The sequence below is a fragment of the Podarcis muralis genome, chromosome 1 (assembly GCF_964188315.1).
Source record: "Podarcis muralis chromosome 1, rPodMur119.hap1.1, whole genome shotgun sequence".
In the NCBI taxonomy this organism is placed as follows: domain Eukaryota; kingdom Metazoa; phylum Chordata; class Lepidosauria; order Squamata; family Lacertidae; genus Podarcis; species Podarcis muralis.
The window spans coordinates 105065811-106040076 of NC_135655.1; the positions used below are offsets into that span (position 1 = coordinate 105065811).

At 41.6% G+C, this 974266-nt stretch overlaps 11 protein-coding genes, 1 long non-coding RNA gene and 1 other non-coding gene across 71 annotated transcripts; 7 read left to right on the forward strand and 6 right to left on the reverse strand.

Annotated features, from left to right (window-relative positions):
* Positions 1 to 3784: 3784 nt before the first annotated feature.
* UPP2 (uridine phosphorylase 2) lies at positions 3785 to 30829 on the forward strand. 4 transcript variants are annotated; one of them, XM_028746276.2, is made up of 8 exons: positions 3785 to 4092; positions 4187 to 4292; positions 12238 to 12355; positions 15483 to 15641; positions 20901 to 21015; positions 22424 to 22633; positions 26922 to 27068; positions 29581 to 30829. In XM_028746276.2, exons 2-8 carry the CDS (start codon positions 4240 to 4242, stop codon positions 29748 to 29750), a joined length of 972 nt encoding a protein of 323 aa, XP_028602109.2. In that variant the 5' UTR covers positions 3785 to 4092; positions 4187 to 4239; the 3' UTR covers positions 29751 to 30829. The 4 variants fall into 4 exon arrangements, with proteins under 4 accessions (XP_028602109.2, XP_077792492.1, XP_077792507.1 ...); XM_077936366.1 differs by having other exon boundaries at positions 3785 to 4292; XM_077936381.1 differs by lacking the exon at positions 12238 to 12355 and having other exon boundaries at positions 3787 to 4092.
* Positions 30830 to 37236: 6407 nt separating this feature from the next.
* Positions 37237 to 135863, reverse strand: CCDC148 (coiled-coil domain containing 148). The gene is made up of 15 exons (XM_077936382.1): positions 133805 to 135863; positions 109216 to 109278; positions 107743 to 107864; positions 102563 to 102666; positions 100771 to 100844; positions 99579 to 99733; positions 99101 to 99196; positions 98824 to 99005; positions 83561 to 83699; positions 77021 to 77227; positions 61390 to 61530; positions 56309 to 56427; positions 47313 to 47430; positions 39718 to 39858; positions 37237 to 38886 (listed from the first exon to the last, which is right to left on the reverse strand). The coding sequence occupies exons 2-15, from the start codon at positions 109268 to 109270 to the stop codon at positions 38734 to 38736; spliced, it is 1806 nt and encodes a 601-aa protein (XP_077792508.1). The 5' UTR covers positions 109271 to 109278; positions 133805 to 135863; the 3' UTR covers positions 37237 to 38733.
* A 2676-nt stretch (positions 135864 to 138539) lies between these two features.
* PKP4 (plakophilin 4) lies at positions 138540 to 238919 on the forward strand. Of its 8 annotated transcripts, none has more exons than XM_028746396.2 (22): positions 138540 to 138775; positions 165143 to 165273; positions 184573 to 184685; positions 198469 to 198503; positions 201835 to 201966; positions 202046 to 202260; positions 203451 to 204009; positions 208542 to 208733; positions 210304 to 210523; positions 210782 to 210914; positions 211814 to 212027; positions 221198 to 221381; positions 224941 to 225058; positions 225578 to 225769; positions 225899 to 226072; positions 228569 to 228719; positions 231498 to 231693; positions 233291 to 233375; positions 233506 to 233623; positions 234630 to 234761; positions 235486 to 235559; positions 237857 to 238919. In XM_028746396.2, exons 2-22 carry the CDS (start codon positions 165148 to 165150, stop codon positions 238103 to 238105), a joined length of 3612 nt encoding a protein of 1203 aa, XP_028602229.2. In that variant the 5' UTR covers positions 138540 to 138775; positions 165143 to 165147; the 3' UTR covers positions 238106 to 238919. The 8 variants fall into 8 exon arrangements, with proteins under 8 accessions (XP_028602229.2, XP_028602187.2, XP_028602198.2 ...); XM_028746354.2 differs by having other exon boundaries at positions 138540 to 138765; positions 234630 to 234728; XM_028746329.2 differs by having other exon boundaries at positions 138541 to 138765.
* A 54710-nt stretch (positions 238920 to 293629) lies between these two features.
* DAPL1 (death associated protein like 1) lies at positions 293630 to 312026 on the forward strand. Its single transcript, XM_028746484.2, has 4 exons — positions 293630 to 293792; positions 297821 to 297908; positions 306603 to 306663; positions 310737 to 312026. The coding sequence occupies exons 1-4, from the start codon at positions 293732 to 293734 to the stop codon at positions 310848 to 310850; spliced, it is 324 nt and encodes a 107-aa protein (XP_028602317.2). The 5' UTR covers positions 293630 to 293731; the 3' UTR covers positions 310851 to 312026.
* Positions 312027 to 331205: 19179 nt separating this feature from the next.
* TANC1 (tetratricopeptide repeat, ankyrin repeat and coiled-coil containing 1) lies at positions 331206 to 458540 on the forward strand. 4 transcript variants are annotated; one of them, XM_028746495.2, is made up of 26 exons: positions 331206 to 331589; positions 379195 to 379276; positions 397339 to 397539; positions 414047 to 414151; positions 423053 to 423183; positions 424397 to 424586; positions 427274 to 427534; positions 430724 to 430849; positions 431976 to 432260; positions 433705 to 433853; positions 436380 to 436611; positions 437501 to 437667; positions 438739 to 439346; positions 442138 to 442246; positions 442800 to 442922; positions 444084 to 444320; positions 444723 to 444905; positions 447140 to 447218; positions 449717 to 449850; positions 450382 to 450505; positions 450757 to 450932; positions 452576 to 452708; positions 453463 to 453554; positions 454798 to 454944; positions 455277 to 455377; positions 455946 to 458540. In XM_028746495.2, exons 2-26 carry the CDS (start codon positions 379216 to 379218, stop codon positions 457366 to 457368), a joined length of 5577 nt encoding a protein of 1858 aa, XP_028602328.2. In that variant the 5' UTR covers positions 331206 to 331589; positions 379195 to 379215; the 3' UTR covers positions 457369 to 458540. The 4 variants fall into 4 exon arrangements, with proteins under 4 accessions (XP_028602328.2, XP_028602348.2, XP_028602367.2 ...); XM_028746534.2 differs by lacking the exon at positions 331206 to 331589 and adding an exon at positions 331845 to 332122; XM_028746515.2 differs by lacking the exon at positions 379195 to 379276 and having other exon boundaries at positions 331207 to 331589.
* On the reverse strand, positions 458021 to 486083 carry WDSUB1 (WD repeat, sterile alpha motif and U-box domain containing 1). 5 transcript variants are annotated; one of them, XM_028746547.2, is made up of 12 exons: positions 485873 to 486082; positions 483936 to 484052; positions 481964 to 482379; positions 480323 to 480507; positions 475342 to 475434; positions 473019 to 473112; positions 471299 to 471332; positions 469528 to 469568; positions 469156 to 469262; positions 468093 to 468272; positions 463293 to 463433; positions 458021 to 459872 (listed from the first exon to the last, which is right to left on the reverse strand). In XM_028746547.2, exons 3-12 carry the CDS (start codon positions 482359 to 482361, stop codon positions 459694 to 459696), a joined length of 1452 nt encoding a protein of 483 aa, XP_028602380.2. In that variant the 5' UTR covers positions 482362 to 482379; positions 483936 to 484052; positions 485873 to 486082; the 3' UTR covers positions 458021 to 459693. The 5 variants fall into 5 exon arrangements, with proteins under 5 accessions (XP_028602380.2, XP_028602415.2, XP_028602389.2 ...); XM_028746582.2 differs by lacking the exon at positions 485873 to 486082 and adding an exon at positions 485521 to 485743; XM_028746556.2 differs by lacking the exon at positions 485873 to 486082 and adding an exon at positions 485393 to 485509.
* A 5632-nt stretch (positions 486084 to 491715) lies between these two features.
* Positions 491716 to 682206, reverse strand: BAZ2B (bromodomain adjacent to zinc finger domain 2B). Of its 22 annotated transcripts, none has more exons than XM_077936461.1 (39): positions 681809 to 682202; positions 631839 to 631881; positions 602856 to 602929; positions 573239 to 573349; positions 566183 to 566371; positions 561886 to 562047; positions 559948 to 560141; positions 557685 to 557903; positions 555711 to 556106; positions 551692 to 552316; positions 550185 to 550484; positions 548109 to 548169; positions 545929 to 546037; positions 545542 to 545643; positions 540044 to 540254; positions 536087 to 536179; positions 535897 to 535958; positions 534005 to 534070; positions 532425 to 532490; positions 531394 to 531438; positions 531090 to 531122; positions 529770 to 529835; positions 520898 to 521038; positions 519749 to 520003; positions 517507 to 517721; positions 516697 to 516771; positions 512848 to 513091; positions 511228 to 511290; positions 509049 to 509193; positions 506719 to 507392; positions 505248 to 505512; positions 504912 to 505067; positions 504340 to 504500; positions 503165 to 503475; positions 502637 to 502772; positions 499942 to 500088; positions 496105 to 496370; positions 494381 to 494524; positions 491716 to 493177 (listed from the first exon to the last, which is right to left on the reverse strand). In XM_077936461.1, exons 4-39 carry the CDS (start codon positions 573345 to 573347, stop codon positions 493024 to 493026), a joined length of 6660 nt encoding a protein of 2219 aa, XP_077792587.1. In that variant the 5' UTR covers positions 573348 to 573349; positions 602856 to 602929; positions 631839 to 631881; positions 681809 to 682202; the 3' UTR covers positions 491716 to 493023. The 22 variants fall into 22 exon arrangements, with proteins under 22 accessions (XP_077792587.1, XP_077792578.1, XP_077792585.1 ...); XM_077936452.1 differs by having other exon boundaries at positions 573188 to 573349; XM_077936459.1 differs by lacking the exon at positions 602856 to 602929.
* LOC144329235 (uncharacterized) lies at positions 681017 to 686990 on the forward strand. Its single transcript, XR_013394722.1, has 2 exons — positions 681017 to 681346; positions 685490 to 686990. It is a non-coding gene; the product is annotated as an uncharacterized LOC144329235 (long non-coding RNA).
* A 13051-nt stretch (positions 686991 to 700041) lies between these two features.
* Positions 700042 to 700114, forward strand: TRNAR-UCU (transfer RNA arginine (anticodon UCU)). Its single transcript has one exon. It is a non-coding gene; the product is annotated as a tRNA-Arg (tRNA).
* Positions 700115 to 724319: 24205 nt separating this feature from the next.
* Positions 724320 to 750579, forward strand: MARCHF7 (membrane associated ring-CH-type finger 7). Of its 11 annotated transcripts, none has more exons than XM_028746777.2 (13): positions 724320 to 724582; positions 725232 to 725311; positions 731465 to 731620; positions 735278 to 735436; positions 737912 to 738086; positions 738540 to 738704; positions 739809 to 740916; positions 741423 to 741592; positions 742963 to 743072; positions 744746 to 744859; positions 747185 to 747233; positions 748584 to 748731; positions 749715 to 750579. In XM_028746777.2, exons 3-13 carry the CDS (start codon positions 731468 to 731470, stop codon positions 749722 to 749724), a joined length of 2361 nt encoding a protein of 786 aa, XP_028602610.2. In that variant the 5' UTR covers positions 724320 to 724582; positions 725232 to 725311; positions 731465 to 731467; the 3' UTR covers positions 749725 to 750579. The 11 variants fall into 11 exon arrangements, 9 of the variants coding, with proteins under 9 accessions (XP_028602610.2, XP_028602602.2, XP_077792708.1 ...); XM_028746769.2 differs by having other exon boundaries at positions 725258 to 725311; XM_028746764.2 differs by lacking the exon at positions 725232 to 725311 and having other exon boundaries at positions 724321 to 724582.
* Positions 750580 to 752620: 2041 nt separating this feature from the next.
* Positions 752621 to 819653, reverse strand: LY75 (lymphocyte antigen 75). 6 transcript variants are annotated; one of them, XM_077936524.1, is made up of 39 exons: positions 819287 to 819649; positions 811748 to 812119; positions 804285 to 804458; positions 803755 to 803919; positions 803057 to 803167; positions 802683 to 802826; positions 802032 to 802217; positions 801258 to 801415; positions 798676 to 798783; positions 798289 to 798374; positions 797916 to 798085; positions 797619 to 797815; positions 796158 to 796300; positions 795297 to 795378; positions 794337 to 794405; positions 793279 to 793402; positions 792072 to 792107; positions 789985 to 790160; positions 789241 to 789305; positions 788808 to 788884; positions 788170 to 788306; positions 787771 to 787876; positions 786402 to 786562; positions 785707 to 785836; positions 784223 to 784449; positions 782479 to 782647; positions 781709 to 781873; positions 779445 to 779567; positions 777380 to 777574; positions 777036 to 777256; positions 776621 to 776795; positions 775869 to 776033; positions 775561 to 775677; positions 774369 to 774536; positions 757885 to 757992; positions 756713 to 756835; positions 755620 to 755795; positions 754912 to 754945; positions 752621 to 753811 (listed from the first exon to the last, which is right to left on the reverse strand). In XM_077936524.1, the coding sequence occupies exons 1-39, from the start codon at positions 819405 to 819407 to the stop codon at positions 753618 to 753620; spliced, it is 5658 nt and encodes a 1885-aa protein (XP_077792650.1). In that variant the 5' UTR covers positions 819408 to 819649; the 3' UTR covers positions 752621 to 753617. The 6 variants fall into 6 exon arrangements, with proteins under 6 accessions (XP_077792650.1, XP_077792644.1, XP_077792660.1 ...); XM_077936518.1 differs by having other exon boundaries at positions 802032 to 802220; XM_077936534.1 differs by having other exon boundaries at positions 754912 to 754938; positions 755625 to 755795; positions 802032 to 802220; positions 819287 to 819647.
* A 9154-nt stretch (positions 819654 to 828807) lies between these two features.
* Positions 828808 to 890887, reverse strand: PLA2R1 (phospholipase A2 receptor 1). Of its 4 annotated transcripts, XM_028746821.2 has the most exons (30): positions 890250 to 890886; positions 887353 to 887736; positions 885189 to 885362; positions 883465 to 883638; positions 881764 to 881877; positions 880506 to 880649; positions 877361 to 877549; positions 876097 to 876254; positions 874961 to 875068; positions 866597 to 866706; positions 862075 to 862244; positions 859225 to 859442; positions 858302 to 858447; positions 857447 to 857531; positions 855759 to 855891; positions 854358 to 854393; positions 853755 to 853912; positions 852060 to 852124; positions 850968 to 851071; positions 847922 to 848064; positions 845319 to 845436; positions 842630 to 842760; positions 841241 to 841385; positions 838340 to 838578; positions 837562 to 837730; positions 836816 to 836956; positions 835077 to 835193; positions 833265 to 833441; positions 832126 to 832158; positions 828808 to 832015 (listed from the first exon to the last, which is right to left on the reverse strand). In XM_028746821.2, the coding sequence occupies exons 1-30, from the start codon at positions 890368 to 890370 to the stop codon at positions 831795 to 831797; spliced, it is 4425 nt and encodes a 1474-aa protein (XP_028602654.2). In that variant the 5' UTR covers positions 890371 to 890886; the 3' UTR covers positions 828808 to 831794. The 4 variants fall into 4 exon arrangements, with proteins under 4 accessions (XP_028602654.2, XP_028602663.2, XP_028602668.2 ...); XM_028746830.2 differs by lacking the exon at positions 836816 to 836956 and having other exon boundaries at positions 890250 to 890887; XM_028746835.2 differs by lacking the exon at positions 877361 to 877549.
* Positions 890888 to 898796: 7909 nt separating this feature from the next.
* On the reverse strand, positions 898797 to 965545 carry ITGB6 (integrin subunit beta 6). Of its 3 annotated transcripts, none has more exons than XM_077936610.1 (18): positions 965201 to 965545; positions 962297 to 962435; positions 937003 to 937074; positions 936446 to 936522; positions 935667 to 935746; positions 930201 to 930405; positions 927160 to 927406; positions 924320 to 924485; positions 923195 to 923356; positions 922174 to 922269; positions 916399 to 916488; positions 911856 to 911990; positions 910230 to 910650; positions 909118 to 909340; positions 906268 to 906365; positions 903004 to 903123; positions 901830 to 901996; positions 898797 to 900376 (listed from the first exon to the last, which is right to left on the reverse strand). In XM_077936610.1, the coding sequence occupies exons 4-18, from the start codon at positions 936504 to 936506 to the stop codon at positions 900278 to 900280; spliced, it is 2370 nt and encodes a 789-aa protein (XP_077792736.1). In that variant the 5' UTR covers positions 936507 to 936522; positions 937003 to 937074; positions 962297 to 962435; positions 965201 to 965545; the 3' UTR covers positions 898797 to 900277. The 3 variants fall into 3 exon arrangements, with proteins under 3 accessions (XP_077792736.1, XP_028602694.1, XP_028602688.1); XM_028746861.2 differs by lacking the exon at positions 965201 to 965545 and adding an exon at positions 964456 to 964474; XM_028746855.2 differs by lacking the exon at positions 965201 to 965545 and adding an exon at positions 962543 to 962670.
* Between the last annotated feature and the right edge of the window lie 8721 nt (positions 965546 to 974266).

Consider the following 974266-nt stretch of genomic DNA (forward strand, 5'->3'; position numbering starts at 1 on the left):
AACTAGTCAGTCATTTTTCACGAGGACTGAGTAGAGCAAGACAAGTTTGTAAGTGAAAATAACTGGCACACAGTGCTGTAACATTTATCTTGCAGGAACAACAAGTAGGACTTAGATTTAGGTCTCAAAGGCAACTGTCATCATTTAACACAAAGTTACCATAACTGTGGTGGCTTAAATCTATGAACCTCAGCTTGGAATCCTCCTTGCTTTATGCTGGAGGAGGATGCCGTCAACTGTCTTAAGTTGCCTGGTTGACCAATACATCTGTGCTATATATACACACAATGCCTCTCTATTTTATTATTATTTGCTAGAAAGATTTGACAATGCAAACCATAAGAAGGCTACTGAGGATGAATATACACCACCAGTTGCCAAGCAGTAATTTAGCATGATGTGCCGTTGAAAGTGCTGAGTACAAGAGCTGAGACTTAAGTTTATTGCTAAAAACATCAGAGCGTGGAGATGATTTTCCCCTTTGAGAAAGGTTGAGGAATTCAAGCAAACTTTGCCAGATGGTAAGCTAAGATGGTGTTCACTTAACAAGGGCGTCGTCTAAGAGCACATAGCAGTAATCTCATAATATTAGAATCTGGAGTCATCTAATGAAGATCAACGAACTACCAAAAAAGGAAGCATTTATTCACCCAGTACATAATTAAACTATTGAATTCACTACTGCAGGTTGCAGTGATGGCCACCAATAACAAATAGACCTTTTTATGGGGGATAAGACTATCAATGGCTATATTACCTTCAGTATGCCTCAGAATATCAGTTGATGGGGAATATGAGCAGGAGAGTGCTGCCTATGACCTTCTCACACGGTACAAAAAGAGGATTCCTGGATTCCAAGATCCAGGTTTTGGATCCAAACCCCAGCAGAAATTTAAAATTGCGAAATACGCAGCAAAGTCAAGCATGGAGATATAGGCTGTTAAGACTTTTAAAAGATTCCCTTCTAAGTTCCTTCCATAGAAGAAGACTACACGTTTGGTAAGTTAAAAATGTTTTACTTACAAACTCTTCTCTCAAAGGTGCGCCAAGCCTGGCAGGACAGCTTACTTTATCCAGCATTTCTCAGCCTTTGGGTCCCCAGATGTTGTTGAACTACAACTCCCATCATCCCTGAGCCTTGCTAGCTAGGGGTGATGGGAGTTATAGTCTGGGGACCTACAGGTTGAGAAAGGCTGCTTTATGCAATAATTGGACTTAAGCATGTTGGTTATATGAGGCTGGTTATCCTACACCATAGATATCTCATTGGCAACTGTAGGAACAGAATGCTGTACTAGATGGACCTCCAGCAGGTCTCTTCTTGTGTTCTTCGTAGGTCTAGGTCTGGTCCATGCCTGGATGGGAAACTTACCTGGAGTCATGATGCCAGAGTCCATCAGTGACTGTCAGAATCAAAGGCTGCAGACACCCCAATTAAGAAGCCAGATAAGGTTCCTCAGATTGATGCTGGTCATCAGGGGCAAGCAGAAGCCTATGCCAGGGAACCATAGAACCACAACTGGCACCCTCATGGGCACCTTCTGCAGGCCAGAGGGTTGGGCATTTAAGGACTGTTGTTCTCAAAAGTGGGAGGAAACCTGAGAGAAATGGACTGTAGGCAGAGGCTCAAAGGGCCTTAGTTCATCTGTGGTTTTGGTTGGAGGAATTTGCTTACTCCAATATGCCCTCTGCAAGACCAGAACAGGACACCATTATGCCACCTCTATCCATGATGATAGAAAAGGTAGAATATAAGTGTATGGAATATATATATAAACCACTTCATAAACTGGTCATCAAGTGGTTAGGAGAGTGTTATCACACCCCTGGATTTCTGATAAGGTGGAGAATTGTGCTAAGCTTTTTCTTCCGAAGACTGGGTGAATGCAAAAGACAGTTTCTCAAGCAGTAAACATCTGGTGGCCTGTACCGTCCTACTTGAAAGGAAGCCTTTGCCACACTACCTAATGTGTTTCGCTGTAATGAGGTTGAATCAGGGGAATCAATCCTTTCTGAGGTCACACACAGATACTGCTTGCTTCTGAAATTGTCACCTTCCTTCAGTTCTGGTCACTGCTACACCTATACACATAATTAGCAGTACTAGAAAGTCTTAAGACCTTAGCCCCCCGATGCAAACAGCATGCTTGCTGAGTCACTGAGTGGAAAGAATTGTTGAATAAAGACGCCTGGAAGAAGAAAGGAATGGTTGTGAACAAAATAACACTCTAGGAAAGAGGGCAAGGTTACAACTGTACCTTGTTACTTTCCCACAAATGCAAAGTTTTAATTGAACATGTCACAGGCTGCCCCCATTTTTCAAAAAGGAGTGGAAAGCCCCCATTTATGCACTGTTTACCCACATGAGAAGAGATAAAAAATAAAAGCACGGTTAAAACTAATTCGTAAAAAAGCAATAAGGAGCACAAGCATCCATTAAAGAAAAGAAAATCTTCAAACAGGCTTGTTCACACAGACTTGGATCTAAAAGTCTGACAGGGAGATTGGTAGATAAATGTAGCGATGGAAGCCAGCAATATAAAATAAGTAGCTGGTCTGTTCTATCTGCACACTTGTAATTTCTTTTTCTTCCAGTTTCATGGTGTGTGTTTTTTTACTGGCCTGTTTACTTTCGTCTTAAAAGGCCACCAGGGATCACAGAAACCCTGCTACAAATCTTTTGGTTTTCATTCTCCTAGTACATTTTTGAACTAAGAACTGCATTGCAACATTTGGATAAGGGCAAAGTCAGAAGAAAAGTGATGTTGGGATCCACACACTAGTCCAGGAGGTGCATATCAGGTGTGCAACCCTACTCTGAGACAATATCTAGCCAGAGTCCTAGACTTGACAAAGGAGAGTTAATAAACTAGAATATTCTGGTGATGTATTTCCATGGAAGCAAATTGTTAGATCTTCCGTAAGTCTTCTGAATGGAGCAGAAGCAGACCTTCCCTCCAGTCTGTTAAAGATTAGGTAAGCTAGGTGTATTGAAAGCAGAGTTATTTACTAATTTATTTACAATGCTGTATACCACATATCAGTGAAGTCTCCTGGGAAGTCTACAAAAGGTTACGAAACAATAAAATACAAAAATACAGTCAAATAATATATTTAAAATAAAGGGGCAGGCCTCATTTTTGAAAAGGCAGTAAAGTCAGGCTAAGGTAAGGTCTGCTTTAGAATGTCACTATTTTGCGAGAGGGAATTTAGGTTTGTTCAATTAAAGTGGATTAATTAAAGATCAATTAAAGTATGGCTCTCTTGCACACACACACACACACACCACTTCCAAAATAAAAGCTGACTTCTGGCAAAAAGGAAAATGATGAGAAAATGCATTAGAAAGTGTGGGGAAGCGTGACTTATTTTACATCTGAGTAAGAAAATATTTTACTCTGATATGGGAAAGTGAATTACACCCTTATAATTGTATGATTGTCCAAAGGCAAATCTGAAATTATGGGTGTTATTGAAAATCATTAGGAAGTGTTCTGATTCAACATAAAATCTCAGAGACAATATAGTATTCTTCAACCTTCTCTTGATCTTTTGCCCTTTTTTTAGCGCAATCCTCAAATCAGCAGTGACTGAAAGTTCATGCGGAGGCCTTGGTTTTGTTTACGCACAAGAAATGGAAACCAACGCGAGTTAAAATCTAACTCAATGTTTGTATAAAGCTCAGACGTTTAGCCACTGATGCTTGCTCAGTTAATCCCACCTAATGTACCTTTTAAACCTTGTTTATCACATCTACCTTATATATTTTTCTCACGTGGAACATGCTCACGTTTTAAGAAAAAACAGGCCGAACCCTTCAGGGTGCCTCCTGCAGGGATGGCTGCCAAACTGTAGATGTGGGGCTCTGGCCAAGGAGAATTGGACATCAGTAGCAGAAGGTTAACCAGCCATGGCCTGTTTGTCTTGCTAAGCCTGGTAATGCAAGTCCAGGGAAAGTCCAGGGAAAATGCCACACCTTCAAAAACAGCCAATCTGAGGCTATGGGCGATCCAGGCATAACTTGCAGCTGGAAGAGACACACTATTCTACACCTGGTGCATCGGAGAACAAACAGTGACTGGGACCATTCCTGTAAATCATTTGGAAGTAACAGATAACAATATATCATTCATATATCTTAGATAGCTGCTGCAAATACTTTGTGTGCTATCTTGTGTTTTCACAGGATAGCCTTTCCTTTGTGTCTGCTTCGGAGTTGTCCTGGGAAAATTGGAAACTATGACATTTCTTTTAGCTGGAGCCAGCAAGACTGAAATGAACAGTTACAATGGGTAAGTAATTTACACACCCAGTTCCTAAATAATCTCCCCAGGTTTGTCTGTCTGTGTGAGATACCAGTGTATTATGACTGTAAACGGGCAAAGTGTTGTGTTTTGCTGTATTGTGTAGATCCAGTCCTTCCACAGCTCTTATGAGCTACTCCATACAGATTATTCAGACCCATAGGGCAGTCTTTAAGTGAACAGTTATATTGTGTAATGACTTTTAGCTGTGCAATGTAATTCCCCCCCTCCCCATGTGCCCCCTAAATCTGCTACAGAGAATGGGAAGGGGGACAATGGAACACATTTAGTGGATCTATGGAGGGAATGGTAGAAAAGGATGGGAAAGTTACATTGTACAGCTAAAGGTTGGTGCACTAGTGTAACCATTTAGTTGAATACCACTCATTATTTTTTTTACAAATTGTTCTGATGCATTAGATTTTGTTTTGATAACTAAACATGGACTTGCATTCCTATGTAGTCAGCCCTTTCCATTTGCAATTATGATTGGAGAAAGGATGCAATCAAAAGCTCTTGCGTCTTTTGAATATCATTTTAATTTAAATGTAGATTGAAACACAGGCTTTAATCAAAGTGACGGGGCAAAAAAATATTACAATAATTATAAAAGAGGCAGTCCAAACTAGGTTCAGTCTAATAAACAAAACATATGAATGTGCTTGCCTTTGCTAAGTTTAGCAGGAAGCAATGATTTTAGGAGGAAGGCCTGAAGCAATAATTAGCAATTCATGAATGGGTAGAATGATCTATTGATTGATTTGCTATCACAAATTGAAAGATTGAAACTATGGGGTTTAAATTAAACTTTAAATGGATCCTACCCTGTGCAAAGCCTGCCGTGCTGAAAATATTACTCAGCCAACGAACATTCCTTGTTTCAAACAATGGATGTGATCCAGAAATGTACCTACCTAATCCACATTTGCTTTTGGGTTTTTGAAGTTGCATTTCCTCAAATAGCTCTTCAAACTGAGCCACCCAAATTAGTTTTTATTTGGTACTTACTTTTTTGGCATTTATTTTTACCCCGAATTTATTCCATGAGGGAATCTCAAGGTAACCCTCAAGAATCTTATGCATATCCCATCTCCTCTATAAAATCCTCTTCTAGAAACTAGGGGGGCACTGAGAAAGGAACAAATTGTTTAAGGTTCATGTGTTGTTGCTTCAGTGTGCATGTAACATATCTGTACATTTGGTGTCATGGGCCCAAGCCTGAGACTAGACAGGTACTGTCCTTGTTGAGCTTTAGGCACACGACTAAGGGGCTTGTCCACACTGGATCTTGACAGCCGCCCCACCCCAGACCCTCCAAGGGTCCCTATTTTCCAGGGGCATCCCTGATTTTGAAAAGCCGTCCCGGTTTCTGATCTGATCCCGGAATGTCCCATTTTCCCTTAGAGTGTCCCTTTTTTCATGTTGGAGGGTATGGAGCTATTCGACCCCCCAGCCGTCTGAAGGAATCCTGTATAGGGAAGTTGTTGTTTTTAATGTTTCATGTTTTTTTATTATTATATATATGTTAGAAGCTGCTCAGAATAGCTGAGGCAACCCAGTAAGATGTATGGGGTATAAATAGTAAAATTATCATTATGAAATGGGATGTCCCTATTTTCATTGGAGAAATGTTGGAGGGTATGCCATCCCAATGTTGTCCTGGACCTTTCCCCCTTAAATGCAAGGTTTCTCAATCCAGGCCAAGGATTGAAAACTCCCACATTTAAAGAGGGAAAGATCTGGGACAATACTGGACCAGTCAGACCAGTGCAAATCCACATTTTGCTCTGCCATGGACACTTTCTTGCCATGGACACTTTTTTGTTCCATCAGGCATTTTAAGATAGTGTTTGGTTTTATAATTAATTTTTATTGTTTCATTTGTGGTATGGTTTATTTTAATGCACACTGCTTAGAAATGCCATTGATTAAGTAATCTATAAATGTCTTCAATAAAGCATGTGGACAACAACAAAAAACAACCCTCCTTGTGCTCTTTTGCCAAGGAGAATAATATTCTTTACCCACCAATTCTTCAAATACAACCTCAAATCTACTTCCAGTATAAAAATGTTGTAATATTAAATTTGTTCATGATCTGGCCAAAGTAAAGAACATAAATTTAAACGGAAGAGGTTTAAACACATGTTTTAACTCTCTGAAATCAATAGGATGTGGAAGTGGTTAACTTTGCTGGATAGTGACAAATCAGTTGCTTGGTTGAAAGGAAGCTGATTAATTAAACTACAAATCTTAAACTAATTGGCAACCCTAATATAATATATGCATCTTTTAGAATTTAGAGTAATGCAGTGGAGATAACCTTAAGTATTTGGGTCTCAGTCCAACACATTTATGCACCTTGGCTTGTGCTATCCACTTTGGAGTAATTTATACTTTTGATTATCCTAAAGCTGTGAGCTAACTGAGATTGCAGTCTCATATACACACTTACCCAGGAGTAGGTTTCACTGATTTTAATGAGACTTACGTCTGAGTAGAAATATATAGGATTGTACTTAAGTCCATCCCATCATTATACTCTGCAATGTCAGGTTTACTATTTGAAGATTGATTCTTGGCACTACAACAGCAAATGAAAGATAAACACAACCTTAAAATGCTTAAAAGAACCCTGTGGAAATAAATTTGCAAAAATGGAGCTGGGTGAGGAGAGTCAAAACATGTGAAATAAGCAGTGTTCAATGAGCTCCAGTACGTACTACAAGCATTACAAAATTTCATCAGATTAGAACAGGCGTAGGCAAACTCCGGCCCTCCAGATGTTTGGGACTACAATTCTCATCATCCCTGACCACTGGTCCTGTTAGCTAGGGATGATGGGAATTGTAGTCCCAAACATCTGGAGGGCCAGAGTTTGCCTATGCCTGGATTAGAATGTAAGAGAAACTCTCCAGGATCTGACCTCTCGAGCTCAGCATCCCATCTCCCACTGTGACCAACCGCTGGGAAACCCACAAACAAGTCACGGGGAGGGCGGTAGCAAGAAGTGACTCAACCAATGGGCTGGAGCCACAACACTAGCTCCATACCAGCTGCTGCTTTCTGGGAAAGTGTGTCCGTGCCCCTCTGCACAGCTCCAACTTCCCTGCTACCTCATCTCTGCCCCTTGCTGGCAAGTGGCAGCAACACTGCTGCTAGAAAGCTAGAATTGTGACTCCACTCCTCCAGGCTGGTATTCAGAGATATAGGGACTCTGTCAATGAAGTTGGCATATAGTTATCATGATTTATAACCACTGATAGCCTATGTAAATTTGTCTGACTCCCCCCTTTTAAAGCTATCTAAGTTGGTGGATATCACCTCACCTTGCGGTAGCAAGTTCCAGAGCTTAACTACACTCTACATTAAAACTACGTGGGTGGTGCTGTGGGTAAAAGCCTCAGCGCCTAGGGCTTGCCGATCGAAAGGTCGGCGGTTCGAATCCCCGCGGCGGGGTGCGCTCCCGTTGCTCGGTCCCAGCGCCTGCCAACCTAGCAGTTCGAAAGCACCCCCGGGTGCAAGTAGATAAATAGGGACCGCTTACTGGCGGGAAGGTAAACGGCGTTCCGTGTGCTGCGCTGGCTCGCCAGATGCAGCTTGTCACGCTAGCCACGTGACCCGGAAGTGTCTCCGGACAGCAGTGGCCCCTGGCCTCTTAAGTGAGATGGGCGCACAACCCCAGAGTCTGTCAAGACTGGCCCGTACGGGCAGGGGTACCTTTACCTTTACCTTTTTACATTAAAACTACATTAAAAGGGAAGTGCTTGATTGTGCTTCTCCTGAATCACCCATCATTCAGCTTCCTTGTAGAACCCCCAGGACTCTAGTATTATGAAAGATGAAGGGGGCGGGAAAGCTTATTTCTATTTCCCCCACACCCTATCTAGTTCTATAAACCTCTGTCATGGCCTCCTTCCCTCAGATTTTGCACTTGCTTGCTTTGGACCCCACTTGCCATTTTTGGAAACAAGTGGTGCAACAGTAGACATGCAAAGTCCGCCTGCTGAATTATTTGGAAACAAGAAGCTTGTGGGGGGGAAGGCAGCTGCAGAAGGACCCAAGAGAGGCAGCAGAAAGTTCTGGCAGCAAAATAGAGACAGGTGCTGGCATGGCAGCCAAACCAGAATGAATCACAAGGGCCAGAAGAGCTGGGAGGGAAAGGCTGGTGTTTGTGGGTGGATTTAGGGTCAACAGTACAAATGCCTCTTGAACAAACGGACTATGGAAACAATGGAATCCCAGCTAACAATCTTTTACCTCCTACTTTGCCATTCACTGGTATGTTTTCGGCCTGTTTGTTTCCTGTTGTCTGATGCCACTTGGTTTGTTTTATGCGATCAGCTTGCTTCTGTCAGTTCCAACGGAATATTTTCCTTTTTGTGTAAGCTCCTCAAAGCAAGGACCTGCCGCTTGCACTCTGCATGGCACCATGCACACTGAGAGTGGTATACACATATGGATAAATAAATGAATAAACAAATAAATCTTATTTGACCTGTCACCAAGGTTCTCCCCTCCTTTTCTTGCCATTCTCATTATTGTGACAGTAAAACTCCATCCCTTCTGTTTTTATTCTCTCTGGATCCATCACCTCTCTCTCCTTTCTGTTTCTCCCTTCTTCCCATTTCCTAGCCTATACTCACATGTGCACCCTCTCTCAAACACCAAACAATGACACCTTTCTCCTTCCACATTCTCAGCCAAATAGTCACCCCATTTCTCCTTTTCCAAAACACCTGCACCTTCCATTCCAGTTCTGCTTTCCCAGACAGCTTACCGTATTTTTCGCTCTATAAGACGCACCAGACCACAAGACGCACCTAGTTTTTGGAGGAAGAAAACAAGAAAAAAAATATTCTGAATCTCAGAAGCCAGAACAGCAAGAGGGATTGCTGCGCAGTGAAAGCAGCAATCCCTCTTGCTGTTCTGGCTTCTGGGATAGCTGTGCAGCCTGCATTCGCTCCATAAGACGCACACACATTTCCCCTTACTTTTTAGGAGGGAAAAAGTGAGTCTTATAGAGCAAAAAATACGGTATTTCCCAGGGGCTGGATTGAAAATTCCCCAGCCTTTCAAGAGGCCACATTACAATGGCGGGTAGGGCAAAAATGGTTGAGGCAAAACACCCACCCTCAAAAAAATAAAATGCACCCCACCCCTTGTTCCAGACACATATCCCTCTCTCCCTGTCCCACACATATACACACACACACCAGGCAAGGAAGCAGCCAGGCAGGCTCACACACATAACCAGCATTTCCACTTTTCTCCACTCCAGCACTGAGGTGTGGGTGGTTGGAAATATGCCTCTGCCTGATCTTTAGAGAGGCTTTCTAAAAAGGCAGAGGGATTTTACCTCCCCAGCTCAGTGCTAAGCACCACAGTTCTGAGATCAGAGACAAACCTCTGTCTCTTCAGAAAGAACAGGCAGAGAGCTTACCTCTTATGTTAGCACTGTGGGCTTCTCTCTTATCTTAATGCTGTGGTCTTTAGATTGGAGACAAGCGGTCCCTTTAACTACCTTACGATGTAAGGTGGTTGTCAGCAGGTAGACATGGTTTGCCCAAAACAGCCTGGTGGACCAAATGGGGAAGCCTGGCAGGCTTAAATAGGCTGTCCTACTCCCAAGTAAGCATACTCAGGATTAGATTCAAAGCTGCACATGTACTGAATAGCTCAAATGCCACAGTATGCAAATGTTTTGAAAGTGGGAATCGGAACTGGCTTGATCACATAAGAAACCCAAATATTTCCTTAAGACAATAATATCTTTAGGATTGCCAGGGAAACAGCAGGAGGTCCAAAAGGGGGCACCCCAAGGGCCTTTCATGCCAACACCCTCTGCAATATGATTAAGATCCCAAAGGTGCAAATAACTTTCCATCCAGCCATTTGAGGCAAGTCCTGATGTTATTAGGAGCAATTAATCTGACAAGGGCGTCCGTATATTTAAAGGTCAAGTGAAAGCCTCATTTCAGTGAACAGATTAATCCAGTGATGTGCTGCTCACTTGAAGAGCTCTCCTCCATTGTGAAAGCTAATCCATGACTGCCATTAAAAAAAAAAAAAAAAACCACCCCAAGCTATTCATTTGCAGCTGCCACTAAATATTATATATAGCTCAACAGAACCATAATATGCAGAGAAAGTATGCCATTGGATCCAAGTTGCTGGCTGACAACAGCAGAGGAGGAATTCCATGCTCAGCTTGTGGGCTTATGATTGGCTAGATGTGAGAAATAGGATATTGTTATGTACTGAAGTTCTCACCCTGGGCCAGCAGGGGGATACTGTAGATAGTTATGCAAATGAAGGATCGAAAGTGACATTCAGTGATTGGATAGTTTTAGAAAGTTGCTACAGTTACGTTGTTCTGGAGCTCTATACAGTGGTGCCTCGCAAGACGAAATTAATTCGTTCCGCGAGTTTTTTCGTCTTGCGATTTTTTCGTCTTGCGAAGCACGGTGTCGGGAAAGTTTTGGAAAAGCTTCAAAAATCACCAAAGTCTTTAAAAACCTCAAAAAAGGCTACCACACTGCGTGCTATGAGTTGCTCCTCGAAGTCAAGTCGCAACTGTATTAACGGTGTTAAGAAAAAGGAAACAAACTTGCAAGACGTTTCCGTCTTGCGAAGCAAGCCCATAGGGAAAATCGTCTTGCGAAGCAGCTCAAAAAACAAAAAACCGTTTCGTCTAGCGAGTTTTTTGTCTTGCGAGGCATTCGTCTTGCGAGGTACCACTGTATAAGCAGGCTGACTGATCTCTTCAGTTCAGTTCTGTTCCAGCTTACAAATAAAGAGCTGCTTTGGAAGAATCACTCTGTCGTCTGATATGTTCACCCACAACTTAACAGATATAGAGCCATGGTCTGATCCAGCAGGGCTCTTCTTAGGTTCTTACGAGATAATTTTGAAATACTGCAGGAAAGGCACTGCCACAGAGAACTTCCATTTTATGGAATTAAGGAAATCAAAGGCATAACGTTAAGAAGACTGGGCGGGTGACCCAGACACCCCAGATCTCCCTCTCTGCCAATGAAGTCCAGCCATGGAGTCACATGCAACAAAGTTGTCCTGTTAGCACAAGGGCTTCTGCTTACACAATAGAACTTGCTCTTTCTCACTGGTTGCAGCTTTTAGTGAATGAACTCTCAGTAGTGCAACATCATGTCATGTGTTATACAGTACTAGGTGCTACAAGGGAAGCGGAAGATAGGAGCGAGTGTTTTTAGCAGCCTCCATAAATCCTCCATATTTATGGCCAGATACTTTCATATAATGGGAACTTCTTTATACTAGGGGCTCTATTTTCAAAAAACAGTTGAAACTATTGGATAGTATCCAACAGAATAGTTCCCCTTATTTTCCTCTCCCTATAATTCTCCCCCGCCCCCCGCCCCCGACCGCCGCTATGCCTCCCCAAATCTGCTCCAAAGGGAAACCCAGAACTGAAATTAAACTTGGAAAAATGAGAAACCAAGAGAAATAAAAAATAACAGATCCACCCACCCTTAGTCACAAAGGGGTCTATGGCAGCCACACAACTTCATTCCAGAGGGCAATCAGAGTAGCAACACAATTTATCTGGGAGTGTACGTGTAGGGTGAAATCATATTTTCTGAAGTACGAAGTATAGTGTTGGAAAACACTGAGAATTAGAACCTTCAGGGAAGAGGTCTGCAGTCAGCATACCAAACGGAGAACAAATGCACATTTTCTGTACAAAAAAAATCAATCATCTGGAAAGAGCCTGGCTTAGACCCAAGTCCTCTTTCTTTCTCTTCGGGCCTCAGCATTATTAATATATAACGAGGCAATCTAACAACTTGCATGAAATTTAGGGTGGTTGTATCTTATTTCACAGTTTCCTCTTTTGTGCTTCTTTCATTGGAGTGTTTTTTTCCTCTCTCTCTCTTTCTTTTTTCCTCCCTAGGAATGGACTTGTTTATGTTATGAACCCTCACTTGGATTTAATGGATGAAGATATCCTTTATCACTTAGACTTAGGGACCAAAACGCACAATCTGCCAGCCATGTTTGGCGACACGAAGGTAAAAAATAATAATAACACAGCTGCAGCATTTCTAAACATCTTTCATCCCTGCTGCTACTTCTCTTCCACGTCTTTTGCAGTTTCCTTTTATCATAGTGGCTTCCTAGTTCTAGCTACAGAGATGACTTAAAGGTCCCACAGGAACAGAGTCAGTGCCATTCTGCAAAGCAACTCAGAAAGTCCGCTGCAGCTACGGTTATGGGCAATTACCCTTTCCTCCTCAGTAAAATAAGTAGACTGGGGAAACTAAACCTGTTTCTGGTATGATGAGCTAAATTCTTCCCTGGGGTAGTTGCACAGACTCCAGTTCAGAAACAATTCATTGAGGAATTTGGCTCGTCATTTTATCATTTCAAAGTTCGTGCAATTTATTACGAGGAAGGGAAAGGGTGTTGCTGTAGCATCTCAGCTGCAAAAGCTCTTAAGAGCTGTGCTGGAAAAAGAGCAACCTTCATCAAGAACCAGACTTTATCAACTACCAGACTTTTAGAAGACATCTGAAGGCAGCCCTGTTTAGAGAAGCTTTTAATGTTTGATGTATTACAGTATTTTAATATTTTTTTGGAAGCTGCCCAGAGTGGCTGGGGAAGCACAGCCATATGGGCGGGGTATAAATAAATAAATAAATAAATTATTATTATTATTATTATTATTATTATTATTATTATTATTAGTGCATTTGCTCACATGCAGAGGTCCTGCAAGCAAAACTTGGGGTTTAAATTCAGAAGTGATGAATTCACAAATAAAGGGAAGTGTTAGAACAAAGAAGGCTGCCTTCTGCCAAGTCCGTTATCTGTCCATCTAGCCCAGTATTCTCTACCCTGACTGGCAACAGCTCTCCTGGGCCTCTGGATCTTTTATAACACATGCTACTTAATTTTATTTTTTAATAGAGATGCTGGGGATTGAATGCGGAACCTTCCTCATGGGCAGCAAGTGCTCTTCGTCTAAGCTATGGTTCTCTTTGCATATTGGCTGCTATGAAAATTAAAGGTGAACACTGCAAGGCTGCTCATTAGCCAAATTTTAATTGGAAATTTGCCCCTCAGAACTGACTGCCCCAGTAGTCTGGAGTGGGCAAAAAATACAAATAATTCATTCCATTTATCTTTGGAACTGTGAAGCCAATGTTAAGCACTTTAAATCCCGCTGATTTCACAGGGAGAGTTAAAACATGCTGAAATGTTGTATTTCACTTTGGCCACAGCATGCCTTAGTTAGTTTCAGCTTTAACCAAAATACTGGCATCAAGCTGCAAAACTCTTTCTAACATTTAGAGCAAAATGCAAAGATGAAGTAACTCGGGAACCTTGTAACTAAGGAGGCGAGCCTTTTCTTTATTGGACATGATTCTCTGGGGTACCTACAGTGAGTTGCACTAAGCACTTGGGATTCTTAATACTGTGTATGATTAGTGTGCATTTATGAATTAAGTTATTTGCGAATCAGGCATTTAATTTCTGAGCCCTGTGGAAAAGATGGCTGTTACATTCATTGCCTTTTTCAGATTCAGAAGCGGATTTTATTTCTATTTTATTTTAAATGTGGTTCCGTATTTTTGCTCACATTTGTAGTTCCTGGTGTTATCTCTATAATTCTGTGCAATTCTTGTCGTTTTAGTTGATGCTGTTGAATAAGCAATTAGACCACACGCTATTTCAGCATCTGGTTCTACTTTGTTTTCAGAAGAAACAAGCACTAACAGTTTATATTCAGTGCCCACATTAAAACGACAGTCAGCCGGATTTACTTTTAGCTGAAAGTTACGGTCGCTTCGTATGAGGTATTTGGCTGGGACGAGCCTCAATTACAAAATGTATATATTAAACACCAGATAGGAAATACCAAGACATGGGTTTTGGTGATAATTCTTGTGTGTCCCCCCCCCCCTTTATCCCTTTAAAATACAGGCAAAATTTCATGGACACTAGACATTTATGGCAGACCCAGATATATGAAAGTTTTTTTTTTAAAATCTTACATCTGCCTCTCCTCTCTCTCTCTGGTAACCATCTGATAGAACCAGAAACATGACACAATGCCGTCATTCCCATGCTCACATTTCATTGGCTACCACTTGCAGAGGCAGGGAAATTGGAAGGGTGATAATGTCGGGTCACACATTATGATCTACTGGCTGTTCCTAGACAAAAAGGAGGAAGAGGGGGAGCTGATACTGCTCAGTGTTGTATTTCACTTTGGCCACAGCATGCCTTAGTTACCGTATTTTTCGCTCTATAGGACGCACTTTCCCCCCTCCAAAAATGAAGGGGAAATGTGTATGCGTCCTATGGAGCGAATGCAGGCTCCTTGGTTTCAGCGATAGCAATGCGAAGCCTCCGAAGCACAGAGGGAGAGCTCTCCCCGCGCTCCGGAGGCTTCGCGTTGCTTTCGCTGAAGCCGCCTGAAGCCCCTGGAGCGCAGGGAACTACTGCTGTGCTCCGGGGGCTTCAGGCAGCTATCCGCAAGCCTTTGGAGCGCAGCAGGAGTTCCCGCTGCGCTCTGAAGGCTTGCGGATAGCCGCCTGAAGAGCGAGAGGGGTCGGTGCACACCGATCACTCTTGCTCTCCAGGCTTCGCTTCGCTGGAGAGGCACTGCACAGTTTCCCCTCTCTGCGCAGCGCCCCTTCAGCGAAGGGGGAGGAGAAATGGAAGGGGCTCCGTTTCTCCTGCCGCTTTGCTGAAGGGGCGCTGAGCAGAGAGGGGGAGAATCCCCCCCCCCTGTTCTCCCCCTCCTATGGTCCAGTGTGTCCCATAGAGTGAAAAATACAGTAGTTTCAGCTTTAACCAAAACACTGGCACCAAAGAACCATGCATCTCATAACATCATCCACCTCATTTCATGACAAATAAATAAGGACAGAGGAAACTGAACAACTTGTTCTCCTAAAATAAAATATGCCGGCATATTTTAAATCCGCAAGATTTCCTGTGATAACCGAGATAAAACCCACTTCCATAGTGCTCCTTGCATGCAGTCTTGCATAAATGGGCCAGGCAGTCTACGTATTTACCCTTCTTTTCCAGGCGTACCCCACTTTGGCTATAAAACCGTATCTTATCGCCAGCGCATGCCAAGTCTCTGTTGTTGCTATGGCTGATAATCTGATGATTTATTTCCAGTTTGTCTGCGTGGGTGGGAGCCCCAACAGAATGAAAGCTTTTGCTCAGTTCATGCATAAAGAACTTGGACTCGAAGGAGATGGCAAAGACATAAAAGATATTTGTGCCGGGACGGACCGATACTGCATGTACAAAGTCGGGCCGGTGCTCTCCATCAGTGTAAGTACGTTACAGGGCACCCAAAACACTTCCATTAACGGCACAGCAGTAACTGATGACTTTAGCACATTGTTCACATCTCTTATTTAATATTTAATGTGGATCTAGCAGTTGCGAGAGGCACTGCAATGAAAGGCTTTATAATCAAGGGACTTCGCAAGAAGCCAAAATACAACTGCTACAGCTTTTCAGGAATCACCCTTATTACACTTGCCCAGCCAGTGACTTAGCCTTGACTGGCAGGCAGCTTTTTGATGAGCAAGAGGCTCTTTCCGTCTTTATGCTTTCCACTATTTCTACTGGCTCTGCCAAGAACGCCTGAGGCCACATCCTGTAATCTCTTTACATCCCTTGAGTGTTAAACCAGAAATATGGGAAGCTGAACAAAGTGGTTACCTTGAAAATGCAGAGTCTCTGCTTCGCAGGCTTGCAGATCAGCTCCTAGTATGTGGATTGCACGGCCCACGCTGGTCCTTGAATGGTCACTGTTCGCAGTATGAAGGAGGAATGGGGTGAAGTCGCAGGCGCATATGTGATGGCGGGGTTGGATGTGCTCTAGAGCAGGGGAAGCCAGCAAGGAGCCCTTCAGATGTTATTGGATCCCATCATTCCTGACTATTTGCCATGCCGGCTGAGGTGGATAGGAAATAGTACAACAACATTTGCATGGTACCATGTTGGCTACCCCTGCACTAGAGATTCATGCATGCTTCTTCAAAGCCAGTAAATAGATAAGCCCTGAGATGCAGGCAGAAAACCAGGAATGAGCAAAAATGGCCTCTCAAAATTTTCCATGCTAGTTGTGGGCAACCAAACACTCTCTCTCTCTCTCTCTCTCTCTCTCTCTCTCTGTGTGTGTGTGTGTGTGTCTGTCTGTGTGTGTGTGTGTGTGTGTGTGTGTGGCATGGGTAATTTAGGAAGGGGAGAGGTGAACTTTTGGAGAGAGGGGGACCTCTTCTAAGAAATTTTGGTAAATTTGGTGTTGAATGGAACTCGATGAGCTATAAGAATGAGACTTGGAAAGGGTATGGGCCTTTTGTTTTCTTCAGCAATGTTAGCGTAGTATTAAATACGAAATGCCGTTTCACCCAGCATTCATGAATAGAACTGGGGCACCCATTTCACCAAATCTTCTGCAAGGAAATTCTCCACTAGTTTAGTAGGAGCTCAAAGACAACAAAACCAAACCAAATCTTCACAGGAGGATTGGGGAGAAAGCCAGAACAGATTTAGGAGATGCCCAGGGTGGAGGGGAACCACTGTGAATACAACCCTAAGGTTTATATTCAACTAAGTCTTACTCAGAGTAGACCCACTGAAATCAACGAACTTGTGTTAGTCAAGTCTCTTAACTTCAATGGGTCTACTCTCAGTATGACTAGCATGCTTATTTACTATATGCTGGGTTGGTAAATAAAGGCATTTGTCACTGCCATCATACTACATTTGCAGTGTAGGCATGTAAACACTAGTCCCTATGAAGCCTCCCAAAATGTAAGGTAACCATTTGTCCTTCCAAATAAAAATATGCAGAAGTAGTTGTCTAATCCCTTTAAAAGCTGTCTGAGGTGGTGGCATTCAGCACATCCTGTAAAAGCAAATCCTATAACTTTACTATGTACTGTGTGAAGAAATACTGTACCTCCTGTTGTCTGACCTGTACTTTCCACCTCAGTTCACTGTATCGCCCTGGGTGCTAATGTTATTTGGGGGGGGGGGATTCTCTCTAACCACTTTCCCCACACAACCCACTATCATATCTGCCCTTATTCACCAATGTGTTCAGTGAGGTGTACTCTCTAGTAAATGCGCTTAAAATTTCAATCATCATGTCCCCGTAAAATAGGTCAGAATCCAAGGCCTAGTATTGTTAAACTGTCACCCAAATTACCCGTTTCTTGAAATTCTAGCAAATTTCTCATTTCTGAGTGGGTACGTTCCATTTTATAACTAATTTAGCAGCAATATCTCTTTCATTCCCTTCAGACACTTCTCGAGCAGTTATTTCCAATCCGATCTTTCAGGCATTCGAAAACGCTACATGTTTTAAACTTTAATATGCTGAGTGAAAAATTGCTGTGGCTTGTTCTTGCTGTTTCTATAAATTATTTCCCTGTTCTTTGGATACATGGAATGTAACAGATGTACAGGCCTGCCTAGGAAATTCCCTACCTACATCTTTGCTAGACAAGTGAGACTTAAGATTAATAGGCTGGGAGCACAAAATTCACTTCCCATGCAAGTCAAAGGGGGTGTTTTTGTTGTGGCATTGAACAGAAGCTGGATCAGTTTCAATGACTATGATTTATCCTACCCTTCTGTCTGAATCATGTTGTATGTCTTGGGATGCCACCGCATATTGACTTTGAAAGGCCCTTGCGCTACCTTATTAACAGAGGAAGCACACATTTTTGTTAAGGCCAGCAGTCTTTAAGGTGAAGTCTTAGGGTCACTTCCTGCGGAACGCAGGTGGTGGTATTTGGAGGAAAACACTGTGCCAAGCATGTACGTGCCCCGGGTTGCAATCCACAAGTGACTTGGGATGTCAGAAGCTCGCAGTGAAACCAGCTTGAGAATGTCACTTAAGTTCTGTACAAGTCAACCCGATTTTATAGCTCTGGGAAATATAGTTTACTGACTTAGGCTATGTACACATGAGTGGCTGAAAATGCAGGAAGGTTGCCCACCCCCCACCCCCATGCTGTGTTTCAGGTTGCATTTGCACTTGCTGTACACACCGCAAGTGCAAATGTACACTGTACATTACCGGATTTGTTTCTCTGAGCCGGTAACCCCCAGTGAAGCTGCCTGTGCATGTGCTGCCATCTGTGCATGTGCAATGGTTGTCTGAACTGTGCACACCTCAGCTTTACCGCAGCTTGCATTTTCAAATCAGATGCAACCTGGTTTGAGACGTGTTTCTCAAGAAACTGCAGGATACATTAGGCTAACAGTGGTGGGAGTGCACTGGAGAGGAGAAAACAGTAATGATTACGCAGGCAATGTGTACATGCTTGCCTCCTGCACTTATTTAGATGTGCAGTAGCTTCTAGTGGCACCTATTGTAACAGAGGTGGGGAGCCTCCCCCTGCCTGCAGATGCTAATGATGAACTACAACACGCATCATTCCTGACCTCTTGCCATGCTGGCTAGGGTTGGTGGGGTCCATATTCCCCACTCTTGCACTGCAACATTCTCCATCATCTACTCTGCACATGGCACACTTCAGCTTTTTCCTAAGGAACAGCCTTTGAACCAGAGCTGAGGGGAAGGAAAAGCTGCTGGACTCAGGAGAGCTTCAGTTGCAACTGAGTGGCCCAACAAATCAGTGTCCTGAGAGGAGAAGCAGCACAAAAGTGTGTGCAGGTGGGCAAGGGAATGGAAAAGCAAGGCTCCCAGAAAGCTTCTTTGGCACCCTGGTTTTTTGTGAGTGCAGGATTGCACCATTAAGACTGCGAGCTGGCAGGCAGGCAGGCAGGCAGATCCTGGTTTAAATCTTGCCTTGGGCTCATGTTGTGACTTTCCACAATCCACTTTGCTTTCCACCTCAGCTCCTCATCTGCAATACTGGGGAAATAATACTGACCTATGTTGCAAAAACTATTAAATAATCCATGGGAAATGTGCTGAACATTTTAATCTATGCACACACACACTCTCTTAATTATTGGTAGTAATCTAAGCAAGGTTACTATGTTTACATGAGGAGATCTGTCCCACTGAAAGATACAATTATGCAGAACCCTTACAAAACGATGAATTTGCAGCAGAGCAACTCAGTGGTAAGGCAACTGTTTTGCATGCAGAGGGTCCCAAGTTCAATCACTGGCATCCCAGCATCAGGCTGAAAAAGTGTCGGTTTCAAAATTGTGGGGAGCCATTTCCTGTCAGTGTAGATAATGCTAAGCTAGACAGACCAGCAGACTGAATCAGTACAAGGCAGCTTCCTATCTTCCTATGATGATGATGGGACAAAAAGAGCCAGAGCTTTTGATGGATTTGAAAGCGAACTTCAGATTTGCACCATGTTAATTTGAATTAAGACTGATGGGATACATCCATACGATACAAACTCTAAGTTGTGCAGTGTTGCTGTTTGATGGTTTGAAAAAGCACTATGTGATTTAGTTTATAAAACCAAAAACTGTCGGAATCAGCACATTTCAGAGCCAATGCAAAGTGACATTCGAGTGCAGTGCAGAATCCGCTTGTAAGCAAACATGAAACATTTAAGGCCCATCCAAACAAACATAAACACATTTCAGTAATGTTTCAGTAATGTGAGAATTGTGTTTAGCTCTGAAAATGAGACTTCAATGTGCTTTACTTTGGTTAGATTTGCCTCCAGCCCTCCCCCCCCCCCCACCATTTCTTTTAGAAATAAGATAACCCTGTGTGGGTATTATTCCTGTTTCAGTGTCTAGTTAATGGAATGTATTGGAAAGCTATATTTAGTTATTGCAGTGTTTTGCACTCACAAGTCATATTGGGTTATATCCAATTTTGATGCAGCAGGAAGAATCTACTGTGGAAGTGGGGGCGGGGAAAGCAGTTTGTGTCCATTCCTCCTCTTCCCTACAGAGCCCAGTGCTCCCCCAAAATCTCACCACCAACCCCCGAAGTGACTTGGGGGTGCTGGGAACTACAGAAGAAAGGGAACTGGCAAAAATTGCTTCCCTTTGCTTGTTAGCAGATGACTCCCACAAGATCACCAGCGCTAGAACACTGAGGACACTCAGGACAGTGAGGTCCAGCGCCGAGGGCCTTCTGGCGGTTCCCTCATTGCGAGAAGTGAGGTTACAGGGAACCAGACAGAGGGCCTTCTCGGTAATGGCGCCCACCCTGTGGAACGCCCTCCCTTCAGATGTGAAGGAAATAAGCAGCTATCTTCTCTTTAAAAGACATCTGAAGGCAGCCCTGTTTAGGGAAGTTTTTAATATTTAATGCTGTATTGTTTTTAACACTCGATTGGAAGCCACCCAGAGTGGCTGGGAAAACTCAGCCAGATGGGCGGGGTATAAATAATATATTATTATTATTATTAGAATGGCCAACTGGATACTAGCCATTGCTTTCAATGGGGGATAGCAAAGTTAAATGCCCTTTCCCTTGGCTGGACCACTCCCCACATATCCACTGGCATAGGCTTCTATTGTGCACCAGTACTTTTATGCTTAAGGTTATCATTTTGATTTTATTAAAATCAGTTTGGCTTAGAATGTATAAAGTTATATTGCTTCTCTTTTTTTTCTTAACAGCATGGGATGGGTGTTCCATCCATTTCTATCATGCTTCATGAGCTAATCAAATTGCTACACCATGCAAAATGCCGTGATGTTACCATTATACGCATCGGTACTTCAGGGGGATTAGGTGAGCAAAGAGTTTTGCTGCTACCAGGCGCAGGAGATGGAAATGAAAGACATCTCAAGAAAAGGTCATGTCTTTATGAGATTTTTGTACTTAAAAAAAAAAATCAAGTCAACAAATATCAACCTGCTAAGATATATGAAAGATCACAAATATGTATTTTTCTAATGTAGCATCAGCTTGAAAACACAGGACTTGATGTTCTTTTTAAAGTCATTTGGATTTGATTTCCCCCTAACTGACCCAAATACCAACACATATGAGTGACTGATAAAAACACACACACACACACCATGTTATCCATATTGTGAAAATGCTTTCCTCCAATGACCAAAAAAATGTTCTAAAAATTTAGACTCCTGCTTTTTTAAAATAAGGATTTTCCATAGAATTAAGAGGCAAATACTGTAAGAATCTTAATGAGAAAAGAAAGTCCCATTGCAAACACCAAATGATAAACTCCCTCTTGAAATGAGTTTGTACAATGAGCATAGCTGACTGGACAATTCTGTCTAGGTACAAAGTAACTGACGGCCCTTTCACCCACTGAAAGTTATCTGAATGAGATCCAGAATTATATGTCACTTTTAAAGACCTGATAGATGGCAATCACTGTCATGGCCCAGAATGCCCTATATACACTTGATAACTGGGGTGGTACACATGAGTAACATTTTGTGTAAATGGCTGTGTGTATGCCATACATTTAAAGCACACACAAAGAATCCTTGGAACTGTAGTTTGTTAAGGATGTGAGGCAGCAACAAACTACAGTTCTCAGAATTCTTTGAGTAGAAGCAAGGGGAAACAAGTAGTATAAAAGGTAAAGGGACCCCTGACCATTAGGTCCAGTTGTGGCCGACTCTGGGGTTGCGGTGCTCATCTCGCTTTATTGGCCGGGGGAGCCGGCGTACAGCTTCCGGGTCATGTGGCCAGCATGACTAAGCCGCTTCTGGCAAACCAGAGCAGCGCACGGAAACACCGTTTACCTTCCCGCTGGAGTGGTACCTATTTATCTACTTGCACTTCGAGGTGCTTTCGAACTGCTAGGTTGGCAGGAGCAGGGACCGAGCAAAGGGGGCTCATCCCGTCACGGGGATTCGAACCGCCGACCTTCTGATCAGCAAGTCCTAGGCTGATCACCCACAGCGCCACCCGCGTCCCTTAACAAGTAGTATAAGTGCGTTTTAAGTGTAAGGTGTGGATGTATCCAATTCCACCTCTATGAAAATTCAATCACTTCCCTCCCACATGGCATGTAACCTCATGCCAGTCTATTTCTTGCAGAAACTTAGCTGACTAGCCAAATGTTTTGTTATGTCCATGATCACCGAGATCAAGCTTCCTATAATGTATAATTGTGGGCTTATTTAATGCAGTCTTTTAACTTTATCCCCATTTCTGTTTTCAGGGATTGAGCCTGGCTCTGTTGTAATAACAGACACGGCTGTTGATTCTTTTTTTAAGCCGCAGTTTGAGCAGGTGATATTGGACAATGTGGTAACGCGAAGCACGGAACTTGATCGAGACCTTGCTGAGGAACTACTTGAATGTAGCACACAGATTAAGGATTTCCCATCCCTCATTGGCCATACAATGTGCACTGATGATTTTTATGAGGGTGAGTGGGAACTGCTTTATACACTTAATGATTCATTCTTTTAATCCCAAACTTAAAAGTGGGAGGTTAGGATATGAAAACATTATAAAGGTCATGACACGGCTTTGCCAGGTTTTGTCTGGTGCTGTCTACGGGCTTATGGTTACTTTTATGGGCTTATGGTTACTTTTATCCTTGTGTCTTTTAGATAACTTAAAGAGCAACCCCATACATGTGTACTCAGAAGTAAGTACCATTGCACCCAATGGGACTTACTTCTAGGATAAGATAAGAGCCTTAAATGTTGTAGAACAAACAGAAATGAACAACAGTGCAGTCTTAAAAACATTTAGGACAGAAGCAATTTCCATTGAATTCAACAGTTAGGCTTACTCCTGTGTAAGTGTGCATGGGATTGCTTCCACTGACTGTACAGTGGTACCTCGGGTTACATTCACTTCAGGTTACATACACTTCAGGTTACAGACTCCGCTAACCCAGAAATAGTGCTTCAGGTTAAGAACTTTGCTTCAGGATAAGAACAGAAATCAGGCTCCGGCGGCGCGGCAGCAGCAGGAGGCCCCATTAGCTAAAGTGGTGCTTCAGGTTAAGAACAGTTTCAGGTTAAGAACAGACCTCCGGAACGAATTAAGTACTTAACCTGAGGTACCACTGTAATCCTATGTACACTTACCTGAGAATAAGCTTCACTGAACACACTTGGACTTATAGAGCAATTCTATGCATGTTTATGCAGAACTAACTTTCTTTACCTACTTTCCTAACCCACTAGAATAAACTGCAGTAATTTTTACCTTTGAAAACATTTGAGAGGAGCATTCTGCCTCTCCTGTTTTTACAGAATATTTCTTGAAAGAATTGTTTTGAAGGGAAATGAGGCAACAGTTATCTTTAATTCTTCTATGGTTACTTATTATTTTAGATGTGTCATAATGTGGTGAAATCAAATTCAACCACGAACATTTATCAGATAAATAAATGAATACTGAATTTTTCACCATATCTGGAGGTAGCTGTTTGAACAAGTGCCCACAGACTGTATATTTTTTGGTTACTACATAATGTGGAGTCTCATCTGCAAGTGAAAAGAGATCTAAAGGGAAAGTATTACATAGTTGTTAAAAGGAGTTTAAGGTGGCGTACATGGCTCTCTCCATCCTCACTTAATCTTCATTAACAACCCTGTGAGATAGGTTAGGCTGAGAGGCAGGGACTGGCCCAAGGTCACCCAGTGGGCTTCATGGATGAGTGGAAAATTGAATTCTGGTCTCCCAATTCCTAGACCGACACTCTGACCGCTACACCACAGTGGGTCTAAAGTGCCAAGCATATTAGAATCAAGTTTATAAGTTTTCAGTAATGTAACATACTTTCCAAACAATAGCCTGGTTCTCATTTCACATTAAACCATGGTCCACTTGCCCACCATGGACAAAATAAGCCAGAGTCTGGCTTGTTGAGTCATCCAAACCTGGCCTTGTTTGCTTTGCCCCAAGCAACCCAACAAGCAATAACCAAGGTCTGTTCTTGGCTCATCGTTCATAGTTAGTTTGGGGAAAACAGCAAGCCAACCCCCTTAAAGAAAATCAGCTGAGGCCTTTCAGCATGTGTCTCCCCACCATCAGGGGTGATGCCGATATCCATAGGGCAGAGGTCTTTTCAGCTGTGGCCTCACCTGACAATGACACTCCCCACCCCCCTGTAGACACCGGGGGGGGGGCTTTTATATGGTAAAGTTTTTGGCAGCTGCTGCTGTTTTTTCTGCTGTTTTACATTGTGGTTTTCTCATAACGTATTTTCTTTTTCTTAATCTTTATTTTTTTAAATCTCTCTCTCACCACACACACACCATGACAGTGAATCCAACTTTCCATTTCTTCCTTAGAAAAATCTAAGGTTCCCTTGATAACAATTGCCCATCCATCCCTCATCCTCAACAACTTGTACAAATTCATTGTCATTCTGTAAGAAACGACCATATCGTATTAAACAGTTAAAGTAAAATAGCCCCTTGTCAATAATCATAACATCATGTTAGCAGCTGGATTACACTCTAGTTACTTCCTGTGACAGGATTATAGCTTCCAAAATTACTTTACAGAAGAAAAATGTCAAGAAGTGTGGCATTTATGTAAATAACCATTAGCGCCTCTGTGCTACCTTAGAACCTTTTCTTTGGAGGCAATTAAATGCTGTTTGCAAAGTGGATGAAACAGAATAAATGGAGAATTAATAATCTGAGGCCTATTTATAAACTGTTGGATCTGTTTGCAAGCACAGCCATCTGTGGTTTTGCTCAAGGCCACATTTTATCAAAGCCATTTCAGAGGATTAATGCAGAAATGAAAACACAATGAAATGGTTTGCCCAGGTTTAGTACAAGATGAAGGTATGTGCTTGGCATATTCAAAAGTATTACTTACAATTAAAATAAGCACAGCTTATTATGCTTCTCATTAACAAGAAGCCTAACTAGATAGTGTGCTGTTGGTGGGATCGCCAATCACAGAGTCTGTTATAAACATTAAATGGCAGGTGTAGGGGGAGGGGACATTATTGTTGGTGGCACTGGAAGGAAGGCTTACGTAAAAAATCATCTGCCCCACACAGAAATTAGCAAGGGGGGGGGGCAGAATCTCCCACAACATGGCTGCTAAGAAAGCCACTATTGCAATGTGTAGCCAGGCCCTTAGATTCCAGCTTCTACTTAAAACAATAATTGGCAATGCAATCTTATGGATAGCTACACAGAACGCAGACTATAAAATGTGTAGAGTACAAATGAGGCAATTGTCGTGCTATTACGATACTTCCATTACACTTGACCCTACTGGCCATGCTGGCTGGGTCTGACAGGTGCAGAGGTCCAAAAACATCTGGAGGGCCACAGATTCCAAATTCATCACATATAAGAATGAAGCAGAATGAGATCCCTTGCACTATCCTTTATTTTTATGAGGAACTAATATTTGGTGTAGTGATATATGGAAGTGAGATAGTGATGTATGGAAGTGAGTGGAAGTGAGAGCTGGACCATAACGAAGGCTGATCGCCGAAGAATTATGGTGCTGGAGGAGACTCTTGAGAGTCCCATGGACTGCAAGAAGATCAAACCTTTCCATTCTTAAGGAAATCAGCCCTGAGTGCTCACTGGAAGGACAGATCGTGAAGCTGAGGCTCCAATACTTTGGTCACCTCATGAGAAGAGAAGACTCCCTCCTCCTGATGTTGGGAAAGATGGAGGGCACAAGGAGAAGGGGACGACAGAGGACGAGATGGTTGGACAGTGTTCTCGCAGCTACCAGCATGAGTTTGACCAAACTGTGGAAGGCAGTGGAAGACAGGAGTGCCTGGCGTGCTCTGGTCCATGGGGTCACAAAGAGTCGGACACGACTAAACGACTAAACAACAACAAAGATTTGGTGGCACTAATTAAAGAAACTACTTCCCAGAGCATTTAATAATATTTCTTTCCATGCATATGTAAACATTTTATACTATTTGAGCTTAAAACTTTGCATTTCAATACAGATGTTCCCACCTTCCCTACACCATAGCTTGGTGCTGTATTTTCCTCCCTGCAGGGTTAAAAAGCAGCAGGAGATTGGGGCATATAATGCAAGGGCACGCAGTGCACCACCTCCTGGCTCAATAAGTGTGAAAATATGTGCTGCTCCAGTTAGGAACGTTAAAAGTCATGCTGGCGAACATTACCAGATCAAACCACCTGCTAGCCAGTACATACTAGCTAAGTGGCACATACATCTCAGATCAGGTGGGTGGCTATACAACCACCAAATTTCTGTCTCCCCCACCCGTGAAATGTCAGCCAATAAACAGTTCACTGCCTTAAAGCAGAACAGTGGTAAAACAAATAGAGATTGTGTTTTGTGGGCTCCCCAGCACTGGATACAATGCTATTGTCTTCTAGTGTACTGGTGCTACTGTTGTTTCATTACTGTTTTGTGCTGCTTTCCTCTGCACGGGATAACAGAGCGCATTATCCTTAATTTATTGAATCTTCGCCATAGTAATACAATGTTTTCAGACTCCGCATTTTTATATGCCTCTTTTGCGCTGTTTTGTTGGAATGTTAAAAAATACATGGCAGATAAGGTATTAATATTTCAACGCGCACGCTATTAAAATAAAAAATTCCTGAGGTTTTCGTTTAAGCAGAACGTTGGCAAACTGGGTTTTCTGAAGAAAGCATTCTTTGAGACTGCAGTCAGCTCTGCCAACACATGGAAGTATAAAATACTTACATTTCCTTTTCTTTCCTTCTAAGGTCAGGGACGATTAGATGGAGCGTTGTGTTCCTTCTCCCATGAAAAAAAGCTGGAGTACTTAAAAAGAGCTTACAATGCTGGAGTTAGAAACATAGAAATGGAGTCTACTGTATTTGCTGCTATGTGCAGGCTTTGTGGCCTTAAAGGTAAGACAGAGGGTAGATCTGGCTTTAAATTTGTCTCCCTCCTTTGCTGATGCTTCCTCCTTGCAACCCTCTTCTCTGAGAAGCACAAAGCGCTTTTCACCGCACTGTGACTGTCCACCATCTTTAGCTAAAGTGAATAATTAAGGCCCTGCCTTCACTGACACAGTGTACTTGTGTCTGATTGAGGGATGGAAGCGTCCGTCATTTTGAGTTCTCTCCGTTTCTCATTTTCTAATCTTAAATTCAGTTCTCCACATTTTGCACCAATTTGCAATTTTTAAAAAAAAAAAAATCCTCAAGAAAATTCACCAGGATAATAAACACATTTTTGTGTATGCAGTTTTGGCTGACATACACATTTTTGCAAGCAATTTTCCTACACAGAAATATCTTCACTAATATCTTCCTTATCATGCATCCTTCCCAATGATATATGGAACGTTTGTAAACATTTTATAGAGAACTGCATTACAGAACTTGGAATAACAGGATGGCTGTGTTTCTGTGTGCATATTATTTCAGAAAACACAAATCTGATAGATTTGACTTGGAATATGTATTACAGTGAATTTCTTTGCCATACGACATCTGAATGATACTATTTCTTACTGAAAATGGAGGTTCGTATGACTGAATGCTCCTTCTCTTCCCCCCTCAAAAAATTATCTGTACACAAAATCACAAAATTTTGTTCTTATTTTATTGGCAGGGAGAAAATTAGGCTAGAATCGCTTCCCTCAAGCTCTTAGCACCCTCAGGCAGCTGTTGAGACCTCAGTTCAAATAAGCAGCTGCATCACAGCAACTGAACTCATAAATCCTCTACCCTTTTCTGGAATCTGATCCATAGATCCAAGGACTAATACTGAGAATTTATTCGAAACCATCATTTCCCCAAAGGAAAATCTGGTCCTGGCTTTTCAGATTTTATAAATCGATTATATGAGATTGATTGGGATGCATTGTACCCAAGGGGGAGTGGATTAATGATGTTAGAAAAACCAAAACATTTCAAGCCAGCTTGTGAAAATTTTCTAAGACTTTCATGTCAGAGTGTGTGTGTGTTGTTTCATTTTATAGTGGCTGCAAAGGTCACTGAGTTCCTCCTGACATTCTGGGGGTTGCATCCACTGTTTTTATTCAAGCTATTTTTAAAAGCTGAAGATATAAAGATCCACTGGTCAGAGCTTACATTTGAACTACTAACAAGAGCATTTCAGGAAGAATTTCTTTGTGCTATGCATTCCCTTCCATACCTCTCTTGGAATCACAACCCTCGTTGGATTTTTATTATGGGGTTTTCTTATGCGGCTGTATAAGGGCAACCGAGGAAAATAGGTTTATAATCGTTTACAGGTCACACTGATGACCTCTACCAATTATAACTGAACTGCAGCTATGAAGGCTGCCAGTTTCTTTAATAAGAGTAGTGGCATGGTAAGGAATGCCAAATAAGGGTGAAGTTTTTACATTACAGTCAATAGCTAGGGTGGCAATGTGTGCAACTTTGCAGAGGACCATCTTCTATTTGAAGGATTTAATTTAAAGATGAACAGCAATAAGAAGGGAGAGCAGGGACCTTGGTGCTACCTGTTACCAGTTAGCAAACTTGGACTGCAGAACAGTATTAAATTTTTTTTAATTAGCTCTAAATTTCCATTGATGATGTAAATTAGCATATGCAAATCTGTCTTTTTTAAAAAGATGCATCCCCTCCCCCTCCACTGATTTTCCACAGTACCTCCCCTCACCAAGAAAAACAGCACCTTATGGGAGCAACTTTTACCTACCCTCACTGATTTATTTCAGTGTGCTTAAGAACTGGAAGGTCCAATCTCAGAGCGATAGATGAATGCTCCATCAATAACTAAGTTTGCCTTGAAGATTTTTTTTAAAAAAATCATTTGACAATGTTTGAAAAGCCCAAATGGTTAAACTTTTCTTCCTGTTGGTCCTCCACTCATTTTCCCAGAAGTAAAAAAATGCCTTATGCTTGGGAAGGAGTTAATGGGTACCGGAAAGCCCCTTTCACACATGAGAGGATCTCATTGGTTTCTGCAAGGAAATATGGTCAATGGTTCCCAGCTGAGAAATGATGCTCTGCACAGCATTTGCAGTGCATGGGCACAGAAAGGATTGGGGGGGGGCTTTTGTTAAAGAGGGGCAGAACCTCAGTCAGCTATGTATTTTTATTGAGGGGCAGCTGCCCCTCTCTGCCCCCCCCCCCCGGTGATGCCCATGGCCACATGGAGCCACTTGTTTGTAAAAGAGACCTTTGTTGCCAACTGTTACCCGCTCCCCCTTTCTCAAGTTAAAGCTTTTCCTTTTCCTTCTGGGAGATGTAGGGGAGGCTAGTAGCAAAGACAAGTTGGTTGTAAACAAACGGGCTGCAAACAAATAAAATTAGATTCCAGTCACCATCTCTGGGAAGATTGCGTTTGGTCTATGTATCTGATATAAAAAAACAAGCCTGAACCTCTTGTTTTCCCTTCTCCTGTTCACCTGGCTTCTAGCTGCAGTCGTCTGTGTGACTCTGCTTAATCGGCTTGAAGGAGACCAAATCACAGCACCTCACGAAGTTCTTCTGGATTACCAGCAACGACCTCAGCAGCTGATTTCATTGTTCATCAGAAAATGCCTTGGATTATGGAACCCTAATGGATTATCAGAAGATGTCATCTAGAACAGATACGAAATTGGATATTCTCTCTCTCTCTCTCTCTCTCTCTCTCTCTCTCTCTGAGTCTCTCTCACACAGATTGTCTTTTAAGTCTCAACATCTAGACCAGCCTGCTGCCCTCCATATATTGTTGAACTACAACTCCCATCATTCCCTGGCCATGCTGGCTGGAACTGATAGGAGTCCAAGAATATTTGGAGGGCCACAAGTCAGTCTTCTCTGCTATAATCTACTGACAAGCCTTCAATCCAAAAGTCATGAGGAAGTTCCTTTTCATTGCACAAATATCTGAACGGAGCTCTCTCATGCCATGCATCTGACAATGCTTTGCCCATGGGTGTCAGCTAAAGCAGCCAGTGAAAGGTATCTTTAGTTATCATTAAGGGCTGTTTATAATAGCGAGCCAAGCTAACTCTTGTACCTCAGAGATTACTTCCCAGTTGGCTCAAAAGCGAATCTACTACTCTTGTGTGTTACTGTTGTTCAGCACACCTGTGAAGAAAGGCTAGAATATTATCCTACAACACAGTGGGGTAACATTTCATTTTAGACATCTGTCAGAAATTGATCAAACAGCCTGGAAATGTTTAGACAGAACATGTCAATGTATAGCAGCTCCACAGCAGCACAGAAAAATGTTCCTGGTTGATTATACTGTGATCCTAGCTGAATATGTAGCACTTTAATGTTGATTTCTACCTGAGCTTTTCAGTAAATACCAGGTGATGAGCTGCATGATGACAGAGGAACCCAAAAAATGGAAGGCAAAAGGCATTATGAATTCAGAAAATATGATCAGAAATTACTACCGACAAGTACTGTATTCATATTTGCTTACTTATCAGAATTCACATGAGGAATTGTCTTCTTTTTCTAAATGTAAAAAGTGTACCTTGTGCCGGCTTAGGAGTCCAATTCTTTCCATAACCTATTTGCTTTTTAAACTGCTGTGTGCAATTGCATTTGAGATTGTGCTGCTTTGTAATAAGCTTAAGTTATTTATATACTTCATTGTTTAATATATCACATTACATCTGTTTAACACTTCTGCAAAATTGGTTAATAAAGACTTTAAAAGAGAATGAGGAAAGACTGTTGGGGGTGGGGAGTGATCATTTATCTAATAAATATTCATGAAATCTTTAATATAGTATGTTTTAAAAGACAGAGTGGGGCACAGAATCATATTACGGCATTTGCAAAAAAGATGTTTATATATATGTATATTCTAGAGTTTTATTCTCTCCTTTACTTTAATTTCCTTTGTTTGACAAGCAGTAACAAGTATCGGGTTCAAATCCTCAATTGCTGGACTCTTGGAGAAAGTGGGTTTGTTGTGCAAAAGCACCACATCAGTTTCTATTGTGCAACCTGAATTTGTTGGTATGTGATTGAATCCCACCCGAAAATAGCAACAGTCTGGAACCACCAGCAAAACAAGTTTCTAACTACACATATAGGTTTAATAGCTTTGGTGAAACAGGAGTCCAAATTTTTCATGACATCTCTTTTATCAAGTTGTACCCTGAAGACACTTCTTCCTATGAATCAAGGCCAGACGGTATTTTTAAATCATGACATCAGCCCCAAAGTAGCCCAGTTGCCTCAGAGCAGTGGTGTCACACAAAAAAAGACTGTTTTCTTGGGTTAATGCATTCTTCTACAGTAAGAGATACGCCTCACTTAGGCTGCATTCAGAAGGTGAATTTTGGCACTCTGTTCATTTATTTTAACGATTTCTTAGCCCACCCTTCATCATTAAATGATTATAGGCTGGTATACATAGAAAAGTATGACTAGAATTAGCTATGCAGGGAGTGGCAGAAATGTGATGGAAAGGGCAGGTACCTTTTTCTTGGAATATTGATTATATTATACAAGAGACTAAGGCCCTGCGGGACTTGACATCTTTCCGCAGGGCCTGCAAGACAGAGCTGTTCCACCAGGCCTTTGGCCAAGGCACAGTCTGACCCCCTCCTTTTGTAATTCTTCACAGAACTCTAGCCCAATGGTTGCCATCAATTTGATTTGAACTGATTTTATAATGAATTGATTTTAGAATGCTGTATTATTTTACTGTTGTTAGCCGCTCTGAGCCCGGCTTCCGCTGGGGAGGGCGGGATATTATTATTATTATTATTATTATTAATAATAATAATAATAATAATAATAATATATACCCCAAAGTACACGTACCAAACAGCATGCTGTTGTCTACTCTCTGTCAGACCCTTGAAATGATGACGGCCAACAGACACTGAAGCATTCTACAGGTCTAAACAGGCAGGAGATGGAGAAACCTAGTAGCACTGAAACAACGTCATCAATCATTGCTCATGGCTGTAACTCAGGGGTGGGGAACCTGGCACCCAGGGGCCAAATGTGCCCTTCCAGGCCCCTCTGTCCAAGCATCAGGACTCTCCCTGAGCCATGCACAAGGTCAAACCACCATTGCTCCTGCTCCATGCCCTCCTGAAGTGCTTGTGTGTGTGCACAGAAGGCTGTGACTTTTGACTGGAATGTAGGCTGCTGTAGAAGAGAGTCACAGCCGTTACTTTGCCAATTTTGGCACAACCCACTATTGGCATATGACCCCCCCCCCCCAGGAGGTTGTCCAGAAGGGAATGTAGCCCTTGGGCTGAAGAGTGTTCCCCACCACTGGTCTAGCTGGAAGCAGCTTATGCAGTAGTCATTTGAATGTCACCCAGCAGGGAAGTAGTGGCTGTTGATAATTCCTTCTCTCAGTAAACATGGTTTTCTATCCCTAACGCTGAACTAGATTGCTTTAAGAGCTAAGACCACTAGGGGCACAGAGAGAGGGAATAATCAAGGGCTACTAGTTACCTGTTGTGTAGTACAGTACGTTCCTTCCTTTTCATTTCCAGAGTTTTAGAATAATGAACTTGATCACTGCTGATATCTCCACCTCTCTAAATTGGTTTTATGATTCAGTGCTTTCCCCATTGCAAAATATCCAGGAAGCATGTTTAGGCCATTTGTTTGGGGGCAGCTATGGAAAAGTCCACAGGTGCAGATCTTTTAATTCTAGATCAGTGGGTAAAATGGGAGTGCTATATTTTAGGAACAGAAATAAAACTTTTTCCCCCCTTATTTGAAATCTGAACTAGACCTCAGAGCCTACACTGCAGAAGTCAGAGATTATTGCAGTAATCAACTGTGCCATGCTGCAATGAAAGCTGTAATTTCTGTACAGTGAATTGCAAAGAACAAAGCATCCATCACAATTCACAGAGTGCATGAACTAAGAGCTTTCTCCCAAGGTTTGGGGGAGTACGCTGTACTTTTAAAAAAATAACCCCCACACTTTGTCATTAACTCGCCAGTGCCAGTGAAAAACTAATTCCTCCCTACGTTGTCTTCTTTTTGGCACACCTCACCTAGCAATCGGGACAAGGTGGCAGCAGCAGTACCATATGGAATTATGTCATGGTGAAGAGAATGTTAAGGTTCAGCAGATAAGCCAAAAGGAAATGGGGGGGGGCAATGACATATTTTGCAAAAAGAAGAATGTATGGGTTCCGATAATATGCTTTGTCTGATGGTGCGATACTTTAGCGATTTTGTAGTTAATAGGTTATAGATTTAAACTATGTCCTTGTCAAATTCACTATCACTGGGCTGACCATGACGAAAAATGCTCTTAGATTGTTACAAAGTACATTTACAACCTCCCTAAAGCCTTTTTACCTGCTTTATTGAAGCAATTGTGCACTAAACAAAACAAAAAACAAGTGTGGCTAAATGAAGGTCGTCAAAATGGATTCCATGTCACTGGAATGCTTGACCTTTTGGATCTTCGTCAACAATTAATGTCTCCTGGCTGGTTAATTTGTTTACACCTTAAAGCTTAAATACTTTTGACTCTGATGTTCATATTGCAGTCTCTGACTGCAGGGCATATGACGCTATTGCCAAACCGCTGGATTACTGATGTGTGCCAGGGATGTTTCATATGATAAAGCATAACAGCAGCTATTTCCAGTAGAGACACATGCTGCAGTTTATGACCAGAGAATTCATATATAGGGAAAGTAAATTTTAATGGACTTTCCTATCTTCTCTATTCCTATATGATTTAACAGATGGGAAGAACTTCAGTGCCTTGATCCATGAAGCCGATCTTTGAAGAAGGCTGGTCTGTGTGTTGTCTTAGCGTCTAAGAGTATTTTTCATGTCCAGATCTTTACAGCAAGCATACAGGACATGGGGGTGGGGGAGAGGAGGCAAAGCAGCCCCACAAGAGCTGCAAGTGAACATTGAAAAATGCCTTGTACCAATTCAGACCATTATCTAGCTAAGTATTGTCCCACAATGACTGGCAGCAGATCTCCAAGGTTTCAGAGCAGTTGCTTTATCAATGAAGCCTGTGATGGGACAGAAACCTTCAATTCCTCCACCTCATCACCCCTAACAGGCTCCACCTTTTTCTTGAGAAGTGGGAGGTCTTAAGCAACAGGCCTCTAGCTTGGAATCTATCATCCATCCTCCTTTTAGAAATAACCCCAATTTTCACCCAGGCTCCCTTCATCTCCTCCAGCCCGTAATTAATTGCACTTCTCTTGTAGCCAACTTCAGAGGACACACAATATTTCCCTAAAAGAAAACCCAACACACCAGAACAACAACACTGGCCTACACTTCAGGATGTAATGCTCTATTTTCCACCAGCCCCTGCAAGATGGATATAAACCAGGTTACCACGCAGGGCTAATGTATTCCACACACTCTTGGCCATAGCCCCACCCCCCTGTAAATTGGTATAGTAATGACCTGTATCTGCATTGTAGTGCAATTTTTAAAACGCTTACAAGCTAGGGTAAGGCTGGTAGAGGGAATATGACATTTTTTTGGTAAAAGAAAGACCTGAGTTGGAAAGTTCATAAGTTTCCATCTTTGCTGTTACCTTTGTCATTTTTGAGCTGACACTCAATCACAAAAGTCTTGATACTTGAACTGATTCTTATGGGGCAACAATCACCTTTCCACCAGAAAAAACCTGCAGAAAAGGCAGGGTCAAGACAATTAGTGCTCCACTCTAGCCTTCTTTTTGTTGCAATTGGCTTTCCAAAATGTTAATCATTCTGTGACTTCATTCATTGGCTAAAACCACTGAAAGACAGGAGCAAGCTAGTGCTATAGAAAACAAATGAGAATAGCTGCTATGTCTTTTGTCTCATCTCTTGGGTTCTGTAAATGCCACAAGTCACTTTTTAAAAATGGGAACCTGGGAATAGCTTCCCCCCACCCTTGCTCCATGCTCACAGACACCGCTACATCTCCACTACTGCTAGCACCTCAATTACTGCTGTCCCAAAGCCTACACACATAGAATGAACGGGCACAATCATCTTGAGAGCTGCAGCTAGATAGTTGCAGAGATAGAATAAAAAACTGATCAGAAGATTATGAATAGATAGAAAGAACAAGAACAAAGGTTTTACAAATTCTCACATTTGCCTTTGAACTCCAACGCCAACCTCTCACAATTACACATTAGTTTTGCTCGGCCTCATTATACAGCACCCTTTACATTTCGTGATGCTACCAAGAACCAAGTTAAGGTTTATATTTAGGATATTGTCCATGGTGACAGCCGCTGAAGAATTATTACTATATTAAGTGCCACGTGAAATCAGCACTTAAGTCCACTAAAGAGTCATGCTGTTGTGTGGTCAGCCCCGTTTTGGTATCTGAGGCAAATGACAAGATGGCATCCCCTTCTTGTTCCATGTACAGAAACTGACTAGACAAGTAAATGGTTAGCAGCAGGCTGGTTTAGGGGGTCCAGGACAGTTCTGTCCTCCAACACAGGGGCATGGTCAGGGGGGTTAGGAGGACTAGCTAGGGGTTTGCCTAATCATAGGGTTGTCTCTGATATTGTGGAAATGGCCTTTCTTTAAAGGACATAGAAACATGTGGCAAGAATGGTAGCCAGTCCTGGTACGTCCCCCCCCCCCCCATGCACACACATACAAACACACATACACATTCTATCTATCTATCTTTCCCGACTGAAAGAATTGTAGTTCCTCATCAGAATCCTGGATTTGCCTGAAGCGACGGTGGGGGAAGGGAACAAAAGGGAAGGCATGTTTGAAAGCGGCCATTTTAAATAACAGCAGAAGTCTGAATAAAGCATGACTAGAGGGACGCAGAGAAGCTGTGAGGTTTTGAAGGAGCCATGAGGGGCTGCAGGAGCTTAAGCGACCTGTGAAGGCACAGAGGCGGACTGTGTGAAGTGTAAAGGGAGGGGTGTGGGAGTTAGCAAGGGCATTGGGGTAATGTGAGCAGGGGCGGCAGCCCCTAGTACCGTACTTATATACATAGAGCTTGAACCATGCACCCATTATGATCTTAAGGACATGTATACACATACTTTGCATGTACCCGTCAAAATATATCCTGAAAACCAGCACAAATGTGATTCAAAATCTTCTGAGTAACTCAGCTGCAGAAAGTCCACCATCTGTAGTTTTGCATCAACCCTGTTCAAGAAAATTATATGCAAATTATGTTAATTGCATGCAGCTCAACCATGCAAATCAGCTCCAGGCCTCCAGATTATGACATATTCAATGTTGTTACCTTCCACCGTCCTAGAAAATCTTTGTGGAAAGGCAGAATCCTTATATACCAAGTGGTTGCCACATTCATTGAAGGGAGAAAAGGAATTCAACAAGATGGGAACAAACCAGAAGGAAAATAGCTGAGGAAGCTATTTTAATTGGACCCAGCAAGCTACCTCTTCCAAACCCCTTTCCTGAGCTCCAGGGACTGTTCTTCTGTCCTACTCAGAATTACAGCGACAGATTCCTAAATGATGGTGACTGGGAACATTCTGTCTGTGTTTATTCACTGCTTCCGGGCATTATCATTGCTATGAGTCACTACCGTTGCCCAGGCCTAACCTAACACAGCAGTTGCTTTAAAATTCACATTCCACCTCAGATAGGATTAACTAGAATAATAGTTAGTAGACCATATATTTGGGGCTGCTGAAATAGGAAGAGGGCTGTTTACTTCGTCAGAGTTTGCACTGCATGTACTTCAACAGAAATCGACACAAGCAAAACTGGGTATATGACAAGCTCAGCAGTCATTCCTGCTCTGAAATATTCTCTCATCGGATTCATGCACACTTTCCATTTTACATGGACACAAAGCACTGAGAAAGCTTAAGAAGGTTCATGAAATTATACCCAGGACCATAAGAGATGTGTGTTTATATAAGTGTGTGTGTGTGTGTGTGTGTGTGTGTGTGTGTGTGTGTGTGTGTAAAATGGTGGTATTTTTCTCTGCAGGCTGGATAACTCTAACAGAGAAGCTTCCTCCTCACGGTAGAGTTCTTCCCAAAATTCCCCGTAGGGCTTTTCTATACAGTGGAGAACTAGCAAGTCAGAAAATGACTGTGAACAACTGAGTTAAGGACTTGGCTGTCAGCACAAACCAGGACAAATCGTGTTCAGTCATCAAGTCTGTTTAACTATGATTAAGCCCTGCTGGGACCTGCAGGGCTGTGCCTCTCGGCTACAATTGAATCCTCTGAGAAAATGGTAGGGCTGGGACTGACATTTGAAATGTGCCTGCACTGAGCTCTACAATTTATTTTCCCAGTCCCTTAAGTGAGGCTGCAAAATTTAGAAACACTGCATCAAAAAGATAGCTGTCACACAGAGCCTTATAAAATACATTGTTGCATGGCATTTGTGTGAGTGTATACATACACACACAAACACACAACTTGCCAAGACGGAACCTGCATCCAGTTCTTAATCCCAGAAATAAATTGTTTGAACTGTGGCTAATTGGCAGGCTACAGATTTTATGCACCTTGTTTACATATCTTTCATATGCATGCTGCATAAGGTCTGGGAATGCTTTTAGTGTTATAAAATGAAATGAATTATCAAGTTCACTTTCATCTAGCAGAACAAACAGGGTTCTTTGCTGTGCCATAATAAAGACCCCCATAGCTGAAATGTTCTTTCTAATTTTGTAATTTATTCTCAAGGGCTAATTTGCAAAATGAAATTGTTTGGATGATTGGTTTGCAGTAAACATGATGAATCAAATTGTCTGCCACAAGTGGAGAATAAGCTTATATTTCCATTTATAATAATAATCAAGCAAGAATAGTGCATATTAATAAAACTAGAATATTCTCTTTTTGAAAAATACAAAATCACGTTATGCAACATGCAGTGGAAGTGATGTGGGATACTACTGAGCGGGTGCTGCAAACCATTTTAGATTTTATGTGCAAGGTTTAATAAGCAAGCAAACCCAATCTGGAGGAAATATGCCCCACTAAAGACCTAACTACATTCTGCTGTCCCTGTATTGCGGAATGTTCTACATGCAAGACGAAAAAGGACATGGCATTTGCATCTCCATAGATTCCTATTGGCTGGAAAGTTACTTCAAGGATAAAGGAGACATATGAGGGAGAAGTCAAAGGCTGCATACAGATGTATAACCCAGACTTTTCTGGTTCAAGTCCAACACTCTACTCCAGGAGTAGCCAACGTGCTACTCTCCAGATATTGTTGGACTTTCGCTTCCATTGTCCTTGACTGACATGTGGTCCATTACCATGCGGAAGGCTCTACGCTGGCTACCCCGATGCAAATAATTCGGTTCATTCCTACGTGGATGTGTGTCTCCAGCAGTTTTGCTTTGCAGATTTTCATCTAAAAGAATGATTTCACCTGAAATAATTAGACTTGAAGCTTCAGTAAACTGTGTTGCCAAGAATGTGCTGTCAACAGAGCAGTGCTCAAGATTGTCGGGGAGTGTTAAAACGGTCTAATGAGCACTTCTTGGCAATACATTTTCACCAACATGACTCAGCCACAGTAACAGAACCCTTCACGACTTAGTATCCAACTTATTTCCTGAATTAAAATAGTTTATTCAAGGATTCTTAATAGACTATTTCAAAAGATTCTGAATCTTTGATTAGTGCCTAGTTGTACATTTTAAAGACTACGGACTCCATGTCTTTCCTTGGAAGTTTGGGTGGAGGGATTTTAGGCAAAAGCTCCTGAGCGTAAAGTGTTTTATGTAGTCCAGCTTCTCGTAGAGCTAGCTCCACACGAACCCGGGTGTCAGAAATGATCTGTTAAAAAAAGGGAAAAAATAGGATGCTTATATATATGAATCTGTAGGTATCGATTTTGAGCGAGTCATCTTGAAAGGAGCAGCATTGATTGCAATGCCATTTAATAAAAAGGCAACATATAACATACTAGCCTATTTGGTATTAGCCAGACGTGTATGGATAGTTTTGGATTACAGAAACATATACAGTAGAATCTCCACCTGACACATATGCCTAGATACTTCTGGGGAGTAGGACATGCACCTATTGAACAGCTATTGAACACACAGGTACAGAATACAGTGCATGGTAACATGCATGCAACTGTAGGTGCGAATTCAGGGCACTTAAATCCCAAATCTGCCTTCCAATATCTTATTACAATATTGTAATGTGCTTGTATAGACAAATGGCTACTGCAGAGTAAAAATATTGGCTGCTGCAGACTAAAAATATTGCAGCAGGCAGGCAACAATGGTGGTCAGAAGGAACTGATAACAGGGCAAAAAGTAAGCAAGAGCCGCAGTAGAGAAAGGTAGTACATAGAGAAGTGCCTCCTTGATTTGAATTTGGGTGTTCAGACATCCTTAAACAAACAGGAGACTCCAAGCACAGCATAAATGCAGCTCTAGGGCTGAGCAAAACTGGCCTCATGCAAAAGGGTTGACACTCTACCCTGTAACCCAATGAAGACTCCTAAAAATCGGGGGGGGGGGGTCTTTACGTTTCAGATACCTATATCTCCCACCTCCAGTGGTTTCCCACACAAAGCATAATTACTCCCTGCATTTAACCTTTTTGCTGTTGGTGTGGATGCGCACACACACATCAGGCAGGATGGGCAACTACCTGGTCATTAGTGAATGTATGCAACTCAAACAGAGGCTTTAGCAGAACAAATTCTTCTTCTGTTCCAATGCCCATCCGAGCTTTAGATGCCACTGTGTCGGCCATCATTCTCGCAGGGTCAAACTCTGCAACAACAGCAACCTAAGAGAGATGTGGAAATCGTCAGCAGTGCAAATATTTTGTGCGACCCAACCTTAAGATCACACCTTCCTGTTTCCATGCAGTAGGTCCAGCAGACAAAGGACGCACCATTTGATCTTTTTCGTCATTCTTTCCACCTAGTTAGGAAGGTCTGAGAGAAAACATGTTAAGGCAGAAAAGGAGGAAGACAGTATGTTTGAAGAATGAAAGTTATGGAATTGATAAGGAAGTTCTTTCTTCTAGAAATGCCATTGCTTGTCAGAATAAATCAACCAATGATTCCATACCAACAATGTTCAAGTGTCCCCAAAGCCACATCCAGTTGGTCCAGAAGAATACCATACTTGAGGGTACTGAAAGCTGCTAAGAGGTCCAGAAAAACAAACAGGAATAAACTCTTCCGGTTCAACTACCTAGTGTAGATAGTCTTCCTGGGTCAACAAGGCTATCTCAGTCCTGAATATGTGCTGGAAACCAAACTGAAATGCATATAAGTAATAAGTATTATCCAGAAACTTTTGCAGTTGAGGAACCACCACACTCATAAGCACCTTATCCTAAAAAAGAGACTAGCTGGAAATTATCCAGCACAGTTAGATATAAAGGGATTTAACAAGGGCTTTTAGATACGAGGTCTCATCATGATTAGCATTAAACCCACTGAAACTTCATTCTCTTTCAAGGAAGCATTTACCACATATTGTACCTATTAGCCAGGCCTCCTCTGACTTCACCTTTAGGCGCCTGGAGGAGCAAGAATGAAGTACACAAGTGATTGGCTTCACTCTTCCACACCCTTGCACCTCACAAATTGCAAATTATACATAAAAAGCAGCTGCCAATAAAACTATCACCATTGTAGCATATGTGGGATAACGAGTCTCATATAACCAACATGCTGAAGTGTAATTAATGCATGAAGGGGTTAAGACCATAGAGTAAGCTGTCCTACCAGGCTTAGCATGGGTTACTCCCCTCACCTTGGAAGGAACGTATTGTTGTATCTTAGTCTACCTGATGAACTCAGTGGGCAAAGAGGCTAAGTTGGTTGCTGCAGCTTAGTCACATGACTCTCACAAATCATTCTTGTGCTCCTATACCATTAATGTAGGAACCTTCACCACTTTGGAACTAAACAAAGTTTTATTGTGACTTTACTGACTGATGTATGGAAAAGCACACGAACCTGACCTTTGGAGACTTTGCAAATAAATGAATTTTTAAATTACTAAACATGTGGTATTTTCCTACGCTGGGGGAAGAGGGAAGTTTTGGGACTGACAAGGGCATATTTTTAAAGGTCTAACAGCCTGTATTTTCATGCTTTACTTTGCTGCATATTTTGTGATTTTAAATCTCTGTTGAGGTTCTCTCACCAAAGAGTACTTGCCCCAAGCTTGGATCTTGGTATCCAAGGAATTCTCTTTTTATACCTATTTTTTCCTTGAACCAACAGCATCACGGCTGGAATGGATGGAAGCAATATTATATACAAAGTACTATTTTGATCATGAAATAGGAGGACACGGATTGTACCACTTGGTGATATACAATTTTAATGACTTTCTATTGGGGAGGGGTGGGGTTATGCTGCTCCTCTCCACAGATTTAAATAACAGAAGAAGGTCACAAGTGTGCTACCTTTGTCACTGCTGAACCCAGTGGCCACAATCTTCCATAATCCATGCACTCAAGAGTGTGTTAGAAGGGGCTCTATGTGCATATTGATGTACTCGCATAGGTTTCCTCCATGTGGGGTGGGATCCTGGACCACTCCTCATGTGTAAGAGGACTATGAACACACATTGGCTAGACACATCAGTGGTAGAGACCAGAGGCGGATTTAGGGCAGCATGACTGGTTCAGTTACACTGGGCATGGAGCCTCAAGAGTGCCATAACTATTAATTAAAATGGAGCTTGAAAGGCAGGGAGACCAAATTTTGGCATCGCACAGGACACAGCTGAAATTTGAGACCCCAATGCCCACCAACTGCAGGGACAAGGCTAGTCCACACAGTCCCATGAGTCCATCAAGCCTTATTTCAGTGCACTGAAATAATCTTCTGAACTTTCTCAGTAGTAATGGCCCTTTGGCCATTTCTGGAAAAAGAAGTCTTTGAACTAATTGAACTAATGAAATAATGTAACATAAAGGAAGCCTCATATATCAAACACAAAGAAAAGAAATCCAGAACTACCTAGGCAAGCTTTTAAAAGCCAGCTCTTGCAGATTCAGGCACATAGCCAGGAGTCATCCATCAAAAATGGCGTCCAGCTGGAATTTTTGGAAGTTGGTTAAAATTAACTGCACCCACTGGAAAACCCAATCCTTAGCCATTTCAACTGTGGGGTCTACCAAGAACTGATACTAGCTGTTCTTTCTGTGTCCTTGGCATTCCAAAGTAAACATGAGCTTCATATAGTAAAACATAGCTTCCTTTACCTCAGATGGTTCCTCTATTCAGATATTTCAGTTATTCATACAACACTAAGGGTGAACAGGGACCAGCTTTCTGTAAAAGCCCTTTCATCGAATAAAAGTGAACAGGAAAGCAGACCGATGGCAGCTGGTAACTTCCCTTTTATGTATGGTTTTATTTGATGAGTCACTTTAGAGGTTCATAGGATTGAGCATTCACCACAGGAAGGCTGGGGGGAAAGCTAACAAGCAGACTGGCTTAACTCTTTAGCTAAGGCAGCCTTTACCAATCTGCTGTCTTCCTAATGTTTTGAGCTACAACTCCTATCAGCCCCAGCCAGCGTGGTGGCATTGGGTGGGGCTGATGGGAGTTGTAGTTCATAGCATCTGGTGGACACCAAGTTGGCAAAGGCCAAGCTAAGGTTTTTGCCCATTTCATATCCCTTCCTTCCACATTTGTGTTTTTTGATGGTCATTGGACACAGAACTAAAGAAATTCTGAATATTAAACGGTAGATAAGCACCTGAAATAAAAGTACCAGAAGGCTTGCATGATTCTCGCTCACTGCTGCCATACAAACTCACTTCTGCAGCACAAGTCTGCAACAAATTATTGTTTGTTAGTTTAAAAACGACTTGTTCCCTTCGCATTGTATCCCAAACACTCCTGCAATAATGCCACATCTGAAAGGAGCTACATTGAATATAGAGTAATTTAAAAGATGAGTTGTGGATCTTTTATATGCCTCTGGAACCTGAAAAATAACCTTTTACAAAATCACACCACTTGAGAGGGGTCTTTTATAGTTGCTGTGTGGAGACTACCATCATATAATTTCAACATGCAAACTGACCCTGGATTTGCTAGCCTCAAAACACTTGTTCTGCCTCTCTCCTCGTGATACACTATGCGCCAAGTTGCTAAGACAGTTTTTTAAGGCTGCAGAATGTGTTGTCATTCAGTATATGTAGACATAGGCTAATGGTGTTTTGAGGGGAAGAGGACCCAGCAAGAGCCCTGAGTATAAATCAATCTGAAGTAGAGCACAGTTGCTGACATATCTAATCAAGTGACTAATGCAAGAAAAAATACTGAGGAGCAAGCCAGGGAGTAGTTTGGATGTGGCTTTTTTTCCAGAAACAGATCCTGTTTGTATCAGTTTGAAGTCACAGATAAGAGGATGGCATCATGGGGACCAAAACATAGATCAATACTGTAAAGCCTGCCAATTGCAAGGGGACAAGAGCAGTAAAGGCACAATTCAGTTATGACAAAAACCGCAAGTCAGTTAACTGGTGAGAATAATAACTGTAGGTTTAAAATGTGGGTTCTTATTGAAGTAGTGTCTTGTGAAAGGATGCTTAGCAGGAAAAGAGTTCATTTAAAATTGTCTGTGGTGGTTGTTTCTTTTTATCTAAGCGATGCAGTCAAGCTTGAAGCAATTTGTTATGCTTTTGTGAGATAAATTGTAGTTATGTTTGTTAAAGGTAAAGGTACCCCTGCCCGTACGGGCCAGTCTTGACAGACTCTAGGGTTGTGCGCCCATCTCACTTAAGAAGCCAGGGGCCAGCGCTGTCCGGAGACACTTCCGGGTCACGTGGCCAGCGTGACATCGCTGCTCTGGCGAGCCAGAGCCGCACACGGAAACGCCGTTTACCTTCCCGCTAGTAAGCGGTCCCTATTTATCTACTTGCACCCGGGAGTGCTTTAGAACTGCTAGGTTGGCAGGCGCTGGGACTGAGCAACGGGAGCGCACCCCGCCGCGGGGATTCGAACCGCCGACCATGCGATCGGCAAGTCCTAGGCGCGGAGGTTTTACCCACAGCGCCACCCGCATCCCAGTTATGTTTGTTAGTTGCCATTTAAAATATCACCTGCAGTAAGATACTGCAAATTACCATATTTTTCCGTATATAAGACACCCAAATGTATAAGATTCCCCCTATTTGGTGGGACTCCAAATTAATAAAACATTCAATGTATAAGACGAGCCCCAATTTTAAACCTAATTTTTTTGGTAAAAAACAACAACCCTAGTCTTATACACAGAAAAATACGGTAATTTTAAAAACAAATGGTTCTGTTGGACCACTAGCTTATTAACCAGTGCAACCGATCTAGCAGTGGCATAAGAAGACCCTCCCCTGCCCCTCCGATCTGGCCCTAGAACCTAAGATTCTTCCTAGTACTGCTGCACCTGCAGCAGCCATAGCTGCTGCTGCGCCTGCACATATTCCCTGCCCAAGCATAGTTCAGATGTGCCATGCAAAATTTTAATAACGTGGTCAGAATGGAGGCTGAGCAGTTATCTATTTGGAGGGCAGGACTGCTATCAGTTCTACCCACGGGATCCCACAGGGCCTTAGCCAGAACACTCTTTGCCTCTCAGCAAGAAAATGGCACTCATAACTACAGCTAGATCAGTATTTAGATAATCAACCACATCCTGCAACTTCAAAAGGCAAACCTCATGGGGGGGGGGGGGAATCAAAGTCACGCCAATGCTTTTGGCAAATTAATATTTTGATGCAACTTGAGCACTTGGTTAGTTTCCCCCTATGAGTGGGCTAGGGCCTGATGAATAAACACCTTCCAAAACTAAGAAATAGTGTAATATTTTAAAAGTGAAAAGCAATTTCAAGCCAAAGTCCATTGATTTCCCACCCTGCCCCACACAAGACATATTGCAGACCTGGGACAATGTGGTGACTCCAGCTGAAAACAGAAATTGAGTCATGATGTGAAAGGAGTAACACCAAGAAACATAATTACACTCCAGCAGATTCATAAAAAGGCTGGAAAAAACCCAAACAAGCTCTACTTTAACTTCTTGTTTGAAAAAAAGATCAGGAAAATACTCCTGGCAAATGCAAAAAGAATGCAGTCATCTTAGGTCAGGAAAGAAGAAACTAGGCACTGCATGCTGTTATACACTCACGTGGCTGGAATGAATCTTAAATTCTCCATCCAGCTTTTGAAATATTACAGGGATGTGCCTTTTGTCTGGCTTATTTACAAAAACATTTGTGGTCAAAACAGCATTCAATGAGCCTGGCCCATTCAGCTCAAAGTAATTTAAGCGACCGACACTTTCCCAGGTATAAGTACCCGTGAGTTCACATATAGAAGTGGGATTTATAATAGCTTTGGTACTGATTTATGCTTGTTGAGTTCAGCCTCCATAGTCATATAAACAGGAATGCTGGACAAAGCCCTTTCTAGGCTCTCTGTATTCCCAGCCATATGTTCTGTTCAACACAGAAATTGTAGCACATTTTCCTGCATCTTCTCGCTTGGTTCACACAGTCACAAGTGAAGTGAGAGGCAACTTCTGTCTATTCCTAACCAGTCTCCTACCAATCAGCAACATTATTTTGGCTTTATTTCAATGAACGCTTCCTTGAGAGTAAGTTTCATTGACCACAATGGAACTTACTTCTAAGTAAACATTCATAGAATTGTGCTCTTGGGCATTTAATTCTGACACAGTTCAAGTAACTGGTTTACTGGAAGAATGAAGGAATAAGTTTCTTGCAGAGAAGTTAAGCATTCTCCTTTTTCAGAAACTATAAATGCTGCCAACCCAAAATATTAAATTCAAGAACTAACCAAAACTATTAATTGTGTGTTTTAATGCCATTTTCATCTCCACACATCATTCAAGCAGTCTGTAGTGACTACAACAAGCTTTCAAACTGTTGGGGTGGAGACTCATTCTGGTTTGCAAACGCTCTAGATTGAAAACCACACCCAAGCAAATCCTGGGGAACATGTCTGAATCATGCTGGTGACAGCTGAGTATAAAGGATGTATAAAATCCATTATGTCAGACTTTCATTTTAGGTGAGAGGAGGGGAAGATGCGGAAGTTAATAGGAAATCACAAAATTATTTCCCACCCATTCAAATGGTTCCCTTAAAAATGCATAATGCAAGAATATAGGAAGCTGACCCCTTTCATTGGACCAATCTGTGCTGCTGAAAGTTTATGCACATTTTAAAGTTACCTATCAGCCTTCATTCTATTTCCCACTTTCAAAGCTGTAAGACTTGGTCCATTAGATGAGATGGATGGATGGATGATCAGGCAGGCACCTGCTATGCTCTCAGACACGACATCTCCCCGCTTTGTGCCCATATGCCCAACCCCAATTCAATTTCAGACCCAGGTGGGGGGGAATGATTAAAGCCCTCTACCAACCCATTCAAGGCTCCCAATCCATATAAAGGCCCCTTCACTGGCAATTTGTGTAAAAATTCCTAGCACTTAAAGGCATAGATAAAGAGATAATCTGGATTGGTTGAAGGTAGAAGAACATGGTACAAAACATTCCCTGTCCATTTTATCAAGGTACCGTATTTTTTCGTGTATAACGCCCCCGTGTATAAGACGCCCCCTATTTTTGGGGACTCAACATTTTGAAAATGGGGGGAGATTGCCTCTGTGCATACGACTAGCCCCCTTTTTAAACATTTTTTTTAGTAAAAAAAAACCTAGTCTTATACACGGAAAAGTACGGTGCTTTCCACTTTATGAGTAGATACTTATCTACTGCTGCTCTTTCTCATATTAACAAAATGAAACTGAAAATGTGGGGTGATCATAGTGTGTGGAAATTATCTTCTAGAAAAGCCTATTAGATCCATACACGTTGCGGAGGGGGGCACACTATCGGTGGAATTCACCTAGTGAACCTCATCAACAGGCTGCCTGAATGACCTGTGGGAACCCCCAGAACAGTACATGGGGTGAGGGGAGGGGGTATCAATCTATCTGGACAAGCTGTTCTGCTTGCACAGATACGATGTCTGTAATGGCGCGGTGCTGAATTCTACCCCAAGACTATTTTTAGATTTCACTGTTAACAGCGTCTGCTGCATGCATTAATCTAGCAATGATCATGCACAGATACAAACCAAACTACAATTGATGAAACATACTAAAAAGATTGAGGAGCCCTTTTTTATGTCTTGAGAGACTGCTACCTCAAATTGCACATAAAAAGACTCAGGTTATACAATTAAAAAGATACCTGTTGCCTGAGAGCATCAAGACGTCTCTTCCTTTCTTCTTCTTCATGGGCTTCTTTGAGTATTGCTTCTCTTTTCTCCATCAAGCGCTGTTCCAAAAGCTTTTGTCTAAACTGAACTCTTTGAACAGGAAAACATGAAGTCAATGATCTGTCTTCTAATACTATTTAATAGTTTTATGTAGGGATGGGAGGGGGAGAAATTCAATTCAGTTCACATTTAAAGGAGAACATATCAAATCTGCACTTTTTGAAAAAATATGAGAAGCAAAATATGACACAGACATCCTTCAAAATTAATTTACTTGAATTTTGTGATGTAGTTCTCCAACTAAATCATGTTCACAAGGGGCAATTGCTTGCAAAAATTTGTACATTAGTCAAAATTGGAAAAAAAATATGTGTATTAGAATTTCTATGCTGACGAATTTCTACAATTTAAAAAAATCGCCCCAGAAATGGAGAGAAATGAATTTAAGATTTAAAAAATGAGAAATTGGAAGAACCAAGATTGACAGATCCTTCCAGATCCCTAATTAGGAACAATTAAGATTTTATTCAGAAGCAACAATTGAATCAATACTTTTCTTAGATTTGGGTGTGTAGAGTGAATGTTCTAAATTTGGTAAAAGGTTCAAAATCACATATGGATGCTGACAATCCCAGATAAATTGTGTGAATGTCAAAATAAATAGCTGATTATCCTATTTGGGCAGCTTTCAACAATCACAGATACATTTCTTAGTTTTTGGAGTGATTAGTATTCATTGACCTTGCATCACTGTACTAAATTCACTAAATATTTGCAGAAGAGCTGAAAGAATGACGGCTGCATCTTCTCAATATTTTTCACATTCTTAATAGCCATTCTTATTGTTTTCTGTTCTAATCTACTTGGTTAGCAATGTCCTGTTTGGAAATAAATCTTGAGACTGATGGAAGTAATGTCTGAAGGATCTTTTTTTTTTTAAGATTAACTCTTGACATCTGTAGATCATTACAAAAGCAAGAAACTGACTGTGTACAAATGATTGCTTTTCAGATACATGGAGGCAATATTTGGACTCCTATCATAGACTCAGGGCTGGCTCATAGCAATAATGTGGACCAAGTTGTAATGTGATGAAATGGGAGAGCATCTCTGGGCCACCAGAAGTACAGGATTGTGTGACAAAAGTTACCAGAAGTTCATGGTTGCGTAATGGTCCTAAACAAATGCCCTTCACACCAGGGAAGCTGCTATTTGCATTTAAAAGGAAGCTGTCATTGGTGCTTCATAGCTTTGGGAAGGTGGGTTTTGTTAAAACCATAGCAGGGAAAGAGTAAGTATTCATACAATTAACATCACATCTACTTTGGCTCTGGCTCACTCCAACAGCATCTACATTTAAGGGGGTGTGGGGCTGACCAGTGAGCAGCAAAGCCTGGTGTTAATATAATGAAGTTACCAGAAAGTGGGAGGGAAATTAGATGAATATATGAAAATTCTTCTAGGGAGACAAGACACAAGGGCAATCTAAGGACTGCAAACATGTCAGTTGTGTAGGTGTGCCTTATACACCTGGAGGAACATCATAATGGCATTGCTTAACACACTTTTTCATATGGTCTACAGAGGTTTTCTTATACCCTGAAATAATGTTGTTCCTTCTGCTTCAAAGAAATCTCCTAGTGTGAGAGTGAAGCATAATCAGACCTTTCCTTCCCCCCATGCCAGTTTTAACTAAGTATTGTGGTTAAGTAACATTTTAAAAAAACAACCAAGTTGAATAATGAGCTTAGTTTACTGGTTTCAGTAATGCCACCTTTTGAAGCACTGTGAATACACATTCATTTAATTTCCGATAAGCATAATTTCATTAAAATGGCTTACAGAATGTGTCTCATACATATTTAACAGGAAATTTTGGGACCATGTTTATTGTAAGAGCTTTAAAAGATCATTATGGACACGTTTATAATATGTACAATATTTCACCAAGAAAGCTCTTCCCTATTTTGACTCAAATAAATATTCATAGAGGTACAGCAAAAGGGAAACTATGATATCAGACAAAGAGAAAATGAGAGATTCAAGAAAGCTTTTCCATTGCCATCGCTGATCATTCTGCTTCTGTGGAATGTTTGAGTATTTGGATCAAATGATTAAGACTCCAGTTTTGCATACCTACCTTGGGTAACCTTTTCTGTTGAGGGCTGTATTTCTTCAACAGAAATACAGAAATGCATGCTGGTAATAGGTAGTGCTGAAACCAGCAGTGGGCTGGGGCAGAGCCAAAAAGTGGGCAAAGGCTAGAAGAGTCTGCCATCACTGAGAAGAGACTATGTGGAAGCAGTAGAGTCTAGTCCATTAGGGCAAGCTAAACACCTCAGTCTTGATTCCTCCAAACCCACCCTCTTGCTTTTTAACAGCCCTTGTAGAAATCAGCAGGGAGGAGGTTAGGGACAAAAGCTAGCCCTACCTGCCAATGACTCTAGCTCCACCTACTGTTGACCTCCTTGCCTTTCACTCCACCAGTCCCAATGGGCACCAGCCAGCATTGTGCGGGAAGGAAGATCAGAGACTCTTACTAGCAAGAGACAGAAGGAATGGCGAGGTCTGCAGCTGCTGGAGTTTGCACCACATATGTGTGCAGCTGCCAAACTGGGTAAGAGTGCCCAGCATGAGCAATGATGTCAGTTTCCACTGCTGCCTCATATCTACTACATATATGAAATCCATTCCACCACTGCTCAATAGCAGTGGTGACTTCTTCCTGCCCCTTGAATACCACCTTCCCAGCTGCTGCTAAGTTTAGCCTCTGCTCCTACCTATTACGATTCATTGTTTTCGAAACTAGATTTTGAAAAATAACCTATTAAATACGTCTGAAATCTCCCCAAAGCAATACATGGGATTACTTAGAACTGTAGTCAATAGTGCCTATTTATGGCTTTATAGCTTCTAACACTTTCCTATACTCTTCAATTTGTTAAGAATGTTTGGCAAGTGCATACATCAAAAGGCTGGCGCTTGATGTGATACTATAAGCTGCAGCAATGAAAGAGACTTTGATTTTCTTTGCCTGGAGAGCACTCCCCAGACACAAGGAACAGGGCATTTAGCCCTATTCAGCTTCCTAAAGCAACATCAGACGCTTAGCATCTACAACCTTGCTTGGCTAGCAATTAGCCCATACTCCAAGCTACTTCATACTCCAAATCAATTAAGCCTTTACTCTAAAGGAACAATTCTGTGTCAGAATCATTACGAACAGACCCAGTATGTTATTCACACATGTGCATATACTGCATACTACATTACCATTTACCAGCACAGAAATGTTATGCTTCCTAAGCGGATACCACTATCCCAGTTATCATAGCCACCCTACTTACAGAATCAACAGTAACCACTTCCTCTGTGCCATCTGGTAACATTATGAATGCAAGGATAGGTTGACACAAGCCCATTTTGCGTGGAGGCTACTCTGATTTTTGAACAAACCACATAACTTGATTCAACAGTGGATGAGATTAGAAAAACCTACTAATGCAACAACCACTTACAATTAGGGTTTTTTTAATTCAGTTTTATTCTGTATATTCGGGTCCTTTACAGTTTGAACCCCTATTTGCCATTGGCTCATTACTTCTTTCTTAGGTAAAAGTTATCTAGGCCAGAGCAACATCCTTTATCCAATTTTATAACACTTCTTAGAACTAATATATATATATTTTAAACCCATAAAAGCAGCAACGGAGCTCAAAATATGATTGGAAGAGCAGAGCTGTGGGAGATCTTTAACTGCTTCTCATATGTATTTCTTCATCTAAATCATACATACCCACAGATGTTGTCCATCCTTCTCAGGGAAATAATTCCCTTGCAGAACTAATAGTAGCATCTCCACCCCACCCTACCACTGCTTAAGTAAAAACAAAACCACTGGGAAATCCGATTATTGATCTTCCCAACAACATATCTTGCATGATAGGCTGTTGCCATGTATGGCATAATAAATATTTTAAAATATTATGGATTGAATTTTTAACATAATTGTTTTGGTAAATTAAAGATTACAGAACCGCTTGTGCTCCTGTCATGGAGAAAAAGAAGATCACAACTGAGATATATCCAAAGCACTGATTCAAACCTTGTAACTTGATTTGTGAATTTATCATTTCTCACAAACACAAACGCTCAGACTCAGTGAGATCAGGCAGCTACTTGTTCCCTATCTGATTTACAGCCAGCCAGCCGACTAGGGTTGCATAACAATGGAATAATCTCTTTAAATCATCGTGCTTTCTACTGGTCCTGAGTCACAGTAACTTCTTGCGCACCTTAGACACAACTGAACATTTAGTTATGGAAAATAAAAGTTACATCTCACTTTCTTAAACCTGGCTATTAAATGCTAGTCCAAACAGGGTATTCTTACAGGTATTTGGGGTAAGACTTTGGGGGGGGGCCCTTAGGGGAGAAATTATTCTCACCATTGTGGGCAGCCCTTGAGATGACTACTCAAATTGGTGCATGCTTAATAAAGTTCAAGCACTCATGGGTAACTTCAAAGTCCATGATGGAACAAAGAAAAGAAAGAAACTTTAGCCTACATCACACTCACCCTGGTATAGGTTTTATGGGTCAAAACTGGCACCTGGAATTGTGTCTAGAAGACAGCATGGAACCACTGAGGCACTAGTGAGATGTTCTCTTTGCATATTATCCAGCTGAGGAAACATTTCACAATGGAAGTGTCTGGGCAAGTGTCATGGGTTTATCTAGCTTACCACTGCCGATACTAACTGGAAGAGGTTCTCCAAGGTTTCAGGCAGGAGTCTCCCCACCCCCATCTCAAGAGCAACCAGGGATTGATCCTGTGATCTTCTGCATGCAAAACACAGACTCTATGACAAAGCTATGGCCCTTTCTCAAAGTCCATGGTGCACACACAGAGGGCTTGAAGAGAGGAAGGGTCCTGACTCACTTGTTGTGCAGGGTATCAAGAAGGTAACAAACAATGAGAGCTTCCCCACTGCTTAGGAGGGGAAATGGCAAAGGAAGTTCAACCTGCCCAAAAACTGCTGTGGAAATTAAGAGCGGAATTCAGTGCTGTGCTGTTATATATGCTCTTATTTACTGAAGAAGATATATGACTATATGACTAATGGATGCTTGGCCCAGACTGAATAGAATGGGTGAGAGCCAGTTCTCAAAATATGGAAATTTGCTACAATCGCACAAACTTACTGATCAAGAAACACTTTAAGGCTGAAAAATGAAAAACTAGCCGTGGTTGAACACCATCTGTTATTATTATTTCTACCCACCGCCACTGATTTACTTTTATTTTGCTGTACAGCCAGAAAAAAGGCTTCCAATAAAGCTTATAGCTGACATTGATAAGACAGTCCCTGTCCTCAGGTTTATAATCTAAAAAGGAAAGGAAAGAGGACTGGAAGGTGGGAGGGAGGGAAGTAAAAAAAACCCCCAAACGTAGGCACTATTTGTTATGTCACAGAGTTCCTGTAACAACCAGCTGGAATGGAAAGAATTCAAGAAGAGGAGTAGTCCCAAGTTGATGGTCTTTCAGGAGAGCTAATGGAGAGGACCTATAGTCCCATTTCTTTCCTTTTTCTGAAGCCATATGGAGTGATTGTTACAAGAGCAAACAACCAGCAGTACCCTCCGTCCTGTCAGGGTGTAAATTCAGTCACTTATCTGCATCTGGTTCCCCACTGTGGCCAGAACTCCAAGCTAGACCCGTATGAAATAAGGAAGCAGAAGTGGCTGTCACTAGCACATCGATTCCTCCAAAAGACAAACCTCTGCACAATATCGCCTATTCGGGCAGCTTCAGGCAGAAGGCAAGACTGGACTTGTAGCACTCCATAAGAGCAGTCTTATTAATGCTTGCCAGGTCTTGCAGCTGAGTTGCCAACACTTCATCAGCAGGCCATCGTTGTTCCTAGGTGAAGATCATTCCTCAAGGCAACCGGTGCAGTCTTGGTTTCATGGTCAGATCAAAATTCAGATAGGAAAGCCTCTAGAAAACTGATCTGGAGAGTATGAAGCTAGAAGTCCCACTCAATAGCATTCTCTAAATATGAAAGGCTTGAAACAGGAAATCACATTAAATATGTATGGTATAGTGTATATGGGGAGAGTTAGTGTGATGGCATGGGTCCCACAATTAACAACATAACCCTGTCCTGAACCCTTCTCACCCAGTGCTAATAAGCTGGGATAACAAGGACCCAGCTGCTCCAAATGGTATCCTACCAGACTTGAAGAACAAGGGATTCTCTTTATCCAATGGATTCCTCGTTACTTATTTGCATCATTAATGTTATTAACTGCAGACAGGATTTAGTCTTAAGCAACATTAATCTAACTTTGTGATATTAACAATCTCATGAGTGAGTTCAATGGGATTTACTCCCAGATAAGTATGCATAGGATCACAGCCTAGATCTTAGCCCAGAGATAATGCTGACATAGCCTTGCTTTGGCTTATGCGTGGACAGAGAGCAAATCCTTTTAACTGAATCTCACATTCCATTTCCTAACTTATGTGATGGAGTTCCAAAATGGGGAGTTGGCTCTTGGCTTATACTTTCATACATGTACTTTTAAAATGAAATTTGCAGGGTGGGGTGGGAGAGGAGCTTGTTTTCAATATGGCCTGTGTTTCTTTTACAATTCCCAAATAATTAGCTTCTCAAAACTCTGTAGAAAATCTCCTACCAAGGATCTCATTATATCTTCAAGGCTAGGTTTCATTTTGAAGCTGTGTGGATCCTACACATTCCCCCAGAAACCTGACAAAAGCATAGTTCTGGGTTAAATTCACAGAATTTGTTAATTTAGGGTGCCCATGAAGAGCTTATATGGGGATTGTAGGTACCAAGTGCAGAATTCACATCCATCTCTCATCTGACACTTAAAACATGAATATGAACCAAATCCTCAGATCATGGCAATGTGTGCTTTCCATGTCAGGAGGGAAATGCTTTGACAAGTGAATACTTTAAGCAGAACTGATGCCTCAGAGTAAAGGTTATATAATGAATGGAGCTCAAAGGCAGATCAATGAAGATAAGTTGCCCTGAAGATTCAACATACTTCAAATTTGGAGCTGGGAAGAACTGCAGGTGAATTCTGCAGGTGAATTGCTGAGGGGAAAGTGAATCAAATCTGTCACACTTTAAAAAAAAGAAAATAGAGAGAGAGAGAAAGAAATGAAAGGAATGAAAAGACTCAAAAAGAGAGAGAGAGAGGTAGAGACTTCAAGAAAAAATAGTTTTAAATAGGCATGAAGGGGGCAAATTGGCATTACAATAATGTACAGAACAGGCCCTTCCCAACATCATTTATATTGTGAAATCCTGATTATTTGTGCTCATTTTGAGGCAGTCATGCTGCTTCATATCCTGCAACTTCCTTTTGAAATCTCGAAGGGCAGCTAGAAGGTGATGGTGTGGAGGCAGCTAGGGGGAGCAGGTGTGGTAGACACCAATGAAAATTAATGTAGACTGGCTGCCCTGGATGTGTGAGGAAAGGGAAGCAGCAAACCTAAGAGTGCCTCCTTATGCATATCTACTCAGAAGTAGATACGAGTTCAATCACCACATAGGTGGGTAGAGGATTGCAGGCTTCAACACCATTCACAACCCATAAATGCCTCCTTGTTGTAACCTGCTTAAATTACAGCAATTTAACACATTTATATTAATCAATGACATTAATTCTCAGGCACTGATCACAGCCTGAAGCCTTTGAACTCTGGATCATTAGGCAAGTATTTCACTCAATTGAAGGGATTACTGAAGACATCTTTTCCCATTCAACATCTAAGTATGAACTGCTGTCATCGCTGTGGTTCTTAGTTTTTATTTTATTTTATGATCACTACAGAAAACATTTAGGCAGCGTGCCTGACCCTTTACTGGCCTTGGGCAAAACCTGCAGATAAAAGTCTCTCAGTCCCCAAATGGATTGACAGCCGCAATGAAGGGAAAAAACCACAAGGCATAGTCTAAAGAAAGGGCAAATTATTTCTATAACAAGCAGCTCAGCAACATGCAACAGAGGTGGGTTACTATCCAGCATTGCCTTCCAAATAGAGACATTTAATGTTCCTTGCTTGCTGTAAGAATTGTAATAATAAAAAAGAGTTTCAGAAAAGGAGCTAGGCTGCCTTATCAGAGCCACAGGGAAGCTGCAGGGTATCCCTTCCTTTGAATGGAAGCTGACAGAATTTGAAAGCTGATCTCTGCATAGCCTACAATCATGTGGATGCTGTGAGCCAAAAGCTACAGGATAGTTATTGCAGAAGGGAAAAAGGTCTCCTGATTCTGAAGAGAGCTACAGCCAGTTTTCATACTTAGAAAAGGCACTAGAACAGAGGTGTGGAACCTGTGGCCACACCAGATGTCATTGGAACCTGAGAGTCCCCCAACTCTCTAAGCAGTGCTTAGAGATCATGAGAGTTGTACTCCAATGATCTTTGGAGAGCCACAGGTTCTCCACCTCTGGGCCAGATGAAGCAATGGTCTAATGCATTCACAGGAGGGCAGGAAAAACAAATCAAAATATAAATCATTGCATGGAAAATATGCATGATGGTTGTTTACTTGACAGGAATCCCTACATCATGAGAAGACCTAGCATTGACTTGTCTCAGGTTCATAGCAACAGAAGAAGGGAAAAGTACAAAAGCGAAGAACTACTAACATCACTGCCCTGAGCCCCATTGAGTTCAGGAGAGCTTACCCCAGGTAAATGTATATTGGGGTGAAAGCTAAAAGTGTTTATATTGGGGAGCCATGCTAAATAAAAATAATAAACAGTATTAAAAGGGGGGAAATCAGTAAATAAAACTAAAAAGTATTGCTTTGAGGCTGTTGTTTTATCTTTTATAAATTTTATGAAATAAACAAAACAAAAATTTAAAAATTGCTCTCCAACCATGAGTCAATAATCCGCATGAGGATTCTGTTTATAACTTTACCTTTTCTTATCTTTAATGACTTGTTGAGCCAATAATTTCTTGAATTCTGCCAAACGCAGAAGATCTTTTGCTTCCAGTTCCTTCCACCTGCGCTGCTTTTCAGCCCAGTACCTTTTCACCTAAGGTTTGAAAGAACACAAAAGGAAATTTGAAAAGGAGGAGGCTTCTATCACTGTGAAAAGGCAATTTTGGTTTCAATAATAACGGTTTTATTTGCCCATAGCAAGATAGCAATTTAAGTGTCCATTCCACATTCTCAAACAGAAGAGGGGGGAAACTGGCTTGAGAAATTGCTAGGTATGGCAGTGTTTGCTATAGCATTCTGCTCTTCCATCCTTTTTAGGGGCAGGCATTACAGACGGCTTTATCCCTGCAAACATCAAGAAGGAAGCAGGTTATCTTTGATCTAAGAGTTTCATTCCACACATCCAGAAAAGAGCAATATTTAAATAGCAGTAAAACACCCGGAGGTATACATGCTAGATATGAGCATGTGAATGAAAGAGACCAGAAAAGGCAACAAATGCAATGATGGTCCATTGGATTTTTTTGCTTTTCTCTTAAACACACACACACACACACACACACACACACCCCAGAATAATTGGAAGCAGATGTCAAAGGAAGCAGAATAAGAGAAACTGGCAGCATTTGAACTATCCGATCAAAACTAGCACCAATGAAAGCAAGAGCCAGTACTATAATATGAGAAGATATATAGAAAACAACTCTACCATATTTCATAGCTGGTAATTTGGCTGTGATGTTTATAGAATGACATTCAACAACTATGGATGTTTGCTCTGAGCAAAGGCTAATTAATAGGACAAGTGCCGCCTCTGCTGTGAAAAAAAAATCAGTCTACACAGAGATAAACCAAAGCTTAATTAAATTGAAAGAACCGATTTTTCTCTTGAATAAACTCAAAGGGGAGGGGGTGTCCAATTTCCCCTGCTCTTTAAAACTCTTCATTTCTTTGAAGCAAAGAAATAGCAATCACCCCAACTTTGTTTCTCCATCTCTGGACAGTCATGGTCTCAATTAAAATACAATTATTAAACAACAATGTGGTGCATTTTCCACATTTAAATGAAAGCAATACCAAAGTACAGGCCAAATTATAGGATATTAGGTCTCCTGGGTCAGTGACTAGAAATGGGCATATATTCCTTTGGATTTTAGAGGAGGAATTGGCTTCTCTGAGAAGGCAATAGATGGAAAGTATGGGATTCTTGGAAGCAATACTTCTTTTAGTGTACAATGTCCACTTGAATGCCCCACCACATCTGTTCACTAATTCACACGTTTTTCGGTGGGTTGGGAGGTGTATTTAGGAGAAAATGAGGATAGATGAATTTTCTGATTGTAGAATATGAATTGCAAAGGCTGTTCCCAATTGAGGTTCAATGAGCAATTTCAACTGATGTCAAGAGATTACTGCATCTGTGTGACTCAACCCTTGGGCGAGTGATAACAGCAGAGCTCAGTGCCTCCTCCAATTGATTTTAGTTTTGTGAAGCCAAGAGGTGCTCAACGCTTGTTGGACAACTGATCTACATGACCAAAATATACCGATGTGGTACAGTTTTCCTGGTCATTGTTAAGACGAGAACTAGTCCTCTACCGATCCAGACCAGACTCTCTGCACATGGGAAATGGGCCAAAACGCTAAACTGTATTTTATATAATTGACTCTTTATTTCGATTCTTTGTATATCGTATTGTTGTTTTATTGCTATGGCTGACGCAAATAAAGATTCATTCATTCATGAAAAATGGGAATGACAAGGTGAATTGGCAGAAAAATGGGGTCTTCTCAAGTAATTATTACCAGGAAGAAACAGCAACTTTGTCAGAATCCTGGGCTCTCACATAAGGTAAAGGACCTTTAGGGCTGGGCTCTCACATAAGGTAAAGGACCCTTTATATATATGCATGCATTTAATATTCTTAAGAGAAGCAAAACTGTGATTAACTCAAAAAGCATATGATTTACAATATTTACCCTGTAAAAGGAACAGAAGATGCATCATTCAGTTAAAATTAAGATGGCAAATATACATCAATAATTTACAGCCAACAAAATTAATAGCTTCATTAAAGAACACACACACACAAATGAATCCAAATGAATGTGTTAAATGTCTAGGGTGAATTTTAAGTACATAAATAATTCCTTGGTTTTCCCTAGTGTTTTATGAGATCCTAAACAACATGAACATTTCTATCATGTCCATTTTACTGTGAGCCCAGTGGTTGGAGGACTTAACTATATATTCTGAGGGTTTTCAAAGTCACTCTGACTTACACTAGATGGCAGTCTCCACTCTAACTGGGTATCTACTAAATCTACTGGGCTGATTAAATAAAAGTAGGATAAAATGCTGGCCTCAGCGTTTCCTTGATGTGGAAGTCAGAGTGCCATCTTACACCATTTTTATGGGTTGATAGGTCCTGTGGCAAGCCTCTGGTGCTAACTTACATTTCAGAGCTGCACATCTCACTAGATTTAATACTTATCCAGCACCCCATGAGTTTTGTGGCCACTTTCAAATGAAAGCAGGAGACAGTCAACCTCCTTGCAACCTTTGATCTCTACAAAACTGATGAATCTACAACCTTGTTTAGGAGCTCTGCTTAACACCTTCAGAGTCATGGAGCATCTAAATTATATCTTCATGCCTCTTTAAATCCTTCCAAGACAGCTATCTTCAGTAGATTAATTCCAGTGAAGCTACTGGAACTACCCAGAACTAGTGGCTTGACAAACAAATTCAGAGACTTTTTTGTACAATTACAGCTTGCATAAGAAAACCTAGCTTGCAGCATTGTTTTAGCTTGCCCAAAGTGTTTGCTGTTATGTGCAATTGCTTCCAAAGCTATCACTTTAAATGCACTTATTTCAATAGATCAAGTCAAATCTATCAGGCAAGCATTTTCTGAAACGCTGATAGTTTCAGCAGATTAGCATTTACCAAACAGGGTTGAAATCTAATATAGATTAATTTTAAGTAGCGTTTTATTTAAGCTATTTTATAGGCATATTAGGATGATAGCAGCAACTTGGTATCTCTGATTACTACCACAGTTCTGCTAAATATCACTGGACATGTTTATGCCTTATAATAAAATCTGTCCTATTGTATTAATTGCCTTGTTTTATGCTGTATTGTCCAATACATAAATCACACTCTCTCATAAAATGTTGGTAGGGTCAACAGTCTTTTTGGAATAAACCTGAATAATAATAATAATAAAACTCTGGTCAGCATTATATATATTACTACTCCAAACTGTAGCAGCACACCAGCTGTATGGAGCAACATACCCTAATGGTTTTTAATAGATTTTTACGTATTTTTATTGGGCCTACTTAGTTTCCCAAAATGATACATTCTAGACATAATCTGAAAGCATTTCGTGGTAACCTAGTATGGTTTGCTGACTTATGGAGTTGTTGCTGTTGACATCCGTTTGTCTCGAAAGACAATGGAGTGTGCTTCCAGAGGTGAAGTCAAACTGCTGGCGGAATCACAGCACCTGCTGTGGCTGTTGAGACCAGTAACTCATAACTGCTGCCTCTTGTGTTATTTTTCCTGTGTTAACAGCACTGAAGTGACCTCTATGGGGCACAAGCTGGGGCATTGTGTTTGGAGGTCCTAGGCTGCCCAGACGACAAATCCCCCCCTCTTCATTGCTGATGTGGTCCAAAGGAAAGCATAACAATAGATCTGGCGATCTGGCACCAGCTTGGCTGCAGGAATTGCTGGAAGGATATCATAAAACACTAGTAATAGTAATAGTAGTAATGGTTGTAGTAGTAGCAGGGTGCAGGGTGGGGGGAAGAAATAAAGCAAAACAAGGATATCCCAGAATGCACACACAGAAGTGCTTGTCCAATGCCTTTGGATCCTAGCCAGGGGGAAATCATATTTCAAGTTCTGTTTGCTAATATACTCTGCCTCTAAAACAGTGGATTTAGAAATGTAAATAAAACAACAGGAGACAGCCCTTGCTAGTCTTCCTCTTGTCACATATTTCAAAATGCCTAAAACAAATGAGCTTTACTGAACGGGGGCAACACTTTCCTGTGAAATAATTAGATTTGCCTTGCTTTTCCTCGATAGCCAAATACATTTGTACAGGAACAAATCATTTGCATGCAGCAAAATGCAGGAGTGATAACATCCATGCAGACCTCGGGAGTAGTGATAAAGGTGCTTCTTGTTTGAATGCAGTTACTCTTTTTATTTGTATAAAACACCCGAATAGTACAAGATTGAGCTCTATGTTTTGCCTGCTTATGTTGCTTATGAGGGACTAGGAAAGAAATACATTAAGCTGTACGGTTAAAACCTGGAAAGCCAAGCTAAAGGGCTGCTATTACAAAGTTGTCCCTTTTCAAAAGGTTGCCCCCCCCCCCATAATGAACAGGATACTGCTTTGTGAAAACAACTTTTACTTAGTAGCTACAATGCTGGAAATGGAATCCAGATAAGAAGCAGAACATATACTTCCTATGGTACTCCCCCCTTTTTTTTTCTCCTCCCCCAGTGTTCAGCAAAATGAATGCTAATTCAGATATATGGAGTAATATCCACTTTTCTTCTCTCCCTTACTACAGGCATTGGGCATCAGGCCCGCTGTTCACTGAAGCTGTCTCTGTGATGCTCCAATTGCAGTGTGCAGACATTACATTGTGATGCTTATTTGGTGCATTGCAGCATACCTTGCTGCAGCACTGGGAACCACAGTGGTCTTTGCCACATTAGCTCCTGACAGCAAAACCTGCCAGACATTATTTCCTCTCTGTGACAGTGTAGGAGACACATGCATATGCCTGGAACTGTGCTATTAATAAGAATGCCAATTAAACAAACTTGGTATGATCACAGTAAAAATGGCATGGAGTTTTCAAGCTACAACAAGCCCTGGCAGATCTCCACTAAGCACTCATTAATCTCTGTAATAATGTTAGGGACTGTTTACAAGGGTATAAAGTATCAAGATCAATTAACGCTTTAAATGTATTTAACCGTTTAACACATGCCACATACACACACACCACACACTTTGCGTACTTTTTCTTTGTCCTCTGCTCTCTGAAGCATTTCTTTCTCTTTGTGAAACTTCTCTTTTTCATCTTCTTCTTTCTTTCTCCTGGCAGCGATAGCAGCTTCCAGTCGGGTAGCCTCTTCCTGCTGTACACGCCACTGGAGGACCTAAAGAAAGATGAAGATTCTGTTCCAGTTCAGTTAACAACAGGTTAAAAAACAGTAACACCAAGACAGCAGAGTTTTCTTTTTTTTAAAAATGGATTGGCTTCAGAAATAGCAAATGGCCAGCACTAGGAAATGAAGAGGAAGCGGACTAGAGTCAGCATTTGTTTATGTATTTGATTCTATCCCATCATTTGATCCAGAAGGATCCCCAAGGTGGCTTACACAAAATAATACAACAAAGCAGCTTGCGGGCTTCTTCTAACTCCTCTGACACATAACATTGCTCCAAAGTCCTTCTCTGCCTGGGATGGAGAGGGGAGGATTGGGGCATGATACTTAATGGACTAAAGACTTCCTCCTATCAAACCTGACTATTGGCCTTGCTGGCTGGGACTGTTGGGAGCTGGAGTTCAAAATCATCTGGAGGGCCACAGGTTCTCCATCCCTGGTTTAGGGAAACAAGCTAACCTTCAACTGTGGTATGAAGTTGGCTTGTTTCCCTGTACTGTGGTTATGATTAGCTACAGTTTAGGGTTTGGATGTAATGCTAAACTGCGGTTAGTTGAAAACAGGAGCAAAAATCTGAAATCCCTTCATGACAGATGAGAAGAGGTTTAGTGTTACATCTGAAGCTGGTCAGTGTTGCATCTTGAAACAATACAAAAGCATGCAAAACCAAACAGTGTTGGGAGTACACAACAAGAAAGCCTTCCTTTCAAGCCTCCTTCAGCTGAGCAAACAAGAATCTGTCTCTAGCCCAAGGTCATATTCATATGCAGGGGTTTAAATCGGTACGTGATGCAAATGTAAGACCTTCCTTGAATAGAAAACACATTCCAATTTCTCTACTGCATTCTGTCCTTCCTGTAACATTCACATACAACACAAATGTGGAGTTGTATTCTCATTCTTTGTAAAGTGCCACAAACGTGGATAGTGCTATATTGTTGGCGTCTGTCTGTCTCAAGAGATAATGGAGTGTGCCTGTGGGGTGAAGTTAAACTGCTGGAGAATCACAGCGCCTGCTGTGGCTGCTGAGACCAGTAACTCGTAACTGCTGCCTCCTAGTGGCATAGCGTGGGGGGAATGGGGAAGCCATCGCCCCGGGTGCATCTTCAGGAGAGGGGGGGGACCAGGTGCCCCCACAACAGGATCCAATTGGAGCATGGCTCTGGTATGCAAGGGAGCTGGTGAGGCAAGCTTCCTTGCATCCAGCTGCGGCTCTGCTCCCAGGTCAGGTCTGACCCGGGGGTGGAGTTGGCAGAGAGCTACTGCCCCTCTCCTTGGCTGGGCTGCAGCATGCACAGCTCCGCTGCAGCAGAGAGAGGCTGTGATGCGCGCCATGACCGGCCACAGCTACTACATACCCAAGTCAAGCGTGACCTGGGGGAGGAAAGAGGCTGCAGAAATGCAAGGCGCCTAGCTGCAGCTACTGGGTCAGGTCAGGGATGGAGAGAGGCTGCTACTGCTTCCTCGCGGCCAGCCCAGCAGCTCTGGCAGAGAGAGGAGAGTGGGGGATAACACTGCTGCCCACTCTCCTGTACTGGGGTGCATGAGTGCGCCCCCGCACTGCTTTGCAAGGTGAACCACAGCAGGCTCCTTCCCATTCTACAATTCAGACATGTAAACAAGACCCAAGACTGAAAAGCCAAGTGTCCTCAGGAAGCAACCTACCCATTCAATCAATAAAACTATATTTAATTAAAAGCATGTAGGTATTTAATCCTCCAATTTTGTTTAGCACACCTTTTACTCTAGTCCCCACGACCCTGTTTTAACAATAAAATGCCAACTGAAAACGTAAATAGGCTCATAGACGGCATGAATCTTTCTTTGTGTTTATTTACCGTTTATAGCTCTGAGTAAATAATATGGAAAATAAGCTGAAGGTCATCAGCAGGATCCTTCATGCAGAACCACCTCTCCGCTAACTTGTAAGATTCAGAGGCAAGCTGCCAGAAACCACTGATAGGAATTTTGCATACCACTTCCCTGACCCAAAAAGTTCCTTTAAGGTACACAGAAGCTTAATACTGCATTGTAATAAGCTTCCTGCCTGCCTTCAAGGACTTCCTTAAGCGCTCCAAAAATGCGCACACAGAGCTAACACCTCCATTGAGCTGAATGGGGAAGCCAGGCGTGTGCAGAAGGGCTATGCACATACCACAGGGCACACCATACTCTGGATTGTTGGAGAAATCAGATTCTATATTCTCTCACTGCTCCCAATGTTTTATGTTTAGATACATGGTAATTATTTTCAAGCATCCTTGGCGGTGATCCTCATGCAGCTCTCTCTGCTGAAGCGTTAGACATATATTTAGATCAACTTACAGAAGAACTGCTTCTTAAAAGTGTTTATAAAAATGAGATACATGTGGCCTTCTGCCTGTGGAAAAGCACTCTGTTGAAAAAATCTACAATAATTGCTTAGTTACTGTGCAATAAAAGTGTACCAGAGGCTAAGCTGTATTTTTTGGAATATATTGAGTTCTTAAACAACTTAGGCAGTAATAAACAATGGCATATTAACATAAATAATCATTAGATGGAATTAGTACACTACTAAAAAAAAATACCCTTCACCTATTCCAAATAATAATTTCCGTTTCTAAAATTGGGAAGTATTATTTATTCCATTTGATTACGCACTGCATACTAATCATTCGCCAGCAAAATAGATTACTGAATGTAACGCCTGCCAATCACAAACTCCCAGAGGAGTAAAGGAATCGAGGAACGCTACAGCAAGACTGATCTTTATTACAATGCGGAGGTTGTAATGGAAACTACAATATAGACAGTGAAATTGCTGCTAAGGATCAATAATCTTTGAAGTTTATTTATAAAAGTATCTTATCTCTCTCACACCCCCATGCAGTGTGCATTTACATTCCACCAATGATATACAAACATAGGCATTGTGCAATGTCCAAAGGTAACTTTTTAAAGGATCAGAGGTTATTTTAAAAGAAGGGTGTTTTTTTTATCAGATATGTATACACTAAATCTCCCAGCTTCATTCACAAGCCAGTTAAAAATCAACAGAAATGCAGCCCGGTTCTATTCATAATTATTGGGAAGTTAAGTCCCACTGTGTTTAGAATGACAGAGTCCTGAGTGTGTGTGTAGAACGACAACCTGGCAGCAAGCCCAAGTACACTTACCAGGAAGGAAGTCCCCTGAATTTAGTGGGAATCATTTTCAAGTAAACATGCTTAGAATCAAGCTCCAAATCAGCTTATGGGCATTATGGATAAGATTACTACTATTGTGTTGTCTCAATAATTCTTCTATGAAAGACTTTGTATTGCCAGAATTCAGGCATGTAATACAGAGCAGCAAGGTATGAGCTTGAGCTATTTAATGCACATACAACCCACTAAGGAAGCCCTTGTGCCATCCTGCATTTCGTATTTCTGAGGTTCATGAGAATACAATAACCTGTATGTAGGAAGCAAAAATCATTAGGAAAATGAAGCCATTGTATAAAGTGTAGAGGCTTTCCATGAGAAATGTCAGCGCAAGGGAATAAGTGGCTAGAAGTAGTTTTGCTGTTTTTTCTGCCAAGGAGATATTGTAATCACCTATTTAAAGCAGATCATCTGCAATGAAGTGTGGAATGATAATAACGAAGGAACCAGAATCAAGTGCTATCATTACAGGGAAACAGCACAAGTTAACAAAATGTGTCAGAATTTCATTACGATATCCTATATTCAAGGACAGCTATAATACCCTGATGTTTTTCTAAGTCTCTCTCAGTATAGATTTTTAATACAAATCTTTTGCTTTCTGGGTTTCTAAACAGAATTTGATATTAAAGCAGCTAGTTTGGCCATTTGTAACCTTGAAAAAGCTAGCAAACTCCGGCTTCCATTCAGTCCTGGAATGTATAAACAAGCATCAATGCACAGTCTTTTTATGCAAACATCTCCAGAACGAACACAATGTGCAGGGCTCTTTAGCTGAACTTTGAGGATGCAGCAACAACAGTCAAAAAAAGGACATGAACGGAACACAGAGGAACATATACAAAGTGTGACCGGAAAGTTCGGTGAATGGTCACAGAAATCGGACAGTGAGAAATATTCTAACATACATACCTTACAGGCCTTCAAAGTAGGCCCCCTCTGATACAACGCACTGTTGACAACGTTCATAGAACTGTTGGAAACTTCTGGAGAAGTCCTCTTTTCATACTGCTTTCAGTTCCGTCACAGCAGCTTGGACATGTGAAATGTTGGAAAATCTGTGCCCTTTCAGTGCATATTTCAGTTTTGGAAAAAGAAAGAAATCTGGTGGGGCCAGAATATGGAAGGTGGGACAACTCGGTAACCTCAGTAATGATTTCACACAGAATATGCAATTCTTCTGCCATCATTCAGACAGACAAACACTGATCCTGCATCAATAACTCAAGAACTCTGTAGACCTGTGCTGCCGTTCTGCTCGTCGACAGTCTGCCAGACCGAGGGTAATCTTCGATGGTTTGCCGCCCTTTACAAAAATGCTTAAACCACTCATACACTGTCTTTCGAGTTACAGCTTCATCTCCATACACAACTGTGAGCATTTTGTGGGTTTCCAATGCCAATTTACCCAATTTTAAAAAGAATTTCATATTGACTCTCTGCTCATTTTCAATCACAACACACTGCACTATTAACAGCTACTAAACGCTACCGCATGAATGTAGGCCTGTCAACAAATGCCAAGACACGTGCACATATGCTAGCTGAGATACGGACGAACGCCTCCCACGTGTCTCCACAAACCCGGCAGTTCCCATTATCGCATACGGGGGTGATTCACCCTACTTTCCGGTCACACCTTGTACAATCAGCCAATGAGAGCTCTGGATGGCAAGACTGATGCCATGACAAGCTCCAGGGCACCATCAAAGATGAAGTCAAGCTACTGACCAGACCAAAGGAGGCACCTGGAGATGGGAGGAAATGCTATACTCAAAAAAGGCTGGCAAAACCATACCCATGTATTTGTGGGTACCTTTGTATCTACCAGGTTTGACTTTGTGTCATGCCAACCAGCTCACAGCACTGCACTTTTCCTGTTTTTGAAAAACATTCCTTTTCAATTTAAGTTATATGCTCCTAAATACATGCAGAATATTGAATCAACTCGACTGTTAAGAAAAACTGAATAGATTGTCTAATAAGTCATTTCCCCAGTCTAAATTCCATGAGTTCCAAATATATTCATTTTCTTTCCCTAGCTTGTGACAAAAATCAAGTTTGCTGCCAAGATTTCTCCCTTCTTCCCCGCCCCAATTGAATAATTTTTTTTAAAAAAAACCTCTTATTGACACAGGTTCTTATCAAAAACAGCATGATTCGTCTTCTAAAAACGCACTTGCTCGTGAAGAATAGAGCCACAATTCTATGGGAACTGAATGTAATCAGAAAACCTGGTGCTGATGATAGCAAAAACGCATCTTACATTTTAAAGCCCTTAGCGTGAAGGCTGAGGATGTGGAGGTCTTTTAGCATACCTTGCTGCCATTGAACAAAAATGATTTAGTCAAGCCAGAAGACAAAGGGTTGTGGTGGCAAGATAATAAGAGTAATAATGATACAGAGTGTAATTGTAGTGCTAGAATTGTAATATTACATCTCTATAATTACAATTATGCTTCTCAGGGAGGCAAAATATCACAGGCTGGCAGAGGTTACGCAAGAAATGAAAGCCTGAGTGCTTTCTTCTAATTTTGAGGAATGATTAAATAAAGTTTCAAAAGCTGAACTCCTTGGACTTTGCATTCGCAACTGGAGAGGAATTTCACAGCTGAAGTAGAAATATCCCCCTTCAACATACATGACGGGAGGAAGGAATATCAGGAGTCGTGGGCTCAGCAGCACAGATGGCCCCCTGAAAGATGAAATGGCCAGGCTGGCGATGTCACAGCATGACTGGAGTGGCAGAAACCTGACACTAGCCCTAACCCCGTAAAAGTGCTGCTGCACAGGCTAGGGCAATGGCAAAAGCAGGCAGGACACTCCCTGGAGTGGCTGAGGAGAGAGCAGAACGTGTCTTTGAGCTCCTGCTGGGGAGCAAGAAGACCCCACTTGCCCATGGCTACTCCTCTCCAGCCTGTACCTGACAAGGGCTGGGTGACAGCCACAAACCTCCCAACCGTGACCAGCCAGAAGCTATGCTGTTTGACAGGGGTCAACAGATGTCAAAGGAGGCTGGTTTGAGGTTAGTCCAGATTTGGGAGGCAAAAAAGAGCAGTAACTTCTGGATGACACAGACTGACAGAATGAATGGATGACTGCAGTCAATGGCAAAGCCTCTCATCTCCACCCTTTGGCCTCAGGAGGTGGTACCACTGCCTAGTGGTGATATAATGGGTTCCACCTCCTGAGGCCTATATTTCTACTTCTGACAAGTCACGTCTAATGTTAGACAAGAGCGCTAATGGGAATAAAATGAAAAACATTTCCTGAAGAAAATAAGCTGTAGAATTAAATATTTGGTGTGGCTTTTTTATATTAAAAAAAAAGAATCATACCTGTGTTTTTATAATAAATGAACCACAATCACTTTAAAACCAACAGTTTGTTTCCAGTTTGTAGCTGGACTTGTTACTTTAATTATTGGTGTACCCTGCCTTGAAATCATTGGGTAGGAGGTGGGTTATAGATATTCTAATACTGTAAATTATAAAACATTTCCATAATCAGTTTTCTGAGAGCTGTTAACCCTACTAGTAAAATGAAAGCTCAAAGTGGAATGTGTATATACACACATACTGTATGTACATATCGCTAAGGTGAACATTCCACTAGCGCAAGGATTTCTTCTTGAACCATGGTGTGTTCTCCCGCTATGCACCTTCTAAATCTGTTCTCTGTCCCACTATGTACATATATGTACATGCACACACCCCCACCATGGTATGGACTGCAAGTTTTTACTCTTTCTGATGCAGTATCAGGAAATGGGCTTTACTGTGTAAACATTAAGCGTGCTGTTTCAGTATTAAACAATTCTGATTGTTAAGCTAATATTAAAGCAGTAGGGAAACTGGCTCCCCCACAGCCTGTTTCACAAATGAGATCACATTTTAGCAAGGCGGCGACTGCCAGGAGCAATAAGCTTTGAATGCCAGTTGTAATTAAAAACTTTACTTTCAAATATATTTCACAGTTTATACATGGTGAAAGGAGGATTTGCAGACTGCACACAGATTGCTTTGCTACACAGAGGGGATACTTCTTCATAGTCAGTTAATTATCTGACTAGTGTACACTGCAAGGATGCAAAGTGCACTAAGCATGACTAATTAAGGCAACAAATTGTATGTTATGGCCCAAAATTTTTCATCCCTTTCCAGTTGTGAACAGAAATTCCCCCTATCGTCCATATGCACAATGAAATAAAAATGCTGTTACACCAATGAGGAAAATGAGTTCAGAAAGATTACAGTTTCCTCCTTTGTGCTGTGACTCTGATGAGCAGAGAAAATATGGCAAAACGGTGGAATAACACTACTTCAGAAATGTGACTGCTCACCAACTTTCTCATAGCAGGTGAAGTTAACCTTCCTCTACTTCCTCTAGCCCGAAAGTATGATTTACAGGCCAGTTCACACACCTCCTCTGTAATCAATCACTTTCCCCTATGCATTGCAAATGAGTCATCTGAACCAAAGGTCCCAAGCATAAGATACGTTTTTCAAAGTTTTCATTTCACCCATGTTTCACCAAAGCAGAGACTGCTGCCAGTAACCGATGGGGAGAGGACTGAGGCGGCAGGGGGTTGCTGCAGTGTGGGTGCAGCAGCAGAGCCAATCTGACGCTTTTGCCATTGCACCAACACCACACCAACCTTCTTCTCAGTTACCAGCAGTGACCACAGCATTGGAATACCAGGCAAGCAATGCCACCTCAGCCCACCAGCTGCTAATGCCCTTCAACACTTCCTCTGGCCCTTTCACTACAAAGAAGGATGATCTCCCTTCCCTCACCCATGAACTTAACAGTCTGTTGGTCACCTTTCCTCAGCATGCAGGGGATTGCTGACACCGGGCAAGCTGTGGCGTTGAGGTTCATCTGAAAGTCAACTCAGGGCCACAAGTAGTCCTTGGCTCACCATTAGATAAATGCTAATCTATAGTTGAGGGCAGTTTTTTAAAAAAATTACTTAAACATTTCATTTTATATTCTACATTTCAACGCTAACAATTCTATAAGCCGTTCAAAATAATAAAAATGCAGGTGATATTGCCTTCACAAAAGAATCAAAACTATTATTGATGGGATGAAACTAATATACCATTGATTTCCATGGGACTAAAAAGGGACTAATGTCATCTGGATCTAAGTCTATAACTCTAAAATAAGCTTATTCCACAAACAAGCTTATTTCTTAGTATTGAAGGAACTTAGTACAAGAAAACACAACACAGGATAATTTTAGACAACAGCCAGATTGTATCCACTGAAGTGGTCTAGTTTTTGAGTCTTTACATTAACTTTTCCTTACCAAAGAGTAAATATTTGCCTGTTGCAAAGATAATTATTTGTCCTTGACACGTTTACAACTCCTCTAAACAGACAACCACAAACCACAAGCCTCTCTCCATATCATAAAAACCAAATGCATCTGCACAAAAATGTAAACCTGATAATGGCTTCTCTTATTTACAATGAAAGTTCAGAGCCAAATGCATACTGTACATATTTGTTGAAAGGGGGCAGCCCCAGAGGCTCTTGACATCTAAATATCATATAAATTTTGTCTCATCTGTAAGCCTTAGTCTATTCTGTGCTTTAACATACGCAGGAAGAAGTGGGTCACAAATCAATCACTATCCATTTAATATTTTCCAAAAGAGTCAAATGAGATTATGTCTGCCTCCAGCAAACACAGTAGAGGGACTATGGTCAATATGCTTTAACGCTCATCTGATGGTTAAAGCTAGGGCACAACTAGGTTTTAGAACTAGGATTTTTTAATCCAATGGCAAATGTGGTTTAAAATCCCTCTTACTTTTAGCTTTTCCTTGAAGTAATACAAATCAAGCGACTACTGTTGTTCAACATGAGCCTGCCTAGAAGAAGAGACCTTTGTCTGAGATCCCTTATCAAGTCCCTTTGCAACCCAAAGCAAGGTGAGAGGTGATGGGGTACATGAAGAAAAAAGGCCCTTGTCTTTGGAATAACCTCTCCAGGGAAGATTGCCTGGAGCAGACTCCAGTTGCCTTTGACTTGTCTGGTCTTTTAATCTTGCTCGGCTCTGGCTTTAACTGCCCTTATGCTGAAACCTCACCCTCTTTGGTGGCCCTGAAACCAGAAGAGTTATTTCTGCAAGTTTTTGGGGGGAGGGGAGTGGGGTTCACAAATTGTTTTGAGGGCAGGGTTGCCACACCAGGCAACTCATTTAAAAAAGAAAAAGGAAAGGATGGGGAGCCAAGCACATGCTCTTTTCTACCCTTGCATTCTAGGAAAAAGTGCTGCTAGAGATCCCACCCGCTGATGGCAACTACAGCAGGATTTCCCCCGCCCTCCTTCTCATAAAAATGGCAGCCAGCAGCAGCTTGCAGCACAGAGATAATGGGTGGGTGTGGGGTCATCTATGTTTGTTCTGCTGCTTTTTATGTTGATATTTGTTCTGGTTTTATCTGTTTGCTTGCTATCTGCTATGGGGATCTTATGGAGGGTAGGATAGTAATGTATAAACACATAAATAAAAAGCAGCTTGTTCTACCTTCAAGAAGATAATTTGCTTTTAATTGGGTTTTAAAAGGTCTGCATATAATTAATCGTATTTTAAAAGTCACCTACTGGATAGCAACCAATTAGGGGGGAAATATGCTGCTCATTCTTGGGCTAGTTATATATTCACATGGTGTATGTGGACATTTTGCAATCAGCAACACGTCACAGGTAAACGCCTCCATTATTTCAGAGGTACACCACCGCCTTGCTTGTACTACCTGTGAAGTGTCTGAATCTATTATGTGTAAAGTCTAACACAATCAAAATGAAATAAATATGCATTTTGCTATTTCTTAAAGTACCAATAAGATCTGATTCCATGTTAAGCATTACTTACACGTTCCAATTTGGTTGAAATAGAAAGGAAAAATATCTGTCCTTTAGGCATTATCCATCTATGTAATGCAACTATAAGAAATCTGAGTGTCTTTTTTGGCCTTCCAATTTAATTAGAAGCAGAGAACAATAAGAAATAACAAGACACCACAGGAGAGAACTGAGGAGCAAAAGAACAGAAGCAACAGATAAAAGAAGAGGGAAAGTGGTAATGAGAGATTTCTATAATGAAGCCAGGTCATTTACCATAGTTCTATTTTATTTTTTTAAAAATGTAAACTATAACTTGGAACAATAAAAGAGAAGAAAAAGCTGAGACTTAATACAGAAAGTTGGTCTTTGGAACATGCAAGTAGAAAAGGATTTTTCTTGTGAGACGCATATATGGTTCTCTTAGGTATATGCATGTGCAGGCGAATGAACATAACTTTAAAAATATTCCTAAGAAGAAATCACTTGCTAGAAAAATGGATGTAAAAGTTAAGATTTTGCATTTTGCCAAGCAAAGGGTGGGATTCAACTAAGTTGTTGCATTTGTGGAACAAGGATTGCTTGTACAATGGGACTTCCTGCCTATCCTTCCCCTGCATGCCCCCTAAATCTGGTCTGGAAGGTTGGGGGAACTCCCAAAGTAGGTTTAAGGGGGAACAGAAGAGAGGAACAGAGGCAGAGGGAGAAGAGACAAGGGGGGGGGAGTCCCATTGTGCAAGTCAACTATGTACGCCATAGTGCTGTCAGGAGGTCCTACACATGACTAGGAGTCCAGCAGAGACACATGCCTGACTGGCATGTTCTCTCCCTCCTGGTCGGTCATTCAGGAGATTCAAAAGCTTTCTCCAGCGACTGATACCAAGAGGGATCAACATACTTCAGGATCAGCAGAGTATAGGCAGTCAGTGTTCAGATTCAGTAGCGCAGCAATTTGGCTAAACTACATTTATTTACATATATACACTTGGAGCATCATAACTCAGCTCCTTCCTCTTCAGCATTAGACAGCAAAGAGAAAGAGCAAAGGACAAAAATCCTACATCACAGAAACACAGTAATAAAAACATCCTGTCTCCATCACTTCCCACAATGTGGAATGAAAACATACACCGTCATGTGATAAAAACAATCCCATGACTGCAACACGGGAAAAGAATCCTAACAAGTGCGACACTGAATTCCACTCCAAGATTCTACTGCTCTTAACTTTGTCCCCACAGACACTGTCATATTTCAATCATCATGTATCAGTCATCTCCACCAGCCCCGACTATTGACTACACCAGGGTTGCAATTGTAATGTTTGTTTATAAAAGAATAAAATGGTTTAAAAGCAACAACAACAACAAAAAGGCTTCTGAGTTTGTGGAAGGAAGCAGCTGTAAGGGAAAGGGGTGACTGGAGAAAATCAACTCCCAGCTTCGACTTTTCCACTAATGGAATGAGCCCTTCCATTTGCAGAAGGGACACTTGATCTTACTCCCAATGCAAGACTTTTAAGTTAAACCATTGGACAATTGGGACAAAGAGGCAAAGTCTGAATTATTAATAGTGCAGAGACAACTCTGACTTTTCCAAGTGCTTTATTACAACTAATTCAAAACTCATGCAGGAGAGGGCTATCAATGGCTACTAGCCATGATTGCTATGCTCTATCTCCATATTTGGAGGCAGCAATGCTTCTGAATACCAGTCGCCGGAAACCATGGGAGGGGAGAGTGATCTTGTGCTCAAATCCTGCTCACTGGTTTCTCACAGGCATCTGGTTGGCCACTGTGATAACAGGATACTGGATTAAATGGGCCACTGGCCTAATCCAGCAGGCTGTTCTTAAGAAAGCTGGGGCATCTTGATGGAAATCACAACAGCAGCTCAGAAAAGCCACACTCTCTAGTCTTCAGTGTGTGGTGGTGGATGGTAGTAATTGTGGAAGAAACTTTACTCTTTCCTAAGGCCCAAGCTATGTCTCTCTTACCAAAAACAGCATGAACTAAGTTCTGAGCAGCCCTTCAGATCAGAGGACAGATTGGAGTGTCTACAGCCACTATCTTGTTGGCAGATGAAGTAATGGGATAGCGTTGGCTGCCTCTCACAGATTATCAACTCTGTGGTTGAAGGAGAGAACAAGGCAATGTTTTTGTTTGCCAGCACTGGAGTGGGGAAGAAAGTTGACTTGCTCCCTAGTTACAGGCCCCACAACAACAACAACAAAAAGGAAGACAGACAGTAAAGTCCCAATTTTGTGAAGACTGAATGCGCTTGGGAATGAAAGGGTTACCCAATCCTTACTATGAAGCTGAGCCCTGAAGTTCTTCCAGCTCATTGAGAGAACACATCCAGATGTAACAAAATACATTTAAAAAATGTTTCATAGACAAGATTAAAAGGAGGGGGGAGAGATCAAGGATTTCATAAGCAGATGGGGCATCATATGGGCTGAATCAGGAGGTGACTTTGGCAAGGAAGATGTTTTCCAGATCCTGGGAGCAGGAGGCACTAAGGGAGAGTTGTGGCGTTTGCCCCCCTAGGTGTGTGACATCATACTGGGTTCATAAGGAAAGGGTTAACTAAGTGTAAAATGACTAACCTATAGGAACCCAAGGGGAGGAGTTAGAGTAAGAGTTGTTAAGAAGTCAGTCTGGAGTTAGAGAAGAGAGAGGGAGGATAAGTCTATGGGTTGAGCTAGTCTGATGTGAGAGAGTGAGAGAATCTGTTAAGAGGAGTCAGTCAAACAGTTGAGATAATCAGTCAGAAGGTATTAGAAAGGTATAGGCCGGTAAAGAAACTAAGGTTAAGAAACTGACAAGAAAATTATCTGAGAAACCATAAACTTGTTAATGCTTATAAAATAAACTTGTTTATTTGGTTTAATTTTAACAACTGTCTGGACTCAGTGTGTACCCGAGAGTAACAGGTTGGTGGCAGCGGGGAAGCAATCACAGTGGTGGCACAGGGATCAATAGACTGTCAAACGTCCAGAGACCCTGTGTGATCACCACAAGAGTCTTTACAGGAATATCACAATGTTCTCGGGGAGCGAGACAGTTTCTGACAACATGAGTATCTCAACAATTCTATTCTCATTTGCCTTCCTACTTGCCAAATGTGTTGGTTTGGGGAAAACTGCCATGTTGCACAATATAACAGATAGTTTGTTTATAAAGATATCCCAGTTTCCCATTGGTGCAATCCAGAAGAAAGCAGCCATATGGTTCTGTTGATTTACCCTATTCGGCTTCTCAAGATGCTCCAAGGATTTGTCCTTGGAGGAATTCAGTTTCGTTTTAAAGCTCTTGCTGATTTTGATGGAATTAAAAATTCATCTAATAATTTGTTCATGTTAAAATCAATTAAAATGTTCCTTTTTAAAAAGTTATTCACTCTTTCACATTCCATGCTCTGTGGGGCAAAGCATGGGTATTTAGCAATACAATATCTTATTATTCATTTATTATGAATTGTTCTACAACAAGTGTAAGGAATCAGTGGCCCTCCTGATGCTGCTGAACCCCAACTCCCATCATCCCCAGCCAGCATGGCCAATGGACAGGCATACTGGGAATGGCAGTCCAACAGAATCTGGGAGGCCACAGGTTTCCCATCCCTGTTTTATGAGTTATTGTTCCATCTTGGTCTTTGCCTGCCATCACTTTGCCAATCATCTTCAACCCCTCTAGTGCCGAACTTGTGTGGTAGTGTGCCTGCCAGTTTGGAAACAAAACAGGACTATCCAAAGGCAAGTTAGTGGTTTCTACTTTCTCTGGAGACCAGGTTTTGCCCTCACTGGACCCCCATTCTCTCCAATCAGGTTTTGACCCAATCTGCACAATTGCCTAGAGGAAAAGCACAAGGGAAGTACAATATGCTGCTCCATCTCCTCAATCTTGTCATTGCTAGCAAGTTCAAAGAGGCTGCAGAGCTTGGCCAGCCAAGTTCAGGGAACACACATCTCCCTTGCTTCAAAGGGTTGCAAGTTTTCCTGAGCTGTGTCCTATCTTAGCTCACTGGAGACTCTGTTTTGGAGTGGGGTGGGGAGCCATTAGGGCTTTCAAATCGTTCTGATATGAATTAAAAAGAAGGAAATTTTGAGGAGCAGTTGAAAACATACTGATAAATGGAGAGGCCAGGAAAGGGAGCAAGGAGATGAAGGGAATGTATTATTTTTCATCCCTCCCTCTCAATTCCTTGCAGGGGTCCACACCTTCCTGTGTGTAAGATGTATAGGGAAACCATTAAGTTTTCTTCACATTTTATTCATTTTCTTCTGCCATGGAACCCAAAGGTAGTGTAAATGTGTTTCTTCCCAGGGGGTCTTATCCAGGTAATGGACAGATCCAGACCTGCTTACCTTCAGCCAGGTGAAGTGCCTTCAAACCTTGCCCTGGATCCTTTCATTATCAATTTTATTACAGCAGTAACCAAATTAGTAGACACTCTGATGATGTATTGAAAACACAGCATTCAGATGAATGCAGGCGAAATGTCAATAAATCAGAACAAAAGCACCCAGGAATTTTGGCAGAGCGGAAGATGTTTATTGCTAACTATCGATTCTGGCTAATCGCGCAGTTGGCAATTGCTAGACTCCCCTTCTTCTAGACATAGGTCAGATTTCCAAATTAATGTTTGTGTCTAACATTTTTACATTTCATTTCTCTTTTCATTACTTGTCACCAACTTTACTGCTCTGACTATTTGTTCTCTATGGTTATTTCAGTTCTTCACAGGGAGTCTGGAAGCAGGAACTACCTTTTGTGATGACATCTTTGCTTCTTTTAGAAGACTGCAAAGCAGCCATGGTTTGGCTAAAATCAGGGGTGGGTGGGAAATCCCCCTATTCTGTCACTGGGCTACTTTTTTCATCTAGAAATTAAACAATTTCTAGGACAGGCACACATCAAATGTAATGTCTCTTATTACACCTGATTTTAGCTAAAAGACAGAGAAACCTTTTCTCCCGTTGAAACCTTCAGGCATGCCTGTTACTAGGGGGACTTAGCCAACACACTGCTATACCAATATACCAACACAGGACATGATAAATGAAATTAGCAAAACGAAAACCCATTTATGCGCATGATTCCATAGGCGTGAGTGCAGCTGAAGCAAAACAGATCCATTAATATAAAGCCTCAAGAGCAGAAAAGAAATTAAAAACAAATTGTACACAAATGTTCTAGGAAAAACAAATCAAGATGCACCCCCACCCCCCAATGCTCAAGAGGGATGCAATAAAAAAGTGCAGCCCTGAAGAATAGCTAGACTAGTAACTGTGAGTGTGGAGTAATCTATCTCCATTTTAAGAGGTGGGGGGAAGAGTCCATATTATAGCTGCTGCAACATTTTTTCCTTAAGCAAATATTGAACAATCCAGGATACAAGGCAACATAAATGTAATTGGCGGTTGTGTAATAGTCTACCTTTTCTTTGAGATCCGCACATATTTCCTGTTGTTTTCTTCTATTATTAGCCAACATAATTTCTGTCTCATGAGCAGCACAAGCTTCTGCAAGAGTCATTACTGCCTTCAGTAAAAAAGCTTTCCTTGCCTCGGCCCAGTTGAACATCAAAGCTCTCCACTGATTCCTAGTAAAATGGTAGTGGTCCCAAGCTCTTTCGTGAGCAACCTAGAAATAATAATAAAGGGAAGTCAGGATTATTTTCACCCATATGATATAAATCTTTACACTGAGGTAACTTCAAACAATCATTACAAATGAAAGTATTAGAAGCAAGAATGAAAATTATCTGCCATTGAAAACAGCAGAGTACCCTGTCAGGAGTTTCAAGTATTTGTAGGACTGGCTGATTTGGGCTGACCAGGGCTGTGCTAAGGAAACTAGCAGCCCAAAGATACGTTTAATAAAAGGTTCCATTCTCAAGTTGGCAAAGGGATGAGAACAGAGTTACGCACAGAGAACGGAGAGAAAGAATCACCAAAAGACCTCACAATAAGCACTTCTCTTCCCAGAGTAATCTCAGGGACCAATACAATTAGTCGTAAAAAAAACTATAAACACAAACTGTGTCACTTTGTAAGAGGAAAAAGCTCAGGCAAAATGCAGCAACAATGTAATGTGACAGCAACTGGTTCGGGAGTAAAAGAGGCCTTAGATGGCACTGTCATTCTCTTGGGTTGTCTTGAAGGGGAGGTATTATGTGAACATTTCATTGTTCAGAAATGACTTGATGCTGTTGTGATTTGCTATGAGCTCACAGAGAGAGTTAGGATATAAATCAAAGTCCATGCACATAAATTAAGTACCACCTATAATTACAAGGGTCGTAAAATAGCCTTGCTGGTAGAAATGGAGTCTTATTCTACAATTAAGTCATATTATAAATCAGATCTTAATGAAACAAATGGCTATTATGCTGGGCAATTCATATTTCTAAATTTGCTAAAATCCCACTAGACCTAGGATGGGGAAACTGTGGTTCTTCAGGTGCTGAACTACAAATCCCATCAGCCCTGTCCATTGGCTATGCTGCTTGGGCCTGAAGGAGAGCCACAAGTTCCCTATTCCTGTAACATATGATGGTTAAGCTCTATAGTGCCAGGCAGAGAGCAGGATGTTCAAAGGATTCCTTTCTGATTGCAAGCCCCTGTGCTCCTCCTCATCCTGGAAGTTGGGTGATGCAATGCAAAGATCTGCAGATGGACAAGGACATTGTGGGAGTCCCAATGCATATGGGGAAGTTTTATAGCCAGTGTGCTAGGAAGGGGAAAGCTAGGAGAGCCTGTTTATCCCCTTCCATGAACAACCGCCTTCAAGTAGGCAAGTTGCATCTTAGAACTATCCAGTAGTCATTGCCACCACCACCCCTCTCAGCCCCAGGTGGGAAGGAATCCTGCGCAAGTTCTGTATTTTTTGCTCTATAAGACTCACTTTTTCCCTCCTAAAAAGTAAGGGGAAATGTGTGTGCGTCTTATGGAGCGAATGCAGGCTGCGCAGCTATCCCAGAAGCCAGAACAGCAAGAGGGATTGCTGCTTTCACTGCACAGCGATCCCTCTTGCTGTTCTGGCTTCTGAGATTCAGAATATTTTTTTTCTTGTTTTCCTCCTCCAAAAACTAGGTGCGTCTTGTGGTCTGGTGCGTCTTATAGAGCGAAAAATACGGTACTAAAGGAAGTACTAAAAAAAAGGACCTCAAGATCACACTGGGTTTCCTTGGCCCTCCTGGGGGTGCAAGAAACTTGCTTTTCTCCACCAAGATTCCTAAGTTTACAAGGGCTAGCTAGTTATTATAATCCCACCCCAAGTATCTTCTCATTATCTTAAATATTACAAGTAGTCCATCTTCACATTAAGCCAGCAGCACTGCCCTGCGTTGGCCCTGTTTCATTAAATGTTACTTCTTTGTCATTTTTAATTCACAGAAAATGTTACATCAATACCTATTCAGCAAAAGGGGTGTGGGAGTGAGTGTACTGAAAACCATGCACGCAAATTCATCATCTTATATGACAAGGACAAATCATGCCTGCAGATTATATCACAAAAGTTGTGGGAAAGGGCTACACAAGCAATTAAAATCAAAAGTAAAAGAGATGCAGGGGAAGCTGAAGATGCTTTTAAGATGGGATATCATCTGGCCTACAGCTGGAAAAGGCAACCAGAACAGGCCCACTGACTCATTGGATCCCAGACTTTGAGTATACAAGCTTCTTCAGATCCTAGCTCAACAAAGAATCTTCAATTCTTGATCATGGATGGAGGACTTGACCTGGCATGTGTAACAGAGACTTGGTTGGATGAAGCAGATGGGCCTGTCCTTGCCGCTGCTTGTCCACCAGGTTTCTCTTACGCACAGCAACCCAGGTCATGTGGGCGGGGAGGGGGGGTTGCAGTGATTTTTAGGAAGTTATTAGTTTGCACCAGGCGTCCTATTGGGAAGACCCAGTTTTCTGAGTGCATGTTCTGGAAGTTGGGCAATAGGGGCAGTACAGGATTCCTTTTGGTGTACCGACCTCCCTGCTGCACCAAGGATTCCCTGCCCGAGCTGCTTCAGGTCGTGGCGGATGTTCTCCTGGAGACACCTAGCTTGGTCGTCCTAGGGGATTTTAACATCCATGCCGACACGACCTTACAAGGGGCCGCTCGGGACTTCGTGGAAAGCATGGCCTCCATGGGGCTGTCCCTGAATAAGTCTGGCCCAACCCATAGCCATGGACATGCCTTGGACCTGGTGTTTACCTCTATGGATGTTGGTGATCTGACACTAAGTAAAAGCGAAACGAAAGAAGTGCCATGGTCAGATCACTTCCTGGTGCAACTGGACTTCTCTGCGACCCATCCCCTCTGCAGGGAGGTGGGACCAATTCGGATGGTCCGCCCCCGCCACTTAATGGATCCAAATGGTTTCCAGAGAGTAGTAGGGGATGCTTTATCCCATGTTGATGGCCTTTCAGCTGATTCCCTGGTGGCCCGCTGGAATGTGGAGTTAACCAGGGCTATTGACTGTTTGGCTCCGAAGCGCCCTCTCCGATTGCATGGAGCCCAGACAGCCCCGTGGTTTTCCACGGAGCTGAGGGCAATGAAACAATCGTTGAGACGGCTAGAGCGCCGGTGGCGGATAACTCACTCCGAATCTGACCGGACACAGGTTAGAGCTCAACGTCGAGCCTACCAAGTGGCGATAGCGACGGCGAAGAAGAATTTCTTCACCGCCTCTATTGCATCTGCAAAAAACAGCAGCAGGAGACTTTTTCAGGTGGTTCACAATTTAGCGGAACCACCTGCAACATCGGGGCCCAGTACGGGCCACATGTTCTCCTGCAATGATTTTGCAAAGTTTTTTGCAGATAAAATCGCTCAGATTCGGGAAGAAGTAGACTCCACCGTGGGAGCAGGGCCGGGGCGGGAGAGTGCTAGAGTTCTGTCTAGTCAAGTTGAGTGGGATCAATTCCAACCTGTTACCTCCGAGGATGTGGACAGGCTGCTTGGACGAGTGAAACCAACCACCTGTCTCCTGGATCCTTGCCCATCCTGGCTTATAAAAGCTAGCCGGGAAGGACTGGGCGATGGGCTTCGTGGGGTGGTGAATGCTTCCCTCCGTGAGGGAGCCTTCCCAGACCCGCTGAAAGAGGCGGTTATTAAACCGCTTCTTAAAAAACCATCTTTAGATGCGGCCACGATGGACAACTATCGCCCAGTCTCAAATCTTCCATTCTTGGGCAAGGTGATTGAGCGAGCGGTTGCCGAACAACTCCAGGCACGCCTGGAAGAAGCGGACCATTTGGATCCCTTCCAGTCGGGATTCAGGCCTCATCATGGGACTGAAACTGCCTTGGTCGCACTGGTTGATGATCTCCGGCGGGCTAGGGACAAAGGTGAGAGCTGTTTCCTAGTTCTGCTGGATCTCTCAGCGGCGTTTGATACCATCGACCATAACATCCTTCTGGACCGTCTTCAGGGGCTGGGAGCTGGAGGCACTGTTATACAGTGGTTCCGCTCCTTCCTCCTGGGCCGGGTTCAGAAAGTGGTGGTGGGGGATGAGTGTTCAGACCCCTGGGCCCTCACTTGTGGGGTGCCTCAGGGTTCGGTCCTCTCCCCCATGCTTTTCAACATCTACATGAAGCCGCTGGGAGAGATCATCAGGGGATTTGGGCTGGGTGTTCATCAGTATGCAGATGATACCCAGCTCTACCTCTCTTTTAAATCAGAACCAGTGAAGGCAGTGAAGGTCCTGTGTGAGTGCCTGGAGGCGGTTGGAGGTTGGATGGCGGCTAACAGATTGAGGTTGAATCCTGACAAGACAGAAGTACTGTTTTTGGGGGACAGGACGCGGGCAGGTGTGGAGGATTCCCTGGTCCTGAATGGGGTAACTGTGCCCCTGAAGGACCAGGTGCGCAGCCTGGGAGTCATTCTGGACTCACAGCTGTCCATGGAGGCACAGGTCAAATCTGTGTCCAGGGCAGCTGTTTACCAGCTCCATCTGGTACGTAGGCTGAGACCCTATCTGCCTGCAGACTGTCTCACCAGAGTGGTACATGCTCTGGTTATCTCCCGCTTGGACTACTGCAATGCGCTCTACGTGGGGCTACCTTTGAAGGTGACTCGGAAATTACAACTAATCCAGAATGCGGCAGCTAGACTGGTGACTGGGGGCGGCCGCCGAGACCATATAACACCGGTCTTGAAGGACCTACATTGGCTCCCAGTACGTTTCCGAGCACAATTCAAAGTGTTGGTGCTGACCTTTAAAGCCCTAAACGGCCTCGGTCCAGTATACCTGAAGGAGCGTCTCCACCCCCATCATTCTGCCCGGACGCTGAGGTCCAGCGCCGAGGGCCTTCTGGCGGTTCCCTCATTGCGAGAAGCAAAGCTACAGGGAACCAGGCAGAGGGTAGTGCGCCCGCCCTGTGGAACGCCCTTCCAGCAGATGTCAAAGCGATAAACAACTACCTGACATTCAGAAGACATCTTAAGGCAGCCCTGTTCAGGGAAGTTTTTAACGGGTGATATTTTACTGTATTTGTGGTTTTTATGGAAGCCGCCCAGAGTGGCTGGGGAGGCCCAGCCAGATGGGCGGGGTATAAATAATAAATTATTATTATTATTATTATTATTATTATTATTATTATTATTATTATTATTATCATTACAGTAACCTTGCAGCATTCATTCATTCAATTTCATAAAATTATATACATAGGTTTTCTGTGTGCTCACTATGTTGAAAGATTATGGATGGTCACAGTACATGGGAAATTAGGACACCCTATGTAGGTTGCAAAATATTTACAGTGACAATCCAAGATATTAACACAGTTAAATAGCCATTATGTGACTTTGGGTGCCACATTTTATGCCACCAGAATGGCAGTTGTTGTCTAGTATATAAGTTTACTAGGCTATTTTTATCAGACATATACAAAAATCCACCTCCACAGAAAACATGCTAAATCAAACACTCATTACAATACTGAACTAATTACAGATAGGTAGCCGTGTTGGTCTGCCATAGTCAAAACAAAAGAAAAATTCCTTCCAGTAGCACCTTAAAGACCAACTAAGTTAGTTCTTGGTATGAGCTTTCGTGTGCATGCACACTTCTTCAGATACACTGAAACAGAAGTTGCCAGATCCTTCTATATAGTGAGAAGGTGGGGAGGGGTATTACTCAGAAGGGTGGTGGGAATGGGTGATTGGCAGATAGCTGTGATGAGCCTGTTGACGAACTAAGTTGCTGAACTAAGTTGCTGAACTAAGTTGCTGAACTAATACTGAACTAAGTTGCTTACCGGGGCAAGACAATTTGAGCATATAACATCAATCTTGGTCTGACTGCACTGGCTGCCAAATTGGTTCCTGGGCCCTATTCAAAGTGCTGGTTTTGACCTATAAATTGTTCAGGACCACAATAACTCAAGGACCACCTCTCCTCATATGAGCCAACCCAGACCCTGAATTTATCATCTGAGGCCCATCTTCATGTAACTTCTCTACGAGATGTCCGAAGGGTAACAACACGAGAACGGGCCTTTTCTGCAGTGGCTCCCCCGCTTGTGGAATGCTCTCCACAGAGACGCCTGCTTGGTACCTTCATTACATGTATTTAGGGGCCTGGCAAAAACTTTCCTCTATAACCAGGTCTTTGGCCTTTAAACCTCTGTGGTCTTTTAGAAGTGAGTGGGATGTTTTTAATGTTGTGAACTGCCCTGAGACCTATAGATAAAAGGTGGTATGCAAATTAATTAAATAAATATATATATATTAAACACACATATATACACATACATACAAACATATATACACACACACACTTCTCTTTTCTTTTGGTTTTAATGCATCTATGTGGGGTACATTGTTTGTTTGTTTGTTTGTTTGTTTGTTTGTTTGTTTGTTTGCAAGTTGCTATGGGTTGCCCTGGGCAAGATTATGCTACTAACACATTTAATTAACAACAACAACAACAACAACAACAACAACTAAACAATCAGTGCTACCACTTACGAGATCTTGCCTAGATTTGTGAGGTAGATGTTTCTGCAGCATATCCAAGTAAAGAGTTCTTCTGCCTTGCATGTCACTAGGGTATTGACTAATAATCACCTGATAAACCCAAAGATCCTCCTCACTCCACTGGAAATTGCTGTGAATGAGAAGAGAACGAAATCAAGCACAATCTTAGCTTTCCGCTGAAAGACAGGTCAAGATTGAAACAACAATGCTTCTTTTATACCAGATGAAGATCCTAATCCTGACATGAACCTGAATGCTATGTATGTCAGTACACTTCAGTTTGAAGTGACTGGTACAAATGCATTCTGGACTGGGACATGGATCTTTGTAAGTGAAACATACTTAACATTTCAAGAGCAGTGGTGAAAATTTGAAAGTAGGTCCCACTCCGCTCAATACAAGCACAGCTTTATCTGTTCTGGGGCAAGCTCTGGGGGGCCGGTTCTGCAAGTATTTCATGTGGTGGTTTGAAAAGCTAGGTGTGGAGAGTGCCTATTGGTTAGTGCCTCTGTTATCACCAACACCCATTCTTCCTCCTCCAACCCTGGTGCAGCTTTATTTTTAAAGGAGATGATGAATAGCCCACCTGAAGCCTGCGGGGAGGGACAAGACCTAAAGCTGTGCCAGCGTGACAAAGTTCACCCCACACAGGAGATGGACCCACTATGGCCTCTGCTAAGTAACATCAAAACAAGAGGGGTTCTTTTAGCACTGAGATCTGGGCTTCCTTATTTTTTAAGGATCACAGAAACATAAGCTCTCAACAGTGCTTACTATTCAACCATAAAAGCAGAGTTCAACAACAAAACAAACTTTCATGGCCAAACTGCCCTAACACATACTAGCTCAGAGGAAAACAAGCACTGATATAACAAAGGAAACAGCCTGCAGCCAAACAAAACAAAGAATGCTGTATCTAGGAAGGCCTCTGGATACAGAGAGCATCCGCTTTCCCCTGCCATTCCAGGAATTATTGCAAGAGTTACACCCCTTGCAAATAAGTCTGTTGCATGAAAGCAAGCAGGAACAGCAAAACAAAATGGAACGCACAGCATGATGAACATTGGCTTTATTTTTATTAAACCTGTCCAAGCTTTAGAGACATTTGCTTTTTTTTTTCAAATCAACTTTTAATTTTTGGGTCAGTGAACAGAAGCTGATTACCCAGTGCAACTGCCCCACCTCTGGCATCATTCCATACCCTTAGGGGTGACTGGAACTTATAGACAGAATGTAGACCTGATCCATATGGTTTTTAAATCGATTATAAAAACTAAGGATGTACAAGATCAGGCCTTTGAGTACTGAACTCTATGTGTAAGTCCTATTTGCATTTTCCACTTAACATGTGATTTCAAGAAAAGCCCAGAGGCAGAGCCATCTGGGCACAATCCTGCTCATAAACCATGCACAGCCTCCACACAATTTGAGGCAGGCTTGGTTAAAGTGATCAGGTTTTACTAGAACCTTCCTAGTCTGCTGATGGAAGATGAATGCACATTCCAAGCAATTTCCCAGAACCTCTTGCTATGACAGTCCATTCTTCAATCTGGAAGAAAACACCAATGGAATGAATGGTTTACTTCCACTAATAGCCATTTCAGATCAGGGTGTGAGTTAAGCTCCCAGTTTTCACACAGCGTCTCATCTTAGTCCACCCTATTTTTGTGACTGGAGACTACAATATTCTAGCTTGCATACTATCTATTGGTGATATCTTCTAACTTCTCATTGGAAGAAGTCTAGATGTGGACCATTTTACAATGATGGCAGCCCAAACTGCTCTCCCCAAAGCCACTTCCTCTTTTATTTCCAACTTCTGGAAATCAGTAATCCTTATAATAGTGGGAGCCATCATTTACAGAAAGTGAAAAGATTTTCAGTAAGGAGGGGGGGGGGAATTGAGCTGGAAAGCTGAAGTAGGCACAAAACGAAGGACTTCAAATCCAGCCACAGCACGCAAGTTATTCAGAGCCTGATCCTATGCAAGATTGGACAAAACGAAGTCCAGCTGTGTTCAATGAGGCTTATTTTCAGGCAAGCACAGAGAGGACTGCAGCCTGAGGGGGTAGAACACAGAAGCATAAAGATGCGAAGACAGCATTCAGATTAAATGTAAAACAATGGAGCAAACATGACACAAGGAAGCAATTATGATGGTAGGAAAGTTGCCAGAACAGTGTTCAGTTTATATGAATCACTTTATATAACAAAAACTTATATATATAAGTTTATATAACAAAAACCGAACAAAAACTTAAGCTTTGTTTCATACTAGGAAAGAAGCACTTAAAAATATATAGGTCCTTATGTAGACTGACAACCTATGTTCAATTAAAGCAACAGCAGCAGGCACATATTATGCTGATACTGTGCGGTTAATGGGGTCACAGATATCCAAGGGTTATGGATAACTTTCCTCCACTTGCCTTTAATTGTTCTCTACATTAGGGACTTTATGGGCCTTTTCAGGCACTGTGCTAACCTCTTGTTTAGCATTATATGAACAAGCTTTGGGCTTGCAGGCTCCCCACTCCTCTAATACAGCTGCAAAGGGAGATTGGAACTTTCCACTTCTGCTTTGAAACTAACCAGGCACCTGTATGCACAAGCTCAGGGAACTCTGAAGGTGGGGAGGTGCTAGATTGGGATCTACTGGTAGAAAACAAATTTCTTTGCTCAGAAGCACCTGGGTACTTGATTCTAAGTGTACAGAAGACACACACACACATACATACACACACACACACACACCACACCACACACTTTCCTAGTTCCCAGTTCTGACTGGTGGATCTCAAGATTCTAGTAAAAAACAAAGTATGAAGTCTGGTTTGTGAACAAGATAGTAACATAACTCCTAGCTTGATCCTGGCTTGTTTGAACTAACCAGCGTTTCTCAAATTTCAGATGTAACAGGAACCCCAGGGTTGTTTAAAAGCACAAGTGAAAGCTTCCAATCTCTTCCTTACAGTTGCACAGGGACGGGGAGAGCACATGACCCCAAGGCTCATTTTGTTTATGAATACAGTGTTAAACCATGTGTTAGTCTCTGAACTGGCCTTGCATTGTGTAGCTCTGGATCCAACTGTATTCTTTTTGTTGGCCTGAAGCATCTAGATACATAATAGAACATCAAACATATAAAGAGTCTTATTGAGAGTTGAATCACAAAAATAGCCTTGTCACCTTTCTAGCATATAGCAGAATACCTAACACAGATTAATTTCTGCAATGTGCAATGATAATTATCCAAAATCTTTTAGGATAATGTGAATTTCTAATCTGTTGGATATTGAGTTTGGAGAAGTTACAAATGTAACTTTATAAAGAACATACAGTGGTACCTCGGGATACAGACACTTCAGGTTATGCTTCAGATTACAGACTCCGCTGACCCAGAAATATTACCTCGGGTTAAGAACTTTGCTTCAGGATGAGAACAGAAATCGTGCTCTGGTGGCGCGGCGGCAGCAGCAGGAGGCCCCATTAGCTAAAGTGGTGCTTCAGGTTAAGAACAGTTTCAGGTTAAGAACAGACCTCCAGAACGAATTAAGTTCTTAACTCGAGGTACCACTGTACACCAATGCCTAGATAAGGTAAAAAGTAAAGGACCCCTGGACGGCTAAAGCCAGTCAAATGTGACTATGGGGTACAGTGCTCATCTCGCTTTCAGCCCGAGGGAGCCAGCATTTGTCCACAGACAGCTTTCCAAATCATGTGGCCAGCATGACTAAACTGCTTCTGGTAAATGGAGGACTGTGACAAATGCCAGAGCACACAGAAACGCCCTTTACCTTCCTGCCGCAGCGGTACCTATTTATCTACTTGCTTTTGAACTGCTAGGTTGGCAGGAGCTGGGAGAAAGCAACAAGAGCTCACCCCGTCACGTGGATTTGAACTGCTGACCTTCCAATTGGCAAGCTGAAGAGGCCCAGTGGTTTAGACCACAGCGCCACCGGCATCCCCAGCCACCAGTGCCTAGGCAGCCATAGCACTGTAGTACATCATGAGAGAATGATGCAATATAAATGAAAATCAATTATCCCTAGAATCATTTCTATCCTAAGGTACAATCCTTTTTTATTTTAAGCTAGGTATTTGATGTCTGGATTTTGTCTTTTTTTTTTTATAATAAATTTTTATTAGTTTTCCATAAATAAAGAATAAACAAAACAAAAACATAGACATAAACAAATAAAAACATGACTTCCCCATACCACCCCTTTCCTGCATTCTTGTTTCAAGATTTTTTAGCAACCCTCTGATCTTAACTTAAATATATTTCATATATTTAACTTCAGTTAATTATTAATACAACTGTAGTTCTTTATCTCTTATAACTCTGAGCCCCTAATTTTCCAAATTACAACAGTTTTTAAGATAAACTTTGAATTTGTTCCAGTCTTCATCCACCGCCTCTTTCCCCCGGTCTCGAATTCTGCCAGTCATCTCTGCCATTCCCATATAGTCGATCACCTTCGTCTGCCATTCTTCCAACGTGGGTAAATCTTGCGTCTTCCAATACTTTGCTAGAAGAATTCTTGCTGCTGTAGTGGCATACATAAAAAATGTCCTATCCTTCTTTGGCACCATTTGGCCCACCATACCCAAGAGAAAGGCCTCTGGTTTTTTAACAAACGTTCTCTTCAGAACTTTTTTTATTTCATTATAGATCATTTCCCAGAAATCCAGATGTCTGGATTTTGTCAGGGAACAAAACAAAAGAAAAAAGAGTAAGGAAAGGCTGTTCTTCATTACTGATCCAGCTAAAAGGATTTGATAACAAATTATCTTCCAAATATTAAGTATTAGATGGTGCTCAGACATAAGACAACAACACGTACAATGACTGTACAATGATTGAGAAACGGTATGTCCTTATAGGCTATTGTCTTAGAATTTGTTTATAGTGACTAGAATGCCTGCTCTGATTAGAACCATTTTTTCTCCAGAGGTTTCCATTAAAGAGAAAATGTGCGATCCTCCCTCCCATTTCCAGCATGCACAGCACTTCTCTGTCTCTGACCTTATGAGTGCATTATTGTTGGTAAGATGCACAGCTTTCCCTTTGTAAAGGTTTGGCAAGTCATTGCTGCTGTCACCTCGGCCCTCAGTCTACACAGTTGTCTGCTGTGTTTGCTACCAATGGGCAATGTAAGAATCCAGTGGTGGCCTATTTGTTTTCTGCTTTGCAAAAGTAATGCCACGTTGGCGAAGAAGTTCTTTCTTTCTTTCTTTCTTTCTCTCTTTCTTTCTTTCTTTCTTTCTTTCTTTCTTTCTTAACCATCAAATGAAACACCAGAGAAAGGGGGGGAGGCCACAAAAGGAGTCAATCAATTAGAACACAAAGGTGACGCCATTGGAGCGGAGCAGCCCTTAAAGAATAAAAATAGAGTTTCTGTTTTCTGTTCAGAGAGCCGTCAAAAGACATACACTTAAGTTCAACTCCCTTCAGTCTAGATTCATTTTCTTCACAAAGTATTCAATACACAAAGAGACCAAATGGAACAGGCCATGGGCCAGGGCTAACTTCAAGACAACAAAATACAATCCATCCAAAAGACAGGCTAAAACCAGTTCCTACAGAACTCAAGACATTTTAATGACTAGAACCACAGTTCCATGCCCCCAACAAGGCCTGTCTTCAACAGCAGGAAAGAGGGGTACATAAGATAGGGGTACATAAATGGAGCACAGTGGTAGACCTCCTACTTGCATGCAGGAGGACCCTGGCTTAATCTCCAGATAGAGCTGGAAAAGACCTGCCATAAAGTATTGAGAGGCTCTTCCAGGCAAAGTAATTGATAAGAACTAGATGGATCAATGGTCCGACTCAGTTTAAATCAGCTTCTTAAATAGGCTGACATAATAGAGGGCACAGAATATCTAGAAAGTGTATCATTAGCCAAGGAACTAACCAGAGCACACTTATTCAGAAGGAATACAAGGAACCACAACAAAGGTAGGGCAGTCAAAAGGGAGGAGAAAGCAAAGTACTTATCTACTATGAAAACTGACTGACAATGCCATCCTAACCCCCGATTAGTGCACTGCTGGAGGTGAGAGGAATATCCCTCCATTGGACTTCATTGGGCTCCATTCTGCTATGCCTACTGAAAGTACACGTGGTTGAGAAGCTGCCACCAGGATTTCCACCAGCTGTAGTGTGCACAGGACCCCAAAATGGGTCATTACAGGAGGAGGGTGGAGCAGAGCCAGCCATGGATCTGCTGTATCCAAAGCTGCTCTATTCTGCTTGTGAGAAGCTTGATCTGGGCCCCTTTGCTGAACCATCTTCCATCTTGGCTGGCCTGAGTGGTAAGGCTTCAGATGCAATAGTGGCCTTGCTCCGCTGTTCTCCAGCCCCATTTAGGACTCCTGTCTGTCTGTTTTTGCTCAAAGGCTTTTAATAGTTGGAATGGCTACTTAACCTGCCAACATGTTTACTCTCTCATTCAAGGGAAAACATACAAGCAAAATAATTGCATCTATCTAGAGCATGGCTAGATGCGGGATCTTGAGACGATGTAACCAAGTATGACTTGTGCACAGCAAATGAAGAAACAGTCTGAACTGTACTATCCTGGGCCAGTTCTCCAGGGAGAACTACATGTTACACTTGACATGGATCTCCTGTCAAAACAGCAGCCCTGGATCAGATCCCTCTTCCCATATTATTCTGCTATTTCCATACTTCGACCAGTGATAACCAATGATGCAGAGTAGGGATAGAGAAATGCAAAACATAGTGTCAAGAGACAGGGCTGCAATTTTTAGCAGTAGCCACATGTATCTAACTCTGGAATCACTAGTATTGATGTCCCAAATGCAAGCGCTTGTTTTCAGTTTTCAACCTTCAAAATTTGCACTTCTCCAAATTTTGCAATGTAGTTCTCCACTCAAGTAATGTACAGAAAAATGTATATATTAAAGTGTGCATAGAAATGCATATATCTGTGGATATGCATACAAAACGTGTTACGCAAGGAAAACAGAAATATATGGGGAAATATGCTTTGTGCGTATTATACAAAATTACATACAAAATGTGCATATTAAGAGAAATTTGTCCTAAAATGCTGACAAATTTTCATGAGAACTTTTAAAAATGCTAACATGCAGAAAGGTGGAGGAATGAACTTAAGATTGGAAATTAGAGAAACTGAAATTGAGAAATTGGCCCAAACCTAGTGGTGATAGAGCATATTTGACATCCCTAAGTCTAATTTTTAAATAAAAAGCCTAAAAATATTTAAAATAGAATAAACATACAAATGTCAGGTGCACAGCTTTTTTAAAATACTTGGAAAATCAAAGCTCACATTCAAGAGTAGCTGAAAGGAATAGGAAAATATTCTGCTATGGCAGTTTTCACATACTCTCACTTTAAAACTGAACGTATCAACCTAAAGGGCAGGCCTAATGGCTCTCTAAAGCGAGAGGCTTTACAGGAGCTTCTTTTCAGATCATAATACCAGAAAGCAATATATCTTCCTGGACATAAAGTGCATCGAGAATCATAGCAGTTTCTTTAATTACATTTTAATATATCAAGTGACAGTATTAATTGGGAGCAGATTTAGTGTCAACGTTGAAATGTAATTTGGATCCATACACAATTATAGCTCAACGTAAATTTTTTAAAAGCATGCATCTCAAACCACTGCCAACCCTTTGCTGTCCTCCTTGGTTTTAGAGCTTTTCTATTCCAAGGAGTCATTTGCATAGCCATTGAATGGTGCAGATTGTTAATCATTTTTTTCAGTATTTTTTATCTAGCCTAAAACATAGGTCTACTCTTAATGGTGTTGGAGCAGGCTCAGTATTACACTTCAGAAAAGTGTAATACCCACTTCTCATCCTTGCTGGAGAGGGGACATGTCAGGGTGAAGGTTGGTGGTGAGAGCGACTTTCACCAGGGCTTCCTCAAACCTGGTACAGGCCCCAACAGTGAGGTAAGTAGAGAAACAGTTCAGTCTGAAACTAGGTTCTCTACATCCAACCTAGATCACATTACAAAGCTAAACACAGTACTCCCAGACACTTGCTAAAGGAAGAATTGCTATTCTCCTCTACAAAGGCCTTCAAGGCTGCTTTAAACCTATGTGCATGGATGCACGCATGCACACACTCCTCCCCCATTGATTTTTTCTTACAAGCGCCCCTCATCCTTTACCATCTTGGCCATGGGTAGGCAAACGAAGGCCCAGGGGCCGGATGCGGCTCAATCACCTTCTAAATCTAGCCTGCGGACAGTCCGGGAATCAGCGTTTTATTTATTTATTTATTTGCTCAACAGGCAACAAAAAAGGACAAAATAACCATAGTGAAAATATCATCAGTCGTGCCATACATAGAGAATTAATATAAATTTCAGCGTGTTTTTACATGAGTAGAATGTGCCCTTTTATATAAAATGCATTTCTGGGTTATTTGTGGAGCATAGGAATTCATAGGAATTCATTCATTTTTTTCTTCAAAATATAGTCCGGCCCCCAACAAGGTCTGAGGGACAGTGGACCGGCCCCCTGCTGAAAATGTTTGCTGACCCCTGATCTTGGCAAATACAGGTTTGGGAGCTCAGTTTTGCCACGTAACAAGGAGTTTTGCCTAGGCATAGGTAGATGTTGCTTCCCATGTGTCCATTCCCAAGCCCAATCTATTCCCTTTTCATATTAATCTGAATTATTTTTTCTCTCTCTTAAAAACACACATTTAAGCAGGTATTTTCTTACATTTGCTGAATTACAACCAACATCATTCCCGGTCATTGGACAGGCCTGCTGGGGCATATGGGAGTTATTATTCAGCAACATCTGGGAGTTCTCCACTCCCGGTTTATTTGGTAGCCTTGCACAACTTGCTGTCTCTCGGTCACTACCCTGAGCTACTTGGCTAAGGGGAAAGATCCAAAAGAAAGAAATGTAGTGTAAAGCTATCATAGAGGTGTTAGTAAGGCGTTCTTTTCACATCCATCTTTAGGGAATCTATGCCTTGTTTATAAATGCTGATCTTCTATATGCTGACTGCAAACTGTCCTGAATCAGGCTAATCCCCATTAAGAATCAAAACGAGAAAGTGCTACCTTAAATAACATGATCTATGTACACACATTAGGAGTGAACCAAAACACCACCACACCAAAAATGTGTTTCAAATATGAAACTTGGCACTTACTTAGAACATAGCTCTCATTTTTCCATTACGGAAAAAAATAATCTACCACCATTATTTGGTTTCAGAACTGAAGCTTGGCAGTGCGCCTATACACAAACACCCGCAGGCAGCTGCTTTATATTTCCTCTGAATCAGATTTACCCCAAGCTAATCCCTGGCTTTACACCCTCTAAAGAACATAAAAACCTCCTATGGGAAGTGACCCTCCCCAGACTGTAATCCCCTGCTACCCTCTATAATAGGTAGGACAATGTATATTTGATGAACCGTTTCAATGAATTTGCAGCCAGACAAACTGCAACAATAACTCCAACTGAGATGTCAGCTTCCCCATATGTCAACCGTGTCATTGTTGATTGCTGTACCAGAAACAGCTAGTTACTGAGCTGGTACAGTAGAATTCCTTGACACAGCCCTGAGTTCAAAGTACTTTAGAAGAGGTATGAATAACTTGGAAGCAGTTTAGATACCAGAGACATCCCTTATTACAATGGTTTTTTCTCCCCCCAGAACAGTGATGTCAACAGTGGGCTGATTCAAATGATCGTATCTCAGCTAAATAAGCACTGATATGAATGTGCCTAATGAGGGGCATGTTGCCTCTTTGCTCCTCCTTTTGTGGTGGAAGTAAACAAACCAGGATTTTTTTCATTAACTATAGTTTCCCATTTCTTTGGAACCAGCTTTGGAACCAGCCAGGATATTTAGCTATGGTTTGAAGTTGACTTAATATTTTGGTTTGTTTGGAAACCATTAACCATAGTTTCCTGGTTTGGGCAAATGGGAAACTATAGTTAATGGCAGGCTTCTGGGCTTGCTTGTTTACATACTCACACCAAAAGAAGAACAAGAGGCTGTGTGTGCAGCCAAAAGGCTCATTCCTATCTCAGCATATTAAGCCAAGATATGATCATCCAAACACAGCCATCTGTTGACATAGGTTAGTTGCCAATGAAAATTTGGCTTCAGGAGCGTAGTCAGTAGCATACTACAAAAATGTTGGTCTCATCCTATGCTCGGCTGTATCTCATTGTTTTGCCGTGGCATTATGATCTAGGCCCACTCTGCTTTGGAGGAAGAGTAGCTGCAGCAGCACTATTGCAATAATGCTGTGAAGAAGCCCTAGCAGAAGGTACTTACATGATTTGGGAAACTCATGGGAAGAAGTGGAGGCAGGGCTGGGCAAGGACTTTGTAGAGAACTGTCAATTGCTGCCCCGAAAAACCACATGCTCAGCACTCTTTTGTGTGTGTGCGCATGTTGCCCCACTCCAGAAAAGAGAATTTGTTTCTGTTGTCTTTTCTGTCTGCAAGGTTTAATGGTGATGCACTATGTCTATTACTTACATTTGGCTGTAAATGCAGGATGTTTGATCAAATTGCAAGCCTAGAGGTACCAGAAGGCAGAACACCTCAGGCAAAAGGTTTTTATCACCCAAAAGGTTTTATTATATTTTTACTACCATGGGGACACCAGTTGCGTTTTCTCCTCCAAGTCATGAAAATGTCTTCAGCCTTCTGTACTGTAGTGTATAAATGACAAGAGCCCTTCATTTTTGCTACTTTTTGTAATCGGCAACTCTCTGAAAATCATAGGACATCTCTTGTGGACAGAAAGGAGAATCTAAGTAGTCACCCACCCTAAGACCTAGATTTTTAAAAGTCTAAAGTGCTATTCAGTCCTACTCAAGCTTTTGTTCTCAGGGTTAAATAATCAAGCTAGAGGGGAAAGAAATTATGAGAATATGAACCCTGCCCTGTCACCTGACATTAAAGTAAAGGACCCCTGGATGGTTAAAGTCCAGTCAAAGGTGACTATGGGGTGCAGTGCTCATCTTGCTTTTCAGGCCGAGGGAGCCGGCGTTTGTCCACAGACAGCTTTCCAGGTCGTGTGGCCAGCATTACTAAACCTCTTCTGGCACAACGGAACACTGTGACGGAAGCCAGAGAGCATGGAAATGTCGTTTGCCTTCCTGTTGCAGGGGTACCTATTTATCTACTTGCACTGGTATGATTTCAAACTACTAGGTTGGCAGGAGCTGGGACAGAACAACAAGAGCTAACCCTGTTGCACGGATTTGAACTGCCAACCTTCTGATTGGCAAGCCCAAGAGGCTCAGTGGTTTTGACCACAGCACCACCCGCTTCATCCCCATCATCACTCACTGGAGTTGGGATGACAACTACCTACAGTGAGCAGCTTGCTCTGGTCTTGTAGGTTTCCAACATGGTCAGATTCCTGGTTTCCTAAATCATGTCTGGAACTTACACAGGGACAGCAAGTTTCCCTCTGCAGACACACTCCATCTCATGGAAGGCAACAGAGATAGTGACAGGGGCAAAGCTAGTAACCCCCACTCTTACCCTCCCTCCCTTAATCCAGGGAGGACTGTGTTGCACATTATAAGAAGCAGCAAAAATGGTGTGTGGGTGTGTGCATGCTGAAGTTTCAACTTTTTGCCTCTTATTGTAATGGGTAAAGCACCTCTGTCTCCTACACAGTTTTATTCCATTAGGATATTTTAAAAATACTAATGAAATCACAGTTGAGTGGCTTTTCTACCAGATTAGACTTGGTGCTTTTTATGTCTGACACAGCTTCTCTCTGATTGCAACAGCATCAATTACTCTAAGTAGAATATCATACTCCTTAGCACTATATACTGCTGGTCTTAATGTTATTATCATTACTATTTTGCATTGATGTCCATGCGAAATGTCTACCAACATTGCCATCCTATTTACTTTGAAATATATCCTGTCAATTTCAACTGAACTTCCTCTATTTAAGTTGAGGCAGCAATCCTATACACACTTAGTTGGGGGGTAAGCTCCATTGGAATAGACATGTATAGGTTTGAACTGCAAGGCTGTAATCCGAAACATACTTTCCATGGAGCAAGCCCCTTCATACAAAGTGAGACTTATTTCCAAGTAATGTACAGGACTGCACTTTTTTTATGTGATGCAATACATAACAGTGCTTTTGTTGTTGTTGTTACAGTACTTAAAAAAAGGAGTACACACAGTGCTTTCGTCAGGGGGTACTCAATGGTACACAGTATGGCACCTCTTTTTGTTGTTAAAAAGTGTGGCACTTGCTTTAACAACTTTATGGTGAGTACCGGCACCTATTTTTCTTTTTTTAAAGTGCTGAATACACCCCCAAAAATCCATCCCCTCTATTTGGTATTTTTTTTTCTGAAGAAAAGTACAGAATGTACTGGAAACCCAGCCAGATGGGCGGGGTATAAATAATAAAATTGTTGTTGTTGTTGTTTAAAAGTTTAGCTTAGAATATAAAAACCCAAGTCAGACTGGAGATCATCAGGAGCTGCTTTTACAAGCTAATCTATGATGACTTCATAATCAGATACTGTAGATACGGTTTTAATTTTGTTTGGCGCTTAACAACTTCCTATGCTTGTTCAAAATCTTCTTAGGTTTTTTTTAAGGTTTACTCTGGCTTTTACAAAATGTATGGCTGGGAGGAAAAACAGATATGAAACAGTTTTTTCAGGAAAAGGTTTAGCATATTTTAAAAACCCATTAAGCGAACACTGCCCTGTGTCTGGTGTTTCTTTTTCTTTTTCCACAGCTCCTGTTCACTAACATTTGAAGCAATGCTCCCCCCCAATTCCCAAAATATATTTCTTTTTCTTGCGGCAGCTTTCCTTCTGGCAACTTTCAACAGTGACAGAAGTAATGGAATTTCTACATGAAAGCTTTAGTGGTGTTTTTTCCATTGTGCGGATAGCGCCATTAGTAGCTATATGGCACTGGACTTCATGGCATCTGAGTGGAGTCAAGGAGTTTTCTGTGCGCTTTTGGTTCCTGTTTGAGAGCGACAATATTGGTTTTGTCAAGCTTCTTAACTGGTGCATCCTCTATGTCAGCAGTGGGTAATCTGTGATCTTCCAGTTGCTGCGGGCCCACTCTTCCCCACCAGGCCTCCAGAACTGCTTCTTCTTATGCAGTGTGTGTGTGTGTCACAGAGAGGTAGAGGTGGAACAGAGGGTGATGTGACTGCAATACAGTGAGCCTGGGGGGTTGGGGGACCTAGCAGTGAAGCTCAGAAGGAGAAACCCAGGGATGGGGGCATCAGCAGGGGGAGGAAACTGAAATGGATGGAACCGAAAATGAACAGAATTATGAAAAGGGGAAAGAATTTTTTTAAATGAAAAGAGAGGGACAGGCCTCCACAAGTGATCAGATCTAACCTGTGCTGATGGAGGGAGTCAAAACAGAGATGGGAGTGAAGTGTGTGTGTGTGTTGTGCAATTCTGCAATGCTGCGCACTCTCCCAATGTTTAGCTCTGATCCTCTCCACCACTAGCATACAGCCCCTGGCAGATTGTCCTGGAGGGAATGGGACCCTTAGGAAAAGAAAGCTTTCCCTGCCCTTGCTCTAAGACTTCCACGACACCAGGGACATTCACAGCCCAGTCCTCTGCTCCACCGTGCAGTGACAGCGGCACGTGAAGTGACATAATGGTTCCAGCACTTACACAAGGAGACAATGCCTTCCCTTGTTGCGTTTCTGGGATGCGACAGTAACAAACATGCAGTTTTTTATATCCCGGTTTTGTGTGTGATACAGCCAAGGCGTCATTTGTAGGAAAGGAATTTAAAGTGGAATAAGAGAGGTTAAGGAAGGGGTGTGAACACATACAAAGAGGGTAAGCACATGAAGCTGTCTTATACAGGCAGACCACTAGCTCACCAAGCGTCCCCAGTCTGATGCATTCCAGAGCTTCTGGCCTACAACTCACATCAGCCCAGCCAATGTGGCTAGCAGCCAGGGATTATGGGAACTGTACTCCACAATATTTAGAGGGCCCCATGTTGGAGAAGTCTAGTTGATTCCAAAGGTCTATGATTGCATAAAAGAACAAACCAGAGGCCATATATATATGACTTTGAGGTCAAGCATTATGACTGTGGTGAAAGATGTCAAGCATATTACACTGATTATTGAACACACCAAATATTTAGATAGTAAACTGAAAGGGCTTGGACATTTACTGCCATATCATGAAGAAATATTGGAATGTTCTAGGCACTTACTTGAAGACTAAGTGTTCTTCTTAGGACCCTTTTATGGATACAGCCAAGCAGAAATTGTTAATGTCACAATTGCCCTCTTGTCTAAGTGGATATAAAATGCTTTAGTACACAAAAGGCACATGGGCTGCATGACTAGAGGCTTTGGTGATGCTCCTAAGATAGTATAAAGACTCTTTTTAGGTGCAAGCCAGCATGCTTTAATTGTTCCAGCAGTCAACTGGTATGCATGTAGGCTAAGAAAATAAACATATTAGAAAATGGGATTTCAAGCTGTTTATTCAATTCATTCTTCATGTTGGGGATTAGCAAATGCCACCATTCAAAAGGCCACAGAAGTACTCCTGTTTGTACAACATTAATATAAAAATGTACTCGCAGTTCATATTTGTATTCCAGAAATAGGAGGCTGGGGTAGTAGAAATGACAAACTTGCCTAACATTAAAAAGTCTTTTGAACTATTATGGTTCAAGTCCCTGAATTTGTGACAGCAACTAAATCACACCACATTGGATTAGGCTTTTCCCATCATGCCTGCCTATCTGCATATAAACACAGGATTGTAAAAACTGAGAAGACTGCACTTCTTAGTGAAATGGCGCAAAGGTGTAGATTTAATAGTTGTACGAGCAACTGATCAAGATTTCTTCAAGTAAAATAAAAATAATAATTTCAGTATGAATTAGCATAATTACAAAATGGGGTGTGGAATGAAAGGACTGCATCCATAGCAAACACAAAGGCATTTACCACAGACCATACTTCTGGTGATTTAACCCTCTTGAATATTTCGCTTATTGTTTGAGACAAGGCACTTTAGAAAGAGACCGTTCTCTCAGCTGTGCAAACAGTTACTGACTATTTAATCCCCTAGAGCTGGGCAGAAAGTCAACTATGCCACTGTGTTGAACAAAAGAGATGCAATGTAAATCCAACCCCCCTATCAGAAGACTTCAATACCCAAACGTTTTGCCTAGCCCTTGAAGAAACATGACATCAGATTCTATTACCTTGATATGACTTTTAAGTCTTGATCAATCTCTTGGAACTTCAACCAATATTCATCTGCCAGTTTGTGAAATTCTGTCAACACTGAAGCCTTCAAATCAGGATATGGGCATTCCAAGGCCAATAACTGTGGTGGAATCTCACAAAAAAGTGCAGGCCTCTCTCCTGAAGAACATGCCAGTGCCTACAATAAAAATCAGAAGTCGTTAACCTGTAAATTCAGTAGAGTTCTTGTTCATGCAATTAAATTCAAACAAATGAATGTCTTCATATTCTTACTTCATTGGTGCACTCTTCAAGCTCTCGTTCCAAAGCTTCTTTCTCCAGATTAAGTTTTTCCAAAACTACTTTCTGTTGTTCCTTCACAAATGCAACCTGATTTTGTGAAATATTGTGATATAAAAGCATCATTGTGGCTGGCATTTCTCACTACTTCATACATTGCATTTTTATTCTCCCTCCAACCCACTTCAATAAGCTCAGGAAGCTTCTCCCCACCAGCTTTAGCCTCACCGTGAGGATCAGCCTCACTCGCAATTCAGATCAGGCTGTGTGTGACTGGCCCAAGGTCAACCACTGAGCTTTCTGGCAGCATGGGGACCTGAAGCTGGCCCTCCCAAGGCCCTAGGCCAACATTCTAGCCACCATCCAGACTGGCTCTCCCCAATGGCATAATTCTGTTTAACAGGTTCTGCATTCCTATCTGCAGAACAAGAAAATATGGGTACAGGTGACTGACACAAGCAAACAAACCAACCTGTTCCAACACTGCATCTGGGTTAAATTGATATTCTGGGCATTGGTAGTTGGCCTGCCATTCCAATAGGCGGTACCTCAAATCTTCCCTAAGCTGCCAGATAGGTTGTACTGTGTTTGCTTGGAATGTTTCCAGTTCCTTTGATAACTGATACTCTATAATAAATTAAATACAAATTAGGATCGTTGCTTGGGTTTAAGAAAAGACAATTAATTATTAGTGTGCCTTTTCCAGCAAATTAATTCTCTTAATTAAACAACAACAACAGGCTTGTCAAAGAATAAAACAGAGTGAGCACAGTATTCCTGCCTATCCATCTCCTTTTGGTAATCTTGTGGATGGCCATTGGAGGAGGGCTCCATCACTCAAGGCTTGTCCAAGTCTCTGTTTGCCACACTGCTTTTCCCCAGGAAAACCCATGGTTCGACTGATGAATTGAACCAAATGGCAACTGGGTTTTTCGCAGGTTGCGGTTTGTTCTGCTTCAGCAGTAAAGAGAGTTTTTTCTAGGGGCATGCTGTGGGGCAAACACAAAACCACTTGGACCCGTGCTTTCTAGGCATGGGATAAGTAGAAGCGTGGACAAGCCCTCAGTTCATTCTTTCGAGCTGTTCCAAAGACTTGCTTGTGGGCCCGAACCAATGGCTTCAAGTTACAAGAAAGGAGATTCTGACTAAACATCAGGAAGACCTTTGACGGAGGAACAGATTTCCTTGGAAAGTGGTGGACTCTCCGTCACTGGAGGTTTTTAAGCAGAGATTGGATGGCCACCTGTCATGGATGCTTTAGTGAGATTTCTGGATTGTAGGAGGTTGGACTAGATAACCCTCAGGGTCCCTTCCAACTCTACCTCTACCTACCTCTGTGCCTATGAGAAACAGCACTAGATTTCCCTTCTCACCCTCTCAACTCCACACTTATGAGTAACCCAGCCAGATGGGCGGGGTATGAATTATTATTATTATTATTATTATTATTATTGAAAGACTCCTCATCACAGCCAGGGTTTGTTTTCTTCTGTCCAAGCAAAAGCACCCAGGATGACAAATTGAATGGGTTTGGAGGTGACAAAACCTTCCATCTCATAATATTAAGTTACATTATTCATGTGCAATTTTACTTTGAATCCATCAGCATATAAATATTTATAAAGACCTGGTTTAATCAAGAAATAATATGAGAAAGTACTTACTGAAGCCCCACAAGTCCAAAAGCCATTCACTTCCTTCATCAAAGAAGTTTTGTAGTTCAGATTCTAGTTTTTTCCTAAAATGAAGAATTTTGGTTCAGACATACTCATTTCTTTCATATCCACAGACCAAACAGAAGAGAAAAAAAGCCAAGGCTAGTCATTCACTTAAATGCAACTTCATTTCATGATCCATGGAATATTGTATGTCTTTCTTAACATCCTTTTCTTGCGGCAACAAAGTGAACTGAAATCTTCACCAATGGATTCCCAGAAACTAGAATAGTATTTCTCAAGTGAAACAGTTCATTTAGTCCACCTAAATTTTTTTCAGCATTTCCAGTGCCGATACCACTTTTTGTACACTGCATCCACCCACAACGTTCTCTTTCTCCCTTATTCTTCGAATTGCTTTGGGGTGGGGGCTGATTTATTCCTAGGCTTTGTGCCTTGGCCTGACTGCCCATAATGATTATGCTTCTTCTGTATTCACTCCCCATTTTGCTATGCCTTTCCTACACCAGAATCCTGGTACAAAATGCAACAAACCCATATTTGACTCAATCTGGTCCGCTATTGCCAGGTGCACATCTATATTCCATCCTAGTATATCACTCCTAACTTCTCACATCTAGTATCTTCACTTTCAGCTACCCAGCTTCAACCTCCTGGCTGAAATTGAAGAACATTACCACCTTCTCTGCATCCTCTAGCACCTCCTTTCTTGCCTCGGTATTGCATTAGGCCATCCACAGATTCAATCTAGGTTGTGAAAAGCCTTGTCTGTGCTCGAGTTCCTGTACATGACTTCTCAAAAGATGTGTAGGAGCAGTTATAGGGCTGCAATGTCAAGGATCCTCACTCTCTCCTGAACAATATGTTTTGGGAGGAATACAAACTTCTGGCTTATGATCACTTTCTAGCCTTTTCTGCTCCCCTTCCCACCATGGAAGCCATCATAAATCAGCTTTGTTCTCTATAAGTCTCTTCAGGTGGGAAATCTATCTATAGCCTACTACTATGAACTGCAAGAAGTCTCACTTCCTAGTTCTCAGAATTACCTCGGCCAGCCCAATGTGCTGTTGCAATTACCAGCACCAACCTGTGCTCAAGTCCATTCTCATATACTGGTGACCCTGTCCTTCAGAAGCATAACCTGCTACCCAGGTCCCTCCTTCTCTAAAAGTCATTTCCACTTTTCTGGCTCCTCACAATATCACAGGAACATCCCTGTGGTTGCAGCACTCTATTGCTCTCAACTGTGGTAGACTATTTGCTACAGCAGCCATCCTGTCTCCGTACCCCAGTAAGTACAGTGGTACCTCGGGTTAAGTACTTAATTCGTTCTGGAGGTCCATTCTTAACCTGAAACTCTTCTTAACCTGAAGCACCACTTTAGCTAATGGGGCCTCCTGATGCTGCTGCGCCGCCAATGCACAATTTCTGTTCTCATCCAGAAGCAAAGTTCTTAACCTGAGGTACTATTTCTGGGTCAGTGGAGTCTGTAACCTGAAGCGTATGTAACCTGAAGCGTATGTAACCCGAGGTACCACTGTAGTGTCAATCCATTCACTGTCCAGAAGTGGTATGCAAATCAGATCTTCCATCTCCCCTCCCCGACTAATTCTGACATGACACAGATATTTCCATTTGGTATGTTTTCAGAAGGCTAAAATTCACCAACCATTATATGCTCAATTATCTTTTAACAGATATCTGTTAAGCTATGCCTGCTGCACCTTACCCTTGTACTATCAATTTCTGAATTGCTTGATCAAACTTTCCCACTTCTTACCGGCTTCTGTGCAGTCTTTTGTGCTCTGACCACCACACTTGATTATGCCGCTTCTGCAGCATTTGTTCTTTGTTGATTTTTGAAGCGTGTTCAGTCTTTTTAATCTAGGTAGAAGATTATTTTTTTTAAAAAGTAAGTATAATAAATTTATAATTTTATATAAATATAAGATGAGTTCTGTGGGCCTCTAAAATTGTTTCTTCAAAGACAAGGCTCTGGTTGCTCCTGTAGGTCAATGGCTCATGAATAATCAGAACCACAGTTAAATTAAAAGGAAATTTGTTCTAGAAACAAAGGCCATTTATACACTGCCCCAATCTACCTCATGCTGTACCAGCTGCTGCTCTCAGCTTTGCACATCCAGCCACCAGCTGCCATTCAAGTGTAACACAAAACTCACAAATGTCAGTAATCTAGTCCACTATTTATGTGTAGAAACCAAGAAAGTAATAATAAGTTACCTGTTCACTCACAACCAATTTATGTCTATTTCAAAGAAAGCCAAATATTATTTTTAACGTGCCTATAAATATACCAACATGGTATATGTCTTCCAACCAAACACTTAGAACAGTGTAACAAAACAAAACCCGCTATATAAAGCAAGTAACCAATAACTAAGTTTTTGTTGGTTATACCAGCCTTCTCCAACCTTGTGCATTCCAAAGGTTTTGGACTACAGCTCCCATCATCCCTGACGATTGGTCATGATGCCTGGGGCTGATGGGAGTTTTAAGGCCAACATCATCTTTGGGCACCAGGTTGGGGAAAGCTGGCTTAAATATTTCCAGCTTTTCTTTTGACTCAAATCAAAACTATAAATCAGGATCCCATCTATAAATGTGCACTTTGACATTTGCTGCATGGTAATGGTGTATGTGTGATTCTGCTGTTCAAACCAAAACCATTGCTTATAATTATTATTATTTAGTTACCTATTATTTTCCTCTCTTCCTTGGAAATTTATTTCAAGATATTTTATTTTTAAATCAGTTAATTACAGTTATATCCCACGTTTCCTCCAAAGAGCTTAAGATGGTACACATGCTTCTCCCTCTCTTAATGATAGTCCTGGTCCAAGATCACCCAGCAGGCTTCAGGGCTGAGTGGTGATTTGAACCCTGGTCTCCAAGGTCCTAGTTCAGCACGTTAACCACTGTACCACACTCTGCAGAAACAGGACTTATCTTTCCTCCCCTGAATGCCTCCAAAATCAGAAGGGTTGGAGTGTCCTCTGGAATGAATTAGGATGGAGGGGCAAGAGGAAGAATGGGAATTCTGTCACATCCAGTGGTGCGATATTGGATCTTACCATAGTATTTCATTGTTCAAAGTTTTATCGAGTGCACAGAGAACGACGATATTGGGTGGAATTGTATAAAGTTAATAATAAAATATATGAAAGGGTTCCCGTGGAGAAACAGCAATATGTAAAGGCAAAGGTAAAGGGAACCCTGACCATTAGGTCCAGTCGCGGATGACTCTGGGGTTGTCATTTCGCTTTACTGGCCGAGGGAGCCGGCGTACAGCTTCCGGGTCATGTGGCTAGCATGACTAAGCTGCTTCTGGTGAACCAGAGCAGCGCACGGAAATGCTGTTTACCTTCCCACCGGAGCAGCACCTATTTATCTACTTGCACTTTGATGTGCTTTTGAACTGCTAGGTTGGCAGGAGCAGGGACCGAGCAACAGGAGCTCACTCCGTTACGGGGGATCTGGAATCATAGGCAAAGCCAAGTCTATAGGTTTTTTGCACTCCTTTTATCGCATACTGATGTAATTACTATCATTACCACATCCATTCCAGAAGAAGTCGACAGTAAGAAGTAACCTTAGTGACACCAGCTCTTTTGAATGGGAGAAAGCAAAACATTATCCAAAACATTAAGTGCACACACACTTGAACATATTATGACAGCAGCTTTCCACTTGGAAACATCATGTGGAAGTGTGTTACTCGGGAAAGATGTGGTAATGCATTTGGCATTCAGACCTGTCTATGGGGTGGGAAGCACCATGTAGAGATTGTGCAAAGCTCCCCAAACCATTGCCTTCTACCCAGGAACTTCCTGCAGTGCTGATTTGGCAATTCAGCTGTAAAGCAGAAACACAACTCCTCTGCTGGGATCTTTGTGTCCATGCTTAAAAGTACGTTCTGCTTTGGCACAAGGATTCTCAGTGTGCTGACGCTGCTGATCTTTCATGCAGACTGTAATGTCTCTGTCTGTAGAGCCGGCAGGGAGGGGATCAGTGACAACTTGCAAGGGAAACAGCATGAACTGGCGTGAGTACTAGAGCTAATTGCAGCAGCCATTGGGAGATGCTTATGGGGACAGTGAAAACACATCCAATCCTGGCAGGATATATGCACTCTACAGCTTAAGCAACAAACAGAGCATCTGCAGAAATGACACATTCCAGTTCCAACAAAAGTACAGTGTGATGTCATTATTTTCCCCATGGGGGGAAATGCTTAGAGCTCTCCATTATCACTGTGACTACTGCTCTCTCTCTCTCTCTCTCTTTTCTATTGCTCTCTCTCTCTCCTATCTATACTTCCAGTGTTGCTTTAAAAATGACACACTCCTTAAAAAACAACCAGGCATATTCTTTTTCTACAGCACCTGATCCTAGGACTAGCTTTCTGTCCTCACACTGGCTGACTAGATGCCTATGGGAAATTCACAAGCAGGATTTGAGCGCAATAGTTCTCTCCCACTCGTGATTCATGGCAACTCGTACTCAGAGGTACACAATCTTGGGACACAGTCACATGACTGGCAAATGCCAAGAACTATGAATGGAAACAGGAAAATAATGTCTAATTTGAAGTGTGTCCCTTACCCTGGCTCATTCTCTCACCCCCTTGGCTAATGCAGAATAAAAACGGAAAAGCCTAGAAATATGGGGATATTCCTAAAAAGCCTTCCTAAAGAACCATATATCTGGACACAAATGTTGCTTCCAGCTCCTTCTCTTTTCTTGCTTGTATAAATCAAAAATAATATGTACTTTGCCCCTACAAGCACAAAACCAACAGAACCAGCAAATTAAAGTTTCCAGGAATAATGGCTTTAGTACACTTACAAAAAAACGAACAGCACTGATGGGGTCAGCGCCATGAAGCACGGTTGCCCATGATGTGCCAGAGACATTTTGGGAGAGACACCATGTGTTTGTTTACTTATTTCAAAAAGCTTTTGATAAAGCCCCTCACCAAAAACTCCAGAGTAAGCTTAGCAGCCATATAATAAGAGGACAGTTACTGATTAAAGAACAGAAAGAGGAGAATGGGAATAAATTGTCAGTTCTCAAAATGGAAGGATGGAAAGCCTCTGCTTTTTAACTTGTTCATACATTATCTGGAGTTGGGGCAAGAAGTGAGGTGGCCATGTATGCTGGTGTTAGGGTAGCAAGAACAAAAAAAATGTGAGGATTTCCAAATGGATCTCTTCATACTGAGTGAATGGGTATTATGCTCAATCGAAACAAGTGAAAAGTGATTCAGATTGGGGCAAAAAAATCCTAACTTCATATACACACTTCTGTGGTCTGAAGTGGCAGTGACTGACCAGGGAAGAGATTTTGGAATCATGGCAGATCATCCAATGAAAATGTCAGCCAGTGTGCAGCAGCTGTGAAAATGGCACATTCCAGAGTAGGGATCAGTAGCAAAGGGATTGAAAATAAAACTGCCAATAGCATAATACTGTTATACCAACATATTGTGCATTTGGAATACTGTTTACAGATCTGGCTGCCACACTTCAGAAAGGCTTTTGCAGATCTAGAAAAAGTTAAGAAATCAGAATGGTTCTGAGGCAGAAACAAATCAGCAACTGGGGCTTAGTTTACAGAAACAGTCAGCAGGTGTAAAGGATTATGCATCGTGTGCAGAAAATGGACAGAGAAAGTTTTCCTCCCTCTCTCATAATATGAGAACCAAGGAACAACTAATGAAGCTGAATGGTGCGAAATTCAGAACAGGCAAAAGAGTACTTTTTCAGAAAGCACATGGAATTTCCCCCCACCAGTTGTCGTTATAGCCACCAATTTGATGGCTTTAAAATATGATTAGACAAAGTCACAGAAGAGAATGGTATCAATAGCTACTAACTATGAACAGTGTTTGAAACTCCCATTGTTCCCTGTTTAGGGAAGCTTTTAATGTTTAACAGACTATTGCATTTTAATATTTTGTTGGAAGCCGTCCAGAGCGGCTGGGGAAACCCAGCCAGAGGGGCAGGGTATGTATGTATGTATGTATGAATGAATGAATGAATGAATGAATGAATGAATGAATAAATAAATAAATAAATAGGTGCAGCTTGCGACAACGAATTTCATTAGCGCGAGCAGTTTCTGAGGTCTGGGTGCAGTATTGTGCCTAAGATTTCAGATTAAAACTGCAGAGTGAAAGGAAAGGAGGACCTGTGTCTGCCTCCCCACTTCCAGCTACTCTCTGAAGACTGGAGAAGAGACCCTCTTAAGAATATTAGTGGGGTGGGCAGGGGAAGAACTAGACCATGTGAAAAATGAACATAATGTTTTAGCTGCAGTTCATTCATTTTCAGCTTTGTATTCTTGTTATTTAAAAAAAGTGTCTAGACATTCCGTTGTTGTGCCCATAACCTAGGTTTAAGGTGCAATTTAGCTCCTAGCTTTTATATCTCAGTTTCTAACACTGGCTATGAAACCTATGTACTGCCTTCAGTATCAGAGTAAGTTTGACTCTATATCCCGCTTGCTGAGGAACACAAGTGGGGAGAGGGCTGTTGCACTCAGGTCCTGTTTGCAGTCTTCCCATAAGTAGCTGGTTGGCCAGTTTGAGAACAGGATGCTGGACTAGGTAGGCCTCTTCTTATGTTCATATTTCTATCAATTATTTTTGCTCTACGACTCAAAAAGTCTTTTCCTGCTCTAATAGGTAACATAGCACCCTCTTAGCAAATGTAAACAAGCCATGAGAAGTAAACTTGGCCCCTTTGCAGTTAGTCATTTAACAGTTAATTCTGTTACCCAATATCTAGCCATCATCACTCACTTTATATATTTTTTCAGTACCTTTACTTATGGACAGCAGAATCTCCTTGTGCATACATCAACCACCAGCTCCTATGACACTTTCGCCCTCAACATCTAAAGTTGCATTCTACATCCATCCGAAATCACAACACTTACCTTTAATAGAATGTTAGCAGATTCCAATTTCTTGGCTTCAGTCATTGCAAGTAGCTGCTCATAGTCAACAGGTTTATACTTGGAGCTCTTAAGGCCATTTTTCATACGAACCACCAAGCTTTCTAGTTGAAGCATGAAACAAATCAAACATGAATAAAGTCTCCAGCCATTATATGTTTTGAAACACAATGAGAACAAAAGAACTTTCTCTTTTAAAAACAAAGTTACTCCATCGCAATTATAACAAAACATGAATAGGAAAGACAACACATGACGCTTTTGGTTTTTTCCTGAAAAATACAAAAAAATATTTCATGCAAGCCACTGTCTCAGCGACCCAACACTTGAACTGAAGTGCCAGGCCTGTGAAGCTAGAGAAATATCAATAATCACCTAAGCAATGAACTGTTGCATATTATAGTGCCTATCAGTTCAAGCTTGCAGGCTCAGTATGGACCTCTGCTTGCAAGAAGGAAAAAGGTAACCGCCATTTGGGTCACTGAGACAGTGGCTTGCATGGCACTTAACTATCTGCTAATTAGAATGTAAAGAACATAGGCAGCTGCCTTATGCTGAATCAGATCATTGATCCATCTAGCTCACTACTGTCTACACTGACTAGCAGGGACGCAGGTAGCGCTGTAGTCTAAACCATTGAACCTCTTGGGCTTGCGGATTGGAAGGTTGGCAGTTTAAATCCCCGCAACGGAGTGAGCTCCCATTGCTCTGTCCCAGCTCCCGCCAACCTAGCAGTTCGAAAGCAGGCCAGTGCAAGTAGATAAGTAGGTACTGCTGTGGCAGGAAGGTAAACAGTGTTTCCATGCATTCTGGCTTCCGTCATGGTGTTCCGTTGAGCCAGAAGCTGTTTAGTCATGCTGGCCACATGACCCAAAAAGCTGTCTGTGGACAAACACCGTCTGCCTCAGCCTGAAAGCGAGATGAGCACCGCACCCCATAGCCGCCTTTGCCTGGACTGAACCGTCCAGGGTTCCTTTACCTTTACCATTCCTTTTCCTTTACCATTTCACTGACTAGCAATGACTTTTTCGGATTTCAGGTATGGTTCTCTCCCAACCCTACTTGTAGATGCTGGGGATGGAACTTGGGACCTTCTGCATGCAAAGCAGATGCTGTACACCTAAACTATGGTCCTTCCCCTGCTAAATGTTGCAAGAGCAGGACTCCTGCCAAACCCCATGATGCCTCTGTCCATCACAGAGAGAGGCTGACTGCTGCCACTGTGGGAAGCAAATACCCACCCACAAAAGTAGAAACAACTTCATCAAGCAATGTCGGCTAAATTTCCTAGAAGCCAGAGCATAGAATTATAGGATAAATCTCATAAATCATGAACTCCACATAAACTCTATGTAATAATCTCTGTGTAACTAATACAGCTGGCTAATACTGAGCAAGGCAAGCTGTGACACAAACACTGGAAATGGAACATTGAAATGGGTTTTAAAAGTCTACCTATATCGCTACTCCTGGGAGATGTAGTAAATCCTCGAAGGTCCCTTCCACTCATCTTAACACCTGTTGAACAAAAAAGCAAATTATTTATAAGACTGGGACAATACTTTAGAAAGAGAGAGTCACATTCATGTGTTTTTTGTATAGGGGCTTCTTTGTCTAGTGTGTACCCTGTTCATAGAATTTCACATTGCTCATCATATGAAACGGATTCTAAGGACAAGTATTACAGCAGCCATGTATATTTTACTGCGATTTTTTTTTTAAGGATAAAGCTTATAAACATGCAATCAAAGGTAATGCTATACTTGCATAATTTAGAACTGTTTGTTTTAAAATGACTTTCAGTTTGATTCTACTAATATTTCCTGGGCCACAACTCCCACTGAATCCAGAAAGCCTTACTCCCAAGTACATGTGCATACATTCACAACCCTAGAAACCATGTGGGAATCAAATACTGTGAAGCACAGTAATTTGCACTGACGTTACAATCCAATGCTAAATAAAAGCTATAAAGCTACTTGCACTTGCAAGGAAGCAAGAATGTAAACAAAAGTTTCTCATATCCCATGCTACTAAGGTTATACCACCAACCAGAGACTACTTTCTATTTGTGGATTTATGAATCTGGGTTTTCTTCAGTTGGATCTGTAGGCGAAACAATGGGTCAAATAATGGTCTGGATGTGGGCTAATAAACTGAGCCTTAATCCAGACCAAACAGATACACACCTGGTCAGGAGAGATATTGATTTAACTGAGATTCAGCTGGTTTTGGATGAGGGAGCACTCCTCTTGAAAATCAGTTTGGGAGTGCTCCTGAATCGGGCTTTGCCTCTGGATGTCCAGAGAGTAGCTGTGGCCAAGGGTGTCTATGCAGCTTAGGCTGGTCGTGTACCAGCTATTCCCATTCCTGATAAGATAGATCTAGACAGAGTAACACATGCATTCACTACATCCAGATTGTATTACTACACCCTGCCTTTGAAGAGTCTTCAGAACCTTCAGTTTGTACAAAATGCAGCAGCAATGATGCTAGTAGGCATTTGACCATGGGAACATATTGGTCCTCTTCTGTAACAATTTGTTTGCGGATACAATTCTAAGTACTGAAGATTAACCTGTGAAGCCCTATAGGAATTGCATCAGGGCTACCTGGAGACAGTCTTCCTGTCTACCAGCCTGTTCACTCCCTGAGTTCTACCAGAGAACCCCATCACTAAGTCCTGCCCAGGGCTTAGGCACAATTGGCTGGAAGAAGAGAGAGGGCATCCTCAGATTGTAGAATACCTTATCCCTTGGGCCCCCTTTCTTACTCCCTCTCAACCTATTAGTTTAAAATTCCAGGATATGGCAAGCATGTAGACGAGTCAGGCAGACTTTGTTTTATGTGCCAAGTCCATTTCCATTTTTAAGATCTTTTGTTTTTAATTGTTGTAGCTACCCTCAAGCAATGCAAACATAATGGAATGGTGGGGTGTATATTTCCTAAAATAAGCCATGCATTCACTTGTCTATGATTAACTGAAATCAGTGGGGCTTACTGCACTATAGGACTGTACTATAAATGCCATACGTTTTGGAATTGAAACTTGAATCAATGCATTTAAAGAGTATGGTCACAATAAACCTCAAACATGTTTTATCTAAATTGCTGGCTTTTGTACATAATATTCTCTAATAACTACCTCTGACCACACCTACTTTTTTTAAAAAAAATCTCAAGTAGATAGTGCCAATGTAAAACAAAGAGAAAGTGACAACTCTCCCACTTGCTACAAGTAAAACCCTTATTTGCTAACAGCAAGCCTGCCAACTCTCCTAAAAGGAACAAGATCATATCTCATCTGCATTTGCTAATATATTTAAATAAGCTTTATAGCAAATTCCTCATTGCCAAGGATAGAGACCGAACTAAAATTAATTAGCTGGATTTAGGAAAAAAAAATCTTTGGTTAGGCTGGTTTAAAGCTGTCCAGATGGCAAACGGGAGCCATTATAATTCTGCAAGTTTAAAGGTTGAGCCAATGAAACAGATGTTCTGTGCTGCTCTATAGTAGGTCATCCTTTATATGCTAATAAGAATATTCAAATATAAAATCTGTGCAATAATTAAATCTTAACTCTACTCAAAACCAACTTTAAATCCCATTTGGATGGGAAAGAGCACAAAGCGACCTCAGAATTCCTTAGAAAGATTAGATGTGAAACGTGTCACACACTCACGTCTTTCTGCTGCTTTGCTAGTTGGCAAGCTCCTCACCGACAATGTAACAAGGGATGGCTTGCTGTTGACTTGTGTAGATACATTATCCAGTCCTTAGCTGGCGGCAGAAAGAGGAAATTCCAACAGGAAACCTTAAAGGAGTGCTTCCTCACAGGAGTGTTGACCAAATTCAGAGTAATTTTTAAATTGCACAAGTATTTTGTATAAAGAATGTGGGTTTTGCTTTCACAGAGAGCTGTGTCAGAGTAACCTCTATGCTTACAGCAGCATGGGTAGCTGAGATTCAACAATTCAGACAGCAAGAAAAGCAGTTCACATTCTTATTAAGTCATGTGACAAAACCAATGGACAGTATGTAATGAAGTTGTTCCGTTTGCAAAAAGACTTCTGGCTGGTGGCTGCGCAACAGAACTTTCCCTCCTTTGCCTCCCCCAGCACACTCCCTGAAGGTGTTCTAGGGATTTTGCCAAGTCTCCGGAGCAGATTTGGGGATGGCATGGGGAAGCGCAGGAAGAGGGAAAGTAGGGGGAAGGTCTATGAGCACAAGGACTTCTGTTTGTGCAATGGAACTACTCTGACGGTGAACAGTTTCAATGGTTTTTAAAATTAGAGTCCCTATTAGCAGGGCTTTTTTTCAGCCAGAACTTACCAGAACTCAGTTCTGGCACCTCTCAGAGTGGCACCATTACCATAAGGGAACAAGGGAGGTGTTCATGGTGAGCACCTCTTTTTCTAGATAAATAGCACTATTAGGAACAAGTTATCATTATATCAGAACTACATGATATGGAGGATTCATGGATGCTACTAGAAACACTAGCCCCTGTCTACTTCCCTTCCCTTATAACATCTAATACTGCATAACACATGACATGACAGCACCACTGAGAGTTCACCCACGAAAAGCTGCAACCACTGAGAAAGTTGAAAGAGCAACAAGCAGCGTAATGTAACCATGTCATGCATTTCGGACAGGACAGAGGAAGTAGTACTACAGGGTGTTGTTTCTGGCAGAAGCCAACATAAAAGGAAAATATTGTATGACTAAAACATGGTCTCTCACTGTGAGCTGCAATCATGACACGGTGCTGTAAGATAAATAAAGCTGTTTAAGAGGACCATCACTGAAATGCAGCTGGCCAATTTAATCTGGAATTTTGTAAGCATGTGCTTGTGATTCTCTCAGTAGTATAAGTCTGTATAATTCTGGCTGGATTAAAGAATAAATATGCAATACAGTGGAACCTCGGTTTTCGAACATAATCCGTTCCAGAAGACCATTTGACTTCTGCAACGTTCGAAAACCGAGGTGCAAAGGGCAGTCTGCAAATTTACAGAGAAAATTGAGAAAAATACGGTGGTACCACAGCGGAAGCCATTCGAGTTCCGAAACGTTCATCAATGGAGACATTCAAAAACCGAGGTACCACTGTATAGGAAATAGAATAATACAAGTGGGACTTGCAACATAAAGTGACAGTGTGGTGTGGTTCTGCTTATGATTCCAACTGCCAAGCCATGCCTTCTATCGGGATATTTCCTTTTAGTTCCTTCAACCCAGTTTTGCCATGTATTTCCCTGTTCCTCCTATAAAAGACACATTCTGGGGCCAAGGAGCATGCTTAGTTTGCACTTATCTATTTTTAGATTTTTGCCCTCATAGAACTCTTCGATTTTATCTACTTCTGAAAACCCTGGGTTTCCCCCAAGAATGCTGACACTTCCCATTTGCTTCTCATTGGTCCCATTTTGGTTATATAGCCATCAAAACTCAGCATCTCTGTTTCCACTTACTGCACAAGGGCTATCAACCTAGCACCCATGAAGGCCTTCATAGGTGGCCCCAGACTCTGAGCTTTACTTTTTTTAAAAAAAAAAGTCTCTAACTCTATAAAGGTAAAAAAGGTAAAGAACCCCTGGATGGTTAAGTCCAGTCAAAGGTGACGATGCGGTGCGGTGCGGTGTTCATCTCGCTTTCAGGCCAAGGGAGCCAGTGTTTGCCAACAAACAACTTTCTGGGTCATGTGGCCAGCATGACTAAAACACTTTGGGTGCAACATGAAACCAAAGCGCATGGAAATGCCATTTACCTTCCCGCCGCAGTGGTACCCATTTATCTACTTGAACTGGCATGCTTTCAAACTGTGAGGTTGGCAGGAGCAGGGACCGAGCAACGGGAGCTCACCCCGTTGCAGGGATTCGAACCACTGACCTTCTGATTGGCAAGCCCAAGAGGCTCAGTGGTTTAGACCACGCCGCAACCCGTGTCCCGCATTACTCTATAAAGTTATTCTATGATTCTATGAAGCAAAATGTGCAGATACTCTTCTAAGTAATTTATGTGAAATAAGCCAGTATGGTTGCTCCTTCCTGTCTGTGTTTTTAGCCAAAATCTTAAGTGAGAGCTATGACTGATGAGAGAGTTGTTTGGACATGAGGCAATGGGTCTCCCTCCCCTTTAATGCATTTTTCCTGCTTCTGTCTTATTTTCTAGACAAAAATTAAACAGGTTAAGGCCTTTCTCACATTGTTATAGGGAAAGTTTCACCATGACTGCCCTCTCTCTCATTTTGCTGTATGCCACACTCCCCCAATGGCAGCCATTTTGTGTCATGTCACACTCCCAGCACTTCTCTCTCTCTAGAGAGAGAAAAGTTTAATTGTTGGATTTTAATTAGTGCTATCATAATACATTTTGTATTTCAATGATCAGAGAAAACAATTTTGTTTGAAACTTTGGCTGCTGGCTTTGAATTTAGTTATTTCAACTCGTGTGTACGTGCAGCTTTAAACACCGTATGCACACATATTGGAACCCAGATTGGAACAGAGTTCCCAAACGTATGTACATCTGGCTATGCCAATCCTCATTTTACTTATTTGCTGGAGGAAACAGCAGAACAGAACTGGAGTGCATGCAGCAGATATTTTTGTCACAATAAATGTGGAACTGAGCAAATACTTTGAGGAAATCACCTAAAACATTTTCCTTCCACAAAACAGTTCTTGGTACTGGCAGTGAATGGATTTCCCCCATAAACTTGTGACAGTAATAACATCTATATGAATTTTAGTTTTTCCAATTAAGCAACATTGAGTGGTTGATGGCAAAGCCAACCAAATACAACAATAATTCACACAGTCTCTCAATATATAACATGTAAACCCATTTTTAATAATAAGCCTCCTCACCCTCCACTATAACACGTATAATCTTAATTGTAATTACAGTCATATAAGCATGGGATCATGTTTATAAATGACTTCTGTGCTTTGGGAAATGTCACCTTTTATTTTGTAATTTATCTCAAAGCTTGAAGAGACCTTTCCACACATAATGCTTAACTGAGATGTTTAGAACATAAAGAATCTCCCTAATTTCTTATGAAAGAAACAGAGTTGCAGCACGTTTTACTTCTTTAGGTATTTTAAACCCATTGTAAAGAGTTAATTTATACCCAGTTCACCAACAGGACTGAATTCTCTGTTTTAGTCTCAACATGTTTGGTAATAGCTTTAAAGTACCCTTTGGCCCAGCATTAACATACTTTGTTCTTAAACTGTACTTATCTCTCTTCTTTGCAAGATATACTTGAAAGACCATTTTGCTCATAGTCCTAGTAATTTCTCCATTTATGGTACCAAATGTATTTTGCAATTTAATCCTTAAGCAATTCCTTGTAAAGCCCACACTGGCCGCAACTTCATTGCAAAGAGTACTTCAGAGGAATTAACTTTTGGTCTGATACCATCTTAAGTAATGATGATTTCATTTAGAATTCACTAGCCTTAGCAAAGAGGCTATAATCATTATCACCAGAGTTCCATCCTACAGAAAACTCAAAACTGAATGAAATTTCATACTTAGCTTCTTTGGTTAGGTTAATCAGTATTAGAATTATTGGCTCTGGTTTTGTATTTTTAATAGACTACTGAAAATCTCACTGCTATACAAAAATGGTAGAAATGAAGGTCTGATAACAAAAATCTGATCCATTGTTATTATGATATAAATTTGTACAAAAACTTGTTACCAATGCAATGAAAAAGTGCAATACAATCTCTTCTGGAATGCTAACAAGTTCTTACCTACCAAATGTATTTGTTAGGCTACCTTTACACATTAAATCTATCGGTATATTCTCATATCACTTTAGTTAGGTGCCTCATAATACGCTACCCTGTTCATCTGCAATCAAGAGGAGTAAAAAGATGGATTTTCATTGTATGCTTAGCATGATTTAAAGGTGACTGTAGTGCCTAGGAGAAGCTTTCAGATTCAAATCTAGTGCTGAAGGAGTTCTGAGCCAAATCCCTCTGACTCAAACAGTTGTCATAGGGCAAATAGAGGTTAAGTGAGCCCTCCTCCGACGCCAAGTCCCTTCTCCCTTACAGACACTTTATTTTTTTATTATTATTATTAAAAATGCAGTAAAATGGCTACAATTTTACATTAAGTAAAAATGAATATAATAGTGGAAATAACTTAAAAATGCATTACAGCAGGATAACATGGTGGCAAAATGTGTTACATCAGTCAAAACTACATACAAAAATATGTTTATTAGTTTACCCCAAAATGCAAAAGAATTTTCTTGAGAATTTTTTAAAAAGAAAAATCTTTTTTTGTAGGAATGTGGAATTTAAGACTGGAAAAATGAGATGACGAGAGAACTGAAATTGACAGATTCTTCTGTCCCTAGAGTAGGCTCAGGATGCTGGGTAAAGGTAAAGGTAAAGGGGCCCCTGACCATTAGGTCCAGTCATGGACGACTCTGGGGTTGCAGCGCTCATCTCGCTTTATTGGCCGAGGAGCCGGCGTACAGCTTCCTGGTCATGTGGCCAGCTTCTGGCGAACCACAGCAGAGCACGGAAACGCTGTTTACCTTCCCGCCTGAGCAGTACCTATTTATCTACTTGCACTTTGACATACTTTCAAACTGCTAGGTTGGCAGGAGCAGGGACCAAGCAAAGGGAGCTCACCCCATCACAGGGATTCGAACTAGGGATTGGCAAGCCCTAGGCTCTGTGGTTTAACTACACAAATACTTGAACTGCTGGTGCAGTAGCTTATAAGGCATGAACATGGGGTTTAAAAACAAAAACCCAGTTTTAAAAAGGAACCTGTCCTATGAATAAGGCGCCCAGTTCCCTCACATTCTGTTGTCTTAAAAGCAACAGAGTTCATGCAATCCAGTCGGAACTGTGCAATTAAGAACTCGCAGGTCAGAAAAGAAGCTAAATTTAAAAGACACCAACAATCCACATACGCTCATATGTATAATATATGCATAGCGATGGCATTGTTGTAATTATTACTTTTCCCCTCAGAAATGACAGCCATAAAAGAGCAGGGCAGGACACTGTGCTGCACATTGTCACTCTTGTATAAATTACAGCAACCTCATAAGCATGGTGGGATATTAGACTGACATACTGTACTACACATGAGTAACTTTGCATGCGTGACCAAGTCCAATTAGCTAAAAGAAGATCGCCTCTGTTGAAAAAGACAAGCTGAGCTGTGAGTGGGCTACTTCATAGCTTGCTTTTTTTTCCTTTTTTTTTCTTTTTGCTGCAGTCTCTAAGCAATAAAACCCAACATTTAAAGAGTAAATAAGACTCATTTAAAACTTTTTCCAGCTACATCTAACAGACGAAAAGGAAGCAAGACCACTTATACAGTGCCCTGGATCAGGAATGAAGTAGACATAAACGTAACACTTCAGTTAGAGCATATGGCCAATGTTGCTATAAAGTTAAAAAGTAGCTGCAGATGTTGGCCTCCCCAAGGATACTCAAAAACAGGCGAGGTAGGTGGAGGGAAGTGAGGGCGGGAAATGTGACTGTAAATGTGTAGAGATCCCATGCATTGCTCTCAGCTGTGTTATTGTTCTCTTTATGCTTAGAAACAAGAGGTTTCTACCTCATATGAAAGCTGCGACCTTAATAAGGACCTTGGGAGTGAGTGGCGTCTTTCCATCAGCTGAGTTTGCAGTAATAGGCACTGGAAACGACACAGAATAAGGGATAAAGCCGGTTTTACTTCCCATTCAGAGATTAAAAACTCCCAATAAAAAGACAGGGTTTTACGCAGGTGAAAGGATGGGGGCGAAAATGGAGGATGCAGGGAAGGAAGGGGAGATTCCTATTTATTGTTTTACTGTGGAATCACCATCTCTGCAACAGAAACAGCTGCTGCTTTCCTTTCTAAGGAAAAGTAGCAGTACTTAAAGCATGCTTTTTAAAAAGGGTGCTCAATGCGCTTCTTAGCTTGACCCACAGTAGACTGGCAATTGTGCGAGAAATAATTCTCCCCCTTTGTCTTAATCTGGGGAGCTATCTCAACAAAAGTTTCCGTGCAGGTGTCGGTGGGTGCGCATGCGTACGCATGCACACACAATATTTATTTAGATCCAGTATAAACTGTAATATTGACCTAACCAGAGAAACCCCTGGAAGCTTCAGAGAAAAAGCCTACTACATAGTCAGCAAAGTGTAGTATGTGGCTCTTACTGAACTATACCACTTCAGATTCACAGCCAAACACTTCACTTCTGTTTTAATATGATGGGTTTCGTTGTTATATGTGGATTGCTGTAGTGCTATCCTAAGACACTCTGAGAACAGAAACACTGAAAAGGTGGGATGCAAATTCATAAATAAAGAGCACAGTATTCTGCACATATTGTATGTGGGAGAAGGTTTCAAGCTAGGGAGGGTTTTTTTAAAAAAAAAGTATATACAGTGGGACCTTGGTTTAAGAACAGCTTAGTTTATGAACAACTTGGATTAAGAATGCTGCGAATCCGGAAGTAGGTGTTTTGGTTTGTGAACTTTGCCTTGGAATAAGAACATGTTTCGCTTCCTGTTGAGTGTGTTCCATTTGTAAATTGAGTCCCCCGCTGCTATGGGAAAGCACGCCTTGGTTTAAGAACACTTTGGTTTAAGAACGGACTTCCAGAACGGATTAAGTTCATAAACCAAGGTACCACTGTATACACAACTCTCCCCCCTCACCTGATGTGTGGAGTGTTACAGCCCAGCAAGATCTGTATTATGTGACTCTGCTGGCTGTTTAGTCGTGCTATTTTCTGAATCACGATTTGCTTACCATTTGCCACTATCATACAATTATGGGGGGGGGGGGCGGTCCAGCAGTATGATCATAAGCAATTCTCTTAGTGAGTGATGAATAGATCTGCATATTGCAAATGCATCTCTACTTCAAAATGTCAAAACACATTTAATATACTTTCATTCACTTAATCCCAGGCTTCCTTTTTACAAGTTCCAGGGAGAATAGACATTTTAGCTAGCTGGAAGAAAGAAAAAAAGTATAAGCATGTCTCATGGCACTTTAAAGGCTAATATAGTGTGCCATCAGCTTTCATGGGTCAGAGCTTATACTACAATATTGACACTCAATCCACATTTCAGGGCAGTGAAAAGTTTCAAGGGGCAGCACTTCCTGGGTGTGTAATATTTTATTTTTTTTAATTTACAAGCAGAGCATAGTAGAAACAAATATATACTACAACAGATCACATACAGTATTCACTACCTCTCAATCAGAGTGCCAGAAACAGCTCCAATGCTTAACAGTATCCAACCTAGGGTGATTCACATCTCCAGACTCTGTCCCTCAATTTCATTCCCCCTAAAGTCAAACTTGGCTATAAACTATTTCTCTGTGTCCCCCACCCGCATCTCTGGTGGCCACCACGTTCAAAAGGCTAGAAACAAAAAAGAAACATTGAGGTTCTTTTGTCAAATCCCTAATCCCCACCAGACAATATTTTAGCAAAACCAAAGTGACAGACTCATTCATCATAATCAGAGATGGGCTGAGCTCAAAACAAGTTATCTGTTAGTCTTTAAAGAGCTGCAAAACACTTAGTTGTTTTTGCTTGTCAGAACAAAGAACAAACCTGAGGTGGAGGTAAAATGGTTGTAAATGCAGTTTAGCATGCCAATTGTCTTTGGCAATTTTGGGATTATTGTTTAAGATTAAGGTATACCTGCACCCCAGCCCTACCAATTCCTTTGCCTACAGCAAAACTGGTGCTTTGTCACATCTTTTAGCTAAATGCAACATTAAAACTTCACTAAAGTATTAAAGCATTATGAGATTCTCCAAAGAAGTGTTAACAAATAGTTTGTCCTTGACTAAGCTCCTAGTTAATCTTCAATAATTAGAAAGTGTAACATACCCAATGGTGAACGAAGCAAAATCAATCTGATTTCTATTTTCAGGTTGATATACATCTAAAAAAAGAATACTGTGATGGTGTTCAGAGTCCCAACTTGAAGGTTTTATTTCTAACTCAAGGGGCGGAAGCAACTTATAATAAAAATGTCACCCATTTAGGTAATGAGCCTCCCTGTAACCCAGCATAGTGAACTTCTGGTCCAAGGGGCTCAGGCTTTTTAAAAGGCCCACCAGCCCCCAATTTACTAGCGCCAGCAATGATGGTATCAGAGGAGCAGATCAGAGCATTCATGAAACAGCAAGAAGCACCCCAAGCTGCTCTGATGTTTCCTCAAGTGCTAGCAAAAGCCAAATACTTAGGAAGCATGACAGCAGACTTGAATGGTCCTTCCTGTTTCCTGACAACGCCCATTTCCTGAGTTGAGAGGTTTAAACTTCTCTCTATCCAGCCCAATGCCATGATTGGAAGGATACCCAGTACCCAACTCCTGCTCTTCTAGTGATCTACACAAATCAGCAAAGAAGTGGGAGGAGCTTCTGTCTGTCATGTGGTGTGTGTGTGTGTGTGTGTGCTGAAATGCATCCCTGAAGCATTCGGACCAATGTACATTAGCTGTTCCTGCTGCAACCCAATGCAGAATCTAGAATTTTAATGCAGATCTGAAAAGAGTCCACCTTCCACATTCTGAAAGGTGGAATTCAGGAGGGTGTGTTCTGAAGTACTTGAGAAAGAGAGTAAAAACGTAAAGGGATAGCTAAAATGATTTGGAATTAACTACTCACTTTCCTCTTAACTAGTCACTCTCCTAATAATTATTTATACACCTGACACAGCCTCTTTTATGCCTTTGGAGTATAAGAATTCTTTCTGGGTACTTGAAGCCGAGGGAGAAAAAGAATCTTGGCAATTGATAGCCACCTGGGAGGGACAGCTTACAAGTACAAAGGATAAAAATAAAACCAGACACTGAACAGGAGAGGAGAACACAGAAACGTATGTGCTGCCAAATTAACCATATTGATTCTCATTGTGACCATGTTTTTTCTAGGGACAGTAAGAATATCGTTACCTCACAGCTGAATTTATTTAGGGTGTGTTTTTATTTTATTTTCATCTATTTAATATATGTTTATCCTGCCTTTCTACTGTATGTGTACAATGTGGATTACAGCAGAGAAATTTTAAAAACAAAACATTAAAATAATTATAGATTTTTTTTAAAGCAACAACCTTTAAGTAGCCACAGTTATTTAAAAAGTCATGAAACTAGCAGATGGTGATAACATCAGAGGGAAGCTCAGAAAAATAAATATAGTATTTGCCTGGATAAAAAAGTAGGAAGGTCTGTGAGTATTTCTAGGGAACGAGTTCCAGAAAAAGCATGCTATCACAGGAAAGGCTCTGTCCCACCCAGACTGTTGCCAGCCTAGCTCTGCATGTGGAGGCAGGTGAAAAAACTTCCCAAGAATACATAAGTGACCAGCCAGGTTCGCCTGGAAGAAGATATCCTGGTCCCAGGCCATTTAGAACTTTATAGGGGAAGAAACTCCAACAAATTGGAAGCCAATGCAAATCCTTAAGTGTGCATTGCAGTGCCTCCCTGCTGATAAACTAGTCACCATATGTCATGTCACTTGAAGTTTCCAAACCTTTTCCAGAGACAGTCCCACATATAATGAATTCATGATTACTGTAACCAGTACATGGATAGTAATGATGAAGTCATCCTTTTCCAAGAAAGGGCAGAGCTCCTGTACCAGGCAAAATTAGTAAGAAGGCCCTTTTTGCAACAGGTGCCCCTCAGGCAACCATTATAAAGGCTGAACCTAAAAGTACCTTGAGCATATTGCACCCAGAGCATTCTTGAATTAATCTCAGCACCAAGTCTGTGTGTAATAATGTTTCTGTCTGAGTTGGCATGTGTCCTCATCTTTTTTTTATATAGACATTTCCTGCTGGTTATACAAGTGCAAGCTTGTACATGTTTTACAGGCTTCCTGAAAGTGTGTGTGCCTGCTGCTAAAACTATGCTAAAATTCCATCGCTATTTTTCATTCTTTAGTCTTTCCAGCTCAGTCCTAATCACAGATTATCAGAAAGATGACCCCCTGATTTCAATAGGTCATACTAAGAAGTAGACCTTAAATGGGTCTTCAGGTGAGGCCATTACACATTAATGGTGGCTATGTTTTTAAAAGGTATGGTTTGTTTGTTTTTAATAGCTGGAATCAACAATACAATTTGGGAGTATATTCTCATGATATATGCAGAATACACATAAAGATGCAAAAGGCACATACAAGTCAAATACGCAATGAACTGTTTACTTTCAAACTATGGATGGAATTTAACATGACACTATTCGGAATGTTCCATTTGTGCAAGCCTAACAGCTTGATAGACAGAATGACCCCCGCCTCTGCCGCCTTCTGCGTCCTGTTCTGCGGGTCCTCCAAACTCTACCTGTGGTGCAATGGATTCATGCATAAGGTTGGTGATTCGAGCCCACCCAGGGACAGCTGTGGGCAGGATCCCTGCACTGCAGGGTGTTGGATTAAATGACACTTAAGGAGTCCCTTCCAACTCTCTGATTCTATTATTCAAATCTGAGTCAATTTTTTTTGAAGGGGGTGGGGAGGGTTGTATGTGGAAAACCCTGTTGTGCAATAGAATTAATAGGTTGAATTTTGCCCTATAATTTTGGCATGTGGGGGGGTGGTAGAGCCTTATCTTCAATTGCTCTTTGAACATTCCCTACAGGATACTGTGGCCAATACTGAGTTCTTTGGACTAAACCAAGTACAAATGAATTAATTCATATCTGTAATCTGAAGTAAGAACTGCTAAAGTGTTTTGCTGTTTTCAATCTAAAACTTGCTAGACCAACTTGCTGGAAGGTGGTGGAAGAAGAGATAAGGGAAAACAAAAACAGAAGCAGCACAGTTCTTGGTCAAAACTTAAGCACAGCCTTTAACCTTCAGTTCCTTTTGGTTCCAAAGGCAGAAGCCTGAACTGGGCTAAACTGGATAGATTCCTTATAGGGTTTTAAAATTATGCAATACACTTTGCCTGTGAGCATGATCAAGCAATCTCTGAAATAAAAAAGGAATCTTTCACATTAGCTTGTGGGGGTGAGAATGGGATCAGATTACCCAGTTTTCAATCACTGTATGCCAGATTTCCATGGCAATACATTAAAGGAAAGAGTGACCTCACTGCAAGTTGTCTCTTTGACTGAATAATATGCCATTCTAAAATATCACTTTAGGGCTAAACAGGAATTAAACTGGGGTTGGGAATAGAAGGCAAGTAGTTTTAAATATCCTTTAATATAATGTTTAATTTGATAGCTTATTATACTTAACAGAAAATGAAAAGCATGTATAATATTAAAAGTGTAATTTGTAAAGGAGGGGTGATACTAATCCTAATATCACATTTATTTAATACTGTGAATCTGTTAAAGTTGCAAGCCACTGCTACTATGAATCTGATCTACATAATACTGTATGGCCATTATTAGACCACTTGACCAACTACTTAGTAGGTCAGCCCCACATCTTCACCCTATTGTTTACCCACAGGCATTTGATGTTGCATGGTGAGCAGTAACTTTTTCATAGGGCCTGAGTAAAAGTCAGATCCAGTAGATTAAAATGAATTCTCTTGAAGTTGCACGATTCTAAATCCCCCCCATAACAACAATATCAAAATAAAGCTTACTTTGGCAGACTACGCAAAAAAATCAAAGATCCCATGCATGCAAACACCACAAAAACATTTATCGAAGGCATGAATCCTCACGGGCACAGGATGGCCATAAAAAGGATAACAAAACTACCAACAAATTGCAGAGCATCTATGTGGACAAAGAGATGAACTGTGACGTGATTGGGATGTGAGAATCCACAGCAGAAATTATGAAAATTCATACAAATCCGTGTTTTTGTACCATGGCAGGGCTGAAAACACCAGATTCGACAGTCAAGTCAATGGAGACAGATGTGATCTGTGATTTGATGGTGTGCATGGGAAAATGAAGAAATTTCCAGAGGATATGTTTTACTGGATCCAAGATGTGTGTGTACATGCAACCCTCCCCTCTCTTTCAGACTCTCCATTCTTCCTGTCACAAACCACTTCATTTTTCTCCCCCCTCAATTCTCTCCAGAGAATCTCTCTTCTCACTTCCTCTTTCACCTCTACATGATTTACAAGGCTCAGAGTGGCAGCTCAGTTGGGTATCGATCATGCCTTGAGAATCTCATAGATCTGAAGGAGGTAATAGGCAGTTGCTCTTTCAACTCCAAAAGGGGAGACGGTTCTCACTCTCACCACCTCATGAGAAAGGAAGTAGTGTGTAGTGGTTGAATATCATGAAGATAAGTGCTCAAGGATGCCAAGAAGCAACCAAGAAGCACCATACCAGCAACCCCAGGGTGATACCATCAGGACCATATACCACTCAACAAGCATCATCTTAACTGGCTACAAGTACTGTAGATGTCTGGGCCCAATTCAATTCATTAGACTTAATGGAGTAGATCTCACTGTCTCAGGAAACATCTCTTCCCATTTGAGTTTGTATGCCTATCAGGGTCAACTGGAGAGACTGTGCTGTAAATCACCATACCAAATGAGGGATAACTATGATCTAGACATAGCACATAAGAACAGGAACATAAGCACTGCTTCGTAGTTACATACATTCATCAGTCTTCGCCATCTGTGGACCACTGCATTGTCTCTCATTTCATTTAAGCAGAAAACCATTATTAAATCCTTGAATATGAGGCTGTGTCAAAAAGCTCTATTTTCTTTTGATTTTTTTTAATTGGTAGCATTTGCTTAGGTTCTTACTAAATATAGGTTCATGCTAGCTATTAAAATAGAGTATAACTTTGCTATATAATTAAATGGCAACACTGCTATGCTTATTTTTAATCCTTCAAAGACTAAATATCATATTAGTTGGTCATCTATACAAAATTCAAAAGAAACAAAGCCCACTAGTGTTCTTACTAGTTTAGACGATTAATTAAAAGGTCTGTTGCTTAACATTTCTGCATTACACTTAAGACATCCAATGTCGTCTGTTCCTTTTGTTCTGGTTTAAGGGTCTGTTAATTGGTCTACCCATTAAAAGAATGGAAATGTAAATATATAGATGCAGTGCTCTTGTTATGTTAATTTAAAAGATAATAGTACTGTATGAGCACAGGATGCTGTGAGCAAGGACCAAAGCAATATATCACTCATAAGCTGCAAAAATGTACTTCTATCTATTGGACCACCTACACAAGGCCAGCTTTAGGTCCAGAACCATTATACAGTGGTACCTCGGGTTACAAATGCTTTGGGTTACAAACTCTGCTAATCCGGAAGTTGTTGCTCCGAGTTGCAAACTTTGCCCCATAATGTGAACGGAAATCACGCGCTGGCAGCAGGAGGCCCCATTAGCAAAAGTGCGCCTCAGGTTAAGAACGGTTTCGAGTTAAGAACGGACCTCCAGAACGAATTAAGTTCATAACCCGAGGTACCACTGTACACTTCTGCTGAAGCTCAGATACATACTCCAGTGTCAAAACATTTATCATAGAAGTCCTTGTGGAGGATAAGGCTTTCCATAGCCACTAGTCATATTCATAACTGCAAGATTATCTCCAGGAGCAGAAGCAGTTCTGAGGACCATTGCGTGGGAACAGGTTCTTACACTCATATTCTGCTTGTGGGTTTCCCATAGACTTCAGCTTGTCCACTGTGCAAACAGAATGTTGGACTAGATTGGCCTTTGGACTGATCTAACAGAAGTATTTTTAGGCTCTTATGTCCTGAATCTAGACACTGCATCTGACATTTATAGCCTTCAAATATCGGAAGCTGCCCTTTGGTCTCTACTCATCTGTTTACTTTTGAATTCAATAGAATCTAACACAATGTGGAATTATGACATCCAGTCAGCATTTAAATCCAACCAACTTAATATTTATGGAATTCTTTCTGATAGTATGAATAAGAATTAGTTCATCTCTTTTATGAAATAATAGCACATTATCATGAAATTGGGGGTTCTCACAAGGTTTCTCCAGCAAATCCTCGTATGGTTCCTTTAGCAAAAAGGAGAACATTTGAAATAAGTAACATTTGGTGCAATGAACTTTGAAACACCCCCTCCAAAAAATAAAAAAGTCTAAATGTCCATTGATAAGAGGAAAGGTTTGAAAGGGAGTATGCGAAAGCAGGAACTGAAGTCACCCATGTCTGCCAAGCTAACTTGAATCAAGCAATTCAGCTGGGGTTTTGTCTTTTTTATAAAACCCCTATACAAACCATTTCTGCTGACCAAATGCATGCATTTCAGAGTTAGACAGCAGCAGACAGTAAGCTTGTCCTTTTCAAAGGGCTTAATTCAGAAAAAGAGAGGAGAAGGATTTTAAATTTCAGGCTGCAATACAGTGCACCATTACTTGGAAGCAACCCCCACCAAACATAAATGGCATAGGACTAGAATGTCTTTTCTTTGGTATTATATATGTATCATCAGAGAGGAGAGAGGAAGAGGCAATCAATAAACAACCTCCGAGCTGGAAGCAGGGTGCTTGATCCTTGCTCTTAATCAGATGGACCAACCATGAAGTCAACCTTCAGGGAATTGATCACACCTTGTAACATACTCCCAAAACAGAGCATAAGTTCCCAACTATCAGTTGCTGGAGCAACACAAGAAGCTTTCACTACTTCTTTGGCCAAGGGACGGTACAGTTACCATCCTATGCACTTTGTGAAGTGTGATTGAAATCTGTGCCAAAACTCTGACCACCAATCATGTATTGTGTCCTGTCAGATGCTTTTTTTTTTTTTTTTTTTGCAATTCCAGACAGGAAGGGACAGGAATGACATCCTGCTGTACAAGAAGTGTGCTGAAACTCTGTAAGCTTGCCATAATGTAATTTGGTGCCTTTCATTCGGTTTGGGGTGGGAGTGGGGGGTCACAACAGGTGTAGTCTTGGTGCAAAGGAGAAGCTCAACAGCAAGACTCATCAAGTAAACATAAATGGCTTTTTGCCAAGATCTTGAATTTTTACAGTGGTAATTTTCACAACTTTCTCCACCAATAGAATTCAGTTTGGCCAACCTGTTAGCTCCACTTCCTAGTCAGAAAGCAAAAGCACTGATCCCAGTGACACCTATAATGCTGATCACCCACATGTGGATCTTTCTCACACTCTTTACACCACTGAAATTTTAACTGCCTTTTCAAAAGAAAGCAAACCAAGTTTTGACTTGTTTCCCCCCCCCCCCAATATATGTAACCTGACCTTCAGCTGACTGATTCAAAACATAACTTTCCTTGTTCCCTACTGCAGAGAGGAGGCACTTTCCAATAATGGTAGGGTGAACAACTATCACTCTTCTGCATTGGCATCCATCAGATAAAATGATTAAATCTACATCAGTCACTAAATGTATAAGAAATAAAGTCACTGTAACAGAAGCCTGCTGTAAAAGTGCAATGCTTCTTGCATGACAAAAGAGTCCCTTGACTGTGCCTCAGAATTTGTTTTTGATAAATGGAAAGCAATGCCAAGATGTTTATCTAGCAGCAGCAAGACTATTACCCAGTGCCAATATTATATTCTGCTAACATCATCTGTTAAATTCTATTATCTGTTGCAGACTCTCATTTTGGCCCTAAGTGCTTTGGCTAAGATTCTCAGCATAAATAAATTCCATCTAAGTCTGTAGGACCAACATCTATGCAGCCAGCAGTGGAAACAGGTTTTCCCATAGTGATCTCCTGTAGATCCATAATCTCCTGTGCAGCCAAAACCAATACACAGAGAAAGATAATGGGGTCTTCTCCCTTTTTTTATCTTTCTGTGACAGTGGTGGTGCATCGCCACACACATACACCAGACACTCCATAGTGTGACAGGTGATTTTTGCGTGCATCCTGGGTCTGTGTCCCTGGCAGAAGCTGGTTTCACCAACCCCGATGTACAGACGCTACTCCACTGTGATAAACTTTGGGGTTTTGACAAGTAAAAAATAATAATAATTCAATTCTTCCTAAAACTCAGTGGAGCAGAACCAGGTGCACCTGCCCACGTTTACTTTATGCAAGATTGGCGGCCATTAATAGAATAGTTGGAAGATGCACATTTTACATACATATAGCCAAGCATATAAAAGAGTGCATACAAACAGGATGTTTTTATCCTGTGATTGTTATGAAAATACTTTACTAGACTGAGCAGTGGAGCAGGAAGGAAGTGGTTTTGTATTTTTGTTAAATATATAGAGAAGCAAAGAAGCATATTGGATGTTGTATTATTTTCAGGGAGATATGGGTGAAGTCTAAATCAGGAAGAGCGATTTGAGGGGGAACTGATCTAAACATTCAGCCTACTATTCAGAGACATCATTCTGCAGAGAGGAAAAAGAATTACAACCATTTTGCCATTCAGTGCAGTAAAGCCAGTGCCTTCAATATTAAGAGAGCGAGCAGCATAGTTCCATTATGAAACACAAAGAAGACATGAATCTAAATTAACACAAAATACTACTGAAGCATCTATGCAATACATTGCTAGGAAACAGTTTTATCTAGACACAGGATTATTTATATATATTTGTGTCATAGTCACAATATTATATTTTGTATCATTTATTTTTCCGTACATTTAGTACTAAAAGCCTTCCCCAAATATATTATTTCTTCAGCACAAATATGCCTGTATAGGAAGGAGAGGGAGAGATGAGCCGAGGATACATTTAGGAGATGTTAAGATGGAGAAGAGAAAATTAAAAGAGCATAATTGGGAATAGGAACATTATCACACAGAGCCCTTCAGAACAAGACTACCTTGATTCTGCAGTGGCGCTTAATTAGCAACAGTTTGCAACTAGAGGGAAATTAGTACTTGGCATAGTTTAACTCAGTCCTGATTGTGCATATAGTAGATATTTTGGAAGCTCAAGTGGTTTACTTTTCAAAAGAGGTTCTTCTATAGTGCTGGATTTGATCGGAGGCAGGCAGAGATGCTCTCCCTGTCTCTTTGCAACAGTGAAATCCACTTTATGGCTCCGTTCCAGGCCAAACTAGAAGATACAATTAATGTGTGAACACATTTCATATATGTTTTAAACAAATAATAGCAGTGTGAGGGGGGCAGGGGGCAAACCTGATTGGGAATGGGGCATGTGAAAAGGGGTGGGGTCGGGGGCTAAACATTTTCCCTGTACCATGGTCCCAATTTCCAAGCTGCTATTTGTCACAAGAGGAAAACTACCATTGTTACCAATGCCAGCTTCATCCCCAAGGCAAATAGTTGTTTGAGGGGCAATTTTTTCATCAGGACCATGATGTGGGAGAAATAGCTAATCCTTCCCCATGCACCAAGGTTCTAATCAGTTTCCTACTGTGCTGCTATTTAATTCTTTTTTAAAGAAACAGACCTGTGGAGAACATCTACACGTCATCTAGTTTGGTCCTTAGGCAATCCATGAAACTGTGGTTTGGAAGATCAGAATGACTTGTGGGCTTCTGCACACTCATCTCCCTTCTTGAACACTGGTTTGCAGTGTTCCAATTCTGGTTTGAACAGAAAGCACTAACCATAGTTTTGGGTGCCATAACAAACTAACACAAAATAGCAAACTAAAAGTGTAACTCTATGCAAGAAACACTTATTTCCAATTATCCAAACTATAGGAGCTGGTGCTTTAGTTACTGGTTCTTTTTTCCTTTTACTGATAAATACTACTACTTCGCTGTTTTTTAAAAGGGGGGGGGGGATTGGGGTAGGAACCGACTAAGGGATCATTCATCACTAATGCTATGCAATGTCTAAACAAACCAATTAGTGACAGAAGTCCACAAGAAAGCAGCTTTGCAGGGAACCTTTGCTGAAAAGGACTTCCTCATAAGTAAACATTATAGAAGGCTCTGTCGTCATGTAACAAACACTATTAAGTGCTGCATGGACTCATCATTTTAATTCTACTTCTGGCTGATTACAGAAAAACACTGTCTCAGCAGTGCTAAAAGGTCCTAGTGTAAAAACAACCACTGATTTCAACTGATTTCAAAGCAGATCAGGCTCTATTGGTAGATCTCTCTGGGTGATGACTGACTCCAAGTTTTTTAGCAACAAAATAAATTCTTTACACATACACAATTATTCTGTTGAAATGAAGAAGAAAACCAGTAGTAGTGGTGCCTGGGTGCAGGGGTGGGTAACCAAGAGTGAATTTTTGTATGGAAGAAATGTGAGCCCAGTTCAGTTCTGGCACTCAGACTTATTTAGCTCAGAATTCTTTAATTCTAAGGGGATATTTTGCACGTGATTCTGGTCAGTGGATCTTGGGGTCCTAGTAAAAAACCAAAGCAAACCTTAAGTCTGCCAAACCCTGGACTAGAGGAAACAAAGTTTACATTGCAACGTTCTTTCTGTATGCATGGTGTATACAGATTTGTATCTCCAAGGATCCCTAGATTTTCAGCTCCTTTCTTATATGGCTCACCTCCTTAGTATTCTATTAATATTCTCAGTGTACCTTTGAGGCACAGCATTAACAGGCAGGTAGGCTGCTTGGTAGGCACACTAATTGCCATCAGAAAGGGTTGCTGTGGACTGTGATTGTTATAATGCTTATCTCCTGCTGCTGATTGAAGCTGGCAATAATGTTAAGTAGGAATTACTTTTCTTGGATCTGAGATGAGAATTAAGAGTTTGATTCCTGCCACCTCCATAAATACACCCACCTTTGGGTGCAGCTGGAACCCTGCATTGTGAAACTGTTGATCTTTAAACTAAAATATGCAACATCACCAAAAACAGCCTCTTTAGTACTGAGCGATTGGCAGGCAGCCAACGTAACTTCAAGTTAAAAAAACTAGATCCAGGAAATTATAGACCTGTCAGCCTTAATTCTGTTTCGTCAGAGTTGTTGAAGAGCATTATTAAGGCTAGAAGTGGAATCCTATACATATCTGCTCAAAAATAAGTTGAGGAATTCCATGGAATTTCTCACAGAAAGGGGGGTGCTGGAGCATATCGAAAACAAACCGGGGGGGGGGGCTCTTATCTCATTCAAAGCAATCACTGCAAGGCAGGAAGGATAGTAGATAGTTGAGGCAGCCCCAACTTGAGCAATATATCCTGTACAATTATACGTGCAGTTGCCTGTGGGTTCCAGGGGTGGGGTACTCAGGCTTCCATACCCCAATAGATTCAGTTCTCAGGTGAACACTTGGCAGAGGCAAGTTTGTTCATGAATAGCTTCCCTTTTATTAGAAATAAGCTAACACACACAAAATACAGACATCTCGTAGCAAGGCAGAGCAGCTCATAAACATTTCCTTCCCCTCCAGCGTAGGTATACAGAGACATACAACAAATGAGACACACCCAGCAGGACTCAATCACCTCAGGCAAGTAGCCGAGGTTTCATTACAGGCCCCTTAAAGCAGGGAGGAGGAACCTGTGGCCTCACAGATGTAGCTGGGCTCCAGCTTCTATCAGCCCCAGCCAGAATGGCCAATGGTCAGGAGTAACGAGAGTTGGGATTCAGCAAAGTCGGGAACTGCAGACTTCTCACCCCTGCCTTAAAGATAGTGCAATGAAGGTTGCACGTCACCCCGAATCTCTGCCGAGTGGCAGCAAGATTGTAGGGGGTTCCAGGTGCTCGCCCAGGGTTCTGTTTCTGTTGGGGAAATTGAGGTGTGGAGGAAACTAGTGTCTTTAAGAAATATGGTTTATTTCACACATATTTACACCTAAAGTCTTCAGCGGAGAGGGCACAGAACATTATATGTGAAGTGTGTCTCTCACTGCCCCTCTCATAGTGTCAGCAAGCTCAGATCAAAAGCAACAATCAACTTTTTGTTCCCAGAACACTTTTACAGTGGTACCTCAGGTTACATACGCTTCAGGTTACAGACTCCGCTAACCCAGAAATAGTGCATCAGGTTAAGAACTTTGCTTCAGGATGAGAACAGAAATCGTGCTCCGGCGGCACAGCGGCAGCAGGAGGCCCCATTAGCTAAAGTGGTGCTTCAGGTTAAAAACAGTTTCAGGTTAAGTACGGACCTCCGGAACGAATTAAGTACTTAACCCGAGGTACCACTGTACAAGACAGAGGACATTCATTTGCTGCGTACATGATGTGGAAGTTATAGTGGACACCTTAAAGGCCAATTTCTATGCTTCTTGGTGCATTAGTCAGTGTAAGTTAGTAAGCCTCAACTCCTCTTAGATGGAGTTAATAATAACTTAATAATAATAATAATAACGTAATAATAGGAACTTGGGTGTGTGCACAAAAAAATGTTAACTTCATTAGAGCTCTAAAAAAGAAGTTTTATATTTCACTTTAATATACATGTGGTTTTTTTAAACTGGTTATCTCAGAAATCAGTTTACATCCATCCTGCAGAGCAGGCTGTTTTTATTGTTATACCTATATTATACCTATATTATTAGATTGTCTCTATGGATCAGGAAGTGTACTAGGCATACAATATAGTCCATTACTGTTACCCCAACATGTTGCCCTGTGAGAGAATACTAAAGCTGAGACAAAGTTGCGTATAACAACCCCAGAATGCAATCAAATGTTATCACAGGCTTCAAATCAAAAGACCACAGCAGAGATCTCAAAGAGATGAGCAGCAGATCATTAGAGAAAGCGAGCCATACCAAAGTCTACAATTCCAAGTGAAATTGTGGCAGCTCCTCTCTCATAAAAATGTACACATGCACTAGCACATCCCATGCAAGCAACACGTATAGCATCTCTCCCTTCCCACTTACTGCCTTCCACTGCAGCTGTCTTCTAACTCTGGCGACAGCCTTTTTTTCCCTTTTGGGAAGCAGCTTCCATCTGGGAAGTGTCAGTCTGACAATTAGCATGTGCTGAGTAACTTGCTCTTAAATTAAATGACTGACTAAACTGGGAACTATGAAGCCTCACAACTTCAGGAATACTGAATGGATTTTCATCAAGCCAACGATTCCTGTGTTTAGATATCAAGTTTAGATATCATCATAATTTCCTGAAGTATGACCAGAGAACAGATTTTCTCTTGCAAATGTAACATACTGATTTGATGATGGAACAGAATTTTATAATGATGCTGGAAAAACCTGCTGCCTCAGTTATGCACCCACTCCCACAGATGTGAGAGCTACATGTCATATAGCACCTATGCACATCAGAATTCAAATATTTGTAATGGAAAATGTATGAAGGTAAGGCTACTACGCCAGGATGCACAGGTTATCTTGCTCACATAACACACTTTCCACTGTGTACCCATGTGGATGCCATTATTATTATTATTATTATTATTATTATTATTATTATTATTATTATCCATTCTTCACTCTAAGGTCCCAGGATTTCACAGCTGCTTAGTTTTAATTCTGCTGATTGTATTCATTTTATTGTTCGGTTTTTTTATGCCGTTTTAATTTGTGACTGCTATGAAATTCTGGATACACATAAGTATATAAATATTTTAAAATAAGTAAATAATAAATAAGTCTGAACAAAGCCTATGAGTACTTAAATAAAGCAGCAACAATAAAACCAACCACATCTATTGCCTTGTTTATTTGTTTTTATTTGTGGGGCAGAACATCTTCCAAATCAGAACTTTCCCCCTAGTGCCTTTTCTCCCCTGTGAAAAATTTTCCTACCCATAAGTTCATTAGTAACAGTGAATGGATGCCAACTGCAAATACAGTACTAAGCAAGTAAAGTAAGCATGCTAAATTAGATCAGTCTCTTGGGCACTAGAAAAATTTCTGATGCAAACTGAAAATTATACTATGCAAATTACCCCAGTTCAAAAATTTTCAGGAAACCTACATCACTGACCACCACAGAAAAATTACAAGGGTTGAGAAATGTCCATCTGTTGAACATGCTGAACATTTGGAGCAAGAAACTGTTGCATCAAATATAAATTACAGTCCAAATCTTACTCTTTATTTGCTCAGATACAGTGAAGAAGCAGCCATTTTATCACAACCCACCAACCCAAAATCATTCTGTTCTTATTTTTAAATCAAACTGCAAAATTATGAACACCTAACACACATTTAAACAGAATTTTCACTGATTTAAAACAAACTTACTTCCATGAGGAAATACTGTATGTTCATTCCACTTACAGTATTCAAGGCGCCTTCAAAAGAAATATCTGTTACAATTTAATTTAGAAGTTTAAACATTTTTGAACTTTCCATAAGCTTTGTTGAAACAACTATGGAATATTCTGCAATATGCTGACAGATAACTGCCCACTGCAAACTGGCATAGGATCTTTACAAGTGACTGTATGCTGCCTTGGTTATTATATTCATACTTTTACATAAAAGTTAGCTTAGCTTCACACCCAAAAGAAGATGTTTCTAATCATGTAACAAGCTTTTATTTGTGTGCAATAGTATCAGCCCAGGGCATGAGCACAATAGTGTATTATACAAAAATTGGACTCAATCCAGAAGTGGTTACACATTAAAGCTGTAATTAGGCCTGAAGGTCTTTAGCTGGAAGTTTACGATGTAACATCAGCAGCACTAAATGAAATTATAGCCAACCAACAAAATTGAGGATGGAGACCCAGGGGAGTCGGGAAGGGAGGAATCCTATCACATTAACACTCTTATCCTAAAATCATTAATTGCAAGCTAGCCCAATTTATTTCAATAGGACTTAGTTCCATATAATATGTTTAGGGCTGGGTATTAGACGCAGAGTCCACTATAAAAATTTCAATGCAGAAGTCTGAGTCGCCTACAATAGTTATGAATGGGAAAAGTGATAACCATGTGAAACTTTTCTAAAGTTATCACACTTATACTAGAACATTAATCAGCTATAAAGCCAAGCTCCTTATTCTGAGAACAGGAAGCCAATCCATGCTTTTTGTATATTGCATCTCTAAACAAACCCCAATAATAGTTCTTTTTTCTTAATCACCTACAGCACAATATTTCAGAAACTCTTGGAAATGGATGTGCCACAGAAAGTGAAGCTTCACAGAGCTTCTACGTTATCAAATTCCATTTTGCTCCTAGATGGTCTTGTGGTATGTAATCTTAAAGACTGTCAGCAATCCAGGAACTGATTTTTTTTTTGTTCTGTTCTTGCCCTCAGAAACTGTGAGAGAAAAGTTTCACAAGCTGTGTTTAGTGTTAAAGTAGCCATTTGGAATGTCTCCTAAGGAAAATTACAGAGCAGTCCTACACTTCCATTACGCCCGGGGTGGTATATATGCCTCTACGCCTGCAAAACGATGACCACATTCTTATACATGATTAGCACAGGCATGGAGAGGAACACACATAAAATACAAAAATGTTTTTTTAAAGAAGACCAGCAGGCATCCATCATCACTGGAAACACCACCAGTGTCTAACAATCATGCCCACATGCAGAGGGATGCAATGAACTCACCTCTGGGACATGCTCCCAGCACACACACACATCCCACCACAACATACAGAACAATACCAAAGCAAACCCAACCCATCAGCACAGGCAACATTGGCAAAGCTAGGCTCCAGGGATCCCTACAGGTTGCAGCTTGAATCCCCTTGTAGTACTCACAACCACTGTTTTGGAGTACAAAATGCAAAGGGGAAGGGGGGGGAACCCTGCAGTTCAGCAACCACATAGCTCCTAGGATAGGATGCCTCCAGAAAGCACACAGAGCACTCCTGGGAAAAAGGTTCAAGGGCCACCGAGGAAAGGGGGAAAAATATATATTTTGCCAACCAGATAAGAGGATGAGCCAGGACATGCTGAAGTCAATGGGGATTTTTGAGTGAGGTCGTGGACTGAAGGATTATAGAATATGGCATAAGCATTCTCCTGTCCTGTGCCCATGACTCTACTCCAGATCAGCCATTCTGCCAATGTCTTCAATGGTGGATTGGCTCCACCAGCAGCATGTTCAACCAGTGTTCCTGTGGTATTCAGTCAGCAGATCTATCATGGCGGCAGTGGTTTGGTCATCCTCCAGTGTGGAAGGATTTTCACCAAATCACACAACCCCAGATCTCAAGTACAGGACTACACCATTATTTAGGGCTGCCATACACCTGGAATGGGATTTCAAAGGCAGAAGTGATGTCCGGGGAGACTATCTGGAAGGTGGTGGTTTGTTCTGGATCGAAAAATTGTTCATCAACTTTGTCTAAAAAAAAAAAAAAAAAAAGCTCAACAACTTTTGAGGTGTCATGAAATATGGCAACCCTACTCATTGGCAGTTTCTTACAATGGCATCTTACTCTCTTCCAACTTTTCAGTATCAGCGCTGATCACAGCTGCAACACAAATCTGAAGTTCTTAAGGCACTTTTATCAAATATTTAGGCAAGCAGGTGCCTGGGATTCTTCCAGCCTGGAGTGGTTAGTGCATAACAATTACATTACTGCAGGAGAAAGGCATAAGTGCCAAGTTAAAACCCTGTGCCATAAACACACAGCGTGGCCTCCAACATTCCAGAAATGAGAAGTGGGACATTATTGTATACTTGTAACACACCCTATTCTGACACAAGCTCTCCTCCCTATTGCACATTGCTGAAGGCTCTTTCTTGTCTCCTGCATTTCCGTTTTTAAAGCTTGTGAATGTTTAATGTTTAATCTCACAATGGATGTGGTTCTATTTAGTATAGCATAGCTGTACCTCAATCACAACTAGCAACAGCTAGTATCTCAATAGGATTGAAGGGAAGAATCATCAAGAGGATTGAAAGAAAGCAGTACACTGGCATTTTGTATTTAGACAATCAAGAAAGAATCAGCATTGCTGCAGTCTGGAGGCAATCATATGATTTAAAAACAAAGAGGATGTTATATGAGAATAATAACTGCTCTATAACAACTACTAAATATTTTGGGAAGTTGTTTGTTCACGATACATTTAGACATTTCTTAAGATAGATAACTAAGTTTTACACGATGGTTCTTGAGTTCAAGGAGCAGATTTTAGTCTATGTTTTTATACAAATGGATGTCATTTTGAATCAAGATGGCAGACTGAAGCTTTCAAAACTGCACTGATTTTTTGGTTTCTTGGAATTCTCAAGAAACACTGGGTATGAAGCTGCTAGTGTTATCCTAGGCTCCCCTGTTCGGTCAACATGGCCTCAAAGGGAACAGAAGCTATGTCAGTTGTGGTGGAGTGTCGTAATTCCCCTCCCACTGGAGTCAAGGAGAAGGAAAATGAAAAAAAACCCTGCCACCCTGCCCCACTGTCACCACAACTATAAAGGCGGTGGTTTCTCCACCATGGAATATTCTGCGCCACCAATATTGGTTCTACACCCTACTCACTTATTAGCTTTAGACATGAGGAGAAGACGGTAACTGTAAAAACAGCATTTCCTCCACTGTATGAATAGGTAAAGGGACCCCTGACCATTCGGTCCAGTCGTGACTGACTCTGGGGTTGCGCACTCATCTCACTCTATAGGCCGAGGGAGCCGGCATTTGTCCACAGACAGCTTCCTGGTCATGTGGTCAGCATTACTAAGCCGCTTCTGGCAAACCAGAGCAGCACATGGAGCGGTACCTATTTACCTTCCTGCCGGAGCGGTACCTATTTATCTACTTGCACTTTGACGTGCTTTCGAACTGCTAGGTTGGCAGGAGCAGGGACCGAGCAACAGGAGCTCACCCCATCACAGGGATTCGAACCGCTGACCTTCTGATCAGCAAGTCCTAGGCTCTGTGGTTTAACCCCTACTGTATGAATACATTAACATTAACATTATTTAATGGCATTCCCAAAACCTCCACCACAACCCCTCCAAAAATAAAATGAAGACAGCAATTAATCAGGAACAGGAAATACAATAGGAACTGTCTCAAGCAATAGGCACAATATGATGTGGGAATTCTACATAACATTCTTTGTATTATCTCCTCTGGAATAGCTACCCACCCTTTAGTTCCATAGCCATAGAGAAGAACCTCTGCTTCACTCAGAAATATAAATGGAGAAGCCTGAGTTTGGGATGGGAAATCCACCATTTTACCACAAGATTGAAAAAGAGTACCCAATGTGACACACCTGATTAGAAGTTCAGTGTCCGAAGCAAGCACCCCCTCCATTCAGATTACAAAGCAGCCATGCAAAGGTCACGTTATGGGGAAAGTCCAGAAAATGAAATTTAATTACCACCTTCTTTGTCCCCCATCCCCTTCCCCCCACTCATCCTGCATGCATTGCAAGGGGTTGCCCTAGATGACCTTTGGGGTCCCTACAGTTCTAACAATCGTTCTTTTTAAAAAAAAAACACACACACACACTTAAAAGGTGGAGCCTTTTCTGGCGGGAAATGAGGAGCCCACACGTGCGTGTGCTTGCGCGCCCGCGCAGAAAGAACAGCGCAAGGGTTGCCATCCTATGATCATGCGCTGCGTCTTGAGGGCGATCCCCACAGTCACCAGTGGCCACAGGATCCGCCTGCGCGTTTACTCCTTCCTCATCCAGTTTTTATTTTATTTTTATCACGGCTATCCTTCCTGGTACCACATAATAATTCCACTTCCACGACCACCACCCCGGGAAGTCCCAACAGTTATACACACCCTGCGGCCGCCCCCCCCCCCCGCAAAACGCCCGCCTGGCCTGAAGGAACCGCAGCCTCCCCTTCTTCCACTCCGCCGGGTCTCCTCACAGCATCAGTAACCTTAGCAACCTCAGGCCTCCCTTCCATTGGCCAGTTTGACGCGAGCCGGCGGCCAATGGCGACCCCTCCCGAGGCTCGCTACTCCAATCGGGGCGAGGCGCAGGGCAGGGCGCCTTGTTGACGTCTAGCTCCGAGAAGGGAGGAGGAGAAGCGAAGGGGCGGGAAGAAGCGGGAGCAGAGAGCCTGCGAGGAGGGAGGAGGAGGAGGAGGAAGAGGAGGAGGAGGAGGACTCCTCTGTGCTGCTCGGCGGTGGCACATTAGCAGCACGATCATGGACACCCCGGGGTAGGGGCCCTTCCCGGCGGGGTGGCTGCGGCCCCTCCGCGCAAGCCGAGACTCAGCGCCGGCGGGGCGCCCCCCTCCCAGCCCAGCCCGCTCCGTCTGAACGCGGTGAGTGGAGGTATCTCAGCCGCTCTGTCTCCGAGGGAAGGAGGGAGGGAGGCAAGGCAGCTCAGCACCCAGCGCTGCGGCGGGTGCAGGAAAAGAGGGGCACAGAAAGGAGCAACCTGTGTTGGGGGGGGGATCTTCCTGGGTTGGATGAAGGGAGCGAGGAAGGAAATCTCCACTCCCCCGGACCTTTCCCCCAGCCACCTTCCCCTTGTTCTTCTTAAGCTTCTTTCAAAACTCTCCCTCCTTCGCCTCTTCCCTGGCTTACCTGCTTCCTCTCCAGCCTGCCTGAGCTCAGATCTCCTGCTCGAAAATGGTTTTTGCTCTGCTTTTTTTTTTTTTTTTTTGGCCTCCTGCTCGCCTCCCCATCTTACTCTGTCCCCTTTACGAAGATCTGCTTCTTGTTTTTGTTTTTTATTCCCCCCCCCAGCACCCCCTCTCTCACACACACCAGATTTGCCAAGCTCCATAATTAGTCCCTCCCTTGGTAAAAATGTGTTTCCTCTGCTTTGTTTGGCTCTGCTTAAACTGCCTATCCCTTCCTTGCTTATTCAGCCCCTTTAATGTCCTTAAAAACATCGCTGCTGCTCAGTTTTTCTCCTTTCCTTCATAGCCTCCTCCAAAGATCCACTCATTTACCCTCTAAGTAACCTTTCCCGTTGGTTCTCATCCTTTCTCTCTGAACACCTCTGCCCTGCTTGTGGTTCCATCCTAAAACATGAGTCTTTCGATTACTCTTCCCTCCTCCTGTCCCCAGAGTCTCCTTTTCTTTCTCCCCATCAGTTTCCCTTCCTCCTCAACCGACTCCACCTAAATACCTTGCTTTCTCATGTTAACAACTTCCCTTATGGAAATTCCTTCCTCTTTATTACTGATCTCCTTTGCCCTTCCTTGCATAATTAGGCTTCCCATGAATCTACCTTCCTGTATGGTTCCACATTAATATCTACCCCCTCAAATACCTATCCCCATCAAGTGTCTTTTGCTTAATCTCAGTTTTACCCCTTTGCCCTGAGAATGTTTTTCCCCTCCAGTATCGCAAAATATCCCCTAAAAACACTCTCAGTACATTCTTATTCCCTTTTCTTAACCTCATTTCTTGCTTTCTAAACCTTTGCATTTCCCTCATTAATAGATGATCATTTCCTTAAATAGCTTCCCTTTTTAGTTCTGGCCTCTTCTCAGAGTGAACGTCCTCTGGTTCCTATAAAGCTTTTTATACTCTATTTTACAAGTAATACTGCTTTTCAGTATTTCCCCCCCTCCCCTGTACTTTTTCATTCACTGAGCCCCAGTAAAACCCCACGCCCTTGTCTGCCAGAGTATAAGCCCCTTCAATCCTCCCCTGCCTTTTGCATGTCCTTTAAACCCTTACAATTCCCTGCCTATTCCCTCATCTTTGCCGGAATTCCCCATGTTCTCTTGGTATAAATTTCTTCCTGCTTCTTCAGCCTGTCTTTACAAGCGGGGAGGGACAACAACGTCCTATCCCCTTCCTCTTGTTTCCCTGGTTAACCAGCTGCTTCCAACCCCCTTTCTCTTCCTGGCCCTCTAAATCCTTCCCTCTTAACCTGCAGTCTCCCCTCACTCGACCTCGCCCCCATCTTGTATTTTCTCCCGTCTGCTTGTTAGAGCCACATGCAACCAGGCTCGAGTAGCGAAGCCAGAAAATGTCTGTGGCTCTCGTGCTTTCTCTTTCTCTCTCTTTCCCTTTGCCCTGGGTTTCCTCAGTAGGGGACCCCCAACTACTGTCCCTCTGCAGTCAGCCTGTAGGGAGAGAGAGGGAGGGGGCAGCGGCAGCAGTGACTGCTTGGTTTTGGCTGCATGTTTGAGGAGTGCGACAGACGGTGGTGGTGTGTGGACGGAAGCTGCTGGCGCTCTGGGCGAATGAGAAGGCAGGTGTGTGCCTGTGTGTGGGAGGGGGACACGTTGTTTGTTCCTGGAGCTTTTAGATAGTGCAGGAATGCATGGAATGCCTCGGAAGCCCGCTGCAACAGATCGCTTCTTGCCCAGCTCTCTGAACAGCCAAAGGTCACTGGACCATCTCTGGAACAGCAAAAAGGAAAAAGCCCGTTCCTGCCGCCTTGCTGCAGAGAGAGAAGAAGCAGTAGCTGTGCTGCATGCTTTGAGCATGGCATTACACAGGATCAGAGTCTAGTCAGATTCCTCCCCTTGAAGGCTACTTTTGATGGCCCTTCTAATGACTGTTGGTCTGACCTATCCCTGTCGAGCAAGGCAAGGGCTTGCCTTACCCCCTCTCTTTCAAACGTATTTTGTGCCAGGTTATGATTCAGACGTCATTCAGTTCAGTACTGTAGCATTTTGGTACATGACTCAAAGCAGAGCTATGGAAACTGAGGGAAGCCCTGCAGAAAACCGGGAGAGGACCAGAGAAAAAAATGTATTAAAGCTGTGTGGCATTATAGGAAGAGTTTTGCAACATATTCCACTCCCCATTATATTCAGTGCATGAAACTATAATCTAGAGATGTTTTCATATGGAGCATTAGAGGGATAACTGTTTCTTATCAATAGTGAGCTTCATGTACACCCCTATAATGCCAATCAGATTAAAGAACAGAGAGGCAAGTGTTTTACTAGAGATGGGGCAGAGAGGACTGTCTGGTACTGTTAAATTACTGGGCGTGTCAATTACCATTTGGAACAACACAGAATGGCAGCAGGGCATAACAATTGCCAGCATGTCTTTCCCCAGATTTATGTCTCGTAGTACCATGTATTAGGTCTATTCATCTATTGAAGCTGCCAAAACCGTTTAACTTGATATTTGTGAGGAGGGGGCTTGGGGTGGGGTGGGGGTGGGGAAGGGAGACAAAACAACATGTCGAAAAGTTTGGGGCACAATGGTTCAGCCATAGGTAAAAGGGAATAATGTACGTGTCTGAACACGATCTAAAAGTAGTTGTTTTCTGTTTCATTTTTCCCCCTCTGCCAGATGAAAGGAAATAATTACCAACCTTAGGTTAAGAAGAAATTGTAGTGGTAGCTGCCAAAGCAAGTCCCAGAGCATTTCACATAGTTGGCTGTTCTGACATGTTTGGGGCAGTTATTCAAAATAAGAGATGGTGGCTTGGCTATTACTTTTAATTGAAAGGTGCCTGCACAAGAGCATTTTAAAAACTGTAATATACCTTGCTTCAAAACAGATATTGCTGTTGCCCTGATGAAATGCTTCATATTCAAAGGCGTCTGCCGTCTTGTATGCTGAATGCTATTTTATGAGTGATGATGTGTGCTTTTTTAACTGTAAAACATACTTTTGAGTTTCAGTGAAATTTAAAACACACACACACCTCTGATGTATTTATTGTAAGCAGCATCCTGACTGTCACTTGTTCTGTCCCCACTACTGCTCTGTATTGAGCCCATTAAATAAAGCAATGTGTACATTCAAAACTGGAGTGCTCTTGGGAGAGTCCTAGGCACCTAATGCTTTATATGGTTTGCATTGACATTGTGCTTCTGAAGGATTGCTTGAATTACCCTGTTTGGATGGAGTTTTGTAATCGTTACATAGAATTATTGTGAACCGAATGACTTATCAGACAGCACAGTTTTCCTTTCTGAATAAAGGAAGCTGGGTGATATTAAAATAGGATAAAATGCATTTTGAAGATTTCTTATGCAACAGTAATTACCAGTCTACTTAAGCACTGTAACTGCTTGATAAATACCTATATTCGTATCCCCAACTCACTCCCAAATGATATTGGCTCTTCTGAACTTCCTTTACTCATTCTCTGGTGCTTCAACAATTTCAGAGCCAGCAAATTTCAAGCTCCCTCCCAAACTTGCTCATCTGCAACCATTCCTGGAATCATCAGAACCCGCTATGTCTCCACCCATTCTCACTGTCTGATTTTGGCACTAGAGTAGCCTCAAATTCTTTCCCCCATCCCTTCCACCTCAGTGCTTTGGTGACACCAGCTGTTTTCTCACAACTACCAGCTTTACCTTTTTCTAGATGTTACTCCTTTTGCCACCAACCTATTTCACAGCTATAGAGGATATTTCACCAGGGTGTTTCATTTTAAGTGGCAATCTCTCTCTTTTGTTTAGGTACTGTGTTTCAGATAATAAAGTGAATTCCTGATCTCATGACATATAAAGTATAGCATCTCCTCAAGAATGATTGAATGAAGTGATTTCATATTGTAAGAGCAATCCAATAAGATATTTTCTGCACTGAGAGGTGAAACACATTCTGAGGGAATTGCTGTAGAAGTCTGTGGTGTGAGAAGCCATTCTCTTTATTTTAAATGTCTTAATTATCATAATAGATCTTCATACTTATAGGCTTAATAAACCCAATAGCCATCACTAAGGTTTTTGTCCTGCCAGGATATCCTTGTTCGCATATTCTGAGTGTAGTGCAACCAGCTATTGAATCAAAGGGCAAAAGTGTTCATGGGGTGGAGGGGCGGGGGGGGGGGGGTTAGGAGACTGGAAAGGACAAAACATAATATAAACAACCCACTTCTCTTTTGTTTGACCTCTTGCCAGTATTACAGAACTTTTAAAAAGATAACTGCTACCTGGATTATTTGTAATGCAGTAGGCCTGCGATTTATGCACATTTAACTGTGTGCATTCAGCTTTACGCACTTGGCAATATATATATATATATAGAGAGAGAGAGAGAGAGAGAGAAGGGGCAGGCATCTGGGAAAAAAGACTTTGGCAGTCCCACCTGCCATTGAACTCAATGTGCTTTAGCTTTAGGTGCAATTCCTGGAATGTAACCCCTGTAAATTGCGGGATTGCTGTATTGATTTTTTAAATATTATATATACTGAAATAACTGCTGTGCCATTTTTCTTTTTTAAAAAGGGTACAATTTCATATGCAGACAAGTTGATCCAATGCATTTTTACTAGGTGGTCTAACGCAAGGATATGGATTCTTACCCATCTCTGCAGAATCTTGACCTCATTTTCAGCCTCTCAGGAAAAATAAGGCAAATCTTGTCAATAGCTAGATTTGCCCTACTTAATACATTTGTAGACTTGCTGCTCAAGAGTGGCCTTTCTGGAGGTACATGCAGTGACGGCTGTTCCTTCAAGACTCTGAGGGATATGATCTACACCTCCAGTTTGGACACTTGGCAACAGGTTGCAATAGCTTCCCAAGAACAGTTGTGATGTGGCTAACAACTTCAAACAATTATTAGTAATAAATAAATGTTTATGGCCCTTTCCAGCATATTTGTGGAACCATCTAAGGCCTGCCCAAAAACCATGAAAGGTGGAAGTGGGGATGGGAGAAGATCTGGATTATTTCTCTGGCTTCAGAGGCACAGAATAGATTCATGCCAGTGTTTCTAGCCCGGTGCAGGCAGCCACAGTATAATGCACATTCCATTCCTGGGAGCTAAGAGGCAAGGAGTGGGCTGTTTCCACTGAATTTGGTGAGGAATAAGGATGGATGGGGCAGAGGGAGACCAAAATGGAACAAAAATAGAGGATAAAGAAATGGGAGGGGGGAAACCAGTAACAGCTAAGGGTACAGAAAAATATGTACTGGTGCAGAGAGGGAAAGGGGATAAAATTGGATATTGATAGACTTATAGGGTGGTGAAAGAAGGGAGAAATAAGTGAGAGTTGGTAAATTCAGATAAATCTATGGAATGGGGAAATGGATACAGAGGGAAAAGGAGATATTAGCTTGAGAAGTAGGGATGCAGAGGCACCAGAAAAATGGGGGGTATGCAGAGATCTTTAAGTAAGCCCTGGACTTTGGTTTGTGATAGCTTGTGTTACTTTACAAACTGAGACACACACATACCCGTTAGTGTGTCCTCCTTACATGCTGGTGTGTGGCGTGTAATGGACCAAAACTATGCATAGATTAATTTTTAAATTTTGGTTCTTGGCAGGGCAGTTTTCTTCAGAAGCAGTTAAAAAGCCAGCCACTGACAAGAGCTTCTCCTCCTGAACTGCATTAATAATATTTATGATTAATAATAATCAATTATTAATAGCATTTTCTATTCAGGGATTGCCTCAGCCAAAATTCAGCAGAAGGAGTACTGTTTTCAGTCATTTGAGGCCCTTGGCATGTGCTTGGTTTGTCCGTCAGCAAATGCAGTAGCCAGCTGAGGATGGGGACAACAGAAATGAGGGCGCACAGGTACCTGGGGTAATACAGGAAGATTGCTATGGAAAAAGAGTAGGTTGCTGAGAAGTGGGGCTTTAGGGAACCCTCTAGGTCAGCCTTTCTCAACTGTGGGTCCCCAGATGTTGTTGAACTACAACTCCCATCATCGCTGACCATTGGCCCTGCTCGCTAGGAATGATGGAAGTTGTAGGCCCAAAACATCTGGGGACCCAAGGTTGAGAAAGGTTGCTCTAGGTAGACAACAGTAAAAAAAACCTGGTTGCTAAGAGTGGGGACACAGAACTGGTGGTGAGAGAGAGCATGGAAAGGAGGGTGAGTTCTTAGCTCTTCAGAGAGATGTGCAGCTGTGTAAAGAAAGAAGAAAGCAGGCTGTGAGACACAGAGAAAATTAGGGTGTTAGGGAAAATAGCTTTAAGAAGCTATAAGTGTGTTTCTGCATACACTTGTTGGAATAAAAGCCTATGCTTTTCAGTGGTTAATGCAGTGATACTGTCCTATTAGCAGGGGAAATATAACTTTGCCCTGAAGGTAATATGAATTGTGTACTTCTGTACCAGAGGGATGTTCTAAGGCAGTTGACAGTGTTAAATTCCTAATGTCTTTTAAAAATAATTACGTCTTTTGAGGACTGTGTATAACACATACATACCACTTTGTTACAATGGAAAGCTTCAGCCACCTAACACAGGGTAAGGAACTTGTGGCCCCCGCAGAAGTTACTGAATTGCATCTTCCATCATCCCTGAACATTGACCCTAACGCCTGGTGATGATGGCAGCTGTACCCTCCAGATGGTTTAGCCTACTAGCTTGGGGAAGATTGGTCTAGATCCTGACCAAGAAACGGTCATTTGTTACTGTACCATTGTGGCATGGCAGCCCTAAGGGGAAAATAGGTCAAGAATATGTCTGTTATTCCAGATATTGGCTTGAACTAACCAGCCAATTACTTGGCCACAGGTTTCTAGTCTCTTTTGGATTGTTGCCAGCAAGGTGGAATACCAAAAAAGGTGGAATACCAGACAAATATGAGAATATACAGAAGGAACTGAGTAGTTCCTTCTGTATACAGTGGTATCTTGGTTGTCAAATTTAATCCATTCCAGAAGACCGTTTGACTTCCGAAACATTCGACAACCGAGGTACCACTGTATATACATAATGTCTGTAACTGAAAATGCAGTAATATTCCTACCTCCTTAATAAGTCCCATTGTGTTAAATGGGACTTACTCACAAATAAGAAGGTATCGGATTGTGGCATCTGACTTCTATTGTTGACAGTGTTTTAGCTGTTGAGTTGGAAAACCCTTAACAATAGAAACAGTTACCCTAGCCAGCAAATAACCGGCAGACATTTTGGCAATTTCGTAGTCCAAATTTTAACTTCTTCCTCTGCTTACACTTAAAGTTGGTTCTTATGCCATCCTGGGGGAGTGTTTGCCACTTTCATGTAGTGAATTTTCACACAGCTTCAATAATGCATGTAATAATAAGATCATTGGGAGGGGTGGAGGGGACGACTTCTCACCACAACATGCCACTCCTCCCAAGGCTCTGTACAATTTCAGCATTACCTAAGTTATTGGTGCAGCATGGGAGCTATCTTGCAGGAACAAGCATATCATTAAAGTAATGTAAGAGCCATCCCTATGTCCGCTGCCCTGTGCAGAATGTTTACATTGCAAAGACTGAAGGATCATAAATTCTAGATCAGGTATATTACTCTGATTACATAGCAAAGCATTCGTGACATTCATATATGCACTCATGTGGTTGCTGTACAATCTCAAATTTTCCTTTTTATTGGACAAATTGTGTGTATGCACTACTGAAATAAGATACCGAAGTTTAGAGTTGCATAGAAGGCTTTTTCATGTTTGACTAATAAGGGCAGATCCGATATAGTAACCCTTGTAAAATGTAGACTGAAATTGTGTTTACATATAGTTTCAATATGAGAAAGTTTGTTGGAAAACTTTTTGGGTAAATCTTAACACACAAGCTTCATTGAAATAAGAGGGAAGTGGCTCAGAGTAAGTGTCAATTCCAAGTTCAGTACCCCCTTTTCAGCAACTGGTCCCATTGCCACTGAAATGATCTTCCTTCCAGTCCCAGCTGAAAATTAGAATTTGCATTCTGCTGCTAGGAATGTTTTGTAGCCATCAGTAGAACTTCTTTCGTTCTCCTCTCCTCTGAATACATAGGGGTTGTGTGGTTATCCAAAGCTTAAAGTAAATGTCTATGCGCATGCACGCGCACATATAGTAATGAAATAATACTTGTATGGATTAGCTGCATAGTATCTTCTAAAAATATCAAGTCACTTTCCCTCTAAAATTTAAGTGATTTCCTCAGAAAAGCTTTGACAACTTTGAATACTATATGTGGGCCAAATTACACAAGAACCAAGAGATCTAGATCACTGGACATTGTAATTTCCTTTTTTACAGCAGGCTGGGGTGCATGGATCTGATTTTGGTGATGAAAGCAATGGTACTGAGGGATGAGTATTTAACCTTGCTCTGTTTTCCACTGCACAGTGTTAGCAGTTTCAGGGTAGGAGATGGAAGGGAAAACCCTATGAGCAGAAGGGTTTAGAAACCTCCTTAGTGCTGCTGCTTTGATCAGAACCAGAAACTCCCACAGTTACAAAGTAAAATTGCCATGCAATCCCATCACTGATTTCCTGTATCTTACAAAATTTAGCCATAACAATCCAATTGATTATAATTAGGTTTCAAGTGAATAAGAGTGTGACTGCAGCCTTGCTTTCTTGGTACAGGTTATGAATGTGTTTTATGAGCAGCTCTGTGGGATGACTTTTCTGAAATTAAAGAAGAATGTACAGTGGTACCTCGGGTTACATACGCTTCAGGTTACACACTCCGCTAACCCAGAAATAGTACCTCGGGTTAAGAACTTTGCTTCAGGATGAGAACAGAAATCGTGCTCCGGTGGCACGGCAGCAGCAGGAGGCCCCATTAGCTAAAGTGGTGCTTCAGGTTAAGAACAGTTTCAGGTTAAGAACAGACCTCCGGAACGAATTAAGTACTTAACCTGAGGTACCACTGTATTTTGTCAATCCAGTTTTAGGAAAAGGTTTGCTTTTTTTCAGGTTAGAGTTTTGTTTGTTGCTCTTGGAGCAAATACATTTTCCTAGGTTCATTGATTTAGTAAGAAGTTGTTTGCAGATGAAAATATAGAATTCTGCCTGTAGCCAAATTCGGTTAAGCTGACTACAAGTTGAAGAATCTATTTTAATCTAATTCAGCCAAATTTGACTTAAGTGAAAAATGGTTCTGCATCAGTGGTAACATCCTAGGATCACACCGTCTTCGCTGGGCAGGACACTCTGGTCTGGTCTGAACAGAACAGTTCAATAGTAGAAGGGAAGGAGAAATAAAATTTGCCAGCCATAAGTGTTGCCAATGGCATACTCTGGGTCATTCAAAAAATTCACCATGTGGCTTTGCCAGACTAGCATCTCTAATCTCTTAACCATGGTTAAATTACTGGGCATAGGGCACAAGACTATATACTTCCACAATTGCCAATTTCCTTTCTGATGTGAATTTCCTGTGCCATTTTAACCATGGTTAAGCATGACACAAGTACCGTATTTTCCCCTCTATAACACGCAGATTTTTTCTCCTAAAAAGGAAGGGGAAATGTCTGTGCGTGTTATGGAGCGAATGTGTGGTCCCTGGAGCCAAAAAATCAAGCAAAAGTCAAATCGCGAGTCACAGAGAAGGGAAACCTGAAAAGAGGAAGTGGCAGCTTTCCTGTATTCTGCCTCAGGGTCTTACTGCCCACCCTCCTCTGTTTCGTTGCTGTGATTGCTGAAACGGAACAAAGAGCAGGGAAAGCCCCTCCCCTCCAGGCAAGCAGAGGGGAAAGTGTCGTCTCTGTGCTCCGGTACTGCTGGGGGAGAGGGAGAGAGAGTGGGAGAGGGAGAGGGGGGGAGGGAGAGAGAGAGAGGGAGAGAGAGAGAGAGAGATGGCTGGCTTGGGGGGGAACTTTTGCCTCCCACCCGTTAAATCCCTCTCCAGCATTCTTAGCCAGCTGCTTCTCTGCACACCCCTCTCATGTCCCTTCTTTGTTTTTCCTTCGCTCCCCACTTAAAATGTGGTTACAAAGCATAGATCAACATGGATCCTCAGGATCTTTGCATTGGGTCACCCCAAATTCACCATCAGATCACATAGCATGTCCATGGCTACAGCCTGCACCAAAAAAATCACGCACCCACTGTTGCCTGGGGCTGCAATGGTGCAAAAACGTGGTTAAAAAGCATGGATCCACATGGATCCTCAGGATCTTTGCATTGGGTCACCCCAAATTCACCATCAGATCACATAGCATGTCCATGGCTACAGCCTGCCCCCCAAAAATCACACACCCACTGTTGCCTGGGGCTGCAATGGTGCAAAAACGTGGTTAAAAAGCATGGATCCACATGGATCCTCAGGATCTTTGCATTGGGTCACCCCAAATTCACCATCAGATCACATAGCATGTCCATGGCTACAGCCTGCCCCCCAAAAATCACACACCCACTGTTGCCTGGGGCTGCAATGGTGCAAAAACGTGGTTAAAAAGCATGGATCCACATGGATCCTCAGGATCTTTGCATTGGGTCACCCCAAATTCACCATCAGATCACATAGCATGTCCATGGCTACAGCCTGCACCAAAAAAATCACGCACCCACTGTTGCCTGGGGCTGCAATGGTGCAAAAACGTGGTTAAAAAGCATGGATCCACATGGATCCTCAGGATCTTTGCATTGGGTCACCCCAAATTCACCATCAGATCACATAGCATGTCCATGGCTACAGCCTGCACCAAAAAAATCACGCACCCACTGTTGCCTGGGGCTGCAATGGTGCAAAAACGTGGTTAAAAAGCATGGATCCACATGGATCCTCAGGATCTTTGCATTGGGTCACCCCAAATTCACCATCAGATCACATAGCATGTCCATGGCTACAGCCTGCACCAAAAAAATCACGCACCCACTGTTGCCTGGGGCTGCAATGGTGCAAACACGTGGTTAAAAAGCATGGATCCACATGGATCCTCAGGATCTTTGCATTGGGTCACCCCAAATTCACCATCAGATCACATAGCATGTCCATGGCTACAGCCTGCACCAAAAAAAGCACGCACCCACTGTTGCCTGGGGCTGCAATGGTGCAAAAACGTGGTTACAAAGCATGGATCCACAGGGATTCTCAGGATCTTTGCATTGGGTCACCCCAAATTCACCATCAGATCACATGTCTGTGGCCACAGCATGAAGCACAAAAATGATACATCCACTGTTTCATTCAGAATGTTTTTTCCCTTGTTTTCCTCCTCTAAAAACGATGTGCGTGTTATGGTCAGGTGCGTGTTATAGAGCGAAAAATACGGTAGTTAACATTAATTTGGGTTCCCTCTTAACCCAACCCTGGTTTTTAGCCATGGTTAAGATAAAATCCAAAGTAGTGTTAACTACTGTTGCCATGCTTAGCTTTTGTTGACATTGGTGTTAATATCAACCTAGAAATTAGTTAGAACTTAGAACCTGCAGAAGACTTGTGCCATGTAGGAGAGAAACTTGCTTACAATGTCTTAACTGTAGGTAAAACTCACGTGTTACATCCGCACAAGCTGTATGTCTCAAAAGACATCTGTTTGAGGTCACTGAGGATTTTCTTGTTTATTCAACTCTCCAAAAGAATGACAGTGCTACAGTACTTATTCCTAACAGTCTAGAACACTTTTCATTTTCATATATGTTCTCTGCAATAATTAATCAATTGCTGCTTTCTTTGTTCAAAAAAGACAGTAGTTCTTTGAGAGGGTAGTATTTGTCCAGATGTCAAGTGAAAAAAGCTGTGACAAGCAGTTGACCTTCTGCCTCCACCTCTATGCTCATGCATTAACTAACATTTAAACGTTGTGCTTGACATAAACACTGAATCTTTGCTGCCACTTCCTAGCTCAACTGCCTTCCCAAACAGAGCCTCACATAAGAAAATGCTCTAAATGCTACAACCAAGAAGTGGCCTGATTGGCATTGGCTCCTAGCTTTTCTTCGGTTTTTTATATGCATATAATTTTGATGGCTGTGCAAGTTGACAACCTCGGGATAATACTGATAATATGAAAGACTTAAAGTGCTAGGGAACACTTTCTAGACTGCATGTATGCTTTGAGTCTTTTGCAGACATCATATTGCAGACTTTCTAAATATGACTTCAGAACGGTGTTGGAAAGTCAGATATATAAGCTAGGGGCCAAATGGCTCCTTAAACCAAGGTTGCAGTTGACAAAACGGAATGCCTAATTGCCATTTTGGGGCAAGACGGTTCTAAAGTCTTATTTTTCAAATGATGGAATGATTGTGATTGATTACCGGTTAAACTTCTGGCTAGTTCAGATGACAACCTTGAGCTAGGTTAAGAATGTTGGGAACTTAAAGAAGAAAAGTCTCTTGATCCAGGGAAAGTCCACAAATACAGTGGCCTATTCCTGCTTCTTTTTCTTAATGGTGAACGGACCATTCATAACCTAAGAATATTCTTCACAACTGTGAGCAGGGCAGCGTGGTGGGGTAAGTGAAGACAAGCTACAACAGTTGACTGTAATGTTGTTCACTGCTCCTGCTCAGGCTGCACCAAAAAAAAAAAAAGGTTCCTGAAATTCATTCTGATTGTTCAGATAAAATATAACTGATATAATTCTACAGGATTTGGTGTCAGTGTGTGAAAACAGTCCAGATCCAATGATCCTCAGGCATGTACCTCCAGTTGGTGAAGATATCAGACACCATCCTGGCACCCTGGCATCTTTACATGGTCGCAAGTGGCCAATAAAGGTAAAGGTAAAGGTACCCCTGCCCGTACGGGCCAGTCTTGACAGACTCTAGGGTTGTGCGCCCATCTCACTTAAGAGGCTGGGGGCCAGCGCTGTCCGGAGACACTTCCGGGTCACGTGGCCAGCGGGACAAAGCCGCATCTGGCGAGCCAGCGCAGCACACGGAAACGCCGTTTACCTTCCCGCCAGTAAGTGGTCCCTATTTATCTACTTGCACCCGGAGGTGCTTTCGAACTGCTAGGTTGGCAGGCGCTGGGACCGAGCAACGGGAGCGCACCCCGCTGCGGGGATTCGAACCGCCGACCTTTCGATCGGCAAGCCCTAGGCGCTGAGGCTTTTACCTACAGCGCCACCCGCGTCCCTAAGTGGCCAATAGCCAGGTGCAAAATGTGCCCGGTGCCTGGCTAATTTTGAACACTGCTTCAGAATCAACAAGGCCTAGAAGAGCACTTGGAGCAGGTTTGATGAAAGCTGAGATTCCTAGGAATGAGAGAGAGTAACTGTACACCACACTTGCGCTAGTATAGTCCTGGCTCTCAAACTTTGAGTGCTCTATGTTAGAAGACTCACTTTGACTTAAAGTTTAAGTCTCTCATTCTAAGCCTAGTGGCTTGTAAATCCCGTTACATTTCTAGGTAAATATGTCGAAGGTGTATTACAATTCTCAGTGCAAGTAAGAAAACCCATTAAGAGAGCATTGGAGGTAGGTGCTTATGTTGGAAAGGACACACTTCTATGGTTGATTGGTATGAGTCCTCTTACACGTTTTCAGAAAAAGACAGAGCGTTTTAAGTTCCATTGAATCTAATAGTGCAATCTTGTGTGTGCTTGCTCAGCAGTCAGTCTCACCAAGTTGAATGGGACTTGCTATGTAGTGTTCATGGAATTGCAGCCCAAGTAGGTTCTGTCTGTAAATGTATCTTATAAAACTAATAATGCCACTTCAGAGCATTATTGAAGATAGGAACTAAGTATAAGCTCTCTACAATAAGCCTTCCTAGCAGTCATGTTCCCTTTAACTGCTTTCGTTAGACTTTTTGTTTTCTTTATTACATATGTTCGTCTTTTTAGATAATTAAGATTCTTTGGATTAGAATTCTTATGTGGGCTCTGTTTCATACGGAGATTTTGTTTGTACTTAACCTGTATAGATGTGATGCTTAGTAACAGATTTTGCAGTTCTGCTGCTGTATTTAGAGAGAGACTGGTTGCTTAGTTACCTTTTTTCTTATGTGGAAAGCCGCCCAACAACAAAAATACAGATTCGGTTAAAACTGTAAGTACTCAGTATTTATCTGTATCACAAAAGTACCCTGAGATATCACATGTATTTTTCTAGCTTCAGGTATTAGCTAGACATGTACTAAATGGCAGTCTTGTGTTGCAATTAGAAAGGCAAGTTTTAGCTGATTGTGGAGAGAGGATACCAATATCTGTGAGGGTAAGAGTGCCACAGATGGAATGAAGCATTTCAAAGGTGATTAAAAAAAACTTGTGAAATGCTTCATTTTGGCTACCTGGTTGCCAGCAATATAGATGTTACAGATCCAATAGATCTATTTGCCAGTTCAGGGAGTATGACTTGCCAATATAAGCCAATAGTCATTTATCAGTCTAGATTATGTTCTGTATTTGAGCCTTTAATTTTATTGTGTTAAGGGTTTGAATAGCTATTACAAATCAGAGCATTCCACTCCTGTGATTTAGTGTGTTGTGTAAATTATCTTTTGCATTGTTACCATGACATGAAACGTGCCAGACTGGATGACTGGATTTTATTAGCAGAATTTCCACACTGAGCTGTAACAAAACTATACTACCATTGAAGGTGTGGCTAAAAGAGCGTATTAAAATGGATTACCTTTTCAGTATTTTTACATGATAGCTTCTAAAATGTACTTTTCCATATTTTTTTACCAACATTGATTAACTTCAATAAATAAATTGCAAATCTGGAATAATGTGTGCTTCAGTTCCATAAATCAGGAGTTGCCAACCTGTGGCCCACGAAGGCCTTCATTGGTACCTTATTTTAAGCCTCTCCCCCTCCTAGAAGGAAGGGTACAAAACAAAATGTGCAGGTACCCTTCTAAGCAATTTCTGTGATAAAAGTCAGAATGTTGGAGCCTTCTACCAGTGTTTTTAGTCAATGAATGAAGCCAGAGCTGTGATTGATGAGTGGAGGGAGTTTTTTGGACACCAGTGAGTACAAGATGTCAGCATAGAGTTGTATTGGGAATAAAAGGGTTGCTGGCTGTATGGCAGGCAGAAATTCAACAGAATTGCAGAAGCTTTTTCTGTTATGGAAATGCAGTTATGGGGAAAGCTTCACCATGACAGAACCCTTCTCTAATTTTGTGCTATGCCATGCCTCTTATGACAGCCATGTTGTGACTGGTGCACACAACACTCTCAAAATTAAAAATGTGCCTACTGGTCCAAAGTGGTTGATGACCCTTGCCATACATGGAGACCACTTTTTTAAACAAGTTTTGTTCTCTTCTTTTGTAGAACGCTAGTCTATATAGGTAGTCATTTTTAACCCCAACAAGTGTTTCCTCGGTTTCTGCAAATCAGTGCTAGTTCTGTGAGCATAGACAAGCTCACCCAAGAATATAATGGAAGACTAATTAACAACTTCTCTATAGGTTGAAGTTCTAGTGTTTCCTAAACTCAGTAGACCAGGCATGGCCAAATTGGCCCCCCCAGCTGTTTTGGGACTACAGTTCCCATCATCCCTGACCACTGGTCCTGTTAGCTAGGGGTGATGGGAGTTGTAGTCCCAAAACAGTTGGAGGGGCCAAGTTTGACCATGCCTGCAGTAGACAGAACTGACTGCTGCCAACCGCTATTAAACAAAAATCTGGTTGTGTCCCCCATTCTTATGAGGGTTTACTGAGTAAAAATTTCCAAAGCATCTTTATACTATCCATAGTAAGTGTATTAACCAGAAAAAATAAGATTAAAAAGGACTATTTATTATTTAGTTGTGTGCCAAACTACCATAGAAAGAAAAGTTGCATTGTTAAACCATATTTATTCCTAAATCTTGTGTGGTGGGAATGAACCTGTTGAATTGGGCTACAGCCACCACTTCATCAGAGTGAATTCAGGAAGAAAGGAAAGGATGGTATTTAAGGACACATATTCCTTCCCTCTTAGATTTGATGCTAATGTTTGTTAACTTACACAGCAAGTGAGCTATAAGGGGCTAAATCTTCAGAGGAACAAGGATGTCCTATTTCTAAAACAGATCATAATCAATGTGCAATGAAGCACAATATATCCTTGCTACCCCCCTCCCCTGCCCAAAAGCAAACATTAGGTTGTGAATATCTCGTGTTGTACAAAAGAATTTTAATGGACAACTTAATTTTCCTTGGCTGTAAAAATGAATCTGATACTAAATTAAATCCAAACATCTTGCATGTTTTGCTTCAGTAGTTTAAGATAGAAGTTATTTTGAGTTATTCTTGAGTACCTACTAACACTTGGAAAGTATGATAAATAACACCACTCGGGTATTATAATAAATAACAGTATTAGATTTCAACTCTAGTCTGCAGTTTTAAGATCTCATGCAAGGTTTTGTGTTTTTTCCATTAATATAAAAGTGCAGACTCCTTACTTGTCTGATTGTTCTTATTTATTGTAATAATTCTAATCATAACAGTAAAGAGAGAAAAACAAATCTTTATGCAATTATCACCAGAATTTGTGTCATATATTGCATATTATTTTGCTCAGGCAGGTAGTAGTGATAAGACTAGAACAGATCACGATGAAAATGATAAATATTTTCTCCTTATTACTCCCAACAATAAGGTAGTGTGTCATGTACATTATTTCAGTATGTTGTTTTTTTTAAGTGCTCCATTTTTCACAATTGTCTACCTGTCTTCCTTCTCTGACTCTTTATTATGTTTGTGAGTCTGGTCACATGCCCCAAGTTCTCATAAGCCATTCACTCAATGGAGAAAGTATTATTATTAATTCAGTTCATTACCTTCTAGTTTACTTTCGCTGAAAACATAGTGAAGCGGCCAGATACACCTCTGTGGGGAGGGTGTCCCTACGGAAAACTCTGAATGGAGTGGAACACCCAAGAGGTCTCCCTCTGCTGATCTTGGTACCCACATTGAAGATCTGTAGGGAAGGAGGCAGTCTTTTGGGTATTTGGGGCTTAAAGTTGTTTAGGGTGTTGAACACTAACACGAGCACCTTGAATTGGGCCCAGAAACAAACCGGCAAGCACTGCAGCTGTTCTAACACAAGGGTTATATAAGATATAAATGGAGCTCCAGCCAGTAATCTGGTCGCTGCATTTTAGACCAGTTGAAGTTTCCGAGTCCTCTTCAAGGGCAGCCCACATAAAGCACATACAATAATACAATCTGGATCAGCATGGAGTGCATTGGTTCTGTCCAAAGGGGGCCTTCAATGACGAACCAGCCAGAACTGCGAAAAGGTACTTGGAGCCACCTGAGCCTCTATTGACAGTATTGAATCCAGGCTGATGACCTCCTGTTTCCAGGGGAGTACGGCCTCAACCAGAACAGGCTTTCTTCCCACCTCCTCAACATGGGAACTCGGGACACACAACATAATTAATAGCTTTCCCATCAGAAGCTTATAACCATACACAGTGGTACCTCGGGTTACATACGCTTCAGGTTACAGACTCCGCTAACCCAGAAATTGTGCTTCAGGTTAAGAACTTTGCTTCAGGATGAGAACAGAAATCGTGCTCCTGCGGCATGGCAGCAGCAGGAGGCCCCATTAGCTAAAGTGGTGCTTCAGGTTAAGTACAGTTTCAGGTTAAGTACGGACCTCCGGAACGAATTAAGTACTTAACCCGAGGTACCACTGTACACTGCAGTCAGTAGATGAATAATAATTTTAAATTCTCAAACAAAACTGTGTTTGACATAACGTAATTAAAAACTGGGTCATGGTGGTATCATATAATCCTGTTGAGGCCAGCTAGAGTCATAGGCTATAGATCAATTGAAAAATGCATGTGCATAAAGGCCGCAAGTTTTACCGTATTTTTCGCTCTATAAGACGCACCAGACCATAAGACGCACCTAGTTTTTGGAGGAGGAAAACAAGAAAAAAAATATTCTGAATCTCAGAAGCCAGAACAGCAAGAGGGATCACTATGCAGTGAAAGCAGCGATCCCTCTTGCTGTTCTGGCTTCTGGGATCGCTGCGCAGCCTGCATTCACTCCATAAGACGCACACACATTTCCCCTTACTTTTTAGGTGGGAAAAAGTGAGTCTTATAGAGCAAAAAATAGGGTAAATTGGTTTGCTAGCCAGCTTTTGTTTGTGGCTGACCCTTCTACCAAGTCCTGTAGCATGTGCACATGTGTAGCATGTGCAGAGAACTTTGTGCTACCACTGTGCAGGCCTTACACCTAGAAAAGGGTTGTGGGGCAACAACTCTTTTTTGCCTTTGCGCTAGACTTTTTGAAGAGGGTGCTAGTAGTGCCTGCCAGTGCCTAGCTAAAAAGCTAAGTGGAAAAGGATAGTTTTTACACACAAAAACACACACTCACTGTGTTTTGTATATTTCCTGGAGGAAGTACATTTTCCTCTCCCTGAGCATGCCATCCCTAAACCTATTTGCAATTCACATAAAGCAAGTGGAACATATGTTCCAGGAAATACAGTTCTTCTTATGAGAACAAGAGATCTAATATTTTAAACAATACTTTAATATTATAAAAGGGTGGGGAAAGCTGTAGCTTTTAAAAAAGTACATTAGAGCTCAGAGGGAAAGACGTGAAAGGAAGGGAGATAGTAACTTCTATAATTTATGAACAGTCTTTTGTGCCTACACTGATAAAATTGCTACCACCTACACAAGAAGACAGGAAATCGCTGATCATATGAAAGCAGCTGTATAGTCTAGTCTTATTGTGACTAAGGCAGTAGAAATGCCCAACCTACATTCTCTTATTACATGAAAGTACAGAAATAGTTTCATCATACTATCTTCAAGACTCTCTTCTCTTTCTGATTTCTAATGGGAATATTACCATAGAACTTGCTCTCCAGCTTTCTTTCCTTTTTCTCTTCCCTCCCTGCCTTTCTCAAACCCTAAGTACCCATTGCTGGAAGCTTGGGGGCATAGGAAGGCATGAATAAATTTTCATGTTATTTCCCCAAGTTTCTCAGAGTGTACATCACAATGAAAACCAAGTTGGCCTAATTTCAAGATGGAGGTGGTGGCGTAGGAAGAGACAGCATTGGACAGAAGTGACAGGGTTTGAAAGGGAAGCTGAAGAGTTCGGTAATCAATTGAAGCTGTATATATGTGGTGAGAAATCATGTGGATTTTGGATTATCAGGACAGGGATGCTCAGTTGGGCTTCTATATGAAATATAGCAATTCAAGAAAGACAGAGGGCCTTCTCGGTAGTGGCGCCCAGCCTGTGGAGTGCCTTCCCATCACATGTCAAGGAGATAAATGGCTATACAACTTTTAAAAGACATCTGAAGGCAGCCCTGTATAGGGATATTTTAAATGTTTGATGTTTTATTATGCTTTTATATTTGTTGGAAGCCACCCAGAGTGGGTAGGGTATTATTATTATTATTATTATTATTATTATTAGGGGAAATATGACTTCATAAAAAGAAACATTGTACCTTATAGCATAGTATTTGATCCTACAAAGCACAATCCTGATATTTTTCATCGTAACATCATTACTTTCACTGCTCATGTAAAACAGGTCATCAGCACCTATTCTTTTTTTCAGTTGTTCATCTAGGAGAGGGGTCAGCAGACTTTTACAGCAGGGGGCCGGTCCACTGTCCCTCAGACCTTGTGGGGGGCCGGACTATATTTGGGGGGGGGTGAATGAATTCCTATGCCCCACAAATAACCCAGAGATGTGTTTTAAATAAAAGGACACATTCTACTCATGTAAAAACATGCTGATTCCCAGACTGTATGCGGGCCGAATTTAGAAAGCCATTGGGCCGGATCCAGCCCCCGGGCCTTAGTTTGCCTACCCATGATCTAGGACAGTGGTGTCCAAACATTTTTCAAAGAGGGCCAGATTTAATGAAGTGAAGGGCCATGAGGGCTGGGATTTTATCCCAGGAAATAAACTGCCACAGGAGCCGGTCTTTTTCCTAGCATGTTCATGTGGTTCCTGCTACAGATGTGTGTACCTTAGGAGGAGCAGAGATGTTCTTTCTCAGCTTTCGTTAATGTAGTTAGTCAGTATGCTAATAATTGCTTAAGGTATGCTCTTTTAAAAGTGTGTTTTAATCCCTTCTTGCGTACTTGTTCTCCTACCCTGTCATGTGCTTTCTTGCCACTCGTTTACTCTTCAGACCAAAATCCATAAGCCATCAGGTTGTATTATACAGTGGAACAGCGACATTTACTTAGAGCCACAGATGAATGGATGTTTGTCACTGCATAATTTTATCTGTTACTTAGCTTCTATTTAGAGCATGCAGTAGTAAGCGGTAAATCGCGTCCACCTGAGCATGAGTCAAAAATATTCTATGTGCATTCCAGCTGCAAAAGGCTGTTCCTTCAGTTTAGTATTTGGGCAGAGCTTGTTATCTAAAATGACTTGCTTTCCAAAAAAATTTTTTTTTGTCATTTTTAATATGAATCACGAACATCCTGATCCAGAGCTTTTGCACTTGTGTAATTTATGGTTTGTAGCGATGCACTATTTTTGTTTTTTAAAACAACATTGCAATAGATACATTTATTTTTTTCATAATTTACTGGCACTATAAATCACTTCAGCAGTGAATTAGAGAAAGTACAATAATCAGAACAAGCAGGCTATAATTATCACATGTCAACTCAACTACCAATGTTATATGGAACAAATGAAGGTGAAATTTTCTTACTAAAACAAGCCTCAGTAAGCCTTAAGGCATGCAGGGCCTTACATCACCCCTTGCCAGAAAGTGCTCTTTTTTTCTTCTTCTCTAACTATTCATGCATTGCAGAATGTGAATGTGATAAGCTGAAAGTCACCTTTTCGATTAGTCCATTGGGGCACTTGTAAAAAATTAGTAATGCTACAGGGACGGAAAGACATTTCATGTAGGCTGTACATTTTGGCCTACATCTTAACTAGAAGACATGCTCTCGAGAGCTTGCCAATAGAGAGAAACTTACTTAATAGTAATAGTAATTCAGCCACTTTGTTATATTTTGTACAAGGGAGCATAATTACCCTAATGCACTTCATGTATGTTGCTATTTAAAATAAAAATGGTTCTGTTTAAAACAGTGATCTTCTGTGAACAGTTTTAAGCTCTGATAGAATATTATTACTATTTATTGAATTTATAACAGAATGACAGAAATATAGAGTTGGAAGGGACCACAGGGGTCATTTAGTCCAACCCCCCAGTGACGCAGGAGCCTTTTGCCCAGGGGTCAGCAAACTTTTTCAACGGGGGGCCGGTCCACTGTCCGTCAGACTTTGTGAGCGGCCGGACTATTTTTTGAAGAGAAAAAAAAATGAACAAATTCCTATGCCCCACAAATAACCCAGAGATGCGTTTTAAATAAAAGGAGATGTGTTTTAAATAAAAGGACACATTCTACTCATGTAAAAACACGCTGATTCCCGGACCGTCCATGGGCCGGATTTAGAAGGCGATTGGGCTGGATCCAGCCCCCAGGCCTTAGTTTGCCTACCCATGCTTTTGCCCTTCATGGGACTTGAACCCACAACCCTGAGGTTAACAGTCTCATGCTTTGCTGACTGATGCTTTAAACAAAACACAGCTCTCACAACATCTAGCACATTTTCCAGCTGCTAGCTTTACGCTGCAGTCTTATGCACACTTATTAGGGAGTAAGCCTCATTGAACTGCTTCCCAGAACGCCTCCACGCAACCACTTGGCTCACTGGCCATGCTTAAAGTGCAAGTGAGAACACTTTAAAATCGCAGAAGCCGTAAGACAAATTAAGATTTTGAGATAAATATCACGGGGGGGGGATTCGAAAAAGCAATCACATTTATGACATCAATGAAAGCTTTTTTAACGTCTGCCATCTGATCTGCATGGCAGAAGTAGATCCCTTCCAAATTCAGAGGAAGGTTTGCATGTAGAGTACAGTGGTACCTCAGGTTACATACGCTTCAGGTTACATATGCTTCAGGTTACAGACTTCACTAACCCAGAAATAGTGCTTCAGGTTAAGAACTTTGTTTCAGGATGAGAACAGAAATCATGCTCCGGCGGCACGGCGGCAGCAGGAGGCCCCATTAGCTAAAGTGGAGCTTCAGGTTAAGAACAGTTTCAGGTTAAGTACGGACCTCCAGAACGAATTAAGTACTTAACCCGAGGTACCACTGTAGGTTCTCCAACAGCAGGAGACAGGACTGAAATGCAGTCCAGATAAATTATTTGCATTTCCTCATTGAGGATATGAATGGATGAAACACAAAAATTAAAAACTGAAAAGTAAAGCACATGCTTCCCTTAGTCAAGCCTATTGAGTCACAGATTTGTATTCTGCTGCAACATTTAGCACTCATGTGGCCTATGAAAGTAGAAATCAATTGCAGTTATTCTGCATTGGAGGATTAGTCTCCCGTACCCTACTTCTGTATAAGGCATTATGAGGCCCTTTCCTTTCTGAATATCCATTTTTTAATGACTTAAAGTGCATAGACAAAGGATAGCATTTCAAATTAAGCAGTAAGCCGAATTAAGACAGTTTTCAAATGGGAATCTGAAAATGTGAGTCCAAAGCAATGCTTTCCAAAGAATCTATAACGACTGGGATGATATCATGGTCATCTTCTTGTGTCTCAGCTTGTTGTAGCTGTCTGGCGAAAGATTGTTACCAAGATGCTTGTGACGAAGAAGAAGGTTGTTCATGTCTTGCCTGAAAGTCTTGATCTACATCAAATCAAGTTAGTACTTGCTGTGGTTGGAACAACAATAACACCACCACCTTGTTTGGAAAGAAGGTCTCCGCAAAGGTTCTCCTTTCCAAGTTTATTTTTTCAGGGACATAGCTAGCTTCCTCTCATTAGTACTGTGCCTGTGGAAGTACTAGACTAGAGGAGACTACTAGAAGCAGTAGCTTTCCCAGATACTGCTGTGCAGGCCAAAGAGCTGTTGAGATGCTGCTCCTTATTGTTAAATCTAGTTAGTGCTCTCAAATAATTAATCCATAGACAAAGGAAGTGGTCTTCTGACTTTTGTTTGGGAGCTTCGCACCACCAGGTGGGTATTGTATAGGTCCACCCGCTTGAAGAGGCAGAAAATGGCGTCCTTTCTCCAGATTTGGGCTTCTAGAGGGCAGTCCCATTTTCTGCCTTGCTTGAACATAATTTTCGACGGCTCCTCTGGCTCAGCAAAATTAAAGTAGGGGAAAAACAGCACACTGCATTCAAAGTAGTAGAGTAGAGGGCACTTAGCTTTTTTTTTGTGGCTAACCACTTAAATAAAATATAGCACTATCTTCTCTCACTGGTTACATTTAGACATAAAAATAATGCATTAAAACCACTCTGGGATTAGCACATCTGTTGGATCTCCGGATTTTCAGAATGGCTGGGAGGTGTCAGCTCAAGGATGCATAAAGTTATTCCGGTTATGGAAGGGAACACTTTTTCATGGATATGCATGTTTTTGGCTAGTCCTGTGGTTTTAATTTTGGTATTCCAAGTGTGGAAAATCTGTGTTGTGTCCCAAACAGGGAATGAAGTTTTCAAAAGTACTGAATCAGTTTTCTGCAAAGGGTCTGAACAGCAAAGCGCCAAAGCTTCTGACAAGCTTAGCATCAAAAGATTCACACATGTAGTCCTTAAAATGGCAAGTAAAATTTATTGTTGAGAAGTGCAGAATTACCGTATTTTTCACTCTATAGGATGCACTTTTTCCCCTCCAAAAATGAAGGGGGAAAGTGTGCGCGTCCTATGGAGCGAATGCAGGCTTTCGCTGAAGCCTGGAGAGCGAGAGGGGTCGGTGCGCACCAACCCCTCTCGCGTTCTAAGCTTCAGGACTCCGCAGGCTTGCGGATAGCTGCCTGAAGCCCGAAGCCCAGGGAGTGCGGTACTGTGCACCCCGGGCTTCGGGCAGCTCTCCGCAAGCCCCTACTGCATTTGGTTCTTAAAGTTAGCTGCTGCTTTTCAAGGCATTCTTAGAATACTTTGGTTCCTGAAAATATTCATTCAGTGCTTTATACTCGTCAAAAGGCAAACAAAATTTACGGATCATTAAGAACTGCATTTAAGCTAATAGGTTTATATAGCAGAAATGATTCAAACATACATTGTGTGCCTTATGCTGGTCGTGTCACTACTTTGTGCAAGCTGTGTGACCTTACTGGGGAAAGTATGAAGAAAGGTAGCAAAGGTTAATTGACTTGTTGAATGCCTTCCATAAAAAGGTATACTAAACAGATGACGATTGGGAGCTTGGAAAATACATAGCTTGGGGCATATGATAAAAGATGGTATTTAGAAGTAATCCAGGTGTTCTTACAGGCTTACAAGTCACCACTCGCCTGGTAGTCTGTAGAAATAAACTCTTATGGGCACTGAAGGGGTTTTTGGGGTGTTTTATTTTTTGTAAATAGTGTGTAGTGTGAGAGCCAGTGTGATGTAGTGGTTAAGAGCGATAGACTCATAATCTGGGGAACCGGGTTCGCGTCTCCGCTCCTCCACATGCAGCTGCTGGGTGACCTTGGGCTAGTCACACTTCTCTGAAGACTCTCAGCCCCACTCACCTCACAGAGTGTTTGTTGTGGGGGAGGAAGGGAAAGGAGAATGTTAGCCGCTTTGAGACTCCTTCGGGTAGTGATAAAGCGGGATATCAAATCCAAACTACTACTCCTCCTCCTCTTCTTCTTCTTCTTCTTGGACTATAGACATGTAAAAGAGGTGCATATGGTTTAGATGTATGGATTAGTTGCCTTTGTGAACAGTGTTTGAAATTCGCCGGTCACCAGTCACATTTTGCGACTTGGCAACCGGGCATTTGCAACTGGATGGATGTGTCCAGGTGCTACCCTTGGCACCCAGTGTTTCCACCTGCCTTGCTGCAGTCGTGCTACCCTGCAGACTGCTTGATTCACCCAGTAGCAAAAAGAATGTGTGTGTGTGTATTGCTGCTGGTCTGGTAGCGGGGCAGCAGCAAAAAAACTAAAAAGTGCCTTGACATTTTGTTTTGGTGCCCACAACCTAGGTCCCAGGAGCCACATGGCTCCTAGCATTCCTATTGCAGTTTCTAACACTATTGTCCTTACAAGATTAATGTGTTGCAAAACGTATCTGCTAGTAATCACATGGTGATCAAATGTGCAAAATGTGAAAAGTGGTTCCTATTTGGAAGGAAGGCATATGCTCCCCCTTTCTGCTTCCTTTCTTCGCCAAGCCTTTATCAGGCATTACAAATATAGACCATCATAAAACATCCACGTATAAAAATTTTAAATATATACAAATAAACAACCTTTTAAGAATATGTAATAACGAGGATTTTCATTGGAATTTCTTCCCGCGAAATAGTGCCATTCACCACTCTTAAGAGATACTGTTGATAACAGCTCAGCCACCCTTGCAGATACTTCCGGGTTAATTTCAGACAGGTAGAATGGCACGATGAAAATATCAGATTCTGTTTCTATGTGAGTTAAAAAAACTTGTTTGAAAAGTAAAGCAAGAAGGGATCTTCTTACAGCGATCCCTCATCTCCTGTCTACTTTCCTTTTTTGTATGGTTCATAGAATCATACAATTGTAGAGTTGGAAGGGACCAGAGGGTCATCTACTCCAACCCCCTGCTCTATGGTTTCTACACATGATAATTCCAAAACACATTACCAGCTGACAGTACAAAGACTGCCTGGGTATGTCTATACAAAACAGATACTCCTGGTGTAATTTAAAAATGTCACAAGCAGATGATATAGATGCAGCGGGTTAGCAGAACGGATTCCTAGTCTCAAGTAAGTACTATCAGCCACTCTAAAAGTAGAGGGCAGAGAAAGATCTGACATAGCTGAGATACAGATTTTAATGGGGAAATCATTTTAACGATTATCACCATGTTATTGGTTATTTGGCCAATTGAGTTACAGCCAAATACAGCTGTACAGTTACAGTTTTACATTTTTCTAAAATGTTTTGTTATGTACGTAACTTACCTGTTTGTCTTTAAAGAAGAGGCATGCTTAAGGGTAGAACATTATTTTCAAGACCACATCTTCCCTGTAAGCCGCTCTCCCTAGTTCTTTGATACTACTTTAGGGGAGACGTATCTCCCAGAAATTTTAGGTATATGTCATGTTTTAGTGTAGAAGCGGCAATGAGTGAATTGAACAGATAACCATCAAATGTCAAACTGTTTTTCCCCCCCCAGACAATATGCCGGCTCCTGAGCAGACTTCTTTGGAAGAAGGACTGCAACAGACCACCCAGGAACCTTCTACAAGTCCGGGCATGGAGACAGAGGCTACTGCCACCACTATTCTAGCTTCTGTAAAAGAACAGGTATTGGTTTTTTGTGGTTTTTTAAAGAAATCTGTATATATATCTGAGGCTTCGTATATGGATGGGTTTGAGTTTCCCAAGCCCAGATATTAAATATTAAGCACAATGGGCTGTCTTGCTGCCACTTCGAGATATAATGATTGCTTTTTTTCCTCAGGCTGAGCAAGATTTCGCTTTGTCCCATTGCAGGGTGGATTTCATTTAAATCAAATCGATTTAAATCTTGATTTAAATCACTAGTCAGTAAGACTTGATTTAAATCATATTTTTTTACATAAAGACTCATTCTTGCTGGTATAATCTTAATATTTACAACCACAGGAAGGTTTCGTTTTTGGAATAATAAATTTTCAGAGTAGTTTTTGCAGTTATATAAAAAATTACTGATTTGGTTATACTATCAGAAATACATAGACAGATAATTATGAAATTATGGTGAGGTTTAATAAGTTAACTGTTTATATTTGGACAACTTTTCTGCTGTACTTTATTGGAAGGAGGAAAATAATCATTTCCTTAATAACAATTTTAAACAATTTATTTAACTAAAACAATAACAGTATAGCATATGTATCCATGTTTGTTAATTGATGTGGTTAAACGGGTTGTTTTTTTTTAAAAAAAACTTAGACTGAGTTTTAGCACACATGAAAAACTTAAATCCTTATCTCCTGATGAATAGCCTTTGGACTATAATGTAACTTAAATAGAAAACTACCTTTAGAAAGATTTTTCCTCCGAAAGCATTTTATTTTAAATATCCAATTTAAATTTTTTTAAAATCCAATTTAAAATTTAAAAATCTGATTTTTTAAATAAAAAAAATCATTGATTTTTATCTACCCCGTCCCATTGTAATAATTTTCACTGGAAAATATTTTGTACTGTAGTAGTAGCAGCAGACTGTGCTGGGCATTGGCACGTGAGATTCAGGTTGAGACTCCCAATAAAGCTTTTAAGTTTGCTTGATGACCTTGGATGAGACTCTCAGGCCAACTGAAGTGTTGTCATGAAAGATAATTGGAAAGTACTTTGCATAATGCAAATTCCTATACAAATGATTTCATAAGATGCTTGAGTGGTACTTGCCAGTGCAAGACATAGTCAAAAAAAAAAAAAAGAAAAGAAAGAAAAGGGGGCGAAAAGGATAGTGGAGTCCAGGGACAATAAAATCTAGTATTGCTGTTGTAATATGAACTATCTCAAGGTTCCGCTCCATTCTTCTGAATGAAACGTCTCTTTCTGAGAATGAACAACTCTACACTGAACCAGCTCAAACATAGTCAGTGTAGTATAGTGGTTATTGTTGGGCTAGGACATAGGTTGGGCTGAAAGGCCTATCTGACAGGGCTGCTGTGAAGATATGATGAAGCAGGAGACCCATGATATGCTACCTTGGAGGAAAAGCAGGATATGAACGTGGTATAGGAATAAAAAGCTAACAGGACCAGTGGTCAGGGATGATGGGAGTTGTAGTCCCAAAACATCTGGAGGGCCGAGTTTGCCTATGCCTGTAATAGATATCCCTAAGGACCAAGTCAGGATATGAACCTGCAGACTTATTTACATATAAGAGAAAGGAATCAAAGTCTCTTTTCTGCACTGAAAAGTAAACTTTTCTACCTTTTAGGTACATCTACAAAGCTTTGTTCAGTACAATTTGGTTATGGGAGCCTCATTTCCTTAAAGGATATTAAAGCTTTTTGAGCCAGAAGTCATCATTCTAGTTATGTGATTTGCTACCAGAACAAGAGTATTGTTGCCATCTAGTTTCTCAGTCTTTGGCACAGAACAGGCGTGAAGCACCTTTGGCCCAGGGGCTGGATGTGGCCCTCCAGGCCTTTGTATCAGGTCCTTGAATCTGTCCAGGCTCTGCCCCTCCCCAAGCCACACCCCTTTCCAGTCCTGCTCCACACTCCCCCTGAGAATGCTTTTGTATGCCTGGACTGTTTCCTTGAACTGTGATCATGCCTCTTGCTTGCATGGCTGGAGTGATGAATGGGGTGCTTCTCTGTGTAGAAAAAGCTGATTTCTGCATGACTGGACTGTAGTCTACTGAGCAGTTGTATTACATTCCTCTGGCCCTGCCTGCAATGCCCTATGTTGTTGTTTAGTCGTTTAGTCGTGTCCGACTCTTCGTGACCCCATGGACCAGAGCATGCCAGGCACTCCTGTCTTCCACCGCCTCCCGCAGTTTGGTCAGGCTCATGTTTGTAGCTTCGAGAACACTATCCAATGCCCTATGCTGCCCCCCAAAGGTTGCCGAGCCGGGAATGTGGCCATTTGGCTGAAGAAGGTTCCCCACTCTATGACAGAGCTCTCTCTGTGTGTTTTCATGTGCTCCTCCTCCCAAAATTAAATATTGTTCAGCATTGCTGCAGTTAATATACCAGAAATTATCTAGTTATATCAAAGCTGCAGTGAGTTTCAACGATGTCGTGTAGAACTTGGCTACCTGATCCTTACAGACTTCTGCTGCCTACAGCTCAGAGTCACACCACTCACAAAAGGAGTGAGTTTGCGTTAGACTAGAGTTTCAGTGCAAAGCATGTTGAAATTCCCACGAGGTGCTAGAAACCACAAGGAGAGATTTAGAAATACTTTATAAAATCAAAAAGAAAGCTACAGGATGTTTAGAATAGTTTGACAGAATTGATTTGGAGAAGTCAGAAGGATTCCGTGCCTACTTTGTGTCCTGCCTTTACAACAGAGGAAAGCTGCCAGGGCTTTTGGAAATATTGATGGGGATGAAAAAGCATGTCAGGATGACGCTAGAGCATGCCAGTAAATCTAAGCACAATGTGAGGTGGTGTCAGCAGGACTTGACAATCATGCAAGGATCCTGAAGTTTAGAGTATCTTCCTCTTACACATGAAAACTTGAGTGAAAAAGCCTTATTTCCTTATCATTCTGAAACAAATCTGTTAGTTAGGCTTCCCTGTCTAAGAAGGTAGTGGCAGACATAATAGAACCTCCTAGGTGCTTACAGATTAGTTGACAATTGATTTTCAGTCATCAGTAGTTATGTATTAGGGGTAATCATGAGAGAGCAACATGGTTTTCTTTCATGCTAATGCATTCTGGAAGGCAGGAATGCAGTTAATGTATTTATTATCTGCAAGGCTTTTGACCTAGTTGAATATGACGTTTGAGGAATGTGCAGTAGAAAAAACTTCCATATGATGGACATGCAGTTGATTGTAAAAAGGCATTATGGAAGATTTTGATATTTATTAGTTACTATTATACCAAACTCTTCCTCTAAAGAGCTTTGAAGTGGCTTAAATATATGACTCTCAAGATTCCTAATCTGCAGTAAAACTTTACAACATCTGGTGGTTGTAAGGGTGAAAAGTTCAGTAATCATCTTAGTATCTTGAATGGTCTACATGCTATACCAACTATTCTTATTTGTGTTATAATGGCATGGCTGAACATGCCTCTTATGACACTGCTTAATGCAGGAATGGTGATCAGCACTACCTTTTCTTACCTGTGTCCCACAAGAATGTATTAGAATCACTTCGTGTCTTCCCCTTCCCTTGGTACAATTTCTTTGTATGCCTAGTTATGGCAAGTCCGGTTTTCCCAGGTTTCACTAAATCCTTGCTCTGTAATATTTATTATTTGTATAGAACATAGATGGGCAACTATTTTGCCCTGAAGGACCAAATGGATTGGTGGGTGAATGGTCAGGGCCACATGCTAGAAGCATGACTGGAGGCAGTAGAGCATAGCTTCAGCCTCTTCTCCTCAATTGTTGGATCAGATGAATGATCTGGGAGCAGGGTGGTTGCCTTCCGTGCGCATCAGGATGTAAGTTGCGTTGCATTGCCTTGGTGAGAAAAGCAACCAATGAATTGAATAAATAATAATGATATCAATAATAATAAGCAGGCCTAGGACAACAACAGGTCCCCCTCACCATCCTGACCTGATGGTTCCTAGCTGCTGGCAGTGATGGTTCTCCCAAAGTGCCTCTGACCTTGGCCTCCTCCCGCTGTCTGGCATCACAGCAGCTCCCTGCCATGACTCACTGTTCAGGTAATGCTCTCTTCACTTCCCTCCATCATCATTGCCTCTACCAGTCTTCAATGTGCAGCCTCCCCCTCTTGTGCAATTCTGGCATCTTGTGAGCGTGCACCCTAGAAAGTTGTGACAGCCCCAGCTGCATGCTACCTCTCTACTTACAGAGCCCTTAGTTGCTGGGCAGAGAATCACCACCTGGTTCTTGGCTTCATTGGTTCCAATGACTTTTGATTGGCTTCAGGTGGTAGTGAGTTATGTTCTTTCAATCCTGAGGACCCCCAGTGGCCGCTGGTGCCCTCCTCGTCCTGCCAGTCCTGGCGCCCCCTGCCACGCCACAACATTCAGTCCCTTATGAAATGGGAGCATACTTTTATACCAGCCAGCAAGCATGTAGCAGTGGTTTTCCCTCTCATGCCCCCTAAGGCCAGCCCTACATTAGAAGACACGAGGCCTTCACCTCCCTGTACTGGGATAGTGTAACAGATGGAAATTTAGCAGTGGGTTGACACAGGTGTGGTTGGTAAAGAAAGCAGCCTTTCAATGATGGAAAAAATCATCAACTAGGAATATCTGGGACCTGCTGACCTGCGTTGTATTAATTGCCTCTTGGAACAGATTTCACAGTAAAAGCAAGCGCCACCTCTGCCTGTTGCTGATATCAGAGCACCATCAGTACCACTCATTAGTAAGGAACCTGAAGGTGCAGACTAGATTGGTATTTTATTCCTAAATCTCACATCCTTGTTGGATATTTTTCCTTGACAATCAAACTATTGATTTTTGACACTCAAATGTACCCCACTTTGGCTATGATCCTAGCTTCACTTATCTGGGAGCAGGTCCCACTGAATCCAATAGAGTCTACTTCAGAGTAGACATAGGATCATGCTGTTGGTCATGTTCAGCCTGATCCTGTTAACGTTAACTTGGAAGTAAATCACTCCATTCACTCAGTAGGGCTCTTCCCACGTAGGTGTGCATAATCCACATGTCTATTCAGAAACAAGCCCCATTGAATTCAATATGAATTCAATGGGGCTTGTTCAATATCGGTCCAGTATACCTGAAGGAGCGTCTCCACCCCCACCGTTCAGCCCGGACACTGAGATCCAGCGCCGAGGGCCTTCTGGCGGTTCCCTCATTGCGAGAAGTAAGGTTACAGGGAACCAGGCAGAGGGCCTTCTCGGTAGTGGCGCCTGCCCTGTGGAACGCCCTCCCAGCAGATGTCAAAGCAATAAACAACTATTTTACTTTTAAAAGTCATCTGAAGGCAGCCCTCTTTAGGGAAGTTTTTAATGTTTGATGCTGTACTGTTTTTAATATTCAGTTGGAAGCCGCCCAGAGTGGCTGGGGAAACCCAGCCAGATGGGCAGGGTATAAATAATAAATTATTATTATATAAATTATGATGATGATGATGATGACGATGATGATTATTATTATTATTATTATGACTTATTCCCAGGATTGGATTGCAGCCTAAGATGTAAAACAATTGCTTCTTATTAACCTGTTGAGAGGAGCCTATTGGGTTCACCAGGAGCAGTGTAATTGCTTTGAAAAGAGTTTAGGTAGTTGAAAGTACTGGTAGATACTGGCTATTATCGAATGCTTTGGTTTTTTTAAGATTAGTGTTAAAACCTGTCCTTGGTATAAAGACTATCATCTTGAATAGATGTATTTTAACTGAGTCACTGGGAAGTGGCACTGTTCTCCATTTATAATGCAAGTTTCAAAATAGTAGTCAGTAGTCCCAGATTGTGCACTTGAGGCACATGAGTAAGTAAAAAAGATAAATGGGGATCCTTGTCTCTTCCTTGGAAGGGAAAGAATCAAGGGCATTAAGAAATTGCATGCAGTTTTTGAATATTCAGTCTTCTATTGATATTGCTATGCCAGTGTTGGTAATTAAACACTCTTCCTGTATGGCAGAGAGCCCAGAGCTGAATGTTTTCCAATATAATTATGTACTTTTTATTCAGCTCAAACTGAGGCTTCAGTGTTGTTTGTGCTTGCCTCTTGAACTTCCCTTTATTGCAGTTAATAATTCTTATTTACAGTGGACTTCTATTTGCAAAATAATTAAGGCTGCCACACCTTAACTATTTAAACCAACTTTAAAGGTGTTCATGTCAAATTTTTTTTTTAATTCTAAGCACAGTTGTTGGTTTTTTTGTTTTTTAAATGAGTATGGTGGAGCAGGGAGAATGGAGATGCAAATTGAACCTGAGAATAAAATTCTAAAATAAGACCTGGAATTGCTTCAGGGTAGATATATGAAATCCACCTTTCTCTTGCCACACAATAAGTCTAGCTCTTGTCTTAATCAAAGTGAGCTTATAGGAGAGGGGCTTAAAGCAATATATTTTTTGGTTTGGTTTCTTTGTTTACCTTGAATGTAATAAGGCTGTCAGCCGGCATGCAACAGGATAACTACAAAATAATTCCAGGATAAAAGCCAAGTTTAGCCAATGAAAGAAGAAACAAAAGTCCTGTGGCATCATGAAGACTGAGAATGTCATTATGGCATGAATTTTCATGAAGCAGTTCTCTTACTTTATAAGATGCATGAAGACAATGGCAAAGAATATTTATGCAACACACCCATGCCCACTACTCGTTCCTAATGGACATGGATGGCGGTTTAACTATTTTGGCTTTGTATTTAAATGAGTATATTTTTGTATGAAAAACTTGCACCTCTTATGAGCAGGATAGTTGATATAGCTGCAATAATGACTTTCAGGATTATAATTTTGTTTTTGAAATAGACAGCTAGGAATTGCTGCTGGGAATGAAATTATAGATCTGTGGGATGACTGCTTCTATGCATATGTAAATACTACGGTATCAGCAAATGAGCTGTTGAATTGGCAAGCTGAAATGAACGATGCCTGTTGGGGCATTGTGTTCCTGTTTATAATAAAGGAAAAGCTTTGCTCTGACTATAGCAGCTTTTTCTGAATGCAAAAACAAAAAAACCCCAATACATCTTTTTTCAAGGTTTTTTTGGGCACTGAAGAAAAATCCCAGCCTCCTCTGATTCATTCTCATTCTCTCTGTGTGGGGGTAGGGGTGAGTATGTAGAAAGGTATTATGAGCGTACTAAGTTGCTAGCTCTGTAGCTTCATGAACAATGACTATCAAGTTTTGTTTCCTGATAACTTTGAATGCATCTTTACTATACTACTGTTGATAGGAAAAGGGTGGTTGCTTATTAAATACTTCAGTTGGTGTTGTAGGACAGATTCGCACTCAGGACTGGAGGAGAGAGCCTGCAGAAGGTTCCAGGCTGTGATCTCAAAAGAATGGTACCAGACCATTATCATTTCCCATTATGTGCCCTACACAACTACCTCTTCGTGAATAATAATTCGTAAATCAAACTTAACTTCATGCACCAATGTCAGTATATTAATATTAAGGTAAAGGTACCCCTGCCCGAAGGCCAGTCGTGACCGACTCTAGGGTTGCGTGCTCATCTCGCTCTAGAGGCCGGGAGCCGGCTCTGTCCGAAGACACTTCCGGGTCACGTGGCCAGCGTGACGAAGCTGCGTCTGGCGAGCCAGCACCAGCGCCGCACACGGAAACGCCGTTACCTTCCCGCTATAAAGCGGTCCCTATTTATCTACTTGCACTTAGGGGTGCTTTCGAACTGCTAGGTTGGCAGGAGCCGGGACCGAACGACGGGAGCTCACCCCGCTGCAGGGATTCGAACCGCCGACCTTACAATCGGCAAGTCCTAGGCACTGAGGTTTTACCCACAGCGCCACCCGCGTCCCATATTAATATTAACACACTACTATTAATGTATTGATTTGCTTTTGGTTATGCTTGCTATAATTAATGAAAAATAGCTCAATGTTGATTGGAGTGCTTGATATAAAGTTCTATAGGATTTTGAATAATTAATAAAAAACCTTTTGCATTATGGCCACCATAATGTGTAAACATGGGCCATGTCTGGTGGGCGTCAACTGCTGGGTCACGGGTTGCTTTGCTTATTTTGCTTAGCTCCGTTGAAAGCACTCTTTTGACTAGGAAGCACGGATATAGAATTCCCTGGTATTGGCTGTTTCCCAAGCAAGAGATCCTTTTTGCTTTGGTGCCTCGAGACAGAAATTTCATAGTGTTGTGACGGTGTATATTGGCGTTGTATATTAACAACTACAGCTAGGAGAAAAGTAGTATATCGAACACTCAGTTATTTAAATATTGATCCAGGTAACAGCTCTGAACAAAATGGCACTTGTAGCCATTCCACAGTTTCAGTAGGAGAGATGAGAAGCAGGGCTCATTCCATCAGCTTTGCCGAAAGACCAGCTCCATAAGGCACCTCCTTTCCCTGAACTGTCACCATTAAGAAAAAGAGGTAGGAATAGGTCAATATATATATGTGAACTATCTCTGGGTAAAGTGACTTTTCTTCTTTAAGTTCTCAACATTCTTAACCTAGCTCAAGGTTGTCATCTGAACTAGCCAGATGTTTAACTGATAATCAATCTCAGTCAGTGCATCATTTGAAAAATAGGACTTCAGGGCCATCTTGCCCCAAAATGGCAACTAAACATTCTGTTTGGCAACTGCAACCTTGGTTTAAGGAGCCATTTGGTGCCTAGCTTATATATCAGATTTTCTAACACTGAAACCAGGGCTTCATCGTCAAGCTGTCTCCAGACTGATTATGATAGCAGCATGGCAGTAAAAAAGGACTGGGGAGGAGGAAAATGGCTGCAAGCTCATCTCCTAGGGCCTTCATATTAGCACTAAGCCAAAGTTTGGCTTAGTGTGATGTGCAAAGAACACCATAGTTTTGTAAAACTATTTCAACAAACAATAGTTATAATGAACCATGGTTTGTCTTCATTAGGGTGTCAAAACAAGCAGTGGTTAATTTGAACAGAAGAACAATTGGCAAACTTTGGTAATCCCACCAATTCTAATCCCATGGAATGTGCCCTCGAAGATGTACAAACTGTTTTCAATTTATATAAGGAATCAGTCAAATAAACTTCGTTAGAGATCCCTTGGTTCCCTCCCCCCCCCCCCATAATAAAACTGATAACTGTCCCTGGGAAATTAAATATTCAGAAAATACCATACTTTTCCGTGTATAAGACTAGGGTTTTTTTTACTCTAAAATAATGTTTAAAAAATGGGAGTTGTCTTATACACGGAGGTCATCTTCCCCCATTTTCATAAATTTGAGTCCCCAAAAATAGGGGTCGTGTTATACATGGGGGGTGTTATACACGGAAAAATACAGTTTGTTAATAAAAGGATCTGGCAAACCTGCTTAGAGGAATCTGCAGAAAGTTACCCCTGCCCTTTGTCAGTCTCAGTTAAAAGGAAATAATTCCGAACTATTATTGAAGTTTCCTTCTGTTGGTAAGAGAGACGAATATTCAGTCTATTGATATTTGGAATCATATGAATTAGATTAGCACCCTTCAAAATTGTAACAAAGATCAGATTGTAAGTGTAATTGTACAGGTCAGAAGAACAGTGGAAGGGTATTTTTTAAGACATTGCAGGCTTCCTAGATCAATCTGAGTACTTGGTTATTTCCTCTTAGATTATAGCAGGATGAGCAAAAAAGAAGAGGCTATCGATCCTGAATTTATTTCCTATGTGAAACCATTTGACTTATTTTGCTTACCAGAAACTTGGCTTATAAATATTTATACTGCCCATGTGTGAGGTTTTAGGATACTGTCTCTCTCAGCTTTTAAAGTACCCAAGTGTAGTTGTGGGAGAGGCTGTTCTCATTTCTGCAGATATTCAGATATACTGTAGACAAAATACTTTAAAATTAACAAATGATGGGCATAAATAAACTGTTAGGGAAAAATACTTCAAGAATTTATTGATTTCCCTTAAATCAATAAAGCACCAAGTTAAGGAGGTTTTAAGCAAGTAATATTGTATATTGAGAAAGCATACTGTCAGGGCTGCCTCAGGTCCCAGCTGGGACCTGAGGCAGCCCTGACACATACAAAGACCAGATATTTTGTTGTTTGGGGATTTTAATGTGTAGGGATAATGAATGAATGAGTAACCACAATCCTTTTGGTACAAATGGTGTAAATTTCTTAGGGTAGATTTGTGAATAAATAACTGGTGAATTCTGCATTTCACTACATATAACAGGAGTGGAGAACCTCAACCCTGGGTCTGGATGTGACCCTCCAGTCCACTGTGTCTGGCCCTTGTGACTCTCTACAGGACACAACTCTTGCTGATCCTGCTCTGTGCCCTCCTTGAGTACTTTTCATGAGTAGAATGTGCCTTTGGACCATGATGATAACCTCTTATTGCCTGGATGGAGACACAGGTGCGAATGGAAACCTACAGGCATCTGCTACATCACTTAGATGGATTTTTTAAAAAGCCAATTTTGTAGATTTCTCCAACAACAGGAGCGGAGTCGACTACATTCTTGTTTGTTCAGCATTGTTTCTGAGGTAAAAAATTTAAGGGTCAAGTTCCTAGTGATCATCTTTCACAGAGGTACGGACTTGGGCTTCAGATTGACGTCACTCGGGCCATCATGTGCGCGCAATGTGAGATGATGTCATGCGTGCGCTACTTGCCTGCCGCCACCCACTGCTTTGCCTCTACTTGCTCTCTGGCACTGCCACAGAGACTATTGGAGCTCGGTGTAGCCGTGGATGTGTCCTGTGGAGCTGGTGCTTATGCTGCACCATGTGATGTCACACATGTGACACGTTGGGTCACCTGGCTGGGCACCCACAGTGGAAATTTTGTGGGTGCTGAGAGACACCCACTCCCCCCCCCCCCCGACCGAGATGGTGCCCATTATCTTTCACTAGGATGCACAAGGAGCAGCAACAGGTGAGCACCCATTGCTGTGTCCCAGCTCCTGCCAACATAGCAGTTCGAAAGCACGCCAATGCGAGTCGATAAATAGGTACTGCTGCGGTGGGAAGGTAAATGGCGTTTCCGTGCACTCTGGCTTCTGTCACAGTGTCCTGCTGCTCCAGTAGCAGTTTAGTCATGCTGGCCACATGACCCAGAAAACTGTCTGTGGACAAACTCCGGCTCCCTCATCCTGAAAAGCAAGGTGAGCGCCGCACCCCATAGTCAAATTCTACTGGACTTAACCGTCCAGGGGTCCTTTACCTTTTACCTTTATATTGAGGAAAGCTATACTGCATGGATATCATCAGTGCAAGGTGATGGGTTTAAGAGATGACTTTATAAATAATGGCCCATTTAACCTAGCATATTAAAACCATACTTAAAACAACCTGTGATTTAGTGTGAATGAGCAGCATGCTGGTGTGCACTGCTCAAAAGTTTGCACTTCACTCCTTCCCTGTTCCTGCTGCATCGGGGAGGAACTAGACTAGGGAGATTCTGGTTTGTCATTATGTACAAACCTGGGCTTATGGCTTGTTTTTTTGTTTCTGCTTGTGGCTTGTATGGAGAAAAACAAACCATGAGCCCAGGTTTGCATACAGTAACATCCTGCGTGACGTGGGAGAAGTGAGACATGGTATTTTGAGCAGTGTGCACCAACATACGAAGGGGGGGTGGGGGGGTTGTGTGGGGAAAAGGCTCATGTATATCCAGACTTAATAAACTTGAGATCATCTGAACAACAGCATACTGGTTACTTGCAGAAAGAGGTGCATCATACTCTTGAATGATATGAGCTTGACCTGTAAATATTTATGCCAACATACTGTAGCAAGCAACATTTGTCTGAGTATAATTATTGTAAGTGTACATTAGTGAAAAGGCTTTTAAAACCCATTTAACTCTAATTTGCTTGTTATCCTAATTATTCCTAGGGTTCTGATTAGTTAGGGATGTTTTAGTGTGGGATGTCTTTACTGCTGCTTTCAAATTCATGAGATTTGAGTTATGTTCTTATCCTGTTGTCTTATAGGTAAGTTGCTTTGATCACTTTCTCCTCCATTAATATGCAACTTTCCTTAGGAGACGAGCCACATTTTTGAACAGAGATCTTGAATTCAAGTAGCATCTCTTCGCAGAGTTTTAAAAACGTTTTACTAGTACTGCAACTGCTACTGATTACTTATATGCAACCCAGTGACAACTTTTTTTAAGGATGAGGAAGTGAGGCAGAAGCTGATAGAATCACTTTTGATTTGCACAGGCTAATAGAGGCCAATCTGTTCTCTCCGTGTTGTGCACATTCTTATAATCAAATTTTCTGCCATAGTGATAGATGTGAGCTTGTGCATGCCTATCTGGTGTACAGTGTGCCATAGACACATTAGAATATCAGTGGTACAGCAGGGAGGAAAGCATTGCCATGAACACTGAAACAAATACTGGCTTTCAGGCTTCATGAAGTGATAAACACTGCTGTCCTTCCAGCTGGTGCAAATATTAGTTCTGTAAGTAAAGGTAAATTAAGTGTGCTGTAGATTTAGCAATCTTGTTTCGAATTCACAGCTCCTGAAAGACCAAGCTAAGCAATATACAGTGGTGCCTCGCAAGACGAAATTAATTCGTTCCGCAAGTCTCTTCGTCTTGCGGTTTTTTCGTCTTGCGATGCACGGTTTCCCATAGGAATGCATTGAAAATCAATTAATGCGTTCCTAGGGAAACCGCCTTCAGACCAGGTCCGGGGACAGTCTGTCCCCGGACCTCTTCTGAAGGCTGGGGGGGGGGGACAAGGGCTTTTCTTCCCACCCCCAGCATTTTAAAAAACCCCGGGACAGCGGAGGACTTCTCCGCTCTCCGAGGTGATTTAAAAGCCCCTGGGAAGGCAGGCAGGGGGGACAAAGACTTTCGCCCCCCGCCCGCCTTCAGAAGGTGTTCCCGCCCCCGCCCCCGCCCCGCTTCGGAACAGCTTTCCGAAGTGGGGCGGCTGGGGCAGGTGTCCCCGCCCCCCCTCCCCACTTCGGAACAGCTTTCCAAAGTGGGGCGGCTGGGGCAGATGTCCCCGCCCCCCCTCCCCACTTCGGAACAGCTTTCCGAAGTGGGGCGGCTGGGGCAGATGTCCCCGTCCCCCCTCCCCACTTCGGAACAGCTTTCCAAAGTGGGGCGGCTGGGGCAGATGTCCCCGCCCCCCCTCCCCACTTCGGAACAGCTTTCCGAAGTGGGGCGGCTGGGGCAGATGTCCCCGCCCCCCCTCCCCACTTCGGAACAGCTTTCCGAAGTGGGGCGGCTGGGGCAGATGTCCCCGCCCCCCCTCCCCGCTTCGGAACAGCTTTCCGAAGTGGGGCGGCTGGGGCAGGTGTCCCCGCCCCCCCTCCCCGCTTCGGAACAGCTTTCCGAAGTGGGGCGGCTGGGGCAGATGTCCCCGCCCCCCTCCCCGCTTCGGAACAGCTTTCCGAAGTGGGGCGGCTGGGGCAGGTGTCCCCGCCCCCCCTCCCCGCTTCGGAACAGCTTTCCGAAGTGGGGCGGCTGGGGCAGGTGTCCCCGTCCCCCCTCCCCGCTTCGGAACAGCTTTCCGAAGTGGGGCGGCTGGGGCAGATGTCCCCGTCCCCCCTCCCCGCTTCGGAACAGCTTTCCGAAGTGGGGCGGCTGGGGCAGATGTCCCCGCCCCCCCTCCCCGCTTCGGAACAGCTTTCCGAAGTGGGGCGGCTGGGGCAGGTGTCCCCGCCCCCCCTCCCCGCTTCGGAACAGCTTTCCGAAGTGGGGCGGCTGGGGCAGGTGTCCCCGCCCCCCCTCCCCGCTTCGGAACAGCTTTCCGAAGTGGGGCGGCTGGGGCAGGTGTCCCCGCCCCCCCTCCCCGCTTCGGAACAGCTTTCCGAAGTGGGGCGGCTGGGGCAGGTGTCCCCGCCCCCCCTCCCCGCTTCGGAACAGCTTTCCGAAGCGGGGAGGGGGGGCGGGGACACCTGCCCCCCCTCCCCACTTCGGAACAGCTTTCCAAAGTGGGGCGGCTGGGGCAGATGTCCCCGCCCCCCCTCCCCACTTCGGAACAGCTTTCCGAAGTGGGGCGGCTGGGGCAGATGTCCCCGTCCCCCCTCCCCACTTCGGAACAGCTTTCCAAAGTGGGGCGGCTGGGGCAGATGTCCCCGCCCCCCCTCCCCGCTTCGGAACAGCTTTCCGAAGTGGGGCGGCTGGGGCAGATGTCCCCGCCCCCCCTCCCCGCTTCGGAACAGCTTTCCGAAGTGGGGCGGCTGGGGCAGATGTCCCCGCCCCCCCTCCCCGCTTCGGAACAGCTTTCCGAAGTGGGGCGGCTGGGGCAGGTGTCCCCGCCCCCCCTCCCCGCTTCGGAACAGCTTTCCGAAGTGGGGCGGCTGGGGCAGATGTCCCCGCCCCCCCTCCCCGCTTCGGAACAGCTTTCCGAAGTGGGGCGGCTGGGGCAGGTGTCCCCGCCCCCCCTCCCCACTTCGGAACAGCTTTCCGAAGTGGGGCGGCTGGGGCAGGTGTCCCCGCCCCCCCTCCCCACTTCGGAACAGCTTTCCGAAGTGGGGCGGCTGGGGCAGGTGTCCCCGCCCCCCCTCCCCACTTCGGAACAGCTTTCCGAAGTGGGGCGGCTGGGGCAGATGTCCCCGCCCCCCCTCCCCGCTTCGGAACAGCTTTCCGAAGTGGGGCGGCTGGGGCAGGTGTCCCCGCCCCCCCTCCCCGCTTCGGAACAGCTTTCCGAAGTGGGGCGGCTGGGGCAGGTGTCCCCGCCCCCCCTCCCCGCTTCGGAACAGCTTTCCGAAGTGGGGCGGCTGGGGCAGGTGTCCCCGCCCCCCCTCCCCGCTTCGGAACAGCTTTCCGAAGTGGGGCGGCTGGGGCAGATGTCCCCGCCCCCCCTCCCCACTTCGGAACAGCTTTCCGAAGTGGGGCGGCTGGGGCAGATGTCCCCGCCCCCCCTCCCCACTTCGGAACAGCTTTCCGAAGTGGGGCGGCTGGGGCAGATGTCCCCACCCCCCCCTTCGGAACAGCGTTTTAAAATGCTGGGGGTCGGGAGCGAAGCGCTGCCGACCCCCAGCATTTTAAAATCTCCCCGTGTCCCGGGAAGATTTTAAAATGCTGGGGGTCGGGCTGCCGACCCCCAGCATTTTAAAACCTTCCCGGTACACGGGGAGATTTTAAAATGCAGGGGGTCGGCAGCGCTTCGCTCCCGACCCCCAGCATTTTAAAACCTTCCCGGGACACGGGGAGATTTTAAAATGCAGGGGGTCGGCAGCGCTTCGCTCCCGACCCCCAGCATTTTAAAACCTCCCTGGGACACGGGGAGATTTTAAAATGCTGGGGGTCGGCAGCGCTTCGCTCCCGACCCCCAGCATTTTAAAACCTTCCCGGGACACGGGGAGATTTTAAAATGCTGGGGGTCGGCAGCGCTTCGCTCCCGACCCCCAGCATTTTAAAACCTCCCCGGGACAGAGACTTCTCTGCTGTCCCTTGGAGATTTTAAAATGCTGGGGGTCGGCAGCGAACGCTTCGCTCCCGCCCGCCAGCATTTTAAGATCGCCCCGGCAGGCGGGGGGAAGGCAGGCGGGGGGGAGCAAAGACTTTTGCCCCCCGCCGGCCTTCAGAAGAGGTCCTCTTCTGAAGGCCGGCTGTGGGCGAAAGTCTTTGCTCCCGACCGCCAGCATTTCCCTATGGGCTTTCGTCTTGCGATGCAAGCCCATAGGGAAATTCGTCTTGCGAAGCGCCTCCAAAACAGAAAACCCTTTCGTCTTGCGGGTTTTCCGTCTTGCGAGGCATTCGTCTTGCGGGGTACCACTGTATAGGGGAAACGAAACATTGGCTTCCTACATTTTAAATGTGGATGCTAGAAAGTTGTGCAGATACCCCTTAAGTATGTATTTTTTATTTTTTATTTATTTATTTATTTTTCAGTTTTAAATTTAACAATGATAATCTATACCTTTACCTTTTATCTTCCTTTATATTTGTATCCTTCATTTTGACTTCCCTCTACTCCTTCTCTGGTTACATAGAGAAACCGTTTAATTAAACTGCACCTCCCCCCTTGACATCTTTTTATTATTATAATTCTATCTACTCCACCCCCACCCCCACCCCCACAAAATCACCTTTTAACTGCTTGGTTTTATATTAATCCTGCTAATGCATTTAATTGTTTACAATAGTTCTTTAAATCAATGAAACTTGCCCATTCTTCAATGCCTGGAAAAATCTGGACATATGGCAACCCATATCAGAAGTGTTGATTTTGGCGATTTTGGGGGGAAGGAGCTCTAAAACTTCTTTTTGTGATTTCGCAAAATAAAACTCCCAACAAGTTTGGCCAAAAAAAGCTCAACAACTTGAATACATGGCTACTGTATTTTAGAGACCAGGGGCTTATGCACAGTCTTCAAGTAATCATCATTTTAATGGCTGACATTCTAACATCCATTAAATTTATTTTATGGATGGCTGTTACATGATGTATAATGGATGTTTGTTTGTTCTGAAGTCTGACCTTGTCTATAAATGCCAGTAAAAAGATTTAAACCCTTCAACACAAATGATATACTCAACACCATTTTATTGTGCGTGTACGAAGCTTATTAGAGGATTAATTGGAACCATTAACATTCATTTTCCTTCTGATGGAAGTTTGCAGCCAGATAACTTTACTGTCATATGTTAATAACACTGAACTTTACTTATGTGAATCTGTCAATTTTCTAAAAAGATAGGAGATGGAGATATTTCATCTGGGCTCATTTAGATGCCTGGTAGAAATGTTTAGAAACCAAAATATTCCTGGAAGCCAACAAAAACTTTCTAGGTTTTTGGACAATTAGATGTCTTGAATTTTTCTAGCCTTGGGGGCTATTTCTTGTGGAAGAAAAGGGGGTGGGGAGTATTTTACCATTGGATCAAAGAATAATTGTCTGTTCTGTTTGTGTCAAGCAAATAACATATGTAGCTGCATGAACTCTTTTGGTTCAACACACTTTGCTCTAACACAAGGCCAAACAGATCTCATTCTTATAATAATCACCACACCTTTAGGTTGCCCAGGTCTGTGAAGGCTGTTGGGAATTAACCAGCTGTGAAGAGTACAATTGACTGTCATATTGACTTTTCTAAACTTGGGTGGCTTTTACAGCCTCCTTCTTACACCTCTCCTCAACTTTTGAAATAAAATGATGTGGTTTAAGCTTAATAAACAACCGAGGAGCAAGTGAACTAATAAGCAGATTTATCCTAGAAATCAGAACAGAAACGTGACTGGACTAAAAAGGCAGACGAAAGGACATTCTAACCAATACTGACTTGGCACAGATATTGAATTGCCAGATGGACTTGGCTTCCAAATGTTGATTCTCAGCTGGCATAGACTGTTGGCAACATGCATCTAAGTTGGCCAGTCCAAACAAGACACATACCTCTGTTAGAAAAACTTAGGTATAGGCTTTTTAAATACATGGTAATCGATAGCAGAAGGCAAGCTGGGGCAACAGCACTCACCTGCCCTCCAGTCAGTTGCGTCCCTGCTGCTTACCACTGCAAAAACATTGTGATGACCTCCCCTTCTACCTCCCGGTAAGCAGCAACAGTGAAAGGATGGGAGGTTAGGTGAGCACTTCTGCCACACTTCTGAGGATAGTATTACAGTCCACGTGTGACAGAAGAGCTACCTCTACAGCTAGGCTGGGAAACCTGTGGGTCTTAGATGTTGCTGGAATACATACAACTTCCTTAATCCCTGACCTTTGGCCAAGCTGGCTAGGGATGATGGGAACTGGAGCCCAACATTATCTAGATGACTGCAGGTTAGCACTCCTGCTCCAGAATTTGTTTGAAGTTGTAATTAAAAGGTGATTTGTAGAAAGGGTTCAGTACTGAATGTGATCCAGGGAAGGAAGTTCTATTAGCAGTGTTGGCCAGTGGAACATCTGATGGAACTCAAAGCGAAACACACGGCAGCAGGGCAGGGGCTATAAAAGAATGGACTCAGAACCTGCTTGGCCATGTACAACTTTTCTAATAATTAAGTAATTGCCCCGCAATTTTTTGGGAATCTTCTGCTTTTGATTATGGCCTTTGTTTCCACACTACTTCTATAAAGTGTAAAGAGCAAACACCCAAAGCGACAAAACATTTGCGAATGGAGTTCAGTATTATATGCAGAGTTGTTGGTTTTTTTAAAAAAATGCAATGACTTTTTCTAATATTACCTCAAAATAGATTTGTAGCAGCAGGAACTGGTGGTGTAATTTTATGGGAGAAAAATGTATAGTCGCACAATTTTCGGTTGCATTGAGGTATGTTCTTGATAGCATCTAGGGTAAAGACAACCCCAAAAGGTCCTAATTAATTTATTGAGCTCCACAAGAGAGAGGGGGGAGAGAAAAAGAGAGGTAGTTGAGTGGCACATAGTAACTGCATTTGCAAACACTGATTCCTGAGATGGATGGATGATGGAAGTCTTCTCATCTTGGGAAACAGGAATGAGCAGCTGATGTACATATAAGGAGAATGCTTTTTCCAAAACCTCTACCGTTGACACCGTTCAGCAGCCTATGACTTGGCCTGCACGGAGGTGAACAATTGAAGGCTATTCAGCCCTTGCTTATTATTTCAAAGTATGACCCTTATTTAAGGAACTAGTTGCCAACTTGGCCTGTGAACCTTTTGCACAGAGGCTGCCATATTTCTTCCCTTGTAAAACACCTCACTCCAGTGATTATGGTAGTGAATCATAAACTGCTTTCAAGCCATAAAAACTTAGTATGTGTACCTTGGCACATTCAGCTGTATGCTAAAGTGACATTAATCCTACTAGGCCATATTTGAGCCAGTGTGGTGTAGTGGTTAAGAGCGGTAGTCTCGTAATCTGGGGAACCGGGTTCGCGTCTCCGCTCCTCCACATGCAGCTGCTGGGTGACCTTGGGCCAGTCACACTTCTTTGAAGTCTCTCAGCCCCACTCACCTCACAGAGTGTTTGTTGTGGGGGAGGAAGGGAAAGGAGAATGTTAGCCGCTTTGAGACTCCTGAAGGGGAGTGAAAGGTGGGGTATCAAATCCAAACTCCTCCTCTTCTTCTTCTTCTTCTTCTTCTTCTTCTTCTTCTTCTTCTTCTTCTTCTTCTATTTTTCGGTAACTAAGCACCCTCAAGCTAACTTTTGAGGAGCCTTTAAGGGGTGGTAAGCAAGTCCTTGCTCATGGATATGTACTGATTTTTCAGATGACTTACTAATAGGAAAAGGGGTTTTGTTCCTTATTTTTAGTTCACTTTAATTCCTTTATTTGCTTTGAGATGTGTGGACCAATATATTTATTTTATCCTACCCTCCTACCCACAGCACTTTTAAATATATATATATATATATATATATATATTATTTTTTTATTATTTTTTTTATTACAGGAGCTCCAGTTTCAAAGGCTCACCAGAGAGCTTGAGGTGGAAAGGCAGATTGTTGCCAGTCAGTTAGAGAGATGCAGGCTTGGAGCAGAATCACCGAGTATTGCAAGCACAAGGTACACATCCCAGAGTCTTTTATTTCCAAACTCCCATTTATGTACTTATAACAAACATTTATTTCATCGCACTTTGTGCAATCTCAGATTCTCAATGTGTGAGCATTGTATTTGTCACTGATTGATGTTACAGTTATTTTTGCGAATGGCTACTTGAGATTCTTGGATTTTATCAGTGCTTTTTCCCCCCCTTTAAAAATGTTTAGGGTTCTCTCATTTTCCTATTCATATTGAAATACTGCCCCTCAATGAGGCCAAACTTAGATTCACACAGTGTTTAGGGGTATGCGTCCTGTCCCCCCCCAGAAAAAAAGCACTGGATTTTATAGTTTAGGACTTTTGGTTGCTTGATTGCTCCCCAGATGGTCAACCCAACAAACAATGAATGTATGCTTGGGTGGCTGCAGTTAACCATTTATGGAGAAGTAACTTTCCGCTGTGTGCAGGTTCCCGTTTAGTAAGCTGATCATTTTACATGTGAGAATTTTACCATTCCTCTCCTTCCCTAGATTTCTGATTTATAGGATCCGATACATTAGTAAAATACCTTTTGATACTTTTCTGGGTGTCCCTTGGTGAAGAGAACTATGATACTGTCTCTGTGTTTACACCACAGCAACCTTGGTGTCACCTCACCCCTTTCCCTCCTGGTAAGCACCCTGCCCCACTAACAACTATTTTGCAATTTGCAAATTCCTTACTGCCTTCCTCTGCTTTTCTCCTCCCATCTCCTTTGGAGTAAGGACCCCCAAACTGCAGGCAGCATCCCAGCATGAGCAAGAGGCTTATGAAGTAGAACACGCCTGCCTCAATGGCTCCTTGCCCCTCCTCAGATACACCGGGGCTATCACTTACATGGATTTCATTTATGTGATTGAAGCTTTATGTGGACTACTGAAAAATAAACGAAAAGGAAGAAAGAGGCAGGAGAGCCTTGCTTGCTAGGCTCTGGAGGTTCTCGTGAAATCTCGCAGGGCCATCGGAGATCTCACAGGAACCTACCAGAACATGGTAAGCAGGCCAAGGGCTTAAAATATCTTTCCACATAGAGTTTTCCCAGCACGAAAATAGCTTTTAGGCCCTCCTTGTTTGCTGGGCTCTGTGATGGCACATGAGTTTTTGCAAGATCTGGGATGGCAGGGGCAGTTCCAGTTCCGGAAGTTGTTCTGATTTTGCATGGGATCTAAAGCATTTGCACGTGATCTCACCTTTGCAAATGATCTTTGCAAGAGATTTTGTGAACTTATGGGTCATCTGGCTGACAAAATTTGAAATTATAATGTTGGACTGGATCGACCTCTTTTTTTCATCCAAAAGGCAGTTCAAGTTTGGTTTGGGCCTGGAATTAAAATGTGTCAGTTGTTATTCTCCTGGAGAACAGAAGCGGTACAGATGCCTCTTAGACTCCACTTACCCGGAGAAGGGGCAATGCCTTAAAGTGTTCTGTTCTGTTATATCCACAATTTAAACAATAAGAAATAAACCAGTTTAAGAGTGGTTGGGGAAACACAGCCAGATCAGCGGGGTACAAATATAATAATGATGATGATGATGATGATGATGATGATGTATGACAAATGTGGGGGGGGGGGAAATAGAGCTAGTTCTCAAAAGCAGTTCTGGATTGCTTAATGAATGGATGATACAGTATTTTGAAAGTGTGCAGATTCCTTTTCATCCTTGGAAAGAATAAATTCCAATGCATGGAAGATCAATACTGGGTAGCTTAGACAAAGAGAAGGTTTTTTCAGTGGTTGTGCTAGTGTCCCTTCTTTGGTATAGCTGCTTCTGCTTCAGAGAGGTCCTGCTGGCATTGGTGTTATCTTTCAGGTGTCATATTTTGCCTTCGCTACTTGCTTTATTCTGTTGTGTTAAGATCCTTAAAACTGGTGTGTTGGCTTTTTGTTTTTTAATGTGAGCCACCTTGAGCAACTTATTTGAGAAGACCAGATAGAAATACGTAGGTAAAATAAAAATAAACAAATAATCAATTATAGAACCATACCCGGAAGTGCTGGATGGTAATTTCTGCCTGGAGGTCATAGAATCATAGAGTTGGAAGGAACCCTGGGGATCATCTAGTCCATCCCGCTTGCAATGCATGAATATGCAGCTGTCCCATACCAGGATTGAACCTGCAACCTTGGCTTTATCAGCACCAACCAAGCTATCCGCATGCACCTCTGCCTTCAGTCAGCCAAAACATGCTTCGCAGCCAAAGTGTGGAGTTTACACTACTTCATACTAGCTTCACACCATCGCAAGATTACTGCTGTAACCAAGTCAGAAAGACAAGTCCACAACCAAGTTTTGTGGAGGTTGTCCTGTATAAACTGGAGGGAGGGGCAGGGGAGGCACAGCAAAATAGGACCTCAAATAGTCAGAACACTACACTGAAGCTAAAATAGATGGAATAAACAAAAGCAACTTGGGTTCTCATGAGTTAGAATGTACTTATTGCTTTCTTGGTGCTTTCCATGTATTCCTGTTGTTCCTATAACGCAATATTACACTCTATACCTATCAACATCTGTAACAAACAAGTGATACTGATTATTCTTGTTTAATAGGTGGCTGTCCAGATAATTAAGGTAATAGAGGCTTAGGAAAAATCATTAGCAGGAAAATTAAATCAATTTTTCATGCATGTATTTTATGTAAGCTGTCAAAAATTCAGAAGCAGCTATTTTTCTAGCCAAGCACCTAGCTGCTCACCTAGTGGCAAGATTTCCATAATCACTGGAAAGAGTGGCACAATGTAGAGGGGTTAAAAGAAGAAATGAAGGGCTGAAATGTTCAGGTTTAGGTTTGATAACTGAGCGGCTGGCATAGACCCAAAATAGCCCAATGTTCACAAGTCCCTTACGCATGTGATCTCTTTGAGTTTTCAATCAATGGAGTTACTAAGTGTGCAAGAGATTGAAAAGCATCTTAGAATGATGTCAACACACACACAGGACAGATGATAAATATGCATATACAACACCATATTTTGTTCAGTTGTATTGCATGTGAAATTAGTGGATGACATTTGGATGATCACCTTGGTGCTTAATAAGCAGGGAAATGAATGAGCCTTTTTACCTACACATGCAGTCCCTTCATCCCTCCTTTTCTGTGAGCTGCAGTTATAACAATATGTTTCTAATTGGTTGCAGTTTCTTGCTTCATACAAACTGGGAAACTATGGTTACCAGCTCCAGAATAAGCCAGGATGTCAAATCATGTTCTAAATTTGATTTAATATTAAACCAACTTCAATTAATGGCTTCATATCCTAGCTTGCTCCAGAGCAGATAATTATAGTTTCCTGGTTCAGACAAAATAAGAAATTATAGTTAGAGGCTTCCTGGTTTAATTGCAATTTACATGAATAGTCTGTTGGAATGGGCAAAACACTTGTTTATCTCTAAACTTATTAAGCCCAAATAATCACCTGAACTGGGTCACTGTCCATTAATTTTTGTCTCCTTGTTAGCATATTTCATGTCTTCTACACCATTTGACGGCATTAATCTGTAAGAGCGTTTGAAAAATCACCTGTCGATTTGTGAATATTTTCCTAAAATACAGTAAGTAATGGAAGGAACAGACCGGAGGGAAACCGTTAAGTGAGATGTATCTTGGAAATTTGTCAGCAGCAATTTGGCTCTAAATCTTGTTGGTCAACATTTTCTCCAGGATGAGTGCTTGCTAGGCTGTATACATCTAATATACCGTATTTTTCGCTCTATAACATGCACCAGACCATAACATGCACATAGTTTTAAGAGGAGGAAAACAAAAAAAATACCCTAAACGAAATAGTGGATATATGATTTTTGTGGTTCATGCTGTGGCCACAGACATGTGATCTGACAGTGAGTTTGGAGTAGCCCAATGCAAAAATCCTGAGGATCCATGTGGATCCATGCTTTGTAACCACGGAGGAGGGAAGGAAGGGGAACCATGGATCCTCTGCTCACGACTGCAGCAGATCCCCCCCGCCACCCGCAGGCATTCGCTCTATAACACGCACAGACATTTCCCCTTACTTTCTAGGAGGAAAAAAGTGAGTGTTATAATGCAAAAAATACGGTATTTTCTAGCTCTGGCGCATCTTTTGGATGGGGGGGGGAATGACTCGCTACCACATAGTTTGAGATTTATATTTCGAGGAAAATGAATAAATAACACGAAGGGTTCTTTTACTATTTCAAATGCATACTGTGGATTGGACAGTTCCTTAAATGTTCTCATCCCCACCAAATCAGTCCTAAACACTTAGAACAGTTACCTACAAAAAGAAACAGCATGTCTTGGTTAGAAGCGTATCTGCGGGGCCTTCAGGGCCAGATGTCTCCAGAAGCTGGAATCTGCTGGAGCAAATGCCTCCTTAGTTACAATTTGAAGCTAAACACAGCATCACAATGCAATCAAACGGTACGTCTCATAAAGTAGCCTGTAGGAGGTATGAATGGTGACCAAGATGTATAACTTTAAAAGAGGATTGGACAGGTGGAGGATAAGGCTATGTTATTCCTCCAGCGTCCGAGGTAGTATGCTGGAAATCACAAGTGCGGGAGCGTTCTGTTGCACTTATTTCCTGCTTGGAGCTTTTCCATAGGCACCTGGTTACAGCATACTGGAATAACTGGGCTTTTAATCCAACCCCGCAGAGTTCTTATTTCGTTCTTAGTAAGCAGCATGGCAAATTGTGCTACATGCTCTTTGCAAACTGCTTAACTGATTCACAACACCTATTCTGTTCGGTAGGCCTCACTCTCAATGATGTATATAATTTTTTTCAAAAAAAATTGTATACCACCCTTCATCCAAAACACAGAAACATTTTAATTACTCCCATGGAACCTGTGTTTAAGACATTTAGTGGTATGCTTGAAATCAAAGGCAGATTTGATGAACAACTATCAGGGAACTCATTCTTTGCTACATTGCCTTTTAAATATGTTCAAATGACAGTTAGTTTTCTGGGTGTGAATAGATGCTGTACAGCAGCCTTCCCCAACCTGGTGACCTCCAGATGGTCTGACTGGCAACTCCCATCATCCCTGACCAAGATGGGTGCAGCTGATGGAGGTTGTAGTACAGCCACTGATAGAGGAAGGCTGCTCTAAATAGTATCATACAGTGGTAGAAACAACATTTGAGATCGGCTGTGTATAAAGGTAATTAGGTAACACAACAGGTTGCAGTGAAGAACCAGAGAATCCGTATTCTTCTTTGCCAGCTAGCATTAAACATCGCTTCTGAAATGTCTCAACTTATGGCTCAGACATTTGACTCATTCTTCCATTACAGTCACCCGAGCCTCTAATTCTCCCCCAGTGAATTACGCAAGTGCTGGCAGTGTCCAAAGGCACCCTTTGCACCTCATCAGCCACAGGTCTAAATAATTAGGGAGTGTGAGATTGCAGCACTAGTTTTTAAACTCCTATTGTAGCCCTCGTTCAGTCACTAAACATGTTTTTATTGTAATGCACTTCTAAAATAGATATAGTCAGGTTTCCTCAAACTTGGCCCTCCAGATGTTTTTGGCCTACAACTCCCATGATCCCTAGCTAGCAGGACCAGTGGTCAGGGATGATGGGAATTGTAGTCTCGAAACATCTGGAGGGCCAAGTTTGAGGAAGCCTGGATATAGTCACAAGAGCTTTGGTTATACCTTTGCTCGGTTTCTGATGCACTCCCCCCGCCCCCTGTGCATCTCTCAGATCTTGAATTTGGCAGCTAAGCAGGTGTCCAGGCATCTGCTTACAAAAGGCCAGTGTCCTAGCAAGAAGAGACACTTCACAGCTCACATCCCCTTCCCCTGGCTTTCACTCTGCTGTGGTATGGAGGAGTCAAGAAACAGTAGGCATTTTGCCTTCTTTGAACCTCAGCAGAAGCAAGAGACCCTATTGCGCCTTTTACATGTGCCAGAGGGAAAGGGATGGGCAGCAAGTCCTGGATACTAAGCCAAGCAAATTTCTGTGGACTATTGCTTTTCCTGAGTTGCTTCATATTTTATACATGTGAATCGTATATGAATCTTATATAAATTAATATTTCAGCAGCTGTATTTGAACTTCAGCTCCTGAAAGTTATTGTACTTTAACTCTTGAAGATAGTGACCATAGCTATTTGCTGCTGTATGCATCAAGCATACACAATATGTACAAACAGATACAAAGCAGGCGTCCAGGGACTGTTCTTGTTCATCAGTGCTTACGTTGCATATACACATACTAGGAGTGGAAGAATCCGAACATACAAACTTTTGACTAAAGGCTAGACTTTTGCTTAAAGCCTGAATGCTACCTGTGCTGCAGCCTCTGGGGCCGATAAATAGTAGGCTCGCTTCCAAACACCCTGTTACAGCCAGGTTTGAGCATGATGATTGCTCTTCTTATCACCCAGTTACCCTTTCCTTGAAACTAATATCCAGTGTCGTTCTGTATGTGGATGTTCAATTTTTAGTCCTTTAGTCCCACAAAATGTCTCCAATTCCCCCTTTACAGCTGTCTATGGTCTGTTGCATGCATCAACAAAGAACCGCTCACTCACAAATAGTGAGGTCTGGAAAAACCCTAGGCGGTTTAGGTCTTAGTGAAGTAGTTTATTATGTGTGTCGTCGTCGTCCCCCCCCCCCCCCCCACTATTCTCTTCCACCTCTGAGCGTTCCTCAGAGAAGCCCCTTCGTGACCTTTCTTGGACGATGCCATGCTTTATTGAATTCCATCGAGCCCAATGAAGCCATTTCACTTCCCTTTTCTGTATCTTGTGATTTAATGTCACCCTGTCCTCCGCGCATGCTATCCTTTCCCTGAATTCAAGTCTCCCAGCAACCCCAGATTTGTAAAGGAGTAGTTAGATTGGTTTTGGAGCCAGCTTTCAAGCCTTCCATCTCTGAAACTTCCCCATGTTTCATCGATGGTTGGATTGAAATGAAATGTAATGGCCTATATGCTCATTTACGCAAAGACACAATAAATGTTCTTAGCTAATATCAGAAAAGGGTTGTTTCTTAAGCCAAGTGTGATGGTCACAGATTGAAATATACAGTGGTACCTCAGGTTACATACGCTTCAGGTTACAGACTCCGCTAACCCAGAAATAGTGCTTCAGGATGAGAACAGAAATTGTGCTTCAGCGGCGCGGCGGCAGCAGGAGGCCCCATTAGCTAGAGTGCTGCTTCAGGTTAAGAACAGTTTCAGGTTAAGAACGGACCTCCGGAACGAATTAAGTACTTAACCAGAGGTACCACTGTAAAGTCTTGTATGAAAGCTTATAGGTTTTTTAAAAATTATTATTATTATTATTATTATTATTATTATTATTATTATTATGCTTGCTTTAAAAGAGGAAGTATAGGAAGAGTACAGTAAACAGCCGGCCAGTTCCAGCCAGTGAATACTGGAGAAGTACATCTCTAGAAGTGCAGTTTATTTGGAGCAGTTCAGTGAAGCAGAGCTCTTGAAGCAGCCATTTTTAATTACTTCTACTCATTGCCATTCTGTTCACAAACATTTTATGCCACAAGTCAATTTCCTCTGGGATGTAAAAATCCAAATTGTAATGGTCCCCACCAGCTGGAATTAAAAATGTATATCTAAATCTCCTGTAGAGCATTTATGCTTTAGGTAATTTACCCAGTGTTCCTATTAAACTGAAGCATTCAAGCTGGCTGCAACAAACCTAATACTGTGGCATTATGAAGAATTCAGACTGAATAGCTTCCAAAACTAGTGGGGTAGTTTATTTTGTTATTTGTAGCCGATCATTTCTTGTTCCACACCAATAAAAACAGAACATTATTTTGATTTATATTGGAAGTAAAGAACTCCTGCAGTAGGCCAGTGAAGTGTTAAACTCAATAAATTGAGTACTGTATTTGGAAAGTTCCAAAAACTGAATACCTCAGCTGTCTCTGTGTGTATTGGTTGAAAAAATTCTAGCCAGACATTCAGCATATTAGCTGAATGCTTGACATACCTGAATGTATACCTTAATGTAGTAGGGTTTGGTCCAGTGAATATACCCATCATCTGAATATCTTCATCCTGCTGAAAAGCATTTTGTTAATGTGTTATGTTATTGGGAAATTATTGTTGTTTGCTTGCTTGCTTGTTTGTTTGTTTGTTTGTTACTGTTATTTATTAAATTTGTATACCACCCTTCATCTGAACATGACAGAGAGGTTCACAACACAAAAATACAAAATGAAAGCTACAATATAATAAAAAACCAATAACCCTTATGCCCCTAAAAACAGATTTAAAAGGCCATAGATGGTTTAATCAGCCAAAGGCCTGGTTATGGACAAATGTTTTTGTCTGGCGCCTAAAGACATGGGATGAAAAGGCCAAATCATGAAGGCTTTTTAGACAGTCTAATGCATATCACAATATATAGGTCCTATGCTTCTATAAATCTGCATAAAGAACTTCCCCACATCACAGGGCCTCTATATTGAGCTGTGCATCATGGACCAGGGTTGCATAGATTTATTGATTTGAAATGCTTCTAGCCCAGCCTTCATCTATAAAGATTCCAGAGCAGTGTGCATATACTAAAATAAAATTTAAAAATATAATGCAATTAAATCAAAAAATACCATCATTATAAAACAACAACAACAACAACAACCTAGATGAACAAAGCAGAACAAAGAACAAAATCTCAAATGTTAAAATGCCTGGGTGAATAAGAGAATTTTGACATGGCACCAAAATGAATGTAATGCTTTGCACCAGTTGTGCCATTACAAGGAAGGTTGTCCAAAGACAGGACACCACCACAGAGAAGGTTGTGCCACCACAGAGGAGGTTCTATCCTTCATTGATGCATAACAAACTTCACCCAGAGACACAGAAAGGTAGTATAGGGCGAGGTGCTCCTTCAAGTATTTGGGTGCCAAGTCATTTAAGGCTTCGAAGGTAAGCTACCAGAAACTTGAATGGACTTGGAAGCAAACAGACTCCTTAGTAAGGAGGAGCATCCTGTACCAGCCCAATGGGGAATCCCCTTAAGGGATCTTAAAGGGCAACACTTTCTGTACAGCAGCCCAGTCAGGGGCTGGTAGCCAAAACTTGTAGCTTGGAGTTGTACTGGATTCAGCATTGTCACTGAATGCTTAGGGGAACTCAGTGGCATGGAGTGCCTTTCAACCAGCTTCAGCAGCTACAACCATTTCTGGGTAGTCTTGCCACAGTTATCCGCAGTCTATTAACTTCCCAAAGGGATTGCTGTGGGGCTACCCTTGAAGACAACCTAAAAGCTTCAATTAGTGCAAAATGTGGCAGTAGGACATTAAGTGATATAGTTGGAAGGAATCATAACATCAGTTCCGAAAGATCTACATGGCAGCCCCAAGTGAGTTGGAAGGGTACAGGAGCAGACAGAAATGACGACATACACAAACTGGTGTTGGATTAAATTAGGCCACAATTTTATTGATCACAGTGCAAAAGGTTTGGCACAGGCATTGGCCATGACTCCACACAATCAACAACCAGCACACCTGCTGGTTGATGACTGTAGTTTGACAGCCGGGGTTGACCATTGTTGAGGTTCACCATGGCGTGAACTGCTTGTGGCAGAGCTTATCCAGTCACTGGTGAGAGGCATTGTGGTTTGATGCCCAAGCATACCTTCCTTTTCAACAGACACATTGAACCATCCAAATGATTCCAGCCCCTCCTTTCCATACAGTGGTACCTCTGGTTATGAACTTAATTCGTTCCGTAGGTCTGTTCTTAACCTGAGGCGCCCTTTCGCTAATGGGGCCTCCTGCTGCTGCCACATGATTTCTGTTCTCATCCTGAGGTAAAGTTCTTAACCCGAGGTACTACTTCTGAGTTAGCGGAGTCTGTAACCTGAAGTGTTTGTAACCTAGGTTTTTGTAACCCAAGGTACCACTGTATTTCTTTTCTGACTGAGTCATTGTTCTGTGGCTACTGAACATGCTCAACCCTCTCTGGGCTGTTTTTGGATCCCCCCCCCTTAGGGATTTTTGGGGCCATTTTTTTATTTCTATTTCTGCAAACCTTTGCCCTCCCCCGCAGGCTGCAGTGCCTTACTCTTGGTTGTGAATTGTGCCATTTTAGACAGCACTTACCCTTGAACTTTGCAAATAGAGGAAGTGATATTCATTCATACTCCATCGTGTAGTAACAATAAAAATTACTTTCCCTATCAATTCAGCAATCTAGATACCATGTAAGTGAGTATTAAGGTAATTTCGAAAAGCAGTGTGTATACATCCTTTGGAAGTTCTCTTTTTAATATGTCTATTAAAATATTTTTGCCGATTTTCAGAATTAATTGGTTGTGTCTTTAGTATTAAATGGGTTGTGTTTGGCTAAGAAATTTTGTTCATTTTCTAAAGGTTAATGAGGTGTTCTTTATTATATATGCCTTCCCCACTGTCATTCCAGCCCCGAAGCCTGCCATTGTACTATAATCCATCTAAATGTATTTTAGCATACACATCCCATTTGTTTTATACAGTATTCATTAAGTGACTGTTGCATTTATTACATTTTTATATGAATTACATAAGCTGTTTTTTCCAATCTGTGAGTTTTATGGGGCGGAAGAGGAAGAAAGGGGCAGCTGTTAGCCTTCAAAATAGGCTTGTTTTTATCATCAGGGACAAGCATCTGATGGGCTGCCTAAGCAAACATTACAGCTTTGGTTTTCAGTTTATGGGTCAGGACCTACAAGGGGTTGTGTCATGACCTAACATTGTACCATTCCACTAGTTCTGAAGTGGAGTTGGAAATCATGTAGTGTGTGCCCCCCTGACATGTTGGTAGAATCCAGCTACATTGGTCACAGTCCAACATGGCCAATGATCAGTTCCCCATCCCTTTTTTAAAAGGGCCTTTTTTCAGAGAAGAATGGGAGATGAGGTTAAAGGAGACAACGTGAAAAACAATGGACACATTATTATTATTTTAAATAAAGAGGATCTCATGTTGTAACTGGGGGTGAACTGTGTTCCTGGATTTGAAAATGACTGTTTTATATAGCAAATGAGTCAGCAAATGAAGTGACCTGGCCCATCTTCCCTTTGCCTCTGTATTTAATATGGCAACCTTTCAGAAATAAATCTTATAGGAACACTTTTTGTGATGCAACTGCTAGAAATTCTGTCACACTGTGCAATGATAGAAGGTCATGCTTTACTCAGTTAACAAGACCCATCTGGGGTGTAGGTGTTGATGGGCTTAGAGCAGAACTACACAGTTAAAAGAAAAAAACCTTGAATATTCCCACAGTACAAAATCAAAACTAGCAGTCCCATGTTTGTCTGCTATATAGGTAATAAACTGTTTTTTTCCCCCTTCACTTTAGCTGGGCATAGCTTGGGTTGACTGCTCTTGTCTGCTGAATGGGTTAGTAAATATACCAGCAAATAAATGCTTGCACACCTTTTAATAAAAACCGTGCCAATCCATCCCTGTTGAGTTGCACAGAGTCTCAGACCTTTTGATGCATCACTGCCTCCTTATGTGGCAGTCATACCCCATGCACACAATGAGTGAAAAATACTGTTATGACACATGGCAATCAATTTCTGATATCTGGTTGCCTTTCCTTAGTAGTTGGGATACCTGTGGACTTGCTAGTCATAGGGGTAGTAGGAGATGTGCACCTTTCTCCCACCCACCCCCAGTTTATGCTGGAAACATATCACCCTGCATCTAATTTTAAGATACATCTTCTCTTGTGTAAACAAGATGACACCACTTCAGCTATGGCAGTGGTCCTTCTTTCTCACATTCTCCCCCTCTCTCATAATTGTGCATATTCAACTTCCCAATTTATTTATAAATGAAGAGCAAGAAAACAGGAAATCTGAGAGGAAGGAGAGGGTGATAAGCCATCAGAGGGACATCTTTGCTGGAAATGTAACAGTTTAGCATCGCTTTGGCCCATTCCTTGCGTACCTGAAATCCTTTGGCTGCTCCTTCAGACACCACACATCTTCCTGAATTTGATCTGTAACTATACAGGGTAATTTGTTCAGCATCAATGGCTGTGTTTGAAAGACAAAAGGCCTCAGTTAATGAGAGCTTTTTTGTGTGTGTGTGTTCGTTCATTTTGGGTGCATGTAATTAAGCTACAGGTGCCACATTTCAGTTAGCAGCTAGTATTGCAATTGTAATAGCATTCTTATTCAGAAATGCATCTTCTCATAAGATCATTAGATCTCTCAGATATTGGTTAAGTCCATCAAAAATATTTGAGTAGGGAGTGATGAAGATTCATATCTATAGGTATTATCGATCTGCTGGAGAGGCTGTGACCATTCTTTCTCGTTAGTTGCCTTGACAATTCCAGAAATGCCCTGGGTGGAAGTGATAATTTAGACTGAAAGTGCTGAAATGCTGTGCCAAAGAATTCTCCCAGTAAATGTTACCAAGGCATTTATATCAGGCACAGTTAACTTTTATATTGGAGATTTGACTCCTAATCTTAATGCAGTTAACAGAAGTGAGCAGAAACTCTCCACATTGCCTTTCATTCTGTTCTTATTAGTGCCTTCCTTGTGGAAAGTTTGGTATTGAATGTATATAAAAGGGGAGCACATTTGTATGGATTTATGCATGAGAAAGTGCGGCACCAAAATATTTTCTTGCACTGACTGCCAGTCTGTAAATAAAGTCAAAATAAATTAAGCGGTTTTCTTTCTAATTTTACTTTGACATGTAAATAGATCTAAACATTTAATGTGATTATTTTCTTCGGTGTATGTTATGTATGTAGTTTGATACATATTGTCATCTGAGCGAAACTGATTTTGAAATTGGATTCTTTAAAAGCATCATTGTAGTAACGAAAGGTTCTAGTATAAAGAGTAAACACATTTACATAAATGAATCACATTCGTGCAGTGAAAATTTTTATTACATAAATTGTTTTAAATTATTCAGCATGCCAGAGAGAAGGAATACTGCTTTTTAAATAAAAAATAAAAAAAAATAGCTGATGAAAACTATGGTTGTAATCTGCCTTAAATTGAAACTGAAAGAACTTTAAATGTACTTAACTTTAGAATGATGGTTTATAATTTATTACTGCATTCCTAACACTGTGTTAATTTCACACAAACAATTAATATAAGTGATACAGCTGATGACACACCAGACCTGTTGTTCTGCACATGTTTGAGTGTGCATCTAGAGCTGTGGGTGGGCAGGTGTCTTCCTTTGCTTCATTGGAGATTTCTTCACCATATGCACAACAAGGTTCTCATGATTTTGTCATCCGCTGTTCTTAATGGAGAATCCCTTTCAACCAAGGTTGCGTCTTCTACATTTCCCTTGATTACAAAGGATTGCAGGTTTGAGTGACTGGCTGTGTGGAATCAGTTCTGTTTCGTATTATGCACCCATGTGGAGAGGCATCCCCCAAAGCCCTGTAAAGTTCAACGTATGCAGGCAATGTAGTGGATAATTTTGGAGATGGAATGGGAGGTCATTGTGGGCCTGTCATACATACATCCAGTCATCTCACTTATTAGTTACTGTGTGTAGGGGGTGTCTCACAATATGACTGAGTGAAAGAGAAGAACTGAATGCAGATATGGGAGGTGCCATTCCCCAGCCGCCCTGAAGCACTTATCAGTGAGCATATACCAAGGATGTAGAAGGGAGAAATCGTACTCTGTTGAACTCTAGTGGGAGCCATCCACCAATAGGTTGCTGGTTGTGCTATATGTTTATAAAACAAAAGGGGCGGGGAAAACATTTGAAAGGAATTGAAGATATTGTGTTTCTTTTCTTTTCTATAGCTCTACTGAAAAGTCGTTTCCCTGGAGATCTGCAGGTACAGTTGCCTTGTATGTTTGGTGTACCCTGTACAAATGCTACATATTTCATGAGTTTCCCTTCAAACTTGGCAGTTGTTCCAAAGCAAACTGATCTATGTTGTGCTAAATGCAAAAACATATATATATCCATATCGGAATTTTTTTTAGAATATAAACTACTTTTAAAAATTCAAAACTACCTTTTGCCAAAAATGATGTTCTTCTGATATATCTTGCAGTGACATACTTGCAAGGCTTACTTTTTACAGATTTTCTTGCAGTGTATATTCATTAAAGTGATCACAGTTTATTGTTCCGCTCACAGTTTGCTAACGTGTGGGCCATTTCATGTGACCTCTTATTCTTACAGTTGTCTTGTGTAGAGGGAAAAAAAACCATTCACCCAGTATACACCATCATCTGCAATGACTGCTTAGGTGTCTGTTTCATTGTTTGTAAATTTGTAAATTTACAATTTGTAAATGTGAACGCAAGAATATAGGATAGCCTGAGCATTTTTGTTGCTACGTCAGTTAAATTAAACGGTGTTCTTCTTGTATGGTACATCTGCCTACAAACATTCTATTATTGAACTATCATTCTAAGTATATTTATAATGCAGTGATTTTCAAACTGTATTCCTAGAAAATCAGTAATGGAAGACAAGCTACATGAAAAGCATTATGCCAATATTGAATATTCTGCAGTGTGTGTCATATTCATGGTTTCATAGCGCACTCTTAGCTTGTGGGGCTAAGAGCGTGATTGGTACCACTCAACAACTTAGTGTGTGCAACAGAACGTGCCCCAGAATCCTGTGAAACATGCAGGAGTTCCTTTGTAGACATACCAGTGCAGAAATGATACCTTGTGGGGTAGGATGCTTAAAAGCCACAGTTGTAACATTATAGATCAGTAGCCTGGGCTACCTTATTGTCTTACTCTGTTTCTGATATTTTTTTACTTCTGATGTTTTTCATTTGTCCCTTACTACTTTTTGTTCATTTTTCTTCAATTTAATTGGTTTTCCTTGCACTTTTATTATTTCTGTTTTTAGCCACCTTACACTGCGCAAAGAAATATAGGATATAAGTGTTTTTGATAAATAAAAATAAGTGCTGTAATAAAACTTTTTGCTAGTATGTGGAAAGGATTTATCTGGCTTCACCAAAACCCTTATACAGTATAATGTTTTCCAGCTAAACAAAATTGTGGTTATTGTAGCACACCTAAGACTTCTGATTGTTTTTCTCCCTTTTAAATAGTCGTGTCCTACTACAAATACGGTAGTTGTTGAGAGACACTTCACAAATGGTTTTCTATGCAGTGTGGGGTACTGCTGGCCTGGAAAACACAAGTGGAAAGTTTACTTGGAATGGGTCTTTAAAATTAGTTATATGGTACTTTTATTTGGAAGGCACATTTTGAGCTAATTCACAGGGTGAGCATGCTTTATTTTAAAATGTATTAAATTAAAATGCTCTTCCTTCATGGATCTAAATGTTATTGGCTCTTCCTCCTTAGTAGCTGGACTTATTAGGTCAAAACTATAATCCTAGTGCACATCTTCAGGATTATTTGACATTGACGTACAACTGAGATGCCCCTAACTTTGCATTCTCCATTCATTGTAAGGGAATATTTGCTGGCTATCTTGCCCCCTTTTCATGTTTTTAAACTCCAAAACTAATTAAAATTAGTTGCACCAAGCTGTGCAATTATGGGAACTCTCTAGCAACAACAAAGAAGCCCACCCCAAAACTCTAATCCACTTTAACTCCATTCTCATTCATTTTCATGGCTCCCTGGTGCAGAAGTCTTCAAATGCCTTTCATGTAAGAGACCTGGAAGGCTTCCAGTTCTTGGTTTCTTCCTCCAGCCCTGATAAATTACCTTTAGAATTAGGCTTTTAAGGAACTGAAAAGCTATTATTTCTTTAGTTCAGAGATAGGCAGGAAGCATGTTGGGATCTGTTGGAAGATCACGGTTATTTGCAGTAGACCAGCAAGAACTTCTGCCTCCCAGTTGTATGCATATATGTATTCACCTCGTTTAATAATCACAACAACCTTGTATGGCAGGTTAGGTTGAGAGACCGTGACTGGCCCAAGGCTGCCCAGTGAATATTTGAACCATAAGTGGAAGTTTGAAGATCTTGTCCTCCTTGCCAAGCTGCAAATTTAATATTAAATTTCTGAGTCGCAGCTGCCCCATCTCAGATTCCCTAAATCATCCATCAACTGTGGAAATAAAGTGAAGAGAAGCCCTCATGTGAAGATGTAGCAAGTAGGAAGGATTTCTCAGTGGTTTCATGCTCCTCAGTCGTGGCACATTTTTGTTTAAAAGAACTGCACAAATTCTGTTTTGAAAAGGCCTGGCTTGAAAAGGCAATTCACCCTGAAACCCTTTAAGTAAATTACAGCTGTACCTTGGATCTCAAACGTCTTGGCTCCCGAACAAATCAGCTCCCAAACGATTGAAACCTGGAAGTGAGTGTTCCGGTTTTCGAACAATTTTCAGAAGTCGAAAATCTGGCGCAGCTTCCGCGGCTTCTGGCTGGCTGCAGAATGCTCCTGCAGCTAAACGGAAGCTGCGCCTTGGTTTTCAGCTGGTTCCAGGAGTTGAACAGATTCCTGGAACGCATTCTGTTTGAGAACCAAGGTACGACTGTAAAAGAAATTAAGGGCTGTATAGCCTTGTGCATCAGCCTTGCCTACAGAATGTCTCAGATTCAATCTCCAGCATCTCCATGCAGGGCTGGGAGAAACCTCTGCCTAAAATTCTGGAGAGCTGGTGTTTTATCAGGGAAGACAGTTCTAAACTAGATGGACCAATGGTCTGAGTCCTTATAGGGCAGCTTCCTATGTTCCTAAGTTACTGGATGGGATTTGGCAGCAAGATAGGCTAATTCATATAGGAATCAGTTCCTGAATGTAAATTTGATCCCTTCTGGTATCTTTTCAATCATGCTTTGTCTTTCAAGCCACAGATTTCTTTTTTTTTAATAAAAAAAAGTATATTTGTTTTATGCTTAAAGTTCAAGAATGAATATCACAGCTGACAATATGTTCTTCAGTTAACAGCTTCAGAATTTTCCTCCTTTGGAAGTGTGTACTGTTGAGCTTTCAAAACTGACAAGAAAACACCACCTCCACAAATGGTCTTTTCTTTTATGTCTTTCTCAGAATTGAATGTTCATATACAAAGCTATTGCTCTTGCACAATTGTCTAAAATTGCTCTGCAGATGGTATGTAGAATAGAACTGAGCAGAAATGGTGAAGCTGTACCAGGTTGCAGATGCGTATAGATGTAGATATTATTATTGACTAACAAAACTCTGCTTTCAGATTTGCCAAACACAGGTGTAAATAAACTCAGAGCATCTGAGAGTGTTCATATTGCTTCTTACCATGTTGGAACAGAGCCAGAACAAGGGAATCTCTACTCCCCAGAGCAAACATCGCTCCATGAAAGTGAGGGTCTGTTATATACATTTTAAATAAACTGAGATTTATCAATCTGGTCTTGTTTTTATTCATAACCGTGTAATAACTTCAGGTTTGTTGTGCTTTTTATCTTTAGGATCAGTGGGTAACTCTAGGAGTTCGACACAAATGAATTCTTATTCTGACAGTGGATACCAGGAAGTAAGCAGTTTTCACAACAGCCAGAACCTGATAAAGGGAGAGAACAGACAGCAACATTCCTTTATCGGAGCAAATAATAACCATTTGGTGAGAAGCTCAAGGGCTGAAGGACAGGCTTTGGTTCAGGTACATGTAGCTCCAAAAATATATTCAAGAAAAGCTGGTGAAATAAATAAATATACTAATATAGATATGGTGTAAAAGTAATATAAATATGAATGTAATACCCAATACAATAATTTACTTACCTTGATAAATCATTTGTATTCTACATCTTCAACCACAACAGTTCTCTGACTGGCTTAAAATTATATAAGACTAAATAAAACACTATTTAATTTTGTTTCATTTCTATATCACCTTTATCTTCCAAGGATCTCATCAAAACAGTGGGGGGAGGGGAGTAAAAGAAAACACCAATTAAATGGCATAAGACAATATAAACTAAATAATGGAGCAAAGCTTCAAGGTCATACTTCCCTTCTAAACATTTGTGGTTGAGGGACGGGTCACCAGTATTTAGTTCCACTTTCCAGGAATCCTTGGTTGCCATTACATGTCATTACTGGTTCATATGCCAGGATTTTTAGAAAGGTGAACTAAATGCTAGCAACATTCTCTGAGTTACACAGGAGGAGAGAATGGGAGGGCATGGAAGCCCAAGACTTTGTTCAGCCTAATTCCAGCTTTTGTAGAATGACATTGGGCTGTGCAGTGTTAATGGTAACTTATTTATTAGGCTTATTAATAGGTCATGAAAAGGGCAAAGACTAAATGGAGAAAATAGTTCTATAGGATTTTGGTGACACATTTGCTGCAAAAAAGGGGGGGAGTGGAACATTAAGATTAAAGCTACATCTGTACTACAACATTTAAGCCCAATCCAAAGGATGTTACTCTTTTGGCCCCTCTCAAGGAACTCTGGAAATTAATAGTTTCGCTTGGTTGCGGATGCCAAACAGGATTCTTGTTGTTCTTTAAGAATGCATCCTTGATGGAAGTTACAATAGATAAACTTACTTTAAAACATTTTAGGCGCAATCCAGAAAACATTAAGCTTTTTAAGTCCCACTGATTTCAGTTCAGAGACTGAGAAGTGCAATTCTGTACATATCTGTTCAACGAGTCTTACTCCCAGATAAATGTGTAGAGAATTGAAACCCTTAAAACATGAGCTTAACTCCCCGTTTTAAAACAAAAGAGACTGAACTCTAGTGCAAATGCGCCTGCAAAGGAATTTTCAAGCGAAAATGTTGATCTTTTACACTGGCTGATGGCTTTGTGCACCAAAATGATACGTGGTTCCTTTTGAACAGGCATCCTCAAACATAGCTGCCAACCGAGCCATGAGACGCGTAAGTTCTGTTCCATCGAGGGCCCAGTCTCCCTCATATGTGACCACCGCAGGCATTTCTCCTTCAAGGGGATCACTCAGAACTTCTTTAGGGAGTGGCTATGGCTCGCCATCCGTTACTGAGTCGCGATCTCTTAATTCTAATGTGTTTTCATCTACAACATTGCCTGTACAACGAGCAGCATCTCCGTTTACCACACAGAGGCCAGCTTCGCCTATCGCAGTGCGCAGAGTTGGCTCGGTAACATCCAGGCAGTCGACCAACCCCAATGGAGGAACTCCCCAGTACCAGCCCGCTGTCAGAGTTGGGTCACCTCTTACGCTCAATGACACACAGACAAGAGTGGCCTCTCCACCCCAAACCCAAGTTGGATCTTCATCGCCAAAACGTTCTGGGATGACCGCCGTTCCACAACACCTGGGGACGACGTTACAACGGACGCTTCATGATATCGAGCAATACGCACAGCAGTACGATATATATGAAAAAATGGTCCCACCCCGTCCAGATAGCCTTACAGGTTAGTAAAAAGGTAAAGACACAACTTAAAACTTTGCGCAAACCTGTAAATACAATGAATTGCATTGTTGGCAAGAGGAGCTGTAATATGCCATTACTGATGCTTGAAATGCTGTTATAGGCACAGTGCCTGCACATGAGGAATCTGCACAGGACCAACAACACAATGCAGGATTTTATGACTCCATTTTAAACCGGGGTATTTTTTCAAAGGGTAGGAATCGGATGTTAGGTGTCGCTGAAAAGCTTATTGAAAGGAAGACTGAAGTTGCTGCATTGAATGTGTTTGTAGTTCCACAGACTTGTTTCAGTAGATATTTTCGGAATTAATCGCTTCATTTCTCATCACAAAGAATGAAATGTTATACTGTGGAGGCTTAGCAGTTTTGTTTTATTTTTAATTTGTTTCTGTTGAAAGATTTTCATGGATAAACAAATGAACCTATAGAGTCTCTGTTTTCAATTCATAGAGTCCTTTCTACAGGTCAGCTACATTTGGTGTGAAACGCTGCCGTCATAGCCATTTTGAGGTTGAGGGGGAGAGCGAAGTGTGGAGAGGGGGGAAGAAAGAAGGGGGGGGATAATGATCTTTCATTCTTTTGCATAGTGTATGTGCAGAGTTTTATGTCAGTGTCAAGTGGGTAGGTTATTTGTTTGGTTGGTTGCATTCAGTTGATTGCCATGAGCTTGGTTTGTGTGTGAGGGACATTCTTCAGATGAAAACAATGAGCTTCCGTTATTCCGTATTTTCTACAAACAGTTTTTAAATGCACAGAAAAAATATACTTAATGCCTTAATAAAATGATTGCTTATGGGCACAAGTGCTCTACTGTATACACGATAATTTCAGCTGCCTGCAAGATCTTCATTTGTATGGAGGGATCCAGTTCATCCCCATAGGAGTGGGTGTGCACATTCGGCCACTCCACCCAGATGACTGATGAAGACAGGATGTACAAGTGCATTATGCGTATCTGAGCACATGCAGATCGTTGGGTGGGGATTTTGGAAGTATTCACCACTTTGTTTAGCCTGCAGGGGTCTAAACATGCACAACTTGCATTAGATTGTGACCTGCAAATAATAAGTACAAATAAAATACCACCATGGATTGTCATTCTTTCATTTTAAAATTTGTTCCCATATGAATGAATTTAAGCTACCTCTATTCAACTTGGAGGCATACAGTGCCATGAATATCCCTGTCAAAAATGTTCTTGCATTTGAAAAAAGCAGGTATCGGGCCTGAAATATATGAAAACTACCTATACTGTTGATATGCACTGCATAATTAACTGCAATTTATGTGTTCCTGACTCCCTCTGTGCAATACTTGAAGGGATTTGTATTTCCTTATTACTTCTGGGCACACAAGCAATGAATCATCAAACAATCCAGAGACAGACCTCAGTATAGGTATCAGGTTTTCATATACCACGTAATCTGTAACTGACCACATATAATATGGAAAAAAATAGGAAGCAAGCAAGAGAAACACACTTTGTTTAATGACAGGAAGTGCAAGCAATGACTGCTTGCTTGAAATTTAGTTCTCACTTTTGTCAAATGTAGCTAGTGCATTTCAAAATATGAAAAAAAAACCTCATGCATTGTGCCAATGATTTCGAAGTAGAACAATGCTGCCTGTATATTACTCATATAGCAAAGTCCTAATGCCCTGATTAAAAGTGCCTTAGCAAATATTTAGATGCCAATCTACTTGAAAGGGTGCTGAAAGCCTTGACTTAATATGTTTAAGAATGCTGCGCCAAGCAGCTAAATATGAATGACTTTTTAATCAGTCTTTTGATATCACAGTCCTGAATCTTCTAGTTATTTCATAGTGAAGATGTAGTAGTATAATTTTTCAAGCCTTTCAAAACACAAAGCCTTTTAAATTATTCTTAGAAAGATTTTGCTAGATTCCATTTCTTAAATACTGTTAATCTTCACACAATATCCATAACCTCAGTGGTTGCCACTGTAGTCCTAAACCCTTGCACCAGCGTAATGACTTGTGAATCTGCCATATGATGTTTTTATGACATTGCACTGGTGTTGAAATCAGTCCTGACAAAACCAGGAGCAAGCAAGCAAGCAAGCAAGCAAGCAAGAAAGAAAGAAAGAAAGAAAGAAAGAAAGAAAGAAAGAAAGAAAGAAAGAAAGAAAGAAAGAATAATTGTATTACTTAATAGGACCAACAGATGGAAGGCTGAAGGTTTAACAACACATCTGAACCAGTTGTTACCACATTACGATTCAGCAAAGAACAAATATTGACATTTGCAAATATTATGGCTAGTAGCTCAATCAGGTTGTCTTCTCACACATTGCATTAGTTTTTTTTTAAAAAAATACTTCTTTCATCTGCCTATACAGTAGTACCTCGGGTAAGTACTTAATTCGTTCCGGAGGTCCGTCTTAACCTGAAACTGTTCTTAACCTGAAGACCACTTTAGCTAATGGGGCCTCCTGCTGCCACCGCGCCACCGGAGCACGATTTCTGTTCTCATCCTGAAGCAAAGTTCTTAACCTGAAGCACTATTTCTGGGTTAGCGGAGTCTGTAACCTGAAGCGTATGTAACCTGAGGTACCACGTCTGATTATGAACTTAATTCGTTCCGGAGGTCCATTCTTAACCTGAAACCATTCTTAACCTGACGTACCACTTTAGCTAATGGGGCCTCCCGCTGCCACCGCACCACCAGCGCACGATTTCTGTTCTCATCCTGAGGTAAAGTTCTTAACCCAAGGTACTACTTCCGGGTTAGCATAGAGTCTGTAACCCGAAGTGTTTGCAACCAGAGGTACCACTGTATAGCAAATTTAACTAGAACAGATTCTTCGCTATAATGACTGTTGTGATTTTTAAGAGCCAATGCAGCTTTGTATTTTATAATAGAAAGAATGAAATCCTTAAAAATAAGGTTTTGCATAGCCTCAGACCAGAGGGACAGCAAAGCAGGTTCTTATGTCATAGGGTTGATATGTTGTACAGGTGCTGATATTTCTTGAAACATGCACTGACAGAATACTTGAATCACTGGACATCCCCACTAAATCCTCATTTTTAATTAGCAGCAGGTTACCAATCACTGTGTTATTTGGAAGCTGAAGGCTAGTGTGTGTGTGCATATAAGCTGACTTGTACATGACCTTGCCTTTTGGCTAGTTCAGATCTATAGGACAGGGTGAATACCGCTTCTGTAGATTCCCGGTATCTCCATCATTTTGGATTAGAAGAGAGGATTGATGACACTGTGAATCTCTTGATCTCTCCCAGTACTTTCAGGTGTCTTCAGTATAAGTGATTTTAGCCCCTAAAAGGCACGTGTCCCTGTAGTTCAGTTCCTCCTACACTATAGGGTCGCTTAAGCTGCAAGGTAGATTGTTTCATCACACATTAAAGAAAGGACGATTTTGTTGCTGGAGGCTAAGCTAGTACAACCCCCTCACTGTTTAAATAATTGACAGCTGACTGACAGGCTGTGCTCTTGCCAGATGAATCTACATTAAATGAAATAAAAAATCAAGACTATTATGGCTTTTCCATTGTTCATGGGTGGTACAAAATGACCATTATGGGCCTGACCCAAAACTTTTGCAGCATCCACAACATTCCCCAGAGCACAGTAAATAAGGTGTAAGGGACCAAGGCCTTCTGCAAATTTTCTTCCATTGTCGCATGTTTTTAAAATGGTTGTTGCCATTATACAAACTATAGCACAGAGGCTTTAAAATACCATAATCTTCTGTCACCTTGAACAATGTGTGCAGTTCTAGCTGCCACTTTTCAACAAAGAAACTATAGAGCTGGTAAAAGGCAAGAAATAAGAGTACAAAAATCATTAGGCTTGTAGATAAGCTACAAGGAGAGGTTTAAATTGGAATTTTTCACTTTAGATGGAAAATAAAAGATAGGATAACTGAAAGAGGAAGATAAAGATCCTAAATCATGCATAAAAACGGAACAGGAAACGTGGATGCTCTGTTCAAAAACATGTGACTGAGTGGGCCTGGAGTGAAATTATTGTAAGACTTACAAAGGCATCTTGAAGCACATTTTGATTTTCCCCACTCACTTTCTTATGCACAGAATGATTTCGTTGGAGGCCTTGTTAGGAACAGGTGAGACCAGGCCTGAACTAGCCATCTGGCAGTTCTGGTAAAGGCCAGAGGGACCAATGCGCTCAAAAGTCGAAGGGATCTTTGTGAAAACAAAACACAAACCAATAACCCTTTCCCTGCCTGCTTTCCTCCCCCCCCCCCCCTTTGCTCTTGCACGGGACAGGGAGAACGGCAAAAGATATAGGTGCCACCTATCTCTGAAGAGATCTGTTTTGAAATACAGATTAACATATATATTAATTTCTTCCTTGATAGAATTTTAGGCTGCGATTAGAAGATGAGATATGCATATGTGTGGGAGAGTCACATGCGTAGTTGGAGCCTAAAAGATTGCAATATGAAAATGGGGATCTGTTTGTGAAGATTGCAATTGCCACACACTCACATTTCCCTTTTCCGCCTAGGCTTGAGGAGTTCATATGCTAGTCAGCACAGCCAACTTGGGCAAGAGCTGCGTTCGACGGTGTCTCCTGATCTGCACATCACCCCTATATATGAAGGTAGAACCTATTACAGTCCGGTGTACCACAGTCCAAATCATGGAACAGCTGATCTACCCCAGGGATCCCAAACAGCGTTATATCGAACTGGATCTGGTAAGTGTGAAATCCCTGTTGTCCCCAAATCTAAATTGGCTACAAGAGTATGGGGAACTATTTTATCACCCCATGTTCGTTGGAGAATAATACTGAAATAATATGACAGCGTGTACTTGAAACCATAAAGTTTAGAAAAAGGAAACCCCAATTCATAAACTTTCCTTCCCCCACAGATTTGGTGTGGGTGTGTGTGTGCTAAAGGACACAGATATCTTCCTGCCTTCTCTATCTGGAAGGAAGTTGGGTAGGTCCAGAAGTGCATAGATGCTTGAAGGAGCATCTGGCTAGAAGGGAATGTTGCACTCATAGAGGGAGCAATCAGCACACACACCGCCTGCCACTGTAAAGGGGCCATAAGACTTACCTCTGCTATAGGCAATCTTTTAAAAATAGCCTTGAACATCACATACCATCCAATTCGGCCTACCCTCCCTTAGAGGAGGTTACAGGACTATTAATTTTCAAGATCCTTAGTTTTGGCAGCATTAAAAAAGCATTAAAAACAATATTTTTAAAAAATGCTTTTAAATGTGCCATCCATTTAGCTGCTCTATATTATTTGTCACCTTTATAACTGACCCCATCAGTTCAGAATTGAGTAATAACGCATTGAAATAAGAAATTGAAAATCCCATCACCATTCAAATCATGGCCAAATTCCATCAGCATTCAAATTAAGCTATCAAAGTTACGTACAGTGAAACTGCTAAAATTAAAACACTAGGGTTTGGATCCTAGCTAACTTAATTCAAGGAGGGGAAAATTCCCCAGTCCCTCTTTGTCCCTGCGGCCACTTGTGCTGCTTGAAAGGCCTCTCTGGAGGGTAGCCCCCCCCCCCAATGGACAATATGCAATGGGACATGGCTAGCTGCTGCAGGGAGGGGAAATAGCCCAAAGGACTTAAGCCCAAAATGGGACTCCTAAAAGTCTTGTGTGCCGCATCCCACCCCCAAGATATAGACTCTTAAAGGGCACAAGTGGCTGCCATTATGGAAGAAGCAATGCGCAGCTTCACTTCTTTGAACTTCCTTAAATAATGGTATCTTAGATCCAAGCCAATCTAAACCCCAGTCTGTCTGTCCCCCACCATGCCAGCTTATTCCATTGCTTCCAAAAGGTTTTGTTGAGTTTCAAAAGAAAGATCAGATAATAAATCTCTGTGTCTGTGTGTCTGTCTGCATATTTCTTCTTCTTCTTTGGCAATCCACACATCCTTCCACAGTGGGGACATTGGTTTCCGGGCAGGACTTGATCACGGTGTGGATTTGCCAAGTGTGCCTTCCTCTTAGCACGTTTCTCCTTTGCGTCCTGAGTTCGAGTGTCTTCAAAGCCCATGACACCTTTGGTAAAGGCTGTTCTCCAACTGGAGCGCTCGCAGGCCAGTGTTTCCTAGTTGTCAGTGTTTATACTACATCTTTTAAGATTTGCCTTGAGACAGTCTTTAAACCTCTTTTGTTGACCACCAGCATTGTGCTTTCCATTTTCAAGTTCGGAATAGAGTAGTTCCTTTGGAAGGCGATCATCATACAGACACAACAACAATCTTGATATTTGCTTTATGTTCCAGGTGTTGGAAATCTACAAAGGTCATCCAGTCAGCGTAGCACTCTTACATACCAAAGAAATAATTATGCTCTGAACACAACAGCTACCTACGCAGAACCCTACAGGTCGCTTCATTATCGGCTCTCTGAGTCCAGCTACAACAGGATGCAGCAACATGCGCCTCCTGCTGATGATGGCACCACAAGATCTCCATCCATAGACAGCATCCAGAAAGATCCCAGGCAAGCATACCTCATACTTGTAACAAATCGCCCATAGTTGCCATAGCGAAATAATTCTAAATCGATTCCTTGTTACTTAGACTTTCCATAGCTAATCTTTGAGATTGTGTTTAGTTCACCATTGGAAATTTAGTTATACACAAATCTTTGTAAAATGTTGTCAGTGGGTGGACTGGGTTAACTCATTGCAGGCTGCAAATGTTATATATAACACACACGAATTCACACTTTCCTTTGAACTCTGCTTATCCAATGAAGAGAATTTGCATGGCGGGATCCAGAATTACCTGAGGTCATCCACATGCTTCAGCATCAGTTCCCATCAGTTCAAGCCAACGCTGCGGCCTACCTACAGCACCTGTGTTTTGGAGATAACAAAATAAAAACCGAGGTACGCTATAGATGCCTTATTGAAAAAACCCCCAGTGAAGAGCATTGTAGAGCGATGTTTAATGTTGAAGTTTCCGTCAAATTGGTAACTATTGATAAACTTACACTGCAAACTCAGGTTCATGCTTCTAGGGTTTTACTGTACTGACAGTGAAAATGCTGGGTCATCTTTTTGACTGCTTCCTTTAAATTTTGATTTCTGTGCACACTTGCTTGGAAGCAAGGCCCTTTGAACTCAGCGGGACTTAATTCTGAGTAAATATCTGGATATGTGGGACAATAAACAGAAGCTGAATCCTGAAAATTCAAAGGTGTAATTGTGACCCAAGTTCTCATGTCTTGGAGGTGGGGGCCCCTTTTTGACAGAGACGTTATGTTTCAATTATTGTAAACCAACCTGGGATCTTGGAGAAGGAGGAGAAATTATAACCTAAGGCCTAGCTAATGGCTTTTTAAAAATCATTTTATTCTGCAGCTATTTAAAAAAACAATGTTTCTGTCTAACAAGCAATTAGTAGAAAAAACACTACCTGAATATTTATTATCTTTTCCAATAAACTTTGCATATGTGAAACGGAGGGGAACAGTGCTTAATGACTTGAATTTTGGGGAGTCTGCTTCCCTGTATTACTGGTCACCTTATTGTTGTCTGTGAAGAGTAGCTATGTTTTCCATTGTTACTGAGTAGATCTATCACTTTGTTTACATTTCTCCTGTAGTCAGTTATATTCTGTACTTTAAGAACCTAAGGGTCATATCCAACACTGCTATTCTGCTAGCCCATCAGACTCTCTCCTGCACAACAGAACGTTATCCTTTCCTCTCCCCTGAAGCCCACCGCACACCCTCAGAATCTGCTCTCTTTGTGTATTAATGGAATCCGGTCCACATATTTTCTAGGTATGTAGGTTAGGAGGAATCAAACATCTGGTTGACCTGTTGGACCACAGAGTCATTGAAGTTCAAAAAAACGCTTGCGGTGCATTGCGGAATCTGGTGTACGGAAAGTCGACAGATGAAAATAAAATAGCAATGAAAAACGTCGGAGGCATCCCTGCACTTTTACGATTGCTAAGAAAATCCATTGATGCAGAAGTAAGAGAACTTGTCACAGGTAAAGTTTCAATAGATAGGAAATAAATGGCATTTAGTCAGGTGAAATGTTTCTGTGTGCCAGAAGAGGTTTTACTTTGAAATAACTTAGTTGAAAAGGTATCTAGTTGCATGAACCTTTGCATGTCTGTTCAGAAGGATGTCACATTTATTTATGTGAGACCTACTGTGGTCAGTGTGTCTAGGACAGGAGCCTTAGAACCTTCATGCAGGCATTTGGGGTTGCAGCTACACACACACACACACACACACACTCCAATAGACTTTTTGTTACAGAATTTATTTTGTCACCTGCAGAGTAGTCCTGTCTCATAGCTTTTTTCAAATAACAACTGGTCCTGGGCAGAATATTTGGTTTGGTTTGGGGACATTTTACTACTTCAAGGTACATTGAAATTCAGCTTGAGATGGAAAAACGTAGTCCTCCAAAATCATTTTTGTGAGGGCTTTTAAAAAATGTGTCTGGGTAAGTGCATCCTCCACACACACACACACACACACACAGAGAGAGAGAGAGAGAGAGAGAGAGAGAGAGAGAGAGAGAGAGAACAACTTATATTACCATATATTGCCACATTGGCAATATAAGTTGTTCAGTACATCTGACAATCCAGTTGTTCTGAGAAATTTATTTGAATGTCTTCTGCAAGAGTGGATAAATTAATCTGTAGTACTCTTAGCTCCCATAGTTTGTTTTAAAGATTATTTTGGACCCTCAGGCAGTTAATACTTTCACATTTAGAACTCTCATTCATAAGGATTCATTATATTATTGAGTCTCACAGTAGCAGTGTAATATTAGGATTCTATTGTGAATGACTTTATAAGTCATTTCATGGTGATATAACAGTTTTCATAATTAGATTTTTAAAAATTTTCATCAAATGATTTCCTGAAGAATGTAGTCACCTTGACTAAAAAGAAAAAGAAAACTACAGTTCCGTAGTGTTGCACATGACCGTAGGGGGAAGGCCAGCTCCCTGAATTCAACAGTATTTCTGCTAATTGAATTTTGCTGTGTGCTTTGAGTCCAGTGATATTCCACATTCCAGAGGCACATCTTTCTTGACTCACTTTAGATGCCGCTGTTGCTCAAAGACTATGTTGACTATGACTTTATATAAATATGATCCCCTCTGAATTGGAAAAAAAATCTCGTTGACTTCTCATGCACACACACACGTATGTCATTGGATAATGTTGTGATCAACAAGTTTCAGAAAACTGCAACTGTTCCAAGTGTTAGAAAGTGTTCAGCACATACGACAAAGTGTGAATCACACATTAGGCATTTAGCCAAATGAACTGCTGGGATGTTTCAGTAACTAAATTGTAAGGCGCGGGGGCTGTGAACGCAAGTAGTAAATAAGACCAGACTTTCCTCCCTTTGTCTCTCCTCCACCCACATCACTGCGAAATACCTCTGCCTGCTGCCTCTGCAGAGACAGCTCCTAGTTCAGTGGGTACTGGTACTTCTAGTCTCATCAACATGGAGACAAGCTTGTGAAGGGATCCAGCAAGTTCTTCCACAGTTTACAGGCTTGGTGGGCTGGCAGCTGCTGTGGCTCAGCAGACTAGCAGCTTCCTTCTCTGAACAGAAGGCAGAGACCAAGATCAAGAGAGCTTTGCTTAGGGTAGGAAGCACGCTAAAAGTCATCTGTGCCTGGCAGGTAGTCCTGAATATATTTTTTTAGGGCTGTGATGAAAGCCAAGCAGATGCTGTTTGCATCTTTCATCCCAGCCTAACGTATCTGACCTGTCAGCTGCAGTCATCTCAGAGGTTGCTCATTCATGCTTAGCCTCTAAAGTTTGCCAATGTGCCCACCACCCCTCCATATTTCTTGCAAGGCTCAAGCACTCTAGAGGTTTCTTCCTGGGCAACCCATTACCTTAGAGCAAGGTTTTCCAAACTTGGGTCTCCAGCTGTTTTTGGACTACAATTCCCATTATCCCTGACCACTGGTCCTACCAGCTAGGGGTGATGGGAGTTGTAGTCCAAAAACAGTTGAAGACCCAAGTTTGGGAAACAATTCCCATCATCCCTGACCACTGGTCCTACCAGCTAGGGGTGATGGGAGTTGTAGTCCAAAAACAGTTGAAGACCCAAGTTTGGAAAACCGTGCCTTAGGGCACAGTGCTGCTTATTTCTTCCCAGGCCTTTTTCCTTTTTTGTGAAAGTACGCAAACATTCTTTTCAGTTAGCCCAGCAAGATAATCAAATCACAGCCTATACTGATAAATAAGTGCCATGTTGGTTATTTGCTTAAAATGCTGTGATTTAAACCCAGTTCAGATATTTCAGGCATAGCATAGGGCTGTTGGACCAGTGTGGCTGGCAGTTTATTATGTATGGCGTGCAAACTTCACAGGAGAAAAAAGCTGTATCTTGTCACCTCATGGGGTGTGTGCTGTTTTATTACCATTTCCCCCTTTCATTTATATCCCACCTTTCTATTGTTATGCAACCCCAGATGGTATACATGTAGTTCCCAGCTGATGGCCCAGCCACACAATGACCAAACCGAGGCCTCTGTAGCTTCAGCTTCATGTGCCTACAGACCGTATCCTGGGATCGCCAGAGCTTCTGCACTTGTGTACCACCAAACGAAAGGTTACAGCTGCTAACTCCAAGAGCCCAAATCACATGGGGGGGTGGTTCTAGACACTACCACCTTTTAAAGGTGTTTCTCTCACTATGCACATAAAATAAAAACAACTGCACCATTGTGCAGCCTATAGTTTTTTTGCCCATGTCATTTCCTGTTAGGGAAGTTCTCACTCAACTTGCTTTGGTATCTGAAACAATCATGAGGGGGAAATAGATACACAATACTAGTTCCGAGGAAGAGATGGCCATTGCCTTGCTACTAAGAGTCTTGCAATACTCAGGTGTTTCTCAAAGCTGCTTATCTGTAATTGTCACTTTCACATTACTTTTAGCTGTAAGTGCTCTTTGTGTCAGAAATCCATACTGCAGAAAGATGTTATTTGACTAAACGTTTTAATATTTTAGGTCTTGCCTATAATCTCTGCTGCAGAATCACAAAGTTAGTGCATAGTCTTGGTTTCTGCGTTGCTGACATGGAAGAATAACCCGTACATTTCTCCACTTCCTCAAACAGCTTTATTCTGCCTAAGGGTGTTTTGTGTTTATTTCTTTGGAATCTCATTTTTCATGAGTTATACTCTCCATCACTAAAACCTGGTGTGATTTATTACTTTTGAAATTACAGAGGCAGTTAACGGACCTTATCTTAGAGTATGTTGGACACAAACACTTTATATTCATTCTTAGTACTTCTACATACATTTAAATTCTTAATTCCCCATACGTTACATTTGGGGTGGTGCAATCTAAAGCAAGTTATGCATGCCCAAGGCATGGAATCAGTTCTTAGCTGTGCTTGGGTAACACTGATTTCACAGAGAATTAGGTATGCTTCACTTTTCTCTGGATTGCACCTATGGCCCGTTCCCCCCCACCTTCATGTAATATAAACCAAGCACCGTTGCTAGAGAATATCAAGAAAGCACACAGCATGCATGCAACAATTATGCATAGGGAGAGTAGGCAGAGGAGGAACCGCTGATTCAAATTCTGATGCCACCGCTAAATGGCTTGTTAAAATGGCTCCAGGATGCTTTGGGCCTTTGGTAGCTTGGTAAAACAGTCTCTGAAAAACAGGTTAAAATTGCTGCCAGGAATCTTTTTGTATTGTGCCATTTGTTTCACCAGGGCGTTTTTGAAGTAGCAAGAAAAAGAAAAAAGAAAAGAAAGCATCTAATTTTGTATCGATATCATTGTGTTTAACTGAACATAGAGGGAGGAGTATTATGAGTATTCCGCCATTGCAAGCATTTCTGCTTGAAAGATGGAATGATTCCCCACTTTCCTCCTGACCCCACATCCCAAGTGGAATCGGGGAATGCTTGTGGGAAGGGAGAAAGCCCCATTGTGCTAGTAGGAGCCTGTACACAGGCTTTCACTAGCACACTGGATTTGCTGAATTTGGCCCACAGTTACAGCTAAGCATCAGTTTGCCATCCTTACTTCAGGGGGAAAGAACCAGGATATACCGTATTTTTCGCCCCATAGGACGCACAGGCCCATAGGACGCATCAATTTTTTTTGGGGGGGGGGTAAATAAAGGGGAAAAAAATATTTTCCCCCCAGGCGCTTGTGGGGCCGGCAGTGGGGAGAAGCGCTCTTCTCCCCGCAGCCCGCCTTCAGACCAGGTCCGGGGACAGCGGGAAGACGCACTGCGCCTCCCAGCTGTCCCCGGAGCTTGTGGGGCAGGCAGCGGGGAGAAGCGCTCTTCTCCCCGCCGCCCGCCTTGAGATCAGGTCCGGGGACAGCGGGGAGACGCGCTGCGCCTCCCCGCTGTCCCCAGAGCTTGCGGGGCAGGCAGCGGGGAGAAGCGCTCTTCTCCCCGCCGCCCGCCTTCAGATCAGGTCCGGGGACAGCAGGAAGACGCGCTGCGCCTCCCAGCTGTCCCCGGAGCTTGCAGGGCTGGCGGCGGGGTCTCCCCGCCGTCATTCTCCAAACCACTTCGGGGGACAGCGGGATGGCGGCATTCCGCCTCCCTCTGTCCCCCGACCTTGTGGGGCTGGCGCTGGGGCTCTCCTGAAGCCTGGAGAGCGAGAGGGGTCGGTGCGCACCAACCCCTCTCACTCTCCAGGCTTTAGTGAAAGCCGGCATTCGCCCCATAGGACGCACACACATTTCCCCTTCATTTTTGGAGGGGAAAAAGTGCGTCCTATAGGGTGAAAAATACGGTAAACAAATTTATATATATATCAATGAAAAGAGAGCCCAGAGAGCGTTCTAAATAATTTTTGTATATAATTACTGTCTTGATTCTCAACTTCGTAATAGCACCTAAGACACATACCTTATCCAGAGAAGGAGATCTAGCACAACTGTCTGGTCCCACAGTATTAGTTGATAAATGACATAATTGCAAATTCTGTCACTGATGTTTTGGTTCGTGTTGATAGTTCTGAGCCTGTTGTGAATGGTATAAGAAGATCTTCCTCATCTAATAAAATGCTCAAAGTGCAGGTATGCTGGTCAATCCATTCTAGCCACATTACTGGTTTGTGTTAAATGCACAGTAATAAATTGCCCCAGTAGAGAGATTACACAAAAGTAAATGGGTCAAATATTCACCTTTGTGTAATTATTCATCATCCACGGTCAGTTGTGAGTACAGTAGGTGACACCCTAGTTACTACTGTCAGAGGTCAATAAGTAGTTGTAACTATGCCTTCTCAAATCTGATAAGGCAACTTTTCCTGTCCGTAAGTCAGCTCAGCTGCTGATCAGTTGACAAAAACACCTTTTAAATAATAAACAGTCTAAAACTAATGTTTATTTGGCTACCAGGAGGGGTGTAGAGGGACTCGCAAACAACTTCTGAGTAACACTGTGAAGTAGATTTGTTGCCACGCCTAGCATTGTTTAAATACAGCATTGCTTTGAGGGAAGAACAACTTAACATAAAAGCGAACATTTCATTACTATGTTCAGAACTGAAGTGCATTCTTTGTGGATTCCCCCCCACCAAAAATCTGTATTCAAAATGCCTAGTGGCCAATAAATGCCTGCACTTAATTGTGGAGAAAAGATATATGATGTTCTCAAGCATTATCTTCAAATCTTGGAAATTAATTTTTCATCTTCTGGAGTTGCAATCACACAATATTACTGACGGGGTTTTTTGTGGGGGGGGGGGAGGTTATATCCTACATGCTTTTATTTTATCTGATTTATGTGCTGCTATTACTTTGTTACCTAAGCTGAGTCCTAGAGATGGACTAGAATGCTATATGTTAAACAGCAGAATGCCAAATCTTGGAAGAGATGCTATAGAGCATTTACCATAACATAAAGAGATGAATGAGGTGTCAAATTAGAAACCAGAATAGCGGCTTTACTAGTTCACCAAAAATAAAATATTTATAGAAACTGAAACAGTTAAAAAGAAATAAGGTATGTCTATAAGTGTCCATCTTTTAAACTGCTCTTGCTGTCGGTTGTAAGCGCTCTTGTTTCTTCATTGAAATGAACCCCATTCTTCTCCCTGGCAGCTATTGGCTGAATTGTAATGTCGTGAAATGCTTCTAAACTTTCTAATGCAAAGATGGTAAATCTATGTCCCTCCATCAGCCCCAGCCAATGTGGCCAACGGTCAAAGGTTCCCCATCCCTGTTCTACTGATAAGAAATTAAACTGTCAGTACACGAAAAGTTACAGTTTTGGAGCACTTAATATAACATCTTACTGATGAAATTGGGTGCAGTTCTCATCTCAAGCCATGTGTACTCACTTTGGATGTGTTTTTTCACAACTCCAGATGATAGATGCTTGGTTGCTGAATGCAAGATCTGTATCTGGTGTGTAATCTGTCATTTAAAGCTGGACTAGATGTACCCAGCAAGTCTTCACTGTTTGCATTTTAAAGGGGGGGGGGAAATATGTTCGCATTATTGATTTTTTCTACACTAATACATCCATTGTTGAAATCCCAAATAGCATTTTCTATGCGCACAAGAATTGCATGTGGCACACCTTGTATTGTGGTGTGGAAACCTGGCAGTTGTATTTCTTGTTTCGAAAGCAGTTCGGAAGCACGTCAAAGTGCAAGTAGATAAATTGGTACCGCTCCGGCGGGAAGGTAAACGGCGTTCCCGTGTGCTGCTTTGGTTTGCCAGAAGCAGCTTAGTCATGCTGGCCACATGACCCGGAAGTTGTCTGTGGACAAACGCCGGCTCCCTCGGCCTATAGAGCGAGATGAGCGCGCAACCCCAGAGTCGGTCACGACTGGACCTAATGGTCAGGGGTCCCTTTACCCTTTACCTAGTAGTACTAATTGAAAAGAAGCCTCCAGATTCCTGTGTTTTGAATGTGCAGGAGTTGATTGAGTAGACTGTGTATGCTTGTCATTAGCAAATTGGGACACATTTTCTTAACTTCTAGGTGATGAAAGGGCTTTTCTTTCCCTAACAAACAAAAAGTCTGTTCCCTCAAAATAGTAACAAAAATATGCCAGTATTTTAGTAGGCAAATAAGCAAATTGGGAGAGACTGGACTGGAATGAATTTGTACATACTGAATTTGCCACGCAGAGGTTTCGAGCAGGCATAGGCAAACTTGGCCCTCCAGATGTTTTGGGACTACAACTCCCATGATCCCTAGCTAATAGGACCAGTGGTCAGGGATGATGGGAATTGTAATCCTAAAACATCTGGAGGGTCGAGTTTACCTATGCCTGGCTTGGAGGATCAGAAGCAACCCATGTGCTTCCAAGGGCCTTCATTCCTCTAAAATACAGCTCACCTCTCTATTGCCTTTTTAGCGTTAAACATAGGTTGCCATGACATCTAAATAGTCAAGCCGTGTTCAGCCATAAATGAAGGTCTTGTTTTTGCTCGGTTTTTGTTTCTGTTCTGTTCATTTGTATTTTGTGTGGTCCCCTACTCAGGTCTAAGGAGGGGTTAACATGCAGGTGAAAGTGATGGTTAGTTGATGAAGGACCCTGTGTGAGAGGCAGGGAAGGGAAGATCTTCTAGGGTGGGAGGGTGGGAGAAGAAAGAGAAGCTCCCAGGTGAGAGCTGGAAGGCATCACCTTCCTCTGTGTGGGACAAGTTAAGATTTACCTGTGAAAGAGGACTTCATATGCTTTCTCTTCTCTCTCTCTCTCTCCTTCTTCTCTTTGTATTTGTTTAGCTTAGTTGTTTATTATTATTATTATTATTATTATTATTATTATTATTATTATTATGAAAAGTCTTAATAAACCACAAGCCGAGTTCCACTTTCAGAACTGGGCTTTTCCAGTTCCTCCTTCACTCTGTTTTCACTAAAACATGCTCCTGAGAATTGGAATCATCCAGACATCTGATGATACAGTGTGCCGCTTCAGGGGAGAAACATCTCTTGCATAAGCTTTAAATGCATTAGATAGGAACTACAGGCAGTGTTCACCTAACTAGCTGCTCCTTTTCCTTACCAGGGAAGAATTGTTCATTCTTTCTCTTCTTGATGAGTTGAGGGACATAATTTCAGTGTACTCGTTTTTTTGCAACAGTATTTCTGTAACCTCATGCAAGATGAATCCGTTATGATTATTATATGCCCAATTATTTGGAAGGTAGCAAGTTCAACACAACTCAGAGTCTCTTGCTAATAAAATATTCGGAATCAGAAATGCCTCATAGTTTGTGAGCCTCTCTATATGTATTGTGTATTTCAGTTATGGTGGCAAGTTACTGCTGATCTCACACACTTTAGAATGTAAATACAAGATTGTAGAATAAACCATCCTAGCTTGTCTCGATATGTATAATGTAGACTTCATTTTGCTTGAAGTTTAAGGTGCGCAGTACATTGGGATCTGGTTGGATTTTACTTGTTAACTGTAACAGTGCAATCCTACAGCTGCCCACTCAGAAGTAAAATAGAGTAAAGTAGGTTAAATGGAAGGGACGCGGGTGGCGCTGTGGGTCAAACAACAGAGCCCAGGATTTGCTGATCAGAAGGTCAGCGGTTCGAATCCCCGTGACGGGGTGAGCTCCCGTTGCTTGGTCCCTGCTCCTGCCAACCTAGTAGTTTGAAAGCACGTCAAAGTGCAAGTAGATAAATAGGTACCACTCCAGCGGGAAGGTAAACGGCGTTTCCGTGCGCCTCTCTGGTTTGCCAGAAGCGGTTTAGTCATGCTGGCCACATGACTAGGTTAAATGGAGCTTTCTCTCAGGTCAGTGGGAATAAGATTGCAGCTGAAGTTTCATCACACAAATGGTCTGGTCTGCTGTCTGTCTGCTACCTTTCAAAGTACTGCTTTTGTTTTATAAACGTGTCAGTGACCTTGCCCCTTCCTACTAGGGATACTTATTCCTCCCTTATGTTCTGTCATGATAACTTAAGGTCTATGTGCTAAGCTAAAAAATGAGAGAGAGAGAGAGAGAGAGAGAGAGAGAGAGAGAGAGAGAGAGAGAGATGTTGCTTCTCATACTGTTGTCTTTTATGCTATGGAGTATTTGGTTTTTATTTCTTTTAAATGTGCTGTGTTTTAACTTGCTGTTACCACAACTATATGGTAAAGTTTGCAAGTTGAACCTAATGGTTCTAGCCATAAAATAATACTTGATGGATCTTTTCCCGCTCCACAGGCGTTCTCTGGAACTTGTCTTCATGCGATGCAGTAAAGATGACAATCATTCGAGATGCGCTTTCAACGCTAACAAACACTGTGATAGTTCCTCATTCTGGTTGGAATAATTCTTCCTTTGATGATGATCATAAAATTAAATTCCAGACTTCTCTAGTTCTACGCAATACAACAGGATGCCTGAGGTAAATTGCTGTGTTTGTAGTAGTAATCTTAAAACAGCAATTTCTTATGCGGCCTTTGTAAACTAATCATTTCTTCCATCCAAGCTAATATGCTTTGCTTTTGCATAATGAAAAGAAGCAGACATGCAGATTTATATCCAAGGGCATGTTGTTTTATGATTGTGTGCTCTCTGTGTTTGTATTAAATGCTAATTATAGGGTTAAGTTGCGAGTTGCTTTGATGCCAAGTCATTTCTAGCAATTTAATCTTTAAGTTATTAACTGGTCACTACTGTGGTTCAGGCCATTCTATTAGTGTAAGCTTGGAAGAATTATTGCAGACTACACACATCAAAATCATCTAATGATAATTGCTGGTATTGAAGGAGTTACCAAAGGCCCAATTGGGTTGCTTCCCTTTTTCTTTAATCAGCAGAATCTTCCTCCTGTGCCCTATCCTGAGATGCTTTTTATAAGTCCCATCAGTTTCAGGTGCAATTTGTCACATGGTGTTAAGGGCTGCTGTTCAAGAAGCACAATTCTAAAGCCCTCTTAGGCCCCAGAACTAGTTGATTGGTTCTTTGATTTTGGCCACTCTGATTGAAGTCCAAATGAAGTTCAACAAATGACCAGAGCAACTCACTTAAAAACAAAAGACCAAGCTGAAACAGCCCATTCCATTTCACTGCTCAATCTTTGGGAGATTTCTCGTAAGTTTGTTGAGGAAGTGGGAGCGTTCAAGGGTTGTGACACACATCTGCCCTATTGGGAGAGCTCTTTTCAGTGGTCATTTCCCCTCATGAGATGTCCTAGAGAGGGCATTGTTCCAGTGAGTGCTGGCCTCCATTCTTTCCACCAAGAGTGCCTTACAGTAATGTAACATTGGGGCATTCTGGAGGAGAAATTTGTGGCTGCCAGGTAAGAGGAGCTCCACTGCTTTAAAAAAACCAATTGTGGATACACAATTAAGAGTTCCACTACAACCTTCCATCTAATCCCCTCCAAATATTTGTGCCTTTTTCCATTAAACTAAGGAAGCTTAACAGTGATGTTGTAATTGACAATTTGCCAACAAACCAGTATCAGAAATCATGATTTGGAGCAACCATAATTGGTGTGATCACAAAACCATGGTTATTGCTCTGTCCCCAGAAGCCACTGTTTCAAGAGATTAGAGTGCTGAGCAGACATAAAAATGAAAGCAGCGAAGCAGCTTTAAACCAGGGTTTGCCTCTAATTTTGGAAGGTAATACCATGGTTTGGTTCTAAACAATGATTAGCACAAACTTTGATTTGGTGTGGTGTCCAAATTGAATCATAGATTTATTGAAATGATCCTGGAAATTAGTTTTTAAAGTAGCTCATGATTTCAAAAGGGCTCTGTTCTGTTCTGAAAGGGTTGAGTTCTGCTTTTGGTCAGACTTGGATTGCAGGCATTCAAGGTTAGGGTCAGCAGTAAGGAACTCAGCAAAGCAGTATGATCCATGAATGACCAATATAGCCAGCTGATGAAGTCATCGGCTCAGTAAGGGAAATGTCAAAAAGGATATTGTGGCCAGGATGCAAGCCAGGATAAACCATGAAGCCTTGTTTATCAAGTCGTAGTAGAATCAGTGGCTAGAAAGGAACGGAGAGCATCACCAGGTCATGTCGCATTTCTGACAACATCTGGAGCTGCAGGGTGCATATATTAAGTTATGTAATAGGACAATTGTTGAAAATGGGGACGACCTGGAACAGGGTTTGATGGATTGCACCTTTTAATGGATACATTTAGATCTTTTTCACTTTTTATGCAGAGGCAAACCTGGATTTGTCACCAAGTTTACTCAGGAGCCCATCATGGCTCTGTGAGAAATGCAACTGTATAATGTACATACTGGCAAACGTGCATTTCTCACATTCACATCTTATTTAAGTGTCCATTTATAACATGTCGGCTAAAAATGTAGTGACCTTTTAAACCACAATATGCAACCAGGAATATGTTGGTTGGCAAGTGTGAAGAATAAGCAGACTAGTCAGGGATTGCAAGGACAGAAGGCAGGATTTGAATTCAAAATGGCCATGTTAGATTAGGTCTGAAAACAAAATAGATTCATAAAGATGTGGAGGTAGATCCAGAACAGCCTTCCCAAGCCTGGTGCCCTCCACAACATTCGGACGGCAGTCTTATCATCAGTCGCAGCAAGTCTGTGGGAGTTGTATTCCAAATCATCTGGTGGTCACCAAATTGGGGAGGCAAACCTAGATTAAATCACTTCACCAGAAAGCAAGATAAATTGAAGAGCAGCCAAGAGCTCATAAAAGCACCGTTTAATTAAAAAAATAGCCCATGGTTTTAGAAATACAAAATATACATTCTCTTGTGTATACATTGGGTTGTTTCATACAATGATGTCTCTTTCGTGCAAAGACATCTGCATAACTAACAGGACCACTGCATAACAGGACCATATAATCCAATGCCTTTCCAGATGTTCCTCCTTCAACAACTACTTGCTGCTACTCCAACAACTTTAACTTGCATCCTAGTCTGTGCTGCTTCACCATGCTTCCCGCTGTATTTCTTCACAAACCCCATTTCCTTGTTTAAGATGTTCACACAGTCTGTGAGCCAATAACAGCAAAAAAATAAAAAAAATAAAAATAAACATCACCCAAAGAATAGTCTAGTTTTGCATACATTTTAAAAACATAGACAACAAAAGGAGTGTCTTTTGATTTATTTATTTTCAGGAGGTAGAATCGGGGAGAACTTGCTCAATGTTAGTGTTTTAGCTTCCTTGGCCTTGGGAGGGTTGTAAAGATGCAAGAATCTTTTTGGCAGCAGCCGTTCAGTGTGGCCTGGACCCATCCCAGATTAGACCACACTATGCAGACATTGCCAAATGGATTGGCGTTAAGCAGCAACAAGTAGGGTTTTTTTGCAGGCTTTAGTGCAGCATGTGGATCATTTATTGTCAACCACATATCTGGGTAAGAAATTTTGCTGAGCAATAAGGATTGACTGAGAACTGCTATAGGCAGTGCTTCCCCCCCCCCCTTTTTTTCTTTAACCCAGGGTTATTTTTTAGTCACTGAGTGGTCTGGGGAAATGAATCATTGAGGGCCCCACTCAGATTTCTGTCTTTAGCCCTAACAAGTACAGATAGAGGTATATATTTAATCTGCAGAGAAAACTGGCCACATTTTTTAAAGCAAGCAGTAGGTTATAGAGTGGGGAAAATAGATTTCTCTATCATAATCCTGATATCTTTTGGATCCTCTCTCTCAACAATCTATTCTTTATAGCAACGAATATACAGTAATGAGGGGCATTCTGCTCCAACACTGTTTTCATAGCTGCCCTGTTAACTGAAAATGTCATTATAAAACACACACGCACAGTATTATCTGGAATACACTGAGTTGAACTCTGACATGTGTTTGCACTTCATCAGCAAATGATACCATCGTCATATCTAAGCAGCTTTCCGTATGCAGACAATCGGCTGCATGTCTCTGATAATAAGAATACTAAAACACATAGTGTTTATTAATATGCATCACCATTCTGATTCTGGTTTTTATGCCTTAGGAATCTAAGCTCTGCAGGAGAAGAGGCACGGAAACAAATGAGATCTTGTGAAGGGCTGGTTGATTCATTGTTATATGTGATCCATACATGTGTGAATACTTCAGATTATGACAGCAAGGTGTGTAGATCTTTTAACAACATTTTCTCTTTGTTATCAGGAGAGTTGTCTGGTTTGGGCTGTAATTTGTTTATACCATTGCAGTCACAGAGTTGTTACGCTTTTGTGCCACTGAATGTTGAAGCATGCAAATTAAAGCTGCCTTTCTAAACAGAACCTGGAACTGTGAAATGATGAAAACAAGGATGGGTTTTATCTTCCAGATCTTTCTAGTTTCTTCCCCCTCCCTTGTAGTATTTCTGAAGGTTCAGTGTTTAAGTTGTTGCTCTCTTACTCAATCTTGGGTGGGCACAATTCTCGTTGACTTGGAGAGGTTCACTGTGACAAAGTTTGATAACCTTTACACTGGACCAACATATAGCGGGATTACTAAAAGGACTCATCATGGTTAAAATTTAGCTGATTCCTATTTCCCCCAATATCCCTTCAAAAGTTTAATTCATCCTTTAAATGTATATTCCCAAATCACTTCTGCGCTATGTATTTCACTACACAATCTCTCCTGTGTTTGGCTTACAGACAGTGGAAAACTGTGTGTGCACACTAAGAAACCTTTCCTACCGTCTCGAGCTTGAAGTGCCTCAGGCCCGCCTTCTGGGTATAAATGAGTTGGATGACTTTTTGGGGAAGGAATCGCCTAGCAAAGATTCAGAGCCAAGCTGCTGGGGGAAAAAGAAGAAGAAGAAGAAGAAAACTTCACAGGAGGACCAGGTTGGTTCCTCCTCATTCCCCATGGCTTATCTCTTATGGGAACCAATTAGCAGGATGTTTTAAACAATCCTGTTTGGATTTGGACTAAAAGACTGAGCTCACATATAATAAGTGCGTTATCTTTCACAGTGGGATGGAGTTGGCCCAATACCAGGATTGTCAAAGTCTCCTAAAGGTGTGGAAATGCTGTGGCATCCTTCTGTAGTGAAACCGTATCTAACTCTTCTAGCTGAAAGCTCCAACCCGGCTACTTTGGAAGGTTCTGCAGGATCTCTCCAGAATCTTTCTGCGGGCAACTGGAAGGTATTGTATGAAACTTGAAGCTGTTGCTCCTTCACCCTTGCAGGGTTTTTTTGCAAAAACACTGATGCTCTAGCGGAGAGCCAGTGGCAACATCCCGTATCCAACATTTTGCAGGCTGTTTTATCCAGGAAATTTACTTCAGGTCACAGGATCTCATATGAACTATATGTAAAGTTGACCAATTTAAAAAAAAAAAAAAAGTAAGATGGTATTCAACCATAGTTTAGACCCATTGAAATTAATGGACAAAGGTTGGCTATGTTCATTCATTTCAGCAGTGGTAAAGGTAAAGGGACCCCTGACCATTAGGTCCAGTCATGACTGACTCTGGGGTTGCGGTGCTCATCTCGCTTTACTGGCCGAGGGAGACAGCGTACAGCTTCTGGGTCATGTGGCCAGCATGACTAAACCGCTTCTGGCGAACCAGAGCAGCGCACGTAAACACCGTTTACCTTCCCGCTGGAGCGATACCTATTTATCTACTTGCACTTTGACGTGCTTTCGAACTGCTAGGTTGGCAGGAGCAGGGACCGAGCAACGGGAGCTCACCCCGTCGCAGGGATTCAAACCGCCAACCTTCTGATCGGCAAGTCCTAGGCTCTGTGGTTTAACCCACAGCGCCACCGGAGTCCCTTCAGCAGTGTTACTTTGAGTCAAACTTAGTGGAATGCTGCCCATAATTCATGCATATGGACAAGTGAATATTACTCTGCCCATCAAACAGAAGATAAAGTGCATTTGGTCCTGACTCATTACATGCGCAGACATCTCAACAATACCTTAGAATTATGTGGCACAATAATTCTTTTATGTATGGAGTCTAGGAACAGTGTGCCCAGGCCATCCTTGCTGATAGTGGCGTGTGCAAGGGAGGTGGAACATAACTCTTCATAGTATTCTACCTGATGCAGCTGTACAAATATATTTTCCCATTCTATTTGAAGACAATGACTGCATTCGGACACAATGTTAAGTCATGTTTCAGTGTTATACAAGAATGAGCCGTCTCAAGCCAGCGAGCTCCATTGTTCTTTGTCCACCTATGGCACAGAAGCCAGTTTCACAGACTATAAGGTTTGAAACTGGTCTGCTACAACAAACTACACTTAAAGCTACTCATTTGTCCAGGATTAGCTATCATGACAAGCTAATCTGAAATGTTAGGATGATGCTGACATTACTTTGTGTTGTTTGCTGTAATGTTAGCCTCTCTGTGCTAACAGAGCAAGACATAAAGAAGAGTAAAATAAGAAATAAAATGAAAGGAAAAGCTTCCATACTGCACAAGCGTGAGAGGGCAGACAATCACACTGTATTTTTTTATTGAAGAAGAATATTTTTTTTCTACCTTGAATGTGGAATAAAAATTTCCAGGGAAAATGTAGGGGAAAGTTAAGAATGTTAAGGGTGGGAATCAATTAAATAGTCTTGCTAACTGAGGGACTTCTGCTAGTGCAGTGGGGCTCTCCCCCCCCCCCCCCATCTCCCCAGTTGGCAGGGCGTCATGAAAACCCTCATAACAGCATGTGGGAAGAGGAGATGGAGGGTTTTTCCATCTGGCAAACAGAAAAGCTTGCACTAACAGAATGATTGTCATAGCCCTACATTGAATTCCTCCCTTGCTATTGTATGAAGTAATGGCATTTTTAATATTTAACTTGAGCTCTGCTCCCCCAGTTCGTACATCTATTCACCTTACAGCCACAGTAGCACAAAGTGGAATGCTTTTGGGGAAGAACATTACCAACATGCTACTGTTAAAAGCACTGAGGGTTTCTTACCAGTGCATAACTGGGGTGGGGTAAGGAGCAAAATTCTTAGCCTCACTTTTTTAAAAAAGATATTGTTCAGTACAAAATCTCCAAATATTCTAAATCCAGCATTTTCTGCTGGATTTAGCTGTGCAAAGAAAGGTCACAGCTTAATTAAATTAGCTGAAGCACAGATAGGTTTATCAGCAAATAGGAGATTAATTGCTGTTCACAAATAGGTTTTATCGCTATACACTCCTGCTTACTATATGCACAGCTGGTATACTGTAAAAGCACCACCCTGCATACCTTAAATCGCTTTTCTTTATTCACCAAAGGGATAATAATAAAAAAAAACCCCTCAAATTTCTTAAAGTGACATACTGCCTTAGAAGTTCCAGCAGGTGATTTCCTTTTAAAGGAACCAAACATTTTGTCGTTCCCCACCATAAAATGTTACTGCGTATTTAATAGCTATTAAAGCAGTTATAATACCATTTAACATATTTAGTCGAATTCATCTCTTTCTGTGGCCCATAATGAAAACTCTTCAAATGTGAGGTTGATGCCAAACCCACACTTAAGTTAATGCAAGTAGGGTACATAGCTCCATTTTGTGGTTTGGACAGCACCCTCTAATTTGTATTAAAATTCGTACATGGTGAAAGAAAAGGTTGGCTATATTGGTTTTTTAAAATAAAAAAAATGTACATGTTTTAAAGCAATTTTGCATTTCTGTCGGTAGTTTGCGGCCTATATTCGAGCTGCTGTCAGAAAAGAGAAAGGGCTTCCGATTCTCGTGGAACTGCTGAGAATGGACAATGACAGAGTTGTTTCTTCTGTGGCAACAGCTTTGAGAAATATGGCATTAGATGTCCGCAACAAGGAGCTTATTGGTAAGTAATGAGGGACACCTAACTATGCAGGATGTCCATATGAGAAACACTGTATATTTTTTAAAAAATAGTTTTGGAGTTTCCTGTAGCCATATCCAGCCCTGCAGCTCAGCCATCACAGGGGATCTCAGTGAGCGAAAGACCTCTAGTCAGGAGTGTGTGGAGGGCAGGGGGTGGAAGTAGAAGTCCCATTGCACCAGCGTAACACCACTGGTACTGCCCTGGAAACAACCCTCTGTCTCAATAGCAAGCAGTCGCTGGAAAATGGAACTGTTTCGGACAGGAAGTTATATCTGCAAAGCTTGATTGAAAATGAAATTCTTCATCTGTGGTGTAAAGTCATAACCTTCTCAAGATTCATTATGCTGGTGATGAGTTCTGACAGCCTCCAAACATATTCTTCCCTTGGAGATCAAGAGTGTTTTCAATTTTATTTTTAGAACCTTTTCCCCCCTCCTGCCATAATGTATGTTTCTGTCAAAATGTTGATATGGATAGGTAGGTGTTTATATAGATGACATGGCCAATTTCCTGCAGATGATTAATTCGGCAGCCCTCTTTCCTCCATCTGGGTTTTCTGTTGTAAAAGTCAGAGTAATATTGATGGGTGTAGCCTAGACCATTGGTTCTAAAACTCTGTGCACAGGCACCGGGAAAAGAGCTGTAATAGTCACTCAGAATAACTCCCTGTTTGAGCACCTTGTGGCAAACCGTTTCCAGATCTGCTATCAGAAAGCAGTTCCCAAGCATTAAAAGTATAAGGCTTGAGCCTTTCTGAAGTTCACTTTCATGGGCCAACACAGCAGTATAATATGCCAAGGAAACAAAAAGTTGTAAGAGGCATTCAAAGCAATGATTATTTGGGCTTTATGTATAAACCCAGACCCACTTGCACAGACTTCAGGACCCACACTGTCCTAGCGTATGCTATCAGGGCCAAGCTACACGTGATCTGAATTGGATTGGATCAGTATTATCCCTGTTGTGAAGGCACCCCTGCTCCAATCAAAATTCTCTGTGAGCGCTTTTTAAAGCATTTTAAAAATTCCATCAGGAGACCATCTATATCATGTGTGATTCAGTCCTCTGTTCAACCAGGACTACACTGCAGTAAAAGAAAGAAAAAAGGGCTTGATTAACATCTAGGTGAATTTTGCAAACTCACAAACCAGCTACAGAATTCTCTGCAATCTCCAGGGGTTCCTCAGCAGACAAATGAAAGGGGAAATGGTTCCCCGAAGATGCCTTTGTGTTTCCTGTGTTTTATCATCTGGCCTCAGCTACATATCTGTTTCTAAGAGTCTAGAGAGGTGTTGAAGTTATTGAGATTATTTTAATCTAACAAAATCAGTGCATTCAGAGATCTATATCTCAGAAGCCGATGGTCCAAAACCAAAGTTATTACACAATGTTTTGCAAAGGGGAGTTGCAATCCATGTCACAAACTGTGACATTCAGAAATATTCAGAAATGAATATTCCTGGCTGCAGAAGTGAATGGGCCATTTCCTTGCTTATGCACCGTTGCACTTGTATTTATACAAAATGTTTTTAAATTGTACATTGCTACAAGTTTGCAATGGAGTAGCATTTCTTCTTTGGTTATGAATCAGAATTTGTCTGCAGGTGCTCAGCTAGAGCAGAGAATTAATGCCTTCCTCATATTACTTACCTGCTAGCTATCATTTATATACAAATACACTTCCAGTTTTTGTGTTACGGGGCCACTGAATTATCACCGTAGCCCAAACCAGGGCATTTAGTGTACCTTAGCTTTAGGATACTTTTTCTTTGTTTTACTGTGCAGTTTGTTAAATTTCACTGGACACCAATCCCACCATCTTGGGAACTGATTTTTCTCTCCTATAACAATTATACTTCATATGCATATTTCCTGCTTCCGTACATACTAGATACTGGCCACATTCTCATACAATGCTAAACCATGATTTAGCTCTACCTAAACGACTCTGCTTAGTTCAACAAGACAACTTCATGACCCTCCAGTTTGAAGCCGGCTGCTAATTAAAGCTACCAGAGTCAGGCTTTTAACACAGCAAGGTAGAATTCTCTGAAAGTAAAACATCAACTCTGCTGGTTCTTCTTCCACCCCCATGGGAGGAAAAGGAGAGAAGCATTTAAGCCCAGCTCTTCACTTGTGCTCATTCATGTAGCCCTAAATTATGGCTTAGCATCTTACTCAAATGCAGCCTCTAACTTCTCACATTCCATTGGTTCAAAGTTCTGCTAGAAAGAAAGAAAGAAAGAAAGAAAGAAAGGGGGGATCTGTGTGCCTTGGTGAAATATTTATTGTGTTTTTATAAACCACAGATTGCTAGAAACCAGAGCAATTAATTTGATTGTGTTGTGTTCTCTCTCTCTCTCTCTCTCTCTCTCTCTCTCTCTTTTACTATAAAATGGCTCAGCTAAAACAAGCTTATCTGAAATAAATACATAGATTTGTGTATGTCTGTGTACTTTGGCATGTTGCCACAATCATTTTAATCACTTTTTGTTCTAATCCAGCAAAAGAAGGCAATATATTTTTAATTTGAAAAATGACACTGCAGTACCTTGCTGCCACTCTGCATAGCAAAGGGATTTCTTTTTTTTATGAAGTTGTATTAAATAATAATAATAATCCTCCCCACACACCCCAGAGTGCTTCTGGATTTGTAAGTCTCCTTGTAGTGTTTCTATGCAGTGTGTTTTTCTATGTGATGCTAAAAATACCTTAGAACAGTGCAAAGTTCCTGTATGGGCTTCTTTTCCTCCCCAGGTAAATACGCTATGCGAGACCTGGTAAATCGCCTTCCCGGAGGCAATGGGCCAAACATTCTCTCTGATGAAACTGTGGCAGCAATCTGCTGTGCTTTGCATGAGGTCACCAGCAAAAACATGGAGAATGCCAAAGCCCTGGCTGACACAGGAGGAATAGAAAAACTGGTGAACATAACAAAAGGAAGAGGTGACAGGCAAGTGGAACATTAGAAAGTCTCAAGTGAAAAATCTCTTGATAAGAAGAACTTAAGAAAATTTGTGGTCTACACAAAGTATTTATTTATGCATTCTTGTCTTACTTAATAAGCTGACCAGCCTCATACATTTGCAATCTGTTCAGCACGGGAGGAGAGACCTTGGCATTTATTCTGTGTGATTTTTCTAAAATCCACACTGTGCCTGCCAGTTTCCTTATTATGTATAATTTGTGTGTGTGTGCGAATTTCTGCAAACCATCCCTAGACTAAAATCTTTGTGAATTTAGAGGAAATGTCATAAAACTAAGGTGTCCTTATAGATTAGATCAGGCATAGACAAACTCCGGCCCTCTAGATGTTTGGTACTACAATTCCCATCATCCCTGACCACTGGTCCTGTTAACTAGGGATGATGGGAATTGTAGTCCCAAACATCTGGAGGGCTGGAGTTTGCCTATGCCTGGATTAGATCTACCTACACAGATGCTGCTGGACTAGATAGACCTTTGGCCTGATCTATCAATTTTTTAAAAATGTTCTTAACAATTACAAGAATAAGGAAAACAGCAGATAAATTAATGGTGCCATGTCCAAGCTCCAAAGCATTTAGGTAAAACCAAACAAAATGAAATGAATAGGTCTTTACAAAGAGAAAATATTACTTCAAGGGAAGAAATTTCAGAGTTTAAGGGGGTCACTACCCGCCCCAAAAGCCCTGTGCCTCATATATAACAATCTAATCTCAAGTTTATCAGGATTGACTCCGCTTTTCAACATCTTAATGTTCAGCGGGTTCATAGAGAAGGAAGTGCTTCCCTTAAGATTCTTAGAATGTAGTGAGTGCCTTGAATTTGGGCACATTTACAAACTGGTAAAACTATAGAGGTTTTAAAGCAGGTATAAAACATAATCAGAAGTGTACTTCTGCTAACAAATGTTCACTCACACTTTGTACCATTTTACATTTCCGAGCCAGCTTTCAAGGGCAGCTCCACAGTAATGAGCATTTCAGTAATCTAATATAGAAAAATACCCAAAGTATGGATGTCTTTTAGCAGCAGGCCCATTTCACATGGCTATCTGTGTTGTTAAAAAGCATTCCAAAAGCTATCTGTGTTGATAAAAAGCACATCCAGGAATGGTGCTGAGTTCACGGGTACTCCCAGACTGTGAACCTAATCCTTATGGGGGAATGTAAAGCCAGCCCCCTCCAAACGCATATTTTCATCCATCTGGGCAACTAAATGAGCCACCATCATCACATATCTCTTTGCCTGCAACAAATTTGCTAATTCGTCCTAATCCAGTCCATCACTGATTTTGAGCACTCATTCAGAGAGATCACCATCACACCTGGATCCAAGAAAAAGAACAAACAAAACTGGGTGTCATCAATATATCAGTGACACCAGGCTCCAAATACCCAGATTACTTCACCCAGTAGTTTAATGTAAATGTTAAATAGCATGGTAAATAATACTCAAAGCTGTGGAACCCTACAAAATAATTCTCATGAGAAGAAGCAATTCTATTTGTGTAGTATGTGCATGTCTAGTAATATTGTACACTAAACGTAAACTTTTTTTCTTCTCAGGTCATCACTGAAGGTTGTCAAGGCAGCAGCTCAGGTGCTGAACACATTATGGCAATATCGTGATCTCCGCAGCATTTACAAGAAGGTAACACATAAAAGCTGTTCATACAAAAATTAGTATTCGTCGAGATGCAATTCCACAATGAAATCTAAACTAGTTCTTCTAATGAAATGTTATTCATTTTTCATATGACCTCCTTTTTCTTGTTCCACAGGATGGTTGGAATCAAAATCATTTTATTACCCCAGTGTCAACACTTGAGCGTGACAGATTCAAGTCACATCCCTCCTTGTCTACAACAAATCAACAAATGTCGCCTATCATTCAGTCCGGTCAGTTAATAAACCTTTCCCTTCGTATGTGGCCAGATTAGATGTTAATTTCCCCAATCAGCTCTTCTTCACTCCTTTTAAAAACCTTGGGAGGCTCATTCTCAGTTTTTTACTTCAAGCATATTCTTCTCATATATAGTTGAAGCCATCAGACTGGTTTTTGGTATGACAGAATTCAACAAACAGTCTATACATTTTTAACCAGATATTCCACCCTCCACAGCACTTAGGCACCCTGCCTCTGTGATGTACAAAGAGACGATATTTACAACCAGGCCTAAACAGTATTAATTTAAGAAGATAGGGTCTTCCATGGAAAGCTGCGGCTACTGTAGTTCATGGTGAGGAAAAAGGTTCCCTGCGTGCTAGCTGAGCAAACCCCCTTGCCCCCTCTGGCTCTCTTGGGGGAAGATCCTCTTCTGGCTCTGGGGTAGGTCTCCTCCCGAACCAGGAGGACTCTCCAGGGTGTTGTGGTTTAGTCTTGTCCAACTCTTCATGACCCCATGGACCAGAGCACGCCAGGCACTTCTGTCTTCCACTGCCTCCCACAGTTTGGTACAAACTCTCCAGGGTACTCCCAATTTACTCCCAATTTACACGATTTCGTGTATGTGCATTTGGGCCCGGAACCTCAGTGTAAATGGTTATGCTACGTGCATATCACGTAGGGTGGGGGGTAGGAAGAGAATAATAGGCTCATATAGCTACTGTATTCTAAAAACATAGATTTGTACACATTGCCTGACTCTCCACAATCTTGGCCAAACACTCTAATGAACATTGACTCCCAACTTTAAGGTGTTGCAGCTCTTTCTTCTAGAGATTCTATATGAATATTTTAAGGAATTACATTTATTGCCGCTTTTTCTACATGTCTGAAAGCCTATTATTATAAAGCATTTCCGAAGAACCCTCTACTTTTTCCTGACCCTTTTGCCTGGCACTGATTTTCTCTCTCCCCGTCTCTTTCCCTCTCCTTTCTTCTCTTTCACCTTCTTTTCCCCAGTTGGAAGCACATCTTCATCACCAGCGCTATTAGGAATTAGAGACCCTCGTTCCGAATATGATAGGACCCAAACTTCTATGCAGTATTACAATAGCCAAGGTGATGGGATTGCACATAAAGATATGTATACTGGTAAGGGACCAGTGAGATGGAAAATGAAAGCTTGGTACATAATTTTTAAACTTCTCACTTACCAAAAAAAAAGCATGTTCTGAATGAGAAAAAAACAACATGTCATGCAGCGAAAGCAAAGAGGGTCAGATAATATTCATAGTAGCAATAGAATAACATCAAAAAGTAATGAGTGTTATTCAAGCACATATTTAAACCTGTCTGTAAAATATTTTATTGCATACTACTTTTCAGGATACACACACTTATCTTATGAATGCTGGCAAAAACATTTCACTGCATCACAGGTTATAACCCAAATTCAGCAGCAAGCAATTCTCGCTAAGGGACTCTCTGCCTCCTTCCTTTCATCTTCCTTCTGTCATGAAGCATAGCATCATTATACAGCTGAGATGTCTGAGGAGGGGGTAGAACCTGCAAGTCAGGTTTCGGCAGAGAGAAGCACAAATTATATGCATCCAAGTAAACCACTGACGTCAAATGTGCCCCCCCCCCCAGCTCCATAAGGCTGGATATCCAGGTGTCTGTTTCTAGAGGTGGTTGTTGTGGTCAGAACCTGACCTTGCTCTTGTAGCCTCCCCCCAAGGTGGGAAATACTGTGATCCTTTATTGATATGTATCATACAGTTCTGTTCCTCTTTCACCGAAGTGTGAAAGTCAGCCCAGCATGACACCTGAGCAAATCAAATATTGCTTTTAATACTCTGTTGCCGTTTTCCCACAGGGTCCAGCAAGCCTTCGCCAATTTATATCAGTTCCTATTCTTCACCAGCAAGAGACCAAAATAGGCGTCTGCAGGTAAAAGCTGAAATCTTAATTTAAAAAATGACCATATTGATCACCAGGAGAGAGTGCATTTTCCTTTAACCTAATGGCTCTTAAACCATTTTCATTGATGGATTCCTGCTGCCTAAAGTAACTTTCTAACTTCAGGCAATGCTCTCAGAATGCTACAGTGCCTGGATTATGGTTCTCAACACTGCAACTGCAGTGCAGTAGTAAAGCAAGGCTCCATCGTATCCCATTCCATACAAATCTTCTTTTGGAATATTATTTTTCTTGTTTTTTATGAAATAAAACTGCAGTGTATTACACAGCCTTCCGCATTTCCCTTTTAATATATCCTTTTGGATCACCCTTTCTCCACCACAGGCCTGTACAACTTGTAACCTATTAAGCTGCTGAACCCAGCAGCCCACCACCAGATTCAATAAACTTCCTATTTTGCTGCATGAACAACCTGGGGGAATGTCAGGTACCTGTCAAATGTGGCTAGTGAGCTCTGTTCATCTTGGTGGGTCACCAGTTGTGCAGCCCTGCTGTCTCCCACTTGTCTTCAGTGTCTAGTGGCCACGTGGGCTTTGCTGGTTTGTTTGCACAAAATTCTTTGAAATACCCAAACTCAGCAGATTTACGGTAGATTCCAATCTCATCCTCTTGCACTTGCAGAAGAGCTTTTCATCCTACAGAGGCAACTGCTAACAAAAGAGGAAGGGAGGCCATTTTTGCCAGTTTTCCCTCTCCCCTGCATCCCCTAGCAGCCCCTGAAAATCAGCTCTAGAGAGTTGGGGATTCACTAGAACAAAGTGAAAAGTGGCAATAGGGAAGGGGAACTTGGCAAATATAGAGATAGATACATAGAGATAGAGAGATAGATTAGATATATCTCCCCTCCTCTTCTGTTAGCAGGCACTTCTACTGGATCAAAAGCATTTCAAAAAGTGCAAAGACCCCAGTTGGATTCTTCCCTGAGATTCCAGACTGCTCACCAATTTATGGCTTTATTGATTTCAGTACAGTGGTACCTCGGGTTAAGAACTTAATTCGTTCTGCAGGTCCGTTCTTAACCTAAAACTGTTCTTAACCTGAAGTACCACTTTGGCTAATGGGGCCTCCCGCTGCCGCCGTGCAATTTCTGTTCTCATCCTGAAGCAAAGTTCTTAACTTAAGGTACTATTTCTGGGTTAGCGGAGTCTGTAACCTGAAGCGTCTGTAACCTGAGGTACCACTGTATTAGGATTTTTCAAGAGATAAGCACAAAGGATTGGGCAACTGATGCAAGAAAACATTGAGAAGTCAAAGTTATATTCCTGAAGCTTTTTGGGGTTTTTTGTTTAAAGAACTATCCAGAAAAATGAAAAATGTTAAGTGAACATTTGTGTCAAGGATCTATAACAAGTGTTAGACAGGAACTGAACAAAGGACACAGGGTTACACCATAGTGGCATGCAAAACATCTTCAGACTGTAAATCTATAAGCAACATTTGCAAATTATGTGCTGTGATAAATGCAAATGAATCGTTTCCTCACTCAGGAATAACTAATTATGCATTCTTAAAGAAGTGCAAGTGTTTAGGGGTGTAAAATTAGAAAGTCAACAGCACAACAAGAATTACAATTAGGGAAGAATGAAAAAAGGCCAAAAAAATAAACAACAGTATAAGTATCTTCTACCAAGAGGAGGCTGATGAAGTGCCACAGCAGCAAGGGCCCCTGATGTAAGAGCTGGGGAAACAACGGAACAGCTTGATTGGGAGTCCTTTACTTTACACCTGTCTTCACTCCTAAAAGTTTGTTCAGACGTTGACATAATATTTGTAAGAACTGGGAAGACTCAGAGGACAGAATAGGAAAAGAGCAAGTCAGATTCTAAAAGATACCTTGGGCATAATCAGAATTGCAGAAAGATCAAATTGTACCAAGAAATGGAAATTCATCCTCTTATACATGTGACATAGGCCATACTAGTTGTAATACAATTGGTGATTGTACAACGGAGCCTGCAACAAAATGTTGCAATGTGGTATTTTCCTTTCCTGGAGGCCAGAAACCTAGATAGCCATGTCCTTTTCCAGACTACTACATTTATTTCCTATCCCCCCTCCCACTCACACACACATCCCCCCCCCCCCATGGAAATATGGGTCTGAAAGAAATTAATGAAGTTTGAGAATGATTTTACAAAAGGCTTTCTTTCTATGTGCAAAAATGTTGCCCCACACCTCACGTTCATGTGAATCGACAAATTGCTACTACAACTATACATAGATCAACTGAGGTATTTTTCCTTCCCTTCTTTTTGCTTTTTCAACAGCATCAGCAGTTGTACTACAGTCAAGATGATTCCAACAGAAAGAACTATGATGCATACAGGTTATATTTGCAGTCTCCACATAGCTATGAGGACCCATATTTTGATGACCGAGTTCACTTCCCATCTGCAACAGATTACACAACACAGTATGGACTGAAATCAGCCACAAACTATGTAGACTTTTATTCCACCAGACGACCTTCCTATAGAGCAGAACAATACCCTGGGTCACCCGACTCTTGGGTGTAGCATTAGAAAATCACGAACAGAAACATATCTTTCTAACTTTTTTTGAAAAGCGATTGAGTTATGGGTTTGCTGTTTTGAGGGGAAAATGTGGAAGTGAATTGCAAAGAAGGAAACAAGGAAGAGGTTGTTTTTTCCCCCCTAAAGGGGATTATCTTTGAAGATGGGAGAAAATTTGGAAGAGGAAATTGGAAAGGGAGAACTTTTGCTCTGTTTAGATGTTAGATCTAATTACTTGTAGTTCCTATAGTCTGGTGAAGGTGTGGGCAATGTGACGAAAGGTTTGAGAATTGAGGGGAAACGGCTTTGGGAAATGTGTAGGTCAGAACAAATTACAGATATGATTTTTTTTTTAAAAAAAAGAAAATGTGAATAAAAGTCTTGTTCTCATAGTTTGTACAGGAAAAAAAATATGGATGCCCTTCTTGTTTTACTGCTGTTACTAAATGTCAAGATTATATGCTATCATGTCTTGTAAATTTCTTTTCGGTTGGTGTAAATATGGAAACGCCACATTGGTTGGAAGTGCCATCATTTGTAATGCCGTGCGTCATTTTAAAACTGATTTCAAAAGCTGACATCTTTTAAAGAGAGAGAGGAGGGGGGAAAGGAAGAGAGATCATACAAGGAAATGTTATAAATAAATATCATTTTGTTTTTAAAAATGAACGGTGTAATTTTGAAGCACAAACCTCTGGTCCAGTATATCTGCACTTTTCTTATCCCCTGCCTCATTCACAGAGTACTTCACTGCCATTTTTTATGCCTATGGGGGGGAGGGGAAATAAATGTGGACGTCTCATCCATGGAAAGTAGATCCCTGCTCATTCTTCTTTCTTTTCTGTGTTTACTGTTAAGGAACAAATACAACAGAAGTGTATGCTCATTGTGAGTTGTAGAATCAGGTTAAATATATATCTATACATATATATATATTTCCAAGCATTTCTACCATTTTCTTATTTTTGTGAAGTTCATCTATTTCTTATTTGTCAAGCTGGCATACCAAAACATAAAATTATGCACTTTCTCATGTACTCATGAAGCCAGTACCTTTCACGGTTTATATTCCCTTTGGGGGGGAAATGAAAAGACGCAGAATAAAGTAGATATAAATTCCTTTTACAGAATATTTTTGTAAGTAATCTGTCCAGCTGGCTCACATCCCTCTTGATTTATTGTGCTTTCATAACCGAGCGTTAATTAATTGCATTCATTTTCCTCCTGGCCCATTAATAATTGCTAAATATTTAGACCACAATACTCATTAACTTGGGTGTATTTATATTGCTTTGCCTGCATCTGTTTGTTAGTGTTATTCCATAGGTGGAACCCATTGAAGCCTTTAAAAGCGCAGAGGGGGTGCACCAAGAGATAAAACGTATCTTATTTTCAGGCTTGCAAGCGGTAATTATCAGCTCTCCACCTATTCTTATTTATTTATTAACAATACTTGTATTCTTCCCCATAATCTCTGAGACATTATTGTTGTACAGCACACCAATCTTTGAGACAAGTAGAAAACAGCAAATTCAGTTTATATTACACCTTAATTACATTGGAACTCAAAATGGCATACATAGGTGCCACTGGCAGTTTCCCACCCAAATACTGACCACACCTAGACCTCCAATAGCATCAGCAGGTTACCTCACCCTGTGTCTTCAGGCCAAGCCTTTTGTATCCGTTTTTGGCATGACAAAGGCACCTTTCTGCGGAATGCTTTGCTCCAAAGGTTGATTATTTCAGAGGATAACTCCACATATACATCAGTGCTGTTTTTTTCGGGATACTAGCTTCTTGAATTGCTGCCTTCCGTATGAAGGTCCAAGATAAAACCTCTCACTCTGCCACGTGTGTTGCTTCACCTCCAAAAGATGCACCTCCTATATTGCTAGACGGCTGTTTCATTTTTTGACCTGGCCAACAATAACACGATTCTCAGTGTTAATGCCATTTACCAGAGAGCAGCCAGAGGTATTGTATGTGCTTGCAGGCTGGGGCATTATGGAACATAGGAAACTGCCTTATACTGAATCATACCAGTGGTCCATCTAGGTCAGTATTTTCAGCACTGCCTGGCAAGGTCCCTCGGGTTCTCAGGCAAGGCTCTCCCCCAGCCCTACCTGAAGATGCCAGAGGTTGAACCTGAGACCTGAAGTGTACAAAGCAGCACTCTCCCTCTGCATCTGATACACTGAGCTAGTGTTTCTCAAACTTGGTCCCCAGCTGTTGTTGGACCACAACTCCCATCATCCATAGCTAGCAGGTCAGGGCTGATGGGAGTTGTAGTCCAACAACAGCTGGGGACCAAAGTTTGAGAAACACTGCATTGAGCTATGGTCCTTCCTGAGTTCAGAATATGAGAATCTCTGAGACACTTCAAAGTTTGAGAAAAACATGGTAAATTACAAATTCTAGGAGAATGTTTTGGGGGAAATTGAATTCTGGCCAGAGCTGATGGGGGTTACAGTTGAAAAAGTCCGGATGATGTCAGGTTGCCAATAAGAAATGAGCTGAAGGGTGCTAGGGCATTTTATTCATTTATAATACAGTAGCATTAAATATCCTTACGCTTCTCGACACAAATCTAATGTTTACACTTATTCATGGGGTACTTTTAAGACTAGGGTTTTGCAAGTGTCAAGAACACTGAACCAACATCTCTTAACACCTATAAGCCATGTGGAGGCTGCCAATTACCATTTTGATCACACTAGGCTAGCATCATCAGCAAAAGTGATGCTGCCAAAATCAATGAGTTGCTTGTAACCCTCATATAGCTTGATTGGTGGGGGGAGGGGAAACAGCCTTATAGATTCGGCATGCTGTTCCATCAGGGAGCCTCTCCAGAGATTTCTCCTTTTTTGGTGCAAAAACTGCTTGGCCTGTTGCCCTCAAGCTGTTCTGTCGTGTTTCAGCATTTGCTTACTTTGTGTGCGTCTGTCTTCTCTTTTTTTCCGCTTGGTCTCATAATTTATGCACTTTCTAGATTATGGAGCTTTAATTATGCAAATGAAATGTAATGGCGAGTTTCCATTTATTCCTGTTTGGCATGTTTTATCCCCCCCCCCCCTCTTTTCTTTCTTTTTAATTAATGCAGGATTAATGTCAGGTCAGCAAGTTAAGCTTGCAAGTGTAAGTTGACCTCGCCAGTGGGAACAATTACACTGATGAAAAGGAGTTGCTTGAGCTTGACAGCCTTTGGAGTGGAGAGACGCTCTTCTGGAAATTAGGATGTTAGGATGGTAAAAGGGAAGCAATTTTGTGCATTCACAGTGAAATTATGTGGTGGAAATATGGTGCAGGGGTGTGTGAATTAGCCAACATTTGGAGGCTTCCAAAGGAAGGAGCTTTCACAGCTGCAAGAAGACCTTTCTCTGTAACCTCATGACGTAGACTTAATAGACAAACTGTTATAGACAAACATTCTCTCTTACACAACTCTCTGTCTGCTGTAAGCCATAGCCACGCTGAATTAAAATATTTGCCTGCCCTGAATTGCACTGAAAAGATTTGATTGCATAATCCTCTGTTGCTATGGAAGGTCAGAACTACACATCGTTGGAGAAACATGGTTGTTTCCAAGAAACATAGGCTCCGTGTTTCCTCTCCTTTCCCTTGCTAATACTTCTTTGTAAAATATATACCCCACCCATCATTAAACAATCATAGGACAGGTCACAATGATCAAAGATACAAGAACCCAAACATTAAATATTAAAACAAAAAAAAAATACAATTCCATCTGCCACCACGGTATAGACCAAGGGTCACCAACTTGGCACCTATGGGTGCCATGGTGCCTGTGAAGGCTTTCATTGGTACCCCACGCAGGGCTCCCAGACTCAAAGCTTGCTCTTTCTTTCTTTCTTTCTTTCTTTCTTTCTTTCTTTCTTTCTTGTAAGCATCTCTGGTCCTCCTAGGAGAAAAGTCATGACACAAAATTTGTACCCTTCTAAACCATTTATGCTCCTGCCAACCTAGCAGTTCAAAAGCATGTCAAAGTGCAAGTAGATAAATAGGTACTGCTCCAGTGGGAAGGTAAACGGTGTTTCCGTGCGCTGCTCTGGTTCGCCAGAAGCGCCTTAGTCATGCTGGCCACATGACCCGGAAGCTGTACGCTGGCTCCCTCGGCCAGTAAAGCGAGATGAGCGCCGCAACCCCAGAGTCGGCCACGACGGGACCTAATGGTCAGGGGTCCCTTTACCTTTTAAACCATTTATGTGAGATGAAAAAGCCTGTCTGCTCCTGCCTATCGTTTTTAAAACAATGAATGAAGTTGGAGCTGTGATTGATAAGTTTGGATACTGGCAATAGGAATTTCTGGGGTCCTGAAGAGCTATTGTTTCTCCCTCCCCTTTTCCTGCTTCTGTCTTATTTTTTAGACCTTGGATACACCCATTTTCTGCTGTGTGTGTGTGTGTGTGTGTGTGTGTGTGTGTGTAGCAGTGTGTACCTACTTGAGAGGCTTTTAAAAAAAGTGTGTGTTGGAGCGGGGAGAAATTCAAGCAGGTATCACATTCTCCTGAAGCAACACTATCTAGCAACACTATCTAGATACCCTTCCCAGATCCTCCTTTGGTCTGGGCGGAAGCTATTCTTGCTTCTCTAAATATGTTGGGTGATACCCAGTGGTGGTTTCCCACTTGTACCAGTCATACTTCCCCTTCTGCTCTTTCCCTCCGGGAGCCCCACACCCCCCCAAAAAAAAATCTGCTCTGGTGTGTGCTGCAGCGGGGCGGAACAAAAGGGCAAATCCCATTGTGTGAACATTGAGATGACCTTAGATCTTGCCCATTGCATTTGCCTTGCACTGACTTTATTTGCATGGTTCATCTATATATGCTCAGTAATCGTACGTTTTTGTTTTGATGGGGAGCACCTACAGTTCAAAGATCTAGAGGACACTTTTTAGAGCCAGCAGTATAAAAGCTGAAGGATTTTTCCATGTAATGTAATCTCGCTCTCTCAGTTTTAATACATCTCTGGTTTGTTAGCAGGAGTCTCTAGCAGCCAGCTAAATGTAAACACCTGCCAAGTCATGAATACTTTCAAATAATGTTAAAAGTATCTTCTGTATTTTTATCTGAGCAAAACTTATTCAGTTTCATTAAAGTCCCTGGAAGTTTTCCAAGCCTGCCAAGCTCAGTCGGTTTTCTGTACTAGGTTGTTTGGGTCATGTTTTAAAAAGAAATAGAAGAAAGAAAAGAGGCTGCTGTTTCACGGAAATAAATGAAGGTTGCACTATTGCTAATATAATGGAGAACGCCGAACTAATAAAAAGAACAGCATTCTTATATAAAATGTAGGCCTTGATTAGCAAACTACTTTTTCATTATGGCCAGCATTTAAAGGTTTTACAACATCAACAAGTAATCACTTGTTCTTCAGGAAAACATCACAAACTGAATAGAGAGCATTGGCAAAGGTCTCAAACTTTGCACCACACTGCAGTTATTATGTGAGCTTTCATGCAGTCTTGAGAATTGGCCTAGGTCTTTTGACCTGGGTGTTAAAAATGGAAGAGTGGGCATTTTGTGCATTGTAATATTGTACAACACATAGAGGCTGGGTCGGAAGAGTTGACAAAGGACCAAAGTTAACATACTGTACATAGGGACAATTGCAACTAGAAGTAATTGTGAGATATTGGAGTCAAGTGGGAAGATCAGAGGCTGCAACTCACAGTGAGAATGAGCAGGTGTGTCTATAAGGTGGAGCTATGTTATGTGCTGATTTTATCAGCTTGCTGTTTGCTTGCAGTGAAGGCTGCTTCGCACAAACTTGCACCTCACATCTACATAGGAACAAACACAGGAAGCTTCGTTGTACTTGCATTCTCCCTAACACACATCACAAATAAATTTGATTATTGTTCTGTTTAGAAGCATGAAGTCAGATGGCATTAGCAAAACTCACCTTGCCATTACCTGACAAGGGGAGCAATTATGAGAGCCAAAATCTGTCCACATAAAGCTGATAACATTCCTATTGTTGGCCTGGAATCAAAGGCCACTTCAGGCAGATAGAACCATATCCCTGTCCACCCCCCAAATTAAAAAAAAGGAAATTTGATCAGTCTATTTTTTATTAAATAGGATGTGTTATACAGTGCAAGAATATAAAGAAACTCTCGCCAAAATTGTATGGAATAAGCTTTTATTTTAAAAATAAAATCCATCTAGCCCAGTGTTGTCTACTCTGGCACCAGCTCTCCAGAACTTCCAGCAAGCTATTCTACTTTGGTCTGATCCTAGAGACTGGATCTAGACCTTGTGCATGCAAGGCTTGTGCCTTGTCTAACCTGCTTGTGGAAACATGTTTCAGCACAAAGAAACCAAAAGCATTGGGGACTGAAAGCATTGGTACATGGGGGGTACACATTGCATTCAGTAATGCATGCAAAACAAAAACAAAACCCCCCTATGGTACCAGTGGTTTTCTCTGGGGGAACTCAAGGGTACATAATACCAACACACAAACCCCAAATGTTAAAAGCATGGCGCTTACTGTAGCATCTTGAGGGTGAGTACCAATGCCTTTTTTCTTTTTTTAAAGCACTGATGGTACGCTTAAGACTTTACCTATTGTGTACAAAATGGTCAGTTTTCTTTAGGATGCTTACAGCAAGACGGTAAGAATTTTCACTCTTCAGCTATTATATTGCTAAGTGTTCTCCAACGTATTATAAAGTAGAAATATGTGAATGTAAGAATAAATCAAGTTGATTTCTTTCCCAATAACTACAAAAACCAGATGAGAGTAGATTTATCGAGGGGACGTTCAGGCTTCTGACAGTGCTTTAATTACAGATTCTATGTCCATTAATCAGGGATTGACTGAAAGACTCTGGAAGTATATACACCGTTAAGAATGTCCTTCTACAAAATATCTAAACTTACTACTTAAATCAAGCAAATCCCTTGTGGGCAGATAAGAATGAAACAAGTTCAGGATAAAGATTTCCCTGCCAAAGCTACTAAACGTATTTTCATTTATCTCTTATGTTCAGAGGGGTCAACTTCAAGGGCTTTGTTGTTCTGTATTTTAAGCTGAAAGAACCACCATGGATTTGTAGTAGAAAGTTTAAGCCGAAGGGATGGGATGTATACACACACACATAAATATACAGTTTAAGTTCTATTGTGAGTTAGGACTATGCTAAAGAAAAAGCTATTTATATGCGTTGTATCTGCGATATAACACTGTGCCACCAGATGGCGATGTGGAGTCTCATTTCCTTAGGCGCCATGTGGGGGATGCTCTCATTTCCGCATTATGTAATCAGTTCCTAGGTCAAGAGGAAGTCCCGGAAGAGGGAACTTCCTGTAGGGGTGAGAGGGAAGAGGAAGCCAGATTGTGGCAAAACCACAATCCCTGCTTACAAGGCCAATGAGGCAGAAGTGGGAGATGCCATAGTAAGTCTGCTTAAGATTCTTGTGCACCCATTTTCAAAATATAGCTGCTTACATAAAGAACTGCTTGGCTAGGGGGGGTTGTGTTTTTCACGGCACGGGTTGGGTTCCACACATACACACACAGTGGGACCCCACACGTTATTTTATGCTGTGAACCGCCCTGGGATCCACTGATAAAAGGCATGCAAATTTAATCAATAATGGCAACAGTGCTCTCAAAAATATTTTCTGGTCTCCCAACCCTCTGGGAGCAAATTTTGCAGGTGTGCTCTCTCAAAGACTTCTAGCTTTTGCTCCTGTGCTTTTAACAGCAGCACGACACCCAGAAATTTAACAAAGAAATTTAGATTGGTGGTAGCTTTTCTTGCTTAATTTCATTCTGCTTTTGGTGCTATTGTGCTCTGAAGGAGAGGCCTTCAAGAGAAGGAGGGGCACTTCTCAAGAGCTGGTGCTCCAGTACTAGAGGTTCCCCCCCAGAGAATTTTCCGGGGCGTCTCCCCATATTGTCTTTCTGATACCAAGCAAAATACCTTTTTTATTTTCCCTGCTGACTATTTTATGGTGCATCTGTAATGGTGCCGCTTTTAGCTTCCCTCTCTCCCCTTCACCAATATTTACATTTGATTTCTTTTATTCTTTTAGTCAGTTGTTCCGAGAATATAATTAAAAAGCAATGCAAGCATATTTATAGTAAGTCAATGTAAATTAATGAATAGTACATAAATGCCAGACTGCTGTGAAAAGGCCCAGAAGCAGGGCCAGATTTTTTTTTAATAACAAAAAACATGGCCGCCTCACTTGTTGCTGACAGTCTTGTTTTCCTCCCTTTGCCCTTTGACAAGATTGGTTCTGCTGTTCTTTTGACTGTTTCCAGAGATAGTTGAAGTTGGTCGAGGGAGCAGTTGCACTGTTGCTGGTGGCTGAGCCATTTACATTAGCTAATTGCACACAATCAAATGATGAAACCTCAGCAGAATAAAACGAGCTTTCATTTTAAAGTAGCAGCAGCTTTGGTTAAGCTGTCGGGAGCGGAGGAAGGTGGGGGGAGTCTCTCTAATTGTGCCTTTGCTCTATTTAGTGATGGTTGCTAATTGGGAGACCGAGTGACCAGGTAGAGCTTTGTAACAACAATTTTGCTGTTTCTCCTTAGGCAAAATATGGATATTATACTGTTTTTATTTAGCCTCACTTGGCATCTGGAAAAGCAGTACAAGCAGGAGTAAAGTTCTTTATATGCTTTCTTAGGAGAAAGTGCCACTGAAACAGATGGGGCTACTTCTGAGTATGGATTGGGGGGGGGGATTCAATTTGCAGTTATAGGAGAGCCTATCTAATTCACACTTTCTGAAAAAAGATATGAACTGAAATACACAGACATGCTTTGAAATCCACACGCCTCCCAGTTTTGCAATATGCCTTGTCAGCTAAGTAAAAAATGCTATCAGTGAAAGTAGCAAATTATATTAGGGAAAATTGCTTTGTAAAATGTGCTTATTAGAGGAAATTTCATACCAAAATGTGTTTATTAGGGTAAATTTGCACTGAAATATTTATTATTATTATTGCAAACTGATGTGAAAATGTGGATAACTGAACTTAAGAGTGGGAAAATGAGAAACTCTGAGAAACCAGAACTGACGGATCAACTCACCGCTACTTCTGAGCAAATGTTCATGTGATTGAGCTGTCAGTCCCTCTCACAACTCCAATGAAGGCAAGTGGGGAAGGCCTTTAGGTCTGTGGTAGAGCACATGCTTTGCATGCAGATCGTAGAATTGGAGGGATCCTGAGGGTCATCTAGTCCAACCCCCACAATGCAAGAATCCTGCCCACAGCCATCCCTGGGTGAGCTCAAACCACCAAACCTCTGGTTAACAACCAGATGCACTTTCCCATTGCTCTACCTTAGCATCTCCAGATAGGGCTGAGAAGAAAGGCTCCCAGTCCCACCTAAATAAATCCTAGAAAGCCCCTGTCAGTCAGTGTAGCCCAGGGGTGGGGAACACATGGCCCTCCAGATATTGTTGAATTCCATCTCCAATGTTGCAGCCAACATGGCCATGAATCATGAATGATGAGAGCAACATCTGGAATGCTACACATTCCCCATCACTGGTTTAGACAGTGTAGTACCAATGTGTTAATATTGTCAACAAAGCAATAAAACATTATTAATCAGTTTATTATATATTCATAAAGCTGGTTGATTAAGACTTATGGTGTTATGTAATCTCTCACAAAAGAGAACTCTGAGGGTACATCAGTACCACAAACATAAAATGGTTTTCTAGTCATTCCCTCTGGCCATATGGACAGTAACTCTGTCAGCATCCTCAACTATAATTCCAAGGATCATGCCAGTTAGACAAATAGAAAGTCAATATAAGTTTGTTGCCTACATATCTCCTAAGAGGTCATGTTTATGTCAGACTCAGTAAATATTGCTCATGACATTAATAGTAACACTATCACTGTCATTCAGCCACAGGGCTTTGGAGATTTCAAGTTCCTCTGGTGCTGCTAAAGGTAAAGGTAAAGGGACCCTGACCATTAGGTCCAGTCGTGGCCGACTCTGGGGTTGCAGCACTCATCTCACTTTATTGGCCGAGGGAGCCAGCGTACAGCTTCTGGGTCATGTGAGCAGCATTACTAAGCCACTTCTGGCAAACCAGAGCAGTGCACGGAAACACCATTTACCTTCCCGCCGGAGTGGTACCTATTTAGCTACTTGACTTTGACTTGCTTTTGAACTGCTAGGTTGGCAGGAGCACGGACTGAGCAACGGGAGCTCACCCCGTCGCGGGGATTTGAACCGCCAACCTTCTGATCGGCAAGTCCTAGGCTCTGTGGTTTAACCCACAATGCTTTCTCTCAGACCTCTGAGGCAGAGCTGGGAACGTAAGTCCTTGGTCTAGAATAGATTTTTGTTGGACTACATCTCCCATCTAACCAAGCCATCATGCCAGTGAATGGGAATGATGGGAGCTGTTGTCCAACTTTCTTTAGTGGGCCAGAGCTTGCCTACCCTGTCTTAAAGGCTCTGAATCTTCTGCATGGATGCAACATTGTGCCAACATGTGGAAGAATAAGAGGAGTTCATCCTTTTTTCTTAACCACCATGAGGCAGTTATTTGTTTGCACTACAGCAGCTAAAAACAGCCCTTTTCAGCTCCAAATGCCAATAAGTCTGACTCATTTGGCCTTTTTCCTGGCTACAACCATTTCAAGAAGTGGGTTTTTGAAACAACCACAGGCTTGGGCTTACATAGTTACTATGGCCAAGATCCAAAGAAAAGATGGGCAGGAAGGAAAAGAGAATGGAATGCACAGCTGAAAGTTTGCTTGCGGCTTTCACTGCAACAAGCCACTTACTAGACTGTACTAAGATTGTGTCTTCGGCATAAGAACCCATGTAGAGATGTCTACAGCAAAACAAAACACACAAACAGAGAAAGAGGAGAAACATGTTATCTTGTTTAGGTGTGATAAATGTTTTAATAAAGAATTACAAACCTTTGAAGAGAATTTTACACAGAACGCACATGAAAGGGGAGGGAAGCTGGAAATCAAATAAAAATATTGAAAAAATAAAGTAAGACACAAGCTATGCAACCTGGTAAACTTAACAGAATGCAAATGCAGCATAATTACTAAGAAATTTAATCACATATGGTGAAAGATGAGAAGTAGTTCATTTGTCTCTCGAACTATGAAGCAGAACATAATAAAATTAGAGGGAATTGGCAAATCAAGAAGCTGTAATAAAACAATTACAGGAAACAGGAAGAATTATCTGGCTTCCAATGATGCTTAACTGAACTCAAGAATGAGAGTAGTCCTATTTGCTCGGGGGGGGGGGGCAGGGAGGGCACTGTATTTCAGTCCACAGAATGCTTGTGGCTTTCAGTGGTCCCAGCTCAAAAGGTGGTGAGAGCAATCCTTATTTTTTTCTTCAGCAAAATTTATATACCGTTTGACTGCATGGAAACCCCTGAGCAGTTTACAAAAATGTAAAATAAAACACATTTAAAAAACAACAACAGGTATTTAAGATGATTTTGATCATCTTAAATACCTGTTGTTGTTTTTTTGAACAGTGGCTAAAATGAAAAACAAAAAAACATGTAACCTCTGAATCTGTGGATAGACTTTCCTGGGCAAAATTGTTTTAAGCAAGCATTGAAAAGAGTACAGCCAAAGTACCTGCCTGGCATCAATAAGAAGGGTGTTCTAAAGTATAGGTGCTGCCACACTAAAAGATTTATATCTTACAAATGCGGAATGGGTATTATGTGGCACCTATAACAGTACCAGTCCTCCAAAGGGAAGTGGACCTTGGTAGCTCAGTCAGTAGAGCATGAGACTCTTCATCTTAGGGTCGCAGGTTCAAGCCTCACGTTGGGCAAAAGATTCCTGCATTGCAGGTGGTTGGACTAATTGGCCCTTGTGGTATGATTCTATAAGTGGGCCAATGTGGAACAAGGTGATCTCACAAATAAACTGGTCTCAAGTTGTTATTTCTCCCTCTTTCATTGTTGTTGATGGGGAGGAAATGACTTAGCACCAGTCCCCAACCGAGTGTTTGAGACCATGTCTGTAAAATGAGAGGAGTTAAGATCTGACATAGGAAGATAGGGAGCTGCCTTTATATCGAGTTAGACCACTGTATTGTCTACATTGACCAGAAGCAGCTTTCCAGCGGTTTAGACAGGGATTTTTTTCCCCCTAGCTCTACTTGGAAATGCCTGTTAGCATATGGAGTTTATGTGCAACTGCGGACATTAACTTTATTGGAGCACACCTCTAATTAGAAAGGATTCAGACTGAGTCCTGGTGTAAAATGAGAAGGCTGATGTTTATTAAGGGAAGGAAGGAGTTTTATAGTCCTGACTAAGTAGCTGGGGAATCAAAGTAGCCATGCTTGCCCCTTTGTTCTCAGAAGATAAATTCAAGATAGCCTCATGAGGTCCAGAAAAAGTGTGAGGAGAAAGTTGTAAACAGGATGCACTCTAAGATGTATCAGTCTAAACTTTGAAGGATAGGGAAATCAACATAGAGGTGAAAAGTACAAGGATAATCTCTGGGAATCTGGGGGTCTCGTACTTATCTGTTTATACCTCATGCAAACACCCTTCTGTATTTTCAGTAGCGATGGCAGATCTGCAGTCATTGGTGTAAGAAGCCTTATATTTCAACCTAATTCTCATCTTATTATTGTTCATTATATATCACTTAACCCCCAACATAGACTTCTAAACTAAAACCAATCAGACAAGTCTTAAAATATACACATTAAGAATTACAACACCCAATAAAACAATCCCTTTAAATATAAATATAAAATATAAATAGCCGTAATTAAAGTATGAAATAAAACGATCCCTAATGCACCTCAGTCAGAAAAATTGTGAGTATACATTTGCACTGGCAATAAATGAATATTCTGTTAACAGGAGTTCTGGAGAAATAATGTGATCAAGACTTGGTTCTTTATTTAAAAAGAAAATGATAATATTTTTGTAGACAAGTAAAGGATTGTTTAAGGGACGCGGGTGGCACTGTGGGTAAAAGCCTCAACGCCTAGGGCTTGCCGATCGAAAGGTCGGCGGTTCGAATCCCCGCGGCGGGGTGCGCTCCCGTTGTTCGGTCCCAGCACCTGCCAACCTAGCAGTTTGAAAGCACCCCCGGGTGCAAGTAGATAAATAGGGACCGCTTATTAGCGGGAAGGTAAACGGCGTTTCCGTGTGCGGCTCTGGCTCGCCAGAGCAGCGATGTCACGCTGGCCACGTGACCCGGAAGTGTCTGTGGACAGCGCTGGCCCCCGGCCTCTTGAGTGAGATGGGCGCACAACCCTAGAGTCTGTCAAGACTGGCCCGAAGGGCAGGGGTACCTTTACCTTTACCTTAAAGCAGTGTTTTTCAACCACTGTTCCGTGGCACACTAGTGTGCCGCGAGATGTTGCTTGGTGTGCCGTGGGAAAAATTGAAAAATTCGAAATATTTAAAAATAAAGTATTTTATAATTTTTCATATTTCTGTTTACTTACTATTTCATAATAAAGTAATTATAAACTACTTTCTTTGTGTTTATTTGATTCCTATTCAAGAGAATTACTTTATATATAGTCAATATAGGCACAGAGTTAAATTTTTTAACATTTTCTAATGGTGGTGTGCCGCGTGATTTTTTTCATGAAACAAGTGTGCCTTTGCCCAAAAAAGGTTGAAAAACACTGCCTTAAAGGATTGTTTACTAGGGAGATGAAACAACCCTTTAATGTCAATATCGTCTACGTCTGAAGGAAGACTCTTCATGGAGATCACTTTGTACATTTTATAAGTACCAGAATATAGTAACTAGCATGCTACCATACAGAGAACTGGGACAAAATTTGGAATCAGAAGGGAAAGGACTCCAAAGTGATTTTATACTCGCTGAAATATTGTGTAAAATATATTATGTAAATGTCATCCTATTTACATAAGAGAGAAGAAAATTAAATAAAAATGGGGAATGCCTTTTAAATTTAATGTATTTATAATGGGTCACTGTGCATAATAGTGGCTCATCTTGCCCAGCATTCTGTTCTCACAGTGGCTGAACAGGTTCCTGTGGAAAACCAGCAAGCAGGATTCCACACATGCACGGAAGGAGCCAATAAACTTGTGATAATGGGGGGAAACCTCCAGCACACATCCGTACATCATACACACATGACATAGAAAATGATGCCACCACTTCCCTGCTCCATTAACCCCAGTAGCACAGGCAGCGACTAATCTGACAGATTAGCTCAAAACCGTCAGCTAAAATCTCATTTACACACTTTGTAAGGCTGAAAAACTAATGTGCAAAGCCTTTTGGCAATTGGTTAGCAAGAGTTTCATTTACAGCAGTTGCTAGAAATCTTTTCAGAATAAAAGGGGCCCCCTAAGGCTGCAATTATAAGCAAACTGATGCTCCAGTCTTAATCATTCTTTCACTTTAGAGAGGGACTTGCTTCTGAGAAGGCCTGAACATAGAGTGGGACTTACTATTTCGGAGTATACCTGCCTATGAATTAAAGCAGCTTAAAACAGAAAAATATTGCCATCTGTGCATATATAAAGAGTTATGAGAGCTGAGATCTGCAAGAGAATAATTGTGTGCTCCTTTCGCTTCAATTCAATAGAAAGGGAATACCAAGAGGCAGCTAAGGCGTTCAGAACACAGAGATATTTCAGCATTGATTTTAAACTTGCAGTAAATACTACTGGAGAAGCATCTACACCAGTCAATATTAGGGCTCTCTAAAGTTGTGCTAATGACATCTTCTAAGAATAGAGCCAATAGGCTACCTTTAAACCAGTAAATGCCACTGTCTGCTATTCAGATTGGAACAGGATGTGATCATTAAGTGGGCCTCTTTTTGTTTTTGTTTTAAGTAGACTAGTTGTCAGTGGTCGTTGAATGGCAAACACTAAAATCTAAGCATGCCTCTGTGTGGGGATAACCCAAGCCTCCTGTTTTCTAAAGCAAAAATCTAACTGATTAAGTTTACTCGAGAAATGTAATTTTCAGTATGATGAGTTCATAAAAATATTGACTTCTTAGAATAGAATAGAATAGAATAGAATAGATTCTTTATTGTCATTACACAAGTGCAACATTGCACAAGTGCAACGAAATTGGATGCCATCCCTTAAAAACAACAAAAGCAAAACAACAACAACAACCAAACAAACCACATTCCAGCCACACCCACACCAACACCCATCAAACTCCCAGGTCACACTATCGAGTTACAGCATTCAAAAAGGCCACAGCTCTTGGATAGAAACTGTTTTTCAGTCTATTTGTCCTTGACTTGATGTTTCTATATCTCCTGCCAGAAGGCAGTAGTGCAAACAGACTGTGTCCCGGGTGAGATGAATCCTGCAGGATGTTGTTTGCTTTCCTAAGACAACGGGAACCGTACAGTTCTTCCAAAGATGGGAGAGGATGACCAATAATCCTTTGGGCTGTGGTTATGACCTTCTTGTACCAATTATGGGAATACAAATGATAGAAACAAGGCTTGAAATACTTTGTTGATTAATTTATAAAACTTACAAAAAATGCAAGAAAATAGAATACAGTAATGGAGTAGAGGGCTATTTTAAGTGAATGTCTTGACTTCTGTCTGAATACTAACCCAAAGGCCTAAAAAATGTGTGTTGTGTTATTTTCCACAGTCACAAAGCCAGATAAATATGTTTGATTTATGACCGCAGCATATCGTTTTGCAAATGGGCTAACTGAATTTGAAAATTGCTTCGTTAAAAATATGTATTTAAAAAGCACATGGATAGTTGCTTTTGCACTTGACCTAAAATATGTTGACCTTTATCCCAATCCTGTTGTTTAACCCAGTATGTCTCAAAATATGAAATATGGCTACTGCTTCTTATCTTCTGCAACATAAAGTCAACAACTGGTTAAAGCTATTGAGTTGGTGCATCTCTTGCCATGGCACTGTAGCAGCTGTATTATTTGAGCTGTATTATTTCTGATTCCTCAAAAGCACAAATGTGTTAAGGGATTACCTCCTCCCCACATTCCCCGTAGCTACCAGAATTTATGATTAACATTTTATTTTTGTGTGCAACACATTTGGAGTTGAGAGTGCAGTCACATATTTCAGCACAGTGAAATTCCCACATTTTGACTGTTGGTTGAATGCTAATTTAGATAATATTTTCATAATCCTTGTCTTATGATTTACTACTTTCCATCAAGCCGTTTGCTTATTATAAAACAACCTCCAAAATAGTAACGAATAGTCTGGGAATATCAGCATACCAAGTGCATACCTTCTGGGAGACATGTTTAACTTCTTAGCAATGTAAACATGTGTTTGTTTATAATATTAATAGGGAGCTATTCCGTTACTTTACATTTTATACTTAGGAGAAAATGATTGGTTTGCAGTTTTGTTCCCCCAAGCATTAAGATATTTATTTTTGCAATACTGAAAAACCTTTTGTCACTAAAGAAAACATTATTCTGGATATGTCATATATACCCGGTGCTCCAGAGCGCAGTTCCAGCACCTCTCAGGTGGGCACCATTGCAGGCTAACGCTTTCCCCTCCCGCTTCTTGCCTTTATGTACTTCTGAGAAACCCAAAACGAACTTTTCTCAAAATGAAAGTTAGCCAATGTGTGTGTGTGTGTCTACTCTGGTTTTTTCAGAACTATGACTCCACCTAGCTCCTAGCCACTCCTAGCCACAATTGGTTAAAGCTACGGGGCAGGGCCAATACGTATTTCCTTTTTTTCGATTCGTCTCCTGTGTAGCGGCAGCAGGCTTTAAGCTGTCCAGCCAGGTATAAGGGCCCTTCCGAGTTCCCCTAGCCACAAGCCAAAATCTAATAGAACAAGGGAGGTGGGGGCGTATTTATTTGACCTGCACCAGAACCAGAGGAGACCCCCAAACCAGCTAGGGAGACATCTTGTGGCGGTTTTTAGCACCTCTGTGGGGGGTGAACGTGGCTGTTGTCGGGGGAAATTTTGCAAAATGTCAGGGAAAACCCGGATATATGGCAGCGCAATGGAAAAAGCAGTGGGAGCAGCTTTTTGAAATTTACTTTTTACTTTTTTACAGCAACTCTAGAAAACAACAGTTGTTGGGGGAAGAAGCTTGATATTATTGTCTATTTTAGCAGGATGAAAATTTTTCAGTCTCTTCCTACATTTCCTACAAAGGGTTCTTAATTAAGTTTTTAAATAGCTTGCATGATTTTGATTGATCTCATTTTTACCCCTATAAGAGGATTCAAGAATTTCCAGCAACCATTAATTTGTTCTCAAGGTAAGCTTAGCATTTGGCTTTGTCTTTCCACCGGTTGCTTGGGATATTATGTGCACGGATTTGCTTATCTCTGCGCGATTAGATAAATACATATGTTCTCTATGGCAATGGGCCAGCCGAGAGGGAGTAACTGCTTAGCTGACCACTTCAGCAATGGGGAATGGAACAAAATGCGTGTTCTTTAGAGCTGTCTGTGTGGAGGGCATGCCTGGTTTTCATCAGAGAAGTGAAAAGGGGGGAGAAGCATTTGTTGCTCTTAAAACCACAGTGAAAGGAACTGCAGTGGAGCTACTGCAGTGTGCTCTGTGAGCAAGGTGAGGAGATGACTCTTGGAATCACTATTCCATCACTGGGCCATCTTGTCTGTGAGTTCTGGAAGACCTGCTCCCTCCCTTGCAGGCCTTTCCCCACCTGGCTGACTCCAACTGCAAAAGCTGCAGCTTCTAAAGAGAATATTGGGCTGGGGTATTAGGGTTTTTTGTTGCTGCTGTTGTTTTTTTGTATTTCGTATTTTGGATCTTATGATCTATGTGGAAATTGTTCATTTGGTTCTGTATTTTTTGATGTTTTGTTTATTGTTTATGACCACATTTGTTATGTTTGCAGTTAAGGTTTTTTATATATTGTAAGCCGTCTTTAGCATGGTTTCAACCTTGGAAAGGCAGCATGCAAATAAAATGATTTATTAATTGATTGACTGCTCCATGGAAAGGAAGCCATTTTCACACAACAACTATCCTATCTCTGTGGTGCTGAGCATGATACGCTAGGGAGAGGAGGGGGTTGGAAGTCTTTAAAGGTTTCTGAGCAGGACACAAAGGTACATGTCAAATGTCTGAGAAGCCTTGAAGAAGAGGAAACAAAGAAGGCGGAATGTGACAACAGTGTAGAAATATGTGGAAGTCTGGGTATTATTCAATCCAGACAAGTTCCTGGATATTTTCACAGAACTGAAAATTGTGGGGGCAGGACTCAAGCCTTCTGCATTGCTAGAAGCCCTACGACTCCAGCCAGCTAGACAATTGTTTTCTTTCTGCTTGAACGTATCAAGCTCCTGATTTCCTTTTGTACAACAATACTTCCTTACCCCAGTGTTCAACCCGCACCCTACCCAAATCGTAGAATCTTAAGAGTTGGAAGGGACCCCGAGGATCATCTAGTCCAAATCTCCTCTTAAAGGGTTGGGGAAAGTTGAAATCCCTAGAACAGATTTAAGATGCGCACAGGCGGGGGGGGGGGGGAGACCTGTTGAGCAAGGGGAAATTCTTGCACTGACTGGACCATGGTTTTGCTCTGCTTAGCAGATACAACACGACAGATGCAAAGCACACTTAAACCATTTTAATATTCACTGCTTCCCCCAAAGAATCCTAGGAACTGCCATTTATTGATGGGAGTTGTTAGGAGACTCTTAAACTATAGTCCTCAGGATTATTTGGGGGAAGCCATCATGGTTAATGTGTTAAAAGAGTCCTTTAAATGTACATTGTGGATGTGACACCAGAGCTACACCAGTGGGAAAAATCTCCCCAGTGGGATTGTTCCACAGCATCTTCATTATTATGCAAAATATTGTGCAGACCTTAAGCTAGTTTAAGGATCTTGAGAGCCTTTTGCGAACAGAAGCGCCTCTGAATTTCAGTTCTCTTTTTCTCCGCACATGAAGGTAAAGTCAGAATACGCCGTTCTGCATGAGGAAAAGGTCTTCCACTCACCAAAGGGCATCTCTGTCTCCAATCCTGTTATGTTTCATTTGAATCTTAGTCTTTTCACTGCCTGCTGTTCTGTATACTTCTGGATGCAGAAAGTGTTCTTCCATTGATCTTTATCTGTATGTTAAAACAAGGAAGGTTAATTAACACCTTCCATTATCTGTGTTACTTTTTAATTGCCCAATTAATCAGTGATGTATCAAACACAATACAACAGAGATTTTCAAGTGCCACAAGACTCTTAACACATTGATTGTGCCATAAGCTTTCTTGGGATTAAAGTCAACTTCATCAGATACACAATAAAGGTGTGAGGAACCTTTTTCAGTCTGGGGAGCACATTCCCTTCTAGGCAGTTTTCCCAGGGCCAAATGCCAGGGGTGGGCAGGGCCAGAGGCAAATGTGGACAGAGAAAATAATTTTACCTCTGTACAATAGGCTCTTTTCTACATAGAGGATAGACAGGGGTGTGTGAGCCTAAGCCAAAGTTATCATCAGAGTTCAAGGGCACATTCCACTGGAGGAGGGGAAACAGTCAAGGAGTGTGTGAAGATGGACCAGTGATGTGTGGACATGGGAGGTGATATGGCCTGGGGAAAGGCCTGAGGGCCAGATGAAGAGACCTGAAGGGCCATTTACGTGCAGATGGTGGTAGGGCGGGATTGTAAGCAGTGAAATCCTAAAGATATGCAATGCAGAGAGTTATCAACAGGGACAACTACTTTAAAGTTTAATGGTAGCCATTCACAAAACTGTGGGGGCCAAAGCCAAGGTTTTTGTGTTAATCCCCAGCGCTGCTTGGCTGATGATCACCGCTGAGCTGTAATGTAAATGCCACTGTCTCCTCTACATTTTTTGCATTCAATTTCCCTCTGACCTCACTGTTTCTTGCACCGACTATGGCTCACAAAAACTTGTGCCACAATAAATTTGTTACAGTCTTTTAAGATGCCACAAGACTCTTTGATGGTTTTGCTGCATCTAACATGACCATAATGCAAGTCTCTTGGCAAAGCTTTGCAAAACAAAACAACGGTTTCAACAAAGTCCAGAGAAGCTATTTTTAAAATTCCCTTACAACAGCCGTGATACGTTCTGGTGCCCAGAGGAGTGGCAAGACCATGTCATTACTTGCCTTTATTTTTCTGACTCCATGGAATAAAGGCAACTAACTGCTGTTACACCAAATGAGGCATTGAACCTAAAAAAGCGTTAGGCACCAGACACTGAGTATTCTAAAGATAAACAAACCACTTGAAATTGCCAGGGGACTTGTTGTTAAGTGTCATTCTTTATTCCAATCACCATCACCACATAATTAGTATCAGTTTGTGAAGAGGTGCCAAACTGCATTGAGCAAGTACTATTTGTGTGTTACTGTGTGCATTATAAGAATGCATGAACCTATATTAAAAGTATGGTATGTGGTTTTTTAAAAAAAGGTCCAGCAAAACACTTGGAATCAGTTCCATAGCTGCCCTCCATCAGTGCTGGATATACGTATAAGCTAAACAAGCTATAGCTTAGGGCTCCACTCTCTTGGGGGCCCCAAAAAAATTTGAAGAAAAAAACTGGATGTACATTTCCAAAATATAAGATAAAACACAAATAAAATAAAACCTACATACAGCAACAGTGTTTTGTGTTGTGTAGGCTCCTATGATGTAAGTAATGGGCTCCGCCTGCTAGCCTGCTCCCTAAAATATTACTGGTTTGCTTATTTCTATATATAGGGTGCCTACATTCTGCATGTGCAAATGGCTTTAGATACCTATTAGGTCCATAAATTACCATATTGGATATATTCAACACAAAAAACAGCGACAATTTGTTGTTGACAAAGGACAGCTGGACTTATAAAGGGCCTCATCAAACCTAAATCCGGCCCTGCCCTCCATACATCTAGGAGTTGGCGGAACAGACTGGAGGTTTAAGCACTCTCTCTGTTTTTATATAGAGATTTCTATCCTGTCCTTCTAGTACCTGTGTGCTATGATGCAGCTCTTCCTTTCACTGCTGACCCAGAACATAAAAGCCATGTCGTGGCAAGGAGACAGCTGCCCATTATTCAGAAAAGGGCTGAGAGCAACTGAACTTTCGCACACAGGCCAACAAGCAGACCCCAGCCAGTGACAGCCAGCTTTTGAACACTACCCACCTTGCCTAGTCCAAGGTGAATTTATAATCTTCTTTGCCATCTGTATTCGAGATGCTTTTCATTGTGAGGAGCTAAATCTTTTTCCTTTTTTCTTTTTTCTCTGTACAGCTTTTCTGTGTGTTTGCTTTTGGCAAAACGGATCCTTGCTTCCTTTCAACATCCAGAGTTTAGAAAGCAACAGGACACTAAATTAAATATATGCTTAAAGCTTCGTCCTAGGCATGTTTACTCAGAAGCAAGTCCCATTGTGTTCAGTGGAGCTTATTCTCTAGTGTATTTTTTTTTTAAGATTGCAGCCTTTAAAACAGTTTTTAAAAATCATAAAATTATACATATGCTACCTTTGGGCACCTAAGGTGATTCACAATATCATAAAAACCAAATAGGCAGCACATTAACAGCTATTAAAAAGGTAAGCTAAGAAAACCAGGTTGGGGAAGCACTTATTTAACAAAAAAGTGGATTTTTAAAAGCTGTTTAAATATTATACCCTCTTCTGAGATGAGGGTGTTAGACATTTTGGGAGCCACCACAGAAAAGTCTCTTCATTGAACCTGCCAATCAGTTTGACCACATAGGTGGGCACATGAGCAAGGTCTTCACGCTGGGCAGGTTCTTAAAAGTGCAGGTAATCATTTAAATAACCCTTTTAGCTTCTGTGTTCCCTGGAGTACACTTACTTTTTGTCCCTATGTGCTGCAGTACAGGAAATTATCTTTTACATAGATAACCCTTCCATGCAGAAAAACTCTCTGTACTCCCAGCATTCACTTCTGTCTGTGACAACTGTAAAGGACTTTGGGCTTGCGGTGCTCATCTCGCTTTATTGGCCGAGGGAGCCGGCGTACAGCTTCCAGGGCTTGCGGCGCTCATCTCGCTTTATTGGCCGAGGGAGTCGGCGTACAGCTTCCAGGTCATGTGGCCAGCATGACTAAGCCGCTTCTGGCAGACCAGAGCAGCGCACAGAAATGCCGTTTACCTTCCCGCTGGAGCGGTACCTATTTATCTACTTGCACTTTGACGTGCTTTGACTGCTAGGTTGGCAGGAGCAGGGACTGAGCAACGGGAGCTCACCCCGTTGTAGGGATTCGAACCGGTGACCTTCTGATCGGCAAGTCCTAGGCTCTGTGGTTTAACCCACAGCGCCACCCATGTGTCCCGTGACAACTGTACATATGTCAATTTTGTTTTGTATATATGTAAGGTGACACCGTGCTAGGAGCCAGATTCCTGTTACATGTACATATTTTGAAACAGACAATACATACATTAGTTGCATGCTAGAGTTTAGGTGTTATTTATTCCAGAGGAAACCAAATTTCCATGTTAAAAAAACCTTGGTCGTACAAAGCAGGCCAGTTTATCACTTGGCCTTCTCATGTTAACAACGCTCTAGATCACATTTTTATTTATTGGGGGTCATTACCCGAGAGGTAACAAGGCAGAGGTTTATCTAACATTAATTTATATGTGCTTCCATTTACTGAGAACTGATTTCTTTAAATATAATGTTCCTGGCATAGTTTGCCAGAAGGGGTGGCAGTGAAGGGGATAATAGAAACAGAGACAGATAACTCCTAATTAAATGTAAAGACCTTGCTGGCAGCTCCCTTTCCTGCGCTTCTGTTTTTATCCTGTGCATGAGGCAAAACATAACATATTGCATAAGAGAGAGAGAGGTGGTACTGTAGTATTGTTCTTATTCCTGCCCCTTATACCTTCATTGTGTGCTACCTATAGGTAATCATGTAGCATTCAGGGGAAACTGATTTTGCTGGCTCCTACTGTTCCTACATAGCCATGGTCTCTTGTGAAAATGCTGCAAAATATTCCATGAGTACATGAAGGGAAACATGCTTCTAGGGAAGATCAACAGAGAATCAAATTACTGTAGAGATAATAGCCATTTTGACATCAGTTGAGAGGTGCACAGTGCTAAGATTGTTCATTAAAAAAATAGTTTGATTTCAATAGCTCACATTCAATAGCTTAAGCACATTATTTCATACTTGATATATTGAAGAGCACTGTTCCATCAGATCTAAATTCGTTCCGATAGAAAATAAGCAATATCCAAGTTTCTGAAAACCCCATACTGACTGGGTTCTTCCCACAGCTCTTATACCTCATAATTTTTAATCACCAAAATCTTCCACTTTCATTGATCAGTCTTCCTGTTCTTAACGTGTCATCCCAAAATATTCATGTCTCTTCTTATTTGGTACTTTACCTGTCCCAAAAACATTGTGATGAGATTTGTTTGTAGTTCAGCTCCCATAACTTCTTTAATAATTTGATTAATCTTTTTTCCAAAATTCTTTAATCAGACTATAGTCCCACCATATATAAACATAGCACATTTAGAGCTGTTGCTTGTTCAGTATCTCTCCAATATTTTAGGAAACATTTTTTTAACCACTTGACTGTTGTATAATACCTCCTTTGAATTATTTTATAGAAACTCCCCTTCAGTTTTATACTTATTACATTGCTTGTCCCTGGTACACATAAAGAATTCCAAGTTTCATATGATACGGTGAGATTGAATTTCTTATCTCAGTTATGTTGTGTAAAGCAAATACAGTACTGACATTATCTGCGTCTAAGCTCTTGTAAAACTTAAGAGAACAGACCTTTTAGTTATCCAAAGGATAATAATTTTTCAACCATGTAGGATTCTTAATTATAGCTACCCCACTGATGCAGAAGCCTCAACTGGAAGGAGCTCTTCAGTGCACCTGTTAAACTGCCAGAAGTGGCGGTCGCCAACATAAACACCCAGAACGGGGGTTATACTCCCCACCACCTTCCTCATCTTTTAATAGGCAGACTGTCCCACCCCTTCCAGTGTCCAGTTCAGATTTACCAGGTCTCAGAACAGGTCTTGGAATTTGCTGCCAAGGAGTGTGGTGGAGTCTCCTTCTTTGGAGGTCTTTAAGCAGAGGCTTGACAACCATATGTCAGGAGTGCTCTGATGGTGTTTCCTGCTTGGCAGGGGGTTGGACTCGGTGGCCCTTGTGGTCTATTCCAACTCTATGATTCTATGAGTCTGTTTTCAAAACCAAAGCCCATGTCCTGGACTATGCAAGCTAAAGTAACTCTAAATATATATGCAGGGTGCCTTTCCTTACTCACTTACCAGCTGTGTTTCCCCAGAGTTAGAATTCAGATGCACTTTGCATCCAATCTCATCCTTGACACAGGGTTTTCAAGGTAACCAGTCAGTCCACAGACCTTTCTCTCCAGAAATAATCCATTCCTGCTTCCTCTCCCCTTCCTTGTTCTAACATGACAATTGACAAAATAAAGATACCCCACAATTTAAATAACTACTGCAACTTCTCAACCCAGTAGGAAACTTTCAGTTTTCAATATTCATCTTTTCACTGGACCTGTTAAGTCCCTTCAAAGAGAGCTTATTCAGTTCTTAGTATTATTATTACTACTAGTTACTATTGGCTGGCCTGGCAAAGTCGTACGTACAGCCATCTGTGTCCTATGGAAATAAAGCAAGAGGGGAAACCTCTAATCTGGGGCCCAAATGCAACCCTCCAAAGGTTTCTCTGTTTGGCTTTAGGGACTGTCTCCAAGCCACACGCCTCACCAGCCCTGCTTCTCTGGTTCTTTTGCCTGGCTAGAAAAGGTCCTTGAATTATGATACTGCCTCTTGCTTACCTTGATGTGGGTATGTTTGTGTGAACGTGTATATGTAAATTTCTGGGTTTCGCATGGCTGGAATGTAGCCTATTGTATAGAGATCAGAGTCGACTCAGTTGCCCTGCACACATTTTGGCCTTTGGGCTTGCCCACTACTGGCATTGGCCCCTGGAAAGTTGTTCATGAGGGAATTCGCCCCTTGGGCTGAATAAGTTTCCCCAACCCTGAACCCCCAGAATCATAGAATTGTAGAGTTGGGAGGGACCACCAGGGTCATCTAGTCCATCCCCCTGCAATTCAGGAATCTTCTGCCTTATGTGGGGCTCAAACCCATGACCCCAAGAAAATGCAACCTTGTTTTTGTTGCCTCCCAGCTTCCTGCATGACACTTGCATGCTTAAGGGAGCACGAAACCTGGGTGTGCAGCTGCTTCCTGTACGCCAGAGAGAGCCTGAAGCTCAGTCACAAGGTAAACAAAACAGAAGCGGCCCTAGCCCTGAGGGCTTTGGAATGATGAGAGGACAACCTGAAGCTTTCTTTTATCTTCTCACAGAGAAGATTATGGGTTAGCTGTTTAACTCAACCGTATAGGAAGATTGGCAGTGAAACCTCAACAGGCTGCAACAGGCCACCCACCCAGCAGTTGTTTAAAAAAGCATTTTGACGTTTAGAGGCGATGTAATTGAGAGGGTAGGGAGAAAGTGCAACATAATGTTCTCTGTGGTGCTGGCAGTTTAATAGCAGAAGAAGGAAGGAGAATGCATTTGTCTTTGTGTTGGTTTATCTTCCTGCTTGATCTATTCACCAGATGCTGCCCTTTCACTGAAAATTGCTTAAATGAGATCCCTTTGAAAGGAGAGGTTAAAAGCAATGCAAGCAGAAAGGTAGAAAGGTGCTGCCCTTTCCTTTGCCATTTGAATACCTAATTCTCCCTGCACTGTTTCCCCCCCCTCAAGCGTTCAGTGCATCCCTATATGTGTCTACTCAGAAGTAAGGGAAAAGTGGGTATAACAGGGATAGGGACCCTCTGGCCCTGCGGATGTTGAACTTCAACTCCCATCCACCCGGACTAGCACAAGGGATGATGGGAGTTTTAGCCTAGCAAAATATATTTTGTCTTTTTTCCAATACGGCATTTTTCAAAGCACCATTTTCCCTAATCTAGAAGACTGTCCAGAGGAGGTGATGAGGGAATCGCCTCATTTAGAACATTTTTCAAAGCCCAAGCAAATGCCTAGCAAGTGAACTCCCAGCAGGTATGCTGTTGTTATAAGTATTTCAGTTAATTATATGCTCCTTTTATCTTACTCTTGCATATTGGAACAGTTGCTGGACTGAAGGCACATTTCAGATTCTTCTCTTCTTCCATTTAGACAGGCACCGAAGACGCGTCTATTTCAGCAGGGTGTTTTGGCTCTTTAATTGTTGCTGCATTTAATCATTCAGTTTTATAAATGTTGTTTCTATGAGTACTATTATGTACGCTTTAATTGTGATACTTTCTTGCTTTGCATATTTATGGCTTTTTGCCATGCCTATAGCTGTTGTGAGTTATAAATAGTTGTAAATAGGAACACAGAAATCTGCCTTATAACAGATGTGACTTTTTGTTCATGCATACATATATTTTTTGGTATGCCACTTTTCCACAGTTCAAAACATGCTCAAGGTGGCTTACCACATGAAAAAAATACAATGTGACAAAAGTAGTCATAAACAATAAATAAAACAATTAAAACACACAACCAAACTGAACAATTTTCACATAAATAGCAAGAATATCTAAAATAAAGATACAAAAACACAATAGCAGCAACAGCAGCAACAATCCCCAAATAACAACCCAGGCCAAGAGTCTGTTCCACAGCCTCAGCTTTTGCAGCTGGACTCAGTCAGGGCCCCAGGGCCAAGTGGGAAACAGCTGCAAGGCAGGGAGCAGGTCTTCCACGACTCACAGCCAAGATGGGCTCTAGCACCATCAACTTTGACTGGCAGCAGTTCTCCAGCAACTTAGACTGAAGCCTTTTCTGGCACTAAGCATGTAGGAAGACTCAGTTTTAAATGGGTTTAGCCATGGCCTTTGGTGGTTCTGATCCAATCAAGCGTCACTAACATCAGAATGCCTCCTATAGCAAGCACCCACTTATGTTAGCACCACTTTTGCACTGGCAGTATATTATTGTTTTCAAAAAGCATGACTAATTATATACAAACATATGTGGAAAAGGTATATAATACATAAGGGCCAAGCCCCATGCTGAACTCTATTTTTGCAAAATAATTTTATAAGTATCCTATTTTATATCATGGTACCTTGGCTTACAAACACCTCAGGTTACAAACACTTCGGGTTACAGACTCTGCTAACCTGGAAGTAGTACCTTGGGTTAAGAACTCTGCTCCAGGATGAGAGCAGAAATCGTGTGCCGGCCGCACGGCAGCAGTGGAAGGCCCCATTAGCTAAAGTGGTACCTTAGGTTAAGAACGGTTTCAGGTTAAGAATGGACCTCCGGAACGAATTAAGTTCGTAACCAGAGGTACCACTGTACTGTTATATGCAATGTTGTATATCTTTTTATATGCTGGTTGCTTTAGGAAACAGGAGTGTATATGCATATCACATGTTATGTCTAATAATGAATATAATAATGAATATAATGTTATTAGCAGAAATGGGTGCGGGGGACTTCCTTGTCAACATTAGGGAGTGAGACAGGAATTGGGGGGGGGGGAATCTGTGTGTGTTTCAGCTCAACATTGAGATATGCAGGAAATTATATCCCTGTACATCAAATTTTTCAGGAATTGAACCCAGGATCTTCTGCTTGCACAGCATGAGCTGTACCATTGAACGGTGGCCTCCAGTATATGTGTTTTGAATGCAATCTACAGAAAAAGAGAATACAAATTCACTGAAACAAACTTTCTCATTTCTTTTTACTGTTTTGAGTTGTGAGCTGTTCGCTTGGGTTTTTAGCATTGTTGTGAGCTGTGAATCCTTCCCATTCACATGGAACTTTCTTCAGCATAAATATACATAGGCCTGGGCAGATGGTCAGCAAAAAATGCCTCCTAAAATGTTGACAAATCATTATCAGACACCATTCTAGCTGACAGCATAGAGCTGGGCTTTCCTTTCAAACTGCTGGCCGGCCCAATACTGTGGCTCACTAGAAATGATCACAAACCATAACTAACTTTCACAGGCTTTCCCTGTTCCAAAAAGCAGTATTTCTTCCTTTTATGCAAACACTGACTGCTGACATGATTGATTGTGCACTGTAAATGCCAGAGGCCTTGGTCACAGGGAAAGCAAAGCCGCAGGATGCTCTTTAGACCTTAGTGTAATAAAGAGAAAAAGACAGTAAGTCAAAAGGTCTGCAAAACTACTGTGAGTTTCATCAGAGCTTTGATGGATGTTTTAAAAAGTGTTCAAATTGCTTCTGAGCAGAACATGACCAAGTGTGAAGAAGAACACCCTGGGAATGGATTGTGTCTGTGAGCAAGTGGTGGAAGTTGTTTGACTTGCACCATTATGGTGGAAGCTATTGGTTATTGTGTCAGTTGTTTTGTATGATACCTGTGGATGTTGGAAGGTGGGTAGGACAGGGATGGGGACCCTCGGGCCCAGGGACCACATGCAGCCCTCCAGGCCTCATAATTTCCTCTTGCCGGCCCCGCTTCACATCCTAAGTGTTCTTGCCTGGCTGAAATGTTTCCTTGAACTCTTCTAATGATTCATGCTTGTCTGGATGGAGGGGAGAGAGTGGAGGTGAGTGCGTGTAGAAACTAGCCTACTGTACAGAGGTAGAATTCACACTCATTGCTCCTCCCACTTTGGCCTTGAACACACATGACTGCACACACGCTGGGTAGCCTACACATTTATGATTAATTGCCATAGTAGTCCTTTGTCATTATGTTGAGTCTGATTGTGAATATGGGCTAGGGAAGTGCCATTACCAAGGAGAGAACTCTAGCAGTGCGTTGTTGTTGTTGTTTTTAAAGAAGTTTTAAAGACTCATGGAGAACAATGAAAACCTGCCAGTTCCCAGCAGAAACCTTTCCCCAGGAAATTAAATACCAGATCTCTCAAGGAAGCTGTCAGCAAGATAACCTCCAGTGCATGTGGAGCGGAAAAGTCAAATGTTTGCTCTTCAGCTAGGAGGTTCTGGAAATGTTTTAAATGGTCCCCCCTTCTCCTAAAGCAAAGAGAGATTTAGTAAGTATTTTTTTTAAAAGGCAATGCAAGCATGTTCTCAGGGCGGTGAGTATCTGGAGAACAGTCTCGGAAAGATTGCTTGTTGAGTGGTCCAGTTGACAGAGGACCAGTTCCTCTGTTGCTTGATCTTGATCATCTTCCCAGTCTTCTCCCTCTTCTCCCAGTGACCACTCATTGTTGTCCTACCACCACTCCCTGGGCTCTGAGCTTTCTTCCCTTGGTGGTTTCCCAGCTGATTCCTCCCACCATCCCTCTGTGTCCAACCAGCTCATGACAGCCACAGAGCTCACTGGTGCTGCTCCAGCCTCTCTCCGAGTTCTTTTGCCTGGCTGGATCAGTGCTTATGCAGACTAGATTCAAACACCATGTTGGAAACGTAGGGAGCTGCCTTCCACAAGGTCAAGCCAAATTAGGCATGGTTTCTTCTGGGTCTCAGGCAGCAGTCTTTCCCAGCCTAATCTGGAGAGAACAGGGCTTGAACCTGGGATCTTTTGCATGCAAAGTCATGTACTCTACCACCGAGCTATGGCCTTTCCCCCATAGTCTTTTCTAATCCATGTTTTATCGAAGCAGTGAAACATATGTTTGAAAGATAGTATTGGGCTGAGAAAGTTACACATCTACATCTATTGCTTCAGCAAGGTTGAAGAGCCCATGAAGAGCTCCCGAGAGATTCAGTGGTAAAAGTCAACTGCAACCATGTGGCACAGCTTTGTGCCAATGTAGAACTGTGTGGGTGGCATGCAGTTCCCCCCAGCAGCCTATTTGAATGTTTCTCTTGCTGTTCTAGCAGCTAGTCACATAAATTGAGACTGTAATTGCATTGTTAACCCAAATGAGACCACCACAAACGAGAATGTGGAGAGAGGAAAAACAGTGTCGCCTCCTTGGGGGGATGAGGCTATGGCCAACGCTGGATGAGACATTCCAAGGAAAGGGATGTCATTGCACAATTACTATAATAAGAGAGAGAATTAAGTGCTTCATTTAAAGATCATGCTGTGCTGAAATGTCCTGCCTCTGCTTCATTAGTAAGGCATCAAAGCTCTCATTTCCCAAGTGATAGATTTTAGTTTACCCCAAGATGTGTAGATATATAGCCATTTCCCTGCCCTTTTCATTTTCACAGGAGTTGAAGGCAGCAATGGCATGATACATTTGGAAGCATGGTAACTGTATACTTAATTTCATCCCTCAACAGTGCCTTTTCTGCCCATGGTCTGGTTGCAGTTGATAAATCCATTAATTGCTAGGTGAAGCTACTTAAGTCAGTTTCCACATACAGTACTTTGTTTTATCTAGTACACTACCTAAAATGAATCTCCAGCTTTGCTAATGTAAAAATTGCTGTGTTTCTATTTTACTGCTGCTCCACAAGGAACCTATGTGCCGCATGGCTTTATAAAATATATTTTTAAAAATAGGGAATCAGCCTATGACCTGGTTCGCAGATAACACTAAGCCAATGTATGAGTTTGAAGTTTTCCAGAGAGCCAATTATGACTGGTTTGCTCTCTCTCCAGTCCTGCTGCTGTTGTGCTGCTGTGAGCTAAGCCATGGTTTGGTTTAGCATGTTGTCCAATTCAGACTTAACTGTCTAGGGGTCACTTACCTTTAGTATTACCTATGTTAAGTGAATTGCTAATTGTGTGTTATATTATAATGTACAGCAATTACTGTGATATTGTAATGTCTTTCATATATTTATGTACTCTTATTGTAGACTTTAGGGACGCGGGTGGCGCTGTGGGTAAAAGCCTCAGCGCCTAGGGCTTGCTGATCGAAAGGTCGGTGGTTCGAATCCCCGCAGCGGGGTGCGCTCCCATTGTTCGGTCCCAGCGCCTGCCAACCTAGCAGTTCGAAAGCACTCCCGGGTGCAAGTAGATAAATAGGGACTGCTTACTAGCGGGAAGGTAAACGGCGTTTCCGTGTGCGGCTCTGGCTCGCCAGAGCAGCGATGTCACGCTGGCCACGTGACCCGGAAGTGTCTCTGGACAGCGCTGGCCCCTGGCCTCTTGAGTGAGATGGGCGCACAACCCTAGAGTCTGTCAAGACTGGCCCGTACGGGCAGGGGTTCCTTTACCTTTACCTTATTGTAGACTTTGCTTTGAACTGTTTTGAGCACAGATGTTTTTGTGGAAAACGTGGTGTATAAATAAATTAACTACGACTATTGTTTTAGTCATTGATAGAATCTACATGGTATCTAAATTCTAGAAACTACCAGAGCCGTGCAAGACTGCCCCCTCCATCATGGCACTGTGGGATAGATAAGGAGTGGTATATTCAACCTTGGACTGAGGAGGGTCTTCCTATCTTTCAGTAGCAACCACTATGAATGGCTTTGGTGTTGACAGACCTTCTTAATCAACAGGAGCAAGTGGGGTCTTAAAGACAGGAGAGTTGCACTGATTATGGGGAACCTAATGGCTGTAAATTTCAAAAGCATGTAAACATATTGGAGCCCATAGAGTACAGTATGGATAGACTATCGGGAGGAACCACACTGATAGAATGGATGTCTAGTCGTGTAACCTATATAGTTTTGATGATCAGCAATGACTCCTCTGTATCATTGGAAGATAACCCTTTTTATCTCTCTTTCAAAAACTGATAACAAACAAACAAGAGGCTTGTGTTCATCCCCTCCCCATTGAAATACCTGCTCTGAGAGTTGAGCATGAGCATTCTTAAGCTAAGCCATCTCTGTTTTATTTATCTTAGTTGCACTTGCTCAACCCATTTCCCCTCCTTGAACTTGCAAAGGCTCACTATGACAGAACTAATTTCCCTTGTACACAGGCTATTTGCACACATGAGAAAAGGGGATTGATCTCAATTAGACTGAAGTGCAAAGACATCACACTACTTCTAAAAGGCTTATAATCAGGTTGTTTGAGAAGAGTGCAATTATTCATTGACTGGTCTCCTGAAATGATTCAGAAAATAAACGAGCACCAGAATTGGCCCCTGTGTGGTCCCAGAGACGCAGGCAGGATTAAGATAATCTTCTAGTGTGAGAGTCTGAATTATTCTTAACATAAAGGGGGGTGGAAATCAATCCTATCATGAGTGGTTGACATGGGAGCAAAATGCATATTCCTCTTTATTCAGCTGTAAATCCACTCCCCCTGGTAGTCTTATTGATCCTGAGCCTATTTGAAACTGTCAATCACTTTCAGATAGGTAACTGAGTTGTCCTAGCAGGTGAGGATTTATTTAATTCCAGATTTTGTAGTTATAATTGCCTGCAATGAAATAACCACTGGGTCATTTATCTGCTGTCAGAAATTCACATAGGACTTAATCTGTCTAGTTTTCTAATGACACAGAAAAACAGTGCATTGTTAATTTATTTTGGCAGATGTCCTGGGTATACTTACCTGGGAGTAAGCTCCATTAAACTCAGTGACTCAGTAGACCAGCATAGGACTCTGCTATCATTCACTGATATATTTGTTCTATCTTTGTCCCACTTTTAATAAGCATTAGAAATTCCAATTTGCCACAAATTGTATTTCACCTTTAGGTTGAAGATAGCTAAACTCAGCCTTTCTCTAAAAGTAAGAACAGTTAGAAAATTTGAAGAAACTGAGTTCATCTATTTTGTGAAGTGAAAGATTGGTATGATTATTTATTTATTTATTTATTTATTTATTTATTTATTTATTTAAAGAATGCTCTAAAGGTGCAAGAAGATTGTAAGAGCATTTTGTCCCAGGGTAGAATGTTGAAAGTAAAAACAGAAGTCTGGATTGAAATTAGAAGATTCTTTTTCCAGCTTGGTACAACACATCGCTTATAAGCATGTTCATTTATTATCATGATCTAGTTTTTCAGTGAGAGCTGGCCACTTGCTACATTGTTTTGAGCTTTCTCTCTGATTTCTGTGACTCAGTCTGTGGTTTTCCTGAAAATGTTGCCCTATTGCAGTCCAGAATCTGATGCTGGATCAAGAAAGTTAATGTCCTCCTTAATGACTTCACCCTGTCCCTTAGTGAGGTTTGAGCGAGTGCTTGTCAGGTGTGTGTGAAAGTTGAGATAGCAGTTTTTGCCATTTTGAATCCAGAAATAGGGAGATAGGAAGAGCTGCGGGTTGGCTGTTTGCCTCCAGCTAACACGCCACTTCTTTGCAAATAAATCAAATACTACAAAAACACTTTGAAACTCCAGTGCTCACTTGTCCAAAGAGAACCCTGCCCAGTGGTGCTGCCCTGGGGACTTCTCATGAAAGTGGTGAGAGTGTGATAGTATTTTCTTTTCATGACATTTCTTTATAATTGGCTTATAATTAGTGTAAGATGCTCTTCCTTTCTTTAAATGTAGAGATGTTCTATCCTCTGAAAATAGAAATAAATGAACTTGTTAATTGGGGGGCAGGGGGAGAAGTGTTACAGTATTTCCATTATTCCCAAGATTTATCACAGCACACATTGATTAGTATCTAATGTTTGTAAATAGCTTCCCCTAAAAATTAGGGAACGGGATCTGTAAGCTCATTGGTGGAGCATCTGCTTTTCATACAGAAGGTCCCAAATTCAATCCCTGATATCTGTTTATTCCTATACCTATTTATTCCTGCATTGCAGGGGGCTTGGACTAGATGACCCTTGGGGTCCTTTCCAACTCTACTATTCTGGGGTATGACTGGGGAAAAGCTCCCATCAAACATCCCAGAGAGCCTTTCCCAGTCATTGCAGACACTAGTGAGCTTGATGAATCAATGGCCTGGCAGACTATAAAGCAGCTTTCTGTGTTCCTAAACATTTTCCAGCATCTAAAGGGGGAAATGTTTATTTGTTTATCCTTTTTTTCTATTTGAGGAATATGTATGAATTCAAGCCATCTGAAATCTTCTCCCAGTTTAGTAGAGGGAGGTGATATTACATACCTCCCTTGAAGGGGTTTTCTGGGGAATATTCAGTCTGGCCCATATAATGTGCTGCATTTTTTATCTGCAAAAAGTTGGCGCAGAAACATCAGACTTCAGTTTTCATTGGCGAAAAGCTCCTCTGTGTAACAATGCGTCTCTTTGCAGAGAATATTAATGCTCAGTCAGGAATGGGATAGTGTTAATACTATATAAAATATACATAAACATATCATTTGCCTAAGAAGGATTAATACAGTTGAAATGCAGAGATCCGCTGGTCGTCAAAGGGCACAGCTCACCTAATAGTTCTGATTTGGTTGAATAGTCAGATGTGTTTGGTGGATTTGTCCCCAAAACCAGAAGAAATAGTGGAGTGTCTTTTGTCATTTGCAGCCCCTTGGGAACCACTTGTACCTATCACAAATGATTACTCTGTCGTGCATGTTATTTCTCTCCAAGGCTCATGATTAAGCACTGTCATTGAGTTGTAGGCAATCCCATGCCCTCTAGTGGCAAACCACAGTTTAGAAAAATCAGCTGTTCAGTTGTTGTCTTTAATGAGGCAAGGCATTAACCCTCAGCATAATTATTACAGCACCCAAGTCTCACATCTGGGAGTTTCATCGTGGTGCTTTGCACCGCTCTCACTCCATCCCATGCTTACTCATGAATGCATGTAATTGAGTGCCTGCTCGACTGCTCTGGGGCTTTTCCCATAGTGCCTTCATGTGTTTAGCCGGTGCTAAGTATTAGTGACAGGGCATATCTGCATGTAATGTAAAATTCTGGGCTTCTTTGTTGCTTCAGCTGAAAAGCCGTGCTTCAAATGTACAGCCCTCAAGGATTCTTCTTCCTTGACGTTTATTTTTCTTAGCTATGGATCATTTGGCATGATCCTGGGCAATGTCACATTACTTACATGTCAGGAAACTAGTTTCCTTCTGTAGTAAGTTATTTTAATACAGCGACCCAGTCTGTGTATCACATTGAAATACAGCATGCCAAGTTGATGTGTAAGCTATGCCTAATTGTGGAAAGTTTTAATTTTTTAACACAAAAAATGTGAACAAAGTGGAGAGGGTAAAAATGGCCTATCGGTGCTATTTGCTGCTGGTTTCCAGTATGCATTTTCTACCTATGGAACAGTGAAGGGTGATCAACTTTATTTTCGTTTCAGAGGTCAAAGCACCTAATGAGGAGGATGTTGCTCCCAGGAGTCCCATTGATACCAAAGTGTGAGGGCAGTATTCAAATAAATGATTGCACCTAGTGCAAGAATAAGTGCTAGCAGGAGAGGACTTCCCGTTCACATGTGGAACCCCCAAAACAGATTAGAGGGCAGGAGTTTTTAAGAATACTAAGGACTGCTGCCCCTGTTTGTTCCCCTCACCAAAAACCACCTTTAGAGCTCCCCCAAACCAACACCGTCTCCTTACAGTGTGCCTAACTCCCCCAACACTTAGAACTTAACCAAAAGCCTTTTACAGTCCCACCTCCCTGGCCATGTCAGAGAAGGGCAGGGAGGATCACAAAGGCTTAGACCTTCTTGTGCTGCCACAGCTGCCCAGCCAATTGGGATGAAAAATCGGTCCAGCAGGAGGAGGCGCACAGGAAGAAGAAAGGCTGCCGGAAACATTGGCCCAATTGGCCTGGGCATCAGCAACTACAGCAGTGCGTTACCCGGCTGCTTAGCCCCTGCTTCTGACTGCCTTTCTCATTCCTGTGCTCCTCTTCCTCCTGCCTGCCTGGCTTTTCATCCTAATCAGTCAGCTGGCGGCAGCAGCAGCAGCCAGGCAGGAGGAGGAAGGTGGCCAGTAGCACCAACGGCTGGCCTGAGGATCTGAATCATCTGATGTTCAGAGAATTAGTGCAGGGCAGGCATTGTAAGCCTTCCCACGCTCCACCTGTATCCACCATAGCTGCATTTTAAAAATGCAGACTTCTTTCTTGGACTTCCCACAACAGCAGTGATGCTGGCAGCAGGGGCAGTGAAGGAGAAGAAGCAGCTTCCTTACCCTCTTCATTCTTCTCCCCTATGCCAGTGGCAGCAGCCACGGGAGAGTGGAGGTGGGGACATTGGAAGGCTTACAATTCTCATTCTTTCAACCTTGGACTCTTCCTACCTCATGCTGCTGCTATGGATCCAGAGGCTGGCTGGCCACCTCTTCTGGGTGCCTTCCCTTGTCTGCTTCCACCTTATGCTGCTGCCGCTGCTGGCTGGCCACCTTTGGGTGTCAGTATTTTCATCCCTCCCATTGCAAGGGTCACCAGATCATGTTTGTTTTACAGTGGTACCTCAGGTTAAGTACTTAATTCGTTCCGGAGGTCTGTTCTTAACCTGAAACTGTTCTTAACCTGAAGCACCACTTTAGCTAATGGGGCCTCCCGCTGCCGCTGCGCCGCTGGAGCATGATTTCTGTTCTCATCCTGAAGCAAAGTTCTTAACCTGAAGCACTATTTCTGGGTTAGCAGAGTCTGTAACCTGAAGCGTATGTAACCTTAAGCGTATGTAACCCGAGGTACCACTGTACTTTCTGTCTGTGAGAAAGGAGGGGGCGGAAGCCACTCTTCAGACTTCCGTCTCCAGTACTGTGAGGTTTTTTCTTTGATCTGTCTAGAGACAGAATGGCAGTATGAGAGCTGTTTCTCTCGTACATGTTTGTTATGTTCTTTTATTTGTTTAATCAGTAGAAATAAATTAGGCATGCTACAAAACCTCCACGGCTTTGCTTCCGTTACTTTGCTGCATTTGAGGTGCTCACAATGAGCAAATGTGAGTCCACGGCACCAGGACCTATTCCTTGGGAATGCTGTGTTGCTGTTCCTGCATTCCTGTGATTGGAAGGTCGGTGAAGGTGCTCCCATCACCCAGACCATGCAGGCGCAGCTGAAGACGTGGGCTGAACATGGGTGCACGGAACCTGGGTGCCTTCCTTGTCTGCTTCCACCTTTTGCAGAGCCCAAGGTCAGCCGCTGCAGTAGCAGCAGAAGTAGTGAATCCTCAGACTGGCTGGGGAGGAAGAAGGTAGCCAGCCACAATGCTGGTTGGCTTGGGGTTCTGGATCCTGGAGGCAAGGACCCTGTGGTTGGCAGGCTGAGGAGCCAGCAGAGCTGGGTGCTGCTGCAACCCATCCTCAACTCACCTGGGTTCTCCCTCCACCACTTCGTGTCACACTATAGTTTGCAGTGCCACCTGTCTGTGGCCAAGCAAACTGCAGCATGGTGACAGTGTTATATTTTTATTGTATAGTAAGATAATATATAGCTAAGTGGTTATTAACTATTATGGTGACAGCACAGCATTTTTAAGACAAACAAACACACACACCAGACAGAACTAAATTATAACATGTTCTGTGAAAGGAAACAAGCTATCAGCTCATCAAGAGTGAGCTTTGTCAAATCTCTATAATGACATGTAGTTCCCTTTACATCCCTCCTACACTGATGAATAGCTCAGCACTGGTTCCATTGGGAGATGTATCACCTGACACTTAAGAAAACAGTAATGAGAGTTCACTTTTAAAGTGTCAGACAACAGCCTCAAAAGCAGCAATGTAGGATTGAGAGTTAAGGGGTGTGTGAAAGACATATCACTACTTGTGGTGTAACAATCATCCCACTTTTTGCCTCTGGCAAACACATCTTTCAGGTTTATGTATTGTTTCAATAACCTGCAAACTATGTTTGACCAGAGGCAATACTGGGTAAAAAAAAAAGTGTGTGCACACTCTCAAGTTTTCTTTAAACCTATTGTCTTATAGCTAGGACAGGAATCCTGAAACAAGATTGTGAAAGTTACAGTCCAGATGAAAATGTATGGGTTTGTGGAGGGAGAGACTATTGCTTTGCTTATACCTTGGAAAAAAGCAGATAAGATCCTGTGATGAGTCCCATTGAATAGGAAGTTCCTGCTTAAGGTACAGGTCTATCTATCATCTAATTCTTATTGATGAGACCATACAAATGTGTATAGCAGCACACAATTATATTTAATAATGTAGGATGTGTAAAATAATAATATAAATACAACTTTAGTATTTCTAAGGCCACATCATCTGTCAGTAATATTTTTCTACAAATCCTAAAGAAAGGAGGAGGAGGAGAAAGTAATAAGCCTTTTCCAGATTACTTTACTATTTCATCCACATTCCCTACTTTTAAACTTCCCCTAACAAATAGTATTACATTTTGTGGTTCCACATCAATTTTTTAAAGGTGTTGTTAGGGTGGGAGACATCACGTGTTTAGCTTCTGCTTGCACTAGAGGAAACTGACACATCAGCTGTGTCATTGACAGGAAGTCTCTTGGAGTATTTCCCGTGAAAAGCTAAAGACTTAAGATCACCTCCTATGATAATATCACCCATGACCACATGGCCCAGTCTGTTCCAACACAATTGACAAGGCTGATTTCAGCTTGTTGTGAGATGCCCAGATCACATCCCTGTGTGTGTAGAAACCTCTGGATTTTGTATGGCTGAAATATAGCCTACTGAACAAAGATAAGAATCACACCAACTTTTTCCTTGTGGCCCCACCCACCCTTGGCCTGCAATCCCAAAAAGGAAGGTTGCCCTGTTTCTGAGAAAACTTTACCCATTCCTGGTTTAAGCTAATCAAAATGGTGAACATGCTGAGGAAGGGAAGAGCCAAGGTAAGGGAAGTCTGTGTGGTCCTGATGCTGGTTCCAGCTGCTAAACTCTGCTTTGGCAAGCCAGGAAATACATGAATCGGACTATTGCAGCTAGTGCATTAGTCAAAATAATTGCTTTTGGGTTCGTATTCTGAAAGCACCCTTTGTCTTCTGCATGCTATCCTAAGGCCCAACACTACATGTTACATTAACAACATGATTAGCAATTATGTCACAGGTTGGGTTTTTTTTAATAGCAGACCAGGGTGTTCTGAGTGGTCAGCAGCATATAGGGAGTTAATGACTAAAATTGCTCCTGTCCCTGTTCAGCAGTTATCTTTAGGGAAACATTGATGCTATTCCCACACTGGTACGAATGAGAGTGTTTTGATTGCTGTGAAGGGCAGGATTTACCAAGATCCAGCTTGGGGGAGTCTGGAACAGTTTTAAAAGGCTTTGATCAAGTTTTAACTATGTTAAAAAACACATGCACTATGACTCCCCTACAACAAAGCTTTGGATTATTTATTTATTTATTTATTTATTTTATTTTATTTTAAACCCAATTTCCTTAGATTTTACACACACAATTAATTCTTGAGAATTCTGATTCCATCTTATTTTCATGCATGTCTCTAGTCCTAGTCTCATTAGAGAGGGAAATGAAAAGGTGGCTCATTGCTCCACAGAACTAACAGTGTGTTCCAAACTCCTAGGTAAAGTGCAAAGCACTGCAAACAACCAACCAAAACGAACAAGTAGTTTGAGCAGAAACTACTATGGGCAAGGATGGCTCTACAATATTGCCTCCAAGTTTTTGAAAAGCAAATTGTATATGCACAGTTTCATTCTGTTAGAAACCTGCTCCCCTAACTTGGTTTTTTCTTTAAAGCCACTGGTAACGTGCTCTAAATAATGTGCCCATTTATCAATTTACTGGTGTCATTTGCTTGCTAGTAAGCATTTGTCACTTCCCACAACTTTACGTTGATAAGCAGTTTGAGTTTTCCACAGGCTTGCAATTTATTTAGTTATGTTGCTGAAGTAATGAGATCTCTTTAGCCCTAAACAAGTAGTATATAGCACTGGAAGGGAATGCAAGGAGCAAAAAGAGAGGTTTGTCTGTGCAGCATGAAACTGACAAGAATATTGACAGCTGCAATTTTATTGGATAAAACCAATTACAAGTAAACAAACGGGCTTATTCTGAGCTGCTAGCAGTGTAACAAAGATATCTATAAGGTTGTTCTGGTTTGAAAAGGAAACGCGAAATTGGGAAAAAAAGGAAGCACTGGCCCATGTTATTGCAATTTGATTCTATTTTGGTTAAGTGGAGTTTTGGTGGAGGTGGTATAGATGAAAATATCCACTTGTTGTTCAAGAAAAAACTGATTAGATTCTTATTTGATTGTCTGGTGTGCACACATATTCTTGTTGATAATGTTTAAAACATGCATTGTTTACACATGAAAACTGCAATGGTCTTATTTTCTATGACATTCCTATTTCTCCTCTACCCCAACCAAATATTCCTTCATTCAGTACCAAGTGTTAAATCCCAAGTGTTACATGCCACCCCAATCTCTGCCAAGCAGAAACAAGATTCCAGGGGTGTGTGGCATTTACCCAGGGGCTTGTTTACTTTGTGAATTCAGGGCACAACAGAGGTTGCAGCTTTTGAAGATACATGTTTTATTTTACACCTATATACACCTGGATCTGCATGGAGAGGAAGAGAGTTCACAGCATTACATTTCCAGAGTGTCTCTCCTTGCTTCTCTCCTAGCTTCAGCCAGCTTGAGTCCAGAGCAGCCAGCCATGGTCCCCAATCTCTGGGTTGCAGTTCTTCAGTCAGCAGCCAATATGGTTTCAACCGCATGGCTTTCCCAGAACCCCTCTGCTCCAAGCAACTCTCCTACCCCAAGCCTAGTTTCTTAGAGGCACATTTTTCCTGTGAGCGCAGCCTGCCCTCTCCTGTCACATTGACAACCCCTGTTTGCCCAGATCCAAGGATTCCTCTTTGATGTGGGTCACCAACACCTCTTTCCCAAGTGAGATCCTTGCTTGGAAATGAAGCTTAGTCTATTTTTCCACTGGCCTGGAATCTTCCCTTCAATCCTCCAAATATTAGGTGGAGTCTGACATTCATTAATTTATTCTGCCTCCCAAAAAACTTATAAGAATATCCACAAATTACCGTATGTGCAGCCTGATCCTATGCATTTTTCTAAGAAGTGGGTCCCAGTAGGATTTCCTGCCAAGCAACTGTGCATAACACTGTGTATTATCTTAGTGAAACATGAAACCAGAACTTCCACAACTTTCTTGGTATCTTGAACTGATTGTTTTTGATGATGGTTGACTATTGATGCTTTAATGCAGGCTTTAATGTCAAGTTGTGTTTAGTTTTGTAAGTAGCTTTGTGTCTCCATGGACAGAGAAGCAGGACAAAAATAATAAATAATATTAAATGTGTGCAAGATACATCCCACTGAAGTCACTTGCAAAACTATTCGATTTAATGAGTCTTGCACTGCACTTTTATATATCAATTGGATAATAATAAAGTGACTCAATTACCAAGTCTGTATTGTAAACTTTTATTAAGCTTTTATTGAATTAAATTCATTACGTTCCTTGCCTTTCTTATGAGATCTGCCGTACTGTTAATGTGCGAGATAATTATGTGGCTGGAAGCGTAATAGAGCCAAAGGAAATAATCGATAATAAGCATGAAGTGTGAACTATTAGATGGAATGTTGCTGGCATAAGTCACCCTTCCAAATGTACTAGGATTCTCAAAGCTCTCTGTAGTTTAAGAGTAATAATCTCATTTATCTCCATCAACCCATGCACAATTAAAGCATAATTGAGCCAAGTGGGGCTCTTTGCTCTGTACCTGTGTAATACTATTTTTGGAGGGAGGGATATTTTTGCAACTTTAGCCTATCACAACAGGCACCGATCACACCGTAAAGTGTCTAGTGAGAGAGATTTTACAACCTCGACAATTAAGCAGCTTGAGCATATGGTTAAATATAATTGCATAGACTCCAACCTGCATATCCTTTTTGAACAGCAGTCTGATCCACATTCATTGCTGCCATGCAGATGGATTGGTGTAAGCAGGTTTGGCTATGGTGATTTGGATGAACTAAAAAGAGAGACATTGTTAGAAATAATAGCCTTGTTCAGATAACATGCTAAACAGCTTATAAGCAGCTTGGAGGAGCTTCAAGGTTAGGAGAACTATCAGCTGAGCACTGAGCGTGCTCTTGAGCACATAATACTATGCGGGGGGGGGGGGGACAAAACCTGGGGGAGGAAGAGTGGAATGGAGCACGGCTGGCTGGTTGGAATCCTGAACAGGAGCACTTCATACAGCAACATTTTTGTAGGTCCCACATACTTTGGTTACGTTGCAGAAGTGCTCCCATGAGTGAAAACAGTGGCATTGGAAGTAGTTCTCACATAATTTATCGATGCTACTGTTGTACGCAAATAAATTGTGCTGCAGTTCAGGTTCCAGAAGAGACACTTTTAAAAGTCTACCTTCCTATTAAAATCACTCAGAACATTTCAAGACCTTTCACATTTGCCAGCTTCAGTGTCTCACCTCTGCTGACGCAGTGGTATTTTTTTGAAGAATGAACAGAAGCAGAATTGTCACATCAAACCTGTTTGTGCTGACCTTTCTGAAAGGGCCTTGTGACCCCTCTTTCCACAGTTCTCTAGCTGAAAGAGCTAAAGTGTGAATTATGAAATCTGACTGTTGAAGTGCGACACTTTTTTACTGCCTTTGTAAAGATTTGTAAATTAGTCTTTAAAAGCATGAATGTTCTCTTTCTCCCAAAAGCACCTCAAAAGCAATACGCAGTGGTATCAGTTCATACATCCAGCGATCATCAACTCGTGCTTATCTGAACTAGGCCTTTGCTATATTTGGATCTCAAGACAGATTAAGATACAGTATACATGTTGATCCTGCAGCTCTGTTTAAATCAGGCACAGGGAAACTCAGCCCCCCAGATGTTTTGGGACTACAACTCTCATGGTCCCTAGGTAACAGGACCAGTACTCAGGGATGATGAGACTTGTAGTCCCAAAACATCTGGAGGGCCAAGTTTGCCTATGCCTGGTTTAAATGCTGCAAAACTAAAGAACACAGTGCTATAATTCTTCTTTACTATTGTAAAAGTGCTCCTCCAAAATAACCTTGTTCCTGTGGGGACCTTTTTTATTCAAGCCACTTCTTTTACAGGCACTTCTCACCTGAATCTTCACTTGACGCATATCTACAGTTGTAATTAAATTAAAAGTTTACATGGTGCTGACTCAGCACATGTTTGAAATAAGTTTGAAATGTTTGAAATAAGTTTGAAATAAGTTTGAAATGTTTGAAATAAGTTTGAAATAAGTTTGAAATGAAATATGTTTGAAATGCAGACTTAAAGGATCAAGTAGGATATTGGGCCATTGTTTTAGCCATATATATGGCTATGAAGTAAGGGAGCAAGATAAGAGATGTTAGGTGTGGATGTGTATCATCCTCCCAATAACTATTTAAAACCAGAAGTACTGCTTGCTTCCTGAATGGTGATTAGGTGGTGAGAAGTGGTGGGAACAGAGGTTCCCCCCTTCCTTCATGCAGTTTTACTGCTCTCTCTCTTTCTCTTTCTCTCTCTCTCTCTCTCTCACACACACACACACACCCCACCTGAGTGGTTTTATTTCCCTAATTTCAGATGCCACTCATTTGGAACTTTGTATGCAGGACACGTGCTTGAGGAGCACTGAAACTGAAAACAAGGACAGGGTCAGGTACCACTTCTGAAATCCAGATAGTCCCTCTAGAAGTGGCTTTTCAGATTTAATAAGGGCCAGACACACACGTGTAGAACATCTAGTTCGGCCTTCAACTGAGAGGATACTTTTTCTATTCCATTAACCATGAAATCTAACTCTGTTGAAGGCCAACACTTTCTATTGCCTTTGTAAGGATTGCCTTTGTACATTAGTCTTAAAAAACATATGCGGTCTTGAAAAAATCTCTCTCTCTCTCTCTCTCTCTCTCTCTCTCTCTCTCTCTCTCTCTCACACACACACACACACACACACACACACACACACACACACATTACTTCTGATGGAAATAGTCACTGTCTACTTTTAGATTATGCAGTGTACAAATAGGATAAAAAGAGCTACACAAGTCTTTCCAAGTCACAGTGAAATTTGAAAGGTTGCCCATCTGATAGTTGGTTCATACATGCCTGTTCATATAACACAGGGAAAGGAAACCTGTTGCTGAACTACAACTCTTATCTTTCCTGACCATTCACCATGTTGGCTAGGGCAGATGAGAGTTTCTCCCATCTCAACTCCCAGCCCAAGTCAGCATGACTAAGCATCAGGATAGTTGAGTATAGATAACAATATAATCCACACTTGCTGGATAGCTCAGTTGGTTAGAGTATGGTGCTGATAATGCCAAGGTTGCAGGTTCGATCCCTGTATGGGGCAGCTGCTTATTCCTGCATTGCAAAAGGTTGGACTAGATCAGGGACGTCCAACTCCCAATAGACTGTGATCTACTCACAGTGGGAAGGAGATTGCTGAGGAGCCAGAGATCTACCAGGAACACCCCATGATCTACCAGTAGATCGCAATCTACCTGTTGGACATGCCTGTACCAGATGATCCTTGGGGTCCCTTCCAACTCTATAATTCTATTATTCTAGGTTATAATGGAGCACAGAAATGCCCATATTTCACAGCGATATTTTATATAATGGCATGTCAACTCACTGCCTCTGAATGTGCATTCTCATTTCTATGTATTTTATAATGTGATTGTGATTCTCACCTAATTAATCATAATATATGTAAAATACTCTCCTCCCCTCCCAGCTCCCGGCTCAAAACAATAGACTTTTCAATGTATGAAATGGTTACTGTCAAAATTGGGGAAATACTGCTGCTGAATTCATCATTATGCAAGCAGGTATGATTCTAAACTGGTTATTATTAATGTTCAGCTGTCCAAACAAAGTGAACTAGAGAAACTGTTCTTAACTATTTTTTCTATTTTTTTACTCTGATTGCTTGCAATATAGGAGACTGAGACTGCATTATAAATTGCTCTGTAGTAAAGCAATAACAGGACGCGGGCGGTGCTATGGTCTAAACCACAGAGCCTAGGGCTTGCCGATCAGAAGATCGTCAGTTTGAATCCCTGCAGTGGGATGAGCTCCCGTTGCTCGGTCCCAGCTCCTGCCAACCTAGCTGTTTGATAGCACGTCAAGTGCAAGTAGGTAAAAAGGTACCACTCCGGCAGGAAGATAAACGGCGTTTCCATGCGCTGCTCTGGTTCGCCAGAAGCGGCTTAGTCATGCTGGCCACATGACCCGGAAGCTGTCTGAGGACAAACACTGGCTCCCTCAGCCTATAGAGCGAGATGAGCGCGCAACCCTAGAGTCATCTGCAACTAGACCTAATGGTCAGGTGTACCTTTACCTTTAAAGCAATAACAACTGAGTAAAGCATTGACCGTGTAAATTGGAAATCCCAAAGATCCAGAAAAGTCTGCATCAACAGGACTTTTGAGTCTTTGGCTATGTTCACATTACCATTTACTCTGGCTCCAGCGCACTCCCATGGCTGGTGTTTTAAGCCAAAGCACACATGGCATTAGCCACAATCCATAGGTATCCTGTAGTTTCTTGAGAACTGATGCATTTCCCCTCAAACCAGCTTCCATCTGATTTGAAAATGTAATCTGTGGTTAAGTTGAGGTGCGCTGATGGCAGCTACTGAATAGGAGTTTGGGGCGGGTGGGAAACAAATCCGGTAGCATCAGGCGAAGACATTGGTGCCCCCTCTGGGGTGTGTGACTTGAAACATGACAAGGAAAAACAACCTCACCACATTTTAAGCGGGAACTGTGTACGTGGTCTTTCTTTCTGATATGCTTCCGTCCTCCCCAGCCACAACCTCTGTAAACCATTTTTTAAACTGCAAAAATGATTTGTATTGCCACTTCTGCTGGATTGCAAAGCTCTATGGGTTGTGATGAGGGCCTGTTCTTATAAACATTTAGCAGGGCACAATATCCAGGATCCAACCCAATTGATTGGAGCAGCTGAATTCAAAGTAAAGACCTGCAACGTGAGTGTGTTTGGCTTTGTATAATTTTCAGCCCTTTCCCTTGTCTTGTGGAATAAGTAGAAGGAGCCAGTATCAGGAAAACTATTGAGTAGAGAACACTTCCCCTTCTCCTAAAATTAATGTCCACTGTTTCCATTTTTTTTATAACATTCACCTAGAGTAAAGTAGCTTAAATGTGCTTTCTTAATATCTCTCATTTTAACAAGGAATCAAATAATTATGGGAAGGATTTATGCTTTTATATAAGGTACCAAGCCAATGTTGAGGACAGAATCTATAGCTAATGTCCTGTTTAAAATAAAATTTTCTGCCTTTTTACACCGATAGGGTCTTCTCAACATTACCTGGGTGTAAGCGCAACTGAATTCACCAGCAGTGCTGTAATGCTAAATTCTGAAGAGCAAGGCCTTATCATAACAGCAAGTGCTGTGCTGGCTTCTCCCCATAGCTAATGGGGGGGGGGGGGACCTGCCCCCTGCTAAACCAATAACAAACAAACAAAAATACTTAACTGAGGTTGACACCCTCCCCCCCCCCCCATAAATCCTGGCTACACCCTTGCTTCTCCACTTGCTCCTCTTAAAGCTCTGGCAATTAGGACTGGAGAGACCTGTGTTCAAATCTATGAAGCTCACTGGCTAACAGCCTAACCTACCTTAAAATGTTGTGAAGAGACAAGGAGGGGGCAGAATGCTGACATGAGTTCCTTATTTTTAAATGCAATAAAATAAATAAGCATCCCATGTTAGTAGCTTGGGATAGCTCAGTTGGGAGAGTATGAGACTCTTAATTTCAGGGTCGTGGGTTTGAGCCCCACTTTGGCCAAAAAAGATTCCTGCATTGCAGGGGGCTGGACTAGATGACCCTTGTGGTCCCTTCCAGCTCTACAGTTCTGTGATTCTATAACTAAGATGGTGAAGGCTCTCTGCCCACTATTTCCCTGGAGTATCTATAGCCCTGTCTCTTAGCCAATGTTATCTTAGCTTCCTCCTTGAGTTCCCCAGGCTGGCAGATGAGGGAGTCATTTATGCTCCACTGAGGGAGGGAAGGCGGATGGGATGGTTGGGCCACTCACAAGTGGAAATCCACAGTGCCAGAGTCCTGGTCTAGTCATGTAAATATCTGGCAGAGCAGCAACAGCTGTAGAAGAAACCTGAAGCAGTCTAACACCTGACAGCTTCCATTGTGGAACTTTCGGTGGGGCAGACTTGGCTTTCTTCCTCGCTGATGGATTTGTTGAGTTGTTGAGTCCCTGTCAGGGAAAAGGGTGGGATATAAATATGAAATATACAAGCTCAGTACATAACAAAATAATATATTGCTATTATTAAAGTGGTACCTCAGGTTACAGAGGCTTCAGGTTACATAGGCTTCAGGTTACAGACTCCGCTAACCCAGAAATAGTACCTCAGGTTAAGAACTTTGCTTCAGGATGAGAACAGAAATCGCGCGGAGGCGGGAGGCCCCATTAGCTAAAGTGGTACCTCAGGTTAAGAACAGTTTCAGGTTAAGAACCGACCTCCAGAACAAATTAAGTTCTTAACCCGAGGTACCACTGTATTTATTTATTTTAGGTGGCAAGGTGCTGTTGAACGTGGTAGACTTTTTCACAGGGCCTTTGGGGATGTGTTACAAGCAACTCCTCATTTACATGGGGGTTATGTTCCGAGTCACTGCACATTTAATATTGGAAACACCATTGAAAATGCCTGCAAACACCACAATTGCTCCCTCCAAACCTCCTTGCTCAAACTCAAACTCTCCACAAGCCTCAAAGGTCGGTGCAAGGGCTCATGGGATTGCTAGATGCTGTTTTCACACAGTTTTGCAGTTTTTGCCCCTTTTTGTGTTACTTCGGGTTTGTAGCAATACATGTGTGCGCGGTTATCCATGCTTTGAACACACTTGAATGGGGAGTTGCCTGTAAATAGTTTTAGGCTGTGATTCTATACAGTCTTATGTAGGAGAAAGTACCACTGAACTCCATAGGGCTTACTTATGAGGAGACATGTCTTACTGTTTATTCTGTGTGGTGATTGTAGGATTATGTCCTTTTAATGTTTCATTTGGATGTAAGTCACCTTGAAAATCATTTAATGGAAAGATGTTTTTATAAAAAGTAAAAACATACTCAGCAGTGATTCATTCTATTCAGGTCCCCAAAACCTAGGAACCTAGATGCTTTTAAGAATCCTTGCTTCTTCCTTCCAGAAGATAATTGTAGATTTGTTTACTTGACAGGAACACAGAGATACTTTTCTAGCTGTGACATGATGTAAAACCTAGGCAATTAATAGAGAAGTAACTGTATCTGGTTAAATTAACAAAATAACTCAACCTAGATAGCCTGAAGCTTAAATGAGAACAAACTCTTTGGACCAAGACTGAGGCAATAAATAATGTGCGGGTGGAACATTTATGTCATATCTAAATGAAGACTAAGGATAATTTGTCTAAATTAATGGGACATGTCCAACCGGCATATCATTTAGTTACTAAAAAGTAAACAAATTCTCCCACTTATTCAGGGAAATTAATATTTTTGCATCTTATTCCTGCACAAGCATAACTACCGGTATTTACATTTTAAGCAAGGAAAAACTCTATTCCATAGAATCATAGAATGGCAGAGTTGGAAGAGACCCTAAGGGTCATCTAGTCCAACCCCCTGAAATGCAGGAATCAAAATCCATCAGAATCATTTCACCAAATGTCACTTTTGTAGCATGGGGTTTTGTGGATACATACTAACAGAAAACAAAAAAAAATTCTGAGTGTATATATATTAATGTAGCCAAAATAACATGTACACCAGAGCTTTCCCAACTGTGTCGCGACACGTTAGTGTGTCAGCTGCAGTGTGTTGCGCAAACACTCCCCGCACTCCTCCTAGCGCTGGAAAGGGGTTATTTTAACCTCCGGTTTGCTAGTAAAACTGAAAGGCTGTGCTGCAAAATGATGCATGTCTAAAAAGCGTGTCACCAACATGAAAAGTTTGGAAAGCTCTGGTGTACATATAAGACTTGCAGGCTTGTTGAACCCCCCAAGTTTCCCTTCTGCCCTACCTTCAGATGGCCAAATACCAGTGGTGGGCAGGGCTGAAATGTAGTCTTAACTACAGTTCAGAGGGTTCTCAGGAGGGAAGCTTTGGCTGTTAAAGTGGTATAAGAGTGTTTTAAATGTATGGTGTGGATGTGACCATGCTTTGTGAGAAGGAAGAGTCATTAACACTGAGAATGCTTGATTCTATGTTGCTCTCGACTTTTCATTATCTTGACAAGCTTAAGGCACTGTAGTCACATGTCTGTTTGCTAACTTTAATAAAGGAGGACAGTAATAGAATCCTAGCCCAAAGGCACCTGGTGCAATATTAAAAACCCACAGTCCAAACACATCGCAGTAGGGGAAGAAAAATAAAAACAGAAACCTCTAAAACTATTTTTTTTAAAAAATACCAAAACAGAATAATAACAACAACAAGCACTAGTTCACCAAAGTGGACACACTAAAACCAACCATGAACACAGACAATAAAATCACTAATACCAACAATAAATGATAAAAAATTAGTACCACAATTAAAGCAGGAAACAATTTTTGCAACTCTGCATATAACTAGCATATTCTGTAATATTAACCACCAATAAATGAGTTCCGAAATTTTATACACACACACACACACACACACACACACACACACACACACTGACATGCTTTGATCAAATGATGAAATATGGAGGAGAGTTTGAGGAAAGTGTTAATTCCTCTATAAGTTGGAAATAATATTCTTCCCTAATGTGCAGCTGCAAAGTGCTCATAATTCCTTATCACTGTTGCTATGCAGCCTGGCACGTAGAGCTGGCCTATGTAAGAGGGCCCACATTTCATCATTCCTTCTGGAGACAAAACATGAGGACAAAGAGTGGAGAAACTGCTGGAGAGAAATAATTGGAGATAAGTTAAAAATTGAAGACAGTTGGAGAACTGGACTTAAAGAATTGTGGAGTTTGGCAAATGGACTTTGTACTTGCTTTGTGGACTTTGTTCAAAGAAGGACTCTGAGCTCAGTTGGTAGAGCATGAGACTCTTAATCTCATGGTTGTGTGTTGGAGCTCCACATTGGGCAAAACACTCCTGCATTGCAGGGGGCTGGACTAGATGACCCTTGTAGTCCCTTCCAGCTCTATGATTCTATGAATTTGGCTATGAAAGCTAAATCCTTCTCTGGGCTCAGTGTGGGTATAGAGTATTTTGTATTCACTAAGTTAAGCAATTTCTGCTAAAGCAAACTTAATTGTTTGACTGAACTTCTGTGGGCATACACAACACCGAACAGAGAGCCTCACCCTGCTATCTCAGGGATTGAGGAACACCATATAGAAAGAGATGTTTTCTGAAACAAGAGAATACTTGGATAACTGTTTACAGTCCAATACTTTCTGGACATTTTGTAAAAAGAAAAAAGCAAAAAGCAAAATGACAGTCTTTTGGTCCAAAAAATTCTCTATTGCTTTTAAGCAATTGAACATATGCAGGCTAACTTGACACAGATTAGATATGGCTTCACAAGGGAGTATGCACTCTTACTTTGTAAATTTAAATCATACCAGTGGACCATAGAGATTTGGGTAAAAGAAAAAAGTAGGCCATAGTAGACTGAAGTTAATCCACCCCAAAAATATGTGTATTTACAGAAGAGCTGGCATCATCATCTGGTATCCGTGGGCAGCTGCCAGGGCCATAGCACACAGGCAGAACCTACTGATGCCCGCCCCAACCCCACTTTTAAATTTGTTCCTCTGGGCCTAGTGGCTATTTTACTTCCCCCAATCCCCTCCCCCAATGTAGTTCCAGGGCATTGTGGAAAAGGCAAATGACAGACAAGGCCCAAGGTACCTGGACCTTGCTCCTCACCATTACTGACAGGTAAGGCTAGCAAAGCTTATCAACAAAGGAGGGGGACCAGGAACTGGCCCTGTTTTGGAGAGAGAAGGAAAGACAAGCAGCATATACACTTCAATGAGGCTCTTAGCTCCAATAAATTGTTTTCCCCTGACAGCCACAGAGTCTCTTGAGTTGGTCCCTTGGTCATGAGGATGGTTACTTCTCTCAAAAAGTATATAAAGCAGAAGGAGGAAGGGGAGGAGAAGAGTGACACACTCCTTTATCTCTACTATATGTGCTTTTCAGAGCTCTGGTTTTACTAGAGGCAACTTTTTGCCCAGATTCCTTGGAAAAGTGAAGTGTGTGAGAGAGAAAAAGACACAGAGATAGAGAGCCCTCTTTCTGTTTCTCAGGGGTTATAATTGCAGTCTCCAAGGAAGAATAAAGACCCAGTGAATTAGCATGGACAGGATTAACTTTAAAATAATACAAACAAAAGTTTTCAATCAATAGATTTTGCTAAAATATTAACCTTCCAATACTACATAAAACTTACATGGTAATAAGTCTTACAGATTTACACTTACATGGAAATAGATCTCCTTGATTTCAATTGAATTTATTTTTTCCAAATTACCGGTATTATTATTATTATTTATTCAATTTATATACCGCCCTTCATTACAAGATCTCAGGGCAGTTTACCTCAAGATAAAATACAAGGTAAAAACAGAAGTAAATAGATAAAAGCAAAGCAACAAGGCTATAACCCACTAGTTATTTAAATAATGTCTCAACTATGTACAGTGGAAGGGGAAGGAAGAGAACCTATAAATTGCACATGTGTACACTACAAACACACACACAAGCCTTCTTTGCCTTTTCTTGCATTCCTATGGTGCTTAATGCCTGCCGCTGTATAACTTTTCAGAATTAGGATAGACTACCGCACTCACTGGACAGGTACTGACACGACAAAAACGCATTGAGATTCCTCTTGCTAGGTTAAATTATTAAGGCTCTTCCTCAAACAAGAATTACTGGATAATCCTAAAACAATCTCTCAACTAGCCATTTGCTTGCAAAATTGGCAGAAAGCCAGGGCGTCAGTAACCATAAAATGCTGTCCTTTAATTAAGATAACAATTACAGGGGGAGGGAATTGTTTCAGCATGAACATTATTTGTTCCCTGGCTATAAAAGGATTGTAGTAACTTTAAGCTATTATTTATTATCCTAAATCCCATTTTCACATACCTTAACGCACCAATTCCACATTACCCCCAATGTGTTTGGTGAGCCAAGCACCCGCAGGCTGTGTCGATGTGAGTTATCTTTGTCTGTGGGGTGGGGTGCAAAGCAGGTTGTATCCTGCTTTGCCATCTTGCATTAGACTTATATTTATAAAGGCACATGAAGGATCTTAGGTTCCTTAATCAAACCAGTGGGAGAGAGAAAATTTTCTTTTTATAAGTAGGAATATACAATTAAAGCTGCAACTCTGTACACACTAACCTCAGAGTAAACCCCATTGAACTGAATGGGGCTTACTTCTGAGTAGACATATATAGGATTGCACCTTAAAGCTGAATTCCCATACAAGATATACCTGGGATTAAGTCCCACTGAACCCAGTAGAACTTGCTTTTTACTTAAAATTTGTACGAATGTGCTTTACAAGGCCTTACACTTTTAAAAAATTAAGAATGCTGAATCTCATAGCAGACCTAGTTGTGCTTATTATAAAATATCTGCCACTCAAACACACTCAGCAATTGTTACGGTACTTTCTCGATGGCAGTTATGCAGGGGGTGTGCATTGTATTTCTGAAGCATTCCCAAAAGTCCCCAAAGGAGAGAGCAGTCATTCACCGGGGGAAACCCCCAATTAATTAGTAACAGCAGCTGGAGCATATGAGTGGCACATAGTTCTTCCATTTTTTTAGGACAGCTTGCATTTGGATCCATGTGAGACTCCATATCGTTGCTTTGCTTGGAAAAGTTCTGAGGGATCTGGGAGAGAGAGAGTATGCATAACTTGACTCTCTTCTCCAAATAAGTCCCATGAAATACAAATTACAAAAGAATTGCATAGAGGCTCTGGGGGGAGAAATGAGAAAAAAGAGAAAAATACCAGAGAAAGAAAAACAAATGAAAGGAAATTGCTTGAATATAAACGAGGACCCAAGAACGAAGTAGGATATGAGACAACAGACAAACTATTTCAACCAATTTCCATATAATTCTAAACCAAACCATATTTCAAAAAGTTGTTGAGCAAGAACGATAATGCTGACATGGACACTGCTTGCAGCTGCAGTATTCAGTATGTATCCAGACATATGGCAACCCTAACAGAGAGCCAGTGTGGAGTACTGATTTGAGTGTTGGACTAGGACCTGGGAGATGAGAGTTCACATCACCACTCAGCTATTGAAGCTCATTAGATGACCTTGGGCTAGTCACCGTCACATACAGACATAAGTTTATTTGTATGCTGCCTTTCCATAGTTCAAACCATGCTCAAGGTGGCTCACAACATGATTACAACATAACAAACATAAATAAAATGCACAACCAAACTGAGCAATTTCCACATTAATCATAGTGAGATCCAAAATAAAGATAACAAAAAATTAACAGCAATAACAGCAACATCTCTCTCACACCAGCAAAACTCCCCAGCCCTACAGTCTGTTCAGCAGCCTCAGCTTTTGTAGCCAGAGTCAGTCAGGGTCCCACTGTCCCTGACCAGGTGGGAAAGGCCTGCAAGGCAGGGGGCAAATATTCCAGGACTCTCGACCTAACCTACCTCACAGGGTTGTTGTGGGGATTAGAACCATACACGAAACCTTGAGCTCCTTGGAGAAAAGGAGGGCGAGCCTGTCTGGATCTCAGCCTCTTGAAACAAATAAGCACTTCCCCCTATTCCAAATACTGTATTGTGGTTCTCAATGCAGTAAGAAAACTGTGTAACAGGTATGACTGTTTTCCAAGCAGTTCTCTTGACAATGGCATCTTGCCTACAAAATCTGTTCTAAAATATAGAAGAACTTTATCAATTGCACAACTGAATGCACAGCCTCAAGTCCTTGGGAGTCATTTCAAGAGAACTCCATTCTGAAGTTTTGTGTGTGTGGATCACAATACTAAAACATTGGCTCACTTTTTAAAGATATTTGCATGAAGAGTTAATTCTTGTTATTTCCCCATTATTGCTACTTCATCCAGAGCATCCAGGTGATTATTAGGTGACTTTTCCCCCTTTCATTTCTATGCTGCTTTATATTTTTAAGAAAAAAACAACCTCAAAGCGATTTACAGCCTTTATTAAAACATCAAGTAAAACATTTGAGAATAAAACATTACTCAAGAAAGTATACATTTAAAGCAACATAATAAACAGGAAACTGGAATATTATCGTAAAGATTTCAAAACAAAAGGTCAGCTACAGAATGCACATTTACTGCAGCAAAGTTAGCAACAATAAAAACTTCAGGGATGGGGGAGCAAAATAAACTGGTAACAGCAAATACAGCAAAATTTCTAGTGGCTGCCATTAAAATAAGGGCCACAGTGATGCTACCGAATTTTCATTTATACAATTTCCTATTTATTTTGGCTATTTTGTCTGCTTAGCAAAAACATTTTAAGATCACACTTATAGCAATGTACACAATCAGAGTAACACACCTCCAGGACCTTCGCCCTTCAGCCGCTGGAGAGTTGGCAGTAAAGAGAAACTCTTTGCCCACATGGTTCAAAGTAAAATGTTTTATTGCCTTGAGTCACAAGACAATTATTCACACTACATACATGAATGTAGAGATGCTCATGCATCATAAGCTATACACTAATAACGAACCTGGTCTTAGGAGGTTGTAATCAAAATCATGGACGTAGCCAGGTTTTATGTTGGGGGGGCACAGAACTGAGTTATTTGTGGTGCAATTGGTTAGTTAGTTATTTCTATTTGTTTACTTGATTTAGGGCAGGGGTTGGCAAGGTTTACCTTGCCTGGGCCGGTTCACTCCAGCAGAGAGCCCTCTGTGGGCTGGATCGCACGCACGATTTCTGGCATCTGTGCAGACGCTATTTCTGGCGCCACGGAAGCGAGTCCTCACGCTGCACTGCGCTGGTTTGGCGAAGTGTGTGGGGACTCACCGAGCGGGTGGCTCGGTTCAGAGGCAGCTCATGGGCCGGTTAAACGACCCTCGTGGGCTGCTTGTGACCCATGGGCCTTAGGTTGCCGACCCAATTTAGGGGGTGCAGCTGCACCCCCCTGGCTAGGCCCATGATCAAAATGGTAAGAGAGACTCAAACTGAAGACTTTTCTTCCCCGATGTTTATTTTTGGGGGGGAATAAATTCACACAAGACTGCTGTTTTATGGTTATCTTTTGTAGGTTATCTTGAAAATCTAAATTAATAAAATTATTTTTTGTGTTGTTTTTTTTAACCAACTGCTGGATGCTGGTGGCTATTTATCTGTATACACACATACACATTTCTCTGAGAAAGTGTGGGAATGAGTCATGCCAGAAGCCTGTGGCCTTGAACTGGCCCACCACAGCTGGCATTCCAACTCTGAACAGAAATCAGGAGGGAGGGAAGCACAACTTGGAGAGACAAACCCAAGTACAAATAATACAATTAACACCAATACTTCAATTACACTGACACTTAAGCTGCCTTGATACGTTTGTGCTTCTCTATTTTTTCCTTTGTGAGGGGAGATGCATGACGCACACGCGCCTTTATGTCTCTCAGAGCTTGCGCGCTACCAACTGGCTGTGGATTTAGAGCCCTTCGAGGCCAAACTCAGAGCAACCCCAGCGCCTTTTTCTCTTGGTTTTTTTTTCTTCCAGCCGCTAGGCTAGAAGCTGGCAAAAGTTTTTCTAGCTCTCCCTCCCCTTCCCCGCCCCTTTCCACCGCTGGCAGCAACGCCCCTCCTCTTCGCACTGCCTCCTCCCCATAAAGGAGGAGCCGTCGACCGAGTGAGCAGGACGCAGTTCGTAGTCCGTAGCATCGCCCGCTTGCTTCGCAGTGCGTGTTTTGCTTAGCCATCATGACCAAGCCTGAAATGCCCGCGCCGGCCTCCCCGTTGAAAGTGGGGCGCTCCCCTGCAGGTAAGCAGGCAGGGCGGGAAGCTTAGCTGCGAGCTGGCGGGGACCTGTCTGTGGCTGGAGAGCCGTATAGCAACCACGCTTACTCGGGAGGGGGCTAGTGAATGCATTCGGGTTTGCAGGGCTAAGACTAGTGCGCTTCAGCACAAAATCCCGCCCTCTTTGGAGATGTTTGTTCCCTCAACAACAACCGTAGTTTTCTTGAACCAATAGCTAGTCATGAGGCAGGGTATTACTGGCTCCTAATCTTTTGTGTGTCGCCTAACTGGAATTTATTTCCCCCCCCCCCAAAAAAAAATGAATGTCGGAGAAGAAAAGATGAGAGCCTCGAGGTTGTAAACAGTGGCGCAATAATGCTCCTTCTCTCCGCCCACCTTGGTGGGCGTGTGCTTCTCTCGCTGCCCTGGAAGTGTAGCTGTTATGTCAGCCTGTGGTAAAAGCTTTCTTCCCCGCCTCCCCAGATGCGTACGAGGGCCGAACTGCGCACGAGGCTAAGTGGGTCGTTAGAAACTACGGCAGGTCCCCTCCCCCTCTGGGCTGAGTGGGAGGCGGCGCGCAATGCGCCTAGGCGGAGGCGAGTTTCATGGAAAGCTCGGCCTCTGCGAAAAAAAGAGGCGGCTCTCCCACTGAGTGTCATTTAAAGAGCGCTTAAACTAGCAAGCCTTAACAGGACCGTGCACGCGTGGTGTTCTCTCAGTAAAGGCAGTTCTGCATTTCTAGGGCTGCTCCCATTTGGAAGATCGGTTGTAACAGAGTTTGTTTACCCCTCAAAAGAGTTGCTTCAAACTTCAGACGTCTTCTCTAACACGTAGAAACCTTCAGGCTTCCGAGTTATTGGCCTGTTGTTTGTAGTTAACAAACTTGTACTGTAGTTATTCCCAGGGCTTTTCAAGGGGAACTTACCGGAACTCAGTTCCGGCACCCCTCAAGTGGGTTCTGGCAGCTCTCAGGTGGGTGCCATTGGTATTCAGGGTGAATTCTGGCACCTCTTTTTCCAGAAAAAGAGCACTGGTTATTCCTGGTTAGTGTAGTGGACACAGCAGTGACTCCTGAAATTTGTTGCTTCCCTGTAACAGTGATTAGTTACAGTGGTACCTCGGGTTACATACGCTTCAGGTTAAGAACTTTGCTTCAGGATAAGAACAGAAATCGGGGTCCGGTGGCGCGGCAGCAGCAGGAGGCCCCATTAGCTAAAGTGGTGCTTCAGGTTAAGAACAGTTTCAGGTTAAGAACGGACCTCCAGAACGAATTAAGTACTTAACCTGAGGTACCACTGTAATGGTATTGCGACTTGTTGATGAGGTGTTTGAAAATCAAGGTGGTTAACAAAAACGTCCTAGATAAAAATATGAAAGCGAGGCTGCCCAGTCATCACTTTGCCCTGTGTGTAAAAACCAGTGTTTCCTCTAGCTAAGAATCAAAGCACTAAGCAGTTCAAAAGTCTTAAGTGTTTTTACTTTTCTTGGTTCCCACCAATTAGAGGTGAGCCAGGTTGCTCCCTGGAGCAAGACAGTTTGAGCATATTACACCAATCTTGGTTTGACTGCACTGGCTACCAATTAGTTTCCAGGCCCAATTCAGAGTGCTGGTTTTGACCTATAAAGCCTTAAATGGCTCAGGTCTTCAATACCTGAAAGACCACCTCTTTCCACATGAATCTACCAGGACCCTGAGATCATCTTCTGAGGCCCTCCTTCGTGTGGCACCTCCTCAAGAGTCTGGAGGGTGGCAACACAAGAACGGGCCTTCTCTGCAGTGGCTCCCCGTCTGTGGAATGCTCTCCCCAGGGAAGTTCGCCTGGTGCCTTCATTATACACCTTTAGGCGACAGGCAAAAATGTTCCTTTTTAACCCAACCTTTGGTTGATTTGATTGACATCCTATGCGCTTTTAGAATGTGGGGGTTTGTGGGGGGGGGTTAGTGGGTTGTTATTTATTTTGATTATGTGGTTTGTGGTTTTATATTTAGATTTTATTCTGTGAACCACCCTGAGACCTCGGGGTATAGGGCAGTATATCAGTTCAATAAATAATAAATTAATAATAATAATAGGGCTGTGATTGAAAACGAGCGTGAGATTGTGGTGGTGAAGAAGACTGGATTAGGTGCAAGGCAATCTCAAAAAGAGACAATTGCACATACAGTACTTTTGTAACCGAAGAAAATCTTTAATATAAAATATTTTAATAAAATAAAACCCCCGCTCAAAGAATGAAGATTGAGCCACTACTGTAGATAAATTTCATCCTGACCTATCTTGCAGGGTTGTTATGACAATGAAAATAAGCATTAGTTTCCTAGCTGCACCAGGAATCGATCAAAGCTTGTAAAAATTGCAGCGTTTTTTTCTAATCAATCCAAGTCTTCCATATCTGAATGTCTAATCAAAACTGCATTTCACCTCTTTTAACCACTCTTGTGCCTGAAGCTCATATCCAGGACTATTTTGTTTCTTTGTTTATTGTTAATTCAGTTTATTTCCCACTCTTTCTTCTGAAGCAGCCCAGGTACTATTTACGGTGCTTAATAAATTTATACCCTGCCTCTCCACAGAAATGTTTGAGGTGACTCACACAAATAAAATATGTAAACATATTACATAAATTTAAAACTAAAACTGAAAAGTGCAGATAAGACACCTTAAAAAAAAAAAGGGCAAATGAAAAGGACTTTATTTGGTTCCCAAAAAACACAAGTCGAGGCAGCAGAGGCACAAGGTTACAAATATGCCTTCATGTGGGGGCATTTAACCAAAGTTAAATTTAAGTCTCTGCTTAATCTGGCAGTTTTTAGATGTAATGCCTTGTATGACATGGGAAAAGAGTAATTTATTTCAACAATTATATCTGAAATATCTTTAAGTTCTTTTAAAGATGAGTTTGTTTGACGTTGCTCAACATTGAAATTATTGTTGCCAGGTCATCTTCAGCTTTAATTACTGCTAATTGGTTTTATAATTGACAGGCACGTTAACAGAGCATAATTATTACTTGGGAGAATGCAGACAGTCAAATGCATCATACCAGCACAAGAAGTACCTCTTTATTCTGAACTATTGGTGATAGATAAATGCAAACATTATTTGTCGTGGGGTATACTCAGATCATGGCTACTTGGAGGCCAAATCTAGACTACAAAAGGTTTTGTTAGAACCCCAAAGACTCCAGGTTACTACTACTATTTATATGATTTATCTAACGTATGGTTGCAAAGAAACTTTGAGTCTGAAGGCAAAAACACTAAAATATAAATCTTTTCTCTCCATATTTTGCAATGTTAGCCAAACCCTTTCAAATATAGATTTAACTTTTCCATGCTTGATGGCAAGGACTGTTAAGTTTTCTAAATAAGTGCAACATGCCCATTCTTAAGATGTATGGGAGCCGCAATACAAATGTGTGGGACAGCAGTTGTATTATGGGTCTTCCCCACCTACCTTCCTCCCTACTGGTGGGAAGGCAGTGACTATGGTATTGACCCATACTGCTGCTGTGTGGGATACAAACAAAAGGAAGCACCTTTCTGTTTGTGCATGGGTGTAAAAGTGGCTTAATATCATAGCTGTGAATGGCATGTAAACATCACAGCTTGCACCAATCTGGCAGCAGTACATACAAATTCATGAATATTCTCTTCATCAAATCAAAGTGATCATTGTTAACAGTGTAGCTTAAGACCCACTGTACACCTGGGCAATAGTTCAATGATAAGAAGAGCACATGGTTTGTACATGTTGGTTAGATGGTTCACTCCGTCACATAGGCTGATTGGGCTGGGAAAGATCTTGGACAGCTGCTGTCAGTCAGTGATGGACTATACCAAGATAGATGGACCAATGGTCTAACCTGGTACAAGGCTACTTCCTGTGTCCCTGAGGAATGCAAGTGCTCGGAGTAAGTGCCTTGTGAATTAAAATCTGCCCGCCATTCTAAATATGTATTTGGCAACGTATGTCTTGCATAATGTGAAACAGACCAATTGCTTGGGGGTTATCTGCCAGTCACACATGTTATCACTGCTTTCCTCTACAGTCAAAGCTGGAGGTATGAGAGTTGCCAAGAAGCTGGAGAATGCACCTGTTGAAAAAAGTGCCAAAATCCCAACGAGAGAGAAGACTAGGTATGTGTGCGGTAGTTACTTGTCACGGTGTTAATTAGAATGACTAGGTAGTGAATAAGTTCAGGTTTGTGGGAAAGAGGAGGTCCATTTATTTATCTATTTTTTAAAATGAATGAATATACAGCTATATCGTAAAAATATCAGAGATATATCAACTTGAATTATAAATAGTATTACTGGCAATACTGTTGCAGCAAGCAATGAAGGTAAAGCAAAGAAAACCTGATAAAAAATTAAAATAAAATATATTCAGTGCTGAAAAATCATGCACAGGAAGTTTTACACACACACACACACACACACACCAAATTTAACAGTGTAAATCATGTTCAACTTTTATTCTTGGGAGGCCTTTGTGGCTCCCCAGCCGTTAGAGGCTTACATCAGAGTAGGGCAATCCTAACTCTGGCCAGGCAGCAGTGAAGCATGGCAGAATTGTGTATCTGTATCTGAAGCCCTGCTCTTCATGGTGACTGGGGCAGAAGGGGATAGCAAGAACCCTGCTCTGTGTTACAATAGTTTGGAGCTGCAATAGCAATGAGGTCTGATACTATTAAGTGATGACAATGGGAGCAGCTTAGAATCTAATGGATCTCAGGCCAGCTCAGACCCTCCATGCTCCCCAAACATCCCATTTGGGGGCATGTTCTAGGCTCATACCAGTGGGAATCCAGCTGGTAAACTTGTGCACACATGCCATTTTGACGGACAGGAAGCTCTGTTCCAGAGGAGTGACACTGGCATCATTCCACAGACAGAGGTTGTCGGAGCTGTTTTAGACTGAGCGGAGGGAAACTTTGGCCACATCCAATCTCCTCTCCCTTCTGCACAGTAAATAAGGAGTTTGGATTGCAGCCTTAGCATCAGGATGAGGCCTGTTGCCTAAAATTCCAGAACCAATACGAAATAGTCTCTTGGTTTGTTCTGCATTTTCCTCTTTCAAATAATAGCACAATAAATAACTAGCCCTTCGGACTTTTGTGACAAAGGTGGGATAGCTTAGTGAAGGCTTATGTGATACATGAGGCAAAATTCATAGTTTTGTTTTCATCTAAAATGAGGTGCATAGAAAGTTGGAAGTAGGTGCTTGTAAAATTCTTTGGCAGCCTTGAGAAGTTGCCAGTAATGCAATTGTGTGGAAAATCGTCTTTTTACTTTCGTCTGGGGCAAAAGTTTATTATTTATAGTAAAACCACACATGCACAAAAAAGCCCCATTGTGGTCTTGCTTTCACCTTGCAAACACTATTCCTGGAACTGAGCTGATAACGTTCACTTCCTCTGCACATAAAGCCTATAAAACAACCTGCTGCCATTAGGAAGTGGCTATTAAATGGGGGGGGGGGACTATTTTAAGATGTGCTTGCTGAAATCTGTCAGGGGCTCAATTGTAGCTTAATCTTCCGGCTTCACAACACAAAAGGAGCCTGTTTACACCATTTGTTATCCTGGGACAACAACCCCAGCCATTCCACTGGACTGTTGGAAAGAGAGAGAGAGAGAGATGGTTCTGCAGAGCCTCTCCCATTAACTTTGCAGAAAGACCAGCAACTTCAGGCTTCTTCCTCCTCTTGCAACCTTTGATTTTCAGCTTGTCCGTAGAATAATTCCCTAACTATGAGACAGTGCCTGTGTTTTCTTTTTTTCCTTCCTCACTCTCAGTTACTTTTCCTTTTGTGTCATGTCTTTTAAATTGAAGGCCTAAGGGCAGAACTGTCTCATCACTGGCATTTGTATCTTGCTGTGGGGTGAAAAGCAGGATAAAAATGCTTTAAATAAATAGCATCCCAGAAATCATTCAGCCCTAATACAATCACATGTATGAGAGATCAGCTGCACCTTGTACTTGTCTGTTCCATCTCTACATAAGTAAGAACCGGTTAATATTACATATAAATTATGTAGAATACTTGGAAGTAAGAACAATGCACGTGTGATTTTTGGTTCTTACACACTTGCAGTAGAAGTCTAGATTTGGTTGCGTCCTGCCTGTGGTGAAAAACTGTATTTGTATCTTGACTTACTCATCTCAGAGCTTGATCAGTCCTCTGATTTAGACCTTGATTGTATCCAAAGGAGCGCTGAATATGTTACCTATCTTTTCCCCATGCCCTTCTGGCACTATTTGATCCAAAGTCAATACACTGTGATCTATGCAAGATTAGCAATGACTTGATTGAGGGTCAAATTTAGCAACAGGTTAGCTCTTGTGTGCTTGGTTTTTGTTTGCAATGTAGTAGCTGTTGCGGGGTGGGGGTCTGGATTGAGACCAGGAAGAAGGGATTTAAATTATTTCCCTTACCATCAGTCTCATTCTGAATTGTGGACACTGCAGCTGCTATTTACTAAACAGGATACAAGCCCACAAGGACCAGGCACGTGCCTAATGCAACATCTAAGTTGTCGCTAAATTAATATAAGCAGAGCAAAGTGCTCTGCGGGTTAGGAATGGATGGGGGAGAATTTAACAAACAGCATGAAGGGTTCTGGGAAGATTATTTTTTTTTTAAAATATTTTTTATTGCTTTGTTTTCCAGGGTCGAGATACATTGTCAATAACTCAACAAAAGCCGTTTTTTACAGAAAAGAGAGAAAAGAAAACAAATAGAAACAAAGACAAAGCTCCTTCTTCCAAGTCTTTTTTCATTATCCACTGGACTTCCCCACCTCCTCCATCTCTGTATTTTTATAATAAAGGTTATATAGCAAATTGTTACCTTGTTTCGTATATTGTTCTACTTTCATCTAGTAATTGATTTTAAAAAAAATTTAAACTTTTCTCAATCATAACTCAATCATAATCTTGTCCGAATTTCAATAATGAAGCATGTTTTCCTCAAAACTTAGCAAATTCTCAACATTCAAATAATTTATAATGTTTTTGTAAATAGTCCTTAAATTTTCTCCAATCCTCTTCCACTGCGTCTTCTCCTCTGTCTCGAATTCTGCCGGTCATCTCAGCCAGTTCCATATAGTCCATCAGTTGCGTATGCCACTCTTCCAGTGTGGGTAATTCCTGTGCCTTCCAGTGTTTAGCTAGAAGAATTCTTGCTGCTGTAGTTGCATATAAAAAGAAAGTCCTATCCTTCTTTAACACTCTCTGGCCCACAATGCCCAGTAGGAAGGCCTCTGGTTTCTTCTGAAAGGTATATCTGAATACCTTTTTCAGCTCGTTGTAAATCATTTCCCAAAAGGCCTTCACCCTCGGGCATGTCCACCAGAGGTGAAAGAACGTTCCCTCAGCCTCTTTGCATTTCCAACATTTATTATCAGACAAATGGTATATCTTTGCCAATTTGACTGGGGTCATGTACCACCTGTATATCATTTTCATGATGTTTTCTTTTAAGGCACTACATGCCGTAAATTTCATACTGGTGGTCCATAACCTTTCCCAGTCTTCAAACATAATGTTGTACCCAATGTCTTGTGCCCATTTTATCATGGCTGATTTAACTAACTCATCTTGAGTATTCCATTTAAGCAACAAATTGTACATTCTTGAAAGCACTTTCATCTTAGGTTCAAGTAGTTCTGACTCTAATTTTGATTTTTCCACCTGGAAGCCAATTTTTTTGTCTTTTTTAAAAGTTTCTAGAATTTGGGCGTAATGAAACCAGTCTCGCACCTTCCCTTTAAGTTTTTCAAAACTCTGCAACCTCCAAGTATCATCCACTTTTTCAATTATTTCACAGTATTTTGCCCAGCCACCCCCCATATTAAGAATCTTAATGGCCTTAGCCTCCATCGGTGACAACCACCTCGGAGTCTTGTTTTCGAGTAAGTCCTTGTATTTAGTCCAGACAATAAACAGAGATTTCCTGACAATATGGTTTTTAAATAGCTTATGAGACTTTACCTTGTCATACCACAGATATGCATGCCACCCGAAAGCATTGTTAAACCCTTCCAGATCTAGGACATCGGTGTTTTCTAGCAAAAACCAATCTTTCATCCAGCAGAAGGATGCAGCTTCATAGTATAACCTTAAGTCCGGCAGGGCAAATCCCCCTCTTTCCTTTGCATCTGTTAATATTTTAAATTTTATTCGGGGCTTTTTGCCCTGCCAGACAAACTTCGCTATGTCCCTCTGCCACTTTCCAAAACACTCCACCCTGTCCACGATCTGCAAGGCCTGAAATAAGAACAACATTCTTGGCAATACATTCATCTTAACAGCTGCAATTCTTCCCAACAAGGAAAGTTTCAATCTTGACCAGATTTCTAGGTCCTTTTTAATTTCAGACCAACATTTTTCATAATTATCTTTAAACAAATTCAAATTTTTCCCGGTCAGGTTAACCCCCAGGTATTTCACTTTTTTAACCACGTTTAATTCGGTTTCCTTCTGAAACCCATCTATTTCTAAGGGTGTCAAATTTTTTGCCAAAACCTTGGTTTTTTGTTTGTTTAACTTAAACCCCGCCACCCGACCAAACTCAGAAATTAATTCCAAAGCTCTTTTAGTACTAGGCACTGGCTCCTGTAATGTCAATACCACATCATCCGCAAAGGCCTTCAGTTTATATTGTTTTCTACCGACCTGTATTCCTTCTACCTGCTGGTCCCTTCTGATCAGGTTCAGCAAAACCTCCAGGACCGAGATAAATAGCAAGGGTGATAAGGGGCATCCCTGTCGTGTTCCTTTTTCAATTTTAAACTCTTCTGACACCACATTGTTTACTATCAATTTAGCTTTTTGTTCTGAATAGATCGCTTCAATACCATTTTGAAATGCCCTTCCCACTCCCATCCCTTCTAAATTTCTCTTCATAAATTTCCAAGATATATTATCAAAGGCCTTCTCCGCATCTATAAATATCAAAGCTGCTTTCGTATTCAAATTTGTCTGTAGTAGTTCCAAGACATCCAAAATGTTCCTGGTATTGTCAGACAAATGTCTACCAGGGAGAAAGCCTGCTTGGTCTTTATGAATTACTTCATTTAAGACTTTTTTCAGCCTGTTTGCCAAAATATCAGCAAAAATCTTGTAATCCACGTTTAGGAGTGAGATGGGGCGATAATTCTTCAATTGGGTCTTTTCAGATTCTGATTTTGGTATCAACGTGATGAATGCCTCTTTCCACGATTCTGGTGCTCCCTTCCTTTCCATTATTTGGTTGCATACCTCCAACAATGGTTGAATCAGATGATCCTTCAGTGTCTTGTAATATTTGGAGGTAAGTCCATCTGGGCCCGGAGATTTGCCTAATTGCATGTTCTGAATGGCACTTCCAATTTCTTGTTCTGTTATTTTGTAATTCAGGGTTATTTGTTTATCTTGGGTCAATTTTTGCAGGCCATAGCTTTTTACAAATTTATTTATCTCCTGCTCTTCTTGATGGCCTTGTGTGAACAATTTTTTAAAATATCTCTGGAAGCACTTTCTAATTTCCTCAGGTTTCTGGATACATTCACCTTCAACCTCTAGATTGGTAACAAAGTTCAATTTCTGTCTCTTTTTCAGCTGCCATGACAGTAACTTCCCACATTTGTTTGCCGATTCAAATGATCTTTGTTTCATCTGTTTAATCTTCCATTCTACTTCTTGATTCATCAATTTCGCAAATTGTGTTTGATGGAATTTTATTTCTCTTAAGATTTCTTTTGATTTTGGATTCAATCTCAACCTTTTCTCTCCATCCTTTATCTTCTCCAAGATCTTGTCTTTTTTACCATTCCAGAGTTTTTTCCTAATAGTGTTCTGTTGTATCAGGAACCCTCTCATAACAGCTTTACTTGCGTCCCAGATTGTTTTTTTCTCCACCGAGGTATTCAAATTAATTTCAAAATAGTCCTTCATCGTTTTTTGGGCCTTCTTCACAATCTCCTGATCTCTGAACAAGGAGTCATTCATTCTCCATCTAAAGGATCCAGTTGGTATGAGTCTCAAGTCCATTTTTAAGGCATTATGGTCGGAGCAAGTTTTGGGACAAATCTCTATTTTTTTAGTTTTAGGTGCCAGTCCTCTAGATACCCAAATTTGGTCGATTCGTGTCCAAGATAAGTGGGCCTCAGAAAAGAATGTTCCCTCTTTGCCTAGAGGGTTTTTTGTTCTCCAAATGTCAATCAAGTCCATATTGTCTGTAAGTTCGAAGAAAGTCTTTGGTAGTCTGCCTTCTTTAGTCAGATTTTGGTTTTGTGACTTATCCATATGTGTGGAGACAACTCCATTCATATCTCCCATCAAAATGATGTTGTTATAGTCAATATAGTCCAGCGTTATCTCATGCAGCTTCTTGTAGAATTCCGATTTCCCATCATTAGGTGCGTAGATTCCTACTATCAGGAATTTTTCTCCTTGTAATTGTATTTCAATCGCCAAAATTCTGCCTTGTTCGTCTTTAAATACAAATTTTGGCACTAGGTTCTCTTTTGCATATATCACTACTCCTCTTTTCTTTACTTTATCTGATGAAATAAATTCTTGGCCTAGTCTCTTGTTAATCAATACTCTTCTATGGAGCCTAGTTACATGGGTTTCCTGTAAGCATATAACATCTAGTTGTTCTTTCTTTAATATATGGAAGATCCTCTTCCTTTTTTCAGGGGAATTTGCACCATGAATGTTCCAACTGAGAAGCTGCAGAGACATCCTGGATCTGTTGTCAGTCAGTGGGTTTGTCTCCCTTGTTATCTATGTCTAGAGGTGGATCTTTTGCGTCAGGCGTGGGGTGTGACCAGTCACTTGCTGTTCCTTTTCGGAGGTCTTCCCCGTAGTCACTTAGGAACTTATCTTGCTCCTCTGTTGATCTGATTCTAACTTTCTTCCCTTTCAAGTTAAAAGATAATCCTTGCGGGAACTCCCACCTGTAGCGGATTGAGTTGTTTCTCAGCAGTCTTGCTAGGTCTTTATATGTAGTTCTTAAGTCCAACAGCTGTTTTGGTATATCTCTGAAGATTTCTGCGGTCTTTCCTTGTACCACCAATGGATTTTTAAAGTGTAGGCCAAGTATGTTATCCTTTTCTTGCTTGTATCTCAAAATGATCAAGCAATCTCTTGGTTTATCCTTCCTGGCCACACTTCCCAATCTAAAGGCGGTAACAATTGTAAAGTCCTTCTCCTTCGCCAGACCCCAGAATTTGGATATTTCTGCGGTCAAGAAGTCAGCCAGATCTTCCTTTTCTTGTTCTGGGATATTTCTAATCCTAAGATTGCTCTCCCGGTTTTTCAATTCTGCCATCGACAGATAGGCCTGTTGTTCAGTGATCTGTCTACTCAGTGGTCTTACTTCCCCTCTTAATTCCTCTATCCCTTTTTTATTTTGGTCAGCTTTTGCATTCACTTCCTCAACCAGTCTTCGATTTTCTGTCGCCGTCTTCCCGATATCTCCTATCGCCTGTGTGTTCTGGGCTACTTGGTCTGTCAATTTATTAATTGTAGCTGTCACTTGGTCAAATTTAATCGCTTGATCATCGGCCTTCTTGTTTAATGCAGCCAGTTGCTCCAATATTTCTTTAGAAACAGGGTCAAGCCCTCCTGCAGCCATGTCCTCCAAAGCTGGCTGTTTAGATTTTTCTTCCTGCAAACCTATCACAGTTGGGACAGATGATCTACGTGTCTGAACCGGCAAAGTTGCTTGCATTAATTCAAGCTGTTTTGCTCTCTTGCCAGCCCTTGTTTTTCCAGCACCACTCATTCCACAGCTGTCAAGGCTTCAAGGTCAAATTATAAATCCCATGGGAAAGGCAATCCAAAAGGAAAGTAAACATCCAACCATAAAAGTTTCAAAACATCCCGCAGATCTCAGAGGTTGATATTTCCACAATCCAGCAGGGGGAGCTCCCTAAAAGTTCAGGGAAGATGGGATTTTCCACCAGTAAGCTCCCAAATGAAGTAATGTCCAAAATAAAGGGGAGACCCTTTAAATTCACATTGAACAGCAGAGAATAAAAATTTTTGTCAGAATAAGTGCAACAGTTCCTTTCTTATAACTTTCAGAATAGCCCAATAAAACTTTGTATCTCTGTATACTGTCAACGCAGTCTGACAGTCTGATGTTACTTTGTAATCCAGCAGCCCGAGAGAGCAGGGTCTCGCAACTTTGTAATCCACTAACAATGGGAGGAAATAGCACAGTCTCTATCCACTTATAGCACAGTTATAGCTTATCTTTAACTTTAAAGCTTCAAGTCCGAATTTGCAGGGTAAATTCCAACTTCTTTTAACCTCCTGTCAGCGCTTCAATTTTAAAGGGACTTTGCTCAGTACTTTAAACAGAGACGGAAGGCTGACTTCCTTTTTAGCGTCTCCCGTTTTCAGTCAAATTGCAAAGATTTTGTTGTTCCTCTTAAATAGAGTCCCAAATTTCTTACTCACGAGTATGTAGTTTCAAGTTGATCAATCGTAGAAGAAAGGTCAGCGCTCATCAGCAGCAGCCGCGCGGCTTCACTTCCGCGGAAAGAGCGATGGATTCACAGCACCGCTACCCCCTCCACGTTCCGGAGCCCCTTACGGGGTCCCTTCTGCGCTTCTGGGGTCGCTTCTGGTACCCGCCGAATCCCACGGCCACGGGCTCACTCTACCCGTGGTTTTTCTTACTGGGTCGTCGCTGTGCCGCAGCGCACGACCCTTTTCCGCGGAGCCCCCCTTCAGTAGCTGAAGAGGACCGCCATTGCTGTTTCGCGCCGCCTCCGGAAGTCGGGTTCTGGGAAGATTAAAGCCCTGGTTAACTTTCTTTTCCTTATTCCACAGCTCTCTCAATGTCATAAAAATGCAAAGCATGAGTATTCTGCTTTCAGATGCACTGGATAAAGTAAGTACACGCAAAGTTGCCTTCAAGATTTCTCATTATTAATTATACCTCAATGATTATTTTTTAAAAAGAAACCTTCAAAAAAAGGTAGCAGTCTTCATCTGTTGTCGCAAAATCAACCATGAGCCTTGAGACCCTTTAAAGCATGACAGATTTTTTGTGGACTTGAGCCCACTTCACCAGATGCATGAAGTGTTGTCCTTAATTGGCAGATATATAAAATACATGGGTATAGAGGAAGCAGTGGGACCAAATGGCCATGAAAGGGAAGGTATACTCTCTTACAATTCTTTGTAAAGCTTAAACATATACATGGTAGGTACAGTGATTATTTGCAAATACGCACTAGCCAGGAATTTGTACTTGTGAATTACTGCTACTGTGAATGGACACTGTACTTGTGCGCTTGTAACCAAACCATGGTATTGCTAAGCCAAACCATGGGTGAATGTGAACAGGCAAGTATGTGGCAAAAATTTCAGCAACGTTTTTCTTTCCTCAGTCTTGCTGCTGAACTTCCCAGAGCTAAGCCATGGTTTGACTTAGCATTGTATCCAGCCTTGGGTTCAGGGTTTGTCCAGGGAAGACAAACTAAGAGTCTGGGTTTGAACACAGCACTATTCCAGGCTATGCATAGGCTTTGGGGAGTGTGTTAGCAGCAGGGCTAAAGGAGGAGCAGAGTGGCCATGACTATTTTTGTGAGTACCTGTATGCTTCTTCACACTTAGATATGGTTTGATGTATCATCATGTGCAAACTGGGCCAATTGTATTTCGGGCCTAATTGTTCACCATTTCTTTGAGTTTATGCACTTGCACGCACACTTCCAGCTGAGGATAACTCTTCATGTATCTGATGAAGTCTACTCTAGCCCCATTAAAGCTTATGCCACAGTAAATACGTTGGGTTTTAAAACATCACAAAGCTGCTTTTTAGATCCTGAATGGGTGCTAAGTGGGGGGAGGGGGAGAATCAAGGATTGCCCCTTCTACCCATGGCTTCCTTTGTCTGAAACACAGCAAAATGTGGTCTCATCAGATGGAAAGAACTTGCTGAGAAGACAGGACTGGTAATAATTATGGCACCACTCAAACTGCGCTCTGCACTTGGATCCACTGCATGGTGTTTGCTTGCTAAATATGAACAAACTGAACTAATCTTTTTCGTGTGTGTGTCCATTTGAAGCCTTAGTACATTGCGTTTCCGTGTGCTGCTGTGGAAGCGGCTTAGTCATGATGGCCACATGACCTGGAAGCTGTACGCTGGCTCCCTCGGCCAGTAAAGCGAGATGAGCGCCACAACCCCAGAGTCGGTCACGACTGGACCTAATGATCAGAGGTCCCTTTAAATATTTTAGATATCAGTGACTTCCCTCCTTCTCTTTCCGTGGTTCATTTTACATATTATAAATCCCTGTATATTTTACAAAAACTATACAATTCAGTATTCCATTATTGCATCCATCAAAACTTGTTTACACTCTTGAATTTATCTTTATGCTGCCAGCGTTTTCAGCTGCACACAATTATCTCCCATATATCTTCAATAAACATTTTCCAATCTTCTTTAAATATATGTTCTTGTTCTCTTATTCTATATGTTAAGTCTGCGAGTTGAGCTTATTTTGTCAACTTAAGCTGTCATCCTTCTTCAGTTGGGATCTCGCTCGTTTTCCATTTTGGGACTAACAAAACACGGGCTGCAGTAGTAGCATACATAAATTGAAGGGTTAATTTGGGTTTGGGGTTTTGTTTGTTTGTTGTGCTTCAAACAGCAAATACATTTTTCATCTAGCTAAGTTCCTTGTGTCTTTTTGACAATTTCTTTTTGACATTTTTTTACAAATGAGAAAGTTCAGAACAGCTTGAAGGTTGGCATTTTGGCAATAAGTCTTTTTGCTATGGGGTTGGTCAATGGCACATGCTCTAGTGATCAGTGTACCACATAAATCTATCATTTGCATATGTTTCAGGAAGGATGTGCTGGTTTTAAAGCATCCTTTCAGAAGAAGGAAGAGTTTGTAGTGCATCTCTCTGTCTGCTGTGTAGTCTTTTCTTTCTTTCTTTCCCTTCCTTCCTTATAGGTGACTTTTAAAATCGTTGTTTTCCCACCTGCAGTTTGAAGTGGCACAGCTTGCTCTACTGCCTTACTCCGCTCACCAGACTTGAAATGACTAGAACATTTCTAGACAACAGTCTTGCAGTTCAACAAATGCTGCACAGTTGCTACATATTATTTGCACAGGATCTAGTCACCTTCACTTAGAAATCACTTCTGGTCATATCACACTTTTCTAAGTGCTTAGAGAGCAATAGCTTTACTCAGGGCTCCCCCCCCCCCCAGCCGGAACTTGCTGGAACTCAGTTCCGGCACCGCGCAAGTATAATTGCCATTATAAGAGAACAAGGGAGGCATTCATGGTAAGTTCCGGCACCTCTTTTTCTAGAAAAATAGCACTGCCTTTCCTGGGAAAATGTGATTATTTCCCATAAGAAGTTGAATTACTTGATCTTGGAGGGCTATCTGAAATGAGTTGTCGGATATCTTCTTCCTTGCTATTATTATTGTTTGTTTGTTTACCCTAACACTTGTGCTTAGCTAGAAAATAAAGGGCTTTTAAGGAAGCTGAACCTTGACTGGTCGCAAGTCCAAAACAAGGTGGGGGGCACCTTTGCCAGTGTTATTATGGTGGGCTTTGCTAGGCACACACAACAAACAAGTGTCTCTCCTTAGGAGTGTGATAGCAGGAGCTAACGCCACTTGTTTTTGGTTTCGGAGTTGAATGCCACTTAGCTGACAGTGTAGCCAGAGCATAGTAAAAGAATTAGAAAACATTAAGGGTGCTTTTAGATGTGGTGAACATTGTGTTAGTTTTCCTGATTATAATGCTAGTGGCTCTGTCCCAATTTCTAATGTTCCCTTCACACTGCAGTACTTATTGCAGGGGCACCATCTCATGGGGGCCAAGCTATTATTGCCCCCCCAATAATTTTTTGGGGGGGCAGGTCCCTCCAGTGTTCCAAGAGATCAGGGAGTGGAGGAGGCTGAGTGCAGAGCCGAGCATAGCACAGCTTCTGCGGCTGGCTCCTCCTCCTGCCATGGAAAGAGGCCCCAGCTCCATTGCATTGTTGTGCATGTGATGTCATACACAAGGGTTGTGATGCTGCAGGCCCCCCCCATCTGTAGCGCAATTTGGCGCCTCTGACTTATTGTCTTATACAAATGCGGCTTCTTGACTGATATAATGGTGCATCACACTGAATTTCATTCACAGCAGAGGGCATGGTGTGACCCAACAATGAATGTCATTGGACATCATGATACTCCCCCACACTTTCTGCACATGCGTGCTTCTGTTCCCCCATGAAAATGGCAGGGAAGAACTGCATACTTTTATACCGCCCCAAATTTCGTCACTTCAAACAGATTTTTTTCTGGAATCAGATTAATAGATTGTATAGTTTTCAGGAATCGGGTGGGGAAACAGAATAAACTGCCGTGTGAATGCATCTTTAGGCTAGCAGCCATCTCCAAGGCTTCCTTTCCTATTGTTGACCTTGCCCCTAGGTCTAGGATGGGAGGTAGTGTTTATGTCTTTGAATCAGGCACTGAAAGGGGAAAACCAGGAGAGAGGGGGGAGGGTAGGCAAAGACCATCACATGTCTGTTCCCCTCATCATCTGCTGCTTCCATACCATATGTTATTTAAAGGAACTAAATGTTCTTCATGTGTGGGAAGTTTCTTTGTTTGTTTAGTGTGTGTTTTTTGTTCGGTATCAAAATTCTGTTTTTCAATCTGTTAGCTTCATAATTCTTCCCACCATCGCCACCCGTGTTTTCTCTTAATGGGTCTTTATTTCTTTTATCATTTTGATGTTTAAATTGCAAGGTTTCTGCTGAAATGGTTGTGTTTTATTAATGTTGTAAGACGTAAAAAAAAAAAAAAAAAAAGCAGGGGTGTTTGTGCAGAACTAATAAGCCACTTCTGCCCAGTTGAATTTTAATGCTGATGGTTTGTAGTCAGGTATTCTTTCGTTCATATTCTTAACTTTTCCCTTTTCTTCAATCTTACAGCTCAGGCATAAATTTCCAGCAAGAGCCTCACAACATCAAAAGCCGCGGCCCACTCTGGAGAAGATTATACTGCCCAAAAGACTGTGCATTATTCAACAGCCTCGCAAATGTTAAAGATGTAGAGTAAAATATTCATATATTTGACAGACTTGCTCTTAACATAACAGCACTTAGCTAAAGAAGCAGTAAATGGACCAAATGGCTCCAGCAATATCTACTTTGTATTTCTCTTGCAATAAAAACTGTGTATGTTCAGTTTTTCATCCCACCCATGTCTTGAAATTTTGTTTGACTTTTCTTTGCTTTTTTGCATAGCTTCTGATTGGCCACAATACCCTTGTTTTAACATTCCCAAACCATCTTATCACAGCAGTTACTGCTTTGAACAGACAAGCAGTTTTTCTCTAGCCATAACATTGACAAAGGCAGTCATGTTATTGCCTCTTCATCCTTTCACTCCTGGGAATGTGGACACATTGGAAAAAAGTAGGATTGCTAAGTCTTCCTAACTTCTGTAAGTCAATTGACTAGAATTTCTGATGAAGCAGATCTTTGCTGGTACAATACATTAATGAGCACCCAGATAAAGTGGGTCATTTTTACCCATAAAAAATGATGCTAGGGTTCAGTCCTGTTTTGGAAAACCACCCTACCTGTCTTGGAAAGCACATCTTAATACCAGATTTGTGAGGACAACCTGTGGTTGGATAGCAGTGAAGAAGCACTGGCTTATTAATAGAGGGTTGAGTCAATTTTGTATTTCTTTTTTCTTCTGGTGTGTGTTTAAACTTTTATTGAGTTGAAGATGTAATGCTACATTTTTATTTGGGGGGTGGGCTTTGCTATTGCATTAGTCAATTAGAATGCAGTTTGCTGTCAGTGATGGATAAATACTTATCCATCTGGGATGACGCTATGTTTTTTGTTTTCTAGTATTTCAGCAGTGTTAGAAAATAGAAGAGAGACCATTAAGAATTCTGTTCTGTTCAACGTTAAGTGCTTGCAAGGTAACTCTTGTTTCCTATACTGTTAAAGCCAATGACTTGTTTTTTACAGACTTTAGGAGCTGAATTTATTCCCAGTAACAGCTACATAGTGCCTTGTATGGGAGCTGTCTTGTGAGGAACAATTAATTGACATAACCATTGCAGAACCTCCAAGCTATAGAAACATCTACAGCATGAAGAGTTTGGTGTGAATCTTGGGGTTCTATGTGACACATCCATCACTGTCGCTTGTCTGTAAATTTAATACTCACATGCAATAAAGAACATTTACTTATCTACTTAACTCCTTAGTTTCTAGGCTTGGTTTGTTGTGCTGCTTTGAGTGCTACATGCTACTTAATTTACTAGCGGCCTGCAGCCAACCTGATCTGTGCAAGTTGATAAAAGCGCTCTTCTGTCTTCAACAAAGCTGAAACAGAGGTGACAAAACAAATAGATACGTTTAGGCTTAAGAAAAAGCTGGTTTTCCTTTGTTGGTGTTTAAACTGTTGCATAAGCATGTCTGGACCATTATGTTTTCCTGATCCTGACACAACTGGTGATTCTTAAACAAGGGAAGTATATTATAGGAAAGCAGGAGCCCTATACAAATTACTACAAGGGGCCTGGTTTGTCATGTATTGTGTCCTACCATGTACATGACAATGGTAAATTTGGTTTAAAACTTAAATTACCAAAGCTGAATGGCATCCTTCAAGAGTTATTCATAAAATTACTGATCTTCAAACAACTAAGTGTGACTTGCCCCTAAAATTAGCCTGCAGCCTGCATACCATAGGCTTGGAAAGTGCCAACATAATAGTATTTTTTAAAAAGGGGGAATAAAGTATCCTGAAATTTACAGTGCAGTTAGCTTAAAAAGCTATTTTTAAATACAGAATTAGCAACCATATGAAATAACAAGCCTTGCTGGGGATGTAATGATTTCTACAAGGATTTCTCCCCAATCTTCTGGAGTTCTAGGGGAACGTCAGCAGGTGTGACTTTAAATACTTAGGCTTCTGAAAAGCTTTCGGCAAAAGTCCCTCACAAAAGAATTAAACTTAACAGTTGCTGGATAAGAAGACTGATCCTGGTACGGATTGCTGTCTGGTGAAATAAGCAGAAAACAAGCAGTTACAGTAGAAGTAAGTAAGAAGTCTGTTCCTCCAAGCAGATTGCAAAGAATTCTAGAAGGTTCTCTCCAAACTGGATGACTGGGCAACAAAATGACATTTGCTGTAATGAGTCAGTGGGAAGAATTGGGGTGGGGAATCTAACTTCATAAATATGCCAATGGTGTCTGAACTGACAGTTACTAACAGACAAAGATATATTGGTGTTGTTGGGGATGGGTAGTACAAGGAAGACGGAAGCATGAATTAGCTGTGAAAACTCCAGACTGAGGGTCTTTACTTGCTGATTATCAGGGCCAATAGAGAGGAGGCCATTAGTCTCATGGGCACCTTCCCTTGTCTCAAAAGAATCTGGTAGGAGGCCAGGGAGCTCAGAAAACATGCCCTTTGGCAGGCCAGGGAATTTAAGAATTGTGCAAGTCAAAAAGGGGATGGAACATGGGTGCAGTGGGCTGGAGACAGATGCTGACAAGACCTCAGTCCACCTCTAGCTTCTGTAGAAGCAAGGTGCTTAACTTCTTTGCCCCATGGGCTTCTCTGCGAGAGCATAGTAGGACACAGGAATATATTGGAAAAAGGGCTGTAAGTGGTGTTACATGATAGTTATCGCTCCAGCTGCAGAATTCTCCCAGCAACTGCAGTTTTCAAAGTGTTCAAAGGCAGCCCCATGCATTGCAGTACAGTGGTGCCCCGCAAGACGAATGCCTCGCAAGACGAAAAACTCGCTAGACGAAAGGGTTTTCCGTTTTTTGAGTCGTTCCGCAAGACGAATTTCCCTATGGGCTTGCTTCGCAAGACGAAACGTCTTGCGAGTTTCTTTCCTTTTTCTTAAAGCCGCTAAGCTGTTAATAGCCGCTAATAGCCGTGCTTCGCAAGACGAAAAAACCGCAAGACGAAGAGACTCGCGGAACGGATTAATTTCGTCTTGCGAGGCACCACTGTAATCTAAAAGGTAAAGGTACCCCTGCCCGTACGGGCCAGTCTTGACAGACTCTAGGGTTGTGCGCTCATCTCACTCTAGAGGCCGGGAGCCAGCGCTGTCCGCATACACTTCCGGGTCACGTGGCCAGCGTGAGAAGCTGCATCTGGCAAGCCAGCGCAGCACACGGAACGCAACGCCGTTTACCTTCCCGCTGGTAAGCTGTCCCTATTTATCTACTTGCACCCGGGGGTGCTTTCGAACTGCTAGGTTGGCAGGCGCTGGGACCGAACGACGGGAGCGCACCCCGCCGCAGGGATTCGAACCGCCGACCATGCGATTGGCAAGTCCTAGGCGCTGAGGTTTTACCCACAGCGCCACCCGCGTCCCATCCAGATTAATCAGACTATTGAAGCCAAGTTAGAGGTAGTAAAATGTAAAATTAGTAAAATGTAAAGTGTAGTTGAAGCCACTTGCTCCTCCAGAGCTCCTTCAGGTTTGTAGGAACCCCATCCAAAAGATGAAATGCCCTGTGCAGAACTGGTTGAACATCTAATACTAAACATGCTATACAAAAGCTGTTGTTATTTTCAATTATTACTTGCCCTTCACCCTAAGGGTGCAGTGTGGGTTACAGCAATTGCAACATTTGGACTAACCACATTGATAGTCCTAACTGTCTTAGTTGGTAATTAGTCAATCAGTAGAATATCACCCATCTTTAAAGTTTAAGAAAAGCCCTTATACGCTTGTGAAACAGATCATATTTCACATTCTGAAATGTGGCTTCTCTATGGCTTGTTGCCAGTTTAATTAAAAACCGTCTAATTAGTAAGTACTGAAGGAAGAGAGGCTGCACTCCACTGAATAACTGAACAGTATCTGCATATGAAAGGACAGTGGTATTTACTCACCATATCTAAATATCTAGCCAAACGCTTTTCCCACAGCACTTCATAATTGCCACATAGATGTCATACGTTCAGCATGTAAATATGTGATGATAATGAGTGACATCTGGACTCAAGATCTTTTGGAATGCATCCCAAGTCTTTGAAAGCGAATATATCAAAACATACTTCAGTTTAGTTTATCTTTTCTTTTTTCTTCTTTTTTAGCATGGCACCATTAAATTCAAGGGTATCCCAGTTCATTCATTTAAAGCTCTTTTCAGTTTTAAAACATCTGACCTTTACCAATCCTTTCTTTCTAACCAGCCAATAAACAAAGCACCATTATTTGAGGGACAGACTGATCAGATTAGTTATCTTTGCAGTGGTGCGTTTTTTGGTTCTTCAGAATTATTAAGTACAGTATAGGCTATTGTGGTGGCTATTTTCTTTTATTGCCACCAGAGGGTAGTATATATCTACAATACATACACAGTCTCAGACAGCTAAAATTGCCTGCTGGAGATGCTCCCTCCTTTATGCATTCTTTATAATTTGTTGTCAACCCACAAATGAAACAGCTGTTGCTGCACTCCCAGGTTAGTGTTATAGCAGCAAATGGGAATTGGCAGTGTGTAGGGCAGGCCCTTCCCCACCCCCACCACTTCCCTGCCTTTGCAGAACTGCATCAGCTTAAATGCAAGCACCCTAATTTAACTTACTTGACTTCACAGTTTGTACAGGTACGGTGAAGCACACAAAATAATTCCTACAATGTCTGCAATAGTTTAAAATGTGATGCTTATCTTAATTAGGCTGCATACTGAAATGAAAATAAAAATGGGTTAAGTATAGCCATTTACAGTGGAATCGAAACAAAGCTTAATTAAATATGATCAGCCGTCATTGTGATCTGATATATTATTTGTTTGCTTGTTTTGTTTTTAAATCTATACCACCCTTCTAACACCTATGCACCACTCAGGACAATAAAAATATAAGTAGGTACAAATAATAGAACAATTAAAGCAGTGCTTTTTCTTCTAGGGGGACGCATACCCCTAAACATTTTGTGACTCTTTGTACTTTTGTCCATTTACTGTATTTATTTTTCCCGATTTGAACTATAAAATGATGATTTTCTTGAGTCAAAATGAAAGTACCCCTAAACATTTTTTTAGAGGGGGGAAAAAGCACTGAATAAAAGTGTGTAAAATATACAACACTAAAAACCCATTTAAAAACGATGGCAGCAATTACAGGTAAAAATGCCCTTTAAAGGGGGCAGCTGTTATTGACAAGGTATGACGTTTCCTGGTCACTCAAGATACACAGCTTTGGAATCTCTCGCTATACCGGACTATTCAGATTGTAATTCTGATGAATGGGAACGCTTCAGCACATTAACTTGCATTTGAAAATGTGTGCACCCTTCATAAAGGATGCAGCCTGTGCATGTTACATGAAGTATATGTCCCCAAACACAATATGCACAGCCTAGAACAAAATATGTTCTGAAAAGTGATTTCATCCAGGTCTGAGCTGGATTTGTTCCTATTGATCCAGCAGGGTTCAAATCTGGGGGAGCTGCCAGAGTGGATGGAAGTGCTAATAATTGAAAGAAGCAAAATGCAGACGTATGAAACGAGGATTGGGCTGAGGGATCAGAAGCCAGGGATAGGAGAGCAAGAAAAGAAGGTGATCTTGTTTCATTTATGAATTAGTTCCTATGATCTTGTTGGCATCAATACAAACAATTTCATCTCTTAATATAGATTCTGACATGGGGGAAAAATATCCATTTAGAAGACTTGTTCACTAAAGGCTCAATTCTGACATTATGCTGAAGGGACCTCCTGATAAGATAAGAAAGCCTTCTCTTGCAGAGCACAGTGATGTAAGGGATGAAGTGATCCTGAGAATGTGAGAACATAATTGACCTTGATGCATAATTGACTTCTGTTGCTCTGGGAATATTGGTAGCTGATTACAACCAGGACCAGTCAGCTTCATAAAGAAGTTTAAGCCCTTTGGTACTGGTGTCCGAAGGGAGATATTAGGTGGACCTCTCCCTGTGATGGGATAATCAGATGCATAGTAAGGAGAGCTCAACTTTACTACTTGGGAGGGAAAACTCATTCTAAGGAGGTGGGAAGGATCTGAGAAGGCCGTGTATTGGCCAGTCCTCTGTCTCCACTGTGGTGATGGTAGAGAAATAATAGAAGATCCTGGAGATTGTGTGAGCTCCAGTAAGTGTTTGATTTTGGTAGCAGAAGCTCTGACACATCCCCTGATAGCAGGGGTGAAACTAGGTTTTATTTCACCCAGGGTTAAAGACCCAGTTTAGCACACACACCCCATGCACATTTGCATACAGACACACACACAGGCTGGCAGCCTCAATGGCACCTCTCTGAAGGCTTCACGGGGGGGGGGGGGAGGCAGTTAGGGACCCCCCCTCCATAGCTATGGCTCTTTCTGATAGTACTGGCACATGTTAAATTTGCACACATTGCTGGTATTTTTAAACAAATGTTCGTTGCCCTGGGCCTAATGGTCAAAGCAGATAAGGAACTGAATAAGTAATAAATGGGGATACATTGGCTTTATGGGGCAGGTGCCTGTAAAACAAGCACCTTAACTTCTTGATTGATTGCATGTGCAGAGCTGCTTAAATGCATGCAAAAGAGATTATTTACATAGTTCCTAGGTCAGGACAGCTGTTTCCTCTGTTTTGCAAAGTGGTGGTGAAATTCTCAGGGTTTTATATGCTCTGCAGGATTAATAATTCCAGTTCAGTGGTTTTAAAGGCTTCACGGGTGAATTGGGGAGAATGCTGTATTGATCTCGGTGCAATATGCATACAGTAACACACATGATCACTTTAGAAGGCCAGTGTCAGCAACTCAGAGGGTCACCCTTTCCTTAATTAATAAACCCACCCCTAGCTTTGGCTCAATAGAACAATAAACAGCAGCTAGAGATAACTGAGCCTTTTCTAGAGAGAGATAGCAAGGGACTGTTGATTACATAGATCAATATGGATATCATATGCAAGCAGAAACACTAGCATGCCTGGAATGAAAAGCTGTGGGGGAGCTTGATGTGATTTGTAAGAACATTTCAACAATGGATTGGCAGTGTAAATGTGATTAAGGAGATGCTGCAGTTCCTGCATAAAGAAGACAACTGCCTGGCTCTCAGTTCAGGGCTTGTGCGCTAAACTGGAATACAAGGAATCTGGGATTGTTGGAACCTTCATAAGGCTGGCACTAGGTCTGAAGGCTTCCTTAGCATGGTGTGTCCTCCTTTGGTGGTCTTCTTCCTATGTTGGTGCTCCCCTCCGTGACTTAACGTGGCAACAGGTGGTGGTGAAGAGGGGAGCAGTAGCAATGTTCTGATGAGTTTCACCTCTGACCCACTGCAGTGCTCAATTCAGATAGGACTGAGACACTGTGGGTGGGTGGTTCCTCTATCCACTCGAGGAAGGCATTCTGTTCTGGGTGGGGTTACACTCAACATGAAGGAGCAGGTATGCATTTTGATGTATTCCTGGATTCAACACAAGGGTTCCTCAATGACATGGAATGCATTCTACCATCTTTATTAGGTTGCAGCCCAGCTGCAACTCTATTTTGGCTGGGATAGTCAAGCTTTTGTCGTCTATGCTCTGGTAACCTCTGGGTTAGACTACTGTAATGTGTTATATATGGGGCTGTATCTGGAAACTCCATCTAGTGCAGAATACAGTGCCTAGATTATTAGGTGGAAAAAGAAGGTGTGAACATAGAACGCCGATTATGGCTACCGTTTTGTTTCTGGGCCCAATTCAAAGCCCTTTTTGACATTTAAAACGTTATACCTCTATATGAAAAGGACTGCCATAAGAACTTGCCCAGACCCCAAGATCATAATCTGAGGACTTTCTCTGTGTGTGTCACCTCTGAGGGAGGTCTGGAAGGTGTCAACAAGAGAACAGACCTTCCCTGTAGTAGCCTCTTTGTGTAATAATCTCCTTAGGGAGCCGCGCCTAGCACCAATCTTGCCATTGATTTGGCACCAAAAATGTTTTTGCTTTTCCAGATAACTGGGCAAAACCCGTTACATTATATTGCACTGTTAAATCTGCTTTTAATAACATTTATGTGGTTTTTATTGTATTTTTTACTTTGGCTGTAATTCGCTTCAGGACTTTTTTCCATGGAAAGATTGATTGAATGACTGAACCATTTAAATTTTTCATAGTGCACTATACCAACGCTGTATCAGGAGCACTCCAGGGCACTGTAGGAAATTTAAAAGATGCTCTAAGCCACCACAGTACACACAGGGGTACTGGAAAAGGGGTGTCTGGGGCAGACATCAGCAGCCCCAGTCTCTGCCCAAGGATGTCAGGTGTTGACACTAGATCCGGTATATGCTGCTCTGAGGTACCCCAGTTTGCACTGTGACCATGTTACTCTGTGCTTCCATGGTTCATAATAGGCATAGGCAAACCCAGCCCTCCAGATGTTTTGGGACTGCAACTCCCATCATCCCTGACCACTGGTCCTGTTATCTAGGGGTGATGGGAGTTGTAGTCCCAAAACATCTGGAGGGCCGAGTTTGCCTATGCCTGGTTCATATCATAGGCTGGTGCAGACAGGCAGAATGGAAACACACACAAGTGCAAGCTACAAAGGACAAAAGTGATCTTGACACACATATTTAGCCCTTCAATATCATCATATGGAAGATAGCAAAAGTGCCTTATATTCAAACGCTGATTCCCTCCCTCAACACACATGTGCACGCACGCACGCACACACACACTTCATATGACATCCTTTAAGAAAATCCAAATAATTAATAAGAGAGCAATCAAGAATGCATGGCATATTTCCCCTTCCATACTGTGTGTGGCCAGGTTCAATCTTGTCTATATGCTGCTTCTGCTTTTTTTTAAGTGACATTGAAAAAACGTGTCTTTGTGGAATCCCATGAGCTTCCTGACAATAATTAGTTTCACAGTAACCACCCAGCAGCATCAGAACTGATTGACAAATAAATTAACTCTGACAGCCAGCAGCCTGAAATAATCAAAAGCAGATAGCAATTTTCCTCAAGCAGCAGGCCACAAAAACAGAAAAAACCCTCATAAATCACGTACAGGAAAATATCCTTATCCTACTCTAAATCAAGAATCCAGCTCTTCAAATATGTCCAATTTTGTCCCATCTAGTGAGTGTGTTGTCCTTAGTAAAGTACAGTCGTGCACTTTTGTTCTACGTTGCTCGAGTTAAATCAGTCTGCCTTACTGCTTTTCTGTGGGATTCACTATTTACAGTTTTACCAAACAATATTCTGATTTCTTTTTTATTGGCAGAGTTAGGTGATGCACATAGAAAGTAGAAGAGCCTTGTGACCATGCATGAGTTGCTTCTCCCTCTTTTACTTGTGCACTCATTATTCATCTACTTTAGGAATGATAGGACCTCAGAAGAAATGAACGGATATCTTAACATTTTCCAAGCTGCAATGAGCCAGATCTACCATATCCATAATGTATCTGTAAATAGTGAATATCAATATGTTTTCTCAACCCTGCATGTTGTTGTTTAGTCGTTTAGTCGTGTCCGACTCTTCATGACCCCATGGACCAGGGACCCCAACCCTGCATAGTAAACAGCAAACTCTCTCCTACACACTTGGTATGGAAGGTGTTTCCTGCATTCCATCTGCCCACCCTAGATCAGGGTTGGGAAACCTGCTGTGGCCCTCCAGATATTTCTGGACTACAACTCCCATCATTCCTGATATCGACCATACTGATTGGTGCTGATGGGAGATGGCCTCTAGCAACACAGTCCCTGCCCCCCACAACAGTCTAATGAAGTAAAACGGTAAGTGCTGCCTTGAAATGTGTTGTATGAGGATTTTGGAAAATATTGAAATAGCCAACGTTATGAACTTTTGTTTCTGTGTCTTATTGTGTCAGGGTCTTTGATACCATACTATTTCCCAAGCATAAGCATTTACAGGCTACTATTTTCCCAGTTCAGAAACTGCCTTCTGTGTCAATGGCTATGATCAGATGCATCACTTGAAATATCCCATAAACTGGAGAATATATAGACTGATATTCTGTCCTACCTGGTTAAAAAAGAAAAGAAAGATAATGGTGTGATATTTTGAGTGAGTATTAATGTGATAAAGGGACGCGGGTGGTGCTGTGGGTAAAAGCCTCAGCGCCTAGGACTTGCCGATCGAAAGGTCGGCGGTTCGAATCCCCGCAGCGGGGTGCGCTCCCGTTGCTTGGTCCCAGCGCTTGCCAACCTAGCAGTTCGAAAGCACCCCCGGGTGCAAGTAGATAAATAGGGACTGCTTACTGGCAGGAAGGTAAACGGTGTTTCCGTGTGCTGTGCTGGCTCGCCAGATGCAGCTTTGTCACGCTGGCCACGTGACCCGGAAGTGTCTTCAGACAGCGCTGGCCCCCGGCCTCTTAAGTGAGATGGGCGCACAACCCTAGAGTCTGTCAAGACTGGCCCGTACGGGCAAGGGTACCTTTACCTTTATTACTGTGATGCCTCTCCTGACTAGTAGACTATTGGCCCATTAAGCACATATTTGAATAATCTTTGGTGCCTATGACTATTAGCTGTCACAATCTCTCATAGCAATTAGTACATCAGGTTAATGTTTGGACAAAGATGAAAAACTGCTTCCCCTTTTAAAAAGTGGTTGGCCGTAAATTACTTTGATGTGTTTTTGAAAGGATGAATTGTGATTCCCTATTCATTCTCCTCTCACCTTTATGGATTTGCTGTATGTCTGAGCCTGGCTTCTGAAATGGTTGCCTTTCACATGCTCTGAAACTACACACCTTGGGTAATTATTAAGTAGCAGAGTCCAGTTTTGGCACAGTTAATCCTTGCCTTATCAGATCGGAGGTGCAGTGCTACCCAACCGGAGCACGTCAAAGTTAATGGCAGAGGGATAAGGTTTTCAGGGTAAGGAAGATATGTCTGCGGTGTCTACTTATAATTGTGCATATACTTACAGTTTTTTGTTTTATTGTGAACTGATTGCACACCAGCAAAGAAGCTGTTCTCTCTCAAATGCAAGCATCTAAATTCATTGAGTTGGGGGCAGGGGAAAAGAAAAGATAACAAATACCAAGGGAAGGAAGGAAAGTGATGGAGGGATCCAAGGATAGTCCTTAGACTTAAATTGTTTCAGGAAGTACTTGTGCAACCGTCTGAAGATTTCATCAAAGGATTCCAGATAAATTAGCCATTCCCCTCCAGCAGACCATCGCACAATCTCTGACTATGAGTACAAGAATATTATTGTGCTGCTCTTGTAATGCAGGCTGTGTTTGGGGTTTGCAGTTTCAGCCTCCAAAGTCTTCTTATCATCAAGAGAGCTCTGTGAAGCCATCAGTGCTCATAATTCTAGCTGGCAAGGGTTTGAAAGTCTGCCACTTCACAAAACAGTCAGCTTTGCTTATTGCAGCTCCTCCTCACTTTAGCACCATAGTTCTGCAAAAACTTGAAAGTACTGAAAATCTCTCTCATGCTCAGCTGTTAAATATTTCTCTGCTAGGTAGAATGTTGTAACTGTGCCAGAGGCCAGAATCTTCCTAGCGCCAGAGGAAGAAGGAAAGAGAGAGGGGCTAGAGGTCTCAGTAGTATGAGTGCAAGTACCGGGAATCCGTATTGCTCATTCGTCTGACTTTGGAAATATCAGCAGGTGCTGCTATGCATAAATTTAAAAAGCAGCTAAGAACAGCCAGACTGATTCACATAGTAGTGCAGTGTGATTTAAACTGTGTCTGGAAATATTAAAAACAGAAGGAACCCTTGGAACACCACAATTTGTTGGACTCCAGCACCCAGGATAGCCAATGTTCAAGACTGGTGGGAACAGGAATCCAGCAGCATCTTGAGATCCACTGGTTCCCTTCTCCTGATTAAAAGGAGTGCCCTCATGCTGAACAGCAAGCATATGACCTGCTACCTACAGCCAGGCAATTGCAGAAATGAGAGTAAACAAGAAGCTGGATTTAATCTCTGATAAAAGGTAAAGGGACCCCTGACATTAGGTCCAGTCGCAGACGACTCTGGGGTTGTGGTGCTCATCTCGCTTTACTGGCCAAGAGCGCCGGTGTACAATTTCCAGGTCTTGTGGCCAGCATGACTAAGCCGCTTCTGGCGAATCAGAGCAGCGCACGGAAACGCCATTTACCTTCCCACTGGAGTGGTACCTATTTATGTACTTGCACTCTGACGTGCTTTCGAACTGCTAGCTTGGCAGGAGCTGGGACCGAGCAACGGGAGTGCACCCTGTCGTGGGGATTTGAATGGCCGACCTTCTGATCAACAAGCCCTATGCTCTGTGGTTTAACCCACAGCGCCACCCGTGTCACTTTAATCTGTGATAGTCCACCACAGTTTGAGTTACACTGAAGAATACTGCTGGAAAAGCCTGTTTTTTCCCTAACACCTTTTCTTAGAAAGCAATCTTGCAAAGAAGGTGCTTGTTGGAGTTAGGAGAGGGCAGGCACAAGGCGGTCCAACCATTAGGCAAAGCCTGTTTCAGGAAGCAAATGCTAGGGGCAGGGAGCAGAGGCGGGGTTTTGGAGGACAGTTCTCTGTGCCATTTGGCTTGGCCTGTTGCTTTCAGATGCTGTGGAGGATACCACTCTGTCTCTTGTCCTTGGGCAACCAGGAGGTTGTAAAACAGACTGGAGAGGCCTAGAGTAGGTGTAGAGAAGAACGGAGCTTTGATCATAACCATCTTAGCCGGGGCACCACCAACGATCCTTTGTAGTGTAATTATTATGTTCAGGAACATAGGAAGCCGCCTTAAACCACATCAGGCTGTCTACTCTGTCTCATCACAGCTCTTTAGGGTTTCAGGCAGAAGGTCCTCCCATCACCACCTGCTACAGGTCCCTTTTAACTGCAGATGCCAGTGACTGAACCCTGGGCCCATTCGAAGCATGGGCTCTGTCATTGAGCTGTGGCCCTGCCCCCTTTAAGGGCATGATCCCTTAGAGGCAAACACTTATGCTCTTGCTAGAAAAACAACGAGAGCCTTGTGGCACCATAAAAACTCAGCAGATTTATTGTGGCATAAGCTTCCACGGACCAGAGCCTACTTAATTATCTAGGAGTAAGATTTCATTCATCAAAGCGTAGCCTAGTTGGAGGAAATAAGCAAACCAGCAGTTTGTGCTCCCTGTGTTCTATGTACAATAAATTTATCTCCCCCACGCACACACCTTTTAAAAAATTCTAGCCTGTTGTGGGCTTCTGGTGCTGGAGACAAATGATTTCTTACATGGTGCAATTTGCTCTTATTGCTGGGCACTTCAGAAATTAAATGGAGGATGTTTTAAAATTTAGTGTACTAACTCATTCCTGTTCACAAGTCTCAAATGTCCCTCTTTCTCAATTATCCCAAGTTGGACAGTAAAGAAAGATCTTGTAAGCCTTCTTTGTTCTAGTTGGGAATTTAGTAGCACCACTTTCAACTTCCCACACATAATTCCTAGGTCAGGATATTGAAAATTCATCTGAGCAGCATTAGTGTTTATATATATATATATATGATTATTTTCTGCAGACTTCTCCAAAAATGTGAAGACATACCACAGCCACATGGGCCTAGGTCACAACAGCAGCTAATTGCAAATTAGCAGTAAAAAGAAGATGAGCAACTCAGCCAATTTTCCCTAGGCAGAATTGCCCCCTTTAACAAAGTTGTTTACTGTAAGGACAGTTTTCCATAAGATCAGCATTTCCATTTCTTGTAACTTGGCAGAAACATCAAGGATTATCGGCATTATTATTTACATCTGTGGGTTTTCTGGAAGGAAAGATTGAAATTTCCTGCTAATTAAAGTCATTTGGCGCTGCTGAACCCACATTGGGAAGCAGGAACTGTAGACAAGAACTGCAGATGCTTGTTTAAGACTGCAGGTTTTGGTCTTTTAATTTGTGCACTCATCTCATGAGCCTTACAAAAGTGTAACTTTTAGGAGCATCAAAAGCCAATGAGTAGGATCTGTTCATATTTGAACACCAAGCAATTTAAACAGGCATAGCATAATGGCTATGAGCCAAACAGTGCGCTGCAAAAGATGCATGGCCATATTAATACCGCCTTTCTCCCCCTTTGCTAAACCAAATCATTCTCGCCCCACCACCAGGGTTGCCAACCATCCAGGTTTGCCCCAGATTCTCCAGGAAATAACCTATCTCCAGGGATCTCCTGGAGCTAATCCGAGAGAATGGGCAAGCCACCATTGCTGCCATGCCAACAAATGCTAGTTAAGGCATGTGCAAGGTGCTCTTGCCTGGCCATCACTAGTCATCTGTGCCTTTAAGAAAAGGCCACAGCTACAGGGGGCTGTTGATTGCCTCAGCTGTGGGCCAGGGCAGTGGAGAATCAAACCATGGAAACCAGTCCTGGTTAAATGTTGCAAAATGGAGATTGGAGATTAGAAGCAGTGCCTGGGGGAGGAGAGAGAAGGAACTGGCTATTGATTCCAGCACAGTGCAGAGAGGGCGTCTCTCAACTAAAAATGACATGACAGTGGTAATGGTGATTGGCTGACGCACAAACCCTCTCTCTGTGTGCATGTTTGTGGAAGGCCAGCAGCTCTCAGTGGCAGCAAGAGGTCCTGTCTCCAGGTAGGGGGAGAGACCCCTGCCGGAAATGCCTCAGAGCCACTGCCAACCTGGTGCCCTCGAGTTCCTTTGGACTACAGTGGTACCTCTGGTTACGTACTTAATTCGTTCCGGAGGTCCGTTCTTAACCTGAAACTGTTCTTAACCTGAAGCACCACTTTAGCTAATGGGACCTCCCGCTGCTGCCGCGCTGCCACCACACGATTTCTGTTCTCATCCTGAAGCAAAGTTCTTAACCCGAGGTACTATTTCTGGGTTAGCGGAGTCTGTAACCTGAAGCGTATGTAACCTGAAGCGTATGTAACCCGAGGTACCACTGTACACCAAAACATCAAGAGTTTGGCGGAGACTAGTACTGTATAAACAGTACTGTGCTGAATGGACCAAGAGGTCTGATTCAGAATAAGACAACTTCCTGTGTTCCTATACCTGCCGAAAATAGAGAGGTATGTGTAAATAAAAAATAGAAACCTTGGGAGTTTTTTTTTAAAAAGGCAGAAGGAAAAATTAAGTGAAAAATAAACTCCCTAGCATTTTGTGTGAGTGTGTGTGGAAGTGGTTTAAAATGTACTCTTGCTACTACTTGGGAGGAAGATCATATGACAAGAACTGCGTATACCTGAAGCAGCTCCTTACTTCTCTAAGGAAAACCGCTCGTTTCTACCATTAATATGACAGTCAAAAACCAAGCAGCTAAGTTTCTGTGGGTTTTTCTTTTTGCAGCAAGAGCAAGACCACTTCTTCACATATTTTCTACATGAAAAGCTATTTGCTAAATGCAGGGCTGAGCTGATCCAAGACAGCTGATGCCTGAAGTTAAATCCAACTGAAGCTTCAGGAGTGGAGGCCAAGAGATTCCAAGTGCATCTAATGTCTTTCCGCCACTTTGTGGAATTCTGACATGGAGCGAATATATATCCTCACTGCCTGCTTACTTACCAAGCCGTAAAGTGCTCTCTCCCTGTCACTGTTTGGCTTAGGGCAGCTGGAGGCCCCAGAAGAGATTAAATATGACAGCTGGAATTACCTAGCGAACCAAAGACCTGCGATCCATGTCACTGCTCAGCAATTCCTCCTCCCACTCCTGCTACGGAACTATTCACTCAGTTGCTTCGTGGATTACGAGGACCAAGGAAGGTAGCAGAAGCTGGGCTACAGGTCTTGCCAGTGCAAAGTGGCTCCAAGAGACATGGCATGGTGGCCTTTCTGCTCTTTTCCTTCCTGAACTCTGATTTAGAGACCAGCGGTAAGATTCACTGCCCTACCAGAGATGGGAATTACAGATTTGATGGTGGTACAGAGGACCCTGGTTGTTCCAAATGCACGCTGTAGCAAAATATATCCTTGTGTGTTTTCCACATACATGAAAATGTTCGTGAGAGCTTGGCTTTTCCCCTGTGTAGGGAAAATGTAGTGCTTGCAATGATCTGACAGCAGTGGTATGGTCTGCCACAATTTGTCACAGGGATATCTATCTGCTAAAGATTTAAAGGTGTCCAGGGTCGGCCCTGCTGGTGAGACCGTGGTGGAGATTTGGGCTCCATTTCAAGTATGTCTCAAGAGTAAAAAAGCGTGATTCTTCAAGACTTGTCTTTCTTCGGGTCTCATTCCATATATCAATCCCTAGAAGTGGTCCACAAAACAGTAGTGCAAAATCACAGCCTCAATATGGATAAAAAGAGATTGTGTAGCAGCAGCGGCGGGGAACCAGCAATGTTTTGCCTTCTCAAAGTTTCTCATCGCTACTTTCCCATTTTTTCAGTTGTATACCAGAGAAGCAAATCAAGGAGTATGGCAAGCATCTATGCCAACACGCTCCAAGAAGCAACAGTATCTAATGAAAGCCCCAGGCTATGATCTCTACTTAGGTAAAGGGACCCCTGACCATTAGGTCCAGTCGTGGCCGACTCTGGGGTTGCACGCTCATCTCGCTTTATTGGCCGAGGGAGCCGGCATACAGCTTCAGGGTCATGTGGCCAGCAGGACTAAGCCACTTCTGGCGAATGAGAGCAGCGCATGGAAATACCTTCCTGTCAGAGCAGTACCTACCAGTATTTATCTACTTGCACTTTGACGTGCTTTCGAACTGCTAGGTTGGCAGGAGCAGGGACTGAGCAACGGGAGCTCACCCTGTCGCGGGGATTCAAACCACCGACCTTTTGATCGGCAAGTCCTAGGCTCTGTGGTTTAACCCACAGCGCCACGCGCGTCCCTATGATCTCTATTATACCCTTTAAAAAAACAAAACCACAGCAGCTATAGGAGCAATTGCTTATGCTGGACCAAAATGGACAGTAATTTGCTATTAGTTGCAATCGATTAAAGTGACCGCTCCTTCTCTACTGGAGAAAGGGAGATTTTTTCAGACTGCTCAGCACAAGAAGAGGAGTTCATTCGAATGGCTAGTTCTAATTGAAATAGCCCTAACAAGGGCCTGTTAAAAGAGCAGCTATAGTTGTGTAACCAGAAACCATAGTAGAAACTAGTGAAAATAAATGGCCAGGAACAAAGATCTTGCCAGGGGAGGGGAGGGGGGAGATTTCTAAATTCCCAAAGCTGGAGCTGCCTTTTGCTGCTGTCATTCCTAGCTTAAGCTGTGTCTGTTGATAACTTGAACAGATCTCTCAAAACTTTCAATCTTTGCAAGGGAAATTTGAGAATCTGGAAGCAGACATGACTCCCATTAAAGAAAGCTCAGAAAGCCTTATGGCTCAGACAAATTATCTGAATAAATCAGTGGAAGAGGGAGAGGAGGGGAAAATCCTAAGTGAAAGAACAGCTGTGGATCTGGCTCCTCCCAAGGGGAAGAGGCTGAAGACAGTAAACACCCCCCCTCTCCACTTGATGTCATTGAAAGTGCTGAAGTACTATAGAAGGCAGAATTCATTTATAGTGAAAAAAATCCAGACTCCTTGCTTTCCCGTGGATCTGAATGTAATTGATGTCTTGTATACTGACAATACCCCCGGGTCTCATTTGTTTAGACACCTTATGAAGACTCTTTCATTACTGAGAGGTACCTACCTACAGGATCTTTCCTAATCTGTCTGCTGGGTTTGAAACACTGTTGTTAACAAGCCTCAGGTGTCAGAGACAAAAGTCTGTGCAGTAAAAATGCAAGGAAACCCAGACACTGTCTTGATCGCTCAGACAACAGAGAAATGAATTATCCTCCTGTGGATGGTGTTCTTGATAGATTAATCCAAACTCCGTCAAACACCCTTTCACATGAAACAAGCTGCTATCTCAGGGTTACCCTGAGATTACCACTCCCTGATTACAGGAACAAGAAATTCCCAAGTATTTCAGTCTCTTTGGTCCTCACTGGTCTACAGACATGTAAACTCTCCCACCCTGAGATAACAGTTCTTCTTTTGTTTACATCATGGTCTATTAGCACAGGATGAAAGGGAGATGAGTCAGGAGCTTCTGATCTTGCCTTCCTCCAATTCCCTTCAACCCAAGTAACCCTAGGAATATGTAAGCATATCAGAAGTGAGCATGAGTTCTCTTTCCAAGGTAAATTATCTTGTAAGTGGACACTTAATTTGATACTCTTGGAATTCTGAGTTGAAACTGCTTTTAATAACACTTATTTTATTAGCAAAACTATTTGCAATACTGCCTTTTACTCCAAAGAGTGCCAAAGTAGTTTACAATCAATTAAAATAAAACAGGGGCCAGCAAACTTTTTCAGCAGGGGGCCGGTCCACTGTTCCTCAGACCTTGTGGGGGGCCGGACTATATTTTGGAGAGGAAAAAAAATGAACGAATTCCTATGCCCCACAAATAACCCAGAGAGGCATTTTAAATAAAAGGACACATTCGACTCATGTAAAAACACACCGATTCCCATAACGTCTGCAGGCCGGATTTAGAAGGCAATTGGGCTGGATCCGGCCCCCGGGCCTTAGTTTGCCTACCCATGCAATATAACAACATTGGAACCACATGTTAAGGGTCTCTCCAACAGCAGCACATAGGTTTTGCGGGGAGGCAAAGATTCCCTGGGTAAAAATACTTTGAAAATGAAGTGCCTGCAGCAAGGCGTGAGTCATTGCTGATGGTAGAAAGCTGATGCTGTTCCTACTGCAAGGAGTACCAAAGACTTTATCAGGTGTGGCAATGTGACCAAGCCCAGAAACTTGCTTTAAATATCTGGCAAATTGTGGCAATATAATTTTTAAATGTACAAATCATTTAGTTTGTACTGCTCAATAGGCCTAAGAATTCAGAACTCTATGTCTAAGAGATTCATGCTGCAATCCTAGGCACATTTCCTTTGGAGTGAGCCTTATTAATCCCAAGGGAGGCCTTAAAGCCAAATAAACATGGACAGAACTGTGCTGTTAGACTTGCATTCAGAACTGTAATAAAAATTATTGGGGGCTGAGGGGAAGAAGTAACTGAATGGAGGAGGGATACGTTTCTGTGCTATAATTTTTATTGGCATTTTGGATAATGGCTTCACTTTAAAGATGCAATAGGCTATTTCCGATGTGTATGACCTTGTATCCCGGAAGAGAATTTAAAACCTTCAACAAATACCAAGGCACTAGTATTGTTCCCATTGCTCTTGTAAGTGATGAGCATTCCATTAATCAGATAATGTATGTAAGTTACAGCACCTCCAATTTTACAAATGATATGATGTATAGGTCGTATCAAACAAACCGCACAATCCTAACAGCCTACTCAGAAGTAAGTTCTATGGAATTCAGTGGGGCTTACTCCCAGGTAAATTGGGTTAGGATTTCAGCCTTAGTCAGACCTACTGAGATCAATAGTTTATGCTCTGCGTATGGCTTAGTAAGGAACAACTGTATGGTTGCTTCGACACAGAATTAAAAGGGTGGGGGAATGTGTCAAAAATACTGTTCACTTGCAAGGTTGCATTCAAAAATATTTCAACAAGGGCCTTCTCTTAAAAAAAAGTGTAATAACAGCACAATCTGTGCAGGTTTACTCAAAATACAGTGTATTCTTCAGAGAGTTGGAGAATACTTTACTCCCAAGCCAGTGTGCCTAGCTCAGCAGCCTGAGGACAAGAAACCCAACAGCTATCAATCACTTAACACAGACAAAAATAATCATAAAGAGCTTAATGTTATGACAACGTTTGAAGATTCCTCTTTCACCAAATAAAGATTTTATTTTTGTATTATATATCAATAAAACCTTTTAAAATCCCCTTTGCTTTTAAATCCCAACGATTACAGAGTCCTGTGATACTGTAAACCCCCCCAGGTTAAAAAAAAAAAGGCAACAAACAACCCTGCGACTGACTAAAGGAGTGAACTCTTAACACGTAACAGCAGCAGCTTATATAGCATGCAAGCCACGTTACCGGTTGCAACACGCAACCCAAGTAAGGCAGGTAGGTAACAATATACTGCACAGATGCAAGAGAGGACGCCGTTGCAACAAGCCCCGTATGAGAGCAGCTTTCTCGTGAGCACGGAAAGCAGGAGGGACAAATATATAAAAAAGCAGCAGCCACGCAAGGCAACATTGATTAAGCACTTGTCCGCCAGGCGTTTGCAACTATATTTATCCGATCACTTCCGCGCAGAGGCGGCCTGATCCATGCCCTTTACTCCACCCTACCCCGCCACCCCCACCTTTGACTCCAGGTTTGCATTTGTCGATCGCGGGAATGCCAAAGGCCGGGTCTCCCCAGCCTGGCTTGCCCTGCAGTCCTGCTGAGCCCCCTTCCCGCTAATTGGTCCCAGATGGTTTTGCCTCTTTCCAAAGCAACAGGAACTTTGGCCACTCGAGGGGGTGGAGGGAAACGGAGGGAGAGAGAAGGAGGGGTGGTGCTGTTGGAAGCTGCGGGCAGGAACACGAGAGGAGAAGCAAAAAAATAAAGGGAAGGGAAGGGGGGGGGGAGAGGTTGCCACGGTGAGTTGGCCGCGCCCAGTCCAGGGCTTGGCTCGCGCGCTTTGCAGGACGCTCAGCCCAGACCAGACGGCGTGTGTGGAGGGCGAGCGGGAGGAAGCGGGCCGAAACTGCCAGGCATCCATTGCAACCAACCTGGGAAGCTCCCTCCCTTCCCCCCGCGCGAGCCTGGCTGGCTGCTCCGAGGGAAAGGCGGCCTGAGGGGAGAAATGCGGGAGGCGGGGACTGTTGCCCGCCTGCTTCCAATGAGCTCATCCTGCCTGGCTGGCGCTGCTGGAAGAGTCCCGCTCGGGACACACACCGAGAGACCCTGAAGCGCCTCGGAGGCGCTGGACTCCCGGAGAAACGGTAAGCGCACCGGGGAAGAGATACTGTAGATGGTGGTAGTAGTAGTCGTCCCCCCCTCCCTCCGCCGCATCCCCACACGCGCCTGCCCTGGGTTTTGCAGAGGGTCCCCCCCCCCTTTGGTCTTTTAAAGGACGCTGCAAGAGGAAACAAAAGTGCGAGACGGAAGTTTCTGCCTAGGGAATATGCATGGGCATGTTTGGCGCAGGAGCCTCGGCTTTCTGCCACTGCGCGAGCAGCTTCTCCCTCGGCGTGAGGGTCTCGCGGGTGGGGGGCACTAGGTGTTGGTGCTGGAGGAGCTGAGGGAAAGGCTGCCCCCGAGCCACGTCGAAGGCGGTCGTGGGCACCGAGGGCTGGCATAGGCGGCGGGGGAAAGGGCCTGCGAAGGGGCAAGGGAGAGCCTGGCTGCTACACGGGAGCAAGGGAGAGCAGCCCGGGGTCGTGCCTTGGTGGGAGGACAGGGCACGCACCGGGTATCGTGTGAAACTGGCGGTCACTCTGAGGGGGAATTGGGAATGTTGTCAAGGAGGCCTAAGGTAAGGCTGGTTTCAATGGAGGAGGGTGTTGTCAGGGGCGGCCAGAGCCCTAAAAAGTGCCGCTGGGTCTGGGAATGTGTTTGTTCGGAAAGTAAAGGGAGGAGTATGTAATGTTTGAGGATGGGTCACCTCACACGTGGTGGTGATGTTCAGGCATGGGCGACGGTTCTCTATAGAAAACGGGATGCAGTCGGGAGTGACAGACGCGCGTGTGGCCTCTTGCTATAGGTATACCTGTGGAAAAATAGACGTGTGTGGATCACACATCATGCGTGTGCATGTGTATTCCTGGACACAGGAGGGATGTCCTGTTATAGTGAAAAACCAGTTTGCATATCGTTACATAAAGAGGTGGTCTTAATTCAGTGCTGAAATTTGCAAAGATTGTCTGAACATGTGCAGAGTGTTTTACCTTTCACAAGTGAACATGCAGTCTCAAGACTGCGATGGCGTGTGTGTAGAAAAGACCTGAAAAGAAGATTGGGTTAAGGGGCAGGGTCTTAAAATCTGTGAGAGAAGCTTCAGAGCCGAACATTGGTGGCTGCAGGGGTGCCAACTTGAATAAAATATGGGGGGAGGAGGTAAGCCCCACCCCACATAATCAATCACATGACACGGCACACACACACCATGCGCATCAATTGGGGGGGCCTGGCCCGTTAGCCCCTAGGAGTTGGCTCCTATGGGTGGCTGGGTTCTGGACTGTCCATCTAACCTGGAGAAAGGATATGGGGTTATCTATCCTCAAAAAAATATACATTTGGAGGAACACAAGCTTGCTGTAGTTGGGGAGCTAATACTAGGTTGCCCAAAGAAGGGAAGTATTAAGTTATTGTACTGCTTAGGAATGGAAATAGTTGAAAATTTTGTATGGGAAAAAAATTATTGGGGGGAGCTGGCTGCATTTAAAAAAGAATGTCCCGGATAACTTTTGCATGAAAGAAACTTGATGCAAAAAATGAGGGCTTGGTGGGCGTGGAAATATGAGACAGAAACTTCATTTTGCGACACACGAACCATTTAGCATTGGTTTCATCAAGTGTATGTCATTTGTAATTGAAAGAGAGAGGTAAAAACAGGGTGTAAGAGTCAGATGACATGTTACTGCCTTGGTTGATTTGTTTCTTAACAATTGGAAGGATTGGGTGTGACAGAACTTCCCAGAAAAGGGTAGGTAGACTTTTTGGGACATTTTGTGAAAAGGTGCGGGCTGTTAAAAGTTAGTCACTCTCACGGGCTTAGAACTGGTTGGTGGGTTCTCCTTTCTTCCAGGTCTGAGCTAGAAAATTTGCTCTTCTGTGGTGGTGAATAGCCCATTTCCTTGAATGATTTGAATGTTTAGTTCTGCTGTAGATTGTCCACCTTGTTTAATCTTTCCCTGTACTTGTGGCACACAGCTGGCTTGAATAAGATAGATCTGAGGCCTCTTCCAGACCCTATGAGCCTTCTTTGCCTAGTGCTTCATCCCTTATTTGTATGGTGTATAAAGATCTCAAGTACCATTGGATAAAACAAGAAGAACATTATTTTATGTGCTGACTTGATTTGTACTTTTCGTAACTCATTTTGATCTTTTTTTAAAAAATGGAACATCGCTTCCTGTTTTCTCTGTTTTGCCAGAGGGAAAGGGAGAGGCAGCCTTATCTTGCAGAGGATTTCTTTCCCAGCCATTCTTGCTTTTTGTTGCACAAACACAAAACTAGTGTTGTTAAATTCTGCTGTGTACATATTCACGATGGAGCATCACACAAGTAGCAACCACTTTGAAACATAGTAAGAACCACATTTGAAAACTTTTCACAGCCAATTGTGCTTGCGTACCATTAGTAGCCAATGAGCAGCATGTAATAGGTTATAATCATCCTTTGCATTTGTGTTTGCACAAGTTGAACCTTTAAAGAATTTCCCATCTATTACCTGAGTAATCCTTAAATGAGCTCTTGAAGGGTAGGTTAGTACTGCCTCCAGTTTTCAGACGAGGGTCTGAGTTGAGCGGAAATGGTTTGTGTGTAAGGCTACCTCATGAATTCATTAGTGAGAGCTTAACAGGAGACTTCGCAGTTTGCAGCGCAGTCAAAATGGGTTTGCAAACTTTTTTTGTGGGAACAACATGGGAATGAGTGCTAAACCTCTGGAATTCTAGGAGAATAAAGTTGAAGTGTCTTTTGCTTCCATGTGTAATATCAAATAAAACCCAAAGATTGCCAGGTAAGAAAATGCCAGCAGAATGGAATAAAGTGCTGTCTGAATGCAGCCTATGACTAGCTTTCATACCACCTGTAGTATTAACCTTTGTAAGGGAATTTCCCCCTTCCTAATGCTGTGTATCACCAGTGATACTAATGGTGCTATCATACATCATAGGGCTGTTTCATGTGTAACTATGGCTCCATTCATTGACTTGTCTATGTATACATGCCAATTAAGAGGCAAATAGCCACCAGGGGGGTTTCATAATATTAATTTGTATATGAAGTAAGTGTATCTAAAATTATGAAGTTAATGAAGGTTAGAAGAAGGGGACTGCAATTTACTTACAGATTTCCCAAGTTTTGAGGCTGTTTGAGGGGAATTAGTTTTGCTTTTCAACCTGCTGCATCCAAATCTGTTGATACCCAAAGGTTGATCCTAAAACCTAAGATAGTAACCAGGATGGCAGACAACATATTCCTTACCACCATGAACTTGCTAATATCAGGCCAAATACATATCCCAAGCGCAGGGGGCACCGTGGTCTAAACTCTCTTGGGCTTGCTGATCAGAAGGTCGGCGGTTCGAATCCCTGCGATGGGGTGAGCTCCTGTTGCTCGGTCCCAGCTCCTGCTAACCTAGTTCGAAAGTACGTCCAAGTGCAAGTAGATAAATAGGTACCACTCTGGTGGAAAGGTAAACGGTGTTTCTGTGCACTGCTCTGGTTTGCCAGAAGCAGCTTAGTCATGCTGGCCACATGACCCAGAAGCTGTAATCTGGCTCCCTTGGCTAGTACAGCGAGTGCTGCAACCCCAGACTCGTCCGGAACTGGACCTAATGGTCAGGGATCCCTTTACCTTTACATATCCCCAAAAAACCATGTTGAGAAATTAAATTTAAATTTCTTTTAGACAACAGTGCAAAATTGCACAACACAGTTTGGTACATAAACCATTCTTCTGTGATACTGATGCAAATTTTCAAATAGCCTTGAAGCTTGAGAAATACCCCTGACTAATTCAGTGGCCTTTGCTGCTGTCTTCCCATTTCTTTATGCCATGTGACAGCTGGCAAAGCAGCAGTTCAGTAATATATTTGGGAGAAGAAAACTTTGCTGCTTGGCAAAAGTATTTCTGTTTTACCAATAGGATAGTTGACATTTCTTTCTAATAGTAGGGTTCTTTTGATTGCTAGGAGCAAAGGAACTTGCAGTTGCTATGAAGGTACTCATTATAGTACTCCTAAAATGCTTTGCTCAACAAGTCCATTTGAAAAGTCTTGGGAGCAGATTTGACAGTGAACGTCAATTGTTTGCACACTTTTCTGTCAGCCATATGTTTTGTTTGCATTTTTAAAAACAATAAAACCCTAGTATAATATCCAAATTGTAAAGGAAATAAATATGGTATCTTACATCCTTCAGAACTTCCTCTGAAGAATTGATTGTGATTTTTTAAAAATAACATTATTTCTTCTTTCCATGTACATAACTATGCAGAGTCTTTCCTAATTGCGGAGATTATAGTATCAGTGGTGGGGAACTGGGTGTCATGATATTTATTTAAATCTATTATCGGAGAGCAAATGGCCAGTTGTGAAAATTGTTGTTGGTATGTAGGGCAAGCCTATAACTTTGGCAGTGCCTATGGAGCTTTACTTTGCTTGACGTTATAAAGTGCCAGTTGTTCTGCTTTCTTGGTTTAGCTAACCACTGGAATGTCCAAATGATGATAAATTAGGTCCACTGCAGAGCCAAAGCATACTTGGTTCTTTTCCAAACTTGCTAACTTCCCATAACTGCCTTTAGGAAAAGAGGCATTTTGTGTCTTTAACTGGAGTCTTGTACAGTCGATGCCATGGCAACTCTGAATTGGAGGGCATCACTTTAAAGTCAGCTGAGGAATCTGAACTCTTGATGGGTTTTTTAATGTGTGTGTGTGTTTTTAAGATGGAGTTTAATATAGTGTAAATCTCTCTTTCTGGGTTATATAGGATAAGCCATTTACTAGTCAATAGAGCATGACTTTTTAATTTATTTATTTTTAAATTATGTTTTAAACACTGTTTCACAGGCAATCTAGAAAGGGGAGGACTAAAAAAAGACGGTCTGTTCCATTAGACTTTTATAGGTGATGGTGTCATTGCAGCTGTGACCAAATGGGAAAACAAACCTTTTGTATATGGCTAGCAGTTATTGTAAAGGTGGGAGAACTTGTGTATGTTCTAAGGAGCATGGGCCAGGGATAGTGTGTATGTTGCGTATTCTGCACAAATACGGACTTTCTGTAGGATTGCCCTGCCATTGCTGGGACTAGAGAGTAAGTGTCTGCCCTTGTTTGTAGTGTCTCTTGGTACAGCATTTTACCTTTCATAGAAGTTAGTGACATCCATTTACATATTATCACTTATATATTAATAGAGAACTCATCATACAAAGGCAAATCCTAATGTAACCAAAAACAGCATGATCCATATGCAGTTGGGGACATTAGCAGGTTTGGCGGAAGCTTAAGGTTTGCAGAAGCACAAAGTATCCTTAGGAAAAAAGACCCAAACAGCCCAGGGAGGACTGAGCGTGATTCGTAGCCACAAAATGCTAACTAAGTGCCTGTTGGTTACACACTGCAACCTTTTATTTCAGGTCCCTCTTGTTGTTTCTTAATTAATTAGTATGCTGTTTTGCTGCGTCAATGTGCCCAAAGTGGCTCGCAGCAGAAGGAACAACAGTGCAATAATTTGTTATTGATTGGACCTTTTTATGGATTCTGTAATTTTTTATTGCTTTATTTCATTGATCCCTGCTGTGGGATTAAAATAGTCAACGAAGAGCAGGTTATAAATACTCAGAAATAAAAAGAAAAACAATTGGATATGAAAGCATCATTCCTATCCCTGTCTTATATGGTATAAAGTAAAGTTAGCCTCCCAATCCTGAACATGCTAGGATTGAAATACTTTATGCTGCATGAACAGTGGAGGGGGTTCTTGCCTGCCAAGGTATTTAGCAGCCTGGTGGGACACAGATTTCTTTCCCCTCCGCCACTCTGGCATTGTCCTGCCCAGAAATGAAGTAAGTTGTTGGCTGCAGAGATCAACTCCCAAGACTAGCTTTAAAGGCATAGCTTGCAGTGTCGTACAGAAAGATGGTGTTTGTAGGCATCAGCCTAGGGAAGCATCATCATGTGCCATACAGTGTAGTATCACATGACGGAGATGTAGTTAGAGGCTTTCACATATTATGACTGCCTAGTGCAGGCATAGGCAAACTCCGCCCCTCCAGATGTTTGGGACTACAATTCCCATCATCCCTAGCTAACAGGACCCGTGGTCGGGGATGATGGGAATTGTAGTCCCAAACATCTGGAGGGGCGGAGTTTGCCTATGTCTGGCCTAGTGGGAAGGCTTTCTAACGGTGATCTATGTGGGAAGCACAGCATGCAAAACGAAAAGTTTCTAGTTTTCGTGGTCGTGAATATAATAAGCCTATTTGGTCCTTGTTTATTTTATACCCAGGCCTTGGTTCTGAAAATAAGGAAGTTCACAGAAGTAGTAAAGTTTCCTATCCAATTCTCTGCACTGTCTACTCCTGAAAATCCTCTCCAGAGGGTCTCAGGACTCCTCCTGGAATGGGTCTGTTGAACTGCCTGAAATCAGGTGTATGTCTTCTCTCTTCGGTGCCCTTCGATAGCACCTTCAGAGAGGCTTTTCAGGGGGCTCAAGTGGGGGATGGGGGCATAGAAAATTTTCCTTCCGTGAACTTATTTAACTTATTTTCGGATCTATCCCTATATGTCTGTGAATTCTGAGAAAGGTTGCTTTGTAGTTGGGCTCGCTATGTGCTAAAATCCAGTTGCTATGGAGTTGCTCATGGTGCTTATTTATTTGGAGTTAACCATTTCTGATTATCGTAGAAGACCTACAGGCAACTCCCCGTTTCTTGAAGGGGTTGCATTCCAGGTCAAAGTGCATGTTGGCGGAACACACACAAGCCTGCTCCATTCCACCCTCTTCTGGGTCCAAATGACCTGCATGTCAGCAGTTGCGCATCAATTGGACGCGCCTAAAATGGTTGCCACCCGTACTGTGTTCCTGCAGATGATAGGCAGATTTAATAATTGGTGAAAAATCCATTTGGTGTTTCGCCAGGTGCTGAACAAGCGGCTCATTGCTGAATAATGTGACTTGTTTCGTAATTTTTAAAATGGTATTTAGATAACAACATAACTTAATGTTCTGTTCTAAATGGATGTCTGTGATTTGTAAGGCAAAAATAGTTAATTGATTAACACCGTATCACGGTGCTCCATGCGCCAGTAGCGGTTTAGTCATGCTAAGCCACATGACTTGGAAATCTGTCTGTGGACAAACGGCGGCTCTCTCGGCCTGAAAAGCGAGATGAGCGCCGCACCCCATAGTCGCCTTTGACTGGACTTAACTGTCCAGGGGTCCTTTACCTTTACATGCCTGTACATGTCTACTCAGAAGTAAATCTAATTGATTATTCCCAGGTAAGTGGGGATTGTGTTGTAGGTATATTGCATTTCTTTGAAGAAATAGTTAGGGTAGAAAGTTTATAAATAAATAACCAAAGGCTCCAATCCCAAACACACTTACTCGGGAGTTAGTTTTGTTGGATGTAATACTTCCAAGTAAATATAGATTTGTGCTGCAAATACCTAAAGCTTTAGTTGGTTGATGAGGTCAACCAACTAGAGATGGCTTTCCATTGTTTCAATGAATGAGAGTTCATTTATTAAATTCTATATTTAATACATTTCAGACTTCCTTAAATATATCTGAAATACCTATACTGTATTGTGGTTTTGGTATGAACAACTTTCAAAGCAGGTGATTTATTCGATTAAACCTTGTTAACTGGTTGATAGCTTTAATAATTTCAGATTAATAATGGTCCTCTATAACAGTCCTGCTCTAAGTGTGTGATTTCTCTCCCCTCCAGGCTCTTTATCCCTTTCCTGTTTTTTAATTTGATGGATGCAGCCCTTTCATCATAAAGTTTTCAATGAAAACACCTGTATCATTACAATACAGAGTCTTCTTTTGTACTGAAGGATTCAATAATCTAAATCATTCGGGTATACTGGAGTTTTTTAGACAGTAATCCTGTGTTCAGATGGTCCATGAAAAGGAACAATATTTTTTTTTCTAAGGAAGGAGGCAGTTTTGATCAGGGATGGATTATCAAACAGGATAAAGGTCTTGTGGTTTTTATATTATGAAACTGGTACAGTCTCCAAATTCGCCCCTAAAAATTATTAGGAGAAGGGCTTTCAATTCCAACTGGCTTAGGGCCAATGATTTTAATAATGTGGCACTAGTTTTGACAATGATGTTAGTGCTGAAGGAAGAAATGTTATTAAAATGTGATTTATGTATGTCCTTTGGTTTGTAGAACAACAAAGCTTATTAAGTGGTCTGCCAAGATCACAGCAATTTTCAAGTGATCTGTGTGTTTGTGTGGTGATGGGGAGTTTGAGAGCCATGGCTGGACACTCTGAAAGGTCCAACATTAAGCATACCAATGTGTGGAGGAATTGCAAAACAGAGGTCACAGAGAAATCCTATATTAGCATTATACTGGAACTGGAGATAAGCTAATGTTATCTATGCTAGCATAACAACTGCCATATCCCCTCCTTTTCCAGTCTGGAAGGGGAAGCCAACACCTTAAGGAATTGTTGTTAAAATGTCATTGGAAGTGAGGATTGTTCCATCACTGATGCCTGTATGCAAACCCACACATGAAAGGAGTCAATGAAGTCATGAAATGTATGCCCCAGAATGCACCCCTACATCAGTAAAGATAAAAGGTAAAGGAGCCCTGGATGGTTAAGTCCAGTCAATGGCAACTATGGGATGTGGTCTCATCTCACTTTTCAGACTGAGGGAGCCGGCGTTTATCCACAGACAGGTCAGGTCATGTGGTCAGCAAGACTAAACAGCTTCTGGTGCAGCGAGACACTGAGACGGAAGCCAGAGCGCACAGAAACACCATTTACCTTCCTGCCACAGCAGTACCTATTTATCTACTTGCACCGGTGTGCTTTTGAACTGCTAGGTTGGTAGAAGCTGGGACAGAGCAATGGGAGCTCACCACCGTCGCAGGGATTCAAACCACTGACTTTCCAATCAGCAAGCCCAAGAGGCTCAGTGGTTTAGATCACAGTGCCACCCATGTTACCTACATCAACATGCATACAACAGAACACAACAGTGCCACCATTGCAGCCCCCTCGGTGTCACAATCAGTAATGACCCTGCTACTGCCCAGGTATTCCTCCAGGTGAGGGTTCATATCCCCTTATCCAACATACAAGCACTTTCTACAGTGGCTCAACAGACAGCAAAGGAACCAGTGCTATATTAGGGCCATTTCATCTGTTGTATACGGTAACTCATGCAGCTTGTACCAGAGCCTGTCTGGAGCAGATAGGTTTTCAACACCACGGAGGTACAGCTGTGAACAACATCCCCACTGCAGCTGGTCACAGGATGGGTCTCCCTCCTAGTTAGCATAGAACTGGGTGTGGGATAAATCTTGTGTGTAGATTGGAGGTGCATTGGATTTGGTGTAAATGTACTCTTGTCCTGGGCTGCCCATGTCCCGTTTCAGCCATTCTGCCAGCATATATAATGTATTTTGTTGGTGTATGTTTCGTGACATCGGCTTATCTGGCATTCTGGGGCTTCTGCCAAATCCTGCAGCCCCTCAACCAGCAGACCTTCAGTACAGAATTGCACCTTTATGTGAGTGATGACACGAAATGTTGTGACAGGTTATCTGTTCTTCTGGGCTGATTCAGAGGAGGGGAAAAAACCCTGTATCCTCCCCTCCCCCAATTGATCTGCTTATCTCAGAATTTTATAGTCATGGCTTACTTTAACAGCCTGTACATTCTGATTTTCTCTTTCACAGTTTTGACAGGCTCTGGAAATCATGCTTTGCAATTTTACATTTTTGATATTGGCTGCCTAAATAGCCAAATATAAGTAATTTCTTTAGAATGGTTTCCCCAGTTATAGACTAATCTGTTCTCCGGCACTGCAGATATTTGTGAAATATGCTATACTTTGGTTTGGTGACATCATAATGCAGCAATTGGTGCATCTTCCCTTGGTACCCCTATTTTACAGTAGTCATAACCCCAACCCCAGTACAGTGGTACCTTGGGTTACAAACACCTCGGGTTACAGACTACGCTAACCCAGAAATATTACCTCGGGTTAAGAACTTTACCTCAGCATGAGAACAGAAATTGTGCACCGGCGGCGCGATGGCAGTGGGAGGCCCCATTAGCTAAAGTGGTCCCTCAGGTTAAGAACAGTTTCAGGTTAAGAACAGACCTCCGGAACGAATTAAGTTCATAACCAGAGGTACCACTGTAGCTGTGATCTCAGAAATGGTTGTGGCTGTGTATGTATAAGTGTTGGGTCCATATTAAAGCTGCTCCGTGTGGGTGCACAATTTTGTGGAGAAATTAAAGATCACTTATTTGTGCAAACCGGCCCTACTAAACTGTCTACCAGATCAAGAGAATATTCCCTATTGTTAATAGGGGTAGGTACTATATGTAGTGTAAACACATTGGAGGGCACAAGTGCGCCAAACATGTTGTCAGCCCTTTGTTTCTAAAAATTTATTTGTTAACCTTTTTGATACAGCTGTGTTTGTATAGAGACATCTTAAACTGCAGCTCCTAAATCTACGCTCTGCATTTTGTCTAGGAGAAGATTAGCCTCCTCATGTAAGTATGTGATAACTCTGCTCCTCTGAGTTTTGGTTTCACATGGGTAATATTACCCTCTGAAGAAACATATTTGGGGAAAATTTCCTCTGGTGCACTTTCTCCAAATACTTTGTTGCTATCATCTGTGAAAGAAAGTGTGTGTGTGTGTGTGTGTGTGTGTGTGTGTATGTATGTGTATAATACAAGCACACAGGCGGAGTCTCATCTATTGGATAGGTGAGCAAGAAGTAGGTATGTTTGAATTAGGACAGTTTATGGTTTCATTTTTACTTCAGTGGAATGTTGGGTGCAGCTTTGTCAGTAATTTCACATAAATTAGCAGCATGCCTTTAACCAGTTTTCAGGGTGGCTTGCAAATGAAATCGGATTAAAGCCAAAACATTAAAAGCTTTAAAGTGCGATGTAAAAACATGCAGCTTCAGATACAAGAAATGCAGAGTGGTATAAAGAATACAAAGTAGCATAAGAATGGCCATCTGAGATAAAACAGGTCAGATTTAAAAGCTTGATAAAATAAGGTCTTTGGCAGTCAGGGTGCCACCACAAAGAAGGCCCTCTTCCCTATATAGCCTTCTGCTAGAGCTCAGGTTGTGGTAGTGTCAGACCCACAAAGTGGCTGGCCAAATGCACCTTATGATGGGATGATTTTTTTAATTAAAAACCCCCACTTGGCACTAAATATTGATACTTTGTGCATAATTTATAATCCCAAACTCAAAACATTGTTCCTGCTTTGTTTTACATAGCAAAGCAAAGGCTCTAATTCAGTTGTATGGACTCGTGTCTATTTGTGCTGGAATACAGTTTGTTATTGGCTCTGTGTGTCTGTGTTGAAAGTAATATATCCAGTAATGTAATGTAGGTCTGCATCTGGCTGAAAGTAATGCACTGGTGGCAAGTGAAGTAAGATTTGCATATGAATAGGCATCTGCTTGCACGAATTGGAAGGAAATTTCATCTGAATGTAAATGCTGCCTATGTATGTGCATTACTTTAAATTGGATGTGCATTTGGATACACATCTAAATGCAGGCAGGCATGTGCAACGAGAGCGGGAATATATTTTATAGAAAGTTATGGACTTGGTTTTAGGAGAATGACAGTGCAGTCCTATACATGTCTACATGGGAATAAGTCCAATTGAGTTCAGTGAAATTTACTCCCAGGTAAGTGAATATAGGTTTGCAGCTTGTGAGTAGGTTGGCAGTATACAGTGGTGCCTCGGGTTAGAGACGCTTCAGGTTAGAGACGCTTCAGGTTACAGACTCCGCTAATCCAGAAATAGTACCTCGGGTTAAGAACTTTGCTTCAGGATGAGAACAGAAATCGTGTCGTGGCAGCGGGAGGCCCCATTAGCTAAAGTGGTACCTCAGGTTAAGAACAGTTTCAGGTTAAGAACCCACCTCCAGAGTGAATTAAGTTCTTAACCTGAGGTACCACTGTAACTGTATTATGGTCAACTATTTTGAATTAGTTTGCTTTTAAGAGATACTTAATGCAAGTGAAATTAATAAACCCAAATTTTAAAAGTTTTAGAGAAAAAGAATCAACTATTGCCCTATTTTATCATGCTTCCTATTCTAGACACAGTCCTTAGCCACTTTTCTGGTTCCCTTGGCAAGTATGTACAAGTCTGGTTTGACTGGTTAGTGGCTTGTGTACTTGAAGGAGGAGGCTTCCAAGTCACCCTGGAAGCAGTAATAGGTATATTGTGTACATAAGGAACATCTTGTGTCTGTTATGTAATGTGCCCATAGTGCTTCCAGTCTCCCAATCCGACTTCTCAGAATATTCACACCATGGTCGTTGTCTGTGCCCCATAGGGTAGATAGTTGAGGCCAGGATGGGCTGTGCAGCATATACATAGCCTCTTTCAAGTTTTCTGGCATTTTGCAAACATGAACTTTTGTTCTTTGGCTTCCTTGTTCTCAACAGCAGTGTGCTGAAAGAAAAGATTATTTGCCTTACGATTGCAGACTGGAAGCACTGACAGCCATAATGATGTGCCTTAAAAATACATCTGCAAAGTTTTCTTCACTACTGTGCTTGGCTAGCGTCCACCTGTTGCTGTATTTAGGTTTCAGCATTGGTGATGTGTTTGTTTTTCTTTCATAGAAAAACTCAGCAGAAGTACTAACATGGTTCAGCTTCCTAGGCTCACTCAGCTATGGCTTTCCTTCATTGTGTCTAGTCTACAATGGTGATCTGAAGGCACCCACTTCTGGCTACATTATGAGCCACTTTTGGGAGCTGCTGTGTTACTTCTAAAAATCAAATGGTGCATCTTCTGTTATTATTATTTTAAAACCAGATTTAGTAGCTGCAGGAAGATAAAAAGCATCCTTGATAAGGGCCTTAAAGGGAAGGGAAAAATGCATGAGGATCCACATTTCCCTTTTTGAAATTCTCTGACAGAAACTGGTCCTTTGAAACACCCACGCAATGGCCAAGCAGGGTCAACAGGCAAGCTGCACCAAGAGCCCAATTGAGCTTGGGCACAAGTTCTGGGGGTCTGTACCTTGTGCTGGGCCAAAGGGACAGGGCATGGATCCTGTAGATGTGCCACCCACCTTGCTGTTAACCTGGATTTTGCTGGAACTGCAGCCAGGTTGGTAGGTACTCTTTAGCCATAAGGCCTGGTTTGCCTTGCTTTTTAGGGAACCACAATGCAGGGAACCTTTTACCTTACCTTTTAGGGAACCACAACTTGTAACATTGGAGACTGATTGCCAGAAACCCTCATTTGAGGCCTACCACTTCCAACACCCGCAAGCAAAAATGCAGGCCTTTAAATATTTTTCAGAACCTTTTTCTGGATCACCTCCTGAATTCATTGCTCTGGCTGCCTCCCAGTTAGTGTATACAGCAGAACATGCCCCACAATAATTTTCTCATGTAAGTATGTGGCATATTGAGGCTGCTTCTCCAGCAATTTCAACTTGCTGGAGGAAGAGGAAGGTGAAATTGGAGGGGGGCAGAGTTGTCTGAGTCTTGCCTGTCTATTTCTGGGTTCTCCCTCGTGCCACCCACCCTGCTGGGCTTTTGACAACTAAGAGAATGCCCACCCCTGGTAATGGCATTCTGCTACATAGCTGCTTGCTGTGAGTCTTCTGTTTGCACCTCTTAAGGTCAGAAGGAATGTGGATGAAGTTACAGGGCCTCTCATTCCATGCGTGGTGTTGATCTTCATTAGGTCGAAATATTTTGCATTGTTATGTGCCTTCCAAATTTGCCATACAGTGTGGTATGTGATGATATTTTAGCACAAGTCCTGTCACAAGGATCTTGGAGACAAGAGACGTGTTTCTCCAACTTTCTTATTTGTAGAGCACCCACTGCATTTTGTCAACATCTATTTTAAAACACTTAAAATAGACATCTGTGGCATGCTGCAACCTGAAGAAAGGTGTGTTCGTTGCATTTCCAACATAGGGAAGTCTACCACAGTTTAGAGGAGAAAACAACTCCACATCAAAAGTCGGTTTAAAGGCACTGCCAGTATAGGTCTGTATCTTATTTTGCATGCCAGCTGTGAAGAGCTTTTAATTGCTAAAAAAAATGAAAGACTAGCTGGTTTTGATTAGGTATGAATTACTTCAGCTTTGTGGTGCTTGCTTTGAATTCTAAAAAAATTCCCCAATCTGAAGTCTTGCTTTTCTGCCTTTGGCTAATATAAAAGGTTTATTAGGCCTTTGAAACAAAAGGGTTGGAGAGCATCTAAGTTGTCATATGGTAAGAGTTGACCATTTTTTCTCCTCCTCCCTTATCCTCTTACATAAGTTCAGTGTTCATGTGAAAAGGAAGCACTCTCAAAGTATAATATCAGTACATTTGAAGAGGTATTTAATAAACCACAAATAATGTACTTCTGCTTCAGATACAGATTTCGGACAGTATTTTGGGGCTGATTGGGGCCATCCCATAGAACGGAATAAGGTTTTGCTTGTTCTTGCCCTGCTGTTTATATGGGAATGTAAGTTGTCCCACATACATAAAATCCAACATGCACAAGTTTTTAATTGCTCAGCTGATTTCCCTGTAAAGTCCAGGTAAATGACTGCATGCCTATGCCTTTGTGTTCATCCATGGAGGCTGACCCATGTAGAATGCGCAGAGCTGATGGGCAGGATATTACTCCGCTCCATACAGCAGCCTGGATCCAGCCCAAAGTACTGTCTGAACCAGCCTGCAGAGTGACATGTGTAAATGTTGAGGGTGAAGTCTTGTGCTTGAGATGATAAATACAGTTTAAAAGAACAGGTTCAGATGTTTTCAAGTTTCTAGTCAAACCTGTAATGTAACACTTAATCCCTTCCTCTAGTTGGGTATGTGACTCTTACATTATTATTTTCCGAACACCATGATGGGAAATGTTAAATAAATATTAAACTCTAATTGCTTTTGGAATAACAGAGTAGTTTTCCATTTCCTATTCTTTGGGAGATATTCACAGTTCAGAAGATAGGAATGTGAGTTATATATGTAGATTAGATACATGAAATCTGGAATCTTTTCCCTCTGCGTAAGATTCTGCCTCCTGGAGAATTTTTGAGACCAAAGGCATTAAGGCACACTTGGGAGTCAGTTCTACGGAACTCAAGATTGACTTCTAAGTGGGAATAGATAGAAGAGTGGTGAAAGAGAAGGAGCTCTCCCAAATAGTACAATCCCGAATCTTCTCAGTACTGTATAAAGGTGGGACTTATGCGGAGTCACTGTAAATTCAGAGTTTCTTCTCATACATCACTGGACCTTACCTCGCTGCCAACTTCGTTAGTGGAAGGAACATGTTCAGCACAACCATATATAATTTACAGCCACATATGCTACCGAGGAGATGAAGAATCAGACTGAAGGTGGTGGTGGTGGTGGAGTATCGTTTTGGTTGCTACTTTATTGAGATTCAGGCCCCAATTTCACCATTCTGGTCCTATGTTTCTTGCTTACAAGTTAGAACAGTTACAGCATCTCTTAATTCAGATGGTTTGCATATTTTCTAATTACCATGAACTGTGGTTAAACTTGAGATGGTACATTGTGTGCCTATTTTAAAAAGAATTCTGTTGTAAGGGGGAGAAAAATGAACATAAAGAAACATAAGGCTGCATTCTGCCTCGACAGCTCTGTCAAGAACACCCACATGTCAGCTGGACTGTCATGTTCCCATCTGAGCTGCGAGAAAGCTACTTTTGCCACCAGTGGCTGATTTCGTGCCTTCAAAACAGCAAGTAGTGTGTGGTTTCTTTGCCAGTTCCCTTGGAAGGTTGGACTTGGAGATGTGGTTTAGAGACGAAGAATGGAAAAATAACATTCGACTTCTAGTCTTAATTTTAGGAACCCAGGTGTTAATTTAAAATTTTAATTTACCTTTCTTCATATATTGGCCTTGTTCACAAGTCACAGTAAGGTTATGTAAGCCAACAACAAATTGTGGCTACTGATCTTGGCTTATTAGGGAACCGATAATGACCCTAGGTTTGGAAGTCACTGAGTGTTTGTTGTGGGGGAGGAAGGGAAAGGAGATTGTTAGCCGCTTTGAGACTCCTTAAGTGGAATGAAAGGTGGGATATCAAGTCCAAACTCCTCCTCCTCCTCCTCCTCCTCTTCTTCTTCATTATAGCATAGTATAAAAACACTGAAATTGCAACACCCAGCATGTTCACAGACCTCCTAAGGATGACAGCAGATTGTGACAAGTGCACCACCTGGGTTGGCTAAAGCAACACTTCATTAAAAAGCCTTGTGCCTTATAGTCTCCAGTCTTATTTTTGAATTGGAATGGAGGAGAGTCCCTCGACAGAATCTAAGTACAGTGGTACCTCGCAAGACGAATGCCTCGCAAGACAAAAAACTCGCTAAGCGAAAGGGTTTTTTGTTTTTTGAGCTGCTTCGCAAGACGATTTTCCCTATGGGCTTGCTTCGCAAGACGGAAACGTCTTGCAAGTTTGTTTCCTTTTTCTTAACACTGTTAATACAGTTGCGACTTGACTTCGAGGAGCAACTCATAGAACGCGGTGTGCTAGCCTTTTTTGAGGTTTTTAAAGACTTTGGTGATTTTTGAAGCTTTCCCAAAACTTTCCCGACACCGTGCTTCGCAAGACGAAAAAAATCGCAAGACGACAAAACTCGCGGAACGAATTAATTTCGTCTTGCGAGGCACCACTGTAGGTGAAAAGATTCACACCAGAGTAAGCAGGATCCAAACCATTAGGCTCAGAAGGTGGGCAGCAGCCAATTGTTTTAGTAGGGAAGTATTTTACCCTTTCCAGGAAGGGGGGAAAATGAATTCATCAGATTTTGACTCTCATCCACAGATATCTGAAAATCTTAATGCCACTCTCACTGCTTGGGTTCCCAGTGAGCTGGAGAAATCTAGCAGCCCCCACAAATCACACACCTACAAACGACACATTATCCACAATCCCTTTATCCTCCACCTACTTTCTGTAACCAGTATAGCCAAGATTATTTGATTAATGTTCTACCATTTCTGTTACTTGTGATGAAGTGTGTCTATGTTGACATTCGGATAGGTTTGCCATTTGCGTGCTATGGAATTAGCAGCCACCTTTTGGACTTTGGACTTGTTATTTTAGGGGAGGTGTATAGTAAACGGTGTATAAAGGGTCCAGGCAAATCCATTTAAGTATCCTCTGTATCCTATTTCTATACTAATAACGTCAACAGATTTCTGTCAAAATTTATACCTTCTAAGTCGGGTATACTTTCAACTGTGAGTTGCATATTAGAAATAATAAAAAAGTCAGTCAAAGTCTACTGATTGAAGGTGCTTGTGAGTGGAGGGTGTTGTGGTGTAGTCTTGTATGTTGTATGGGCAGTGACTTGTGCTGGGGGGGGGCATGTCCCTGTTGCTGTCTCTGTGGAGGCAGCATATGGATGTTGGTGTCAGCACAGTTCCTGGTTGGTGGGTACCGGCAGAGTTTCTAGGTATGCTCTAGATAGGTCTACTGTTTTTATACCATTTTTATATTTTCTGGCTCTGTGTGTCCCGTCCCCCCCCAACTGGGACACATTGCATAAGCTGTTTGGTTCTGCCAGCCTAATGGTGGTATGCTTTTCTGCTCTAATGTAATCAGGTTGTGCTATAATAATTATCTGAGGCCCTTCTTTATGTGTCTGCTCCAGTCCAGAGTGTGGCGACATGATAAAGGGCCTTTTCTATGGTGGCTCCCCATTTGTGGAATGCTCTCCCCAGGGAAGCTTACCCGGCAGCTTCATTACATATTATCATGTGCCAGGCAAAACTGTTTCTCTTTAATCAGGCCTTTGACTGATTAACATACTATGTCCTTTTAAATATTTTGTGGAGGGGGAATGTTTTTGCTTTGTCTTTGTTTCTGTTTTTATTATGTATTTTGTGTTCTCGTTTTGTATTTTTATGTTGTGAACTGCCCCGTGATCTTCAGCTGAAGGGCAGTATTATTATTATTATTATTATTATTATTATTATTATTATTAATATCCTTCAGGCTCCTCTTAAAGTTTCATATGCAGCTATATGTTTTTTGCTTTGAAATACTTAATTAAGGTGTCTCAACATACCTGGCAAAGCTTGTCCAAGGCACTGTAGGAAAAACAAAGAACAAGCTGTTGACAAAACAAATGCTACTTTAATTAAAAAAGTGAAATTGGTGAAATTAGCTTGATATATTTATGATTTCTTTTTCTTTTTGGCCCAGTGCATGGGCTGAAATCCAAAGAATTCCTTTCAGGTGCATGCAAAACAGTTTCTGAAGGTTCCCTCACCCCCTCTTTCAGCTAGAGCCGCCTGATTGTATGAGCAATAGTTTTTGAATCTGCAGGAGTCGAAAGAAACCGCTTAACTCCAGTGCCCATCATCTCTGACTATTGGCTGTGCTGAGGGTAGTTGGAGTCCAACAATATCCGGAGAACCACAGGTTCTCTATAAACGGTCAGCTTCTGCTGTGATTGTTGTCCTTCCTTTCCAATTCCATTTGAAGGAGGGATCTGGGTTCTCATATTGTGTCAAAGTAGTGTTTTGAGGGCTTAGTTTAATTTCTGTAGTGGGACTTATTTAAATTTTGAGCGTTCTACAGAGCAAAGTCATATATACCTGTTGAGGTCTTAATCTAAAGCTGAAGGGGAAAAAATAGAAAAGAAAAAGCCATATCCAAGCCTCTTCTGTACATTGAACTTTAACATTTACAAAATAAGCCCGAGTCTCTTCCCAGGAGAAAAAAAGGATTTGACTTCATGTCTCCCGTGTGAAATATTTGCAGAATGTTAAATAAAATTTATAACTTGACTCTTTTGCTGCAAGGCATGGAGAATACTTGTAATTTTAGGCAAGAAAATGCTCTGCTTAATGTCTCATTCTATCACCGACAAGAGCCTGATGAACAAAATTATTTTTGGAGAGAATTTGTTGAGGATAGATGTGTGCAGTTTTCTACAGAAGGAGGGAAATAACATGGGCACAGAGATAAGAGTGCTTAGCATTGGGTAATGTCTTTAAATAAGACATTAAGTAATGCAATCTGGGAGTGATAAATATGTTTGAAGTGCTTGGAACACGCTTCATTACTAGTACTGAAAGTGCTCCATAGGGTAGAATCAAGTGTGATTCTTTTACTGTAAAAACTGCTCCCATAAATGGTACCTTCCACCTTCAGATTCCTTTGAGAATTCATCATAGCCTATGCTGGGCTGGACTGCATCACTCATTTTAGGCCCTGAAAGAATTCAAAAAGAATTTTGAAGTCTGATAAAGAGCATAATCGTATGTCCACTAATGAATCTACAGGTTTTCCTCTGTGTATATCTGTGTGTTTAACTTGCCTGCTGTGGGTGTTTGAGAGAGACTGTGTTAATGCAGTTATAATATTTATTTAAAGGAAGGTACACCTGTGCCGCCTACCCTGGGAATTTAAGAACAAATTTCATATGATAAATTTTATAAAAAGCTCTGATTTGTTAGACACCAAAAAGACTGCATTTGGAATATAAGAACAAATGCCGTATGATAACTTTTATAAAAAGCTGGGTGTGATTTGTTAAACTCCTGAAATGAAAAGTGCAGTCAAAACACCAACACCTGTGTACTATAAAAAACAACAACTGTTTTTCTGAACAGTTTTGCTTTAAAAAGGAAAAACTCTGTCTCTGTTAATGGGCCCGATTTTTGTGTGGAAAGATGGGCCAGCCTTCCTGAAAGGTTGATGACTGCGTAAGACAATCTTTGTGGCAGAATGTTTTATGTTGGGTAAATAGTTGTCTGTCTTGCCCAACCCTGCTGTTCTCTACAAATGCACTTCAGGGTATTGTACACATTGAGCTATCTTCTAGAGGGGTCTGCTTTCATTGCTGGTTGTTACTAGTAAAATGCCTATCATTATGTCAGGTAGTGTATATTCTTATGTGGAAGAGTAGCTGTTGACAAGAGCCAAGCTACCTGGTTTGTTTCACTGCAACAGTGCTCCAAAATACAGTACCCCCCCCCCAATAGCAGTGAATAGTTAAGTGTGCTCTGAGGCATGTAATAAAAGTTCAGCTTACTACCTGTCTCTGATGATCCAACGCAGTGAGAATTAATCCTTCTCATTTCTACATTCTCAACTCTTCATTTGCATCCTCCATCCCCCAAAAAGCTAGGTAGAGACTGTGGCGGCACAGAACTGCACAACTGCAGAACTTCAGGGGATTTGTAGTTAACACATGCATTATGCTGACCTCAGCAGAGGTTATTTGGGATACCTTGGACAACTCCATGCAGGGTTCTGGCTGGAAGCTTCATGGGAGCTGTACTTGGATGTTGCTTTAGCTGCAGCGCTGTCTCAGCAGCTAGCTGCTCTTCCACTGAAGTGGGGCCTTGTAATGTTGAGGGACTCAGCCTGCTTTAGCAGTCATTGACTCCAGTGGAATTGGAGGCCGCTGTGGTTGTACTAGAGCTTCTGAGCTGGAGTCCTCTGAGCCAGAGAAGTGCAATGTGATGTTCTCTGGCTGGAAGAGTGCTAGTACCACAAGCTTGTCTTACAGAGGTGCTTCCAGTTCCAGTTGAGGGCAATTCCTTCTTCCACTTGCTTCTCCCGGCCTCATCCCCTGAAGTAGGTCATGACTGCTACCCCATTTCCCACTTCTTCTGTGTCCTGGAATAGCTGGACATACCAGTTACCTTTGGTTCGTTACATTCTCCATACCTCAAATGAGTTTGCTAGCCTTCCTTTGATGGACTCAGAAAATGACAGGCGTAAACACCATTGGTATGCATGGTGCTTTTTATATCATAAGCAGAAAAGAAAAAGGCAGGTCCCTGGTCCAAGGAATTTCCAATTTAATTAAAAGTCTCTATTTGGAAAGAAAACAGAGGGAAAGGATGAGCATGAACGAATTACACGTGCTTAGACTTGGTTGCAGTTGGGAATAGTCAGTGCTTTGTGACTTGCAATCTTGTCCTAGCATTCCCCCGAAAACAAAAGCAGCTAGTTTGGCATGGTGCCTAAAACCTAACAGAGCATGACTGACTAGGAAGAAGAACAGAGAGTTAACATCGTCCTGGGAATTAGCAGGTCATAGTTATAGGGTTGCCATATTTCAAAAAGTAAATTTTTTAGAAAGACACCAAAATTGTTGAACCTCCCCCCCCCCCCCAAATAGTGATTGTAAGCTTTTGGAGCTGTTTCCGCTGCTTTTTCCATCTGGAAAAAGGACATGTTAGGAATTTTACATGGTTACTTTGAGAGTAGGACAAGACTGGCTGCCATCTGGGCACCGCTTTCTCTACTTTTAGTAATTTCTAGAGGGGTATCAGTCAGTTGTAGAAAATAGGCAAAGTTGGTCGCAGAACCTTTCATGAGCCACAGTCAGTTGTGTGTGACACACACAGTAACACAGTTATTTTGATGGGGAGTGAATTTGAAAACTTGTAGTTCGAACTGAGACAAATGTTATTTAACACATTATGTATTAGTTGGCTTACTAGTGCCAAGTTTTCTGTGTTATCAACAACCATTTTGTGACTTATCACTGCTCGTTATGTAAATGATCACTGTTTGTACTTTTCTGCATTTCATTCTACATTTTCCTCTGACCTCACTGTTTACAGCGCCGCCACCCCTCCCACAATGTGTGTGTATGTATACATAGTGATATGTGAGTCTGAGAGTTAGTCTGTACTGTATATCTTTTGTGGATCACATCCATGTCTGTTGGATTGATTGAATTTGTTCATCGGTTTATCTTGCCCAGGGCAACCCAAAGCTTGTTTGCAACCAAACCAATGAACAGACAACCCCCTCCCCATTATATACATTAAAACCAAGAGGAAACAGAAATGCATTAAAAACATCCCACCCACTTCTAAAAAGGCCGCAGATAGTTAAAGGAGGTCAAAGGTCTGGTTATAGAGGAAAGTTTCTTTGCCTGGTGCCCAGTTATATTTAATGATGGAGTCAGACGAGTCTCCCTGGGGAGGGCATTCCACATTCTACCACCCTTCTGTAAAATGGGATTCTGTGGTAGAAGGAACTGCTGAAGTGGTCAACCCACTCTTTTTGTTAGGATATTGGCTGTAGACAAGTTTCTTGAGCAAAGTGTTGTCCACTAAGGTGTGTTGCCATAGAAACAACTAGCCTGGTGATGGTTCCTGATGGAATAACCTCATGGGTGGGGTGTTTGCAGCTACCTCACATTTTGCTCTTGGAAAACTTGTTACTGCAGGAGAGGGACTGTGAGCAAAGTTCATGGGAGGGGTGTTTCTGGGACTAAGGTGCAACTGTGAAGCTTCCTTGTTATTTTTGCTATTGGATGATGCACGCTATTTAAGTAATCTTGTTATATTTATAGTATTGAAACGTGTGCCTTTTTTTGTATGTTACTATATTTGCTGTTCTGAAATTGGTTTTCGTAGTGTTTGTTTGACATGCATCCCTGTTTCGTTGCTGTAAGTCGCTTCGAGCATGGTGTTTGTGGAGAAGCGGCATACAAATAAAATAAATGAAGAAGAAGAAGATAGGACTTTGCTCCTCATCTGGCTGGCAGTCCTCTCATCCTGAGTAAAAGGGAAACAACAGGCCAGGAACTAGCCTTGTTTCCTATGGGGCTGGGCAAGCCATAGAAGCTTAGTATGCTCTCTGTGCTGAGTGCAACGCTTATGACATCAGATCTCTTATAGAAACCTAATGAAGGAGGAAGATCTGTTGGGGTGTTAATGCCCGATCCCTTTCATCTGATGCTCAGCCTGTGTATATATGGGTAAATGGAACCATATATCACAAAGACACCATCGACTCAAATTACATTCATTCCAAGGAAGAAAACCTCAGGTATTCTGGCACCTCTGAAATCTCTCAATGCTCAGAGATTGGGATACGGGTAAAAATGCATCTGTAACTTATGACGTGGATTGTAGTCCATGAAAGTTTGTGCTGTGATTTGTTAGTTGTAAGCTGCCCCAGGTGTCTGTTGTCTTTGTTCTTGTGTTTTCAGAAAGAATATTATATCAGTTTTAACAACATTAACAGGAGAAATTAATGAACGGTGTATAGAATAGATGAAGAGTGTTTCTGTTCATATAGCCAAGGAATTGGTACCGTACTTTGAAAGTATTCATTCCTCCCCAAGAACCTTATCACTCTACTATGTTGAATCAGAAGTTATGGCAGAGCAGTAGCCCAGACTTTCTCCAACCGCCCTTGCCCTACAAGGGTCTTTGAGTGATGTCCAGCTTCCATGCTGGCCATCACCAACGTAGAGATTCTTTATGAATCACTTCGGTAACAGGCTCAGCAGTTAAGGATAACCACGCTAGTGTTGAATTTGGATCAAGATGTCCTTATTTAAACAATCCTAGCAAACACCAGCTCCCAGAACTCCTTCACAGTGGCACATTTCCACCACATGTGATAAAATAACCACTCCTCATTACAGCCACTCCCAACATTGTGGAGACATAGAGTTGTTAACATGATGCAGTTTAATTGATGACTAGTGTGAGTGCTGCTGCATTGCTTTTACTATCACCTCCTGAATTTTACCTGAGGTTAGTTTCAATAGAAGGCTTAATCAGTGACCGTTCCCATCTGTTGTCCTCAGTATGTATCCCTGAGTCATTCTCCCCCCTGTTTTTTTTAGTTCCCCAGATCCCCACTGAATATTAATAATGTACATATTACTGAGGTCATAGTTTTCAGGTCCAAATTTGGTTAAATGCAAAGGTTTTCATATACAGTTAAAGAGAGCAGAGATTTTCATATGCATTTAAAGAGCACAGCACCTCTCTCTCTCTCTCTCTCTCTCTCTCTCTCAGCAATTTGCCACTGAGCACCTTGACATGACCTTGTAGCCAGTTACACTGCCAGTTCCATAATTTTCGGCCAAGGGCAGCTTCTGAGGTGCTTCTGGCTTTAATGAAAGTGCTTTACACAGATTTATATTTACTTATCTAGTACTGCCTTTTGCCCCATTAGGAAATTCATACTAGTAGAGCGCATGGAGTTCTCAGCCATTCTCCCATGCAGATACTGACCTGACCCAAACTTACTTAGCTTCAGCAAGGTAATGACTACATCATGCGCACAAAGACCACATCCTGGAGCATGCTTCAGCGAATGGCACTTCACATGTTTGGGATACACGTTTTACTGCTTAAAATTACAGTACAGTAGAATACTTGTGAGTTCACCAAAATGAATGTGGGAGTTTACATCCTGCATTGATATCAGTTCTCCTTTTGCTCCTATCTTTTGGGAGGGAATATGCTTGCTGTTGCATTTCTCTCTCTCTCTGCCCCTCTGGTGCACAAAAAGACTTTTGTGTAGAAATCCTTTTCGGCTTATTTCAAAGCCCTGTTGAGGAAGCCCAGAATGCAGTATGAAGAGAGACTATACTGATGGAGGACTACTCTGCAATCCTGACAATGGTAGTGCTATTCAAAAACAATATGGTGGATCTGGATTCGTTTTGAAAAGTTTCCTACAATTAACAATACTTCATTTCTGTTGGCTCAAGCATTTCCCCCTTTAATTTCTTGAGGATTCTGCCGCCCCACTCCTTTTGTGTGCGTCTTTGGTGTTTACCACTCCGTTGCGTTCTACACACTTTAAATTGATGAAGATCAAAGAAGACAACATTGTAACTCCGACTTTAATATTCTATATCAACTAGTTGGGATACCCATTCGGCACAGAGATTAATAGTGACAGGGTGCCACAAGATTATTTCGATCCAGGCAATTCAACAAGGGGTTTTATACTGGAACAGTCTAGATGTCTGTCATGGCATCTTCAAACAGACCTGCTGCTCCTTGCAATAATTCAGCAGAAGGACTGTCAAGCTGTCATGCTATATACAGCAGATGTGCAAAACCATTGACACACACACACACACACACACAGACACACACACAGAGAGAGAGAGAGAGAGAGAGAGACTTACCAGAAGTTTGTTTAGATTAGAGAAATAATAATATGCACAGGGTGGGGGATGCTCTGTACTGTGTGGTGATTTTTCTCTTACTCTGTATTTTGTGTGTGGCTTTCTGAAAATTTATTTAAGAAGTCTGAGATTCCTATAGCAATTCAAACAAAGAGACTTCTGTTTTGTCAAGTGCTTCTGGGACCTGTACTTGGACAAGGCTTAGAAATAAGGGATGCAGGGGGACCAGAACTACTGAGTGAATAAAAGGTAAGATTGCCAGTAGCAAGGTATCTGGCACCACTGCCCATATACTGCATACAACTCAGATAATGCTGCTGTTCTTGGCCAGCTGTCGTTTCAGACTCAAGCCAGGACCTTGAAAACTCTTGATAGAGATAATGCAAGGATGACCAGGGAGAGTATCTGAGGAAACATGGCTGTCCAGAGCAGCAATGTCATATGGCACTCATATACTGTGTTGAATCATAGGCACGCAAATTCATTTCTATATCGGCAAAATTGCTGTAAAAACGAGTGTGAGAAGAATTGTGCCATCTCCTTCTAACTATTAAATGCACTTTAACATTTTCTCTGAGGTCAGCCTGTGCTGGAATTAATCTTCCCCATCTTCATAGTTTGCATCTTTAATAATGATGTTACAGTGCAGGAGAGGAGCAAGGTTCCATTTCCACATTTTCTTTCAGAGAAACCCAACCATTTAAGCATGTTCACCATTCATTATTGATGGCACCACATTCAGAACCCAAGAAGCACCTCTTGGTTCTTTAGTTGAATTGCTAGCAATAGAAAAACATCAAGGTGTTGTCAGAACATACAAGAATCCTTCCTATACTGTACACACACACACACACGACTTCTAATTAAATAGTGGAAGTTTCTGTGAAATTTCCCATTGGACGCTTTTGTAGCTTTTAGCATTGTATAGCTGAATTTGCATTATACCTTTAGGAGATCAGATAGCATATAAGGAAGAATATGGGGGTGGGAGTCAGGGAGTGGTTGAAATTTCGCAGAAAATAATTGTAGGATATTTGGTAGTTTGCAAAGACCAGGGGGGAGGAGGGGGTTGAACTTGATGGGGGAGGGCTTGAAAACAGTAAATCTAATCCAAATTCAATATGCTTTGGAGGAGCTAGTGTTTCATTTGGTTCTGGTGGTGGAAAGCTGTAACAGGAAGTGTGTGTGGGGGGGGAATAGAAGGGGAACAGAGAGAGCAAGAGAGAAGAGTAGGAATGAGGACAGAGTGTGCCTGAATGATCATGTGCATTGATAAGCTGGATATAAAGCTGATATCCCTCATGGCAATAAGCCTTAAAAAAATAGGCCAGAACACATGAATGAATGAATAAACTGCAGCTAAAATAATATGTTCATTTTTCACATGGTTTAGTCCTTCCCCTGCCCATCCCCCTAATATTCTTAAGAGGGTCACTTCTCCAATCTTCAGAGAGTAGCAGAGTCCTTCGACTCTGCAGTTTTAATCTGAATTCTTAGGCACAGTACTGTGCCGCAGAGCTCAGAAAATGCTTGCGCTAATGAAATTCCCTGTTGCAAAATGCTCCTAGGACAATGGGAGTTTCGAACACTGGTTCTAGGCTAGAACTGTCAGTGGTGTAGTTGGAGTGGGTAGGCATGCTTTCCTATCCCCTGTCATCCTGCTTCAGAATAATTATTTTGTAAAGCCAGCACTGAAACAAAATTTAATGAACACAGTTGCACACATCACACTTGGTCTTAGCCAAAAGGCTGAGAAGGATGGTTTGCGCCACAAACTAGGCCCAAAATGTGCTCCTTCACACTCCCTCCCTTATAGTTGCTTTTAATTGGTTGTCCTTGTTTCTTTCTTTTTAAGTATGTGTGATATACAGTGGTGCCTCGCAAGACGAAATTAATCCGTTCTGCGAGTCTCTTCGTCTTGCGGTTTTTTCGTCTGGCGAAGCACGGCTATTAGCGGCATAGCGGCTTTAAGAAAAAGGAAACAAACTCGCAAGAACTCGCAAGACGTTTCGTCTTGCGAAGCAAGCCCATAAGGAAATTCGTCTTGCGGAACAACTCAAAAAATGGAAAACTCTTTCGTCTAGCGAGTTTTTCGTCTTGCGAGGCATTCGTCTTGCGGGGCACCACTGTAATCACCTTTTAATTACTAGTTTTTATCCCTTAACTGTTTTAAGTCTTATGTGTTCAGTTTATCCGTATGTTATCTCTTATGCTGGTCTGTGACTGAAATACAGTCAGTTAGTTAGTTAGTTAGTTAGTTAGGCCAGTTGCAAAAATTAAACCATGAAACCAGTCATGGAAAATTGTGTGCACTATGGCATCCACTATCATTTAAAAAACAAAATGGTTTTTCCAAACAAATAAAATGTGGTTGCGTATCTGTTGCTGTGATAAAACTGCATCGTAAAGCATGAATATGTAAAAAAAAAATAAGGACAAGTGGGCTGCTAAAGAACAAGAGTAGGTTGTTGAAACAGGTGGCTGGTATCGCCAAGAGCTTCTGTTTAAGCTTTTATCTTGGTGTTTACCAGAAAAGATGAATATCCCTGCACTGTTGTGATTTTTTAAAAACAGTAAGTGGGACAGTGGCATTAGACAGAAGAGTAAAAAATCAATGGGCTTTATGTGATTCAGAGCAAGCAAGCCATAGTTCAGCCTGGTATGCCCATGTATTGAGCAAAGAAGTTAGAAACACAAGAAGTTTACAGATTAGTTTGTTGCTGTTCCTGGAAAGGGAACATTATGGTGCAGGCGGCGACCATTTTAGGCGCGTCCAATTGATGCGTGGCGTGGGAAGAAGGGGTGTGGGGTGCCTGCTAATGCGTGTGGGGGCCAGGAACAGAGGTCCCAGGCAAAACGGCCATTGCCTGTATAAAGTTTCTCCCCCACCATTTCGCCATGTTAAGATTTCAATAAAGACATGTTAGGATTTGAATGAAACGTTTAAGGCAAACAGGTTTGTCGTTTATTAAAATCCCAATTGAGAAAACGTCAAGGCAAAGAATACTAAAATGTTATAGGTCAAAATACTCTACATAGGTTTTGTGGTCCATGCTATATTAAATCATTTATTTTAAACTCTAAATAGATTTTGTTCTTTCTTTCTTTTCACATTTTAGAAGAGGAGGTTCATTGTGTAACAAAATGCTCAGGAATGCGGTATCTTCACCATCTTGGCCTTGGGAACTGATACAGTGCACACGCCTTTGGTCAAAAATATCATGCTCAACTGTTGAATTTTTCTTGTTTAAAAGTAGCTTAACTAGGCTATATAAAGCTGAATCATTTAATTTGATTTATTGCAAGTCTGCAGTTTCAGTCACAGCTTGCAAAAGTTTATGAAAGATTATTTATGCCTCCTTGATGGCTAGTTAGTTGGAGATAGTTTTTCTGATTACGGGCATTTCTTATTAGTTTGGAGCCCATGGCAAATCTTTTTATTAACTATCCTTCATTGCTTAGAGTAAGTAATTTTGTTCACGTGTTCACGCTATCTTTCTGGCTAATTTACTCTTTGAGTTGAGAAACAATATGGCATTTGTTTATGAAGATCTCTCATTTAAAGGGTTGTGGTAGGTCTCTGTAAGGTCTATGTAAGTGGTTTAAAACAGGCTTTTGGTCAAATTTTCTTTGATTTAATGCTCCAATTGCGCTTGAAGTTCTGTTTTCTCAAAGGAATCAAGTATACCCCCATATCTATAATGCAAGCCAGGTGTAGGAGCTTGGAATCTGTTCTGTGCCAGCATGTTAGAAAACTAATTTTGGATCTCGGATAAGCTTATCAACCGTCCTTGTGTAGAGACAGGAATGGATAAAAGTCTGGTATGCTCCTTGGTAGTGATACATTTAAAATTAATGAATGACTTGATTAAATGGTGGATTAAATGCGTTCTGTCATCTTCCTAGGTTATTTTAATATTTCCCTCCTTTAAAAGTCTGTTCAAGAAATAAATCACCCTTTTCTCCCTTGTTTTGAAGTAGCGTGATCAGTTTGAATGCGTACTCACTGCGGTCAGTCCAAGCATACATTTCCTTCTCCAGACCCAAGTACTGAAAAACAGTGAAAATTCTGAAACCTTAAAGGAGAAGCTGTCAGTCATAACCTGATGTCAGTAGGATACATACACTTAACATTCCTTATGGGAACTTTCGTACTTTTGTATATGTCAAGGATAGATATATAAATGGATATTCATTTTAATGCTTTTTATTTTTTTTAAATAAGTGAGCAGCCTGCCTAAAGCCTTACTGATGGATGAACAAGTGTTCAGTTTGTTTCTACATACATCTGTTATTCAATTGTTAAGCCAGAAAGAAGCTGGCTTTCAGATTTTCTCTCCCCCCTCCCCACGAACATTATCTGAGTTGGCATCACTCAGAGAGGCCTACTGTGATTTCTTCCTTTTTATTATTTCTGCCTTAACTGTAAGTTGGCCTATATTTTGCAACCTTCCTTTAATAAAGACTTTGCAAAACTCTGAAAAGTGACATTCATTTGAATACATTCAATCTGAACTTGTTTTCAGGGAAAAGGTATTATGGGGGGGGGGGGAATGTTAAGAACATAGAGATCCCTTTTAAAAAGAGCTGGATCACTTCAACTTTTTTTTTTACATATCTTTAAATCTCTTTCCCATTTAATGCAAAATCCATAACAATTCTAAATCAGCACCTGCTCTCCAGTTGTGTTCTGTCTTGCCAATTTCCCCATATTGACCTAATATGCTCAAATAGAGAAGACGGTGTGGTGAGCTAGTCTTAGCATAATCAGATTTCAAGGAGCTCTAAAATCTCCATACACATTATATCCTAATGGTAGCAGCTTTTCTCTTGAATACGTCTTGCTCCATAATCACTAGGTCTAGTAGATCCTCTCAAATTTCAGTATATGGAGAGTTTATTGTTACACTACTGTAGTATAAGTTGCTTGGCAATCAATTTGTTATTACTGTACTTTAAAATAGATTATTATTTTTTATATACATGATGGCTTTTTAAAGTCCAATAATGTTGATGTGTTGGGGGCTTATGGTGCTCAGATAATACTGGTTGTGTGAAGAGTTTTTCAAAAGTATTGAATTTCATCATCTCAGACTTACTAGATCTTCTACACACAACTCTTACCTTTCCACCATGAAATCTCACTGTATATAAGTCTGCATGTTGGATCTTGCCCTACTTCCTAAAACCCTGTCTTCTCATGTCATTTCATCTCTAGCTTGACTGAAGCTGCAGCAGTCAAGACTTAGAAACCATTTTTCAATTTCAGCGATGTCACTGGGATTACATGCAACACAGGAGAAGTCCTAAATCTTAGTTGTTAGTGGATCTGTTAGCAGTGAGTTGTCTATTAATACAGTAAAACTCAAAACAATGCAGATCAAAGAAATATCAGTATTGGGGTGTAGAGGCAAACTTATTATAGAATTATATGCCTGCTATGTTTTGAGCTACATACAACTCTTCACTGGGTAAAATTGAAGGACATAAGCTGTCTTGTTCATCTCAAAAGTGCATTATTATTATTATTATTATTATTATTATTATTAGAGTCGTACCTTGGAAGTCAAACGGAATCCGTTCCAGAAATCCGTTCGACTTCCAAATCGCAGCTTCTGATTGGCTGCAGGAGCCAATCTGAAGCCACGGAAGCCCCGTCGGATGTTTGGCTTCCAAAAGAATGTTCGAAAACTGGAGCAGTCACTTCCGGGTTTTGATCATTTGGGAGCCAAAACGTCTGAGTTCCAGGGCGTTTGACAACCGAGGTACGACTGTATTATTATTATTTTAATGCAAATTAAAACCAAATATAAACAGATAAATAATTCTGCAGCTATATTCCAGTCTTAGGCATCCCGAGCCTGTAACTGTTATAGGTCTAATACCAAGACCTAAAGACATAGGATATATTTACAATATGCCAGGCATTATGGCTTATTGTGGTATATTTAATAAAATAATATATAATAGAGGTTTATATTCATAGATATTTATTCTTTAAAATAATAAATACCTAGATAAATGATTTAATTAACACAATACTAAATACTGTGAGTGAGCAGCATGCTAGTGCCTGTTTTGCTCTTCCCTTGGCACAAGGGATAAATAAATCAGGAAGCCCTGGCTTTCTGTTACTTTCAAACTGGTAACCATGTTCTGTCCCTTTCTTTGACAAGCCATAGTCAGCAAGCTGAGAACAAACCATGGCTTCAAGTTGGGCTAGCAATGGAGAGCCAAGATATCCTGGTTTGTTTAGGCTGCTCATGGTGAGGAAGGAGCAGAGTGGAGGCAATTTGGAAACGTGCACCAGAACTTTCTTGTTTTTCACAATCACTCATGAAAAAGCCAGAATGTTTATTGTTATCTGTCTGTAGTTTCTTTCTTCTGTTGCTTTTCTCTCCATTAATGTCTGGGAAAAGCTGCATGGTTCCACAGTTCTGAAGTGGCTTTTTAATACATGTACTGTGTGCTTTTCTTCCTGATTTAAATGCCAGAAGTTCAACTTCTGAATCTTTATACCTTTGTTGTTGAGAATACCACAAACATCTAGCAATTTGTATGATGGCCTTGTACGCCTTGATCAGAGAGAAGTATTGGATCCAGAGAAAGTCCTTTTAAAGCTCAAAGTAGCTTTTGGAGCAGTTTTAGAGATATTTTTGTAAGTGGAGGATGGGTTAAGTGGAATGTGCATTCCAGTCTAAAGCAAATAGTTTCTCTTGTCTGTCCATGGAGTTATCTTTCTGCTTCTACTAGCAGTGTGGTGGTGTAGGGTGATGGAAGGAATAAAAAAATTTCTTTTCATGTACATCTCCATTAGGATTATTTTTTAAATAAAAAACATTATTTGAAAATATATATATGGGTTCCTTGCTCTTTCCTGTATTTACAGCATGTCCCACTTTTTACAGTAAATGCCGTGTCTAGACAAGCTAGCAAGAGCATCATTCTTCTAATAAATTTTTCATGTAGGAGCCCTCTATGTAATCAGGTAATAGACAATAAAAGGAAAAGTCTTTTTTATTGTGGTGTTGATGCAAAAGAGAGGAATGAGCACGATAAAAATCCATCTCTTTAAATGGATTATTATGTTGGAAAATGTAGTCTGTAACTGGTAGATTCCGTTGGGTTGACCATGTTTAATCTGTTGCATCAAAATACCCCTGCAGAATATTCTCGCACCTTTTTTAAGATTAACAGAAAGCACAAACTTTTGTGGAGTAGAGCCCACTTCTTTAGCCCACGTGTGTTTTGCATAGAAATATTGCAGACCTCCTGTATCAAGGTCTCTTCGCTCCATTGTTACCCACTTTTGACACACATTTTTCTGTACAGTACTTGTTTGTGAAAAATCTGCCATTCAAGGGTAAAACTTCATGTATTTGTCAAATTTTATTATTTATTTGTATACCGCCCTATACCTGCAGGTCTCGGAGCGGCTAACAGAACAAAATCATGATATAAAAACACAGAAGACATCATCAAAATAAAAACAGGAACAACTGAATAACCCCCCCCCCCATATTTAAAAAGGGCATTGAATGTCAGTCAACCAAAGGCTTGGTTAAAGAGGCACTTTTTGCCTGGCGCCTAAAGGTTTAATGAAGGCACCAGGCAAACCTCCCTGGAGAGAGCACTCCACAAATGGGGAGCCAGTACAAAAAAGGCCCATTCTCGTGTTGCCACCCTCCGGACATCTCATGGAGAAGGCACATGAAGAAGGGTAGGTTCATATGGAAGCAGGGAGTCCTTGAGGTATTGCAGCCCTGAGCCATTTAGGTCAATAGGTCAAAGCCATAGGTCAAAACCAGCACTTTGAATTGGGCCCGGAAGCTAATTGGTAGCCAGTGCAGTTGGACCAGGATCAGTGTAATATGCTCAAACCGTCTTGCCCCAGTGATGACTGTAGTCTGCTAAAGACTGTGACAATAAGTCTCTTAATTTGTAAAAGTACCCCCAGTTTCTTTGTTTTAATATCATTTATGCCAAAGTATTCTTTTAGAGTCTTCTAAAAGTTACTGATACGATTCAATTTCTTACCCTGTTACTTACTGGGAATAAATGGGAGTGGATTCCTAAAAATATGAAAAGGAAAAGAAACACCAAATGCCTCTCTTACCTCCCATTATTTTGCCAAGAGGAACTGAACACATTTTCCTAAGAGTGCACCAAATTCAAGTAGGTCATATAAAGCATTCCTTTGGTTTCTGTCCACCATCCGTAGAACTCCTTTTGAAAGTCTACCAAAACCCCAACCAGGACATTTTGTGCAAGCAGTACAAGGTATTTATAATATGGTCTTAACTGTTAGAGGCTGGGGCATGGGAATGAGGTTTCTAATGTTGATACACTTGCCAGCTTTATCACTGATGCTTCCACAACTTTTAAATTCACTGCCGGCTAATTCAACTATGTAAATAATTTGTGTTTTGTTTTTGTTTTAAAAATAATCATTCAGTTCATTGCTATCATATTGGGAGTAGGAGTAGGCTATAATTTTGTGTTTGGACTAATCATTTTCAGCAGTGCGCTGGATTAATGTATTACCTAACCATAATCCTTTAAGGAAATGACCAGTCTGTAAAGCACTCTCTGTAGGGTTTTGGTGTTTTGAGTACAGTTGAGTTGAAGGAAAGATTGAACTAATCTGTGGGTGCTGAGTAGAGCAAAACATGCCTGTGTAACAAGATCATTTGAAAAGTTTTGCTATTTAGCTGACCTTTTTTCAGCATCGGGATCCCCCATAATTTGCAAGTCTGTTATTAGTGGCTAGTACTTTGGTACCGTAACCCTGTAATCTGCTGGTTGCTTTCTTTCTTCAAAATATTGCCACACCAACTACGAGGGTGGAACCATGCTTTTAACTTTGAAAATGAGTACTGTTTTACCACAAATTGAGAGCATTTTAAGTTCTGCCTCGTGTCCTAGAAACGATGCCTAAATACATCTGAATGCCATTTCTGTTATCTTCCTTGTGCTGAAAATCTATCTTGGAGAAAAGCAGCTTTTTAAAGAGGTGTCTGAGGTTTGATGCCCAAAATCACTTCTGCAGAAAATATTTATTTGAAATATTGATAGGCCTTCTTTTATGAGTCAATGTCACCTGAGGCAGCTTACACAATATATAACACATAAAAACACATAACACATAAAATAATAATAATGATGATGATGATGAGGTATCCACCCCTGAGCTTCAGCAGTAGGCAACGGTTCAAAGGATAGGTGTTAAGCCTCAGAGCTCCAAGCAGCTTGTCCATGTCCTCAGGCAACGTAAGCTGAAAGATACCCATTACAATTAGGCCTGAACTGGTCCTGTCCATTTGTCACAATGATGTCATACATGCTGCTGTAAGGTAAAGGTAAAGGTACCCCTGCCCGTATGGGCCAGTCTTGACAGACTCGGGTTGTGCGCCCATCTCACTCAAGAGGCCGGGGGCCAGCGCTGTCCGGAGACACTTCCAGGTCACGTGGCCAGCGTGACAAAGCTGCATCTGGCAAGCCAGCACAGCACACAGAACGCCGTTTACCTTCCCGCTGGTAAGCGGTCCCTATTTATCTACTTGCACCCAGGGGTGCTTTCGAACTGCTAGGTTGGCAGGCGCTGGGACCGAGCAGCGGGAGCACACCCTGCTGCGGGGATTCGAACCGCTGACCTTTCGATCGGCAAGCCCTAGGCGCTGAGGCTTTTACCCACAGCGCCACCCGCGTCCCTACATGCTGCTGTAGATATCTTCAAAAATGTATTGACATACTGGTCACGATGCCGTTTTAAGGGTCCAGTGTATTGCAGGATCAGGTCCAAGAAAAGCTTCACCACCTGGAAAAAGTGCTATATCATGATATTGAGCAAACACAGTGGTGATGGAGAAATATGATCTCTCTCTGCTGCCGCCGCTACCACAGAGTAAGACAGAAGCTGGATTCTTAACTGTGTTAGGTCATACTTATTGCAAATCGCTAGCCATTTCTGCTCAAGACTTTTTCATCACTATCAGCTCCTCTGAATACAGTGGTACCTCGGGTTACATCCACTTCAGGTTACAGACTCCGCTAACCCAGAAATAGTACCTCGGGTTAAGAACTTTGCTTCAGGATGAGAACAGAAATTGTGCTCCGGCGGCGCGGAAGCAGCAGGAGGCCCCATTAGCTAAAGTGGGGCTTCAGGTTAAGAACAGTTTCAGGTTAAGAACGGACCTCCGGAACGAATTAAGTACTTAACCCGAGGTACCACTGTACTAGGAAGCTGATGTGACTCTGTGACTAGGTTGAGGGTGTTTGGGAGCAATTGTTTGAGCCCTTAACAGTGTCTGATCGAAGGAAGAACAAAAGACAGTAATAAGAAGACAGAAAATCTATAAACAAAATCTGTAGTAAAATTTAGAAACTGGAATATGACCCACTTAGTGGAACTCCTTCACTTCTAGTTTAGGCAAGAGCAAAGCTTGAATGGATTGTTACTATATTGGACCTCTGCTATATTAAGTGTAGAATAAAGCTGCTTAACATGGTGTTGCATTTCAGAAAGTGATGCTGTTTTTAGATAACAATTTGTTGAAATGTGCCTAACCGGTTCAGCCACTTTTTTTGGCCAAGTTAAATATTCTCTTGCCTGTCCCGTGATTTTATGTTGTGTAATATGAAAGATGCAAGCCCTGCTAGGAAGAAATAGCTTTGACATGAATTACGACTTATTTTTAGTATCTGCTATTACAGAAATTGTGAATACTGAGAACAGTTTCAAAAGAGCTAATGTGTGAACCCATTTAAAAATCTATGTAAGGATGTTTTCCAACACACAACCACTTAGAACAATTTTAGTTTACATATAATAAACCTGCAAAGACTCAATTAATCCTATAAACATTTGTCGTGTAAATCGGAAATAGCATTTATACAGCATCTTCTCTGAAGAATAGTGTGTGTTTTGTTCCTTTTGCAACCTAGTCACACTTTGAACTCATATCCTTCTTGTTGTTGTTTATTGAATTTATATACTGCCCCATACCCGGAGGTCTCAGGGTGATTCACATATGAAAACATAATATTGATGCCTTGTGTTTCATTTAGCATTGAACCAAATTTGGATTTATATCTGCCCATTTATTGGGACTGTCAGCTCTGGCAATACAGTGGTACCTCGGGTTACATACTCTTCAGGTTACAGACTCCACTAACCCAGAAATATTACCTCGGGTTAAGAACTTTGCTTCAGGATGAGAACAGAAATCATGCAGCAGTGGCTCAGCGGTAGCAGGAGGCCCCATTAGCTAAAGTAGTGCTTCAGGTTAAGAACAGTTTCAGGTTAAGAACAGACTTGCAGAACGAATTAAGTACTTAACCGGAGCTACCACTGTAATTAAATTGTTTGGGTGTGGTGGCGAAGGGTCTGGAGCAACAATATTGCCTGTCTGCTTTGGTGGAGCTATTCTTCTTCCTAAAATTCCCCCAGAGAGTTTTGAACAGTGCAATAGGCAACATACAATATGTTGATAAACCCGAGAATTCATCTTGAAACAAACAACCTATGATTGAATGTTGACTTTTCTAGCAGATTTTTATCTTCAGTAGATCATCACTGTTGCTATACTATTTCAAAATTGCTGCTGCAGGCATATATCTACTGTGGGAACGATGTGCTGGAAAGTGAAATAATATATTTCAGTCTTAACACCTGCTCAGTAATGAGACAGATTCCATATGAAGCTTACTCCTCAGGCAGTCTTAGAAAGCCTTGGCAGGCACTCTGTAGCCATCAACCAACATATGATAAAGGCTTTGCTGGGTTCTGATTATGATAATGATTTATTAAACCAGGCCAGGCCAGGCCAGTGTTGTACCTACACCTCCCATCAACCCCGGCCAGCATGGCCAATGGTTGGGGATGATGAGAATTGTAGCCAATAAAATAAAATAAAAATCTGGGAAGCCCATCATTGACTACCATTTAAATAAACCCATTACTTGTTGCAAACCTTCCCAAATTAGCCTTCTTTGAAAACTGGTGGGTGGCTTATATATCTGAGCTTTCATAAGTTAAAAACTTAATACCATTTACATAGCAAACTTTTTCATTTTATGCTGTCCCTCCCTTTTTCATGTGCATTACCGCTCTTCCATTTCCTCTAAAGCAGGTTTATTTAACCTTTTCAGATCCAGGACCAACTTCTAACCTAATCATACAACCAAATGCTTAATCTTTTTACTTAACAGGGGCCAGCAAACTTTTTCAGCAGGGGGCCGGTCCACTGCCCCTCAGACCTTGTGGGGGGCCGGACTATATTTTGGAGGAGGGGGGGAAATGAATGAATTCCTATGCCCCACAAATAACCCAGAGATGCATTTTAAATAAAAGCACACATTCTACTCATATAAAAACACACTGCTTCCCGGACTGTCTGCGGGGCAGATTTAAAAGGCGATTGGGCCAGATCCGGGCCTTAGTTTGCCTACCCATGTTTTGCTATATATTTGCAAGGTGGTGATAGTACGTCTGTTTGACCCACCTTGGGTCCTGAGCTACCAGCTGAAGGCCAGTGCTTTGACGTTTGCAATAAAGGCCTTTGCACTTTTTTTTTTTTTTTTTTGCTTTGCTGACCCCCCCCCATGCACTTTCTTTTCAGAGTAAATCAAGAGAAGGGTGGGAAGGTCATGTATCCACATGCAAACTACATATACATTATTAATTTTAAATGGGAGTATTCAGGGTTCCCCCCCGCCAGGGGGGAACTTACCAGAACGCAGTTCTTGCACCTCTCAAGTGGGTTCTGGAACCTCTTTGTCTAGAGAAATAGCTCTGGAGGTACTGATTATGTGCTTTCTTATTTTGTAAGGGGGCTGGTTTCCAACTTGCTCCCCTCCCCCACTCCTCCAGCAGCCACCAGACTTTTAAAAAATGTAGGTTCTCATCATTACCCTGATAAAGCATCATTCTGATTTTAATTAAAGACCGTTCATTGGCAGACGATGTTCAGCTGGAGTCACAGTGTAATGGGGAGGGTAGATGCCGTGACTGGCTGCTGCAGAGAAAGATGCAGAAGATGCCCAGATGGGGTAGAAAAGTTCTGCCAAAGGAGTATTTGGCCTGTTGTTTGAAAAGGGCAACATGTGTGGCACAGAGTAAGGAGGATTTCAGAAGTATATAACACAGTTTTATGGATGCTCCCTCTGTGTTATTGTATACTTTCCCAGGACTTCACTAGACTTTCCCTATTTGGGGTGGTTTTTCCTTTTGTTTTTTTTTTTTTTTAAATGGTTTGATAAGCCACAAGACAGCTGTCTTGTAGGGGGTGCAGACTTTTTTTTTTTTTAAAAGAAAAAAGCAGGTTTTTTGTTTTTGTTTTTTTACTTTCCCCCTCTGGTTCTCCCAGTGGAGTGTAAAACTGCTGCTTTTCTGGGGTTAGTATGAATGTTTAATGTTTAACTGCTGTTTTGGCCTGTTGCCAGTTTTCTCTTGATAAAGGCAATGTGAAAAGAGGCCAGCGGCAGCGGCAGCTCTTCCAAGTCCTTTTGAGAACATGAATAAAATATAATGGTCACTCCTCTGCCCGAAATATTGCTGCTGTTGAATTTCAAAGGGCTGGAGCAAATAGGGATACAGGAGAGGACATTACAATATTAAAAATGGCAATTGTGCAAAGGGTATAGGAAGGGAAAGGTTTTCCAAATCTGCTACTGCCCAGCCTCCTTAATTCTTTTATGCTTGTCTATTGAAACAGACGCGGTGCTTGTCTATTGAAAAAGACTATTTATGCTATTTATTGAAAAAGATTTTATGCTTGTCTATTGAAAAAGACTATTGCTAGGGACGCGGTGGCGCTGTGGGTAAAAGCCTCAGCGCCTAGGGCTTGCCGATCGAAAGGTCGGCGGTTCGAATCCCCGCGGCGGGGTGCGCTCCCGCTGCTCGGTCCCAGCGCCTGCCAACCTAGCAGTTTGAAAGCACTCCCGGGTGCAAGTAGATAAATAGGGACCGCTTACTAGCGGGAAGGTAAACGGCGTTTCCGTGTGCAGCTCTGGCTCGCCAGAGCAGCGATGTCATGCTGGCCACGTGACCCGGAAGTGTCTGCGGACAGCGCTGGCCCCCGGCCTCTTGAGTGAGATGGGCGCACAACCCTAGAGTCTGTCAAGACTGGCCCGTACGGGCAGGGGTACCTTTACCTTTTTTACCTTTATTGAAAAAGAGCACATTGATGGGGGTGGGCCTGCAGTCTCCCATTTCACACAGACACGGACAAGATGTATGCACACACTCACACTTAGGCATGCACAAGCACTGGCCTGTAAAGATACATACATATACCCACTTTGCATTTTGCACTAGCATACATAGGACTGGAGAAGGGGATTGGATAGAGTGAGGACTTCCCTTTGCTCTCCACATATCCACACATGCATGTGCAAATGGGAAACATTGATCAAGAGCCAGTGTGGTGTAGTGGTTAAGAGCGGTAGTCTCGTAATCTGGGGAACCGGGTTCGCGTCTCCGCTCCTCCACATGCAGCTGCTGGGTGACCTTGGGCTAGTCACACTTCTCTGAAGTCTCTCAGCCCCACTCACCTCACAGAGTGTTTGTTGTGGGGGAGGAAGCGAAAGGAGAATGTTAGCCGCTTTGAGACTTCTGAAGGGGAGTGAAAGGCGGGATATCAAATCCAAACTCTTCTTCTTCATCATCAATCAGTTTGTCAGTGGTAGAATATAGTCTTAAATCTGCTAAACCCAATCTGGTTTGCCAAGTGATAAGTGATATCTAGGCAGGCATCCAATAAGCCTTTTGATCTGGCGACAGATAGAGACCTACTCCTAACCCAGTAGTTTATCTAGTGAGTTTTCCTTATTATATTTATTTTTTTAATAAAATAGAGCTGCAATGATGGTTGTGCGTTTATTTTGAAAAGACAACTGGAGAGAGACTGCCACCTTATTTGATCAATTATAAACATTTATAGATTTGCTAAAACACCTATAGACATGACTCTCTGAAGAAGTATATATATACGTATGAGCAGAAGAGTCTCTCCTTTCTCTCTGTGTTAATTTTCTATTCAAAAGCATTCTTTTTCTGATACTTCTTTGCAGTGACTGTGTGCATGCACACATATAAATTGGAAATATTGTAATGCTGTATATAAATAGTATGGGGGTAATATGATTAGAGATGAATGCCTTTGTCTCCATCTTCCTTTGTGACAGCATAGCACCCCGATTTTACAGTGCACAGATAACTTGCAGAAATCCCTATTTTGATCAAGAGAGATACCGTATTTTTCGCTCTATAAGACGCACCAGACCACAAGATGCACCAAGTTTTTGGAGGAAGAAAACAAGAAAAAAAATACCCTGAATCTCAGAAGCCAGAACAGCAAGAGGGATTGCTGCGCAGTGAAAGCAGGAATCCCTCTTGCTGTTCTGGCTTCTGGGATAGCTGCGCAGCCTGCATTTGCTCCATAAGACGCACACAACATTTCCCCTTACTTTTTAGGAGGGAAAAAGTGAGTCTTATAGAGCAAAAAATACGGTAAATACTGGTTGCCAATATAAGCACACTTGTAACTATGCTTGCCCTCATTATCCCCTTTTGGAGTTAACTATGGAGCCTTTGGCAATAGGTGAAGTACATACAGGCCTAATTCAGGCGATAGGAACTTAATCCTCCAAATAATGGTTTGGAGGCTCAAGAATGTACTGTGGGCTTGTACTCTCCCTGTTCCCCTCTCTTGTGTTGGTTACTTTTTATTTGCCTCGGCGATTCAGATAGACAAACTATGGTCAGTGCCATTTTCTAGAAGTCCTAATCGTAGTTTGCCTATTTGGATGTCAAGTTGAACCACAACTAGGTAAAACCAAGGACTGGAGGGAAAAGAGGGGGACCCTCATAAGGTAACTTGCAATGGCCAATAGTTGTGAAATGCCTTTGGGGACTTCCACCTTTTGTGGTGTATTTCTGATATATCCGCAGTCAGCACAACCATGGCTCATCAGCTGGTGGATGCAGCTTGTCCCTGGTCCCTGCTTATATTTGGTGATAAAGTTGCATGTGTTTGATGCTGTTTGAGAACTGAAGCATGAGATTGAAGTACCAAGGATATCTCTGTAAGAGAAATTGCTTCAAACTGAGTGATCGAGTGCAAAGGAGTTTGGGGAAATACAGTTCTTTTTTGTGGTGTTAAGGACACTTATTTATTCAAGAAAAAGTCTAAGCCTGTAGATACAGCAATAAAATATACAAAACATACTACTAATATAATTAAGCTCTGGGGAGCAGTTAGCTATAGAGGGGGGGAGAGGAAATTTTCAGTAGTGGTAGTGGGTGATGATGATGGGGGAATAGTTTGGTACAGTGGACCCTTGGTTGTCAAACGTAATCCGTTCCGGAAGACCATTTGACTTCCGAAACGTTCGACTAATCGAGGTTCCACTGTACTAAGAATTTGGAGTACAGTGGTACCTCGGGTTACATACGCTTCAGGTTACACACTCCACTAACCTAGAAATAGTGCTTCAGGTTAAGAACTTTGCTTCAGGATAAGAACAGAAATCGTGCTCCGGCGGCATGGCGGCAGCAGGAGGCCCCATTAGCTAAAGTCGTGCTTCAGGTTAAGAACAGTTTCAGGTTAAGTACGGACCTCTGGAACGAATTAAGTACTTAACCCGAGGTACCACTGTATATAAGCTATTCGAAATGAGGGCAGCTTTGCCCTAGTTGGAACACTTATGCAGATGATACCCAGCTCTACCTTTCTTTCAAATCAGAACCAGTGAAGGCGGTGACGGTCCTGTGTGAGTGTCTGGAGGCGGTTGGAGGATGGATGGCGGCAAACAGATTGAGATTGAATCCTGACAAGACAGAAGTACTGTTTCTGGGGGACAGGAGGCGGGCAGGTGTGGAGGATTCCCTGGTCCTGAATGGGGTAACCGTGCCCCTGAAGGACCAGGTGCGCAGCCTGGGAGTCATTTTGGACTCACAGCTGTCCATGGAGGCACAGGTTAAATCCGTGTCCAGGGCAGCTGTGTACCTTGCCAGAGTGGTGCATGCTCTGGTTATCTCCCGCTTGGACTACTGCAATGCGCTCTACGTGGGGCTACCTTTGAAGGTGACCCGGAAACTACAACTAATCCAGAATGCAGCAGCCAGACTGGTGACTGGGAACGGCCGCCGAGACCATATAACACCGGTCTTGAAAGACCTACATTGGCTCCCAGTACGTTTCCGAGCACAATTCAAAGTGTTGGTGCTGACCTTTAAAGCCCTAAACAGCCTCGGTCCAGTATACCTGAAGGAGCGTCTCCACCTCCATCGTTCTACCCGGACACTGAGGTCCAGCACCGAGGGCCTTCTGGCGGTTCCCTCACTGCGAGAAGCCAAGTTACAGGGAACCAGGCAGAGGGCCTTCTCGGTAGTGGCGCCCTCCCTGTGGAACGCCCTCCCACCAGATGTCACAGAGAACAACAACTACCAGACTTTTAGAAGACATCTGAAGGCAGCCCTGTTTAGGGAAGCTTTTAATGTTTGATGTATCACAGTATTTTAATATTCTTTTGGAAGCCGCCCAGAGTGGCTGGGGAAACCCAGCCAGATGGGCGGGGTATAAATAATAAATTATTATTATTATTATTATTATTATTATTATTATTATTATTACTTCTAAGGTTTGGCATTTCTGAAGGAGACAGGTCTCTTCCTAACAGTACGGACTGTTGCAAGGCAGTCTTCACCAACCTGTTCCCCTCCAAATGTTGTTGAACTACAACTCTCATCAGCCCCATCCAGCACACTGGGTTGGCAGGAGTAGGATTTTTCACAGCAGGAAAACGAACGATAGAAGTGGAACCTGGAGAGGAAAAGAGGGGCTTGGGTTGAGAGACCATTTTAAATGTTCAGAGCACCCATAAGTACACCCCTGCTTTCTAATTTAACTTTTAGCTTCTGCCTAGCACAATTTTACACTCCTTTAAAAAACACCAACATATTTATTATGATATTCATTTTGAAACGGTGGTGTTACTATCCTATTGTTTATATTAAATTCTCTCTATATATGTGTTCTCCCTCCAAGTTTTCTTTATTTGGGCATCTTCTTTTTTCAGTGCTTCGTTCTGAGCTGTCATCTGCTATTTCAAAGTCACCTTCCAAGTGTGCACACTGCATAGAATACCAATTAATTATTCACCACATGTCCTGATCTCACAGCAGATCAGTTAATATTTCCATGCTAAACTATAAATCACTGCCCCATTCAGTTCCAAAATATCCTTACTGTAGATGCTATTTATTGCCAAAGATTTTTCTACCAATAGAGCACATCCATCATGCCCATAATTTTGGACCTGTGGTAAATTAATAGTAAAAGGAAAGATTGGAAATAATATCCTGTGTGTGCATTTTAAAGGGCTGCTGATACGGTACATGATATATCATTACAGATCCAGTTGGTTTGCTCCTCCTGCTTCAATTTTTCCAGACATTAGGACATGCCCTCTTGGCATCCCATTTCTTTTCAGATAGGATTATTGGAAGTTTTGATGTTCATAAAGTCTCTTTATTGCTTTATGCTTTGCAGTTTCCCCTCTCCTTTCTATCAGTAGCATTGGAAGACAAAAAGCTAACCTGTAGGCCGTCTTTAATCTTTCCTTTTTCTTCCAGCCTGATTCATAACCCAAGAACAACCATAAGTCTTTCATTTTGCTTTTCTGTATACCATGTAATTCATTGGCAAGACCCTGTGGTTTTGACTGTACCAATTGCATACTAATAGTTGCCATCTATCTATCTATCTATCTATGGGACGCGGGTGGCGCTGTGGGTAAAAGCCTCAGCGCCTAGGGCTTGCCAATCGAAAGGTCGGCGGTTCGAATCCCCGTGGCGGGGTGTGCTCCCGTTGTTCAGTCCCAGCGCCTGCCAACCTAACAGTTTGAAAGCACTCCCGGGTGCAAGTAGATAAATAGGGACCGCTTACTAGCGGGAAGGTAAACGGCGTTTCCGTGTGCGGCTCTGGCTCGCCAGAGCAGCGATGTCACGCTGGCCACGTGACCCGGAAGTGTCTCCGGACAGCGCTGGCCCCCGGCCTCTTGAGTGAGATGGGCGCACAACCCTAGAGTCTGTCAAGACTGGCCCGTACGGGCAGGGGTACCTTTACCTTTACCTTTACCTTTACCTTTACCTCTATCTATCTATCTATCCATCCATCTATCTATCATCTATCTATATCATCTATCTAATATATATATTGTTCCAGCTTGTTACAGATTTTGGCTGAAACAAATTAGAACTGAACACCAGCAAGTCAACAGGAAAATGTTTTACAGGGCAATTGGTTGCAATTTGTGTAGGTTTTTGCATTATTTGCAGTTCTAAGGTCATCAGTCCAGCTATTTTTCCACAAAGCACAAAACTTCCCCTTGTTTACTTTTGGATGATTAAGGGCTTGCGGTCGCTCCCTTTCACTTCTGGTTTTCATGATGCAATGCTAAATCCATCTGGGAAGATTTACCCGGGATTTTTGCACAAGTCGCTGTTTTGGATGGTGCCACCCACACTGATCCTTCTAATCTCCAGTCTGCCATTTGAACTAGCAGGGAGTAACACTGGGACTGGTACAGTTCACCTGATACCTGAAAAATCCTCTGGAAGCATGTGAAAAATTTGTAATGGAGGCGGGAGGCTCTATCAGCTCAAACCTGCAAATGCTGTTTGAGAGATGAAGGAAATTGTTAGGAGCAAATCTACTTTTCTGAGGGAGGACAGTGCAAAAGTAAAACTTGGGGCGCTTTTGCCTTTGCACATGATAATCCTTTCCAAATCTGCTCAGAAGTAAATCCTGTTGAATTCAGTAGGCTTACTGACTCCCAGGTAAATGAGGTTAGGATTGCAGGCTAAATGTTCTTTTGTACCTGGTAGACATCCTTTAAAAAACACAAAAACCAGAATATGCATTTTTGCTGTTGTAGGGGTTGTATTCAGATTACAGATGTGGGAAAATGCAAAGACTGACTTAAAAGTGCTGTCTTGTGAAAAGGGCCTTGGGTTTCCCCCTAAAATTAGAACCATGCAGTCTCAAATGTTGTTCAGGAGCATGGAAAAGAGAACAATGGGGATTAAGAATGCAGTGTTTGCAAGAGGAAGTAGCAACAATGAAGGCTTCTAGTAGTTTTGGCTGGAATGTAAGAGATGTAAATCACAGCTGTCTCGTGAACTTACAGTACTTGCACAGCTGTGGGACTTTGAAAACATCAAAGAAGCCTGCTGCTACTTTGGGCAGAAAACATATGCACTGCACTACATGGAACAATTTGGTCTTCTCTTGTAATTTAGAATTATAATATATATAATATGAGTTTGGCAAACATATAATTGTAAGACAAAAAGTACATTAATTAAGAATACTAAGTTTGGCAAACACCCATAAGAGGGTACATGCATATGCATTTTTAAAAGTTATCGCTGAGCTGCACAAGTAATGTTAGGATATTGTTTCTCTGTATTAACATCAGAAGTGTATAGGTGACTCCTGAGGCATAATGGAACGAATGTCCTTTTTCTACTCCTTTCGCTCACTGGCTTTTCTGGGCAACACATGGGTGGAATTGTTTTGTGGGAAATAACTAATGCCAGCCTAGTTGAGATTCAAGTTCAAGGTCTCTTCTTCTTACTAGAAATTATTTCCACACCCACCCACCCACCCACCCAATATTTTCCCTATGAAGAAGAGGAAGAGTTTGGATTTATCATTACCCTAAGGAGTCTCAAAGCGGCTAACAATCTCCTTTCCCTTCCTCCCCCACAACAAACACTCTGTGAGGTGAGTGAGGCTGAGAGACCTCAGAGAAGTGTGACTAACCCAAGGTCACCCAGCAGCTGCATGTGGAGGAGCGGAGACGCAAACCCAGTTCACGAGTCTATTGCCCTTAACCACTACACCACACTGGCAGCACAGCTTTAGCCATGTGCTGTCTTCTCTGTGTGGCAAAACAGTCTCGCCTCCCTGCATGTTGGTTTTACCCACTTTTAATATCTTGGCTTCAGAGAAAATTGATTATTTGAGTAACGATGGCATGGTTGCAGATTTTGTGCCCACCAGATGTTATGGCCTCCATCTTCCATTCGCCTCAGCCAGCACACTCTCTGTTCAGGGATGATGGAAACTGTACTTCAGCAACATCTAGAGGGCACCAGGTTGGCTACCATTGAATTATCCATCCTTCCTGTCCATGCAGTGAGGGGAACAGGGGGAGCCCCTGAGCTCAAAGTTCATTGCTAAGTTTCATCCATATGTTGACAATCCCAGAAGTTCCAAATACTGCCTGAAGAAGCCAAATTTAGGGGAGCGCAAGAAACGTCCTGAAGCAGTGTTGCAATGTGGTGCCCTGCAGCCATTGTGGACTACAAATCCCATCATTCTTTACCATTGCCATGCTGACTGGGGCTGATGGGAGTTGTGGTCCACAAGTTCTACATAACGCCACATTGTCTACCTCTGCACTATGGTATCCCCAAGGTGCAAGTTTTGCCAGATTTTACTACAGATTCTGTGAATACTCATGAATGTATCATATATGTAAGACACTCATTTTATTAAACATGCTTAAGAGTGAAAGTTTTAATAAATGCTTGGACATTTTTGTTAGATCCCATGTCTTTCTACTTTCTGAGAGGCGATAAGCACTCTTTATTTTGATGTCTTGAATAGCAACCATGGTGTTGCTATTCACTCCACCCCAGGTCTAAAGACTTAGAGATATGAATAATTTATACAGGACATGTAGCTAGGACAGGACCTTGTTAAAAGTCTGTAGGTTAGAGAAGTGTGAACACTCATAGCCCTGGCATAGTTGCTGCCCAATGAAAAGTGAAATGTTGTAAATGAGGGCAGGCTAAAGTGGATTGAAGGGGGAAGAAGTGAACAAGGCAAGAGATTTGCAAAAGCTACTTGGAAAAAATGGGCAGAACTTGGCTCAGTTGAGCTATGTAAAAGGCTTGGAAATAGCAGCTCTGAAGATTTCAAACAGGGAAGAAAGCATGTACTCACTTTAAAGCTCCAAATTTAAACAAAATAAGATTCCCAGGGTGTCAAAACTAGTTCAAAAACAGCCAGGGACCACTCCTATGCAGGACTTTCATTCAGATGATGCAAGTAGTTACATGTTTGGTAAGAATCTGGACTCATTTCCCCCCCTAAAGTATATATTTTTTAAAGTATCCTTACCTAATACAGGCTGCATTTTAGTCCTGTTTTTCACCAAGAGTTCTAAAACATACAAGCATTTTCTTTCAATCTTCCAGTGTCTCAAATCAGATTTCTTTCAGTTTATGGTAGCTACTGTGGTGGTATAGCTTATCTCCCCCGCCTCTTGAACTCTGGTCAAAAACCAGACATGTTTGTGCCAGAGTGCCTAACGGTAACTTATCCAGGTTTAGCCTCGTAACCTTAATTATATGTGGAATGTAGAGAATGTTGTGTGCTGTTTTTCTTTATAACAGGACAGTAAACCCCTAGTCACTTGGTATTAAAACATTCCTTGCAGCTTCACTGTTTGGTTTTACTAATGCAACATGGTTGTGTAAAGTAAAAGTGATCCCATAACATGTTTTGAATTAATATTTTGTTATACAAGTTCATTTTGAATGTGACATGCAAAAATTGCACACACTGGCATTGCGTCTGGGTGTACATGCACAGTCATTTAGAACTCTCTGTTTCCCTTCTTTAGGAAAAAAAGAACAGTGTTAAAATGTTAAAAGCCGTTTTGAAGAAAAGCAGAGATGGTGGAAAGGCAAGCAAGAAGGAATCTGGTAGGTATATTTAAATGTTGGTGAGCTACCAATTTTAATTACTATGTGATTCCAAAAATACCTGCAGGGTTGGATTGAGAAATGTTGGGCAGATCCACACCATACATTAAAGACATCCAATGCACATTCAAAGCATGTACCTACCCCCAAAGACTCAACTCATGGAAACTGTAGTTTCCCTGCACATAGCTACAGTTCCCAGCACCCATAACAAGCCAAAGTTCCCAGGATTCTTTGTGGGAAGCCATGTGTTTAAAATGTGTGTTGCATGTGCTTTAAACATATGGTGTGGATCTGCCTACTGTCTGCTCCATTATAGCACTACTTACCTTCTGCTCCTCCCATTTCCTCAGTTTATGTCTTGGTTTCTACTTTAATGGATGATCCATTCGATGGTGGGAGATTGTTTCTGATCTCCACTTCATAAGTGTTACTGTGCCAGTAATGAACTCTGTTTAAGTGACTTACAGAAAGAAGAAGGGAGTGGTAGGAGAACAAATGCTCTGTTATATCTCAGGCTATACGTACCCTGCATATGATATAGCACTGTGGTGGCAGGATTTAGCTTCATAAGAATCTCCACTTCTATAATAAATGTAAAAATTGTCTCGATTTTACATCTGTGAAAGTTGGCTTGAATGTTCGTGCCCAGTGGGCTAGTTCAGATACCCCCATGACCAACGAGATAGAACTGCACCCAGCAGTTATTAATATTTGGGGAAATACATTTGATACCATTTTCAACAAACCCAAACTTAATACAAAAACTCTGTAGTGGTACACATTCAAGCAATGGCACCAAGTTTCAAAGGAAAGAAATTACATTGCAGTTGTTGTGTCATTCAGTGCTGCAGGATCAAGTCTTTGCATTATGTGCTCTCCCTCTTCTCCCTTCCTCTGCAGTGACTATAAGGAGGAGATTGGGCACATTTGCTTTCCACTTTTGATTAACTACAGCTGTGTGTTTCATCCATGTCTGACATACTCTGGCAATCTTAACCATTGTTTGTTTGGAACAAGCCAACCTCATGACCCATTATTTGAGAGGGGAAGGAGGTGTGTAAACCTGAGGTTTACTCCAGCTTTTTCCCATCACATAGAACCATCATAGTGCCCAAAGCCAGCTCAATGTCCACCAACATTTCAGGGAAAGAAGTGTTTCCATTCATGGGAATTGGCTTCAATGCTGTTTGTGGCTCCTTGCAGAAGCAGGAAAATTATGCACGACAGATTCATGTTTCCTTAATGTACACACTTTATAGACAGTGCACAGAATTCAGGTTTGCTTAATAACAGCATTTGAGTTACTTTGCCACAGAATTTTGGCACCAGTGCAGATTGCAAAGCAACCTGATTATGTCTAAAATGTCAAATAACAATTAAGATAGGAAGTCCCATGATTATGAGTCATAGGGAGAGCTCTTCTGCAGGTTACAGAAAGCAGCACATGTGAAATGTTCAGCATAGACGAAATATTTGTGCAAGACCTTTCCAGGCAGAATATCTCTTAACATCAGATTTCAAGCTTTGGGAGTGTTGATGCTTTAAATTTTTGACAACTTTCCTAAGTTTCAAGGGGTGCCAATAAACAAATGTCAGCAAATGTGTTGTAGCAGTTAGCACATGGGTAGGCAAACTAAGGCCTGGGGGCCAGATCCGGCCCAATCGCCTTCTAAATCCGGCCCACGGATTGTCCGGGAATCAGCGTGTTTTTACATGAGTAGAATGTGTGCTTTTATTTAAAATGCATCTCTGGATTATTTGTGGGGCATAGGAATTTGTTCATTTTTATTTTCAAAATATAGTCCGGCCCCCCACAAGGTCTGAGGGACAGTGGACCGGCCCCCTGCTGAAAATGTTTGCTGATCCCTGGGTTAGGGTGTCAGATTAGGGCGGGAGAGAATCCCACTCACTCATGAAACTCACAGGGAGTGAGAGCATGGGTCAGTTTCTATATCTAACCTACCTCACAGAACTATTGTGAAGGTAAATGTGGTGCGTGGTTAGGAGTTGCTGAGCTGCTTGGAGGAAGAATGGGATAAAAATGTAATACATAATTCTCCTATGGTTCTAAAAGCCAAATCGTGTTTTACAGACTGATGCTTATAGAATGATACCATTCAAATTCAAATAGACTAAGAAAGTTTGATGTAATATGAAAATACATTAATTTAATACTTAGATGCACAGGATGTCTTAGTTAAAGTTACTGTCGTTATCACTTAGCACAGGGATAGTGGGCATGCTGCCTTTAAGACTCCAGGACTGCCAGCTCCCATTAGCCCCACCCAGCTTGGCCAATGGTGAGGGCACCACTGGAGCACTTCCATGTTGACTACCCCTGACTTATTAAATGAAAGTATTAACCAAGAATTTATTAATTACCCCAGAAACAAGGCAAAAAATAACTGGACCGCATATATCAAGGTCTAGCATTCAGCTGCGTTTTAAGGAAGTCAGTTCATAGAATTTAATGTCCAATGCTTGCCATGATCATTCCCCTTTAAACCACAGTAAAGGTAAAAGGTAAAGGTACCCCTGCCCGTACGGGCCAGTCGTGTCCGACTCTAGGGTTGTGTGCCCATTTCACTTAAGAGGCCGAGGGCCAGCGCTGTCCGGAGACACTTCCGGGTCACGTGGCCAGTGTGACGAAGCTGCTCTGGCGAGCCAGCACCAGCGCAGCACACGGAAACGCCGTTTACCTTCCCGCTGTAAAGCGGTACCTATTTATCTACTTGCACTTAGGGGTGACTTTGAACTGCTAGGTGGGCAGGAGCTGGGACCGAAAGACGGGAGCTCACCCCACTGCGGGGATTTGAACCGCCGACCATGCGATCGGCAAGCCCTAGGCGCTGAGGTTTAACCCACAGCGCCACCCGCGTCCCTACAGTAAAACCACAGTAGCTGCTCACAATTTGCTTGGCAGCCACTCACAGCTGTCTCTGGGATCCTCAAATGATTTAAAACAAAAAAATTAAAATGAACTGAACGGTGATGTCAGTTTCTAATCTCATCGTGGCCTCCTGACCCTTATATGGGCGTAGGTCAAATATTACTTCCGCCCACTGTGGCTAAAAGTGTTGTCAGAGCAGGTGTGTAACCTACGCCTTGCATTTCTCTCTGAGAGGGAGTAGCTCATCTAACCGACAAGTCTGAAGTTCATTTCGGAACATAAATCAGTTTGTCTCTAATTTCCATCTTAGTTTTTAGCAAAGCGAGTTACAGTTGCTAAGGCTAGCTATTCTGAGAACCCTGAAATATCTTCCATAAGTAAGAGATTCCCCCTTTCTTAAACACGGTAATCTCATACAGTGGTACCTCGCAAGACTAATGCCTCGCAAGACGGAAAACTCGCAAGACGAAAGGGTTTTTTGTTTTTTGAGCTGCTTCACAAGACGGTTTTCCCTATGGGCTTGCTTCGCAAGAAGGAAACGTCTTGCAAGTTTGTTTCCTTTTTCTTAACACCGTTAATACAGTTGCCACTTGACTTCGAGGAGCAACTCATAGAACGCGGTGTGGTAGCCTTTTTTGAGGTTTTTGAAGACTTTGGTGATTTTTGAAGCTTTCCCAAAAATTTTCCGACACCGTGCTTTGCAAGACGAAAAAAACTCGCGGAACGAATTAATTTCGTCTTGCGAGGCACCACTGTACTTGAATAAAATTGCCTAAGATCTCATTAATAAAGTGGTTTACATAAGATCCGGTTTTTCAAACACAATGATACCTCGGGTTAAGAACTTAATTCGTTCTGGAGGTCCGTTCTTAACCCGAAACCTAAGGTACCACTTTAGCTAATGGGGCCTCCCGCTGCCACCACGCGATTTCTGTTCTCATCCTGAAGCAAAGTTCTTAACCCGAGGTACTATTTCTGGGTTAGTGGAGTCTGTAACCTGAAGTGTCTGTAACCTGAGGTACCACTGTAATTTAAATTATCAATTCTTAATTGTTACTTGGCTAATATTTATGGGATTTGCTAAATAATTACCAGACCACCAGACTTAACAGATTTTTATCATTTATCAGGGAGTTCCAAAAACTATTTTTAAAATGTCTTTTTAATTGGTAATCATGTCGTGCTTATTGCCATGTTATAAGCATGACGATTGTGGTGCTTCATTGATTTCAGGTGTAGTATGCACTCATGTCTATGGACCCAACTATTGTTGGAGTAGATACCCTAAAATAAATGGCAAACTCCACTTTTCCTTGCATTTACCAAAGGGGCAGCTGAAGACTGGTATCTCACTACATTGCCAGTTCCATTGCCTCTGGCTATCTGCAAAAAAATAAGGGTTTGGGGAGAGAAAATGAATGCTGTTTTTCTTGGAGATCATCACTTGTTCTTAGCAAGTCACTGAGCAAAACAGGAACCCAGTCCACCCAAACCTCCTAAACAAAACTCCTCCTTGCTGTAGCTGTTTTTTTTCAATAATGAGTACCAATGAGGAAGTAAAAGCATAGGTATTAGTGACAATTGCATCCTTAGAATAGAAAAGAGAGTGGATGAATTGCTGCCAAAATAGAGTTTAATTAACAAATTTTAGTGGGAAATGAGTACAGTCATGGGTAGGCAAACTAAGGCCCGGGGGCCGGATCCAGCCCAGTCAACTTCTAAATCCAGCCTGGGAATCAGTGTGCTTTTATTTAAAATGCATCTCTGGGTTATTTGTGGGGCATAGGAATTCGTTCATTTCCCCCCCTCCAGAATATAATCCTGCCCCCCCACAAGGTCTGAGGGACAGTGGACCGGCCCCCTGCTGAAAAAGTTTGCTGACCCCTGAGTACAGTGGTTGTGGTTGGGAGAGGTTTTTAGATCAAATGGTGCAATGGCATCTGTATAGCTTGCTAAGAACAGATGTGTTCCTTTAACATTTACACCTCAAGCGAGCTTTTGCCCTTCTGATCCATGGGATATGTTATGTACAGTGGTACCTTGGTACTCGAACAGCTTGGCTCCCAAACAAATCAGCTCCCGAACGCCGCAAACCCAGGAGTGTGTGTTCCGGTTTGCGAATGTATTTCGGAAGCGGAACGTCCGACGCCGCTTTTGTGGCTTCTGATTGAGTGCAGGAAGCTCCTGCAGCCAATCGGAAGCCGTGCCTTGGTTTTCAAACGGTTTCAGGAGTCAAACAGACTCATGGAACGGATTAAGAGAACCAAGGTACCACTTTATTTTGTTTTCTCATTTTATATTTTTATGTTGTAAGCTGCCCAATGATCCTTGGAAGAAGGACAGTATATAAATTTAAATTTAAATGATATACTAATAGTCATCATCATCATTATCATCATCTCTAAAGAAAAAAATATAGTCCATGCAAGGGCTGCTGTGGAGCTAGGCTGGAGAGGGACAGCTTATCACTGAGGAGGTAGAAAGGGAAATTTACCTTTTGCCAGACAGAGTTAGGGTGGTGGAACGGGGAGGTCTATGAAAGTGTCAGCAATCAACTCTTGCATTAGCTGTTCTTTTTCTACAGGCTCTTCCCTCATATATCTGTTGCCAGGCAGGCATCCAGGGGAGAGCATCACAACAAACTAGGATTAAACCAGTTTGCAACTGCCAAACAACCAGTCAATGCATACCAAGATTCACATATCAGCTTCAAATCATAGTTTCGGATCTTGGTTTCTTGGTCTCAAACAACCATAGCTGGTTAACTAAGACAGATTTGATGTACTGTATAGGTATGCCATACTAGGGACGTGGGTGATGCTGTGGGTTAAATCACAGGGCCTAGGACTTGCCAATCAGAAGGTTGGCTGTTCGAATCCCTGCGACGGGGTGAGCTCCTGTTGCTCGGTCCCTGCTCCTGCCAACCTAGCAGTTCGAAAGCATGTCAAAGTGCAAGTAGATAAATAGGTACCGCTCCGGCGGGAAGGTAAATGGCGTTTCCGTGTGCTGCTCTGGTTCGCCAGAAGCGGCTTAGTCATGCTGTATGCCGGCTCCCTCGGCCAGTAAAGCGAGATGAGCGCCGCAACCCCAGAGTCGGTCACGACTGGTCCTAACGGTCAGGGGTCCCTTTACCTTTTTATAGGTATGCCATGGTTTAGTGTTGTGTTCAAACCCAGGCTTTGTATCTTAATCTGAGACTTCTAATTTGAAACATAGATGTGACCTTTGCATGTCTTTGAAGCTGTCTGATTAAATACAGGTATTTGGACATGGTTGCCAACTAAGGCAATAGTTGTAAGTGTTTCCATGATATGCTTCCAATGCTTTAGATAAGCCTTAGTTTTCAAAATCACAAAATAGATTTTGACATCTTAAGGCTTAATAGGCTAATCCAGTTGGTGATTTTGTTTTGCTTTGTAGGCCTTCTCAGATAAACTTTGAATTTTAAGTGAAAAGAACTTTCTGGCATGAAAAGTTCAGATCTGTTAGTTTTAAATGTTGAACTTGGGCTGGAATCTTTTCAAGTTACAGTTTGACTTTTGGTCATTCTTCTAAATACATTCCTCAACAGAAGATGCTTTGTTTCACACTGAATATATGGGTCTGTTTCTGATTTATTCCGTGCTGCTGTGCCCATTTTTCTGTGGTTCTTGGTTAGTATAAAAGAGTTCAGTACAGTGGCATTTCTGCTGAGCAGTAGGTATTTTGTGTGGAATTACAGTTTCTAGGGAATATTTTTAACTCCAATGAGATCTTTAAGTATCAACACTAGTGTTTTATATTTAAATGAACCAAAGGCATTATTTACTTCAGAACGGCCTAATAATTATAGGTAGGTAGCCGTGTTGGTCTGCCGTAGTCAAATCAAAATAAAAAATTTCCTTCCAGTAGCACCTTAGAGACCAACTAAATTTGTTATTGGTATGAGCTTTCGTGTGGTATCTGAAGAAGTGTGCATGCACACGAAAGCTCATACCAATAATAAACTTACTTGGTCTCTAAAGTGCTACTGGAAGGCCTAATAATTGATACTGTTGCAAAATTATGGTATTGGATCCAGAGACGTTTTGCATCAGTGAGAAGACTTCTGCGTGCACAAGACAGGACAAGCCAAAATTCTCCCAATTTCTCCATTCTTCTGCTACCCACTGTGCTCCATCACATTTGACCCTCAAAAGTGCCTTTTCAGGCGATATAGGAAGCCCTGTTGTACAAGACAAGTCTCAGAGTTCTATCTTTGTGTTGTCTTTCACTTAGAACAGAGCTTTCCAAACTGTGTGTCTCAACACGTTAGTGTATCAGCTGCAGTGTGTAAGTGTTGTTTTTCTAACTAGAGGCCAATGGCATTTGTCTTTGAACCAGCATATAGCTACTGTAATTACAAAAAATCACCATATTTTTGGAGTGAACTATTTACGTCCTTTTTAAGACACCATTCCTTGATCATTCTTTTCTAGCGACCCCATTTTTCTTTTAAGTTTGTCATGATTTTGTTTTAACAATTACATGTTTTCAGATTCTGACATCTTCAGTCTTATATATGCACAGATCCGATTTTTGTTCCTTACGTTTCACTGAAAATTCACCGCTTAAGATTTCTAATTATAATCTTTTCCCTAAATCTTTTCTCTGTTTGATCACTTTATTCTTTTATTAGATCATCCTTTTGTTTGTTTTTTAAGTGCTGTCCTTCCTTGGTTTAATTCTTAATGCTTTCTTTGAAGTTCCTGTTAGTGGATTTTTATCTTCTTTCTCTTTATCAGTTGGTGACACCAGCTGAATCTCCCCGCGGAGGGCATTCCACAAATGGGGAGCCATTGCAAAAAAGGCCCATTCTCATGTTGCCACCCTTCAGACTTCTCATGGCAGAAGCACACACAGTAGGGCTTCAGATGCATAGCTGTCAACTTTCAGATTTGAAAATAAGGGATCAGCAGCCTCGAAAATAAGGGATCAGCAGCCTCGAAAATAAGGGATCAGCAGCTTCACCTGTCCCGGGGACAGTCTACAGGATATCTAACAATCCGGGACAGTAGCGGGAAGCAGTGGGAAACTGCGCTGGAATAAGGGAATTTCCCGCAAAAAAAGAGAAGGTTGACAGCTATGTTCAGATGATGATCACAGTGTCTGGGTAGGATCATATGAAAAAGAGGTACTGTGGTCCTTAACGATTTAAGGCTTCAAAGCTCAAAATCAGCACTTTGAATTGGGCCCAGAAACTAATTTGTAGCCGGTGCTTTACATGTGACACTGCATTGTGCTAGTACACACTGCTAAAATCATGGGTGTTTTGCTTTCGTTGCTGCTTGCAGTTAAGCCATGATTTGGTTTGTTACTGCATTCAGCTTTTAAACCATAGTTAAGTTTAACTGTTATTTGAAGTGACATGCAGATGAAGGCAAAGTAGCTAACTTCTCTTGCCCAACTGTTTTGTATCTTTCCTTCCCCTCCACTTCGTAGCTATGTGGGGCAGAGGTAGATAACTGAAGTAAAACTTGAATCCACAAGCTTCACAAATACATCTGTCTGCTTTAACTTCATGGCTGCTGTGTCCCAGTTTCATATTGCTCTTAGGCTCCTTCCATCTTATTTTATCTTGAGCACATAATGCTCTTGTATAGATTCTTATCATGAAAACTATATAGGTTGGACATTGTGTGCATTACTGTAAATTGGATTCCCACTTCGAAGGTTAGAAGAACTGGAATCGTAGAATTATGTAGTCTTTGCATTCCGAGTTGCGTGTTCCCGAACATTTTTTTTATGTCCTTAACTTGAGAGCAGCATTCAGGTTTTGTATACAGTGGTGAATTTTAAGCTGTTGTCTTCAACGTGTTTGATTTTCATATACTACAGAGGCTCTAAAAGTTTCTCATGTTGCTTATCCCTTTTTCAATTGATGGATTAGATACGGGATTCGAGTTCTGTTTTCAAGCTTGTATGTCTTACAGAATAATTATTTGTAGTATCATTATACTGCCTCTCTTTAAAAGATGTTAATCTGATTAAGCCCTTTAGCTGCATCCGATTTGTCATTGGGAATTCAGTTACATTTTCAAGACATGTCCCTTCTTTAGAGCCATCACTGGTTCACTGGTTATGCTGGATGCCAGAGATAAAATGGTGAAAGAATAGAAAATCAGAAGTTAACAGAAAGCAAGATTGCATGGAGTTTATTTGATATTGCTGGAATATCAAGGTGCTCCAGGATTGAAAGGTGGTGTTTTATCAGATTTATAGGTCAGTGGTTTTTATAGAATATTGTAGCATAAAGGAGTTATATGAAAATTTATATTTGCGAATATTCAAATGGATTTTCAGTATGTTAGGCACTTAATAATTACTTTGTTACAGATAAATAATTGACTGAGTAAGTGTGTACATAAAATACAACAAATATGTATTTCAGTGTATGGTCAGTTGTGGGAGAGCTGTATTTATTCAGTGGATCAATAATAGCTAAATCAGGCTTCTAGTTCTCTCTTAAATTGTTATTTTCTGTTTCTAGTCATCTCTATTACTAATGGTTATGATCAATAAACTTCTTAATTTATTAATACATTTCTTAATACATGTAAGTATTAACAGATCACTATCACTTAAAATGAATTCCTATAGCATATTAAATCATAATTTGACATTCACTCTTGGTTTCAGCGCCTCAGGTTGTTGACTTATGTTATGAAACTCTGAGACATAGTTTAGACAATTGTCACTAAACAGTGGTGCAGATGAGCCCCAGGTTTGTGTGTTCCCCTTCCTATCCCTTCATGCACGCAAAAGAAAGAGTCACAGCTTCACTTTTGACTAAGCCACAGTTTCCTGTTACATATGACTTCTGGTAACTGTGGCTTATTTTAACTCCTAGATAGTTTGTTTTATCAAACAAAAATAGGGATGTGGAACCTGAGGCCCTTCATACGTGACCAAGGCAGCAGTCCAGCGACAACTGGAGGGCCACAGGTTCGCCATCCCTCAGCTAAATTTAAAACACATCATGGATGCCAAGTTTTATATAATGGGGCATTGTGGCTTAATTAAAAGTAGAAGTGGAAGATTTGCTCTCCTCCTTTTGCATGTGAACTAACAGGAGATAAAAGTGATACAAGTGGACAGTCTATGCCAAGGCTCACTCTGGCTTAGTTGCAATAATTATACTGGGCTTAATTTTTTTGCCTCTTGGTTGGTGTATCTTGGTTACTCATTTTGCATTAACTGAATTCATAATACTTCAGAGTATGTGTAGATAATTCAGACATCAACTCTTGCTGTTTATTTTGTAGCTACCAAAGCCTTTGACTGCTTGAGCAGATTGTTGTTATTATGCATGCTTCTTATAAAGCAATCTCTGTGTTAATACATTTAACACCACTTATCTTTTAGGTTAATGGGACTCTGTGCCAGATAGTAAGTGACTGATCTGAAATACTTTCAGGCATAAACAAGAATTAAGTAGAAGATCAGGAAAATCTTTATTTGCACCAATCACTAGCCATAGCAATAAAATAAAATGTACTGAAGATAGAACTAAAGGCTTAGCTATACAAAATACATTCTAGAGGTTTACATCAATAATCAAATAATAGATCTTTTTCTAATTGCCTCTGCTATTTATTTATTTATTTATTTATTTATTTATTTATTTATTTATTTGCAGTTTTTACTGTCACCTGATTATCCTGATTTGCCAGAAGAAAAGACACAGTAGCAATGGTTGAGCGACCTGGTATGGATAGTAGTAGAGGGGTAATAACTTCACTCCTCAAATCTTTCTAAAGAGTACAAGCTAACAGCACGTGAGCTACTGATTCAATACTGCCATCTCCATGTGGGCATAAGTGTTTTTCCTGCAGAATTTTTTGAAATCAGCCCTCAAGTACTTCTGAAGGCAGTATGTTTAATCTAGCATAAATGAAAGCAAGTCTGTATTTTGGAACTGTTCAATTTTGCAACTAGGGTGCCAGCGTGTCAGAATGACTAGGTGGAAAATAGTCATACCATTAAGTAGAGAATATAGCTGTTAAATTGTTGAAATGGCATTGGGAGATTTGTAAAAGCTTGTATATAGGTAAATGTGTATATAGATAATAGCTTTATGAAACAAGTTTACTTGTATATTGGTAATGGACAGTTCAGTGGGTATCATGTAGTCTTGTTCCTCCAGAGCAGGGTTGGGCAGACTTGCAAGATTTCCCCAGATAAACTGGAACCTCGTGTTACAGACAGGATCCGTTCCGGAGACCCGCCTGTAACACGGAACTGACACAAGCTGAAGCGCCGTGTCAGCGCACACACGCGGCATGATTTAGTGCTTCTCTGCATGCGCGAGTGGCAAAACCCGGAAGTAACCCGTCCTGTTCCGGTACTTCCTAGTTGCAGTAAGACAGACAGTAGCACAAAACAAGGACTATCATACGTCCGGGTTTTCCCAAACACGCCTTGGAATCGCTAAGAAAAATGGTGTCTGGGCGGATTTTTGCTGAATCGGCAAAATGTCTGGGAAAACCTGGCAAGGTATGGCAAGTTGGGCTATTTTTAAAATCTTTAAAAATCAAAGAAAAATACCAAAAGCTCAACAACTTTGACCGGAAAAAGGCTAAAGAACCTTGTCCAGATTTTCACTTTTGGGAATCTGTCAACCCTAACAAAACTCAGAATCAAAAGATGGACACACAAAGCAAAAAATGTCTTAATTTCATTTGGCAATATCCTTTATTGGAGAAACTGTTGAAAATAAAGGCATTAAAACAAGAAAATAAAGGGGACAACTTCTGTTGGCAGTGGTATGGTTCATGCAATCACATAGGACACTCTGGAGAGATTTGCTAGGAGGACAAAAACCAAACCAAACCCAGTATTCTGAATATTAATAGAATTGCCTGTTTAGGGGGAAAGAGGGGGAAACTATTATTAGCTTTTGTCATGTCAATAATTCAAACACTGCCTCTATCTTCTGAACAATAAACCTGAAAAACATAACGTTGTTAAACTAATACTCTCTTGAGCTATAGCTTCCAAACTGCAACTGGGTGTTAATTGCCAGTTGCTGTGTCCCTTTTTCCAGTTTGAAAGGAAGCAATCCTCTAAATATCGTGTGGGGTAGAATTAAAATTTGAGTATAGCCACAGAGAAGAAGTTGCAAAACCTGCAGAAAATGCTGCTTTGTTTGTTTAAACCAGTCATCCAGGGTAGTTGTTATGACTACTGCTGACACTTCATTATTGGTTCAGAAGGGTCATATAACACTGAACGACAGGAAAATACTCCTCAGTTGCAGCTTTTTTATGTTCAACTAAATTATTAAATGTGCTGAAATCAGGGGTGGCTAACTACCATTTTGGGAGCCTTATATAGCCCCCCCCCCATTTTTTTCCCTGGCCTTCCAAGACACCTCTGGTTTTTGTAGCAGCAGCAAAATGAAAACAAAAATACAGTGGTACCTCGGGTTAAGAACTTAATTCATTTTGGAGGTCCGTTCTTAACCTGAAACTGATCTTAACCTGGGGTACCACTTTAGCTAATGGGGCCTGCCGCTGCGCCGCCACGCAATTTCTGTTCTCATCCTGAAGCAAAGTTCTTAACCCAAGGTACTATTTCTGGGTTAGCGGAGTCTGTAACCTGAAGCGTCTGTAACCTGAAGCATCTGTAACCCGAGGTACCACTGTATACACTATGCTGCAATGGGTGGAGGTCAGCACTGTTGTTAGGGATGCAAATTGCTCACACCCCAGCCATCAGATTAATCATTTTATGAATGGAGAATGGGGTGGTAGTCCTGTGGTGGTAGCCCTTCCAAGAGTATTACTGTATTTTGGAGGGATATGTTTAGTAAGAGAGTTGAGGCAGAATAAGCAGATGGAGCAACCTGCAAATCTGAAAAACTATATTGTTGTTAAATGAATTTGTATTACACCTAGTATTTCAGCATCTGTTGTCACTAGTGCGTGAGAAAGAGCATTATAACCCTCTCCTCACCTGATCTGCATGGACCATGAGTCAAGGCTGTTGGCTTTTCTGCCTGCACCTGTATGAGTGTCTTGGGTGGCCCCAACCCACTGCTGGTAGGGTTGGTCAAGGACAAATGCAGCCCTTGAGCAAAAGGAAGGAAAAGAAAAAAGCAACTAGCTACCCCTGCTGCTAAACCATTAAAAAACTGATCTTGGAGAGAGACTACTTTAATCAGCAATTTTGGCTAAAATTCCTGCATATTTTAAGACCAGTCATATGTATTTCCTGCCAAAGGTGGGACGGGACCCAACTTGCATTAAGGTATTTTTTCCCCTTTCAGGCAAGTAAGCAGTATACAGTGGACTTAATTCGTTCCGGGGGTCCGTTCACACCCCGAAAATAAAGTTAATAGTGGTGCGCTTCTGTGCACGTGCGCGGTGTGCAGAGTGCGCGTGTGGCGAAACTCGGAAGTATGCACTTCCGGGGTTGCCATGGCCATAACCCGAAGATTCCGTATCCAGAGGAATACGTAAGTAGAGGTACGACTGTACCGATATGGCTACTTGTAACATGAAAGTCTTGGTGTCATTGCTAGGGTTTTCACAACCCATGTCAATGATGCTTTAGTTAGAAAGTTATACTGTACAAACACTGGTGCTTTTAATGCTTGGAATACACACAACACCCCTTTGTGTCATACTTGCTGGCCTCCATTCACTTTTGCTCAGCTGCTCTCTTCGTAAGCTTTTTAATGTTCCAGATGTTCTCTAGCGCCAAAGGGTTGAGGGTTGAACCCGGGTCCAGCGTTGTGCAGCCCTTCCCCATCATTGCAGTAGCAGTGTCATGGCTGAAACTGGGTGTATGTTTGGAGTGGAGGTTCAAAGCAAATATAAAAAACATTCTGCATGTTTCTCGTCGCCTACAAGGAACAGGTTTTGTTTTGTTTTAATGAATGAATTAACTTATATCTAGTTTTACCCATAAGCCCAGTTGGGGACGCGGGTGGCGCTGTGGGTAAAAGCCTCAGCGCCTAGGGCTTGCCGATCGAAAGGTCGGCGGTTCGAATCCCCGCAGCGGGGTGCGCTCCTGTTGCTCGGTCCCAGCACCTGCCAACCTAGCAGTTCGAAAGCACCCTTGGGTGCAAGTAGATAAATAGGGACCGCTTACTAGCGGGAAGGTAAACGGCGTTCCGTGTGCTGCGCTGGCTCGCCAGATGCAGCTTTGTCACGCTGGCCACGTGACCCAGAAGTGTCTCCGGACAGCGCTGGCCCCCGGCCTCTTAAGTGAGATGGGCGCACAACCCTAGAGTCTGTCAAGACTGGCCCGTACGGGCAGGGGTACCTTTACCTTTACCTTAGTTTTACCCATAAAATATTGTGACCCTCTAGCACTGCTGGTGCTAAGCAACCTGATCAGTCTCTTGAATTGAACTGAACGGGATGCTTTGTTAGCATCCGACTGTCTCGGGAGACAATGGAGGTGTGCACCTCTGGGGGCAAAGTCAAACTGTTGGAAGGTTGCAGCAATTGCGGTGGCTGTAGAGACAGATACAGGAGAGACATGTTTTGTTGCAGCTGGGGCAGATAAAGGCGTCTAGTTCTGCTGCTGCAGACCCACCGGGGCATTTTCCTCTCTCTGTGCCCCTCCCTGCAGTCATTCCTCCTATGGTCAGTGCTATGGATACACGTCCTGACTGACTTGTCTCCAGGCACTGCGGTTGTCTGCAAGGGATTCCCACAGGAATACTAATGGAATAATACTAAGGAGTGAGATACAAGGGACTTAATTCAATTGAATGTCTCCACAAACAGAAGAGGAGGAGAGGCAATTTTTGCTGGATCTGGCTTTCCACATTCCCCTTGCCAACCTTCTCCAGGTTGTTGGAGGGGTGTGGCATGCTAACCTGCAAGGGGAAAGAGGAAATCAGTTTAAAAAATTCTTCCCTCCTCATCATTAGGAGACGCATCCACTGGATTAGGAGCCTTTCTGCACTCAGGCACAGCCAGATTCAAGACATGTTGAATGAATTAAATATACATACAAACACCCTCTTCCTCTCAAATACTTCGGCTAAATCTGCCTGTTTGTTTCCTGAGAATTGCAAATCTAGCTAGCTTCTTTCTCAGCGCTTTATTTAAAAGTGTCACTGACAGAAATGACATTCGGACAGAAAATAGCCTGTTCACTTGGACCCCTGCTAGAGAGGGGGATTGCAACAAGGGACGTGATTTTAGATACGGAGAAAGGCATATTTTAAATGCCTTTGTCTGGTTTTGAGGCTCTTCTAACATCTCAAATACAGATGCATGTGAATATTTGTTGCAGGAAATCCCCTGGCAGACAAGCAGAGACAAAACTGGGTGCGGACAAAGGCATTCATATCAAACAAAGGAAGTAAATAAATTAGATTAGAGAATATATTGTTGATGTATTTCTCAGGCTGCAATCCTGGACCTGTAATTTTTTTGTGAGATATTTTTTGCAGTTGTTTTAATTGCAGTTGCAGTTGTAGTGGAAGGACTGGACACAAACCTTCAGAAACATCAAAAGCTCAGGGAGTTTGCATCCGAGGAAGTATGTATAGGATTGCTCTGTAAAGGATGGCCACTTTCATTTGTGTGAGCCAGTATTTTTCAAATTTAGGGGTTTTTTTCTAATGAGTATAGTCATCACATATAAACCCCACATATAAACTTAATATTCACATAGCACTTTTCAGTGATGCTCAAAATGCATTACATGTTAAGTTCAACAATCCTACATGGAGCACAAGTGTCCTGAAGTTATGGAGGATTTTTTCAGGTTGGGAAATGGAGGATTGTCTAAGGCTGTCTATGGAGCTTGTACTTGAAGTGAAAGTTTAACCTGCAGTAGGTTTAATGGCTTATTGCTTCTTTCGGAATAATACATCTCACCAAGCTATACTGTTTATATTTTGAAGATAAAATGCTTGCTTACAGCTGTCAGGGTTATTGGCCCTATTTTAATGATCACAACTTTGTTTAATAAGCTGAGATATGTACAAGCTTATTTTCCATGTGCTCCATTCTTGTGTTGCTCCTGTTTTCATTCCATTCTTCGTTGTGCCGCAGTCAGGATCTACTTTCCCATTTTATTCATGCAAGGAACCTATAATTACGAGATTGTTTATGATCCTGGCATGTTCTGAACCTGGTAACCATAGTTTCCTGGTTTGAACAAAACGGGAAACTATGGTTATTTGAAGTTTTCCAGATTTTGTTTCTGTATGCAGGGAAGAGAAGAGGCTGCATCCATGGACAAAAGTCTCATTCACATCACAGCTTATGAAGATATTATATAAATGTGGACAATGTATGGCTGGTCTTTATTGAAAAATCCTGAAAAAGCAGTTGTCTTGATTTGCTGTGATAAACAGGAATGTCCTAATCTGAAGTTCGAAATGGATGAAATTTCCTTCAGAGGGGAAGGATTTTAATACTAACTTCTGAAGTATTTTAAGTTTTTAATACTTAAATTCAAACTTGGAAAAGTCAGTTTTCTTCTATCTTTGGTACTTTGTGTATTCAAAGTCTTTATACAAAATTGATATCAGATACTTAAAAAATCATCAAAGCACATTGGTTTTTACTTAAATACCTTCTTATGAATCCAGCAGCTCTGTTTGGATAATTGGTCTAAGCCATTTAAAAAAACTTGGTGTTACACCTCTCATATACACCTCTTTTATCTTACTCCCCTTTTTTCTTCAAACAAAACTAGTTGTTTGTTTGGTAAACTTTGTTTAAACTTGTTAATATTGTTGCTACCGAACAAAAGGGGGGCGGAAGAGGGGAAGGATTTTTGGGGAGATTTCATTGGCTGCTCCTGTTTCCTTAACCATTGTTAAACAACAGAACAATATTTTTGTGTGTGAACTGGCTCAAATTAGGTGATAGTCTTCAAAACCACCCTTTTTTGACATACTGCAACATCAGAATCTTATTACATGTTCATTTGTCAGTGCATGTTGCTTTTAGATCAAAGGAAGTGGTAGAAATAAACTGATTAAGTAAAGGTGAACAGTGTTATGTGATTCGGGCTATGTTCTTCAAACGCAATCATATATTTCAAAACTGTTTTTGTAGTGTTGATGCATATTTTGTATGCAGATTTACAGTTCCCCACATCCCTCTCTTCAAGCAGGATCATGTTCAGCATATATATGAGGATATTTTAGAGTTCTTAATACTAGTTCTTTCTAGAGAGAGACCTGAGAAAGGTTGTAGAGGGCCTGACTCTGGTAGCATTTATGTGTGAACTATTTGAGGATAACATGTAATCCTCCTAAGAGAATTGTTTGTTTATACTTCTGCTCCCTCCTTGTCTGACTTCCCTGTTACAGACTGTACAGGATGTAAAGCATATAAACTGTTTGTTAAACAGAGTTGTTTGTGTGCATGTAGCTGGTGATAATGGGAACACAGAGGCATTTAGCTGCCAGAAGGTAGGCAGCAATAGGTACAGGTACAGGGTTCCACCATCTTGAGTTCTATGAGAGATCACAGATTTGGCCACTTTGGGAGACATGATACGAGATGATATATTTGGATAAAACTTCTTATGCCTAAAGTTGGGCTTTCTATTTGGGAACAAGATTATTTTAAAGCAGCAAATATTGGTGTTTATTTAAAGGTCCAGCAAATACCTACAACTTTTATTTTATAGCAAGTTACACTTGTTTCTCCCTGCTTTGTCTTTAAATATTTCCCCTTCTCTCCATCAGAGGCTACTAAAGTGGAACAAGATAGGAGTCCAGCAGAAAAGGGTCATTCATTATTTATTTATTTATTTTATTCTTGGGCCATAGACCCCTATTCCCAGTAGGGAACTTAGACTGACAACTTGCTTGCTTCCCTTTTCAAAGCCATTTTAAAAAAAATTAAAAAATGGCCACATATCAAATCACCAGGCAAGGACTGGAGGTGACGTAGCACATAGAATTGCCTAAAAGCAGCTCTTTTCACAGTAGCATTATAACTGAAAATAACATTTGTGCTTTTTTTATCCATTATTCCTCTTTTTGTTTGTGGTTCCTTTCTGTAACAAATGTCTGTAATGCCACTTAAACCAGCCTTTGCTCTATTGCTGTCACAGCAAAGCTTGATACAATGGAGTTTGTTCTCGTATTTTCATACAGCTTTCTGTTCATTTGCTGTGTAACTTTAATCCCCTTCCCTCTTTTTTATCATTTATTTTAAAGGTGATTCATGCTCAGAAAGTGCACTACAGATAATTGCCACATCTGGCCACCATGCAGATTTCCCCAGTGGTATCCAGCCTGCACCAGAAGATGTCTACAGAATGAACTTGGCCAAAGGAGTTTCAATGTCTTTGCCATCGTCACCGTTGCTGCCTCGCCACGCCTACTTGATGCAATCAAGAGCAAGCAAAAAATCTCCAGGTAAGTTAAAAAAAATATTTCTCAATTCGTAGAGTAAAAGACTACTTGGTTAATGACTAGTTCTTTGTCAAGTGATAAATTTTCTTCTAGACTCCATTTTCTACAACTGTTTTCCTGATATCCTGCTCACAGTATCACTGATCAAATGGCTTATGTGGGTTACCTCTAAGTCATAGGAGACAGCATCATGCTAAGCCAAACTACGGTTGGCCACATTTCCAACCTTTGGGGGAACAGCATACAGGTGTTGAGTGGGATTAGAGATCAAAGTGGGTGGAGCAATAGATGTGATTCTTACTTTATATAGAAGGCCACACACATAAAAAGGCAGAGGTTTCCGTACATAAACATGTCTTTCCATGTTTCATCCTGGCAAGCAAGCAAGAGGCATTTTCATAGCTCAAGGGCACATTCCAGCCAAGCAAAAGCACTTGAGGAGCCTGGGGAGGTTCCTGAGGGCCAGATGGAGAGACCTGGAGGGCTGAATTTGACCCCCGGAGAAGAAATTGCACGGCTCCTGCCCAGGCATTCTGCTGTGTAGTGCTGCACCGCGCTTAGCCAAAGCTTGGCTTGGTGTGCTGCCTGAACCCAGGTACATGGTTTAGCTCTTTTGAACAAACTGGCTACATCTCGTGGTTTGTATGGGTATTGCTAAACCATCAGCCCAGGTGACATACTAAGCTAAGCGATGGTTTTGCTCAACTTAGCAGCAGAACAGTTAATCAAGAACAAAGGAGCTGAAATTGTCCCTCCCAGAGCCCACATGCTCATTCTAAGCCATGATTTGGCTTAGCATGATGTATGAACCAGGCCATTGTCTGGATGAGCTTACCTGATACTGCCTGAATGTTTCCTTCCTTACCTTCACGCCATTAGTTGGGGAACATAATTGAACTTGTGACTGCTACACAGAATGTGTGCAGCGTCAGAGAGTAGGACCTTTACATATTAAAATATTGATTGCTATTTTGGGGAAACATGGTGATTCAGTGTCATATTTGGCCTATTGATTTAAGGTCTGATATCATGCAAACTCTGCAAAGCATCATTGCTCAATAGACTGAACCCTTTGTAGTTTTACAGATGGTTTCAAGACGCTGTTTTCATTCTGAAGATGAATTGATTTACATTTATTATCTAAGCTGAATGTAATATGATATAGGCAGGGAGGGAAAAGGCTATTCAACTTTGTGATAACACCTCCTGAAAGCTTTTGTTTGTAGCAACAAGCAAATGTCTGTGTACATATCTTACTAAATAAGGTGTGACTACTGCCTTCCTTTTTATCAGCTATGCGCTACTCATTCCAGTACACTAACATCACTTTGACTCCACCAGGCCTGGGACCTGAGTATCTGGTGAACTTTGCCAAGTGTGTGCTATCTGTAGAGACATGAAGTAGTTTTGGTTATTCCAAATGATCTAGCCTTGGGGAATTTTCTCAATGAAAGGAAGTAAGTAATAAGGAACAGTTATGTGTCAACTATTCTGAGCCCAAAGTAATGGTGCTTGGTGATAGAACAGATAAAAACAAATGGCAATTAGACCGTCATCCCTTGGAGAAGTCTAATAGATTTAATTATCTGGAGGTTTGTTTGCCCAAAATGGCCTATGGAACAGTCATTGGCAGGAAAATAAACTGAATGCCCAGAGTTCAGTGCTGTAGGTGTTGAAATTTGCCAGAGTGAAGGGTGAGGAATCTTGGGCTGCCAGCTCTAAAAGCTTTTGCTGCTAAGGTTGATATATGGGGCAGAAATATGGGGGCATTTCAGAGTCCACACAGTTGGAAGTAGTACAGTTGTGCTTTACTGGGTCTCCCACCAGGAACACCCACCGCGTACCTGTGGGGAGAAGCGGGATTAGTGCCAATTTCATATTTCATTTCAAGGACTGTCTTCTTATTTTTTAAACGGAGATATTTAGTAAATAAACTGGTAAAATAATGTATGGTGGAACACTCTCAATCATCCTCCCCAAACACCTAGCTAGCTAACAGTAAACTATTATCAAGGAAATACGGATTTGATCCAGAGGCCCTTTTCACTACCAAAATCCCACTTAGCTGACAAAATATTAAAGCACTGTTCCAAAATCTGTTGCAGAACAGGAAGGGATGCCATTACGTTATACAGATTTTCCAGCACTTTCCCTGCTTTGAAATCATCACACCATGGGGAAGAGAAATACTTATCTGAGCTAAATGCACATTTTCTCTGAAAAGTGCCCACAACTCTGCGTATTTTCAGACTATGAAGTCTAATTTTGGGGAGATTTAAGAAAATCCCCAGAGGTCTGCACTTTCGTGTCTGCAGTAGCCCGTGAGTAGAGGATACCATAAGCTATTTGATGTTCTGCAAATGGCAGGAAGCATACAGGCAAAAATATTTTAAGCAATCTTTAGTAGTGGTTGCTACCCACCGAGATAGGGATAAGATTAAATATCTGTTGTCTGGCTAAATTCACGGTGAATGCAACTCAACTTAGACAAGGCCATGTGGCCTCCCTCAAGATCTAAGATTCTGATTTTTGTATGCATGTTTCCCCCCCTGTATAATTCTTATGTATAATTTATGCTCATATGTTTCTGTTTGGCTGCAACCTGTTTTGTTGCCTGATTAATAAATTCGTTTTGATGAAAGGAAGTAGCCAATACATATTAAAATATTGTGAAACTGGAGAAAGGATGCATAGAAGAGACTGTAGGTGACTTTTCAAAAATGGTATTATATATATTTTTCATGTCCTTTTAAATCTATTTTTTCCCCACTGTTGGTGGATTGTATTTCGGCTAGCACTAACAATATTATGTTTTCACTCCCCTGGTTACTTTTTCCTATCAATTTTCTTTATTGACCTTATTTGAGTCTTCTTGTATCTTAAGGACTTAAAAAAACTTAACAACTTGGGATTTCCTGAAAGTCTTTGTCTCATGTTGTTCACACTTTCAGCCAGTGTCAAGGACCCTGTTTAACAAGATTGCATAATTCTTAGTGATTACTCTATACATAATACAGTCCTGGATTTTCATTTATCTGATTTCTGTTAAGCAACCACTTATTATAAGAAATAAATAAGTTATTTCTTTTGGACATGTAGTGCTTCTCTCTAAAGCATTTCCCAACAAACTACTTCAGCATACTTTTGCAAATGTCACTTATATTAAAAATATTAAAATTCAAGTATGTAGTTTTGAAACATAAAAGTGGTCTTTTCTAGTCAAGATGAAAGGGAAGCACTACATTTAATACCTGTATTTTAGTGTCCCGCTTGAATTAGGTGCGGTTTAGTGGGGGGGACGGGACTGCTGGCTTTTGAAAAGTTGGCCTTGTCAACGAGAATTTATAGCTGTGATGAAATCAGATCCCAACACCCTTGAGTTGCCAGTAATGACAAGTCCAACTTGTGCTATTTCTTTCTCTCTTTTTTGATGTGTGCACCCAAGAGAAAGTGCATTACATTTGATTCCCCCCCCCTTGTTAATTTGTGTGGTGGTGTGTTTTTTTTAAAAAAAATCACCCTTAGTGTTATTTATCTTAATTTTATTGGCCTAAATCCAGCACAGAGGTAAGCTTATTAGACCCATTTAAAGCAATGAGTTTTAGTATACCAGACTCTGTTATATTTAGGCCATAATAAAATACTAGAGATATTATTTGGTTGCGATCTTCCATTTGCACAACATACTTCCACCTACACGGCACATACCCTTCCTCTGCTCCTCCCCTGCAACCCTCATGCATCCCAAAAATATGCTCCAGAGGATGGGGGACCCTCTGGAGTAGATTTGGGGACATGGAGGTCGGGGAAGGAGGAGAAAGGCAAGTTCTAGGAGATCCACTGGTACAACATTGGAGTCTCATCTTGTGTATTTTACAAGTTAAATATAATAATAATAATAATAATAATAATAATAATAATAATAATAATAATTATTATTTATTATTTGTACCCCGCCCATCTGGCTGGGTTTCCCCAGCCACTCTGGGCGGCTTCCATAGAAACCAAAAACCCCACTAAAATATCATACATTAAAAACTTCCCTGAACAGGGCTGCCTTAAGATGTCTTCTGAATGTCAGGTAGTTGTTTATCGTTTTGACATCTGATGGGAGGGCGTTTCACAGGGCGGGCGCCACTACCGAAAAGGCCCTCTGCCTGGTTCCCTGTAGCTTTGCTTCTCGCAATGAGGGAACCGCCAGAAGGCCCTCGGCGCTGGACCTCAGCGTCCGGGCAGAACGATGGGGGTGGAGACGCTCCTTCAGGTATACTGGGCCGAGGCCATTTGTCTTTTATAATGTTTGTCTTTTAAAAACCTATATTAGTTTGGGTAAGATGCCATCTTATTTATGTAGTATTTTAATTTGCTCACTTTGAGTTCATTGTTTGCATCCGTCTGTCTCGGGAGACTATAGAGGGGTGTGCCTTTGGGGTGAAGTCAAAATGTTGGACGGTTACATTTATACACTTATAGCATAATACACAATTCTTCCTGAAGAATAATAATTTAAAGTAGAATAGTTTAAAACCAGCCATTCAAATGGGTTTGCAGACTTCAGTGGACAGCTGTTAAGGAGGAGGAAATTCATAATACAGAGGGGAAAAGAGTGTGTGAGTTCATGCCTGCTTCCTGCTCTTTTAGGCCAAACTAGAGAAGGCTGTGAGTAGCAGCTGGGAGAGGGAAAGCTGCATCAGGTCTCACTGCACCCCTCTACCCACTGTGGTCCTGATGATTGGGGGATTTTCAGAAGGGAGAAAAGGAGTTAAACTCTCTTTTCCAGTTCCTACAACCCTGATCTTGGGAGAAAAGCAATGGCAATGACAAACCTAGACAGCATCTTGAGAAGTAGAGACATCACCTTGCCAACAAAGGTCCGTATAGTTAAAGCTATGGTTTTCCCAGTAGTGATGTATGGAAGTAAGAGCTGGACCATAAAGAAGGCTGATCACCGAATAATTGATGCTTTTGAATTATGGTGCTGGAGGAGACTCTTGAGAGTCCCATGGACTGCAAGAAGATCAAACCATTCCATTCTTAAGGAAATCATCCCTGAGTGCTCACTGGAAGGACAGATCGTGAAGCTGAGGCTCCAATACTTTGGCCACCTCATGAGAAGAGAAGACTCCCTGGAAAAGACCCTGATGTTCGGAAAGATTGAGGGCACAAGAAGAAGGGGACGACAGAGGACGAGATGGTTGGACAGTGTTCTCGAAGCTACCAACATGAGTTTGACCAAACTGCGGGAGGCAGTGGAAGACAGGAGTGCCTGGCGTGCTCTGGTCCATGGGTCACGAAGAGTCGGAAACGACTAAACAACAACAACAACAACAACAACAACAATCCTGATGCTGTCTCCCCACCCAACTTAATGTTGCACCAAGTTTAGCTCATTTTGATGCTTACCTTATTGGCAGAATTATTTCTGCATCAGACCTCTGAAAAGAAGAGCTTTTGAATATTCTTTTTTAGACATGCTTGTGTGCATAAGCCTTCAGTCAAAACTGAACTTTTCTTTTTGGCCAACTCTTCCAGCTAAAATGTATGCAATATTCTGGGCTTGGTTATAAGGGGAAGTCCATTTGCTGGCTTGGAAGATGTTGTGTTCACTCTTTCTTTCTTCCCACATGGGTAAGATAAAAGTGTTTCTGCTTTTATTGGAGTACTGGTCTGTGTTGCAATCAAACAGGATGTGAGAGATCTAGCCCACATAACGGGCAGGGTGTTATGGGTTCCTATCCCTGCAAATATTTCCTTTAGCACTTAGGTTTCCATGGCTTAACAGCCTTTTTGTCAATTAGGGACTGCTCATGTGCGTGTAGTTAAATTTACGAGGATATACTTTCACAGTCCGGGAAAAGGCAAAGTCTCTGAACCTTGCTGAATTTCATCTACAAAATATTTGGATTTGTGTTATTAAGTGTTGCCATAAGATATACTTCGTAACAAAACCCAAACTGCTACTTTTCTACTTTTCTACGCCCCCTATTTTTGGGGACTCAGATTTAAGAAAATGGCCTCGGCGCTATCCTTGTACAGTGGAACCTCTACCTGCGACCATAATCCATTCTGGAGGTCTGTCCAGAGGTCGAAACGGGTCGCTGGGAGAGGCGCTGTTGTGCATAGACATGGGTGGCGATTGCCCGCTTCTGCGCATGTGTGAACAGCAATTGCCGCTCCTGCACATGTGTGAACGGTGATCACCACTCCTGTGCAAATAGCGGTAAACTTCCGGGTTACTTCCGGGCTTGCCATAGATGTTGGGCGATATGGACGCAAGAAGAGGCAGACATAAGAAGAGGTTTGACTGCATAAGATGCCCCCTTATTTTTGACATAATTTATTAGGGGGGAAACCTAGTCTAATACATGGAAAAATACGGTAAATGTGTTTTTAAAGCATAAGTAGGGAACCTTTGGCGTTCCAGATATTGCCCTAAATATCTTCATGAGCCCTATGCTTTTAGGGCTCATAAATATCTTCATGAGCCGTAAAAGCATAGCCAGTGGTCAGGGGTTGATGGTAGTTGCAGTTCGGACAAAACCTGAAGGGCCAAAAGTACCCCACACTCCATTTGTCTTTACATTCCCAATTTCAGGAGTCCACAAAGATTGATTCTGGTGATGGGTGGTGTTTGGGTCTGTTCAGACGTAACTCTAAGCTGTGCTTGCATGCTCCCTCTTTGCCTGCACCTCTCGTCATTTTATATGGCTGTTCCTGATTTCCGATACTTCCTTTTGACGAACTGAATTGTGCCAATTCATTGCTCTGTGTGCAAGCAGAAACTGAGTTGTCGCTGAACCAGGATCAGAAGTCAGGATTCGCCACGTAAGAAGGGGGAGAGTGCAGGACCAAGAGTCCTCAGGGCTCATTCAGTTATGAACATGTCCAGTTTTTCTTGACAGTAAATGGCTTAATCAAAGTCGCCATGATGCTCCTAAGTTTCACCTTTCTCTGCTTTCACACCCCACATGGGATATAATGATCTGTTTACTTTTTAGTTGAGCGGTGGAATTTAATGACTGATTCTGGAAGTTTTTGTATATTCAGGTCCCTTCACTACTGCTCCATTGTTCTGAATTCTCAGATTTTTCATTTGTGAGAGTGTGGCCTCCTCAGTTGCTTTTTTTTGTTTTTGAGAAGTCCCCAAGTATGTGCAGCTCTTGGTATGGTGTGTTTATACATTCCTTTGAGAATGCTAGTGGCTGCTTTTAAAAACTAAAGGAAAATGTGACCTCAGCACTGCGTTTCCTCTGTTTCTGCAGCTATGAAAAACATGTAAAGGGAAGCTGCGCAACTCCAAACGACAGAATCACAACTCTTTCATTTTTAGAATTGCCTTTTCACCATCTCTTGCTTATTAATGTAATCCTGCTTTAAAATGGTTGCCCATCATTGTTCTTGTGTACTGTATCTAATTATAGTATTACTTGCCGTACATAGGCCAGAACGATTGTCTTTTGAAAGGATGTGGTTTGCATTTTAGAGGGAGTGCATTTTGGAGTTGCTTTCATTCTAAACAGGCCTTGCGGCTGCTTTTTATTCATGTTCTAATAAGTATCGAATAGCACCCTCTGCTGGTTTTTTATGCTGATAAAATCCTGTCTTTTTCGCATGTGTCTTTCATTGCATTGCAAAATGTACAAAGATCAAAGCCGAGTTGCTTTACTGATCTTTCTTTGCATCAGAATGTCCAAATACTGAAGATACGCAACTGAAAAATCTCTCAGTGCAGATTACTTGCCTCTTAACATCTTTTAATCTTTCATGCTCACAGAGTGTATGCTTTTGGATGAAGGTGGGGATTATAATCTGCATCAGGAGATTAAACATACGATAGTGTGTATGTGGCATTAATTGCCTCGGCTAACTTAAACAGTTCTAGTATTACAAAATAAAGGAGGACTTCTGTGAAAAGTTTATCTGCTTTAAAACCTTTATGTGTGTAGCTTGAACTTTTGTTTATACGATCAAAGAGTAAAGCCAAGGGCAAAATAATTTTGCTGTGCAGAATCAAACGCAAGACTTATTTGCTCACCTTGATTTATTATCTTGAAGAATCTGGCCATATATAAACAGTACCATCAGCATCAGACACTCATCATGTAGGAGGGGGAACATGTTGTCAACACCTGAGCTGGAAGGGATGCAGTAAGCCAGAGTAGGACTGTGCTTGAGGCAGAAACTGTTATCTTCCCAGTTCCCTTAACACTGAGTGATGGGGAAATGAAACAGTCCTTTCCCCTTACTGTGGTAATGCAAATCTAAATTTCCGACTTCTTGCCTGCCATGAATTCTACAGTTAGGCTTATTTTTCTTTAAAGAAGAATGTTGTTAATATTTAAAGAAAACAAACACAAGGCATTTGCTTTAAACCACAGAATGCCATACAAATTCCCCCATAGCTATACAGTACAAATTATTCCATATTTATATGCAAAATATAAGCAAAAACAATAATAATACTGAGTTTGAGTTTCCACTTTGAAAGCTAAGTAACAATCTCAGATTGTGCAGCAAACTACCTAAGCTGCTACTCTGTTGGATCTTGTCCCCTGGTTGGTTTTTGACAACCCATTAGCCTGTGCCCCTCTTGATCCTCTATTGCTACCTTGAAGCCCAATCCCTGACTGTTTCGAACACCCTTTATACCTGTTTCTGGCCCATTTGGATGTATACCCATGTCTCCCCTTTCTGGTTCTAGATCTGGAACCTGAATGAGACCTGACAATTGCTCATGCAACTTGTTCTGGGGACGTTCTCCATCAAATGTTAATGGCACGAGTGCTTTGTGCTTCCTTCCTTGATCACTGGTTTCCAATCACTTCTAAAGCTACTTTAGGTTATTGCAAGAGTTGGGAAGCCTTTTCAGCCTAAAGGCTGCATTCTTTCTTGACAGCCATCCAGGGTGAAGCCTGAGAAAAAGGTGGACAGGGTAGTGGTTGTGAGTGGGCTACAGTCCACCCACACAACAGTCACAGGTTTCCACATACACATCTCCATTTCTCTCCATGGAAACAATCAAGAGGCGTTATTTCAGTTTAAAGAAATATTGCAACCAGTCAAAAGCACTTAGTGTGAAGCAGAACTAGTGAGAGGTGTGGCCTGGGAAGAGAGGGTGTGGCCAGATAAATATATCTGGAGGGCTGCGTTTGGCCCCTAGTCTAAGATTCCCAACCCTCATTTTGTGCATGCTATTAGACGCGGGTGACGCTGTGGGTTAAACCACAGAGCCTAGGACTTGCCGATCAGAAGGTCAGTGGGTCAAATCCCCGCGACGGGGTGAGCTCCCGTTGTTCAGTCCCAGCTCCTGCCAACCTAGCAGTTCGAAAGCACGTCAAAGTGCAAGTAGATAAATTGGTACCGCTCTGGCAGGAAGGTAAACGGCGTTTCCATGAGCTGCTCTGGTTTGCCAGAAGCGTCTTAGTCCTGCTGGCCACATGACCCGGAAGCTGTACGCCGGCTCCCTCGGCCAATAAAGCGAAATGAGCACCGCAACTCCAGAGTCGGCCACGTGCATGCTGGGTCGGACAGTGCATGCTGGGTCATATGCCCCAGTATATACACCTGCTGATCTGTTTTCCCTTTGAAGCAGGCCTGCATAGCTTCTGACCCACCTGTCTAGAAGGAAGACATCAGCCAGTTGCTTGATGAGAGATGTAAACACTCTAGGGGTGGGTTTGTTTCCCCTTTTCGCCTTCCCAGATACCTGAAGTTGAAACACCGAACAAGTCTCTTATGAAATATCTTCTTCTTAGAATGATGAGTAACATACTTTTAAAAAGTGTCGTTTTAAAATAACGCTGTAAAGCCAACTCATGCTTCTGAAAATCTCTTAAACCCAAGATTGAATTGTAGTAATGTTGGTGATGATAGCTCTGCTACTGTGTTTTGACTTAATTACTAAATGAATGGCACTCTTGGGATTTGATGTGGAGAAAAGTACTCTAAAATGTTTCAGAATACAGAACATCTTCAAGTTTTGTCCCAGGAGCACAACTGGGAAATTGCCAGGCATATTGTTCCTGCCACATGTTGAAGGCCTTCTCCCCCCCCCCCCCAACATAGTCCCTGACTATTCTTCCTTGTTAATGTTTCTCAGATTCCTCTTTCTTCTGCATCAAGTAAAATTAAATTGATGGATGTTTAAAATATACCATCAGACTCAAGGAGCATTCTAACATGTGACAAAACATGTGAAGTCAGGAAGCTTGTTCAAATTACGTGAATATTTTAGTTTCTGCAGTCTTTGAAACTCAAGAAGAAAACTTAGAGTGCAAAACTGTGGATCTTGCAGCCACTAATTCTGGTAGATAAAGATGAGAGATGCTCATATTTTCAATGATACGTTATTACCTTGGATGAAGTGATATATCAAGGCAGGTCAGATTTATTTATTTATATCTGTCATAGACTCATTGTAAAATACAACTGGAATAACAGACCCTCAAATAAACCTGGAAATGTTTACATATAGCATGAAGCATAATATAAACAAGACATACAAAAGTTTTCATCCAAAGAAACCTTTTTCTGAGATCATCTGAGCATTTTATCTTGGGAACTAGTATGTTGAGAGCACAAGGGTTAATAGTTTGCCTACTTTATAGAGCTTCTAACAAAATTGTATAGATCAAAGCAGACAGGTATTATCAATGACCAGCATCACCTTACAGTTTTGTAAACTGATCCTTCTTCTTCATGTCAGGGGGGGAAAAGAAGCAATTGTTATGTTTAGACTAGTTAGTGTCTTGTGTAAGAAATATGAGGAGGTGGCTTTTTTTTAATAAAGCTGTATTGACTGCTAAGCTGACCCAAAGAATAAAGCTGTTTTATTTTACACCTTGGGGGTGACATTTAAGTTCCTGCAGGAGAAGATTGTTATAATAAAACCTCCATGCACTGTGTGTGTTTTAAAGCCATAGACAAGAATGTAAGAACACAGTGTTCTGTATAATATGAATTCAGAGTACAGGAGGATTATGGATTATTTAATTTTAAAATCCTCTTTGGTTAATTCCAGCTTGTCTTTTATGTTTTGGATTTGGGTTTTTTTTCCTGAGCTGAACTATGAATATTAAGTACTTCTTTATGGAATGCTAGAATAGCAGAGTCTTCTTCAGGAGTTCAGATATTTTGCAACCTTTACACACATGAGGAGGGAGAAAATAAACGATATCTCCTCCATCCTTCCACTGTTCCAGTCGCCTTCCAACCCACAGAGGGCAAACCTCTGATGTGCAATATATTAGAACCCTGATTTTATGACTGGCTGTTTTTGAAAACAGTCCTTAAATTCTTGAGCCAAACTATAGGCTACAGGCTAAAGGGAACAGGGAGTAACAGATATGGTCAGTCTGATTTAGGTAGGGATTATTTAGCACAATGCGGCAAATAACTACAATGAAAGCTAAAGGACCCCTGGATGGTTAAGTCCAGTCAAAGGCAACTATGGATTTGCAGTGCTCATCTTGCTTTCAGGTGAGGGAGCTGGCATTTGTCCACAGAAAGCTTTCCGGGTCATATGGCTAGCATGACTAAACCACTTCTGGGGCAACAGAACATCACGACGGAAACCAGAGCGCACGGAAATGCTGTTTACCTTCCTGCCGCAGTGGTACCAATTCCAGAAGTATTGGCACCATGTCATAAGGAACATTCAGGGGTGGAGGAAGGGAGGGAATAGCAGTCCCTGCTTTACCAGTAAGGGTGCTGCAGCCACCAGGTAATTTTGCTTCCACATCCCAAAAAATGATCACCATGTTGTTTGAGCTGCAACAGCCACTGGCTACCAGGCAAAGCACCACAGCTGCAAAACGGGGCGGTGGGCAGGCCCGGATTTAGCTAAAATGCCCCTCTGAGAACTTTTGGTCCAGCCTCATTCCCACTTGGTCTTGGGATGGAGATAATCTTAGTGGAACTTGTGGATGAGCCACAGAATGAACTGGATGAAAATCCCTGTTGTTTCTGCGGCACCTGTCGGCAGCTTTTGAAACTAATGACCAGTGGTATCCTTCTGGACTGTCTGGGCACAATGGGACTTGGTGAGAGGTTCTGTTTTGTGTAAACGTGGTCTTTCCTTTAGAGACGCTTTTGAGACAGTGACGCTGGAGGGTCTATTTCTTGGCACCATGATCTCTGACCTATAACGCCCCACAACATTCCATCTTGTCTCCTGTGCACCTATAAGAAACTGCTGGGAGGAGGTGATTGTCTAGGGATTTTGAAGTGCGGTGTCATCATCAACACCCAACTTTTAACTCTCATTTCCTATATATTCAAGAAAGGCAGCCAAGGTCTTGCAATGGTGGTTAGAATTGGTAGTGGACTGGATGTGAGCTAGCAAACTGAGATGTAATCAGGGCAAAACTGATGCTTCAGGTGAGCGAGGCTGGATCAAGACGCATCAAAAAATGTGATTCAGTTAAACGCCTTGTAAACTTCATACAGGGAAGCCCCGTTGGTGAAAGATGAGACTCTACAGCGCCATGTGGTGTCACAGATAAAGTGCTTTATCTTTATGAATGGTGCTGAGTCCCAAGACTACTGTTCCTGGGGATGAGGATACAGTTTGGTTTGGGTATGGTTTCACTGCTTCTGAAGAATTGAGCCCACAACTTGACAATGCTCCTGGATACAGCTTTGTTTCTGGATGGCCGGGTGGCCGCTGTGACTAGGAGTGCTGTTGCCCACCTTAGGCTGGTGTGCCAGCTGCAGCCATTGCTCAAGAAGTGAGACCTAGCTGTAATCAAGCATGCCATAGTTGCTTCAAGAATTGGATTACTGTTAACAGTCTTTACAAGCAGCTGCCTTTGAAAAGTGTTTGGAAACATAAGCTAGTCCAAAATTTGGAAGCAAGAGTTCTAACCAGAGTCTTTTTTATAAAAAAAACCCATATTTTATTAATTCCAAACTTAAACATAAATGACATAATAACAATAATCTGTTTTACATGAAACATGTGACTCGTTTTTTCTACCTACACTGACTTCCAGTTTATTTCCAAGCTCAGTTCAAAGCCCTGGATATGATCTTTTTAAAGCCATAAACAGCTTGGCACCGTGTTACTTACAGCACTGTCCCCCTCCCATAAATTCCTGCCTGTCCACTTTCCCAGGCTGTGGAACTCCTTGTCCTGTGAAATCAGAACCACCCCCTTCTCTTGTAGCCTTTAGATGAAAAACCAAAACATTTTTATTCCTCCAAGCTTGTGTTGTGACTGGTTCCTAAATCTCGCTGCTGAATATTATGCTCCTGATTACCTGTTGTGTTGCTTGGTTTGATGCATTCCTGACTCATTTTTATCTGATTTGATCTGGAACATTTTGAATGGCAAAGGCATGATATAAATGTTTAAATAGTGAATACCACACATACTATCATCAGCAGTGGACTCTGAGGAAGGGTATAATCTACAGTTAGTTCAATTGTATGGGCTATAGTATTTGCATATATTTTTATCAATTGAACCAGACATTGGGGGCGGGAGGGAGGGCAGCATCTTTGGTTTGTGCACATTTTCAACATTTATCATTTCTTGTTCCATTCGTCTTACTTTAACAATAAGATGTCGTGTACCACTGGTAGATTTGTTCCTCCTTTATTTTATCATCTAACATTCCTGATCTTTGCTAATTCCTGATGTGGAAGGAATAAGGTGATCTTCACGAGGGTGGCTGATTTCTGAATTCTGAGCCACAACTAAGGTAGCATAATAAAAATGACAAGGTAGCCATAATAAATTTATACACTTCTGTCTTAAACCCAGTTTGGTTTTATGTTCCTCAAATGTTCTTGGGAGTATTATGCCTTTATATAACGAAAATGGTTAAAGGGCACTTCGTGATTTTATAGTAATTAGCTATATGTATAGCTCTCCTATTTTCCCCCTCTGTTTATACATACACACATTTATAAAGTGCTTCATAAAACCCTTTGGCTTCCATTTTATCTTTCGTCTTATAATTCCACACAGATCTGTAATACGTCATTCGCCATATAAAGATAAGCTGTGCTCTCCAAACTTTGCCAGCTGAATTTTTTATTACTACAGTTTACTGGAAAGTGGGGTATCTTTATTATTTCAAGAGCAATCTAAACCACAAGTTACACCAGCTGGATGAGAGAGAATTGTTTTGGCACAGTTAAGAGCTATGGGAATCTAATGAATGAAGGGAGTCTGGGCAAAATGGAAGCAAGCGTGCTAGGGCAGGACTGTTGCAGACAAATACCTGAGTGAGGCTGGAACCCTAGAAGAGTCCCACCCTATGTTTCTTTTTGTATACTGTACTTCTGTGGCTTTCTTTTTGTATACTTCTGTGGCTTTGCGCTTAGGGGTGTTGCTGTGTGGTATGAGGTCATCTGTTACAGTTCTGCTACCTCTCCTTTCCCCATCTAAAATTACTGTTTTGGTTCTGGTTTCTTTAAATATGTACATTATTGATTATAATAAAATGATAACGACCAATCAGTTACGGAGTTTTACATTTAAAGTGCAGTTCAATGAAGAATCTGTAAAAATAAGGGGGGGGATCTGCCCATGGTCCACCCTCATCCCCATTTAAAATTATTGTTGCCAGCAGTTCCTCTAAAAGGGTAAGCTTGGATTTGTGGAGGCTGCATTTTGTTCCCAATTGTGCTGCCCTTTCCCACTGAATTACCACTGCCTTCTGTGGCCTTCAGTGAGCCACTGTTGTGGTATGTGCATCCTTCCTTTTCAGATTGGCCCAACCACTAGGCAACCACCTAGGGCAGAAAATGTGGGATCTGGCTATTCCCCTCTGTGGGTGCTATATGGCCAGTCCTGGGTCCCATCCTGCTGTCTCAAGTGCAGTGGAGGTCCAGGTTCAGTTTGTAGTTCAGTTAGGAATGGGGAACAGTTTCCATTTTGTCCCTGCCTCGGGCAGCATAATATCTAAGTCAGACCCTGTTTCCTTAGATGAAAATGCTTATTTGCGTCACACACATACAGATAGAAATGTGTGTGTGTGCTGTGTAGCTCTATTGAACTGTATTAGCTATATGGAACCATCAGTATCATACTGAGATCCAGAGCCTCTTTCTATGGGTTCTTCATGCAAGTCTGCTAGCAACTGTGTCCTCTCCTGTGGGGTGGATCTTCTTAGCAGTATGCTTGGAGAGTTTTATGTTTGTGAGGGAGTATGACAGAGACCCGTGATGTGCACAGCTGTCAACTTTCCCACCTTTTAAGGGAAATTCCCTTATTCCACATAGGATTCTTCGCAAGAAAAGGGAAAAGTTGACAGCTGTGGTGATGTGACGATGGCAACCCAGTTTGTTGCTTATGTCTATGGTTGTGTGTTTTTTTAAAAAAAACATGGTGCTGTACAGGAATTTTCAGTGTTAAAATGCCAGAATTGGTGGGTAGTGGTAGAGATGCCAGGGATTTTGTGTGAGGGGTTGTAGTTGCTGATGCTACGTTGGATCTTATCTCTGATGGTTTTTGTTCCCTTGTCATCTCTGCTACTGGGAGTGAATGGAACTGTGATACATTAAGACCGTTATTAGCCCTGGTGTCAGCCCAGCAAAGCAGAATCCTAGGATAAGGCCTGTTGGCTTACTTAAAAGCAATTTCTGTTTCTCTAAAGAACCTTTAGATGGCAGTATTGTTCTCATTGTGGGGGGTGTTTTGGTGACTAGAAATTCTGTTGTGCATTTAATGTTTCCTGCAATTGCATTCAGCAAAGCACACGGCTATCAATAATTTAAACAGTCGAATGAAAGTACTAAATTCATTCTCTTACATTTGATGAACTCCTTTGATGAACAGTTACTCCAACCTCAAAAGTGAACGACGCGCTTATAAATTACATAGTATGTTTGATTTTAGCCACCAGTTAGCAAAATCTCTCCCTCTTTTATTTTTATTATTATTGAAAATACTGAAGAGCTACCGTAGCAGCTGAAAAGATATTTCTCTCCCTTCTTCCTCCCGCCCTGCCCGCCGTCTTACAATCAACGTTGTGCGTCATTCGCCTGGGTAAAAATACTGTGCTCAGTAATATAAAGCTGCTGGACTGGAGTATTTAGAGTGTTAATGTTGCAAGCTGTCCGCTTTGTAATCCTTGCCTCCCAGCTTCAAAGATTATACTAGTAAACAGGGTTATCTTCGAATTGAAGCAGAAAAACAGAGGCTCTGCCTAGAGAGGCCAACTCCAGAGCTGTGTGAGTTTTGACCATGTCAAAGTCACCCTCTTTACATAGGCTGGAGGCTGACTCAAGAACGCCGCAGCAAGGAAACTGCTTTTGTTCCACAGCACAGTTTACATTCCAAAAAGTGAGCCTGACTAAAGCTTGCTGTTGCTGCTTTTTCCCCCTGACAACAGACAGCGAGAGTGGAAGTACGAGAGTTCACTGTCTTTATTATAGCATGTGTTGTGTGTGTATTGTCTCCGTCTGCAACGTGCATTTCTGCTTTTAGAGTTGTTCTGGTCCTCTGTAATTTGTGTTCTGTGTGGGAAAAAGGCAAGTTTGAGATCTTTCCGCATTTCAGGTCCCATCAGGAAGCCCAAGTATGTAGAAAGTCCCCGGATACCAGGAGATGCAGTCGCCGTACCAATGAGGAAAGTGTTGGAGCCGACAGATCCCAACCAGAATGGTAAGCATGTGTATTCGGAGTGCTTTCCTTTCGACTTAATGACTGGACTTCGACTTGAAAGCGAAGCGGCTACGAAAACAAGTAAGAATTGAGCCCTTTGTGCAGATCTTGGCTTTGCAGATCTTGTGATAGGTTCGTTATGTGCCATGTCTAGCAGTCTAAAATTCTTGAACGATGTATACACAGTCTTCAAGCAAAATTAAGTGTGAGAGTTGCGGGTCACTTTTAATGTGAGAGGCCTGTTTGAATTCCGTTTCTGGACTTGCTTTCAAGTTTTAACAACGGAGTACGTTATGCTGATGCCATGTTGAAGTGCTGTGTCTTGCCACTGCCATTAAAATGCTTGCTAAATCAGACAGCAATAACAATAGATGACTGTGTTGGCAAAGCTGGTAGCAGCCCGACCCTGGAGTTAATTGGTATTCTTGAAAAGTTCCTAGTTCATTAAATTTGACTACCACATAACAAAGTGCAGTTTCAGAGAATGTCAGGGCAAAATGACAATCAACATGCTGTGTAAGTATTTGTATAATAATGAGGATTTCATATTCACTGTGATGTTTTAGATTTACAGCCTAATTGACACCAACAGAAACAACCTATAACATCAAGTTAAATTGGATATTCCCTTGTTTTTCTTGTGCTTTGAATTTAAGACCTGAGTTCTCACCATCTCTTCTTATTGGAGGTGCAGAAAGTTTCTAGGAATATTCCTTCCTGGTACCTTTCCCACATTTTTGTGCATATCTTGATTCAGATATACACAAAAGTGTATGGCGCTATTTCTTCTACAGGCCAGTCTAACTTCTGTAGCTTAAATTCTGTGTCTTTCTGCAGTTTCATCCCCCCCCCTCAAATTCCAAAGCAACAAGTTCAAGTATGTTCCATCTCTCGTAGGTTTCAAATTGAAGGAGCTGAACACTTAACAATATGCATGTTGTGTGGATGGTTTCTTCCTCCAACATTTTATTTTCACTCAGTTATTTTCTTCAGACATGTGCATACTGGTCATGCAGGAGTGACAGTCAAATATTGCTACAGTTTTGTTGTTTAATAGGAAAGCCCCCTTTTTGCGGTGGAAAGGTTGCATTTTGTATCTGCATGGGGGTGCTTTATACATCCATCACCTCTCATGACCCACTGATTAGTAACTCTCTCTTCAGCAAAGTGGATCTAGGCTTTCTGAGCTAGAGAGGTTATAAATCCCGAAATACTGATCATTGTTCACTGGTTTGGGTGGCTTAAGTCTCCATCCTCTCACTCCCATATGGCGGCAAATTTCACTGCCATTTTGCCATTAGCCTGCACATACTATATCTCCATAATGATTAAAACATCAGAGATGGTAAAGAAACTGATTGAGTAACGTTTTAAGCCCTTTCTGACTAAAGGAGACTTGCCACTAGTGTCCTGAATATAATCATAAAATAAATGACACCTCTAGGTATGGAGTTCATGTGAATAAATAGTTCTTGTTTGGCTACAAAACTGATTATTCCACAGTAATCAACATTCTCAGAAGGAAAGGAGTAGACTATTTCTAATTTTTAAGGGAGATCCTTACGGAATGGATTCAAGCAAACTGATGAGATGGCAGATGTATCAATAAGTGGTATTTTTGGGCACAGCAGCAACCATTTGTATGGATGCTGTGGCATGTCGCAGACAAGCAGAAAGGCCACAACTTACTCCTTCATGGCATACATCAAATTTCAAAGGTGATGTAATGTGCACACAAGTCCTTTCCAGGCATTCCTTCCACAGGTTCCTTACCTTCATTTGCAGAAGAGACCTCTCTAAAGGGGACCTTGCTGCAAGCACATAGATTCTCCCGATCGGGGGAAAGCCCATGTCCGTATTGCAGGCTTCCCTTGAGAGCTGTTCCCCACCCACTGTGGACGATCAGCAGAGTGACAGGCACAAGAGATTCCATGTACAAATGTCAGCCAGGCAGGCAATTGAATGCTACTTTGACAGCATCCTTCGCTGTACCTGAGGGCAGTAGGAGCCCTTAGGCGGGACATTTCTTGCCTACAGCAGGTGCCTCACTCTGCCTTATGGTAAGTCCAGCCCTGCCTGGTGGGGGCAGGATCTGCAGCCACTATCCCACTTCCTTCCTCCTCCTCCTCCTCCTCCTCCTCCTCCTCCTCCTCCTCCTCCTCCTCCTCCTCCTCCTCATAATTACAATTGTGTGAAGAGGCTGGAAGAGGCTACAGTATCCTCTTAATGAGGTAGAGAATGTACTTGAGGCCCTTCTGTCTGCTACCAAAGCCCACATTTTATTTTCCCTTTCCACAGAGGCCAATAAAGGCAAAAAGACTGTCGTGCCTTGTGCATCTGTCAAGACAAGTGTCTCCCTGGTTTCTCATTGTTGGCAGGCTATGTTCTCTGTGTTTGCTGTATGGTTGCTGATCAGAGTGTGAGGTTCAAATGGCTGTCTCTGCAGGCTGAGTGTGGCTGTGTGGGAGTGAATAGAAACATTGGCTTAAAAAGTCGCTTCTGTGGAGCAGCTTTGGCTTCCTTTGGTCTCTAAATGACATGATTGTTTTCTTACAGGAGCAAGAAGTGAAATGTGTGGATTTCTCTTTTAAATTGCTCAACTTTTTATCTGTATTTTTAATAATACAACATGGAACGGATATCCTGCACTAAAAGATAGCTAGAAAGATGTGGGAATGATCACAAATAGATGACTAGCAATGGGGGGAGGGGGGCATTCTCCCAGTATATCACCCTGATATCACACATTAAGAGTTTCTATGTTTCTGCCACAAGAAAGTAGATTATTCTGACTTCCAGGTTAGGTAAATATTAATATTTATACTGAAAAACAAATTGACGTTAAGTGGTTTCTTGGTTCATTCATACTGTACCTCTTTCTTAGCTGTATTGGGGGAGGGCATGTGGCTCTTCAAACTGTTGGCATCCTCACACATTGTGGCCATCTTGCATTGGATACAGTGATGGGAGAGTCAGATGTCAAAAAAACTGGGAGAATTCCTACTTCTATAATGCGAAAGCCTTCCAGAATGGAGTCTCTTGGTGGCCATATCCATAATCACATGGATAACTGCAGTGCTCTCTACTTGGGGCTACCTTTGAAGGTGACTCAAAAACTACAACTAATCCAGAATGTGGCAGCTAGACTGGTGACTGGGAGTGGCCACTGGGACTATAGGAACACCGGTCCTGAAAGATCTTCACTGGCTCCCAGTATGTTTCCAAGCACAATTCAAAGTGTTGCTCCCTTTAAAGCCCTAAATGGCCTTGGCCTGGTATACCTGAAGGAGCATCTCCACCTCCATCGTTCAGCCCGGTCTCTAAGGTCCTCCGAGGGGCTTCTGGCGGTTCCCTCACTGCGAGAAGTGAAATTACAGGGAACCAGGCAGAGAGGGCCTTCTCGGTGGTGGCACCCGCCATGTGGAACGCCCTCCCATCAGATGTCAAGGAGATAAAGAACTACGCAACTTTTAGAAGACACCTGAAAGCAGTCCTGTATTGGGAAGTTTTTAATGTCTGCCATTTTATTATGTTTTTATATGTACTGGAAGCCACCCAGAGTGGGATAGTATTTAATAATAATAATAATAATAATAATAATAATAATAATAATAATAATATACTTATTACGTTTATATACCACCTTCATCTTCCAAGGTGTTCAAAGTGGTGTACATGGTCCTCCTCCTCCCCATTTCATCCTCACAACAACCCTGTGAGGTAGGTTGGCTAAGTCACTGGCCCAAGGTCACCCAGTGAGTTTCATGGCTGAGTGGGGATCCGAACCCTGGTCTCCCAAGTCATAGTCCAACACGCTTAACCATTACGCTGCACTGACTTTCATGATGCAGCACCTTTGTCTTCATATGTGTGTGTAGGGAAAGTTGGGACTGCTCACTTGGGCAAGAGTGTATTGTGTGAACTCTTTAACTACTCCAGTAATGTATCTGAAGGCATTAAATCACATTGTTTTCAATTGTTTATATAGAAATCACCAGTATAAATGCTGAATTTGACTCTTAATGTGGTGACAGCATCTGGTTCATGTTTCGAGCTCGGTTTAAGATAATCACTTGTGTGTATTGAACATTTTTTAAACTCAAGAAGTTTACTTTTTTAAAAAAGTGCTCTTTAGTTGTTTACTACTGTTGGGTTTAAAAGCAATTTCTTGGACCTCTCTGCTTAGTTGGTGGCAGAATTCCCAAAGGGTTAGTGCTCTTGGAAAGTAACAAACAGAACTGTAGTTTCTGTTCTCCCACATCCTATTGGAAGTATCAATTTCTTATATAGTGAGGATTCCTATATGTGTATTTTGAATATCTGAAATTTCAAATACTTAAAAGGCTTCAGTTCCAACATCCTCTGTACATTAATTTTTTTCAATAGTCTAACATAATAATTCCCAAACAGAAGCTTAGGTTTTGGGTGTGGATTGTAGTCTGGTGAAGTAGTTTGCTGTTAGTACTTATAGGGAGAAATGAGAAACATGCATGAACATCAGCTCAGGGTTACAAGGAACTCCTTAGCTGCTCAGCTGCCGTGTCCTTTTTGTCTCTGGAATTAGGCTTATCATAGTATTAAGCAGTGCTTTTTTCTGGGGGGACACGGTGTCTGCCAAGGATAGCTCAGTTGGTAGAGCATCAGACTCTCCAATCTCAAGGTCATGGGTTCAAGCCCCACATTGGTCAAAAGATTCCTGCATTGCTGGGGGTTGGATGTAGGAGACCCTCATTCCAACTCTACAATTTTATTATTCTATGAAGGCAAATCATACATTTAAACATTATAAAGGCTCGTGCAGTTGCCCTTGCCTGTCATATACAGTGGTACCTCAGGTTAAGTACTTAATTCGTTCCAGAGGTCCGTTCTTAACCTGAAACTGTTCTTAACCTGAAGCACCACTTTAGCTAATGGGGCCTCCTGCTGCTGCCGCGCCGCCGGAGCACGATTTCTGTTCTTATCCTGAAGCAAAGTTCTTAACCTGAAGCACTATTTCTGGGTTGGCGGAGTCTGTAACCTGAAGTGTATGTAACCTGAAGCGTATGTAACCCGAGGTACCACTGTACATGCTTGTGGTTCCCAAACAAATGCAAATAAGCTTCCACTTGCCCCCTCACAGCCTCCTCCTGAACAAGATCTCTGGAGTATTATAACAGTACCTAGCCCAAACCCAGAATGCTTTACAGCACAATCCTGCTTTTCATGTTGATTCAGAATCCCCACCCCCAATAAGGCTTTCTCCAGGTAAACATCTGTAGTATTGTAGTTTGTGTGTGTGTGTGTGTGTGTGTGTGTGTGTGTGTGTGTGTGTGTTTGAAGAATAGAATAGGAATACTCCACTCGACTCTTTCATCTGTAGCAGAAACCCTGGAATCCATCTTCCCAATGTTGGGAAACATCCATTTACAGTAACGCTTTTGAATCAAAGCATCTTGATTATAAAATGATTTTTTTGTGGATGATTTGACAGCTGCTCTTACAGCTGAGGCTGTAGACAGCACCCTCCCCTTTTTACTAGCGTTTTCACCATCACAAAGAAAGGGAAAGTGCCTGTTTGTTCAGTTTATGACTGACAGTTTTATAGAAGTCCAGAGAGATATATTTCCGCTCCTGGTGGTACTAAACACGTTACCAAAACGAGGGTTGCCAATTCTATGTGTGTGTATAGATATAGATGCTATTTTATTTTTTCAATAGTAATATAGACTACTTAATCATAAACGTTTGTAAAACAAACACAAAAACCAACAATGTAAACAATGAGTTATTTCGAATGCAATTTAAAAATGACAGAGTGACTTGAAGTAAAATGTGACTAAATTACCAGCCCAGGAATGCTTGGGGAAATAGAAGTTTTTAGCATGACGACACATGTCTGATGTCAGCTGAGAGGAAATTCCACTAGTGGGTGCCACAACACTAAAGGCCCTGCTCTGTGCCACTGCAGGTTGTGCACATTCACATATTTATTTCATAAAAACATAGAATTCTAGAGTTGGATGGACTCCAATGGTCATCTAGTCCAACTCCCTGAACTGGGATGAGGGAAGGAAACGAGCTTGGATATGGAAATTCTGACAAACTATTCTGTGGTGTCTTCAATTACTCAAGTTTAATAAAATGCCCTAGCTCTTGTGTCTTTATTTACAAACAGGCCAAAGTTATAGCAGTGTAAAAATGAGCTACCAGTTCACCTCATCCTCTGTGTGTAATTAATAATGGATTCACGATCGCCTTTTTAGGTGAACCCAAGCTTTTCTTGTTAGAAATGTCATTACTGTGGAATATCAAGCAGCTATAAATCTGTGAAGATAGCAGAGCTCTTATTAAAAGTGCATATGGAAATTAAATTTCAAGTATCATATTCAGATTCTCTCATATATATATATATATATATATATATATATATATATATATATATATCCTGCTACTGTTCAGATATTCTTGAAGACAAGTGGATGAAAATTTGCTAAGAGTAATGTAGCGCCAGCTACCGATATTTGTATGAACCAAATAACTTTAATAGAGAAATGATACTTGAATGATAGTTCCCTTGCAAATATCCCCTATCACAGTCACATTAAGGAATGGCAGATTACTTTCTTTTAAGGATTAGATGCCGTGAAAACAAATCTCTGAACGGAAGACCTCATTGGAAGAGTAATACAGAGTTGTTTTCATCATTTGAAGGATATTGGAAAAAACACTTAAATCTTTTCTATCAAAGACCCCGGCTGTTTGTTAGTTCAGCTCAAGATTAAGCAGATGTCTTGTCTGCTACAAGCTAGTGGAATTGTGTTTCGGTAATTCCTTCTGAGCCAGTTGTTCAAATGTATTTGCAGTTCAACTTGTCCTGTTAAAGGGCACCTCTGTTCTTTGCTAAGGTAAAGGTAAAGGTACCCCTGCCCGTACGGGCCAGTCTTGCCAGACTCTAGGGTTGTGCGCTCATCTCACTCTATAGGCCGGGAGCCAGTGCTGTCCGGAGACACTTCCGGGTCACGTGGCCAGCGTGACATCGCTGCTCTGGCGAGCCAGAGCCGCACACGGAAACACCGTTTACCTTCCCACTAGTAAGCGGTCCCTATTTATCTACTTGCACCCGGGGGTGCTTTCGAACTGCTAGGTTGGCAGGCGCTGGGACCGAACGACGGGAGCGCACCCCGCCGCAGGGATTCGAACCGCCGACCTTTCGATCGGCAAGTCCTAGGTGCTGAGGCTTTAACCCACAGCGCCACCTGCGTCCCATCTGTTCTTTGCTACTGGTTCTTAAAAACTGACGTTCCTACTTTTTTTCCCTTGAGGTGCCCCCACCCACAAATAAGTGAAAGGGGAAAGGCACTACTGAAAGAACAATATTATTTATTTATATTGGCTACCCTATAACAAAAAGTTCTCAGGTCAGCTTACAATTTAAAATACTTACTGAATTTTCAATAACTATAAGAGTAACAACAAAAGTAGTATATGACGCAACATAAAAGCAGTTAAGTTGGGACATAATTGGGATGGTTGCACAGGTAGTCATAAGCAACAGTAAAATTAATACTGTGCCACATTTGTATAGGAAATGATACATTTCCCTGAGATTGTTCTATTTCATAGCTTTCTGAAAATACCTGGGACATAAATCATCCAGAGAAAAGCATATTGAGGGACAAACTAGATGCAATATGGGAGATTTGTGAATGGATCCCAGGTGTTTCATTTTTAAACATATTAATAATAGCCCTGTAGAGGAGGAGGTATTTTTACCTGTTCTTCCCACGCTATTTATTCAATCTAAATTATCCTGCTATTTGCATGTGGAATGTTTTTGTTTTTTTGCAGGTATTATTTAGGCGCTTGTCATATTCATCCCCTATTCCACTGGTTCCCAATTAGCCAGACCCCCTGTTTTTCAAATCCAAGCCATGGACCCCCTACTTTTGAAAATGTTGATATCTCTGTAGTAGGTTTTATTATGTGAATGGTGCCACTATACCCTCCAACATGTCCCAGCTCAAAACCAGGATGAGTGTCTTCTGGGAGAGTCACCTGACCCACGCAAGAGTATGGTGCCCCAAACCACACATTTTTGGGTGCTGCAATCTTGTGTGTTTGGGGGCGCTGTGTTCTTGTGTGATGTTCGCAGAGTGTCCTAGACTGTTGGCAGAGTGTGTGCCACAGGCCCCCTTGGTAGGTTCCTCATACTCCCTGGGGTCCACAGACCACCAATTGAGAACCAGTTCAAATAGTATGTGTTACCTGCATGCTTTAGTTCAAGATTTCCAAGTGAAAATAAGTTTCTGAAGCACCATTTCCCATGTCTTCAAAGCAGCCCTGCTCTAATTTTTTTAATTTAAAAGAAAATAACTGGAGAACCAGATCGCATTTCACATGCCACATCTCATTTGACCCTTTGATTTCAATGAGAAAGTTAAATGTGTGCTGACCCGTCTCCCTTGCAATCAGCGGGACATAAAGGAGCCCCACGGTGGCAGGATTGTGTCGTAGGTTTTAAAACTTTAGTATTAGATCCCCTGATAATCCATGTCGTTGTTTCTCTCTCTGTTGAAATCTATATTCTTATTGGCCCAAGAATGAATTCAGACTTGAATGAGCCTTGTTCTTCTAGAATCATAGAGTTGGAAGGGACCCTGAGGGTCATCTAGTCCAACCCCTTCAGTGCAGGACTCTCAGCTGAGGCATCCATGACAGATGGCCATCCAACCTCTGCTTAAAAACCTCCGAGGAAGGAGAGCCCACAACCTCCCGAGGGAGACTGTTCCACTGCCGAACAGCTCTTACTGTCAGAAAGTTCTTTCTGATGTTTAGTCGGAATCTCTTTACTTGTAACTTCTTGTTACTCTTGCAAAGCAAGTCACTGTACTCCTTCATACAGTATTTTCTTTTATTGCATAGAAACAAAGTCAGAGAAGGAATCAAGCTGTTCACCAGCGGCTCAGGAACTGATGACAAGACTGGGATTTTTACTGGGAGAAGGGATTCCAACGTCTGCCCATATCTCTGTGGAAGAAAAGCGCGAAGCTATGGTATGCTAGTGGAAACAAGTTGTAAACAGTAATCTGTTAAAACTAGAGACGCCAACAAATGCTGTGCTTTCAATATATTTAATAGCAAACATGCTAATAGACAACAAAAACCACTTACATAAATGTGTACACAGTGCACATTTGTAGGAAGCACTGAAAGAAAAAGAGCTTTGGCTTAATCTTCACTGTTCCAAGGAAATTCTTTACATTGCATGGGGTTGTGAGAAAATCATGGAATGGTTATTTTTCACTTGCTGCTTCAGGCAGTTGCGACCTGGAAGGATTCTTTAAAAACAACTTTTGGATTTTCTCCTAAGGTAGGGGAACCTTGTCCTTCCAGATGTTGTTGAACTACAACTCCCAGCAGGGCCAGTAATCAAAGCTGATGGGTGTTGTAGTTCAATAACATATGGAACGCCACATGTTTCCCACTCCTGTCTTAGGCAATAAAGATCACCACAGTGAACTGAAGAGGTGGCTTTTCGCTTAATCGATATACAGGGAAGAGCTGAAAATCTCCCTCTTGTGAAAATTCACATCAGATCATTTTTCTACTTTTGGCCTTGGGAATCAGATTTGAGTTTTGTTACAACATTTTCTCTCGTTCTGTTGTGTAATGTAACAGCCATGGCTAACTCGCTTGTACCCATCTGTTTTTGCGCATGTGTATTTTTAACTGAATGCCTTTTGTCCCATAGGCACTTCTGGCTTGCGCATTCCTTACTGCTTGGTTTATGAGGCATAAGAACGTGGGAAATAATCTGTATGACTCTCGCGAGATGCTGAGAGGAGACAGTGCATTCCGTTGTAGTACAGGAAGGCACCTATTCTAGGAGAATTCTAGCCACCTGTGACAAAAGATTTTAAACCAAATTTTGTCCACGCCTTTCCTTTTCGAATCTGCAGAGAAGCATATTTGATCACTATCCCAAACAAGTCCTGGGTTTTGTGTTGTAGCTTCTCAACGAACAGTGTTCCACGCATAAGGCTGTGAACTTTACGTCCAAGTTAAAATACTAAGGGCCCATAATCTGCTATTGTCCTATTGCTGCTGCTTCTTTCTTGAAAGGGGCTTAATGAATCCTCTTACGATGCAGCCTTGGAAAGTTGTGTTAACTTTAGGCTTGTTTGATTTCCTGCTTAGTATTGATTCCGCCATGGACCGATAGCGCTGTGCTCTGTGTATTCATCCTTCCTTTCCTTCCTTTTCTAGTGCACCATAGCTAGCCAAGGAGTCAGTCCCTGCTCAACCCTGACGAGCAGCACCACGTCGCCAAGCACCGACAGCCCCTGCTCAACACTGAATAGCTGTGCTGGCAAAACAGCGGCCAACAAAAGTAGTCCCTGTGGGACCATTAGCAGCCCAAGCTCCACGTTGGAAAGCAAGGATAGTGGAATTATAGGTAAGCAGTATAACTCCTAGCAATGCACTGACTTACTGCTGTCTCTATTGCATCTTGCTTCTCTGCATCAGCCGATACAGCCGCTAGGCGTACAGTGAGTTTGCTCTGAAACTCTCTTGTGTTAATTTCTGTTAGTACTTGGCTTCAATTCCAAAGTCTCCATGCTCCAGAAATTTTTTAAGTGCTCTTTCGCTTGAAATAATTCTGTCATTCTCAGTAGTTCTTTTGTGTCTTTCCTGTGGGCATTTAGTCATGGGGTGGGAGAGGGCTGGAACCCTGAGTTTCTTCACTGCACTACAGTGTATATTTGCTGGGGAAGTCTCCTGGGGAAGAGAATAGCAGTGCTAATGGGATGCAGTGATTAAGAGCAGGAGCAATTGATCATAAAGCCTCCGGTCCACATTTCACTACAGTCATGAATTTGTTGGGTTGCTTTAGGCAGTACATTTATCTCTCATCCTTGAGTACAATACTGATTGAACATACAGGGTTGTTCTAAAGATTTACTGAAATAATGCATGTGAAGCATATAGAGAACTTTGTTAAGGACCAGGAAGTGTTTTTATTATGCTACCATTTGGGGGAGTGTTCCACCCCTTGTAAACAAAGATCCCTGCCTGGAAAGTTTTCAGTTTTTTGTATCATTGCAAACAGGTTCATGACACAGTGTTCCAGTGTGGGGAGAGAAGGCAAACTCGGTGTGGGGGGTGTGAGTGAAAGAGCCACCGAGGCCATTTGAGTTTCAATCAACAGTAACGGATCTATGCTGTACTCCAGTTGGCAACACAGATACAGAGAAAATCGCAAACCAAACACTGAGAGGCCCAAGTGGGGAAAAAGGCCTTCATCTGTTACTGGAAGGACCACAGAGATGGTTCCAAACAACTTTCTCCAAGTAGGCTGAGGTGCTGTTACTAAAAAGGCCTGCTTCTTAATAGCCACCCAACACACTTCACTTGGTGGGGCATTTGGAACAGGGCCTCTGAAAAAGATATTGAGGATCAGGTGAGGTATATGCAGGAAAGGGCAATATTTCAAATAACCTGGTTCCAAGCCATTAAGAGCATTGAAGTTTAAGATCCACATTTTAAATTGGGCCTGGAAATGGATCCACAGCAGTTAGGGTGAAGGAGGCATGCTAGTGATGGCAAACATCGGAAATATTTGTGAAATGCTTTCGGTTCTAGACCAAGAAAGGCTGATAAGTTTCATAATAACTGCAGTTTAATGATGGTGTTATGTGGAGGTTTGAATGATTAATTCATAACGGAATGAAAACTAGAACAGAATCAAGAACTAGAATCAAGCCCCAAAGAGCTGGGTAAAATGAAGACTTGAGGACACATGGAAGAAAACCGCTGGGAAACCCACTAGCTAGGATGATAACGGATCTGGAAATTGTGCGCCTTCTGTTCTCAAGGCTGTTGTGAAAATGTATAGAATTTTCTGTTGTGCAACATGCTCGTCTTAAAGTAAAACACTCCCTCCCACACATTCCCCTGCAAATCCTGAAAGACAGCATTTAATTTGAAAGCTAGCTTGTACACATGCTTTGCAAATTTGTCTTCATCTAAAGGGGGGTGGGAATGGAATGGATATTAAAATGAACTTGTATCTTACTAAGTATCCTTAGTCCCCCAAGTTATTTATAGATCTAATCATTCTACATTCATTTGGAAGGATTTAAGTGTGGAGGGCGTACGTACTGCATTTCCTAAAGCATCCCTTAACGTACGTACGTGTGTGTGTGTGTGTGTGTGTGTGTGTGTACTCAGTGTGTGCATGCAAATATATGAATAGTGTTAAATGCTCATTCAGTATACAGTTTGGCGAGTATTATCTTTTGTGTAACTGTTTTTGGCAGACTTTGCCAAACCGTGAAAATAGCTTGTTATTCCATGCTACTTAAGCAGGCTTCCATTGTAATTTCCACCCCTGCTACGTTATTCTGGGCCAGTAGGTTTTTTGAGTGGAGAGCTGCCCTTCCCCTCCCTCTCCTTCACCCGCACTTTCTGCTGGGTCAGGCTTTTATTCTTCTCTTTCTTTTTTTAAAAAAGTTTTTTATTGCCTTAGTTGAAATTGTCTCTGCCTCCGTTGACATAATGGGGGTGAGGGCAGATTTTCATCATTTGCGGTGAGCTAAGTAAGAGAGAAGTCTGGGCTAGTGGCCAAAATGAGGACGGGGGAGGCAGACTGGTGACATTCTGTCTTTTCGCTATTAGAAACTGGAGTGGAAATCTTTCCTGGCCCTTCCACTCCCCTCAATGAGTAAATCAGAAGGGACTCTTAGTTCATGATGCATCAAAAGTCCCAAGTTTGCCCCCTGCCTTTAATCAACGCTAATCATTTGGCCATACAGAAGCACACTACAAGGCTTTCATCAAAATCCTTACGACGTTTTACATTATTTAAGTTGTCAGTATTCTTAAAGCAAGGAGGTCATACTCTGAGAGACATACCTAGTTGCAACTAAGAACATGAACAGTAGTAGCTGTACTATGATGCCCAATGAATGTTTTTGTCTCCTCGCTAAAACCAGCCCAGGAAACACTAATTTAGTGTGCCTTGTAGGAGGAGCTCATCACCTTATTGAACGAAGTTTCAGTCTAAGAACACTGCAAACCAGTTTATTATTCTAGCATTCTTCCCATTAGAATTCATTGGTTTCCTTTTTATTTGATTTTAAGCGACAGTAACAAGTTCATCTGAAAACGACGACCGTAGTGGATCCAGTTTGGAGTGGAGCAAAGACGGAAGCCTCAGAGCTGGTGCACACCAAGGAATTATTCATGAGCGGAGAACAGATAATTGCTCGCCAGTTGCAGAAGAGGAGACGGTGGGGTCTTCAGAAAGTCTGCCAAAAGTGGAAGCATCTTCTGGAGATGGCCCTGTGACTTACACTCAAAGCTCTGGCTCATTAGTAATGCCTCGGCCCAATTCCGTTGCAGGTAAGGAGCAACCAAAGGGAGCAAGTGTTGTGTGTGCTCCAGCCCTTTTTTTAAATACATACTTTTCCTGTGGCACTGTTCTTGTATGGACCAGTTCCCATCAAATTGTGTCTGATCGCCACGTAATGGAAATGCAAGCTAGAGAGCCAGCACTGGTTAAGGGGAGTGCATGAAATTTAACAGAAGTAATTTTTAGAAGCAGTTGAAGCACAAAGGTCTGTGAAGCGATGTTGCTGTGCAGAGACAGTGTAGTGTTCTTTGTGCTCATTGCTTTTTTATGTAAAGAGCTATATAAGTCCATCGACTTGAAGGATTATAGCAGGAAGCACTCAGCCTCTATATTAAGCTTTAAAATGCATATACAATGATGCAGACATGGGGCAGTGTCCAACTAAATACTTGAGCCAGTACAATGGGATTTCACTCCTTGTCTCCCACACACATCTGACACCATCTCCAAATCTGTTCCAGGGGGTTGGGTGCATGGGGGCGGGGGGAGACGGGGAGAACATTCCATTGTGCATGGAGCAATCCTTGTGCTGATGGAACTTTCACCATAGCATTGAACATAACCCATAGGGATTATGTTGTGTTGCTACTGCTTTGATGAACACAGTCCATTCAGAGCCCCATGATATTTGCACAGCCATATTCCATAGGCACTCATTCTTATGTGGCAGGAAAAAATCTGGAAAAGCTCTCTATGGATCTTTGGGGGGGGGGATCTTCTCTAGATTTAGAAGATCACTCGGGTCACTTAAATATTTGCTAATGGCTGGGTGCTGGAATTTGCCCTTGCCATAAGGACCCAGACTTTGTGTTAAGGTAGTCATACTAGAATGCAGAGAGCCCCATGTCCATACAATTGTGGAAGGTCTCTTCAGTTCATGAACTTTTGCTTCTGGTTTTATATCGGACACATTTTTAAGAAACAAAATTTGAGATGCAGTAGCATATTGTTCTCTTCTAGAAGATGATGAACTTCCCTTTTAAATTCCATCAAGGGAGTGAAGCCATACTAACGTACTAACAAAGTAAACAAAATCCAGCTAAAAAAGCCAATGCAATTCTGGGCCTCATCAATAGGAGTATAGCATCTAGATCAAGGGAAGTAATAGTGCCACTGTATTCTGCTCTGGTCAGACCTCACCTGGAGTACTGTGTCCAGTTCTGGGCACCACAGTTCAAGAAGGACACTGACAAACTGGAACGTGTCCAGAGGAGGGCAACCAAAATGGTCAAAGGCCTGGAAACGATGCCTTATGAGGAACGGCTAAGGGAGCTGGGCATGTTTAGCCTGGAGAAGAGGAGGTTAAGGGGTGATATGATAGCCATGTTCAAATATATAAAAGGATGTCACATAGAGGAGGGAGAAAGGCTGTTTTCTGCTGCTCCAGAGAAGCGGACACGGAGCAATGGATCCAAACAACAAGAAAGAAGATTCCACCTAAACATTAGGAAGAACTTCCTGACAGTAAGAGCTGTTCGACAGTGGAATTTGCTGCCAAGGAGTGTGGTGGAGTCTCCTTCTTTGGAGGTCTTTAAGCAGAGGCTTGACAACCATATGTCAGGAGTGCTCTGATGGTGTTTCCTGCTTGGCAGGGGGTTGGACTCGATGGCCCTTGTGGTCTCTTCCAACTCTATGATTCTATGATTCTATGATTCATTTGGGTGTCAGTTTTAGTGGAAATCTGCCAGGTATGTGGAGTGGTAGGGTGCATGGAAAAGGCCTAAATGGGAGAAAACCCCCATTTCAGTACACATGTTCTCAAAACAAGCTAAAGTAATGTAGACAGTTCTGCAGCCCTTTCCAGGTATTGTAAAAGTATGGTATTTTTACACACACACATGAATTTCAACCCCTATTTCCTTGCATTTTGGTGGGTTATGTTGGGGAGATTTTCCTGGTTGGTTATGATAAATATATCAATAGGTTTCTTCCATGTGTCCATTGCATAAGCTCACAGGGCTGAAGAGACAAGCCACTTTTTAGTTTAAAATGCAGATCATGCCTCTAAAAACATCAGCAAAACTCCTGGCTATAGTACGGTTCTCTTCTACACATCAGTTTTGTATTAGGACTACTGTTTCTAACTTCAGCTCTCTTTCTGTGTCGCTTGTTAATGCATTCTGGAGATGACCGATTTATTTTTCAGTACATTTCACAGCCTCTTAAATGCTTTTATGGCTAGTCATGTATATATCTTTGCAAAAAGGGAGGCTGAGAATCTTGCCATTAATGGGTGATTGTTGATGTTCTGGATGCTGTGAAATACTGCACAAAGTGCCTGCTTGTCTCCTTCCAAGATTTGGACAGTGTCTGCTTGCAAGATTTGGGTTGCCAATAACTCTGACTGAAATCATTGGGGCAGAAGATTCATGCTAGCTACCTTGCTGTGTTTTGACATGGAAATATTGAAGCTTTAATAAATAAATTGGCTGCCAAACTGGTCATAAAAATTCATCGTGACCCTTCTCCTCTCTTGCCTACTACCCAACAGTAAATCAGCAGTTTTAAATCCTTCTGAATGTTGCCCATATATAATATATATATACATCACAAAGGAGCACAATTAATTGGAGGACTGGAACCTTGAGACAGGCAGTTTATGGTGAAGGGAGGATATTTCAAAAAATTGTCTTTCTTTTGAAATACAAAATCACACACACTTTAGGGTTGTTTCTATGCACTGAGTTATTTTCCACTGCATAATGTTTTCGTTCATATAAGAATTTCTAAGAAACACTGGAAAGTGTCCTGGAAAGTTGATATTTTCAATGTTTAACAATGGGGGGAAATATTCACATGAAGCATAATCAATCATTAGCATTTTATGGCCATAGGGTGTAGTGATTAACACATCCAAAGGAGAGGGTAAAGTAAATTAATTTTTAACTAACTTGAAGCTTTTGGCAGCTCAATGCTGTGTTTTTTAAAGTGATGGGGCTGCAGTAAGAGCTAGTGTGGCATTGCAAAGGAAAAACTCTACTATGTTTGTACCACATTCTGTCTCCAATGAGTTCAGCAGAGCATTTTAAGTTCACCACAGTTTGCTTTGTAGAGATACACCTTCTGCTGTGCACCTCTGCATTGTTCCATGTTACTCAGCTGTGACTGGCTACTGTTTTGAGACATAATATTGAACCTCCTGCAGCCCATCCATCTGACAAGGTTCTTTGTTGTTACAGCAACAAGCTCCACCAAGCTAGAAGACCTGAGCTATTTGGATGGTCAGAGGAATACACCATTGAGGACCTCAATTCGCTTACCGTGGCACAATACTGCTGGAGGGAGAGTTCAGCAAGAAATAAAAGGTATTGGTAAAGCACGAGACTCATGGGCTCAAACCCCACATTGAGCAAAAGATCCCTGCATTGGTCTAGATAAGCCTTGTGGTTCCCTTCCAACTCTACGATTCTATGAAATAAATAACTAATGTTGTGTTGACCTGCTCTGGAGATGGCATTAATCCCTACTGGAAGATGCAAGTGTTTTGTTTTGGTGCTTTCTTAATGGAAATTAGAGGCTTGTCTGCCTTTATAGAACACTTTGAAGAGTTCCTTAATTAGCAAATATACTTGACCACTAGCAGCTCTCCAGAGAGCCCATTGGTTCATCTAGCTCATTGTTTTCAACACAGATTGCCAGTGGCTTCCCAAGGTTGCAGATAAGGGACATACTCAATCCACTACTTGGAGATGTGGATTGAATCTGGGGCCTTCTGCATGCAGAACAGATGCCCTACTGATGAGATACAGCCTCTCTCCCAGGGCTCACAAAACCATTATGTCTGATCAGCCTTGATCAAAGCGTCTCCAGAGTACGGTGTGATGGCTTTGGGGACAAGTGGCAGCCCCAGGACATTTAGGGTGGGGAAGGAGACAGCTCTTCCCCTTCGCATTAACCAGCAAGTCCTACAGATTTGGAAGCAGAGAATAAATAACTCCACTCAGAGCATTTAACGTTCTGCTCAAGTGGGACATGGTATAAGGTAGGGTGCCTTGCAATTGCCTTAACTTTCTTGCTTGCCTTTTGATTTTTTAGAATCAACATTTCCCCATGACTTTACTTTGGAAGCTGGCTGTGTCTTATAGGATGCCTCCACAGGCTTACCTTTATTATCTCAGATTTTGAGGCTCTAAAAATATGTACTTATGCAGATTTTTCTTTTTAGTAGCCCACACTCTTGCTGTCTATGAATCTTGAATGGAAGCCATTTAAAGTTTAGAAGCTGACTTTATGAAATCAGCTGTGCGCTTCTGCTCTGATGTACTTATGATTCAAGGCTTTGTTTACGGTAAATTGATTCAAGGCTTTGTTTACAATAAATTGTTCAAAAACAGATTAGTTGCATTTTCTAAAGTTTGAGTACTTTTGCCTTAAATTGATCTTTCGTTGCTTAAAACATTGCCTTCTAACAAGTTTTTTCCTTTCTCTCAGCACGTTTTGTCCCCTATAAGCCTCAAGACATTCTGCTTAAGCCACTATTGTTTGAAGTGCCAAGCATAACAACGGACTCTGTGTTTGTCGGAAGAGACTGGCTGTTTCAGGCAATAGAGGAAAAGTTGAAGAATAATAAAGAGCAGGCAGAAACCAGGGGAGCTGTTGTTGTTGGAAATGTGGGATTTGGGAAGACTGCTATTATTTCAAAGCTTGTGGCACTTAGCTGTCATGGAAGTCGCATGAGGCAGATTGCTTCCACCAGCTCTAATTCTTCTCCCAAAAGTAGGTTTAAAAACAATTTTTGTAGATTATTTTTGCTAATTCAGAAAAGTGTAAACACCACTGTATTTGCATGCATATGTGCTACACGAACTGCCATCTTTGTGGGACAAATAAGTTGCATTAGCTATTCTTAACATTGGTAGCACCTCTTCCCCACTCCCAAGTTGCTCTCTTAGTAGACTGTGGAAATGAGCTGCTTGGTAGCACAGTTCCTACAAGGGGCCTATTGGAGGTGTAAAGGACAGTGCCTCCTTGGTGGTAGCGCTGCCAATGTTATGGAATGAATACCCTTCAGAAGATCCATCAGGCTCCTTTAGTTTTGGCGCTAAGGCATCTTTCGAAGTGCGTTAGATGTAGGGTTGAGAAGAGCACCATTTTAACCCTCTATCTTGGGAAGGCTATTCTCTGTCCCCACCGTTGTTGTTAAATTTTGCTGTCTTACATTATTCTGTTTGCTGATTTCCATTTTATTTTACTCTGTTGTGCATATGGTTCCAATATGTTCACCACTTTGGGACAAAGCAGTCTATAAGTAAACTCTACTAATAATTGCAGAGAACTTCATGTTTCAACAGATACTCGGTGTGTGATTAAAAATCAGCTGCATTTAAAGTTTTGGGGTTTTTTTATTTGCTGCTGTGGCTTAATACAGGGGTAGCCAATATGGTATCCTCCATATGCTGCTGGAGTACAACTCCCAACCCTCCGGCCATTGGTCATGGTGGCGAGCATGGACCTGGAGGACAATGTTGGCTACCCCTGCTGAATTCTCCATGTTTATATTGACTTCAGTGCTGGCAGTAAGTATGTATTTAACTTACACAGCTTGTTTTTCGCCCACATACTCACACTCTGTTGCTTTGTTGCCCAACGGCTTTCCCCCCCAAGTCCTCTTCCATGAGTTCCATTTTATTGCACAGGTGTGTGCCCATTCTCAAAATTAATAGCCTTACTGTACTGAAATTGGGAAGGAATGTGTGTTTGTGCCCTTCCAGCTCTACAATTCTATGAGTCTGTGGTGCTTTCACCCCAACCAAACCCTTTGGAGATGCTGACCTACTCAAAACAAATATATCTGTCATTCCATGCTAGCGTTTCGTTACCATAGGCCCATGAAACGAAATATAGCCTTGGGGTACATTTGGAAGGGCGTGTTTGTTACTACAAAGGAATTTTAAATGTTTTTCTTCTGTTTTTGATTTGGGCATTTGCTGTTACGGCATCTCTAAATTAGCCGAGCAGATCTTCAAAGTGATGAGCATGTGCAGCTACATGGATGAAGTCATAACTGGTAACACATGCAGGCAGGCTGTGGGGTTTCAAACAGTGTTTTAACTTTCCCTGGAAGACTAAACATCACCAACATTGCAGATACATAATTTATACCACAAAATGGATCACTGCTGGTTATAACTCTGGTGTCTGCTGGTCTCTTTCCTCACAGGCAGCGACCCCTGTCAAGAGATTCCTCTCAGCCAAATACCCGCTTCTGTTGCCTCGGCGGGTACCAGTACAAGCAAAACATTCAGCTGCCCCCCAGCTCAGGAACATCCGAACCAAATGGCAGAATCTGTTAGACGTCTTGCGTCAAAGGTAACATCCTAATATTTAACAGCTCTTAATCATAATCCAAATCACACACATTCTACCTGTATATTGATCCCCTTACAAGAATTCAGAATATTTAGAAGCACTGTGTAAGCAGCCAGGCTTCTGTGCCACTAATTTCTTTTTCTCAGTTTTTAATAAATGGTACAGTTCACTTCAGTGATCTACACATTGCCAGTGAGGAGGTACTCATTGCATCATCTGTGGTGATTTCTTTCTGTTTGCCACTTTTTATTTCCCTTTTTTATCCCGATTGCATAAGGGCAAAGATGCAGTTTTACTTGAGTTTTGAGAATATTTTTTCCCCTGTCCGACTTTGGCAGATGGCGATCTCTAATTCCAAAGGAAATGACTGCCCCCATCAGCTCGTTTATTTAACATACCTCCCTGCAGCGCATGTATCAAGGAGGAGGGAGTGGGATCAAACATTTGATCTAGGCAGCTTACAGTGTTTTCGTCACTGATGTATCTAACGGTTATATAAGCTGGAATTACCAGCAAATTGCACTAGGGACATTCTAATGCATTTATTTTTGCAGGAAGGATTGTGAAAGAAGGCAAGCCTTGCCGAGTGTTGTAAATAGCAGAGGATTTGCTTTGGTATTGAAGTATTACTTGGTACAGTCTTTATGTAAGAACTGTCCTAATATTGTTGTCGTCATCAAAGCAGTTATTATTTTTAGAAAATGATAGAATAAAGATGTATTAAGTCAGCGCTAACCACTTTAAGATTATGCATCCTTACTGAATATTAAGCTGCACAGAGCTTGATGGTGCATACTTCTGCATATGCTCAGAGTTTGCCAAAATTAAGCCTGATGTCTCATTCATCAGTGCACTTAACTTTTACAAGAGGAGGAACATGATAGTTATCTCTAGTGCATTATAAAATAAAATACAGATCTGTAACTTGTCAACATTCCAGATCTAGAACTCATAGTTGGATTATACCATATAGCCAGACAGTCTGGGAATCTGCTAAAAAGAAAGAAAGAAAAGGAGCAAGGGGGGACAAATTCTGGTTTGGGTTTTTTTTAAAATTAACGAAATGTATTTTTAGAAGAGTAAGCAGCACTGTTGTAGCATCCTGCATTTAACAAATGGACTTGAACTTTATGGTTTCGTTGACATGTTGGCAGGAATCCTTTCTGTTGAGGCCAGTATAGTGTCACACTGGTCTGCCTTGGAACTGCTGGGTTTTCTAAGGTCTTTAGCATTGTGTTTGTCAAAGGACAGTCACCAGTTTGGGCCATATGCTGCAGTCTTGGCATATGGCAGTGATATAGTTATTGATGAGGGAGGGATATATTTATGTGAATTACAGGATTTGTACAGCTGTGTTTACCTATTTCCAGAATTCATTGTTTGGTGCTGGGAGATATATTTGGGAAGGTATAATATACCTTGTAATGATAGGGAGGTTCTCTGTAAACTATGGTTTGCATATCAGAAGCTACAAAGGGAACATACTCTCCTTTTGCTTCTCTCTCTCTTTCTCCAGTAGTGAATTTCTCCAATTCTTCCCTTCTCCATTTTGAAGTTTTCATTACGTCTTCACCAGTGTCAGCCCTGACTGACACAACTGAGTCTTAGCATCTCCTGAGTTTTGTGCTCTAGTACAGGTGTGAGAAGGGGATGCAGGTGGCGCTGTGGGTTAAACCACTGAGCCTCTTGGGCTTGCCGATCAGAAGGTCGGTGGTTCGAATCCCTGCAACGGGGTGAGCTCCCGTTGCTCGGTCCCAGCTCCTGCCAACCTAGCAGTTTTTAAGCACATCAAAGTAGAGAAATAGGTACCGCTCTGGCGGGAAGGTAAACAGCATTTCCGTGTGCTGCTCTAGTTCGCCAGAAGCGGCTTAGTCATGCTGGCCACATGACCCAGAAGCCAATAAAGCGAGATGAGCGCCACAACCCCAGAGTCGGCCATGACTGGACCTAATGGTCAGGGGTCCCTTTACCTTTACCTTTACCTTACAGGTGTGAGGAACCTGGTGCCTTCCAGATGTTGTTGGACTCCCTGCTTCCATCAGCCCAGTTCGGCATGGTCATTGGTCAGGAATTGTGGGAATTGCAGTCTGTCAACATTTTTTAAAGAAAAATTCTCCCCCCCCCCCACCATACACACACACACACACACACACACACACACACACACACACACACATATATATATATATATATATATATATAATTATTTTTCCCACCAATGAGCTCAAGGTGGCTTATATAGTTTCCCTCCTTCCCATCTTATCCTCAAAACAACCCTGTGAGGTAGGGTAGGGTGAGAGTGAGTGACTGGCCCAAGGTCACCCATTGATCTTCATGGAGGAGTGGGAATTCGAACCCTGGTCTCCTGGGTTCTAGTCCAACACTCCAACCACTATGCCACACAGATATTACCCATACCTGATCTAAATCTACAATGATTCAATAGATCCCATTATTTTTACTCATGTAACTGGAAGCATCTACTATAAATACTAAACATTTCTTTCTTTTTTCTTTTTGAAAAAGGTTGTTGCCTATCACTACTGTCAAGCTGACAACACTTATACATGCCTTGTCCCAGAATTTGTGCATAGTATCGCTGCTCTTCTTTGCCGGTCCCATCAGTTAACAGCATACAGAGAACTTTTGATAAGGGAACCACATCTACAAAGTATGCTTAGCCTTAGGTCCTGCGTTCAAGATCCAGTAGCAGCATTCAGAAGAGGAGTGCTGGAACCACTTGCAAATCTTAGGAAAGGTAGGCCAAAAATAAAATTTCTCTACAGTGACTTCAATTACAAGACAAGGTTTGTGTTTTAGATGTGCCTAGCAGTAGTTAGCTTGCAGACCAGTGTGTGTTTTGCCGTTTTGTTTTAAATAAGGCATCAAAGCCATCCAAGAAAATAAAATATTGCAAACTAGTGCTAATCCAACTGTATTTTATATGTATGATGAAAAGCACACTTAGAAAAAGCTAAGCTATTGAAGTAGTTTCCTTAAATAAATAATGAACTGCTCCATTTTTTAAAAAATAAAATAAAAATTATTAGGTTTTAATCGTACACATTTACTGATATACTTACAAGTCATCTGTAGTGCATTCTATAATACGATATATTAATTATTCATGAAGCAATGTGAATCCATTTGCAAAAATGGAACTTTTAATGGAAGCTGTGATGGCAAATGTTGTTTGCCCAGTAACAACATAAACAGCTCTACACAAGCTGTGACTTCAGCAGTGTAGCATCTATTTAGAAATAATGAACTGCAGTTGCTATCCATGCATTTCAGAATACTTATTAGGTGAAACTAGACATTTGGTAGCAATTATGGGTCTGGAAACCTGGACTTAAACCTTCCCGCTGCACATTTTTTTACACAATCAGATTGTTCACTTTCCTGCTTTTGTTGTTAGTCTTCATTATTATCCTTATTTTTCTTAGGATAATGCAGGGGTCATTATTAACACCATTATTAGCAATATTGCATTGTCATCTTTTCACAAAAACTTATCCAAAGCAAATTACAAAGTGAAAGGTTATGTTTATCTATTCAATTCCTGTAAACCACTTTATAAATACAAAGTGGGGCTGTATGTGTGTGTGATGTATACTTCATTGGTATTTCAATGTCTTGCCTTTCAGAACAGAAAATTCCAGATGAGGAATATATCATTTTGATAGATGGCCTAAATGAGGCTGAATTTCATAAACCTGATTATGGGGACACGGTTTCTTCATTCATCACAAATATTATTTCTAAATTTCCTCCCTGGCTAAAACTGATTGTGACTGTAAGAACGAACTTCCAGGTAATGTTTTGAAAACTTATAGCTGCAAACGTTGTTCTGAAATAATGCTGCATTGAGGAGAAAGAGTCTCAAGGAGTTGTTTATGCTTTAATTTTAATTGGAAAGAATAGCCTGGAGAATGTGCTGTGGCTTAGACAGGCGCAGGGGTACCAACCTGAATAAAACATTTTTGTTGGGGTGGGGGCAGGTAAGTAGTAGTAATCTGAGGCTCCTCTGAAGACCTGCGGCAGCTCTACTATATGTGTGGTGTAAAAGTGCACAGCCGCAACAGCAAACTCTTTTAAACCACTGTCAGCCAACACAACATGGTGTCAAGATCCACCAGGCCCAGACTGGCGGCAGCATTTCAGTCTCTACCCTACTTCCCAGCTCTGGCAAAAGGAGGGAACAAAACAGAGAGTATCCAGAGCAGTTCATCTTATGCTCTCTGTCCCCTATAAAAGCCACCAGGTCAGACTTATTTACTTGTGTAAATAACAAAAGGGCTCTGCTGCTATTTCCCTGTTTGTCCTGCCCCTCTCTTTTTTAATCTGTGGGTGGCCGGACACTTGACCAACATGTTAGAAAACGTTTTGCCGTGTCTGGACGAATTCAGTAATGACCATAAAGTCCTTCTAAGTGAAAGTCTATTACTTCAGAGCACAGGTAGGGGACTGTATGGTTGAATGTTGCGTATTACAAATATTATCTGCACATAGAAAACCAGATGTCAAGGAGGAAAGCTCTAGGCTAGCTTTTCCCCTCCTGATGTACTAATTCTGTATGTAGAGGGGATTTGTTCTACACACACACACACACAAAAGAAACATTCAGCTGGGCAATTCCACCCCTCACCCCGGGCTATAATCTGAAACAAAACTCTCCAGAAGCAGTTTTACTACCTTTATTTAGACCAAATAGTTACGTTGTTCATTCGGTAAATACCTATCTATACCAAGGTTTCATTCATGCTGGCTCTTAGTCCAGCTTGATCCACCTTTAATGTGATGTTCCTGCAAACTCAAATTTCATCTGTACACCCATGTCATTTGTACTGTAAAGTGCTTCTCTCTCTCTTCTGTTATGATACAGGAAATAATCAGCTCATATCCTTTCTTTACAATCTCCCTGGATGATTTCCCTGAAAATAAAGAAATACAGGCTGATTTGAATGCGTACATTCAGTACAGGATCGGTGCCAGCCAGGATATTGTAAACAATATATCTCTGAATGGAAAAGCGGATGCAGCTATAATTGGGAAAGTGAGCAACCATCTGATCATGAGGAGCATGGGATCCTATCTCTACTTGAAATTGACCCTGGATCTCTTTCAGAAGGGTCACCTAGTGATCAAAAGTGCAAGCTACAAGGTAGTTCCGGTCTCGCTCTCTGAGCTCTATTTGCTTCAGTGCAACATGAAGTTCATGACGAACTCATCATTTGAAAGGGCTCTGCCAGTGCTGAATGTGGCTCTGGCGTCACTTCACCCAATGACAGATGACCAGATTTTCCAGGCCATCAATGCTGGCCAGATATACGGTGAACAGGACTGGGAAGAGTTCCATCAGAGGATGGAGTCCCTTTCAGGCTTTTTGATAAAAAGGCGAGACAAAACACGAATGTTCTGCCATCCATCCTTCAGGGAGTGGCTGGTCTGGAGAGCAGAGGGTGAAAACACGGACTTCTTGTGTGAACCAAGGTAAATGGAAGCTGTATATATTATATTGTGGGTGCTAATAATTGCTGATGGTTTTTGTTTCTTTCATTGTGCTACATGAGGAAGATGGTACTGATACCGGACATATCATTGCTAAGGGGAAAATGCTGTTAGAGCCAAGGTTTTTCATTTTGTTTAGCACTGAAGCATAAGTTTTACAATAAAATCAGAAACGAGACTGCATATCTAAAAAGCGGAATATACTACGTTCAGTAACATTTGGGCTAAGCATTTCATTACTTTGGTAGGACAGTACACTATGGAGGAATGTGACTTTTTATTTATCTGCTATGAAGCTTCTTTATAATTCTGCAGGCGCAACCTTACGAATTAACTATCCAGCCCTGGAAACTCTTTACATTCTTATTCCTCCCTATTTGACAACAAATCCTTCTCAGGCTTATAGAGATTATGGGCACTGTTAGAGACATGATAACGTGGTAGGTGGAACCCATAGGGAATCTATTATGTTCTTAAATTTCAGATTGTTTGTTCAACAGTAACTTGTGTCTTTTATCCTGCCCCACTAATCATTTGTGAATCCTATAAGTAGAAATGGGAGTGGTCCTGTAATGGGATTATTGCTGTTTACACTGACATTCATATAATTTAAAAAGAGATTCAGCATCTGAGGCTTATGGAATTGTGCAGTTTGACATTCTAAAATTAGAACCAGTTCAAAATTTAATCAAGGGAGAGGAATACGTTGGCTGCTGGAAACGTGCTTTCATCTGCTGTAGTGCTTGGCTATTGTGCTAGGCCAAGATGTCAACTGCACGCAGGAGCTGGTTAAAACCAGTGGAGTATGGGAAGAATGAGATCCAGTTTTAGGGGGGACCACTAATGGAAAACCAGTCAGCTAGAGAATAATTTGACTGATTTGATGCACTCAGTGGGTCTTTGGACTTTTGTAGTCTGACTGACACAACACACTTGAGCAACTTTTGAAACACAGGCTGGTTTCAAGAGCAATTTGTAATGTGGCTTGGGGAGGAGGTTATTGGTCAATGGAAAACCATGAAAGTTTCGTCAAGTGGATGAAAGCACTTAACAGGCTTTTTATGCGGTTGTTCTTCATTGAGTGCCATCACACTTACTTGTTCATTTTGTATTGTTTTTACACATGTCAACAGTTTTTTTTGTATTGTATTTAAAACTATTTTAGATGTTTTCATTCTATCCCTGTAAGCCACCAAGATACATGTACATCCATTAATTTACTGGGTTGGATTCAACATCACACACACTTTTACCAAAAAATAAAAATGGCTTTATTGCATTTTTAATGCATATGTTTTTAAATATCTGTAAGCAACTGTGTATTTTATGGATTTGTAAATCGCTTTGAGCCCATTTTATTTTTTTGTAGAAAGCGATAAATAATAAAAAGCTCTTCAATGTTGCGGTAAGGTTCATCTCGTGTAAGAATATCCCTGTTGAAAGAACCAAAGATACATAATAGTTGTGCTGGGTAGATTTATTTTGGCTACCTACAATTATATCACGTAATTTTTAGTATTAATAATTTCTCCAGTTCTCTTTAGTGTACAAAGTATTATAACGTGCACTGTTTTTAATTTACACTTTCAAGCGTGCATTAAGTTAAGAACTTAATTTGTTCCAGAGGTCTGTTCTTAACCTGAGGTACCTTTAGCTAATGGGGCCTCCTGCTTCCACTGCGCCACCGCCACGCAATTTCTGTTCTCATCCTGAAGCAAAGTTCTTAACCCAAGGTACTCTTTCTGGGTTAGCAGAGTCTGTAACCTGAAGTGTCTGTAACCTGAACCACTGTACATTAAGTTACAGATAGGTAGCCGTGTTGGTCTGCCATAGTCAAAACAAAAAAAATTCCTTCCAGTAGCACCTTAAAGACCAACTAAGTTAGTTCTTGGTATGAGCTTTCGTGTGTATCTGAAGAAGTGTGCATGCACACGAAAGCTCATACCAAGAACTAACTTAGTTGGTCTTTAAGGTGCTACTGGAAGGAATTTTTTTTGTTTTCACTGTACATTAAAAAGCATTAGAAGCTAACCTTTTTTCCTGTTACTGTGATAACAGAAGATAATTATTTTATACAGTGGTACTTCAGTGCTTCAGGTTACAGACTCCGCTAACTCAGAAATAGTACCTCGGGTTAACAACTTTGCTTCAGGATGAGAACAGAAATTGCACGGCGGCAGCGGGAGGCCCCATTAGCTAAAGTGGTACCTCAGGTTAAGAACAGTTTCAGGTTAAGAACGGACCTCCAGAATGAATTAAGTTCTTAACCTGAGGTACCACCGTATTTGTTTGTGAGGGTGATGCGTTCATTATTGACTTAAAAAGAAATGGTAAGACTGCTGTACAGAAAAAGAAGCATCTGAACACATTATTTGCCCACTGTTTCAGAATAACGTACGGAAGTGTCACTGTGGTTTTGCAAAATCTTCCATATAAATTACCACCCGTACTCCATTATAATGAAAACCAGATACACTGTGTCTGTGACCTTGGTTGACCTTACCAGACACTAGTTTACATTTCTCATGACTTGGTTTGATTTAAACATAATAGGAACAGCACACACTTTTCCACAAAAAGGATTGGTCATGTCTGAGAATGAGATATTGCAAATATCTTCTGTCTTCCCTAGTTCAACATATTTTGATATTTAGATTTTGGGGCAGGAGAATGAAATCTGTCACGTTAGGTATTCAGAGGACAAACAGGTGACATAACATTGATTAGTACAGTTTAAAATCCTCTCTCCCTGTCTTTCTGCTTCTTTAATTAGGAATGGGCATGCACTCCTGGCGTTCATGTTCTCAAGGCAGGAAGGAAAGCTTAACCGTCAGCAAACAATGGAGCTTGGGCATCACATTCTGAAAGCACATATATTCAAGGTAAAACCTATATTTTATTTTGCCTTCTGGTATGTGTTCAGTTTGTCTCCTTTTGTTATATCTTTGTGCCATAATATCATTATGTCCTCTTGTTTTTCTCCCCATCCAGAAACTTTAGAAAATGGAAAGTTAAACTTTGCTTTGGAAAACGTTCACAATGTGCATAAATGTTATTTTCACAGCAGTTATTAATATCTTGTTTTAAAGCTTTTTAAGTAACCCAGAACTAATCTCCTGTCACATGATACTGTATTTAGAGTTTAATACCTAGCCACTCTCAAAATATTCATTGCCCAGTAGATAGAACTATGTATGGAGGAAGGCTGCACACTTTCCCAGTATTTTTGAGATGCTGCAGGAAGTTTGTAAGGGACATTTCAAATCTTGGGCAGGTGTAAATACACAGCTAAAGTATTTCTACCCAAGCAAAGGTCTGAGGATTTTCATTTTTCAAAGAAAAAAGCTATCACAATTTTCAGTGTGCAAATAGTAATATTATTTTGAAAATCTGTTTGCTTCCTCTTTTTTCATCTCTATTTGTTGTGTCTTCTAGGGGCTCAGCAAAAAGACTGGAATTTCTTCCAGCCACCTTCAAGCCTTGTGGATTGGCTATAGCACTGATGGTTTGTCAGCAGCTCTTGCATCCTTGAGAAATCTTTATACACCCAATGTAAAGGTAAGAAAACTAAGTATCAGCTATACTTCACTTTTTCACTGTGGTAGTTCTAAACTTTGGAAGCGGGTGGCGCTGTGGGTAAAAGCCTCAGCGCCTAGGGCTTGCCGATTGAAAGGTCGGCGGTCCGAATCCCCGCGGCGGGGTGCACTCCCGTTGCTCAGTCCCAGCGCCTGCCAACCTAGCAGTTCGAAAGCACCTCCGGGTGCAAGTAGATAAATAGGGACCGCTTACTGGCGGGAAGGTAAACGGCATTTCCGTGTGCTGCGCTGGCTCGCCAGATGCAGCTTTGTCACGCTGGCCACGTGACCCGGAAGTGTCTCCGGACAGCGCTGGCCCCCGGCCTCTTAAGTGAGATGGGCGCACAACCCTAGAGTCTGTCAAGACTGGCCCGTACGGGCAGGGGTACCTTTACCTTTACCTAGTTCTAAACTTAAGAGAAAGCAGTTCCACACTGTTACAGGCTGTGGGCAAGTGGGGTTTTATATGCTGGCATCAGGAACTAACTTTTCTCTAAGGACAACAGCATGTCAGTTCCAGAACAAGGAAGAAAGGAAAAGCAGGAGGCTTGACAGTGGCAAGATGCTCACTCTCTTTGAATCTCCTGTGTTCTTTCTCTGCTTTGAAAACTTGTCCAATCAAGATTAGCCAAAAGCGCTTTATAGCCGTTGAATGTAAGGACTGAAAAACCAGCCAATAACATTCATAGGAAGAAGAGTTTGGATTTGATATCCCGCTTTATCACTACCCGAAGGAATCTCAAAGCGATTTATAAAGCTCATGTCGATTCATGGTGCTGTTAAACTGACCAAAGTTAAAGTCCCCAAACTTTCAAAATTCAATAGTCAGTCTCTGCCACTGTCTCTAAGAAAATCCCAAAACATTTGTTAAGAGTGATTTAAAGAGGACTGTTGGTATCAGCAAGGGGAAATGCAAATGATTAGTTTTTAAGTCTCTTTTTAATGTGTGAATAGCTACGTGTATTCTCTGTAGAGAGCGAGTATTCATAATTTAGAATGGAGCAAATAGGTTTTTCTATGTAAATTAAGAAACAATCTGACAACATCCGTACAATCTTGTTACATAATGGAGATGCAAACTGATCCTGTTTCGGTCTCTAAACAAGGTGGTGAATTATATTTCCTTTCTTTTAAATCCCTCTAGGTGAGTCGTCTGCTGATTTTGGGTGGTGCAAATGTAAACTACAGGACAGAAGTTCTCAACAACGCTCCAATATTGTGTGTTCAATCTCATCTTGATCATGAAGAAGTGGTCCTCCTTCTGCTCGAATTTGGTGCCACCATTGATGGTGCGTCTGAGAATGGGATGACCCCACTTTGCTGTGCAGCAGCTGCAGGCCACATGCATATAGTTTCACTACTCTGCAAGAAAGGAGCAAAGGTAAGCTTGACAACAGACTCAGTATGGAGCATTTGTGTGCTGTAGAGCTGTACAGAGGGATCCAAATAAAGGCTATCTCCTTTCCCTGTGAGGCTGCAGCTCAGATACTGAAGCATGTCCTAGATCAGTTAAACATGAAATTTCCTTGTGCCCTGTGCTTTAATACTCTAGAACACATAACTAAAATACGTTACCTAGGTTTAGTTAAAAAACAAACAAACCAGAATCTGCTTTGATTTTAGGGAATACATAGTTATGCAGAATCACACTAAGTATCACCAAATTATATATAGTAATCTGCCAATTTGGTACTTTGTAAAAAGCTTTGGTGTAACAACATGTGCAATGAGCCTGCATATCATGAGTGATACTCTTTTTCTCTCCCTGCTCTTCCCTTTTTAGATCAATCACTTGGATAAAAAGGGACAGTGTGCTTTGGTTCATAGTGCCCTAAGGGGCCATGCTGATATTCTTGAATATCTGCTGAACATGGATTGGAGCACTTCCCAGCAGCAGAATTCACTGACAAAGCGACAGGCACTTCAGCAGGCTCTGACAGCATCTTCAAGCATGGGACACTGTCAGGTAGCTTGCTCCACCTCTCCTCTTGAAAGTGTTTAGAATAATTCAACGGTTTCTACACTGCTATTCCTCAGGGGATATTAAAAAGGTCTACATTTCAAGTGATGGCCTTTTAAACTGTGTGGTGGTGGTGATACTGCTTTTATTTGTTTTTATACTGTGTATTTTTGTGTTTTTATATTGTAAACCGCCCTGTGATCTTCGGATGAAGGGCAGTATAGAAATTTAATAAATAAATAACAAAGTCTGTCAGGCTACTACAAGCCCATTTAACATGAGGCAGGTATATGAATAAAGATCAAATTTCACTGCCATCAGGCAGTACTTTTCAAACGAATGAGACATTGTGTATTTTCCCCCAAGAGCTGGGAATAGCTGTATCATGCCACTCAGGAAAATGTCACTTTCATTGGGAAATCAGACAAAATACCTCCCCCCTTACACTGTAATACACAAATTATGTGGCACTTGCCATATACTTTCCAACAGTGCTTTTTTTTTTAAGCTGGAGAGCGCTGGAGTTCAGTACCAACACTTCACAGGTGGGTGCCATTGCAGGCTGACACTCACACTGCCCACTTATAGCCTTCACATACTTCTGAGAAGCCCAAAATGAACATTTCAAGTCAAAACGGAAGTGTGTGCGAGTCTACACTTTTCTCCGATCTATGACTCCACTTAGCTCCTGGCCGCTCCTGGCCATGATACAGGGTGGGGCCAGTTCATAATTCCTTTTCTTCAATCCATCTTTCATGTAGTGGCAACGGGCTTTAAGCTTTCCAGCCAGGCCTCTACCGTTGCACGTGCGCATGTTTGAGTGAGGGCCCTTCTGAGCTGCCCATGCCATCTGCCTGAATCTTAAGAGAACAAGGGAGGCGGGGGCACATTTATTTGACCTGCACCAGAACCAGCGGCGCCCCCCAAACCAGCTGGGGAGACAGCTTGCTGTAGTTTTTAGCACCTCTGCAGGCGGTGATCGCGGCTGTTGTCAAACCGGCATCTGTTCAGGGCTGCACCAAGTCACCCAGCGAATTAACTGTAACAATTTCATCGTGAGTTCCGGCACCATTTTTTCATGGGAAAAAACACCACTTCCCAATCTCTCTTTCCTTTGTTGCTATTAAAAAGATTACTTGTAAAGGGTTAGGAGTTGAATGGTCCCAACTTGCTTGGTGGCGGTTTTTGCTCCATGTACTTGAGACAAGATGATACTGTAAGCTTTAGCATACTCTGTACTTGTGCCAAGTGCAGCTCTGTTTAAGATGAAAAATGCTAGTAGGATTTCTGTCTCCACAATGTGGCTATAAAGGATTATATGGCCATAATAGAATACAAGAAGATGGTTTATTCCTTGAAACCACATTTGTACTGTTTTCCATCTGCCTCACAAGACTGCAGCAGCTCTCTTAATGTATTTATTGTTTATGCAATTAATCTTGGCATGCAAACATTAGCCTCCATTATGTTTTACTGCCATTTTTGAAGCGGGTTGGGGGGGGGGGGAGTTAAATTCTGCACTGTATACTAGTATGAAGGCAGATTGGGATTCCTGTATAAATGGAATATTCCCCCCTTTTTACAATTCAACATTTTAAACATTGCCTCTGTTTTTCTTCATAGAAATGGAGTATGGAAGAAGTATGCATTCATGTTCCTCAGCTTCAGTTGAAACATTAGAAATGTTTACTGGGCGTAGTTAAAGAAACAATTCTGAGAAGATTCATATGAATTGCCTTGCTTTGTTTGCTTGTACTTTCCTTGATTTACCCAACCACATTTGGGTCTTGTAACGGCTTGTTAAAATAATTTGCGACAAAAAAAATGAAACCAACAGAAACACATTTTTACTCATATAATCTCTTGTCTTGAGTGAGACAGAAAATTAATTTGTATCCAAAATAGTCTAGTAGTATTGATGCATTCAGAAGATGTGCATATATACAAGCATTTAGTTATAGTTTGCCATTCCATAGAACCTGGATATATCCTTGTTAGATCATTGAAGAGAAACAGACTTGTACATAACAAAGTGCCTCTCTTGTGCTGGTAACTTAAATGCATACAGTTTGACATACCATAAATTTCTTAGCTGAAACTTACTGTGTTTGTGAATGTACTGTGCACTACCAACAGAGTGCTAAGGTAAATCAAGTCCATAATTATGTAATTGCTTGTTCTTCCTTGATGGGTTTCTTTTTTAAAATGGTAGCTGATTGTTTTTTCCCTCCTCTTTGTAGGTGATTCATTTTCTGATGCGGATTGAAAAGGAGCCTAAAATTGACATCAATGAAACAGACACACTGTGGGGAGAAACAGGTATGTGTGTATGAGAGAGAGAACTTTTGGTACTCATCAGAAGGGGGTTTCTCAGGGGACACAAGGACACCACTAAGTGGGGTATCTTTATGCTCCTCTTTCTTGGAGGCAGAAATAAAGCCATTTTCGGAGGCTTCTGTGTTATCCCTCCCCTTCTGTGACAGTTTACCCTTCTGGCCAAAGCATACAAGAGGTTACAATGAGCTGCATTGGGAAGAGAAGTGACACGCAAAGACAACCCTTTGTGCAACATTAGATGCCACCCTTTGTCTCTGATGCATTAATACAGAGTAGACTCCTTTGCATTTTGTCCTTTTGTTGCGCTCTTGCCTTATTCTATCTCTGTACCCGTCTACATTCTCTGGTTATTCTTGTTGGCATATTCCTGTTTTCCCCTCTTGTACTTATAATGTTAGTAGTCCCCTTGTTCTGTGGATTGTTCATGCCTAGCAACACATTTGAGCTGCCATTTCCTTCTGGCAGTTTGGACAGAACGCTTTCCCTCCCAACAGTGGCATTTTGAGTGCAGAGATTGCTAGCTGAGGGTTGCACTGAGATCACAGTGCCAATAGTTAAGCAGAGCTGCTTAGGATGAATTGTCACGTTGTCAAAAATGGTCTACAAGTCTTGAAAATTTGATGAATTCAGATATGTGCCTTGCAATCTGGGGACAGATTTTTCAGAAGGCAGCTCTCTGTTTCCCCTCCCCCTTTACATTTTTAATCATAGACCAGGATTGGAAAGGGACTGCCATTTAGTGGTGCAGCAGATGCTTTGCATGCAAAAACATTCCATATTCAATCCCCGGGGAAGACTCCTTTCTGAAAACCAGAGAGTACCTGTCAGTCAGTGCAGACAATATGGAGCTAGGAGTCCGTAGAAGGCAGTTTCCTATATTCCTAAACTGTGTGTTTTGGATTTACAGAAATCCTTCACACAGATGTCAATGCACAAAAGACAAAGTGCCTATGGCACAGAACCACATTAGAAGTATCGCCTTGTACACAGCAAAATGTATTAGCCACCTTAACATTGTTACACATTTCCAACCATTGTTTGCCCTGTTTTCCAAAATTTCTCTTCCCCAGTTAGCACTTTCCTCAACATCTTTGACAATAGACCAAAGATCTGCCAAAGATCATATTAGTTTTCCTATAGGGTAGTAGGCTGGCCTCATATTTTCCATTTTCCATTATAGTTTTGCTGTTCATTTAGTGTTTTTCCCCTTTTCTTTTTAAAGTTAGAAGCGGGGGCAAGCTATTGTTGGGTACATTAGACATATCAGAGATGGGCCTTTTCGGAATGGTCAGCATTCCTTAACATAGCTTTCCTGAGGATCTTGTTTGTTTAAGCCCACTGCAGGCTATTCTCCAGTCCTGCTTATTTCCGAATATGGTATACTTGAGACACACTGGCTTTTTGTGTCTTAAGTGACCCCAGGAGCTGTGGGTGATAGTGAGATAAGGCACAGGGCTGTTTTTTGTTTTTATAACACAGCTATAACCTTCGTATTATATTCTTAGCAGTTATAGAAAATCTGTTTAAAAACAAAAACAAAACTGTCAGCTTGTTTGGGTCTACATGCTCAACCTAATCCTTAAATTAATGGTGCTACCTTGTGTGTCAGTTGCCATTAAACAAAAATCTTATTTCCTGTGGACCAGCAGATGACTGCCTTTGCTGCCAGGGTTACAGTGAAATGAAGAGATTTAGAATTGTAGAATCATAGAATTTGTAGAGTTGGAAATGACCCCAAGGGCCATCTAGTTCAATACCCTGCAGTGCAAAAATCTAAACTAAAGCATCCATGACAGATTGTGACCTACATTATTTTTTTAACAGTTGTGAGAGTAGAGAAGAAATTCTCAACCATTGCTGTAACTAGCATTACAGGTTGCAGTTAGGGGGATTTTTGCATATTGCAGACTTTCCCAGGGATTGGGAACCTCGGGCCCAGGGGTCAGGTGTAGTCTTCTGGGACTCTCTTCCTGGCTCTTGAGACTCCCAGTGACCCTGCTTCGTGCTCTCAAGGGTTTGTCTGGCTGGAATGCATCCTTGAACTGATCTTGCTTCTTGTTTGCCTAGGTGGAGAATAGAGAGGGAGTGGGTGGGTGGGTGTAGGCACAAAGGAGCCTACTGCACAAGGGTAAAATTTGCATTCATTGCTCTGGCATGTGGCCCTGGGCAGTGGCAAAAAAGGATGCTCGATGGTCCTTTGGTCTGATCCAAAAGAGCTATTCTTACATTCTTAAAAGGACGCCTTGCCATTCTTGACTCTGTAGGAAAATTTTGAGTATCCAGTACCATCTCATTTTAATGAATGTTAGTATCTGAGAATACAAGGGGGTTTTTTTGTACAAGAGGAAACATTTATTGGTTGTTGGACTAACTGCTGATAACTCTCGGGAGGAATGCATAGAATGCTTTTAGCTTAATGTCTTCTCTCAAACTTGTTTTCTCTTTAAATCTGATAAACTAAAACCTTTTATTTCTTTTAGCTTTGACTGCTGCTGCTGGGAGAGGAAAGCTGGAAGCATGTGAACTATTACTTCAACATGGTGCTCTAGTAATGAGAACTAATAGGAGAGGGATCCCTCCCCTTTTTTGTGCTGTGCGTCAGGGACATTGGCAGGTGGGATGAAACTTTATGATTAAAATGGCCAGTTTCAGCTTAATTTGTTAAATGAAGGACACTTCTCTAACATGCAGGCCTCCAGATGTTGTGGGATTCTAAGTCCCGTAAGACCCAGACAGCATGGCTGATAGGGATAATAGGAACTGTAGTCCCAACGACATCTAAAATACCACATGTTCGCCATCTCTGCTTTAGATGGCAACAGACGCTTTTGAACTGTTTTGAAAAGGCTATTAATCCCTAGGGCATTTGCTTATGAAAACAGTGGCCCAGTGAGGAGTCTTGTTGATCAAATAAAGATATGGTACTGACTTGAGTGCTGCTCTGTTAAAGCCAAACAGATTAATCTAAAGAACCAGGAAGCTATGTGTTTTACGCTCCACAAGCATTCTCCTGCAGTTATTGGGACTTGGGTATGGAGTATGGTCAAAGTGTGAATTGCTCTTGTAAGGATCAGGTTACATATTGCCATTATTTATTCTAAGGTTGTGACTTTACAGTACTCTGATGGGAATATACTTTTTTCAGATTGCAAAACTTCTGCTGGAAAAGGGAGCTGATATAAATTTAAGTGACAAGCAAGGCAGGACACCACTCATGGTAGCTTCTTGTGAAGGACATCTGAGCACTGTTGAATTTCTTATCTCCAAAGGTAACGAACACACTGTTCAAGAATTTTTTCTTTTAACTTGCCCTATTCACTTTTCATGCCTTTTAAGATAGATAAATGAGCCTGACAGCTCAACATTGAAAGTGTCTTGATGCAAGTTTTATGAGTTACATCATCTCAATAGTATTGAAGAGAAAGTTCAATAATTTTTCACTGTGTTTAATTTTTGGCTTAACGTGGGGCATATTTAAGTCTCCCCCTTCAAAATAACCTATTTTTGGTTTGTGTTTTAGGTGCAGACATTTCATTGCTGGACAAGGAGGGCCTGACAGCATTGAGTTGGGCTTGCCTCAAAGGACACAAGAGTGTGGTCCAGTATTTGGTTGAGAAAGATGCCACAATAGACCAGACGGACAAGAATGGAAGAACCCCCTTGGATTTAGCAGCTTTCTATGGAGACTCAGATATTGTAAGTCAAGTCAAATACTGGGCTTGCTATAAGCTTTCACATTCTGAAACTAAGCCAGAGCATTGAGATCTTGCCAACTAGAATGCTAATTAAGCAAACTAGCTCCCTTTTTCATGCACTTGAGAGCGATACTAGAAATGATTCACCAAGAAAAAACTACTTTTTTTTTTTAATGTAAGAGATATCTAATGCTGGGTATCTGTTCTTCTTCACTGTGTAGAAAGTGTCTGTGGGGGATCCTTTTGATTCTAAATAGTTTCTATTAAACAAACATATCCAATGCTTGGTCAAAGTCTAAAATCTTTCACCATGGATTTTTTTTTAATTTATCAAAATCTAGCATATGGCTTTTTCTACTGCCTTACTTTCTTGGTAAATGATGAGGTGCCGGAACTCTTAACTGTGAGTGCCAGCACAAAATGGCTGCTCAGGGCAGGGGGGCGGGGGGGGAGAGGAAGGATGTTGCTCAGTATCACTGAGTACTGTCACAAAAAAACACTGCTTAGTGTTAATAAATTATATTAGTCTGCTGTGACTCGGAACAAGATTTGTGAGATGTAAAGGGATGTTTCAGCACTGATAAGTATTAATATAATTTGAAATGTAAGAAATCTTTAGTTTAAGTGTTAAAAGCTTTTATAAATGAATTCTGTCTCAAAGTAGAACAGGATCCGTCAGTTGGGCTTACCTTGCACCTTATATAAGCAATAATTTTCATTGTAGTCGTCTCACATGTGCTCACTTACAACTTAATGAATAGATTCCCAACGGCCTCCATTTAAATTGCACTAGAATGTCACTTGTTGGGATAATTAAAATCATAATGTGAAAAATGCTAAACATGTGAGACCCATACTAAGGAAATATTGAATTATCACACCAAGAACCTGTTTCCCACTATGTAGTCCCAGCATTACAACCTAAAAAAACCCAAAAAACTTTTAACATAGGAACAGTCTTCATCCGGCACCTGAAGTTGTACGGTATTAACACTAGGCTATTTTTGGCAGCAAGTGTGTTGCACAGCTGGAATGCTAATGCTTTATATGCGAAAACCAAACCTTGAATCTGGCTTGATGGCAAAGGAATTATCAGTGCATATCTTTAAGAGCTGGAAGTATGTGGCCTTTTGATGTCAAAACTAAAACCTAAGTGGTTGCATTTTGCACTAACAGCAAAAATCTAAGTGGGAAGTTACTAAAGCGTGGATCTCTGCAACCAGACTATTTCTATTTAGGAATGGCCACAGCTGGAAATGGGCACTCTGCCATACACAGCACAACTGCCAAGGGGCCAAGCAGGAGCCCCCCCCATTCTGAAAGGTTCCTTTATAGGTTAACTGTACTAGATTTCCCAGATTTCAGAAACTAACTTGAGCTGTATGAATTTGTGCATATCTTTGAAGGTGGTGTTTTCTTGCTGTTTTTATTTCAAGAGCTGCACTAAAAGCCTTTAAACATTGATGGTATACGAATGGACATAATCCATTAGGAACGTCTGCATCAGCTGGAAAATAAGAGCAGTTCAAGGGTGTATTATTGCAGTAGAGCTTGTGCAAGAGAAGTTCCTGGTGTGTTGCAGCCACTGCCACAAACACGTTTTTTATTTTTAAATGTAATTTCTCTGTGTTTGATCATTTATAGGTGCAGTATTTGGTTGAGAAGGGTGCAGTGATTGAACATGTTGACAATAGTGGGATGCGCCCATTGGACAGAGCAATTGGATGTCGAAATACATCAGTGGTGGTCACACTGCTTCGAAAAGGAGCCAAATTAGGTTAGTGGAAAATAACTTGTACGGGCCAAATAGAATGGTTTTATTTGGGAAGAAAACAATTGCTGACTCTTAAACCACCACATTAAAAGTCCCATTGTATCCTAATAATATATAAATTCATTTTAGTGCTAATAAAAATGGCCATCTAAAAACATTGACATTTTCCAGCAAAACTGGTTTTTATTTAAAATTGTAGTAATTTAAGCTTACTTAGAGATGTTGAAATATTAACAGCTATAGCGTAGACAGAATATTTTTCTATTGCACTTGTTTATAGCTCACCTTTCAATATACAAATCCTTCCACGTTATTAAAAAACAAACAATATGTATTTATTTATTTTCTGAATTTTATGTGCTACTTGATTGTTAAAAAACCTAACAGTGGTTTATAAAAATAAGACAATAAAATGATCAGTAAAATAGTTAAAAGCAACTATTTAAAACATTTTAAAAAATTAAAATCCTCAATAAACTAAAAACACAAATCAACCTTCTACATATCTGGGTAGGCTTGTCTAAACAAAAATATTTCTAGCAGGCACCATAAAGAGTGTAGTGAAGGCAACTGCCTGGCATCAATAGGCAGGGAGTTCCAAAGTGTAGGTGCTGCCACAATAAATACTGATTTATATTTAAGTGACACTGTTACAGAAGAGAAATTCAGTCGAAATCATTAACTATCTGGTTGTTCACAGCTAAATATCATTTGAAGAGTCCAGTATAACACTAAATGTTAACCCTTCTAATTCCAGGAAATGCAGCATGGGCCATGGCTACTTCGAAACCTGATATTTTGATTATCCTACTACAAAAGCTAATTGAGGAAGGAAACATGATGTACAAAGTAAGTGGATCCTTGCTTTTGCTTATAACCTTAAGAATTTGAGTTTTTTATGAACTGTTGCATGATGGCAGATACCAGTGCTTCAGGTGCCAAACTACTCTTGCAGCACAGTTCCATGCATGCTTACTTAAATGTAGGGAAGGTAATTACTCTTATGTAAGTGTGCTTATGATTGTAATCTTGGGCAAATGATAATTTGTATTTGTAAATCATCCTGAATGTAGGAAAGGCAGGGTGTAAATAAAGAAAACAAACTTTCATGTGTAAGTAGAACAGAGTTGCTTGCTGTAATGGTTGTTCATGTAGTGGTGTCTGCAGTGATACCGCCACAATTGTTCAGGTGCACACCACAGAACATAATGTTCTAGACTATAATAATAAGAAAGGGAATACTGTATGCTATCCCTGACACTTCCTCTCAGGTTTAGCTCTTGTTACCAGTTCCTGTCCATACACACATTCACATGAACCCCCTAACTTACTCAATGTCTATAAAGCTACTGATTTGTGGCTCTTTACTGGGGACAATTATGCACTGAGTTCTGTTGCAGAAGTGGAAATTCCTGTGTGAACAGGGCAACTTTGTTGGATCTAACTCTTGGAACTTAGTAGGACTTACTTCTGAGTAGAGACATTAAATAACTAAACTTCCACAGTTCCTTTAAATTTTATTCCAAGTAGTTTCTGACATTATCTTACTGGGAAGTTGCACATTAGGGGATTGTGTATTACTGCTATTTAATAGTAATGTGCAAGACAGGACACTGTCTAAACTGTAAAGAAATAAATCTGTGGCATGAGGTAAATTTCATGAAAAACCAGAACACTATGCTAGTATCTTCTGCAATAATACATTTACCTATATCCCTCATGGTCCATATATGTGATGTGGCAAATCTTTGCTTACACAGAGTCAGGCACTAGGTTTTATTATTAACTAGTAAACGATTAGTATCCAGGATATACATTCCACACCAAGTCCCAGTTCAAGAAACTGTTATGCATTGTATATGCTATGGCAGGAGGGGCAGGTCCTATTGGCAAAAGAAGAGCCGGATCTAACATAGGGAAATAGCTGAATAAAATGTTGCTCTTCTTTTTTTTTTTTTTTAACCATGAAATCCAACATTCAAGTTTGTTAATCTTCTCACCAGCAGCATCTGTTAACAAGTCAGTTTATTTTTCATTTGAAAGCAACATTTAAGAATCAAATTGTCACACTTCTATGCTCTTCACCCTGCAGAAAGGGAAGATGAAAGAGGCAGCACAGCGGTACCAGTATGCCTTACGAAAGTTTCCTCGAGAGAGTTTTGGAGAAGAAATGAAAGCTTTCAATGAGCTCAGAGTTTCCTTATATCTAAACCTCTCAAGGTGCCGCAGAAAAACAAATGTAAGTTCTTTTGTCCAAGTTTTTATGCATTGTGACTGACTACATGGAGACTGTAGGAAAAATTGATGATACCAATTTTAGGTGAATAGATCTGCTAAAGAGTGCTTGCATAGCCTTTCAGTCAGTGTGTGCTATCATGACTAAACTTTTTTTAAAAGTGATGTGAATACTACACATCATCAAAACATGTCAGCAGTACAAATTTCAAGAGCAGTTAGCAGAAATTTGATTAGGATGATACCATGAGGACTCTCTTGCCCAGTGCAAAAGTGAAATGGCCAGGCAGTTCTTCTGCACTGTAATGTTTCATTGCAATATGGTTATTCCGGCAGGATTTTGGCATGGCAGAGGAGTTTGCTACCAAGGCACTTGATCTCAAACCCACATCCTATGAAGCGTATTATGCTAGAGCAAGAGCCAAGAGGAACAGCAGGTACCGACGGTTGCTATGCAGCAACAGTTTATTTCATAGTAATATTCTCTTTATGATAATTGCATAATCAATATGCTTATATTTATGGTAATGGAAACTGCAGTCTTGTAGGATACCAGGAATGGGTTTGCAGTTGTAGGACAAATATTGATATTTATTAAATGATTATCTCTGTTTGGGGGGGGGTAACCTCACGATTATCTAAACACTAATTTTGGATAGAATGGGGGGGGGGCGGGAATAGGATAATTTTGCATAAGGTGGTGTTTTTTGGTAAAAATGCCACAAACAAGTATCATTCCACAAGAGCAGAACTGGGAACAATTATTGTGACAGGCACTTTGTCTATGGTGTTCAGCTTAAATTCAGTTCCTTCCCCTCACATCAGATTGCTTGCAAGTGTGCTAAAAAAGAGGAAAGGGAGCAGTCCTCCAGCTAGGGCCACGAAGTAACCACATTTAGTTCTGCTAAAAACAGTTTTTGCATTTTTGTCATCTATACTGCTTTCCCCCAAAGGCAATATTTTATAGAGAAATTTTTTGTGTTTGGTTCCTCCCCAACTTCTTAGGCAATTTCATGCAGCCCTTGGTGACTTGCGAGAAGCTATAAAGTTGTGCCCTGGAAACCAAGAAATAAAGAGGCTGCTAGCTCGAGTTGAAGAGGAGTGCAAACAGCTCCAGAGAACACAGCAACAAAAACAGCAGTGTCCTCTGCCAGCCCAACCGAGCAATGACTCTGACAATGAGGGGGAAGCTCTTGTTCAGGATCACTTCAGTCTGGAAGAGATAGAAGAGGAGGAACTTTTGCATGAAGACGATCCTGGTCCGTCTGGGCAGAGGCTGCCACTTTCCCAGGCTAATACATCAAGCAGCAGAAACTCTCAGGAAGGCAGCCAGCAGAAATTTAGACCCATATCCCCTCCAAACAGAGCAGGCAGTAAATTCCTGAGAGAGCCTGGCTTAACTATGCAGCCCACAAAACAAGCACAGATAGTAAAAACCAGCCAGCACCTGAATTCCGTCCAGTCTGTGGCAAGAACTGGATCTAGTCAGTCCAGCACAAAGACTCAGCCTCTTCAATATCTTCCTCCAAGCCCTGTGACCTCCAGGCACCTCACAAATCCAAGCTACAATAAAAGCCAGCATTTGGATGGGACAAGTACGCTATCAGCAAATATCACCACGGGCAATAACAGCTCAGCAGTATTCAGTGAAAGACCGACAGCAGTCCAGGTTCCCTACTTGCAGCATAGTGATAAAGGATCGCCTCATTCCTTCATGAGCAAGTCCAAAACGCATGAGAGGCTAGCTGTCCACACTCCTGCAAACATCGAAAACATAGGTCCATTACAATCTCAAGGAACTGGTGAGTTAAGGCAGCAAAACCCCATCTGTCCTGGTCTGCTTTCTGTTAGCATGGTAGCTTCCAGCTCAACAAGCAGCCTGTCCTCAAGCAGCAGCTTCTGCGAGAGTGTAAAAGGGCAAAGTCCAGATAGTCGGCTCAAGGAAAGCAAAGGTAGTCAATGTCAGAGTGGAACAGCAGAACATAGGCCTCGGAATACTCCCTTCATGGGGATCATGGATAAAACTGTGCGGTTCCAGCAGCAGCAGCAACAGCAGCAGCAGCAGATGAACCTATCAAATCGCAGTTGGCATGGCCAAGCTGCAGAAGGGTTCCTGAAAAGTGCTGGAACTACACTGACTTTGAGCTGTGAGCAGTTCTCTGCCAAACATGCAGGCAGCTATGGCAATCCTGCAGCTTGCTCTTCAATACCAGGAGAGAGCATCCAGAACGGAACTCAGCCTAAAGAACTAGAGGAACTACAGTGCCAAGCATCTGCCTGCTCACAAGATAGCAGGATAGGTAAGCCTGTGGCTCATTTGTACCAGGAAGTTCTCTCTAAACAGCACACTCAGCTTAATAAAGACATTCATTTGAGTCACGTGACTTCTACAAAGCCAAAGCGATCTTTCGTAGAATCTAATGTCTGAATAATGTTAGCCATTTTATTACAAACTAATAGTGATGCACCATCTCCCTGGTTGTTAAACTTAGTGCATAGTAGCATATAAGTTACTGATATTAATCACTAATATTTTACAGGGTGCATAACAGAAACCAGATCATCCAGCCACTTCTTTAACGCTAAGACTGTCCACAGCATGCCTGTGACTATTAATCAAGAGATGAGTGGCCACCATAGAGTTAAGAAGCTATTTGTTTATGTAGGAGAATATGTTTTTTCTAAGAGAGGATTTAAACAGGCTTGCCTGCTTAACTAGACTGGTCAGTAAATCAAGCTGAGTCCTTTTGAGAAAGGCAAATACAATTATTTTGTACAGCCATGTATATCTGTTACTGCTTGAAATGAATTAATTCCTGCAAGGTGGTGGGATCCACAGAACATCCAAATCTGTCCATGAATGTTCTTTATCAGGAAGATTTAGTAGTAGTATTCCAGTTTCATAAGGATTCAGGTGTAAACCTATCACCTCTGTGCAAATCATTCAGCAGCCAATGTGCAACTGAGGTTGACTTTCATTACTGCAATTTAGGAGGTAAATTACAGGATATTTTGCATGAATTTTGTCCAACATCCTGGTTATTGCACTGAGTATATAATTATGACATGTTAACAACATATAACAGCACTTTACATAGTTTATTCAAACACCTTTTGAGGTGCTATGTCAGTACAAGATGGAGGATAAAGAGGAATACAAGCTTTGCTAGCGTTTTTACAGAACACTCAACAAATGTCTGAGGAGTATAAGCATGTGCATTTACTTTATAGGAACGACATCTAATACTTTCCTCAGTGTTTCACAGTGGAAAAGCTTTCTTTTCAATTTCAAGGATGTTTTCAAGATGGGTAGTTTGTAAGGACATTCCTGTGAGGTTGGAGTTATACAAGCTTGGAGTATTCTGTTGCCCTTTAACAGTGATTTCCATGTGTACAGTATGTAGGTACATTATAACAGCATTCTTGTGTGATTTTTTAAAAAACTCGCAATTTAAAAAATGAATTGTTATTCTCTACTCTAGCTTATTTATTGTTTATCTTGGTATTTGTACAATCTTATTTTATTCTCTTGTTCTGTAGATCTATTTTTTTGCACAGCTACTGTATTTTCCCATATGAAATAAAAGACTATTAATATAATTTCTGGTTGGGTAGTATACATACCCTTTCAGTGATCTACCTTCTCCTGCTGTTGTGCCAGTCAGTCATCACTAATGCAACTTCAATAAGGTTTTGGTAGGAAACCACCTGACCCTCCAAATGTTCCATCATCTACAGTCAGCATGGCTAAACAGTCAAGGATCATGGGAGTTGGAGTGCAACAGCATCTGAAGACTATACACCCTTATTCTATGGGTACCTCTCTGCACCAAAGGTATATCATAAAAAGTTATTGACATGTCCAAATACTACTGTTAACAATGCTGGCTCTCCAGAAGTCCTCACTGGGTACCTACTACATACACATGGCTGCATCTTCAAGCCCCTTGGAGTATTTACGAACATCAGAATTGTACAAAATAGCACAGAAGATGATGTGCTTATTTAATTAGCCTTAGTTTGAGAAGTTTGCCATTTAGTTCTTGGACCATGCTTCACTGAATATAATAGTCAACTGCTAATTAAGGAAGCATGATGTCAATGTTGGCTCCTAGCCAAAGTGATCCTGCCATTCACTGCTGACCAGTACCCATGCCACATCTAATCAGGGCATGCAAACTCTTCAGCCTTTTCATCCTTTATACTAAGCCCTACAGTGCTCAGTATACTTAGCTGTATGCTCCAAAATTAAACTTTTGTTGACAAAGTTCTTTACATATTTTTAAATGATATAGACAAGAGCCTATGAAAGGTCATTTAAAAAATTTCTTCCAATAATTCTCATTAGGCCCCAAAATGAAATACTTAATTGTTGCAGCAGCATAATTTCTAAATTATATTTAATTTATTATTGAACATAATCCAGCATATGCTTGGCTCTCCTACTGAAATTAATGGGACACGCAATGCTGTGCATGTGGATGTCCCACATGCATGTCATTAAGTATCAATGGAAGTTACTACATAAATACATAAAATTTCAACTTTAACTTGATCATGCTTAACATAAAAAACATAACTTATAGATGCAAGTATAAATCATGTTAGGTAGCAACTTGAATTCTGATCAGATTCAATCAAGGGGCTGAATTTATACAGAGGTACAGTGAGAGACCACAGCACAAAGATGTTTACTGTTGTATTCACCTACCTTCGCTTCATTCCCACTTATTTGAAAGAACAATCATACTGTTTAGGGAGACTGTTTTTCATTATATTTTGGCTGAGTTTCCAACCAGCGATTGATAGCCATTTTCAAAGTTCTGTTTGGGGTAAGTATAAGTCTCTGAAGAGGGAGATTTGTCATGGGACTGGAATGCCTTTTTTCAGTGATCCACTTTTCCATTGCTTCCTTCTCATAGGAATAGCCGTCTGAAAAGAGAATTACAGACTTTACTGGAAAAGGGTATATGCATGCCCTAAAAAAAACACACACACACAAAAACACACCTTAAAGACATTCTAGAAAATTGCCTTGGCAGATACAGAGTTAAAAGGCCGATATGTAATTGAGCTGGGCAAGGTTGGTGCCCAAAACCTTGGAGAGCTGCCAGTTGCAGAAGACTGGAGAAAATCCCTTTTCCCTTTTCAGCACAAGGGGGCTGCATTACAATTTGGCTCACCATTCAGGGACTGCATGCCTGCAGTGGCCAGGGCCAACCCTCACATGCATCCAGATTCTTGCCTCTCCTCATGCAGGAATTACACTTTTTTAAAAAAGCATCAGAACTTTTTTCAAGCTTAAGTACCAGAAGGGTGATCTTTGTGGGCAAGGTGGTAGTGCATATGGAGGGAAGCTGCAATCCTCACATAGCAATTAGGCTTTCAGTGGAAGGCTTTCTTCCAAGTCAATTGCTGCACAGGAAGGGGGTTTTGTAGCAGTATTGGAGAACATAAGGAAGGCAAGAGATGATCTTCCCCCAACTACAACCCCCAGCAACAGGCCTTACAAAGCTTCCATTCACACCCACAGAGGTTTTAAAAAATCAAATCTTAATTACTGCAGGGAAAGAGCTAATAGGGAAGCCCTGCAGGCTGATAATTCTCCACCTCTGCAGTAGAGTATCCTGGGCTAGTTGGAGCCCGTGGTTGTTACTGTATGAACATTGGAAGCTATTTCCTGCAGTGAAAACGACACTTGGGTCTATCTGCTTGAACATACAGTAAATGAGATTGCCAATATTGTACCCTCCAGATTGTTGTACACCAGGGATGTCCAGCTTCAAAGAGACTGCGATCTACCACCACTATAAAAACACTGGCAGTGATCTACCCACTGGATTGACCAAAGTTGTTGAGCTTTGGGGGGGGGGCGTGATCGAACTGGATCACACAATCGACCAAGAACAGCATCAGACAGCATGACCAGTCATCAGGGAGAGGGATGATGGAAGCTGTTGTTCCCAGCATTGGGAGGGAACCGTGTTGGCTACTGTAAACAATGTAAGCATGAATACAGAACTCCCTCAACCGTATTTCCAACATTAGGCAGAGGCACACTTGAAATCACCACAGCATGTACATTCAATATGGCACTGGAGCTCTTTGCAACTCTGATGTTTTTGCAAATACTTCTCCAAGTCACAATTCTTGTAAAGTGGACCCCAGTCCTTATTCTTGCCCCCTTTCTATTGTCTCAACTACAGTGGTACCTCGGGTTACAGACGCTTCAGGTTGCAGACTCCGCTAACCCAGAAATAGTACCTCAGGTTAAGAACTTTGCTTCACGATAAGAATAGAAATTGCACGGCGGTGGCAGCGGGAGGCCCCATTAGCTAAAGTGGTATCTGAGGTTAAGAACAGTTTCAGGTTTAGAACGGACCTCCAGAACAAATTAAGTACTTAACCTGAGGTACCACTGTATAGGTGGTTGCATATGAGACACTATACTACAAAGCCATATGAATGCTATTTTATAAGATCAATAACTAGATACATTTACACCCATAGTTTATGTTGCCTGAACCATGATTGCAATTGCACTCATCTTTTTATTTTAATTGTAACCCCTATGATAAGACTGAACACTGTTTTCTGTTGGTAGAGAAAAATAGTCTCCCACCAACCTTCTCCAAACATTTGCTGAATGAAAGCTGGGATTCTATGCACATCTATTATATTACTTATTTTAATATGAGCTTTAAAATTGGTTTCCCAAAATTCATCACAAAGCTGTCAAAAGAATCATCAGAGCTGCTATGCAAGGTCCCTTGTGCCCATTGCCTTTCATGTATAAAACAGAAGCACCGAAACAGTGACGTGACTAGGCAGTAAATTGCCATTGACAATCTGCATTTTAATAGCCCTCATTCAATACTGTTGCTTTAAAAAAAAAAATGTATGCATTGCCATTTTATTGTAAAAGCCATTGTTTACTTCTGCTTAAGTCGCATACACTTTCCCCAGAAGCATGACATGAACATAGTTTTATTTGGACATTCGCTGAGCACTCATCAAAAAATGTGTGCTGGTTGCCTTTACCTCTTCCTTTTTGAAATAAGAGGAAGAAATGAATCACAATATTTGCATTTAGCACTTTCCAGCATAAGATTGATATCAAAGTGAGAAAAAGTAAGAGGCACTAAAATATTAATCAAACATTTACTGTAATATCTAATGCATTTTGTGACAGTGAGTATTTCCCATTGTGTGAGAAATGAAAGGTGACAATGGGGAAAGCAGGCATGTATGGAAGAGTTCACATCTATGCTTTCAAACAGCAGCAGCCTGCTTCACTTCTATACCTTTATTTCCCACAACTACTTTTTTTTTTGGGGGGGGGGAGGGCAACAAAACTATTGCCACTGTTCTTCTTTGCTTTGTTTGTAGCTGAGAGCAAAGTGATAATTCATAAAACATTGCAAGATACCATGAAATATACTGCTCTGAAGCACTTACAGTAGCTAATTTTGCTCCCCAGAAGTAGCTGTGACCTGAAGCGTCTGTAACCCAAGGTACCACTGTATATTACTAACAACCTCTTTCAGCCATCAAGATCTACCAGTGATCAAATTGCAACCTTACAGCAGCACAAGAATAATCAAGCATATGCACTCACTATAGTGCAATTCTCTATAGGTCGACTCAGAAGCGAGTCCAATTGGGCTCAATAACACTCCAAACAAGTGGATATGGGAATGCAGCTGAAGTTTGTGAACTAGACTTTGTAACAGAAGAGTAAATGTCTTATTTTCTGTCCCATTATTCCCAAATATCGTTATATGATGTCCATTCAAATGAGAGCAATTGTGTTCTGTAGGGAGTTGTACTGGCACATTATTCCTTTTTTTCAATTTCACATGCAGCTCTACAATTGTTTTGTTACTATAAACTTCACAGCAATGAATTCTCTGAAACATTTTAAGATACGCCTTGTTGCATATAATCATAAATGTTTAGTTGCAAAACCAAAACCCAGCCTCTGGATAACTCATTGGGGCTGCCATTTTGTCTGGAAAGTAGATGGCAAAAACAGACAAAATGGCAGTGTCCCTGTGACATGTCTGTATCCAGCAAGCTGTTGACCATCTGAACAACTCCACTAGACGGTGTAGATAAAATGGCATTCTTGGGCACAGGGACTATGCAAAGCCATAAAGAGCCTGCATGCAAGACTTTGCTGTATTTACCAGAGGAAAGGTTTCCCTTGCTGTTTGGGGCAGTGCTATAAAAATATTGAGCACTAAAAGTTTCCTGAGTAGTTTTATATCATAAAGATAAATTATTAATACCTGAGCCTTTTTATCTGAACTGAAATAATAAAAACATATAAATCACTTTCATCACACCTACCTGCAGCAATGACTGGCTCTCTCATAAGCTCCCTTGTTATGGGACATAGGAATTCATCAGGGATACCCAAACAGGCAGTTTTCATTTCAGTCCTCAGCTCCTCAATGTTACGCAATACTTTACTGCGAAGACCTAGCGATTCTGGAAAGGAATTCACAATAATGACCACTTTAGAGTCTTCTTGGTGCCACAATCAAACTTGAAAATGCTTACCTTATGCATATATTGCATAAAGCAGTGGTTCCCAAACTTTTTGCCCCCTGGATCACTTTAAAATCACTGGTGAACAATTTAATTATTTTTCTGCCTGTCATAGCAATTGCAATGCACTGTGCTAGATGCTGTATGCTTTTAATTGTATTTTGTTGTATTACAATTCAAATTGTAAGTGTTCTTTCCACAAATGCCATGGAGCACTTCTGGTATAAGTTCATCTCTTCTTTTTCTGTAACACTGAAAAACTCTAAATGTACCAATTGTGATACCTGGGCAAACATTGCCCCTTCAAACATTATGGTATATTAGAAGAATGGCCCAGATGCTGCTCTTGTATAGTCTTTAAAGATGTCCTGAGACTACAGAGTAAGGATAGGGTAGGGGTAGGCTGGAGTTCTCTTTTTCTGTCATTCTCTGATGCACCTCATGTTCCCATAAATTAATTGTAGGGGAATAATGTAACTGCAAAGACTAAAAGGCTACTTGCAGATGGGAAAATAAGACACACCCCCCAGATGATTTATTGCTGAAATATTGTAAGAGTGAATGTAGATACTGCAGCAACATAACACTATTTTCAACCAATATCCAGTGAAGAACCAGACAGGAGAGCCTTTTAAATCACATTGCAGTCAACTTCGACAGTATTCAAGCAAATAAAAAACAAGCCTGTTTCAAAGTTGTCATTGCAACTCATTAGCAATGCTCAGAATTCAGTCAGCAAACTATTAACGAACTCCCAAACTGCTTAGATGCCCCACCCATCATTATTATTAGAACCTTTTATTACTTTCTATGTGGATTCTCCTTCACATGTGCAAAAGAAGAGCAGCTGGACTCATTAACTATGTTTGTACAGGAATTGATATTCTAGTGATGTTTTAGAAAGAAAATAACAGGTAAGAGGTGGTAGAGATAGTGGCTGGTGGGTGTATTAACATACCTTTCCTTAATTCTAATGTGTAACCACATTGAATTTGAATGAATATGAAAATCCTGTACTTTATTTCCATGGCCTTTGCTGTCCCAATTTAACTAATGTTTATGTAGTTACATGGCAATTAGCTTAGAAGAGAGGCTGGTTCTATTTGCATGGTAATAAAAAATTGTTCCAAAGAAGTGTCAAAAACAATCAAACAGACTAATGAAATGCTATGTAAACCATCTGCTGGTCACCTTTTCAATTAAGAAAGAAAAAACTAATGTAACAGGACGAGCCTAGCCAAACATGTAGAAGTTACACATGTTTTATCTCTATATACTGTTGATTTTAATAATCTTTTGAACATCTTTAGAATTCTTGTTAAATAGTTTAAAACAGATATGTAATGCTTAATATTTTTGTAAACCACTTAAGAGTTTTTTCTTACAAGCGGTATATACTTTTTCTTATAAAGTTAACTAAGCTAATATGGTGCACCTTCTAGGCAGGTTAGACTACACGTAAATTTTAGCTTTTAGTTTCTCCACAGCATTTTGTCATTAGATGAGCTCAGGGAGCACCTGAGACAGCAGCATGTGTCCTGTTCTACCATGAAGCCAGGAGGCAGCTGGTCTGCACAACTCTGCTAATTTCCAAACACCACTAGAGACTGCCTAATGCTTATGGCTGTCTATATTACATTGTTGTTGTTTTGTAAACCACTTTGGAATCATTTATGTGGAAGGTGGAAGGTGGCATATATGTGATTTAAAACAAATAATTTACGCTATAACAATAGCTTTTTCATGTGGGGTAGGATAATAATAATTGGATACTTCATTAAGCATCTGGTTGGGCAGAACACCATTCCCAACACACACACACATATACGTATGTGCCTATATCTGTATCTTCCTGTGATATATTCTACATTGTATTTATCACATTATGGGAAAGTCCATTAAGTAATATCTGCTATTGTCTTATTATGTTAATACTGTATGAATTATGGAGGACAGTGAGTTCTGCTAACTAAAATATTTTAAATTTTGTTTACCCAGTACATCACATAACTCGTCTCATTATGACATGCTCTGCCACATCTTCTATTATTTTCTTATTTGTAGCTTATAATTAGTTCTCTGTGGTGTCATTAAAAGTCCTAGTACTCAGGCAACAAGCTATTATGTTGATTTTTCCACAGTGGTAGTGTGTACACTAGAGGTCAGCCCAGCTAGGGACTTCATCTTCAGTCTCACTGCTTTTAATTTTCATATAAGCCAACTATCAGCATTATCTTATTAGTTTCAACTGATAAGCTTGGAAGCTTTTGGCCTCCTAGAATAAATAAATGCACACAGAAGCAATTCCTCTTCCACTTCTTAAAAAAAGTTTGATACAGCATGTAATTTTTTATGGGTTCCAACTTTTGGGTGACATACAGAAAAAAGGTAAGGATTAATAGTGAATTTTAAAGGCTAATGAGATCATTCATTCAAACAGCTTTGTGCTTCCCACTTAGGCAGTGGCTGTGCCACCACTACTAGGCAGAGCAAAAACCAGAGAGATAAGCAAGGCCATTGAAAGGCTATATACACACATACATTTATAGCACTGAAGAAAAGGACAGTCTGGTAACTTGTGCCTCATGTTAACTTAACCCTCATGTTCACAGCACAGTAGAAGTGAAAGCAACTTGCACTCATATAGGCCCATCCCCTGTCCCATCTAGCTGTCCCTTGCTGGTTGGGGGCAATGGAAGTTGTAGTCCAACAACATGTGGAGGACAACGGGTTGAGGAAGGCTGTACCCTATGGCATAATTCTCCACACATAATTTAATCTACTTCGTAAAACTTAAAGAGTGGAAATCAAAGAACAGTTCTTAAAATAGAATATGACAAAGGAACCCGATTCAAAACAGGTTATACAAGCAAGCAAAACAAATCATATGCTGCAGAGTAAGATGAAACTTATGGGCCACAAGACTGGAGAATGTTCCTTGAACACTCTAGAGACAAAAGGGTGTTTGAAAATACAGATCTAATACTACAAACATGCAGTCAACTGTAGCTCACTGCTGCATATGCAAACCATGTTGAACTCAGTGTGTATATGAGGAATGGTCCTCAAAATATATATATCTTCCATTCTTCTAAGATGAGTGAACAACATTCTCCTCCCCCCTTGTCAATAGCCATACTCCCTTGGTGGTAATCTGATGGGAGTCTGCATGATCGCAGTGGGCTAGACCAAAGCTGAAAGTATGCAGGGTTGGAGCCATAAAGGTGGCGCCATTCCTTTTCTACTACAGTGGTACCTCTATTTACTAACTTAATTAGTTCCAGAGGTCCGTTCTTAACCTGAAACTGTTCTTAACTAGAGGTGTGCTTTCGCTAATGGGGCCTCTTGCTGCTGCTGCGCCGCCAGCACACAATTTTCATTCTCATCCTGGAGCAAAGTTCTCAACTCGAGGTAACTCTTCCAGGTTAGCGGAATTTGTAACCTGAGGCGTTTGTAACTCGAAGTACCACTGCTACCCCACCTTGCCTTTGTTTCTCACATCACCACCCCACTCCTTGCCACTCACATGAAATTAGGGAAAGGGAAAAAATTCCTAGTTCTTCAGACAATCTCACTTAGTAGTAGGCTATTTAAAGCAAAACTATTTACGTTGACTCAGAAAAAGAGAATAGAGGGAATGAACTCCTAGGTTCATGAAGAAGCTAAAAGCCTCCTGACTTTGACCTCTGTACGCATTTATTTGAATCGGTTTCTAATACTACAGCCTGGATAAGGTCAGTTTGAACAACAGAGCCACCGGAAACCAGGCAACAACTGTTTTGTGCAGGAGTTGCGTTCCCGACCCACACACACATCAGTGGAGAACGTGTAAGCCTGCCTCGTCCCCTTTTCTGGCCACTTCCAGGTTGTGGCAATGAGCACATGCATTGAACACACCTAAAACAGTTGTTGCCTGTATTGACTACAGCAGCCTTTCTCAACCTGTGGGTCCCCAGATGTTGTTGAACTACAGCTCCCATCACCCCTAGCTAGCTCAGGGATGATGGGAGTTGTAGCCCAACAACATCTGGGGACCCACAGGTTGAGAACCGCTGGACGAGAGGAAGAGCAGAGCCAGATAGCTCTGCCTCTTTTTACAGAAAGCACTAAACGTATGAATTGGGCTGTGAATTTGTGTACTTGGGCTTAATAGAGTCAAACCACTACTGCAATACAAATTTACTAATTAAAATAACCCCACATGGCTAGCACAGCACAGAGTTATTGTGCAGGACTGATTCCTTGGCATATTTTTTAAAGAGAGGAGAAAAAACATTTTTTCTCTTTTTTCAGATCTCATGTTAACATGAAATTATATTATAGTTATCGTTAGTAACAGGAAAACACCAAATGCAGTAGTGTGAAAATATATGTTATCTCTAGTACTGCCAAATATTTTTTCAAGAGTGATATTCACAAGATGAATAAACAGCATTAATCAACCTGGTTCCCTCCAGATATTTTGGACTACAACTCCCACCATCCCTGACTACTAGCCCTGAGAGTTAGAGTCCAACAGCATCTGCAGGGCACTATGTTGGGGAAGGCTAGCACAAAAATCCTAAAAGTATTAACAAATATTTATCTTAACAGTCTTACCAATTTTTAAATCATCAGCCAAGCTCTCTTTTGTAAGATTAAGAAGTTCTTTCCCATCGATGTTGTTCCTTTTGAAAATCTCAACTACGTCTTGTAAGCCATGTGTGCATAGCCAAGATGAAACCTCTTCTTCTGACCAGCTCTCTGCAAAGATCTTTGGCTCCTCTATTGCTGACCTTTCTGGAGCAAATCAAAGGAAGGTTTTATACAAGAACATATTTCAGGTGAAACAGCCCAGCCTTTAAACATTGCTCTAAACTTGACTCTCAGTGTACATTTTACACGTTTTAGAAAGTGTTACATAGTGTCCTTGACTTGTTAGAAGACAAATGCTGCTTTATTTTAAAAGGGCATAGGATGTCAATCAAATCAACCAAAGGCCTGGTTAAAAAGGAACGTTTCTGCCTGGCGCCTAAAGGTGTATAATGAAGGCACCAGGCGAACTTCCCTGGGGAGAGCATTCCACAGATGGGGAGCCGCTGCAAAGAAGGCCCATTCTTGTGTTGCCACCCTCCATACCTCTTGAGGAGGCACATGAGGAAGGGCCTCAGAAGATGATCTCAGGGTCTGGGTAGGTTCATATGGGGAAAGGTGCTCCTTGAGGTATTGTGGTCCTCAGCCATCTAAGGCTTTATAGGTCAAAACCAGCACTTTGAATTGGGCCCAGAAACTAATTGATAGCCAGTGGAGTAGAACTAGGATCGGAGTAATATGCTCAAACTGTCTTGCTCCAATGAGCAACATGGCCGCTGAATTCTGCACAAGCTGAAGTTTCCAAACCTCCTTCAGAGGCAGCCCTACATATAACGCATTACAGTTATACTTGAATTGCACTGGTAATTTATTTACCATTTAACATTTATAAGGATTTTCTGCAGTCTACATTTCTTGGAATTCAGCAGTCTTGAGACTTTGGAAAGCCATTGCCAGCCAAAGTAGTCTAGTCAAGATGGACCAATTATCAGACTCAATATAAGTTTATTCACATTTCATATAGATTGTATCTTAACAAATTGTGATGTAAAGTTTATAAAGCACACGACAAAAGCATTCCTTTACTAACCTTTCAGATGTTGCTTTGGTTCAAACTGCCAGATGTTCACAGATTTATCCATTGACCCAGTAGCAAATAGTGGCATATCTGGTGCAAAGGCACAAGTTGTAACATATCTAGAAATAAAAGTAGCTTGTTAGATACATTTCACATTTTACATATCACATTTTTAAAATCTTTTATTTTTTTTATCAACCACCAAAACACAAACAGTGAAACCCTCCCCGCCCCAGGCAGCTGATACATTGGGTATACATAATCAATAATAACATATTCAAATCAACCATATGTACAATTCTATATACCTTAACATTCCTCCCTCCACAATTTTAACTATTCCTCTTGGCTAATATAATGAAAACTGTTATGCTAATATCCTACCTGGTATGCTGAGTCAAAATGTGTAAGATGTTCCCAGTGTTCTGCCAACAACAAAATATTGTGTATGTTAAGACAAACAAAAATACAACTATAACCAATAATCTAAATTTCTACTGGAAAATGTCTACTGAAAGTTTCACAATCCCAAAAGGACAGATGTAAGGAATGTATTTACTGATGTTTACAACTAAGGACAAGGTAGTTTGAACAATTTTCCTGAAATTACAATAGAATCATTAGCTGTGGCAGAAGAAACTTTTTATAAATGCATATACATCCCTCATTTTCTCACTTAAGAATTTTACCATTTAATATTACAGATGAACTGATCACTTAACATTTTATTTTATTTTATCACTGAAGATTATTTATCCAGAATTAAGCCACACATGAGAAAAAACGGGAACTGGAACATTAATAGAATTATGCTACAGAATAAAGAGCTTGTGGTTAGCATACTTGGCCACTAGATGCTACCCTTCACAAACATATCTAACATTGTTTTATAACAATTACCTTCCTCTTAATAAAAATAGTATCTCTAAGCAGTATTTTCAGAAGTCACAAGATTCAGTTCCCAAAAGAAACATAGGACATATATCTCCCTAAGTGATGCCTTCACATATGTTTTAACCATAAAAGTTTACGGCACAATAAATCTGTGAGTCTAAGTTGCTACATATGCCAACATTATTTCTGTAACAGACTAATGAACATTCCCTCTAAAACAAGTGTTGGGGAAATTTTTGACCAGGCAAGCCAAATTTTTATCTTCCTCTAACCCACAGAGATCAACTTTGATAGGCGGTCTCCCATTTGTCAATCATCTGATGCTATGATGGCATCAGGTGACTGACAGATAGGTAGTCCCACCTAACTGTCAAAGCTGGCCTATGGGGAAAGTGGTCTGCTTTTCCCCATAGAGAACATGCTAGTGAGGCAGCACCCAGCAGAACTGACCCCTCCACTCACCAGTTTAATGCACCTGGCTGCAGGGATCTGCTTTGCCACCATATTCTTTGCAAAGGAATGCACTGGTGAAGCAGATCCCAGCATAATTGAACTGCTGGGTGCTAGGGTCATATTCCCCAATTAAGACCAAATCTTAATTGCTACTCATTGTTTGTTTCTCTCCAATTCTGATTCTAAACCATGAGCCCAGGTTCAGACAACACAGTAACTCAAGACTCTGGCTTGTTATGTCCACAGCAAGGTAGTAGAAGTTTAAAATTATGGTTTAATGTGACATGTGAACTAGTAAAAAAAAAAGAGAGGTATTTCCTTCTCCAATTCAATCTTTCCAAGTGTTGATTGGATTATAAGATACTTGGGAGCCCAGCTCTACGGAAAACACATGAAAAATTCAGGTGCCTCGCTTGAATTTCTTTGGGTGAAGATTATTACAAGAAGTGCCTTTAGCATATTTATTGTTCAGGTTCAAACAAAATTATGAAATAAAAACCTGAAATTACATACTGATAATTTTCAGAGGTTGATACGCTGGTGCACAATAGCACCATTTACTATGCTGACTTTAAGATGTAAACAAGACAGTGAGCTATTACTGTAATTTAAACATTTTATTATGTTTGCTTAGCTTCTCAAGATGAATAATAAAAATACGTTAACAGTCCAACCCTATGCCCTGTTTTGTCTCCAAGAGTAAAGCCTCCATCTAATTGCAAGAAGTCCTGCACCACTGAAAAAGCTCACAATTCCTTTACTACATTGCTATTCTTGCAAAATTATGATTAATATCTTACATACTTACAGTTTCAAAAATCATTACTGTTTTGTCCACAGATCTAGGAAGGAATAAATCAAATTGTGTATATGTAAGAGAAATGTAACTGAAATACAGCAACATTTGCCTCACAACAGAGATAAGCAACAGTTTTATATGCAGCTTTTACGTGTACCAACTCAGTAAGCTGCAATGCTAGTACTCATATTAGAACTCACTGTGGTACTCAAGACAGTGATTCAGGTTTTTTCCACCTTACGCTAACATATGGAGCTCTTCTTCGTTTGAAACTTCAAGAGAATGAAAAAAGGCTGGTAGAATAAGAACGGTGTTAGGAGCAAGCTGTTCCAAATGCCAATGCCTTAAGGATCCAACTGAGTAGCTAATAATCAGCAAAGCATAATCACCTCTGCTACACGAAGCAACATTTCCCAAATGCTTTTGCCTATTCACCTTCACATTTAGCCTTATATTCTGGATAGCTTTGACCTGATCCTCAGGTTGAAGAGGAGTAGTGAAAGAGCTGTCTGTGCTCCAAATTTTGGCAAAAGCAACTCAATATATTACAGAATGTCTCATAATAGGAATTCACTGTGTGCAGAACTACTGCATTGAGAATGATGTTTCATCATGAATGGATGTGATTTGTTATAGAATCCACTACCTACAGCTTGAAAAATTTGCTTAAGGCAAATATCACCCCATGTAGCTCAAGCAGCAAGGTTGACTGAATTCACGTTTCACTAAATTTCAGTTCAGCATGATATGCAAGAGCCACAGCCCTCCCCATTCCCATGACTAAGAGTTTAGCAGCTTTTTGTTTTCCCTTTTGTTTCATTGTGGTTTACCATGTTGCCCAGAGCAACCAACTGTGGTTAACAGTATGGTTACTATTAAACAAGTCAACTTCGAAGATAGCTTGTTGAAATTAACCAAAGTTACTGCTAACCACAACTGTGGATCCACTTCTAAATACCTCCTTTCAATTGCAGATGGGCGGGGGAGCGCATGAGTCTGAGACTGGCTGCAGCCAACACAATGTATTTTAAGTGTGACGTGCAAATGTGGCCTTTAGCTCCAGAAAAAAAATGTGGCATTTGTATGTATATTTTAGCTTACAAACCTTTTAAAAAGTGTAAGGGAATTGGCCCATTGTGGGTTGTGAAGGCAGTATAAATGCTACACATTGAGAAAGGCAAGTTCCATTATTTTAAATACAGTGGTGCCCCGCAAGACGAATGCCTCGCAAGACGAAAGAGTTTTCCGTTTTTTGAGTCGTTCCGCAAGACGAATTTCCCTATGGGCTTGCTTCGCAAGACAAAATGTCTTGCGAGTTCTTGCGAGTTTGTTTCCTTTTTCTTAAAGCTGCTAAGCCGCTAAGCCGTTAATAGCCGCTAAGCCGCTAATAGCCGCTAATAGCCGTGCTTCGCAAGACGAAAAAACCGCAAGACGAAGAGACTCGCGGAACGGATTAATTTCGTCTTGCGAGGCACCACTGTAGTGTATGTCCTGAAAATGTGGCACATGTTAAAATGAACTGCGCTCAGGGACACCATGCAAACCCCTCATGCAAATGGCTACTGTAGCCATTATGACATCATATATAGGCCCATCTTCATTATTTTGGAATGGATTTTAAATTATATAGAAGCTTCTATATAATTAGACACAAATAAACTAAGAAAACAAGTAAACAGAGCACAACGAATGTAAAACTGAATCATAAAAATGAAGCAAATATTCTTACCCAGAGACTAAAATCTGTCCATCACAGGAAAATGCACAAGCCAGAACTGGGGCAGTGTGTCCTTTTAACGTATATTTACATTTCAGTTCAAGGCCTATACATTTAAAAATGAACATAATTTTTAAATTCAAGTTTGGAAAGGTTGTCATTTGATACTGCCATTCACCCAGCCTTTAAATATGAAACTACTTAAAATTATGACAGCTTGGCTATGTTCTGTGTCTTGACCCACATACCTGGACAAGCAACAAGTCTCCCCTTTAGGAAGGAAACAGTACATTTTAAGAAGGCAGCCTTTTATTCCAACTTTAATACCAGATTTCATTCACCCAAAAGGATCTGACACCCCTATGAAGTAGGACAGAAGGAACAAATAGAGGCAAGCATATGTGCTGGCTTGGCAGTCTAACCCCACATCATAGGGAAAATGCTAGCAGGAACCTAAAATGATGGTTCCTCATTAACAAAAATTCTCTTATTTAATTCTCCAGAATTAATGGCTGAGGTACATTAGCATGCTCTACGGCTGGGTTAGTACACACAGACAGTATCCATAGTTTAAAGACTGAGGAATACACAATATTCAGGTATTTATTTCTAGGGGAAAACACTGTAAAAGTCCACATCAAAGGTCTCGAAACAGTAAAATTTAATAGTTTCCCACATTGCAATTCTAGAAAATACTAACGCTGTTCACTAAATTACTGTGGAATATTTTATTGCTTCATGTTTTAAAGCCACAAGACACCCAGTTTTATGGTATGAAAATCATATTGTGCTATCAGAATATTAACAATATGCAAATATTTGCAGAGCATAGTACATTTCAGTATACTGGAAGAAAAGAAAGCAGGAACGTATGGGATATATGGGGCAGACTGCAAAGCTACATTAGCAACAACCCAAACAATCCTTTGTTTAGCTGAATGTGTTTCAATATATTTCACAAAGCCATTCAAATCTTTGCTTCAAGAGCTTCCTGACTTTCCACTGTGTAAGATTTATGCTCTTCAGCATAGCTTTTATACGTAAACCATGGTTATACACATGCTATAAATCTAATGTTTATGCAACATATAAAAAGCTGTTTTAGTATATGAAAACATATTGAAGAAAGCTTTTTAGACTCAAATTATCTTCATACAATATGAAACAACAGAATAGACATCGTGCACTGAACAATGACTATTATGCTACTCAATCAGTCATTGTACACGGTGCAGCATTAACACACAGCTTTAGAAAAGACCTCCTTGTTTTTAACCTGCTGTCCCTGTTTTACTGTTTTCATTGCTTCTTACTGCTTTCGGTGTATGATATTATTTTGTACCTTTATATCACTGTAAGCTGCCCTGAGCGCTGTGGCTACAGTGGAAGAGTGTTGAATACACTCCCTTTACTTAAGGAAATGTATACATAGCATTGGATTTTTTCCAGGTAAACAGCCAGAATTGTAACCTGCAATCCATGCTGGATAAATTGGGGAGCGGGCTCCACCAACATAGAGGCCCCTGCTGTACCCACTAAAAGTGCGGCAGTAATCAATCACAGTAAGGTCTCCAAATGGGACATTATGGGGGAAGCAATGGAGCTGCTGAACCCAAAGCCAGCTTGTTTCCTGAAGAGGGGCATAATATGGCTGCCCCCCCCTCCACTTGCTGGAATGAGAAGCAGGGCTTCAGACACCGAGTCACACCTCAGCTCCATCCAAGTACTCCCAGTCAGTGCTTCAATTGCTCCTAGGGCACTCATTGTTCACTAGAAAGTGACTTTCCATTGTTTGGGAAATGCCCTTTCTTTCCTTTTTGCTTTGTGCGTATAGTAGCCTCCATCATAACTCTAATTACAGAGCCAAAGTCACCTGTGGCTACTCTACACTAAGCAGGGAGTTGGACTAGATGTCCTTCAAGGTCCCTTCCAATGCTCTCATTCTATGTGGATGGTACTGGTTGCCAGTTGGATACTTGTAACTAGGAATGTTAGCTTCATTTGCATTGACGGCATGCATCTATTCCACTCAGACAGACAAATTTGTAACTCAGGTCAGCTACTGAGATGCAAGTCTGTGGTGAAGCTAGAACTAACCACAGGATACCATACCATATCAATGTTGCCTAATGGCATGGCCCTTAATAGCAGTAATTTCCCAGCATTTTGGCGCTTGAGTGAACATGGAAATCCCATAACACAGCATGTTAAACTGATATTTTTTGTTAACTGAATATTTCTTACTGTTTGAGCAGAAAACAATTTAAAAGCAAAACAGTATGAAGCTAGCAATTTAGTGTAAGAAGATTAATATTATTGTTATTATTATACATACCTGTATGATCAGCAAGTGAAATAAGCCATATCTTAATTGTGCTGTCCTGGCCAGAAGATGCCATTAGGAAATAGTTAACATCTTGCTTATTACCTGATTAAAAATATTTTTTTTAAAAAAAATGTATTAGAAACATAGCAAAGCAAGCAAGATTTCATTTTTTAAAAAAATAATGTCTACATGTAAATTGGACATACACAATTAGAATTTCTTTAAAATGTTTCCTAGGTATTAATAAAAAATATGTTCTAAAACTTCTGTATATATGTACCATTACTATGATCCTAAAGTCTGTAGTCAAATAAAAGCATGCTCTTAGAAAATTGTATATGAAGAGGCAAAGGGTGGTAATCTGTATGGAGAATATGGAGAGTTCCTTTGTTGTGCCCAATTCAAGTCATACCAACTGCTTGCCCATAATCATGTGGGCTCAGCATATCTTCAGAAACTTCACCCATATAACTTCCCAGCCCCCACACATACACTACTACATAGAAATGGACATACCGGTACTACATGGTAAGGAACAAGTAGATGTCATTCAGCCCAATCCTAACCATTGTCACTTAGAAATAACTTCTGGTTTTAATGAGGCTTGGTTCTATATATGCATGATTCCTACAGTTTCTGAGAATCTGAAGTTACAGAGACCAGTGCAACTGAGGACTGCCATCAACTGGGAGGATTGCCTAGAAGGAAAGCAGAGCTGCCTAACAGCAAAGGGTTTTTGCAATAGCCCTATAGCTACTGTAGAAAAATAGGTCTGGAGAACACAATGAGTGGCATTCAACTAAGGTTGATTCAGAGTAGACCAGTTGAAATTAACAGACTTCCTTTGTCACGTTCATTAATTTCAATGATCCTCCTCTGAGTAAAACTTAGTTGGGTACCACTCAGTAGTTTCAGTGTGGTGGGATGGGAATCACCTCTGTAGGTTAAAATGTCCCAGGAATTTGTACAGAGTTGCAACTAGAGAGAGATTACCGTTTATTTTTAAATATTCCTCAGAAAGTCTGTAATACAAACAGACTTCATTCCAGTAATCCCCCATGGGAAATAACTCTTAGCTTCAAAACAAATTAGAAAGCAGCTAAAACTGGGATGTTTAGGCTATATTATGCACACTTTTCATTATCAGTACTCAAATTGCTGTGACTAGCCCTATTCTGCAGATTTTCTTGTCACTTCTGGAATCAATTTGCAACCCACCCTTTCTTCACTTCTGATTTTTTTCAGAGGATATTTGACCATAAACAAAACAGGGTTTCACAAGTGAACCACAACACATTTGACATGAAAAGAAGAAAGTGTTATTTATAGAACACATTAAATTCTAAAAAGCCAATTAGTAAACAACTGCAGGGAAAGGAGAAGATTTGCTGTAGCTGGCAAGATGGAAAAATGAAGAATAGCTTTTAGTAGTTTCCCCAAAAGGTGAGAAAAACACATCTCTAGTGAGTGCATCACTGTCAAAATCAAAGGCAAAAATATATATAATGACTGTATAGACGTCAAGCAAAAAGAAAGAAATTCCTATCAACAGAAAATGGAGATCCAAGAGAAAATTGTCTCGAATAAATCTGTCTATTATTATACAGGGATTCTTAGCTACAATAAAAATAATAAATCAGATATTTACAACACAAGTCTTCAAACAAATATAATGAAACATGATAAAGATCATTTAACTGACTTAGAGAACAGTCAAATGGATATGGTACCAATTGGAAGGAAATAAACTACAGTTCTAGAGCTGTACCATGGTTTCATGCCAATCATGTGCATGTCAGTGGATGCTGGATCACACAGATCCAAGGCTGCCCCTCCTCCACTACCACCACCACCACCAGAAACCTGATGGTAGTATATCTTGGCCTACAGAGCTTTCTGTGGATGAACTGGGGGACATCATGTAGCATAAATGCCTTTCTGTGGAATGCCCTCCCTCTTCAGTAGCAGAACAGGATTTGCACTGCCATTACAACTGCAGACTTACTATAGCTTCCCAAATAGTATTTTAAAGCAATTAAAATATTCATCTTCTAGGAAAGATAGTTGGGTAGAATATGTACTTAACATAATTTAAATACTATGGGGAAACTGTCTAAATTGAAAATAATATAAAAGAATTATCTTTGTATTACGTTGAATCAAAAGTTTAAATACAAGTTCAGTTTTGTGGGTTGTATTCTAAGTAGCATTTTGTGCAACTTCCACTCACACAATAGAACTTTCCCCCCTTCTCCTCTCCCTAGATATGCATATCCTCCAACATTTCCCTGATGAAAATAGGGATGTCCTATTAAATAATAAATTTTATTATTTATTATTATATTATTATTATTATTATTATTAATATTAATATCCCACCCATCTGCCTGGGTTGCCCCAGCCGCTCTGGGCAGTTTCCAACATATATAAAAACATAATAATACATTAAACATTAAAAAAACTTCTCTATACAGGGCTGTCTTCAGATGTCTTCTAAAGGATTGCATAGTTACTTATCTGCTTGGGGGTCGCATAACTCTATACCCACAAGCATTTCTCTGATGAAAATAGGGACATCCTAAGGAAAAGCGGGACATGGAAAATAGGAACACTTGGGGGTCTGGATATTTTCTGGGGTTTCCAACTCTCTGGAGCAGATTTGAGGGTGGTACACAGTGTGCATGCAGGGAAGAGGGGGAAATCCCAAACTTCACTTATAGTAAGTTCAATTTCTATGTTAGATCCCATGATAAACTGCCAACATTTTTAAACAGTAATTGTATGAATATTGAAGTAGAAACTAATGAAGCATTCTCAAGGTTCAAATCAGATGGGAGATTAAGGAAATCACCTTAAAATATCTTAAACATCCTAGAGTTTATGATTTTCTATTGCTTTGTTCTATGTAACACCCACTATAGAAAACAGAACCTTTAAGATTTCCAGGATGTTGCAACCACAGGCAGCCCCTCTTTTCCTTACATCCACACTCTTCTATGCCAATGCCTCATCTCAGTGTTTGTTTTTGTAAGGCTTCTAAAAGGATACACACAACTTTGTGTTGTCCCTTTTCAGCTAAACTTTACACCGAGTATTAAGGAGTATTCAGGGAGAATCCAGATTGCACCATACTTTTTTGTGTACAGACTGGGCACAGTACCGAACTGTTATGTTTATTTTTAAAAAGTCCCAAGAAGGTTGGTATCCATTATAATCCCTGAAACCCTGGCTCACAATGAACACCTGAATAAGAGTTTCTCCATCACCCACCCTCTCTAGCAGGCATAGGTAGACTCGGCCCTCCAGTTTTGGGACTACAACTCCCATCATCCCTAGCTAACAGGACCAGTGGTCAGGGGTGATGGGAATTGTAGTCTCAAAACGTCTGGAGGGCCAGGTTTGCCTATGCCTGCTCTCTAGTATAGGTAAATCTCTGAATTATTCTCTCTCTTTTCCTAGGTTCTTTGATTTCTTAACCTAAATCTCTGTGCTACCGCTCACATTGCCCAAACCCCAGAATGACACTTACTATAGTCTTAAATAAGAGTATATTCAAGATCACTTAATACAGGTAAGTTATGGCTAAAATTTGTTTGTAAATATAAAACACATTGGTGAAAATTCGAACTAAAAAACAAAACAGACCAAGCAAGATTCAAGTCAATTTATTCCTGCATTAACTTCAAGTTCTATCACGGCACTACAGCTTGCAGCATTTTTTTTTAATATGGCAGGTGGTATTCTTTCACACAAGAGTGTTTCAAAAAAATAAAGAATAAAAAGTCCTAGCAATCATGAATTTCAATATGCTATTAATACCACAGAGGAAGGTTCACAAAAGGTTCCAGTGTCAGGAGATGCAGCTTCTGTACTCTTGTGTCACTTAACCTCAATATACTAGTATACAATGTTGCAGCCTTACAACACAAACACACACCTCTCTACTCAGAAGTAAGTTCAGTGGGCCTTACTCCCAAGCATTCCTATACAGTGGTACCTCGGGTTTCATACGCTTCAGGTTACAGACTCCACTAACCAGAAATATTACCTCGGGTTAAGAACTTTGCTTCAGGATGAGAACAGAAATCGTGCAGCGGTGGCGCGGCGGCGGCAGCAGGAAGCCCCATTAGCTAAAGTTGTGCTTTAGGTTAAGAACAGACCTACAGAACGAATTAAGTACTTAACCCGAGGTACCACTGTATAAGACTGCAATCAGGGAGAGGAATCTAAAATGGGGTTGCAGGGAGAACAGAATATGATGAATCGCCTTTCCTATGCCATGCTGGGCTCATGCCAGTAGGGCAGAAAGGGTGGTGGCATTTCCCCTTTTTATTCTGTTCCTCCCCCGCCTCCTTAAAGCAATTCCCTTCTCATTGGAATCTAAACTGTGCCAGGTACAGAGCTGGTATAATTTGTCCCTAGTTCCAGGAGCATGTTGAGGGAGCGAGAGTTCTTCTAGCATGCCCTCAAAATGCCTCCTCTTCACATCCCCACTCTCCCCAATGTCTAAGATGCAACACCAAATAGGAACTGACTGCTGAACTCTCTGCATTCTCAGAGAGGAGACATGCTGTGTTTGATCTCTCTCTTTGGTGGGAGACATGTCTCTCCAGCCTCAGAGAGACAGAGAGATCCAATGGATTTGCTGGCTTCTGGGATGCTCTCCCAGGAACCAGAGGACTGCAACATTAATGTTGAGATAGATGACACTAAACTTGAACACTATGAGAAATTCCGTAAATTCTTAAAATAATTCTCCTTATCACATTCTTTCACAAAGAGCCTAGATGGTCCAGTTCTCCAGAGCTTCCCAGATATCTCCTGCCTACCCCCATTATCATGCCTAGCAAAAGGGCAACTGAAGAGAAAGGAGGAAAATCTGAAGCATCAGTACTACAGGCCTCGATGATAAAACCAATTTGCATGAGAGGTAGGGCTGGAGGAGAGAAAATATATTAAAAGGATTTACTTAAATAGCAAGTTAACTAACCAGAAGCCAGCTTTGAAGAAAAGTCACAGCAGGTGACTCCAAGATCATGAGCTTTCTCATTATACAAGCACTTCATTGTCTCATCCCAAACAGTTAAATCTCCACATGATGATCCAGTCACAAAGAAACTTGCATCAGGAGCAAATGCACAGGCTACCAAAGAGCCATCTTTAATACTGCCAGATCTGAAAGACAAGAATAAAGGATCATGAATTTTGGAAGTGCAAATCACATAAAATATTACAAGCCTGATAAAGTAAGATAAGCATGAATTTAACCAATTCTGAAAAGGAGAATATAAACAATCTAATGCAAAGCAATTTTGCTGGCACCTCATGCACCTACAAAGGCACAGATAAATCATCTAACTACGAAATATCAAGACCTGCCTGTTGTCTATTTACTTGCAGTAGGGTATGGCTGTGTTTAGCTGCAACATTAAATTATGATTTAGTATTACAAGAATGAGCTTCACTTAGCCTTGAGCTTGCTTCACCTTTCTTCTCTCCTCCTCAGATACAGCTGGAAGGACCTTGGAAGCTTCAACTTCAGTTTTAAATCAACCAGTTTAGCATGTTGTCTGCTCCCTAGACTGTTTAATCCTGGCTACAGCTAAATGAGAAAAGCCAACTTTATAAACTATGGTTTGAAATTGTCCTCATTCAAGAAATCATACCTAAGACTAACTAAGGAGTCTGGTAACATAGCAAGCTGTGGTTAATTAAACAAAAGGGAAAACTTCCTAATTCTTATTTGGACATGCATTAGAAGAGAAGGAGGAAGCATGCAAGTGTGAGGCTTACTGTGGGTTGTTCTCATAATGCTGAACCAAGGTTTATCATTATATCTAAACAAGACCACTGAATCACATGAGCTATAGAAGAAAGCTGATCATTCTTTAATATATTAATTGCGTAATAAAAACAGTTTCGAGCTAAATGCCAACTACATAAATGCATTATTCCAAAATGCAGAATTTCTAGCGATTTATATTTTAATGGGACCCATAAGCATCAGAAGGTACTGATACTTGTGGATTTAGAAAAAAATTACAAGACACTATAGCATGAAAGCAGCTGAGGGGGACACCAAGGAATCCGAGATGGTTTTTGGATCTATACAGAACTTACACCTAACATATTAATAATAACTACATCAAACTGGTGCTAAAAATTAGAAACACTTTCCCAAGTTCTGGCTCTGCTAGCCCTCACAAAAAACAAAAAACCTGTTGCTCTGTGAATTTCAGTGTCTCATCAATAAACACAATGGGATGCTTATTGTAATTGTTCCAGTAGCGGATATCTAAATTGCTATTTAAGGAAAGTAAGTTATCACCATTTTTATTAACAACAGAAATTATACCGACTTCATCTTTACTACTGTATAATACAGTCTAATGGCTTCCTCCAAAGACAGAGAGGAATCTAAAAGTACTTTAAGAATGTAAAATTTGTGTGATGTCTGTCAAGTTCAGAGGTGACTCAACTCTGACCCTCCAGATGTTGTTGGACTACAGTGTGCATCATCCCTAACTATTGCCTAAGCTGGCTGTGGCTGCAAAGAGTTGTAGTCCAGCAACATCTGGAAGGCCACAGGTTAGCTACTCCTTTTCTAGTTACTGGGGCCTGACGTACTCACCGGTATACTTTAAAAGACTGAACATTCCAAAGATTTACACTTCCATCAGCAGCTCCTGAAACCAAGTGCGTGGAATTAGGGGAAAATCGACAAATTCTTACAGGATGCCTACAGGGGTGCTCCAGCACTGCCAGTTTCAGTCCATTTTGAGTTTCCCACAGAACTGTGTTGCCATCCGTAGAACATGAAGCTAAAAGGTTTCCAAAAGGAGAGAAGCAGCAGCAGTGAACAGCATATGTGTGGCCTCTTAGTGGTGAGTAAGGAAGTTCATCAAAACTGCTTAAAGAATACAGACGGATAGATTTATCCAGGGAACATGTAGCCAAGTAAGAAGAAGAGAAGGCACAGTAGTTGACATCATCACTATGATCTGTCAAGGTGCAAATTAACTTCACCATTTGGTCATATAAAGTGACCTGAAATAAAGAAGAAAAAGTTATAAGCATTCATAAATGTCTAGATTATGTTCCCTTTTATTATCAGACATTATGATTAGAAGGTAAATATTTATCTTTACCACAAAAAATTCAAAAAGATGAAGATACATACCACTTTAAAAATTGTATTTTACAGCCCAAGGAATCTTGAACATTAACTCCAAAAGGTGCACAGCATAAATCGTATTTCCTAAATGTAGACACTGTCACCAATGCAGAATATTTATTTGCAAAGACACCCTTGTTCTTGGGACTGCAGCGCAGAAAAGAAACTCACTCCTGCCCTATCCATGGGCCGCTGATACCGCCTGCCTCCAAGGAGGAACACCACAGCAAAAGGAAGACCAGCTGGGTCCCATTTATCAAGCAGAGAAGGAGCAGCTGATAGCAATTTACTTTCCCCTCCAGGAAAAAAACATTCAGCTCCAACTTCCAGTTGCCATGAGATTACAGAACAGAAGGAAAGCACACTCTGGATCTATCTAAGGCAGTGTTTCTAGGCAGGTAGTACAGATGCATAACCCAGCAGCCCTTAGATCAGTGTTTCCCAAACTTGGGTCTCCAGCTTTTTTGGACTACAACCCCCATCATCCCTAGCTAGCAGTACCAGTGATCAGGTATGATGGGAATTGAACTTTAAAAAAACAGCTGGAGACCCAAGTTTGGGAAACACTGATCTAAGGGCTGCTGGGTTATGCATCTGTACTACCTGCCTAGATCAGATCGCATTGCTGAGAGTATGAAATTTCAAGAGCTGGTAACTGAATTTGCTTGCGTTCCTCCTCATTTTGTATCATGTATAGGGATAGCAGAAAATTCCACTCTAAGCAGACAAAGGAGCAGAAATTGCAGCAGACTGCATGTTTGTGGTCAGGAACACATATTAGGCATGTGAATATGATCAGTATTGACTATTTATTTTTTAACCTGGAAATGATGCATAATTAATGACTGTGTCCACCCCTCCCTCCATTTTCTGTAATTTTGTCTCCATCAAAATAAATTGCCTTTACACTGAAACAGTGTGGAATTATGTAATTAAAGACTTCATTAAGGACATGTTTATTTACATTAAATTCAACCATAACAGACAGTAACATGAATAATATAGTTTTTGGCAGAAGCTGAACTGTTCTTCCTCAAGCCAATTTCTCATTCTGAGTGAGATGTGCCATGATTAAATGCTGCAGCCACACCAAAATCCTTCCACATAAAAACCTAGACTCAAAGGAAAAGGATTCTTGCCTACCCAGTCTTCTTCCTCACATACTAGTCCCCCCTGCCCTTTTTTTGTATGAAAGAGTGTTTAATCAGGTGAGTCCCTCCCACTTACATTCCTAAATGGTACTGTCTAAAAATAACTAGGTCTTCTCTCAGTTTCGTATTTGTAGAAGTGGGAATAATATTGAGCCACTTTACAGGAATGATGCAAGTAGAATTGAAGTTATGGCTGTACACAATTCTACAATTTTTATTTTAAAAGAGTCTAAAATAATGAACAGTAGCACAAAAAGAACAGCTTTAATCTTCAACACCTGTGACAATAAACAGAATCCTCTCAGCAGCTGGAGTACACACACTTCTTAAATGATTCTTAAATATTGGCTTGGATTCTTCTGGTATGTTGTTAAAATCTAGTCACAGAAGCCTTGCTGGAATAATAAAAATAGCATAAACATTCAAAACAAATTATGGCTCATGTACCTTACCCAGTTGTACATATACTCAGCATGTGTTCCACACGTCTTGTATGTCTGATGAAATTGTACAGTCATTTATCAACAATTATTTAGATGGCACAGTAATACCAATCAAACTTGAAAACCAGAATACCAAACTCTGATGAGTACTTATCAGACCACCTGATCATGAATACTGACTGTGTTTCAGCTATGATCCATATAGAATCATTTACATCTACCTACCATTTAAAGAACTTTACCTGTGAGTAAAGTTGTTTTTTAAGCCCAGTCCTATGAAGCTAAGAAAACTTGCTAGCCTAGGAGGTAAATCAAATGGAACTCTGAGAACTTAACTGTTGTGTAAACATACTTAGGATTGCACTGCATGGCACCTAAGCCTCCCTCCTCCTCCGTTATGTTACAAGAGCCATGTGCTTTGAAATTACTATTACAAAACATAAAACCATTTCTGTAACTGTAAGGAATATATGATAAGACTCTGAAACACATTAAAGTAAGGTTACCAGTAAGTAAGATTTTTTTCAATGAATTCGGGGACACTCTTCAACTTCAGTAGGGATGATAGGATTTTGTCAGGGACTGATTTGTAAATCCGGGGACTGTCCCAGGTAACCTTAGATTAAAGGTAACTTTGGAAGATTATTTCCATATTAAATGCTTTAATATGTTGTATTTTATTTTTGTTTTTAAGTTGTAATCATTCATCTTGTTTTTATTATTGCTTGTAAGCCGCTCTGAGCCCAGCCTTGGCTGGGGAGGGTGGGGTATAAATAAAAAAATATTATTATTATTATTATTATTATTATTATTATTATTATTATTATTATTATTTTATTTTATTATATACCACGGAGAGAAAAAGACAAAAAGATAGTACTGAGTTCCATATATTGTGCATATGATAGTTTGTATGGATGGATGCAAATTTAGAAATAAATTACAATTCAAGCAGAAATACACATCCCATCACAGTGGGGGAAGACTGACTGCTCCCCCTCAACCTGCTGTCCGGGTTTTAAGTGCTGATGCGCAACTTTTTTACAGCCCAATCCTAACCCTATCTACTCTGAAGGAAATCCTACTGAATTTCCGTGGGAATAAGTGGGGTCAGGACTGCAGCCTATGATTTCCACTTGTCACAATCTCAAGCGATAAAACTTTGTGCCGGTTGTGGTAAAGCTTTACTAGCGTCCTCATTTCAGGAATATGAGGGGTGTTTTTTTTCATTCTACATTTTGAGCTCCTTAACAAGCGTGCTTTGTGCGAACTGGCTATTTGTTCTCACCAACCTTGGGCACCTGTGACGCGCTGATACTCAAATCAACTTCTTTATATTCAGTATATGTATCAGTCAGCGGCGTGACCCCAATAGAAACATTACCGCGCACTCCCCTCCGAAAAAAAAAAAACCCCACACCTGGAGCCTGACTGGCCAGGCTTTGAGAGGACTCAAAACAGCCACCCGTTTGAGAGGAGCCCCCTCCCCGAGACTCTGAGGCGCAAACCTCCGGCTCCCCCTCTCCCTGGCGGTGGGGGGCGTAGAAGACGAGAGTGAGGCGACGCCTGCCTAACGCCCCCTAACTACTCTGAGGGGAATCAAAGAGGCGAAGCCTGCGCAAACGACGCCAAGCTTCTCTCCCCCCCGCACTGCTCCCCGTCATTACGCCGCGCGCGCAGCCGCCCGCCCGCCTTTTCAAACTTGAGCGTTCCGTGGCGGCGGTTGGAAGTTGCCCGCTCCCTTCTCCCGCCCGCTCTCCCATTTTCCTTACCCCTTGTCTTGCGGCTGCGCCGAGGGCTCCGCGTCTTCCTCTTGCAGGCTGCGCGGGCTTGTAGCTGACGGAGCACAACAACAACACTGGCCCCGCGGAGGTCACGTGCGCGCGCCACGCAGGGGGAATTCCACGCCCCCGCCGCCTCCGTGTCTGGAACGCCGGCTCACCTGCGGCCTGGTGACACGCCTCCAACTGGAAGGCGGAAACTGAGGAGGGGGGGGGAGAGAGAGTTGGCGAGCGCGGTGATGTCACCGCTGCCTCCTTTTCAATGCAGCCAAGGAGGGCGTTGGTGGAATAGCATTTTTTTCCCTCCAGGTTGTCGCCTTCCTTGCTCTCTCCGGCCCCCACCTCGCCATTTCACGCCTGTTGCTGGGGGTCCGGGGGTGTGGAGAGAAGGATGCAAGGTCTCCCAGTCTAGCGCACATGCCAAATATTGCATTCCTGGTCAACTTCCTGCCCAATTAGCGCGAAGCCTGCCGGAGGTTTGTCATCTCCGGATAATATAGGACAATATTTTTCACATGATAACATGGCCATGTTGTTTTCCATATGCGTACATAGGGAGGGGAGTAATCACGTTTGATCTGGCTACAGGTGTGATCGAAAACCATTCATTGCATCATGCAGCTTACAAGTTGCTATCATACCGCTATACTCGATTTTCTATATACATCTCAAGCCTTTTATCCAGCTTGCCCAGCGTCTTGCAATTGTGGTGCAATTGACTTCCGACAAGCACACAGAGCGCGAACAAGACTGAGTGTATGGGGGGGGGGGGGGCTGGTTTAATTTTACTGCACACAGGTGGTGTAGTGACAATAAAGGTTTATTATTATTATTATTGCTGTTTTGAGTACAGAATAATAAGCAAACCAAAGTCACTGTTGGAGGTGATAATATGTTTTTGTTAGATGGGTTGCTCTTTTGGCTTGGCATAATTGTTACACATCTGTAAAAAAGAAATGGCTGGTTAGGATCTGATTAGATTAAGAACAGGAGAAGAGCCTTAGCATCTCCATTTCCCACAGTGGTGGAACAGATGTTTAGAGAAGGCTCCCAAGCAGGAAGTAGAGCAATGGCACTATCACACTAAAGTTCCCCAAACTGGTACCGAGATATGCTCCCTATGATCCTGGAGAATAGTACACAGTGATTATGATTAGTAGCAATTGCCTCATATCCATGAATTTTTCTAATCCTCTTTTTAAAGCCATGTAAGTTGGCATTCAACTTTGTGCTGTGAAGAAGTGCTTCCTTTTGTCTGTCCTTGTCTCCCTCCCATTTGTAATATACACCAGTCATAAAGTTATTCATACACAGCTGTTCCCCCCCAATCCCCCCAAGAAGCACCAAAAATTTAATTACATTTAACTTTTAAATCATATTAAGTTTTTAAACCAAGGTATCATTCCAGAGATTGCCACAGGACCTCAGAGGCCTATAACCACGTTCTGTCAGTGTTGTAATGAAACCATGCCATGTTAAAAAATAAGTGATTTTCTTGCCTGTTCAACTCTAGTACATGGGTTCTAAGTTTGTCCATTAAGTCCCAGAGTTGTAAGATCCAGATCCCAAACAAGTCTGCATTTAGAGTCTTCCAATACCTTGTAATAGTAAGCTGTGCAGACTTCATGAGCTACAAGTACAAGTTTTGTTCCCTCAATGTATATAAACAACTACAATAAGCAATTGCCTGGGTGCCTGTGGTGTCACTTCAGGCATTTGGGGGAAAACATTCTGTTTTCCAGGTGAGCAGAGTGCCATGTAAGTGATACATTTCAAAACAACTTCCAGAGGAACAGGTTTTTTGCAGAAAAACAACCAAAAGTCTTGTAGCTCCTTCAATACAGTGGTACCTCGGGTTACATACGCTTCAGGTTACAGACTCCACTAACCCAGAACTAATACCTTGGATTAAGAACTTTGCTTCAGGATTAGAACAAAAATCGTGCGACAGCAGTGGGAGGCCCCATTAGCTAAAGTGGTGCTTCAGGTTAAGAACAGTTTCAGGTTAAGAACGGACCTCTGGAACAAATTAAGTACTTAACCCGAGGTACCACTGTATTTAATATTTATTATGGCATGAGCTTACGTGGACCAAAGCCCAATATTAATTTTGTAAACTGATAAGGCTGCTTTAAAATGTATTACAGTACTTTCACTGACCTCCACACAGATGCAAACATGATACTCTACAATATACCCTCTGTATCAGGTTAGTTTGACTACTAGTGCTTCCTTCTTTGTTTTCAGCTGTTTTATTTATCTGGGCTCTGCTGATGCAGTAGAATAAATATATCATCTTTATGGCAATATAAATGTATTTTATATCACAGCAACGTTGTTTTCGATACATTTCTAAAGTTCTTTATATTCACTAATAATAAATTATTATTATTATTATTATGCTTGACAGTGGTGTAAATATCAGCTGATTAAGTATGCTGGTTTTGCCAAGTTAACATTTATTCAGTATTGCTCATACTGAGTGACAGAATGTCATGGGAATTTGTGGTTCAAGCCTTTTCACTAGTTTTCTTTATAAGTTCTCCAATGTGGGTTTGTTGGGTCCCATGTCCAAGACACTGGCCAATTCTGAATGGGCTTGCGCTCACTCTGAAAGTACAGGTTCAGGGTCTGAGGTTTCTCTTGAATCCATCTTCGTTCTTGGAAGTTCAGATAGCCTCAATGTCCCTTTTACCAGCTACAGCTGGTATGCCACCTATAGCCATTCTTGGGCAGGAATGGTCTTGATTATTACAATGCACTCTTTGTGGGGCTATCCTTGGGTGGGTCCAGCTAGTACAAAACACTGCAGCTAGACTGTTGATGGGGATAGACTATAGCATAATGCCAGCACATATCTCCAGTGCTCAATAGCTTGCCCATATGCTACTGGACCAGGTGCAAGATTCCTGTATTAATTTACAAGGCCCTCCTGCATATCCTGGGGACTACCTGATCCCTTGTATCCCTCAGTCACTGAGATTTTCAGGGAAGTCGCTTTCAGTCACTGTGGTTAGTCACCACATCCATGAAATGTGGGTCCAATTTTGTGGAATTCCCTTCCAGCTGAGGTTAGACAGGCCCGACTCTGTTGAACTTTTGGCATTTACTTTTATAACCTATTAGGCTTTTCAGCTGAATTCTGATTGAAAGGTATTAACTTATTGTTAGTTTTACTATATTGGGTCTTCAATACACCACTTAGACACACCAAAATGTTGAGATAAATATATATAGAGAGAGATTTCAGATTTCAATAAAAACTTAACATCGTATCTCTTTCCTTCACTCAGGCAGGGACAGTTTAGTAATAAGTAAAGGAAACTTCAAGGGGGGAGGGGAGGAAAATGAAAGGAATTTTAATTTTAAAGTTACTTTTAAAATGAGGATTTAGGTGGGTAAAAAATGGGTAGTTGAATCAAGATGGTTCTCCCCAGTTTGACAAAGAAGCTAGAGAAGCAGAGATAAAATACACAGGTAACAAAAGAAATAACATTTCTATGCAAAATGAAAAGCAATGAGTGATGCATTCAATTGTTTGAAAATTCACAATAGGGAGTAGATTAAGTCTGAATCCTACTCATGCATCTGAGTTCAGTGGCATTTACTACTACTACTACTACTTATTATTATTATTATTATTATTATTATTATTATTATTATTATTATTACTATTATTATACCTCACCTTTCTCCCTGACAGGGATTCAAAGCAGATAAAAAAATAAGAACTTACAGATAAAAAGTAAGAACAGCTATAGAAAAGGTAATAATTAAAAACAAACAATTGTGAAAGCATTAGAGCTATATATGGTAAGAATTGCAATCTTAGTACATATTGACTGCCTTTGGCAACATATGCTTCAGAAACAAGGAAAAGGAAAAGGCATCTGTACACATTTGTGAATATATAAATTATGTATATTGCAAAGTGATGCCCTTATCTATTTAAGTTTAATGTGTGCATGTTTAAAAAAGTCAGAGAACAATGTGAATTGTTTTCACAGCAAGAGGTTATGCTACAGTATGGGTAGACAGCATGAAATCCACTTGATAGTCTTTTTTGTTTTTTGTACAGTTTCCTACAAATACTAGAACTTGGGACAATCAAATGAAGCTGAATATAGGAAGATTTGGGACATACAAAAGCCCTTCTTCACAGTGCATAAACTATGGAATTTGCTCCCACAAGTGATGGCCACCAACTTTAGAAGATTAGAGAAATTCATGCAGGGAAAGGTTCTCAGTGGCTACTAGTCATAAGGATGGCTATATTCTTTTTCCACTGCTAGAAGAGTATGCTTCTGAATACTTGTTGGAATCACAAGTTGCAGTCAGGTTCTGCTTGCAGGCTTCTCATAAGCATCTGGATAGGATGCTGGACTAGGCAGGCTTTTGGCCAGAACCAGCAGTTTCCCTTCTTTTCTTATGGACCTATTGGTGACCTCAAAGGATATTGTTACCTCTGTGGATATATATGACTTAGGATCTGCTCTCTGGAGTGGGATCCCTGAGATCTAGTCCCAGTGACTACTTAGGTGGATTTGCAATTGTTAATTGCCTCTGTGCTTCTATAATCAAAATTTGTTTTGTGGCTGCTAATACCCAATTATTACTGTTCTACTACTCCTCTGCCAGATGAATTGGCAAAAGTGAATTTTAAAAACTGCTATTAAAAAAATAGTAACTTTTTTCTTTCTATTAACAACTTTACACTTTTCAGAAGCACTCATTACATTTTCTAGTACGGAACTTGGCCATAAATATCAGTAAGTCAAGTAGAACAAATCTTCTTGTAAGCCTTTGTATGCTAGAGATAAAAGACTGATTTCTAATTTGGATAAAATAGAATTAAATATTTCTGAATAATTTACTGAAACTAATTATCCACTCTCCAGTCACATGTATTAGGCAATACAACACAGAAATAAAGCTATTCTACTGCTACATATCTAAAGAGTCTCTAAAAAGCCTTGTAAGAAAAAATTAAATCACTATGAGATTTCCTTGGAACAACAACAACAAAAACCATTCCATTAGTAGTATTAGAGTTTGGGCACCACTGAAAGCTTTCTGATTTTGATGCTATAAATACTTTTGCCAGTAAAAGTGAATTATCTTTGACATTTTACTAGTGAAATACCATTATACAAGCGCAGCAGCCCTTGCACTTGGTTTAGTAGGAACACAATCCTACACGCCCAGGATGGGGAACCCATGGTCCTTCAGACATTGTTGAGTTCCAGCTCCCCTCAGTGAAAATGATGGTTATTGTAATCTAGAAACTTTCAAAGGGCCGCAAGTTCACCAATCCTACTAACTGGGATAATGTCCCCAAAATTCAGTAGAGCTTACTTCTGAGTACACATGTATAGGATTGTACATGTCAGAATGAGCCTCAGAACTGCAGCCTAGACCAGGAGACGCTATGTAATATAATGGATGTACACATACCGGTTTGTGCAGAAAATGACTGTGCCTATCAAGATGTTCCAATAAAGTTTCTGAGCCTTTTGAACCACGAGGCCTTTGGTTTAGTCCTGCTGTAGCACTCGCATAACTGAGTAATTCCAACTAGTATTGGGCTTCCATTAGCCAGCATTGTTGTTTCAGACAGGCCTGAATGTGCTTTGGCATAACTTCACAGAACGGGTACCACAATCAAAAGCCATTTTAGCTTAGCTCTTTCCAGATCCTTTCCTTACTCTCTCCTATTCACACGTGCTGGAGGTGGGGTGGGGGAGATCTCACTGCTAATTAGCAGCATTTTATTTATTTATTTTAAAAAAATACTACAATATATATAGGGAATTAAAATAACCAAGAAAAAAAACTGGTTTGCAAAACAGTCTTTTATTGTATCCGTGCCACACATACTAGTGAAAAATAACACTCCTAAAAAAAAGAGAATGCTACCTTTTCCACAACGTTTTGTTTTAAATGAAACTTCAAGTACTCTTACATAGGTACAAAAAAAATTCTGATCTATTTGCCTCCAACAGGCCACCACAACACACAGTAGATAAAACACAGTGGTTACAAATGTCTTTTTGTTATTTCTGTGGCAAGGCAAATGGAGGGAAATGTTTTTATGAAAAAATACTGTGTGCGTAGGAAATTGTCACAATTTTATTCCACATGGATACAAATGATTATACTTGAATCTGAGGCCCTGGTGGCTTGAAATTATATAACAAAATAGAAAAATGGAAAACTAATATCCCCTACACCCTGTTTTAAAGGCAGGCACTACAAAGATTAAGGAGACTCCACAGTGTTGGTAGAGGATAATTACTGTACAAGCCATATATCTATAATTACCTTAAAACTAAAATAAAATGCTACAGTCCTTCTAAGGCATAAACAATAATGTCTGCAAACAATATGTACACATCATACATATTTAAAACAAGACTTAATATAAACAATAATGAACAGTATATACATATGTCTCATTTTCTTCACTGTCTTGAAATACAATTTAACTACACAAGTGATGCAGCAACATATATATAAATGTACTTGTAACTCTACAGTAAAGTTTAATTTTTCGTGCTTTTTACAGCACATCAGTGTAAACAGTTTTACTTGGCTTTGTTTTATATTTTAAAACATTCCTTGTTGTATTTTCAAGATTTAAAGCAATTTTATTTTCTAATTCTTCCTTTTCACAGAAAACGAAGAGTCTGGATGCTATTTAATCATAAATAATTCATAAAATTAAATACATTTACTAAAAAATAAACTACAAAGTAAAAAAAAAATGAAAAATAGATATTTATTGAAAGGGAAAAGAGAACATTTTTCCCCAAGTAGAGCTCTGGTGGTTGAATATTCAGTGCGTTTTGATATATTTTAAATTGCTATTGCACTATTACACCCCTTATGTTTAAATTCTTTGGGTGTGCTTCCCTGTTCTACCTAAAATAGTTTGATAAAACACACAAACCAAGAACCAAGGGCCATGGTTGCTGTAGGAGTGAAGCCTTAGGAATTAGTACCACTCCCCAGTGATACTTTAAGGAAAAATAAAACAGTCATTAGTTATGCATGTGCCTTGTACTTTAATGTAAATACAGTTCACATTGCTGGTCTCATTTATCCTCATTTAATAAAAGAAAACATGTTGGACTGTGATCACTTCAGCTCACTTTGAAAATCTCTGCCCATTTTTTTTCAAAATGTTTCCTCATGTTGTGGCCAGCCCGGCCTATGTCAGAATCATCTTCATTAAATGTTTCACAGTTGTCAAACACAAGCCTGACATCTACAGCAAAGGCTTCAAGATTAGGATACCTGAAATATCAAAGAGAGCAAAATTTCCTTAAAAATACAGAACGGAAGCAAAGGATCTAAAACCTTCACCAAGGAGGAAAGATATAACAGGATTAATTCAGAACTGCACTTTGTTCATCTTAGATTTAGTCTCACTTCTTCGCTACGTGTTATCTTAAACACAGCAGGTGCTGAATGATACTGGCACCACAGCTTTCAATGAAAGTAAAACTGAGTGAGCACACCTGGTTCGGGTCCATCCAGAAAGCCCATAAACATCTGAAGTTTTAATGCAGTATGGGCAGCCATTTTACCCTAAAAGGTAAAGGGACCCCTGACCATTAGGTCCAGTCGTGACCGACTCTGGGGTTGCGGCGCTCATCTCGCTTTATTGGCCAAGGGAGCCGGTGTACAGCTTCCGGGTCATGTGGCCAGCATGACTAAGCCGCTTCTGGCGAACCAGAGCTGCACATGGAAACACCGTTTACCTTCCTGCTGGAGCAGTACCTATTTATCTACTTGCACTTTGGCGTGCTTTTGAACTGCTAGGTTGGCAGGAGCAGGGACCGAGCAACGGGAGCTTACCCCATCACGGGGATTCAAACCACCAACCTTCTGATCCTAGGCTATGTGGTTTAACCCACAGCACCAAAACCTCAGAATGAGAGAGAATGGGCCCAAGTCATTTCCAGGATTTTATGGACTCAGCATCGCCACAGCCCCCTTTTGAGAACAAACTGCCACACCTAGTACCCACACATTAGACTGGGCATGCATGTTATCTAACTGTTGTTTTGCAACAGATACTCCAGCCCTGACAAAAGCATATCCTTTTATGCCTGCACAGGATGTGGTACAGAATCTCCTCCATTTGGTTTGTATGACTGCAGCAGCAACTTAGTCTGCCTCTTAAATATCTATGGCTTCATCCTGAACAGTGGCCTGGCCTAAATGGTCATTAGCACAACTCCCAGAATCAATTGCACTTTTGGTCCACCTCGCCAGACATCGGAGCTGGGCACTGGCTGGCCGATTATCTACTCTTCCACCTACAAATCCTCTCAGCACCTCAGATTGTTCACCCAGTGTTCTGTTCCAGTAACAGGGGGGGAAACCCGGAAATCTGATTTTACCCAATTATTAAATTTTTAAAAAGTTGATGCAATATTACATTGACTTTTTTGGTGGGTGGGGGGAATGGCAGTTCCTTTGATTTTTACTTACTGTCCATTACTTAGCTTCTCTCGAATGGTGGAAAAATCCATGGGTTTCTTTATAACTTTCCTATAACCGGGAACAAGTTTCAAGTTTACAGGAAGCAGGAAAGGCCATGCATCTTCATGAGTTTCCAATTCAGACAGCAGAACACTAAGAAAGGCACACGCAAAAACAATCAATTGCTGAACAGCTTGGTGCCTCACATGATATTGTCTAGCTATACTTATCTATAAATACGAATGCTGCCTGCTGTGAAACACACTGTACCAGTAGATAATAATTAAGTTTTATTTAGATTTTTAAAGCAAAGTTTCAAAGATAAAATAAACATTACTTGGGAGGAGAAATGAAAAGTAGAAGAGATTTCCACTAGTGGATGATGATGATGATGATTAAAATTTGTATAATGCAGAGGGGGAAAGGTGCTGAAAGCCTAAATCTCAACAGGAAGTGATCTTACCATGACAATATTCCCCACTTTCAGATCACCCTCTTCCTGCCCAGCCGAGAAAACAAGGTTCGGAATTTGACCTGTCACATGTGTTGGACCAATGACATGTTGGGACAGCCCCAAGCCTGTCATGGCAGCCATGATGTCCAGAGCCACCCCAGAGTTAACTGCTTCGGCATGGATGCTGAAGTTCTCCAACCTCAGCAGTCTGGGAGTCCTCAACACTGTCTCTGAGACTACTGGGCAGTGAGGCAGGAAGTAAACCAGCAGATTGCCTAATCTGTCACTAACTGTCCATGCCATGTACCCCTTGCCAGGCCTTCCCTCCCTTCGCCTTCTACAGTAATTGGGGTCCCCCTTGCTCTCTCCAGATCCTCTCTTCCCAGGCACACCTTATGCCCCTTAATATGCAAAACAACAACAATCAAAAATTTAAAGGCACACAATTTTAAAAAGCAGTTAAAAACAATTTAAAACATTTTAAACAAGTAGGGCAAGGCCATACCCCGAGCAAACAATGTTATGGGGGTGGCTTTTATTCTTGCCTCCTCCCAAAGCAGGTCATCTCCCCTGGGGGCATTGCTGCCCCCATTGGCCCCGCTCCCCTGGTAGACTGAACGCAGGTGGCATCTCAATCAGTCCATCAGCAGGGGGTGGGGTAGACTTCCCTCTGCGAGCCAAAGGTGCAAAAAGGCCAGCTTCCTCAAGAGGAGGAGTAATTCCAGGAGCTGTGGAGGAGGGCCTGATGAACAGCTCACCTTCTCCACTGATGGTCTCTGGCTGCTGCTACGTTTGAGAGTGTCGTGTCAATTCTCTGGATATCTGGAACCAACCAGCTGTCAGAGCCTGGGCAGCTGATCTGTACTATCAGATGACCCCCAAAAGAGCTGGCTCAGGCAGAAATTACATGAGATGTTTGCATCCGAGTCTACCTCAATCACGTATAAAATGAATGGGTGCCCCCCCCTTTAAGAACAAAAGGGACACAGGGGGGAAAAGAGCCACGCTTATCTTCATGCAGACCATCACCCAAACACCATTTTCTCCACATCAGGCTGGGGGAGAGGTAGCAGGGAGGCAGAATGATGAAGTTCCGCTCCTTTCATTCATTCAAGCTTTTACTCTACCATTGGGGTCTCCTCCACCTCTTTCTTACAAATGACCAGGACAGACCCAGGTTTAAACAAATAGGTCATCTGCTGCAGCACTGCGTGTACTTGGAGGGTTTCAACTTGCCCATAAACAAAACTGAAAAAGAATATACCCAGCCAGCCGGTACCTGCATATAGCCATGTCCTTAGATTCATCACGTTTAGCTTTCTTCACAGGAGAAACACTTTCCTGTTTTGTTGGGCTAATAGAAATATTTTCATCCATCTTTCTCTTCTTAGAGTCCATTTTCCCTCTTTTTACAGAGCTGCTTGTAGACGCAGAGTCCTCTTCTTCCACTTCTGCTGCTAATGGCAGTTTCTTGCCTTTCTTATGCTCGTTGCTTTTCTTCCCTTTGATCTGGTTTTTTTTCACTTTTAAAGTTTGACCACTTGCCTGTAGCAGGAAGGAAAAAAATCCCAATAAATGAAGACGAAAACCTAAAGGCCAAACAAACATGCTTGGAATGCTTCCCCCCGCTAAGGTGAATCTAGGCACATCACTGTTTTCTTTTCATGCGCCCCTTTCAGGATGCCCTCCTACCAAGAAAATTTATCGGCCCTTAGAAATGATGGGCATATTCTTACTGCATTTACCCCATAAGTCAGTGGCCAGAATCAAAAGCACCACAGGCAAAGGCTCTGCTTCTACAAGGGGGCTTTTCAGCTCCTCTGTCCTGCAGAAGGTTCCCCTCCCCCTGCCTTCCAAAAAACCCTGAAGCAGCATCCTATGAGACACAAGGACTGCTGGTGGAAAGAAATATCCCCTTTCCTGTGCACATACTGGTGCTTCCTGCTTGTGAATGGGGAGGGCAGGGAGACGTTACATCTGGTCTGTTTAAAAATACATGAATATTTCAGACAGCAAAATATTTGGGTGGCGGTAAAAGAGAGCTTGATTTCTAGAATCCTCTTAAAACCAGGCCAGTTTCAAGGCCACTCTAGAGTTCTACAGACATTGCCAGACAGATTCCCTTTTCCTCAGAGTGTTCAGTCTTCAAAGAAAAAAATTTAATCACTATAACTGTTGTGACGATTCAACACCGCTCTATCAACTTTAAACAAAGGCTGTAAATTTACAGTAAACAACAATGTACCAAATGGAAGCATGTAAATGGAAGTCTGTTTAACATTTTTACTTTAGATGTGGAACAAAGAGCACACTAATTAAACGGGCGATTCATACTAAAATGGAAGAAGCTGCAAATGAAAAGGAGACCAAAGGGGGTAAAAACCACCAATAGACCCAGACAGATTACAAAACAATGCTTGAGAAAGCTAAGAAGTGAGATTCTATGTGACAAAATAAAGAGCCGTATTAATCTGAATCCAAACAGCTTAACCATGCTGTTCAGCCATAAAATGGGGGGGGGGGGGTTTGAGAACAGAGAAAATATTATACAAAAGTGATAGCTAGAAAAATACACACCATGATTTAAGGTTATATACACAAAAACATGCAGTAAATTAATTGGATAATAGCAGATGTCTTCCAGGAATAAAAGAAATTTAAAATAGCTATTGATTGTAAGGATCCATGTTTTTTACATGAAATAATAACAAAAGCCTTGCAGCACCTTTAACAAATATATTACGGGATAAGTACTCATGGACTACAGTGCACTGCAGAACATCACAGTCTTGCTTCTTTGCTACTTCCACCTTCATTATAAATGTGGATGAAGAAGGTTTTGCTCTATGTATACATTGGGAGATATCCTGCATTACTCATGCTCAGAGAAGATCCACTATTCCAATGAGACTTTTGTGAATATAACTTAGTTGGATCCATCACTCATAGCAATAAAAAGAAAAATACATTCCTTAACACTTAACTTGTCTATTGCATTTTCTCTCTTGCCACTTAGGAAGTGTTCCCTTTACACACTATATATCATTATGGACACAAAACATTTTGCATGTACTATACCTGTAAAAAAACCTGTTTAGGGGAGCTTTTAATATCTGAAGGACTATTGTATTTTAATATTTTGTTGTAAGCCAACCAAAGTGGCTGGGGAAACCCAGCCAGATGGGCAGGGTATAAATAACAAATTATTATTATTATTAACGGGATGCGGGTGGTGCTGTGGTTAAAACCTCAGCGCCTAGGACTTGCCGATCGCATAGTCGGTGGTTCGAATCCCCGCGGCGGGGTGAGCTCCCGCTGCTCAGTCCCAGCGCCTGCCAACCTAGCAGTTCGAAAGCACCCCTGGGTGCAAGTAGATAAATAGTGACCGCTTACTAGTGGGAAGATAAACGGCGTTTCCGTGTGTCACGCTGGCCACGTGACCCGGAAGTGTCTGCGGACAGCGCTGGCTCCCGGCCTCTAGAGTGAGATGAGCGCACAACCCTAGTGTCTGTCACGACTGGCCCGTACGGGCAGGGGTACCTTTACCTTTATTATTATTATTATTATTATTATTATTATTATTATTATTATTTGAAGAGGTCCTGAATGGCAATAGGGAAATGCAGAAGACAAATTATGTGTAGATATATCTAAATTATACTTCGTTTTGACACTGATAAATTCGATTTAAATAGTTTAGGGACCAGTTAAATTTAAAACCATGCTAAAACACATGGCAACTTAATCCTACATCTCAGTTTGCTGTGAAAGGCAAGTACACAAATTCATCAAGCAGTGGATTATACATATGTAAAAATTCTCAACCCTGCCCCAACCTTTCTGCTTCAGTTTTTCTTAGTTATCATTTTCTAATTCTAAATTCACTTTCCCAACATTTCCACGTCTGATTGCAATTAAAAAAAAAACAACCCTCAGAAATTACATCAGTATTTTAGCACATTTCACCTAATGTTCATTTTTTGCATGCAATTTTCCTTAATATACAATTTTTACAAGCAATGGTCATAATATAATTCATTTTGTTTGCTATTTTCACTTATATATGCATTTTTTATAATCCTCTGTTGTTGGGAGAACTACATTATAAATTCAGAAAAGGATAGCTGTATTTCAGTTCACACATTCATTTCAAGAGGTGCAAATTAGCTAGATTTGCATTAAAATGTGAACCGAGCCAAATTTATTCCCAGTACTTATTTGCCAAACACGTGACTATTTTTTCAATGAAGTAGCAGCTTGAATGGATGTTGCTTCAACACACAATGGCCAATATCCAGAGGAATGTGCAAGGTTCCCACACACATCAGAATGATTGTCAGAGGATATTTATGCTTCTTCAGAAACTACCCCACAATATAAATAAAGCAGCACTTAAACAATGTCAAGCACAGAAGATGCATACTTTTTATACAGTCGTACCTTGGAAGTTGAACAGAATCCGTTCGGGAAGTCTGTTCGACTTCCAAAACGTTCAAAAACCAAATCGCGGCTACTGATTGGCTGCAGGAACCTCCTGCAGCCAATCAGCAGCTGTGGAAGCCCTGTTGGACGTTCGGGCTCCAAAAGAATGTATGCAATCCGGAACAATCACTTTGCAACATTCGGGAGCCAAAATGTCTGAGTTCCAGGGCGTTGGGGATCCAAGGTACGACTTTACTTATCAATTGGTTCACAAGATAAAATTACAATATAAAAACACAAAATAATCAAAATATAAACAGAAACAGCAAAAAAAAGCCCCACACCCACCCCAATAAATACAGTTTAAAACAATTGAAACCCATTTCTAAAACATTTAAAAACACAATTAAAAAGCAGTTTAAAAGAATGTAAACAGTACTCTCTGCTGGGGAGAGAATTACCAGATAGGGAAGCATTTGTTCAATTTCTCCCCATGTTTTCAAGTCTTCCATGTATCATAGATGAAAAACAGAGGCATGTGTGAATGGTCACCCTATCAGAACATTTAATTTTTTTATGGACAGCTAAGTTTTGCAGAGTCTATGTGTGATTACTGCATGCATGGCAACTGCTGGAAAGCAACAGAACACTGAACTGGAGAATTTCCAAGGATTTGCCTTTAGGTTAGAATTACCTTTGCTATGCAGGCGGGACAAAACCAGTCACCATCTGGAATAGTACTGATCTTGGGTCTATGGCAGTAGGTATGGCAGCCTTTGTCACAACCATCACAAAGCAGAAGAAGCTCCTCGTTATCTCCTTTTCGACATATTTGGCAGTACTACAATACAGGGGAAATACTTTAATTATGGCATGTAGAAACATTCTATGCACGTATTAGAGAATAAAATGCAATTGAAAACTTAAGAAATTCTGAGTGTCTAAGGTTATATGGCTTGTTTACACCAAGTGTGGAGTACAGAAATGGCCAGTCAATCAAACAATTTCCTTTCAATTTTTCTCTTTATTATAGACTACATTATAGACTATTATAGACTAAATAATATATTTATTACAGATTAAACACTCTGCTAGGGATTCGGTCTTTACTTTAGCACTGCTCAGCTTGGGGGAATTTTAGGAATTTAAATAATTTTGTAACTTTGAACAGTATTATTTCCCAAGACACTTAACACTGACATTCTACTGTATAGTGTGACTGCATCACACACATGGGTTACATTCCAGGGATGGCATGTATACACAAAAATGCATATACTCAAACCACCCCTGAGTGAGCATCCTTACCTTCTGGACCTGGCACATTGAGTGGGCCTTACCTCCACCCCGCCCAGCTTAGGTCTGCTCAGTGCATGGGCTCTGGGATTCTCTCGCGAGATCTTACAGGGCCACTTTAGTTCTCGGGACACCTCACGAGAGCATCCCAGAGCACATGCACCAAGTGGGACTTGCCCAGTAAGAAAGGCAGAGGAGCCTACAAGATCTTTCCATGCCAGGAAAACACAGTGCAAAAAAGGCTTTTAAGCTCATTTAATTTGCGTGGTGTCAACTGCCTGGGCTTTCAACTGCACAAGGCTTAAATCACACAAGTTAACTGCGCATAGGACTCAGCACATGTAGTTCTGCTGGTGCAAAAGGATTTCTGTTTCCTGTCCTCCCACCATGCACCCCAACATCTGCTCCAGAGTGCCCCCCCAAGCCTCTGGAGCTGATTTTTCGGGCACACATGGGGCTGGATGGGACAAGAGAGAGGGGTAGGTCTGTTGCACATACAGAAGACCATTGCACCAGCAGAGCTGCAGCAATGGATATGTCCCTAAGTATTTTTGCTATTCTCCCTTATTCTGATATGGAATCTCCTAGGAACATTGTGCTACTCCTTTTTCATCTTTTGTTAGATTTGCAATAATTAGGTCAGACAAAAAAGCGAATGCGACTGTAATCAGACTAATGTAGGTGGGGGGAAATCAGGGGGGAAAGCACTAGGAAATTTCAGATTATCAACATGTGGATAGTGAACAAGGCCTACTGTGCAGAAAGTAGATGTGCATTACAGAACACCAGCAATTCCAGTATCCTCAGTATTTCTTTCATTTGGCCAAAACATGAAGTAAATAGATGCTGATTTCAGAAGCCACACATCTAATTTCAACAGATCTAAATGCCAGAGACCACATGCTATTCTGTGCACAGAGCTCGTCTCCTGATACGCCGCATGGCAAAGTTAGGGAATCATGAAAATAACATGCAGAACCCAATGCAACAAAGCATTCTTTTTTGAATGTTTGAGGTTTTACTAGGGGAATGTCAATTTTGTGTGGACTGCTCAAGTCCTGGAGCTCAACTCAGAAGATCCCCATGCTAGTGCTAAAGAGTCACAATTGTCATCAGTCCCAGTAGTAAAAATAGGGGTGTTTACTTGCTGTTAAACAGAAGCAATGTTTACACTTTGGGAGTGTGATGGGATTCCCCCCCCCCCAATTTCATTTTAATCTCAGTGGAGAAACACAGTACAGAAACTATAGCATTTATAATGCCAGTGGAAAACTGTCTTAAGGTAAGAAGCAGCAGTATTTACTTATTTACTGGCCATTGTCCATAATATAGATAAAATGTATGCTGGTAACATCATGGGTTACGTTATCAGGTAAACAGTAGGTTTATAAGTTTACAGTAAGTATAAAAGTTGGAGAAAGAATTAGTTAATTCAACAGTTCATATATTTCCATTATTTAATTGTTAGCATTTCCCATTCATTGCTATAGTATAAAAAGCTTAATTTTCAGAAATCTGATGCCCAGGATTCATGCAAAATCTCTTTACATGCATTTGCATGCCTTTCATGAATATGCAATTAACACAGCAGTGCTTGTTAATTTGTCATTTCTATGCGGAGACGGACATTTCAGCCTGTGCGCCTATACACTCGTCCAATCTGCACATACAGTTGTATTAAGTGGGCATGCAAAGAAGCCATGCACATCTTTTAAGCATGTACTTTGCATCTCATCTTTCTGAAAAAGCCTTTAATTGCAGTCTTTGACACTGAATCCCCATAAAGGCAACACAGAAGGGGTCATTTTTTCATTAGCATGGTGACCTCTCCCAGAGAGAGGCACATAAATGGCCATTCTAGTTTTTGGTTTTTGGAATACTAAGGTCAAAATATACCAGCAGAAGGGCTATTTGTCATAAGAAAGTTCAGAATGCTGAATTTGGCTACAAGAGAGCACAGCATGTGAATCAATGTAAAATGAACAATTTAACTTTGATATTTTTCACAGGCAGCAATGAAAGATACACTATCAATTGAGGTATCTGGAAAAGGAGGAAAATAGGATACGTAAAAATCAGTTCACAACACTTACAACTTTCATAATAGATTTTTCCCATGCTATTGATTTCTGTAACTGCTGAATGCACAGAGCTACCTGTGCAGCACTGCGAGCTTCTGACAATGCCCTTCTCCATACCCTTAGCCCTGGAGCAATATCCTCTTCCATTCTGCATTGAAATATAGAGAAATTAAGCAGGTCACATCCATTTTCATCAGTTTCTGAACGTGGAACAATCATTGTCACATCGAAAGCCAAGCAATGACAAAAACGTACACAGCCAGTAAGGGTAATAAGGCTTAAGCAACTAAATTTGATGTAGTGCACAGACTGTGGCTACGTGCCTCAAAGCTTAGTCACAACCAGTTAAATGTAGGATAACTTTGCAGGATTAACATACATAACAGGGGGAAAATAAATCTTACAAAGCACCATGCATAATAACGTGATCCGTGTGGATCAAAGACATACAAGAAGATACATAGATAAACACACAATAGAAAATAGGCTCCAATTAGCAAAGAAGCACAATAATTTTTCAAGTTAATCTCAATAACCTACCCGTCACCATCACCACTAACGGATGGTGCAGGAGCAGGGACAGTAACTGTGCCCACATTATCCAGTTTGATCTGAATGGTGGTACTTAAGGGGCTCTTCAGATACCTTCGCTCTATGTTCCGCTCCAAGTCAGCAAGTCTGGTTACAGCTATATCTAGAGGGTTGTCACTCTTCCGTTCTAGAGTACTGCTACTGCCTTCTTCTCCACCAGCACAATCACCATCACGCTTCTTGTGTAATTTAGTAATTGATTTATGTTCATAATATACCAGGTCTTCCCTTTCCGATGCTGGATCAGGGCACATCCAACCCTACATTTCAATAGAAAGGTTTCACATGTTTGTTTGCTACTGTAACCACCTAAGTATGATCAGTGGATTGTTTCCCTGAGTTAGCCCTTACACTGCGCTTCTGTTTCCAAATGCTCTCCAGGAGACCAGAAGCTTCTTTCCTGTTTTGCTTCGACTGGGGTAACGTTTACTTTTAAAGAACAGAGCTTCACAGCAGCAGTATTCTCTCTTACATTCTTTTGCACAAAACAGGCCATCAAATCTTACATGAATGGTGCACTGTGATCACACCCACAAGCCGCTCACAGCATGGAAAGAACACACCTAACTCAAGGCCCAGCTTCACAGTTCTGGCAACTTGAAGCTTTTTAAAACCCTGCAATAATTTTGAGAACCCAAAAGTGGCCAGATACGTAAATTCACATTAACCACTGGTGACATCTAATGCTATCTTATTGATTGCCATGCCCAATGATGATGAGAACTGGAATCCTAAGAGCTACCTGAAGGTATGACCAAGGCATACCTCTTACTTAGTAGGATTTTTGATTACTTCTTAAACAGAAGGCCACCAATGATTAGTTAAGTCACTGGGCTCATGGAACTAGCAGCATCACGCTTCTGATCCTGACTCATATTCCTCCTCTGAAAATTCTAACCACTGAAATGTCTACTTCATGTATGAGTCATTTAAAAAGGATGAAATCATCTTAGTCTTCTAGGTGATATTAACCTAATGAAACTGTATTGGATTTTTGCCCCCCAGAGATGTTACTGAGAAAAGCACTTATCCTTAACTGTAAAAACAGCTGCTCATAACAGTTTTGAATTATCGCTTTTTGCAATGACGTTACCGAAGAGAGGTTTTACTGAAGCACATTTTACCTTGATTTGCAAACTAGCTGATGCCACTCTTCTCTCTAAGTCTTCCACCTGCTGAAGAATAGCAATATCCATATCCATGGCTTGCTCTTCTATGGACCAGTTTTCTACAATATCCCGTGTTACCTGATTTTCATCATTTTCATTTACTTCAATAATTGCAGCTGTATTTGGGAATCAGATTGGGTTTCTTTTAGTACAACTTCAACCTAATCAAGTTTGCAAGGTCAGGAATTGCTTCCTGGGGCAAAACATGTATTACATAAGAGGCCAACGACACCGAACTTTAACAAAGGAAGAAAATCAGAATTACAGTCTTTCAACAACATTCCATTTATATTTTAAGAGACTCAAATTATTTGAAAAGGGGTTGGGGTAATATAGAGAGATAAGACAGACTGATAAAATCCACATAAAAAAGTTGAGAAGTCACTAATTACTTAAGAATTGCCTGGATGAAAAGTACCAGTTATATGCCATTTTGGCTCATCAACGCAATCTTGAAAAATAGCAAACATGTAATCATAATTATGAAATAAACACTACAAGTGAGTGTGTTTATTTCGGTTACATACCATCTTTATTCTTGAGGCAGGCTACAGTAATATAATCCATATGTTTTTGTATTTGCTTCTGTAAGGCCTTTTCTCTAATTCCCCTGAGATGCAACACTTTAAGCAAAGCTTTTAGATCCTCTGGGTCAATAATTCTCCACCAGCCAAACTGCATTTCTGAATCAAAACATGGAGACAATATTTATAAGTTCTTGAAATAAAGCACACCTTTGGCAACATTAAAACTCCTTGGCTTAGATCTAAAGGTACGTCTACAAATGCACCTGAGGCTTCACTTGAAAGTGTTTCCAAGTGGTAGTCAGAAGTTATACCTTTCTTGAAGAATATGGTACTTACCCTCTGGGATGGGCTTTGGAGTAGGGTAATCAACTGGTTTGGCTACTTCAACCACAGCAGAAGGTACAGAAGCTTGTTTCTCAGCTTGTGGCACGGGGGACTCACTTTTGCTAGGTGTCAAGAATGAATTGCCATTGCCTTCTGACAACCCTAATCCTGACCCCATACTAGGCAAAGGGGATGAAAATTGAAGATTTGAAGTAATCACTCCAGTTGGCCATCCACAGAACTGAAGTCCCATTACAGGCAATCCTGTCTTCATGGGCTGTGCAAGGAATATTTTGAAAAAATAAGGAGCCATTAGTTCTACTGCGATTGTTCTTAGAAAACTGAAACCTGGAACAGGAATCTTTAGTACCAAATATGTTACAAACATATAGGAATTCTTGACTCGATAAATCATTTTAAAAGATAAAGCGACTACAGCTGATCACTAAAACAAAATAAAAATAAATTGCACAATATTTGAATACAAAATGGAAAGATTAAGAAATGGTACTTAAAAAAAATATATTACTGCTCATTTTATTACAATAGCCATAAAACTGCCATACATGCTTAAAAAAAAATCAATATTTAGTGACATCAGTTTAAAGTACCATATTACATTCATGCAGAATTTTGCCCATAAGCAAAGTTTTTTTTTTAAAAAAAAAAATCTTGCCATGAACTCTTCCTCTTTCCAGAATGGTCACCTATATATATATGGTGTTTTGTTTTAACGTTCTTCCCATTCCGGTTAACTGCAGCTGCATCTCATGCATCCAGCATTAAGAAAAGTTTTTGTGTGCTGGATAAAACAAACTGAGCTGATTTAGATGCAACATTATGTGCATGAGCCTCAGGTTGCACGAGCGACCCCATTCCCTTCTGCTCCTGTGGGGATGCTCACAATGAGATTTAGGGTAATATCCAAAGCTCAGCACATGTACTTCCATTGGTGCAACAGGACTTTTGTTTCCTCTCCACATGCCCACAAAATCCTTGGAGAGAACACCATCTGCAGTAAATTGCTCATGGATTGATCGAGCAGGAAGAATATGTTATAATTCTATCACATAATTTCGACTAACAGATTAATACTCCTAATAGAATCAATTCACCTTAACACTGATAGCTGCCTACATCATAGGGTTGCATTCAATGTAGCAGTAAGGAGATCGTTCCATCAGCGCAGGCATTTCTGCTTGTCTGATGGAACAATCTCCCTTCCGTTCCATATGCTGCTCTGACCCTCTGGAGCAGATTTAGCGAGGGCACAGGGGGTGTGCAGGGGAGGAGAGCGGGGAAAGACCCGCTGCACTGGTGGGAATCGTTGTGCTGGCTTTGGCTAGTGCAAAGATTTAGTTTAATATGGCCCTTAATTTGCAGCTCTTCACTCAATACGGAAAGGGGGGGGGGAACACTACTGGATTTTGCTGATATGAAGAATACAAGACTGAACACTTTTAAGCTACAATTTAATACTTACCTGAAGAGGTGATAACGCAAATGGGCTTAATCCCATTGGACTGGGGGAAGAGGCAGAGCCAATAATTGGGGATGGGACAGGTGAGGGTGACTTGGATGGAGGATGCGAATGAGGAGTTAGTGAAGAAGACGAAGCGGCAGCTGGTGACTCTATGTGGGTAATGGATGTGTCATCACAAGGAGTTCTAGGCAGAAGGCTGAACCACTGTCTGCTCTTTTCTGTAAGAGTCTTTAACAACTGGTCGTTTGAAATTAATGGGGAGCTGTAAAATTTCCCTGGTCCAGTTGAAGCAGAATTAAAGAGATTATTCGGATCTGACTTTTCACCACTGCTTTGTGATACAGAGGCCTGGTGGCTGCAGAGTGAGGCTTTGGAGCTATTTTGATAAGGCAATGAGCACCCATTTGCTGCACTGCCATTGGCTTTCTGGGCTAGAATTTCTGAGTCAGGAGGCATTTTTGCTACCTCCAACAGCTTGCTCAACTTTGAAAAAGAGCCAGGCTTTTGCAGGAACAGATTTGTGCTGTCTTTCTCTTTGAGATCTTCTTTCTGATTACACTGGTTTGTGGTTAAGCAACTTAATTTTTCTTCCGAGGTCTCAAACATTTCTTCTTTGATGTGAATGCTTTTGGCCTTTTTCAGCTTCTCTTTTTCTTTTGCAATTTCCTCCAGACCTGTATGCCGAGAAAATGCTCATTAAATTACCATCCACGACGGAACCTTTCTGTTAATTACAAATTGTTAGAAAAACAATGTTGTCAGCTACCTTCACACACCTATTTGGAAAACGTACTCCTGATTTACAAAGGAGGTTTAAAATGGAAAGAAATATTTACTGTTTGAACTGGAAATGGGGTAGGATTTCCAACTATCTCATAATCAACTGTCGTAAACGAAAGTTTATAACCAACATGCCTAAGGCAAAGGGGTGGGTTTGACCCAAAACGTGAAGCAAACCAGAATCTTCTCCGTTTCAATGTGGATGTGTAACATCTGAATGTACACCACATTTATGTCGAGTTCTTCCTGGCAGACCAAAATAGATCTGTGTATGGAATTGCTTCCCATGCACAGACACGATTCTCTGGATTGGGGTTTTCATATTTAAGTATTCTGAAATACATATAATCAGAAACTTTATTAGCCCTCTGCTTAAAAGATGAAGGGCCTATTTGTTTTTTTCAGAAGGAAGGAATCTGCCACCCCCACCCCCATAATTTCCCCTTTCTTCTTCTTCTAGCCCTTTACCATGTGTCAACAAGCATTCATAAAGAATCTTCGCAAAGAACAAAAGAAAAGGGAGAGTGGCAGGGAAAGGAGCAGACCGACAGCAGGGAGAGGAACTGCTCTGCACGGCAAACCATTTGCTCGCTTAGTTTCTGCATCACTTAGTACAGCTGCATAATTACAGATAAGTGGAGGTCAGTGTTTATGGTCTATGACTGCTAACACCTGCAAGGGTGTTTGCATTTTCTGCAAAATTTGAAATATTATTTTTTCTTTGAGGGGGAAGATAACACTGCTTTCATCTTTTGTGCCTTCTTCTCAGCAGTTTCTAAAGTGTTTCTAAATCCTTTGTGGTGGTGCTGCTGCACCTAGGCATTAGCAGTAAGAGTAATTTGCAAAAGGAGCAGATTTACAGGGAATAAAAGTTTGATGTTCTTGCAGCCCCCATTCAGTCCACACCATTTCCCAAAGGCTGTCCCTAATTAGATTCCATCTCTATGTGTGGCTGCTAAGATACAAGCATCTCATAAGAAAAGTGTTTGCTTCCCCTGCAATGTTTCCAGTGACGTGTGCCCAAGGTATCATGCTAGAAACATAGCCACAGTAAGTTTAAAACAATGGATTGGGTAGATACCTGAAAGTGGAGACACTCATAGGTACTCCAGCCATCAGGCAGTAAGCTTTGGCCGCCACCACACCAACATACTGTTATGTATGGTTATTTTGCTGTGAGAGAACAATGCTCCACTATGTGAACCAGAGAAAGCCCGCAGAAGGACTGCTCCAATGGGAAGCTTCAGCATTTGCAATCTTTCCCTGCAGCGACACCAAAGACCTTATTGATAGCTTATCCTGGGCAGACCCTTGCTGAGGGAGAAACCCTGAGCAAAACCTTCAAATGATCTAGGGCTCAGCTACACTGGCAAAGAAAAAATGCTTTGCATGCGTTGTTTTTATGCATTCTAACACTGTGACAACAGATGACGCTGTGGAGTCCCGTTTTTTGCTTACCCGATTTCTCATAGTTTGCAATGTGTTCAACTGAAATGCTTCTTTGATGTGTCTAGATCCAGCCCTAGTCAATCCAAAAACTACATCCTTACCTTCTCCACTTTCCATGCCTTCAACAAAAATCCCCCCACACTGGGGCAAAATCCAATATCGACGCCTGTAACGATCCTGGCCAAACATCATTGAACGTAAAGAATGGGAAGCTTCAAACAGCTTTCTTCTGTACTGATTCTGTTGCTGTTGAGTTTTAAAAGAAAGGCACTGTTAGGGTTACAAAGTTTTTTCTTCAATGTTAAGCCAAAAGGTTAGCCGGACGTTGAACAGACGGTGACACTTTCCTGAAGTTTTCAGCTATTTCAGAAACCACGCCTTGATTCTGCCTGCCCCTACCCTTTAGAAAACCAGAGTCAGATTGGTTATGAAGTATCCAGGGCCAGACGATCCCATTGTGTGGGGTGAGGCTGCCACCTTAAACAACGGAAGCCCCTGAGGGAGCACCCCACAGGTGCCCCCTCTGCTCTGCCACTGGCGGAGGTGGAAGGGCAGGTGGAGTAGGGAGCGGCAAGAGCAGGTATGCTGGTGCTGGCAGCATGGCACTTCCAATTTCACCTCAAGCAGCGAAACAGGACACGCCGCCCCTGACAATATCTCATCAGACAGATTTGAGCCAGCTTGAAAGCTGCCTTCTGCAAGGCTGCCTTCTGTATTTTGTTACGAACAAAAGGACCAATGGTTTTCATTGCATGACAGCAGATGAAATCTTATTAATCGTGCAACACAACAAATGGTGGGCGGGTGGGTGTGCGTGCATGTGTGCGCAGTGGTAAAACTAGCCAGGCCAAGGTGATACTGTAGCTGCTGATGTGAAATTAATGAGCTCTTTCAACTGACTCTGATAAATAAATAGTGCTCAAATAAAATAAACAGATAAACCAAGTTGTGCCTGAACTCTTGGTGCTGTCATGATTCTGACACGTTCCTGCTTTAGCTGAAGCAAGGAAGTTGAGATAGAACACAAATCATTCATCTTGACAGGAACAGCTGGTCAGGGACAATCACCCATCCGAAGCATGGATGAGCTGGAGGCAAGACCCACAACACAGTGCTGCTTGCTTGAGTTGGATATGCATCAGGCCTGTGGATGTGCACTACTGCAAACCAAGCGTTGGGGGCCAATAGTGGAAGGATATTAACTAGGAAATCCAGGAAATCAGCCCGTTGTCTGATCCCAAGTTCCATTTGGTTTTCATTCTACCGCAGGGGTCAGGAAGCAACTCCCCTCAGTTTCAAAAACAGCTTGCTATGCAGCGTTGGGTCTGCTGTTCGAAAAAAAACAAGTCTAAAGCCCTCTTTGGCTCACAAACTGTTTTCACAGTTCTTTTGATCCTGGCAACTGACTTTCACATGAAAGATGGATGAAACAAGGACCACTATCAGTGCTATAAGGTGCAGTGGTTCAGCACACCCAAGATCAAGGATGAGGTACCTGTTGAGACCCTTCAAATATTGTGGGCCTCCAGCTCCCATCAGCCCCAACCATGATGAATGGAGCTGTAGTTCAGCAACATCCTGCACCCTCACTAGGACTCCCTGGTAGTCCATACGGCAGATTAGGGCATTATCAGTCATGTTATAAAAGCTGCAGATTATACAGTGCATTCATTTTATTGTAGCACTCTTTCAATACCCCTGGTTTAGCTCAACATCACATCATTCTCAGCCATGAAGGAAAGGGTCGTTTAGATTGAGCCTTGCATTCCTGCACTCCCTTTATTTCTTCTCATAGGTTTAGATTAAGTTAGGATGCTTCCAGGCAGCTGTTTATTATGGAATGGTTAATGCACAAGTACACATTTTTCTCCAGAGTGTCCAGGTAAGGTTGGCATAAACCCCCTGCCCCCAATTTAATCCAGATTTGCCCCTTCTGGGGGAAATCTAGTAAGGAAAACAATTGAAATTTGAATCATTCATTATATCTGAATGATGACTTTACAATATTAAGCCCCCACCTGGAAGCACCCTCAGGTCCAGGGCTAGTCTTAAATATTTTGCACCTAATACTAATGACCCTTCTCTTCCCCCAATCCATACTTGACCCATTCTGTTTCTTTCTGTTGTCTCACTGTAAGGTTGACCCTGGTTAGGCCAATGCAGTTAATTCCAATTATTTCAAATGAATACTAAAGACCTATTTAGGGAAAATTGTCAACTATCTAAATAATGCACACTTAAATAAAAGGCGCAAACTTTTAATTTACGGAGGCAGCTTACCTTAGTCAGTTTGTCAATCTGTTTCTCTAGCTCCTCCACACTTGCTGTCTGGTCCCCATCATCCTACCACCAATAAACAAAATGTGGTAGGGCATTATTCACTGTATACTAATCATGTTTTTATAGGCTGCTATTGTAACATCAGAGGCTCATGGGATATGCCTTTAAAAATCACTAAAGCTTAACAAAGACATGTATTTATCTTTAATCTCTGCAACAACTTCACACACCCTAATTCCCTTAGCCAGGCACAGGTATGACAGATGAACAGGTATGGCAGCCTATGCTGAGGCTACAGAGAAGACCTCACTGGCTCACAAGCCTTGGCTGTATTTCCCCAAAACTCAGGGCTTTGACTGATGGCTTGGGCAAGGATGGAATGCTGTGCTAAATGGCCACAGTACTTTTTTTTAAAACATACCCTCCTCTACACAGGGCAAGACAGTTAAGAAAGCTCGTGTGATACCCTCTTTCCTCCTCTGCTGAACTGGTGAATGGAATGTCAAAATCTGCACACCAAACGGACTCCACCTCCTTTCACAGTATTTCAAAACAAACAGAATAGAACTTTGATACACACGACAATTGTAGCATCTGACTTTCAACCGGAGGAACCACCACTGCCTCGAGCCCTTTAGTGCCTCAGCCCCAACTCATCCCTCCTGTACCATCTGCTCCTATCCTACTACTCTATCAGCTGTCACTGAAATTGCTTGTTAGTGGTCCCTCGGTAATCAATACTCTTGGACTCCATCCTTTGGCATTCACCTGAGGACTGCAGCCCAAGGATGTAAGATATTCTAAAATATAATTTAGTTAGCAAGGTTCTGTAAAAAAAAAAAAAAAAAGCCATGCACCTTGAAAGTTCATTCCAAGCATTTTTCTCAAAGTCAATAATGGACTATAAGCCTTCGGAGAGAGTTTAGAAGTGTATTTCAACATTTGTATGAAACTATAAGGCAACTTCATGAGATAAATTTGATACAAAGCACACGCCGTACTACTGTTATTGACACTTTAAAAATAAAGACTGATTAAATTTTATGGTTTGCAAATTTTCTTTGATGGACAGAAACATTGGAATTCTTTAAGAAGAAAATGAACCTAGGCCAGGATTGAAAGAACAATGAGATTAGCTCAGGGGGCTTCATGCTCTCCCTTGCCCCCAAACAGCAGCCCAGCAAATAGCTTCTAAAACTGACGGAAGTTTCGAAAGCAGCTGCTCAAAAAAATCTAGCACAAACCTGCAGCTCTTTGTATCTTGGCCCTAGCTTAGAAATGCCTCATAGAATTATGGTTCTAAGGTGCTCAAGTAAATTACTGGGAATTATACACTCTCTTAGCACTTTTAGAATAAAAATGCAGCCACTCTTAAAGTTTCTTTTAATCCACAGAATTCTAACTAGATTTATTTTAAAGGCTACTTCAGGGGTACTCAGTGCTGTGCTTTCCAAATACTCTTGGAACTCCAGCTCCCATTAGTCCTCAGCAAGCACGGCCAATGACCAGGGATGGTGAAACCGGAATCTAACAACACCTGGAGGGCACTACGTTGGCTAAAATTGGTTTAAAACCTAAACACATGGATTAAGCGATTGAGCAGGCATTAGAATTCGTCACCTCATCTTCGCAAAGATCTGCTTTCTTCCCCTTCTTGTCATCCTTGTCTTCATCATCCTCATCATCTTCATCGGCTTGATCATCACTGTAGTCATCGTCGTCGTCATCATAATCGCTGTCTCCTCCCTTCCGTCTCCGTTTTCTACCTGGCGTGGGTGTACCCAATGAATGCTGTTCTTCTCCCAAATCACCTCCTCCTGTAACATCTCTCTTGCCTGTTTTCTTGGCATGAATGATTCTAAGCCTTTAAACACATGGCAGATAAATGGTATTACCAAATGTTGCTGTAGCATACGGAACTCCTCCACACTTCACCAAGGGTAAGTCATATGCTCAGGCTCCTGTTATTTAGCAATTTTCAGTTGCCTTGTTATTTGCGACCATTGGCTCAGCATATGAGAAAAGTAGTTCACCAACATGGATTCCTATCTGAGATGAATATTTACTTGGCGCAAAACGAAAAATCTTAACTGTTATTTGACGTGAATGTTCAGGATACAGAAAGCTTCTGGCTCTTCAAAATAGAATTTAGTCCTTCACTGAATATTTTAGCTCTGTTGTGAATTTTACTGCATGTACAAAATCTTGCATAAAGCACTCCAGGACAAGAAGAGGTTTCAACAGCTGTTCCTATAAGCTGAAGAAGCAACTCTTTAGCTGTGTTCCTCTTTTCATCCACTTATAAATCTACACCATCTCCTTTTTTAATGTACATTTTTAAAATCAACTTGTGTTAGAAAGGTTATAAAAATTGGCTTACGCATAGGTGAGAATAAGCATTACATTTGACTGTGGAATATCTGAACACAAAACTTTCCCCAAGTGTCTGTATTCTAATTCACATAATTAAGCAGGAAAGAGCGTTATGCAGGAAGCTAATCTTGAAGCACTGTGGGCGGCAGAAGCCTGAGTTTCATTTTTTATGAAACAAAATAAACTTACATACCAGTAAGTACAGTTGTAGTAGCCCTTCCTCATCTCTTACCCTACAAAACAAGATCCCATACAGCAGATGTTATAGCTCTAGCTACCAGGAGTCTATCAGGCAAATATACTGAAACAACCTAGGAGGTATTTTAATAGCCAGGCCAAATATCCATTTGTAACATTCTAGCATATAACGGAATTTGGAGAGATATGAAAATGTGTGTTCTTGGAAAAGGGAAGGATTTTAGAAGGAAGGAAAGGAAAGGAAAGGAAAGGAAAGGAAAGGAAAGGAAAGGGGGAGAGTACGAATCAGGGTGGCAAAAGTAGGTAAATTATGAGAAACCGATGCTGCTATGAATTTTGTCGTCTCTTATTCTTCCTTTCTTCTCCTGCCTTAACAAAACAGTATTCCATACAGCAAGTAGAAATGATGCAGTGTGGCTGGCTTCTTAAAAAGTAGCCATGAATAAGCCTATGATTTAAAAAAGGAGACAAGCTTGTGCTCATCAGTTTCTAAAGTGTAAATAAAGAATCAAGGATGGCCTAGTATTCTTAGCTATTCTTAATAAACAGTTCTTAATAAACTGTTCTCCCAGTCCAAAATATGAACTAAAAAGAAAAAGACTATCATTGGCAGACAGTCAAGCTGCTTACAGTTTATTGTTTATTTTATTTTATTTTAAAAAAACAGTCCATGCAAAGAAATGTAGGCACCTCAGGTGTAAACATCTGCATCACTGTTATTGCAGAACCAGTTGATGTGGCATTTTTGGTCTTGCACTGGCATAGCTCTTGGAATATTTAAGGCTGAGGTTTTAGGACTGGACAGTGAACTTGAAGATTTTTTTTTAATCTGCAACTCCAAAACTCATTAATTTAAAAAATGCATATTTAATTCCCTTAGGAGATCACGGCATAGGGTAGCTCTGATGTGAAGGGCAACCCAGTATGAATTATTCTAGTCTTCTAAATAGGTGCTGCTGACTTCTTTGTTTGTTTGAGTTGTAACAGCTACGAGTACACAGATTTTGCCTTGTGGCAAAGAGGCAAGTATACAGATTATGCCATCAGTTGACTGAGAGCCAGAATGCAATGTTAAAATAACAGTTTTTTCTTCTGCTAAAGCTAAGGACTGAAGACAACATGTAAAGGTACAAAGGAGCACTATAGCATCCAGGACACAAATGAGGGTCCCTAGAAGAAAGGAGATTCCAACTAAACATCAGGATGAACTTTCTGACAGAAAGAGGTGTTCAACAGTGGACCAGACTCCCACGAGAGGTGGTGGACTCTCCTTTCTTGTATATTTCTGTCATGTATTATCTAGTTAAGATTCCTGCATTGCAGGGGGCTGGACTAGATGACTCTCGAGGTCCCTTCCAACTCTACCATTCTATGATTCTAAGTCATGTCTCAGAAGGGGAGTGCAGTCTGAAAGCTGACCAGTAAAAATACTTCTCTGCAAGACTTCAACAGGTGTACAGCAAGAATTTTTTTAAAGGTAGTGATCATGAGGTAAAAACCAACTTGCAAAGGGAATTCCTGTTGAATAAGTAGGAGTCCTCAGCTCAGCCACATGACAGTTAAGAATGAATGGAGATGGAAGGAAGGAAGGAATTAAATTGTCATGTATGATGGGCGGGGGTGAGGAGAAAGCTAAGGATGATGGTAACTAAGAAGGAAAGATTTTAAAAAGCTATGTTTATATAGGATTGTTTGCCAACTTCTTGAAAGGAAAGCCAAAGGAATGAGAGTACCATGAACTTCCCACCTCACACAGCAATCTAGTACTTACAGGAAAAAGAAGACTTAAAGTTGCCCCTGAGGTAAGAGGCAACAAGGAGGCATTTTCCCAAAGTGGGCTGCTGGGAAACATCAAATTTTCATTTGCCCACAGACAGAAAGATGGAATTTATATAGTACGGGCCTATAGGGAAGTTAATGATTGGACATGCCCCACAGACACAACCATGAACCCTGCATGAATTGGGAGCCATTACTATCAGCAGAAGTTCACATATTTTTCTTCCTGAAATTCTTTTAAGTCTCATTTTATTTCTTCTATTTCTCTCCTGTTGTTCTCCTTTACTTCTTCCTTCTTCCTTCCGAGGTGCATTAAGGGAGGAGGGGAAGGTAGAAAAAGGATTAGAGACACAAGCATTGGAAGTCAAGGACTCAGTAAGGACTCCTTGCTTTGCTAGACAAGAAAGAAAAACGACTGAGGAAAAGGAAATGAAGCCTGGCTATGCATACCCACATGGCCATGCATACCTCCTGCGATTCACAATCATTTCAACTTAAAATTCTATGGTAGATGGAGCTGTTATACTTGCTGTATGGAATTTTGTTTTGCATAATGGAGAAAAATAGGGGGCATATATTATCATCCTTAAAAACTTGACAGTTTATGCTTAGCAAACAGATACTGATTACCTCAGTAACTGAATTATTCCCTAGGTGTACCACAGGAAATACTCAGTTTATATAGCAAAATCTGAGGTAATTTTAATTAGCTACATGAATGATTTGCAAGTTTTTCAAGGTGATTAGGGATTAACAATCTGGCCCTGCAAATCGTCTTGCAGGATGAAAGTTCCAATCAGCTTCTACTAATGCCAATAACAATTTGACAGCTCCAGACATCTTCAAATGAGAAGTGATATTGCTTCTTTTTAAAAAATGCAAAATGATTTTCTTCTCATTCTGAATCCTCCTAATCCACCAAACTTCATGTGTCTTTAATGGATTGTGAAAGATAAGCCATGGGCCTTTAAAAAATAATTTCACATCTTAATTTAATAATGGGAGTCACTAAAAGTTTTTTTCTTTATATCACACGATTCCTGTCTCTGGAACTACTCTGTGTATAACAAATTTAAATGAATGCAAAACACTGGAACATTTAAAAGAAATATCACTTACTTCCGAAGTTTGCCTTCAACCATCCACTTATCTCTCCTTAAATTTGACATATAATCTATGTTCTTATCTATTTCACTGTTAAAACAGAAAAAAAGTTTAATTACTTAGATAATTAATTGAATGATGTCATCTATTTAAAAAAAAGTCTCAAAGGGCACCTCACTATACACATAGGCCTACTACATATTACATGTATCACGAATAAATAATAATAATAATAAATAATAAATTTTATTTATATCCCGCCCTCCCCAGCCGAAGCTGGGCTCAGGGCGGCTAACAACAATCAAAATAGTCCGACATTCTAAAAACATTCATTATGAAATTAATTAAATCAAATTAAAATCAAATTAATGGCAACCATCAAGCAAAATTCTGTGCAGATTGCCGATTGCCAGAGGAGGGGGTCAGGCTGCGCCCTGACCAAAGGCCTGGTGGAACAGCTCTTATATTATAGTTGAATATTATAGTTGGTTAGTTAAAATATCACGTTGGTAAACAAGCATGATGCCCTGACAGGGTTTCATTAGCCAACCCGCCTTAGATAATTAGATAACACTTACCTGTCTGCTACAGAGTATTTAGAACAGGCGTGAGAAACCTGTGGCTCTTCAGATGTTGTCTGTCTACAACTTTCATCCCATGATGGCTCATGTAAGTTGGAGTCCAAGAACATCTGGAAAACCACAGGTTTCTCATCCCTAGGTTTTGAGGTTCAAACCTTATGAAAACTATTGCCGATTTGTTGTTATTTATTTTCTTGTTACCAGAATCGAAATATAAAATTCACAGCATGCACAAGGCACTTACCTTATAACACTTTTGCTACATGCTAACTCATTAACAAGGAAGGCAAGTACGGAGGCTTTCTGAGCCGGCGTGTGCGCCTGAAAAGCTTTGGTTTTCAAGCTCTCTGTGAGTTCAGTCTGCCCACAATGGCCTTCCATGAATATCTGCAGAATTTCAGATACGTTGTCTCTGTTGATGCCAACGTTCAGCAAATGGTCCCCAAGGATCGTTTTTGCCTGAGAAAGAAGTGTGCTCATAAAATAACTGTTCAGAATGGCAGCATAAATGCATTTTTGTTATTTGAAATCAAGGGGAAATAATGCTAAGGCAGAAGCTAGGGGCACCACCATCCATTGACACCCCAGAATTTCTTATTTATTTGTTTAGCTAGTTTGTTTCCTCTCCACAGTTTGCTCGCAGAGCCAAGAAGCTGGTTTTTAAATTTAAGCAGTTATTTATATTAATATGCATACACTTTTTGAATGAAAGTTCCTTCCCTACACAAAAGCAATTTATACATTCCTCCTGTTGACTTTAACAGTTTGGGGGTTTGTGCAAACATTACTGAAAGGAAAGAAGTGAAGAGGGGGGTGAATGCTTGACAATAGCTTCATTCGTTGGCTCGTAAAACTCGGGATTGATTTAAAAACAAAAACATGAGTTTAATAACCAGTTTGAGGGGTCACATGAGGGGACAGCTGCTCAAAGGAAAGTCTCTGAAAAATACATTTAGGTAATTCTTGATTGCAATCATAACCTTAATATGAAACCAATTCAGTGATAAGAGACAAGCTTATAAAGCAATGTCTGGAATAACTTTTGATGAATGGATTTATAAGGCTTTAAGAGCTAGATTATACTCACCCCTGTTGAAATCCAGAGATGAAAGCAGAAATTGCCTTTAACGGTTAATAAAAACAGTAATCTATTCTTTGATGACATCTGACGCCCAGAAATTGTGTGAATTACAGAAAACTAAACGACTAGGAATATTGTACCCACAACACTCACTAGATTCTTGGTACTGCATTAGGTGAAGGAGCAGAGAAAGCACCTGCCCCAGATCAAAGAACATGAGAAAAGCCCCGCTGAAACAGGCCATATATATATATATATCCCAGCATCCTAGTCTCATAGTGCCCGGCCAGAACTGCCTATGGGAAGTCCGCAAGCAGGACTTGGGTGAAAAATCACAATGACTTCAATAGGGTTAAGTGAGCAAATGGTTGTAGTCTCGTTTTATAACAGAAGTGCAGCAGTGGCAAGGGGGGTGGAGGGTAAGTGGCTGTTGCACTCTCCCTTTGATGCCACTACCCTTCACCAGGGCAGGATGAGGCAGCAGTGAGGCTGGAGGAGGAGCTCTGTACTGGCAGCACCAGCACCCCCGCATTCACCCCACCCCATCCTTGTCTCAGCAAGTGGCAGCATCACTGTGACCAGGAAGAGGCCTGAGCCACTTTGCCTCCCCGCATCCCTCCTTCCCACCGCCCCACCATGCCGCTGCTGGATAAACATTTACACTTCAACTGGCTTTGGCAGGCTATGTGTGATCAGCATACCAGCTGAGCTCTCCTCAATTTCTTGCTCTCACTGGTAGTTTAGTAAATTGCAGGCCAAGTTTGCAAGGAGATAAAATGTAATCAAACCAACAGCAGTCTCAATTCTTTTTTTTTCTTTTTTTGAGGGCCTGTAGGGTTGGGGAAACCCCAATATATTTTTTTAAAACTATATTGTTAAAAAAAACCACTAAGTAGGGGTGGGGTAGAAATAGAATGCAGTAACCTTGAAGAAAGCATGGCTGGCTGGCATAGCAAACTGGACACCTGCGCACTGTAATATTTTGTTGCAGGTCCAATTTGTTCTAATAAGAATACACTTTGTCATTTATAGATGCCCCTGATGCATTGCTTGACAGCAGAGGAAGAGCTAAAGCTGCTTTTTAGGCAGTACCACTTCAGGATATAGTTGGGACTCCCATGACCGAATGCTCCTCCATACAATAAAATAAAATCCTTGCACATAGAATAGGTTCCAGGGACTCACGCTTTCCTGACACGAAAGGGTCTACCACCCCCACCCCTCCGTATTTATGTATAGGGATTTATGTTCTGTTATGAAGAGCATTCAATTACTACAAAATCTGGGATTTTGAAGTGGTATAGCCCAGACACACATTTATATCCTCCTCTTCTCTTTGTGAAAACTGGGACATGGATTTTCCCCCCTGTCTCACACCAAAGTTACCATAAAGAGTATCCATTACCTTGTATCCTGCTATCAGTCCTGGATCGCAAATTGCAGCAGAGAGCAGCCTCACAAGCAAGTCTTGTACTTCTCCCATGCTGTCGCCTATGTTCAACAACCCCTCTTGAAGGACACTTAAGCTGGGGACATCCAGGTTCACATCAAAGCCAAGGACTTTACCAAAGTTGCGTAGAAACTGCACCACCATGAGACAGTCTGAAAAAGTACTTCCGGAGAGAACCAGGCCCGGGATGCGAGGCAACTCTGGCAAAGGCTGGAAAACAGAGAAGTGTCACCTTGAATGAAAACCGCTTGCAAAGCTAATGCAAGGTAAAAATCTAAAAATAAATACATAAACCCCAATTAGTGCCTAATGACACTCATACACTCCAAATCACAATAGCGCAGCTACTGGGGGGGGGGGGACACATCCATATTTTCCTAGCAACCATATATTTATTATTATTTATGAATGGTATTTCTATGCTGCCCCATGATTAAAGTTCTCCAGACTGCATACATAAACACTATTGCAATACAAATGCAATTGCAAATAAATTTCAGTTTCAGTTCTGGGAAACATGACCTTCTCTTAAAAGTACTGTTTCCCTGAGGTATCGTGCAAAATAAGCAAACAGAAGCCCTACATCAGTTGCACTACTGATAATTCAGAGAGAGAGAGAGAGAGAAAGAGATGAGAAGTTGCAGTATCAGACCAAAAGCCTATCTAATCCAACGTCTTTTTTCCAACAGTGGGGCAACTGGATGCTGCCTTTGGAAAGCACACAAGCAGGAACAACGGAAATAGCTGCAATGCAAAACTTTTAAAGAGGCATAATGGAGGCTACTGGAGAATTCTAAAGGAGCTGGCTTGGCAAAAGTCTGCTATATAGGCCACCTGAGGTCCAAACATTCAAATGTCCACTGCTGATTAATAATAAAAAAGACAAAGAATACCATTGTCCTAATATTTACTTTAGAATTACAATTTGAATGTAGACCACACTTGAAATAATATTATCAAGTAATCTAAAGTAAAAGAGGAATGGTTGGAAAGGCAGCCACAGTAAGAAAAATTAATTATTGTAACAATGGCAGATGAAGGAAAAGAGGAGCAACATAAAAAGGGGCAAGGAAGTAAAAAGTAAATTTACATTATTCTGATTACCTTCTGGTCTGCTAAGCACATATCTTCATTAGGCTTCTTTAGCTCCTTAGCCATTTCTAATTCCAATCTTCGCTGTTCCAGTTTACGCTCTTTATTTAATCTCTTTTCATCACGTTTCTCTTGTTTTAACCGCTCCTTTTCCTTAAATAGCACAGAAAGGATAGAAAATTAAAGCCGCACATTCTACTTACAAAGGAGCAATTTAAGAATTTGAAAAGCAGTAGTTATACAATCTTAATAATCACTACAGCAATTAAACCATGTGGATTTAAAATAAAAGGCAACACACACAAACCCCAACTTTTTTAAAAAAGGAAGAACCATCCTGAGGGTTAGATGATCTGCAATACTGCTTTTTCGAGCAAATGCCCAAGTCTGCAAGAGACATCCATTTTCCTCACAGGACTTTAAAGAGACAGTATACAGATGACTTGTCCAATGCTAAATTTCTGCCATTGCACAGTAGTGGTCAGCTCTGGAATGTGCTTTCAATGTCATGAATTAATCCTGTAGTATGTAAATAACATAAACAAGTGTCTCATGAATACTTAAGAGTGCTTTCTCTCACTACTGGAGAACCCCAGCCTGTTCCTAAATCCTTAGGATTAAGGAGGTTTCCCAGAGTTGTGTAGCATGGTGACTAGGGCAGATTTGGGCCTCAGCGCCTCTTCTTTTTGAATAGATTAACTAACTAACTAACTAACTAACTAACTAACTAACTAACTAACAACTGTGGTTGAGAGGGAGAGTAAAAAGGTAAAGGTAAAGGGACCCCTGACCGCTAGGTCCAGTCGCGGACGACTCTGGGGTTGTGGCACTCGTCTCGCTTTTTTGGCCAAGGGAGCCGGTGTACAGCTTCCGGGTCATGTGGCCAGCATGACTAAGCCGCTTCTGGTGAACCAGCGCAGTGCACGGAAATGCCGTTTACCTTCCTTCCCGCCGGAGCGGTACCTATTTATCTACTTGCACTTTGATGTGCTTTCGAACTGCTAGGTTGGCAGCAGCAGGGGCCGAGCAACGGGAGCTTACCCCGTCGCGGGGATTTGAACCGCCGACCTTCTGATCAGCAAGCCCTAGGCTCTGTGGTTTAGACCACAGCGCCACGTTACTTGTACTCGAATGTGTGATTGCTCCTTAAGTAAAATAGGAAGAGTGTACAGATTTTTCAACCCTTGAGGTTACCAGTCATGGGTATATGCCCAGAGATTTGCTCCAAAAGAAGACAAGTCTTCAAAAACAAGAAATGTTTAGGACACATTCTTGCATTCTAAGGTGTTCTTGTGCAGTGGATGGGTGGAAGCAGAGGGAGGAGGGAATCTTCTCTTCTGCTGCAGCTCCTAGAGAAAGATGGCACCCTGTTTTGAAGGAGTGGATTTCCAAGGTACAATGGTGTGCAGGGAGCTGTAGAGGAAAGGGAGAGGTGGGACAGGGCCTTTCTGTGAGTTAGGATCCAAGCCACTGTCTTAATTTACTTTTTATGGGGGGGGGGATGTCGTTTCATGTTGCCAGGATTCCAGCTAGTCGTATGGGCAACTATCAGCCGTTAACAGATCTCCACAAAGCCACAAGAAAGATGGCAGAAGTACATGCAACAAATATATGTGCAGAATGAGACCCAGAAACTGCTTTAGAACAGACACAAGCAGATTGGAATAGACTTTACTAAACAAGACATCTGAATCAGTGCCTCGTGAAATACAACCAAATGAATTCTTACCAGGCGGTATAGAAAAAAAATATGTATTTTAAAACAATTACTTGATTTGACTGATGCTGAGATTTACTAAGGTGGTTTTACTAAGTTTTACTAAGGTGGTTTTACAGAGGTGGTTGCAGGTGGTCATATAATATTGTGGCTTTTGAAATAATGCAGAATAAAATATTTGTTCAGCTAAGTCTTCCTCTCACTGCACTGCCTTTTCTTGCCCATATTATGTGTCCCTCACAAGGTAAATAGCAGATTCCGGGGGACAGCAATTTTCATGGAAACCACAGAGCAAGGGCCCAAACATAACTCACTGGCGACTGCAATTTAAATAATAAAAATGAGGCCCTTTCATAGATTTAACGTATTATCAATGCCACAAAGGAGGAAAATACACAAATAACTTGTTCATTTTATCTACACAAGCGGGGGGTGGGGGGGGGTAGGCAGGGCAGGAAAATAAGTGTTCTTTCCAGAGGGATGGGATCTACAGTGAGGAATGTAAAATTATATTGTTTGTTTTAAGACAACACAGCATTATGGAAAAATACAGGCAATGCAAAGGAGTGCTTTGACCAATTGCTATAAAACTTTACAACATCTATGACTGTAAACCCTGCCAGTGCATTTGCAATATTACCTCTGGTATATGGTCAATTTTTTTTGCCTTTTATGATGCTGCCGGGTACCTTAGATTTTTGTTCTGGGCTTAATTAAAAGTGAGAATCTGTTTTCTGCGACAGTGACTCGCACTCAAATTTAAAAGGCATAAATTTTAAGATACAAGGGAATACTGGAGGTCGCAAGGAGAATAAAAGAACTCTAATAAAGCAGAAGTTTACACAAGGCAGATACAAAAGGGAAAAATCCCCACAAATACTGGACAGCCTGGCAGAAGATCAAACCATGGGTGCACTGCAGAAACAGGCATGTTGGTGTGTGTCTGTGTGTATTTACCACCCTTTTAAACATTTATCCCAGGATGCTTTCCAAAGCAAATTAAGAAAAACAGCATAAAGATATAGAATAATCAAACCAACAACAACAAAGATATAGGATCAACAAATGAATAACACATGGTGGCAATTTTAAAGCTAGTTAATAACCAACTGATGGGCCTTAAGACACGTGTAGGTATCACTATACCAGTGGAAAGGAGCTTTGTCAGTAGGGCTTTCAACCTGGCTAGTATATATGCCAAGAAAGAAAGAGCTCCACAGTCTTAAATATACCTCCACAGGCTTAAACATATCACCAGTAGAATGCCATTGGCAGTAAGGCTTGAAAGAGGGCAGGGTACTGAGGTCTAGGATCCACGGGATCAAACACCTCGCCCTCCGCCCCATTCTCTTAAAAAGGCCAAAATACTATGCTAGCTCTGCAGCTGCTGTAGCAATTTCCTCTCTCATTAATATCAATAGCAGGGGGAAATGGGGGAAGCCCAAAAATGTGACACCCCCCCCAAATTTCTGCCCTAACTGGACTGAGCCAGGAGGACTTAGGAAGTGGTGGCTCTTCCACCATGGGATCTCTCTCGTCACCATACCCTATGATATTTCCACCCTTTGCCCAATAGTGGCTGTGACAATGGGGTCTGGGCCACTGGGTTTATGCTTATGAGCAGGGGTGCCATCTTGCCCTCAGGATTGTGGGTGCCCGCCGCCACAACAATCCATGTCCGAGCCTCGCCCCCCCAGCCGAAAGGGTGCTTTGCTGGCTGGCTGCGGAGGGCAGAGCTGAACTGCTTCTCTCTCGGAGGCAGAGCTACTGCCGCCTGCTGGCTTTTCTCATACAGTGGTGCCTTGGGTTACAGACGCTTCAGGTTACAGACTCGGCTAAGCCAGAAATAGTACCTCAGGTTAAGAACTTTGCTTCAGGATGAGAACAGAAATCACGCAGCAGCGGCGCAGCAGCAATGGGAGGCCCCATTAGCTAAAGTGGTACCTCAGGTTAAGAACAGTTTCAGGTTAAGAACAGACCTCCGGAACGAATTAAGTTCTTAACCTGAGGTACCACTGTACTTTGTGGGTGCCCGGCCCCCACAGTTATATAAATGTGGGTTCCCAAGCAACCACAGCCCCTTGGGAGTTGGCTCCTAGGCTTATGAGACACAGTAGATCTTGCTTTTCCATGGTCTACCGTATAAAGAAATATTGCATGGCAAAGGTACAGTGTGCAGGGGGGAATAGTCATGGGGAGAGTCTGGGCAATAGATGCAATCTATTGGTGCATTTGTGCATGTCCTCAATACCTTACAGGAGGGCACACTGGGCAGAGAAGAATCACGCCGATTGGACTGCAGTGTAATTTATATTACCTGACTACCAAAATACTCGGCTTGCAAATAAATAGTGCCACTTCTTTGTGTTGCTCAAAGAAGGTGCTGTGCATCTTAAAGGCTCAGGAAAACACATTTGTTGGCTACACACAACCTGCAGGCCCTACTGCACTCCTTCCCCCCCTGAAGTCACGCTATTCTTTCACCATTGTGCTGGGGAAATGACATTTAATCATCTGCAGTGTTACTTACACCAACTTCAAATTAATAAAACATTCTTGGCTCTCGCACTCAATTTTATCGATTTTAAACGGTCAAAGTGTATACGCAGAACACTTAAAACTGAAAGATGGGTTTTGTTAAGTAAAACTAGGTCTGGAATCCCGCACGGCATGTTCAATAGGAAACGAGGTAATATAAATCTTTAGCAATGATGGAATATCCACAGCGCAAGAATCACCCGGGTGCTGTGAATTTAATTCTGCTTTCAAACTGCTTATTAGACAACTTGTGAAACCTGAGATACACTCCCATATTATGACTGCCTACAAAACTGCTGACAGAGCTGCTTAGTGATAAATGCATGTTTAACAACCTTTTGTTGTTTATTGATCCTCTGAGAATTGGGTTGGGTGGAACCTATAGCATAATGATAATATTTTGCTACGCAGTTTTATGCAAGTAAAATGAATTAAATTTGGTATTTGCTATTGTCTGGAATTTTAATGGCTAAAATAAGAGAGCTCGGGAGAGCCCCGAAAAAAATATAATCATGGCAACACAGCCCATACCATAAACCACTCAAATAGTCCATGGTTTCTCATGATACTACCAATACAGAAGGGAGGCCATAGTGAATGTCCTACTGGCGGGCATAGTCAGATGTACAGTGCCATCAGATTGCGCCTTCTCAGCACAACGGAATTTTCTCTCCAGGGAGTGTGAGTAGCCCCTTCATGAAATGGTTTGTATTGCTGTTATTTTAGCACATTTAGATTGCTTTCTAATTAATGTTTATCATAGGTGCCAATTCCCTGGGGCCCTGGGTGCCCCAGCACCCATAAAATTCCCCATAAATAGGCCAGGCACCCACAAATTTTGGTGCTATGGCAATGTATCCTGAATGGCAACCATGGCCCTGGGCACTCATGGTTGTGGGGCCAAGCTGACACACCTGATGTTTATTATCTATTTGCTTCTGTGGTTGTAAACGGGATTTTTTGTTGTTTAATGGATTTATTGCAAACCACCCTGGGATCGAAGGGTGGATAAACGATGGAATAAATAATAATTATCCCATTTCACTTTGCTCGTTATTTGTCATTTGCAACTGGAAAACTTGAGATATTGATTTAACACATACCATCCCTCTTTATAAACTCTGATGTTTCCTAAGGCACTATCTCATAGAAGGTTACCTCCACTTTTATTTAAAGTTACACACAAGAGTATGCACTGCACTGAGCAAAAGCAGGGAAACAGCAACATAGTGCAGGGCTCTGGCAATCTTTAATCTGGCCCTGTCTACACAATCCAAAAGCCTGCTTGAATAGGTACTTCAAACATGGTACTTCAAAAGGTATGAAACTCCCTTCCATTTTCAAAATTAAAGGTAATAATTTGGGGTGCTGTGTTGAACACATCTTTCACAGTTGCTAAATATTTTGTTTTAGTTCAGTTTAGTCCTTTCTGGAGTTCAGTGGTAAACCACCTGTTTTGCTTACAAATGGAACCAAGTTCAGTACCAGGCACCTGAAGTTAAAAAGTTCAAGTAGCAGGTGATGCAAAAGAGCCTCCTCCATCCAAGACCTTGAAGAGTCACTAGGAGTAAGAGTAGACTGGGGGTTTCTTTAAACATAATTGTCAGGGGCTCAGGAGCAGAGGCACAGGAAAGGGAGGAGATAGAGACCGAGGGGGAGGAATCCGAGGGAGAGGTTAGCGATGACAGCCGTCCGAGGTCTCTGAGTCTCTCCAGCGAATCAGAGGATTCACAGGAAGGGGCTCCCGTGGTCAGAGCAAGGGGGTTGCCAAGGGGAACACCCCAGGAAGGAGGGGCCAGAGGGGACTCAGAGAGCAGCAGTTGGAAATCGGGACCAGCTTCCCCACCAAAGAGCAGTAGGGGGGAGGAGTCCCAGGTATCGGCATCAGGCAGCTCTCTGTCAGCAGAAGGACATGAGTCAGGATTAGCCACGCCTGCATCAGAGAGCGAAGAAACGGTCGAAAGGAAGGTCAAAGACAGGGCGCGCGCGCCAAGTTCAAACGTACAAGAGGGTGGCGCAGTGAGCAGCCCGGATAGGGAGCCAGGTCCTAAAGCCCGCCGAAGGGAGGGGGAAGAGTCAGAGGGGTCCGCGTCCGAAGCGTCCAGGAAGGAAGGGACCCCGGGGGGTAGTAGGACCCAGAGGCGGAAGGAGAGACGGAAGAGGTGGAGTAAGGTCAAAGTCTTAAACTGGTGTACAGGGGGCGGAGACTCAGACGGAGCTTCGCCGGTCTAGTGTCTAGACGTAGAGACGCACGCTAGGGTTTGAAAATGGATACTGTACTTAAATAAAGACCTTTGTACATTACCGCTGGCTAGCGTTGGTCCTCTGTGAGCTGGGACCTGGAGGCAGTCTCTGACAATAATAATAATAATTTATTATTTGTACCCCGCCCATCTGGCTGGGTTTCCCCAGCCACTCTGGGCGGCTTCCAACAAAAGACCAAAAATACACTAAGATGTCACACATTAAAAACTTCCCTGAACAGGGCTGCCTTCAGATGTCTTCTGAATGTCAGGTAGTTGTTTATCTCTTTGACATCTGATGGGAGGGCGTTCCACAGGGCAGGCGCCGCTACCGAGAAGGCCCTCTGCCTGGTTCCCTGTAGCTGTGCTTCTCGCAATGAGGGAACCACCAGAAGGCCCTCGGCGCTGGACCTCAGCGTCCGGGCAGAACGATGGGGGTGGAGACGCTCCTTCAGGTATACTGAGCCGAGGCCGTTTACGAGCTAAAGCATTACTAGATTTCTCTTACAAGAGGACTCAGAAATAAATTCCACTTGCTCATGTTTCAGGCGAGGGAATTGGCATGCTACAGTTTGTTTCTTTTGAAATCCGAAAAGCTTCGCTGAATCAAATTTTATCTGTCTCATGCAATTTAAAAACATATCTGAATGGATTTTTCCTCTTGCTGCGTTTCACAACACTGACATAAATTCCTTTTAACTGCAAACTGTTTAGTTATATGTGATTTTGCTTTACTTAATCATCTCTATTTGCAATATGTCCAATTAGATTTTTTCAGAGAGATTTGATTTGGAAAAATAATAAGAATTTAAAGATGAAGTTGCAGACTTTTTAAATGCTGGCCTATGGATGTGTGATCATTAATAGCGCACACTGCAACTGGGCCAATTTGCTCTTATTTGTTTTATAGGCTGTTTTCATACAGTGTATCTCATAATTCTACCCACTGACAGCCTTCCTTAAAAAAAATCCAACAATGAAGCACTTTATTTAAATAAAATTAAGTATCATATTAAATAAGGGCCCAACCCTTAAATATTTTGCTGCAAATCTCATACCTCTAAAATTGATGGCACCAGTAAAACAAGAATGAAATAGGAATTGCTATATAAGCACTGTCAGTACAAGACTTGGACCCAAAGGTAAGCAGAGCGAAGGAAGCTCATGAAAGGAAACTTCCCCATCATTTCCTCTCCACTACAGCCACCTATATCCCTACCAAAGCTTTGGAGGGCCTTCAGATGTGGAACGCAGCATGGAACGTGGAACAGGGCATGGGGGATGTTGGTGAAGGTGGTGTTGTCCGAGCCTGTATCTCGTGCTCGATTTAGAAAGGAAGATCCCTTGTCTTTTGAGATTGCCTTTCAAAAGGGTCTGACAGAAGGTTAAAAGAGCTTAGAAGTAAATCCTGAAGGATATAAGGTATCTAACGAAGGAGGGCATGAGAAACTGCAATGCATAACTTGGAACAGATTCATTAATTTTACATTAATCAGGACAAAAGAAGGGTACAGTACAGCATGATGCTTTGAAAATAAGGTGGGAAGAAAATGCCATACCCTACCGAAATGCTGATGGCAAAACCCACCAGAGTTATAGTCCGATTCCTCAGGTGCAGGGGATGAGAAAAACAAACACCGCTTTGGAATATTATTCACAATGGTAGATCTGCCCCCATGATTTACAAATGGTTCATGTCTCCAGTGTCACTGTTCAAAAACTTTACACAGTTTATTAATTAGAACTTACAAATTGCTTTCATTTACATTATATAGGTAAGTGACCCCTGTGATCAGCTGCAGGTTTTCAAAACCTCCACTGGTGAAAGGCTTCTTCCTCGCTACTCTAAGGTTGCATATTCTATATTCTAATGCTTTTACATCAGGTCTAGGACCCCATAGTTTTGAGAGTGTTGTGTACGTTCTATGCCAAGCTTTGTCTCTTCTGCATACTAGGTCAGACTACACAGGCAGGCAGGCGGGCAATGCATCTGCATAATGAACCAAATAGTTACCTCCATACTATGGCAGTTTTCAGAATCCACAAAATAAGACCAACAAACCTAATGGAAAGTACTATATATACACTTAGGGAGAAATAAAACCACATTTTGCCACATAAAATTTAGAAGTATGAAATGACCTAACTGCAAAACACAGAGGAAGCAAATACATTTTCCCCATTCAACGTAAGATGATTTTGTGCCCTTGAAGTTATTTATCAATTCCGATTTAAAAAAAAATATATATATTGTAGATCGAGGAAAAGCTTCTATGCGAAGAACGGGGGGGGCTATCACCCCATTTCAGAATTGTGATTTATTATTATTTTTTCCCTGTACAAAGAACGAGGAAAATAATATCCCGTTTCAGAGTTTTGTACTCACCTCCGCTTTTTTGCGTGCCTCCATGGCTTTCATAAGCATCATATGCTGCCTTCTCCTTTCCCGTTCCTATTAGAGCAGATAAAATCAGAACAAAGCAGTACTCCCACCTCAGGCATCACATTTTTATTTTTATTTTCCAAAAAGCTCAACAGGACATGTTTAGCATTAATAGACAAGTCAGGGGTATATGCTAAATAAAAGACGAGAATAGCCAAGTTTGTGCATGTTTTAGTTCAGGTTTAGAAAGCAAATACAAGGACAACTGAAAGCAAAAAAGGTACAGCGATGAACATGGAGACAGTGTAAAACAGAAGCATACAGATTTACTTATGGTCAGTTGTGAGGCTCCTTCAGAAGCTGGCAGAAAAAAAAGCATAATGGTTGGCTGGAACAGGTCAGTTACCTTACATCTGCTATAACGGAAAGCCTGCAATTACTAATGGAGTGGCCAATTAAGCAAAAGACTGTTAATGCAGATACTTTGAAAAGTAATCAAAAGTGTTTCTTTTAAATTTTAAAAAATAAAATAAAAAGCATTTTGACTACATATTGGTAGTAAATATGTATCTCTGAATATAAAATTAAGGATGCAGTCAATGGGGACTGAAATCAAGCTGTCAGTTTTAAAACTAGTTTCAGATAAAACTAGTCATACACGAATAAGAATGCAATAAGCTGATCATGTTTACTGTTGCGCTTAGGTAAGACACAGAAGCCGCACCATAGATTAAGGATATTGTGTTGAGTCCTGGACTAAAACACAATGCAAAAGTGTACAAAACTTCAAGATTCATTATCGGGCCAAGATAATGTAGGTTTATTTTTATTTTTTTACGTTCTGAAGGACAGCATGCTCTTTAGTCCAATTCAGACTAAGTATTCCCAATTGTGCAATATTATTAAAAGTTTTGAAAAACAAAATTTCATTTGAAAAATGAAACAAATAGGATTCCCAGAATCAAATGCAGAAGGTGCCTAATGAAAATAGCTGGTAAAACCTAATATATGCCAAACACATAATTTTTTGAATTTGGCTCCAAATATGTACTGCGGTCCAACTTAGTACTATGGCAACAATAACCCTGATATCAAGGCAGCAGCCTTGCATAGAAGTCATAGGGGTCAATTTATATAATAAGGTAAGTCGTGTTGTTTTGCTTTTACAGACAAGACAAGCAGATGTATGCAATGCACTGTGCTGGAAAGCCATGCAGCAGTATGTAATATGACAGCAGCCAGTGCTACATTTTATGCATTGCTATGACAACCATATCACAACCAAATCACAATGCGGTGTTAGATGTACAAAAATAAACATACCCATACCATATCTAGTCTATGCCTCTCCAACTCCTGGTAGAAAGAGTTGGCACAATATTATGAAACAGAAATCACAAAGAGTCAAAAAACCACTTTATAAAATCCCCAAAAGTTCCCAATACCAAAGTAAAGCAAATTTACCCCATAAGGTGAAGGAAAACATTTAAGCAGAAATAAATATTTTTTAAAAATATATATATATTTTTAAAAAGTAAAGAAAATTTGAAGATTTGCCCTCCAAAATAGTTTAGCTATATTGCATTAAAATAGCATTTATTTTTCTCATTAAGTGTTCGGTACAAACCTGATGCTTCAGAAGAACAGCTTGCTGTCTTCTCATTTCCTTTTCCTTAAAAATATGAAAAAAGAAAATCAAATATATGATAAATGACTCTTTCCCCCACCCCACCATCATGTAGGTTTTTCATATTCTTTAGTGCCCATTTTTCTGTCCGCCCCGCCCCCCCCGTAATAACCTGAATCAGCGTATTGGATACCTTGAAAACAGAATGAATGGAAGAGGCACTGGAATGAATATTAAGTCATGTCAAGATCAGGAGTAAGATTACTGTACATGCTTTCCAAATGCTTCAGGTCAATGATCAAGTATGATTTTCATATTTTATGCAACACAGAAGTTGTATGCAATTATCAACCAAATCCTGGTTCCAAACTTACTGCTTGGTTCTCGGAAAGAACCCTAGTTCAGGTTAGAAACGCAAGGGGTCCCTTGTGAATGCACAGCTCCTTCTATGAGCAGAGCGGTAAATTTGGACTCAAACCAGGATCCATCCCAAGAGCTGCAGGTGCTTCTGTTTGCACAAAGAGGAGTAGCCGACCCTGTCCCTGCTACAGCCTCTCAGATGCTGCATCTGACCTGAAAGAGGGGTTCGCACTGCTTGGGACAGAAATTAAACTAAGGGGTTGGGAAGGTGAAACCCCTAAATCCTTGGTGTGCAGTGCAGATAGATCATAGCACTTTGATACACTGGCCTTGGTGGTTTTTCATTTAAACCATCGGTGCTGCTCCCCAAGAAAATATCCAGAACTAGTACATGCATTTTTCAATTACTTTTGACTACATACACACAAACTGTGTATCAGGTAAGCTTACAAATGTAGTGATATTTTTCTAAACACTTCATGTACACATACAAAACATACAGAGACACAGACACATATGCATAAAGAATAAAAGATACTGGATACATTCCGACAATCTATTTCTGTTACATTTTTGAGACAATATCATTTGCTTATGTGTTCAATCATACAGTCGTGTGTGTGTGTGTGTGTGTTTGGAAGATAAAAACTCTGGTGCTTATCTAAACTAACCTTTATTCGTTTCTCGGCCTCCAATAATTTGGCATTTGCTGCTTCTTCCTTCTTTTTCTTTTTTGCCTGTGCATGCAAAACAGGTCCCAAGGTCATGCAATGGCACCACTACAACTTGAAAGTAATCTCAGACTAGAACAAAAGCGTCATGCCTCACAAGGTGCGAAACAATACCACACATAACAGATTTCTTCCTCAGTACGTTCTGCATTGTGAAAAACTCATGAGTTTTGGTGGTAGAGGGAGTGGAAATGTACAATTAAGGGACACTTTATATATCAAAATGAAAATGTAAAACATTACTGGTGAGGACTGAACTTTCATTACTTTTCTTCTAAAATAGCAGGGTTTGGGGGGGGGGAATCATTGGTTGATAATTTAAAGCTTTCTAGTGATTGAATATACCTAATCTGTAGACATAATTTCGAGAACTTAATTAAAGCCAGGGGTAAGGAACTGCTTACTGGCACATTATCAGAACATTACTCCCTGCTTAATGTATTAAAGAACTAGTATGACAACTAAGAATAAAAAGAAATCTGTTGCCAGACAGATCAGAAACTGAGATTTGAAATAGAAATCTTAAATTTAAATTCCCTCTGACATACTTTATACATGGCATGGATACATTATACAAACCAACTGTTTACGAAACAGAGACTAAGAAATCTTTTGAAAGTATAAACATGCACACTTTTTAAGATTAGAAACATGCTGTTCAAATGTCAGCTTCAAAGGTGCTTTCTTAATCCTTGTTGCTTGTTCTGATAGTTCAATCAAATCTTTTTATTTCTCTTTTCTGTCTTTGCATTTTAACTTATTGAACACCTATAGAGTTGGGTCCAGAGTTTATGTTCTGCAAAGGGATTCTTCCGTTTGCAGATGGGGCTGCAATCCCGTGGAGGCTCCTGCTAGAGCAAGGAAAATAGACGATTTTCACCAATTCTCCCTCCTCCTGCACTCTCTAGCATCACCTCCCATGTTCTGTTCAGTCCCTCAAACCTCCAGAACATTTTTCAGAAGACACAAGGAGCTGCAGAGAGAAGGCAGAATCTCTGATAATCTTTCCCTCCCCTCCCAACCCTTTCTCCAGCAGGAGCATCCCACCTGCAGAGTTCTGCTCACAGAAATTCTGGATTCAACCCACAGTGTTTTAGGTACATCTCACGCTCTAGAAGAATCCCAAAGAGTACTTATACACTAATGTGTTTATTACTGAAGTCCAATTCATCAGATGTAAAATGAATTTGGTGCACATGATAAAATGAACCCAAGTCTTGAACTTGTTCGTCTTTTATGTGCTGCAGAACACTTTGCTGTTTTGGGTCAAACATAGCTACTACTCCCATGGATATCCAGGATGCATGCGCTTCCCTAAAATGTGCATGATCAAATGGTTTTACTGATGTACCAGACTTAGGAATTTGCAGGTTTAGAGCCATAGTTTAAGGATGGATTGGGATTTTTATTTTATTTTATGACAGACAGTGTGACACTCTGATACAACACTTGATGAATTCCTCTAACAGACTCTTCCTTGCATATTCCACTAAAAGCTGGCTTCATTGAACTGGTTATACCTCTAATATTTGCTGAGCCCGAAGTTCTTTTTCAATTCTGATTTGCTGAATTCTCTTAATCTTTTCCTACAAGAAGAAAAGCTTTCATTTATTTTAAGCAGAAGTAATAGCGGATCATATCCTCTACAGCCCACCCATCCAATCCTGTTTCCAGGATGTGACAACATACCACATTCTGTCAGGCTTCACTAGATAAGCCAGGCTTGATTTAATGTGCTTTGAACTAGCAGTGCAATGGCAAGGGCCATACACCTGCGACATGAAGGGTGCAAAGGATGAACATTTTGCTCCAGCTGGTTAGGGATTTGCAGGCACTTGTGGTAACAATGTGGTATTAAATATCTCAAAGGGCTCATCCAGACTTCCACTTGTCATGTCATCATCATCGTCCTGTCGTTCCCCCCCGAAAACCCGGGGGCCTAGAACTTCATCTTTTGTCATCACTATCTGCCTCAGTTCATCAAACTCCCTGCAAAAAGTTAGTTCAGGCAGTGGGGTCTGACCTATATCTTCTGCTGTGATAATAGATGCAAACAATTCATTTAGCTTATCTGCAATCTCCTCATCCTCCCTTAGCACACCTTTAATCCCTTGTCATCTGAAGGTCCAACTGCCTCCCTAGCTGGTCTCCTGCTACTAATGTATTTAAATAATTTGTTGTTGTTGTTTTTATGTTTTATTTTATAGCATATTAACCATTGAATCCTATATGCTTCTGCTCAGTGGGGCTTACTTGCGTATATTATTGCAGTCTGAAAGTTTGTTTTAATGAGCAGCCCCATTTTGTTTAATTATCCTAGCATGGATTACTGAAATTCATCATAACATTTCCCGTAATTTTCTTTCAACTGCACTTCCCAATATGTTGCATGCAAATGGAAATCAACTACCTGAGACAATTGTTGAAATATATTATGCATTTATAGCAAGCATCTTATAAAGACAAATATATAATTAAATCCTGTGTATGCCTACTCAGAAAAAAATCCCACTGAGTTCAGTGAGGCGTATTCCCAGGTAAGTGTGTATATGTTCATTTATGGACAATACAGCCTATTGACTTCCACAAGACTAACTTCTGAGTTGGCATGCACAGAACTGGGCTGTAAATTTCCTCATTTCACATTCATGGTATATTGTGCCTTCATACTGCCCAGGTCCAGTGTTAAGGATTCCTGTTAAAAACTGTACAACCTATTTTACAACCTTAAGGTGCTAACTGTAAATTGCTGTTAATAACAGCGGCATAAATGAAGACCAGAATCTAATACTACTAATACTTACCAAAAATATAAATTTAACATAATGCATTTAAGATCAGGGTGAAACTGGAAAGGTCTCTCAGATAAAACTCGATGGAACGAACACGGTAAAAGTATCATTCATGCTTTGTCTGACATTGCAGTTTGCTTAATGGTTTATTAGCCTGCTCGTGCCTTCCGTCAGATAAAACCAGAGTGATTCAGTCTTTTGTCACAGCTAACTTACAGTTAAAGAAGACTCTGTTTTGGCAGAAATCCCAGACCAGACCTTCAGATTCTAATGAGTTTGTCATATGATCCATTACCAAATATATTTAGCAAGAAAAGCCTTTAAACATGGCTGCCGACATTTTGACCATTTCTGCTCCCCCTGCCCTTTAACATCAACTTGATCTGTAAACATTCATCAGCAGGTGATGTATATCCATGTTTGAAAAGCAGAACCAGCAGGTTTCTTGGTATTAAGCTGTGTGTGAGTCTTTTTAAAATTTATAGTTCATCAAGCTACCAAAGGACAGAGAAGCAGAACAGGCTAGGTTTTCAGCTCACAGTCCTGCTTAAACACATACATGCCATCAGAATAACGTATCTGGTAATGCTTACGGCTGAAACCCAAAAGGCATAAATTACCTGCTGTTTCATTATTTTTATCTGCTCTTTTTGCTTTCTTTTTTCTTCTGCAGCCATAATAGCTGTGAGTGAGAAAGAAAGAAAAAAAATGTCAGCAGTAAATAAGTGCAGAATAATGGAAAACTAATATCTATGGATTCAAAAATTCATCTGCGAGAGTCTGCAAGGTTCTTAGAAGTTTAGTACTTACCTTGCTGTTTTTTTGCTTCTTTGGCAGCTCGGGCCTGTTCTTGCTTCTGAAGTTTTCTCAAAAGCTTGATTTGCGCTGCTTGCCTAGCAATTTCTGAAACACAAAGAGAAAAAATAATAATAAAATAAAAATACTAAGGGTACAATAAATATTTCTTATTAACACAAGGTCAATCTTGCATGGATCAAAGAAAATATGGAAGAAGTCTGTGTTTGCTTTGTGTGCATTTAGCCTAGAAGTGTCTGATTTGAGGATTTCCTTACCCCATGATTTCATTCAAAGAACTTTTGTGTTGTTAATACCTCAGTGTATCTTGAAGGAAGAGGATTAGGTGTAAAAGTGTGTGTGTCTCTGTGGGTATATATGCGTATACACACACACCTCAAGGCATCATGCAATTCCCTTTTTAGGGAGCAGGGTGGGCAAATGAAAAAGTATTACAATAATAATGACTGTCATCTCGGATGCTAAAAGATCAATGAGGGGATTCTTTTTAAGTGGAAGTGCCTCCTTCCCATTTAAAGCTCAGTGAGGGAATTTATCAGAATGCAGAGGCTGAAATTCAGCTTCCATATGCAGTGGATTCATAATCACCACACTAAAAAAAAAAAGATTCTGAAACAGCAGCAGGGACCTTATGGCCCTATAGATTTCGTTGGCTTCCAATTTCTAGCAGCTTTAGCTGCTTCAGCCAGCGTGGCCAACAGGCAGGATGATGGGAGTTGCAGTTCAGCAACATCAACACAGGTTTCCCCATCCCTATTAGAAATGTACCTAAAATGCAAAATTCCTCCCGGGTGGGCATGTAGGACCCCCAAGAGAGGACATGTCTGGGAATTCTCAGATGGATGGCAACGACAGCATGTGCTGTACTTGACAGGAGCCTTTCCACCCAGCAGAAGCTGGTAGAGCAGTTCATTGCTAGCAACCACTAGCTGCCACTTCAGGGACGGCCAAATTCCTGTATTTACCAGAAACTACATACACGGGTGGCGCTGTGGTCTAAACCACAGAGCCTAGCGCTTGCCGATCAGAAGGTCGGCGGTTCGAATCCCCGCGACGGGGTGAGCTCCCGTTGCTCGGTCCCTGCTCCTGCCAACCTAGCAGTTCGAAAGCACGTCAAAGTGCAAGTAGATAAATAGGTAAGGAAGGTAAACGGCGTTTCCGTGCGCTGCTCTGGTTCGCCAGAAGCGGCTTAGTCATGCTGGCCACATGACCCGGAAGCTGTACGCCGGCTCCCTCGGCCAGTAAAGCGAGAAGATTGCCGCAACCACAGAGTCGTCCGCGACTGGACCTAACGGTCAGAGGTCCCTTTACCTTTTACATACAGAAATAGTAGTGAAGGCAGTGGGAACCTCAACCAACGCCATGCAAGTATGCAACTGTGCATTAGCCAGCTGCCTACGCTACAAGGAAGGCCAGCTATTTGGTCAGTAACTGAATAGCATGTTGCTGCAAGCTGAAATACATCCCTTGCTTCCATAGACATCTCACAAGGTTTTCTAGTAGCGACAGGAATTAACCTTTCCCCTTCACCCACACTGGAGATTTCTGCCCTGCTGCTCCTACTAGAACTGCTGGGCTTGGGGGGGGGGGGGTAATAAAAGCAACAATTGTGAAGGGAGAGTTGCAAAAACTACAATTATACATGAAATATTTATACACAGAACAGCACAATCTACACGACAAGTTATCTTACAAAAAAAAAAAAAAAGACTAGAATTACTGGCAGAATAGTTATGTCACAGAGGCACCTACTTTGGAATCTATACAAATGTGCCAGTTTATGGAATCAGGAGCCATTGAAACGAGACTATTCAGAAGGTTGGCATGTCCTCTAAAGCATGTGCCAAAGACTAGGATAATTATCCTCCTTCCGTAAGTGTTATGAGCTTGAACTCAGCTCTGTGGTGTTCACCACATTCCGAGGCACTTATGTAAATATACAAGGAGCACAAATACTGATGACAACCATTTCCTGCCCCCACCCCCAGGATGAAGGTAAAGTTCCTTCCATTCTTTTGAAGCTATCCACAGAAATTCTCTCATTTGGGGTAATGACAAGGCAGTTGAGAGCATTATATTGCGAAGTAAGTAGTTTTGTAGTCTTCTAGACTGCCAAATATTCTGCTTGCTACTCCCCCTCTCCCCTGAGGAGTCAATTATCTCTAAAGGGTGAGTATAATAATAAAGTTTTTCATTATCATTGTCCTAAGTAAGGTTTTGTGCCAGGGATAGCAAGCTTTCAAGAACATTCTGCTGAATAGATGTGCACACTGTGCAAGAGGCGCATTTACACCTTGGTCATATGCAATGCCTATGTGTGTGTGTCATCAATTTCCCCAAGTAAATTATTGTATGACCAGTTTCTGGCATCCCTGAACATTTAGGGAGTTACTCTTTATGACACTAGATGAAACAAGACTGGGAAGTCTTTTGAGAAATAATGTATTGGTAACCTGGAGTTTTGCAAGCTCAAACCGTGTCATAAATGACAAAGCTTTCCAGATTGCAGAACTGAATGCTTTATAATTAGGTAAATTGGATATACACACAATCCAAAATGTGTGTATGTGTGTGTAAGCCAAGTTACAAGGAAGTGGCTGATGGATGTAATAGTGGAAAACTGATTGGAATGGTTATTGTAAAATATGCATGGAAAGAGGAGAAGGGAAGTCAATGGATATTTTAAAGTTTGTAACATGTTTAATTGAAACTGTAAAACAAAAAAAAATAATAAAAATTATTTTATTTTTAAAAAGGAAGTGGAATGTGGAAGAAAAGACAGGAGCCTACAGCTCACATTGTTTTAAAAATATAAACAGAAGAATAGGTAGGGAGGAATTTTAAGCATGTTTACTGAATCATGTATTCACCATAGGAATACTGCAGATGGGAATTTATTTAGGATCAGAATGTGTACCAGAAAAATAATAATAAAAATGGCTGAACCAATAACAGTGTAGGAAACAGTCATAATGCTAGAATAATTTATAATAGCAATTTTGTCACAGAGATAAAAACATGACTCTTGATTAAATGACAGCATAGGGCCTTTATCAGGTGACACACACAAAGAGACACACTTCATCTATAAAGAAAAGAGAATTGTTTCTCCCAAGGCCAACATTCGAATAGATTTTCACATTATGGCCACCCTAAATCAGGAAAATATGTGTGAATTGCATTTACATATTATTACCACTACTAATAAAAATAATGATAATAAATTAAAATTCTATACCACCCTTCATCAAAAGATCACACAAAAATACATACCATAATAGCAAACGAAAACAAAACCTCCACAGGTATTTATTAAAATTCATACATGGGACATATGCCAAGTACTTGCCAAGAAACAGGACTGAAGGAACAATTAATTGTATCCCATCCTCCTTTGTCCTTTGGTGGCATTTAACCACGCTTCCCTCAGAATAGACCCACTAAGATTAATAAAGTTAGCTCCACTAATTTTAATGGTTCTACTCTGAGTAAACCTCAGTTTAATACCACCCTTTGTGTATAATTTGCTTCTGGTGAAGCCAAATATTTTATAATTTTGACTAATCAGAATTCTCCCGTGTTTTGGAAGTAATAATATATTCTGTTCTTATTTGCTGATAGTATGAAAATGACAAACTCTTAAACAAACAGATAAAACCTTTTGTGGATGTGTAACACAGGCAGACTGTAGGGGAGTAGGGGGCTGGATTAAGTGGCGGTATCCCCAGATCTCCCAGTTCTTCTGACCTCCTGCTGGCCACCAAATGGGCAGACAGGAGCCCTACTAACACAGGCCAGTAGAGAGCCCCAAAACTGGGACATTTCAAAGGAATATTTTGGAGCTTGAGTGAACACAATACAAAACCCAAAAGGCTTCTTTGCTTATTGAATATAAATTGTCTGCAGGTACCTTTTACTACGCGTTGGGAGAAGTTATAATAAAGTCCTTACCTTGGGCTTGTAACTTTCTTAACAGCTTAGCATCTGTGTTGTCAAGAAACTCAGTGCTACCAACATTTGGAGGTCGACCTTTGCGACGCCTCATTTTCGATTCCTCTTTCGCGCGCTGTCTCTCTGGATTCGGCGGCCGCCCTCTACGTCCTTCCATAGCTCTGATACGAGGAAGGACTTCCTCTTCTTTCAGCAAACACCACTGCATCCCCTTTGTAATTAATATATTTCACAGGAAGTCATTATAAATGCAAAATGGAGAACAACAAAAATGTGCACTCAACTGACATGTAAAAACGCACACCGAAGCATATGTCTATATATCTGTGTGAGAGCTGCAAGCTTGAACTGATCAAACTGGCAGATTAATCAATTTAGGCTTTAATTGCGGCCTAGAATTTTCTCCCCACTCCACCCCGCATGGAAGTTGCCCAGCTCTCCACTTCTCTCCCATTGACACCAATGAAAGTGAAACGTATTGTTGTTTTTTCCATTACATAGCAGCTGTATCTCTTGGCTGTTTTTAAAGGTGTCCTGGGGGATGAGGGGTCTTGTGATCCACTCCCCACCCTCACTCCCACCAGTGGAACACTGTCAGGAAGTAGGTACATCTTTGCCAGCAAAACTCTGTAGGCAAACCAGGGTCTTTTCTGGGGAATTAGCTGCTGTCCTGCCAGCAACACTTATATACATTTAAAGGCCCCTCGGCTAGCATTGGAGTATAAACCTGATTCAGCATATATCTCAAGCCCCTTCGCATCCTTGTACTCTTATTTAAGTTCATTCATGAAGTTCTGAATAGCTTGTTTACAAATGAAATTACTTGGCAGTAATTAGTATTTAATGAAAGCGATTAGCTGTTGCTAACACATCACTGTTGCATTGTCTTTGCTCTGTTTTGTCTAATTATTCCATTTGGAAGGGTACATTGAGACAAAAGGCGAATATGTTTGCTAACAACGAAGTCTCAAATTCTTTGGTCAGCATGATGAAACTATCTTTGATAATTTGTACTTGGGACATTCTTACAATCAATTCACACTGAAACTCATTATTGCCTTACAGTCTTCTCAGAAACATGTTCATCTATGGAAATCAGTTTCTACCTACCATAAAAAAACATTTTTAACTGATCTGAAATTTTCAATTTATTTTAATCCCTTCTTCTCACTATCTCATTCTGTGGAAACCTCAGGATTTCTGCTGAGAATGATTCCATTTGCTTACATTTCACCATGTGGCATCTGTACCCTCCATATCCTAAATTCCTGTAGCTTTCAAACACAGCCTTTAGTTTAGGAACAGCTTGCATCTAATTTACACAAGAGGAGCCTAGTATTGTGTTTCTTTATCTAAAACAGCACAGAAGTCTCATCTCTTCTGAACTGTGTATCTCATGTTTTCCTCATAACCCAGTTCTCACTGAGGGGATAAACCAAAGGACCGTAGCTCAGAAGTAGACCAGCTGCTTTGCATGCAGATGGTCCCTGTCTCAATCCCTACCATCTTCAGATAGGGTTGGCAATGTCCACTACCTGAAACCTTGGAGAGCTGCTGCCAGTCAGTGGACAGTTGCCAGATTGACCAATGCATCTGTCTCAGTCTACAGCTTCCTGTATTTCTTTGTCTGTGCTGTGACACTTCAGACTGCAGAGGAAGGCTTACAGGACTGGAAACTCCCCCCCCCCCCATACAAAAAAAAAAGAAGATCTCTGTGCATAGAAAACTAAAATGCCAAGGAAAAGGCTAGACTAGACATCTAGTTTCCATTGCCTTTTAAAATAATTAAACAAACAAACCATATGGCCACAATTAATTTATCACTGTTAACCTTAGAACCAAGAACACAATCTGCCGGCTACCAAGCTCCCTTCTAAAGAAAGGGAGCCTTACAAGACTTCCGTATTTGGAAAAGTAAACTGTAACAACAACAGGCTAAATTTATACTTGCTCATTCATTCAATCCCTCCCTGTACCAAGAACACACATCCAACCCAATGAGGCTCAGATGAGCATTGCAGTGTGGATGAGCACCTGGTACTGCAACAGGTTGAACTCAATGGGGCTGATGCTTCCGAGTAAGATACATATAGGATTGTGCTGTGCACCAGCTGCACGTGTAGTATTCTGCTTCCACACACAGTTCTCGTTTCCTGAGTTGAGTTCACTTATTGCATAATCTCATATTCAACATTTTGAAGCATACAAATTGACCAAAGAAACAAAGCGATGGTAAAAGTAAAATTAGGACAAACGGGGTAATATCTTGCATACCTTTGATTTGAAGTTAATTACATTGGAGTCCATCGTTCCAAAGTTAATTTGTGTGCTTTAAAATTAAGCATGGTAACTCACATTTAACTGGGAACAAGGATAGATTACCAAGAGTTTACTGGTGACGAAGAGCAGTGATTCAGTAATCCCATCGCACACAGTAACAAATGCGGTTTGCAATACCAGCTGGGGCTTGTAGAAGTCACACATATATAGACATATATGAAAGCATGTACAACAAGCACATTTATGCTGGCAAACACTGTAGAAAAAAAATAAGCTGCTATTTTGAATGAAGCACATTGCACTTCTCATTAATGCACACACATTACAATAAAAAGTTCCCTAACACTGAAGAGTTACTTACCTTCATTTAGTGTTTTCCAAAGTTCATATTCTGTATTGCTCCATTCTAACTCTAATGCACCTGTTCTCATATTTTCCAGGGTTCTTAAATGGCTCCTGCCTCCACCCAAAGTGAAAACAAGGGTCATGAATTCAGAGCTATCACCCTGAATAAACAGAAGGCTAATCTTGCTTGCCTGGCTGGAATCGATCTAAATGTGTGTCTGGCAAAATATAACCAATGATGTACCAAGAACTAGACAGCAAGAGTCTCCTTGGGAAGAAATCTAAAAGCAATTTGATACAATTGTCCTCCTGGTTTTCAGTACATGTGCTTGTATGGTAATGGCATTTCAATGGAGAATCTAACATATTTTCTTTTTGGTGTGAAACCATTTCTACTAATCAAAACTGGAAGAAAGATTACCTGGAACCCTCGCATCCCCTTGCACACGTTACATTTATTAGCGCAGAACTCTATCCAATGTCCAATAACACAGAGTTGTTAGGGGAGCATTTCAGAAGGCAAAGTACTCTACGCACAACTTTCATTGCAGGGAACCTTGCACAAGGATAGCTAATAATTTTGGGGGGTGTCTAATAACACTGCGGCCATGCATCCTAGCAGACAGAATACTGAGTTTATTTTGACTTCAAGAAGAGACTCAGACTCATAATGCATAGGAGTTTGGCAAGAAATGTTGAAGGAATTAATTGAAAAAGTACATGGTGAGTAATTTGTAAAGGGAAACTTATCAAATGGTCCCAACAGTACGCTAACATATCCAGACTGCAATCTATAAGCCAAACTGACTAAACCATGATCCTTCTTCACCCCAATTTTAACTGTCATAGTTTTCCCCAAGGAGAATTAGGAATTGTTGTTCCGAGATATTCCTGCAATTTTACAAAATATTAACCAACTGCAAATATTATACACTGCTATAATCTCCATGGCTGCCTGGGTGAATCCATGACAGTAAAAACAAGGGGGAAACCCAACCACCACCAATGTGTAGCGATGCTATGTCCTCAGGGTAACTTGGTAATTTTTATATAATGGCTTTCTGTGCAGAATCCTGGGAACTGTAGTTGGTGGGGATTCTGTGAATTTGCTGTCAAAATCTATAGCCTCGCTCCCAAAATTAAAGTTCCTCATTAAGGAAATAGAATGACTGCTATAGCTGCAGCAGTACAGCTATACCCTGAGGCCTTGTTCTCTTAAAACAGCAGATGAGGTGGCAAACTTGTTCCGTGAACATTCCTCACTGTAAAAAACAACAACAATAAAACCCCTCCACAAAATAAAACTGCATGTCAAGAAGATATGTTCTAGCCAGGCTTTCTCCCTGACATGTTGGCTTTATATCACTAGAGATGTTTTTGAATAGACAAACATCAGTCAAGTGAGCCCCAATCTGTAATCTGAAGTTGTCAAGAAACAGGTTTGCCTCCTCATCGGCTGTTTATGTGAACTAGCCCCAATATCTGCAATGACTTACATGTACAGCTATGCTCTACTGACCACTTTAAAGGACTGAGCACTAGCAGGGGAAGCCATATTTTTCAATTCTCCTTCACCTACTGGACAAAAACCGAGACAGTGTCATTTCCCAAGTGTGTGGTTCTGCACCATTTCATGTTTTTTTGGGCAACACCTGGCTTTGTAGGGTGTCCCCTATGTGGGGAGGGTGTAGCAAGCTAGAGCCATGAGCAAATTGCTCCAATAGTTCAGCGTAGTACTTGGGAGCACTTGGCAGGTATCTGCACACACTTGCCTTAAAAAAAGGGGAGACCATATACAGACCCCATATTCCCAAACTATAAGGAATGAAATACTGCCCACTACACAGAAAGAAGTTAAGTACTCAATTATGCAAGTAGTAAGTGATGTAAGACAAAGTATATGGTACACAAAGGCACATTTAGGTTAAGAAAAGGTTCCCATTAGAGAAGTCCAAATAAGGTAAGACAGAAAGGGGGAGGACACAAGTAAATCCTTACAACTACAATCCGGTATATGTGCACCTGAGAGTAAGCCTCATTGAACTCTGTGGGACTTAATTTCCAAATTAACCTGCAAAGGATCGTGCTGCACGTTAGCTAAAACAGAGAACAGTGTCTCACAGATGAAACACACGCACAAAAAATGTCCTTAAAAACACACATTTATCATATCCTCCCTGGGGTTTATTGTCCCCTCCCCAGTCTTATTTATGTAGACTTTGCAGAATTCATCATACATTCTCCACACTGAACAAACAACTCTATGTTTAATTCTATATTTCAGCCAACACCACAGAGACAGCTAAAGAAGAAACATGTGTATGTGAACACAGCTACTTACAATTACCACATATATAAAATAACAAAGTTGATCTCAGAAGCATTTAAACTGATATACCAGTGCTCAAATTACAGAGAAAAGAGGAGACATTCTTAAATGAAATGTATAAGCCCCACCCCCTGACTCCTCCCAGTTTTAGCCGAATCATGCTTCCCATATACTGTATGGCCTTCTGAAAAGAGGGCCCACCTAAAAGGCAAAGGGGGGAGTGTGGACTTGTAATTCGAGTACTGGAATATATACTCAACCTCAAAGGCCAATGATAACTAGATGACTGCAGTTTCCAAATTTAATTCTGCGAGATGCTGAGCACCTGGCAAGGTGATAATGAATTGTGAAGGTTTTTCCAGCACTTTCCAGGCATCAGGTGCTCAGTCATTCACAACTACTATCATAAAGTCACACATATGACTGCAAGAATGAACCAGCTAACAATAGCAATGCTCCAGAGTGTAGTAAAAAAAATATTTCACTTAAGATTTATGATACTACGCCTTGGATCAAAGACTTTACTTTTTTAAAAAGCGGATACCTGCGGTCCATCTCTGGCTTCATAGAAGTCACCCACTCCTATTTTTGCACTGAAGCTGAAATTGTCCCTTGAGATATCCATTATTCCATTTCTGCTGAGATACTGAAAAAATCACATATTTTTCCACTTCAGGTTTTAAGTCATTACAACCCAGCTTTGATGTACAAGCTAATGTTAGAGAGAAGTCAAATGTGTGGGGTTTTTTGGTGCATATTCTGGCAAGGGGATACGAATTTACATGAGGTCAGTTTAGAGGCAGGTATAAGGTATATTAGCCTCGCATCACGGGCCATTTTGTATCAAGGAACTTTAGTGGAGGAAAAAGTTCATTTAAATAATTATGTGCATGCTTAATAAGAACCAGAAAGCATAACGTTTAAAATATACCTTTACTACTTCAGGGTACTGCCTTAGCTTCTTGCCACATGGTGCATAATATGCTACTTCCCCTTGAAGGCGGCCACCAAAGTTCCTTATTCTTGTTTCTCTTTGCCAGCTGCAATAAAAAAAATTATATATAAATTTAAAGAGGCACAGCATTATAGCAACACATATGTTGGGAGGAAGTCCCTTTGAACTTACCTCAAAGCAAGTATGCATAGAGTTGGAATGCACAGCAGTAATGCTATGTACAACTTCCTGAGAGCAAGAGTCATGGAGTTAAATCACACTTACTTCTGGGTAATATATCCACTTAGAGGTGTACTGTAGCTCAGTGGCAGAGCATCTGCCTTGTATTCAGAAGGTATTGGGTTCAATTCCTGGCATCTCCAGGTACAACAGGGAGAGGCCTCTGTCTAAAACTCTATAGAGCCTTTGCCACTCAGATGAGACAGTACTGAGCTAGCTGGATCAATGGTCTAATTCAGTATAAGGCAGCCTCCTAGGTAAATCAGGTTCCCAGTTTGCCAATAAGCTGTGATGGTGATGGTCATGATATTTGTAAACTGAAGAACAAAGTTGGAATCTAAGAACGCACAACTTCCATTATTCCTGGCCAGTGGCCATGCTGACTATGGCTAGTGGGAACTGGAGTCTGACAATATCTGGATGGCACCAAATTGGCTACCCTAGATTAGCTTTTCCTGTTGAAATAATCTCAAGTGGTTTGGCTGAGAAAGACAAGGAAGAGTCACTGCTAGTCAGAGTTAACGGCATTGGGCTAGGTGAGTTACAGTACCAGGAAGGTCAGAGAGCCTGTGGCTCAATAGGTCAGTGTGTCTGGCTGTCAACCAGAAGGCTGGTGGTTCGAGCCCACCCAGGGATGGCTGTGGGCAGAATTCCTGCATTGCAGGGGGTTGAACTAGATGACCCTCAGGGTCCCTTCCAACTCTAAAATTCTATGATTCCATGACTCCCCAAGTCACATGGGCTATTAAACAGAGTTAGGCATATTGTAGCATGCAGAAAATTAAGCACCAGGAAAAACGTGCCCCTGCAGTGACCCAAAGGCCAAAAGTTCCCCCTTGAGGGCAAACAACTGCTACAGTGCAGCTTACTGAAAAGAGTGTGTGTGAAATCTGAACAGCTGAAGAAGACCAGGAAAGTTTCAATGTAAGGAAAGAGTACAATGTGAGCTGCTGTTTCAGATTTCAGCTGTAGGATGCAGAGAAAGCTGAGGTGTTGGAAACTGATCCTTAGCCAGGGCCTAGTGAGACGTAGCACAAGAGAGAAGCCTCTGAAAAAGGCCAAAGGAAAACATTGTATGCAGTTCGTTACCTAGTGACTGCAGTAGGAAGAAAGATGTGGGCAAGATGCAAGCAGTGGTGAATGTCAGTAAGTAGAATGAAGGCTTGAAAAATAGCGGATGCTCTACTTCTACAGCAGGGACTAACATGTCTTGCCAATAATTTAGTTACTGGAACCCATCCCAAACTTGGCAAGCCCCCTCAGAGAAACAAAAAGGGATGGACGACGCAAAGCACAAAGCATCACAGGAAGCTTTATGACTCTCTGGGGGGAAATTCACCTCTTCAGCAAATTATGTATGAGCAATTGTACCTCCCCCCTCACTCCCGGAACATATTCTGTGATTTGTGGGGTTTGGGTCTGATTCTTAATACAGTACGAGATCTCAGCTTCTTGGTGAAGATTCAAAACTGAACATTGCAAAGAAAACATATGAAACCCAACTCTGTTTCCCCCCACAAAAGGCAAATGGGGGAGCAGGGAGACTTGCAGAGGTGCATCAGCCAGAGGGAAGTGGCTTAACTGTTCCAGTGCCCATAATCTCAATTTAAATAGTCCAGCAGGTTGCTCTAAATCATTTCCCAGTTCAGACTCCCAAAGTGACAAATGAGCTAGAGAGAAAAAGGGGTTTCAGGAGATGATATGTGGGTTTGGGTTAAGCCCCTTCCTACGCACAAATTCTCACACGTGCCTCTTCCTTCATGTAACTGTGGAAAACGTGGGCCTGGGAACTTGCATTTGCCAGGGTACTTTTGTCTTCAGTGTTAATAACAACTCATCATGGTCCAAACAAATTGCAAAATCACTACCTTTAGGAATGTTACTGCATTACAAGAAACTGGTTTCACAAGTTTAATTCAAAATTGTATCTTACATACCCATACTCCAGAGGAATGCGCAGTTCTCGCTCATCTGCAACTCTGCGCCTTTTTGAAGTACCTTAAATAGAATTTAATGGATTAAATTTTAGAACACAGCAAACCCAAATTACAACTGTAATTGTTCTGCTATTTGTTCTGCAATATGTTCTGCTATTTTTTTAACAAAAAGAACAAATCAGCAGAGGCTGTTGATACCCCTTTACTTGCTTTTTCCTTGCAACCCGTGTCTTGCAAAAATGCAAGAAATGAGCGGAACACAATTTGCTAACAATTGCTAGAGTCTATTCTTACCCACAGAATTTAAGAAATCAACAGATTTAGGAACAACTGTCAACCAAACTACAGATCAACACCCCAGTCCTGAAATCACTTATGTTAGCATGTTTAAGTGAAATAAAAATAACCTTGTTTCTAGATAATGTCCCCAGTACAACCCAGGGTGCCTGCGGCTTGTTGAACTGCTGATGTTACAAGGCAGAACATCACATGACACAAAGCATTTCAATTGATTTCCATGGAACTTCTTTTCATTCAATGGGCACACTTTACAGATTTCTGTCCCAGGCTGGTAAAGACATTTTCCTGTTTCTTTCCCTTTTTAATCTAATTTTTACACACACACACACACACACACACACACCCCAAGATTCAAAAAGGAGTGGGGGATTGGTAGGTAAAAAAGCAGATAAATGAGAAACTGGGAGGGCGGGGATCTGATGAACACAAGGAGGAAGGTCCTTACTACCAGGGTTCAGGGGAGCTCATTACTAACCCAGCAGAATCTCCATTTTTATTCCCCCCCCCCCCAAAAGGAACCTGACAATTCTCTGTGCTCTGTGCACACTGTTTTTAGGGGAAGAGAGAGAAGACAAAAGCTTTGAAGGGCAGACATTGATGCTGTTGCACACCTATAAGGGCTCATCTGCAGTCACGTGTTCAGAGGAATGTGATTATTTGTGTCTAGAAACAGGATGGCAGTGTACTAAACTATTTCTTTACAGCTCCCTTTTACAACCTGAATGAGCTTCGTTTTAGTAGAATGAAGGAGAACCAGTAACGTTACCATAAGCACACTTGCTTATATCAATATAGTTAAGTGGAATTTTCTTCCACGTACTTTGAGGATCAAGGTGTCATGCAGCAAGCCCTTAACCAATGCCCACCTTTCATAGGAATTTATATGGCTCAGAGGTAACAGGTTCAACCCCAAATCCTGGTATCTCCAGGTAAAAATGAATTTGTTAAATCCTCTTTTAAAGCTATCCAAGTCAGTGGCCATTACCATGTTTTGCAGAAGTGAATCAGGCACAGTATCAATGCCTATCAAGCTATTAAAGAAACAGCCCCATTTGTGTTTCAGAAGCAGGCAACTCCTGGGGATGATGTAATGGCACTGCACTGTTTCTACAGTGAAACATTCCCTGGGTTGTTTAAAAGTTTGTCATGTGGATCCAGCGTTGGCGAATCCCCAACACTGTCCAAGCCCTTAGGCAAATACAGTATCCAGGTCTTAATTTGCAATGCTCTACCAAAGAGCAGGACCAATTCAGACTCAGTTGATGCTTCTCTTGAGTCTTGGGATGGAAAGGAAGAGGATAATATGGAATAAGCAGAGCCAAGCCTGGGAGCCTACAAGGAGAACAGGGAAATCACTGTGGGAGAAAGGGGAGTACTGAGTCATTGGCAGTCATGGTTTGTATCAATTTCCCACTATATCTATCTGGGGTGAAATCGACACTCTGCCATTCACACATGGTGAAGATCACTCTTTTCCCAGTACAGAGATTCATCTTTGTATCAGAATATACAATCTTAAGTAGTGATGAAATGCAAGAATTTAATTGAAGCAAGGCCAGATTCTAAGAAGTGCTAAACCAGCCTTCCGCAACCTGGTGCCCCAACATGCGGCAATGCTGGCTGGGGCTGATGGGAATTGGGTGTCCAACAACATCTGGAAGGTACTACTAGGTTGCGAAAGTCTGGGCTCAACAGGTGTGAACCCTTCTAGATTTCAATAAAAAGCATCTCTCTGATATAGATAGGGATTTTGTTATATAAAATAAACTGCAATACCGCTGTGGGTACTTGAGGAAAGCCCAGGAGAAGGCGTGCCCACAAAAGCTGGTGAGGGAGACTCCGGGCATAATGCGGCTGGAGCAGAACTCGGTGTCTTTGCTGCTTGGATATTAAGTGGTGTCGAGCAAGCTGCAAGACTGATGGAAGAGCTTTTGGCAGAGGATGCCGTTTTGTTCAATTTAATCGAAGACTTCTCTCCTTCCGTATCAGTCTCTGATTCATCGGGTTCTTTATCATCTTCTTCCTCATCATCTTCAGATCCTTCAGTATCAGACCCTTCCGAATTACTATCAGATTCTTTGGGGGAAATGGAGAAGACCATGAATTACAAGAAATTGATATATCCTCATTCCAGCATTCATTGAGACTGGGGGGGGGGGTGAGGGGGACAGGCATTCTGAACTATTTAGTGCAGGGAACAACCAATTCAAGGTGATGTATGTTTCAGACCCATTTATTGGTTTCACATCCTGACTCAGATATATAATCACCTTCTTCCTTTGCAATTCACTGTCACCACCCTTCTACTGAAAGTACTTAAGACTTTGGTAACCCAAAGAAGACCTTTCCTGGCTTGTCCAACTTATGACCCAGCAAGCCAAACACAGCTCCACCAGCCACACATTGTAGCCTACTGAATGCTTGACTAGACCCCTCTGCTGTTCTTTTAGAAGCTTCTTGGACTCTGCATGGGCTACCATACATGTCTGGTAGGTAGGCAGCATGTGACTTGGCCATTCACAACTTGTGCTGGTCTGCTAAAGGCTTAACAACTGGAAGCCACCACTGGTTAGTGCAAAACATGCCAGCTCTTCTCTTACCATATTAGGCAAAAAAATTAAGATGCACTTTATCTAAGATGGTTTTGGCTTTGCTACATAGTTTTTAATTAAAATGCTGGCTCCTTCTTGGGGTCTACAGAGTTGCATACTATGCAACTGCATAGGGGGGAAATGTCCATTATAACCATAGTATAACACCTAGTAAAACTTACCATTAGGGAAACCTTATTTGGAGCACTAACACCCCAATCCGAGGTGTTTCCACTTAAGCCCACTGTGTTCAATAGGGCTTACTCCTAGACAAGCATGCATAGGACTACAGCCTAAACTATTTAAACTAGTCCTTCAGACCCTCCTCACTCATCTTCCCATACCGTTTTCAAGGCTTCGCACTAGTAAGAAACCTCCATGCATCTGAGCAGTTATCCACTATTTCTCACCCCAGCTACACGGCTCTGTCTCTTCACTATCTCCTAACTTAAAAAGTCATCTCCTCTACAGCAGCATCAATAACATTTTGAATAAGCTAGGTAAAGCAATGTTTTGAATAAGTTAGCAGTTGAGCTGGCTCATCAGCTAACGTTTCCATAATTCTCATTCCAAGATTATAATTTCCATATAGAAACCAGGCGAGAAGAATTAACCTTATAGCATTTGCAGGAGAGCAAGGGTGCCTTTAGAAGGCTAAAGACATGCAAAGAGTTTCTTTAAATTAAATAAACCTGATTGACTATCATCAGAATCCTCATCTTCCTCGTCTTCATCCTCATCATCCTCATCGTCCTCGTCATCGTCGTCATCCTCATCATTTGAATCCTCAGAATCTTTACTGCTAAGAATGTCTGAATCAGTTCCTCTGAATTGTTCAACCAATGATTTTGTGGAAGGGTGGTTGTGTTGTGTTTTCACTGCTGTCATTGTATTATTGCTGACTGCCTTTTCCTTTGCTGGGCCAGGTAATACAGGAGAGGTAGAAGACATAACAGGTGTCCGGTTGCTTGGTGTCTTTTTCCCACCCGTGCTTAAATTTACTGGTGAGGAAAAGGTTAAGCTGCTGGAAGTAGATACGTTTTCGTTAACCTTGGGCTGGGATTTGGATTTGGTGGTAAGTGCCAGAGGAGCTTCCTGAATGACGCTCTGAATCACTCCATTGGGCTGATGATTACCTAAAAGTGCATTGGTCAAGAAAGGATTAGAATGGTTGTTTTCTAAAGAGGTGTGTTTTTGATGGGCTGGTGGAGAACTGGTTGGCTTTGGACTTGATACTGCTGCGATAACCTTCTTCAGGTTCCTAGATGATTCGTGGTGTTTCTTCAACTGTGCTGGGAATGTCTGCTTGTACTGTTCCTGCAGAAGCACAAAAGATAACAAAATATATAGCTAAATGCCGTAAGCAATGGGTTTAGCAGATGGGCTCTGAAACTTTCGCTTCCAAAAGGCAGGCAGATAAGATATAAATCTGTGTGGGCAAGGAAGCTGCTTTGAACCTCCTAAGTGAGGCAGGTTGCCTTAATTAAGAAATTAATAAAGACTGACTCATTGAGAGCTGTGACTCACTAAGAATTTTGCAGGTACAGAATGCATTCTTTGTCATTCTCAACAGTCACTACTAAAACTGCAGAACAGAGAGTCAGAAGGTATTCCAACAGTTAACGATGGAAGATTCTAGTCTCTGAGACATTTACCTGATAAGGGGAAAGGAGTCACGAAGATTTGTTATGAAAGAAGAAGGGTTAAGGTATGGGGCTTACATCTGAATAAAAAGGACTGAGGAATGGGGTGTTAACATAAGTCTTAGAGTTGGAGAAGAAAGGCATAAAGCAGGCTTTAATTGTTTAGAAGCATTTGTTTCCATCTTCCAAGGTTTCCCCAAAACCTGCCCATTCAAACCCTTCTTGTCAAATATAATCCATGTGACTACACACCAAATGAAACCACAAGTGATAGCTAAAGACTGGTTCCAAATACATCTGCATATAACAGCAAAAAACCAGAACCTAGTAACTGAGGATTGTACTGTAGCTGCGAAACAGACAGCATGAGCTGTCAGTAAGTACTGTATTTTTCACCCTATAGGACGCACTTTTTCCCCTCCAAAAATGAAGGGGAAATGTGTGTGCGTCCTATGGGGCGAATGCAGGCTTCAGGAAGCTGTGCGCAACTCTCGGGAGACCGGCGCAACTTTGCGCCGGTCTCCCGAGGGCTGTGCAGAGCTGCCTGCATTCGGAAGCCTGGGGCGCGCTGAAGAGCGCGCCCGGGCTTCGCACAGCTCTCCGCAAGCCTGGGGAGACCGGCGCAACTTCCCGCCGGGCTCCCTAGGCTTGCGGATAGCAGGCTGTTCTGGGGGCTGGGGTTGGGGGAAGCTCGGGCTTCCCCTGCGCCAGCCCCGCGCCTGGGGGGGGGGGGGAAATAATATTTTTTCTTTATTTCCCCCCCCAAAAAAACTAGCTGCATCCTATGGGGCGGTGCGTCCTATGGGGCAAAAAATACGGTACATTGTTAAGATACACTTTCATGCTCTCTGAAAAAACTTGTGAGGCATTTTATAAATGTGTCTATTTTGAAAACCAAAGGAAAATAAGGGTATATCAATAGGCAACTAGTGCTTGGTTGTTATGTATCGAACTCTTTTTACATTCATGCAAGTGAAGTTGTTATCACTATACCTTAAGCATGCTATTTCAAGGTTAATGAGAATACCATACCTTCTGCTGAAAACAGTAATAATTACTGAAAATATAAAGTGAGAAATCATACAGGATTGCCATGGCAGAATTATGAATGTATTATAAAAAAATGTCCACTATGTAACCCAAACTAAGAAACCAAGGGCAAAAATTTAGGTTAGACTTTTCTAATGGAGTGAATTTTCAATTTCAATCCATCAGTGTTTAGACACTGAGATTCTTAAACAGAATCTGCATATCCAACATCCCAATCTTTCATTGCAAGCATGTCATGAATGGATCACAAAAGCTCCACCTTCATATTACATTCAGGTTTTTCTGAAAGCTTTCACACTTGTACATGACAGCATAGTGTTCAAAAAAGCAAGAATCCACCAATACTCTGAGAAGGCATGAAGAAAAATGAAATGTCACTTCAATTGTCTTCCAGAAGACCGATTTGTAAAGACTTTGTAAGATAAGGACCTTGGCATTGTGCTCCTCTTAAATTTTCCAAGGTTGGTAGCGCATGTTCATTTTTGCTCCATCTATTTTTCCAAAGGACTGCAGTCTACAGATCTAACAGAGGTTTAGGACATTCCAAGAAGCCAGTAAGAAAGGAACCTGGGCTTTCTTTTGCCTTGCTTGTGAGTCTCATTTAAAGACTCTTTGTAATGGCAGACAAGCACACCTTTGGACAAGGATGGAGAAAGTGCAAGTTCATCTCCTACTTCTTTGGAAAGTCTGAAGGAGCTCTGAGACTCTGCTTCCTGACTAGGGCTGCCTATCAGGGCTGGCTTTGCCATTGGGCAAAGTGATTAGCTCTATTAATCCAGGACTTGTAAGCCAACAAAAAACTTTGGTCTAAGTCTGGCTAGCAAGCCTGGCTTCTTAGGGAAAAACAAGCCACGATCCTGGATATCAAAATATCACAAGAAGCTAATCAGAGGAGACAGCAAAGTGGAAGTGATTGGGCTGCATGCACCAACACACAACTGTAGGCTGTCTTCAAGGTTCATGGCTCACATCATTAAATGTGAATTCAGCTCCTGTCTAAGTCACAGTGCAACCTTCCCAACCTCATGGCCTTCAGATGTTTGGGCTATTGTCATGCTGGCAGGAGGTGATGGCAAGCGGAGTCCAAAACATTTGGAGGACACCAGGTTGGAGAAGGCTTATCTAGTGGAGACCAAGCACTCCACCTGAAAATGTGATGGAGTGGAAATCCAGGATGAATGTGATTCTTCCAAAGGAGGTAAGGAGATGATGTAAGCTTGGCCTGTGCATGATTGGGCATGCATGTGGAGCAAGCAGTAAGTTCCCACTATATATTACCTGCATGCTGGAGGAGAAAGGGGCAAGCAAGTTCCTCCACCACTGGAGCAACAGTATCAGCTCTGGAAAATGCTGTAAATCATGTGTCAGGATATTTGTTGCATTTATATTCTCCCTGTTCTCTAAGGAGCTCAAGGCAGTGTACGTGGTTCTTGTCACTCGTCTCATTTTGTACTCTCAACAACCCTGTGAGGTAGGTTACAGATGAAACATGGTGACTTGCCCTAGGTCACCCTGTAAGCTCCATGGCTGAACCAGGGATTTGAAACTGGGCCTCCTCAGACTCAGCTGAGCACTCTACAAACTGCATCACAGTGGCTGACATTTCTAGACTGCATTCTTACTATCTACAGGAAGAATTTTCAGCTACTGATTCTGAGAAGCAGGTATTGCAGATGAACATAACACAATTTCCAAAATATTGTTTTAAAATTCTAATGTTATACCATTAAGGTTGCATTCCTGAACACACTTACCTGGGAGTATTGTGTTCAATGGCCTTTTACTGCTGAGTAAAGGATTGCACTGGAAACCTTAAACTCTTTATAGTGTACAGTGAAAAGCAATAGTGTTAAACCTTCCACTATGTGCAACTAAAAGATCACCTTAAATTTTTATGGATTCCAATATAATTTTTTAAAAATAAAAAACAGCAACACAACAACAATCATGATATTAATGGAATATGAACCCTTCCACAGAGTACAGAAAGCGTACAAAGAAAACTTATATATTCTCACCCGGTTTGATCTTACATCAATGGTCAATGGGCTAGGTTCTTCAGAGGTATTTTTATTCCCTGCCTTGAGTAGATCAGGAGAAGGAACTATAAGTTTTAAGAAAGTTTCCTTTTTGGCTTGATTTACCAAAGACAAAGGGTTCACATTGGGCACCAATCCCGTAGACTGTATTACGCTTGTGTGTTTGTTCACAGATTCCTCCTTTGCCTGAGAGCTTTGGAAAATAAAGGGAAGCTGCTGTGACAAAACCTGAGGCTGCTTCTGCTGGGACTGGAATGACGGGTGAGTCTGGCTATCAGACACAAGAGGTATTGGCTGGTGTGTTCTCTTTTCCTGGGGCTTTTCCTGGGATTTTTGTCCATCGGCTTTCATGTCTGGTCCGCTATGCATTAGCACCTGCAAACACAGAAAACGTGTATCTTGATTTCTCCTTAACTGCATTGGAAGAAGAAGAGGAGTTTGGATTTGATATCCCGCTTTATCACACTACCTGAAGGAGTCTCAAAGCGGCTAACATTTTACTTTCCCTTCCTCCCCCACAACAAACACTCCACAGAGGTGAGTGGGGCTGAGAGACTTCAGAGAAGTGTGACTAGCCCAAGGTCACCCAGCAGCTGCATGTGGAGGAGCGGAGACGCAAACCCGGTTCCCCAGATTAAGAGCCCACTGCTCTTAACCACTACACCACACTGGAAACAATATGTAGAAAAGTGAGGTACTGGAAACATAGTGAAACAGAAAATAAATATTTATGTGCGCGCGCGCACACACACACACACACACTTACATACTTAACACTGAAGATCTAGTCCATAAGGCTTGCTAAATTAGTCCCCCAAGTATACAATACAAACATGTAGACTGCCACTGGCATACTTAGAACAAACAAACATCCACAAAGCATGCGCGCGCACACGCACACACACACCCAAGACGTACAACTTCTTTACGGTGTAATAAACTTAAAATAACCTTACAGTATATCTTCTTCAGCTTATTTCCTGTAAGGTCCTTTCACTATGTGAAGCTAAGGTTTGGCTGGGAAAGAGAGCTTTGAAAATTCAGTTACTTTTGAATGTATGCTATACTATCAACCTAACGGAACCCTGGGGTTTGCATTCTGGTTACTGGTTACTGGACGGCGTTAACTGCTATGTGAGGAAAAGAGCAGCTGTAAACAGAATCCAGTAGCCATGGCAACACTCAAGAAGACATCTCAACCTTTGCGACACAGATTAATTCATTTGCCTGATGTCTACTTTAAATTTTCCCAGTTTACAATAAAATAAAACGGCACTGGGGTTAGCTGCTTCATAGATTACAGGGCAGCTAATCTCTGGTGCCTTAGTTCTATCTTACACCTTTTTTACTCCTTTAGTAAACCATTAACAGCCACAGTTAGGATGGCTTGTTTCAGCTGAGGAACTATTTTTTTTAAAAAACAGGCTTCTTTTTAAGAGGAAAAATAATTGTGGTTGCCTCTAAACCAGCTATTTATCTGTAAGAAATACCATACCTAGCTTTTACACATACGTCCATTTAGTTTAAAGCACAGAGAGGATGCCATTGCCAATGCCTGGTAGTCCAGTGTTTTCTGTGTTTCTCTTTTTAGACTTGCTTTGCGGTGTTTTTCTCTTACAATACAACTGAAGTGCCAGCATATTCTGACTGGCTTGGCAAAGCACAATGGAAGCTTTTCAGGGCTACTGTCCCTTTAGTTAGTAGCTTCCTCACCCTTTTCTTTTAAACCTTCCAGCCAGTGAACCAGTTCAATTAATACATATTATGTTTCAAAAATTCTGAGAAAATCTGACGGTTTTTGCCATGCCTGCATGACAAAACAACAGCAACTTTAACTGCTGCCAAAATAGGTTTTGTACCAACCAGTTCCTCAGTCAACCATATGGAGACTGGCCTGTAAAAAAAATAAAAAGACTATTCAGTAACATAAGGCAGTTCTTAACATTACCACACCTTGTTCTTATTTTTCTGCTGTGCTTCACTCTCTGAATCAGAGTCATCCTCTTCGCTTTCTTCAGCACTTTGATCTTCCTCTTCCTCCTCTTCCTCCTCTTCATCTTCATCCAAATCATCTGAGTCACTGCTACTAATGCCTTCGCTGGAGGTGTCTGAAGAGGAGCCAGAATCACTTTCACTGTTGCTGGAACTATCTACTGCTTTCTTTCTAGATTTCTAAAAAGAAAGATAAAAGGCTGCGCATTAAATAATGTTTTAATCATATGAATCACCAGCTTTTACCGATGGCATTGTAATTAATTTCATTCGTTTATTCCTTTTTTTAAAAAAAGCAAAGGAGGGAAGCACATTAGTGTCCAGTTCTAAAATGCACTATGAACATAATTAAAAGCCCTTTGAGGTGCACTTCACTTTCCTCTAGTTAACATGTGACCACGAACAGAGTGTTGGGCTTGAACCATATGAACTCTGTTCAGGTCCTGCCTCTACCACGATTTCATCATGAAGTACATGGGAAATTCATTACCCTTCTACCTTAGTTCTCCATCTGTAAAATGGGGATAACTGTGGCCTATTCTGAAGGAATTGTGAGATGCAAAACAAAACAACTAGCAACTCTGAAGTATTATATAACAGACATTCATGCTGATCTACTGGGCAGCCTGATTTTCAAAGGATTTGTCTCAATCAACTAGTTCTTCCAAATGGTAGCTTATCAAATTGGAAGACCATTCTCTTGTTAAGCATAGGGGTGCACAAGTGTAACTATTTTGATGTCTACATAGCTGCCCTGTGAAATATGAACTAACACTATTACTAGGCATTGTTGTTGTTCTGATGTGTGCTACTGCACAGAGAACTGGGCATACGGAGGAGGCTTCCACGCACAGGTTCTGCTGCTAGATCAGAAGTCCTATACAAATATTGGATGTAGACACACATTTGAACGAACTTCATCCAGTGTTGTGCCCGTTTTGTACTGCAAGGTGTGGTAGAGGGCATGTGTTTCTACCTGCACTGCAATGCCAACACAACCATTGTTTTGGACCATGCAGAAGTTTAGTACCTATCAGCTGATTAAATTATTGGACACCTGTATTTAACATTCAGTCTAGCACAGTGGTTCTCAACCTGTGGGTCTCCAGATGTTGTTGGACTACAACAACCTGGTTATGCTGGCTAGGAATGATGGGAGTTGTAGTCCAACAGTATCTGGGGATCCACAGGTTGAGAAACACTGCGAACCAGACCAAATGTATAGCCTGTTCTTGTTTAGTTGGGAGACTAAGACCCATTAAGTTCAATGTAAACTACTCTCCAAAAAGTGTGCATAGGATTGCAGCCTTTGTCACATTGTTACTACCTAATCAGCATCCAACAGTGACTTTCCTGGTCCTATGTGCCAATAGCACTCTTTGGGCATTTTACTCCCAAGTGGGGTTGAGGAGGACCAAGCCACACCTACTTCATTCAACTTTGGGTGCATTTCCTGCCTTCCGATGACAGGTGAGCCATAGCCCATGTGATCGGCCATCATCCTGGGAGAATACATGTATTACAGTATCAGTCCTGTGTGCCAATAGTCCTATTCAGGTGTTTTACGTATCCAATGCACAAGAGGGGCTGTGCTGAAGAGCCTCAACTTCATGCCGTGTGCACTTATTACCCCCTCCTGAAAGTAGGGGGCCTTTGCACATACAGTTGTACACAAAAAGGCTTCCATGCAACCTGGAACTATGCGCAATCACCTGAAACGTCTAACGTGTTGGATCTTTACTGATACGCTCTCTTCAAGCCTGATCCGGTTCTTCTAATGCTATACATTAAAAGTGTTGCATGCAACTAGCGACCCCCAAAATATGCACATTCCTATCAGCAGACACATCCATCAAGCTTCACAGGGCTGTGTGCATACCTATCTCCTTTAACACTGGCTGTGTACCCAGTTTCCAGTTCAGAAAGGGACCTGCTTTTCTCCTTGCTAGACTAAAGTGAATACAGTGGTACCTCTGGTTATGTACGTAATTCGTTCCAGAGGTCCATTCTTAACCTGAAACCGTTCTTAACCTGAGGTACCACTTTAGCTAATGGGTCCTCCTGCTGCCGTGCGATTTCTGTTCTCATCCTGAGGTAAAGTTCTTAACCCGAGGTACTACTTCTGGGTTAGTGGAGTCTGTAACCCGAAGTGTTTGTAACCCGAGGTGCTTGTAACCCGAGGTCCCACTGTAAGACTTAAAGTAAGATTCATCACTGTGATTACCTTATCTTTAATCTTGTCAGCTCTGGCATCCAGAATCTGGTTTTTATTTTGTTCTTGGTTACATTTGCGACTTCCCCCCACTACGGTTATAACCTTTGCTTGTCCGACAGAACTTGCAGTGGTGGTAGATAATACAGACGTGTTGCTGCCCGATACTGAAATGGTACTGTTGCCATTTACTGAACCATTAACACCTTGAAAAAGAAATTTTAAAAGAAAATTGAACTTCAGCAAACATAATATCAAAGTTAAGAGTCAAACAGGTTCCCGCACTAACTGTAATGGTGAGCATTTAAAAGAGGGTTCTGCATACATGTTTGAACACTATTAAGTAAAATAACACAATATGCTTACTCTGGACATGTTTTAAAACATCAAAACTAGTTAAATGGAAACAATCAAGTAACATCAACAGCAATAGCAGCAATTTTGCCAGGAATTGTTAGGCACATTTCCTACAGCAAACTTCCTTAATCTAAAGGGCAAAGCTGTAAATAGGGGGGGAACAGAAAGGTAATTAAAGAAACATATGCCATCTCTCAAAAAGACCCTTCCTGCAACCATTGAATAGAAAGCTAAATATCTGAATAGCAGAAGGTAAGAAACCCCAAAAATCTACAATACCTCATCTGAAAATGGTGTGAAGCTACTCTATACAAAGTCAGACCATTGTAAGCTGAGTACTACCATATTTTTCTGTCTATAAGACACCCCCATGTATAAGACACCCCCTATTTTGGGGGACTCAGATTTAAGTAAATGGGGGGAGATGGGGGGAAAACCTAGTCTTATATATGGAAAAATACGGTATCTTTTTTTACTAACAGCAGTTTCTGAAGGTCTTGAGGAGAGTTTGGATACATGAGACTTTTTCACATGAGCTGCTGTGGATTAAATCCGGGACTTTACACATATACTGAGTTAATATGCACGGTTTATCCCGTGATACTGGGAAAATCCAACTGTTTCATGGGAACTGTCTGCCTCATGAACCAATAGTCCTATTCAGGGCTCCCCCCCCCCCCCAGACAGAACTGAGTTCCGGCTCATCAGGTGGGCATCATTGTAATTATAAGAGAACAAGGGAGGTGTTCCAGCACCTCTTTTCCTACAAAAATAGCACTGACCTATTTCCATCCGTATTAAAAATCACTGTTTTTGAAACACAAAGCGAGAGGATGCGCAATGACAGTGCAGTTGAACTAATATGGACAGTTTATCCACAGTGGAAATAATAAACATTTACTTGCTATTTTTTTTATAAAACAAAACAAAACAAAAACATAGGGAGATGATGCACAGTGACACTGCACTGAAATACATCTATAGCATACATTTCAAACAGGTGCGCTTTATTAAAACAAATAGCATATTCTGAAGGCCAACATTCATGGGCATTTAAAAACCCAGCACTTAGAATTATAAACAAATAGGCTTAATGCTTATCTAGTATAATGCCTGAACTGAGATAAAAGGCTTTGGTTACTAGAGAGAGAGAAGGCTAGCCCCATCCTACAAAAAGAAAAAGAAAAACCTTTTACTTCTCCTCTGCGCTTGCTAATTGCAAGTAACACGCAGGCTGCAGAGATATAAAAAAGGTTAAGACGAATAACAGAGCAGGAGGACCTGGTGGCTCCTGTTGAAGATCTACACTGCAATATTTCATTAACTGAAGCTGGAACAAGAAGGGAGACTCCCCGGCCACACAGCTGCTTAAAAGGGGTAAGCCATGCTAACCCCCCCCCCCCCCGGCCAACCAGGTCTGCCCGCAACACAGCCCCACCCGGAAGTGGAGCGGCCTTGCCTGCAACATGCACATATGATCCAGGTGTATCAGGAATATAAGCTCCACAGGGAGAGAGGATCAGCTGTGGCACACCTTATTTACATTGTTGTTTCTGAGGTTACCTTACTTACATTTTATGTTTCACGGCTTACCTTTTTCCAAACTGCCTCGGGTACTTTTTCCGGCAGTCCTCGAATGGAATGAAGTGGAATCATGATTTTGAGCGGGAGGAGCAAACAAAGGAGATATTCCAATAAGGGATGGGAAGAAAGTTGTGCCAGTACGCGAGTGCATGTCTGCATTTCGCCACCATTCTGTACAACCAGAGCAAAGAAAATGAAGAGAGTTATTTGAGGATTTCCCTCTGGACAATTCCATACACAGTTCCTGAGCAGATCTGCTGCTGGACATTAATAGTAACCGGAAGTCCTGCCTTTAAAATGCTCAGGTGTTATCATTTTCTGTATTGTTATCTGAGATGTGCAGAAAAAAAGGCAATCCCTTTCCTGGTAAATGAAAAAAAAAACATGATTAACAGAGCTTTCCCTTTAGGGCTGCCTGGGACTTGCAAACAATGATTTTTCTAGAGTGATGTTAGCAGCTTTTGCTATGCAACACAATTTGATACATGTCTACTCAGAAGTAAAGCCTATTGAGTTCAGTGGGACTTACTCCCAGGGCAGTGTGTAAATGATTGCAGCCTAAGCCAGTTAAAAAAGATGAAAAGATTTTAAAATATACAATCTAAGTTATTTATCTTTTTAAAGTTCTTCCCACTGCTGCTCATTAGCCCCAATCGAGCACTGATTTTGGAAGAGGCTTCTAAGGGAAATAACAGTATCTCTATTACCTACCATGATTAAAAATATAAAATGGGCAGAAAACTAGAAAACACCCAGTAGGGAACAATCTACACAGGCAAGTTTGAGGAGCAGATGACAAGATGTTCTCATCTTGGAAATTGGTCTTGCAAAGATTCCTATGTGCAATTATGCTTTTTTTATATATAAAAGATAAACTTTAAAAGGAAAGCAGGCAAGCTTAGAGGTGATGCCATTCAAAATCTTTATGTAATCAAGTTTGCTCTAAAATCTCCCTTGCTCCCGGTGCTCTGCAGGAGGGCTTTCTACGGTTCATACATCAAGTTCCTCAGTGAATGAAGACAGAAATTGTGCCAACAACAAGCAGTCTGCCATCATTATACGGAAGCGAAGCTGGAATCCAGCAATTCTAGGCAAGTTAATGGAATTAATTTGCACCTAATTTATATCAATGTTTTTGATAGCAGGTTTCAGACTACATATCACTCAGCCTGAAAGGAAGGTAAGAAAAAAGTGGGGAAAGTTGATGGTAGGTAATATAATGTCAGGACTATGTTATAGTGGCCACTTATGAATTGCCAAAGAGGAGGGTTAAAAAACAACAACCCAATTTGCATAAAATCTGTATGTACTAATTTATATGTATAGAATTACTCAAATTTAAATAGAACAACAATGCATCACACCATAGTGGGGAGACTGTGACCAGGTGACCTGTGAGTGAGTGTCCTGTTGGGCAGGACTTACTGATGAGCAACTTCAAAGTCCCTGCTCACCCTTTTTAGGGTTCTTGATCTTTACATTGGACCACTCTTCTAATAGAGAACTCTTTCAAATAGAGAGTGGTTCTCTGGTGTTGGTTTGCTCTCTGGATGGTCCTCTAGAAGCTGGAGTGGCATTCACTGGTTTCAATCTATACCAGCAGGAACTCTCCTTCCCTGCAGCATCCCAAATCTGCTTTATGGGGTTGGGTGAGTGTCCAGAGATGTGGGGAGCACAGGGGGCTTCTAGGGGGAAGTCGGGGAAGGGGAAGTCTTGAGTGAGCAGATGTCTGCTTGAACAATGTTAGACATCAGCCTAGGACATATATTACGCAGAAAATTGCAACATGGATTACTATTTTGACTTGGAAGAGAGCAATGACACAAACACAACAAAAGAGGAAATAACTAAGTGGCACGAAAGTAACCGGTAGCATTGTTGAGGAAAATGAGCAAAGTAAAAATGGGTATGTGAAAAACAGGAACTATCTAGGAGAGCAGGCAAGAGACCAGTGTGCAACAACTCCTTGTGTAGGCAGAACTTCCTACTTGTGTAAGGATTTTCCCAACACCACCACCCCTGCTCACTCACTGCTCATAGAGATACCTTTAAGGTTATAGTCATACCCACACCATGCATTTAAAATTGTAGTTTAGCCCTCACAGAGCTACAATTCTCAGCACCCTTAACAAACTGCAACTCCCATGTGCGTTAAAATGTATGGTATCTATAACTGTTTCTCCACTGTATTTGGAGTTTTGTTGGTACCAGAATAACAGCAATGGTATTCCTAGTGCTCATGTGGAAAGTGTATGTGAGCATCATAGGTCCATAAGGAGCTAAGGCATGCCAGCAGTCATGAAATCACTATTCATGGTGATAACAGATGTGCCACCATGTCTGGGATGTGTCTGAGATGACATTGTACCAACCTGAATGCAGGCAACCTAAACCAATCTTCATCCATATCCATTACAGTGCAATCCTACATGTCTACTCAGAAGGAAGTCCTATTGAGTTAGAAAGGACTCACTTCTTTGTAAAGTGGGTACAGGATTGCAGCCTTACTGACCGAATATAAAATATTGCAATATTATCTACCTACAAATTGTTTTCATGATCAACAGAACTGTACCTTATGAATGAAAAGAAAATCTATATAGACAGGGTGACCTGTCTATATAGTCTTTTGGGTAAGGTCTGTTGCTCTATAGCGAATTACAAAAGGTCCAATTCCTTAGAGCACTCTAAAATACAAATGCTACTGAAGTATAATCAGTTATTTTCTAGAATGGAAAAGGATTTCTCATCTCTTACAGCAAGACAGGACTGCTGATTAACTCTCTGAAACAGGAAGAGCAAATATGACACAATCCAAGAGCAAAACCTTTTATAGACAAAATTGGGACATTTGACGTAACCGAGGGTGGGGGGAGGAATCAATGAGCTTAGGCACTGTCACAGAAACATCTGCTGTGCTAAAAAGAATTGTAAAAATACGTTTTCATCATTCATGGCATATTCAAGTCACAACCAAGCCACAACTACACTTATGTCCAAATAAATAACAAAACTACAGTGGTGCCTCGGGTTAAGTACTTAATTCGTTCCGGAGGTCTGTTCTTAGCCTGAAATTGTTCTTAACCTGAAGCACCACTTTAGCTAATGGGGCCTCCTGTTGCTGCCGTGCTGCCACCACACGATTTCTGTTCCCATCCTGAAGCAAAGTTCTTAACCCGAGGTATTATTTCTGGGTTAGCAGAGTCTGTAACCTGAAGCGTATGTAACCCGAGGTACCACTGTATATGCTATCTTAACTTTGGGGAAAGATTTCTAACAAATGAGGAATACATTATTTTACCACAGTATGCTCATCTTAAATTTTCCATCATAAATGTAAGTGGGACCACCTTTATTCATGTTTACCTGTAAGACACTGAGTTCAATGGAGTTTACTCCCAAGTAAGGATGACTGCCAAGTGTGTAAAGGATTGCAGTTCTATTTGTCTGGCATAATCTCTGAGAGCCAACTATCATAAAAGGAAAGCCATACCTAGTTTGCATATTTTACTGTAGTTTTCATATTGTTTTCATAAGCATGACAGAAATCAAGCTTCAGTTTCTGCCAGCGTGCACCTATTCTACCAAAAATGTTGTGGTTTTTTTTAAAACCCCCAAAATTGTGATGCTAGAACAATCACTCAATAATTATGATTCGGTCCTTGAAAAAAATATTGCACCCTGAGGCCTCTGAAATACAATGATAACCACCTTTTATTGTTGTCTCTCCCCCCCCCCCGTCCCCCCCCTGGTCTTTCTGGCACCACATTTTCAAGCCTATTCCTGAAATCATGAGAGCTAGAGACTTGCCTGTATTTTTAAAAATTGGATTCTCAGGCTCTAATAATAATCCGTAAGATAAAAACAAACAAACATGGTGACACTGAAGATAGCTAAATTAAAGCCACCCATCCAGAGTGTATAATTCTATAAACATAGTTACTTGAAAGTAAACGCTTGAAAGCTGAAATGAATGGATACTAGTTTCCAAATATTGTGCCAAGCCTGAATTTTTTTATTACTCTGGAACACTTGAATTGATTTTGACCATTTGGCTCCTGATCAGGCATTTCCAGTTCTGCTTATGTTCATCCAAACTGCCTTTATTAAGACTGAAAACATGGGGGGGGGGGGGGGTTGGGGTTAAATTAGTTTTTTTTTAAAACAAACAAACAGTAAAATACAAATTTATTCTTGGGCTACTATTCTACCCTTAGTAACAGAATATACAAAATGTGCACCTACTTAGGTTAGGAACCTTCACAGTCGCACCTTCCAATTAGTATTTCTTGTAATGAGTGCTTACCTGGAAAAGGTGCTAGTTGGGGATGTGCTGCTAAGGCTGTGGGTGTACCAAGTGTCCCCAAGCCACCAAATTCTGTATGCCCTGAGCTGGCTGTATGTAGACCAAAGACTGGGTGGCTGACCATTGGGAAGGCACTCGACACTGTGGACAGGTTACACGGTTGATCCCCAGCTGTTCTGAATAAATGTCCTGAAAGGGGAAAGGCAACACATGAAAACACACTACAAAGACACACACATTCTGCTCTTGTGACGTTCTTGCAAATATATCGGGTGGGATTCAACTAAGTTTCACTCAGACCAGGTCCACTGAAATGAATGGTCTTAACTTAGGCGTGTTCACAAATTCTAATGGCCCAACTCCGAGCAAAACTACTACCCATCATATTAATTGTTTTCCTCTTCTTAAAAGAGAGAAGCTTTCATTGATTTTTATTTTATTATGTGACCTGATCTGAGTACAAAAGACAACTCAAATTGCCTTCCAACTAAAGGGATCATAATAATTTTGACATGGTTAAAGTGCTATTTTCTTTTTGTGTACCTGCGAAGGATTAAGTGCTAGATCTTTCTATAGTTTGAAAATACACAAAGAGGAGCTTTCTTCTCCCATTAACTAACATACAAATCTTTTATTTGACTTCAGTGGGACAATCCAAATAACGGCATCTTCTCCTAAACAGAAAATAAATCTGAAGCAAATGACAAAGCGATGCATTGTTAGAGCCACTGTTTTTGCTCGCACACTCAAAACGTCTATTGTGTTTAAAGCAGAATTAAAGCAATTTAATGTTGATGCACAAAATATTCCATTCATTTTTTTAATAGTGATTCTGCATGTCAGTTGCTGGGGAACTAGCAGAAGAAGAGGGCTGTTGCCCTCATGTCCTACTTATGGGATTCCCATAGGCATCTGGTTGGCTACTGTGTGGGAAAGGGTGGTAGACCGGATGGAACTTTGATCTAATTCAGCAGGATTCTTCTTGAGTGCCAGACTTGGACCAGGAAGACTTGAATTCCAAGCCCACTCTGCCTCAAAACTCATTGGGTCGCCTTGGGTCTATCAGTATCTCTCACCCAACTTATCTCACAGGGTATGAGGAAGAGGTCAATGAGGAAGAGGTCACTTGATAGATAGTAGGTATGAAGAGCGATTCTAATTTTTTCTGCATTTTAATCAGAAATTACATAATTCACACTTCTCAAACTAATAGTCAAACCAATACACAGCTTTCCTTCAAAACTTGTACTTCTCCAAATTTTGCGAAGCAGTTCTCCAATTAAAAGTCATATTTTAGTGAAAATAACATTGAAAATGTATTTTATTGGGGAATATTGCTTGAAAAATATGTGTAGCAGCCAAAAGTGCATACAATAATGTGTCTATTAGGAGTACTGAATTTAAGGCTGAAAAAAGAAGAAACTGAACTGCCAGATTCATCCATCCCTTTTGCTTTCCTCTCCCCACTTTTCAGCTGCTGTTTCTATTATGCTGAGGGATAATTCTTGTGATGTTTATAACTGATCACTAGGTGGTACTATTTGCATCCTCAGAGCATTTGCGCATAGAACAAATCCCTTTACTTCCAAACCTCCTTTACTCTTTTGTTTTAATTGCCCATGCATGGTAAAGACAGGGGAAACACTGCAGTTACCAGAAGAAACACTAGTGTTGTCCCATTTTCCAAGAAGAGAAAGAAGTCATGTTGTGAGCTCCACCTAAGTGGCCTAGAACTTCTGGCGTTACTTAAGTGACACAGGAAGAGCAGTAAAACAGCAGTTGCACATTGCAAACGTCAGAAGCTATGCAAGGAAAGCCATCTAGGGGAAAGGCAAAGGAAAGCGTATTTGCACATGAATTAAGGGAAGTAAGTGCAAACAGCCACAAACAGGCCACTTATAATTGGTGTTGGCTGCCTCTTTGGGCAAGTCATTAATCTGGGCTAACTCGAAATGCAGAGAAGTCTCCTGTCACCATGGCCCTTCAAACAAACACTTCTGTGAGACTGTGGTCTGACGCTAGCTTCTTTCTACGCTGGATCACTAAAAACCCAAAATTTGCTTAAGTAAAGATAATTGCAACAATAAATCAATTTAAAACAGACTTCCCAGGGTCAGTGTCCATGTGTATCAGAGCTCTACTATGACAGAATATGGCTTGAGTTAGACATGCTTATATGTTATTGCACATTTTGTGTCGAACACCAGCCCTCTCAACATTGAGGGGCACCAACAGTAATTTCCAGATATATTTTGTCCATCACCATTAGACTGAGTGCAACAATTTTCTCAGGCAGCAGATGATGGGAAGCAACAGTGGCAGACCTCTGAGCTTTTTCTCCTAAGCCACTTGGTCATTCCCATCTGTTGGAGATCTGAGCCCTGTGTGCCACAGCTATGTGGACTGACCCTTGTATTCAGTGTAAGCCCAGCAGCTCTGTTGGTAAGTTAGCTCTAACTGCTCCAGGGTGAACTCATTATGCAGACGCTTTAGCCTTATGCTTAACAGAAACAAATTTATAAATCCAAATTTGAACTACTGTACATGAAGAGGCAAATGCATCAAAGTGATCGTGCAAACAAGCACTGAAATCATTTTAAATTCAAACAGTAATTTTAGGATGAGCCAAGTCAGAATATTGAGCACAATTTTGCTACACTTGCAAAGACTCATAAAAATAACACTCTGTAACATGAAAACATTACAATCGGGCTCTTGAAAACATTTTTCCAGGATATGCAAGCAAGAACCAAAGATATTAATTTTAAAATATGTGTTTTAAGAAAATATAAGAAATATGTTCAAAAAAGGAATGTGTTTCTGGCTTGTCCTCAAAGCAAGTCATATGACAGCACGGTGAATTATACCGATTCTCTCCTTTCCTCCGACTCATTATCTTTTTGTTTCCTGATACATTAATATTCTGGCTGGAGATGAATATTTGTATTTCCTTTCATTTTTCGGTTTTAGTTTTCGTTCCCGTTTAAAGGTGCCAGCTTTCTGCATGCATGTTTTGCATAATGAAATTTAATACAAAACTACATTGCTTAAGACTCTTGACTTACATTATAATAGGTTGAATATTTTTCAGCAAAGCTTTTGAAATTCTACTAGCCAGTACATAGATAAATGATTGAAAGTATTACCCAAAAGGCCAGCATCCATTTCGACAGTGCTGGTGTCTTAGTAACAAGGAACGATAAAGGCAAATGCCTTTATTAATATTAATGAATTTTGTGCTGCACTATAATAAGCCTTTTCAAAAGAACTAAAAGGGATAAATACTTAACTAATGCCTTAAACATAAAACATTGGTGAACAAAATCCTTTGCAAAGCAAGAGAGGCACAAATTTGATCATCTAGATTTCACACACACACCCATCCCACTGCACCCCAGTAGTTGCACATTTAAGATACTGGAGATATGCAGACATTCTCTTTTCCAAGGGCTTCAGAAGGCAATTCTCATAACCACATAAAGGAGAGAAAGTGATACCTTTTAGTTTATGGGAGTGAAAGCTTCATTCCTATGATTCCTCTAATTATCTGATTTGAACATAGAAATAGCACCCAAAAACCATGACTGTTGTTTTCCCTAAAAACACTGATCTTTGAACAGCTTGTTGTAACATGCCTCTCAATATTAGAAGCGTAAAATTCACAGTAGTGGCAAATGTGCCTTCTGTGCTTTAAAAAAAAAATATCGAGAAGAAAGCCTAATCATGCAGGAGTGACTGCAGATCAAATAAACATCTATTTTAATTAACATTTGTAGTAATTGGGTACCAATATTTAAAAACTATAAATAAAAAAGAGGGGTAAGCATGAAAAAGACTTACATCAAAATGCATGTACTAATACAGTGAAGGGTAAAATGTGTGCTCTGGTTGTAGAAAATCTAGGTATATGTATTATATTAATTCCAAGCATATGTTGAAGGAAATATGTGCACCTCACTTTTCAAACGTCAGCCATAAAATAACATGTACAAATTCAGAGCTGGGGTCTAGATGAGAACATAGGAAGAGTCGGATGAATCAGGCCCATCTAGTTCAGCATCCAGTTCTCAGTAGCCAACAAGATGCCTATGGGAAGCTTACAAGAAGGACATGAATACAACAATACTCTGCACCCATCTACGATTCCCAGCAACTGGTATTTGGAGTGTAATGCCTCTGACAGTGGAGGTAGAACACAACCTAGCCTGGTCCTCCATGAATTTGCTTAATCCTCTATTAAAGCCATCCAAGTTGGTAGTCCAGTGGGAGCAAGTTCTATGAGAGCAATAGTCTTAATATAAGTGATTGAATTTGGCTGATTATTGGATTTGACTTTACAACACGATTGTAAACATAGCTGTGTACTAGGTAGTAAGTCGCTTTCATTTAAAGTCGTCTTAAGTTAAAGTTCATGCATTCTGCTCCTGCGGGTAGCTAGCCAATGCATGAAGGGTCTTCCAAGAAATGACCTTCTAGCCCTTTCACATGACAATGAGCTATGCCCCAGCCAGTACAGATGTATATGTGGAGGGCTCCTTCCATGAGGACACGAACACTGGCCAGTCATAAAGGCGTGCAGACTGATCGCTGATTGTGCATTAGTCAAGGGAGACTTGCCATCACATGCATTGGAACCTGGAGGAGAGGGCTAGCTGGACGCATCCAAGGAAGCCCATTCATACACTCTGTAGCCGAAGGTACAAAACACCCAAGCAGTTCCAACTAAATATGCTCAGAACCTTGATGTAAGGTCTGAAAGTTCATCCAACCAACAGATTTCATTGTGAGGTGGTACCTCTGTTTACAAACTTAATTAGTTCCGGAGGTCCGTTCTTAACCTGAAATCATTCTTAACCTGAGGTACCACTTTAGCTAATGGGGCCTCCCGCTGCCGCTGCACCGCTGCCACGCGATTTCTGTTCTCATCCTGAGGTAAAGTTCTTAACCCGAGGTAATACTTCTGGGTTAGCGGAGTCTGTAACCCAAAGTGTTTGTAACCCGAGGTGTTTGTAACCCTAGGTACCACTGTATAACTAATGCTCTGAACCATATAACCATATTTCCACATAGGGACTTGTTCAAACGTAATGCCAAACTATGGTTTGGCACTATGTGAACCTTCTTTCCCTCCTTCACGCATGATGAATCTCTCCCTCCTTTTCTTTTTAGTACAGGGATCTGAACTCAGGTGCCCATTTTAGATGTCATTATGTTTACACATTTAGAGGTTGTGTCTATGCCAACCTGTAATTCAGGATAACACCTATCTGATGAAATGGACTGCACTGTATGAAGGTTTATGTCATAATAAATTTCTTAACCCTTTGTTCCATTTGTAGGAGGGTCTTACAAGCATATCCCCAGTAATTACTTATAGCATAACCTTTGATACCGCCCTCAGGGACGTGCCACTGAACTGTATGGGAATACTCAAAGGCTACTCATGAGTAACTGGCTCCTTATTCAAAAAGGTAATGGTATAAAAATACAACAGAAAATGTATGTGTAACATAATTACTGTGCTCAAATTACACCCATTTGAAAAAGTATTTTTTTCCAAAATCGCACTATACAGTTATAGCTGATTTCAAAGTACCCACAAATAACATATTATCTGTAATACAATCTCTCTGGCACAACACCCTGGGTTCCAGCCTGGGCTCAGTCTCTGCCTTGGGATTTGTGTGGCAGAATTACTGAAGTTTATTACAAGCTTGCTTAATAGACTATTGATTACTGCAAAGAAAATAATTATATTGAACTGGAGGAAACCTGAGCCTCTCTAATTGCAAGCCGAGATGAAGGTGTTTGTGACTTTATATCACAGAAAACAATAACTGCTAATACTGTAAAAGATAAATGGTGAATTAAATAAGTAGATGTTTTTCTCCTGTACTTTGCACACACTGAGATTGGTAAACTAACAAATTATCATGTGCGTCTCAGAGGTCACGTGAACAATGAGACTGGGAGTTGAAAAGAAAGGTAAGGATGCAATTGTGTTCATGTTGGAGTATCTGGTAAATTTAGCATTTACTAGATTTTATTGAACCATGCAGAGTGAACAGCAATTGCATAAGTATTGCTGCGGGATCACAGCAATGAAGCACTGGTGTGCTAATGTTTTGCTCTTGTTCAAAGACCTAACTATACATCTGAGAACATTCTATGTAACACTGGTCTTGCCCACTGTGTTATGCAATTAATCAGCAATTAAACACAAAATTCAAATTCACCCATCACAGGCGCACTGCAGCCCTATTCAGGTGTTCAATCCAAGTGATTAAGAACAGTGTGGCACAGGGGCATGTGGTTGACCAGTTGGTCACATCCCTGCCAGCCCTCCCTCTGCCATCCATCCATTGCACCACAAGGGCTCTACATCCAGGTGTAGTCTTTGCGTGTACAGCATTAGACAGGCAACTATCTCAGTTTCCTGTTACTCCATATGGCAAATATACAGCACTTCCCCTCTTTTTTTGTAAGCTCTTCTCATTCCATTGTTCTTTTAGCATTTACTCAGTTTCCAAACATGCAAACAGGGGCGTCTTGCCCATAGAGGCTAGTGGCGCTGGGCGCCAAGTTCTGGAGGGTGCCAGGGAAGAGGGGGAGGCTGGACGCGAGACCTCCCAGCATCAGCTCGCCGCCCTCACCCGCCTCCGCCATGCCGTGCCGAAGCAGCGCCGCACCCGGAGCGTCCGTCTGCCATGGCCACTGCAGCACAAAGCAGCCAGCTGAGCCAGGAGGTGCCGTGTCCAGCCTCTGCCTCTTCCCTGCCAGAGGAGCTGCCCTCCAGCCGCTGCCTGCCTCCTCCAGCCCCACCGGCAGCCCCTCCCTCCCTAAAAAACTCTGGGAAATGGGGGGGGGCGCCGTCGGGAGTTTTGCACCACGGCGCCGGATATGCTTAAAACGGCCCTGCATGCAAAAGCCCTGAAATAATCTTTCAGGAGAACATTGACCCAAGCAAACCACATTGTAAAAAAGGAATTGGTAAGGCATATTCACCACAGGTGTTGATTGTGGAGCTAAGTGAGGCAGCTCCAGAGGAAAGGCTACCTTTGGAAACTGCTGAAACAACAGAAGAGGATGAAGATGCTGGAGATGACGTCGCTGTGGTAGAGGAAGCTGATGCTGCTGTTGATGTTAACCGCTCTCCAGACTCCATATCTATAATAAAAAGGACACATTATTATTTAATTTCTTCTTCTTTTCTCCTTTGGCGATCACTCGTAGCTGAGTAAGATTGTCTTCCATGAACACAGTGTGACTGCGTAGGCCAATTCTGGATATTTAATTTACATACCACTTGATACTGAAATAATCTCCTGAGCAGTTTACAAAGTATAAAAACTTGTTACACAGAATAGGGATGGGAGAAAACTAAACCCACTTAATGTTTAAAGACAAACTGAGGTAATTCACACATTCTGAAAGCATATGAGAACGAAAACACAGCCATCCTTCGAAATCACACATCTCTGAATTTTGTGGTGCAGTTCTCTGGCCAAGTAATATGCAGAAGAAAACATATACTGTAGTAAAGTTTGCATAAAAATGCATATATTAGATTAAGGAACGTACAAAAATTAGGCAAAAATTCCACTAAAAATGTGCATATTAGGACATATTTGCATTAAAATCCTAATGAATTTTCATGAGGAATTTTTTAAAAAAGAAAATGCAAACGGATGTCAAAATGTGGTCTTTGGAAAAAAAAAAAAAGACAAACCAAGATAAAACTGAAACTGACAAATCTGCCTATCCTTAACACAGATTCTATTTCACCTCATAATAAGTCTGCAAATGAACAAAAGTGCTGTCTGTAAGAGACATGTTCATAAATTAAAAGCACTGCACATGTAATAGGCTACTGCAAATGCAAGACTGGCACTTGAGGTTGGCACTGCTGGGCACTTGATAACGTCCACATTCTAGCAGGGGCTCCATTGATGAACCCTAGAGGTTCCTAGCCCTGCTGCTGCTGCTGCTGCTGCTGCTGCCGCCGCCTATTTACCTAGCCTCTCTGTGACAGCAGAGAGAAGGGGCAGCAGACTCCACTTGCCTCATCTTTCTGGGTGGCAATGCAGGCTGAGCAAATAAGGGTGACAGTGGTGAGTTTGGGCACTGAGAGTAACATGCTCAAGGGCCCTTTAAAGCCTACAACCGACACTGTGAAGATGTGAAAATGATGGAAATTATCCGTTTTCTAGAAGTCCCAGTTGTAAGTATGGATCTGGTTACTTATCATTACAGTCATACCTTGGAAGTCGAACGGAATCTGTTCCGGAAATCCATTCAACTTCCAAAACGTTCAGGAAACCAAAGTGTGGCTTCTGATTGGCTGCAGGAAGCTCCTGCAGCCAATTGGAAGCCCTGGAAGTCCCGTCGGACGTTTGGGTTCCAAAGAACGTTCGCAAACCAGAACACTCACTTCCAGATTTACAGCATTTGGGAGCCAAAACGTCCGAGTACCAAGGCGTTCAGGATCCAAGGTATGACTGTATTTTAAATCTATAAATAAGGCCTATCAGGAAAAAGAGGATAAATTCTCTTGTATTTGATGACAGGTTGCAACATCTTATTTTTATTATAGTTTCCTCTATGATTATGAACATTGGCTTGTTTCGCTATGCTGCCTGTGACCTTGAATAAATCTTGTGGGGGTTTTGAAGAGAGTCCATAATCTCAAAGAAATCGGTCTCAACTAGCCCCCTATTTCTGTGACGACAGATTAAAAAGCAAAAATTTCATACAATTATACTGGTATTATTCAGACATGGCACACTCCATTCAAAAATGGTTTATACTTCACTGACAGGGTCCATTTGACACAAACAGGTTAACAGAATTCATTTCTACATGTGACTTGTTTACAAAGGTGAATGTGGGATCTCCCCACATATTACAATGGATCGTGGCACTATTGTTTGTACTACAATCTGCTACCAGGGGACGGGGAAGACTCAACAACCCTTGCAAGATCAGGGGCTCTCAAATGCCTCTCTAATTCTGGGATAAGTGATCCTATAAACAGCAATAAGATTGCTATGCGTGCTGGAGGAAGCCCACATTTATAAAGAGAAACAAAAGGACTTGAACATACTTAAAGATGCATATTTCCTATGCAAATTATTATTTCGCTGCAGAGGGGGGAAAGCTAATGTTATACAAATGTGCTTGAGAAAAACCATGCATTTATAGTATCAGCAGTGCTCAACATTTTAAAGTTTCTACTAAAGACATATCTGCAGAAATCACTGGAGTGCCGCTTTGATGGATTTATTTACAATACTTAGAACGTAGGCCTGTGATTCTGCTGAATATATTAGCACTTCCTTTCTGTTTAATAAAATAAGAATGCTTCAGAAATTGTGCCGCCACTTTTCCTGTTCCATGTTGGCAACTTGCTAATTATTCAATCGTCTAAAAATATTCTGTATGAAATTATATAGTCGACTGACCTTTGATATACACAGTAGCCCACTTCACACATTATGATTAAGTAAACAGACTGGTGGGGAGGGGGAGTGTGTGCTTATTCAACTCTCACCACCGCCGTTACCATTGTCTTACTTATGGATCCACATGTGCTTTAGAACTATGGAAAACCATGGAAAGCCTCCATGACAGATCTAACACATTCGTGCTCACTACCACTCTTAGATGTTTACTTAATTCATCATCATAATGCCTGAAGATTTTGTCGGATGGACTGAACTGAAGCACAGGTGGCAACGAGTAAAACCCATCACCAGAAAAATACCAAAAGATCACAGAAATATATACACATAAATAACCTGGAAGGAATATTACTTCAGTCATATGTTCCTTTTTTAGGGGAAAGAGAAATTAAAAATAATAGAGTGTTTTAACTGTGAAAAGAATTCTGGTTACATTCAGCTCAATGGAGCGAGCCAGCAGTAAATCATATGAAGTAAGTGGGGTTAACTCTTTATTACAAAAAATAGGATCTGCACAAGAGTTTCAAGCCTAATGAGCACAGGTAAAGGGTAAAGGCAAAGGACCCTTGGACGGTTATGTCCAGTCAAAGGCGACTGGACATATGGGATGTGGCGCTCATCTCGCTTTCAGGCCGAGGGAGCTGCCGTTTAACCACAGACAGCTTTCTGGGTCGTGTGGCCAGCATGACTAAACCGCTACTGGCACACGGAGGACCCTGACGAGTGCCAGAGCGCACAGAAATACTGTTTACCTTCCCACCGCAGCAGTACCTATTTATCTACTTGCACTGGCATGCTTCCAAACTGCTATGTTGGCAGGAGCTGGGACAGAGCAACGGGAGCTCACCCTGTCACGGGGATTCAAACCGCCAACCTTCCGATCAGCAAGCCCAAGGGGCTCAGTAGGTCTTGCTCCCATGAAGCAGCTGCCTAAATCCCCTCCTCTTCAGGGTTTCCCCCAGGCAATCTGAGACTGCGCCTGCATGAAGCTAACTTCTCTTCCGGTCTCTTCATGCCTCTCCTGGTTCTGGGAGACTGGGGCGAGGGGAGCTTGTCACAGCAGGAGGGGGGGCTCCCGTGCTTCTTCACCACCCTGCCTCCACTCTGCCTTTTGAATCCTCTCTGATTCTACCTCTGATTCTGGACTTCTCTCTTCCCCAGACTCCCCCCGCTCACTAAGCCCTGTTACTTCTTCAGCACCTCCCTCCAGTCTTCTCCCTCTGACCACTCATTGTTGTCCCTGGCTCTGGTTCTGAGCCTTCTTCTTTTGGGGCTTCTTCCTCCCACCATTCCTCTGTGTCCAACCTGTCCATGACCATGTCTCTGCTTCAGTTAAAAGTAAGTTTACATGATATAAGTCTCGCGGGAAGTACTCGGACTTAAGGCTATCCTGCTATATCCACTTCCTTGGAAGGAATCTCTACTGAATAACCAACCATGTAAAGGATTTCAGTCTTAGTTACTCATGAATAATTTGTCCCATTGGTTTCAGTGGACCTGAGCCATGACTACGTTTAGCTGGCTTGGTGGCCAATTTCTTTAGCATTATTGAATGAACACATTGACATTATCATGGACTAATATTAATTAAATATAGAAACCCCAACCCAAAGCCACAAGCATGGTGGGATGTGCATGTGGTAAAAGGATGTGCTAGGTACTAAAAGAAACATTTATCCCATTATCCCAGTTGATATTTATTCCTTTCCAACACTCTTATCAGTGCACATCAGCATAACCATAGTGCTGCAACCTAGACAATAAAACCACTTGCAATATTTTCACCCAATATAATTTGTGACATGATATTTTATAAAATGTCTCAAAAATGCAAGAAGTTTAGAATATTATGAGCAACTGTAGTATTAATATTTTAGTATGTAACAGATTTGGCAGAAATTACTTTTTCCTTTTTCTCAGAGCGGAAATGGGAGATAATGGGATGGACACTGGGAAATGTTAAGGCTAGCATTTATATAGAGGAGAAGAAATCAACAGAGAAAAAACATCCTGTTCTTTATATAGTTGAATTATAAATGCAGTTGTTTATTTTTTTAAAAAAATACCCCTGCTAATTTTCAGAGAAACTAAAGGCAGTTTACAATCCAAAACAGAAAAACAATAATAAAATATATAAAACCATCCCCATTAAAATCACAAATATTGACATCAAATCCACGGCTGCAAAACAAAATCCAAAACAGCCATCAAAACTAAGACATCAAAGGAAACATGTCAAAGTAAATGTTGATCAATGTAACTATAATACTGACATGACACTGAGGCTTTATCCAAGTGTGTTCCGAGAGACATCAGAATTTTGTTTTTAACTTAAGACTAAACCTTAATTGTACCCAGTTAGTTCATTACTCTAAACTGTAGCAGATGGCTGACATTGTAAGAGATAATCCCTGAAAGAGTCATTAGTGAGGATCAGCAATAATTAGACTGCAACCCCAAAGGTTCACGAGAATGAATAAAAAAAAGTATCAATATATGGATGGGCTCTCTGTATGAAAAGCAACAAGTGCTTATTACATTTTTGTTCTTCTGCCAATGCCAATGGCACTGGCACGTAGGCCTGCATACAATTAAATAACCTTGTTAAAGCTAAAACACGCTTTACATAATATAAGGACTTCCCTTCCTCTCCCTCTTTCCATCATCTTTGCTCTGGCATGGATGGAAGTTTCTCTTCAGCTCACTTAGTGATGGGGGAAGTGTTTTCAAGGCACACGGGACCCCAGCTGAACTAAAAAGAATGAACTGTGTGCAGCTTTCAAAACAGCTACCCAAAGTATTCTAACTGCCGTATGAATATTTCAAAGGCTAACTGAAACACACTCAAGCAAACCAATAAATAAATGATGTATTTCATAAAACCAGCATTCCAATCAAATTAAAAACTGCATATTCTAGAGCAAGATGACTGCATTACGTTCCAACATCACCATTTTTGCTTTCTCATGTCAAGCATACTAGAAAGTGTTGGCTTACTCTGTATTGTGAAGTGCATCTCACAGAACTGGCTTCATCCATATTTCTATCATGTATATATGTATGTAGTTTTAATTTCCTCAGTGTATGAATTTTTATTTTTTTTAATTGTTTTAATTGTTTCGAAAAACAATTCTGTTTTTAGCGGCTCCTATTTTTATCTGTAAGCCGCCTTGAGTGTCATCAGGAAAATAGGTGAAGTATAAATAAAGAAGAAGAAGAAGAAGAAGAAGAAGAAGAAGAAGAAGAAGAAGAAGAATGATTTTCTAATTACTCCCTGTATTACAGGTTCTTGGCTGGAATATGTTGGCCACTGGAGAGAACTGGTCCCATTTATCTACATTGACAAATGGTCTGCAACTTAAGTTAGCATATTCTCCCTCTGTATGTGCTTAGAGTAATTGAAGTGATCAATATGAATATGTGCCCAAAATTGCTTTGTAACCTTTGCATATGGTCCTCAAAAGGTTTTCCACACCCACATACACATACAGTACACCTTTCTCAAATGGTATCACATCTCCTGAAACGTTTTTGGGTGACTGAAGGTATGAGATTGCGATAAACATATCGTAAGATGGTTCAGATTCACAGACTTGTCTTATACTCCAGTTTGTGTGGAGACTGAGTAATCATAGCTATGTCTTCCAGCAGCCTCTATATTCTTTTCCATATCACAAAAGGTATCTGAGAAAGATTTACAATTTAGTTTTAAAAGGTGCCTTTTAAATAATGAATCCTAATTTATCACCATTTCCAATTGCTTGTTACCATATATGTTGCCGCATCAGGTTTTTGTTTTGTCTGCCTCATACTCCTCTCCCCGCCTGCCCCGCTCATATTCCAGGCAAGCACATTCAGCAGTGCCAAAATTAGGAACCGGTCCTTCCGCTCTGTAAGATTTTACTAAAGGTAGTTACACAAAGATGGGTTGGATCAAGCATTAGCAGTACTTTTATATCATGCCCGTGTCCATGATTGTGAATCGTGATGCAACAATGAATATTTTTCAGCACTAGAAGAATTGGGGTGGGAGAGGCAGGATGATTAGAAAGGCGAAACCTCTGGAGAAATATGAGCTAAATGTCACAACACATCTCTACCCTTGCACAATAGACCCTGACTCTCAGGCTCATGCTGCTGTCTTCTGAGAACAAGAATTACAGGTAATTAATTTTATTCCTTGACACAGTGTCTTCATAATTGGCATAATGGGAAATGAAGTACATAAAATCTACAGGAAAATGTTTAATGAAGTTTTACTAAAACAGATATTTCAAGTTTGCCAAAGAATTGTGGAGGATAGTTACTCTCACAAATGTAGGGCTGCTATGCTGCTCTGACATTTGTTGATAGACGATTCTACAGCAGTTGTTGGCATTTAAAGCCCCCAAATTCATGACATAATGGGTGATAAGGTCCAGAACAGGCTTCCTCAACCTTGGCCCTTCCAGATGTTTTTGGCCTGCAACTCCCATGATCCCTAGCTAGCAGGACCAGTGGTTAGGGATGATGGAAATTGTAGTCTCAAAACACCTGGAGGGCCAAGGCTGAGGAAGCCTGGTCCAGAACCTCATCACCCTTTCCATACATGTGAGCAAGGAACATGGAGCATCTTGTAGTACCCAGGGTTTGCTGAGATAAGATAAGATGCTATATCCCCCCTATTTTTTCAGTAGACACTGTTGCTCTCATATGGCAGAAAAATCTCCCTCTGCCAACTGGGCTGCAATTCCTAACCCACATGCAAACTGACAACACACACTATTATTTTGTGAATCCGTGGTGAATTGGGGTGTGATCCCTGAGCCCTGAACCCAACAGGATCCAATGGTGAAGAGGGCTGAAGCGATCCAGAGTTACAAAATTTTACAAAATGTTATTTGCAGCCTTAGGACTAACTTAAATACTATGGGTGGTATTCAACTAAGTTTTACTCAAGTAAACTTATTAAAATATGATGGATCGAACTTAATCATGTTCGGTAATCTACTGGGTCTACTCAGAGTAAAACTTAGCTGAATGCCAACCTGTCAATTTTGATGCATCTACTCGAACTACATCTGGAGCTAACACTTAAAGTTTTGGATGTGAACTAATGCACACTTACTTGGAAGCAAGTCCAGTTGAGTGGAGTGAGACTCACTTCAACGGAAACATGCATACGATCAAGCAGTACAACTGCTTACTTATAAAGCACTGTATTGACAGTCATTAAAATCTGCATCAGTTGCCAAGGCAACCACTTAAATGTCAAGAAGAAGAGGTGTAGAATTATAATCCTCTGCTGGCATCCTGGACTCTTAGCATACTGCCCCTCCTCGTTTCCACCAGCGCCACACAGTGGAGCAAGAAAAAGTGCTAACACAACACTGCCCAATAGCTATGGCTAATGTTACATTATCACTGGCACAAGACCATGACAATATAGATGCCGTACATTGAAGTCTGCCAGCAATACAGGTGGTGGTGTTGTTGTTTTGTTGTTGTTCTTTCAATGTTTTAGTTCCATTACATACAATGGGTCTGGAAACTCATTGTATGTAACAGAACAGACCCCACAGAACTAAAATATTGAAAGAATGAAAGAAAACCTGTATTGTAGGCAGACTTCAATACATGTATTGTTGTCTGAAATGTTTTTAGCTCTCACCAGTGTCACAGCACTGCAACCGAAGCTTGAATCCAATTAGCAAATATAACAAGTAAGCTACTTGAGAATAACAAATCGGGAATGATATTTTTGTAAAGCCTAATTCCAACCTAATCTATTGTTGAGCTATCCCAAAATACAAATATAAAAATACCAAGTTAATGACTGCAATTTTCCAATTGCTCGCTCTGAAACAGTCCCACGGAAAAGCAGGGAGATTTTAGCTCCACTTATAATTGTGTAGAATTGTTTTGTTGCTCAAGATTTTGATTGAAATATATATTGTACCCCAGCATGGTAGACCTTCCTGCTACTAACAAATTATACACAAGAGAATCTATCAACCCTCTCCAACCTGCTGTTCTCCCAGCTGTTTTGGACTATAACTCCCATCATACTGGCTGGAGCAAAATGGGAGTTGTAGTTTGGAAGACACCATCATAGGGAAGACCATATATCATTACAATCTCTCTCTCTCTCTCCGGCGTTCTACTTCACCACATTGTTTCTCAAGATGCCTTCTTGTATATACAACAGGGAAAAAAGATGGCAAAAATAACTACAGCCATCTGACAATAAATAAATAAACAAATAAAGTTGGCATAATTAAGTACTAACCAAGTCAAGATAACACTTCAGTTTCTATACATCTAAGAAAGTATATGCACAGTTAAAATTAGATTATCAGCTGTTCTTTTGTGATAACTGATGATGGGAAGTTGTTTTACTACTGTACCTTCAAACATAAAATATTATTCCATATGTCTTGAGTCCTTACAGTGCATGTCAGAGATAAGCCACAGTTACAATAATTTAGGAACAGAATTGGGGGGAAGGGAGGAAAGGACAGAGTCTTCTTGATAAAAAAAAAGATGTGATGGCATGATAAAGGCAGCACAATTTTAAATTCTTTCACACTGTTATAAAATTTCTAGAAGAATGAACATGAGGCTTATCCAGTCTCCAATGTCTACCCTGGAAAACGAGGAATGGTGATTTTAAGTGTTTGCACTCAAAGTGGTATTGTTGGTGCAATATCAATATAAGGCCATACTACCAGAACCTAAAGCCAAAGATTTGTTCAAGTACTTGGCTATATACACCACTTCTCACCGGCTACTTCCCAGATTTTTGGACTGCTTTTGAACTTCTTCTCATCCCCTTGGACCACATAATCTCCCAACCACAGCTTCCTGAGGAATGTGTGGAAAATGTGGGGGAAAGCATTTTATTCAATACTAGGAGGCACTGATGATGTCTACAGCAATTTTCAATGAACATTTACCTTTTTCCTCACATGCAGGCCCAAACTTAATGTTCATCCGGTAGTAAGCTCCACTTACTTCTGAGTCCAGAAGTAATACTTTGAAAAATGTATTTTGAAAAGTAAAACTATTTTCTCTCTTTTACATTTGTGGTGGCTTCTGTTTCAGCAGTCAGAAACACTTCAGGCAAAAGGGATGTGAGAAATCTCACTGAGGATTCTGCAGTCTGTTCAGATAAATATCTGGTATATCCAGAGGACATGAGGAAGGAGTGGGGGAGGGATTAAATGTAGTTTTGAAACATTTAAAGGGTAAATAGCTTAGCCTGTTCTAGTAGTACCAACAAGTACCTATCCTAGCTCCAGGAAGGTTTCAAGGACTTGCAGCGCTGAAAAGGGATCAATCAAGGTCTAAGCTGACAGCTAATTTTGTCTTTTCCCCTTGACATCACTGTATATGGGAGAATCCAAAAGGTGTTGTCATGCAGGAGTTAAGGTAGAAGAGAGTATTTCAAAGGCTTGCCTAAACTGCACAAATACAGAACTTTGTAAAATACATTACAATAAAACTCCTCCCTTGCCTGGAAGACACAGACATTCTTTTCTATGGAGTTGCTTCTCTAAAGAAACCCAATGTACAATATAAACGATCCTTAGTGAAAAAGAAAATTCTAGGAAATATGAAACGTGATTTGGATTTCAATCCTTTGCTTTGTTACCCGGGAGTAAGTCCTGCTGAATGCAGTAGGCTTTACTTCTGGTGTAAACATGCATATAGTATTCTGCTGTCGAGCTTTTAGCACTTAACAATTGAGAAAGAGACTTCTGAGAAGTCAAATTCAGTATGTTATCTTCAAACTTTGAATTACTATCAATGTGGGCAAGGATCAGAAAAGCACCTCACTTCCTTCTAGACTAGCAAGACCTGTAATACTTCCAATAGAAATCAGGGACTTGGGAAGCCTGACTACAGATCCTTGAGGTAGGGCAGCAAGTCAACAGAGCTAAACATGTTCACTCAAGTCCCACAGTGTTTAATGAAATGTATTCCCATGTAATTGTGCGCAGGACTGCAGTCCTAGTCTGCTCCTGAAGCTGCAATGCCATGGTCCCAGCTGTAGTTCTTCTCGGTAGCACATGATGCAATTAGATTATGGCTCAACATGGGCAGAGTCATGCTGAGTAATGCTTGCAGAGAAAGAGGCATAAGGTGAGGCAAGGGCAGCTTCACAAACTAACTTTATGCTCCCAGGTTGCTCTGTTTTTTTATCGCCAATTGCATGCAGGCTAAAGTGGAGAAAGGTGAGCTGAAAATACAGGTGTGCATTCAGCTCAATATCCTCATTCTGAAAAAATATGAGTGGAACCATATGATCAAAGATAATGACCATTTTCTCTTCTTCAGGGAAGCTGCTGAAATAAAGCACAGACCTCTTTAAAGGTAACCACTTAGAATGGCCATAACAGTTTGTATCCACATCCAGAGTTAGGGAGGATCATCACACAGGGGACCTGCTGATTGTCACCAGGCAAATGGTACCGAACTGTGTTCATGCCACACAGAGCTACCACAGTGCCGACTGTGACATGGATCACTCCCTGGTGGCAAGCACGATTCTTTTCCAGCCAAGGAGGATCCATCGCACAAAGCTAGCTGAAAGTGCGGCCTTGAATCAACACAGCCAGAACAGTCATAACTGAACTCTGTGAACACTTCTCTGATTCTGTCGAACAAGCTCTACTGAACTGCTCCAGAGAGAGCATCAAAGCAAGGTGGAGCTACATCAAAGAGGCAAAGTACAACAAAGCTACGTCCTCTTTTGACGAAAGAGAGCAGCAGAAATGACCACTGGGAGGAGAGAGAAGAAACACTATGGTGCACCTGTAGCAGCAAAACCAGGTGCTTTCATCTGCCCCACCTGCAATAAAACATGTCCCTCCTGTATCGATCTCTACAGCCACAGCAGGCACTGTAACTCTCCCAACTGTTTGACTTTGCCCCCAGAAGGTGCACTCTTCCACCATCTCCCAGGACAGATGCCAACAAACAATGGCAATGCCTTATGAAGAAAAGTAGCTTCTAACTATCTCATATGAGCTAATTTACTTTATTATCAAAACATTTCTGTTGCACAAAGCAATACCCAAAGCAGCTTTCAATCAACAACCTTTTTTAAAATTAAAATATTTTTTTGCAACCAATGGTGGATTTGCTTTAACACAGCAATTAGGGATCTGTGGCTTTCCAGAGGGTGCTGGGCTCCACTTCCCATTAGCCTCTGCCAGCACGGACACAACTGTCAGGGATGATGGGAGTTCGAGTCCAGATTCTGCTTACACAAGTTTCACCAATTCCCCCTCCACCTACTGCAGCCTTCTGTCCCATGCCAGACTAGAGGGTGCAATCACCCCCCAGAAACAACTGGAGGCAGGGCTAAAATGAGAATGGGTGCCCTGCCTTGCATGTGCTGGTCATTTCCGCTAAACCAAATCACCCAAGATTTATGAAAACAATTGGCAGCAACAAGGGAGGCGGTTAGGGAGAATCAGCAAGGCCCATAGGCTCACTTGAACAAGACTTTTTTCATGGCAACATGATGTCATCAGGGAAGGGACCAAGCAGGTGTCCTGAGAAACGGTGTACCCACCCACGAAACTTGCAGGTTTTATTAATGTTGTTTATTTTTTTAAGTAAGAAATGCAAGGATTAAAAAAAAGGAGGAAGAGGGAAAACACAGGAAAACAAACATTGTTCTAGCTGTGTGAATAATTCGGTGTTCCTTCCTACCGCTGCAAAGTCCTTACCATTTAACTGCAGTCTATGAGACACACAATTTACATCTACTAACGTGGATATAATTGTAAACAATCAAGATGTAGGAAGTGCAGCTGAAGCTCTCTGTATGGATACTAGGAGATGCAGGCATACATAACCTATACTAAACCACTGCACCGGCTGTGATTATACTCCTAGGACCAATTCAGTAAGCTACTGTTAACCTTTAAAGCTCTCCACAGCCTGGGCCCTGCATATCTCAACAACCCTTAATAACAGCTCCCACTCATACTTCTGATATGTAATCAGACCTTGATTCCCGTTTCTCCTTTGCGTGAAGTGGGAACCAAGGAAGCTAGAAGCAGGGCCTGAACATTAGCTGCCAGAACGCTACAGAATGATTTCCTCCTAGGGTGCCCACTTATACGCTGCCAAAAAAAGAGAGGACAAAAGAGAACACAGATTGGCGTAAAATCTGCATGTGCTATTTTAGATGCATAGGTGTGAATTTAAAAATAATTCCTATAATTTAGATAGAAATACAAGACACCTCTCCATAGCGGAGAAGACTGCAACCAGGGAATCTGTGCACCTGCGCAAGTGCCAAGAGTCAATAGGCAATTTCACAGCCCCAGGCTCTCTCTCTCCATCAGGTTCTTTGGATCAGACAGTGGGCTCCTTCAAGCAGAGTACTGTCACACACACACCCCCAGCATGTATGGGACAGAAAAGAGTGATTTCAATTATTTTTAAAAAACACTGCTTGACATTTCAGTGGGAGGTTTGCACTCCAAAAGCCGTCTCTACTGCGGGCAGCATATGATGTGATGCACGGGGATGTGGTGCATGTGAAAAATCACGCTCTCGTGCACATATGGAAGTGCTTTCTACAGTCTTTGAATCTCAGCTTCAAAAACCTATTTGCTTCCGTGGAATATTTTAGCACCTACTCATGTAATTAGAGGAGTTACACATGCATTTACTCCGTCCATTTGAAAACCAATGGAACTTTACAAAACTTAAGTTTGACTTAATTGGTTCCTGTGCTAAGAGAGTCAACTTAAGGTAAAGGTAAAGGTACCCCTGCCCGTACGGGCCAGTCTTGACAGACTCTAGGGTTGTGCGCCCATCTCACTCAAGAGGCCGAGGGCCAGCGCTGTCCGGAGACACTTCCGGGTCACGTGGCCAGCGTGACAAAGCTGTATCTGGCGAGCCAGCGCAGCACACGGAACGCCGTTTACCTTCCCGCCAGTAAGCGGTCCCTATTTATCTACTTGCACCCGGGGGTGCTTTCGAACTGCTAGGTTGGCAGGCGCTGGGACCGAGCAACGGGAGTGCACCCCGCCACGGGGATTCGAACCGCCGACCTTTCGATCGGCAAGCCCTAGGCGCTGAGGCTTTTACCCACAGCGCCACCCGCGTCCCCTGCTTTGAGTGGGCACTGCTTGCTTCTCCTGCGAGCCTCAAGCTCTCAAGGAACTGGACCCAATAAGAGAGTCAACTTATTCGGTGCCAAAGGTGCATTGTAACTGTAGCTGGGCTGAGGTTATCTGTATTCCCTTTTCCTTTGTGTGGTGGGATGATGAGCTGCTTGTGCGTAAAATGCAAGTCCCTCAGAGTTTGATCAGGTTTTCAAACCTCTGCCTGTGACGGAGCCCCTCCGGCATGGCTGCGTCAATCGCTAGTAGAATCCGAAAGTGGTTGCTTTCGGAAACGTTTCCAACATAAAAGCTCTTTCACGGAAACACGTCTTCTGGACTCTCTGCGTGACAGTTTCCGGCGAGGCGTGGGTGTCCCTATAGGAGGTCCTGAGACCTCTCCACTGTTTTCGCTGGAAACGTCTCTGAGCCACCCCTCCGACTCACTTTCCCTGGAAGTTCCTGCTCGCCCCCTACTGGTTCCCTCTTCAGCTGCTCCGTCTCTTTCAACCTGAGGGAGCCTTTGCACCTCCTGTCCTTCCGATGGCAGTTCCCTGACATCCACCTCCCCTCCAGGGCCCCCTTCACCCCCTCCCGTCTCCTCCCCTCCGGGCTGGGAGGAAGTAAAACCCCTGAAAGAACCTTCCTCATCGTCCGAAGTTTCGAACACTTCCCTCCACCTGCTACTGTCCCTCGTCTCTCGATACTCCTCGTCTTCGGAGTCTATTCCCTCTTCCAACTCCGACTCCGTGAATCCTTCCATTTCCTGTTCCTCGTCGGTGGTGCCGAAGTACTCCCTCCTAAACCTTTCTACCGGCTGTGGTTTCCTAGGGAATCTTTGGTGGAACGTTTCTGTTAAAACCTCGTCATTGACCTCCCCTGCAGTCACCCAGGTGTTTTCTGACTCCGGTTCCCCTTCCCACGCCACCAAATACTCTACCTGATTTCCCTTCCACCTGGAATCGAGGATTTCCGCTACATGGTTGCTGCGTTCCCTCTCTTCCAAGGCTGGTCCCCTGACGTGCTCCCCTTCACGTCCCCCCCTGTATGGTGACAGTAACGACCTGTGGAACACTGGGTGCAATTTCATGTGGTTGGGTAACCGGAGTTTGAAAGCCACCGGGTTGACCTGCTGAATGACCTCAAAGGGTCCCAATCTTCTGGGCCTCAATTTCTTACAACCCCCTTTGAACGGCAACCCTTGGGTTGACAGCCACACTTGATCCCCCACCCTTATGGTTTCACCTTCCCTTCTGTTCTTGTCTGCCTGCTTCTTATATTGTGCCTTGGCCCTTTCTAAGTTGAGCTGGAGCTGATGATGGATCGCTTCCATCTCTTCTACAAAATGTTCAGCCGCTGGAACGCTCCATCTCTCCCCTCCCTCCCCTGGAAATGCCCTGGGGTGACACCCGTAATTAGCCAAAAAGGGGCTCATCCCTGTGGACACATTCTCCGCATTATTGTAGGCAAATTCTGCCAGCGCCAACTTTTCGACCCAATCGTTCTCTCTGTCATTGACATAACACCTCAGATATTGTTGAAGAATGCCATTTGCTCTTTCCGCCTGCCCGTTGGTTTCAGGGTGCCGGGCCGTTGAAAAATTGACTTCCACGTGCAGCAAGCTCATGAGCTTCCTCCAGAACCTGGAAGTAAATTGTTTGCCGCGGTCCGAGATCACCCTCAAGGGAGCCCCGTGCAACCTAAAGATGTGTTCTACAAACAACTTCGCTGTTTCTTCCGCTGTGACTGCATGTGAGCATGCTACAAAGTGGCACATCTTTGTTAACAGGTCTACTACTACCATGATGGCTGTTTTCCCCTTGGACTTCGGCAGATCCGTCATAAAATCTATTGATACCGCTTCCCAAGGCCGTTCTGGTGTGGGTAATGGTTCTAATAACCCTGCCGGCGCCCGTCTTTCCCCTTTGGCTCGCTGACATTGGTCACACCCTCTTACATACTCCCTTACATCTTCCCTCACCTTGGGCCACCAGAATTCCCTGGTAACCAACCACATGGTCTTGTGTTGCCCAAAATGTCCCGCCGTGGGGCTATCGTGCAACTGCTTGAGTACTCTCCCCCTCAATTCACCTTCGGGTATATACAGTGCCCCTTTGTAATACAATGCCCCATTTCTTTCCTCAAAACCTTCGGGGCTCTCGCCCTCCCCCCTGAGTCCTCTGAGCTTATCCTGGGCATATTCATCATTTTCCGTTTCCTCTACCAGTTCTCGTTGCCCCACCAGCGCCGCCCCACACACCCAGCGGTCCTCAGGGATGACATGTCTCTCTTCAATCGCCCCCTCCCCCTCCCAATACTCTGGTTTGCGTGAGAGAGCGTCCGCCCTGACGTTTTCTGGACCTGGCACATAACAAATTTCAAAGTTGAATTTAGAGAATTCCTGTGCCCATCTCACTTGTCGTTGGTTGAGCACTCGAGCTGTTCTCCAATACTCTAAATTCTTGTGGTCGGTGCACACTTGCACCTTTTGTTGTGCCCCAATTAATAAATGTCTCCACCTCCGGAACGCTTCGTGAATGGCAAGTAGTTCCCTGTCATACACCGTGTAGTTCCTCTCGGATTTATTCAGCTTCCGCGAGAAGAAGGCACACGGTCTCCACTCTGACATACTCCTCCCCGGTTGAAGAAGTACCGCCCCTACCGCCCGGTCGGACGCATCGGTTTCCACTCTCATGGGTTTTCGTAAATCCACATGCAGAAGTTGTTCTTCCGAGGCGAAAGCCCTTTTCAGTTCTTCAAATGCTCGCTCCGCCTCCGCCGTCCAAACAAATTTCTTCTTGCTGCTGAGGCAGTCGGTGATGGGCGCCGTCAAGTGGGCAAAGTTCTTGATGAACTTCCGATAAAAGTTCCCAAACCCCAAGAATCTTTGCACATCCTTCTTGGTCTTCGGTGTCTTCCATTCCAGTACCGCTTGGACCTTGCCTGGATCCATGGCCAATCCCTTGTCTGACAAGCGGTACCCCAGGAATTCCACCTCCTTGGTATGAAACTGGCACTTCTCCAGTTTCACCCACAGCTGGTTGGCTTGCAGCCTGCCCAACACTTCTCGAACGTCCCTCACATGCTGCTCCTCATCCTCCGAATACACCAACACGTCGTGTAAAAAGGCCACACAGTTCTTGTAGAGCAAAGGCCCCAGAACGTGGTTAATAAACGCTTGAAAGCACGCGGAGCCTCCTTGTAGACCGAAGGGCATAACGAGGTATTCAAAGGCTCCCAAAGGGGTGAACATGGTGGTCTTCCATTCATCTCCCTTCCTTATGCGTATCAGATTGTACGCCCCCCGCAGGTCCAGCTTTGTAAAAATCTTTCCCTTCCTTACCCTGGTCAAAATGTCATCAATTCGGGGCATAGGGAAAGCCAGGGGTTCCGACACTGCATTCAAGGCCCTGAAGTCACACACAAGTCTCGGCTTATCTGTGTTTTTTTTGTCCACAAAAAACACTGGGCTGCCCCCCACCGCTCGGGACTCTCTGATGAAACCTCGCTTCAGGTTTTTGTCAATGAACTCCCTCAGCTCCTGCATCTCCCTGTCGGACATGGCGTACAGCTTGCCCACTGGGAGTTGGGCCCCAGGGAGTAGGTTGATTTGACAGTCAAAGGGTCTATGCGGCGGCAGTTTGTCTGCTTCCCTTTCGCTGAATACGTTGCTCAGATCTGCGTATTGCGGGGGCACCTTCCCTCTGCCCATTACTTCCATCCCGGCTAGGGTGACTTTGTCTCCGCCCTGAACCTTCCCCTGCTTGCAGTGTTCTAGGCAATGCGCTGACCCAAAGGAGACCACCCTCTGATGCCAGCCCACTAGCGGATCGTGTAGCGCCAGCCAGCTCATCCCCAAGATGATGGGAGCTCCTCCCAAGGTGGCCACATTAAACGCTATCCGTTCGGTGTGCCTTGCCACCCTCATTATCATCGGGACAGTCTGTTGGCTAACTTCTCCTCCCAACAGCTCTCTGCCATCAATCGTGGTCACCTGCAAGGGATTACTTAAAGGGATGGTCTGTATCTGGTGCTCAGCTGCAAACTCCTTACTCATAAAATTACAGGAGCTGCCTGAATCCAAAAGCGCCTTGACCTGTAGGGGGTGTCCATTTGGCAGCTCTAGTGACACTTCTATCACTAAAGCAGGTCTGGGTGGTTCTGGCGTGGGCACTTTCACTGCTCTTTGGCCTGGCTGCTGTGCCCCGACGGTGGCAGCCAGGCGTTGGCTTTTACTTGCTCCTTGTTTTCCTCCTCCCTTTCCCCCACAGCTCCTGCCATCCCTTGCCATTCCTTTCTTTGTGGGCAGACTCTGGCAAAGTGCCCTGGCTGTTGGCAGAGATAACATTTCTTGGCGCTCTTTCCCTCCTTCTTCCGCCCTTCACTGGGATTTGAAACTGCGCGCGCCCGCGCTGTTCCAACTTCCATCGGCTCTGCCGGCGGGAAAGGTGGCTCTGGAATGTCCGGAATGCGCAGTTCCCTCCAACGTTCTCCTTTCCCTTCCCGCCTTTCCAAAGCTCTCGCTTCCTGGCGCGCTCCTATGGCCAGCGCGGATTTGGTCAGCTGGTCCATAGACTCCGCCCTTGGCCCCCGGGAAAGTTCATCTTTAACGGCCGAAGAAAGCCCCTCTTCAAAAAGCATTTGGATGGGTTCCGCCGATAGGTCCCACCCCAATTTATGAATCAGCATAGTAAACTCAGTCCAGTACTCACGAACAGATCGGCTCCCCTGTTTGCAAGCCATTAACTGCCTTCGTACCACCCCCTGCTCAATGTCACTGGAAAACATCAGGTCCATGGCACGAAAAAACTTCCTCGTGTCCTTTAGTATCTCATTATTCACTGGCATCAGGGGTCGAACCCAATCCTTCGCCCCCCCTTCGAGATGGCCAATTACAAAAGCCACTCGCGATTCCTCGTCGGGGAAGTCATCATACTGCAGGTTGAGAGCGTATTGCATCTCAGTTCTAAAGGCATGATAGTTTCTGGGATCTCCCCCGAATTTCTGCACCAATCCTGGCACCTTTCTGGCTATCGAGGTGGTTTTCTCCTTTCCCTTTTCTGCATCCTGAGCCCTCCTCTCCTCAAGCCTCGCCGTTTGCATGGCCAGCTGGATCTCCAACGCCCTGTACCTTTCTTCCAGGCTTGGACCTCCTCCAGCTGCTCCTGCTCCTCCGGTTCCGGCTGGGTCGCTCATGATGCCGCTGCTTGCACAAGCTGGCTTTCAGTGACTTTCGGATTGCTGTGGTGGGATGATGAGCTGCTTGTGCGTAAAATGCAAGTCCCTCAGAGTTTGATCAGGTTTTCAAACCTCTGCCTGTAACGGAGCCCCTCCGGCATGGCTGCGTCAATCGCTAGTAGAATCCGAAAGTGGTTGCTTTCGGAAACGTTTCCAACATAAAAGCTCTTTCACGGAAACACGTCTTCTGGACTCTCTGCGTGACAGTTTCCGGCGAGGCGTGGGTGTCCCTATAGGAGGTCCTGAGACCTCTCCACTGTTTTCGCTGGAAACGTCTCTGAGCCACCCCTCCGACTCACTTTCCCTGGAAGTTCCTGCTCGCCCCCTACTGGTTCCCTCTTCAGCTGCTCCGTCTCTTTCAACCTGAGGGAGCCTTTGCACCTCCTGTCCTTCCGATGGCAGTTCCCTGACACTTTGTGTACACCTTTGATAAAGAACTAGGCATTTGTTAGTATTTTTCTCGTAGCAGATGTCAAAGGCTGTGAGCTGTTGCTGCAAATGCTCATTCTTCATAGAACGACTTTCATTAAAACTTGACATTTTAGCAGAACAAACCATTTTAAAAATATATATATATCATTGTTGTTATACCAGAGGCTATCAATATAATCCTGAAGGTCCCTTGAAGCTGTTCAGATTGAAGGATACAAAATGGGATATTGCATAGTGCACATGTGAATATTTAAGGCAGCACTACTCAGAGAACATGGCCTGTCCTACTTGACCTGTGAACCCAAATGGTGCCCCCGAGCCATGTCTACCAAGAAACTCGATAAACCTCTCACTTCTGCTGTCTACCTAGGACTGCAAAATCAGAAGCAGTTATTGACCACTTGGCATATCGCATTACATGGCCAGTGGGCTACATTTTGTTTGATCAGTCATAAATTGTGCAAGCCTAGACCAGGCTGCTGAGCTAGGCTTTATCCTTAAGCACTCCAGGCTGGTTGTTCTGAGTCTACTGCATGTGCACCAGGTCACCCTTAATTTTATGATCTGCCATGTCACAAGCTGCTAGTATACAAGCACGATGCATTACAAGAGATTGTGGGGAGAGGTACAGGGATGTTTCGTTGCAATCGTAACCTTGTGAATGGCTTTCCTGAAGGAAACGTAAGGACACAAGAAAAGGAGCCTGATGGTTCAGGCCAATGGCTTATCTAGTCCAGCATCATGTTCTCACAATGGCTGACCAGATGCCTGTGGGAAACCCACATGCAGGATTCAAGCACGTTGCTCTCCTGTGGTTTCCAGCAGAGCACAGCCATCTTGGCTAGTAGCCATTTATAGACTTCTCATCCACTAATTTATCTAATCCTCTTCCGAAGCCATCTAGGTTGGTGGCCACCACTGCCTCCAAGGGAGTGAGTTTCATAGCTTAACTATGAGCTACAGTGTGGGTTTTGGGCTCCCAATCCAATAAAATCACTTTAGCTTGTCATGTAAAAGAAGTAAAAGAAGAATCCTGTTTTTGGAAAGTAAACAATGTGCAGGGTTCCACCAATAAACATGATTCTGAAGCCTGTAACAAAACCAGAAGATTATGTCTTTTGCGTTTTACTCCTTCAAAGTGATATTAAACTCGTGTACAGTCCAGCTATTCCAGTGGTTACAGCTGTTAAGGTAAGGTTTATATTCCAGTGCAGTGGTACCTCGGGTTACAGACGCTTCAGGTTACAGACTCCGCTAACCCAGAAATAGTACCTCGGGTTAAGAACTTTGCTTCAGGATGAGAACAGGAATCGTGCTCTGGCTGCACGGCAGCATTGGGAGGCCCCATTAGCTAAAGTGGTACCTCAGGTTATGATCAGTATCAGGTAAAGAATGGACCTCCAGAACGAATTAAGTTCTTAACCCAAGGTACCAGTGTACTAGCATAGGAGTACAGATTGCCTCCTCACACAGATATTGAATAAAACCGCTGCCAGAAAGCAGTTAACAATATGTTAAAATGACCTTCTTTGGATTTTGAAATCCCAATATTGGACTGCTTAATCCCATTTAAGAATTCAATTCCCAAAACTACTTATTATAAATTAACCTGGAAATAGTCATTATGTTACAAGGAATTAAACTGGACAGTTTAACTTGATTTCAGCTTCATGCTACAGGTTTCTCGCTTTCCACTTATTACCTATTTCTTGGTGTAATCTACACACGTATTTAAAAAAACGCTGTGGAAATGCTTTCAAAAAACATTTTGAAAAATACATTGGATTTGGCATAGCTCACTATCGCCATCTAGTGTCACGTTTGTATACTGCACTTTACAACACATTTAAAACATTTTATTTGGTTGAGTCCAACCACACTTACAGGCACGCTTGGTGGGGACATGGGACAGGGCCTTCTCGGTGGCTGCACCCAGACTCTGGAACTCCCATCCTAGACAAGTTGACTGGCTCACTCACTGTTGCTCTTCTGCCAGCAGGGGAAGACCCTTTTGTTCCAGCAGGCCTTTGGGAACTGACTGTTTTTAATGGAAAGGCTGGTGCTATGATGTTTTTATTGTTGTTATTATCTGTATCTTTAATAGATCTTTCTATATGTTGTTTTAATTCTATTGGTGTTTAACTACTTCTTACTTATTATATTTTCCTATGTTTTTAGCTTTTTCTATTTTATCTGCATTTTTTTATCTATAGGCCACCCCTGGGGAAAAGGTGGGATATATAATAATACCAATGATGATGATGATGATATTAATGCCTTTCCTAGGGAATTTCTTAAAAGTCCTGTTCATTCATTTATGGTTGCCTTTGCATTTGAAGAAGGATTTTTTATTTTCAATCAAGTTATGCTAACACTTATATTAATCAGTAAGGATAAAACTACCTTATTTTCATAAATATTTTACCTACATAAATGCTAAACTTTCTTACAGAGCTGTTTCAGTTTTCTACCATGTCATCACTAGCAGAAAGCTACATTCCCCTAAGGATAAAATATGCTGCAGCTTGGGTGGAAAAACATGAAGCTCCCACTGTGATTTAAATGCCCCTAAAGCCTCTAGAGCTACAGAAGCATTTCTCACTAATTTACTTTAAAACAAAAAACAAAAAAATTAGTGCTCTTCAGCACTAATTCCATCACCAAACTGCATCAAAAAGTGATTACACTGCATCCCTTTCTCCATACTTGCATGTGACGTATATCCTTGCAACATAACTTTTACGGTTAAAATAAAATGTAACGTTCTCTAATTTGTGCTGTCATCTAATTAAAGAAATCTTATTATCATTATCAATTGGCAAATATCAACCAATTAATTGAACATAGCTTAATCAATTAAATGAGTACAGGTGGTGCAGATAAAATTCTACTCGGGCAACAGAACTTCAACTTCTTCTCATCTCACCCCCCACCCCAAATCTGCTCCATAGGGTCCCCCAGGTCTCTGGAGCAGATTTTGAGGGTAAACCAGGTGGGGCTACAAGGGAAAGGAGAATGAAGATCCATCAGAGAAGCGGAACAACATTGCATACAATCCCATGAAAGTACATTTTTAACGTAGGTTCTGAAGAATTTTGTTTGCATGGTTTTAGATGATGCATACATATGTCATAACAAGCACCACCTTACAAAAGAAACTCCTTGCTTCCTCTAAGTTGGCACCTACAAATTTAGTAAGAATGTGTATTAAAAACAATTAAGATTTTTTAAAAGAAATATGATGCCCAATTACTCAACAGCACATTTTTAAATCAACCAAAGCATTTCAAAATCATTAAGTCTAACTAATTCATGTTCTTGGTACACGGGTGGTTCTTGGGACACCACTGAGCCTCTCGGGCTTGCTGATCAGGATGTTGGCGGTTCGAATCCCTGCGATGGGGTGAGCTCCTGTTGCTCGGTCCCAGCTCCTGCCAACTTAGCAGTTTGAAAGCACGCCAGTGCAAGTAGATAAACGGGTACCACTGTGGCGGGAAGGTAAATGGCGTTTCCGTGCGCTGCTCTGGTTTTGCCAGAAGCGGCTTAGTCATGCTGGCAACATGACCCAGAAAAACTGTCTGCGGACAAACGCTGGCTCCCTCAGCCTGTAAAGCAAGATGAGCGCTGCAACCCCAGAGTAGTTCACGACTGGACTTAACTGTCAGGGGTCCTTTACCTTTTTTAATTCATGTTCTAAACCTTACAGGCCTAATTTTTATATATTATATTTTAGCTTAGCTCAGTCATTCACAAGGAACAAAAACGAGTGGCGATTCCTTTGAAACAAAAAGCCACGCATAAAATATAAGGTAAAATACAGAATACTAGGCCAATAAGTATGCAATCAGCCCAGCATGCATCAGCAGCAAATTAATATGGCTTACAGCACTTCTAAAGGATGCCCTTACTTTGGCAATTTCCCAGAGGACAACAGTGGAACGGCCACTAAGCACTTCAGTCTTTGATCTCTTGCTGAAACAATCCTGATGGATGCATGAGGTACCCAGGTGGGCATATTTACTCCATCTTCCAACTTGCTACAGGGCATTAAGGAGGAGGCAGACTATAGGTCAGTACAGAGATAACACTGCCCATATGCAGCTTGGCTACTGGAAGGACCAGAATTTAAATCACCACTTATTCAGCTTTATTAACTTTTTATAAAGTTAGTCATATGTGCCATTTCCCACACATTAAACCTGAACTGAGAGCATACATAATTCCTGTGTACTCTCTTCTGACTTTTCCATCAGGTAAAAGTTTTATAAGACTATTGTAAGCTCAAGGTATTATTTTCACAGCATGCACATTGTGGAAACACGCACTGGAAAGTCAAGATTCATATATTACAAGCAGAGGAGGAGAACCTGTGACTTTGAGATGTTGCTGGACTACTGCTTCCATCATCCCTTACCATTGGTCATTCTAGCTGGGGCTGATGGGAGTTGGAGTTCACCAGCACCTAGAGGGGGACAAGTTCCTTATTCCTATATTAAAGGATAAAGCACGGAGTCACTGAATTTTAAATTGTACACTCTTCTATTGCAGCCTCTGAACTGGCCCTAATATACAGTGGGCACTCGGGTTGCGAACGTGATCTGTGCAGAAAGCACATTCGCAACCCACAGCGCCACATCTGCGCATGCGTGGGTTGAAATTTGGCGCTTCTGTGCATGTGCCGAAACCCGGAAGTAACCTGTTCCGGTACTTCTGGGTTCGGCGCGGTGTGCAACCCAAAATCACGCAACCCAAAGTGTCTGTAACCCAAGGTATGACTGTATAGCTCCATGCATGTGCATACAGACAACATATTCATTTAGAAAAGAGCCTGAATTGGTCTTCCTATATTTTTGGTAAATTTTCTTGAGTTGGCTTTCTAGCAACCATCATTAAAATAAGGACTATGATAATGCTGAGTTTAAAATTGTATAATTTTTAGTTTAGTTTGGCAATTGAATATGTTCAGTTGTGTTTGTATATTTTTGTTCTGTGTACAGAAAATGTACAGCCGGTGGCTTATGCAAATAAATAAATATCTATTTATATACAATGTTAAAATATTAAATCATTCAGGTAGAATGATTGATTCCTTGAAAATTAGCAGTGACATTTTTTACTTTGACAGTTCTGGCATTCTGTTCCAGCAACTGCTTCCAAAGAGGAAGTATTTCATTATCTCTAGGCTTTCAAATGATCACATGATTTCTACAAAATTATTTCACTTTCCTTCCATTATAAGAGACTGTTACAATCATATCCACAATATATTGCCATAATCCAGCCCTGTACACACAGCTCTACAATAACAGTTTTTATCACCATGATCAAGGGCAACAGCCTCTATGATAAAGCACAACAGAAGAATCTGTGCATGGCACAGCTACAGTAGGAAGACGTGTAGCCACCCCACTGAAACCAGGCACTACCAGATGCAATAGGACGTTGGCTGGACTCCACAGACACATGTCCTACTCAGAGCAGACTCATTAAAGGTAATGGAGGTGACTAATTTAGGTTCATTAATTTCAGTAGGTCTACACCGAGTAGGACTTACCTGAATACAATCCATATTCAGGAGGAAGGATGGAATATAAATTTACTTGTCAGCTTTTTGAAAAGCAACAGATGAGCTGCATGAGCCAGAAAATGGTTCTTCATAAAAGACTTGAGGTTGCTTGACATTTAATGGAAATGGGCAATGGGAGATTCAAGAAGAAGAAGAAAGCAGGTATCAGTACAAACCAGGACAAAAGCATAAAAGGCCAGGAAGCTGAAGCATGAAGACACAACTCCACAAATTTAATATTCCCAATAGGCAAGGCTGGATTGTGGGTTGGTTTCTTTTGTTTTTGTTTTTTTGCATTTCCTTCTTTCATGGAAAATTGAATAGAAACACTGTACTGTTTTTAGAAACTGAAAAATATGCATGCAATAATGTAAAAAAAAAAAAAATGAAATATACCCAGGTTATTTTATAGCAGGAATAGCTGGTGTGGTATCCTTCAGATGCTGCTGGACTACAATTCCCATCATCCCCAACCACTGACCATGATGTCAAAGCTGATGGGAGTTGTAATCGAACAACATGGGGGGGGCAATGCACTGGCTACCCCGCTTTACGGCATTCAACTTTGGACAACCATTAAGAGAAGGTCGGCCATGTTTTTGACCTGCCGTGAGCAATGGATATTCTATGGGCAGCAGAAAAATATTGCTGACAAATGCGTTATGGGTAAAGTAAAGGTAAAGGGACCCCTGACCGACTCTGGGCTTGCGACGCTCATCTCGCTTTATTGGCCAAGGGAGCTGGCGTACAGCTTCTGGGTCATGTGGCCAGCATGACTAAGCCACTTCTGGCGAACCAGAGCAGCACACGGAAATGCCGTTTACCTTCCCGCCGGAGCGGTACCTATTTATCTACTTGCACTTTGACGTGCTTTCAAACTGCTAGGTTGGCAGGAGCAGGGGGACTGAGCAATGGGAGCTCACCCCGTTGTGGGGATTCGAACCGCCAACCTTCTGATCGGCAAGTCCTAGGCTCTGTGGTTTAACCCACAGTGCCACCCGTGTCCCGTGTTATGGGTAGAAGATGCAAATTCTGGAACAGCATAAACAGGTTCATGGTTAAATACAGGCCAGAAGTTTTAAATAAGTAACAGTGGATATTTTGCATAGACATTTGTGAACAGCATTTCAGTATAAGAAACAACTACAGACACATCACATTCTGCATGCAAACACTAGCATACAAAATAAGCTTACTCTGCAGTGTAACTGCAGTGTCGGAGTCTATTGACAACTGGAGGAGAACAAACGATAAACATGTCATTTTGTATATAGTTCCGAAGCTAGCTGTATTGGACAAGGGGTGTGTGTGTGGGTGCGTGGTGTGTGAAGATAACTTCCTTGTTGGTTAAAACACTAATAATAAAATAGTTTATACAGCACTATATAGATTTTGGCCAGATTTTGAAAGAGGGGCATGGAATTTTGCTTAAAGTGGATTTTCAAAAAGTTATTTTCATTTCACTCTTTTAAAATCAGAGTATTTTCCTGCTACTATCAAGACCAGTTTTAGTGTAACCTTTTGACGTGAATAAAAATGGATGCCCTGATGTGCACATCTAGATGCCCATTCTTAGTCTCCCTTTTACTTTGAGGTTTTCCACACTGCAACATGTCACTTTTTTACTAGCTATGCTTGGTAATAGAAGCTAAACCAGGATCTTATCCCTCCTTAGGAGGGGTTACAGGTCCTATTTTTAATTTATAGCATCTTCAGCTTAAAATAAAAAAATATCTGGCAGCAGAGGCCTTGCAGAATTGCTGGCAGCTGAAATAAAGAGTATCCTGGGACAGACAGACCAACAATAACCTCACATATTCATACTATTATATCCCCAAATCATGCCTCCAAATCATGCCACTAAACTCAAGCCACTGACAGGGTTGACTTTCACTAGTTCTCTGCTGCTACTGCTCTTTAGGAAACAACTTGCATTCCAGTATTTGGGAAACAGCTTACAGGACTGGAGAGAGGGGGAAACAGCACATTGCTATTTGAAGTTAGTAAATTCATGCAGGCTATCTGTAACTAAATGTTGCTGAATCAATAGCTGAGATAACATCTTTTCCTTTTCTTTTACATAGCTGCCAGGGCGCATTTACAAAGCAAAACTAATTTTCCAGCTGCTTCAACAAGGCCTTTTGGCCCTGCACTGGCAAATGACCATAGATTTGACTTTCACCTGTTCTCTCTGCCATTGGTGCTTTTCAGCAAACCTGGCCTATACCTGTCCTACAGTTTGTCCCTGAACATACCATAGGCCAATTTAGTCTCCAAAACCTCATAGCTTCCTGACACTTTAGCTTCAAGCAACATGCAACTACCAGAGGCAAAGAGGGATCCCAGGAAAAATAATATGCTTACAGTGTGATCCTATGCATGTCTACTCAGAATTAAGCCCCAGTGAGTTGAATAGGAGTTAGTGCCACGTGTTAAAGAATTGCAACCTTAGATTACTTTTAAAAAGAAAGAAAATCCTACTCATGTTTGGAACTTAATCTAGAGCTTTGAGATCTGTATCTCAACAATTAAGAATTATTTATTACCTTTGGTTTGCAATGCTTTGGTTGCGTGTGGGAGGTCCCCAAGCCACCCCTCAAAATAATTCTCAAATCACACGTAATTTTAGTTTAAGGTTTTTGGCACTATTTTGGCCACAAGTTTATTAAAATACAAAATCTGTGAGTGGTTGCTTAGGCACTGGTTATGACTATCTGTCCCCCAGCCTAGGACAGAACTGACTATCCGAACTCCATCGGACGCCAGCGAAGGGAAAACAATGTTGGGGATCAGTTGAGCTGAGCGACAGTCCTTCACCGCTCACCCAACCAGCTCCCCAAGGCTTGCCGGCCCTGGTCCCATTTCAGGGATTGGACGAAATCGTGGCAAGCCCCAGGATTCCTTTAACGGAATTTCCTTCCAGCACCATTGGAGGGGCAGGCACAGCCTATCCTGACCCCTCCCACCACCAATTTTTATAACCAATGCCTAACCGCAACCTTACAAGTTGTGACTAATTGCTAAGTAGTAGGCAAAAACCAGATGGCACCAGCCAATCAGCCAAATGGCAAAATTCCTACTAGGCCCCTGCCCCAAGGCAGACGACCCCATGACAGGCAAAGCAAGGTCAACCGGAACACAGGGCGGGCGGGCGGGTGATCCGATGCACACTGCGAAAGAGAAAGCAGAAGCAGTGAGCCCCAATATTTAAAACCTATGGTCCCACCCACCCAATTTGCTACATGCAATTTGCCTCAGCAACCCGGTCAGCCAATCGTTGCGCCAGGCCATAACCATTAACCTGCCTGGCAACAGAGGGCTGGCCTGGGAGCCCCCACCACAACCCGTGCTCTCATTTTAGGGAGAACACGCTTTGCTGGTAGAGCAAACCGAAAATAGGTACCGGTATTTTCACACTTCAGCTTGAATTAGCCTGAGTCAGTTTCAAAACTCTGAAGAACAACACAAGCAGCATAGAAATTTTTTGCAGGGTTTGTTTGCGTGACACAAAGCTCCAATAAAAATTAAAACAGCGTTTTTATTCTCACGAAGCAATGCAGTTTTTAAATTAAGGCACAATGAATGAATAAGTAAACACAGTGCCAGGCTTCAGCCTCAAAACCACTTACTCTGAAGTAGCCACGGTAACTTCACCAGAACGTCTCCGGAGTCAGCAGACTGAACAACTGTGGTCTACATCTGTCTAACTGTAATTTAAATTGTGAAATGTCCCAACAAACAATGATGTGCTAACATCTTTTTCCTTCTTCTACGAAGTTGAGTTTCCTGCATTCAAAACAGGGGGGGTTGAAGTATTCTTCACGTAGCTTTGACATTGTCACAGCAAACCTAGGCAATGAGTTGCTTGGCATTCTGTGTTTGGCTTGTTTTTCCTCACGCAAAATATTGATGTTGTTTTAACAAGTACAGTCATTGGTCTTTTCATCCTCTAGGAGTTAAGCAAATCCCATGTTGTTATAAACTATAGTGGTGACTCGGGCCAGGCCAGGATAAAATCCAAACACAGGGAAAAACCTGTAATTAACATGTTCAAGGAACTAAAAGACGCACAGAAGTAGGAAGGCCTGCATACATATTTGCTTGTTGGTACAGGCTATAAAGTCCCAGCAATCTGCTGCTGCCTCAAATATTGCCAGAAACACAAATTGTGTAAAGAACCTCCCTCCAAACATAACAATCAACATGAACTCTATGTCAGAAATTAAATTGGACAAAGGTTAAACGTCTGTACACACATAATGCATGCCAATATGTATTCGCGGGGAAAAGGCTCGAAGGGTCTGTCCTCCCTCTAATCATATTCAATAAAACTTACAAAACTTTATACGCCTGAAAACTGTATGTGACCAGTGAGTTGTTACACTGTTATGTAGAGAGGAGTTTGGGATTTCAATGCTAAATACTATCCAAATTCACTATCTAAATGAAAACATTGAATATGGTGTTTCTAACTGAATATTATGATGGGTGGCAGGAATTCAGACTGATTAAACAGTCAAGATCATTCCAGTTCCCTGGAAATTCCATTCTTTTCTGAAGAACCATTTATTATTTAATATTCAGCAGTGGCGAATATGAAATTAATCAATCCATTTCACTTTATCCATTAGGCATTCTAATCTCCACTTCACCATGACAGGGACGAGTAACGAATTCCAGTTACTATTCGTCCTTCTTCCTTATTGTACAAAATCTATACAACAGAGGTTTAAATGTTTCATAATCAGTGAAACTGCTGAGAGGGATCCATCTCTATGGAACCCTGTTTCTCTTCAAGAGCTATTTGTGGTCCCATGCCAAGCCCTGGAAATTACACATCAAATTGGCTTTTTCTGTCAGTGACTCACCAGGCTTCTTTTAAGTCGGTGTCCCAGAAAAAAGCTAGTTTGCCATGACCTACTAGTCGATCCTGACCAAGCACCTAGGAATCAAATTAAGTGATTTAAAAATAAATAAAATAGCAAAACAACCTGTCTTATAGTATGCCATTCTGAACCCACAAGATAGCTGCCCAACTCTCTACAGTTTAAGATAAATCTATAAAATGTTTCTGTGGTGAAGTTCAACCTTGTCTTCAATTTAGGAGAAGCAGTTCAAAGAAAAAGAATGGAATGTTATTTTAACCCATTTTAACCTGAGCTTACCACACCCCTGATAATCAATACTGGGGATTTAAGTCCAAGCTCTTAGACTTAACCCAATAAAGATATTGCAGAAGGAAGTGAAAGAGAAGCTGAGGTGACTATTAGTATCTGCCTCTCTTCATACTATGAGAATGGCTGTCCTACTTCAAAGGGAGACAACCTCTGGCCCTCCAGATATTACTGGCCTCCAACTCCCATCAGTCCCAGACTTTGTAAGCTTTGGTCAGAAATGAATGAGCTGTAGTCCAACAACATCTGGAGGGCCATCCCTGATTTACTTCAAACATTGCTTATTATAAACCATCTTACACAAGCAATAGTCATACACTTTACCAAAGGCTGAATTGTTCTGCTATGTAGAATTTTGCAGTGCTCCTAACTCTTTATTAAAAACCCCTAGAATTCCAGAAGACAAATACATTGAAAATATTAATATTATAGGGGAAATATTATAGGGAGAACATAGCATGACATCCAACCAATGAGAAATCTCCTTCTTTTCTGTCCCTTACATCCTCCCTAAATAGGCTTCAAGGGTTTTTCCAATAATCCATATCAGATTTTGGGCGTGCACAGGGGACTCCAAGGGGGAGGAGAGGGAGAAGTATCACTGAGCCAGCAGAAGGCCATTCCACTGGCAGACAGCCACCAATGGAAATCATGCATAGCAGTCGGTTCTTGAAATATATACAACACAGATAAAGCAAGTGGCCAAATCTTCAGCTGAGAAGAAAAAAGCAATACTAAACATACATCTAATTTCCAAAGCATAATGCTTGATATCCTGCACTTTGAACCCATTAGCAATACTATAACAATACTATAATCCATTAACAATACTATATTGCTTTCATATTTTTTTTAGGATTTCAACTGACTAGATTATAGTGCACATAGACAGGACCAGGATGTATGTTTAAGGATGAAAGCTATTGCTCACAGCTAACTTGGTAGCAGAATGACAACAATAATTAAATGCACTGCGTGTATTTAGTCCTGCAGAACAAGGTCCTCCCAGTGCCCACCCATGGAACCATGAAGGTGATTTTCTACTATTCTTCTTCCCTCCTTATTCTCCTGCACACTAAAAATATTCTGCTCCAGAAGGTTAGATGATACTCTTGAGTAGGATGGAAGGGACTGTGTGGGACTGAATGGAAGACAAGGAATTGGCGAAAATCATCTCTCCCCCCCCCCTTCTGTTAGTGGGAGCCTTCACTGGATCAAAGACCATTGCATAAACAAAAGGACTTCTTCCGTGAATATAAGGACACCATTGGATCCAACCCAGTTGTGGTTTTTTGTACTTGCGTTTGGCAAAGTTTGCTCTGATGAACTTAGGAACCTGCTTGGTATTCACAAGATTTCTTGGTGAGCATATATGGGGAAAGCTTAGTTCTCTCCCAGTTTGTAATGTTGTCGCATGTATGTTGATGGTGCCTCATGCACATGATTTATTGTGTCGTTTCCTATGCACTGTGGTCCCCAGCACCAGCCTTGGTTGAGAATAGCTTGGAAACTGAACTCTCTATAACCTTCCAAAAACAAGCACATATGTGAAAACAAGAGGGTCTAAGATCTGGATGAGAGACAGCTACCACATAAAACAACTGACCAAACGCAGAAGATATATCCTTACACAAAAGTCCCTTGGTTAGCTGGTTTGGTCACGCAGTTCACCACAATCAAGATGAGCAAGTTAACATAATTTTTGCATGTATATACCTAGAAAGCATGTTTGAGCATGAACCACACATGTTCGGAATCTTACTTTACATTCTGAGCGGGACAAATTCATATTCCAAGCCAGATAATTATGATCTTTGGCAACAGCTCTACTTAGTAGCTTTTTAAAATTAGCTTTTCAACCATTGCTTTCAATCCAATAATCAAATCAAGTATGCTCAGTGTGCCTTTATTCTTATGCCATCACTTACTTTCAAAATTCGTTTCCACCTGATCTGACAGTCTAATAGAACTTACTGCCTGATCCACACACTTACTTACTTAAATGTTTGCCCTGCTAAGTTCAATGGGGCTTATTCGCCAATGAAGTATGTGCGGATAGCACTACGGTCTTACACTGGAGCCAGAGGATCAACTGCCACATCCATCGCACTGCCAGACTTCCTTTCACCAGCAAGGTGGGAGTGAGGGCAGAGCATGGCTCTTATGTCCCTGTGTCCTGTTATGGGGTTTTTCTTTGTGCTTTACCTAATCCCACCCCAAAATTAGGAACAAATCTGAGGACATGACAGAACACTGAGAAGCCTACAGCACCTTTGGATCCCAGCCTTCCCCCAATCCACCCGCTTCACATATCCTCATCTGCCAGTGAGACTGAGGGCAGGACTACACTACAGGCTGGATTTAACTAACCTGGCACACAAGTGGAAGCCATTGCAAGGGCTCCCCCAACACAATGGGGCTTTCCCTTTCTCCTTTCCCTGCATGCCCCCTGCCTCCACACAATCTGTTCTGGGCGGTTCAGAGAACCCCCAGAACAACACACAGCAGCGAGAGAGGGGGACTGTTCTGTCTGGCAAGCAGAAATGCTTGTGTTGGTGGAACAATCAGAAGAGCGCGACACAGAATTCCTCCCTTGTGCATTCAAAGCATATCCAGCACCTATTTAAAGCGCATGACCTCCCCAAAAGAACCCTGGGATCTGTAGTTTCCTCTTCACAGAGCTACCATTTCCAACACCCTTAACAAACTATAATTTCAGGACTCTTTGGAGAAGTCACGTGCTTTAAATGTGTGTGGAATATGTCTTTAAACGTACAGTGTGGAATAGTCCTAAGACCATGGACATTGCCTGCCCAGGTGCCACAACCCCCTGCCACCCCAACCTTATGGAAAGAAGCAGACAAGACAGAATCATGCCACAACTTTAGCGATTACAGATGCAAGAGGTTTGGCATTGGCATTGGATAACAACCATTGACATCCAGCCCTCCCGCTAGAAGTATGTTATGTTCCTAGCCTCCACCTGGGCATCTAGACAGAAGCAACTCCTCCCAGATGCCCTTAATGGGATACCTCTTAACTTTGGAGGGAAGGTAGAGGCTACAACCTCCCCTCGAACCAAGACTAAGGCTTACCCAATGCCTAAATCACCAAGAGTTGTGACAATTGCTATGAGGTAGGCAAAACCACCAGCCATAGCCAATTGGTCAGATGCAAAAAATACTGCCCAGCCCTGAATACGGTGACCAACAATGTCCATAGCAAATTCAAACACAGTACAGATTGCCAATAACATGAGGATGGGTGGGAAATCTAAATAGGAACTGCCTGCAGAGGAAGAGGCAAGCAGTCTTATACACCTGCGGAGCGGACCCAAGTGAAGCATGCCGGTTAAGTTGGACCCATCCTACAGGAAGAGCTTCCCTCACAGCCGGACTGCAATTGGCCAATTTGCAGGCAGGCTTGTATCCAACTTCCTGTCTTGCGTGGAAGGCCGCTTGGCTTCCTGCTGGCCAGGAAATCCCCCACAGGCAATTATCCCACATTGGATTACACCGGGTGAGGCAGCAACACCACTGAACCTTTGAAGATAAGCAGACTTTCTGCAGTGGTGGGAAGAAGACCTATACAGTTGGCTTTCCCATTCCAATAGCAGACCTTTCATATCACCTTAGGATAAGGAGATCTGCTCTATCCTATGGCCACAGCGACCAAAGGTTGCTGGGTTGCTTGACTGATTTTTTAAAAGTTGTTCATTTTAATTTGGCATGCACCCAGTGGCATCAATGGCAAATATTCTTCCATGTAGCACTATGTAATATTTCTCCTATGCACTTGTGTTTGGCTTTGAAATACCGGTAATATATATCAGCTAACATTTGCCCCTCAATGTCCAAGCTTTTGTTGGTTTTGGTTGTGTTTAGTTTTTATTTATATATTTATTTTTGCTATACAAAGGAATGTGTGAACTATGGTTACAAACTGAATGAAAATTAAGCATGTTTAAGTCCTGTCGATGTCAGTAAGAGAATAGCACTATCAATTATCTCTTACTGAAATTAATGTGACGATGCGGCTTAACTTTTGGCTGGATGTATTTGGATATTCAAAAGGCAGTATGACATACAGGTGACCAAAGCGAAGTTGTATATACCTGCCACCCTACTTTTCCAAATGTATGCTGACACAGTACCATGTAAACTACATGGAAATCAGTGTAACAACCACTTACATGCAAAATTAAACCTAATCCCAAAAAAAGGATCATGCTTTAGAATTCTAACAGATGCATAAAAAGCATTCCACAGATGAAAATATAACCTACTGCCTAAAAATGCCATGTCTTTTTCAGCTCAAATAACATGGCAAGTACGTATTTTCCATTGACTCTTCCTAACAATATCCGGTATTTCTTTTTTTTTTATACCTCAAATGCAAGTATCATTAGCACACAAGTTGTGAAAGGCAGGTAGACGGATTTTAAACATTACAACACAAAGACAAATTCAGACATGCTTGTATTAAAATATATTTTTTTCAGCTCCTAAGTATTGCAGAGGTTAAACAATTTCCTTACTTTAAGAAGAAGAAAACAATCAGGAGAAAGCTGCTGTAAAATGAAAGCTTTTAACCCACATCCCATAAACATTTTAAACTGACAATTCCCTGGTTAATTGTTTAAAAAAGAAAAACACTGAGCACTCTTCCCTTCACAGCCGAACAGAGATGTAATAAGAACAGCTTACTGTGGATAGTGGTTTAATCAGGAAGTAGCCATTATCCTTTCGATACAGAACAGTGACAGCACTCCAAAACAACAAGCCGTGATATTTCTTTTTTTCAGTTCAGAGGAATGGAAGAACACATACTATTGTATCCCAGTTTTACTGACCCCAGAGGTCAGCAGATGTCTATTATCAAGAGCTGCAAAGGAAGCATAATCCGAAGGCAAGCATTTACAACGCTCTATTTCTGGAAATACCTAAAATCTCTCTAGCACAACCTCTCTCTCCCTGTGTTACTCACAAAACATGGCTGTCTTATTCAGAGATTAGCAATTATTGTAATGAGATACTGCCGGAGAGGGTCAAATAGTACTTCCTGCAGTTTACACATCTTGATTTCCTGGTAAACAAACTGAAAGGCAGGTGGAGCACTTAAGATCACCAGTAAACATCCAAGCTCATGTGACCAAAACCAGCCCAGGTGAAGTATGTGCCTTGCAAAATATAAGGTAGAAATTGTTCTGCCTGAACGATGGCGACACCCTGCCTGAAACAATTAAAACAAAGCAAAACTACAATCAAATATTTCTCTCTCTCTTTGAAAAATGGATAGAAGCATTCCCCCCCCCCTTTGCTACAGTAGTAAAATCTTTTAAAATTTAAATAAAGCTTAAATGTGTACCAGGAACAAAAAGGGGGGGAAGGAGGAGAGAGAGAGACTGCCAACTTCTCAGAGAACAAGGAAGCTGTATCCATTTTACGACAGAAAGATCCACAAATATGTCTTTCTTCAGAAAGCCTTTGTACAAATATAAACACCATGTGAAAGATCATATACAGTATGTGGGACATGTATCTTTCTGCAGAAACGGATTCATGAGCACATAGGATGTACAGTGGTACCTCTGCTTACGTACTTAATTAGTTCCAGAGCTCCGTTCTTAACCTGAAACTGTCCTTAACCTGAAGCACCACTTTAGCTAATGGGGCCTCCTGCTGCCGCTGCGCGATTTCTGTTCTCATCCGGAAGCAAAGTTCTTAACCCGAGGTAATATTTCTGGGTTAGCGGAGCCTGTAACCTGAAGCGTATGTAACCTGAAGCGTATGTAACCCGAGGTACCACTGTATAATCAAATGAGGTAAACATCCTGAAGCGTGATTTAAAATAGAACCAACATGAAAATGAATATATAGAAAAATGTAAAACCATGGAGCTTAAGTGCTTCGAGTCTTCAGTGCCAAGGTAGGGTACTCACCCACATTACAACAAAAGGATTGCAAGTTGCTAATAAACTGTCCCAAATGTAGCACCACAGGTAGAAAGCAAATGCACACGGCAACCCATATCAGAGGGGCCTGTCCACATTATTATAATGTAATAAACCAAACAGTTTCAAGATCATGCAGAGTCAAAGAGTCACAGGTCTCACTGACTGGAACTTTTCAAAAGTGTCACTGGCAGTTGAAGGGGGAGTTGACTAGTATTACAACTAAAAAGTTCATCAGATGAAAAAGTTGTCAGATTTCCCAAGCAAACGCAGAGAACAGTACTAAACGTTAACTTCTGCACTGGATTCATTAAAAAGTGTTTAAGCGGTACTTAAGTCTCACACCGTCTTCAGTATAACCTTTAAGCACAAGCACTAAGCACCAGATTGCTCTATGGGAAGAGCTGTACAACTGGCATGCATCTTAACCGGCTTAACTGACTTGTGTAATATCATCACCATTGCGTTGTACAATCTTCACCAACATCACTTATCATGGTAGAGACAGGGAAATGCAAACCTTATTGGTGTCACAACATTCTGAGATCACGGTTTTTTTATGTGCCTCCCCCCGCCCCCCGCCCCAGGAACGTCCATGGAAAAACCAGAAAAATAAGAGCCCTAAAATTTAAATATGTTATTATATATTGTTCCATATCTCCTTCAAATATTTCAATAAGTTGAATATTTGAGCAGGGAAGGATTGGTTTATTGAAGTGATAAGTCAAACCCAGATTCGACCTATTGAAATCAATATCCATTAATTTCAATGGACCTACTCTGAGTATGATCAAAGTTGAATATCACATATGTTGCTTATATACAAAATATGTTTCTTTGTGTATGTGGGGTGTGTGTATTTATTTGTGTTTTACACTGATATCCTACCCTTCCTTCTAAATCAGCCCTGGTTAGTGAATACTTCAGCGATAAGAATACAGTTTAAATAACATAGAAAACTTCTAAAAATAATAAAATGCAGCAAGAATATACAGAGTTGTCATAGGAAAAAATACAAATTACAGACGAATGTACTGATAAACATTCATTTTCATCCTGGTCCTTACTGCTGGATGAAGAACTGGGAACTCCCAGTTTGGTTTCTAACAACGTCTTTAATGCATAAATCAGATCAGTACATAGGCAAGACGCAGGTTACAAGATGCAGCAGATGCGTAAGAGGTATGGTACATGGCTAGATGCAAGCTAAGACGTTGATGAAGATGTTGAAGAACAGGGCAGACAGAACTCTTAATGTGGCAAGCAGCCAGTCTCCTGGCACTGGGCAAGCAAGTGGGCACTCTTTCAAGTGATTTGGGTCTGAAAGGTTGGTTTGCACCAGCTCTGGGGTCTTTGTGTCCTCAGAGATGGTGTTGACACCGGTTCACTTTCTGATTTACTCTTAGTCATGTATCCCAAAGGAGGAGGCTCCTTACTGACAGGAAGGGGTGCCAGGGGTGGACCACAGCAGGAAGTGTTGGGCTTTTCCCCCCAGCCAGAACTCACCAGAACTCAGTTTCAGCACCTCTCATGTGTGCGCCATTGCCATGATAAGAGAACCACGGAGGCGTTCATGGTGAGTTCTGGCACCTCTCTTTAAAGGAACAATAGCACTGGGGAGGTGTCTAATGTCACAAGGACTGAACACGCTTCTTCCTCCCCTGGATTTTAGCTTTCTACGGCCCCCTCCCTCAGCCACATCAAGGGGTTCCCCAGTCACCTCCCCCATCCCACTAGGATCCTCTCCAGGGTTACCCAGCTCCCACTCCCTGAGGTGCTCCCATTCTTCCTTGGAATCTGACGATCTCTTCCATGGCACCCCCATGGGACTCGTGCCAAAAACTGTCATAATTTGAAAGAAAGCATTTCCAAAGGTGGGGCAAGAACAGCAAGATACCTGTATGTATCTGATAGAGACGGGCAGGGACTCATTATGAATCAGTTCCTCCATAAAACACGACTTGGGAGTACAGAGCATCTCTTTGGAGCTCCTTGTTCCAGGATTCAACCTGTTTTATTATATTTATATATCAGCTGCCCTTCTGAAGCATCCCAGGGTGGACTGTTTTACACACATAGGACTGTTTTACACACAAAAAATAAAATACTTAAAATCACAGAACTGAAAGCAATGACATGGCACAGGGGTTGCCAGTGTGGTGCCCATGGGCACACATGCACCCACAGAAGCTTTCATTGATGAAATCTCCCTGATGATATTAGGCATGAAAGAAACTTTCTCTCATACAATGGTACCTCTGGATACGAACAGGATCTGTTCCGGAGCCCCGTTTGCATCCTGAAGTAAATGTAAGACGTGACTGCAGGTCGCCTTTCGCCGCTTCCACGCATGCGTGTGACGTCACTTTGAGCGTCTGCGCATGCGTGAGCGATGAAACCCGTAAGTAACACGCTCCGTTACTTCCGGGTCGCCGCGGAACGCAACCCGAAAATATTCATCCTGAAGCTACTTCAACCCGAGGTATGACTGTACTGTACATTAGTCAACAGAACAGGTTGTGGGGATGTGTGCTTGATTGTGGTTTGTATGCATACGTGTGAAGCCCCCAACAGTTCATCCAGTTTGTATATGTGCCCACAGGTACAAAAAAAGTCTGTGGCACATGACATAAATATCAGCGCAGCTAGAACCCAGAGGAAACATATATCCCCAAAGCCCAGGCAAAATAATAATAATAGTAATAATCATCATCATCATCATCATCATCATCTAAATCTATAATGGACATGTAAAAATTGAAAGCCGGGTGCAGGGGGATTTCAACCACACATCTCCAGGGACTAGGTTCCACAGCTGAGGGAGGAGCTGCCACAAAGAAGACACTGTTGCAGATGTACAGCTGCCACATTCTTACAATGCTAATTCCTACACCTACCCAGTTCTGTTAGCACAGTAAGGTTGTGATTAAGGTTGGAGGAGAATTTTCACATTTTGAAGTAAACTGATCACACCTTCTGGGCTATTACATGAATCAGAATGAATTATATACATTCAGAGCTCAATACATTGAGATAAATAATAATATATTTAATGATAAGGTATGTATTTAAATAGGTTTTGGGGGGTAAGGATTTAAGAAACATTTTCAGATTAATAGAAAAATGGGGCAGGACAGACTTAGGAAGGAACACATGGAAAATTAAAATGGACTGGACTGGACTTAGACTGATCTGTACACATCAGGACTAATGTTTACTACCGACTTTGCTTCTATTTCCATGGTGAAGAGCCCTTACCTAATGAGTGCTCTTTGTGATGCATAACTGCACAGCCAAATTATTTGCAAAATTATTCACCTCCTATAGGTGTTTTTATTCAAGGGACAATGACGAGTTCATTCTCACAAGAACTCCACCCTCTTCTGAAAGCCACACTGCACCCTCCTGTTTGCCTGCAGTAGATTTACTTATATGTTGTTGGGCTAGCAAAGCAAATTAGAAATGTATCCTTCATTGTTAATATGATTCATTCCAGTCAGTTTCAGAGACTGAAGTTTCGAAGCAACCTATCATAAAGCAGAACCTCACGTTAAGACTCTACAGTGGCATCAGTCTCCCACCATAATGTGTTAAGAATGCATCCATGTTATTCAGTGCACACCAATGGCTATTTTGAAATATTAAGAGGATACTGCCACAAACTGTGTGGGCTTTTAAGCATGCAATCATTAAACCTAAATAATAATAAAACATCACAATGAAATTAAATTTCCGGCCAGAAGAAGGAACAAGCATGAAACAAGGAGGAGGTGGTGTTTATGGGGAACGCACTTGAGAGGTGCCCTGTGGGCGGGGAGGTAATGCCCATGCTTGATGAAGCAACAGCTAACTCATTTTCAGGGGAAATAACCTGAAAAGCCAGTTTCTATGGAGGTGCTGCTTCCATAGAGACACATCTGTATGCATTTACACCAAAAGCTGTGCACATGACATAGTATGCACCCACTGAGACACAGTACTATCAAATGCTGTAAATATGTAGGCTTAGGCACAAGGACTGCTGCACCAGAGCAATGCCAAAAACTCTATTATCATTGTGCTGCCCTGTGACGTGACCTATGACGATGAATAAGCACAACCAACTCAGGATGTTGTTGGTACAATATACGTCTTTGGCCACAATGACTCACATAGGCATCATAAGTCATCAAGTCCCTGCAAGCCCAACAAAATATGCTTGTGTTGGCGTTAAAGACACTTGTGCATAACAGCTTAGTAATCCAAGTCTGGGCAGACATTATAGATTTTTGTATGTGTGCAATAAAGCTGCTATTATTAGGGGTGGGCATGTTCTTCCTCTCCTCCTGCTCACATCAGATTGGCGCAGTTATGAGCCAAGTTATTATTCTTTAATGAAACAAATTAGCTTGTTTTCTAAGCCAATCTGAAGTCACCTCTCCTACACCAGCGCTCCCTGATCCCCATCTGCTAGCCCAACACCAGGTTTCCCAGGAGTAGGAGGCAAAGGTCAGTGATATTTTCCAAGAAGAGGTGCCAAAACTCACCATGAATGCCGCCCCTGTTCTCTTATAATGGCAATGACGCCCAACTGAGAGGTGCTGGAACTGAGTTCCATCAGGTTCTGGCTGAAGAAAAGCCCTGGCAATGGCAAAATTGAGGGTGGGGGGCTGAAGGGCACAGAGAAGTAACTCTGCCAGGTTATCCTGGAACATGAGGGAGTTGCTGCTGCATTCCTTCTGGGGATCTTTAAAGGTGATATGCAACCTTCCCCAACCTCGTTCTCTACAGATGTTGTTGGGACTACAACTCCCATGGCCAACTCCCTGACCACTGCTCCCTGATGGCTAGGGCTGATGGATGTTGGGAGTCCAAAAACACCTGGAGGGCACCAGGTTGGGCAAGGCTGCTCTAGAGGCTCCTGTCAGATCACAGGGGTCTCTGAGGCAATTATCCATCTCCTCATGGAAGCAAGGTTAATGGCAGCAGAATATGACTCTGCATACTCCAAGGAGCTGACAGGCTAAAGTGAGCGCTCATCCAACACTCATCCCACCAGGAAATGGACCATCACTTGGGGGTGATCTCCCATTTCTCAATGGGAAGGTGCCTAGAAGAGGCAGTAGAACATATCTCCATTATGATCTGTTTACTTTTCTGCTGGTCTAGCATCTCAGGTCAGTGGCTCAGTCTCTGCCAGATGGTAGGCCTTGGCAGGTGCTGATTAGGCTGACCCTTGACACCAGCCTTGATTTAAACGTACAGTCATACCTCGGGTTGAAGTAGCTTTGGGATGAATATTTTCGGGTTGTGCTCCACGGCGACCCGGAAGTAACGGAGCGCGTTACTTCCGGGTTTTGCCGCTCGCGCATGTGCGGATGCTCAATATTACGTCACGCGCATGCGCGGAAGCGGCAAAACGTGACCTGCACACACGCAGACGCGTCTTACGTTTACTTCAGGATGCGAACGGAGCTCTGGAATGAATCCCGTTCGTATCCAGAGGTACCACTGTATTTTTATTCTCATATGGAATATTGTTTCAAGCTTCTATACAGACAACTCCCCATTTGTGTGCATTCAGCACATGCACAACCACTGACACATTTGCCGTTTTCGGTACCAGAAGAGGGTGGGGTAGAACGGGCCAAATGGGGCAGGCTGATGCACATGGTGCCTCAGAATGCGACCCCCATGTAAATAGGGAGTTGCCTGTATTGAATTATGATGATTTATTCCCAAAGAAACAGAGGCAATCCTTTCGGGAATGGTGCAGACAGAAGTACCCAGATGTCGGGGGGGGGGATTATTCATGTATGCAACTACAGCAGGTTGGATTTTGCTAGCCCCAAAATGGCGAGTGAGTGAGGTCCCCAATAAGGATTGGCAACTTAAAATGATAGAATATGCAGAACTAGCAGATCTAACAAATAAAATAAGAAAGCAAGAAGATGGAGTATATAAAGAGGAGTGGGAATATTTGTGGAGAATTTGGAAAATAACTGTAAACAAGTGAAAACGCTAGCAGGATTGATATAAATTCAACAATGTAAATAAAGGGAGAATAAGGGGAGAATTGAATTAAATGGATATATAAGAATATGCAGGAGTAGTGGGGAAAATAAAAGTACCAGGGAAGGGGAAGAAGGGAAGTTGTCGAATGTATTATTATAAGGGATGGTACTAATGGTTGAAAGGTATATTTGAATGTGGATATTGTAATAAGGAAAATCATAAATAAATATTTTTTAAAAAGAATTTTCTTTTTCCTGCAATCCTTGGAAACTTCTATTAAGCTGGTTGGTGCTTAGTACTATTGCTCTGCTTCTTCACTCTGGTATTATGACTAATTGCTACGAACAATTAATTCAATTTTAACTAAATGCTAATTATTTGATATGTCTTATATTGACCTTTAATGTGTTATCGAGAAGAAGGAACCTGAAAAAATAATAGCAACTTTCAGCTTTAGTGCCACCATGTGGAAGGCACTTTAAATTACTCCAGGTGGTAGCTGTCATGTTATTACTTAGGGTGTTGTTGTTGCTGCTGCTACTACTTTAGTACATTTATACAGTATCCTGTTTTCCTTCCATCATGTAATTCAAGGCAGTGTACATGATGCTTCCAGGAAGTCTCCTATTCATGCAGTGACCAGATTCAGACCTACTTAGCTTCAGCAAGCTGCATCATATGCCCTCAGACCATCCTTGGGGCAGCTGGACATTTGTGGCGGCACTGCATTCAACTGTGATCCACTGCATATGAATCCCATATTCTCAGCCACTTCATGAAATCTCAGCCACTGCATGAAGTTAATGCAGCTGCCAAATAGCACCCACAACAAATCAGCGACTCTTTTGTAACAGGCTACAGAAAATTGGACATTTTGCATTTTTAAAAAATTAGTTACCCAAATAAAAAAGCATTGATTTACCCCACGTCACTGTAAGTACTAGAATGCAATATTTGCACCTAAACAATGGGCTCGGAGGTGCCTACACTGAGAGGAGGGGTTGGGTTCCATGACAGAAGAAATGCAGGATATAAATGTAAGAAAATAAGCCTAGTGGTAACAAGGCAGTCCTCAACGGGTTTTGTCCTGTATCCCTATCACAAATCTTCAGAGTTGGATTTGAACTGGGAGCTCAGGGAGCATAAGAAATACGCCACACCATTTCTCAAGTCCAGCTGCCTGTGCTTCTGCCTTCTTTTGCGCTTCAGAATCAAGACATGGCAGGATAAACAATTTAACACACGCTTCTAAAATTCCCACCCCCTACTTTCACTGCTTGCATTATTACTAGACCCAAAAGGAGCATTCAGATTTGTAGTTATAAATGTGGGCATTTATTTTTATTTTTTTATTTTACTAGATATAAGGAAATTAAATTTCTATATCAGCTTTACACAAAGATGATAGAAAAAGATCATATCGGAATATTTGCTATTATATAGATTAATAAACCTCTGCTTGCTCAGACTGACAGCTTTCAGAAGGCTTCTAGCCTAAATTTGCCCCCACAGTACATAAAAAAGAACTGAATTCACGCTATCTCCCCTGTAATGCTAGTTAATTTGTACTGGATACTGTGTATTAAAATATTCATTAATATACAGCTCTTAAAAGCTTTAAGGACGGAAAGGGGGGGGGAATACTGACTCAGAAGCTTTGTGTTTTTTTCTCCTGTAAAATACATAAAAGACTGTGAAAAGCAGTAAATATATATCCTTTCATTTATCCATCAACAGAAAATAGACACGCAGCCTGTGAGAATACAATATTCATTTTGCTGCAGAAGAACAGACATTGCATAACAATGAGATTTGCTAATGAAATCAACCATCAACCTGGAATACATATGTATTAAACCAAGACCTCAGTGTCATTTTCTTTTTGCATCGTTTGTTCTTTCTCTGATTCCTCCCCCCGCCTTTCAGTATTTTGTCCTCCCTTCAGTTATCACGGCTTCAAATATAGCACTATTGTACGACAATGCGTAAATATTATAAAGCAAAGCTTTTTATTTTAACACTTTTCTCCTGTTAAATGTAGATGCCAACTGCATACGTTCTATCAGCATTGTTAATGTACAATTGAAGGAAAAATCAATGGGTGCTAAGGAGACAAAGGAGGTTTATTTCTCTGGAAAACTGTTGGGAGTATTTCTCATCAAAACTGTTTGCCATTTAGACTGTGTAGATGTACAAACATTAACTCTTAATAACTAAAAGAGCATCTTTCTATACTAGTTTGAATGAGCCTTTTGTGTTCCCTAAAAATTACAAATGGCTATAGTGAGGAAGTATAACATGCAATTACATTTTAATTCACTGATACACAACACAAGACTATAACCATCTTATTCAATGTTAGTAAAATAATCCTAAAGATCCCATAATGCATGCAGTCTACAGCCTTTCTGCTGGGTGTATATGTAGCTGTGTATCTGAAAAATTAAAGAGTTCAAAAACGTTATTTTAAAATTATTTGCTTAAATTATTGATAAGCAACATTCTTGCGCAGATGTGAAAACAGCAGCTCTTTAAGAAGTGATTCATTTCAAATGCACAACAATGCATGTTTTAGTTTTACTGAAATATATTGCTAGAGTGCATAAACTGGGTTTAATTAACCTGCACACCTAAGGAAATTATCGGTACATCCTTCTGTTGATGTAATTAATCCTAATTCATGGCACCAATAATTTCAGAGATAGCTGTATGGCTACTAACTAAGGGAGTAACTCATCAAGCATTGCTGCTGCTGCTGTAGGACCCTAATTCATACTGACACAGCTTGTGTAGGAGCCAGCACAAACACTGAAATTCATGGAGGAACACTGGTTGGTAAACTGTAGCTGGGAACTAAAATGTCTCTGGTGTTGGCTGCCTTCATTTTTTCACTAGTCCCAATTCACACTTTAAGGCACTTCCACATTTTAAAAGCCACCGTGGTAGTGATAAACATGGGCTTGGTTGGAACGAATATCCATCTAAACCTTATTATTGTTTACAAGGTACAATTCATCGTATCTGTTATTTATTTTCTGACATTTCTATCCCATCTTTCTTCCATTATGGAACCAGTCCTAAGCCTGCTTTGATTGAGCAAAGTGGTGCCCTCAGTCCGTACCCTGGGATCTAGTACAACCAATGGAAAACGCTATTGACTCCACAACGTTTGCATCCTGGCATCTTATTCCTGAACACTTGTACTGTGGTACAGTATTAGCATAACATTACAGTCACTTACAATGGGGTGCAAAAGTTGCTTCCAGGGGCGCATCCTAACCAACTGTACGCTTGCTTGTGCAGCAAATTTTACGAATTAAGTTACAAGCCTGATATTTCCTATATTACAGAATATTAAACTAGTTCTGTGAACCTATGTGTTTTTTTTTCTTGAACAGCAACCCCCCCAAAACCTGCACATTAACCCTTAAAACTCCGCCTTTCTTCGGTCTTGGAAGGCAGGAGGAATTTGAGGTGAAATTCAAAAGCAGTCTGTCAGATAGCATATTGGTTGTTCAAAGTTTTGTTTTGTTGAAAAAACGTTTGGTGGAATCCATCCCACTCACAGAAGGGCTCTTGGCCCAGCAGAGGAGGGAAGGCCCCAACAACGCCATCAAATCAACTCCAGAGATTTGGGACAGGTGAAAGGTGGAATGGAGGGCTGAAAGGGGCAGGGAATATGCAAATATTACCTGCAGAAGGGATTTTTTTTTTTTACACATACTTACCATTCTTTTCAATTACAGGGGAGGATTCAGATTACCATCCTTTGCTGAGTACTCAGTGATTTTTCTTATCTTCAAGTCAATGCCCATGGTAGTGCAACACCAGGAAGGTCTGAATTGTGGTTTTTTTGGAACAGCGCTGCACAAATTGCTGAAGCTTTCTCAGCTTCCACAGGTCAGCAAACTGCAATATGAGCACACCTCAAAAAAGCACTCGCTTCAAATTCCTTTAATGCAACCGTGCTTCCTCACACTTCATGCACTCGGAAGTCAATCTTGCACTCCTTAAGGGTCCAAAGTTCTTGCCAAAGTCACAAAGGGCTGGGGGAGTTCAAGGATTTTTAATGTCAGTTTCACTTCTGTCAATTTTTTTTAAAAAAAACTTTGCCCTTCACTCTCAAGCTTGAAGTTCAATGACAGCTGATAAGAGGCTTCCAAACATCTATTGTAAAGGCAAGCCCTCCTAATGCTCATTGAAATGCAACACATTTCAGGAAGAAGAAGAAGAAGAAGAAGAAGAAGAAGAAGAAGAAGAAGAAGAAGAAGAAGAAGAAGAAGAAGAAGAAGAAGAAGAAGAAGAAAGTGACATAAACGAGTAATCTGAGTCACCATTTCCAAATAATTTCCAGGCTTCCGGTTCAAACTACATTTACAAAGTAATGGTACACAGATAACAGTTAAATCGAATAGGCTCACATTCTGGAGCAAAAACTACAACCTCAAGAGTTTGAAAGAGAACAGATTTTAATGCAACAACCTTGACCCTGGAAAGCATGGGGTCACTTTCCTTAGTGATGAACTGTGATTGCTTTCTATAATTCTAACAATTGTCAAGTGGGATAAAGTGCAGCCCAGGAGGCTTATAGTTATGAAGGGCTTGCAATTTTAATTTTAACAATTATTTATTGCTCTGCAATATAGGTCAACCGTCCAATTGAACATCCTTTACATGACGTTATATGCTCTTAGGGCCAAATGCAACTCCCATTGGCACCAATACTTCCACCACAGATTAAAGTAAGCAGATGGGCCCTTAGAAAATACAAGAGTGATATCAGTTTAAAAGGTTATTATTACCTGAAGAGAAGAAGATTCTAAATTACCTAGTTAGAGAATACTTAAAAATTACATGAACCCGATTTACACAAATGTTTGAGGAATTATTCACGTTTTTGTATAATACATTAATCTTTCACAAAGCTACAGGTTAAAATCTGAATTATGGATCACAGTTCAGTGCTATGAAGTGAGCTCAACATAATTTGAAGATGTTAAGATACAATGCTGAAACAAATTCCCTTTAAATGAATGGGACAACTCGGGAGCAGGTGATTTGAAGCAAAGAGTAGTCCTGCAGGCAAACTCCTATTTTAATTTGTTTAGAATTTTTTTTAGAAAATCTTTGTGTACAGTTGTTCACAAAACCAAATTAGACCCTTTCTGAAAACAATCACAAGACTTCCATGCACAAGTGCATCTGTACATATAGTCTGCATTCATATTTTCCAGATGAAGAAGGCATCATCTTTTGTACACATAAAATAATTCCTAAGTGCTTTCCTGAATCAATTATGGCAACTACCATAAAGCAGTAACTCCATTAGGGGGTGTATATACAGGATTAAACATTAGCAGTATTAAGTCTGATATTCTTGGTTTGGCATTTAGCTCTGATTTGGACTAATATAAGCCATTATAGTGTAACACACAGAGGATACCAAAGGATGACTAAAAGTTCTGAATGTGTTCACGGTACCATAATTTTCACCATCCCTGTTAGTCATAGACATTTTTATATTTGTACTCCTATATATTTTCTTTTCTTTTCTCTCCTATCCCACGGGTATTCAGGAGCAATGCTAGCTTTGGGGGATCTTGCCATCTCCTTTGTATATTTTTGTGCCTTTTTATTTTAATCACGAGACCCTTGCTAAAGCACATTTCTAGTGCTCCCCCCTCTCCCCCTTCTCATTTAGAAATGCAAGCACACTTAAAAGCTGTCGCTTAAAACATTTAGGTAATAAAGCAGGCTTATGCTTCTTTTATAATGAAACAGCTCAATTTGTCCTGAATTATGATGACTACTAGTTGTCTACTTTTAAGGAATAAAAAGCAGGGGACAATTTATTAAAGCAAGAACATAACTCCTGAACACTGGAAGGTCACAGCCTGTGAGTTGAGCTGCTAGCAAAAACATCTCTGATGCTCCAGAGCTGCCATTTTTCTTCCTTGACAAAGACTCCATCTGCCACAGAGCCATTTACAGCCTCAGAGTCAGAATATCAATGATTTCCAACCATTCTGCAAGTCTGCTTTCACCTTGACATCACCTCTGTAACACATCTAAAACAGATGATACATACACATCCCTCTGCAAGCTCCACATCCATGCTTTATGCAGCTGATAGGCATTTAAGCCACTTCCCGATGAACCATTTTATATTCCCTGCCAAATTGGAGAAGTTTAAAACTGGAACAATTTTCTGCTATTACATTTTCCCAACGTGCTTTAAGACAAGTTACCGTTACCTAACTTCAAAAAGTGGGGATGGGAATTATTTGAGCCCATCGGCAAATTTAGGGCATGTTTGCGCAAAATTTGGAAGAAGCAGGCGAGGGGCTCTGTGTGCTGATCCAGTGTATGCCATCCTTAAAGGTACCATGACATTCTGCACAGACTGCACATATCCTTGGGTGATCTGTGCAGCAAACTGGAGAAATAGTGTGCCCATCAGTGAGTGCAGTTCACAAGGAAAAATACAAGAAGCCATGAACAGCACGTGATTGTTCCTCAGTTATATCTTTTCACATGTGTTTATTAAAAGAAAAAAAGGATGGGAGGAAACATTCTGAAATTTTGAAGCTGTTTTGTGGTCTTTCTTGGTGCATGTCTTACTTTAGTTTTTATCTAGATTCTGACAATGGAGGACTACCTTGTTCATTTTTAAGGGACTTCCTAGGTTATTTTAAAGGGTGTTGGCTTTTTAGTGGTTGAAATTTGGCCATTGCACAGAGAAAATAACCGAGAAATCCCGAATTTCGGTGTAGCTGTGACTGGGCAGTAGTGTGTTCGTTCTACTGCAAAAAGTAGTGGCAAAGACACATCCATGCTCTTCCTAACTCAGGTTTAATTCCATGACAAAAATGTAAACAACGAAAAGCTGCGCTGCCAATTCAAATACAAATAAAACATGTCATTAGAATATCCATGGTGCAAGGTGAGGGTATTGTGGTTGAGAAAGCATGGGTTATTTTAGCCCTGCAAAGTAAACTAGTGTTGTTGGGGGGGGGGCAGGGGGCACATTATAAGGCACCTCCACTCTTGTTATCCAGTCTCTTGGTGCCGGGGTACTTTGGGAGAAATGCAGTTGGAGGCAGGCTTGTTTGAGGTCTGGGACGAGAGTCTTGTTAGAACAAATTTATAAACACAAACAAAAAAAGCAGCCAGTCCCTGGCATTGCTGCCCCCCCCCCCCCCGTCGGCTTAGCCCTCTGAGGACTGGCTGCCCCACCTCCTCTGCATAGGCCTGGTTGGGGGAACTGTTGGTTGTAGCAGCAGTGGGGGGAATGGGGGGGGGGAGTTAGTTGCTTTTGCACCCATGGGGAAAATAGGGAGATTCTTAGGAGTATGGTAGGTTGTTGCTGGTGGTATCACCACTTAAATAGCCATAGTTATGGCAAAGGCTTCAATCTGTTTTGCTCAAAAAACCTGAAAAGTGTAGTCTTTATGAAGTATAAGCAATAAATAACCACAACAAATGTTCTTGGAATACACTTCTTGCTTTTTTATTCATTTATTTTACCTAGAATTGATCCAAGCATGTGCATCTGCGCCTTGGCTGCTTTAAATCTTAAATCTCTTTTGAACACCACTTCCCCATCTGAAATACCATACCTGATCTTGCACTCAGTGCATGTACAGTATTACCAGCCTAAGACCAAATGACAAAAGACCTACAGGAACATAACTGATTTGCAACTCACAAAACTCAAGTTCTTTCACCGGTTTGGAGTTGGCACTGGGTGAGAACAGGGCTCTTCTACCTTTAATAGCCTGCATGGCACACAGATTATTAACAGGTTATACCTTTTCTAGTATGAAAATATAATTATGGGGAAACTTTCACCTGTTCAAATTATGTCTATCAGATGTCTTATTACTTTGTTGAGACCTCCGATTTATTTTTGAGCCTCCGCCCCACACGCCAAAAAGAATGCACAGTTGTGCACGGAAATACCCAATGTGTATGCAAATGTGTGTCCTCTTTTGTGAGTGGAACATGCACATACAGTATACTAGGCTCAGAAAACCAAAGCATAAAGCTTCAATCTAAATGTGTTTTGGATTATCATGTAAATGTCTATTAAAATGACAGTAGGCATATGTGCCTTTTATAGTAAATTATATACATTGCATTTCTGATGTTTGGGCAAGTATTTTAGAGTAACAATGTTTGTTGTTGATGATCATAAATCCACAAGAGTATATAGGCTACAATCAAGTTGCTATTTACCTGGAAGCCGCTTTGAACTCAATGTGACTTATTTCTGACCAAATCTGTATAGATTGTGCTGTAAGGCAGCAATCCGATACACACTTATCCAGCAGCAAAAGCTGAACCCTGTATAGATCTACTCAAAAGTAGACCATTTTAAATTTAATGGGGCCTACTCCTAGTCTCAGCTATGTGTGTGTCTCTTCGAACTCAGTGGGGCTTACTTCTAAGTAGACATGGATAAAGTGTATTGTGCCTATTTCCTAAAAGGGATAAAGGATAGTTTTTCATTGCTTATTGTCAGCCAATGATTAGCATCTGTTGGGTGGAATAAGTAGTTTATAAAGCTTTACTGTACAGATGGCAATGAGAATGATTCAGATGTAAGCAGAATTTTCAGTCACATCCTTTTATTAAGACAAACTGATTTTATTAGTTAAACAGAAGTAATATGTTTGAATATAACCTTGATAATTCCTTTTAGCTGCTATTGCTTAGGAAATGCCATAACCTTCCAAACAAATTGTTGTTTACAACAAAGTTTGTATAGCTTGCTTATGCGATAAACATGCTAAATAAATATAGGGAAGGCAGTTTTTAATGTTATTTGTACAGACAGCAACTGGGTTGTCCTCTCTGCTGTATTTTAGGATGAAACAATCAGTGTTTCAGTTCTTCAAGAAATACATTCTGTTCTTCTGTTTGCAAATAAAGTTGCTGAAACTGCACGCCTAAAGAGGAATCAAGCAAAACATGAACAGACACAAGCCTCAGCACATATGGGGTGGAAAATTTGAATTTGCTGGGTTAACAATCTCAAACGGTGCAATCCTCTGCATGTCCACTCAGGAGTAAGTCCCATTGAGCTCATTGGGCCTTACTTCCAAGACTGCACTACCAGCCTTTTGTGTTGACACAAAATGTAAATTGTGCTTCACTCGTCTATTGCAAGAAAAGGGAAAAGCTGCCGGTTTTGCATATGTGGGTTGTACAATGTGTTCAGAGTTTGTCAGGAAAGTTGGTAACACTGCCATGCCTAGCTACAGAGAAGAGAAGAGAAGAGAAGAGAAGAGAAGAGAAGAGAAGAGAAGAGAAGAGAAGAGAAGAGAAGAGAAGAGAATCTGGCTAAAGCTATGGGTCCCCTCATCATGAAAATGCACATAAACACATTCACATAAAATTCTGCATACAATTTATGCAATTGGGGGGGCGGCGGTGATCTTTTTTGTGCCTAGTTCATAGACCCACAGAAGCCCATTCATAGACCCCAGGGGCTTCATTGACCACAGGTTAAGAACTCCTGTTCAAAGTATGTGTTACCTAGACTTTATATTTTATTTGTTTTGAAATATTTGTATTTTATTCATATAGAATAATGAATATATATACACGCGCACACACAAAATGACATGGTCTTCAAAACCCAGCAAAGGCACAGCTCAACCCCCATGCCAATCCTATTGGTGGATCACTGTAGAGTGGCAGGGCCATCGCTGCATCTGCAGCCCTGCTCTCATGGCAGCAGCAGAAGGTTGGGGGGAGGGCAAGACAATCAGGACATATGTTGACCCGACTGCCACACCAGTTCTAGGCTGGCGCAGCAATCAGGAATGATGTCGTTGCACGACAGCAGTGAAACCAGTTTGGAATCCAGCAGACTCTGAACAGACCTGGAGCCACCCAATGGTTACTGAGGTAGACAGCCCTCCAAAGATGTCTGCCCACCCCACACCCCATTCAGTAGAAACTTGTGTCATTTCTGCCCAGACAGGAGAGCTAAGTGGAAGGACAAACCTCCATATATTCAAACCCCCTACACCAAGAGTTTGGATTGCTCTGTGATCGATTTGGCAAAGTTTGGCGCTTTTTTTTTTTTGGTCCCAGTATCTAATTAACAGGAGCAAATGTTTCTCAAATATTTATTTCTTCTTCCTCTTTCTTTCACTCTCACGTAGCTGGCTAATGGGAAACATAACAGCATAATCAAACAGTTTATGTTGAAACCTTGTTTGTCATCTGGTGTTTTGCATAAAGCACCTCAGATGAAGTAACCATGTAATATATGAATTCTCAGTTTTTGCACTTCAAAGTTTTGGTGCAAGGAAGGAGGAAGAGAAGGAGATTTGATATTTTAATGACTATACTATGCAAAAATAGTTTCATTCTCCATTGCCAATTTTCTCCTTTGAGCTAATCTGTATTCCTCAGTCACACAATGCAGATTTTGCTTAATCTTTACTGCTGATTTGTCAGCAAATGAGTCTCTGAATTACAAACACCAAGCAGCTCCATATTCATTTGCAGTACTTCAACCTTAATATTTGTCTCTTTTTAATCTACATGTATGTTTTGCAAAACTACATTCTTTTAAAAAATAATCTTGAGATGTGTAATTACTTCTTGCCTTCCATTTTAAACAGTTTTACTTATTGCAAACACTTAAAACGGTGTGCAGAGATCTTATTCTTTTAGGTTTCTCAGTTATAATTATTGTTATTATATAGAAGCAAAGGTTTAATTAAATCTGCAGGTGCTGTGCAAATAGAAAGTGGTGGATTTTTAGTTTTCTTTCTGAACCGTCTGTGGGAAACAAGTAACAGTGTTTCCATAATATTTCAGGATATTAAAGCAAAATTTGTGGTTTCATGCTGGGTCTGAGAACACACTACAGTATAACCAGAATAACATGAATCATCACCCTTAAAAGAGGAAAGAGGCCATTATTTGAGGTAGGCTCCCTACCGACTAGTAAGAACAATTCAAAAAGACCTACATTGAGTCAAGATTGCCCTGAAATAATTAAAATTTAAGACTGAAATATCATTTTGGAAAATACACATTGACTTTCAAATTATTAAAGGAGGAATTAAGAAGGGGGGAGAGAAGGATTTGTGCTGGACGGATTTTTTTATATTGTGTATTTAAAATAAGAGACATATTACTAGCAAGTGAGGAATATGCAGGGCTGTGTTCAACTAACCCTGCGCAACCTAGCTTCCACCGTCTTCCCCCGCCACCGAAATATGTTCTGGAGGATCAGGAAAACCCCCAGAACAGCACACAAGGGGAGGAAAGGGGAAATTGTGCTGTCAGGCAAGCACAACAATCTTCTTGGGGCAACACTGAATTCCATCCTGAATAATAAAGATGTGTCTTTTAAGATTCTATGAAATAATTCCTTCTTCTGATCCGACGTTACTCTGGGCAGGGTAGATTAATACTATGTGCCACCTATCCATCTAAGGAAATATCTCTGTGTTCCACACAGGGCAGGAAAAAGATTGGGGAGAGTGAAATGACAGAGGGGTCAGCCCTTGTGTGTCCTATGGACTACTAGTAACATGGGAGGGTCAGACTTGAGTAACCAAATTTGTTCTCATGGTCATAACATGCTCATAAAGAAGTTATTATAAGAAGTTGACAAGTTCTGGCTGACCTGGAAACAACACAGGTTGGACATAAGAATAAATGGTAGGACTCATTAAATGTATAACTGGCTCTCCATCTCCTCACATATTCAGGACGTAGCCTGTGTCTGTTTGACAACAGTAGGATCCTCAAGGACATTTCTGAAACCACACTGTGGCTATTCTTAACCCGCTATTACTGCAGTTGGGCCAGAACAACAGGTAACCCTCTTGGTCCCAACAATCCAAGAGGAAGAAGAAGAAGAGCTTGGATTTGATATCCCGCTTTATCATTACCCTAAGGAGTCGCAAAGTAGCTAACAATCTCCTTTCCCTTCCTCCCCCACAACAAACACTCTGTGAGGTGAATGAGGCTGAGAGACTTCAAAGAAGTGTGACTAGCCCAAGGTCAACCAGCAGTTGCATGTGGAGGAGCGGGGATGCGAACCCAGTTCACCAGATTACAAGTCCACCACTCTTAATCACTACACCACACTGGCTCTCCAACAACCTGTGCTTAGCAAAAACACTCATGCAGGTGTGAGGGAAGCTCCACGGAGATATAAATTCTGTGTCAACAGCACCTAAACGAAGTCTACTATAACCTATGCCTAGCACTAGTCTTGGGATACTGCAGTGCAGACCTGCCCAACTTGTGTTCCACCAAGCCACACACCACCTCGGTCATGTACCTCCTGTTTTGCTGTCCCAAGCAAGAAATAAATAACAGGTTTATTGAGGCCCTGATTTCAGGCCGGTGTGTTATAAATTATGCAAGCCTGCTGTAGGCGATTCTCCTTTGCAGTCCCTCAATTCTCAAAATTATACGTCTATTCACTCATTCTCTTGCACCATAATACTGGTGCAGGAATTAACCCATTGTCCTCTCTGCCTACTGTGTGTCCCTAACAGCCATTCCTCCTCATTTGTTGGGGTCAGAACGTCCACAGAAGGAAACAGCTCTACTTGACTAGACTCTCCACAATGTTTTAGAACCTTGGATTTTATTTAATTGCCCAGAGTATCTAGTGTAGACATTCAGCCACCAACACATGGGGGGGGGGGGAGGCTGCAGGGCAGAAAAGTGCAAGGGGTGGTAGGGCCAAGAGCCTTTTAATTGCATGGGTGGGGAGAGAGAAAACAAACAAATAGAGTTTATCAGGAGATCTTACACTGTAATGTGGCAATAAACTGTTGCTAGCACACACCTCACACTTATTTTAAAAACGTAATTTCCACTTATCTAGGAGGACTTGAGATGAACTATTAAACAAAAAAAAGTAACATACATTGCCCTGTACTGTTATAGACCCTATCCTAAATATGTCTATTCGGTAATTATGGGCCTTACTCCCATAGAGTTCAATGGGTCTTACCCTCAAGAAAGTGTGCCTAGGATTGCCACCTTAAAACTTCAATACAGTGCCCACCATCTTAAGTAAATGGTAGCTGTTCTTTTCTAAAGTTAGGTGTTCTCTTCCTCATTTTCATGGGTTCATTATAACAAACCCTCACCCCTCTACTTGCCTGGTTCTGCAGTTTCTGTGGTTACTTCCATCTTACATGTTGCAGGTTATCTTATCTTCCTCCTGTTTTGCTGTCACATCACGGGCACCCTACTAAGCAATGTATTCGCTACAAAATTGTTCTTTTGACCTTTAAATCACTCCCCCCCCCCCCAACTATTTAATAGATTTGCTCTCTCCGTACGAACCTGGCTGTTCTCCGAAATCAGCAGATACCAGTCCCTTTTCCATTCCTAAATATTTATTTGTAAGGTTGCATGGAGAGGTTTTTAATAGCTTCACGTTCGGCTGTGGAACATGCTGTCAGTTACAAGCGGAAAGCATTTCCAACTTGCGGGCCTTTCGAATCTAACCTTAAAAATTATTTCTTTTAGTCAGCATTTCTAAAATGATTGTTTTAGCAATTTTTTTCCCTCCTGTGCTACCAGATCTAATTTTAACTTTACTGATTGTAAAGCACCCCTGGGATGCAGGCATGAAGGTCGCTACTGAAATACAAGATTGCAGAGTATCGTAAAATATTCAGCTTGCGCCGAATAAGGGAAGCTAAATGTTACCCGGCACAATGTTGCCCAAGTGAGACACAGTTAAACACAGCAGCAAAGAATAAATGCCCACCTTTTATCTTAAGACGGCAAAAGACAAATAACAGCCTCCCTTTTAACCATTCCATACTCTGTCTTGGAGGCAACCCTGTTTCTGACAATCAAAAATAATGAAAAGATAACAGATCTCTTTGAAGGTGCCACCTACACACCCAACATGCACAGACCCACTAAGACACAAAATTTTCTATTTTCCAAGAGCATGATTGATAAATGCATGCAGCAAGGGAGTATGCTCTGACCCTTTTCTCCCCTGCTCCAGTCTTGAGGAAAATCCCTCTTCTGAAACTAGTATTTGCCAAGGAGTGAGGGGGGAAGAATTGTTTATAGGCTCCAAATATCAGCTATAGAGGAGTGGTCTTCCTCAATACCAGAGCAGGGGAGGGGGGGGAGTCAAATTCCTTCCCTATGCCTGTTTTGATTCCATTAATTATCACCCCACCACCACCACTAAGCTGGTGCAATTTCCATTTTTAAGAATCTGCACAGAGGCTGTGTATACACGATACATTTTATAGCACACCCCCTCTCCCAAGAATCCTGGGCACAGTATTTTACCCTTCACAGAGCTTCAATTCCCAGGACCAATAACAAACCATAGCCCCCAGGATTCTTGGGGGAGGCTATGTGCATTGAATGCATGGTGTGGACACCTTTAGCTGCAAAGCTGCATTTAAGGTCGCCTGTAGTTTGTCCCAGGAGTTGCCTTGAGAACAGGCTGCCAGTGGCTATAGGAAATAGTCATTCAAAGAATGGGGCAGGGAGAATGAAGTGTGGAGGGGGCACAAGTAGCAGCTCTGCCCCTGGTATCACATCCCTCCCCCCAGCCTCAAATTTTGCCCATTGAGACCCAAGGTCTGAAGTGTGTTGGGTCCAGTGATATTCATCAATAATATGGGGGCCGGAAGGAGCAGTGAAGAAGCCAAGATCGTGGGTGACACCAAATTATTCAGGGCACAACCTGCATATCTTACAAAGTGTTCCAAAAGCGTCTCAATAAACTGAGTAAATGGTCAGAAAAATGGCAAATAAAGTTCAGCGTAAGTGATGCAGACTGGAGCAAAAAATCCAGTTTCATATGGTATCAGGACACAAAATAAGGTCATGTTATCAAGGAAGACGGGCTGAGGCTGTTTTTATTTATTTATTTATTTATTTATTTATTTATTTATGTAATGTTCAGTTCTGACCTTAGGTTTACAGCCTTATATCCCAATCCAAATGTACAGATTGAGATCCTACCATGAGCACTAGAGGGAACCAACAAACCATAGATTACATTAAGCACATGATTCATGATTTAACAGGATAGAAATTTAAAAGGAGAGACCCAAGCCACATGTGGATGCCTCTACCATGCAGATCCTGGGGTCACAGTCATTATTAGAAATTAAGTCCCATTCATTTCAATGGGACTTGCTTCAACACAGTGCAAATAGGATTGTAAAGCCAGGCCCCTGATCTTGCACTTAAATGTCACAGAAACCATCAGATCATAACATTCTTCCCCCAGCCCCCCACCAACAGTTTTCTTTCAGCTAAATGCAACTTCCAAATGAAAACGAAAAAGCACCTTGTTAATTTGTACCAATGGCTGGAAACTGAATTTTGTCAGCAGCAAATGAACCATAATAATGATAATATCAAATAGCAACCAGTGTATAATTTCACTTAGAAATGAGGCCACCATTTCCATGTGTGACAATAGTAGGAGTAAAACAAGGGGATAGGTACTACAATGTGGGCATTATTGCTGCAATCCTGCAAGGATGAATGATCTGTCAAGAAGAACAAGTCTCAGTGCTTCGTTGCCATTTTTTAATTCTTTCCTACTTACGACGCTGATGCTCTAGGAGGTAGATCCCCCTCATTCACCAGCCAGCACCAGGAACACAGTGTTAAAACCTGATACTTCTGACAGTACTGATAATTAGGGATTGGGAGATTCTGTTTCTTGGTCCACTTATTTAATATATATATATATTAAATATATATATTTATATATATTTAATATATAAATGAGCACATGTATTTTATGCAAACCTCATTTTTTTTGGAGCGATGCATTTCTTATTTTTTTATTATACATTAAGCAGCCACCCCAGACATGTAACATTTGTACAACAGCACATATTGCATCAACTACTATGAGTGAGATTGCCACTACACTGGTACAAAGCACTAGGAGGTGCCATATTATTCAGTTAAAGGTAAAGGGACCCCCTGACCATTAGGTCCAGTCATGACCGACTCTGGGGTTGCAGTGCTCATCTCGCTTTATTGGCCAAGGGAGCCGGTGTACAGCTTCCGGGTCATGTGGCCAGCATGACTAAGCCGCTTCTGGCGAACCAGAGCAGCGCACAGAAACGCTGTTTACCTTCCCACTGGAGCGGTACCTATTTATCTACTTGCACTTTGACGTGCTTTCAAACTGCTAGGTTGGCAGGAGCAGGGACCGAGCAACGGGAGTTCACCCCATCGCAGGGATTCGTACCGCCGACCTTGTGAAGTCCTAGGCTCTGTGGTTTAACCCACAGCACCACCCGCGTCCTATATTATTCAGTTAGGCATGCTTAAAGGCTCATCCACACTTCCACTTGTCTGGTGCCTAGACAGCATGGGCCGGAGTGGTTTCTGTTTGCCACACTGCTTTCCCAGGGGAAAGACAGCTTTTTAGTGCTGAATCAAGTACCCATCTGCAGAAAACCCAGTTGATGTTTGCTCCAATTCAGCAATAAAGATTGGGTTTTCCTGGGGGGAAATGGCAGGACAAGTGGAATTCTGCATGAGCCCCAAATCTGATGGAAACTAATTGGGACATGAAACCCCAAACGATATATTTAAGTTGCACTGATTTCTGGATTGAACCCAACAGGTTTTTTCGTTCACACTTCTGTTTATACTTCACCACATGATTCACACTTCTCTAAAAAAAGAATTACCATCGTGTCAGTAACTGAAGAATTACTTACTGTGATCAATGTGGTCAGTTCTGTGGCATCACTGTTTTGCAAGCTGAAAAACAAGAGAAGCGGTAATGTTCCAGTGAATTACTAATGGAGGTGAAACAATGTTGGATAAACACATCTAATGTAATACAGTACGTAGGAATTCCATAAACAATCAGAAGATGACTGCAGCACAATGAATATGCAATAACTAGAACACCTGATCACACACGCACGTACACACACACACACACAAAACACTTAAATTAATTGCAGGATAAAGAACAACACCACAAAGGACTGTAGCATAACTACTTCTTTCAATGACCTACAACCCACAAACCAGGCACAGCACTACTATTCCAGCCATTCTTATATTCCAGTCCATTTGTGACAAGCTGTGCTTCTGAAGCACACTCATCCTACGCTGGTCCCACAGGTTGGCATTGCTGGGCACCTGCAGAAGCGCATACCCCAGGAAGGGGCCCACTGCCAACCACTGGAGTCCCACAGGTTGGCATTGCTGGGCACCTGCAGAAGCGCATACCCCAGGAAGGGGCCCACTGGAGTCCCCATGCCTATTCACCTGCCCTCTCCTAGCAACAACAGGAGCAAAGAGCCTCTGCCCACCTTGCCCTCCTCCTCTGGACAGCTGTGCAGACTCAGCACATAGGGAAAGGCATAACAAAGAGACCGCACTAGTGATGTGGTAAGCCTACTCAAGGAGGGGAGCCACTGAGATGCCCAACAGCTATCTCCAATCCAATCCGATCTCTATTACAATCACAGATCAACCACCCAACGGCTATCTCAAACCTGGAAACAGCACTGTGCACCCCTCTAGCACTGCACATATGGAAATGCACCTGCTGCAAGCAGCTTCAACACAAGGGCTTCCCATGGACATACAGTTTGCTGCTGTCCAAATCAGGATGCTAGACTAAATAGGCCTTTGGTCTGATCCAGTTCTTCTTATCTATATAGGGGTCTGTAAAGCAACAGGCCACTGGATGTTTTCAGAAATGGCCAGCGGGGAGAGGCCACTGACCTGGCCTCCTGGCAGCAGCCTCACTGCACAGTGAGTGCACTGGAGGGAGTGCTGAATTGCCTCACCTAGGGCTGCCCCCCTCACCACCACCTTGTCTCTGCAGTATCCCAGTTTGTGGAAGTTGCAGCACTGTCCCTTGCGTCCAGCCACTCCTGGATGTTCTTCAGGTGAGGAGGGTCAGGAAACACTCTTCCAGTGAGATACATGTGGGCGGGTGTGCATGTGAGAGTTGTGGATGGGATTTGAGGACTAACTGATGATGGGAGTTGTAGTCCAACAGCAGCTGGGGACCTACGTTTGAGAAACATGCCATGAATAGGCATTCGCTCATATGTTACATCATCTGTACGTCATATGTCACATCATCTATATGGTGGAGGAAAGCAGCTTCACCACACACAGAGAGAAAGCCCCATATATGTGACCATGTGGACAAGATTACAGGTAGACAACATTTTCTTATTTCTGACATGCGTGGATGGCACAGTGAAAAAGAGCTAGCATGAAACCGGGAAGTGAATCTTGCCCCCTCCACCACTGCAGAAGCAGCTCTTGCTCCTACCTTTAGGAGCCGAAAGGTAAAAATATAGTAGAATGAAGATGGAGTCAACAGGAATGGGGTCTGGCAGAGCCTAATTTAGCAGCCAAAAGGGAGTTCCACAGATGCACCGTAGCATTGGCATCTGATTGGGGGTGGGCAAGGTAGGGGGGGGGGGAGTTTGGCCAGCTCTTCTGCCTTTAAGAGCAGCTTAATCTGCACAAATTGGCAGTTGATCCTTTTTTATGGCATGGAAATAAACATTATCGCCAGGCTAATGGCTGCAGATTAGGCCAGTTTTAAGAAAAAGTTGGCAATCCTAATACAGAGGCTTTCTTATTCTCCTTTCAGTTTCCATTGAGACTCCTGCCTAATTGAATCACAAAAACACACACACCTCTCTTCAAGCAGAAAAGGCCTAAGAATTTAATCACCTGCTAGCTCTATATGTCCTGTATCTTCTTCCTGGATTCTGGCAATGAAAAAAGTCAACACTGAAGAAGAAACAGTGCTCCCTTTATTCAAAACTGAAACAGCGTTTCCTGGAGTTTTGGAGGTGCTACTACAGCAAGCAATCTACTTTGTCCTCATTAAGCTTAGAATAACCAGCATGCAGCCTTGCAATATATTTATTTATGCTCCATTGAAAGTAGCATCTCAAAAGATTTTCTGAAGGTCATTTTTGAAGTCAAAAGCCTCTACTATTTGAGCAAATTTAACACCATCCATAAGTGAAATGAAAAAAACCCAACCTTGAAATGAAATATAGTACAATGCTAGCAAGGGATGAATGGCATAACAGAAGAATATTTTAATAAAGCCTACCAGAAAACAGAAAGGACTTTAGAAGCCCATCTGCTCAGAGTGAAATCTTCCCACAGAAATTGAAAGATGCTTCATCTGTCTCACTTACAAGAATAAAGGTGACACCAGAACACTGGAATCGCAAAGCAATGTCATTCCACTAGTGTTGCTAGAAAACATTCTTACTTTCAAATTTTTCAACAGGTGATGTCTGCTACTACCCAAAAAATTATCATCATCCATACTGCATCAACACAGTAGATCATGATGAAATGTTATTCATTCCCTGCTATACAATTCAGAAGCAAGGACTGATAGCCTAGCTTTACTAAGGCCACATATATTTAAAAGTTGACATAAAGATAAATGCTGAAACTTCCTTCTAAATACACTGGTGTCTATCGCACTACAGTCAGTATACTTGCGTGATCATGCAATATCATGAAGGGTGGCAAGATGGATGCCTGAAGGTAACTCAACACAGCAATATCCATCACAAATTGTGTTAAGAAGGTTGTGGCTTAGTTCCTTGGCTGTTCTGCAGCCATGTCACCAACACCCAAACAACAACCTGTTAGAAACTGACTAACCCAAGATCGTAAGCTTAATTGGTGTGGGTAGGCTGCTGGACCTAGACCATCTAACAAAACTTTAATACATAAATAAATATGTACAAGCAAGACATCCATACAAAGATAGCAGCAGGAGAAGAAAATATAGTGTAGTCCTGCAGGTGTCTACTTAGAAGTGAATCCCACTGAGTTAAATGAGACATATTCCCTACAGCCTAACTTCTGTATGAAACCGAAATAACTAAAAAGGTATGGCCAAATAAAATAAGCTTTTCACCTGGCCCTGAAAAGGCACCAGATCACCAAGTGAGCACTCCTTTAAGTATGATCCAAAGTTTGGGCACCATTATTGAGAAGGACTGGCAATCTCCACTCACCTCACACCTCTGAAGGTGAAGGGTAGGGAGTCTGCAACAAGGCCCCTGCAGCAAGTCTTCATAACTGGGCAGGACCTCTACACATATTCATGTGTATGTGCATTAAGCCCCTTCACACAAAAATGTGACCTGTGTGTAGTGTGGCTAATGTGTATTTGTCTGTAGTTTGTGGACTGCAGTTCTCCTGCATGCACTGGTTTGTACTGTGCATATATAGTTTGTGGTCTGGTCTGTGAACAATACTGGACCGTCTTCACCTGTCCAGCTTGTTGGCTCTATACAGGTCTGCTTTGTACTCCTCTCCTTAGAATGTGTGTTTGCATGTTCTTGTGCATGTATAAAATGGGGGGGGGGGGAAGGATGTCGAGGATGCCGGCATCCGCCAAAAGCCAGTTACTTATTCTTTGTCAACAAGAGGCCAGCAGAGACCTATTTTATATTACTGGAATTTGTTCTTTCCTTTTGATAGACTATAGCAGGTTGTTTTTTTTGTTCACACCTAAGGTTTGCTGCTCTTGAGAGCTGCTTGCTATACATTGTTAATCACAGCCAAGGGCATTTTACAAATAATGCTGCTCTTCAAAGACAACATGTCCATATTTCACATTTTTAAGAAACTGCTCAGCTATGTTTAGAAATTGATCATTTCCTTGCGCTTTGCCATTGTTTCCAAAGCATGCTGAACACTGCAAGGTCACAAGTTAAAAATGATTGACGAATGACTGCTAACAAATGTCTTCTAAGGCAGAAGTTAAATATATTCCAAGTCTCTCACCATAATTAGTAAAAATCGTCATGCTCTCATTATATTCTTAAAATAACTCTCTTTAGGAGAAATGATCACACTGGAAAGAGTCTGGTTAAGATTTCAAATGATAAAGATTAAAGCTACATGATATATTTGCATTATGCTCTGCATTATATATGAGAATTTAGAACTTATCCTCATATAGTTTAGCTCATTGTGGTTTTTAGAACTCTCCATGTCTGTATTATTCATTCTTACAAAGGCCATTTTGGCTCAGCAATCGCTTGCTTTGTTCTTTAAGCACTGAGGACTGAACTTGCTAACCACTCTCCTGACTCCACTGTGATTGGTCTGTTGTGGTCCCACTGCTTTACAGTTTGGTCATGGCTGCTGCCTTCATTACATCTCAAGGAAGCAGTGGCCACAAGCCAAACTGAACATAAGACTTTGCAACCCATGTCAGCAGCGTCGTTTTTGGTGATTTCCCTGTAAAGTTGCTCAAAAACCTAATTTCCTCCCAAGATTTTGTAAAAGAAGCTCAACAAATTTGGCCAGACCAAAACTCAATAACTTTTCCGTCCGGATTTTCACTTTTTTAAATATGGCAACCCTACTGTAAATGTACCGCTGTAATCGTGTAGGATCTTCTCCCATTAATGCTCCTGCTATTGCACATTCAAAGTGTGTCGTGTGTACATACCTATGTATTCCGCAGAGTGGTAGAAATTATTTGAACACCTAATTAGCTACATTCTGAGGGCCAAGCTACACACTGCAGCAGCACCTTTGGGGCAGAATAGCTTCTGGAAGAGGGAGTTCTTGGGTGAGAAACGAGCACAGGGAATCTGATCTAAATTAGTAATATGTTCCAGATCATGGCCCAGCTAGCTTTTCTTCAAAATAAACGTGTCTGGCTTAAGCATGCTTTTTAAAAAGCATGAACAGTGTGACATGAAGTGTGGCCCCGAGGCATTTCTTTTCAGAGCTGAGAATGGGCATTCAGGCCATTTCCTCTATGCTGAAGACCAAAGCAGATTCTGGAAAATGCACTTAAAAAGTAGTAGCATAGCTAATTGAAAGCTGCTACAGCGCAGTCACTTGGGGGGCTGCTCTGATACTGCTGCCTCTTCATCTCAGAGGAATTAAGCTCTCTTCAGGCACAGGAGAAATAAGTGCTGAGGGAACTTTCTTTCCAGCATCAGCAGAAGGAGGAGGCAGCAGCAGCAAACAGGTTCCCTGCACACAAAATGAGGAGAGGTTACTCCATATTGCAAGTGCTGACACCTCCTGCTGGGCAGAATTTACTTCTGAGTAATTGTACATAGATTTAAGATGCAACTATGGCTGTCACCAGGGCCACTGCTGAGTGGGGGGTGTCCATGGGGTCTGAGCCCTGCTATGTATTTATTGCACTGAGTACTGAATTCCCTCCCCCTACTCCCCTACTTTTTTTGAACATGTTGCAAGAAGAAGGGCTGGACATGCTCCAAGTGCTGTGCCATTGAGACCTTGGATACCCACCATCTTAACTTGTCCAGATCCAAACATGTGTCATGGACCTGTGCCCCAAGACTTTTAAGTACACTGCAATGTCCCTGCGTATTCCTAGAGGCATACATTGATCACATCTCATTTAAACTGAAGAGGCAGATACTGGGATCCTTTTATAAAGGCTGCCTTTGCATAGACAATTATTTGGGGGCGGGGAGCATGGTGCTCAATAACTCATAGCATCAGTTCCAGCCATGTTGGTTTTCAAGTGCTGAAAAGAAAAGCAAATAAAGTTGGGAATCAATTGACTCCATTCTGTCCATTCTGCAGACTGTTTTGTACTGGGGCGCGGGGCACAAACCCTACTGGCTAGCCACTCTGAGCCCACAAGATAAGAGTGGGGTAGAAATCTAATAATTTTTTCTTTAAATAAAATTAATTCCAAATGCTAAGCAACTTGGCTGCGGGTATACAGTGCTATGAAACTGAGATATATAGATATTATATGCTTGTAGAAGGCTCATTTGATGAAAGGTATTATTTAAAAACAAAATACTAACAAGGATTGAGAAACCAAAGGTAGGTGGGCTTTTTAGATTGCTCAATTCATCCCTGTGCCAAAATACTTGCCATAGACTCCATTGCCAATGCAGTTGGCAGCCGTTCCTGTACTAATGCCCAATTGTCCCAAACTGGGATAGTGCCAGCTTTCTTGGGGAACTACTTTGCTGCCCTTATAAATCTCACTGTGCAAAAGTTCTCTTGATATTAGACTTCGCTAAACAACTCCACTCCACCCTTCCACTTAACTCTTAAAAAAGAAAGGGCAATGGAACCCACTTATGCTCTCAATGCCTTTGAAAACATAGACTGCGTGCTCCAAAGAAGAGCATTTGTATAGCAGCATGTCTGAGCTCACAGCTGCAAAGAAGGCTGCAGGAGGCGCATGGCAGTAAAGCCATCTGTAACCGAGCAAGGGCAGTCTGTTCAATTAGGAGACATGAGAGGGGGAATTATATGCTAGTGCAGCATTTCTGTCATGGATATTTTCTACGGACAGCTGGGTATAGGCAAGACATTCAAATCTGCTTTAGCAGACTAATAAGAAAAAAGCAAGTACTAAGGTCGAAAACAAGAGCGTCTTTTTTCCACTGTGACCAAATTATTCTGGTTTTTCCCCCCTGGCATAGTTACCAATAACTGTGCTAGAAATTGCACCTTGAGAAAAGCTTGTAACGGGAACTATCTATACTGTAACTGTGCTCCACAAATGCAAAATGTGGGCAATTCCATTAAAATGTTACGAATGACCCCAAACTCAATACATGAGTGAAGGCTGACTGTCAGGCGCATGAGATTCATCCATATATATCTAGCAAGTTCTTCTTGTTACAAGGATGAGGAAACGTTCTACCTCCACTGGTCCTTGAGTTATTTCTATAGTGGGCACTGGATCCATTCTGAGCTCATTCCAGAAACACCTGCAATAGAGAGGCAGTGCAGCCCAGGTTGTCCCTAACATCTCTGCTCCTGTCTTCTGCATCTGGGGACCTTTGGCATATCAATGGAAATGTGATATTCTCCTCCCCTTTGCATGCCAGAGACCTTATTGTAGACAAAATGAGACTTGGCACAGCCTGGGAGGAGCTCCCCTTTGCCACTCTAGGCAACCTCTTTTAAAATGTTGGTTGCCTTGCTCAGATGTTACACCTGAACAAGGAATACCTGCACCCACTGTCCCTATACCTGCTGGCTCCACCCACTCCACTCTTGCTCATTCCATGCTGAGCAGAAAGGGCTGAATGGGGCTTCTAAACACATTCATCTGAACATGTTTCGAATCCTTCTTGCCATCAGGAACCCTGATAATCCAGAGTTCCTGATCATCGGGAAGCTTCTAAGAGCATTCAGTTGAACGTGGTTAGAAGCCCCCTTCAGACCTTGCGAGTCAAGGTAGGTTCAGGGGTGGGTTAGGCGGAAACTGGGAAACTGGGAGTGGGGCTGGAATACACAGCCCAATACATTGGTATTATATGCCCTGAAGAGGGGCTAGAGTTGGAAGGGACCTTGGTAGTCATCTAGTCAACAACCCCGCTCAATGTAGGTTCTGCAATGCAACTACAGCATCTCTGACAGATGGTGGTCCAACCTGACCTCAAACACCTCCATCTCCCCAAGCAGTCTGGTCCACTTCCCCACTTGCCAAGGATGGTGTCAAGCAGGTGGCGATATCATAACCTCCCAATATTTTAAAAAGAGAATAGTGGCACTTATACATGTGGACCTGTGCAGGGGCACCTAGCAGCCTCAATATATATGAATAATGACAACCAGCCAAGTGCTTTGGGGCATATGCATAATAACATATTTCCTTCACCACCAATGGCCTATTCACCCACAGATGGGGTTAGGATCTGGCCAAAGAGCATGATTCGGGCACCCAGCCAGCCTATCCGCCTACCTTTTAGTTTAAATTTATTTAGATTAAGCAATATCCTTCAGGACTAGACATATGAGAATTACACATCTGCATGGCAATTTCAAAATGAACATAATCCGCAACTGCCATATAGAACTCAGCAATTCTTTATCTCAGTATTTCTTGAAACAATCCCATAAAATATTTTCAGTATTATTATCCACATATTGCAAAAGCACAGCTGAATCTGAAAGCGGGTAGCTTGCTACCTAGTACGCTTCAGTCATGAATTCAGGACTTTGGACTCCTGGTTCACAGCTTCATCTTTGACCCACTACATTTTAAATTACTAACATGCTAGATAACCACACACCAGCATGTTTTTATGGCCCTTCTGAACCGGAGGCTTTATGCTCCAGGTCATTTATTTAAAATATGGCAATGAGATACAACCTCTTGTTCGGAATCACAACATTCCGCTTTATAATGCAAGGTGGCTTCCGTCTTTCAAGCCCTTTCAACTCAAGAGCCATGTGATGTGCTTTGGGGTGTGAAGTCCAATCAGTACATCCCACCTGTAGATCGGGAAAGCTCTGCATGCAGAAGAGCAGACATTACAGGGCTTTTTCTGCAGTGGCACCTTAGTTATGGAACACCTCCCCTTGGAGATTTGTTCTAGCCCCTATCCTACACATTTTTGGTTGGGTTGTCAAGGCTATGCTGTTTTGCCGGGCTTTTGAGCTGACATGATAGTTGTGTGGCATTTTTTTCAACTGACGTGTGTTTCCTGCTGTTGTATTGCTTTTTCAGCTATATTTTATCAGTGCTTGCAGCTTGGTTTGAATGATGCCTTGGGGGCCTTTGGGCAGAAGCATTTTATTTGTTTAAAATAAATAAAATGTGGACCATGCTCTGACCCCAATATAAGGCTGCTTCACTGTATACTTACGTCTTCCTGCTGTCACAACTAATTGTGCCGTCAGTTCAAGGGTGGGGAACCTGTGGTCCTCTAGATGAGGTTGGGACTCTCAACTCCCATCAGGAAGAGCCAGGATTCACACTCCTCCTGCTGAATGCTGATTTCTCTCTTGCTCCTTCTTTTATCCCTGCCCAGCGTGCAGATGTTCTACTTTCCTACTCCAGTTTTAATACTATAGCTGCTGGTGGAACAATCCACTTCCCTGACATACTAGGAATGCCTTTGTGCAAATCTCTGAATGAGAGGCTTATAGCCACTTACCTGTGAGGCAGACTCACTTAAATCAATGGGACTTCCTTCTGAGCAAAAATGCACAGGTTTGCACAGGCATCTGAAGAAGTGTGCATGCACAAGAAAGCTCATACCAATAACAAACTTAGTTGGTCTCTAAGGTGATACTGGAAGGATTTTTTATTTTATTTTTTATTTTTTTAGACTATGGCAGACCAACATGGCTACCTACCTGTAACTAGGTTTGCACTGTAAAGCTTCCTCCATGTGCAATGAACAATGGGACTTAATGGAACATAAATTAGGACAAAAGCAACTATGTCCACAAGTTGTAATACTTGTGAGACAGTTTAGTTTGCTTTCCGCTTCACACCCACCCAGTTGCCAATTTGCCACCTAAGTTATTGGACTTTATATACACTCCAACTAACTGAAGCCTAGGATGTGACATTAAGAGAAATTAACTAGTTGGTTCAAAATGTGACTGCAGTCCCCTCCAAAATTCAACATTAACTTCTCTAATACTGCTCGTCTGAAGGTCTCTCACCTTGACACTCCCCTTTCTAGATAAAGTTGTATCTTTTAGGTAATGGGCTTACTGAAGTTTGCAGTACTGCTATAACCCATAAAAGTCAATAGCCACAGCAGAGCATCCCAGTGACTGTATATTTATGGGGGTCCTGGTGACAAAATAAACTGTAAAGAGACAACCCTGAGTAGCTGGTGCATATCGTCAAGAACAAAGACAAGCAAACCCAGCTTTATGCTCACAGTATGGACCACGCTATGTCAAAATTATTTTTTAAAAAATGTATTTTATTTATTCTTAATCACCAAGGTATTCATTCCTTGCTGGAGATTCACACACATGCAGTTTTAAGTCAAAATTACTTCCAGCAATTTGGTGAAGAGGGCATACAGCAGCAACATTTATTCACCATTGGGGGAAAATGTGTTTGCTTTCTGCTTTCCTTCCACAAAGATCTCTGAAGTAAGGGCAAGCATAGCTATGCTTTAACTTTTATGACATCATAAGCAGTATAATCCCAAACACAACCCTCTGTGCCATTTGTTGTTTTTGTTTAAATCCCACAAAATATGTATTATCCCTCACCAAGGTACCTTTTTAGAACATGTGGAGGCCAACATTTTAGAAATATTTTACGGCCTTTCCAGATAATATATACTTCACACAATAAATGCTCCGTTGTTATTCATTTGTTGAGCCAGATGTCTTTTCTCAAGGTAGCACTTCTCTTTTGTGTTTTTATTTCTCAAAACAGAAATACGCTGTGTTTTTGTCACCAGGAAAATTCAATTCTTTCTCCCCGAGAGCACATTAATTCAAATAACGAGCACTATATATAGGAAGGATGTGGTTTCTGAAGTCCTACAGGTACTTACGGTGTAGTGCCTATGTCATTATTAATGATGAATGACAATATCTCCTGGGTCATTTACATTAAAATAAAATTCTTTAGAGGCTGACTCCTCTGATGTACCACTCAAACGCATGAGTGTTAATGCATCCCATATAACCCTCTTAATAAAAAAATTAGCAAGCAGCAGCAGTTCAGCCCCACCTCGACTTCCATCCACAATAGTAATGTTTTGCTAGTCATGAATGTATCTCCCTCCTTTTGTTCTCTGAAGGTTGATGAATCACCCCCTGCAGCAACAATTATACCATCTGCAGCGACACCAGGGCCAGGCCACGATGATGTTTGGCTTCCTGAGGCAAAGGGTAACATGGCACCTCCTCCATTCTATGCATGCACAAAAGCCAGCCCGACTAGCAGCTGAATTTTATTTCAAAACAGGTTATGAGGCAGATCATCCACCACACCTGAAAGCAGGTGGGGTAGCTCAAGAGTGCACAGCACAATGCACAAAGCACCAGGGATGGGAAAGAAATTCGATTCAGTTCGCCTTTATAGGCACACCTACCTAATTCACACTGTCCAAAACAATATGCAAGCCAAAACAATATGTAACAGCTACCCTTCGAAATTCACACTTACCTGAATTCGCAATGCAGTTCTGCAGCCAAGCAATGCACACAAAGAAATGCATATGCTAGGGTAGGGTTGCCATATTTCAAAAAGTAAAAACAGGACACCCCAAAAGTTGTTGAGCTTTGAAATCCCGGTAATGTCTGGGAAAATCCGGACGTACGGCACCCCTATACTAGGGTAAACTCCATCATCAGCTACCTGCAGGGCCGGATCAAGACCTTTAGAGGCCCTACGCACTTAAAAGATTTTGGTGCCTCCATATATATCTAATTCAAAATGTAAACAATAATAAACCATAAAATAAAATTCGGGTTACATGGTGTGAAAATTGCATTATAATAATAGATACAAAATGGACTTTTTATTTATTGCACAGTGCAATAAATAAATTAAATAAGTCTGTTTTGTATCTATTATTATAATGCAATTTTCACACTATGTAACAAGTTTAAAAGAATGTTTGAAAGCACGGCTGTCCCTACTGTTAGGCAGAGTGAAACAGTTGCCTCAGGCAGCTGTTTTTTACGTATCATGAAAGAGCAGCAAACTGTTAGTTATTTAATGTATTATTAATGTACATTCAATACCAGAAAAGGGAGAGCCAGTTTTGGGGTTGTGGGATTATCTACCTCAGGTGCCAAAATAACTTGGCCTGCCTTGAATATTGAAAGCTCATTGCCTTGGAGTGAGTGGGAAGCGTTTGCTGGTCTGCCTCAGGCAGGAAAAAAAAAATTTGACCAGCCCACTTTGAAAGAATATTTTTTACTTTAATAAACACTCACTAGGCAAACCTTAGGTCGTGGCAGTCTGCTGTACCACAAAACCAATGCCCACAAGCCATATTTCTTATTAAGATATCCCCATTATCTTCATTTACCAACTTAAGACAAAACCTACGTTACCAAAAGCTGTATCAACTGCATTACAACTGATCAGAAAGACTGAGCCCCTCATCTAGGGTTTCCATATTTCAAGCTTTTTTTCGCAAAGAAGTTGGACATTTTGGAGCTATTTCTGAGGAAAATTGGCAAAACCAACACTGCCGACATGGGCTGCCATACACCCAGATTTCCCCGGAAATTTCGCCAGTTTTCGCCTGACATTGACTGCAGCTGCTGTATTCCGGATATGTCTGGGAAATTCCGGACGTATGGCAATTCTACATCGAAAACATTCCTAGCCCAACCTGGTGATGCCTGCTGAAATCTTCAGCATTCTTCCCACTCTACCTCAAGCTGTTGCTCACAAGTAGGCCCATAAAATCACTAATCCTAGGCCTGCTCTCTCAACAGGAAGGTTCCTGTGTGGCCAGAACATGTGTTAGTTATATTTATATATTTATGCCAGCTACTGGTCATGCCTTTAAATACCCACCTCTTGTTTCCCTTAGATATAAGGGGACAGAAACCTATATTGTTTTATTCAACTACTGCTCCAACTACTGTCTAGGCTCAGCTCACTTTTTGATATTGCAGGGAGTCATTAGACAGCAAACTAAACAAACAGAAGCAGTCCCATCTGTGGAAAGGTTGTGGGAAGGCCCTACATTGTTGGCAGCTAGATTTCCAAGGAACAAACACACACACAGAGGCCCCTTTCGTTTGCTATCAAGAACACAAAACGCGAGGGCCACTAAATGTGGAAATGAAGCGGCAACTCCCACATAAATCTGTCTGAGCCACATTCTGGAATGGCTTCACACAAATGGAGCTATTCTAAAGCAACAGCTACAATTGTAGATTTCAACAAAGGGAAGGGGGCTTATGCAGCATAGACCAACAGAACAGGGTGGAATGGTGGGAAATAATCGCCCAAGTTGAAAAAATTGCTGTAAGTCATGAAACGCACAAAACTTTCACATAGGCCAAACAGTATCAGATTCCATGAACATTCAACTAGCATAGAGGGTTGGATCCAGACTTGGTTATACTTAGAGTAGACCTATTGATTTCAACCTAAAAGCTATGCTTGAGCATGGAAAAGCCTGGATCCAACTCAGAATTTTTATAAATGCAGGAAGTAGGACTGGCCCTTCTGTTATCCACAGTGAGAAAGAGCTAGGTGTTTTAGAGGCGACCTCATAAAGGCATTGTAACAAAAATAAAAATATTAGGTCTGTGGTACTCTCCCTCGAACTAATTTAGTAGCAGGAAAATACACAGACTTGTTCCTCCATTAACTTTTCCTTCACAGCGTTTAAAATACTAGATTGGACTTTGGCTGCGTGTAGCAAGACCATATTAAAACAATGCCTCTGGTAGGCAGACTTTATAACAAATGGAAAATGAACTAAGACTCAACTGTAAAGATGTGATCTGGCATGCAGTTGAGGAAGTTACACAATACGAACATGTTTATACAATAAAAATATCAGTCAGAGGCATAGGGACTTTTCAGATTAACTGAAGTTTATTCTCAAAAAGGCTATTGTGCCTATGCACGCAATATTTTAATGTAAACATTTTTCAGTACTAATAAGAGTCATACACTCACGTTTGGGTCTTTATTAGATTTCCCCCCTCCTTCTGCAAGTTGATGTGTGTGCTGTGTTACTTCATTAAAAGATTGATTTAGTGCTGTTTATTTTTAGGCCTCATTAGTACGATTGAGCACATAGATAGACTATCTAACAAAAACAAAAAGCAGCTCATGCAATTCTACAATTCCATGGCTACACAAGCACATTTCACAAAATGAAGATCTGCTTCCAGGCATGATCACATTTCAAAAGATTATGCCAGTAATATTTTGTGGTAGATCTTTTATAACTTACGTTGCAATTTAGCATCAAATTAACCCATTGCACAATGAACCAGCTCCTTTCAGACTCAGCCAATTGCACATTGGTTTGGGGAAACTACATCAGAGCAGAGCTATCCCCACACATTCCTTCACCTGTTCTGTGGCAAACACCTGAGGAGGGTTAATGCCATAGCCAAAAGCTTAAGGTTGCACTGCAGGGTGTTTATACCTCTAATTTCCTGTGATATTATTCAGATAATAGAAAATGCCAAATCTCAAAAGCTTTCATTAATGTTGGAAGTCTGTTTGGTTGTACTTCAACGTGAACGTAAAGTCAACACTTTAAAAAAATCATAATTTCTCATCCCAAACTCAGTATGCCCAAGCCCTCCTCTCTTTTGTTTATTCTCCTTATCTATTTACAATGTCACCATCTACCCTGTTGTGGGCACAAAGCCTCAACTTTATCTTTGACTTCTCTCTGCCCTTTGCTCTTCATATGTCGCTCGCCACTGAGTCATGTTGCTTCTCCTTTTACAACACTGCAAAATCACAGCCATTCCTCTCTGCCCCTTTAGCAAAAAATAAAACATAAAAAATCAATTCATTGAACCCGGAAAGAGCGCTGTACTGCATGGTCTCCCATCCCCACCTTTGTGCAGTGGTGCAATACTTCTGCAATTGTTAAACCACAGTTTCTTGTCTTGACCAAACCAGCTAAGTGGTTTGAATACTCCCTACAAACAAGGCTATCAAGCCAGGATCAAAATGGGTTTATATTTGAGCTTATAGGGACTGCTCAAACCAGTTTTCAGATTTGGACAACACAGAAAACTACTGTTTAATAAACCAGGAAGGAAAGAAGGGTGTACCTGGGCACATAGCTTATTTCAGTGACATTGCTTTCTATTTCCTCCAGAACCAAAGTACACAGTCCTCCAGCTTATTAAATGAAAAATAACAGCAGCGTAACTACTCCATTATAGCTTGGCTATCTCTCCTGACAATTACAGAACAGTGTTGTACTATGTGGAAGACTTGAAAGAGTACTCACAATTGACTTGGAGCCAGAAAGTACTCAAGATGTCTTCTAATTACTTATGACTATAGATGTAGTTCATAAGTATTCGTAGTTTATATGCAGTTCATAAGCAGGGCTTTCAAAAATATGTAGAGAAAAGCTTTCATTTGAAATACCTATCAAGGCATTGACTGTGAAAATGTTTCGACTACTCTAATACAAAGCGGCAATATCCTGTGTGTATGAAGTGTTACCACTCTAACCAGGTTTGTGTACACAGCTGGCCCTACCATTAGGTAAACTGAGATAGAAGCCTCAGGTAGCAGATGCTGGTGAGCAGCTCTCTTCCAGGCATTCATCCCCAGCTATTCCCCATTTCTGGAAATTAGAGCTATTGTGTGCCACCCACCTGTTATATACACCATATAAACTAGCCTGGTGCCTCAAGTGCACTGGAGGACGTTCTCCCACACAACCATCAGTCCAATTAGATCCTTTCATGGGTGATGGGGGGGGTGTTCTTTGCCTTTGGTATCACGCAGCAGAATGTCTTGGGCTGCAACTCCCTGCTATACTCCCCCCTCACACACACACACACACACACACACACACAAAAAAACCAAAAACACCACACACTGTCATTACTTGAAAACCTTCCAACATCCTGGAACACCTATTTCTGCTTCTCTAAAAGCACACGCCCTCCAAGTTAAGAGTGTTAATTGGGGTTTTGTTTTCAGTTATAGGGAACTTTCTCTTGCATCTTGGTTTTTGTGTTCTTCTCTGAGTACTGAAATGCCTCCCCGCCCCCCCCATGGAAAAAAAGTAGAAAGCAGAGGACTTCAAGAGAAGTGAATCAGCAATGTCCACAAAGAAAGGACAGAAAGTAAAGAGAGAATGGTAATGAGAAAACAAGAAGAAAAGCCATATCAAAGTAGTTCACACAACTCTATTCTGGTGGGCACTCAGCCAGTTTTACTGTGTTGAGCAGGCTGCAATGAATAGTGGAAAATCCAAAGCAAATAAAATGTAGAGAAGGCAGAACTGGTGCACAAATCTGGTTCTCAATAAACTTAAAACATAGATTTTAAGGCCTGCGATATTCTTCTGAAGGCCCTTTTCCAACCAGAGCATGAATATGCTACAGCTATAATTAGAAAAATACACATTTGTGCATAAGAGATCCTTAATAAAAAGACTATTCCAGTATACAGAACAAAATACATTTGCACCTGGCTAGTTTTATTATCTCACCATAAATTTAGTCATTGCTAATGCAAGGTAACAGGTATTCCATTTTTTCAACAATTTCAGTTTTTATCATTAACGTTTAACTCTCATATCTAATGCTCCCCCCCCCAACTAAATTTCATTGCTCAGACATAACCTCATCAGGCTGCAGCAATTCCCCAAAAATTCTAGCAAGAAGCCAACAGACATAAACAGTAAAATGACATCATGAAACAATGAAGAATGAGATCTAAAAACTAAATGAATCACGCGTACACCACCAATAAGGCACTATCCTGCTTTGTGAAACCGTTGCAAGATCTTGAGTAATTTTGAAATTGGATCAAATATCCCTTCCCAATGATATTTGTGTGTGGATCTTGTGCTAGCAAACCATATAATGGCTTTGCATGATATGGAACTAATGTTACAACAACATGATACAGGTGCAGGGAGACAGGTGGCTGTTTCTCTGCATCAAAAAGAAGGGCTCAAACAACATGTGTGATTTTTTTATTGTAGATCAAACAACTAACATCAAACTCAGTCTTCTGCCACTCCAACTGTACTCACAATGGATCAAAATTCCATTCTCTGTAAAGATACCATTGATGTGTGAAGTGTGCCATGCTATCACAATATACGCTTGGCAGTTCTGGAATCAACCGCCTGAAGAAATGGCTAGCATCTGCAAACATGTCAACGGAGTAGCATTATTTTCTTCCCAGCTTTATAAAGACCCGCCTCAACAGTCTTTCAGGAGAAAAAGCTACAAAGGTAAAACAGTGCTGCTGCAGGTTCGTTTTGCTGATCCTTCCACAATACACCTCCCCAATTCATCTACTGGAAGCCCCAGTAGTTTGAAAATAAAAGTTTAAACAAAATAAAAGACTGCGTATCATCAAAGCTCCACCAGCACTTCATCAGACACTGTCAAGCCATGAACTTCGCCACGTTGCAGCCTTCAGCGGTTGGAATGGATGGAGTTAATGATGTCAAGAAAATCTACAATGCAGATACAGTACTACATCATGAGCAGATATTTTGATCAGGATTAATACCTAGCAAAAAATGATCTTTCAGCAAGCTTTGACTGAAAATCTTGTACAGCTATTCCAGCCCTCACCCCCACTTTTCTTCACATCAGTGAATTCACATTCAACTGACTCAAACATTCTACAGTAGAAATGTTCTCTTTCAGCACAAGGATACCTGATGAGCACATTCTGCAGAAGCAGAGTAACAGAAAGCTAAGTCTCTCTGCCAAGTTTTCCACAGATTTGCATCTACCACCTCAGTACAGCCTAAGATAGTTGCCAATGCTAGCCACACAAAAATGGAAATAGTATAAATTAACAAGTACCCTTGCAATAACAGTACAAAGTAATATTGCCAATATGAAGTATAGATTTACCTAAAGTTCAATTTAGATTTACCTAAAGTTCAATTTTAATATTACATTACTATATGACTGATTGATAGATAAGAGGGCTTATTTTTATTTGTCCTGCTGATATTTAATCAAGAAGGAGAGGGAATGCCCTCAATGATCTTTTGGATGATTAATTTCCTACAATTGTATGTGTCGCCCCCCCCCAATTGTCTGCAGTGCTAGAGCATGTGCACAACACACACACACACACACACAGAGAGAGAGAGAGAGAGAGACTTCCTTCATGCTCCACACATGCTGTTAGATCACTCTTTTTAAAATGAAGTGGTTTAAGAAACCTCTCTTCTCTCTGTGTGTGGAGAAAGAGAACAGGGATTTCTCTGTTGTTAATTGCTTGGGTAAAAACTAATTCAGACACAAATACTGTGAAATTTTATGGGCATTGTGAGTTTAATTGCAAGGCAAAGAGTTCACTGTACTACTAGTTGAGACTTGCAAACATTCATCTTCTCCTTTGGAGAGAAATAATTAGTCTGCTCTTCTGCATTAAAGGTAAAAAGAATAATGTTATGCAACCCAGGAGCAGCACATCACAAAATTCTTTGATATTTATTGACCAGAAGATTTTCTGAACTTAGAGATTCTGCATGAAGCAGGGGTAGCCAATGAAGTGGCCTACCAGATCTTGTGAGCCACAACTGTCAGCCTCAGCCAGCAATGCCAATGGTCAGGGATGATGAGAGTTGTTGGCTACCCTGGGCATACAGCACCAGACTAAAATCTGAACAGCCACAACATGGGAAGTTTCTGTGTACTGTGCAGGGGGGGGGGGTCAGGTTTTCACAGAAAAACAGAGCAGAATAAAGCTCTGCAAAAGACTAAAATGTCTCCAAGAAAAAGAGAACACAAAGGACAGAATAAAAGAAGGAAAATGACAAGTCTAAAAATCATTTATAATTCTTAGCTCCCTCAGTGTGGTTTTCGAAAAAGTAATTCAAACCCATCTTTATTTTATTTTGTACCACTCATAACTAAGAAGAGGCTAGGGGCTGACTTATGACATAACTCATTTTGTGGGCTTGGACAAGGTGAGATATAGAGATAGCAAAATGATTGCCTTAGCAATATCCCTTCCCTGCACCCGTTTTGCTGACTGTTCTTTACAGAGTATGAGAAAGACGTCTGCCCTTGGTGGGAGAACAGGAGTGACAACAGTTCTGTAACTCTTAGCTCCAACTCAGTGTTCATTGAAGGGAATGAAAATCCATTCCACTGCCCGATGCAGGATAAAACCTATGATGCCCTGCTACTTCCTCCTGCCAACCTAGCAGTTCAAAAGCACGCCAGTGCAAGTAGATAAATAGGTACCGCTACAGTTGGAAAGTAAACGGCATTTCTGTGCGCTCTGGCACTCGTCACGGTCCTCCGTGCGCCAGTAGCGGTTTAGTCATGCTGTCCAAATGACCTGGAAAACTGTCTGTGGACAAATGCCGGCTCCCTCGGCCTGAAAGTGAGATGAGCACCACAACCCCATAGTCGCCTTTGACTGGACTTAACTGTCCAGGGATCCTTTACATTTACCTTTTTTTACTTCCCCTGAACCTCCTTTCTGGCACCAATGCTAAATAAGCTCTGTGTTTTCATGCAGTGTGCAGCAAGCAAGCTTTTGGCTTTTTAACTTTAAAAAATGTTTTTAATTATTTTATGATGGCTTCTTTATAGAACAGCAACAATGAAAGTTAATCCAGAAGCTCATATCACTTTTAAAATATAAGTACATCCTCACAGCAAAACACATCCAAGGTTTGGTTATTTCAGTGGAGCTTACTTCAAAGCAAGTGTGCATTGGAATGCAGCCCCTGTACCAAACCATAGTCTTATATGGAGCAGCAGCTGAAATATCTGGCATCTAATACGGGCTCAACTGGATTTCCAGTAGTTTTCTGTCAGAGTAATCAGTTACTGACAAGTTCCCTCTCTAGACTTAATAATCGGAAGCTAAAAGATTACTTCATTAGAAAGGTGTCAAGAATATATATATAACATTAGCTCCTTTCACCTTCTTAAATGCATGGCACTTGCATATTAAAGGCATGGGAACACTATAAGGATTCTGAATACCATATTTCTTTTTAAACCACTATTGATTCCACCCTATCTTAAAAGGCATTTACTTGTAGGTGAGATTCTCATTGGTCTATGTTACAGCAATGTTTTCTTTTCTTTTCTTTTCTTTTTTAAAAATGCTGCTCTTTTCAAAATGAAAAGGCGTAATGCTAAACCAGGTGTGCGGAACCTTTGACCCTCCAGAGGTTGCCAAACTACAACACCTATCATTGGCTATCCTAGGTGGAGCTGATGAGAGTCGCAGTTCAGCAACATCTGGAAGGGTACAGATTCCCCACACTTGCACCAAACCATTGCTTGGTGCTGCGATAACAAGCTGGTGCAAGGCTGAAATCATGCATTTTCTCCCCTCTTCTTCACTTGCGCAGCTAAAGACAATGGCGACCTTGGCAGCAATTACTTTCCGTTTCCCCGAGTTTTGATGTGTCATTTTGTCTGAACTAAGAATCGTAGTTTATCATTAACTATGGTCAGATTCAAAACAAGCCGATTTCCAACCCGCAGCTGAGGCTACAAGTACATCCCATTGACAGAAACAGAAGGAAAAGATGTTGTGCAAGGACAAGGGATGGCGTGAAAAGCCACCGTCAACACAGGCAGAGCCATGAATGGATTACAGCATGAGTGTTTTTCTCCCATGTGTCACCCATGGCTCTATCCCCGTTAGGCCATTCTGCTAAAATGTATCTGGGTGTCCATTACTAGCCCATAACGAGGGAGCTGTGAGCTAGCTAAACAATAAGGAGCTCAATAGGAAGATGTTAATCTCCTCAGCACTCTCACTAGGTTAAGAGGATTGTATTCCCCACTGCCAATTCCTCCTCTTCTCCTTGGTCATTGCCCAAAACTGAGTCTTCCTCCTCTCCCTGAGTAGGTCCTTGCATCTGAGAAGACCCCTGGTGGCAGAGGCTTCTGGAAACACAATAGGCAGTCCTACGCCAACCCCAGGCTGCCAACAGGTCCTCTGCAGCCTTTGCTCTTCCCCGCCATCCGACAAGCCTGGGGAAAGAACAAGCCCTACCCTGGGTTGGTTCTCTATCTCACAGCCTGGTAAGAAGGAGGAGAGTGAGTGAATCGGGCTGTGGGGGGGGGGAGAAAGTATGGTGGACGGCAAAAAGGTTCCCTCAAATCTGGCACTTCCGTGATGAGGGCTGGAGTCAAGTTAGCATAGTCAGGCATTTGATGAGACCTACACTCCAGCAGGGGGCTCCTCAGACTCTGCTCCTCCACCTCCTCACTGCTGCTTCCTGTTCACCTCTGAGCAGTGACCAAACAAGGAGAAAGAGCACCAGTCTTAGCTTCTCTCATTCTTGCCAGTGGCATGGATCTGCCTCAAAGGAGAAGATGCGCAAAAGGGCAGAGGGGACTTGCTTTGGGCAAGATGCCCTCAGTGGGCTCCCTTCCCTGTTTTTGAAGGAAATGACTTGTTAATAAGCATTGTACACAGTTAATGGAAATTTAAGTTAGCTCCAGAGTTTTATGGCTGACCATATTTCTTTCCATGTATACTACAGTTCTGTAACCAATTACATAAGGAAATAGATGTTTCCATTGTCAATAGGCAAGTGAATCAATCAGTTAACACATACTGTGTTTTCTTCTGTTCCCAAGTGACCAGCAACAGAGAAATAACATCTACACAGAGCAAATCAGGGACTACCACAAGTGGGAGTTTTTTTGTAACCACATAACACACATTATGCTCTGAGGTATTTCAGGGAGAAGTTGGCTAGAGTGAGAAATCTCATTTCATTTTCTGTCTGTCTTTCTAAGTTTTTTATTAGCCTACAAGCCAAAACAAAAGTAAAAAAAAACAAACATATCACATGGTATTCCCACTCGCCTTTATAATATGTCAGTGGTACAGGCTAGTGGCTACTGATATTCTCCTACCTTCCTTTACAGTATTATCTATACAAGGCCAAAGAATCCATATGGCAATCCAATTACAGTCAATATTACATCACAAGAAAAATGAAGTCTCTCTTGTTGCACTGTGACTTGTCTTTTGTCCTGTTTCATTAGGGTATGTAATCAAATGCCACCCAATGGAGTTGGGTGTTGTTGTTGTTGTTGTTGTTGTTGTTGTTGTTGTTGTTGTTGTGTTTATTCCCCACTCTTTACCAAAAGATTCAAGGGTAGGTCACAGCAATGTAAATGAACCATTTGGGTCAGCTCTTGTCAACTTTGAGAAGTCAAGAAGCTTAAGGCAATGGTTGGCCAAAAAATAATAATAAAGTTGCTATACGGCATACATGTTTTTAGCGCTTCAGTTGCCTGTGAAAATGTTATTATGAACAGGCAAAGCTTCTATTCAATCAGATCATTAGTCCATCTAGTCCAGCTTTCTCCAACCTGATATTTGCACTACAACTACCATCAGGTCTGGACATCAGCCATGCTGCTTCGGACTGATGGCAAAGCATTTAGGGAAGACCAGGTTGCACTCATCTTACTGCAATGCTCTGTTAGTAGCTCTTTAAGGTCTTGGACAGAGGTTTTCCCCTTTTAATTGGAGATGCTTTTGCATGCAAAGCAAACCACTGGGAAATGTCTCCCTCAGAGATCCAGTATAATATTGAACTGACATGGGCAGATTACTTTAGAGTTCACATCCAAGTGATGAATTGTTTGTTTTCAGAAGCAACAGAGCTGCCAACTGGACCTTTTGGCTACAATTCCGCACATGCTTATGCATTTGTAGTTCCCACTAAAATTAACAGGGCATGTATATAAATCTGCAGCCACAGTTTGTGTTAGGCAGTGAACCAAGTCCACCTTCTCTTTTTACAGAATTAGCCAGTATGAAATCTTCAGAGAGAGATACAGTTTGCACATGTTGCAGAATGGTCTTCAATAACTGTATCTCTAACAGCTGTAGTCTTACACCAAAGTAAGTCTCATTGAACTCCCAGGGATGTGCACATAGGATTGCACCTTAAATGAATCTGTAAGGTCTACATATTGGAGGAAGGAGAATGGAGTTCAATGTTTGCAACTGTGCCCCATCACCACCATAATTAATACATGGATAGCTAATCATAATAAGACCCCACAATAATTTCTACTTTCCTAAACGCTGTTTGCTCCTACCATTCCTGCTCAATGACAAGCCCCAACAAAATCATATTCCTATCCCTCACTTCTACAAATACTGCTGGACTCCCAATTGGGCCAATCACAGTTCACTTCTCGTGGCTATACGTAGTCTTATTTCACAACACAACCTAGACACAAGACCTGCAGACATATCACAACCTTTGCTTGAAACCCAGCACCTGATAACAACTTCTTTTTCATAATGACTTGAACCTTTTAGAAGAGACATAATCAAATTAAAGAAACTTGTGAACCTAAATATACATACCAGGTAGGCCCACAGACCTGACCATAACCTATTTTTCAATCAACATATTTAAGACTAGGCAGTAAAATACAGTTGAAAATAAAGATTTAAACACTGTGAAAGGGGCAACATTCATTTTATTTATGCCAACAGTTACATATCCTGAGCAACCCTAAACGTTATGCTGAAATTTTCTATACATTTCTCTATTAATATTAAACAGCTTTCTGTTCTCAGCTTTGTGGAATATCTGGTAAAAGTACAAACCACAGACACATAATATATAGGTTACAACTGCTAATTAACATATTGCTAAAAATCTGAATATCAGCATCCTTATTTGGGTCGCAAATTACAGTGTACATTACATTTCAGCATGGTCCTTAGACAAAGCTGACAACTTGCTTCACAAAGAAACAATGTTTAGGATGGGTAGAATAGAAAGGGTTTATTAGCCAATATGCCTGTTTTAAAAATATACATTAGATTCTATACATTTCTGTTTCAAAATCAAAACAGCCATTATTGTTTCAAAATGAATGACGGAAGCACAGGAAATTGGAATATAATGAAGGAAAACATGAGCCACTGTTTTTTCTCCAGACTGCCTTTCATTGCTAGAGGTTTCTATAAAGAGAAGCTGACTATGAGGTCTCCAAAATTAATGAATAGGAACTGAAGTGTTAGCTGCTAGCAGCAAGATCCTCTAGGTAATAAATTTTAGCATGACAAAATCTAGTTGTTTAAAAGTGGCTGTCAGGTTTTTGAAGCTTCTGTTGGTATCACATGACTCCAAGTATAATAGAAGGTTTCAAATGAATTAAAAGCACTAATAAACATGACAATTAAAGAGAGGATAGGATTTTATACGGTGAAGAGTTGGTGTGCTCTACAGTCACTCTATGGTAAAAGGGAAGGTAGCCATTTTCTCTTCTCAGGGTGTGGTTGTTACCACAGGTATCACAGGATTTTTGTTTCACTAAGGCCATGAAGGCACTCAGCACTGAAAGAAAAGTATGTGGAATATACAGAAAATGTATAGATAATGCCACTTGGATTTGTTTCACTTTTTTACTTACTGCTCTGTGTTTTTCAATAGTGTCTGCTGTGTGACCATGGGCATGCAATGGTCCTTTCTATAGCAAGTATGCTGCAACAGAAACAATTATATTAAAGACTGGTAAGCCTCTCTGGGGTTGAGGGGACACAGGAAAAGAGGCATTAATGTAGTACCATAACAGCATACGAATCTCCTTGTCGGATCAGACTAAAAGTCAATCTAGAGCCGCAATCTCCCCATACATGGAAAGAAGATGATATGTAAAGTAAAAGGTAAAGGTAAAGGACCCCTGGATGGTTAAGTCCAGACAAAGGCAGTTATGGGATTGTGGCGCTCATCTTACTTTCAGACCAAGGGAGCCAGCATTTGTCCACAGACAGCTTTCCATGTCATGTGGCCAGCAGGACTAAACCGCTTCTGGGGCAACGGAACACCAAGACGGAAACCAGAGCACATGGAAACGCCATTTACTTTCCCACTGCAGTGGTACCTATTTATCTACTTGCACTGGCATGCTTTCGAACTGCTAGGTTGGCAAGAGCTGGGACAGAGCAACAGGAGCTCACCCTGTCATAGGGATTTGAACTGCTGAACTTCTGATCGGCAAGCCCAAGGGGCTCAGTGGTTTAGACCACAGTGCCATCCTCATCACCCTAACCATGATATGTATACAGGTGTATATACAGGCACAATCAGTTGAAAATTAATATTAATCCCACATAGAAATCAGAGAAGGAAGAAATAATACCGAGCAATATACTTAAGTTCTTAAGAAATATTTATTCCAATCCATCTAGAATGGAAGAGATAATCCTGATACAGGATACTGTTGTTTTTCAGGGACAGTTCAGATTTGCCTCCAAGCTCAGTGGTGCCACTTTGGCTATGACTCTGGGGCAAATGTCCAGGGCCCCAACTCAGGAGAATGAACAGGAATAACCCATTTTCACATTTTGAAGCAAGTGAAGTTATATTCATTTATCATCTACAATGGGGACCCATCAGAAGACCATCAAGTCCAAGCTAAAGATATATGTAGAGTGACCCCAGAAAAATGCTATTAAGTCCAGAATCTGACATTACCTAACTCCACCACTGCCCAAGCTTGTCCCTCCAAGCCATGCCCAGCCACAGGTTCATGCTTTCAATGGGAGCAAGAGCAGATAGCTACAGTTGTTCACCAGTGTAAGAGCAGACCCAGGCTGCTTAGCAGCAACTGATCTGCAATTTATAATTGAAATAGTGGGTGGCACAGTTCACATCACGTCCTATGATCTTTTACCTGATTTTTCTATTTATATTTTCCTTTTTCCTTTCTTTCTGCATGAGAAATCCTTGTTCTCGTTTAAAAAAAAAATTGCATGAGCCTTCCTACAAATCTGGGGTGAATTTTTCCACTGTGCCTCTTCCTGGGCACAGTCCCACCTCTTCTGGTTCCTGAATGTTTTCTTTTGAAAACAAAAAAATATACAAACTTGAAGTTTTACAAAAGCAAACTTAGTTGGGGAGAGCATGCTTTTTGATATATTACATGTAATTGATTGGAGTGTATGTGTGTGCCTCTATCAGGAAGAAAACACACCAATAATTTATAATTATTACTGTAGCAGCCAGGTTTGGGGCTAATGTTGAACAGATTATAAATAACATTTTTCTCAAAATCAGAGCTAGGAATTAAGGATGGGAAGTTAGCTCCTCCAGCCAGCGGAGGTTGGGAATTTGGCACACATTTTGCTCTCAGCTGCCAGGATGGACCATGTTTATTTTTGCTTCCCCAAGAGCCAATTCTTGGAGTGGTGGTGATGTAAGACTTGGCCATGTTCTACAGAACTATACTGGCTGTCTAGCAAAGTGGGCAAGAGATGAAGGAGAGAGCAAGATAAATAAAGTATAAGGGGGAAAGGCTGAAACGTAAGAGCTAAATGACAACCATGCAATTTTATTTCATGCCGCTTACAGGTTTTAAATGTATGGCCCAAGAAGTATGTGAAAGCTCCTAGCATATGTCATTGATTATAACGGCGAGTAAGAGCTCATGTTACATACCACTGAGTCTGTTGCTGTCATTACTGAATGGTTACTCTGGATTTGTTTTGTTACAGTGCTCACCTTGTAAGTCTATTTTTTTCCCTTCTAATCTGTGCTTGTTCAGCCCAAATGCAAGCACGGACTAGACCCATGCGCTTGCAATGACAAAAGCAAGGTGGTAAAGTAATCACTAGGGTGGTGGTTGTTTGCTTCTTCTCTTAGTGCAAAGCAGTTGGCTGCATCTTCCTAAAACTGTTGCAAACTGGAATCCGTATCTCAGTAAAATCAGAGGTAAAAGAAGGGGTTCTATTTTAATTAATAAGGAACAATTATGTGCACTGAATCCTCCAGGGGGTACCTCTAGTTTTTTGAATGGTGCTCATACAAGATAACTTCCTAGTAGACGGGTTCCAAACTACGTATCACACTCCGAATAATGTAGGGAAACCACCTTGCTGGTTTTGGTAGGATTTGTAGAAGTCCTTAATGCCTACTGTAGGGAATATAGTATTACTAGTATCAGACTGAAATGGGAAATAGCAGTTCATCATCTGGCAAAAGGAAATGGGATGAGGAGCTCAGGAATAAATTATCCTGGAAAAACTAGGGGTACGTAGATTTTGCACACACACCCCTCCCCTGCAATGTCAATATATCAAAATGCTAATAGTCTGCTGGCCATCCCACACGTTTCCCAAGGTCCCTACACCATGCGAAATGGATCAGCATAGGTTGAGTTAAGCACTGCATGAACCACTGTGGCATAAATTTCTAGTCAAGTTTTAAAGAATAAATGGAGGGCATGGGAAAGCTTCATGTAGACATATGCAATGTGATTGAATACATCAAGTGATTCATCATGGTACTGCAAGGAGGGTATCAGCCCTGCATAAGTTGCAGCCCACCAGTCAGAACACAGTCACATGCTATGGCCCACTCAGTGTTTGGCACCTTCCCCTTTGCCTCAGCAAAGTGCCCCATGAGGCAAAGCAAGATTTTTATCAAACCCTGGTGGGCTGCCATACATAACTGGTAAACAGTGGTTGGCTTGGTGCAGGTCTCCTTCCCAACTTGCTATTCTTTTGTAAAGATGGGGGGCTCTAGGGGAGAAAAGTGGGGTTTGCTGGGAGCTTCTGATTACTCTTACTATATTCTAAAGAACTGAGTGATAAAATCTGTGCTCATTGCTAATCTGCACTGATCTGCTTCCAAGTTGTAGTCTACACATTCAGAAGACAAAGAATCAGCCTGCACAACCAGTAAGAAATGCGGCAATATTGCTTGTGAACTGACTCAAATCACACGGAATACATGGGTGGAAGGGGGCATATCAGAATATTTCTCCACAAAAATAACCCACAAAATGTCAGTGCAACTAATTAGCATGTTAGGATTAAAATTAGATAAGAATCCTCCTCTGACATCTGATTTTCTATGTACTGTACAGGAAGTGTCCTATATCAAGGAACATTTATTCCTATGGCCTGCTCCCCATAAAGTGGTACAGTCCAGGAACATTATTACCATGTGTTCTGCTGTTTCTGTAAACCCCCTCCCCCAATGTGTTGTCCTTTCCCAACTACCCCATTGTATTTGACAAGCTGATGAACTAAAGTTATGGCTTTAAAAAAAACCAGAATCTGCTGATGAACATTATTTCTTTGTACATTAGTTTAAAATGTTATGGAATAACTCCAGCAGCAAATTAACATTCCTCTTCAGATTTACCAATCCAAAACACTATAAAGATTTTTTATGATATAGAAATGTCCAAGTTTTATTAGACCAAATGTTTCAGTTTTCTGAAGGCTGTAGGATGTGCCCAATAAAGTTTCAGTGGATTTAGTGTTCAATTTCTCATGACTATTTTCCAACAGGGAAAAGGTTACTGATAACTTTCCAACTGTCAGCAAAAGTTAGTTGGCTCAAGCATGTATTAATAATGTGATTTAAGTGATATTAAAGCAAGGGCTGGTAAAGGTTTACTTAAATCTGTCAAAAAGGTTTGAATCTTGCTAATCTAGTTTACAGTTTAAAATATGAAAATGAATAGAAAATCCATTGTAAGCTTGAAACCCAGCCAAAAGCTTTAAAAATACATTCTCGCATGCATTACAATGAGCGGCTATTAAAAAAAGGTTTTATAATCTGCAGTTTTCATCTGAATCAACAGTGACTGATTAAAATTTAAAAAGCCCTACTTTTATTAGCAAAATTACAATCAGCTGCGCATATGGCAACCATGCAGATGAAATAATTTCATGAGACACAGACACAAAACCTAAAATGAAACCTATGCAAACTGCATACTTGAAAGCCTGTTTTGAAAACACCCACCCCAGTACATAATCCAATGAAGAGAACAAAAAGAGGAAAGGTTGTGTGACCGCAAGACTTCTTCAATGAACTGCTATTTCCCACAGGAGTTTACATCAACATAGTTAATGTCTCTCTTACACCCACCCACCAACTGTATATGGTCTATTTCTGAGCTTTCCAAACTTTCCATGTTGGTGACACACTTTTTAGACATGCATCATTTCGTGACACAGTAATTCAGTTTTACTAGCAAACCGAAGATTTAACTAACCCCTTTCTAGCCCCGGGAGGGGCACAGGGAGCGTTCGCACGACACACCTACACACTAACGTGTCACGACGCACAGTTTGGAAAGCTCAGGTAGATTTATTGAAAACCACATGAGGCAGAACCAGCATAAAGTGATTTGCCCTTCTCTAACCAGCAAACAGAATTGATGTAGATTGGAGATAGGGGATCTAACTATGTGATAACACTGTGCTGAGTTTTACTTTACGATGTGGCGATGCCCATTTCTGTGACAAATAAAACATCTAAGAAGTCTGGTGGTCACACAGCCTTTCCTCTGCAATTATCTTTTAAAACTAGTGTAACCTTCACAAAATCTAAGCACACTTGCTCACCCATCTAGTGAGAAAAAGACACAGCTAAAGGAGCTATAAAGAACTGTGTAGGAGTAGGCTCACTCAAATACACTTCAGAGTCATTTTTGAAATCGGGAACAGGAATAACTTGTAACTGGCAAAACTAGACTTTTTTTTTAGTCCTTCTTCCCCTCCTTTCAACAAAGTTTTCTCATGCAGAGGGAATGAAGATCAGGCAGAGCCCTAAACAGCTCATCATCACCATACCTCAAATTGAACTCTGCAAAGCATATTCACTTAGTCTACAAAAAGAACTGCCTTCCTATACCAGAACATAAGAAAGCCCTGATGGATTTAGAACAAAGGCCTATCTAGTCCAGCAGTTTGTTCCCACTGTGGCCAACCAGAACTGTATAGGAAGTTCACAAGCAGGACAGTAACGCAACAGAGCTATTCTGCTTGTGCTGCCTTGTAACTGGTCACACACACACACACACACACACACACATGACTAATACAGTGGTACCTCTGGTTGCGAACGGGATCCGTTCCGGAGGCCCGTTGGCAACCTGAACAGAACGCAACCTGCATCTGCGCACGCGCAGGTGACAATTTGCCGCTTCTGCGAATGCATGTGACGTCATTTTGTGCGTCTGCGCATGCGTGAGCAGCGAAACCCAGAAGTAACCCTTTCTGGTACTTCCAGTTCACCGCGGGGCGCAACCTGAAAACACACAACCTGAAGCAAATGTAACAAGAGGTATGACTGTAGTTAATTATAGCATTAGCATCCAAGAATCTGTCTAAAACTATCCAAGTTAGTGGCCATTGCTACATTTTGGGAGCTCACTGGGGACAGAAGAGTTATCATTTGGTGGAAAGACTGTGGGTGCTTTCAGACTATTTTCAGGTGGTATTAACATGCTGTCAAATTCAGGGTGTGTAATTATTTGAAAGTTTTTATCGTAATAAATATTGCTTCCCCAAAAGATCGGGCTTTTGCAGTAAGGAAAGTGACAGGAAATTGGATAACACTTTCTTTGACACGATATCACCCAGTCTCCCTGCAAACAAATCAGAATGGATGATCAGCAAACAGGTTATCTGGAAGCGCACTGTGAACTGCCCTAAGCCTATAACAAGACATAAATCTACATTTATGTCTTGTTATACATTTTTTTAATGTTAAAGAGAAGGAATTGTGGTTGCTGAAATCTTTTCCTTGCCACTCACTTCTAACTCGTTCTTTCCCATCCATGGAATGGGAATGGAAACTCTTGAGGGCCAGCATTAGGTACTTTTGGAACGCTGATGCAAACCATTGTGTCATACAACCAGCACTGACATCAGTGCTGTCATTAGTTGCAATCCAAACACTTAGAATAGTAAACCCACACTATAAAAACGTCTGCAAATATACTACGTCTATTTTAAATGTCTTAAGTTTTAAAAAATAAGATTAAGTTGGGCTCCAGCAATGCAGATATTTAAATACTACTATGATAGCCTTTAGATATGGGACATCTACACCCTCTCACTCTCACACACGATGCTAGAGTTACTGCTGTTTTTATAGCCACCTGAAAATGTTTCAAAGTAGTCCCTTTGATTTAACAAAACAAGTATAGGAATATGAATAATAAATAACTTTCCTAGTTCAAGGAAATTTCTCCAGGCAACTCCTCTTCCATTTCAGCTCACAGCTGTAAAGCATTACTAGGCTTCTACCATCTCCTAGCCCTCACAAAGTAATGTATTTCCGTCTGCCAACTCCATTGTGAAAATGCTGAACTTGCCCATGCGTGTGCTGTATCTTGATTGCAGACACATGCCAGGATTAACCTACCAATCTAAGGAATGGGCAGGAAAGGAGAAGGCTTTGGCACAAGCTGCATGCATATGATTAATATGCTGGTAAAATTATACGGTACCGCGAAAAGATCAGTAATACCCACGGAGAAGGACTGACACCCAGTCATATTGCAGCAGATTGAGATCATCATCCACTGACCACATGTCAAAGCTGGGGAGACGTACATTTGGCAAAACAATGCATCCGTAGTAAATATGGATGAAAAGGGGCAACCATTTCTGTTTCAACTCGTGCTCGCTGAACACAACGCTGTTTTCGTTCCACTGCACTTCAGCTTCTGACAAACATTCCATAATTAGTCTTGCTGTCTCCTGCAGCGGAACTGATTATGTAATTAACTACACTTTTCCACACCACTCATTTCAATGCAAAGAAAATGCAATACCAATTGGAGAGATCGTCAACCATTACGTATTGTCTGTGGACCGAAATCAACAACAGAGAATAGCAAACATCAGCAACTTCCATTCCTGTTTTCTCTCAGAATTCTCCAACTTCCCTAATAATGTGTCCCAAAAGAGCAGCATACAGAGGAAGAACAAGCATATTCCCCGTGGTTGCAGAAGAACCGTGGCAGTACACTGAGCAAACATACGGCAAGAAATGCAGACAAAATGTAAAGCTTCGCCAAGCCCATCCCTAAATGTGTCACATGCCGCTCCTCAATGCTAGGTGAGTGAATAGTACTTTGCCAGTCTGCACTTGAAAGGTTGGCACTGCATTGTACTGCAAGCTGGGGGGAAAAGGTTTCAGACCTGAAAAGTGGAAAAACAACAGAAAGTAATGTCTTGGCAGCAGCACAGTCTGGAAGGCTCAGAATAGTTCATTAACTTTACCTGGCTGCAGAAGGGCATCTAGGTGGGGCAGCCAGTGTTGTTGAGCAAGTGCTTTGTAAGGTGGCACATTCAAATCCAAGCATCAGTGCTCCGTGGGCCATGCTGGTAAATCACATACTATAAAGGTAAAGGGTAAAGGGACCCCTGACCATTAGGTCCAGTCGTGACCGACTCTGGGATTGTGGCGCTCATCTCACTTTATTGGCCGAGGGAGCCAGCGTACAGCTTCCGGGTCATGTGGCCAGCTTCTGGCGAACCAGAGCAGCTCATGGAAACACTGTTTACCTTCCCGCCGGAGCAGTACCTATTAATCTACTTGCACCTTTGACGTGCTTTCGAACTGCTAGGTTGGCAGGAGCAGGGACTGAGCAACGGGAGCTCACCCCCTCACAGGGATTCGAACCGCCGACCTTCTGATCGGCAAGTCCTAGACTCTGTGACCCACAGCGCCACCCGCACCCCTTAAATCACATACTACACATACAGAAAAACCTATGTTCGATCCCAGCTAAAATCCCAGTGAGGTGCACTGGTCAGAGTGCTGAAGTAGGATTCGGAGACCAAGGTCTAAGACCCCACTAAGCCATTTAAGTTCACTCAGTCTGGGTCATTCACTGTCTCTTTCAACCTTAAGCTATTTGGAGGAAAGGGAGGAAATAATAAAATAAAATAAAACAACAGATAGTTTCAGGTGATGTTGGAGGCTGCCCCAGCCTCAGACCCTGGAGAGGCACAGCTACCCACTATACATTACTAATGGTCTGACAGCGTTGGGATATTTTGAAGGTTCCTATGATGTCAATTTTTAAGAAGAGAGCTAGTCTGAAAGCACCCTAGGTTAGAAAAGTCCTAAGTGATATTTTAACTGTCACTGTTTTGTTTTTTTTATCAAAAACCAGTAGGAACCTACAAAGATATATTTTGTTCCTAGAGGGACTGCCTTCCCCATGATTTTTAAAATCGCTATGTAGATGACAGCTTTTGGACTCCTGGAGCGTTGAAGGAGGCTCCCAGACAAACTACCACTTTAGAAGTTCTTCTCTCACCGCCGGTTCCTGAAACTCTCACACACAAAAACAACAACCCGCATTCTCAGCTTCCATTTGGAAGTTGAAACAGGTAGAGCCAAATAAACATATCGCTTCCAAGCCTTAAACTTCTTTTCCAAGGTAAGAATTCGGTTTCCATGGAAAAAGGGAAACAAGAAACACAGGAAAACAGGACAAAAAACTGTCAGTTGCACGCCTGCTTCCACTTTTATTACAGTTTCCAGTTTCCGTGGCAACCAAGGTAGCATCAAGTAACATTGTACAAAGTACAGTTTTAGTGAGGAAAGAAAACGTTAGCTTTCAAAAAAACAACAACTTTGTGTTATAGAATAAAACCCTCTCTGATCTTAAGCCAGCTAACCTAAGTGAATGACTCAGTAGAACAGCGCGTGCAGTTTCCAGTTCTAAGCAGGATGATATGGACATAAAATGCACTGAAGTCAGTGGCACTTGCTCTGAAATATCTATGATTTTAGGACTGGAAGGAAAGTGTACTATGAAATAATGGGCTCCTGCTTTACCATGAGGAAACACATACAATTCTGTTATCCTTCCAACTTGACCTCAGATATGGAACTGGGTCTTTCCTCCTGCGGAATAATAATAATAATAATAATAATAATTATTATTTATTATTTGTACCCCGCCCATCTGGCTGGGTTTCCCCAGCCACTCTGGGCGGCTTCCACAGAAACCAAAAATACACTAAAATATCACACATTAAAAACTTCCCTGAACAGGGCTGCCTTAAGATGTCTTCTGAATGTCAGGAAGTTGTTTATCGCTTTGACATCTGATGGGAGGGCGTTCCACAGGGCGGGTGCCACTACCGAGAAGGCCCTCTGCCTGGTTCCCTGTAGCTTTGCTTCTCGCAATGAGGGAACCACCAAAAGGCCCTCGGTGCTGGACCTCAGCATCCGGGCAGAACGATGGGGGTGGAGACGCTCCTTCAGGTATACTGGGCCGAGGCTGTTTAGGGCTTTAAAGGTCAACACCAGCACTTTGAATTGTACTCGGAAACGTACTGGGAGCCAATGTAGGTCTTTCAAGACCGGTGTTATGTGGTCTCGGCGGCCGCCCCCAGTCACCAGTCTAGCTGCCGCATTCTGGATTAGTTGTAGTTTCCGAGTCACCTTCAAAGGTAGCCCCACGTAGAGCGCATTGCAGTAGTCCAAGCGGAAGATAACTAGAGCATGCACAACTCTGGCGAGACAGTCCGCGGGCAGGTAGGGTCTCAGCCTGCATACCAGGTGGAGTTGGTAGACAGCTGCCCTGGATACAGAATTGACCTGCGCCTCCATGGACAGCTGTGAGTCCAAAATGACTCCCAGGCTGCACACCTGGTCATTCAGGGGCACAGTTACCCTATTCAGGACCAGGGAGTCCTCCACACCAGCCCGCCCCCTGTCCCCCAAAAACAGTACTTCTGCCTTGTCAGGATTCAACTTCAATCCATTAGCCGCCATCCATCCTCCAACCGCCTCCAGGCACTCCAACCGCCTCCAGGCACTGCGGAAGAAGTCTTCCTCCGACATGGGGAGTAAACCTTACGTTTCATCTCTCAAAACCTTACCACACAAAAATTTCACGTAAAGTTTGGCGGGTTGACATCAAGCCTGGAGATAATACTTGACTCCTGCAGCAAAAAAGTCTGCAGCAGCAAAAAAATAAGGGTGGGCACAGGTGTGGTTTCTTCCACAACAAGGCTCCACTGGTCCCTTTGCTCATTCACCCTTCCAGGAGGACTTTTCTTTTGCTTCAAAGGAGGTAATAATGAGGCTGAAAGGACCAGAAGAACAGGGCAAAATAAGCTGTGGCTGTTTCACTCTATTAGAATTGCAAGAGAGACTTGCACAGGGAAAGATTCAAGGTAGCACTAAGGTGGTCATTCTGTCAGGGCAAGCAAGTTCGGCTTGCCAGATGGAAGAAACCCCCTCTCTTCCTGCCACACACTGTTCCAGGAGTTCTTCCCACCCCTTGCCATCCTATTTTGGGGGGGCACACAGGGGGTGGAGAGCAGGAGAAGCCTCACTGCAAACGTGTAAGTCCTTGTGCAGGGCTTCTGCTGAAGGGACTCGTTAGTTGAATCCCACCCATAATATCTATGTTTAAATCTGGCAACTGTACTGCCCATACATTACAGAAAAGATGCCAACATTAATTTCAGGTTTCCCCCTTTTATGAGAGGTGGACTGAGCTAGGAATGATTGAGGCATTGTTCAGATTGTCTCTGTACACTAGCACCCTACACAAGCAGCCCAACCTGGGACTCAAGGCGATGATATACAGAAACAATAAGCTCTTGGTAGGCTGGCAAATGAGAAGTAATCTCTGAAATCTACACTGCTGTTGCTCCAGAAACATTACTGAACAAATATTGCTGAACAAACATGCTGTACTTTCTAGCTGCAGTTCTCAAACTCATGAACTTTTGAAGATCAATAGGCAGCTGTTTGAAAGTTGACAGCAAATGTTTTTAAAGAACTTCTTGTGATTTCTTTTAAAAAGAGCTCATTTTATAGATTAAAAGAAAAACTGTCCTTTTTTTTCCATTCGTCAGGCTTGAAAATGTTGAGTGCTGTATCTCCCACCCTATTAGGAATAGAAAATGCCCAGGTGTCAAGGCATTAATGCTACTAAAAAAAGTACAGTGGACGCTCAGGTTGCGAACGTGATCCGTGTGGAAGGCATGTTCGCAATTTGTAGCGCCCCATCTGTGCACGTGCGGGTCGCAATTCGGCGCTTTTGCGCATGTGCAAAGCGTGATTTTGTGCTTTTGCGCATGTGCGAGCGCCGAAACCCAGAAGTAACCCGTTCCGGTACTTCCAGGTTTGGCACGTCCGTAATCCGAAAACACGCAACCTGCAGTGATTGCAACCCGAGGTATGACTGTATATGCATTCAGAAATTTCAACCTTTACTTCAATCTTTCCATGCATGGCAGAATCAAGTGTAGCCAACACGGCTCTGTGAAAATGTTGCACTGTGAGCCGCTCATAGGCATGCTGGTTAGGGCTAATGCGAGTTGGAGTCCAACAACACCTGGAGTGAACCATATTGGCTACCCTATCAGTCAATACAATCACCTAGAAATTTTAAAATCCATATAGCCCTTGATTCTACTCCTGCTGCTCTCAGAATATAGCTACATCCTCAGGTACAATCTTAAAACAGAATAACCATTATAATAAGACCATTATATATGAAACTCCCAAGGTGTCTACAATGTAGTCCAAAAACAACAGGAGACCCAATTTGGGAAACACTGATGTAGAGGCTTAAAGCTACACAAATCTACATCAGCAGAAGCCAACAGAATCTGGCCGTTGATATTTTCTTGGAAATCCACATGAATGTTCAGTTCTGATGTCATTTTTTCATTTATTTCCTGACCACTGGTATAACTCCCAAAGCGGTCCAATGGGAGAAAACATCGCAAGTTTAATTCTTAAGACTCATTAATGTACAATCCTATGCATGTGTTGCCCTCACTATTCAGTAGGAGTAAGTATGTTTAGGATTGGCACTTTGCTTTGCTTTCCTAATCTGAATTGCAAATCCAATATTTTCCCCCCTCTATACATTCTGATTAAGTGTGCAAACAGCTTGCCCAGAGTCACTAATTTAATAACACCCTACTTTGTAGCTTCTCTTCTTAAAGGAATGGCCAATGTTGTGTCCACCAGATATTCTTGGGACTACAGCTCCTATCATCCCTGACCATTGGCCATGCTGACTGACACATCCAATGACATGTGGATAGCACAGAATTGGCTATGCCTGCAGTTTAATACACACCAAGTGAAACTGCCCAGAGACATGTACCTGCTCCTTGTATTGTAAATCAGCTGATCAGCAAAACTGGGGAGAATTCATAGCTTATACTTATGCCTTGTTTCTTTGCCCCATAAAAATTATTCTATGAATAATTTTAGCATAATGCTATCTGGTACATTATGTCATCCAGTAATGCAACAATTCCACTGGTATATACAGTCATTAAACAAAACCTGTCCCTGTCTAGGATCTCCTCCTATTTAAGATTACTGACGTCTGAGAAAACTTACCAGTAATCAAATCTACACATATTAGAGCAGGACAATGTCCAACATGTTTAGTGTAAAGGCTGAGTAACAGAATGCAGCCTTCAGATCACAATGTATTCATATATCAAACATATTACATAGCTTCTATCATCTTTCAGGGAGAATCGGCCCACAGTTGGTCTCTGCTAGGAGATATGTTTCAGCCCCTGTTTGAAAAGAAAAGGGCCGAGCGTGCTGGGAAATAGACATAAGAGAGGATTTATTAAGACTGGTTGGCATCTGTCTGTCTCAGGAGACAATGGAAGAGTGTGCCTTCGGGGGTGAAGCCAAACCGTTGGAGAGTTACAGTGCCTGCTATTAAGAACACATTGAAAATAATACAGCACAGCTGATTCACAGGACCTGGGAGCAATCTTCCTCCAGACTGTGCTGCAAGTTTTCCACCAGATCAAACCAGGACTGATCTGAGGGACTGACAAGCATTTGTGTATACACTGTCCCTCATTTGCTCTCACTTTCCAATATATTCAGCATACACCAAAGCAAAGCTATATGTGCACAGCTGAATTAGCTTAAAATTGACTTGTCTTTTCACCTGAATTGAAGACATTTACTGGAAAAGCAAAGAGAATAACAGGGATTCTCTCAAGCCTGCATGGTACTCAGAATACATTCCAGGAAATGTAGAATCCATGCTTTTGTACATCTCTATAAATGCATATATCTGTTTAAGCCAGAGTGTGTTCCATGATGACATACATGATATGAAAGTAAATAAAAATTGACGTTCTCTAACTTAACTGGACCGTAGACTACAAAGTTAAGGTCTACTCCTAAAAGTAGGATGGAGTGCACACTGTAGTAAAGTCCCAAACATTATGCTTGAAATTTTAGATCAGTGATACATGAAGATCTTCTAGCAGATGTTTTTAGATTTAGAGATCATGTTAGTGAATCAATGAATTTTTCCCAAGAAATGATTCATGGTAACTGGCACCTGCTATTCACATCTGGCAATTTAACTTTTGCAAACATAAGGTAAGCATTATTAGTAGGCATAACCCACCTTGAGTAAATAAAATGGCAGCTCCAAAGAGGAGAGCATTTAGAAACTAACCACACAATCACATACTGTATAGCACATGGTTTATGCTATCCCCAGTGTGAAGCTTCCTGCTGTGGTTCTGTGAATATCCTCTTAGAACAAGCAATATTTCGCGTGTCACATTTTTAGCTCACTCTATCTGCAGGGTCCAGAAGCAGAAGGCTATTACACCTTGGCGCTTAAAATAGGCAAGGACATGTTTTGGGGGCAAAACAGATTTGAAGATCAGATCAACTCTTTCAAGTTTTAAGCAGTGCCCACATTACTGAGTTAAAACAAAGCTAGGTTGTTCTTTTTCTCATTTCAGATCAAAGTTGGTTTGAGGAGAAAGTACATCAGAACGCATCCGTCTGTCTCGGGGGACCATGGAGGAGTGTGCCTTTGGGGGTGAGGTCAAGCTGTTGGACTGCTGATAACGTCATGTTACTTCCCAAACCAGCAGTGAAAGCACAGTGAATACAGAGCAAATGGGAGTGTGCGCACAGCCTTGGTTGTTGTTGTTGTTGTTGTTTCACTCCCATCGCTTCCAAATTTGATCAGAACTAAAGGGTGGGGAGAAAGGAGCCTTTCTCCTTGCATAGTCGCTCCATATACAGTGGTGCCTCGCAAGACGAAATTAATTCGTTTCACGAGTTTTGTCGTCTTGCGATTTTTTTCGTCTTGCGAAGCACGGTGTCGGGAAAGTTTTGGAAAAGCTTCAAAAATCACCAAAGTCTTTAAAAACCTCAAAAAAGGCTACCACACCGTGTTCTATGAGTTGCTCCTCGAAGTCAAGTCGCAACTGTATTAACGGTGTTAAGAAAAAGGAAACAAACTTGCAAGACGTTTCCATCTTGCGAAGCAAGCCCATAGGGAAAATCGTCTTGCGAAGCAGCTCAAAAAACAAAAAACCCTTTCGTCTAGCGATTTTTTTGTCTTGCGAGGCATTCATCTTGCAAGGTACCACTGTATAGTAGGCTCTGTATATGTAAGACAACTTAATTTGGGAAAGAGTTAAAACACCCCACCTACCAGTGGTTTAAAAACAGAGGCCATGGACACTTTACAGCTCCAAAGCAGTGTGAGCTCTGGTTACTGATCTCTGAACACTTGTGTTTTTGGCCCTTCCTCTAACTGCAACAGTGAGTCAAAGGGCAGGGCTAAGTTTTGTCCCCACCCCCACCCCCCAGGAGTGACTGGCAGCCACTTGTATGGGTAAGGCAGAAGAGAGAACTTCAGGTCATTATTGGTAATGTGACCCAGAATAGGAAATTGTGCAACATTATACAAAGCTGCTCTTGAAAACCAGACAAGGTTGCAAAATGCTTTTATGCATAATGAATATGTAAGTGCTCAGCTGGCAATTTAGGCTGCACGTTCTACACCCACTCGTCTAACAGTAGCTACCATTGGACTCGATAGGGCTTACTTCTGAGGCGACATGTTTAGGATTGCACTGAGAACGCCTGACTGTCCTATAAAACACCTAAGCATATCAGCAAAAATGCACAGACACTTCCTGAGAACTGGAGTCCGTTGCTCAACTGGATTAAAACTTAACTTCCTCCTCTCCTGAAATATGCTTCACAAAGTTTGAAGAGAATCTGCAGAGACATGAATTCCTGCAAAACTGAGAGAATGCACACTGCAACAAACACAGTTGTCAGATCAGAGCCAGCAATACTGGCCTATGTGGAACTCCACTTTCAACCAGCAGCAAATGATATTTATTGCTTTACTGCCGGCTCTTTATATAGATTCCTAAACACACTAAGCATACTTGGCAAGATAACTGTTGCTGGCATTGAATGTATTGTACAGGATTTTCATTCTACTGTGTACTATGTCATATTACTGATGCTCCTACCCACCTCACTCTGGACCCAAGTCTACGAGATAAAAGGATATCACTTGTGCTCATTATTTCACAAAGAGATGCTCAGTATGAAAGGCCTTTTTTCCATGCTTCAAGAAAGTAGGTCCTTCCCCCAAAGTTACATCAAACTGTCAAATTAAAGATCCAAAATGTGCATTGTACTCTGCACTGAAAGGATGCTACCCTAAACATAAATCCTGCTGAAACAAATCAGACCCATGGTTTAAGTCCTGACTGTAAATTTGCATCTGTAATCAAGACTTTCCCATTTACCATGGCAGGCTACCCCACAAGTGCCGCTTATCATCTGACCTAGGAAGAACCAACAATTGCATAATCAGAATACCAGATAAACCGGAATGCTTTTTTAGCTAGGGTCACACTTATGTAGGGAGTGGGGAATGACACACACAGTTAACTTGAGTAATGAGGAATTTCACCCAAAAGAGGTTAAAATAAAATGTACACGAGTACCATTTTGAATTCCTTAAAAGCAAATAAAACCCCAGGCTACAATATTCAAACTAATTATAAGGATACAACTAAAGTTCAACTAGTGTATTGGTTTAATCATGGAAGGCCTAGTAGGGGTGGGCAAAACATAGACTGGGTCCAAGTGGTTGATCACTTGGTGATTTGCAGTAGATCAGCAAGGGTGTCTGCGGCAGCAGACAATGTGGTACAGTGGGAGTTCTCAGCTGTCATTTGGTTGGTTGCATCACTGCTGCTTACCAGGAGGTAGGGGAAAAGGGGAGAGGCAGCAGTAATGTCAGCGCAGTGCAAATGTGCCGCTGTGCTTTTGCATTGCACCAACCTCTCCCCCTACTTCCTAGTAAGCAGCAGCAACGCACCAGAGCTCCTATGATCGCCACCACCCCACCCCACGTCCATTGCTGGTTTTCTGACTTCCATTTTTTTTTAACACCACCAATAACAAAATGACGTTTTCTACCTAAATTAGGCTGCGAATATGAATAAAGCTAATCAGGAGCAGACTTTGCAATGCATTTAGTTCCGGCACTGAAAACAAATTCTCAGGTTCAGAATGTATTCAGAGGTACCCTGTTCTTCAATTCTAATTGTATGTATTTTGCAGCAGGCTCTGACTGGTAGATTTGGGGTTCTAGTAGAAAGTGAAGTAGACCTGAGAAGCCTGAAATCTGCCTGTTCCTGCTCTTAGCTAGCACCTCTCTGCATTTCATTTACACATGTGCACATGCACACAAAACACAAGCAAAATCTGTGTGTGTGGCATAAGCGCTGCACTGTATTTTAAGAGCCGTGGAGTCAAGTGTGTAACCTTGACTAAATCCAGCAGATTCCTTGCTCTTAACCACATAAGCAATCAAAGGACTCAGAAGGTTGCAGAAACGTGTTTCCAATAAACAGGCCTTTTTGCATTTAAGATTTGTGTCACTACTGATCCATGCAGTTTGTTTCTTCAAAGCCTGCACTTTATCATTTTCTTCAGCATTTAGTTAAAATTAAATATTTTAAAATGGAACCTCTTGTATGTTGCAAGCACAGCTGAAATGAAAGGCCTCCTTGACAGCAGTGACCAGATTTTAAATGCAAGTTGATCAATAAGTGGGGTGGGGGAGTTGAGCTCAAGACCGGGTTCCATGTGCGAGTCGAACCATCTATAATAGCTTGCAAATGACTGTGCGCTGCCTGTAACCAGCTGTTCTTAAATTATGAATATGCAACCAATTCATGTTAAAACCAAATCCCAGCACTATTTCTACAGAGAAATCCCAGTAGTTTTTCCTTGTTCTACATGTTAGCTCTGTTAAGGATACAAATAGCAGTAAGCTTCAGAACAAATAGGGCCAAACTATTGGCATTTCATGCACTAGGTCCATTATCACAGCAGGGGTTGTCAATCACTGAAACATTCCTATAACAGCTCGGGCAATATGACAATGATCTTCCAGGAGGAGGGAGGGGGGAATCAAAATCTCTGCAGCGTACTCAAAGTCCCCTTGCCAGCCTAATGCTTTTTTCCCCTTTTTTCTTTTTTGGCATCAGCCAATCAGATTGTCAGCCCTGACCTAGTAGAAGACTTGCATCAAGCTTCAAACATTTAAAAACATCAATCATAAAAACAAAGACAGGACATTGAATTATGCAGTATTAACCTCCAGGGTTTGCATACAAAGACCTTAGATTTATTTATGTCCCAGCGCGTTAAGAGCTTCAGTACACCGTTCTTTGCACCAAACCGGCTGCCAATTTGATGAACCTCTCCGCCCTCAGCAGGAGTGCAGCGTCTTTGATTAATGAGTGCATGCTTGTGGAAAAGTGTAAGAACAGAAAAACAGGGTTAAAAACACACAATTATGTCTCTGCACATCCATTGGACCAATGCAATAATTATCTTCAAGCTGAATTTCCCGTCAGAGGAAAAGAATTAAGCACGTTTTGCTTACAGCACATATTTGTTCGAACACTGCAGCTGTAATAGCCTTTCTGAATATTTTCTTACAAATACAAATGTTATCCTTAGTAAATGCACACATATCTCAGTGCAACCATTTCTCCACCACCAGCATAACAGCTTGTGTTTTTTTATTTAAAAAGCCATGCATTCTGAGTCTCCGTTTATTTGAATCCCCATTTTCACATATTAAGGGGGAATGTGCTCCATTGTATATAAAGAGACAACCTCCTTATGAAACATTTAGAAAAGAAGCGTGGATGTAGAAGTTTTACTTTTAATGTTATACACCTCTATCTAGATATTCAGCAATCAAACCATTAAATCTCAATAGGTATATTTATCTCAACCTGTCTTCTAATCACCATTGAATGATGGTCACCCAAAATATGGCCATATGAAAAATCTCCAACTGAGTGGTAATCTTTTAAAGTTTACAGCCATCTATGAATGTTCCTTTTCTTCCATCTTAAAATTTTAAAGGAATATGGACACAGCAGATATAATTGCAGATCCATCACTACTCTGATCCTACCAAGACTAAGAGGCCCAGTGACTGCTAATAAGGAACTGTACTGAATCCATTTGGGTTATTTTCAATTATCTTCATGAGTAGAAATTTCAGAAATTAACTTATGGCTTCTTGTATTACCTTTACTACATTATGATGCTAAAAGAAATAAAAGAAAGATCAATACTGACATGTTTATAGAGGTAGGTTTTGGAAAGGACTGTATATTAAAAGAAAGCTTCCTCTGTAACAAAATACGCCAGATTTTAAGCAGAACAAGATTACAATCCTATGACTGCTGTACATCAACGCTTACCTAGAAGTAAGGGCCGTGAAAGTTAATAATAAGAAAACATGCATAGGACTGAACTGTAGATGTTTTAAAGCTGGAAGTGATTTCAGAGAACACTCCTTCCTAATAGTACCCCAGCAAATTAAAAAAACAGAATGTCAAATTTCAAAAAGGAAGACTTCTGTTCACTTAAGGTCTAAACATATTTAATACACAGCAAGTTAAGCTTAGAGTAAGAATGCTTAGGACTGTCCTCCATTTACACTTGCTTAACTTTGTGCTGAATAGTAGCCCTATATTTTATAAAAAAACAAAACAAAACAGTATGCATCTGGTTACCCTGTTTTGTATCTATATGTAGGAAACTAATGGAAAGGGCCAATTAGACCAACATGGAAGGGCTGCTGAATGCACAGAAGCAGATGGAGGAAAATATTATTTCATTTGTTCCACATTGTGCACACACAGTCACACTTGCAACAATATGAACACAATAAGGAAGAATGGATAGGACAGTGTTATTTTAAAGGATAATTTGATCTCGATCTTACAACTGTATCAGTGAAAACTACAGGCCTAACATGTAAAACAAAAAACCTTGAGCACATCACAGAAATTTATTTTCCTTTTCAGGAAACTATTCATCTTAAATGCTATTTTACTGTCTACTCATATAAAACTGGCCTGGGTTGCACGTAACAGTAAGCCAAAGTTAAACAAACTATGGTTTACCAGGAATAATCTGGCACAGGAAGCTCAAATCACGCCCTCTCCCTTTTCTCTTTCCCACTCCAGGAAAAAACAAACCAGAGCACTGGCTTGTACTACGTGCAAACCAGAGCTCATAGATGGTTTCTCTTAAAACAACTCACAGGAGTTGTTTCCCAAGTAACATTAAGCCAGCACTCTGGTCTGTTTCCTCCTGGTGTGGCAAAGGGGAAATGGGAGTGGCAGACATAATCTGAGCAGCATGCACCAGCATGTTTGCTCCTTCCCAGTAAGCCATTAACTTCAGCTTCCCATTATATGCAAACCAAGCCACTGTGTAATTCTGTGGTGCTTTTAATTGTAATTTTTACCGAAAAATGGTTTATAAGTGCATGAACAGAAGTGGCAGTTAATATATTAACTATTACAAAAAGGTTTATTTTTAGATGAGCTAACCAGCTATTATGTCTTATGTTATTCATGACATACAAATTCATGAAGCGTTCCATATTTTTTATTAAACAATCTAAGGCCTTTTAAGCTGTGGGGTGGGTATTGTTCTTGTTTGTTACTATGGTGTGTATTTTTGTGTTTTTATATGCTGCGATCCTCAGATGAAGGACAATATGGAAATTTAATAAAATTTTAAAGTATCAATTCAGCATACAGGGAGGCAGAAGATGATTAGAATGGAGTGGCTGAAACACATCCATGTCAGAACCCTAAGGAAGAAGACCTTAAGAAAGAAAATAGTACATATGAATCAAAGCACCATCCCAAACTTTTATGAAAATAAAATTTAAGTAGAAAAGATCAATCTGACAGAATTATCTATCCAGCAGGTGTGGCGTTGTGGCATACTACAGATTCCCATGCATGTTACATTAATAATATACAAGAAGATGCCTTATACTATCTCAGACTATTTGGCCAACTAGCCTAGCTTTGCCTCTGATTGCCAGTGATTCACCAGAGTCTCAGGGCCTTGCACATCATCTGCTCCTTGAGCCTTTCAACTGGAGACACCAGGAGTTGAGCATGGGACCTTCTGTGGTCCCATGAACCTTCTGTGGACCACTGAACTATGGTCCCTTGGAAACCAATCTCACAGAGTTCAATGCCATTTATGCCCCAATGAGTTTACTAAGCATTGTACAGAGGGAATTGGAAGGTCCTTATTTGAGCCTCACCTGGGTTACGAATTCATTAGATTACCTCAGGCAAGTCTTTATTCTCTTAGCCTCAAGCCTCCAACTGAAATATGGGGACTTGCTTCCCTTACATGCCTATTGTTAATTGTTACTGAGATAATGTAGAGTGGAGTGCTTTGAACACTTGAAACATGCTGTAAATGCTATGCATTTTGATGTTTATTATTATTACTATAGTTCACTCAACTTCCCCCCCCCAAACTTATAAAAATAGCACATGAAACAGTTTTCTCAACTCTCTGTCTTGTAGAAATGTTCTCCCCTTGAATTCATCCAAGCACATACTCATATGCAGATCAATTTTCAACCAGCTTTCCAATGTGAATACATAATTCTGTCTTATTAACTTTGTCAGCAGTTTTATTGCCGATTCTAGCACTTTTATTTATTATTTTATTTTATTTTAAAAGGTCACAGCCCACTGCCGAAAACTGTTCAACAGAAATGTGTCCCCATGGTAAGTAAAATTTGGGGGCCTCAGCAACATTTTATAAACACTCCGTTCTGTTGCTTCTGCTCCTCACCAAAATCAACTTGAGTGGCTTCAAATGCACAACTTGCTTGAATAAAGTTAAACATCATTCAACCCCTATTCCAGTTTTGAAAACCAAAAATCTCTATAGATCGAGATCACACTGGATCAAGACACAGCCTACCACATGCAAGATCTATAAGTGTGTGCTGGGTTGTGATAATTACTTTTAAAGCTGGAATTCACCCTTGAAAATAAAGAGCAGCACGAGAAGGGGCCTATTTTAACAACAAACTACTGGCTGAGAAGGAGCATGGCACTGATTCTAAGGATGCTTTGACCCTATTACATTATTTGTCATAAATTTTATTTTTTTTATTTCTGAAATCTCCTGGGAACAAATCCTAGTCATTCTAGTTCTTGATCTAGGCTAATATTTAGAATCTAGATGCAATCAAACACCAGCACATCGTTTCACTCATTTAGGAAGATCAGAAAGAAAGCATGAACTTTCCTGCAACTGTGGTATTCTGCATCTTGTGTAGGAACACAAAAGTAGCAACAAAGACATTAACAATTGCAGTTCAAGCTGGGAGTGACTGTTCTGTTTCAATTCAATGACACCACTAATGGCTTCTTAGCAGCTCCATGAAATCAACCAGCTGTCAAGTCGATGCATCAGAAGGAACAGTTACGCACTCCCCTAAGAAAAAGCAACACATCAGGATGTTTGGCAAAACATCTGCTCCTTTACACTGCAGTTCTATAATAAACATGCAAACAAAGAAATGAAAAAAGGGTAAAGGCAACCAGAAATCCAAGGCTTTCATTACCCTTTTATTTGAATGTTTAATAAGTGTCTTGCAAGGAAAGGAAAGGGGGGGAAGACTCGCAAACTATCAATTTGTGTGGCAGGTCTTATCTTACTATAGACAACTAGAAGGTACACTATTTTGTTTATGTATAAATATCCTTTTAACTCCAACTATGTTCCCCAACTATTATTCACATTTCTCTTTTTCTCTCTATCAGACACATATAGACAGAAACACAAACACACATACACGCAATATTAGCAAACACTGATTTTAACCATTTCACAATACAAACTATTATACTAAGCCTGAACTTTAAAAGTTAACATCACTTTCTTGAAATATACACATGCAAGCAGTTCAGATATTTATTTGATTTCGATAATAGATAAATATTAGTATTATAACCCTGTGGTCCAAGAGAAATACTGTTCACAGATATATTTATCAATTGAACAAAAATTACAACAATAAAAAATATTCAGATTTCCAAAATCCTTAAGCCCCCCACCACCACTTAGATTCACAAAACCACATGCATGTATCTTATTTCAGATGCTATTATTTCAAAATCAGCAAGATGCAAGACATTTAAAAAAGCTTCTTCCTTGCCAGATTAGACTTACATTGTATGAAATAATCTTAAATCTGAAACATACCTCTTAAATATTTAAGCTTCCCACCCCCACCACACACATCCAATACAGAAAATGCTTTCAGCTACACTACGGTTTTTGTGATATTTCATGCTATATTGATTATGCGGCATTGTGACTAAAATGTGCACAGTTTACAATAGGTGTGGGTATCAAATGTACTTAACTACCATTTTCTTAAACTGCTTATCTTCTGTTGCTCACCGTTTATAATCTGCCAAATCTTCCAGGCCTTTGTTGCATGTATAATTTAAAGCCATCTGTTCTATGTGCTTTTAACTATTTCAACATTTTCTTCCATCTAAGATTCACATAACTGGCAGCCTTTCAATTCAGCAAGGCTTTCTAAAGTGGCTCCTTTTTTAAAAAAAGAAAATGAAAATAACACACTAAGGTAAATTGTTTACTTTTGTAAACATGAAGGCACATTTCCTACTCAAGCATAAAAATATGCTAAATCTGTCATTCAGTTTTTAGTGTACTGAAGAAAGGAACATCTTGATGTTCTAAAAATGTTCATATTAGTTTCCATGCTAATTGTAATCAATGGTGTGCCCCCCCCCCCACTATGAAGACAAAGGGAATGCAAATTAAACACAGGGAGTTTCATGTTGTTAGTGCAACTGTAAATAGGTGGAAAGAAAAACAAAACAAATACAGGAGGCAGAATGGAAAAGTAGAATTCTGTTCAAATATCCAATTATTTATGCACTATTCAGAGTTTCATTAAGTTTTGCCCTGTGATCAAGATAACTTTTTTTATAAAATCAAAAGAGTATCTTTTTGTTGCTTCTCTATTCAAAACTGGAGACAATAAGAGCTTATAGGCAGAGGTAATTTGATTTTTTTTTCTAGTTAGTAATTTGGAACTTAGCATACTAACTGCATTTTGAAAGCCCCAGACAACAGCATGTGGGACACTATCTACAGCGCAGGCAGTATCTACAGGTCCTGTCCCTCCAGAATTTTCTAAATTCACAAAGAGTGTGCAGGTTAAAATAAAATGAAAAAGACCTACAATTTTTGGAATTTATTTTGGGGTTACAGGAAAGAGTTTGCTACTCTCTTTGCCATCAGCTATGGAGGCAAGGTTTCTAAAAGGAATGTCATCATCTCTTGCGTTTAGCAATGATAGAGAGTCACTTGCAAAGCAATTTAATATTTATCCATCAGTGAACTACCATAACATATATGTTTTTTAAAAAATAATAATAATAACATGACATGCCCTGGCAGTTAAAAGAATTTTTTTGCATGTGAACAAGTGAAAGGTCAAACTGTGAAAGAAATTAAAGCCTACAATATATATAAATTCAGATATTTCTCCACCTGTTAAGCAAAAATACACAGGCTAGTCCTCTCATGCCAATCCCTCCTGCACGTTTTAATAAACTAAAATTAGACACTCCCTCTTCAATACAGCTTAAAACTTGTTCGACCAGAAACCTTTAGAGAAGCAACAAACACAAACATACACACACACACACACACACACCCCGCTGGAGGTGGGGTCCCTTTAAAAACTTCACATGACGTCACCGTCTGTACCCTGTTAGATTCCCTAAACTTTGTGCCTTATCCAACAGGACGTGAAGGATTTCACCCTTTTCAAAGAGGGAGACACATACACATATACATACATACACAAGACTTGGAATCTTTTTTTTTTTTTTAATGCCCAAGATGGCGAAAGGCTTGTTGTTTAGAGGGCAGAAAAATGGAGGATATTGTAATATACACAAAGGGATAAATTTCAACAACTCGGCCAAGGGCTGCAGCTGCTTCTCTGGCTTTATAAGGAAGCAACACACACAAAAGAGAAAGGGGGACGAGGAAGAGAGAGGGAGGGAAAAGAAAGCAGCAAAGCGCCGAGAGGAGCCCAGGCGAGGGTCCCCCTTTGGCTTCCTCGCCCTGCTTCCCTCCGCGCTTTTCCCAAATAAAAAAAGCGGAGTTTGGGGCAGTGGCACATTTTTAAAAATAAAAATAAAAACAGGGAGGCAAATAAGAGGGTGGAGAAATGAAAGGAGCGAGGCGGGGGGGAGTTTGCTGTGGGATCCGAGAGGTGGGGAGGAGAAAGGCGAGAGGGGTCTCTTACTTTCCTGCTTTCACGCCCCCTCCCATCCACTATGGGGCAAACCCTCTCCTGGCTCCGAGCGACCGGCAGGGGGAGGCATAAGGGATGGGGCAAGTAAAGGAGCCAAGGGGGGGAGGAGGAGGAGGGCGACCGCACTAGGGTCCAGGTCTCCTTGGCTGTCATGCCCAAGGCGACTGAAGGAAGCCAGGGAGAAAGATCCGAGAGGGAAGGGGTGGGGTGAGGAAAGGGCAGCCAAGGAAGACACAAAAGCGGTCCGATTTGTGAGGGAGGTCGCCTGCATGCCCTGAGCCAGCCTTGGGATAACCCCGAGACTTTCTGCCCAGCTATTGGGAGGGGGGGCGAGAAATAAAAAGTTGAAGGGCGCCGGAAAGAGAGGCGTAGTGCGGGAAGCGCCTGGCACGGGGATCTCTCTCGCGCGCCCGGCGGAGAGCTGCGATTTCCACCCAGCCCCGCACGCCTGTGCCAGCCCACCCGCCCCTCCTTGTCCCGAGTGCACAAGGTCAGTTTCACTTTCCAGACTTGGACCTCCTCCTCCTCCTCCTCGCCGCCGTACTATTACGGACGCGCCGGGGCTAATAATAGTCATTAATACATTACGCACAGGCTTTAAAAAAAAACACCCCACACGTCCCTCCGATGCACGAACGCGTCAAGACCGGCAACAAAGAGATGTTTTGGGGAGCCGCCGCAAGACACTCCGAGGAGAGCCAGGATTCTCTCTCTCTCCACCCCCCCTCATACCCTCCCCCGCCCCATAGTCTCCTTTACATCCCCACTCTCTTCCCCCCCTTTTCCCTCCCCACCCCACCACCCCCTCGGCTTGCAGTACTAGCAAGAGCAAGCCGACAACCATAATTCAGATTTCCACCTTAAAGCAATTTCTCTGCCTTCCACCCCCCCCCCCAGCCCGCACGCCGGCAACACCGCACACTCCGCTTCCCCGAAATCGATTCTAACTCACCTTTACAGTTTGGAAGAGAGATCTTGGCCCCCCCCTGTACATGCACACACCTCTTTTTTGTGTGTGTAGGGTGGGGTGGAGTTCAGGAGGAGATGGATGCGCGTTATCTGGGTGATGGGGACGCTGTCTTCCCCCAAACAGCCTGAAGAAGGGAGTGAAGAAAGAGGCTAGGAGATCTAACTAGGAGGATTCATGATAGTGTAACCCTCTCTCTATGTGTGTGCGTGTGTGTGCGCGCGCGCGTGTGCCTCCTCTCTCCTTCTCTCTCTCTCTCTGTCTGTCTCTGCTTTAGTTCCTTAGAGCGGCAGCAGCTTGAAGCAGATTCTCTTCTCAAGGTTTATTCAGCTTCACTTCCAGGCGAAGCCTTCACCAACCAAAAGTGACGTCAACCAACTCGGCTCCTCTCTTTCTAACAATGAAAGTTGCTGTTAAAGAAGGGGGGGGTGTAAAACAGAGAGAGAGAGAATGGTTTCTCTCATTTCAGCCTCAGTAAGAAATGACTGGTCAGATTCCTTCTCTCTTCCCCCCCCCCCGCACCACCAACGCTCCCCCCCCTCAAAAGCAGAAACAAAACAAAAAAAGCTGCAAGGGAACCAAAGGCATGATTCTTACTTCTTCGAAGTTCACCTTCAGTTCATTTAGTGAGCAAGTGTCCCCCCCCTCAAGTTGTAAGAAAAGTTGAGCTTGGTTGCTTTGTTTTTGCTTTAAAACCAGGGGCTCCTGCAAGTGTGCATCGTTTGGGACTGGAAGGTAAATCCATTAGTTTAGCCCCGCTGTTAAATGATCACTTAAAAAAAAAAAAGCCACACGTGAAGATTTCGGGAAAGGGCTTCCCATGTAAAAGAGGCAGGGAGGGACTGGGTTGACTCCCTTTGGTGTAGGGAGTGTGCAAGCCACCCCAGCTACACAGAATTCTTCCAAGAAGCAGAAAGGGGAGGGCTTGTGGAATGGCAGTAAACCTACCAAATAACCCCCGTCCATAATTTTTTAATGCAATGGAGATAAAATTACAATCAAATCAATAACAATAACAACAACAACAATGTGGGGGTTTTATTATTAAGTTACTTTAAGACAAAGGTTTAAAGCTCTGATCCACTTTCTTTGAAATAAGACACCACTGATATGAGGGAAATGAATTACATAGGCTTGAGATCATAAGAGTTCTTCTACTGACCTTCCTGGAAAAAATATTATATGCCTGAGCCATTGCAGTATACTGGAATGTGCTCACTGTAATAGATTCAAACTCTTAAATATTTCTTTGACAAAACGCATAGCACTCCACTGAGTCAATAGTTTACTACTCATGTCATTTTCTCCTCTCATGGCATAAATGTCAAGCTCAGTCAGGGTTAAAGTACACTGCAAACAAAGAATTGCTTCCTGTAATCTATAAAATTAAGGGCCTAAAAATACAGCCAAGAACATACTTTGACTAGAAATAGAACGTGTGTGCGTGTGTGTGTGTGCGCGCGCAAGAGGATGTTTTCTTGCACTCTGAAACTGGAGCATGTAAGTTGCTGACGATGCTTTGCACTGTCAAGGGCCATTTAAAATGTGAAGGTTTTTAACATTAGATCTGAACAAAAGCTGGTTGGAACATCAAAATAATATGCACATGTAGAGAGATACTATTGTTTTGTGTTTCCTCTTCCAGGCACTGGCTGTGATTTTAATTGTGCTGGAGGATCTTCATTAGTATTAGCACATGGAGAGATTTCACAAAGCTGCTTCATTAGGGGGGGGGGAGCTTGGCAGACTAGGTCTTTTTTGCATGCAATGAGAATGTCAGCCTTACCTCGGTCATTTGTAACATAATAAGTGCAAGCACAATGATTGCAATGCAGGAACACTGGGGGGGAAGGGCAGAAAACACTGCCTGTCTAACAAGGATATCTGAAAAGCTTCTCATTACACAGGAAAATGTATTCCAAAAAATTTAGTAGAAATTATGTCCTGACAGGCTGATGAAAAATCAGTTAATGGGGCTATGATTTTAATTGTAATATTGGTACTAGTTTATTTTGTTCCTAGGACTCACGTTCAGCAGCAAAATTGTGCTAGCATTTATTGATTTTTTTTCACAGCCACATTCCCGGAATACAGATTTTAATCATTTCACTACACCACACTCAGTAATTTCATTAAAAAACTGGAACCTTCCATCCCCAGAAAAGCATTTAATTTCAATGACACACAATTTCTCTTAGCAGCAAACTGTCTCAACAGTAAAAGCTGGCCTAAGGTTCAAATGCATAATTTAATCCTGAGTTCTTCATGCTCTGCATTCCTTTGAAGCTATAATTTGACTAACTACCTAATAACTGTAATAAGGACAATGATTTCCTTATAATATATTATTAACCCATATTTAATTAACTCAGAGGCCAAGCTCTGTACATGTTTGATTGGGTCAGTAGTTCCATAACCTCAAAATTTACTAATAATATTCTTGGAGAAAAATGTGGCATAAGAATATAGCTATGAATATACCCAATTAGACATTTCACCCAGAATGATACCCATCAGAAGCTCATAAATTTTATTGGAAGGACAGTATTATCTCTCAAAAGATAGCAAGATTTTAAAATCCACAAAAAATAAACAATGCATTTAAATAATCCACACAGTGAATTGTACTGGTGTTGTGCAGATACTTAAAAATCAACACCATTACAACTTTATGATTTATGCTTATCATACTGGGACAAGTTAAAGTCATTTAGTTTAGAATTATTACTAAGGAGCACATCTACAAGTGTAGTTAAAAGAAGCCATCACATGTTAAAGAGATATATACTAACACTTTTAGGGTGCAGTCCTAAAAGTTGCTTTGCTGGCAGATAAATTCATAGAATAATAAGGCATACAAACTGCTGCCCCTGTGCCATATCAAAAAAGATGATGTGATAGAAGCATTGTCAGGGCAGCCTGTGGAACAATATGTCCATTCATCTAGATATATAAGACTGATGCAATTACTGATAACCATATATACAACTGACAACATCCATCTATCCTACACATCCCTGGCAACTACATTATATTCAGGGCATCTTGGTCCCTCCCATGCTTTTATTTTACAAATATTTTTTTTACAATATTTTTTCCTCTGGATCATTCAAAAATTCAGACGATACCTGTCTCAATTCACTGGAAAGCAATCTATTGATTTTGGCTCCAATTAGCATTTTAAAATACAGCAAGATCCATTAATGGTGTTTGTAGTCTAAATCAAATGGTATCCCTTTAAGATAAATGGTAGCTGTTTTTGTTTGTTTGTTTTTTTGTTTTTTTGTTTGTTTGTTTGTTTCAGTCACTACTGCAAAGAAATATACACATAAATATTTCACTTATATGAAAATGTTTATCATATTCTTAATTAGCAGAAATCCAAATAACTGAATACTGTTGATTCATTTGGGATAAGCAAGTTGGTGCATTTGGGATGAGCAAGTATGAGATCAAAAATATTTATAGTCACCTGTGGTTTTCAGTTTTAAAAGCAAACATTGCATTTATACAATAACAATAAGGTGAATCAATTTTAAAAATTATTTACATTCTTTTTCAATTTACTGTGCAAGCACTACTCTTAAAAAGTCCAGCAAATATAGCAGTAATGTACAGGAATAATCACTTGAACTTTTTCCTTCCTTCCTTTTCTTGCTTGTCTAGGGAATCTGACAGCTCTTCTATCAATTTACTGCAATCTTTAGAAGGGTTACCAATTGTATGGAAATAACTTGAAAAAGACAGCTGCAATTATGAGAGTCTTGCAAAGTTACCTATAGTTTATATAGGCCAGGTATTGCAAAGGAGGAATTAAAGAACCTTTTAATGAGGGTGAAAGAGGAGAGTGCAAAATATGGTCTGAAGCTCAACATCAAAAAAAAGAAGATCATGGCCACTGGGCCCATCACCTCCTGGCAAATAGAAGGGGAAGAAATGGAGGCAGTGAGAGATTTTACTTTCTTGGGCTCCATGGTCACTGCAGATGGTGACAGCAGTCACGAAATTAAAAGACGCCTGCTCCTTGGGGGAAAGGCGATGGCAAACCTAGACAGCATCTTAAAAAGCAGAGACATCACCTTGCCAACAAAGATCCGTATAGTTAAAGCCATGGTTTTCCCAGTAGTGATGTATGGAAGTGAGAGCTGGACCATAAAGATGGCTGATCGCCGAAGAATTGATGCTTTTGAATTATGGTGCTGGAGGAGACTCTTGAGAGTTCCATGGACTGCAAGAAGATCAAACCTCTCCATTCTGAAGGAAATCAGCCCTGAGTGCTCACTAGAAGGACAGATCGTGAAGCTGAGGCTCCAATACTTTGGCCATCTCATGAGAAGAGAAGACTCCCTGGAAAAGACCCTGATGTTGGGAAAGATGGAGGGCACAAGGAGAAGGGGACGACAGAGGACGAGATGGTTGGACAGTGTTCTCGAAGCTACCAGCATGAGTTTGACCAAACTGCGGGAGGCAGTGGAAGACAGGAGTGCCTGGCGTGCTCTGGTCCATGGGGTCACGAAGAGTCGGACACGACTAAACAACAACAACCTCCCTCCACCAGATCAAAAGCTGTTCTACAAGCAGAACCCATTCATCTGGGGCACCAGCCAGGCTTGCTGAATCTGAGCACTGCCTTGCTTGAATTGTTCCCTGGAAAACACCCGCACTGCTGCCCACCAACTGTGGACTGCAGGAAATCAGTAATGGCGGGTCAGCAGGATGAAACTGTCTGTCAGAGAAACACGCCTGCCATTACTTATATTCTCAGTGAAAAACCTCTAAACTTCCAAGGAACCTTGGGATTTCTTGGACCATAGTTTGAAACCATCTGAGTATAGTTCACTAGAGTCAGGAACGCAGCTACCAAATATTATGAGGCCTAAGGTGCACACCCTATGAAATCAAGCACATTTTCTATGTATACCGTTACATTTATTCATGTGAGCAATTACGTGGCTGCAATGGAGGTGAGGGAGCTGGCCACATCATATCATCTATGAATCAGCTATCAGAATTCATCTTACGTACACAGCAAAAGCTACCCCCACTCCCACAAGGACTATGCGTCTAGTAAAAGATGGAAGCCGTTAGCATGAAGTACATGCTATTAATAAAAAAGAAAGAAGAAGCATTGAAGTTGATTTATTAAAAAGCTAAATATTTCATTCAATTATGGTGTGCAATCTATGCTTTAAAACATTATGCTTAAAAGTGATACCTCAGTGGAAAGCTGTTAAAAGCATAACCTTCGTGCTCAGAAAATTTACTCTGGGTTTAAGAGGTTTATTCTTATCGCAGATACTTGTTGGCACAGAAGAGCTTATGCTATCATTCTCTGAGGGCTATTTATACAGTTTAACATGTCTAAGTACTCCTGCTGCCTTTATGCTGTTACACACCCTGTTTTATGATGTCACCCTAGAGTAGTCAAATGAATGAGAAGCTACTTCATTTAAGCATAATCAAAGAGTACAGGAGGACAGAAAGCTGGTGAATACTTAAAAACAAAATGCACTTTAAATAACCGCATATAACACAACTTTAATAGCTTTGCAGCTAGATTGATCTGTTGTTGATCACTGTGACTTGCCTGCTCTGAAGAATTCTAATTACTCTGCTAGAAATCATCCTGAAAGAAATCCTACTGGAAAGAGTTAGTTCTCATAAATGGTTTTCCATATGTGCGGGGAGACTAAGAGGTTTGTAGGGGTACTGTTGCATGAATTGGATCCACCTCTGATTCACTCCAATGCTAGTTTCTTCCCTGCCCCATCCTCAGTTGTCTACACTGCTCTCATCGTCAGCAAGTACATTCCAAACTGAGGCAATGCTTGTGCTAATATGGAGAAGGAACCCAGTACACAGTGGAGAAAGTGTGAAGGTAAGGTTTATACATTCTTGCTCCTGCATAAACCAGATTGTATTACTAGTGATGACACAGACACTAACCCATAGGTGCCCTTGATCATCACATAACCGTGTACACACAGCAGTCTCAGTAGAAACAGAGGGGCTTGCTTGGGGTGTGAGAGCATCACTGAAATGTGGTTTAAATACTGAGTTTGTTACAACACAGATTTAACTTGGTAAGAAGACTGTTGTATTGATATACAATATTTCAAGTGTACCATCATATGGTACACAAAAAGTAGCATATGTACAAGCTCCTGTTGTAATTTTGGTCAAATTACCCGCATTTTGCCAAGAGGATACTGTTGAATCCATACCAGATTAAAATTCCAAACAGCCACCAAGAATGGTCAACATATCACAGTTTCCAGCCATGAAGGTACACAAACATGTGCAATTATTGCAGGGGCACATAAGACAGGAAGGGCTGCAGCCTTCTTAATCACTGGAATTGGTGAAAACATTTCCAGGTCACTCCAGTTACTTGGAGATCCAAGTACAGTTGAGCTTCCTGAGATACAAACACAGATGAGCAGGACAGTCTAACTTAAACCCTCGTCATATGTTTAAAACAACAACACCACATGTAGGAGTAGTCCAGTTGATACAGTCGTTTGGGAGAAGTAATGGGTGTTCTGATCTCTGAGAGATTGTGTGCCTGTGATTTCTCCCCCCACTTTTTGAGAATCAGGATGGACACCCATCTTATATATGATACTTCTCTCATCTCTATCAGACACACCACAGTGATGTTTTTAACATAAGAGCAGAGCCTGGTGGAGGCAATGGATTATGAGAAACCCTATGTCTTTTCCCATACTGCCCAGCTCAGTCAGATTCAATTTCAATCAATTCGTCCTCATCCAATCTCAGTAATCATAATACTTGGAGTAAGAACTGAGATTAGAGGAGCCAATGGGAAACAAAAGAGGGTAAATAGGGAGGTGAAGGTTGAAATGGTGCGTTAATATCCAGAGGTCTGGCAACATCATATAGTTGTGTTGTCAAAGATGGGGATGAGACAGAATCATATGGGACCTACATGGAAATATTGCGAAGACTACAAGGAATCGCACATCAGAAGCTCCCTGGACCACATGGCTGTTACACCACCAATACCTTTCAATCAACAGCCTTAGAAGGCACTGAAAACTCAAATGGTATCAAGGAAGTGAACTTTTCTCTATCTGTATTATTGTTAGTGCACACAGTCGTTTAGGATTGGAAGTGAAAACAATACTGTATACAGTTAAAACTACTGGGGGATTAGATTAGACAAATACAATTAAGCTAGCAGAAGTTTAGCTGGGTCACTGGGGTTAATAACTGTGTTCTTGGAGGAAATCCCACAGACTTTTTTTAATTACTACATAGTAGGGCTAAAAGCATAAATTAATTAACTGATGTGATTGACCAATTAATGGTTTGATTTCAGATTTAAAATGGAGCTTTTACTAATCAGGGCAAGCAATCTGTTCTCTCCCATTCATCCTGCCTGAACCCATGACTCCTCTGTTGTCGGCTTCCTACTGCTGCAGCATAACTCCTCACTGATAAGAAGCCCCTATAGACTTATTTTGCCAATACTGTATGGTAGACATGCAAGTCAGCAAAGAGGGATATGAGGAAGCGAATAGGAGCAGTATTCCCCCCCCCCTCAGTAGAATTGATCAGATTGGTGGAAGAGTAAATAATGGAAGATTTTGAGCCCATCTAGGGATTGTATGCTTTCCGTTCCTCTGTGGTGGCTAACCATAGTTTGTAATTTCATCTAACTATGGCAAGCTTTCATCTAACTTTCTGCAAACCATAGTTCACCACATTTGGATAAAACAGCAAAATTACAGCTTGCCACAAACTAGATCTCTAATCTCCTTTTCTCATATACAGTGGTGCCCCGCAAGACGAAATTAATTCGTTCCGCAATTTTTGTTGTCTAGCGAATTTTTCGTCTTGCGAAGCACGAAATCCCATAGGAATGCATTGAAAATCAATTAATGCGTTCCTATGGTCAAAAAAAGTCCAAACAAAGCCAAATTTGGTACAACAACAGTTTATTAACTGCTCTTTAAAGTCACACATACTGTAAAGAGCAGTTCAAAAATTGAAGGGAAAATAAATTAACTTTATAAACAAAACATGTCTTTGTTTTTAGACAAAGAAAACAAAGTCGCGAGACGTTTTCGTCTTGCAAAGCAAGCCCATAGGGGAAATTCGTCTTGCGAGGCAAATCGAAAACGGAAAAACCTTTCGTCTAGCGAGTTTTTTGTCTTGCGAGGCATTCGTCTTGCGAGGTACCACTGTACAAGGGAAGAGTAGAAGGGAGCGTGTGAGCCTACAGTTCACTATGTCTGCTCATCCTTAGAATTACGTCCAAGCTGAGTGTTTTAGTTTTTGGTTACATTGTGAAAAATTCTATATAACATATGCAAAATTGTACCTTTTATTTGTATAATTATCTTCTCTATAGCAATTGCAGCAAGCTTTTGAAGACGCTCAGCAAGAAAACACCTCTCCCCACAAGTGAGAATGTATTACTTAGTTGGTATTAGGCTCCATTGAACTCAATGCAACTGAGTACAGTGGTACCTCGGGTTACATAAGCTTCAGGTTACATACGCTTCAGGTTACAGACTCCTCTAACCCAGAAATAGTGCTTCAGGTTAAGAACTTTGCTTCAGGATGAGAACAGAAATCTTGCTCCGGCGGCCCGGCGGCAGCAGGAGGCCCCATTAGCTAAAGTGGTGCTTCAGGTTAAGAACAGTTTCAGGTTAAGAACGGACCTCCAGAACGAATTAAGTACTTAACCCGAGGTACCACTGTAGACATGTAGGACTGTGTCGTTGTTCACATTCATATTTATTAAGCATGCAGTCCATTGAACATTTATTTGCAGATAATTTTAATTAAACACAGTTGGAATTACTTCTTAGTAAACCTGTATAGGTTTGCACTATTATCTTGATACAATGGCCTCCAAAGTGTCCAGGGTACGATGGCTTAGGGAGAGTATTGGAAAAGAAGTGATGCAAGCAGCATTCCTTCCCTGGGAAATGGGCATACTCTCTGATGTTCTTTTTACCTGCAACATTATTTTAAATATGCAATGTAGAAAATGTGTCTGTGCTCAAAGCTGTGAAGAATGGGACTTCAAGGTGTGGAAAGAGAGAGGTAGTATACAGTTGCCGACACCTTTATCTTATCAGTCAAAATCCTCCACCCCCTATCTTAATTCAAACCATAATATGAAAGGGGGGAAGAAACTTCCCACATTTAAAAAATCCATTTTTAATGAATATGAAAATTAGGTTGATAGGAATTTTAAAAATAAAAAAAGAAAGTAGTAAGCGGGGGTCTACACAAAAATTATTAAAATTCACCCCTCGATATCTGTGTAGAAAGAAATCACTTAAAATTAAATTTAAAAGTTCCATTTAATTTAAAAGAAAATATATTTAGATAGGAGGCAGGATCTGGTCCATATCTCATGTCTTACACTCTTGAGTACAGCAGTAGAATTGCTTTTTGTGTGTAATAATTACATTCTGAGGGACATTTTTGAATAAAGAGATAAAATTATAGAGCAGCACTTGTTATTTATAACTGCATAATTGTTTTACACACAGTAAGACTTTTATAATCAATTTATCCACCTCTCTGTGCAATAGGTAATTATTATTAGTTCACCTTTGTAGAAGTAGGCAGACTAATTAAGCTCCGGTTTGCTCCAAACTCAGTATCACTTCTAAAGTGAGGGTGATGAAAAGTCCAATTTTTGGAGAAAATGGATAGGGCGGCATGATCAAGAAGAGGGAAGTAGCTCATGGGGGGGAAATTGGGACAAAAATGACAAAGGTTGCATTAAGAGTGCATTTGCTAAGTTTTATGTATAGATGCACCTCTATAAATAATTACTATAACTTAAATAGAAAAATACAATAATGCATCTCACTGTCACCAGGTGACCTGTGTCCCTGCACATCCTGCCTCACCTGTTCTCTCTCCATGTGTTCTTTATTTTTAAACCAGACATGAACACTCTGGCATAGGCCAGGCATAGGCAAACTCCTGCCCTCCAGATGTTTGGGACTACAATTCCCATCATCCCTAGCTAACAGGACCAGTGGTCAGGGATGATGGGAGTTGTAGTCCCAAACGTTTGGAGGGCCGGAGTTTGCCAATGCTTGCTCTGGGCAGTGGGATGCATGGCCACCCTGCACAAGGGAGACATGAGTGATGGTGAAATGAATGGTTGGCTCCTTATAGATCTTCACCTCAGGCACTTTCCCCTCAGTATCTTTCCAGTATCAAAAGGTAGTATTGGGAGAGAGGCTATGTAGAGATAAGATGAAGGCATGGACTTGCTCTGCTTGCTCTAAAAATCAGAACTTGCCTGAAAATGTTGTATATAAATGGCGTTTTGGGGGGGAAATGAGCCTGCTATCAGCATATGTGTATTTTGAGACTGAGAGTAAGGCCAAATCTTCTCAAAATAACAGATTAGAAACCCAAAGAGGATAATATTGGAAGCAAGTCCTAGACTCTAATCATAGCACTAAAACTCCCTCTCTAGAGGGAAGAAGGAATTAAGCTCAACTTTCCACAACTATTGAAAAATGTTTACTATCCATTGCAAAAGTTGGTTTTCCCAGGGATTGAATGTACTTCAATACAATAAGTGTAAGAAGTTCAAAAGTATTTTTTTTATCTACCAAGCACATTCACTGCACATTGCAAAGTGTTTTTAACAAAAATGGTTTGTCCTATATCCACGCCTTCAGGAACTCCTGCCAATCGGCTGTTTCTTAATCTGAGCACATTTTCCACTCCATCAATTTGATTTCTCAGCTTTTGATACTTGTTCGGCATCCTGGGTTAGGATGGCGTCATACAAAATGAGTGGTCTTCACCTCCTTCTCATGTCTCTCTCCCCCCTTCCCCCGCCATACTCAGGACTCTTTAAATCTTATACTAAAGCCTGGGGGAGGGGAGGAACTTAACCTGTTGCAATGTTTATTTCAATACTTTTCAATTGGACACTGCTAATATGTTCATTCCAATAGAGACTTCAAAGTATTAAATTTGTTTCTATTGCTGATATAAAAGCACATGCTTGGCAGGCTGTGTTCCCTGCTCGCGGGAGTTTAGATGTTTTGGAAGCTTGCAACATACTCAGTTTAGTTTTGAGTATTATGTAACCTCACCAAAAGCTAGTTTTTGTAGAAGCCCCTTCAAATAACAAAGAAAACAGACATTCTGTGTTGTCTGCAGACATCTATTTTCTTCCCCCTCCCTATAACTTCTTTTAATTAACTCCCTTTGTTTCAAGTTGTATTTGAGCCACAGAAATTCATTGCAATCCCCTACAGAGAATTTTTGGCAAGACTCGGTGAGAGGGGAAAACTTGTCCAAAGCACTTTCTGGCACGGAGTGACATGGAGCAATTTGTGGTTCAGTGAAGTGATAGAAATTCTCACAAGTGGGAGAATTTATGTCATGCTTGGGCATTCTTGTAACTATAATGTTTGTTGTCTTCTTGACAGTAAACTGTTCCAACCCAAATCTTGGCTGCTAAAAAATAAAATAAAAATTAACCTTTCGTATCACCCTCAGACTGAAATGGAAAAATAAAGGCCAGCCGGTGGGATTTGTGGGATTTCTATGATGTAATTATTTGATGAAATGAATTGGGGAATTTATCAAAGAGGAAGTAAAAGGGCAAGCAACAAGTCCAAACATGAGGCATTTTTATATATTGAATCATACACCATGAAGTCTTTCTGGGAATAATTAACATGTGGTCTTTTTTGGAATATTTAAAAGTGTACATTATGTATATTTCATATATGCACAGCTATTAAATATTTAAATTTCATATACACTCCCCACGCCTTCCATTCCCATAGTCCCACTAGAGGTGGGTTCTCTACCACGTCAGCCATGTTCTTATTGTCTACATCACGTTTCCCACCAACTCCTGCATTTTCCTGAGTGACTGGAACCCCGCTTCAGACAATGGGCAGGAAAAAAGAGGTGACAGTACTCTGTACTGATGAGTACCATCACAAAAAAGCACTGGGGATATTAATGATAAAATTAGAAGACAGTCCCCATGTTTCAAGCAGAGGTTAAAGGTGGGTCCCAGGTCTTTAAAAAAAAGTTGAAGATGGCTGTCCTACATAATTACATATAATTATATAACCATATATGTTTATGTGGACAAAAGTTCTGTGTTTTTGTCTCGGGGATCTATGATAGCATGAGACAGGAGAGAGGAGTAAGAAAAACCAGCTCTGCAAGGTGCAGCTGCAACAATACGAACTGTGGGAATGGTGAGCAGACAAGCAGAACTGTACTAGAAAAGCAACCTCATTGTGTCACAATTGTTAAACAATTTGGTGAGGAGCAGTCCCACTGTACACAACATGGCAACTCAAGTGCAAGTAGTTTGGGAGCTGAAAGCCCAGGTTAAGCATTAATTGTACGCAATTATTTCCAAGTGGGGAAGAACAATCTTACTGAAGTATCTGGTTGTAATAGGATTTGCACCATGTAAGAAACTCGTAAGAGCAGAGCAAGCGCACTGCTGCAGATGGTCAACTTGGGGTGGATAACAGGGACAGAGACCCAGAGTGGGGGGAAGTTAGAGTACCTGTCCTTCCACTCACATGTTGATTTAACCCAGAAGATGAATAGCTGAATAGGGCTATAGACTCTTCTATACTCATTTGAGAATAACAGCAAAACCGCAACCAAGATACACACCATGAGAAAATTAAGTAGTATGAAATAAGTATTTGGAATGAGGGCTAAAACCTTTTAAAAGTGTGCTGCATCGAGACATAATCCAGTGGCACAGTTTTCACTTGATGAATCCCATGAACTGAACTCGGTAATGTACGGATTGTTCCTCAGATAGGAGGGCATGGTTCTCCTCACTTTGGTATTTTGACACTTAGATGATATAGAGTAGTTCAGTGCAATTACATTAACGTTCAATTAATTTATGTAAGAGCAGAACCATGCCAACTGAGTGGGAAATTTACACAATTGCCATTTCATTATATTATATTACCAGTTAGGTAATAGGCAAGGTAACATTTGAGTATGAGCATATGTCAGTTGCCAGAACTACCAGGCATGTGTCCAACCGAGTGACTGGGTAATATGTATCACCTTCATAGATGGTTTAGGGAGTGTCCCTGATAGACAACTTTATCAAGACTATAAAGGTGTTTAGGACTATGTGATTAGGTGACTTCTGCTGAGATGGCATCAGATCACCTTTGCATCGGATTCCTCACTCCTTCCAAGACCCTTCCAAATTCTGTAGCTGTGATTGAACCTGCCAGGTGATATCAACTTCAGTAAGTGCTCCCAGTGCAGGGGATTGCTTTTAACCATCTGTGAACCCTCTGGCTGTAGTTTCTGGAAAACAGATACTCCTAATCTCAGCTATCAGCATTTTTGGCACTTTCTCCAAGGTAGGAAAGGTGACTGCCTTAGTGTCCGGGTACCAGTTAGATGTGGTGCAGGAGATGTGATATAAAACAGCATGTCACTCTGAACTTTTTTGGATTTCCTGTTCTGCCCTATCATCACCTCCCGGGGTGGGAGTATGTTGAACCCTCCTGCTTCTATCCCTCAATCCTAAGAAGCAGGGGAGCTTTAATAGATCAGGGTTGTCTTTGCCTGGGTCCCCCTAATGCTGTCATTGGAGGCAGGGGGCTTCTACAACACAAAGCTCATGCTCAAGGCAGCATGTTCCTTCTTCCAACAGGATGTTTTGTCATGAGGCATCTGTTGGTATCTATGACAGCTAGAACTGGAAATTTTAAGTAGATGTCCTGGAGGCAAGAGCTGGGCCAGAGCTGGAAATATAGAACCAGGGATGACAAGGATTTTGTTTTTATTTTAATTAAAAGGGGAATCAAAATAGCCACCAGTGCAGAGTACCTCAAATTTCCCAAATATGGATGATTTTGTTTTGACTGTTGATGATATACTTTTGCAGTGACCATTAATCACAGAAAGGTATGTCCTAAATTACTCAACCATCTGACATAATATAGTCTCTTCTTGCACCTTGGGTAAGGGATCAATGAGAGATTGACTTTCTTAATTTAGTCAAATAGATTTTTTAAATCAATTTATAATTGGATATAACTTTGCAGAAACAAAAGAAATAATAAACATTGGGGATAGCAAGTTGTTAAGCATCCCTTCCACAGTGGAGGAACCTCTCTCTTCTTTGGTCTTCCAGCTTCCGTTTCCTCCTTTTGACTAGGGCTGGGTATTCCTTGACTCTGTAACAGGATATGAGCTCTCCTTGCTTCATCTCTCCCTTGGCTCTGGCCAGTTGCTAGGTCAGCTTGTGAATGTCTATGAACTTACTTATTTACTTATTCTTAGTATGCCACCTTTTAGGGCAAAGCCCTCCTACGGTGGTTTACAAAAGATGGTTAGTTTCAAACAAATACAGCATAATTTAGTTTCATAAGCATAACTAATGAACTAATCCAGATCAGTGCCTGGATGAGAAATATTGTTAGTGGGGAGGGGGCTACGAAAAGCTTTCTGGAGGAATTAACAACAGTAGGACAATGCCTTCTTTACTAGACCCAGTTAAAATGTCACACAAAATAGCAAACAAGCCTTCAAGTGCCCTAGAACTCTTCTTGCTGGACATTAAAAGGTGGGTGAGAGGGAATCAAAAAGTAGGAGGCAGGGGAAAAGCACGACAATATACAGGTGGTCCAATCTTAAGATGGAAAGCAAGAGGCAGAGGACAAAAGTGACCAAGTGTTTGGGGTTAGGGCAAGGCTCCTGCACCTTGAATAGTTTGGTGTTGTTTAGTCGTTTAGTCGTGTCCGACTCTTCGTGACCCCATGGACCAGAGCACGCCAGGCACTTCTGTCCTCCACTGCCTCCCGCAGTTTGGTCAAACTCATGCTGGTAGCTTCAAGAACACCATCCAACCATCTCATCCTCTGTCGTCCCCTTCTCCTTGTGCCCTCCATCTTTCCCAACATCAGGGTCTTCTCCAGGGAGTCTTCTCTTCTCATGAGGTGGCCAAAGTATTGGAGCCTCAGCTTCACAATCTGTCCTTCCAGTGAGCACTCAGGGCTGATTTCCTTCAGAATGGATAGGTTTGATCTTCTTGCAGTCCATGGGACTCTCAAGAGTCTCCTCCTCCAGCACCATAATTCAAAAGCATCAATTCTTTGGCGATCAGCCTTCTTTATGGTCCAGCTCTCACTTCCATACATGAATAGTTTGGTAGAACAGGGCATTTCAGTAACTGTAGTTTGTCACTGACAATTCCCTGAAATGCCTTCTCCCACAGAACCACTAACTATGCAGAAGCCCTGTCCTCTCCCACACCTAACTAGTCTAGGTCTAAGGCGGCAAGTGTACAGGAGAGGATCTATCCACAAGAAAAACTGACCATTACCCTTTGGGGAATTTCCATCTACATTTGGAAATGGAGTGTTGGAGTGCTCTTCCATATTTGGAAGGAGTCTTCAATTCATGAGTGGGCTGCTTTGCACGTCACGCTAGAATGTGGTGCAAAAAAAGTGAAACTAAAGCCAAGAATGTTATTTTGTTTGCACAAGGGTTTGCTTACACAAAGCAAACCCTTGCATGAGTGGGAGCATGAGAATTGCTATAAAATCTATCTGTAATAGCACTGCATGAATTCGCCGTGAATTGTGTGTGAGTCCTTTCCGAAAGAGTGGTATGAGTTATTTTCTTTCCCAAGGTCTTTGGATCCAGCCCATGGGATGCTGACAGAACAATATTCTCCACTCTTTCAAATTCAGAAGGAAATCCAGTGGTGGAACCTTTAATAGCACTCATTAGCACAAGAGGACATGGGCAGTGCGTTGCCAACCACACAATGTCTTCTAACACACTTAATCCAAATGTAGCTTTGGCATCTTTGTAATAACGCCTAATATAAGCAGAACATGGAGCCCATGTGGTGGTTACACTGTACATTGAAGGAGTATTGGTAGAACAGTTTTTGTGACAAGTGGGTTTGAACAGATCAGAAGCTCCCTGGAAGTGATGAGTCCTAATCAGTGGAGGTTGGTCCATTAGGGCAAAGTGCACTGCCAACCTCAGCCTGCTCCCACCCACCTGCCTTCCTCCTTACATTCAGTCCAGGAAGTGTCACTGCCTATCAACTTCCTCTTTCTCCTTAGTTTTAGTGTTGCCCTAGTAGAACACAGTAGGGAGGAAGGTGGGGACCAAGCTAGAATTAGTTTCAATTGGCTGGAAGTTGCCCAGGGTGACTGGGGCAACCCAGTCAGATGGGTGGCATAATGATATTGATATTTATAATAGTCTCTGGCTCCACCTACTGTTTAGGTTCCTTGCTTTCTGCCTTCCCAGTAACCAGCCACTACTGGCCCAAATTTAACAGCACAGTATAAACTAATTCAACTTTCCAATTTCTGTTTCACAACTTGCTCCCTCTCTTCCCCCACCCATGTAAACTTTCTGTGGCTTACATAGACAACCTAACATAAATCCTCTTTTCCCAAGCTTCATGTGGCCTTTCAGATATACTATATATCTAATGAAAAACAGTGGTTCCCAATGCAAAACCATTAAATAGGGATTCAAATGTATGGAAAAACTAAATGAAATATTTTCCATTTGTTTTGTCCAATAATTTTTGTTCCATTTGCTTTCAATATAAAACACATTAAAATGAACGTGGCACCTTCAGTTGTTTTTCTTAATTTTAAAAACAAATCCCTGCCCCTGTTTTAGATGCCCCTGGACACAGGTTCTGCTAAAATAAAAAATAAAGAGCTTCAAATCCCAGTTTCCCTAGATGGGCCATTGGTCTGCTCTAGCAGAGCTCTTTTTTATGTTCTTATGTTCACAGTATAAACAACGCTTTTTCTACAAATTACTTCAGATTCAAAAGACAGTTCCTTCCTTCCTTCCTTGTAATGTCTTAGAACAGAAAACTTTGATTTGTTCTTCTACATGTAGAACACTTCTGACTTTTTTTATGCTTTCCATTAATTTGCCCAGAGCAGAAATTAAGCGAATGGGCCTCTAATGTTCGGAATTCTCCTGAATCCTTTTGCACATATTTATCTTATTTTGGCTACTTTTCAGCTCTCCAGTGAGAAGGCTGATTTTAGTGTCAAGTTGCATATTTGTGTTTGATTCCATAAGTTCCCTTAGTCACCACAAGTGACTTTTTAATTTGCCAGTTTGCCCTGGAATGTAATTTCTTGTTAATTACTTTTCAACTTTGTTTTGCAGATGCCCTCCTGGTTCAGATATGGGTATCTGTCCAATGTCTTCCACAGTAAAGACCAACACAAATAATTAATTCAGCCTCTCTGAAATCTCCCTGTCCCCCTTCAGTAATCCTTTAACACCTTTGTCATCTAACAGTTCAACCTTCATGTACTGTGGCAATGTCTAAACTCAGACATTTATCTGCTGTCAGCAAAAGATGTCAGCAACAGCAGAAACAATGCTGAATTCTGTTGAAATGAAAGCACAGACAAGGGCAAACTGTCAGCAATTAGTAGATTTCACACCATTTTAGAACCATGTTCAAAGGACTAGATTCAGCAGATGTGTCTCTTGCTCAGCAGGGAAGACATTAGTAATCTGGAGCCAGGTACTGGAAGATCAAGAGAAGCCAGAGACAGGAGGAAAGAGGCTAACAGTTGCTAACCACCTGTAGGGTTGCTCTTGGAAAGCTGGAATTAGCAGCAGGGAAAGCTACTAGCATGGAGTTCCTGTTGTTAGAGTTGTACAAGTTGTACAACCTTGTCAGTCAACAAGACCTTTGTGTCAATCTCCTCAGTCTCTTTCTTTCCATAACACTTTTCAGAAATGTGTTGATTGAGAAAAACAGCACTTTCTTCTTCATTGTTGACAATAAGCTTTCCACCCACTTGTCTAAGACGAGGGTTTATTTTCAAATCTAAGACCTTGAAATTTTCCTTCATTTTCCAAATATTTTGGTCAGATACAAAGTGTATCTTGCCTCTGAAGTTCTGGTTATTATAGTGCCATTGTTAAGAATTTGCAGTTGGAAGGGGACATAGTCTTTTATCAAGTGTATATTAGCTTTATATTATCTTGTTGTGTTGCTGCTGTTCTAGCTATAATAAAGAATTTGATGTTACATTGTTTTAATAATTGATTATGTTGTTTTGTATGTAACTGATGTGGTTTTTACTTTGTTTTTATAATATATATATAACTTGCCTGAGTATAATTGAAGGGTTAGCATATATATTCATTCAATCAATCAGTAAATCCATTGGGCCTGGGATAGCTCAGCTGGTAGAGCATGAGACTTCTAATCTAGAGACATGGGTTCAAGCCCCATGTTGGGCAAAAGATTTCTGGATTGCAGCAGCTGAACTAGAAAACCCTCATGGTCCCTTCCAATTCTACTATTCTATGATTACGTGTTAAAGTAAGTGCCATTGAATTCCATGGCATGCATAGGATTGCACAATAAGAGACACAGACTAAATAGCTAAACAAAATAGAAAACAGAATGGAGAACCAAGAGAAACCTAAGCTTTTTAGAGCTTCTGAACAATTAAGGTTGCCAACTTATGATATATATATTTAAATCTCTGCATTGGGCTGCCATACGTCCAGATTTTCCCGGACATTACTGGGATTTCAAAGGCGGGATTGATGTCCAGGGGAATTTCCAAAAGGCAGTGCTTTGTCCTGGATCTTAGGCAAGTCAATAGAAAAAGTGTGGGGTGTTTTTGTGTTGTTGTTTTTTGGTGTTTTTGTAAAAAAACCAAAAACAACTTTGGGGTTTGTCTTAAAAAACTCAACCATTTGGGTTTGTTTTGTTTTTTTTAAAAGGCTCAACCAGGAATGTCCTGGTTTTTACTTTTTGGAAAATGGCAACCCTATCTCTGCAGCATCTCTGGGATCCAGCATAAACATTTGCCAAAGCTTTGCACATTGTTAATGTGTGTGTATAACTCCTTTGCTCCACCTCTGTAAAGTGAGCCTCATATTTTGGCATTCATTCAATGAAGAGAAAAATCTGGCCATGAAGAGGGAGATCTGTGAGGGGAGGAGGAACAGCTTGTTGAGAACCATATGAATAATGTTGAATATCCAATGTAATATTATTTCTAAGTTGGATATAATTATATTTAATAATAGCTTATTTGACCTCTATCTGCTGTTTAAGAACACTGCTGAGCACTTAAAGTATTTCCTAGAAAACTTAAAACATTTACTTGTGAAAATTATAGCACTGCAATTACAAATTAAGACTTTCACACACATTTGCACATCTGAATTATGGAAAGCAAAACATAGGAATATGGTCAGGTGGAGCAACGGAAACAATCTCTCCTGAACTGGTATATTGCTTCTTGCTCCTAAGTTCATGTTTAAGGGCTTTTCTACACTTACCATTTATAGAAGAATAGTTTCTGGGCTTTTTTTGGATTTTTTGGGCACATTGCCACAAAATGTCGACATTATTCATTTTGCAATCTGGAAAAGCGTCCTCAAAAACCCACTTCTTCTTATCCTGCAAAAAATAAATTGAAAAAATCCAACTTTTGTTAGAGATCTTGAAAATGGATCCTCCTGGTTTTCAGTTGTGCGGCAAATGCACAAGCATCATCCCAGACTCTGTGTGGAGGGATGTGGATAAGTGGGCATGGTGTGGGAGACGTCGGTTTCATGCTACCTCCACCTGAGAAGTCCAAGCTGTCAGTTTACGAGCTCCGTCCAGAGGAGGAGAAGAAGAAGAGTTTGGATTTGATACCCCACCTTTCACTCCCCTTCAGGAGTCTCAAAGCGGCTAACATTCTCCTTTCCCTTCCTCCCCCACAACAAACACTCTGTGAGGTGAATGGGGTTGAGAGACTTCAAAGAAGTGTGACTGGCCCAAGGTCACCCAGCAGCTGCATGTGGAGGAGCAGAGACGCGAACCCGGTTCCCCAGATTACGAGACTACTGCTCTTAACCACTACACCACACTGGCTCTCTTGTGAGAACATAAGAAGAGAATGCTGGATCAGACCAATGGCCCATCGCAGCACCTTGTTCTCACAATGGCTAACCAGATGCCTGTGGGACAGTTCAATATGCTGGTGCTTTCCTTTAAAGCCCTAAATACCACAAGTCCTGTATATCTCCTATATGTGCCTCCTTGTTTGCTGCAACAGACTGGAGGGGCCTCCATGTTCTCTTATTCACCACGTTGTATTATTCAAGCGTGTGGGGCAGAGCCTTATCAGTTGTAGCACTCACACTTTAAATTGCCCTTCCAAGAGACAAAGGCCTATCCTGCTACGTTTCATCACCAAATCACAGATTTATTAGGAAGGGAGGCATCTCTCATTCATTAGAATATTGACGCCAATGTGGAAGTCTTCCTCGTTTGCTAGATTTTGGCTTGTCATCTAATTACTATGTGTACAATTGTTATATTTCATGTGACTGTTGGTTTGCTTTTTGTTGTTTGATTTGGGGATGATGCCATGATTTTTAGCCTTGGCTGTATGTTGCTTCAGGTACTTTCAAAGCTGAAAATGTGACTGATTAGCTTTCTGAATTAACTGAATCAGTGCATGTATGCGTGCATGAATAAATACTATTACCACCTTGAGCTTTACAAAGCGAGCTATTGCAAATCTTAAGAAATAACCAGGAACACACACTGATACCTTAAAAGTTAACAGATATGTATTCTACCATTGTCTTTAGCTATTATTTCACATATCCTGAGATATATTTGATCCACAATGTTAAACTTCAGTATGGCCACAAACATACAAAGAATTTTCTTCTTCTTCGCTGTGTATAACACATTATTTAAATTCAGTCCAAATATTCCTTGTTCAGCAATATGCTAAGTTCTTTTATTACAACCTGAGCTGAGGAAGAGTGATGATCTTGAGGAAGAATCAGTGGACAACTGAAAAGCCTATGACGGATTTCAAAGCTAGCTAGGGCCTAATTGGTTGAGACCCAGAAGGTTTGGGGGGGGGGGATGTCAAACGTTATGATTCTTGCTCGATAGAAAGTCTTTTCTGAGTTACAACAGACAATCTTTAACATTGATAATGACATACAAACAATGAAACTGGTGTTTCTGCCAGCAGCGACAGAGCTACATGTTTTATATGTGCAAGGCAGTGGAAAGAAGTGTTATGTGAGTGGGGGGGGGGGGGGAGAGAAGACAATCTAGATTTATTAAAAGACAGAAGCCTGGACATTCAAGAAAGAAAGAGAGTATCTTAACCTCAGAATATACACTCAATCATTCAAGTGATGTAAAAAGTGACCTTGTCCTCCTCACATTACACTGGGAGAGAATGCATAAATTACACTCCACAGCAGTATGATTTTATTTTGGTTTTTTTGCAACAAAGCAATTTTCTGGAAGGTATTTAAAGACAGATTCAAATTACTGGGGAATATCTCAGTGCGCTTTGTTTGTCCGTGGCATTGTCAGCTCTTTATGTCAATGCTACATAAAATTAAAATATACACTGTTGTGTGTCTAGGTGTGTGTGGCTTAGGATCCTTCAGAGGAATGCTTTCTCCCAGACTGAATAAAATGTAACAGAAGGAGGCTCCAAATGAAATTTTATAGCTGCCTGAAGTTCCTGATTTCCCTATTCTTTACTATGTCAACTTGGAGCTGATATGTCCATACAACGAAGAGGGAAACAGGCAACAACAATGAGAAAAACAGACATGGGGGAGACGAAAAAGAGAAAGCCCTAAATGGTATTGTATGGCTCATAATGGGTTCACTGAGCAGAGGTTACTTTCTTTCAAACTATGAATAATTTTATTATCTCAATTTGTTTTAAAAGAATTTTGTAGCAAGGAGATGTTTTTGTGGTTGCCACAAAAAACATATTTCTGTATTATGGATTTACCATTGTTTGCCTTACAATTTTTGTAAGATGTAGCTTCAGCAAAGCATAAAAATGCAATAAAAAATTTCTATATTGTTTACAACCCCACCTAGTGGTCTTGTGTTTCAAATTTTAACAGTAATTATGCATTGTGTATTATAGGCATTCCTCAGGACTCTAAAGCTTTCTAGATTTTTTTATTTTTAACATTCTGTAAACATTTTAGAACTAAAAAAAAGGGGATTTTAGCAAAAATGTTCTGGTAAAAATACCTTGATCACACACTATATCTGTTTAATACAGTCGTATTTTCCTTTTCTTCAGGGCTTTTTTCGCAACAGTACAAGTTCATTGAGATTCAAACATCATAAAGAAATAAAAGAAATATATATAACTTAGGTGAGATAACAACCACCTATTGCAACTTTTAAAACTGTCATTTGTCTGTCTCAACATGTTGCTTTCATGCTGAGAGGTCACAAGGGACTTTCCTTGGCTAAAGGGAAAGGTGATGGGCTCAAGATAGGAGGAGAAGGAAGTCAAAGCATCAAAAGTGTATTGTAGTATCGTAACTACCAGGTTACAACTGACAGGTCAGCTGGAAGTCGATACCAGGAAAGCTCCTAGAACAGACTATTAAATGGTTGGTCTTTGAGCACTTAGAAAAGGATGCTGCGATTGCTAAGACCCAGCATGGGTTTCTCAAAAACAGGTCATGCCAAATAAATATCACTCCCTTTTCTCTTTTCTTTTTCTTTTCATTTTTTGCTAGAGTTACAAGCTTGGTGGATCAGAGGAATGCTCTAGACGTAGTGTTTCTTCATTTCAGTAAGGCTTTGGACATCACCCCCCATGGTATTATTGTGGATAAACTGGTAAAATGTGAGCTGGAGTTAGGTGGACTTGTAGCTGGTTGACTTACCCAACCCAAAGAGTGCTCACTAATGATGGTTCATCATCCTGGGAAAAAGGACTAAATGGGGTGCCGCAGAGTACTGCCCTGGGCCCGTTGTTGTTTAACGTCTTTATAAATGATTTCGATTAAGGAACTGAGGGGATGCTCATAAAATTTGCAGATGACACCAAACTGGGAGGGGTAGCTAATGCCGCAGAAGACAGAATTGGGATTCAGATCCCCTGAAGAGATTGGAGAACTGGGCCAAAACTGACAAAATAAATTTCAATACAGTGGTATCTCGGGTTAAGTACTTAATTCGTTCTGGAGGTCCATTCTTAACCTGAAACTGTGCTTAACCTGAAGCACCACTTTAGCTAATGGGGCCTCCTGCTGCTGCTGCGCTGCCAGAGCACAATTTCTGTTCTCATCCTGGAGCAAAGTTCTTAACCCGAGGTAATATTTCTGGGTTAGCAGAGTGTGTAACCTGAAGCGTATGTAACCTGAAGCGTATATAACCTGAGGTACCACTGTAGGGACAAATGTAAGATTCTACACTTAAGCAGGAATAACCAACTGCACAAAAGTAAATGTCATGAACTGGCAGGACAACGGGGAGGAAGAAGATCCCAGTGAGGGGTGTAGCTGGGACTGGGAAACACCAGGACAAGCTGGGAATGGGGAAGGAAATACTCACAGGGTGACAAAGGTTAATCCACAGGAACCAGGGCAGCAGGACCCATTGCTAGAGCCAGAGTGGCCCCTGTCCACACGAACATAGCAGCTAAGGCGTGGGGAGCAGCGAGAGTGCTGCTCTAGGAGCCTGAGGCAGGCAAGGGCCCCCAGGCCAGCTCCCTAGTTGGCCAGGTGGGGCTCACTAGCTCTGGGAGGAGGGGTGTGATTCCTCAGCTTGAGTAGGTTTGGAACAGGTGAAGGTCACATGCCTCGTCAAGTCCAGATGCTGCAATCAGCAAGCAAAGTACAAAAGGGAAGCAGAACTGAGGTGCTCTGTTTGCTCAACTGCTCATGTTGATAGGCCTTGGCCTGGATGCTCCTAGATCTCTATGGGGCTGTACTTTGGGTTTGACTCTGAACTGTATCCTGACTGCAGGACTTCAGACTTAACTACTTGGATTGACCCTGGACTATATGGCTTGACCGTTGGACTTTGCTTGTGTGGCTTCACCCCCAGACTTTGGACTTGACATACTGAATTGCTGCCAGGTAGGCCAGGGGTTCAGGACAAAAAGATAGGAGACATGTGGCTTCCCAGTAGTGCATGTGAGAAGGATCTAGGGGTCTTAGTAGACCACAAGTTTAACATGAGTCAACAATGTGGTACAGCAGGCTGCATCAACAGAAGTATAGTGTCCAGTTCAAGGGAACTAATAGTACCACTCTATTCTGCCTTGGCCAGACCACACCTGGAGTACTATTTCCAGTCCTGGGTGCCACAATTTAAGAAGGATATTGATAAGCTGGAATGTGTGCAAAGGCGAGCAACCAAGATAAAGGTTCTGGTATGTTTAGCTTGGAAAAGAGGAGTCTGAGAGGAGATATGATGGCCATCTTCAAATAGCTCAAGGGCTGTAACATGGAAGGTGGAGCAAGCTTGTTTTCTTCTGCTCTGGAGGACCCAAACCAATGGCTTCAGGATACAAGAAAGGAGATACAATTCCAGTACAGATGCAGAATGGGGAAGATATCCACTTAAAAGGCTTGCAGAAAGAGGAAAGTATTCAGTAGGTGCTGAAAAGTCAACAGGGACAGTGTCTGTCTAATTTTAAAATGCAGGGAACTCCAAAAGGTAGGCAATACCCAGAGATGGCCGGGTCCATTTCAGCACCTGAGGTGGTTTCCAGCATGGTATTGAGATCTCCTGGAGATCTTGCTGGGAGCCACCGGCACCACTTCTCCTCGCTTCTCTGGCAGTGGGCAGGGGCACTGCCCCTAGAGATTTTGCTGTCTGAGGCGGCTGCCTCAGTCTGCCTTATGGGTGGGCTGCCCCTGGTGCTACCACACTGGAGACTAAATTCCTATTGTACAGAATGGACCTCCTGATATATAAGGAATGATATGATCTTTCAGGTATCCTGGTCCTGAGGGCTATATAAGTGATACTGAACAGGAGTAGGGGTTGTCAACCCAGTTGCCACACGTCCCCGTCAAACTGCTATCACTTTGCAACGGTTTTGCAAGGCAGTAGGGAAAAATATCTTAAAGAGCCCATTTTACAGGGAGTAAATACATTTGCAAAACACACCCCAAGAAAAATTGCCAAAAAGGCCATGTTTTACATTTGCAAATGCATCTACACCCCTTCAACACATTTCCCAATTGGAAATCAATATCTAATGGGGCAAAAGTGGGAACATGAATGGAAGTGTAAGCAATCTAATGGAATTTACATTCCATGTAAATTGATACCACATCAGCCCGTTCCATGAAAACAGAGCTTGGACTTTGTGCCAAGATAACACTATTTTTACACCCAAGAGCAGCTTGAATTTATAACCTGGATAAATTACTTACTTTACATCTTTGGTTCTGTTTCTGTCAGTCATAGAGAGCAATAAAGAACACTGAAGCTTTACCTCTTGATCACTAAGTGGCCACTTAACACTGCCCCCCCCCCCCCCCCCGGAAATTGTTGAGCAAAACCAGAGAGTAAAAGGAGACACACAAGTTTGCATAATGTTGGCATTTGCGAATTCAATGTATAGATATAATTTTTAAAGTGACTAATTTAAACGGAAATATGTCTTACCATAATGAGCAAGGCTATATGACCAAGTGAACTGTGGGCTTGCTTAATCTGCAGGCCAGGGTTTGTTAACGGGAAGCTTCAAGACCTTCTCTTCTTCATATCTGCCTTGGGAGAGATGCCTAGCCTCTCCTGACATGACCTGAAGTTAAAAAAATAAAAATAAAAATAATTCAGGCAAGCCATGTCTTGTAGAGTTGACTCGCTGTTTCTTACTGTTTGATTTAACTGGGTGTGGTGAAAGTTTGATTTTTTTTTTAATTAGTAGGCTGCTTTTAATCTGCTTTGTTTGAGTGGCTAGTTTTGTAATTTATGGGGTTTGCTTCTTATTGATTTTAATGATTAATGTAAGCCACATTTAATATTATGGTAGAAAGGTGGGGTTACAAGTAGATTAAATCAATCATGTAAGCTTATCTTTGGCTGCTGTTTCTTGCTAAATGTGTAGCATTAGAACCTTCTTGTTCATTACTTGAATATCTCTGCTTTCTTAAGAACTCTGGCTTCTCTACAAATAAGACTTTTCAACCTTCAATTAATTCTTTTCTACATTCAAATTTAATTGCTTTTTTAAATACATTCTTCCACTGCCTTCAGATGTGGTATCAATTGATCAATGTATGGTGTTCTTCTCTACCTCCTCAACTCTCTTTACTATTCCAAACTTCTTTGTTAGCTTTATCTAGTCCATTTATACTCCTCATTGCATTACTTTTAGTCCCATATTCAAAGCTTTGCCTCCACTTCCACACTTTTCTCCACGCTTTCCAGGCATGATCCCCGCTTGCAAGCTTCTTATCCGAACTTTTTTTTTCTTGCTCCAGAGCTTTCCTCGTGAAACCTGCTCTTTACCACTGAATCGGAAAATGCCAAATTGCTGTTTGATTTAAAGAGAAGGCTTTTGTAGGGAAAACTCTGGGGTGAAAAAAGGAGCGCTTGGACACAGCTTTAAAGCACAGGTCTGTACATGGAAAGTGTGCAGCAAAAAGTGCGGATAAGCCCCAAGTCTTCCCTGGAATCATGTTGTTATTAAATATGAAGCACAACAAATACAAAGCCCAAAGTATCAAGCCACTATCAGAAGGCCTACTGCATCTCTCCATTCTTTGGTGGGCTTTCCAAGTCTTTACTAGACAATACTGTTGTATTTTCCCACATAGCTCTGAACCCACGCACCCCCTGATATCCAGACACAAACCTTTACTTGAAGTTTGACTCGCTTTTTCGAAGAAGGATAATAAAACTAGGACTATAGTTACCAGGATGCGATGATCTACTTTATCTTAAGAGCTCACAGCATTCCTTGTGGAATAACTCTTCAAATAGCCACTCAATATTTGCATTCTCAAACACAGCTATCTGCCAATTGGCAAAAAGACCTTGATGATCCCCCACTGATCCCTGGATCCCAAGCACGTTTTGCTTAGAAAGGAGTCCGGTAGGGTTGCTACACCAGTGCACACAACTTCCAAGAGAAAATAAAAAAGGCTGACTAGAAAATGGAAATATGAGTAGGGAATGTGGGTAGGGTGCAATGCTATCCCTTTCTCCATTGACCACACATGCACCAGCCCCCATCTGCTAGTGCTATTCCAGCCCTAGATGAATGGCTAAACAATTCTGTATCCAGCAACCCGCAGCCTAGTGCATAGGACTCCATGCCCCCCCCCCCATTTTCAACCCACATACAGCAAGCCCTCCTTGGGAGCTATGAGACTTGATATTCCATAGCTCCCGGGGGGCGGGGGGGGACGACAGTGCAGCCTATAGGATGGATTCTTCCTCCATCCCTATTTTTCATTCAGCATTGACACAAGCGTAATCCAAAATATGAAAACAGACCCCAAAATATAAAGCAGAAAGAATTTCCCACCATCCTCATGAATGAATGAAGCAAGTAGTTCTTCTGGTACAGTGCTATGTAGTTCTGTAATGCAAGACCAGCTCCATTAGGCCTTCTCTCCATCAAATAGCACTTGCCACTGCTAGTAGCTGCCCCAGCAGGTTGCTGCAATGGGAAAGATGGGAAGCAGGATCATTTCACCAGCTCTGCTGAAAGTTCAGTTCCATTGGGTACCTCCTGTCCTTGAACTGTTGTAATTCCAGTTGGTCATTCATTAAAAGTCTTTGTGGGATGGTCTAAGGCAGGCATAGGCAACCTCAGCCCTCCAGATGTTTTGGGACTACAATTCCCATCTTCCCTGACCACTGGTCCTGTTAGCTAGGGATCATGGGAGTTGTAGTCCCAAAACATCTGGAGGGCCGAGGTTGCCTATGCCTGGTCTAAGGCTAAGCAGTTTCTCCAAGCCAACTTCTCCATCACTTTCTTCCATCACACAAATATACTTAATTCTGTTCTTTACAGACTACATTTTGCTAATAAATAATTGCTGTTCAGTCACCTTGAAATCCTGTTATTCTGTGAGGATCTACTTGGAAACATTTTAATCTATTGATTATGATGATATATTTACTATATGTATATCCCACCCTTATTCTAAGAAGCTTCCCTCCACCCCCATATATTTTATTACATAATGAATGGATTTAACAAACTTTGCAAAGAATAAGTACATGACCTATAGAATATACAATAATAACAATGTATCTAATGTGATTATGATTGCTTGGGTATTATTGCATATTCTATACCCCATCCTTTCATAATATGTTATAAAAATGCATAATGTTCATTTAGTAGCTTGAGTTTATTCTTTTGCATCTATTGCTTGGTCTGGAAATATAGGTTTGTTTCACCCCCGCCCCGCCATTCTCCATTCTATCCCCCACAAGCCTGTGAGGGAGGCAAGGCTTTACATCTTGATTGGCTTGATATATTGATTGGCTAAAGGTCATTGAGTGATCTTCATGGCTGAGTGGGAATTTGAACCTGGGCCTGACCAGTCCAACATCCTGACTACTGCACTGCATTGGCAAGAAGTATACTTACATGGAAAGACAAAACACTTTGTACTGTCCCTGCTCCTTTCCATGTGCAGTTGATAAAATAAATTGCAAACAGGTTACCCGCTCCCATTCCCCCTTGGTTTGACTTTGCCCAATTATCTGTTTTAACTGATGCAAAGTTCAATTTCTTATATACTCAGTTTTGGAAATAGGATTGAAAGAAAGCCCTGGTAAAGAAAGACTTTTATTTTATTTTTTGCAATTCGTTAGAATTAGTGTGAGATGGATGTATCCCTTATGAAACTTACCAAACTGAAATAGTACAAAAAATGCTAGATAAAAAAAAACTTAATTTCAAACAACCTCAGCACTTTATATTAAGGTTACAAAGAGAGCTTCAATTTCACATCAGAGTTGAAGTAGACAGTTTCTTATTCTTGTGTCTGTAAGGTAAAGGTTGAGGAAATTATAGTGGAACTCCCAATGTGTTAAGCTCAAATCTCTGCAGACACTCATCTCAGTGGGAATGACTACTGCCATAAATCCATTATTTTAAGTGACCTCCATTTTTGTAAGGGAATGTGCCTTATTTTACAAGATCAGCTCTATATGACATAACGAATGTTCCTTATTCCAGAAAACCCCTGTTTTCCAGCACTTGGTAGAATTTAACTTTATTAGAGAGTCCCTTACTAATTTTTCAAAGAAAGTTTAATCTCTCACAACTGTATTGCATTGGGATCCGGTGTAACGAATCGGAATTCTAGTGCTAAATCGAAATGGTTTAGTAATCACAAGCACATTAGTACTAGGTAAAAGGATCAGTATTGCATACGTGTGAGTTCTCCAGTTTATCTTTATATTGCACTAGAATCCAAAATTAACACATTCTAATCTTCTAAACAGAAATGGCTTAGCAAACTACACACACAGTTGTGATTGAGCAGAAGGATAAATGTAGCATATTTGTGTGTGTGTGTGTGTGTGTGTGTGTGTGTGTGTGCAGAGAGTCTGAATTCTTTTTATGTATCTTTATCTTTAAAATAATTGATTCAAATTACCATCACAATTGCACGTTAATCCTATGCAGTATGCCTTTCTGTGAGTAAAATGCTAGCGTAAAAAGCCTTGCAAGAGAGTGCAGTATCATTAGCTACATTTTTCTCCCTTTGTATCATGCATATGTTAAAATGTATGCTAATAAGATCTAAGAAGCTTTGGAAGTTTTATGCATGAACTTTGAAAAGGCTGTTTTCCCAGTTCACCACAGACAAAAGAACAACACACAAGCTATTTAGTATTTAATATTTTCCAAGTAGAAAAACACTCCAGTTAATTATGAAAAGTAATAATTCCACTGTCACTTTGTGTTTTAATTCATGCATTTAAAAACTGTTGAGCAGCCTAAAGCACTCTAGTAGTTAATGTGAGAAGAAAGCAGCTATAAAAGATCTTAGCATTTCGCAATCCCCAATCTGTTTCAAGTATCTAGAAATATATTTACAATGAGACACACAACCAAATACCATATCGAATCTGATAAATAATTGGAATTTGCTTCTCTGGTTTTAAAGGTTTCTAAATCTACTGTACCCAATGAAATGTATTAAACTGTGCAATTGTCATGGGAGTATTAATACTTGGAGAACAATCCAGTTCCCTGCCACATCCTTCCCACACACTCATGTGTGTTCTCACTGCCCTCTGTGTTGCCTCTCTTTTATGCATGGAGCTGTACAATTCTGCGCGTGCTATATGCTCTCAGTGGTGTATGTAAGGAACTGACTGGATCACCCCCAAAGTATTTTTTAAGCACTGCACTTTGCTTTTCATTAACATTCCTTACAACCCTGTAAAGCTGGCCGACAAGGAAGGGGAAACTGAAGTTCCATCGGTGTTTATAGATGAACTGAGATTTGAACTACAGTGGTACCTCGGGTTACATACGCTTCAGGTTACATATGCTTCAGGTTACAGACTCCGCTAACCCAGAAATAGTGCTTCAGGTTAAGAACTTTGCTTCTGGATGAGAACAGAAATCGTGCTCTGGCGGCGCAGCAGCAGCAGGAAGCCCCATTAGCTAAAGTGGTGCTTCAGGTTAAGAACAGTTTCAGGTTAAGTACGGACCTCCGGAACGAATTAAGTACTTAACCCGAGGTACCACTGTACCAATGTTCAGCTCTTTGAGCTCTGTCATGCTTATACCAACCATCTGGCATTGGTTTCCCCAGTGCTAGTCTTGTGTTCAGCAGATTTAGATGATTCTGAATTCTTTTTAGGCAGGTTCCTAGAGACAAAACACTTGCTAAGTTGTGTAGATCAAACATGTTGGCCACAATTCAAGCCCTATTGATTTCAGCGGTTCTTGTGGTTACAACTGCACTGGATTGTGACCACTAGCAGTAAATTCACATAATGTTATACACAATCTCTGTCTGATATCAAAGGTGAGGTTGGTAAAGTACGATGTATACATATTTTACTGGCCATATCAACATCCATCACATGGAGCTGGTATTGAATTACTAAGCAAAATAGGATATAGTTTTGGCTGAAAGTAATCACAGCTTTGCAACCACTTTCCACCTTACTTCTACTTTTGAAAGGCAAGATTAATACTGAAGGAATGGCCCACTTGTAAATTTATATAGATTCAGGAATGGACAGAAAAATGCTAAATACAGGTTGAAATCTGACTCCAGAAATCCAATAAGCTAATCCATTAGGTATGGTTTACTAACCTGAGAAAACCTTTCAAGAACAGTTCCACTATCTTGGCAACCAGCAATATATCAAGAGTAGATTTTGCCACTAAGGGTTAGTGGCTAGGATATTAGTAGCTGTACTTGGGGGGGGGGGAGCAAGACGGTGGGGGAGAGGAATCTGTAATTCCTGCTAAGCTTTCCCTAGGTCTAAATAAAATTATTGGAAAATATTTATATTTCAATATAAATGTAATCAAATAGGTTCACTTTTCATATAATTTCATAAATATGCATGTTGAGGTAACTGTAATATTGGAAGCAATGAAGGAGAACTAAGCATACTTCATTTGTGCAAAGATTTAACAATGAAATGTATTAATTGATTTTGAGACCTGAAACTTGTTCGGTTAACATGCACAAGGCACAGCAGAGTTTATACTAATATTAGTAACTTCCAAATGGTATTAAGTTAACAGAGAAAGAAAGAAAAGAAAAACCCGACCTTTGATACAGCATCAGCGACCAAGTACATTTCTAAATAAAAGTGTGATATCATTCTATCCAAGAGCAAGTGGACAAAAAGTGAATACGTCCTGGAACTCTTTCCCAACAGTTGTCTGTGTCTGAGATTCAAATGCATTTACATGCTGGTCTTTGTTAACAGCAGTAAATACCTCATGGTTGCCAGGAATACCTTATTTTGCAATAGCCTTGCCTAGCTTTGGCACTGTGGATCCCTTCGGTGCATAAAAGAAGTTTTAAAAATATTGCAAATGATGGTTTGTGGAGATCCTGCTCTCTGACCTTTATCTGCATTTAACAACAGCTTAAATTCCACATTTTCTCAGCATAGCAATCACACAAAAGTCTACTAAATAGGCCCCCAGAAGCTGCTATTCAGACTCTGAGCGTTGCTCCCATTGTAAGCTTTTTCTCCCACATTTGGTTGTTTTAGGAGTAAAGTGTTACAGCATCTCTCGCTTTATTCCATTGAAGCCCTTTTTCTCTTTCAACTCTTTTAATGGGGGAGTACAAATGCTAGTAGTCTTTGTATATTTTCCTTCTGTTGTCTTTCTTCCTAGTAAAAGTAAGTCAGCAGTTAGAATACCAGCAATATTTATGTTTTGTTTGGAGCAACCGGGATAATTTCAAAGTACTTTAAAAAACACACACACATATATACACTGTTTATCTATAGTTTGAATAAAAATCTTTTCCCATCCGCCCAGATATTTAAAGAATGACTGGCTTTTTTATTTTTTTATTTTAAAAACCACACAGCTTGTGTCCAAGCCTATACCTTATTATGCCTGAGGATAATATTGAATTTTTAAAATAATGCTAAGCAACAACATGTACCGTATTTTAATGACCAGAGGAAAAAATTGGCTATGGACCGAGTTAGTGTTGTTGTTGTTTTAAAAAAGATATAAGCTGGAAGCATGTGTAGCTTATATTTTCTTTATGTTGCAGAGAAAGCTATGCAAATACTGTGTTCAGTACATGCTTTTCTAGTCTAGAAATGTTTTCCCCAAAACAGGGAAAGAGCAAAAAAGTAGCAAAACAGGAATATGTTACTTTTTGCCACCAAGCAAGTTTCAGAAATTTGGTGGATGTTGATTTTTGCTGGTAATTCATAAGATTTAAAGACAGCAAGAGGAATAATTCATTTATATGTAAATAAAAAAGACAATGGGGCCTTCAAATAGTTAGTCTTGTTTCCACCAGTTCTCTGGAGAGCTGTGCACCATATATCTATAGACCTTCTCCTACCTACTTGGCACAGTAATTTAATGATGGAAATGTCTGTAAGTGTTAGAGAAGATCTGACAACTCCTCTGTTTATTAAAATAAAGTGCTACCTTATTCCCAGCACAGATAAATCCTTGGTGAGTCTTGTTCTACATGGAGCACCAGCACACAAGGCTAAGGATTCTCTGGTACCTGTTGTGGGAAAACATAGATTCACGGGGCCATTCCTGAATGTAGCCAAGAGTAAAGATTAAAGAAAAGAAGCTTGGGTTCAGAAGGGTCTTGTTGGGATGGTAGGGGAAGAGCCGCTTTGTGGCAGGTAGGTCACTGTTGCTTTCCTAGAGGAGTCCTGTGGTGCATACATGCCTGCCAGTGTGCTTGCACTGTGCTGACCTCCTCATCGCCTTGTCCCTTCCTGTAAGCAACAGTGACTCACCTGCTGGGAGGCCAGCATAGCGGCACTGCCCTACCTGGTGAGCTACTTCTGAGTGTACTTTCATAGCATTTCCTCCACAGCCAAAATGTGGAGACGAATCCTTGCCCCACTGCCAGGGATTGACTGTTTTCTTGCTCTCACCGGAGGTAATCGTCACAAAAGAGGCGGGGAAGAAACAGGAAGCAATCACTGGCTGGGGTGGAAGTAGGTTGTGTATTGGTTGTGGGGCAGTCAGGCCAAAGACGGTTATTTCAGAGTTCAGCTAGGTGTTTGGAAGCAGGTAGGGGAAAGCTGGGTGCTGTTCAACTCCTGTTTTGTGCATGTAGGTACTCCTTTGTAGACTTTGGTAGACCCAGTGGGAGTGATTGAGGCCCAAGTAGCAACCTTGGGTAAAGAATGCTCTATTCCCTCTTGAATCCTGAGTTTTCATTCTCCACCACCCCAGTATTTTATGAAAATTTCTTCATACCTGATAAGTCTATAACACAATTAGCAAAGCAGGTCAGTCATCCTTTTTAAGCAAATGGGCCAGGTAGAGGCTCATTTAATTGGTTATAATAATAGTTGCTGTGTGCAGAACCCGAGAGTTTGCCAGGAATACCAGATGCTCCTGAGGAGGAATCGCATATGATCCGAAGCTCAGGAGAGAGCAACAGTCCCCTTTGCTGATCTTAAACATCAGTGTTATATGCTACCACTTGTGAATTGTGCCAGATGCCTAATTAAAACTTTTAGTAATATCTACTATCATACAGTATTATGGATATACAATGCTGTCAGGACGTCTGTGCCAACCTTGGCAGCGTGTGTGGATATGCGTTTCAGAGATCATCGATGTGCTGGCTTTAGGGGGGCAAACAGGGCAGACTTGGGGGCCCTGCAAATCTTGTACAAAACCCTGCCTGCCTTCTTTATAGGGTCAGGCTGCCTTGTCTTTTAACTCAGCAGCATTGAAGGCAATGCTTCGAAAACACAGGCAGCAGTCCTTTCCCAGCCAAATTCAGGCCCATCCACATCAATAGTTCTTTAGCAGGGAGCTGGCTTATGCCCTTTTTTCTGCTCATGCCCAATTGCCGAGTTCCCTGATGACATCAGAAGGGAGTAGCCATTTTGTTTTAGTAAGAGGAAAAAGGAAATACTGCAAGTGTCCTCTCCACTTAGGCACCTCCTTGTGCATGCTTTGAACATAAAGAATTAAAGGAGTGCCAAGTAGAATTTCCATGGGTAATGCATGTAGACACGTATGAGCCATCACGCCACTCAACCTAGCCACTATGTATTTCAGCTTCATGCAGGTCTTACTAAGCTCCTTGTTGGCTGCCATAAATGGGTGGTTGGCTACATTCAGCTGGTTGAGTCACAAGCTGTGCAGGACTAGGCTAATGGCTGAAAGACTTCTTTGCTGGTACTGAGCCAACCTGCAGGACTCAGGGTGGTTCACAGGATAAACTAAAAATATATAACCACAAAATACATAATCAAAATAAAAACAACAACTCAGCAACCCCTCCACATTTTAAAAGAGCATAGGATGTCAATCAAATAAACCAAAGGCCTGGTTAAAAAGGAACATTTTTGCCTGGCGCCTAAAGGTGTATAATGAAGGCGCCAGGCGAACTTCCCTGGGGAGAGCATTCCACAGACAGGGAGCCGCTGCAGAGAAGGCCCATTCTTGTGTTGCCACCCTGTCATGTTGCATAATGACTATTTCATATTTTTCATGTGTAATTAGTCCATTTTTAACAACAAACATCAATTTATTTATTCATTTAACAGAATTCGTAGACTGTCTTTCCTCACATCATGATGACTCCAGGGTGGTTAACATCTTGCAAAATAGGCAACCACATAAAATATAACTTGATTAAAATAAATTACGGCATTGTAAAAAGAAACAAAAAACAAAACAAAATACAGTAGCAGATGAAATACCAAGCAGTGGATTGTTTGCACATGGATGTCAACCTATCCAACCCATCTGCACCAAATTACATTATAGGAATGCTTATGTAACACCATTCCTCTTTACAGAGAGAGGTATATTTATTTAAACTGACAGCCTCTCCTGCCCACATACAGTGGAGAAGAAGCATTGGGAGATGCAGGCGAGCCCTTAGGAATCTAAGGAGACCTGCTGTAAATCACAACATTTGACACAAAGCAGGGTTTAGTTTCTTGTAAGGAGGAATACAGCAACACATGACCAATAGTTTCCTCCAGAACTAGGCATGGGTAATATTTGAAATATTGGAGCTTTTGAGTACTGGCAGGAAGAGGCCTGTTTTCATTAGTCAGGGAGCATTCAGGCCAAAGGGTTAGGAGCACAAAGATCAAACAGAACCAGGCACCGTCAAACAGACAGAAAAGAAAGGCTTGGTGCAAGTCAAATAGTCGGCTGGGAATTCTAGAATGACTCAGGAAGGCAGCACAAGAGACAATTCCCATAAAGTTGATGGAGGAATGAAGAAGAGCATATGAAGGGGTACACTCCAAATCTAAAAGGAGGTTGTGTAGGGCTTCACCTAAGGAAAAGTAAACTGATCAATGTACAGATATAATATCCCATGCAAAGTTTGTTTTGTTGCTGCCTGGACCATGGGGATCTGTAGTGCAGCACGGTGGCTGCTGTGTGTCAGGGGATGGGATTCTGGGCGGCAGGGGGGCTTGAGGGTGGCACGGCGTTTCAGGCGCTGCAGGGGGGGGGCAGCTGTCCTAAAAAAACACTCCACAACTTTGGTCTGCCCCATGCTCCTCAGCTGAGTTCAGAACCCTTTTGAGATCTGTTTAAGCAGTCTTGCTTCCCCATTAATCCCTTTGTCATCAGGTGTGTAAGGAGCCTCTTCCTCCTTCAGTGAATCCTTTTTCTCTTTGACTTGCCACATGGGTAAACCCCAGAAATGCTGCCTTTTCCTTCTTTCTACGCTGTGTCCTATGTCACTGTGTCAAGACTCTTTGCTCTTTCCCATTTGTGTCAAGCTGTTCCCTGTCCTTGCTCCATCTGCACTTGGAGCCCCCTCTAAATGTGCTGCCCGCCACACCTTTATCCACCAGGTGGTCTAATGCCTTTCCTTCTCTAGTGGGGCCACCTGCCCATCCTCCTCTTGTCTCTTTGACTCACCTCTGCAGCTGACAGCATGGAGCAGCTGTGCCAGTCGCTGCTGACACTCTCTTATACCACTTTAGCAGTCATAAAAAAGGTAAAGGTAAAGGACCCCTGACAGTTAAGTCCACTTGCAAATGACTCTGGGGTTGCGGTGCTCATCTCGCCGAGGGAGCCAACGTTTGTCGGCAGACAGTTTTTCCGGGTCATGTGGCCAGCATGGCTAAGCCACGTCTGGCGAAACCAGAGCAGCACACGGAAAGACTGTTTACCTTCCTGCCGGAGTGGTACCTATTTATCTATTTGCACTTTGACGTGCTTTCGAACTGCTAGGTTGGCAGGAGCTGGGACTGAGCAATGGTAGCTCACACCGTCGCGGGGATTTAAACCGCCAACCTTCCGAACAGCAAGCCCTAGGCTCAGTGGTTTAGACCACAGCACCACCCGCGTCCCTTTTTAGGAGTCATGGTCTTCCCCAAAGAATCCACTAAGTTCCCAGAATTCTCCATGACTGTAGAAGTGGTATGAAAGTATTTTAAATGTGTTGTGTAGATGTGATCTAAGAAGCAATAACCATCACTGTGTCGAGACTGGGCTGTAGGCAGCACACAGCAGGGAGCTTAGGAGCTAAGCCAAAGAGTCAGAGACAAGGAAGACCGTTGCTGCTCAAGCAACATTCAGTCCAAATAGGAAAACTCTTGTAGGCCTTTCTATCTAAGTCCAGTGGCCGGTATGGGAATACTTTTATTGGTAAGAGAGAGGATCTAAGCCTCTGTTCAATGGCTCAACGCACATGAATCATAAAACTGTAGAGCTGGAAGGGTAATCTAGTCCAGCTCCCTGCAACTCAGAAATCTTTTGCCCAACTTGGGGATCGAACTCATGACTGTGAGATTAAGAGTCTCATGCTGTGCTGACTGAGCTACAGAACAGAGGGTTTCCAGTTCTAGCTCAAGTGGTTCCTCCCCCCCCCCAAAAAAAAATTAGCTGATAGTGTACACCACCTTCATCTTTTCGACCAGGACAGAAGTCAAATTGTTGCTTTACTACTAAATTGTAACTGAAGAATAAAAGACCCTGAGTAAAAGGCAAGGTAATAATCACTAACCATGCAAAAGTGTCTGGAGAACCGAAGACGTAACGAACCAAATCTACATATAACTTGGAAAGAAAGGAGGTGGAAAATACATGTTATGACAAAAGGTTTTATCTATAGGATAATGAAGTCACACATACGAGCAGAATATTAATGAGGACAAAAATAAAATTGATACTTTTCATTTTCTGAAGATGTAAAATGCTTGACTAGTTCATGCTTTTCTGCCAAAGTCCTCCTTTCTGGAATTTGCAAATATGTATAAACTGATGAAATAAATACTGTATACATTAAGATTGTATATTTTCCATCAAACTGAAATAGGGGGGAAAATGGTTTCAGTTCACTGCTCAACCAAAGGTTAATGAGCTATTCTACATTTCAAGCTGAATACAGTACAGTGGTACCTCGGTTTAAGAACAGCCCTGTTTAAGAACAATTCAGTTTATGAACTCTGCAAAACTGGAAGTAGTGTTCCGGTTAGCAAACTTCAGCAAACCTCAGTCTACAAACAGAAGTCGAACGGTGGAAGGGCACTGGCGGTGGGAGGCCTCATTAGGGAAAGCGCGCCTCAGTTTAAGAACAGTTTCGGTTTAAGAACGGACTTCCGGAACGGATTAAGTTCGTAAACCGAGGTACCACTGTATATGGATATGAGCTTGTGAAGGTGCTACCAGATATCAAGAAATGGATTTGGTGGTTGGGAGTTCAGATTCCTCTGTGCTGAACTTCACATTATGTTAAAGACATCATAAGAAGCAACTGGTTTATGATAAGACCAATATAAAAATAACAGCGTATATCCAGATTGTGAACAGAACACATAGTAAAGAATTTAAGATATATTGTGTAAATATATGTTCCAAGAGAAAACATTGAATTGAACATATTGACACTCCCAGGGTGTAATATTCTGACAGCCATATCTTTGTATCATTGTAAAGAAGAAAAACATACATATATTTGGTAAGACGTTTGTACAGTGGTGCCCCGCAAGACGAATGCCTCGCAAGACGAAAAACTCGCTAGACGAAAGGTTTTTCCGTTTTTTGAGTCGTTCCGCAAGACAAATTTCCCTATGGGCTTGCTTCGCAAGACGAAACGTCTTGCGAGTTCTTGCGAGTTTGTTTCCTTTTTCTTAAAGCCGCTAAGCCGCTAAGCCGTTAATAGCCGCTAAGCCACTAAGCCGCTAATAGCCGCTAAGCCGCTAATAGCCGTGCTTCGCAAGACGAAAAAACCGCAAGATGAAGAGACTCGCGGAACGGATTTTGTCTTGCGAGGCACCACTGTATAAAGTTTTTGTTTGACTTCTGCGCTAAAATGCTAAAGGCGGTTGTAAAAGGTTCCTTTCTAGGCCCACAATTTTGTTTTTTCAGATGTTAACAAAGAGAAAGAGGTGTCAGGTTTAAGATAATAATTTGAGAAACTGATACAAAAAATACAGTATTTCATCCCACTGGAGTATTGAAAACACATATTTTTGAAACTTTTAAGCAAGGTTAAACTAAGTACATTGCTGGTAAATTTGTAAGATAACAAAAGGATTTAAAGCTTTCATAATAAAACTTGGTTTAGAACTAACAGAGCAATACTGTACATCAGATCCTTCAGCTGAGGGATATGGTAGAAACCCCGTCTCACTGACAGAATTTGAGATAACACTGCTGCCATGATAAACAGCATGGCAGAACATCTGTAGAATGCTCTGCTGGTACACTCTACCAAAGATATGCCAGGACAGTTATAACAGGAGAGTAATAGGGAACGAAGCATTACTGGAGATAACAACCAATGCTACATGCTATACTCTCCCAGATCATGACTATGTCCCCATTGGGTAGTTGACGTCAATTGGGACTGGTAGGGCAGGGAGCCCAACAGTAAGTGAAGAAAACCAACAAGAGCCAGACTTGTATGGATAGAGATGATTCTTAAGATTCTGTAGTCCTGGGCCATTTAGGACTTTAGAGGTCAGAATCAGTACTTTGAATTGAGACCATAAACAAACTAGTGGCTAGTGTAGATCACTGAGCATTAGCAGGGCCTTAAAAAAAAAAAAAGAAAGACAGTACAGGTACTCACTGGAACCTGCCAGTTGGCACTCTGAATGTCCATCTGCTTGTGTATGTCATCCCACCAGGGTGTGCAAGGCAGTTTAGGTCCCAAAACTAGATTTGAATCAGAACAACCAGTTTCATCAAAGAAAACCTGGAGATGGTTTGCCACCATGTGCTTGAACATTTGCCTAAGGAATTTAACACAGGGTTGCCTTTTACTAAGCGTATCGAGTTTCAGCTTTCTTTCTTACGGAAGCACTTGTAACCGTTTTTGCTCTGCTATTTTGCACCGTCTTTCTTAATGCTTGTGTACCTTGAACAACAATCTGACGCACAGAAATCTACCGTGTCAAGCTGCTCCTTGGTTGGAGATGTGTCTGCTAAATTTCTGTGTGCAAATTGGATGTTAGCAAAACAGGACTGGGGCCAGTAATTAATGAGTCAGACATTTGATGTCATCTTTATAAATATGATAAAAAACCCCAAGGACTATGAGTCAAGGGAGTGACCTTGAGTTAGCAACTAGCTACTTATAAACATAATATCACTTCCCTCTCCTCTGATTGTATTTAGGACAAACATAGTATTTATTGAATGGAATTTAGAGATTGTTTGCAAATTTGAATTTTAAATCCTAACCAATGAAATAAATAGCATGTTGAAATGTTAATGCATGGAGCTTTACAGTTTTTATGCTTGTTTATAATCTTGGTGCTTAATATTAGGCTACATTGTTGTTGTGCGAAAAAGTAGGTGGTTGATGATCTAATGGGGTGGATTTTGAATCATGGGACAAACTTACCCAACCAGTTTCCTAAAGAGATGAAGGCTGAGCTTCAAACAAAAACTGGTATCTAGCTTGTGATAGAATTCTTTTCATCCTGCATGTAATGTTGTCCTTATTATGAACTTTGACGCTAATTTGCATTGATTCAGAATTGTCAGAATGTCTCTTCCTTCAGGACTTTGGTTCTGGAAAAACAGGTTCAGTGGGACTATAGTTAAGGAAGGAGAGTGTCAGATTAGCTGGGAAATATTCTGTGTTCATTTTCTTGTTATTTGTGAAACAGCTTTTCAAAAGTGAGAAAGGCATTGACTTTAGCTTCCCTAATTCCGATGACTATAATATATTCATTATAACTGTGATTAATGAACAAGCCCAGGTCATAAACCATGGCTTGATCCTGGCTTGTTTAAACTAACCACCGTTCCCCTGAGTTTGGATATAATGGGAAGCTGTGGTTAATTTAAAAGCAGAAGTAAAAGCTTCTGATCTTCTATTTGTGGCTGCACCAGAGCTGGTAAAGGGAAATGTGTGACTCTGAGGCTCATTCAGATTTACTCAAAGAGGTCTAACTCTAAACTATAGCTTAGAAGTGCATCTGAAAAAAATCCTACATGTACAGTACTTGAGCAGTATATTTAGGATATAGCAGCAATGCTTCTCCTTCCAGCTCTGATGTGTTTCTGTCTGACCACATAAGGTAAACTATTCCTACTTATCAGAAAGGAAATTTGGGATCCTAGAGCAGTGCCTTTCAGTCTTTTTACACTGAGGAATCTTTTCTATTTTGACTTATTTGTTGAAAAACATATGGGCATCTGCTGTAAACCTCTAAGCATAGTAGAAGATTCTGAGCTTGTTCTAAAGTAAACAGCCAGATGAATTGAAACTGCATCCTAAAATTGCCAATATAATGATGCTGTTAGCAAAATCTATAGTTAATACAGACTACAGATCTACCTCATTTTTTAAATAGACCTCTGTGGTACATAAACTGGAGGCAGGGGCAAAAGAGTAATTTAGAGAGGCAGGCATACACTTATTAGGAATAAGTGCTTCTGAGCCCCCAGGAATGTTCTTACTACTGGGACTGAGCTTAACAGTCATTTCCTATGAGAATCCGTGCCTAGCTTTTATCCAAGCTTTCTTCATTTCAGCTGACTAATTAAGGAGGGAGAAAGGTGTAGATTAGAAGTTTGGCCAGGTGTGAAAGATCGGGGAAGAGAAGTGAATTTGGTGTTGCGCAATCTTCCCTAGTGCCAATCTTCTCCGCATAACACTGTGCTTTGCTTATAACCTGCCAAAAAACAACAACCACACACTGTTGCCCTTTCTCCACACGTAAGAACTTCTCTAGTTCAGTAGGGCTGCAGTCCCGTAAAGTCAGCTGTATTGAACTCCACGCAGCTTGCTTCTGAGATGTGCACAGGATTGCACTGTTGTGTTGCAATCCTACAAGATAGAGGACCCAACAAACTTTAACATCACCTACATGAGATTTAGGGACGCGGGTGGCACTGTGGGTTAAACCACAGAGCCCAGGACCTGCCGATCAGAAGGTTGGTGGTTCGAATCCCTGTGAGGGGGTGAGCTCCTGTTGCTCGGTCCCTGCTCCTGCCAACCTAGCAGTTCAAAAGCACGTCAAAGTGCAAGTAGATAAATAGGTACCACTCCGGCGGGAAGGTAAACGGTGTTTCAACCCGGAAGCTGTATGCCGGCTCCCTTGGCCAATAAAGCGAGATGAGCGCCGCAACCCCAGAGTCGGCCACGACTGGACCTAACGGTCCGGGGTCCCTTTACCTTTTACATGAAATTTAATTCCAGGCGGGGACTTAATTTGCGAACGGGTCACTGAGGTATTTAAATTGGGATAAATACAAATTAAAACTCGTGTGTGTGTGTGTGTTTGTGTTTTGTAGGGTGGGGTGGGAGATGCAGTGTAGTAGTATTCTGACACCTCTAAAACCGCCGCGTGCACCTTGCACCATTTAATTCAACGGGTCTCAGCGACCTGTACAGATGGAACCGCGCGCGCACACACACGCGCGGATCCCGGGCGTCATTCCAGCAAGTGACGTGCGTCATACGTCACACGCCCCAAGGGTAAGTGTGGCCCCACCCACAAAACCACAAAAGCACCAGTTCTTCCGCTTTCCCGGCAGCCTCCGGGCGCCTCCTCGGCACACATCGACCTCACCGGAGATAGTCACGAGATAAGGGTGGGGGAGGGTGTTGTATGTGCGTCGACGCTGGTTGCGGCTCCTGCTCTCGCGAGAGCAGTTTGGGGAGAAGCTCGCGGCGAGTCGGGGCCGTTGGCTCGGCGGTGATTGGCAGGCAGCGCTGGGTGGCTCCCTCCCCTCCCTCGACTCGGCGTTGAAGCGGCCGCCATTGTCGGATCAGCCAGCAGCTGGAGGAGGAGGAAGCAGAGTCGGAGAGCGGCAAGCGGCGGTGAGCAGCTTGTGTCTCGTGTTCCGTGTCTCGTCTGGTGGGGTGGGGGGCACATGGGGCGAAGTGGGGGCGGTGCTCCGTGTCGGGGCTGGAGGCGAGGGCCACCGTTTTGAAGCTGGAGGCTCCATCTTGTGTGAGAGTGAGTCGGCAGGAGCCCTTGGCCCGGTTCTCGTTTTCCCTTGTAAGGCTCTGAGGGACTGGCCTGACCCCCTTATCCAGCAGTCTTGATGGCTACGTGAGCAGAAAATAAAAATAATTCCTCTCAAGCAGGCGTACCTTTTTTCCTTTTCAAATGCTTCCCAACCATGCAGTCGAGGAGGTGGAACTGGAAATTCTCACTGGCTTTCGCCCCATAAGTGTGCCAAGAAAAAAAAAAGGGAAGGGACTCGTGTTACTGGTTTTCAACCGTAGCACTGTAAACATAACATAACAACAACACACGGACTACATATTAATTTGCATTGCCTCTTTCAAAAAGTAACAGTAGGGACAGATATGCAACTAGGTTCGTTGATTTAATTAGTCCTCTCCATAGAGATACATGTGTTATGGGGTTGGCAATAACTATGCAGCCTCTAATACCTCCCCCCCCCCCCTTACCCTGTTGTTACGACATGCTGTACTTCTTTCCATTTGTCTTCATCATCAGGTTTATGTCTTGCCCTTCCTCCCAAGGTGTGTACCTGGTGTTATTCCCTATGTTATCCACGTGTCAACTCTGTGACATAGGTAAGGCTGAGAGCAATGGGCATTGGAATTGAGGCCCAGGTCTCCCTAGCCCATTTCCAGTTCTGCATCCAGAGAATCCCTTAGTTTCTCAGCAGCATTTACACGTCTTTGATTATTTATGCCGAATAAATGCTCTAGAACAAGCTTTGACTCATCTAGCCTTTATGGCATTGCCTTTCTCTTCCTCAGCTACGTCCCATGGGGCAGCTTGACACAGATTCTGGGGCCGCTCTGATTCTCCCCCCCCCCCCCTGTCAGCAGCCTAACAGGGCTGCAATTTTTGCATGCCTCTGCATCACTTGGTGAAGTTGCCCACAGATGAGTACTGTGTCACCATTGAAAAAGTATTGTGTTTAAGGTGGCATAAGCTGATAAACCTTGGGTTGTGGTCTTTACTCAGAAGTGGATTTTAATACAGTGGTACCTTTGGTTAAGAACTTAATTTGTTCCAGAGGTCCGTTCTTAACCTGAAACTGTTCTTAACCAGAGGTACCACTTTAGCTAATGGGGCCGTCGCGCCACCATTGTGCAATTTCTGTTCTCATCCTGTTCTTAACCCGAGGTACTATTTCTGGGTTAGCGGAGTCTGTAACCTGAAACGTCTGTAACCCGAGGTACCACTGTATATGAAAATCTTGATGTTACAGTGATGAACATGAATGTATAATTTGTTCTACATTTACTACAGTTATGTAATGTAGCACTACTCCCTTGTTTAGGACATCCAGCTCACACTTTAAAAGTGGCCCGAGAGAACAGTAAGTTTTGTTTCCTGCAGCCCATCCTGAATTAGTGCTAAAATTTGGAGTAGTGCTATCTTACCGGTAAACAGCTAGTTTAATCTGCAGGGAACTAGATCTGTTTTCAGTAACTGCTTTGACTAAGTTTGCTCAAGTAATGATGTTTATCGTATGTGGGTATGTTAGAATTTGCCATGAGGATGAGAAGAATCCTTACATTGCCCCAAGATGGCTGCAGTGACTTAATGGAAGTGTTGTTATATTTGTTTAGCTAAATTAGTGCCCTAGCTTTATGTTCAGACTCCTGTTGGAAAAACATTGAACATGAAGTAGTTCATGATATTTGCTTCATAATAATTTATACTCTGTGATGTTTTCCCAAGACGGCCTTCTTTGTCTCAGGATGAGATAATTGCGAAACTGCATTAGAAGGGAGAATGCAGATGTAAAAATTTGCCCCTCAGGAGAAACATTGCTTAATTAGATGTGTTCTGTATGGAACAATGTGTGTTGCAAGTAGGTCTAAATCATCACTGTCAGTGTTGCAAGAGTTTTTTTGGAAGCAATATTGCAGGGAGGAAGTTAGGGAAGTTCTTAGAGCCAGCATCAATAGCAAAGTTTTGTTGGTAAGCTGCAACTTTCTTTGCTGCAACTTCACTTCACCATCTTCAGAATCTGTTTGCCATGTTCTTTTCCTGCCATTGTAAACAGGGAAGGAGGATGGCTTCTTTAGCTGGATATAGTCTTGCTTAGTTAGAGACAGTTTTGTTTCCTTCTTCCTCCAGTTTTTACTTGTCTGGGGCCAAGTTAAACATTATGGCAGCATGAGTGTGGGTGGGGTGGGAAAGAAAAGCAATACAGTAGTCTTCTTCAGAACTCTTTTTACCTAGATATTTTTATCCCAGTTGGGGTTACATTCTGTTTTGGAGACAACTGGGATGAAAATATAAGGACGAAGCAGTTTGGTGAAGCGCAGTGGTGTGTCCACTATGTGTCCACTGTCAGCAAGGGTAATTTTCAGCTGACATTTGATAACTTTTACTATATATTGCACTGAGCATCTCTGTTTTCTCCTAAGAACTTCAGCCAAACCCATTACCTAAAATGATCTCTTTCTTGGATACAGAAAAAAGACAAGTGATAAACAGTTTGTATTGTTTTCAACATTGTGTACTCATGACTTTTACATTGCTACTTCATTAAAACCTACTTTTAGCTTCAGGCACCATTCAAAAGACTTTTTTGTACAGTTATTCAGTCAAATTTATAAGCTGTTCCTTGAACTATTTGAATGACATTAGCAAAGTATCGGTACTTAATCAAACAAATGTGTGATTGGATCGATCTGGTAGATTTGAACTCTCAAATGCCTCCTTTTAAGGCCTCTCATCAAAAGTGCCTTCGAAAACTTTAGCAGCTGATGGGTAATGTGAGAGATAAGATAATGGTTAAAGAAGAGGCAGTGATAAAAATACAGCAACAGACTTAATCAGGGAGAGAAAGAAATAGTGGAGTCTCTTAGGGAACTATGTTGGGAATCAGGGCTGCTTAGCTGATTTCTAACAGTAATTGGTCAAACTTCATTGAAGGTAGATACCAGTGAGCCATGCAGAGATGCAGTGCATTTCAAAGTACAGTGGTACCTCGGGTTAAGAACTTAATTCGTTCTGGAGGTCCATTCTTAACCTGAAACTGTTCTTAACCTGAAGCACCACTTTAGCTAATGGGGCCTTCTGCTGCTGCCGCTGCACGGATTTCTGTTCTCATCCTGAAGCAAAGTTCTTAACCCGAGGTACTGTTTATCGGTTAGCAGTGTCTGTAACCTGAAGCATCTGTAATCCGAGGTACCACTGTACAGATGAAGGGAAAAGGAGATTCACTGCTGTGACTGCCCTGCTGGTGATGGGGAAAAGGGGTAATTCTAGGAGCATATAGTGACACTTTAGATCCATTGAATCCAAATCCTCTTGTACTCCAGAACTGGGAGAAAGCTATGTCAATTTTAGAGAATGTGTAATTCCCCTCTCCATTGGAACCAGTGGGTAGGGGTGGTACCTCTTTCAAGGATCCTCCCCCTTCATAAGATTGCTCTACCCATAAACTTGGAAAAAGTAATGCAGTCCCAAAACTACATGACTATTAACTTCAGTCAAATGGGTAGATGATACAGTAAATATTCTTTAAGTGACTCAGTTCTGAAGTATACAGGATATTGTTGGCAGGACATGAGCAAAACTTCCAAAGACATAGTAACTTTTAAATGGCAGCAATAAAATAGCAGTTCAGCAGAGGAAAAATATTTAAATGTAGTCATTGCAGAAATAAACATAAGAAAAAATACAGTTCCTTAGAGTAAAATACAATATGCAGAAAATAATCATAAACGTATAGACTGAACTCCAGTTTTGAGCACACTGCGTCTTTTTGAATTTCTGCCCATCTAGTCCTCATCTAGTCTGGATGGGCGCATGGAAGCAGTCTTGGGATAACTGAGTACCTGATCTGGCTTGAGTCCTAATCAAAACATTATTCACAATACTATAATAATAAAATTTTTTATTTATATCCCGCCCTCCCCAGCCGAAGCCGGGCTCAGGGCGGCTAACAACAATAAACCAGTACAAAAGTACAACACAAACAACACTCTAAAATCATTCATTATAAAATTAATTAAATTCAGGCCACAGGCCACCGTTGGGCCAGAGCTCCGCGAAGATTGCCGAGGGAGGGAGTCAGGCTGTGCCCTGGCCAAGATGTCAAGTCCCGCAGGGCCCTAGTCTCTTGTGACAAGAGTGTTCCACCAGATCGGAGCCACAGCCGAAAAAGCCCCGGCTCTAGTTGAGGCCAGCCTAACTTCTCTGTGGCCTGGGACCTTCAAGATGTTTTTATTTGAAGACCGTAAGTTTCTCTGTGGGGCATACCCGGAGAGGCGGTCCCTTAGGTACGAGGGTCCTAGGCCATATAGGGCTTTAAAGGTTAAAACCAGCACCTTAAACCTGATCCTGTACTCCACCGGGAGCCAGTGCAGCTGGTATAGCACCGGGTGAATGTGATCTCGCAGCGAAGACCCCGTAAGGAGTCTCACTGCAGCATTCTGCACCTGCTGGAGTTTCTGGGTCAGTCTCAAGGGCAGCCCCACGTAGAGCGAGTTACAATAATCCAGTCTGGAGGTGACCGTTGCGTGGATCACAGTGGCTAGGTCAGGGCGAGAGAGGTAAGGAGCCAACTGCTTAGCTTGGCGGAGATGGAAAAATTCCGCCTTTGTTAGAGCTGCAATCTGCGCCTCCATGGAAAGGGAGGTGTCAAAGATTACACCCAAACTCTTAACGGACGGTGCTGGCACTAATTGCGCCCCCGCAAGAGATGGGAGTTGCTCCCCCAATCCCATATCGTCCCGTCCCAGCCACAGGACCCCTGTCTTCGAAGGATTTAGCTTCAACCGGCTCCCACGTAACCATCCAGCCACAGCTTCCAAACATCTGGTCAGTGTGTCTGGGGCTGAGTCAGGATGGCCATCCATCAACAGATAGAGTTGGGTGTCATTGGCTTACTGATGGCAACCCAGCCCAAAACTCCGGACAAGCTGGGCGAGGGGGCACATAAAGATGTTGAAAAGCATCGGGGAGAGTATCGCACCCTGAGGTACTCCACACCAAGGAGTGGCGCGATGACAATTCCCCCCCAAGCGCCACCCTCTGTCCCCGACCAGAGAGAAATGAGCGCAGCCATTGAAGGACTGTGCCCTGGATCCCCACGTCGGCAAGGCAGTGGTCCAGAAGTTCTTGATCGACCATGTCGAAAGCTTGCTGACAGATCTAAAAGAATCAGCAGCCCTGACCCGCCTCGATCCAGCTGTCTACGAAGATCATCTGTTAGGGCAACCAGAGCCGTCTCGGTCCCATGACCAGCGCGGAAGCCGGACTGGAATGGATCCAGATCCAAAATATTATCGTGTGAATACAGCATGAGGCTTCATTACCTCAGACAAACATGCATGTTATGCCTTAAACTTTAGAGTGGAAGGTTATATGTGTATTCTTAACATAACCAAAAAATAAGAATGAGGAAGGTACTGAGGCCAGAAAAAGGAAGGAACTGGTTAGATGCAACTGAATGTGCTCAAACCAGAAGGTACTGCTTGATGAAACTTACACTTTTTGCGTCTGCACACAAAACCATCAGTTGTGACTTCTCAGAAGTTGAGGGAAGAGTAATAGGAAGGGAGGAAGGGGCAGTCATCTTTTTTAAAAAATACAAAAGGGAACCTAGGCAGATCATCACCATTTTTTGTCAAATGTTGCCTGTTGTATACTGTGCATACTGTGTGTCTATGGCCTGAGCAGGTGCTGTGTTGGCGTACTAATGTTCCATGTATAGTGGCCATGGGTTGCATTTAAGCAAGACACTAAGCATGTGCAATGATACCCAGGAAGTTCTTACAGTCTGAATGTACAGTAATAACTGTACGTGACTTAGAAAATCACAAAAAGCTCATTCCCCCAAAGCCAGGTGAACTTGTCTGTGCACATTTGTGAGTTGATGGAGTGCTGAAACAGCTCTGTGTGCTTGTTTTTTCTTGTTTTTTATTATGAAGTAAGCTACATTTCCACTAGGTTACACACGGTATTTACTTTCAGGGCTGTATATCATTTATTACCAAGGTTATATGAGCTTCTTCTAGATAACCAGGTTAATGACTTTATTAGAAGGTAGCAGGTGCTCAGTGTTGACCTTCCTGAAACTTTATTATGATACCTCAACCTGTATGACTTTTCTACTCTTGCATATCATACATTTCAGAAATGCCAGCTTCTTTAGGTTTACTTCTAGTAAGTGCTTCCTTGTAGTTTTTAGCTGTGACTTGTCAAGCTTTGACTAGGTATGTATTTGTTACTCCAGTTCTATGAATAATTTCATCTGAGGGGAATGGCTGACATTTTTCTGATCAGCAGGTAAAACTGTATAGTAAACTGGAACCTCTTTGCCCCAGACTGAGACCACTGTTGTGACATTAATTGGATAGCCACTTGTGCAATTTGGGGTGTTGTTCTTAAAGCCCCCAAACTTCTACTTGTGTTGTGTCTCTTCAAAAAAGTTCAGCAAGTGTTATAGCATTGTCCAGACTTTGATTTTGTTGCTGTTTAGCGACTGTAAGAAGACATTATCCATTACAGTAGACCAAATGATTAAGAGGCTGCAGTTTATTTCCAAGTTTCTGAAATGTATATATTTGCTTTGTACTTAGATTTAAGCTTAATTTGTTGATCCTCAGGTTAGTGTATAAACATTTGTGCAAAGCTTAATGTTACAAGCCATATGAATGCTAAATTTATAACTTGTATTGTTGTATTACTACAAAGAATATGCTCCATTATCTAATTGGAAATATAAATATTTTTTTCATATTGCATAGAATATGGAATCAAAGCCACCAAGAATTCCAAGGAGGGTATCCACTCAGCCATCCAGTTCTCAAAGTGCTAGGACAGGAGCAGGAAATGGAGGAACCAGTTTAACTGACTCATATCTTACAAGAGAATCTTCACTTAGATTGGAACCTGGATGCCAAGTAAGTAGTATTTGATGGTGATACATGCTTCATTCAGCTTCCGCTTCTGAGTTTCTGCTCAGGAACAAATGAGTGGACTTAAGTTGCATGAAAAGGGGATACCTTGCTAGGAAAAAGAACTTTAATTAATCTGTTTAACATGTTAAGATATGATCATGATAAGATGTCCAAAAACATCTTCTGAAGCCTTGATAGATTTATTTAATACCAGAAATTCTGTCACTTGGCAGTTTGTGAATGACACAGATCTCTTCATACTGATTAAACCTTAGGTGTATGTATTAGTCTTTTATACAGATATTAATGGTAACTTTTATATATTAGAACAGTGTTTCTCAAATGTGGGTTCCCTAGCTACTGTTGGACTACAAATCCTATCATCCCATACCACTGGCCCTGCTTAGCTAGGGATGATGGGAGTTGTAGTCCAACAACAGCTGGAAACCCAACTAAAAGTGCGTTCTCAAATGCACAAATCCTTTGTCTTGGACAAAGGAGCCTGAGTGACAAAAAGTGTAAAAGAAGAAAAGAAAAAGGGGAATGAAGTTTACAGCTATTAAGCCTATAAAAAGTATGCTTATTGGTTTTGGGTATTACGCATATCTCAAGGAAATAAATAAAAAAGTGTTGTTAGCTTGATTGTCACATCAGAGTTCTGAAATTAAGGTTTTGTGGAAACAAGCACAAATCCTGCACGCCTTTTTTAGAACGGTAAATTTGGTTAAATTAGTCTAATCTCCCCGAGTATTATAACTGCAGTGGAAGGACAGGCTATGCATTTTCTAAATATATATTTTTAAATCTGAACAAAGCATAAGGGCTACATTCTACTCTTTAGTGGCTACTTTATAGGGATAAGCTTAATTTTTATATAGCATTAACTGTGGTAGGCATGCAAACCATATATATCTTCTCCCTCACAGGATGGGTGCATTAATGTGGGGTAAGGTAGGTTGGGCTATAATTCCAAGGGGTATTAGGGCAGAGATAAAACTTCTTTGCCAACTCAAAAACTGAGATGACCTGTGCTTTGTGGCAGACTTAGCCTAGCCCCATGATAATGATGTACAAATAACACCTTTTTTATTTTCCATATTAGTACATGCCATTTAGCCTTAAACAATATAATGCTATCCCTGTCCCTGTTATTGGGTGGTCCATTGAGAGACCACATGACCATCTCTGAGTGCAAAGCTCACTGAGTTCATTCTGTGACCCGCACTTTCCAGTTCAACATATAAACATTCTTTCTGCCACTTATATTCCTTCCCCACCTGATGGATGGACTTCCTACAGGGCAAATGCAGCACTAGTAGTGCATGCTAGGTATTTGGTGATAAGTTCTTAGTAAAGAAGATTGGCTTGTTTCCATAACTTCACAGTACAAGCAAGCAACTGCTGTACTGCTGGAAAAAAACGCTTCTTTTTCCCTCAATTTCCAACATACTGTCCATATTGTCAATATACTGTCCATAATTAGAATATATATATGTGGCCTTGGGATTTTTCTTCCAAGTTTACTTTTTTGTATTCTGTATGTGTAGAACGCTAGACTACATAGTGCAGTATTGCTATTTTAAAGCATTATCCTAAAACAGGGTTTGGCTTCAACTGAAAAGTGGTATTAGGAAATAGTTTATTTTGTAGGTGCTTTTAGCTATCTTTTTTTTAAGAATTAGCAGAATTAAGCCTCTAAATATAGAAATGCTTGTGGCTATTTTAAGCTTTAGCATTTCTCTGTTAAGAGTAACTTACAAAACAAGGACTTGGGCAGGGATTATAGCTCTTTCTCAGTTTGTTTCCAGTAGATTATATAAGCAGGAATTCTCCTGTGGGAATGTTCTTAAGACTGTCTTACAGGTATGACTACTTGTAAAAAAATGAGTTGCATTCCTGCAACACTTTAGAAACTTAGTTGATGCTTCCTGTAAGTAGGAGATTTAACTACCATCCTTCAGTTGAAAGGATGCTTTATTGAATTCAGTGTTATTTGATTTTAAGTAAACATGGGTAGGAAGGGGCTCATAGTCATATTTTCTTAGCCCCAAATAGAACATTTAAAATGCTTTAAGGCCATTTTCTCAAAGCATTTTAAGCTGCTTATGTAAAATAAAAAAATAATCAGAGAAATCAGCCAATAGAAAACATATGCAGTCCTCACAGAGGGTGGGCAAAAAACACAATTTCCTCACTGTGGTAGGCAGAGCATTCCAGAGCTACAAAGGTAATATCTAGGTAGCTGTGTGCCTTGAGTCACATTCAAACAGTACAAGCCTGTGGTTTGTACTGGGATATGCACTGATATTGAAAGAAATGGCCATTTGGGTATATTGGTCCCAGACACGAAAGTCAAAAGCAGCATTTTGAATTTGGTCTGATAGTATATAGGCAGTTACTACTGCTGCTGCAACAGCACAGGGTTTAAATAAGTGTTCCTTGTAATACCTGTCAAAAAATGGTTCTGGTTATTGTAGCAGATGAAGTTTTGAAGTCATTTTCATGGACAGCCTATTTAAAGTTCATTTTTTGAGAGAGTGATCCATGAACGATAGTGATTGTTAGGCCTTCAATGAAACACCTAATGGGTGTTTGGATAATTTCAATGGGATAATTGAAAATGAATATTCAGAGTATCAGAAATGTCAAAATGTGGCCCAAATGAAATGTAAGATGAACAGACTTTGCCTGGCTTAAACCATCTTCCACTTAAGGGCTTCTGGAAAGGCAAACGTGAGGAAGGAAGTGAATAAATGCTGTCATTCTAGATAGCTCTTCCTCACAAGGGAATTTTCCTGGACTGTTCCTTACCCAACGTACTGTAACACATTTCAAATATTGTGTTGGGAATGTTGACCTTATATGTACAGGTACCATGTTCCTGGTGTGGCATATAAATTTTATTTATTTATGTTACTATTTATTCTTTTATCCCACCCATCCTTCTGAAGGAGCTTGCTATACAAATACAATCAACACAGAACAATAATAAAACCAGTGTAAAATAAATATTTTAAAAAATGCAGTACAGCAGGATGCCATTGACTGTACTGTAAAACTCTGCTCCAAATTAGGTCTTGGTTGCCAGTATATCAGTGTTAAGCACACCAGCACTGCTGTACTCCCAGCCACAGGTCCCTGGCAGGCTAATCTTGCAGTTAATTGCAATTCCATTTATTTGTGATGATAGATATGCTTTGCATATTTTCTTTTATCCTGCCTGGTGCAATGTTCAAACCAGCCTCAGGCAGTAGTCACCATGGTGATACACTGTTAGCAAGATATTCATTCCTCTTAGTCTAACAGAATCTAGTAGAGTAACAGTACTTAACTGTCAGGTAAGTAAGTATGCCGAACTGACACCCAACATTTGCAGCTTTTAAATTGATAGTTTGAGTTCATTTTTAAAGATTTCCATTCGTGGACTAAAGTACAAATCCTACTGGGACACATTCATTTGTGTGGTACTGTATATCACAAATCTATAAAAGTAATCGTCCTTCCTCCAAAAAAGTACAGGAGTTGCTTCACATTATCCAAAGTGTAATACTCTGGATACAAACATAGCTTTTATGTACTTATTAAAATCATAAGGATGGTAGCCATAGATGGAACTCAACTTGATGTCTTGAGCAGAAATGTGACCATATTACTTTGTAGGATTCTAGTCGGTTGCATAGTTCCAGTAGAGACTGGGCAATTGGAGAAAGAGAAGCATATGAAAGCCCGTGGAAGCTTCCAGCTTCATCTCCAACTCGCTACTCAGGAACACTTGATCGTCCATGGTCTGGAAGATTGTTGGGAAGCAGAAACAGACTGGTAAGAGCTGTTTGTATCCTAAATATTTATTTTAAATGTTTTCCAAGTTTACAGTCACATTAATCTAATTTATTGTAAGTAAGTTTCAAAGAAACATGCAAATGTTATCAGTTGTCTAGTTTTATGTTAGACTGCAGTTAGACTGCAGAAATGTAGCTTTGTCTTAGGAAACTGAGATGCCTAGAATTGCATTAGAAAAATCCAAGCATCTGTAAGTATCTGTGCTTAGTCATTATGGACTTTGTACAATCCTGTTTTGCGACCATTCCCCACAAATTATTTAGTTTTTGCCTAACAACTCTTTCCCTGTAATATTTTGCCCATACCCATTGGGTACGGAAGCTCCGCTTGTGTTCTCATCTGAAGAAGCAGTTAGATTGGCAGACATGAGAGAAGGCATTCTTGGGGTGGCCTCCAAATATGGAGATTAAGTACAGCATTTTATATGTTACTTCCTGTAGTGGAAAGGTGATTTGTTTTCAAAGAAAAAACCACCAACAACACTTTTTACATTGTAACAAACAGTGCAAACTTTACTCTTTCAGTATCTGCATTCAGTCTAGAAGTTTCTAGCTTTTGCTCTGTGAGTTACATTTCTGTGTAAGTGCTAGAGAACATGTTGTAAGCAGAAAGCAGGGAATGGGGTGGAAGAAATGAAGGGGATGGAGACATGTGTCTGCAGCCACCTTGAGTCCTTGTCAGGGAAAAAGGTGGGATATAACAACAACAACAACAACAACAACAACAACAACAACAACAACAACAACAACAACAACAATTCTAACATAGAGAAATGTAATAAAAAATAAGCACACAAGTATAAATTCACCAGCAACAACAACAACAACAATTCTAACATAGAGAAATGTAATAAAAAATAAGCACACAAGTATAAATTCACCAGCATATTTATATATGATATAAATAGTGCTAAATTTATTTTAAAGAGTTGGCATTATTTCCCACACTAAGACCCCAAATTAACTATTAATTTAGATTTAGATGTATATCCTGCTTTAACCATCACAAAGTGGCCTCCAAAAGATAAAATATGAAACCACATAGCTATTACAACAAAATAGAATACATGGAAAAATGCTTAACCACCAGCACAGTGGCATCCTAAAAGCTCTGCACAGCTTTGACAAATCAATGCTACTGCTGCAAATGCTTTGTTGCTAGTAGATGAAAACCTTTCCCTTGGTGATGGTACCTTATAATTCTTCAGATTATTTTAAAATGGGAAGTGGATGAAGGTGGTAACCTGGGGAAAGGCACTCCTACTATATTCAGGGTCTAGGTTGCAGTCATTGAGGTTGCAGTCCTGTACACCAAGGGTGGGGATCATATGGCCCTTCTGATCTTGCACTATTAACTTCCATCATTCCTAACCATTGGGGTTGAAGACAGCTGGAGTCTAACAACATTTGAATTTCCACAGGTTCTTCACCCCCTGCTGCTGTACATACTTGCCAGGAGAAGCCTCACTGAACTCTGTGAGACTTTTACATGAGTAGACATGCTTAGGATAGTACTATTAAAACTTGAAAATTTGACGCAGATTCAGCCTAGAATCAAACCAGCAGCTAATGCAGATAAAAAGAGCAGGTGTTAACAAATGTCACATCTGGTTCCAACCAGGAGTTGCACTATGGCTTTCTGTGTCTGATGACATTTTAAGGGGCAGCCACATGAATGCATAAATTAAAATCCGAGAAGATTTCAGAGCATGTAAGACATTAGCTTCTGAATGTGAAAATGAATGATAGGTTAAAAACAGTTTTAAGAGAAACTGTGCTAATTTCTTTAAAACCTGTTGAACTGTGCTAAAGGGATTGTGTATATCCTTGAGAATGGATCTAACCATGTTGTCTAAATAGTAAGAAAAAACCTTTTAACTAGTATTACTTAACAGTGAATACAGTCATACCTCGGGTTGAATGCGCTTCGGGTTGAGCGTGTTCGAGTTGCGCTCCTCAGCAACCCGGAAGTAATGGAGCACGTTACTTCCGGGTTTCTCCACATGCGCAGACGCTCAAAATGACATCACGCGCATGCGCAGAAGCGGCAAAAAGCGACGCGTGTGTGCGCAGACGTGCCACCGCTACTTACGTTTACTTCTAGATGCGAACGGGGCTCCGGAACGGATCCCGTTCGTATCTAGAGGTACCACTGTAGAAATATCAAATCCTGTGTTTCTGGTTGTTGGACTTGGAGCCCTTTGCACCATCTCTGATTCTGAAGCTTGCTCCCAAGTCTTTAAAAAGAGGGAGGGAAGATCACCAATAGATATTAGACTTATTTTTAATACTTTTAAGGGTAAGTCTGCTCTTTTTCAATCTCATTCATACAAGCCCTTTTCATTATATAACCCAAGCATTTTCACTTTGATTTGATTTAATATTCTGCTAGCTTATTTTTTTAAGGCCCAGTATTTTGCAGAAAAGTAGTAACCTTTCAAAACATTGTTTGTAGTCTACATCTTCATCTTCACCTCTTACATCTTCTTGGTTTGGCGAATCTGAAAGAACTCAGGGATCATATTCTTCAAGACTGCATAGCCAGCAACAGGATACTGATTCTAAGAGACCTAAACTTTCTTATACATCTACCTCTAGTGTGAGAAATAATGGTTTAAACACAGTTTCAGGTAAGTGATGTGCTAAAAGGTATAAAATGATGTGTATTTATTTTGTTTTATACTGAAGCTAGCTTCTTGCTATCCATGCTCATACACAAGCACAGTTGTCTTGTGGAAACTTAAAAATTAACAAATGTTATGGCTTTTTGTGGGGTTGAGTCTATTTCATCAGATGCATATATCATCAGATATTATTATTATGCTCCTAAAATATCTATTTGGGGCAATGAAATACATATAAAGCATTCCACAACCAGAGTTTCTAGTATAGAGTGGCTTTGACTGATCGACAAGTAATGGCAATATTGCCATTACAATAACAATAACTATATTGTTGTGCATAATTTTCAGAAGAGAGAAGTGTATTCCAATCAGGCCTAAAAACACAGCAGTAAATATTGTGTGTTTAAGACTTTTATCAAGGAAGCAAGAATACATATGTTTTTCACTTTTTGATTTTAGATTCCCCATGGAGATACAGCGATGTACCCAGATCTTCATCCATGGTACTTGGATCATTAGGAACTGAACTTGCAAGAGAGAGGAGAGAGCTGGAAAGGACAGAACCATCTATTAGCAGTCTTGTGGACTGTAGTCACAGAAATGGTGACTTTTCATCTTCATCATGTATGTATTGTTTCATTCTATTTATGAGGTTCAGTCTATTACCTGTTTTTGCTTAGATGAAGACACTGTTCTTGGCTCACATGGCAGGATAGAAATTTCAGGGGGTTTAGAATGTTGCTAATTGTGAACGGCAAAGTTTTACTTAAAGAATCCTTACGGGTTGTATGTATTGGGCCAGTTTTTTTAAAAAAAACTTAACTTCTAGTCCCGTAACTAGTTTAAGCTAATAAAATAGCATTATTGAACAGTACTAAGGATATGGCTTCCTAATTGTGCACTGTCTCCAGGGATGCATTTGTGGGAGGAAGGTATGCTCATCCTAGGTTTGGGGGCACATTTGGAATTTTGAGAAAGTGCTGAGGGTGCCAGTCCTAAAATGGCTGCTGCTAAGGGTGTGGCCAATTTAACACAAAATACCTGTCACATCCAAAAAAGTAGAATAAGAAAAGAGATGGGGGGTGGGAATGGTTCAAATTTGGTCAAAACAATTTCAAAAACTTAGAAATGTTAATTCTTGTTGCTTCTCTTGTCTTCTGCTGGTGTGTCGCTATAGAGAAAATAAAATATAACTGAACCCAGGAGTAATTTTGAATTGCTACAGCCAGCCATACATGTGTATAGTCACAAATAAAAAGACGTACTTAATGCTGGCTGGCTGGCAGTTGTTGTTGTTGTTGTAATATTATCTTTATGGAATAGAAAAGAATAGAAATACACAGAAAATAAATAAACTTACCAGAGTAGTAGGGCCAGTTGCTACTGCACACTGTCTAATTTCTCAAATGTTGGTTGTGAGAATAAAATGGGGAGGGGGAAGGCTGAACCAAGTATGCTGTCGTGAATTTCTTGGAAGAAGGGCATGCTAAAAATGCAATATATCAATATAATCAATCATGTTCTAAGCAAGACCAAGGGTTGTAGCTCTAGCATACTTACATGCCAATAAGCCCCACTGAATTCAGTGGACTTATTTCTGAGCAAAGATGCATATAATTGGGGCCTAGTTAAAAATACACTTCTTGGGCTCCAGTTAATAATCATATTTGGTTAGTCTTATCTGCACAGCAGTATTTTACAGTTGACTTTTTGTGATTCTTTTTGTAGATCTTCAGGAAAGATCTTCTGCTTCGTATGCACAGGGAGCAAGACCAAAAGAGAACTCACTGAGCTCTTTGAGGCTGAACACATCCATGAACCGCCAGTTGCCTTCTGAACATCAGTCATCATTACTCTCTCGAGAGCATAGCTGGAATTCAAGATCTAACTATGTCCCAAGAGAAGTAGAATCTTCTGAAAGGAATATGCAACCAGAGTTTACCCTTGGTGCCATGAGAAGTGGAAGCGGTTCCTCAAACAGTTCCGAAAGAGTTATGCCATCCCAAAGGTCACTGAGTGAGCCTCCTGCAGATACTGAAGGAAGGCGTACAACAAGACAACTGTTGTCTCGTTTAGCTTCTAGTATGTCATCAACATTTTTCTCAAGAAGGTCTAGCCAGGACTCATTGACTTCAAGACCATTAGGTTCTGAAGATTCAACTGTTCCAAGAGCTCATTCTTCTACCCAAGCTAGTGCTACTAACACAGCTACAACTTCTGAAGGCACAGAAGGGCAGACTCCTGATGTTTCTCAGGGATTTAGCTTTCTTAGAAGACGATGGGGCCTGTCGGGTGTTTCATCAAATCCTAGTTCTGATTCGGAAGCTGAAAGTTACAGATCCGATTCTGAAAGTAGAAATTCAGGTTCTTGGCTATCATCTTCCCTGAGGAACAGGTGCACACCTTTGTTTTCCAGAAGACGAAGAGAAGGAAGAGATGAAACTGCAAGAACCTCTACCTCTGAAACACCAGCTAGATCACTGCATCTTTTCAGAAGAAGAGAACCTGGTGGGGAGGTATCTCTTGAAGCACAAAGTGAATCCCTCAGGCCTGCTGCCAGGCCACCAACACCTGCAGTACCTAATGGTGTTACATCTGTTGCCTCTGGGCCAGATTCAGTGCATGGTAGAAGAAATTCAGGAATATCAGGAATGTTTCCTGGTTCTCTCTTCCGGTTTGCAGTGCCCCCAACCCTGGGGAGTAATTTGTCTGACAATGTTATGATAACTGTCGATATTATTCCTTCAAGCTGGAATCAGCCTGATGGACAAGATAATGACAAGTCAAAAATACTATCCTCAAGAGACCCTGAAAGGCTTCAAAAAATTAAAGAGAGGTAAAAGCACTATTTCTGTAGCTTTTTAAATGGAGTTTTAAATCAATTATAAAACTGATACCATGTACCAAGAGATCTTCAACTTTTTTTTTTTTTGGAAAATGTTGGTTTTGATCCTAAATTGCTCCTCTGTTTTAATTGTGGGGTGGGGTTTTCTGCCAACTTGCCTTCACCTGCAGCCCTGCACACCATTCTTAATGCTCCCCAACCCCCAGGAACAGAATTAGGGGATGTGCATAGGGCTGTAGATGGAAGAGAGGGCAGCAAGTCTCATTTGGTGAATATCACCTCTTTTGTTCATGCAAGGAATGTTAGGATCCAAGGCAATGTTCCTGGAGATGGTATACGCCCCCTAGTTAATGGTCTCTCTTCAGTGCCATTAATAACTTGGGTTGGGGAAAACTTCGTCATTGTCTTGCATGTGAATGTGATTCAGATTAATGTGTTAACATGTGAAAAGTGTATTCCAAGTTTTTTCTGCATAATAACTGTTTCCTCTTGCTTAGCCTCCTTTCCGAGGACTCTGAAGAGGAGGAGGGAGACTTATGTAGAATTTGTCAGATGTCGTCTACTTCTGCTACTAACCTCTTAATAGAGCCATGTAAATGCACTGGAAGTCTGCGCTATGTTCACCAGGAGTGTATGAAAAAGTGGCTACAATCCAAGATTAACTCAGGTAAGGCAGCTCCTTTTTAGGACAAGATTTTTTCTTAGCTCCTGAGTTGCTTTTCCATGGACTGAAGGATTGATGCAAAGGGGGCTTCAAATACCTACTTATGTTCCTGTTTCTGTTTCTGTGTGTATATATGACGATAGAGAGACATACCACACTCTTTATGCTAGGGCATTGCCAACCTTTTTGGATAAAAGGGCATATTTCAAATTTTGAGAGTTGTGGGTACCAGTAACAAAATGGCCTCCATGGGGGCGGGGCATAACACAAGATGGCTGCCATTGGGACATGGCTTAGCATAATATTAGTTAATAGTCATATTGAATAGTCACATAGTTGTATTTTCAGACTATAAAATGCTTAACCTGTTTAATTTGTTACTGCTATACAACTTTTAAAGGCACAAGAACCCTGCCCCCCCCCCCTTGCTGACCTATCCAAAGTCTAGGCTGCCATCCTGTACCCACTTACCTGGAAGTAAGCCCCATTAAAGAAAAATGCTTGCTTCTGAGTAGATGATTTATACAATTGTCCTGCATTGAACTATACAATGAATTCTTCATGAATGCCTATTCCTTAGTTCCTCCACAGCAGGAGACATGCCTAAATCTCCTTGAAGAGTTTTCACATTTGTCTTTAGCGGGGAGAGGAATTTTGCAGAAAATAATTTATAGGGTTAAATTATTTAATCTCAGATTAACCCCTCACAGGAAAGATGGATCCTGGTTGCTAGAGGAAAAAGAAAGGGCAATTTATGGCGATTCAAAGGACTAGAAATTAAGACAGAAGCGGGGAAATTGCATTAAAGGGGAGGGGAAGATTTGCAATTATTTAGGATCTGAAGGATTTCTATTCATTTACCAATCACAACTCTGACTTCATTCATTGGCTAAAACCACTGACAGGTGGGAGCAGTCAGGCTGAATCATTTCACAGAAATTGGCTTGGAAGAGTGCCTGTGCACTGTTTTGTAACACTTTCCTGGAAGGGCTAGAGATGCACTTTTTAAAAAAGAGAAAGCTCAAAGAGTCTGGGGCTCTCTGACCAGTGAAGGACTTTGCTAGCACTGCGTTAGCAACCTGCCCCCTCCCCCTTATATGAATCTATACATAAATTTATACACTTCAATGAAGGAGAAATACAATGATGCTAGTAAGTGAACTGCGAAACATAAGTAATGCAGCTGAAACTTATGGCTGTTTGATCACTGGCACCAGTGTATTCTGCCTTGCATGTTTATTTTGTATTAATGGCTCAGTTATATAAACAAAGATAAACCTATCTTTCTGTTTGTTAGTGTGCTTTCATATGCCCAGTTGACTCAAGAATGCCTTCACTCTGAAACAAAAAGTGTAACTCCCTTGTTCCCTCAGGTTCTTCACTGGTAGCAGTAACTACTTGTGAGCTGTGCAAAGAGAAGCTGCATCTCAATCTTGACAATTTTGATATCCATGAGCTTCATAGAGCACATGCAAATGAACAAGTTAGTATATTTTGGCTAATTTGGTAAGTGTCAGTTTTGTGCTGTGATTCGGGACCCTTTTTTTTCCCTAGAAGAAAATATCAGTTCAGGTCAAATTTGATACTGAATTTTTAATTTTCCTAAATAAATCATAAACTACATTTGATATCTATAATGCCCATTTAGAATAACATTCTGACATATGTGTGTATATCTTGGGCTTTGTGTCTGTGTGTTTCTGTTCTAATTTTTTAATTTTGGGGGGCGGTAACTCAGTGAGCATCTGCCTTGCATGCAGGCAGTTCTGACTTCAATCCCCAGCATCTCTAGGTAGGAATGGAAGAGACCCCTGCCTGAAACCCTGGGAGTGTTGTTGCCAGGCCCATGTAGACAGTGCTGAGCTAGATGGATCCTGTGGTTTGATACAGTATGAGGCAGCATCCTATGTTCCTAAGACACAATGCAAAACAAAATAAATGGGAAGCCAGAATGAACATCATTGATAAAGTGACCTCACTTGCTGAGTGGTTCAAGATAAAAGTTGGGATTATGGAATAGCAGAAACAAACTGTCTTCTGACACTGACAGTGCAATTTTGTCTCAAAATATGTCTATAGGATGAACTCTTAATAATACATCTGTGGAAGCGTCCTCCTTCCTCTACACTGACCTTCCCTCATGGAGTCTGAAGCAAGAGTGTAGTTCCTCTGAATGCTGTCACAATCCTCCCTGCTCAGCGAGAGATTGTGTAGCTTTCTAATAACAGGGAGGATTTTCAGTCTGAAGCAAAAAGTGTTACGTACTTGCAGTTCCATTTCCCATGCACTATGCGGAAGGTCAAGGGAGGTGATAGGACCAGGCACCATTAATGAATATCTGAGTAGGCTTTAGACGCACTTGGAGGGCAGTGCTAGGTTTCCATTGATAAGTAAGGAGACATCAACGGGGCATTAGTCATAAGCAGTGTGTGTGCTGATGCTAAATATATTTCCCTTCCACAATTTTACAAAATAGGCTTAGAAAGAGGTGCTAGGAGAATTTTTAAAGACAAGGGGTAGATCTGAGAACTTTTGGGGGGGGGGGGTGTTGAAAGGCATACATGTGCAAACCTACCTGCCAACAAATGAAATTACTAGTGTCTTTGACAGAATCCTCCCTGTTAAACAGGTATAATATACTTGTGCATCTTTCTAAACAATATGCGGATGAAACCTTTTTGTGTCTCATATTCATTACTATATAAACATCAAGTTGTATTAAGCTTCAATATAAGTTTTATAAATGTATAATGTATTTTCCTTCTGTTTTTTAATACTTTGTGCTTATTTGAATCATTACATTTAATTTAGATTATAGTTTGAGTTTTGGATATTTATCAAGGGCACCCTTTGTTTCGCAGAAAGGAGCCCAAAAGACTTCCCATTGTTTAGTGTGGCTCTCAGTTTTCAATTTTCTCAAGATGTCTACTTAAATATACAATTAGTCATTTTAGTGAGGTGTTGATTTACTTGGAAGAACGGTCTTTACAAAGCAGTTTCTTTAAAAGTGCAATCATGTTAAGATTGGAATCTTTGATGGGTATTAAGCAATAATGCTCCTGCATGCGCTGGGATAATATAATCAGTGTAAAACAGCACTCATTGTGCATTTCAGACAACTTAAATGTTTGACTTGATGATACCCTCTCTCTCCAGGCAGACTATGAATTTATCAGTTCTGGGCTTTACCTTGTAGTATTGTTGCACTTGTGTGAACAGCGCTTTTCAGATATGCTGGGAACTACAAGTGAGGCCAACACACGTGTCCGGGTAAGTAAGTGGTGCAAACAGCTTCTGTGGCAGAAGCAGATTGTGACACCTGTTAAAGCATGTTTTTATATTTTCTCGAATTTCGTACTGGTCAGAATCAAAAGCCACACTCCCAGCTGGGGCTTTCTGCTCATTCCTGCTGCAGTCTCTCATGCCCCAAAGCTGCTAAGGTCTGAAGACCCTCTGGAGATGTTATATAGGAAATGCAGCCATGTACACATGTTCTATTGGCACAAGTCCTTCCTGCTTGCATATGGGGTTCTAGTTATTTCCTAAAGTACTGCTTAACAAACAAAGCCACACACATTGGGGAGATTAAATAGGCATTGGGTGCTATCTGAATGTAATTTTAAAGTTGATTAAGAGTACATAAAGGCAGCATCTCCCAGCTTTGGATCCTCAACTGGACTCCGTTCTTCTCCAGCCAGCACTACCACTTGTTCGGGATGATGAAAGTTGTAGTCCAGCAACATCTGGGGATCCAAGGGCGAGAAAAGGCATATAGCAGGAGTGGGCTACATTTCCTTTGGCGCAATGTCTCTGAGTTTGTGTGTCACATGCTGAGAGTAGGTGGGGCCAGAGCTGATGGGTGGAGCCACAAACTAATCTGGAATAAAGGCTTTCCTGCATCCATGATAAGAATTCTCAATCTAATACAGGTCTACTTGAAGTAAGACCCACTGGGTTTTATATGGTTACTTTCAAATTGGTATATAGAGGGGTTTTTTTTCAGTGCAACAAACACATACAACTACTGGTCATGCAAGTAATAACTTCCTTGCTTTACTATGCTAGACACACATTTATGGAAAAGATGTTCTTGAACATCTGGGAATAAAAATACTACCAGCACTCACCAATTTATTTTTACCAAATAAAACACTACTCCAAATTATTCTGAAATTGCATCGAAAGAGAAAAAAGGAGGAACTGGTGGCTGGAAGAATGGGCATTGGGGGCCATATAAAATGAGGCTGAGAGCTGCATGCAGTCCCTAGATTGCAGGTAGGCCACCTGTACTGGTACATTACTGGTAAAGGAAAGTGGAGGATAAGCATAACCTCCATGAACATGCATTAATTTTTCTATTCTAAAAAGTCTCATATGCCTATTTGGGCTCATGAGCATCATTGTAGTTGCCCTTTTTTCCAAACTACGAAGCTCCATGCAGCCTCTGCTTGTAGATAAATTGACCCACTGCCTTTTCTATCCACTTTCCAGTCCTTGATACCTTTTTTGAGCAGACTTTGTTATATTTTTTCTTGATTGACCAATAAAAATCCCTAGAACTGTGCCTGTTTGGGAAAGGATTTTATTTTACCCTCTAGCAAAGTCCCTTGGATGGCTGGTGCCATCAGGATTGACTAAATATGCAGGAGTTGATGACAACTATCTATGCAAGTTTTTCTCAACACCCACTCCTTCCTGAACAAGGAGTTTCATCTAATGATAGATTTCATCCTGTTACAATTATAGTACTTAAGCAAGATTTTCTTACACTCTTGCTTGCTCAAAGGGTGTCCTTGACAAATATGCAAAAAAAACCCCCCAAATCCAGTCATTCTAAATAATTGTTCTAGTTTTGGATCTGAAGATCTGCATGTATTTCCATGAACTAAAGACGGTGCTCATCTTGTCTATATAGTAAACTAGACTGAAACTTGTAAGTAGGTTCACAGTCAACATATGTCCATTTCTAAGGCCTAGCTCATACAGTACTCTTCTACATGCAGTTAATAACTTCTGCATTAAGAAACTTAACATGTGAATTGTTGGGTCAGTTTCAGCCATGCACATTTTTGTGGAGAAACTTACATGTGTGAATTTCTGGCTCACAGATACAGATGGTGTTTCCTAGGCCTTTTAAAGCTTCTGCGATTATCAATATAAGTTAACAGTGTCTGATCTCCCTTCACCCCCTTGGCCCAGCTCACGTGTTTTTCTATAGGTGTGCATTCATGGGGATAATTGGGACTCTTCATTAGCAAGATAGACAAAAAAAGTATTATACACAACACATAGTCATTCCACAACAGCTAGGGATGGCCAACAACTTGGGTGGACAAGGCTGTGTTCTACCTCCACTATTGGAGGCTGCATGCCTCCTACTACCAGTTGCTGGAAATCCCATGGGTATCTGGTTGGCTACTGTGAGAACAGAGTGCTGAACTACATAAGCTAGTGGCCTGATGTAGCAGACTGTTCTTATTGGGAAAACTTAAATTCTTCAATGGCATATATATGCTTTGGGGTTTATGAATTGTTTTACAGGCCTGCGGTGATTTACAACTTTTAAAACTACCTTTTTTTCTGTATTATTTCTAGTTTATTAATCTTGCAAGGACTCTTCAGGCACACATGGATGATATTGAAAGTAGGTGGCTTCTGCTTGTTTTGGTTTGATTTAAAAGTAAAAGATGAAGTTTATTCTTGTTTTGTATCTTGAGATGTATAATGCTGAGTACTTGGCTGATATGCAATTTTCACGCAGCTGTGACTGGTATACCTAATAAAACTGAAAGGGAAAAGAGTCCATTAAAAGCACTCATTCTTGACTGGATTGTTCCTTTTAGCAAGACCATTCTGAATGAAGATAAACCTTTCACCGTCTCAATCTGACTGTCAGATGGACGTTAGGAATTTGTCTAGATGACTGTCTCCTAAGAACAATGTCTGCCTCTGAATAATGTAATCAGGTTCTCAGGAGTGTGTACTTCTATAATGAAATCTTAAGTAACTTGTAGAGAGGTTTCCTTTAGAGGTAATTACGTTTTTGGGAAGGGCTGCTGCTTTGTAGGTGATGACTAACTTGGTCATGTCTAGTATATACCACCTGACTCTCTGCTTGCATTTTGGACAGAATATGCATTAGCCAATTATAGCACCAGTAGAATAGCTGTAACTTACATTGCATGTTCCTAGTAATCAGTCTCTAGTATGTATCTATGCTGAAGTGTTAGTGAGGAGGGCCTGAGATCTATAGTTGCTTTGCCATACAGCCTGTGGTGAACCCGTTAGTGGATCAGCAAGAGGAAAAAGAGGTGAGCATTTACAGTTGTTAAACTTGAAGTTATATGTAGTTTCTTGTTCCCTGTAAACCCTACAGCTGTACATTCCCATGCCCCCTTTTCTCTTCCCAATGAGTAGGAATCTCAATAGTCTTTGATACCAACTGAAGTTGAATTAGTCCAAGCTGTGTGCTTCTTTTGGTTCTGCTTGAGCTGATGAAACCCTGATTACAGCAGAAGCCAGGAATTTGTGAGCTGGCTCGTAGAGCAGAATGTCTTCTTCAGTGTTTGTGCAGAAACGCTTGTATTTGTAGAGAGGAGAAATATAGTATTGCCAGGAACCAGCTGCCTTTATTTTTCTCTTCCTTGAAGCTCTTTCGTATGTTCTTATTTCAGCCGTGCTGCTCTTATGGAGCAACACTATCTACCCTCCTTTAATCAGTTTCCAATAGTTGCAAATCATTTTGCTGCCCTCTTTAAATACCATTTTCTAGTTTGCTGCTCCTACAACTATAGCTGTTTGGTATAATTTATTCTACTTAATGGATTTTTTGCTTCCTTTTCAATGAATTTTGGGAATGTGTAGGCCACTGACACACTTTGGGTGGGAGCAACTGGTTTGGTAGCTATTTAGAAAATGTATTATACTTTAAACACAAGTGATTCAGTCAGAATCTTCCCATATGAACTGCCCTGGACCCTGCAATCGTAATCAGAGGCCCTTCTGCTGCGTGTGCCACCTCCACGAGAGGTCTGGAGGGTGAAACGCGAGAACAGGCCTTTTCTGCAGTGGCTCCACACTTGTGGAATGCTCTCCCCAGGGAAGCTCACCTGGCTGCTTCATTACATATCTGTAGGCGCCAGGTAAAAACATTCTTCTTCTCCCAGGCCTTTGGCTAATTAAATAATCTATGGCCTTTTAAACTGGGGGGGGGGGGGTATTGTTTTTGTGTGTTACTATGGTATGTATTTTTGTGGTTTTTTTATATTTTAAACTACCCTGTAACCTTTGAAGGACAGTATAGAAATTTAATGAAGAATAATAATTGTTTAGCAACTTTTCCTTTCTGAGGGACGTGGAGTTAACCTTTGCTTCTGCTAAAAGTGTTTCAAAATGTCATTTATTGTTAATATAGTGCCTTCCATGTACATGTATTTGTACATCAAATGAAAGCAAAATCACACAGTGCATCGTACAAAGAGTTATATCCAGCATAAGCATACTTTGAATAAATCCACAGTAATAATTGAATTAAATTAGGGTGTATTGATCTTAGTGGGTCTGCTCTGAGTATGACTTAGTTGGATAGAACTCATAGACTTCCTAGAAAACTTTGGACTGAAATGGTTAAAATAGAAACTAGGCTATTGTGGTGATTGGGAATTTCCTCTTAAATGTTGTTTAAAGGATACAGTTAATGGGTACAAAAAAGTATGAAGGTCTTATTTTAACAATTAAAAAAATAGGTTACCTTAGGACATTTCAGAAATACCTGACTTTTCTGATCATTTTCAATTTTTTCATCAATAAAATGGAAAGCTTTACCCTCACCCACACATTGGGTTTAAAACACATTTGCTTCCATTTACTTCATGGTGCTCATTAAATATTTATTTCATTTTAGCATAAGCATGTGTAGGTGTTTTTCCATTTTCAGTTTAAGAGAAAAGATTTGTGTGTGTGTTGTGAAGCATGACTGTGGTTTTCAATTTAGGAAGCATTCTATTTGGAAACACTTAATTAAAATTACATATATGCTATGTTAAACATGTTCGTGTTCAAATTAAAAATTGCTTCCTGTACCTTAGAGTTGTAGAAAGATTTTGATTGGGTTGTGTACCTTCAGCAGCTTCTGATGATGATGATTCTGAAGATGGTGAACTCGACAGAACACTTGATGCTGCATAAACGTGAATGGAAGGACCGGGTGGATACTCAACTGGCACAAGTACCATCAGTATGCATATGTTTTGTAAAACACACTGAATGCTATTAGATTTCTGACGCATTGCTGAATTCAAAAATTTGCTGTTGCACATTGGTATCGAGAGACCTGCAAGTGTGTTGTTTCTCCTTTGAGATTATGACATGTATGCCTTCTTCTAAAATAACAGATTTTTACATGTAAGGCAAATGATCTCCTTTTGTATAAACTTCTTACAAGTAATCAGTTAAACTTCTGGAAAATGTTTCTCAACTTTTGCTCTTCTACTGGCTCTAAGTGGTAACATTAAAGTGTGTTTTGCAAGTCATGGGGAGGAGATAGTTCTGTGTTAGCTTTCCATTTTAAAACACCTTTGGGAAGTCTCTTTTATTTTGCTTCCAGTGTTAACCAAGGTTGAGTGAGGGAATGAATGGGTTCTGTGAAGTTAGTGTTAAATTTCTAAGTTTTTCTTGAGGAATGTTTAACTCAAAGCAATAAATTTGCAAGGGGCTACTAATAAGCATTAATTATGGCTTTTATAAGTATTGATTTTGAAACTGCTGATTATATTTGATAATATTGTGTAGAAGTTCCGGTAAGGAATTGCAGCTGTAAACACTTGCATTTCAGCATTCCTGGAAGGAATAAAACTTATGGTTTAGAATCTTAACCAAGCTATTTATCTTAATGAACCTTTTTTAGAACCCACATTCACTGCTGAAGCACTGGTTATCAATGTGTTTTCTAGTGTTGTCACTTGTTTGTTAAATAAAAATTACAATGCATACGAATTGCCTGCCTTCTTAAAATACAGTAGATAATAGTGTACAACCTGTCTTCTAAATTGCAGTCTGCATTTAAGCTCTTTAAAATTCTGGGGAGAATTCAGCCTTGTGTTCTTCTGATAGTTGATAGTTCTGTCTACACAGGTCTTTCAGCTTGTCAAGACAGAACATCTTCCGCGCCTTCAGGGAAAAAGGATTGGGAGTAGTGACATTGTAGGATGCTGCTCATTATGTCACACACCATGGCCACTGGTGTGAATGAAATTTAGCATAATATGCAGGCCAAAAAGCCACAGTTCCATAATGCAGCAGGTATTGCAGTATGAAAGGAACATTTGGAAGACAGGATTGAAGTGCCAGAATTAAAATCAAGAAAACTAATGTATTCCCCATATCTGAATACAGACAAACCTTTCAGCAAGGAAGGAGAGGCTGCTATTTCTACTCCTTTGCAGATGTTCTATAATGATAGTACAGTTGAAGTTTGGAAAGCTATTGAATGATCTAAGAACTGTAACCATAATCTCCCCCCCCCCAACCTTGGCAATTGCTGTAGCCGTTCTGACTCCAGGTAGAATCTCTGTAGTAGCATAGAGAGCAGTTGGCAGCGAAGAGAAATCTAGATGGCCCTGCTGTGAACACAGAAGGTTAGTAAACCCAGTTTGAAAAACTTAAGTCACCAGGATAAAACTTGAAATGATTTTACACTGATGTTGATGAGCTATATAAAACTCCCCTTATGACATGTTCAGAATTAAATTCATTTTTAAGTAATATATATTTAGTGCCACCTTTCTAACCCGAATTGCATTGCTTTTTCTGGTGACTGGCATGCAGTTATTTGAAGACTTACTAGTGTTAAATCAGTCTGTGGTAAAGTATTCAAATGATTGATAGCTTAAGTGTAATTGTGCACTTAAACCCACAGAGATGTGCAATCTGTTTAAGTGCTAGTTCAGTTGAGCTACTAGTTGCAATTTAACATATGGTAAACATCCTGCATAGTATTGTCCCCTGCTCAATCATTTCAAGAATTGATGGTGCTTACTCTCTCAAACAAACATCTTTCAGTACTTTGTTATTGTTTTACTATAAACTGCTTTATTGAACTACTTAATGTGTATAATGCTAGGAAGGCCTAATCACCTTTAGTGCTCCCCCCCCCCCCGTTTGATTGCTGTGGACCCCAGCAGCTATTTGAAGTATTTGCAAACTGGTTTTTGCAGATTAGGAATATTTCATGAGCCATATACTTCTGAATGATAATGGGGTCAGTTGTCCTGCAGTATGTTATTCCTCTCCCTCCATAGTTACATTTACTAGCCACAGATGATACCATATGCCTCTATTCAAATGAATGAGAAATGGTGTCTCAGACTCCTAAGCCACTTTGGGTTATCCTCACCAACATCTCAAAATAGGGTCGAGAGGAATAACAGCATTTTGCCTGTATAATTTTGTTTATATGGGTATACACTTTAACACTAGAATGCATTGTTTGATTTTGCAAAAGAAAGCATGACCATATTTCTCTAGGTACTCTCTCTCCAAAAATAACCGTTACAGAATGCAGTGGAGCATGTTGGACCCCATAGATTTCCCCTTCTAGGGATTAATGCTTCTCCATGGCGGTTTTACTTCAGCACCTGAATTAAGATGCTTATAGTGCTCAAACCTGCAATACTGATTTATTATTTGCAATGCTCTTTTGAAAAAACAAATTCTCTTTTATTTACTATAAGCACCATATTCCTCCTAGGCATCTTTGTTTTGTTTTTCCAGGGCTTCCTGATAGCACAGTGAAGTTTTTCTAATTAATGTCAGGTTTTGTTTAACACTTTAAGAAAAACAACAACAACCCCAATAACACTTTTTGGAATATGGCACCAAGAAAATACATGTTTATTTCATACTGGAGTAATTTAAAATCAATTTTTTGTTTGGGTTTATTCCTTTGGGACCAATGGCAAATTGATAGTGTTAAAACAAATGGTGTAAGAGGGCTCTGCCTTCCATCTGTCATTCTCAAAAAGAATTCATATATAACAAGGTATTTTTATTTATTTATATCAGAATTATACACATAAAAATATAGAGACATGTACACACGCATGATTTTCCCCACCACTGTGTTAATATAGGAGGAGTTGGCATTCGGGTATGGAGTAGCTATAGCTATAGTATGCAACATTTCAGCTTGGAAGACCAATTTTTTAAAAAAACATTTGGCATGGCCTCATGATTAAAGGTATGAAGGATGGAGTTACTACATGCTCCAAGAAACATTTGTGGAGGCTTTGTGAAATAACATCTTAGACTTGACAACAGGACCAGCCCTAGTGTTATGGTGAAACTTATAATAACAAAACCTACCTTTTTTGCAGATGGTTCCACTCTACAACTGGAATTCTGATTTCAGAAACAATTGAAAAGTGTATAATTGTAGTTTGTCATTTGTTTCTCGATGCCATTTGTTAATGTAAATAAGGGCTTCAGGTGTGGGCTTTTAAAAGTTCTTCAGGCACAACATAATCTGCAAAGTTTAGCACAATAGCTTAAGGTGAGAGTGATAGAGGTGAATCTTTGGATGTAGGAGACCACTTACTTCTGGACGGAAAGCAGGTTTCTATGTACAGCTGCCCTTTCCTCCAATATATTACCTAGCCAAAGCTAAACACTGTGAAGGCCGACAGTTGCAGATATTAAGCAATTGTGGAAGTGCTTAACTTTGGCTGGACTGTATCTGCTGCTGTTTCTCCTCTAGCCAGCCTTAACCTCTCCCGAAACCAAACTGGTAGTTCAATTTGTGCCAAGGCCTTTTTGCATAGTGAAAAACACAATAGAATGAAAGTTCAGTTTGTGAAAATGGTACAACAGTTGCATGGATGGAAATTTACTTCCTGTGCGTAAGAGCAATTTAATTTACCATTGACGGTCGTTCATCTTCATGTGGAATAATGTCAGACTGTCTTTTCCTTGAGGTATATTTCTTGGGAGCCACTGTTGTTCTTTCTGTAATTATGTTATAAATAAATACCGTTTAGGCAGTATATTCATTTTCTTCTTCTACAAGAACCACTTCATCACTGCTTGGCACTTGAGTGGTGGAACTGTATGCTGTACATCCTGTTCCAGAAGAAACCCTCCTTTGATATAAGTACCAGAGAAATGCTGCAGACACTGCCACAATTACTGTTGAAGTTATGACTAAGGTAGTTGTCCAAGCGGTTTCATCTGAAACAATACAGGGATTCCGTCAATGGGATGTAGTCAAATTATGTACATTCTTTCTACACTACAGCTAATGTTTATCTGCTATCACACTTGGCACACTAATAGTAGTGATTGCCTCTTTGCTTGGATCTAATTACCAGTTTGCAACTATTTAGAAAATAGTTCCTTTTCTACAAGTTACCATGGAACACAAAGGTAGCTCGGTGGACAACATTCTCACATTTTTCATTATACACAACATCAGATAGTATATGAATGTTAATTTATCATAGCATACCTACGAGACAAACTTCGTAACCTCTTTACTTTCATGTTATCTTGTTCTATATGGCACTTTATTCCCAAAGCTGCTGGTGTTCTACAGAGTAGTATCCACTAGTGACAAGCATGTCTATACACAATCTCCTTTCTAAAAAAGCTTAAAGTAAAGGTAAAGGTACCCCTGCCGGTACGGGCCAGTCTTGACAGACTCTAGGGTTGTGCGCCCATCTCACTCAAGAGGCCGGGGGCCAGCGCTGTCTGGAGACACTTCCGGGTCACGTGGCCAGCGTGACAAAGCTGCATCTGGCGAGCCAGAGCCGCACACGGAAACGCCGTTTACCTTCCCGCTAGTAAGCGGTCCCTATTTATCTACTTGCACCCGGGGCTGCTTTCGAACTGCTAGGTTGGCAGGCGCTGGGACCGAACAACGGGAGCGCACCCCGCCGCGGGGATTCGAACCGCCGACCTTTCGATCAGCAAGCCCTAGGCACTGAGGCTTTTACCCACAGCGCCACCCGCGTAAAAAGCTTATGTGACACCAAATCAGGGTAAAACTACTGGGTAACAACACAGAACTCTGGGTGTCTCTGCTACTTGCTTGTAACCAAATTAAATTGGACAGAAATACTGATGATATAATAATAACAAATAACAACCATGACATTAACTTTAACCACTTGAATATGTACACAGATCACAGGGTAAGTGTGAATGCTGCAGTTTCCTTATTCAATTACAAAGCGCAATAGTTCTGAATAACCAAGAGAAAATGCTCTCTTTTCAAAGCTCAACTACTGAATTTTTTTTTGGGGGGGGGGAGGAACCAAAAGATAACTCACCCGGTAAATACTTCTTTTCATAAGGAACTGCAAGCATACATGCAAAAGAAAATGAAAAGCGTTAATATGTGTTTATCTTAAAAGCAGCAATTTGCTTTCACTAATAACTGACAGTCCTAACATCCTGAATCTTGAACACAGCATTCTATGCTCTTCAGGCCCCAATCCCAGTAACCTTTCCTATTCACTTGCATTGAAGAATGTTGTGCACTGTATGCATATGAGAAGTTCATTTCTGAAACACCTGATCTTCATGTTAATGTGGAAGGGACAGAAAATGAGCAGAATCCTTTATTGTGCAGAAATGACTGCTCCAGTTAATTAAGACTTCTGCGATGTTAAGAAATGAAGTCTTGTCCTTCGGTTCCAATGTGATAAAAGCAGGAAGCAGGAACCAAACCAACACCATTGCCTTTCCAAGAATCTTTCATAACTAGTCAAAAGCAATGCTAGTACTGGTATGCTTTTTATAGGGGTATTCATAAAAACAGTTTCCCAAAAGTTAACCCTCCTTGAGTAATCTTGCAAAATTTTGTGTAGCTGATCTCTTAAGACTAAGGGGAAGATGTTTAGAAGATGCTCTTAAAGTAAAATTCTTACCTGTAGCAGTGCTAATTGCTCCCAAGACAATTCCCTGCAAACCTCTGAACTCTGAAATCTAGCACTAAGAAGAAACCATTTATAGTATAACAAATAGTGTGGGTATTACATACTGGAGGTTTCACAAAGGACTTCAGTCAGTGGGAGGTGCTCACAGGCTGCTTTTTTCCATCGGCCTGATGATGTCTGCATAACAGCACAGGTGTTTATTAGCTCCTCATTGCTTTCCTCTATCCAGTTTGTAAAATTCACTTTGGATTGATCGTACCATTTGAAAACGTTCTCTGCAACAAAATGAAATGGCAAAACCATGGATACTACTGTAGTAGTTGTTCACAAGGGATGATATTTAAATATGCTTTAAATCCCAGCATTCAAGTTTTAAAGTCCTAAAACATTAAGGCTGGTTTTTGTGTGTGTAGGAATAAGTCTCTGCCTTGTGTGCACCTCCTGTGTGGGTGGGAGTTTAATTTCACTTTCCAGAAGCAAAGATCCTGGTTTAAAACAAACTCCAGTCAGTTTCTAAAGTTAGCTTCAAAAGCAGGAGTTATGAAGATAACTTTTATAATTAACCAGAGTTTGTTTTATGCCATGATCTTAGTTTCATGGGTAACAAACAAGCCAGGCCTTCTGGAAAGTGAAATGAAAATCTGCTACAGTCCTTGTCCTGCAGGAGGAGGGGGAAGAGCAAGCCTCACATCGACTTTGTACTGCTAAAGGTAATATGTGGTTGACTGGTAACATCAGAATATAGTAACAACATCTTGCAATAAAACAAACACAAGCACAAACCCTTCACCACCACAAAGTGTTCTCTGCCACCTCAAAGGGAAGCTCTATTGAGACCACTGGAACTTACTTAGGATTGTTCTTTAGCTGCTTGATTAGGGGTCAGCAAGCTAAGGCCCATGGGCTGGAAGCAGCCCACGGAGGTTGTTTGACCGGCCCATGAGCTGCCCCCGAACTGAGCTGCCTGCGTGCTGCGCTAAACTGGTGCAGTGCGGCACAGGGACTCACTTCTGCAGTGGCAGAAATTGTGTCTGTGCAGACGCTGGAAATCACGGGCACGTGTGTATGCTCACGCACGTACACCAATCCGGCCCAGGCAAGAAAAACCTTGCCGACCCCTGTGCTTGATTATACCATCAAAATTAAACCAAGGTCAGACTCTATGTTTCTTTTGAGATTTCTGTTCACTTACCATCTGTATCAAAAAACATGCCCAATGATATGTATTCCGGACCATGCCAGTGGGTGCAGAATGTACTCCGAATAAAGCTATTCTCCTCTTTGTTATTTATGCTTATAATGTCGGCTCCAGATGCTGCATTTGAAGGGGTGGGTGGGAAACAAACAAACACCAAAAATCAAATCCCAGCGCTTTGTCAGATCTTCGTCTAAAATAGGCTGAACAGAAATAGTGCTCATGTGTGACCTTTTCTTATGCTCAAGTACTATTAGATTTTGCGTATCTCTCTCCCCGCCCCAGTTCATGAAAGACAAACAGGCCCAACCACCCAGCCCAACAACCCTAGTTAATTGTGTCTGTGGCCTCAAATATGCCAGTGTGTCTGCTGCGACATACAGGAGCATGTGTGGCACACAATCCCAAATTGAAAGCATTCCCAGAATGTGTTTTTTTTAAAAAAAAAAGCTTTAAAAAGACTGGGCTAACAATGAAATAGCAAACTACTCCCCTCCTTTCCCCTGGATATGGTCAAGAGCACAATTAAAAGCCTGTTGAAGTAAATTTGTGGGAATCTGGACCTGGTAGATTACTAGAAACTCCGGAATGGGCAAATTAAATCAGAGCAGCCACTGAAGCATCAAACAGGATGAAATACTGATACACTGTACTGCAAGAAAAGCTGCTGCAAGAAAAGCTGCTGCTCTGATCAGAATAACATTCTATCTCCGATGGTCGACTAACTATGGGCCTCTAGGTTGCTGCATTATAACCCCAAGCATCCCTGACTACTGGTTATACTGCTGGGCCACAGGTTTCCCATCCCTGCCTTATTTTATTTATTTATTGAATTTGTGTGCCGCCCTATACCTTCAGATCTCAGGGTGGTTCACAGAATAAAATCAAAATATAAAACCACAAAATACATAATCAAAATTAAAACAACAGCCCAATAACCCTTCACTCAGCTGTTGGGAGGATAAATTTGTGAAATGCTTTGAACACTCCCAATAGCATCTGAAGGGCCTTAGGCTAGTCTCCCTTGATCTATAATTACCCTTATTGTCACAGCTATAATAATTACAAAAAATAATGTACCCAAAAAAACGCAGCCCTCAAGCATAGCCACAGCCTAAGTATCTCATTAGTGACTCAAAAAGGGACTGGAGAGGGATTAGTTGTATTACCATTTCCCTTGCAGACTTCCCTGGTATCATCGAGAGTTTCCAACGTTCCTTCAAGTAAAGCATAGCAGCTCCTTCCAAAAGAGAGCCAAGCAGCAGAGGGACATGCAACTAGGGAAGACAATGGTCACAATTAGTTTCCTGTATATTTGCGTCCTGCCTTTTGATAAAAAAATTCACAAGGCACCTGATAAATATACTTAAAACTGTAACAAAATTGTTTAGACAAACTCGGTCATCAAAAGAAGCTTCAGAGCAGGAAAATGATCCATGGCAGTAAAAAGACAAGACACCAGAAGATACCGCCTTTGCAAAACACCTGATAGTTAACCAGGAAGGGACAAGGGGAATCTCCCTAGAGAGGGAGTTCCAGGTTTTGGGTGCTAGTGTGGAATAGGCTGGATCTCTAGTGACCACCCACCATTCAGATGATGAGAGCACATGGAACAGGAGTTCCAAGGAAGATCTTAATGTGCACCATGATTCATAATTGGAGAAGGCTTGTTGGGGACAACTCAAGCAGTTTAGAAAACTACTGGGTGCAACAATGCAGGAAGGATGACACCTGGGCTATAGATGGCAGAAAACTCATCTTAGAGCCTTATCTTCCAGCCTACACTTCGAGCCTACACCCCATTTCATCTGTGCCATACAGTAGAACTGCTACTACACACTGCCATTTCTGCTATAACAGTTCTATTTCTGAAGCTACTCCAAACCACATGGTGTCCTGGGCACTTCACTAAACATTTTTTTAAAAAAATAATACAAGTAGTGCTCCAGATGTTTGTAGAAAAATAACACCATGCAATGGTTGTAACCCAGCATATGTGAGCCACAACTAAATCCAGTGCAAAGTCAGTGGGATTTGGGATCAGACCTGTGCACTTTTTATGATTGAGGGCCAAACTAGATCACTTGTTAACTTTAAAAGTTAGCGAACAACAACTGGGAGGGGCCCCGAGTTGGATCTGGACATTTCCATCATTTTCCCCAGCACCTTTTTCTAAGGAAAAATCAACCCCCGCTGGCTATTTGCTTCTTTAGAGGAAACTTGCAATGGGGGGAATTGCAGCTCATGGAAGCAAAGAGAGTTTTTCATAGGCAAAATGGTACTGGGGAAATTTTAACCTACCCTCTCTTAGCACCATAGTTCCTATCCAAATCCCCCACTTCTGGTTGTTGTTTAGTTGGTTAGTCATGTCCGACTCTTCATGACCCCATGGACCAGAGCACGCCAGGCACTCCTGTCTTCCACTGCCTCCCGCAGTTTGGTCAAACTCATGCTGGTAGCTTCGAGAACACTGTCCAACCATCTTGTCCTCTGTCGTCCCCTTCTCCTTGTGCCCTCAATCTTTCCCAACATCAGGGTCTTTTCCAGGGAGTATTCTCATGAGGTGGCCAAAGTATTGGAGTCTCAGCTTCAGGATCTGTCCTTCCAGTGAGCACTCAGGGCTGATTTCCTTAAGAATGGATAGGTTTGATCTTCTTGCAGTCCATGGGACTCTCAAGAGTCTCCTCCAGCACCATAATTCAAAAGCATCAATTCTTCGGCGATCAGCCTTCTTTATGGTTCAGCTCTCACTTCCATACATCACTACTGGGAAAGCCATAGCTTTAACTATATGGACCTTTGTTGGCAAGGTGATGTCTCTGCTTTTTAAGATGCTGTCTAGGTTTGTCATTGCTTTTCTCTCAAGAAGCAGGCGTCTTTTAATTTCATGACTGCTGCTGTCACCATCTGCAGTGATCATGCAGTGATCACTTCTGGTAGAAGCTTCTATTTGCTAAGAAGCTAAGAAGCAAGATATCCAGCTGTGGATCTCCACCATCATCTTTAGTTAGGCTCTAGATTACTTGGAACAGCCTTCTTATAAATTCAAGGCTCTCTCCTCTAAGTCTTGTCTCATCCAAAGTGTTTTCCTGGACAGCTATAGCACTACCTACATTGCAAAGGCCACTGCTAATTAACCGGCATAAAAAAATCGCAATAAGTTGTTCAGAGCTAAACTGGCACCCTCCTCCTTGTACTAGAAGTATAAGGAAAGACAGGAAAAGTCAAGCAGCATCTGATGAATTTCCTCTATATCTCATGCTCAGGCTGTGAAAGCCTTTGCATATGCAGCTACAACAGGGACATCTTTGAACAAGGCAGAAGTATCAGCAGGGTTGGGAAAAACTTCAGGTTTGCCCAAGTACGAAAACATTTAGGTGAAAACACCAAAGTGGGTGAGAACCCTAAAAACAGCTCAATAAGGATTGAGGTCCCATAGTGGCAGTGGCATCTTCCCCAACTGTTTTTTTTTTTTTTTTGAGAGATGGAGAGATGGGGGAGAGAGATGGAAAGTATATGCTGATTTAATCAACCCACTAAAATCCATGATAAAACAAATATATATAGATAGATAGATAGATATAGATAGATAGATATATGAAAATAGCAACAGCCCTAATTATTTTACTACCGCGCTGAGTGTTTGTGAAATAGGGTGGAATATTTTAAAGCCAGGTATGAAAAACCCATGGCTTTCCAGATGTTGTTGGCTCAGAGTCCCCACTGGCCAATGGTCAGGGATAATGAAATAAAAATGACTCAATATATGTGCTTTTCTTTAGAAAGAAAGAAAGAAAGAAAAGAAAGCCAATCAGCAGTAAAGGTTTTTCTTCTTTGCTTTAGTTATTATAACTACTTGCTTGATGTGAAGTCAGATATGCCTGCTGGAAACAGAACTTGTGATTTTTACATCATGGCACAATGAATATATCAGATTTTATCTGTCTGACATTAACCTGGAAGTAACTGCAAGGGTGGCTGAGTTTTTGTTTCTCTTAAGAGTGGTGAATGGCACTATTTAGCGGGAAGAAACTCCAATGAAAATCCTTATTATTACATATTTTACATGGCTGTATATTTGTATATCTATGGGACGCGGGTGGCGCTGTGGGTAAAAGCCTCAGTGCCTAGGGCTTGCCGATCGAAAGGTCGGCGGTTCGAATCCCTGCGGCGGGGTGCGCTCCCGCTGCTCGGTCCCAGCGCCTGCCAACCTAGCAGTTCGAAAGCAGCCCCGGGTGCAAGTAGATAAATAGGGACCGCTTACTGGCGGGAAGGTAAACAGCGTTTCCGTGTGCTGCGCTGGCTCGCCAGATGCAGCTTTGTCACGCTGGCCACGTGTCCCAGAAGTGTCTTCGGACAGCGCTGGCCCCCGGCCTCTTGAGTGAGATGAGCGCACAACCCTAGAGTCTGTCAAGACTGGCCCGTACGGGCAGGGGTACCTTTACCTTTATATTTGTATATATTTTAAATTTTTATATATGGATGCTTTGTGATGGCGTATATTTGTAATGCCTAAAAAGGTTTGGCGCAGAAGAAGATTTATAGAAACTGTTGCCTTGCAAAAAACATTAGTGGGTTTGTACTGCAGAGGCACTTTCAGCTCTGTTTAAGATGAAAAATTGCTTGTCCGTGTTCAAAACCACAAAGAACAGTTTAAAAGGAACTACGTAAGTACATTTTGTGTTTGTGTGTTTTTCCTTCTCTGCCAAGGGCACAAATAAAATTTGCTTTTGGAACATTTTGCAAGGGGAAAGAAGTACAAAAGGGGGGGGGGAGGATCCTAAAATCAGTTCAGCTCTGCAAGAGAACAATTAGTGTCAATTAGTCTTGATCTGAACAGCTTTTTCTATACAACAGACTAGCATCGAATAGACGCATAACTATATGCATTGTTCGCCTTATTTCTGTTTTATAGATGGCAAAGCAAGTAAGAATGCAACAGATCCACTGTAACATTTATAACTATCGTTCCTAACTACTGGCAGCCTGCACATCTCATATATGTGGGTTACCACTGGCTTGCTGAAACCCAAACACCGTGTGTGGAAGAAGTCTTTCACAACTTTATGGATATAAGCTGTGGTCGCTGTGTCACCCTAGGCTGGATTTTCCCGTGATTTCCATAGGTTGAGAAGAGTACAAAACCCATGGTTGAATCAAGTTTCCATTAATCTCCACTAAAAACCTCTGTCTGTAACTTTTATATGTGGGTGATATACAACTAAGTCATATTTAGACTAGACTCATAGAAATCAACAGACTTAAACCTATTGATTATAATGGGCCTACCTGTATGGAGAAATTGGATAAAACGGCAAAAAAAAAAAAGGAGTTAATACTGTAAGCACTACAGAGCTCTCTCTCTCCATCAAAATAATTGAAGACAGAAGCAGTAGTTTAAAATCTTTGTGTTTTGCCTACAATCAAGAAAACAGACAGCCATCTAGCAGAAGTTATAACAGATATTCATTTAAAGTGTAGGCTAACACCAAAGCCCTGTTTTCAACTATAAAACATTGTTTATTTATAGTTACAGAAATACTCACTGACCAAAGAATCTACTTCACCCCTTCTGGGGGGGAAAAAACAAATATGGGTACCATATGTCTAGGGCAACAAACAGATGGCATACTTTATATACTTTCATTTTGAAAAGAAAGAACTGGAAATACCACAACGATTTTAAAAATAACATGTCCAGTTACATGTGGCAAGATGCAGCCAAACCGCCAACACTCCTTTGATTTCATGTAACCATGTTAAAATGTTAAAAATGCAGTATGTATTCTGGAAATAAAACTTTGTAGCTTTTGTCTTGGGCTTGTTTTTTCTTAAACGTTCCTTGCCACGACAAGAAATGCTTCCTTTATGTCAGCGCTCATCCTGCTTCTTAAAGACTGCGGAGGCTGGCTTTCTGCAATGTGCTAAAATATAGTGATAAACTCTCCTTTCCATTGGATGCGTAGTAAGGTGTGAAGTTAGGTGGGCTGAGACTGGGTTATTTGGTCCCTGTACAAGACCCTAGGAGGATGGATGGAGTAACACACATGAGATAAGGGAAACTACCCAAGGGTCAGAAAAACAATAGCTGTTGTTTGAACGTTTTGATGGTACAAAAGTCTCTGGTTCATAATGTTTCAGAGAAACACAGGAAGACTACTGGCAGCAGCTCTCCAAGGCTTTAGACAAGACTCTTGACCAGCTGCTTCTCAAGATGCCAAGACCTGAATCTGGGACTTTTCAGCTCTTCCCTATACATTTAAGCTCAATTTCATAAAGGTCTTCCAAGCAGAGAAAGTCCAGAACGTGCATGGAATATGTAAGCCTGCTGCTTCTCCTGCAAAACTTGAGGGAGTCAGCATAATGCAAGAGATCTACGTTCTCCAGCCCTATGCTCCAGCTGTTTTTTGTTAATCCCTAAAGGATGCCGAAAAAGACAAAACAAATGAAAGGTATACATTACAGTGCTGGGGAGTGAGAAATCCATTCTTCAAGTTTGAAAAAATTAACTATTATTTCAAATAGCTGTCCACATATAATAGTATGCACTTGTATTCGACACACTTCTTTTTTTTTCAAATTAGAGTGACTCTCCACTGCTTAGCAAGGCTATATATATATTAGATGGGTGCAGCTGCCGGTGGATGCATTGTTCTCCTTTTAGCCATGGTCTTCTCACTTCAAAAAGCTAAACAAACAAAAAAATGCCCTAATTCAGGGATGAGGATCTTGCACAATCAGCTAGCTCCCCCCCCCCCCCCTTTTACTGGAACATTTATTTATTTTTGCTGGAATAGAGTGGTGCAGAGCCAGGAACAAAGTGTTGTCTTCTCAGAAGGTGGAGTCAATTACCCTTTGCAGTATTTGAGCAACAGACTTCAGAGTTTAATCCCAACCATGTGTACTCAGAAGCAAGTCCTATCAAATCGCTTCCTGGGTAAGTAAGGCTAGCAGCCTTAGCTGACCAATCTGCATCCCAGTTGCTACAAGCCAAGGAGTCTTAACACCTCACTTCAGAAAATAACAGTTGAAAACACTGACAGATCTACTGCATCTCATCCTGTGGCCTACCTTTTTTTTTTGGCCCACCCTTGTGGTCAATGAATTCTCCCTTGTTGCTAAGCATTTCAACAATTAAGCTCTGATCCTGAAAAGAGTCACAGTATATCTACGCATATAGATGGCCTCACAACGTAACCAGGATCACACACACCCTCGCACCTACACATACAAATTATTTTAGCAGTGGATATATGAATTAACGTGTATATGATTCATGAAATAGATCTCAATAACCAAAATAGGGAGAAACAGAAAAAGAAACTGTTTCTTTTCAGGCCATGAGACTGGAGGTTTTGTTTACTTTGACTCATGTTTTCTCAACATCTGTGCACTAGCCAAATGGACTTCAAACAAACAACTACCCAGAGTAATGCAAGTCTGTTTAATCTCCTTATGGAGAAAACAGGAAATTAATTTGCCCATTGTCCGATTTGTTTCCTGTGATGATGAAGCCTTAAAAGCTTGTGGGTCACATGATATATCTTGGTATGTATTATCTCATCCTAGCAAAACCTCTTCCCTCTTCCACCCCCCACCCCCCCATTCAGCTCTGGACAGATGAACCAAATACAATCCCTCCCTCATCCTGACCAATGAACAATACAGAGTTGTTGGGGGATCTGTCCTAAAGAGAACAGATCTCTAAAATAGGTTTTGAAACAGTTTTCTGAATTAAAATGTATTATATTAAATTACAGGTTCTCCAGTTCATGCTCATACTAAAATGTAAAGCAAAACTTAAAACTAGAACACACTTACAAGTATATTTTAATACATTTGATGGCTGGACATCCTCCCCTCTTTTTACAGGGGGCTAAATAGGTACCGCTCAGGCGGGAAGGTAAACGGCGTTTCCCTGCGCTGCTCTGGTTCACCAGAAGCGGCTTAGTCATGCTGGCCACATGACCTGGAAGCTGTATGCCGGCTCCCTCGGCCAATAAAGCGAGATGAACGCCGCAACCCCAGAGTCGGTCACAACTGGACCTAATGGTCAGGTGTGCCTTTACCTTCATACCCCACAAAGGCAGAAACCATTGCCTAGACCAGGGGCTGGCAACCTAAGGCCCATGGGCCACAAGCAGCCCATGGGGGTCATCTAACCGGCCCATGGACTCCTGCCGCTCACTCAGCTCCTGTATGCCGCGGGGACTGCCTTCCGTGATGCTAGCCGCCTTCCCATTGGCTGCAGGAAGCTCCTGCAGCCAATGGGAAGCTGCGCACGCCTCTGTGCCAGAAGGAGCGCTGGAAACAGCGTTTGTGCATGTGTGCGCACTCCGGCCCACCATGGCGTCTGCGGGACCGTGAGCTGGCCCAAGCCACAAAACTTTGCCGACCCCTGGCCTAAACTGTAGGACCTTTGGTCCAGTTTACATCCTTCAGGGTCCAGTAGAAATCATGCTGCCAAGGGCAGAAATTGCGTAGTGTATGTGAGATTTTGATCCAACAACTTCATCTCTTGTATTATAACTTGATATTTTATATGCTATACATACTTTATACGTTGTGTGTTTTTTTAATGAGAGAGAAACACTAGTTCCCAAGCCTTCAGGAAAGTAATGGTTCTCCATTGGGAAATCCCTTTATACCTAAATAAAATATGAGCCAAATTCTGGCTGCAGCTCCTGGTAAGTGAGATGAGCTAGGAGCCCAGGTTTGGAAGACATGCTAAGTCCAACCTAGACATAGCTCAGTGCAGTGCAGGTGCAAAAAAAAAAAAGAGGGGGGCAGAGAGGAGTTCCTCTCTAGGAGCTTTCAATTTTGCACAGTCACAATAAGCCATAGTTTAAGCCAGTAAACTGCCAGGTCACTGGTCCCTCTAGCTCAGTATTATACCATAGGTATAATCCCATGGGTCGGGACCCACACCAGGTGGGCTGTAGCAAAGCAGCTGCTACTATGTTGGACTCCAGCTGAGACTGGTAGGAAGGCTAACTAAGGTAACCCTAGGCAAATTGCTCTGTAAATTGCCATTTGTAATATGCAGTACCAGCATGAAGTAAAAACCAAATGTGAAAGTGAGTCACGTTGCACTGCCTCAGATTCAGGCGACAGCCCTACAAATGTTCACTTGAGAGAGCAAAGCCGCATTTGAATGCACAATTGGGAATAAGCATTTTATTTATTCAAATTCCTCTAACTAAACAGCGTTTGTTTACCTTATTTATTTGTAGCCCCGACGAGCTTAGGGGCACCATACTGGTCTCCCAATAACTCCCCCCCCCCCACCGAAGCTAAATGATATGGAAAAAGTGCTTCAGGGAAACCTAAGGAGGTCTATGGGCGAGTTCCGAATCTGAAGCCAGATTTCCCCACCAAGTCCTTGCTGCTTTACCCACTGCGCCACACTGTCCCAGCGAGGTCGCACTGCGAGCCCTGCGCGTGAGGCACATCCACGTTTCTCGCCACGAGCTCGCGCGGGGAGAGCTTCCCTGGGCGACGGCGCTACAGGCAGGAGAGGAGGGCGCGCGGGCGAGCCGGGGAAGCGCAACCCGGAGGCCGCGAAGAGGAGCAACCCCCTCGCCCTGCTGCCAGCCCCGCATTCATTTGGCGCGCCCGGCCGGGACTAGCGGGAAGAAAAGAGGGGGGAGGAGCCCGCTCCCTTACCGTCTGCAGCTGCTCCTTGGAAAGGCAGCGCGGCGGCCAGGAGGAGGCCGCTCAGGAGGCAGGAGCGCGCGCTCGAGGGGGCGCCCATGGCGCAGCGAAGCAAGCTCCGTCCGAGCCCGGCCCACTCGGGGCTCGACGACGACGACGCCACCCACTCCCTGCCGCCCGCGGGGTAGCCGGGGGTGGGGTGGGCGTGGGCGAACTCTGGCTCGTGCTCCGGCTTCGGAAGCGAGAGGGAGGAGAGCAGCAGGTCCAGCAAACTTCTGCAAGGGGAACTGGGTGGCGGGACTTCTCTCTCTCCCCCTCCTCAGTTGGCGGAAGGGGCTGGTCACGAAGAAAAGCTACAAAGCACTCCAATGCACAGCTGAATTTATCCAATGTGGCCTCTGGGGGCTTTTGCGTCTTTAAGTGTAGGCAGAAATTCAACTGGCACAGCTTTCCGTCATCAAAGGGACGCTCCTGTCGAACGCCTCGCGTCCCACCCAGCTGGGAAAAGGCGGTCGGAAGCAATTGGAACCTCCCTGCTTAAGTTTCCGTGTGTAAAGTTAAAACGGCACTTAATGGAAATACTTAAACTACTTGGCTCTTTTCCTCTCGAGGAATCTTTTAGCTATCACCTGGCTCTTTTCCTCTCGAGGAATCTTTTAGCTTATTGGTGCTTCTGTCAGATGCAAAATCTTTTTGTACGCTGTGCTAATTATTTCAGCATAACTTCTTTTTTCCCGTGCTTGCAATCAGTACTAATCCACTACTGACTGATCAATTGAATTTTGCACAGGGATGCAAAATATAGGAACATTAAATGTCACAGTACTAGTTATAATGAGGTCTTGTCTGTGTGTGATAATATTGGTAATGCCAATCACCTTTCTACGCAAGACATAATAACAATTGCAAGTTAGGTTAGTTATCTGTTCTTTTTAACCTAAAATTTAAATTACCTTAAAAGTATTTTCCCTGGGTGGTAGAGACTTGGCTTGAGTTAGTGTTTGGAAAAGTGGGAACTACAAAATGCTTCTTCAGTTAAGTTATATGCAAACTGACCAGTAGAGGGTATCAGTGTTGTTTCCTTAGCACACCAGCAATATGGGAATGCTATGCATTTTTAATAACAATATACAGAAAACTATCAAAGTAAACTGCTTTGCATTATCATTAATTTCAGTGATAGTAACTATACCTTTGAAATTGATGGAACTTGTTTAATATTGACAGGATTAGGATTTCCCATTGGCCCTGTTCCAGTTCTAATAAATGTTTCAACAACACGTTTTTCTTACTGGTTCCGCATCTAACCCAGTGTCAAATTTCATTTTGTGCAAGACTCTCTGTAAAGCTGCAAAGACCTCACCACCGTCACCTGTTGAAATTTGGCATGGTGGTACTTTTTAACAGCTGCAATCCCTTAGGAACCTTAGAGCACAACTATGCGATGGCAGCACACCCAGATCTTAAAATGTGGGTTCCTGCCAAACACCCTGTATAGCAAAGTATGGAATGAGTTCAAGTGGGAAAGTCCTTGTGAGTGGTGCAGAACCCTTCAATTCCCTCCCTCCAGTCAGTTTTTTCCCCTCAGCTGCTGTTCGAGACAAGGAAAAAGTTCAGCTGGATGAAAAAAATATTAAATGGTGTCTGTGTGCATGAGAGAATGAGAGAGAAAGGACAGAATAAATAAAATAGGAAGCTTCCTTACACTGATTCAGGCCACTAGTTCAGCTTTTACACTGCCTGGCAGCAGTTCTCCAGGGTTTCAGACAGGAGACTTTTCTAGCCCTATCTTGGAGATGGCAGGAATTAGCAAAGCGGACACTCTACTTATGTGCTGCCGCCAGTATCAAGTGTCATTGTGCCCTTTTGAGGAAGCTGCAGTGAACACAGTTATTTACAAGTAAACATGCTTATGGTTAGGTTGACAACATGGAAGTTACCGTTTTGCAGCGACGTGGTCTGTTTCGTTTACAATAAAAGTGGGGGGAAAACAACACATCTCCAAAATTTTAACCTCAGCTTCTACAGTGTTGCCCTTAACACCTCAAAGAGCAAGTTAACTTTTCAGGGTATGAGTTCTTTGCACAGCAATTTTAAAAACCAGCTATGGAGAAACAGAATAGGAAATTCAAAAATTCAGATTATTATTTTCAGATAAAATCTTAAACTCAATGCCTTGCCGACTCTTATGTTGTTGTTGTTATTATTAGAATTTGTATACCACCCTTCATCCACAGATCTCATCCTACCCACATTTATCAGGAACTCCCATTGGTTTTCAGTTTTTAAAGTGTTACATTGTAGCCTAACTGCATATCAGAGAGGCAACATGTCTCTGATCTGTTGTGTTTTTTGCAATTAGTTTGAATATGCAACTAAAATTGGATTAAGTGCAATGTACTGTAATGTAATGTGGTATGTGCATTGCACATGTTGTTCCTTCAAGGGCATAATCCAGATGCAAAAAGAAAGAAAGAAAGAAAAAAAAGTCCAGGAAGCAAAGCAGGTCTAGATCCAGTTTAATGCCTAGATGGTAGGCTATCAGGAGACCCCCTAAGTTCTGTGATGGAAGAAAGCCAGGATATAAATGAAACTAGTGTTTTTTTTAACAGTCTCCCAGTGGCAAATATTCCCCTTTGGGGCAAGGTGCTCATGAGGAATGGCAATGGTCAAGCTTCAGATGTGCTTAGAGAAAACAATATTATCTGGACCCATTTAAGTCTGGCTTCAACTAAAACTGCCTTGGTTGCCCTGGTAAATGACATTGGTCTGGAGAGCAGTAGTGTAATCTTGCTTGTCCTTGACTTTTGGTACCATTGACCACAGTATCCTGGAGGACAGCTTTAATACTCACAAACTTCTAACTTGCATCCATTCACAGACAGGGTATCATCCTCCTGTTATTTTCTGTGTCTGCAAAGGAATCAATTTCCTCAACATAGTAAGTTAAACATAGAATCTCTCTCTCTCTCTTGAGCTCCCTAATGCATGCGCTGATGACATGCTGGAAGGCTAGCATCATGAACCTGGAGAGGCAGTGTGCAGAGTGGTCTAGCTGATGACTGAAGATACGAGAACGACACAGCTTTAGACCAAGTCAGACCATTGTGGTCCATTTAGCTCAGTGTTGACTACAGTATAAGCTGGTAGCGGCTCTTTGGAATTTCAGGCAGCAGACATTCCTAGCCCTACCTGGAAGAGTTCAAAGCAGGTGCTCTACCCCTGAGTGAAAGCATTTCCCATAGCACCATTAGCTCTGACTGCATCATAGAACTGGAATCACCTAGTCCAACCTCCTTGTGGTCCCTTCCAATTCTACAGTCCTATGAAGCAGTTTATTTATTAAGCAGAAGAGGAGGGAGCAAGTCCTCCTGGGCTCTGTCCAGGTGTCTCATCTCACTTGGCAATTATTATTAAGTACAGTCGTACCTTGGGGTTTTGAACAGCTTAGTCCTCAAACATTTTGGCTCCCAAACGCTGCAAACCTGGAAGTGACTCTTCTGGTTTGAAAACTATTTTTGGAAGCTGAATGTCTGACAGGGCTTCTGATTGGCTGCAGGAGCTTACTGCAGCCAATCAGAAGCTGCACTTTGGTTTTCGAACGTTTTGGAAGTCGAATGGATTCCGTTCGACTTCCAAGGTACGACTGTATAGGAGAAGTGGAAGCCTAAACAGGCACACAACTTCCTTGCAAGTCAAGTAATTGTTGTGACTGTATTCACCTGCTAATGCCATTTTCCCTTCTTGGAAAAAAAAAAGGACCGAAGACACCTCAGAACAAGATTACTTTTTAAAGCTTTATTAACTTTGATGTTTGTGGGTGTTTTTTTTAAAATACTGAAGAGTACAAAAACATTTTTAATCAGGTGAAAAGCACTGAAATCAGCTTAAATTATCTCACAAGTACAAATCTAATCACCATTGAAGCTTTCTACTAAATCTACTACAGTATTTCTAAGGCCATGACCCACAGGAAGGTTTTGTTGCGAACTCTCAATACAGATATATTAAGGCATTTGCATTCATTCACATCATGACATTTCCCACAATATCGCAGAAGAGATATTCCAGAAAAAAAACCCAGCACACACAATTAAAAACATAATTTAAAAAAATTCTATCAGAATATTATACAAATAAACACTTTGTAGAAACACTGGAATCTTTTGTGCATATTTATCTACATCTTGCATCACTGAATAGCCCTGATAATATATTTAAAATAAACTTTCCATTTTTAGATTCACATCAATAAAGAAGCCCACAAGTGCAAATAGTCATAAATTCAGTAATGCTGAGCACACTTATTTAGTGGAAATTGCCCCAAACCCTGGTTACTACTGCACATGCAAAAGAGTACTTAATGGAGTATGCCTTCGCTGGGAGATACATACGTCTCAATCTTTGCAATATAAAATATTTTAACATATGGTCATCTGTTGTCTTTTCAGTTTCAGTTCCCTGGTGTGTGGTATGTATGCTGAATATAGCCCCCTGTTCTTTTCTCTGCCACCTAGCAGGTGACTGGCGCTGTCAAAGATAACCACACCAGTCATCTGTTTGGCACAAGTACCTGTGTGTCAGGGCGTACATTAGAAACAGGTTGTGATGCAAATTTTATTAAATAGTGAACAAGCTTCTTCACCATTACTAATTTAGGACTTGGTTATGGGCATTTTATTTATCTAAATATTCTAAATCATGCTTCCAAAAATAAAAATACAAAATACAAAGTGCATTTTTTATCCTGTGTGTGTGTGTGTGTGTGTGTGTGTGTACATGCACACACACATGCACCACTATCATTCACCAGTCCCTCATAGGCTATTATAGGCACTATATTAAAGACCTTTCTGCAAAAACGTTTTGTGTGCAACAAATGTCCAATTGTTTGCCCGTTTGTTGTACAACAGCAGCAGTTGTGTTATCACAATTTCCAGATATTAAAAGAGGAGCATTTTGTATCTTGGGAGATCACAGTCTACCCAAGCTAGCACATTCATTGCTATTGGGACTGCTGTATTGTTGAGGGCACTTGTTGGGAGATTGTCTGAGACACTGTGTGTCCAGTTAAATATCTCCTCTCTAAAACGCTTAATGTTTTTTTAAAAAGGTGTGCAGAGCCACATATGTGGCCCTCCTTATACATCACACTATCACCCTCCCTTATTATGTACTGATAAGATTATTATACTGCTGTCACTGAAAAGACACTTGTGGGCAGAAATGCATGAGTAGCACAGTTTAAATGGTCCTGCAGAAATACCCCAGCTGAAGAGATCTATAGCAGGAAGAGACTAGTAGCAGTCCACAAGAGCTAAGTGTGAAGTTGGACAAAGGCCTACTCTCATATATATATATATATACACACACACACACACACACCATAGGTGATGTTACACAATCTTGAAAAAAGGGACTCACATGCACGCACACACGCTTCCAAAGGAAAGCTAATAGGGTGGCTTTCCTTTTGCTAATTAGAGTAAGATTGAGTAGCTACATGCTCCTATCTCTATGCATAGTATGCAGAACAATGGATGTTGGGCCAAGGAAAAACAGCCCAGAGCCCTAGGCATCCAATGATTTTCTGCTCTCGTACATGAAGATTTTCTTCATGTATCTGTTAAGGCACCTCTTTTCTATTTGCATATGGAGTGCTTTTGTCTCGTTTATTAAATGGGAATCCTCTACCTATGTGGGATTCTTGGGGGGCTTTTTTGGCCAAAACCCCCCCTAGCATAAAAATAAATTGAGTAGTAAGCCAATTATTTTTTAGTATTACCTTTGACAGCATTCCTTAAGTCAGTAGTATTATCAGAACGATTAGTTAAATATTTCCACGGTACATTTTTATTAAATTAATGGAGTTATACTAATAGAAGCTGTCCCTTTATTTTGGCTAAGAGACAAATATTATGCTACATATTAAATGATATGTGTCTTATAATTACCCCTCTTCTTCTAAAGCTCAGTTAGGGGTTGGCCACTGTGTTGAGGCCACTTTGATTTGCTCTATGTGACAACTGTCACCACATGGTGAGCCGGTTGTGTGCAAAAGCTTATCACATGAAGCCAAGTGTTCCTACCATGTCATAACATAGAACCAAGAAAAAAACTCTTGGGCGTGTCTTTTAGATGCTAATCAATGGGTTGCATTTGACGAAGACCAACTTAGAGGACACCCACAGAAATTAACGGACCTAAGTAGGGCTAACAATACATACAGCTCAATGTGTTTTCTGTATTAGTACAGAACAAAATGAGTACCCCTTTAGAAGTAGCAAAATATGGCAGAGGTAATAAAGACAAATGTCAAACATTATCAATAGGAACCACAATCTTTCTCCAGGTTCCACTCTTTATAGGCTAGTTAGTACATACTAGGGGTCTGAATCTTTCATTTAGCCCTTGGTTTCCATTTGGCCTCTTACATTTGTATGTGTGGGGACGGTATGGCTTATTAAAGTTAAAAATGTTTTCAAAATGCAGGCTGACAAATTGTTGTTATTCTTTTAAGTGTTGTAACTAAAAAGCTAACTAAAGAACTGAACCAAAGATGGGAGGGATCTTTGGAACTTTTATTGAAAAAGGTCACCATTTCAAGTTTGTATTAAAAACATTTCAAGTTTCTTTCTTTCTTTAAAACAACCCTTCTGTACCCCAATAGGTTTTAAGTACAGTGGTACCTCGGGTTAAGTACTTAATTCGCTCCGGAGGTCTGTTCTTAACCTGAAACTGTTCTTAACCTGAAGCACCACTTTAGCTAATGGGGCCTCCTGCTGCCGCCTCGCCACCTGAGCCCGATTTCTGTTCTCATCCTGAAGCAAAGTTCTTAACCTGAAGCACTATTTCTGGGTTAGCGGAGTCTGTAACCTGAAGCGTATGTAACCTGAGGTACCACTGTAAAAGAGTATGGTTGATACAAGTTATTACATTATGTATTTTGCGTCCAGTGAGTCGATTCCAAAAGATTCTCTAGGCATCAATCATACTTCATATAGGAGAGCATGTTCAAAAATCAAAGCATGTCCAAAAATCAGTTTCAGGGTTGTATCTCAATGCATGTGCAAATCTTAAAGACCATGGAAAGTGCAAAGTCTGATTGGAGTTTAAATCAGTTGGTGAAACACAGTTGACTTTCCCTCCTCCTTTCAAATGTGGGGGGAAAGGTTGCTGTCACACCCTGAACAAAAAATAGGTACTGAACCCAGAGGTCAGCATTTACCTGCTACTGAATACATTTGGTATAGGTTTGCCAAACCAAAACCTATAAAATTATGCCTAAACAGCCCAATCCAGCAGGAACTGTTCCTCAGTCACCATCTCTGGAAAACATAGTGTCCGTTTCATCTTCGTACAACCCCCGTTCATAGCGTACCGAAGAGAATCCGCCCCAATTCAGTCGTTTCTTCTTATACAGGAAGCATATCAATCCAGCAACAAGTGCGACAATAATTAGAATAGCGACAGCTATTGCCCCTCCTACATGATTAGAGACTGTAAGGAAAAGAAACAACCCAAAGTCATCCATCCGTAACTATTAATCCAGAAGCAACTTGACTGAAAATCATATATATTATACAGGAGTTGTGCGAGGCTACTTCACGCCAGCTAGCATGCAAAGCATTTCCCTGCCCTTGCTCCTCTCATTTTCAGCAAGAAAAGCCCTTTATTGATTTGACATGCTCTTTGCATTGAGGAAATATGGGCATTCTCTATTACCTCTGTCCATGTTCGCAGAAGCCCCTACACATTTGCAGGAAAGGAAGGTTTTTGTAGAGAGATGGGTTTTCTCCTCCTCCACAGATCTCTGTATTTATTATGTGTAGTATTACCTATAGTATTATTAGTGTCATGATGGTGATGATAATCTGCATCTTACTGATATAGCAACATCACAAACAGTTGCTCCTGATGAGAGATTGGACCCCCCTGTTGACACAATCACAGGCCAGTTTAAAAAGCTACATTAATTTAAAATCAAAATCATACATACCTTGAGGAGCTTTGCAAACAACTCTGCTTTGGAGATTTCTGCAGTCAGTTTTGGACCATGTACCATTTGTTGAAAACACAACGCTACATTTACCATTGGCTTTCTCTTTTCCCTTTCCCCAGTTGACATATTTAATTTCTGAGCCATCAAGCCACTTCATGGATTCAGCTGTATATTAAGGGGGGGGGGGGAAACCCCACAAAAAGTTATTCCTTAACAGCAAAAATGTGCTGCAATTATTACAGTGTGTACAAGCAGCAATTTAATTATATAATGTTCAGAGCCAGAAAAGTCTACTAAGCACCAATAGCCAAGAGTCTATTTCAGCTTCTAAAAGCTTTAGTGCTGGCAGAAGGATGCAGAGAGCTGAGAAGCAGGGAAGCCTAGGAAAGAAGGTCTATGGTAGGTTTAGAGGAATAGATAGAAAACCATTAGGCCAGAAGAAAAACCAGTAAAACGAACAATCTCTCTATGCCTGCATATGGCCGCGAATTGCAGAGCTAGGCATGGATGAAATGATTTGAAATAACCAGGTACATACATCCTTGGCTAATGCCCTCTAGCCTGGCTAATTCTCTTTCTCTGTGCTTTTATTTACAGGATGGAAAATAAGCCAAGTTGCAATGCATGTTCTTTATTTGATTTCTATTCATTAAGATTTTAATAATGCACTTGTAGTGCACAGTAAATTTCAGGAGCATAATCCAAATAAAACTTCATTTTCGCTAAAATCAGTGGAAATATGGAATGCAGCTAACTCTCCTTGAAGGACTAACAGATGCCTGACTTCACCTGCCTTGCTTATTATGCCTTGTACAGTACAGTGGTACCTTGGGTTACAGGCACTTCAGGTTACAGACGCTTCAGTTTACAGACTCCGCTAACCCAGAAATAGTACCTCGGATTAAAAACTTTGCTTCAGAATGAGAACAGAAATCGCGCGGCAGCAGCAGGAGGCCCCATTAGCTAAAGTGGTACCTCAGGTTAAGAACAGTTTCAGGTCAAGAACAGACCTCCAGAACGAATTAAGTTCTTAACCTGAGGTACCACTGTATTAGGTAGCAATCCTAATCCCACTCCCTAGGAGCAAGTCCCACTGAATTCAATGGAGCTTACTTCTGAACAGGCACGGTTAGGATTCCAGCCTTAACAGTTATAAGTCACAAGTGATTCATAGTTATTCACTGCTTACCATTTTCTTGCATTCCAAGCCATACTCTTCCAGTGATGAAATAATGTTCTCGTAAGTGTGTGCTCACAAACTTATTTTCTTCCTCATTTTCTATAGTCAAAAGTGTTGCAGAAGGATCTAAGCAGATAATGTTAGTGGTCAAAAGTGAAAATAACTTCTTGAAAGTTCTCTTTATTAACATTTAGTGAAATAATTTATGGCAACATTTAAAGTAATAACAAAAAAAAATCAACTCTCTATCCAAAATATTCTTAATTATATTATTGTCTCTTTTTTTAGACATAACATGATACATAATATGGACATACCAAGCTTCTTGCAGACTTCTTTAGCCTCTTTCCAATTGTATATAGAGAAATTGTAAAATGCCAAATCAAATGCATAGCAATGCTGTTTATACTGTATCCACTGTGAAGCACTACCAGTAGTTTGGGGGCAGTATGTGGGATTTTCTGCTTGCTTGGACTGTACTTCTGTGAAAATATAAACATCATCATCATCATCATCATCATCATCATCATCATCATCATCATCCCAACATCTTGGGGCACTCCTATCATCCATTCAGGTGGTTCAATGGAGCCTCGATAAGCCATTGCCACATAAACACAAACTGACTGTTGGCACACACACATATATATCTGCTGCTGTGTTGAAGCAATTTAATTTACTGTAAAGGTACAGGACTATGATCCATCGGAGGGCATCCCAGGGAATACAGACCTTTGCCTCTGATGCCTGAGATGGAATTCCAGTTTCTGGGAGAATGCTGTTGCACTCAGATCCAGCTTCGATGTTTCCCATAGGTATCTGGTTGGCCACTGTGAGCATGGGATGGTGGACCAGATGAGCCACTGGCCTAATTCAGCATGACTATTCTTATATTCTTAAGGTTTTGGTGGCCAACAATCCTCAGCATGGTACTTAGAAGGTCTCAAAACCAGTAGGAGTTGCTTTTAAGGACATGCTTTTAAGTATAGGGCCAGGGGTTGGGGTGGGATCTGCCCTCATCATTCTCTTTGGTCTTAGCACCACACTGGACACATGAATGCAGACTTACTGTTTGAAGGGTAGTAGCAAATAGCACCATCAGCGCCACGCGAGCAATCCAAGCGGTTCCAAAATCCTTTAGTGTCCAGTAAGAAACAATTTCCAGGAGAATGTGAATGCTCATATTCCCAGGGCTTGTAATCAAATGTGCTTCCATCAGACCACTCAAAATCAGAATCGCTTTCCTAGAAAGAGAGCAATTCGATTCCAGTTGAACAAGTGCAGATGTCACTTTTTGTTTTAGCAAACACTGGGAAAAACAGGCATCATGGCTAATTATTGGAGCACAGCACCACCCTACAATGTGTTTAATGTATGAGGCAAGTTAAAATATTGTTAACAGAAATGAAAAGCTGGCTCAAAACCTTTAAAGATAACAGCATGGGGATATGGTTGCAAAAGCACATGAAACAGTTCAAACTCACGTTATGATTGGATAAACCAATCCAAAGTGGATATCCATCTCTTTTTACAATATTTTCCAGAAACACTTGCTGCGATTCGCTGTGTACGCTGGCTAAATCACTGCCATTTCGCTTGCATTCTCTCCATGCATCATACCAACTGAGCTGTTTTTGAAGGATCCAGTATGTATTATTTCCATGGGGCAGTTTCTCGGGCAGTGGTGGTTTGTATTCTTTGGGTCCTATTTCAATATTACAACAAGGACAGAAGTTTAGTTTTTTTTAGTTTTAGGCATATGTAAAAGAAATTAATAATAATACCATAGGCATTTGGAAATTCAATCCAAATTGCAGACATTGCTTACCCATTTCTATTTTACAGACAAGGATGCTGTGTAGGCTAAATTGCAGAGGTAACCAGTTGCCACTGTAATTGTACATATCCCAGACACCATCAAGACCAATACCAGCAACAAAATTATTATTCTTTACATAAGGTCTCCCCAGTCTCCAGTTATTGTATGAGGGGTATGTGTTGTCATCCCACTTCAGATTACCATCTGCAGAAAACAAACGAAAGAAGTTTCCATAATGAGTGCTACAGATTTTATTTAGGAGTGTGCTGAAATTATCCCACAATGGCTAACGTTAACATTACTGGAAGGTCAGTAATAACCAACACTTGGCTTAGAAATAAAAGGAGGCACCTTTTGCATATGGTCAGGGGTCCCTTTACCTTTTGCATATGCTATTTGGATGTGGCCTGGTTTGTTGACGGTATCAACAGTTTTTTTTAAAAAATGTTTTCCCACTTTAGAATTGTTTCATATAATCAAAATTAAATCCAGAAAAACTATATTAATACACCCATACACCCCAATGCATCTAAATACTCACATAAGTATTCATAACAAACAGGAGTTATCCCTTTAAATGGTGCACTGTGAATGCACCAACTGTTGGGATATAGTAGTTCATCTTCCTATAACACCTTGGCTGGCAGAGATATCCAGTATGGAAAACTTTTTTTTATTAAAGAAAAATGTTCTTGCTGGAATTGGGCAACAGTAGTAATGCTAATATCCGGATTTTCTCTCTGCAGATGGTGAAATACACAATTCTACACTTTTATCACTATACCTAACCTGAGGTATCTAGTTTCTGTTACTATTCCATGTTAACTCTTACATGTTTTATGTTAGCATTGTACTAGTTTTATTAGAACTGTTAACTATGCCAAGAGGGAAAAATAAAATAAATCAGTATTTTAAAATCTACCTTCAGCTGAAAAAGATATATTTTTTTTGGGGGGGGGGGGGATTTTCTTAAAGGTATTTCCTCAGAAAATCTGCTGTTTAGTGTTGAATCAAAGCAAATGTCAATCCATGGAAAATCCAGTTGACGTTTGCTCCAATTCAGCGCTAAAGATCAGATTTTCCTGGGGGAAAGCAGTGGGGACAAGTGGAAGTCTAGAAGAGCCCAATGTTTGTTCCATCTAAATTATTCCTTCTTATCAGGGGAATCTTTGAAGATACTGTGAAACATGGTAAAATAAAATCTATAAAACAGGTGAATATCACTTTGCCCCAACAGCTGCAGTATTCCCACTGCATTAATTCATTAGAAACATTTTTTGTTTACATGAAAGCAGCACAGAAACTCCCTTCTGCAGAACCAGAGTTGCAAGTGAAATGAGTGGGCTGAAGTTGTGCAATGAAGGGCCTGAGGAAGGAAACTACCTGTAGGGTTGCCATATTTTGAAGAGTGAAAAAGAGGACACACTTGCTGGCTGGCGCTTGGGGTGTGGGAGCGGGCACATTCTACAATGTCCTTTCAAAATATACAAAAACAAGGGCCTGGTCCTTTCCTGCACCATGCAAAACTCACACAGTATGTATATGTTTTGCACTTGGTTGTCTAGTACTGCATATACAACGTAAAAAGTAGCCCATGCACCCCCATACAGAAATGTTACCCCTGAAAAAGAGGACCTGTCCTGGAAAATGAGGACGTATGGCAACCCTAACTGCCATATTTCAGCAATTATCAAATAACGCTCAAAAGCAGACGCACCAGGAACATTAGGCATTTAGTATTTCTTATCAGATTAAAAATTACTGGCATGATTAATGACTTCTGAGCCCCCAAATCTGCATCCAGCATGCATCTTCTTTAGGTTGTCATTAAATACTACAATAAAAATAAGCTTGAATAAGGAACAAATTATCCAAAGTGCTCTTGAGTAAGCTTAAAGACTCTCACTCATCAACCTGCATTTGACAATTTGAACTCTAATCAAATATAATTTTTTTGTTTTGTTTTTTAAATCCTCATCAATGGCTGTAGACAATGTTATAAGCTTTGGTCTCTTTGTGTGTTTAAAAAAGGCATTCATCCTAGCAAGAGGGCTTTACAGAACTTACAACTTACCATCAGCGTCATAAATCAGACCCAACCACAGCCAGCGAGCAAGGCCACTGAAAGAATGGAGCTGCTCAACAACAAAACTATTTTCATCTTCATCCCTGATAGTCAAGAGGGAGGCATTCGTATCTGTTGAAGCAATTTTAAAAAGTCAATTCACTTAATGGATTTGGCAGGATTTTATAGACAGTTTATGAAATGAATTCAAGGAAGGGGCTCACCAAGGTTTAGCTGTTTACCTTAGTTTTTAAACCAAAACAAAAAAATAATAATCTTGAATGATTAGTGACAGAAGTCAGCTGCTCTTTCTTAGGTCTGGATGTACAGAGGTCATGGTACATAAATTATGGAAAAGCATAGAGAGGGGTGAGGAACCTTTGGCCTACTAGGTGCTGTTGGGCTCAAGGGAGACAAGCCTGGTGGCTATAGTAGAGCAGCAGCAATAGCCTCTCTGCAGTAGGGTTGTCACTGCTTCCTGGGAAGGGTGAAGTGGTGGTGAAGCAGGGTTGCGTGGATGCATGGCAGAACCAACTCAGTGCTCTCTTCACTACACCCAGAAAGTAGTCAATGTCTCACTCTTCCTGGTAAGCAGCAATGACCCTGTTTGCAGGAGGCTGTTGCTATGGTTCCACCCCCCTGATGAACTGCTCCTGGTTGGACCACAGCTCCCATCATCTCCATCCATAGGCCATGGCTGGTTGGGTCTAATAGGAATTGTAGTCCAACATCTGGAGGGCACCACAATGGCTATCTCTCGTGAAGGCTCTGCAGAGTGTGAAATGGGAACTCCATATTGGGCATCATTAGGAAATGGACTGTAATACTCTTTCCTATAAATGAGAGATTGTCTAGTGATCTGGTGGACACATTACACACACACACACACACACACACACACACACACACACACATATCACAGAGCAGAACACTTTCCATATACAGTGAAGGTAAAGCATTTGGAGCTTTTCAGTAAAGGGGGGAAAAGATGAGTGAGGGGAAATATGACAGAGGTTTATAAAATTATACATGATGTGCAGTGGAGATAATTTTTCTTCCTCTCCCATACTTTTAGGATCATCCAATGAAACTAAACTGGTAGTACAGGGCAAACTAAGAGAAAGCAAATCTTCACCCAATTAACATATGGTATTGACAGCCATAAGATGTAGTATAACGGCTGCTTGATTATATGGCTTTAAAACAGCATTAGACAAATTAATGTAAGATGGCAGTAGCAGCTGAGAGATACTTATCTACAGTAGGTAAACAAAACATCTAAGCTCAGAAGGTGGTATAGCTTTCAATACCAATTGCTAATGGCAACAGCAGGGAATGTTCATGGTCCAGCAGAACTCAAAATGCTTTTTTTTTTAACTATACAAAACTGCATTCACTTTTTAAATGCTTTTTTTGTAAGAAGCCTACACACTGGAATCTTTTTTCCCCTGGATGCCATTCTAGCAAGTCAAGAGAAGCTTCTTTTAAAAGGCATCATTTCTCTTAAACTTAATCTAGATACGAAAGAGGTCCAACACAGTTCACATTAACACATTGTAAATCTAGATAGCCAACAGATGTTTTTATTGCAATGTTTTTCTAAGTCTGTGGTGAGCAGAGTGCAAGCAAGGCCAGAGACAACCACATATATAATACAAGTCTCCAGTGACATACAATCCTTGCCTTGGAGTAAGCCCAATGAACTCAATGAGGCTTCTTTCTGAGCAAACATACAGGATTGCATTGTAAAATCTGCACAGCTATGTAGATAATTCTGTGCCTGTTCACAGATATGATCCCTGCTTATTTCCTTTGACTAATAAAGTACAGTGGTACCTCGGGTTACATACGCTTCAGGTTACAGACTCCATTAACCCAGAGATAGTACCTCGGGTTAAGAACTTTGCTTCAGGATGAGAACAGAAATCGTGCTCCGGCGGCGCAGCAGCAGCAGGAGGCCCCATTAGCTAAAGTGGTGCTTCAGGTTAAGAACAGTTTCAGGTTAAGAACAGACCTCCGGAACGAATTAAGTACTTAACCCGAGGTACCACTGTACAACTATGTGAAGAAACAGTGGTAACATGGAAGCAACTGCAGCGTTCCCAAGACTGCAGTTCTAAGGGGGTGAGGGGAGAAGAGGCTGTTTTAGTGGAAATTATTACTCATGTACTCTTATGGAGGAAACAAGCAGAGTCCTCTCAGATCTGAAAAAAAATGATTCAAAAGTTATGAACACAGAAATACAAGACAAACTTTAAACAGAAACTTCTTACTCATCATCCTGCATAAATGGTGGGCCTCATCTGACTTCAATCCTTTCCATCTGTCTTTTGCTATCATGAATGAGTAACAACTGTTTCGAAATGGCATCCATGGTGTATTCTTAATCTTGTGTGGACATTTAATAAAGTCAAATACCTCAGGTTTTTCAGTTTCAACTAAAAAAGAAAGAAAAAGAAGGTACATTTTTAAAAGGCACTTCATATTTACTCAAATCAAAATTAGTTGGCCTAGAAAGCAACTTGAAGGAGGTAAGGAAAATATAGACAATCCATTTACTAGATCAGTACTGATGGTGTGGAGAACATGGAGCAAAACTCTGGCCCCTGTCCATTCACCACTGGTCCCGTTCTTGGATCACGACAGCTTTCAGACGCAAATATAAATAGCAACAGTTCAAGGATTGGGGGAACATAGGCATTTACACAACCCGTGACCTGCTTCCCAGAGGGAATTTCCAAAGAGGACCTGCAAGGTAAATTAAAAGGCACTCATACTACCTGGTTTCAGGTTGCTCGGTCTCTATCTCTCTATGTATCTGAAAGCATTCTCAAAGCAGTAGCATATATTTTACGTAAAAGCAGGTGACAGCAAAGGTTGCAGGGTTTTTAGCTGGGGCAATCAAAATAAGATCCACTATTTGACTATTGATTCAAAACCCTAAAATGTATTTTATATAATTGACTTTTTATTTCTATTCTTTGAATATAGTATTGTTGTTTTATTGCTGACACAAATAAAAGATTTATTCATTCAAACCTACTTGCTGGAAGGTAGCAAATTGCTCCTGGCTTTTGCGTATAGCAGTCAGATGTTTTCCAAAGTCCATCTCTGTCCAAATATACGCATTCATCAAGTAAATCTTCGTCTTCTTTGGACCAGTGACTAAAGCTAATGTGCTTTCTGTCAGCCCAGTGATAATGAATTCCATCCTGGTGGCATAACCATAAAGAAAAAAGGCTTGCATTATGAAGATCAAGGACAAGTAAAAGCAATTACTTGATGGTAAAACATCTGCCTAAAGCCCTGGAGTGCCACTGCCCGTCAGTGTGAACAGTACAGTGTCAGATGGGCCAATGGTCTGACTCAATATAACATAGCTTCTCGTGTTCAATATGATTCAATGGGTACTGCTAATCTTCAATACAAGAACTCCAAGTTCAAATCCTAAATGCATTTCATGTACCAGTTTTGTGTAAGGTTTGCTTAAAGCAGAACAAAGCAATACTAGAATCTGAGTATATTTGTTGACCCACCCAGGGAGATATATCCGCTTTTAATTTGTGTGTGTTGTTACTTTTGCAGGTTAACTCTAGTGATTCTAGAGTTGGGCATGCTTTGCCAACCCTCTCCCCACCACAATGATTTCAGTGGGACTGAACGGACTTTACTTTCTAATTAATGTGCTGTGCTCATTCTATATAACACAGCTATTTATTTGCGTGGACAGGTGGAGTCCCCAGATCCCGAGCGGTCCCCCCCGTCATGTGGAATAACGACTCAAGACAACGTGCTATGGGATTAAATTGGCCACAACTTTATTAAATTTCAAATGTGGGTAGACCTTGGCTCAGGCATTGGGCGTTCTCCCTCCCCAGTCCCCAGCCGGGGACCTAGGGAGCTTCAGGGTTATCCAGTGTGTGTGGGGGGGATGGGCCGGCTCTGGAGAACATATGTTCAAGCAGAGATAGCCGCCCCTGTTATGCCGCCGCCGCAGGGGAGAGCAATGAAGACCTTTCGGCGTACGGTCAAAGCCTCCCTTCAGAAACCCCTTTAACGGGGAACCCTGGTATCGCCGCTGCAAAGAGGAAGATGAACTAAAGGATTCCGCCCAAGGCCTGATACCGCCAAAGTTGTGACGTTTTGCTACGGGAAAGGTAAAACCTGCCAATGCAGGGAAATTCCTTTTCGGCCCTTTAACAGCGACCTTAACGTAGCAGCGCCCGCATACCTGTGAAGATAAGTTAACCTGCAAAACCTATGAAAAAAAGTTAACCTGCAAAAGAAGACATTAACTGAGGGTTGGTAGGGTGGGAGAAGCTCTGGAGCCAAGTGAGGATTCCCAGGTAAGATCCTCCCTCTATTGTGTGGGCAGGTAATCCCTCCCCTACCTGGCCTGGTCTCCTTGGCAACGCTTCACCCAGGTGGGATTGGACAACTGACTGAGGTAGGCAGAGACCTCCAGGTATCCCACCTGAGGGAAGGCAAAGCCAAGCCTATGCTGATGGGGCCACTCCAGATCTAGGGCTGCGCGCGTCTACGCAAAGGGCGCCCCCCGTTTTAAGCGGGGAGCGGTCATTGTATATTAGGCTTTTTAAACATATATTCTTTTTTAAACATATATAAACTTTTAAAAACATATATTCACAAGACAGGTTGCTGCCACAGACAAAAGCGGCAGCAAAGGTCTGTCATTTTACCCCATCGTTTAATATAGCTCAGTAGGTTTTCCCCAAACCCTCTTATTCGAATGACATATTTTGAATTGGTTCAGAAACAAGCCTTACATCTTCGCTGGAGAGTCCAATCCACAGTGGGTAATTATAACGGGCAGCCTGCATAGCAAGAAAAGCCTGATGGTATTGTCCTGTGATGCTAACCAGCTGCATATTATTCTGCAGGCACTCCTGTTGTGCATCATGCCATGTCAAGTTCTTCAGAATTATGGTGTATGTGACATTTAGATAGTTCACGGTGACATTAAGCACTTGCTGTGTCTGGTTTTCTGCCTCATCTAATGAAAGAACAAAATAGTTGAGCAAGAGAAATGGTATCATTCGTCTAACAGTCTGATTTTTAGAAGAAGAAAAAACACATCACCTAGGTCTTGGGCAGATTTTGTTTTAAACTGTTAAAAGGTATTATACCCATGGTCTAAACCACTGAGCCTTGGGCTTGCCCATCAAAAGATCAGCAGTTTGAATCCCCGCATGGGGTGAACTCCCGTTGCTCAGTCCCAGCTCCTGCCAACATCGCAGTTCAAAAGCACGCCAAAAAGAGCAAGTAGATAAATAGGTACCGCTCCGGCGAGAAGGTAAATGGTGTTTCTGTGCACTACTCTGGTTTCACCAGAAGTGGCTTAGTCATTGTTATGTACTGAGTTGAATAGGATCCAAACTGCAGCAGTCTGATTGGTCCTAGAACAATAGGATCCAAAAGGCAGCAGTCTGATTGGTCCTAGAACAATAGGATTCAGAATGCAGCAGTCTGATTGGTCCTAGAACAATAGGATTCAGAATGCAGCAGTCTGATTGGTCCTAGAACAATGCAGCAGTATGATTGGTTGGCAGGAACTACCCAATCATGCTCCAGATAGAAGTGAATCCACAACCTGATTGGCTTACAGTAGAATTCCGGAATTAGCCAATCATGTGCAGCCCATTGTGTAAATAATGTATATAAAGCAGATACTTTGAGGGGACTTTCATTCATTCCTCCTCACCACTATGAGCTGAATAAAGAGCATGAAATCACTTTGCGACTCTGAGTATATTTCAGTCATGCTGGCCCCATGACCCAGAAAAATTGTCTGCGGACAAACGCCGGCTCCCTCGGCCTGTAAAGCGAGATGAGTGCTGCAACCCCAGAGTCGTCTGCGACTGGACTTAACTGTCAGGGGTACTTTACCTTTTTTTTAAACCCATGTTGTTCATAATATTTTCAGTGAGGTGGTAAGATTAGAACTGCAACAATTAGTTGAGCAATCACTTAGAGGTCAAACAATCAAAAAACACATTGATCAACTAAAAGATTGCCCTTGATTGATCAATATTTTGTTTTATTTAAAAAAGCGAATGTTATAAAAACTGCAGCTGACACAGGCACCATTTTAAGTAGTATTCCTTACTGTGTGTGAGAGAAAGTAAAACAACCTCTCCTAAAATGAAACCTCCTGTGACACATTCCATGCATCATTTAATAATGAAACTACTGTGCATTAAGTTTTAATAATATTTTGTCTCATATGCAAATTTACTATTCTCAGACTTACCTGACTTCATCTGACATATGGCCAGAGTTTGAATACTGGCACAGGAAGTGAAATTCCAAGTTCCAGCATATGGTGATTTTGGATTGTTGAGCAAAACACCACACTGGTTATTCACCTCATCATCAAAAAACTGAAAAGCAAACAAACCAAGAAGGCCGAGTAATAGTAGATTAGCATGCAGTGGTACCTCGGGTTACAGACACTTCAGGTTACAGATTCCGCTAACCCGGAAGTAGTACCTTGGATTGAGAACTTTACGTCAGGATGAGAACGGAAATCGCGGGGCGGCGGCAGCAGCAGGAGGCCCCATTAGCTCAAGTGGTACCTCAGGTTAAGAACGGATCTCCGGAACGGATTAAGTTCTTAACCCGAGGTACCACTGTATTTCATTAATCAGGGGCGGGGAACCTCTGATCCATGGGCCAAACTTGGCCCAACAGGGTCCCAAGTTGACCCGCCTGGGTCAGGTGTGGGGAAGGAAACAACATGGTTACAAAGGAACAACTGGGAGCTTACCATGAGATCCCGACTGTTCCTTTGCTAGAGCTGACTGACAGTGGCAGAGTGCCTACAGTAGCATGAAACAGTTTATATTGAAACTGCTGTTGAAAATGGGAGTATTCCCCATTTTAGCAGTGCTTAATTCACTTATAATGAAAAGCCTACAATAGAGAAAAAACCCTCCAATGACTCACATCATGCTCAATTTTCCTTAGTCTTCCATGCAGCAATGGATGGAAGTTGGAATATACCAACTCACTGCCATCTGTCCACCTGTTTTCACGTGTACGGATCTCAAAGTGCAAACCAATCCAAATATTTGGGGGCATACCAGGAAGCAAGGACGTTATAAAATCTGTTGGCAAAAAAATAAGTATTTGCACATTGGACTGGGTAGACAGGGTAAATATCCCAAACTTCACTGCATAAGGTAATGCAACTTATACTTCTGTTAAATTTACAGCATTTTGTGGGCTGTAAATAATCTTATTTAGACAATGTACCCCAAAGGCTAATATCGGCAATTTGGCAGCTATAAATGGAAGCAATCTTTAGTTTGCTTTGATGGCTTTCCTCCTCCACTTCCATCCCTTAAGATCATTTTGCGCAATACTTGATCTGCATTTATATGAGACTCAAGTTCCTTCTGAAGCTTAGAAGTTGCATCCAAAGAACATCTCCAACATTTTGGGGTCTGATTTAGCAAATTTGTTGTAATAGGTAAGAGCAAACTAGATCACTCTCAATTTCTTCTTCCTCGGATAACATTCACCTCTTCTCTTCGCCATGCTTCTAAGTAATGGAGAGCTGCCGTATCATGCCACTGATACATAATTCCCAAGGGTGGTGGTCTTCCTTTGCCAATTTTATGAAAAATGGATGCTGAGTGAACGTGATTGGCTCAAGAACATACAGTGAGTAACGTAGCTGAGTAGATACACAGCTAAATCCACAGTCCAGAATCCCCCCCCCCTCACACACACAAAGGACGGACAAATCTGTCAATTTTAACTTCCCTCAGTTTTTCATTTTCTAGTATTCTGTTCAACTTGCCACATTTCTGCATTAGCTAGTTTGCTTTAAAAAATAAAATTAAAAAAATGCATTCACACACAACCCCCCCCAGCATTTTAATGTGCACTTCTCGCAATATACAGATTTTTACAAGCAGTTCTCCCTATCGCAACCTATTTTTGCATGTTACACAAAAGTTGTGTGTAATTTCCCCTAGTATATGCATTTAGTTTAGTTTGAGAAATAAATTGTAACATTCAGCTAAGTGCTAAGCGTATCTGCGTTTTGGTTTTAATTAGTGTGAATTAGGCACGATCACATTAAAATGCGAGCTGAATGGATTCCTGCCCACCTCCCTAATATATCATGCAGAAAGGTGGCAGATTCAAGGAGTGGGAAGTATTCACTTGCATTTCCACAACAGTTTTTAGCAAATCTGTAAGAAAACTGGTACCTACCATATCCCCAGAAACAAAACCATTATCAATGCACAGTGTTTTATAGAAGAGAACTACACTTTATAAGAAGTATCAAATGTTATCACTTTACCTTGTTCAGTTTGGCTTGTGATTGATGGAAGAGAACCTCCCAAACTGTGACAATGTTCATCTGCCTCCTGAAACTTAAAATCCTTAGGGGGTACCATGCGGTAACACTGTAAGAAGATTTTATTATAAACACTCTGTCTAAAGTACCTGGATTTCACATTAGCTTTTATGATTAAGAGGAAATTCACAGAGCAGAACAAAATCAAAGGGGGAAAACACCTTACAAAAATATTTTAATTGCAGGTGATTTATTATTTATTTATTTACTTTTTATTTATTAGATTTCTATACTACTACCCTTCATCAAAAGATCTCCGGGTGGTTCACAAGAAAACTACCATTTCGCAAATACTCATCAAGTTTTGGAGATTCTTACAAGGTACTTTCTAACAAATATTACCTTATCCATAAAAACAAGCCAATTTTCGCGACACTTCCTGCGAGTTGGTTTATAACCAGGGTCGTGCTTCTCCAATAGCGATGCATTGTATTTCTCACAGATGAAGGGGAGTTTTGTACTGCAGCTTATCGTGCTGTCTGCAGGAATCACATGTATGTATTAATATTTATCTATGCTTATATTCATACTTCATTTACTGTGTATTATTTCCACAAATTCTGAAAGGCAAAGGACTGAACATCAAAGTAGGGTCCGGATACAACTATAAACTCTGAATGCCATACTATAGGGTGGTCATCTGCAAAAGAGGAAAGGATTTCTTCAACTTTACGAGCTGTGCAGATGGGAGACTGTCGTGCAAGCTGAACTGCTGAAATTCCCTCTTCTACACAGCTATTAGGAGCCCTGCTCTCTTTTGCAGCTGGCCACCCCCAAGACATCCACAAACAGGCACCGCCAGCTGAATATTTTGTTGCCTTTAACATCCAGAACAGCTCTCCAACTCCATAAAACTACTTTATTAGAAGTAGTGCAGCTTCTAATAAAAATTCTAAAGGAGAACTTTTTCTCTTAGACTGAAAGTTTGGGGGGAGAAGAGTATCTTAGCATTGTTTAAATTAAAAAATTAAGCAGCTTACCTCTGTACCAACTTTGATAAGAAATATGCCAACAATTCCTGTAGTATCGTTCATGATAGTGTGAAAATACTGAAAACCTAGGCACAATGAAGAACTGAATTATTTCAGATCTGCCCTCTTGGTGCATGTAAATATTTATCATCATTGATTAGCTTGCTCGTTTATTTTTCATGTGTCCTACTGCACAAGAGATTTGTTGACTCACTGGAGAAAGGACCAAAATGGAGCGGGCATCTTCATTTTTGCAGCTACAGAGCACAGCTGCCAAATTCTGAGGTTTCTTACGTGTTTATTATATGTAAGAAATCCTGAGCCTCAAAAGCTCAAGTATCTTGACCTATGACCACAATACGTTCATCATTACTAGATCATATTCATTAAGTGAATGGCAAAAGTATTTCAGACATATATAGACTCTGATAGTTCTACGTACAGTGAATGGTAGCGACTTGCAGGAGCTGTGTATTTCAGCCACCAACTTTGTCTTTCGTCCGATAACTGCAAAAACAAAAAGGAGATGCATTAGCATCAAATGCCATGTTACATCTCAACCTAAGTATCAGAAAAGTGGCATAAATTCTATATAAAGTCTATATACCCTAAAGACACTAAAAAGTGTTACCATGCAAACTAAAGGCAGATAATTTTTAAGCCTTCTCCCTCAGGTATTCAGTAGATCCTAGTTTTTAATAAAACAGTCCCAAGAGCATTTCCAACGCCACAGTAATAAAAGCAAGTGTGAGACTTACAGGCAGGTTTCTTGGTGCAGTTTTTTAAATAGAGCTTCCTCCTGCATTTCAGAAACTAATGTTTTCAAGTCAAGCTCTGTTTTGCCTGCAGTATGGGGAGAAGGATTGCTCCCACTTTTTACTCTGAAATTTCATATCATCAATGAGAATTAGGCATGCTCTGGATTACCCTTTACTCTGTACCCTCCCTAGTACTAGAGGAAAAGCTGGGGAAGAAGGATAAGAGAAGAACATTTTTTCATTGGATGCAGGAAAAACACTTTTGCTTTATATGCTGTCAGACAAAGGTATCCTACTTCTCACAGACGTTTCCTGAACAGCTTATAGCAACAACAAGAGAAGGTGGTTTTGTTTTTTAAAAAAAAAACCTATTTTGGCACGGACATTTTCACAACAAAATATATCCAAGAGACAAAGAAATAAATTACATTTGCAATCCTGTTTAGAATTCCCGTTAGTGCAGTGAAAGAGGCCACAGACGCTAAATCACTTCCATTATTAGAACAGTACAGAGCAGCTTCTTGAAAGCTCAAGTGCTTATTTGGCACAAACCAAAATTCAGACCCATCAATATTCAGTACTGGTCCCTGAAGTCCATCTCCATCTACAAAAGAAAGAAAGAAAAAGAATGCCATACACCTAAGTTTAAACTAAATGAAACATTGCATGCACACACAACCCCACCTCCAATTTCACCATGTTATCTAGTAGTGGTAGATGAACTATTGTAACAATGAAGTGAATTAACAGTTATCTAAAAAATACTGTGCATTAATGCAGGAAACTCTGCAACATTATTATTATTATATTTCTAGATCACCCTTCATCTGGCAATTGTAGGGCAGCAAGCAACCATAGATAAAAGCCAACATAAAACCCCCCAACCCATAAGAAATATGAGCATATGCTTCCCCATGGGCAATGCTCCAAGACATTCACTGCAGCAAAGCTGAGTCATTGCTGACCCAACACAAAACTAAGCAAAGTAACAAATGAGTCCCTCTAAAAGTTTCTCCAGTTTCTGATGTTGTGCTATGAGACACATTGTCCCCAAAAGTAAGTATGATATGAGGACAGCATTGTCTGTGGAGGCCTCAATAGCTGCAAGGCAAACAGAAGGAGCACATTCATCTTGTGGGGAGGAATAGACCAAAGGATTATGTATGATCTCCACGAAAGTCAATTGAAGATACCTTTAAATCAGGGATGGGGAACCTTTCAAGATGATGTTGGGAGTCACAATTCCCTTCTTTCCTGACCATGCTGATGGAAGCAGGAATCCTATAACATGTGGAAGGCTGTAGGTTCCCTATCCCTGCCTTAAATTGATGAGCAAATGATCAAGGACAGCAATTTTATGAGCGATACATTTTGGAGATTGTATGTCAATGGCTAATAAGATAGTTGTGGCCTACAGAACAGCCTCAGTTCAACGTATTTGAGACAGCACTATGCTTTTATGTTCCATTATGGCGTTTAAGTGCTCTCTTAAATTAACCATCCATGGATTAATGAAGACAGAGAGACACCCTCTCACTGATTTTTCTTCAACGCCACTTGCTATTTTCCCTGAAGATTTGCCAAATTTAAGTTTCTATATAAAGTACTGTAAGATTATTTCAGGTTTCAGTCGGCTTTTGGATTCAACAGGGAACAAGTAAAGTATCCGTCTAAGAGCTGCTCTGCTTGTGTTTGAGTAAGTTGTTCAGATGCGAAGCCAAGCCAGAGTCAGCAGTTATGTAAGATGAGATGAAATTCATTGGATTCTTTCCGTCATCTGACCACTGCTGGGCTGGGGGCCACAGTACACCCTCAGGCCAACTGAAGCAGTGGTACTGCAGAATAGCAGAGAGCAGGCTAACAACACCCTCTGCTTGCAGGCTGCATTAAAGGTAATGAAAATAAGATAGCTGGGGGTCCAAGTTGCTAGAGGCTGTGTTCGAGATCACTGGCACTTTGGGAGACCTATATGTGGCTAGCACAGGGACGCGGACTTATAAAAAATATTGGGGGGGCCCGGGAAAGCTCATGAATAAGAAATAAGCTCATGAATATGCAAATAAAGTGGGTCCGGCCCTAAATAGGGCAAGCCACGCCCCCCAGCCAGCCAATCGGCTGGCTGGGAGGTGTGGCCAGTCGGGATTCCCCTGTTCTCGCGGGGGCCAGGAGGAAGGAAATTCCCCCCGGCAGTGCCTTGGCAGTGGCGGTGGTGCTGCGAAGCAGCGAGGCAGGAGCCCCCGCCCCCGGGGATTCCCTAATCTCGCGGGGGACGGCCGGGGCTCTCCGACTAGGGCGCGCGGCTGGCTGGCTGGCTGGCTGGCGAGGGAGCAGGTGGGGAGGAGGCGGGGGACGGCGGCGGCGCTCTGCTGGAAGGGCGCCCGAGATTATTGGGGGGGCTGAGCCCCCCCAAAATTTTTTTTGAGGGGGCTCGAGCCCCCTCAGGCCCCATGGTGTCGGCGCCTATGGGCTAGCACCTTTATAAATGATGTGTAGGGAGCCTAAGTTGTTCGCTTACCTGGTTTGTACCACTCTGGTGTCTTTGGAGTACGACCTGTTGATGAGATTAAGGAAAATTAGGGCATGCCAATTTCCCTTTTATCAGAAGAAAAGGAGAGCTGGAATCTTCAGGAGAACCATTAAACAAAGAGTGAAATTGTGTTGTTTTTTCTTTTTACCCGAAAGGTGCAAGCAGTAAAGTTTTATTACAGCTTACAAACTTGAACACAACTGCAATTTGGAAAAACCAACCAACCAACCAACCATGTAGCTTGCTTATTATGTTTGTTTGGGAGGGGCTCAGGTGAGTTGTGAGGGAAGGGGAGGTTTGGAAAAGCTGTGGGGCGGGGCAGGCAAAGGTGGGTGAAGTGTAGAAGGTGGGGCAGGGCAGGATGGGGGGGATGAGGGTTTGTGGTGAGGCAAGCAGAATGAGCAGGGGAGGTAGTCCTTTGTATATAATGCATACTGATTTTACTTTTGAGTAAAGAAGCATTGTTCTCTAAAGTACGAATGGAAGAGGCATGGGGATTTTTGTGCGGCAGCAGTGGGAGACCCCATTAGCTAAAGTGGTGTCTCAGGTTAAGAACAGTTTCAGGTTAAGAACGGACCTCTGGAACGAATTAAGTACGTAACCAGAGGTACCACTGTAACAAGAACCTGTGAAAGACAGACATTCCTTCTATACTTGGGCATCATCAGAAAATTTTAAAATGGCATTCAGTTATTGGAAGCAGAACAAGTCATGCCCAATAATTGTGGAGTACAAGGCCTGCTTGATTATGTGGAATAAAAACATGAGAGTAATTTTAAATGTAGATTCTTTATAGTCAATGTAAACTAGACACAGAAAATCAAATGTTGATTCAAGGATCACCTTTCTTTTTTTAAAGCCTCACATCCAGCTTGAGGGTTCCCAAGGACATATTGATGACCGCTGAGAACAGGATGCTTAATTTGTTAGGCCTGTGGCCTAATCCAACAAGCTCTTATTGTTCTTGTAAAAAACACACACCATGTGAAATAAAACTTTTTTCAGTGCTCTTTGCCTCAAATTCACAGGAATTTGGGCAAACATGCTGACAAATGTGAATAAAATGAAAGTAAAGACATTTCTAAGCCTAATGCTGCCTTCCTATGCACACTGACCTGGGAGGCAGCCATATTGAATATGGTGGCACTCACTTCTAAGTAAACATGCATACGGCTGAGCTGTGAATGAAGTTTACCTTTAGCGATCTGGCACACCCATTCAAGTTGTGAACCACAGTAGAAAGGCTTTAAGTAGAAATCTTCTTGTCTGTCTTCAGAATAGTAAAGAGTCCACATTGTTCGCCGTGTTAGTCTTAGAAACTGCACACATTATTAAGATAAAAAAACCCAATGAAACTGATTCCTGCATGTGCAGTGTAATATTTACATGCAACTAAGTTCCACTGTTTTAGGTGGGACTTACTATCAGGTAAGTGTAATGCAGCCTGTTAATAAACAGAAATTATATTTCATTCTTTTTTTAAAAAATCAGGCTTTTTTATGGATAAAAAAGCACAGATACTTGCTTTTGTGCAGCCAGATCTAAGGCAATCTCACACAGAAGTATGTCTGTCTAATCAAATTTCCTTCCAAGTATGCTTACAGAGGATTGTAGCTCAAAAACTAAACCACAAGGACGCATGCACTTAAGCCAAGGTTGGCCAAGTGAAATAGTTATGGATCCTACTGCACTTGTAATTATTGCATAGATTTGAAAGCCTGCTCAGGGTTAACTCTGTTACAGTGCAAGCCTAAGCATGTTGACTCCACTGTATTCAGTGTTATCTACTCCTAGGAAAAAGGTGAATGCAGCCTTATTTAATTTGCTGTAACAGACACACACACACACACACACACACACACACACACACACACACACTGTTTATCACCAGTACTGGTTATCAAAAAGTGCATTATTTTATTATATATATTTGAAACTAATTAAAGAGGAACTGTTTTTCAACTACAAAAAGAAGAATTTAGACAACATTTGTTACCACATTTCTCAGAGAAGACAGCAAGGGACACAAAATTATAGACTAATTTTTGTTATCGGTCCAATGCAATATTTCTATTTCATTCTTAAGTTATGTCACAGTAAGCGTGCTGTAGCATTTTCGTTGTATTAACTCCATGACAACTTCACATTGGCAAAGTTGCAGCAATTCATTCTAAATTTAATCTATCAATTGAACTAATTTATAAAAAAACCCCAAAGTATTCCCACTTAGTTATCAAGCGTGTTACACCGCACCTTCACAGCTGCGCAGTCTCTAGTATCGTATTCATCTTTAAACTCAGGGTGCATAACAACAGTAGATACCTACAGAAAGAGAAGATACAGAATTGAATTGAATTGGCAATGACCACATTGTAGTTTTTCACCACAGGCACTCCTCCATTTGTGTCATTGGAGGAAACAGGGCTACACACACATTCCGTTCTGCTGAGTGAAGCAAACAGAGAGCCCAGACTTAGGGCTCATGGTTGGTGAATGTATGTAAGAATGTGGTCTTCTGCACAGAATTTCAGCTGTATTGCAGCATTCATTTCCCTCATGTGCGAAATTAGCGTTCCAAAATCCTAGAGAGAGTCTCCACAAGCAGAGGTGTCTCCCTGCTTAAGAAGAATGCCTTTCAACCCGTGCAGGGCTGTAAATAAACAGATGGGACTCTGATGCACTGGAAGAAGCAGAGCACTCCCTCATGCGAAGGCTTTAATCACGTAAGATAAAGGAATGCCTGAATAGGGGCTGAAGTGCAAGATCACAATCCGATGCATAGTTCAAAAACGTCACCAAACATGACTCAGAGTTTCATGTGCGCTTCTATGATCACACAAGGCTCCTACATATGGGCTGTCAATTTATTTCAGTGAGCCCAAAAGAATCTGCATGAAAACCTGATTCTTCCAATGAAATGGATGGAACACAGTGCCTGCGATGGGAAACATCCCTATGCTTCTCAGAGCCCCTGCACATGTTAAGAAATAGCTAGTTCTTTTTTTTTGTATATGCGCATACTTCTAATACAAAGCAACAGTAAAAATGGCTAGAACTTTAAAAGTCTTAAACAAATTCTTAAAAAGTCTTCCACTGACAAAATATGTCTGAAATAGTTGGGTTTTTTAAAAAAGATGCCTAATTTCTTTCAGACCCACCTACATTCTCCCAACTAAGGTACAATGATATGCTATTGCCATCAGTTTAACTTACAGGCTTATTGTCACTCCACTGCCAGGATCCTAGAGAGTCAGGATTCCTCTTATTTAGCCCAATCCAGACCCAACGGCTATCGCTGTAAATGAAATACCATTTAAGTCCAAGTGCAGCTTTAAGCACAAATTATTCATCACTATAATCACGCAAAACAAGAGCCCTGTACAGACTTCCAAAGCGAAAGCACAGTGTGTGTGTGTGTGTGTGTGTGTGTGTGTGTGTGTGAGAGAGAGAGAGAGAGAGAGAGAGAGAGAGAGAGAGAGAAAGAGAGAGAGAATCATTTTACCAGTTTGCCAGAATTCCGATTATGCCTGCCATTTGTACATTCCGATTTACATGTAGATTTCACAATGCATGTATGTTAATTAAGAAATACTTAGCTACACTGGTACCTTGGAAGTCGAACAGAATCCGTTCCGAAAGTCCATTCGACTTCCAAAACGTTTGAAAACCAAGGCACGGCTTCCAATTGGCTGCAGGAAGCCTTCCTGCAGAATCCTAAAAACACACACCACAATCTGTACTAGAGATCTTGAAATGTATGTATGTATGTATGTATGTATGTATGTATGTATGTATGCAACAGTATACTGCTTAATCATTTAACTAATGTGTTCATTAGGAAACAATACTCAAAGCAAGGAGGAAGAGGAGGAAACAGACTTGTCACCACATGCTACTGAAAATAATGTTTAAAACAAAATAATTGAAAGAACAAATTTGCCGATTGTTCTTTGCATGTCAACAATAGCAGTTTTAGTTCATGTTCCAGAAGAGCTTCTTTTTAAAGGACATGACTATCAAATGCCACATTACCAACTGAGTTTGACCAGAAAACTAGCTTTCCAAGAACGTTACCTTATGGTCTCTCTCAGAATGTCATGGAGCTCCTTGATTTCTGTTAAGTGGCTAAAACTAGGGAGGTGTCCTCCAAGAGCCTCACAGAATCTCTCCGCTTCTTCCCACGTCCTGGTTCTCAGCACTCTTTCCTTATGAAATAACTTTGCAAAGAAAAAAAGAAAATCCGATTCAACCCTTTATCAATAAAAAGAAAGGGGCCAAAGATATAGCTAATACTTCAAAGTTACCTGGCTGCCGTATAAACCTACCCAATCTGGTTTCATACACACACATTGCATTCTATTCTCCTTGTCTTGTTAACAAAAACTGCCCTAAGAAAGCATCACAAATTTATCTTTTTTGTCCTGTACACCCCCCCCCCCATATATAGCTTCCTTCAAGGAATTCTGGAAATTGTGGTTTTACCCCCCCAGCACAAAGCTACAACTCCCAGCACCTTTAAAGGGCAACTCAGGATCCAAGTGGTGCTCTTGTTCTGATGCATAGAGGCTGATCAGCCAGGGAAACAAAACCAAAAGAAGATAATCTAATCAGCTAATACAAAGAAATGTAATGCAAAGAAATAGTTGACCGTGGGAAAGGAAGAATTATGCAAGGGTGTTCTGTGAGTTTTAGATACAAGTCCAAAGTAATTCAAGAATATGAATAGTGTGTGTGTGTGTGTGTGTGTGTGTGTGTGTGTGTGTGTGTGTGTGTATCTATGTGTGCACACTCAAGTCACTGAACTAGATTAGCCTTAGCCAACCTGCTACCCTCAAGATGCTTTGGACTACAATTCCCATCAGTTCCAGCTGGTTGGAGATGATGGGAGCTGTAGTCGACTATTCAATTATTTCATTTCTATACCACTTAGTATATTAAATATCATTTAACATATTACAGATATCTTAAGCAGTGTACAAAAAACTGAATAAACAACAGACACTTAAAATATTACAAAGATAGTGTTACATATAAAATGTTACATTAATACAAAGTTACACACACACACACACACACACACACAAAGAGAGAGAGAGAGAGAGAGAGAGAATATCTTCCTTCTGACACATCCTCCCTCTCAGCTTCTGGGTTCTCATCCCGTGTCCAAACAAAATTTCACAGGCTATAAACTAGATTAAAATCAACAACGCGCTAAAAACTAGATTAAAACGTATGGCAACATTCTACGTATCTGGCTAGGCTTTCCGAAATAAGCACGCCTACAATGGCATTTGTGCACTTGTTTTTGTAAGGTGTGTTCGGAATGAACATCAGAAAAGATCTCTTTCCATATGGTGGAAATATCTAGTTCAACATTTTGTAGTGCTTTTGTTTTTTCTTCATTAAGATAATATACATGGTTTTTTTTTTAAGTGTTAGCTCGGTTCCTTCAAGTTCGTAATATCTAGAGGACATCAGGATAGTGAAGGCTGAACTAGATCCTTTAGGTGATTTAATTGGAAGGATATATGCTACCTTATAACAAGCAAGACCTGATCCGCTGTGCCAGCCTGGAGGGCAAGGGTCAGTAACTTTAGGAACTACTTCCGGTTCTACTTTTGGTCCAATGTACTTCTTGCAAATAGAGTAAGCTTTCGTTGTTTTGCAATTCTTGACCTCCCACTTTCCAAGGTATTTTCCTGCTGACATAGCCACGCATCCTCCACGCAATGCTAGAATGTAGATTAAAATCAATCAAAATTGTAACCAAGAAATTTAGTATTGTTCAAGAACAAATAGCAGCACTTCACTGATCTCGAGAAGGTACTGTACCTGGTTGGAAATGACCCCAGTTTGTGTACGTGAGCATTTCATTCTTCCCATCTACGGTTCCCCAGCTATACTCTCCTGAAGAGCTGATATCGTGCAAGCCAGTCCAGAAGTACTTTTCTTCAACTCTGCTATGCTTTCTAATCAAATTGTTTATGAATTCTTGTTCGAATCTGTAAGAGTCAAGTTTCAAAAACTAAGGATGCAACTATCATGATCAAATACATGAATAAATCTACTAATCATAAATGTAAACACTTCACTAGCATATTGCAGAGTTCATTCTACATTCATGTTTCAACAGTACTGCATACTCATCTCTTGTTGCACAACACACATTTGTTTTATCTAGACAAAGACAAACACTAAAGAATACCTGTTTGTTATAGTGAGGTTGCACAGTTTCCCAAACAATTCTTCACTTTTCTGAACCTTGTAACAGAAGTCTCCATGCCTCCATTCCTATTTTAGAGAATAATACTCTTTTACTCAAAAGTATGCATTAATTATGTTCCACGTTACATTTTTGCAAAGGCAGAATGGCGAAACTTAAGAATTGCTACTACTTTGAAATTGGGGATACACTAGAACACTAGATAAATGACAGATGCTTAATATTTATTTAATATGTAAGAATTCTAAATATTCTATTCTATTATTAATAATGAATCTGAAATTCAAAATGTCAGGCAAACAGTAAGCAAAATACTTTTAATACAGCCTCCAAGATTGGTTTAAAATGTAATTACTGATATAGCCTTACCTCACCAGTACAATTTTTATCAGCTTTTGAGTCATTCAAAATCTTTCCGTTTTTCATGCAGACGTATTTAAGTTTATTGTCACAAGGCAGGACATTCCATCGACCCAGCTATCAGCAAGAGGAGGGGGGAGATTTTTTTAGAACATTCCCAATATTATTCTCTCCATTGTTTATTGATTTTCAATGAAAGCAAACAGCCAGAGTAAACATACAAGTGAAAAAACGGGGAGGCACAAGCAAAGCAAAATGTCCACTGCATAAACTCCTAAGAAAGTAGTTGGATAAATATAATAACAAATGCATGAGTGCTAATTAGTCTTTCCAAAAGGGTCCCTAATAACATTTTTTTAAAGTACAGTGGTACCTCTAGTTATGAACATAATTTGTTCCGGAGTTCCGTTCTTAACCTGAAACTGTTCTTAACTAGAGGCGTGCTTTCGCTAATGGGGCCTCTTGCTGCTGCTGTGCCGCTGGCACACGATTTCTGTTCTCATCCTGGTACAAAGTTCTCAAATCAAGGTAACTACTTAGCGGAGTTTGTAACTACTTAGCGGAGCTTAGCGGAGTTTGTAACCTGAAGTGTTTGTAACTCGAGGTACCACTGTCATTGAAGTCTCATTTAAAACCACGTTGTCTATATTACAATGCAGACAGGAACAGATTTCGAGAGTGCTTAGCTTCCCTGCTACTCTCTCCCTCTCTCTCCCTATTTTTTCCTGGATGGGAGTCTAAAAATGTAACAAGCCTGCCCTGTATCCCAACCTGAATGAGGATTTTAAGAACTTAAAAAGCACCCTGCTAAATCATTCCAACATTCTGTTCTCACGGTGGCCAACTCTGGTGAGTCGCGCAATTGGGAAACAGAAGAGAACACAGGCAGCAGCAAAAGAGAGACTGGAGGAGCCTGATTCTTTGCTCTGGCGCATTCACATAGTGCTACACTATTGCTTAAGAGTCACTGGCGGAGGAAGAGGAGTGCGGGGAGAGCGCCCTGCCTCCAGTCGCGTGCCATCGCGGCTGCCCCCCCCCCGCCCATGCTGGGCTGCCCATGCCCCCGCAGACGGCATGCTCTGCCCCCAGGACGCGTGCCAGACCCGCCCTCACCTGCTCTCTGCCACCGTTAAGAGTTATGTGTTAACGGGGCAATGGTTGCTCATGCACCTCTGCTGTATATCATAGGCTAAGAATATCATATACAGAAAAACTATTAACCCACCAACACTGACAAGCAGCTGCTTTGAGATTTTTCTCATAGAAAGAAACAGGGAGAGCTCACAATAGGCCCTGTGTTCCTGTTCTAAGGCTTAAGGTTTTCTCTGTTAGCACAGTGAATTGCCTTCTATTCCTCTGTTGTGACTGGACCCAGGAATAGAGAGGAGAGACACAAGTGATGGGTTGAACTAGGGCCACATTTTATTATCAACAACTGCAAGGGGAAATGAGAATTGCAGCAAGCTAACGTTCACTTCAACTCTGCATGAACCAAACCCTACCCTTTCCAAAGGGCATGACAAAGCACAGTCCCAAGGTTGGGGCCCCACATTATGATGAGTAGGGCAGCCTTCTTGCCTCCATTCCCTCCCAGGGCCCCACAGGTGTGGCAGGTGAGCCTCAAGAACGTTCCCCATCCAGGCTAAAAGCCCCATAGCCTGAAGAAGCTGGCATCCAGAAATGCCCTTCACCTTCAAAGGTACATAAGGGTGCTCAACAGAGCAGGTAGGAAAAACCCTGCCTAGCTTGGCCAGTTTGCAGGCAGACAAAATATTCCGACTGTGCCCCAAAACAACTGGAAATCCCATTCTGGAACTGAGTGTGGGCTTGGTGGGTATGGTGGGGAAATGACCAGAGGCCACATAGATGCACAGCCAAGGACCATATAGTCTATAGATACATCACCAGACACAGACTCTTCCAAGGCAAATCTAAACATCGACAACTGGGAAACACTGGCCTGCGAGTGCTCCAATTGCAGAAAAGCCTTTACCAAAGGTGTCATGGGTTTCGAATACGCTCGAACTCAGGACGAAAGGGAGAAATGTGCTAAGAGGAAGGCACGCTTGGCAAACCTTCACCATGATCAACTCCTGCCCAGAAAGCTATGTCTCCACTGTGGAAGGATGTGTGGACCCAAACTTGGCCTCCACAGTCACTTGTGGACTTTTAAAACTGTTTTTAGGGAAGACAATCTTACTCGACTATGAGTGATCGCTAAAGAAGAAGAAGAAGAGTCTATAGATACATCACCAGACACATGTGCTGGTGTCTGTATGCACACAAAGCAGCATTGCATCACCTGCCTCCCTAGCCAGCTGCAACAATGCTCCCAGATGCAGCTGGCAGGAGCGGACTTCTGGGCTGGAAGTTTGCTAGAATTCAAGGGTATAATCCTAAGCATGTGAGTTCCACTGAAATACCAGGACATTAATTCTGTGGAAGTCTGTTAAAGGTTGCACTGCTAAGGTATCATCTTTTCCACTTCCATAGGAGGGAACAGGCTATGTACATAAATCCACATGCTTTCCCCCTTTATTTCCCAGAAACTTAAGAGGCACTTGGATCAGAGTAACACATAAGCGACTTACCTTTCCTGAGTAAGCTACACAGTTGGGAGTGTTGTTGGAGAGAAGTTTCGGCTCATCCTGATCCCAGTAAGTAAACACTACTTTGGAACCGTCAGACCATTTAAACAAGGCTGGAACATCCTTGTTTATCAAGCCAATCCACACTCTGTCTGCGGTGTCTATATTCAATAGCAAAAAATAAGCAATTCAAAAAGCAATATAGCTAATCAAACAAGACACCAGGAGAACAGCCATATAACTCAAACAAGCTCACTTTTTTCAGAATGCATGGAATTATACAACCGATGCCCTATGACTAAGGCAAGACATATAGAGATAGGGCCAGCAAAGTGCATTTTATCCAAGTTGAAAAAAATATATATTTATTTTTATTGAGTCTGTGATCTAGAATGACAAAAATTCTGGCCACAGATGAAGCAGTACCAGTAGTAGTAGCAGTAGCAGCAGCAGCAGCTGTTGTTGTTGATGATTAAATTTCTATACCATCCTTCATTTGAAGATTACAGGGAGGTTTACAATATAAGAACCCATATAAGACCATAAGAACAAACACACCCACACTCACATGGTTTAAAAGGTCATAGATTGTTTAAATAGTCAAAGGCCTGGGAGAAGAGGAATGTTTTTGCCTGGCACCTAAAGATATATAAGGCTGATGCCAGGCAAGCAACCTTCTAAACCAAATTTCTAGTCATTTCAGCCTTAAGTTGAGATGGGGTGATTAGCATGAAAAAGGCAGGGGGAAAAAACATGCCTATGCTTAGCCAAACTTACCATTATGAAGTTCTGTAACCACTATCTCAACATCTGCTATGGAGTGTATGCTGATAAGGTTGCTATTGCTTGCATTGCAAAGTCGATGTGCGTCATCCCAGGAAGCAGTGCCGCTCATTAGCATATAGCAAAATCCATTGTGGGAATGCCAATTAGGTTCACACTGGGTCTCCACATACTGCTCAACTGCTGAGAATAAATAAAACATGTGAACCATTCAGCAGAAAATATACACCGGGTGATGTGCAGAAAAAAACCCACAACTTTTTTTTTTTAAAAAAGGAAAGGCAACTATAGCATGACACTATAGCATTTTTACAATTGTAAAAACTCCCAAACGTTTCCCCTTATTTTGTAACTATTAACTATTTCTGAAAAACAAAACAGCCACACTTGGCTGAAACTCTCCTCTCACCCTTTGCACCTCTTTATTGTCTACTCTGAAGGTTTGAGACCAATAGGCATTGCAACGAATATACTTTTTGGTATGCCGTTTTTCTTGCAAGCAGGCTTCCATAACTAAGTTGTTCTTGAAGAAAAAAGTAGTTACGGAGCAGTGTGCGACAGATGCTGCAGCAGCTGTAAATATGAGTCAATTTAACTACGTAACTGCCTAACAAAAACCAAATCCACAATTTAATTCAAATTTACCTGCAAACTCTGACTGGGTATTGTTGAATGGCTTCTTGCAAACATACGGAAGTTTATTCTCACAAGGATAACTCATCCAGGTACCTTCATTGGCTTCCATAGCTACACAGCCAGATCCATCTAGTGGAGATGAATTCTGAATCGCTATAGAAAAACAACAAGAAGTATTTAGAAATTTAAAGTTATAGTATCACATAATTATAGGGCTGGAAAGGAAGAGTTCCAAACATTTAGCACTATAAATCAATTTTTTAAAATAAGGCTGCAATCCTGTTCACGCCTTCCTGAGAGTAATCCACTGAACACAGTGAGACTTTTTCTGAGTAGACATGCACAGAATTTGACTGGGCAACTGATCAGTGAAATGTGCTCACCTTGACTCCAGCTGACGAAATTCAATGGTGTATGATCTGACCACTGCCAGCCTCCAGAAATATCCAGCTGGTTTAATCCAATCCAGAATCTCTCTGCGATGCCTTCTTTTGCTAAAGAGTTAAAAATATTACGAGATGAATAATATTGATTGGTTTCCACACTGTAAATTCATAGTTCCCATTTAGCTGTACTGAACCTAGGTATCATCTTTCCAGGTAGCTTTTGGTTGCTAAAATAATATACATATTTAAGGTCAAACAGAAATATTTGGGCACGAGCTTATGGAGCACAGTATGTGATGTAGTTGCACAAGCATTATATGAATTTATTAGATAGTGGATTAGTTTGTACATCATGCTCAGCAAATCCATGGCTTAAGAAGGAGCCCAAGTATCAGAGGGAGTGGCAGGTAGATGAAAAAGGAGGAGAAAGCAAAAGGAAGGAGAAAAAACCAAGGACACATTCTGGGTCCAGAATTTCTTGTGAGTATTTTGGTTATTTTGGTAGTAGGAAGTAAGTTTGTGTAGAATGGAATTTTGATAATTCTAGAGAATTATGCGGAGGCAACTCCTTCAAGAGATAGGAGGTGGTAGCTAAGAATCTACCTTGACACTAATCCTCTTGCTAAGGTTCCATCCCGACTCCCCAATTTGGTAATGCCAGGTTTCCCCAGAAATTCACTATACCTTGTACGTACCTTGAATACGGCTTAACTCGGATGCACTGGCGATGCTCAGCAAATCTCCACCTTGACTCTGGCATGAGACATATGCTTCTTTCCAAGTAAGGGCAGCCTGTGTGTTTAACTGGTAGCAATTTCCAGAATCTGCATCATGTTCCCATGCATTCTGACAACCATCCTCTGATGCAAGAGAAATAAATAATTAAAAAGCAACCACCTGGGTCCCATACAGGCACAGTAACCATGTGCTGAAAATTCCAGAAGGGGGCAATATAGATGTTTCCCCCACCCTTCACACGAAGAGCATGGTCACGCATAGTTAGAATGAGGCATTGCGATGAACACAAAGTCTGCCTGCACCTCCCATATCTATGTGAAAAACGTCATTATACATTTCAGTCCGGTTGTTCTCAAAGGGTGTGCTGCACTACATTGGTGTTGCAGGAGGGGATAGCAACTGCAGCAGAAAGATTCAAGGACAATCAAAGAAACATTTAAACATTTCAGTGTAGTATAGTATATGGCATTTTAGCAATGCTACTTGCCTGGCTTTAAGCAGACACCCCATTCTTTATCTTGATCAAAACTGTAGGTTGTAGAACACCATTCACCATCTGTAAACATTTCATTGTGGGTACAATCATGATGCCATGTTCCATTAAATAGGAAAGGGAATTCACAAGGCTTTCCATAGGAATTTCCGTCCTTCGTATAAACCTCTGTAGGGAGAAAAATGGTTTTGACATTTGAGGATGGATGGATATGAACGCATGGTAAGGTAAAGGTAAAGGGACCCCTGACCATTAGGTCCAGTCGTGGCCGACTCTGGCGTTGCGGCGCTCATCTCGCTTTATTGGCCGAGGGAGCCAGCGTACAGCTTCCGGGTCATGTGGCCAGCACGACGAAGCCGCTTCTGGCGAACCAGAGCAGTGCACGGAAACACTGTTTACCTTCCAACCGGAGCGGTACCTATTTATCTACTTGCACTTTGACGTGCTTTCGAACTGCTAGGTTGGCAGGAGCAGGGACAGAGCAACGGGAGCTCACCCCGTCGCGGGGATTCGAACCACCGACCTTCTGATCGGCAAGTCCTAGGCTCTGTGGTTTAACCCAGAGTGCCACCCGCGTCCCTTGAACGCATGGTAAACTGAACCAATATTAAGACACTGTTGGAGTCATTCAGAAGTAAAGATTATTGGCACATGCAAGCTATTATTTACAGGTATATATGTGACACAGCTGCAGTATATCTTAATATAATGCTGTAGGAAAATGCTTAACATTTCAGCCATATGCACTTCATGCAATAATAATTCATTATTATTATTTTCTCAATTAAACAAAATGGTTTTTTGTGTTGTTTTCACCGTACTTTATGTGAGGGCATAAATATGGATATATAAAACAAATTAATATGATAAGATCCGTAGAAGCCAAAAATCACTCAACACCGAACTCTTGAAATTAAAAATGTCTCATGGCCCAAACCTATGGTCCCATACTAAGCAGCTTTCGGGGCATGGGTGTAGTCCAGGAGGTGGTGGTGGGGCAATTGCCCCCTCTAAATCAAGTAAATAAAAATACTTAACTAACTGACCAATTGCATTGGAGATAACTCGGTTCTCCCCCACCTCAACATAAAGCCTGCCCCCTGTAAAATAAATGCTGGGTATGCCCATGTTTTGGGTTCAATGCTTTGGGAAAGGCATAACTAGTGCATCTCAAACAGCAAAGCTATTCCTGGGATATGTCAGTTCAGCACCAGCTACACCTCGCTCCTGATGGTGCGCTGCACTATGCAGCCTCCCAACCAACATTTGGGGTTGCTAGCATTAATGGAATGTTGCCACAATCCCACAGAAGACACTTATAACAGCAAACACTCATGAGCGCCTCCTTAGTAAGGATCTGCCCTGCTTCCTGGTAAAAAGGAGTAGATTTAACTGTGTTAGTAGTGCAAGTCACTCTCAAAACACTTTTTTTTAAAAAGTGAGAATAAGCCTCAAGGCAGAGACCAATACTGTTTCTAGGGCTTCACAATTCACATGACCTACTTCCCTGTAGCAGTTTCATCTACTTATTGACATGTCAAGCTTTCAGCCTCATCAAGGTAATAACTAATGCATTCTTTCGCAACTACTGTAAATTCTGAGAGATGGCTGGCAACAGAGCCGCAGTTCTTGCATGCCATTCATGCATGTCTCAATTTTTTAAAAATTGCCTTAGGGCAGAACAATCCTGTCCCTGCCCAGGGAGTCATTAAAGAACTATTGCATCTCTGCCAGCTTCTGCAGATCAGGGAAGAAGGAGGGGGCGGTGTTAGGAGTTATTTTGTGCTCCCCTCACCACTGTACCAGAGTCCAGGCCCCTCTCTGGGAGCTGGCCTGACATAGGATCCAATGGATCCTGTAGGCCCTGCCCCCAAATGGTCCATTTTCATGCCTCCGCTGGCTACCACCTGCTTAGGTGAGGGCTGGGCCTACATCACAGCAAAACCCTCAACAGCAGGACTCCAAACCACTGGCAGAAAGGGGTTCCTCCTCTATCCTAACCCACCTATTGAGCTATCAATATTGAGGAGGATAGGGAAGGATTTCAATCTTAGTTTCTTCTCAGTTTTTTTTTTTTTTTTTTTGTAAAATACTCACGGCAATATTGGTGGTAGGAAGCATTCAATCAAACAATGTATGAATTTGAAAAGTGAAACAGAAAATATGTCTTGCCAGGAGTAGGAAAGTAATAACTGAAAAAGCATGGACACCTGCAGGAATTCCCCCCACCCTAGATTCTGGCAAAGTATACATACAAAATACATAAACATAAATCTAAAGACAGAAAACAAGCATTTTGTATTCAGGAGAAAGACATTTTCTTGACTTTTGAACTGCTTTGCCGCTCTGGAAGGGAGCAACTGAAATAGTCTTTAGCTTTGTTGTGACCCAAGAGGGAGGGAGTATGTACATGTTTGACTGAAAACCCAAACCAGTCAATGACAAAATAATCAGATGAGTAAGAGGTGCTAGTAACTTCTCAGGTTTGTTTGAGGATTATTATTTTTTGGAATGTGTACAGGGGGCTGTGGAGTTGACCACAGCAGTGGCACGTAGGAATGTATGGGTGATTAACTTTCCCTTCAAGTTGCTTTTTGCAGCAAAATCCACCAGTCTCTAGGGTCCTTTTTTCTCCCATGGGTGAGAAAAAATAATACAGTGGTACCTCGGGTTACATACGCTTCAGGTTCCAGAAATATTACCTCGGGTTAAGAACTTTGCTTCAGGATAAGAACAGAAATCGTGCTCCGGCTGCGCAGTGGCAGCAGGAGGCCCCATTAGTTAAAGTGGTGCTTCAGGTTAAGAACAGCTTCAGGTTAAGAACAGACCTCCGGAACGAATTAAGTACTTAACCCGAGGTACCACTGTAATCACACCCTCTCCTCATAATGGCTGCTTGTATGGACTTCACAGTCCCAGTTTCCCTTTCAAAAAACCAACACCTCAGGAGACTTGACTGCAGGGTTATTGCCTCCCTATCCCACTCAGAAACACTTCTGGGATACTTTATGGGTCTGTCATAAATTCTTTCAACAGGTCAACACTCTCTCGGCAAAACAGCCCCACACCCTGAAATCTGGATACAGTAACGATGGGGCTTTATCTGCGCTTGCATCATGGAGCAACTTTTAAATGTTTACAAACCGGGTGTGCGTACGTCACATTTTTCAATAGTATAAAGTAAGACCTGAACTATCGACTCTTGCCTTTACTGCTACCTGTTGTGTTTTGATAGGCACACTACTGCCTAACCAGGGCCTAAGCACTAAACTCCTGGATTTCTGAACTGTTTTCCATGGGCAGCAACCTCAACTCAACCAGGAGAACTAAAAACTAGCTTAAAAAATGAAACCGAAAACTCTGTCTCCAGGCAGTGACCGTGTCACTCTATATGGCTAGCTCTGCTTTCCTAAATGTCAACTGCACCTATGACTTCATTTATTGGCTAAAGACCCTGAAAGGCAGTATAAGGGTCATTTCTCACAAAACCAGCAGGCAGAATAATGCCTGCACATTTTGCCTCATATCTTGAGATCTACAAGACCTAGAGACTTGCTTTTTTTTTTATTAATGACCATAGGGGTTCTACAGCTCAAATAGGTGACTTTGCCCCCACTTCAGAAACCAATGCCTCAAAGTCAGCGGAGCCGATAAGGAAAAACAGTCAAGTGGACTGGAAGTGATAGGCAACTTAGAAGGAGTGCAAAACTAGCCAGCCTACCTATGTTACCTGCTTCAACTGGCAAAGCTGGTCTTGACTGCTTTGTAGAAAAAAAGGCTAATATTGTACAACTATGCATTTCTACTCCGGTTTAACCTAACAAATTTGAAGATTCTTACTCACTGCAATCAAAGTGGATCTTTAAGGTCTGCCTGAAATTGTCACCTGTTTCTCTGCAATTAGTGTGGCTCAAACTATGGTAGATGCAAACACCCCAAAATTGTCTGGTGGCTGCAGCCTCTGCCAACTCTATAGATGTGGTAGCCCTTTCAAACTCAGTAGGAATTATTATATACAGTAATATATAAAGCACCTATGGTTTTTTCTATGCACTGTACTGAGGGATTGAACACCGCAGTATGCATCAATGGCCTTATAAGCTATTTGACAAAACCAAAAATGAAAAAAAGAATGGGAAGGGAAGGGGGAAGGGGAGGGGGAGGGAGAGGGAGAGGGAGGAGAAAGCAGATCCAAGCATTAATGCTTCATAGTTACATAAACACAGAAAGAAAATTATGCCTAGAAATTGCAGTGCGGCACACTGTAAAGCACATTTGAAGCAGATTTCACATTCCCACCACCCCTCAAAGTATTCTGGGCACTGTCGTTACCCCTCACAACATTATAATTCCCAACACCTTTAATAAACTACAGTACCCAGAAATCTTTGAGTGGGAAAATGTGTTTTGAATGTGCTTTAAAGGTATAGTGTGTATCCAAACCAGGTTTCTCCCCAGCAACAGGGAAAGACAAAATTACCTGCCTTGAGGTAAATTTTCACTTGCTTGGGCACATCAGAACATTTTCCTCAGCGAGAACCACAAATTCACAAAGAGTTTGGGTTTGTAAACTAGGGGTGCTTACTATGCAGCCAATTAGAAAACAGAGGTTGAAATGCACTGACAATCCTCACAACACACACACACACACACACACACACACACACACACACACAAAAAACACAGTTTCCTGGGCACTTAAGTGGGGGTTGAGGCAGCAACTGTGTGTCCAGGGCATAAAGCCTAATCATTATGGCACCATTTGCAAGTTCTCCCACTTCTCACTGTTACACTTTATACTGCATACATTGTTCATGTTTCTCTAGTGTTTGAGCTGTATTCAGCACACACTGGTCTTCTCATCATGTTAGTGTGTGACCGCCCATGCTTAAATTCTCTTCATAATAATAATGTTACTGTTAGCGGTAAATCCAGCCATGGACTTATGTCACCCAGTGTCTTGAGGGCCAAACTGCTCGGCGCAGCACTTAAATTTCATTTAAATCATGCATATTGTTATGATTTTAACTGTAGGCCATATTGAGGATTTTTATAGTGGAAACACATAGGAATTTGTTTTAAAGCAAACAGAATAAAATTAAATATGGGATATCTTTATAGCTTACAACTTGAAAATATGTTTTTTATTACTAATGAGTAAAACTTGATATATTTTTTAAACAACAACTCGATTAAACTTGGGAGGACTACAAGGGTCTAGGTAAAATGGTCCTGGGAGCCAGATCGGGCCTACCGGCAAAGCAGCTGGCTGCAAAACGAGATGATTCACATTATTATTTGTAGATCATCTTCATTAACTAGGCTAAACCACATGTGTTCTCACTACTCGTCATTCTAGTTTTACAGCATAGTGTTTCACATTTTGTTTGAACTAAACACGGTCCATAATAATAATAATAAACAACAGCTAGTAGTTGAAAAATGAAGGTATGCCTGTTGTTTTAGTTTTCTTTCTCCCATGCCATTTCTGGCATGCTTGAGGATCTGTTAACTGTGGGCAGGATTTACCTAACCACCCCTGTCTGCACAAACCTTGCACAAGGACTTCTGCTTGCTCAACAGGACTCTTCACTCACACCCCCCCCACTCCTAGAAATTGGCCTTGGGGGTGCAGGAACCATCAGAAAAGCACGAGGGGGGAGGAAAGGAGGTATAGCTGGCAAGCTGCAATGCTTGCACATAAGAATAGATTGTAATAGCATGATTAAATATTTTCAGTCTGCATTTTTTACAGCATCTGTATGTGTCTACACAGAAGTAAAGCCTGCCGAGTTCAGTGAGACTTTCTCCCAGGTAAAGGAAGATATGGTTACAGCCTTCATTAGATTCTTATTTAAAAGGGCTATTAGCCCTGGGACCTTCTACCAAAAGCAAGTCCCATAATAGTGGTGCAGAGCAGTGTGTTACATTTAGACCTGGGAAACTTGAGTTGAAAACCCAGCTCAGCCATGCACAATGTTGTGTAAGTCATCATTACTAAATCTGCTATTTCCTAATCTGTAAAACTGATACGACCTACGATTAGGGTTCAGAGTTTGATAGGTACAAAAAGATTTGGCCAATTGGTTAAATAATCTATTATTTTTAAAGCATTCATGTTCTGATATCATAATAACTATAATCATCCACAAATACAACACTCAGGCCAGCTTTTTTTTTTTTTTTTAAAGTTAGATAACCCTTACTGTAAAACAAAGGGACGCGGGTGGCGCTGTGGGTTAAACCACAGAGCCTAGGACTTGCCGATCAGAAGGTTGGCAGTTTGAATCCCCACGACTGGGTGAGCTCCCGTTGCTCGGTCCCTGCTCCTGCCAACCTAGCAGTTCGACAGCACGTCAAAGTGCAAGTAGATAAACGGCGTTTCCGTGCGCTGCTCTGGTTTGCCAGAAGCAGCTTAGTCATGCTGGCCACATGACCCAGAAGCTGTATGCCGGCTCCCTTGGCCAATAAAGCGAGATACCGTATTTTTCGCCCTATAGGACGCACCGTCCCATAAGGCGCACCTAGTTTTTTTGGGGGGAAATAAAGGGGGGAAATTATTTCCCCCGCAGGCGCGGGGCTGGGGCGGGGGAAGCCCAAGCTTCCCCCGACCCCAGCCCCCAAACAGGAAGCTCTCTGCAAGCCGTGGGAGCCCAGCGCTGGCTCCCGCTGCTTGCTGAGAGGTCCGCGAAGCCTGGACACGCTGAGCTCAGCGCGGGCAGGCTTCAGCATGCAGGCAACTCTCCACAAGCAGCGGGAGCCCAGCGCCGGGCTCCCGCTGCTTGCGGAGAGGTGCGCGAAGCCTGGAGAGCGAGAGGGGTCGCCTGCATTCTCCCCATAGGACGCACACACATTTCCCCTTCATTTTTGGAGGGGAAAAAGTGCGTCCTATATGGCGAAAAATACGGTAAGCGCCGCAACCCTAGAGTCGGCCACGACTGGACCTAATGGTCAGGGCTCCCTTTACCTTTACTGTAAAACAATACTGAGTTTGAGCCAGATTAAGTTTTCTTTAATCTCATTAAAATCAATGAAATTTACATTAGTCATGCCTATCCTAAACTCACTTAACGGGGAGTAAGTCCCAACTGAACTCAAAGGGGCTTACTTCTCAATATACAAGTACAGGATTGCACTGCCAGTCAGAACTTAAACTGGACCTGATCCATTAACTTTAGAAAAGACTGCAATTAATCACTTTATCACACTTTTATTCTGCCATTCCAAGGAGCTCAGGGAGGTGTACTAGTCATTAGTACCTAATGAGCTTCCATGGCTTTGTGAAGATTTGGATCCAAGCTTTCCTAAGTCTGTAAACATTAGACAGAACCACTGTTGACTGTCTACTCTTTAACTCTTTTCAAAATCAGCATTTACCTACGTATTTACTTAACTGAAACTCGTGTGCAAACCTCTCCTTTCTCCAGATAAAAACAAATGAGAAGGAAAATACATACTGCGATAAGGGAGTTTGCAAATAGTATCACTGGAATTGCTTCTTCTCCAGGTATCAGAAGAGTTTATGCTTGCTGTCACAATTCCATTCTGTAAAGTCAGTTTGTTCTCAGATGCAGATGATATTGAGGCATCGTCACAGCGCCACCACAGTGAAAGATCTGAGTCACAATCCACCACTTTCAAGGGATTCTGGGATTTGGCAGTTTCTAGTCCAAGGCACTTTTGGGAACCCAAGTTAAAAAGGCGATGCTGGGAGACCCATGTCCATAAGGTCTCTTCTGCTCCTTGGCAGTCTCCTGTTGTTATCTGCTGGTTTTTAACTTGGATGCACTTGTTGGTTTTTTCATGGCGGATGGTGAAGACATTGTTATCTGCATTAGAAAAGAGGCATATGCTTTGGTGAGGTTTTTTCCTGTGATTTGCAGTGGGGAAACAATACTATACTGGAGGTACATTAAGAAAATGCTTCCTGGAAAGTACTACCACCAACTAAATGTGTGATTCTAAACATGTAATTCCCAATACAGAAAGTTGCTGCTCTGTAAATTTACTGCTATGTAAAATGTACGCCAACTATAAATTTGTTAAGCCTGATCAAGGCTGAACTGATCAGGGTAACTCATCAAATAAATGGGCAAAGGGAATTGATAAGGTTTGTTGGTTGGTTGGTTTGGTGTGTGTGTAATTCTAGGTTTATTAGAATCAAATGTATTGTTTAGAAACAATAGGAATGTGTTCATTAGAACTTTTAATTTTTTTTTGAAAAAGTCTTATCTATAACTTATAAAAGTGGAAAACTTTTTAATTTAGCATGAAGTGGCAAGTTACCCAAGTTCTGTAAACCAGGGGTCCTAGAGCTTAAATCATTTATCACACCTTAGGGACAATAGAACACAGCTCACTTTTACCTGGAACAAGGAACCTGTGGCATCCAGATATTGCTGGAATACAGCTCCCATTAGGCCCAAGCAGCATAAGCAATGGACTAGGATGGTGGAAGTTGGAGTCCAATATCATCTTGATGGCCACAGGTTCCTCTTTTCTGACCCTGACTTTTATTAGTCTCTAGATACGACGTTTCCCAAACCTGGGTCTCCAGCTGTTTTTGGACTACAATTCCCATTATCCCTGACCACTGGCCCTGCTAGCTAGGGATGATGGGAAACCCTGCTTTAACTTTTTTGAAGTCCAAAGTAGTTGCAACTCATTGTGAAATTTATCCCAGATAGCCCTAGGCATCTTGACTGAAATGGAAGTAAATTCTGTGATGAGCAAATCTTATATAAAAGCACAAGCTAAATTGTGTGGTTTTTGTCTAATTTACACTGGAGCAAACAATCCCAGGGGACAGCCATGTATGGAGATGGTTAAACCTCCTTTGTTCTGTAGGAAAATGTGTGTTTGTTACATCCTGTATGTGTGTGCGTGTCTATTAAATTACTGGTACTTTTTTAAAAAAAAGATCATAGTGTCGAATTAATAATTGCTCTGTTAAATAAAGCTATGGAAAATAGCAAGTTAACTGGGACATAAAATATTTATTCAGAATTCATTAGCCTGAATGCTGGAATTTTATATACAAAAGCTTCTAGCTAGAGAGAAGTATGTTTGTGCACTCACAGCCCACTCAGGGCCTATTCCTTTGAGTCATGCCTCCAGCAATTTGCTGGAAGAAAACAATTGTGCTGTGTTTTATGCCTTCAGCTGAAATGCGCTATGCAAGTTCTATTTCATTTCTAAAATGTCACCCAGTGCTGGAGCAGGCTGCTGAATACTCAAGAAAATAAACAAACAATACCCCACCCAACCCCTCATGGATAATTCTGTGGAAAGGGGGGGGGGCAGCATAAGAACAGTCAGTATTCAATCTCTTAACTTGGCATTAAGACATGGGCACAGGAATAATAGATTGGCCTGGGAGTGCAATATTCTCTTTATTTGATTTGATTTATAGTTTGCAGCCTTTGGAGTGTGTGTGTGTGTTCTGTAGTTAGACAATATAACAATAAAGTCTTAGTACTGTAGTTCCTAATTTGTAACTGATTATGGCAATGATTTTTAATAAACTTTCCATAACTTTTGTTTTTTAAACAGCCAGAAATTAACTAAAACCTTATCGCTGACATGGTGTATAGTATAATAGCTTGCTTCATTAAATAAAGGGGTAGGCAGATTTAAGAGCTGCCATCTTATGGCTGGCAACACATTCTAAAATGTCACTTATGAAAAACAAAAGAATAGCACCAGAAGATATATTTTATGTAGTACACCATTTCCTCTGGCACACAATAATCTCTTTACTCTTCATGTTTCCTGAAACTGCTGAGACTCAAGCTTACTTGATCATCAGAAATCTGACCCATGTGATTTGAATCTCAAGAGGAATCCACTCCTAGCTATAATCACCCCTCATCCAGCACTAGAAGTGAGCACATCGATCCCATGAGGTTCAATCCTGTCACATAAGTATTTATTGTTTATCATCTCTGCAGGCTCAGCAAGCTAATCCACACCTCAACACCATTTTAAACCACACACCACTCACAAAATGTAAATGCTAAACAACCAAGTTTCTAAATAGATAAAGAAGAGGATCAAGAAAGGCTGAGTTCACCATCTTTTACATAAGCAGTATTTCTCCTGCAGCTGAAGAAAGCCCAGTAACCAGAGAGGAACTAATTCAGAGTGTGATGCTGATGACGCCAAGGTTGCAGGTTCGATTCCTGTCTATTTTCCGGCATTGCAGTGGGTTGGACTGGATCAGGCTTCCTCAAACTCGGCCCTCCAGATGTTTTGAGACTACAATTCCCATCATCCCTGACCACTGCTCCTGCTAGCTAGGGATCATCGGGCCGAGTTTGAGGAAGCCTGGACTAGATGATCCTCAGGGTCTCTTCCAACTCTACAATTCTATGATTCTCCTACATGTCCAACCACAAGGGGTTTCCTATGATTGACAATGTCAGCTAAGGTAGCTGGAAAGTGCCTCCATCTTAAAATGTTTTGAAGTTCTCAAGATTTTCTGCAGACAGATATAGGACAGCCTGAGTTGTTTATGTGACAGCAGTTAAAACTAACTCCACTTAACAGAGTTGCAAGGAAAATGTTAAGACACACAAAGGATTTTTTTAAAGAGTAAACTACATATGGAAGCAAACATCACATCTTGGAATATAAATGATGGAGCATTATGAGAGTCCTTCCAATGGTGCAAGCAATGATAAGAAAATAATTATTGTAAAAGGTAATGAGAATTGTAGGCATGGGATACTGAATCGGACCATTGGTCCATTGAGCTCTGTACTCTCTGCACTGACTGGCAGTGGATCTCCAGTGTTTCAGACAAGGGGGCATTACCATTGCTACCTGGAGATGCAGACTGATGCATTTAACTAAGCTAAAGCAAATGCTGCAGATACAATGCCTAAATTCACAGAAAAGTTAAACCCAGAAAGGCAACAAGTCATTTGGAAATGGGACTGCAACACCTTGAGAGGCAGAAGCAGAATAAACTATTCAACATAAGATGAATTATTATGCATGTATAATTTGTACAAGTTGATGTATAAACATGGACTCCTCTTTTGTGTGCAAAATTTATGTTACCTTGGAAAAGCTAGCGAACACACAAGCACAAGGACAGCAACAGCAGTTAAGTCATGCCAACAAAGAATAGACTGCCTATACAGTAATCAGAGACAGCATGTTTCTGATCACTGGCTGTGCGGAGAAAACATCATGGGGTGTCTCTTTCTGTCACGTCCCACTTGCAAGCTTTTCTGGTTACTGAAGAACTGTGAGGTTTCAGCCTGAAGTCCCCACTTAAACCTCAGCCACGAACATTAGGTTATGTCATCCTCACTCAGCCTTCTGCAATATGGAAATAATAGAAGACGGGTCTATTCTACAGGGCTGTTGCAGCTGTGCTAATGAATCAGAGGAGATGCTATGTAATTCTAATGTATCAGCATCACCTGGCTGGCCACTGAGTAGAACTCTGGGGTGCTGCAAATGCTATATACCTTGGGTCTGTACCTTGGGTTACAGACGCTTCAGGTTACAAATGCTTCAGGTTACAGACTCCGCTAACCCAGAAATAGTACCTCGGGTTAAGAACTTTGCCTCAGGATGAGAATAGAAATTGTGCGGCGCCTGTGCGCCAGCAGCGGGAGGCCCCCATTAGCTAAAGTGGTACCTCACGTTAAGAACAGTTTCAGGTTAAGAACGGACCTCCAGAATGAATTAAGTTCTTAACCCGAGGTACCACTGTATATGCGCCAGTCTCTCACACTTGTTTCCCTCCTTTTCAAGGTCAGAGAAGAGTCTCACCCACAGTTGCCCAGCACTGTGCTCTGTAATGCACCTGGCTGCTATAGCAGCCTTGTTGCCAGCCTTGAGCCAGGAGAGTCACCTGAGGACTGTATTTCCAGCAGCAGTGGGACCGGTCGGCGCTCTGACAGCACCATCAGCACAGGGTAGATGAGAATGAGAGCAAAGCAAGCATGTTATTATCCACACACCCACACTGCCCTGCACCTACACCTGAGTGCCACTTCCCTTAATTCCATGGGGAAATGCCTGTCATAGATACAGGTTCTTCAAACATGAGAACTGTAAGATATGTAACTTAAGATGGGCAAACTCCTCTGCAAAAGCGGAAATCAGCTCCAGCAATCACAAATATTGTCTATAGGCAATATTTATTTAGTTATAACTTAGAGCCTTACGTTCCTAAGACCTAAGTATACAGAGACATCACATCACCTCTTTGTAGTGCAATAGCTGTCAACATTGCAGCTTCACTCCCTTTGTTCTCTTCTTTCTCTTACATCTCTTCCTTTACTACTAGTTCCTTTACTTCCTTCCTGTTCTATCAGACAAAACCAGTAACTTCTGTCTAGAAGAAAAAACAGCCAAAAGTCTTGTCATATCAGGATGCAAGCTAAAAGGTATGCCTGCCACCTGTAAACATCTGAAGATTAGAGTTATAGAAAGGAAGCACACTGAAAAAAACTGAGGCAGTAAGTTCTTATTTACCCAGAGCGGTCATTGAAAAACAGCCTCAACAAGTATTTCTCACCCCTTAAGCAGTGAGGTGCCTGAAAATTGCTAAAGATCCCCAGACCTCAATGTGTTGGAACCTATGGTAAATTGAAGAAACAATCCCTGCTATTATGCTATATTAAGGACTCTCGCATTGTAGCGTGAGCCAATTTAATGACTAGCTTGGCAAGTTTCTCCAAGTACTTTTGTACTTTACTTTTGCAGGCTTTTATTTAGTTATTTCATTAATTAGGGAAATGTATATTCTTCCCTTTTCACAGTGTGGTCTCAAGTTGGGTTCTAACCATCATGTCTTGAATTATTTGCAAGTATTCCATTAAAAAAATAAGTTTGACTGAAAGCTTTTGAGTGTATTTGAATATAACATTCAAACGCCATTAAGGCTGCAATCCTATACACACCGACCAGGAAGTCAATGGGGCTTACTTCTGAGTAGACATGCATAGGATTGCATTATAAGGAAGTTTTCAGTCTTCTTCAAACATTTACTTTAGCCATTGGGAGAAAAACTGGGATGTTTATACCGTATTGGCCTGAATACAAGCCTCACTTTCCCCCCAAATTCCAACTGTGAAAAGTGCGGCTTATATTCATGACCTTACAGGAGTAAACAGCGTCAGGAGCGCAGCAAAGCGGTGTCTGTCCTATGCGTAGTCCCGTCATCTCCTTCAAGGCTGGGAAGGAAGAGAACGTGGAAGGGGAAAACCACTGGCAATGCAGCGCAGCCCCCCCCCCCCAATGCAGCCAGAAGCAGTGAGGAAGGGAGCAGCTTATATTCGGGTATTTTTTCTTTTTTTTTCTTTCCCCCCTCCAATTTTAAAGGTGCGGCTTACATTCGAGTGCAGCTTATATTTGGGCCAATATGGTACATCAAGTAAAATTAACGTGACATACTTTTTAAACTTCAAATCTCAAATTAGTTTAAGAAAACTGTCCAGTTCAAAAATTCTAGAAAATCCGTATCGCTGGTGCCAATACTACCAGTTTTCAAGCTAAGTATGAGAACCAGGCATAGTGCCTGACTGGTCCAAGGATATCACATGAGCTAAATCAAGATGCCTGAACAACTACCACTGCATAACAGGTAAAGATTAAACAGGTGCAGGTGCTATTTTTGCACCATGGAAATGCAGTGAAATGAAAAATTGTGCCCGCTAAACTTTTGCAACCTTCTTTTAAAGCAGACATTGCCAGAGGTGGAGGAAGTGCCTCATCTCCCTTAGGAGAATTTGCTCTGTTGCCTGGAGGGGAAAGAAACAATCAACCTTCCTCCTGACTGTAGCCACCGAGCTCCTCAAGGTAGTTCCAACCGGTTTGTGGAATTCCCCTTCACCCACCCACGAACTGTCCTTTCTTTACTGTGAACTGGGTGGCAATTGGAGTCAGGCCAACCTTTGAGCCCCTGAGTCATGCTGCGGAAGGATTCTATTACAGAGGCTTCCCGGAGCATATAAACAACTCCTGGAGAAAGAGCAAAAAGGGTGTGTGGGAAAGCCGTTGAAAAACGGAGGTGAAAAATGCACTTGGCAATCGGGACAACAGAAGACGAAAAACGAAAGTCTTTCTTGCCCCGCCCACTCCAGCTTGCAGGATTAAAGCACCTTCTACCGCAGTAGCTGCTAGAGGAAATCGCCTCCACCCTATTGGCGGAAAGTAGGGCTCGAACTCCTACTGGCTCGGATCTCGAGAAGCTACGCTTCTTAGTTGACAGGATAAAGGTGCTCTGCAAACGCGCTCGCGTTTTATATCCGCACTTCCCGGGGTTCCAGGCCGGAGCCCTTGGACGAAATGTGCAGGTTGCCCAGCTAAAAATAAAACACGGATTTCTGTCTAGTCACGGTTCCTTTCAAACGTAGCTCTTTCTGTCCTACGCATCTGGGAAGACAAATGTGCTTTCCCACCCCACTCCCACCCCCGGGTAGCTCAGCAGGGGAAACCCCCCCACCCACCCCAGGGGAAAACCCCACTCGGGGCATTTCGGTTACTTCAGAAAATGCGGAACAAGCGAGGCACACTTTCAGTTTCGCAAGGCTTCGCTTCGGCGGTGCTGTCAGGGCTGACGTCCAGGGCCCCCGCTCGGCACAAGGAGCGGAAGGGGGCGTCCCAATGCGGTGCAGAGCTGGCGGCCCCCCCCCCCCCATTTTGAAGTAACCGAAATAACACGCGCGCGCACATTAGCAGCTAAGGGGCCGCCCGCCCCCCTTTAGCAAAAAGCATCGGCTAAATCTATGGAATCTAACTGCGCCAAGGTGCGTCTCTTCCAAAAAAAAAAACAACCCACCCCTCTAAGAAACTTGCACCGCGCCACAAGGAGGGGCTTCTCCCCAACAACCCTCGAGAACTTTGCGCGGGGATTTTTACTTTTTCCCGCCTTGCGGGGTTGCGCCAACGTTTGGCTGGCACCAGGTTCCTCGGTCCCCAGACCGGGCGTAAAAGTGCGCGGCCAAGTTACCCGCCAGGCTGCGGTTCTTTACCTGGGGAGCAGCGCGCGCCGCAGCACAGCAAGGTGGCGAGCAGCAGGGGCGGCAGCAACAGCTGCAGCCCAGCTTCCCGGCAGGTGGTCGGCAGGAAATGCCGGCGCGCCCCCCTCCTCATCCTCCCCGCAGCGGACGGCAAAGTTGCAGCGGCAAGTGCGGAGACGGGCGGGCGCGACCGCCGCTTTCCCAGAGAAATGCTGCCCCTCTTCTCCTCCTCCTCTGGGCGCTTCCCAGGCGCTCGGTCCCCGTCGCCGCCGCCGCAGCGCCAATGACAACGGAGCGCAACCTATTGGCGGACGTCCAGGCCAATCAGGGTTTTTTTTCGCCTTGCCCTGGTGTTAAGGCGCAAGTTGTTGCCAGGAGAAGATAGGCCGAGCAGTGCGCGCCGATGGCGAGGAGTTGCTATATAAGCGCTTGTATCTCTCTCTCTCACACCCACGCCTTCGCCTTAAAGGGGCCTACGGCTGTAGATAAGGCGACGTCCCGCGACGAGAAGTTAAGATACCGAAAGCAAACAAGCTGCAACAGAAGAGTATTGCTCTGCAAGAGAGATGAACCCCAATACGTAGGAGTTTTAACGGTTTAGCAGCGAGGTAATAGGGCTGACAGAATGCTGGGGTGATTGAGGAAGGTGGTATATACTGTATATAAACAGTGCTTTTTTCTGGAGGGACGCAGGGGTATGCACCCTAAACATTTTGTGAATCTTTGTACTTTTGTCCATTTACTGTATTTATTTTCCCCGATTTCAACTATAAAATGGTGATTTTCTTGAGTCAAAATGAGAGTACCCCTAAACATTTTTTAAGAAAAAAAGCACCGTGTGTGTATTTGCAAGGTTGAGGCTCCTAGGCTATCCTCCCGCAGAGAGTTGCTGTAACATACCTGTTTCTTTATCATGGCAGTCACGGTCCCATTTTAAATAGTTATAGGGAGGAGACCCCCCCCATCCCATTCCTTTATTCTGTAGGGTCACTTTTGTATTCTGGTTTAATGGCTCAATCCTAACTGTATAATCAGAGGTAAGTGCTACTGAATTCAGTGGGGCTTGCTTCCAAGGAAGTGGAACCTAACTAGGATAATTTCCAAAATTAATTACAGAATTGCAGCGTGCACAGTTCAAGCTTGCCACCCTTTCCCCTATTTCAAGGGCAAGTTCAGTATTCAGCAGATACTAAACTTAAAAATAGGGATGCGGGTGGCGCTGTGGGTTAAAGCCTCAGCGCCTAGGACTTGCCGATCGAAAGGTCAGCGGTTCAAATCCCCGCGGCGGGGTGTGCTCCCGTTGCTCGGTCCCAGTGCCTGCCAACCTAGCAGTTCGAAAGCACCTTCGGGTGCAAGTAGATAAATAGGGACCGCTTACCAGCGGGAAGGTAAACGGCGTTCCGTGTGCTGCGCTGGCTCGCCAGATGCAGCTTGTCACGCTGGCCACGTGACCCGGAAGTGTCTTCTGACAGCGCTGGCCCCCGGCCTCTTGAGTGAGATGGGCGCACAACCCCAGAGTCTGTCAAGACTGGCCCGTACGGGCAGGGGTACCTTTACCTTTTACCTTAAACTTAAAAACCTAATAGCAGGGAGGAAACCTAGTGCAGCTTTTGTCTAATTTTCAGGACAAGGTATGGGTTTCCTATGAAAGTACCATTACAGAGGGAGAATTCCTTCTTTGATTATTCCTCCACATCAGATTCTTCCCATGCATAGCCAGGTAGCATGGTCAAGAGTGAAGCATAAGGGTTGCCTCTTGTTGCTTGGATAGTCAGAAGCCACAGGCCACATGGGAGGAACCCAACCAATAGTTCATCCTCACATTTGTAACACACCTTCCGGAAACTGAAATTCCTCACACACCCTCAGTGGTAACATCAAAGTGGGCTATTATGGCTGACCTACCAATAGCGGTGACAGCATTCTGGTCTTTTTACTGTTTTAATGACCCCTAGCATAGGGTTTGCCTTTTCCAGAGCTGCCACAAACTGACTCCACACTGGGTCAATATATTCAGTGAGCTATCCACTACAACCACAAAGTCTTGTTCCTGGTCAGTCACCACCAGTTTATATCCCATGAATCACTTTACACTTGCTTACACTGAGTTTCATTTGCCATTTTATGGCACATTTACCTGGGGGTACACCTCCTTGAGCACACCACTGTGGGACCTTCTGAGTAAACATGCATAGGATTGCATTAAAATAGTATGGCTGCAACTGATTAACTTGTTCAATCAAAGATTAACCTTTCGAGCAATTTATAAAGATGCTCCTGATTATTTAGGTAACTTGCATATGTGTGTGTACTTTTGGGGGGGGGGAATAATATAAGTATATACTTAGATAAATGACAGGTGACATGTGTTATTTTGGGGGGAAAGACTCTTTTACAGAGAAGGGCTTTGCTCTTCCAAGATGTAGCACATTCATTAATCATCTAAAAACAAAAAAGTGCAATATTTTACATGTCCACTCAGAAGTAAGGCCATATAACATTTACCAGCTTAAAATACAGCTAGGCCATTCAATTTGGATCAAAGTCGGTTTTGGGGAAGTGCATTAAAACACAGTATTTCATAAGAAATTACAGGGTAGATACTGTCTATATATGGATTGTGGCTAATGCCATGTGTACAACTGCTACCCAAAACGGTGGTGGGAGTACACTGGATGTATAGTAAACAGGACTGTGTACGTAGCTGCTATGTGTACACACTACTGCTTCTCAAACCCATGGATGGAGCGCACTGGATGCAAAGCCAAAAAGGGTGTGTACAAAGCCTAAATCGCATTGAACAGTGGAGCTTACTCCCAGGTAAATGGACATTGTACTATGCAGTGGTACCTCGGGTTACATACGCTTCAGGTTACAGACTCCACTAACCCAGAAATATTACCTCGGGTTAAGAACTTTGCTTCAGGATGAGAACAGATATTGTGCAGCAGGAGGCCCCATTAGCTAAAGTGGTGCTTCAGGTTAAGAACAGACCTCCAGAACGAATTAAGTTCTTAACCTGAGGTACCACTGCATTGCCATTTTAAGTTTCTTATCTGAGAGTAAACCTCATTGAACTCAGTGGGACTTCTGAATAGACATGTATATCATAGCACTTTAAAGCTATTGGTTTTTTCATGTTCATATTTGTATAGTACAGTGGTACTTCTGGATGCGAATGGGATCCATTCCGGAGCCCCGTTTGCATCCAGAAGCGAATGCAACCTGAATCTGCGGGTCATGATTCGCCGCTTCTTCGCATGACGTCATTTTGACTGTCTGTGCATGTGTGAGTGGCGAAACCTGGAAGTAACGCGCTCCGTTACTTCCGGGTTGCCACGGAGCGCAACTTGAAAATACTTATCCTGAAGCATATTTATCCCGAGGTATGACTGTATTAGTTGATTAATTTATTAAATGGATTGATTAATCATTTAATTGTTTTATCGATCAAACAATTAAATCAACAAAGATTTCTGTAACGGGTTGAAGCCCTAACTGTAAGCCATGCACCTTAAGAGGCAAATCTAAACGTGCCAGGACTTTAGAATATGTTGGGTAATAATATTTTGGATAAAATGTCCCTTTTATGTCTCATAATTAGGGGTTGATAGCGAGACAGAAAAGAAGAACCCAGTCATTATATCTTTGTATCTAATAGGGCAAACATTCTCCTCTGTGTGGAGCTCATAATAAGATAAAGCCCTGGAAACAGCTAGTTGCAGTGCTGTAAAATTGAATTAGGAGGGACTGTGGAGCAGAAGGCTTGTTTACAGCATGCAAGGGATAATATTAAATATCTCTGCGAGGAACTAGATGACCATTTCCTAGGAAAACAGAGCTGTAATGAACAACTATTGTTGAACAGCAGGGCAAACAATCAAACTGAATGTAATTAGCAACTCATATATGTGATATATAGAGCGATACGCAACATCATTCCAGCAGATGCAACAGGACTTTCTATTACTTACCTCCTGCAGCCCCCTAGAACTTTTCCTGTGGATTCTTGGAATATACAGTGGTGCCTCGCAAGACGAAAAGAATCCGTTCCGCGATTCTCTTCGTCTAGCGGTTTTTTCGTCTTGCGAAGCAACCCCATTAGCGGCTAAGCGGATTAGCGCTATTAGCGGTTTAGCGGCTATTAAAGGCTTAGCGGCTTAGCTGCTAAAAGGCTATTAGTGGCTTAGCGGCTTAGAAAAAGGGGGGGCGGGGGGGAAATGGCGAGACTCGCAAGACGTTTTCGTCTTGCAAAGCAAGCCCATAGGGAAATTCGTCTTGCGAAGCGCATCGCAAACGGAAAACCCTTTCGTCTAGCGGGTTTTCCGTCTTGCGAGACATTCGTCTTGCGGGGCACCACTGTACAGCTGACTGCAACATACTAGATCTTCTGGTTTGACTGTGGCTTCTTAAATACACTTTGGAGTAAAACGTACCATCCTAAACAGGTTCAATTTCCCTATATATACTATTGCAAAAGCCTGTCATTAGGGCTTAATTAGCAAATGTGGAAGTACTGGTGCTAAAGCTGGTCATTTTCTCTTAAACGGAAGCCCTGCTGCATAATCCAATATATGCAAAACCTGGTTGTGGTTACGCAGTGGGGGGACTGGGTCCCCTTTACATACTCAGGGTAACTCTTTTTGTTATTACTTTTCAAGCTCTTAAAGTTGATGCTTCGCACCGAAAATTAGGTTGCTTGGGTGAGGCCTGGCTCACATTAAGCCTTGTCTTTTACCTCTGTGTTCTGCTTGGCCTCATTTAACCTCAGTTCATCAGTGTCAACAGTATTATTAAAGCTCACTGTAGTATTGGTATGGTTTACAGTATGTCTCATCAAATCAAAGAAGGAAAGAGAACCATTTTTGTATTACTGAGATGACTTAGATGTAATTGCTCCAGTCCATCATCCCTAATTGCTGTTGTCAGACGCTACAGAGGAGCACAACAGGGGTAAGGAGGGAGAACTTATGCCTGAAAAAAGGAAAGGATGAAAAGGAGATGACATTCAAAATATCAAGCATGAGCTTGCAAGGAACTCAGGAATAAAGGAGACACTCTCTCTTTGGGAGTGATTGTGGGGAGTTTCTGCAACATTTTCCAGCAAGTCTTAACCTTACTAAGATATATACACACACAGAGGGAGACTTTTTTTCTTATGACATTCAGTTCAGTTTTATTTATTTGCGCTATTGGACGTGAGCAAAAATAAAATAAGATATGGAATTTAATCTAGCATCTACTAAATTCATAAAAACAAACTGGGCAAAATGCCATTATTCATTTTACAAGCAATCAACTCCTATTCGGATACTGTGCAAAAAATAAATTACGTGATTTCCTATAGACCATTAAATTACAGAACACAAAAACCAATCTCAAATTTATTCATTTGCTTAAAACACTGTGTTTATTTAAATTACTGCTGCTATGTGGTTCGCATGAACAGATATCTCTCTTTTGCAGCTAATGACACAGTTGGTAGAAAATAAATAAATAAATAAGCAAATTCCAGTACTGTAATAATTTAATTTAAAATGCATTCTTGATTTTCCATGGAATTTTATTTTGATTTTTTATAAATAATAATAATATTTATTTATTTATTTATACCCCACCCATCTGACTGGGGTATAAAACCTACAGATAAGAAAATACATGTCCACCAATACAACATGATACATAGTCACCTCTCTTTTCTTGTTTTAACGTTCATTTTAACCCCTGGAAAACATATCAAGAAAATTAGGCTTTCCAGATTATCTGTAATTTGCATATAATTTTGAACATAAGTGATATGTGAAGTTTTGAAAGGCCAATTCAAAATTTTATTTCCGCAAAAGTACCAACCTAGCAGTTTGAAAGCACGTCAAAGTGCAAGTAGATAAATAGGGACCGCTTACTAGCGGGAAGGTAAACAGCGTTTCCGTGTGCAGCTCTGGCTCACCAGAGCAGCGATGTCACGCTGGCCACGTGACCCGGAAGTGTCTCCGGACAGCGCTGGCCCCCGGCCTCTTGAGTGAGATGGGTGCACAACCCTAGAGTCTGTCAAGACTGGCCCGTATGGGCAGGGGTACCTTTACCTTTACCTTTTTAAAACAAGAAAACTTCACAGCTGAAGGACAGGACTACGTTTTTCCTGTTCCCTCTGTTTTAAACGAGGCAGACAGTGCCGAAAAGAACTCAACCATTTATTGTAGCTTATTATTATACCTGTTTCACAATTACATTCTCTCTCCCACACCCACACCCACCCCATAGACTCACAGACACACAGAGCTAAACAAATCAGAGCCTGCATCTTTAGAGACTAAATGTCCTTACACTCTTGAATTTCATCAAGGCTTTCTGAAACAAAGGCTTTAAACAAATGATTTCATCTGCAGGGAGGCTCTTGAGAAGAGGCACCCTTGTGTATGCAATGCTACAACCAGGCTTTGCTATTTGCCCTTGGACATGCATTTTGTTGCTGCTGCAGTGAAGAGTTTTTATGGGAATGGTCAGGACCTTTGCACAGACACACAGAAAACCTTTTAATAAGAATGAAGCTAACTGTATAATCCTGATTTGCTTGCAGAAAGTTTACAGTGATGTTAGATTATATCCGGTCTTTATTGAGCATACATGTTCTTCTTAATCATTCATTCCAACCCATACTTTTCAATTAATTTCCATGTCATCTTCCAAAATGCAAAAGATCTGGCCTATTAAAGGTGCCTGGTTTATGTGTTTTACTGGTTTTTATGTTATGCCCAGTGTGGCAGAAATAGTCACACTGTCCTAAATCCACCACTGTTGCCGAGTGGAGCAAGCAGGGGAAGGAACCCCTGCCCCCAGTGTAAATATATCTATATTCATATCTATACTTTTAGTACCAAGTACTCACATTCTCCCATTTGAGGTTTCTGGCAATGGCATCTTAACATTTCATTTATCTGCCTTGGTCGTGCTGGTTGATGATATCTCAGCGGCCTTTGATACAATCGACCATAACATCCTTCTGGACCATCAAGAGGGGCTGGGAGCTGGGGGCACTGTCATACAGTGGTTCCGCTCCTTCCTCCTGGGCCATGTTCAGAAAGTGGTGGGGGTGAGTGTTCAGACCCCTGGGCCCTCACTTGTGGGGTGCCTCAGGGTTCCGTCCTCCCCCCATGCTTTTTAACATCTATATGAAGCCCTGGGAGAGATCATCAGGGGGTTTGGGCTGGGTGTCCATCAATATGCAGATGATACCCAGCTCTACCTCTTTTAAATCAGAACCAGTGAAGGTGGTGAAGGTCCTGTGCGAGTGCCTGGAGGCAGTTGGAGGATAGATGGTGGCTAATGGATTGAGGTTGAATCCTGACAAGACAGAAGTACTGTTCTTGGGGGACAGGGGGCAGGCTGGTGTGGAGGACTCCCTGGTCCTGAATGGGGTAATTGTGCTCCTGAAGGACGAGGTGTGCAGCCTGGGAGTCATTTTGGACTCACAGCTGTCCATGGAGGCACAGATCAATTCTGTATCCAGGACAGCTGTCTACCAGCTCCATCTGGTATGCAGGCTGAGACCCTACCTGCCCACAGACTGTCTCGCCAGAGTGGTGCATGCTCTAGTTATCTCCCACTTCGACTACTGCAATGTGCTCTACGTGGGCTACCTTTGAAGGTGACCTTGAAACTACAACAAATCCAGAATGCGGCAGCTAGACTGGTGACTGGGGGCAACTACAACAAATCCAGAATGCGGCAGCTAGACTGGTGACTGGGGGCAGCCACCGAGAACAAATAACACCAATCTCGAAAAGACCTACATTGGCTCCCAGCACGTTTCTGAGCACAATTCAAAGTGTTGGTGTTGACCTTTAAAGCCCAGGCAGAGGGCTTTCTCGGTAGTGGCGCCCATCAGATGTCAAAGAGATAAACAACTACCTGACATTTAGAAGACATCTGAAGGCAGCCTGTTCAGGGAAGTTTTTAATGTGTGATATTTTAGAGTATTTTTAATCTTTGTTGTAAGCCACCCAGAGTGGCTGGGGAACATAATAATAATAATAATAATAATAATAATAATAATAATAATAATAATAAATTATTATCTTTAATTGTTCTTTTAGTATGCAGTTTTCCCTATGAACATTTGTTTCTATATACTCAGTCGCATGTTTAACTCAACCATGATTTTGAAGACCTGAAGCTTTGCCATCAACGCTGCACAAGGATGGGATGCAATGCCTTTCGTGTATTGAAACTCCTATGGAAATTATGACTAATTATTACTATTGAACAAACCTGTGATGTGACTGTGGAAATAGGCAGGCATTTCTAACCTATGTGTTTAAGAAATTCATGTTCCATCACATGTCAGTGTTGTGGAGGCTTCAGCTTGGTAGTGTGTTTGATGCTCAGTCAAGCATGACAGCATCAAGCCATTCAAAATGAAGAGCAGAAAAAAACATCATTGAAATCTATATGTGAAGCGACGCTGATCACAGAATGCATCTTTTCTTTAGTTCACGAAGTCAGCATTTGTGGGGGACTCTCATTGCATCTGAAGCTCAATGAAGTACCATAACATTCTAGTTTTCTGAATCTCAGTTCTGTTAGAATCTCCCAGCTTTAACCTATGAAGAATTATCAGGTTCCTAGCTAGGAGAATAAAAGGAAGAAAACATGTTGACTTTTGCCTTGGGGTACTGGTTGTGTGTGTACCAATTGAAAACTGCTGGGCACTTAAACTTCTGTTCTACAAATCAAAGCATCCCGTAACTAGAATTTTAATAACCATAGTCTTCTGGACTAAATATGAAGAAAAATAAAATTACACTTAGCCTTTCATCATCATCATCATCAAAACCAGTGCTATATTATGAAAATCATGGGTCCCGTACGAGGCAGCAGAGAGGGCCCTCATTAATTGGTAAATTTTCAGGGGGCCAATAGTACACTGCTCCAGTGCTATATTATAAAAACCAAGGGCTCCAGGAGAGTGGTTTATTTTTTTAGTCTATTTGGTCTGCAAACAATAAGTAGACAACTACTTCATTTTCGGCCAACTGTTAAGCACATATTTAGACCAGTCAAAGTAGCCTCCGATGTAGTCTGTTGTCATTACCCAATAAAACATTTGCATTTCTATTCTGTCTTTAATAGAAATTAAGCTTTACTTAAAGCCTGAGACTCCACTTTTAATAAAAGTACATGAAGTTTTGAAGGTTTCATTCCCTAATAAGTCTTCTGCCTCTCTTCAACCACCCAGTTGAACACAGTGCCAGTAACTGCACTTTTTGCAACACAACATGTGAGCAAAATATCAACAGGTCAGTACACTGAAGGGCTGAATATAATCCAAGCAGTTTGCCTCACCACTTTGGGGTGGAAAATACTCCAAACCTGCCCACCAAAAATCAATGCAAAAAGGAGATAACATGGGCTGAAAAGTCGTAACACATAACTCCTTATACCTTGCAGCATAAAGTGCCCCAAACTGGCAAAACATATAATAAAAGTAAAATAATCAAAGAAGCCTGAAAGAGAGATGGTGAAATCTTGTAAAGTGTAGTATAGTGTAGCGGTCTTTATTTTTCAAATTAAACAACTTGCATACAAATACATCATTGGTACAAGTCTGACATAAAAATGGTTTTGGCAGGCATCTCAGTAAAAAGAGAAGATGCTACTGTGCAATTCGGGTGAGAGCAAGGGGAAGAGAAGATTTGTTGTCGTTCAAGAGGAAATGCTTAGCTTTACAATGCTTTCTAAAACCCTCAGTTTTGCACGTAGACAAAAAGCATTAAAAGAGCTCTGCTAGATCAGGCTAAAGTCCCATATAGTCCAGCATCCTGTTCTCACAGTGGCCAGAAGCCCATAAGTTGGATATGTGACATAAAAGGTAAAGGGACCCCTGACCGTTAGGTCCAGTCGTGACTGACTGTGGGGCTGCGGCGCTCATCTCGCTTTATTGGCCGAGGGAGCCGGCGTACAGCTTCTGGGTCATGTGGCCAGCATGACTAAGATGCTTCTGGTGAACCAGAGCAGCACATGGAAACGTCGTTTACCTTCCCGACGGAGTGGTACCTATTTATCTACTTACACTTTGACGTGCTTTCGAACTGCTAGGTTGGCAGGAGCAGGGACCGAGCAACAGGAGCTCACCCCATCGCGGGGATTCGAACTGCCGACCTTCCGATCGGCAAGCCCTAGGCTCTGTGGTTTAGACCACAGCGCCACCCACGTCCCATGTGTGACATAATTAATACTTATTATACAGAGGCATACTGCCTCTAGCAGTGGAAGCATCCTCCTCCATGAATTTGTCTAATCTGCATTTGAAGCCATCTACAGTACATGGATAGCCTTCAGTACATCTTGGAGAGAATTCCATAGTTAAAGTACTTCTTCACATAACTCATAGTTATCCTCTCTGCACTTAAACTTCCAACGGCCTTTGCGATTTGAGTACAATAGAAACATGTATAAACAACTAAGCAGGTGAAATCACCAACCTCAATTAAAATTTAAGAACTATACAATTTAAAACTCAATGCATTGTTGTGGCCCTTATTTTAGGTGGGGTTTCTAAAGAATTTTGCAGTTTTTGCTGTCGGGCTTGTTTTGATTTCCAGTGAGAAAAGTCACATAATAATCAGCTGGACACTCTGACTGGGACAATAATAATGGAATGACGAGCAAGACAAAATTACATCAACCAGTTTCAGCTCTGCTGCCTCCGCATGAAGACTTCTTTAGCTTCATTAGATGGTCCCAAGTTCTAGTATTATGAGAAAGGCTTATCCACTTTTTCCATACCACTCAAAGTTATATATGTCTATCATGAGCCCCGCCTTACTCACTTTCTTCCTCCAAAGAGCCCCAAAAGACCACTTAGTAGATGCTAAAGAAGTCTTTGCTAACCTGGTGCTCTACAGATATTTTAGACTTCAACTCCCATCAGCCCTAGCCAAGGTTTGTAGTCCTAACCATCTGTATTTATAGTCCAAAACATATGGAAGGCTGTGCGAACAGAGATTGAAGATCTGGGCATGCATGTAACACTCTTGTGAGCTTTAATTAATACTTTTTAAATGAAGTCATCCAGCTGTGAATACACACTTTATAGCAACATCTGCTTCCTTGTGAAAACACTGAATGACACATATCTGTGGGTCCTATTTGATGTCACTGTGTCCTGAGATTTTAGCATTTGTGAAACTGACTTATGTGTAATCAATGTGGTCTTGAAATGATTCCTTCTCCTGCCAAACACATTAGTCAGTCTCTCCACAAAGGAAGTGATAGTCAAGCAACATGCTTTAGAAGCAGCTTATCCAATATTTACTATGCTTCTTATCTGATGAAATAGCCACACTTAAGTTGACCAGAAGAACAGCTTGGTCTGTAGTTGTTTCTTTCTTTTTCTTTCCCCCTCTTCCCTCTTGATGCAAACTTTTCTGCCTGGAGGACCCACTTCATTAGTACTTTACCACTAAAGCACAGGACATTAATTTCATGCAACATGCTGCTTAAGTGTTCTCATTTCCCATCTGGCTAGAACAATTATTATTCTGACTTGGAAGGCTATGTCTGTGACACATCTTCCTTAACTTGGGAATGTATAGTTCTCTGAGGAGAGCAAATAAGAATGGAGCCCTTTAACCCCAGCGGTGTTATTTCTCGGGGTGGGAATGAGGAACTGTATTATATGACAATAAGCTTTAGCAACCCAACTCTCTTGTTACAGTAGTCGCTTTGCAGTTTCAGAACTAATCAGTTTTTACAATTTCTGTTGAAATGGGCTAACCTTCTCCTCTTTCCTTCCTTGGAAGAAAGTGCCTCACTTCCCTAAAACCAAAAAGATAACTTGCTTTTGTATTGGTTTCTTTAGCTCAGACATGTTTTCACACACATTATTATTATTAGAAGCTTTATGAAAGAAGGCACATGAAGGGTATGTAGAAACCATAGCTGACGAGCACTGAGGAGAAACAAACTCAGCCCACTCCAAACCACAACAGTGGAGAGTTGTTATGATGTACCTTTCACAGACCCTTTCACACAATGAAATAAGAGAATTCTAGTCCATGGAAGAGGAGTATAATAAGGCATGGGGTGCTGGTATTTTGAATGCTTCTAAGGATTTTGATTCCAGCAGCATCACAGAAGGTCATGTTCTTCTAGATATCATCTTTAGACATCACTCAATGGCTGCTTACTAAAGAGTCTTCCACTGGAGAACCTTGTGCTTGATCTCGACTCTTCCAGTGGGTTTACTGGATGATAAATATTAATAGCATCGTATCTCCTTCAAGTCTGTGCACTACTTCCAGAGTTTTCAGCCCATATATAGCAATGAACATATAACATGGTGTAGGCTGTAGCAGGTCTCTTCCATTCTTGATCAGTCAAAAGCTGATTACAAAAGGGTATAGGCACACAATGTTCTGTTCTTACACTGTGATAAGAACACAAAATTGATTTTAATTGTACAGGCTGAATATATAATATTTTGTATTAAATGAATGTGTTCTTGGTCCTTATTGCTGTATCACTGAATTTCATCATTCTTCTCAAGACTGCAAATGAGGATGCTTTCTTCAATGGCTGGAGTGTCAGAGTTCACTTCTTCTGGACAAGCACTTCTCAGCTGCAGCATCCTTCTAAAGAGATGGGTGGGTTTGTTCAAGCACCACCAACATGCAAATATAGCACTGGCAGCTATCACAAATGTCAATAATACCACCAAGACCACAATTCTACGGTACGGTACTGGGAAAGGTGAAGGAGGAGAGGAGAAAACATCAAGTGAAATAACACTATGTTTTGTTTTAGCTTCAATTTCTCTGACTCAGATATAGCAAAGTTATTACAAAACATACCTTTAACGGGCTGCACTGAAATTTCATCATAAGCTGAAAAATAATAACCCAGAATTGAACAGTGTACAAGAGTGGGCTTGCACAATTAACTGCTTAAATAGTTATACACAGAATATATTAGTCTGTAGTCATCAAGTCAAGTCTCACATTTAATAAATTCATCTACATGAAAAAAGAATTTGAGAACCAAGGAACAAATCTGGCCAGGCAATAACATCAATACCTTAACTAAAAATGGTCCAGCTAAAGAACATTTTATCAACAATTAACCATTCATTCTTCTAGCAACAAAAATGCTTTTGATTTTTATTCACCTGTACATATAGGGTTTAACCAACTAGCAATGCAGTCCTAATATTTACTTAGAATAGAAGTAATCACAACTGATTCAGTGGAAGTAATTGAAAGGGAATCCCACAGGAAAGTGATGAAGTAGTACATTTCTTGCTCACTAACGGGAATCAATTTTCAGTATCCAACCAAGTGACAGAAAACGCCCCCTACTCAAGGTATGTGATGGGAGCAACAAAACTGGTGCTGTGGGAAGCTGGGCTGCTGATGTGGCAGCGGCTCTGCCACTCCATAGAGCCCTGTTGACAGGAGGTGGGATTTTTACTGGCGCCAATAATCTGATTACTGACAAAGCGTAAATTGGAAGGCTAGAATTTGTAGAGGAAACAACAGTGCCCTCAAAGATCTCCTTTGGCAACCCTGCCTCCAGCTCTCTCAATTTTGTATTTTGAATTTTTTGTTCAGATCAGGGGTTGTCAACCTGGTCCCTACCGCCCACTAGTGAGCGTTTCAGGATTCTAGGTGGGCAGTAGGGGGTTCTACGGCACAACCTGAATCCTCTTTCCATCAATCACTGGTGGGCGGTAAGGAAATTTTACCATCAAGTAAGATGCATTAGTGGGTAGTAGGTATAAAAAGGTTGACTACCCCTGGTTTAGATAGATGTGTTACTTGATTTGTTTGCTTTTTTTGTATGTGTGTACAGTTGGCTTGGCTTGCAGGGGTGGGGGGGAATGGTCTGAGCATCAGCTGTTTTTCTTCTGCAAAATGGGCCTTGACAGCTTTGCAGATTTCTGGCCCAAAAAGATTGGGGACCCGCATATGTTGTTTTCAATGTGGATTCATACCTGTGCTTCTTTTGCATACAAATCCTTTTTTATCTTGGCAGGTTGATGATTGCCAGACTCCATCTGTGGTCCTTAAGGCAACACAAACTTTTCCTGTCAGCTGACCTAGATCAGGTTCTTGGATGCCCCAGTTTGAATATTGAATGGGGGAACCATTAAACCATGTTATTGTATTGTCTATGGGCAAAAAAAAATGGAAATCATTATACAGCTGTGCAGAGCAGAATGCAGTTCTAGTTGTCACCTTCCTTCCTAAATATTTGCTTACATCAGAACTGAATTTTTTCTTGGGTTTTCTAAGAGCAGTTATGAGCAGAATACCATATTTCTATTGCTTCCTGTATAAAAACTAAGCAGTTTTTGGGGGTCTGCAGAGGTGAGGGTAAGTTCCATCTAGCTTTAGCCGCCTCCAAGCAAGAATAAGAAGGTGTCCTCCTTGCCATAGAAGTTAAGCTATTTTGGAGGTGTTCATGGAATATTTATGAAAATTCAATTTCTTTGGGGATCTACCCTCATTTTTAAAAAATGCAATATGTTGTTTATTTTTTTAAAAAAATAATATTGGTTTTTAAGTGTCTGCTGCTCACAGCCTTTGGGATGGAGTGGCTTACAACCCAAAAAATTAAAGTTATTTATTTATTTCATAAACTTCATACATCACTTGATTGTAAAAAACAAAAAAAACCTCAAAGCAATTTACAAACGATCAAACAGTAAAACCAAAAAAAGTTCACAACTGTCCTTGAAATAATAAACAAAATGAAGTGTTTCCTCTAAGTCCAAATGCATGTTTAATTCAGCTGCAGTGCCATTACTGTGTGTTCTTCCAAAACTATTTTGGAATTATCCCACAAACCTGTAACAAGCCTATAAGAGCAGTTCAGCAGAAAGAAATCTCTAAATAAGATTTGTCAGTGTGCAAAACAGAAATGTTTCTGGGCTCTCTGGTAATGGTACCTATAAGAATATTCCAATTTATGTTAGGAACATTTAAGAACTTTGGCATAGGAACACTGACCCTGCAAGACCCTTAAAATTGTATGTACTGATTATTACTCTTTCAAATTTGTAAATTTTATGACATGGCAACTTGCTCCCAGATTGGTCACGATGGAGTGTCGATTTTAAATAAATAAATAAATACACAAATATGCCTTGACGTGTATTTCCTTCCCTTTTTGGTATTAGGAGGAAGGGTTGATCAGAATAGCTTATAGCAGGATGTGCTTCCTAGTCACTTCTGGATAAGATGTAATAATAATAACAACTGGGCGGCTTCCAACACATATAAAAACATAATAAAACATCAAAGACCTCCCGATACAGAGCTACCTTCTGATGTCTTCTAAAAGACATCTCCTTGACATCTGATGGGAGGGCGTTCCACAGGGAGAGCGCTACTTCCGAGAAGGCCCTTGGGGCTAGACCTCAGTGCCCAGGCTGAACAATGTGGGTGGAGATGCTCCTTCAGATATGGCAAGAAAAAGCCCAAGATGGAAGGAACAGCATTGACTAAGAGGTGTGGCAGGGTGTGTGTGGGGAAAACCCCTGGAGGAAACAACAACCGGCTTTCCTGCCAGACCATCCGTATTTCAAAGACAGAGACATACTTATTAGTAGGTATTCAGACTGAGGAATTAGCTCATTACATAAGAATAAATGCAACAGAAGCAAAGTGATCATGTATCCAGAATGTGGCAGAGTGTCTTACCGACTACAGCGTATATGTTAACTAATGAACCAAACAACTTGCCCTGTAAAGACAGCTATACAGAAACGGATGGATGTATCTGATCAATTCCCTTTACTTACTCTCAGTAGCAAACTGGATATTCAGCCAAATCGTTTCAACCGAAGGCCCAGAAGAATGCAATTCTTCCAGAAGAAAAGCATTTTCATGTTCATCTTCAATAGTTAGAAGATTAGAACCTGAGGATGAAAGCCGAGAGAAAGAGAGAGATTCAGATTTATGCATGATTTGCTTACAAACCAACACTCTCTCACAACGCTATCTGAACTCTACGCATTGCTATCAAATGCAATGAGCAGACCATACCAGTACATTGCCAATTGCAATAGTTTCTAGTTTGCTTCCAGGCTCAGTTCTTTGAAGTGCTAGTTTTTACTTTTAAAGTTAAGACCCGAGTGCCTAAAGGAATGCTTGCCCTCACATGTGTCTCCTTGGAACCTAAGATCTTAACCAGAGACCTTCTCCGATTGTCCCCACCAAGTGAAGTACAATGGGAGGTTACTAGTAAGCAGCCCTTCGTCCACTGATGACACCCTCCCTGTATGATGCTCACCTTATGGAGGTTTGCCTATCTTAATGTCAGTCCAGCAGCAGGCAAAAACTTTCTTTTAAAACTTTCCACGTTTTAACTTCAAATCTATGTTTTGTTTCTGTATGCGCGCAAGCAAGTTAACACATTTCTGTTTTATTGTTTTGTTTTTGTATTTCTTGACTACGTAAACTGCCCTGATAAGTCACTGAATGGTAGGGCATTAATACTCAAATATGAACGGCAGTACAAAAATACCCCCCCAATAAATCAGCTATCTTCCATGATACTCGGAATCATTACTCAACATCATGGGTGCATCCGTAGATGAAGAAACAATGTCATATTAATTCAAGATATATATATTTGCAGAGTTGAGATGAGCAAGGCTGCACAATAATCCAACGAGAAAGTTGCATGGGTCTGTTTCATTGCAATTTTCTCTTGCAGGTATGTGAAATTGTCAGGAATTTCCTCCTCCTTAGTAGCTTTGGGACCAGCGCACCAACAAAAAACCCTAGCAAAAAAAATTCCAGGCTAGGCCTTCTGATGATGTACTCTGGTACGAAGAAAAACAAAATTACATGCACAGCAAGATTACATACTTCCTCATTCCAAAGCAGCATCAATAACCTTTCCATAGCTGTTTCCACAAATACAATGGTTCAGGTGTGCCCAGCTAGGCCAAACTGGAACTGGGGAGGTATAGCAGTAGACTATCCCCCCAAATCTCAGAAACAAACCACCTCCAGAAACGGAATAGTTCTGCTTTTGGAGTTTTTGTGTCTATACTAGTCATAACAATACTAACCAGATTTTTCCCCCAGTAAGGGGAAATCTGCAGTAACAAGCAGGGGGTGGGGTGCAGAATTTTGGATGCATTCAACTCAAACATGATGCTGTGGATGGCTCCCTGCCCCCACCTCAAAAAAGAGTGCTGAGACACTGCAAAACTCCATAAATTTGCTGGTACGGTATGGAAGTGCCCAATGTGCTGTTGCATGTAAATTGCCTAGTTAATTTTTATTTTAAAAATATTCAGAGTACAATGAATTAATAACATACAGTAATGTGTGAAGTGGCCATGGACTCACTGCTTTGGTAGTACCAGAGATTTATCTGGCTTTCTCCTGACTGCATCCGCTATGCTGAACAACATCAAAACAGATCAATAGTCTTTGAAATAACTTCTCTGAAACTTTGAGAAGAACACTGACGATTAGGCGATGCAAGGCCATAAATCCTCTGCCAATTTTTCCACCAACAGATTACCTTGCTTTTTGCAGAATTCAAATGCTTCATCAAAGTCTGAGTTCTCTAGAACTGTGGAAAAGCTGTAGCAGCTCCTTTCAAATTTTATCCAAGGGACAGGTTTTTCATCACACAGACCCTTAGATTCAGTTGGCTTCTCCTCTGTGACAGAAGGAATAGTTTAGCCACAACAGAAAGACAGAATTTGCTCTCCAGAGGTCTAACAAATTCTGCATTAGCCCATTGAGACAAGTATATTACATTAGCACCAGTCCTATGTCTGTAGAAGAGTACTTGTGTACCTTATGCCTAGGGCTATGTACATTACCAAAAACTGGAAGGAAATGGGGCAACTCTCTGCTTTTAAGTAATCTTTTTGCTTTTTTTTAAAGAAACTTCCCTCAAGAACCATGAAGCATGCTGTGGGCTCATGACATAATATTTTCTACTCCTTCACTGTACTCTCTTATTTCTTTTATCAGCTTAGCCCCAGGCAGCTGAATCATCCCCATCACAAAGAACCAGCTCAACCGAGCAAACTGGTTGCACTTCTCGTCGTATTTGGGGAAAGCTGTCTTCTTTCCTTTGGCAGGCATGTTATTACAAAGTCTGACTATTTACAACACAGGCGAAATACATCTCAACATGGAGCATTTTAAAAAAAGGCCCTTTCCTCATTTTAACTTCCTTAAGACGCTGCCCAGAGGCCAGAATGGGCTCTCTGCTAAGAGGGTTTCAGTGTTTAACGTGAGAGAGAACCATCTTACGGGGTGGAATATGGCAAACTGCCCCATTCAGAAGTCTCTCACAGCCAGTGCTCCTCCAGCGTCCGTCAATATCAATGTAGACACAGCTTCCAGAGGTCTGTGATTCCTCATCTCTCCAGAAAGTATGCGGAGGCTTGGTACCATCTGACCATTCAAAATTAAGGCCATTCTGACAAAAGAAATGTTTGATTACCTCTGGCAGTTCACAAACTGATTTTTATTTTTTAACTCTTTCTCACAAAATTGCAGCCCATCCTCTCTCAGACAGACGTCTCTCTCCGTCCCAACTAGAGATGCCAGGGATGGAAGAAGAAAAAGAGTTTGGATTTGATATCCCGCTTTATCACTACCCAAAGGAGTCTCAAAGCGGCTAACATTCTCCTTCCCTTCCTCCCCCACAACAAACACTCTGTGAGGCGAGTGGGGCTGAGAGACTTCAGAGAAGTGTGACTAGCTCAAGGTCACCCAGCAGCTGCATGTGGAGGAGCGGAGACACGAACCTGGTTCACCAGATTACGCGTCTATCACTCTTAACCACTACACCACACTGACTCTCAGTCCGAGGATGGACTCTCGGACCCTCATGCAATGCAGGTATTCTACCACTGAACTGCAGCCTCTCCCAGTATTTTTTAAAAAGGTACTTATAGAGGCAAATGGTAATAAAGACACAGAGAGTTTTATTTACAAACTCACTTAACATGTTCAGCCACTGAAAGGGTAAATTTGAACGTACTTGCTAAATCACAGCAAATGAGCAAATATTTTAAATACCTACATCTGAAGTGAATAATCCAATCCAATGGGCAAAGCCCAGTCGATTTACAATTACAGTGAGGAAGGCTTGGTGATAGTGGTCTGAAATGCTGACCAATTCAGCCCCATTTTCCTTGCAGGTTTTTAAAGCCATGTACCAAGTCATATTCCCACGGATTAATGTATATGTCTTGTTTGCATACTCTAAAGTATCTGGTACTGGGTACATCACGGAAGAGTGTATGACATTTCTAGACGTATCTGTGACAAGAATAAAATGAAAGATCAAGAGTCACCCGCAAAGCCGTAGAAAACCTTTTCAGTTTAATGTATGCTATTAAGAAATTTACATTTTCAAACAGGATATAGCCATGTCTGAAAGTAATATAAGTAACAACTAAATTAGTCTATTAAAAGCAGCAAGGAAAACCCCCAAACAAAATAGATATTAGAGGATATTATGGTACATAATACTATTACCAGAACTTGTTTAAAATTCAGCCAAAGGAGGAGTAAATAATAAAATCACATTTTTCGTTGGCTCAGCATTTGAAAACTTTGAAAGCACCAATCACTGCACAGACTTGGACCAGAACTGAATAGAAGAATAAAGGAACCAGTTGTGCCTTTTCACTGACACTAGCACTGAGTGCTCACTGGAAGGACAGATCCTGAAGCTTAGGCTCCAATACTTTGGCCACCTCATGAGAAGAGAAGACTCCCTGGAAAAGACCCTGGTGTTGGGAAAGACTGAGGGCACAAGGAGAAGGGGACAACAGAGGACGAGATGGTTAGACAGTGTTCTTGAAGCTACCAACATGAATTTGACCAAACTGTGGGAGGCAGTGGAAGACAGGAGTGCCTGGTGTGCTCTGGTCCATGGGGTCACGAAATGTCAGACACGACTAAACTACTAAACAACAACAACAACAACAAGCACTTTTAAACATAGTTAAAAGGCATAAGCCCTATAATAGTACATCACAGCTCAAGCTGTAAGTACTTTGAGAATTTAAGTTTATGCTGAATTTTAAAGTACATTACCATAACAAAGAGAGTGAATATGACAATTCTCCAAGCAGTTTCAACTAAGTTGTTGCATGCACAGATTGGGGTCTGCACACACAATGGGGCTTCCCCTCTCTTCCCTCTTTGCCCCCTAAATTTGCTCTGGAAGGTTGGGGGGAACCCCAGAACAGGTGTGGGGGGAGCGTAGTAAGAAGGAGAGGGGGGTAAGGTCCCATTGCATGAGTGGGCCACATTCCCATGTGCATAAGCCCCACCATGTTGAATCCTATCCAATGGAAATAGATTCTGAGCAGGACTTAGTTGAATGGAACATTATGAATCACTCTTGCTTATGGGGTGCTGCTACTAGTATCCAAATACAGTGGTACCTTGGTTTTCGAATGTCTCCGTTGACGAATGTTTCGGTTTTGGAACGCCGTAAACTTGGAAGTAAATGCTTTGGTTTTCGAACACGCCTTGGAAGTCGAACATGCCACGCAGCTTCCGTATTGAGTTTTCGGTTTTCAAACGTTTTGGAACTCGAAGTGTCTTCCGGAATGGATTATGTTCGAAAACCAAGGTACCACTGTAAGGACAAGAGTTTTCCTTTGGTCTAGGCCCTGGGTGACATCTGCTACTAGTAAAAAATAAAACAAAATCATATGATGAAGCTTGAAGCAGTCTTGGGAAATGGGAAGAGTGAAAAGCTCAACCACTAATCTTAGCCAGTAGGACTGTAACATGCCCAAACATTCACTAGAGAGAAAACATTTCATGTTTCATTTCCAAAGAAGAGATCAGAGATACAAATGTACCATTGCAGCTGGATGATCCTAGGCCATTTTTGTCTCATAATACTGTTGTGTCTACTATTTCTTAAATTGCTTACTAAAATTAACTCAGAGCAATTTATGACTCATATGGTATCTTAAAATATCATTTGCTTGTATTTTCTTTAAGATAACTCACTAGGGATCGACAGAACTGGGAGAAAAAAGGCACAGAAAGGAAAAATAAGAGGTTCTATTTTTTGGCAGACCTTTAAAACCCCACTATGCCATTTGTTCAAAACCATACCCTGTACATTATCTCTTGATTGTAAGATAAAGCACTGGCGGAGGAAGAGGCATGGGGGGGGGGAGTGCACCGCCCCCGGCAGCGCGATCCCAGCGGGGTGCCATCATGGCTGCCCCCCCGCGCTGGGTGCCACGTCCCTATGGGCAGCACACCATGTCCCAGCATGAAGCTCCGCCACTGAGATAAAGATCAGTCCCATGCCAAAAACTGCACCCCCTGAAAAGTAGCTCCACTCCAGGAGCCAACAGAGCCAAGAGAGTTATGTGGAAAGAGCAGCACCAACTACCAGTTTATACTTTGCAGAATGGGGAGGGTGATGGCCCATTCTCTTCCCGCTTCTCATCCTTCTAAAATCCAATTACTAATTGTAGCAGTAAGCACTGATGGGAGGGAAAATGCTTTCTGTGTTCTGCACAATGCCAGGAACACTGTTGGAGCAAAATAATGTTTAATGTTAAATAGTAAGCTAAATCCCATACTATGACTATTATACCTCCTGAAGTGCTAATATGTCTTGGAAATTTTCTTACACAGAAGACGAACAGAACATACATGCTTACAAAAACAAATGTTACACAATTTATGTACTTTTTTTTGCCTCTGAGGGCCACATGTGAAGCAATGGGTGTGTGCTCAGGACACGCCCCCCTCCACAAACACAAACACACCCTTGCTCAACAGATGTGCATAATACTCATTCAACACACACAATAGTTTTTCAATCCTTTATCTACTTATCTGGGAGTAACCCCTGTAAATTCAGTAAGACTTAATTTGGAGTAGACATATATAAGTGCCTTTTTAGGGGTGGGTAAATAGGAAAAAAATATTTTTTTACCTTGAGCCTTCTGGCAGATAAACCCATTACTTTTTCCACAGTTTTCTAGGTGCCATTTTCCCATTAAACTGAAGCTAGGTTTATTTAATATGGAAGCACATAGCGGAGATTTTTCTTGGATTTTAGTACTGTGATCATGGTGATTCTGTAATCAATATGTTATGATGGAAATCACTGTGAGAACAATACACACACACACACACACACACACACACACACACATACGCACACATATATACGTATACACACACATATATGTGCCATATTAACAAAATGATCATCAGAAAAAATAGAGAAGATTACTCAGTATACAGTAATTAAAGACCCTGAACCTTTTATGAAAGAGCAATAGATTCCCCAGTACTTAAAAAATAAAAAGTTTGACCAACAAACTTTTGCAAAGTTGGTTGCATCATAGGCAGCTAAAAGATATCTTCAAAGAGGACAATAAGAAAGGCTTTCTATACACGGTTTTTAAATTCCAAAAGGAAGTAATAGATGAGAACTCAAAATTACTAAAAAAGATGTACAATATCCTCTTGGAATGGGAAACAAAAGATGAGGAAGTAAAATCAGTTATGATCAAATGGGTGCAAGATATAGGCCACAAAATACAATTCGAAGATTGGATAAAACTTAGGAAAGTAAATTTGAAGTTTACAGACTGTACCTACCTGCCCGCAGACTGTCTTGCCAGAGTGGTGCATGCTCTAGTTATCTCCCGCTTGGACTACTACAATGCACTTTACATGGGGCTACCTCTGAAGGTAACCTGGAAACTTCAACTAATCTAGAATGCAGCAGTCAGACTGTTGAGTGGGAGTGGCCCCCGAGACCATATAACATGGGTCCTGAAAGACCAACATTGGCTCCCAGTACATTTCCGAGCACAATTCAAAGTGTTGGTGCTGCCCTTTAAAGCTCTAAACAGCCTCGGCCCAGTATACCTGAAGGAGCGTCTCCATCCCCACCGTTCAGCCCAGACACTGAGGTCCAGCTCCAAGGGTCTTCTGGCAGTTCACTCACTATGAGAAGTGAGGTTACAGGGAACCAGGCAGAGGGCCTTCTCGGTAGTGGTGCCCGCCTTGTGGAACACCCTCCCATCAGATGTCAAGGAAATAAACAACGATCTGACTTTTAGAAGACATCTGAAGGCAGCCCAGCCTTGTTTAGGGAAGTTTCATGGTTTATTGTGCTTTTAATATTCTGTTGGGAGCCTCCCAGAGTGACTGGGGAAACCCAGCCAGATGGGCAGGGTATAAGTAATAAATTATTATTATCATTATGACAATGTTTATTAGAAAGGACTGAAAAGGAGGATACAAGAAAAAGCCAATGTCAAAAAACGCACAAACAAAAACTCCACACAAAGCTACTTTTAACACTTGCCTGCACTGCTTCTACTGGATACCAGTTGGAATATTCCACCTCTTTCCCATTGGCCCATCTTTCGTAATCAGTACTCTGCAGACCAATCCAGACATTTGATTTATGCCCAAACAGATTCATTGTTATGAAAGCTAGACAAGGAAATCACAGTTAGAAATGAATCACCTGTAGGTATAAATCAAGTAATTGAAGATGACAGACTTTTTTTTAACTCATTAAGAACAGAAGCAAAACAATGAAGTTAGTCTCTACTCAGTGGCACTTTACAGAGGCTGAAGTCAACCAAAATGGTCAAAGGCCTGGAAACGATGCCTTATGAGGAAGGGCTAAGGGAGCTGGGCATGTTTAGCCTGGAGAAGAGGAGGTTAAGGGGTGATATGATAGCCATGTTCAAATATATAAAAGGATGTCATATAGAGGAGGGAGAAAGGTTGTTTTCTGCTGCTCCAGAGAAGCGGACACGGAGCAATGGATCCAAACTACAAGAAAGAAGATTCCACCTAAACATTAGGAAGAACTTCCTGACAGTAAGAGCTGTTCGACAGTGGAATTTGCTGCCAAGGAGTATGGTGGAGTCTCCTTCTTTGGAGGTCTTTAAGCAGAGGCTTGACAACCACATGTCAGGAGTGCTCTGATGGTGTTTCCTGCTTGGCAGGGGGTTGGACTTGATGGCCCTTGTGGTCTATTCCAACTCTATGATTCTATGATTCTATATGGAAGTGAGAAACGAAAAAACTACTGATTAAGCCAGTGGGAAATGACCTGATGTAATGCTGTTTTCCTTCCCCACCTACTCTGTGGTGTATTTTGCCTCTTGTGCGTTCTACAACAGAGGCTAACACAGGCTGATCTATGCCTATTTACTCGAAAATAAGTCCTGGTGAATTAATTGAGCCTTAATTCTAGGTAACTGTTCCCACAATTGTGACCACCCACTTGAAGCTTTCTTTGGAAGGGAAATGAAGAAGTAGCTACAGCATTCTTCACTGCAGTCTAGTCCTCAGTTGTTCCACTATCTTTCCAAAAAGGTCATTTGCTCTGGCGGAAGCCAGAACAATAAATGCAGTCAAAACAATAAAACAAGAAATGAGGGCCCAATACGCGACAGACACAGACAACAGCAGCTTCTTCTCCTTTTTCCTCCCAGAGAAAGTCTGAAATGGCAAAAAGGTTGTCATGCCAGGTACAGTTACATGGGAGTAACTCAGGTTTACTTTCAAGTAACCTCCCTATATAGCTCTCTGTACCTCTGTCTCCTTCGTACTGTCAATTTCCAAGTTTATTTGCAAAGGCTGAATGCAGTGGAATACTTTAGCAATGCAAACACAATACAAGACTGGGTGATGGTGATAGTGTTTAGATCTGGCACCTTACCCTAGCAAGCACTGGCACTGGTTAGTTATCAGTATTTTGAAATGGGAATTTTTTACCCGGTGCTATTTTTGCTCTTTTCAATATCAGGTTAGAACCCACCTCCTGTGAACAGAAGGCAGGTCTAAGGCCATTTCCTGCATGAGGCAGGAATCCTTGATCCTCAAGTAATCAACCTTTAATTCTGGAGGAGGTTATGAGGGCAGCAACAAGTGACATCCTCTTAAGGCCATGTTTTAGGCATCTGAAGATGTCTGAGATGGAGGACAGCCCATTTGCCCACATGGATGAAGTGCACAAGGCCATACAAAATCTAGGCAGTGGCCTGTTTCACCTCTTTTAATGTGAGATGTGGCAGCAAGTCACCAGAACCTATGGAAAGGATAACTTTAGCTACAGGACATGTTTTCATCCGGTCTTTGGAAAATATACTGTATGGGACAGATTTCAATCAGATCAGAAGAAGCTGGCATGCTTTCCTCCAAAACACTTCTGAGAGCTACGTATATCTATTTCTTAATGACGCATTTATTCTCTTGGCCCCTGGCTGATCCCAGGTGGAGAGAGTGAAGCGTCTGCCAGTCTGTGCAGTGTTAGGTAAGTACATTTTCAGGTACTACCCTAAGCCACATACTGCCAAACCTTCCCTTCCTATCTGGCTTAAAGGGAGGAAGTGCTGAAGCCGTTGGGTGTCTGCAGATTGTCTTTCTGATATTGTTTTGACATTGTCTTTTGATTTTTGCAGTTCTTAAAGAGCTCAGCAGAAATCTTGTTTTGCTGTCTGAGGCAGGAAGTCAAATAGACATTGTGTGTGTGTGTGTCCGTCCCAAATGCCAGAAAACAGTTTTAGCCCTGCTTTATTTTCCCAAGAGATGGGTCCTTTCCCAGAATAGAATGACTTCCAATGTATGAAATGAGAATATATATCTCTTTTGACATCATTACTCGCCCCCCCCCCCAAATACATTTCTCCTCTTTTAACTACAGACTTCAAAGTACAGCTGGAAGAGAAGATCTGCAGTGGTAACTAAATGATGTGCAGTAGTATTTTACAGCCATAGTAGAAAACAACAAATATTTGAATAGCACAGAAAACTCACTCAGGTCATATTATTTTTAGTGTTGAAGGAATCGTATTTGGATCCTCTCAGTACTAATACTTAAGAATAGCTACTGAAGCTGTTACAACTCACTTGTGGTTTTATTTAAGGTGCACAGGTTATCTGTTGGTTAGGCCAACATAAAACAAACATAAAACATAAAACAAACAAACAAAAAAATCTTTATAGTGCCGTTATGAAATGGTTCACTATTATACCTTGTTCAACTTCATTTTCAATTGAAGCAAGTGATCCATCATAGTGACTGCAGAATGCTTGTGCAGAATTCCAGCTCTTCAGGAGGCCTGGGTCCTTTGGAATCTGCACCAGAAAGCACTGCTCAAAAAAGGAAATAGTTATTTAAATGGAGCAGTAACTCTTAATGGAGGGGAAGGGTATATTTTGACCTACTTTCTCACCTAGACCTTACTCTCTAGGGCAACCCATACATAATAATAGCCAACAACTCAGTGCTGTGGAAATAGAGGGTAGAAAGAGGGATCACACAGCTCCCAATACAGAACAGCACATTTTAAACCTTGGCTACATTCCAGAAGGTGTTTAAGGTCCCCTCTGCCCTTGGTAGGAACTTGGCAATTTCCGCAACACAGTAGAAAGGGGAAATTTGGATCAGATGCACTAAGTGCAGGGATACACCAGACCTATTACTCATGGCACGTTCCTTGGCACTCGGCAGAAAACTTAACAAATGCTTCTGTTCCTTAGTATGTAATGCACTAAGCCCAGTCGTGAACTCAACCAGACAAAACTGGAACACATAACTGGAGACTTGCCTAGCAACAGCACAATGGACAAAAAGCTTTGTGCAGCGTTAAGGCAGCCACCTGCAATGTTAGACTGAGACTAATTCAACAACAACCACAACAAAAACACTGCAAAGAGCCTACTGGACACCAGCACGCTTTCAACGCCTGGGCATTTTGCCCACAGACAAATGCTTCTCTGGCAGCCAAATGAAAAATTCATCATCACTGGAAATCCTGAGTCACACCAGTTAGGGATGGTTGGATGCAGGATTTTTCTTTCTTTTTTTTTTACAATTATCAGCTCATGAGAAAATCTTGTTTTGCAAACAACATAAAAACCCATTCTTTCAAGAGATTTGGAGTGACTTTCTGCAGCTCTTCACCCAGTAGCTCACATCTTGCCACAAAAAGCGGGAGGCTTAGCGTAGAAAACAGCAGCCTTACCAATCTGCCATCTGCTTCACTGATAACGCAACAAAAGGTTGTTGCGTATTGATTTTGATCTTTATTTAATTCACTGCCCAGAACACATTTAACCACGACATGATTGAAGAGATTAAGGAGTCAAATGGAGGGTGGGGAGGGAAAGACCAAACTACGCTATTGGAAAAGCGGGGGAACCCTAATAAACTGTCCATTAACCCCCACCCCCAAAAGAAAACTTGCACCATTAAAGACAAAGACAGATCACATGTGTTTTGGCCCTGAATATAGGATTTGAGTTGCATGGCCTAGACAAGAGGAAGTTTGGAAAGAATGAAGAAGTAAGTTGAAGAAAGGAAAATGAACAGGAGTGGCTGATGTATGTGTGTGTGTGTGTGTGTGTGTGCGCGCGTGCGTGCATGCGCAGAGACCACCCTTCCAAATGTGGTGCTGTTCCACTTACCAGGATGGGGCAAGATTTAGGGCTAAGCAGGCACACTGGCAGGAGCCCCACAATGCTGGCCACTTCTGAAAACAAGTACATACACTTGAGCATGTTAAAGGTGGGGGACGAAATACAAAAGAAACCCCAGATTAGGAAAATAGATGAATAAGGAAGAATTAAGTGTACTTGGAAACAGAAAGGCACAAGGGAGAGAAATTTGACAGGGGAAAAAAGTGAAGTGATGAGCAACATTGGCTAGCGAGGCAGCTTGCCAAGGGAAACTGCTGACGGTGACTGTGTGAAGATTAGGTCAAGACAAAGGAGAATTAAAGTGTGTGTCTGTGTGGAAATTCCCACTATTACTTTTGGGTGCTGGGAGGAAGTGTTAGAGGCAGGAGAAATCTCAGCCAAAAAACCCCAGCCAAGTGCATAGTTGCAGCCTGAATGGTTGCTCCAGGTATGAGCTGCTGGTTTTCCATAGTTCTACCTGAGGTAATGCACCAAGGGCACATAAGAACAGCCTTTCTGGATCAGACCAAAGGCCAATCTAGTCTAGCATTCTGTTCTCACAATGGCCAGTCAGATGTTCTATGGGCAGCCCATAAGCAGAACCTGAGTTTAACAGTGATTCTATAGTTGGGTTTACAGCACCCTTCCATTTTGGAAATGCATGCCTTTTTGCTATGGAGGCTGCCCAGATCCAATTTCCAGGTTCTGCTGAATTAACTAGTTAGTTTCGCACTACTATGTTGACAGGGGTGCCTGCCACCTTCAGGAAGGTGGTCATTATTAGCTATAGCTGTAGTGTATGATATCAAGGCCTCCCAGTTGTTTCATGTGCTCTCAACATTTGTCTTCCTTCTGACGGAATCGTCAGATTTTCCAATAAATCAGTAGTCACCAATCTTTAGGGACAAACTGTAGAAACTGTACTTCTATTGGCTGCAAAAGAATGCTTATTTCAAGCCTAATTTCAATGGGAAAGGGGAGGGAGAACTGGTGGGTATCAGGCAAAGCACGTATGCTTCTGCGGCTGACAAGTTGGTGAATTCTGCTATAAATCAATGGGAACAAATTATATATGAAAAACTTTCCTCTTAAACACTAGCAGCATCCAAATGTGCATTTATTTTTAAAAGTGTATGTTAATATGCTCTGGTGTTTGTTCAAACAAGCAAGAAAGTACCTTGAATGCAAAATAAAGCCATCCTTTGGGGCAGACTCCTTGATTAGGCTGCTCTTTTGGTATTTCTCTCTCAATAGTCCATATCTTTTTACGTTTGCAGATACAAGGTAGAGAATTAGTACAGCTTGCAAATCCCCACAACCCTAAGATAAAAAAAAAATCAGAATACTTATTAATACTAAACTTACTATGTAAATACAGATATAAAAACACTGGCTATAAATTTGTTTTTCATGCATACTTATATTCATTATGATTTATGGGCAATGGTTATTGAGACTTATGCCCCTTCCAGAAGAACACTTATTTAATCCCAATTTATTTAATCAAACTATATTGTCATAAACAGCTGCTGATGCAACACTAAAAACACATGAATAGTACTTATGTACTTCTGTTTTTGTTGAAAACTCAGTGTAAGAAACACAACAGGCTTGACTTTGTTCCAGAATCCTCTTTCTTGCATCTAGTAATTACAAGGACAAAAAATGCAACATCTCCATGTGTGAAGCCTCGATTTTCACAAATGAAGCAACTTTGCTCTAAGCTCAATAATGTGGGAGCAAAAACTGAAAAAGGCCATTTCACAGTGCTCAAAACTTTCTCCAATATTAGGGCTTGTGGTTCTTTTACAAGGTATAGTGTGGACCTACAACAATCATTGCTGGGGTGAAAGAAGCTGCCATATGGTTTGTGGGGATGTTTCCTGAGCTCCCCAAGATTAGACTGTAAACTTTCTATTGTAGAAATAGTGTGATGCCATAGGTAAAACTGTAGAAGGGCAATTTGGTGGCCATGGCAGAAGGAAGCACTTGGATCACATCATTTGGGTTGTACTCTTAAGGCTGTGATCCTATGTGCATTTTCTTGAGCCTTAGGGCTCACCCACACTTCTGCTTGTACTGTGCCTAGACAACATGGGTCCGAGTGGTTTTCTCCTTGCCCCACTCCTTTCCAAGGGAAAGGAACAAATAGATAGGAACAAATGGCAATCCAGGGAAAACCCAAATTGCTGTTTGTTCTGACTAAGCAGTAAAGAGCAGCTTCCACCAGGGAAACGAAGTGATACAAGAGCAAGTGTGGATAAGTCCTATTGAGCACAGAAAGAGGCACTGTGGCAGCACTTACTATTATTCACATAAGTACCATGCTAAGTAACTTTTGCTAACAGGGTGTTTCATCTGTTAGCAAAATGCCAATGTTTTGCTTGCTTGCTCACTTAAATTGGGCTGCAGAGCAACTGATTCCATACAGGAAAAGATTAAAATAACAGGTATACAAAGAGAAAAGGGAGAAACAAAACAAAAGCATATGGCTCCTCGAGGATTTGCAGTCTGGATGACAAACACAGCACCTGTGGCCAGAAACATATCCTCAACACAGCTCTGGCCAGAAAAACAGATTTTTATATATTTTTTGTTATGAAATGCATATGCATAATTTATCACAGAGGAAAAACCTGGCAGAAATGATATAAATATCTACTGTGTTATCTGAGAATATATTGGGCTGGATCCAACCTAAATTAGACTGCATTCCTATTCCCCTGCAATAAGTTATGTAACAGAAATAGCTTCCTAAATATTTCATTTGCAGGAAACAGGAGGCAAGTCCTAGTGTTTTCAACGAGACTTGCTTCAAAATAATGTGTTTTAGGATTTGTTTTGGGATACCAGTGATCAAAAGATAATACACACCCCATTTTTCTTTGCAAGTTACTTGGAAATGTGTGTTGTATAAAAGAGGAAGAACACCTTAGTTCTTTTTTCTCTAACCACATATGACTCAGTTTGGTTTTGTATGCTATTCAGTAGCTTAGCCTTGAACTTCCAACCCAGCTTAAGTCATGTGCAGTTGCACATGACTGGTTGCACTAAAAAGTAGATGAGAATTCACACCTAGTATAAAGTAATACACAACATCAGAATTTGCATATGCACCTAATTTATGCATTATTGAACAAACAGTTGATATGCACACAGAAGCCTGCTTCCATGAGCAAATCTCCTTCAGTGCAATCTCATTTCAATGACTCACTAATGACTAGAAGCCCAAAACTTAAGTCTTGCTGTCAACATTTAAAGGCCAAGCATGGGGCATACCAATCCCTATGCCTGGGACATGAGAAACAGCAATACGTTGTTCAAATTATCGTCACCAGCTTTAACAGGAACAGATATTTTGGAACAGAATGAAAGCTACTTCAAAGAAAAGTTTCATTAAATATTAGAAATACACAAAATACAATCAGTCCATCTCCTTTATTGACATAGGGTAAAGTGCATCGTATACGTGGATCAGAACACAACACAGTTAACGAAATATAGTAGGAGATACTTTAGGATAAAACTGTCCAGACATCGTGATGTACGAAAATGGCTCTTAGGACCTATGGTGATGTAATTTCATAGCGTCACTCGAAAATCTTGCCACATTCTCCACAATGTCATTACTACAATTGTTAAGCAGATAAGACACCCTGGGAGAGTCTGTGCGATAAATCGCCTCCTTCAATAAGGAGGTCAAATACTTGTAATATATTTTTGTATAAAATGGGCAATAAAATAAAATGTGTGTGATGGATTCAACCTGTTTTGTGCCACAAGGGCAGTATCTTTCAGAGTATGGGATTTTCGAGAATCTACCTTGCAAAACTGCAGATGGTAAGACGTTAAAACTTGCGAGGGAAAGAGCTCTGCATAGTTGGGGATTGTAAAGCTGGTATAAATATAGAGTGTCCAGGCCAAATGAGGGTGGAATTCCCAACCCCAATGGGGAACAGGTTTTTTTGGCTGCACTGCAAAGGGTTTGGAATTCAATCTCTAGGATTCTGCACTTGATTGTCTGGAGTGCTATCAATTGTGGGAGCATAAGCAGTGACTCAAGTGATAGGCCACAGGTTCTGATTTTGCTCTAAATGCAAGCTAGCCATTTGGAGTGGTGGGATTCTGCCAGCATGAGGAAAGTTAAAGAAGACAGATTGGACATGAAATGTAGGCGAAGCCAGAATTTTATAGCAGTGAGCCACTATATAGATATACTGTACCCGTTTGGGAAGAAATAAAACCACATTTCTCTCCTTCTGCATTCATAGGTCTTTCTTCACCTCCTTCCCAGTTTTGGTATAATAATGGTGAGCCGTCTGCCCATCTGTGTAGACATTTTAAGTATTTAGTTCTTTCACTGCAAATGACTGTCAAAAAACCCTTTATTCTAAACCTAGGGCATGGGCAGTCTGAAGGCAAGTTGAATCAATCTTGAGAAGCTAAGCATATCTGCATCTTGCCAGTACTGGTTGGGAAACCACCCTGGAATTCCATTGAAGAAAGGGGAGAAACGACTGGAAAATATAATGCATTTTCAAGAACAATGACTTTGAATTCATTGATTTGCTTATCAATTAGTGGATTAAGATGAAATTAAATATATTATTTTTAAATAATAATAATAATCCATGACTGAATGATTATTCAATGCAAGTGTAAAAATGAGGGACAGGACCAGAGGAATCCAACTCTGTAACAGTCAAAGAAGCTGCAACGCTTGAAGATAATAGTTTACCAGCATATTATACAGTACCAATATTCTCCCCCCCCCCCCCCTGAATCTGTAACAAAGATCTAATCTAAAACAGGAGTTCTGTAAATTCAAAATAGAACAGATGACAGAAAAATAATCCTTTCACCAGAAGCCAACTACAGTGGTACCTCGGGTTACATATGCTTCAGGTTACATACGTTTCAGGTTACAGACTCCGCTAACCCAGAAATAGTACCTCGGATTAAGAACTTTGCTTCAGGATGAGAACAGAAATCGTGCTCCGGCGGCATGGCGGCAGCTGGAGGCCCCATTAGCTAAAGTGGTGCTTCAGGTTAAGAACAGACCTCCGGAACAAATTAAGTACTTAACCCGAGGTACCACTGTATAAGAAGACAGAAATAATTTGTTTAAGGTTTTTTGCGGCAGGGGGGATTCCTCACACCTCCCTCAAGAAGTCATACGAAAAAACCGTATTACACTTATATTTATAATCCAGAAGATATTATTGTAAGGGAAACGTCTTGAAGTCCAGATCTCTCTCCCTTGGTGTCAAATCTAAACGTATTTTGCAAGATTGGACATAATAATTCAGTCTTACCGAAATCCTTCAGTAGCTATTTCTGAATGCAATGCAATCCACCAATCATTATTCATTTTTGATACCTGTAAAAATATATTTTTTTTACAATTAAAAAAAAAAATGTTAGAGGAATTTATTGCTTTCTGGTATACAGATTTATTCAACTCCACCTTGCGTTATTTATGTTATACCAGTCCATTAAAATGAAAATATGGGAAACATTAAAATGAACAGCAGAAATCATGTATCAGCTCCAACTACCACACAATTGAACTCATTTCACACGCTAGCAAGGTTATGCTTAAAATTCTACAAGGCAGGCTTAAGCAGTATGTGGACCGAGAACTCCCAGAAGTGCAAGCTGGATTTCGACGGGGCAGAGGAACCAGAGACCAAATTGCAAACATGCGCTGGATTCATTATGCAAAAGGCTGGGCTGGATGAATCCCAAACTGGAATTAAGATTGCCGGAAGAAATATCAACAACCTCAGATATGCAGATGACACAACCTTGATGGCAGAAAGTGAGGAGGAATTAAAGAACCTTTTAATGAGGGTGAAAGAGGAGAGCGCAAAATATGGTCTGAAGCTCAACATCAAAAAAACGAAGATCATGGCCACTGGGCCCATCACCTTCTGGCAAATAGAAGGGAAGGAAATGGAGGCAGTGAGAGATTTTACTTTATTGGGCTCCATGATCACTGCAGATGGTGACAGCAGTCACGAAATTAAAAGACGCCTGCTTCTTGGGAGAAAAGCAATGACAAACCTAGACAGCATCTTAAAAAGCAGAGACATCACCTTGCAAACAAAGGTCCGTATAGTTAAAGCTATGGTTTTCCCAGTAGTGATGTATGGAAGTGAGAGATGGACCATAAAGAAGGCTGATCGCTGAAGAATTGATGCTTTTGAATTATGGTGCTGGAGGAGACTCTTGAGAGTCCCATGGACTGCAAGAAGATCAAACCTATCCATTCTAAAGGAAATCAGCCCTGAGTGCTCACTGGAAGGACAGATCCTGAAGTTGAGGCTCCAATACTTTGGCCACCTCATGAGAAGAGAAGACTCCCTGGAAAAGACCCTGATGTTGGGAAAGATGGAGGGCACAAGGAGAAGGGGACGACAGGGGACAAGATGGTTGGACAGTGTTCTTGAAGCTACGAACGTGAGTTTGACCAAACTGTGGGATGCAGTAGAAGACAGGAGTGCCTGGTGTGCTCTGGTCCATGGGGTCATGAAGAGTCGGACACGACTAAATGACTAAACAACAACAGCACCACCTCACAGTCGCCTCTGGCTGGACTGAACCGTCCAGGACCCTTTACCTTTTACCTTTACATAGCTGTAGTAAGACCCTTTGGCCTGTGGGCCAAGTTAGGCTTGTCAGTCTTCCCATTTGATGCAGCCCAGCCACACCACCTACCCAGCCATTTGTCAAGAGAAGATACACAACAACAGCATTACAGCTGTCTTTTTCAGAGAGCACCTACACCATGAACTTGCCTCAGTCTCTGAAGAGAAAAGAAACTGCATTTCACTAATTTGGAGTTACTATATATTTACATTTGTCACAATTATGTAGAGGTGGCTACTTAAGAGTTGAACTATAAATGTCTTTCAAATATTTTAAAGTGTCTAATCCCCAGGTTAGACGGAGGAGGCCGGGATAAATGCTGTTCCCTGAAAATGTAGAAAAATAACTGGTTATGTTACCTTTTTTATTCTGTTGTGGATAAATTCCTGTTCGTTGGAAGAATGTATTGTTGCTATATTACCACGGAGCCAGCCACAAACAAACTGAAAAGTGGACCAGTCTGAGGCGCTGTCATAAAAAAGGTACTCTGCTCCTTGATAATAAAACCACGATGGCTCTGAAAAATTAAGTTAAATATTATCTATTTGAATATGTTCGTGAGGTAATTTTATAGTTAATTCAGTTTTATTTCTGTGGAGCTGACGTTCCACAAAAGGAGCAAAATCCTTCTAGATCAGAACTTGCAGCATGTTTGGATAAAGATGCACCCCCTAGTGGTAAGATGTTGCTAAAACTGTTTAATTTGGGAGATGCTGCTGCAAGTACATTTTCAGATACATACAAGACTTGTTTTTGTTTTGTTTTTTTGAAGACATTTTGGTAATCCAAGTAAAATTTAAGTTATTACAACTGACTGATTTTATTCATGTATTTAAGGAAACACAGAGAAACCTTTTTAAAATTATGTTCATTAATATGTATACAGTATTTCATAAAATAATACTGTTACAGCATGTGTGAAATAAAACAAATAAACAAACCCTGCCCTCCCCACCTCATACCATGTATATACCACTGCGGAATCCTTGGTTTCACACCTGTAACAGAAACAATGAACAATTTGTGCCACTCATGCAATGGGCTTTCACAGAAATTATTTAACTATAACCCTCCCTTTCTTAAGTATCTGTGATGGCCTGGGAATCCGATTCAGAGAGTGAATCGGAGGAATCCCAGCCTGCACAGGAGTCCCCGCCTCCAGGGCCGGCTGAGCTGGGGTAGGGCCTTGATTCTGAGGAGCCTGCACCTGTGCCGGATCCTCAGGAGCAGGCACCAGGTGAATCCATTCTGGCTCCGGAGGTGGATGAGGACTCAGTGCCTACAGGTGAGTCTCCCCCTGCGCCCAGTAACCCTTCAGCCTCTCCTGAACTGCAGAGGCTTAGGGCAGAGCGGCGAAGGGAACTGGTTTCTCCCAAGAGGAGTGCTCGCCTTAAGGCCAGGAGAGGCGGGGCTCCTGGGGGCCGGGACTGCCCCTGGCCTCAGAGAAGATAAAGGCCAGTCAGCCCGGTCCCAGGTTGCGGGAGCAACGTCGTCATTGAAGAGCTGTTTCGGCCAGCATCCAGTCCTGTTCCTTCAGTGTTCCTGTCCTTGCCCGGCTCCTCCCTGTGGACCCCGCTTCACCTGTGGAGGACTGTCTGCCGACCCTCGACTCAGGTCCTGGACCTCGCCCCACGGTAACCTCCCCCTGGGACCAGCACAGTATCTTTTGCTAGGATTTCATTACCAAATTCTCATCAACAAAGAAAACTTGCTTCAGGCCAAGGGAGCCGGCGTTTGTCCACAGACAGCTTTCCGGGTCATGTCACCAGGAGGACTAAACCGCTTTTGGCGCAACGGAACACCGTGAACCAGAGTGCACAGAAACACCATTTACTTTCCCGCTGCAGTGGTACCTATTTATCTACTCAAACTGGTATGCTTTCAAACTGCTAGGTTGGCAGAAGCTGGGACACAGCAATGGGAGCTCACCCCGTCACGCGGATTCGAACTGCTGACCTTCTGATTGGCAAGCCCAAGAGGCTCAGCGCCACCCGCATCCCTTAGCTCATCTAGCCCTGCATTCTATACTCTGACAAGCAGTGTCTTTCCAGGATCTCAGGCATGTCTTTTCTTATACCTTGCTACCTCACCCTTTTGTATCTAGAGATTCTGGGGACTGAACCCAGGTCCTTCTGCCGGTAGGAACTGGCGAGGCAGGTCTGTTCACCTGCGTTCCTGGTGTCACACTCTGGATTGGATCCCCACTGACTTGCCGCCCATAGTGCATGACACTGGGAAGCCAGGGGAGCAGCTCAAATGTATTCTGCATGCAAGGTATGCACTCTATACTGAGCCATCACCCCTCTTCTTTATAAAATAGTCATAGCCACATATAGTGAAACCTCTTAAGCTAGGTTTTTTACCTTTCGGTATTTTGCATATCCATTCACGCTCAGAATTGCAGTGTAGCGGCAAGACTGTTCCATTAACTGTATACGCAGCACAGCTCCTCACATTATCTTCAATGTCATTGTTTTCTAAAAAAGCAGATGCAACCTGCCACAGAACAGCGCATTAAACTGAGTTATGGTACACAGACAAAGATGAATACAATTAGTAAGGGAAAGACTTTTGGACAGGTTATGCTCCTTCTTTTTTTATGTATGGACCATACTTGTTTATGGTCACCCTAAAGGACACTTCTCAAAGTGCACTGTACACTTGGCCACAGACACATGGATTGTGTCAGATAAGATGAGCATGTGTGTATAATAGCACTATCTTTAAACTACATGGAAGCAGCAAGCAGGTAGAGATGTGTTTCCCACCTGTGTGATCCCTGAATGTGAACAGCAACAAAAGCTTGGTTGTTTGTAATTCATCGTTGGTATATAGAGCAAGGGGTCCACAACTTTTTTGGGCCCAGGGAAACATTTGGACAAGTGGGAAACAGTTGTGGTAGAACAAAATATCCCTTTAAAAGAAGAAAAATTGGGAGGGAGTGCTGAAGATGCTCAGAAAGAACCCCCCAAACAGGAAAAAACATCCCCATTCCCCAAACAAAACACAAACCCCATCAAAAGGCAGCCATCTCAACCAAATACCAAAAATCTCTCTTTTTTTAAAAAACCACACCAAACAAACCAGAGGGGCAGGTATGTACCCAAGATGGTGAAGCATTTATGTCCCCAGTGATACACCATGACCCTTATGTTTATTATTTTATAATAGTCCAGTCATCTTAGTGGCCCTACGATAGTTTCCCGCTATCACTTTCATTCTGACTCTGCCGTTTTAATTTCCCTTTGATTACATTATTTAAAATCTCTTTCCTTAAGATATGATGTATCAAGGCAAGGGCTTGTCAATGTTTAAAGTGTGCTAAAAGATATAGGCTGCATTTGCGTGCAACACTAAGTTCAAATGCATGAACATGCTGGCTCTCCTGGAAGAGAACAGTTGCTTTGCTTTCTGCCAATCCTTTAAGCTCAGCAGGGCATGGCAGTTAGCCAAGGTTTGCCCTACCATTACAGTTTGTGGTGAGGAGGCAGCTTAACCACACTCTCATGTTTGGATGACACAATAAGCTAAACCTTGGCTTAGCTGCCATTCTGAGCTAAAAGGACCAGGGAGGGGCAAAGTGAGTGTGAGCTCCTCTCTGGGAATCAGCAAATTTGTATGGACCATGTAAACTGTGGCTTGACTTACTGTGATGTGTGACCCAGACCACAGACTGAATCTTGCTTTGAATGGTCAGGAAGTTTATCAATTGGTGAAGCAGGCAGGTGTGCAGGAAAAACAAGTTGTATCTAATGGTAATTTTGACTTAGTGGAAAACTTTTCCTCTCATGCAACTCAGGCCATCCAGTTTTCACTGACCCCACCTACCTTCTATAGCTTTTCTCCGATTCTGTTCCATTGGATACTAGAACCTTTAGAACAGAGTTTTTTAGAGGTTGAATTGGTAGGGTGGGTTAATGAAAATTGGTTTCCTTGCCTTGCATGAGCAGGAATGCTTCTTCATACAGCAAAGCCACCACTGGAAACAATCTAATTTGTTTTCTACTATTTAAAGCCCATTTCAATGTAATGAGGGGAAAAAAATATTTACAGGCGTTCCATCAGACCATTCCCAGGATCCTCCAGCTAATGGGTTCCTTTTGTTGAGTCCAATCCAGAACTGTCTTTCTTCATCACTATGATTAAAAAACAAACAAACCCCAGAAGACAGATGAACACTGTTAGCCACTATTGTACCTTTGCACACATCAGAATAGGATGTGTGCATGGAGCTGAGGAAAATTGACTGAATTGTTTGATTCACTCCTGAGTTTTCTGAAAGGGTGACCCAATTCCTGACCTTTTGAAAACAGGAAGCAAACAGCATGCTACAAGCACATAGAGAAGCCTTAATTGGTTTTAAGGAAAAGAAGTTGCAATTTTTAATAGAGCTGCTGTGAGTAGAGAAAGGCGGTGCTTAACACATTCGCTTCCTGATATTTTTACTATAAATCAGGAGTGGGAAATTTTGGCCCTCCAAATGTTGTTGGACTACAGTTTCCATCAGCCTTAGGCCATGCTAGCTGAGGCTGATAGGGGTTGTAGTTCAGTAACATCTATCTGGAGGGCCAAAGGTTTTCCCATCTTTGCTCTACATATTACACCCAATCAGCTTTTCATGGCATTATTTGTGGGCTGAAGTCCATTTTCTCAGATGCATGTGGTGTCATCCTCACTCAGTGTGGCCAAAAGACCACAAAATGCAGAAGGTAAAGTCTTCCGGGTGAACATTATTTTCTACAACTTACACGCACTGTATGATTACAGCAGAAATATTCTAGTCTATTCTTAGATTAAATTCCAAGTTCAAAAGATCTGTATCTGAAAAGAAATCGAGGGAACAAACACTCATCTGATTTCCCCTCTCTTCTGCAGAAGTCTCTTTGATAGTAAACGGAAGACTTACACATGAAACATGGTGTTCAAAAGTTTGCTCAAGAAATCCTCTTCAAAGGCATGTGTAAAACTAGCAAGATGTGCTCCAAAATCTTGACACAACGCTTCGGCTTCATCCCAAGCCCTTTTCATCAGTACTTTTTCACTGTGAAATACCTGTGCAATAAAACAAATACCCCCACCCCCCAAATAGTTTAATTTGCACATTGTCAAAATACTATGGAGGGAAGAGAATATACAACATATACTAAAAAAAACCTACAAGCCTGTTCTAGAATAAATTTCTCTCCTTTTGTTATCTACAAACATATCACTCCATGCCTTCCAACATTCCACAACTGAAAAAAGAGACGTGTGTATAAAATCTCCTGTCACTGCCTGAGCTTGCCCCAACTATTATATGTGGCTAAAGGGTCTACTTTGCTTGCTGCATGTTGTATTCATTTACCCACTCTGCAATAGTTTTGTTTAAAAGCTTAGGTGTTATTTGTTCTTTTTGGTAAAAGATACAATATTAAAAAACCCAAACTGCCTGGCAATATTCTATCCAACTTCAAATATATATCTCAGCTTCTGCAGCATATGTAACAGCAGGATCTCCACTGCCTGGTGCTTTAGCATTTATACCTATGTATTTAAATGCACTTGAGACAGGTTGCATCCTTCCCAACTGAAGCCCTGGAGGGGTAGTTTGTTCCTGGAGAATGGCAACTTGTCCATTTCAAACTTACAGCAGTTTAATAAGGCATCTCAGAAGTCAAAAATAGGAACAATGTGGGGATGTTGGTTTCCCAGGAAAACCAGAACTGTCCATACTAAATAGGGCCACTTGAACTTTGTGTCTGGCATATGTTATACTATTTATTACCCCATCGTGGATTCCTAAGTTCATTTCATTTGAGTTTTCAGTGAGAAATTTGCCCCCCTTTTCACCTTATAACAGCTGAGCAGATTGTGGTCCGATTCCCATCCAAACATGCAAGAATTAAAAGTCTTCTCAAAATGTGATTCTTCATTAGGGTCATTTTCTCTTTGGTATTTAGCTTTTTGCTTACACAGTGACATAGCCTTGAAGCTTGTACAGTTTTTCACTTCCCAAACACCAAGAGGTCCCTTCTGTCGTTGCATAACAACACACCCTCCAGAATGCCCTATAGTGGGGAGAGAAAGACATTTTAGTGTTCAGTATCATTTTTTCTTTCCAAATGTGGAAATTTTTTTGTTGGATGGTAGGTTTTTCCCTTCCAAAAGACAGAGGCATAAGGAAGCCATTTTCAGATGCCATGCTTTTACTGTTACCAAATGTGATGTTTACATAGTATGACCACTTTTAATTTTAATAGCCATAAAATAAATAAATAAATTTTGCTTTTTGTTACACCGGTTCTGAGTGATACCTAAGGCTTATTTCATTACATCAAACATGCAGTGCTACCTAAATAAATTATTACATTTACTAAAACAAAAATACTGTTCAAAACATTGCAGGCATTCTTCATGCTGTTATTGCTCTACGTTTATAATGTCCAATTTTGGAATTTTGAGTTTTGTTACCTATTAAGTAAAAACAAAAACTGTGGTGGGCAGGGAAAGAAAATTATTACTAATCCCTAATTGTAGCCATTAACTTATGATTCCCAAAATAATATCTAAATACCATAGTTTCACAAAAGGTAACAAAAATTATTTTAGGAGTCCTAGAGGATAAGGATCAATACTTTCCTCCCTTATGCTTGGGGAAGTATCTAACCTTGTTATGCTTTGAGGGTGTGTCTGCATAACTACTATAATTTAAGGCTGCAGTCCTGTGCATGCTTAATATGAGAGACAGACAGAGAATTACTTTATCCAATGGAACTCTTTTTAGATAAACTTACAGAATTACATTGAATGTTGGCAGTAAACTAATTTACAACACAATCTTCACAATGCCTATGCAGAAGTAAGTCCTGTTGCATTAAATGTGGCTTACTCCCAGAGTAATAAGAGTCACAATTGCAACCTTATTCAACAGTTTCATCTATAGTACATACACTGAAAACATCTGGGAACTGAAGTAGGCACCACTAGAACCAGATGGTTTAAGTTCTTATGCTACAAAAATATGCCAACTCATCCAAATAACTCAGTACCTGGCCGTGTGCCTTTCTGTCCTCCCCTGCCTTTCCCTCTGCTATCTCCATCTGTCTGCTACAGACCTAATCCTGTTTTCCACTGGATTCAAGACTGATGTCTGAAACAGTGTTTTAGATATATTGTTTGGAGGGTCTGCAAGGTGCACATGAAACTCAGACATAACAACTTGCCCCCAAAGCAATTCCCTCTTGAGAAACCATAATACAGACAGCAGCTTTAGTTATCTGGGGAAAGGATATAAAGGTACCCCTGCCCGTACGGGCCAGTCGTGTCTGACTCTAGGGTTGTGCGCTCATCTCACTTAAGAGGCCGGGAGCCAGCGCTGTCCGCAGACACTTCCGGGTCACGTGGTCAGCGTGATGAAGCTGCTCTGGCGAGCCAGCACCAGCGCAGCACACAGAAACGCCGTTTACCTTCCCGCTATAAAGCAGTACCTATTTATCTACTTGCACTTAGGGGTGCTTTTGAACTGCTAGGTGGGCAGGAGCAGGGACCAAGCAACAGGAGCTCACCCCGCCGCGGGGATTCGAAAGGAAAGGATATAAGAAACACCAAATAACTAGGCTTTTTAAGTCTGTGAATATATTTCCCTATAGTCAACCAGTAGAGGTCACTGTTGAAGGACAAGAAGAATCCTCCTCCATAATAAACCAGGCAATGCTTGTCCTTCCGGCTATAAGAAATGAGTAAGTAAATGAAACTACAGAATGATGCAACTTTAAATCACTGTGCATTACTAAATGGGGACAGAATACAAAGAGAGAGATGTTTGAAGGGCTGTCTCAAGTGGATAAATAGCAGCTTGGCAGATACAGTAACTTCAAAAGCCTACCAGCACAAAATATAGTTTTCAAGCCTTTTAGTTCTGCAAGTACTTACAAGGCAATTTTAATGGTGAAGCTGCTAGCAGACTATTTGCCCACAAGAGATTGCTAATCAGGTTAAGAGCAGCTAACTGTAAGAAAGGAATCTGGAAATTAAGGCTGCAATTCTAAACACACTTTCGAGCCATGTGTTTTAAATGTTGGCTAGGACATTGTCTTCCAGACGCTGTCCTCCATTATGGGGACTGTAGTACAGCAGCTGGAAGATACCATGAAGGCCATCCTTGGTATCTAGCAGGCTATCAAACACTTAATTTGTTGTACTTGCAGGTTCCATTATCCTGAGGTAAATTTTAATGGTATAGGTAAAGGTAAAGGGACCCCAGTCGTGGCCGACTCTGGGGTTGCGGCGCTCATCTTGCTTTATTGGCCGAGGGATCCGGTGTACAGCTTCCGGGTCATGTGGCCAGCATGACTAAGCTGCTTCTGGTGAACCAGAGCAGTGCACGGAAACGCCGTTTACCTTCCCGCCAGAAGGTATCTACTTGCACTCTGATGTGCTTTCAAACTGCTAGGTTGGCAGGAGCAGGGACCGAGCAACAGGAGCTCACCCCGTCGCGGGGATTCGAACCGCCGACCTTCTGATCGGAAAGTCCTAGGCTCTGTGATTTAACCCACAGCGCCACCCATGTCCCATTTTAATGTTATACTTTGGCCCAAATTAAGACAGCCTGGTAATAAGTGGAAAGCAGAAAGTGAGGAAAAGTGGCACGTTTGTTTCAATAATCAAATATTAACAAGAGCTATAAAGGTTATAACTCACTAGGTTGATATTTTCCCCAGTTTGTATAGGTCAGACGATGAGGCTTCCCATCTGTATTTAGCCAAGTGTATTCTCCTGTATTGTTGAGGTCTTGCAGTGCTATCCAAAAATAAAGGTTATCTGTTTTCTCCATGTTGTGAATCATACTGTTGAGAAAGCCCTGTTCAAACCTTGAAAAAATATGAAATAAAAACAAGGTATTAGATTCCTTACATCGCAGTTCAAGAGGCACCCCCTATTCATCCTTTTGAGCAATATAGAAAGAAGTATAGAATCCTGTTGAAACTGAACAAATTACAGTGGTACCTCGGGTTAAGAACTTAATTCGTTCTGGAGGTCCGTTCTTAACCTGAAGCACCACTTTAGCTAATGGGGTCTCCCGCTGCTGCCACTCCGCTGGCGCGCGATTTCTGTTCTCATCCTGAGGTAAAGTTCTTAACCCGAGGTACTAATTCTGAGTTAGCGGAGTCTGTAACCTGAAGCATCTGTAACCCGAGGTAACTCTGTACATAAGAACAGCAGATGAAGCACATTAAGTGTCTGGTTTTTAATACTTCACTAGGGGCAAATGGTGGGCTGTGATGCAGAGGCAAGCCCTGCTAGAGGAAACTTGTAAGTTACTTCAAGGAAAACAATATGCCAGATCTCACCGGCTTAGATCTCTTGGAATGCAAGTTCAAACGGCCGCTTGCTCAGGACATGCCTCTTCTAACAGGCATCCTGCTCATGCCATGAGCATGCCGGCTTTCAGCTCTACAGTTCTATATGGAATCACAGAATTAAAGAATTGTAGAGTTAGAAGGGATCCCAAGGATCATCTAGTCCAACCCCCTGCAGTGCAGGAATATGCAGCAGTCCCATATGGGGATAGAATCTGCAACCTTGGTGTCATCAGCACCATGCTGTAACCAACTGAGCTATCCATGACTTGGGCAACACACATTAAGAGGGCATCTCTTTCCCCAACTACAGTGGTACCTCTGTGTCAGGGAACTGACATCGGAGCTAGAGGTGAAGAGAAGGCTCTCAGATGATGCTGGAGAAGGGCCCAGCAGGGAGAGATGCAGCTCAGCAGAGGGGGAAGCAAATCAGCGCAACACCAGGGATAAAGGGGGGCAGATGGGGGAATCGGCGAGAGGGCTCCAGGACTCTTCACTGGACACCAGCGGGGAGAGCACAGGTCCTCCGCTACCCACGCCCTCCCTGCGCAGAAGACTTCCGCGCAGGGAGAGTAGGAGGAGACTGGGCGTCAAACAACTTTTATGTTGGAAGAGGTTTAAGAAACGCCCACTGACGGATTCTGCTAGCGACTGAGGCAGCCACGAAGAGAAGGGCTGTCCAGTCAGAAAGGTTTAACAAGGCAATAATTTAGCCTGGAGAGGCAGCAGCTTACGCACGAGCAACCCCATACGCATTACACTCTGGTTAAGAACTTAATTCGTTCTGGAGGTCCGTTCTTAACCTGAAACTGTTCTTAACCTGAGGTACAACTTTAGCTAATGGGGTCTCCTGCTGCTGCTGCGCCACCGCACAATTTCCGTTCTCATCCTGAAGCCAAGTTCTTAACCTGAGTTACTATTTCTGGGTTAGCGGAGTCTGTAACCTGAAGCGTATGTAACCCGAGGTACCACTGTACAGTTATTCTTTTAAAGGTACAGAAGAGGCTGCTTTCAGTTGGCATGACTGGTGCATCATTCAAATAAGACTATGCAGAAAGCCATCCCTGGTGGTTGTTCTACATCTTTGTAACATGCTTCCTACATAGGTTTGTAAACCCCCATGTGTGGAACATCTACCAGAAAGAGTGCGAGACTATTTTTAAAAAAGTGATCTTGTCCTGCGACCTTGTGAGGTATGGAAAACAGAAATGTAAGATCGGCCCTTCTCCGTAGTACTGCCTAAATTACTACTATGGAATTCACCATCCGGGGAGGTCAAGAAAGCCTCTGTACTTTGTGCACTTAGGTAGCAAGTTGAGGCCTGAACTAGACGCAATGTTAAATACATCCTTACATTTGCACCTGTTGTGGGAGCTGATAATTATTGGGATCTCAGCAGACAGGGGCAGGAAGGGGGAAAGGATGGAAACTCTTTCTTCCCCTGGCTGCATTCCTGATGAAAAGCATTCCTGCAAAGCTGGTATTTGTGCTGGGAAGAAATTCTCAGTTGAGACCAATAGGGGAAGGAGGTTTCTTCCAGTGCAAATAATAGCTTCAAAGTAGAGTTGTTGTTTTTTTATTAAAAAAAAATCAGGACAGGAGCGGGGAAGGGAGGGTTAAACTCTCCCTCCCCACCTGCTATGAATTACAGTGGTACCTTGGGTTACATACGCTTCAGGTTACATACGCTTCAGGTTACAGACTCCGCTAACCCAGAAATAGTACTTTGCTTCAGGATGAGAACAGAAATCATGTGGTGGCAGCGCGGCAGCAGTGGGAGACCCCATTAGCTAAAGTGATGTCTCATGTTAAGAACAGTTTCAGGTTAAGAACGGACCTCCGGAACGAATTAAGTATGTAAGCAGAGGTACCACTGTAAACCTATGCACATTAAAAGCACAGCGTTTATAATGAATAAAAATGAGTTTTCATAATCAACATAATGTTGATTCAGATGGACAAACAATGACCAGCCAGATGCCTCCAGAAAAGTTGCAACTGTTGGAGAAATTTTAAAGACTGGAGGCACTGGTGGAGGAAGAGGGGGGCAGGGGGAGCGCACTGCCCCTGACACCACGATCCTGGGGGGGGGGGGCATCGTGGCTGCTCCCCCATGCTGGGTGCCATGCTCCCAGGATGCGTGCCAGCCACGCCCCCATCTGCTCTCCACCCCCGGTGCCAGAGCATGAAGCTCTGCCACTGACTGGAGGTATCCCTCCCAGAGACCCAAAAGGAAAACCTGCAGACTGCAAGTGAAAATATAGGGTTTTAATTGAATACAAACGTACGTAGGGTCAGCCTCCTGAAAAATCTGAGAGAGGCTGCAAAGAACCACACCCAAAGCAATGTTTCTTATGTTGTTTCTATTCCTTTCCCATAGAGATTCCAACCCATAATCTTCATTCTAAACCAAACAGAGATCCTTATGCTATTTTGACTAGCCCACTCCAACCTTGTCATTATAATAATATGTAATCACACACTGCTATCCTTCAATGTTTGATTTAATTAATTACTAATTAATTATGCTATTCTTTACCTGTCTACAAAAGCCTATTCTTAATAACCCATGATTAATACATCCATTCTCTACATTAACCTAAATTCAATTAGACAGTCCCGCCTAGCCGATCACCTTTCACGTATTCTCAACTTTTCATTCTTTTATGTTGGAATACAATATGTTTTCACATCAGAATGCATGATATGCTTGAAATATACTGGGGTGCGTGTGTTTCTACTAGGAGAGGTTGTTGAGAATTCATACATGGATTGCTAAGAAGCACTGCTAATGTCAAATACGGAGTTTTAACAAGCAAAATGGAATCCTAACAGAGAGATAAAGGGAGTTGGGGCATTATCCTTCACAAGCAGGGCATGAAGCCAGACTCCCTCCCCTGATGTTTTGCACCCCAGCCCTCCCCCAACTGGTATTCAAATGAACACCTCTGTTCCTAGAGGCTCAATTTAGCTACAATGGGGAACACTCACTGAAAATATACTTCATAAATTTGTCAAAGCCACAAATATAACTAAGGCTGCAATCCTATACACACTTTCCAGGGAGTAAGCCCAAATGAACTTCATAGGACTCACTTCTGAGCAGACAGATTAAATTGAGTTGCCTTCAATGTAGTACTAAGGCAAACACTAAGTCTGTGCAAGGATTTCTCGTTGCACACCAGTACATTTCCCCCCCTCTGTTCCACCCATGTACCCTCTAGATCTGTTCTGGAGCAGATTTCAGGACAGTACAGGGCATGTGTGGGAGGAGAAAGGGGGGAAATCCCACTGCGCCAGTGCTAAACCCTGCAATAGTGTAAGTATTTAATTGAATACCTCTCATTGTCTGGGGTTTACTTCAATTTGAGAATAAAGAGTAATGCAGAAGAGTAACTCACATCATCTAAGTAACCAGAGAAAACCTGTTACTGGTGTTATACATTTAATTTTTTTCTTATTGTTTCCATATGGCGAAACTGGGTTATTAAAATGAAAGTGAACAATGTGAATAGCTTGCATCAAATAGCTGCATGTGAGCAAATGAGTATATATTTGTCAGGATTGTTAGCAAACACTCCCCGGCTTCCTGTAATGAAGACAATGTAAATCAACCCTGAAGGAATTAAAATGTCAGAATTCTTGCATGCATGAATAATTGCATGTCACTGAACATTTCAATCTAGCAAGTAATTGATTAATTCTATCCGGTTTTCATTTTGACTCGAGCAATAACAATCAGAACATTTTATTTCCGTGAGTTTTAGCAATTGATCCAGTATGGTTCTTCCATTTTCTTCTCCAGTGTCATAAGAGAGTTAAAATACTGTTGTTGTTTTAAATTGTATGGTAGAATTAGGTACCTGTTCATTATTGTTGCAAGTGAAGGACAGTAATAGCCACTGGAGGAGTATTCAAAGCTTCGAGGGGTTTTGTCCACATGGTAGCAATATCCACCGTGCCTTTCCCATCCCTTCAAAAACAAACGTTGGTTATTGTAACATATGGTATATTATAGACATGAACTTATCTATACATACCGTATTTTTCGCACTATAGGACGCACTTTTTCCCCTCCAAAAATGAAGGGGAAATGTGTGTGCGTCCTATGGTGCGAATGCAGGCTTTTGCTGAAGCCTGGAGAGCGAGAGGGGTCCGTGCGCACCGACCCCTCTCGCTCTCCAGGCTTCAGGAAGCTATCCCAAGTCTTGCAAGCCCGGCGGGATGTCCCGCGGGCTCGCAAGGCTTGCGGGCAGCAGCCTGCACCCAAAAGCTGGGGACAGCGGGGAGGCGCAGAGCCGCCACCCCGCTATTCCCCGACCTGATCTGGAGGCTGGCGGGGGGAGAAGCAAGCCTGCTTCTCCCCCCCAGCCCCACAAGCTCGGGGGATAGGGGGATGGCGAAGCGCCGCCATCCCGCTATTCCCCGACCTGATCTGGAGGCTGGGGGTGGGAGGAGCAAGCCTGCTTCTCCCCCCCCCCCAGCCCCACAACCTCCAGATCAGGTCGGGGAATAGCGGGATGGCGGCGCTCCGCCATCCCGCTATTCCCCGACCTGATCTGGAGGCTGGGGGTGGGAGGAGCAAGCCTGCTTCTCCCCCCCCCCCCAGCCCCACAACCTCCAGATCAGGCCGGGGAATAGCGGGATGGCGGCGCTCCGCCATCCCGCTATTCCCCGACCTGATCTGGAGGCTGGGGGTGGGAGAAGCAAGCCTGCTTCTCTCCCCCCCCCCCCAGCCCCACAACCTCCAGATCAGGTCGTGGAATAGCGGGATGGCGGCGCTCCGCCATCCCGCTATTCCCCGACCTGATCTGGAGGCTGGGGGTGGGAGGAGCAAGCCTGCTTCTCCCCCCCCCCCAGCCCCACAACTTCCAGATCAGGTCGGGGAATAGCGGGATGGCGGCGCTCCGCCATCCCGCTATTCCCCGACCTGATCTGGAGGCTGGGGGTGGGAGAAGCAAGCCTGCTTCTCCCCCCCCACCAGCCCCACAACCTCCAGGCTTCAGGAGAGCCCCACCGCCAGCCCCACAAGCTCGGGGGACAGCGGGAGAGGCGCAGCGCGCCTTTCCCGCTGTCCCCCGACTTGTCTAGAAGGCTGGCGGGGGGAGAAGCCTGCTCCTCCCCGTCGCCAGCCCCACAAGCTCGGGAGACAGCGGCAGGGGCGCAGCGCGCCCTTCCCGCTGTCCCCCGACTTGGTTAGAAGGCTGGCCCAGCCCCGCAAACTCGGGGGACAGCCGGAGAGGCGCAGCGCGCCATCCCGCTGTCTCCCGACATGGTTTGGAGGCTGGCGGAAGGCTTCCTCCTCCCCCAGCCCCGCAAGCTCCCAGAGCGATGCCAAAGCTGCACGCAGCTTCGGCATGGCTCTGGGTCCCGTTCTGGGGGAGGGGGAAGCTCGGGCTTCCCCGCCCCAGCCCCGCGCCTGGCGGGGGGGGGGGAATAAATTTTTTTGCCTTTATTCCCCCCCCCCCCAAATCTAGGTGCGTCCTATGGACCGGTGCGTCCAATAGTCCGAAAAATACGGTAATTCTTGGATGCAACCCAAGTAGGTACCAGAGAGACTACCGAGGAAGGGAAGGAACACTGGAGAACCAATGACAGTCAGAGTAGGCAAGAATAGTCAACACCATGCCCTCCCGATGTCATTGGAAAATACCTCAGCTGGTACAGCATGAGACTCTTAATCTCAAGGTCATGGGTTCGAGCCTCATGTTCGAGAAAAGATTCCTTCATGCAGAGGTTGGACTAGATGACACTCATGGTCCCTTCCAAATCTACAATTCTATGATTCTGTGACTACAACTCTAACTATCCCTGACTATTAGACATGCTGTAGTAGGACTGATAAGGGACGCGGCTGGCACTGTGGGTTAAACCACAGAGCCTAGGATTTGCCAATCAGAAGGTTGGCAGTTTGAATCCCCGCTATGGGGTGAGCTCCCGTTGCTTGGTCCCTGCTCCTGCCAACCTAGCAGTTCAAAAGCACGTCAAAGTGCAAGTAGATAAATAGGTACTGCTCTAGCGGGAAGGTAAATGGCGTTTCCGTGTGCTGCTCTGGTTCACCAGAAGTAGCTTAGTCATGCTGGCCACATGACCCGGAAGCTGTACACCGGCTCCCTCGGCCAATAAAGCGAGATGAGCGCCGCAACCCCAGAGTCGGTCACGACTGGACCTAACGGTCAGGGTTCCCTTTACCTTTACCTTACTAGGACCGATAGGGAGTTGGAGTTTACAACATCTGAAGTGCACCATGTTGGCGATCCCTAGAGTAGGCGATGCTGGCCTAGATGGGTAAAAAGTTTGAGCTGGCAAAATCGGCTTCTTTTGTTCCCTTTCTATACCTGCAGTTTACCCACTCATCATGCAAATATAATTCACACACACACACACACACAGAGAGAGAGAGAGAGAGAGAACAGAATCCATGAATAGTGAAATCTATTCAGGACACAGTAATTTCAAGGGGAGAGTTAAGCCTAGTGGAGAAATGATATACTCATTTAATCAGAAATAAGACTGACAGTTCAATGTGGAATGCTCTCGGGAAAATGTACATAGGATTGCACTGAAGTGTTTAACATTGACTGGATTGTGACCACACTGCACCTTGAGAAGAAAGTGTCAAGATTCAACGCAAATATAAGGATGATAAAGATGGGTATAAAAAGTGTGTAAGAAAGGTAGAAAATTGAGAGTTATTTTGTTAAATATTTAAAGAAGTTTGACTGCTTAAACCATCGAGAGCTGCTGATGAATGTCAGGTCAGGGGGTAAGTGTTTCATTATTTTATTTAATCATTCATTTAAACAATTTATATACCACTTAACTACAATAGTTTCTAAATGGTGAATAACAACAACAGCAGCAGCAGCTGCAACAACAAAATATGCTACCCACCTGACTGGGTTGCCCCAGTCACTCTGGGCAGCTTCTAACAAATTAAAACATTAAGCGCAGTAAAACATCAAACATTAAAATCTTCTCTATACTGAAATATATTGAACCTGCTTACTGAACATCATGCTGGCTCAGTCTGTTATTACTGAAACCTATCCCAATCAAAGGTTGGTGTGAACCTATCCCAAATGAGCTCTCCAGGTTTTCAGGTTCAGCATCCGGCTCAACTAAAGGAGCAAAGAGGGTGGGGTCAGTGTACCACCTCTCTGATTAGCAACACAGCCAATAGCTAACTTTGAGTGCGCTGGGCTTCCAAGACAGAATAAGGATTTAGTTTGGTGAAGAGCTGTGGCTCAATGTTACAGCATCTGCTTTGCACACAGAAAGCCTGAGTCCACAGCATCTCCTAAATCCCTGGACAGCCTCTGACAGTTAGTGTAAATAATACTGAGATAATAGACCAGTGGACCAGCAGATTCCTATATTCCTATGATGTAAGTGTACTGACTAACTCATTGCCTAATAGTCTCCCTACCTGAGCTGATGGGAGTGGTTTTCAGTGTGGTGTTGAAGGCCCCAAGTCCTGCGTTTTAGTTCTCAGCTGGACATGGAATTATTGCTGGATTTATTAATGCTGTGGATATATGGAATGTTTTGTATTTTAAAAAATATTATCGCTGTTTAAAGCTTTTATTTGTGTGTAAGCCAGCTGGAGAGCATTCTTGCTCATAAAGATAAGCCTCTAAATTAGTTTTAAAAAATAAATAAGCATCCCGGGAAGAGTGCCATCCCAGCATACCCTGTCAATGTCATGACCTCATTCACTAACAAGCCCTATAATTTGAAACAGCCTACAGCCAAACACTTAAGCATTATTAATTGTATCAAATGCATACTGAAATGCTATAGAAACTCGGTGAATTAGGGTAGACTTTACATGGGAACTCTGTTCAGTGCAGTAGGCTGTCAACCTCACACTGAAATAACAAGAAAACTATTATTGAATTAAATACTAGCCTTTGTATATTTTGAGAGAGAAAGATGGAGAGACCATTTTAAATTAAGGAAGGTAGAATTTACATCTGGCTGAACTATTTCTCTGAGTATTTTAAACTGAAACAACTAGAATTGCCAATGTAATATTATACCGTAATTTCCCAATAATTCTGGTACCTCTGTCCAATTAGAGATAAACTTGCAGATAAAGGTCATTTTTTATGTGAATTGTAATTCCCTCAAACTCTTATTATTCATTGCACAAATTTACCTTAACTCATCAAAGAGTAGTTCCATATTAACTTAATTTAATGTTACTAAACCGAGCTGGGACCGAGCAACGGGAGCGCACCCCGCCATGGGGATTCGAACCGCCGACCATACGATCGGCAAGTCCTAGGTGCTGAGGTTTTACCCACAGCGCCACCTGCGTCACTGTTTTGAATACTTACCTGCCTTTGATTATTGGATGAGGTCCTAGAAGGCTTTTATCCATGCTATTCTTTTACATTTCTTACCATTTCTTACCAAACTTCAAACTAGGTACCCCATTTCTTCAATGACTCTGGCAGGAAATTGTTAGTTTATGTGTTGCCTAGAAGGCTCTTCAATACTAAGAATCAGGACCCCAGTCTCTTATAGAAGTTGAAAGGACTAAATCATTGCTTCCCAGTGAGTGCAGCGAATGCTTCCCTGTTGTGAAAGAGAATGATAAAACAATGCCCAAGTGGTAGTCCACATGTCTGGAGCCACTGAACTGTTCTGTTAAGTCACTGGAGCTTACTTCCAGTAATATGTTCGGTATAGTAATATTAAAGCAGTTTAACTAAACTTGGCTGAGGAATCACACAAGAAGGGACTGCTATTTTATTTAAGTTCTGTTAAGCCAAAGCTGTCTATCAATTATTTATTTCAGCTTACTTCTTTTAGATGAACTTCAAGGGTCATTCCAATTTTTGTTTGCAAATAATATCAACATTTTCTGACTTAAGGAAAGAATCTTTCTTTAACTAAGTATGGGGCTATATCTACTGTTGTCTTTGCGCTGGTAACCTCTAGGTTAGATTACTGCACTGTGCTATACGTAGGGCTGCCTCTGAAGACGTTTCAGAAACTTCAGCTGGTGCAGAATTTGGCGGCCAGGTTGCTCACCGGGGCAAGATAGTTTGAGCACACTACACCAATCCTGGCCCAACTACACTGACTGCCAATTAGTTTCCAGGCCCAATTCAAAGTGCTGGTTTTGACCTACAGCCTTAAATGGCTCAGGGACCACCTCTCTCCATAGGAACCTATCTGGACCCTGCCCTGAGTTAATCATCTGAGGCCCTTCTTTGTGCACCTCCTTTATGAGAGCTCCGGACGATGGCAACATGAGAATGGGCCTTTTCTTCAGTGGCTCCCCTCTTTGTGGAATGGTCTCCCCAGGAGGTCCATCTGGAGCCTTCATTATACACCTTTAGGTGCCAGGCAAAAATGTTCCTCTGCAACCAGGGCTTGGGCTGATCCTATACCCCTTTTAAATGTGTTTGTGGGAGAAGGTGTGGGGAGGGGATTTAGTGGTTTGTGGTTTTCTTGTTCTTGTTTTTATTATATATTTTGTGTTTTTTTATATTGTGATTTTATGTTGTGAACTGCCCTGAGATCTATGGATGAAGGGTGGTATATAAATTTTAACAACAACAACATATGTATTGGGGATTATGTAGAACCTTTATCTCAGTCATATTATTATCATGAAACCACATCTAAAAGCTTTGTGCCTGTGAGTCCTACATTTTTCACAAAATATTTGATCCACAAAAGATAAAAGCATATACCGGTATCTGTTATTACATGAACTTATGATTCTTTATTTGCAGGTGCAGGTTACTTTCCAGCCACACCTGCAAATGAATATTTTTTCTCTTCCAGCCTAGCTTGACTTCCAGCCAGGAATGCAAAGGAAAAATTTGGAGTGCAAATTTGAGTGTGCTCTCAATTCTTCTTATATTTAGCAGCAGCATGAAGTTCCAAGCCACAGCTTGCTCTTTCCTGTGCCTGACATTATATATGTCAGACCAGGGAAAGTTGGGTGTGGTTTGCCCCAAACAGACTAGTAAACCAACCTCCAAGGTCTGGTGGGCCTAATTACACCTGCTAGCTGACGATTACCCACCAGTGAAGTACTGGTGGACCTTATAAGAAACTGCTCTGTTTAAGAGCCATTTACGATTCTGAATATTCCAAGTCACAGAACAGAGACACATGATGGTTGTACAACAACTAATTGTGTGAATCATCACCAAGTTATAAGTTTATCAGCTCAGTTCAATCAACTAATTCCTTTCCCTGGAATTCAATGGACCAAACTGGATTAATTGGTTACAGCATTGGCTACTTACATAAAATTCTGACATTTCAAATTGTAAGTATTGTGACCCTAGTTTAACCCAAATGTTGTCAGCTTCAAAAAGCAACATTTCTTCCTTTCTTCCTTGTCAAGCATCTGACAGCTCCATGATGCCATTCCAAAAGCTGGCTTAGGGAAAGTGCCTAGATAATCACTGCTTTAGTGTTTAGACAGCTAGCTTAAGGAATTTGACCTCAGTAACAAAACATTTGCCCTCTGTTAGCAGTTTATAGATTAGGAGAAGGGGGGAACAGTTTGTTGAATTAGTAATAAAATCACATGGCATATGGCCAACTGAGCAATGAGCACTTTGCTGCTGTGTCTAAGAAAGATATAGAATCATCATTTTGTCAGAAATATCAAAATGATTTTAAAAACCCAATCAAATCAAAGCAAATAAGCAGGATAGTCTTCCAAGCACATATGCCTGAAGCCAAGAACAAATGACGGCACCGATGGGTTACGAACTTAGAGATACTGACATGTATCTCATAGTCACAAATGAAAACAAAATGGATCTGGATCTGGATCCTCTGTCAACTAAATTCCTGGCTAGCTGTGCATTGACATTAGAATTGAAGAAGTAGTTTCAGATTGGAGTGGCGACATTCAGTATTATGAATGACAAATGGAGGCAGAGTTTTCAATAAGACATTCAGCCCAAAGGCCCTGGTGCTCAAATAGGAGTTCATGCCAATGGGCTTCTCCCATTCAATGAAGTGTCAGGGAAAGGCCCACATCCTCATTATGCACACAGAGCTGTCCAAATATTGTAGCAAATTAGAAAGCACGTGCATGCTGGCAGACATGTGTGCATGGCAGACCACCCACAAGCAGGAAAATGAATGGGGTGTTGCTCCAAACGGTCTCACAAAGTTAGCAGCTAACTTCCAGAATGTTAAACTTTATCATCCCATTCAAAAATATATGTGACCCTTTACATTAACTTTATATTCAAAGACTAGGCAGAGGGCATATCAGCATATATAAACACGAAGGTGAGAAATCAACTATTTATACCACTATGAAGGCTTCCTGTGTTTCACTGGGTACTTCTAAGAGCCTCAGTTGTCTTTAATTTCAATATTTCAATATATTAAATGGTCACTGAATAACAACACTGATATATTTATAGACAACTTTCACACACACACCCCAAAGTAGAGAAAGCAAATGATAAAAATTAATAATTTTCGAAAGAGGAAATTTAATAGCCAATTAATCCTAGTGCCCATGTATGGATAGAAGGTTAACACAACCTTCTATGTTAAAGAAACAGTTGTTTTCAATCCTGTCATTCCTCTAGAAACAGTATAAAAGCCACAGGCAAGATGAAACATCATAGAGCAGTTGTTATTTGTACAGATGGTCGACCAAAGTGCCGTGCCTTTTGATGTAGAAAGTTAGAAGAACTGCATTCAAAATCGCTGACAGAGCAAGTGACCCACAAAAGGAAAACTTCATGACCTCAATCCATAAGCGCTCCAACATGCTTACAGAGATTCTGCTTCAAAGTGCATGGCAAAGCCTGCCAATCAGGTGATCAGTGGTGCCTGCAAACCTGTTTTTGACTCAGACATGACTTTACCTGCCCTACCACCTGACGTCATATAGGATGATGTCATATATGACAATTTAGGGCAGGTGGCCATGGCTTGGCCAAATGGGGAGGCAAACCAGAGGCTGCCCACCCATGATCTATAGCAACACAACTTATTTTGGAAACTGGAATTTTGTTAATGAAGCAGTGCTATGCATATTTACCTGAAAGTAAATCCCATTGGTCTCAGTAGGATTTGTTTCTGAACAAACATACATAAGATTAGACTGCAAATTGGGAAAAGGTGTGAAATTCTAAATATGCTTGAATTCCTATCCAGATATATTCAAACACTTCCAATGTTTACTATTTTAAATGAGGCATAATTGTTTGGTTTAGACTTACTTCTGGGCAGCCTGATTCTTCCTCTGAAATGAGATTTCCAACAGTTCCTGCTCTTTTACAAATATAAAAATATATGTCTTTACAACTTTTAACTTTCCAGCGTCCCTCCTAGTTAAAAACAAACAGGAAGAATTAATGAAGCTTAATATGTCATTATTTCAGTGGGAGTATTAGCTCAATGGGCTTATTCATAACATGGGAAGGAAAACTGGGGGTGGTGGTGGTTTTTTTGTTTTTTTTAAGAATATTAAAATACTTTGATTACAAGTAGAAGTTGTGCATTCTGGTAGCGTTTTTAGATCCCCCATAGAGTTTCATACTGTTAAGTGCATGAGTAGTCTCTACTTGACTAAGCAAATGTTTGTTAGATGTGACCTTAATCTGTATGTGTGTACGCACACACACATTAATAATAAATTTATTAAATAAAATAAGATAAATCCATGTCAAGGCATTCGTATTTTAGCTTCCACTGCTTGTTTATTCTACCTATTTGCCTCTGGAATTGTCTCAAGAGCTTGATGAGCTACTCTGAAGTGTCAGAGTATTTCCCGATATTGTAACGGGTCAAAGCCAAACAGTGAAGAATTGTGTTTTTGCAAAAAGTTTATCTCGGAGGACATCTCATCTATAGCCTGAGGATAGGGAAAAACTGAGTGGCCAAGTGGAAAGTTATGGGACTAGGAGAGGAAAGTAGAAACCTAAAGGACAGGAAACGTGAAATAGGAATAATGATTCTGAAAAAAAGGATAGGTAGAGCACTCAAAGCCCTGAGATAGTGCAGGAGGGGGAAAGAATGGAACTGAAAAACCAGTGGGCCTACAGGGGAAGAAGGTTTATCAAACAGCCTAAGGAGAGGAGAGCTGTGCCTTATTAACACACATTTGGACTGGATAGACAAGGTAATTGTGGACGAATATTGTTCCATTATGATTTGCTGTGTACATAAGAGCAGTCATTATATTACTTGAGAATCATCAAGCAAATTGAGCTCTCAGAATATTCTACTTCTGAGGCATTGCACACATAATGCAGCAAAACAAAACACACACAAACAAAAACCACTACTTCTAGGACAGAAACATTTACAAAATATTATTATTTTTATATAAAAAGAGAAAATAAATAAAACATACATATTGCTCAGCTGAAACACAAAGTTGATTTCCCCCCTGATGGACATTTGGCTCTTGTTTGTGCCAGTAAGTGAAGGTTACCGGAGATCCATCAGACCATTCAAACTCAACTGGGGTCTTATGACTGATCAGTCCAAGCCAAGTTTCTGTCACATTTTCTGTAGTATACAATTAAGTGCATTTTAAGATGATTTGGACATACCAGGTCATTTTCAACAGCACAATAAAAACACACACACAAAGTTGTCTCCATATTTTAGTCAGACTACTCTTTTGCAACCTAGACAGGCCCCTAATTTGATGCCCTGTCCTAACATGCAGGTGAACTACTGTTTCGAGGGCTGCTGTACGTCCAGAATTTCCCAGACATAGCTGGAATATGGCAGCTGGAAACAGTGTCTAGGCAGAAATCGCTGATCAGGCCAATCTAGCGTAGCATCCTGTTTGCCACAGAGGTCAATGGGGATGGCCTTTGGGAATATGAGGGCAATGCCATTCTGCTATTGTTGCTCCCCAACAACTGGTGTTCAAAGGCACTGGAAACTGCATTAAGGGCAGGATGCAAATGCGATACTTAAATAAGGAAACAAACATCAGGGGCTGTAATCATTTCTGCATACAGAAGCTTTAAATAGATGAGGAGCACTTTTGACATGGGCAGCCATGTGGGTCTTGTACATTTTCAGTGACAACTCCTCCTGCTGCTTTGAACTAAGCACATCAGCCTGGAACAAGGGCGGGGAAACTTCTCAGCCTGAGGGCCACATTCACACCTGAGTAACCTTCCAAGGCTCACCTGCCAGCAGTGGGTGTGGGCAAAGGCAAAAGGAGGCGGGACCAAGTCACATACATATGCCAATCACACACCTCCCTCTGAGGGAAAAGTCTATACAGGTCATTAAAATATTCAATAAACATTGTCCATTCTTCCTTATATTCCTTATCTCCGTCTTCTCTTATCCTGTTCGTTAGACCAGCCAGTTTTTCATATTTGAACATTTTACGCTGCTATTCTTCCTTACACTGCTATTGCTCCTGAGCTGCAGGTTAGAGGTTAGTGCAGGTACGCCCTCTTGGGGCCCCAAGCCTTTAGCAACTTCCTGATGATGCCAACTTTTGACACTGGCCTCCAATGGGGTTTTTCTATCGACTTGGGGTTGGATTGTCACACTTGACACAAAGGAATTCAGTGTGGCTGCCTTTAAAAGGAAAATTGTCTGTACCTTAAACCAATGTTTAGTGCACATTAACTATGAGAACTCACCATATTCAAGAAGATTAATGAGCATCTCTGTATCAGCCAAAGAGGTTATGCTAATGAGTGTGCTATTATCATCCTGGCAGGAAAGCAAAGCTTCATTCCAGTTTTTTCCTTCTTTATAAAGTTTATAGCAGTAACGATTATATGGATACCAATTATAGTCACAGTCGGTAGGATAAAATTTCCACGAATCTTTTCAATTAAAATGTACAGAAACAAGGCTATATTAACCAAATGAATTCTTTCCTAGTCCTCATAAATCTATTTATGCAATATGCATGCACATATATAATAGCTCTTTTCAGTATTTTTTTTAAGAAAAGAGAACACATTTGCCTACCAAGAACTAGCTACAGTGCAAAAATGTGTTATATGAATATGTTTATGCATGCATAAGCACCCCCCCCCCAAAGTAAGAAAATAAAATTGCCCTAAGAATGTTCAAGAAGTTCAGTCTTTGTGAATTCTGACATAATCTGACCTAAACCACACCTTCCAGCCAAATACGCAGATTGGAACATATGCTACAATCCTAACTCCATTTATTTCCAAGTAGACATAGTAAAGACTTTTTTTTGCAAACCACTTTGAGGTTCTTTTAGTCAAGTGGCATCTAAATTTTATGAATACATAAATAAATAAATAAAGACTGCCACCACAGTTACCCATCAACCTTTGAGCTTCCTGAACATTCCAATGCAGTTCTCACTCAATAAAAGTATCAAAATGATTTAAAAATTCATGAGTTAAAAAATAAATAAACTGGATTTTCATACAGATTTTTTAAAAACTTCAGGTTAATGTAGACTTATGGGTCAAACAGAACAGAAACAGACTGATTTACCGATATTGTTACCTTTCACTGAATGTACAGTGGTACCTCGGGTTACATACACTTCAGGTTACATACGCTTCAGGTTACAGACTCCGCTAACCCAGAAATATTACCTCAGCTTAAGAACTTTGCTTCAGGATGAGAACAGAAATCGTGCTCCGCGGCACGGCAGCAGCAGGAGGCTCCATTAGTTAAAGTGGTGCTTCGGGTTAAGAACAGTTTCAGGTTAAGAACGGACCTCCGGAACGAATTAAGTACTTAACCCAAGGTACCACTGTAATAGGGCATACTTCTGAGTACTTTGTGTAACTAGTGTTCATTAACTAACAACATACAAGTCTCAGCTGTATTTGTCTATATTCTGGAGCAAGACCCTAACAGAAGGGTGGAGGACGTTTGGACCTCCAAATGCTGCTGACTCCAACTCCCGCCAGCCCCAGCCAAAACGTCCAGTGGTCAGGGGTGATGTGAGTTCTAATTCAGCCACATTTGGAGGGCCATAGGTTGCCCACCTCTGCCCTAACAGAATGACGAAAATGTTGCGGCTGAAATTAACATCTATTCTAAAATTATAAACCTATGCATGCTTCCATATTTTGGGCTCCATTAAAACTCCAGGGAAAGCTTTGTTAGTTTTAGAAAGCTCAAACCATTGTAAAGGCTCACAAATTCTTTCAGAAGGGGAGAAAAAAAATCTGATTGCTTGTTTGTATACAAAAACAATTTTATCCGGAATCTGCACCAATAAGACATACAGTGGTACCTCGGGTTAAGAACTTAATTCGTTCTGGAGGTCTGTTCTTAACCTGAAACTGTTCTTAACCTGAGGTAAGGTAAAGGGACCCCTGACCATTGGGTCCAGTTGTGACCGACTCTGGGGTTGCGGCGCTCATCTCACTTTACTGGCCGAGGGAGCCGGCGTACAGCTTCCGGGTCATGTGGCCAGCATGACTAAGCCGCTTCTGGCGAACCAGAGCAGCGCACGGAAATGCCGTTTACCTTCCCGCTGGAGCGGTACCTATTTATCTACCTCCAGTTTGACATGCTTTCGAACTGCTAGGTTGGCAGGAGCAGGGACCAGACAAAGGGAGCCCACCCTGTCATGGGAATTCGAACCGCCAACCTTCCGATTGACAAGTCCTAGGCTCTGTGGTTTAACCCACAGTGCCACCCGCACTTTAGCTAATAGAGCCTCCAGCTGCCACCGCACAATTTCTGTTCTCATCCTGTGGTAAAGTTCTTAACCTGAGGTACTACTTCCAGGTTAGAGGAGTCTGTAACCTGAAGCGTCTGTAACCCGAGGTACTACTGTAGTTGGCTTCCATTAGGGCTGGGCAGGAAAGCGAAACTGCCATGAGTATATCCCCTCTAATTTTGTGTTCTGCCATGCTCCCCACTGCAGCCATTTGGTGACTGGTGGTGGCTGCAGTACTCTCTCAAAAGTCTAACTGTACCTACGAGTCCAAAAAGCCTGGCGATCCTTGGACTATAATCTATAACACCACGTTGACAGGGCTGGGGAACTGCATCTGGCCAAGTGGCCGCATCCTTATTGCCAAATCTTCCCCTGCAGGCCAAATCTGACAGGTAGGCAAACTGCCCCCCTGTCAATCATGTGACATCACAATGCAATTCAGCCTGTACAGTTCGAAGTCAAACTGTGAGCAAAACAGTCTTCAAAGCACAGAAGAGCAATTGGTTCATCAACACTTGTGAAGCCCAACATTGGCACAATGTGCTTCCCAAGTGCCACTCAGCTGATTGTCGGTGCTTGAGAAGCCCAGTGCAGGGACCTTTGCCGACATTGCTGATCAGTTGTATTATGTATTATTTTATCAGGTGTAGGTGAAAGGAGAAGGCCGGGGGACGTCGACTAACTTAGGCCTGCAGACTGGAGGTTTCCCACTCCTGCACAATGAAATGATAAAAAATGAATAAATGGGATTCTATTCTCCACTATTCTCCACTACATGCAGAAAATGTTCTTCTGAAGAGCTAATTTCTCCTCTTTAAAATCTAATGAAATAGGTACGCTTTTTGCCCTCAGAATGGTAAAAGTGGGATTGTTAAGTGTTTTATTGCCTTCAAAGCTTATATGCCAATTTGCAAACAAAGGGACTCTGAACAATGATTTATACTTGAAACTACCTTTCTCCTGAATTCAATTGGCATACTTAGCACATCTTGTAATTCCCAAACACTCAAACTGCCTGAAGCCCAAGATGTGGAATGTACATATGTCCCCCTTATTAAAAGTAGAAAGAGATATAAAAAGCCTCACGGATCAAATTACATTGCTGGTTAGAGACTCACCAAATGCTTCGTGTTCAGTAGCATTTAAATATTTTTTGCATACATATGGTAATCCAGATTCACATGGGTAACTTTGCCAGTCCTGCTGTATTTTTGAGTTAAACACTTTGCAGCGATGTTGCCCAAGAGAGCTGTCAGAAGGATCTGCAAACAGAATATTATTTTAGCACCATGTGTACAGTACAATACAATATGCAGGGGGTATTTTATATATATCTCTGTATCTAAAAGCCTGACATTCTGCCCCAATCAGCAAGATTCTCCAAGTCCAGAATGATGATGATGATGATGATGATGATGATAATAATAATAATAATAATAATAATAATAATATCTTTATTGTCATTACTCCCTCTCGGGGACAATGAAATTACTTAATGACCAAGGAACAGAACCACATCTGGGCAGGCATGATTCTCGATGGCTTTCGTTTAGAAGCTATCAGGCAAGTTTAGCCTTCCATCCAAATGGTTTCCTGAAGTGCACCACTTACTTTATCCCATATTTTATTTTTAATTGTATTGTTTTACTTTTTAAAATAGAATTTACATCCAACTGTTTTCCTCCAAGGAGCTCAAGGTGGTTCTTCTCCATCTTATTTAATCCCCACAACAACCCTGCGAGGCTTCATGGCCAAGTGTAGATTTGAACCCTGGTCTCTCCCAGGTCCTAGTCTGACACTGGCTCTTTTTAGTTTGGTGGCTGAAAAATTTGTTTCTTGGCAACTCTGAGGTCAGTGGATTAAATAACATTTTTAACTGTAACTGTTTTAAAAAGCTTTTTTTAAAAATTGTGGATGTGTTTGCCACTCTGGGCTCCTTCGAGAGAAAGGACAGGATATAAATTCAATCCATCGATTCATCCATCTATCCTGTAGTTTGTCCATTGCCAAACTACTGGATAGATGGGTGAATAGATGGATAGAATTTAAGCATTCTCAAACAGTTACAGTTTAAAATGTTATGTGCTTGCCACTCTGTTATGGTATATAAAATGACAAATATTTCAGCATGAAATTTGTCTGTGGACTTCAAGGAAATCTAGCAAACACATTAAGCTTTGAGTTGTTGGATAGTAATTTATTGCATCTGTATTAACTTCTCACATCTACCAGTAATCAGAAGACCATTAAACTCAGAACCTTGTCTTCCTAATGTTTATATTGGAACATACTATTGCCAGCTCGTATTTTGATTTCAATAGCAATAGCCATAGAATCCTGGTGTTATAATAGAGCCAAGGATGAGGATCTGCATACCTGATCGCCAGTTCACAAATGCCAAGGGTGCTCCATCTGACCATTGCCAGCCAGCGGCTCCATCCAGTTGATTTAAACCTGTCCACATCAGAACTTCCTTTGTGCCCACCTGTTCTGCAGTGTAACAAGAGATCTAGCTTGACATTCAGGTACCAGTTCAGTATTGCCCAATTTATACAGGAATTGCATCTCCAAGCTGGTGGGTTACTTTCTCCACCTTCCACTAGGGAGAATGAGACATCAGCAGGAGGTACAGGTAACAGCATTCTGCATTCATTACTGCCAGAGGAAACAAGAATCACTTTCAACTCCATTGGACATGCCCAGGTACCCCAAGATGCCAAGCAGTGTAACAGGGAGGAGCCCACTGATTTCAAACACTTGGGTGGAAAGCCTCCTTGCAGTGCCTGCTTGAAGCTGAAATCTCTAGGTCCCCCTCGCACATTATCTCCTATTACGTTTTTGCAATTTTCTTTCAAGATCAAATCAATATTACCGTATTTTGATTCATTATCCTGGGGCTCCTAAAAGGTGTGGGGCCAATAGGCCCGTGCCTGCTCTGCCTGTTTGATAATATGGCACTGCCTCCTTGCCTACGTGGCACAAGTGTAGTTCTTTCTTCCTCTCACCACTCCAGTTGAACATGTACTGCTAACCTCTCTCCTGGTATTAGTAAGTTTAGCTGCTGTCAGCCTTTTCCCCTTAGCCTCTCCCAACCAAGGAAAGGAAAAGAGTGTGCAGGGTGAGGCTGGGGAGATTAACAGTGGAAGGGGAAGTAGGAGCAGTCATATTGAAACTTTTAATATTATTTCATCACAAACTATAGATCCTCTTGCACACTAATGAATGTCTTCCGCCAAGTGCACGGGCTCATTCCTATTACCATGCCCCCAACATATAGGAAGACCAGGACACATCCAGCGCAGTAGACAAGGAGCAAGATGATCCCTATGTCCTATGATAGCCACCCACATGGATGAGCACAAAGTTCCCCGTGAGTTTACCTGCTGAACAAGGTTGTAGGAGAGGGGAATCTGGAAGGTAGGTGCACTTTAGGGTGTTTGGGGAGGCGGTAGGATGGTTGAAAAAGTTTGAGAAGCACAGCTATGCCTCTTTGTGAATCACCTGTCATTCAGGATCACAACAACACGTTGCACACATAATGCTAAACCATAGTTTAGCGCTATGTAAATGAACAACAGTGATTTTCAAGCTTGTGTACTCCTTCATCCCCTAACAGGAGATTGAAAGCATCTGTTTTCTGTCACAAGCTAATTGTGGTTTTTCTTTATGGCTGAAAAGGACAAACTGTGGCTACTTTAAACTATGCAATGTTGAAACAAAACAGGATCAAGTTGTGATTTATGACGTTGGCTTGATTCAATGAACCATGTTAAATTAATCAGAATTCTCAGTTAAGACATAACAGAAACTCCAGTTACATGAAAACAGAAAGAGGAAGGGTTGTGCAATGGTTGGACATGGAAGAGAGGGGAAGGAGTATGTGAGCCCAAGGTTTGTTGCTGCTCTTTCATGTAGTGTTAAACTATGGTTTCACGTTACACGTGAACTGGACCAATGAATTTTGCACAAATGGGGCTAGAGCAAGTAGGATGAAATGTGAAATGGACAGCTCTCCTATTCTAGCCGCTGACAGAGTCAAATGAAAGGTTTCACTCACAAACATGGTTTCAAACCTACCACGTGGACCACTAATATACTTCTGTTCTGCCATATCTGTGATGCTTAGCAAATCCGCTCCTTGTCCCTGACATGCAATACGTGCCTCATTCCAAGAGAGAACAGAAAGAAGATTGAATTGGTAACAGATCTGAGTGTCTGCGTTCATCTCCCAAAAAATGTCACAGCCAGTCTCTGTGTGAAAAAAGAGAAAGAAATCAGTTAAAAACAGCATGATATTACAAAGCAATTAAGAAAGATAACACTCTGAGATAACAATCTAGCTTAATTAACACCAAATGAACAAATGGAACTGCTGGGACGTTATTATTACAAATTCACTTTCAATGTTCTGGTGTCAAAACTATATCAGGAAGTAGGATGCACTCTGAAATTTAAAAAGAAAATCAACTTCACACATAGGACTGAATTCCTCCTGTCATGATAATGTCAGTGAGTAATACAAGTTTTAACAATTAAGGAAACAGTGACTTGAATTGGTGAGCAGCATCTAATGAAACATTTACTTCCCCATCTTTCCTTTCTCACTGTCCGTTTATTGGTCTGATCTCCACTGACCAATAGACACATAAATAGAGTTAGTAGACAGAGGTGCATATTAAGTAACATTTCTTTTGTTTAGAAGTGAATTGCTACATCATGTGGCAACTGCAGCTATGGACAATGAAACCCTCAGATTAGTAAGAACTGCAACAATAAATAAATTGATAAAAATTGCAAGTACTGTAGCAGGAGACACTGTTGAAAGGCAACATTTGTTTTCCTAGGCATTTATATCCGAGGTGCACTTCAAAGCTTCTTCACTTCTTAAAAATCCTCCCCTTTCTTCTATCTTCTAAATTAAGACAGGAAAGAGACAGGATTCCTGCTGTATTTGCACATAAGGAAAACATGCTTGGTTCTTTAAAAACAAGTGGGAATTCCTTTTCAAAAGTTGTATCTTTCTTGCTAGGTGGTTATGGGGTTGCTAAATACTTGAACCTAAGATGTAAGGAATCGCTCTTATGATTGCATATTGATGGAACTGGTTGAGAAAATAACAAATCTCATACTGTACAAAGATAACAACAACTTCTCTCCATGATGTCAGGAAGACTTTAATGAATTATTGGGGGGAGGAAGAGGAATAGAATCTGATCTGATGGGAGTAAAAAGTTTATATTTTCATGTAGAGTTATGGAAAACGTTTAATGAAATGAGCATGTAGTGTTGCATCGGAAGTCCATCTCCCTTGCTATGATAACAATTGAAAATATTGTATCAGCAAAAGGAAAAAGTACACATTGACACTTGAAAATCTTACTGATTTCAGTGGGGGAAGTGTGCACTTTTGTTTTCTTCCAGTGAAATCAATGGGATGTGCAAGTGTTTAACTTTGGCTGGATCATGTGTGAATGTTGTTCTTGCAAGCATAGTGTAATCCAATACTTTCTTTGAAAGTGGCCAACTAGAGAGAGGGAGAGAAAGAAAGCAGATGAATGCTGGCGAAATTTCTCACTTTGGTTTTATGATAGTACAAGGCAGCTTTTACTAACCTGGTGCCCTTCAGTTGTTCATCCTAGCCAACAAAGCCAGTGGTCATGAATAATAGGAACTGGAGTCCAAAAAGATCTGGAAGGCACCAAGTTGGCATCCCTGCTATAAGGTATGGGACATGCTGAATGTAGCATGTAAGACGTGACTATCTTGTTATTCATTAACTGTTAAAGAACATGAGCACATACCAGAATTTGGGCAAAGTCCCCATTTTTCCTCTTGCTCATACTGACTTGTTGTGGCACACCAGGGATAGTCATCTTCTCTGGAATCTCTGATGCACTCATAGTGCCATTGATTGTTGTATTTAAATGGAAAAACACAAGGCGAGCCATGGGAATTTCCCAACAGGGTATATGTCTCTGCATGAAACAAAATACTGAGGATAAATCACTTAGAAAAAAATATATAGAAAACAATAGGAAACCCTCTAATTTGTACTCCCCCCAAATCTGGTATCACAACGGTCCTTTGATTTGGAATAGTAATCACACTTACATGAAAGGAAGTTCCTTTGAAATCAGTAGTACTTCAGAATAAATGCATTTGGGATTAGGATCGAATGTCAATAATGCAAGATTTTCAACACCAAGGCTGTAAGTTACGGTAACTATATTTGTTTTTCCATTCTTCTTGATATTATAATGTAGACGTAACAATGAACTGCTTCAAAAATGCATCCATTTACAATCAGAAAAGATTTTCAACTGCTGTCATTATTTGAGTTTCATGGTTTTTAATTTTTAATGTAGCAAGACAAAATTGCAGAACAATTATTATGTACGTGTCATGGACAAAGAATGCCAGAGTTAGCTTACTAAACCAGGACATCCACCCATATTTTTATTTGGTAGCAGTAGACTTGGCCTTTTAAAAAGCATTACTACAACCATCATAGGATAATTAAGGATTAGAAATTACTCCACAAACCATCAAATCCAAATGATGCCCTTGTGTCAGGATGTCATATACAGTGCTTATACCAGTGTAAATTCATACAGCCTCCAAATTTAATGTATTTTAACATTAAAAAATAAGGGCCATATATTTGCATTGTTTCCCTATCAAATTTATACTTCTCCCCTCCGCCCTCAAACTTTTAGTATGGATTATGCGCTGTGGGTTAAATCACAGAGCCTAGGACTTGCCGATCAGAAGGTCAGCGGTTCGAATCCCCGCGACGGGGTGAGCTCCCGTTGCTCGGTCCCTGCTCCTGCCAACCTAGCAGTTCGAAAGCACGTCAAAGTGCAAGTAGATAAATAGGTACCACTACGGCGGGAGGTAAACGGTGTTTCCGTGTGCTGCTCTGGTTCGCCAGAAGCGGCTTAGTCATGCTGGCCACATGACCTGGAAGCTGTACGCCGGCTCCCTTGGCCAATAAAGCGAGATGAGCACCGCAACCCCAGAGTCGGTCACGACTGGACCTAATGGTCAGGGGTCCCTTTACCTTTACCTCATGTCTTGATAGTAACAACTTGATTTGCAACAGAACATAGGAGGCAGCCTTACACAGACTCAGACCATAAGTACTGTCTACACTGACCAGCAGTACCTCTTTAAGGTTTCAGACAGGGGTCTAACCCAAGCCCTACCTGGAGAACTGAAGAGCTTATGCACACAAATCAAATGCTCCACCACCGAGCCATGATATTACAGTATTTTTATTCAGCCATTCATCTAGTTATAATGCCTTGCAAATAGCTTATGGCTGCACCCCAAGACAAGCAGTATATATTTATTGTAAAACTTATACTCACAGGTGGTCCTTCTGCAACATCAGAACACGTGGTGTATATCGAGCACAAAACTGTGCAGATCATTGATTCATAAATAGGTTTGTAATTGTGAATGCAGAATTGCAGGCTTCACACAGGAGCACGACTGGAACAAGTATCACGTAAGCCCAGTAATTGTTGGGCTTAGCCATGTGAAATAGATTGAGAATTAGGAGCATAAGCACACAGAAACTGGTGACTGTGGGAGTGCTTTGAAATTAGCAAGCTAAACAATATTTTTTAGAGCACAGCCACTTTTTTGAACTGAATTAATATTTGAGAAAGGTATCACACTGATAGCCTAGAGAGAGATCGAAGCCCTTTGCGGCAAATCAAACTCATGGCACGTATAACACACAAGAACAAGTCTTTGGAATGCTTCTCCACATAATGTGGGAATAGTTGGCTCAAGATGTGTTTGCTTGCAAGCCACACACAACAATGGCTTTCCTTAACCCATGTGATTGGATCCTGTTTCTGTTTGTTTTAGTCACTTGTAAAATGCTGTTTTGGGGGGGAAATCCTATTACCAGTAATATTAATGGAAGCATGGAAAGAAAGCAAATATTTATTTTACCTTTGAATGCATGTTCACAAAGATCCCCATCAAGAGACAGGAATTGTTTCCATCCATATGTTGAATTTCTTTTTGCCACAACAAATTTGCCACTCTCAAGTGCTAATTTGTACTGAGATGCACCAACCAACCCTTTTCCAAGGCAGCTCCACCACAGTGAGTGCTGAGCTGAATTGCATTCAGCCATGACCAATGGCTGCTCTTGGTTGCTGATATTGAGTCCTAGACAAGTGCTTCGGCCAATGTTGAAAAGATGCTGTTTAGAACCCCATTTCCATAACATGTATTTCGAAAGCTGAGTGCAGTCTTCAAGGATGAGCTTCGATGTCTCAGCTTTAACACATGTGTTGAGGGAATCACTTTGGATAATAAATATCCCTTTTTCTAGAACAAAAAAAACAACTCCATTTCAGTTCATTACAATGACTGGATTATTATCAGTAACAGTGATAAGACATTCACAATGCAATCCAATGAATCTCTACTCAGTAGTAAGCAGCACAGGAGTACAATGGGTCTTACTCCCAGTTAATTATATATAGATTGATTGATTGAATGAATGAATGAATGAATGCATGAAAATCCTTTACTCATTCAAACTTACAACCAAACTTGCCCAGGAATGGCTTTTCCAAGCCTACTGAGTTTTCAGATAATCTTGGGTTTGAATCTGGTTACCCATTAATTTGAAAATCTAATTAATTAATTTTCCTACAAATTGATAGTCATGGTTATTAATGAATTTATTATTAAGTACTGCAAAGTAAACTATGTAATACATTTATTACCTCAATATTCCAGGAGGAGTGATACTATGTTTTCCCCTGGTTCCCAGGTTACCTCTCTATGGCAAATGGTAGGAGCAGGGTTTGCCACAGGAGAAGAATCAGGCTTGTCAATATTTGTACGTTTTGTAGCATTTAAAAACATCTAGGCAAGTGCTCCTGCCAGAGCAGTCACCTCAGAACTATAACTTTAAAAAAGGTGTTCCAGTTGTTAAAGATGTGTTGGGGAAGTATGCAAGTCCTTACCACTACAATGACACAGGTGCTAGCCAATAGGCACCTATGATTCTTGTGCAACGAGAGTGCACATACTTGTCAGAACTTGGATGCCCGCTAAAGTGAAAGTGTGGCATGTCTCGGCTACGCTGTCCTCCTCTGTCTCAGAACAAGACAAGGAAAATGCTATTTCACCGCAACAGACATTTTACCTGAGGGGGAAATATTAGGATTAGTAGCTCTCCGTAAGCTAAAAACAGTGCATAAACCACATAATGAAATGATTGATTAGTGAGGCCCTTAGTGAATGGCTAAGGGTGCTTCCAGTTGACCTGTTTATTCATCCTGTTTTGTTTGCAGGGAGGTTAGGTGACAGAGCATCAAAGCAAGTCCCACACAGAGCATCCCACACTTTCCACTGCATTTTTCCTGTCACTTTCCTTATTGCAAAAAGTCTGACCTTTTAAGGAAGCAGGTTTGAAGCACAAGGCCTCCCAATCAATTTTAACTGCACAACCTAACTTTGATAGTATATGACTGGATCCCACCTGAAAACCACATCAGTCTGGAATCACCCATACTATGCATTCCTAAACTGGCTTATTCTGAAATCAGTTCTATAGAGGCTTTCTTCTTATTATTATTATCATAACACTTAATGCAAAAATAATCTTGTAACCAATTTACGAAGGCTAAGAACCACTACACAAGTGTAAAAATCTAAAAGGTAAAGGACCCCTGTTAGTTGAGTCCAGTCGCGAATGACTCTGGGGTTGCTGTGCTTATCTCACTTTATAGGTCAAGGGAGCAGGCGTTTGTCCGCAGACAGTTTTTCCAGGTCATGTGGCCAGCATGACTAAGCCGCTTCTGGCAAAACCACAGCAGCGCACAGAAAGTAAAAATCTAAACAGCCATAATTAAAATACACAACGTAACAAAACAATTACAACTATACAGCTATTAAATAGGAGACTCAATGGGGCTTCCTGTCTAGTTAGGAATGCCTCCAGGCTATCACTATTTTGCAGGAGGGATTCAAACACATATCAGAACTTTGGATTCGTGCAATTAAAGTAAATTAAACACAGCTAATGTGGCGCTGTGGTCTAAACCACTGAGCCTAGGGCTTGCCGATTGGAAGGTCGGCGGTTCGAAAACCTGCGACGGGGTGAGCTCCCGTTGCTCGGTCCCAGCTTCCCTCAGCCAGTAAAGCGAGATGAGCGCTACTGTCAGGGGTCCTTTACCTTTACCTTTTTTAAACACAGCAAACCCACTTAAAAAGACAGAGAACATTTTGTGTTTAGGGAAGTGATGTGGGGAAATGCATTGAGAAGTGTGGGTTTAATGAATGATTAGCGGGGCAGGTGCTTCAGTCACCCCACAAACAAATCGGACTTAATGCTCACTGGAAACTAGATATACTCTAATCATCAGTGCACAAAGAAGTCAGGATGAATGAATGTTGCTTGGAGGAGCCCTAAGCCTGTTTAGGATTGCAGGCCAACAGCGCAACCCTAGCCATCCCTACTCACAAGTAAGCCCTGTCGAATTCAGTGGGTTTACTCCTAGACTGGGCTGCAGTGCAACCCAAGTTATTTGTAAGGACAGTGCCACTTAAGCACGATGCCAAGCGTGCAGCGGCCCCCTTGGACTGGTAGATTAACGCCGGGGGAACTTGACGGCTGACTCACTGTGATAATAGCTGGAAGTGAATCAAAGGAGAGAGAGAGAGAGAGAGAGAGAGAGAGAGAGAGAGAGAGAGAGAGAGAGAGAGAGAGAGAGAGAGAGAGAGAGAGAGGAGACGCGCAGAAAAGAGCCGCCGCTTTCCATTCAGCGCCGTCCAAGGCAACTGCACTTTTCCAACAAAACCCCGGCCGCTCCGTCCAGCTGACTTACTCCAAAAGTAGGGCACTTGGTCGCGCGTCAAAGCGGCGAGCTCCTCTTCAGCCAAGCTGGAGCGAACTATCAGCATGGAGCAAGCCCAGACGAGCTGCAGCAGGGACTTGGCACGGGACATTTCCGCCGCGTTTTAAGAGAGGGGAAAACCTTCCCGCGGAGTTGGCAGGAGGAGGAGGACAGCCCCCGTCCGGCAGAGCATGAATGGGGAGCGAGGGGAGGGAGAGCAGCTGCTTCTGTGGGGCTGAGCTGAGCAAGGCGGGAGGCGCTTCCCGCCCTTTCCGCCCGAGGGAGAAGAAACGCCGCAATTTCTTCTCTCTGGTTGCTGCAAGTTCCTCCCTCCCCTCCTGAGGGGAGGCGGATGTCAAGGAACCAGGCCGTGACCACGGCAGAAAGAAACAGGCAGGCCCTGCGGGGCGCTAAATAAATAAGCCACCTTTACGTCGGCAGCAGTAGCTAGTAAAATGGGGGACAGGCCACTTTGGTTGGCGGTGTTTTCCAGACGACGTGCTCCTCCTGGTTGGGTTGTGCGGAGGTTGCACTCGGACGCTTCCGCGCCGCAGTTCATTGCGGCTTCGGCGCTGCTGGCGCGCGCAAGAGTTTGGCATGCGAGTAGCAACGGGAGTTTGCTGAACCCACAACGGGCTGGTGACGTGATGGAACGTAACCTCCGCAGCTTGCCATTTGCAAAGCTAGCCCAGGGAGCAAGAGACAAGCATGTTCTGGAAGTTGGGCAATAGGGGCAGTACAGGATTCCTACTGGTGTACCGACCTCCCCGCTGCACCAAGGATTCCCTGCCCCAGCTGCTTCAGGTCGTGGCGGATGTCCTCCTGGAGACACCTAGCTTGGTTGTCCTAGGGGATTTTAACATCCATGCCGACATGACCTTACAAGGGGCTGCTCGGGACTTCGTGGAAAGCATGGCCTCCATGGGGCTGTCCCTGAATAAGTCTGGCCCAACCCATAGCCGCGGACATGCCTTGGACCTGGTGTTTACCTCTATGGATGTTGGTGATCTGACACTAAGTAAAAGCGAAACGAAAGAAGTGCCATGGTCAGATCACTTCCTGGTGCAACTGGACTTCTCTGCGACCCATCCCCTCTGCAGGGAGGTGGGACCAATTCGGATGGTCCGCCCCCGCCACTTAATGGATCCAAATGGTTTCCAGAGAGTGGTAGGGGATGCTTTATCCCATGTTGATGGCCTTTCAGCCGATTCCCTGGTGGCCCGCTGGAATGTGGAGTTAACCAGGGCTATTGACTGTTTGGCTCCAAAGCGCCCTCTCCGATTGCATGGAGCCCGGAGAGCCCCGTGGTTCTCCACGGATCTGAGGGCAATGAAACAATCGTTGAGACGGCTAGAGCGCCGGTGGCGGATAACCCATTCCGAATCTGACCGGACACAGGTTAGAGCTCAACGTCGAGCCTACCAAGTGGCGATAGCGATGGCGAAGAAGACTTTCTTCGCCGCCTCTATTGCATCTGCAGAAAACAGCAGCAGGAGACTTTTTCAGGTGGTTCACAATTTAGCGGAACCACCTGCGACATCTGGGCCCAGTATGGGCCACATGATCTCCTGCAATGATTTTGCAAAGTTTTTTGTAGATAAAATCGCTCAGATTTGGGAAGAAGTAGACTCCACCGTGGGAGCAGAGCCAGGGTGGGAGAGTGCTAGAGTCCTGTCTAGTCAAGTTGTGTGGGATCAATTCCAACCTGTTACCTCCGAGGATGTGGACAGGCTGCTTGGACGAGTGAAGCCAACCACCTGTCTCCTGGATCCTTGCCCATCCTGGCTTATAAAAGCTAGCCGGGAAGGACTGGGCGATGGGCTTCGTGGGGTGGTGAATGCTTCCCTCCGTGAGGGAGCCTTCCCAGACCCGCTGAAAGAGGCGGTTATTAAACCGCTTCTTAAAAAACCATCTTTAGATGCGGCCACGATGGCCAATTATCGCCCAGTCTCAAATCTTCCATTCTTGGGCAAGGTGATTGAGCGAGTGGTTGCTGAACAACTCCAGGCACGCCTGGAAGAAGCGGACCATTTGGATCCCTTCCAGTCGGGATTCAGGCCTCATCATGGGACTGAAACTGCCTTGGTCGCACTGGTTGATGATCTCCGGCGGGCTAGGGACAAAGGTGAGAGCTGTTTCCTAGTTCTGCTGGATCTCTCAGCGGCGTTTGATACCATCGACCATAACATCCTTCTGAACCGTCTTGAGGGGTTGGGAGCTGGGGGCACTGTCATACAGTGGTTCCGCTCCTTCCTCCTGGGCCGTGTTCAGAAAGTGGTGGTGGGGGATGAGTGTCCAGACCCCTGGGCCCTCACTTGTGGGGTGCCTCAGGGCTCTGTCCTCTCCCCCATGCTTTTCAACATTTACATGCAGCCACTGGGAGAGATCATCAGGAGGTTTGGGCTGGGTGTTCATCAGTATGCGGATGATACCCAGCTCTACCTCTCTTTTAAATCAGAACCAGTGAAGGCGGTGAAGGTCCTGTGTGAGTGCCTGGAGGCGGTTGGAGGATGGATGGCGGCTAACAGATTGAGGTTGAATCCCGACAAGACAGAAGTACTGTTTTTGGGGGACAGGAGGCGGGCAGGTGTGGAGGATTCCCTGGTCCTGAATGGGGTAACTGTGCCCCTGAAGGACCAGGTGCACAGCCTGGGAGTCATTTTGGACTCACAGCTGTCCATGGAGGCACAGGTCAAATCTGTATCCAGGGCAGCTGTTTACCAGCTCCATCTGGTACGTAGGCTGAGACCCTATCTGCCTGCGGACTGTCTCGCCAGAGTGGTACATGCTCTGGTTATCTCCCGCTTGGACTACTGCAATGCGCTCTACGTGGGGCTACCTTTGAAGGTGACCCGGAAACTACAACTAATCCAGAATGCGGCAGCTAGACTGGTGACTGGGTGCGGCCGCCGAGACCATATAACACCGGTCTTGAAAGACCTACATTGGCTCCCAGTAAGTTTCCGAGCACAATTCAAAGTGTTGGTGCTGACCTTTAAAGCCCTAAACGGCCTTGGTCCAGTATATCTGAAGGAGCATCTCCACCCCCATCGTTCTGCCCGGACACTGAGGTCCAGCTCCGAGGGCCTTTTGGCAGTTCCCTCACTACGAGAGGTCAAGTTACAGGGAACCAGGCAGAGGGCCTTCTCGGTAGTGGTGCCCGTCCTGTGGAACGCCCTCCCATCAGATGTCAAAGCGATAAACAACTACCTGACATTCAGAAGACATCTGAAGGCAGCCCTGTTCAGGGAAGTTTTTAATATGTGACATTTTAGTGTATTTTTTATCTTTGTTGGAAGCCGCCCAGAGTGGCTGGGGAAACCCAGCCAGATGGGCAGGGTACAAATAATAAATTATTATTATTATTATTATTATCTGAGCAAGAATCCAGCCCCACAACCATCTCCGGCGAAATTCCAGCTCCATAGGCGGAGATTGCTGCGTAAACAAAGGGCAACTTTCTCTGGCTCTTCTTATACAGCTTTAGTATCACTGGCGCCTAGTGGCATTAACTAGGAACCCGCTCCTACTTTAAAGGCTACCAGATCACATGTATTCCTGGTGCCACATTCAGGGACCGTTTTATTTATTTATTTGGCAGATTTATAGATTCCTCATTTCAAGGCGGATAATTGTGTTTCCTAGAAACGTGGGAAGCTGCCGTATAACTGGCCCATGCCATGGCTCTTCCTATCCAAGTCTCTGGCTAGTAGCATTTTGTATAGTTTGTAGCAGAATCGTAACAAAATTAAATCCTATTGAATTCCATGGGGCTTACTGTTAAGACAAGCCTTTAGGACTGCAGCCAGGTAAATTGCTAGGTGACACTGGACTTAGTAACTAGGTGGAATCAGGAGTTTCCATCTACTGTTCTCGAATACTGATGTGCATTCTATGGGCACTTCCAGATTTGTATTTTTGGGTGGGATTCAACCACATCCCTGAACATTGGTCATTTAAAAAAAATTATTAAAGTTTTTCATGAAATACAAAAGAACGTGCAATCTCACTTTTTTCTATTCAGATTGTATATAGGCTTTTGGTTACATTCAGTATAAGTCATGTTGACTGATGGGAGTTGGAGTCCTATAAACCTGGAAGTCTCTTGTCATGGGTGGCTTTTACTTATTATTATTTATAAATTTATATACTAATGGGATTATAAGCAAGTTTCTGCAAATAACTTTTCTAAATATATTAATGTTTATATATACATCTCAGTATTAATAAATTAAAACTGCAGCACTAATAAACATGTATAGGTTTGGGCTATAAAGTGGTAAAGGTAAAAGGACCCCTGACCATTAGGTCCAGTCACGGACGATTCTGGGGTTGCAGCGCTCATCTTGCTTTACTGGCTGAGCGAGCTGGTGTTTGTCCGCAGACAGCTTCCGGGTCATGTGACTAAGCTGCTTCTGGCAAACCAGAGCAGTGTGGTAGCCTTGTGCAAATACATATAGATGAAGCTCTTGGTTTTTTTATGGGTCTTTCAGGCAAGAAGGACTGCAATTAACCCCTTGCTCCTGTCATATGCTCCTTCCATTCTCTCTCTCACCTACTCACACAGACAGATAACTGAGACTGACCTTAACTGTTGACTTATGGTTGACTGATGGTTGGAAGGTCAGGCACGCATAAGGTTATAGAACTTGTAGCAAGTGGACTGCCATGCTAGTCTGGTTCCCCTACAGATGCCAGATTTACAGAACAACCCAGACCATGTCATTGATTTCAGCGAAGCTTTCTCACAGATAAGTGGGGTTACACTTGCAGTGTGGAACAACCACTGACAATGGGGTTTGAGACACATTTACACTGACTTTCACAGGGCTTACTGTACATGGATGAATGGGCAGCAAGGTGTAAGTGGATTATTCAACTGTTAGGGAAATTACAGGGGAAAACTGCTTCTATGTTTACTCCAAATGATATTTGAGAGCTACCCAAAATTGATTCTTGGAAAGCAAAAATGATAAAAGATGTGTATTAGCATTTCTTACAGGTATGCTTAGGATCACAGCCAGGAAGCCCCCAATGTTTTGTGCCACAACAGTTAAAGCACATTCATTACTTGGCAAGTTGTGTAGGGATAGATTTCATTTGATTCATATACCAGACCCATCTGCTTCCACTGATCATTGCACCTAAGAAAAGAAGGGTATTTCACCCTCACCCCAGCAAAATGGACCACATTGTTGGAAAGGAAACTGCATATATTTGCTGACCACAAGCCACCATGAAGAACTAGTTCTAGTCCACATATATCATTAAAAAAAATATGGCAAAATTCTGAAAAGTAGTGTTCTAAATAATAGAACAAATATAATAATAATAATAATAATAATAATAATAATAATAATAATAATATTTTTTATTTATATCCCTCCCTCCCCAGCCAATTGCTGGGCTCAGAGCTCTAGATACAACTTGCATAGCATAGCAGGAGGTTTCTGTGTTCATAATAATTGATTACTATCAATGTCATTTGACCAGTGGGGTCTCATAAAAAGAAAGATATAATAAACACAATACACAGAAGTGCTTGGAATTCTAACAAGGAAAACCACAAAACTAAAAATAGACTTTTGCCTAAGGGAGCTTGCTACAATTTAGACAGAAGCAACCCATCCCCACTCGGTGACATCTAAAATGCCAGGTTTTAGAGGCCCATCCAGAACCTTTTGAACTTTCCATAAAGCTTTGTGAGAGATGCATCCAGCAACCAGAGGTGAATTTAAGACAATGTGAGTGTTGCACTGGGCATGCAATGCCTAATAAGCACTTGCCCAGCTTCTGGAAGGTGGTGTGGGGGTTTGGATAGAGTCCTCCTGCCTCCTTTTCAAAGCCGGCCAAGTGCTTACCTGTGTAACTCTTGCAGTAAAATATTTTAAAGTGATTTTTTTAAAAAGAGGGAGGGAGGGAGGGAGGGTGGGAGAAGATTGTTATGGGAGGAAATAAGAGAGCCAGCCAAAGTTGGAACTTTTAAAACCAGCAACTTTGAGCCTCTGAAAAACTTTCTTGACAACCTAATGGGAAAAGCCTTTGATTTGCTTGTCAACCTTAAGGGTTCAGCTCTTACAAAAAAAGCTCTTACATCCTTCAGTGCTAAAGGATTGCCATAGTTAACCCTTGCTGCTAGGCTTGCAGCTCAATGGAACGTGCTAAAAGAAGGACCAGGGATTCCCATGACAAGTGCTTGAGCAGAACATGTAAGCCAGTAGTGAGGCTGTGTGGTCACTTTGTGGGCTTGGGCAATGGAACTTCCCCTCCCCCTCTTTCCTCCCCATTGCACCTCCCCCAAATCTGCAGCAGAGATTGGGGGGGACTCCCAGAGCAGGGGATTTTTTTGGGAGGGGGGAGAGGTTGAGGAAGGAGAGAGACAGGAAAGAGTTGTTCCACTTGTGCATTGACTCCGTGGGAAACAACCCAATGACGATATCCAATGTTAGGCATTCTCAAAGTAGAGCTTTTGAATGTGGATTTAATTCTATCAATTTCAATTGGTTTACTCTAAGTATGATAAACATTGGCTACCACCCTATGTGAGTGACCCAAAACGATGCACATTTTTTCTGACTATCCTTGATCCATGTGGGTTATGTTCCATCCTTGCAGATAAAAAAATTGTATCTGAGTATGCTTCATAGCTTAGAAGCACACTCCGATACAATTTTTAAAAAAATCCGTAAGGGTGAAACAAACCCACACAGATCAAGGATTCTTCCCTTACTGTTCAGTATAGTCATAGTTAGAAAAAAATCCAAATTTGTGAAAGTCTTTGGCAAGCTTTTGCTTTTTTATTATGCCTGGCGTGTATAATCATGGTTCTTTTAAAGATATCTATCCATCTTTGCCAATTGGTGACAAAATGTTAAGACAGTGGAAAGATTTCAAAGTATGGACCATTTTCTGGAAATATAGAAAATGAAGATTTAGAGAGAGGTTGATTGTAGGTAGGTTCTGCTATAAATTACAGACCACGGATAGCCACTATAGAGCTAAATCAATTCCAGCTTTCATACCCCACTGTGAAATATAAGCAGACATTCCCATGGTGTGCTTGAGAAGTATGATAGAGTGGCAATATAGCTCCTGTCAAAGACAGAGAAGGAATGTGCTCTTCATCACAGCAGGATATTAGCAAGAAGGATAAATATATATATGAATTTATATTAGGGAAGAAAAATGAGAACCAACAGAGAAAAACCCTGCAATTTCTCCAATATTTTACAACAGTGTAGATGAAAAATAATTATAATGCATATGTCTTCTCTATCCAACAATTACACATAACAGTGTAATAACCTGGAAAAGCAAGTTGACTACAAAAGACTACATTTATATGAAAGTTCTTCATAAAGCAGATGCAAAAATGAGCAGCAATGCTTGAGTTAGAGCAATGTTTTAGGAAGTTGCAACAACAAGATCTATGTCCAGAATTTGACCTGGGGTTATATAGGTATCACTACTGCTTTGCCCAAAGTAATCAATAATGTAAGCTCTTGGACAAAATAGGTTGGGGGAAGAAAAGAAATGCAAAAACACTATAGGAAAGCAAATGGAGGTCTACGAGGATTGCTGGGGATAATTGAACTCTTTAAAGCAATTTGAGAACTTCCACAGTTGGCAGTATTTGTAGAAAATCTAAGCATTGTAAAACAATGCAATCTTCCCTCTTCACAAAATGTTTAAGAAACTTGCATCTGCAAATAAGATGGAGTAACTTTACTTGAAAGGGAGTAGAGGGGTAATTAATATCTCATATAAACTTTTTAATATTATGCTTATGTGGCAAAAATATCTGGTCTGAACCAGATAGCCTGAGCTGTGATATTCTCTGTGTGATGGGATACCAGAATGTGCATCCAGAATGGTCATGTGATATGACTGTCCCTTGTAGAGAACTATATGCCTGAAATCCGGATTTGCGCAATCTTTTTATCCACGTTTGAGGGAAAAGAATAATGCCCCATGTACAAGGCTCAGCATTGGGCACCTTCAGCATTTGCATTGAAGAGTGTATGGGTACATGCCCACTCTTCTGTAGAGGTGATACAAGTCATTTTGATTTGTATCTGATTAAGTCAGAGGTTCCAAAACTGTGGTCCATGGACTAGCTTAATTCAGGTGTTCTGTGATGTGGAAATTATGATATGCTTTTCCATACTTCAGGAAAATCCAGGTGGGCATGTGAATTTAAGTGATGGTGGCAATACACACATGTAATTAAATATATATGTTAGATACTGAATAGGGATCCAAAGCTCTTTCTTGAAAGTCAGTGTGATGTGTGGTGGCCCTGAGATAAACATTGTGAAATTGTGACACCCACCCACCTGAGTTACTTACAAAACAGCAGGAATCAGTACCAAATGTTGTGACACATGATGCCCACAAATTATAAGCTTTATGGTTCAAAACCATGCCCAGGATATTTGATTTGATATAGAATCTGGAAATCTGTGCAAAAGTGCTTGATTAGAACAATTCTGCTTACATATCAACATTTTAAAAAGAAAAGAAAAACTACTTAAAATGTCAGGTTTTAATTTTTTATTTTATTTAATGCATGCCATTCACACAATATTTACATATAAAAAAAACCTCGTAACAAAATGCCCAAGGGAATCCAATTAGTAAAATGTAGTTTTGGCCTCGTTTAAGGTCCAGCCTTGGGTCAAAACTATTTCAGGAAACATAACTGTTCAGACATTTCCAGTGTCTTCACCAAGTACGTTCATACTATGAATAACATAGTGAAAGTTTGCTCTGGGAGGGGGAAAAAATCAAATACCACTTCATGGTAGAAAAAAAAAGCCAGCTAAACCCTCCATCTTTTCTCTCATCTTCTAAAATGCAAGAGGCACTCTGCAAAAAGACTTCTTTTTTGTATAACTACATACACAAAACAACATTTTAAAGCAAATGTAAGTTCTATTTTGTGCAATACGATTTACATCCTAGTGGCAGGGCAATCCTATACATATGCAGTAAGTGAGGCTTCCTTCTGAGTAGAGATATATAGGATTGCACTGTAAGTCTATTTAAAATTGCAGCCTTAGTTGTGGGGAATTTTATTAGCCAAACACAGAAACCTTTCCTAAGTCTGATTAATTTTAGTACTGGAATCTTTCACCATGTCAGGGCTTTAACTTCCACATCAGAGAAAGAAATTCAACAGGTTTTGAAAGCAGTAGTGTTAAAATATTGAGTTTATGTCATGTGGCTATTAACAGCATAGGAATCATGCCTCAAAAAAGTGGCAACTAACATCTTCCATGACTATTACTGCTTATGAGTAAAGCTACATTCTGTTTTGTCATTTGAACACAAATGCAATGATTAATGAACATGCAGCATTTTATTGAGATGGCTCACGTGTATTTTTTATAATGATCTGCTTTCTGAGGTGATTTGCAAAGGAATGCACATAGCTGCCACCTTTGTTGAGGTGAGTAGGGAAGTTTCTATATGCACAATCTCTGTGTGTACACCTCAGAACATAGAGCATCCTAAGAGAGGTTTGGCTTCAGGCAGTGACACCCATTTACTCTTGACAGGTCTCTCCAGCGTCTGGCTATGATGTTTCTGGCTGCTGAGAGTAGATGAGTTTATAGTGTGCATTGGCATTATTAACTTGGAAGATGTTTAGTAGGGCCAGTTCTGGGATGACCTCTAATAGCTGTTTAGTTACTTTGCTTATTTCTTGTAGGACTGTTGTCCAGAAGGGTTGGATTTTGGGACATTCCCACCACATGTGGAAGTATGTGCCTGTGGAATTGCAGCCTCTCCAGCATTTTGGTTACTTCACATCCAGTTCTGAATTCTGACACAGAAAATGAGTTCTCATAGATCAAATTAAGCTATGACTACGGGTCTTCCAACCATGAAAAGCACATATTCTGTCATCCTAAACTATTGTACCACTATAGCATATTAATAATAAATTTTGAACAAATTTAGTAAATGTAACATTTTTTCAAACTATTCCCCTCCCATCCCCAAAATCATTCAGGGTGCTAAAATATATCCGCAGCAGATCCGGGTTGTCTTTCCTTTTGCCTGTATGTTACATTTTTAAATGTTGTTGTTGAGCCTCTGTACAATGGGTTGATTCCCTAGAAAAGAGCGGGAAAATTGTATTCAATAAAGTACTTCATATTTGATTCTGTGGCATTTTTTTTTACTGTATTTGGTTTTTTAACAAAGACAGTTTAATAAACAGATCTGTACTTAAATCTGATGTTAAATGAAAAATGCAAACAACTGAAGTAAAATAACTTAGGCCATCGAAGGGTCATGATGATCCTATTTATTTTCTATTTCTGCAGAAGTATAACAGAAACAAGTTAGTTTATTTCGCATAGAATTAGTAGTATACTATATTAGTTGTCCTGTGTTAAAAAATGCAATCTCTAACTAAATTTGTGCTTGTATATAACAAAGTAACTCCACTGAATGGAATTGTGGTGTCAAGCAATTCATTCCTCCTGCTCTTAATTGCTTGTTCATGGAGCATCAATGATAAAACAAATTACAAGCTCTTCCTATTAATGGCAATTTAATTTGATATTGCTACAAGCATTGTTCTTCCTGGTGGAAAAGGCTTTTCACATGTCATACTTCACTATGTTCTATACGTCCATTGTTCCTTTTAACTCAGAAAGCCTATCTAGCTTCTAGCATCACAAGACATAGCCTCTCTTATAGATTGTAGGGCTTAGGTAGAGAAAAGCGCAGCATAGGTTGTTGACTATCCAGTGTGATACTGGGCTTTAAAATTTAATTGTTACTTCAAAGCCAATTAGTAAGATGCACACACTGGAATTCCTTGCATGAGGAGGATGCCACTAAGCAGGGATAGGGAACCTCCACCAGCCCCTGTCAGCATGGCCAATGGTCAGGGATGGTGAGAGTGCAACAACATCTGGAGGAGTGGAGAAGTGGAGGCAGAGGGGGGAACACAGATTCTCCATATGAAGCTGCTGGGGTTTGGGGAGAGAGCTGAATCTCCTCAGCCATAATGCCATTGCCACTTGCCCTTAGCAGTTTGGCCAGGGAGAGCCTGCCTCTACACACTCAAGAAATGGACAGGGAAGTTTGCCAGTAAGCTGCAACACAGAGCTAGAGAAACTGTACGTGCTTCTCTCCCTCTCAGATATGGTGGTACACTTCCATTGGGAAGTAAACCCAGGGGGTGACATTTCATGAGGAGTCAGACATCTACTGGGTTGAAAGCAGCACATGCCTTTGTTGCATGCTGCCTTCTATATAGATGTTAATAAGTTCTGCCTGGGCCAAATTGATCTTCAGATGTGAATACCGGTATATTTACTCCTTACTTTAGATACTTTCAGGAAAGAACTATGATGTTTCCTTGCGTATTCTGAAATATCCTTATTTTACACATTTTAACAATTTTAATGCCACTATGTTCAGGTATGTCTTAGTGAGTCAGTGGAGTACACTGCAGAACATTCAGTTTTTCTTGAAACACAAAATCTACCCAAAACATGTAGCAGCTGCCATTTCGCAACTGAATAAAATAAAGAACTATGAAATTTTACGTACTGTTTGCCATTTGGCCTTTGATCTCTCTGCTTCAAAATTAGCAACTTCTTTGCGGTCATGAAATGAAACAAACAGTTTCCATATGCAAAGCAAGACAACCCCAGTGAGGGAGATAGCAATCGAAAGACCCAACACAATCATTGTAATATTTGGAGGTTGTGGACAGGCTGTAAAAAGAAAGGAAAACCCACATATATGGTTACAAATTAGGCTACACATTTGAAAGATGCTCTGAGTGGTTTAGTTCTGTATGCTTTTCATGTAAAGATTGGCATCCTAACCCAGATCCCAGAGAAACAACAAGGGATGTTATGTATGCTGGCTGCCTCATTCACTTCATTTCATGAGGAAATTCTGCATGCATGAAGGAATGCACATGTGGAGCTCCACCCATCATTCAAATGAATAGAACAAACTTTGGGAGCATCCACAGTAAATCAGATGATACATAGCTGAAAATAAACTTAGCATTGTCAGCCAGGCTGATTTCTTTTCCATATTGCTTCTTATCAATGGTTGTGTAGGAAACAAATATCTTAGGTGCACTTTCTTAGCTCATTGAAGAACAGTCTCTCTATAACTTATTGGCTTCGAGACTGAAAACTGGACCTCCTCTTCAGCTCCCTGTACCCCTGAAAAGCTTCTCTGGTTGGGGGTTAGTGGATTCTCCTGAACACTGCGGAAATTTCAGAGGCAGTTTTAGGGCACTGCGACTGGTGTGGTGACACTACTACAACAGAACATGAGAGGTGGGGTGCACTGAGTTTTTTTGCGTGCAGGTGCCACTGAAATTTGAGAGCCCCAAGTCTTCCACTGGTGGAATGGAGCATTTCCAGAGAGTGTTACCCAAAATATGGTTGAGCTCCACTTGCACATGATGCAACTGTTCGATTTTGGCCACTTTGCTCTCCACTGCCCCCAACCTCAGCATAGGAAAATGTGTGTGTGTGGGCGCGCGCATGCTATTCAAAAGTGCCCCTAGATGCTCTGGAGAGGATTTTCAGGCAGATAAGTAGAAAGGATAGGAATGGAAAATGGTAAAAACCCCTTCTGAGAGTGTCCTCCTCCCTGCAGTTCTCAGGATCCAATCCAAATTTCCAGGCCAACTTTTAAAAATATATATTCTTGTTAGTAGTGTATGTAAGAAATTATTTACCAAACCCAAGTTGCCTACCTTTTTGATTTATGCTACGAATGGTTGTTTTCCCCTGTTCATCAGCTGCCATTTGAAATGTGATAGCACATTCATTTTCTCCAAGTAACAAACAAGGAACAAATTTATCTTCCATGATATCTGTGGGGGGAAACACTTTTTTTCAGGTCAAAAACCATTCATCATGCAGTAACCATGCAGATTAAAGGATTTATATCACAAGGCTGTTTTTAACAGGCACTAAGGAAGGAAGCTAAAATACTTAAAAGAATTTCACACAATACTTCTACCACTAAAAGGGTTCCCCCCTCCCCGTTTTTGTTACACTTTGCACTTAGGTTTCAGTTGAGAAGGTCCAGGTGTTGTCAATCTGCATTGACCATCAAGAGCACCCACCAAGTCTGCTGTAATTTGAAATTCAATGAATTGGAAATACTTCCAAGAAAGATGTCACAGCTATTTAGGGAATATAATAGCCCTGATTATAGTACAAAGTAAATAATATGTTCTCTTTGTTTGTTTTTTGCTACTGGTAGTATGTCTAGACTGTGTTTCAATGCATAGCATGTTCACTTCTCAGAAAAAGAAAGGAAGGATACTGATCCTTTTCAAAGGAGCTGCCGCATATTGCTTCCAGAATGTTGTTATAAAGATTAAGGTAAAGTGCATTTCAATAGTGATTAAATCAAAATCTTATGAAAAGAACTGAAGCTTTTGGAGAATTCTAATGTTGCTCACTGAAAAATAGATAAAAATGAATCTAAGATTAACCTAAGGTTTTCCTATTTTTATTTGCCTCTGTGCATTTAATATGATTCTGCAAAAAATGTTTTCACCTAAATAGGAAAAAGTTTATGCCCATTCAAGAGCCTAGAAGGCATGGGTTTTGTGTGAAGAACTGTGACTGACCACGAAAAGGAAGAACAATGGAATCTGAATCAGTTCACTTTAATGTCCCTACAGGTGCTAAATGTCACGTCTACAATCCACAAACTATTTTCAAAAAAACAGTAATAATGGTCCTCATGGAAGTTCCTCTGAAATCTATAGCCACACCATGTAAAGTACCATATTGGTGTAATTGGCAGAAACAAACAGTTTGCTGAAAGATTCCGCTTGCCCTCCAAACAACCTTATTTATATGTACTTATTTGGTAGTAACTTCCATTGAACTTCAATGGGTTTCCTTCCAAGCAAAATGCATATAATTGCTGTGCATATCTTGACAGTGGGGCAGAGGACAGAAGGAGGGAAGGACAAGGCAAAGATAACAAGGTGGGTATAATTGTAACTGAAAACACTACAACTTTGAAAAAGTTGAATGCCCATGTATGCTCTGGGCCTAAATGAGGCCTAGGTGAAGACAAAGCTCTTCCCATACCAATGCAGAAAAATGGCAGGAGAATGCTTCTCTCCACAAGCGTCATGAGTTAGGTTGCGCATATGCACTTCCCTCATCATAGCACTGGAATAGCATGTTAGCTATTGGTCTTGCTGAAATTGTGGTGGATTCATGGAAAGTAAACAGAGTTTGCTTTCCACTAAGGCTGCATACTCAGCACACACTGAAATCACATGGCTTCCCCTAAAGAATCTTTGAACTGTAGTGTAAGGGTGTACACTTAAACTACAGTTCTCAGGATTCTTTAGAGGAAGCCATGTGCCTTCAATGTATGTAAAAGAAATCATCTGCACAAGTTCTCACAGGCATAGGGATCCTTTTACAGTGCTTTGCTTCCCTTCACCCATTTCTCTGCTACCAAGAAATATACTGTTGCATTTTAAAATAATAATAATAATAATAATAATAATAATAATAATAATAATAATAATGATGTTGGTACAGAATGTAAACACCAGTTTATTGTTTTTTATCTGAAAAGCCTTTGGTTTGTTCTTAGCAATTTGGAGCAACCATTGTCAAGATGTTGATCTACTAAAAACACCTCATTTAGGTGTTTGACCTAATTATTATATCTGTGAGGTCATGTCTGTGAAGTGTTTACAGCACCCCAGATGATGTTACTTGATCTCAGGAACTACAGTTTTGTCTGTTATTCATATTTGTTGTGTGTGGGAATAGAGTTGACAAATGACTTCATGTAATAGATAAAAAGAATGAGTCTCATCCTCCCTCCCCCTTTTAGAGAAGCTCTACTTCTTGGTCAGCTATTTGACATCAGTTCTGGGGTCAACAATGAGTCTGGTTTGTAAACCGGAAAGAGAAATTGCCTCTCTTCCTGCTTTAAAGAATTTAATAATTCCTATCCAAGTTTGAGGATGAAAGGTGAAATTTCTTTCAAGAAGGGCCCTTCTCCTGTACCTTTAACAAATTTAGCAGGTGAAAATTTTTGTAGCACAGAAATCATTGTGTGAGATAAAGAATATTGTCTGTAGGCAGATGAGGTCACCACCTTCTGCTGCTAAACAGTTCTGGATAAGGGGCAGTGACTGCCTCAGAGCAAAATAGATTTTAAAAGCTTCATATGGTTCATTTCCCCGCATCAAGTTGCAGTTAAAAGAAAGGCACAGGAGTACCTGCTAAAACATTGCCAGCCCTGAACCTGAAATTGTTGTAGCACTTTTCTGTTTGACTAGTGCTAGTGTCAGGGAGCTCATCTATTCTCAGCATTTCTTTATTTTGCAAACAAAGCCCATAAACATCTACTCTTTTCATCTTCCTTCACATTGGATCACATTGCTGTAAACTGAGATAATCAGTTCTGTTGTCAGCATAATGAATCTGTTGCATACATTTAGTTACGTAAACATTTGACCTTGAACACCAGGATTTACTCTCTGCACACTAAATCAGGTAGACATATAAGTCATATGCCTGATGTATTTATCCTATGTATACATCTAAAATATTTAATGCTAAGATTTCTGACATGAATTCTTAGAGCAAGATGCAATAGAATAAAATAACCAATTACACATTAACAGTTAAAAACATACAGTCCAATCTACACTTTATATTGAATAAGCTACCCCCACTTCCTGAAGGAAGACCTTAGATCAGGGATGAGCAACCTGAGGCCCTCCAGATGTTGTTGGACTATAACTCCCATCACCCCTGCCCACTGGCCATGCTGGCTAAGGCTGATGGAAGCTGAAGTCCCACAACATGTGGAGGGTCACAGAGATTCTTCATTTCTATAATAAAATAACAGAATGACTTGAAAAATACAAGCAGCAGCATGTAATAAATACTACTGGGGAGAAATAGGCCTACAACCAACGGTGCCTAAGCAATACATTTAAATAAATAAATGCACTACATACCTTCTCCACTACTGACAGTCGCATCAACCAATTTACATTTCTCAGCGCACTCTTCCTGAGACTGATCATTAGAAGCTAAATAGCATTCTACGCAGCTCCTGAGAAAAAAATGATTCAACAGCTCATCAATCTCTGTCAGTTACAAGGCACCAGGAACAAAAGGGAATACATATGTAGTGTTCATTTTCAAAAGTAACTTACAAAAGATCTACATGGGTCAATAAGTAGTACTTAGCAGTGTTATGTGTACTGCATTTAAAAACTCTGAAGAAATATCCTGCAGTTAAGTCTTTTTCTGCACTTCCCCCTTCCTACTTCAAGCTCTCATTGGATATAAAACACAAGAGGGCAACATTATCCATGTACAGCAGCTTTCAAACTGTGTGTTGCGACACATTAGTGTGTTGGCTGCAGTGTGTAGATGTGTCATGCCATCCCTCCCCACACTCCTCCCAGGGCTGGAAAAGGGTTAGCGTAACCTCCGATTTGCTAGTAAAACTGAATTACTGTGTTGCAAAATGATGCAAAACTGAATTACTGTGTCATGAAATGATGCACCTCTAAAAAAGTGTGTCACCAACATGAAGAATCTGGAAAGCTCTGATATACAGCATCAATGAAAACCTTGAGTAAACCTGAGGCTTGATTAGCATTATGTGCTCTCTACAGGGCTTTCCTTAGGCTTATTCCAGAGACTGCAGCTGAATGTGGTGGCAAGATTGCTAACTGGAGTGATTGATTGCCAGCACTTAACAGTTGTGTTACAGGATCTGCACTGGCCGCTATGAGGCCAGTTGTAGCTATTGGTCTATAAAGCCCAGGGCATACCCAGGCTGTCACCTGCCAAGGGCACAGACTCGGGGGTTGCAAAGATCACGCCTCTCTACTCCGACCTGGAGTGACTAGGAGCCCACCTGCCCATCCACATGCTTCCTCGCTGCTCTTCTGCTGCTCTGGGTGGAAGGGTGAGGCATGTAGTCATTTCTGGGCACTTCCACAGCAGGGCCCCAAGGGTACAAGTGGTGGGTGCAAGGGAGCTTAGGTATGCCTCTGATAAAGCCCTTAACAACTTGAGACAAGGGCACCCAAGAAATAAATAGTTACTAAAAAATGCCTTGGTTTTTATTATGGTTTTTTTTTATTTGCTTGTTTACACAGACTATTGTTGTAGAACAGAACTTTGCTCTAGAATGGGATATATAATTTCCAAAGTCGACTTGACATATAGATAAAGGCTGCAGGTGCAATGTATAATTTTAACTACTTAAACCTCATTAAAATCCAAGGGACTAAAGTGTGCCTGACTTTGGGTCGGGTATGGCCTATGCAGTGGCGTAGCGTGGGGGGTGCAGGGGGGGCCGGCCGCACCGGGCGCAACATCTGGGGTTAGGGCAAATCCACAGGTTAGGGGGCACAAATCCACGGGTTAGGGGGCGCAATTACTTGCCTTGCCCCGGGTGCTGACAACCCACGCTACGCCACTGGGCCTATGACTTTAGTCTTTAGTCATAATCAAAACTGGGTTCCTAATAGACCTTCCCCAAGTGTAGCATCATGATAAAAGGGAAGAAAGAAAAAGAAACCCTGTTTCTTCTCTTAACGGAAGTCGCTAGCATATTAGTCACATTTCTTAAAAGGTACAAATGAAAATATTAGTTAAAATTAAATGTGTTTGTTGATTTAACTGATGGCTAGAAATGACAGAATTAAATTAATTGAAGAATTATGCAGAAAGAAAAAACGTATCTGAATTGATCTAACACCCACACAAGTTAGTGGAAAGGTTGTTAATTATTCATCTGCAATTGAAGCCAGGTCTGAGCTTCCTAGTTAAAGAACGTAATGAATGACATTCATGAAAGAAATTTACATGTATTTTCATACAACCTACCAGAAAAATGACTAATTTAATGATAACTTGAACTGGAGTTCAAGGAGTGCAACTTGATCCTATGAGTAATTCTGCCAGCAAATACGTGTTTCATACAGGTCACAATGACCACTCTGCTTGCAAAAGCCATGATATGGGGCATTGCCTTGATGTTGCAATCCAAACCATGGCACAGCAACAGTAGTGACTAATTTTTATTTTAATAGTTGTTTTCCCCACTTTGGTGTTTGCCACCCTGGGCTCCTTTGGGAGGACTGGTGGGATAGAAATTGAATAATAATAACCAGTGCTTTTTTTGGGGGGGGAGTAAAAAGAGAGAAGTGCTGGTACTGTTTACCAATGAATACCAGCATAAAAAGCAGCAGCAGCAGCAGCAGCAGCAACAACAACAACAGGACATTGAAAGTAAGAAAAATATATCAGGAAATAAAAGGTAACAGATAAAGGTAAAGGACCCCAAACAGTTAAGTCCAGTCAAAGGCGACTATGGGGTGAGGTGCGGCTCTCATCTCTCTTCAGGCCGAGGGAGCTGTCGTTTGTCCACAGACAGGTTTCCGGGTCATGTGGCCAGCATAACTAAACCACTTCTGGCATGATGGAACACTGTGGCAGAAGCCAGAGTGCAGGGAAATGCTGTTTACCTTCCCGCCACAGTGGTACCTATTTATCTACTTGCACAGGTGTGCTTTCGAACTGCTAGGTTGGCAGGAGCTGGGACAAAGCAACGGGAGCTCACCCCATCATGCTGATTTGAACTGCCAACCCTCCGTTCAGCAAGCCCAAGAGGCTTAGTGGTTTAGACCACAGCGCCACCTGCACCCTTTGTATCAGGAAATACAGTAAATACACAAGACACAGCTGGAATGGTGAACAAAATTCAGCACCCTTGAAATATTGCTATACTTTTGGACATGCGACAGAAACAGACATTTCCAGACATTTAAAGGCGTATAATTTACCGTTTAGAAGTGCAAGGGTCGGCATAGGGTGAGTATTTTTCACACGTGCTTCCTGAAACCCCAGGATTTGTGCACACACATTTTCCACACATGCATTCACCTCTCCCACTGCAGATTGTGCCATCAGCAGAAGCACAGCTATTGGTGTCAGTGGTGCAGTTACAGTATTCACCCGTCCATCCACTGTGGCATCTACACTGACCACAGTCACAGTAGCCGTTACCTAAGGAAAGTCATGGAGGTTAGTTCTTGTTTTGATTTCTGTTCTCCCCCAAGCCAAAGTCTCAAAGCCCAGAATAATTCGATCAATCATTATGCCCCTCAAATAACTCTGTCATTTGCATCCTTTCCCTCTTAATCCCCACAAAGCTGCCTCAGATGTTGATCATGGAGTTTGGGGATAATAAATCCAAGAATTAATATAATTTGAAGAAATTCAGATAGCTGCTACAGTATTGTAGCACTTTCATTGAAACCAGCTAAAATGGCAAAGTACTGAGCTAGATTTTTAGGTTCGAAGGGTTGATGTTTCACAGACAAACTCCCTGACAATGCCAATCCTATGCATGTTTATCCAGAAGTATGTCACATGGGGCTTACATCTTAGTAAATGTGTTTAGGTCATAGGGTTGCGATATTTTGAAGAGCAAAAAAGAGGGTGCTATGATGACTCTCATTTTAAATAGCCCTACTATAGGGAGGCTATAGAAGCTGTGATATATTGCTGAGGGGGACAGGAGAAGAGAAGAGGAAAGCAAGTCTTCAACCAGCAGTTATGTCTATGTCTCAACCAGAAAGTATAGTCAGAGACATTTTGGCAATTTTTTTTTAAAAAAACGACCCAGACAGAAATGTTACCCCTGAAAAAGAGGGCGTGTCCTGGAAAAAGAGGACACATGACAACCCTAGTTTAGGACTGCAGCAGTAGTCTGCAAGAGCTCCTTGAACCACCATGTTAAGAACAATCAATATGAATTTTTAAATGGATACTGTTTTAAACTTGAATACTGCTTATACTTGAATACTGTTTTTGAAACAGAGCATATATTCAATTGCCAACTTCTATTCTATTATTTATAATTTTTTAAAATGCCAGTTTGCAGTGGACTTACCTGCACATAGCAGTCCTCTAAATCTCCCACAAGAGAAATTGTCACATTCACAAAATGACCCATAAATATGTCCATATGCCGATGGGTGGCAAATGCACTGTCCACAAAAGCAGTCACCTCTTCCACTACAAGAGGTCTCCTCTGGAGAACTTTTGCAGGAACCTGTACTCAGTGAGTCTTTTTCACCACATTCACAGTGAGGACCCATGTAGCCTGGGTTGCAGGTGCACACCCCACATTCAAAATAACCATGTCCGCCATTGCACTTGAAGCTGTTCATTTCAGCTTCCTTCTGACAATTGCAGCTGCATTCTGACTGGATCTCAATTTCCAGAGCTTCATTCAAGCCCACCGGCTTTATTATGACGTTCTTTGGACTTTTCCCACAAGCAGATAGGCTTAAAGTCACATTGAAACTGACCTAGGAAAGGAGGAGGGGCATCTGTATTTAACCATTCATTGCTGCAGTGTACAAAAATGCAAAAGAACAAATATTAAAAATATAAGCTAACGAAATCAGCAAAGTCTAAGTATTCAAGAGAGTAGTTCCATTAGTGCAAGGATTTCTGTTCATGTAACAGAACTTCCCTTCCCTCTCCTTTCCCTATGTGTTCCCATGCCCTACCTAAATCTGCTTTGGAGGGTTTTGGGGAATTCCAGAACGGATTTAGGGGATGGAGGTGGTAAGTGGAGAGAGGAGAGGGGAAGTTGTATTGTGCAGTCAAACATCTTTGAACTAACAGAACTATTTTATTGGATATCACCCTAACATTTTATTAGAGCATGAGCTTACACAGATTAGAATCCATTCCCCCCCCCCACCCCCAATGCAGCTGATGGGAAGCAGAAAGAGAACGAAATCCCTGACTATAGATATTTTACCATGTGATACTGTCTTTGGCTTGGGGAAAATTCATTGTTTTATTGCATTGTAATGTAGTTTCTTTGGTTTTATTGTTTGTTATTATATACATGTTGTATTTGTTATTTTGTAAACTGCTTAGAGACTGGCTTAAGTGTTAAGCAGTATATAAATTTAAATAATAACAACAACAGTACAAACTTTGGCATGCCTACTTCGAAGTAAGCCCCATACAACACAATCACAAGCACATTTTTTGCAGGGTATAAGCAATTGCTTGGGGACTTACATCTGAGCAAACATGCATAAACATTGCACAGCACACAGTGGAAAACACAAGAAGGAAGCATTCGCTTTTATGCAATTTTAAAATCAATTTAACATCATATCCAGTAGGAGAATTCTTTTTTCTTTTTCTTTTTTAAAAAGAAGAAAACTATAATTGGAGGCAAAGAAAAGAAAATTCTGTTACAGCATTAAGTCAATTCCAGCTCAGTCCAATGTCGGAATTCTCTGACGTTGAGCTCCGAGGACTGTGCAAAACATTCTGCATGCAGGAACTTCACAGGGAACTCTGTGAATTGCAGCTCTGTGAGGGGAATAGGGGCTTCATAACAACTCTCAGCTGATATGAGTTGTAGCCCACAACATCTGGAAGGCACCAGGTTGGGGAAGGCTGCTACACACCTTGACTGTTCCTTAGAATCAGGTTAGAATCAGATTTACAATGAGAAACATGATTTATGAAATCAGAACCTACTTACCACCTCTCCCACTTGAATGTGAGAGCATTTCTTTTGGTGTGGAAAAGCAGTGTTGTTGTTACAAATGGCAGTGAAAGCAAGGTTTACCCCATCTGTGTCTCCCAACACCTCCAGCTCGATTTCTGACCGGAGTGCCTTAAGGACATAATGATTGGAACAATGTCATTTCATTTGGGAAACTAACATCTTGGGAGGCCCATTCCCAAGTTGCCCTGCCAGGTGAAGTTCAGCAGGTGGTTGTAGAAGAGAGGGTCTTCTCAGTATGTGGAATGCCTTCCACAGAGAGGGGCTCACATGGAACTTCATTTGACATCATTTCAGTACCGACTGAGTATCTTTTTTTATTTTCCCAGGACTTTTAAAACCCATTTAAGTTTTTCGCAAGCAGGATTTGAACTATGAGCAACAGAAGGGATTGAAGATTACAGTAGTTTTGTTAAGGTGTAAGAGATAGAAGACAGTGTGCAGCAGAGGGAGAGAAACAGAAACACAATGAAAAAAGGGGTGGGAAGTAAAAAAAAAAGTTTTTGTTATTTATTGAAATTTATGTGTGAAATTTTGGAAAACTTAATAAAAAAACCTTCAGAAACGAATTAAAACCCATTTAAGTTTTAAGATCGTTTTAATCTCTCTCACTCACATTTTTATGCTGTATTATGTTTTTAATTATTTATGTACCATTTTTTTCCTAGACTGCCTTTTGTCCCAAAGGATCTCAGGGCAGTGCACAACAAGTCTAAAAAACATCAAAATTCAAAATGCCAATAAAAACAACTTTGCCACTAAGATACTTCAGCTGCAATTTAAAATAAACTCAAGCAGCCTGCAGTGCTCACTTAATGCCTGTAAAAAGATGTTTTCAGTTGCCTTGTAAAAATCATTAGTGTAGGCATGAAGTTTTATTTTTCTAAATGGGGTTCAAATTTGGGCCTGCACCAAATTGGGCAGCCTCAAAGTGCTTGGGACTGGGCTATTTTCAGAAGTACAAAATCAGAAGTACAAAATCAAAGGAAAATGGGTAGGTTGCGGGTGATGAATTGCTTCTGTTGCTTCTATTGCTTCTGTATGAATGAATAACTGAAAAGAGCTTTGGATTAGGTAGGAGGATATCTATTAATTTAGTTTGAAAGAGTAATTGATTGTGAAAATGGCTTGAGGTGTGCAATGACATCTTTCACTTGAGAAATGCTCTGGAGGGTAGGACTCAAACCAATGGCTTCAAGTTACAAGAAAGGAGATTCTGACTAAACGTTAGGAAAAACTTTCTGACAATAAGAGTTGTTTGACAGTAGAACAGTCTCCCTGGGAGGTTGTGGACTCTCTTCCTTGGAGGTTCTTAAGCAGAGGTTGGATGACCATCTGTCATGGGTGCTTTAGCAGAGTGAGATTCCTGCATTGCAGGGGGCTGGAGTAGATGACCCTTAGGGTCCCTTCCAACTCAGCAATTCTATGAAATAAAGGTTGATAATACTTTTTTTTTTCCAGTGTCTGAAATCTGGGTGATTCTAATCGCAGGCTGATCTGTTATGCCTTTATCTTTATAAAGAATTTTCTTCTAGCCCTGGTCACATTGCAAACATTCAGAGTGGGCAAAGTTAACTTCCAAATGTAATTTATTTGGTGAGAAAAGACAATGGATGAACACTAGGTTGAATTTAAATGAATTATGCCTGAATGATCTTAGTGATCCTCAGGTGAAAGCCTTGAATGTTTCTAAGATACATGAGCAAGCATGCAGTAGGAAAATGTTGCTCAGCGAGTCTTGCAACATTTCATTTTATAGCTGAAATATGCAAAACCTGTGTTTGCAGTTTAACTTACTTCTCTTCAGTCTTATATATATTAACTGCTAAAGAGAGTCAACTGCTGGTAAAGGGGTCTCCGTGTGGTCTTATTTAATAACTTTGTGTTCCAGCGCCAGTCTGTACTTCACATAGACTTTGACTGAAATGTCTGCTTTGAAGACACAAAACATCACTTCAGATTTTTTTTTTTTGCAGTTTTTAACCTCTCAAGGCACGTACTGACATGCTCGCTGGAGGCTGTGACTTACGTTGGAAGGGAATAGGAGAACGTCTTACAACAAATATTTTGACAGCTCTCTCATATGCTCACTTCCTCTGAAGAATTTAAAAGCCAACACATCTGTGAATAATAATAACTTAGAGCTTTCCACTTTAAAATTGTGGCAGAAATCCAAGGACTCAAGAAACTTCAGCATGATTATCCTTCTGAGGGCAAATGACAATTATGATTCCTCCCCCCCCCCCCTTACGAACGCACTGAGGCGGAATGGTGAAGTTATTTTTCTTGGGACAAATACATTACTGAATCACATAGTACTGCTGGTGACATGGGGTGGCAGAATGGAGGCAGGGGGAAAAGTGCCAATATTTTTGTAGTAGGAATTACATTTGGAAGTGAAGTGAAATTAAATATATTATCCTGTTGTGATGGAAGCACCGCATCATCTGTTTACCACAGTCAGGCAATCAAGAGCAAGCACCCCATGGGTTCACACAGTATCGTCCTCCTTCCTTCTTATGGTACCATTCCCTTTTCCATTAACACTATGATTGGCATAGGAGCCAACTCCTAGGGACCGAGTTCCCTCTGGCCACCCCAAACTGTGTGCATGTGATCAGTTATGTGGGTGGGGCTTACCTGCCCCTCAACATTTAATTCAGGTTGGCATCCCTGATGTTTGGTATTACATCAGCACCAGCATTTTCACTAACCATAGTTAAACCAAACTACAGTTTGCAAACCCACTTCTAACCACAGTTGCAAATTTTCTAGCATCTCTGAGTTATTTGTGGGGCCTGCCTGGTGTTGTTACACGAGTAGAATGTGTGCTTTTATTTAAAATGCATCTCTGGGTTATTTGTGGGGTATAGGAATTCGTTTTTTGTTGTTGTTTTTCAAAATACAGTCCGGCCCCACACAAGGTCTGAGGGACAGTGGACCGGCCCCCTGCTGAAACAGTTTGCTGACCCCTGCCTAGGCTTCTAAAAATTGTTACACTCTTCTGTCAGGGATGGAGAAAAGATAAAAAAAATACTTGTTTCTTATTTTAAAGGCTTTTTGTTTGGAGGTACATGGGTTTATTACTTGGTAGGAATTGAGTTTTAAGGCTGTATTTTAGGGGAAGGGATGAAGCTCATGGGGACGCGGGTGGCGCTGTGGGTAAAAGCCTCAGCGCCTAGGGCTTGCCGATCGAAAGGTCGGCGGTTCGAATCCCCGCGGCGGGGTGCGCTCCTGTCGCTCGGTCCCAGCGCCTGCCAACCTAGCAGTTCGAAAGCACCCCCGGGTGCAAGTAGATAAATAGGGACCGCTTACTGGCGGGAAGGTAAACGGCGTTTCCGTGTGCTGTGCTGGCTCGCCAGATGCAGCTTTGTCACGCTGGCCACGTGACCTGGAAGTGTCTCCGGACAGCGCTGGCCCCCGGCCTCTTGAGTGAGATGGGCGCACAACCCTAGAGTCTGTCAAGACTGGCCCGTACGGGCAGGGGTACCTTTACCTTTACCTTTATGAAGCTCATAATTTGTATTAGGTCCATTTCCTGGCATGTGCAGGTAGGGTAGGGCTAGGAGAGACTCTTGCCTGAACCCTTCAAGAGCCACTGACAGCAAGTGTCAACAATACTGAGCTAGATGAAACAATGGTTTGACTTGGTATAAGGCGGATTCCTACATTCCTGTCACGCATATCGGTTGCCATGCACACCTCTACTTGTTTTGTTATACATCTGTACATAATGGGTATTACAAAAAACACCACAAGTACTTTCTGCTCCAAAGGAAAGTGATCTCATAAGTTGCCTGGAACTTTCCATTTCCCAGGAAAGTATGGAATATGAAATGAAATAAGATTATTCAAAGTTGCAAGCAGCCGAATAAATAATAGTAAGCGAAAGCACATGCTTATAGATGGAGCTGTGAACTGTGCCTATAATCTAAGCAAATGCCTCTGATTGTTTGCAATATATGTTTTTCCAGTTTTATCTTTCTCACTGGCTAAATGTGGGCAGAAACACAGGGAAAGCTACACCATTAAAACACACACCCTAAAAACACTATTACTGTGTTTTAATTGCTTTATTGTACACTGCTTTGAGAGCATTGGGGGCATCAGTCAAATAGGAGCTTATATATTTGACAAATATTGTCAAAACCATAATTTACTGACTGCATTCTACTTCTTAAGAAGTCTTGGGTGGCAGTGGGGGGCATAATAATCACATAGCTATAGCAAGGCAAACTGTTCATCAATAATATAATTCTTGCATTTTTCTATTACATCTTTTTTGATTCTGGAACTTTTCTCTGTGTGGTTTCTTTGTTTGACATCTGTGCATAACAAATGTTTCACACACCAAAAAGAGAGTGTGACCAAATTTTTATTTGCACCAAATCACTAAGTTTCCACAGGCATTCAGAACTACTACTACTACTACTACTACTACTACTACTATTATTCAGCCTCGGCTGGGGAGGGTGGGATATAAATAAAATTTATTATTATTTATTATATGCATTCATACCTTATATGCATCAATGATCAACTGGAGAACATTTCCAGAATCCATCTGGAGTTTTCCAACAGTAGCTCCAGGAATAAGATTAGCATAGTTCTGCAAAACACAATTATGGTCACAAAAATTATAATAAGGTAATCTATAATTGGTGAAAACAAACATGTTTCTTGAATGCTTTTCTTGAAACCCCTTTTGACTTCCCCTTTCCTCCCTCCAGCTTCCTGTAAAACCCCAGAATCTGCTCCAAACCTTCTGGAGCAGATTGGTGTGTGTGTGTGTGTGTGTGTGTGTGTGTGTGTGTGTGTGTGCAGAAAACTGGATAGGGAGGAGCGGAAGCTGTGTTGTGTGAGCATAAGTGGGATATTGTCTTATGTGTTTCAATAGGATTATCAATTTACAGGTTAAAGCAAAAGGCAAGTATAATGTAGGATTCTCCATCCATGGGTTACCACCCTGCAGTATTTTCTCTCCACCCCACCGCCACCATCCTTTTCTCCTTAGTTGGGTGCTGATGCTGGAGAAAGCGCTTGACGTTACAAGGAAGTGAGACAAAATAAGGAGAAGAGCGTTTTCTTTTTAAAGTCCAGAGTGTATGTTGGTCATTATAGGATTTACCGTATATCTGCACATTACAGATACAGTGGTACCTCGGGTTAAGTACTTAATTTGTTCCGGAGGTCCGTTCTTAACCTGAAACTGTTCTTAACCTGAAGCACCACTTTAGTTAATGGGGCCTCCCACTGCTGCCACCGCGCTCCCAAACCACGATTTCTATTCTCATCCTGAAGCAAAGTTCTTAACCCAAGGTACTATTTCTGGGTTAGCGGAGTCTGTAACCTGAAGCGTATGTAACCTGAAGCGTATGTAACCTGTGGTACCACTGGACAGGAAATGCAGAAAGCATCTGTGTAGTGTCATGTGTAAAGCTGCCCTAAATGTATCTATAAACTCTGACCATTTGATTTCTTCATACTTTTCTTGTGCTCTGTACTGCTGACAGCATTATGATCCTGCTGACTACCATAACATTTTAGCAATGCAACGAAAATATTTCATGCCTTATGTTTACAGTGCAAAGTCAGCAGGATTAAATATATTTCACATTCTAGCATGCAGTTGCACTTGACAAATACTTGTGCCCAGGTACTCTGGAAGATGATTCTTAGAGTATATTGGCATTACATTTTAGGGGAAAAAATACAGTTCATAGATTGTAAGTGAGAAATTGTGAAGTCTGACTCTGAAATAGTGCAGTCTTTTCCTGGCACATTGCCAAACTACAGCATGACATAACTCATTAGGGATCACTTTATTTCCATCAGTGCAATCTCACTGAACAGAAATCCATTACTGGAAGAAATAATATTGGAATATAGTCAAAGCTATTTAAGAAAATGGGACAAGTGGAAAAAGAATCATTTTGTAATAGGCCTGTTTTTAATATTTTGTGTTGCTACATCCTGGTTCACCCATAACACAAAACCATGATTTGTTTAGCCAAAGTGTGGCTTGTTTGCATGTCCAAACTGAACCCAGCTGATTAAATGTGGTTTGCTTTATGGCAACTAATCACCATATGAATCATGTCTCTTAAAGACAATCTTTTGCTATTGTATCCAAACTCAATAAACTTGTTTAACCATGGTTTGGCCACTCCACCTTGGACACTTGCCAACCTACAGAGACATAAATAAGGCAGCAGCACTAAGAGCACAAACCAAGCTTTGGAGAAACAAATACAGTTGTACCTCGGAAGTCGAATGCCTTGCAAGTCGAACATTTTGGCTCCGAATGCCGCAAACCTGGGAGTGTTCCAGTCTGCGAACATTCTTTAGAACCCGAAAGTCCGATACAGCTTCCATGGCTTCCAATTGGCTGCAGGAGCTTCCTGCAGCCAATTGGAAGCCGTGCCTTGGTTTCCAAATGTTTTGAAAGTTGAACGGACTTCTGGAATAGATTCCGTTCGACTTCTGAGGTATGACTGTAATGGCTTATTTGCTTTTCTGTGAGACCACCTGAGATTAATAGAACAAACCAAGTTTTAAAGAAGCCATGGCTTGGCCTTATGTTCAAACACAGCTATTATGTGTGACTCTAGTGTCCAGGATCCAAAGAAAAGCACAACTAATTTCACCTGCCTAGGAGATGGTAAATTTGTTTCTTTGAACAGGTGCCCCACTGGTTGCATCTGGAAATTCACTTTTGAAATTGAGGGGAACTTCAAAAGCAGAGCATGATATATTAGACAGGGTTTAAGGACTAAAACACAAAGTGTCTTTTGGAACATGCATCCCCTTGGACATATCTAAAACTGCAATCTCAGCTCTAAATGAAATTATTTCTGAATAAGCATACATAGGATCAGGCTGTATCTCTTTACATCTTGGGCAATATAGGTATATGTCACTCCAGATAATTACCAGTCTCAGAATATACTGCTGGTATTTGTTATTTCTCTTTAAAACAGAGTACACATTGTTGCTGAATGACATTTTCAACTAAAACACAACAAAGAACATAATGTCTAAAAGCAACTAAGTAACAGTAAGAGGATACAGTACAACTTGAATAACCAACCTACATAGAGCAGAAAGAAAGGGGGGGGATGAATCATGCCACTCACACAACTGAAGCAATGAGCAGGTAAATAATTAGAGTGTGAGCAAGCCCAGTGAATTCAGGAAGCTGTAATTACCAGTAGATTTTTAAACTAGCACACCCCAATACACAACTGGAGAACAATGAAACAGGATAACTGAATCTAAGTGTATAAATAAATAGAGCTGATTTGAACAAGTTTGTAACATGCCTGGAATGCAATGCTTTTGATTTAAATGACAGAACAGAACTTCTAGGATGAATTAACGATAGATTCAAGCCCTGCTTTGTTGGATAAGTGGAAGTTAGGCACCAGAAGGCTTGTCTGGTGCCTACCTTGATGCAATTTTGGCACTATAAAAATACTTCATTCTTTTTCTTTTTAAAAACTGTCTGTTTAAATCTGTTCCTACTTTAAAGTCATTTTTCCTGGGCTGTGCATTTTAAAAATGATGTTCTTGGTGGTTTTATGGATTTATATTTGCATTTCTGATTTGTTTTTACTATATAGCTATAAACCCCTCTGAGAACATGTTTATAGATTTGGTATACATATTTTAAAAATACTAATTTTATAATATCTATCTACCTATCTAAATAGTATATATTTTAATGCAAACAAATGAAAAGGATTTCTGTTAACTGTAGCATAACACCACTCTCAGTCATTCCACAGAAAACATAACCCTCTATTTGTGATGCCAGTTAATTTAAGCTGTTAGATATAATCTTGGGGGCTTTTACTTGTATTCCAGTCTATTTCTATGGGAAATTTGTATGAGAAGGGGGCTGCAGCTTACACCAGCATTCTCTCTAAAGATGCCCTTCTTTATATGTATGGAAATCTTGTCTGTGTGCAATACTAATTGACTGACACTTGCTGGAAACTGAGCTTTTGGAGGTAGGCATTCCTGTTTGTATTCATACATGGTGGTCCAAATCTGTTCACATAGATACAGTGAGGGCTTCCATTGTGTATCTCCACATATGGAGTGACATCTAGGGTCAAACTGCACCTGCGATTGTGTCTAGCTAAATAATGAGTCCCTTGTTCAGCAAGAAATCTTAATTCTAATGATACACAAATTGCAGAGTTCAGTTTCTTACAGGGCAACCCTACTATTCATATATGGGCTGCTGGGCAGAGAATAGGCTTGGGCATAGGGGCACTGGCAGTGGGCATGGGGTGCCAGGTGAGATTTGATGGTGGAACAACCACCAAAGCTATTGCTATGCCGTTTCACTGTGGGCAGGGGACGTTTTGGGGGCCGCTTTAATTACCCACTGGGATAGCTCAGTCAGTAGAGTATAGGCCTCTTAATCTCAGGGTCATGGGTTTGAGCCCCATACTGGGCAAAAAGATGCCTACATTGCAGGAGGGTGGCCCAGATGACCTTTGTGGTCCCTTCCAACTCTACAGTTCTATGATTCTACACCAGCCCTTGGACTGACATAAGAATCCTACCATTAATGCAGGTGTGCTGGGGAAATTACAGTGCTTTGGATGCGGCATCTTTATGCCTGCCCACAACACATCCCATTTTCACCCACCCCACTAGTGGAGCTTTCCTTTGCGTGTCTGGGGGCTTCCAGCTAAGAAAGTGTTGGCTCTCCACAGTGCAACTCTGTCTCTGTTGGTGGAGCAGCACTTAGCACTACTTCCTGAAGCCTCTCAGCTGCACAAGTTCAGGCTCAATAACCTGCAACTGTGAGGCAACTGGAGTCATTTGTCTCCTGGTTTAAAGTAACAAGTTTGTCATTATGCTTTTGGTTTATTGAAACAAGCCAGGATCAGAAACCATGGTTTGATCTTGAGGCTCCAGTAATCCATAGTTTAACTACAGTTTCTGATTTGGAAACAACATCTGATAGTTTAAGTCAAGAAGCAGATACTTACAATCTCCTTCTCCAGGTTGCACAGGAGCGAGGAGCATTCAAGCTCCAAGTTTCAGCAGCCTTATTCCTCTAAGGCAGGAGAGACTTGCACCTGGTTTGAGGGACAGACCTGGCCCCTGCTCTTCTTCCCTCCCCTCCTCAGTCATCAGATCATTCAGAATGCCTCTTTTCAGGTGATCTGCACAGGTTAACTGAGAAGGGGGCTGTGTGTACACAAGTGTGTGCACACCTACCACTGGCACGCACACACATACTCTCTCCTCTCAAACACACATTAAAATGTCATTATATAAATAATATAAATGTATGTTCTTGTGCCTCCTCCAACATGAGAGGGTGGCAACATGAGAATGGGCCTTTTCTGTAGTGGCTCCCCGTTTGTGGAATGCTCTCCCCCAGGGAGGTTTGCCTGGTGCCTTCATTATATATTTTTAGGTGCCAGGCAACAACATTCCTCTTCAACCAGGCCTTTGGCTGATTAATGTTTTACAGTCTTTTAAATGTGTTTGTGGGAGGGATAAAATAAAATATGGTACATAATCTGCAACAGGAGCTATAATGTCTTTGGTACAGGGATATTAGTGCTGTGAGACAAGGGAAAACCTAAGCCGCACATGACATTATTATGGAGCAGAAATGTAGTCTGGGCTGTGTTGTTCAGAAAGCATTCATTGCATGGGCTGAGCATTGAACACAGGACTTTCAGAACTGAAGGGAAAATATTGAGTGGATATGTTTTTAGATAAGGAGTCCCTGGCTTCCGTTCAGTCTCTGCAGTATTATTTCATCCTGAAACACTAACCACCTCTCAATGACTGCAAAATTCCATTTTCCTTTGGAATGCTACATCCCTCACTATCTGAGTGGGCTACCACTCTTGTTATAAAAAGCATCACGTTTCAGAATCTCTTCATCAGTTTTATCCTTGTATCAGAGTTCTCAAGTGACTTCCTCTGTTCATTGGGAACATTATACCAAGTTTTATAATGTATGAACCCCTATTCTATTGTTATACTTTCTATGGCATTTTTGTTCCCCTCTTCTTAAAAACGCTACCTCTATTTTTTGTGTCTTGTAGAGCATGCAGTTCTTCTGCTAAATAAGTCTTGGTTCCATATTTTTAGTGTCGAATTAGACTAAGTGCCTATGTGTGCTGAATCTATGCTACTATAAAAGAGATTAGGACCCTTAATTAGAGGATGTTGGAAGCTTTACAGTGCTTTTTGTACTGATGTGCCATCTTAACACACATGAAAAGGAGGATCAAGTAAGAAAAATGTCTCTTACCTTATACAAAGGAACCTGTTCCTTTGTCACTGCAAAAATTAATAAAATGTTGTTCTGCACAATCTTGTCTATTAATTGTCCCAAACTTGGATATTCCTAAAGACAAACATAAAGAAAAATAAATCAAGCAAAAGTTAAACTTTAAATCAAAAACATGGCTTTGCTGTCTCTTGGCTTATCAAAAGAAGATGGTAACACAGAAGAGTCTAGAAACTGGGGCCTCTGTGTGCTCATCTCTGGATTAGTTGGACCTATGTATATCCTTAATACATGCCTCTGGTGAAAAGTTGCATTTGTTATATTTTACAGTCCTGCACATGGCTCTTCAACACCAGGTCAGCACATGCTAATTTATCCACTGATGTGTTGCCGAACACGTATCTCCAGGCATTAAAAAACAAAAACTTCACCTGTTAAAAATGTCTTTGTGTTGAAGTCCTAATAAAAAAAACCTACAGAAACCATGTCTGTAATAAAACAGGTGACAACTCAAAACTCAAGTAGCATATCTTATTATATGAGTTGCTACAGAGCTGCCCTACTGGGATTAATGCAGAGCCATTTACCAAAGAAATCCAGGGCTATGTGTGTTTAAAAAAGGGCTGATACACTGATGTGAAGAGAGGTGGTTGCTTTCTACACTCCTGAAAAGGAATGTGGGTTCCATGGTATAGTCTGAAGTCAGGTGAGACCACCACCTTCCTGAAGTGAAGTAGGACTGGGTCTGGCCAGTGTATGGATGGGTGATCACATGCATGCTGCCTTAGATTCCACAACAGTAGAGAGGTGGGATAGCAATATAATTAGGCAGGCAAATAAAATAAAATAATAAATGTTTTAGTTCTCAGATGGATTCCTGCCCCTCCCCTCGGCATTCTACGATCTAAGTATCTCCAACAGCGTTATTCAAATTCAGTTGGGAATGGCTCCAATAGTCCTTTCATTTGTTTTCTGTGAATGTGCACATAGCACATACAATTAATTTCTAGAAGAGTAAAGTGTAAAACTTGAAGCATGTTACCAAAACAGTTGACATGGAATACTCATTATTATGATCCAAGTGGCATTCTCCGTCATTTGGAATTACAATTCCTGCCAGTTTGCTATCCATCCCAAAATGGGAATCGGCATCACTCACAAAGACCAACAGATGCAATGAGTCGTTCCTCCACCCAATTTTTTCCTGCAACAAAAATGTAAACAGATTATGGTAGCAGATACATTGTTAATATATGAGTACAGTACTTCTATATCATTGTCTTGCTTCATAACAATCCATGCTCTAGTGACTGTCCATCTGGACTATGCAAATGCACTATGTGGGGCTGCCCTTAAGCTGCAGCTAGTGCAGAATGCAGCTGCCAGATGAGTGATTTGGGGCAGCCCAATGGGATCATGTATGACCAGTCCTGAATGTACTGTGCTGGCTGCTGGCAAGCTATCAGGCCCATTTCAGAGTGTTAGTACTAGCTGGGATGGGCAAATTTTGTTTCTTTTTTCCTAGTAAGCTTTCTACATCAACCTGTGGTGTTGTTGTTTTAATGTCCTCATGAAAATTCATTGGAATTGTAGTGTGAATTTCTTCCAATACACACATTTTTGCAAATCAACCTTGCCTAATATAATGCATTTTGAATGCTATCTGCATTAATATATGCACTTATATACACACTTTGCTCTAGTATTGGCATTTTTGTACACATTACTTGAGTGGAGAACTGCAAAATTCAGAGAAGTGGAAATTTTGAAGGATGGCTGTGTTTCAGTTCACATATTGCTTCGGAAAATACAACATTTGCAGTTTCTCCTTTAAATGCAAACTGAATCAAATTTCTTCTCCATCCCTAGTACTAGCATGTGGAATCCTAAACAGCTTGGGACCCAAATACCCTAAAGGTCTTCTCCCCAATACCAACCATCTCAGGCCTTACAGTCAGCATCAGAGGCCCTCTTGATGGTACCACCTGCTACCAGATGCTGCTGAGAGGACTTTCTTGGCACCTTGGATTCATCAGCGTTTATAATATGGAAGTTAAGATTTCAGTCCAGCTCATGTTAGATAAACCTGGACTCTGTGGGAAGTGGTTTACTATGGTGAACACAGCAACAGAACTTACCTAAAGAGTTTTGATTTAGATTTCCTTACCTTACACACAGCTGCCTGCATAATTGCATCAAATCCTCCCTCTGGAGTATCTATATTAGCACTGATTTTCTGTTCTTTCACAATTTCGTTGAACCTTTCAGCATCATTTGTCAATGACAGAATGTGCTTGTATCCAAATGTTGGAGAGCAGTCATGTGGGACACTTCTGCAGACACAGACACACAATTAACACAGCAGATCACATGAAAATTCTTATTAATGAAACATACAGCATGGCACTTTGCTATTTACAATGTTCTACTGTGTAACTTTATTTACCCACAAATGCTTGTAGATTAGCATACACTCAGTAATAGCTTAAAGAAGGCTTATAGTCTTTGTAAAGATACTTTCAGCTTCTACACCCTAGCTATATGACAAAAACGGATCTTTTAAATGTTCTTACGGTGTTTATTTGATCAGAAGTGAAATCTATAATGATCCCATAAAGCAGGGTGCTACAGAGACTTCACAAGACTTGACTGTTACAGAGTCTCAGTATTCTACAACTGCAGTGGGATTTAAATTCATCTGTTCCAGACCAACACATCAATTATCCATCAGCCCAAAACATTCCCCCTAGCCTTATAATTTGTAAAAGCTCTCATCATTTACAACTAATGCTATAAAAATGATCACTACCTCCAACTGAGGCAAAATATGCTCAAAAATGTTCAAGAATTAACATCCAAACCAGATTGTACCAAATCCAGGTAAGGACAGATTCCAAACAGCAGGGAGAAAGGGGTCAAAACTATTAAAGCAGTGAAAAATATCTACTCAGGCTATGTTCAAAGCAGAAAATGTAGTTGGTATCAGTGGAATTGCTTCTGGAGAGACAAGGAGTAAAAGTCTTAACTCAAGAAGAAGGAGGCAGCACATAGATGATGTGAGGCAACCAACACATTGCATCAAATCACTCAGATTCCCAACAAAAATGGAAATGGCTGCAGAAATTGCAGGCCTTCATTTATTTATCCCATGTCTGGAACGGAGATTAATCCAGTGAATATGATCAGTATTCATTGTTGTTACTTTCAGACTGTGAATAATACATATAAGATTATGTTTTTTTATTGCTTTTGCTCTGCACTAAAATAAATGGGGTGGAATAACATAATAGTTGCATTTGGCCATATTCATTTAAGGCACTGCACAAGCAGAAGCCAGTATAAAGATGATGATGATGATTTATTAGATTTATATACCTCCCTTCATCATAAGATTTCAGGGTGGTTCACAGAATAAAATACAAGATAAAAACAAGCAAATAATTAAAAACAAAACAGCGAAACAATACCCACCCTTCCCACAGACACATTTAAAAGGCTCTAGAATATTAATTAGCCCAAGGCCTAGTTGAAGAAGGATGTTTCCATCTGGCACCTAAAAATAGACATTAAAGGCACCAGGCGAACCTCTCTGGGGAGAGCATTCCACAAACAGGGAGCCACCACAGAGAAGGCCTGTTCTCATGTTGCCACCCTCTGTGCCTCATGTGGAGGAGACACACCAAGAAGGGCCTCAGATGATGAATACAGAGTCTGAGTCAGTTTATATGGGGGAGAGGTGGTCCTTGAGGTATTGTGGTCCTGATTTTTGCGAGTGGAACGGGACTTCACCACAGCTCTGCTCTTCCTATGAGCCCCAATGCCCTTCCCAAATCTGTTCTAGAGGATCATGAGAACACTCAGAATAGTGTAGGGGGTGGGGAAGAGAGAGAAGATAGTTCTATCAGGCTAGCAGAAATTTTTGTGCTGATGGAACAATCACCTTAGCGGTATGTTGAACACAAACCATAATCAATTAAATAAATACCTAAGTTATAAAATTTTGCTACAGCGGACAGCAAGGCAAATAACAAGATTTTTGGCAGAAGCTGATCTACAGGGTAATGGAAACAGTGCTGCATGTGATGAATACAGGGAGGAACGCAAAATGGTGCCTAATCTGTCTGTCTGTCTGTCTGTCTGTCTGTCTAGTTTTATTTTTATTTTATTCTTTTAAGTGTCATATTTAACAAATAAAAAGATAGATTAGAAAATGGCTGAAAAAATATGCACACTGTCACCTCACATTGAGAACAAAATAGCCACCAGTTCTTCCTTCTAAAATTAAACAAACAGTATGATAAAAGTCCTCCAGATGCCCAAATAGGTATCCACATGAAATTGGCATTCATAAAAATATGTTCAAATGTAACAAAGGTGATAAGGTCCTCAAATCACTGTGCAATGGATAGTGGGTATTTATCCTTCCAGGATTGAAGTGTAAGTCTATTGGCAAACATAAGGGCTCACACCATCTACTTTTGTTCTGTGTGTCTGTCTGTCTCTCTACACACAAATACACATTCATGTATAATTGTTTGATTAAAATTAAAAAATAAAAAGTAATCTGAAAGATAATTTTTTCAGGTGCCAATCCAATGGTTCTTGGGAAGGCCTCCAAGAAACTACAGGATGTTTCAGAGACTGTCTCTCCAAGGTTAGAGACAGAGACTTACCTGTGGAGACATTGCTCACCACCATGGAAACCTTGGCAGCCTTTGCTTTACTGAGCTAAGGGTATAGGAAAAGATGGTTCATCTGCCTTTGGTTCTCCTTCCTCCCACACTTTGAGATTGCTCTGCCCACATTTCTATTGTTTTCAATTCATGTAACACAAGTAAAAGGTGAAATACTGATACCCCAAGAAAATAGCAACTAAAGAGACTGGAGCCCCCTTGAAAATGAAGGTAACTGGCTACCCTGCCCCCTAGACCCAAACTAAATTCTACCCCTGAAAAGGACAGAAATCTGATCCAAAATGTATTTGAACTAGATGTTTTTGCTACTCACTGGCAAGGATTCTTGATTTCTTCTGGCACGGTGTTAATGAATGGTGAAACTGGTTTTTCTACAAAAGACCCAAAACCCAGCTGAAAGTTACTTGTCAGTTTAGACATTTCTTTTGACAAGGTAGAACCCAGTTCCTTAATGGTTTCCAGATCATCATGCATGGAAGCTGAAAGATCCATGAGGTAGTAGAGGTCAACTGGATAATCCTCAGTCTGACGAACATTGATTTGTATTGTTTCTTCATTTCCTTGTGAAACCACAGGGGAAACAGAAAAGAAATTAACACAGCTGTCGTTAGAGAGTGAAAAGGGAAATGCAATATTGACTGGAACTGTTTATTCTTGTTGCCTCACAGTATTCTTTTTCTGGTCCTTTGTAACAAAGAAGTGTTCCCAGCAGTATTACTAGCCATCACAATGTGCTAAAAGACATACTTACAGTGTGATTCTAATGGTGTCTACACAAGAATAAGCCCAAAGAATTCAACGGGTCTACTCCCAGGTAAGTGGAGATTGCAGCCTAAGTCCTGCTTCACACATTATGCTTGTTTTATAGGATGTTCCTGGGCATGGATAAAATCACCTCAACCAACATGGGTGCTGCTTTATACAAGCCACAAACACAGAAGAAGTCAATGTACTTTGGGTTCGCTGTGGCAACCATGTCATAAGAAAAACATTTTATGTTGGAAGTGTATAAAGCCGATTGTTGATTATCAGCATTCATGTAAACTTCTTAATAAAACATGGAGGAATAGCCTTGGGAAATTTAGAAAAATCATTTGATGGGATGCATTCCTGACATCGCCCTCATGTAGAACCTCCTACTCATCAGTTTCTGTACCCTTTCTATCTCTAGACACTATCTGGGATGAGTGGAGGAGTTTTACATTCTGAAATTCAGAAGCTCATAATGAATCTCTATAGCCACACTTCCAAGCAGAGTTCTTACCAACCCCCCTAAGACGACTCCAAAAATGCAAGCAGATGTGTTGATTCATCATATATGCATTACATTTACACCACACATTTCAGTTTCTGATTACTTTGTAAATGGGAAGCTGTGTCAGAAAGGCGGTTGTCACAGCCACATCAAGATTTTAACTGAATTAGCATCCAGTTTTTCTTCTTTCCGATGTAAAACTTTAAATCCCATTTCAGAATATTATCCTCTTATAGTAGGACCACTCACCTTTTGTAGTGGGTGGTGTTGCGGCCGGGCATCCAGGCCCTTGCGGTGACCTGGCTTGGGGGCGGGGGATTGATGCCCCACTTGCGCCAACCCTGGCCGCGTCACCTCCGCCTCATAGTAGCTCTCACAAAGAATAAAAAATGTGTTGGCTCCTCTTGTGTTAGCTGCAGGGCTGGTCTGTCAATGAGGCAGACTGGGGGAGCGCCTCAGGTGGCAGAATCCAAGGAGCACCTCTATGGGCACCTCGACAGGCATGCCCCCCTAGTGCCAGACAAATGAGGAGAAGTGGTTGTGGTGGCTTCTGGGTTCCGGCAAGATCTCGCAAGAGGCCTTTGTGTGATCTTGCTAGGCTCTCTTGCGATCTTGTCAGAAGCCACAGCCACACGACCCCAGTAAGTGAAGCTTCGGCAGGAATGGTGTGTGGTGCCATGCACACTGATAGTGCTACATGAATTATAAAAGATAATATTGAGATCTGGCCCTGATTCCATATTTGTGGTAATTTAAGAAAGTTGACAAAGCAGTATAAGAGCCATGTGTGAAAAGCATAGATAGGAAAACTGTCTGAGTAGGCAAAAGCCAACTAAAAGTAGCATGTTGGTTATGCTAATTTCTCAATGGGAAGAATTCAAGCAAATTTCAGGGGGCTCATGGGAAGAAAGCTCCACTGAGCAAGTCAAAATCTATGTGTGTTTTCTGCTGATGGGACTCATTAGTTGAATCCCACTGATCATTATCCTGGAGATTCATCTGAAGCCTGTGAATAGTGTGAGGCAGTTACATATGAAGGTTGGTTTATGTGATCTCAGCTACAGCTTTCACCAACTGCCACTGCTGCTGTGGAGTACAATTACCAAATTTATTTATAAAATGTGCTGTGATCATTTCCAAGCCTTTAGGAAACAAACAAACAATTGACCTGTATCTGTAGCACTCTTACAAATGTTGGGGAGATATGATTTTAGGTGATTTCGGTGGAAATTCTTATTTCTTTATATTTCTTACCTATCCTTCATCGTTAGTTCCCAGGGCTGATTACAGCAATTTAAAAGCACAATTTTAAAATTAGTTAAAATAATTTACAATCAGAAAAACAGGGCGAGTCCTTAAAAAAACGCTGCTTTTGTGCCATGTGAATGTTGCAATAGAAGAAATACAAGGAAATAAATCTTCCCCTGCACAGATGCTTGGCGGGGGTGGGGGTGGGGCAGGGGCGGTACTTCCCAGAAGCTCATCAACCTTGCACATCTTTACTAAGTGTTCTTTCATAACTCCCATTTTTAAGAAGCTTAAATACATTTCCTCAGAAGTAAATTCCTCTAAAGGGATGCGGGTGGCGCTGTGGGTAAAACCTCAGTGCCTAGGACTTGTCGATCGCATGGTCGGCGGTTCGAATCCCCGCGGCGGGGTGAGCTCCCGTCGTTCGGTCCCAGCTCCTGCCCACCTAGCAGTTCAAAAGTACTCTTAAGTGCAAGTAGATAAATAGGGATCGCTTTATAGCGGGAAGGTAAACGGCGTTTCTGTGTGCTGCGCTGGTGCCGGCTCGCCAGAGCAGCTTCGTCACGCTGGCCACGTGACCTGGAAGTGTCTTCGGACAGCGCCGGCTCACGGCCTCTAGAGCGAGATGAGCACGCAACCCTTGAGTCGGACACGACTGTCCCGTACGGGCAGGGGTACCTTTACCTTTTTTTATTCCTCTAAGTTCAGCGCAACTCTGGTAAGCAAGTTTAGGATTGCAACCTAAATATGTCACATCTCACATCCTGATATTTAATATGAACAAATGGAAGCTATGTACAAAGCTACAAAATGATTTTAAAAAAATAGCATTTATGAACAACACAACTTACCTGGCCGCAGTAGGATAGTTAGCTTTTGAGGAGAAATCTGTGTAACATCTGAGTTGTTTTCCTGCGGCCCTTCACTAAGAGGCTTGTTTTTGTGAATTACCACTTCAGAAGTAGGAAATTCAATGAAATTCAATTGGCATCCTTTTGAAATAAGCTCTTCAGGAGTGCCACACCTTCTAAGAATTTCAGATGGATCAGTAAAATTCTATAAGAAACAAAGAGTGCAAGAACAAAGTGTAATGCAACACAATATGATGCCAATTCTGCAAATGACTGAAGGCATAGCATAATATTTTCTATATAAGTTATGTCACAAATCCCTATTTGTAAGTAGGGATATGCAGGAGAACAGTGCAACTATGACCTACTTTGAAACTGTTGTGTGCAAAAGGAGTGTACTTATAATTGACTTTTTCAATAGATTAGTCTCTTTCTCCTGCACCTTACCCTTCCAGCAACAAGGATGCGCACTCATTAAGCAGGAAAAAAATCAATGCAGTAGAGTCATTGCTTATAATGTCATAGTCATACATTCCATTACACCCATCACCAATATTTTCAGCACTATATAATTTAATACACATTACAGAGAATAGAATTTGTGGTCATCAAGTCTCTGCCCAAAATGATGATGTGCATCTAGTTCTCAAGATATGCAAAAAATCTGATTGCCAGAAACTGCAAGTCAAAACTAAGGATGGGTCATTGAACAAACATTGTGTGTTGAGTGCATTTTGAGGCATCATAACTAAAGAAGGCATATTGGAATAGATGAAAATATGAGCCAGTATAGCATTCCAAATGCCTTTCCTGTACAGTACTTGCATTCAAAAACTGCTGTTTACCCAAGGGGGGAAGTTTTGAAATCATTTAAAAATGTATTTCTTTGCTGTCTTATAAAGCTTGACACACAATGGTGTCTTTTGCAAATAAACTGAAGCTGGCAGGAGAAGCCGTTTCCACCTTGCAAGTCCCTTTCAAATGCTACCCATAGTATGATGGGGTTATCCTAGCACAAAAATATTTTTAACAACTACTTTGTTACATGCAAAATGTCAAAGGGACCAGTTACAATTAGACTCAATAATAATTCTATTGGGTGATCTAAGGGAAACAAATGAAATCAATTGGATAACATTATTGACTATTTGTTGTTTCTTATTAACAGCGAGACTTTGGGTAATTGGGAAGTGTCTTATATGCCCTCTATCTCAAAATGGATAAATAGCTTGTGGCTAAATTAGGAGGAAAAAAAGATGATAATTAGAAAAAGATAATTTGACAAAATTAATAACTTTCATATATTATGGTTTCCTTTTTTGTGAAATATCGCATGACATATAATAATTTAAGGGAGCTGGAAATAGATCTGAAATGATAAGCATGCAATCATTTCAAAAAATAGTTTGTCCAATTATGTCATCAGTTTAGGATTTTTTGAAGGATCTGATAGCAAGCATAAGTGTGACCCAGCAGTCCACTTACAGGCCTTTTCTAGAAAAGTCACTGGGGAAAAACCAATTCTGATATAACCTCTTCCGTGTTGGGAAGGGTGAGTTGGGGTATATTCTCAGGAATCATTCTAAAGAAGGAGGAATATGTTTTTTGTAATATATTTTTATCCTTGTAATTTTTAAAGTAAATTGTGTAAGTGTTTCAAAGTTCAGAAATAATAATAATAGCAAAAAAAAGAGAGAGAGAGAGAGAGAGAGAGAGAGAGAGAGAAAAGAGTGTGCTAAGTGAAAATAGAGCCATTCCTGTGTTAATGTTAGATGAGGTGATGGTGGTTCTAGAGACTACCATCTCTAAACTTCCATTAGCTTTTACTCTTCTAGTTGCTGATGTGAAAATGAAAAGCATGTAGAGTGGGATTGTGGGGCTGCACATCTGACCCAGTTCCCTGATGTAAGCCCCCCCCCCCAAGTCTCACCTGTGCCATCCATGTGTTAGCATGGTCATCTATGGCAGGGATGCCTTTGCACTTTTACCCCTTTGATACAAAGGTTTCCATGGATCTTGAGCAACTGCCTGAAGGTTTGCCTGCCTCAGACAGCTATTCTAACACTTGTATGGTGGTGGCTGGGCTGGGGAATCATGTGCCATAGCGGGTGGGTCAAAAGTGCAGCCCACAGTCCCTCTATATTCACTTTTCCTCTTTATTCAAGCAACTTACAAAGAGAGCTTCTGAGTGGGCCATTTTTGTTCCACTGCCCAAATGGATCACGTGAAAGTTCTGGATTGGACAATCTGTGATTGCCATATATTTGCCAACCTCTGTGATTGCCATATATTTGCCAACCATTAAAAAAACCAAAACCGTCTTAAGCACATTTACCCCCTCCAGTCATGTAATTTCAGGTAGGGCAACTGAATAAATAATAGATCATGGCTATTTTAAATCTACAAATATAAGATCTGCCTTTGCAGTCCTCCCCAAGAATATACCAGAACAGTATGAATACAGACTTTTCAGTGCTTCCGTCTTCCACATCATTTCTCGAAAGACTGCTATTCCTCATATTTCCATGAAAACCAAACTTAGTTTATTAATATATTCAAAGGGGATGTTGGCTTATTTTTAATTTGGCAACCAAGCTTTCACAGCCAAATCAGTATATATAAAAATCACCTACTGCTATGAAATGCTTAGAGACAACAGCATATGATCATCTCCAGAAAAACACTCTGAATCTGCTGACTTTTCAAAAAAAGAAAGATGCATTACCACGTCAGCCCATATTTTAAGGATGCTTAGACTCAGTATTTTTAGCCAACAGTCTGTGCTGGTGATTGTAGACAAAAAATAGGTAGGGGAAAGAAAGGAAAAGGAAAAGGAAAGGCAAAGGACATGCTTAGGGAAAAAAATGCAAACAAAAACAATAGTTTAGTGTCTTTTTGGGGATTAACTAAAAGTCACCAGCTATTCACACAACTATTCCTCAGGCTTGATATTCAACACAAAGCAAATGTTTCAAATGAAACTTCCATTGCCTACACTTGTGTTGTGCCTGGGAAAGCTTTGTTGAATCCAGGGAGGCTCCTTTACAAACATCACTGAATCGGCACTTGACTGGACTGATTCCAATGTTTTTCCAAAGCAAGCAGGCTTTTTTTTTTTTTAAACATTTTTATTGCTTTTTATATTTCATGACAATTCAAGTTCTATGAAATGCAAAATGTAATCCAATAAATTCCAGTATAATAAATAAAAGAAGCCATTGAGATACACTTAAAAATCAAATAGCATCTAACACAGTGAACTACAACAGGCGGGAAAATAATTAAATGGTCTACCAAGACCATTAACAATTTGCATGCATTTTGTGAGGGGGAAAAGCATTGGTCTAGTTGGATTAGAGATGGATGAACCTGTTAATTCTGGTTTCCCTCAGTTTTTATTTTCCCAATCTTAACTTCAGTTCTGTACCCCTCCACAACAATTTGCAATTATCTGCTTTTAAAAAGCATTTTCATGAAAATTCAGCATTTGTGTATGCTTAAATGCTAATATATGCATTTTATGCACACACACCTGTAGCATTTGCTTACACATAGTTGTACAGATTTTTTTTAAAAACACTGGCAGTTTTAAAAATTTGAAATGCTGTATAGAAGAAACCAAGGAACTGAAGAACTGATAGGCTGCTTCTCCCCTCTCTTTGCGTAATCAATGAGGTTTCTAGTTCTTTCTCAGAATGCCATCCCATACAAAAGGAGTATTCTGAAAGCGAATATTTGGTAGTTCACTTTCAGGAACAAACAAAAATATAAAGGTTTGGGATATTCCACGAAAATCCAGACAATGGAACATTGATGCACAGTAGAACATAATTTCTTCATTGGAAATTCTGAATACAAGAAATAGGTTCCCAGACTGTTTTCTCTAAGTACTGTATATGTTGTGAAATTAATGCCTGATGCAGTTACTTAGAAACTGCAATTCAAGGCCAAAGGTACTAATTTTCTGCAATTCTGAGCATGTACAATTCCGCATAGAACTCGATATGTGGCACAATATTTGCATTCCTCACAAACTCAGCTTTTGCTTCCAAATAAAAGGAGGAGTGCAATTCAGTCAACGTTAAGCTCATTCAGTTCCTTTTGATTTTGATGCCTGAATGTTAACCACATGGCCAAATCTCCCCATCAAAGTAGACAGCACTTTAAGGTTATAATCCTATACCCATTTGCTAAGCGGTAAGCTCCACTGAACTCAACGGGATAAACTTTTGAGCTGATACATATTGGATTACACTGTAAAATTCTTAGCTGTGGCTGGTCCATGACTGAGGTTCAAGTTCTCTTAACTGTGGACAGGCATTTGAAAACATGCAGACGGTACATTAAGAGTCTAGAGGGGCCACTCAATAGATTTTTTCATGTAGTTGTTGCAGTGTGTGAAAATTTTCGCTCCAAGAACAAATTCAAAACATATTTTCTGCCTTGGACGGCCCTATCATTAGGCATAGTGAGGAAAGGTCATGAAAGGTCAGCCATTTTCTTTCAATTAAATAATAATAATAATAATAATAATTCCACTCCTCCTTTTCTTTGGAAGCAAAAGCTGAGTTTGTGAGGAATGCAAATATTGTGCCACATATCGAGTTCTATGCGGAATTGTACATGCTCAGAATTGCAGAAAATTAGTACCTTTGGCCTTGAATGACAGTTTCTAAGTAAGTGCATCATCATCATCATCATCATCATCATCATCATTATTTACTGCCAGGAGCAGGGTGGAGTGGACTTTTTGGGTTTTTTTCTTTAAGCACCAAAATGACTTGGCTAGCCATGAGTACTAAGCACCTTGCCTTAAGGGGGCATTTGCCCCCTGTCTGTCAATGAAGAGTTTCGGGTCAATCCTGTTTCTGCCCATGGATTGCTCTTACTAGATCTACACATTTTTTTCTTTAGGTGGGTTCTGAAACATAGTTCCCTTTCCCTTCCAGATAGATTTGTGTTATATCTTCTTACCAACGGGCCTTTGCTTCATGTCATTTATCCATCTCTCTGTTTCTGTCACCATATTTCTTTTTTGCCAAAAATTCTGCAAAATCTCAGAAAATGTATACACTGAGCAATCCTTAGGAAAATACTTTTCTATGCTATTAATACACAAGGCCTCTTTTTGCTCGAAATCTAATAAATGCTTTCGATTTGTGTTTCTCAAGCAGCAGCTCTCTATGCCACACATCAGACTATATTTTGAAATGAAGGGGAATTTAAACAACCTAGTTTGTGTGGTAGATTAGGGTTTAGGGCTGGGGACCAGCTACTTAAAAAGAAGTCAAATATTTTACTGGGTGTGCTCAAGCCCTTAGGTTCTGAAATAAATCTTTTGATTCAGCTTCTGAATTTCTTCCCTCAGGGCAGGATTAGAATCAGAGCAGAGAGTTGGACAGACTCTTTTCATACCAACTTCAAGTACTGGTGTTTCTTTAAAATATTTCAGATAATTCACTTTACCTCTTGAAAGCACCATCCACAATGCGGTCCAGAAAGCAAACACTCTTTACAATTCACTGCACTCCCTGGATTACAATTCCCTGCATATAAAAATCAAGGAAATATAATAGATCAGAACACAGCATAATTACGGCGGATAACAAAATGTTCTGGGTATTGTTCCAACCTCACCAAACACAGCCTGCCAGTGTACCCTTTCCACCCTTTGAACTGAATGTCTTTCGATATTCAAAACGGTGACCAAAAAGTGCCGTGAAATTGAAGTCATTATAAAACAAAATTACGTTGAAGCACAGTCTTGACTGAAATGAATATCCAGCTTTTCCCAAGGTGACAACTGGCAAAAAGAAAGATTTGTAAAAAAATTTTTTTTGTATGAATCAGTCATTGTGTTTCATGTACTTGATCTCTATCATTCCTGATTCAGCTGGATCATCAGCTCTTTGTGCACCAGACATTTTCTACTGCTGCTACTTTTCTGGAAATTTATTTGTGCTGTAAATTAAAAATGTCTTAGGTTCTATAAAACATAACAGAATCACAGATGCAGTGTAAATTCTTACACTATTCATTTGTAAAATTAAGCAGTCCTTAGGACTACATTCCATACATAGCCTCGGTAACAGGAACGAAACTCAGTTCAAAACAGCTACACGATAGACAAGTGGAAAGATACAGCTGCATGCATAACAGAACTAGTTTACTCGTTTAAAAAAAGTTTTTAAAAGAGCAGGATAGGACATTTTCCCAAAAGTTAATACATCACCTGTGAGCCTTACCTTGTACATAGTTAATTCTTTGCAGGAATAGGAAAAAAAGGCAAAGCAATTCAATCCCCATTCGCTTTCAGATCTGGCTGCACATACAAAACATATCAAAATTAATTATGTCCAGCGTAATGAGCCCAGTGCAGAAACTTTATGAGAACTTGACGATTGAGAACTTCAGTCCAGGCAGGTTTTAGAAGAAATATTCTCAGGTACCAGAACACTACATTAACATAAACAAGGCAACAATACAGTGTGCCACCTGGATAGGTGAACTGCAAGCTGTGCCTAAGGGCTATCAGCATGGTTATGGAATTCTTTATCTTACTTCCTTGTTTCCCTTATAAGGAAGACAGGTATATAGTCAGAAGAAGGTGGGGGAATTCATACAGGTACAGTCCTGAGTTCCTGGTTGCTGTTTTTAATTCACAGACTTAGCCTTACAGAGCTCATTAGGAACCCATGGATGTTGGAATATAGTGCCTTTAGAGTTGATATACAGGCCCAGTATTGTTTTTCAAAGATGTTCCCTATATTAACTGAATGGTAGAATTTTTTGGGTAAAATACCTGGAGTGGAGGTGTATAAATCCCATTTTTTCCTCAACTTCCTTGTTGGATATGAACCTTGTAAAACCAGTTCTGAAAAGGGAAAAAAGTATATGTCACCACTGTGTAATCCTAACCAGCAATGTTGGAAGTTGTGATTAAATTTGCAGAGAATGTTGAACTTTGCATTAGAAGGATAAAAAGAGCAAAAGCAAATGTGTGTGGCTAAAAAGTAAAAACTATTATGAGACAAATCTGAATGTCAGCTTGCTGGAATACATTTTGAAATATAATCACTAAGCTTACTAAAATGTTGGCTGGCTAAGGCCCTTGATGTCAGGGACATCAAGCAGCATAGGAGCTATTTTACCTCAGTGGGATTTTGTGTGTGTGGAGGTTTCTCTCTGCATGGCTGAGACAGACCTGTTTTGGCTGGGAAAGACACCTCTCACATATTTATGAGATTTACATACTCACACAAGCAGCATGGGAAATCAACTCTTGTGCCATTTTGTGTGCACGCTCACCGGTATCAACTATCTCACACCCTTTGATCGGCAGGTGACACCTTGGTGGTGGTGAGGCCACTCTGGGCTGCATGGTAGGTATTAGCTCATGACAGGGCCTTTTCAGTGCCTGTTCCCTGTTTGTGGAATGCCTTCCCTAGTGAGGTGCAGCTGCCTCTCATTGACTTTCATGCATAATTTAAAAATCTTTCTATTTACCCAGGCATTTGATGGCTGAAATACACTGTTCCTGAGTCTCTGAGATCACTGTTCATAGAATGTATTAGCTGTTCACAAATTGCTTTTAAAAATGTTTTACTATTGATGTCTCAGACCTTTGGAATCGCAGACAGAGGAGGGATGCTGTATTAAAGCCCTTTGCAAATCACTCTTCGAAACAGCTTCCCCTTTAAAGGTTTTTCAAGTATTGAGAAGGCCCAGATGGGAACATGGGAGCTGTCTTAAAGCTCTTTGCAAAAGTGCTCTTTGAAGCAGCAACCGCTCCTTTTAACATTACTCAAGCAATGTTTAAAGGACAGGGGATGCTGCTTCAAAGAATGTTTTGCATGGATTCTGACAGGTAGTTGGGGCAGCCCACCTAGCCAGCATGTGTCATAATGACATGTGCCCCTACCCACCTGTCAAATTTGTGTTTTATTCTGTAAAGAAAGCATACTTTGGGAATGAATGAAACAATGTGGACATGAAAGAAAGTACTTAAACTAACATAATCCAGTCTGTCCAGTGTCAGGCTAACAGCAACAACAAGTTTCTCCTTTTCCCATCCCCATGCTGAACTGGAAGCCCTCCCCAGGAGAGATAGTCAGCATTTCTTCCTCTGATTGCTTAAAAACAGTGATTAAGTGTCCTTAGCTATGGTGCTGCCTGTCACATGCTGAAGCTTTAGAATTGCCTCCACAATTTGCTTTCTAACTTTTGTTAGCAATGTTCAATTGACTTTTTTTATTTATTTAAATAAAAGCTAAGTGTCTGGGGCCTGGTATAAGTGTATCCCTCTGTCAGTGTCCCTGAGAAAGAGAGGAATCATACCTTCTACTTGGCCTGTGAAAGGACCTTCCATGTGAACCATTTACAGACCTTTGGTCAAATGTAAGAGTGAATAAATAGATTCCATTTTAGTCATCTCTCAGTGCATTCAAATTATGCAGATTAAGACATGAAAGGGCTGGGTTATGCAATACTGGAAAGGCCTAATTTGGCCCTGTGCATGGAGCAGGTGCACTAGACTTATCTCTGCTGACCATAGATCTTTGAAGAGACCTATATGCATAGCATCCTACGTGCATAGGCCAAGGTCATGTGGTTGATTGATGGATTTTTATCTGGAAATTGACTGCACAATTTTGGCCTGGACAAAAAAACATATTTTGTGCATATAAGGGTGAATTTGAAATGATCTTTTGAGTTCAGTTTTGCTGTCTTGCTTATACAATAAGCTCACTGATGTCCCCTGCCCCACTCTCACGTACTGCTTCTCCTAGTACCATGCCCTTCTGACTTAGGGAAGCAGCAAGAAATGTCAAGTTTCACGTTGTTGGGAAAACTATTATTTATCAGGAAATCTCCATTTAATTTTCGACAACTGATAAAACTTTATCCCTCCTGACATTCCATGTAACGGATTAATTGAAAGTATCACTTGGGGGCAACATTTGCATCATTGCTGAATATATGTGGCATACTGTTTGCAAAATAGTTTCAATCAATCTTGTAATCCAACCCACAGAGAGGAGTGGCAGTTCCTAGCAAAGGAGCGTCTTACCGTCTCCAATTTTTCATGCTTTAAAAAAAGCTTTCCAATAAACCACACAGCATGTGTTGTGTGTCTGTTGCTAGAGCTGTGCCAGAGCATCTACTCTTTTCTGCTTTGGATAAAGCTATAACCAACCAAATGGAGGGTTCTCTGCATTTATAGTTTAGACCTTCTGTTCATTTGACCGCAGCAGTCACTATGCATTTAGAATCTGAATTTTCCATGTCATTCATAGGGTTATCACAGGGTTGCCCCTGTTTGAGAGGCTCATTTGACAACAAGAAACCAAGCCTTTAGTGTCATTGGCCCAGTATTGTGGAATACTCTGCTAAGAGAGATTCAGCAAGCGCCTTCTATTTCAACCTCTAAACACCTGCATTAATGTTTGGTGTTTTATTGTGCTTTTTAATATTCTGTTGGGATCCAACCAGAGTGGCTGGAGAAACCCAGCCAGATGGGCGGTGTATAAATAACAAATTGTTATTATTAATATTATTATGAAAACATTTTTATTCTGCCAAGTCTATGCAGGAATTAAGAACACATCTTTCCACAATACTTAACTGATGTTTGATTTCAATTCTGATTTCATTTTTTCATGTGGTTTTTACGGTATAATTTTATGCAATATTGTAAACCACTTTTATATTTTTCCGTGAAATAGTGGTATACAATTATTTTTTTTATAAATAAATAAAATATCCCCACTTTTCTGATAACTGAGGGGCAATGTTTTCTGAAACAGAAAATAGAAATGGGAAACCTAGGGCACACTTTACTCTTACAGCTGAAAACATTCACATTTAGAGTGCCTCCTTGTAATAATTATCTGGCCCAAGACATTTTGCTGCCTGAGGCAAAGGACAGGATGACACCCCTCCATACTGTGTTCAGAAGCTGACTGAATCTTACTTTAATACACTGCCAGTGTCTTCTGCTGCAACTGAGGACAGCAGGCTAGTTTAGGGGTATGCAAGGCAAGTTGTGGGGCACACACAGCTGTGTCCTCCAACACCTTGCCACTGCCCCTCCCCACAGCATCTGCTGCCTGAGGCAAGCACAACATTGCGTCTAATGGTTGAGCCAGCCCTGCCTCAAAGGAGACTACCCTTTTCTGTGTCTGCATGCCGGTATTCTGGTTGTCCCTGTTAATTAGAAGATGCACAGCAGACGGTCTCTTCTGAGGTGAGGTAATGCCTCAGAAGAGCTTCCCATCATACTTGGCAGAGAGATGGAATTACCCTCAAACAGATGAGCAAAGCCTGAGCAGTACATCGTGCAGATACACTGGTGAGGAGAGGGCAAGGCACCCTCTGTGGGAGCAGTACTATTGGGCCACACAATATATTTTTGTGTGTGGCAGACTAGCATATTCCTCACATTATGGGGATTTTGGGGCCTGTTTGGTGTGCTAAGCACATCAAAGGCACAAGTCTCTTTGCTTAACATCTCACAATAACTATATACAGTGCTTTTCCCCTGGGGGTACACATACCCCTAAACATTTTGTGAATTTAAGTTTGGCCTCATTGAGGGGCAGTATTTCAATATGAGTAAGAAAATGAGGGTACCCCTAAACATTTTTTTTAGAAAAAAAGCACTGACTATATGAAACAAAAATGTGCTCTCTTTCACTCTCACACACTTTAAATATATCCTTGAACGAATCAAAGAGCAGGATTTTAGATTTTGCTGAAGCACAACTTCCTGAAAACCTTTGTCTCATCCCCAATTGACATCTGAAGCAATATCCCTGCTATTTTAGCTCACCCCCCCAACATTAAGCTCCAGTCAGCTGCTTTATTACAATGCCATTTATGTCCCTTTCCCAGGCTAGAGGCCTTGACTCACCTGTTACCTGAATGGTGAGAGCTATGCCCTTCAGAGGATAACTACTCTTCCCTGCATTAAGAGCCTGAATTTATCTGATTAGGCATGAGTAGGAGTCATGATGAAGTCAGGACACTCAGTGGATCATTTGGAAGGAAAACCCCTTTCACTTCAAGCCATTTCCTTTCTATGGTACTCCTGCTAAGCATTCATTCACTCATGCTTTCGTCATTGGCTATATTTATACCCGACTAATGACTCGCAATGCACTTTACCATAAAAAACAAACCAACCAATTTGCAATTAAAATTATTCATGGCATGGAGAAAGTGGATAGAGAAACCCTCTCCCTCCCAACACTAGAACTCAGGGGCATCCAATGAAGCTGAATATCAGAAGATTCCAGACAGATAAAGTTCTCCTTCGTGAAGCACATTGTTTAACAATGGAATTTGTGCTCACAGGAAACAGTGGTGGCCATCTACCTAGATGGAGTTAAAGGAGGATTAGACAAATTCATGGAGGAGAGTGCTTTTGAAGGCTACTAGTCGTGATGGCTATGCTCTGCCTCCACAGTTGGAGGCAGTAATGTTTCTGAATACCATTTGCTGGAAACCACAGGAGGGGAGAGTGCTCTTGTACTCAGGTCATGCTTGTGGTTTTTCCTCAGGCATCTGCTTGGCCACCGTGTTTTTAATTATGCCATTTGTGTAATTTATGAGAATTGCTTCAATCTTTTTGTTAAATGTGGGCTGTATCTTTACAATTACTTTCTTGCTTTAAAAAAAAATAAAGTGCCCTGTGAACATTTTTGGTGAAGGGACAGTTCAAAAATGGCCAAATAATCAAATGAAGAAATAAATACGTTCCACTGCTGTGAATACTGTGGGTTCTTTTGATTCCCTGAGAGGAAGTGGCAGGGAGTATAGAAGAGAAGAAATGGAGCAGAAAAGGGGACAAATTTCACATCGCTCTTCACTGGCAAAAGAAAATAGCCAGACATGCAAATGGGATTGACATCTGACCAGGAAAGAAAGGAAGGAAGGAAGGAAGGAAGGAAGGAAGGAAGGAAGGAAGGAAGGAAGGAAGGAAAGAAAGAAAGAAGAAATGGTCTGTTAAAAAGCAACAGCAAAGCTTTCAGGCCAGGAAGGTAAATAAATAGCTGAATATATTATGTGTAGAGGCAACTTTTCTGTTGTGGCACAGAGCTAAGCCTACCTAAGGTAGCCCTGAGCTGGATGTCATGAAAGGGCAGAAGATAGTTACGTAGTTAATTAAAATATTATTGTTGTCTTTGTGCTGCCAGGGTGATGGAGCGATGCATGTGGAATTTACTGGTTCAGACTTGGCTAGGCTTGGGTGCTCTGTGCCTTGACTGGAAGGGATGGAGAGCTATTTACTCCTCCTCAGGCAGCAAAGAGTCTTAGGCTGGCTATAATACAGACCCACCACAGACAACTGGGTGCTGACTTGGGAGAAGAGAGAAATCTGATTCATTTACAAGTGAAAGGCAAACTTAACTAATTTGCACATTCCAAAACAATAAGAGAACTGAAATACATCCATCCTTCAAAACTGGCATCTTTCTGAATTTTGAAGTGCGGGTTCCCAGCCAACTAATGGGTACCAAAAGAGGATAAAATGTGCCTATATGTGGAAATGGTGAACAAAAATGTTGCTGAATTTCCATAAGGACTAAAAATAAAATCACAAACTGACGTGGAAATGTGGAAGACTGGAAAAATGAGAAACTCACATTGATGGATTCACCCACCCTTAAGGTTGACCCCAGTTGCAGCTCCCTCTGAACTCTGCCCCCGTCCAGTTACCAACATATGATTTCAAGAGTTAATAGCTTTATATGCAAGGGAGTTTACTCCACAAGTCCTAAAGATGACTGTTGGAGGAAATATGACTCACAACGTCTCTCAAATGGTTCCCTAGGCTGCTTGTAGCAAGGTGCAGTGACATGCCATATTCAGACTGAAAAATCACGTCCTCACCCTCGGTAAACACAAGCCGAGTAATCATAAGGGGAAAGAAGCAGGGGGCGGGGGGGGGGGGGGAGAGAAGAAAGTAAGCAAGCAAACTGAAGAGCGTTTTTAGTTTACATATATGAGTCACAGTACAATGGCTTCAAAATCATGGAATCATAGAGTTGGACCCAGAGGTTTCTGTAGTTGAAGATGAACCCTCTGCAATGCAGGAATATGCAGGTGGCCTGCATGGCGATCAAACCCACGACCTTGGCAGGAAGTGGCAGCTTGTCTTCTACTGATTTAAAAGTCAGAAGGGCATTTGCTATCTTGCTGAGAGAAATAATATATTAGGGTGTTGTGTGTGTGTGTGTGTGTGTGTGTGTGTGTGTGTGTGTGTAAAACTGTTCTGCAGCAGGTTATCAACAGTTCAAAAATTTTCCTCAGAAGCTACGGTGTGTGGAATGACAGGCTGTGCACTCCTTACATTTTATGTTATATGCATGCTTAATCTGTCCACATCAGTTCTGAAGAAAAGGAAGTCATAGTGCCCCAATCCAAATCAGAAGCCTGTACCAATTTACTTCCCTTTACCCTGTACACGCTACTATGCGGCCTCAACAATAAAGAGGAGCAACCATAGGAGAGCAAAGAACTGTAGGTGGGTGTTTGTGGGTCAGCATGGAAGTGTTGTTGTTTGTTAATGAACTACCGGTATGCTGTATATCATCTTGAGCTCCTTTGAGGGGAAGGGAGCTAGATAGATATAATAAATAAATAAATACATTAAGAGAGGCGAGGGGCATCCATTACCTGCCAGTTATTCTCTTCCCAGATCCCAGTTGGGTTCTCTAGATGGGAGGGAGCTTATACCTAGCATAATGTCAACTCCTGACAACTTGCCCTAAAATGTGAATATGACATTCTTCAATTGCACAAATAAGGAGAAACAGGGCAGTGGGTGATCAGGGTCAGGGATGAGAAAATAATGACTGCTTGAACGTATGTATCATATGATGTGCATTGTAATAAGATACATGCTTACTCAGAAATAAGTCCTATTGAGTAAGCCTCCCTAAAGTGGTAATGTAATTCACAGGATTTCAGGACTAGAAAGTGGATCCTTAAAATTCATCATTCAGCAACACTCCTTAAGCATGACAAGAGCTGAAAGCCACAAGCACTTTTGGTTGGATTCCGATTTAATCAAGTAGCACATATTAGTGCATGAGTTGTGGGTAGCTAGATCACTGGACAGGATATTACAAGGCTTGGTAAAGACAAAGAGGGGAGGAATTATTGAATGTTATCAGCATATAGCAAACCTGCCAGCACAAAGTGTAGACTCACTAAACCACAGGCAGACATATGCGTGTCATGTGCAGTCCCAAGGACTACTTCACTGACCTGTGGGTGCTGTTAGTTCCACCTAATCCTTCTGGGGCCATTTGTGCCCACATATGAAAGGCATGGGACGCAGGTGGTGCTGTGGGTTAAACCACAGAGCCTAGGGCTTGCCGATCAGAAGGTCGGCGGTTCGAATCCCCGCGACGGGGTGAGCTCCCGTTGCTCGGTCCCTGCTCCTGCCAACCTAGCAGTTTGAAAGCATGTCAAAGGGCAAGTAGATAATAGGTACCGCTCCAGCGGGAAGGTAAACGGCGTTTCCGTGCGCTGCTCTGGTTCGCCAGAAGCGGCTTAGTCATGCTGGCCACATGACCCGGAAGCTGTACGCCGGCTCCCACAGCCAATAAAGTGAGATGAGCTCCGCAACCCCAGAGTCGGTCATGACTGGACCTAATGGTCAGGGGTCCCTTTACCTTTATGAAAGGCATGGGGCTCACTCATAAAGGGTAGAGAGGAAAATGACTCTCCTGCCTGTGAGAATACTGTGTTCCAGTGTTTCTTTCTATTGTATTATTATTATTTTCTTAATGTGTACATACACCTAAGAATGACAATATATGAATTTCAAGCTAGTAAAGAACTTAAGCAATTGAATCATGTATTTTAAAATATTATATCCTGCCTTTCAACTCTAAAAAAATAAAATAAAAATTATATTTCACATATATTTGCATGTGTGAAACAGTCATCATACAGAAATCTCAGTCACTACCACATAAACGATAGATTGTTAAAGGATTTACTCTATTGTGGTAAATGGCAGGTTTTCGTACAAGAACTGTTTCATGGGAAAATGAGATTAAATCACCATGCATGGGCTTACAGTAAAAGAAAAGGATTTGCCAACAGTATAACTTCTCCAAGTTGCAGAAAGACTCATATTTAGCAGCAGTTTAGGGTACGGGTGGTGAATCTCAGGCTTTCAGGCCAAATTTGGCCCACAAGGCTATTTCTGTCAAGCCATGTATGCCTGCCCCACACCTGATGGTCATACGTGTGGAGCAGGGAGAGATGCACAACCAGGAGTCTTAAAGTGCTGGTGGAGAGTAGAACAAAAGTCTACTAGATCAGCTGTGCTATTGAGTTTTCCATGGTTAAATTGCTCATGCAACTGATGCCTGCAAAAACCAGGCTTTGGCTCCACAGCACATCAGTTAATTTTGGAACATCAAAGTGCCCTATCTGCTGATGTCATCCCCCCCCTTTCTGCTGATGTTATTGTGATGCCAGGTGATTGACAGGTGGCCAGCAAGGCTAGATTAAATAAAAAGTTCCTCACTCCTAGTGTAGAGCTTGGGGAGTTTGCCCTTATAATTATAGTTGCTCTAGTCTTTTCCAGTGATCTGATGCACTGTTTCTTTTAGCCACCCAACACACTGCTCCATCCTGGACACCTGGGACACTGAAGCACTGCTGGATGAATGGCAGAGAAGAGTCCTTCTTATGCTGTTTTAGAAAACAGCTTGATATACAGGTTGTGTTTATATAAAGTGCTGCCATCTCCTGGTAACATAACTATTTGGCAGGCAAAAATATTACACTGTGGCCTTTGAAGTTTTAGAAATTCAAACTTTGGATTTTAGAAATTCAAACTTTGGATTTTACAGACATGACTTACACAATCTTGTGATGTTCAAGCACCTATTATACATTACGCTTGACTAAGACTTCACGGCCTTGTAATGGCTTTTCAAACATTGCTAAAGGAAGTAATGGAGACAAGAATGGTGAATTCAATTCTAAAAGAAAGAAGAGTACAAATAAACACTCCTCTGTGGGCTTTCATTTTTAATTTTTTGTTAGTGAAAGAATCCTAAAAATTGGAAAGGGTTTAAGAAATAATACATTATCTTCATTATACAATGTGTACCGTATTTTTCGTTCTATAGGACGCACATTTTCCCCTCCAAAAATTAAGGGGAAATGTGTGTGCGTCCTATAGAGCGAATGCAGGCTGCGCCGCTAAGCCCAAAGGCAGAACAGGAAGACGGAGCACTGCGGAGTGCTCCGTCTCGCTGCTCTAGCTTGGGGACGGCTGCGCGCAAACCTCTCCAGGGCAGCGGGGTGCCTTCACCCCGCTGTCCTGCAGAAGCTAGCAAGGCTGTTCCCAAGCCAGAACAGCGAGACGGAGTGCTCCGTCTCGCTGCTCTAGCTTGGGGACGGCTGCGCGCAAACCTCTCCAGGGCAGCGGGTGCCTTCACCCCGCTGTCCTGCAGAGGCTAGCAAGGCTGTTCCCAAGCCAGAACAGCGAGACGGAGGGCTCCGTCTCGCTGCTCTAGCTTGGGGACGGCTGCGCGCAAACCTCTGCAGGGCAGCGGGGTGAAGGCACCCCGCTGTCCTGCAGAGGCTAGCAAGGCTGTTCCCAAGCCAGAACAGCGAGACGGAGGGCTCCGTCTCGCTGCTCTAGCTTGGGGACGGCTGCGCGCAAACCTCTGCAGGGCAGCGGGGTGAAGGCACCCCGCTGTCCTGCAGAGGCTAGCAAGGCTGTTCCCAAGCCAGAACAGCGAGACGGAGGGCTCCGTCTCGCTGCTCTAGCTTGGGGACGGCTGCGCGCAAACCTCTCCAGGGCAGCGGGGTGAAGGCACCCCGCTGTCCTGCAGAGGCTAGCAAGGCTGTTCCCAAGCCAGAACAGCGAGACGGAGGGCTCCGTCTCGCTGCTCTAGCTTGGGGACGGCTGAGCGCAAACCTCTCCAGGGCAGCGGGGTGCCTTCACCCCGCTGTCCTGCAGAAGCTAGCAAGGCTGTTCCCAAGCCAGAACAGCGAGACGGAGGGCTGCGTCTCGCTGCTCTAGCTTGGGGACGGCTGCGCGCAAACCTCTCCAGGGCAGCGGGGTGCCTTCACCCCGCTGTCCTGCAGAGGCTAGCAAGGCTGTTCCCAAGCCAGAACAGCGAGACGGAGGGCTCCGTCTCGCTGCTCTAGCTTGGGGACGGCTGAGCGCAAACCTCTCCAGGGCAGCGGGGTGCCTTCACCCCGCTGTCCTGCAGAAGCTAGCAAGGCTGTTCCCAAGCCAGAAAAGCGAGACGGAGGGCTCCGTCTCACTGCTCTAGCTTGGGGACGGCTGCGCGCAAACCTCTCCAGGGCAGCGGGGTGAAGGCACCCCGCTGTCCTGCAGAGGCTAGCAAGGCTGTTCCCAAGCCAGAACAGCGAGACGGAGGGCTCCGTCTCGCTGCTCTAGCTTGGGGACGGCTGCGCGCAAACCTCTCCAGGGCAGCGGGGTGAAGGCACCCCGCTGTCCTGCAGAGGCTAGCAAGGCTGTTCCCAAGCCAGAACAGCGAGACGGAGGGCTCCGTCTCGCTGCTCTAGCTTGGGGACGGCTGATCGCAAACCTCTGCAGGGCAGCGGGGCGCTGCGCTCCAAAGGCTTCAGAGATCTTTGAGGCTGGCGGTGGGGGAAAGCATAGGCGCACAGCCTGCCCACTGCTCCAAACCTAGAGGGGAAAGGCAGGCTGCTGGCACAGCAGCACCCCCCGCCCCCATTCAGCAGCCCAGGAGTGTGGGGCATAGGCGCACAGCCTGCCCACTGCTCCAAACCTAGAGGGGAAAGGCAGGCTGCTGGCACAGCAGCACCCCCCACCCCCATTCAGCAGCCCAGGAGTGTGGGGCATAGGCGCACAGCCTGCCCACTGCTCCAAACCTTGAGGGGAAAGGCAGGCTGCTGGCACAGCAGCACCCCCCGCCCCCATTCAGCAGCCCAGGAGTGTGGGGCATAGGCGCACAGCCTGCCCACTGCTCCAAACCTAGAGGGGAAAGGCAGGCTGCTGGCACAGCAGCACCCCCCCGCCCCCATTCAGCAGCCCAGGAGTGTGGGGTATAGGCGCACAGCCTGCCCACTGCTCCAAACCTTGAGGGGAAAGCCGAGGCTGCTGGCACAGCAGCACCCCCCCAACCCCATTCAGCAGCCCTGGAGCATGGGGCATGGGCGCACAGCCTTCCCGTTGCTCCAAAGCTGCAGAGGGAAGCCGAGGCTGCCGGCAGACGAGCGAGGCTCTCCCCTCCGCCCCCATTCAGCAGCCCAGGAGTGCAGGGCAGGGGCGCACAGCCCTCCCGTTCCTCCAAAGCTTCCCAGGGCTGCAGGGGGAAGCCGAGGCTGCCGGCAGGGGAGCGCGGCTCTCTTTCCCCGCCCCCATTCAGCAGCCCAGGAGTGCGGGGCAGGGGCGCACAGCCCTCCCCTTGCTCCAAAGCTTCCCGGGGCTGCAGGGGGAAGCCGAGGCTGCCGGCAGGGGAGCGCGGCTCTCTCCCCCCGCCCCCATTCAGCAGCCCAGGAGTGCGGGGCAGGGGCGCACAGCCCTCCCCTTGCTCCAAAGCTTCCCGGGGCTGCAGGGGGAAGCCGAGGCTGCCGGCAGGGGAGCGCGGCTCTCTCCCCCCGCCCCCATTCAGCAGCCCAGGAGTGCGGGGCAGGGGCGCACAGCCCTCCCCTTCCTCCAAAGCTTCCCGGGGCTGCAGGGGGAAGCCGAGGCTGCCGGCAGGGGAGCGCGGCTCTCTCCCCCCGCCCCCATTCAGCAGCCCAGGGGTGCGGGGCAGGGGCGCACAGCCCTCCCCTTCCTCCAAAGCTTCCCGGGGCTGCAGGGGAAGCCGAGGCTGCCGGCAGGGGAGCGCGGCTCTCTCCCCCCGCCCCCATTCAGCAGCCCAGGAGTGCGGGGCAGGGGCGCACAGCCCTCCCCTTGCTCCAAAGCTTCCCGGGGCTGCAGGGGGAAGCCGAGGCTGCCGGCAGGGGAGCGCGGCTCTCTCCCCCCCGCCCCCATTCAGCAGCCCAGGAGTGCGGGGCAGGGGCGCACAGCCCTCCCCTTCCTCCAAAGCTTCCCGGGGCTGCAGGGGGAAGCCGAGGCTGCCGGCAGGGGAGCGCGGCTCTCTCCCCCCGCCCCCATTCAGCAGCCCAGGAGTGCGGGGCAGGGGCGCACAGCCCTCCCCTTCCTCCAAAGCTTCCCGGGGCTGCAGGGGGAAGCCGAGGCTGCCGGCAGGGGAGCGCGGCTCCACCACCACTACCAAAGACCAGTCCAAGAGTGTGCCGCACTCCGACAATTTGGCCCCAGGGACCACACATTCGCTCCATAGGACGCACAGACATTTCCCCTTACTTTTTAAGAGTAAAAAAGTGCGTCCAATGGTGCGAAAAATACGGTAGCTGACAGCGTAGTAGTTCACTGCTCCCAAAAATGAGAGCTGCAGCAAGCGCACAAACACAGAGCAGAGCAAAATAAAAAAAAAATTGCTCCAGTAGCACCTTAGAGACCGACTAAGTTTGTTATTGGTATGAGCTTTCGTGTACATGCACACTTCTTCAGATACATGCACACAAAAGCTCATACCAATAACAAACTTAGTTGGTCTCTACGATGCTACTGGAAGGAATCTGTTTATTTTGTTTCGACTACGGCTGACCAACATGGCTACCTACCTGTAAACAGAGCAGAAGTATCCAGTGTGGTAGCAGGAAAGTGGCTATAATAAGTGTATTGTTTGCATGTTCAGGGTGCCCAATGGAAGCCTCTGGAAAAGCTTCCATGTGGCTTTCAAAAGAGAATTGGATAAATTCAGGGAGTTTAAGACCTTCAGTGACCACTGTGTTCTATCTCCACTGTTGACGGCGGTATGCATCAGTATACTAGTTGCTGGGAATCACAAGTTGGGGATTTCCATAAATATCTGCGTCACCTTGCTGGCTGTTTTTCTGCTGCTGCTCTCTTTGGCAACTCTGCTCCTCCCTGGGCGCCTTCCTAGCTAGCTGTTCCTTTCCTCCCCAACTCCTGAGCAGAGTACAAACCCCCTAAAGAAGCCCATTTCAAAAGGACTCACTTCTGCATTGCTACAGGTATGAAAAAGGGAGGAGGTAGTTTGCTGTTTGCTGCTACCCCATACCTGCTGCCACCATACCCTCCAATATTTCTCCTATGAAAATAGGGACGTCCTAAGGGGACGCGGGTGGCGCTGTGGGTAAAACCTCAGCGCCTAGAACTTGCCGATCGCATGGTCGGCGGTTCGAATCCCCGCGGCGGGGTGCGCTCCCGTCGTTCAGTCCCAGCGCCTGCCAACCTAGCAGTTTGAAAGCACCCCCGGGTGCAAGTAGATAAATAGGGACCGCTTACCAGCGGGAAGGTAAACGGTGTTTCCGTGTGCTGCTCTGGCTCGCCAGATGCAGCTTGTCACGCTGGCCATGTGACCCGGAAGTGTCTGCGGACAGCGCTGGCTCCGGCCTCTAGAGTGAGATGAGCGCACAACCCTAGAGTCTGTCAAGACTGGCCCGTACAGGCAGGGGTACCTTTACCTTTAAGGAAAACACTCCGGGATCAAATCAGAAACTGGGCCGGCTTCTGTAAATCCATGACTGTCCCTGGAAAATAGGGAGACTTGGAGGATCTGCTGCCTGCAGCATGTGCCCCTCTTTTACCACCCCCACCCTCCTGATCTGGCTTGGGTAGATGCCATATGGAATGCTGCCTGTCGTCCCTGGCACAGAGAAGCTTTTTAAGTGAATTCCTCTGTGACACCAATATTGTACTAATTGACTTTCTGGAATTCATAAGGGATAAAGTGGAGACATGCAAAGGATGGCATGGGGTAGAGGCTGGTGGGTGGGAATGGAAGGAGAGAGGAGCTCAAAGGATGGGTCAGTGCCATAAGTATGAAATATTTTAGTTTGATCATTTCTGGCACCTGATCTTCTGGTCTAGTGCACTTCCAGTTCAGTCAATGGAAAGCAATTCAGCCCAAACCACTATGTGGGTGAACAGTTACACCCCACAACAGCTGCAGTTTCTTCAAGAACAAAAACCTTTGACTGATTAATTCTTTCCCAGGTTTCTGACTCAGCAAGGCACAAAAAGCTAAAGCCTTTATCCACCTGTTTCCTATGTAAAAGAGATCAGGAATTTTACCATTGGAACTTTCTGCAAGTCTGAAGATAATTCTGTTTTTGGTGTTCATTTGTTTTTAAAGCAATAATAGGCTTAATCACCAAAATGATAACAATCTGAATAAAGAACTTGAAGTCTTGACTGACTTACAGTACATGGTTGCATTTTTGTGGCCAGGCTTCTGTCTCAAGATATATGCCTTTATAACGATCACTAAGACTGCTAATTTATACACACAAATAAGGATAATGACTTTGGATTTTATAATAACCTCAGTCCAGTATATCTGAAGGAGCGTCTCCACCCCCATCATTCTACCTGGACACTGAGGTCCAGCACCGAGGGCCTTCTGGCGGTTCCCGCACTGCGAGAAGCCAAGTTACAGGGAACCAGGCAGAGGGCCTTCTCAGTAGTGGCGCCCTTCCTGTGGAACGCCCTCCCACCAGATGTCAAAGAGAACAACAACTAGCAGACTTTTAGAAGACATCTGAAGGCAGCCCTGTTTAGGGAAGCTTTTAATGTTTGATGTATTACAGTATTTTAATATTTTGTAGGAAGCCGCCCAGAGTGGCTGGGGAAGCCCAGTCAGATGGGTGGGGTATAAATAATAAATTATGATTATGATTATTATTATTATTACATGGGACAAGTTTTAAACAGAAGAGGTATCAATAGAAAAAAATAACTAGTGAAAAGCTATGGTAAAAATATGGTCCTTTTTCAACTTGATTATTGTTTTCAACAAATATTGAAATTGTTTTCAACAATTATTGTTTAATTGTTCAACATTTCTCCTGAAAGTATTTAAGGCACTTCTGGTTAATGATTAGCTGATACTATACAGAAAATCAATACAAAACTAGCACACCGTTGTTGTTTTTAAGATAAGACATAGAATAAAGGGAGCCAGTTGAGTCAATCATAACTTTTGGTTTAACATTTCACAAATAATATGAAGCAATGGTTTGGGATGTTGTTGCTGCCCTGGACTCATACAATTTAATTGTATGCAACTCATTTATTTGCATTTATAATCTAAAATATATAGAATCTGATAAACCCCAGGTGCTTTCTGGCTCCCATTGCTTCCTTTTCTACCTCACAGCATTCTTAGTGTGGCTTATGCCACTTCACTGCCACAACCATACTCCCCATTGGACTTGGCCAACTCTGTCACTTCTACCTGGATAATCCAGTTTCTCATTTCCTGCCAACTTGACCATGATTACCTAGGAGGTGACAGGGAGATAAGGCTGCAGAGCTGCATTGGAACTGCTCAGGTCCCAAGCTGCAGTTTGGTCACTCCTGGGAATGTTGAAGATATTTTTAAAAACCTTAAGTTGCATTAACATGTTCAGTGCATATGTGAAGACCACTTGAGTACCCACCCTCTGTCAGCTGATATTCTTTCTTTGGGAAGCAGCATACTTCCAGGCATCAAGATATTTCCTAGTTTTTAACCTTTGTTTCTTTTTCACCCTCAAAGAAAGAAATCAATCATTTCTGTATCGTTTACAGAGGGGTGGGGCAACAGGCGCTATTGCAGATGCTGTTGTCTGTTCATTTGGCTGATTTTCCAGCATCCTTAACTTTCACTCCAGAATACACCTGAAATTCTTGGGTGGTGCTGCAGTGGTAGAGGACATACCTGGATGTCTTGGGGGTGGCTGGCTGTGGTTGCTAGTAGCCATAAAAAGCAGGGGTGGAGAGCTTCCCCTGCTAATGAGTCCCACCAGGCCTTTCCATTTGGACCATGAGGACATTTTGGCCAAGCCATGCCCACCAAAATATACACCTGATGTCATATATTACATACCAGTAATTTTGTTGAATTCCCATAGTGCGACTAGCAAGACCTGACAGAGCAGCTCACACTGCCCCCAAATTTTGAAGATGTTGATGCCAAGATACTCATTACTTTTGCAAAGTAAAAATGGAAATACCTCTTGGGGAAGGTTCCCCCCCCCTTTCTACACACACATCAGCAAAATTTCATTACTTAGGCACTTCAGTGATCTGGCACCATGTGCCAAATTCATGGACTGCCAGGTTGCAGGCATTTTGAATGCCGTCAGCACTAGAAGGCAGTCTGGGTTATGCTGTCTTGCTTCTTACACTGATTTCCTACGTCAACATAGCTGCTGAATCATTCCTACTTAACAACATTCTGTCTGTTATAAAAAGAGTCAGTCAACTAGAGTTAATATTCAGCCTGATTAATAGGAAATAAATGTCTGAATAGCCAACATAGATAAAATATAATGAGTTCTCCTTTTATTTATGTTCAAGAAAGAATATTAGACATCTGAGTCAGTTTCTATGGAAGACAAATGTGATTTTTGTACTTTTGTTTGCATAGAAAAGGTTCAGACATGAGATCATTTTATAAATACATAAATGACTGTCGTGATGTTTTCAGTATCCTCCGCAATTGCTATTTTTCAGAATATTCTTTTGTGGACTAATGATTTACTATAATATCTGTGCTGAAGAGGCATCTTTTAGGTCCCTGAGGTCAAGCAGCTAAAAGTGCTAATTTCATGGTCTAATGTTTTAAAAACTAGGTTAACATACATATTGTATTGGAATACGTTGATATAAGTTTGCTTGACTCTGGGTGAAACCCACCACTGCTGTTCTGCTTGTGGAATAGCTTTTGATCCAGCAGATGTGTCTGTTAACTTAAGAGAAGGGGGTGAAATTTTCTCTTATTTCGCACTTTCTGCTGCTGTATGTATTGGTGCATTCAGATAACAATGTATTGCACAAAGAGTTTTTTTAAAGTGTGTTTTAAGCACCAATATACTTTATACATAGCATAAAAATAACAGCCACTTAAAAACTGCTCTAGAGGGCTGGAGCACCATCCAGAACTGTGTGGAAAGGGTTGCAGGGAAAATCAGGGAAAACCAGTTCCCCTTCTCTAATGTCTGCAGATGCTTCCATTTGATCAAAAGCTGTTCTGAGAATGGATTTCACTGGATTTCACACCTCTGCATTGGATTGTGACTAGTACATACCACTTACAATGCAAAAAATTTTCTAAGGCTTTATCCACACAATTCCACAGAGTATACATGAGCTGCATTTTTGCTCCTTTGTGTTCCTGTCTTCATCTCATAAAATACCATATCAAATCTCCATGGAGCAAGAAACAGGCCAGAGGAAAGATACCTTGCTGTGATGCTTTATCAGTTCACATCTTCTGTCTAAGGTGAAACTGATAAGCCTTGTTCTATATGCCTGGAAGACTGTTGTATCAAGAAGGGGGTAAAGATAATCCAAATATCAAAAGTGGAAAGGAAAAGATCTAGGAAGAGATTGGGTATGGGGAGAGGCGATGTTGTTACTATTTGCTGCTTCTAAAGAGGGGAAGGACGATATGATATGCTCAATGCATCCTTGAATAACAGTTAACAGCTAAGGCACAGAGGATTGCTTGGCTATACAGAAGAAGCTATGTAACTCATCACTACCGATATCATGGGCCTAAATACCTCCCACTCATACTTGGGCAAGCCAGCCGGCACAGCGGCAGTGGTTGGATGGAATTCTGTGTATCTAATATGTGTTCTAATACTGCTTGGGATATGCTTCCACTTCCTGCCCAGCGCCTGCTGGAGAAACAGCTTCCAATATATTGCTCCATCTATATGAAACGATATAAAATCATGGAAAATTCTAATATCCTAACTTTTTCATGCATGCATAGCTCATTTAAATGGAACGGGGATGAAGTTGAAGTATAGCTGCCATTCGTAGGTTGGCCAAAATATAGTTTGACAGACTGGAAATAATTCAAGTACCAATGGAATCTGATAGGTATCCTGGATAAATAACCTGCCATATGTTTTCTAGTTAACAAGTAATTTCCACTGGACATGCTTGGTGCTGCCTTTAATTATTTTCTAAGGCGGGTTGGGGAACCTCAAGCTCACCAGGTGTTGGTGGACTATATCCCTCCTACTGCCACCTGTGGCTGATGGGAGCTGGAGTCCAACAATATGTGGGAGGCAGCAGGTTCACCACCTCTGGCTATAATGCTTGCCAAGCTATAATACAACTGACAGTCTGTTAAACATTACTAACTCTTGTCTATATCAACATACATTCATTTTATATAATGGGTTTCCCAAAGAGATAACAAAAGGTGACACAACTGCTAGGAGATCTACATGCAAATGAATAAATATATATTAGTGTGTTTGGAGGAGTGCCCTCTAGTGTATCATAGGGCAATAAATTCAACTTTAACTCCATTTTTTTGTAGCAGTAAAATGTTCTGACTTTACATGGTTGGCATTCCACATCCCAAACTTATCATGCTGTCTAGAAATTTGGGGATATTTTTTCCTGATATATTAGACATAAGAAGGGAGTGCCATAATGGCTCCTTCCGCTTGTATTAAAGACAAATGATCTCTTCTGCACCCTGTTCCCTATTCTCCAACATAGGAAACAGTGGGAGGAAAGTTAGTGCATAGAAAAAACAAATACATCATTGAGGTGGGAAAATGCTTGAGCATCTGTTAAGTTTTCTAAAGTTATGAACCTTTGAATATTGGATGTTACGCTTGGGCAGTTTATGCAGATGTGCATTCTATGACTATCCCCAGGCTACTCCATCAACATCTCTGAGTGCAGTGCAATGCTAGGGGTTCCTTCATCTCTGTTTTCACAGATGTGCTCACACGCATTAATATTCACTCTCAGGTCCCTGTGTCTATTGGACCTTCCCTTACGCCATCTGTAGGGGCATAGTTATTGTTCAGAACAGCATGCAGGCCAGATCTGACAATGTTATTTATGTGTTCAAAAGGCTGCCATGTGCTCTTTGTACCTCTTAGTTCAGGGCCCAGGGAGGCTGGGGAAAGGGGTGAACATATTTGTAATAGCCATGGCAGCTGATCGAGGTAGCAAAGAGGAATTCTTTTTGGGAGGTGGGGAGCTTTAGGAATATAGGAAGCTGTCTTATACAAAGTCAGATAATTTGTTCATCTATCCCAGTATTTTCCACATTGTCTGGCAGTGACTCTCCTGAGTTTCGGATAGGGGACATCCCATTCATATCTGGAGATGTCGGGGATTGAACCTGGGATTTTCTGCAAGCAAAGCAGATGCTCTACCTCTGAGCCTTTCCTGTGGCAAGTGTTAAGAACCTTGTTTTGGACATGCTTCATATTAAATGGCACTCACCGCCCCGCCCCCCACAAGCTACTGAGGAGTGGGAAAACAAAGCAAAAAAAGGAATGGCCAGGGAAATGCAACAAAGAAGCAAAGGCAAACAAAGAAATGCAAAGCAGTTTAAGAACAGAAAAACAAGTTTAAAAGGTCTGATTGTGCTTGCCCAGCAACTTGAGTACTGTACTTTGATGGTAATGCAAAAATAGAGGTCAACATGCATAACCTATGTCATGGTGGTGAATGCTGGGCTGGAATGCACTTGTTGTTAAAAGTCATGGTGTGCAGGCCCATGAGGCAGCAGGGTACACTTGCTCCGGGCCTCAGAGGCTAAGCTGGGCAGGGAGCCTTCCCAGGGGTCTCTGCCAGGGGCCTGCTGGACTTACACTGTTGAGTTGATAATTTTATTCTAATTTTATTCATGCCACTAGCCTCAGACAATCTCTGCACCGTCTTGATGGGGTAGGTGGGTGACAGTGGGTACATTAGCCTGAACCCTATTTATTCTCTCTCTTTTTAGTCATCAGAAGCCATTGCTAAGTGCAGTTGCTTCAGCCTAGATCACGCTGACCTAAGGTGAAGCCTGTAACATGATGAAGCATTAAAGAGATGCTTCTTCATAGATGTTAAGCTATGGGTGTGACCACACACAGCTTATTATAGGGAAGGCCAGGCGAACAGCAGAATGCTAGGCAAAGCAAAGTTTTTGAGCTGTTCTGAAACAGTGGGGCTAGGCATGGCAGTAAACATTCTACTTGTGTGATTCTAGTGGTGTTTCTGAGACAAAATGGTTGCTCAACTTGCTTTTAGACTTTGTTTCAGCCATTGATTTATTTTCATAAAATTTATATACCGCTTGATTGTAAAAACCAAAAAAGCAAAGCGGTTTGCAAAAAGAATAAAACAATAAAGTTATTAATAAAAACAAAGCTTTTTTAAAAATGAAACCAGCAGTAAACTAAAGGCACACCTGCATCCTGTATATCTGGGAAGGCTTTTTAATGCTATAACTTAGCTCTGGAACATGGGAAGAAATAAAATTGAAGAGTGTGATGCTGATCCCATTTCTCATGTATGACTAACCACAGCCAACACCCACATATATATATCTAGGACTCAGAACTTTCCAGGTTCAGGGATGGTTTCCTGGCATTAGAGATCCTCCTGGCACCTCTTATTTTAGAAATGAAGCACTGCTTGGCATGTGATGCCATTAATTGAAATTGAAATCTGACAAGGGCTCAAGCGTCTCCAGGAAAAATGCTTTTGGCAGTTTCACTTCATGACTCATGCTGTGTGTATGAGATTATATTCATGTCATGATAGCATGCCATGATATTTAGGTTGTACAAATGTCAGTGGGGTTGTAGGTATAGTATAATTAAACAGAAAGGACTGGCTGGTACATATACGATCAATCACAAGGCAAAATCCAGGCAGGATGGAACAGTTAAACACATACTTATATCTCCCCCTTATCAAGCAACTCACTATTGGCTGGAATATACCCTCAGAAGAAAATCAAAGTTAAGCCCACTAAAGCCCATTTATTTTAATGGAAGAAGTAAGAGGGTGCTTAAATCTCTCCTGTGAAAATGGCTTAAAAGCCTTTGGCCTTCATGTTTGTTCACCAGCGATTTGGGCTGGTCCTCTGGAGCTACTGGGGCACAGCCCTCCAACTGAAAATGCCAAGCATTTAAAAAAAAAAAATACCCTCAAAATCTAAACACAACTGTTTTCCTGTCCCATACACATATTATATGATGAAACCAGTGCTTCTATATCAGTCTGCTAGGATGATTGTAGGACAAAAGAGTTAATATGTAATCAGTTTATTTGGCCTGCCCAGATAGTTTAGCTTGCAGTTATCTTCTATAACCCTCAGATTAAATGGTTTGAAAAACTGGAGCAGCAAAAATAATAAATACAGCAGCATTGAAGTTAGGCACATTTCTACTTCCAAGACACATTTCTACTTCCAAGCCAAATAGTTTCAAAGGAGCCTCCTTTCCCATTATCTGTGGAATGGAACTCACAATCTCATTGCTATCTCAAATACAAGGTAGTTTGCAAAGTGCAGGATTCCCTCATATTTTTAAGTTCTCTCATGAGACACAGTGAAGCAGGAACACATACTGAACACAACAAAATTGTGTTTGTGGGCTTTTACCTAAGGCAAATTCTAATCTGTGGAAGCTGAAATTGTAGTGGAAGTATCTTCAAGAAAGTAGTATATGTCACTGTGTCTCAGTTTAAGCATTTCTTGTCAGTGCAGCCCACTCCTAAAAATCTTTGCTTGGAAGTACATACATCCAGTGGGACTTTCCCTTTATAGAAAATTATGTACAACACATTAACCAAGAGAGAAGGAAGAAAAAGAAGAAAGAGGACAACATAATATGCACAAGAGTTTTCCCCAGTTATAACAAACCAGAATTATGGGACTATATTATCAAATCCGTATGGGGCATGGCATTGCAAATCATGTCCATCCCATCCATTTGCCATGCCATCCCACAGTGTTTTTCCATAAAAGTCCATTTGTTAATGGCGATTGCCAATAGAGTACATAAGAAAATATTGCCAAGTTTTATGGAATTTGTTTTTGGGTTTTGTAAAGTCCGGTGCAGAGACACTGGGCTGATCACACATTGAAGTGGAGTACTATTTCTAGATAAGAGTCTGGTCTCATGAGGCAATGCTTATGTTTTTCAATACATAAATCTAGAGCCATTTCATCTTAGTGTGCAATACAAAATGACAAGTGAGTATGCTCAAGAATGCTTATGAAATACAAAGATGTACTATATTTTAGTATATATTTAGTATATTTTAATTTTTTTAAAAAGGGGTATCTTAGTGCCTTCCTTGTATAACGTATCCAAAAAGCCAGTGGACAAACAAGCATTCAGAGGCAATGAAAGCTGTCCTGACTGAGCCTCAACACCCTGCTGTGAGAAGCATCTCAGTATTACGCAAATGTAAGCAGTACACAAACAAGGGGGTGATTTTCCTTTCCTAATATTGCTCCTTTCTGGGCACATGATTGCCTACTGCTTTCAGTTCTATACACGGGCCTCATAGATCCTAATGCAACGCTGAAGGCTAATATTCTAACGAGTCTACAAAATAGTTCATTTTGGTATAGCAGTGGTGGGGAACCTTTGGCTCTTCAGATGTCAATTCAACTCCCATCAGCCCTGGCCAGCATGGTCAATGGTCAGGGGTGGTGGGAGTTGGAGTCCATCAACATATGGAGGGCCAAAGTTTCCCCTTCATGATCGTATAGCTTTGTATAGTCTTCCAAGCATGTCGTGTAAGTTTAAAGATTTCTGACATACGTTGTAATTGGGGTGGGGGAAAATAACAGGTAATTATTTTCAAAATGGGAAAACCTGAATTATATACAGACATTTCCCTTTCCTACTTAGAGGCTTATATGGGGCAATTGGAATCAGAGAGAGAAAAGCCAGAACCAAAATATTCAACTCCCCAGGTGGAAGTCAGAAAACTAGGCAGTTCTATTCATATTGCCTAGTAAATGCTATCAAAGTTGGCTGGATTTCATGTGTCATTCAAAATACAGGCCAAAATATTTTAGTCCAGCTGTTGTCAGATGCTGAATCTGACCAGTGTCATGGATCCTATAGGCCTCAAATACATCCATATCACAAGCTGAAAGTTCACATACCAAGTAGATTATTCTTATTTGGTTATTTAGATTTATATTACACTCTGTATAAAAAGATCAGGGTAGCGAGACCAGTTCCTTATCATATATATTATCAAAACCACCTTAGTGAGATAATTTGCGTAGTGTTGTGTGTATGTGTATGTGTGTGTGTGTGTGTGTGTGTGTGTGTGTGTGTGTGTGTGTGTGTGAAAATGAAGTGCTACTTCAATGTGTGTGGAAGAAGCAGCAGAGGTAACATTTTGTGGAGGCAGAGAATATTTTCAGGTAGCACATCTGTGTATAGAACTTGTGTTTCTCGAGTGCGGATTTCTTTCTGGAGTCTGTGGACCATCTTAGACAACATCTCCCTAGACTGAAAGAACTTTATCATGAGAAAATGTGTAACATGCTATGTAGATAACCACATGTAGCGAGTGGACATGTGTATGCATAAAAAAGGAAATGTGATCTCATTACACATTATGATCTACATGTTAAAATCTTAAGCATTTTAACCTAAGGTTACCAGATTTTTTTCAATGAAGCCGGGGACACTTTTCAACTTCCTACTAAGTAGGTGGATTTTGTCAGGGGACTGATTTGTAAATCCAGGGGCTGTCTCTGGGAAATGGGGACGTCTGGTAACCTTATCTTAATCATGCATGAAGGCTTCCTTGCTGCCTGCATTTGTGCTGCACACTTGAATTTATTTCCAGGGACAGAGCAAGCCAGAACCAGCAACTTAGCAGGCAAGGCTAGGGAGACATCCCTGCTCTCTCATTGATTTAATGTGTGACTGCTGCTTCTGAAGGGTTTGCGTGTGTGTGTGTGTGTGTGTATGGTGTAGGTACATATGTCTGGAGTTTAGAGTGTTTATTGGTATGGTTAGATTGTGTCAGTGATGCAGAAGATGAACTAGGTTGGTTGAGGAAACTTCCCAACCTCATTTGCTGGGAAAGGTGATTTTAAACAAGACCATATTCTAAGAAGAGTACTGCTTGAGCTCTTTGCTATGTAAGACTAACTAAAATGTTTGCTAAAGGTTTGTCAGGCACCATAATTTTCAACTTGTTTATTGGATCTGAATACGTCAGTGTAAGCATTTTGTTTTGATGAATTGTAAGTTAGCGCTGAGTGCCCCAAAGGTGCAGGTTAAAAGGAAAAGGAAAATATTGAGTGGGACTGAATCTGTTGAGAATTTGAGCATTGTTTTAAGATACTTTTCAAGCAATAAATTATTGGTTTGAATGTAGTTGGTTTGAATGTAGCTTTATAATGGTGAAATCTAGAGAAAGTTAGGTACACTGAAATCTGAGAATGAAGTGTTTTAACCATGTGCATAATTTGCACTGAATTTTATAGGACTTAGGTGCATTTAAGATGTTTTAGGATTGTACCCAAATTTCCCCTGACATTTCATTAATCAAAACAAAATAATTTGATTACATCAATCTTGGAGAAACAAATCAAATGATTTGTCAGAGTCAAAGTTTTGTTTTTTTTGATAAAGGAAAAACAACAAAATATTGAGGGACATTAATGACTAACACCTTTTTATGGTATAAGCTTTTTTTTGTTTTACTAGAGTATGCTTCACCAGGTACACAGAATCTGATGAAGCAGATTCTAGCTCACAAAATGTATGCCATAATAAATTTGCTAGTCTTTAAGGTGCCACAAAACAGAATGGAATTATAGACTCAAGACACCACCACTTTGGTATTTTAAACTTTCAAACACCCTACTCTCTGATTTAAAAAGCATACCACTATCCAAGACCAGGAGCAGCTGAAGAAAACCATTCACAGAAGCCAAATGCAGTTCTACATATACCAGACTGTAACATTCTTGGGAAATTGGCATTAAAAGCACACATGAAGAAAACCATATTAACAGTGACTTTTGTTTCACCAAAATATATGAGCCAAGCTCCCTTTCATTTCAGTTATGCCAAGAATGTGCTCTGGACTAAAATAAACCAAAAAAAAGGGATTATTTATAAATACATTGATGGATTCAGCCCCAGTGACCCCGGGGGGGGGGGGGGGATCAACAGGACAAGAATGGATCTAGGCATCTGTACTGTGAGTTTATTAGCCATGCATTTATCAAAGGGCTTACCTTTCAAGGTGGGCAGGTCTTTCATTTTGGAAAGTGCCGAATTACATTAGCTGGGTCCATTATCAATCGTTTTCAGCAGACATATCATTTATCCTTGGCCTAGGAATGAACAGGTTCCCAGCATTCTCATATCAGCATTCTAGAAGTAAAGAGAAAGGCCCCATTTAATTTTCTTCCTGCCGGCTAGAAGGAAAATGTTTTATAAAGCACATTAAATGAAAAATAAAAATAAATAAAGGAGACTACCACAAAGAGCAGGGAGTAGGGAACGACAGAATGCCTGGTTGATTTACAAGTGCTTGTGTGAGAAAAGGTTAAAATTAGATTGACGAGCAAATGTGTTCGCAGACTGCTGGCTGACAAATGGCAGAGCTATGCCAATGTATTACTTATGCAAGAGATGTAGCGGAAGTATGCAGGAGGATCATATCAGTGCATTAGTCAAATGCATACAAACCCACTGTAAACATAGAATGTTTGGGCGGGCACAACAGACGTCTATTGGAGAGGTATACTGTTGGGTTTTATTTAACAGCAATGAGTAACTAGATGAGTTGAACTGGACAGAAAGATTACTCATGTTTTGTGGACAAGTGAAGAAGGATGGCTTTGTTATCCTATCAATGGCAAAATTCTCCTTGGATGAATTTCCCAGCAGCTTGCAGATAAACCACTTCCACTGAACCGCTGATTAATAGTCCTTAGAGAATCCCAGGTTAAAGGGACACAGAACACATATAGACTGATCAGGGTCTGGCATATTCCATGTGTTTGTGCTTTCAGCAAGCGCGCGCACGTGCACGTACACACACACACACACACACACACTCTACAACAACACAAGGACAAACACAGAATATTCTGTGTGCTATTTTACTAAATAGAATCTGTAGGTCTACTTGCAGTTCAATCTGTTTGCATGAGCAAGGCTACCTGCTATCACTATTTCACACCAGGAAAGTGTCCAGAATATAGAAATGGCACAATCTTTGCCCTGAAGGAGTAAGAATGTAAGAGCCCATTTCTTAGTTATGTGCCAAAGAAAATCAGAAGAGCCTTGCTTGTTCAGGCTGAAGGCCCATCTAGTCCATCATCATTTTCTCATGGTGGCTAACCAGATGGCTATGGGAAGCCCATAAACTGGACATGAACACAATAGCGCAACAGCACTCCTACCGTTTCTCTTCAGCAACTAGTATTTAGAGGCATATTGCTTCTGACAGTAGAGATATAGTAAGGTCATTGATAGCCTTATCTTCTATAATTTTTTTAAGTCACCCAAGGTGGTGGCCATCACTACAGCTTGCAGGAAGAAATTCCATAGTTTAAAAATGTGCTACTTAATGCATAGGTTATGGTGTGCTTATAAAGCAGAAGGGCTGATCAAACAACCATGTTAATCATCTCCTTGAAGAGAAGGAGAGTTGGACCCCCCCCCTCCAAAGAACATTAAACTGCCTTAGTTACTCAACCACTGCAGAATCAATGCCATTATTTCTGGTAATGTCCTGAACACCAAGCAATTCTCCTGTCCCACATTCTGCACTCTGCTGGTATAAATGGCTGACATTATCCTTCTATGTAGGTGAAAGTACTATTGCTTTCCATGACACTGTGCTGTGGCACCATTCACAAACACTCTTGACACAGCAGATATAAATCGAGGAGCTGGCTTATGCAATAAGACCCATTGATTTACAGTGCTTCGTTTTTGAAGTGTTGTGACTCACAACTGCCAAACTAAGTCATATTTCAACAATGAATGTATAATACTTCTCTCTCTCTCTCTCTCTCTCTCTCTCTCTCTCTCTCACACACACACACACACACACACACACACACACAAACACACACACACACCAGCCACCATGTCTCCTCTTGATCAGGAGTGTGATGTTGTGATGTGTTGGGTTTAATCTTTCCTCAGGTGCCACAATCCTGCCAAAAAGTAAAGAGCCTGAAGCTGCTAGTCCCACTGGGGAAGAAAAGGACAGTGAATTCTCCTTTGTTCAATGCATTAAAATATAGCTGTCCTGGAATGCAAAATCCAAGCCAGAAGATATGAATTATTATATTTTTTGGCTAGGGCTGATGGCAGTGACAGCCCAAAACATCTGGATAGGGAAGGTTGGCATAAGCACCAGTGACCAGATAATCACCAGATACATCACATACCCCCTTTTTGGGGAGGATGCTGGAGGGGCAGCTGCAAGCATTCTTACACAGATCATGTTGGAATTAAACTTTAGTTCCCAATTTCAGAGCTATATGGAAGAGAGCCTGGGTCGTTTGACCCTTGAATTATTTCTCTTTCCCCTCCTGTAAGAACTACGCAAGATACTCTCTTTTAAAGTTTAAATAACATAACTTTTACTTAGTGTACATGCACTTGCAGATTAAAATATATACAATACAGATAGGTGTTACTTATGTTGGTAATACATCTTACATAAATTGTATCTAAGATAAATACGGACTAACTCTGAGGCGGACAGCAGCATAACATAGGGCTGCAATATTTTAAGAAGTGAAAATCCAGATACAAAAGTTGTTGAGCTTTTAATCTTTTTTAAAAATAAGTTTTTAAACTATCCCCCCCCCCAACACTTCCAAAATGGGCTGCCATACGCCCAGGTTTTCCCAGATGTCTTTAGTCAGTTTTTGAAAATTCCTCTCGGACGCCATTTTTGGCGGACGAATCCTGGCTATGTCCGGGAAATTCAGAACGTATGGCAACCCTAGCATAGCAGAACATACTGGCTGCTCTAACTGTTAATAACTGCCATAACTGTACCAACTGAAATAACTGCCTCAGTTGTATGACATCATAGAGTTCTATAGCCCTTGTGAACATTAACTTAGCACTTTGGATACTTTCATACCACAGATTATATAGATCCATACCAATCAGGGTGCAATCCTGGCCATGGGGCTGAGTTGGTCTTGGTCACCTTGATGGATGACCTTTGCAGAGAGCAGGACAAGTGGAGCATGGCCTTCCTCCTGCTTCTTGATCTCTCCTGCTTTTGTTCCCACTGACCATTGCCTTTTCCTGGACCTGCTCTGGGCAATAGGAATTGTGTTCCAGTAGTTCCAGTTCTACCTCTGGGACCGAATTCAGAGAGCTGCATTAGGAAAGTGCTTTTGGCCTCACTGCCACGAGGCACTATCTTATCTCTAGCGCTATTTACTATCTACATGAAGCTGTTGGAGGCAGTCATTAGGAATGCTGGGGCAAGGTGCCATCAGTATGCTGAATCAGAGGCTGCAGATAAAAAATTGTCTGAGAACTTGGCCCGTTGTCCACCCTGAGTTAGGCTGCACTCACCTTGAAGGAGAAAGTTTGCAGTCTGGGTGCACTTCTGGGTCCACCTTTCATCACTGGAGGCCCAGATAGCCTCAGTGGCTAGCAGTGCATTTAGCAGCTTTAATTTATATGGCAGCGATGGCTATTCCTGGCCTGGGAAAGACTGGCCACGAGAGCTAATTCATTGGTTAATTCAAGACTGCATTCCTGCAGGGCACTCCAGGTGGGGCTTCCCTTGTGCTTGATCCAGAAGCTGCAGTTGGTGCAGCATGATTGCAGATAGGTGTGTGACCTTATATAACACCTGTGCTTAGACCTGATTGCTTATTTGCTACCGGACCAAGTTAAAGGTGTTACGATTAGCATATGAAACCCTTAACAACTTAGGACCAGTTTACCTGCAAGATCACCTTACCTCACATGTGCTCTTTCAACCACTTCAGTCTGTGGAATTTGCACTCTTACAGGTGGTATATAATACTCAATCCACATTTATAAGAAGTCAATCTTTTAGTATGGCAACACACACTTTGGAACTCCCTGCCTATTGACACCAGGCAGTTGCCTTCACTGCACTCTTTTCTGTGCCTGCTAAAAACATTTTTGTTTAGACAAGCCTACCCAGATATGTAGAAAGTTTACATGTCCTTTAATCTGTGTTTGGCTTATCACTAATGTTTTAAATAGCTGTTTTTAACTACCGGTAACTGTTCCAGCTGATGATTTTATTGTTTCACTCTATTTGTAACTTGGAGGGTGGTTGTTGGGTTTTTTAAATACAATCAAGAAGTAAACAAATGTTATTATATGAATATGTAACTACAATTCTAAAATCATTTAACATTTGTATGTGGCCCCATAGGAGAAAGTTATCTGAGAATCATATAATAAATATTAAAAAATATTGATGATGTCTCCTACCTCCCCAACATTTCTCTCACAAATACACACCAATATAGTGGTTATTGCCTATTAAACTGCCCATCCTGTTTGGAAACTAAACACCTCACAATGGTGTGAACATCCTAAAAGGTATTTCCTCTAAGGAGACCTAGGCATAAAGTTGATCAAGCCTTGGGATGAGTCTAGGGACATGGCCAATTCGCCTGGGACATTGAGAGAGGCATCCATGAAATTGGTAGAGAATTTGGGGCTTAAGGAGGTGGCAGAGGGTGATATCCCTTGTGTCAAACTCAAAAGAAGAGGCCACACTTTCAAGAGAAGGGCCCTCTCTGGGATCTACAGAAATGGTGGTTTATTAGGTGCTTACTGCAGCTACTGCCAAGCATTGTCCCAAGTTCAAATTGTGGGTTTTTTCTTCTTCCAAGAAGTAACCCTGACTTGTAGGGCTTTGTCTGTCTTCCCCATAGTGGGGCAGTCAAAATCCCTCACTTCACAGTGCAGAGCAGAGCAGAGGTGAGAAAGGAACAGGAATAAAAAAGGCGGGAAAGTGTGAGGAAAGCTGAGGGCGTTGTTTTTTTAAAAAACACAGTAAGAGAAAACAGATAAACAGCTACTGGAGACTACAAATACAGTGGTACCTCAGGTTACATATGCTTCAGGTTACATACGCTTCAGGTTACACACTCTGCTAACCCAGAAATAGTGCTTCAGGATAAGAAAAGAAATTGTGCTCCGGCGGCGCGGCAGCAGCAGGAGGCCCCATTAGCTAAAGTGGTGTTTCAGGTTAAGAACAGTTTCAGGTTAAGAACGGACCTCCGGAACGAAAAAGGAGAAAAACAACAACTGGTAGGGCAGTGCTATTTTTCTAGAAAAAGAGGTGCCGGATCGCACCACGAATGACAATGACAATGTCGCCTACCTGAAGGGTTCTGGCAAGTTCCGGCTGAAAAGAAGCCCTGAGGTAGGGCATAAGGGAGCAGATTGAAGGAGAGAGAATCCAAATGGGATGTTGCTCTGAGATGAGACAGGAAAAGGGCTGAGCCTCAACAGAAAGAGAACAGAAAAGTCTTCTGGAGAAGTTTGTGGCTTAACTTTACCTGTACTTGTTTTAATGGTGCAATGTGCTTTATTTTGCCTTGTCTTGTTTTCGTAATAGCTTTGGCTACACAAATAAGTAATATTCAAATGTAAGCATATAAGTTTGTGGTGTTTTCCTGCCTCCAAGGTGCAGAGCAGGCAACACAACACACTTGAAGCCCTCCTTCATCCACCGGTGAGTGTGTGTGTAGTGCAAGAAAAGACCATTGCTGCCAACGTGCCCTTTGTGCAACTGTTTTGTCTGTCCAACTCCCACAGTTGTGAAACGTAGTAGATGTGCATTATGGTGTATCAGCAGCATGTTCTATGGTTGCAAATTTTATGAAATTTATTCTCATAGGTAATTCCCAATCATGACTATTGCATTGTTACGCAAGGTTTTAACTATTTATATAATGGAACAATATGTTGCTTATTGTTCTTAAAAAATATGAGGTCGATGAAACCCCAAAACATGACTCTTGTTAGTTTATGCACTTCACATTATTGAGTCCAGTGGATATAGTGTTACCGAGAAAGGAAAGTTCTCAGTGGTTTTGTTTTACAAAACATCTAAATAGTGTCATGCTTAAAACCATCCCACATTTTATTTTTGTTGCTTTCTTCGGACGCAGCTGACTCTACTTTTTTTTTTTAATTGATGGAAAATTAATGCATTGAAATGCTGGGAAATTATTTACAATTTCATCTGGAATTATATATTGCATTTCATAGGAATTATATATTGATCAGTTTCAAGAATCATATAACTAATATACTGTGCAGATCTTGATGGGTGCAAGGGATTGTACAAGACAAGAGGACTGTTCCAAAAGTATGCCTTTTAATGAAGGTTTGGATTTGTTTGCAGGCCAATACTAAGGGTCATATTAGGCAGCATGTTAAATGATGAAGCACTGTGGGAGAGTATCATAACTAAGGTCAGAATAATAACCCCCAAAGCTAAATTGGTAAGTGTACCTCAGCATAAATACCAAAATAAGAAAATCCAGTTTTGCTGGCTCACAATGAAGGTTCGTGTTTTTAAACTTTGTAGGTTGGGGTTGTTGTCTTTTGGGAAGGGCCTGGCAGTGCCATCATTGCAGGAGGCTAGGAGATGGGTAACTCACCAGGGGTCCTTCTCAGCTATCTCTCCCAAATTTCAGCTGATCCTAACTTTGGTTTGTTTTTGTGTGTGTGCCAGCTAAAGACTCTTCTCTGCATGGGTGTCCTCTCCAATTCTCTGCATGTGCATTCAGAAGTAAGCCCTGCTGAGTTCAATAGGAATTACTCCCAGGGATATGTGTATAGAGTTGCAGTCAAAAATGTTAATTCATGCGTGGCCATTATTGCATCTCTCAGCATTGTGTTACATATGCATACACAATACCATTTTTGTCAGTCCATCCATGTAATCAATGTTTAAGAACAGATAAATCACCCAAGCTCCAGGAAAAATGTTAATTTCCACTCCACTTTTAGCATCTCCTTGAAAGGAATTGATACTTTGGTGTCATATGGAGTTGACATATTTTGGTGGCGGCGGGGGTGGGAGCGTGGGATATTTGTAACTTTTGGGCATCAGTTAATTCAGCTCTCCAACCTATTTGCATTTGACAGCCCAGCATTAAATGGTAAGAGAAGAATGTGAAAGCTTATTTATCATAACCACTAGAGGGCCATTTTTGGCTTTTATTTTTATCAGTCTGAGAAGTGTGGGATTTAAGTTACACAAGGACAAAAAAACCTTGCCAACTTGCCTGGTTTTAATTTTACACTCACAATGCACTAGAGCTGAAATGATTTGGGGAGCGGGGGCTGCTCACATTATCCAAATTTGCATTTCCTTACTACAGTTCTAATTCCTCTTCCTCAATTAATTAATCACCCTTTACATATGTGTCAAAGCAATTTACAAGCATAATACAAAACCAGCTAAGTTTTAGATACAGTAAAAAAGTCTGATGTTTAAAAATGTTTTAAAAAACCATTCAAAGAGAACATCTAATTAGAAGTGACCCTCTCCTCCATATTCAGTTATAAAAGAAATAGAATTATTAACTTTGAGAAGTTGATAATTATCACTATTGCCTGAAAATTCATCAAGAGCTTTCATCAGCTTTTTAAAAGATACCACTGAAAGTTAGACTTTCAAAATTCAGAACTGTTAAAGGTTGCTGAATTCCAAAATCAGTACAAAATATCTAGTATGAGTGCTCCAAAAGTATCCTGAATCAGAGAACACAATAGGATCTGTTGCTTTTGTTTCCGCTAAGAGAAAGCCTGGGATACTGATGAATATGATATCCTTGAGTCAGTTCAGAATTGGCTTGATATTTACTAGCTTGTGAAGTACGGGCTGTAACTCAGTGGTTAAAGCACATGCCAAAGGTCCTAAGTTGAGTCGCTAGCGTCTCCAGGAAGTGTTGGGAAAGTATTCTGGAGAGGCTCTGCCAGTCAGTGTAGGCCAGGGGTTGACAAAGTTTTTGTGGCTTGGGCTGGTTCACGATTCTGCCTCCACTGTTAGTGGCAGCATGCCTTTGAATGCCAATTGCTGGGAATAGCAAGTGGGTAGAGTGCTATTTTGCTCAGGTCCTGCTTTGGGTCTTACAGTAGGCATCTGGTTGGCCAGTATTGGCCTGATTGAGCAGGCTCTTCTTAAATTCACTCTTGGTACATTCCTATCAGGAGAAAGGAAGGAGGCAATGTTCACGCATTCTCCCTTCCTCTTACAACCCGTCCCTCCCAAATCTGCTCCGGTTTGGGGAACCCTTCTGAGCAGCATGAGAGACAGTATGGGGAGAACTGGCAAAAAATGCCTCCCCTTTCTTCTGCCAGCAAGTTCCTCCACCAGATCTTAGTCCCATCCATGAATGGAAGAAACCCTGGTTAGGATCAGAGCCTATGTTCTTCTGAGCATCCCATCTATTTCTAAGAGTTCTCACCTGGTTTGGTGCATGCAGATTGCTGGTGCTATGCATGTGTGCCTTATTACATTGTTCTCTGAGAGTTGTTGTTCCCAGCAACAGCCGGAGTTGAGAACTGCTTAGGAATTCACCAGTACCCCTTGCCAAAACAAATATCCTGAGAGCAATACAGTTTGTGTGTGTGTGTAAAGATCTGGAGTGGGGGCATAGCAACCATATACATTTCTTTAAAAGAAGTAATTGGAGGAGTTGCTCAAAATAGAGATACTCACCGTGCAAAGGCTATTTGAGTGGATGGTTGATCACTGTGAAAGTAAGGGCTAAACAGCTAAGAACTTCATAGCCAACTTGCTGTTGGCTTTGTAGTTTACAGAGCATCACAGCAATCAGCGAGAGCTTCTTTGTGAGGAGGGAGCTAATATTCAGAGCAGCCCGGCCTTAAATGCTATTGCTTATGTGAGGAATCTTGCTTTATGCATTCTGAACCAGAAAACAACTTAAAATGATGCTTGATTCATATTATATCTGAGCAGTCTGGGTAGATATGGGTGCAATTCTGGAATTTTATATATTGCTCTGGATGTAGCCACAATGATAGCCATATGTACAAAGGGATGTGATGATAGCAGAAACATAAGACAAGCAAACTTTTAGAGATTTGATATATTTCCATTGTTTTATAAGATGATTTTTATTTTCTAGATACCGGTATTATTCCTGGGTAGCAGTGGGATATGTTGTTCCTTTATTGCATAGAAGTGTTGTAATAGTTTTCATATTGTGAGTGCTATTGTGAGTCTAGTGAATTAAATAATTGATTTTAACAGCCTGTATATCATCATCTGAACATATGACCTTAACAGGTGTCAAATACAATTCCTCCATACCAACATGAAAATCTTATAAATCAAAACATTGTGAAGATTTCAGGTAATCTCTTCACAGGTTCAGCGAGGGAAGGGCAAGGATTAACAGTTTTATTAATATCATGTTTAATGGTAAATTAATAGAGCATTTGTGTGCGTTGACAATGGGCTGAAGCCCAAGATACAGAGGCTGTGTAGGAGAAAGAGAAGGGCCATCTCAATGGCAGCCCCTTGGTTGCAGAATGCCTTTCCCAGGAAGCTTTTCCTGGCACATACTTCATACTTTTTATTTTCTTGGGCCTTTTAAAGATTTAAATCTTTAAACCAGCTTTATTGCTAACATCCTAACATCTCCATTTTGTGATGGTGCTTTTTGCCTTTAGGAGGATTTTATGGTCTGCTGTAATGTGATTTCTGCTGAAGTTTCTTGTGGTGTTAAGCTAGTTTTACGGGAACCATTATTTTGTTCTGCTTTGGTGCCCAGAGACCCTCAGTTATTTGGCATTTTAGATATAATGTAATGTAATAATCTAATTACTATTTTTATTGAAGCAATCCACTTTGCAGTATATGATAAAATTTGATGACAATCCTGTGTTATTTATTATTTCAGGATCAAGTCAGAAAAAATATGTCCTTTAAATTAGTTAAGCTATTTCAAAAATTGTTCTAAATATATGTCACCAAGGCAACCTTTTCCCTCCAATTAAGGATGGATGCCTCAAGCTTCTGAAGGCAGTGGAAGGTAACAATGTTCTGTATAAAAACTACATTTTAGTCTCCTCCCCGACAGGTCTTGAAATATATATTCCAGACATATAAATGGACAAGTAACATATTGTTTGCATATTAACGAAATGAAGTTGCCCTCTAGTGGCTAATGAGAGTAAAGCCATTGAAATCCCATTCCCTTCTGGGAAAGATAATGGATTTGTTCCATGTCTGTTCCCCCTTCCCCCTCCCCAACCCTGGTCCCAAAATAGCTCAGAGGAAAATTCTGTGGCTGCTACTAAAATGAAGACACTTCTGGGATAAGCAGCCCTAAAGGCAAAGAGGACCTTTAGAGCAGAGCATTTGTACATGTGCCCTCAACTCCCCCATTTTTATGTTCAGGAATTCAGAGCAGCTTTCATAAAGGATCTTTCTCTTTGTGCATAACTAGTGCTGGTCATGTGACTGCCATCTGGAATCAATGAGGATCCCATTCACTGGCTGAAATATAGGCGGTGGTGTGTTCTTTTTGTCCTGAACTGTTTTCCCAGAGATAACTGGTGGATTATTTCATCAGCAAAATATTTTCAGGAAGGGAATTGACTGGAACTGATCAGAAGCTCCTTCCCCCACACCCTTTCAGACTGAAGCAATATCCTCCCACCAGCAAATCCCTCACTTCTAACGTTGCCCTTAAGAATGCAATGTGAATAATCAGTGTTGGAGTTGAAGATTTCAACAAAGCACAAATATGAACACTTAACGGTTGGGAGAGCCACTGAGAATATACAAAATAAATTCCCTTCCCCTCTAATGGACAACTCACACTTCACGCGGCAGCCGAGTTTTGTATTATATTAGATATCCTGATGTTGTGAACAGGGGGGATACAGGGGGCCACTGCATACAGTATGTGGGCAAGGATCCATTCTTGGCCAATGATCTCAGAAACGTGTCTGCTATACATTTACAGACAAACGCTTTCCTGTAACATATTATGGGCATCTACTAGGAGATGTACAATGGACAAGTATCTAATTCTAAGGCTCCAACATGGCACCTATGAACACATTGACATCCTAAACATCCTCTTGGTGCCCACCAAGTCCTCCTACCCTTCCATTTTTTTTAAAAAAAAAGCATGGAGGGTTTTCCCCTCCTATTGTTTTTTTTTAAGCTGGAAAGTCCCCCAAACATGTATTATTTATCCTGGAGAGAAATAGACATTTTGCCTCTTGGTGAAAGAAGGGAACTGAGAAAAGGTTCGGGGCATTTCCAGTTCTTCTTCTTTGAAATGGGTGCCCACAAGAGTTTCGAAATGTGCCCCCCCTTTAGATACCCTAAAGTTGGGTATTCCTAATCTGTCTGTTGAAGAAAGTGTAAAAAAGTGTGTGATATACTCCTTTGGTCCATTCATCCAGGCGGTAAAACCTTGTATCATTTCAAGGCACTCATCTTTTTGTCTTGGTGGCATTAAGAAGAGAAGAAGAGTTGAGTTTGGATTTGATATCTGGCTTTATCGCTACCCTAAGGAGTCTCAAAGCAGCTCACAATCTCCTTTCACTTCCTCCCCCACAACAGACACCCTGTGAGGTGAGTGAGGCTGAGAGACCTCAGAGAAGTGTGACTAGCCCAAGGTCACCCAGCAGCTGCATGTGGAGGAGTGGAGATGCGAACCCGGTTCACCAGATTACGAGTCTACTGCTCCTAACCACTACACCACACTGGCTCTTGAGACACTGTGGAATGTCTCAAATGAAAAATGGACAAGAAGCTGAGTTCCGCAGAAGCAGTACGTTATCTTTCCTGCCCTGAGCCACTGATGAATTTAACAGGCTTAAAAAGTAAATAAAAGAATATACAGAGATCTAAATGCATCCAAAACCCATGCCCATGAATTTCCTACTCCCCATCATCCAATTCTCTTAGTCAGATTTCATTATAGGCCAAGCAGGGAGATAAAATCTTTTAATGGCAAGATGCTTCTGTGGAAGGGCTATCTTCTGGCACGGAGCAACTGTCCTATCAAGCCAGTTCTTCTATGTGGCACAGGCAATTCACCAGGGCTTGCTTCAGGTCACTAGATAACTTCCCTCACACACTTTCCCAAAGCAAGCCTGACTGAATTTGTGCTCTTATCTGATCTGACAGCTAAGGGACTGCCACAGAGAGTGCCCTT

Excerpts from the sequence above, each read along its gene's own strand:
- UPP2 (XM_077936366.1), top strand. The coding sequence starts at position 4,240 with ATGACATTTCTTTTAGCTGGAGCCAGCAAGACTGAAATGAACAGTTAC. Across the intron at positions 12,356-15,482 it reads CCATGTTTGGCGACACGAAG|TTTGTCTGCGTGGGTGGGAG; the intron begins GTAAAAAATAAT and ends ATTTATTTCCAG. Across the intron at positions 22,634-26,921 it reads CACTGATGATTTTTATGAGG|GTCAGGGACGATTAGATGGA; the intron begins GTGAGTGGGAAC and ends TTTCCTTCTAAG.
- CCDC148 (XM_077936382.1), bottom strand. The coding sequence starts at position 109,270 with ATGAGTGGAAGGGACCTTCGAGGATTTACTACATCTCCCAGGAGTAGC. Across the intron at positions 99,734-100,770 it reads TTTGGACTTGTGGGGCTTCA|AGTATCAGTTATCAAAGGAA; the intron begins GTAAGTACTTTC and ends AATTTATTATAG. Across the intron at positions 39,859-47,312 it reads TTGATGCTCTCAGGCAACAG|GTTGCTGTTGTTGCAGAGTT; the intron begins GTATCTTTTTAA and ends CATCTCTCTTAG.
- PKP4 (XM_028746396.2), top strand. The coding sequence starts at position 165,148 with ATGCCGGCTCCTGAGCAGACTTCTTTGGAAGAAGGACTGCAACAGACC. Across the intron at positions 208,734-210,303 it reads GTTATATCGAACTGGATCTG|GTGTTGGAAATCTACAAAGG; the intron begins GTAAGTGTGAAA and ends TTTATGTTCCAG. Across the intron at positions 225,059-225,577 it reads CTTCAGATTATGACAGCAAG|ACAGTGGAAAACTGTGTGTG; the intron begins GTGTGTAGATCT and ends TTTGGCTTACAG.
- DAPL1 (XM_028746484.2), top strand. The coding sequence starts at position 293,732 with ATGACCAAGCCTGAAATGCCCGCGCCGGCCTCCCCGTTGAAAGTGGGG. Across the intron at positions 297,909-306,602 it reads CCAACGAGAGAGAAGACTAG|CTCTCTCAATGTCATAAAAA; the intron begins GTATGTGTGCGG and ends CTTATTCCACAG. Across the intron at positions 306,664-310,736 it reads TTTCAGATGCACTGGATAAA|CTCAGGCATAAATTTCCAGC; the intron begins GTAAGTACACGC and ends TCAATCTTACAG.
- TANC1 (XM_028746534.2), top strand. The coding sequence starts at position 332,102 with ATGTTGTCAAGGAGGCCTAAG. Across the intron at positions 433,854-436,379 it reads TTAGACGTCTTGCGTCAAAG|GTTGTTGCCTATCACTACTG; the intron begins GTAACATCCTAA and ends TTTTTGAAAAAG. Across the intron at positions 454,945-455,276 it reads GGTGCCGCAGAAAAACAAAT|GATTTTGGCATGGCAGAGGA; the intron begins GTAAGTTCTTTT and ends TTATTCCGGCAG.
- WDSUB1 (XM_028746591.2), bottom strand. The coding sequence starts at position 482,361 with ATGGTGAAGTTAATTTGCACCTTGACAGATCATAGTGATGATGTCAAC. Across the intron at positions 480,508-481,963 it reads CAGTCTTTTAAAGTATACCG|ATCTGGCAGTATTAAAGATG; the intron begins GTGAGTACGTCA and ends CTTGTCTTTCAG. Across the intron at positions 469,263-469,527 it reads ATTTTGACTCAGCATACCAG|ATATGTTACAACTTGTGCCT; the intron begins GTAGGATATTAG and ends TTTTATTTCTAG.
- BAZ2B (XM_077936441.1), bottom strand. The coding sequence starts at position 573,347 with ATGGAGTCTGGAGAGCGGTTAACATCAACAGCAGCATCAGCTTCCTCT. Across the intron at positions 556,107-557,684 it reads AGCAGAAAAATAAGAACAAG|GTGCTAATGCATAGCGGACC; the intron begins GTGTGGTAATGT and ends CTGTGTTTGCAG. Across the intron at positions 503,476-504,339 it reads CAGCTAGTTTGCAAATCAAG|GGTTGGATGTGCCCTGATCC; the intron begins GTAAAATGTGCT and ends ATTGAAATGTAG.
- MARCHF7 (XM_028746777.2), top strand. The coding sequence starts at position 731,468 with ATGGAATCAAAGCCACCAAGAATTCCAAGGAGGGTATCCACTCAGCCA. Across the intron at positions 738,087-738,539 it reads TGGTTTAAACACAGTTTCAG|ATTCCCCATGGAGATACAGC; the intron begins GTAAGTGATGTG and ends TTTTGATTTTAG. Across the intron at positions 743,073-744,745 it reads GAGCACATGCAAATGAACAA|GCAGACTATGAATTTATCAG; the intron begins GTTAGTATATTT and ends CTCTCTCTCCAG.
- LY75 (XM_077936518.1), bottom strand. The coding sequence starts at position 819,407 with ATGAGGAGGGGGGCGCGCCGGCATTTCCTGCCGACCACCTGCCGGGAA. Across the intron at positions 804,459-811,747 it reads TTGCAAACTCCCTTATCGCA|AGGTTTATACGAAGGACGGA; the intron begins GTATGTATTTTC and ends TTCTCCCTACAG. Across the intron at positions 779,568-781,708 it reads CCATTTATGCAGGATGATGA|ATACGAATGCCTCCCTCTTG; the intron begins GTAAGAAGTTTC and ends TTGCTTCAACAG.
- PLA2R1 (XM_028746821.2), bottom strand. The coding sequence starts at position 890,370 with ATGTCCCGTGCCAAGTCCCTGCTGCAGCTCGTCTGGGCTTGCTCCATG. Across the intron at positions 853,913-854,357 it reads TCCGCAGTGGTATATACATG|AGCCATCGTGGTTTTATTAT; the intron begins GTATGAGGTGGG and ends TTAATTTTTCAG. Across the intron at positions 845,437-847,921 it reads GGCTTTATTTTGCATTCAAG|TGCTTTCTGGTGCAGATTCC; the intron begins GTACTTTCTTGC and ends TTTTTTGAGCAG.
- ITGB6 (XM_077936610.1), bottom strand. The coding sequence starts at position 936,506 with ATGGGGATTGAATTGCTTTGCCTTTTTTTCCTATTCCTGCAAAGAATT. Across the intron at positions 910,651-911,855 it reads ACATTCAAGTGGGAGAGGTG|GTCAGTTTCAATGTGACTTT; the intron begins GTAAGTAGGTTC and ends CTCCTTTCCTAG. Across the intron at positions 909,341-910,229 it reads TAGAGGACTGCTATGTGCAG|GTAACGGCTACTGTGACTGT; the intron begins GTAAGTCCACTG and ends GACTTTCCTTAG.